The sequence below is a fragment of the Aquarana catesbeiana genome, linkage group LG05 (assembly GCF_042186555.1).
Source record: "Aquarana catesbeiana isolate 2022-GZ linkage group LG05, ASM4218655v1, whole genome shotgun sequence".
NCBI classification, from domain to species: Eukaryota; Metazoa; Chordata; class Amphibia; order Anura; family Ranidae; genus Aquarana; species Aquarana catesbeiana.
Genome location: NC_133328.1, coordinates 586281893 through 587435325, shown reverse-complemented (window position 1 = coordinate 587435325; position 1153433 = coordinate 586281893). Strand labels below are relative to the sequence as shown.

The 1153433-nt window shown below is 42.6% G+C and overlaps 2 protein-coding genes across 7 annotated transcripts; one reads left to right on the top strand and one right to left on the bottom strand.

The window, feature by feature from the left end:
• Window positions 1–274251: 274251 nt before the first annotated feature.
• ABRA (actin binding Rho activating protein) lies at window positions 274252–282855 on the top strand. The gene is made up of 2 exons (XM_073632149.1): window positions 274252–275028; window positions 279425–282855. The coding sequence occupies exons 1-2, from the start codon at window positions 274340–274342 to the stop codon at window positions 279903–279905; spliced, it is 1170 nt and encodes a 389-aa protein (XP_073488250.1). The 5' UTR covers window positions 274252–274339; the 3' UTR covers window positions 279906–282855.
• A 10138-nt stretch (window positions 282856–292993) lies between these two features.
• On the bottom strand, window positions 292994–1123694 carry OXR1 (oxidation resistance 1). 6 transcript variants are annotated; one of them, XM_073632143.1, is made up of 17 exons: window positions 1123516–1123694; window positions 941080–941154; window positions 680152–680342; window positions 446378–446460; window positions 428597–428704; window positions 426231–426344; window positions 422202–422354; window positions 416503–416684; window positions 408820–409592; window positions 381725–381896; window positions 372560–372722; window positions 329815–329895; window positions 321596–321721; window positions 319572–319724; window positions 315826–315921; window positions 308089–308162; window positions 292994–300809 (listed from the first exon to the last, which is right to left on the bottom strand). In XM_073632143.1, the coding sequence occupies exons 2-17, from the start codon at window positions 941094–941096 to the stop codon at window positions 300674–300676; spliced, it is 2622 nt and encodes an 873-aa protein (XP_073488244.1). In that variant the 5' UTR covers window positions 941097–941154; window positions 1123516–1123694; the 3' UTR covers window positions 292994–300673. The 6 variants fall into 6 exon arrangements, with proteins under 6 accessions (XP_073488244.1, XP_073488246.1, XP_073488245.1 ...); XM_073632145.1 differs by lacking the exon at window positions 329815–329895 and having other exon boundaries at window positions 1123516–1123693; XM_073632144.1 differs by lacking the exons at window positions 680152–680342; window positions 941080–941154; window positions 1123516–1123694 and adding an exon at window positions 493142–493394.
• Window positions 1123695–1153433: the final 29739 nt, after the last annotated feature.

Below are 1153433 nucleotides of genomic sequence, written 5' to 3'. Positions count from 1 at the left end.
CCGGAACGAGTGCTCTGCACGCTGTGGCGGGGAGATGATGACTGCAGCAGAGAGGAGCTTCAGGGCATCACGGCCATCTTAGAAGCTACCGCGCATGCGCCTCCTATCCTATCTTTTTCATGTAATTGATTCACACAAGTTAGGTACAGAGATATTATGTGGAGACTCAAACAAAGTTCTTCCCTTCTTGGATAAATCTCCCCCTTCTCCCTCCTCCTGTTCACCTAAGCTTTCATTTCAGCAACTTATCTCTATGCATAACATGTTAGACTCTTGGCGTGAGCTCAATCTAGCTCATAAATGCTTTATATATCACTCCCATCCACACAAATCGTTTTCTAGGATTGATCATATCTGCCTAAGTGTTTGCATGGCCTCTGAAATCCTCTCATCAGTTATTACGCCCTTTACTTGGTCCGATCATAGTGCAGTTGGTACTACCATCTCCTGAGATCCCAGGATTCCTCTTGGTGCATTAATGATTCCATTCTAACTCACCCGTCCCATTGTCTAGATATTAAACATGCCCTCAATGACTAGCTCATTAATAACACTTCTGCAGCTATTTCCCCTCCCACTCTTTGGGAAGCCCATAAACCTGTAATTCGAGGTATGTTTATCTGGCAAGCATCATATCTCAAACGCGACCATAAGCTCCTTCACCAAAAATTAGAAAATGACTTCAATCTCTGTCACAATGCATTCAAAAATTCTCCCTCCCCTTCTACTAAAGCTAAGCTTAATGGAGCCCGCTGAGAATTTGACCTGTTTCTCACTGACTCTGCAGATAAATTAATACGTAAATCACAACACCTTTATTACCTCAAAGCAAACAAACCAGATATCCTATTAGCTTGAACCTTATGCTCACTGCAAAAACCTAGGACATGTGTGCTACTCAAACTAAACCGTGATTCATACACAATTAGCCCTGTCAAAATTCTACACACATTCTGCTCAAATCTTGCTATATTCTTGCTATATTCTTGTTATATTCACCCAACCATAATTTTGACCATGCTGCTGTTGATTCCCTTTTTTCACAAATTACCCTTCCAACACTCTCAAACCCACCATGAACCACTCGAGTGTCCCATCTCTGCAACAGAAGTCATTGCGGCTATTAAGGCTTTAAAACTTAATAAATGTCCCTGCCCAGATGGATTTTCTGCTTCCTACTACAAGAAATTTTCTGACATAATATCTCCTATCCTAACTGAGGCCTTCAATATGTTGTTGAGGGGACACTCTTTTCGTTCAGAATTCTTAATGGACATAATTTTCATCCTTCCATATCTAAATCTGATACAACCTCTTGGACAAATTACCATCCTATTTCGCTTCTTAATATTTACTTTTAGCTAAAATACTTGCGACCCACTTGAATCAAGCAATAGGGGAACTTGTTCATCGAGATCAAGTTGGGTTTATCCCCTCGCGCCAAGCAAGTGATAATATTCGTAGAGCTTCTTTACTCGCCTATGTTGCTAAATCCAGAGCCTGCATGTTTTTTATCACTTGATATAAGAAAAGCATTTGACACTATCTCATGGCCATACTTACAATATATTCTTCAAAAATGGGGGGTTGGACTGCATTTTTTGAAGTGGATTTCATCTTTATATGACAAGCCAAAAGCATTTATCAAATATGCTGGTTTTAAATCAGACCATTTCCCTATTGGAAGAAGCACCCATCAAGGATGTCCTCTCCCCCCCCCCCCCCCCTCCACCCTCCTATTTGCACTCCTTATTGAACCTTTGGCCCATTTAATTAGATCTGATACAAACATAAAAAGGTATTGATTTAGCTGAATGTCATCATAAAGTATGTCTTTTTGCAGATGACATCTTACTCTTCATGTCATCTCCCCATATCAAAGCACCTAATCTCCTCTCCTATCCTAAACAGTTTTACACACATTTTGGGTTTAACAGTTAACTACCAAAAATCGACTGCACTCAAAATTTCCTTGCCTCCTTCAGATCTTCAGCTTGCTAAAATCATGCTGCACACCTTGCACATTTACCAAAATACCATGTAATCAAAGAAATTCCTTTAAGGGTAACAATTGAATCTATTTACTGTGACCCTATTTCAGTATCTAACATTTTATGGTTAAGACCAACTGATCGTACATATGTTCTCAATCCTATCACAAAACATTCTTTATCCATGGAAGTTTATAAAATAACAAACTACTGCTATAAACTAACAAAACAGACCTTCCTTTACTGACTAACTTTACTAGAATACATTAAGCTTGTGTATTATAGGGGTATTTTTATTTAAAAAGTATAATTTCGGTCGGAACACCACTTTAAGGTGCTAACCCGTTGATATTTGGTTTCAGCTAGAATATCAAAACATGCTTCTGATTACCCTGGAGCTTGTTTTCAGGGCTGTTCAGAGTCTGACACTCAACTTCATATTTGGTGGGATTGCCCAAAAATTCTAGAAGGCAGTTTTTGGCTTAGCCACCAAAATCTTTGATACACCTATACAGCCTAATCCTGCTACAGCTCTAATAAACCTGAAACCTGATGGGATCACACAGAATCAATTTTTCCTTCTTTTACAGCTCCTAACAGCCACCAAACAAACCATTGCTAAGGCATGGAAAACAAAATATTTAATTCTAGCTGAAACCATACTCAGAATTAATAAAGCTTTTATTCAAGCTAAAAAGGAAACAATTGAAAGAGATCGAATCGGTCAATTTGAGAAGCTCTGGCTTCCATGGGTTAAGCATTGTTTACCCCCCAGACTTTGATGACACAGTAATTTTACTCTATTTGCATTGAATATATTTTCTATCCATTTGGGATCGCATCACCACTTGTAACCCCCCCCCCCCCATTCCCTTCCCCCACTTTTTTACCCTCTTCTCTCTATCTACTCCTATTTTTTTGTTTTCTACCTTTCTTTTCATATTGTGTGGTACTTATAAACAGATTATCTCTTTTGTTTTTAATATATACCTATTAGATTGATCTCCCTACTGGAAAGCCTGCGACCGCCCTTACTCAGGGGGGTCAGTACAGGCTTAGTAGATTACCAAAGGAATCACAACAGAATACCAGCTGATGGCCCCCGGATCTCCTTCCTCCTTTCCGGATATCTCCTATGTGGCAGCCGGGAACGCTCAAGAGAGTGTGGTGACAGAATGACTCAGAACAGCAAACACGACCTCCTGATGTGCGATCTACACTCCGAACTGCCAACCAGCCACTGATCCAATGCTACACAGGAAGACAAGGTCCATCGTGCCTTGCGGGAAGGCATTCTGTCACCACGCTCTCTTGAGCGTTCCCGGCTGCCACATAGGAGATATCCAGAAAGGAGGAAGGAGATCCGAGGGCCATCAGCTGGTATCCTGTTGTGATTCCTTTGGTAATCTACTAAGCCTGTACTGACCACCCTGAGTAAGGGCGGTCGCAGGCTTTCTGGTAAGCCTCCATCTTTTTTTCACTTGGTGATGGGCAGCACTATTAAGTTGGAATATCGGATTTGGATTTGTTTCACCTTTATACATCATTACTTTTGGATTTGTGGACTATTTTTTGAGTTTTTTTGCACCTGAACTTTTTCACTATTTTTTGTTTGGCACTTTTGGAACATTTATGTGTAATAAGTGTTGGTTTTTCATGACTTTGTATTACTGTTGATATTAATTCACATTTTATTTTATTTATTTTTGTTTGTTTAGTGCTGCATTTTTTATACTTATATATCAATATCACTTCTTACATGTACTTAACTACACATCTATTCACTTTGCAATTAGTCCAGCGCTGCACTGTCCTTTATTTTTTCTTTATCTATGTGCCCTCGTATTGAGATTATAATGCGTAGCTGCAGGACCTCCTTCACGTTTTTTTTTGATTCAGAGAAATTTTGTTTTAGCACCTAGCGCAATTCTTTTTTCTTTTACATTGTCATAAAAAGTGTTTGGGGACCCGGGTCCTGCCCGGGGACATGTATCAATGCAAAAAAAAGTTTTAAAAACTGACGTTTTTTCGGGAGCAGTGATTTTAATAATGCTTAAAGTGAAACAATAAAAGTGTAATATTCCTTTAAATATTGTGCCTGGGGGTGTCTATAGTATGCCTGTAAAGTGGCGCATTTTTCCCGTATTTAGAACAGTCCCTGCACAAAATGACATTTCTAAAGGAAAAAAAGTCATTTAAAACTGCTTGAGGCTGTAATGTAATGTTGTCCCCCACAGCCCATTACCAGGCCCTTTGGGTCTGTTATGGATATTAAGGTGAACCCCGCACCCAAATTTAAAAAAAAAAGGCGTGGGGCCCCTAGGCCCTATATACTCTGAACAGCAGCAGTATACAGGCGGTCCCAGGGTTACAAACAAGACAGGGACTGTAGGTTCGTTCTTAAGTTGAATCTGTTTGTAATTTGGCACAGGTACATTTTGTAAGTGTAGCTCCAGCCAAAAATCTATTTTTAAGCTTTTTGGTTAACATAGAGAAGGGTTATCATCAGACCTGTAACATTTGTTTTGCTGTCTGTGCCCCTGTTCAGAAGATTTCACCTCACTTTCTGTCCCAATGACAATTGGATTTTTAAAATTTTGGGTTATTAAGGGAAACAAGGATTGGTGATAAAGCATCAGTGGGGAGACACCTTGTTCCTATATTAACTCTTACAGGAGAGAATTTCCCTTCCTAGGGGTAGATTTCCTCTCATTTCCTGTTGTCTCTCTCCGTTTCTAAGTAGGAGTCGTTTGTAAGTTGGATGTTTGAAAATAGGGGACCGCCTGTATATACTATACAGCCTGCCCTATACACTCTGTGGAAAATTGGGCCTTAGGTGTTGGTGGTACCAGAACACTGTAAGCCCTCACAGTTACTCTTGGTGGGCGCTGGAACGGGCCCTGCTGTGAAATAATATATCAAGAATTGTAATGACATGCCCCTGTTTAACAGGGCAGAAAAATTGGGGTTTAGGCGGTGGTGGTGGTGGCACAACACTGTAAAGCCTCACAGATACTTTTGTTGAGCGCAGGAACAGGCCCTGCTGTGAAATATTAGATCAAGAATTGTAATTACGTGCCCCTGTTAAACAGGGGCAGAAAAATTGGGCCTTAGGCGGTGGTGGTGATGGTGGTGGTGGCACAACACTGTAAAGCCTCACAGATACTTTTGTTGAGTGCAGAAACACGCCCTACTGTGAAATATTAGATCAAAAATTGTAATTACGCGCCCTGTTAAACAGGGGCAGAAAAATTGGGCCTTAGGCGATGGTGGTGGTGGCACAACACTGTAAAGCCTCACAGACACTTTTGAGCGCAGGAACAGGCCCTGCTGTGAAATATTGGATCAAAAATTGTAATTACGTGCCCCTGTTAAACAGGGGCAGAAAAATTGGGCTATAGGCGGTGGTGGTGATGGTGGTGGTGGCACAACACTGTAAAGCCTCACAGATACTTTTGTTGAGTGCAGAAACACGCCCTATTGTGAAATATTAGATCAAAAATTGTAATTACGCGCCCTGTTAGACAGGGGCAGAAAAATTGGGCCTTAGGCGATGGTGGTGGTGGCACAACACTGTAAAGCCTCACAGACACTTTTGAGCGCAGGAACAGGCCCTGCTGTGAAATATTAGATCAAAGATTGTAATTACACATGCCTGTTAAACAGGGGCAGAAAAATTGGGCCTTAGGCAGTGGTCGTGGTGCCACAACAGGACACCAACAGAAGTGTAATAACAACTATAGGTGCACTGTATGTATTGTGTACACCACCAGGAAAGTAGTAGCAACTGCACTAGGGGTACACGGTACTGTGTACACCAACAGAAGTTTAATAACAACTATGGGTGTACTGTATTAACCACCAGAAAAGTATGAGCAGCTGCACTATGGTATATAATATTGTAGTAGTGACCCCGCGCAATGGATGTAGGTAAAAATTTGGTTTAAGTGGTTTGGAACTGCTGCCCCCCCAGAAGCAATCACCACCAAAGTGGAGAAGCCTGAGATGTAGAGGAATTTATGTTTGGGTGTGGCGCTGTTACTAGACTCACCTCTACAGGGTGACAGAGGAGGTTATGAGTATCTTTACCTCAGATTAAATAAAAATGAAGTGCTTTATAAAGCAAAACCAGAAAAAATGTATTTGTTAGACAATAAAGTGTTTGATGTGGTTATCATACATTGCCTATATTCCATACATTAATGAATAGTAATTAGAACAATTCTATTCCTATGTCCAGCACTTTATGCTTAGACTAGCTAATTAAGGACCCACAATAATGGAAAAAGTCCCATTAATGTGCACATGTGACAGATAGTGCTGGCGAGTTTATCCTCTCAATACATAAAAAGGCAAAAAGAGGCAAAAAATTCATTAATAATATTCAGTGCAGTCTTCTTATTTTTAAACAAAACAAAAATAAACCAAAATAAAAAAATTAAAAATAAACAAAAATATTCAGTGCGGTCTTCTTAATATTATTTTCATTGGTGACAGTGTTGTTTAAATCTCGTGCTCTTATCGTGCAGACACTCACTAACTCCTTTCACCCCTGCAGGGGTATCATGCAGTCACAGTATATGCCACTGTGCGGCAGCTCCTGGCACTCTCAGGATCGTGTTGATGTTAAACATAGGAGAGAAGGGATGCCCATAGCGTAAAAATGTTTTAAAAGTTCTTTATTTAACCAAAGTAATAGAGCGGTACTCACATATTAACAGCTCATATTAAGCAAGAAAGTATCAAATCAAGCCGTCAACAAATCCTGTGTGTTTGGGAGATGATACAAGACGTAGGTTTAGACCACGCCCTGCACGTTTCATCATTGAACGTCTCCGGGAGCGTCCCGGAGACATCCAATGACGAAACGCGTAGGGCATGGCCTAAACCTACATGGGAGAAAGTTGTAGAAAGCCAACCATCACTGCAGCCCTCCACCAGTTGGGGCTTTATGGCAGAGTGGCCCGACGGAAGCCTCTCCTCAGTGCAAGACACATGAAAGCCTGCATGGAGTTTGCTACAAAAAACACCTGAAGGACTCCAAGATGGTGAGAAATAAGATTCTGTGTTCTGATGAGACCAAGATACTTTTTGTCCTTAATTCTAAGCAGTATGTGTGGAGAAAACCAGGCACTGCTCATCACCTGTCCAATACAGTCCCAACAGTGCATGTTGGTGGCAGCATCATGCTGTGGGGGTGTTTTTCAGCTGCAGGGACAGGACAACTGGTTGCAATCAAGAGAAAGATGAATGTGGCCAAGTACAGGGATATCCTGGACGAAAACCTTCTCCAGAGTGCTCAGGACCGCAGACTGGGCCGAAGGTTTATCTGTCACTGATGGTACTGCGCAGACTGACCAGTGTATTGTGGAGTGGGTGGGAGGAGCTCTCCAAGATTGAATGTACCTTGAACAACATTCTCCTCTCCAACACTGTTGTTAAAGACTCCAGCTCCAATCCAACAACATCACTGGCCTTGCGAATCACTTTGTTGAATCTGTTGGTGTCAGCCACCCTTATGCCGCGGACACACAAACAGACTTTCCGGCATACTTGGTCCGGCGAACCAGAGTCCGACGGACAATCCGACCGTGTGTAGGCTCCGGCGGACTTTTCCGGCGGACATGTTTTAAATCTTTCCGTCTGACTGGCGGAAAGTCCGCTCGTCTGTGTGCTGGTCCGACGGAAAGCCCGCTTGTCTGTATTCTGGTCCAACGGACCAGATACGACGCAAGGACAGGGTATTGCATTTCGCGCTCGCGGCAATAGGAAAAACAAATTTTGCTATTGCGGCGAGCGCGGGGCATACGAGGCCCTTAGGTCTGGTATGGATTATAAAGGGAACCCCCTACACCGAAAAAACGGCATGGGGTCCCCCCTAAAATCCATACCAGACCCCGATCCGAGCACGCAGCCCGGTCGGTCAGGAAAGGGGGTGGGGATGAGCGAGTGCCCCTCCCTCCTGAACCGTACCAGGCCGCATGTCCTCAACATGGGGGGGTGCCTTGTGGGAGGGGGGCCCTGCGGGGCCCCCCCACCCCAAAGCACCTTGTCCCCATGTTGATGAGGACAAGGGTCTCTTCCCGACGACCCTGGCCGTTGGTTGTCGGGGTCTGCGGGCGGGGGGCTTATCGGAATCCGGGAGCCCCCAGTCCCTGGGTATGCTGGGACTGTGAGGTTTTAGGGGGCGTGGTCACCGGGTGATGTTGACCACGCCCCCTAAAACATCACAGTCCCAGAATGCCCAGGGACTGTGACATCATAAGGGGGCGGGGTCTTTGCCTATATAAGTCACAACAGAGTGCTCAGAGAGCAGTCCAGCTGGAGAGACCGTCGTGTCAACATCTGGAGAAGAGAACAGGGAAGAAGACAAGAAGCCCAGAAGTCTGGACCTCCTCTGGCAAAAGAGCGGCCTGAAGACAGCGGAGGAGCCGGCCGAAGAACTGGAACTCCGGAAGAGGCCGGAGGGAGCGGAGAAGAACCAACCTGACGAGAAGAGGAACCGGAGGGACCTCCGAAGCCGGAAGAAGACCCCCGAAGCCGGAAGAAGAACCCCGATGCCGGAGCAAGACCCCCCCGGAGCTGTTTAATAAATAATTTTAAAAACTTGTGTAGTGTGTTTTATTATTGACGCTTTTTCCCTAGGTGAATGGGTAGGGGTACCATGTACCCCATACTTATTCACATAGGGTGGGGGGCCGGGATCTGGGGGCCCTCTTATTATAGGGGGCTCCCGGATTCCGATAAGCCCCCCCGCTCGCAGACCCCGACACCCAACGGCCAGGGTTGTCGGGAAGAGGCCCTTGTCCTCATCAACATGGGGACAAGGTGCTTTGGGGTGAGGGGGCCTCGCAGGGCCCCCCCTCCCCTAAGGCACCCCCCATGTTGAGGGCATGCGGCCTGGTACGGTTCAGGAGGGAGGGGCACTCGCTCGTCCCCACCCCCTTTCCTGACCGGCCGGGCTGCGTGCTCGGATCGGGGTCTGGTATGGATTTTAGGGGGGACCCCACGCCGTTTTTTCGGCGTAGGGGGTTCCCTTTATAATCCATACCAGACCTAAGGGCCTGGTATGCCCCGCGACGGGGCTCGCAAGCTGTCATTCTCGCCGATAAAAGCAGCAAGATTGACTTCCTTTTCTAGTCCCGTCGTACCTGAGTCACGTTCAAAATGAACGGACTTGTCCATGTGTGGGCAAGTCTGTTCATTCTGAAAGTCCGCCGTAGCTCCGGCGAAAGTCCGTTGGAAAGACGGGCAGATTTAGCCAACTGGAAAGTCCGGTCGTGTGTGGGCAAGTCCGTCCGTTTTAAAGTCCGGCACACCTGGCGGACAAAGTCCGTCGGAAAGTGTGACGGACCAGGTATGCCAGAAAGGCCGATCGTGTGTACGCGGCATTAGCCTGCTTCCTCAGCCACTGCATACAGGAGAGCGTTGGCCACCACAGACTCATAAAACATTTTAAGCATCACTTGGCAGATGTAAAAAAAATAGACCCTTCCTATAGAGCACCTCAGTGATCTTGCTCCAGTCCAGCTTATTATCTATGTGCACCCCCAGATACGTATAACTGCTACCAATGTACTAATAGTAGCAAATTTATAAAAACTAAGCTTTTGTGTCGCACTAAGGGCTCCAATATTTACTGACAACTGCTTTAAATTGATCATGTAATTGCAAAAAGTGACTCAAGCCATAACTGGTGCTGAAATTTTGTTGACTTTGTTTTTTATTAAAGAGATAAAGAGTGAATTGGGTTATTCAGTGCATCAACATTTCCAAATTATTACGTTTATGGAGATTATATTTTCCTTCTCACCCCAGTCCCTATGAAATGCATTGATATACAGTTCTCAACATTCTCTAGCCTCACCATATAACTCATTTCACCTAAAGTTCATGTGGAAATAATTCCCCTATAGCCCACAAATTTTAGCAGAGATGAGGGAGAAATGCAGCATCTGATAAACATGAACATCCACCGGACTTTCACTCTTTATATCACTGCCAATAGACTTCAGTAAATTTCATACAGCCTGACTTACACTCACTGAAAAGGTCTGGGGGGATCAAGAAATGAACACAAGGGTATAAAAGTAGATGTGTAACACATGTCGTCAACAACTGAGAGATTGTTTAATTAAATGCTTGGCAACTGCTGGAATATAAACCATATTTTCTGATTCTTTATACAAAGTACCCACAATAGAAACTGATTAAAAGGATTCTCTGAAGCCAAGTTTGGAAACAAAACTATTTGGGGACTTTGATCTGTATCATATCTATAATTCCTTTTGCACCGGATTGCTTGTTCAAATAAAGATTAAGTCACTGATTAAGTCATCTAAAAATGTTGTAAGATTTAATGCGAAAGAGGTTTGTGAGAATAACATACCTTTCTTGAAAGTTAAACTCTAAACAAACAACAAAATAAACAGTTGAAATATATATTAGCATGGTTTTACCTGCTGAAAGAATTGTAATTATGTTCAGCTAGGCATTTGAAAGCAATATACTGCACTTTGCATAAAAATGAAACAAAATTGGAATGTATTTACATAAACATGTATACAAATTTTATATAATAAATATTTTTTTAAAACATATATCCACAAAGTATAAAAACAAGCACAGAATGAAAGATGCACCCCAGTACTACATAGGATGCAGTTTCCCTCAATGTATCTGATTGCACTATTTGTATCGAAGTCCCAAATCATGGGCATCAATACTAAAGGAATCAAGCGAAAAAGGATCAAAGGTGGTAACACCCAGAATAATCACAGCACACCAACCCCTTGTACTGAAATCAACCCCATACACAGATGCGGTGGTCAAAATTCAGTGGCCCTATGGGGGTAAATGTAAGTTCACAGTTTGAAACAATTTCACAGTTTGAAACAATGTAAAACAATGTCAAACAATATAAAACTGTATGATACAATATAAAACAAAATGACAGATGAAGCTTATGTAAGCTAGATGCTGCGAATAGTGTTTTATAACACACTTATCTAACTCTGGAAGTGCTGCTTTGCTCCAGCATGGGTGTGCTGTGTGGCTGTTGGAGACAAAATGTGGGGAGGGGGAGAGAAGCGCAAAAACAATAGTGTAGCATGTAAAGTGTAATTTTAATAGAAAATATAAAAAAGCACTCACAAAGATAAAATAGAGCTCAGCATGACAGTCAGGTAGCCTCTGGGACAGAGAACCCACACACAGTCAGGATGCCTTGCCTTGGCCACCGGCAAGGAAGTGGAGATGGAATGGAAACAGGGAACCCCTATCACTGGAGAGCCAAAGCCATGGATGGAACACAGGGCCCAGGATATGAAGCCACCTTATGTAGTAGGAAAATGCTGTAACTGGAACAGGAACGCGTTTCAAAGCAACCTTGCAAGGTGGCTTCATATCCAGTGACAGTGGTTCCCTGCTTCCATTCCATCTCCGCTCCCTTGCCAGTGGCCAAGGCAAGGCACCCTGGTTGTGTGTCTGATCTCTGTTCCAGAGGCTACGTGACTGTCATGCTGAGCTCTATCTTATCTTTGTGAGTGCTATTTTATATTGTAATTACACTTTACATGCTACACTATGGTTGTTGCGCTTCTCTCCCCTTCCCACTTTTTATCGATACTAAAGGGTATAGGGAAACACTATCTTTAAGAAGGTTCAGTCCTCTACATGTTTTGTGGCCACAACCACTTCTTCAGGAAGCAGAGGAAAGCATCAGATTTTTTGAATTGTGTGACAAGGAACAATTATTACATTTCAATTATCATAATCCAAGCAACAATAACATGTAGCATGGCAAGTTTAGCACAGGGTAACATAAGGGGCTTACCCACAACAGAGGAGTGTAGGCCAGCAAAAAAGGGGGCCAACCCAAAGCCAGGATAGACCTAACCTCTGGGGCAGGCGTGGGAGCAGATATATATCGGGCGATGAAACACAATCATAGAGTGGATCTTATTAATATGAACAAAATAAATTCAAAACTAATAGGATCAAGCAAGAGGGCTACTGAATATAGTATTGTTAAAAAAAAAAAAGGACCATGTGAATCAATACCAACTTTTCACAGTCACTTCCAGCGTTAATAGGTCTTCCAAGGTGTGGAGTAACAGATGTCAGATAAATTGGTGGTGTGAAAGGTATATATGGTATTCCAAAACTAGGTGGATGCTGCCTTCCTCAGATGGGGTAATCTGAAAGAAACTACAAGAAAAACAGAAATGGAAGGCGCGCACACCTAGTGCATTACCAGAGATAATTTAATAAGAAGAAATTTTTGTATAAAAGTGAGTGCTCACAAAATGCAACTGACAAAAGGTCATAAACACAGTGCATGGACGTGCACAGAACACGGGGTACAGTTAACACGTTTCGGGGACGCACCCCCTTCTTCAGAGCTAGCCTAGATGTTTAGATGTATAATGTTATGTCCTCAATAAGGCTGCTTTCACACTGGGGCGGTGGGGGCGTCGGCGGTAAAACAGCGCTGCTTTACCGTCGTTTTTGCTGTGGTATTCGGCCGCTAGTGGTGCGGTTTTAACCCCCCCCTGGCGGACGAAAAAGGGTTAAAACGGCTCGCATAGCGCGGCTATAGCTGCGGTATTGCCGCGGTATAGCCGCGCTGTCCCATTGATTTCAATGGGCAGGAGCGGTGAAGGAGCGGTGAATACACCGCTCCTTCACCGCTCCAAAGATGCGGCTTGCAGGAGTTTTTTTCTTCTCCTGCCAGTGCACCGCTTCAGTGTGAAAGCCCTTGGGCTTTCTCACTGAACAAACAGCAGCGGCTGTTTTGGGTCGGTTTGCAGGCGGTATTTTTAGCGCAATAACGCCTGCAAACCGCCCCAGTGTGAAAGGGCTCTAAAAGAGTTTAAAAAAGTGACTTTGACTGGGCCATTCTAACACATGAATACATGAATATGCTTTGATCTCTGCAGCTCCTCCAGAGTTACCAGGGGCCACTTGGCTGCTTCTCTGATTAATGCTCTCCTTGCCCGGCCTATCAGTTTAGGTGGATGCCTTGGTGGGTTCGCAGTTCCATACTCTTCCATTTTTGGATGATGGATTGAACAGTGCTCTATGAGATGTTCAAAGCTTGGGATATTTTTTATAACCTAACCCTGCTTTAAACTTCTCCCCAACTTTATCCCTGATCTGTCTGGTATGTTCCTTGGACTTCATGATGCTGTTTGTTCACTAATGATCTCTAACAAACCTTGGAGGGCTTCACAGAACAGCTGTATTTATACTGAGATTAAATTACACACAGGTGCACTCTATTTACTAATTAGATGCCTTCTGAAGGCAATTGGTTCCACTAGATTTTAGTTAGGGGTATCAGAGTAAAGGCGGCTGAATACAAATGCATGCTACACTTTTCAGATATTTATTTGTAAAAAAATTTGAAAAACATTTATCATTTTCCTTCCACTTCACAATTATGTGCCACTTGGTGTTGGTCTATCACATAAAATCCCAATAAAATACATTTACGTTTTTGTTTGTAACGTGACAAAATGTGGAAAATACTTTTTGAAGGCACTGTATATTGTCAAAAGGACCTGTCAAGTGCGGCTGTGAGTTTACTGCCTAGGAGGGGGAACTCCCTCCTATATATAGCGCTCCTTCCCGGTGCACTCCTGCCCACCAATTAGATCGGCGTGTGATGTCATCGGGCCTGGTTCACCAACTGCACATGCGCAGGAAACCTGCGTGTTCGCAGTGCCATAACTAGAGGCCACTAATGTGAGAGGTGGAAATCCCCCTCATGCGGCCCCACTGAGAACAGAAGTGAGGGACTAAAAGAAGGAAAGGAGCCCCCCCATCCCACCCTACAGGGGAACTGCACACCCACCCAAAGAATCACTGCCACCTGAACAGAGGGAAAGCCTAATAGTCTTAACATACATGCACTGAGAGAACTCACAGAGCCCCGTTGGTCTAATGCACATGTGAGTTTAGGTTTTTGGGCTTTCCCACCTATTGGGTGGGAACTGGAACAGATCTAATCTGCTTCCATTTAGCCCACTACTGGGGCCCTTGCCTGAATGTGCAAGGGCCCCACCGGTGTGGGTTACTGTATTAACCGCTTCCAGGCCAGCTGCAGCAGATTACGGCAGAATGGCACTGTTGCGTGAGCCGTCGTAGCTGTATGTCGGCTCTTTAGGATGTTATAGCAGGCGTGCGCTGGCAGCGTGTCCCAGAGCCACCGCTCGTGCCCAGCGGGCGTGATGACCGACGGGTACCCGCGATCGCTTGTGACAGACCGGGAACCGGGATCTGTGTGTGTAAACACACAAATCCCGGGTCTGTCAGGGGAGAGAAGACAGATCGTGTGTTCCTACTAAGTAGGAACAACAATGTCTCTCCTCCTCTAGTCAGCCACATTCCCCCTTACAGTTAGAACACACATAGGGAACACATTTAACCACTTGTGTTAACCCCTTCCCTGCCAGTGACATTTATACAGTAATCAGTGGCTATTTATAGCTCTGATCGCTGTACAAATGTCAATGGTCCCAAAAAAGTGTCAAAAGTGTCCAATGTGTCCATCGCAATGTTGCAGTCCCGATAAAAATTGCAGATCACTGCTATTAAGCCGCTGTCGCTTACTATTGTTGGCGGTCACATTAATTTAATTAAATGATTTGGCTTCCTCAACTGCTATACATATTACAAAATGCTCCAATCTGGATATCTAAACATTGGTTCAATATTACTGACATTTTCTTTTGTGAATAAGTATGGAAACGTGGTCAGGCTAGAATCAAGCTTGGTACCCTGAAACAACTCCTTGATAAGGAAAGATTGTCACATATTAGCTGCCCAACTACAACATCTTAATGGTCTGACTGAAGATGTTCATAAAGATCTTACACATAATCTCTTATAACACATCCTAGAAACAGAGCCTATGGCTTTTTTGGGGGGAAGAAGATCATCTCTTTAGTTTGAAATCCCTCCATGGTGGTCTGGTGAACACTCCCCCTATTAAACTAAAGAATATTACACACAATTGCTCATAGTCACATGAGTCTCCTTTTCACAGTTTTGAGTCACGTGAAATGGCCCATAGAGCTCTAGCCTCACACACCTCAAGCAGCCATAGTGGACAGAAAACATTTTTTCTCTTTGAATCCCTTCTTCATCTCTGAATATTTTCTGCACTGATAAATAAATACATATACAAATATGGAGTTTAAAACCAGTATTTAAAATAATATATTTTTATACATGTATATTTTATTTACTAGATAATAAAAGTTGCAAAAAGTAACAGTTATTTTTATGAAACTATAAACTGCACAAACTAGTCTAAATATAAAATGTTATTTGTTATGAATACATGGTAATCTACAATACCAAGAGTGGCGACATTTTTTTATAAAATCGCTTTTGGTGCTGTCAGTTTAAAATTTAAATCTGGGCTATTTCTTTTCTTTAAGCTTTCTCAGCAGCTCTGGCAGCAAAATTCACCTCCTTTCTGGTGCCGTCCCATATAGTGATTCCTATTTGCCACAAGATGTCCTCAGTTGAGTTCAACCTGGAAGACTGAGGACATACAATATATTACCAAAAGTATTGGGATGCCTGCCTTTACACGCACATGAACTTTATGGTGTGGGGTTGTTTTTCAGGGGTTGGACTTTGCCCCTTAGTTCCAGTGAAGGGAACTCTTAAGGTGTCCGCATCCCAAGACATTATGGACAATTTCATGCTCCCAACTTTGTGGGAAAAGTTTGTGGTTGGCCCTTACTGTTCCAACATGACTGCCCACCAGTACACAAACCAAGGTCCATAAAGACATGGATGAGCGAGTTTGGGGTGGAGGTACTTGACTGGCCTGCAGAACACCTTTGGGATGAATTAGAATGCAGACTGCAAATCAGGCCTTCTCTCCAACATCAGTGCCTGACCTCACAAATGTGCTTCTAGAAGAATGGTCAAACATTCCAATAGACACACTCCTAAACCTTGTGGATAACCTTCCCTGAAGAGTTGACGCTGGTATAGCTACAAAGGGTGGGCCAACTCAATATTGAACCCTACAGACTAATGCCCCGTACACACGGTCGCATTTTTGACGGAAAATGTGTGATAGGACCTTGTTGTCGGAAATTCCGACCGTGTGTGGGCTCCATCACACATTTTCCATCGGATTTTCCGACACACAATGTTTGAGAGCAGGCTATAAAATTTTCCGACAACAAAATCCGTTGTCGGAATTTCCGATCGTGTGTACACAAATCTGAAGCACAAAGTGCCACGCATGCTCAGAATAAATAAAGAGAGGAAAGCTATTGGCTACTGCCCCGTTTATAGTCCCGACGTACGTGTTTTACGTCACTGCATTCAGAACGATCGGATTTTCCGACAACTTTGTGTGACCGTGTGTATGCAAGACAAGTTTGAGCCAACATCCGTCGGAAAAAATCCTAGGATTTTGTTGTCGGAATATCCGATCAATGTCCGACCGTGTGTACGGGGCATAAGACTGGGCTGCCATTAAAGTTCATGTGTATGTAAAGGCAGGTGTCCCAATACTTTTGGTAACATAGTGCAGTTTGTGTGCACAGCATCACAGTTGGTTGTGAAAGTTTCTCACACCATGCAGCCAAACCTTACCCTGCCTGCTCTCCTCACACCATCAAGAATTCATATTGTGGTGATATATGTAGAAGTGTAGAAATTAAAGGAATGTATATTACTTTCAGATTAAATAAAAGCATACCAAAAACCAAAATGATAATTTAAGCTTTTTCTGAAGCACTTTTTGAGGTCATGAATAGATTATTTTAATATTCCTTCAACCTGGAACGAAGGTCAAAGTCTAAAATCTCATATTTGATTTAAGCTGCACGTAACAGTAAGCCTGCCTTATCTGTGTATCCACCATGCCTTAAAGGAGTTGTAAAGGCAGAAGGTTTTTTATCTTAAGGGGAGAGGGGGGGGGCCAGGTCGGGGCTCTGTGTCTGAATGGATACACTGAGCTCTGACTCGGCTTGCTCTGACTCGGCTTGGGTGACAACCTGTAACAAGCTGCTGGCTGAGGGGCACTCAAAGGAGGGAGGGACTAGGAGCAGAAAAGAGGGACCCGAGAAGAGAAGGATCAGGGCTGCTCTGTGCAAAACCAACTGCACAGAGGAGATAAGTATAACATGTTTGTTATTTTTTTTAAAGCGAGCCTTTACAATCACTTTAAAGTGGTGTTCCGGCCGAATCTATACTTTTTAAATAAAAATACTCCTATAATACACAAGCTTAATGTATTCTAGTAAATTTAGTCTGTAAACTAAAGTCTGTTTTGTTAGTTTATAGCAGTAGTTTGTTATTTTATAAACTTACAGCAGGCCGTGGCCATCTTAAGTCTGGGCATCTGAAGCCAGACTGTAATTTCTTCCTGGATCTCATCCTTGCAGATCTCGCACATGCTCAGTAAAGCACAAGCAGTGTAATAGGTTTCAGGTCAGGTTTCCATAGCAACGGCAGTGTCAGAGGAAGTTGCCGCCCCTTCCCAGAAGGCATTGCAAACAGGAAATGATGCGATGGGCCGCGGCCAGGGAGGAGGAAGTGAAAAATGAATACAGCAGATATACAGTAAGTGCTGAGAAAAAAAATAAAAGAATATTCAATTCGTTTACAGTGCACAGTTTAGTGAGGGATGCTGAAGAGTTGTAAAAGTGGGTGGAACTCCACTTTAAGCAGGAGTGTCGATTAACCTTAGTACTGTTTGGTTATTTCCAGCCCGAGCTTGGTTGATAGATGGTGCTGTTCTTTTGGTTTCCTTAATTTCAGCCTAGATGTTTGCTTCTGCCTACTATCAGGTAGTGTCTCAGGTAAGTAGAGGGGAGGGGCAATAGGGTTGGAGTATGAATATTTGTGTCATTCTCTGGTCGACCACTAGGGAATATGTTACCGGTAATGCATGTTAGGCAAGCATGTAAATATTTGGGCTTAGGCCTGGTGAGAAGTGCTGCCAATAGGCCCACTGATCTGAATGGGGGCAAACATGTGCTTGGTGTCGAGGCCTGGATTTTTGCCAGAAGTGTCCTTAAAAACTATTCTTTCTAGTAGAGGAGGAAGCTGAACCAAGTTGTAGAGCCAACAGGAGAGACTCTGCTGAAGGGGGAAGATGGACAGATGCTAGACCGTTGCAGGGGCCCAGTGACACCCTTAGGAGGATGCACAGGAAAGTTTGCAATTTACAGTGATGCCGGTATTGTCTTGAAGACCCTTTATACACTACCAGCTGGAAGTGAATCTGGAGCCCTGACCCACTCTCTCTGTTAGATTGGAACAATGAAATCTTAAAAAATCCAAGAAAATTACTGCCACCCAGTGATTTTTGCCCCTCTTCACTAGCCATAGATTTTCCCCTGGGGTAAATGGTAGCCCCCCGCCACTGAAGGTCCTTCACATGCCTCTGTGGGTTAGGGGGTATTATATCTGCTTTTTTAAATCCCCTGTAAAATGCTATAAATACCTTCCAGTAGAAGTGTTGAACTTTTCACTTCTTTGAATAAGGTGAGAAACACGCTGCCTTTCCCTTTGAAATTAAAGAAATATTGTCACCTATTCAGCCACTATCCATTTGAGGTACAGTGATACAGTTTGGTTAAAAAATTAGATATGGGCTTTAATAAAAAAAAGGTGTCTCTTTATTTATCTTTAAATAAAGGTGTCTCTTTATTTATGCCAGTAGTGGTAGAGGTGGTAATTTATCTATTTATTAACCTGACAAAGTAACCTTATCAAATTTTAATCTGCAGTAGAACAATGATTATCAGCACAGCTGTATTTGTTTCATGAATTTACATTGTGTCTTCTGTTAAAATGGACCGTGGCGCCAAGTTTCACTCATCACTTTTTTTTGGTTCATTGCATTCAAACACCCCATCAATTTTTTTTCCAAACAATGGAACACAGCAAGAAAATCACACAGACACCTCATCTGGATGTCTCCTTAAAGGGAAATTGCAGCACTAGAACAAGAGACAAAGTAAATGTGTAATTTTTTTTCATAATTAAATCAAATATTTAAATACATACACAGATGCTATCTGGGATAGATTAAAATCAACTGCTAAACAACAAAAAAGAAAAATAAATCTACAAAAAGTGTATTTTTAGACAATAGAAATGATAGGTTTATTCTGTGTTTGGAAAATGCAGCATGTTTATAAAGACCTTGTATAGAAGAGGATGAACTGATACAGAAATTTAGGTTTAATAATTTACTTCTTCAATTATTGTTCTGTATGAAAATGTATTTATGTTATAGTCAAAGGAACTTTTATGGACTCTCCAGTGACCCAGAAACAACCCACCAGCTAAGCTCATTATATTAGATCCTAACATGTACATTAAAGTACTATTTGAGGCCATGTAGTATAAAGCCAAGACTAAGAAAGACATAAAGCCGAACTCCAGGCATCTAGAACTTAAGTGAATGCAGCTTGGTATCAGACTCTTGCATTCTCTGTAAGCAGAGCTCAGAGTGGAAAAGAGGGAAGCAGCACAAGGAGTCAGTCAGCCGTGCTGCAGTACAAAATGCTTACAAGGAACATGCTCAGAGGAGGAGAGGGCTGGACATTAAAAGGAAATCTAGCGGACTAATGAGCCCATCTCTCTGGCACTCTGCCAGGCTGGGAGAAAGGACAAGACCTGTAAGACAGAGCTGTGTAAAGTTCAGGAGTGGTCATACAGACATTTAAATCTCTTAGTGGGTAAAAAAAAGCTAATTTTGATGTATCGAATCTGTTTTTTGGCTGTATGTTTTAACTTTTAGTGAACACTTACTCAAGACCTCCGTGTGCATATATACACATCTACCACTGCATGTCATTAACAACTCTAAACTTATATGTCATTAATCTGAGCATCATTTGTACTCAGATCTATGACATTGCTCTCCATTCAGTTAGAATTCTGACACTATCAGCTGCCTCAAAAAAAGCCTCAAGGGGCTGGCGGGGGAGGTCAGGGAGAGGATGGGCTCAGAAAGTGGGGGGAGTTGTTATATTTTAGCCTAGTGACCTACACGCCATTTTTGGGCCTATTTAGCAAACAATGCAAAGAAGCAATAAAGATGTACAACCCTAGTGGCAGTCTATAGAAACTAGAGATAGACAGATTGATTTCAGAGTAATTGATTTTCTTCTCAGAAATCCCAATTTACAGGTTTTTTGCTGAAGTGAAAACTCCTAATTTCTCTAATAACTGCTTAGGCAAAATTTGCTTGAAAAACAAAAACACCATTCTTTATTCAGAAATTATGTTTTAGTAGTGGAGTGGGAGATTTGTTTAGGGTAGTTTCGTTGAGTGTTTTTTTTTTTTTTTTTTTGTGTTTAATACTTGTAAAACTGCTTTTCCTTCATTTTTTTTTTTTTTTATTTTTCAATTAAAGGTTTACAGAAAACAAGGGTAGTACAATATTCCTTCCAGAAGGTGTACAGAGCAACAGGACTTTGAAGAGCAAATTGGTATTGGTATTGCATGCACATTTAGTAATTGCAACCAGAAAGAACCATATGGTTCTGAGTACAATACGAAAAGAAAGAGCAATCAGTATTGTCTAATATAGGGAAGGGAGGGAGAAGGGGGAAAAGGGAGGTGGCGAAGAAAAGAAAAGTGGGGGAGAAGGGGCAGAGGACCCTAGTTGAAGGATCAGATGGGATGCCAGTTCTTAAGTGTCGACAAACATGAGAGCCTTACCTTCTTCCAGGCAGCCAACAGATCTAGGTTTTCCTAAAGGTAACATATTTATTTTGGGAAGGGAGGATAATCTTTCCACTTTAAGGGGAGGCATGATTAAGCTGCATTAAAGAAGTGGTGGAGAATGGATATTGCATATGTCCTGGTGCTGAGGTGATCAAGGAATTATGCGGCTTAAAGAAGCCTGGATCATCTGATAAGGTAGTGTCTGTAAGTTTCTGGGAGACTTCCCTTACTTAGTCCTGAAATGAGTTTGTTTTGGACAGACCAAGATAAATGAAGGAATGAGCCCTTATTTGAATTAAAATGCCAACAAAATATCAGAGACATAGTTGAATGCAGGCCTGAAAGAGATCATACCACCTAAATAGTATTTTATAGTTTGTTTCCTGGAATATGGTATATACGGAGGATTTTAGAGAGAATTTTTTGTGGAGGAGAAAATGGTACTTGGAGGTCTTGCAACCACTGGGAAAGAAAAGGTGCCTTATAGTGTTCATGCAGTTCGGAGACCAGGTCGTAGTTGACAGCAGGTGTCTGAGTGGACCATTGTCAGAGCATAAACTCTCAAAGTGGGTGAGCGGTTTGAAGAAAGGTTCAAGGGGTGTTAAAGAGGAAAAAAAATGCCTTGGAAGGTTAACCAGGTAGTCAATTTGAAAGGACCTATGGTAGATGAAAGGGTAGCTAAGGGGCTATTGTCTGTTATTGATGAAGCGGAAAGACTGGCAAATATACCTCCTGCAGGGTGTGGAATGGTGCAATTAAATAGCCTAGTTGGAATGCTGGATTGCCCAGGATAGGATAAGGCCCATGTGCAGCTTCTGATAGAGGAACCAATAATCAGATTAGATTGAAGATGAGATGGTGGGATAGAGAAACACCAAGTAAGGTCAGTTAAGGGGGAACTCTTGAAGGCTTATTCTAGAATGACCCACCTTGTGTCCCTATGCCTGATCCAGTGGCGAAGCTAGACATTATTTCACCCGGGGTAAAGACACACCAGAGAGAAATTCTCCATCCATACACTTCCAGCCCCCTGCCCAGAGAAGGAAGCATAATAAATATGTAAATAAGTCATAGGATAGTAATAATAATAAATGTTTTGGTTAAAGAATATTAAAAACACAAGTTTGACTGCCAATGACTCCAATCTTCGCTCTCATGCAGTTACCCCACTGAAATTTTTTTGCAAGGGGCACAGGTATTCAACAAACAAGGACGTTTTGAATTGTTGTCATGAAAACAGTGGTTCACAAGAAATCATTACGCAATATTTAGCCATAGTCTGGAGTGAGGGGGTGGTTCTAAATTCCATAATGGGTCACCAGTTAATGCAAACAAACAGCAAATTTGTTGTTGTGAATTTTGATTCATTAAGGCTGGATGATACATTTTGTCTGTTAGTATTATATTTTTTTACAGAGGGATTTTTTGTTCTTCTATTTTTTAACCACAGAGTTGCTTTAAGCACTTAAAGCAAAAGTAAACCCATCCATAAAACAGTTTCATTTCCGGCACGTGCCATTGGTTGTGCTCTCGAACAAACTGTCAAACCATCCAATGGCTGGTGTCATAACTGACCACATGTGCAGCATCATGGCAGTTTTAGATTAAACAGAGGCAAAGATGGCAGCTTCCTTGGCTGAAAATGATAGGAGGGTTTACTTACACTTTAAGTGATTTCTTCTCCTTTAATCCCCTTGATCCCCAGAGCATTTTTTCATTTCATAGATGTCGCAGTTATGCAATTTTTATCATTTTAGCATTTGTAATCTATCCCAACATATTATGTATATTTTTTTGGACAAATAGGGCTCAACTTTGGTAGCAAATTTGGATACCAATAGATTTTTATTGGGGACAAAAAATAAAAAATAAAAAAAGTGCATTTCCTGTTCTATTTCCCAGCACAGCATTTACATAATTTGGGCACCTCCAGATTTTTAGTACATAATGTAACCAAATTCTGCACGTGCAGCATGTGCAAATTGCAGCACGTGCAGCCACAGTCCCTACTCATGTGCACAGCCTCAGATTCACCCATTGGTTCAGGTGCCCAGGCTCACCTATTGTATAAGCGCATTGATGCAGGCCTGAGGCCACAAAGACTTATCCTCCTGGTCCCAGTCTCTTTTAACCATTGCTGACTGCCCTATAGCAATTTTACTGCTACAGGGCAGCAGCTGTGTGTCGGATTATGCGCCATACTCTGAGTAGGGCACGCGCATGTGTGCCGCTGACGGCTCACTCTCACTGTGCTCACACACAGCGAGAGTCCAGCACCAGGTAGCACAAACTTGATGTCCGCCGGCAGATGCCGATTGTTTAGTACGTCGGCAGAATGCCGATCTACCTATGTATACAATGCAGATCGCTGTTCTGTCAGTAGGGAAGGTGTTGATCCTGTGTTAGACGCTATAACTTTTGCACAAACCAATCAATATAGGCTTATTGGGATTTTTTTTTTACCAAAAATATGTAGCAGAATACAAATTGGGCTAAATTGACGAAGAAATTAGATTTTTTCTTTTTTTTATTGGATATGTTTTATAGCAGAAAGAAAAACGTTTTTTTTTTTTCAAAATGGTCTGCCTTTTTTTTTTTGTTTATAGTCAGTCATCCAGCCCTGCACTTACCCCATCTAGGTTGTGGGAGGGCAGCGCTCCTATGGGCGGCGGACGGCAGCTTCCATCGTGTCTCCCCTTCCTCTGCATCACGGCGGCTTCCGCCGTGCGTCTCCTCCCTCCTTCTCCTAGGCAACCAAAAGGAGGAGGAAGGAAGAGACCCAATCAGGTGACGGGTCTCAAGACCCGCTTCCTGATTGGCCAGGAGGAAGATCAGTGTGACAATAGTGAATATTCATTCGCTATTGTCACACAACTGGGTGGGCTCAGGGCACAGTGCCCACCCTTTTTTAAAGCCTATTAGAACCTCTAGCTCTATTCACATGCTTCTAAAAAAAAAAAAACACCATTGGAATCCATGCTTCTAGTGCTCTGCGTGTAGATTAGGGGGCCGGACGCATAGATGGGGTGTGGCACCCATGCACCCCATGGATGATGCCGCCACTGCACATAGGCCTATTTCTTACTCATGGTCCAGGTTAAAGTCCCTGAAGTCAAGCCGCACACCCAGGGCCCATGTTACTCAGGAGCCTGAGTCGCCTTATGCATGTTACCTGATAGGGGTCTTCTCTCACCACAGGAAGGGCAACTCCGTTCTTTCAAGCACCACCTGCTCCATGGCCAACCAGGTTTGTACAGGTGTGTAACACACACTTGGTTCTTTTTTACACACTGTAGAAAAGGTAAAGCATCCAATTTACTCCTTCCTGGCTGAGACAATAAAGAGGCAAAAGGTGTCTTGCAACTATTGCGATAACTGTCCCACTATTACTCAGGAGGAGTACTGCGGTGTTACTTACTTATGTTACATGGTACTGCTCAGTCCAGGTCTTGGGCCTCCTCTGATCCCAAACCTCCTCCTCCAAGCTCCAGGGGGGGGCTCTTCCATACTCACAGGGACATCTTTCCTCTACTGCTGCTTGTATCCCAAGAGAGCTATCAAGGCTTCACCTCCCAAAATAAAAGTATAGGATAAATTGTAGCGCTAAAACACACATGTATTAATAGGGAATAAAGTTCAAAGTGCATGTAGACGTAATGTCCCAAGAAAAAGGGAGTATATAATCCAAATAGGACAACAGTCCGCAGTGAGATTAAATAATCTGTGTATCGATCCTGTCTGCTTCCCAACCGTCAACTTGTATATCATCAACTTTAGTAAATAGATGGAATACGCTTACCAGAGAGGTTGGATTCTACTGCCGTAAGCATAGAATCAATAGAGCTTGATGCCACCCTGGGCAAAGTAGTGAAGTGTTGGAGGCAAGGGTAGAGCCTCTACCGGCCGGGACATCCCCTCTATGTCCACCGAAGCAGAGTCAAAATGGATTCCAAAAAGCAAAGTGGTTTCTCAGTTCTCCAGGATATGTGGAAAAAGGAAGGAATGCTTCCACATAGTGTAATTCTGGGTGTTTTTATTCATAAAAAGCCACAATACATATAAAAAGTGATCAAAGTAAAAGCAGTGTATAGGGTCTGTAAAAGCCGACCTACGCGTTTCGGTCCAATGACCTTCAACAGGGGCATGTGGGACCCTCATAACACTGCCCAAATTTATAAACTAATGTATATCATCTAAAATGATGAAGACCAATAGGCTGTAAACAAACGAACAAAAATGGATCTCATTGGACCCAGAGAGCATCACCTGTTAGGATATAACACACCCCTTAAGAATGTCCAATCTGTGAACTTGTGGCATAAAGTTTACTTTATCTTTTAGGCCAATGAAAGTGTAAAGTCTCCCTAAGTCCATATGAATGGTTATGGCTGCAGAATGGGCGTCCGCATGTAAAAAGCCCGGGAACACAACCAGAACGTGGGCGTGTGACGTCAGTGTTTGAGACTGTGTAGTCCGTGCAGGAGGGTTGTTATGGGTGAGTTCTCTCCTGTAGTGGACGACTGCAGTGCGGGTACGTCCGCATTATTGCGGACTTTCCTAACATTGCGTCCCCGTTGCCTGACAACTCGCCTTGAGTGACCAAGTGTGAATGATTGAGTCATCACACGTAGGACAACCCAGGGTCACGTGACGGCCGTGCGGACACGCCTCTTGTGTTCGCCGACTCTCCCGAGTCAGCGATGTTGCTATCTGGCAACCTGTCCCAAGTGTCCCTATGCAAATGACGTCAGTCATCTCATGAGGGATTACCAGGGATCATGTGATGACTGCACTGACACGCCCCCCCTTTGCTCGCGGGCTTCCGAGCGGTAGCGTGCAGGGTTGCTAGGCAACCCTCCTGCATGGTCCGCATGTTTCCAGCCATCCAGCGCCACGTGACGGCCGCGTGAACACGCCTTCTGTGTTCGCGGGCTTTTGGTTAACAGTGTGTAGGGTTGCCAGGCAACCCTCCTGCACGGACTACACAGTCTCAAACACTGATGTCACACGCCCACGTTCTGGCTGTGTTCCCGGGCTTTTTACCTGCGGACGCCCATTCTGCAGCCATAACCATTCATATGGACTTAGGGAGACTTTACACTTTCATTGGCCTAAAAGATAAAGTAAACTTTATGCCACAAGTTCACAGATTGGACATTCTTAAGGGGTGTGTTATATCCTAACAGGTGATGCTCTCTGGGTCCAATGAGATCCATTTTTGTTCGTTTGTTTACAGCCTATTGGTCTTGATCATTTTAGATGATATACATTAGTTTATGAATTTGGGCAGTGTTATGAGGGTCCCACATGCCCCTGTTGAAGGTCATTGGACCGAAACGCGTAGGGCGGCTTTTACAGACCCTATACACTGCTTTTACTTTGTGATCACTTTTTATATGTATTGTGGTTTTTTATGAATAAAAACACCCAGAATTACACTATGTGGAAGCATTCCTTCCTTTTTCCACATATCCTGGAGAACTGAGAAACCACTTTGCTTTTTGGAATCCATTTTGGCTCTGCTTCGGTGGACATAGAGGGGACGTCCCGGCCCGGTAGAGGCTCTACCCTTGCCTCCAACACTTCACTACTTTGCCCAGGGTGGCATCAAGCTCCATTGATTCTATGCTTACGGCAGTAGAATCCAACCTCTCTGGTAAGCGTATTCCATCTATTCGCTAAAGTTGATGATATACAAGTTGACGGTTGGGAAGCAGACAGGATCGATACACAGATTATTTAATCTCACTGCGGACTGTTGTCCTATTTGGATTATATATTCCCTTTTTCTTGGGACATTACGTCTACATGCACTTTGAACTTTATTCACTATTAATACATGTGTGTACAATTTATCCTATATTTGTTACCTTTTTGTCTCATGGTTTGTAGCAGCTGTTTTTTTTTTCTTTGGGTAGCGCATTAATCATTTCTTTTTTCACTGGTATCCCAAAATAAAAGGAAAGAGCAGGGTAAATTCCACAATCCCACCTAACGAGGGAGTATTCACTAAATAAAGGGAAATCATAACTTGCTCCTGCCTACAAACGGAATGGTAAAGCTCAAAGTAAACATTCACGTTTTACTTTAAGTTTATTTTAAAAAAATGCTTTTTCTTCATGAGGATTCTCAATCTGATCAGTAGAGACTAACAGCAATCTAATAGTGATCTACTACTAACTGCAATCAGTCAACAATAGATTCATATAGTAGTGATCTACCTCTGCAGAAAGACACTGGACAGAGCAGTAACAGCTCTGGCAAGGTCTCTGTATTCAGAGGAAGTGCGTTGACGTCACACATAATGTCATGTCACTTTCGTGTTTACATAGCTGCCACAAGTGGTGCCATGGGGTACTGTGTTATAGCAAGATCAGAAGCCCAGGAGCTGACCGTTTCATCTCCTGAGTTTAATGATGGATGCTAGCTGTCATTGTCAGCCAGCATTTCTAGCCTACGTCCTGGCTGGAACCCTGGAGAACTGCTGATTCCAACTGCTGTTTTAAAACTGCACTAGGACAAATATCTACTGTCATAATGCCCTTTTAAAGTGGCATGTTAGATTCAAGTGATTAACAAACATTGATTGTGAGACTAAAAAAGAGGGCTGAAATCACTTCTGGTCATGTTATAGTTCATCCTAACACCTATCACTGGACTAAATTGCTAATCGTATGTATTTGAGAAGGGAATTGTGATATAAAAAAGATCATATAATGAATTAAAATGATTGTATGTATTAACTGTATACTGTTACAGGGATTTTTATACTTTTATGATAGAGGCAGCTCAGTTAGTCCCAAAGTAACAAATAAAGCAACAAACTGGTCACAGACATAACAACCGGAGGGGTGGGTGCTGTCACTTTCAACAAACACAGGGAAAATATTTTATAGTCAGTACAAAAAATCCTATTTTCTCTTTCATTCATTAAAGGACACAGCGGAGATCTTGAATCTACCAAGGCATGGGAAAAATAAACAACTCCCCCAAGGCAGAAACAGCACAATGCCACCTGTAAGACATGCAAGCTGCAAACGAGATATAACAAGTATGGTATTCCTGCGCTACCATGCAAAAATGGAAACAATATGAGGGGGAAAAGCAGCATGCACCGAGAAGGGTCCAACCTGGCCCTAAATAATAGCTAAAAGTAGAAAAGGGGGGGATGGTGCTGCGCTAATCCTGGTGTAAACGTATCAAAATGATAAGATAGTACTAATGGAGTGGCGTAGTGCCTAATTTCAAATAATAAATATTTGATCATGCGTTGCTAAAATTCCATGCTGTGCTCATTTGCAAATTACAAATAAGAGCTCCATGTGAGTAAAGTAAATAAACAACTGATTAAAAATACAAACACTTCACCTGTGGTGTAGAGAGCAATAAAGGTATGTATGAAAAGTGAAAACACATATAGAATAAAAGTAAAATAAACCGCACTCAGGTGCAAAACCACCATGGGCATCCTGAGAGATCACAATAAGGTATGTGTGCAAAGTGACAACACATATGAAATAGAAGTCAGAATAAAAAAAAAAAAAATAATAAACCGCACTCAGGTGCAAGGTCACTATGGGTGTCCTAAGAGATCACAATAAAAGTGATAAATAAAGTCAGACAAAGTGCACAATGAAAACTATGCATGAATAAATATAAACGTATGGATATAAGTGGAACAATTCCTTCACCTACAGTGCTAACAACTATAGAGATACATTTAAAGCATAAACGCATACATATATAAAATAATAAAATAAACCGCACTCCGGTGCAGTGTTAATATAAATGTCCTATGGGATCCTAGTAAAGGTGATGTTAAAGTGTCCAGTGTCAGCAATCCATGCTCACTATATGATATAAAATTGTTCAAAATGAAAGGAAAAAAGTGACTTTGTGCAGCAACAAATAATTACAGAGCTTCTTTAAACGTGCTTAATGGAAATCGTGAAGGCAGCAGCTAGATTCTAGCATCGCTTTCCTCAAATGGGTGAAGAATGTGAAGTGAAAACACCAATCCTCTTCATGCAGCAATCCTACAATAGAGGGCAATGGCCCCTTACCTCACTGCGCTGAGGTTACAGCATGAATCAATCAGTATATCTGATGTCTCCTATGGGGATCAGTCCTGGGTCTCAAGCTGTCTTTCAATATGCCTCAGATAATGCAGGGGGTATAGCGACCAAAGGAAAAACAAAGGTGCCACATAGTGTAGTAATTTTTTAAAGGTTATAGGCTTTATTCAAAGATCACATAGGGTACTCACATAATGATTCAACAGGGAATGAGTGGTATCCGAACGAGCGGCGAGCTCGTATATTATTACAGTGGAGGGTGCCGGTCCCTACGCATGGCGTCACGGGTCACGTGGCTTCTTCAGGGGATGCAAACGAGATACGAACATCTGACTGAGTTACATGCAGAAGTTTGTTCCATCAAGATAATGGTAAAAAATGGACAGTTTCCCCGGTGGGGCTTTAGACAGCAATATCTTGAAATCCAGAATAATAAAAAAATGTATAACCAGTAAGTGCTTTTATTGAACCATGAACAATAGTAATGTTACAAATTCAATTGGCATTACAACATAGAGCGCTGGCCAAGTAGTACAATACATATTCCACAATATAAAGTCGATACATCTTTACACAAAATTATATACAGTCATACATTTCCGGGCTGTTGACGGTATAAATCCCCGACGCGTTTCGACCTGTGTACGGTCATCATCAGGGGGATAGTTGGTTCTATAAAATACATTGAATATCTTCAAAATTTAAGAACATGTCATTATAAATCTCATTGTAAGGTTAAAAATGGTAGTATATTTACCGCTGAAAAGTAGAGGGAATAATCCTTTGGCCAGTAAAAGCCGTAAATGGATCCGGGGGGCCCCCATATTCGCCCCTGTCTCCCCAGAGCGCATGAGTCCATGAGTCCAGCCCAAGGGGCTTGCAAGGAGCCACATAGACGCCCTCCAGGGGAAGGAGAAGTCAGCACCTGCGACAAATACCCAATTACACACCACACCACTCAAACAACCCTATAACTATACAACCATTTCTTTTATGGTTTTGCCACCTTCTATATAATTAATTACAATCATGAAACCTTAGGACACCAGATCAATATATATTGATCACTAGGATTGCAGTTAGCCCATACACTTCATACTCTTGCCAATGTGCTGAGAATTATTTTGACTTATTGGGTATTTGTCGCAGGTGCTGACTTCTCCTTCCCCTGGAGGGCGTCTATGTGGCTCCTTGCAAGCCCCTTGGGCTGGACTCATGCGCTCTGGGGAGACAGGGGCGAATATGGGGGCCCCCCGGATCCATTTACGGCTTTTACTGGCCAAAGGATTATTCCCTCTACTTTTCAGCGGTAAATATACTACCATTTCTAACCTTACAATGAGATTTATGATGACATGTTCTTAAATTTTGAAGATATTCAATGTATTTTATTTATAGAACCAACTATCCCCCTGATGATGACCGTACACAGGTCGAAACGCGTCGGGGATTTATACCGTCAACAGCCCGGAAATGTATGACTGTATATAATTTTGTGTAAAGATGTGTTGACTTTATATTGTGGAATATGTATTGTACTACTTGGCCAGCGCTCTATGTTGTAATGCCAATTGAATTTGTAACATTACTATTGTTCATGGTTCAATAAAAGCACTTACTGGTTATACATTTTTTTATTATTCTGGATTTCAAGATATTGCTGTCTAAAGCCCCACCGGGGGAAACTGTCCATTTTTTACCATTATTGTTTTGGGGTGTGCAGCGCATGCGTCTCTCCCACATGTGTTTTTCTCTTTAGTTCCATCAAGATAAAAACCTTGGGGCCCAGAAACCCTTCTAGGTAGCTTAGAGAAAGTCACACTTTCGAATGAAGTAATGGCTGTAGGGCAATTCACACATCACAAACTACCTCTATAAAGGAAGAGAAAAAAAATCCCTCTAAGGCACGGGAGCTGAAAAAGAGAGATGTGGAACAAGGTTCTGTTAGAGGTAGAATGACTAAATCAAGAAGGAGGGGAGGAAGCTCGAGGCCACAGCACCACTTCACCCCTGTGTAGGACCAGAAAGGGCTGAATACAGAAGAAGGCCACCAGCTCAACAAAAATACACCTAGTATACTTAGTAAGGGGGTGTGGCCGGGATCAGCATATGAGTGGTTGCCACTCACAGAGCTCCCGTAAGTTACCCTGACATTTACCCTGTTCCCAGCTCAGATTCACCAATCCACGGTACCCAAATGGCATCGGAACCTCACAGGACCTCACTGCTTCCCCTGGTATGCTCGGATCAGCTATGGTTACCCAGGGAAAAGGAAAAGATGATCCACAGCATCCGGAGATCCAAAATGGTGCCGGCGCAGGCCTCCAACAGCGTGGACAGTGTGGTGCAGAGACTCTGAGGGGATCTGTGAGTAAACCCCCTAAATCCACCAAACACACTGGCGGGGACCCCCCCCAAGGACATAAGATACTATGCCCAGAAGCTGGCTGGCACGCTGGTGATCACAGATCCTGCAGAGGGGGGGAGAACCAGAAGGGGAACTCACAGGTCAGGAGGAAGACATGCTGAGAGATGCAGACACAGAACCCCTGGAGGCACAGGTAGAGGAGCTAACGGAGGACAGTGGGGGAGAGGAGAATGAACAGCCGACTTTGGCAATGATCCTGAAAGCAGCCAATAAATGTATAGCTTCTGTCAATACTTTGCAGGAATGATTTGGAGGGCTTAAAGAGGAAGTATCCCTGATAAGACAGGATCTGCAAAAAATCAGAGAAAGGACCACTGCAGCTGAAAGCAGGATAAGTGACATCGAGGACAAACTTCCCCCACTGATCAGGGACTCACAATCTACTGCCAGGATGGTTACAGCAGTCGATCGATGCGCTGATGACCTCGAAAATAGATCGAGGAGAAACAATGTCCACTTAGTGGGCCTCCCCGAAAAAACGGAAGGCAGGGATCCCATCGAGTTCGTGGAAAGATGGATGCTGGAAATCTTTGGGAAGGATTCCTTCACTACACTGTATGCAGTGGAGAGGGCGCACAGGGTCCCCACGAGACCCCTGGCTTCTGGGCACCCTCCGCGCCCTATTTTGGCGCGCATGCTGCATTACAGAGACAGGGAGATTATACTGCGCCTGGCCAGGGAGAAGCAGAACATAAGGTTCAATGGAGCACGTATCTCTTTCTACCCTGACTTTTCCTCTGATGTCCAAAAACGAAGAGCCTGCTTTACGGATGTAAAAAAGAGGCTGCAGAAGTTGCAGGCTCCCTATGCAATGCTTTATCCTGCCAGACTTCGGATTACTGCGATAAATCAGACACATTTCTTTGAGAATGCGGCTGACACTGCGGGTTGGGTGGATGCTAATGAAAATGCTCTGCATCAGGCCAGGAGACAGGCGGCTGAAGAAGACTGACTTGCACAGAGGATAGTCCTATCCTCATTCGGCTGCATCTGGATAGGGATCGTATACCTGTTTGCATCCCATTGTTTTCTACATTATAGATATCCCTTCTTAATGCCAATCTGGGAACACAAGCTCCCCATGGAGAGCATGTGAGAAGCAAAGTTGGTTTCCCCCCGCGGGAGTTTTATTTTCTATACAGCTTTAAATACAACAAGTTCGGATGAACTTGGTCCTTCTGCTGGCAGTTTTGATGCCAGGGGAGGGCGGGACTGGTTGTCCTATTTACAAGTTAACTGTTCCTAGTTTAAAAACCAGTTGTAACCAGTTTGAAGCAAGGGTCTATGCAACCATATGGGCCTGGCAAGGTAGGCCTGAGACTCGGACACATGCACTGATCCAATGGTATAAACGCACTAAGTTTGGAGTGCCCTTGTACTCATTGTTGTACTCATTGTTTGGAATCACTTTACTGGAGCGGTACGGAGAATACAACGAGACAAATGTGGAATGCTTTGGGCATCCCACATTTTTTGAGCATTTGTGCACCACATTATGGACAATCTACATACTTTTGGGCTGGCGGAGCTGCTGGAATTGGACGCAGAGGATTGGGAGGACATTTGGGACTCCCCTTTCTCCCATTTAGTATCATCCAGGAATTGCCTAATTCAGTTTAAAATACTACATAAATACTAATACACACCTTATAGATTGCATAAGATCTATCCGGTTTGCCCACCATGTTGTTGGCGTTGTCACACTGACTTTTTGCATATGGTTTGGTCCTGCCTGTCCCTACAAACTTACTGGTCAGAGATCCTTAGCTTTATTACCAGTCTGACCACTATCCCCATACCCCAAAAGCTGGATACCTGTATGCTAGGTCTGGTGGATGCACTAGCCCTCTCTAGGGCTGTTTGACTACTGGCTCTATTACTGGAGCTGCTCCTTTTTTATGCCTGGAAACTGATTGTACTTAGGTGCAGAGCCTCTTCTGTTCTGACCCTAAATGTGTGGAAGTCGCTGGTTAACTCAGTAATTCCCCTATACAAAGAAACGTATTCCAGCAGAGGGTGTCCCCGGAAATTTAATAAGGTCTGGAATATTTGGGTGGAGTCCGATACCATGGTTCCAGAGCAGGATAACCCTGCTGGGAACCCTGTTTAAGACCTGAGCCTTTACTAAACTTGTAGCTGTCCATGTATCCTGACCACCTAATGCCTTACACTACCTGTCTAGATACTCCAAATGTATAGATGATTATAACACAGCTTACTGGAATGGGTACCTCTTGGCTGTACAAAGATTGAATGTTTTTTCTTAAGCATACCTACCATGAGGGAGAGCACTTGTTCTCCTTATTCACTTCATCAGCAAGCTTCAGGATGTTTTAGGTTTAGTTCTAGGTTGTTTATTCTTTGTATGTGTTGTATGTCTTACAAGCCAGGGTATGCCAAGAGGCTCTGTTTTGTATTACTTCCCACCTTTCCTTAAAAACAATAAAAATAATTTGCAAATTACGGTTGGGTTCCAGTCAGGGCAATAGCTTATTCATTTTCTTCCATATTATGGCCTCTCCAACATTGCCGCAGAAGCACCATATTAGAAAACATTCAAGTGTGATATTGCAGAAAAAACTCGCTCAAGTAAGACAGGTGGTCGCTGGCTGTATAATGCAGACACATGTAGAGAGACATTAACCAGTACAGTTGCATAATGCAGAGTCATCCAGAGATACTCACTGGAAACAAGTGTACCACACCAAGCACACTTTGACACACAGGGAAAGAGAGGCAAAGAGATCAAGGAATATCAAAAATAAACTTCAGGTCATCCAGGAGGAGAATGGGGAAAGGATGGAGTTATTAATACTCGTTAGATCCCAATAGTATGAAAGATGGGGGTAAATTCACTGGAACAGATCTCTTCTGTGACAGAGCAACAAGTCACTTGGTCATATGCGCCTCCCGTATTGCCCCTTATATCCAGGATAGGGCTGTTGCAACAGAACCCATATGTAGGAAGGATTTGCCTGCACTTGAGGCTGTGTTGGGTAGACTACGAGAACCTAGATTATCTAGCTTGCCACCCAGCTCAGCTGTTGACTGCAGTCCTTAAAAACTGAAGAAAAAAACATAAAGAATTCCCTGCAAGAAGGAAAGGGAACTAAGATTCCCAGCAGGGAGCTTAGGTCCTTAACCTCCCTGGCGGTATGATTATTTCAGATTTTTGATGCTGAAAGCGGTACAATTATTTTGCACGGAAATTTGGCGTTTTATATTGTAGGCCTGTAATTCTTAGGAATAACTCACTTAAGGTGGAATTTCCCCCCCCCTCCTCTTCTTTCTCTAGGGAGACACACACACACACAGAGCTACTTATTCTGCACCCTCCCCTTTGTCTCTATTGGCAAGAGAAGGAGAGACAATTGCAGGAGCAAATCAGAAGGACTTTAACAAGCAGCAGCTACAAATGATTCTGGGATATGTAGTCCCTATCACAAACGGCTCCATAGCCTTGTATGGGGACAGGAACTTCTAAGGTTAGCATGCTCTGGGTGAAAATGAACTGGAGACTGCATCTTACTTATCTGAGGGTATTTCAGTCACCACGTGGCAGGGGAAGAGGCTGGACTCAGGAGAGAGATGTTGCCTCCTGGGTCAGTCCACAGCTCATTTACAAGCTCCACAGCCAGTCGGGGACATCCAACCTGTGAGAGGGGGATCCCAGGTGCGTCACCAGAAGAGTCTGCCTGTTTCTAGAAGGTTTGTTTGGGCCTGATCGCAGGATTGGGTGAGAGGGCATTTCCCATTTGCAGGAAACAAGGACACTGCACACAGACAGAGTTGTTTCACTTTGCCCATCCAGCTTTATGAACACTTTATACAGACATCATTGCTCTTGGTCACCTTGCTGACACCTGTAGTGCCACAGGACACAAGGCTATTCAGATACAGAGACACTGTATACAGACACCATTATCCTTTGACCTTGCTGCGGAAGACCCTACATTCTTTACTTGATAATCCGGGCCAGTTGTATTGTTTGGCTCTGCTATTCAGGAGTTTAAGTGCACCAACAAGAATGACTAGTTGAAGATACAAAGCCTCATCCTTCTTGAAAGGAACTGAAGTTACTGGTGTCATACGGGCATGCACACACATGTCCAGGGCTCTGTATATGTAGTGGGTGTGCAAGACAGTTTATCTGGGAAGCTAAGAAAATAAATATTGATTTGAATACAGTGTTTGTTGTTGGGTCTGTGGTGTCAGGAGACAAAAGGGAGAGGTCTGACTTAAGAGAGGGTCATTCTTCTGCTCTTCTTCTGTCTGGACTCAAAGAGCCAATTTATATAGAGGTAACCAATCTGCTATAGGATTGTCATTGTTAAGTGTTTGCCTCTGCTCTTGGGGTTATTCTCAGGTTGGGAATCCCCTGATAGCAGCCTGAATACAGTATTGAGCTATATTGCTCTGGGTCTTAGTTATTATTGTTTAACCACTTAAGGACCGCCTCACGCCGATGTACGTCAGCAAGGCGGCACGGGCAGGCAAAATCATGTACATGTACGTGATTTGCCTCCCGCGGGTGGACCGGTGCCCGAGGCGGTCCCGTTTTGTTCCCCGGCGATCGGAGTGGAGGGGGAGGCCATCCGTTCGTGGCCCCCCCCTCGCGATCGCCGCCGGCCAATGGGAACATTCCTTTGCTGCTGTATGCTAAACAGCAGCAAAGGAAATGATGTCATCTCCCCTCGGCTCGGTAGTTTCCGTTCCAGCGCCGAGGGGAGAAGACATCAATGTGAGTGCACAACACACACACACACAGTAGAACATGCCAGGCATACAAAACACCCCGATCCCCCCCCCCGATCGCCCCCCGATCCCCCCCCGATCACCCCCCCCGTCACAAACTGACACCAAGCAGGTTTTTGTTTTTTTTTTCTGATTACTGCATGGTGTCAGTTTGTGACAGTTACAGTGTTAGCACAGTTACTGTTACCCCCCTGTAGGTCTAGGGTACCCCCCTAACCCCCCCTAATAAAGTTTTAACCCCTTGATCACCCCCTGTCACCAGTGTCGCTAAGCGATCATTTTTCTGATCGCTGTATTAGTGTCGCTGGTGACGCTAGTTAGTGAGGTAAATATTTAGGTTCGCCGTCAGCGTTTTATAGCGTCAGGGACCCCCATATACTATCTAATAAATGTTTTAACCCCTTGATTGCCCCCTAGTTGACCCTTTCACCACTGATCACCGTATAACCGTTACGGTTGACGCTGGTTAGTTCGTTTATTTTTTATAGTGTCAGGGCACCCGCCGTTTATTACCGAATAAAGGTTTAGCCCCCTAATCGCCCGGCGGTGATATGCGTCGCCCCAGGCAGCGTCAGATTAGCGCCAGTACCGCTAACACCCACGCACGCAGCATGCGCCTCCCTTAGTGGTATAGTATCTGATCGGATCAATATCTGATCCGATCTGATCTATACTAGCGTCCCCAGCAGTTTAGGGTTCCCAAAAACGCAGTGTTAGCGGGATCAGCCCAGATACCCGCTAGCACCTGCGTTTTGCCCCTCCGCCCAGCCCACCCAAGTGCAGTATCGATCGATCACTGTCACTTACAAAACACTAAACACATAACTGCAGCGTTCGCAGAGTCAGGCCTGATCCTTGCGATCGCTAACAGTTTTTTTGGTAGCATTTTGGTGAACTGGCAAGCACCAGCCCCAGGCAGCGTCAGGTTAGCGCCAGTAGCGCTAACACCCACGCACGCACCGTACACCTCCCTTAGTGGTATAGTATCTGAAGGGATCAATATCTGATCCGATCAGATCTATACTAGCGTCCCCAGCAGTTTAGGGTTCCCAAAAACGCAGTGTTAGTGGGATCAGCCCAGATACCTGCTAGCACCTGCGTTTTGCCCCTCCGCTCAGCCCACCCAAGTGCAGTATCGATCGATCACTGTCCCTTACAAAACTCTAAACGCATAACTGCAGCGTTCGCAGAGTCAGGCCTGATCCCTGCGATCGCTAACAGTTTTTTTGGTAGTATTTTGGTGAACTGGCAAGCACCGGCCCCAGGCAGCGTCAGGTTAGCGCCAGTACCGCTAACACCCATGCACGCAGCATACACCTCCCTTAGTGGTACAGTATCTGAACGGATCAATATCTGATCCGATCAGATCTATACTAGCGTCCCCAGCAGTTTAGGGTTCCCAAAAACGCAATGTTAGCGGGATCAGCCCAGATACCTGCTAGCACCTGCATCTTGCCCCTCCGCCCGGCCCAGCCCAGCCCACCCAAGTGCAGTATCGATCGATCACAGTCACTTACAAAACACTTAACGCATAACTGCAGCGTTCGCAGAGTCAGGCCTGATCCCTGCGATCGCTAACAGTTTTTTTGGTAGCTTTTTATTGAACTGGCAAGCACCAGCGGCGTAGTACACCCCGGTCGTAGTCAAACCAGCACTGCAGTAACACTTGGTGACGTGGCGAGTCCCATAAGTGCAGTTCAAGCTGGTGAGGTGGCAAGCACAAGTGCTGCTGCCACCAAAAAAGACAAACACAGGCCCGTCGTGCCCATAATGCCCTTCCTGCTGCATTTGCCAATTCTAATTGGGAACCCACTACTTCTGCAGCGCCCGTACTTCCCCCATTCACATCCCCAACCAAATGCAGTCGGCTGCATGAGAGGCATTTTTATGTCCTCCCGAGTACCCCTACCCAACGAACCCCCCCAAAAAAGATGTTGTGTCTGCAGCAATCGCGTATATAGGCATGACACCCACTATTATTGTCCCTCCTGTCCTGACAATCCTGGTCTTTGCATTGGTGAATGTTTTGAATGCTACCATTCACTAGTTGAGTATTAGCGTAGGGTACAGCATTCCACAGACTAGGCACACTTTCACAGGGTCTCCCAAGATGCCATCGCATTTTGAGAGACCCGAACCTGGAACCGGTTACAGTTACAAAAGTTAGTTACAAAAAAAGTGTCGAAAAAAAAATATATATAAAATAAAAAAAAATAGTTGTTGTTTTATTGTTCTCTCTCTCTATTCTCTCTCTCTATTGTTCTGCTCTTTTTTACTGTATTCTATTCTGCAATGTTTTATTGTTGTTATGTTTTATCATGTTTGCTTTTCAGGTATGCAATTTTTTATACTTTACCGTTTACTGTGCTTTATTGTTAACCATTTTTTTGTCTTCAGGTACGCCATTCACGACTTTGGGTGGTTATACCAGAATGATGCCTGCAGGTTTAGGTATCATCTTGGTATCATTCTTTTCAGCCAGTAGTCGGCTTTCATGTAAAAGCAATCCTAGTGGCTAATTAGCCTCTAGACTGCTTTTACAAGCCGTGGGAATGCCCCCCCCACCGTCTTCCGTGTTTTTCTCTGGCTCTCCTGTCTCAACAGGGAACCTGAGAATGCAGCCGGTGATTCAGCCAGCTGACCATAGAGCTGATCAGAGACCAGAGTGGCTCCAAACATCTCTATGGCCTAAGAAACCGGAAGCTACGAGCATTTTATGACTTAGATTTCGCCGGATGTAAATAGCGCCATTGGGAAATTGGGGAAGCATTTTATCACACCGATCTTGGTGTGGTCAGATGCTTTGAGGGCAGAGGAGAGATCTAGGGTCTAATACCCCAATTTTTTCAAAAAAAGAGTACCTGTCACTACCTATTGCTATCATAGGGGATATTTACATTCCCCGAGATAACAATAAAAATGATTTAAAAAAAAAAAATATGAAAGGAACAGTTTAAAAATAAGATAAAAAAAGCAAAAAAATAATAAAGAAAAAAAAAAAAAAAAAAAAAAAAGCACCCCTGTCGCCCCCTGCTCTCGCGCTAAGGCGAACGCAAGCGGCGGTCTGTCGTCAAACGTAAACAGCAATTGCACCATGCATGTGAGGTATCACCGCGAAGGTCAGATCGAGGGCAGTAATTTTTGCAGTAGACCTCCTCTGTAAATCTAAAGTGGTAACCTGTAAAGGCTTTTAAAGGCTTTTAAAAATGTATTTATTTTGTTGCCACTGCACGTTTGTGCGCAATTTTAAAGCATGTCATGTTTGGTATCCATGTACTCGGCCTAAGATCATCTTTTTTAATTCATCAAACATTTGGGCAATATAGTGTGTTTTAGTGCATTAAAATTTAAAAAAGTGTGTTTTTTCCCCCAAAAATGCATTTGAAAAATCGCTGCGCAAATACTGTGTGAAAAAAAAAATGAAACACCCACCATTTTAATCTGTAGGGCATTTGCTTTAAAAAATATATAATGTTTGGGGGTTCAAAGTAATTTTTTTGCAAAAAAAAATAACTTTTTCATGTAAACAATAAGTGTCAGAAAGGGCTTTGTCTTCAAGTGGTTAGAAGAGTGGGTGATGTGTGACATAAGCTTCTAAATGTTGTGCATAAAATGCCAGGACAGTTCAAAACCCCCCCAAATGACCCCATTTTGGAAAGTAGACACCCCAAGCTATTTGCTGAGAGGCATGTCGAGTCCATGGAATATTTTATATTGCGACACAAGTTGCGGGAAAGAGACAAATTTTTTTTTTTTTTTTGCACAAAGTTGTCACTAAATGATATATTGCTCAAACATGCCATGGAAATATGTGAAATTACACCCCAAAATACATTCTGCTGCTTCTCCTGAGTACGGGGATACCACATGTGTGAGACTTTTTGGGAGCCTAGCCGCGTACGGGACCCCGAAAACCAAGCACCGCCTTCAGGCTTTCTAAGGGCGTGAATTTTTGATTTCACTCTTCACTGCCTATCACAGTTTCGGAGGCCATGGAATGCCCAGGTGGCACAAACCCCCCCCAAATGACCCCATTTTGGTAAGTAGACACCCAAAGCTATTTGCTGAGAGGTATAGTGAGTATTTTGCAGACCTCACTTTTTGTCACAAAGTTTTGAAAATTGAAAAAAGAAAAAAAAAAGGTTTTTTCTTGTCTTTCTTCATTTTCAAAAACAAATGAGAGCTGCAAAATACTCACCATGCCTCTCAGCAAATAGCTTGGGGTGTCTACTTTCCAAAATGGGGTCATTTGGGGGGGTTTTGTGCCACCTGGGCATTCCATGGCCTCCGAAACTGTGATAGGCAGTGAAGAGTGAAATCAAAAATTTTCACCCTTAGAAATCCTGAAGGCGGTGATTGGATTTCGGGGCACCGTACGCGGCTAGGCTCCCAAAAAGTCCCACACATGTGGTATCCCCATACTCAGGAGAAGCAGCTAAATGTATTTTGGGGTGCAATTCCACATATGCCCATGGCCTGTGTGAGCAATATATCATTTAGTGACAACTTTATGCAAAAAAAAAAAAAAAAAAAAGTGTCACTTTCCCGCAACTTGTGTCAAAATATAAAATATTCCATGGACTCAATATGCCTCTCAGCAAATAGCTTGGGGTGTTTACTTTCCAAAATGGGGTCATTTTGGGGGGTTTTGTGCCACCTGGGCATTCCATGGCCTCCGAAACTGTGATAGGCAGTGAAGAGTGAAATCAAAAATTTACACCCTTAGAAATCCTGAAGGCGGTGATTGGTTTTCGGGGCCCCGTACGCGGCTAGGCTCCCAAAAAGTCCCACACATGTGGTATCCCCATACTCAGGAGAAGCAGCTGAATGTATTTTGGGGTGCAATTCCACATAGGCCCATGACCTGTGTGAGCAATATATCATTTAGTGACAACTTTTTGTAAATATTTTTTTTTTTTTGTCATTATTCAATCACTTGGGACAAAAAAATAAATATTCAATGGGTTCAACATGCCTCTCAGCAATTTCCTTGGGGTGTCTACTTTCCAAAATGGGGTCATTTGGGGGGGTTTTGTACTGCCCTGCCATTTTAGCACCTCAAGAAATGACATAGGCAGTCATAAACTAAAAGCTGTGTAAATTACAGAAAATGTACCCTAGTTTGTAGACGCTATAACTTTTGCGCAAGCCAATAAATATACGCTTATTGACATTTTTTTACCAAAGACATGTGGCCGAATAAATTTTTGCCTAAATGTATGACTAAAATTTAGTTTATTGGATTTTTTTTATAACAAAAAGTAGAAAATATCATTTTTTTTCAAAATTTTCGGTCTTTTTCCGTTTATAGCGCAAAAAATAAAAACCACAGAGGTGATCAAATACCATCAAAAGAAAGCTCTATTTGTGGGAAGAAAAGGACGCAAATTTCGTTTGGGTACAGCATTGCATGACCGCGCAATTAGCAGTTAAAGCGACGCAGTGCCAAATTGGAAAAAGACCTCTGGTCCTTAGGCAGCATAATGGTCCGGGACTCAAGTGGTTAACTGATTCACTTGACATATGTGCATTGTTACTGTTCATTACTTTTCCGCAGAAACCTTACAGTAAAGACAATTTCTGTGTTTTATCATAACGTGTGTGTTTCTCATTGGTCCTTGCACTTTTACACTATTACCAGGTATGCCAGAAGGGGCTGAGACTGTTATTGGGGTTGAGAGGCTGAGTACTCAACTAAATATACTTAAGCGGTTTCTGCGGGGGTAGCGCTACATAAGTAAAACTAAAAGAAATAAATGAATGTATGACAGGACCAGTTGTGGTGATCAGTTTTAGCGTGTTTCTTTTTACCCGTCTCAGTTTGTTATGCATGTATGATTGGCAGGCTGGTGCCTTCCTGGAGTGCATAATATAAAACAGCTTTCTGCAAACATTTCCATCATAGAACAAATGTTATCACATAGACATTCCTGTGATTTTTTTTTTATCTGGTAATACAAAGAAGAAATTCATTTTTTGTAACTAAGATGAGGATGAAATCAAAGACCATGTATCCGCTGATATTTTGCATGCATTGCTATAATTGCATGCACTGATATAATTGTTCTAAGCAAATTTGCCTTCTTCCCAGACTTTATTACTTTGTTTAATGATTGTTACTCTCTAATCTACATGTTATAAATTACATGGAGCATCATCAAAAAGGAATTAATGGATGGGAAGAAGAGACAGATGCCTGATGCACACAGAATGTAGATGGTGTGATGTACAATTACAAATATATTAGAAAAAAAAGACATCTGAATATTTATAGAATATACCCTAGTTAAACTATTTGTGGCTAGATGTATTTTGTGCCTTTGTGATTTTGCAGAATAGTATCTAGCAGCTGTGATGTACAGTCTCTATTTGGCCCAAATGTTCAGTGCTTTCCTGCCAGGTATAAATCAATATGTTATTCCAAAAACCTGGATGCGGCATTCAGGTTTGCACTGTTAGGTGCAAATCCGAAAAAAACCCCAAGAAGCTTGTAATTTCTGACTCATTAGTGGGGGACTTATAGGTATTTAGAGAGCATGGCAGCTTGCCCCTTTTTTTCAATAGTATATTGTACTTGGCTACCATGTAGCAATTCATCACCGTCTGCTCACTGACAATGTGGATGTAGTGAGATTATGAGTGCAGATTTTATGATGAAGCAATGCTTTTGTAACACCATTTTTTCAGATGATATTCAGATGATATTGAGATATTCTAGCTGAGAGTTGGTGTGCTCTGCTTCCAGCCCTTTAACTAGAACACTAGTAGCAACAACAACATGCCTATGCTAAGTAGGGATGAGAATGGATTCAGTCTGAACTTTGGTTGGGACTGAACTCAGAAGCTAGCTTTTATCCTTGCCAAGTTTGTGCCCAATCAGCCATGGCCAGGGTGTAGACTAGTGCAGGACCCTTTCTGTATTGTTCCTCCTACTGGTGGAGTGGTGATCTGGGGTGCCCTATTTATAGGGGGTGAAGCGGTCTCCCAAGGAGTGAAGGTACTGGAGACATGTCTTGCTAAGAGAGGGTGAACGTGAGGTTCTCATTTGCTCTACTCTTTGGGAGAGGGGTGGCTGCTAATCTACTCTACAAGATCTGGAAAAGATTTAGGTTAAAATATGTACTAAATTCAGGATGCCACATTGCTTCAGAAATGCCTAAGGAATTGTATGCAAATTTTGAAGAAATATTTATTTACCTGGATTTGGATACAGTAAAAAAGTTTTATTGCAACAAAGAGTGTGATGACCTAAAGAAGCAGTGTGTTAAGTGCAATCAAAACTTGGGGAGTGCATCAGATATTTTCCCAGTTTAACACAATATCATACTAAAATGTGAACTACACCAAATCCCTGATTTTAGACCTCGGTGTTCATAAATCCTCTAAGTGCCTTTTACAACAAACTCTTCCTTATTCCTGGGCTGACAATGGCATACCATACCTGGGCATCATATTAACGCCCATGGTGGGTTCGCTGGCGAATGCTAACTACAATCCATTATTGGCTAAACTTTATAAAGACGTTCAACAATTGTCCCATGTTGATTTATCTTGGCTAGGCAGATTGGCATCATTTAAAATGATGCTACTACCCCAAATATTTTATCTGTTCAGAATAATCCCCATACCCCTTAAGCCCACCCAACTTTTTGCATTATCAGTACTGTTTTAAAAAAATGTTTGAAATGTGAAAAGGTCTAGGGGTCCCTACGGACCAATGGTGAAACACAAGAAAGCTGGAGGTGTGGGGTTGATAGATATTAAGGATTACTGTATGGCAGTACAACTAGATCACCTTAAACACTGGTTCAAACCTTCCCCACAGATTCTATTGTTGGATATTATTGAATCATTGCTAGAACCTGCTCCCACTTTATGCTTACTACTCCCATCAGACATGTGGAAACCACACCCCCTGAAAGGATTATTGCTACCTAGCCAGACATCTCTTGTGGCGTAGAGTGCTCTCCATACTACTCATATTCCCTTATTCACCCAACCTGTGAGACTCCCTATCGTGGTTTTGGAGACTTTACTTCCTGAAATTTTGGTTGGGCAATGGTTGAACTATGGAATTGAGTCCATTCATGACTTAATGAGCACTAAATATCCCAAAAGTGTCTCTGACATAATTTAGGAATTTCAGCTCCCGAGAGCCTTTTTTTTCCACCTCATGCGTGTTGTCCACTTCCTCTCTTCTAAACCCACCCCCCTTGCTTACCACACATCCCAAGGCATGGAAATGTTTTACATCAACTGATCGTCCTGACAAAGGTACTTCTTTATTTTATTACTTGTTTTAAGACAAACTGACCTTTACCAAGGAGATGCAACATGTACCAGCCATGTTAAATTTATAACAGAGTGTTCTGTACTTATAAGTGAACCATCAGAAGGACACTGTACAATTGGGGTTCTGTAACCATCTAGACTAAGATTGGACAAATTTAGGGTAAGTGAAGTTTTTTAGAGCGAATCTCCATTCCATATCGTATTGATGATTAAGAGACGTAATTGTTCAGATATGGAAATTATATTTCAGGATCCCTTATCTCTTTTTAACAAACTAAAATCTGACAGTTGCTATGAGTCAGTTAATTATGTACATTATCATAGTTTTTTTGCATTGCTTTGATGAATAAACTCCACATCTGCCAAAAAACTTGTTCTATATTAAAAAAAATAGAGGTGAGACTATATTTTTCTATTTAACAAACAATTAATAGCAAGAAAAGGGAAGAGGCATATAAAATGGTTTGTTATCCTTAGCAAAAAAATGTGTGTTAACTTTTTTGAATCAAACATTATATCTGATTGGCTACTGTGGTCAACAATCCCAATTTGGTCCTTTTTTCTTTTTTTTTTTTTTTTTTCAGTTTTAATGAGTTAGCCCCATTGTCAGCAAAAGCATTACTGAACTATCAACTAAACCTGTACATGGCACTTCAAATTCTCAGTGTGGTTCTCATGTTTGGCCATGAAAGATGTTTTACCAGTTGATTAAGTTAGTTCAGCTCTTTCATAAACATTTATTTTGTTAATTCATTTGGTTTGTTCAAGTTCATGTGAAGACCTGTATACAATGTATTAAACAGTGCATGGTCCACACAGTTTTCAGAACAATGAGAAACAAGTGAAAATGATGAGGAACAAATTAAAATGTGGTACAACTCAAAAAACAGGTAGCTTAATACAGAGACAAAGTATACAAACAATATTGAAACCATCTGTTTCCCTAGGAAAAAAACACAGATTTCTTTTACCTGCCTCAACTCTGTAAACAACAGCAGGGGCTCCTATTTATGAAGTACATGGAGAACTTAAAGTGGAGGGCCACCCTGGGAAAAAAAATGCCACCAAAAATCCTAAATAAAACATCTATAAAAAAAATTTTTATACTTACCTAAACCCTTGTTGCTAGGCAGTCTTCCTAATCTGACTCTTCCTATTCCGCGGCGTGTTCTTCTCTTCGGTGAGCGGCCCCGTTGTCTTCTGGGAACTGTGTGTGTTCCCAGAACACCACGGGGCCATTCACAGATCGCCGCTCGCGCGTGCGCAGTAGGAAACTGGCAGTGAAGCCGCAGGCTCCACTGCCTGTTTCCCTTACCTAGGATGGCGGTGCCGGGACCCGAGAGCCGAGGGACGGGTCGGCCTCGGACGGCCGACATCGCGGGCACCCAGGACAGGTAAGTTTACTTATTTAAAGTCAGCAGCTACAGTGTTTGTAGCTGCTGACTTTAAAATTTTTTTTTTAGCTGGCCGGAATCCCGCTTTAAGTCAAAATTGAAAAGTAAACCTTGAGATTTGTACTGGAAGCGTAACCTACATCTCAGAAGTTCCGTTTTTTATTTTAAAAAACTGCTATAGCGTACCATTTCATCTACCTCACTTTTGTCTGTTATCTGGAGATTCTGGAACACCCCATGCTGGAATGTTCTGCTGTGTTGACTCTTAGGCCAGCCATAGATGGTGCAAATTTCCTTCCTGCAACAACGGGTTGCAGGAAAGAAATTTGCACGATTCTCCCATCAACACAGACAGTGTTGATAGGAGAATCTCTCCTGCCGAGCAATTTTTTTTTTCTCCTGGCATAGGGGCAGGAGCTGGCGAGGGAAGCCATCCCCACTAGGAACAGTGTTTATCGCTAGTGGCAAAAGCAGTTGCTTGTGATAATCACACAAATCCGGCAGACTGGTTTTACCCAAGTTGATCGATTGGTCACTTGGTACATTCAGCCTGCCCATTAATGGTTTGAATCTTGGCCGGTTCCTGGGGAACCTGCTGAGAGTCGATCCGTGTATGGCTTGCCTAAATCTCAGTCGAGTCTGGACCAGCAGAGTGACGTCAGCTGACAGCAAGCTTTGGCTGAATACTGATAACAGGAGTGTAGAACAAAGTACACTTCTGTGACCTACTGGAGAGGTAGGGCCAAAAGAGCTTTGACCTTACTGCTCCTTCAATGTAGTAAAACACTTTAGTAGCTAAATAATACATTGTATAGAGATCTAATCAAAAGAAGGGACAACTGAAGAAAAGGAAACAGGGACAAAGGGGTTTGAATTCAAATAAGGCATAGAGGTTAATTTATTTAAGGCCAATAAGCTGTTAACTTTGCAAGGGAAGTTGCACTTTGCTAGAGAATTATGCCCAGAGCTTAGTCAATGTGGTGAAATTTCATATTGCAAAGAATACCTAATCACGTGCAAGGAAAATTATAAAAATGCTTTTTTGTTTGCTCACGATTGGATAATGGAAGTCAGCAGTAGCTCAGGTCTTCCTGTTCTGTGACAAAAGTAAATCTTCCTTCGGTATAAAATTTGTGAATCAGTACTGCTTGGACCTTGAAGAAGGGGACATACCCTGTCCTGAAAAATTTGTATGTTAGTGCAAATAAAAAAAGTATCACGGACAGTACTCAATTTTCTCTGTCACAATTGCACTAATACGACTACAATCAAATCAAGTATGATGGAAGATACTGCATATAGCCGCATAAAGAAGCAGTTAACCAACCTGATCACAAAGGAAACACAGGTCAACAGCGACATCTTCTTTCTCTCAAGGTGCAAAAAGAGGAATCTCATACCACAGGGTCTCCGGATTAAAAATCCTTGTGCAAATACACTGAACTCTCCTTATGCAGAAGGACTCTGCAGACGTACCAGCAAAAGGTTAAGGAACAACCTCATTCATAAACTCTATGGTAAAAGGGAAACAATCCGGAAACAAAAGCAGTTGGTGTTTGAAATCTCAACACCATTGGACCTCACAAGCATCAACCAAATTAAGAATGAAATCGAAACCTTACAAAGACAACTGCAAAAACTTGCCATGAACAGGAAGCAAAAAAAACTCCAAAAGCTACACCAAGAGCAGACCTTTTGGATACAACCTAAACAACACAAAACAAACACAACTTCTATAACTCCTGCTATCAGCAACTTGGAAGCCGTTCCAGAATCCCAAGGTATCCCTTGTGTAAATGCTGACTTTACAGAAAATGTGGATATAACAGAGGAATCATAAATTTGTCAAATCATCAACTTTCTACACCAGAAACAACAGTCCTCTTCAAAGGCCTCATATTCTGCCCAACCACCAAATTGGATAATTTACAGGTATGGTCAGATATGGAGGAATTCTTTAGGAGACTAAGGCTCAAAGAATATTTTCACAGTAAGGAAAGGAATCCTAGGACCATAAGAGGTGACAAAAAGAAAAAGAACAGCAACTTCACACCTCCACAAGGACGCAACCCCAAACTGGATACCTATATTGACAGCTTCAGGCTGCGAGTTACATCCCTGATATCCACCCAGCAAAAAAAAATATTATACAACCTTTCACCACTGGAGCGAAGAGCTGTACATGATCTGCGCAATAATCAGGCCATAACCATCAAACCAGCAGATAAAGGGGAGCAGTCGTTGTGATGGATACAGACAAATATATACAAGAGGGCCAGAGGCAGCTGGCAAATACTACTTACTACAAAAAACTGGATTATGATCCGATCCAGGATTTTACTAAGCAATTAAAAGGTCTCATTGCGACAATACCAAGCCCCCTACATTCAGAACTCATCAATGCGATTCCGGATAATCCAGAAATTGGAGACTTCTACATGCTGCCCAAGATTCACAAGCCAGGAAATCCAGGAAGACCCATTATAACAGGTATGAATACACTTACCGAACATATCTCAGGCCTTGTACAAAACATGTTAAAACCTTTAGTAATGAACACTGCGAGTTTCCTGCAAGACACCACTGATCTTCTGAACAAGCTTAACAATATACAATTACCACCAAATACACTTCTAGTCACTATGGATGTAGAATCTCTGTAAAGTAACCTCCCTCACAAGGATGGGTTGGTGACATGTCACAGATTCTTATCATCCTCACCAAACCACAAATACACGGCTGAGGATGTGACACAGCTCATTGAATTCATTCTTACACACAACTACTTCACTTTCAATAATGACATCTATCTCCAGTGTATGGGTACTGCTAAGGGAAGCAAAATGGCACCCCAATATGCAAACTTATTTATGGCTGACCTGGAGGACAAATTCCTGAACAGCATACAACAAAAGCCATACAGATATTATCGCTATATTGATGATATATTCATGATATGGACTGAAGGTGAAGAAAATCTAAACCAATTCTTCTCATTAATCAACACTTTTCACCCATCTATCAAACTAAAAATGGACTATTCGTAAACACATGTTAACTTCCTGGACACTACAGTATACATCAGGGATGACAAGCTTCACACGTCGATATACAGAAAACCTACTGACCGATGCAGCTATCTTCATAGTTCCAGTTTTCACCCCAACACACTAAACGGGCCATAATACACAGCCAGGCCATCAGATACCACCGAATTTGTTCAGACCCAGAAGACAGAGATAAACATCTCAGAACACTGGCAGACTCCTTCCATAAGAAAGGTTACAAAGACAAAACCATCAACAACAGCATAAACACAGCCTTGAAAACCCGAAGAGAAAATCTCCTCCAATACACAGAGAAAAAAACAAATAACCGAGTACCTCTAGTCACCACATACAACCCAGCACTTGAAGGGATCAAAAAGATAATCAAAGATTTACAACCCATTATAACAGAGGATGAAACTCTGAAAGGAATATTCCAACAACCCCCATTATTGGCTTTCAGACAACCACCCAACCTCAGACACAAACTGATCAGCAGGAAACTTCACTCTGATTATGAAGTCACAAATAATGGAAGCAAACCCTGCAATAAAAAATGCTGCAAACTATTCAACCAGATCAATCTATCCAAAAGTGTTACACACACAAATGGGACCTTCAATATCATGGGATCTTACAGCTGTACCTCCAGTAATGTTGTGTACCTCATCCAATGCAAAAGGTGCAGCAAAGGATCTTATGTTGGTGAAACAGGACAGAAGTTGCAAGCGAGGATGAATTTGCACAGACATACCATCAAAGAACATAAAGAAGACAGTTTATGCACACCTGTGGGACATCATTTCTCACAACCGGACCACACTATAGAAGACCTCAATGTTTTAGTTCTTAAAGGGGATTTCAGAACCATCCAGGAAAGGAAAACGTTTGAACTAAGAATGATACTTCTTTTTGACACGAAAAATAACGGCCTGAATTTAGATATTGGTTTCCTTACGCATTATGGTAAAGTTTTACGACCCCTCTGTGACTAGTATCCCCCCTGCATTCTATAGCTCTCCCTCTGTCTTATCTCACTAACTCTGCTGCTATCTTTATTACCATTGATTTGTATGTGTTTGGTTTTCTCTTTTTCTTCTTCTTTAACATGCTGCTTAAAAATTTGTGAATCAGTACTGCTTGGACCTTGAAGAAGGGGACATACCCTGAAAGCTTGTCCTGAAAAATTGTATGTTAGTGCAAATAAAAAAGTATCACGGACAGTACTCAATTTTTTCAGTCTATGGAAAATTTGCTGGTTACTGGGTGGAGGAGAAATTCTACAGAGGCAGTAAAAAGAAAGAGCTCTAGAGCTGGGAGACATCAAAGCTAGCCAATGTTAGTAAAGAGAGTTCCACTCCTGGGGACAGAGGAATTGCTAAGGGGTAAAGCAAAGGAGATTGTAAGAGATAAAAATAATAACCCATCAACACAGAAACATCCAGCCAAAACAAAACCAAACCTAAGTATTCTAAAAACGGTGCTTTTAAGAGTCAACTAATTAAAACTTTCAAAACAGATAAAGTTTGCTTTAACAATCTTTATTCCCATGGCAGTCAATATACATAAAACTATCAAAGACTACTATATCTAGAACTTAGTTTGCTTTCCTATTACCAGAACAAATCTAATTATGTTCAGATTTTTTCTTTTTTGTGTGTGTTTTACTAAAAAATAAAGATAGCTAAGAAGTGCAAGCGCTACATATGTCGAGAGACCTACCAAGAATAATTACAAGACCTCAGGGAGACTAGATTGGAAAAATTTCAAGGTTCCAATAGATTGTAGAAAGAGTTCAGCTGCCATAAATAAAAAAAGGCCCTTTTGCTTTTTTTTTTTTTAAATTGGCCTTAAAAGCCTTCTTCTAGAAAGCAGATGTAGTTAGCCATAGAAAAGAAATCATGCAATCTGAATATTAGGCTTGACAGGACAGCTCCGCCAACTAACCGTGTCTTTTGTAAAGAAAGAGTGACATTTTTATTCATTTTAGCATGTCAAAAGCATATCCACTTCTGAAATATGTATATTTTAATAATCTCTTTCTGTATGGCATGTTATATATGAAACTTCTGTATAAAAGACTTTTTTACCACAATAGTTTGTAAATGGAATTTTTAATAAATGATAGGTATTGTGTGGTTGAGGCAATCAGTTTCACATACCTTACCTATAATCATGTCTGGAAAATATTATGCGATAACTCTCAAACCATATGTCTTCTGAAATTAATTTGGCGAGAAGTGATAGGCTAATAAATAGTAGAATATTTTTTATTTAATATATCCGTCAAGTCCTGCCTTGTCTGCTTTATGTTATAGATAGAAGCTCCAATATTATGATACTGCTTAGGAAGCCATTGATATATCTGGGAAAGTTGTAAATTAAATCAAATGTAATAATATGTCAGGTATAGCAAATTTTGAATATGTACTTTCAGAAAAACAGCTACATTTTCTGTAAATGGTGCCCCATGCCTCTAACAATAAGGCACAGTTGTCAACATTTTATATTACACTTTTCGTAGTGCAGCAGGTCTGAAACAGGAAAAAAAACTCTTTATTTCACTTGGTGTCCCTATGTGACACCACAGGGCATAATTCTATAGCAGTGAACATGACATTCACCAAACATTTACTGCAGGTGAATCTTACAGATGCATGTGTTTTCAATGGCACCGCTGCTGTGTCTCAGCCAACGAGGAAGGAGTATCTGGGATGGCTGAGGCACTTGTGAACATCGCTGGACAGAGAGGGACCCCAGGTAAGTATTAGGGGGGCTGAGGGGGCTACTGCACATAGACAGCTTTTTATCTTAATGCATTGAATGCATTAAGATAAGAAACCTTCTGTCTTTACAACCAGATTAATGAATTATACAGCCTTCCGTTCAGCAGTTGGTGCTCTATCCTCCTTTTCACATTGATCAGTATGATTACTTTTCAGCTGTGCTGTGAACTGGCATTACAACAAGGATTCATCCTTTATCCGATGTTCAAATCTGAGGTTTTTTTTTGTTTGTTTTTTTATCAGACAAAGGGAGCTGTTTAGATAATGTAGAGAGCTGTAAAATTTGTTGTCAGATATTTAACCGCTTTGTCATTTTTGTCATTTTTTTTAAAACAAATATATTATATAGATAGTGAAACAAATAGTATTCTAGTTTGTAAAACTGCTAAAATTAAAATAACAAAAACTAAAATAAAATTGTCACAAAATAATTTGATAATAACTGAAATAGTAATATAAATAATAGTAATGACAATAACAACATTACTGCAATTATTTGCTTGTTTTAACAGTTAAAGTACTCAATGTGAATAATCTGTCTGGAATTAAAAGGGATTCTTCTAAAAATTGTGTTGAGCTCTGATGAAGAAGAGTCTGCCCTGGAAATGTGTAAGTGGTGCTTCATGCATATGTGCACTTCTTCCATACCTGATTGGATCGCGTCTGTTGGAATATTGATGTGCCTTACTATACCTATGTTTGTGAGTTTATTCTATTTCATGTTTCATTTGAAATAAAAAAGTTTTACGGTAATTCACAAGGCGTATGCGCCCTGTTTTTATGTTTTTTGGGGTTTTTTTTAAGAAAAACTGGATAGAACTGGTTAAAATGGATTAAACTCTCTTTGCTACGTGAGAATGTATTGGGTGCCTATTAGTGATTATTTACAACATGCCAGCTTTTTAATTCCACCGGGATTACATTCTGTATTCTTTATGTCAAAGATGGTACTAGCTCCTCAAGTGACAAAACCGCCAAGCTACTTTTTCATGGGATCCTTGAAGAACTAGTCTGAATTTTATCAGGTGGAAAAACTTGACAAAATGTTGTGTTGCAAACAAAAGGAACATTTCCACTCCTCTTTTTATTAAGAAATGTGAAGAACGGATTAATAAAATCTCTAATAAGTCTGCATGAGGATTGTCCATTTTAACTAGATTTTGGAAACCCAAAAACTAACAAACAAGGAAAAAAAATAGCTAGAAAATTGAGTACAAGTTATTGCACGCAGGCAAAAAAATTGAATTTAGAATACTAAGTATAATAATCTTTAATAATTGTGGGACTGAAAAATCCTAGCAAGGTCTAGCCTGCTGTCAAGTAATAAAATCTGAAACTAATAATGTGAATGGCCATGTGGTAAGAAGATCATTCACACTCCTTCAAAGTGTCTGAGTGCTTCCTTTTCAACACTCTGTAACATAAGAATTCTCTATTTTCACTTATGTCAAGTGAGCATTGTAGCTTTCAAATACTTTTCATTTTTGGTCAGTTTGATGTAACCTGCTTGATGTGGCATGTAATTATTTTTGTATGACCTTTTTACTGTACAGAATCACAACTGAACTTTCAATTTAAATGAGCTAAATACATTGTGGGCACATAAAAACAAAAGGTGTGCAAAGTCTCACAGCCTCATACACACGATCGGATTGCTTGCCAACAAAACCATGGAATTTTGTCCGAAGGGCGTTGGCTCAAACTTGACTTGCATACACACGGTCACGCAAATGTTGGCCAACAATTACGAACGTAGTGAAGTACTATGTGTTTTTTCAGCTCTTTAGTGCCACCCTTTGGGCTCCTTCTGTTAATTTCGTGTTAGTAGAAGTGTTGATACGCGCTTTTCTTTTTGCATTTTTCATTTAGCGCTTTTCAGTTTGCGCTTTTCATTTCCCACTTTTCAGTTCATTTCTGAACGGCCGTTCATCAACCAGACATGTTGCAGATTCGGAGGAGATAACGTGATATTTATTATTGGCCTTGGAGCTATTACTTTGACGTTATTTTTTTGGTTGAATATCGATTTGATTTGGTATATTTTCTATATTTTTGGATGCATAGAATGCACTTTTTGGTTAAGTTCTATTGGCAGATAGCATGTCTAATTTTTATTTTTTTTATTTTTTTAATGCACAATAAAAAAATTGTGTAGAATAATACTTGGCTATGTGTTTTACTTCAAATGACAGTTTGGAAGTAGACAGTTACATTTTAAAAAATACAATGTAAAATTGAAAAGGGACACCAACATAGTTAAAAACGACAGGATAATGGTGTTGTGGTAACTTGCACAAATAAAAAAAAAACATAATAATATTATTCTTGATATCACTAGAAAAAAAAGCCTTTGAAAATTAGTTTGCAATAACTCCATCAGTATCACCAGCAAAGCAGCTTCATTATTATCCCATTAAAGAAGAAGAGAATTGTGCGCTGCATTTGGAGATTTCATAATTTGCCACGTCACAAATGTTAATTCTGCATTACAAAATGCTAGTTTACAAGACCGACCACTTCTGCTTCCGAGCATGCGTGTTTGTACTTTGGACTTTTGTCCGACGGACTTGTGTACTCACAATCGGAAAATCCGACAACACACATTTGTTGGCGGAAAATTTGAAAACATGCTAGCCAACATTTGTTGGCAGAAAGTCCGACAACAATTGTCCGATGGAGCATACACACGGTCGGATTTTCCGCCAACAGCCTGTCATCCAACATTTCCCTCGGAAAGTCCGATCGTGTGTACGGGGCTTTACTCTCTGTGTGGAGACAGTTGTCTCTATGCAGAGGTCCAATACACCCGCTACTAAGTCAGAGCTAGAGCTCTCCAATCAACAAGGAACATGAGATTTGTTGGTTGCAGAGCTAGAGATCTACAGGTGATGGGGCCCATGTAGCAAAACAATTAAGAGGCCACCTGTCACTCCAGAGGCTAATCTGTGATATAAAATATCAATTGCTTTTGTGCTGTTTTGCATACATTATTTGCCAACCTACAATCATAAATCACTGAATATGTAGACAATCCTGGCCCCTCTATTAGTCATATGGACTGCTATAGCTGGACTGCTATAGCATACCATTTGCCAGGCCTAAAATATTACTTTGGCAGTGACCAAGACCAAGAAGTTGGCAGTCTGAATTATAGGCATGAGCAAAATTTCCCTTTGCTGAACTTTGCATTACTGGTGAAATTACACTGGCCTTTTGGCTAAGATCAAGTGTAGTATCTGTTCTTATCAGTGTCCAGTAGGGGTAATATGCTGTCATTTTGGCCTTTAGTAGGCTTTACAGTATACCTGCTGGTATAATATGGGCTCTGAAGGCTACTAACGGCTGGAACAGAAACAACTCGCTCACAGGCAGCTGGGACACAGGAGTAATTCCCCCAGGAAAACTGGATGGGCCCAGTTCCTCCTGGTTTGAATGGGTCTACCTTGTCTGTCCATGTGCTGAGATGGGCAGAGAGTCCAGGCTGTCTGTGCCCCCTGAGAGTGGCCACCCCAGGGGTTCTCTTAGTATGCGTGGGACCACACTGTGTGTACAGGCATATGGTCACAGCACTAAATACTTTTTCTGCACTGCGCCTCCATGGGCTAGGCCTTTTGGCTAAGTCCAGTGCAATTTTTCTACTATGCCTCAGGGCCTAGCCAGTGCATATTGCACGGCCATTTATTTAATTTACCTTTCTCCTCATGTTTTGTCACATTTTCACTTTTGTGTGTGTTTTTTCTCACTGGATGGAGGGTGTGGTCCTTTGGCCTATCCTGAAGTGTAGTCTAGGGGAGGATGTGTGGCCATTTGGTTCCTTCCTACCCTGAAATCTTCGGGGGAGAGCCCCCTCAAACTAGTACTTGTTAGGCCGGCTTCGGCTGACCATGAGGAGAGGGGTCCACCAGGCCCTTTGGCCTTTTGGCTTTTGGCTAGGTGGACCATGTTCGAAACCTTGTCCCTGTCAGGAGCCGCCTTGCACCCCACGGGTTCAAACAAGCTGAAGTTAGAAGCTGATTGGCTACCATGTACAGCTGCACCACATTTTCCACTCTCTAGTTTTAGCATTTTTTTGAAGTGACAGGAACTGGTATGATTTCTGAATGACAAAAAATGTCAGACAGTTGTCTGTTCTATTTTTTTTAATGATGCCCGCTTATCACAGGTACCGTCAAATTTCAAGCAAGATTTTTTTAACCACTTGACCTCTAGGGCATTTTACCCCCTTCATGACCAGAGCATGTTTTTGCTTTTTATCACTGTGCAAATTTAACTGGTAATTGTGCAATCATCCAAATGAAATTTGTATAATTGTTTTCACACAAATAGAGCTTTCTTTTAGTGCTATTTGATCACCTCTGGGTTTTTTATTTTTTGTGATATAAACAAAAATAGACCAAAAATGTAGAAAAAAACCCCAATATTTTTTACTTTTTGCTATAAAACATATCCAATAATACATTTAAAAAAATCAAATTTCTTCATAAATGTTATCCAAAATGTATTCTGCTACATGTCTGATTAAAAAAAACAAAAAAAAAAAAACAATAAGTGTATAGTGGTTGGTTTGCATGAAATTTATAGCACCTACAAACTATGGTATATATAATGGAGTTTAATTTTTTTTCATATTACTAATAGGGATGAGCCCGATGTTCAAGTCAAACGTAAGTTCGACTGAACAGCGAACAATATGCAGTGTTCGCAGCAAATTTGAAAGCCGCCAAAACAAGTCTATGGGACACTAACATGAAAAATCAAAAGTGCTCATTTTAAAGGCTTATATGCAAGTTATTGTCATAAAAAGTGTTTTCCCCCTGCCCCAGGGGACATGTATCAATGCAATTTTTTTTTTTTTAAAATGGACGTTTTTTCGGGAGCAGTGATTTTTTTAAGGCTTAAAGTGAAACAATAAAAATGAAATATTCCTTTAAATATCATGCCTGGGGGGTGTCTATAGTATGCCTGTAAAGTGGTGCATTTTTCCCATGTTTAGAACAGTACCACAACAAAATGACATTTCTAAAGGAAAAATTGTCATTTAAAACTCGGCAATATCGAAAAAACTAATTACAAAAAAGAGCATGGGTCCCCCCCCCAGTCCATTACCAGGCACTTTGGGTCTGGTATGAATATTAAGGGAAGCCCCGAACCAAAATTTTTTTTAAAATTGTGTGGGGTCCCCCTAAAATCCATACCAGGACCTTCAGGTCTGATATGGAAATTAAAGGAAACCCTGCGCCAATTTTTTTTAAAAAATGGCGTAGGGGTCCCCCCCAAAATCCATACCAGACCCATCAGGTCTGGTATGGATTTTAAGGGAAACCTGGACCAATTTTTTTTTTAAAATGGCGTAGGGGCCCCCCAAAATCCATACCAGACCCTTATCTGAGCACGCAACCTGGTAGACCGCAGGAAAAGAGGGGGGATGAGAAAGCGCACCCCCTCCTGAACTGTACCCAGGCCACATGCCCTCAACATGTGCAGGATGCTTTGGGGTCTGACCACAAAGCACCTTGTCTCCATGTTGATGGGGACAAGGGTCTCATCCTCACAACCCTTGCCCAGTGGTGGTGGGGTTATGCGGGCGGGGGGCTTATCAGAATCTGGAAGCACCCTTTAACAAGGGGACCCCCAGATCTCGCCTCCCCCCCTATGTGAATTGGTAATGGGGTACATTGTACCACTACCATTTCACAAAAAAGTGTCAAAAATGGTAAAAAAGACAAGAGACAACTTGGGACAAGTCCTTTATTAAAAATTAAAATATCCCGCGATGTAAATTCACGCCGCCCGACGAACTGAAAAAGAAAAAAAAAAGCCGCAACCGTTCCGCCTCCATGGGAGGCTCCGGCCAACTGACGCTTCTTCTCTGTAACAGTTCTTATATAGCTGAGGGCGGGGCCACCCGGTGACGTAAACGGGTGACCCCGTCGTCCCCCTCTGACGCCACGAGGGCTTATAGAATAAAAATGTCCCACGATGTAAATTCACGTTGCCCGACAGACCAAAAAAGAAAAAAAAAATAGCCAGAACCGTTCCACCTCCATGGGAGACTCCCGCCGACTGACGCTTCTTCTCTGTAACAGTTCTTATATAGCTGAGGGCAGGGCCACCTGGTGACATAAACAGGTGACCCCACCCCCTCTGATGCCACAGGGGCTTCCCGTGGTGTCAGAGGAAATTACAATTTTTCCTTTAGAAATGTAATTTTGCTGTGGTACGGTCATGCAATATTGTACCCATAAGAAATTTTTCTCATTTTTTTTAAATAACACAAATAGAGCTTTCTTTTGATGGTATTTAATAAAAAAACTGTTTGTTTGTTTTTTTATTTTTTGCCAAATAAACAATCACAGACTGAACATTTTGAAAAAAAGCATGTTTTCTTACTTTCTGTTACAAAATTTTGCCAATAAATACTTGCTCTTCAAAAATTTAGGCCAAAATGTATCCTGCTACATTTCTTTGGTGAAAATAACCCAAATCAGTGTTCAATATTTAGTCTGTAGGAAAGGTATAGAGTCCACAAACTTTGGAATACATTGTATATATGTGAAAAATTGATCAGTCCTGATGTAGTGACGGCCTATCTCAATTCTTGAAGCCCAAAAATTCCAGGACAGTACAAATATCCCCCAAATGACCCCCCCCCCCCCTTTTTTTTTTTTTTTTGCAATATAGTGTTACCATAGGAGATGCCGTTTCTCTTGGCCTCTGAAGACACCCAGTGGGAGGGCAAAATGCATTAGTGAGAACTTCCACTGACGTCACGATCGGCATTTATCAAACACGCTGTTGAGGAGAACAGGGCTGTGGTTTACAGGGCACTGTCTACGGATACACATAGCTTGGCTCACATCCCAGGTGGGAGTGCACATGCATAGGTGTCTTCTTTGCAAATGGCTAGCTAAAGGAGACAACCACAAACAGGCAGGGCTCCAGCAGTTTTTATGGATTGACCAGAGAAGATTGAAAGGGACAATTGTAAAGATGAAAAACAATCATCTAATGTAAAAACTTTAGGTCATTTTTAAAGTCAATTCAAGATTCATTATTACATGCTCAAAGTGTTACTAAACCCAGGAGCCTGCATTCACTATATCTGGTCTCCCACATAACACAGAACAAGGAAATGCAATAGTTTTAGTAATTATAAACTGCTAAATACATTTTATCATCAGCCATTACAGCAGTCTTGTGATTTCTATAAGTGTCTGTTAAAGCTTGTAGGAGGAGTTTTCATTCTCCCCTGACCGTCCTATCAGGCTAGAGGACCCCTGACCCTCTGCCTGGACAGTGCTGATTGGCCCTGTGCTGATCACATGCACCCTTCCAATAAAAACAAACTCTTTAGCAATTCACACAAATCAGAGCATGTGCAGAGTGTCCCCAAGGCTCTGCTCTATCAGGAGATGGTTTGGGGAAAGTGGAAGAAGGGGGGATGAGAGAAGACAGGATCAAACAGCCTTTTTACATAATGCAAAGGATTAAACCCTTAGGTTCCACAGTTAGTAAAACATGCATGCTTTACTGCATATACAGATTGATTTTACTGCTGTGGGTTTAGTAACACTTTAACTGCAAACAGTGTTAAAGTGATAGTAAAGGCTCGTTTTTTTTTTTTTTTTGTTTTTTTTAATAACAAACATGTCATTCTTACCTCCACTGTGCAGCTCGTTTTGCACAGATTGGCCCCGATCCTCGACTTCTGGGGTCCCCCGGTGGCTCTGCGGCTCCTCCTCACTTCAGATAACCTCCTAGGAGAAGCACTCTCCCAGTAGGTTACCTTCCCGAGTCCAGCAGATATGTCCGGACTCAGCCCCGGCGCCCACGTCATTGGATTTGATTGACAGCAGCGGGAGCCAATGGGTGCTCTGCTATCAATCTATCCAATCAAGAGCCAGGACCCCTTGCAGAGAGGGACAGCGCATCTCTGGGGTGGGAATTACGGGGCTCAGGTAAGTAAAACGGGGGGCTGGGGGGGCGGTGACTGCCAGAAGTTTTTTCACCTTAATGCATAGGATGTCTTAAGGTGAAAAAACATGAGGGTTTACAACCCCTTTAATGCTTGATTTGACTTAGTATTAGTCTCCTGCACTACCCTGTACAGCAAAGCTCAGATCTGAAGAGAGTGAAGCAGCATAAGAAGCCAATCGGTTGTGCTGCAGAGCAAGGAGAATGCTCATAGTAGAAAAAAGCAGAATGACAGAGAGTGAGCTTATCAGTGTGTTGTTTCTCCTTTTACTGCCTAGACACAGTCTGGGGGGGGGGGGGGACAAGACCTGTAACCATTACTGAACTACAGAAGAGAAAAACCTGTTCTCTGACCCTGCTCAGCGGGGCTTTACTGCTTCATCTTTCAGAGGAAAAAGTGGGTACTGTGTGACTGAGTTGTGTTAATCTTAGGACTGGATGGACAGAAGAGCAAATCCTTTGGAAAGTAAAACAGATTTCATATATTTTTTTCACCTCTATGTTAAGCCATTTCCTTATATTTGTCTTTATATAAGAGTATGTAACAGTAAAGGAAACTGCATCTCCTTACACAGCTAACTTGCCTTTAAAGAAAAACTGATTGCATGATTCCATCACTTTTTTAAAAAGTCCCTGCTGTGTTGTATTTTATACGTTTGCATTTTATTAGCACTATTGTTGTAACTGGATTTATGAAGCGTTACAAGTTTGGAGGGTACCGCGTGCTCCCCTTACAGAGTGGGTGTGAAGATATTTGATGCAGGACAAACAGATAAGAACATACTTGTAACTTACAGAACCGATATTTGTTCTCTCTCTGATGTCACATGACTGCTGGCTGCGGAACATATAGGTCTAATAATGTGACTCTTCCAGATGTTTTCTTCACGTATTGGGTGTCCTTTCAAGTTATTTTATGAGAAGTATTTATTAAGTCACACTTACAAGATTGGAGGGCTCTGAAGTATGGATTTTATCAGATACAGATGACCTTTCATGTATTATGGGTGGGCTTTATTACATGACTATATCACCACTGAGAATATGTTAATTCCAAATCTGATTAATACATACATGCATGGAAAACCAGGGTAACCAATGCTTCCATATCTTATGTTATTTGATATCAAAGCAGGAGGAAAAAAATAAGGCTGGATTGCACAGCAATCTGTATGTTTCTTCCTATAGTTTTTATAATGTAGTTTAGAACATTAACCACTTGCCGACCAGCCGCCGCAGTTGTACTGCGGCAGAATGGCACGGCTAGGCGAAACGACGTTATGTTACGTCGCTCCGTCCTGTGGCCACTAGGGGTGCGCCCACTGCTCGCCCCGGAGCCGATGCGAGTGCCCGGCGGTCACGATCACCGCCAGGCGCCCGCGATCGCTGCTGACACATGAAGAACCAGGATCTGTGTGTATAAACACACAGTTTTCGGTTCTCAGAGGGGAGAAGAGACAGATTGTCCGTTCATACAGAGTGAACAGCGATCTGTCATCTCCGCTCCACAGTCCCCAAACCCCTTCAGTTTGAACACACACTAGGGAACACAATTAACTCCTTGATCACCCCCTAGTATTAACCCCTTCCCTGCCAGTGACATTTTTAAAGTAATCAATGCATTTTTATAGCACTGATCGCTGTATAAATGCCAACGGTACCAAAAATGTGTCAAAATTGTCCGATGTGTCCGCCATTATGTCGCAGTCCTGATAAAAATCGCAGATAACCGCCATTACTAGTAAAAAAAAAAAATTAATAATAAAAATGCTATAAATCTATCCCCTTTTTTGTAGACGCTATAACTTTTGCGCAACCCAATCAATATATGCTTATTGCAATTTTTTTTACCAAAAATATGTAGAAGAATACATATCAGGCCTAAACTGAGGAAAAAATGCTTTTTTATATATTTTTGGGGGATATTTATTATATGAAAGATGTTAATATTGATCGCCTACTAAAACATTGCTCTGCGCCCTGGGCTGAAAAACACACATGGCATTAATGTAGTCTAAACAATATAAATGAAATAGCAGCTACTTAAATGGTTAAAATATGATAAAAGGCAATAATGAAAAGTCTTAAATAAATAGTCCCTTTAAATATTGCAGCAGCGCTTCATGTCCAAATCCAAAGGACACACTTTCATATATAGTTCATATATGAGAAAATGCGCAGTAGCGGAGGAGATCTACAATAGCTTCAGCTGTGTTCTGTAAAAGGGGGCCTTCCACCAAACACTTCACCACGTGAGGGGAAACTCCCCAATGGGGATGCACTCACCAGAAAAACAGCAATAAAGAGCCTTAGATCAGTGGTTCTCAACCTGGGGGTCGGGACCCCCTCGGGGGTCGAATGACGATTTGCCAGGGGTCACCGAATCCTGGGCTGTTCCTGAAGCCCGCACTACTCTCCCAGCCTTTTCGCAGCTGCCCAGCAGGGCTGTCCCTGGAGCCTGTGGCCACCGAGCTGGGCTGTTCCTGGAGGCCGCCCACTAAGCCTCTACGCAGCCACCCATTCAGTTCACGGCATGATAGGGGGGCAGAGACTAGAGGCCAGCTGACTGGTGAGGAATGTGAAGTGGGAGAGGCTGAAGGAGACCCTATCTGATGCCAACTTTGGTGTCACTACTACGAGACACCAAAAAGTCCAGCAGCACTGTCACTGATCCCCCCCCAGCACCGCCACTCATCCCAACCCCCCACCAAGGAGTAAGAGAAGGAATAAAAATAGAGAATACATGGAAGGGAGAGGAAAAGAGAGGGGGACAAAGAAAAAGGGAGAGAAAGAATAAGAGAAAGAACAAGAAAGTGGCTAGAGAGAGGGATGGGAAAAAAAACAAGAAATTAGGATAGACAGAGATAAAAGGGAAAGAAAGGAGAACAAAGAGAAAGAGTGGTACATCCTAAAATGTACCATAAGGGGTTTAATACTGTACGAGTGGAAGGGACTCAGGGAACGCTAAATGTCCGTGGGTTAGGGGCGCAAATTACTTGTATTGCCTTGGGTGCTGACACCCCACCTTACGAAAATAATTTTACTGTTAGGGGTCCCCACAACTTGGGACATTTTATCAAGGGGTCACGGCACTAGAAAGGTTGAGAACCACTACCTTAGATAATAATGATGATAGTTCTCCACCACTCCTGAACGTCCACCAGGTGTCAGTTACGCTCTCTATAGCTCCAGTAAAACTTATGGGAGGAATGGAATGTCCACATAGTGTAATACTGCTTAAAACGTTTATTCATCCAAAACATCCCCCCATATGAATATGCATACCAGAAAGCAATACGAATAAAGCAAGATGTAAAGTACACTGTGCCTGTGAGATCTCCCGGTCACTGGAAAGCTGTCAGGAGCGTTTGCTGTGTACAACAACAGCGATATGCTTCCTGGTTCCTCCTCGGCCCGTGGAGCGCACACCTCACTTCCAGTAGATCACGTCACTGACACGTTTCGTCACTTCCTGACTTTGTCTCAGACGAAGTCAGGAAGTGACGAAACGCATGCACTTTACATCTTGCTTTATTCTTATTGCTTTCTGGTATGCATATTCATATGGGGGGATGTTTTGGTTGTTTTGGATGAATAAACGTTTTAAGCAATATTGCACTATGTGGACATTCCTTTCCTCCCATATGTTTTACTGGAGCTACAGAGAGCATGACTGACACCTGGTGGACGTTCAGGAGTGGTGGAGAACTATCATCATTATTATCTAAGGCTCTTTATTGCTGTTTTTCTGGTGAGTGCATCCCTATTGGGGAGTTTCCCCTCACGTGGTGAAGTGTTTGGTGGAAGGCCCCCTTTTACATAACACAGCTAAAGCTATTGTAGATCTCCTCCGCTACTGCGCATTTTCCCATATATGAACTATATATGAAAGCGTGTCCTTTGGATTTGGACATGAAGCGCTGCTGCAATATTTAAAGGGACTATTTATTTTAAACTTTTCATTATTGCCTTCTAGGATATTTATTATAGCAAAAGTTAAAAAATATTGTGTTTTTTTTTCAAAATTGCCGCTCTTTTTTTGTTTATAGCGCAAAAAATAAAAACCGCAGAGGTGATCAAATACCACCAAAAGAAAGCTCTATTTGTGGGAAAAAAAGGACATCAATTTTGTTTGGGTGCAACGTCGCACAACTGCGCAATTGTCAGTTAAAGCGACGCAGTGCCGAATCACAAAAAAGTGCTCTGGTCAGGAAGGGGGTAAAATCTTCCGAGGCTGAAGCAGTTAAAGCGATACTAAAGCTTCATTTTTTTTTAAATTAAAATAACAAACATGTTATACTTACCTGTTCTGTGCAATGGTTTAGCACAGAACAGCCCTCTTCCTCTTTTTCTGGGGTCGCCTGTCAGTGGTCCAGGCTCCTCCTCCTCGGGAAGTGCCCCCCCCATGAAAATCCGCTTTCCATGGGGGCACCCGTGAGTGCTCACTCCTGAGCTGCCCTGCCTGTGTCTATTGACACAGAGTGGGCGGCTCAGCTTCGCCAATGGCTCCCGCTGCTATCAATCTGCCGAGGGAGGAGGGAGACAGTGGAGAGAGCCGCTGCTCTCATGCACAACCCTGGATCAGATCAGGCTCAGGTAAGTTTAGGATGGGGGGATTCTGCAGCACAGAATGTTTTTCACCTTAATGCATAGAATGCATTAAGGTGAAAAATCTTAAGGCTTTAGAGCCACTTTCAAGGTAACCTGGGGTTTGTTGACATAGATACCATTCCTAATTTTCCCTTGCATGCCATTTTAGAGGCAAAGCTGGCTTTAAACCCCAAGTGCTCACATTTCTTTACAAGTCATATGCATTGTTCTTCACCCCACATTATTAAGGCATTCTAGTGAAACACACCAAGGAAACTATTTTACCATTTCAGATATTATTAATATGAAAGAAGCTTTTAACCCAGATCATCTGTTTGTGAGCTACATCTTTTGGAACGGTATGGACCTAAGAGGCAAGTCTGCAGATCAGAACCAGAGCCAAGGATGGAAGTAGGAGCTTGTGCCAGGTCCAAACCCAAATTAGTTGCAAACCTGGACGATAGCTATCATTGCTGGGCCAGCGAGCTGTGGACGGGAGATTCCCCAACTGTACAAACAAGTGGCAACTACCCCAATCTATAACCAGAACCAGAATGGCTGCTGTGGACCGAAGAGCCTGGGCTTGGAAAAGGCTGACATCTAGTGAAATTGCATTACATGCTGCTTTTTGGATCACACATTGTGAGTGTGTATTATCTTTGTTTTTATGAGAACTAAGAAACGCATGTTTCTCTTTCCATATTAGGTCAATGATGTCATGAGCATCCCCGTCCCTTTATATACGTGTATCAGTGGGGTTTGTTGACCCAACAATGTCAGCTAACTTCCAGGTTTTGAACGAACTCTAGATACACTAGATGGAGGTGTGCATGTCCCCCTAGCAGCAGAAGGTTTCTTTAAAGATGTTGAAGAATAGTTGACATGTCATACTTAACCCTTTTCTACCACAGTAAACGGCAAACTCAGGAATGAGACTTCCAAAATAAACTAAAACTTTTGTTACTGATAGAGTTAAAACAAGTACAAGTCTATACCTCCCCTATCCTCCTCCTTCACAGCATTGTGTTCATTTTTACAGGACCCATGCTCTTTAACATTTGTTAATGCAGTATCTAACATGTAGGCTTGCCATCCCAATGACTTCAATACACTACACATCTATTCAGTGTGGATACATATGACCTGGTCTCCAGCCATATTTAAACAGAACAGCATAGGCTTACACACAGTAAACAACCATATATATTTGTATGACCTTGTGCTCTTTTCCTACAGTACTGTAGGCCTCAGTTATTCTGCAGGACAGGAATGTGACCTCTTGTAACAGCTGCTTCCATTCAGATTATCCAGTATCCAGTACTGTTCCTGATATATCCAATGTGGAGGACAAGGGTAAGAGATATATTGAGAAAAGGAAATGATTCCTGCACCAGCACCAGAGAACACTGGGAATTCTTACCAAATGAACAGAATCAGATCAGGTCATTTCATTCATCACATACACTGTGATAGTAATGATAATGAGCAGATATAAAATTCCTCCATTGGTGTAATGGATGAATTCCTATAATGTGCTGTATTACTGAACCCTTCCCCTGGCCAGTGTAGTTATACAACTCAGGTCCTATGTGTAATAATGTTAATTTTATTTACAGTGGCGTGGGTGGTGGAGTTTAAACAGATCCATACCCTCATGTCTTGGTTTCTACCCATGACAAAGTTAAAACACAAGTTGAGGATCTCTTATAATGGTGATACGTGTAACAATATGATTATTTAATCAATTTGTTGAATCATATAAAACCCTTGAGTCAAACACCCTAATTTGATCAATTTAGAGAGCTCTTGATGGGTTTGAGCTCTGTCAAGTCATTTAGTGGAACTTTGTTGATAGCTTCTGTAAACTGAACACATACCTACAAGTGTGTGTGAGAAATAGGGATGAGCCGAACACCCCCTGGTTTGGTTCGCACCAGAACATACCGAACAGGCAAAAAATTCAGAAGAACACACGAACACCGTTAAAGTCTATGGGGCACGAACATAAAAAATCAAAAGGGCTTATTTTAAAGGCTTATATGCAAGTTATTGTCATAAAAAGTGTTTGGGAACCCCAGGTTCTGCCCCAGGGGACATGTATCAATGCAAATTTTTTTTTTTTAAATGGCCGTTTTTTTGGGAGCAGTGATTTTTTTTATGCTTAAAGTAAAACAATAAAAATGAAATATTCTTTAAATATTGTGCCTGGGGGGCTCTATAGTATGCCTGTAAAGTGGCACATTTTTCCCGTGTTTAGAACAGTACCACAGCAAAATGACATTTCTAAAGGAAAAATTGTCATGTAAAACTGATTGCGGCTGTAATGAATTGTTGGATATAGATAAAACTCATTGAAAAAAACGGCATGGGGTCCCCCCCAGTCCATTACCAGGACCTTCAGGTCTGGTATGAATATTAAGGGGAACCCCGAACCAAAATTAAAAAAAAAATGCTTGGGGGTCCCCCTAAAATCCAAATCCTTCAGGTCTGATATGGATTTTAAGGGGAACCCTGCACCAAAATTTAAACAAAATGGCGTAGGTGTCCCCCCCAGAATCTATACCAGACCCTTATCCGAGCACGCAACCTGGCAGGCCGCAGGAAAAGAGGGGGGACAAGAGAACACCCCCCTGCTGAACTGTACCAGGCCACATGCCCTCAACAAGGGGAGGGTGCTTTGGCGTAGCCCCCCAAAGTACCTTATCCCCATGTTGATGGGGGCAAGGGCCTCATTACCACAACCCTTGCCCGGTGGTTGGGGGGTCTGCAGGCGGGGGGCTTATCTGAATCTGGAAGCCCCCTTAACAAGGGAACCCCCAGATCCCGCCCCCCCTATGTGAATTGGTAATGGGGTACATTGTACCCCTACCATTTCACAAAAAAAGTGTCAAAAATGGTAAAAAAACAACAAGAGACAGCTTGGGACAATTCCTTATTAAAAAATAAAAAAATAAAAATGTCCAGCGATGTAAATTCACGCCGCTTGATGGACCAAAAAAAAAAAGTTGCAACCATTCCGCCTCAATGGGAGACTCCCGCTGAATGACGTTTCTTCTGGGTGACAGTTCTTATATAGCTGAGGGTGGGGCCACCCGGTGATGTAAATGGATGACCCCGCCCCCTCTGACGCCACAGGGCTTCCCCATGACTTCCCCTGTGGCCTCATAGGGGCGGGGTCACCTGTTTAGGTCACTGGGTAGCCCCGTCCTCAGCTATATAAGAACTGTCACCCATGGGTGGCGGGAGCCTCCCATGGAGGCAGAACGGTTGCAGCTTTTTTTTTTCGGTCCGTGGGTGGTGTGAATTTACATCGCTGGACATTTTTATTTTTTAATAAAGGACTTGTCCCAAGCTGTCTCTTTTCTTTTATTTCCATTTTTGACACTCTTTTTGTATAATGGTAGGGGTACAATGTACCCCGTTACCATTTCACATGAGGGGGTGGGATCTGGGGGTCCCCTTGTAAAGGGGCTTCCAGATTCTGATAAGCCCCCCACCCGCATACCCCCACAACCACCGGGCAAGGGTTGTGGGGATGAGGCCTTGTCCCCATCAACATGGGGACAAGGTGCTTTGGGGGGCTACTCCAAAGCACCCTCCCCATGTTGAGGGCATGTGGCCTGGTACGGTTCAGGAGGGGGGGCGCTTTCTCACCCCCCCTTTTCCTGTGGCCTGCCAGGTTGCATGCTCAGATAAGGGTCTGGTATGGATTCTGGGGGGGACCCTATGCCATTTTTTTTAAATTTGGCACAGGGTTCCTCTTAATTTCCATACCAAACCTGAAGGGCCTGGTATGGATTTGGGGGGACCCCCAAGCAATTTTTTTTTAAATTTTTGGTTTGGGGTTCCCCTTAATATTCATACCAGACCCAAAGGGCCTGGTAATGGACTGGGGGGGGACCCATGCCCTTTTTTTCAATTAGTTTTATCATCTATATTGCCGTGACCCGACAATTCATTACAGCCGCAATCAGTTTTAAATGACAATTTTTCCAGTTTATCTGAAAAAGAAGTTGCACCAACTCCAACTCGTGGATGTTTGGAGGATGCAACATAATAACGAAAGAGACTATACATTTTACTCCCCCGTGCATGCGACGTACTCGAGAATAGACTTCTTTCTAGTAGAACACCAGTTACTGGAGGCGGTCACTTGTGCAAGTATTGGTTACATGACCTTCTCAGACCATGCACCGGTGAGTCTACAAATGAAAATAGGGGTGCGCCAAACACAGGGTATAAGCTGGAGACTGAACGAGGATCTCCTTCATGACAAAGATTTTGAAAAGAGGATCAAAGAAGAATTAAATCTTTACTTCAAAATAAATGTGCCCAGGGAGATCACAGAGGCCACAGTTTGGGAGGCTCACAAAGCTTAGATCAGGGGCATCTTAATGATGGTGGGATCGGAAAAAAAAAAAGAATGGTAAAAGAGAAGAGTGCCCTGTCAAATGAAATCCATGAGCTGGAACAGCAACATAAGACATCGGGAGATGGGGAGGTGTTGGCAAGACTACATAGGAGAAAAGAAGAGATGAGGGATTTAACTGAGCATGAAACGCGTAAGGCTTATAATCTACTGAAAAAAGATAGATACATAAACGGCAATAAACCGGGTAAATTACTAGCAAGGGCCTTGAAAAAAAAGAAAAATACTAACTATATTGAGAAAATAAAGACTAAGTCAGGGGAAATCAGTTATAAAACGAGCGGTATCGCGAAAGCGTTCCAAGAATTTTACGGAGAGTTATACGCAATTAATATAAACAACTCGCAAGAGGTCAACGGAAAAAAAAGAGAGAAAATTAAGAAGTTTCTAAAGGATGTGTGACTACCTAAAATTGCGGAAAGCGATAAAACCATCTTAGAAGCCCCCATAACAGAACGGGAGCTCAAGAAAGCCCTTCAGGAAACCCCAACCGGTAAAAGTCCAGGGCCCGATGGGCTGACAGTTCTATATTATAAAAAATATCAGGACCTATTGATCCCCAAAATGTGTTCATATATGAACGGGATAGGGGAGAAATGGGAGATGAGGAAGGAAGCACTAGAAGCCAGTATTGCTATCATATTGAAAGAAGGAAAAGGCAGCACGCTATGCTCAAGTTACAGGCCCATATCACTCCTAAACGTTGACACGAAACTATTCGCTAAAATCCTAGCCGATAGGATGAAACGGATAATTAACAAGATTATTCACCCAGACCAGGTGGGATTTGTACCAGGTAGAGAGGGGAGGGATAATGGCATCAAAACGTTATTGGTAGCCCAGAAAATCGAAGATAGTGGAGTCCCAGGTCTACTCCTGTCAATTGACACTGAAAAAGCTTTTGACAGGGTAGACTGGGGCTTCATGTGGGACACTTTAGAGGAGATTGGACTGGGTGATAGAATGCTTAGCTGGATAAAGGTCTTATATACACACCCCACAGCGAGAGTGAAGATGAATGGAACTCTCTCTGAACCATTTAAAATGTACAACGGCACAAGACAGGGGTGCCCACTTTCCCCACTGTTGTTTGGGTTGGCTTTGGAGCCCCTTCTAGCAAAGATAAGGCTAAGCCCGGATATTAGTGGGGTTAAACTAGGTGAAGAAGAGTACAAATTAGCTGGCTTCGCGGATGACATATTATTTTATGTCACCCGCCCGAGGACTACTCTTCGGAACCTGATAGCGACCATAAAAGACTGCGGCAGGTTGTCCAACTTCCGGGTCAATCCGACTAAGTCGGAAACGCTAGATATTAACAAAGGCAAAGTAGGCGCTAATGCATATCAAAAGTTTTTCCCATTCAAATGGGGGGTAAAAGAGCTTAACTACCTAGGAGTTAAAATAACCATATCTAAAGAGTCATTATTCCAGGCTAAACTTATGCCACTCCTTAACGAGAATAGAATCTCACAAAACCAACTTTCATGGGGAGGAAGAATCAATTTATTCAAAATGACAATCCTGCCAAAAATTATTTACAAAATGCAAATGCTCCCAATCCCAATCCCACAGATCTACTTTAATAGACTGCACACCATGTTCCTAAGGTTCATTTGGAGAAGGAAAAAACCCTGAATAAATTTTACACAATTAACTAAAGATAAGAAGAAGGGGGGCACCTGACATTAGAAAATATTATGAGGCGATTGCCTTATCACGTATACTAGATTGGGTAAAAAACAATAAAGAAAAACAATGGGTGAAAATAGAGAATACAATGAGTGAAGTAGAGCTGGGTAGGATAGTATGGATACTCCCACAGTGTAGAAAACTGAGCACGGAAATAAAGGAGATCACAAAACATGCACTCAATATTTGGGATAACTAAAAGGGAGCACTGGGAGTTTAATTCACCGTTAATCCCGCTTAAAGACACAGATTATTTTGCACCGGGGAAAGAAGACTTGCTTGGGAAGTGGATTTTGAAGGATGACGCCCAATTAAAAGACGTCATGAGACAGGGCAAGATGTGTACATTTCAAGAACTAAAAGACATGAAGGATGATTTTGAAGGATGACGCCCAATTAAAAGACGTCATGAGACAGGGCAAGATGTGTACATTTCAAGAACTAAAAGACAAAGATGAATGGTTTATCATAGATTTATGGCGGTATAAGCAATTGAAACATTTTGTTGACTCACTCCTGCAGCCAATCAGGTCAACGGAGAACCTACTCCCCCTGGAGAAAATTTTGAAGGATGACGCCCAATTAAAAGACGTCATGAGACAGGGCAAGATGTGTACATTTCAAGAACTAAAAAACAAAGATGAATGGTTTATCATAGATTTATGGCGGTATAAGCAATTGAAACATTTTGTTGACTCACTCCCGCAGCCAATCAGGTCAACGGAGAACCTACTCCCCCTGGAGAAAATATGTATGGAGAAAAAAGGGAGGGGGGGTCTCTAAGGTGTACAGAGTACTGAACGAACCAGGGGGTGTGGTGATTCCGCCATATATCGAAAGGTGGGAGAAGGAATTGGATACCAAGATTAGTGAAAGGGAGGCGGGGTTGATGCTGAAAAGGATGAACGCCACCTCGGTTTGCTGGAAGCTATCTGAGATGAATTATAAGTGTCTTGCGAGAATGTATATTACCCCCGATAGAGCACATAGAATCCAGTAGGAAACATCGCAATTATGTTGGAAGGGTTGTAAAGAAATAGGGACAATGGCGCATATCTGGTGGCAGTGTCCGTAAATCAAAAAATACTGAGGCGAGATAAGGAGAACCATTTGTGAGATTACTAATATCAATATCCCAGACGACCTCTGGGTGTGCTTACATCATGGGAGCAAAATTCCCATGAAGATAATCTGAAATCGGTACTGCCACATCTCCTTAATGCAGCCAAAAGTCTCATTCCTAGATATTAGCAGGATAAAAGGAGACCTACAATGCGTGAGTGGTTCAACAAAATTAATTACATTTATTGCCTTGAATATTTGAGGTATAGTGAAGGGGTGGAAATGGAAGTCTTTGAGAAGATATGGAGGGACTGGGTAAAATATAAGTTTTCACTAGCGGCTGAGGCATGGGGAATATAGTTTGATGCCTCACAGTAAACACAGAAACTAGACGATTAACATCAGTGAAAATGTGAAGAATGAGGATCGGATTAGATAGGAGCAATGGCAATAGGGGTAGGAGCCTGGAAGGTAATAAGCGATATGAAGATTAGGTTAGGGGGAAAGGGTGGGGGACAATGGGGTTGAGGAGGGGGGGATGGTATAGGAGGGTAGTTGGGGATAGATAATTCTAAGGGGTTGATTTGTATTTTTATATTATCACGAACAACTGGTTAATAAAGACTGATGATAATGCCACAATGATGTGAATACGTAAAGGGACGAGATTGAACTGCAAAGTTGAAACAACAGCCCCGGAAAATACTTTGCTGAAGTGGCAAAAAAAAAAATAAATGACAATGTTTCTTTTAGAAAGGTCATTTTGCTGAGGTACTGGTTCTAAACATGGGAAAAATGCGCCACTTTACAGGCATACTATAGACACCCCCCAGGAACGAAATTAAAGGTAATATTTTATTTTTATTGTTTTACTTTAAGCATTAAAAAAACACTGCTCCCGAAAAAATGGCCGTTTTTTAAAAAAAATGTTGCATTGATACATGTCCCCTGGGGCAGGACCTGGGTCCCCAAACACTTTTTATGACAATAACTTGCATATAAGCCTTTAAAATGAGCACTTTTGATTTTTCATGTTAGTGTCCCACAGACTTTAACGGTGTTCTGGCGGCTTTCGTATTTGCCCCGAACATTTATTGTTCGGTGTTCGCAGAACACCCGAACAACAACCAAAGTTCAGCTCAAACTTATGCTCGGGCCGAACCATTCGCCCCCTTCCCTAGTAAGAAACTAGCAACAAATTACCATTTTATAGATTGTTTAGATTTATGACTGATCATATGTTCGATTTATATTTTCAGTTGATTGCAAAGTGTGGAAAAATCCCCCCTGTTGCATCTTTCAATATTGTAATCGATGATGAATCCCTTCTTTGAGATTGCTTATACCTAGATCAATTATATGTATGGTCTCACCATGAGAAGAACTCTGATGTCCTTTTTATTTTACCTTAGGTAAATTATTTCAAACATCATTGTCATGATGTGGACCCAAAATGTTTGCTTATTTGACAAATGTGACACCATTAAATGAGTGTATAAGTTTTCAATGGAGTGCTGGTGAAGTCTCATCATTTTACTGTAATTTATGCAGCGCCATCATCTACAGCCAATAAAAGCACATATCTATCACCAAAATCAAACACCAAAAGGAGTGAGGTCCTCAGTCTTTGGTTCATTATTTCAAACATCACATACTCTTCAATTTGAGTTGAAAGAAGTTGCTTGCATAAGATGATCATCACTTCCAAGTAAGATTCACATTGGCATATATAAATTCAGTCTATTCCATTTTGTGAAGGGTATATGACACAAGTCAAGCCAACATATTCAAAGCATGTGAAACAACCTGACCATCTCAATATACTGTATGTTGGATGACTGGATGACCATTAGCTCCCTCAAACTCAACGGTTCAAAAACAGAACTTCTTCTCCTACACGCTAACCAAAATTCCAAAACCAAGACTCTGTGGACACCTCCCATCATCTTTGGAAAAAGCATCTCTCCAAGCACCAAAGCCAAAAGCCTTGGTCTTTGACTCAGAAATGACAATGGATGCACAAATAGGATCAGTAGTTAGCGGATCTCACCATCTCCTCCGCCTGCTACGTAGACTCATCCCCTTCATCCCAGAAGAGGACAAAGCAGCAGTAGTTGGAAGAATCATCAATTCCTGACTCGACTACGCAAACTCGCTCTACATAGGATTACCCCAATATCAGCTTGCGCGCCTACAGGTCATCCAAAACGCGGTGGCAAGACTGTTAACAGGAAAAAACCCTGGGAGTCCATTTCCCCATCCCTAAGGAACCTACATTGGCTAACCGTAAAGAATCGGATCACATTCAAGACCCTCTGCCTCACCCACAAATGCATACAAGGAAACGCTCCTCAATAAGTTCAAGAGAAAATAAAACACTACACACCCAATCGCAATCTTGGATCATCTAACCAAAACCTCCTCCTCATTCCCAAATACCGCTACAAAGCAAAGGGAGAACGAAGATTCGCAGTTCAAGAACCTCGGCTATGGAACGCTCTTCCGACCCACATCCGCATGGAAGAAAATCTGGCCTTCAGGAAAAAACTCAAGACCTTCCTCTTCTAGAAGCTGACAACACTAAACGCATTTAGCGCCTTGAGGCGATTCAGTTAGCATTTGCAGCGCTTTACAAATCATTCATTCATTCATTCATTCATTCATTCATTCATATGTTATGCCAAACTACTTTCCTTTTTTTAGCAATTACACCATTACTCTGTAATCTCCTTGGCTTTTCTTCCTACCCTTGTTTCTCTCTTCCTTCTTTCTAATCCCTCTCAATACCCTCAAAAGGCCATTAAGGTCTCTACTGTGATAAAAATCCTGCTAATGCATGCCCAAATCACAACATCAGTGCATAGAGGGTTAAATGCCTTAATACAGGTGCTGGAACCATATACAGGAAGTCCCCAAGTTACGAACACAATAGGGACTATAGGTTTGTTCATAAGTCGAAGTTGTTCGTAAGTCGCAACACTGCATTTGTAAGTGTAAATTCCGGTCGGAACACTGCATTCGTAAGTGTAACGTCCGCCTGTGCATGGATGTGGGATGTTCCGGGAGCTTGTTATGTTATCTGGGGCTCTTCTGGCCATGCAGTACTGCAGTATGGGATGTGTCCGGAGGTATCCAGGACCAGCGTGGAGCACAAGTGGCCAGCATTTGAGGCCGTTCGTAAGTAGGAGACGTTCGTAACTCGGGGATTGCCTGTATTGGGTTTCCTCAAAAAAAGCCCCAGGGATAATCATTTATAATCTGGTGGATTTCACTTGAGAAAGAGCTTTTTATACGTTGTGATTCCCATCTTCACCTGATCCTAAATGTCGGCATGTGAGCTGAAGTTTTTTTTCTTGTATCTATCCATGCCCATGTGCATTGACGTTTGATAATTGCTGTACTTTTAGCCTGGATCTCCCCCCCCTGTTCTAATAAAAATGTATATGGTGTTTGATGTTGAGAGTTTGTCTTTGTCTAGATAGAGACAAAGTCCCATCCTTTGGAATTCCTTACCCCAATCTGTCAGACTATCTCCACCTCTATCCACTTTTAGGCAATCCCTGAAAACTTTTCTCTTCACTGAAGCCTATCCTACCCTCACCTAACAACTGTTCTTTTATTTTCTTCATCAGATCATCCCCCACAGTTATTATCTTTTTTATTACTTGACCCTCCCTCCTAAATTGTAAGCTCTAACGAGCAGGGTTCTCTGATCCCTCCTGTATTGAATTGTATCGTAACTGTACCGTCTGCTCTCATGTTGTAGAGCGCTGCGCAAACTGTTGGCAATATATAAATCTCTATAATAATTATAATAATAGAGGAACTGTGGGGAAATCTTGTGCATGTACTTTGTTGTACTGTTTTGTATTTATATGATGCTATCTTTCATAAATATATTAAAATCTATATGTTAGCTGTCTATTATTTACTTATAGATAAAAATCCTGCCTGTCAGTGTTTTTTTTATTTGTGGAGATTTTAATTCCACTATATTACCGAAAGATAAGCTCATTTAGATTAAGCTAATTATTTTTAGATTTACAAATGCTATGGTTTTCTTCCAAGGCAAAACAGGGTACATATATTCATCACATCCTTATATGTTAGACATAAAAAAACCAGCAAATTTCAAGTTACTTTTTGTATAGGTGTATATATACCATTTAAGTAGAACTAAATCCAAAAACATTTTTTCATTTAGGATAGAGTAAGGGAGGTTATAACCGCTGTCAGCTATTTTTTGCCATCTGTGTCCCATTGGGAATATTTTTTCACCAGGGTCACCAAAACTAGTGTCCCTATTGGAAAATTTCCTGTGGGAAGACTCAAACTTTGGGATTTTCTTTTGCTTTCAGTTTCAATGATAATGATCCCTGGGAGAAACAGAGAGGATGAATCTTAGGGTTCACACAAAGCAATAAATAAATTAAATAAAAAATAAAAAAACTGACAGGTGTTCTAATCCCTCTCCATTCTATCCAAAACTAAATAAGAAAAGTTGTCTGCCATTGCACTTTCAGGTTTGAGTTCCTACTAAAGCACCCCTGTCCTTAAAATGTAATTAAAATGTTTAACGTTTGTCATTGCCGAGGCAAAATAGCTAAGACCAGCAAAAAACGAAACAAATCCCCAAATTCCACCCTGAATAGCTGAAAACAGATTTGATTCTGAATCTGCAGGTGTTCAATATAACAGTCTAAACAATAGCCTATTGTTCTTAGCCCAGCTTTTCCACTGCTATATATGTCTAAAAAAAAATATACTTTGCACATTCTTGGTGTATTATTTTGTGTGTTTTACTTTGCAAGTGTGTCATTTCAGACTTATCTAGAGAATCACTGAAAACAGAACCAATCCAAACCTCACGATTCTCAGCATTCAATAATCTTTTGATTGTATGATAAGCTGCTTCATATTGGAACTCGGACTTCCCTGCTGCTATGATACTCAATCTTTTGCTTACATTCCAAGCACACAAAGATAGGACAGTATTTTTTATCAATATTTAGTAGGAGTTGTAAAGAAAACATCATCTGTTATAAAACAGCAGAAAAATTCTGTTTTTGCTAAAGCCCAAACTATTGAGAGTGGAAAATATTTTTATATGTATTGAACATATATGGTAATAACCTATTGTTATTTTATTTTACATTGTAAGTTCTAATGAGTAGGGCCCTCTGATTTCTCTTGTAATGAATTGATATGTAACTGTACTGTCTACCTCCACTTTATAAAGTGATGAACAAACTGTTGGCGCTATTTAAATCCTGTATAATAATAACAATGTATTCAACACAATCAATATATGCCATAAAGTGAAACTCCAGTTTCACTAAGAAAACAAAAATCTCCTTCAGGCCACCTTGATAGATTGTAAGGATTTAACAAACGTTATTGCATATTCTTATCTGATTTCATTTTATGGAAATTGGCCAACAGCTGAAATTTTAGCAAATGAAGTCTAAGTGGAGTCATTTTAGTTAAACTTCACCACATTACAATCTCTGAAAATATCTCACCATAGAAAAAAAAATTATGTCAGACAGTTAATGACTGCTCCCTTTAAATTATGCCACATCCCTAGAAACAGTACAAATACAGGAGATAATGGGTTGGATTTACTGGCACCAAAAATTTATATTGCAACCATAGAAAATGCAAAACATTTATTATACGTCATAGTTAAAAACAATTACAAAAATGAAAAACATGTGAGCCCCTTGTACATATAAGTCACATATATAGATACATCTATACCCCAAAGGGCCACACTATGATTAAAGTGTGGAAATGCATCCCAACACATTTTATTTTTTGTTGTCTTCTTCAGGGGACAATGCAAGAAAGGGTAGATTAATGTTGATAACAAAAACTGATCCACTTAAGGAGCACCCCAAAGACCAAAGGAACATCCACCGTACCACAAAGAGAGAAAGAGAATTCAAGGGACAAGCTGCCAATATGACCCAGATATGTCAGAAGTATGCATCTCAGAGTAAATGGAGTATATGGAAATCTTGAAGGATAGTATGCAAAAAAAAAAAAAATATTGTAAAGCTGGTCCAAGATCAGAAAACATCTAAAGATCTGGAAATGAGTGAGCTGCACCTCAGGGGGAGTTAAAGAATCCCAATCAAAGAGGGTCCCATTGGGTTAAGCAAAATGTGAACCCCGTTAAAGAGCAAGAGACTATTGAATTTGGGGATTTTGAGTATACCTCTATAATCACTTAACTTATAAGAGAACAGAAATAGAAAAAATGTCCAAAAAGATTCACATTTTACTTCATACAATATAAAAACGTGTTACTACCTACTGTTACAACAATAGGCGTATTAAATCTTTTTGAGAAGGTCAACGCATTTCGTGGGTCATCAACTTCTTCAGGACCAACACGATTTAATACATTGGAAAAGTCTAACCACAGGGTGTTTAAAAGCAAATCTACAAAAAGAAAAAATATTTTTTTACACACATAATACATAAAGAGCAATATTACATATTCATTTGAGCATTGGTATAGGTCAAATTAACATATCCATGCAAAATACATTCCTCATACGTAATATTATGAAAAAGGAGGAAAGGTAATGTACTTACCCTACTAAACAAGATAGAACATGCAGAATGATGGGAAGGGAGAGATCAATGAGCCTAAAATAGCCTACCAGCCCATGGGAGGGTAACCTTCAGATATAAAGATAAGCCAAATGGGCTATAATAGCAAAAACAAAAAATGCAACATAGATATGAGCCTGGGCTGCATTTGTATTGAGGCTGAGCCAGTTATTGATGTATTATAATAATAATAACTATAAAAAGCAGCTTACCCTTTGGCTCAGTTATTAGAATGCAAAGTTGATTCAAGTCAGGGGTAAGTGCCAGGTGCATTAAAATACATAGATTGTCCTTTAACTACTTTACCAGGACTCCATTCCACAAAAACAAGTCCTTTCTCTATTCAAAATATGAACCCTGTCACAGTACAAAACAGATGTACCTCCAGTCAATGTTTTAATCTTTGTACTTGTTTTTAACTATGATGTATAATAAACTTTTTGCATTTCATATGGTTACAATATACATTTTGGTGCTATTAAAATCCCACCCATTATCTCCTGTATTTGTATGTCTCACTATAGATTAAACTTCCAATGCAGTAAACATAAAAACATGTCAAGGATACTATAGTGTACAATTCTCAAGCTCTGTGCAAACCCCTAGGAGAGATGTGCATGTGCAAGGAAATTCTTCAATACTCCATTAAAGCTTTGCAATAAACACACAAATATGTAATAATTCATTGATAACTCTGCAAAATCATGTTTTAACAACTTTAGCGCCAGCTTGTATTATCCCTTCATAAGCAGGCAATTTTTCAATTTTCAGTGCTGTGCTATTTTGAATGAAGTTACTGAATAAATTAAGTTACTGTCAAGCAACACTATACCCAAGCTAATTTTATATAATTTTCTTAGACAGAGAGAGCTTTCTTCTGGTGATACAGTATATAATAACCATGTTTTGTTTTTTTTGTTTACTATAAAAGGCAAAAAAAAGACCCATTTCCCTTACATTGTTATAAAACATAGCCCATAAAAATTCCAGAAGAACTAAAAAAACAAAAAACAAAATGACTGCTTTTGGCAAATACACACCGCAAGGTGATCTAATACTTTGCCATAATTTTTGGGAAATGATTTCATTTTGGAAATTTTTTATTGGTTCCTCTTTCTTCGTCTTCCTCTGTTGCAAGAGAAAAGGGTGAGGCTTACTAATGTAAACATTTTACTGTTCACATTTGTGATTGCTGCAATTGGCCATCACAGCAATCACAAGGTCTGTGAACTAGCCAACCAAGAAGTTGCTTAGTTCACAGCTATTAATGGGCACAATGGGCTGTTTATAAGTGGCACTGCAGAAATAACCATCCACCGCTTTGACACTTAAAGATGTACAGTGGTACATAAGTGGTTAAAGATGGTTGTCAAGGTTGCAAGGAAGAGAAGCATAATTTATACATGTCAAGGTTGTAGCTGGACTTGTTCTGTAATGCAAAGAAGACATTTCATCATCCCAGTGGCTTTTTAGCTTTAAATTACTAAACAGCTTTGTCCCCTTCAACCCGTGGTCATCCATTCTTGTCAACCAGGATGCACCAGAACAGGTTCTTGCAGGATACCAAAAAGTCCGCTCTTTAGTGGTCTGCGAAACTTGGCGAGAAGCCCAATTTAAAATCACTCATCGTGCATATCTTCCGTTTTGCCACAACACAGTAGATCCCTCTCTCTCATCCTGCCCCTGGTGTCCCACCCCCAGACCATCTCTCTTCCACAGACTATGGACCTGCCAAGAGATCTCTACCTTCTGGGACCAGGTATTAAAGTTTGACAAGATCCAACAAATAGCCCTACCCAAGGAGCCCTTGTTATGTCTTTTCAGCTGCGACACTCTGCTGGCCTCATGGTCCACATCCACCTGTGAATCTCTCCCTCAATGGGTCCACATCTGTCTCTTAGCGGGCCGCAGAGTCATCATGCAAGCCTGGATATACCCCACTCCGCCTCAAATTGCTTCAGTGAAACAAGCGCTTCAAACCCTTTTTTCTAATGGGGAAATTAGACACCATCACGCAAAGTCTTTAAAGTGTTTTATTGCCAGATGGCGCAGTTACATGGAGCACTCCTTTTCTCCAGAAGAAATCTCCCTACACATGAAACCCTTCCGCTTTTTGGACTGGTATCTACGTGCAGACCTCGCCAACACACTGGGCAAACTTAGATTTAAAGATACCTCCGACCCTCAGACCCATCCTGACCTTCCCCCTAGGCATTCCAATTGCTCTATTTGATCCATAACTGCGAGTCATACTGTCTTGTCTTTTCAATTCTATAGTTCTATATTGTGAAGGCTATGTTATTTGCCCTTTCACCTTTGTGAACTTCTTATTCTTGTTAATGGTATTTTATAATTTTGTACTAAAATTTCAATAAACATAAAAAATAAATAAAAAAAAGAGTAAACAGCTTATATAGAAATTAAAATTCTCCCTCCCTCTTTGCTATTGGTTGGTGCGGCCACCTATTTGGGTATGGGCCAACAGAAAAGTGTGAGAAATCAGACCAGAACCACGTGTTTTTTAGAATTCCTAGGCAGATCTACTAGAAACTAAGATTGCCGTAGAAACACTTTTGGGAGCTTGCTTTTTAAACTGCATGTTAAGGCAAAATTCCCAACTGGGGATATCCATCCCTCTATTCATCCTGGGGACCACTGTCATCAAGACAAAAAGGGAGGAGAAAACGTTTTTGGGAAAGCATCTAATAAGGCCACTTTCCTAGTGTATCAACAATACGTGACTTACCCTCACCTAGGACTCTCTTTTCCTGTTGCATCCCCTGGAGTGAAAGAAAATATCCCCAGCAGGACAGGTTTGAACCCTTCCTTACTCTATCCAAAGCTTTAAAAAAGTTCTCTATACTATTCAAATCAGCTTGTCGTGACCACTGAAGAGTCAACGGGTTCACTTTATACAGACAGAACTCCACAGCTATGCCTAGCTTAAAAACAGCCTTGGCTGGTAGGCGGTGTTCCCCAGTGAATTCTAGAACTTCGTTTTCAATTTTGCCTGGACTGTGCACTTTCCTAGAAAACCTTGTAGCCTCTGTTATCTGGTTTACTTTCCACATGAACTTCATACCTCTGACTGCAGCTCAGTGCGTGAGCAATATTGCAGTTAATAATATACTGTCACCCTACATAAAATGTAATATTAATCTTCGGGACACTAGATGATGAGTGACAACTCTTTGGAAACATAAAGTAACAGAATCTTTATCATTACATTTATTGAAACAAAGTTCATACTGAAGCGATAACCATTATTTGTCTAGAAGAGGAAACACCAGCTCTGACTTCCCTGAGGGAAAGAACAGTTCGCAGTGCATTTCAATGGAACCTCATGGTAGTACAGCTGCTTGGGAACGGATTAATGAACATATAGTAAAGATTTTGTCATAATAAAAACATTCTACTGAACTTTCTTTATTAAAAAAAAAAAGTTGATCTATCACTAATCTTGAAAAAATATCACCGCTTGCGTGTAATACTTAAAACAAACCAGAGAAGCTGTAGATGGTTTTATTAAAGTAATGATGATTAATTTATTTTTAAAACGCAAGGACCAAGTTAAATGTTTCCAAAGCACAATCCATTCTAGGGAATTGCAAGAGTAGCCAATGTTCTTAATTATTTCTATTCTTATTTGTATGGATGAATACACATCTAAATTAGTTAATATTTCGGTGCAGTGTCTTGGTAATTAATAATCATTAAGTTGTTTATTTAGCAGAAAGCTGGTGATATATGTTAGTTTAAAAACACACTGTGTCATACAGTAGAGATTTAGCAGAATAGTGTTGTGTTGTTTGTGTATAGACTGTAGAAAGACCTTTGGAATTGCCATAGAGGCCCAGCCCTAGGGTGCGTCAAATTCCAGGGTGGAACAAAACTTTTATGTAATCCTATAAAGACCAAACTATAAAGCCAATTTGTTCTGGCAATCAAATGTGCTATGTTTACAGAGTATGGGAATAATTTGTGCGGTTCAAGTAACTATCTTAGATTTCCTTGTTCTGAATATCTAAAGCATATCTACAGTATATATTAGAGAGAGGGTATAGCAAAAATGTAATATAGTATATAAATGAATTCAGAAAATGACTAGACTCGAGTCTGCTCTTCAAACCTAAAACATAGAACCAATCTCAAACCACAAGAACTGTAACAAGATACCCTTGACCATATCATAGATTACATTAAATCTTAGATAAATATTTACTAATAAGTGACCCCATTGTCTGTACATATACGCATGATTGGCCAGAACTAGTCTTTAGACATCAAAAATCTCTGAGAGCTAAACTAGCCCACAATCATTGCAGTGGAATGTTGAGAGATGAGGAACCATTAAATACAGTTCCTGTGCTCAGTGGCAAAAGATAAATGATTTACACACCAGGGGCGCCGCCCCCCTAATCCATAAGCTCGGTTTCTAATTGGGTTGACCACCCCTTACCACCTGACTTTGACTCTTCTCTTCTTAAGCCTTGACATTTTGAGATATGTTGAAGCTGTTGCTTAGGACTGTGGTTCGATTTCAATGTCTGACCTCCTCTTTTTTCTTCCTTTTCTTCTTTATTTTCTTGCCTTTTCTCTGTCCTATTCCCGCTCTGTCTTTTCTCTTCTTTTCCACAATTTCTTGAAGTGTGTTGTTAGGGGTTTTCCCCGCGAGTATTCTATACCATACATCACTCGTTAGCTCTCTTGCATTATATTTCTAACTACTTGTTTGTCTGTTAAGAGTATAATTATCAGCTTGGGCCCCTGCCCTTTCCCTATCCAAGACTAACTGTTCCTTTATAAGACAACATTGTTCTGTTATCCTTCATTTTCTAGTGTCATTTCAATATTTATGGCCTTTGTATATCTTATGACCGCATGCGCATTGAGTGATAGTGTTATTATGTACATTCTGCAAACTTTTCAATAAAAAATATTGAAAAAGAAATGTAGCAGTATACATTTTGGCCCAAATTTATGAAGTAAAACTTAATTTATAATATAAATTAAGAAAAACATGTTTTTTTCCCAAAAATTTTCAGTAGTTTTTCGCTTATATCAGAAAAAAAAACAGTGGTGATTAAATGCCACCAAAGCAAAGCTCTATTTGTGTGAAAAAAATTATAAAGATTTCATATGGGTGCAATGTTGCATGACCATGCAATTATCATTATTCAAAGTGCGACAGAAAATTGGCCTGGGCAGCAAGGGGGTAAATGTACCTGATATTGATTTGTTTAAAAGAATAACTCCACTTTTGTGGAAAAAAAAAAAACATTCCACTGTGAGTGTTATCTTTCGTTGCACTTAAGAAAAGTCTGTTTGTCAAACTTTGACTTTTGGATACTGGTTCTGAATAGAGGTGGCTAAATTAAGTGTTACTAAACCCACAACAGTAAAATCAGTCTGTATATGCAGCATAGCATGTTTGTTATACTCACTGTGGAAGTTAAGGGATTAATCCTCTGCATTGTGTAAAAAGGCTGTTTTATCCAGTATGCATAGATCCTTCCTTTCTTGCATTGTTTATCTTGGGAAGGCCAGCTAACACACAGGCAGTAGCCAACCTGCATATGCTCAGTTGTGCCTTTTATGCTGGAGAGAACATTTACTTGTTCTCAATCAGGGCTAGCCAGGTCACATGATATTGGCATCACACATGTGAGCGTGTATAGAGGCTGCAGTGGAAATCTCCTCCTACCTGAACTCTCAGCACTGGAGATGCAGTTTATCACTGACCGTGGTATACAGATCAGCCAAAAAGGTATGTAGTGGCAATATTTTGTAAAAAGAAGATGATTTACAAGCTGTGGGCACTGTGTGGGGGGGGGGGGGGAGAGATTAACTATTTTCATATTACTGGGTTTAGTAACACTTTAAAGTGTATTGGAAAAATACACTTTAATGAACTAATAAAAACGAAACAGTAACGTTAGCCCAATTTTTTGTATAATGTTGAACCAAGTAATTAGATACCCAACATGTCATGTTTTAAAATTGTGCATGCTTTTGAAATGGAGACAAACTACGGTACTTTTTTACAGGTTACCTCTTTAGAGTTAAAGAGGAAGTCTAGTGCTAGAAAGATTGCTCTCGCTCTAATGATTGTGGTGATACCTCACATGTGTAGTTTGAACACCATTTACATATGTAGCAACTTAAGTATGCATTCGCATCTGTGGGTGAGCATGGAGGGATGGGACGCTTTAAATTATTTATTTATTTTTTCTTATTTATTTTCATTTTAATTTTTACACAGTCCCTTTAATTTTTTTTGATTACTTTTATTCCTATTACTAGGAATTTTAACATCCTTTGTAATAGAAATAAGCATGACAGGTCCTCTTTATTGAGAAATCTGGGGTTAGAAAGATCCCAGATCTCTCATTTACCCTTAAACGCAAAAAAAAAGTAAAACATTGTGACACTTTAACTTTAAAAAAAAAAATTTCTTTAAGCCTGAGAACTGGAAGTAATGTCGGAGGTCGCTCCGGTCCTCCAAGGGCATAGAGCCGAATGGGGGCTATCTTGCCCTTCACTCGACTTCCTGTCTAGCCATCCGCCACATCGGATTGGTTCCGGGCTTACCGATGGCTCCGGCAAACCCAGAAATGACTGGGAAGCGGTGGGAGGGGGCACTTCTCCCAACGCCCATAAAAGTGATCCAGTGGCGAACACTTTTATCTTGTAGAGAATCACCCACAGTAAATAATGATACTGGGGGTTATGGCAACTAGTTGCTGCCATAACACCTGTATTTAACGTCAAAGTAATGACGTATATTTTCTGTGGGCGGTCGGCAAGTGGTTAAGTGAAACCTATCTTTCAAAAACATTCAGCAGCCCTATTCAGAATACAATAGTGGTAATGCCTGATTTATGTATAATAAAACCCTTTTTTGTTTAATTGGGATTATGCAAGAAGTTGGCAGAAAATAAGTCAAATTCATCATTAAACAAAACTGTTCCTATATTTCTTTGAAGACTGAATGCTCGCAAGTACTTGCAAAGAATTTTTGCTGGGAAGCATTTTTCATGTATGTATTCTACATGCTGGAAATTCTGAAGGATAACATCAGTGCCCTATTTGCCCCAAGGGCTCATAGGATACTGTTTAGAGCAGGGCCAACACACAGTTTATCATTTATAGCCATATTTTACCTTTGTTATTGCCTTTGGTAGTTATAGCTGTAGACTGAGAAATAAATTAATCAACAGAATTGAAAAGAGAAAGGGGTTTCTCTGGGGAGCCATATGACTTTCTACAGTAAGCTTTTGATAAGAGGACTGTAGGCGACATAGGTAACTCCACATATAAACCAAACGGGACAGCATTTTACAATAACACATCCTTTGTTTTAACTTTTTTAAATTTAATACACATTCATAAAACATTTTTTGCTATATTAGTGTCAATACACCACTAAATACACTCATGTGGGGAAACTAAAAAAATGATGGAACTCTAAATGTTTGCAATGTATAGATAACAGGGTTGGGGACAAAGGAGTAGAGCTTGGACAACCAGACATAATGACTCAGATATGCCTACAGTTGCATTATTTTTACTAGGGTTTAAGACAAATATGTACATACTAATAAGTAAAGACCCAAAATGCTTAAAGGATAATTCAACTTTCATGGAAAAAAATATATAGTGTGTAAAACAAATATTTCATATACAAATGCTACACAAGCTATATTATAATTTAATTTTATTAAAAATTAAATTTCCTTTTAAAACTACAGCCACTGTAATTTTCTAAAAAGTCAATGCAATCTTCTGGAGGCATTGCCTACACAGTTGGTGTGCAGAATGCTTCCACAAATGTAATTTCCTGCTTGTGTGAAGAACTCTGCACTAAGATACAAGTCAAGATTTAGGCATCGTCTGCAGCAAAAATGTAATTTTTGGTGAGATGCTCCCTAAAGGTTAATTATAACTAAAGGGATACAGACACTGCGGCTTTTCTCATCAGAAGCACTCCAAATGCACCAACTGATTATAATTAGTCACTTCTATTCAGAACCAGTATATAAAAGTCAAAGTTTGACAAACAGCTTTTTCTTAAAAACAACAAAAGATAGGACTAGGTTTGTTAAAATCCTTGCAATGTACATTGAACGCCCACAGGGGGTTGATTTTTTCTTCTCAATAAAAGTGGAGTTATTCTTTTACCACTTCAATACCAGGCACTTTCACCCCTTTTCTTCCAGGCACACTTTGAATGACAATTGCGTGGTCATGCAACATTGCATCCATATGAAATTTTTATCATTTTTTTTCACACAAATAGAGCTTTCTTTTGGTGGCATTTAATCACCACTGTTTTTTTTTTTTTTTTTTTGTGATATAAGTATTTTTCTTAGTTTCTATTATAACATTTTGCAAATAAGTCGTTTTTCTTCATAAATTTGGGCCAAAATGTATACTGCTACATTTCTTGTTCAATATTTTTATTGAAAAGCTTGCAGAATGTACATAATAACAATAGCACTCAATGCACATGTGGTCATAAAAGATATACAAAGACCATAAATATCAAAACAACAATAGAAAATTAAGGATAACAGAACAATGTTGTCTTATAAAGGAACAGTTAGTCTTCAATGGGGAAAGGGCAGGGGCCCAAGCCCATCATTACATTCTTAACAGACAAACATGTAGAAAAATAACGCGAGAGAGGTAAGATGACTAGTGATTAGGGATGAGCCGAACACCCCCCGGTTCGGTTCGCACCAGAACCTGCGAACGGACCGAAAGTTCGCACGAACGTTAGAACCCCATTGACGTCTATGGGACTCGAACGTTCGAAATCAAAAGTGCATGGTATTGTCCTAAAAAAGGGTTTTGGGACCCGGGTCCTACCCCAGGGGACATGTATCAATGCAAAAAAAACTTTTAAAAACGGACGTTTTTTCGGGAGCAGTGATTTTAATGATGCTCAAAGTAAAAAAAAAAAAAAAGTGAAATATTCCTTTAAATATCGTACCTGGGGGGTGTCTATAGTATGCCTGTAAAGTGGCTCGGGTTTCCCGTGTTTAGAACAGTCCCTGCACCAAATGTCATTTTTAAAGGAAGAAATCTCATTTAAAACTGCTTGCGGGTTTAATGTAATGTCGGGTCCTGGCAATATGGATGAAAATCAGTGAGACAAACGGTACCCCCCAGTCCATTACCAGGCCCTTTGGGTCTTGTATGGATATTAAGGGGAACCCCGCACCCAAATTAAAATAAGGAAAGGTGTGGGGCCACCAGGCCCTATATGCTCTGAACAGCAGTATACAGGCGGTGCAAACAAGACAGGGACTGTAGGTTTGTTGTTAAGTAGAAGTAGAATGTTTGTCATTTTGAACGGGTACATTTTTAACGTGTTTAGCTCCAGCCAAAATATCTTTTTTAAACTTTTTGGAAAACATAGGGAAGGGTTATCACCCCTGTGACCTTTTGTTTTGCTGTCTTTCCTCCTCTTTAGAAGATTTCACCTCACTTTTTGTCCCGATGACAAATGTTTTTTGAGAATTTGGCGTTTTTTGTGGAACAAGGATTGGAAAGCATCAGTGGAAAGGAGAAATGTTTTTCCCATATTAACTCTTACAGGAGAGAATTTCCCTTCCTAGGGGTAGATTTCATCTCACTTCCTGTTGTCTCCTTCCGTTTGCAAGTAGGAGTCGTTTGAAAGTTAGATGTTTCAAAGTAGGTGCCTGCCCTATATACTCAGCAGAAATTTGGGCCTTAGGTGTTGTTGTGGCCACAACAACGTAAGCCCTCACAGGGCCCTGCTGTGAAATATTAGATCAAGAATTGTAATTACATGCCCCTGTTGAACAGGGGCAGAAAAACTGGGCCTTTGGTGGTGGTGGTGGTGGTGCTGGTGCCACAACACTGTAAGTCCTCACTCGCTCTTGGTGGGTGCAGAAATGGGCCCTGCTGTGAATTATTAGATCAAGAATTGTAATTACATGCCCCTGTTGAACAGGGGCAGAAAAATTGGGCCTGTGGTGGTGGTGGTGGTGGTGGTGCTGGTGCCACAACACTGCAACCCCTCACAGACACTTTAGTTGGAATGCAGGAACGAGCCCTGCTGCAAAGTATTGCATCAAAAATTGTAATTACACGCCCCTGTTAAACAGGGGCAGAAAAATTGGGCCTTAGGCACTGGTGGTGGCGCCCAGAACCAAAAATGTTCTTACAAGCTATCAGCGTGATGATTGAGGAGGAAGAGGATAATTACTCAGGGATAGTCACTCAGCATCAGCATAGGCAGTCTTTGAAGGGATCTGAGATTTCAAAAAAAATTATTCGGTTACATCAGCATCAGGTGCTTGGTAGCTGGTGGTGATCCAAGACTGATTCATTTTTATGAAGGTCAGTCGATCGACCGAGTCGGTGGACAGACGCACCCTGTGATCGGTTACCACGCCTCCAGCAGCACTGAATGTGCGTTCCGAAAGAACGCTGGATGCAGGACAGGCCAGTAGCTCAATTGCATACTGTGCAAGCTCTGGCCAGTGATCCATCCTCAAGACCCAGTAACCCAGAGGATTTTCGGTGGGAAAGGTGTCCAAGTCTGATCTTGCCCCTAGGTATTCCTGCACCATGTAAAACAGACGCTGGCGATGGTTGCTGGAACCGATCATACCTTGGGGCTGTGGACAAAAAAATTGTCTGAACGCATCGGTCAGACGGCCACCTTCTCCACCGCTCCTTCTTTGACTGGCCGAAGCCTCAGCAACACGTTGTCCAGAAACAGGAGTTTGTAACCTCCCAGTCTCTGGAAACGCGTTGCACAGACCTTTCTGCAAGGCCTCCCGAAGATGTTTCATCCTCTGCTCCCTCTGCGATGGCAAGATAAGGTCCGCAACCTTACCCTTGTAACGTGGATCAAGGAGGGTTGCCAGCCAGTATTGGTCCTTCTCCTTGATACCACGAATACGAGGATCCTTACGCAGGCTTTGCAGGATCAGGGAGGCCATGCAGCGTAGGTTTGCTGAGGCATTCGGTCCGGAGTCCTCTGGGTCACTAAGGACGACATGGTCCGCAGCCACCTCCTCCCAGCCACGTACAAGTCCATGTGTTTCTTGGGACTGATCCCTTAAAGACTGCTGCTGATGCGGAGTGCCAGGCTCCACCTCCATACTGACACAATCTTCCTCCTCCTCCTCCGCCTCCTTCTCGTCCTCTTCCTGTGTGACCGGCAGGCACACAGGAACACTGTCTGGATAAAGGGGGCCTTGAGAGCTAAGGAAGTCCTCCTCTTCCTGCCTCTGTTCTGCCTCAAGTGCCCTGTCCATTATTCCACGCAGAGTGTGCTCCAACAGGTGGACAAGGGGGACAGTGTCACTGATGCATGCACTGTCACTGCTCACCATCCTCGTGGCCTCCTCAAATGGTGACAGGACAGTGCATGCATCCCTGATCATGACCCACTGGCGTGGGGAAAAAAAAACAAGCTCCCCTGACCCTGTCCTGGTGCCATAGTCGCACAGGTACTCATTGATGGCCCTCTGCTGCGTGTGCAGCCGCTGCAGCATGGCCAACGTTGAGTTCCACCTGGTGGGCATTTCACAGATTAGGCGGTTCTTGGGCAGGTTAAACTCCTTTTGGAGGTCCGTCAGCCGAGCACTGGCATTATATGACTGGCGGAAATGCGCACAGACTTTCCTGGCCTGCCACAGGACATCCTGTAAGCCCGGGTACCTGCCCAAGAACCGCTGCACCACCAAGTTAAGGACGTGAGCCAAACAGGGCACATGGGTCATTTGTCCCTGTCGGAGGGCAGAGAGGAGGTTGGTGCCATTGTCGCAAACCACCATTCCTGCCTTAAGTTGGCGTGGCGTCAACCACCTCTGAACCTGCCCCTGCAGAGCTGACAGAACCTCTGCCCCAGTGTGGCTCCTGTCCCCCAAGCACACCAGCTCAAGCACCGCATGGCATCTTTTGGCCTGCGTACTTGCGTAGTCCCTTGAAGGGCTACGGAGCACCGCTGGTTCTGAGGACAAAGCACAGGAAGAGGCCATGGAGGAAGAAGAAGAGGAGGGGGTGGAGGAGAGAGGTGTGTCACAATCATTAGCATTTTAGAGGCGTGGTGGCGGAACAACCTCCAACACTACTGCACCTTGTCCTGCATCCTTCCCAGCTGCCAGCAGAGTCACCCAATGTGCCGTGAAACTTAGGTAACGTCCCTGTCCATGCCTGCTGGACCATGAGTCAGCGGTAATATGCACCTTACCGCTGACCGCCCTTTCCAGCGAGGCATGGACATTGCCTTCCACATGCCGGTAGAGAGCCGGAATCGCCTTCCGTGAGAAAAAGTGGCGTTTGGGTACCTGCCACTGAGGAACCGCACATTCCACAAACTCACGGAAGGGGGCAGAGTCTACCAACTGAAAAGGCAGCAGTTGAAGTGCTAGCAATTTTGCCAAGCTAGCATTCAACAACTGGGCATGTGGATGGCTGGGAGCAAACTTCTTTCGGCGGTGCAGCAGCTGGGGCAGGGAAATTTGCCTGGTACAATCTGACGTCGGTGTACCAAAAGCAGATTGCCCACAAGTACTTGACTGTGACACACCTAATTCTACACCTTCATTCCTCTCAGTGCAGGTCTCAGAGAGGACTGAAGGTATAGTGGGGTTGGAAATCTCAGCTGATAAGGAGCAAGGAGAGGTCCTCTTTGTTCTTTGGTGTGGGACTTTTAGATACGCTTGCCAACGAACTGCATGGCAGGTCAACATATGTCTGGTCAAACATGTGGTACCCAAGCGGGAGATGTTTTGGCCACGCGAGATACGCTTGAGACATATGTTGCAAATAGCAGCGGTGCGATCTGATGCACTCGTCTCAAAAAAGGCCCACACCAAAGAACTTTTTGAATAACGCGCAGAGACTGCAGCGCCCTGCACATGTGGAGCTTTGGGGTGTGATGCAGTCAATGTGCTGCCCTTATGATGTGCCACCTCCTCCTCCTCCTCCTGTCTCCTATCAGGCACACACGTTGAGTCAGTGATGTCATCATCCCCTCCCTCCTCATCACTGGAGCAAACCTGGCAGTATGCTGCAGCAGGGGGAGCATGACTGCCAGATTGCTGTCCTTCTTGGGCACCCCCTCTGTCCGTGCTCATGTTACTGCCTTCATCGAGCTCAGTATCATCATCAGAGCCTTCCAAACGCTGGGCATCCTCCTGGAGCATGTGCCCAACACTGTGGTCAAACAGTTCGAGGGACTCCTCAGGAGGACATGGTGGGGCTAGGGAAGGAGTCACTGATGACATTGAGCCGAGGGAAGAGGCCGCTGCTTTGCCAGACAAAGTACCCTGGGCATGGGTGAGAGAGGATGAGGAGGATGAGGACGGCTTGGTCATCCACTCGACCAAGTCTTCCACATGTTGCGGCTCAACACGGCCAGCTGCCGAAAAAAAAGGCCAAGCGTGTCCCGCGGCCACGTGCTGATGAGGATGCACCGTCTCCACAACCAGCACCAGACACAGAGCCTGCTTGCCCTCTCTTATTGGCTTGTGACTGTCTACCTCTCCTTCTTGGCCTTCCAGACATACTAATGGCCTGTAGCTGCACTAAGCTGGGATATATATATATATATATATATATATATATATATACCGATACTGCAGCTAGCAAAATCAACTGCCTGCCTGTAGTATGAGAACACCACCAACCTTCTACAGGTAGCTTTAGCTGAACACTGTGAGGTGGACGCACCCCACTAACTTGCAGGTTTAGCTGAACACTGTGAACAGGACGCACCCCACTAACTTGCAGGTTTAGCTGAACACTGTGAACAGGACGCACCCCACTAACTTGTAGGTTTAGCTGAACACTGTGAGCAGGATGCACCCCACTAACTTGTAGGTTTAGCTGAACACGGTGAGCAGGACGCACTGCACTAACTGTAAATAGTCTAGCTGCCTGACTGTGGTACTAATAGGATCAAAAAAACCACCAGTAATTTTCTTCAGGTAGCTGTATATACTGTAACAAGACAAGCCTGCCTGTCAGTAAGAAGATAACAGGAACGGATCTAGCTGAACACTGTGAGCAGGACGCACCCCACTAACTTGTAGGTTTAGCTGAACACTGTGAGCAGGACGCACCCCACTAACTTGTAGGTTTAGCTGAACACTGTGAGCAGAACGCACTGCACTAACTGTAAATAGTCTAGCTGCCTGACTGTGGTACTAATAGGATCAAAAGAACACCAGCAATTTTCTTCAGGTAGCTGTATACACTGTAACAAGACAAGCCTGCCTGTCAGTAAGAAGATAACAGGAACGGATCTAGCTGAACACTGTGAGCAGGACGCACTGCACTAACTTGTAGGTTTAGCTGAACACTCTGAGCAGGACGCACCCCACTAACTTGTAGGTTTAGCTGAACACTGTGAGGTGGACGCACCACACTAACTTGTAGGTTTAGCTGAACACTGTGAGCAGGACGCACCGCACTAACTTGTAGGTTTAGCTGAACACTGTGAGCAGGACGCACCCCACTAACTTGTAGGTTTAGCTGAACACTGTGAGCAGGACGCACTGCACTAACTGTAAATAGTCTAGCTGCCTGACTGTGGTACTAATAGGATCAAAAGAACACCAGCAATTTTCTTCAGGTAGCTGTATATACTGTAACAAGACAAGCCTGCCTGTCAGTAAGAAGATAACAGGAACGGATCTAGCTGAACACTGTGAGCAGGACGCACTGCACTAACTTGTAGGTTTAGCTGAACACTCTGAGCAGGACGCACCCCACTAACTTGTAGGTTTAGCTGAACACTGTGAGGTGGACGCACCGCACTAACTTGTAGGTTTAGCTGAACACTGTGAGCAGGACGCACCCCACTAACTTGTAGGTTTAGCTGAACTCTGTGAGCAGGACGCACCCCACTAACTTGTAGTTTTAGCTGAACACTGTGAGCAGGACGCACCCCACTAACTTGTAGTTTTAGCTGAAAACTGTGAGCAGGACGCACTGCACTAACTGTAAATAGTCTAGCTGCCTGACTGTGGTACTAATAGGATCAAAAGAACACCAGCAATTTTCTTCAGGTTGCTGTATATACTGTAACAAGACAAGCCTGCCTGTTAGTAAGAAGATAACAGGAACGGATCTAGCTGAACACTGTGAGCAGGACGCACTGCACTAACTGTAAATAGTCTAGCTGCCTGACTGTGGTACTAATAGGATCAAAAGAACACCAGCAATTTTCTTCAGGTAGCTGTATATACTGTAACAAGACAAGCCTGCCTGTCAGTAAGAAGATAACAGGAACGGATCTAGCTGAACACTGTGAGCAGGACGCACTGCACTAACTGTAAATAGTCTAGCTGCCTGACTGTGGTACTAATAGGATCAAAAGAACACCAGTAATTTTCTTCAGGTAGCTGTAAATACTGTAACAAGACAAGCCTGCCTGTCAGTAGGAAGATAACAAGAACGGATCTAGCTAAACTGAATACAGTGTATATATTTATATATGCAACACCTGGGATGCATATATATACACAATACACTGTAAGTGCAGCTAACTGACTGACTGTTCTGCCTAATCTATCTAACTCAAATCAAATGTCACTGTCTGTCTCTCTCTCTCTCTCAATGAACGCCGGAACACACACTACACAGGGGCGCCGTGCAGGCGGCCTTATATAGTGTGGGGCGTGTACTAAATCCCCTGAGCTATAATTGGCCAAAGCCTCCTTGGCTTTGGCCAATTACGGCTCTCTGTTCAGGCGGCGCTGTGATTGGCCAAGCATGCGGGTCATAGTGCATGCTTGGCCAACCATCAGCCAGCAATGCACTGCGATGCCGCAGTGAATTATGGGCCGTGACGCGCCACACGAATTTGGCGCGAACGGCCCATATCGTTCGCAATTCGGCGAACGGGCGAACAGACGATGTTCGAGTCGAGCATGGGTTCGACTCGAACACGAAGCTCATCCCTACTAGTGATATATGGAATAGATTACTCGCAGGGGAAACCCCCTAACAACACTTCAAGAAATTGTAGAAAAGAAGAGAAAAGACAGAGAGGGAACAGGACAGGGAAAAGGCAAGAAAATAAAGGCTAAGAGGAAGAAAAAAGGAGGTTAGACACTCAAACTGAACCACAGTCCTAAGCAACAGCTTCAACATATCCCAAAGTGTCAAGGCTCAAGAGGAGAGGACTCAAAGTCAGGTGGTAAGGGGTGGTCAACCCATGGCTGCCAAACTTTGCAGTGTTTAGGGATTGTGTCTAGAATAGTAGCTTTTATTTTACTGTGAATCATGGCTTGAGTCATCCTATTTTTGGTCTCAAGTATACAAAGCCTTGTGGTCCTCCAAACCTTCGCTATGGTTTGCTTAGAGGCTGTCATCAGTTACTGTAATAATTTTATCTGAGCTCTAGTAGAATCAATAGTATAATGGTGCAGTAAATAGATTCCTGGATCAGTTTCCAGGTCTTGGTTCAGCAAAGTTGAGGTCATCTGAAAGATCTCAACCCAGAACTGCCGCACGACTGGACACATCCACCAGATATGAACAAGTACAAATGTAATAGAACTTTATAGTTAGTCTCAACTGCTAGCATGTTTTGGGAGGAGGATTAGTCGCTGCCCAGATACAATTTCAATCCTCCTGTTCTAACTCAATCCCAAGCTCCAAGGCCCATTTGAAGGCATAGGATGGTAAATTAGGAGGAGGAGAATTAAGAAGGGAATAGAGTTTAGAGATAAGGCCTGGGGCATGTGGGTCATAGTTACAGATACCCTCATAAAAGGTCAAACTGGAAAGGGAAGAGTGAGTGCCTGTGTATGTGGTGAGAAAGTGAGAGATTTGGAGGTAACGGTAGTGTTCCCGTAAGGGAAGAGGAGTCTGTTCCTGAAGGGCAGTGAAGGATTTCAAATTAGAATCTGTGGCTAAGTCCAACAAGCATGTCACGCCTGTGGAGCACCACAGACGAAAAGAAGCTGGATCAGAATAAGTGGGGTAAAAGGCAGGATGACTGCAAAAAAAAAAATTAGGGGGCAATGGGTGGATATCAGTTTGAAAGGACCTTTCAGCTTGTCCCACAGGGAGAGGAAGTATTGGGTAATTGGATTGATTATACGCCTTCGGTCTAATGGATCCAAAGGATATTAGACACAGACAATGGAAATAGATCTGCAGCTTCCAGGCCAACCCACAAGGGAACTTCAGCTGTAGTATGATAAAAAGTTATTTGGGCAAGCTGGAAATATTTGAGGAAATTAGGAACTCCTAGGCCACCTTGCAGCTTGCCTCGTGTAAGTATAGACCTGGGAACTCTAGGTTTAGTGATGCCCCAGATGTATTTATGTAAACGAGACTGGAGGATTCGAAAAAAAAATATGATGGTATCGAAACAAAATACAAAAAAGATACAAAAAAGATCCAACATTTTAGGTAATAGGGTAATTTTGACAACAGTAATACGCCCACGCCAGGAGACACAGAGTGAGAACTGGGGATATATCAGGTGTAGCGTGTGTAAAAGGTAGAGATAGTTGGATATCGAAGCAATAGGACTTGTTAGTCAACTGGGCTTCGTTCATGTACCAGGTCCAATCAATGGATTTAGGTATTAAGGATGATATGGTAGTAATCACTACACACTGGTCAGACCATGGATACGAGATCCGAGCAGGGTAGGGGAAGATGCGACTGGGAGGAGGAGATGGTCTATCCTCGAAAATGATTTATGGGAGTAAGATTGGGCTTTAGTGGGTTGCATTCCCTCCAAGTGTTAAGCAGGGAAGCCTGCTGTAGCAAATTGCGGAAGGACAGGGAGGGAGAATGCACTTCAGGAACATAGGGAGATTTATCTAGGTGAGATTGTAGCACTTGGTTGGAGTCCCTACAGAGTATCAGCGCCCCCTTACGATGTGCCTGAGCAACCTGAAGTAAATGGGAAAATAAAGTTTTTGGATTATCAATTGGTGCATAGTAAGAGACTAGGGTGGTCTCGGTATCCTGGAGTAGGCCAACTAGAATAAGATAGCAACCTTCCAGGTCATTGATCTCGGAAGGGGGGGTAAAGGGGACAGAATGATGAAAATCCATTAAGACCCCACGATTTTTCATGCATGCAGAGGCTAAAAATACCTGTGGATAACGAGAACTGAAATGGAAAATTGTCATATTTAAGTTATTTATCTCACACGGCATAGGCAAACTTGCAATTACACAAAATACATTCTGCTACTCCTCCAGAGTATGGCGATACCATATGTGTGAGACTTTTTCACATCCTAGCCACATAGAGAGGCGCAACATCCACCTTCAGGCGTTATAGGGATATAAATTACACATATAATTTCCTGATTACCTAGCAAGCTTTTGAAGGCCCTGAAGCACCAGGACAATGGAAATGCCCACAAAATGACCACATTTTGGAAAGCAAACACCCCAACCTATATTCTATGAGGCATAATGAGTATTTTGAACATGTCATTTTTTTTCTACAAGTTTTTGGAAAATGTGGAAATAAAATATTTTTTTATACAAAGTTGCAATTTACATGATATTTCTAACACACAGCATGGACATGCCCAGAATTACAACCCAAAATACCTTTTGCAACTCCTCCTGAATATGGCAATACCACATGCGTGAGACTTGTTCACAGCCTAGCTAAACAAAGGATAAACAAAGATTATCTGTGATTTTCTTTTTAGAGCAGTTGTCCGCAGAGGAGAGCATTGGTCCAGGAAGCAGGCAGAGATGTGGTCAGCAACACCAAAAGGAATAGTCCAGGCAGCAGGCAGGAATATGGTCCATAAACGGGCCAGAGTCAGTACAGGCAGCAGCTAACATCCAGGCAGCAGACAGGAACATGATCCTTTAAAAGTCCTTGGCCAGTACAGGCAGCAAGCAGAGATATGGTCAGCACAGCCATTGTATTTGTCCAGGCAGGAACATGGTCCATAAAAAGTCCTGGGTCACTACAGGCAGCAGGCAGAGATATGGTCAGCACAGTCAAAGTAATGGTCCAGGCAGCAGGCAGGAATATCAAGGTGTAGGGCCTTGTCAGGTAAGACCTTGGCACAGGGGTAGAGGCTTCTTGCCACCCAACCTCTTCAAAGCCTCTGGACTCCAGACCCTGATCTGGGAATAACAAAACCCGGAGGAAACCAAAAACTGTGTTTCTCTATTCTGAAGCCCCCCCCCCATATGTGAGAACCCTGTGTTGCCTTGAATCCCACTACTACAGTAGCAGGGCAAAAGATCAGTCCAGGCGGCAGGCAAAAAACATGGTCAATTAACAGTCCAAGGTCAGTACAGGTGGAAGGCAGAAACGTGGTTTTAATTGTCTGATCACTTTTATTACATTGTTTGAATTCATTTTGCATGTGAATCATCAGATTTGGAGGGATGTTTCGAATTGGCTTAAATTTGTCTTGAACAAAAAGAGGTCAGCTTCTGACCACAAAAGAGAATTACACTCTCATATTCTACAAATGCTAATGCACACAATCAGGTTTTGTTTTTGTTTTTCACACCAAGGTATCACATCTGTTAGATTTCCGTATGGGAATATTGCGTCTTTATGCAAATACTTTTGACATTTATAAAGTAAGTATGCACCTATTTATTTATGATTTGTCTAACCATTCACATTAACCCTGTAACCTTGGATTAAATTAAAGCACCACTATAGAAAAAGTACTGTACTCTGGTACAGGGGCGGATCCAGAGTCTAGTCTCGGGAGGGGCACTGCCAGAAAATATATTTTTTTGGGGTACATCTATCGGGGAAAAGGCTGGTGTTGGCGCTTCAATCATCACGGCACCATGGTTGTTATGGTGTCAGGATGATTGAAGCGCATTATTACTATTATTACATTGTTGTAAAAAATTAAATAGTTTAACTCACCATAATGCAGAATCAGTGGAAGCCCCGAGTGTGTCACTTGCCACGTCCCCTGTCACCAGATGCAGATTGTCACTTGCCACGTCGCCTGCCACATGTTGCGGATTGTCTCTTGCCACATCGCCTGTCACCAGATGAAGATTGTCACTTGCCACTTGCTAAGGTGGTCTCTTGTGTCCCAGAGACAGGCAGCAGAGAGATGTTGTAATCCCCATTAGTATAGAATCCCCCCTCAGTACAGAGCCCCCATTAGTATAGAATCCCCCCTCAGTGCAGAGCCCCCATTAGTATAGAATCCCCCCTCAGTGCAGAGCCCCCATTAGTATAGAATCCCCCCTCAGTGCAGAGCCCCCATTAGTATAGAATCCCCCCTCAGTACAGAGCCCCCCATTAGTATAGAATCCCCCCTCAGTACAGAGCCCCCCATTAGTATAGAATCCCCCTCAGTGCAGAGCCCCCCATTAGTATAGAATCCCCCCTCAGTGCAGAGCCCCCATTAGTATAGAACCCCCCCTCAGTGCAGAACCCCCATTAATATAGAATCCCCCGTCAGTGCAGAACCCCCATTAATATAGAATCCCCCTCAGTGTAGAACCCCCATTAATATAGAATCCCCCCCTGCACATGTCAACCCACATATACATGGACGTGTGCTGTGCTGTGCAGTGCACTCATACTTGTTAGTTAGTAAGTTACTGCTGTCTGCTGTATTATTGTAAGGAGGTGCCACTTCAGGCTGTGTCACGCTGTCACCGGCGTCACGTCGGGACCGGGTAGGTCGGCTCTGAGAGACTCGAGTCCGACCTCCCACGTGACGTCGTGACTCACTCACACACTGCAGTGTGACTGACGTCACTCGTTGCTAACGCCAGGGCTGCCTGGCGTCTAGCAACGAGTGCAGGGAAGAGGCTCCACCCACCTCCTTCCTTCAGTGTCAGACAGTGACCGCCGCTGCCCGTACCACACGCGAGTCTCTCTCTCGGCGCCGCTGATCGGCACATGTGAGAGAGAGACTCGGGCCGGCAGCAGAGCGGCAGCTAGGATACAATAACATTCAGAGTGTGCTATTATTTCGGGGGGGGGGGGGCAATTGCCCTGTTGCCCCCCCCTGGATCCGCCCCTGCTCTGGTAATTGCTTATGTTTAAATTGGTATTAAACCCAAAAGCAAACATTTATTCTATTGCAGTTTACCAATTGTTAGATGTGATGCCTGCATTCATTTTCTTTAATAGGTTTTCTTTCCTTTATTTTCACCTATTTATCTGGCCAATAAACCTGTTTCTTTTCAGCAACACAAGCTGTACTGCAGATTTTGCAGTTAGAGGGATGAGAAAAAACATGGCAGAGGTGCTTACAATGCTAAGCTATTATTTATTTATGTAAAACCTTGAATCTAAAAGGAACTGTTGCTGTATCTGCTTATGAAGTGTTAACTGCAGGTTAGCTTCAATGTGTTAGTGTATCTAAATCTGCTAGTACATCTAACACTCTCATCCCCCCAGACTGACTATGTTGTTGTCCGAAGTTGTGGGCAAGGTTGAGGTTAAGCTACAGGCTAAGTGTTAGTGTCAAATTAGGTGTTCATTTTAAGAGCTATGTTGAGTCAAGTATTAGTCAGCCCTGGGTCACTTAGGGATCAATTTACTAAGAGTTAAATAACGGCCAAAAAAATGCAGTAAAATAGAGATTGTGGTAAATCAGTTTTGAAAAAATTCACTAAGAATTTTGCATTAAATAACAAATGCAGTATTTGTTCGATTGATCGGTAATTGCCCATATTTTTTCATGCAGTAATTTCCTGCATTGAGCTGGTTGCTAAAGAGTGGACGGGGAAGCCAGCCACTGCGTCCTTAACAATGGATGACTCATCAGCTGTCAACGGGTTTCCCCGCCTTACATCTGAATGTAAAATAAAATGCTTAAAAAAAACATTTAAAATTAGGAAAAAAAATAGCTTGGGGTCCCCCCCAATGCATACCAGGCCCATCAGGTCTGGTATAGATTTTAAGGGGAACCCCACGCCAATTTTCTTTTAAACATGCAGGGTCCCCCCACAATCCATACCAGACCCTCATCCAAGCATGTGTAAAAAATATTGCGCTAAGACAAAACAAATAAATAAAAATTAGCAGCAACCATCTAGTGTTATACGACACCAGAATAGTAAAAATTAATATAGTCGCGCTAGTGAAAATAAAGTGGAAACTGTAAACATTAAATATTATTGACATAAATATCTCAATATTAGATACAAGGTTTTGCACCTTTACATCAAAAAGAGCGTGCCAACGTAAATTAGAAAAAAGTCCATAACCAAACAAGCATGGAAGTGAAATAGTGAAATATTAAATGAAAAAAGTCCAAAAGATGAAAACGAATTTCAAAGTGATGAGTGATGCAAATATTCATAAGGTGCCAAGTGCGTTGATGAGACCTCCACCTATGACAAACACTGCCGCTTACCAGAGAGCGATGGTCCCTTGTTACAGGGGACCACGCTAAGCAGATGGCTGTACCCCAGCCCGGGATCTCACAGGCAGGCACCAAATGTCTCAACTTCCAGGGGGATCCTCAGCATCGATCACAGCAAAGTGATGTACTCCCTGGTAACCTTGTTATGATGGTCCTGGTTGATATTTTCTTGTTATAAGATGACAACACTTTGTTCCTTTCTGATGTGAATGTACAATGTATATGTAAAGCGCTGCGTAAATTGATGGCGCTATATAAGTACCTGAAACAAATAAATAAATAAATAAATAAATAGACATCATCCACTGCCCTACTGACACCATCACCACCACATACTCCCCACCCCTTCCCCTGAAGCACGGTGAAAAAAAGAGAGGAATTGGGAGAAAGGAACAAAGTGTTGTCATCTTATAACAAGAAAATATCAAACAAGGACCATCATAACAAGGTTACCAGGGAGTACATCACTTTGCTGTGATCGATGCTGAGGATCCCCCTGGACGTTGAGACATTTGGTGCCTGCCTGTGAGATCCCGGGCTGGGGTACAGCCATCTGCTTAGCGTGGTCCCCTGTAACAAGTGACCATCGCTCTCTGGTAAGCGGCAGTGTTTGTCATAGGTGGAGGTCTCATCAACGCACTTGGCACCTTATGAATATTTGCATCACTCATCACTTTGAAATTCGTTTTCATCTTTTGGACTTTTTTCATTTAATATTTTGCTATTTCACTTCCATGCTTGTTTGGTTATGGACTTTTTTCTAATTTACGTTGGCACGCTCTTTTTGATGTAAAGGTGCACAACCTTGTATCTAATATTGAGATATTTATGTCAATAATATTTAATGTTTACAGTTTCCACTTTATTTTCACTAGCGCGCCTATATTAATTTTTACCTCATCCAAGCATGCAGCCCGGCAGGTCAGGAAAGGGGGGGGACAAGCAAACGCCCCCCTGAACCGTACCAGGCCACATTCCCTCAACATGGGGGGCCCCCAAACCCTGCCGTACCTATGTGAATGAGGATGGGATACATAGTACCCCTATACATTCACCAATAAAAGTGTAAAAGAGAATAAAGACAGCACAGAAGTTTGACAATTTCTTTATTAAAATAAAAAAAATAAAAACTGTCTCCTGATGTAGATCCATCGTCAATAATGACGCCACCGCTGGAACCGAAAAAAAACCTCTGCTCACCACAAATGCTCCCAAAGTCTGGCTGCTCTGCCGTGTGATATTTCTTAACCACTTCAGCCCCGGAAGGATTTACCCCCTTCCTGACCAGAGCACTTTTTACAATTTGGCACAGCGTCGCTTTAACTGCTAATTGCGCGATCATGCAATGCTGTACCCAAACGAAATTTACGTCCTTTTTTTCCCACAAATAGAGCTTTCTTTTGATGGTATTTGATCACCTCTGTGGTTTTTATTTTTTGCACTAAACGGAAAAAGACCGAAAAGTTTGAAAAAAAATGATATTTTCTACTTTTTGTTATAAAAAAAATCCAATAAACTTTTAGTCATACATTTAGGCCAAAATGTATTCAGCCACATGTCTTTGGTAAAATAAAATGTCAATAAGCGTATATTTTTTGGCTTGCGCAAAAGTTATAGCATCTACAAACTAGGGTACATTTTCTGGAATTTACATAGCTTTTAGTTTATGACTGCCTATGTCATTTCCTGAGGTGCTAAAAAGGCAGGGCAGTACAAACCCTCCCAAATCACCCCATTTTGGAAAGTAGATACCCCAAGGAAATTGCTGAGAGGCATGTTGAGCCCATTAAATATTATTTTTTTTGTCCCAAGTGATTGAATAATGATAAAAAAAAAAAAAATTACAAAAAGTTGTCACTAAATGATATATTGCTCACACATGCCATGGTTATATGTGAAATTGCACCCCAAAATACATTTAGCTGCTTCTCCTGAGTATGGGGATACCACATGTGTGGGACTTTTTGGGAGCCTAGCCGCGTACGGGGCCCTGAAAACCAAGCACCGCCTTCAAGATTTCTAAGGGCGTAAATTTTTGATTTCACTCCTCACTACCCATCACAGTTTTGAAGGCCATAAAATGCCAAGATGGCACAAAACCCCCCAAATGACCCCATTTTGGAAAGTAGACACCCCAAGCTATTTGCTGAGAGGCATGTTGAGTCCATGGAATATTTTATATTTTGACACAAGTTGCGGGAAAGTTGTCACTAAATGATATATTGCTCAAACATGCCATGGGAATATTTGAAATTACACCCCAAAATACATTCTGTTGCTTCTCCTGAGTACGGGGATACCACATGTGTGAGGCTTTTTGGGAGCCTAGCCGCATACCAGACCCCGAAAACCAAGCACCGCCTTCAGGCTTTCTAAGTTTTGAATCATCCTGGCATTTTATTACAGAACATTTAGAAGCTTATGTCACACATCACCCACTCTTCTAACCACTTGAAGACAAAGCCCTTCCTAACACTTTTTATTTTCATGAAAAAAATATTTTTTTTTGCAAGAAAATTACTTTGAACCCCCAAACATTATATATATTTTTAAAGCAAATGCCCTACAGATTAAAATTGTGGATGTTTCATTTTTTTTTTTTTTTTCACACAGTATTTGCGCAGCGATTTTTCAAATGCATTTTTTTTGGGAAAAACACACTTTTTTAAATTTTAATGCACTAAAACACACTATATTGCCCAAATGTTTGATGAAATAAAAAAGATGATCTTAGGTCAAGTACATGGATACCAAACACGACATGCTTTAAAATTGCGCACAAACGTGCAGTGGCGACAAACTAAATACATTTTTACAAGCCTTTAAAAGCCTTTGCAGCTTTCCACTTTAGATTTACAGAGGAGGCCTACTCGATCTGACCTTCGCGGTGATATCACACATGCATGGTGCAATTGCTGTTTACAGTTGACACCAGACCGACGCTTGTGTTCGCCTTTGCACGAGAGCAGGGGGGGACAGGGGTGCTTTTTTTTTTTTTTTTTTTTCTTTATTATTTTTTTGCTTTTTTTATCTATTTTTAAACTGTTCCTTTCATTTTTTTAAATCATTTTTATTGTTATCTCAGGGAATGTAAATATCCCCTATGATGGCAATAGGTAGTGGCAGGTACTCTTTGGGGTTTATTAGACCCTAGATCTTTCCTCTGCCCTCAAAGCATCTGACCACACCAAGATCGGTGTGATAAAATGCTTTCCCAATGCCGCTGTTTACATCCGGCGAAATCTAAGTCATAAAATGCTCATAGCTTCCGGTTTCTTAGGCCATAGAGATGTTTGGAGCCATTCTGGTCTCTGATCAGCTCTATGGTCAACTGGCCGAATCATTCTCAGGTTCCCTGTTGGGACAGGAGAGCCAGAGAAAAACATGGAAGACGGTGGGGGGGGGGGGCATTCCCTCCCACTGCTTGTAAAAGCAGTCTAGAGGCTAATTAGCTGCTGAAAAGAATGATACCAAGATGATACCTAAACCTGCAGGCATCATTCTGGTATAACCACTCAAAGTCCGGCAACATACCAGTACGTTGCTGGTCTTTGTTGGGCATATATTGTAAACTTTTTTTTCATGCAGCCTGTGGGCTGATCGAAAAAAAGAAATTGGTGGGTATGCCCACCATTAGAATATCTCCCTTCATCCACCCACTTCTAATGATGGGCATAAATTAACTGTTTATATATGCCGAAGCATGGGGGCATCCGCCCAAACAGGTAGGAGCAAATCGCTCCTCCGCCCCTGCTGCCCCCATGCTTCGGCATATATGCTCTTTTTTTTAACTGTGGTGGTGAAATCACCTCCGACAGCGCTGGAGTCACAGCTTTATGTATCGTGGGAGCAAATGCTGTTGCTGTCAAGATACATAAATCCGCTCTGCAGCTGAATGGCGTACCTGAAAACAAAAAAATGGTTAACAATAAAACACAGTAAACAGTAAAGTATAAAAAAATTGCATACCTATAAAGCAAACATGATAAAACATAATAACAATAAAACATAATAGCAGAATAGAATACAGTAAAAAAAGAGCAGAACAATAGAGAGAGAATAGAGAGAGAACAATAAAACAACAACTATTTTTGTTTTTTTTATTTTATATATTTTTTTGTTTTTTTTTTTTTTTACTTTTTTTTTTTTGTAACTGTAACTTTTGTAACTGTAACCGGTTCCAGGTTCGGGTCTCTCAAAATGCGATGGCATCTTGGGAGATCCTGTGAAAGTGTGCCTAGTCTGTGCAATGCTGTACCCTACGCTAATACTCAACTAGTGTATGGTAATCCTGGTCTTTGCATTCACCAATGCAAAGACCAGGATTGTCAGGACAGAAGTGACAATAATAGCGGGTGTCACGCCTATATCCGCGATTGCTGCAGACACAACATCTTTTTTGGGGGGCTCGTTGGGTAGGGGTACTCGGGAGGACATAAAGAAAATGCCTCTCATGCAGCCGGCTTACTGCATTTGGTTGAGGAAGGTGAGGTGGAGCACCATCTGGAAACAGAAGGGCTCTGACTATCTCCTCCTGGAATTTAAGGAAGGATCCAGTCCGTCCTGAAGCTCTGTATAGCACATAAGAGTTCAGCAAAGCCAATTGAAATAAATAAACGGATACTTTCTTGTACCAGCATCTGGCCTTACGGGCAATTAGGTATGGCGCCAACAACTGGTCGTTGAGGTCCACCCCTCCCATATAGGGGTTTCTCCACAACACCAGTCGCCGTAGTAATTTGGAACGTCGTGTCTGCATGAAGGGAGGTAAGAACAAAAACATTCTTATTATCCCTCCACTTCATAGCGAGCAAGTTATTACACTTGAAGCAGGCTCTCCCCCCAGCCTAAGATGGCAATCTACAAGCCGCTGGGGAAACCCCCAGCGATTAGGTCGCACAGTGCCACATGCTCCAATCTGCTGATCAAACAAGTGACTACAAAGTGGCACACTCGTGTAATAATTGTCCACATATAAGTGGTACCCGTTTCCGAATAAGGGTGACACCAAGTCCCACACAATCTTGCCAGCGCTTCCTATGTAGTCAGGGCAGTTTGTTGGCTCTACGTGGCTATCTTTTCCCTCGTAAACCATAAAACTACATGTATAGCCTGTGGCCCTGTCACAGAGCTTATACATCTTGACCCCATATCGCTCGTATCGTGCCCTGGTCATGGAGGCAGAGAACAAGGGCATATGGTGAATTGGGTCAGTGGACCAATATGACCGCAACTCACTCTTTTTAGTTATGCCCATGTTGAGGGAAAGGCCCAGAAAGAGCTTAAATTCGGAAACCGTAATTGGTCTCCAATCTCTGGCAAGGGAGGACTGGGGAATAGTGGCGATGTGTTGACCAGCGTACAAATTACTTTGGTCCACAATAGATCTATAGAGATCTTCAGTGAAAAACAGCGAATAAAAATCAAGTGACGTAAAATCAACTGTTTCCACCTGAATGCAGGGTTGGCCAGTGAATGGGGCAAGTACGGGTGCTGCAGAAGTGGTGGGTTCCCAATTATGATTGGCGAATGAAGCAGGAAGGGCACTATGGGCACGACGGGCCTGTGTTCATCTTCTTGGTGGCAATGGGACACTTGTGCTTGCCACCTCACCAGCTTGAACTGAACTTATGGGACTCGCCACGTCACCACATGATACTGCAGTGCTGGATTGGCTACGACAAGGGTGTACTAGGCTGCTGGTGCTTGCAAGTTCACCAAAAAGGAATAGCGGCACTAGTACTGCTCTGCTCCATACGAGGGACCTGCGGTTCTTGCACATAAACAACAGAAGAAGAAGTTCGGGGTCTGGTACGCCTGATCTTGTCAGGGACCACAGCTTAGTCGTCAGAGCTATCTGTCATGGAGCCGCTGTCCTCTACAGGATCGTATTCTGAGCCTGAATCTGACAGACGAGTGATTTCCTCTTCACTATCTGTCATGCTTAGAAATGAGTAGGCTTCTTCACTAGTGTACCTTCAATTTGCCATTTTGGGCTCTAAATTTAGTGGTACAGTAATGAGACTCACAGATAAAAAAGCTCCTAACTGTTAGCCACTGTATCAAAACGCTACCAAAAAACTGTTAGCGATCGCAGGGATCAGGCCTGACTCTGCGAACGCTGCAGTTATGTGTGTTTAGTGTTTTGTAAGTGACAGTGATCGATCGATACTGCACTTGGGTGGGCTGGGCTGGGCGGAGGGGCAAAACGCAGGTGCTAGCAGGTATCTGGGCTGATCTGCTAACACTGCGTTTTTGGGAACCCTAAACGGCTGGGGACGCTAGTATAGATCTGATTGGATCAGACTATGATCCATTCAGATACTATACTACTAAGGGAGGTGTATGCTGCGTTCATGGGTGTTAGTGGTACTGGCACTAATCTGACGTTGCCTGGGGCAAAGCAGACCCTATCTGACCCTAAAACGTAACTTATATCACCGCCGGGCGATCAGGGGGTTAAACCTCTATTAGGTAATAAACGGCAGGTGCCCTGAAACTATACAAAACAAACTAACTAACCAGCATCACCTGTAACAGTTATACGGTGATCACTGGTGAAAGGGTTAACTAGGGGGCAATCAGGGGGTTAAAACCTTTATTTAGGTAGTAAATGGGGGTCCCTGACGGCGAACCTAAATACTTACCTCCCTAACTAGCATCACCTGTGACACTAATACAGCGATCAGAAAAACGATCGCTTAGTGACACTGGCGACGGGGGGTGATCAAGGGGTTAAAACTTTATTAGGGGGGGTTGGGGGGGTACTCTAGACCTAAAGGGGCCTAACACTAACTGCCCTACCACTTATAACTGTCACAAAATGACACCAATGCTATAATCAGAAAAAAAAACCTGCTATTGGTGCCACTGTGACAGGGGGTGCAGGGGGGTGATCGGGGGGTGACTGGGGGGTGAAATGTGTGCCTAGAGTGTTCTACTGTTAGTGTAGTGTTGGTGCACTTACTTGCATGTCTTCTCTCCTCGGCGCTGGAACGAAAAGACCGATACGAGGAGAGATGACATCGCTTCCTCTGCCGCTGTTTACATTACAGAGGCAGAGGAAGAATGTAATTCGTTGGGAACGATCGCGAGGAGGTGGCCACGAAGAGTGGCCTCCACCTCAGCATGGATCGCTCCCCTAACGATGCCGACCACCTCGGGCACCGGGGGGGCACGTTGCGCCCCCCCCACCCGCGGGAGGCAAATCAAGTACCAGGTACGTGATCTTGCCTGCCCGTGCCATTCTGCCGCAGTATATCTGCGTTAGGCAGTCGGCAAGTGGTTAAATAAATATAGGCGGGTCACCTGGCTATATCATATGGTGACCCCCTTGTGATGTTACCGACCCAACATGCACCAATCAGTGCATGCTGGTGACAGCTGATGAGTCATCCTTTGGTAAGGACTCGGAGGCCAGCTTCCCAGCCTGCTCCTTAGCAACCAGCTATTTCGGGGGGGGGGGGGGGGACTCCCAGGTTGTTTCTGACAAATACTGCATGTGATACCGCCAGCAAAACCCTGGTGATAAATATTGCATGTTTTTTAACTCTCTGTGCTGTTTGTGAATTGGACTTAAGAGCTTACCGCATGTTTTTTTGACAATATTTGCTGGCACATTTTCATTTTGCGGTAAATACCGCATAATCAGTTTTAACATGAACTGGACTCGATTTACCATATGCGATAATTTATGCAAATTAGTCACATGATCATGTTATTGCATGCTGTAAACGTTAGTGAACTGACCCCTTAGTCACAGTGCCTTCTTAAAGTAGAAGTCCACCCTAAAACTAAAATCCCTGTATCCTTTAGACATCCACGTTCTAACACTAACCTATCCATCCCTGTAAAGAAAAAACATATCTTTTTTGAAATGAATGGGGAGTGACGTCACCCATAGAGTTACTATGGGGCTTCCGTTGTCGGATGTGCACTCGACTTCACAGCGAAGCCGCGGCTGACAGCTCAGCATGGGATTGGGTCAAAAAAGGTATGTATACTGATTTCTTCTTTACTGGTCTAGTGAGGTTAGTGTTAGATCATAGATGTCTATAGATATAGGGATTTTAGTTTTAGAGTGGACTTCTACTTTAAGACCAGTGGCATAATTCAGCTGGGAGCATTTATTTAGCCTAGTTTTAGGCTTTGATTAGACGCCACCATATTCCTTTTACAGGATACAACTGTAACTAACAATGGTGTCATCTGCCTTGCTGTGCTATCGATGGGGCTGTGTAAATATCAGGATTAGGTGACAGAAATACAAGTTCCTTTGGCAGTTAAAACAGCGTTTGTATGTATTTCATCTATTTCATTTGTGTATTCAGCTGCTTGTCTGAAGTATCGCTTCAAAAGTGTAAATTAGCATTTCACCCAGCTAATTAATTATAGGAATAATACAATGAAACAAAATCTATACCCAAAAATATTAAAGTATAGAAATACAGTACCCACAGGTGCAAAAACAAGTTACATTGGATATATAGTTTTACATTTGCAAAGATCACTAATGAGTTCTCAATAGCATAAGATGATACAGGAAACTATTAGTTACATTTTATCCTGAAGGAATGTTTGTTTCCATCTGAAGACAACTTTGTAAGTGACTTTAGAGAATAACGTAATTTATAACTCTTCCTATCCACACTGAATTATCTCTGTTTATGGAATAACATGTTTGCTTTTATTGCCAATAAATTGTGTCCAGTGGGAACCATTGTTTGGATGTTCAAACAATGTTAATTGCTAACTTAACTGTATTCACTGTTGAATTTCAGCATGTTTCAATTATATTTATCTTAAATAACACATATAAAAATAAACTTAAGAATAAACCACAAAGGCAATGTTTTTACATAGATTCATAAAAAAGGTCCAACCATATTTTACTGTAACATTCCTTGCATTTGCCTTTTCCCCATATGGTGTGTCACATGGTAAAGTGGGACTAAACCGTATCTGAGCACCACAAACTGAAAACACTATTTAATACATTTTTTAAAGGGTACGTTTAATACAATTTTAATATTCAAAGCAAACTCACCTATCCACCCATGTCTCTGTGCTTTAGTTTTAAGAAATCACTTTGACCTCCCCCCCACATCACAGTTCTAGCTTCGGCCACTTTGAGTAAGTGCAGATGATTCATGTAGCATTTACTTTAATCTCCTAGCGTCAGCGCCTCCTGGCCCGTTAAGAGGTTTATGATGGCAGGAGGCGAGGCAGGGCTTAAGAGCACAAGATAGGCAGTTCCGTGATCCGAAAATGCCCGATCGCAAGCGGCGATAGGGAGATTTCGATTAGGTACTGTGCGCGCCCTCAGCACAGCTGTATGCCACAGATATGCCACAGAAATTCCCACAGATATACGGCCCCTCTGCTGCATATTTGCATGCAACTGGCGCCAATGGATTAAATAACAGTGATTAATTCATCAACACCAAATGTTTGCCAAAAATAGGATTTTTATAACAGCTTACCTGTAACATCATTTCCTTGGGAGTACATCACGGGACATAGAGCACCACAGTAAGTAAGTCCCCCTCCCTATATAACCCCTCCCACACAGGGAGCACCTCAGTTTTCGTAGCAAAGCAATATACATATGTCCCAAAAGAGAAGGGAGGGACCTCTGTGTCCGGTGATGTACTTCCAAGAAAAGGATTTTATAGGTAAGCGCCTATTTTCTTTATAGTACATCACGGGAACACCACAGTAATTACTGTATGGGATGTCCCAAAGCAATGCCATATAAGGGGAGGGAGACACAAAAAAACAATACAGCCTGCCGTCAGACATGCTCCCTATACTGCTCCCTGCAGAACACTGCGCCAGAAGGCAGTATCTTCTTGCTGACCTACATCCACCTGGTAGAATTTCGTAAATGTATGTATTGATGACCATGTTGCGGCCTTGCAAACCTGAGCCATGGAGGCTTGATGATGAACTGCCCAAGAGGCACTAACTGCCCTGATAGAGTGTGCTCTAGGACAAAAAGGCAGAGTGTTCCCTTTTAAATCATAGGCCTGAATAATGACCTGACGGATCCACCTAGAAATGGTAGATTTTGACGCTGCTTGCCCTCTTCTGGGGACCTTGTGGTAACACAAACAAGGCGTCAGTTTTTTGTATCTGAGCAGTTGCTTCCACATAGAAATTAACCGCTCTTACTACATCAAGGGAGTATAGTACATTTTCTTCTGCAGAACATGGTTCTGGAAAAAACGCAGGTAGAGAAATATCCTGGTTCATATGAAAACTGGATACTACCTTAGGTAAAAAGGATGGGCATGGACATAAGACCACTTCATCCTTATGAACGATCAAGCATGGCTTTCTACAAGAGAAAGCTGCCAACACTTCTTGCGGAGGTTACAGCAACCAAAAATACCAATTTCCTTGCCACAAGGACCAATAGAGCATCACATATTGGCTCAAAAGGAGACTCCTGAAGAACCAACAAGACCAGGTTCAAATCCCATGGGCACAGAGGTGATTTAATCGGTGGATTTATACGCGATACTCCCTGTATAAAGGCCCGAACTAAGGAATGCAAAGCAAGAGGTTTTTTTGAAAAAATCTGACAACGCCGAGACTTGACCCTTGATAGTACTCAAGGCTAGTTTCATCTCTACTCCTGATTGTGTTAAGGCGAGAATTCTACTTATGACATACTTGCGAGGATGCCAACCCTTGTTGTCGTACCAGCAGACATAGGTCTTCCAGACCCTATAGTAAATAGCCCTAGAGGCTGGCTTCCTTGCATTAATCAGGGTAGTTACCACTGAGCCTGAAAGCCCCCGATGTCCTAGAAGGCCTCAACAGCCAAACTGTCAAATTTAGCATTTGTAAGTCAAGATGGAACACTGGCCCTTGCGAAAGCAGATGCAGGCGGGGCGGAAGAGTCCAAGGATCCCCTACTGCCATTCTCAGGATCTCCGCATACCAGGATCTCCAAGGCCAAGCCGGAGCAACTAGGATTACTAGCTTCCGTTCCCCCTTTAACCTGCGTAGAAGATGCGGAAGCAAGTGAACTGGAGGAAACGCATAAATCAGTGAGAATTGATCCCAAGGAGTTACTAAGGCATCCGTCCTGCAAATTAGTGGATCCCTTGTCCTTGACACAAAGCTGTCCAGTTTTCTGTTGAACCTGGACGCTAATAGGTCCACATCCCACTTCTGACATATGGTCAGAAAAATGTTGGGATGCAGAGACCATTCTCCTGGAAGCAATTGCTGGCGACTCAAGAAATCTGCCTGCCAATTTTCCACTCCTGGCTGGGATAAACACTGTAGATAGGCAAGGCACATGCTCTTCTACCCAAGCCAGAATATGGCTTACCTTTTTCTGGGCGGCACGACTTTTGGTGTCGCTGTCAGGAAAGGGTCCATCTGCTGGTAAGATATATCATTTGGCGTGCAGTACTGGGGTCCACCAGCAGGTGTCTCCTGGCAGTTTTGAACTATCAGGGGAATATTTCCCTGCTGGTGTCATTTCGTCTTTTGGCCGCAGTGCTGACGTCCACCAGCGGATGGATCCTAGCAGTATGGAGCAGATAACACTCCCTGCGCTCAGGTGTTACTTGAAGACAATTATTGTCAATCCCATAAATACCCGGCAAGCCCTCACATGCTTGCCTTGGTATCTCTCTCCTTGAGCCCTGACCTTGTTTGCCTGTTTACCGACCTTGTTCCCGAGCTTATCCTGACCCGGTCCCTTCTGTGTTCCTGTACCCTTCAGCCTGATCCATCCCCTCTCTGTCCTGTTGGTTCCCTGTCCCTCATTTAGTGATCTTCCTGTGTATGACCTTGGCTTGGCTAACGTTTATGCTTCTGGTATATCCCTTGTCCTGCTGACCTGCCGTGTATGACCCTGGCCTGGCTGACATCTGTGATTCCGGTACTGCCCCTTGCTGTATATATTGTTGTTGTTGGTGGGTTTGTTGTGTTGGTTGTGTACTGTTTGCATTTTCTGATTCATCACCTATTTTAATAAATATTATTATTCACTTACATGCGTTTTGGGTTATCTCTGTGCAGTCCACACAGTCTGGTCTACTAAGTCCCCTGACAGTATACCAAGGCCATCCCTGACCAGACGTGGCTGCACTGAGAAACCATCCTGGTACGGTGGGCGCGCAAAAGATGGACTTTAATGAAATTGTCTATTATTCTCTGCTGGCGGCAGAGGATAATGAATATTGCCGCGAGACTCTTAAAGATTGGACCAGTGACCAACTGCTGGAAACGATCCGATCAGCCCATTTTCTAGTAGATCAGGGTCATATGTTATTTGAGGATGTTCAGCCTTTGATCCAATTATGTGCAAAGCCAGCCTTGTCATGCTTTCCCGAAGGTAGTGACGATTTCTCCCCTCCTTTCAGTTGTGACCAGGTTGAATCCCTGGTATGGTTGTTAGAGGATGATCCGGCTTTTTTTGATGAACATTATTCCACTTGTTCCCAGCAGGTGTTATCCGATTGCATTTGTTCAGTACAATCTCTGATTAATAAGAAGAAAATGCAGCACTACAAAAATGTGAAAATAGGTATGGTTAAACCTATTAAAGGGGGATAATGTGCTTGGCAGTGAAACATGTGTTCAAAAAAAAAACATATACAAAATGAAGATATACAACCACTATATGAAAAGTACACATACAGCAGAGGAATTATTCAAAACTCAAATATTTAAGGGAAACCTGCATGAGCAGGTGTGAATGATGTGAGTCTTTAAGTGAGAAAAAACAAAGTCAATGATAAACAATGTAGATCCGTGACTGTAAACCAACATCAAGGTACAGGACATCCGTAACTGCAAACCAACTTTTCGCCCACCCTTTGCCGCTATAACAGCATCAACTCTTCTGGGAAGGCTGTCCACAAGGTTTAGGAGTGTGTCTATGGGGAGGGTATATAGCAGTGTACACAGGGTTAATTTGGAATAATCTGGGCTTCAATTACCAATAGAAACTGCCTTCCAGTAGCCACTTCCATCAGAAGGTCTGGACCAAGTTTGCCCTCTGTTTCTTCTCGGATGATATTTTGACGTCCATCGGTTGATCTTCATCGAGCTGCCCCTCCGGATACCCCTTCATTTCACCAGGGAGGTTGAGGAGTGAGATAGAGGTTCCATCGCTCTGGATATCGTTCTTAGCCCAGGTGGGGCTCCATGCCTTATCGACTCCATGTCATATGACAGGGGAGTCCACGCCACCCTTCTTTACTTTTTGATGTTCTTACTTTGACGTCCCACACCTTGATGTTGGTTTGCAGTTACGCATGTCCTGTACCTTGATGTTGGTTTACAGTCACGGATCTACATTGTTTATCATTGATTTTGTTTTTTCTCACTTAAAGACTCACATCATACACACCTGCTCATGCAGGTTTCCTTAAATATTTGAGTATTGAATAATTCCTCTGCTGTATGTGGACTTTTCATATAGTGGTTGTATATCTTCATTTTGTATATGTTTTTTTTTTGAACACATGTTTCACTGCCAAGCACATTATCCCCCTTTAATAGGTTTAACCATACCTATTTTCACATTTTTGTAGCGCTGCATTTTCTTCTTATTTATCACCGATTGTTTGTCACAATGTATGCAGCTGCTGGTCTATATATAGTGTATTTTTTGCACTAGAGCGCAGTGTTTTCTATATTTTATTACAATCTCTGATTAGACAGGCTGTATGTGAACCAACTTTTGTTCAACCTGTGTTGCAAGCATGGTCAGATCTCCTGCATTTAGCTAAGCCACAGCAATCCAGCCCCGCCATTAGTCACCTACCTTCCCAAGAATCTTTCTCCCAGTCGCCCATGGCAACCTCAGCTACAGTCCAGTATACACAGCTTCACACTAAGTACTATTACCCAGTCTCTACTCAATGCACCTATCCTGCTTTCAATCCACCTGCCTCTTCTCTTCCACCTGTAACAATCCCACAAACCCCTCCTCCAGCCACTGTTCCCTGGTTTTCCTTTTGCCCAGTTACATCCCTTCCTTACAGCTCTGCAATTACCTACAAGGCTGCGCTGGCTAAACCAAAGAAGAAACGAAAGTTCTTTCCTACCCACACGATCCTGCCAGTAACCATACTTGCTTCCACACCAACCAACCCACTCCAGTCTGCTTGCGTGCCAGCTAAACCTGATAACCCACCTGATTCTGCCAAACCTCTGCCTGCTATCCAGCCAGTGTCTCCACCTAAAGTCCCTGTGCCTCAATCTGATGTTCCCGTTTTCCAGTCTGATGTGCTTACCTTCCAGCCAGATGTCTCGATGCTTGCCTTCCAGCCGGATGTCTCGGTGCCTGCCTTCCAGCTTGATGTCTCTGCTACCCAGTCTGACGTTCCAGTGCCTGCCTTCCAGCTTGATGTCTCTGCTACCCAGTCTGACGTCCCAGTGCCTGCTACCCAGTCTGACGTCCCAGTGCCTGCTACCCAGTCTGACGTCCCAGTGCCTGCTACCCAGTCTGACGTCCCAGTGCCTGCTACCCAGTCTGACGTCCCAGTGCCTGCTACCCAGTCTGACGTCCCAGTGCCTGCTACCCAGTCTGACGTTCCAGTGCCTACTACCAAGTCTGACGTCCCAATGCCTGCTACCCAGTCTGATGTCCCAGTGCCTGCTGACCGGTCTGATGATCTTGTGTCCATGTTCCAGCCTAAAGTTTTGCTGCCAGTGTTCCAGTCTGATGTGCCCGCTTCCCAGTCTGACGATCTTCTGTCTGCTTCCTTTCCGCTGCCCAGCCTGATGTGCCAGTGTCTTCTACTCAGCCTGTTGTGCCAATGCCTGTACCCCCTGCCCAGTTTGAGGTCCCAGTGCCTGCTGCTCAGCCTGACATCCCAGTGCCCATGTTCCAGTCTGACGCTTCAGTGACTACTGTCCAGTCCGATGTACCTATTGTTCAGCCTGTTATGCCAGCACCTGTTCTGCCCGATGTGCCAGCGCCTGTGTCTGCTGCCCAGTCTGAAGTTCCAGTACCTGCTGCCCGGTCTGATGTCTCGTTGCCTACTTTCCAGCCTGATGTGCCCGCTGTTCAGCCTGATGAGCCTGCTTTCCGGTCTGATGTGCCCATCTTCCAGCCTGATATCCTGGTACCTGCCTTCCAGCCTGATGTCGTGATATTGGTATCTCAGCCTGCTGAACCGGTGCCCGTTACCCAGTCTGTTGAATCAGTGCCCGTTACCCAGTCTGCTGAACCGGTGTCCGTTACCCAGTCTGCTGAACCGAAGTCCGTCACTCTGCTTGTTAAGCCAGTACCGTTATTCGGCTTGCCGAACCAGTGCCAGGTGTCCAGCACACTGAGCCGGGGCCCGTTACCCAGCTTGCTGAGCTGGTGCCTGTGATCCGGCCTGCCCTTACGGTGCTCACTGTTCGGCCTAATGCTCCAGAGCCTGCTGCCCAGCTCGATGCCCCGGAGCTTGCTGCCCAGCTCAATGACCCGGAGCCTGCTGCCCAGCTCGATGACCCGGAGCCTGCTGCCCAGCTCGATGACCCGGAGCCTGCTGCCCAGCTCGATGACCCGGAGCCTGCTGCCCAGCTCGATGACCCGTAGCCTGCTGCCCAGCTCGATGACCTGGAGCCTGCTGCCCAGCTCGACGACCCGGAGCCTGCTGCCCAGCTCGAAGTGCCTGTGCCCGCTGCCCAGCTTGGTGTGTTCCTGTCTGCTGCCCAGCTTGGTGTGTTCCTGTCTGCTGCCCAGCTTGGTTTGTTCATGTCTGGGCCCAGCTTGGTGTGTTCCTGTCTGCTGCCCAGCTTGGTTTGTTCCTGTCTGCTGCCCAGCTTGGTGTGTTCCTGTCTGCTGCCCAGCTTGGTGTGTTCCTGTCTGCTGCCCAGCTTGGTTTGTTCCTGTCTGCTGCCCAGCTTGGTGTGTTCCTGTCTGCTGCCCAGCTTGGTGTGTTCCTGTCTGCTGCCCAGCTTGGTTTGTTCCTGTCCGCTGCCCAGCTCAATGACCCGGATGTGCCAGCTGTCTGCCCGGATGTGCCTGACGACCTGCCTGAAATGCCTTCTTCCACCATTCTGCCTGATGCCATAGACTATGGACAATTAAGACTAGTTGGAGCGTCCGCAGGCCGCTCCTTTGGGGGGGTTACTGTCAGAAAAGGGTCCATCTGCTGGTAAGATATATCGTTTGGCGTGCAGTACTGGGATCCACCAGCAGGTGTCTCCTGGCAGTTTTGAACTATCAGGGGAATATTTCCCTGCTGGTGTCATTTCATCTTTTGGGCGCAGTGCTGACGTCCACCACCAGATGGATCCTGGCAGTATGGAGCAGACAACACTCCCTGCGCTCAGGTGTTACTTGATGACAATTATTGTCAGTCCCATAAATACCCGGCAAGCCCTCACATGCTCGCCTTGGTATCTCTCTCCTTGAGCCCTGACCTTATTTGCCTGTTTACCGATCCTGAGCCTGCATCCGATCTTGTTCCCGAGCTTATCCTGACCCGGTCCCATCTGTGTTCCTGTACCCTTCAGACTGATCCATCCCCTCTCTGTCCTGTTGGTTCCCTGTCCCTCATTTACTGATCTTCCTGTGTATGACCTTGGCTTTGCTAACGTTTATGCATCTGGTATATCCCTTGTCCTGCTGACCTGCCATGTATGACCCTGGCCTGGCTGACATCTGTGATTCCGGTACTGTCCCTTGCTGTATATATTGTTGTGTTGGTGGGTTTGTTGTGTTGGTTGTGCACTGTTTGTATTTTCTGATTTATCACCTATTTTAATAAATATTATTATTCACTTACATGCGTTTTGGGTTATCTCTGTGCAGTCCACACAGTCTGGTCTACTAAGTCCCCTGACAGTCGCCTTGGTGATTGATATAGGTTACGGCCATGGCATTGTCGGACTGAATACAAACAGGAGGGTTCTGTAATCTGCTTGTCCAGGCCCTTAGGGCCAGACGTGCCACCCGAATTTCTAGAATGTTGATGGGCAAGGCCCTTTCGTATTCCAACCACTTCCCCTGGACAGTGTTCCCTTCTAAGACTCCTCCCCAGCCCAAGAGGCTGGCATCGGTCGTCACTATCCTCCAAGTAACCGGTATGAAGGTCTTGGCTAACACACCAATTGAGACTCTGGCGCACGCTTGGAGTCAAGCACATCGGGCATCGTCCTGACCGTGTGAACCAGTTCTCTTATAGCGCATATATTATATTGGAACACAGAGATATGCATCCTTGATAGCTATTGACACTAGGAGTTCTCCTCCCTGAAGAGTGGACACCACTGAGCGAATTGATTCCATGCGAAACGAGTGAATGTTTAGGAACTGGGTCAGACCCTTGAGATCTAAAATGGGTCTGACATCTCCATTCGGTTTTGGCACCGTGAAGAGGTTTGAATAAAACCCCAACCCCTGTTCTGCTAAGGGAGTCTCTATGATCACCCCTTAAGACAGCAACCGGTCTAGTGCCTGGAATAAAGACCTTTTTTTCATTAGGTCCTTGGGAACGCTCGATCTTAGGAAGCGAGACGGTGGAAACTCCCGAAACTCTAGTTTGTATCCCAGAGACACTGCAGAGATGACCCATCTGTCCTGGATTTCCTCCTGCCAGGCTCCTGAAAACTGTCGAAGCCTTCCCCTCACTCGATCGAGCGGGTGCACCTCTTCATAAGGAGGCCTTGGGACTCTGCGTTGCAGATTTCTGCCCCCAGGGCTTCTTCTAGCCCTGCGTTTGGTTTTGAGGCCTTCCTCTTGGAGTTGACTGCGGATGCCGTCGTGACTGCCTCAAGGCTGTTGTCCCCAGTGACAGAGAAGCAGAATGTTTGAAAGAGGGACGCCTACTCTTTCTTTTCACTGGAAGAAGGGTACTTTTTCCACCCGAGATTTTCTGGATGTATTTATCCATGTCATCCCCAAACAATCGTTCCCCATGAAAGGGAAAACCAGTCATCAGCTTCTTACAAGGCAACTCTGCAGACCAATGCTTAAGCCACAGAACCCTCCATATGTGTACTAACAGAAGGGCAAGGCGAGACATCTGATGAATAGAATCTTTAATAGCGACCTAGGCAGTTCTGCTAGGTCCAGGACCTCTTCCCCTTTGCGAATTGTTTCACTTTGTCTTTAAGGGATTGACAGGCACCGATTGCTGCTACTGCAGGCTGTGCAACTGCACCAGCAATGGCAAACAAGGTTTTAAGCAATGACTCCGGTCTCTTATCCGCTGGGTATTTAAACACCTGAACATTGTCTACTAGACAAGTAAGACTTTTATTCAGAGAAGAATCAGCAGCATCTACTGCTGGCACACTCCTTTTCTTAGTGAATTTCTCCTCCATAGGATAGATCTGAGAGAATCTCTTAGGAGGCATAAAATGGATGATACCAGTCAGCATAAATAAGCTGTTCCAGCAATGGGTGCATAGGAAAAGCGAGTGAACCCTGAGGAGGCTTTAGAGAACCAGAAGAGGAAAAGGGAGCTTCAGTCGTCTCTGCTAAAGGTAACTTATAACCAAAACGCACTGTTTCAGTGAGTGATTGAGTCTTCACTGTTCTCAACTTCACAGTGAATCTTTGCAACTGTGAAGTTGAGGAAGACTCCTCTGGGAAAGAGTTCTCCCATGAGGAACCATCCTCCTCTCCCTCTAGTGGGTCCCCCAGGGGCACATCCGAATACTCTATCCACTCCTGATCCGCAGATGACGGGTCCAGGACAGGGGAATGGGATCTGTCGCGCTTCTTCCCACCCTGGGAGGAGGATGCGAACAAACTAGCTATCTTCCCCTCCAAACCAGCCAAGGCTGTAGCCAAATCGTCCTTAATGATATATGCAGAGGCTGGAGTGTTGGAAGTAGCTACAATGCCTGACGAATCCAATGGCTTAGACTGGTCAGCCGCTTCAGGACTTTCAGGGGAGGATGAAACTGTGCAGACATGACTAGGGTACTCAGACCCTGACCACTGCACTTTTGTGCCCCTTCTCCCTGTTTTTGTCCTTTTCTATTAGGAATACATAGTCCTAAGCACAAAGCAGAGGTAATGTTACCATGCATCTATTGCTGAGCTCAGTCTTAGCAATGGTTAATATGCCGCTATCAAATGCCACAGCAAGATGCTGAGAAGATGGGTCTGAATATGCCTGTAGCCAACTCCCAGCGCTTACATGTCCCTGGAATAGTGTCTGTGTCCCTCCGTCAGCCACCACTCTATTCACACAGCTATAGCTTTATGAGAAGCTGCTGGTCCGCGCTGTGAAAAAACGTGCATGCCGTTCCACGTGCACGCTGGCCGTGCAGAGTCCCACCCCCTTGTGACATCCTCTCTATTCATACAATATGAAGGAGGAAATGCTCACGCGTGCGTGTCCGGCGATTCACATAGGGAATCCCGGGGGGAATATACTGGTGGCCTGAATTCCCCCCCTCTACCCTCCTCGAGCGGCAGATGAAAGGAGGATGGGAGAGCAGACTCCTCCACAAGTACTGCTTGACACATTATCCAAGAGGCAAGCATGGGATGTTTAACACTAGGTATGTTATTTACATCCTCTAGTGGTTGAAAACAAAAACAGGCAAGACAAAGAAGTCCATAGGAAACTCCCAGGATCTTTAACTTACCATTCCCGCCGCAGGGTACTTACTCGAATATCACAGTGACCCAATCTTCACCCATCACAATGGGTTGGAGTCATGCCAGACCTTCAAGGACAGGGTCCTCGTTTGTATGTAGTGTCCACTGCCTTGGACCTGTATAGCGCCCTGCCAGAGCAAACCTGTGGTATAGGAATGTGACCAAGGTGCTGGATTCCAGGGCCCAGCTCTCCTAAGAGAAGCATTACAGGCAAAACCTCATTCTTCCGCACTGAGGCTCGGCTACCATCCACTTTAGCCTTTGTTTCTGGCTTACATAGATACATAGAATTACTGTATCCGATTGCGCAGCTCCTTGACCCTGTCAGCACCATCTAAGGAGCATTCTTAGCACAAACTTTAACTGTGACCAAGACCTTAGACAATGGCGAAAAAACTGAGGTGCTCCCTGTATGGAAGGGGTTATATATGGAGAGGGACTTCCTGTCTTTGATTATGCCAGTGTTCATCACCTGAAGGTGGCGTATAACCCATACAGTAATTACTGTGGTGCTCTGTGTCCCGTGATGTAGGATAAAGAAATGTTGGTTTCACTGTGTTATAAATACCCCCATGTATCGTCATCAATTAATCTATAGTCACTGTGCATCTATAGTCACTGTGCTCCAACCCAGTGTCCAGGTCTTGTTGAAGACCAACTGGCTGTGTATGCAGGTGCACACAGCCTTTATAATCATAGGCTGGGGCACGGTTTAGGGCTCCAGTCAGGAGACAGGTGTGCTTTGTTGAAGAGACAGGGGTGTGCCACCCAATAGCCAGGAAGTCCCAGGCCAGGAGACAGTAAGGCATCATATGGGTGCTAAGAGATTCCCCTACCAAGAGGTCAGGGCGTGGGTTCATTCAGCAGGAAGATGCAACCAAAGGGAATTGAGAAAGGTGCAACTGTTGTATGTGAGCACAGGTGTGCTGTTAGTTGGTCTGGACAACCAAGGTAAAAGGCCTGACCAGTAGTGGTGTAAAGAGAAGAAGCCAGGAGACTTTGTATTATTTTGTCTTTTTCCTGTTCTTGCTTTAAATGCTGTATGAAGCTGAAACCCCTGTGCAGGACTCCTCACGTGAGGAACTTTAGTGTCAGGACTTGTGTCAAGACCTGGGCACTTTTCCATTGGCCACCAACCAGTGTCTCCCAGAAGCCAGCTTATCTCAGTAATTAGGCTCCACTTGATACCAGTTGTTGGGAAGGTATGTAATCCCTCCCTCTGTGGTTCAGTGTTTTGCCTGCTATCCATATTCATGCTTGCTGATCCCTTCTCCTGTACCTTGTATCCAGTACCCTCTATCGTGTTACCCCCATCTCTGCTCCACTTGTTTCCACTTGGTGTTGCTTGCATTGATAAAATTTACTTTAATGATACACAGTCTGATTTCAGTTTCCTAAGTGCAGCTACACAGATCTGGTCATCCCTGCTGCTGGATGCCTGCTTTCGGTATCCCTCACATTTACTTTAAACAAAAGTGGGCCAACAAGCCCTGAAACACAGTTCTGAATATCATCAGCTCACTGGAAAATGCTACTACCACAGGGTTAGAGTCCCACATATCACAATCTTCACTACTCAATGCCAATAAGATTTCAGTTTTTTTTCTCAAAGCTTAAACAAGCTGAAGTTAGAAGCTGATTAGCTATCATGCACAGCTGCACCAGATTTTGCACGCTCCAGTTTTAATAAATAAACCCCATTATGTTTTATTGCTCCAAAACACAGAAACTGATCACTTAGTATACTTATCAAATTCATTATGGATTATAGCAACTGAATGGTTAAAACTAACAAAATCAACCCACCAGCCATAGCTACAGTTTATACTATTATAATAAATAAAGCAATGCCTGACCTTGTGGATGGATTTCTGGAAAGTTTAAATATGGCTTTCCTGGGCTAATATTCATTTTCATCACTACCTATTCAAAACCCATTGTCACTTTAAATTGATTTGCAATATGTGTCTTCTAATCCATGTATCATTTTATATAAATATATTCAAGTTTGGAAAACACAATCGTCTAAAGAATTCTCAAACAGAAAGTCCAGGCAACAAGGGAAATCAGTCAGTGAGCCGTTCCAAAAAGATGTATTGTTTTTATTACCAGTCAGGTGCAAACCTTTGATAGAAGTTTTAATATAATTTGTTATCATGGAACATAGAGAAAGACAAGTATAGAGTTCAGATTTTATTAGGTACATTTTTACTGTCTTCCTATTGACCATCTGGTGCGTTGTGATTAAGTTGAATATTGAGAATTCAAGTTAAGGTAAACAAAGTGAAATCTTTTATGTCTGGCATGTTCTTTTAGCATCATCTTACCCACCCCAGTGGCTCATCTGTCAATGATGGAATTGAACATAAGTCTAAGTTGCATGATGAATCTTTGGTCAAAGCATCATTGCTGGTTACAACATTGGGAACAGGTGCCCTTTTTGAAAAGTCTGATTGATATTGAATCAGTGTTTCGGCTTCTTCTTGTTCATCTAGATTTTTTTTATTTACTTGAGCTTCAGATCCCATCAGGATTTTTACTTTGACATGTGTTTCCCATGGGATGCTCTATATCTTTGTACTATATTGAGATTTTTAGTACCTACCTTGAATTGGTAAAGCTGGTTCAGAATCTTTGCTGAAATACAATGTACGCTAATGACTTCCTGTTCACTGGTCCTCAGGACAATACCTATTATCCGCCTTGAATTAGTATGAGCTGAGTTTTTAGGTCCCTTAGCAGCAGAAAAAATGGATGGCCCCACCCAAATACTATCCTTTTTGGGTAACTTAGACACTGTCGCTATAGTTTTCCATTTGCCACAAATTTAAGCTTGCAAAAAACTAAGACTTTGCCAGGTCAAATTGTTAGCTTGGTCAACAAAAGGAGTTAAATCCTCTCAATGTATAAGAATAACAAAGTTTATGTGAGATCATTTCTCAGTTTGGTTGAATTCTCTGGAAGATTACAATGGTCAAACATGTTGGCTGCTCAATGCGGTACTTAAAACTGAGCTTCAGCCCTATACTGATGCTGCAAGATCCTGTGGGATCTCCTCCAATTTTTCATTATATTTACAACCCCATCTTCTTTTTCAATCTTAGATTCCAGTCCTGTCCTGACATGGATGATCAGTGATGCCTTTATTTATTGGGTCAGACACTGCACAGGATGCAGAGATCATGGAAGAAATCTGAGCATTCCTTTCAAGGTAGCCAGAATACACTAGCGAGGTTACTAGGGGCATATGCTGGTGTCAAGTTTTTTCCGAATGCTCCTAGTTACGTATGTAGTACCCTGTAGTTTAGGCAGGGAGCTCCTCACAAATTTACTTGCCAGGAGTACACTGATAAAAATGATTCTGTTGGCTTGTAATTTTAACATAAAAATGTTATAATTTTCAACATAAAAATAAATGTTAATTTATTTACTTTGATATTTTAAGTACCTTACTTAATTTTCATTAGTTCTTAAAACACACCTTTTACATTCACAAAAATAATGTATAATATTGAGAAATCTAGACAAAACTTTTAAGGTATGTGCATTTCCATATTCTAATTGAGTTACATTTACTTAAAAAAATTATCTTTTCATTTGACTGAAATTGCGGGACATGTGTTTGCACAAGTTTTGATGCTGTATATTTTAAGGATTTTGTCATCTTTTGGAACTTTGAAAGCCTGCACAAGGCAGTTCCCATACGTTTGAGGCCCATCAGGAAAAAAGAGTGCCACCAGTGACAAGAATTTTTCCAAGTCACTACAAAGCCATTGAAAGGTAAGAAGGAACATTGAACAAATTATCGTTCATATGCTTTAAATGTTGCTTAACATACCATCCAAAATTGTTATTTTATTTGCAGATCAATATATTTATAATAAATTTACATACGTCTGTGGATACACCTATTGAGACAACTCAATTGTGCGCATGCAAAGTTTGTGCTTACTGCATTCTGCAGAATGCAACCAAGATGCAGGGTGAGGGACCACCAGCTGTTAAGCTTAAAAACAAAACAACTGTTTTGTTTTTTGAGAAATTGGAATTCAAATTTAGATTATGTAACATCAAGTTCCCGCCCACTTAGCACCCAATGTTATTAAAATTTTAAAACAAAGATAGCATTTGTTTGCACTGCATCTGTGCCGATTTGTGCTGCAAAAACAGATGAGATATTGTGCATTATAGTTGATGAAACCTCCCCCACTTTGCACCACATGTTATTACAATTTAAAAACAATTATACAATTTGTTTGTGCTGCGTTTGTGCTGATTTGTACAACAAAAACAAACTTTCTGTTTGTTCAGTTTTTGAAATATTGGACATTCAACGTTAGATTATGTAACCTAAAGCCCCGCCCACTTTGCACTATATTATTACATTTCAAAAACAAATATACCATATTTATGCTGCACTAGCAGGAAAATCAAGCATATTGGTATAGTGTATTTTTTCATAAAGCACTCTCATTTTGTATCAGAAAGAATGATTATGGGACTCATTTAGGCTTTTTAGCCTGAACTACCCTGAAAATCTAAAATATACCTTTGACGTTTTTTAGAAGATCTTTTTAGAGCTAGATGTGGGGAATTTATCTTCAAAAGTTCACACTTTAACCGCTTGCTGACCAGCCATTATACTGCGGCAGGCCGGCTCTCCTGCGCAAACCGCTGTAGGTGTACGTTGGTGTTTGCACAGGAGATAGCGGAGATAGCGTGTCACAGGAGAGTGCCCGTGGGTCCAGCAGACTCAATGTCGATTCTCCGTTTTGCCAGATGACACGTCAGAGATCTTCTGTTCCCAGTGATCGGGAACAGCTATCTTTGTCATATCCCTGGCAGCCCATCCCCCTCTACAGTTAGAACACACTCAGGGAACACACTTAACCCCTTGATTGCCCCCTAGTGTTAACCTCTTCCCTGCCAGTGTCATTTATACATTAACCAGTGCATTTTTATAGCACTGATCAATGTAAAAATGTCACTGGTCCCCAAAAAGTGTAATTTGGGGGTCAGATCTGTCCGCTGCAATGTCGCAGTCCCACTAAAAATTGCATATCCCAGTCATTACCAGTAAAAACAATGAAAAAAAAAAAGTCCCTAAATCTATTTGCACAAATCAATCAATATATGCCTATTGCAATTGTTTTACCAAACATATGTAGAAGAATATATATCAGCCTAAACTGATGAACAAATTAGTTTTTTTATATATTTTTGGGAATATGTATTATAGCAGAAAGTAAAAAAAAAATTCTTCAAAATTGTTGGTCTTTTTCTGTTTATAGCGCAAAAAATAAAAACCAAAAAGGTGATCAAATACCACCAAAAGAAAGCTCTATTTGTGGGAAAAAAGGAAGTCAATTTTGTTTGGGTACAGCGCCACACAACCGCGCAATAGTCAGTTAAAGCGACGCAGTGCAAAAAATGGCCTGGTCATTAACCACTTGAGCCCCGGACCATTATGCTGCCTAAGAACCAGAGGTCTTTTTCCAATTTGGCACTGCGTCGCTTTAACTGCTAATTGCGCGGTCATGCAATGCTATACCCAAACGAAATTTGCGTCCTTTTCTTCCCACAAATAGAGCTTTCTTTTGATGGTATTTGATCACCTCTGCAGTTTTTATTTTTTGCGCTATAAAACGGAAAAAGACCGAAAATTTTGAAAAAAAATTATATTTTCTACTTTTTGTTATAAAAAAAATCCAATAAACTAAATTTTAGTCATACATTTAGGCAAAAATGTATTCAGCCACATGTCTTTGGTAAAAAAAATGTCAATAAGCGTATATTTATTGGTTTGCGCAAAAGTTATAGCGTCTACAAACTAGGGTACATTTTCTGTAATTTACACAGCTTTTAGTTTATGACTGCCTATGTCATTTCTTGAGGTGCTAAAATGGCAGGGCAGTACAAAACCCCCCCAAATGACCCCATTTGGGAAAGTAGACACCCCAAGGAAATTGCTGAGAGGCATGTTGAACCCATTGAATATTTATTTTTTTTGTCCCAAGTGATTAAATAATGACAAAAAAAAAAAATATATATATTTACAAAAAGTTGTCACTAAATGATATATTGCTCACACAGGCCATGGGCCTATGTGGAATTGCACCCCAAAATACATTCAGCTGCTTCTCCTGAGTATGGGGATACCACATGTGTGGGACTTTTTGGGAGCTTAGCCGTGTACGGGGCCCCGAAAACCAAGCACCGCCTTCAGGATTTCTAAGGGTGTAAATTTTTGATTTCACTCTTCACTGCCTATCACAGTTTCGGAGGCCATGGAATGCCCAGGTGGCACAAAACCCCCCCAAATGACCCCATTTTGGAAAGTAGACACCCCAAGCTATTTGCTGAGAGGCATGGTGAGTATTTTGCAGCTCTCATTTGTTTTTGAAAATGAAGAAAGACAAGAAAAAACATTTTTTTTTCTTTTTTCAATTTTCAAAACTTTGTGACAAAAAGTGAGGTCTGCAAAATACTCACTATACCTCTTAGATAGCTTTGGGTGTCTACTTTCCAAAATGGGGTCATTTGGGGGGGTTTTGTGCCACCTGGGCTTTCCATGGCCTCCGAAACCGTGATAGGCAGTGAAGAGTGAAATCAAAAATTCACGCCCTTAGAAAGCCTGAAGGCGGTGCTTGGTTTTCGGGGCCCCGTACGCGGCTAGGCTCCCAAAAAGTCCCACACATGTGGTATCCCTGTACTCAGGAGAAGCAGTAGAATGTATTTTGGGGTGTAATTTCACATATTCCCATGGCAAGTTTGAGCAATATATCATTTAGTGACAACTTTGTGCAAAAAAAAAAAAAAAAAAATATGTGTCTCTTTCCCGCAACTTGTGTCGCAATATAAAATATTCCATGGACTCGACATGCCTCTCAGCAAATAGCTTGGGGTGTCTACTTTCCAAAATGGGGTCATTTGGGGGGGTTTTGAACTGTCCTGGCATTTTATGCACAACATTTAGAAGCTTATGTCACACATCACCCACTCTTCTAACCACTTGAAGACAAAGCCCTTTCTGACACTCATTGTTTACATGAAAAAAATATTTTTTTTTTGCAAAAAAATTACTTTGAACCCCCAAACATTATATATTTTTTTAAAGCAAATGCCCTACAGATTAAAATGGTGGGTGTTTCATTTTTTTTTTTTCACACAGTATTTGCGCAGCGATTTTTCAAATGCATTTTTTTGGGAAAAAACACACTTTTTTAAATTTTAATGCACTAAAACACACTATATTGCCCAAATGTTTGATGAAATAAAAAAGATGATCTTAGGCCGAGTACATGGATACCAAACATGACATGCTTTAAAATTGCGCACAAACGTTCAGTGGCAACAAAATAAATACATTTTTAAAAGCCTTTAAAAGCCTTTACAGGTTACCACTTTAGATTTACAGAGGAGGTCTACTGCAAAAATTACTGCCCTCGATCTGACCTTCGCGGCGATACCTCACATGCATGGTGCAATTGCTGTTTACGTTTGACGACAGACCGCCGCTTGCGCTCACCTTAGCGCGAGAGCAGGGGGCGACAGGGGTGCTTTTTTTTTTTTTTTTTTCTTTATTATTTTTTTGCTTTTTTATCTTATTTTTAAACTGTTCCTTTCATTTTTTTTTTTTTTAATCATTTTTATTGTTATCTCGGGGAATGTAAATATCCCCTATGATAGCAATAGGTAGTGACAGGTACTCTTTTTTGAAAAAATTGGGGTCTATTAGACCCTAGATCTCTCCTCTGCCCTCAAAGCATCTGACAACACCAAGATCGGTGTGATAAAATGCTTCCCCAATTTCCCAATGGCGCTATTTACATCCGGCGAAATCTAAGTCATAAAATGCTCGTAGCTTCCGGTTTCTTAGGCCATAGAGATGTTTGGAGCCACTCTGGTCTCTGATCAGCTCTATGGTCAGCTGGCTGAATCACCAGCTGCATTCTCAGGTTCCCTGTTGAGACAGGAGAGCCAGAGAAAAACACGGAAGACGGTGGGGGGGGGCATTCCCTCCCACGGCTTGTAAAAGCAGTCTAGAGGCTAATTAGCCGGTAGGATTGCTTTTACATGAAAGCCGACCGCTGGCTGAAAAGAATGATACCAAGATGATACCTAAACCTGCAGGCATCATTCTGGTATAACCATTCAAAGCCGTGAATGGCGTACCTGAAGACAAAAAAATGGTTAACAATAAAGCACAGTAAACGGTAAAGTATAAAAAATTGCATACCTGAAAAGCAAACATGATAAAACATAATAACAATAAAACATTGCAGAATAGAATACAGTAAAAAAGAGCAGAACAATAGAGAGAGAGAATAGAGAGAGAGAGAACAATGAAACGACAACTATTTTTTTTTATTTTATATATATATATTTTTTTTTTTACACTTTTTTTGTAACTAACTTTTATAACGGTAACCAGTTCCAGGTTCGGGTCTCTCAAAATGCGATGGCATCTTGGGAGACCCTGTGAAAGTGTGCCTAGTCTGTGCAATGCTGTACCCTACGCTAATACTCAACTAGTGAATGGTAGCGTTCAAAACATTCACCAATGCAAAGACCAGGATTGTCAGGACAGGAGGGACAATAATAGCAGGTGTCACGCCTATATCCGCGCTTGCTGCAGACACAACATCTTTTTTGGGGGGGTTCATTGGGTAGGGGTACTCGGGAGGACATAAAGAAAATGCCTCTCATGCAGCCGACTGCATTTGGTTGGGGATGTGAATGGGGGAAGTACGGGCGCTGCAGAAGCGGTGGGTTCCCAATTAGGATTGGCGAATGCAGCAGGAAGGGCATTATGGGCACGACGGGCCTGTGTTTGTCTTCTTGGTGGCAGCGCGACACTACTTGTGCTTGCCACCTCACCAGCTTGAACTGCACTTATGGGACTCGCCACGTCACCAAGTGTTACTGCAGTGCTGGTTTGACTACGACCGGGGTGTACTAGGTCGCTGGCGCTTGCCAGTTCAATAAAAAGCTACCAAAAAAACTGTTAGCGATCGCAGGGATCAGGCCTAACTCTGCGAACGCTGCAGTTATGCGTTAAGTGTTTTGTAAGTGACAGTGATCGATTGATACTGCACTTGGGTGGGCTGGGCCGGGCGGAGGGGCAAAATGCAGGTGCTAGCAGGTATCTGGGCTGATCCCGCTAACACTGCGTTTTTGGGAACCCTAAACTGCTGGGGACGCCAGTATAGATCTGATCAGATATTGATCCGTTCAGATACTATACCACTAAGGGAGGTGTATGCTGCGTGCGTGGGTGTTAGCGGTACTGGCGCTAATCTGACGCTGCTTGGGGCTGGTGCTTGCCAGTTCACCAAAATACTACCAAAAAAACTGTTAGCGATCGCAGGGATCAGGCCTGACTCTGCGAACGCTGCAGTTATGCATTTAGTGTTTTGTAAGTGTCAGTGATCGATCGATACTGCACTTGGGTGGGCTGGGCTGGGCCGGGAGGAGGGGCAAAATACAGGTGCTAGCAGGTATCTGGGCTGATCCCGCTAAAACTGCGTTTTTGGGAACCCTAAACTGCTGGGGACGCTAGTATAGATCTGATTGGATCAGATATTGATCCGTTCAGATACTATACCACTAAGGGAGCTGTACGGTGCGTGCGTGGGTGTTAGCGCTACTGGCGCTAACCTGACGCTGCCTGGGGCTGGTGCTTGCCAGTTCACCAAAATGCTACCAAAAAAACTGTTAGCGATCGCAGGGATCAGGCCTGACTCTGCGAACGCTACAGTTATGCGTTTAGTGTTTTGTAAGTGACAGTGATCGATCGATACTGCACTTGGGTGGGCTGGGCGGAGGGGCAAAACGCAGGTGCTAGCAGGTATCTGGGCTGATCCCGCTAATACTGCGTTTTTGGGAACCCTAAACTGCTGGGGACGCTAGTATAGATCTGATCGGATCAGATATTGATCCGATCAGATACTATACCACTAAGGGAGGCGCATGCTGCGTGCGTGGGTGTTAGCGGTACTGGCGCTAATCTGACCTGCCTGGGGCGACGCATATCACCGCCGGGCGATCAGGGGGCTAAACCTTTATTCGGTAATAAACGGCGGGTGCCCTGACACTATAAAAAATAAACAAACTAACCAGCGTCACCCGTAACAGTTATACGGTGATCAGTGGTGAAAGGGTTAACTAGGGGGCAATCAAGGGGTTAAAACATTTATTAGGTAGTATATGGGGGTCCCTGTCGCTATAAAACGCTGACGGCGAACCTAAATATTTAGGTCCCTAACTAGCGTCACCAGCGACACTAATACAGCGATCAGAAAAATGATCGCTTAGCGACACTGGTGACAGGGGGTGATCAAGGGGTTAAAACTTTATTAGGGGGGTATCCTAGACCCTAGCCCCTACTCTTGCTACCTTCAGGCAATCCCTGAAAACTCATCTCTTCAGGAAAGCCTATCACGTCTCCAACTAATCTCCTACCACTTCCACCAGCTCATTCCCCACAGTTACAACCTTTTGTACCACCTACCCCACCCTATTAGATTGTAAGCTCTTCTGAGCAGGGCCCTCTTAATCCTATTGTATTGTATTGTATTGTATTATATTATAACTGTATTGTCTCCCTTTTATATTGTAAAGCGCTGCGTAAACTGTTGGCGCTATATAAATCCTGAATAATAATAATAATAATAATAATAATAGACCTACAGGGGGCTAATACTCACTGTCCCAACACTGTAACTGTCACAAACTGACACCAATGCAGTAATCAGAAAAAAAAAAAAAAACTGCTGGTGTCAGTTTGTGACAGGGGGGGGTGGGGTGATTGGGGGGGATCGGGGGGCGATCGGGGGGGGGGGAAATCGGGGTGTTTAGTGTGCCTGGCATGTTCTACTGTGTGTGTGTGTAGTGTTGTGCACTCACATACCTGTCTTCTCTCCTCGGGCCGGAACGGAAATTACCGAGCCGAGGAGAGATGACATCATTTCCTTTGCTGCTGTTTAGCATACAGCAGCAAAGGAATGATTCGATTGGCCGGCGGCGATCGCGAGGGGAGGGCCACGAACGGATGGCCTCCCCCTCACCTCCGATCGCCGTGGGACAAAAGACGACCGCCTCGGGCACCGGGGGGGGGTCCGATCGGACCCCCCACCCGCGGAAGGCAAATCACGTATATGTACGTGATTTTGCCTGTCCGTGCCACCTTGCCGACGTACATCGGCGTGAGGCGGTCGTCAAGTGGTTAAGGGGTCAAATCTTTCTGGGGCTGAAGTGGTTAAAGTGCAAATTACTTTCTTAAAAGGCTTAAAAAAAGTTAATACATTCTGTATTCTATGTTCTTTACAGATATACTGTGTATACATGTGTTTCAGTTATATTTGTTAGCTGAGAAAGAGGCATTTTTTTTGTTTCTTCTTTTTAAATATTTAAATTTACATTTGATGCTGCTTTAATAATGTTAAATTTGTAACACTTTATAAATAATAAATGTTAATTTGTTTTGAGACTATTCCTTTTTTAAAAAACTCTATTATTTTATAATTTTCATATAAAAACCTTCAAACATATATCAAATACATTTGGAAAACATTTTTTACCATCTTAAAAAAGTTGAGTAAGTCACAAGTTAATATCACTTAAAACTAAGTAACTAAGTCTCCAAGTAATAGGGCTGCACAGTGGTCTAGTGGTTAGCACTTTTGTCTAGCAGCAAAAGGGTTGCAGGTTCAAATGCTGACACTACCTTCCTACAATTTGCATGCTCTACCCTGAGCCTGCACAGGTTTCCTCCTGCGCTCCAAAGAAATGCTGGTAGGGAAATTAGCCCTAGTATGTGAGTTAGGGATCCTAGATTGAAAACTCCCTGAGGGCAGGGACTGATGTGAATGTACAATGTATATGTAAAGTGTTCCGTAAATTGACAGGGCTATATAAATACTTAAAATAAATAAGTCAATGTTATATTCCTAACTTAAACTTTTCTAGAAACTGGAAAAATTTAGTTGGCTTTACTTAAACCTATGGTCTATAAACTGAAAAGATTTAGTTGACTTTACTTAAGCCCATGGTCTTTAAACTGGAAAAATTGAGTTGGCTTTACTTAAAAATATTGTTCCAGGCAAGTTAAGATATGTATTCCTAACTTAAAACACTATGGTCTATAAACTGAAAAAAATTGAGTTGGCTTTACTTAAAACTACAAAATTGAAAACATGAAAAGTCTAATGAGTCTAATGAGTTTAGTTGACAGTACTTAAAAAGCTGATGCAAATAGTTGCCTCAATTTTTTTTTGAGTAGACCCAGCACAAAATTTTTTACAGTGTAGTTAATTGATAGAGATCTATTGATTTCACCCTAAGTTTGGCCTTGTTGCACTTTTCTCTTCTATCACTAGGTGGCCGGGTACTTGGTGGTACTAGATATGAGAAGAGCAACCCAGGGTCAAGTTATGGGTATGTGGGGTATCTTAGCCAGTGGGCAGGGGTTTTCTTCAATTACTTGGCCTGCTGGGAAAACCTATTTATTCGGGTGGAGCCAGGTGATCTGTGTTCCATGCCACCTGGATAGCTGTCTGGGTGGATGCGTGTTGTATTGCCCGAGTTGCTAGGCTGGTGATGGGGCCTATCCTGGGCACATCTGGCTGCTAGGCTGTCTGAGGGCCTATCCAAAAGCAAGAGAGCAGTGGAGGGTTGGGATTGCGGCTTACAGTCCAACCAAAAGTGACGGTTCTGCCAGCAGGAGATCCTGTCGTGTTCAGAGGTAGAGGGAAAGCTGTCGCCAGTAAGGGACTATCTGCCTTATTACCAGGGACCACAGCGAGTAACTACAGCAAGTACCAGAGCAACATTCTCACCAGACGGAGACGGTGAAGACTTGGGAAACTTCACTGGGAACCCAGCCAGTGGAGGTGACGCTTGCAGAGCAGCCTTTTGTGTCAAGCTAGGGACTGAGCAGGCCAACGTGGGTGAACTTGAGAGGTATCTAGAGTGCCAAGCTAGGGACCCAGCAGAGAAGTGGGGGTGACACTTGAGGAAGATACCACCGTGAAGATTGAAGGAGCTCAAGGGATTCAGTGACAGTGAAACAGAGGATTTAGTGAGAGACCGGGAGCTCAGTGTATGGAAGAACTATAAGGAGAAGTTGTAGTGAAGGTGAAAGAACTGTTACACTTTGTGTTAGGAACTGTTAAAGACTGTTGCCATAGGAGACAGCATTCCTGCACATGCAGATGTGGCTTTTTCCTGGAGGCCTTTCCCTGCACGGAAGTCTCGGAGTCTGCTAAATGAGTTTGCAGCTATCTAAGGGCTCTAACCCACTTTCCCCCTAAAAATATAAAAAGGACTGTTAAGAGAAAAACAAAAACCTCTTTTACATCCAAGAAGTGTCTGGCGCCCAATGACTTTCACCATCTTTGCATCCACTATGCCTCATAACCCACTACATTCAAAAGGATGTCAACTATCCCTGGCCCTGGAGGGTCTCATTAGACCGATAGAGGACTGGAACCTTACTACACATAAATGTTTTTCTAACACCCTACCTCTAGTTATACACCTTGAATTTAATGACCTTGAAATGTTGTTGACCTCATACATACTATGAAACATGACTTGTTGTTATGCCTTCTTCAATAGGGTCATTATAGTATGGTCTAAAATTATTCCCTGTAGGGTCTGCACTAATGGTATCCCTGACCCTCTTCTGAAACACAGTAGGAGGAATGTAAATTCATGAGTTTTTAAATTTGTTTGTAATTTGGGAGATCAAGTGGTCTGTATCAGAGAATTAGAGTGTGATAATGGCAACTTCTTAAAGCGGAGTTCTGCCGAAAAAAAAATTAAAAGTCAGCAGCTACAAATACTGCAGCTGCTGACTTTTAATATTAGGACACTTACCTGCCCAGGGAGCCCGCAATGTCCTCACCCGAAGCCGATCTGTCCCTCGGCTCCTGGGTGGAGGCGTCGGCATCTTCAGTAAGGGAATCAGAAAGTGAAACCTTGCGGCTTCACAGCCTGGTTCCCTATTGTGCATGTGCGAGTCGCACTGCGCGATATCACTGGTTCCTGCTGTCTTCTGGGACTTATGTGTTTCCCAGAAGACAGCGGGGGGGTGGAGGAGGAGCTGGACATGGCGTTCTATGCCCAGAAGTGGGAACAAATACCTGGATTATACAGGTATCTGCTCCCCCCTGCCCCCTGAAAGGTGCCAAATGTAACACCGGAGGGGGGGGGGGATCCGAAAAGCGGAAGTTCAGTTTTGTGTGGAACTTGAATATCTGAAAGCATTGCAGCGTGTTTTAGCTGTAATCTCATGAGGCTAGAAAGCTTTTGAAAAAAGGGACAGGTGGAGTACCCCTTAAGCTTGAATGGGGTGGGCCAAGTGGGACTATAAGGGACTATATACAAGATTTTAGTAATAAGAATGATATCATTAGCAGTAATCAGCATGGATTCATGAAGAATCGTTCTTGCCAAACCAATCTATTAACCTTCTATGAGGAGGTGAGTTGCCATCTAGATAAAGGAAGGCCCGTAGACGTGGTGTATCTGGATTTTGCAAAAGCATTTGACACAGTTCCCCATAAACGTTTACTGTACAAAATAACGTGCGTTGGCATGGACCATAGGGTGAGTACATGGATTGAAAACTGGCTACAAGGGCGAGTTCAGAGGGTGGTGATAAATGGGGAGTACTCAGAATGGTCAGGGGTGGGTAGTGGGGTCCCCCAGGGTTCTGTGCTGGGACCAATCCTATTTAATTTGTTTATAAACGATCTGGAGGATGGGATAAACAGTTCAATCTCTGTATTTGCAGACAATACTAAGCTAAGCAGGGCAATAACTTCTCCGCAGGATGTGGAAATCTTGCAAAAAGACCTGAACAAATTAATGGGGTGGGCGACTACATGGCAAATGAGGTTCAATGTAGAAAAATGTAAAATAATGCATTTGGGTGGCAAAAATATGAATGCAATCTATACACTGGGGGGAGAACCTCTGGGGGAATCTAGGATGGAAAAGGACCTGGGGGTCCTAGTGGATGATAGGCTCAGCAATGGCATGCAATGCCAAGCTGCTGCTAATAAAGCAAACAGAATATTGGCATGCATTAAAAGGGGGATCAACTGCAGCGATAAAACAATAATTCTCCCGTTCTACAAGACTCTGGTCCGGCCGCACCTGGAGTATGCTGTCCAGTTCTGGGCACCAGTCCTCAGGAGGGACGTACTGGAAATGGAGCGAGTACAAAGAAGGGCAACAAAGCTAATAAAGGGTCTGGAGGATCTTAGTTATGAGGAAAGGTTGCGAGCACTGAACTTATTCTCTCTGGAGAAGAGACGCTTGAGAGGGGATATGATTTCAATTTACAAATACTGTACTGGTGACCCCACAATAGGGATAAAACTTTTTCGCAGAAGAGAGTTTAATAAGACTCGTGGCCACTCATTACAATTAGAAGAAAAGAGGTTTAACCTTAAACTACGTAGAGGGTTCTTTACTGTAAGAGCGGCAAGGATGTGGAATTCCCTTCCACAGGCGGTGGTCTCAGCGGGGAGCATTGATAGCTTCAAGAAACTATTAGATAATCACCTGAATGACCGCAATATACAGGGATATGTAATGTAATACTGACACATAATCACACACATAGGTTGGACTTGATGGACTTGTGTCTTTTTTCAACCTCACCTACTATGTAACTATGTAAGTGGAGATAAAAAAAAATGTACTGTGGGCAGTAGCACAGCCTATTTGGACTCCTAACCTTCCACACAGAAAGAGCCTACCCTCCCTCCCATTTTTTTAAGTTAAATACAGTATTCAGCTGTGCTATTGTCACAGCTTTATAGGCAGGTGTCACCTTGCTAGCTACAGATTTGTTGCTTAACCACCTCAGAGGGTTATATTCAGATGGTGCCTATCCCAGACTACGCTTTGGAAGGTGGGTGCTCACAGCTCAGCCGCCGTTGGCACGTTCCCGCGAGCCAACGTAGCTATACATCAGCTCCTTTAAGTGAGTTAGCAGGTGCGGGGGTGCTGATGCTCATGGCCAACAGTCACGATGACTGCTGGCAACGAGCAAACGCGGGCACGAGAGGCAGAACAGGGATGTGTGTGTAAACACACATTCCTGTTCTGTGAGGAGAGACAGATCGTGAGTTCCTAATAGCTAGGAACCACGATCTGTCATCCCCTCTAGTCAATCCCCTCCCCCTACAGTTAGAACACACAGTCAGGGAACACAGTTAACCCCTTGATCGCCCCCTAGTGTTAACCCCTTTATACAATAATCAGTGCATTTTTATAGCACTGATCGCTGTATAATTGTCAATTGTCCCAAAAATGTGTCAAAAGTGTCCGATGTGTCCGCCATAATGTCGCAGTCACAATAAAAATTGCAGATCACCAGCATTACTAGTAAAAAAAAATAATAATAATAAAAATGCCATAAATCTATTCCCTATTTTGTAGATGCTAGAAATTTTGGGCAAACCAATCAATATACACTAATTGCGATTTTTATTACCATAAACATGTAGAAGAATACATATCGGCCTAAACTGAGAAAAAAATTAGCTTTTTTAAAAAAAACTTGGGGATATTTATTATAGCAAAAAGTACAAAATATTGTGTTTTTTTCAAAATTGTCGCTTTTTTTTTGTTTATAGCACAAAAAATAAAAACCGCAGAGATGATCAAATACCATTAAAAGAAAGCTCTATTTGTGGGAAAAAAAGGACGTCAATTTTGTTTGGGTACAACGTCGCACAACCGCGCAATTGTCAGTTAAATCGACGCAGTGCCTTATCGCAAAAAATGCTCTGGTCATTGAGCAGCCAAATTTTCCGGGGCTGATGTGGTTAAAGTCTATGTCAAATTTTTCCATTGATTTTGTTGAGACTGTTAATGAATAAAGCTATGGTCTTGCCCTTCAAATCAAAGTTTCAGTGTTTTTCTTTTTTTATTAAATAAGAAGGTACAAAGTATAATGCCAGAGCAGTATGTTAAAAATATGTTTCTCAGCTGTCATGTATCAGGTTAATTTTTAGTTATGGCATATGCTTCTGTTAAACATCCTTTGCTGCCACACCTATACAAAAATCTGATGAAAAAAATTGATCATCAAAGCCAACATTCAGCTTCCCTGTGCCCTCTAGTCAATCCTCTCTCCATCCCCTGGGACACCAAATATATTTTTTTAAACATTTTTGGTAAATGTGCTTTTGATGTTTTCTGGCTCATTACGTGATGCAAAGGGCATTTTTGCTTCTATCGGTGATGGGTGGTCCTCAACGCACACAAAAGCCCTGAATGTAAGAGCATCTGTTCTCAGTAAGTGCAGGTTACCTTGATGTCATTGGTTCTGGGGGGTGGCCCCAAGACACCCTGAACTCACTGAAAGTAGGTTAAATAATGTTGGGCTTCATTTAACCTGGGAAAGGAGCAATGCTAAACCTTAAAGTGATGATTCCTTCATAGAGTACTAAAGCGAAAACCACTTTTTTATTCCTAAAAAAAAAAAAAAAAAAAAAAAAGTAGTATTTAAAGAGCAATTTCAGATAAAATTAAAACCAATGAGGGAGCTATTAATGCTATCCAGCAGACACTAAAAAAAATCATCTCACAGGTCATTGGTGATGTCCTTGAAGTTTCCCTCATGCTTCATCTTCCAGGGCAAAATGGCATCTGACTGGTGGCAATGAGAAACTTCCCAAAGCCTACGTGTAGCTTTTGAAATCAATTGCCCTGCATTTTTACTTTACTCAACGTTCAAAGCACATTTTAAATGTAAAATGACAATTGTGTGCTAAAAATAAACAGGTTATAGACCAGTTTGATTAAAAATAAACATGGTAATCATCATAACAAATAGGATTGTATGTTATGACAGGTTTCTAAATTGCAAGCTACATGCCATCACTCAGCAGACCCTCCGGTCTGAGACCATAAGGATTGTACTTATTCAGTATGTTAAATAAAACGTGGAGGAATTGTATGTTTACAATGAAACAACACCCATAAAATTAAATCAAGCGTAATTGCCTCTTTTGTAAATAAATGTGGTTTCTTCTCTAGAAATACTTTTTGATGTGTGCAGTTACTGTGTTTGAATATTTTCTATCCAAATCATCATTAGAACGTTTTGGAAGAAATTCTATAGACTGAAAATATTTATCAAAGTAATTGAAGCTTTTTAGTTTGAAAAACTGCACTCTATCAGATGGGGTGGGGCTTAGTGTGCTATGTGCTGTTCCCAAATTATTTTATTTTGGCCCTACATAAGACATAAGCCCTGTAAGACCACAGTGTACACTATAGCTGGGACTGTAAAGATTTGATGTGGAACTAAACATGAACAGTGATTTTGGTGAAACTGATTTTGCCATAGGTGAAAATTCACCAGAATGGGCACTTTCAGTTTCACTTACTAGGCTGCTTAGGCAAAATGTGCTTAAAAATGTTTTCATATGGAGGGCGTGGCTTGTTCATGGCCAGAAGTGGACGTGTGTAATGTGAGCTTCACAGCCGATTCTAAGACACTGCCAAAAAATACGATTCACATCACTTCCACACACAATTCCAGACACCCAATCTGCCTCACCTCTTTCACATCTTGGAAGATCAGCAGCTCAATCAGATCACCCTGATCATTGACTCTCCTAAGATGCCGACCGGATCCTCTGCTTCTAAGGCATCTTCTTCACCACCAACTGAACAAGTGGACTTTGAGCAATCCCTGATTGGGGAAATTTAACCAATCATATACAGGAAAGGGGTTAGCCTGCCAATGGTAACATTCTTAAGGAAATATCGATTTATTGCCAAATGGGAGGGACATAGAAAACATACTCTCCCACCTGGAGGCACACCATAAGCAAGACATGAAAGAACTTCAGGAGAACCTGAAGTCATTCCATCATCATACCACTGATGTAGAGTAGACAACCCCATCATTGGCAACCACAGTCAAACAGCTCCACTCGCAGTAGGGAAATATTTATTTATTTATTTCAGGTACTTATATAGCACCGTCAATTTATGCAGCGCTTCACATTGTACATTCACATCAGTCCCTGCCCTCAAGGAGTTTACAACCTAAGGTCCCTAACACACATTCACATATACTAGGGCCAATTTAGACAGGATCAGATTTACCTATCAGCATGTCTTTAGAGCGTTGGAGGAAACCAGAGTACCCAGAGGAAACCCACGCAGGCACAGGGAGAACATGCTAACTCCAGGCAGATGGTGTCCTGGTCAGGATTCAAACCAGCAACCCTTTTTGCTGCTAGGTGAAAGTGCTAACCACTACACTACTGTGCTGCCCAAATATCAGAAATCTTCTGCTTTAACTGGATGATCAAGAAGATCCACACCGTAGAAACAACATTCGCCTGAGGAGTATCCCTAAAGTGACCAGAGCCACTGATCCCAGATCCATGGTACTTGAAATATTCAACACACTCCTGGCTACTGAATTCATTGAGCTGGTTTGAGTATACAGGATCCCAGGATTCCTAACATATACCAATCTCTTCTCATATTCTTTGCTTCAAATATGGAATACCATTATGCAAAAATCTATCATCTCAGCCTACATAGGTCCCATGACCCCAATTATGGTTAACCCAGCTTTCACCCCAGGGTCTGAGACATCTAGCAACATATCTCCACTTCACAATGCTTTGCAACCTGACCACTTAGCACCACTTAATACTCTGATGTCAGAATTACACCCTACCCAGGGAATTGGCTCCAATACTTGCAATTAAATGATTTTATTTCACACCTCCTGAAAAAAAGAGATCTTAGGAAGGAGGGCATCCCATTTGAAGCCTTCTGTGTATAAACCCTACTCCATACAATTTCTCAACCCTACACTTTTTTATTCTCTCAGGAATATTCCTGCCCCCAAAACTTTATTTCAGATTGGGAGAGGGACCTGAACTGACATTTCTTAAAAGAGGCTCTGCAGAAATCATTTATGCTAAAATACAAATCAAGTAAAGCAACCAGAATTTAGGAGAGAAATTATAAAATATTAGCTTGCCAGTATAAATGTCATCTACCAATGAAAGGTGGGGAGGAGGTAGCGGTGGCACACATGTCACTTGCTGCACAGCCTGTCTCTGTACCTCAACTTACAGTTGATCCTAATTACCTCTAGTTGCGTTATCTAGGAACTGGAGGTAATTACTTTTGAATTTGGCTCAGTAATTGTGCCACAATTGTAAAAGTGACACAATTAACAACTACCAGAATGTGCCATAGGTGTCGGCAAAGTTACTGAAATGGGTGGCAGGGATTTTTTTTTTTAATCTGGCGGAGGCCATTTTAAAGGGCCATATCATCTGCAGATAGGGTGTTATTGAATTCCCTCTGTTGTGCTCTACTTTAGAAGTCATTGTGGGCCATTCAATTTGAATCACACTGCACAATGGGTAGGTGCATTGCCATGAATTGTATAAAGTGCATTTTAGCATGCATTGCCACAACACACAAGTGTGAATGGGCCATCATACCAAAGGCCCCTTCATTTTATTCTGTGTGCTATGAAATGATCTTGAGTCTTGTCTGCGATTTACCTGTCATAATTTTCTGACTGGTTTCTATATCTGAACTTCTATTAAAGATGTATAGATGGGAGCATCCCACATCTGCTTCCTGAGGATGGAGTGATAGAACACTAAGACCCCTTTCACACCAGAGCTGCGGGTGCATTAGCGGCGCTTTAGTGCTGCTTAAGCGGCGCTTTTTGGCCACTAGCGGGGCATTTTTAACCTCAAAGAAGGGGTTAAAAGCGACTGTGTTGCGGCGCTTACAAAGCATTTTTCAGGCGTATTGGAAGCGCTGCCCATTCATTTCAATGGGCAGGGCGTTTTAGGAGAGCTAAATAAAATTATAAACAAGGAAAACCTGCGCTAAAAAGCCGTTATCAAAAACCTAAAATGCAGCTGCAACAAAAAAGCACCAATATATGTGTATTCAGTCAACATAAGTACAATAAGTGCGCTTGTAATCAAATGATCATAAACAACTAGATTCCCATATTGCTGGTACAAAAATATGCGTGTATATATTGTGCATAATTGATGAATTACACAACACGCACAGTGCTTGAAATTAAGTAAATAAACAAATAATAAAACATGTGTATAAACATGTAAAAATCAAAAATATCCTGAGTGGTGAAAGTGGAAAAAATATTAACTCAAATAGAAAAGTAAAGTTCTTCAAAGAAAGTTCAGTAAAGATGTATCAGTCCCTTTAAAGGAAGGATCGCATATCCACAGGTCCTTAGAGATCACCAGTACAAGTGAAACAGAAGAAAAAATGATGTGAAGGGATATCCAGACAGACAGTGACTCCGGAGGATATTACAGATGGACCCTTACCAGGAATGGTGGACCTCCCCAATAGCAAGGTCTCGTGAGCATGCAGATACAGCCCTCTGCAGGGACAGCTGGATGGTGGCGTCCGGATCAGCCGGTATGTGCAGCGCTGCAATGAGGGATGGTTCCAACATGTCAGCCTGGAAGGGGGCACCCGCTGGGCCCGGAGGGTCGTACCTGCAAAAAGAGGCAAAAGACAAGGGCTCCAATAGTGTAGTAATATTAAAATGTATTTCCGTACACAGGCAGGAAAAACAATTCCGCCGTACAAGGATTTAAAAAGCATATAAAAAAGCCGGCATCAAATAGCGAACACCCGTGCAAACATGGGGTGGGCGACGTGATGGCGTACAGCGCGTAGGTTGAGGAGAGCTAAATACACTGCTCCCAAACCACCCCAAAGATACTACTTGCAGAACTTTTCCTAACCAGAAAAGTCAAACTGAAATGAATGGGAGGCGCTTTACAGGCACTATTTCTAGTGCTAAAACACCTTACGGCGTGAAGCCGTAAGGCGGTGGCAGCACCCGACAATGGGAACAACAGCTGCGGTGCCGACATCGCGGGACTCCAGGACAGGTAAGTGCCCGATTATTAAAAGCCAGCAGCTGCAGTATATGTAGCTGCTGGCTTTTTATTTTTTATTTTTTGGGGCGGAACACCGCCAGAACAACCATCCAGAAAAACTATTATGTTCTTTGAAAGGACTAAAAATAAAACTAGAAATGGATAGAGGTTTCAAAAAAAAGACACACTGTCCACAAGCCTACCTATAAAACATTCTCTGTCCTTCTGAACATACCTTTTCTGGGATCTAGCATTTATAAATGAAATATATGATGATCGGGAAGTAGTACACCGCTGGAAGATCTACTTTGGCAGACGGTGGGCCACAGGAACACCAATCCCTATTAGTGTTGGCTCAGCTTTTGGCACCCCATTCTACACAAGAAAATGACTCAGAACTCCTTGTTCTTCTTTACCATGAAGATAGTTCTTAATGACATTGGCTCCATATTTGAGGTCGTTGTCCTGCTGCAGAATACATTTGGGGCCAATCACAGGCCTTCCTGATGGTATGGCATGATGAATATGTATCTGCCTGTATTTCTCAGCATTGAGGACACCATTTATCCTGAACAAATCTCCAACTCCACTGGCAGAAATGCAGCCCCAAACTTGCAAAGAACCTCCGCCATACTTCACTGTTGCCTGCAGACACTGATTATTGTACTGCTCTCCAGCCCTTCCCAAACAAGCTTCCTCCTGCTACAACCAAATATTTTAAATTTTGCCATTTTTCTCCACCCCACTTCCTATGTTTTTGTGTATAGTTGAGTCGCTTAGCCTTATTTCCATGTCCCATGCATGAAAACATAGGAAGTGGGTGAAGAAAATGGCAGCAGATGTTCTGGACTGATGCGTCAAAATATTTATCTGTAGCAGGAGGTAGTTTGTACTCGAAGGGCTGGAGAGCGCTACTGTAATTTGTGTCCACAGGCAACAGTGAAGCATTGTGAAGGTTACATTTCTGCAAATGGAGTTGGAGATTTGGTCAGGATCATTGGTGTCCTCAATGCTGAGAAATACAGGCAGACACTTATCCATCATGCCATACCATCAGAGAGCCATGTGATTGGTCCCAAATGTACTCGGCAGTAGAACAGCCATCCCAAACATACAGCCAATGTCATTAAGAACTATCTTCAATGTAAAGAAGGACGAGGAGTCCTGGAAGTGATGGTTTGAGGCAGCCTACATCCACAGGAGATCTGTGGTTAGTTCCCCAAGATGTCTAGAACAAGCTACCTGTTGTGTTCCTTAAACTGTGTACACAGAAATTAGGAACTGATGCTGGTTTGAAGGCAAGGGCTGGTAACACCAAATATTGATTTGATTTGGATTTTTTTCTTCCATTCACTTACTCTCCATTTTGTTAATTGAAAAAATAAATAAATATTTTAACACTTCTATATCTGAACTCATTCCTAATTTACAGTATTTTTCACACCTGTCTAAAACTTTTGCACAATACTGTATATGTATTTATATGTATCAATGCATACAATGCTATGAAAATAAATGACAAAATTGATGTCCTTTTTTTCCCACAAATAGAGCTTTCTTTTGGTGGTTTTTGATCGTCTCTGCGGTTTTTAATTTTTGTGCTATAAACAAAAAATGAGTGACAGTTTTGAAAAAAAACGCAATATTTTTTACTTTTTGCTATAATAAATACAACCCAAAAATATATAAAAAAAATATTTTTTTCCTCAGTTTAGCCCGATATGTATTCTTCTACATATTTTTGGTAAAAAAAAAACAAAAAAAAAACGAAATAAGCGTATATCGATTGGTTTGCGCACAATTTATAGTGTCTACAAAACAGGGGATAGTTTTATGGCATTTTTATTTTTAATTTTTTTTTTAATTAGTAATGGTGGCGATCTGCAATTTATATTGGGACTGCAACATTATGGCGGACAGATCGGACACTTTTGACACTATTTTGAGACCATTATCATTTATACAGCAATCAGTGCTATAAAAATGCATTGGATTACTGTGTAAATGACACTGGCAGTGAAGGGGTTAACCACTAGGGGGTGGCAAAGGGGTTAAGTGTGTTCTAGGGAGTGATTCTAACTGTGGGAGGGGAGGGGTTACAAGTGACACTACAGCGATCACTGCTCTCGATGACAGAGAGCAGTGATCTGTGTCCTGTCACTAAGCAAAACGGGGAAATGCTTTGTTTACAAAAGCATCTCCCCGTTCTACCTCTCCGTGACACGATCGCGGGCACCCGGCGGACATCAAGTCCGTGGGACCCACAGTCACGGAGACCAGTGCCATTCTGTAGACGTAAATCGGCATGCGCTGGTCGGCAAGCGGTTAAAGTGTTTCTAAGGTCAGGTGGTTATTTTATCTTAATGCATTCTATGCATTAAGTTAAAAAAAACATTCAGTGTGCAGCAGCCTCCCTCAGCCCCCCCTAATACTTACCTGAGCCCATCTCGATCCAGCGATGTTGCACGGGAGTCTCGGCTGCCCGGAACATTCCCTTCTCAATGGCAGAGAGAGCAGAGGGACACCATTGGCTCCCACTGCTGTCAATCAAGGTCAGTAAGCCAATGAGGAGAGAGGGGGTGGGGCCGAACTGTGGCTCTGTGTTTGACAGGACACACAGAGCAGCGGCTCTGCTGTCTCCATAACAAGCTGCTTGCTATGAGGGATATGGGAAGGAGGGAGAGACCAGAAGAGCTGGCGTGGGACCTAAGAAAAGGAGGATCTGGCTGCTCTGTGCAAAACCCCTACACAGAGCAGGTAAGTATGTTATTTTTAAATTAAAAAAAAACAAAACTTTAATATCACTTACAAATAAAGGGCAATAAAAGTTATATATAAAAAAAAAATGGTGAAAAAGAGCAACTGAGGGCTATTTCTAAAAGAGAATCCCGGTGGATTTATGAATCAGGGTTTGACTATAGAAATATATTTAAATTGTTTTATCTCCAGTTATTAGGAAGGAGATATTTCATACTTCTGAGATTTTATCATTTCAATTTAGCTATATGGGTGTTCATATCGTTTTTATATATGGGTAGTACAATTCATTTTCAATTTGTATTCTCATGTTATCATTTCTATTTTATCATTTACATTTTTTTCCATAACTTAAGTACTAATAAAGTTTTACCATAGTATGAATAGGGTGAGAATATATCACCAGATGGCATTAGACTGTATATGCATTTTTGATGGCGATGGCTATATATTACAGCTCCTCTAGACAGCATTAGACTGGGCAATTCTCTTAGATAGCTCTTTATCGATTAATAACAGATAGTTTTATTTTAGGAATCCAAAAGGTAAACCAAGCACATAGAGTCCTTTGGGAGGCAGTGGTTAATAACTTGACTATAATGTACCAAAAATACACGCACGTGAACTTTAATGGTATCCCAGTCTTAGTCCATACAGTTCAATATTGAGTTGGCCCATCCTTTGTAGCTATAATAGCTTCAATTCTTCTGGGAAGGCTGTCCACAAGGTTTAGGAGTGTGTCTATAGGAATGTTTTGACCTCTCTCTCAGAAGTGCCTATGTTGAACGAGAAGGCCTGGCTTGCAGTCTCTGCTCTAATTCATCCTAAAGGTGTTCTATCAGGTTGAGGTCAGGACTCTGTGCAGGTAAGTCAAGTTCCTCCACCTCAAATGTGCTCATCCGTGTATTATGGACCTTGCTTTGTGCACTGGTGCGCAGTTATGTTGGAACAGGAAGGGGCCATCCCCAAACTGTTCCCACAAAGTTGGGAGCATGAAATTATCCAAAATGTCTTGGTATGCTGACACTTTAAGAGTTCCCTTCACTGGAACTAAAATCCAACCCCTGATAAACAACCCCACACCATAATCCCCACTCCACCAAATGATGTGGAGGGGTGGCCCAATACTTTTGGGAATATAGTGTGTATGAGCAAGTTTGGGATGGAGAAACTTGACTGACCTGCACAGAGTCCTGAACTCAACCCCATAGAACACCTTCAGGGTGACTGCGAGCCAGACCTTCTCATCCAACATCAGTGCCTGACCTCACAAATTAGCTTCTGGAAGAAAGGTCAAACACTTCTAAACCTTGAGGACAGCTTTTCCAGAAAAATTTAAGCTGTTATAGCTGCAAAGGGTGGACCAACTCAATATTGAACCCTACGGACTAAGACTTGGATGCCATTAAAGTTCATGAGTGTGTAAAGGAAGGCGTACCAATACTTTTGGCAATATAGTGTATATTGAATGCGTATCTGTATGGTTAACCAGATATCTCCCAAAGGCAATAGTTACAGCACCACTGAAATCCATGATAAATCTGACATTAGTCTTTATGTTCCCGTTTAGCCGCGGTTAACCAGATACCTCTCATAAGCACCTTTAAAAATTGCCTCTGGGTACCCCCTTTTTGTCTGAATTTGTCCATAAAAACTGCACTGTGTTTAGAATCCGCTAATCTGGTGCAATTTTTCCTAAGCCTATGAAATTGGCCTCTGAGAATATTATTGTGCCAGAATGGGTGGTGCCATCTTTTGTGTGGTATGGTCCTTATATATACTATAATCATATAAGACTATTTTTTCTTTAAATTATTGGGACTACCATTTAATTGGATGTTATAGTGAGCATACTTCTGCCCGCTTCCAATATATCTGGTACTAGTGTGTTTAGCATTTTTGATGCATTATAGGAAGCTATTGACCTCTTCCTCCCAGGGACTCTTTGTGCGTGGTTTGTGTTTTGTATTCTTCAGCTTTAACTCACCTGGTTGTTTTTCCTGCAGGACAAGAGGCGGGCGTGATGTCACAGAGGCGGGCGTGATGTCACACAATTATGTTGGCACACATTAATGCGGTGTTCCACCCGCAAATTTTTTTTTGTTTTAAAAGTCAGCAGCTACAAACACTGTAGCTGCTGACTTTTAATAAGGACACCTACCTGTCCAGGGAGCCAGCGATTTCGGCCCCCTGAGACTGATCCATCCATCGGATCGGGTGCGGGTGCCGCCATTCTAATTAAGGGAAACAGGCAGTGGAGCCTTGCAGCTTCACTGCCCGTTTCCTACTGCACATTCACGAGTCACTTTGTGAATGGTCGGCTGTCTTCTGGGACACACACATGTCCCAGAAGACATAGGGGGCTCGCCGAAGAAGATGATATGACCTCCTGCACCACGGACTGGATGGATCGGAAGTACAGGCTGTACTTCATATAAAAGGTAAGTTAGAAGAAAAAAAAACATTTTTAACTAGACAAAAACGAGGGGTGGAGAGGTGGTCTTTCATTTAAGACCACCTCTCAAAAGTGGGTGGAAGCAGCAACTTTCCCAGGTCAGGGCCGCATTTTGTCTTATCAATAGTTTGATTTTATTTGTTCTTAAAGTGGTTGTATACCCGCTGACATTTTTTTTTTTTTTTTTACCCCTGTAAGGCAAAAGGCATAATGAGCTAGTATGCACTGCATACTAGCTCATTATGAAATACTTACCTTAGAACCAGGGGTGGATCCAGGGGGGGGGGGCAAGGGGGCAATTGCCCCTCCCGAAAACATTAATAACTCCCGTCCCGGGCTGAGTCTCTCTCACATCAGCAGCGGCAAGAGAAAGAGACCCGGTTCTCTTCATGCCGCGCTGGAGCCTGGAGAAGATGGAGGGAGGACTCGGAGGTAGGTGGGGCCGTGCCGCTGGTCTTGCCTCTCTAATGCTGACGTTAGATCACCGTCAGTCACGTCCCAGCCGCTTTTGAGGGGGAGGAGAACGAGGCACCGCATTCAGAGCCTTTTAACTCCTCCGCGCCTAGTGTGAGAGGGTTGGCTCCACCCACCTCCTCCCTCCATGATCTTCTCCAAGTCTCCAACGCAGCGTGAACATGAGGACACTGACAGGATGAAGACGACATGAAGGCTGCAATGGCTGTGTGTCTTGTGAAGTGATGGTGATGCTGCCTTCAATCCTATTTATCTCTCTTGGACATTGAAAGCCCCTCCGCCCACCAGAGCATCAAAGTATAGGAAAAGTGAGTACAAAAAGTAATGGATTGTGTAAAATCACAGAATACATGTATGCCAATTATTTATGAAGAAAAAAAAAAACTGCTCTTTAGTATTGTCATTTGTTCCATTTTAACCACTTCAGCCCTGGAAGGATTTACCCCCTTAATGACCAGGCCATTTTTTGCGAGACGGCACTGCGTTGCTTTAACTGACAATTGCACGGTCGTGCGATGCTTTACCCAAACAAAATTGATGTCCTTTTTTTCCCCACAAAAAGAGCTTTCTTTTGGTGGCATTTAATAACCTCTGTGTTTTTATTTCTTTTTGTTATAAACAAAAGAAAACCCACAATTTTGAAAAAAAAAAAATATTTTGTACTTTTTGCTATAATAAATATCCCAAAGTTTTTTTTAATAAACCAATTTCTTCATCAGTTTAGGCTGATATATATTCTTCCACATATTTTTGGTAAAAAAAAAAAATCGCAATAAACGTATATTGATGTATAGTTGGATAGTTTGCGCAAAAGTTATAGCATCTACAAATTGTTTTTATTTTTTACTAGTAATGGAGGCAATCAGCGATTCTTAGCGGGACTGGGACATTGCGGCGGACATTCGAACACCTGACATTTTTAACACTTTTTAGGGACCAGTGACACTAATACAGTGATCAGTGCTAAAAAATATGCACTGTTATTGTACTAATGACACTGGCAGGGAAGGGGTTAACATCAGGGACGATCAAAGGGTAAAGACCCCTTTCACACTGAGGTGATTTACAGGCGCTATAGCGCTAAAAATAGCGCCTGCAAAGCTCCTGTAAAGAGCCTCTCCTCTCACTCCAATGTGAAAGCCCCAGTGTTTTCACACTAGAGCGGTGCGCTTGCGGGAAGTTAAAAAAAGGCCTGCAAGCCGCATCTTTGAGGCGCTTTAGGGGCGGTGTATACACCGCTCCTAAAGCGCCCATTGAAATCAAACGCCGCTTTGTGGGCGCTTTGAGGGCACTTTGCGGCGCTTTTAAAACTTTTTCGGGCGCTAGCGGGGGTTAAAAGCTGCCCGCTAGTGACCTAAAAGTGCTGCTAAAACTACAGTAAACGCCGCTAAAAATAGCGGCACTTAACTGCCGACGCCCCCAACACCCCAGTATTAAAGTGCCCTTAGTGTATCCCTAGGGGGTTCTTGCTACTGTGTGGGGATGGATTCACTAGATGAACAGAGTGCTCCATGTTCCTGGTTAGAAGAACACAAGATCACTCTGTTCATCTCTGACAGAATGGCAGTCTGCCTCGTTTACATAGGCAGACCACCGTTCTATCTCTGTGGGGAGCGATCGAGGGTGGCCGGCGGACATTGCTGATTTTCTGGCAGTGCCCCTCCCGAGAGTAGACTCTGGATCCGCCCCTGCTTAGAACGAGGCGTCGGTATCTTACCTGGTCCACGCCGAGGAAGCTGTCATGTTGCCTCGGCGTGTCTTCCGGGTATCGCGGCTCCAGCACTGTGAGTGGTTGAAACCGCGATGTCGTCACTCCCGCGCATGCGCGCGGGAGATTTCTTCCCCGGCAAGGTCCGGCAGCTGCCGGGCCTTCAGCCGAGAATCCCCCGTGCACATGCGCCGTTGCAGTCAGCGGCTCATAGCAAGGGGAATATCTCCTAAACCGTACAGGTTTAGGAGATATTTTTTTTACCTACAGGTAAGCCTTATTATAGGCTTACCTGTAGGTAAAAGTTAACAAATAGACTATACAACCGCTTTAATTGCTATCTTCCTCTTTTACAGGGTATATATTAAAAGGGATTGTATAATGTAAAGTTCAAGGGTATAGCTCCTCGGGATCACATGCAAAGCCGCTTATCATAACCACTTTGCCGAACGCCCGCTGTCATTATATGGTGGCTGTTTGAAGAGGAATACCCTTATTATCCCAGCAGCTAGCTGCCATAACCCCGGTATCCTCTTCTTCAGCGGGCGGTTGACTTTCAGATAAAAGTGGTCTCAGTCGGTAGCGGCGGAGACGATTGGGTTCTCTTTTCTCACAGGCTAGATGTCGAGTGAGGGAAAGATGGCCCCCGCTTGGCTCCACACCATTGGATGGCGGAAGCGACGTCAAACGTCATATCCGCCCAATGATCTTAAAGGGGAAATCATTTTTTTTGTAAAAAAAAAAAAAATTACATTTACTTTTTTTTTTTTTTTTTTTTTTATTTGTATTTTAGTGTAAGTATGAGATTCAAGGTCTTTTTGACACCAGATCTTACATTTAAGAGGTCCTGTTATGCTTTTTTTCTATTACAAGGGATGTTTACATTTTTTTAAAAGGACAGTGTAAAAATAAAAAGTAAAATAAATAAGAAAAAAAAAAGTAAAGCGCCCCGCCCTGCAGAGCTCATGCACAGAAGCGAACACATACGTAAGTCGCGCCCTCATATGAAAACGGTGTTCAAACCACACATGTGAGGTATCGCCACGATCGTTAGAGTGAGAGCAATAGTTCTAGCTCTAGACCTCCTCTGTAACTCAAAACTGGTAACCTGTAGACATTTTTAAACGTTGCCTATGGAGGTTTTTAGGGGTTAAAGTTTGTCACCATTCCACAAGCGGGCACAATTTTAAAGCGTGACATGTTGGGTATCAATTTACTCGGCGTAATATTCTTTCACAATAAAAAAAATTGGGCTAAATTTACATTTGTCTTATTTTTTAATTTAAAAAAGTGTATTTTTTCCCAACAAAAAAGCTTGTGAGACCGCTGCGCAAATACGGTGTGACATAAAGTATTGCAACGATCGCCATTTTATTCTCTAGGGTGTCTGATTATATTATATATTATATATATATATATATATATATATATATATATATATATATATATATATATATATATATATAATGTTTGGGGGTTCTAAGAAATTTTCTAGCAAACAACCGATTTTAACTTGTAAACACCAAATCTCAAAATGAGGCTCGGTCCTTAAGTAGTTAAACATAAAGGTGTTTATTTTGCTTTCAAAGCAAACAAAACAGCATTTTCAGCAGCAACACGGAGCTGACTTCATTCCAGAAAACATAACACAAAGGTTCACTTATCTTCAGCACAAATACAAGAAACATAAATTTCATATACAGGATTTACCCCAAGGTTAGCACAGTCCAACTCCTGCTGTTTGGCAGCTTCCAGCACGCATGCAGCCCTCAGCCAGGTCTCTCTCCCAAACTCCTACTCCACCACACCCAGCTCTGGGAGCTTCCTGTCTTTTGTGCTGCTTCCTTGTGGCTGTTTAACCCTGTAGGGACCGGAGTCCTCGTAGTCAGGGGTGGATGTTCTTTACCACCTGAATATCACTCTGAACCTCCAAAATTCTGGGTCCCAAATAAGCCATTAGCTACGCAGAGAGGACTGCGAGTCAGTCCTCTCCTTTTGCCTGACTGTCCCGGAATTCCTCACCCTTTATTATATATAATTCCTCACCGATATACTGCGGCAGGGCGGCCGTTCTGCTCCGGATAACGTACTTAGTAAGTGATCCGTCACGTCCGGGTCTGGGGAATGCATGTGTGCCACCGGCAACCGCTCCCACTATTACTAGACACAGCGGGAGACATGTCGGGTATATGTCTAAAGAGTCCAGTTGGCTAACTCCTTTTTGGTCTGGCTAGTGATCTTTTGACTATCAGCTTGGGTTAATATGTACCAATTATTTCTTATCTATGTTTATTGATGTACCATTGCAATACATTTTAAGCCATTGTGTTTGTATGCGTTATAACATATATATTTTTTTTCTACTATTTTTGTATTCAATAAAATTGGCACCTTTGTGCCCCTTTTTTACCTACTTTGATCCTTTACACTTTATTTCTGCCATCAAAGTCCAAGGGGGCGTCTCCCAATGCACTTGGTGCATGTTTTCTGTATGATGCTATTTAAGATGTTGGCAGCAATTTCACACTAGTTAATTCTCTAAATCTATTTTTGGGACCCAAAGAGGAGGAGAATTGGGGCTGCTCTGTGCAAAACCATTGCACAGAGCAGGTAATATTGTTAATTAAAAAAATATATACCTATAGCATCACAGGGGTCAAAACAGTATGGTGAGTGAGCATTTAAAAGTGTTTGTAGCCCTAAAAAAAATTAAAAAATGGACCCTGTTCCCTTATAGCAGGTTAAACAGCACAGTGCTTGTGCTGTCTAACCTTCCCCTCTAGAAACTGTAAAAAACTGATCCTGCCAGTTTCTGCCCTCCTCCTGTAAACTGACTACGGTTCATCATGGCTGCTGAGCCCTGACACCGTGGACAGTTTACGTGCCTACGTCATCTGCAGCTCTTCTCTGTCCTCTCCCTCTCCCTCCCTGTCAGCTCCATGTGTCTGTGTGAGCTGCCTACACCTCCCCTCCTGCTGCTATTCGCAGTACATTAAATTTTACCAAATGTCACTGCCGGCCCCTCTTATTTATCCAGCAATAATGCACAGTGCAAGTGCTTACTAAAAAGCCTCTAAATACATTTTTCAGATATCTTCAGGCGGTCACGTGACTCCTGGCCGCCCTGCTACTCCAATCCCTGGGTTTGGGCCGAACAGCCCGCATGGCGGTCACATGAACTCCTGGTTGACATCAGAGGGAAAGCTCGGGCCCTCCCTTGTTTTATTTGAATATGTAAATTAACTTGAAGGGTGGCTGTTTCTGCACATTTAATAATTATTTAATATAAGAGGTGCATATTGATGCACTTTATGAAAGGAGTGTTACATATTATTGATTAATTTCATATTAACAGTTTTTGACACTTTTGTCACCATTTTTGTTTGCACATGTAATATGATATGGTTGTACTTTATTCTATATTATATAAATATAAAGTTCATAGCAAAGTAGCAATGCATACAATAACATTTTAGTTTGTGTATTTTTTTTCAGCTTTGTCAAGCCACACTCCAGAGGACCCGCCTTTGGAACCCCAGAAGGATCGTGGAAAGAAGACAAGGAAGAGGCCCTCGTGTGATGACAGCAAGCAGCAGACATCGAGGAAGAAGACCAAAAAACAGGACCCCACTGCAGCCTGGATCCCAGAATTGGGAGCATGGAGGACAAGGCTGACATTCAAAATAGTCAGCCTGTCAGTTATGCTGTTTGCCAGGCTGTAGTTACTGTACTGAGGAATCAGTTAAAAATAAAGCGCATCAGAATGGTTGGCAAATGTGTAACACCTGTGTTAAGACCAACCATTCAGTTGCATATTGATCATCGGTCTGCACATGTTTTTGTCACTGCTTGTGATGGTAAACGAGTGGTGATGGCCGAAAGTGACCTGAACACTGTAATCTAAGGCCTCTAAGCCACATCCAATTTTTAAAAGTAGACCAGCAGGCAGAAGATGATTACAGTTGTTTAATATACTCAACTGCAAATTTGGTTGAGCTTTTGACTCCTGGAGGTAATCCAGAGTGTAAGTATGTGAAAAAGCTCCTAAGGCCCCATTTTATTCACTGTCTAGAGAATAAAAAATGTACACCATTTCCCAAAAAACGCAAGCGTCCATCACCACAACCACCCAAGCCTACAAAAGCATAGCATAATGTTGTTTGGACCATCCGACTTCTAACAATTTATATTGTTTTCTTTGTCTCTTCCATACAGCTTTTCTCATATTCGGTCTGCAAAGAACCATCTTCCGGATAGGAGGGGAGTAGGAGTTCAGAGTAGGGTAGAGAAGAATAGTAGAGGAGGAGAGAGGTAGAAAAGGAGTATCGGAGGAGAGGAGTAGAAGTAGATGAGGGGGAGGAGAGAAGTAGAAGAGGAGTAGGGGAGGAGAGAGGTAGAAGTAGAAGAGGAGTAGGGGAGGAGAGGAGTATAAGTAGAAGAGGAGCAAGCAGTGGCGGCTGGTGCTCCATCGGTCGGGGGGGTTGTTAAAAAAAAAGACATCTACCCCCTCCCCGTCACTCCAGCCCTCCACACCCCCCCGGTCGCCGGCTCTCTAGCCGATCGATTGCCATTTACCCCATCCAGCAGTGGCGGCTGTGGCTTCCCCCTCCGTCTCCTCCATCCAGGTCGCGGCTGCGGCTGCGGCTTCACCCCTCTGTCTCTCTCCTCTATTCAGGTTGCGGCTTCCCCCTCCATCTCTCTCCTCCATCCAGGTCGCGGCTGCGGCTACCCCCCTCCGTCTCCTCCATCAAGGAGGACTAGACGTAGAAGAAGAGTAGGGGAACAGAAGGGTAGAAGTTGGAGAGAAGAAGATGTAGAAGAGGAGTAGGGGAGGAAAGGGGTAGAAGTAGAAAAGTAGTAGAGTAGAAGGAGAAGAGGCGTAGACTTGGAGTGGTAGTAGAGTATAATACAGTAGAGTATTAGGGGAGGAAAGGAGTAGAAGTAGAAGAGGAGCAGGCAGTGGCAGCTGGTGCTTCATTGGTCGGGGGGTGTAACAAAAAACAGAGACATCTACCCCCTCCCCATCACTCCAGCCCTGCACACACACCCCGGTCGCCAGCTCGCTTGCCGATCGATTGCCATTTACCCCATCCAGCAGTGGCGGCTGTGGCTTCCCCCTCCGTCTCCTCCATCCAGGTTGTGGCTGTGGCTACCCCCCTCCATCTCCTCCATCCAAGAGGACTAGATGTAGAAGAAGAGTAGGGGAACAGAAGGGTAGAAGAAGATGTAGAAGAGGAGTAGGGGAGGAAAGGAGTAGAAGTAGAAAAGCAGTAGAGTAGGAGAAGAGGAGTAGACTTGGAATAGAAGAGGAGTACACTTGGAGTGGGAGCAGAGTATAATACAGTAGAGTAGAGCAAACTAGAGTAGGATTAGACTAGATGTCAGAGAGGTTACCTGGTTGGGCGCCGGGGCACGTTGGTGCACGTGTTCCTGTGCGTGCTGGGGCACGTGTTCCTGGGGGCACCGGCGTGTCTGGTCTGGCCGGCCATGGCGTGCAGGGTGGCGTCCGGGTGCGCGCGTACGTGCTAGCGCGCGCCTATGGGCGTTACTGCGGGCGTGCCTGGTAGTGCTGGCGTGCACGCCGGTGTTTGGGGGCGCGCTCGGGCCCGTGCAGGTGCGCAGGCACATGGGCGAATCTGTGCGCGCACGAGCGTGGCATTTGGCGCCAATCGGCCTATTTAGGTCTGCCTCAATTCCTATTCGGTGCTGCCTGATCAACAGCTCTGTGCCTAAGTTCTGTGATCCTCTCTGTGTTCCGTATCTCTGAAGTTTTGACCTGTTACGACCCGGCTTGCCTTTTGGACCTCCCTAACAGCTGCCTGAACCCGATCCCGGCTTGTTTGACCCCGCTTCTGCCTGCTCCCTTTGTACCTCTGCTGCCAGCCCGTTGCCGACCTCTGCCTGTGTGTGACCAGCCTAGTAAGCTCCTGCTCAGCATCAGTTCCAGTGTTCCTGAGTTCTACCTGCTGCTTGAAAGACCACCTTTCTCCAGGATCCATACACCAGGCCCTCATACCACTCCGTACTCGCAGGCTTCCTGTCTGCTCTATCAGGGGCCCCGAGTCGGATACGTAAGGGAGCCTACCCTCTGCCCAAGTGGACTCACCTGTCTGGTAAGTGAGGGACCTGACACTAGAGTAGTAAAATTAAAAATAAATAAAAATCTAAAAAAATGGGGGGGGGGGGGTGAGAAGATGTAGAAGAGGAGTGGAGGAGGAGAAGAGTAGAAGTAGAAGCGGGGCAGGGGAAGAGAAGGGTACTAGTGGCTGAGGAGTAGGGGAGGAGAGTAGTAGATATAGAAGAGAAGAATGGGAGGACAGGAGAAGATGTTGAAGAAGAGTAGGGGAGGAGAAGGGTAGAAGTACAAGAGGGGTAGTGGAAGAGGAGGGGAGGAAATAAGAAGATATAGAAGAGGAGTAGGGGAGTAGAAGAGTAGAAGTAGAAGAGGAGTAGGGGAAGAGAAGGGTACTAGTGGAAGAGGAGTAGGGGGGAGGAGAGTAGTAGATGTAGAAGAGGAGTGGGGAGTATAGGAGTAGAGAAAAAAATGGTAGAGTAGAGTAGGTCTGGCCAGAGAGGGATTACTTTGACGTAGTTGGCCGGCTTAAACATGTATTGCAATGTATGGGAACTAAAAATCTCTGTTTTTATACAAGTTGGTTAGAAAGGGTCTATAGCAGTGTGTAGAGGGTTTATTCAGAATGTTTAATGTTAACATATGGTCACGCCCCTTTAAAACCTGATACATTATATATGTATAAGTATTTGCATTTGAGCACAGTTATATCTTATTTCTATTGCATAGTGCAGGTCAGTGACCAGACCTTAACCTGTAGCTCTCTTACAGCTTGTCTATTTGCCCCATATTGGCACTATATCTACTGAAGTATGCTATCTATAAGCAAGTATTTGCATTTTGCAGAGTAGAGTAGGTATAGAGTAGGTTAGGGTCTGGCCAGAGAGGGACTACTTTGATGCAGTTGGACAGCTTATTGCAATATATGTGAACTGAAAATCCTTGTTTTTTTGCAAAGTTTACTAGAAATGGTATATAACAATATGCTGAGGGTTCATTCAGAATTTTTAGTTTACACACACAGGGGCGCATTTATGTTCAAGTATGTGTGTACACGCGGGGAATTTTTAAATGCTCTGGTGCAACTTTATTTTTATTTTCACTAAAACATTAAACATATCATATAAGGGACAAAAAGTCCCCTATGTGACATATTTTTATGACAGGTTCTCTTTAATGAGACATCAGGGGTCTTTTAGACCCCTGAAGTCTCACATGTCTTTTACAGATCGTGCTCCATTAGCTTCTTCCCTGGACACAAGAGCCAGGTAAAGTAATGTTTTACACGTTGCTTCCGGGTTCACTCTGGCTAGGGGAGATCCCCCCTTCAACCAGCGACACCTACTATGTGGGTCCTGAGCCCGCTGGTGGGGCACGGAGTTCAGGAAGCATGTTGCGGGGTGGGGGGTTAACAGAAAAGGATCAGGCAGTTGTACAGCTGCGACTGTGAGTAAAACCTCACTGCCAGCAGCATAAGGAATACAACAGTGGAAGAGGATCAATCAGTTTACTTCAAAAGCTTTAAAACTCAATGTGAGCTCAATGTGATACTTGCTTATAGCAGTGAAATCCACTGCTATAAGCAACTATAGTATATAAAAATCTTGATCAACTTCCCAGAGTGGTACAGTGTTACTATGGTAACACTTTATTGCTCTGGTCAAGTAAAACAAAAAGAAAAACAATAAAAAAAATATTTTAAAAAATGTAAAAAAAAATGATAAATTTGTTTTTTAAATACTGTAACCAGTCAGTGTCCCCGGTCACTACTACACCAGTTATATGGCGACACTGTGCTGCCTGTGCGTTAAAAAAAATGTGAGAAAAACTAATTTTTTCTTAATTTTTCAAATAAAAGTGACAAAAAAATTACAACTTCAACACACACGCCATCCCTCTTAATATGTACCTCAGACTGTCTAGCAAAGGCCATTTGGGGGATATTTATATGGTCCTGGCATTTTCTGGCCTCAAGAAATTAGATTGCTGTCAGTACATCAGGATTGATCGAATTTTAGATATAGAATTTGTGGACTTTCCTACAGACTAAATAATATATAATATATACGGATTTCGGTTACTTTTGCCAGCAATTTAGCAGAATACAATTTGACCTAAATTAATGAAGAAAGAGTATTTATTTGCAAAAGAGAAAAAAAAAAGAAACACGGAAAAATTTTTTTTTTTTTTTTTTTGGGGGGGGGGTTGCCTTTTTTTTTACTTATTCAGCAAAAAAAAAAGAAAAAGTGGTGATTAAATACCACAAAAATAAATCTCTATTTGTGTGAAAAAAAATAATAGAAATTTTATATGGGTACAGTGTTGCGTGACGGTGCAATTGTCATACTGGTGGCAGTATGTAAAAAAAAAAAAAAAAAAAGAAAAGAAACAATTATAATAATTTTATAATAATATTTTAAATATTTTTCTTTATTCTTACTTTTTTTTACATACAGCAACCAGAGCTAAACAGTGTTAACACTATACTACTCTGGAGAGGTGATCAGAATTTTGTATTTTTTTTTTAAATGTCATAATCAACCATTTTTTCTGAATGAAATGCTGCAGCAGTACCACAATATGATTTATTTAAAGCTAAACTTCAGAAATTCAGCCACGTTTTAAAATTTAGTGAATGTATATATAATCAGCTCAAATATGTATAAATATGTATAAAATAAAGTGAAAAAATATTCAATATTAATAATCAATGGGCAAATTTTTTTGCGGCTTAATGTGATTGCTGCCAACACTAGTTAGAGCATGTCCACCAGTGACTATAGAATACAAAAAAATAACACAATATAAGTGCAGCGCAACCATAAAATAATCGCGATGAATCAAAACATTTATGATGATAATTCTAAACATAAGTCCATGTGCGTCCATGTCATAGAAAATCTGCACAGTAAATTTCTATTCCTCCTATGTGGTAGCTCCATGTGATAGTTCAAATTGTTCCAGTGCATTCAGTGACCACCACTAATAGACGCTCACTTCCCAGCAATGACCCTATTACAGAGTCAAATTCACCTGATAAGATGTCTTTTGGGATGATTTTTGGATACTCCTGCAGAGAGCATCTAAGAGCCACCTAATTCCACTTCCACTAGGTCGATCGTCCGTTATGTATCACCATACAAACAAAATGGAAAACCAGAGTGCTCTCTGCTACAAACCATTTATTAAAACCGAACATAGGATTAAAAACACTCACATGTTACATGAATAACAAGTGTATCATCAGCTCACCACGCTGATATAAAAGTGCAAACGTCCTGGGTAACGGCTCCTCCCACCTCTACGCGTTACGCCCCCTGTAGGGCTTATTCAGCAAGACTTGGTGGTGGTCACTGAATGCACTGGAACAATTTGAACTATCACGTGGAGTTACCACATAGGAGAAATAGAAATTTACTGTGCAGATTTTCTATGACACGGATGCACATGGACTTATGTTTTGAATTATCATCATAAACGTTTTGATTTATCACGATTATTTTATTGTTGCGCTGCACTTATATTGTGTTACTTTTTCAAATTTGCTGGCTTACAATAGGTTGAAGTCCAATGAGGTGCATGCCACCCTGTGTACTTATTGCTTTTATTTACAACTGACAGTTTTACTGAGTGCCAGGAATACAACTATCATTATACTCCAGGCACTCTGATAGCAGCGATGATGCTTTCTCACACAGCTGCCACTCTGCTCATCCCTCCCCTCCGCTGTCCATTCACAGAAGCCTTTGTATTTTCTGAATGGTTTAACATAGTACATAGCACTCTGTGATTGGACAAGCGGAGAAGAGGGGCGGGCAGAGCGGTTTCGGTTGCAGGAGCTGAGACCCGAAGGTCCATCATCGGAGCACCAGAATTATAGCAATAGCTGTACTTGTGGTGCTCAGCATAAATGTAAATTGTGAATTAAAGAGATAAGCCTGTGAGGTGGCATGCATCTCGATGGACTTTAACCGCTTGCTTACAGTGCACTTAAACCCCCCTCCTGCCCAGACCAATTTTCAGCTTTCAGCGCTCTCACACTTTGAATGACAATTGCTCGGTCATGCAACACTGTACCCATATGGAATTTTTATCTTTTTTTTTTCTTTTGGTGGTATTTAATCACTACTGGGTTTTTTTTTTTTTTTTTTTGCAAAAGAAAAAAGACAGAAAATTTTGAAAAAAAAAAAAAAAATTAGTTATAACATTTTAAAAAAAGGTCATTTTTTTCCTTTATTGATGTGCGCTGATGAGGCTTCACTGATGGGCACTGATAGGCTGCACTGATAGCCTACACTTATGGGCACTGATGGGCGCCACTGAGAGGTGGCACCGATGGTCACTGATAAGTGGCACTGATAGGTGGCACTGATAACCGATGGGTGGCACCAATAGGTGGCACTGATAGATAGCACTGATCGGTGGCACTGATGATGAAGCACTGGTGGGCATTGATAGGTGGCACTGTTGGGCAAAGATAGGTGGCACTGTGGGCAATAATAGAAGGCACTGTGGGCACTGGTAGGTGGCACTGGTGGGTACTGATAGGTGGCACTGGCAGGTGGCACTGCTGGGCACAGATGACGCAGCCGTGCCTCTCTGTGTGAGGGACCAATGTCCCTCTGACAAAAGCCAGTGATCAATTATCGATCACCGATCTTCTGTTTACATCACGTGGTCAGCTGTCATTGACTGACAGCTGATCACATGGTAAGGGGCCGGGATCGGCCCCTTACTACGATCTGTGATCAGTCGAGTCTCACAGACTCGGTGATCACAGAGCGTGCCACGCACACCCCACAAGGGGCGTGCAGGCAGCTCCTGCACTCGAGGACATCATATGATGGCCCCCCGACAATTAAGGCCCGCACTGTAGCCGTCATTTGGCTATAGCGCGGGCGGGAGGTGGTTAAACTAGTGATGCACTGAAGTTTCGGCCGCCGAAAATGTTTAGATGAAAATAGGGTTATCAGCAAGATGCCGATAATGATGATAAAGGTGCCACGCGTAATTTTACCACAATATCACTGTACCTATGGTGCGTTTTTCATGTGACTCAAAAATTGCATCAAAAACGCAACACGGGTGCGTTTTTGATGTGTTTCAATGCATTTCAATGCTGTGATTTTTATTAAAAGACCAAAAATGCAGCAAGCAGGGTTTTTAACACAGCATTGAAAGCGCAACAGACCAGTGTTAAGATATACATAGAATTTAAAGGGTTTCATTTTTCTTGATGTTTTCTTGCACTAAAGGTGCCAAAAATGGCCAACAATAAATTCATATTCATTTAAATTCATGATATTAAATAAAAAGTTAAATATAATACAATTATATATAAAAATATATATATTTAAAAAAACGTGAATTTCTGTTTCGACCAAGTATATCCTGAATTTTTGGCTTGGTGTGGGAATTTTCATTTTGGTGCACCACTACTTTAACCACCTCCTGTCGGCTGTATAAGTAAATTATGGCGATGGAGTGGTTCGTTTGATCTGAGATGATGTCATATGACATCGCCCCACTCTCGGCGTGCATCGATCAGTGGTGTGCTGTGTCCCCGAAACACGACCCATCCCAGATTGCGTCCAATCACAGCTGATCACATGTAAACAAGAAAATGCCAGTTATCGGCTTTCCTATCCTCACACTGACAGAGGTGAGGAGAGCCAATCAGTGGCATTTCCACACAGGGGAGACCTGCATAGATAATCAGGGCACTGATAATCGGTGCAGCTCCAACTGTGCCCATCAGTGATGCCAATCAGTGACCATCAGTGATGCTAAGCAGTGCTGTCTTTCAGTGCAACCTATTGGTGCTTATCAGTGCTGCATATTAGTTTCTCCTCATCAGTGCTGCCTTATCAGTGCCCATCAATGCAGTCTCATCAGCGCACATCAGTGAAGGAGAAAAATTACTTTTTTACAAAATTTTATAACAGAATTTATAATTTTTGGTCTTTTTTGGGTTTTTTTAGCAAAAAAATTAAAGACCCAGTGATGATTGAATATGACCAAAGGAAAGCTCTATCTGTCTCAAAAAAAAATATAAAAATTTCATTTGAGTACATCGTTGCACGACCGCACAATTGTCATTGAAAGTGCAACAGCACTAACAGTTGAAAATAGTCCTGGGCAGGAAGGGGGTGAAAGTGCCTGGTATTAAAGTTGTTAAAAACATAGTGACGTTTTTAGAAAGTGACTAAATACCTGGAGTCCAGTTTTGAGTTAAAAAAAAGGCTTTTTTAGGTAGCTTTAGCTGTAAAACCTGCTTTTTGATCAAACTGTAATAGGCTCACTTGAACCGGCAGATAGAATTGGCCAGTAGTTCTCTGAGGCAGTCCTGTGCCTGTTGATAGAAACTGGCCAGTGGCAGGACAATGTGGTATCAAGATGTCTTTAGGAAATATGAGACCGCAGATGTGTTGGGTAAAATTGGCCAGCAGTAGGACGTTTTTAACCAGTCCAGAACAGCCGCCGCAGTTATACTGCGACAGGTTGGCCCGGCTGCACGAAGTGTCGTAGCTATAAGTCGCGTGTGGGCGGCAGGGCACTCACGCACTCCCCCTCGGCGGCCACGACGATCGGATTCGATCCAGAATCGATCAATCCCCAAGCCCAGGCCAATGATATCTGGCCTGGACCTGGCGATCGCGCCTGGTAAATGAGATCCTTCCCCTGCATGTGTAAGTGTATACACAGCAGGGAAAGTGATGTCATCTCTCCTCGTGTAGGTCTTTTCATTCCAGACCGAGGATAGAAGACATCCCAGAGTAAGTGCACCAACACTACACTGACACCAGTCCATGTAGGTACACTTGCCACCCCCAATCACCCCCCCAGTTAACCCCTTCACCCCCTGTCACTGTGTCACACAGTGCAGTGTTCAGATTTTTTTGATGGCTGTATTGGTGTCATTAGTGACAAAAATCAGCATTAGGGTACTTAGTGTAGGCCCAGATAGGTCTAGGGACCCCCCCTAATAAAGGTTTAACACCTTGATCACCCCCTGTTACCAGTGATCACTGTATAAGTGTAGGTTTTAGCGTCAGTCAGGGTCTGCATCGCCCCCGGCAGCATCAGATTAGTGCTAGTAGCGTTAACACCCAGGCACGTACCATACACCTCCCTTAGTAGTATAGTGTCTGAATGGATCGATATCTGATCTAATCAGATCTATACTAGATCTGCTCCCCAGCAGTTTAGGGTTCGCAAAAATGCAGTGTTAGCGGGATCAGCCCAGATACCTGCTAGCACCAGCGTTCAGCCTCTCCGCCCAGCCCAGCCCAGCCCACCCAAGTGCAGTATCAATCGATCTCTCTGTCACTTACAAAAACACAATACACATAACTGCAGCATTTGCAGAGTCGGTCTGATCCCTGCGAGTGCTAACAGTTTTTTCTGCAGCATTTGAAGCAGTCGCTGACAGTCAGGAGCTTTTTTTTCCTGTGAGTCTCACTACTGTAACAGTAAATTTAGAGCCCAAAATGTCAAATCGAAGGTACAGTAGCGAAGAGGCCTACATGTTTCTGAGCATGACAGATAGTGAAGAGGAAGTCACTCATCTGTCAGATTCAGGCTCAGAATACGATCCTGTAGAGGACAGCGGCTCCATGACAGATAGCTCTGATGACGGAGTCGTGGTCCCTGCCAAGGTCAGGCGTACCAGACCCCGTTCTGCTGTCGTTGAGGTGCCAGAACTGCAGGGCTCTCATATGGAGCAGATAGCCAGTACTAGTGCCACTCATCCTCCTGGTGAACTGACAAGCACCAGCGGCCTAGTACATCCTGGTCATACATCCAGCACTGCAGTAACACTTGGTAACGTGGCGAGTCCCATAAGTGCAGTTCAAGCTGGTGAGGTGGCTAGCACGGGTAGTGTCCCGCTACCACCAAGAAGGAGACAAACACAGGCCTGTTGAGCCCATAGTGCCCTTCCTGCTGCATTCGCCAATCCTAATCCCACTATATGTAAAGAAGTGACTCCAGCGATGTCGGAGGTGATTTCACCACCACAGTTAAAAAAAAGAGCATATATGCCAAAGCATGGGGGCAGGGGTGGAGGAGCAATTTGTTCCTAATATTAGGGCGGATTGCCCCCATGCTTCGGCATATATTTTTTTAAGCAAAGATTGCAATGTTTTATTTTTCTATGTTTTATTGTATTTGCTTTGCAGGTATGGTAAGCCTTACTGTTATAATGTAATGTTACTTTCTTTTATTGTTAACAATCATTTGCTTAGCAGGTACGCCATTCAGCTGCAGCACGGGTTTATTTATCTTGAAAGCAACAGCGTTTACTCCCATGATACATAAATCAGCACCACCACAGTTAAAAAAAATGGTGCATGTATGCCCATCATTAGACGTGGGTAGATGAAGGGCTGTATTCTAATGGTGGGCATACCCACGGATCAATCTCTTTTTTTTTCGTTCAGCCCACAGGCTGCATGAAAAAAAGAACATTACAATGTATGCTCAACAAGGACCAGAGACATACTGGTATGTTGCTGGAATTTGAGTCATTATACCAGAATGATGCCTGCAGGTGTAGGTATCATCTTGGTGTCATTCTTTTCAGCCAACAGTCGGCTTTCATATAAAAGCAATCCTAGTGGCTAATTAGCCTCTAGACTGCTTTTAAAAGCAGTGGGAAGGAAAGCCCCCCCCCCCACCGTCTTCCATGGTTTTCTCTGGGTTTCCTGTCCCAACAGGGAACCCGAGAATGCAGCCGGTGGTTCCGCCAGCTGACCATAGAGCTGATCAGTGACCAGAATGGCTCCAATCATCTCTATGGCCTAAGCTACAGGCATTTCATAACTTAGGTTTCACCGGATATAAACAGCACCATTGGGAAATTGGCAAAGCATTTTATCACACCGATCTTGGTGTGATAAAAAAAAAAATGAAAGGAACAGTTTAAAAATAAAATAAAAAAGCAAAATAAATAATATAAAAAAAGCACCCCTGTCCCCCTGTGCTTACGCACAAAGACAAACACAAGCATCAGTTTGGTGTCATATGTAAACAGCAATTGCACCATGCATGTGAGGTATCCCCACGAAGGTCAGATCGAGGGCAGTCATTTTAGCAGTAGACCTCTTATGTAAATCTAAAGTGGTAACCTGTAAAGGCTTTTAAAGGCTTTTAAAAATGTATGTAGTTTGTCACTGCTGCACGTTTGTGTGCAATTTTAAAGCATGTCAAGTTTTGGGAAAATTCTTTTATTTTTTTTACAGAAAGTTGTCACTAAATGATATATTGCTCAAACATGCCATGGGCATATGTGAAATTGCACCCCAAAATACATTCTGTTGCTTCTCCTGAGTACGGGGATACCACGTGTGAGACTTTTTGTGAGCTTAGCTGTGTACAGGACCCTGAAAAACAAGCACCGCCTTCAGGCTTTCTATGGGGGTAAGTTTTTGATTTCACTCTTCACTGCCTATCACAGTTTTGGAGGCCATGAAATGCCCAGGTCAGTGTTGTTGGGGGATTTGAGCCTATTTCATTCCTCCAAAATAAATTTGCACCGTATATGAGCTGCCTTATTGTGTGGTGGTTTAGTTGAAGTGTTCCTGCATTTCATTTTTTTTTTTTTTTAAATGAAGCCTTACAGCAATAAAAAAAAAATTATAAAAAAATAAATAAAAACAATATCACTACAATAAACACAAATAATCGATACTTAGACTGTATTAAAACTATGGGGTCTATTTTCTAATTAGATTTAATTGGAAAAATATGTGAATACTGAGTTTAAGTTCCATATCTTGGGGGAGTTGTTTTCAACATTCGATTCTTAAATGAATGTGATTTCTGAACAAAAACCCACATACACTGTCTGAAGACTGGTTCGATCAAAAAAAGTTTTCTATTTTGTGCCCTTGACTTTTCTCTGTCACTGTGGTCAAAAACAACCACTGATTTGACCCCACTAACAATTAGAAAATCGAACGAACATGTTTAAAACTAACATTTCTGAATTTTCATCACTATGATGGGTTGCCTCACTGGCCAATAGCAAAGCGTGAGAAGTAGTGAGCTTTGGCATAAAGCATAACAATCGGAATTAGTAGACATGTGCACTGACAAAAAATTTGTTCATTTTCGTTTCATTCGTTTATTTTTTTCTTTCGTTTTTCGGTCATTTATTATGATCGCAATTCGTAAATTCGTACATTTGTACATTCGTAAATTCGTACATTCGCACATTCGTACATTTGCACATTCGTAAATTCATAAATTTGTACATTCGTACATTTGGAAATTCGTACATTCGCACATTCGTACATTCATAAATTCATACATTCGTAAATTCATAAATTAGAAAATTTGTATATTCGTAAATTCGGACATTTGTAAATTAGAAAATTTGGAAATTTGTAAATTCGAATTTTGAAAATCCAAAAACCCGAAAATTTGAAAATCTGAAATAGTAACTAACTATTAAATTATAGGTATTGTAATTTCCTTTCAAATTACGAATTATCCGAAATAATGAATGCTGCATCTAAACAAATGGAACGGAACACATTAATAATAAATAATAATAATAAAAAGTTTTTATTATGATTATTTTTATTTATTATTATTAATTCATTATGTTCCATTCATTTGGATGCGGCATTCGTTATTTCGGATAATTCATAACTTCGGATAAATTTGTATGTGTTACATTCACTAACAGCCAAATTTGAAAGGAAATTACAATACCTATAATTTAATAGTTAGTAATAGTTAAGTTATTATTAATTATTATTTCAGATTTCCAAATTTATGAATTCGCTAATTTACGAATGTACGAATGTACGAATTTCCAAATGTACGAATGTACACATTTACGAATGCACAAATTTACGAATGCACGAATTTACGAATGCACAAATTTACGAATGCACGAATTTACGAATGTATGAATTTACAAATTTTCGAATATTCCAATTTACGAATATTCGGAAAAGTTCGTTAAACGGGTTTTCGTTAATTCGGATATTTCCGAATTAACGAATTTGTTGAAATTAATTAAAAAAATAATTTGGAACAAAACGAATTGCACATGTCTAGGAATTAGAGACTTGTGAAGATGTGTCCAGGCACCTCTAGGTGTCTTCACTTCATATTAAACATATTTGCTTTAAAGGTTCAGTCCTCCATAAACAGGGGCCTGGGGTGTCAAAGCTTGTGTTCTTTATGCAGAGTCAGGCCTCTCCATATTACAATTCTAAGATCAAAATATGATCAATATGATTAGTGTCGCAATTATATGCGCTATATTATTTTTTCTTTATTTGCTATTTTTTCCCCACAAAAGTGGAGTTACCCTTTAAGTTTAAAACAAATAGCGTTATAAACGTGCCACCGACAGTGACGGCTAGGTGATACAGAGCAGGCTTCAGCGTGGTGGGTGAGATGCCATATCTGATCCGTGGATTAAGCTATGATGTTGATGTGATAATGCGACTACCATTGTTGTTTGTAAGTGCATTTTAAAGGGGAGTTTATTTAATAAATGTTTACTTGAACGGGATTACGCTATGTGGAGTTTCTTTCTTGTAATAAGATCAGTGATTCCTGGAGCGTTTCCCAGCATGAGTGACACCATCCCCTTGTGAGTGTTGGACAGCACTATAAATAAAAGCGTCTAGATTATAGATTTCTGGTGAGTTTAAACTCTTATGGGAGTGGAACTCACGTGGTGACAGTCTGGTGATTGGGGGATGGAATACAAGGATTTGAGGAGACTTTCTTTGTACGAATGCACTGGGTGTTCTTATGAACTTGTGTGGATAACACATGAATATCAGTCAATTACAGAGATTGATGGATCGCAGCTATAATGCCGCGTACACACGAACGGATTTTCCGTCAGAAAAATCTTAGATGGTTTTTCCGACGGAATTACGCTCAAGCTGGGCTTGCATACACACGGTCACACAAAAATTTGCTGAACTTTTGACCGTCAAGAACACGGTGACGTACAACACTACGACGAGCCGAGAAAATGAAGTTCAATGCTTCCGAGCATGCGTCGAATTGTTTCCGAGCATGCGTAGGAATTTTGCGCGTCGGACTTGCTACAGATGATCGGAATTTCCGATCGAAACTTTTTCCAACCGAAAAATGGAGAACCTTCTCTCAATCTTTTGCTGGCGGGAATTCAGCCAGCAAAAGTCCGATGGAGCATACACACGATTGCATTGACCAAAAGCTCTCATCGGTCTTTTGCTGGCCGAAATTCCGATCGTGCGTACGGGCATTAGTGTTTTTTTGTTTATAACGCTATTTGTTTTATGCATATTGTATTGTTTATAGTGGCAGCTATTTTAATGACAAATAGACATATTGATTCCTATTCATTGCCTACGGCATATTGGTGCTGAGTTGAGTACCATAGATACTTCACACCCTTAAATTTGCCTTCCCAATGACTCTATTGAATTCTCACCAAAATCTTCATAATTTGGCTAAATATTAAGAAAATAGAACCTTTCAATTGCACAATAAATAAGAGTTTAAGTTTTGGGGAGCACTATGCATTAACTTAGTACTAGCTTTGGGGTTAAGGTGAGATGGTTTTAGAAGGTTTTTGTTTTGTATGAGCTCTGCACCTTATATCATGAAATGAGTACAATCTAATGCTAGAATGTGCTATTGGAGGAATCATTCTGTTCTCTTTATTTTAAAAGTGAGATAATATTCAAAGCTGTCTGTCTCTGTTGGGAATATTCCCCTTTACTTCCTGTCCTGGTGGTCATCAAGACTATAAATGAGGGTAAATATTCCCAACAGGGGCACAACCAGTAATGCAATCCTGCCAAAGGTTCTAAACCTTCCCTTTATTTTAAATAAACACAACTTTCTAAAACATTCAAGCGCATATGTTCAATTTTTCATACAACATTTGTAGTTTATCTTCTATGGTCATTTGTGCATCACAACATGCAGATGCTCAACAATCAAGTTTAAAGCCCTGTTTTTAGTGGTATCAATGGTTACGTTAAAAGGAACAAAAATATTAAAAGGCATTTAAACATATATTGCCATTACAACTTTAAAATTGTTTCAGCAAGGCGTCACTATACATCAAAGTATGTATAACCCATGTGTTATGTCTGCAGTGCAACACTGTACATAAGTCACATAGTTCATAAGTGATAACAAACTAAAATTCTCCCACAGGACCTCATTATATTGATGAATGGGGAAGAAAGCAATCACTCAAGCCCAATACTTTCTTACCAGTGGCAGATTATTTACCTGGACTATAAAAAGATGGTATTGTGTTCTATATCAGTGCATAAACATATGCCACATTAAATTGAATGGTAGTCGCGGGGAACACAAACTATTATTATCTATATAGATGAATTACAGACAGTTCAAGAACAGAGTATGTAATTAGAGGGGTGGCATTATAGACCTGTCATAAATACTTTATACAGTAAATAAAGATTATAATAAAGGACTACTGCTTTATAAGTACATTTCATAGAACTATATTGACTCAATTGGATTGATTTACTAATGGAGTACACTTACCTGTAAAGTCTTTTGTAGGAGAGCGAAAAGGACGGCGCCCTCTAAATGCAGCATGTATGCTAAAAGTTTTATTAGAATGGATAAAAAACACCCACAATTGAGTTGATAAAAGCCAGCATATAGAACAGTAAGATGGGTTCATCCACATGTTCCCGGGGGATGTGGATTTCACGGGCTAGTGGAGGGGGTCCTGGGTTCTGGGTCCTGTGACGGGTATGTGTCCCGTCCTCTCACTCAGTTCCGCCCTCCATCCAATCACCTCCTTACCCCTCCCCTCACCTATGGTATAAGTTCCAACACCTAATATGGCCACCAGCATATCCTGATGAAGGAGCACGCATGCTCCGAACGTGAAGCACCACCCGCCTGACCCCGTTCCCGGAAGTGAGGACACAGGATAGCACGGAGCTCCACAGAGGATCCACGGCCTACATTTAAGCTGCCCGGAGGCCCTGAGAACCCGCAGCACCACCGGAGAGCTACTAGGACCTAGGACACAGGACCCAGAACCCAGGACCCCCTCCACTAGCCCGTGAAATCCACATCCCCCAGAAACATGCGGATGAACCCATCTTACTGTTCTATATGCTGGCTTTTATCAACTCAATTGTGAGTGTTTTTTATCCATTATAATAAACTTTTATCATACATGCTGCATTTAGAGGTGGCCGTCCTTTTCTCTCTCTTGTATTGTTCCAGAGCTCCTTCTAGCTTTTACAGACTGGCTGCCTTCTACATACTCAGCATTCCTTTCATCCTTATATGGACTAAAACTAAACTTGCTGTGATACATTAACATTCACCACCAAGTTCCCCCTCCCATGATCCCAATAACCCCCAACCTGAAAAATCTTGCTTGCAGAACACTCAAGCCCAGCTGGAACACTGTTAGGGGGGATCTGACAAGGTACTTAGCCAGATCCAGCCCTTTACAGGCAGGGGCTGCGGGCCCCTTTGGTGTGTAGAAAAGTCCCAGTGTCCAGCTGCCCTCATGTGGCTACTGATCCCAGCACCACCTCTTCAGGCACTGCCAGCCGACCTGGCTGCAGCTGCCCCTTTCACTAGCCCCCCTGGCTAATTTTCCACAGTCCTCCCAGACTGACTCTACAACCATCTTAGACTGCACTCCTAGGTCTTTCAGGCTTCCTCTCAGACTTCCCCGACTGCCTCACTCACCAGCCACCTGGCTGTCTTCTCCCTGGAGATCTCCCAAACATGCTCGCTGGCTCCTGCTGTCCCACCCGCTCCCATGCCACTGGGCAGGACTTCTTGTTGTGTTGTGAGAGGATTCCTCCTGCACCTAAATTCCCAGGCCCAAGGTCACCCCCAGACTAGGGGGTTACCCTCAATGGCCCACCGACAGCCTCCTCAGCACTCCATTTCCAGCTTCCGCCCAAACTCCACTGCCCACTACTGTCATGACCCTGAGTATTTAAGAGGTCCCTTCCACTGCCAGCCCATTTGGCCAGGGATTGGTTGGGGCCCTCGTCAATACTCCAGGCAGCTCCTCCTAACCTTCCTCCCATTCTTCTGAATGTTTCTGTAAAGTTCCAGCAAGTTGGGGAAGTATCAGACATGCTGCCTGATGAGTCATTCCAGCCTCCCTGGAGTGACCCAGATTCAAAACACACAGGCTTGGCTGCCAGCCAAGCCAAACAATTTACCTACCCTATATAAAAAAAAAAACCTATGTACAATACCTAGCACTCTACACTAGAGGGTGCTGCACTTATTCACTTCAATCATGTGTAAAGGAAATTCAATTTTTTTCCAATTCCTCTGTGTGTGAAAGGGTGTTCAATGTGAACAAAAATGTATTTGGCTAAGTGTAAAATGCACTTCCTTAGTAAATCAGTTCCAATGGAAAATCAAAATGATTAAGTTAATGTAGAGTAGAGAGCACACTGCTCAGTTAATAAGCAGCCAGGTTACTGTCTGTAGGGCTGTTGCAGGGACAATTGGCGCTCTGGGACTGGTGTAAAGTGTTCTCAGTAGTCTGCAGAGGGTTGTCAGTATAAAGAATTTTGGAAAATGCAGTGTAGAAAACAAGCAGAACATTAATACAAGGGGTCTTCAAAAAGTTTATGCACTTTTATATTTTTGGAGGAAATGGTGAGTGCGGAAGGAGTAGTAATTGGCTGTGTCTGTACGACGTTAGGAAAAATGCATCGCAAAGGAACGTGACTATGTATGTCATTTGTTTTTGAAATTCTTAATAAAAAGAGTTTTTAAAAAGTGTGGAAACTTTTTGAAGAACCCTCGTATTTGCTGCTAGGGTTGGGTAATTATGGCATAGGGATTGAGATGCTAATAACAAACTAACAATAATGTTCCACTACTTATCCTTAACATAAGGATGTCCCTAACACTAAAGCACCCCTAAAGTGTATCTAAACCCAAGAACAAAAATGTTATATATTGCAATTTAATTAGAATTTTACTTTTAATTTATTTTAGTTTTTGGTTTTGGTTTAGTTTTTTTTCTTCATTTTCATTTATTTTCAACTTTTGGTCCTACCAGTAACACACTTTCTATGTTAGAGTGACAACACTTGTAGGCAGGTGCCTACTGTGTGCAATGTATTTCTGTTGTAATTGCATGTTATGTTCTGTACTGTATTGGTACAGTACAGTATGTTCTGTACTGTATTGGTACAGAACATAACATGGGTTACATAACATAACAGGGGTTAAGAATTTCTAGATAAGTAATTCTTCTCCTCCTGTGTTCATATGACTTCCTTTTTGGGAGGATATAAATACAGGTGGAGAGCAGCCTCACCGTTGCTGTCTGGGATGGGAATGTAAGAGACAGGATCTGCCATGCTCATGAAATCTATTCAGTTGTGCAACACCCTCCAGTGTAACCCGATCTGAGGTTCCAGGACCATGGTGGGGGGTTAAGTTGATAAAAGTTAATGGGGTGCCAAGCCATGAAGAGCCTTATAGGTGAGCAAGAGGATCTTAAAGTCTATGTGACACCTGATGGGTAATCAGTGCAAGGACTCCATGATAGGGGTATGATCACTTGTACCAGACCTAGTCAGGATTCTGGCTGCAGAATTTTGATAGATACAATCTCCCTTCTCACTATCCGTTTCGATACTTGCAGATTGGTCATGCCATCGGCTGTCAGTTTCAGCCCCAACCTTTAGAAATGGCCTGCTCAGATCTGGAACTTAAACTCAGGATTGACCAACTTTCAAAAGCAACCTCAGCTCTCCTTCAACACCTCCTGTTGGTTACAATCCCAGATTTAATGGCCCTAAGGCCCCTTTCACACGAGGCGGACTCCGTTTCCACGGAGCCCGCCTCGGTCCACCGGCTCAGCGGGAGATCAGTCCGTTGATCGGTCCGCCGGCTCAGCGGGAGATCAGTCCGTTGATCGGTCCGCCGGCTCAGCGGGAGATCAGTCCGTTGATCTCCGCTGAGCTGGCGGATGACAGGTCCCTCTCTGCTCACTGAGCGGGGAGGGGCTTGTCAGGCGCCGCTGCCGCCTATGGAGGGATCGGATGAAAGCGGACAGCAAAACTGACAGGCGGACCTGAACGGTCCGATCGTGTGAAAGGGGCCTTAAACAAAAATGCTTTGATTGACATTCCTGACCTAGATGATGGGGACTGGCCTGAAATCAGAAACATGCCTTTCAAACAGCTCGTGTCAGCAGAGATAAACTGATCCAATTTATAATAGTTAATAGAGCGTATTACACCCTGTATCATCTTCAAAAGTTGGACCCAGCACTTTCTTCTGTCTGCTGGCACCGCAGTCACTCTAAGGGGGATTTCATAAATATATTTTGGGCTTGCCCTGCTATATGTTCACACTGGCAAGAGATCCTTGATTATGTCAATGCAGTTGCCCAAACCAATCTGGCTCTCTCCTCTAAGTTCTGTTTATTGGGCCTAGTGGAAGATTTGGCTCCTATTACAACTGAAAGAACACTCGTTGGTCTTCTCCTTTTTTATGTCAGAAAATCTATTACAATGAACTGGGAAAATCAGCCCCCCATCTGCTCAATTCTGGAAACAACTAATTAACTCGATTTTGCCACTGTACCATGATACTTAGGGGTTTATTTACTTAAGCTGGCAAATGCAAAATCAGGCTCACTTCTGCATAGAAACCAATCCGCTTCCAGGTTTTATTGCCAAAGCTTAACTCAACAAGCTGAGGTTAGAAACTGATTTCTTTGCAGAAGTAAGCCTGATTTTTCACTCTCCAACTTTAGTAAATAAACCCTTTATAGTCATAGGAGATGTCCAAAGATATTCAGTAATGTTTGGGCTAAATGGCTTGGAGACACCTTGACACCATTGGTACTACTACTGACTCTCCAATCGCACCATAATGGACCTATATCAGGGATATATTTTTGTGCCCCCTCCACCCATCCCGCTCTATGCAGTACATCTTGAATAGGCAACCTCTCTAGCTTATGCCATGTCTGTTTTCATCCACAGAAGTCACATATTATTTATTGTGTTATATTATGTTTGTACTGTTGCAAGTGTTCTTCCCCTGCTTGGGTTAAGATGCTTGGCCTTTTAAAACAATATAACAGATTTCTAAAAAAAAAAAAAAACTGGCTCTATCATTGATAGGATAGGCCTTGATGGGTGAGTATTATTCTGGTGGAGTGGGCGTTACTAGGCAGATTGCATTTCCTAGTGAATGTTCATATGTGATGCCAAGACTCTATGAATAAAAGAACTGAAATCCAGAGAATACGAGGGGTGAGTCAGGGACAATAAGGTTGGGGCAGAAAGAGCTAGATGATGCAGCTTCTAATGCACACTGTGAGAAGCTTATAGTGTTTAGTGAAATCAGACTAACCAATTTCAGGACAGGAGAAAGGGTACAGGAGAGAGAGTCTGCACAACTGTGCAAGAAGTTCAGCTTTAAGCAACATGTCCTAACATTTTTGGAGAAATGAAAATCGATACACAACATACTTACTTTGAAATGCATTCTTCACTTCACTGAGGCCAAGTAATGAAAGAAACAAACAATCCGTGTTATTGGAACATGAAGAGATGATAATATGACTAATGCCAAATGAGGACTAGTCTTTGAATAAAAAGGTATTACCATTCATATAAGCCCACAGTACATACAGCGAAAACATCATCCAACGGAGCAAATCAGCAATCTACAGTAAACCTCCAATCGTCATGAATTGGACAAATGTTCTGAAACAAGCATACTGATTCAGTCAGTATTACACACCTGCTATTGTTTTTATTATCTGATATATTCTTGGAACAACCAATATGGAAGGGTTTCTCCTGCAGTTTATGGTTTAACTGATTTGATTTTATAGTACAATACCCGTAATCCTTACTTATTCATTACGACAAGCTTCTCCAGTGATGATTAAGTACCACAGCAAGATTAAAGGGTGGAGTTCAAAATCTTTTTACTAACACACGCTACGTGGCCATTAAAATATTATCTCTAATAGCTGTATCAAATTTATTTTCCAAATACGCATTACTGTCACGGTCACAAAAAAGAAAAGATCCATTATACAAAACATGTAATTATCTTTCACAAATTGAATTTTTATTTACCAGATGCCAAATTTTCTTTTGTATCATCAGTAATAGGCATATGTCTGTAATTTAGAACATTGGAAAAAATTAAAGGACCAATTGCAAGCCAAAGTGAGCTTGCCTTGCATTGTGTGCTCATGAAAGTAGCTAAAGAAACCTTGCAGCCTGCAGATATGTATATGGCTTCTCCATTAAAGTGGTTCTAAAGGCTGAAGGTTTTTTAACTTCATGCATTCTAAAAAACCTTCTGTGTGCAGCGGCCACCCACAGCTCCCCCAATCCTTACCTGAGCCCCCTCCGATCCAGCCATGTTCACAGTAGCCTTGGCTGTATGGAGACTCACCCTCCTCATTGGTTGAGACAGCAGTGGGAGCCCAAAACTTAATTTTATTTTTTTACATGTAAGGTTGCTTTAACTGATATCATAGGCAGATCAGACGTTACTCCTGTGATCTTCATATAGATGATGTAAAAATAAAATAACAATAAGGAGCATTTTGATGACTGTCAGTTGCCAGTAACAGCAGAGAGAGGAGAAGAAGTAGGGAAAGAAAGACAGGGCAGTATTTTGTGTGTACATTGCATGCATAATGTTCAAAACTGTTTAAAAGTGATACTTTAAAAAGGGTTAGTTCACCTAACTGCTTCCCACCCACTTACCGTACATTTACTGCAGGCAGGCGGGCAACACAAGCAAGCTGGATTACGTACATGTATATCCTCTAGCCTGTCCTGGGGTAGAGGCGTGCATGTGTGCACCCGCTGCTAGCCCTAGTGCTCCTGATGATCGCAGCAACATCACATATGTGTGTGTGTTAGTTGTTGTTTGTACCCATAGTGCAGCCCAAAAACAATAGTGTGCATTTTGCTGTCCAAAAAAATACTGACCCTGATCTTTGACCCTGACATTGACCTTGACCCTGACCTTGACCTTGACCCAAACACTAACCCTGGCACTGACCTCAATCAAATTTTGATCTAGGTATTTTTTTGTATTTTTTATTATATTTTTTATTATTTATTTATTTATTTATTTATTTATTTATACACACACTTTTTTCTTCTCCTGCAATACGTAAATATAACCCCGGTATCTTTTTTTTTTCAGCTGGCAGCTGGCTTTCTCTTGAAAGAGTTCCAAGCGACTCATAAGCCTCTGGAACATTTTCAGAAGCAGTGGGACAGGACGTTTTTACCGGTGAGCCTGAGAAACAATCTAACTGTGCGGCAAGCTGGTCACAGAGGCGACAAAAGACTAGATCATCTTTGATCACCTCTATGGCCTTGGAGAATCAGAGCAACGTCATGACAATACTTCCGGCCCAGGGTGGAAGTAAACTTTTTTTTTTTTAAAGCAAAAGATTACAATTTTTTTTCTATCATTTGCTTTTAAAGGTAAAGAAGAAATGTGGGGTCTTTTTGACCCCAGATCGCTCCATAAAGAGGACCTGTCATCCTTATTTCTATTACAAGGGATGTTTACATTCCTTGTAATAGGAATAAAAGTGATAAAAAAAATTAAAGGGATAGTGTAAAAATAAAATAAATAAAACAAATAGGAAAAAATAAATAAAAGAGCCCACATCCCTTCGTGCTCGTGTGCAGAAGTGAACGCATATGTAACTTACGTAAGCATATGTAAACTGTGTTTGCATCACAAATGTGATTGTCAGAGCGAAAACAATAATCCTAGCGCTAGACCTCCTTTGTAACTCTAAACAGGTAACATGTAAAGCTTCGCCTTTTAAAGCTTCTACGAGCATGCGCAATTTTAAAGTGTGACGTGTTAGATATCTATTTACTCGGCGTAACATCTTTCACATTTTACAAAGAATTGTGGTACATATTGTGTTTTTTTTGTTTAATTTAATCATTAAAGTGTATTTTTTCCCACAAAATCGTATTTAAAAAACCGCTGCATAATTACCATGTGACATAAATAATTGCAACTATACCCATTTTATTCCCTAGGTTGTCTACTAAAAAATATATATATAATGTTTGGGGGTTATAAGTATTTGTCTAGCAAAAAATACCGATTAAAACGTGTAAACAACAAATGTCGGAAAAGGCCCGGTCTTCAAGTGGCTTTTAACATCAGAAAATAATTCTGGTCTTCTAGAGTTTTACAATTTCAAATGTAAACTAGCTTCTCTATTATACGCGATTCTTGTTAGAAACAGCAACAACAGAGTAATAAAATAGCAGTATGACATTACTATATTCCCTCTCACCCTCAAGTCCCTAATTCTATATTGGATAATCAACACAATTCGCTGTGTCCAAGATCTCACGGACAGAAAAAACACCAAGCAGAAAAATAACCAAATATGAGAGAATATCGTGTGCCAAAATAAATCAGTTGCTGGGTAACAAGACACAGCTGGAATACACACAACCAAACGCTGGCTAAGTATAGAAACGCATCAACAGAAAATAATAAATAATAAAGCAATAAAAGGAAATTCAAAATGTGTTTTGCCCAAAGCTGTAATTACTTGTCATTTTATCCGCTCAATAAATCTGTAGAAAAAAAACAACAAGCACTAATGCCGCGTGATGTGTTTGACACCTCTAACAGTGCGCTACATCAGAAAATGTGTAAACCATACAGTGTGGAAAGATTTTAACCACCTCAATACTGGGCACTTTCCCCCCTTCCTGCCCAAGCCAATTTTCAGCTTTCAGCGCTGTCGCTGTTTAAATGACAATTGCACGGTCATGCTACACTGTACCCAAACAAAATTTTTATCAGTTTCTTCCCACAAATAGAGCTTTCTTTTGGTGGTATTTGATCACCTATGCGTTTTTTTTTTTTCTAAACAAATAAAAAAAAGACTTAAAATTTTGAAAAAAAAAAAAGTTTTTCTTTGTTTCTGTTATAAAATTTTGTAAATAAGTACGTTTTCTCCTTCACTGATGGGCACTGATGAGACTGCACTAGCGAGCACTGATAAGGTGGCACTGATGAGCACAGATGAGGTGGCACCAATGAGGTAGCACTGATGGGCACTGAGAGGTGGCACTAAAATGCAGCACTGATGGTCACTCATAGTCGGCACAGATGGGCACTCATAGGTGGCACAGATGGGCACTCTTAGGCGGCATAGATGGGCACTTAAAGGCAGCACTGATGGGTAATTATGGGTGGCACTGATGGGCACTGATATGCAGCACTGATGGGCAATGATAGGTGGGCACTGATGGTCATGGATGGGCACTGATAGGTGGCAGTGATGGACACTGATGAGTGGCACTGATTGGTATCACCGATTAGGAGGCACTGGCAGGTATTGCTGGTGGGCACTGATTGATCGTGTGTGCACACATTGCCACCTATGGCCACCAGGGATGCCATACCTTTTGGTCATCAGTGGTGGCCATCCCTGGTGATCCTGGTGGCATCCCTGGTGGTCCTGGGTGGGCATCCGAGGGGGGCTGCACTGATAAACAATCAGCGCAGACCCACCTGTCAGAGGAGCAACCAATCGGCTCTCCTCTACTCGTGTCTGTCAGATGCGAGTGAGGAAAAGCCGATAAACGGCTCTTCCTGTTTAAATCGTGATCAGTTGTGATTGGACACGGCTAATCACGTCTCTGACAGGGACTCTTTACCTAGATCGGAGTTGAGGTGCGTCAGACTGACACGACGCAACAACGATCGCCGTGATGCGCATCCCTGGGGGCGCGTAGCGGCTTGTTATCCTGACCACGTCATATGACATCCGGTCAGGATATTGCAACCACTTTGCCGATGTCACTTTGCTATATGGCGGGCGGCAAAGTGGTTAAAGGATTACAAGAATAAAATATCAACTAAGGGATGTGAGACAGGAGTATGATCACAGTATATTGGTTTTCGGCTCAAGGAACCCAGGTTCTACTGCTGTGAAAATGTTGGTGCCAAAAACAGCAGTACAAAATATTAACCTAATCAGACCTTTACCTTGAAAATAAAACCTTGGGGCACACTCGTGCCACTGTGGTGCACTAGCCCCCACAAGTTGACCCCTTCACGCCGACTATACACAAATATGCGGCCCCACTGGGCTGGGCTTTTTTCCGTGGAGCCGCAAATTTGCATATCTCCCTTTGTGCTGAAACACCGGAGTGTCAGGGAAAGCCCCGGGCCCCGTACTAACGATCGGGACCTGGATCTCCTGATTCGCCCATCATTCGCCCCCGTGTTTTTTTTCTCTTTGAATGGAGGAGAGAGCTATTTAGTATCTCTCTCTCCTTGGCAGAGAAAAAAAAGTATGTGTAAAAAAATAAATGAAATAAAAAATACAATAAAAATACCTAGATCAAGGTTTGATCTAGGTCAGTGCCAGTGTCTGGGTCAGGGTCAAAGGTCAGAGTCAGTATTATTTTTTTTTACAGGATTTTTTTTAGTATCCTTGTCAGTGTGTTTTAGGTAGGATAAAAAAAAGGGGGGCATTATTGTTTTGCACCATATTAAGGGTAAAAACAACAACTAACATGCACATATGTGTTATTGTTGCGATTGTGAGAAGCAGGGAATTTAATTTGGGTTGTTCTTTGGTGGAAGGTTATGGCAGTAGCAAGAAATGTACAGCTAAATTTAAAAAATATATATTTTTTACTGTTTTGAGGCAGTTTTCCTTTGATAAAATAAAATAAAAAAAATCAGGAGATATCCATTACCATTTACCACCAAAAGAAATCCCAATTTGTCCTGAAAAAAAATTAAAAAATAAAAGGTAAAATCCACCCGGATACACAAAGTAGTTGTGATGATAAGTACAGTTTTGCTAACACATGTCAAAGTTTCACAATTGTTCTTAAGCACTTAGATTTGTTTTATCCATAGACACAAAGGGGTTAATATACATTGTGTTAGGGCAACCTATTTGTTAGAATGGGCTGCTTAACCTCTTCCCATCCCGCGTATATAGTCAAATGACGGCCACAAGGTGTCTCTCTCATCCTGGGTGGCCGTCATATGACGTCCTCGGCTTCCTGGCCGCTAGGGGGCGCGCGCCCGCCACATCACTTGGGAGACGATGCGCGTGCCTGGCGGCCGTGATGTCCGCCAGGCACCCGCCATTGCCGGTCACAGAGCAGGGACGTGCATCTGTGTGTGTAAACATACAGATGCACGTCCTGTTAGGGGAGAGGAGACCGATTGTGTGTTCCCAGTACAGAGGAACACCGATCGGTCACCTCCCCCAGCCAGACCCCTCCCCCCACAGTTAGAATCACTCCCTAGGTAACACATTTAACCCCTTCATCGCCCCCTAGTGTTAACCCCTTCCCTGCCAGTGACATTTATACAGTAATCAGTGCATTTGTATAGCACTGTTCGCTGTATAAATGTGAATGGTCCCAAAATAGTGTCAAAACTGTCCGATCTGTCCGCCGCAATATCGCAGTCCTAACAAAAATCGCAAATTGCCGCCATTACTAGTAAAAAAAAAATGCCATAAATCTATCCCCTATTTTGTAGGTGCAACTTTTGTGCAAACCAATCAATATACGCTTATTGTGATTTTTTTTTACCAAAAATATGTAGAATAATACATATCCGCCTAAACTGAAGAAGAAATATGTTTTGTTTTGTTTTTTTAAATTAGGATATTTATTATAGCAAAGTAAAAAATATTGTGTTTTTTTCAAAATTGTCAGTCTTTTTTTGTTTATAGCGCAAAAAATAAAAACCGCAGAGGTGATCAAATACCACCAAAAGAAAGCTCTATTTGTTGGAAAAAAATGATCAAAATGTTATATGGGTACAGTGTTGTATGACTGCGCAATTGTCATTCAAAGCGTGACAGCGCTGAAAGCTGAAAATTGGCCTGGGCAGGAACAGGGTGAAAATGGCCTGTATTAAGGTGTATTTACCATTTCTGGCAGCGATTGCAATATTACCCATGGCAGTCAGCAAAGTGCATTGGTGTGAATCATTCTAAATGGCACTGCATCACAAAAAACTCATGTAATGTGCATTGCTGCGTGTTGCATGAACAATCCAGTAGTGTACACGGGCCCATAGGCTCATCCACACACCTAATCTTTTGGATATCTGCACCCTAAAACCTAAGGTAACTTCTAATCTAAGCCTTATTATGACTTTCTTGTCATTAAACCTTAAACCAGAATTTGAACCCTTATACTTAACACTAACCTGACCCTAACAATTAACCCTCAAAGTGTATCTATCAAATTACAGCCATGTCCTGTAATATGAGCTACATTGTTGGTTGGATACTATTAAGGATTCTTGTGGTGATATGGAAGGTATACCCTCCAACTTGACAGTGAGCTTGTGAGAAGACATTGTAAGCCCAATTAATATTTCTAAGGCTGAAGTGACACTGACTTGCGCTAAAATGCCTAGAAAATGGATGTACATTTCAATCCATTTCAGCTATGTTTTAACGCACATTGATGTGTGATTTAACATGCATTGACATGTATTTTAGCATGCATTGAAGCTCACTGCTCTTTTCCAGCATTTCCTCTGACATCATATCCTGTGAGTAGGGAAGGAGTGCGAGTGATGACATATTCATTTTTGGAGAGTTTTTGTGTAGGTTTTTATCCTCTTTTGGTTAAAAGGGATGCCTAGCACAATAGCCCTAATCATTGTGATAGCACTAGCTATACTCAGGAGGCATATGAGGAGATTGGGGCAAACAAGAAGACTTTATAGGGGTACATCCACTGCTGTTACAACGTGAAAGGTAATGTCAGTTTTGGATCTTATACCAGGATTTACAAAGGCACCCACAAAAATTCTTTGACTATACATGGAGGTCCATTGGTAGAAACTTTTTTTTTTTTTTAATGCATTTAATATGTTTGTTGTGGGCTATAGTTTAAGGTTAGGGTTTAACTTGGGTTTAGTGGTAAATTAGGGTTAATTTAGGGTTTAAGGTACGGTCAAGTTAGGGTTATGTCAGTACTAAGAGTCAGCTTTATGGTTAGGGTTAGGGTGAGCATCAGGTTAGGATTAGGCTCATGTTAGTGTTAGGGTCAGGGTCAATGTCAGGTTAGGGTCAGGGTGAGTGTCGTGTTAGGCTTAGGGTCAGGATGAGTGTCAGGTTAGGGTGAGTGTCAGGTCAGGGTCAGAATGAGTGTCAGGTCAGGGACGAGTTAAGTTGAGTGTCAGGTCAGGGTGAGTGTCAGGTTAGAGTTATGGTGAGTTTTAGGTTACAGTTAGGATCAGGGTCATGATGAGTGTCGAGTTATGGCCAGGTTAGGGTTAGGGACAGGTTAGGGTAAGGGTAAGTGTCAGATTAGAGTTAGGGTCAGGTTAGGGTAAGTGTCAGGTCAGAGTTAGGGTGAGGGTCAGGTTAGGGTTAGGGTCATGGTGAATGTCAGGTTAGGGTTAGGGTCAGGTTAAGGTCAGGGTGAGTGTCAGATTAGGGTTAGGGTCAGGTTATTGTTAGGGTCAGTTTAGGGTTAAGCTTTTCTACACAAAAAAGGGCACCTTATAATGAAACATTTTTTTATTAGCCTCTTCTTAACCGGCATACAATTTTATTTTTTTATAAACAATGAAAAAATTTACACAACGGGGCAAATGTGAGTGATAATATTAATAACAATACATACAAAAATAAAATAACAATAAACATTAACAAAATCCTGAATATATACCCCAGCATGTTATCCAAAATTACCGTGTTTGTTGCATGTATTTTCAAAAGGAAAAAATTATCAACTTCATAAAACAAAGCCACTACTGCTGGCTTGGGAATTATCAAGTACCCTTGATGCATTACTGAGCGTGTGGTGGGTGCGGCCATCATTCTGCACTAGTTGGTGTTGGTGCTGCTGTGTTTGGTTGCGAAACTCAAGTTGGCTTTGGGAATGAGCATAAACCATTGGTAATTAGGTTGCTCATAATGGGCCATTTGTGGTGGGGGTGAGTGAGCAGCACTGATGTGGTTATCTTGTACTCGAAAAAGAGCCATACTCAGATTGGTGCACCTATGGATAGGTATCTGTCGTATCAGACATAGCATAAGCCCCGGTTCACACAGGGGCGGCACGACTTGCAGGTCGCCTCACCGAGGCAACCTGCACACGACTTCCACGGCGACTTGCAAAACGACTTCTGTATAGAAGTCTATGCAAGTCGCCTCAAGTCGCCCCCAAAGTAGTACAGGAACCTTTTTCTAAGTCAGAGCGACTTGCGTCGCTCCTATTAGAACGGTTCCGTAGTACAGAACAGGAGGCGACTTGTCAGGCGGCTAGGTCGCCTGACAAGTCACCCCTGTGTGAACCGGCAGTCAGGGTATTTCTCAGTGTCTCGTCTGAACCAGTTGATCTATGTACCAATGTAATCTATCGTCATCATCCTGAGTAGTCTGGTTTGACTGCTTTCTGCCAGGGGTGGTTCCTGGTCTGCTCTGCAGCCTGCTGCTTGTTAAAGCAGACTGCTCAACGGTTGTCAATGTGTCATCTTGTGTAGCTGTTTGATCAAAATTTTCCTGAATGCCTTTAGAAGGACTTCTTGATGATTGAGGCAAAACACTGTGAGGCTTCCTTTTTGTCGTCATCCTCCTCCTCAATAAAATTGGATTCTGTTCTGAAAAGTGAGATATAAATTACTTTTAGTAATTTCTAATTAAATATGATACGTATGGGTTGCAGCTAGTGTTAGCATTAGCTCACAGGTTGAAGCTGTCGTTAGGGTTAGTATTTAGGGTTACATTAGGGTTAGATGTATAGGATCACATTGCAATAGCCTTTAGCATGTATATACTTACCCTATGTTCACAACTATGCGTTTTTTTGTGCATTTTGCAGTTTGCAGAAATGTACTACAGTCCATTTTACATGGTTTCCTATGGTACTAGTTCACAGCCATGTGTTTTGCGGTCGGTGCGTTTTTGGAAATGGTTGGGGACTTTTTCCCCGCGATTTGCGGCTAATAGACTTCAATGGAGCTGCACCAGAAACACAAGTGGTGCACATTTGATGCAATTTTTGATGTGTTTTGCAGTTCCTATTCTACCACTGTATATAGCTGGTTGCTAAGTAGGGGACAGCTGCTGAAAGCTGAATGTAAAAAAAAAAAAAAAAAAAATTAGCAGCAAAAAAATTTGTGAAAAAAACGGCGCGGGGTTCATACCAGGCCCTTCAGGTCTAGTATGGATTTGGAGGGGACCCCCCCCCTACCAAAAAAAAAAAAAAATGTGGGGTCCCCCCAAAATCCATACCAGATCCTTATCTGAGCATGCTGCCTGGCAGGTCAGGAAAGGGAGGGGACGAGCGAGCCCCCCCCCGAACCATACCAGCCACATGCCCTCAACATGGGGGGATGGGTGCTTTGCGCCCCCCACCCCAAAGCACCTTGCCCCCATGTTGATGAGGACAAGGGCCTCTTCTCGACAACTCTAGCTGGTGGTTATCGGGGTCTGCAAGCGGGGATATTATTGGAATCTGGAAGTCCCCCTTTAAGAAGGGGGCCCCCAGATCCCGGCCACCCCCCCCTATGTGAATTGGTATCGGGTACATCATACGCCTACCCATTCACCAAAAAAGCAGTGAAATGTAATAAAAACACAAGAGCTTTTTTTGACAATTCCTTTATTAATAGCTCTGTCTTCTCTAGCCGTCTCTTCCCGTCGTCTTTTCCTTCCCGCCGTCTCCTCCTCGTGCTGTCTCTTCCCGCTGTCTTCTCCTTCACGTCATCTCTTCCCACCGTCTTCTCCTCAAGCTGTCTCTTCCCGCTGCCACCGTCTCTTCCTGCAGTCTTCTCCTCGAGCCGTCTTTTTCCGCCACCGTCTCTTCCCGCTGCTGTCTTCTTCTTCGCCACTGGTTACCTGCAAAAAAAAAAAAGCCGCTCTTGTTCTGTTGATGTCTTCATCTGTTTTGTTGTGGTCTGCTCTCTGCCGGCACTTATATAGCAATGGGGCGTAGCCATCCGATATCACCCAGAGAGCCCGCCCCTTGTGACAATCAGTGCCCATAAGTGCCACCTCATCAGTGGCGCCTTATCAGCACCCATCAGTGAAGGAGAAAAATTACTTATTTACAAATTTACCGACAGAAACTAAGAAAAAAATTTTTTTTGTCAAAATTTTGCCTTTTTTAAAAAAAATAAATAAAAAACCCAGAAGTGATTAAATACCACCAAAGAAACCTCTATTTGTGTGAAGAAAATGATACAAATTTCACATGGTTACAATGTAGCATGACCGCGCAATTGTCATTCAAATTGAAAGCTGAAAAATGGTCTGGGCAGGAAGGGGGTGAAAGTGCCCTGTACTGAGGTGGTTAAATAGCCCATCTGGCGCTAACATGCACTGAGTGTGTGCACGTACGTGCGCACGTGCGCACGTTCACTATCTAAGAATGCCGCACGCATGCGCATTTCTGTGAGCCAAACCTCTTATAGGCATTCTCTGACACAGTGGCTAGAGATTGCAGACCTAATTTGGGAGCGAACCAATTTCTCCACTTTGTAAAGAAACTTGTGCGCTGCTACGTCTGTGATTAAAATAAAGATGAAGATAGAAATAAGAATAAAAAATAAAAAATGTAATTGGCTGTATAGTGTAAAGTGACTTGCAAGGTGTCTTGTGTCTTTTCGGAACTGATGCTCTACCGTTATTCCTATTCGTTGCCTTTTACAACAGCCGGTCCTGAGGAGGTGGAGAGCCAGGAAATCAGTGGAACTGTGTGTTGGATTTACCAGGTTTTTGTTCACAGCCACAACTACATTGAAGCAAGTGGGGACAGGTCTCTTAAAGGGACCCAGCTGAAGAAGTAGCTGCTAAGAGCTGGAGGTGGAATCCTCTTTTGGGCACATTTTTCTGGAAGATTTGGTGTTATGCAATAAACACTTGAACTGTTGGAATAGTGAATGTATGCACACTTAGACACACATCCTTTTGTGTTTGTAGGAGATAAGGCTTTTGGAATAGGGGAACATCTATTGTCAGAGAGGCCTGAGCCCACAAAAACGCATCTTCAATAGCATCTTCAATAGCAGACTCTGTCATGCCCGGAGAATGATGGAATGCTCTTTTGGAGTCCTTGCAAACAAGTAGAGGACTACGTTTGTGGAAGAGAGGGATTCAATGTAGAGGACAACATGCACCATGGCTTCCAAACACAATGAACAGTAACAAGAGGTCCTAGTGTTCTCCAGTTGAGGAACAAAATGGCTTACTTCATGTCTCCTGTTGGTCAAGTACTCTGGCAGAACCAGTTTGCTTAATTGTTTGGATGATACCCAAAAATAATTCTGTTATTATTATTGTATGACATCCTATGAGCTTTGTGTGACCATATTTGTATAAAATGGAATCTATTCCATGAATTATGGTTTGTAATTGTTCTGTCAATTACAGTTTTGTTTGTGTTAAACAATGGATATGAACAATTTAATTAAAAAAAAAAAAAAAAGTTAATATATGTATGTTTCTTGCAGTTGCTACATATGGTGAAAGAAAGACCTGAACCTGGCTCTTAAGCAGGCCATACATGGTCAAATTTCGAACAAATTTTCTTTTCAAAATCAGAAAGTTTTTTTTGTGATCCGATGATGCCACCATTGATTTTCGAAATTCGGCCGACCAAGCCTACAATTTCACCTCATGTTGCTACAGAAAAGAATTCTCGTGGCCGGGAATCTTCTTTTCTCTCCATAAATTTTCTTTTCTTGTTACATTTCTCGCACGATTCTCCCATCATTGATTAGAAAATCATTTGTTTTTCAAAAAATTTCCAACATGTCCGATTCCTCAAATTTGATTGCCGCACAAAACCGGCCATTGTTGCAGCCCACTAATGGTGCGAAATTCGTACGAAAATTCTTTGATACGATTTTCAAAAGAAAATTCTTTCGAAATTCGAACCGTGTATGGCCGGCATTACCTGACCCTGACCCTAACCCTAACCGCTTCAGCCCCAGAAGAATTTACCTCCTTCCTGACCAGAGCACTTTTTGCGATTTGGCACTACATCACTTTAACTGACAATTGCGCAGCCGTGCGACGTTGCACCCAAACAAAATTGACGTCCTTTTTTTCCCACAAATAGAGCTTTCTTTTGGTGGTATTTGATCACCTCTGCAGTTTTTATTTTTTGCTCTATAAACAAAAAAAGAGCGACAATTTTAAAAAAAACGCAATATTTTTTACTTATTGCTATAATAAATATCCCCCCAAAATGTATAAAAAAACCCCAATTTTTTCCTCAGTTTAGGCCAATATGTATTCTTCTACATATTTTTGGTAAAAAAATTGCAATAAGCGTATACTGATTGGTAGAGCGTCTACAAAATATGGGATAGTTTTATGGCATTTTTATTCTGTTCTGTTTAGGTCAAATCTCCAGCTGAAATCTTCTGGAAAACTGACCCTCTCAGGCCTGTCAATCTTCTGGGTCCCCACAGTTCTCAGGGGCTCTTCCTGCCATCCTCAAAGTCACTACAGAACTCAAGATCAGCGTCTCTTTTTTGGCAGGTACACTTTTTCAGTCACACTTTTATATGGCGAAAGTTAATTTAAAATTTGGAAGAATTAAGATGGAAGGCATTGTGACATTGCACACTGGATGTTGCAGACATCTCAAGTCTCCCGCAACTCGCAGGAGTCTCCCACATTTGACAGCGGCTCATGAACACCCGCGAGTGCAGCACAATCTCCCGGCTGAGCCTGCCTGCACTGTCACCCACTGCCACAGGAGGCGTTTGAACATCGGCTGCGAATGAAGCTCCCGAGCTCGGCTCTCATTGGTCCATGGGCGGAGCCTGCATCAGCGAAAGGAGGGAAGAGTGAGGCGGGCCCGTGTGGTGAAATCATTCCCGTGCGTGTGCCGCAATTGGTTGCTAGGCTCGGCTAATTTGCCTAGCAACTGAGCGTATTGAGGCGGGGGTCACGTGATGTTTCTGCGCATGTGCCGCCCACAGGAGCAGCACAGTGTTTTGGTCTTACAAATAAAGCTTTCAAGGGAAAAAAAATAAGCAGCCATGAGGCAGCAGTGAGAGTTCCGGGAAAGGGAGGGGACTGGAGCCATGCTTGAGCTGTATATGAAGCCGGGTAAGAGGATATGGGGAGGGTTGTGTGTATATAGAGAACAATGCCGATGATTGTTATTATTGATGATGAAGGGCCTCATTCAGTAAATATGATAGATGTGTTGTTTGGACTTTACATGAAGGATCCAGTGTGATGGCCAAACAAATCTGCAAAATAAATCTTTATCTGCTATTCTTTCTGAACGCTTGCGGGGCGTGTTTAGTGAATTGAAGGGCAGCTTCTTCTATATTAGATAAAGATTTCTTTTGCAGCTTTGTTTGGCCATTGATAAAAACTCTGCCCCCACCACTGCCCATCATTTAAAAATCCGCCCCCTTCATGTAACTATCCGCCCCTCACCTACATGAACGTGCCTCGGCAATGCGAGACAAAAGCTGATCATAAACTCAGCTGTTCTGCGGCTCCATGCGGCGCATGCGCACAAACATCACGTGATCCTGCCTCAATACGCTCAGTTGCTAGGCAAACTAGCCAAGCCTAGCAACCAATCGTGACGCACACACGGGAATGATTTTACCGCATGGGCCCACCTTCATCCTTTCGCTGACACAGGCACCGCCCATGGACCAATGAGAGCCGAGCTTGGGAGTTTCGTTCGCAGCTGCTGTTCAAACGCCTCCTGTGGCAGTGGGTGACAGTGCAGGCAGGCTCAGTCAGGAGATTGTGCCGCACTTGCGGGTGTCCGTGAACCTGCTGTCAAATGTGGGAGACTCCCGCGAGTTGCAGGAGACTTGAGATGTCTGCACTGGTATAGCTGCATTTAATTGGCACTGATCAGGCTGTACTTAATTGGGGTGGGGGGGTTGGCGCCGGCGCGAAGCGTCACCTCCCTGAAATGAATTTGCCACCTCCCTGAAATGAGCTTTTGCAGGTTGGGATGTCTGATGTTGTGGCCGGTTAAAATCTATATCTCCATTGGCTTTTATTGGCCACTTAATTTTTGGCTGACCAGAGTTCAGTGCAGATACCTGACCTTCATAGAAGCTGTGATACCTTTGGAAATATCTATGAACACTTGGTCTTTTTTTATCTAAAATTGGTTTAATATCTTATTGAGCTCTTCCAACTTATCATTGCAATTGCTTGCAGCCTTGTTTTATTCCCACACCTGCCCCCAAGGTGCATTTAACACATGCTTTTGACCAGCCTATTGTGCCTTCGTTTGTTTGGTGTTGGACTCCCTTGACTTGTCCCCCTCACCTTCTGAAGAAGTGGGTTACTCCCACGAAACATGTTGATTGAGGACACCTACCTATCAATACGATTTAGGATTTGAATATAGTATATGTGGTTATGAGTTGGCATCATATACTCTATGGGAGGCATTTAAGGGAGGTCCTTTATGGATTGGATATATTCATGTTTCTAACAATGTTTTTATGGATGTAGTAACAATAAAAATCTATATAGTAAACCAACCCCTTTGTATCAGCTAGAGATTGCAGACCTAATTTGGGAGCGAACCAATTTCTCCACTTTGTAAAGAAACTTGTGCGCTGCTACGTCTGTGATTAAAATAAAGATGAAGATAGAAATAAGAATAAAAAATAAAAAATGTAATTGGCTGTATAGTGTAAAGTGACTTGCACAGATTAATCATAAAACACCCAAAAAGCGTTTGTTTTTTGTTTTTTTGCTAAGGCGTGATCCCAGTGCACAGAGAAAAATAAATTAACTGCATTCTCCATAATTTCCACTAGATGGTGTAGGTGTGTCTATACTAAGTGTGCATGGCCAAGCAGCCAAGTAATAGAGATAAACCAGCTGCACTGGGGACAGGGTGCTAGCAACAAACTTTTTTTAAGAACTGATAATGAGTATAAAAAAGTGGGAGAGGATCGTGATACATACAATATGTCAGGTGGAGCAGATTTTTGCCAGTCTCAGAGTTGTGAAGCAGTTCAGTGTAGTTCAGAGGGAGTTGAGACTTTGGGGTTGATTTACTAAAGGCAAATAGGCTGTTCAATTTGCCAGGAGATTTTCACTTGAGCTTTGTGAATGTGGAGGAATTTCATTTTGCGCAGAATACCCAATCATGTGCAAAGAAAATAAAAAAACAGTATTTTTGCTTGAACATGATTGGATGATGGAAGTCAGGAGAGCTTCACCTCATTAGGCAATGGACATTTTAGCCAAATGAAAATAATAATATTTTTTAGGTTTTCCGTATGTTTTACTCTAGGATTTAGACCTATTACAAAAGAAAACCACTGATTAAAAAGGCAGCGAAATCTTTCCATCCAAGCCATTCCCTCATCATCAGTTACTAAATCTATCTAATTTTTCAGCTATAACCTGATATTTAGAACTAACATTTATATTTCAGCATTAATGAGCTCATGGAAACCAAACTTAAAGCAGCAAAAATAAAGCCACATGTAAACGCAACGTCTTCAATCCTCAAATTTGGCTTAGAACATGAAACTTGTTGTAGGTCCTACACATCTACTACGTGTTTGTATATGGGACAACGTCTTTATGGTTCTGTCATCCTGAGCCAAGTCCAAGACATTAAAATAACTAATGTTCCAGTATTATCCACAGATCCTTCAACTTCCACTGCAGAAATAGTGTTTATGTTAGCTAAGTAAATAGTATTAATAATGGGATAGTCATATAAAATAATAAGTAATAGAGAACAATTTCACTGTGATACAATAGCGAATGAAATATTAAAAAAAAAGAGAAATTTTAAAAGGAACTCCAGGAAAACAGATAACGCCAGTGTTTGAATACAGGGAACTGTTTTACTTGACAAGATGTGTAATTCTGCTCAGTCAGTCTTGTTATTTCCACATCCCTGTCATACCATAGAGTCAGGCAGGTGGAATGGCTACAGCTTTGCAACTTCTTATACCACCTTCCCACTTCAAGCCTGGACAAGAGCACATAGGTGGTAAAGGAAGCTGTAAACTTGCACCAGAAAATAGTGATACCCTTGCCTGGCGATAAAGTGTAGCAGAGGTATGTGAATAGCAAGGCTAGCTGAGCAGAATTATAAAATAATTTACATGTACTGTAAGTAGTTCAGCCATGTACTCGATTGTTTGTTCTACCATAAGTGGATAAGTGCAAGTAAAGGTATTAATTGGCTTTAGATGAATGTTATTCCATCTCTAGAATGGAAAAAAGGACGTGTATACTCTACATTGTAACCATATGGATCCAATCTGGATCTGCTCCCACTGAGTACAGTTCCAGTCCTAAAGGAAAGTATTGACCAAATCATGTATGGATCTATTTGGTTATAATATCTTAGTCCATATAAGTCCTTGGGGGTGGATTTACTAAAACTGGACAGTGCAAAATCAGCTTCCAAGTCCTATTACCAAAGCTTAAAGTACAACAAAGGGCAAATCTTTTTTCTGTTTTGGATAGAGTGGAGAGGGATTAGAACACTTGTCAGGTTTTATTGCTGTCTGTGTCTCCATTAAGGAGACAAACCCTCTTTATTTGTCCTGTTTACCATTATCATTGAAAGTGAAAGTAAAAGAAATTACCCAAACTGTGGGTTGTCCCCAGAAAAGTAATAGAGGGGAAACCTTCCAATGGGTACACTAGTTCTGGTGACCTGGGGGTCCCCAGGGAATTCCCTTGTTTCACAGGGATTTCCTCCCACTTCCTGTTTGGCTATGGGACAGGAAGTGAAAGCAAATCTCCACAATTATTATTATTTAAGATACTTATATGGTGCTGTCAATTTACACAGCGCTTTACATATACATTGTACATTAGTCCCTACCCTCAAGGAGCTTACAATCTACGGTCCCTAACTCACATTCATATACTAGGGCCAATTTAGACAGAAGCCAATTAACCTACCAGCATGTCTTTGGAGTGTGGGAGGAAACCGGAGTACCCGGAGGAAACCCACGCAGGCACAGGGAGAACATACAAACTCCAGGCAGGTAGTGTCGTGGTTAATATTCGAACCAGCGACCCTTTTTACTGCTAGGCGAGAGTGCTACCCACTACACCACTGTGCCACCCTAATGGGACACAGATGGGGAAAAAAAAAATCTGGGAGGGGTCATAACCTTCCCTTGCTCTATCCGAAATGATTAAAAAAAAAAAAGTTTTGCCTATAGTTCTACTTTTAGTGAACAAGCTGAAGTTAGAAACTGATTGGCTACCATGCACAGCTGCACCAGATTCGGAGTGCTACAGTTTTAGTAAATCTTTCCCCTATCCCATTCTAAGCAATGATGAAGGGGGAGTTTTCTTGCCCCTGAAACACGCTGTCTGTGTTTTGTTTGGTTGAATTATGAATACCTAAGGATTCCTTGGACTCTTTCATCTTTTGCATCTCACCTTATCTGCTGAACTGAACTGACCCATTATGATGCTGAACTGATCTAGAAAATTCTGCTGCTCTATGACACTTCTCATTCCCCACAGACCAGTCTCTCTCTCCACTCACATGTGCCAATATAAGCTCTATTGGTTTACCAGGGTGAATAGATTGGCATGCAGGAAGTAGGCTTTTCTGCTCAGGAACAGGGGCAAGCTCCTTCGACGGGTGCGGTGGCAGCCTTTGGGGCAGATATGCCAGGATTTCAGTGAAGGATATATGAGAGACGGCTAGCCCTTCATTCGACTTTACAAGCTAAGAATGCAGTCGGCAAGTTCTGCAAAGTTTGGGACAAGACATATAAATAATATTTGTCTTTGGCAGCTTTTCTTTGATTGTCCATGTTTCTTTTCATGTGTTCTCTCCCGCCCATTTATTCAGCTAGTTATATCCCATTGTGTGCTGACGTGAGCTAGGGCCAAGAATACGGAAAATTGTTATCAAAAACTTACCCTCATTTTCCTTTGCTGGCCTATCCTCACGTCAGCACAGGACTCCCTCCCTAGTGGACTGTTTGCAGGCTAGATTATCGAAACACTTCAGTGAGGGGGGGCTGTCTTTTATTTAGCTAGGAAGAGGTGGTCCTGTGAGCTCCAGAGGAGGCATTAACCCATTGTGTGCTGATGTGAGGATAGGCCAGGAAAGGAAAATTACAGTAAGTTTTTGATAACAATTTTCCGTATTTCAGCTTTAGTCTCTGAATAAATATACAAACTTTTCATTACCAATTGAAATCTGCTTGCATAGTGGCCTATCAGCATGTTATTTAAACACTTGCCGACCGCTGCACGCCGATATACGTCGGCACAATGGCAGCGGTGGGCAAACGGGCGTACCTGTATGTCCCCTTTAAATGGCGGAGCTAGTGGGAGCGCGCGTCCGCCGCGTACAGCGTGCCCGCGGGATCAGCGGACTCGATGTCCGCTGCTCTCCCGGCGATCATGTCACGGAGCCGCAGAACGGGGAAGTGCCTATGTAAACAAGGCATTTCCCCATTCTGCCTTGTGACATGACAGAGATCACCGCTCCCTGTCATCGGGAGCAGTGATCGCTGTCATGTGAGTTGAAGCCCATCCCCCCCACAGTTAGAATCACTCCCTAGGACACACTTAACCCCTTGATCACCCCCTAGTGGTTAACCCCTTCCCTGCCAGTGTCATTTACACAGTAATCAGTGCATTTTTATAGCACTGATCGCTGTATAAATGACACTGGTCACAAAATAGTGTCAAAAATGTCCGATGTGTCCACCATGTCCCAGTCACATTAAAAATCACAGATCGCTGCCTTTACTAATAAAAAAATTAATAAGAAAAATGGCATAAAACTATCCCCTATTTTGTAGACGCTGTACATTTTGCGCAAACCAATCAATATACGCTTATTGCGATTTTTTTTTTTACCAGAAATATGTAGAAGAATACATATCGGCCTAAACTGAGGAAAAAATTAGTTTTTTTATATACATATGTAGCACCCTCTACCAGAAGGTAGGTGCTAGAATAGGATTTTTTTCTGGGTTTAAGATATCATTGTAGGCAAATTTAGACAGGCCTGTGCTGTAAGTTAAGCCTGTGTATTTTGATTTGAGAGTGGGAGTGTTTAGTGTAGTAGTGGGTGTGACCACCTGTGCTCTAACTCAGAGGCGCCTCCCCTGCTTTCAGGAAGATTGTTCTGGAACAGAGGTTGGACCTGAGATTTGAGTGGCAGGCAGCTCATGTGAGGAGCTCTGACCAATTACCATGCGATATTGGCAGGTGGCAGACCTTCCATATAAGCTGTTGCCACATGCTGCCCGGGAGGTTCTGATGGTGCAGGAGAAAATGAGAATGGATTATTAGCTAGCTGCCGCAGGGCGTCCCCACATGGGGACGCGCCGAGCGCGGAGGAGGGATGGAGGAGCCTTAGGATGTATTCCTGGATAAAGATCTTCACCATGGAGTTGGTGTCAAGCTGCTGGAACACAGGACTTGCACACAGGAGAGGATCGGTGAAGGAGAAGTAACAGTAGAACTGAGAAGAGCAGATTTCTGTGACCAGGGAACACAGAACTTGCCTTTTGGAGAAGGTCAGTGTACAGGGAGCAAGAGGAGAAGTTGCGCGTAGTGCAGAATGCAGAATGCTGTGGCCGGGGAACACAGCGTTTGCAGTTATGGACTTGCTGGGAACAGTAGTCCGCCTATTACTATGTGCCAGGCCATCGGAGAGGGGTACAGAGTAGCTACCAAATTCACTGAGCCACCGGGGAGAGGTAATTGTCTGCCTCTGGCTTATTAATTTGCTGAAGCAACACCATTCAAGTACAGCCAGCAAACTGGGATTATTCAGAGTGGTCCCTTTTTGTAATACTGGAAGTGAAGCAACAACAACAGTTTTGCAGTAGAGGATTTGTACAAGAGAACCAATATTCTGCAGGAGTCAGTGCAGAGGAGTTGAAGCAATAGTCTGCAGAGGAAGTATGCAGAAGAAACCGACTGTGAATGTTAGAGGTGCCTCATTTCAAGGCTAAAGCTGCTAATCAATGTCTTACCAATGTGATGACATTTCAATAAGTGCTATGGGCATGTCAGGAAAGAAGCAAGTACCAGTCTCACCAATATTGCTGCCTTCCTTCGCACATGAGCGGTAGAGCGGCACTCCGGCGCATCCCTGGGCACAATACAGCGAAACGGCTAATGCGCATGCGCAATTTGGCTAAACGGCTAATGTGTGTGCAATTCAGTGGAATGGCGAACGCCCATACGCAATAGCGCGCGCACAACATGAGCCTCCCACTGGCCTATAAAAGCCACTCTGTGCCATGAACAGATTGCTGGTTTGTCTTTCAGCTCCCTGTGTGTTTCCTGCTTGCATCCTGATTCTTGATTACCTGTTGTGACCCGGATTGACTTTGACCTGCTCTGATCTCTTCCTGCATCTGACCCTCGGCTTGCCTCTCGGACTTCTCCACTTGCTTGTTGTGTTTGACCCTCGGCCAGTCTACGGATATTGCTTCCTTTCTCCAGTGATTGACCCTCAGCCTGCTCCTGGACTTTGCTATTGTCTTCAGTGCTCAACCCCTGGCTTACTCACAGACTTTGCTTCCAGTTACCTGTGTTTGACCCTCGGCCTGTTTACGGACTTTGCTATCAATCTTCAGTACTAAGTCATCAGCCTGCTGACAGACCTGCTAACATTCCTTTGCACTAGGCTGTAAGAGACTCTTACTAGTCAACGGTGACCCCCGGCCTGTTGTTGGATCAGCTGTTCATCTTTCTTCTTGAGCTTCAGTATCTTCCAGTCCTGCACAGCTGTCTCCCTGCTGGTGACCTTCACGCAAAACCTGCCCAGCCTGCTGGTGACTCGTGCCTCTTTGTGCCCTTCACCCCCTGTACCATCTCCAGGAGTGGAGTGCGCTTAGTCGCAAGAGGTTACCGCTCTCAGCATCTCGGCCTCGGTGAGTACCCTTATCTGACAGGGAAGCTCATATCTTCCTTTAACCCATCCAAGTTGTATCCCGCAATAAACGCAACAAAACGCAAATGACTGCTCATTGTCTCAAATGATATATGGGGGTCTGGCAGCAGGGTGATTGGTGGATTGTTTGTCAGGAGTGCTCGTCACCATGGCTACATATTTTTTGGGGGATATTTATTATATTTATTATAGCAAAAAGTAAAAAATATTGTTTTTTTTTTTTTTCAAAATTGTTGCTCTTTTTTTGTTTATAGCACAAAAAATAATGACCGCAGAGGTGATAAAATACCACCAAAAGAAAGCTCTATTTGTGGGAAAAAAAGGACGTCAATTTTGTTTGGGTGTAATGTTGCACGACCACGCAATTGTCAGTTAAAGCGACGCAGTGCCGAATCGCAAAAAGTGCTCTGGTCAGGAAGGGGGTAAAATCTCCCAGGGCTGATGCGGTTAAAAGAACATTTTTTTTTTAATGTTGCCCTTTGAGCTGCATGAAAAGTCACTTTTGCCGCTGATGTTAATTTTTACATTTTGTTCTTGCACTGGTACATGCCCCCCTCCTCCCTCCCCCAGCAGTGCCTACCTCCCCATGTCCTTGGTTTGGCAATTCCTTGCCTAAAAGCCTTGAAAATAACCAGAAAAGAATTTAAAGGTTTGGTTTCTATTAACATCAATGTGGTTCAGATTTATTTGTAAACTAGTTTGGGTAATGTCCTGCAAACCAAACCCATGTACGTTTGGCTTATTTCTAAACATGACTCATTGAATAGGCCCTGAGAGTAATGAGTCACCATGTTGCCATTCACACTCTGTAAACGAATGGGTGTTCATTTAAAAACATCAAGTAGTCACTCATTAAAAAACCCAAATAACAATGAAATAGGACAAATAATTTGGGAATTTACTTAAAGGGTAACTCCACTTTCGCAAAAAAAAGACAAATAAAAAAAAATATAGCATATACAATTGCAACACGAGTCATATTGTAATTGAATGTTATTAAAAACGACCTTTCCTTTTCAATCTGCAGCTGCTGTAATTTTCTGTAAAATGCAATGCAATATGGCTACCTGGAGGTGTTCTGTACACAGAATGTGCACAGAACACCCCCCAGATATGTAATTTCCTGCTTGTGTGATTGGCTCACCGATTTTCCCAGAAGTCTGGAAAAGATCACAATTTTAAAGATAATGAAATACAAAAAAAAAAAATTGGATTTACTCACGTTTTAGGAATTACTGTAAACTCTAAACTGCTACAATACACATATTAACCACTTCAGAAGGATTTACCCCCTTCCTGACCAGAGCACTTTTTGCGATTCGGCACTGCGTCACTTTAACTGACAATTACGCGGTCGTGCGACATTGTACCCAAACAAAATTGACATCCTTTTTTCCCCACAAATAGAGATTTCTTTTGGTGGTATTTGATCACCTCTGCGGTTTTTATTTTTTGCGCTATAAACAAAAAAAGAGTGACAATTTTGAAAAAAAAGCAATATTTTTTACTTTTTGCTATAATAAATATCTCCCAAAAATATATATAAAAAAAACTAATTTTTTCCTCAGTTTAGGCTGCTATGTATTCTTCTACATATTTTTGGTAAAAAAAAAAAAAAAAATTGCAATAAGTGTATATTGATTGGTTTGCGCAAAAGTTATAGCGTCTACAAAATAGGGGATAGTTTTATGGCATTTTTATTATTAATTTATTTTTATTAGTAATGGCAGTGATCTGCGATTTGTATCATGACTGCGACATTATGGCAGACACATCGGACACTTTTGACACTATTTTGGGACCATTGTCATTTATACAGCGATCAGTGCTATAAAAATGCACTGATTACTGTGTAAATGACACTGACAAGAAAGGGGTTAAACACTAGGGGGCTATCAAGGGGTTAAGTGTGTCCTAGGAAGTGATTCTAACTGTGGGGGGGATGGGTTACAACTCACATGACAGCGATCACTGCTCCCGATGACATGGAGCAGTAGATCCCTGTCATGTCACTAGGCAGAACAGGGAAATGCCTTGTTTACAAAGGCATCTGCCCATTCTTCAGCTCCGTGACACGATCGCTGGCACCCGTGCCCATAATGCCGCTTCTTAAGGAGGACGTACCTGCACGCCCTTTTGCCCACCCGTGCCATTTTGCCGACGTATATCGGTGTGCGGCGGTCAGGAAGGGGTTAAATACATGCAGAATTATCCTCTGAACCTGTCACAACTCTCTGGGGTACACATAACAAATCTGCTACTTGCTCTCTTTTTCTAACAATCATCTGAAAGATATCAGCCACAATATGATTGGCTATGAGATGGCCCCAGTTTTCATCCTTACATTTTAAGCAAGACACACTGTTTAGCAGCACCAATTTTTCATTCACTTCCAATACATCAACTGAGATTTCAAAGTGCTCTCTGTGTATAATTAAACGATTACAAGGAAATCTTCTATAGAAAACCGAAAGCCAAAGTGGAAAATCAGTCTAATGTTGTTTCTGTGATGAAAATATGTGATTAGACATGCCACTCAGGAGACTGATTGAGTTACAGCATCTGTGAAGTACATAAAGACATTTCACTGGCAAACCATCAGAGTTTTGTTTAATGTTGAAGGACAAAAATCTGTTTTGTTTTGACTATAAATTGTAGTAGAACTATTGAGAAAACTCTTGCCAAGCCACTAGTGTGTATGAGATGTGGTAGTAATGCCTGCCTCAAAACAGAAACATGCATGGTTATTAAAGTAGTTTGGAATTTAAAGACTATCTGCAAAGTGCATTAAATCTTATCAATCAATCAGATTTCATCTTATTTGCTCAGTACAGGAAACGGAAGGCTAACTAGTTACCATTAGTGCCTTTTAAACATTGCCCTGCATTAAAATTAAACTTGTGGCAGTTATAAAAAAAACTGAAATAAATTAATTATTTATATATAATTAAATGTATTATTTTAAAAACTAGTAGTGCAAGTACCTGAATTTGACCTGGTATCATCCCTCTTAGGCCTCATGCACATGAGACTCCGTTAAACTCGCGTTCAAAGGCAGTTGGACACTTTTTTCAACTGCTCCTGAACCCATTCAATGTTATCCTATGTGTCCATGTACACAGTCTTGTTTTTTGGCGTTTTTAGGCAGTTGCGTTTAACCTCGTTTTTCCAGAAGCAAAAAATGGGTTCAGACGCAAAAGTTTTCCACGTTTCAGACGCCAAACGTGGCTAAACGCCGGTACCCGCGTTTAGCCGCGTTTTCATTCATAAGTATTTTTTACGACCTGAATTTGGGGGCACATATCTCGGGGCCACTTGGAGCTAGGAACCCCAAATTTGGTGTGCTAACACAGTTGGACTAGATTTGGGGTACCTAGCACCAAGTGGCCCTGAGATATGGGGCCCCAAATTGTAAAATGTCATTCTCTGCTGCAGAAAAGTGCTTGACATTTTGCAACCCGACTTTGGGGCCCCTAGCACTAAGTGGCCCTGAGATATTGGGCCCCAAAGTCGGGTCACAAAATGTCATTCTCTGCTGCAGAAGTGCTTGACATTTTGCGACCCAACTTTGGGGCCCCGTATCTTGGGGCCACTTAGTGCTAGGAACCCCAGATTGGATATGTTATAGTGCTAGGTCTACTGTGTTAGCACACCAAATTTGGGGTTTCTAGCACCAAGTGGCCCCGAGATATGGGGTCCCCAAAGTTGGGTCGCAAAATGTTATTTTCTGCTCTGCAGACTCTTCTAGACGCAAACGCGGCTAAACGCGGCAAAACGGGTGTTTATAAATGCCGGTTTCAGCTTTTAAAGCTAGGAGCTAGAGCTAGGAACCCCAAATTTGGTGTGCTAACACAGTTGGACTAACAATATGAAATATCCAAAGTTGGGGTCCCTAGCACTAAGTGGCCCTGAGATATTGGGCCCCAAAGTTGGGTCACAAAATGTCATTCTCTGCTGCAGAAGTGCTTGACATTTTGCGACCCAACTTTGGGGCCCCGTATCTCGGAGCCACTTAGTGCTAGGAACCCCAAATTGCATATGTTATGGTGCTAGGTCTACTGTGTTAGCACACCAAATTTGGGGTTTCTAGCACCAAGTGGCCCCGAGATATGGGGCCCCAAAGTTGGGTCGCAAAATGTTATTTTCTGCTCTGCAGACGCTTCTAGATGCAAACGCAGCTAAACGCATCAAAACGGGTGTTTCTAAATGCCGGTTTCAGCTTTTAAAAACATGTGTTCAGCAGAGTTTGCACTGGCGTCTCGTGTGCATGAGGCCTTACAACAGGGTTGGAGTGTGAGAGGAAGAAGCAGTATAAGAGGGCAATCAGTTCATGTGCTGACAAGATGCATTCTGATATGAAAAAAACAACAAAACAGAGTGACAGAGAGATGAGCTCATCACTGTGCTGCTTCCCGTTTTACTGTCAAGTCATAGGCTGGGATGGGTTCAGGAGGACCTGGGTTTATAGAAAGTGGGAACAATGACGCTGCCCATCATTTTGGTTTTGTTATTTTATATTTTAATGGGCTGGAGTTCAACTATAACAATAAAAAAGCCTAAAAAGATCCAAAGAGAAGGTGCTCTCCAACACATAATCCAATCTGCAAATATAAACAAGAGTTGAAAAGGAATATGGGATGGGGTAGCCAGAATTTACCATTACAGTATCAAACCTTGCCTGGTGATACAGGAGATATAGAAAAAACCTTGCCTGCAAGACATACAGGAGACATAAAATAACCTTGCCAGCAAGAGATACAGGAGACAGAAAAACACAAAAAAAGACACTCGAAATTCGAGGGTCTACCCCTCCTTATAATGAGGGTCCAGAAGGTATAATGTTGTGATTTGTGAATACATTTATTTAAAGAATACAAGCCATTACAACCCCATCCCCAAGATTTCAAAAAGGGGAATTGGTCAAAAACAGCAGTTTAGTAATATTCTATCTAGATATGTTTTTGGGGTGAAAAATATGTAACCTATTAAGAAACCTAATAAGGAACCTTCTTGATTGCTTCAAAAAATATGTACTATAAAAACTTATGAAGATACAATCCCCAAATTATTACTTATGAAAGTACACATTGTCAGGGATGAGGCTTTTAATACCTTTAATGATCTCTAGTTAAAGAAACTTGTCATAAGAGAAACAAGGAGCATGCCAATGATGTCCTGAAAGATTCTGATGCCCCGTACACACGGTCGGACTTTGTTCGGACATTCCGACAACAAAATCCTAGGATTTTTTCCGACGGATGTTGGCTCAAACTTGTCTTGCATACACACGGTCACACAAAGTTGTCGGAAAATCCGATTATTCTGAACGCGGTGACTCAAAACACGTACGTCGGGACTATAAACGGGGCAGTGGCCTATAGATTTCATCTCTTTATTTATTCTGAGCATGCGTGGCACTTTGTCCGTCGCATTTGTGTACACACGATCGGAATTTCCGACAACGGATTTTGTTGTCGGAAAATTTTATATCCTGCTCTCAAACTTTGTGTGTCGGAAAATCCGATAGAAAATGTGTGATGGAGCCCACACACGGTCGGAATTTCCGACAACAAGGTCCTATCACACATTTTCCGTCGGAAAATCTGACCGTGTGTACGGGGCATAAGTTGTCTGATTCTTATTCTGAGATTCTGTTTTCAATATGTATACCCATTAACCTGGAACTGGTATGCAGAGCAGGACTTCTTACTTTACTCTGACTTTTCTGATGTGTGTACTTGTTAAATATTTAAGCCTGAGGATCAGTTTGCTTTTTCAGAAAAAAAGTCTACAGTGACAACCGTCCATTGAAACCCAAGTGGAAGCCCCTTGAAGCCTGGAATAATAAGTGTTGCAATATCCCATTTAATGTGGTACAAGTTTCACTATTTGAAAGTAGTATACATAGATTAATTTGGTCCATGTAATACAGTAAATTAAACTGTCTCTAACTCTCCCATTGCTAAAGGTGATTGGTCCCAAAGAAGTACTCATAAGTTATGATGCAGCATGATTTAAGGTCCATAGTGATAGGGGAAACCTAGGCACCTACTCTCCCCAAACTCACACTCCCATCCTTTTATAATGCTTTGTAAGAGACAATAAATAACAGATCAGATGCCTGGAACCCAAGAGGTGAGACTAGGCCTTACCCAACCCATAACAACATTTCTCTTAGAAACTAACATGCATTTCAAACTTATATAATTAGGTGCTGTTTTGTCATAGAAGTTTGGTCGCACAAAAATCCATCTGCAGCTCTTTGGATCTCATATTGAGAGTTGACAGCAACAGATTCCAAATGCAAATAGCACACTTGAAATGAACTCTGGACCTTTTATCTGCTCCTTGTAAATAGGATAAGGAGGGAATAGCACACACCTGGCCATGGAACAGCTGAGCAGCCAACTGTCCCGTTACTTTTGGTCCCTTAAAAAGTGGAAGGCACATTTGCAAACTGTTGTAATTCCTACACCATTCACCTGATTTGGATGTAAATTCCCTCAAATTAAAGCTGTAAGTCTGCAGTTAAAGCACATCTTGTTCGTTTCATTTCAAATCCATTGTGGTGGTGTATAGAGCCAAAAAGATTCGAATTGTGTCGATGTCCCAATATTTATGGACCTGACTGTATATAACAGAAATAAATACAAAAGCATAACCCAAATTAATAAATAATGTATATTCAGAATGAATCACATAATCTCAAAGTCCATGAATAACCAAAATGGTGTGATATAGCCAGAATGGTGTGAATTTTTTTACACCATTCTGGCTATGTTATTCACAGACTTTGAGACTATGTGATTCATTCTGTATATACAATATTTATTAATTTGGGTTATGCTTTTGTATTCATTTTTGTCGATAGGTCTATATATATTTATCATCACATATAGTATAAGCACAGTTAAAGTAGAGTGTTAGGTTATCACTAGCGCCCCCTATATTGCATATTTACTCTTGGGAAAGTGTTTACCCATCATGGCCTATTTTCTGTCCTCCACAAACAGCAAAGAATGTTGTTAAAAATATCACTACTATGAAGTTTTTCATATCCACCAATCGCTAATTAATTCATTAGAGTGTATCTTCATGGTTCTCTTAAGATGCACGCATTTTTAAATCAGCCTATTGCTATGTTTACACAATAAACAAAATAAGCGGATTTTTACATACAATATGTAATCAGTGAAGCACCTTATTATTTTGAAGAGATAAAATCATTGGTAAATTAACACTCCGGAACTAAAAGTGTTATTTTTTTACCCACCATTAAATAGCATCACAAGCCACACAACTATTAGGACATCTAGTGGTGATTTTAGTAATTGGTGTAAAAAAAAAGAAACACACACATCTCCCTAGCGCAATTTTTATTTTAAGTTTAATTTAATATCATTTATATATCAGTCTTTTGTAACATAAAGATGTGACTTACTATGGTGCTCACAAAAACTTTTATTTCTTTCTTGCCCAATGTTTGTATTTAATTTCAAGTCAATCAAATGCAGAAATGAGATGTGACCAATTATCTGTAATAGATTCAAAGAAATGGAGCAGTTCAATACATAACCCACAAATCTCTATTAGGATTGTATTTTCACCATATACACATATCATTTTACAAAAATGTAAAGAAGGATCGCTTTGAATTAACTGAATAGTCACCTAAATATAAAACATACATATTGGATAATTTGGCACTTGCTAAACATCAGGCTTCTAAATGTCATTTAAATGATAGTACCATAGAAATATATAGTATAGAGATTGTAAACTCAAAATATGTAAGGGAAAATCTAATAGTTTACATTTTTATTTTTAGATTGTTAATAAAAAAAGGAAAATAATATTTAAATTGTGGTGTAGTTTGTTCTAGTAGTGAAACATTCCTTCCTGATACCCGGATTAATATCCTACAATGGTATCCTATAAAATATTAGCAGCAGTTTGTATTTTGAGTTTTTGATTGAGAAGGCTGATAAGACCAAAGATTGACAATAACAATTTTCCAGCATGGGGAGGCTGTTTGGCCAATATTAGATCCCTAATTGAAAATGTAAGCGAATAGGCGGATACCTATTTTTAGTGAAATTCTTAGCAAGCTATATAAGTGACATGAAATTTTTATTCAGTGAAAGATTTACAGTGGAGGCCCATCCATAAGGGGCGCAGGGGCGTCACCCTTCTAATCCATGTACTCGGCCTCTAATCTACATGCAGGGTGCCGGACGCATGGATTCCAATGGGGGTTTTTTGAGGCTCTAATTAGCTTCAAAAAAGTGTGGGCTCGGGCGCAGAGCACTGCGCCCTGAGTCCACCCAGTTGTGTGACAATAGCAAATTAATATCGCTGTTGTCTTCCTGATTCTCCTCCCAGTCTATCAGGAAGCGGTTCCTGAGACTCAATTGGCCAGGGAGTCTTATGACCCACTTCTTGTTTGGCTGGAAGGAGAAGCAACGGCCCTGGAGCTTGGAAGAGCCAGGGAGCAGCTCAGCCAGTGGTCCTCTCCAGCCAGGACTCGGCTCCCTCTTCCAGGGATGGCGCTGCCACATCCAGCACTCCCCGGCTCGGACAGTGGAGGGAGGAGGAGGGGAGATCAGAGTGTTATCCCGGGACTTGTCATCTGCCTTCTAAGGTAAGGAGGCCTTTGATCTCTGCATCCCCATCTATCTCCCGTGTGGGGTGATCATTGTTTTCCCGTCTGTCTCCCACGGGAGGGTGTGGCGCTGGTTTGCCGCCTCCAAAGTATTGAGCATCAGCCGCCACTGTATTGGTATAAAGATATAAATGGCTAACGTGTGATTATAGAGTTTATACCACAAGAGACATGTTATGACATGCTGTAAACAGAAATTTTTATTCGAAACACATCAATATCTTCTTACATATTTTTTACACAAAAAAAAAAATACATAGATGGGAACCAGATTTTTCCCTATGCTAACTCAATTATTGAATAGTGGAAATAGTACCTATGACAGTTTGGATGTATTTAAATAAGATATTGTTTTCGTTTACAATATGCTGACTAGGCTGTTTTCAACAGACTAGAGAATAAACATTGTATGTACTATACAATGGTTATTCTATATTTTGTTGAACATTTTAAGAAGTCTCTCCAGCATGAGAGCTTAAAAAGTGAGTGTTACATTTTGTGGAACATACATTAGCTGCATGATAGTCAAATGGTAGCCATCTATGAACTACTACAATTATAAGTGGGTTACTGGACCCCAAGATCTAAATTCATATATTGTCTTGTGTGTAGGAGAGAATGTGAGTTGGAAAATAGTTGTTATGAGATGTAAGTGAAACTTTGTGTGCATAAGAGGTTTAGTTAGAAAAGAGTTAGAGAAAAGAAAGAGGGGCAAGGGGGAAAGGGTATTACTACTAAGGAGGTAAGGAGACTAGGAGATTATATTCCATTAGTTGGAGATCATCAGCTAAATTGGGAGAAATGTTTCACTAGGCTTTTTTATGTAATCTCTCTATGGGGACCAGATCTTCTAGAATTTGGTGTGTGTGTGTTCTGTGTTCGAAGTTTATTTCTCATTGCTCATGGTGCCCTTTATTCTATTTTTAGCTTCTAATAAATTCAGTGTGGGAGATTTCCAAGAGTGGCAGTCATTTATTAATTTAGATAAAACTAATAGACACTCTAGAAATATCAGGTATGGATCAGTTTTGAAAGTATGCAACAGTGTCCATCCTTATATTATAGATAATTACTGAATCAGTTAGGTTATAGGCCTTTATCATATTTGTTGCACCTCAGGACAGGCCCACCAGACATGTAGCATTGTGCCTTCTTGTTGACATTGCCTAAAGCAGCTAAATAAGGAAGAACATATTTGGCCTTATAGCATAGAGTAAGATACCATCTAAGGAGAACTTTATATGAGTTTTCTAAGGCTAGTAATTGGTGGAGCTTTTCCAGGTTTTGGTCCAGTCTATATCATGGATTGTTTCCCCTAGCTCTTCTTCCTATGTTTTCATGTAGTTATGTTCGGTTACATTTTGGAGCTGTGGTTTTATGGTTGAAATCAGCCATGGAGTATGTACAGAATCTGGTTTCCAAGTTCATGAGAATGAGTGGTTTATCAAGTTTTTAAAGTAAAGAAAAGATAAACTGAGGGTTTTGTCTGTATTGAAAAGCAACTGTATGGGGAACTTTGCAGGTCTTTGTATGTATTGAAAGGACACCGTTAAATGTTAGAAAGAAGTAGACATTCAAGAAGCCTTTGCGTATCCACCACCTGATATTGCTAAGTATTTACATCCATGCCAGGAAGAAAGGGCATCTAGTTCTATTAAATAGTAGCAGGTGAGGTGAGAGAAGTCCTCCAAAAGAAGAACTGCCTTAAAGTCTGGACATAATTGTATAGGCCAAGGGTTGCAATCTATAGTATCCATTAGGACCCACAAGGGAATCACCATCATTACATGTAGCCGGGCAAGGGGGGGAGGGCTATGTGTGCTGTATTTTGGGAATTCCCAAGCCCCCCTGTGACTTCATGGCGGTATAGTTTGGCTCTATGAACTTTGGGCCTTGTGGAGCCCCATAAACAATGCATTATTTTATTATGAAGAGAGTAGGGAGTACTGCAATTATTATGACTTCCTATCCAATTATGGTAGTAATACCAATTTATTGCCTTTAGTAGTACAAAGATGCATACAGTATTTGTTGTACTGTTTGTTGGGTGTCTGGCTTTGGTGAAATATTTAGAGCTGTGGAAATGGAGGGGTTTGTGTTTGAGCCTGAATTGCTGTCAGTTTGTTTAGCTCTTGGAATAAGCAGGTGATGGAAATGTGGGGTAAAGTGATATTAAAGATGATATTTTTAGCAAACAGGGCCATTTTGCTGTCTAGACCCACAATTTCTAACCCCTTTATGCCCTTGTGCTGTGATATATATTGAGCCAAAGGCTGCCAGAATATAAAGGAGTGGACATAATTGGCATTCTTGACACTTGCCTCTGTTAATCTGAAAATGGTTGAATTGGAAGCTGAGGTATCGTACCAGTTAAGAAAATTTTCTTTAAACCTCTGCTTTCAGAGATTGTAAAACATATATGGCCATGAGATGATATCAAAGGCTTTTTTCAAATAAATGGATAACTGAGCGTTTCAATTATTCCCTGTTTGCCTGTGGGGGACAAAACCAATTTGATCCCAGTGTAAAATATACCCCCGTTAGAGACATTAGAATACACAAGAATCTTGGTAAATATTTTAAATCTATATTTAGGAGGGAAATGGTTCTGTAATTGGACAAAATTTGGCAATCACTATCTGGCTTTCAGCACCGTCACAATGTGGGCATTCAGAATCTCAATAGGAAGTGTGCCAGACTCTTTTACTTCCTTAAATAAGGTGGCAAAGTGGGCTGTTATGGTGTCAATTAATTTTTTGTAGAAGATTGCTGAGAAGGCATTTGGGCCTTCGCTTTTGCCCATTTTTAATGAGATAATGGCAAACCTAATTTGAAACGGAGTGGTTTCTTTCTCTGATAAAATCATGTTTTGTACAGCTGATATATTATATATTGATAAGTTAAAATTTGTCACTAGGGATGAGCTCTGGGTTTCAACCAAATTTCAGATGTGCAGAGGTTTGGCTTCAACACAAATTTTCAGGATGTTTGGAAGGAATTGCCCAGCTGAACGTCCCACAGTGCAAAAACCATCATCCCTGGTCATGTGAAGGATGTGATGGTTTTTGGCTCAAATCTCAGTCCACAAACTACAAAAAGCTGCATTCCCAGCAGCCCTTCATCAGTGTGTTGGAATTTAGTGAGTGTGAGAGACAGCTGACAGTGCTTTAGAGGAGGTTGCTAGTGTACTGTGCTACTCCCGAGCTATACAGTGCTGCTGTACAGTGATGTTGATACTGTGTATTAATACTAATACATTGCAATGAATTGCAGCTTGTTGTGCTCAGGAGCTTATGTGCTCCAGTATATAGAGGAGCTTTGGCAAGGCACTATGGCTTTCACATAAATTTGCAATTGTGTGCAACAAAACCCTCTGTTTTTAGCATGAATTGTTAGATAGGGCCAATTTTTTTTGTTTGTTTTGCAGGCTACCTGGTAAGTGTCCTGCAAAATTTTATGTTGTCTGTGATGTGAAAGCCCTTCCATATGCACCTTACTTCAAAGGCTAGTTATAGATTGGGGTGGTTGCCACTTATCTGTACAGCATGTCTGCTAGATTTGGCACGGGGGCACACTGGATGCCTTTAGCTGCTATTGTGCTCTTGCTGGATGTCCAAAGTGTCCCTGCACTTTAAGGAGGATTGGAATCCCTCCAGGCAAACCTGCCTTTCATTAATCCACTGCTATATGTTCTCCAACTTGGTGACTCTCAAAAATATAAGGTAAGGACCGCAGTATACAGAGGAGCCTTGGTGAGGCACTGCGGCTTTCAGATTTATTTACAATTGTGTGCAACTAAACCCTCTGTTTTTAACGTGAATGGTTAGACAGGGCCAATTTGGTTTGTTTTTGCAGGATAACTGATAAGTGTGCAGGGAAAGTTTAGGTTATTTGTTATAAAGTGTAATCACACCTGCATTCACTGTGATTTCATAAGATCAAACAGTCCTTTAAGGACTACTTTTTTTTGGCAGGGGGGCATATGTCTGTGACAACTTCTTCTGCTGCCGTTCCTCTGTTTTGTTTTCTTTGGAGGCATTTTGTTGATTTTTCCTTTTCTCTCATTTTACTTTGTGTTCGTGTCCTTTTTTATTTTGCATTTTGAGCTCTGTTATTTGTGTTCCATTTTATTCTAGTCTTTATATATATATATATATATATATATTTTAGCAGCAGCAGCGTGAAGGTACCAGTGATACTGCAAAAGCTGCCCTTTATTTGCAGTGGAGTACCAGTCAAGTGCACCACATTACCCATACAGTACAGCCTCATGCCATAGATGTTAAAAATAGGGAATAACCCCCTCATCAAATTCATGTCTAGGAGGACCAAATAGAGTGGCAGAAGTTTCCGTGCAGCTATTTGGGGTAAGCAGCTGTATACACAGGTAGGTGGATGGGGTGCCGCCTTAAGAAACAGGGCACGACTGCCTTTCTTTTACGATGAGTGTTCAGAGCACACTGAGTAGGTGGTGGAGTGGCTAACCAAGCCTCCTTCTCTGTATCCCAGGCACAGAGTAGCTTGAGGCCATCATGAACTGCAAAAGCGACATATTCTTCCCCCTCATCCAGAACTACATGCCTGGTCCTCTTAGGCATGCTGTCTACAGAGGGTCTACATGTGCTTAGAGTATGACCTTAGGCCTGAAGCTAGCCCTGCATAAATGGAGAGAAGCTAGGACCAAGACAGAGTGCTACAGGAAAGAACTTTGCTGCAAGAGGTGTCCTAGAAAGCTGTGTGAAGCTGGAACCTTGTAGGGAGATTGGCAACTCATTGGGGAAAAGGAATAGAACCATCAATGACTAAGGTACTACTAAATAGAGAGTTAAGTCGGTTAAGGCTTTTAGGCCCATATTCTGCATACCTGGAAGTGAAATGTGAAGTCTGTACAAAGCAACGAGTATCTGGAGCCCTTCCCTTCTCTCCTTGAAATGAATGGTGGTATAAAATCAGAAATCACCAAACAGTGATTGATGCCCCATCACGCGTCAAGGACACATCCCTGAGGTAAATGTAAACTCCTTGCCCTCTGGGGGGTCCCCAAATAGCCTCCAGGTGGTAGGGGACTGCTACAGCAGTAAAACCTAACAGGGGTTCTAGCCCTTTGTGATTCTATTAAAACTTAAAAATAATAAATAAATAAAAAAACTTCTGCTGTGACTACTTTAAACATTGTGAACCCAGTTGCAGTCCATAAAGCCTTCTTAATATTGTTGGCATTTTAGTTAGGATGTTGCTCAGGATAAGCGTCCGACAGAAAATGACTACATAGAAGTGTAGCGGTCTCGCCGACTTCCAAGGGCCTGATGGTGACCCCCAGAGCCCCAGAGCCAGGGAGAACTGACATTTCTCCTCAGGTTGCAGGTTGCTAGGCATAGTGGGTGTGGTGCAAGATGGAAAGACTGGGCACCAGTCACTTTTTGTAAAAATTAACAAAGAGATTTAACAGGAACAGTGGGAGAGAGGGTTAGAGCACAGGACACCCTTAGGCAAATGCAATAGCAATTAGGCAAACTCTACAGACCAAAAATAGAACTAGGCAGACAGCAATAGAGATAAAAGGCCTTTAAACTGAATGCAGCAATCGGTATCTTGTAGCAACTGCTGTCTCCTATAGCAACAACTTCTCTCACATTATCCTACTGTAGATCTTCCAGTTTAACTCACAGTATCCCACTGTAGATACTCAAGCTCAGCTTGCCGTCTCTCACTAGACTTCTTGGACTCTCAGCTACCTGCTGGATCTCTCAAGCTTCACCCACAGCTAACCACTGTACTGATCTTTAAGCTTTACTTACAGCTACGCGCTGTACTCCTTCAAGCTTTACTTACAGCTACCGGCTGTATTCCTGGATGAGTCTCCACTGAAGCTTTCCCACTTACTCCACCGTCCCCAGCTAGTGAAGCGTCTGCTCTGGTACTCCTTCAGAACTTCATCCCTTCCAAACTTGCCTCTGGTAACAGGAGTGGTCGTCCCTTCGTCAACTGCTTCTCCTTTACCTCCAGTAACTAAACAGGCTCTAACACACGCGGTTCCACCCCAGGGCTTAACCTTTGCTGCTCCTCCTTTGCCGAACCCTGAATTACTGAACAGGCCTCACCTAGACCTAGCGGCAAGTAGGACTCCTGAATAGAACCCCGGCTTCAGGCCTAGGGGCTGTTTGACACACGTCCACCCAGGCTACAGCCCCGGGTGGGAAGAACCCCGATCACCTGACTCCTCTCGAATAAATAGCCTATCCCAGCATGAGCATCGGCCAAAGAAACTCCTGCTGATTGGCTTACACAACTTATTTACCCTTTACCTGAATTCATTGTAATCCATCATCCTAGTGCCAAAGGCAACAGTGTCACCTATTGACAGAAGAGAAAGACTACCAATTAAACCCAGACTTAGGACAGAAATCAGTGGATCAAGACTACAAATTAGTCAGGCTAGTTACTACCTAGCACAACTAGATTTATTAGCAGCCCTGTTTAGAACCAGGGTGCTGCAGAAGTAATTAGACCAACATGGCCAAACACCTCAACCAATTTTGCCATCTTCTTCATAAGCCATATGGTCTCAATCAGAAGAGCCTTTCAAAAGCTGTAATTACCATCTAGAACTGGAGGCTGCTGTTGCCTTACTCCAGGAGATGCTATGTTCCAGACAGGAACATCCCTACCTCAGACTAGCACAAATTGGCCTTTACAGCCACCAAGGCAAGATGGCAGCAGCCTACCTCAAAGACTGTTATCTGTTTTCCCTCAAACTCCTTTGAAACAGAGTGAGCAAAGACCATTCAGATCTATGCTGAAATGATCATGCAGCTCTGCAGAAAGTAGCAATGCTGTGCTCTTTCATTAACAGTAACACAGTATGATAGAACTCATCCAACATCACCCTAATAGATATGTTTACTTGCCTTAACCATACTGTGGTGATCTATAAACACTCCATGGGCAGTTCAGTTTAATGAGCTTGAAGTGTCATCAACATTATATTTTCTGGGGTAAACATTACAGTACTTCATTAGAATTACTGGCTGTGTTGAGCAAGTATGAAGAGCTATTTGTTTTCCTCAAGCTCTGAAGATATTTAGCATTCCTGCTGTACAGATGGATCTATATAGCAATAACTGCAAACAGAAGATGACTATCTAGTCAGAAGTAATAGCTGTATCCACTATCACTTGAAAATTCCTCTTATTTAGATGAGTGGCTCAGCCATGGCAGCGTAATTAGGTAGATGTAGTGAGATTTGTGACAAGAAGATAATATTTCCAGCAGAACAGTAGCAGGGATGCTTGTTGAAGTTCCTACTGGATCGTCTGCAGATATATATTAAATGTATGGAGTATTCAGTACCAGACTGGTTGTATCTAATGGACCACCAGTGACAATATCCATGATACCACCCAGACAACCAAGAACAGAATCTAATGAGACTTAGTCACTAAACACACTCATGATCCTTGAAGATCACCTGCCTTCCTAGTTTAATTCAATTTACCAACAATTTACCAACAATCTTAATAAACCAGGTAGGACTGATCCACTATCCTTGATGCTAGGAAAATTAGGACGCATTTGTAATCACCTACATAGATATCCCACAAATGCATGGTCCTCGTACCCTTGATAGACAGACAAGCCAGGGGGAATCTATGGTCTTCCATGCCTCTATTTGTTGCTCGGTCAAGGTCAAATCTATCACATATGAACAGGGAACCTCCTTTCAGTTCCACTTTAGGGGCATAAAGTAAGTAACAATTTCATTTTCTACAGCATACACCTGTATAGTATAGGGCGCCCATGTTGGCTCATGGAAATGCCTTCATTTAGCTGATATGTAGCAAGTTAAACATTTTAAGTCTAAAGAGGCTAGGGAATAATAAAGCTGATAAAACTGAAGTTGTCATACACAAGGACAGTGAGCCCACTGTCCATTCTCATCAGCGATTGACCCTCCATATAGTTCCTGCATCAAGGGACATTACCAAATTTTGCTTTGCTACTCTACCAAAATTACTTTTGACCCAGTGGAAGCCCCCAGTTTTGTCATGGACCCAAACTGACACCATATGCTATGCCAAGTGAGGAACTCTCCTTTTATCTCATGAGGTTAGCTGTGAATGTGAATTACATGGTGAAGGAGCACTTAGTCCTAGTAGTCACAAATAATTATTATGTTGCATAGCATGGGGCTCTTACACTCATCCTCAAAATCTTTTTATATTTGTTTATATGTTAATATTACTACTATTGTTTTAGTCTACCTCTTCTCTGCCCTGTGTGGCACAAAGGTGGAATTGCTAAGGGTATGTGCATACCTATTGCTGTCTAGATAATTTTTAACCTGTCATTTTGTGAAGGAGGATCGATGGGAAATCTAACCTGGAAAAATCTGTACTTGCAAATACGCTCACAACCAGGATCCAGGGATACCATTTGGCTGCTTCACAGAGAGTCCTAGGATCTCACCCAGAGGCCACACCTTTGGAGTTATAACTATATCTCATGTATTGTTTGACATCCATTATTATTGGGATTTAAAAGATGCTTCTTTTACAATCATGTTTATTAAGGTTATAAGCCGTACAAATAAAAAACTGTACAATACAAAATAGAAAAGTACCAGTACATAACATTAGTAATATACACCAGTGGTCGCTAAAGAAGCAAAACAAAAGTAAATCCCCTCCCCAGTTCCAAATAAATATGCTCCAACACGTAAGCAAGCTAATATTATTTTGAATGCTAACAACAGAAAATCTGTGAAAATGTTTCTGCTATGCTAATATCTTTCTGCGCACCCCTGAATTCATCTTATGTTAACATTGTATTAATTTTTAACACAGATTATTTTTTCCTAGGTTTGTCTCAATATAACACTGCAAGGGTAAAATATTAATAATGAAAAGTTTACAAAGACAAATCTATTCTATAGTCTTCCAAACATGTCAGGGACTGAACTTGAGGCCCATATATTCGACCACCAATTAATGTATTATGTAGGGGACTGTGAAATGCATTATAGAAAATGGCAACTAGGTGTCAGCGTTGTAAAAGGAATGGAAAAATGCATGTGCGTATTTGCAATCTACATTTCTAAACTGAAGTACATAGAGTATACCTGAACTGTTTTACTTTCGAAAATATTTGCAATTCTATTCAGCCAGCTGGATGTTAAGGGTCAGTTCACACTACAACGACTTGAGATTCGACTTGTCAGCCCTCAAGTCGCCCCAAGTCTCTTGACATTGGGAATTGCATTATAGTCAATGAGAGCTGTCTTAATGTACACTACTGAAGTCGCTCCGACTTCAGAAAAGGTTCCTGTACTACTTCAAGGTGACTTCTAGGCGACCTATACCCATAGAATTCAATGGAAGTCGCCTCCATGTCGGATCTTCATCTATACTGAAGCGACTTTACAGAAAAAGAAATTAGTTTACCCAGGCAAACCCCTCCCTCCCAGAGAGCTGATTATTCTGTGATTGGCCACAGCCAAAGTCGCCTGTCCTTGAAGTCGCGTTGTAAGTTGCTTAAAGTCACGCTGAAGTCGCTTTGAAGTCGCCTTGCAAAGTCGCACTGAAGTCAAGTTGCCCCTGTGTGAATCGCCACTTAATGGAATACTGAGGGGCCAGAGACCCGTGACTATGAATAGAATTTAGCAAGAAGTAGCAAAATGTGCATTTGTCCAAATTCTGCCAAGGTACAGTGACACCAGATTTCTAGCTGGGGTAGGGATCAGGTCCATGCTAGGCACAAATGTCCCTAGTGGTCAGAGGGAGATGGGGAGCTCTTCCTGCAGTTTCCTGGAGATCCAAAATGAATGGAGGGGTGGATGCAGTCTGGGCTCCAGTTATTATCACTGTTATCGGAGTAGATATAAAAAAAAAAAAGTCCCACATATTTCTTTGGTTTTGGTTTTGATTTGTTAGAATTTTGGGATGATAACCCCAGGAAATTAATTTTTAAATGTTTTCATTGGCCTCCATACATCTGTTTGATACTATAGTTTTTATTGGTAATAGACATTGGCATGACAAAAAAAAATAGTTTTGTTTCGTTTAGATTAATTAATCCAGTTATTTTGTTTCGTTAAATTCAGTTGATTCGTTCAATTCGTATTCGGGATTCATATTCGGAATTCGTATTTAGAATTTGTTCTATGTATTTTTAAAAACATTCTTAAAATTTCTCTTTTTTTTTTCCAATTCGAAACGTTCGAATCGTTAAGTTTCGAATCGGTCAAATCGAAAAATTTTGATTTCTTTTCAATTCGAATGCGGAAGCCGAAATGTTTACATTTAACAAGTGCATTTTGCTTTTGGAACTGACTGACAATTCAATGCCAAAATAATACATTACTTTAACTTCAGCCCTGGAAGGTTTCACCCCCTTCATGACCAGCCCCTTTTTTCAGATACGGAACTGCATTGTTCTAACTGACAATTGATTGTTCATGCGACGCTGTACCCAAACAAAATTTATGTTATTTTTTTTCCCACAAATAGAGCTTTCTTTTGGTGGTATTTGATGACCTCTGTGGTTTTTATTTTTTGCGCTATCAACAAAAAAAAGAGAGACAATTTTGAAAAAAATACACATTTTTTTTACTTTCTGCTATAAAACATATCCAATAAAAAATGTAAAAAAATTGAATTTCTTCATCAGTGTAGGCCAATATGTATTCTTCTACATGTTTTTGGTGAAGAATATTCCAATAAGCGTAAATTGATTGGTTTGCACAAAAGTTATCGCGTCTACAAACTATGGGATATTTTTATGGTATTTTTATTTTTATTTTTACTAGTAATGGCCCGCGATCAGCGATTTTTAGCGGGACTGCGACATTGAGGCGGACAAATCGGACACTAAGTGACACTTTTTGGGGATCAGTGATATTATTACAGTGATCAGTGCTAAAAAAAAAAATGTCAGAAACACTACGTATTGCTGATCCCAGCACTCAAACGGATAAAAGAGTTGATGCACTACAGCAGCTATTATAAAAAGATAAAAACAATTGATTAAGATGCAAAGGTAAAATATGAACAAAATTATCCCAGCATTAACAGCGCTAAAAAAAAATTAAGTGCAATTGAATGAAAAGCACAAACAAACAATAGTTCATATGTGACAGAGTCCCAACATAAGTCGTAGGGTAGATGTGGTGCTCTGTGACCCCTCAGAATCATAGGGAAGCCTCAAAGACTATATACCATCACCGTAAAGAAACCTCGTGCTCAAAGTGATCCCCGTTGGTAATGTACTTACCACAAACGGCTAAAAAAACAGCCTTATTATCTCCAGGAACAACTGAAAGAACTGCTATTCTAGGATCAAGTCCTTCATAAGACAGCAATACAGTAGATTAAACCCGGTCTCTCCTTATGGTGTGGAAAAGGATCCTGCTCTTGTATATCTCACAGTAATTTCTTAAAGTAGCTCACCAAATGTTACATGCAAAGAAAGAGGGAATTCACATAGCATAACACCGCTTTATTTGGGAACATACCCACAACCAGTAAAAAATATGCTTACAAGAAAGTCAGATTAAAAACAGAAATATCAATGTTGAGTCTGCACTGCACAGCATATGTCATTCTCACCGCTTCCTGGTGTTGCTGATTGTGATGAGACCCGGGGTGACACAGACTGGGACTGGCAAACAGGTGAGCTGCGTAGACACGCCCTAACGCATTTCGTAATCACGTCTTCCTCAGAGGGCTAAAAAAAAATGCACTCTCACTGTACTGACACTGGCAGGGAAGGGGTTAACATCAGGGGTGATTAAATGGTTAAAGAGGGAGTAAACCCTGATGGGTATTACTTCCTCTTTTTTCCCCTGCAAAATAAAAGCATAATGGGCTAGTTTGCATTGCATACTAGCCCATTATGTTGCACTCACCTGCATCCATCTTCACCCCTCTTCCTTCTGGGGCCTTGGACTCCGGCTCTGTAACTGGCCAGAGTCACGTGACATCACTCCCGCACGTGCCCTTTCTTTAGTGCGCATGCGCCGATGACATCTATGACAAGCCTATGCAGCCTTGTGTTCTATGCAAGTAAGCAAGCATGTATACTATGCTGCACATGCTCAACCGCATCTGGGCCCATACTGGTTATAGTCAGTATTAGCCAAGTACACAGGCATCCAATGCAGCCTCTATGCTGCATCAACAGCCTAAGGCCTCTTCCACACCTGTGTGACCCGTCCTGCGACTTGCGACTGCAAGGTTGTCTGACAAGTCGCACCCCATGGTTTCCAATGAGTACCCTTCACATCCGTGCGTCTTGTGCGTCACAGTGACCTCATAGCAGCCCCTGCACCACTCCGATCTGACCTTGACGCGACTTGAGGTCCATAGACCTCAAGATTACACAGGCGCTGCTTCACGTCGCTGCAAAATTAAAGTTGCAGCAAAAATGTACGACTTTCAAATCGCACAAGTGTGAAAAGGGAGCCCAAAACTAAGCTACTGCAGACCCAATGCATGCTATTCTGGAGACAACTCCTTCAAGTGCACCGATGCTCATGGTCTTCCAAACATGTGCTTATGTCACATGTATGTATGCAACATCTATGCAAAACATATGTTTATTCAAGCATGCGTTTAGGCAACAAGCTTGCAAGCATGTATACTATGCTGCACTTGGCCCCATACTAGTTTTTACTAGTTTAGCACATATGCATGCCAAACAGCCTTTTCCTGCTTCAGCCTAAAAGTAAGCTCCTGCAGACCAAGTGCACATTATTCTGAAGTATGCACCTGTTCAACTGCACCAGGCCTCATACTATTTGTGTGCCAAATGCACAGTATTCTGGAGACCCAATACTTTACAGTGCACTGCTAGGGGTGTATCGACTTACAGTTGTACAGGCCCCCCAGATTAAGTAGTAAGTATGCAGTATATAATCATGACTTGTCTGGTCACACATTTCTCTCATAGTAAGTACTCACACTTCACTAGTATCCATGATTTGGTGTTATGTCTCAAGAGGCCCTGCTGAAGCTGTTGACGACATGGCTTTCTTAACATGGCCGCCCTTCCACTTCCTGCCTATATAAAAATAGGCCATACTGCGCGAGCCTGTGCCCTCTAGTGGCTGTAGGAGAAACAGCAGCATACACGACTAAGAAGTACACAGCATGATTAAACAGCACACTGTCCCCAGTGGCCACTGGGAGAACAGACAGTCAGATCTCTCTCTCGCTCTCTTTTTTTTTTTTAGAAAGAGAAACTGCAAAAATGCAGACTTACCATTCCTGCTGCAGGACTCTGAACATAACAGGAGTCCAATCTTCACCCATCACGGTGAGCTTTGTCATAGAAGACCTTCAGGGCCTGGGCCCCCCTTAATGTGGGGTCCACTCCCCTGGACCTGTATAGCACCTTGCAGGAAAGCACCTTGGTCAGAACAAACACTGCACAGGGTTCCATTATGCAGGGTCCAGTGCCATAAGGCCGCATTACAGGCAAACCTCTAGGAATCTTCTCTCCTTCCAATGAGGCTCGGGTGCCATCCATTTTGTCTGACAGCTTTTTCGAATGGATCCAAATGAATTCCATGATTCCAAATAGAACCATCCAGACCTCCAGGTATGCTCCAAGAGCACATGTATCACATCAGTGACCATTCCACCTTACAGACACTGGGGAAAAAACTGAGGTCCTTCCTGTGTAGGAGGGGTTATATAGGGGTGGACTTCCTGTGTGACTATCTGCCAGTGTCCACCTACCAGTAGGTGGCGTATAACCCATATAGTCATTATAATGGTTGCTCTGTGTCATGTGTAGGGCAGTCAATTAATTTCATTAGGCTGCCATATGCATGAAAATCATGCCAAAGGATTGGAGCAGTGGCAGAGATATCTAAACTGGGTTGAGCTTCTAATGTTATAAAAATAATAGGTAGATAGAATTTAATTAGTTATAAACTATATTAGAGCATACTAGTAATAATGGCTATAATAATAATTAGAATGTAATGTAATTATTATTATAGCCATTATTACTAGTATGCTCTAGCTTACTATGTGTGTACCAATCATGTACATTTTACGCAATTGTGGCACTGTATTAATCATTCATTATGACCACAGTATATTGTGTGTCTATTAGCCAGGTGCATTTCTCACGTGAATGTGACATTCAATCAAATTAGAGTTTATCATTAGAATTCCATTATTGTTTATTATTTTTCCTGCATAGATATGCCCCATATAAAGTCCCAACCCCGCCTCTTTTTTATGTATATTCATTTATCCGGGATGGGGGTATGCCCTTGGTAGCTGTGCCAGGTCACTTCCACTTCCTAACTGTCGATACTTTCTAACCAGTAATGAAGTGGTTTCTAAATATGTACCACATACCCCTCAGATCACCTATCAATGTGTTTCTTCTATATGCGATAGGTTGACCCGCAGTCATTATTGTCAACAGGTGGAGGATGAGATCCAACTGGAGAAGGGTATTTATCGGTGGAAGGGGTGTCCTGGATGCCCCTGGATGCAAGAATGTGGTATCCTCAGAATTCTAAATAATAAAATCTTTAGACCCAAGAAATATGTGAATTGTGATACTATGGGGGAGGTATACATAATGACGTGTGTCTGTAGGGCATACTATGTTGGAAAGATTATACAACATCTGCTAATGATCATATATAATACACTAGTAATAGTAAACTAGTCACACTCATAAGTAGACACATAGGACTTAAACATAATCTAGACAACTCAGCAATGCATTTATGGCCCTTGAATTGGTCCCTAAAGACCCACGTGGAGGGAATTGGGACAAGTTGGTTCTTCAAAGAGAAATCCACTAGATTCAAACACTGAGTGTAATCACTCTGGGTCTTAACAAAATTCTAACTTATAAACCAATCCTCTGATATGGGCTTTGGATTGGCAGTGTTTGCGTCATGACTGCCTCTATGGTTCCCTACTTAGTACATTAGACAATATGCACAAATATCATTGTTCTTGCTCTTTTTATTTCCATTAGTGGTCTAATGAGAAGTCCCCAATTGGTTTGTTCTATATATTGCATCTTTTTTTTTTTTTTTAATTGTTTTTATTTCAGATTTTTAAGACAAACAATACAATAACACTTGGTTGCAACAGTTCATCGGTACCACGACAGAATACATGAACACCGCTTGGTGTGAATTGCCCATATAAATGACAGCATCGGAGTAATGTACACATTCCCCCTCCAAAAGAGTTATACACATAAATTCAGCAATTTATTGAGCCTGAAATTACCTTAGGCTGAGCCCAAGGAACCAATATAATGTACAACCCTGTAACTAGATTTCTATTATAATTTCATATTCATTTTGCAATGTTCATTTTTTCCATCCATTTACGCCAGACTTTGTCAAATTTCAAAGGGCATCCTCTATTTGCATATGTATCTTTATATAACGGGAGGCTATCGTTAACCAAACGCTTCCACTGTGTAGTTGAGGGGGGATTGGGTTTTTTCCACTGTATTGCAATATTTTTTCTAGCATAGAAGAGTAGTAACCCAGTCATCGTGCGTTTGGCTATTGTTGGAACAATATTTTCTATTAGACCCAGTATGCATATTTCCATCGACAGTGGTAAACTGGTTGATGCAACTTTGTTGGTTAAGTCAAGCACCTCTCTCCAGTATTGCTGTATTTTAGAGCAATACCAGAAGATGTGTGCGAAGTCCCCTGGAGAGATACCACATCTCCAGCATTCCGAGGAATGGTCAGGGTTCATCATATGTAGTCTGTGTGGGGTAAAATAAGCTCTATGCACAATTTTAAATTGCACTACCCTGTCCCTCATGGAGACCAGTGACCAGAAAGGAAAATCCCAAACATCATCCCAATCGTCATTGTCCAACGCAGGGACTATATATTGCATCTTAAACATGCTTTAAATTATACACTGATTAGCTATAACTTTATGATCACCCATCTAATATTGAGTAGGTCCCCCCTTTGCTACCAGCCCAATTTGCCACCAAAACAACCGTGACCAGCCAAGGCAAGGATATCACTAGAACTCTGAAGGTATGCAGTGGTATCTGACACCAAGCCATCAGTAGCAGATCCTTTAAGTCCTATGTTGCGAGGTGAGACCTCCATGAATTGGACTTTTTTTTCCACCACATCCAACAAATGTTCAATGGATTGAGATCTGGGGAAATTGAAAGGCCAAGTGAATGCTTCAAACTCATTCTTGTGTTCCTAAAACCATTCTTGAACCATTTTACAGTGTAGCAGGGCTCATTATCCTACTGAAAGAAGCCACTTCCATCAGGAAATACTATTTCCACGAAGGGGTGTACTTGGTCAACAACAATGTTTAGGTAGGTGGTAGGTGTCAAAGTAACATCCACATGAATGGCAGGAGCAAGGTTTCCCAGCAGAACATTGCCCAAAGCATATCTGCCTTTTCTGGCTTGCCTTATCCCCATACTGAATACTGGTGTGATGCACACACACACCCTGCCATCCACATGATGTAAAAGAAAATGGGATTCATCAGACCAGACCACCTTCTTCCATTGCTCCTTGGTCCAGTTTGGATGCTCACATGCCCATAAGGCACTTTTGACTGTGGACATGGGTCAGCATGGGCACCCTGACCAGTCTGTGGCTATACAACAAACTGTGATCCCCATTTTTTTCTGCTTTCAGTACATCAACTTTAAGAAAACATATTTTCTTACTGCCTAATATATCCCACTGATTTTCATATGCCATTGTAACAAGATAATAAATGTTATTCATTTAACCTGTCAATGGTCATGAAGTTATGGCTGATCGGTATGTAGATTATCTGATACTGCTGCCTGTATCTTCTTTGTAAGATATATGGAAGGATATGATTATCCTCTTTCAATTGGGGCGTTGTATTGTTGAGAGGTCTTAATTTGCATGAATACCTGTCCTTTTTATAATTCTTCCTTTTCCATTGCCAGGTTCTTTTTATGTAACTGTTTTGGTTTTATTTCTACTTTTTATGTATTATCTATATTGTAAAAGTCTTTAGCATGTTATAGTACATTATATTGTTCCTTTAATTTATGTAAGTGTTGCTGCCTGTGTTCTTTGGATGCCTGCCAGGTGCCAGGATTAGAGTCCTTCTTTATTTGTGTCAGGTTGAGCGCCTTGAGTCTGGAAATCAACATTAACACGTCATTTATTTGCAGAAAAAAGCCCACTAAATATTGTTGTGCCTTCATGCCCAGTATTTAATCATTTCCACTAGGTCCCAATATAAACAGGACCCCCAACATTCATTTTAAATATAGAACTCAACATTGCAGTGTCATATATTTTCTGAATAAAGCCAAAGAAAAATGAATGTGCCTCTGTGCCCAGTATTTATACATTTGTACTGGGCACCATTTTGAGCAGCACTCCATCCATTGTTCAATTCATAAATGAACATTTGTTGTGCTTTTATGGTTGCACAAAAAAAAATTTTTTTGGGCCAACATGACCAGTGTTTATTCTTTTATACTAGGCCTCAATTTGAACAGGACTCCCAACATCCATTTTAGCCCGCTTTTACACAGCAGCCTACCCGCGTGTTTAGAGCAGCTTAGCTGCACTTTTCCATAGAGTTATATTGTGTCCTGTAGTTTTGGTGAGCCTTCTGAAAGCACACAATACAACTCTATAAGAAAGTGCAGCTAACCTGCTCCAAAAACACGGGTAGGCTACGCTACACCTGTGGTGCGGGAAAACCGCCAACTTAACACAAAAATGTGGCCCCACTAGACTGGCCTTTTTTCCATTTGGGTATCTCCCTTTATGCTGGGAGCACGCTGCATGGCGCGCTCCCAGCACAGAGACCGGGGTCTTACCATGAGCCCCGGGCCCAGTACTAATGATCGGAACCTGGAACTCCTGATTCCGGGTCACCTGATTGCTGTGGTAGCCTCTGATCACATTGATCAGTCACTGTGATGCTCACCCCCGTGTTTTCTTTCTCTGTGAATGGAGGAGAGAGATACATCGTATCTCTATCTCTCCTTGCAAAGAAGACAAAAAAAAGTGTGTGTAAAAATAATAAATGAAATAATAATAATACAAAATAAAATACAAAAAAATATCTAGATCAAGGTTTGATCTAGGTCAGTGCCAGGGTTAGTGTTTGGGTCAAGGTCAGGGTCAAAGGTCAGGTACAGAATTTTTTTTTTTAAATTAGTATCAGTGTGTTTTAGGTAGGATAAAAAAAAAGCAAAATGCGCACTATTGTTTTTGGGCTGTACTACGGGTACAAACAACAGCTAACATACACATATGTGGTATCGCTGCGATCGTCAGGAGCAGGAAAATTTGACTGGAGTTGTTCTTTGGTGGTAGGTTATGGTAGTACCAATAAATATACAGCAAAATTAAAATAAAATGATTTTTTTTTACTATTTTGGTCCAGTTCTGCTTTGATAATAAAAAAAATTACCACCAAATGTAAGCCCAATTTGTCCTGAAAAAAAAGGTATAATTCACCTGGATGCACAAAGTAGTTGTGATGATATGTACGGTTTTACTAACACAAAGTTGCAAAATTGTGCTTAGGCATTTAGATTTTTTTTACCCTTAGGCATGAAGCGGTTAAAGATATAGTGACATACTGGACACTCAGCAATAGGACAATGGCAGTGAAGGATTCCAGTGCATCCCCTTACCTCTCCTCTCCCCTCAGCTGCTGCAGGGGATGTTTCAGGATGGAGAGTAGGGGAAGAGGCTAGTAGATATGTCTTATACCAGCCCCTTCCTTTTCTAAATAACGCAGTGAACACGCTCATTCACTATGTACATTCATAACTGCAGCATAGTAAACTGCATTTACTATTCTTTAGTTTGTAAATGAACAGGAAGCCGTTCAGCACAGACACTTCCTATTCATTCACTGTCCAGTGCAGCTGAGACTGCAGAGAAAGGCATGTGTGTTTGAGCTTTGGGGTGCACACACTAATGCTGTAGGCTGCACACACCTATGCAAGAGAACCTCTCACTTTGCTCTGATATAGTAAAATGACAAAGTCTGCTAAACAAACAAGCTATATTAAGCCCCGGTTCACACTGGGACGACTTGTCAGGCGACCTAGTCGCCTGACAAGTAGCGTCCCGTTCTGTGCAAGTCGCTCCGACTTAGAAAAAGGTTCCTGTACGACTTTCGGGGCGACTTGCATTGACATCTATACAGAAGTCGTCTTGCAAGTCGCTGCTGAGTCGTGTCCTGGGTCTCCTGAGGCAGTCGCGCTGTAAGTCATGCTGCCTCAGTGTGAACCGACCCTAAGTGTTCAACGGGGAGAAATATCCTGAACATAGGTCAGAGGGTTTTTTATGCAGTTCTTAAAGTCTCTGTATAGCCCATATAGCAAAATGGTTAGAGGAGAGTGATCACTGATCCTACAGTGCCTTGAAAAAGTATTCATACCCATTGAAATTTTCCACATTTTGTCATGCTACAACCAAAAACCTAAATGTATTTTATTGGGATTTTTTGTAATAGACCAACACAAAGTGGCACATAATTGTGAAGTGGAAGGAAAATGATAAACGGTTTTCCAAATGTTTTACAAATAAATATTTGAAAAGTATGGCGTGCACTTGTAATCAGCCCCCTTTACTCTGATACCCCTTTACTAAAATGTAGTGGAACCAATTGCCTTCAGAAGTCACCTAATTAGTAAATAGAGTTCACCTGTGTGTAATTTAATCTCAGTATAAATACAGCTGTTCTGTGAAGCCCTCAGAGATTTGATAGAGAACCTTAGTGAACAAACGGCATCATGAAGGCCAAGCAACACACCAGACAGGTCAGGGATAAAGTTGGGGAAGTTTAAAACAGGGTTAGGTTACAAAAAAAATAAACCAAGCTTTGAGCATCTCACTGAGCACCGTTCAATCCATCATCAGAAAATGGAAAGAGTATGGCACAACTGCAAACCTACCAGGACATGGCCGTCCACCTAAACTGACAGGCCGGGCAAGGAGAGCATTAATCAGAGAAGAGCCAAGAGGCCCATGGTAACTCTGGAGGAGCTGCAGAGATCCACAGCTCAGATGGGAGAATCTGTCCACAAGACAACTATTAGTCGTGCACTCCACAAATCTGGTCTTTATGGAAGAGTGGAAAGAAGAAAGTCATTGTTGAAAGAAAACCATAAGAAGTCCCATTTGCAGTTTGCGAGAAGCCATGTGGGGGACACAGCAGACATGTAGAAGAAGGTGCTCAATTCAAATGAGACCAAAATTGAACTTTTTGGCCTAAAAGCAAAGTGCTATGTGACTGAAAACTAACACTGCACATCACCCTGAACACACCATCCCCACCGTGAAACATGGTGGTGGAAGCATCATGTTGTGGGGATACTTTTCTTCAGCAGGGACAGGGAAGCTGGTCAGAGTTGATGGATGGAGCCAAATACAAGGCAATCTTAGAAGAAAACCTGTTAAAGTCTGCAAAAGACTTGAGACTAGGGAGGAGATTCACCTTTCAGCAGGACAATGACCTTAAACATACAGCCAGAGCTACAATGGAATGGTTTAGATCAAAGCATATTCATGTATTAGAATGGCCCAGTCAAAGTCCAGACCTAAATCCAATTGAGAATCTGTGGCAAGACTTAAAAATTGCTGTTCACAATCAGACAGAGCTTGGGCTATTTTGCAAAGAATGCACAAAAATGTCCCTCTCTAGATGTGCAAAGCTGGTAGAGACATCCCCAAAAAGACTTGCAGCTGTAATTGCAATGAAAGGAGGTTCTACAAAGTATTGACTCAGGGGGGCTGAATACCGATGTACCCCACACTTTTCACATATTTATTTGTAAAAAAATTATAAAACCATTTATCATTTTCCTTCCACTTCACAATTATGTGCCACTTTGTGTTGGTCTATCACATAAAATCCCAATAAAATACATTTACGTTTTTGGTTGTAACATGACAAAATGTGGAAAATTTCAAGGGGTATGAATACTTTTTCAAGGCACTGTATGTGGCATGACATCTGACAGGACCTCTGCCCATATATGGCCGCTGGTCAGCATAAGTATATCACAACGGTAATGCTTGATAGTTGGTTGGAAGCTGCATTTGTTTTCAGTATGTTTACAGAAATAACCCAAATGAAAGTTTACATGACAAAATGTTAGAGCCTTGAAGAACGCCTTTGATCCGATGGTGTCAGCGGATTCTGCTGCCAGAAGGAAATATTCTGGCTGTCATGTAGCTTGTTCTTTCCAAGACGTCACACAGGAGCTACTCAACATTTACAGGGATGAGATGTTCAGCTTCGGCATGAAGGGACTGACACAGATGCTTTGCCAGCCTGGACATACACACAGATAAATGAGATAAAAGCAGCTAGAAGGAAAAAAATAGGAGAAAACTTTAATAGGTTTGGTTTTATTACTGCTGAAATGGCTAAAACATGCTGCATTTATTTTTCCCAGGGTTGTATAACTCTTCACCGTTCCTGGGTAAGGACATGGGGCCTTTTTCAGAAGGACGTTTTTTTCATTTTGAATAAAATAGGGACAGATTAGAACCCCTTTCGGGCTTCTATTGCTATCTGTGTCTTTGCTGGGGAGATTCTTCCTCTCTATTTGCACCGGTGGCCATTGCTACTTAGATTTAAATAGATATCTGTGATATACCTAACTAATATTAAAAGTGAAGTTTTTTTTTTTTTTGGATTCATACCTACGTGGATGCAGCATCTGTCCCCCAGCGCTTCTAACACTGAGAACCAAGCGATCGAACACTGCCGATCGGTTCTCACAGCTCCCCGAGCAGAGAGTTAGACCCCTTTCACACCGAGCCGCCCATAGCGTCGGATTTGCAGTGTCATTTCGGCCTCAAGAGGGGCGCTTTTACCCCCCGCTAGCGGCCGAGAAATGGTTAAAACCGCCCGCAATGCACCGCAATAGCGGTATTTTGCCAGCGGTTTCGCAGCTCTGTCCCATTGATTTCAATGGGGAGAAGTGGTGGAGGAGCGGTACACACACCGACACTTTTCCTGACATCCTGCCAGCACACCGCTCCAGTGTGAAAGCCCTCGGGCTTTCACACTGGAGACAATGGAGCAGCTGTTTGAGGGCGGATTGCAGGCGCTATTTTTAACACTATAGCGCCTGCAAAATGCCCTTGGTGTGAAAGGGGTCTTAGTGACTGTCAGTCTCCGCTCACTGCTCTGCCCCCTCCTCACTCACTGGAGCGCTGGGCTGTGAAGGGGGCGGGAGCAGCCGGCTCAGGCTCTCAATGACTTGCTGCGAGGCTGAGCTGTGTGTCGGTCCAGGGGTCTGTCCGGATCCCAACTCCCTGTTCATGATGACACCGAGCCTGGACCGACTCTGTAATGATAGCAGAGAGCAGATTTCAGCCCTGCTGAAAACGGGTCACAGGAGTGCAAAACAAACTGCACTCCTGTAATGCACAGGAGAAGTACAGCCAAATGAGGTTTGGCTGTACTTCTCCTTTAAAACTGCTCCCTTTGCCCTCCTAATGCCTATTCTGTCTAACCTGTGTAAGAAAGATCTGTATACTTACCTATTTTCAGCCCACTTTGGTCCGGTCACATGATCTCCCCTGTGTCAGCCAGCGCTGGCTGCAGAGGAGACAAGAAAGTGCTCAACAATGGCTGGAATACCTGGGAGCAGTGATGTCCCCCATATGCTTACTATGGCCCGATGGTGCTCCCTCCTCTCCTCTGAAGCTGCCGCTGGCTGAAGCAGGAGAGCTGGAGCATGTGATCGGACCAGAGTGGCCTGAAAATAGGTAGGTTTACACATCTTTCTTACATAGGTTATTTAGTATAAATGTTGTGGAGGGCAGTTTTAAGATTAGTTATGAATATCTTGAAATTCTACTTTAGGTGATGAGAAATCCAACATTTTGAGTTTTACCAGAACTGAGAAGAAGGGGGAATCTTAGTTACAATGGGCGCGCTTGTTTCGGTGACAGAGGATTTATCTCCCTTGGAAGAGATCTCCTTCCTGTTGCATCTGCAAGACGGGAAGTGAAGGGGGGATCTCTCCAGTGGGACAGAGAAGACAATAAAAAAACGATAGGGGTAATAAAATGTACCTACTCTTAGATATACAGTATCTCACAAAAGTGAGTACACCCCTCACATTTTTGTAAATATTTTATTAATTTTTTTTCATGTGACAACACTGAAGAAATGACACTTTGCTACAATGTAAACTAGTGAGTGTACAGCTTTTATAACAGTGTAAATTTTCTGTCCCCTCAAAATAACTCAACACACAGCCAATAATGTCTAAACTGCTGGCAACAAAAGTGAGAACACCCCTAAGTGAAAATGTCCAAATTGGACCCAATTAGCCATTTTCTCTCCCCGATGTCATGTGACTCATTAGTGTTACAAGGTCTCAGGTGTGAATAGGGAGCAGGTGTGTTTAATTTGGTGTTATCGCTCTTACTCGCTCATACTGGTCAGTGGAAGTTCAATATGGCACCTCATGGCAAAAAGAACTCTCTGAGGATCTGAAAAAAAAAAGAAATGTCGCCCTACATAAAGATGGCCTAGGCTATAAGAAGATTGCCAAAACCCTGAAATGGAGCTGCAGCACGGTGGCCAAGACCAGACAGCAGTTAAACAGGACAGGTTCCACTCAGAACAGGCCTTGCCAGGGTCGACCAAAGAAGTAGAGTGCACATGCTCAGCGTCATATCCAGAGGTTGTCTTTGGGAAATAGACGTATGAGTGCTGCCAGCATTGCTGGTTGAATGGGGTTGGGGGTCAGCCTGTCAGTGCTCAGACCATACGCCACACACTGCATCAAATTTATCTGCATGGCTGTCGTCCCAGAAGGAAGCCTCTTCTAAAGATGATGCACAAGAAAGCCCGCAAACTTTTTTCTGAAGACAACCAGACTAAGGACATAGATTACTGGAACCATGTCCTGTGGTCAAATAAAACCAAAGAATTTCCAAGCTCAACTTACCAACCGGCCTGCGACCAACCGAATTAACCTGTCTAACAGTATGCGTTAAAAACAGGGGTTTAGTTGCACACATTTGCAAATACATGCATAAGCTGCAGGCCACGGCAAGGCACCCTGTATCCTGCAGACCCTAACTCTAACTTTGAAGAGTCTCCACAGTGGGAGCACATGTATTCTAATGGATAGATGAAGGGCAGATGACTGGAGGGAGCCCAACCCTCCTTCCCGTCTTTGGGAAATAGACGTATGAGTGCTGCCAGCATTGCTGGTTGAATGGGGTGGGGGGTCAGCCTGTCAGTGATCAGACCATACATCACACACTGCATTAAATTTATCTGCATGGCTGTCATCCCAGAAGGACGCCTCTTCTAAAGATGTTGCAAAAGAAAACCCGCAAACAGTTTGCTGAAGACAAGCAGACTAAGGACATGGATTACTGGAACCATGTCCTGTGGTCTGATGAGACCAAGATAAACTTATTTGGTTCAGATGGTGTCAAGCATGTGTGGCGGCATCCAGATGAGGAGTACAAAGACAAGTTTGTCTTGCCTACAGTCAAGCATGGTGGTGGGAGAGTCATGGGCTGGGACTGCATGAGTGCTGCCGGCACTGGGGAGCTACAGTTCATTGAGGGGACCATAAATGTCAACATGTACTGTGACATACTGAAGCAGAGCATGATCCCTTCCCTTCAGAGAATTGACCGCAGGGCAGTATTCCAACATGCTAACGACCCAAACACACCTCCAAGACGACCACTGCCTTGCTAAAGAAACTGAGGGTAAAGGTGATGGACTGGCCAAGCATGTCTTCAGACCTAAACCCTATTGAGCATCTGTGGAGCATCCTCAAACGGAAGGTGGAGGAGAGCAAGGTCTCTAACATCCACCAGCTCTGTAATGTCATCATGGAGGAGCGGAAGAAGACTCCAGTGGCAACCTGTGAAGCTCTGGTGAACTCCATGCCCCAAGAGGATTAAGGCAGTGCTGGAAAATAATGGTGGCCACACACAATTTGACACTTGGCCCAGTTTGGACATTTTCACTTAGGGGGTAGTCACTTTTGTTGCCAGCGGTTTAGACATTAATGGCTGTGTGTTGAGTTATTTTGAGGGGACAGCAAATTTACACTGTTATACAAGTTGTACACTCACTACTTTACATTGTAGCAAAGTGTCATTTCTTCAGTGTTGTCACATGAAAAGATATAATAAAATATTTACAAAAATGTGAGGGGTGTACTTACTTTTGTGAGGTACTGTACTTTACCACTTGTCAACCAAAGCCATTTTTCATATACACATGTACGTGGCAGTGGGGGCCTTCACTTTTTTATTATTATATGTTACTTTTATTTTTTTTACTTTTTTGCACTGTACTATCAACCAAGCCAGACCATTATCTTTACTTTTAACTTTATTGCTATCACATAGGGCTAACATAGTAGAAATTACAGGCCCTCAGGAGATATTGGGAGTCTATTAGACCCCTAGTAACATCTCTGGATCCCAATGAAGCTGATTAAGCACAGGTCATGCTTGATCATCTTCTCCGCTGCAGCAGCTGTATAATGACATGTGTGAACGTGTAAGTGACCAAATGCTTGTCACTTTCAGGTTCATACACCTCCATTTGCTGATCTCCCTCTTTTCTACCCGCAGACACCTACTTGCTCTTCCTGGGCCCACATGATGGACAGTGAAGCCTGGAATGGTATGGCGGGGGTAGTCCGTGGTGGTACCTATGGGGGACATGAAAGTGATTGGACTGCTGTAAAGCTGAATCACTTCCAACAGAAAGCTGACAGTTGACTTAACAGCACTGTATATAAAAGCCTGTTTTACTAGCTTTAAATGGCGCTGGTAGTCAAGTGATTAAAGCCCAACGCTATCTTGGACAAATATTCTATATTTTTCCAAAAAACACTGATTACTGGCACTTTCCCATCTGCCCAGTGATGCAGTGCCTCTCCTGATCACAGCTGATTCAAGCTCAGCATCATTCAACCTCTCTGGGTATGGTGGCCAGAAAAGGGGTGAAGTTCCCAGGCCCAGAGTTTTTTTTTTTTAAGGTGGAAAAACTACTGACAACTTGCACAGGAAAGATCTTCCCTATGAGGAATGACATGAGCATTCCAGAAAGGACACTACTCCTTCAAATAAAAATCATCCCATGTATGCTTTGATATATCGCCAATAATGGATTATCTCAGACATGGTCTTAGCAGACAGCATATCATATACGCCATTACTAAGCCTGTCTGTGGTCAGCGATAATTCTGGGAATGGAGCAGAAAGCCAGTGTCATGCCTTGCAGTATTATTCATACATATCAATGTTAGAAGCAATGTGCCAAATATTATAAAGTAATTCATTTGGGATGACAGAGTCAGACTTTCAATGTCATTGGGTGATGCAGTTCATAGAGATGAATTTAGACTTTGTTATAGATGCATTATTATCTAAAACTCTTTATAGAAAAAGACAGGGTTATTTAGAGGTGGTTTCAAGTCTAATGGAAATAGAAAAATGTAGTTATTACCAAAAGCCAATAATCAGATTAAAGACACCAGTATTAAAAACCAAGATTAAAAGTTTCCTATTAGACAGAAATCACACCTTTTTATGAGAATTTTCATGTGCTGCCATTGTCATCAATGGGCCCAATAACACACATCCAAGCATTAAAAAGTGGACAACATATAGCAATGTATCACACAGATGTGAACTACACTAAAGAATGGTCAATGTAGCCCTCTTTCAGTGGGGGTTATGAGAAATGGCCCTCCCCAAACAGGATATTGCGCTGAGTGGAAGAGCGGGATTGATAATAAAGTTGGCAGTGCCTCCACCCAGGACAGGGTCTCTGTGAACAAAGGGAATTCCCTTGCTCAGTAATCTAAACAAAGTATTTGAGAACAGAAGAACTACTGCAACCAGCATATAACATTAACCGTAAGTATATAGAAGCACACCAGTACAAAAATAATACAAGGTTTATATAAGATAAAAATAATGCCAGCGCATACATCCAATATACAAACGGGTATTATCAGCCAAGGGGTCCTGATTGAATTGTTCCCATATACTCAGGTATATATATAGGGGCCCCTGTGAGTGATGCCTTGTCCGTCTTTGTGTTAGAGACCTGAAGACAAGATCTGTGGTGATGCTACTGTAGTTCACATCTGTGTGATACATTGCTATATGTTGACCATGACCAATATTCAAAGTACTAAGAGCCCTTTCACACTGGGACGGTTTGCAGGCGTTATTGCGCTAAAAATAGCATCTGCAAACCGACCTAAAACTGCCTCTACTGTTTCTTCAGTGTGAAAGCCTGAGGGCTTTCACACTGAAGCGCTGCGCTGGCAGGAGAGAAAAAAATCTCCTGCAAACCGCATCTTTGGAGCGGTGAAGGAGCGGTGTATTCACCGCTCCTAAACCGCTCCTGCCCATTGAAATCAATGGGGCAGCGCGGCTATACCACGGCAATACTTCAGCTATAGCCGCGCTATGCGAGCGGTTTTAACCCTTTTTCGGCCGCCAGCGGGTGTTAAAACCGCACCGCTAGCGGCCGAATACCGCCGCAAAAACGACGGTAAAGCAGCGCTAAGAATAGCGCTGTTTTACCGCCAACGCCCCCACCGCCCCAGTGTGAAAGCAGCCTAACTAATACATTGTTTTACTTTCTCCATCAGCTCATCCCCCACAGCTATTACCTTTTGTATCAATTGAATTCCCCTCCTAGATTGTAAGCTCTAGCGAGCAGGGCCCTCTGATTCCTCTTGTACCAAATTGTAATGTAACTGTAATGTCTGCCTTCATTTTGTTAAGCGCTGCGCAAACTGTTGGCGCTATATAAATCCTGTAAAATAATAATAATGAGGAGACTCTCGAGCTGTTAACCAACCAGCCTGGAATACAGTCCTAGTTATTTGGCACTGGGCATGTGAAATAGTAATATGACAGAGGTATTCTGTCATGAGGTTTCAGCAATACACTCAAACAGCTTTGGGCAGTTGCAATTAAACTATTGGAACATAGAAATACTTGCATATATGTCTCTTCTGCTCTGGGATTATTAGCAAGGAAGGACTATGTGGATGAGATCTTCTCTCTATCTCTCGACTTCCTCCTTCCAAGATCTTTTCCCAACAATCCCAGAATCTAGAAGTGACATCAGTGGCGGCCAGTCCATTAGGGGCGCCACCCCCTAATCCATTCCTCCGGCCCCTAATCTACATGCAGGGCGCCGGACACATGGATTTCAACAGTTTTTTTTCTTTTAGAAGCAAAAGGCTCTAATAGGCTTCAAAAAAGGGTGGGCTCGGGGTGCAGAGCACTACCCGGTTGTGTGACAATAGCGAATTAATATTCGCTATTTTCTTCTTGCTTCTCCTCCCAACCAATCAAGAAGCGGGTCGACCCAATTGGCTGAGAGGGGAAGCGATCGTAATGGCCACTGAGGGAAGGAGGGCAGAAGCCGCAGAGGACGAAGCCGTCGCCATGGAGGAGGAGGAGACGCAAGAAGGAGCCAAAGCTGTTAGATGGGGTAAGTGTGGGGCTGGTGGGGGGACGGACGAGCAACTGACGCACCGACGGGTGTCTTGTTTACCGCCCCCCCCTCCCCAAATATACAGCACCAGCTGCCACTGAGTGACATACATAATTATACATTACAATGTGATACAAGCAGCTAATTGTAGAGGGCAGCGGATAAGTGTGAAAGGGCCCTAAAAGCCTAACCACAGGCTTATTTACACTTCTGATTTCTGGCTGTAAATAGAAAATATAACTAGGAAAGTTATGGTGAAAAAGCACTACGGGCTCATTTACACATAATTTGGTGACTGTCTTTTTTCCACACTTGATAAACGCCAGTCACCATCAGGGCACATAGAAAACAATTGTTTTCAATGTGCCCTGTTCACACTACAATGCAGCCTGGAGGAGCAGTGCAGTGAGCTATGGTAAAATGCAGACATGTTGCATGTTACTGCAGCGGACAAGTAGGAACCGTATGCCACCGCACATCAGCGCAACACACCTAATTTGCTTTGCAGAGACATGAATAAGGTTTTTTTTTTTGCACTTCAAATAAAGTTTAAAGAAATGCACATTGCACGGCCCCCACAGAGCGTCTCACTGCAAATGAAAACTGACAGCTGCCTACTCACTAAAATTAGGTGTTTAGCATACAGGCAGTTTCAACGGGCACTAAAGGAACCAAAAAAAAGCACTTCAGTTTGCAGCACAAGCCTTTTTAGTATAGAATAAATTACTGTGTCTCATTTAATCACATATTGCAAAAATAAGGGGATTATTCCTCATTTCAGGATAGCATAGCCTCCAACTTCTGTGTGCCCCTTTTGAGACCAAATCAATCTGTACCAAGTGCAACCTCAGTTGTCCCTTTATTTGGTTTTGGGTATACAGTACTGTGCAAAGGTATGAAGAAATGCTGTAAACTAAGAACTCTTTCAAAAATATATATTTGAATTGTTTATTTTTTATCATTTTACAAAATGTAAAGTGAGCGAACAGAAGAAAAGTTCAAATCAAATCAGTATTTGGTGTGACAACCCTTTGGGTTCAAACCAGCATCAATTCTTACATTTGCACAAAGTCAGGGATTTTGAAGATTTAGAGTCAGGTGTATGATTAATCAAATATACCAAGCAGGTACTAATGATCATCAATTTCATATGTAGGTTGAAACACAATCATTAACTGAAACAGAAACAGCCCTGTTGGAGGCTTAAAAGCTTCATGTCACAGGTCATATACCATGGCAAGACTGGGCACAGCAACTAGACACAAGGTAGTTATACTGCCTCAGCAAGGTCTTTCCCAGGCAAAGATTTCAAAGCAGACTGGGGTTTCAAGATGTGCTGTTCAAGCTCTTTTGAAGAAACACAAAGAAACAGGCAACAATGAGGACTTGGAGCGCAGTGGTCTGCCAAGGAAACTTAATGTAGCAGATAAAAGACACATCATGCTTACTTCTCTTCTGCCATCAGCACAGATCTGACAGAAACCAGTGGGACCCAGGTAGGCCCATCTACTGTCTGGAAAAGTCTGACCAGAAGTGGTCTTCATGGAGGAATTGCTGCCAAAAAGTCATACCTCCAACATGGAAGCAAAGGCTAAGCAATTCAACTATGCATGAAAACATAGGAACTGGAATGCAGAAAAATGGCAGCAGATGCTCTGGACAGATGAGAAATATTTGGCTGTAGCAGTTTGTTTGCAAAGGACTGGAGAGAGGTACAATAATGAGTGTCTGCAGACAACAGTGAAACATGGTGGGGGTTCCTTGCAAAAGTGAGGATGCATTTCTGCAAATGGAGTTGGAGATTTGGTCAGGATCAATGGTGTCCTCAATGCTGAGAAATACAGGCAAGATACTTATCCATTATGTCATACCATCAGTGAAGTGTGTGATTGGCCCAAAAATGATTCTGCAGCGGGACAATGACCCCAAACATACAGCCAATGTCATTAAGATCTATCTTTAGGGTAAAGAAGAGCAAGGAGTCCTAGAAAATATGGTTTGGCCCCCACAGCGCCCTCATCTCAACATCATTTAGTCTGTTTGGGGTTACATGAAGAGACAGAAGGATTTGAGGCAGCCTACATCCACAGAAGATCTATGGTTAGTTCTCCAAGATATTTGGAACAACCTACCTGCCGAGTTCCTTCAAAAACTGTGTGCAATTTTACAGAGAATAACTGATGCTGTTTTCAAGGCAAAGGGTGGTCACACCAAATATTGATTTGATTTGGATTTCTCTTCTCTTAATTTACTTTCCATTTTGTTAATTGATAAAAAATAAACTAGTAACACGTCTATTTCTGAGAGCATTCTTAATTTACAACATTTTTTCACACCTACTTAAAACTTTTGCACAGCAGTGCACATTTCTACACAGAATGTACCATTTTACTGCCAAAAGTGTTATGCTGCACCAAACTCTTTATCCAACCTCTAGATTACTGCATTTGTTAATTTGAATAGCCAGGATTCACCTGCATTTTTTCAGCCAATCATGTTCTCCATATTAGATCTCTGTGGTTCATGTAACTGGGGCAGTGGGGTCCTGGCAGGGATAAGTCCTTGGACTACATACTGTGTGCTAAAAGGTGCCCCTCTTTAACATATATACAAGTATTAATACTGCTTTGTCCTCCTTTTATTTCTAGATGTCTATATTGCATGTTCAGTGTAAGCCCAACCTCACCCTTTGCTTACTATTGGAACCCTTCATCCTGGAACCCTTTATCGTGGAACCCTTCATCCTCATCCTGCATAGGAAGCAGAGGTGACATCGGAAACACTGCACTAAGGAATTTAACCAATCCCAACCTGCAAGATGTATGCAGTAAGCTGAGCTTAGTGTATGCTATTAATCCTTCTGATTCCTACAGCTATGTAAAAATGAACAAAAAGCACATTTCTGCTGAAAGTAAAGAGCCTTCTGTCAGCAGAGATGCACTTTTTTGATCTGAGTGGAGCTGCTGGGATCAGGAGGATTAACAGTGTACACTAAGCTCTGCCTGCTGCATACATCTATCAGGCTACATCGTTGAACAGGCATCTCAGTGTTATGTTACTAATCTCACCCCAGACACGGCTGCTGGTGGGGGGGTCAGGAGAAGGGGGGAGGGGGCTCGGCTGGTGGAAAATGCATGGCTGGTGCTGGTTATAATGTACTAATATCCAGAGGAACAAAACTTACTGAGTGGTCATATTTTTTTTCCTATGCAGTAAACAAATGTTATAACATTCCCAAATTCCTGTGTAATCCACTGCAGTCAGATTTCACACAACTCCTGACATGTGAACAGATCATTTGATTATTAACAGAACTGAGTGAGGAACTGATGCTCTACAAAGATTACTGGATGAAAGGCTAAAACAGTGCTCCTTGTATGTATTTCAAGGCTTAGTTTTTATTATTGACTGGAGTGACTCCTTGATCCTGGTATTTATTTGTTGGTGTTTATTTTTTTAGGAGGCATGTAGGGCCCATTTAGGGATGGTTCTGCCCCTGGTCGTTGCTATGGGAGTGCCTTGTCACTCAAGTTGCCCAGATTGGGGAAATATAGTGAGTGGTGGGTGGAGCCAAGGGGGGTTTGGCTGCACAGAAGAGAGGCAAAGTGAAGAGGAACTCTACTTGGAGTGAGAAGAACATTTTAATAAATAACACGCTAATGTTGACATCTAGGTATTTAAATTGGATGTCGAGGGTCCTATTCAAATTGTAGCCTAGTACAAATGACTCAGTTCTGGGCATGTAGCCACAACATTATTTTGTGAGTTTTTTCTGTAAATAAATGACACTTTGATTTTGATTTCTAGATATTTAAACAGATGTAGGGGTCCTGTTCAAATTAGGGCCTAGCACAAATAATTAAATATTGGGCACGTAGTGGAGGAGTATAATTATAAAAAAAAAAGGGACTCTAATGATATTTTTTTAAGTTTTAAAATGGATGATATGGGGTCTAGTACAAAACAATATTTTGTGAGCTGTTTTTACTCTAGATAAATTATACTCGACGTTGATTTATAGATTGTAAAATGGATGGCTGGAGTTCTGCTCAAAATAGGGCCTAGTGCAGATGTATAAATACTAGGCAGAGATGCACAACAATATTTGGGGAGCGGGGGGGGGGGGTTCTTCAATTAAATGACAATCTATTGTTGATTTCTTTTTTTTTTAAATGAATGCTGGGGCTCCTAATTAACTTGGCACCTAGTAGAAATTAGTAAATACTGAGAATAAATGACATTCAAATGGTGAGTAATAGATTAGAAAATGGATAGTTGGAACCCTGCTCAAAATAGGGCTTATTACTAACATCTAAATACTGTGCATGTAGGCACAACAATTTTTGTGTTTTTGTTTTTCTGTGAATAAATGGCACTCTAATGTTGATTTTTCAATGGCTGGGGTCCTGCTCAACATAGGGCCCACTACTAGTGACTATATACTGAACACGTGGGTGCAACAATATTATGTGGACTTTTTTGTGAATAAATTACACTCTTATGCCCCATGCACACGATAGGATTTTCCAACGGAAAATGTTTGATAGGAGCTTGTTGTCGGAAATTCCGACCGTGTAGGCTCCATCGGACATTTTCCAGCGGAATTTCCGTCACACAAAATTTGAGAGCTGGTTCTCAAATTTTACGACAACAAAATCGGAAATTCTGATCATGTGTTCACAATTCCGATGCACAAAGTTCCACGCATGCTTGGAATCAAGCAGAAGAGCAGCACTGACTATTTAACTTAATTTTTCTCGGCTCATCGTACGTGTTGTACTTCATTGCGTTCTTGACGTTCGGAATTTCCGACCAACTTTGACTGTGTGTATGCAAGACAAGTTTGAGCCAACATCCATCAGAAAAAAAACTATGGATTTTGTTGTCGGAAAATCCTATCGTGTGTACAGGGCATAATTATTATTTCTATATTTAAAATAGATTTTGGGTGTCCTATTAAATACTGGACAAGGAGTTTGAAGGCCGCTCGCTCTGGTATTTTTTCCTGACCTTCTGGGGCGTCTCTGTTTATCGATTCTTGATAGTAATTATTAGAATGTATATGTATGAATGTATATATAGCTAAGGACTAGGTGGTGTGAGTGTAAGGAAGGGTGGGAGAGGGTTGGAAGGGATAGAGTGGGTAGGTATATCAGTAATAGTACTATGCACTGTAAGACATTACACGATATTTTAAAATGCTGTATTTCTCAACTTTTATTTTTTCTTCTTTGCTAACTGTGTAATAACAATATAATAAATAAATAAAACATTTAATATAAAAAAAATGCTGCACACTTAGTCAGGACAATATTTGGGGGCTTTAATCTGTGAATATTTTGTTTGCTAGCCTATATTATCCTGCTCTCTAGCACTGTTTCCCACAGATTTACTAATCCAGCGATGCAGAGCCTCTTTTTTCAGGATCAATAACACTCAGTGTGGTGAATTATCCCCTTACATTGGTTATCAGCGGAAAAAGTGCCACCATACATTGGTTGTCAGTAGTATAGAGCCCCCTCAAATTGGTTGTAGGTGGTAAAGTGTCCCCTTACACTGGTAGTCAGAGTGGTGAAGTACCCCCTATCCTGAACATGATTCTTCTGCATTCAGGAGAGGCAATAATAACCTCACCTAAATGTGGCAGCTCCTAAACTCTGCTAAAAGCCTATGTGTACAAAAGCTTATAAACTCAATTTTAGGAGCTACCAGTGTACATGAAGCCTTACATTGGTAGTCAGTGGTGAAGTACCCCCTCACATTGGTGGTCAGCAGTGAATGCCACCTTATGCTTAAAATCTTGTGTAAGAAGGAAGGGTTTGGGTTTCTAGAGCACTGGGCTGACTTTTCATTGGGGTGCAATCTATATACTAAAGATGGTTTGCACCTGAATGAAAGGGGGTCTGCTGTGCTGGGGGAGAGGTTTATGGGAAGGCTGGAGGAGTATTTAAACTAGGATTAAAGGGGGAGGGTGAACTAGAATTCCATCAGGCAGACAGCTCAGGTAGGGGTCAGACATTAATGGAGGTTGGAATGGGGATAGATGAAGGGAGGGTTATGGCAGGTGACAAGAAAGTTCCCATCCATGTTGCTAACAACAATGATAGTGCCATTTGTAATACTAAAAAAGATATGCAAAACACCAGAGCAAAATTTAATAATACATTAAAGTGTTTGTTCACCAATGCCAGAAGTCTGCCAAGCAAAATGGGTGAGCTGGAAGCTCTCGTGCACGAGGAGAGCTATGATGTAATCGGTATTGCTGAAACTTGGCTTCATTCCTCACATGACTGGGCTATTAATATTCCTGGCTATGCACTCTTTCGGACAGACAGGTAAAAAGGAAAGGTGGCGGGGTCTGTCTCTATGTGAGAAGGGATCTCAAAGCGAGTGTGAATGAGGAATGGGCGTAGTTCAAAGTTAATCATTGGAGTTTGTTATAGACCACCCAATGTTAATGAGGAGGTGGAGAGTCAGCTCCTTGCACAGATGGTAAGGGCTGAAAGGGCAGTGACGGTGATAATAATGGGGATTTTAACTACCCGGAAATTGACTGGAGTAATGGCACTGCTGGAACAGTTAAAGGGCAAAAATGTATAAACCTATTACAGGACAATTTTATAGTCCAGTTTATTGAGGCCCCAACTAGGAAAAATGCTCTGTTGGACCTGGTACCCTCAAACCATGCAGAGCTTATTACTAATGTTCATATAAACTTCTGGGTAGCAGTGACCATAACATGATTTAATTTGATGTTGGCTGTAAGCAAAAAGCACATACGGTAAAGATAAAAACACTTCACTTTAAGAGAGCAAATTTTCCAAGGATGAGGGCTGCTTTCCAGGTCTTAAAAAAATAAAAAAAAATAAAAAGATATTGGCGCTCAGAACTAACGAAGCAAAATACAACAAAATAAATTAAAAATCATATATAGTATGGTAATAATGAAATAATCCGGGTGAATCATGTAAAACATATAAAATAATGATAATGGGTGTAAAGGCATTCAAACACAGGAAAAGTCCATAGTTCAGGAAAAGTCCAATAAGGAAAAAATTGTTGAATAAAACCGGATGCGGGGATTTTTTATCCAGCACGATATAGGACTGTTCACAAAGGGCAGCTCTTCTCAGGAGTGAAGTCAGCTCGAAACCATCAGAGAAAAACAAAAGGAGAGGAGCGCCTCTAAGTAAGAAGTTTATTTCAGTTAACAAGATAAAAAGTAGCCACTTACATTTAAAACGGTGCTCTAGGCAGGTGGATGTGTGTCAGAGGAATGAGGTATGGGGGGAGCCGGTTCCCAGGAGTGTCTCAAATCCGTACTGTAATACGATGGGGAGCCGGGACGGAACACAGCCAGTCCTGCAGAGGAAAGGAGCAGCCAACCCGTGGAAACAGCCTGTGATGTCAATAACTGTGAAGAACACAACGCGTTTCAGAGCATGCGCAAGGTCCATGAGCCGCATGCGCGCTCCTTTCTCAAGTGTTTGGTAGGAAATATTGGCATCAATGGACACAGAACAGAAATGGGAATTGTTCAAAAAATTTTCAAAAAGACTGTTTGTGAACTCACTGCAAAGTATATTCCCATGGGCAATAAGTTTAAAAGGCTAAAAATAAAACCTATGTGGCTCACGGTCAAAGTTAAAAAAGCTTTAAACAATAAGAAAAGAGCTTTTAAAAAATATAAAAATGAAGGAACACTATTGTCATTTAAATGTTACAAAGAATATAACAGAATATGTAAATAGGAAATCAAGGACGCAAAAATTTAAAATGAACGACAGATTGCAAAAGATAGTAGGACAAACCCCAAAAAATTCTTCAAATATATTAATAGTAAAAAGGTCAGGTCTGAGCATGTAGGCCCTTTACAAAATAATCTGGAGTGGGTGACTGGAGACAAAGAGAAGGCAAATGTATTAAATATATTTTTCAGTTCTGTGTATACAAAGGAGCATGGGGGAGCTCATGTCCAGAATGGGGGTGGTAGTGACACAGCCCCAAATGATCCACAATGGCTCAAAGGGGATATGGTCCAGAAATATTTAGACAGAATAAAGGTGGATAAAGCACCTGGACCAGATGGTATCCACCCACGGATCCTAAAAGAATAGAGCTCTGTCATTTCAAAGCCATTGTATCTAATTTTTAGGGACTCATTAATGACTGGAATGGTACCACTTCTATGGTTGGGTTTTGTAAGTTTTAGTCTGTATCCCATTAATTCCCACTGAAGGCTCAGCATCCATTCTCTCACCTCTATACATCTCCTCGGATATGGTTGATTTTGTTGCCCCTGTATCCAGGAGATATGGGAGGATCCTACCATTAACCTCCAAAGGGATAATGGGAGATTTGTTGTAATTGTCGGTGAGAAGAAGTGGAACTGTTGGGACACCACCTTCTGGGCCTCCCTATGTTTGGTAATGTTGTTGTTGGTTCCAGGCTAGGGAATATCTGACCTGTGGTGTGGATTGTATGGTAGGAACCCCTTGGGGGCAGTTTGTGCCGGTGGTTGTTCCCGATAAATGGGAGAGCGGGGATGGGGACATTGACACCTCCAATGTCCCTCCTGTCCAATTGAAACAATGGGTACATCTTTGGGGTTCAGAGCGGTTGTTAAAATTACCCCATGCTCCTCGGCCTCTGCCTCTACCTCTCCCCCCATGGCCCCACTGTCTAAATTCACCTGTATCATCCCGGGATCTAGCATCCAGGGGGTTACAGTGTTGTAATCCCTCTTGATAATGCATTGTAGTGACCCCTTTGAGATCAAAACATCATGCTGCGTCCCTTTCCATTAATTTTACAATGAATCCTTTTACCGTTAATCCAGGCCCAGTCTAAAATCAATTGTTTCACTACCAAACCTACATCATTTCTCAAACTAGAAAAGAGAACAAGGTGACCTGGGCATCATACAAGAAGAATATTGCAGAAATGTGATTATGAAATTGAATGGCATCTATGGTATAGTATCCTCTTTTCTCTAGTTACCCTCACAGGACCCAACGCATGAATTACAGCCTGGTGACATGGTGGTGCTTCCTCAGCTGAACTGGACCAAGAAGCAAGACTATCCCTTTGGCCCACCCACTACTGTCATCCCAGTGACCAGAACTGCTGTCCTTACAGAACAGTCTGGAGCGTGGATCGATGCAGAGAGGTTAAAGAAAGTACCACAAAAGACCCAGAAACAAGACACAGATAAAGGAGGTGAAACAGGTGATATAAATCCTCGAAGAGCGAGTGAAACAGGTGATAGAGATTCCTGAAAAAGATGACCTCACTACTTTCTCCACAGACTTCTGGAAAGATCTTGTGCCTGCTCTTTATGCTGGCACTGATAGTGTTTTTGCCCACTTGGATCATTACTAACTGTATCTACCACCCTGAGGACTTGGGTGCCATTGGTATTATATGTGGCCACCCTAGTAATGAGACCATGACCCAAAACAAGAGAGAGAATAATGCACAGAGCCCAGACTCTTTTACTAATAAAATATTGTTGCTTCAGTTTAAGTACTCTTACGCCCAGAAATCAGGATATGAGAAAAGTTGGGTGTGTAGCAAAATTGCGCCCCAGCAGGGCTCGAATCCCCATAATGGCTGTCCCCTTGAATATAACCCCATTTCTGAATGGTACCCCTCCTGTGACTATAACCAATATATTAGCTGTATTTTTGAATGACTCAATTTCCTTCCCAATAGGAGTTATTTCCCAGATTGGTGTTTTAAGCTAGGAAACTCGTCAGATAAAGGTCAAAACAAAATATGCCAGAAGTCACTGTTTAAAGAGGAAGTAAACTCTGGTGGGTTTTACTTCCTCTTTGTTTCCCTGCAAAGGTAAAGCATAATGGGCTACTATGCATCGCATAGTAGCCTTTATGTGTCACTTACCTGACACAGGAGGCTGCGATGTCCCCGATTTCCTCACTGCCAGCGAGCGTCCATTCTTCACCCCTCTTCCTTCCGAGGCTGCGAACTCCGGCTCTGTGACTGGCCAGAGTCGCGTGACGTCACTCCCGCGCATGCGCGTGGGAGCCGCCAGTCACGGCATGACCCCAGCTTGAAACGGCACAGCGTGCCCCTTCAAGAGTGCGCATGCGCCGAATACATCGGCGCATATGCAGAAGACAGCATAGTTCGGGGAAATAGTAAATATCTCCTAAACCGTGTAGGTTTAGGAGATATTTCAAGCACCTACAGGTAAGCCTTAATCTAGGCTTACCTGTAGATGAAAGTGGTCTGTAAGAGTTTACAACCACTTTAATATATCCTTGCATAAAGATTGGTCCTCCATGTTTCACACCAACGACCCAGAAATCAATTCTACTCTAAATTCCCTCTTTACAGCACAGGACAGCCCCATGGGTTTTGTCCTAGGCCAATTAACCCTGGCCACCTTTTCTGAAAATGTCTAGGATACCATAAGTAGATGACCATTTTCTCTGAGTAATAATGTATATATCTGTTGCGCCAAGAAGTGCTATTCTTGGATTCCCGTTAAAGAGCAAGGGTGGTGTTATCTGGCTTTACTAATCCCAGTACTGGGGATCATATGGGATAGAGAAGGTAAACATTAACACCTTTTGAAGGCTAGTACACATATCAGGTATCCCCTTAAACACATAGGATTAAGGGAACTGTTTTTGGAACATGACATGACTTGGGCATGGTTCCCCTCATGGACAAGGTGGGGTATAGAATTAATGAAAAGGCTAAACAACTACTCCAAAATTATAGATGAGGTTATGGAAAAGAACTCAGATATCAAACTGTTAAGTATTGAGCAAAGAGCTATTCGTAAGGAACTAGAACTGCACAATTCAGCAATTGAATCCATAAGTGCTGCCCTGACAAGACTCTGTGAAGTCATGGAGGACTACGAGTACTGTACCTGGATTCATAATACAAGTATTGAAGTACCTGATTATTATGATATAATCAACAAACACAGACAGGAGTGAAGCTCATCAAGGCTGAAGCCAGAGACATCGCCAAAGATGAATGGAATCCCTTTAAAGGATTGGGAAGCTTTGGTGATTTCTTTGGCTCCATTTTTTCATGGTTTAGGAAAGCTGGAATGCTAATTTTATGTCCCTGGACAGGCTGATCACCAACATCCTGTGACAGAATGTTGCTACTTGCTAGTTTAAACTATATGTCTAAAATGTCATACTATATACATGTATATGCTTGATGTCTTTTTCCTCCCCCTTGTGCTACGTGACGTCTTTTGTTCTGAGTTTTTATAAAAACTCAAGCCAAGCTACCATTAATCCTGAGCATACTTTGAATCTATTTTGTATCTTCTTCATTGTGTTCTCCCAGAGCTCTGAATCACCGGTCGTTCATAGAAACCGGGCAGAATTAACCCTTTCAGTTAGTAAGACCTCGTCTGGAATATGCCGTTCAGTTTTGGGCACCAGTTCTCAAAAAGGATATCGGGGAACTGGAGAAAGTGCAGAGAAGGGCAGCCAAACTAATAAGAGGCATGGAGGAGCTCAGCTATGAGTAAAGATTAGAGGAACTGATTGTATTCTCTCTTGAGAAGAGGAAATTAAGGGGGATATCATCAACATTTACAAATACCGTATTTATCGGCGTATAACACGCACTTTTTTCCCCTTAAAATCAGGGGAAAGTCGCAGGTGCGTGTTATACGCCGATCCCGAGCTGCACAACTTCAAAATCGCTGACCGCGATTTGAAAATGGCGCCGCCGGCGCCGAAATACACAGAGCCCGTCTTCGGCTCTTTCCGGCGGCTCTCGTTCACTTTCGGCTCCACTCGTAGTCCCGAGCGGAGCTATCCGAACCTACTCGGCTGCACTGGGGAAGGCTGCACTGGGGAAGGCTGCACTGGGGAAGGCTGCACTGACATGGCTGAACTGACATGGCTGCACTGACAGGGCTGCACTGACAAGGCTGCACTGACATGGCTGCACTGACAAGGCTGCACTGACATGGCTGCACTGACAAGGCTGCACTGACATGGCTGCACTGACAAGGCTGCACTGACAAGGCTGCACTGGGGAAGGCTGCACTGACAAGGCTGCACTGGGGCAAGGCTGCACTGACATGGCTGCACTGAGAAGGCTGCAATGATGGGCATTTAAATGTAAGTTTTTTCCCTTCAACTTCCCTCCTAAAAGTTTTTTTTCCTTAAAATTCCCTCCTAAATTGGGGTGCGTGTTATACGCCGGTGCGTGTTATACGCCGATAAATACGGTATATAAGGGGTCCATATAGTGAACTTGGTGTTGAGTTATTCACTTTACAGCCAACACAGAGGACAAGGGGGCACTCTTTATGCCTAGAGGAAAAGAGATTTCATCTCCAAATACGGAAAGGTTTCTTCACAGTAAGAGCTGTGAAAATGTGGAATAGGCTCCAGAGGTGGTTCTGGTCAGCTCAGTAGATTGCTTTAAGGCCTGGATTCTTTCCTAAATGTACATAATATAACTGGGTACTAACATTTATAGGTAAAATTGATCCAGGGAAAATCCGATTGCCTCTCTGGGATCAGGAAGGAACTTTTTCCCCTGCTGTAGCAAATTGGATCATGCTTTGCTGGGGTTTTTGCGCCTTCCTCTGGATCAACTGTGGGTATAGGATTTTGTATATGTGATTTTATGATATTATTATTTATTTATTTTTATGGTTGAACTAGATGGACTTGTGTCTTTTTTCAACCTGGTTAACTAGGTAACTATGTACCTATGTAACATCAGTAGTCAGCGGTGAAGTGCCTCCACACATTAGTTGTAGGTGTTGACGTGTCCCTTCAGATTGGTGGTCAGTGGTGAAGTGCCCCCTTACATTGGTTGTAGGTTCTATAGCTCCCCTTCACATTAATGGTCAGAGGGAAGAATACATACAGTTACAAATATAATTTGTGTCAGTAGTAGCTTACCTCGGAGGGAGAGCAGAAACTGAAGCATAGTTCCAGCATTGCTGGCTCTGCTGAATTACTTCAGTGCTGAAACCACGCAGGTGGTGCATAGGAGCTACCATTGTAAATAAAGTCTTACATTAGCAGTAAGTAAGTAAAGCCTAACTGTGCCTAACAGAGCATGCATACAACCTCTGCTCTCACTTCATTGGCTACATGCTTGTTCTATAGGCAATAAGAAAAGAAGATGGAAATGTAATCATATATGACCTGAATTATTTAAAAAAAACTGTAAAAATGAGGTTCATCACCTACCATGAGCAGAAGGTTATCACAGCATTTTTAATGATGAACGGTGGATTATGCTGAGTTATACTGAGTTCTTAGCGAGGAAGAGATGGTTCATTTAATGAAAGATGTTTGTTCTCCAGGATTACTCCTGGAATGAGGACTTTCCTTCACACTTATGGTACATATCAGAGCATGATTTATAAATGGAAAATTTCCATTAGTAAATCTTCTAGTGACAGCTTTAGATAAATAGGAGGGCAGCTTAAATGTCAAATGTTCAGCAGTGGAATGTGTCTTCGGCCAAAAGTCAGAAGGCGTTAGGACAGTCAGTGTTTCAATAAAGCTTCATGTTTCAGCATATAAAAATAGTCTGTAGTGCTACCCTTTATGTCTAGAAAATGAAAATGTTATGAATGAGTCGCTCTGTAATAAAACTGAAAACACAAACATTATCAGCCGTAATTAATTGGGGACTGCAAAAGTGTTAACATTTATGAAATTAACAATGAAATTCTTATTTGTTCCCTTTTTTTGCCTTTTAAATATACCATTAAAAGCATTTTCTTAGATTGTTTGAAAATACTTGTTGACCATATTGAAATTCAGATCTGTCCTGTGTCCTGCGCACATCTCTCTGTGTTATCCCGAGGAATATAATTAGCCCTCCTAATTCTTATCTTGGTTTACAGAACAATTAAAGTGATATTAAAGGTAGATTTTTTTTTTTTAAATAAACATGTCATACTTACAGTACCTGCTCTGTGCAGTGTTTGTAAGGAGCAGCCCTGATCCTCCTTTTTTTGGGTCCCTCACTGGAGCTCCTGGCCCCTTCCTCCTGCTGAGTGCTCCCATAGCAAGCAGATTGCTATGGGAGCCCTCAAGCAGGCTCGTTCGCAAGCTGCTGCTCTGCGTGTCCAATCACGCAGGAAGCCTGGCACGGTCCCGTCCCCACTCTCTCCTCATTGGCTCACTGCTTGTGATTGACAGCTCCCGATACTGTCTCAGTGAGGAGAAATAATCCAGGAGAGCCACTGCTATCTTGTGCTCATCGCTGGATCAAGATGGGAGTCAAGTAAATATAAGGGGGGGCTGCTGCACACAGAAGGTTTTTTTTTTTTACTTTTTGAATGAAGGTAAAAAAAAACTTGAGCCTTTGCAACCACTTTAAGCTGGCCATAGATGGACCAAATCTCGGAATCTTTAGCATGGACCGGCTGAGATTTGATCCATCTATGGGCAGGCCGGTTGTACTGAAGTCGATTCAGGCACAGGCACAACCAGCCTGTTAGATTTTTTACATGCAATTACTGACGGCAGCTATAGCCGCCAGTAGTTATCATTGTGTTCTTTTGGCAGGAAAGGCTCCCCACCAGCAGAACACAACTTCGCTACGGGAGGGATTCCCTCATCAATACTGACTGTGGTGGGGCTATCGAGGGATTGTGGTTCCAGGAAAGAAAATCACATCTCCGGCTTGCCTTAGCCTTTTATGTTGTGGAGATTAGTGGACTGGGAGCCATTTAGTAGTTCAGCAGTAGGGATGAGCTTCGTGTTCGAGTCGAACCCATGTTCGACTCGAACATCGGCTGTTCGATCGTTCGCCGAATTGCGAACGATATGGGCCGTTCGCGCCAAATTCGTGTGGCGCGTCACGGCCCATAATTCACTGCGGCATCGCAGTGCATTGCTTGCTGATGATTGGCCAAGCATGCACTATGACCCGCATGCTTGGCCAATCACAGCGCCGCCTTAACAGAGAGCCATAATTGGCCAAAGCCAAGGAGGCTTTGGCCAATTATGGCTCAGGGGATTTAGTACATGCCCCACACTATATAAGGTCGCCTGCACGGCGGCCCTGTGCAGTGTGTTCCGGTGTGCTTAGAGAGAGAGAGAGACAGTGTCATTTCATTTGAGTTAGCTAGATTAGGCAGGACAGTCAGTCAGTTAGCTGCACTTAAAGTGTATTGTGTATATATATGCATCCCAGGTGTTGCATATATATATATATATATACACTGTATTCAGTTTAGCTAGATCCGTTCCTGTTATCTTCTAGACTATTTACATTTAGTGCAGTGCGTCCTGCTCACAGTGTTCAGCTAGATCCGTTCCTGTTATATTCCTACTGACAGGCAGGCTTGTCTTGTTACAGTATTTTGAAGAAAATTACTGGTGTTCTTTTGATCCTATTAGTACCACAGTCAGGCAGCTAGACTATTTACATTTAGTGCAGTGCGTCCTGCTCACAGTGTTCAGCTAGATCCGTTCCTGTTATCTTCTTACTGACAGGCAGGCTTGTCTTGTTACAGTATTTTAAAGAAAATTACTGGTGTTCTTTTGATCCTATTAGTACCACAGTCAGGCAGCTAGACTATTTACAGTTAGTGCAGTGTGTCCTGCCCACAGTGTTCTGCTAAACCTACAAGTAAGTGGGGTGCGTCCTGCTCACAGTGTTCAGCTAAACCTACAAGTTAGTGGGGTGCGTCCACCTCACAGTGTTCAGCTAAACCTACAAGCTAGTGGGGTGCGTCCTGCTCACAGTGTTCAGCTAGATCCGTTTCTGTTATCTTCTTACTGACAGGCAGGCTTGTCTTGTTACAGTAAATACAGCTACCTGAAGAAAATTGCTGGTGTTCTTTTGATCCTATTAGTACCACAGTCAGGCAGCTAGACTATTTACAGTTAGTGCAGTGTGTCCTGCTCACAGTGTTCTGCTAAACCTACAAGTTAGTGGGGTGCGTCCTGCTCACAGTGTTCAGCTAAACCTACAAGTTAGTGGGGTGCGTCCACCTCACAGTGTTCAGCTAAACCTACAAGCTAGTGGGGTGCGTCCTGCTAACAGTGTTCAGCTAGATCTGTTTCTGTTATCTTCTTACTGACAGGCAGGCTTGTCTTGTTACAGTAAATACAGCTACCTGAAGAAAATTGCTGGTGTTCTTTTGATCCTATTAGTACCACAGTCAGGCAGCTAGACTATTTACAGTTAGTGCAGTGCGTCCTGCTCACAGTGTTCTGCTAAACCTACAAGTTAGTGGGGTGCGTCCTGCTCACAGTGTTCAGCTAAACCTACAAGTTAGTGGGGTGCGTCCACCTCACAGTGTTCAGCTAAACCTACAAGCTAGTGGGGTGCGTCCTGCTCACAGTGTTCAGCTAGATCCGTTCCTGTTATCTTCTTACTGACAGGCAGGCTTGTCTTGTTACAGTAAATACAGCTACCTGAAGAAAATTGCTGGTGTTCTTTTGACCCTATTAGTACCACAGTCAGGCAGCTAGACTATTTACAGTTAGTGCAGTGCGTCCTGCTCACAGTGTTCTGCTAAACCTACAAGTTAGTGGGGTGCGTCCTGCTCACAGTGTTCAGCTAAACCTACAAGTTAGTGGGGTGCGTCCACCTCACAGTGTTCAGCTAAACCTACAAGCTAGTGGGGTGCGTCCTGCTCACAGTGTTCAGCTAGATCCGTTCCTGTTATCTTCTTACTGACAGGCAGGCTTGTCTTGTTACAGTATTTTAAAGAAAATTGCTGGTGTTCTTTTGATCCTATTAGTACCACAGTCAGGCAGCTAGACTATTTACAGTTAGTGCAGTGCGTCCTGCTCACAGTGTTCTGCTAAACCTACAAGTTAGTGGGGTGCGTCCTGCTCACAGTGTTCAGCTAAACCTACAAGTTAGTGGGGTGCGTCCACCTCACAGTGTTCAGCTAAACCTACAAGCTAGTGGGGTGCGTCCTGCTCACAGTGTTCAGCTAGATCCGTTCCTGTTATCTTCTTACTGACAGGCAGGCTTGTCTTGTTACAGTATTTTAAAGAAAATTACTGATGTTCTTTTGATCCTATTAGTACCACAGTCAGACAGCTAGACTATTTACAGTTAGTGCAGTGCGTCCTGCTCACAGTGTTCTGCTAAACCTACAAGTTAGTGCGGTGCGTCCTGCTCACAGTGTTCAGCTAAACCTACAAGTTAGTGGGGTGCGTCCACCTCACAGTGTTCAGCTAAACCTACAAGCTAGTGGGGTGCGTCCTGCTCACAGTGTTCAGCTAGATCCGTTTCTGTTATCTTCTTACTGACAGGCAGGCTTGTCTTGTTACAGTAAATACAGCTACCTGAAGAAAATTGCTGGTGTTCTTTTGATCCTATTAGTACCACAGTCAGGCAGCTAGACTATTTACAGTTAGTGTAGTGCGTCCTGCTCACAGTGTTCTGCTAAACCTACAAGTTAGTGGGGTGCGTCCACCTCACAGTGTTCAGCTAAAGCTACCTGTAGAAGGTTGGTGGTGTTCTCATACTACAGGCAGGCAGTTGATTTTGCTAGCTGCAGTATCAGTACATATATATATATATATATATATATATATATATATATATATATATATATCCCAGCTTAGTGCAGCTACAGGCCATTAGTATGTCTGGAAGGCCAAGAAGGAGAGGCAGACAGTCACAAGCCAATAAAAGAGGGCAAGCAGGCTCTGTGTCTAGTGCTGGTCGTGGAGACGGTGCATCCTCATCAGCACGTGGCCATGGGACACGCTTGGCCTTTTTTTCGGCAGCTGGCCATGTTGAGCCGCAACATGCGGAAGACTTGGTCGAGTGGATGACCAAGCCGTCCTCATCCTCCTCATCCTCTCTCACCCATGCCCAGGGTACTTTGTCTGGCAAAGCAGCGGCCTCTTCCCTCGGCTCAATGTCATCAGTGACTCCTTCCCTAGCCCCACCATGTCCTCCTGAGGAGTCCCTCGAACTGTTTGACCACAGTGTTGGGTACATGCTCCAGGAGGATGCCCAGCGTTTTGGAAGGCTCTGATGATGATACTGAGCTCGATGAAGGCAGTAACACGAGCACGGACAGAGGGGGTGCCCAAGAAGGACAGCAATCTGGCAGTCATGCTCCCCCTGCTGCAGCATACTGCCAGGTTTGCTCCAGTGATGAGGAGGGAGGGGATGATGAGGTCACTGACTCAACGTGGGTGCCTGATAGGAGAGAGGAGGAGGAGGAGGAGGAGGAGGCGGCACATCACCAACGAGGCAGAATGCCCTCCAGGGGCCAGCCTAAGGGCAGCACATTGACTGCATCACACCCCAAAGCTCCACATGTGCAGGGCGCTGCAGTCTCTGCGCGTTATTCAAAAAGTTCTTTGGTGTGGGCCTTTTTTGAGACGAGTGCATCAGATCGCACCGCTGCTATTTGCAACATATGTCTCAAGCGTATCTCGCGTGGCCAAAACATCTCCCGCTTGGGTACCACATGCTTGACCAGACATATGTTGACCTGCCATGCAGTTCGTTGGCAAGCGTATCTAAAAGACCCACACCAAAGAACAAAGAGGACCTCTGCTTGCTCCTCATCAGCTGAGATTTCCAACCCCACTAGACCTTCAGTCCTCTCTGAGACCTGCACTGAGAGGAATGAAGGTGTAGAATTAGGTGTGTCACAGCCACGTACTTGTGGGCAATCTGATTTTGGTACACCAACGTCAGATTGTACCAGGCAAATTTCCCTGCCCCAGCTGCTGCACCGCCGAAAGAAGTTTGCTCCCAGCCATCCACATGCCCAACGGTTGAATGCTAGCTTGGCAAAATTGCTAGCACTTCAACTGCTGCCTTTTCAGTTGGTAGACTCTGCCCCCTTCCGTGAGTTTGTGGAATGTGCGGTTCCTCAGTGGCAGGTACCCAAACGCCACTTTTTCTCACGGAAGGCGATTCCGGCTCTCTACCAGCATGTGGAAGGCAATGTCCATGCCTCGCTGGACAGGGCGGTCAGCGGTAAGGTGCATATTACCGCTGACTCATGGTCCAGCAGGCATGGACAGGGACGTTACCTAAGTTTCACGGCGCATTGGGTGACTCTGCTGGCAGCTGGGAAGGATGCAGGACAAGGTGCAGTAGTGTTGGAGGTTGTTCCGCCACCACGCCTCCAAAATGCTAATGATTGTGACACACCTCTCTCCTCCACCCCCTCCTCTTCTTCTTCCTCCATGGCCTCTTCCTCGGAACCAGCGGTGCTCCGTAGTCGTTCAAGGGGCTACGCAAGTACGCAGGCCAAAAGATGCCATGCGGTGCTTGAGCTGGTGTGCTTGGGGGACAGGAGCCACACTGGGGCAGAGGTTCTGTCAGCTCTGCAGGGGCAGGTTCAGAGGTGGTTGAAGCCACGCCAACTTAAGGCAGGAATGGTGGTTTGCGACAATGGCACCAACCTCCTCTCTGCCCTCCGACAGGGACAAATGACCCATGTGCCCTGTTTGGCTCACGTCCTTAACTTGGTGGTGCAGCGGTTCTTGGGCAGGTACCCGGGCTTACAGGATGTCCTGAGGCAGGCCAGGAAAGTCTGTGTGCATTTCCGCCGGTCATATAATGCCAGTGCTCGGCTGACGGACCTCCAAAAGGAGTTTAACCTGCCCAAGAACCGCCTAATCTGTGACATGCCCACCAGGTGGAACTCAACGTTGGCCATGCTGCAGCGGCTGCACACGCAGCAGAGGGCCATCAATGAGTACCTGTGCGACTATGGCACCAGGACAGGGTCAGGGGAGCTTGGTTTTTTTTCCCCACGCCAGTGGGCCATGATCAGGGATGCATGCACTGTCCTGTCACCATTTGAGGAGGCCACGAGGATGGTGAGCAGTGACAGTGCATGCATCAGTGACACTGTCCCCCTTGTCCACCTGTTGGAGCACACGCTGCGTGGAATAATGGACAGGGCACTTGAGGCAGAACAGAGGCAGGAAGAGGAGGACTTCCTTAGCTCTCAAGGCCCCCTTTATCCAGACAGTGTTCCTGCGTGCCCGCCGATCACACAGGAAGAGGACGAGGAGGAAGAGGAGGAGGAGGAGGAGGAGGAAGATTGTGTCAGTATGGAGGTGGAGCCTGGCACTCAGCATCAGCAGCAGTCTTTAAGGGATCAGTCCCAAGAAACACATGGACTTGTACGTGGCTGGGAGGAGGTGACTGCGGACCATGTCGTCCTTAGTGACCCAGAGGACTCCGGACCGAATGCCTCAGCAAACCTACGCTGCATGGCCTCCCTGATCCTGCAAAGCCTGCGTAAGGATCCTCGTATTCGTGGTATCAAGGAGAAGGACCAATACTGGCTGGCAACCCTCCTTGATCCACGTTACAAGGGTAAGGTTGCGGACCTTATCTTGCCATCGCAGAGGGAGCAGAGGATGAAACATCTTCGGGAGGCCTTGCAGAAAGGTCTGTGCAACGCGTTCCCAGAGACTGGGAGGTTACAAACTCCTGTTTCTGGACAACGTGTTGCTGAGGCTTCGGTCAGTCAAAGAAGGAGCGGTGGAGAAGGTGGCCGTCTGACCGATGCGTTCAGACAATTTTTTGGTCCGCAGCCCCAAGGTATGATCGGTTCCAGCAACCATCGCCAGCGTCTGTTTTACATGGTGCAGGAATACCTAGGGGCAAGATCAGACTTGGACACCTTTCCCACCGAAAATCCTCTGGGTTACTGGGTCTTGAGGATGGATCACTGGCCAGAGCTTGCACAGTATGCAATTGAGCTACTGGCCTGTCCTGCATCCAGCGTTCTTTCGGAACGCACATTCAGTGCTGCTGGAGGCGTGGTAACCGATCACAGGGTGCGTCTGTCCACTGACTCGGTCGATCGACTGACCTTCATAAAAATGAATGAGTCTTGGATCACCACCAGCTACCAAGCACCTGATGCTGATGTAACCGAATAATTTTTTTTGAAATCTCAGATCCCTTCAAAGACTGCCTATGCTGATGCTGAGTGACTATCCCTGAGTAATTATCCTCTTCCTCCTCAATCATCACGCTAATAGCTTGTAAGAACATTTTTGGTTCTGGGTGCCACCACCAGTGCCTAAGGCACAATTTTTCAGCCCCTGTTTAACAGGGGCGTGTAATTACGATTTTTTATGTAATACTTTGCAGCAGGGCTCGTTCCTGCATTCCAACTAGAGTGTCTGTGAGGGGTTGCAGTGTTGTGGCACCAGCACCAGTGCCTAAGGCCCAATTTTTCAGCCCTTGTTTAACAGGGGCGTGTAATTACAATTTTTGATGCAATACTTTGCAGCAGGGCTCGTTCCTGCATTCCAACTAGAGTGTCTGTGAGGGGTTGCAGTGTTGTGGCACCAGCACCAGTGCCTAAGGCCTAATTTTTCAGCTCCTGTTCAACAGGGGCATGTAATTACAATTCTTGATCTAATATTTCACAGCAGAGCCCTGTGAGGGCTTACAGTGTTGTGGCCACAGCAACACCTAAGGCCCAAATTTCTGCTGAGTATATAGGGCAGGACCCTACTTTCAAACAACTAACTTACAAACGACTCCTACTTGCAAACGGAAGGAGACAACAGGAAGTGAGAATAAATCTACCCCTAGGAAGGGAAATTCTCTCCTGTAAGAGTTAATATGGGAAAAACATTTCTCCTTTCCACTGATGCTTTCCAATCCATTGGGACAAAAAGTGAGGTGAAATCTTCTGAAGAGGAGGAAAGACAGCAAAACAAATGTCACAGGGGTGATAACCCTTCCCTATGTTTTCCAAAAAGCTTAAAAAAGATTTTTTGGCTGGAGCTAAACACATTAAAAATGTACCCGTTCAAAATTACAAAGAGATTCTACTTAACAACAAACCTACAGCCTGTATACTGCTGTTCAGAGTATATAGGGCCTGGTGGCCCCACACCTTTCCTTATTTTAATTTGGGTGCGGGGTTCCCCTTAATATCCATACATAGGTGTGCGCAGCCTATTGCATTAGGGTGTGCACCTCAAAGCTCCAACACATATGCGTTTGACATATTTACCGGCCTCTTCCCCGCTCTCCATCCTGAAACAATGGGAGGAAGGGGGAGCAAGGGAGCACATAGGAGACCCGGGCAACAGAAGGAAGAGGAACAGGGAAATGGGGGTGGCGGGGGTGGCATATATTAGTTCCAATCCCCTATATTTTCCTCCTGTGGCAGCTGAATGTTGACAAAAGGGAGAGGAGAAGCCTACTTTCAGCTGCTGCAGGAGGAAAATACAGATCGGTTCCACTAAATTCCACCCACGCCACCTCTCCTGTCCAGGTTCTGAGGGTCAGCAAGGAAGGGTTGTGGTTTACCTGTCACCTGGCCACCATTGACAGGTTGTAAACCCCAGAATTAGGGTGTGCCCAGGCACACCTGGCACACCCCTTGCGCACACCTATGTATCCATACAAGACCCAAAGGGCCTGGTAATGGACTGGGGGGTACCCATGCCGTTTGTCTCACTGATTTTCATCCATATTGCCAGGACCCGACATTACATTAAACCCGCAAGCAGTTTTAAATGAGATTTTTTCCTTTAAAAATGACATTTGGTGCAGGGACTGTTCTAAACACGGGAAACACGCGTCACTTTACAGGCATACTATAGACACCCCTCAGGTACGATATTTAAAGGAATATTTCACTTTTTTTTTTTTTACTTTAAGCATCATTCAAATCACTGCTCCCGAAAAAACGGCCGTTTTTAAAAGTTTTTTTTGCATTGATACATGTCCCCTGGGGTAGGACCCGGGTCCCCAAACCCTTTTTAGGACAATACCATGCAAATTAGCCTTTAAAATGAGCACTTTTGATTTCGAACGTTCGAGTCCCATAGACGTCAATGGGGTTCTAACGTTCGTGCGAACTTTCGGTCCGTTCGCAGGTTCTGGTGCGAACCGAACCGGGGGGTGTTCGGCTCATCCCTATTCAGCAGTAGATTAGCAAAATAAACTGGACAGGGCTTATGGCATTCAGTCCACAAAAGAGCTGTGAAGTGAAGTTCCGGCAAATCAACAAGCATTTTTCTATACTTGCAGGGTCTTAATAGTGATAAATCTTGGGGAAATCTGCATGTGTTGCAGTGATGCAACAAATTTTTTAAAAATTTTATTTTGTCTTGACATGAACTTTAGAATGGGTTTAATAATCTGCTAATATGTAATTACAGCCAGGTTTCCTTTTCTTTTGTCCCTATTGCAGTTAGAAGTTTTAGCTGATTGTAGCTCCTAGGCTTAGTGCAGGAATATGTGGCTTTCATTGACAACCAAATACCAACCAAACCAAAAAGTGCTATTCTGACTGATCTTCAGCTGACAAATAGCTACATTGTGAATGTCCTAAGTCCAGTTTAATAGCAATAGGGTTCCAGGTGCATTCATCTCAGGATGGAAGATAGATGGGTGCAAGACACTTTAAAGTTAAACTTGTACGGTACAGGTGTTTAGCATTAGTACATAGAGAATAGGAAGAAGGGTGGAGGGAGTACAGGACACCTGCTAGTTTTCTACACACAGCACAGTCTCTGGTCTTTTGCACATCTTTCTAAACATTCTGGGTGCCTAACAAGGCTATGCTGGTTGGACACTTAAACATATGTAGCACCCTCCTAGATAGGTGTTAAGATTAGGTAAATTTAGTTCTGGCTCACTATATCCAGAGGAGCTGCAGTTTGTTGTTAAGCAAATTTAGTTTTGGCTCACTGTAATCAATGTGGCTGTGTTGATTAATCTAGTCTGTTCAGTGTTGCACCTTCTGCAGGTTTGATTGCTCTCTCTGCTTTCTGGAGAACCGGAGCAAGTCAAATGAAGCATGAATATTTTTTACAGCCCTCGCCAATCCCTGGGAGGGTGGTCCAGATGGCTGCTTGGAGTCTGTATAAATACCTTTTTCCTTGGAAGGAGATCACAGCCTAAGGAGGGGTTGCTTGTCCCCTTAGGCCATCATGCCGTGTGCCTGTGGGGTGCCGAGGCCTCGGGTGGGAGACCTGAGCACCTGTTTTGCCGGAAACTGCAGAAATCTGACTGAGGGGCTGTCATATGATCTGGCATCACAAGGAGTAGCTGTGGTATGGAAGTTGGAAGGAGGCAACCAACATTCTAAGGACATTTGTGAGTACAGACTGGAGAGAGAAATCCTAGAAACTTTGAGCTGTGGCTATTCCCCGTGGGTCAGAGTCAGCTGTGTGTGTAAAGGGGGACATAGTGTCCAGTGCCCTGAGGAGCTTAGTCTATTTAATTCCCTGTGAAAGGACTTTGCAGGAACTGTTCACCAGAGGAAGACTACAGTTCTCAAGTTTGCTACAGGCTCACTCATAGTTCTACAGAAGATAAGTGTCCTCCCATATGTATATAGTTTTTGCAGTATCTTGCTCAATTCTGTAACCCTACAAAGTTACCCAAAAATAAAAACAAACAAAAAAAGAAAGAAAAGTCCTGGACTGTTAAGTAAACCAAAGAGTGACTGTGACTGTGTGCCTGGCTGCGGCGTCACTGTGGGGAAAAGGAACCTTGGGTATCTTTCTAGAGGCTCCTACGGTGGTAGTGCTACACATAGGACCTGGCTCTTTAGCAATTGAGGTTCAAGTGGTATCTCAATTTTTATGTTCCAAGGCAGGACAGTATTAAAGGTTTCTGTGTTTACTTTCCAGTCAGCCAGTCACTCAACACCTCCTCTGCAGAGACTCTAGGCCAGAATAGGACATCATTGCAAACAACATTTTCTGGGTTTCCTCTCAGGAGGGAAGATTCCTACAGCACTACAATCCCTAGGCACAAAGGCCTAGGAAAAATTTCTCATGGAGGCACCCTCACCAGGCAGGAGACCAAGAGGGAAGGCCATGTGCTGGGTAAAGCCTCAGACATTTAGTATCTTCTCACCCAGTTCACTAGGTCCCTCCAAAACCTACTTACTGACGTAGTCATTGCAGCTCCAAAGTGCAGAATGTCACCATTATGAACATAGCAGGGGAGCTGCATGCTTGCTTCTCCCTTGCTACAAGGATACCAGCTAACATGTCTGGTGGTAGGCTGGTTCATTTTAGAAGGGGTAAAACCTATATTTAAAAAAAAAATTAAATTAAAAAAAATATAATTTCTCTCTCCTAGTGCTGATATTGCGTATAAACACAGTTCCAGCACATTATTTAAAAATATTTCCCCAAACATTCCCTCCAAGATACAACTAGAAAAAAAAATAACCTCTACTTTACTTCTAAAATTCAGATCACATTCCACTTGGTAACATTTGCTTTGGCAAGATTTGCCCATCAGCCATGAGTGAATGTTGGCAGAAACTGCTGTGTCAATCATGTTCAGGCCTCATGCACACAGGGTGTTTTTTATATTGGTTCCTATTTCACCTTTACCTTTTCTTTTTTTCATGGAAATAGGCCCCTTTTGCTGATGGGGGTCACCCATACACCTAGATTGCAATCATGGTAATCACTTGTGTCTTTGAGCAGGTTTCCCCATACTGATAACCAGTGGCAGCTAGTGTTTTTTGTTTTGGGGTGGCTGCAAACAACCCCCCCCCCGGGCCTCCGGTGGAGCGACACCAGCACAACTGCCCCTACCCTCACCCCCCCCCCACTAACACCCACAGCACACCCCCTACTCGCTGTCTGCCGGTCAGTCCTCACCCTGGATGCGGGCGGTAAGAGCAGTGGTCGGAGCTGATGCGGCCATCTTCCAGCACGTTCGCCCCTGTCCTTAAGCGTGGCAGGCTCAGGGAAAGCTGCTCCGGTGTCCTCTCCTGGAAGAGCTTCCGCAGTGCGTCTCCTCTCTGCCCCTCCTGGCGCTAGGCGTCCAATAGAATGGCCTGATGTTTTGGCCAATTGGGTGTCATATGCCTCGTTTCCACTAAGCGGATCGGTTCGGTTCGGTACGGTACGCTATTTTGGGTGTTTCCATTATGAAAGCGGCCCATACAACCGAAGCGAACCGTTCCATTCAGGGTCCTGCTTCAGATGTGGGGCCATAGAAAATGGAACGGTTCGGTTAGGGCGGAGCTACGATACATTCCACTGATTGGTGGACGTGTGACGCCACGCTAGGCATTTTTTCTAAACCCACGTATGGCCCCTCTCGGTCCGACTTGCAGTGGAAATGCTCGCCTGAATAGGCCGGACCATTCTAGGCCTTCCAAACCGATCCGACCCGAACCGATCCGCTCGGTGGAAACGAGGCAATACTTGCTTGTTTGGCCGACAGGAGGATCAATGTTGAAACAGCGAATATTCATTCGCTGTTATAACACACCTGGGTGGAATCGGAGCGCATTCTCTGCGACCCGAGCCCGCCCTATTTTGAAGCCTATTAGAGCCTCTGGCTCTAATCAGCTGCTTAAAAAAAAAAAAAAACCCTGGCCGCTGTAATTCATGCGCCTGGTGCCCTGAAAGGAGACAGATGCATGAATAGGGGGTGGCCGCGGCAGCCGTGGATAGATTCATGCTATGCGTGAATCTATCCATTGCATATAGAGAGGTGGCGTGGAGAGAGGGGGCGGCGCCTGGGTGTCCCTAATGGACGGGCCGCCACTGCTGATAACTCTAATGAGCACACTTATATCTATGCTGGGTAAGGCTAGGTTCATTCATGACTGACATCTAATGGGAGTGGGTGGTTACCCTGTCTCACATATGGTATGTAGGTTTAGTTTTGGTTTCATGTCTATAGTACTTTTTCTTTTTTTCCTATCCGAGAGGTTTTTCTGCAATATATCCCTGAAAGGGATTTTACTCCAGTTCTTTTCACCTATTCCTTTTTCTCTTTTTTCTTTTATGGGTAAATGGATGCTTCATATTCCCTTTCTCACCCATAGTACTTTCATGTTTCATACATGTGATTGATGTGGATCCCTGTTACCTCTCTGTCCCACACCAGGCATCCCCAGTGGATGTGCGTAGGGCCCTGGGATGTATCCTCATTTGAGTCCGGGGTGGACGAGCAGTTTGTTGGCAGCCCTATTCTCTCTCAGCCATCTATATTCATTTTTTTGTAGGAAAAAATAGGGAACCATTGATTTTGACATTTCATGCTCTGTAATAAATGGATTAGGGAGTGGTAAATAGAAGTGGTCAGAGAAACGCTGCTAAACGTTAATGCGGCTAGACGCGCATTACAGCCAAAAAAAAGCTTATAAAAGTGCGTTTTTACAGCCACTTTTTCCTGGCGTCGGTATTGGCTTTGCAGCTTGTTTTTTTTTTTTTACATCCTGTGTGCATGAGGCCTAAATATGAAAATAAATATTTGGGTCATATGTTCACTGGGCAAATCTTTGATAAATACACTCCTTTGGGTTTTTTTTTTTCAAAGCATTGTACAGCCACAGCTGTATTTTCTGTTTTTCTGTTATTTTATGATGCACACCCTACAAATTGTTCATAAAGCTAGCAAAATGTAAAAGATGTTCTATGACCATATAATAGCAGAGGGCTGCAGGTTGAGTGTTTTATACTGAGATGTCTAATTTGGCTTCATACCATGCACAGTGATAAATATATATGTATTCATCTCCTTAAGAAAGAGGATGAGCTATTGTCATGTCGTCATTTATATTACCAGCAGTAGGTCTGAGTCACAGAGAGTTGTGGCTGACGGCAGCATGAAGGATATTTTAAGCCACCAGTGTCAGTTTAGTGAGGGGTTCTGCAATGCCGACGTGCCAGAATAAATAGAAGCCTGCTAAAACTTACTAGAAAATTATAGTGATTTCTATTTAAGAAAAAAAGTACTATCTTAGGACCAGAAAACTCTCCTTACATAAAAGAGCAAATAATTATATTAACCACTTCAGCCCCGGAAGAATTTACCCCCTTCCTGACCAGAGCACTTTTTGCGATTCGGCACTGCGCCACTTTAACTGACAATTGCGTGGTTGTGCGACGTTGCACTCAAACAAAATTGACGTCCTTTTTTTCCCACAAATAGAGCTTATTTTTGGTGGTATTTGATCACCTCTGCGTTTTTTATTTTTTGCGCTATAAACAAAAAAAGAGCGACATTTTGAAAAAAAAGCATTTAATTTACTTTTTGCTATAATAAATATCCCCAAAAAATATATAAAAAAATAATTTTTTCCTCAGATTAGGCCAATCTGTATTCTTCTGCATATTTTTGGTAAAGCAAATCGCAATAAGCGTATATTGATTGGTTTGCGCAAAAGTTATAGCATCTACAAAATAGGGGATAGATTTATGGCATTTTTATTATTATTTTTTTTTTATTAGTAATGGCAGCGATCTGCGATTTTTATTGTGACTGCGACATTATGGCGGACACATCAGACACTTTTGACACTATTTTGTGACCACTGTCATTTATACAGCGATCAGAGCTACAAATAGCCACTGATTACTGTATAAATAACACTGGCAGGGAAGGGGTTAAATAGTAGGGGGCGATCAAGGGGTTAAGTGTGTCCTAGGGAGTGATTCTAACTGTGGGGGGGTGGACTACCACTGACATGACAGCGATCACTGCTCCCGATGACAGGGAGCAGTAGATTCCTTCATGTCACTAGGCAGAACAGGGAAATGCCTTGTTTACATAGGCATCTCCCCGTTCTGCCTCTCCTTGCCGCCATCGCGGGCCGCCGGCGAACATTGAGTTTGCGGGACCCGCAATTGGTGGCAATTTCAAAGGGATGTACAGGTATGCCCATTTGCCTGTACGAGGCGTTCTGCTGACATAAATGTGTGTGCGGCAGTCAGCAAGGGTTAAAGAATATTCTAAAAAAAAATGGTTCAAACTCTAGAGGGGTATGTAGAATAGAAGAGCGGAACATATCAAATCAACTGGCTTTACTTATAGACTTATTTTGAAGGATACATTCACCTTTTGTAAAAAATAAATAAAATAAATGCACAAAAAAAAATGTTTTACACTGTAGCCTGTAAGGCATTGCACACATGATTAGCAGATTTTTAAATATTAACAGAGGGTGTGGGGAGAAGATCTTCCACCCACTGTCACAGGGGGGAGGATCAGGGAGTGCTGGCAGGTTCTGTCTTGTAACATGTTACATGTTACACCCTAAATAAAGAAATAACATGTAACATGTTACAAAGATGAACTTAGCCTTTAATATTTAAAAATGTTGAGGGTAATTATACAAATCAGTTGGAAACAATGTATGATTAAACGTTTAGGCTTTTTTTTTTTTTTTAAATAAAATATGGAATTGCAATGCGTGTTAAATTGAATAAAAATATATAAAATTAAAAATAGAAATACAAAAAAAAGAAACTTTAAAACTATCAAAGGTAGGACTTCCCCTCACTTCGGGGAGATTATCTTTCACTTCCAGTTATGTCTCTAAGGGCTCTTTCACATGGGCTTCCGGGGATAGAGGGCAGCTGACCTGCGGCCGATTATACTGCCCCCGGTCCGTCAACCTGAATTCTAACATTATAACCAAACAGGGCTGTACACATGTTGCAAGACATTGCAGGTATGGCAATTTTAACTTGGCCTGCAAATTCACACCTTGAGGGGTCCGCAGTTGCCTATTTTCAAACAAAATTCCCATTGGAATTAAAAAAAAAAATAGACATTCAGGAGGCAGCAGGATCACCTCTTAAACACCTGCCAGCTCAGCTGCTGCTATACCGCCTCTAAAAATTGGTCCACTGTGGATTGCTTTTTAGAGCGCACTAGACACTCCCATCTGTCTGAATAAGCCCTAAAATTGGAAGTGAAGAGAAACACAACCAGCAATAAAAATAAAAAAGAGGTTCCAAAAAATGGCTGGAGTTCCACTTTAAAGCTGAACTCTGGGATAAGCAAATCTTGTCTAAATAGTAAATTCTAATTCTAAATTCATGTAAATTCTTTAATCTTGGAGTGCTTTTTGTATTTCCCCCCAGATCTGTGCAGTAATCCAGTGTGAGACTCTACCTCTGTGCAGGAACTTCCTGTAATAAAGACCAGTCACTTCTGCTCTCTCTCCCTGTGCAGGGTGACCGGTCTTGTCTCCGCCCCCTTCTGTCATTTTCTGCCAGCAGCTTGTAGTTGGTGGAGTCCATCCCACAGCTCTGCTCTCTGCACAGACTATACGCACAGCAGTGATGTTGTCATCTCTACTTTTTCAAGGTAATAAATGGGTTTGCAAAGGCATTTGGAGCACACAAAGTAGATTTAAATCTTTTGTGGTTATTGAGGAATATATTTAAATGAAAGGTTTTGTGCCCAGGGTCCATCACCATAGCTTCCCCTTGGGGGGGGGGGTGGGGGGTGGGACAGAAGATCCCAAAACATAGCAGTTAGAACTTTGCCCTTAGTTAGGGAGAGCCCTCTGGGGATAGAGAGAACGGCATTTTCATCTTTTTAAAAGTCTAACTGAGCACATATGATACTGTAAGCACCTAAGTACCGGCAGTTCTGAAAGATGTTGTTCTATTAAACTTGCCTTAAGCCACCATGTTGGAAATACCTCTTTGTGAAGAAAAAATAAGTTATATTACATAATACAAGTTATATTAAAGTAAAACTATTAAAATGCAATCCACACCTGACTTGATTTTCTGCATTTATAGTGGGCTGGGATGAGAATTAAGAGCGAGCAAAGAGTACAAAAAGTTCTGTGCACCATCATACACTCTGGTCAGGAATGGGGTAGTTGGCCTTCTAACTAGCCACCACCACTGTGGTGCAGGGTGCTTGTAAATAAGACTCTCGAAGTAGATGTTTTCCAGAAAGCATTGAAGCTGTGTAAAAGTAAATCCTGATATCAAGTACTCAGTCTCTGACCTCCCTTAATAATTGCTTGAAAAGGAACATACTGTAGTTCTCCAAAAGGAACCTAAAGACTAAGTTCACCTTTAGGAACATGTTACAAGTTACCCTCGTATTTAAGGCACCCTCCCTGTAACAATGTGTTGGGGTTCCTCTCTGCCGCAGTCACTGTCACATTTAAATTCAGCGCATCATTCATTTAGAGAGACTACGATTGCAGTATTCAGCGCACTCGTAGCCCATTGACACTTCCTCCAGCTTTTTAACTGAGAGCCCGTACAGGCAGATAGCTGGAGGAAGGGTGTGCAGGAGCCTGACATTGTACCCCTGATCCACTGATCACAGGTGCAATGCTTTGCAGGCTCCTTTGGGGAAAAAATAATAAATGCTCATTTTTTTTCCTGTAAAAATATGTGCTGGAAGGGGCAGAAATATGTTGGTGGTATCTCAGCCATTAGGCTCATGCTATATGTTCATCTCAACAAACAACTATATGTTGTCTGTAGACTTTGAAGAGTCATTAATGAATCCCAGTACTAGCCAATAGTGTTGGGCGAACGGTTCGAGCCGAGCAAAAGTTCAGGCCGAACATTGCCTATTCGGCGAACACCCCAAATTTATGAGGCACTTGGTGGGATGTTCGCCCGCCAAGCGCCCCACAATACACTGCGCACTGCACAGTGCATTCTAGGGCCCTAATTGGATAAAGCCTTCCACCTGACTGCTGGTCAGGTGCAAGGCTTTGCCAGTTAGGGCACAGAGCACTGTCAGAGCCCTGATTGGACAAAGTGATGATGACTTTGTCCAATCACGGCTCAATGCTCATAGTCCCACCCTACACTATAAAAGGTTCTGTCCCATTGGAAGCTTTTGCAGTGCGTTGTTGAAGTGGAGATAGAAAGAGCGGGGCTCAGTTTGCTATTAGCGAGTTAGTGTATTATTGTGAGCATAGTGTGTGAGTATATTGTGTGAGTATATCGTGTAAGTATAGTGTGTCAGCATAGTATAGTGTCAGTGTAGTGTGAGTATAGTGTGTGAGTATAGTGTACTGTCAGTGTAGTGTGTTAGTGTAGTGCAGTGTTTAACACAGCATTCCATAACATTTAGTGCTGTATAACCTTTTTTCTTTTTTTGGTTGCTGCGTTTTTTTTTTTGTTTGTTTGTTTTTTGACTTTTTTTTTTTTGTCCCCTGCCTGCCCCCTTTTTTTAAATTGTCAGCTGCAGTTTTTCTGACTGCAGCACTAGTGTTCCCCCTTTTTTTTAATACATTTTACATTTCGGTCAGTGTCAGTCCTCAATTTAAAGTGCACCAAACACCACTTTTCATTCAATAAAGTGCATCCAATTACACATTTCCTAGTTTCTATTACATTTGGGTAACTAGCCCCCCATCATGTCTGGGAGGCGAACAAGGAGAGGCAGACATTCCCCTGCCACTTTGTGGGAGCTATCAGTGTCTGTATCCACAGGCAAAGGTGGATGTGGTCAGTCCTCAGGCAGGGCACATTTGTCTCTGTTTAGTGATGTTGCCCGTGCTATCCAGCCACAGCATGCAAAGGAGGTGGTGGTGTCACGTACCTTACAGCGGAGCCCGAAATGATGAGGGTGGCCTCTTGCACGGTTCCGGTCCAAGCACCCCTGGTGGTGGGTACAGGGAGTGCGAGGGCAACGAAAGGGTGCAGGTGCCTGCAGGCAGGAGGCTGGAACTTGGAGATACAGGAACCTCTGCTAAGGAGATGTGGAAACTGGTCACCAGACTTGTTCAGTGGGAGCCAGATCAGGATCAACTGCAGAGTCAGGAACAGGCAGGAGTCGGCAACAAGCTGGCAGCGGGGTACCGAATCAGAAGGCAAAACCGTAGTCAGGAACAGGCAGAGTTTGGCAACAGACTGGCAGCGGGTTACAGAATCAGAAGGCAGAGCCGTAATCATAATTCCAAGCCGAGGTCATTATTGCATGTAGAGGCAGGTTCAGCAGGCAGGGGAGATACAAGAGAATGGTCAGAAGATAGCTGGGTTTTCAGGAACCAGGTCAATCAGGCAGAGTAACAACAGGAACACAGGGACAAGCTGAAGATGATCCAGCACTGATGCTAGGCAGACTCTCTGCCTAGCATCATATAAGGTGCTGTGTTCCAGGATCATATAGGGTGCTGTGTGCCAGGATTCGCGGCAACGTACATGCGTGCGCGCGAGAATGTGCGCATGCGCGTTAGCGCCTTGGCACTCGCGGGTGCGCGTTAGCGCGTGCGTTTGCATGGAGGTGCCATTGTGCATGCTCACTCTGGATCTCATTTGTCTCTGGCTACAGTTCCGTGCATGCACATTAGCGGAACGAGGGTTGGCAGCTGCTGCACGGAGACAGGTGCTTGCTGTGTGAGTTCTCTGGAGTGGCTTACTAAACCATCCTTATCCTATTCATCCTCTATCACCCAAGCTGACACTAGTGCGCAGTCCACCACAGCTGCCAGAGCTGTTTTTTCTGCCTCCTTGTCCACAGTTACTGCAATAGCCCCAGCACCATGCATGGAGGAGTCAGCTAAATTATTTGAACACAGCGTCAGCCACTTGCTTCTTGATGATTCACTAACATCACTTGGTTCTGATATGGGGGGGGGGAACACTGATAAACAACAAAATTGGCAGTCATGTTCCCCCAGCCGCAGCGTATTGCCAAGTTGGCTCCAGTGATGGCGAGGATGGAGGGGATGATGAGGATTAGGTCACTGACTTTTTCTAAAAAAAAATAATAATAATCTTGGCCTGAGTGTACTATAATTTGGCTTCTTCACATAAGGCTTGCTCACCGTGGTGCAAAAATGTGTTATTTCCATCCAAAGTCTGCCAAAGTGAAACCAGAATTTATCCAAAAAATCTCTAATCTTGTTCCGAGTGCACTAAAGTGTGGCCCCATCATACAGACTGGCTCCCGAAGCCGTTGTTTACATAATAAAGAAAGCTTGCAGGGAAAATCAATTTAAAGTGGTTGTAAAGTCAGGTTTTTTTTTTATCTTAATGCATTCTATGCAGCAGCCGCCCCAGCACCCCCTAATACTTACCTGAGCCCCCTCTCTCTTCAGTGATGTCCACGAGTGTCTCGGTCATCCAAGACTCAGCCTCCTGAGACACAGCAGTGGCGCCATTGGCTCCCACTGCTGTCAAGTCGGCTAGCCAATCAGGAGAGAGAGAGTGCGGGGTCAGACCTTGGCTCTGTGTCTGAATGGACACAGGGAGCTGTGACTCGGCTCAGGTGCCCCCCATAGCAAGCTTCCCAGGAGGGGGCCAGGAGCGCAGAAGAGGCACCCGAAAAGAGGAGGATCTGGGCTGTTCTGTGCAAATCCACTGCAAGAGCAGGTAAATATAAAATGTTTGTTATTTTAATAGAAAAAAAAATGAGACTTTACAATCACTTTAAATGTCATTTTTTTTTCTTTATATATGTCGGTTTTGCTGCAGCAGGTTCTATACACAGTAAAGATGTTCCACTTTACAGGCAGACTAAGGGGTCCCCCCCCCCCGGCACTATATTTAAATTAATTTTTATTGTTTCACTTCAAACATCACTAAAATCATTCCTCCTTTTAAAAATGATCTTTTTTTTATTTTTTATTTGCATTGATATATGTCCCCCAGGGCAGTACCCAGACCCGTACCCTTTTTATGGCCAATAACTTGCATTTAATCCTTTAAAATGGGCACTTTGAATTTTTCAAGTTAGGGTGCCATAGACTTCAATGGGGTTTAGAGTTCGGGTGAGAACTTTTGAGATGTTCGAAAGTTCTGGCACAAACCGACCTGGGGGTGTTCAGCCAATCCCTACTGGCCAGTTGGAGTCCTTGGGAGAGTCCTTTAGGGCAGGGGTCGTCAACCCCCGGGCCGCGGCCCACTGCCAGGCCATGGCCCTTCTGCAGCTGGGCCGTTGGCGGCTGGCCGGCAAGAGACACCTGGGCGGCCGGCATGAGAGCGCTGGGTGGATGGAAGAAGCGAGCGGGCAAGAAGAAATGATATGATCTCTCTCCACCCCCCGCATCACCGCTCTTCCACCATCACAGCCAGTGTTCTGTCTCAGTGTTCTGTTTCGGAGGTGCGGCGGGGAGCAGAGAGATGACATCATCTCTCACTGCCCGCACCGCATCACCGCTCTCCTGCGGTTTCTCGCTGTGATAAAACTGGAATTCCTTGGTCAGCGATGCAGATCCCCCCCCCACACACACAGCTAATCAGGAATGGCTGAGGCGGAGCCACACAGTGACAGCCGAATGAGTCCCGGACCCTCCCTCTGCCAGGTGAGACCGGCTGCAGCATGAGGAGGGAGACACCCTGCTACAGAGGGGCGATCCCACAGAGATGTGATGTCATCAGTGAGCTGTGTGTGGAAGTACAGGCAGGGTGTGCTGGAACTTGTAGTTCACCCCCTCAGCTGTCTGCCTCACATACCACAAGGGGCGCTCCACTCACTCTGCATCTAGTGACAGGCAGCGTGGCAAGTGACAATCCACATCTTGTGGCAGGTGACGTGGCAAGTGACATTCCACATCTGGTGACAGGCAATTTGGCAAGTGACAATCCACATTTTGTGACAGGTGGCGTGGCAAGTGACAATCCACATCTTGTGGCAGGCAGCGTGGCAAGTGACAAGTGACAATCCACATCTTGTGGCAGGCAGCGTGGCAAGTGACTATACACATCTTGTGGCAGGCAGCGTGGCAAGTGACATTCAGCATCTTGTGGCAGGTGACAGTGGCAAGTGACATGCTCAGGGCTCCCACTGATTCTGCATTATGGTGAGTTGAACTATTTCATTTATTACTACAATGTAATTATAGAAATAATGCGCTTCAATCTCCCTGACACCATATCAAGCATGGTGCCGTGATGATTGAAGCGCCAACACCAGGCATTGCCCGCGAAAAATCATTTACCCCACGTGATCGCCCCCCCCCCCCCCCCCCCCCTGTTCCTTGGCACAATTTTCTTCCACGCAGCCGGTCCCCGGTGCCAAAAAGGTTGGGGATCACTGCTTTAGTGTATTAGTCCTTTAGGTTTCGATAGGAAATATTTCATCCTTCTTAAAAAATTTAAAAACTGTCACCATTTTATCACTACTAATGTGCTGGTTGACTATTTAGTTCTATTTCATCACCAAGAGTGTCATCTGCTCTTTATAATCCAGGAGACAGTTTCTGGTTTCATTACGGAGAGCACTATTTGTTCTCCTAAAGGAGAGTGATCTGCAGTATATCAAAACCATTCATTTTACTGAGTACAATCACTTAAATTTAGGCCATTGACTCATTTGCCAAGCAGAAATTTGGAACCCTTATCAACTCCTTAGTTTTCTTTCTGCTTAAAGCTTAGAGCTGATTGGTCATTATAAATAACTGTCTTTTCATGACCTAAATAATGCTCTAAGTTAAGAGCATGCTTGTTCTGTGTCCGTGGCTCTAAAAGTAGATGTACACACCACCCCCAGAATTACTAGAATCCCGTGCATGTTAAAAGGGAGCTAAAAAGCTAAAAAGCACCCCATCTGAAATAGTGAAATAGTTGCATTAAAGATCTATTATGCATTAAAGTTTCTGGTGATATATTGCTGCCGTACCCTGCAATACATTTTTGGTACCTGTAAAGTCCTATCAATGTTCTTTTTAAAACTGTCATGATTATATCTTTGAAGTAAAACTAAAGGCAAAACTTTATTATTTTTTTTTTAATTCTAGATTGAATTAAGACACCTGTCAGGTTTTCACAGTTGTTTGTGCCCTCATAAGAGAGATTCATCCATGCTATTTGTCTTATTTACTGTTATCACCGAAAGTGAAAGAAAATCCCACATTTTGGGTTGTCACCAGAACTGGAATACAAGGAAAATCTTCCAATGGGGACATTAGTTTCTGGGGACCTTGGTGACAACCTGAGATTCCCTGTCACTTCCTGTTTCAATGATAGGACAGGAAGTGAAGGGAAATCTCCCCAATGGGGCACAGATGACAAAAAAAATAATTAGTGAGTTACAACCCTCCCTTACTCTAACGCTGTCCATTGAGAGCACAGTGTGCATGCGCAGGTGACGTCACCAGCTGCTACTATTGCAAATATCTCCTAAACGGTGCACGTTTAAGAGATATTTACTGTACCTACAGGTAAGCCTTATTCTAGGCTTACCTGGAGATACAAGTAAACAACAGGGACTTTACAACCACTTTAAGGCATGTGGTACCTTTACAACTAACCAGTCCATAAGTACAATATGGGAATATCTATGCATTAAAGCAGTAGTAAACCGCCAAAAAAAAATTCTAACAAAATGGTGCCCTGCAGAATAAAAGCATTATGTGCTGATATACATAGCATACTAACACATTATGAAAGACTTAACTTTGAACGAAGCCCTCCAGTGGTGCGCTGTCACCTGGTCTTCCTTCTGGGTTCGTGGGCTTCAGCTCTTTGACTGGTGAGCCACGATGATATCAATCCCACACATGCACACAGGAGTCATGGCTGCAGCACTGCTCTCTCAGTGGATGGCACTGTCCACTATGAGTGCAGTGCGCATGCGCTGGTGACATCACTGGCTGCTACAATAGTAAATATCTCCTAAATGGTGCACGTTTGGGAGATATTTACTGTACCTACAGGTAAGCCTTATTTTAGGCTTACCTGTAGGTACAAGTAAACAACAATAGGCACTTTACAACTACTTTAAAGTGGAAAAATAAATATATTGCAATAAAATGCAAGGTCTACTCAAATTGCCCCCTCCTCCTATACAAATAACCTAGTATTAGTAGGTGTAAAGTATAAATGTATTAAAAAAAATGTATACTTAACCCTTACCTTACCTTACTCACCTAACCAGTTTTTTTTTTTTTGCTCAGCCCACTGGGTTGAACAAAAAAAAAACTAGCAGTGTGTACTTGGGGGGGGGGGGATGATGGGGAATAAGAAGTGGGAGGAGTAGGGGATGAGAGGTTGGCATGGTTTCTCTTAAGTGGGGTACAGAATTACTTTGCCCATATAGTATGTTGCATATAGGCTACGTATTATAGTATACCAGATCATGTTAGCGGGTGGGGGTCAAAATAAGATTGACTTTTAGGTGCCATTTTTCAGTAGGAACCTGTAGGCTTAGACATGAGCTCCAGGTGTGGTTCTGGGATGATCATCACAGTAAGGTTTGTCTAATTAGGTTTGGAGGGAGCAGTTAGGGTGACGAAGATATGGAGTCCAGTGGGGTATAAATTTGGATAGCAGTAGATGAGCTCTAGCGAAGGAGTATTCATAGGAGGCATGCTCCTTGGGAGTTAGTATAAAGGAAGTAGCGTGTGGGGGTATCGAAAGTTTCCAGTTGCGGGCGATAGTTAATTGGGCTGCTATGAAAGGACTTTTCTAATTTTATCTACTTCTATTGCAATGCTATATTATATATGTTTGTATGCACACAATGCAAATTTGGCTGAAGAGACAATTCTATACTTATCCTATACTGTCCATCAAGCAATCTGGCTACTCCCCCTGAGCTCAGGCGTGGCCTCCATGCCTCTGTGTACAATGCCTGTCATTAAAAATGGAGGCTGAGCACTAGTGACTAATCAGGCTTTGAGAAAGTAGCTGTTGGTGGCTTTGAAACGCGTTAGCCATGCCCCTGCCCTGTTCCAGGCACTGACATCAATCTCACTAGGCTACACTTCCAAAGCATTGCAGGAGCATCTCCTCATCCTTCTTAGGATCTCGCCAGTGTCAGGCACATGCCGGTAGCTGTCGGGCAAACATGCGTGCGCGCAGGTGCACGAGGGGCTTTTCCAGGGTAGTTCAGCTGAATTCCCCACTGGGGGGCGCTGGCGCACTCCCACGCGCGCCCGTGCTAGTGCTGTTTGGCGCCAAGGACTCTTTAAAAGGTTGTCAGATGCTTCCATCAGGTGCTGTTCGTCTGCAGCTCTGCACCTGAGTTCCTGTATCCTGCCTGTTGTTGTTATCTGCTATTGACCCGGCTACGTCTGACCATCCTCCTGTCTCCAACCCGACCCGGCCTGCCTGACCTTGCTTATATCTTGTGACCTGTTGCCGAACGCCTGCCTGCCTGACTATTCTGTGATTATCCCTCCTGCCATATACCTGCCTGATCTCCTGCCAAACGGACTGTCTGACTCTGCTTTGCCTGTGTCCTGTGATGCTGCTTCCAGCCTGCTCTTCCAGCTCCAGGTTCTGCTGCTGCCAAATCATCTACCTGTCTGCTTACTGATCCGCTTCAGCCTGCCAGCATCCGCAGCTCAGCCATCTCGGAGGGATGTCTTCCCAGCTCCTGTGTTGGCCACCGCAAGAACCTGCACCAGGCACTCCTACCCACTGTGCTCAAGAGACCACTGTTCCCACTCCAGTGGCTCCTGAACCAGCGCTTAAGAGAGGTCTCCTTCTACCAGTCGTGCTCAACTACCAGGTACCTAACAGCCAGTGTGGCTGGTGGAAGCTGGAGTGTAAGATAAATATTTTTTCTAATGCTTTTCTACAAGTGTTTTTTTCCATTTTAACACAGTGATCTGAGATAGGGGAGGGCATCTAAGGACAAAATACTTAATTTTCCTACATTTAAATAAAAACTTTTGCTTCAATATTTTAATTCCTGATGATCCTTTCGATTTCATTCTGCTTCAATATCATTCAGATAGAGTTTACAACTATAAGCATTAAAGCCAGATACAGCCAAACAACTAGCATTTTCAGTAGATTATTATTGCTATTCCCCTATTTCTGCAGTTTCCTTTAAACAGGATCTATAGAGTGTTAGCTTACTGTCCAGAGCAATTCAATGCTTATTATTCAACTGATTATTCTGGAATTTATTAGCTGCTGTTATTGCAATATTAAGAATTGGAGCATTCAGTCCCCATGGGCATTATCTAGTGTTTAATTATGACAGTCTCTCACCAGCATAAAGGCATATAAATCATTTTTATAATTACTCTGGATATTACTTCTGGAGTTTAATCCAATGCAGAGAAAGTTCAAGATGAGATTTAGCAGAAGTTTGTAAAGTTTTTTTATGATATTACACCAAAATAATCTATGTACTATGTTACAATGGTGACGCTAAACTACTCTGATGAAAGTATGTAAGACAAATAAATTGTAAAAGTGAAAAAAAAATGTTAAAAAAAGAAAAATTTGGATAAAAAAATATTAATATTATTTTTTTATCCACTGGTGAAAAGAATGGGAAAAATTGTGACAAAAAAATACAACTTCAAAAAACTTGCCATGCCTCTTACTAAATGCCTCAGACTGTCTACTTTCCAAAAAGGGGTCATTTGGGGGATGTTTGTACTGTCCTGGCATTTTAGGGGCCTTAATAAATGAGATAGACTGTCAGTACATCAGAACTGATCAATTTTCAAATATACAGTATATACCATAGTTTGTAAATGCCATTGCTTTCACACAAACCAATTAATATACATTATTGGGATTATTTTTTAGCAAAGACATGTAGCAGAATACATTTTGGCCTAAATTTATGAAGAAATTTTATTTTATTGAATATGCTTTATAACAGAAAGTAGAAAATATATTTTTTTCAAAATTTTCGGTCTTTTTTTATGTATATTGCAAAAAATAAAAAACCCAGTGGTGATCAAATACCACCAAAAGAAAGCTCTCTTTGTGTGAAAAAAATGGTAAAAATGTAAGTTGTGTACAGTGTTGCATGACCACCCAAATGTCAGTTAAAGTAGCGCAGTGCTGAATAGCAAAAAAATGCCCCTGTCATGAAGGGGGTAAAAATCTCCTGGAGCTGAGGTGGTTAAATGGTACAGTTTCTCAGTTTGAACATTTGATATGCTTTCTAGTTTTTATTGTGAATAAAATATGGGCTTATGAGGTTTGCAAATCATTGCCTTCTGTTTTTGTGAAGATTTTACACAGCGCCCCAATATTTTTGGAAGTGGGGTTGTAGACTTAAACAATCCTTATAATTAGCATACTTAAAGAGGTTGTAAACCTTTGTGTTTTTTCACCTTAATGCAAACGGGAAGTGACCGGCACCCCAGCCCCCCCCCCCCCGTTTTACTTACCTGAGCCCCGTATTTCCCTCTGCAGAGATGCGCTCTCTCTCTCTGCATGGGGTCTCAGCTCTTGATTGGATAGATTGATAGCCATTGGCTCCCACTGTTGTCAATCAAATCCAGCGCCGAGGGGCTGGGCCGAGTCCGGCATTTGTGTCTATGGACACAAATGCTGGACTTGGGAGGTACAAGGTAACACCCCCCCCCCCCCCCGGGAGAGCGCTTTTCCTAGGGGGTTATCTGATGCGAGGAGGAGCCGCGAGAGCCGCCGAGGGACCCCAGAAGTCGAGGATCGGGGCCACTCTGTGCAAAACGAGCTGCACAGTGGAGGTAAGTATGACGTGTTTGTTATTTAAAAAACATAAAACACAAAGCTTTACAAACATATAAAACAACCCCTCCCAAATGTAATATATTGCATTCCTTAGAATTTCTTTTTTTTGCAGACTTTTTTCCTTTCATTTGCACCTGGTGATTCCACTGATATTACACTTCCTGTCCAAGGGTGACAACACTCACTCACTGTACTGTATCTATGGAGGAGCATTGCTCTAACCTTAGGCTACCCTCCTGATTTGGGCTACAGAACACGTCTCCTTTACATTATCTCTATTATATAGGAATGAAGTGTTCTGTAGCTCACAGAAGAAAGCCAATAACATTCTGTGAGACTTCAATTTGCACGAAGTTATATGGACAATGTAATTCTGGCAGGATCAATAAGTATTTTTCTGTATCAAGCCCGAAAAAAAAAATGCAGCCACTACACTTGTAAGCTGCAATATATTACATTTTTGTTTTTGGGTTTGAATATAGTTCACATAATCTAAGAATATATTTGATTGTTGAGTACTTTTGAACGCTGTTTAATTTTGGAATTATATTTAAATATAAAAAAATAGGGGGGAAAAATGAAACTTTTTTTTCTGTGAAAGTTAATGACTCAACACTTAAGGACAATGCTATAGATTACTGAACAAACCCCTGAGAGCTGTGTATGCTAGGCTTGCTTTGTTTACCATCTGTAATTTCCATCTGCTCTTGTGATGCAATATAAGCCATCATTCTGTAAAAAGTAACAGTGTCACAGTGGGCAGATCTTGGTCACAAATGCCTGGCATATTTTCCAAGAACGTAAAGCAACTGGCCTATTTAAAAACCCGGCACCCTTCATTCAGCTGTTAGAAGTGACTCAGGAGGACAAGTTCGGGATTTTTTTTCCTCCCTGGAGGAACACGCAGTATTGTTGATACAATATGGCTCTAGACGAAACAAAAACAATGAAACCTGCTCATCGAGCCATGAGGAAGATCAGAACTGTAAGTTTAGTGTCCAGCTTAACCAGAGGTTGGCAACAATGGGCGACTGAAAATTCAAAAAAGCAAGCAGAAGAACCCCCAGGTTGGGTGCCTAACACTGAAGGTGAGGTTACGGAGAAACACAAGTCAACGTTGAAAGTAGAATTGAAACCTGCAGTTGTTGTTACACCAAGAAAGGATGTTGAAACGCCCACAAAAAAAAACGAAGAAACACACATCAAAACAAAATCTGTGACAAAAAGTTTTGCGAGCAAAGCTCAGGAGAAAGGAATGGATATTGGTTCATTGGCCGAAAGATATGAAAAAGATTCCAGTACCCAGAAATACGATGAATTTATGCTGGATAAACTACTGCAATGCAATGTGTCTCCAACCCGAAGAAGGAAGTGCTCAAATCTGGTGTCCCAACTCACCAAAAGTTGGAAACAGATTGAACAAGATGATGAAGGAACCGAAACATCTTCCAAAACTTTGCCAAAGCTCGCCGAGTGTCGAAGTGAAAGCCTAGAAACTGAAGACAGTGGCTATGGAGAAAGTGAGGAAGTCAAACCAGAAAAAGAGAAGGTAGAAATCACAGAAGAGAAGAAGGAGGAAGCTGCAAGAATTAAGCGGTCATATAATTCATTGTAAGTTATTGCATAGTGTGATATGCAGCCCCTATCCTGCAGTGTAAAGTGTAACCCCAGCCAAAACATGTTTTAGCTTTAGATAGAGTGGTGAAAGGTTGTGTGTAGTGTTCATTTTGACATTGATTTTGTTTTAGTCATAGTCTTTTGACTAAAATGTAATTTTAGTTTTAGTAGTATTTTGGTCATCCGAATTGTATTAGTTTTAGTCGTATTTTAGATGACTAAAATCTCCAGTACATTTTAGTTGATCAAACTCTAATGAGTTTAGTTAAATTGTAATGCATTATTTAAACATTTTTTCCTGGGGATAGGGAAGTAAATGGGAGTGAGGGAATGTATAGGGCAGAGAACTGGTCTGGGGAGGCTGTTATTTTACACAGTGCTAAGCACTGCTACCTTGCCTGGAGGGGAAACACTCACCACGTGGTTTGCAGGGCCTTGTTTCAGAACTTCCAGGCAGTAGGCAGATAGAGTGAGCCTGCGTCTCTCAGCCAATACAGCTTGTCGGGGGCCGGGGCTTTAACAGACAGGTAAAGCTCTGGGGAAAGCAGAATTTCAAGTGGGTAAACGTCCCTCCCTCACAATTTCGTTCCATTTTCGTTCATTGACGAAAATTGAAATTGATTTTCATCATAGTTTTTGTCAATTGACGTAATTAGAATATTTTCATCTATGAAATTAACACTGATCTACTGTCACGTTTTTATTGCTGTTTGTGTCTCCATCAGAAAGATTTCCCTACACTTCCTTCCCCCAAGGGGTAACCAGAAATCTCCCCAATATAAGGGGGCATCCCACCTTTGGTAGCTGTCACTGAAAAAAGTGACTTAATTGGAAGATATCCCCTCTACTACTGTTCCGGTGACAATCATGAAATTTTAGATTCCCACTCATAACCTCCCCCACGGCAATGGTCCCCAGGACTAATAATAATTAGATCTCTCCAGTAAGGACACATACAAAAAATAAAAACCTGAATGGTCTAAAACTCTTCCCCATTCCACTCAAAACTGGAAAATCATTTATGGTTGGATATTTACATTAATTTAAGTCCAGTAACATGGCTCACTGGGATTGAGTTGCTAAAATCTGGTGCAGCTGTGCGCGGTAGCCAATCAGCTTCTAACTTCAGATTGTTCAATTAAGCTTTGACAATAAAACCTGGAAGCTAATTGGTTTATATGCGGAGCTACATCAGATTTCACTTAGGTTGTATGTTGTAAAAAAATATATATATTTAGAGTATTTTAAAAAGTACTTTAATAGTATATTTTACATGTTGATTTTTATCCTAATTACAAAAATAATATTTGAAAATGATTAATACCTGAGCTTTATTAGGGACTGGACTGACTTGAAGGACTTTGGGTTGGTGCTTTGGTTAGGTGTCATCACTTCCAAATTTCGGACCTAAACAGCAATCCTAACTTTTCTCTGGCTTTCATTTTCTTCAAACTTGGGTCAGTGGATCAGAAGTATTAAAGTGTATGTATAAACAGAACTTTATTATTCATTATGGGTAAAGTATTGAAGGTTATACATCAACTTCAGTTTACTTTTTTTTCTGCCCGTGTCATGTTGGCAGAACATTTTTTCTTTTTTAGTTTTGAGAGGGTTCAGAACACTTTCAGATGTTTATTGCTGTGTGGGCCTTCGTTAGGGGATTCAACCACTCTATTTGTTCTTTCATTATCACCAGCAATGAAAGTAAAAGAAAATCCCAATTTTGGGTTGTTACCAGAACAGAAATATTAGGGAAATATTCTAATGGAGACACTAATTCTGGTGACAACCAGGAATTCTCTCTTTTTGGAGGGATTTCCTCTAATGTCCCGTTTTGGCTATGGGACTGGAAATAAAAGGGAAATTTCCTCAATGGGACACAGATGGCAAAAAAAACAAAAACAAAAAAACTGTCAGGGGTCATAACCCTTCCTTACTCTGTCCGAAATGGAAAAAAAAAAAAAGGTTTGCCTTTAGTCCTACAGGGTTAATATACTTCCTATTATTTTATTTTTTTTACACAAACTTTAATATATCTTCGTACTCAAAAGAAATAATTCCTGAAAACCATTTTTATATTTAGAATAAAATGCCTGCATCACAAAGGTCTAATAACCCATATTAAATGTCTAATCTTTCATTTCTCTTAAAGCAGATAATGGATAAAATATTTAATGGTCCCAACGTATTAAATAATCAATCATTTATGAAGCTGTAATATTCCACTGTGAGGTCTGTGATGCTTCTACACATAGGGCATGGATCAGATGAGGGTTGGGAGATATTTGTATGCAGGGTATATCAGTTCCATTATAAGCTTTGGAGCCAGACTCAACCCAGGCAATATTTCAGCAGGTGATCCATTCTGTCAATAACCAACACGATTTATGAGAAGCTTAGCGAACCTGCACTGTAATATCTGTAATAGGAAGAAGGAGATTTTTAGCAAAATGAGCTTCAGGAAAACTACATACCAATGCCTAAATTAGAGAATGAGATTTAAAGTAAACCTCTTTGGCAATACAAAACCAGCAAATGTTGGTATTAGTATTAGTATTAGTTTACCTGCAATAAAAAACCATGTATACCAAAATGATCCAGAGACGTGTGAAGCAGAATTTATATGCATAACTCTACTTTGGTTGTAAGCGTCAATTTTGGCCCAACCATCCCACCTACCAAAGCTCCCCGATCCCTGATCAGTGAGGATGATCATTAAGTTAAATGACCAATAGGAAGCACTTGTAGCAGAAGGGGGGGGAGTTGAATTCTACAGAAAGTTGACATTTGGATATACAGTAACTTCAGCTGCTGATTATCATGCCATATACAAAGGATAAAAGCTTAGTTCATGTTTTTTTCCCACAAAATTCAGTTTAACCCCTTCCTGTCAAGCTATGAGAATCCCCTTAAGTGGGTCTTTATACCCAGGGGGTGCCCGATCACGAAATTGCTGTGATTGGCTGCCACAATGTTACATGATTGGGAACCGGTCCCACCAGCTCCTGATCATTACTAGAGACCGGGAGCTGTCTATGACAATTTGATCACTGTGCTGGGAGTGTGCAGTGAATGCACTCTCAGCACAGAAACCTTGGCTACCAAGGGACACATATATGGGGCATGTGGGCATTAAACAATCAAAGTATAAAAAAATTCCAATATTGAAGTCCTTGGTGAACTATAGACACCTCTTACCAAAGCAAATTGACCCTCAAATTATATAGTGGTTAAAAAGGAGTTTCTGGGCCCCCAGGAAAAAAATTAAAAGTCAGCAGCTACAAATATTGTAGCTGCTGACTTTTAATATTAGGAAACGTACCTATCCAGGGTTCCCATGATGTCGGCACCCCAGCCAATTTTCGGATCGGTTCTCAGGTACTGCCGCCGCCATTCATGGTAAGGGAGCACAGCAGTGAAACCCTACTGCACAGGTGCGAATAGCACTGCGCTTTCTAATTAGCCGGCAGCAGAGAAGGAGAAGGGGAGGCCGAACTTCCGAGGGACGGCACCTCAGCGTCTTCTGCCGGATGAGGCAACAAGTACCTCTCAAAAACAGGTATCTGTTCCCCCCCTCACCCCTGAAAGGTGCCAAATGTGGCAACGGAGGGGGGAGGAGTCAGTTAAGCAGAGAATCCACTTTTGGGTGAAACTCCCCTGTAACAGGAACAATCCACCAAAGGCTTGTCTGGAATGACCACTTGGGTTCTCAACAGTCACTCCACAAAAGCCCAAAAAAGGTGTCCCGTTTCTATGTATATCACTCATTTGAAAGGCAGGCATAACAGCCTCATGGTGTAGTATTTTGTAAAGTCCCCAAAAATGATTAAAAGCTGTAGTACCCTTACATTATGAATTAACATAAGGCTTGCATTGAGTAACATCCAAATTTATCTCCAACAAGATGGCATAGCTGAGGTGTCTATAATTCACTAACGACTTCAATATTCGGACTTTTTTTTATACTTTGATTGTTTACTTTGGTCATTATCACTATTATAAGAGCTTCACTTTATTTTAGGATGGTATTTTGAATTTGTTTCTCAAACTGTGTGAGATGCTATTTCTGTATTATCCAAGCATGGGTGTGTTTTGAACAATTCGTGTGGGCATTAAAGCCCACCTTCTTTGCCGCAGTGCATATGCATTACGCAGGCAGCAAGAAGTTAAATTTTTCATGTTTGCTACAGGTTTACTTAAATATTGGTTCCTTTACTGACTTCTAGAGTAGTTCAGTAACTTCTTGTATGCTAATAATTGGTCTAGAGCCTTGAATTTTCTCTTTTTGAACATTAGAATATGAATTAGGTATTTTACTGATAAGATACAAATTTAATAGCCAAGGTTGCCCAATGCATCACCTCTGACCCAATATGTTGTTTTATTTCAGGAATAACAAGACAGTATCAGAATTTAACAACATTAACAAAGCCTACAAGCGGTACAGCCAAGTAAACAACGTCAAGGGGAGGTGGGAGAAGTGGTCAGGTGAACACGTGATGAGCCAAAAGCTGAACCCTTTCAGTGATGAATTTGACCATGACTTTGCAAAGTCCCAGAGGCTGCAAAAGGGTGACGAGGGCTATGGACGTCCAAAGGAAGGCACAAAGACAGCTGAAAGAGCTATGAGGGCAGAAGCACACATACATCGGGAAATGAGAGATCTCTGCTTCATCATCTCCACCATGGCCGAACCAGGAAAAGATGGAAAGGTACAAGTCACGTTTGGTGAACTTTTTGACAGATACGTGCGGATCTCCGACAAAGTGGTGGGAATCCTTCTGAGAGCCAGGAAACATGGGATGGTGGATTTCTTGGGAGAAATGTTGTGGCAGGGAAGAGACGATGATGTGATAATAACATTGATGTGACAAAGAAATAGAAGTGACTGATCATTTTTTTAGACATTAATTTTACTTTACTAAATGCTACTCTACTTTCCTTTGACCATACTTTGTCACGAGGCAATTTTTAACGTATTCTTAATTTAAAGGTAAATTTACCAATGTATTATATATAAAACAAAACAATATTTGTCTGCTTTAAAAAGTATTCGTGACAGCATTATGTTCAGACGTATATACTACACCAATTAATAGAGTGATATATTTGTTCCATCATGGTAAGCATACAACTGAAGGGGTATTCTAACTATACGCATTGTACAAAGTGCTGAGATGAGCGCCCATGCAGGATCCAGCGCCCAAAGCATCATCACGCTCCGTCCCTGTGGCGTGGGGTCTGGGTACGGCTCCCAAGATTTTTCCAAAGTTGCATCAATCCAGATGCAGTGCTTCTATTGTTGTATTAGAAGAAGAGTAAAAAGTAGACTGAAGAATCCAAAGATAAAATAAAATTAGTTAAAGTGTTACTAAACCCACAACAGTAAAATCAGTCTGTATATGCAGTAAAACATGCTTGTTATACTCACTGTGGCACCTAAGGGGTTAATCCTCTGCGTTGTGTGAAAAGGTTGTTTGATCCTCCCCTACTTCCATGTTCCCTAAACATTTCCTGATAGTATAGAGCTTGGGGACAAGCTGCACATGCTCAGTTTGGTGTGTATTGCTAGAGAGTTTTTTTTTTTTTTCTTGGGAAAGTGCATGTGATCAGCACAGGGCCAATCAGCACTGAACAGGCGGAGGGTCAGGAGTACTGCACCCTTATAGGACATTCATGGGAAAATAAAAACTCCTCATACAAGCTTTAACCAAGCAATGATAGAAGTCACAAGACTGCTCTAACTGCTGATGCGAAAAGGTATTTAGTATAATAAATCAAAAGTTTAGGCTGCACCACTAACATGAGATATTATCACAAATGACAAATCATAAATGAATGTGTTGCACTATAGTCAAATTATTTAAATAGTGAGTCCAAGTGTTAATTTCATAACACAAACGAAGAGTCTCAAGACAGTGGAACATGTGCTATTAATCATGTTCCAAATTCAGACAGAATCCCTCCACCTTGTGAATTCACCACCACCACATATATAGATGTGCTCTTACCAGGGAGCATAGACCTCCTATTACGGGGGGTTCCTGAGTTTAGTGTATTGCTCGTAGGCTGGAGGAGTGGTGTGGAGGGGTAAACCATTCGTTTATGATGGCCTGAAGCAGGAGTTTTGTCGCTAAGTCAATGGATGGCCCAGAGTGATTCGTAGCAGTTTTTCTTTGCTGGATAAAATAGTGAATGAGACGCATGAGCCTACTTTGACCCCCGTAATAGGAGGTCTATGGTCCCTGATAAGAGCACATCTATATATGTGGTGGCGGTGAATTCACAAGGTGGAGGGATTCTGTCTGAATTTGGAACACAAGTTTTTTTTCACATGTTCCACTGTCTTGCGACTTTTCGTTTATGTTATGAAATTAACACTTGGACTCACTGTTTAAATAATTTGACTACAGCGCAACACATTTATTTATAGTTTATATTTACTAAAATGATTGCATTTCCATGTTCTGTGTACTGTGGGAGACCAGATATAGTGAATGCAGGATTTGGTAACACTTTAAGCTAAGTGATTTCTCCATGAAGGAGCAGAGGTCCCTCACCTTAGGACACTAGTAAAAAAACTCAGGACTCACAGAGTGGGGTAGAATTATAGGGGAAGCGCCCAGGGAGCATGTCCTCCAAACCTTTGCCAGTGTCCAGTGTCCTGAAGATACCAGCCTTTCACTTGACATTAGCCTCCTTCAACACTCAGGGGAACAAAAGTAGCAGCACTACAAGCCAATCAGGTGTGCTGCATGCACATATCTTAATGAGGATCACGCTGGAAGAAGCAGAGAGCAGAATGACAGAGGGATAAGTTGCTGCTGCTCTTTTACTGTCAAGTCAGAGGCAGGCAGGCATCACATCAAATCTTGGTGTGATTGGTGTATTTCCTACAGATCTGTGCAGTAATCCAGTGTGAGATTTTACCTCTGTGCAGGAACTTCTTGTAATAAAGACCAGTCATTGCTGCTCTCTCTCCTTGTGCAGGGTGACTGGTCTTGTCTCCGCCCCCTCTTGTTGTTTTCTACAGGCAGCTTGTAGTAGGTGGACCTGCCAGACCCCTCCCACAGCTCTGCTCTCTTCACAGGCTATGCACAGCGCAGTGATGATATCACTGCTACTTTTTACATGTAAAATCTTGATTCACAAAGATATTTGGTGCACACAAATCAAATGTATCCTTTGTTGCTATTAAGGAACATATTTCAATTCATGTTTTTGTGCCTGGAGTTACATTTCAATTGCAGCAGAGAAAAGTCCGGTCAGCAGCCTGGCTGTACAGTCTGGAGGGCTGTGTAAATTTCAGGACAGGATTGACAGGAATACAAATCCTTTTCCAGGTAAAATAGCTCCTTTGTATATATTTCAAAGGTGGATTTAGCTGTTTGCCTGCAGTTAACCTTTAAAATTTTGGGTTGTCCCCTGAAAAGTAATAGAGGGGCAATTTTCCAATGGGTACACTAGTTCTAGTGACCTGGGGGTCCCCAAGGTATTCCCTTAATTTGCAGGGATTTACTCTCACTTCCTGTATGGCTATGGGAGAGGAAGTGAACAGAAATCTCTGCAATGAGACACAGATGGTGAAGAAAAAAATCTGCCGGGTTATAACCTTCCCTTGCTCTATCCAAAATGAAAAAAAAAAGTTTTGCGTAGAATTCTCCTTTAATCCTGCCCCAGTTTGCCTGCAGTTCAGCTTTAACTCCATCCTAAAGATATTTAGGCACATTTAATACATGGGTTGAATTCTGAAAGAATTGTCTTACGAAAATCGTAACTAAGAATTTTCTTTCCAATTTCGCACCATTAGTGGGCTGTAGCAATGGCCGATTTCCCTGTGGCCATTGAATTTGAGTGATTTGAGTGTTGGAAATTTTTGGAAAAACTAACAAATTTCTATACAATGATGGGAGAATCATGCAAGAAATATAAATGAAAAAGAAATGTGCATGAGCTGTGACCTGGAAAGAAATGAAGAGTCCCAGCTACAAAATTTTTATTTCTGTAGCAAAATTAGGTGAAATTGAAGGCTTGGTTGGTCGAATTTCGAAATCAATAGTGACATCATTGGATCTCAAAATGCACAAAATGTTTAATTTTTTTCGAAAAAGACAATGTAATCGGAATTCGATCCATGTATGTCCTGCATTAGTCCAGCACCTGGTCGTTACTGCTGTCTGGAAACCCATCAGAAAGATCACACCTTATCCCTGGTATAGATATGACAGCCCGAGAGCTTTTCACCAAAGATATTTATGTCACCAGTCTGTGGATTCTCCATAGATACATTGGAAGATTCCTGATGTATCCAACCTTAGATGTGTTATAAAATATATCTTATACATTTATCACTGGGAACAGAATGACTTGTCTATGTTCTGTGATGTGATTTGGGTTTTGACAACCACACTGATGAACTGTCTATCCTAGTGTTTTTCTGTGAACGCAATAGACGTACGCCAGACATTTCTCGAGAAATTGACTGGAATAGATGTGTTGGTAAATTGGTCTTAATATTTGTATTTTTACTGTAGATACAAAGATTATCTAAGGTGACAGGTAGATCTAAAGAACCTGAAACCTTCCATGTACAGCTATGTTGGTGGGTTGGGGTACGATGACAAATATTTTTGTATTATTTATTGACGTGTTTAAACTTTTATTTATTGTTTTCTACCTATATAAACTATTTACAAAAGTACAAGTTGTGTTTTTGTTGCTTGTGCTCGATTTCATTGTGGCGCACTCATGAATATTTGTGAAGGATTTTAAAGTAGAACTAAACCTTCCTATCATTTACAGCCAAGGAAACTGCCATCTTGGCCTCTGTTTGGTCTGCAGTTGTCATGGTGCTGCACATGTGATCCGTTATGACACCAACCATTTCATGGTTTGACAGTTCAGTTGAGAGCACAAACTACTGTGACAGTTATCATTCGGGGCAAGCCTTGGATTTACATGTTTTGGTAAACCGTTAAATTGATGGGTTTAGTTCTGCTTTATAATGCTACCTAAATTGTTTATTTTTTTATTTTTACAAAATTGTCAGTAACCTATAGACCACCATGGATTGCCGTGCCAAAGAAAATACCTGATTACATTCAACTGTAAATGCTAATGGCCTGGCTGTCATGCTGATTCTCCTGGAAAATCTCCCTACAAGTAGTGCCTTAAGCTGGCCATACACATTACAAATTTAATTTATTCAAGAAACAAAAAAAGAAAAAAAACTTGTTTTAATAAAGTTTATTTGATTGAATAATTGTTATCGGGGATCAAATTGACAGTGTCGTGTTTGATTTCAGTGATGAGAAAATTCAAAGGAATAGGATGGAAAATATTTGTAAAACAAATTTCTAACAGTGAATGTGGTTTTGTTCAGCAAAGTTCATTCACCCCTAAATCGATTGTTAAAAAAATGTTTCTTTCGAATGACAACTGTCAAGTCATCTAATGGACAGATAAGAATCTTTGTACAAATATTCATTCAAGCTTCAATTAAGCCAACTTTAATCCTCAATGACACCCCCCCAAAAGAATGTATACACCACCTGTGTTCCTATGAGTATGACACCCCTACTTCATACTGTCCCCTTTTGCAGGTACAGGGGGTCCCCTACTTACAAACATCCGACTTACAAACGACTCCTACTTACAAACGGAGGGAGACAACAGGAAGTGAGAGGAAATCTACCCCTAGGAAGGGAAATTCACTCCTGTAAGAGTTAATATGGGTAAAAGGTGTCTCCACTGATGCTTTATCACCTATCCTTATTTCCCTATTAACCCCAAATTTTCAAAATCCAATTGTCATTGGGACAGAAAGTGAGGTGAAATCTTCTGAACAGGGGCACAGACAGCAAAACAAATGTTACAGGGGTGATAACCCTTCCCTATGCTATCTACAAAGCTTAAAAATAGATTTTTTGGCTGGAGCTACACTTAAAAAATTTACCTGTTCCGACTTACAAACAGATTCAACTTAAGAACAAACCTACAGTCCCTATCTTGTTTGTAACCCGGGGACCCCCTGTATAGCTATGTAATACATTAAGAATAAGTGCCTGTACTGTATAAAATTCAGCAACACACAGGGGGGGTTATTTACTAAAGGCAAATCTACTTTGCACTGCAAGTGCACTTGGAAGTGCAGTCACTGTAGATCTGAGGGGGACATGCAAGGGAAATAAAAAACAGAATTTTAGCTTGTACATGATTGGATGATAAAATCAGCAGAGCTTCCCCTCATTTCAGAGCTTCACCTCAGATCTACAGCGACTGCACTTTCAAGTATACTTGCAGTGCAAAGTGGATTTTCCTTTAGTAAATCAACCCCACTATCTCACTCTGCTCTGCACATGCTCAGTTGCCTACTATTTTTAAGCACAGTGCCGAAACTGTAGAGGCCTAACAGCTAACAGCCTAAAACCTCGTACATACAAACAGATTGTTGGCCAACAGAGCGTCAGACTTTTGTCAGAAGGGCGTGTGCCATGAACTTGTCTTGCATACTAACGGCACACAATTGTTGCCCAACAAACACGAACGTAGTGACGTACTACGTGGAATTTCAGCTCTTGAGCGCCACCCTTTGGGCACCTTCTGCTAATGTCGTGTTTGGTGAGCATTGATTCCGAGCATGCGTGTTTGTACTTTGGACTTTTGTGTGACGGACTTGTGTACACACAATACGAAAATCTGACAACAGACCGTTGTCCGCTGAAAATGTACTAGCCTGCCATCCAACATTTGTCGGCAGAAAGTTGGCCAACAATTGTCTGATGGAGCGTACTAACGGTCGGATTTTAGGCAAACACAGTCTGTCATCACACAATTCCCTGCCGAAAATCCGATCGTGTGTACGAGGCTTAAGATTTACTGCTGCTTGGGGGGGGGGGGGGCTCTAGGCTTCAACAAAATGTCAGCTACCAGCAAGAAGAAACAGGAACAATGCTGGAGGCAATTTACAGTCCAAACTAATTTTGGTACCATAATTATTAATGTGGTATGCTCCTGCAACAGAACATTATCATTATTTTTTTTTATCTACTGGTAGTTGTTATGGGTAATGTTCCTCTTTAAATACAACCACAAAAGCTCTGTCTAAAAAAAATGTATTTGGGTACACTATTGCATAGCCGGCCAATTGTCAAACTAATACAATTAAAAATGGTCTTTAAGGAAGGGGGTGTAACATTCTGGTACTGAGGTGGTTAATAATTTTACTGCCCAGACATCTTGCTGTCTGTATTCTTAACCCTTAATGTGACCCATTTACAAAAATAAAAACCAAAGCAAAGTCACCCCAAGAACATTCACTTCCATCAACCCTTACATTACTACAGGCAGGTCTGGGACAAGTTGGGGGAAGGGGCATGTGTCCTGGGCGCAGTGTTGATATGTGAAGGGGGGGAACGATGGGAGCTTCAGCTGCTCTATTCTCCTGCACCTCACTAGTAGAAGTGACTCCAAAACACGGAAGTATGGTGTACCGTCACCTCAGACACTGCCCTGGGCTCCCCGCTGTCACTTGTAAACACAGAAGCTGGTAGAGGAAGTTCCACTCGCTTCCTCCACCGGCTTCTCTGTCTACAAGTGACAGCGCACCTCACACAGAGCTCTCCCTGGCCGGGACCATGACAGCAAGTCCCAGTCTCTAGGCACTGAGGACTGAGTGAGTAGCTCACAGCAGCCCTTCACTGTGTAACTTTATATTGGGGAGGGGGAAGAGTTCTGTTCGGGGGGGGGGGGACTTAAGGGTAGAGCTCTGTAAGGGAAGGGGGTTTTGCGTGTTACTCACTTCTGTGTCCTCCTTAAACTGACACCACTGGTAATATTTTCTCCTATTGACATTACATAGTTGGTAAGGTTGAAAAAAGACACAAGTCCAACCTGTGTGCTTTTATGCCACTATTACATTGTATATCCCTGTATGTTAACCACTTGCTTACTGGGCACCTAAACCCCCCTCCTGCCCAGACCAATTTTCAGCTTTTATCGCTGTAACACCTTGAACGAATTGCGCGGTCATACAACACTGTAAGTAAATTACATTTTTATATTTTTTTCCCCACAAATAGAGCTTTCTTTTGCTGGTATTTGATCACCTCTGCGGTTTTTTATTTTTTGTTAAAAAAATGTAAAAAGACTGGTTTAAAAAAAAAAAAAATACACAAACCGTTTTATATTTTGTTAATAAATTTTGCAAACAGGTAATTTTTCTCCTTCATTAATGTACGCTGATGAGGCTAAACTGATGGGCACCGATAGGCTGCATTGATGGGCACTAATAGGTGGCATTGGTGGGCACTGAAGGGCATTGATAGGTGGCAGTGATGGGCACTGATAGGTGACACTAATAGGCAGCACTGCTAGGTGGCACTGATTGGCACCACTGGTGGGCATTGATAGGTGGCACTCATGGGCATTGATAGGTGGCACTAATTGCTGCCACTTATGTACTGAGTTATGGCACTGTGAGAGCACTGGCAGGTGGCACTGGAAGGCGGTATTGATGGGCACAGATGAGTCGGCTTTGCCTCTTCCTTTTCGGGACCGATGTCCCTTGCACTGAAGCCGGTGATCGGCTTTTTTTTTTCCCTCACACTGTCAGCATGAGAAAAAAAAACATTACTGATCTTCTGTTTACATCACGTGATCAGCTGTCATTGGCTGACAGCTGATCACATGGTAAGGGGTAGGGATCGGCCCCTTACTCCGATCTGTGATCATCCAAGTCTCATTGACTCGGTAATCACAGCACGCGTGGGGCGTGCAAAGGGGAGGACGTCTATTGACAGCCTCCAGGCAAAGCAGATCCACTCTGTAGCCGTCATTCGGCTATAGTGTGGATCTGAAGAAGTTAAGATCGTTTAGGTGCTTATCTAATAGTTTTTTTTTTAATTATTGTTGCTCCCTGCTGAGACCACCGCTTGTGGAAGAGAATTCCACATTCTTACTGTAAAGAACCCTCTACGCAGTTTCTGGTTAAATCTCTTTTCCTCTCATTTTAGTGAATGGCCGCAAATCTTTTTAAATGCCCTTTCGCTGAAAAGTTTTATCCCTAATGTGGGGTCACCAGTATGGTATATGTACATTGAAATCATATCCCCTCTCAAGAGTCTCTTCTCCAGAGAGAATAAGTTCAGTGCTCGCAACCTTTCCTCATAACTAAGATCCTCCAGTCCCTTTATTAGCTTTGTTGCCCTTCTCAGCACTTTCTCCAGTTCCAGCACATCCTTCCATTCACGCGGCTCCATATTTGCTCTTACCAACACCACTAATGCAGGGACATTTTCTTCCTTCCAGCGTCACTCCTGGTGCAAGAACATTTTTGCCTTCCAGTGACACCACCAACACAGGTACATTTTATTTTTCTTACAGTGAAACCACTGATGAAGGGCCATTTTTCTTCTTAGCAACACCAGAGATACAGAAGATTTTTTTTCCCCTTTCAGGGACACCACAGTTGCAGGGACATTTTTAACTTTACCACTGTTAGCCCCATGTTTGTGCACCAATGTTAAGCTCTTCAGTTTGCTGTAGTGAACCACAAATTATTGGTACTATTTCAGTGCATACCACAAATATCACATACATTTCGGCTGGTTCTGCCGTTTGTCCTGTCCCCTTTTCTACCAAGGGGCTGGGGAGGGCTCAGGTTCCCATATTCACCATGGACACTGGATGACCTTGACCCTGTAGTGACATCATATATGAGGATTAAAGGGACCCTGTCACCCAAATACAAACAAAAAGAAAACAAATACAAACAAAAAGAAAACAGGGCAAAGCCACCCAAAAAAAATTACATCCAGGCAGGCTTAAAGCGGAGTTCCACCCAAAAGTGGAACTTCCGCTTTAAGGACTCCTGACCCCCTGACATTCCACATTTGGCATGTAATTTTTTTTTGGGGGGGGTTGGGGGGAGCAGGTACCTCGTTTTGACAGGTACTCAGCAGAAGTTCTCCTTTCCCCCACCCTCCCTGCAATCTTCTGGGACATGTCATAGGTCCCAGAAGATTGCCCGGCCATTCAGAATGCGCATGCTCAGTGGACTGCGAGAACACAATGGCTCCACGGGAGGAATTCCCCCATCAACACAGTTGCAGGAAAGAAAAACCCTCTGTCTATGGCCAGCTTTACAGGTGTGTTGGATGCTTGCATTCCCTGCTGCTTGCCCCTACATCAATACAGGTCACAGTAGTAATGTAGGCAGGGCCACTAATAAGGCAGTACAGCTGGTCCTGTTGTACTGGGCCCAGGAGCAGGGTCAGGGTTAGGAAGGCTGTACAGGGCCCCATAATTTCTACTGGCAGCCCTGGATGTAGGGGTCAGAAGGAGGAACCACAGCGTGGCAGGGAGGAAGGCATCTGACACATTCCCATGTGAAGATTTTTTTGGGCAGATTTTCTCAGACAACTGAGCAATGATTTTATGAACAAGCATTGCGACAAAGTGTCCTATTTACTGGTGTTTTTTCTTTTTATTTCAGCAAAAATCACTTTCAAAAAGTTCTTTAAACATTTATTGAACATGAACATTGTGGCAGCACTGTTGAAAATGACAGGATCATGTCACAAACCTTCAAGTCACTATGGTGTTGTACAATGGTTTGTGCTCAGTAAGGTAGTGTAAAACAATTGTATAAACTTCAGCCATAACAGCATAACAGAGGCCCTAACCCTTTACCCATTCGCCCCCAAATGGAAAAAAAAATGAATGCAGCCAACATCTAAGAACTGGTAAGCTGCAATGTATTACATGTTTGAGTTTAATACAGTACTGCTTTAACAACCACATGAACAGAAGACCTTGCCAATCTGAGAAACAGACGCCTGATGCTAAAAAGCCCATGAGGCACTAAAAGGGGTGATACATTGTAGTTATTTTTTCTTCAGCCTGCTGGTTGTATGGGAAAAAAACTAACAAAACAAAAACAGATTCCTCTATCCACACAAATGAGATGGAAGGAGGACCCCCCCCCTTCACCAGGACATTATATTCTGACAGCTGCTGATCGAGAAAATTTTTCCAACATGCTCTTTTGACAGAAGTCAATCAAAGGGTCAACTGGGGACTGCTATACATTGTTCAAAATTTTGCTGGTCTTTGCTGAACTGGCTGAAATTCAGTGTGTGGCCAGCTTTTCAGATCTTGTAGAATGTGGAGGAACCCCATCTTTCACCCTAGGGTCACATGTATTCGGTTAATGCTGTTTTCTGGCGCGTTTTAGAACACACAATTGAACAAGTGAATAGCCGGTTGTTAAGGACACGGCAACCACCTGCTCCTTAACAACTGCATCAGCGGGCTTCCCCACTGACAGCTGAATGTAAATAAAAATTGGCATCTATTTAAAAAAAAAAAAAAAAAAAAAAAAGGAAAAAAATCTGCGCGATTTATCGGCTGCCGCATCCTTAATAACTGATGAGTCATTGACTATGCACAGCTGGTTATGGAGAAGAAAAAAAAAAAATGCAAAACGCATGTAAAAACACAACACTTGCGTTTTTGGTGCGGGTCCATTGAAGTCTAAAACGCAATCCGTTGCAGGTCCCTGACCTTTCCAAAAATGCATAGATGTGCAGCCCTCAAAAATTCCACTCGCCTGCTCGCATTTTGCAAGTATATTTTGAGGGCTGGCGAGGGTGAGCTGCCTGGGAGCGAAGGGGGGGACGAGCACCAACCAGTGTATGGGAGTCCTTCTCCCAGCGCTCGTGCAGGGGAAGAGAGAGGAGAGAGCCAGCTGGATGATTCAGAGCGCGAGGGACATCACTAGCGGCTTTCATTTCAATAGCCGGGTGTTCCCGGCACTCGCTGTCACACGCAGCCCCGCCCCCCGGAATTAGATAGACAGATCACCCGTCCAATCCCGGGACGAGTGACGTGTATTAAAGTTCCCTGGTCAGGGGGCGGGGCTGTACAGGATGCTTAGCGGTGGGAACACAGCAATTGAAATCAAAGCTGTTCCAGTGATGTCCCTCGTGCTCTTATTATCCGGCCGGCAATGCTCTTCCTCTCCTCTGCATGATGGGCACAGGTAAGCTGCATGATTTACACGGGTAGGCAGCATGATGGACACGGGTGAGGCTGCATTGATGAGCACGGATAAAGTTGCTTAATGCTGCATAAAACATTTCAGTGTCATTTCATGAGATAATTTATGAGGGCATGTTTAGGGGTGGAATTAGGGACGGGGCAGGGTAGGGCAACTGGTGGCGTGTAACCCTTGAGGCCTGGCTAGTAGCTCAGGACTTGAAGTTTTGAGGACTGGATGTGAACATGTACCATAGGAAACCATATTAAATGGACTGTAGTGTGTTTCTGCAAACTACACTAAAAAAAAATGTATAGGTGCGAACCTAGCCTCAGACTAGGCTTTATTGATAGCTTGTCTGATCCACCTAATATCGGAGCAAGAGGCAAGGATACCTTTGCAGGAACCTTTAGTAGGCACAAGATGTGAATCGGATTACCGAAAAGTGTCAGTTTCTGAAAGGTAAATCACTGTACACACCATACCCCCAGTGAAGAGAAATTTCTTTAGGATGGTTCAGAGCAAGACATAAGGAAGGACAATCCTAAATGAGGTGATAGGTAAAGAAACTTCCATAAAAGAAAGCAAGCTTCTCTCAGTACGAGAGGAAGTTCATCACCTTAGGACACTAGCCAAAAAAAAACAAAAAAAAAACCAGTCTAGCTGGGATTGGAAGGGCTTTTATTTTTTATGGTCAGTGTCCATTAAACTGAAATGTAGCTGCATAAGGCCTCTTGCACATGATACTCCTATTTGAGCATCTATTTTTTTTCAGCCGTTTTTTTCTTTGTTATGTATTTGCACGTATTTTCGTGCATATGCATTTTCGCACGCAAACTTATTCTTGCGTTTAGAATATGTAAATGGACATTTGTTAATGGAATAGAGCACATTTGCGAGCATGAGGCATAAATTACTGACCAAAAATGCAGATTTTTCTATTTATTTTTTTTCTGGAGAAATACACAGTGCTTGTTTATGTGCCTGTGTGCATAGGCATATTACAATGAATGGGCTGTTTTTTAGCTCAGTAAAAAAATAAGCTGTACTGAGCTTTTTCGAGTTGCAGTGTGCAAGAGGCCTAACTCTCTTTAATGATGCAAAGAAGCCTGTACCCTGTACTGTACAATCAGGGAATGCATCTTCTGGATGGTTACAGTTTAGGCAATCTCTGGCTCGGTGTACACTTTGAAAGAGTTTAATGGATTGGGTGCAGTTTTTCCTGGTGTTGTCTTTCATACAGCCTATCACCTGTTTTCCTTTCACGTCATTGGAAGGTGCTCTTAGAGATGTCAGCTCATGAATGCTGCAGCTGCTTTACCAATCTCTGTACTGTATATAGATCCACCTGCTGAAGATTTCCACTCTTCATTTAAAAGGAGCATGTCCTGAACTGACTGACAGCCAGGAACACACTGGCTCATATAAGGATACATAGTATTGAGTATACAATATGTAGGCTCAAGTCAAAATTCTGGGATTTTATACTATGGTGCCATTTATTTTATTTAACCTGTGGTATACTATGGTGTATATTAGCTACAGGGTACATGGAGAACTACTTCTCTAGTGCATTTAAAATAATTCCCTCATTCTCAATTTTCTGTGATTGAATCTTATCCAAGAACTATTGATGAGGGGAAAAGCTTTTGGGGTTGATTTACTAAAACTGGAGAGTGCAAAATCTGGTGCAATTGTGCATGGTAGCCAATCAGATTCTAACTTCAGCTTGTTCAATTAAGCTTTGACAAAAAAAAAAAAGAAGCCGATTGTTCCTAAGCACAGATGCACCATATTTTGCACTCTCCAGTTTTAGCAAATCAACCCCATTGACTGTACTATGAGAGTAGTCAGCAAGGAATGGCAAGGAATCAGTCAAAGCAAACACACACACACACAATAAAAATCCCAGACTTCTGGTAATATTGTACATGTATTTATTTTCTATATATATTTATACATATATTTATAATCATATCACTATGACCTTATAGTACTTAAAATCCATTACAGGATTAGTAATAGTCTTAATCCACAAAGACAATAATAGTGCTGTGGAAGACCAGAGGGGAGAGAGGCCAATATATTTACATTTATTCTACATACCAGATCTAGCAGGAATATAGCGCTATGTACACAGAAAGGTTATGCCCTGTATATCTATTCACATTCAGCATTAGCACGGTACAGATAAGGTGTCTTCCCTTTGTTTCCAAAGCATCAATTTCTTTTTGGATTTTTTTTTTTTTTTTAAATGCTCTCACACAACCTAAAGGTTTTCAGGTGCTCTACTTGTAACCCAGATCTAAGCCTCCATGAAGTACGAATGATGAGGGGTACCTTCATGTGCATACATTTATAATCAACACATATGCATGTGATTATATATATATATATATATAGAGAGAGAGAGAGATATCTATACATATACATACACACACACACATATACATACCACAACACATTTGAATATACACGGACTTAAACGGCAAACAATGTTCAATAGCAAGATTTCCTTCCAAACATATAACATGACCAAGTCCTATTGATTACATTTTCATACTATCACAATAGATATCCCCATTCACAACTATTTGCCAAGATGCGGGTGTGGATGCTTCCATGAAAAGACACCACTATGGAGACACCTTTATGATCATGTAAATATGAATGGATCTAGCATTTCAGAGCAAATTATAAACACAGTAGTGTATATTCAAATAAGCGTGGCAATATTAAAAGTTAATCTATAGTATATATGTGTGTGTGTGTTGATTGTAAATTTACCCTGACACCCTTTATCATTACTACTTGGTGAATGCTTACCTCTGCAGCATGGTGGCACTCTAGGACTAGTATAAGTGTCACCTTCAATTCCCTATTATATAAAACTGTATAAGCTAACCCAGATCTAGGCAAGCAACATCCAGCTCATCAGACCACATCTATAGAAGTGTACTTTGAAAGAAAGACCAGATCAGATTCATGTTTTTAAGCATTAGGGTCTGGTTGCGTAGCCAAGAATTTCCTGCTCTACCGTACCACCAGAGATAGCTAACAAGTGCCTGTGACTTAGCCATACCACTCACATAGTCCGCTACAACAGGTATACAGGAAGCATTGTTAGGTAGCAACATTTCCAGTTTGCCCCCTGTAACAGGAATCAACCAGGGGGCAAATCTACTCAGGCTGACCCAAGAGAGCACCACCTGAGGCAGGACATCTTGCATGGCAACAAAAAGTTCTTTCTTCAAGCTGTTACATGAAGCATATGGTCTTCAAGGCTGATCAGTGTGGGTTGCATTCTATACTTGCTAGACGTGCAACATTTTCAAATTACGCTTTTGAAAATCTAATAGGTACAAGTTAAAGAACATCCAGCAATTAACACAATTAAATAAATAGTAGGATTGGTCACATCTGGATGAACATTTTGCATTGTCATGTTCTCTAGTGGAACTTAAGCCTGACAAGTATTTTTCATCTAGCCATGTTTGCAGGCCTCAAGGTCCTTTACCATTGCTTTAGTTCTTGTCATGGACTTTTAGGCGACATAACTAATGGTTGTCACACTAGCAATTCTGTTGCTGGAGAGAACGTGCCAATGACAAATTTGCTAACCAACCATTCACCACCTTCTAGTGTCACTCCTTGCTGATTGGACCAGTGAAATGTCACGCTATGGCTGTAGTGAGATTCTGTGACTTTTTGGCCAGTGAGGAAGTGACATTCACTAAGAAGGGTATCACCAGCAGCAGAGTCACCAGTGTGACAAGGACCTTACACAGGTTCTGGCAGTGGAGAAAACATGCATTGTTCAGGGACAGTGTACATGAGTTTATAAGCGAAGTTTGAGCCAGTGCAAGATTCATTTGTGCTTTGTCTTTTTTCCTCTATGCATGTAAAGGTGGATGCAAGGAAAATGGTTGGTAAACATATTCCAAATGTCTGTTACCATTTTTGTCTTGAGGGCCACAGCTGGGACCATTAGCCTAGGCAATGCTTAGACCCCATTCACACAGGGGCAACACGACTTGCAGGTCGCCTCAGCGAGGCGACCTGCAAACGACTGCCCGGGCGACTTGCAAGACGACTTCTGTATAGAAGTCTATGCAAGTCGCCCCCAAAGTCGTACAGGAACCTTTTTCTAAGTCGGAGCGACTTGCGTCGCTCCCCTTAGAACGGTTCCATAGCACAGAACGGGAGGCGACTTGTCAGGCGACTAGGTCGCCTGACAAGTCGTCCCTGTGTGAATGGGCTCTTAGAGACCATGCAGTTTTTTTTTTTATCATAGTAACCAACAAAAGCTCTGTTCATGTGTAACCAGATAAGTAGGGCATATATGCCAGACTTATACAGTATATAATTATGCAAATGTATTAAATAATTATAAAGCCATAACCAAGTATCTTAAGAAAAATGAAAAGAGGGGGGCCTCCATCTGCATGTAACTCATGCAAACAAGCATAAAATATTGGTAAGGTAATGCCCTCACATCCACAGAAGAAAGGATCAGCATTTCATGCATAGAATAGTTGTCATCCATAGCAGAGATTGGCAGACAAGCGGCTGGCATGTGCAGAGTTCGGTCAGGAAGCTGCGGGTTAGATGTGAAGAGAGCATCTATAGAAGCCGCCGTACAAGCCGGGCTGCTTGAGCTACAGCGGATCTCTTCACACCTACCCAGCAGCTTCCTGGCCGAACTCTGCACATGCCAGCCGCTTGACTGACGATCTCTGCTATGGATGACAACTCCTCTATGGATGGCAGGCTGATCCTTTCTTCACTGGATGTGAGTGCATTACCTTATCAATATTTCATGCTTGTTTACACTCAGATGGAGGCTCTCTCTTTTTGTTTTGTCCTTTCTTTGCATTAGGTTTTCTCAAGACATTTTTAGGGGAGCTGTCACCTTCCTTTGAGTGACTGTTATATTGACCTCATCTTCTCACCCAGCACTTACCCTGTTGTTTTCTGGGGGGGGGGGGGCACAGCAGCACCATAGTTTATATCTTTTCTGTTGACACCAAATATCTTATCTGCATAATGTAAAGAACATGCACTTTAAGGCTAGTCAGACAGGTTGCTTTTAGTATCTGATTTTAACAGAGCCTTTAATCTGTAACAGATGCTTTAACATTTGTCACTGTGAAATCTGCCGGCATACCATCGGATGGGTCTGCTGACAGATTACACACAGAAAAGACACTACATGCCTCTTAGCAAAATTTTTCTCACACTAGCCAGTCCCACTTGTGCTAAAAATTTCTAGGGCAAGCTCTGTGGCCTTGTTACATGGGCAGGAAATGCACCTCTACATATGATTGGACCTCAAAACTCATATTGCGTCAACTGTCAAGAGATTTTTGATGCTCTAACTTTAGGGAAAGTTTGCACAAATTTCAGATATAGATCTTCATAACAGAAGCATCCATTTCCTGTGCTAAATTAAAATCTGATACCAGCAAACCACAGGTTTTCATGTGAATTAATCTTTGCGTTTGTGAGTGTGGTCAGTAATCTTCTGGTATCATTTCTGACATGTCTCCCCTAGACTGGTGTGACCAAGGCCTCATTTATATTTGCAAATGAAGCAGCTCTTTATTGGGGGGACCTGATCAAACAAAGGTTTTAAAAACATCGGTTTCACAAGTGCCCGAGTATTTTTTGGACATCACAGTGAGGTTTTTTTGCCCGTTCAAAGGGTTAATGCACATTTCAATCTGGAACCAATTCACAAAGGCTAGGGCAGAACGAAAGCAAAAGCTGGCGCAATTTTGCAATTTGAAAAAAAACAAAACAAAAAAAAAAACACTTGTTTGGCTGCCGAGAACAATTTTTTGTTCTTGTAATTCAGCGCCTCTCCTGAAGTATCTCCATTAATAAAGACAATGGTCCTTGAGCCTGGATTCATTAAAGTTATTGTCCATAAGGAAAAATCTCTCTCAGCTATTTTTTGTTGCTTTTACTGCACACGAACCAAATGGCAACAGTACAAAGTTCACTATCTGATGACAATTACAAGATTTGCCCGACTCTGACCTTACTCTTGTTAGCAGTCTCAGAGGACCAGCGTTTGGAAACGCAGATCGAACTCAGACTTACAACTCCCAGAACTCCTTGAAAAATCACGATGAGAAGACTGCAGTAGATGAACAGTTGCTGCCCATATCTGAAGCCTACATAAGCCATTCCCATTTGGCTTGTACTCGGTTCCAAAAAACAAAAAAAACAAAAAAATAAGTTAAAGTGCTATAAGCAAACCCGTCAAATGAACACGTTTCTATAAGAACAACTCTACGTTTTTCAACATTAAATTTACAAGATAATATACAGGTTTATCAAACAGCTGAATCTTCAGCACAGAAAAAATAAACGCACTGTCACACTGAGAACAGCAACTGTACTCGCATAACACCGAATAGAAGCTTGGTAACTGAAAGTGTTCTGCTGAGCCGTTATTGCACAAAGGCTTAGATTTCTCTACAATACAGCTACCGATAGAACCTAGACTTGTTTTATTTTTCTCCTCTGAGGTCACATGACAGATTGCATATTCCACAAAAAATACAAGTTACAATACTGTCTACTTATTGTACACATCAACCATTTTGATTGGGTACTAAAAAGTACAACAAATATGCACCCGATACAAAACTACAATAGACTTTCCTGCGTGTGGTAGTCCCCCGCTGTCTAGAAACATTATGTATGGTATGATTAACTCATCGCGTTCAGATCTCTGAACCAAAATACAAAAATAATGAATTTTAATGCTCCAAGGCCATTAAGCAGCGATATTTTGGTATGGGCAGGCACCAATGGGCGGCTTCACCTGCCTTTCCCTGGTGTAGTTTGTGTCTCATCTCCAATGGAATCACCTTCTCATGACTACTATTCTATATTTTGGGGAAGCACTATGCTATCATTTTGTTTCATAGGCAGATATGGAAATCATTTGGGGTCCTCATCACTAGAGTACTGTGGAGTTAAAAGTAAACATGCGATTTAAATTATCAGCAACTGGTCAAAACGGATTACTCCATTCAGTGCAAAGTAACAGACTCTCTTGATATCCAAATAGCAAGAATGTTTACATATGGCACAAGAAAGGGATTATAGAGACTGTCCACATATACAGGGGGGAGTCTAAAAATATATCCAAAAGTATACAGATCAATTTATTCTGTATCTCAAGTTCATAAAGTTCCATAAATTGCCATTAATATTGCTTCAGTGGGCAGCTCCTCCTCAGACAGTAAACAAATCTCTAGAAACACAAAAGAAAAGACCAGGGGGCGCCAACTAAGTGCAATATTAGTGTGCATTTAATTGGATAAAATGATTAGCCAAATGCAAACTCACAAGTATAAAAATAGAGGAAGCTCATCTACAACCATATGGGTGTAATGTGGTTGGTCCGCCTAAATGTTGCAGCTGACAGCTTTGTCAATGGGGAAGCCGGTTCTGCCGATCCCGGAAGTAGGAAGAACCACCCTGGAGTGCAGGAGCCAGATGCAACGTCATGTCGGCCGGCCAGCCTCTTGCTATGGTAACGTGTTTCTACTATTGGCTCCTTTCTCAAACCAAACCACAGCAACCGGCCAGTCCGCTGCATGACATCGCATCTGGCTACTGCCCTCCAGAGAGGTTCTTCCTACTTCCGGGATCAGCAGAACCAGCTTCCTCTTTGACACGCACACTGTCAGCTGCTACATTAAGGCGAAACAGCCAAGTTACACCCATATGCAGGCAGATAAGCTTTCTCCATTTTTATCCTTGTGAGTTTGCATTTGGCTGTTCATTTTGTTCAATTAAAAATTGACTATTGCACTTAGTTGGCACCCCCTTGTGTCTTTCTCTTGATATCCAACCTCGATCCTACTGCCTAGAGTCTTAGTAAAATGATCTGTGTGAGCTTATTGTCTGAGCTCACATGGGCCAAAGGACTAAGGATATAGGTCTAAGGCCTGATTCACACATATGCATTTCCAGTGCTTTTTACATTTTGCAGATTTGCACTACACAACATGTTCCATAGAAAACCATGTTAGATGGACCGTAGTGCAAATCTGCAAAATGCAAAAAGAACTAAAAATGCATAGGTGTGAATCAGGCCTAAGAAACCCACCATATCAAATGTTTGTGCCTAGAACCTTGCTGTTCGGGTAATGAGCACTGCATCATGGGAGGAAGATTACTTTGTGCCCCATATGTGGGCTCTAGCTTGGAAATTAGGTGACAAGGGAACACAGAATTTGTTAGTACCAACAACAGAGGGTGGTCTACCAGAAGAGATTTTTTACTTTGCCCTAAATGAACAAAGTTAACCTATATTGGGTAATACGAGGCTGCCATTGCTCCACTTATTCTGAAAATGCTAGTTTCCTGGCCATCATGTTAAAATTAATGGATTTGAAACTTTAAGACACACACTCAGAGCAAGTAGGCAGGTCAGGAGATCTTACTTCATGCTTACATTCCTAATCTGCAAACTTGCTCTGAGTCAGCACCACAGGAAGGATTAAAGCCACCAGCATGAAAAAAAAATAAAGGGCAGACAGCTGTCATTTCCAGGAGGGCAGCAATTACAGCCCTCTCCCAGGTTTATCTCCCTATAGCTTTCCTTTGAAAAGGTATATCTACATAAAACAACCAACGAAAGCATATTCTCAACATTACCTGCCGTAAAGCAAGTTCCCTCTGAAACAATCCTACCACCAGATTAATAAGAACCCCCATGCTTCCTGAAACTTACTTGTAAACATCTGGATACTGTTACAAAGCTCCTAAAATACTTTTATTATTGAACAGGTAAGTAGTGTTCTCGGATTCACCTGCAGGCAAGCGAAACATCTGACATTGCAGCTCCTAGCTTATAAAACCAAAAAAAGAGGTAAAAACATTCCTGGGATAATGAGTCAGAGTTTAATACCTGGGGTTGTTTTAATGAAAGACCCTTGAAAAGCCAAGCTAGGGTTTCATGCTCCTTTGCAAGTTTCTCCACTATATATTATGAAATAAACTGGACAATAACACAGTGGGAGGATGACAACTTCAATGGGTTGTTAACGAGGAAAGTTTGGCCATATTGAATATAATTGGCAGGTCTTGTTACTGGAGTCACTGAGATCAAAGAAGGTGGATAATTCAACAAATAAGTGCCCACCTACGACTAAAATATACCTTCTGAGTGGAGGTATCCTGTAAGTCGGTAAACCCTGGCTCCTAAAAAATACCTTTCTGGGGGAAGGTTTAAAACAATACAACAGCTGTTATAACCTCACAGCTGACCACATGAAGATATCTGCAGTCTGCTTGTGATATGTGTCCTTCTACAGCCTTCTAGACTTGAGCCGGTGACAGAGAAAGTGACAGAGTTACGACAGTCATCAAAAACGTACAGTTACAGCTTCACCCAATATTCATGTCAGAAAATAGATATAACTACCGAAAAAAATAAAAAATTACTATGGTTAAATATTAACAAAAATACAAATATATTAAAAGGGTATATATTAGTAAGCCGCAGTACATGGAGTCTCTCCTCCTCTCTTCTGTACAGGGTTGAGGAGATAATTCTGTGCTCTATTTACATATTTACTCGAATGCCCAAATTTCAATGTCTTGGACAATGAAATCTTCTTTCTTAGAAAGTATAGTATTTTCAAAGGTTTTACACGAGTGACTTCTCCCATGGTAGAGATCTCCGTCCAGCCACAGCGCAAACTCTCCTCTGAAAGAACAAGGAGACAAAAGTAAGTGACCCTTAAAATTCAGGTGGTCATAATTAAAAACACAAAATTATAAAGAAATTTCCCGAAGTTTTACCCTTAAAGCAACTATGTCACCAAAAAAGTAAAAAAAAAAAAAAAGTTTTTATCTAGCACCCTGTAAAAGGGAAAGATATTTGTTAGTCCAGCCACCCACATCTCCGATTTTGGCTCTTTTGCAGGGGCTCCAAATGAGGAACCTTCAGCATCCAACACTTCTGCTGGTCTTGGATACCTGCGTCAGCCACTGCAGTTCCAAACACCGGCTGCTACATCTATGCGGTGTTCCTGCAGGCCAGCAGGTGGAACCACAAAACTCAATATGGGGGAGGTCACAGGCACTCAGTGGTTTGCTGGATGCCAAATATTCTTCAACCAAGATCTCTGTGAGAGAATGAAGATCAGAGACATGGGTAGTGGGCCAGGTAAGTATTATAACTCTTTTACAAGGGTTTTTTTTCACAACAGTAATGCTAAAACAGCTCATTTTAAGGCTACATCTTCCCACACAAACAACTGGAGCGATATTCAGATGAAATTCTGACTTACAGAGTCTATTTTAGAACAGACTACATCTGTTCTTTATCCACCCTCACCGCATCTAAAAACGAGCACTTTTTTCTGCTACAAACCTTAAAAAAAAAGTATACTTCAGTCAATACTAACAAAACCTGGAATTGTACCCCTAAAGAAAACAGGAGAGGGCGCCAACATCTATGTGTAGAGGATATATTGAAAAAAAAAAAAAAAGGTGTAAAAAAGGATTAAAATGCACTCGATATGCAGTTGTTCTCCTCATGCATGGGCAAGCCATCTGTGGAGCCTGGGGTTAGCGCAGAGTTTGGCAGGAATGAGGCTGAAAGGTGCAGAGCTATGCCAGGAAGCTGATGGTATATGGTTGAAGCGGTCATCCGGCGTGGAATGCAAGCAGGCTCAGATGTGGCTAGGAAGCTTCCTGGGTAACTCGGCTGCCCACGCAGGGCTCAGCTCCACTTCAGCTGCGGTCGGAAGGGTTCGGCTGTGATGTCACATAGGGGAGCACTGCTATGAGTTTAAGGGCAGACTCTACCCTTTTATCAAATAAAAAGCCTGATGGTCCCGAAACGTGTAGCCACGCCCCCTACGTGATGTGGGACGTCACAACCCTCCCCGACAATAAAACACAGGAAGGGGCACTTTTGTCACAGGTATTTTCAGCTTGGAATAGAACCTTCCCCGACAGCAGCCAAAGTGGAACAGAGCCCGGAGCGGCTGGCTGAGTTACCCCAGAGACTTCCAAGTCACATGTGAGCCTGCTTGCTTTCCACACTGGATAACAGCTTTGGCCATATACCAGCAGCTTCCTGGCACAGCTCTGTCCTTCCAACCGCATTCCTGTCAAGCTCTGCACTACCCTGTGTCTTCACTTAGATTATGCAGCTATTCTCCTTCTGCAGTGAGTGCATTTAACCCTTTTTGCTCCTTTTTTAATAAATCCTCTACACCTAGATGTTGGCGTCCTCACCTGTTTTTTTTTTTTTTAACATGTGCGCAATAGGTTACGCAACACCTTTTTTAGAGGAGCTGCAAAAATCTGCCCCTTTTTCTTTAAAGTGACATTATGGATTGAATTGTCAACATATCACCATATTGGTTTCCCATTTCTCATGGAATTGTACCCTTACCTGCCTGCTTAACAGACAGTTTTGCTAACCTGTTTGTAATCCAGGAGGTCTTCAAATACATCCACTTCAGGATCCTAGCTGTCTCACATAATGAAAACCTCATTTATTTAATGCAGAACTAAATCCACCGGTTTGACTTTATCTCAAAATGGTGACATTTCAGGTATCCCATGTACATTACCTGTCACAGCTACTTGTGCCCTCCACTGAACTGTCAAGCCAATAAATGGCTGGTGTCATAACGGATTACATGTGCAGCACCATAGCAGTTGCAATTCAAACAGGGCCAAGATGGCATCTTCCTTGGCAGTAAAGCATAGGAGGTTTTAGTTCTGCTTTAAGTGTCAGTACTAAGAAGTTTTTCACAGCCACCAGATTTAAACCTGATTTGGAAATTTAAATCTAACTGCTGATAGACTAAACAGAGAAATGCCTCAGGAAGCAGACACTCACTGCATATGTGAGAAGCTCTGTGCAAACTCACTGCAGTAGATTATAGAATAGTTAAAAAAAAAAAAAAATGAAAAATTCATTTCAGGTATGTATTCTATGGCTCTCAACCTCCTCTAAATCTTGACATTCCTTTTTCTTGCTGTGGTGATCTGACTTATTGGAGAGTGGCTACATTTGTTCTCCATAGTCCTACTCTATGTAGGATTGTAGCCTTCCTCTCTCTTGCTCCCTCCCTGGGATGGAATTTGTAGTGTGTATAGAGCAGTGGAAAGGAATGGTTTGGGAGCTCATGGAGAATGTTACAAGGAGGCAGAAAAACACTAACAATTTCATTAAAAATAGTTTAAATGATCATAAAGTAGTGGATGTGTATGAATTATTTTTAGGCTCCATTCACACCTGGGTGTAGCAATTTACTGGTGTTTTTCGGGCGTATTTTCATAAAGTGTTTTTAAAGCGTTTTAGAAGCGTATTACAAGTGTTACACAGCTTAAGGCGTTTTTGTTTAGCCAATAGAAAGCACTAGGGGGAGGAGATGGAGAGGAAATTAGGGGTGGAGAGCTGCTGTTTGAGCAGAAAACGAGTGACAAAACGCTCAAGTCAGGCATTTCTATTAAAGCTTATAGGGCCAAAAACGCTTGTAATTTGCCAAAAAGAAGCGCATGTACTTTTTTTTGAGTGACAGACATTTTGCTTCAGGCGACAAAATGCTCAGAACAGGGACCATTGAAATGAATGGGATTTGGCTTGTTGAGCATTTTAGAGCTACAAACTTCAAGCAGAAAATTGCTCAGTTGTGAACGGGGTCTAAAGGATATAATTTAATGTCACTTTAGGATAAAGGAAGTGGACCTTCTGACTTGGACAACATTAGCAGTTCACCGACTGGTTTCCCCTGTTGGTGGGAATAGTATCTATGCCTTAACCGCTTGCTGACCAGCCGCCGTCATTCGAAGGTGTACAACAGCCGCTTTAAGAGCAATGGCAGGTGCACAACCCGCGGCGTGATGCCGATGCCTGTGGCTGCAATGTCCGCCACCCACCCGCGATCGCTCCACAGAGAGCCATAACGGGGATCTGTCAATGTACACAGACAGATCCCTATCCTGTCAGGTGAGCAGAGAGAGATAGTCTGTTCCTAGTGATCAGGAACAGCGATTTCTCCACTCCCTGTCAGTCCCCTCCCCGCACATTTAGAAACATCTTAGAAACACCTTCCTAGGGAACACTTAACCCCTTGATTGCCCCCTAGTGTTAACCCCTTCCCTGCCAGTGTCATTTATACAGTAATCAGTGGCTATTTTTAGCACTGATCGCTGTATAAATGTCACTGGTCCCAAAAAAGTGTCAAAAGTGTCCGATCTGTCCGCCACAACCCCCGCAAAAAAAAAAAAAAAAAATTGCTGATCACCGCCATTACTAGTAAAACAAATTAAAAAAAAATTAAAATGCCATAAATATATCCCCTATTTTGTAGACGCTAGAACTTTTGTGCAAACCAATCAATATACACTTATTGCGATTTTTTTTTTATTGGCCTAAACTGATGAAGACATTTTTTACATTTTTTGGGGGGATATCATAGCAAAAAAGTAAAAAATATTTTTTTGTTTATAGCGCAAAAAATAAAAACCGCAGAGGTGATCAAATACCACCAAAAGAAAGCTCTATTTGTGGGAAAAAAAGGACATGAATTTTGTTTGGGTATAACGTTGCATGACTGCACAATTGTCGGTTAAAGCGACGCAGTGCCTGACCTGGTCATTAAGGGCTAAATCCTTCTGGGGCTGAAGTGGTTAAACAAGTAGCTAGCGGGCGTTTCACAAACTACAATTAGTGAAGGAACCTTCTAGCAACTTGTTTAAAGTGATATCGCTCCAACTAGGGTCTGTGTTTAACCTTCTCAAACGGGAGCTGAATGGTGCTTGTGGAGGCTTAACACTGCTTGTGGAAAGCTTTGCAGAAGCTTGCTATAAGTGCTGCTTTAATAAAAGCTGAAACTGCACAAGCAAGTCCTAAAAGCCTGTTAGGCGAAGTCTTTGACACTTGGCTGCAGGAACAAGCATGCAAAGACAAGTTTACACTTCCTTTCACATAAATGGTATGCGGAGTCCCTGCTTAACTGCTATAGCGCTATAGTAAGATTATTTGGCTTGTCTGCTTTCAGTTAGAAAGGGCACATCGCCATCTAGAGGCCTCAAACCGATACTACAATTTACTTTTCAGAATGGACCAGATTTTTATTTATTTTTTTACATTCTTGTTCATGCAAGTAGAATGTGGTCATATATACAACTACAAATATTAAACAAGCACTAAAATATCTACATGTATGAGACAAGTACAGTCACTTGTCAGCTAGGTACTAGGGCATCACACAAAATACACACTTTGTTCTTAGTTTATTTTTTAACTCAACTTCATGGCTATCCATGGGAATTATATGCAAACATGAAATTTTAAATGCAAATTTTTTTTAGTACCCATCATTTTACAGCAGGTTGCACAGTTGTTAGCACTTTGGCCTTGCACTGCAAGGATCATGGTTTCAAACCCAACCAGGGACACAATACCTGCATAATGTTTGTATGTTATCCACATGCATTACCACTGGGTACTTCAGTTTATTTCCATATTCCAAAACATGGAGGTAGGTTATTGGGCACCTTATCAGACTAGTTTCAGTCTATGTACGTGTGTGCCGGTATGCGTGTGGCAGGCACAGAGGTTGGTCTGTGCCAAAAAAGTGGATTGCAAATCCAGTGACTACCTTAACAGACCCTAAGTGAGCAATGCCTTGGCACTGATCATATGACTTGGTCCCAGATGGATGCCAATTTGAGCATTTTACAAAATATATAGCCATCTCAAATGCATTTACATTCAGAGAGTAACTAAATAACCAAGGATTACTTCTTGAGTTTAGGTTATTAGTCCATTTAAACTTGTACAGCAGGGGCAGGGAACGCTTGAGAGACGGAGATTTACTTGAACACCACCAATGAAGTCAAAGTTCACCCCCCACAAAAAAAAAAAAAAAAAAAAAAAAAAGCAAGCCCGACCTTTTGTTTAATTTTTTGATAAAATATTTTTACTCAGAACTAAAATAAAATTATTACTACAAGAGTGACGGGTTTAGGAGTGCTCTTTACGCTCAGAATGCAGGGGTCGGGAGTGCTCTTTACGCTCAGAATGCAGGGGTCGGGAGAGCTCTTTACGCTCAGAATGCAGGGGTCGGGAGTGCTCTTTACGCTCAGAATGCAGGGGTCGGGAGTGCTCTTTACGCTCAGAATGCAGGGGTCGGGAGTGCTCTTTACGCTCAGAATGCAGGGGTCGGGAGTGCTCTTTACGCTCAGAATGCAGGGGTCGGGAGTGCTCTTTACGCTCAGAATGCAGGGGTCGGGAGTGCTCTTTACGCTCAGAATGCAGGGGTCGGGAGTGCTCTTTACGCTCAGAATGCAGGGGTCGGGAGTGCTCTTTACGCTCAGAATGCAGGGGTCGGGAGTGCTCTTTACGCTCAGAATGCAGGGGTCGGGAGTGCTCTTTACGCTCAGAATGCAGGGGTCGGGAGTGCTCTTTACGCTCAGAATGCAGGGGTCGGGAGTGCTCTTTACGCTCAGAATGCAGGGGTCGGGAGTGCTCTTTACGCTCAGAATGCAGGGGTCAGGAGTGCTCTTTACGCTCAGAATGCAGGGGTCGGAAGTGCTCTTTACGCTCAGAATGCAGGGGTCGGGAGTGCTCTTTACGCTCAGAATGCAGGGGTCGGGAGTGCTCTTTACGCTCAGAATGCAGGGGTCGGGAGTGCTCTTTACGCTCAGAATGCAGGGGTCGGGAGTGCTCTTTACGCTCAGAATGCAGGGGTCGGGAGTGCTCTTTATGCTCAGAATGCAGGGGTCGGGAGTGCTCTTTACGCTCAGAATGCAGGGGTCAGGAGTGCTCTTTACGCTAAGAATGCAGGGGTCGGGAGTGCTCTTTACGCTAAGAATGCAGGGTCGGGAGTGCTCTTTACGCTCAGAATGCAGGGGTCGGGAGTGCTCTTTACGCTCAGAATGCAGGGGTCGGGAGTGCTCTTTACGCTCAGAATGCAGGGGTCGGGAGTGCGTTTTACGCTCAGAACGCAGGTCTCCGCTGATCACAGAGACAGAGGAGGCTGGAGGGAGAGGGAGAGAGGGGACCTGCAGGCAGTCGACAGGTGGACCGCAACCGATGGGTTGTCGACCCCCGCTGTACGGATTTGACTCTACCCCCCCCCCCCCATCTGTAAAGCTTAAAAATATAATTTAGCGAATATACAACTACATTTTAGATTAAAGGATAAATTCACCTTTGGAACATGTAACATGATCAAGCATCTGCACCCCGCACCTCCGATTCCCACCCCTTCCTGTGACAGTGGGTAAGGGATCTTCTCCCTGCACCCGTTGTTGCGCAGAGCCCCACATCATTCATTCACCGTTTCCTGGTGAGTACTCTGGTAGTTCATTGATTTTTTTTCCGGCTCTCAAGTAACTGTCTGCCCATATGAGGGATGGGAAGACAGCTATGCTAAGAGTCTGCAGGAGCCTGGGATCAGCAGAATGAAGGTACAATGCTCTGCAGGCTGCTTTTAAAAAGCCCCTTTTTTACTTAAAAAAAAAAAATTTATTTTTTTTGTTCAAAATGTGAACTTAGTCTTTAAGAGGTAAGCTCCCCTTCCAACTTGCCTTCATGGGTGATGAGCTGCCAGTGTCCACGCACCAGGTGTTATGATCCGGGGATCTGAAATCCCTACCCTTCTTCCCCCTCTTTCTGTGGGGCTTCTGGGATGGATCAGAGAACCTGATTGGTCAGCGCCAGCATGTGACCGCTTTGACTAATCCAAACGTCTCTGAACCGTTCTGGAAGTCCTACAAAGAATGTGGAGAAATGCAGTTTTTTTTTAAAATCCCCAGACTGCTATATTGCCTTTGTGGGCACTGACAGCTAATCACCCAAAGAAGGTAAGTGCTGCAGGGAATGGGGGGTGAGGCGGGTGTAGAGTATAGGTTTACCTTTTCATTTTTTCTGAAAATATGAATTTACACAAAAATGATAATCCCATAAAGAGGATTGTAGCACATTATTGGTACAGTACAAAGACACTTACCCTCCTCCACCGAATGCTAGTGAGTCCATATCACCTTTGATAAAGAACATATTATCTCCTGTCCATTTAAACACCTAGAGAACAAAAGAAAACATTTATAAGCTGAATGCCTCCCCTCCTATTATACAGTCATATGTTCCAAGAACTACCAATCATGTCATGTGATATATGTTCACTATAATTCCTATGGTCACAAGAAGATTTAGTTCACATAATAATAGCGTACAAAGTTCAAAGAGATAGACTATTTTACATTGCTAATAAAAGGAGACTGAAAAACAGGAAGCGGTCTTGCTCTTATTTTCCATCTACTGGAATGTGAGTAAAGATTACAAGGTTAAATATTCATGATTACTGAAGTATTACTGCACTAGTATATCAGTGTGCTCTTTCTGGCAGGCTACATGTACAATCATCACTGTCAGGCAGAGCTACCTTTACCATGGTCATCCTATACGTCCGAGTCCCCCCCACTGGGTGTCATGGTTCCTCCTACTCTCCACTGAGTCCTGTAATGGAGGTAGTAGTCAGTGGGAGGATCCATGGCGCCCAGTGAAGGACATACCTTTTGACACTTCTAGACCATGCTTGTGGCTCCACCAAAGAGCAAACGTTTAACTCTATATCTGCCAGATAAGTATTCAACTTTTCACAGGATGGCTGTGTTTGCATTTTGTTATCCTAGTGATATGGGCACTGTCAGTGGCGAGACATTCTTTCACCTGGGGCAAAGACTCAGTGACCCCCCCTCCCCACTGCCGCGAGAGAGGTTCTCCATCCACACACCCTCAGCCCCCTGCCCAGAGAGAGAAGTTCAAGTGTAATAAATAAGCCATAGAATGAGAGAAAGCCAGCCCATCATAGGCACCTGGTGACTTCTCTGATGAGTGCAAACCTTCCCATTCAGAAATCAGTGTGAGAAGAAAGGTGAAACAAACAGCAACTTCTTCAAAAAGAAAGTCTTCCCCTTTAAGGCCCATTTACCTTTTCAAGGGCAAAAGTACATCAATATTTGAACCGTGCTGCTACCTTGAAGAAGCGATTACATAGAAGGAATACAGGTCCCAGCAATCCAAGCGTATAGGACTCTTATTTTACATGTAAGAGTCCACAGCTGTAGGTGAGAGTGTGGGAACACAGGAAGGGAGCAGAGCACAGAGTTTTCTGCATGAATAGGAGATGGCACAGCACCACTAAAGATTGCACCATTAATATGTTGGTGTACCATAAAGAATTTGAACTGGGGCACCGATTATGCATGAATTGTATGTTTAGCACACACTGTATTTAGTTGTAATAGACAGAGCTTTGATTTTGTATACTTGTTTATGATTACCGGTGGATTTGCCGTTCTGATGAGAGGACCAGCACCATTCTCTCACGAGGATCTATTTTGTGTGGGGTTTTAAGTCCTCAATGCCACTTCTCAGTTGCCCTTTAAACGGCTTTAATGCCTGGGTGGCAGTGCAGTATCTGCATCATGTGACCTTTGTGGGAGCCAATTGGGAGTCCATGCTTCTGAGTTCTGATCAAAAGCCTTGACCAAGAATTATCAGCAACAGCTTTGTCAGTGTGCTGAGAGCATGCAGTAAACGCGTTCCAAGCAAACAAACCTCATGCCTCCATGAATGTATCTGTACCGTGGCTGGGCATTAAAGCCCACCTTTCCTGGCCCCACATATATGCATTGCATGGTCTGCAAGAGGTTAAAGCATTAATTTGCAGAAAATAAACAGAAGGCATAAAATCCCTAGACTTCTTAAGTTAGGCTGTATAAACATGTCAAGAAGAGATGGGGTTTCCCATTTTGATTAGGCACTGTAAACCTAAATGTGTTCTAATTAAGACCTAATTTATACAGGTTGTAATCACCAGGGCTAATCATGGCTGATTAAGTGTGCTGATGAAGCCATATATTCTCCAAACAGCCCATCATGGAGCCAATGTCTGTGTATTGAGCAGAAATAAATAACCCAGGATAAGTAGCAAACAACAGACTACGTGCAAATGTGTTATGAAATAAGAGGGCTGAAGTAGCAAATGTGGAGGTGTCAAAAACCATCTGTGTTACCGCTAGTTGTCCATAACATTCCAGCTGTCTCTCTCGAAATGAGGGTTAGGAAATCACAACTGGGATCAGACTTTTTCCTGCTGACTACTTCAATCAAAATTCTGATGAACAGCTGGAAAGCCATTGGGCATTACAATCCAATTCTCTCAATTCTTTCCCAGTATGTGGAACAGGATAAAAAGGCAATGAAGCAGCAATCAAATCAACTCAACTGGGAATTTTTGGTTGTGTTAAAGAAACAGATCACAACTAACCCATTGAATGCAGAAAACAGGTACCAACAGATCTCTACATATACTAATAAAATCTTTAGTCACTGCGTCCAAGGGTATGCAAACACTGACGTTAAAGAAGGTCAGTGCAATGGGGGCACCAATGAGAGGTAACTGTGTCCAATTATCTGGGGTATGTTTATGCTCCACCTTTTCCCAAAACAGGACTTGAGTTCAAAGGACTCTTGGGGTTTTTGAAGTAGGTTTAGTCACAAAATGATCTATCTTCGGTTTCATATGTTCATCTTGTTATAGTTCTTTGTTCAATCTTCTCATTAGATGGATTCATTTTAGAATTTTAAAGCCCACTTTGAACTTTTTTTTGTCTACGTTTTTAACATAGAGAAGGGAGTGTTTTCTCTTCTCCCTACTCTAGTATTGTACAGTTTACTTCTTAAAGGCTCAGTCCACCCCATGTGAAATTTCAGTTATGGGTGAAGCCTGGCAGACTAAAGCATCTTATATGCTTCTTATAACATCACTGCAATGAAATCTACCTTGCAAAGTACCAACTGAATCTGAAGCGTTCAGTGTTCCACTCACCTTGACATGGAGAAAATCAAGTAGAGAGCCCTGACCTTAACACAACTGAACACTTTTGGGTTGAATTGGAACACGGGGTTTTTTTTTTTACTAAAGGCAAATACACTTTGCACTACAAGTGCACTTAGGAGTGCAGTCGCTGTAGATCCGAGGGGTACATGCAAGGAAAATTAAAAAAAAAAAAAAAAGCATTTTTGCTTGTACATGATTACATGATAGAAATCAGCAGAGCTTATCCTCATTTCAGATCTTCCCCTCAGATCTACAACGACTGCACTTCCAAGTGCACAGTAGATTTGCATTTAGTTAATCAACCCCTTAGTTTTCTTGCTCAACATCTGACTCCAACATTATAAATGCACTTTTGTTGGAATGGGTACAAGTTCCCACAGATACATTCCAAAATCTTGAGGAAAATCTGCCCAGAACAATGGAGGCTGATATAACAGCACAGGGTGGGAAGGCATTTATCAATGCTCAGTTTTGGAATGTGCAACAAGTGCATAATGTGGTTGTTAGGTGTCTACAAACTTATAGACAACCCTAATTTCAAAAAAGTTGGGGCACTGTGTAAAATCTACATAACAGAATACAATGATTTGCAAATCTCATAAATCCATATTTTATTCACAATAGAAATCATATCAAATGTTTAAACTAAGAAAATATACAATGTTAAGAAAAAAATAAGGTAAATTTAAAATTGATGCCAGCAACACGTCTCAAAAAAGTTGGGACAGCGCAACAAAAAGCTGGCAAAGTAAGTGCTACCAACAAGGAAGAGGTGGGAGAACATTTTTCAATTAATTAGGTTAATTGGCAACAGGTCAGTAACATGATTGAGTATAAAAAGAGCATCTTAGAGAGAGCAATGCTGCATACACACGGTCAGACTTTCCAACGGGAAATGTTCGATGTGAGCTTGTTGTTGGAAAGTCAGACCGTGTGTATGCTCCATCGAACATTTGCTGTTGGAATTTCCACACACCAATGTTTGATAGCAGGTTCTCAAATTTTCCGCCAACTTCACTTGTTGTCGGAAAGTCCGATCATGTGTACACAAGTCCGTCACACAAAAGCTCACGCATGCTCGGAATCAAGCAGAAGGAGCCACACTGGCTATTGAACTTCCTTTTTCTCGGCTTGTCCTACGTCTTGTACGTCACCGCGTTCCCACGTTCGGAATTTCCGACGACATTTGTGTGCCCGTGTGTATGCAAGACAAGTTTGAGCCAACATCCTTTGGAAAAAATCTACCTTTTTTTCCCCGGAAATTCCGATCGTGTGTACGCGGCATTAGAGTGTCTCAGAAGTAAAAATGGGTAGAGGCTCACCAATTTTCATCCAAAAAATTGTTGAATAATTTCAGAATAATGTTCCTTAATATAAAATTCCAAAGGCTTTAAATATATCATTATATGCAGGACATGTCATCATCAGAAGATTATGAGAATCTGGAGAAATTTTTGTGCACAAGGGACAAGGCAGAAACACAATATTGAATGCCCATGATCTTCAGGGCCCTCAGATGGCACTGCATAAAAAACAGGCATGATTGCGTTATCGACATCACTTTATGGGCTCAGGAATACTTCCAAAAATCACTGTCTGTGAACACCGTTCGCCATGCCAACCAAAAATGCAAGGTAAAGCTCTATCATGGAAAAAAGAAGCCCTAGCTGAACATGATGCTCATTTAAATGGTCTGTTGCAAAGTGGGAAACTGTTCTGTGGTCAGACTAATTGAAATTTGACATTCTTTTTGGCAACCATGGGTGCTGCATTCTCCATACTTAAAAGGAGAGGGACCTTACAACTTATTATTAGCACTCTGTTAAAAAGTCTGCATCTCTGATGGCATGGGAGTACATTAGTGTGCATGGAATGGGCATCTTGCCCATCAGGAAAAGCACCATCAATGCTGAAAGATATATCCAGGTTTTAGAGCACCATATCCTCCCATCTAGATGACATGTTTTTCAAAGAAGGCCTTGCATATTTCAGCAAGACCATGTTAACCTGCATACTGCATCTATGACAACAGCATGGCTTTGTAGTAGTCTGGGTGCTTAACTGCCCACCTGTAGTCCAGACCTTTCACCAACTAAACTGCTTAGCGCATCTTGAAACATAAAAACACAGTAAAGACCACCCAGGACTGTTTAGTGGTTTGAATCCTATATCAGGCTAAAATGGGACAACATTCCCCTCTCAAAACTCCAGAAACTGGTCTCCTCAGCCTGTAGATCATGATCAACCAGTAGATTGCGGTTAGGTAACTGGTAGATTGCGGTCTGGGCTTGCTGACCGGCCGTTCTAGAGCATCAGAGTGCAATGCAGAGGGAGTACTTGCAAAGTTGGAGCTGTAGTAGGGAGCATGAGCCACATAAGCTACTGCCTCCTCTGTAGTGCTGGCTCCTGTCCCATGCAGAGTAATACCAACTGCACTCCACCTCTTATCCTGGCTAGTGGTCTCCAAACTGGTGCCAGCAGCAGGAAAGAAGAGATCTTCAGGCCAGTGTGAAGCAATAAACTAGGCATAATAGTATAGGGCTGCTTTCACACCGATATGCTGTGGTTTACCCGCACTGTGGGTGCAGTTCAGAGTACCTGCAGTTTTTTTGCGGGTTTGCTGCGCTTAGCCATAGAATTCTATTATATCCTGCAGGTTTGATGCATTTTCTGAAACTACACCAAAACTCCTGAATGCAGGAGTTTTGGTGCGCTTTCAGAAAGTGTACCACACCTGCAGGATATAATAGAAGTCTATAGCTAAGCGCAGCCAAGTCAGGAAAGTCGCAGATGCACTGCGCTGCACCCGCTGTGCCTGTAAACCGCAGCACATCAGTGTGAAAGCAGCCTTATTAGGGGGCTGAGAACAGTAAAGCTTATTTACATTTGCAGTTTGGGGGGTGGTAAACACCATAGTTAAGATGTGTTTTTATCACCACCACACCCCATTTAGCTGCAGTGGCCAGGGGTGTACACATATCACAGCCTCAGCAGAAGTTAAACACCCTGTCATGGTTGGTGGGTGTAGCACCTGTCAAGCATGACCCATTCAAGTGAATGAGGCCACGCAGCAAGTGCTGTGCAACCTTGTGCTTTAACCCCTTGGACCCTGCAGAAGCATGCATATGAGGGGCACTGGCAGAGTGGCCCCATTTACTTGAATGGGTCCTGATTGGCAAATGGTAGCACCCACCAGAAGCAACAGGGGTTTTAATTCCTGCTGCGGCATGTGTACACCTTTGGCTGCTGCCTCAGCAACTAAAGGGGGTAGGGATTGGGGGTGGTAAAACTGTGACTTAACCGCAAACGTTTTACCACCCCCTAACTTTATGTGTGACCAATCCCTAAGGCTGCCACTGTTGCATTCAACTAAGAGCGCATTCACAAGTGCAGGAGGCACTGCTGATACTCTGAAAAGCAACCCGAGTGTGTTTAACAGGAAGTGAAATGTTGCCTCCTCACCACCTGATTTAAACCTATGATTGCCATGCAATTGCGACACGGTAGTTACGGCACTTATTTGTTTAATTCAGGTGCGAGAAGGTGACACAGGGCAACACTGTGCCCAGTGATCTTTGACTTCTCCCATGTTGTTCAGGTAGATCTCCACCTCTTTAAGGTTGCCCACCCATGTTGTAAAAGAAGACGGGATGCTACAACCATGGTAAACTTAGCCCCATTCAAACTTTTGCTGCCACTAATTTCAAGTTTATCTTATTATTTTTCTTAAAATAGTCAATTTTCTCAGTTTACACATTCAATGTGTTTTCTATTTTCTATTGTGAATAAAATAAAAGTTTATGAGATTTGCAAATCGTTGCATTCTGTTTTTATGTAGGTTTTACATGTTTTGGAATTGGGGTTGTAGTATACCATTCTTTTAAGGGATTTCTGCAAACTGGTTAGAATAGTATTATTGAAAATAAAATTTTGGAATTTTGAAGTCATATCATCCAATTAGAAACAATGCTAGAAGCAATGCGGCTTCACCCTCCCTGGCAGATGACAGGCAAAGATCTATAAAGCATTTCTCCTTTGCTGACTCTACAATCCCACTGGGTAGTAGGCGCAACGGCAAACACACAAACATAGGTCAAAAAAAAAAAAAATTTATTATAGCCCCCATATTGGGTTACTCACCAGAGGTAGATATAATACAGGCTCCTTATCAAGGTAATCGCTGGGGGATCTGTCCGTAAGCTCCTCGTGCGCCGAGTAGACTGGATGTCTCACGCTGTGGGGAAACTGAGCTTTCTGGGACCTGTGACGTCAGCACCCCTCGTACTATCTGCGATATGCTGCGATCCATCTTGGATTCTGGAACAGTGAGAGGGCTTCATAGGACTTCCCCCACCCGCAAGCTCCGTTTCCCCACAGCGTGACACAACCAGTCTACTCAGCGCACGAGGAGCATAGGGACAGACCCCCCCCACAGTGATTACCTTGATAAAGAGCCTGTAATATATCTAACTCTTGTGAGTAACCCAATATAGGGGCTATAATAAATTGTACCTAATACTACACTTAGTGGCGCTTCTTTCCCTTCTTTTCGACTCTACAATCCAAAGAAGAGGCCTGCTATTGCCCAGAAGCCCTTAGTCTCTGCATTTGTTTCCAGAGTTTTCCCTGGAGAAGAGGTACAGCCATTTGTCTTCAGAGGGAAAACAAAAATTGGGATTTCATTAGTAGTGGCTAAACAAACCTTCACTGCTGGGCTCTCCTGTATTCTGATAGAGAGCAATGAGTCTATATTCCAGGCAGCGTGTCCACCTGGGAGACCATAAATAAGAGAACAGGAAAGCAAGCAATAGACAGACCTATTATGAAGAATCCACTCACCTGAAAGTCAGGACAAAATGTAAACAGGAAAGTCTCCCCAGTGCCATAGAAGCAATCACTCACTTTAAATGGCTCTGATGCTAATGCTCCAAAAATCTGTAAAAACAGAAATAATCACATTGCCTTCTACGTTATATATGAATTACCTTGTTTTAAAATACAAAATTATGCAGTGGATGTTGGCATAGGACAGAGATGAGCCCCTTTCTTTCACCAACACCTATAGGATGTCCCAGATAAAATCTATGGTCAGAGGTTTCATTTCCCATTAGTGAAAATGAAAGTAGTTATAAAGCGTTAAGGTTTTTTATACCTTAAAGTATAACTAAAAGCAAAGCTCTTTTTTTAGTTTTGGATAGAGTGGAGATGGATTAGAACGCTTGTCAGTTTCTATTGCTGTCTGAACTCCCATTAAGAAGATTCCCCCTCTCTATTTGTCCTTTTTACCATTACCAAAGTGAAAGTAAAAGAAAATCACAAATTTTGGCTGTCCCCAGAAAAGTAATAGAGGGGAAATCTTCCACTTTGTGGGATGGGTAATGCTCGGGACACCCACTTCCTGGCAGAGAAGGCCCTTCTCAGGCTTCCTTGTGTTTGTGTTCCATCTCGCTGACACTGCCAAACTCGCGTCGGGGGCGTCATGATGTGTGACGTGGCCATGCTCTATGTTATGGGACGTTGTCGCACCATGCGACGTGATGCTGGAGGACTCCAAGGTGAGGGAACGTGTGACGGCTTTGCACTGTCCCTCCCTCTCACTGCAACAGCTGATTTCAAGATTGGATATCGATCCTCTGACAGGTGTATTTAAATCGCTCCCCAGGCCTCTTTTAGATGCTGTGGGAGCGGTCAGCCATAGGAGCACACTTCACTCTCCAGGTCGGTTTATTATATTTTATTTTACCAAGTAAGGCATATGCCTCCCTGCACCAGATATGTTGTTTGAGTTGCAGGGGCAATCACATGCCTCAATTCCTGATTGTTTCTTGGATACTTTTCCATAGCACCCGATTCTGATACATATATAATTTTTTATATTATATATAGCAGTACTGGTCCAGTGTTGGTGGTTGGCCTACATTTCGGTCCCACCATTTTTTGAGTCCTTGCAGTGAAGCAAGCCCCGGTTCCTCCGTTTGGTTAGTCTGCTTGGTGGATTGAAGGGATGTGTGCCTTTATGATCAACAAATATTCCTGACCAGGCCAATCTCCTCAGAGACATGCTCAATATCATATGTTTGCCATGTGAGTAAACTAGTTCATGTTACAGGTCATGTTTTTGCACTGCAATGTGTGTTGTTTAGCCGAATGATTACTGATATGATCAAACTATTATCAATGTTAAATTTACTTGTATACCTTCTTTTGTAGAAATTCTATTGCGATCTGAATTAACATAAAACCTCTGAAGAACTTTCAGTCCGTAACATGTAAGGTATTATATACACGCGATCGCCGCCATTCCTTTCTGCATCAGGATAGTGACTTAACTATACAATTGTAATATTCAGGGTATTAAATATGGCTTTCATGCTTTAAATGTATTGTTCTTATATGTATGCTATTGACATTTTGTAATAAAAATGTATACTTTTTTAATCTGTCTATTAACGACCCTGAGGGGTCCTTCACCGTACCTTTGGCACAAGGTGTTTCTTCTATGGTAAACATTATATATATATATATATATATATATATATATATATATATATATATATATATATATATATATATATATATATATATAGATATAGATATATATAGAGAGAGAGAGAAAGAGAGAGAAAGAGAGAGAGACCCTAGGGAATAAAATGGTGGTTGTTGCAACTTTTTATGTCACACTGCATTTGCGCAGCAATTTTTCAAACGCAATGTTTAAGGAAATTTCCTAAATTAAAAAAAAAAAAAAAACACTAAAGTTAGCCCGATTTTTTTTTTTTTTATTGTGAAAGATGCTGTTCCATGAGTAAATAAATAGATGATACCCAACATGTCATGCTTTAAAATTGTACACACTTGTGGAATGGCACCAAACTTCGGTACTTAAAAATCTCCATAGATTTTTACAGGTTACCTGTTTAGAGTTACAGAGGAGATTATGGAACATAGGGCATGACAGGTCCTCTTTACAGGTCTATAGGTCTCCAGATCTTGCCTCTAGGCTGGAAAGCCTGAAATAAAAAAACAAAAAAACGATCTCGGCTTCACAGCCGAGGAAACGGCAGTGTTTACATCTGCCGAAGCCAGACTTGACGCCATATCCTCACGCTTGGCCTCCAAAGGTCATGGAGGCCCCTGGGGACCATCTGGTCTGCATTATTCTCTATTATAAACAGCCCCCACCGGCCAATTCATTCTCCGGCTCGCCGGTCGCACAGGAGGGGACATACAGTGTTGCATGACCGCGCAATTGTCATTCAAAATGTTACAGCGCTGAAAATTGGCCTGGGCAGGAAGGGGGTGAAAATGCCTTGCATTGAAGTGGTTAAGGTAAAAAAAAACTTCAGCCTTTAGAACCACCTTAATTAATGCACAACAAGTAACTAGTTGCAATAAACAATAAAAAGTGTTTAGGTCCTTCTGTATGTGGGATATCTATGCACATGCATCAGCTCTAACAGACCTGCCAATCCGCATAGTTATTGTTCCTCAGTACAATAATCTATATACAGTATAGGTACAATTAAAGTGACACTAAACAATATCCGTATTCTCCAAATATAATGCATACACGTCAACTACCTAATGGTTCTGTAATCTATTTTTCATTAAATGGATTCTTAAACTGGAGGGCCACCCTGAAAAAAAAAAAAATCACCAAAAATCCTAAAAAAATATAAAAAAAAAAAAAAATTTGAAAAAAAAAATTTTTTTTAAAACTTACCTAAACCCTTGTTGCTAGGCAGTCTTCCTAATCTGCCTCTTCCTTTTCCACGGCGTCTTCTGCTCCTTGGTGAGCAGCCCCGTTGTCTTCTGGGAACTGTGTGTGTTCCCAGAACACCACGGGGCCATTCACAGAGCGCAGCGCCGCTTGTGCGTGCGCAGTAGGAAACTGGCAGTGAAGCCGCAAGGCTCCACTGCCTGTTTCCCTTACCTAGGATGGCGGTGCCGGGACCCAAGAGCCGAGGGACGGGTCGGCCCCAGGCGGCCGACATCGCAGGCACCCAGGACAGGTAAGTACTTATTTAAAGTCAGCAGCTACAGTGTTTGTAGCTGCTGACTTTTAATTTTTTTTTTTTTTGTTTTTTATTTAAGGCCGGAATCCCTATTTAAGGTGTTTTTTCTGTCTGCTTGTAATGTCCTCTGTGAGCTCCTGAACCTTTCCTATTCCCCTTCACTTCTGTTTGTTTGGATCAAGCAGTACACGTTAGTTGTCATTGTATGCCCTGCACTATGCACAGTGCAAATCCCATAGTCCATAGTCTTTAGTCCATCTCCGGAGTGAGCAAGAGAGGATGGCAAAGTTCCTACAGTGAGACAGAAGGCAGCTACCTTCTAACAGGAAGTTGGATCAAGATAACAAAAACGTAATTTTGGGATTTGGAGGAGGCTAGGAGCAATAGAAGGTACTACACTGGCATCACCACTAACAATCTGCAACTCCCACAGTGCAGCTCACAGTATGTGTGACGGACAGTGGCTGCATATGGTTATGCCAATACATGCACCTGAATTGAAAGTTCTGGGATCCTGCTACTGTGATGTGCATAGCCATACTATCGTCAAAAGAGAAAATAGGGAGTTACCTGGGCATCACTGTCTTTAATCACCAGGAGGACAGGAGTGTCTAATCCCAGCATTGTCCTGTACAGAGTCTTCAGACTCATCCCATGCTTTGCTGTACTGTACACAAGTGTCCATGGGTAGCCAATTGTGCGAGGTGGGAGGTGCTTTGTGAGCTGTTGGAACAGTCAAATCCAGGTTACAATGCACATACAAAACAAATTTACAACGCAAGTGGAGAAATGATAACTAGAACATAACTTTTTTTTTTTTTAATTGAAAAAATTGCTCTAAGGTTAGATAAAGGAAATAGTTTCAATCTAAAAATAGTCTCTCTATAATATCTCCCTAAACCATACAGACAAAATAAGGATTTTGCCATAACAGTAAAACCTTTTTCCTGGAGATCATTGGAGAGACACAAAGTTATATTGAAGGATTGGACACTGGCAAACAAAAAATAAAATTAAAAAAAAATCTCAGGAGAACCCCTTCTATTTCTAGCATGTCTCAGTTTGGGCGGAGCCGACATTTGTGACGTCATCACGCACCTCAAAACCCAGAAGTGGCCTGCCTCAATCCTGAGACCAACTGTTTAAAGTACTAAAGGTTTTATTTTTATCTTAATAAATTGTTTGAGTTTTATGGATTTACACTATGTGGTTTCCTGGCTTTCCTTTCATCACAATGGTGGAGTCCATGACTCTGGAGTGACGGAAGCCAATGCAGGAAGAGATCATCCACATATACATATGTACAGGCCTACTTTGACTTCTTATATGGAAGTCAAAGTGTTCTGTAAGCGTGTTTTGGACCTAATGGTGAAGGTGCACTTGAGTGGGGCTCCTCTTTGGTTTACCTTTCCTGCATTGGTTCATGGTGAAGATTTAATTTTGCCCTTAAAGGGGTCTCTTCCAGAATAAAAAAAAACTTTGCGCTTTGAAGAATATTTATTTGAAATTACTTCACCTGGGGGACTGTTAACAGTATTTTGTATGATTTTGTTTATTTACACGTTGGATTATAATATTATTCAGTGATGTATATATACACTAATTAGAGCTGCACTTTGTTACCAATGTCTGTTTGTAGCAAGCAGTACCAAGAGCAAGTTGGGACCTGTGACCATCAGTGGAATGCAAGGAAAGGATTTAATTTTAAATACATGTTATTTTGGCTTTCTGGTTCAGAAGCAATTCCAATGTGTGGAACGGTGGCCCCTGTACCCCTTTGGAGAACCAAGGTTAGATCCCCTAGTATCAACAAGGCCAATAGGGAAGGTACACGAGAGGTTCCTTTGCAAGGAGTAGGCAGGGAATAGCAGGTAGATCTCCTCACCAAATAAGCAAGGAGGAATACAGATCCAATAAAACTGAGGACCAATCCCATCTCCCACCTATCTGTAGAGGAGATTTCCAGCAGTCAGTGTCCTCTGCTGCTTAGCAGCACACAACAGATAATTACTGGTTAAGTCTCATCAGAAAATATGTCCCTGGGCATGTTTAAATGCATCACTTTTGGGTTTTTGATATGTACTTGCACTTTCAGTGCCAGTTAGGTGATCCGAGAAAAGATTTAAAAAAAAGGGGGGGTGCCTTGGTGAGGAAGGCCCCTTGACATCCCACTCTCCTGCAAGAGTTGAGAGATGGGCACCTCTATGGCCAAGGATGAAGGACATGAGGGAGAAGATGCTGTAGACCCTTCTACTAGTTAAAACTGTCTGCAGTGAACAGTTTTTAGCACAAATTCTTGATAAAGCAAGAGCCAGCCAATCATGGAGGCATTTAGCTCATCAGGATAGTGTAGTTCAATGGGCCTGTGGCGCCTGTCCTTTCCACAGGAGGTCACCTGTTCCACAATGGGGATGCCACGAGAAGGCAACAGGTTGGATGGACACTGGAGCCAACACCCTAAGGAACACTTGGTTTGAAAGCAAACACTGGAATGCTCCCAACACAGAACCCAGTGCCTAAAGTTCAATTTCAATTGCAAAAGAACTCTGCAAGATGAAGCAAATCGACGTGCCACTAAAATAAGAATAGCCCACCTTTTCTATTTGGTCAGTTTGTAGAAGCTGGCTAGGGTCACTGAGGTTTGGTCTGAAAGCTTCGGGCTCCAGGTCACTCTTGATGCTTGTCGCTTGCTTGGCGTTCACATCCTCCCTTGTGGTAATCTTTACAAGACAGGTGAACAAAGAAGTTAATAGAAGCAGCAGGACACACAAAGATGAGATGACTGACTGGCTAAAATCAATATATTTCAGAGTAATTGCCATGATTGTGTGATTATCTTTCTGTGTAGTGGATTCTGGTCAAGAAAAGAACATATTATATATTACCCTGCTACTGAGAAAGTCTCAATTATTGGACAATTTTAGAGCAATATTACTAAAAAGCTTTTTTTTTTTTCTTTTCTTTTTTTTTTTTTTTAATACTTCTTTTTTTAATGTCACCAGCTTAAGGGAACAGATTGATGGGCTCTTTCTTACAACTCATAATAACCAAACACGCATTTGAAAATAACCATACTAAACTCTCGGCAGATATGAAAGAGACACAAATTACTACAGCCTAGTATTTATTCCTACCCAATTAATTTATTTTTTTTTTTTCTGCAAGTAGTGTTTGCACATACATCTGATCTGGTCCCTGTACTGTAGAGCTCAGAGAAAGGCAGAAGCAGCACAAAGGAGCCAGTTAGTTGTGCTGCATGGTAAGGGGCATGCCGACAGAAGGAGAGAGCAGAGTGACAGATAGGTGAGCACAGTCTGCTGCTTCTCATTTCACTGTCCAGTCACAGGCTTAAGAAAGGACCAGACCTGTAAGCGTTACTTAAAGCGGAACTTCAGTCATTTTTTCATCTTTCCATCTATTAGATCTTTTGCCCTTGTTGTTTTAACTTTGGATAGTAAAACATTTTTTTTCTGCCATTCAATACTTTATACAGCCCACTTCCTGTTTGTCTGGTAAAAAGCCTAGGCGTATGACATCATGCACAGCTCGCTCACTGTGAGAATTTGCCAGGAAGGGTGGGAGGGTGGAGGGAGTCATGAGAGGGCCAATGAGAGCTGCAGAGCTGGAGGTGTGTGTCTGTGTGAATCCAGGAAGTGAACAGGCAGCAGCTTCAGCTGACCACAGTTATAATGGATGCAGCCAGACTCACTGGAGGGAGATTTCTGCAGCATATTTGGCAAGTATAGAATCACAGTATATATAAAGTAATATGCAAAGTGGTTGGAGGGACGCTTCAGAATGGCAAAGATGTTTTTATTACAAATTATGTGTGCAGACTGCAGTTCCTCTTTAAATGCAGCAGAGATAACTTAAGTGTGAAGTTAAAGATATAATTATTCAGCATTAGTATATGGTTTGAACTTTGAAGATTAGTTTACAGATCTGCGTAGAACTGAATTCTATGTAATATCGGTGGATATATGTGTAGTAGAGGTCAGTCATGTGCAATGTACTCTGAAATACAATACATTGAGAAAGTAGGAGATTTTTCACACTGCATGCAATGAATTTACGGACTCCATGCCTAAAGAATGCCCACTCCTTGCTACAAACTCCTAACAGACCGTGTGACAATAGTACAACTCTCTTGTTGGATCTTTTATTTTAAATACACTCAGCACTGTAAAGCTATGAAAGTGAAAAACTCAATGAAGCACAAAGAAATAGAACATCAATTTAACACAAACAGCTAACAACCTGTATGCAGATCTTCCTTGGAAATAAATTCAATAAAGGAAAACAAACACAATAAAATAGATCTTAAAATTTTAAAAATATATATTTGAATATCCAATGTAAGCTTACATTAACTTTGATGCCACTTTCATGGACAATATGGGAAACCTATATTTTATTTATGCACATACGCTTTCAAAGCTTAAAAGGAACTTATAAGACATGTTTGTGGCTCAAACAAATTTAGGGATTATATGTATGGGCTCTTAAAGCCTTGGCTACTATGCTGTGGCTTTGCTATCCTCACCCCAGATGGCAACTAGGACAATCTGTGTTTACGATCAGATATTCTCACTATGACCTAGTATGTCACAGGGCCCACCTACCTCAATCCCAAGTATGTGCCAGTGGGGAAACGGAGGCTTCAGGTTGCCAAAAGCCAGCCCAGTTATAATCCAACTTTTCCACTGCAAAAGCCATTTTTTTTTAGGTTAAACCCCTAAGCACTAAACGGGTTTAGCCCCAAAAGGTTTTAGGAGCACTGGGAAATCACTCATACTAAGATATAGCATGCTTAATTCACTTCAGTTTTAATGGCTAGCATTATCCAAGGCTGAGAAGCTAGTATGTTTGAGGGCTATTCGTAGATCTCAAATATTTTGATAATTTTCATATTTTATAAACATTTATAGGTATATTTATGTAGAATATGAAATGGGTATTTCATTTCCTTTAAAAGGCCCATTTCACCTTAAAGATATAAATAAATTAAAAAAAAAAATCACTGTGAGGTCAAGGTGTCCCAGTGGTGTAAAACACGTGGTCAATGTCATGCTTGTAGGTCAAGCTCTGCTTCTCCAGAGAAGTTCAGGAACAAAACAAGTTCAGGAACAAAACAAGTTCTGGAACAAAACAAGTTCTGGAACAAAACAAGTTCTGGAACAAAACAAGTTCTGGAACAAAACAAGTTCTGGAACAAAACAAGTTCTGGAACAAAACAAGTTCTGGAACAGAAGCTGGGATGCTTTGAGCGTTGAGCATACTCTCAGCATCATCATATGAACTGGTGCTCTCTAAGGATGAGCTCCGGCGTGTTCGCACACTCCACGTGCAGAGCCCGCCAGGAAGTCGGCACGGCGCTGCGCTAATCACAGGCAGTGAGACATTTCATGATCTCTGCAGCCACACATCGGGAAAATGTCTCCCTGCCGGTGATTAGCGCAGCGCCGTGCCGACTTCCTGGCGGGCTCTACACGTGGAGTGTGTGAACACGCCGGAGCTCATCCTTAGTGCTCTCCTTTGTCAGGAGGAACAATGTTTTTTACATTAGTAGAGCCCCTTGACTGCACAGAATTTTTTTAAAAGGTGAACTTGGCCTTTAAAACAGAGTTCATAAAAGGGGGCAAATGTGTGCAAGAATGCAGCTGGTATAACAACACTTAGTAGATAGATAAAGACACTGCTTTGTAGTAGGAGGAGCGGATCCAGATACTTGCAGCTTTATGATTTTCAGGAAACTGGGAGTTACAAAAGGCACCAACTGATAGTAGCTCTGAGGTTGTAGGTCGCTGATGGGGATACAGATGCTGTTGTTTACTTTTCACATGGCAGGAGGCCATTTTTCCTACAGGTGTGGTCACACTGTAAATTAGTAACCTAGCAGCAGTCCAATTGGTTCTACTTCCCATATATTTTTTTATTGTAGTCTAAGCCATTGGTCGAAGGCATTCCAGTGGAGTATATTCAACAGACTGTACAATCTGTAAAGTAGTAACCTAGCAACAGACCAATTGAACAGGTTCAATTTCTCTATATGTTTAATGTAGTCTGAACTATTGGTCAAAAGCATTCCAGCAGGAGTATATTCAACACGAGAGTGAAATCTGAAAAACAGCAGTTTCCTTGTTCTTGCCATATAACAGACTCTCTCAACCTTATATGCCAACAGAACCCTTGAAATGATTTTCATGTTTGGGGGAATCCGGCTAAAACCAATTCATTGGGTAAATGTGAAAATGCCTCCTCTTTTATTGGCCAGTGGAAAGAATGCCCCCCCCCCCCCTACACTGGTGGTCAGAATTCCACCCTACAAGAGAACTAAAATAATCATTGGTATGCAGCTGGCCCTGCCAAGTGGTGCTGGCCCAGAACTATGCAAGCACCATCAACGTGGAGGTCAATTAGCTACTTCTCAAGGAACTTCTAGCAATCTCTGGAGAAACCCCCCTAGGGTTCCACATAGCCCTGGTTGAGAATGGCTGTCATATAACCTTAAGGCAGACTAGAAATGGAGTTTGAAACAAATATCAGGATACGCTATACGCAGTGAACATTTGCAAACCTGATGAGGTCTATCAGTCAATCATGCAATCTGCTGTCAAGTTGTAGATTTAATCACTGGATAGAGCATAGTTAAACAATTACTGAAAGACAACTCTACAGTGTGAACTGGAGCCACCATTCTATTGTTCTACTGCAGCAACATTTCATCTTGCTCCGAGTCTGGGACACACAAGTATACACCTCTATCTTGCTCCACAGGGTGGCAGCGCACAGAACATTTGTAAATTATACGCCACCCAGTAAGATGAAGGCCCCCTGTTTATAATGGCCGATCTGAGAAAGGTGGATAGAAGAGGAGGCAATTTTTTACATACCCTACTGCACTCATATGATGTGGAGCAACACACTGTCAATATGCATGGATTGATACATTTTGAACGTGTGAAGCATCTATGGGAAGGGTAGACTGGGCACTAAGCTGGGAAAGTTTGCAACTTCCTGACCAGCAAGGACCTTTATTAACCACTTGCTTACTGGGCACTTAAACTGCCCTCCTGTCCAGACCAGTTTTCAGCGCTGATGCACTTTGAATGACAATTGCGCGGTCATACAACACTGTACCCAAATGAAATCTTTATCATTTTTTCCCCACAAATAGAGCTTTCTTTTGGTGGCATTTGATCACCTCTGTGGTTTTTATTTTTTGTTAAAAAAAATGTAAAAAGACAGAATTTTTTTTTTTTTTTTTTTATTTATTTTTTTTAAATAAAATTTTGCAAACAGTTAATTTTTTCCTTCATTTATGTATGCTGATGAGGCGGTACTGATGGGCACCAATAGGTGGCAGTGATGGGCACTGATGGGTGGCAGTGATGGGCACTGATGGGTGGCAATAATGGGCACTGGTTGGTTACACTGATAGGCAGCACTGCTAGGTGGCACTGATTGGCACCACTGGTGGGCATTGATAGGTGGCACTTGTGGGCATTGATAGGTGGCACTCATGGGCATTGATATGTGGCACTGGCAGGTGGCACTGGCAGGGGGTACTGGTGGGCACAGATGAGGCAGAATTGCCTCTTCCTCTTCAGGACCGATGTCCCTTGCACATAAGCCGGTGGTCGGCTTATACCAAGCTTTTGTTTACATCATGTCATCAGCTGTCATTGGCTGACAGCTGATCACGTGGTAAGGGGCTGGGATCGGCCCCTTACTCGGATCTGTGATCATCTGAGTCTCAGTGACTCGGTGATCACAGTGCACGCCAAAGGAGAGGACGTCATATGACGGCCTCCCGTAAATTTAGGTCCGCGCTGTGGCCGTCATTCGGCTATAGCTCGGACACCAAGTGGTTAAGAGACTGAGTTGCACTCATTGGATTGCTCTGTAAATCTGTAAATATAAAATAAAAAAAAGTGTCAGAGGAAAATATCTGACTTGCAAGTATGACCCAGAAACTAATATTCAGCATGAAAATATGGCACTTGGGTGTTGTTGAGGACTATCTACATACAATAGTGATCTCATTAGTACAATACATGCTGCAATTTTATCAACATCTACAGCAAAAAGGTGATTTACATTGTTGCTGCACTCCTCATACAGTGCAGTAGGATTGTCCGTACACATGGCTGGTCATTTCAATTAACACAAATGCAATGACAGCACACCAGAAAAACACACACTTTGTGAACAGAGTCAGCAGAATCAGCTCAACTGTGAAAGCATTTGTGCTGTAAGCACTGAGTACCATGATCCAGCAAAAGACACAGAATGATGAATTGCTGCATAAATGTAGAACAGAATAATGTTGTTTAGAATTTGCTTTCATCAGTTGGCAACTGAAATTCTAAAGAAAATAAACTAAAATGATCAAAATCACCCAAACGTCACACGTGAAAATGAGACGCAAGACAAAATTCTGGGACTTATTAAACAAAAAAAAACAAAAAATTAAACATTAAAAAAAAAAAAAAAAAAAGAGACAAACCAGCACACACAGAGAAAAGTTGTCATCACCGCAAAAGCAAAAAGAGGAGACAGATAAAGAGAGATAAAACAATTTAGCTTTTCTAAAAGAGCCCCCAGCAAGCTGTGCTGAATATTTCAAGGTGTGCGAGATAACGTGTATGTGTTAATGGGCCAGTAAACTTCAATTACCTAAAAGAGCAACCCATAACAGGTATATATGTAAAAGTTTAAGAACGCAAGTTGGCTAGACAGCAAATGGCACATTTTATTGTATCCTAGGTTTGCTTGCCCCTTGGCCACTAACCCTAAAAAAACACAGCTCAGCTGATATGCAGGATCTGTTCACAGATACCTACACAAACACTTCTGAAAAGTTTTGGAAATCTGAAATAAAATAATTTGGTGAGGCATCACTTGCATAGCTGGCTGTCTAATATTCCCACTGGCAGAATATGGTGTTGAGTTTTTTCCCTCTCCAAAGTTGAACTTGAAGCACTATTTGGACAAGGTTGGACAACCGGCAGCATATAGCTACACAGAAAACCTTACAGGGAGTCTAATGAAATACATGGACCATGCCTGTGAAGTGATAGCTCTATGAATGCCATACTAATCCTCTTGAGTTGGGGGGCTCCAACTTCACTGGATGTATACCACTCCAAGGTCATGACTCAATAGGTAGAAAAGGCCAAGGGTCAGCATGGCAGCCAGGAAAACTAACAGGCAGGCCTTTAAATATTTTGTCTACTTTTCCAAAACTAGGAAGGCTGAGGTGCAAATAAGTTGACCTCCTAAACCAGAAATCTCACCCTCCAGGACATTTGAGAAATGTCTGGTGGCCCTGTCTGGAGGCTGGCTGAAACAAGCAAGGTAAGATCTGATACTTTGTTGCCAATGCTTACTGTACCTCAATTTTTACTCCATTGCAGGCCTACTCAAAGTATGTTTTACAGAAAGAATGGCTTTAGGTTTGGAACCTAGGAAGAATTTAGATTTATAGAGTGATATAGTATATTTATATGGAGTTGTATCTTGGGCCTCCACCTGGGGGTGCCGCCTCTGGCATGCTTTGTCCTTTTATCCTTTTTTTTGTTCATGTTTTGTTTTAGTTTCAGTGCTATATTAAATTTTCTTCCGGGTGGATTATGTCCTTAAAGTGTTACTAAACCCACACCAGTAAAATCTGTCTGTATATATAGAATAGCATGCTTGTTATACTCACTGTGAACTTAAGGGGTCAATCCTCTGTATTGTGTAAAAAGGCTCTTTGATCCTGTATGGACAGATCCTCCCCCTCCTGCAGGGTCTGTCTTGGCACTGCCAGATAAGACACAGTGAGGCTAGTACTGCTGCACATGCTCAGTTTGGTCTCTATTGCTGGAGAGAATATTTCCTGTTTGTAGTGAGCTTTTCAGATCACATAATATTGACACCACACATGTGGGTGTGTATACAGATCCTAAATGACAGTCCAGTCCCTCCCTCCACCTCTATGCCCAGTACCTAAAAAAGAACACAGTGGGTGGGATGTCACATATTGATGGATGATCCGCCTCCCATAACAGCATAAGGACACAGGCTGTAGTGGAAATGTCCTCCTACCTGAAAACTCAGCACTCAGGCACACCCTGCAATTTATCACATGACTGTGGTATACATCAGCCAAAAAGGTATATAGTGGCCGGGGGGGGGGGGGGGGGGGGGGGAACCATTTTTATACTACTGGGTTTAGTAACACTTTAAAGTTTACCTTTTCCCTCTTTTTTTTAAGTGTCAAGCAGGCTTCATAAAAGGTTGGTCTGAGTTCCAATTTAGAGTCATTTGCGTTTAGGAAATCTTACTCTATTGAATGTAAGTAAACCGCTTATATCTTATTTTGTTATTACACGTTTAGGGGTAGACTTGCCTGATTTAAACAGAAAATGTATAAAAAAAACTCAAAGAAAAATAAATAAAATAGCTTTTGGTAAAAATACATTGGTAATATGTCATTATAATCATAGTTAGTGATGGTCTTGAACTCAACTGTCAAGAAATCCCAACAGAATTATTGGACAGTAAAATAGTTCCCAAATACAGGTTTTACCTGTGCATGAAGTAATTTGCCTGAAGTTTTGCTTTACATATCTTAGATCCTCTATAGGAACAGAATTTTATATCTAGATCTATATATTTATAAATTTTATCCAAGCCAACTCGTGTTCGATTTAGTGACCCATTAAAGCCTACACCATCCTGCAGCAGCTGTTCTAGGTCTCACTAAAGGGCACTATGACGCAAGAGGCTGCTTTCCTGGAAATGGGGTAACTACTGAAGAGGGCACCTTGAGACGTCTGCAGAGAGTGCGCAGTTCTTCAGTATTTAGGGCATCGATCCTGCGGTGGTACTCAGCCACTGACACTACCTGAATATGGAGACAGGAAGACAATAATTCTACTAATAGCAGAGGAAAGAAACAACAAAAGAAAGTTAGAAAAAAGCAACAGAAGCAAGACACGGAGAAAAAGAAAACCGCAACATAATGTCTGAGGAATGGTTAACATTTATAATACTGTATTAACAATGAATGCCAGAACATTCATGCAAAGAATCCAGTTTCTGGCATTTGTGGACATTTCACAAAATCTGCTGAACTGCTGTTTCTGGGAATGAGAAATTGTGTCACAAGAATCAGACATATAACACAGTCTCCAAAAAGTAGACATATGTTAGAAGAAATCAGTTAACTTAAGACAAACAAAAATTATGTAATGATATTACAAATCTTGCAAACAAAATGACAATGCATTTAGGAATATCTGACCATCAAATTCACAACGCACCAAATAATGGGAGTTCAGATGTTTCCATTGAAGGATACGGTTATTGTTACAAAAGACATTTTAGACAATTGTGCACTTCCAACCTTGTGGTAACAGTTTTGTGAAAAGGACCTTCTCTGTCCCGGGGGGTGCACCCCTGAGCACAGAGCCAGCTCCAGAAAGACAGTGGGGGTTCATTTACTGAAACTGGTGTGCCCAAAATCAGGTGCAGCTCTGCACAAGAACCAATCAGCTTCCAGGTTTTAATGTCAAAGCTTAATTGAACAAGCTGAAGTTAGAAGCGGATTGGCTACCAAGCACAGCTTCATCAGAGTTCTCCAGTAAGAGTAAATCTCCCCCATTGTTTTCATTATTTCTGCATGCTGGTGGGTAAGCAGCCCAAACTAACAGCATCTCTTTTGCCCTTCTTCTGAAAACCAAAAAGATTAGAAAGGAACAGAATCTCCCTGAGGATAATTTCTCTTACATACCAGAAAAAAATATATATTGCTGGTCCTTGACTTTTATAGCATTTGAAAGGTTTAAATCAAATAGTGGACGTGGCCTTCAAAAAAGGGGCTCCTGGTGTGTAACTTTTTTTCCTTATAAGTTCATTTGCTTAAATTGTGCACAATAAGTTAAATACTTCTAATGGAATTTTCCTGCTCAGTACAAAAAAGATGCCATATTTATTTTGTTAAAGGTTTGTTTGCTCATCAATCGGAACACTTCTGAGAAGCCTTGAAAGCTGATCTGCAGCCACGCCAATAAAATTCTTAGATTTATTGTGGCCGGATATGTTGTGAACCCCTGTGAATTCTATGGTTTTGTATCTGAACTGACTTTCAAGTTTCCCTATTGACAGCTCATGCAGGGCAGTAGGGGAATGTTTGTGGCCAATGTGTCTAGAAGTCCGAGCAAGTTAAGCCGGCCATAGACAATTCGATACAAGCCATGTATGGGGTACAACCAGTCTGTCAGATTTTCACGCAATTATTGCCAGCGGCCATTATAGCCACTAGCAATAATAATCACTGTGTTTTCCTGGCCGGGACAGCTCCCCCCACCAACAATCAACTAGGTTGATGGTGGAATTGAGCGACTCTTTCCTGCAATCAAATCACACAATCTATGGCTGACTTTAGAAAAGTTTAGTCACTGTCAAACCCACTTATGCACAGCAACAAAATGTTTTCAGACCGTACAATGGGTGTGACTAAGTAGGCCACGCATGGCCCACTCCGTAACACTCAGTGTCTCCCCAGACCAATCCCTGTATTATCACTCTGTAACCAGACCAGCAGCCACAGTACTAGTATCCAGCCTCAGAGCCAGGCAATTGGAGAGAGTCTATCTAGGTCTTCTCAGACACAAAAATGTGCTTGCTGCTTCGTAGGTTCCTGATAATGCCAGGCAGAAGAACTCTACCATAGTCTCAAAAGATGAACCCTCTATCTCTGCCATCTTTTACTGCATTGGCAATTCTGTAAGAGCATAATGAAGTTCCCTGGGCAATGTCCTGTCAGAGTCCTATTCTTCAGCATCCATCATAATCCATCTATTAGTATAGAAGATATTCACTTTTCAAGCATGATCAGTAATAACAAGCTCAGGCATGACAAGTGAATTCCTCCTTTGGTGAAAGGAAAGTTACCGCAGAGACAGAGGAACAAAGTCACATGAGCCAGAAAAACTCAATGACAGACTGCAGGGAAGGAGCCACATGGGAGAACATAGAGGATCCTCCTAAGACTATGGCATGTTCCTTCACCAAAAGGAAACTGAGCAGCAAGGCAGTAAACAAAATGATTACTATGGTGGTGTGTATGTTAATATATTATATATATATATACTTTGTTATATATACTGTAGTTTGCTTTTTAAGAGGATTGGTCATTTTGTATGCAGTGATAGGTGTGCACTGTAGCCTAGGTACTTAGACCAAGTGGTGAGGATTTCTTTATCCTGTGAATGGGAGAAAGGTTTGAAAACTCCTGGAGAGACAAGATAATGCAAGTCTTTTTTATCTTGCCAAAGACAAAAGACCATTCCTTGCACTAACCACCATCAAACGGATTTCATAATAGGTTACACGTGAGCTAAATCATAGGAACCTGCAAACAGAAGCATGAATGCTGGAGGATGCACGCTAAACTGTGCATACAACGTGTAAAGATTTTTGAAGGTTTTTAGGGAATGAAAATGGCACAATGGAGAATAATTAACATATACAATAACATACATATAAGGATACACAAAACAATAAAAGAAGGTTGGTTGATTTAATACAAGAGTAGCAAAAATCTACTTAAAAAGTTTATCAATGACAAGCTCCAAGGGAAAAAAAAACCTATTCCTGCCTTCTCTACCTTGTGTCCCAGTGGTGTAGAACATGTGTGTTGTCAGTGATACCAGAACTCCCATTATCCATGCTTGTTCCAGGCCAGTGCTTCACTAGGTAATGGGATAAAGACAGTTCATCTTTAAAGTCAAGCCCCACAATGAAAGCTACATATTTCTGTCTTCCTGAACACTATATAGTATAGTTCCAGCCAAAACTAGTTTCTTCTTTTGGATAGAAGGATAGAAGGGAAAGGGTACAACCTCCTGACAGGTATTTGTAACTATCTATGCCCCATTGGGAAAATTTCCCTTTACTTTCTGTCCTGGTGACCACTAACACTTGGACATCAAGGGAGGAAAAAACTCTCCAGCAGAGACACTGGGGTTGATTTACTAAAACTGGAGAGTGCAAAGTCTGGTGCAGCTGTGCATGGTATACAACCAGCAGGGCCACAGCAGGCAAACTAAACGGCACATGCTTCCAGTGCTAAGCCCTGCTCCAGCTGCCTAGCTTGTATAATGTATAGAGGGGAGGGGTCATGGCCATGCTGACCAGCGACTAAAGGCCAACCTGGCAAAGACCACATTGCAGTCTCTCTCTTTCTCTCTGAGTAGGGGATCCCCCATTAGAACATCACTGAGAATACTGGAGGATGTACACAAGGCACCAACATTGTACAGGCCATTCAGTTGGAAGAATGTGTCTGAAGGCTCACCGGTACACACTTGAATTAAAGTCTGACTGCATACTGACCACCTAAAGCAAATGATGACCACATGCTGATCTGTAGGGCAGTATCTGCTAGAGGGTTTATTTTTTCTGCATTGGCACAAAAATTGACCAGGTGTCCTCTTGGTTGCTGTGGGATGTTACTGCTCCCCTCCCCTCCCCTCTGCATCAGCTATAGAGTGTTGGGCAACCCAGCATGTAAAATAGACATGAATGTAAAGGGTAAGTGTGGTGCTTTTGGAGAAAAGAAAAATTAAAATTATGTAGATGTATATATGTATGTATGTATATATCTATATATACACACACATACATACACACACACAGTGGGGGAAATTATTATTTGATCCCTTGCAGATTTTGTAAGTCTGCCCACTTACAAAAAAAAAATGAAGGGTCTATAATTTTATCATAGGTGTTTTTAAATGATAGAGACAGAACAGCAACCAAAAATCCAGAAAAAAAAATCTTAAAACAAATGTTATAAAATGAGTTGCAGTTCAGTGAGTAAAAAAAAAAGTATTTGATCCCATAGCAAAATATGACTTAGTACTTGGTGGAGAAACCCTTGTTGGTAAGCACAGAGGTAAGACGTTTCTTGTAGTTAGTACCAGGTTTGCACACATCTCAGGAGGGATTTTGGTCCACTCTTCTTTACAGAGGTTTCTTTGCTGTCGCTTGGAAACTCAAAGTTTCAGCTCCATGCATACATTTTCGATAGGATTAAGGTCTGGAGACTGGCTAGGCCACTCCATGACCTTAATGTGCTTCTTCTTGAGCTATTCATTTGTTGCCTTGGTGTTATGTTTTGGGTCATTGTCAGGCTGAAAGACCCATCCATATGACCCATCTTCAGTGTTCTGGCTGAGGGAAGAAGGTTCTCATCCAAAATTTTACACTACATGGCCTCAGGGCCGGATTAACATAGAGGCTATTGGAGCTGCAGCAGCAGGACCCTACCATAATATAGGCCCTGGCTGGCCAGATTCACTGCCTCCGTTATTTTCTGTCTCTTGTAAACACAGAAGCTCGGCTTCTGTGCTATAATTCTGCAAGTGACAGCGTGCTGCTCCCTCAGAACCGCCCTGCACAGCACTCAGCACTGACACAGACACAGCTTGCTCAGAGGGCTTGCTGGCTGAGAAACAACCTGGTGCTCAAATGCCGACGCCCCCTGCTGGACAATCTCACTGCCGCTGCTGCTGTCCAGTGAAGGAGAGGCAGAGCCACAAATAGACTGTATGGGAGGCTGAGACTGATTTCTTCTGAGGTGAGGTGAGGAGGGGTCCATTTGTTCAAAGGTGAGGGCAGTGGGAAAGCAGGGCTCAAAGCTGAAGCAGCAGAATGCAGAACTTAGCTGATGAGGGAGGGTTAGGAAGTAGCTGCAGACAGCAGAGATCTGTGAGAGAAGGGTGCAGAGTAAGCTTTGGATGTGGGGGAAGAAATACTCTCTCTGCATGGCAAACCCCTGAACCCTGCAATCTGTGCCTAACACCCTCTCCTGTGTATTATGCTCTCCTGAACCCAGCACTGTGTATTATGCTGTCCTAAACCCTGTGTTATGTATTCCTGGTTTTATTGAACAATGTCTCTTTAAGACCCTCCCACTGTACAATTTGTCCAAACCCACCCTATGACATGGCGTGCTCCCCCTGCAGCAAGGGGGAGGATCCTGCACCTATTCTCTGAGAAGAAAAGCCCTAGGTTCAGCCACCCAAAAAGAACACACACACACGTAAAACAATGGTCCGACAGGGAGATTTCCCCTGGCCTGACCGGTCCTGCATTCTGCATGCGCCACCTTGACCGGGTGGCGGTATTAATAACGGGCACCGCGGGCAGTCCTAATGGAAGCCAGGTATTCAGCTTCTGTAGTGTTGTTAAGTCTGCACAGCTGTGCCCTTCATCCTCACCTCAGGGCGTGCCATGCACACCGCTGCAGGGCTTTTATGGAAGCCTAGGACTTCCATAGCATTGGGCCTGTGCCACTGCACCCTTTCACCTCAGGGCGCACGCCGATGCACAGCCCTCAAGGCCCATCAAAATCCTCAGCACCAGGTCCATATTGCTCTTAATCCAGTCCTGCATGGCCCTATTTATTGGCCCCTCAATGCGGCAAAGTCCGCCTGTACCTTTAGCAGAGAAACAGCCCCGAAGCATAATGTTTCCACCTCCGTGCTTGACTGTAGGGATGGTGTTCTTACAGCCACAGTCAGCATTTTTCTTCCACCAAACACAGCAAGTCCCCCTCCTCAAGAAGGCACATATACAGTCATGCCAATGAACATCTAAATGATTCAGAGGAGGATTGGGAGAAAGTGCTGTGGTCAGATGAGACCAAAATTGAGCTCTTTGGCATTAACGCGACTCGCTGTGTTTAGAGGAAGAAAAATGCTGACTATGCTCCTAAGAGCACCATCCCTACAGTCAAGCACAGAGGTGGAAACATGATGATTTGGGGCTGTTTCTCTGCTAAAGGTACAGGCCGACTTTGCCACATTGAGGGGCCAATGGACGGGGCCATGTATTGTAAAATCTTGGATAAGAACCGTCTTCCATCAGCCAGAACACTGAACATGGTCGTGGATGGGTCTTCCAGCATAACAATGACCCAAAACATACTGCAAGGCAACAAAGGAGTGGCTTAAGAAGAAGCACATTAAGGTCATGGAGTGGCCTAACCAGTCTCCAGACCATAATCCAATAGAAAATTTATGGAGGGAGCTTAAACTTCGAGTTGCCAACAAACCATAAGGATTTAGAGAAGATCTGTAAAGAAGAGTGGACCAAAATGCCTCTGAAAATGTGTGCAAACCTGGTCACTAACTACAAGAAACGTCTTACCTCTGTGCTTGCCAACAAGGGTTTCTCCACCAAGTACTAAGTTATGTTTTTCTTGGAGTTCAAATACTGATTTTACTCACTGAACTGCAACTTAATTTATAGCATTTGTAACGTGTTTGTTTCTGGATTTTTGGTTGATATTCTGTCTCTATAATTTAAAATACACACATGATAAAAAAAAAAAAAAAAAATATAGACCCTTCATTTCTTTGTAAGTGGGCAAACGTACAAAATCTTTTAGTTGTTGTTGTTTTCTTCCACCTAGTATAGTTACACTTAAAGAACCATACTGTCCTGCCATGCCCAGACCTGTGGCACACCAAATGACTTATAGCATTTGCTAAAAGGTAGCAAAATCTTGTTAAACAAAATGTTTTGCCAAATGTGTCTCATGTCAAACAAATACATTTCAATTTTAACAGATAAATTCTAGCGATAAATGTAGCATAAAAACAGGTTTAGTACAATTTTTTTTTTCAAACAAGCTTTGAAAGCTATACACAAATCAAACACGAATATGGTAAAACACACGCCGTATTGCCACACCATTTATCTTGACGTTCATCTCCTTTATCTGATTGCCCTTAATATTAAAAAATCCTTCTAGGTATTGCTACTATTTTTTCTGTGTTCCTTGGTACCAGCCCCGCCTTCTAACCCTACCCACAGGACCATAAGGGAAATGTTTTTTGGCACAGTCATTTGACCCAAACGCAGTATTTCCTAGGAATCCTGTTAGTACCCTGATAAATCTGATCATAGGTTAAGTGCTCAAGCAACAGTAAACTGAGTGGACTTTCTGACTTTCGTATAGTTGCAATATTTTCTGTACAATATTAATGGCTTATGTGCTTAAAATGTGCCACCTACAGGAGTTCTCAAAGTAGAAGAAAAGGCAGTTTTGTGCAGTTCTTTACAAAACAGGAGACAAAACAGTTCAAGGCAAGAGTGGTAAGCAGTGCCCTGCCCGTTAGAGCGTACAATCTAATAAGGAGGGGCAAGTGATGAGTTGATGGATGATGTTCAGTTGTTAGGTGAAGAGATAGGCTCCCCTATACAGAAGAGTTTTCAGGGATCATCTAGGAGGTGGAAAGGAGTAGAAAATATTTGGACAGAGTGAAGTGGGAAGTTCCAGAGACTCTAGAGAAATCCTGAAACTGAGCACGGGAGGAGACAACAAGGAAACTACAGAGAAGGAGGTCTTGGTAGGAGCAAAGATGACACTTTTGTTGATATTTTGAGATGAGGTTGCTGATGTAGCTCTGAGTAAGGTTGTGGATAGCTTTGTAGGTTGAAATTTTCAAATTTATTTATTAAATTAGTATTGAGAATTTCATTTGTTTGGCGATCAGAAGCCAGTGGAGGGATTGGCAGACACTGAATGGTTGGGTAAGGTAGAGGAGTATTATGATCACAGACAAACCTGTTTAATTTCAATAATTAAAGACCTAATATATCAAGATTCTGGCACAAGACAAATTATGACTGGCTCACTAAAACCAGAGAAGTATAGAAACAAAGATCTATTGTGAAATATGTGCACAGTGGTAAGTGGGTAGGACACAGAACATTGCTAAGACACAACAGGAAGGAGGTCTCTGCTCATAGAGCTTCCTACGCCACTGCGGATAAACCATTCAGCTAAAGATTCCTTAGCTTGCTTGTCACAAAATACAACTGAATTCTGCCTAGAAAGATTACAAACTCGGTCCTCCAGGATTACACTAAACATGTTAATAATGAATTTATCATAAAGTAATATACCTGTCTGTGCAAATAGCCGCAGTCTGAAGCTGCCATTCTGTCTCATGTCCCCAACACTGACCTAGACATACCCTGTTTCCCTGAAAATAAGACCTAGCGTGATTGTCGGTGATGGCTGCAATATAAGCCCTACCCCCCAAATAAGCCCTAGTTAAAGTCCTTGTAGGTCTTATTTTCAGGGTAGGGCTTCTTTTCAAGGAAACAGGGTAGGGCTTATTTGGGGGGTAGGGCTTATATTGCAGCCATCACTGACAATCACACTAGGTCTTATTGTCGGGGAAACAGGGTAGTAAAGCCCAACAGGTTCAGCTTCACTACTCCAGAACTAATTTCCGCTTGATGTCTGTTCCAGTGTCCAAGGATGCATTGCTGAGAGCCAAATTTTTTCACATTGAACATTTTTCATCTGGACCGCATTACCCATGTACACACTACTGTTGGATAATCCACTAAGGAGTCCATGACATTGCCCCGAGTTGATAGGGGATCCTCCAAAAAACATATGAGCAATAAATGCTAAAGAAGTAGAGCTACACGATTCTGGATAAAATGAGAATCACGATTTTTTTGCTTAGAATAAAGATCAAGATTCTCTCTCGATTCTTGGCAGCACATCATCTTTCACATTATACAAAAAAAATTGACTAACTTTACCATTTAGTTTCTATTAATTCATTGAAGTCTATTTATTTTCCCCCAAAAATTGCTTTGTGGGTCTCTGCTAAAAATATTATATATATATATATATATATATATATATATATATATATATATATATATATATATATATATATATATATATATATATATACATACATACATACATACACACACACACACATTCATACATATACACACACACAGTATATATATTTGGGGGTTCAAATTAATTTTCTAGAAAAAAAATACTGATTTAAACAAGTGTCAAAAAAGGTTAAGTCTTTAAGTGGTTAAACTGAGCTAGTTTACAGACTAAAGTTGATTCCTTTGATAAAAGAACCAAGAGATACATTGTTTCTCTTTATCGCTGTTGAAAAAAAAATAAAATACACACTCAGCCCAAATGTTTATCTTTTGACAGCTCTGAGCAGAGAACTGCTCTGCACTTGTTTAAAGCAGAGTTCCACCCAAAAATGCAACTTCCGCTGTCCAGATTCCTCCCCTCCTCCGGTGTGACATTTGGCACCTTTCAGGGGGGAGGGGGAGCAGATACCTGTATAATCCAGGTATTTGCTTCCTCTTCTGGCGAAAGATCGCCTCAGTATCCGCGGCGATCTATGCCATTCTATGCATTAAGATAAAAAGCCTTCTGTGTGCAGCAGCCCCCCTCATACTTACCTGAAGTCCCTCTCTGTCAAGCGATGTCCATGAATGTCTCGGCCGTCCGAGATTCTTCTTCCTGATTAGCTGAGACACAGCAACGGCGCCATTGGCTCCCGCTACTGTCAAAGTCAGCTAGCCAATCAGAGAAGAGAGGGGACAGGGCCGGTGTCTTGCCAAGAAAGTTCCACCGGTGAATAAGGACCCCCCTGTACTGCGCAGGCGCAGCGTTTGCGCAGTACAAACGACTAGGAGCCGCCGAAAATAGCCGAAGCTGAAAAACTTCAATCAGCTGTATACAGCGCCTGCGCCCTGGGTCCAGGTTCAAGCCCCACCATCCAAGTGGACCTGGAGGGTGAATAAAAAAGTGCAGAGTGAAGCGAGGCCGTGCCCGAAGCGTGGCGAGCGAAGCGAGCCCGCGAGGGGCCCTCTTACAGGCGCCGTGTACAGCCGATTTCTATTCTATTCGGCTATTTCCGCTGGCTCCTACTGCGCAAGAGCTAAGCCTGTGCAGTAGAGGGGGGTCCTTATCCACCGAGGGGAACTTTCTCGGCAGAACACCGGTTCAGGGCTTCGTGCCTGAATGGACACAGGGAGCTGTGACTCAGCTCGGGTGCCCCCAGAGCAAGCCGCTTGCTGTGGGGGCACTGAACAGGAGGGAGGGGCCAGGAGCAGGGAAGAGGGACCTGAGAAGAGGAGGATCTAGGGCTGCGCTGTGCAAATCCACTGCAACAGAGCAGGTAAATATAACATGTTTATTGTTTTTATGGGGGAAAAAAAACAAGACTTTACAATCACTAAGCGGTGGGGGGTTTGAATCACGATCGCAATGCTTTTAGCGATCTTTTAATCTTGCAGCTCTATAAAGAAGGGAATCAAGGTTCCATTCATTGCACTGCCATGGTGGCCACCGCAGTAAAAAGCAATAGGTCATTTTTCCCATCAATGGAGATACAGACAATACCACAAATCTGTAACCAGATCTAACCCTTACCGACTCCTCTGAAAGGAAGGAAAATATTTGGCTGAAATTACCCTTGTAGAATACATTCAACCACTCAGGAGAAACAAAACTACCTTCCAAGTGGCTCCAGTGGACATTCTGGGATTAGACAATTGGTTCATCTTTACAGGCATTTCCCAAAATGTTCCATTGCACCACACAGTGTCCCCATATATTAAAATGCTGTGCTTCATTCCCCATACAAATGTTCACCTCTTCAGTTGCTGACACTACTGTTCTCCCCACTCCACCCTGCAGATGGCAGGGCACACCTGGATGTGTGGCCACTGGAATCTCTAAACAAACACTACTGGCCTTCCACCACACCTATGCATGCGTAGTCAGCTCGCTCTCGCAGCTCAGCATTTTTGCTAGAATATAGAGTGGACTGTGCATGTGCAGATCGGGAAGGAGGCTAGCAGGGGCGGCCCATCCATTAAGGGCGCACAGGCTCCACCCCCTTATTTGTAGAATGGATAGATATATCTATGGCCACCGCGGCCACCCCCAATTCAGGAGTCTGGCCCCTTTCCGGACGCCTGAATTTAACGTGGCTGTTTTTTTTTTTTTTTAAGCACCTGATTAGAGCCATAGGCTTCAAAAAAGGTGGATTCAGCGCGCAGAGCATTGCGCTCAGAGCCCACTCAGGTGTGTTAGAAAAGCAATTTACTATTTGCTTTTCTAACACTAAACCGCCTCTCCGCCAATCAAGAAGCACGGGTCTAATACCCATCTCCTGACTGGCTAAAGGCACAGGCAATCCTATCGGATGCCTAGCAGAAGGGAAGAGACGCACAGGCACCATGGAGGACACAGGAGCCATCGCCTCCGTCACCTGCTGCCTGACCCGCCACCAAGATGGGGTAAGTGCCAGTCAGACAGCGAGCAGGCGGGCAGTCACAGTAAGCCTGCAGTTGACAGGGCACAGTGGCTGCATTTGATGGGCACAGTGAGGCTGCAATTGATGTTTTTTTCAGTATTTTTCTGAATTTTTCAGTTTGCGCCCCCCTCAAAAATTTTGAGTACCAGCCGCCACTGGAGGCTAGTTGCCTGTGGATTTCCAGGGCCGCACATCCAGTGCTGGGTGCATCCTGCCATCTGCAGGACAGATCGGGGAGGACAATGGTGTCAGAAGCTGAACCACGAGTTGAAGGAAAGAGAATAGCTTGATCCCCCCCAACAACACAGTCATGGGGAATCCTTTTCGCGGCATTATTGAGTTCTGACAGTGGGAGGTTTCTCAGCCGCCAGACTACAAAGATTACTGCTGCTGGCTATAGCTGGCGGCAGTAACTGCACAAAAAGACTAAAAAAAAAAAAAAAAAAAAAAAAAAAAGAGAAAAAAAAAAAAAAAGATAGATCAACTTCAGTGTAACCAGCCTGCCAAAAGATGGATTTGTCCGATTCCTGCCGAACCAGCCAATTTTCGATTAGTCTATGGCCAGCTATAGTGAAGCAGGAGAGGGGGGTTGCAGGATGTGCAATTATGTAACCTGACATGTCGCCTCTGCCCCCTTCCCACACACCATGACAAAGGCCTTCTAAGTATGGCTGGAGGGATTATGCAAAACTTGGTTTACGATAAACTGGATTGTGAGTTTAAAGCCATCATAATGTTTCCTCATCGACTGATTTCACTTTCACTTGCAAAACACAGTTGTTTAAAGTGACTCCCGGAAATCAGAAGTTTACTTCTAACAATCTAGAGATTACTAGCATTTATCTAACTCTGACAATTATACATCGCTTTGTATAATGTAAATGACATTTAGTTGGTTGTGTACCTATTATACATGCATTATAAAATGGGACACTTTAAGAACTTCAGACTGATGAAGGAGTACATTACCGTACATCCGTGATCACACCTTTCCAAGAAGTCTTCGCTCACACACTGAACAATGTGCTAAACTACTGCATCCTGTTCTAAGTGCCAATTTCAATGTGCTTTCCTGTGCCAAAAGGACATGCAAACCTGAACAATGAACTTCTCCAACTTGTTCTCTTTTGATGTATTTAAAATACCATGGAAAGCATTTGTTCGATGTGTTCATGAATTGCATAAATATACCAGATCCCCCCAGAAATCAAATGCTGTCCCATACACTATGGAAAGATATATCAAATTATTTTTTATCAGGAAGTGAGTTGGACTAGACAACACCTCTGTGGAGAGGAGGAAAGGGAGGTGTTCTGTAGTCCTGTCTCAGGATGCTCAGCCTCCACAGATTGTATTGTACAGTGGGTGAGCTTTGTCAAACTAGGACAGGAAGTGTGTAACTGACAAGATCGAAAGGGCTGAAATAGAAGGAAAAAAACAAAACAAAAAACGAGAGCAGACACCACATCTGAGGACTGAGAAGTTGCAATAGATTAAATTTTTGTTCTTGGTTTTAGATACAGAACAAAACGTAAAAAGGCAGTCCTAATGCTTGAGTTAATTTCTAGACGCTTATCCACACTACGTTTCCATGTTACAATCTATTCCAAAAGCAAATATTTGCCTTACATAGAGAGCTCTTATTTTTCATTCATATCCCCCCTCCTCCCCCTCTATGGAGTAGACTACTACAGATTATAACACAGTGTGCTATGTTTTCTCTCATTTAGATTCATGGTAGATGGGGAGCTCCAGGTATAACACCTTTGTAAAGGTCCCCAATAATGAATGCAGAAAAAAAGAAAAATAAACACACACACACACTTTTCATGGTTCATTGCACCCAAAATTTTGTATCCGGTGTTTGAAGGATGAAGAGAGTTTAAACACCTGACTTCTTAAAGCGGACGTTCAGTCGTTTTTTTACCTTTCAATCCATTAGATCTTCCACCCTTTTTGTTTTAACTTTGGATAGTAAAACATTTTTTTCTGCCAGTAAATACCTTATACAGCCCACTTCCTGTTTCTTGTCTGGTCATTATCCTAGGCATATGACATCATGCACAGCTCTCTCCCTCACTCTCGTGAGAGTTTACCAGGAATGGGAGGGAGTCATAAGAGGGTCAATGAGAGCTGAAGAGCTGGAGGTGTGCTATGTAAATCCAGGAAGTGAACAGGCAGCAGCTTCAGCTGCCCACAGTTAAAATGGTTACAGCCAGACTCCGTGGAGGGAGATTTCTGCAGCATATTTGGCAAGTACAGAATCACAGTATATATAAAAGAATATGCAAAGTGGTTGGAGGGAAGCTTCAGGATGGCAAAGATGTTTTTATTACAAATTATGTGAGCAGACTGCAGTTCCTCTTTAAGAACATGGCTTGTTTCAGCATTTTGTAAAAAACGCAAAAAACACCAAATAGTAGTCAGAGAGCGCTTTTCAAATTTTAGGTCAAAAAGCCTACACTGTGATGAATGACACTTTACAGCTGGAGTTTGGAAAGGGGTGTTAAAGAGACCCTGTCCCTGACAACAAGCAGCTTTCTGTACGATTATATGTGCATTTAAAACTAACCATTACCTGCTCTATCAAAAATGGGGGGGGGGGGAGTAAAAAAAAAAAAAAAAAAAAAAGTAAAACAAAGTTTGGACTATGGCTGTCTTGTTCTCTATAGATTTCTTTGGTTGGCTTTTTTGCCAAAAGTGTGTCGAAGTTGTGGACAAGTTCTGCCCAAAATATATAAAACGTGCTGGATAATATTCAGATCTCACTGCAATGGAAACAAAACTCAAATCTCACAGAGACCTGATGAAACAACTGCAGTGTAAATGAAAACCACACTCCGAGATCTGATGAGAGCACTGCAGTATGAAAAAAAACATCTCATAGGGACTTGATGAGACCACTGCAGTACGGAAAAACATCTCTCATAGGGACGTGATGAGACCACTGCAGTATAAATAAAACCAATCGGGCAAGGCAGTATGAAAAAAATACAAAATAAAGTCTCATAGGGACTTGAGACCACTGCGGGGTACACTAAATCCCAAATCTCATAAGGACTTGATGAAACCACTGCAGAATAAACTAAACCCACATCTCAGAGACTTGATGAGACCACTGCACTGCATATCTCATAGGGAGCCCACTATGGTGTGGACAAAACCTCTCACAGGGGCTTGATGAGACTACCACAGTATGAACAAAAACATCTCTCATAGGGACCTGATGAGACCACTACAATATAAAACAAAACCCATATCTCATAGGGGCTTGATGAGACCACCGAGGTATAAACAAAACCCATCTCAGAGACTTGATGAGACCATTGCAGTATGAACAGAACCCGTATCTCATAGGGACTGGAGACCACTGCGGAGTACACTAAAGTCCATATCTCATAAGGACTTGATGAGACCACCGCAGTATGAACAAAGCCCACATCTCATAGATCACAGCAGCATAAACAAAATCCATATCTCATATGGACTTGAGACCGCCACAGCATACACAAAACCTATATCTAATATGGACTTGATAAGACCACCGCAGTATAAACAAAACCCATCTCAGAGACTTGATGAGACAATTGCAGTATGAACCCATATCTAATACAGACTGGAGACCACTGCGGGGTACACTAAAGTCCATATCTCATAAGGACTTGATGAAACCACTGAAGTATAAACTAAACCCACATCTCAGAGACTTGATGAGACCACTGCACTGCATATCTTACTGGGAAGCTGATGAGCCCACTGTGGTGTGGACAAAACCTCTCATGGGTTTTGTTTATACTGCAGTAGTCTCATCAAGGCCCTATATCTCATCAAGGCCCTATATCTCACACAGACTTGACGAGACTGCTGCAGTATAAACAAAACCCATGTCTTATAGGGAATCAGTGAGACTACTGCAGTGTGAACAAAACCCACATCTTGGAATTGGGATCCTAGGACTGCACATCTGCTTTGGTCATTACTGTAGTCCCTATAACCCTGATGGATATGCTTATTCTATACTCCTGAAAATGTAAAGAAATAAATGAACGCCTAAATGGTGAAGGGGAGCAGCCAGCAATCCTGAAAACAGAGGAGGGAAGATTTCACTGTCAGAGTCTCCAATAGATCTAAGAAAGCAGGTAACTCATTCCACTGATCATCATCCATCCATGCTCCGGCCTTTCAAACAATCAAGAGAAGATTTTTGGATTCTGCACACAGAAATTGTCAATCCACTACCAGTGCTGGAATTGCATTTCACAGCTTTCATGTTTTAATATTTACATCCCTTCAACTAAAACATGAACTCTCCACAATTACTATGCAGAAATGACACATTTTATAGGTGAATGGGTTAGAACCAATCACTTACAGTGACTTCAATGAAAAGCATATTCCTATTTATTATATAGCACTGGCAATTTATGCAGAACTTTCCATACTGTACATTCACATTAGTCACCGCCTTCAAGGAGCTTACAATCTACTGGTGGCACTTTCATATTATTATACAATCAAAGTGCAATTCAACCAAAGTGATTAAAATCGAGAATCAATCAAATAGCCATGACTTCCTATTCGACAGATTTCGAGCAGTTTTAGATCAATAGGATTAAACTCAGTCGATCAGCCAGCGTGTAAAATTACTGAATTTGCATGGTGGAAACAGAGATGCAATCAATAACTTACAATCGTATGTTCCAGCTATCGACTGAAATCCACTTCCTTGTGTATTATATTGAATCGAACTAGAGATCAATTGGAATCGACCATTTATCAAAGCATGTATGGTCACCATACGTTCCTAATCTCACATCCGTACATATACACATACTAGGGCCAATTTAGACAACATGATGAGAGTCAGTTACTTTTTTTACTGAGAAAGTATGAACAAATTTGTTATGTTATATAAAAAGTTTTGTTAGGATCCCTATAAAGTCCATAATACAAGCTACTTAGTCTTTAAATAATTTAATTACAAGGGTGTGGTGCCATAAAAATTACAGACCAACATGTCAATTGGTGAGGGCAAGAGGAAGAAGCCTACCTTATTGGCTACAGCCTGGCAGGAGGGGGAAGGACGCCTCCATCCCCGCCGATGGGGGAGTCAATGGTTTTCTCTGGTCTAGCCTATGAGGCTGAACAAGAGAAATGGAACAGTGTATGGCAAGCCTGAAGCTGGCTATGCACTAGTAGAATTTCGAACAAATGTTCGTATGAATATTTGTACGAAAATTCTTTATACATTTGATGACAAATTTATTTGTTTGGGAAAACATTCCCATCCTGCTCCTTTCAAATTTTTAATCACTGTGGTCAAAAACAAAGATTTGACCCCAATAATAATTGGAAAATTGAACAAACATCCTTAAAACAAAAACATTCAAACTAAATTTTACTAATGTAAAACCAGCTTAAGAACTAGTAAGCTACAATGTTATTTAAGGTTAATTGAATTGGGTTTAGATACACCTTAAAAGGCACAATTTTGCTTGGCTGATCTGACGTGCTCTTCTGCTTCTATTCACCTTGTCTTTTCAGACCCCCACCCGCCCTGCTTTTGGCTCCTGGACTTGGTAGACAGCCTCGCCCCATTTTGTAATGCCATGCTTAAGTCAAGATGAACAAAGAGCAACACTTAGAGAAAGACCAAGAAGATTATCCTTAAATCACTATTTGGCAGTAGTTTACATAGCAAAACTGAGAAAGTCAAGAGTTTCTGGCTGCATTCACACCTGGGCAGCGCGATTAGGCTCCATTCACACTTCATGAATTGGATTCACGGGCAGAATCATCACATGCCGATTGTGCTGCAGCAAACCAAGCCTTTCAAAATTGAGCAAGACTTGTCGCCTGAAAAAGAATTAGGCCCCTTTCACACTGAGGCGCTTCTAAACTGCCAGTAAAACATTTGAGCGCTTTTGAAGAGCTTTCCATTCATTTCTGTGGAGAGGGGCGTTTTTTCAGCGCCCTGCCAGCCCAATGCCCCAGTGTGAAAGCATTCATTGATTTTAATGGAAAGAGGTTTTCGTGAGCTTTTCAAGCGCTTTTGTTATCGTGAAGGAAGTCCCGCCTTCAGACGTTAACGCGTACGCTGAGGAAGTCCCGCCTTCGGACGTAACATATACGGGGGTCAGGCATGACGTCACCCGCGGCCGTCTCGTTGGTAACACTACACGCTTATGTGCCTGCACTCAGAACTGAGTGCAGCTTTATGCAAGTACAATTGATCGTTTTTTATTACAATAAAGTGGCAAACAGAGAGCATTAGATCGCTGTGTCTTTTTCCTTACACACGCTGTATCATCTCACTGACTGTGGACGAGTATTGGATTTTTCAACTGAGGATTACCTGCCTGGTGTTCTATTACTGCTATGTGACCTGTTTCAGGTCGAGTCCTGGAGGTGAGAGGTCATTCTTTGTGGTGGAGGGATCACAGACACCTGATTGAAGATTTGCCTTGTATGTCACTTGCACTTTAGTTATTCCAGTAGTTTCCTTACACTCACCAGTTGGGACTGTTTCATTTTATGGACATTCATGAATTCCTATGTGAGTCATCTGCACTTTATTTGTTTTTAGCTGTATCCATATGTACACCAACTGGGATTGTTCTGTTTACAGTTTTATGGACTTTTAAGAATTGCGCAGCACTTTATGTATATGTCTATTTGAGGTTTTTGTTTTGAATTAGCCTTGAGTGTCTGCTAGCAGTTTTACCTTTTTTTTGTGTCCTTTTGGGTCAGCGCTGGATACCTTTTCCTTTTTTAGATTGTTATCGTAAAGGCGCCTGAAAAGCGCCTCAGTGTGAATGGGGTCTTAGGTGCTTTATTTCTGGTGACAAAGGCGTGTAGGGCAGCCCAATTCAGTGAATGGTCTGGCCCTCTGTAACACGCAAAATCATGTGCAAATCGCTCAACATAATCACGAGTGGAAACACTTGTTCCCATTACACAAAGTTACGAAGGTGTGAAAGGAGCCTTAGGCATTTTAATTTAGGAGTTTTGCAAGCATACTACTAGCATTTTAGAAGCACATTACAATCGTTTTCCATGTGTATTCAGGCCCAATTCACACTCTGCGATTTGGAATCGCGAGGCGTATACGTCGAAAGTCCAAATCACCTGACAATTGGGGCAAAACCCACAATGAGCATTTGGGTGCCATTCATTCTAAACAGCAACCCAAACGCAGTGCGATTTTGGTGTGATTGTCACAAGGCCGTATCACGCTGCAATCGCAGCCAAACCTGACCTTAAAAATCTCGTGAAGCTTATCGTCCAAAAAAAACACAACAGAAGTGTTCTTAGGACAGCCCACTGTAGTGAATGGACTGCCCTATGCGTGATATGCGAAAATCGCCCACACAAAATTTCAATCGGGAACACAAGTTTCCACTATGCAAAGTGTGAACGGGGCCTCAAGCTTCAGGTATTTTTATTTTAGCCAGTTGAAAGCACTAGGGGAAGGAGATTAGGGGTGGATAACTGTTTTGCCAGAAAATACGCAACAAAGCTTGTAAACTGCTCATGTCGTGCGTTTTTCCGGCATTCCCATAGAAGTCTAGGGGCCAAACTGCCTAAAGGAAGCACACAACCGTTTTGCTACAGGTGACAAAATGCTCAGATGTGAACAGGTGCCATTGAAACGAAGACCCCTTTCACGTCTCCGCTGACATCGGCCGCTCCATAGGGGAGACTGCAGGGTCTGATCAAGTCCGGCTGAAAAACTGACAGGTGAACCTGATCAGAAAGCCTGTGTGAAAGGGGCCTAATAGGATTTGGTTTGGGTTATTGGAACTCCAAGCAGAAAATCGCTCAGGTGTGGGGGCCTATGTAAAAGATAACAGCCATTTGACCAGGTGGTTCACCTTTGCAAAGGCTAAAACACGGTTTAATCAATGTGCATGCTTCTGTCTGGAGAGGAGCCAGCAGACACAGAGGACATCAATAGGAAGTGAAACTTTGCACTAAACTTAGGCGGCCATGGATGGAACTGTGGTTTCCTTACACAACTTGCAAACTCCTGATAAGACACACACACTCCTTCTCTACAAGCCTATTATTCCCTCCTGCCTATCCATACAATTAATCCTTCACATAAAGTAAAGGCTTTCCTTTCAGCTCCGCTTCAGATACATTTGCAAATGTGTTTATGGGCTTTTTAAGTAACGACTGCTTGGGAATTCTAAGCTATTTATTAAACAGCCAAAGTTCTGAGCGTGGGAATTCTCTCAGGAAAACTCCCATGGTGCCGAGATTTTCAAATACAGCAATGCAACTCTGCGGTCTCAGAGTCGGTGAACTTATCCAGAAGCTGCTTTTCAGGCTGATATATTGTAGTTGTGTACAATACAAGGCACAGCTTGCCGGATTCTAGTTAAAAAACAAAAAAACACTTCTAGCAATACCAATATTGATTAAAGAAACCAGCTAATTACTAATAATAATGTTTACAACAGCAGTGAGATAATCTGTCTACTGAATCTTCAAGTATAACGTCAAACACTGGACACCATTGGTCAACTAATTTGGGGGGGAATCTCAGCATGCACGCCTCTTATTCTGCAACATTTCCCTTAACCCTTTCATGTACAGAAGCCGCTAATCCTAGATGCACAGGGCAGATTTGTTGGAATATATAGTGTGTCCCAAAAGTCTGGATCCATGGGAAAAATGTAAGTAAAAGTTTTCTTTACAGTTAATGCTCAGAGTGACAGGCTTGACCTATTCAACATTTATGTATACGCTGAATACAAGAACGTTAAACATTTGTTAAGAAAGCAGAACTAATGTTGTTACATGCAGAAGATCATTTCCTCCTTTAGGGCTCTTTCACACGGGCTGTCCAATCAGGTCCGTCTATCATTTTTTGAAGCAGACCAGATCAGACACCGCATTGTCCTCTATGGAGTGGCAGATGTCAGCAGACAACGGGCCGCCATCTGATCCTCCAAAAATAGACGGATGGTGGTCCTATTCATATACAGGTGGTCCACTTCCATCTAAATTCCCCATAGAGGGTAGCGGGACCGGGTCCATGTACGCTCTGCATAACGGAGCGGACACAGACCTATCGTCCGTCTGTTTAGTGGGGATCAGCCATTCTCAACCAGGGTTCCCCCAGAGGCTGATAGGGGGTCCATTGAGCTGTGATGGATTGGCCGCCTATTTGATGGTTCCTGCATAGCTCTGGTGCCAGCGTCTCTTGGCAGAGCCAACTACATGCCATTAACGATCATTTTAGGTACTTTGAGGATTTCGGACTAAGGTGGCCACGCTCCCTGATGCATTTGACCCCACCCACCAGGGCTTAATCATAGACCTTTATGACTAAGCCCCGGTGGAGGCGGCAAACCAGTTAAGCCATGCTGGCTGAGGCCATTACCTACACTTGTATACACCAGGCTGGGTGAGTGGTGTCCCACACATGCCCGCACTTCTGGATGAGAAGTGATCACACCTCGCCTGGAGCAGCACTAAAGAGTTTATCAATGCCACTGTAAGGGTTGCATTCTCCTCCCTGAACACCAATGTAGGGGGCATTTTTCCCACTGACCATCTAATTGGTTTTAGCATGGGTTCCATGAGTTCAGAACATTTTAAAGGTTCCTCTGGGGTAAACAGTTTGAGAAAAGCTGCTAAAGACTTCTGATTTCAGAAGAACCCAAAGAAAAAAAGAAAAAAAAAGTTAAGTGGTGTTATATCTGGAGGTCCAGGAGGCCATTAAACTGGACCTCACATTCCAATCCACCTTTTTGATGTTCATTGTGAAGGTTGGTATAACCACTGAGATGAAATTAATCTTCAACAATATCTCCTTCTGTTGCAAGAAGCTCTCAAAGTATTTCACATGCATGTTTGTGTTATCACCATGCAGTCACTGGACCAGCTGCACTTATGAAGTATAAAAATCCTTTAGAACAGGGGTCTCAAACTGGTGGCCCTCCAGCTGTTGCAAAACTACAAGTCCCATGAGGCATTGCAAGGCTGACAGTTACAAGCATGACTTCCACAGGCAAAGGCATGATGGGACTTGTAGTTTCACAACAGCTGGAGGACCGCCAGTTTGAGACACTTGCTTTAGAAGGATAGAAATGGTGATTTTGAATAATGCAATGCTTATAGATCCAGAGATTTTTGGGACATCCTTTATATATATTTACAATCCAAAAAAAAAAAAACACAACCCCCCCCCCAAAAAAAAAAAAATAATTACAGAAAATGCAACACTCCACAACACACAGTACATTCCCATCAGTGCACTATGGTGCTTCATACGGTAGCTTTGTTTTATTAAAGATAAAATAAACTGTAGAAGCTGCGCCCAAAAGAGTCAGGAGGAGGAGGACTAATGACTAGTATTCCTGCCATGATCTCCCTACAGCCGATCTTTCCTCATTACTTAAGTATCATGTCTTGTTCTGCATTTTGATAGTGGCAGGGCTTTGCTTCCTCACTTCAGAACCTCCAGCAAGGTGGACAATGAGCAGCACACTAGTGAAACACCAAACCTTACTCTAGATCTTCTGAGACTAGCATTCGAGAGGCAGCAGTCCCTTTGATGATCTCACACTGGAGATAGACAGCTATGAGGTTGTAGGCATGGGAGTGATAGGCACCCTCACATACCATTTTTCAGAAGGAATTCTAAACAAAAAAAGGTAAATCTTTCAGTGGAATGCTTTTGTGCAATTAATACTTCTAGATGTTTTTTTTTTTATCACATAGCAAATCTTTACTTTTTGAGATATGTCCCACTTCAATGCATATGCCTTGGGGTGCCAGGCACCATATACCTTTGCTTTACGGCAAGAAAAAAAAAAAAGTGAATTTAGCTTTAATGTTCCTCTAGTGACCATTTCTACTGCTCTCTTAATATGGGCTGTTGAAATCCCATGCCTTCCCTTGTCGGTCAGATCTGAGACCATTACCTTCTGCTAAAGACTGGGTCCCCCCCTCCGAAAAGTGGTAGCCTGGGAAACCTGATCTGTATGTGTTTGGATAAACTATATTAAAAGTTACAAAGATAAATCCAGACATGAAGTACAAGGAAAAGTCACGGTCATGTCACCATAAAAGGAACTGTCAGTACAACTCAATGAGCAAACAAACTGCACTGCCTGGCTGAGGACGTCCTATGAGCTCCGCTCTGCCACATGCAGATTGCGTGCTATTCACCTCTGCACACAAAGTTCGTTCTGGTCTTCAGTAACGTGAACAGCAACCAACCAGTTTTCCTGTCTTTTATAGGTTTGCTGCAACTTGGATTTTGTTATATTATATACGTCACGTCAGCATCACAGCTTTTCATTTCACACTTGTATAGCTGGAAGAGACGTTTTGTAGTGGAATAGGTTACAGAAAAGAAAACATTCCACTAATCTTTATACAAAAGCCCCTAATACTGCAGTAACCTATAGCAACCAATTAGGATCAATTCCAAAAAATACTTGTCATCATCGCTAGGAAGAACAAAATACTCCACACTGGATACCACCTAGGGAGTGACACCCTCTTGTCCAGCCAGTGAGGGGGCAATACTGTAAATAGGCGAGTATTTTACTGTCCTGTACAATGAACTAGTGACGAAACGCAAAGGGTGGGACTTGAGATGTCATCACGCTGAATCCTGTGGCCATTTTGCTGAGGATGTGTAATGCGCATTTCTCTGTATCTATGCGAGTGCAATAGCTTTTTATTATTTTATTAAAGTACTTTTAAGATTTGCTACACTATGGAAGTTTGTACTCTCACGAGGTACATATCCATTTGTCCTGGGGGGGAAGTGATCCATGCTTGTGTGGTGGCCCTAGCAAATTCCCTTAAAAGGCACAATTGGCCGCATTAAGATCTGGGGGGTTTTACCGTTTGGGGTGCATTTGTTGAGGTCCAGAGAGGAGTCCTGTTTAGCCACTTCCAGACAGCCCACCGCACATATACTGCGGCAGGGCGGCCCGGCTGCGCGAACCAACGTGCCTGTACATCGCTCCATGCATTAGATACAGCAGGCGTGCGCCCGCCGTGGGAGCTTACCTGCGGGTCTGGCAGACTCAATGTCCGGTGGCGGTAAACAGAGGCAGAATGGGGATCTGCCTTTGTAAACAAGGTGGATCCCCATTCTGACAGGGGAGGAGAGATTAGCTGTTCCTAGTGATCAGGAACAGCGATCCCTCTCCTCCTTCAGTCAGGCCACTCCCCCCACAGTTAGAAACACCTCCCTAGGGAACACTTAACCCTTTAATCACCCCCTGCTGTTAACCCCTTCCCTGCCAGTGTCATTTATACAGTGATCAGTGCATTTTTGTAGCACTGTATTGGTGTCACTAGTCACAAAAAAGTATCACTTAGTGTCAGATTTGTCTGCCACAATGTCAGTCCCAAAAAAAAAAAAAAAAATCGCTGATCCCCGTCATTACTAGTAAAAACAATAAAAAAAAAAAAAAAAAAAAAGTCCCTAAATCTTTCCCTTATTTTGTAGAAGCTATAACTTTTGCGTAAACCAATCAATATGCCATTTTTTTTATTCGTTTTTATATTTTTTTTTTGGATATGTATTATAGCAGAAAGTAAAAAAAATTGTTTAGTTTTTTTTTCAGAATTGTCAGTCTTTTTGTTTCATATCGCAAAAAATAAACTGCAGGAGATGATCAAATATCACCAAAAGAAAGCTCTATTTGTGGGGAAAAAAGGACATCAATTTTATTTGGGTACAACGTCGCACGACCGCGCAACTGTCAGTTAACCACTTCAGCCCCGGAAGATTTGGCTGCTCAATGACCAGGCCATTTTTTGCGATACGGCACTGCGTTGCTTTAACTGACAGTTGTACGGTCGTGCGACGTTGTACCCAAACAAAATTGATGTCCTTTTTTTTTCCCCACAAATAGAGCTTTCTTTTGGGGGGTATTTGATCATCTCTGCGTTTTTTATTTTTTGCGGTATAAACAAAAGAAGAGAGAGACAATTTTGAAAAAACACAATATCTTTTACTTTTTGCTATAATAAATATCCCACGTTTTTGACATTTGACCCATGTACGGCCTGTCTTACTAATTACTTATTTCATATTGGTAATAGCATAATAATAATAATTAATAATAATATTGTGCTAAAAATAATGTAAGCTCTAATGAGCGGGGCCCTCTCATCCCTCCTGTATAGATTTGTATTGTAAGTGTACTGTCTGCAATCATGTTGTAAAGTGCTGTGCAAACTGGTGGCGCTATATAAATCCTGTATAATAATAATAATAATATAATAATCATAAAGATAGTAATACCTATATATTTAAAAAAAGTGTACAATAATAATTAACCATATATAATCATAATAATTAACAAATAATACTAACAATAGCTATATAATAATGAATAATTATACAAATAATGAAATAATAATGATAGTAATAACTAATTAATAATAAAATAATAAATAATGATAGTAATAACTATATAATAAATAATAATTACAGCGCCCCGTTTTTTTAATACAGGTATATTATAGCTTTCCATGCCCCAGACATGTGAGCCCTGATTCAGTAATAGCTGAAATCTGGTTGCTAGGGGTTACTACCACCAATGGACTCATTCATTCAAGCAATGACCTGTAAAGTGCCGTATCCCATGGCAATGAAAGCCAGCGCAGCACGGTTGTGGTTGCCATGGGTTGCGGCGCTCTGCTCTCCCCCTGGGCTGCACACAGAATGGAGCAGAACTTTTAATGACCATCACACAGGCACACAATGTAAACAAAGCCAGCAGAGGCAGGCAGGGGGGGAGGACAGTGTGCACACTCACCAGAGAGTACTTGTGGTTGGACGCCTGGTGTTTCCTGGCTTTCTTACCATACCAGAAGCGAGACATCTCCCTGCCCTCCTCCTCAGTGCCTGGCACCACAGCTGCCCCTACACATCATCATCATCTCTGCCTGCCATCAGCTCCCCTCCACACACTGCTCCCTCTGACACACACACACTATCCTCACCTCTCATCCCTCCCCTCCTAACTGACAGGGCGGCCGGCCAATGAGGAGCAAGCCTGGCTCAGGGAGGGGCGGGGCTGGCAACAGAGTTTGGTTGCAGTGCAGATGACTCAGTAAAACAAGATTGCTATTTAAAGGCACAGTACACAGAGAACTGCTGCAGTGTGCTGGATGGATATAGATCTGGCATTTAGGGGACTGAGGCGAACCAGAAAGGGATTAGTAGCTGGGCAATCATAGTGGTGGGCTGTGCAATGGTTATTATTACTGCAATATTGCTGAAATAGAAGAGTCAGAAGGCTTAAAACAAGTCACCTTGAAGGTTTTTTTAAATTTTTTTCTCAATTTAACATAAAAGTGTAGCTGTCACTTTTGTCACTTAACACAATTTAAAAGACAACCTTTTTGCTCTATGCAACACTCCCATGATTCAGCATTCATTTGTAAAATCAATCTCTGAGGTTTATGGCACCTCGCGCCTCTCTGCTGTATGCAGATATAGATGATCAGCATAAGACCCATAAGATTCAATGCATGTATAGGGCTTATTCACCCCCAAAAAAAAAATTAATTAAAAAAAGGGGTGCAAATGTCACACCCACTAAAGTACTTCCTCCCCAATTTTTTTTGCCCTCATTACTCCACTTATCCTTCAGATGACACAAGGAATGTGATTGGTTATCTGAGTTGCAATGCTATGTGCCTGGCTGTCTGTGGCTTAACATACACTCTGATCAGCCAGAACATTATGACCACCACCGCACCAAATATTGAGTAGGTCCCCAAAACAGCCCTGACCCGTTCATGCATGGACTCCAAAAGTAACACCGCCTCTGCCGACTTGCCTTTTTACCCATACTGCATCCTGGTGCCATCTCTTCCCCAGGTAAACGACACACACCTCCCCACCCCCCACCCCCAATCCACATGATGCAAAAGAAATGCGATTCAGACCAGGCCACCTTCTTTCATTGCTCCGCCGTCCAGTTCTGATATTCACCTGCCCATTGTCAGCTATTTTAGCTGCCAGCATGTGCACCCTGATCAGTCTGCGACTACACTGTGCTCCGACACCCTATCAGAACCAGCATTAAAGTGGAGTTCCACCCAAAAAAAAAATAGTCATTTATGTGCATAAAAAAATGTAAGAAAAAAAAAAACATTTGGAGAAAATGTTTTTTTTTTTTTTTTTTACTCACCTCTAAATGCCTGTTGCTAGGGGGTCCCTCGTATTCTGCCTCCTTCAGCGCCTGGGCTCCTGACGTCACTTCCCTCAGCACAGGAAGGGAGATCATCTCTGCCCCCTCCTTCTTGTCAATCATCTGGGATATGTCACAGGTCCCAGATGATTGCGCGGCCAATCACGGCACGATGCGCCGCTTGCGCATGCACAGTGGGTGCCCGGCTGTAAAGCCACAGGTGGGCGAGACAGGTAAGTGTCCGATTATTAAAAGTCAGCAGCTGCAGCATCTGTAGCTGCTGCCTTTAATTTTTTTTGTTAAGCGGAACACCGCTTTAAAGAGGAAGTAAACCCCAATGGGTTTTACTTCCTCTTTTGCTCCCTGCAAGGCCAGCAAATTAAAAGCATAATGGGCTAGTATGCATCAGATACTAGCCCATTATATGACACTTACCTGCAAACAAAGCCCACGCTGTCCCCTGTGCAGGCCGCGTCCATCTTCGTCCCCTCTTCCTTCCGGGGCCGCAGACTCCGGCTCTCTGACTGGCCGGAGCCGCGTGACGTCACTCCCACGCATGCGCCCGGGAGCCGTCAGTCACGGCACGTGCTGGGGGAAGAAACGGCACGGTGGTCAGTTTCTTCACGGCGCAAGCGCCAATGGCGACATTGGCGCACTACAAGTGAAATATCTCCTAAACGGCGCACGTTTAGGAGATATTTCCACTACCTATAGGTAAGCCTTATTCTAGGCTTACCTATAGGTAAAAGTCACTTAAAAGGGATTACAACCACTTTAAAGTGTTACTAAACCCACAACAGTAAAATCAGTCTGTATATGCAGAATAGCATGCTTGTTATAATCACTGTGGAACTTAAGGGGTTAATCCTCTGCATTGTGTAAAAAGGCTGTTTTCAATCCTGTATGCACAGATCCTTCCCTCCTGCAGGGTCTATCTGGGGAAAGCCAGCCAACACAGGCAGAGTAGCCGACCTGCACATGCTCAGTTGTGTCTTTTATGCTGGAGAGAATTTACTTGTTCTCAGAGATAGCCAGGTCACATGATATTGACATCACACATGTGGGTGTGTATACAGGCTGAAGTGGAAATCTCCTCCTTCCTGAACTCTCAGCACTGGAGAAACTGTGCAGGTTATCATGTGACCGTGGTATACAGATCACCCAAAAAGGTATATAGTGGCAGTATTTTAATGTAAAAAGCAGATTTATAAGCTGTGGGCACTGTGGGCGGGCGGATGAACTATTTTCATATTACTGGGTTTAGTGATACTTTAACTTTTTCAACAATTTGAGCCACAGTAGCTCTTCTTTCGGATCCGACTTACAAGCAAGCCTTCGCTCCCTACATGCATCAATGACCCCTGGCTGCCCATGACCCCGTCACCGGTTCACCAGTATTCCTTCCTTGGACCACTTTTGGTAAATCCTGACAACTCTGTTGTCCAGCCATTACAATTTGGTCCTTGTCAAAGTCGCTCAAATCTTTACTTTGCCTATTTTTCCTGTTTTCAAACACATCAACTTCAGAGACAACATGTTCACTTGCTGCCCTATATATATCCCACCTGCATTCAGATGCCATTGTAATGATATAATCCATGTTATTCACCTTACCGGTCAATGTTCCTAATGTTATGGCTGACCGGTGCACACTAACTGGCCACTTTAGGTAAATTGCTAATCATCCAATCACATGGCAGCAACTCAATCCATCTAGACGTGGTGAAGATGACTGCTGAGCTACTGGGATTTTCACGTACAACCATCTCTCGGGTTTACAGGGAATGGTTACTCGTTACATCCAAGGTATGCAGAATACCATCTCTGAATGCACAACATATCGAACCTTGAAGCAGATGGACTACAGCAGGAGACGACCACACCGGGTGCCACTCGTCAGCTAAGAACAGGAAACTGAGGTTACAATTCGCACAGGTTCACCAAACTTGGACAATAGAAGATTGGAACAACGTTGCCTGGTCTGAGGAGTCTCTATTTCAGCTGTGACATTTAGATGGTAGGGTCAGAATTTGGCATAAACATCATTAAAACATGGATCCATCCTGCCTTGTATCAATGGTTCAGGCTGGTGGTGATGTAATGGTGCGGGGGATATTTTCTTGGCACACTTTGGGCACCTTAGTACTAATTGAGCATCGTTTAAATGCCACGTCCTTCCTGAATATTGTTGCTGACCATGTCCATCCCTTTATGACTACAGTGTACCCATCTTCTGATGACTCCTTCCAGCAAGAAAATGTACCATGTCACAAAGCTCAAATCATCTCACCACGGGTTTCTAGAACATGACAATGAGATCACTGTACTCCAATGGTCTTCACAGTCACCAGATCTCAATCCAATAGAGCACCTTTGGGATGTGATGAAATGGGAAATTCGCATCATGGATATGCAGCTGACAAATCTGCAGCATAGTGATGCCATCATGTCACTATGGACCAAAATCTCTGATGAACGTTTCTAACACTTTGTTGAATCTATGCCACGAAGAATTAAGGCAATTCTGAAGGCAAAAGGGGGTCCAACTGGTACTAGAAAGGTGTACCTAATAAAGTGGCCGGTGAGTGCAACACCACACAGGTGGTCTGGGCTGTGGCATATACAGTATGTGTCCATTGATCCTTGCTAGGAATGCACTCACTGAGCACTTCTGACACAGTGACTGTCTGGTCACTGACAGCTGCTGGCAATGTTTGCGATCAGGAGCCAGGGATGAGCACCTGACCATGTGATATCAAATCACAATGATCACAGGAAGCCTGTTCCCCCTGGTTACGTACAGTTAAGGGTCTTCAGGGTAGTCCACAGCACATGTACGCTCGTGACTCAGAACGAGACTTGGCTCTTTATATATGGTGGTGAGCCCATTTCCCATTGATAACGTTATGTATGACGAAACGCGTCTGTGGGAAGGCACGTAGTGACGTCACCACGCGATTGTACTAGGAGGACGGGCTCCGTTTGTATGTGCCGGTCGGTATCTTTTTTAAAAACGCATACCAAGTTCACCATAGATGTAAGTGCAATACTTTATTTTAATAAATATATTTAGGCAATATCACACTATGGTCAGTCTTCTTTCTTCTGGGGCATCCACCCCAGTTAAAACGGACTCCATAGTGGGAAAAACAATAAAAAGAGCGATTATGGGACTTTAAATGAGGTGTATGTCTCTGCAAGTATGGAATGTCAACTTATTGGTAGTAACCAATCCCCAAAGGGTAGTCCCTGTCATGAACAAAATAATATTTCTTGTGTACAATATAGGCACGATATAAACATATTCAATGCACAATAGTCACATATTTAATGTTTATACATAAAAGGACATGATTGGTACAAACAACAATAATGAAGAATTAATGTACAAAATTGATAATAATAAATATTTATAAACAACATAGTAAGATAATTCATAGTATTCAAGCACGCTGTAAACCTGGCACCCTTGAGTATGGACTCAACGCGTTTCATGGCGTTTAAAGCCAATCATCAGGAGTAGGATGCTAAAAGATAAGTAAAAATGGAAAATAAATAAATAAATTAAATAAATGTGCCTACGTCAGAAATCTATATGTTAGGTTAGGCTCACTAGTTAGAAAGGAGATGTAATGATGGTACTAACCTGAAGCGTATCCAATGGGTGTATACCTATTGCTACTGTGTTAAGATGAACAAAGCCTGGGTATGTTTGTCTCCCCCGGGGTTGAGGCGGGGATACCCAGCCCAGTGCAATCCCACCAACCCAGCGCCCATACAGATATGCAGGCTAGGTGGGGGGTGGAGGGGCCAGCCAGCCGAGGATAGGAGGATAGACCACACATAGGGGGACCGAGGTGGGGAATTAAAGGGCCCAGGATAAGGTATGGTTACTGTATAGTAGGCAAATCCAGGAACGAAGTGTCCATTAGAATCCTACAATACATAAAAAAGGGGCTAAGTAAATGTAGTTACATGTATTGTATATATAAAAAAAAATATAAATATCAAATCCTGGGGAAACCTTCACATACCTAGGTCAAGCAAGATGAAGATGAATATTGTTGTCCCAGATAGATGGTAATAGCCTATGAGTGGCCCCCAGCTCCCTCCCGGCTGATATACCCGCCAAAAGGGGCGGGACCCCGCCAACGTCATGCGTGCACTCCATAGTGGGAGAGAGAGACCGATCTGGATGATCCAGTCTGCTGTTACTGGTGCCGACATCTGCAAGCTAAAGGCCGCGGCTGGGTTATAGCCACCTGCCCTTTATGCTTGCCATCTGGTAAGCAGATTTACATTATGATGGTTGGGCACGTTCTTGTCTGTGTTGGATTACACTGTGATGACATCAAGATTTTAAAGTGATTCAATATGGACTCTTTATATTTTTTTTATATTTTGTATGTTATGATTTGATCGAACGATCAAACTTTTTGCAGCGCAGCTTCCCTATTCTGAGATATACAGTATGTATCCATTGATCCTTGCTAGGAGTGTACTCACAGTGACTGACTGGTCACTGACAGCTGCTGGCAATGTTTGCGATCAGAAGCCAGGGATGAGCACCTGACCATGTGATTGCTCCGATATCAAATCACAACGATCACAGGAAGCCTGTCCCCAGTTACATACAGTTAAGGGTCTTCAGGGTAGTCCACAGCACATGTGCAGGGTCATCATGGAAGCCCAGCTGCAAGAACCCAGATGAGACAGCCAGTACCCGATGACCTAATTAGAGAAGATGATGGCATGGGACTGGGTATGCAGCAGCAGATTACCGCAAAACAATGTGGGATTCCCTGGGTGTGTATGTTTTGTTTTGTTTTTTTGAGCATGACCCCTCAACCTAACCAAAGGTAAGAGGGGATTAAAATAAAAAAGTCCGAATCATCACCCTTTAACAAAAGTACACATTTGGTAAAGTCAGATAGATCTACACACTATGAATGTACTGAAGCCACTGGATCACAATGACAGCCAGGTGACTAGCATTTCCTGAAGGAGAGGTTATTAGAGGCAGCCTCTATTTTATATCCTCGCAGGTTTCCTCCATGGACTGTGTGCATTATATATAAATACTCCCCTGAGACCGTTCATGTTTCTGGGCAACACACGTGTCACTACGGACTTCCGACTCTCAAAACGAAAATAGCTGGAATAGTAGTGGCAGATACAAAAGGGTTAAACAAGCCACCTTGAGGGGTTTTTACATATATTTCAATGTAAAGGGTACCTGTCACTTGACACACTTTAAGAACAGATATCTTGTTGTCTGCAACACTCCCTCCCATGATTCCACATATATTTGTGCAGGCTGGTTGTACTTTAGTTGATCCATCAATCGACTTCAGTACAACCAGCATGTGCGATTTTTTTCCATGGGATCACTGTTGGCAGCCATAGCCCACAGCAGTAATCGTGTTCTGCTGGCAGGGAAGGTTCCCTGTCGGGAGAACACAACAGTGTTGCAAGAGGGATTCTCCCATCAATAATAAATATGCAAATTTCTTTTCTGCAACCCATGGCTGCAGAAAAAAAAAATAGCTTAATGTATGGCCTGCCTTATTCAGAGGTGATGTAAACATTAATAGTGTGATCAGCAGCAGCAGTCAGTGCCTCAAACTAGTGTCCAGTTTGTGCGTATTTGGATGCACCTCTTCTGGCAGTGACTTTCCCCCATCAGTTTTGACACACAAAAAAAAATCATTTACATGCGTCTTAATGCGCCAATTTACAGGCATACTATAGACACGCCTCAGGCACAATATTTAAAGGAATATTTCATTTTTATTGTTTCCCTTTACGCAATTAAAAAAAAACAAAAATCACTGCTCCCGAAAAAACGTCTGTTTTAAAAAAAAAATGTTTGCATTGATCCATGTCCCCTGGGGCAGGACCCAGGTCCCCAAACACTTTTTATGACAATAACTTGCATATAAGCCTTTAAAATAAGCACTTTTGATTATTCATGTTCGTGTCCCATAGACTTTAACGGTGTTCGTGTGTTCTGCCAAATTTTTTGCCTGTCTGGCATGTTCCGGTGCGAACCGAACCGGGTGGTGTTCGGCCCATCCCTAATTACCAGCAGCCCCCTTTCATCAGAGTGTCCCCATTAACAGCAGTCACCTTTCATCATAGTGTCCCTATCACCGGCAGCCCCCTTACATCAGAGTGTCGCCATCACCAGCAGCCCCCTTATATCATAGTGTCCCCATTACCAGCAGCCCCCTTACATCATAGTGTCCCCATTACCAGCAGCCCCCTTTCATCAGAGTGTCCCCATTACCAGCAGCCCCCTTTCATCATAGTATCCCCATTACCAGCAGCCCCCTTTCATCAGAATGTCCCCATCACCAACAGCCCCCTTTTATCAGAGTGTCCCCATCACCAGCAGCCCCCTTTCATCAGAGTGTCCCCATCACCAGCAGCCCCTTACATCAGAGTGTCCCCATCACCAGCAGCCCCTCACATCAGAGTGTCCCCATCACCAGCAGCCCCCTCACATCAGAGTGTCCCCATCACCAGCAGCCCCCTCACCAGCAGCCCCCTCACATCAGAGTGTCCCCATCACCAGCAGCCCCCTCACCAGCAGCCCCCTTACATCAGAGTGTCCCCATCACCAGCAGCCCCCTCACCAGCAGCCCCCTCACATCAGAGTGTCCCCATCACCAGCAGCCCCCTCACATCAGAGTGTCCCCATCACCAGCAGCCCCCTTACATCAGAGTGTCCCCATCACCAGCAGCCCCCTTACATCAGAGTGTCCCCATCACCAGCAGCCCCCTTACATCAGAGTGTCCTCCCTCTCCTCCCCCTCCCACATGTACTCGCAGTTCTGAAGGCATCATCTCGTTTCTCTCTCCAGTCATGTGATAAGTGATAAGGGGGGAGAGGAAGGAAAGTCTGCCGGCTGTCTATCTCCCCCTGCAGGCTGGAGGGAGCAGAAAGCCTAATCCTCTCTCCAGCAAGTGACGGCAGCTGCTCCTCCTGACAGGAGTGAAATCGCGATCACTCACAGAGAGGAGCGGCTCCAGGACTGCGCCTGACTGGCCCACTGAGCCATTGGCCCACCAGGAAACTCCCGGTAGTCCTGATGGCCAGTACATGGCTGGCCGTAGATTGTAAGTTCCTTTGGGACAGAGACTGATTTGAATGTACAATATGTAAAGTGCTGTGCAAATTGTTGATGCTATATGAATACCTGTAAAAAATATTGTTAATTGATGGTGTGTTTTTTTTTTTTTTTTTTTTTTTTTTAGAAAATCTAGAAAAAGTCTGCCTCCACTGTATATACGTGACAAGTACACTTAAACAGAGCTAGCTGCAGCTCTGGAAGCACTGGGGTCTTGTGTCTCTGAAGACGGCCTGTCTTTCCATAAGCGTACATCGCCATTACCCAACCACTTACCATAATCACATTACACGGCTATTGCTGCACTAATCAGAGGAAGACAACGGACCTTCACAAAACAAAGACATCCCTTCTGTGCGAGGAGAACATTTCCAAATGACTTCAATAAACTCGGAGAAGGTCAGTAATCGTATTTACAACATTCTGAGGGACACAAGCTAAATATTATTGAAATTTCCCTACGCTTATAAATCCCATAACCATCACTCACGCCAAATCTAAGCAACGCATTGTAATCATTTTCCGAGGCAAGAAAGAGCTATACAATTGTCCAATATGGCTGCAAGGTGAAAGAGGCGAGGAACATAGCGACACTTACCACCCCAAAGGCACAAGGCTTGATAAGAGTTTCTGCTAAGCAGGAAAACATGACACTGCACCCACGATCTACTGATCGCGGAGGCAATGCTGTACAGGCTCCTAAGAAGAAAAATATATATAATAATAATAACTTGTAAAAAAAATGTGCATTTATTATTATTCATTTTTGTGAACTTATCCTTTAAACTACCTTAAAAGTTAACTTGAGTAGGAAACTTGGCATACATGTTCATTCTCAATTTTTTTCATGTGTTGGAGTAATTGGTCACTGGTACAAGTCTGGTACAGCTGGTACTGCAGACTGGCTGGCTGAGCCACGTTCTTACCCACCTGGCTGACTGGTCTGGGTCCTGGCCTGGCTGACTGCTCTGAGTTCTGATCAAGCTGGCTGGCTGGGTAGAGTTCAGCTGGTTAAGAAAAGTATTAATTGTGGAAAAGACAGTGCAGGGGTCAATAGTATATAGGGCCGTGCACAGGGGGTCACGTATGGCAGTGCACAGGAGTCGGCAAGACGTAGGGCAGTGGAAGGGGGTCATGTGGGGGCAGTGGTAGGGGGTCAGTAAGACGTTGGGCAGTGGACAGGGGTCATGTAGGGCAGTGGAAGGGGGTCAGTAAGACGTTGGGCAGTGGAAGGGGGTCATGTGGGGGCAGTGGAAGGGGGTCATGTGGGGGCAGTGGAAGGGGGTCAGCAAGACGTAGGGCAGTGCACAGGGGTCAGCAAGACGTAGGGCAGTGCACAGGGGTCAGCAAGACGTAGGGCAGTGCACAGGGGTCAGCAAGACGTAGGGCAGTGCACAGGGGTCAGCAAGACGTAGGGCAGTGCACAGGGGTCAGCAAGACGTAGGGCAGTGCACAGGGGTCAGCAAGACATAGGGCAGTGCACAGGGGTCAGCAAGACGTAGGGCAGTGCACAGGGGTCAGCAAGACGTAGGGCAGTGCACAGGGGTCAGCAAGACGTAGGGCAGTGCACAGGGGTCAGCAAGACGTAGGGCAGTGCACAGGGGTAAATAGTTTGTACTGCAAGGGTCAGCAGACAGCAGAGTACAGGGGTCGGTAGTAGGTAGCCATGTTTTCATTCAAATCATAATAATTGTATGTCCCATGGATAGTCTGGGGTATAGAATCTTAAAAAACAACAAAAACAAAAAAACAAAAAAAAAAAAAAAAAAACATTGGCATTTCCTCCTTCTGGAAATACTAATTGGTAGGTTCTGGCTATAACACTTTCTAAGTCAAAGAGCTGAAAAAAGCATGATTTCAGAAGTCAGTACCAGGTAGTCCCTCCTTCCAGGTGACCCTGAAAGTTTTATAGCTGGGTGATTTGCATGGAGATCAGACAGCCTCTGTCATCACTGATATCTTTTAAAACAGTTTCATGGTAAACACTCAGATAAAGTAGCCAGAGGGAGACAGCCATGAGGTGTGGCTGAAAACTATGCTAACAAGCTCACTGCAGGATATGGGGACTGTCAGATGCTATGCTGGGAATTCTCTGAATTGTACTTTGTGAATACAGAAGACAGAATACTGCTGGTTCTCACAAAGTACTTCTGACCTAACAGGAACTCTGAGAGGACCACAATCTAGTCCACATCCTTTCTCTGATCTAACCTGTACGCTGCAATCTACTGTCTGCATCAACTAGGTGCCATTTAAAATGACATTTATATTTGAAATCTTAACCTCACTAATACCCCTCCCAGGTCTCCTTAAGAGCCCCAGAGACTGAACCATAAAGTTCTTCACAGGCATTCTGACAGGATTGGCTAGCATGCAATTATGGTCTAATAATGGTCTTAAAGTATTACAGAAGCAGAATCTATTTTTGTATAAAGTAGTGAAGGGTTACAACCACTGTCTTTTTTTTTTTTAACGCCATTTGTGTCTCAGGCTGGGTTCACACTATTGCTACTATTGCGTTTCCCTGCATACAATTCGGATAGCAGTCGATTGTGACTGGCTCTCTATGGAGCCGGTTCACACATCTCCGCAGCGGCTCCGGTACGAATTCTACAGGAGTCCTGTGCATCTTTTGGACCGTTTCAGGTCCAAATTCAGCCCAATATTTGGGCTGACATTGAACCTGAAATGGTGGATGGAAACACACCGGACCTGCTGCGGTGTGAACCCAGCTTCAGAGAGATTTCTTTTCACTTCCTGTCCTGTAGACTGATCAGGAAGTGAGAGAATATCTTTTCAATATGAGGGATTTCCCCCCTAAGATGGTTAACATGGGAACAAGTGCCCCCATTGGACGATTTCCCCCTCTATCCCAGGTCTGATGGCAGCTCAAAATTTTGGATTAGCCCTCACTTTCTTCCCCAGCGACACCGGTGAAGAGGACAACTGCTGAGTCATTCTAGTGGAACTATACTCATGTTGGCTCCAGTAATGCGGTGTCCTGGAATTCACCACTGGCTGCTGACATTTTTGAGTCGCCAGCTTCCGAGTATCAGTTGCCGGCCACTTTCTTTGGCCAGGATAATGTGACATTACTCACGTGCGGGAGTTCAGTCATTTTGGGCATTGCAGAACTTCTACAGTGAGCTGTGCATGCGCTGCTCACTGCACAGGGGCGGAAAAGTAGGTAGGCAACTTTAATGCAGAAGAGACAAAGCATGTATTGCATTAAATGCAATACGACATTAAAGATAATGCCTGTATGCCCTTTTTTTAGTTTTTAGATAAAAGTACTACTTTAATGGGGACACAGACATCAATAAAAACTTAACAGTGGGTCAAGCCCCTCACCCCTCATGCATTTTTGGGCATGAAGGCATGTTGCATTAGGCAACATAAATGGTTTGCAAAGGACTGCAATGCATGCTGCATTTTCACATAGCACTGCAACACACATTAACAGATTTTATCTCCAGTCATTCCTATGGGGAGACCATCTACCATTGGGGCACATAATAGATAGGGGTCACCAGTGGGATGAACAGTGACTCTTGTGCACATGCATAGCTCCCAACTGTCCCTGATTTCAAGAGACTGTCCCTGATTTGGAGCAATGTCCCTCTGTCCCTCATTTGTCCCTCATTTTGGTCTGATCTATATAGATGTATATAAAATGCACTTTTTATCTATCAAAAAGTGTTTCCAAGCGCTAAACCTTTCATCTGATTTCTAAATTGCTGCATTTGTAAATTCCAAAAGCCAGGATAAAGGACTAGTAGTGGTAAAAAAAGCACTTGTGGGTTTAACCAATCTTGTTTTTTTGTACAATTCTTCTTCAAGGGGGCGTGACAAGGGGTGTGTCCTATGCCTGCATACTTTTGCTGATAGGTGTCCCTCATTCCCATCTCAGAAAGTTGGGAGGTTTGCACATAGCTGGAGATTTCGGTAGTGGTGGTGGTGTGGCTCCCAGCAGGCCACACAGAAGACCTCAGAAGAGCATAGAGAAGTACAAGACTTGAAGTTCCTTGGAAGAGAGTGCTGGAGTGCTGAGTGGACGTTGCTCTCAGCTTTCCTGCTCAACAGCATATCCAGCACCATGGTGCTCCCTTTTTAGTGCAACCACAGCTGAAACTCCATCCCCCTCAGTCTCTCCTCTACATCCCACCTACATAACCAGTTTGCTCTCTTCCTGCTTGGAGCTCTGACGCGCAAAGGAAGGGAAACCACAAATCTGCAGTTAAGTATGAATGCAATACAAAAAATATCCACGCTCAGACCGGCTAGATAATGCGGAAATCTGCGAGCATATTTGTTGGTCACAAACAAGGAATATATAATGTAAAAATGCAGCGCATTCCTCATTAACCCTTTCATGCCTAAGCCTATTTCTGACATTTGTTGCTTACAAGTTAAAATCCATATTTTTTGCTAGAAAATTAGAACCGCCAAACATTATATATATATATTTTTTTAGCAGAGACCCTAGAGAATAAGATGGAGTAGATGGTTGCAATATTTGATGTCAGAAGGTATTTGCGGAGCGGTCTTGCAAATGCAATTTTTTGGAAAAAGGCACTTTCATGAATTAAAAAAAAAAAAAAAAAAAAAAACTAACAGTAAAGTTAGCCCAATTTTTTGTACAATGCGAAAGATGATATTACGCCGAGTAAATAAATACCGAACATGTCATGCTTTGAAATTGCGCACACTCGTGGAATGGCGACAAACTACGGTACCTAAAAATCTCCTTGGCGATGCTTTAAAAAAAAAACTTAACGGTTACCAGATTAGTGTTACAGAGGAGGTCTTGTGCTAGAATTATTGCTCTCACTCTGACAATTGTGGAGATACCTCACATGTGTGATTTGAACACTGTTTACATTTGCGGGCAAGACTTACGTATGTGTTTTCTTTGCTGCGCAAGCATGTGGGGACGGGGGCGCTTTAGAAAAAAAGTTTTCTTATTTTTTTTACATTGTCCCTTTAAAAAAAAAAAGCTATATAACCCCTTCAAGCCAATATATAACCCCTTCAAGCCAAGAACGCAAATTTGCGTACGGTCGGCGCGAAGGGGTTAAACTAAAGTGCACAAAATGTCCTTTATTCTTTATTAGAAAGACCTTAGCAAGGTGAACAGGAACAGAGATCCCAAGTATAAACCGCCACTTACACATCAACGCACACAGCATCTTACCAGAAGCAGTTGACCACCATATTACAAAGGGTCAAACACACATTGGTGATCTCCAAGCGGCTCCAAACACGATTCCCTTCCTCAGCTACCCCATCAGGTACATCTGCTTCCAGATTCCAATAATCATGCAGAGGAGTTTAAACACTCAATCCCCAATCCTCAGAGTATATCTCTCAATAAAGCAGATACAGCCTCTTCATAGCTCAATATGTTAAAGATTTATTATGTATTAAAAAAGCCACTCACATGGTTGTAATATAAAAACAGCATGGATAATCCACATAGAAAAGTTTCCAACCCGAAATTTGGCCGCACTCAGCTTTGTTTCAGTGCCGCAATGATGTCACATGTCAGGCTCTACCCTACGCATTTCGTCATAAGAAAGACATTGTCCGGGGCTGTATCTGCTTTATTAAGATATATACTCTAATGATTGGGGATTGAGTGTTGAAACTCCTCTGCATGATTATTGGAATCTGGAAGGAGATATACCTGATGGGGTAGCTGAGAAAGGGGATCATCAATGTGTTTGACCCTCTGTAATAGGCTGGTCAACTGTTTCTGGTAAGAGGCTGTGTGAGTTGATGGCGGAAGTGGCGGTTTCTACTCGGCATCTCTGTTCTGGTTTACCCTGCTAAGGGCTGAGTGTCTTTCTTTTAAAGGAAAAATTACATTTTGTGCACTTTAGTTTAATAAGGAAAGCGCTGTATTTCTACATTATGAGTTAAGTATGAATCCCTTACCCACAGAATGCAGAGCTTGGTAACTGCCTGCAGCCAGAGCCAAGCAATGTCACATGGAAAAGCCATTACCTTAGAACTAAGCTGGGTACACAGAATTATCTTTTTTGTTCAACCAATGGGCTGAACAAGAAAAAAAAAAAAAACTGCATCCATACAAGCTAGGTGGATGCAGGAATCTCCCCCCCTGCACTATTGTATTCTGATAGCAGGGAATCCTCTACACTAATCAGCACTGCAGCCATTGGCTGCAGACCGCTGACTGAAGGAGGTTTTTTCAGCAGGGCGATCAGCTTCTGTCGAACTGGGAAGGCTACACACGGATCGGAATTTGTCCGGTTCAGCAGGGATGGATTTTCAATCCAGCTGTATCCAGCTTTAAAAAAGTGAAATCTACACAGTATCCTCCTCTGTGCATTGGAGAGGTGGGCTGGCTCTAACCTCAGTTCACATATAAAATCGCTCAAGAACCGCACTGCATTCCTGTGCAATTCAAAGCGGTGCGATTTAAGCACATTCATTTTAAATGGGCTCAAATCGCACTGCATCACACCAAAATTATGTATGCACCAATTTTGGAACTGTAAAGCAACCGGATCGCATGGTCGTTTTGCACCATGCGATCTGGTGCAGGCCAACACACTGCGTTTATTACCTACATTTGAAGTGTCTAAGATTGCACTGACACCCGCTGCAGATCACAAAGGGCAGTGCGAATTGAATGCAGTGCAGGAAACGCACACTGACCGTGGGTTTCCCGAACCTCATTCTGGTGTAAACCTAGGCTTAAGGTTCAATGTGCACCCACAGAGCTCTGATCTCAACATTATGGAGTCTGTCTAGAATTACATGGTGAGGCAGCCTAGAGCCACAGAAGATCTCTGCCTAGTTCTCCAAGGCCATCTGTAGTGTCATTTTGATTTATAGCACTAGGTTACAGGTTCACAATAAAAAAAAAAAAAAAATTTAAAAGCAGGAAAAAAACCTGAACGACATCTTGAAAAACACTGAAACTTGCTAACATAGAAGTCCACTCAGTTTACCTTTAGGCTGCATTCACACCTGAGCGTTTCAACGTTGCGCGTTTTTACCACAATTTTGGTGTGTTTTTTTACAGGTCACCAACGTAAAAGGCAGAAAAACGCTTGTAATCTGCCCCAAAGAAGCTAATGTTCTTTTTTGAGCTTAGGTTGTTTTTTCAGGCATTTTGCTTCAGGTGACAAAACGCCCAGATGTGAACAGGTGCCATTGAAAAGAATTTGCTTCTTGGGAGTTTTTCAGGCATTTTACGAGCGTTTTATGAGCTTGAAAACGCTCAGGTGTGAATGCAGCCTTCACTACACTACTCTACATTTAATACTTTTTTTATTGTGTTAATTTCCATCCAGATGCAGCAAGTTTCTAACACTGCTTCCTGTGGGCCCTGCAGCCTCTGGTCACACTGCTCCGAGAAGCACGCATGGCAATGCTCAGATACAGTTGACTGTGTAAGTAAAGAATGAGATTAATGGCCCATACACACGATCCGAAAATCGGATCGTTAGTACAGAGCTTTCAAGAGCTGATCACGACAATTCATCTGATATTAATCGATCGGACAAGCATGAAAATTTTCCTCGTACTATACCAGACCGTACGATTTTCGTTTAGTCAGTACAGTTGTTGTCCGAAAATACATTACAACACATAACATCACTTCCGATTTTTTTTTTCTGTCGTACGAGAATTTTCATGACTTTAGTAACCTATTCCATTTCTATTTGCGACTATTAAGCGAAAAAAGTCGTATGATCTGTTGTAAGATATTCAGGTCATGTGTATGGGCCATTAGACACAGAAAAGAAGAATACTAGCAGATGGAAAATTCCACAAGATGACCACCAGAATGAAAATCGGAGCCGACCAGCAAGTGGACAGCTTCACCTGACAAAAGCAAGACCTTCATCTGTTCAACTGTACCTGTGAGAGCAGGATGTGAACATTGGTAATATTTGTATGTGCAGGTTCTGATTCGGTCACCCTTACTACCTAGTGAGTAATTGACCCAGAACAGGTTTGCAGGATGACATTCTGCTTTACTGATTTACTGAGTACACTACTATATACTGCTAGACGTTTAGCCCTTGTCCACACTGCTGCAACCTCTCATGCGTCTTGCTGCAACATGCGACACAGTCACATGACAAGTCAAAAAACATTTGAGTGAGTGTCATCTTAAATGCTGCCAATCAAGTTGAAGCAAAAAAAAAAAATAGTTCCTGCACTGCTTTTCTACGTCTTCCTTGCGTGACATAGATTGCAATGTAGAAATCACAAAAGTCACAAGGAAGTTGTTTCTTTGTCTTGGCAACTTTGGCTGTGACTTCAGAGGGTTTTCTAAGTTCAATAATATGTGTCACACTATGTATTGTTATGGTTTGCCAAGGCCAAAGTCGCATGAAAAAGTTGCATCAAGTCGCAATGCAAAATCTCACTGGAAGACGCACAACTTTGGGGTCGCAGCAGTGTAAACCGAGCCCAAGTACCACTGGGCAAAGCAATAAATTCACCTAATAAATCCCCTCCATTCCTCCTTATACTTTACTTTCCCCGTGTTCTCCCGCTGCTCAGTTCACCTGTCTGGTTGGATCTTGCACAAGCTAAGGACCAACCTCCCACCACCGAACCCTCAGGCCACTAAAGTACCAAGGAAGGGGGGAGAGAGTCACATGATCCTCATACCCAGAAGTACTGGATCCCTTACTTGGTTAGGTTGGGGAAACGTGAAAAGTATCAGCAAAGAAGGTTATCAAGCGAACCTGTTACTTTGTCCTAAAAGGGGAAAATACAAATCCACTTTAATGCACAAAGATATATTAAAGCATAACACATCAGCTTACCAATTTTACTAAATCATAATATAAGAAAACATTTAGGACATGAGACACATGTGGCTTATGATTATGATTGGCGGCCATGGCTAGACATTTATACACAAACATTGAGACACTGACAATAGGATTCTAACAGACAAATTTAGAGCACTAACAAAATCCAGAGTACTCGGTTTCAAAGTAATAAATGAAAGCCTAAAGCGATAATATAAAAGGTAATTAGGAATGTATTGAGTATTTATGAACTTTACCACCTACCTCCCACAATCGTGTGGCTGAGTCATTTGTGGATCCTTCAGAGCTCTCAGGCTCTTCATTCCTTTTAACCACAACAAAGCCCGGCTCTCGAACGGATTCCCCGATTTCTTCAGCGTAGATTTCCGGACTCCACTGAATGAAGAACGAGTAAAGGTGATCTGTCCTGTACAAAGCAAATGCCAGTAAGAGGTTATTGTCAAAAGGAAGGAGAAGTAGAGTTATGCTATTGAAGTGAACCTGTCAGATTAGGACACAGAAAAGAATACTAGCAGATGGTAGATTGCACAAGATGACTAACAGAATGAAAATTAGAGCCGACCAGCAAGTGGACAGCTTCACCTGACAAAAGCAAGACCTTCACAGCTACCGTTGAACAGATGAACACAGACATTATTAATATTTTTATGTGCAGGTTCGGAGTCGGTCACCCTTACTACCTAGTGAGTAATTGATCCTGCCTGCCTTACGTTGTTGTCTGTATTTGAAAACTAGCAAACAAAATCACAATATTATGGTACAGAAGACATTTACATATCTGAGCTGTGAATTTAGCCATTTGTCTTCACATCCCAGCTCCCACGGACCTTTGTTACTGCAGGCACTGTGGAACAATTCATCCTCAACCTTCACAGCACAAGCATTTAAAGTGGCTATAAATTGCTATTGCCAAATATTGGAGGCAGTCGGTGGTACCACTTAACTATGTCAAAAGAAAACTTAAACACCACCAAAAAAGTATGGCAAAACGTGGGACCCGTGCATTCAATACTTGTCTGTCCCTTAGCGAGTCCCTGGTTGACCATCCCCTTTTCAATCTTTCCTTTTCTTCCTTTTGTCTCCGCTTTGGATTACCTCTCCACTTTTTAGTGACTCAAATGTTATTGCTTTGCCATTATTAGGATTATACTCTCAGGAATTTGACTATTGGGTGCACCCTATTATTTTCCGATCCCATACGCTCTCCTCACCCTCACTTCCTACTTCCCCCTACCATGAAACTGCTATTTACAATGCATTTCGGAAAGCAAATGCTGCAATACATCTTGATGTTACTTTGGTTCAATGAGGTTCTAATTTGTAAATACTAGCCTTTACATTGAGCACTGTTAATCAATCCTATACCTTGGGGTAATAAAAAAATAATAAAAAAGATAAGTAGCGCTAAATAAGAAAAATCACCGATTAAGTGACATATAGTGCTGATAGATAAATAAACAGTGAGTGAACATTCAAAAATTCATCAACACAAAATACATGTATACATAAAAAACTTGATACTGGGTGATAAAAGCCAAAATAGATAATTAAATGAAGAGAAAAAATGAAAAAATATATAAAAAATAATAAATAATAAAGAGTGCATTGAAGTAATAAGATGAATAAAAAAAAAAAAAAAAAGAAAGAAGAAGAGGTTCCAAGGATTATCCACCTTCACCAACAGGAGAAGAGAGGGGAAGAGGAAGAAGAAATCCCAATCTGAAGAAAAGATCCCACTCTGAGTGGAAACCCTTACAGGTGGATCCTCTCTAGAGCAAGGTCATAAGCGCAGGCAAATTAAACCCTCTGCGTCTTCCTGGGGCATAAGGTATTACGAAAAATGTAGGGCAGTGCTATGCGCTGACGCCACCACGCCACATGTGACCCTAGCACACAGGTGTTTGTATTTTGAGCTTGCCGGCTATTTTTTATCCTGTAGTATTGCGGTTCCTACCGCTTGCTCTCTTTTTAAGTATTAAAGGCTCCTTTTAAAAACGTTATTTCACGAATGGAGTTTTTTTTATTCTGTTGGTCTGTTCCCACTATGCCCTGCTGAGTTGCTCCTGTCCATATCAGGAGGATTTCGGAGACATCGGAGACCGACAAGTCCCTGCAGAGGGTTTAATCTGCCTGCGCTTATGAACTTGTTCTAGTGGGGGTCCACCTGTTCCGGTAAGGGTTCCCACTCACAGAGTGGGATCTTTTCTTCAGATTGGGATTTCTTCTTCCTCTTCCCCTCTCTTCTCCTGTTGGTGAAGGTGGATAATCCTTGGAACCTCTTACCTCAAACCAACGGATTCCTCTTTTTTTTTAATTTATTCATCTTATTACTTCAACTGACGACTCTTTTATTTATTTTTTATATATTTTTTTTCATTTAATTATCTGTTTTGGCTTTTATCACCCAATATCAAGTTTTTTATGTATACATGTATTTTGTGTTGATTAATTTTTGAATGTTCGCTGTTTATTTATCTATCAGCACTATATGTCACTTAATCAGTGATTTTTCATATTTAGCGCAACTTATCTTTTTTATTACTTACTTGCACCATAGAGATATTTGATGGCTTTTGTTGCAGCTAATTCTTATATTGCACTATAGCGCGGTATTAACTTGTTTTCTACCTTATACTTTAGGGTGACTACCAGAGGGATCTCTGGTGTTAAGATTTCAGTATCTGATGATTTATTAGATCATTCTTCCAGGCATCACTGATGCATACTTGTTCTTATTGTTATGGCAACCTGAAGAACTTATGTTACCTTTTAGGTGACATTTCTACTGTTGTACTTTTTTTACTTTCAATAAAAACATTGAAATATGAAGTGGTTCTAAAACCTAAAGGTTTTTTACCTTAATGCATTCAATGCATTAGAGTAAAAACCTTATGTGCCAGAGGATTCCCCCCCCCCAGCCCTTCCTTATACTTACCTGAGCCCGATCCAGCGATGAGCACAAGAGCAGTGGCTCTCTCTCTTCTCTCTGGGCAGATTGGCAGCAGTGGGGAGCCATTGGCTCAATCAAATTCTGTTATGAGGGAGCGGGGGATGGGGCTGAGCGACACCATAAAACGCAGATAGGGTGGCTCGGGAGCAAGCTCACACAAGTGCCACCATAGAAATGATGTAAACACAGAGAAGGGGCTCTACAGGGGTGAGGGGGTGGGGGCGGTGATTGATGAAAGAAAGGAGTAGGGTCACATGAATTGCTGAGATAAGGACCTGAAGTTTTTCTGCTGTAAACTTTGTGGATTGAAATCACATTGTGCCACAGTGCCTGCAGCTACAGAAGGTCAGAAGGGATTGTTGTAAAGACACAAAACAATGGTGTATTTTTAAAGTTCCCTCCCTCCCTACTTAATACCTGTGATCCTGCAGCCAGCACTGGAATTCAATGTGTGGGCTGTGTTAGAAAATAGGCAATATGGTGGCACCACCTCTTCTGTCATGTGACGATTGGCTGCTAGACCCCTGCACTATCAATACCCATGCACTATCTGGTGCAAACTGACAGGGTCTCTTTAAAGCGGAGTTCCACCCAAAAATGGTACTTCCACTTTTTGGAATCCTCCCCCCTCTGGTGTCACATTTGGCACCTTTCAGGGGGGAGGGGAGAGCAGATACCTGTATAATGGTATTTGCTCCCACTTCCGGGCATAGATATCCAGGGTTACCCCTGGATATCTACTCCATATCCGGTGCCTCCTCCGTCCCCTCCGCTGTCTTCTGTCTTCTGGGAGACACACAGGTCCCAGAAGACAGCAGGGACCAGTGGGATCGCGCAATCGGACTCACTCATGCGCAGGAAGGAACCAGGCTGTGAAGCCGCAAGGCTTCACTTCCTGATTTCCTTACCGAAGATGGCGGCGCCTCAACCCAAGAACAGAGGGACAGATCGGCTTCGGGTGCCGACATCGCAGGCACCCTGGACAGGTAAGTGGCCATATTTTAAAAAAGTCAGCAGCTGCAGTATTTGTAGCTGCTGACCCTTAAAAAAAATTCAGCAGGACCTCCGCTTTAAAGCCCATTTACTGTTGTCTAGGAATGTCTGTAGTAGTAGTAATAGTAGTAGAATGCGCACAGCCTAGCCGCAGATTCATTTTAAAGCAGCATTCCGGGCAAACAAATACAAAGTCAGACGTGTTATGCTGTCATGGAGATCTGTTGATCAATTAAATAAAAGGCAAACTACCATCAATGTGACTTTAAACAAGAAGCACGTCCAAATAAAATCACTTTTTAAGATTTCCCTTTTCCCAGGCAGCAAAGCAAGATGAAACAGCAAACACGGCTGAGTTTAGAGGCACCTTAATCCCTTATTAGCCTAAGCGTTTACATCTAAGTTGTCAATGGAGAGTTGAACTGCCGTTCACAGGAGTCCCTGCTTCAAGTCAGAACAAAAAGGTCTCCAGGCAAGGAACAATTGAATTCCAATAGAACAAGAAGATGTACAGTAAATGCTCTATTCCTAGGGGGTGAAAAGAAAAGGCCACAGAGAAATAGAAAAACGCCTAATTAAAATATAACTCCCCCCCCAAACTGCATACCTGCAATAGGCAGATGATGTGTTCTTAAACTGTGAAGATAAAGCCATGCCTTTCTAAGCAATGGGGTTTATTTACTAAAGGCAAATCCACTTTGCATTACAAGTACAATTGGAAGTGCAGTCGCTGTAGATCTGAGGGGAAGATCGAAACGAGGGGAAGCTCTGCTGATTTCCATCATCCAATCATGTGCAAGCAAAAATGTTGTTTTTTATTTTCCTTGCCAAATTCAGACTTCGTAAGGCAGGATGGAATATTGGACCCTGTGAGAATAGATCTGGGCGCAGTGGAAGAACCCAAGGCTTTCCTTCTGCCATTTTTACGATCTCCGCATACCAAGGTCGTCTGGGCCAAGCCGGGGCCACCAGAATTACCGGCTTTCCTTCCCTTTTGACCCTCCGAAGGAATCGCGGGAGAAGCGGAACTGGAGGGAGCGCATAGATCAGAGAGTACTGATCCCATGGAATCGTTAAGGCATCAGACCCTTATGCTAGCGGATCCTTTGTTCTTGACACAAAGCTGTCCAGTTTTTTGTTGAACCTGGAAGCCAACAGGTCTACATCCGGGGTACCCAATCTTCGACATATGACCTGAAATATGCTGGGGTGTAAGACCATTCTCCTGGACACAGCTGCTGGCGGCTTAGGAAATCTGCCTGACAATTTTCTACCCCCAGAATGAAGACCGCAGAGAGGCAAGGAACATGCCTCTCTGCCCAAGAAAAAAAAAAATGTGATTTGCCTCTTTTTGGGCATCCAGACTCCTGGTGCCCCCTTGGTGATTGATATAGGCCACTGCCGTAGCATTGTCAGACTGTATCCGGACAGGACAATCCTTCAACCTGTAAGTCCAGACCCTCAGGGCTAGTCGAATTGCCCGAATCTCCAGAATGTTGATGGGCAAGAACCTTTCAGTTCTGGACCATCTTCCCTGGGTGGAAGCTTCTTCCCGAACTGCTCCCCAGCCTATTAGGCTGGCATCTGTGGTTACGACTTTCCAAGTAACTGGAACAAAGGATTTTCCTTTTAGTAGATTCCTGGTCAGTAACCACCAATTGAGGCTGTGGCGTACCCATGGAGATAGGCACATTGGAAGATCCAAGGCTTGAACTCTTTTGTTCCAGGCAGAGAGGAGGCCCTGTAAAGGCCTTGAGTGAAACTGGGCGTAAGGAACAGCCTCGAAAGAGGCCAACATTTTCCCTAATAGTCTCATACATAGTCGAATGAAGGGATTTTTCCTTGCTATGACTACCCGGACCAAATCCTTTATGGCTTTGGCTTTTGACCCGGGTAAAAATACTCTGCTTTGGACTGTGTCTATGACCATGCCCAAATACTCCAGCCTTTTTAGGGGCTGTAAGGAAGATTTCTCTAGATTGAGGACTCAGCCTAGGTACTCTACTGTGCTGATCACATTGCGTTCTAAGCGTGCTACGGATTGTTCTAGTAGCAAATCGTCCAGATAAGCTGTCACTGTTGTGCCTTAGTTTTGCCAGGGGTGGGGCTAGAATTTTCTTGAACACTTGAGGAGCGGTAGCAAGACTGAAAAGGTAGGGCCACGAATTGGAAGTGTCGCTGATCCACTGCAAACCTTAGAAATCTTTGGTGAGCGGGAAATATTGGCACATGTAAATATGCATCTTTGATGTCTATTGATGCCAGGAATTCTCCCCCCTGAAGGGTGGAATCTACTGAGCGGATTGACTCCATGCGGAAATAACGAAGGTCTAGGAACTGATTCAGGTCTTTTAGATCTAGAATAGGCCTGACATCTCTGTTCGGTTTTGGAACCATAAAGAGGTTTGAGTAGAACCCTGAGCCCTGCTCTTCTGGGGTCACTTCTATGATTACCCCTTGGGATAATAGACGTTCTAAGGCCAGAAACAAGGGCCTCCCCTTTTCTGGATCTTTGGAGACTCTTGACCTTAGGAAACGAGAGGGCGGAAGCTCCTGGGACTCCAACTTGTAGCCCAGAGACACAGTGGAGACTACCCATTTGTCCTGAATCTCTTCCCACCAGACTCCTGCAAACTGCAGCAGCCTTCCCCCCCACTCGGCCGAGCGGGGGGCGCCTTTTCATAGGGAGGCTTTAGGGTTCCGTTTAACAGGTCTTGGACCCCAAGACTTACTTTGGCCTTGGGCTTGGCCCTTTCCCCTAGTATTGGACTGGGGAGGCCGTCGCCACTGCCTGGAGGTCGAGGCTCCAGGGGCCGGGGAAAGAGAACGTCTCAATAAGGGACGTTTATTCTTCTTTTTAACCGGTAACAACGTGGTCTTACCCCCCGTAATCTTCTGGATATATTTGTCCAGATCATCCCCAAACAGGCGCTCCCCATAAGACGGGAACCCAGTCAAATATTTTTGTATGAAGCCTCAGCTGCCCAATGCTTAAGCCAAAAGGGCCCTGCGCATGTGTACCAGCAGGAGAGTAAGGCGGGATGGTTGCTGAACAGAATCCATAATGGCATCAACCGCAAAACACAAAGCTTTAGGAAGGTCTGCATAAACCTCGAACTCCTCAGTGGAGAGGAGGTTAAGCACCTGCTTCATTTGTGCCTTGAGGAACTGGCACATGCCAATTGCTGCGACCGCAGGCTGGACCACAGCACCAGCCATAGAAAAGGAGGCTTTAAATAAAGTTTCTAGCTTCTTATCAGTTGGATCTTTGAACCACTGAGCATTGTCCACAGGACAGGTCAGGCTTTTATTCAAACAAGAAATAGCCGTATCTATTGCTGGCACCCCCCATTTCTTGGTGAACTTTTCCTCCACCGGATAAAGCATAGAAAACCTCTCAGGAGGAGAAAATAGTTTATCTGGGTGACCCCAGTCATCATACAACAATTTCTCCAGCAAGGCATGAATTGGGAAGGTATACACAGCCTGTGGGGATTTCTGGGATCCCAAGGAGGAAACAGAGGTAGGCAGCATCAGGAGAGGGCAATCTGTATGTGGTACGCACCAACTCAGTATAATAGTGCACCTGTACTTTGAGGGCCTGAGAGGCAGAAGAGAGCTTCTCCTCTAACCCCTGAATCGTCCGACTGCTTCTGATCCCCATCCCCGTATAGGGATATTCCATCATTATCAGAATGCTCATTTGATAGGAAACCCAGAGCAGAGGGAGGGGATCTACCCCTTTTTCTGCTACTCTTTAAGGAAGCTGTGATAAAATTAGTATTCCTTCCTTCTAAACCATCCAATGCAGCCTTCATAGTGTCTTCAGTGACATATACAGGGACTGTAACATTGGGAGAGGCTGCAAAGCCTGACAGGGGCACAGACTCATCCTGTGAGGCTGCCTACAGTCTTTCAGGGGGGATGGTATCCTGCAGGCATGTTCAGAACCCCTAGATCTAAGCGGTGATTTCTTAGTGCCTCTTTTACCTCCCCCTGAAGTCCTCTTGCGGGGAGACATTGTCCTAAGCTGCAAAGCAGAGGTACTAGTACAAATGCAATCACTGTTGTGCCTTAGTCTTACAATATTAACATTAGCTCAGTCTGCACAACCTGATGCCGAGTAGATGTCTTAGGTATGCCTGGATCCAAATCCACTGAGATGCTTTACTGCCCACAGCTCTGTGTCCCACCACTTAAAGGAGCTCCAGCGTACTGGGCTTTAAACATAGCCACTTTGCGCCTGCGCACTGGTGCGCTGTGCAAGCTCACAGCGCCGCAATTACGCCCCCTCCTTCCCCACCGAAACCACCGTAAAAGCGGGGCAAGTAGGATCGTCATGGCGGCTGGGGGGGGGGAGAAAGGAGACCACCTGAGGACTGCGCAGGACCCCTGGACTGTGTGGGATCCCCCTTTCAGTTTATGTGGCAGAGCCTGCAGTGGAGGTGGTGAGAGGCTACTCAGACCAGCTTCACTGACATGTATCCTGGATGGCATGTAAGTATACACCAGGTATGTCTCTTACTCCCTCTAGTGGCGGAAACCAGGTAAGACATGCAAACTACTCAAAACAACATAATCCATAATGTGTATACTTTAGGATTGTCTTCACTTACCTTATCCCTGCCGCAGGAACTGCTGAGAACAGACAGATCCAACCTTCACCCATCATGGCGGGTAGTGTTCTGCCAACCTTCAGGGTTCTGGGTTCCTACTCACAGGATCCTCTTCCCTGGACCTGTAGAAGACTCTGCCAGAAACTTTTTGCGCAACTTAAATTTGTGCACCAAAGCGCTGGATCCCAGAGCCCAGTCCTCAAAGAGAGACATTACAGGCAAAACCTTGTTTCTTCTTTCACGAGGCCCGGGTACCATCCATCTTGGGCGTATTTATTGGCCCGTGGCATGGATCCGGGTTTATAGCTCCTAGGCCCCTGCAGAGACCGTCAAACAGAGCTTTCTTCTTAGCACATCTTTAATGTGACCAACCACCTTAGACACTGGTGAAAAAACTGAGGTGCTCTCCATTTGGGAGGGGTTATATAGGGGAGGAACTGGCCTTGTAATTAGGGTTGCCAGTGTCCAATCACCTGATGGTGACTATCTAACCCACTAAGTAATTATCAAAGACTCTGTGTCCCGGGCTGTATTAACAAGAAAAAAAGTTTTGAAAAGAACCACAAAGCTGAATGCCTTGGCCATAAGCCTCTACTAGAAGCTGTGGCTCTTTGGTACAGAGATGAAATGCTATTCCCAGGGCAGTAAAGTTGAACCCAGTTTTCTTTCTTTGAATAGTCTGAGATTCATCATTGTGCTATACTATACCTTACTGTTTAGCTAGGCAAAAAAAAAAGAAAAAAAAAAAAAATCAAGAATAAATAAGTCTTAAGTTTACAATAAAACAAACAACCAGAAAATGCTGATCTACATTTCCATGTACAATTAATATGCCCTGGAGCTGCTTACCTTTCATGCGGAACAGCAAACCAGTACTCTAGTTTGTCTCTTTGTGCGTACTGCTGCATTGATGCGCTGGCTGGAGAAACAAATGTTTTCCTCATTGGCTTCCCAACTCGAATACACAGATATTTATGGGATCTGTGCCTTCTCTTTTCTTTGGCAATAGCGGAGTATACACCTACAGAAGAGACACACAAGGCATGTGGATTATAATGTCTTCTTTCCTGTATAGCCCAGGTAGCTGTGCATTATTAACATCAATTATTTAGGGATTACCAAGATGAGGAAGGGTCAAAATATATCTTTTTTTTTTTTTTTTTTTTAAGAATGCCAGTGCAATTTGAGTGCTTAAACCATCTAATCAATAAATAATATTTACAGTGCCCCATACCATGCTATCCTATCAAACAGTACTTGAGAGTACATCTCTAACAATTCCTAGTTAGCAGCTGTGAAAACTGTCTAAAAAAACCCAAAAAACTTTACATTCAGAAGTCAGAGCTGCCATGCCTGAGTACTGTCTGCCCAGCATAGGCATGAGCACAAGGTGTGCCAGGTGTGCACAGGCACACCCTAATCACCCATAGTTGCCAACTGTCCTGGATGACATGCACATAACTGGGACGAATCTCCTCCCCCTGCCAGCAGTTTCAGGCACTCACAGCTCACAGGAGGATTGCAGGAGCCTGCCTCCTCCTTGCTTTCTTCTAGTACTGCAATTAAGTTAAGTTTCAATGGGTGGAATGGGGATGCATCAGCCTCAGAGATCACGTGGGGCCTGCCTTCTGCTGGTGGCATGTCACCTGTGCGCTGAGCAGAAGAAGTCAGTGGGAGTTTGTGCACGATATATAGATAGATTCTCATAAAATGTGTGTGTGTTTAAGCTTTAATGCAATAGGCTGCGCACACTAAGACCCCATTCACACAGGGGCAACACGACTTGCAGGTCGCCTCAGCGAGGCGACCTGCAAACGACTGCCCGGGCAACTTGCAAAACGACTTCTGTATAGAAGTCTATGCAAGTCACCCCAAGTTGCCCCCGAAGTCGTACAGGAACCTTTTTCTAAGTCGGAGCGACTTGCGTCGCTCCCCTTAGAACGGTTCCATAGCACAGAACGGGAGGCGACTTGTCAGGCGACTAGGTCGCCTGACAAGTCGTCCCTGTGTGAATGGGCTCTTATGCTGCCCAGATATTACATAATGTCTTCTTTTCCCAACTGGATGGAAATTTTGAACTCTGCAATAAAGAGCTTACAACACCCTTCTATACACAGGTACAGCGAGATGGGATAGCAAACGGAATGACAGGGGTCACCTTAATCACTGATTTAACCTCTACAATGTGAACCTAAAACAAATCTAGAGGTGTTGCTTTAACAGAGGGGTGCTCAACCAGTGGCCCGCAACCTCAAACCAGTGAAGCATATGCCATGCCTGAGGTCAGCAACCTGTTGACCGTGATCTGGGCCTGCCGAACCGCTATCCCAGAGCTTCAAAGCACAGTGAGCCAGCGCCGGCAGAGCAGGGGCCGCCATGGAGGGAGCAGGAGCCACATAAGCCAATGGCGGAACATGTAACGTGTTCTCAAAGGTGAACTTATCCTTAGAACGACACAAACACTGGTCATAATAGCTTTTGCAATGGGCATATAAGCACCTATAAAAATATTAACAGCTATTCGGCTGCTTTCACACTGATCCAAGGGTGCAGCGCAGTTTAAAATAGATATTCCTATCTGCCATACACAGGGTGGATTTGATTTAAATCACTAGTTAAAAGGCTTTACAGTTAATTTTTTTCCTCAATGTACACACAGCACCCCATATTGACAGAAAAACACAGAATTGTTGACACTTTTGCAGATTTATTAAAAAAGAAAAACTGAAATATCCCATGGTCCTAAGTATTCAGACCCTTTGCTCAGTATTTAGTAGAAGAACCCTTTTGATCTAATACAGCCATCAGTCTTTTTGGGAAACATGCAACAAGTTTTTCACACCTGGATTTGGGGATCCTCTGCCATCCCTCCTTGCAGATCCTCTCCAGTTCTGTCAGGTTGGATGGTAAACGTTGGTGGACAGCCATTTTTAGGTCTCTCCAGAGATGCTCAATTGGGTTTAAGTCAGGGCTCTGGCTGGGCCATTCAAGAACAGTCACGGAGTTGTTGTGAAGCCACTCAATTATTTTAGCTGTGTGCTTAGGGTCATTGTCTTGTTGGAAGGTAAACCTTCAGCCCAGTCAGAAGTCCTGAGCACTCTGGAGAAGGTTTTCGTCCAGGATATCCCTGTACTTGGCCGCATTGATCTTTCCCTCGATTGCAACCAGTCGTCCTATCCCTGCAGCTGAAAAACACCCCCACAGCATGGTAATGCCACCACCATGCTTCAGTGTTGGGACTGTATTGGACAGGTGATGAGCAGTGCCTGGTTTTCTCCACACATACCGCTTAGAATTAGAGCCAAAAAGTTCTATCTTGGTCTCATCAGACCAGAGAATCTGATTTCTCACCATCTTGGAGTCCTTCAGGTGTTTTTTAGCAAACTATATGCAGGCTTTCATGTGTCTTGCACTGGGGAGAGGCTTCCGTTGGGCCACTCTGCCATAAAGCCCCGACTGGTGGAGGGCTGCAGTGATGGTTGACTTTCTACAACTTTCTCCCATCTACGACTGCATCTCTGGAGCTCAGCCACAGTGATTTTTGGGTTATTCTTTACCTCTCTCACCAAGGCTCTTCTCACCCAACAGCTCAGTTTGGCCGGACGGCCAGCTCTAGGAAGGGTTCTGGTCATCCCAAACGTCTTCCATTTAAGGATTATGGAGGCCACTGTGCTCTTAGGAACCTTGAGTGCAGCAGAATTTTTTTTGTAACCTTGGCCAGATCTGTGCCTTGCCACAATTCTGTCTCTGAGCTCTTCAGGCAGTTCCTTTGACCTCATGATTCTCATTTGCTCTGACATGCACTGTGAGCTGTAAGGTCTTATATAGACAGGTGTGTGGCTTTCCTAATCAAGTCCAATCAGTATAATCAAACACAGCTGAACTCAAATGAAGGTGTAGAACCATCTCAAGGATGATCAGAAGAAATGGACAGCACCTGAGTTAAATATATGAGTGTCACAGCAAAGGGTCTGAATACTTAGGACCATGTGATATTTCAGTTTTTCTTTATTAATAAATCTGCAAAAATGTAAACAATTCTGTGTTTTTCTGTCAATATGGGGTGCTGTGTGTACATTCATGAGGAAAAAAAAATGAACTTAAATGATTTTAGCAAATGGCTGCAATATAACAAAGAGTGAAAAATTTAAGGGGGTCTGAATACTTTCCGTCCCCACTGTAAATCAACTCAATTTAAAATAATAATTTTTAACCGCTTCAGCCCTGGAAGATTTGGCTGCTAAATGACCAGACCATTTTTTGCGATTCGGCACTGTGTTGCTTTAACTGACAATTGCGCAGTCGTGTGATGTTGCACCCAAACAAAATTGACGTCCTTTTTTTTTACCACAAATAGAACTTTCTTTTGGTGGTATTTGATCATCTCTGCGGTTTTTATTTTTTGCGCTATAAACAAAAAAAAAGCGTCAATTTTGAAAAAAATAAATAAACAAACACAACATTTTGTACTTTTTTGCTATAATATCCTCATTTTTTTTTTTAAAAAAATCAAATTTTTTCTCAGTTTAGGCCAATATGTATTCTTCTACATATTTTTGGTAATTAAAAAAAAAAAACACAGTGGGGTGGACAGGGGGACAGTGGGGTGGACAGGGGGACAGTGGGGTGGACAGGAGGACAGAGGGGTGGACAGGAGGACAGAGGGGTGGACAGGAGGACAGAGGGGTGGACAGGAGGACAGAGGGGTGGACAGGGGGAGACAGGGGGACAGTGGGGTGGACAGGGGGACAGTGGGACAGTGGGGTGGACAGGGGGACAGGGGACAGAGGGGTGGACAGGGGGACAGTGGGGTGGACAGGGGGACAGTGGGATGGACAGGGGGACAGTGGGGTGGACAGGGGGACAGAGGGGTGGACAGGGGGACAGAGGTGGGGACAGAGGGGTGGACAGGAGGACAGAGGGGTGGACAGGAGGACAGAGGGGTGGACAGTGGGACAGAGGGGTGGACAGTGGGACAGAGGGGTGGACAGGGGGACAGTGGGACAGTGGGGTGGACAGGGGGACAGTGGGACAGTGAGGGGGACAGTGGGACAGTGGGGTGGACAGGGGGACAGTGGGACAGAGGGGTGGACAGGGGGACAGTGGGGTGGACAGAGGGGGGGACAGGGGGACAGAGGGGTGGACAGGGGGACAGAGGGGGGGACAGGGGGACAGAGGGGGGGACAGGGGGACAGTGGGGTGGACAGAGGGGGGACAGGGGGACAGTGGGGTGGACAGAGGGGGGGACAGGGGGACAGAGGGGTGGACAGAGGGACAGTGGGGTGGACAGAGGGGGGGACAGGGGGACAGAGGGGTGGACAGGGGGACAGAGGGGTGGACAGGGGGACAGAGGGGTGGACAGGGGGACAGTGGGGTGGACAGAGGGGTGGACAGGGGGACAGAGGGGTGGACAGGGGGACAGAGGGGTGGACAGAGGGGTGGACAGGGGGACAGTGGGGTCCTCACTTGTTCGTAGGCTGTTGCTTGAAGCCTCCGCTCTCTCTGTCACTCTTCGCGCCTCCTGTCTCCGTGCGGGACTGTGCTGGGAACTACACTTCCCAGCATGCAGCGCGGCACACGGAGCCCTCCATTGGTGTGGGGGAGGCGGCTTGAGCGGAGCGGATATGCACCCTGCCGAAGCCGAGCCGACCTGGCCCTGGCCCGAGCCTGAATTGTCGGGAATCCGGCCCTGGGTGGATTGGGCCGGATAAATGTCCTCGGCGGGCCGCATGTGGCCCGCGGGCCGTAGTTTGAGGACCCCTGATCAAAATCAAGTCAGGGTAAGTAGCTGGCAGCACCCAACATATTTCTCTTTTTTACCAAACTGTCATTCCGTTCTGTTCTCAAGCCGGAGGATCACAGAGCACATTTGTGAATGAGCCCCAAAAGTTAAGGACCGTGTCAATTGGCTTTTGACTTGGCATCAGTTTGGGATGCTTCTGATATCATTCAGAATTCATTGGCCGGTGCAGTTGACCTCCCACTGACCTGCAGGTTTTGCATTCCTGTAGAAGCAGATAAAAGCACATTGAACAGGCCATTAAAGTGGTTTTAAACCCTTTACAATCACTTTAAACTACAGGTAAGCCTATAATTAGTCTTGCCTGTAGCCGCACTGGATATCTCCTAAACCTGCACGGTTTAGGAGATATCCCTGTATTTGCATGTGCCGACGTCATCGGCAAATGCGCACTTAAGCCAACTGAAGCCACAGCACTACGTGCCGTGGCTTCAGTTGTACTGTGCCGTTCCCGGTGGCTCCTGCGCCGCCATCGCGGCTCTGGCCAATCACAGCGTTGGAGCCGCGATACCTGGAAGTAACTCCCGGGAAAGATTTCGCCGGCCGGAGGGGAAGACAAGGACAGCTGCGGGGGCTTCGTTCTTGGGTAATTCATAATGAGCTAGTATGCTGTGCATGCTAGCTCATTATGCCTTTGTCTTGCAGGGTTTTTTGTTTTTTTTCTCAGGTTTACAACCACTTTAAAGAGTTACTAAACCCAGGACCCTGCATTCACTGTTCTCCCACAGTACACAGAACATAGAAATTCAATAGTTTTAGTAAATATAAACTGGTAAATACCCTTTCTCATCAGGAAGTCCCCAAGTTAAACACAATAGGGACTGTAGGTTTGTTCGTAAGTCGCAACACTGCATTCGTAAGTGTAATGCCTGCCTGTGCATGGATGTGGGATGTTCCGGGCGCTGGTTATCTGGGGCTCTTCTGGCCATGCAGTACATGTAGTACTGCAGTATGGGTTGTGTCCAGAGGTATCCAGGACCAGTGTGGAGCACAAGTGGCCGGCATTTGAGGCCGTTCGTAAGTAGGAGTCGTTCGTAACTCGGGTGTTCGTAACTCGGGGACTGCCTGTATATAGCAGTCTTGTGACCTCAATCAGTGTCTGCTTAACACTTGTAGGAGGCGTTTTCATACTGTTCAAGCTGTCCTATGAGGATGCAGGACCCCTGACCCTCTGTCTGGACAGTGCTGATTGGCCCTGTGCTGATCACATGCACCCTCCCAAGAAAAAAAAAAACAGAACTGCTGGCAAAAAAAAAAAAAGAAGGAGCATAAAAAACGAGCAAATTGTACACGTGTGTAGGCACGTTTGCATTTAGAAGGGTTTTCCCCAAAACACTAGAAAGATGTAGACTTAAAAACACTTGACATGCCTAAACGATGCGTGTAGGTGTTTTTTTCTGCTCGAAAGCTCCTCTCAAAAATGCACTTGAGGTTTTTCTTTCAGCCTGTAACAAATATGGATGTATGATATGGATCTACAATTATACCTGTAAACACCCAAATGTGCATTAAAGCGGGGGTTCATCCACACCGCCAAAAAAAAAAAATATATTAAAAGCCAGCAGCTACAAATACTGCAGCTGCTGACTTTTAATACATGGCCACTTACCTGTCCCAGGTAAGTTTTAAAACGGTGCAATCTGCTCTAGAACAGTACATTTCGTTCTGGAATACGGCCTGAGGCCCAATTGAGGACCTACTAAAATAATCCTCATAGATTGTTTTAGCTATGCTTTGCAGCTGAAAATTAACCCTATGTAAAGTGCAAGAGATAATAAAAAGAAAGCAATCAACTGCAAAACAATTAGGAGATGAAAACTGTGCTTGTGGCGTTATTAGCTGCTCATAACTAGCGAGTCTATACACCCACTAACCCATACGATGGCCAAGACTCCCACTTTCTGTCCTAAATCGGCATAGTGTTCATGATAGTTTGATGCACCCTTTCCATGAGCTGTATTGCCACCATACATTTGAGGATCTGATCCCAAGGAACTCTAGTGGTACACCAGAACAGTGCAATAGCCCAGTGAACCGCGCTAAACAAGGTAATAGATAATTTTTTGTTCTGGAGGGGAGACGTTGGGTAGGTCAGCAAAAAGAAAAAAAAAAAAAAAAAAAAAGGACACATTTGATGTGTCAGGGTAATTTGTATGCCCGCGATCAGGGCAACCTTGGAGGAGACTCCCTGCCAGATCGATATGATTACAACACAGTTTCAAAAAAATATGCAGGTGTGTACCTCTGTCCGGAGCAGCATTTTTTTTATGCCCATGCGCATGCTATGAGGCCAGTACTTCCTTTAAGCACTTCACGCCCGTACTATAGCCGAAAGACGGCTACAGTGTGGACCTCCAGAACCTGGGGCGTGCATCAGATGAGCTCTGTGACTGCTGTGTGCCTCAGACACAGCCAATCACAGATCAGGGTAAAGGGCCAATCACAGTGGCCCTTTACCACGTGATCAGCTGTGTCCAATCATTGGATGTAAACGGACTTCCCGGCTATCGGCACTCCTTTCCTCACACAGAGACAGACTGGGAGAAAAGGAAAACAGATCTAACAGGGCACAGTCAGCACATTGTTTACACTGATAATCAGTGCAGATTATCAGTGCAGCCCATCAGTGCAGCCTATCAGTGCCCGTCAGTGAAGCAAAATTATTTGCAAAATCTTATAACAAAAGAAAGCTAAAAAAAAAGGTCTCAAATGTCTCAAACAAATGAAAAAATGTCATATGGGTACAGTGTTGCGTGACCACGCAATTGTCATTCAAATTATATCGCTGAAAGCTGAAAATTTGCCTGGGTTAAAGTGGTAAAAAATATTTTCTTTTTATGGTTTTGGGATAGAGTAGGGAACAGTTAAACCCCTGACAGTTTATTCGTGGCTGCCTGTGTACCTTAGGGACGATCCCCTTCACCTTCTGTACCAGAGACAACACAAAGAGGGGGGATTCCCATGTTAGACAGTTGTCCCCAAAAAGGTGTCTCTACTGGAAGATTTACCCTTCCCTTTTGTTTTGGGGACTCCTCTAAAATGTTAGATTTCCCCTCACATTCAGTTTTGATGACAATAGTCTTCAGCACAAATAAAGGGGCGAATCCCCCAAGTCAGACAGCTTATTAGATGAGCCAAACCTTCCCCACGCCTTCCAAAAAAAAAAAAAAAAAAAAAAAAAGTTTTATCCATTGATGCGCTTTAAGGAAACTTGTGCTGAAAGAATAATGTAAGGTGTCACTGTGGACCTCCAAATGCTAACTGGCTGGCAGTCTGTAAATGCAACCAGTTACTGACCGGAAACAAATGTGATGTTAGTATGCAAAATCTGTAGGTCAGGGTCTCAAAAAAAAAAAAAAAAAAGGATTTTTTTCGTCATACTTGCCTGTAAAATCCTTTTGTGTCCCATGATGTACTCAAATAAAAGGATTTTACAGGTAGGTATGACGAAAAAAATCCTATTTTCTTTTTCATACATCATGGGACACAGAGTCTAGGTTAATATTCATTACCTACCGGGACGTCCCAGAGCAATAGCCTTGTGGGGAGGGAGACACCCTGCCAAACAATAACCATCAGAACTTATACGGCAGCCCGCAGTACACTGCGGCTGAAAGCCGAATCCTCGACTGCTCGAACATCCACTTGATAAAATTTTGTGAACGTATGCACTGAAGCCAGGTCGCAGCCTTACAAATCTGAGCCACAGATACCTGATGGCGAAAAGCCCAGGAGGTTCCTACACCCCTGGTAGAATGAGCTCTCACCCTAAAGGGAGGAGCTTTACGTTTTAGACTGTAGGCCTGAATGACCAATTGATGGACCCAATTGCCAAGGGAAGGTTTGGAAGCTGCCTGCCCTTTCTTGGGTCCTTTTGGTAAAACAAAAAAGGAGTCTGATCCTCGGATCTCCGCAGATCTAGACAAATAAACCTTGACTGCCCGGACAATGTCCAAAGAATGCAGTCATCTCTCTTCCGCTGAACAAGGCAGAGAGAAAAAAAAAAGAAGGCAAAATACTGTCCTGATTTAAATGAAAGGCCAACACCACTTTTGGCAAAAAGGATGGAACAGGTCGTAACACGACCCTGTTGTGGTTTAGGATCAAGTACGGTTGCCTGCATGAAAGGCCCGCCAACTCCGACACCCTTCTAGCCAAGGTGATAGCCATCAGGAAGGCTAGCTTGCGTGACAGCAAGTCTAATGGAATTTCCTTGATAGGTTCAAACGGTTGTTTCTGTAACACAGACAGCACCAAGTTCAAGTCCCAAGGACACATATGTGACCTAATGGGGGGAAGCAAACAAGTTGCCTCCTGCATAAAAATTTGGATCAGTGAATGGGAGGCTAAAGGCCTTTGGAAGAATACTGGTAGGGCTGAAACTTGACCTCTGATTGTACTTAAAGCCAATTTGATTTCAACAGCTGACTGTAGAAAAGAGAGAATTCTCCCAAATCACGTATTTCCAAGGATGCCATTTTCTGGCTTCACACCAAGCAATATAAGTCTTCCAGACCTTATGATAAATTTTCCTAGCGACAGCTTTTCTAGCATTCACTAGGGTAGACACTGTTTATCCTGAGATGCCACGGTCCTTTACCACCCTGGCTTCAATGCCATCAAATTTAGAGACTGTAAATTGGGGTGGAATATAGGACCTTGAGACAGTAGATCGGGGTGACGTGGAAGCGGCCATGGCCCGTCTATTGTCAGTCTCACAATCTCCGGGAACAAGGGCCTTCTGGGCCAGGCTGGTGCCACCAGAATGACTGGAACCCCCTCTTTCCGAATCCTACGCAACAAATGTGAAAGGAGAGGGATCGGAGGGAAAGCATAAACCAGGGAGTACTGTCTCCATGAAAAGAGCATCTGCTCCGATTGCCAGAGGATCCCTTGTTCGAGACACAAATTGCTGTAGCTTGTTGTTGAATCTGGATGCCAATAGGTCGACCTCTGGTCATCCACAATGCTGGCAAATTTCCTGGAACACCCCTGGGTGTAGGGACCATTCCCCCGGGCAGATCTGCTGGCGGCTGAGATAATCTGCCTTTCAGTTCTCTACTCCCGGGATATGGGCTGCCAATATAAAATCGGCACATGTCCCTCTGCCCAGGCTAGTATGTGGTTCACCTCCTTTAGAGCTGAACGACTCCTGATACCACCTTGTTTATAAAGGCCACTGCAATGGCATTGTCGGACTGAACCCCGAAGCTTCACCCTCCAGGACCGTAGGGCCAGACGTACTGCTCGTAATTCCAGGACATTGATGGGCAGGATCTGTTCTGTCCTTGACCATTTCCCCTGAGCTGTGAGCCCTTCTAGGGTCGCTCCCCAGCCTGAGAGACTGGCATCTGTAGTGAGTACTCTCCAAGTTACCGGGAGAAAGGATTTTCCCTTTTGCAGGTTCTGATCCTGCAACCACCAGTTTAGGATTAAGCGTGCCCGAGGAGATAAGCACACTGGATAATCCAGGGCTTTTCCTCTTCTGATCCAGGCCAACAAGATTTCTTATTGTAAATGCCTGGAATGGAACTGGGCATAGGGCACTGCCTCTGAGGATATAATCCTCCCTAGAAGACTCATACAGAGCCAAATGGAGGGTTGTCTGGTGCCCCTTATCTGAAGTGCCTGAACCTTCAGAGCACAGATTCTTACAGGTGGCAAGAATATTCTTGCTTGAACCGTATCTAGGATCAGACCTAAATACTTCAGACTTTGAGCTGGTTTCAAGGCTGACTTTTCGGTATTTATGATCCAGCTTAAGCTTTTCAAATACCGCACTGTGCATATTATGCTCTTTTCTAGAGCCTGTAATGAGTGATCTCTGAGTAAGAGGGCGTCCAAATACTCGAGCACCAGGATCCCTGGGCCCTTAAAAGACCCAGTACTGGTGCTAGGACCTTTGTGAACACCCGGGGAGCTGTAGCCAGCCCGAAGGGTAGAACCACAAACTGAAAAATGACATTCCTCTACTGCAAAACGTACGAACCTCTGATGAGGCTGAACGATAGGTATGTGTAAATACGCATCTTTTATATCGATAGAGGCTAGAAAGTCTCCCCTCTGGAGTGAGGCTACTACTGAGCGGACAGACTCCATCAGAAAGGACTGCATCAGTAGATACTTGTTCAGGGATCTTAGGTCCAAAATGGCCCTGGTGTCCCCGTTTGGTTTCTGAACCGTAAACAGGTTTGAGTAAAACCCTGTGCCCCTTTCAGATACTGGAATCTCTACAATCACTCCTTGATGTACTAGATGTAGTGCTTGAAGCAATACATTTCTTTTTGTAGGATTCGAGGGAACGCTGGATCTTAAAAACCTCTGAGGGGGAACCCCCTGCAACTCTAGCTTGTAACCACAAGATATAATTGAGGTGACCCAATCGTCCTGAATTATTGTTCTCCAAATGTCCGCAAAGTGCAGCAGCCTTCCCCCCACTCAATGGAGTGGGGGCGTACCCTCAAAAGGAGGGCTTGGTGCTGGGTTTAGAAGAATCTTGGACCCAGGGCTTCTTCTGGCCCTGTGGCTTGCCCCTGGCCCTAGCGTCCTTTTGTAGGCAGAACCGCCTTGATGCAGAGACATTGGAGGAAGCAGTCCCTGAGGTTTTAAACGAGGGACGTCTGCTGCTTTTATTCACAGGAAGTAAAGAACTCTTCCCTCCTGAGACCTGTTGGATATATTTGTCCAAATGATCACCAAATAAACGTTCCCCCTGAAAAGGGAAACCTGCCAATAACTTTTTACAAGGAAACTCGTCTGACCAGTTCTAAAGCCATAAGAGTCTGCGCATATGTGCAGACAAGAGCCAAATGAGAAACCTGCTGTACTGAATCTTTTAAGGCGTCAATAGCAAAACACAGCACTCAAGGATTATCTGTCTTACTTTCAGGTACATCATCCTCCTGGTTAGGACTATCAGGCTGTTTGACCTCATCCTTTACAGACTGGCAGATACCAATTGCTGCAACAGCTGGCTAAATTGCTGAACTGGCCAAAGAAAAGGATGAAAAGAATAAGTACTCCAATTTCTTGTCAACAGGGTCTTTCAAACCCTGTGCATTATCTACCGGACAAGTTAAGTTCTTGTTTAAGGAAGAGACTGCTGCATCTACTGCTGGCATGCTCCATATTTTAATGAACTTTTCATCCATGGGATATAAAAGGGAAAACCTCTTAGGAGGAACAATAATCCTGTCAGGATGTTCCCAATCAGCATACACCACCTGTTCCAACAGGGGCTGTAGAGGGAAAGCATGTGCGGCCTGAAGAGGCCTCAGGGATCCCAAAGAGGACCAGGGGGGCTCAGTCACCTCTGAAAGAAGTAACTTAAAGGCAGAACGAACCATTTTGGTCAGAGTCAGGTTTTAAAAGCCTCTGCGACAGAGGCAGACATCAACTGGATATCTTCTTGTCCAGAGTGCTTGGAATCAGACCCATCTGCCGGGCCCTCCACAGAGTCCTGAGCTTTAAGCTAGTATTAACACACCTCAGAAGGGAGACCCTTTAATAGGGCTTACCAAGCCCCTATGTAACAATCCTGCTAAGCACCTTTAGCCCGCCAAGCAACACTTGGTGACTCACGTGACCCGGGTAAGGAAAAAATGAATTGCTGCAAGTGTCTGTTCAGAGCCTGCTCTGTGTCCCACAGCTGCTTTCTGGAAGCACCGCATGCTTGGCCTATACAGCTTAAATAAGCTGGGTGTGCGCCGGAACGTACTGTGCGTGGTCCCGGAGAATAGGCATGGCTGTATTTGCGTACAACGTGAATCCTCATACGCCCAGATAAAAGGCTACTGCGCATGTGCGGCGAACTGCTAAGCATAGTGGCACTCTTGCGAATGCATGTGCGCCCTGGTGAACCAAGGCGAAATGGAGCACCGCCGTGCATCCTCATACAGGTAAAAAACAGCCAGACACAAGCAAAAGAAAAAAAAAAAAAAAAAGTACACTTTGCAAACACCCACTGCTTCCTGTGTGGGAGGGGTTATAATATAGGGGATCACTTGTTGTCTGAAGACCTTTGGTCTACCAGTGTCCATTCACCTGGAGATAGAGTATAACCCAGTAGGTAATGATTATTAGCTTGACTCTGTGTCCCATGATGTATGAAAAAGAAAAAGGTCGCTCAATTAGCCTGACAGCCAGGTAGGTAGCTTTTGCAAAAGCAGGGGTCAGCAACTGCAATCTACACATTTCTCTCAGTACAGGCTACATTTCAGTTTTAAAAGTTTGCTGTGCTGCTTCCTAGCACTTTTCAAGAAGGGACAGACCTGCAAAAGAAAAATAATAATAATAATAATAATAATAATAATAAAGTAGTTCACCAATTGCTCTGTCACAGCTAGATTGGTTAAAACCACAAAACTACAGGAAATGCAATGAGTCCGCCACAAACAGCAGTTTGATTTGTCTTATTACAGTCATATGGAAATTGTTGACTTTTTCAACATAATTAAACACGCAAACATTAGATCTTGGGTCAAACAGTGCCTACAGATAGAAGTGATGCACTTGAACAAATGGAAAAAAAAATAAAAATAGGACATGTAATGATTTTTATCATCTAAATCAGGGGTCTCCAAACTTTCTAAACAAACGACCAGTTTACGGTTCTTCAGGCTTTAGGGTGTGCAGACTGTGGCCAGAAGAAGTAGAAGATGCCATGCCGTCAACGGGAGTAAGTAATAGAGGTCGGCCGACATGGGTTTTTCTCCGGCCGATGCCAATATTCAGAAATCGCGGCGGCCGATATATGATGCTGATTTTTTTGGAGCAATAGGTTAGGCCGATGTTTTCTTTTTTTTTTCCCTTCATCTCATAAAATCTAACAAACAGTTAAGTAAAAAGTGATACAGAAAATTACATAAATTAAACATTTATTAGACACAACAAGCCTTCAATCAATGCACTTGTATGTTTAATTTAGATTAAAAAAAACTATGTATCTCAAATATTAAATATACAAAAACAGGTAATCAAAACTTTTGGACAAAAAAAAAAAAAAAAAAAAAAAGGGCTAACTTTACTGTTTCGTTTCTTTTTCTATTCATTAAAAAGTGTATTTTTTTCCCAAAAAATTGCATTAAGAAAGGCCACTGCGCAAATACCGTGTGATTTAAAATATTGCAACCGCCATTTTATTCTCTAGGGTCTCTACTAAAAAAATATATATAATGTTTGGGGGTTCGAAGTGATTTTCTAGCAGAAAAATACTGGATTTTTACTTGTAAGCAACACATGTCAGAAAAGATTTAGTCTTTAAATGGTTAAACTGAGATCTTCTACACACCGGAATTCATTCCCTTGATAAGTAGAAACATTGCATCTCTTTGCTTCTTTTATCAGCGATGTTCTCAGACTTGGCAGGCTGCCCAGATAGGAGAGACTCAAGTCGCTCAGACAGGGAGACTTCAGGCGACTTGCATTAACTTCTATTACAGAAGTAATTTGCAAGTCGCGCTGTGCAGGGTCGCGCTGAGTCGCCCCGCAAGTCAGATCACCCCAGTGTGAACCGGCTGGTGCATAAATGAATTGGCCTAATTTGCAACACAAATCGGCTGATGCCGATTAATAAAAAAATGACAAAAATCGGCTGATATATCGGTTGACCTCAAGTAATACCCCATCATTGGTTTTAATGGGGGGGGGGGGGGGGATAGTGTCCCATTGCTGGTACCAGTGGGAGGAATAGAGCCCCATTGTTGATGTCATTGTGAGGAATGGTGCCCCATCATTGGCATCAGTGGGAGAAATAGTGCCCCAGGGGCCAGATAAGAATAAAAGCAAAGGGTCGCAGCCTGCCCTTGGGCCACAGCTTGGAGACCACTGATCTAAATTAACTAAAAAGCAGATTTGTCCTATGGAAAAAGTAAGCATCCCCTACATTTACCACCAAAACGGAAACCGGTGTTCCATATTAAATGCTAATTTTTAAGAACCGCTCTAGAAAGTATGCAATGGGATTTGTCTTGTTTAATCCTCAGATATCAAGGGTTTGGCCTTTACATTGCCATTTATGTGTGTGAAATCATCATGTCAAGATCAATAGAGCTCTCTAAGGCCCTCAGAATGAAAGTTGTGGATGGCTAGGAGTCTGGCAATAGAAAAAGATTAACAAATTGTTTAAAATCAATCATTCCACTGTAAGGAACATAATCTACAAGTGGAATGGAATTCAAAGAACTGCTTATTTCCCCAGGACTAGCAAATTCAACCCACAAATTGACCATTTGATGCTTAAAGTAGTCTCTAAGAAACCCCAGAATTTCATTGCATGGTGTTCTGGCAACAGCTGAGGTCAAAGTGTATGCATCTACAATCAGAAAGATTGCATAAATTCAACCAGCATGAGAAGTGGGTTAAAGTGGATGTAAACCCTTACATATACCCTGTGAATTGAACAGCCTCAGATGATACACAGGGATGAAACAAATCTCCCTACATAAGTTTTACATGTATATCTTCTGTCTTTCTAGACTCCTTAGAGAGTGCACATGGTGCTAGAAGTGTTTCTTCCTGTTTCAGCAGTGGGAGGGGACTCTGGGCATACACTGTGTGTGAGTTGATGGGAGGAAAGGCAAACCCCCCTTCACATAGGCAGAGGAATGAAGAAACTTGCAGAGCTGTGCTGTGAATAGACCAGCTCTCTGCTTATCTGTATCTAAGTTCCCTCCTCAACACCTCAATTTCCTGCTGCTGTTATCTCCTGTGTCAGAGAGCTTGTCAGAAGTTATCATGCTGATAACAGAGGAACGAAGCAGCAGAAAGACATAGGACTTAGGGCTTTGGAAAGAGATAAGTAAACACTATAGATATATGTGCCCAGGTCAGATTTCATGAATGGGGTTTACATCCACTTTAAGAAAAAGTCTTCGCTCTCCAAAAAAACATTAGAGCAAGATTATAGTTTGTCATTGGGCACAGAGGCAAAGACCAGGCCTTCTGGAACAAGGTGCTCTGGACTGATGAATCAAAGATAGAATTGTTTGGCCATAGTTACCAGTGGAAATGTTTGCGGCAAACTGAAGATAATCTCATAGGAACTGTAGAGCAGCTGTCCATGTCCTCTTACTTTCAAGAAAAGAGTTACAAGCTATTATCCTTATGCTACCAGACCCCACAGTGGACCTCCATCAGATATATCCTTCCTTTTCTAATGTGTGTTGGAGATTGATGGAAGATGTGGATTCCCCTAATAAAATTTGGTTGGGCAGCCTTCTAATCTCTCCATTTTGGCAGAAAATGGTCATCTCATAACTCTACAGGGGAGATTTAATAAAACTGGAGTGTGCAAAATCTGGTGCAGCTCTGCATAGAAACAAATCTGCTTCCAGGTTTTATTGTCAAACCTTAAAGCTGACCTTCCGTCATTTTTTTAAACTTTTCATCTATTTAATCTCTGCCCTTGTGATTTTAACTTTGGATAGTAAAACATTTTTTTTCTGCCAGTAAATACCTTACACAGCCCACTTCCTGTTTCTTGTATAGTAAAAAGCCTACGCTTGTGACATCATGCACACTTCTCACTCTCATGAGAGTTTGCCAGGAAGGGGGGGGGGTGAGTCATAAGAGGGCCAATGAGGGCTGCAAAGCTGGAGGTGTGCCTCTGTGTAAATCCAGGAAGTGAACACGCAGCAGCTTCAGCTGCCCACAGTTAAAATGGATGCAGTCTGACTCAGTGGAGGGAGATTTCTGCAGCATATTTGGCAAGTACAGAATCAGAGTATATATAAAATATGCAAAGTGGTTGGAGGGAAGCTTCAGAATGGCAAAGATGTTTTTATTACAAATTGTGTGAGCAGACTGCAGTTCCTCTTTAATTGAACAAGGTGAAGTTATAAGCCGATTGACTACCATGCACAGTTGCACCAGATTGAGTGCTCCAGTTTTAGTCAATCTTCCACTATGTGTATTTGGGATATACAGGCATCCCCAACAGTTGTCTTTGTCGAGGATTCCTGGGTCCATTTTGAAGGTTAAGAAGGGCATCCTGTGGTATTTGCTGATGCCAGCTCATAGCGCCATTATCTCTCGTCACTGGAGAACCACCTCTTCTCCTAGTTTATTACAATGGGCCTTCATTCTCAATGACATAAAGGTAATGGAAACATTGGTGGCTGAAGGTAGTGCCGACCCTGAGAAAGTTTGCACCATGTGGACTTGCTGGCAGGCCTACAGTGATTTGGCTGCCTTCCGAGACGTAATCTCTCAAAAACCTGCTCTGTCTGTTACTTAAGATTTCTGTAGATCTTCGAATGTCCCTGAAAACGTCAATACATTAGTTTCTTTCCCTTCTATCCTCCCCCTCTCCCCAGTGGCAATGGAAACATTGGTGGATGGAGATGGTCCTGACCCTGAAAAAGTTTGCACCATGTGGACTTGTTGGTGGGCCTACAGTGATTTGGCCGCCTTTCGAGCCCTAATCTCTCATAAACCTGCTCTGTTAATTAAAGAGGAGATCCGCCCGCCCGCCCCTTAAAAAATGTAAAAAGTCAGCAGCTACACATACTGTAGCTGCTGACATTTACCATTAGGACACTTACCTGTCCTGGAGACTTTTGGGTGAAACTCCGCTTTAAGATTTCTGTAGATCTTCAAGCGCCCCTGAAAATGTCAAAACGTTTGTTTCTTTCCCTTCTCCTATCCCCCCCCGCTCTTTTCCCACTCCTCAATGTCTGAGACATGCCACTGATTTAGGACTTGGTATGCAACGCACTGTTGGTCTTACCCTTACTCTTCATATGTTGTTCCCTTGGATCTCTATAGTTCTATACGGTCTCTTCCAATGGCATTGTGGGTTTCTAACATACTTCTTTGCTGTTCTAGATTATATCACTTTATTTTTGCACTAACTTATTTAATATTTTGGAATTTTGAATAAAAAGATATTCAACCATAACAACTGTGAAGCATGGTGGTAGCAATGTTATGGTTTGGGGCTGCTTTGCTGCCTCAGGACCTGGGCAGCTCGCAATCAAGTCTGACAAATAGATCTTTCAACACAATACTCATACACACTAGACAATGGACTACAGTGGCTCAAAAGAGAAACAGAGACTTAATTTCACCCACATTGAAATCTGGTAGGATGTAGGAGGGTTTAATATAGGAAATTCTTGTAAGGGGGAAAAAAGGGGAAGTTCTGCATGTTTGCATCCCCCTCCCCTCTCTGCCACCTTTGGCATTTTTAAAGGAGGGGGGGGGGGGGCGGGTACCTGGTTTTGACAGGTACCTGCTTCCACTACCGGCCAGATTGCGGTGGCGATCTGTGCGGAAGTTTGGCCCCCTCCTCCTCCTCCCCCCCCACAGCCTTCTTGGACATATCACAGGTCACAGAAAACTATGGGACCAATCACAAAGCGCACATGCCTGATGAAGGGGTCCTGCGTGGCTCCGAAACGTCGCTTTCATTTATTTTTTTTGATACTATGTGATTAAAATTTTGGACCCAATTTTGGAGATCCTGGTGTGCTGGTGTTACTGCCTTCTCATGATTGCAGTGGGTTCCAGCCATTGGTCATTTCAGCGCCCAATTTAAGATACAGCCGTAAGTGTGCCTTGGGAGTATTGCATTGGACAATTACAAAGCACAACGCGGCTTTCACATGCGCAGTAGGAAACCATCTATGAAGCTGGAAGGTGTCACTGCCGGTCTCCCTTACCTGAAATTGCAGGCACCTGCACCAGAAGCCTATTGAGGAATTGGCTAGGATGAGGACATTGCCGGATCCCTAGACAGGTAAGAGTCATTATAATATTTAGTCAGCAGTTACAGCATTTGTAGCTGCTGACTTATTTTTTGTTTTTTTGGAGAGCCTGGAGCTCCTCTTTAAGTCAATGTCAGTCTGGTGGGCAGTTATAAAATGCCTCGAAGAAGTCGTTTCTGCTAAAGAAGGCAATGCCATCTTCCGATACCAAAATTGTACTTACTTTTTCCATAGTACACCAGTACACTCTGTTGATATTTTTGTTGAATGAATGATTGAAACTGCACATTTTGTGTGTTCTTTATTCAAGTTCTATCACTATTTAAATAAAGATCTTTTTTTTGCGGTTCAAATATGTTGAAAAAGTTAATTTCCATGGGGTGTACTTGCTTTTTCACATGGTTGTATAAAGAAGCTACGTGTTCAAGTTTCATAGGAGAAATGGCCATGGCCAAGGCATCATTGAGGCAACAAATATATGAAAATTTAACTTCAAACTTTTTCACTTCAAAGCAACCAAATCAACTAAAATATGTACTCTGACTACTTTTCCTATAACCACCCCGAAAAAAAGAAAAGAAAAAAAAAAAAAACACGACCCATCAAAACATTATATTAACTTATTCACTTCTTGGTTATTATTCCGCTTTGACTACTGCAACTCTCTCCTCACTGGCCAACCTTTACACAGGCTATTCCCCCTTTAGTATATTATGAATGCTGCTGCTAGACTAATCCGATCCAAGACTGTTGCCCCTCTCTGCCAATCTCTTCACTGGCTTCCCCTCTTAAAAAAAAAAAAAAAAAAAAATACTTACAACGATCAAGGCCATCCACAACATCGCCCCCAGCTACATCACCAACCTCATCTGCAGATATCGCCTACATGGTTCTCTCTGCTCCTCCCAAGACCTCCTGCTCTCTAGCTCCCTTATATCCTCCCATACTCGCCTCCAGGACTTCTCCAGAGCCTTTCCCATCCTCTGGAACTCCCTGCCCCAGTATGTCCGGTCACCCCCTACCCTGTCTACCTTTAGGCGATCCCTAAAAACTCACTTATTCAGGAAAGCCTATCCCACCTCCACCTAAGAACCGTACCTGAGCCACCTCCATCAGATCATTCCCGCAGCTATTACCTTTTGTACCACCTCCCCCTTCCTTTAGATTGTAAGCTTCATAAGCAGGGCCCTGCTGTCCCTTCTGTATTGTATTGTATTTTTAATGCCGCCCCCCCCCCCCCCTCCACCACTGTAAAGCGCCGCGCAAACTGTCGGCACTATATAAATCCATTATACATTAATTAAAAACTTTTCTTCATATCATCATCAGATTCAGTCTGATCAGCTGTGACTTTAAGGATTTAAAGAACCTAGAGGGCTGTGCTGAGTGAATGTACTTTATGTTTGCTGAAGGACGACTACTACCCTATCAGAAGGCATTGTGGCAAATTTCTTGGGACATTTCGTACTGAGATCGTAATCTGTTGAGTGAAATTATGTCATAGACTAATATAATTGCTAAAGCTTTTTTTTTCCCCCTAATGTGGCTAAAATCATAGGATGCTTTCAGTTTTCATCTTTTAGAATGAACGAAAGCAGAGCCGCATGGTGGCTAAATATTTAGAAAACTCTGCCTTAGGGCTTTACACTTGCGTCAGCCCTCTGAAAAGTGATCTGCTGCTGATCACTTTTTAGAGGGCATTGCACTGCCAGCGCCAGAAGTGACGTCGCTTCCGGCCTCTGAGGGTCATAGAGATGGCCGGGGACCATCTGGTCCACAGACAGCTCTATAGTAAATTTCCGCTGAATTAATTAAGGCCCTGGAAGGTGGAGGGAGCGGGGGGGGGGGGGGGGGGGGTGGGGGGAGGAGGGGACAATCAACAGCAATCAAGTGTCTTTACTTTGCAGGGAATCGCTGGCTGAAAAAAAAATAAAAGATATCTGAATGATGCCTGCAGCTTCAAGCATCATTCACATATCTCCACTCAAAGTCCAGGACGTCATATGACATCCTACGGGTGGGGAGTGGTTAAACTAGGCTCACAGGGATACCAAAAACACACACCTTATCAAAAGTGGAATTTGAGAAAACCATTGTAAGTATGGTATGTGTGATGTTATGTACCCTTACTGAAATCACTATCTCCATGTAAGGCCTAAAGAGACACTGTAGTCTTTTCGCTTTTTTTTTTTTTTTTTGCTATACGTGTAAAAAAGATCAGATTGATTTTTATTTTTTTTGGCATATACTTTGTAGTTGAATATATGGGGAAGCCTTGCTCATAAGTAAAGTTATATAAAATTGAAGCACTCTAATTAATTCTCAATCAATGCACGTCTCACTTCATATAAGGTACAAATTAGATGCAGGTAAATAATGTGATCAATAAAAGGTGTATACGGTGCATAAGAGTGATTGAAAAACCGTAAAGTAGTAAATAAATAAATATTAATGCGCTCCCCCAATCAATCAATGCACGGCTCACTCCATATATAAAATAAGTGAAAATAGGTAATGTGATTAATAAAAAGCGCTTGATGTGCATACAAATTCCCTGTAATAAACTTGCTACAATGGTGCTAATAAGAAGCAAACATAAAAATCGTGCCAATATAACAATTAAAAAAAACAAAAATGATCAATGATGCAAAATGTCAGCAATAGATCTTATGGTAAGACGTAATTTTTGTTTTTTTGGAGAGACTGGAGCTCTTATTTAAGTCAATGTCAGTCTGGTGGGCAGTTATAAAATGCCTTGAAGAAGTCGTTTCTGCTAAAGAAGGCAATGCCATCTTCTGATACCAAAGTTGTACTTACTTTTTCCATAGTACACCAGTACACTCTGTTCATATGTTTGTTGAATAAATTATTGAAACTGCACATTTTTTGTGTTCTTTATTTAAGTTCTATCACTATTTAAATAAAGATCTATTTTTTTGCGGTTCAAATATGTTGAAAAAGTTCATTTCCATGGGGTGCAATTACTTTTTCACATGGTTGTATAAAGAAGCTACGTGTTCAAATTTCATAGAAGAAATGTCCATGGCCAAGGCATCATTGAGGCAACAAATATATGAAAATTTAACCTCAAACTTTTTTCACTTCAAAACGACATATGTATTGTGTACCAAATCAACTAAAGTATGTACTTTGCCAGTCTTTTCCTAATACCATCCCAAGAAAAAAAAAAAAAAAAAAAAACACAAAAAAAACCCCCAACAAAATAAATAAATAAAAAATATAAACTATTACAGACCCCTGACATCTCTCCTTTGAGACAGGGAAAAGAGACTAAGGACACAGATCCCCAGTCCCTTTCTCTGCAGCCTCAGCTGCACTAAAGATGAATGGAGAGGAGACAGAGGCTCCTCTTCATTCATAAACTGAAGCAGCAAGTTTACGACGCTCAGTTATGAATCCTGACAGATCTGGGACAGGGGAGGACGGAGGAGCCCAGAGGGGGATCGGAGGAGGACATGGGGGAATCGGAGGAGCAGAGGGAGGAGCGCACGGAAAAGGACATGAGGGGAACTGGAAAAGGATACAGGAGACAGTCAGGGACAATCGGTGCGGCGGTGGGGAGAGTTACAATCACCAATCTCCCTGTGTGGCTTTTAACAAAGCAGCTGAAAGCCGTGGGGGGAGGGGGGAGAAGCAGCTGTCAGATGCTTTATTGAAAGCCACACAGGGATATTGGTGCTTGTAACTGCCTCCACACCGATCACCCTGACTGCCCAGGTATCGGGTCAAGCATCAGAGCGTTTGTACAAGTACTCTTGCAAATGCTCTGTATCGGCACCAGTACCGATACTAGTATTGGTATCGCTGCAACCCTAATCAGTATGGTATTTGTCTGCAGTATATCCCTCCTACTAAATTTGAGGTCAGTATAAAAAGCACTGTTTAATTTTCATGGGAAAAAAAAAAATAAAAAAATTAACAACTGTGTACCTACAAGCAACCATCAGTACCAGAGATTATGTGTAAGCCACCTGCTGTATTGCTAGGTTGCAATAGACAAACATCAGGATATTGACCTGGCTACACTCCTTGGCATGGGTGTTTAGGATTCAAGAAGTAAAAAAAAAAAAAATCAGCTCCCAAATATATATATTTTAATTGTCTATTTAATTATATGCCTGGATTTCAGTTTTAATTGTCTTGCTCCTAAATTGATTAGTACTTGTATAATTGTGGACGAGGACATTAGAGTGGAGGCTTATTTAGAGAACAGGGACAAATAAGAATTCATCTGTGTATTCTGCAAAGTACTATATGAGATAATAGTGCTGAATAAATACTGGAGATAAATAATGTGGGTTGCATTGGAAAACAGTTTCTAGCAACTGAGATACAAAAAAGGCCAACAGCTCTTTCACGAAGATGACAAATAATGTTCTAGAATGAGGAGTTTTCTTGACGGCAATACAAGCATTTGGATGAGGGATTACAACAAGTCCAGTATAAACTAAACGGGTGTTAAATATGACTCAACTAAATAAAACATTGATAAGCCGTTTGCTCCCTTCAGGTAATATGTACTTATGGGACTCCATTATTTCTATCCATTCTTCATCCTTTGTGATGCAAATATGTGAAGATTATATAGTTCTCGTCTGCATGAGGACTACTGCAGAAACAAAATAATTACAAAGGACACAGCCATGTTTAGTCCATTTATACCCCAGGTTCTTATTAGTGGGGTGTTTTGAAACAGGCAACAACTAGGACATGTGCCATGGGAGAAATATAGGGCTGCCAATGCCAACCTCCACTTCTAAATATGCCTGTAGCCAAGGCGTCATGCTGAGACATTTATTTCAATACCTAAAAAGTCATCACCCTTAAAAAAGTATATTGAATAAACAAAATATTTTTCTGGCTCTATTTGCTGTATTCTGTATTGGGTCAGTGACTTGGAAGTGCAGAAGATAGACACAGCCAGGTGACTTGCATTTGAAGGGGGTGAGCAGTACAGGCTACCTTTGTATTTGTCTATTGGTAGGTGTACATTAAGAAGTCACAAAACAATTCTCCTGTGCCCAGGTGCTGGGTCTAGGGGTGTGTGGTGCAGTCAACCCTTTTGTAAGGAATGTCAATGGCCTTGCTGTCCTCCTCAGAACAATGGGTGTCCTTGGAATTGAAATGTATAAAAAGAAGGGAGGATGCACCGCCATTGTGCTTTACCAAAAATAATTTTACTAAAAAAAAGGTAAAACAGCAATGGTTATACTCACATAAAAAAACATGGTAAACATGCATATCAAAGCAACAGCTTTGGCTCTGAGGAAGAGGGTCCTCCCCCAAAACGCGTAAGCCACCCTGCAATACCGTCTGGTCCTCTGGCATCTTTGGTTCCAGTCATAGACCTAAGTGTCACCACTCGCTATTGCTTTGAATTGCTTTATTAAAATATTTTTTGGTAATTCACAAGGTCGGTGAACCCTGCCTTCTTTTTATATGTAACTTAGGAAGTTCCTTAGTTATAGTGGTAAAAGTTATGGGGAAAGAACTGTATTTATAAATCAACTATGTCATCAAAAATGTTTCTAATAAAAGGCCCCTGCTAAAGAAACTATTTATACTTGCCTCTCTGGTGGATGCCAACTCATAACTGGCTGAAAGTAGAACTATGGGCAAAACTTTTTTTATTGTCATTTTGGATAGTGTAAGGGAGGGTTATAACCCCTGTCAGATCCCCCCCCCCCCATCTGTGTCCCATTGCAGAGATTAACCTTCACTTCCTGTCCCATAGCCAAAAGAGGAAGTGAGAGGAAACCCCCACAAATTAAGGGAATTTATTGGGTTACCCCAGGTCACTATATCTAATGTTCCCTCCATTACTGTTTTGGGAACAACCCAAAATTTGTGATTTTCACTAACATTCAATGATAATGGTAAACAGAACAAATAGAAAGAGAGTGAATCTACTTAAAACGGGGGCACAGACAGCAATAAAACTGACAGCTGTTCTAATCTCTATCCACTCTATATAAAAAAATAAAAAGTTTTTGCCTTTAGTTGTAGCTACTGCCTTCAAGAAAATCTTCCTTACCCATTACCAACCCTTCTAGCAGTGTTAGATGTCTGCTTCCCCCGCCATGTGCTGTGGTTCTATCTACTGGCCCCAATGCCACCACAGGACAGAGTAGGCGCCATAAAAAATAATTAAAAAACAAACACAACACATAAAAAAATAAAACACTAAACTTTCCCAGCAACAGATTCGCTTGAAAGTTGCAAACAATAAGATCTGGTAATTTTTGTACAAATTATGTATTCAAATTTTTACGTCAAATTTCGATTTGGTTTTAGTCGTATTTTAGTCATCTGAATTGTTCTAGTTTTAGTCATATTTTAGTCTGCTTAAATCTAACGGGTTTAGTTAAATTGTAATGCATTATTTAAGCATTTCTCTAGGATTTCCAAACTCATTATATAATCTTGAAGAAAAAAAAAAAAAAAAAAAAAAAAAATCGAATAACCTGTTATATAGGGTATTAACTGGTTCCTGCCTGCCCACCGTCAAATGACAGTGGGGCAGTGCGGCTCTTGTTCTGGGACGGCGTCATATGACGGCTGCTCTCATGGGGGCACGCAGTGTGGCGACCATGGCCGCGCCGTGTTACTAGGACACTGCGCCGATCTGTGTAAAGAGCCGCATCCGCGGTTCTTTAACCATATGATCGGCTGTGTCCAATCACAGCTGATCACATGTAAACACGGAGATGCCGGTAATCGTCTCTCCTCGCCTCACACTGACAGAGTGTGTGGCGAGGTCAGTGATCATCAGTGCCCTGATTACAATAAAGGAATATAGTGTCACAATACAGTGCCCACCATTGCCAGCATACAGTGCCCATCAGTGGCAGCAATCAGTGCCCACAAGTGCCAATCATTGCCCATTAGCCATGCCAGTCAGTGCTGGCAATCAGTGCCGCCTATCACTGTTGTCCATCAATGCCCATCACTGCTGTCCATCAATGCCTAGTGTCTCCCATCAGTGCCCATCTGTACCGCCTATCCGTTCCCACCAGTGCCGCTTATCAGTGCCCGCCACTGCCGTCTATCAGTGCCCCCTGACAGTGGCCATCAGTGCCGCCTATCAGTGCCACCTATCAGTGCCCATAAGTGCGGCATATAAGTGCCTCCTCATCAGTGCCCATAAGTGCCACCTCATCAATGCCCACAAGTTTAGCCAGTGCCCATCGGTGCCGCCTCATCAGCACACATCAGTGAAGGAGAAAAATTACTTAGTTACAAAATTTACTGACAAAAATAAAAGTAAAAACTTTTTTTTTTTTTTTTCAAAATGTTTGTTTTTTTTTTTGTAAAAAATAAAAAAAACCCAGCAGTGGTTAAATACCATCAAAAGAAAGCTCTATTTGTATGAATGAAATGCTAAAAAATGTGTTTGGGTACAGTGTTGCATGACTGCGCAATTGTCATTCAAAGTGCGACAGCGCTGAAAGCTGAAAAATGGCCTGGGCAGAAAGGGGGTGTAAGCGCCTGGTAGGTAAGTGGTTAAGGTTGAACATGCACTACAGACACAGATTTAGCCTTTGTGATATATAATCAGTGATAATTTTGACATCAAATCAGCTTTAGTCAGTCTTGACTAAAATGCAAATGAGGGACAGCTGAAGCTCCTGTGCACATTGCTGGATCGAGAAGGGGCTCAGGTGAGTATTAGAGAGGACTGTGGGGAGAGCAGCACAAAAGGCGTTTTTTTTTACCTTCATGAATAGAATGCACGAAGGTAAAAAAAACCTTCAGCCTTTACAACTACTTTAATCCCCTGTTCACAGGGGTGTGACTTGTCATGCGATTTGACAGACCAAAGTCACAATGCCAAGTTGCATCCTATTTCTGGCTATGGAACCATTCATATCTGTGCACCGATTTTGAAAAGGTTCCTGCACCATTTGTGGCGATTTCATGTGCGACTTGCGTTGATATCTGAGCATGAAGTGGCACAAGGCGCACTAGGCCTTTTTCTGGTTTGTCTGTTGGATTGGCCAGACCAGGTCATACACACACTGCCGTTCCACAAATCCTCAATGAAGTGGCACAGATGTCGGCAAGCCACACATGAAGTCGCACTGACCAGTGCATTTGAAAATGTGCCTTGTGACTCAAAAAATGCACCAAAAACACACAGAGGGTGCATTTATTTTAAGTGTTTTCTATAGAAATTAAGAAGACTTTGGTTCTCTTTTTGAAAAGCCATGCAGCACCTCTGAAAACGCACGGCATCCGCAGCACACTGGTGTGAAGAGTTCCATTGGATTTAAAAGAATACATTTTCATGCAGTTTTCTTCTGTTTTTTTTTTACACCCCAAAAACACATAAAAAACAAATGAAAGTGAAAGAGAACTTAGACTGTGAACAGAAATTGAGTCCCATTTCTCCACCTGACAGTAATATAAAGTCTTACCTTCCCCATGAGAATCTGTACTCATCTTTGGCTTATTCTCCTTGTGCGTGGCGTGCTGCATGTCCTCCCGCTGCTGCTTGGCTTGTTGCATAGTGAGATTTTTCCAAAACTTTCTCAGTTCCTCAGCTTCAGTTTCTGAGTCTCCCAGTGAGAGTTGTGCCCGGAGTCCTCCTCCTGTCTCCTCTCCTTGGTTTCCAGGTTCAGATTCCTCTTTATCAACACTCTGATCCCGGGATTTAAGCGCACTGTCTGACCCTCGTTTGTCCTCTTTGCATTTGTTCCCTGCACCTTCCAGTTCCTCCAGCACCGTACTGGCTTGTAATTCAGCAGATGCTTCAGATACTTTATCCAAGTCTTCACCTACCTTAATGGAAGCGTCGCTCTTTTCCAAATCATTGGCATTGCTGGCAATCCCGCTGTCATTGGCTGAAGGCCCGCCGTTGCCTTTTTCATGCAAAGCATCCGGGGAGTCTGAAGTGTCTGTCGTGCAACATTCTCCTGCTGGTTGGTTGATTGTCTTAACGGATTCAGAGGATGCGCCTGAAGATTTGTCCTGTCGCAGCTCATCGGAGGAATGGACCTCTTCTCTAATAGGGGACAGCTCAGATTCCGTGAAGACGTCCTCGGACAAGGACTCCTCGGTGCTGCGGGGGGCCGTGCTGGTACTGTCGTTTCCGGTATCCCACATTTTTGTATCAAATTCGTGATTATTACTTTGGGAAATTTTCTTAAATTGGCAGAAATCTCTCATACTGGTCAGCTGCTCTACATCTCTATGGAAAAAAAAAAAAATATATGTTTATTGTACTTTTAAAAATTGTACGCCTCCCCCCCCCCCCCCTCAACCCAACATCCTTCTAAATCTTACTCTACACTCATAGATCTCCATTGTGGGGTCTGCTGGGAACAGCGCCTCCTCTTTACAAAGTGTCTCCTGGCCAAGTCACAAACGTGTCGCAGAATCCTACCATTAGTCCCATTAGGAGATTCTACTGCACATATTTGACAGTACTATAAATATTAGTACCTCTAATAACTAAAAAAAAAATAAAATAAATGTGTGGCCTGGCCAGGAGATTTTTCATGTAGAAGTAGTGAAATTCCTAGCAGACCCATAGTAATACAATCTACAAGGAGCATGGACGGGCAAGTGGGGGGATTTTAGAGGGTGCTGGGGGAGGAGGAATGTTTAAGGGCCAGTTCACACAACATGCAGTCCAGTGCGTTTTTTTCTGCATCAAAAACGCATGGAAAGTAGGTTATATGGTTTTCAATGGCATAGTTCACACCAGTGCTTGCAGTTCCAGTGAAAAGTAGAACATGCTGCATTTTTTCTGCACTGAACTGTACTGAAACCATATAACCTACTTTCCATGCGTTTTTGATGCAAAAAAAAAAAAAAAAAAAAAAACACACTGGACTGCATGTGGTGTGAACTGGCCCTTAAAGATAACTCTACTAATGGTTACTTTCAATTCCATTTACAAGGACACTTATCTTTTTACCTTTAACCCTTTCACTGCAAGAGCCGTTTTTGCCTTTTTTTTTGCACACACGCTTAAAAAATCATTTCAGGCCTGACGATTACATAAAACCCCCGAAACAGTATATATAATTTTCTGAAAGACACCCTACAAAACAAAATAGTGGTGGCTCCAATTTTTAGGTCACAGAATATTAAACGCAAAGGTCTAGCAAACACAGAATTGCAGTAAATACGCGCAAGTTAATTTTAGGCAGAGTGGATATAAAATTCAATGAAAAAAAAAAAAAAAAAAAAAAAAAAAAAAACCTGAATTTTTGGATTTAAAATCAATTTTTTTTTTTTTCAAATTTTATTTAACTAAAATGCTTTTGGAGTAAAAATCTATCTAAAAGATATTTTTCCATTTAAGATACATTCATAATTTAGTTTATTCAGTATAAAATGGAGCTTGAGGCTGTATATTCTGCAATATTTACATTTTTGGTAAACTCAATGAATCCAAGTTCCGCAAGTGGAGATAACATGCACTCCATTGATGCATTCACACAATTTCACAGTAGCCATGAGATAAAACAAAGTTCAGGAATATTTCTTTATCCCATTGTTCTGCAAATCTATGTACACTACAAACTGTATGATTGAATCGGTTCTGTTATCGCCGTTTTACTAACCTGGCAGCTTATTATTCTAAATAAGAAACCTTCATTTTGTTTGCAAATATTAAAGATTCTAACTACTAGCAAGAATAAGTCCTTACATTTAAAGAGCACCTGTCAGTTAAGATCCACCATGGCAGCGCCCGTTAGCGGGCATCCACTCACCTGCTGCTGCCGCCACGTCCCTCACCTTGTTGTGTCACTGCCGCATCACCAGCTGTCCCATTAAAGTGAATGGGAATGTCGGTGAGTCAACAGCGGATCAGAGGAGGAGCTGGTTGGGGACAGAGATGACAGTTGCTCTTTAAAAATTCTGATTTAAATCGAGTTGATTTAAATTCAGCCTTTTTACTAGTGATTTAAAATAGAGTTGATTTAAATCAAATCCACCGTGATTTTAGGGCACACAAAACACAATAAATTACCCAATGTTTTGGTAAAGTATAAAAAGATGAGGTTGCACCGAGTAAATAGATGTCAAACATGTCAAACCTTAAAATTTGTATGTGCCATGAAATGGTGACAAACTTCAGTACCCTAAATTTTCCATAGGTGAAATTTTAAAAGCCCCCTATAGGTCATCAGTTCAGTGTTACGGAGGAGATCTGGTGCTAGGAATATTTCTCTCACTCCGACGTGCGCAGCCAATATATGTAATATGTGTATCACAACTGACAATTTTTTTATGCGTAGGCCCCCCACCATGTGAATTTGCATTTGTATGTGCGTATATATTGGGGTGGGGGGCACAACATTTTTTTTTGGGGGGGGGGGGGGATTTTATGTGCTTGAGTGTAACTTACATTTTTTACAACGTCCCCTGTGATGATTTTTAGGTGACAGGTTCTCTTTAATAATGTAGATACTGGCCAACACACCAAGGATTAGCGCAAGGTGGCGTCCAAATGGTTTAGTTTATTGCATGATCACAACACAAAGAGGTGCAACGTTTCGGAGTCACGCAGGACCCCTTCGTCAGGCAGGATGTCTCCCCTGAGCTCCACTGAATCTAATGTGATGCAGATCGCATTGCAGTACATTCTTTCCCGGTCATGCCAGTCAGGGACACCGACGGGCGAACCGGGAAGTTACGTCAAACGCGACGCTTTCCCAGTCAGCAAAATGAAGGTGAGGAGAGCGGACACCTGTCCACTCTGTTCCCTTCCCTCTACCCAATGGCACTCACTATGTTGGCCCTGGGCCCGTAGACAGACAAGCGGAGCCCGGGATACATAGCGCCAGGGGGTGGGTGCTGTTACCAGGAGTGTGTGGAAGCAATCAGGTGGCAGTGCAGCCTCCCCAATGCTTCCACCTGACAGGTAGGAGTCTGCTGGGCAGATTTACACACTTGTGTAAAACCCCCCACTGTCAGGTAAGCTGTACGGACCTGGCAGTGAAAGGGTTAAAGGGGTCTGAGTAAAGCAAACCTGTGCTTTGTCCCTGGGGTAAGATCTACAAATGTGTAGATTAAAATGACCCCATCAAATTTAATAATCCAGATGATCGTTCCGGCAACAGAAGAGGAACTCCCTCCTTCTCTCAGTTATAGTGCTGCAGCACCTGTCAGGCTCTTCAGCAGTCAACACTTCCGGGAGTGTCCGATGCTCGTCCCACCCAATCCCTACATCAACCAACCACAACCACAGCCTGTAGTGGGGAGCAAAGGCGTTTGGACACTTCTGGAAGTGTCAAAAGCTGAAGAATCTGAAAAAAGCCTGTAGAGTTGGAATTTAGGTCAGGCAGCGGCTGCAGCATTGGAAACATCCTAAAAAAGGGTGGAACATATGTACCATGTTCCCAAAGGTAGACTTATCCTTTAAAAAGTATGAGCTGGAGTCTAGCTTCAATTTGTTAGTGTATCCAAGCATGCCAGTACATCTAACCTCCCCCCCAACTGACTGACAATGCTGCTGTCCCAATGTGTCTGTGTTGCTCCTTCATCGGGGGGGGGGGGTACTCTAATACAGGAGGTGTGGTACTGGCCAGATCACCAGAGGGTAAAAAAGCCAAAAAAAGAAAACAAATGCAGCCACCACATCTAATGACTGGTAAGCTGCAATAGATTACATCTTTGGTTTTGGGTTCATTACTGTTTCAAATGAAAAACTGATCATTGCAAGCACCTGTCCGTAGTAAATGGTTTGTCTTAACCTTCTGTCATTTCTGCTGGACTGCTTGGCTTGTTAAAGGAGGGCTCACTGGTCAGATCACCAGGTGAAAATGATAAGGGGGAAAAAAAAAAAAAAAAAAAAAAAAAAACAGAAGTGGATGCAACCATCACATCACATCTAAGAACGTCGGCACATACCTGTACGTCCCCCTTTAAGACGTGGCATTGTGGACGCTTGCGTGCCCGCCGCGTACTCCGTGAGCGTGCCCACGGGTCCCGCAGACTCGATGCCTGCCGGGAGGCTGCGATCGTGACACGGAGCGGCAGAATGGGGAGATGTAAACAAGGCATTTCCCTGTTCTGCCTAGCAACATGACAGGGATTTACTGCTCCCCGTCATCGGGAGCAGTGATCTCTGTCATGTTGTAGTGAGCCCATCCCCCCTAGTTAGAATCACTCCCTAGGACACACTTAACCCCTTGATTGCCCCCTAGTGTTTAACCCCTTCCCTGCCAGTGTCATTTACACAGTAATCGGTGCATTTTTATAGCACTGATCACTGTATAAATGTCACTGGTCCCAAAAGTGTTGGCTGTGTCCGCCGCAGTCACGAAAAAAAAAAAAAAAAAAAAATCACAGATCGCCGCCATTAGTCTAAACTGAGAAAGAAAGTTATTTTTATACATTTTTTGGAGGATATTTATTATAGCAAAAAGTAAAATATATTGCTTTTTTTTTCAAAATTGTTGCTCTTTTTTTATTTATAGCGCAAAAAATAAAAACCGCAGAGGTGATCAAATACCACCAAAAGAAAGCTCTATTTGTGGGAAAAAAAGGACGTCAATTTTGTTTGGGTGCAACGTCGCATGACCGCGCAATTGTCAGTTAAAGCGACGCAGTGCCGAATCGCAAAAAGTGGCCTGGTCAGGAAGGGGGTAAATTCTTCCGGGGCTGAAGTGGTTAAAGAGAAGGTAAAGTCTTCCTCTTTAATTGTGCCTGCAGGTAAGCCTGTAATAAAACTTACCTGTAGCTACTGTAAATATCTCCTAAACTTCCACTGTTTAGGAGATATTTACAATATATGCTGCCGGCGACGTCATCGGCGCTTGTGCACTGAAGGAACAGCCCGCTCGAGCCGTTTCTTCAGGGCCCGTGCCGTGGCCGGCGGCTCCCACCCAGGAGTGATGTCATTGCGGCTCCGGCCAATCACAGCACTGTAGTCTGCAAACCCAGGAGTAACTTCAGGAAAGATATCGGCACCGGCACACCGCTGATGTTCATCGTTCTAGGGAAAGTATTTCATAATGAGCAAGTATGCAATGCATACTTACTCATTATGCCTTTGTCTTTTAGGTGTTTTTTTTTTTTTTTTTACAACCTCTTTGATACCACTTTAAAGTGATATTAAAGCCTTGTTTTTTTGGTTTTACCTGCTCTGTGCAGTGGTTTTGCACAGAGCAGCCCCGATCCTCCTCTTCTTGGGCCCCATGCCGGTTCTCCTGGTTCCTCCCTCCTGCCGGGTGCCCCCACAGCAAGCAGCTTGCGTGCTTCCGAACCGTCGCTCTGTGTGTTCATTTACACCCGATTGGCTCACTGGCTGTGACTGATAGCAGGGGGAGCCAATAGCAAGTCCCTGGAGAGGCAAGGCTCTGGTGGACATCGCTGGACCAAGATGGGGCTGAGTTAAATATTAAGGGGGCTGCTGCACGCAGAAGATTTTTTACCTTCATGCATAAATGCATGAAGGTAAAAAACCTTGTGCCTTTACAAGCACTTTAAGTAAAAATCATGTCATGACGTCAAGTAAGATTTATATCTGTCTCTTGAAAATGGTCATAAAATCATCTCTATATACCCATGAGACCAATTGTAGTCAGGGCCGTCTTTTCGCATGGGCACGCTGGGCAGTTGCCCGGGGAGCCCCACCTGCCCAGCAACCCCAACCAAGCATCATTCAGATGCTTGGCTGGGCCAGTGCTGTGCAATGGCATCACCAGCGTGGGGCCCCATGTGCCCCTCCCCCCAAAATTAAGTGCTGTACTGTTTTTGTACGATCTAAACAATGGCCGCTTAATGGGAGTTGTAGCCTGCGGCGGCGGCAGCTGCGTGCTCAAGCTCCCTGCTCCCGGGGGGTGGAGTCAAACTGAGGAGAGCAGCGCAGCTATCCTACTGCATGCTACAACTCCCATCGCCACGGTCGGAATCCAGGATATTTTGCCTGCCCCAGTGCCTTGCTTGGCTGGACACTGTGTAAAAACACCACATGACGTGGCTGGCCTGGGCGCGCCACTGCTGGCTGGTGGTACAGTAACAGTACTGTGGAGTAGATGTGACCCCCGGCCAGGAGCAACATCATCACCCACCCCCCAGGACTGGAGGAAGCCGTGGAGGAGGAGGAAGAGAGGACCTGTCCTGCTGCTGCTGAGCACTGAGTCTGCCGAGCAAGCTGAGGTGAGAGACCCTGACACCCCCACAAAATCAATCATCCCATCGATCTGCCCCCCATACACCTCATTTACCTTGCCCATGGCCTATGAATCCTGCTGGGAGCTGCCCACGGCCTACAGGCCAGCAGGACCCACATGCCATGATCGGCTCCCAGCAGGACCCACAGACCATGGCCAGCAGGACCCATAGGCTATTGTCTGCTCCCAGCAGGACCCACAGGTCAGTGGCTAGCAGGACCCAGAGATCCGCAGCTTGTGGGTCCTGCTGGGATCTGGCCACCGACCTGTGGGTCCTGCTGGCCACTAGCCTAGGGTGACCAGAAGTCTACCAGCACACCAGCACCGCCAGATTACAAATATCTCCCGCTTACACATAATTAGTGCTTTTGTACTGTCCTATTTCAATCTGTAATTTCTTGTTTTTCAAGGTCTTGCTTTTTAATTCCGTGTTATATTGGCTAAACGTTGTGTTAATGTTTAAACACTGATTTTGTTGGAAGTACCAATAAATATAGCGTTATTGATAATTTGCATTTTTATTCTCGTGCGTGATTGTGTAGACAGGGCCCCAGTGCACTGTATTGCCCAGGGGGCCTATAATACTCTTAAGATGGCCCTGATTGTAGTTCCAGGACTCCTGGTATACCTGTATTGTGGTTACGAGCCAAAATATAATAATTAAACTGTCATACAGGCACACGACTGTTTCAAGTTTATTAGGTCTCATCGCTGCAGCATAGGAAACAATGGATTCTATAGAGTAGAGTGTATGGAGCAATGACAAAGAAAAATCACTGCAGTTATGAAAAAAAGGGCTACTCTACAGGAAGTCTAGCAACTAAGGGGTACTTGTTTTGTTAAAACAAAAGGCAACTGTTTTTCTCCCAAATGAAGGTGTATTTATTCAATAGAAAATGTATTTGCACAGTGTAGAATACAAGTTTCTATAATAGTGACAAGAATAGCTTAAGAAAATATTCTTACACAGGAATATCCTTCAATTTGCTATTGACTATTTCTTTGTACATAGCAGCCGATGTCACCTCCTCCATTGGACACATGATGCCGTACTCTTCACAGCCATTCTCCTGCACTAGAGGATCCGTCTTATGAGGATCAAACATGATGTTATTTGGCGTCACCAGAAGCACACCACTGACTGAGCCCTAAAAAACAAAACAAAAAAACACACTTCTAAAACTCAGAGCAAGGTGCATGGTTATAGTATTTTCACAACAAGCTTGTGAACTGACTGAATATTGACCCAGGCATCTTCATTCTGACCAGCAGACCTTAAAGTGTCACCCCAACTTTTCAAATTCTTGATATGTGCCTGCTTTACCATGTACTTGTAGTAGAAAGCCTCTTGTCCTCTTTGTATTGCTTTATGTGAAATCCCTGGTGTTCCTGCCAGTCCCTCTGCTTTCCAATTAAAAACTGACCACACTAGGCATGAGAGCACAGCGTGGTCAGTTTTCTAGCTTTGCTGGGAACTCAGCCTACTCTGCTCAAATGATCATACTTGCCCTGACCCCCCCCCCCCCACACACACACACAGATATTCACTGGGATCAGTGTGCTGTTGCTTTTCCTTCCCCTAGATCTTATGCAGTTGAGAATAGAGGTTATGTGATCACTAATAAACGAAGAAGAGATATAAAAAAAAAAAAAAAAAAAAAAAAAAAAAAAAAAGGTATTTATCCTTTTTGGTTACATGTAACAGTTTTTTTTGCTCGGAAATTACTTTGAACCCCCAAACACTATATTTTTTTAAGCAGAGACCCTATAGAATAAATTGGTGGGTTTTGCAATTTTTTATGTCACATAGTGTTTACGCAGCAGTTCTTCAAACAAATTCTTTGGGAAAATGTATGCATTTTAATGCAAAAAAAAAAAAGAAGGAGACGTAAATTTTACTATCCATAGGCAACACTTTAAAAGCCTTTACAGTTTACCATTTAAAGGGGTTGTAAAGTTATTTATTTTTTTTTTTTTAAATAACAAACATGTCATACTTACCTTCACTGTGCAGCTCGTTCTGCACAGAGTGGCCCCGAACCTGGTCTTCTGGGGTCCCTCGGCGGCTGTTTCAGCTCCTCCCCGCAAGCATTTACCACCTTCATGCGAGCTCCCTCGCACGGTGGTGAGTGCTTGCGGGCGCGCTCCCGTGATACAGTCGGCGGCTATAGCTGCTTGCTGTATCACTCGGCCCCGCCCCCCGGCGCGCCGCGTCATTGGATGTGATTGACAGCAGCGCGAGCCAATGGCTGCGCTGCTTTCAATCCATCCACTGCAGCCAATCAGTGACCAGGCTGAGCTGCAATGAAGATGACGAGCACGAGCAGCGAAGATTCGAGGCGTCAGGTAAGTAAAACGGGGGGGCTGGGGGCGGCGGTACTGTCAAAAGTTTTTTCACCTTAATGCATAGAATGCATTAAGGTGAAAAAATTTTTACCTTTACAACCCCTTTAAGATTTACACGGGAGGTCCAGTGCTAGAATTACTTTCCATGATCTGACAATCACGGCGCTACCTCGCATGTGTAGGACAATCGCTGTTTGCGTGCGGGACCGACGCGCACATTCACCTTTGCGCGTTAGTGCAGGGGGATGGGGGCACTTAACATTTTATTTATTTATTATTATTTTTTTACACTGTTGATTTAAATTTAGTTTTTATTTATTTTTTTATCACATTTATTGCTTTCACAAGAAAATGTAAAAAACATCCTTTGTGACAGGAATAGGGACGTGATAAGTACTCTTTATGGAGAGATCTGGGGATCTACAAGACCCCAAAATTCTTTCAAAAAACACCAAGATCTGTGTTCTTGAACACTTGAGATTTTTTTTTAAAAATTAACCATTGACATCTGGGTAAACTGGAAGTGATGTCATTGCTTCCGGGTAACCACAGCAGAGACCAGATCAAAGCCAATCCCGGCTTTGCTTTTTTGTCCAACTAGCTCGGGTCTCCTATTGGGACGGGAGAGCTTGTGGAAGCAGTGGAAGGTGGAAGGACATCCCCTATGTCAAGAGAGCCGACCGTCGGCTCAAAAAAATAAAAAATAAAAATGGTACTGGGGTACAGGCATTGAAGTTAAATGGCGTATCAGGTATGTGATATGGCGGCAAGTGGTTATGATGGGGTTTCTTTCTTATCTATTCACAAACATTTTGCCTTTTCTATTTTAAACTGAATGGGTTGTTTTACAAGGTGATCGTTTACAATCAATTTAAAGTGCAAGTGTATGTCCAGATTGTTAATGTGAATTTGTTGGCCTGTTCATTACTTTGAAAGGTGGGTCTGAGCTTTCTTCTGGTCAGGTATCAAAGAGTTCCCCATAGGCTATAGATACAACTTTAACAAGTAGAGACAGAAAAAACGGCCATGCCAGCAGGACCCAGCAGTGGTTAAAACCGCAGATTTTAAGGAGCCACGCAGAGGAGCAAATAGAGTGCTCAAACCCTACCTGCATTTGATTTTATTTGTGAGAAACTCAAATTAAACTTTGACATTTTTAAAGAGATCATTTAAAAGGATAAGTTCACCTTTCTGAACATGTTGCACCCTAAATATTAGTGTAAGATGTAACATGTAACATATTCGGCATCAGACCCCTCTCCCCCCAGTCACCCCCCTCCTTGTGTTAGCGAGCTGGGGATCTTCTCCCTGTACTCGCTGCCACAATTTAAAGAGCGTGAATTGATTCATAGATCCCTGTGAATCAATGAACTACAAGCACCAAAAACCTTTGCAGCTGTCGGCTAGTAGTTCTTAATGCACCGCCATGGCACTCTTGAGTGCTCTGGTAGTGCATTGTTTCTTCCTGTCAGTTTAAAGCTGCCTGCCTGCACCGTGGATGTACAGTGTATGGACAGACTGCTTACACTGACAGTCTGCAAGAGACCTGCTGATCGTGGGTGCAATGCTTTCCAGGCTCCTAAAACAAAACAAAAAAAATAGTAAAACGCACACTTTACCTACAACAAAATGTGCAATTATTTATTTTTTTTGTTAAAAGGTGAACTTCTCGTTTAAAAGAGAATTAATGCTTTGGGAATTTTTTTTTTTTCTTTAAAGGATAACTTTTTCACAATTTGCCTTTATATTGTTCCAAACCCTTCAAAGCTTTATACCTTACCTGTCCATGACCCTGGCAAGTCCACAAGGAACCACACAAGAAGCCACTATAAACTTTCCTGGCCAGGCCTGAAGTCTTCTGCGCACGTGAGGGCAAAGTCCCGTTCCTCTCTTTGAAGAGGCCGTCAGGCAACTCAATAATAGACGGCCTCTTCATGGGAATGAACGGAACATGTGCATGCATGCGTAGAAGGCTCCAGGACCAGTTGGGACAGCTTCCAGTCCCCTTGGGGCAAACAGCAAAGATGCGCCAAGGTGGACTGGTGGGTTTAAAACCTTGGAGTGTCATGAGTGATTTAAACAAGTAACTTCCGGGAGAAAACTTAAAGGAGAAGTCCAGTCTGATCTCATTTGGCTGGGCTTCTCCAATGGGTCACAGGAGTGCAATTCGTTTTGCACTCCTGTGACCCATTTTCAGTGGAGAGCGGTCTAAAGTCCGCTCTCTGCTGACGTCACACAAATCAGTCCAGACACGTCATCCCGACTTCGGAAGTCTGGATCCGCCAGGTGCCTGGACTGATGGCAGTCTCAGCCTTTCAGCGAGCCGCTCCCCGGCGCCGTCTCTCCACAACTCCGCGCTCCAGTGAACACGGAGGAAAAGAGCAGGAGAGATGCCGATTGACAGTCAGCAGCTCTCTGCTCGGAGAGGTGAGAGAACTGAGCCATCGGCAGTGTTCGGTGGCTTGGTTCTCAGTGAAGAGACGCCGGGGGACAGATGCAGCATTGGAGCGATGCTGCATCCACCTACCGTAGGTATGAATGGCCAAAAAAACAAAACATACTTCCCTTTTTACCTTAAAGTTAATAGGCTTTGAAATTTAGATCTTCTATTGATTTTTTAACTATATTTGTACAATCTTTGTTTTACAAATTCACATTTCATAGAAGACAAATGATTCTCAGAGGACTATAGGTTAGCTAAAGAAAAAGCACAGCAGCAATGCCTGCCTTTATAGGAGACACTCTTCCTAACCATTCATTTGTAATTTAGATTTCAGCTCCAGTCAAAACAGATTTTACCAAAGGAGCAAAGTAAACAGAGGCAAAAATGTCACCTAAAGCTTCAAGTGTGTGTTTTAGTCCTGACCACTATACAGTATGTTCTCTATAAAACCTGTAGGTAGCATACTTACCAAGAAGTACTGTACATGGACACTGACTGACACACAGAACAGACACAAGTGTTTATATCTCTACTAAGGCCAAGTCCCCATCTATAAATGTTGCAGTTGATACGTTTTGCATTTTTGAACATGCGTTTTGCGTGGTTTTTTTTGGCCAATAGGAAAGTATGACAGTTCTGTTCATGGAGTGCGGCTTTGATGCGACTTTACACTCTCTGGCACTCAAGTAGCATCAAAGTCGTGTCAAAGTAGTGCAGGAACCTTTATGTGCATGTTAGGGTTGGGGATAACGAATGGTCATCGTTGGGGATAGCATTCTAACCCTAACAATTACTGCTAACCATAGCCCTTCAAAGTTGCATGCTAGGGTAAGGGCTATGGTTAGCAGTAATTGTTATGGTTAGAATGCTATCCCTAATGATGACTGCTATCCCCAACCCTAAAATGCAACTTTGGACACAAAGGTTCCTGCACTACTTTGAAGCGTCTTGAGTGGCAGAGTGTCTCAAGTGGCATCAAAGACTCACTCCATGAACAGAACCGTCATACTTTCCTATTAGCCAAAAAAAACAAACAAAAAAAAAAAAACGTAAAACGCATCAAAAACAAAACATTTGCAGTTTTGATGTAGGTCCACTGAAGTCTATTACATGCAAAGGTAATTTTGCTGCGAATGTGGATTAGATCCATAGGAAAACGTTTTCTGCAAAAAACACACTAAAAAGCGCACAGGTGTGAACCAAGGGTCACGCCAGCCACTGTTTTGCAGCATCCACATACAAGGTTGTGATGCTGCCTATGGGTTTTAATGATGCTCTACTTCATTTTTTCTATAGACTGTCACACTATAAGAAAATTAATGCACTGCAATGTACCCCAATGCACAAAAAAAGCATGTAGATTGCATTCTCAGCACAGCACACCTGCATGTCACAGGTGAATTGAGGAGATAGCTTGGAATGCTAATTAAAATGAATGCTACTGCAGTGAGTCGTTACAGCAATGCTCATGTGTGAATGGGCTCTTAAATAGAGCCTAAAGTTGGAGTACACTGTATGCTTCTACTTATACAAACCATAAGGCTCCAAAGGCACTAGTGCGATTTGTCAGGCGACTTTGGACACCAAAGTGGCATGACAAGTCGCAGCCCATTCTTTTCAATGGCACCTGCACACTTAAAGTTGCAGCGACTTTGAAAAGGTGCCTGCACTATTTTTGTGCGGCTTCTGATGTAAAGTGTAAAGTCAAATAAAAGTCGCACTGAAAATCCTGGGACTTTGGAGTCGCGCAAGTGTAGAATGGAGCCTTAATCAGCTGATCAGCAGAATGATATAATCCCTTTCATTGTACAGAGTGAAGTTCAGCCACAGAAAAGTATGACACGTTTATAGAAATACATCAGTCCACCAGACCTACCTTTCCATCAGTTATGTACTTGCAGTTAATCTTCAGAAACTTCTCTGTAAATGCTTCTTCTTCCTCCGATGTGGATGAGACCACCCTGGAAGGACGGATCGATGAGTAGGAAGGGGTGGATACGGATTCCTTGTGGCGAGGGCCTTGTGGGTCCTAAAAACACATAGCCATAGTAAATGTCATAGTATTGCATGCAAGCAAGAATTCAGATTTATTTCACAGAAGTGGAGTCCACACATGCTTAGCAGATTCTGAATAATTAAAACTGATATACAGGCATACCCCACTTTTAAGTACACAATGGGGTTTATTTACTAAAGATGGAAAGTGCAAAATCAGGCTCACTTCTGCATAGAAACCAAATGAGCTTCTAACCTCGGATGGATCTATAGATAGATAAAAACGCTACACAATTAAACATACAATCACACAAAAACACAGAACAGACAATAAAGATCTGTTGTCAGTGAATAAAAAAAAAAAAAAAGAAAAAAAAAAAAGAAAATGAAATAAAGCCAGCAAAAAATAAATAAAAAAATAATAAAAAGGGAAAAAGAAAGTAGTGACATTCAGCATAACTTAAAACGTACATCAAAGTATAATAAAAAAAAAAAATAATAATATTTATTACATCTCTGGAATACATGCACATTTCTCTGTGTGTTATACCTTGTAACACGCAATAAAAAAATAAAAAAACACCTGTTGGTGTGCCAAAAATACTGTATAGAGTGCTACTAACTTCTTTGTTGACAGGACATCAGATCTGAATTCCTAAGCATGTGGTGTCAGCCCTGCCTACTTCATTTCTGATGTTTCACAAACACCACAGACCTCTCTTTAGCTCCATAACCCCTTCAGGTGCACAGGTAGAGAACGCAGGAAGTTATCCACTCACAAGATTTCTGGAAGGACTAAGGCAGACCATACATTATGCAATTTTCTTTCCTTCAACCATGGACTTGAGAGAAAGAAAAGGACTCGATTCCCCCATCAACACAGTTCATGGTTGAATCCCTCCCACAGTGTCATGGTGTTCTGCCGGCGAGGAGCCTTCCCCACAACAGAATACGTTGACACTGTGGGAGGGATTCCCCCAACAACCATGAACTGTGATAATGTCAAAGTGTTCTGCCGGAGAGGAGCCTTGCCCACCGCAGAATACAATGATCACTGCTGGCGGCCAAAGCCACCGGCAGTAAGCGCACACAAAAACCCGACAGGCTGGTTGTACTGAAGTCAAATCGATAGGTTAACTTCAGTACAACCACACTGCTGCCGATATATGGGCCGAAATTCGACCAGTTCCCGCTGAACCATCCGAATTTCAATCCACCTGTGGGCGGCTTAACAGGTATTTTTTGTAGTAGTTGAACAAATACATAACCTTTATGTAGCTGCTGGAGAAGGATACTACAGATTGTGACTTAAATGTCACGTAAATGACAGCTCAGAGTCTGCTGGGGCTGGCGACATCACATCCAAGATCACAGCGACCAGCATCCGCCTCGGGGCTTTTGGATGTCTACACATCCAAAGGGAAGCTTTACAGGTATAGATTATGCACAATCTATGCACATGTAACCTTATTTGAAGATGGTTATTAAATATCAACAGTCTGGTGACAGAGTCTCTAACAATTGCTGGGATACCATATCAGCCACTCAGGGCATTGCTTACAGCGAGTCAGCAGACTCAGACTTGCATTGTGAAAAGTAGCAGTAAAGCTGACCATAGGCTGTTAAGAAAATTGTTCGAAAAAGCGTTCGATGTGCTCGATCGTTTGACTTTCGAAACGTTAGTGGGCTAATTTTGATTATTAAAATGCAAAGTTTTATGGAAAAAAAAACAAACCGTCATGTCAGATTTTTTTTTTTTTTGTTTTTTTTTTTTAGCCTAAACGATCGATTTCTAAACATTAGTAGTGGGATTGATCAAAAACAGTTAAATAAAATCTACAGTGCATGTATGCGTTACAATGCAACCCTGGATCGTGTAATCGATCGATGAAAAATGTACTGTTTAAGTTGCTTTCAATCGATAATGTTGATAATTATTGAAACACCAAAGGCGTTAGTGCATGCAAGTTTGAGAGGTCATTAGAAATCTGACCATTTTTTCCCGAATGATTTTCTGACCGTGTATGGCCAATATAAAGCACAACCATAGTAGCTGATTAACTAAAACTGGAGAGTGCAAAATCTGGCGCAGCTGTACATGGCAGCCAATCAGCTTCTAACTTCAGCTTGTTTAATTAAAGTATACCTAAGACCCCTTTTCACACTGGGGCGCTTTGCAGGCGCTACAGCGCTAAAAATAGCGCCTGCAAAGCGCCCTGAAAGAGCCCCCCTGTGTCTTCAATGTGAAAGCCCCGAGGGCTTACACACTGGAGCGGTGCGCTGGCAGGACGCTAAAAAAAAAGTCCTGCTAGCAGTATCTTTGGAGCGGTGAAGGAGTGGTGTATAAAAGCTGCAGCAGCGCTTTGCGGTGGTTTTAACCCTTTCTCGTCCGCTAGCAGGGGGGTAAAACCGCTGCGAAATTGAAAAATAGCGGCGCTTTACCGCGGACGCACCCACTGCCTCAGTGTGAAAGGGGCCTAAGGGCAACATATTTTTTTTTTTTTTTTTTTTAAGAGTGGAGCAGGATTAGAACACTTGTCCAGGTCCCCAAAGAATTCCTTTAGGCTGCTTTCACACTGAGGGGCTTTACAGGCACTACAGCACTAAAAATAGCGCCTGTAAAGAGCCTCTCCATTGTGAGAGCCCGAGGGCTTTCACACTGGAGTGGTGCGCTTGTAGGATGGTGAAAAAAAAAAAAAAGTCCTGCAAGTGTATACACCGCTCTTAAATCGCCCCTGCCCATTGAAAACAATGGGGCAGCGCTGCCAAACCGCCAGCAAACCACCGCCGCAGTGGCACCTTGGGGGCGGTTTTAACCCTTTTTCGGCCTCTAGCTGGGGTTAAAACCACCCCGGCCGAATAGTGCCGCTAAAAATAGTGCCGCTTTACCGCCAACGCCCGCCCGTCCCAGTCTGAAAGTAGCCTTTTTTGCAGGGATTTTTTCTCACTTCCTGTTTGGCTATGGGACAGGAAGTGAAGGGAAATCTCCACAATGGGACACAGATGGGGGGGGGGGGGGGGGGGGATCTGATAGGGGTTATGATCCTCCCTTACCCTATACAAAATGGAAAAAAAAAAAAAAAGTTTTACCTATAGTTCTAACAAAACCTGGAAGCCGATTAGTTTTCATGCCGAGTTGCATCAGATTTTGCAGTCTCCAGTTTTAGCCCTTGTTCAGATTGGAGCAATCTGACAGGTCAAACTGCATGAAAGTCGCAGCCTATTGCCAGCAATGGCACCATTCCTATCGATGCAGCACTGCACTGATTTGCAAAAGTAGTTCCCGCACTACATTTGGCGATTTTGAGTGCGACCTCAATAGACATTTGTGCATGAAGCTGCACAGATGTCTTTCAAGTCGATCCCAAAGTCGCACTGAAATACGGCTTTGAAATCGTGCAATTTCAGATGAAGTCGCATGATTTTAAAGCAGTGTTCAATGTGAACGAGGGCTCGGTAAATCAACCCCATCGTGTAGCATTGAGCCTGCATGTCTAAAGACCCAAGATGTCTACCCTATTTATAAATACAACTACAAAGTATATGCAAAAACAAAACAAAACAACAAAAAAAAACGCAATATAGGAGTAAAAGAAAAAAAAAAAAAAAATTAAATAAATCAAGCTGATCTTTTTTAACGCCTACATCTAGAAACACAAAAAACAAACAAACACACACACACACACACCATGAGAGGACTACACAATCTATTTAAACCTTATGTAGAGATGATGATTGCAGTAAGGATATATAACATCACATATCCATGCAGGTGCTATAAAAAAACATATAATCTCAAAATCACACAAGCTCGTATATAATCTCTGGTCCTAAAAAAAAAAAAAAAAAAAAAAAAAAAAACACACACACACACACGGAGGAGATGATATATAAAATACACCATACTTACAATGGTTTTCTCAAATTCCACTTCTGATGAGGTTGGAGACAGAGGACTAATGGGACTGAGGGACGGGGAGCTCTCCACACTGGAAATGTAGTCTGGGTCAGGGACGTATAGCAGCTTAAAATAAGAATAAAAAAAAAAATCAATATATGGCATTATTTGCAGAAACGTAAAACATCCCAAAGGGGACACAGGAGGAAGAAACGTACACTAGGGAACGCAGAGCAATTCTGCCTTTGTTTGAAATAATTTATTTGACTATATATAGCCTAATACTGAATATCCCCATCACCCAAGCACCTGGCATTTTTTCAGAGGTGACATTGATGTGGCATTGTGGCTTCATATAGGTTTGCAAATAAATACAACAGAAACCATCTCAGCTAAATATAAAATGTTAGTAGCTATGGGTGTAGCTAGTATTACACAGTTTGAAGAATTAAGTTTAAGTCTTTTTTCAAGGTTAAGTTTATTGAAGCAAATCAGTGCACCGACAAGTCCACCAGGTGCACCCAGACTAACGCATTTCACTCCTAACTGGAGGTTACCCTTGGCTTTTAGAGTGAGTAGCTTTTTCCTCTTTCTTCTGAGGACAGAGTGTGAAATGCATTCCCATGGTGGCTATCAAGACAGCTGCCAGTTGCATGTTATTGGAAAGGAAATTAACCTGGTAACTTAGAAAACTGGTGAAAGTTTACTGAGAATCCCTTAATGTGCATAAACTTTATCTCAATTAGCACTTCCTACATGTACCTTCAAAATGTGTGTGCTTTTATTTCAATCCATCCCTTAAGTTTTTTACATTTCTGAAAATATTGGGAACGGTCAGTTATATTATAGTGCTCCCTACTAGAGGAATCTTCCACATATGGAGGGACACATTACAGTCCTATTGCTCCCACAATCTAGCACTCAATGTCTAACTGGGCTCAAGTGCTGTCCCATAGGGACTCCTGGGAGGGTCCTTATAGCCCTGTGTAAGCTCTAACCTTGTATTGGCCTGGAACTTAAAGTGGTTGTAAACCCACTCAGTAATTATCACATAATCCCATCCTTCATAATACTAAGTGCCCTGTATATGTGTCTTATGAAAAATATGCTTCTATACCTGATTTTATAGTGCCGCTCATGTGACCGGCCGCCTCTCCCTCCTGATCTGACAGCTAGAGTGGGAGGGGCTGATAATCCCCCGTGGACGTCAGTCAGGAGGAGGAGAGGAGAGCCGGCCTGTCACGTGAGCGCCGCTAGGAAATCAGGTATAGAACGGGATATTTTTAATAAGTCAAATATACAGGGCACTTAGTATTATGAAACATAGGGAATTGCATGAATCTTACAAAGTTATTTAAGCAGCAGGTGAGGGGAGGGAGAGATCCCCGACACAGAGCTGACAAGCAGGATGGGGGGGGGGGGGAGTTACAGGAGGGCTTAGGATGACGGAGGCATGTAAACTGACCATGGTGTCAGGGCTCAGCAGCCATGATCAGTTTACAGAGGGGAGGGCATAGCCAGGCAGGATCATCCAGGTATTTCAGGTGTTAGAAGGGGCCAAATTACACAGCACAAGCACTGTGCTGTTATTTGCTTCAAGGATCCATTTTTTTTTTTTTTTTTTTTTTTTTTTAGGGTAACAAATTTTAAAATAACAACTTGATAATTTTTTTTAATAACAGGATACTCACACAAGTGAATGGGAGGCAGGTATGTCCTCCTTACCCTGCCTACTAAAAGCAAATCTGTTACGTTGCCCTGAATGGAGACAGTACGGGTTTGTATTAAAGAGAAATGAAAATGATTTTTGGTCCAGAATATTATTTTTTTTTAAGACTACAAGTTTTTAAAGTTATGCATTATTTTCATAGCCTGCATACCATTCTTTATTTTACAAGTAAAACCTTTAGCTACAGGGTGCCTCTATGACAATGATTGCACAGTGAATGCTTTTTGAAGCCCAACTCAGCATGCATACTCAGTCTACCTAAAAAGCTGTACGAGGTATATCCACATGGTAGAAAGGGAAAGAGGAAGGTGATATCCCCTCTGTCTCATTCATCTGTGTAGAATCTGAGCTCCTGCTATTAACAAGCTATTGACAGCATAGCGGTAAAATTAAGAAGAGGCCTACAGCTCTTGCTGCTAGCCGCCTTGTTAATGTGATATATTCATGTAGAATTCATATTAAATTGATTAAGAAGAATGTAGATTTTTAAAAATGTTATCTTTTAGTTTTTAACAAGGAAAATATATGCAAAAAAACACCATATATAAAAAGAAAAAAAAAAAAGGTATGGTCTTGGAGGTACACATACCACTGGATGAGATCCTGTGCTCTAAATAAAATACAATCAAATAATACACAGAGAGCATACCTGTCCAGGTACGACCGCTCTGGAGAAAAGCTTATTAAGCTGAACCAGCTCATTTGGTGTTGTGTCAAACTTCAGGGAAATGCTGTTCAACGAATCCCTGGATTCCACCTGTAGAATAGAAGAAACATAAAATGAAAAAAAAAAAAAACTAGAAAAAGTTCTGCAATTCAATTTGAAGGAGGAAGACTCATTAAAGTGGCTGTAAACCTCAGACCTGAAATATGAACAAGGCATATCCCTCTATAGTGTGCACTTGTGAAAGGAATATATTCTAAATATATACAGTATACTCGCGCTAGAGGTGAAAACTATCAAACCAAATTGATCAGAAATAAAAATGAGTAAAGTTGCAGCTGCTGTACACAAAGTGCTATACGCTCGACAAATAAAATAAAATGAATAAATTACAGCACTCGCAGTAGTGCAAATAATGAATAAATACAGTAAAACCAATTCATAAGTAGGTGAATGATCATATATTGGTGAAGGATGTGCTCCGATTTATAAAGTGCGATCGTACTCCAAAACTCGAAGTGTGCCTCACTCCCTCCTGTGTCCCTCCCCACTCACCGGACAGAATGGACCCCCAGCTTTTCAGTCTAGGGGGTTGTTCAGGCTTAGAGTGTTGGCCAGGGATGTCAAATTCAATTCTGGATACCGGGAAGATCTCCAATGCTCATGACAATCACGCGTGGATCATAGTGCCCGAAACGACATAAAGGAAGGGTCACATTAGTGACGTACTGCTTGGTAAAGGTATTTATTGCGCAGGTAAAAAAAGGAATTTTACAAAACGTAGGTTAAAACAAGCCTGGGTTTAACCTACATTTTGTAAAATTCCTTTTTTAGCTGCGCAATAAATACCTTTACAAAGCAGTACATCACTAGAGTCCCCTTCCTTTATGTCGTTTCGAGCACTATGATCCACGCGTGATTGTCATGAGCTTCGGAGATCTTCCTGGTATCCTGATGTGAATTTGCCATCCCTGGCCAACACTTTAAGTCTGAACGACCCCTAGAACTGAAAAGCTGGGGTTCCATTCCATCCGGTGAGTGGGGACACAGGAGGGAGTGTGTTTGGGAGCACGATCGCACTTTATAAATCGGAGCACATCATTCACCAATATATGAACATTCACCTAATTATGAATTGGTTTCACTGTATTTATTGATACATTATTTGCACTACTGCGAGCGCTGTAATTTATTCATTTTATAGTGTGTACTTGTCTCACTCCAGAGCACTAAAGCCTTGTACACATGATCAGATTTTCGGACGACCGTACGTCCGTTTTTTTGTTGCATGCGAGTCTCATATAAAAGTAAAGAGGTTACTCACCATACGAAAAAATACAAACGTCAGAAGTGACGTAATATGTTGAATAGTTTTGTATGTATTCTTTCGTTTCTGAGCATGCGTAGTCTTGCTCTTATGATTTTTTTCATACAAAAACCGTACTAATTAAAACGAAAATCGGACGTAGAGTTCACACATCCAACAAAAATTTGATAGTCTGTACATCCAGCTTTTGTCTGCCGAAAAAAACGTAATCGGCTGTCGAAAGCACCGTACTAACGATCCGAAAATCGGCAGATCGTTCGGACAAAATTTTACTTCCCATTTTCGTAGAGTTTGTACGGGCCTTTAGTGTCATTTCTGTCTGCTGCCTCGTTCTTCTGACAAGTTTTCCTGACACCAAGAGAAAAAACGGTGACAGGGGTGGGATTCATCTCAGTGTATCACCTGAGGCCAGTCATATCACTGGGTATATGTGAGGGTTTTAGATCACTTTAATGCAAATAACAGCCCTTTTGCCCCCCTTCTACTAATACTTATCTTTGCTTCACTTGCCTATCACACTGCCAGCTGAAGCCCTTTGGGACAACTAGTCCTTAGTTGGACAACATTAAGGATGGGCTCGGGCATTTTCGCACACTCCACGTGCAGAGCCCGCCAGGAAGTCGGCACGGCGCTGCGCTAATCACAGGCAGTGAGACATTTCCCGATCTCTGCAGCCGCACATCGAGAAAATGTCTCACTGCCTGTGATTAGCGCCGTGCCGACTTCCTGGCGGGCTCTACACGTGGAGTGTGCGAACACGCCCGAGCCCATCCTTAGACAGCATATATCAATGATGCAGTGATCATTACGTTAGAGGCTGATCAGTCCCAAGCACCGTCATGTAGGGGCAAGTTGATAATCCCATGGAAGCTCTGGCATAGACATTAAAACAGGGCTATTACCCAAGGGAAGAGTCACACAAGAAAGCTGCGTTTCTGTAGATGGAAAATGCAGCTCTCCGCAAAAGGCACACGGGACTGCAGAGGCTCTACATGCATCTGGGGCCCCTGGGCAGTTCCCAGTACTGCCTGTGGAGTAAGATGGCCCTTATGAAGGGAATTCTCCCCAATTAGACACAAGTGGCAAAAAATAAAATAAATAATAACAATAAAAACTGAGCACAGTTCTAACCCTGTACTACTCTATCCAAAATGTAATAAGGTTTTGCTTTAGATATTCTTTAAGCCTTTAGGGCAAGTCAACAGGGCATCACAGAGATGGCGTTTATGAACAGGGGAAGAGGATTGCAGAGTTGCCATCATGGGAACCCATCAATTTAACCTAAAATGGCAAAAAGCCAAGTTCATTTTAAAACAACCCGAGACTAATCTAGCTCACACCGTGCCCTGCAAGTCAGGTGATCATCTCACTGCAGCTATTAAAAGCACTGGGCCGTTTCTACCCGTCTCCGGTTCATGAGCAGAGATGAATAGAAAACTGGCAATTGGAAAATGGGCAAAAGACCAAACACTCCCTGGAGATCCACTGATGGCATGATCTGCACTTTATACAGACAATAACACAATTGTGGCTGAAATGCTTTAAATTATAACTCTTTCATCGGAAGTACAGTTATCCTTTTAGCTGCCTCCCCAACATAAAACTAACCTTCTCTACCCCGACCCCAGATGTAGAATTATCTGTGGCCAGCAGAAACCTTAAGACACCTCTAGTTAAAATCTTTTTTTCTCCTGACTGGTCCAATGCAATATAAGGCTAAGTTCACACTGGTATTAAAAGCAGGCATTTGAGGGGCATTAAAAATGTCCCTCAAATGCCTATGCAAATGGTACAATGGACAGCACACCTTATGTCTAGTCAGGAGGTATTTGAAGCCTTTCAACGCCTCCCATTCAATCTACGGTATCACACTGCAACCTCACCGGCATGTGGTTCCAATGCATTAGTACAGTGTGACTCCCCCCCCCAAAATCCAAACCAGACCCTTATCCATGCATGCAGCCCGGAAGGTCAGGAAAGGGAGGGGACGAGTGAGCGCAACTAGTTCTCAATGGAGCATACGTTTGGTGATGTCACTGCACTCAAAGTCCATTGATTAGAAAAAAAGACAATTGAGAATTAGATGGTGTACGTGCCTGCCATCATCCCAGGAAAATATTCAAAAAGAAAAATATGCAATAAGGTGCACAAAGGGGACATCCTTATGGACTTTATAGGGCAGAAAAGGGAGTATGAAGAATAAATATATGTAAAAGGCACAAAAATGCCAAATTTATTGGTATACAAAAATGAAAATTTAAAAGGCAAAGTTGATATAAAATATTTAGAACATGCGATATCACCCAGAGCTAGCGAGCCCAAAGATCCACCCCAATAGAAGTTGGGTACGGTTTGGGGTTGGTAGCTACAGTGTACATCCCAACATGTTTCGAAGAGACCGTAGTCAGTAGGGATGCACCGAAATTTCGGCCGCCGAAACATATCGGCAGAAAATGGCCTTTTCGGCAATTTGCCGGAAGAGAAAAACGTCCGATAATGGAGCTGAAAATGGGGTGGGGCCTGGGCAGAGGGCGGGGCTCCACCCCCGCCCCTGGTGCCGCCTATTACGGGGGATTCCTATAGAGTAGAAGAGAGGAGAGCCGCCGCCTCCTGGTTGATTAGAGCGCCTGGAACATCACAGCTTGTGATGTTCCCCGCAGCGCGCCATCACATACAGCCCCTTCCCCTTGTCCGGGGAACTTTGATAGACAGATCACCCGTCCAATCCTGGGACGGGTGATCTATCAAAGTTCCCGGACAAGGGGGAGGAGCTGTATGTGACGGCGCGCTGCGGGGAACACACAGCTATTGAAATGAAAGTGGTGATGTTCCCAGCGCTCTAATCAACCAGGCGGCAGCTCTCCTCTCTTCCCCTGCACAGGCTGGCTGCAATGGGGGACACTGGCTGGCTGCAATGGGGGACACTGGCTGGCTGCATTGATCTCCTGTACCATGTCCCCACTCTGACCATCTCCTGTACCATGTCCCCAGTCTCTGACCATCTCCTGTACCATGTCCCCAGTCTCTGACCATCTCCTGTACCATGTCCTCAGTCTCTGACCATCTCCTGTATAAAAATATTATTAAAAACAAACAAACAGTCACTTTCGGTATCGGTGCTGTTTCGGTATTGGTTTTCGGGATCAAGGAAGATTTATTTTCGGTATCAGTTTCGGTACCAAAAAACCATTCGGTGCATCCCTAGTAGTCAGATGTAATATTCCTTCTTCGGGGGGATTTACACAGTTGGGTAAAGATATTCTTTTACCTAAAATATAGATACATATACATGTAATAATGTAACAGAAACATCAGAGCATGGCCTGTCATGCCACTATATAAGATAACCAGGTACATAGTACTTACATAATCAGACTCATTGGGGAAAGGTAAAAACAAGCGGGAAAACACATGCTGGCTGCAAGGGTCCACATATGGCAAGAGAGTATCCGTGTGTCCATATGTATGCCGGTCCACAATGGCGCATTCACAAGGGACGCCCAGTCCTCCCAGCAGCAATTAAATTAATGCCGCTGTAGGGAGAGATGATGCCAAAAGGGTATTATAGGTTCAAAAAGCCTCTTGAAGTATAGAGAGGAGTATAAAATATGAAAGAGAGAAAAAAAGATGCAACAGACTTTCAGGGCAAACAGATTAACTAATTAATCAGGTACTTTAGTGCTTACACCCGGACGACCAGGCTGTTTGCCCTGAAAGTCTGTTGCATCTTTTTTTCTCTCTTTCATATTTTATACTCCTCTCTATACTTCAAGAGGCTTTTTGAACCTATAATACCCTTTTGGCATCATCTCTCCCTACAGCGGCATTCATTTAATTGCTGCTGGGAGGATTGGGCGTCCCTTGTGAATGCGCCTTTGTGGACTGGCATATGGACACACGGATACTCTCTTGCCATATGTGGACCCTTGCAGCCAGCATGTGTTTTATCCACTTGTTTTTACCTTTCCCCAAGGAGTCTGATTATGTAAGTACTATGTACCTGGTTATCTTATATAGTGGCATGACAGGCCATCAGACAGGCTCTGATGTTTCTGTTACGTTATTTTACTACATGTATATGCATCTATATTTTAGGTAAAAGAATATCTTTACCCAACTGTGTAAATTCCCCTGAAGAAGGAATATATTACATCCGACTACGGTCTCTCCGAAACATGTTGGGATGTACACTGTAGCTACCAACCCCAAACCGTATCCAATTTCTATTGGGGTGGATCTTTGGGATCGCTAGCTCTGGGTGATATCATATGTTCTAAATATTTTATATCAACTCATTCCATTGCTGTCCTTTGAAGTGAACTGTACTTTGCCTTTTAAATTTTCATTTTTTGTATACCAATAAAGTTGGCATTTTTGTGCCTTTTACATATATTTATTCTTCATACTCCTTTTCTGCCCTATAAAGTCCATAGGGGTGTCCCCTTCATGAATCTTATTGCATATTTTTCTTTTTGAAAAATCCATTGATTACTTCCTCCATCCTCATGATAAAAGGTCTATACCTCTGGAAGAAAAAAAAATATGCATACACGATAAAGTGGAGATTGTGATGTCACTGCCCACCTCTCCATCTCATCCAATCAGAGAATGCTTTTCATTCATTGCAAAAATGTCAAGCATTCTCCGGCTGGACCCTGTGCCGTCTGGGTGGCCTCCTCTGTTTATTGAAGTGATTGTAAAGTCTCGTCTTTTTTTTTTTCAATAAAAATAACAAACATTTTATACTTACCTGTTCTGTGCAGGGGATTTACACAAAGCAGCCCAGATCCTCCTCTTCGGCACTCCCGGCCCCTCCCTCCTGTTGAGTGCCCCCACAGCAAGCAGTTTGCTATAGGGGCACCTGAGCCGCAGCTCCGTGTGTCCATTCAGACATGGAGCTCTCTCTCCTGATTGGCTGAGTGACTTTGATTGACAGCAGCGGGAGCCATTGATGCTACTGCTGTGTCTCAGCCAATCAGGAGGGAGAGTCCCAGACGGCGGAGACACTCGTGGACATCACTGGACAGAGATGGGGCTCCGGTAAGTATTAGTGGGGGCTAAGGGGGGGCTGCTGCACACAGAAGGCTTTTTATCTTAATGCATTGAATGCATTAAGATTAAGAACCTTCTGACTTTACAACTCCAGCAGGGCAGTCACTCTGCAAGGGACCCAGAAGTTAGTGGAGATCACCGTTGTAGTGGTGTCTACTAAAGTGTTTTCCAGCTTCCATGGAGATCAGCCAGGTATGGTATATGCATAGATGGACAATTGTAACTATGTAAAAACCTCCATACCGAGAACTCATCTTTTAGGATAAATTACTTTCAAGTTCATGCATTCAATATGTCAGCACAATACAAAAACGTACCCTGCGTTCGTTTTTGCAATGCATATGTGATGCAGACTTTAATGTGGAAAGTCTGGGCACTGGTGCACTTTAAACGAAATGGGATAACCATTCTGACTTTAGCACTCTTACATGGTTTACGGGACAGCAGTACACTGAAAGATGTGCTTTCTGGAGTCTTATTATACAAAGAGAGAGACGTTCTCAACACAAAACCCAAAAAACATCCATCAGAAAGTTAACCGACATACTGTATTGTATATGTAGTGCAAGGCTTTTTGTTTTACCAACAATACTGGACAAGCTCAATGGGCTCGCCCAAGGAGTAAAACATGAAATAATAGGAAGAACATTTCAGAACTGACTGGTGCAGCAGAAACTGTCTTTGTGTTGTGATATCAAAAGACAGCCGTGACATACAGAAAATCCTCTGATAATCACAGGAGTAAATGTTGTATCCGCTCCTACTCAGCAATGACCTGGAAAAGTCCTGATCTTAGAAGGCCATGAGGAATGGAAGAGGTCACCTTGCTTCATCGTTTACCTGCTTTACTTTAAAGTGTATGTCTAGACAATTTTATTCTTGCTGCTGTTGAAGGTATGTCCCTTACTTCCTGTCTGGTGATAAGTTGTCACCGGGGCAGGAGATGAGGGGAGGGGGAAATCTCTGTAGGAGAGTCCAAATATAGCCAGAAAACCCACCATTCATCGCTTTGGAAAAATAGTGTATGTATAGCCCAAACCCCAAGTTTTATAAATAGAGTAGGGAAGGGTTAAAAAAGTTTGTTTGTTGCCGCCTTTGTCCTGAGATTTCCCTCCACTTTCTTCTTCATAGGAAGTTAGAATTCCCATATTAGACAGTTGTCACCAGAACATTTGCCCCATTGGAAGATTTCCCCTCGCCTCTTGCTCTTATGACAACTCTAAAACAACTTTCTGTTTTTGCAACAATGGTCATCAGGAGGGAGGAATAGAGGGGTCATTCTTCACAGTGGGGGGGAGGCCACACAAGAAAGCAGAGGGTCCAACTCTTCCCTACTCTATCCAACACCAATAGTTTTGCCTTTGCCTACACTTTAAACCACATGCCGACCGCCTGCCATCGATTTACGGCAGCACACTGGCACTCCTGCGCAAATCGCCGTAGCTGTACGACGGGCCCTTTATGGAGTATAGGGGTCACTAAGGAGCCGATGCGCGTGCCCGGCGGCCACGATGTCCGCCAGGCATCCGCGATTGCTCCTGACAGAGCGAGAATGGGGATTTGTGTGTGTAAAGACACAAATCCCTGTTCTTTCAGGGGTGAGGATAGCGACCTGTTGTTCCTAATGCTTAGGAACAACAATCAGTCTCCTCTCCCAGTCAGTCCCACCCCCCCCCCCAGTTAGAATTACTCCCTAGGAAACACATTTAACACCTTGATCGCCCCCTTGTGTTAACCCCTTCCCTACCAGTGACATTTTACAGTAATCAGTGGCTATTTATAGCACCGATCGCTGTATAGATGTCAATGGTCCCAAAAATGTGTCTGATCTATCTGCCGCAATGTCCCAGTCCCGATATAAAAATATAATATATATTTATATTATAATGCCGCAAATCTATTCCCTATTTTGTAGACGCTACAACTTTTGCGCAAACCAATCAATACTATGCTTAATGCGATTTATTTTTTTTACCAAAAATATGTAGAAGAACACATATCGGCCTAAACTGATGAAGAAATATTTTTTTTTTTTTTTTTAATTTGGGATATTTTATTATAGCAAAAAGTAAAAAATGTGTTTTTTTTTCTAAATTGTCGCTTTTCTTTTGTTTATAAACACAAAAAATAAAAACCGCTGAGGTGATCAAAAACCACCAAATGAAAGCTCTATTTGTGGAAAACAAAGGAAATAAATTTAGTTTAGTTACAACTTCGCACGACCGTGAAATTGTCAGTTAAGGTGACGCAGTGCCGTAGCGCAAAATATAGCCTGGTCAGGAAGGGGGTAAATCCTTCCGGGGCTGAAGTGGTTAATGCCATTTCTTTTGGTAGAAAATTTGAGAATTTTGCCACAGGTAGCAATGCAATATTACCAACACACATATTCCTGTAGAGAGGCTGTATTTATAAAATGGGTGTTGAAGCGACCACCGGCTGGAACCGTCTTTTGTCAAAGAAAGTAATGTCACAAGCACACCAGGATCTCCAAAAACTTTAATCAGTGATCACATAATTACAGCTGAAAGCGACATTTCGGAGCCACGCAGGACCCCTTCATCAGGCATTTTGCCACAGGTATCACCACCTAGGGACATCGGGGTTGATTTACTTAAAAAGTGATTGTAAAGTCCCGTTTAAAACAAAAACAAACAAACATATACTTACCTACTCTGTGCAGTGGATTTGCACAGAGCAGTCCGGATCCTCCTCTTCTCAGGTTCCTCTTTGGCTCTCCTGGCCCCTCCCTACTGTCGAGTGCCCCCACAGCAAGCAGCTCGCTATGGGGGCACCGGAGCCGAGTCACAGCTCCGCATGTCCATTTGTACATGGAGCCCTGACCTGGCCATGCCTCCTCACTTCTGATTGGCTAACTGACTTTGATTGACAGCCACGGGAGCTAATGGCGCAGATACTGTGTCTCAGGCAATCAGGAGGAGAGTCCCGGATGGCTAAGACACTCATGGACATCACTGGAGATGCATAAAGATAAAAAAAAAAACCTTCTGTCTTTGCAACTCCAGCATGAGAAGATTTTTACTCATCCAGGGTCCATAAGCAAGATCCATAAAGACATGGATGATCGAGTTTGGGGTGGAAGGAACCTGACTGGCCTGAGTCCTGACCTCAGCCAGATAAAACACCTTTGGGATGAATTAGAGCAGACACTGAGCCAGGCCTTCTCATCCACATCAGTGCCTAACCTCTCAAATGCACTTCTGGAAGAATGGTCAAACGTTCCCATAGACACACTCCCAAACCATGTGGACAGCCTTCCCAGAAGAGTTGAAGCTGTTATAGCTGCAAAGGGTGGGCCAACTCAATATTGAACCCTACGGACTAAGACTGGGGTGCAGTTAAAGTTCATGTGTGTGTAAAGGCAGGCATCCCAATACTTTTCACAATATAGTGTATGTACTGCAATTGCGTACAGTGTGTATTTGCCTAACTAACACTTTAAGGCTATGCTTACAGTTGTGGCTGTAGGGGGTGGTAAACATAAGGTTGAGCTGTGCTGTTTACCATCCCCCAGTCGCTCCTGCTTAAAGTGTAATTAAACCCCCCCTTATCGTTTTCAGCCAAGAAAGCTGCCATCCTTGCCTCTGTTTAATCTACAGCTGCACATGTGATCAGTTTAGACACCAGCCATTGGATGGTTTGACAGTTTGGTTGCGAGCACAACCAATGGGAGTGTTAGATTTCCGGCACGTGCCGGAAATGAAACCGTTTTATGGATGGGTTTACTTCAACTTTAAAGCTGCAAAGGTAGTGCGTTTCAACCACCAATGAATGCACTGCAGCCTCCACGCAACCATGCATAAAATAGGCGACGAGGAGGCAACACAATGCCTCCTCCCTGGCATACCAAACACCCTCTGAAAAGCGATCCACCACAGAGGGAGCTTGTGTAAATGAGGCTGAGGTTTGCAGTTTACCTCAAATGATAAAAGTCACAATTAAAAAGACACATGGGGGGGGGGGGGGGGGACAATCATACTCACTTAGGGGAATGCAGCATCAGTCCAATGCTCCAAGACTGAGAACTGTGCGATCAAACACCACTGATTGCAGTGAACAGAGAGCCAGCTCTCTCCTTTGCCCCTCCAGCGCTCACTGGAGCTCCGGCTGTGGAGGGGTGGGAGCAGCTGACTCAGGCTCTCTGAGTGGTTGAGCCAGCTGCCGGTCAGGCATCTGGGTGAATCCTGACATTAAAGTTGGGATCCCTCCAGAGTCTAAACCGGCTGGGTGACATCAGCCGACAGTGGACTTTAGCCCTCTGTCGGCTGAATACAGGTCACGGGAGAGCAGGGTGGACTGCAGTGCACTCCAGGGACCCACAGAAGTAGAGCCAAAAAAAGTGTCTATATAATAAAAACTTTAAAAATAAAAAGCAAAAAAGTGTGTCAGTTTCGATACAGGAGACACCTGGGAGTGTTTTAATATGCACTGTGAAAGAAACACTGCTGGGTGATCCTGTGAGAATTCCCCGACTTCAACACTGGCTTCACACTTCCAGGTTTGTAATTCTTCTGGATTAAGTTGATTCCATTAAGGGCATTTGAAGTGACATCTGATTAGCCCTCATAGTACTAAAGTTGGCCATACACGGCAATACATGGCAATTTCAACCCCTTTTAATCAACTGGGAATTGAGCATATGATCAAAAGTGCAGCTTATATGTCGCGATCCGCACGGTTGTGCACTCTTGGTGGCCCCAGAATGAGGCAAAGTGTCCTCCTGTCAGCTCTGGCTGCTGCTTTGTACTAGTAGGGAATTTGGAGCCTAATGTGCATCACTTTACTGGGACTGTCAGGTGTCCAGGGCAGCTAAAGCTGGCTAAAAAGGACCCAAAATCTCCACCCCTACTTCTAGAGCTGCAGGAATGCAAGACAGCGCACACCTGCTGAGCCGCAACCCCAATTAGCTCCAACAGTTAAAGTCTAGCTGTCAGAGATGACAGGAAACCAGTCTGCTGGTTGAGAACCACAGCTCTAACCTATACCCGAGGTTAGCAACCTTTTTCACATTACCTTAGCGTTTGACAGCCCCAATTCCTGCACCTTCAGACCTATGATCAGACCCAATTCCTGCACCTTCAGACCTACGATCAGCCCAAATTCCTGCACCTTCAGACCTACGATCAGACCCAATTCCTGCACCTTCAGACCTACGATCAGGCCCAATTCCTGCACCTTCAGACCTACGATCAGACCCAATTCCTGCACCTTCAGACCTACGATCAGACCCAATTCCTGCACCTTCAGACCTACGATCAGACCCAATTCCTGCACCTTCAGACCTACGATCAGACCCAATTCCTGCACCTTCAGACCTACGATGAGACCCAATTCCTGCACCTTCAGACCTACGATCAGACCCAATTCCTGCACCTTCAGACCTACGATCAGACCCAATTCCTGCACCTTCAGACCTACGATGAGACCCAATTCCTGCACCTTCAGACCTACGATGAGACCCAATTCCTGCACCTTCAGACCTATGATGAGACCCAATTCCTGCACCTTCAGACCTATGATGAGACCCAATTCCTGCACCTTCAGACCTATGATGAGACCCAATTCCTGCACCTTCAGACCTATGATGAGACCCAATTCCTGCACCTGCAGACCTATGATGAGACCCAATTCCTGCACCTGCAGACCTATGATCAGACCCAATTCCTACACCTTCAGACCTATGATCAGACCCAATTCCTACACCTTGGATCAGACCCAATTCTTGCACCTTCAGCCCTACAACCAGACCCACTTCCTTCGCCTTCAGACCTACAACCAGACCCACTTCCTGCACCTTCAGACCTAGGATCTGACCCACTTCCTGCACCTTCAGACCTAGGATCAGACCCACTTTCTGCACCTTCAGACCTAGGATCAGCCCCAGCCAATGGCTCCTGCTGCCATCAAGCTACCCTGTGATGAGGGAGAGAGTCACTGCTCTCGTGCACAGGGCTGGATTGAGAGCAGGTTCAGGCTTTAGAATCACTTTAATGCATTGTCTGCATTAAGGCAAATAACCTTCCAATATCAGCTGCCCCTAGCCCTCCTCTTAATACTTACCTGAGCCCAATCTCGATCCAGCACTGTGCCTGAGATCAGTGGCGCTCTCCTCTATCCTCACTGGTAATGGAGGCAGCAATGGGAGCCATTGACACCTGCTGCTGTCAATCAAATCCAGTGAGGAGGGAGCAGGGGGTGGGTTTGAGTCGCACTGTGTATGTGTCAATAGACACATAGAGCTCGGTTTCAGGATCAAGTGTCCCCAAAGCTAGCAGTTTGCCCCAGAGATTTGGGGCCACTCTGCAAAACCATTGCACAGTGCAGGCAAGTATAAGATGTTTATTATTTAACCACTTTCCGACTGTAGGCAGTCATATGACATTCTTGGGTCGTAGTGGTTATACCAGGATGATGCCTGCAGCTACAGGCATTATTATTATTATTAATATACAGGATTTATATAGCGCCAACAGTTTACGCAGTGCTTTACAACATGAGGGCAGACAGTACACTTACAATACAAATCAATACAGGAGGCATCATTCTGGTAATAACATTTTCGGCTTGCTTTTCCCTTTTTAGCAGAAGTGATTTGAGTGGCAGAATAGCCACACAATCACCTCTGCGGGTGGTGGATGGGTGTCCCCCCCCTCCCGTCGCCACCTCTCGAGAGCTCTGCCGTCTGATCATGGAGTCGGGAGCGCTCTGACTGGCAATGGCAGTGACACTACACAGAGAAAGAGGAATCTATATTGTTCCTCCCTCTCTTTGACCCTGGAAACAGGAAGCGACAAGGATGTCGTCACTTTCATTTTTCGCCTCTTCGTTTACCCGGTCATTAGCAGCCGATCAGACCGAGGAGAGATATGGAGGTCTACTAGACCCCAGATCTCTCCATAAAGAGGACCTGAAATAACGTGACTGCCGTGGCCCCCCCCCCATGCTTATGCGCAAATGCGAGTGCATATGCGAGTCCCACGCGCATATGAAAACAGTAATTGCACCACACATGAGGTATTGGTGCGAACGTTAGAGCAAGAGCAATAATTCTAGCACCAGAACTCCTTCCTGTGTAACTCTAAACTAGTAACCTGCAAACATTTTTAAAGCATCACCTATGGAGATTTTCAAGTACCGTAGTTTGACACCATTCCACGGCATACATAATTTTAAAGCGCGACATTTTAGGTATCTATTTACTCGACGCAACATCATCTTTTACATTTTACAAAAACATTGAGTTTTATTTGTGTTTGTGTGTAATAAAATAAAATAAAGTGTATGTTTTTTTAAAAAAAGTTGTGTTTGAAAAACCGCTTTGCTAATACCGTTTGACATGAAAAAATTGCAACGACCTTCATTTTATTCTCTAGGGTCTCTGCTAAAAAAAAAAAAATATGGAGATTTTTACATGTAGGAGAGAAGTGTCAGAATTGGCCCATTTGACAGGTGGTTAAAAAAAAAAAAAAAAAAAAACCACCATGAAGTTTACAAATCACTTATCAACCCCTTTCACACTGAGCCGCCCTGAGCGTCAGCAGTAAAGCGGCGCTTTACCATCATTTTAGTGGCGCTATTCAGCTGCTAGCGGGACGGTTTTAACCCCCGCTAGCGTCCGAAAAGGGGTTAAATCCGCCCAAAAAACACCTCTGTGGCAGCGCTTTGCCGGCGGTATAGCAGGACTGCCCCATTGTTTTCAATGGGCAGGGGTGCTTTAGGAGCGGTGAGTTCACCGCTCCTAATGCGCTCCAAAGAAGCTGCTGGCAGGACTTTTTCTGACGCCGTGCCAGCACACCATTCTAGTGTGAAAGCGCTCGGGCTTTCACACTGGAGTGAATGGAGCCGCTGTTTCAGGGCGCTTTGCAGGCGCTATTTTTAACGCTATAGTGTGAAAGGTACCTTAAATAAATAAAGTACCTTAAATAAATAAAATAAAATAAATAAATAAATTCTACATTAGACGGCGCTATATAAGTACCTTAAATAAATAAAATAAAATAAATAAATAAATTCTACATAGTGTGAAAGGGGTCTAAAATCAAAAGTAGGTAAGCAAACCTGGAAACTGTCTCACCACCAATGAATGTGTTTTTTTTCCCAGGACCTACCAAACCCTGTGCCATCATATTGCCTCATCGGACTATGACACAGAAAGGAAGAAGGTATTGTGTATTGTGAAATAAAAGGCTACAGGGTAGGACACAGTTCCCATTAATATAAGCTAGCATACGTCAGGAATGACTGATAAAATAAGGAACATGGTCAACAATTACTTAACATTAATCAAAGAGCTGATAAACCCTCTATTAGACATAAGTGAGAAATGACAGAGCAAAACCTAATACAGAAAACATAATAATATTAACCACTTCCAAACCAGGCCAATTCTGACATTTCTCTCCTACATGTAAAATTCATCATTTTTTTGCTAGAAAATTACATAGAACCCCCAAACATTATATATGTTTTTTTAGCGAAGACCCTAGAGAATACAATGGCGGTCGTTGCAACTTTTTGTCTCGCACGGTATTTGCGCAGCAATTTTTCGAACACGTTTTTTTTGGGGGAAAAAAAACTGTTTCATGCTTTAAAAAAAAAAAAAAAAAAAAAAAATTAAAAAGTTAGCCCAATTTTTTTGTATAATTTGAAAGATGATGCTACACCGAGTAAATAGATACCCAACATGTCACGCTTCAAAATTGCACACGCACATGGAATGGTGTCAAACTTCGGTACTTAAAAATCCCCATAGGCGACGCTTTAAAATTTTTTACTGGTTACATGTTTTGAGTTACAGACGAGGTCTTGGGCTACAATTATTGCTCTCGCTCTAACGTTTGCGGCAATGGCTCACATGTGTGGTTTGAACACTGTTTTCCTATGTGGGCAGGACTTACGTATGCGTTCGCTTCTGCATGCGAGCACACGGGGACAGGGGCACTTTAATTTTTTAATTGTTTTTTATTTTTAATTTTACACACTTTAAAAAAAAAAATTTGATCACTTTTAATCCTATTACAAGGAATGTAAACATCCCTTGTAATAGGAATTTGACATGACAGGTCCTCTTTACAGTGAGATGTGGGCTCAATAAGACCCTACATCTCACCTCTAGACTGGGAAGCCTGAAATAAAAATAAATAAATAAAACGGCGCCATTCGTTTGAATGCAGAGGCCGGGTGTGACGTTCTAACATTGTGCCCGGCCTCCGAACGATCATAGAGACTCCGGCGACCATCTGGTCCGCTGGAAATCTCTATGGTTACCATCCGGGGCCAGCGGATCTGTTCTCCAACTCACCGATGGAAGCGGTGAGTCAGTAGAAGCACCGGAGGGAGGTGGGGGGCGTCCCCTCTCGACACCCGTAAGATCGATCAAGCAGTGGAACAGCCGCTATGATCATTCTTATGGTGTAGGGAATCGCCGGCTGTAAAAGCCGATATCTGAATGATGCCTGTAGCTGCACCCATCATTCAGATATCACCACTTAAAGTCAAGATCGTCATATGATGTACCTTGGGCGGGAAAATGTTTTAAAGCAGAATTCGAGATATGGAGATTTTTACATAGTTACATTGGACCAGCTTGAACCTTGTAAGTGTATATGTGCCAAACCTGTGTGATCCCTGTGGAAGATGGAAATCATTGTAGCTGCCCCAGTGATCTCCTCTAGCATCAAGGTCCGTGCCAAACAGCGAATCTACAGAATTGTGAACTCCGGCAGTCGCTCATTCTAGATGCATTTCCTCAATGAATGCTCCAGCCGCTGTCTCGGGTCTTCATTGGATAGATTCATAGCAGCAGAAGCCATTGGCTCTAGCTGCTGTCAATCAAATCCTGTGACACGGGAGCCAGGGGGCAGGGCCGAGTCCTGCTGTCTGTGTCAATAGACGCAGCAGAAGGACTCGGGAGCACGCCCGCACTAGTGCCCCCATAGAATGCATCTCCCCATGGGGGAACTCGAGAAGAGGAGGAGCTAGGAGTGCCATGGAGGGACCCCAGAAAAGGAGGATCGGGGCCGCTCTGTGCAAAACCCTTGCACAGAGCAGGTAACTGTGACAGGTTTGTTATTTAAAAAAAAAAAAAAAAAAAAACACCTTCTGTGACCAGGATCCACCTCTCCCTTATGCTTACCCAAGCCCAATCTAGACCCAGCACTGTGCCCAAAAGCAGCAGCTCTTTCCCTCATATGGCAGATTGATAGCAGCGGGAGCTATGTCCTCCTGCTGCTGTCCTCCAAATCCTGTGAAGAGGGGGCAAGGCAAACTGTGCTGTCTGTGTCTATAGACACAGACAGCATGGCTCAGGAGGAATGAGCCTGCACAAGTGTCCTCATAGGACAGTGATGGAGAACCTTGGCACCCCAGATGTTTTGGAAATACATTTCCCATGATATTCACCTACACTGCAGAGTGCATTAGCATCATGGGAAATGTAGTTCCAAAACATCTGGTGTGCCAAGATTGACCATCACTGTCCTAGGATGTGGCTTCCTATGGGGCACTTGCTAAAGAGGAGGAGCCAGGAGCACCAGCAGGGGATCCCAGAAGAGGAGGATAGGGGGCTGTTCTGTGCGAAACCATTACACAGAGCAGGCGAGTATTGCATGGTTTAATATTAAAAAAAACAATAATAAAAGGTTTAGAACTACTTTAAATTAGACCTTTAGAGTATTTGGAGCAAAGTGCAGCAACCCATAAGAACCAATCAACCCTGCTCGTTCAGCGACCTGACCACAGCAAGCTGACTTCTGATTTGCTGCCACCGGCTACGGCACTTTGCACATTATCCTTGCTCTTTGAACTGCCTTAATGCAAAAACCCTTCGAGAGCAATAAAAAAGTACAGGGACAGCTAGCAAGTCTGATAACAGACGTACACACACACATAAAACGACTAAACACAGATCAATTTGATTCCCCGCTCAGACAGACATTGACATAATAAAATATGCGCGATTTGATATTCGGTTGCCCCTAGTAACAGAGGAGCCGACTGCAGCAGAGGGTTTTGAGGGTCATTTCAAGAACATAGCAATCACAAAGGCTCCATTTTCACCGGCTGACGGGGAGAGACACAACTATCATCTCTGAGCTTTACAATCAATAGCAATAAGCAGAGGCAGCGTGCAAGGTTATTCGTCCAGGCAAGGTCAAGGTAGATATCCACACTGTGACCCATAGCCTGCGTTACAGATACACGGCCAGTGATGAGTATATACCTGGGGCACATTATAAACACTGAGATCTGAGCAGAACAGAACGTTCGATATACACAAGTCATAGCCAAGAGATTTCACAATTGTCATTCAGCACGGGAGGAGAAAAGAAGAGGGGGGGGGATGTTTAAAGTAGAAGGAGAAAGCGTACCGTGTACTCCATGGTCCCCTTTGGCTTCTGGAAGGACATCCGTCGCCCATCTTTCTTCTCGAGGGTCTTTTTCTGCCCGGTATCTGAAGGGTAATGAGGATAGGTACGCATTAGATTCATGTTCCTCCTTCAGGATTGTCACAGGCTGTTGGCTAGCACACAGCTGCTGCAAGACATTCTATTTCACCAGTTACAAGGCTTTCAATCTGGAACCGGAGGAGAATCAGTCTAACTGAAACCCAGCTGCCTGCGTTAACGTTTTTTTTTTTTTTTCCCTCCTCTTTAACCAATATAAACTACTGTGACAAGTGTGATACATTAGCCGGGGCTGTGCTTCCTATTATCTGGAATAAAGGATAGCCCCAACGATTAGGAGGCGTTTATGTACCGTCTATAAAACATGCATTTAAAAAACAGGCTTGACAGACACTTTATAATTGATTAAAACAAAAAAGCAAAATTGTCCGCGGTATTACAGGAACCGGCGTGAAAGCAGAATTACAAATCAAGGAAAAGAAAAAAAAACAAAAAAACAAAAACAAAACAAAAAAATAGACAGCTTATTTATATCAGGGCTAAAAACTTTTCTGTAGTTGCTAATGGCTGAGCTATGAGGAGTTGAGTGGACAGCGCAACTTACAGCGCACTTGACGCATATAAGCCCCACCCCCTTTACCACCCCCCCACCCCCCCCCCCAAACAGAGGGCTGCTAATATAAAACATTTGTCATCTCCTAAACCCAACAAAGCAGACCTTTAGGCTTAATGTACACGGGACGTTTTTACAACCTCTCCTGAATGATTTAACTTGACAGATAGTAACCCACGTTTAAAAAGTCTGTTAGATGCTGCGTATGTAATATTATATATATTTATATATTTTTATTTATTTTTTTTTCAAAATAGCCAAAAATGAAAAATGTCTGTAAACGAAACACGGCTAAACGCGAGTTGTCACATTTAGCCGCGTTTGGCGTCTGAAATCATTTTTTTGACTTCAAAGAAAAGCCTGTAAAACACAACTGCCTAAAACGACATTAAATGAACCCGTGTACATGTGCACATAAGAAAACATTGGATGAGTTCAGGGGCAGTTCAAAAATCATCCAACTGCCTCTGAACGTCCGTTTACCAGCAGCAACGTACATGAGGCCTTACTCAAAAATAAAATTTTGCAGCTTTCTAATCAGGGTGGATTTGATTTAAATCAAGTCAATTTACATCACTAGTAAAAAGGCTTGATTTAAATCAACTCAAAATAAATCATCATTTTTAAAGAGCAACTGTCATCTCTGTCCCACAGTGCCTCCTCCTCTGACCCGCTGTTGACTCACCGACAGTCCCATTCACTTTAATGGGACGGCTGGTGATGCGGCAGTGACACAACAAGGTGAGGGACGTGGCGGCAGCAGGTGAGCGGATGCACACCAACAGGCAGCGCCATGATGGATCTGAAATGACAGGTGCTCTTTTAGAGCCCTTTCACACCGAGCCGTCCCGGGCGTCAGCGGTAAAGCGCTGCTATTCTTAGCGCCGCTTTACCATCCTTTTAGAGGCGCTATTCAGCCGCTAGCGGGGGGGTTTTAACCCCCCCGCTAGTGGCCGAAAAGGGGTTAAATCCGCCCGCAAAATGGCACCGGCGCAGCGGTTTGCCGGCGGTATCGCAGCGCTGCCCCATTGATTTCAATGGGGAGCAGTGGTGGAGGAGCGGTGAGTTCACCGCTCCAAAGAAGCTGCTGGCAGGACTTTTTCTGACGCCCTGCCAGCGCACCGCTCCAGTGTGAAAGCCCCCGGGCTTTCACACTGGAGTGCATGGAGTAGCTGTTTTAGGGTGTTTTACAGGCGCTATTATTAAATGATATAGTGCCTCCAAAACGCTCCAGTGTGAAAGGGGGTCTAAATGTAAGGACTCATTCTTGCTGGTAGTTAGAATCTTTAATATTTGCAAACAAAATTAAGGTTTCCTATTTAAAATAATAAGCGGTCAGGTTAGTAAAATAGCAATATCAGAACCGATTTAAATTGTACAGTTTGTAGTGTACATAGATTTGCAAAACAATATGATAAAGGAATATTCCTGAACTTTGTTTTATCTCATTGTTACTTTCAAATTATGAGACTGCATCAATGCAGTGCATGTTATCTCAGCTTGCAGAGCTTGGATTCATTAAAACGTGTTTACCAAAAATGTAAAATATTGCAGAATATACAGCCTCATGCTACATAACTAAGCTCCATTTCATGCTGAATAAACTAAATTATTATTGTATCTTAAATAGAAAACAATCTTTAGATCGATTTTTACTCCAAAAGCATTTTCTTAAAATAAAATTTGATAAAAATCAGATGTAAAATTTTTTTAAAAGTTAATTTTTTTTTTCTTTTAAATCTTTGATTGTTATCCACCCCTTTCTAATCGTTACCCCCTCAATGATGGGAGAATTGTGCCAGAAATATAATTGAAAAGAAATGTGCATGAGCGCAAGAAAATAAAATTCTTGGAAAGAAAAGAAGATTCCCAGCCACAAGAACTCTTTTCTGTAGCAACATGAGGCTTGGTTGGTCGAATTTGGAAATCAATGGTGGCGCCATCGGATCACAAAACTCACAATTTCTGATTTTCGAAGGAAAAAAATTCATTCAGAATTCGACCATGTATGGCCTGCATTAGCTTCGGTTTGATCTGCCATGGTGCTGCACATGTGATCAGTTATGACAACAGCCATTTGTTGGGTTGATAGTTCAGAGCACAACCAATGGGAAAAATACATTCCTGACACGTGCCAGGAATGTAACTATTTTTTGGAACTGTAAAATCGACGGGTTTAGTTCAACTTTTTGTATTTTTTTTTTAACCATTTGTTACAAAAAAAAAAAAAAAAAAGGTGAACGCCGTACACTATCCCCAACTCCTCCCACCAGTCTGTGCTGTACTTACCTTGGAGGATGGCAAGCTCTCAGTAGCAAAGCAGGTTTATCAGTCTGGGGATTTAAAATCCCCGCTCTTCTCCCTCTTCTTTCTGCAGCACTTCTGGGACAGAGAAGGGCGATTATGATTGGTCAGTGAATGCCACAAAGCATTATGCTGATCCCTCCTGGAAGCACTGCACAGAGAAGAGTGCAGGTCTCTGTACACCAACTTACAGTTGATCTTAATTACCTCCATTGTAAAAGTGGCATTATTAAGAACTACCTGAATCTGCTGTACGTGTCGGTAAAGCTAGTGAACCTGGCAGCAGGGATAGTTAGAGAGTGACTAGGTGTCCCAGGAGCCGCACATCAAGTCAAGAGCTGTTATGGTAGTGAATGGCAGTTTCAGCCTGGACCCCCGCCAGGCCGCATCCAACGCATTTCACCCCACCCACTGGCGCTTACTCATGGGGCAGAGATTTTTAATCTGGCACAGGTTATTTTATTGGGCCATACCACCAGAAAAGTGTCATTGGGCTTTATTGAATTCCCCATACTATGTCTATTCTGCTTTAAAGTATTCTTACCTGCTTCACTATATCGGCATCTGCTAAGATACATAAACTCCTGTGTATGCGCAGGAATGACAACATCCTGGCTCAACCAATCAAAATGGCCAAAGATCAAAGAGGTTCAGGACCGGTGAGGGTGCTCGTTGGACCGCACACCATTGTGAACTTGTAAACTGACATGGTACCAGATCTCGCTTAGCCTATGTGGTTCTTTCTGGCATGGCGGGCCCGGCTACAAAAACCAGGAAGAGACAGTCGGCTCCTTATGACAAACAAGAAGATGGCAGTATCGGATTGGATCTGTAAGAGAAATGCGGTGCAAGAAGACAGGACATCTCTGGATCCATTGGGCTTGTAATTATATTTTATTAAAGCATTAAAAAAAGGCCATAAAAAAGGTAAGTGTGGGTGGATGTTAAAGTTCCTCTTTAATGTTTGAAAGGAACCCTGCACTGAGAAATAGGTAAGGCTGCCAATGCGGAGCTCCTTCTGAAAATGGCAGTTGTCTGTCTCAGACCTCGATAAGTTAATAAACCAAAACAAGTATGCAGCCAGTGATGTCAGAACACCTAATCTATCAAATAGTCCCATACCAGTAAAAAATCACAAGCATGGCCGACAGACAACTAGCATTTTCTGGAATGGCAGCTGATAATTTCTCTTAATACAGTTTCCCTTTAAGGCCTCATGTACACTGCTGATGGTAAATGGACGTTTAGGCTGCATTCACACCTGAGCGTTTTCAGCTCATAAAACGCCAGAAAAAACGCCTGAAAAACACCCAACAAGCAAAATCCCATTCATTTCAATGACACCTGTTCACCTCTGAGCGTTTTGTCACCTGAAGCAAAACGCCTGAAAAACGCCCTAAGCTCAAATAAAGAACATGAGCTTCTTTGGGGCAGATTACAGGCGTTTTTCTGCCTACTACATTGGTGACCTGAACAAAATTGCGGCAGAATCGCGGTAAAATATCGGTAAACCGCGCGGGTTGAAACGCTCAGGTGTGAACGCAGCCTTAGGAGCAGCCGGGCGTTTTTTTCAGCTGCCCCTGAACTCTCCTCTATGTTATCTTATCAGTACATGTACACAGGGTTGTTTATAGTTGTTTCTAAGCAGTTGAGTTTAGAAGCATTTTTTGTAAAGCAAAAAAAAAAAATGCGCTGGTAAACGTGTGTAAACGCGGTAACTTGCATTTAGCTGCATTTCATTTACAGGAGTTTTTCATTTTTGACCATTAAATAAATAAAAAAAATTTTTAAAAATAAGCTTCTAAAAAAGCAAACGCGACTAACGCGGCAAAACTGAAGTTTTTAAATATTGGTTACTGTCAAGTTAAATCGTTAAGGAGAGGTTCTAAAACATCCTGTGTACATTAAGCCTTAAGAGCACTGGGAGTTCTCATCCGCACATGGAGCTCAGGGAGGAAAGCTACTGAATCATGAGAGTCGAGGAGGAAGAGTAAAATCCACTATATAATGTCTTTATCACATGGATCATGCCACAGGCTATTATTTTTACACCTCAAAAGAACATGCTTCCCTCAGTGTATACAAAAATCTGCAAAATCTGGGATTCCTTTTGTTTCCTACATGTGAATCTCCCTCCAGCCACTAGGTGGCGATCTGAAGGGGCAAATACAATCTGCAGCACCAATAGGAGACCACCACATACTAGAGATACTAAGGGGGGGTTAAACTTACTGCACTCCTTTCCTTTATTTACCCAGGAGCACAGACACAACATATACTGACAATAATTCTGTTGGGTTGGCCAGAGGAACTCATCTGATTTAGTACAATATATGTATGCAAATTTTACAGAATTGGTGACCAATAAGCTGCCTGCTGGCCACATGTGACCAGCCAGCACTTAGCATACAGCTCTTTGCGCACCAGATCTCCCATCACGTGGGCTGCATGCTGGGTGACAACGGCTACAGCAGGCGTTAGCGCTAGAATCGCCAGTTGTCAGCAGCAGCTGTGGTCCAGTACTAAGCCTAGGAGCTTCTGCTACTGCGAATCCATAGGAGCACAGTGTCATTGTGTTGCCTGCTACTTCAAATTGCACAGGTCACCATGTGTTACAGTGACCAGCGGTAAGACACAAGAATTATTGCACATTAACGCAACACAAGTGTGTTAATCTAATCTATGTCCAGGGGGCGGCTCAATATCAGGGGCCACCTATATTCACCAAATTGACCACCACTGCTATACAGCATGGTCATGCAGATACAGTACCTCACAAAAGTGAGTACACCCCTCACATTTTTGTAAATATTTTATTAGATCTTTTCATGTGACAACACTGAAGAAATGACACTTTGCTACAATGTAAAGTAGTGAGTGTACAGCTTATAACAGTCTAAATTTGCTTTCCCCTCAAAATAACGCAACACACAGACATTAATGTCTAAACCGCTGGCAACAAAAGCGAGTACACCCCTAAGTGAAAATGTCCAAATTGGACTCAATCAGCCATTTTCCCTACCCAGTGTCATGTGACTCGTTAGTGTTACAAGGTCGCAGGTGTGAATGGGGAGCAGGTGTGTTAAATTTGGTGTTATCGCTCTCACTCTCTCATACTGGTCACTGGAAGTTCAACATGGCACCTCATAGCAAAGAACTTCCTGAGGCTCTGAAAAAAAGAATTGTTGCTCTACATAAAGATGGCCTAGGCTATAAGAAGATTGCCAAGACCCTGAAACTGAGCTGCAGCACGGAGGCCAATACCATACAGCGGTTTAACAGGACAGGTTCCACCCAGAACAGGCCTCGCCATGGTCGATCAAAGAAGTTGAGTGCACGTGCTCAGAGTCATATCCATAGGTTGTCTTTGGGAAATAGACGTATGAGTGCTGCCAGCATTGCTGCAGAGGTTGAAGGGGTGGGGGGTCAGCCTGTCAGAGCTCAGACCATACGCCGCATCAAATTGGTCTGCATGGCCGTCATCCCAGAAAAAAGCATCTTCTAAGATGATGCACAAGAAAGCCCACAAACAGTTTGCTGGAGACAAGCAGACTAAGGGTATGGATTACTGGAACCATGTCCTGTGGTCAGAGACCAAAATAAACTTATTTGGTTCAGATGGTGTCAAACGCGTGGCGGCAACCAGGTGAGGAGTACAAAGACAAGTGTGTCTTGCCTACAGTCAAGCATGGTGGTGGGAGTGTCATGGTCTGGGGCTGCATGAGTGCTGCCGACACTGGGGAGCTACAGTTCATTGAGGGAACCATAAATGCCAATATGTACTGTGACATACTATAGCAGAGCATGATCCCCTCCTTTCAGAGACTGGGCCACAGGGCAGTATTCCAACATGATAACGACCCCAAACACACCTCCAAGAGGACCACTGCCCACTTGCTAAAGAAGCTGAGGGTAAACGTGAAGGACTGGCCAAGAATGTCTCCAGACCTAAACCCTATTGAGCATCTGTGGGGCATCCTCAAAACGGAAGGTGGAGGAGCACAAAGTCTCTAACATCCACCAGCTCTGTGATGTCGTCATGGAGGAGTGGAAGAGGACCCCAGTGGAAACCTGTGAAGCACTTTGGGCTCAATTTGGACATTTTCACTTAGGGGTGTACTCACTTGTTACCAGCAGTTTAGACATTAATGGCTGTGTGTTGAGTTATTTTGAGGGGACAGCAAATTTACACTGTTATACAAGCTGTACACTCACTACTTTACATTGTAGCAAAGTGTCATTTTTTCAGTGTTGTCACATGAAAAGATATAATAAAATATTTACAAAAATGTGAGGGGTGTACTGTACATAATTTTTGTCTGAATGTGGAGTTATGCATTAATAATAATAAAAAAAAAAATCATTAGGTATTAAAAAAGGGAATGGCCCTTTACCTAGACCTGCACTCAAATATATAAAAAAAAAATATTATTTGATTTATTTTTTTTTGTTTTGTTTTTTTTTTACAAACCAATTTTGTGTAGCAATGTTGGAGACCTTGTGGGTAAATATTTGTATGTCCATCATGGTGCTATGAAAATGTGTATAAAGTGCACAACAGCACCTGTAAACATGCCATTGGCAAACACCCCATCCCCCACCCACCTCCTCCCCAACCAATCCTGCAATCCCAGCACAGTCCTAGCATATCCTTCCACCAGCTGATGCTGAATTACTGCTAAATGAATTGCTTCATTCTGGGGAGAATGGCTCTATTTATGACTTAAATGGCAAGTGAGGAGCTTAGAACAAGCCATTCCTTGTTTCCCATAAATCCTTCAACTTCTGAAAACTGGTTATTAAAATAGATTTATCTATCATTTTGTCTCATGGGATGAGCGGCAATACCAGATTTCACCAGCGGGTGGCAATGCAGTCAAAATGCAATATTACAGCTACCAGAGCCGTTAAACGTATCTCTTCAGGTCAACCATTGAGTCAGCAAATGATGAAGGATCTTAAAGTAGAATTCCATTACTTCACTTTTCTTTCATTTTGGATGGAAGGTTAAGAGAACCCTAGCTTTCTTTGGGAGATTCTGTTAGCTTCTAAACCTAGTGAGACAAGACTTGAAATCCATTTTAGTAACACTATTTGGTAGCAACAGACCTAAACCTTTAGGGCCCATTAGCCTCTCTAGCGACTAGCAGAAATGCTCTGGCCCATACAAATATAGTGTGCGGTGAGCTGCAGCCAGTAGCCCCATGGTAAAGTTTTAAGCCTGTATGCAATGCTGCTGTTCACATGCAACTGTTCATCCGAGAGGTTATATGCGATTCAGGACCCAGCCATGGACGCAGACAGTTTACATCCAGGGATGGGGTTTCTGGATGCATACAAACTGGTCACAGCTAATCGCCCAGTTGTTATGTTGTGCTATTGTGTCCAGAGGCAGAGTTAGGTTGCATCTGGATGCAGCAGCATATCTGCCCATATCCACCCATTTGAATAAGAGTCTATTCATACTTATGCAACTTGTAAATGTGACTTTGAACATCACATTGTCATATGACAAGTTGCACACCATTCTTTTCAATGGCACCCATTCAAATCACTGCAACTCAAAGTCGCAGCGGCTTTAAAAAGGTGCCTGAACTACTTTTGATGCAACTTTGATCCATAGAATGTAGAGCCAAATCAAAATCGCACCAAAAGTTGCATCAAAGCCGTGCCCCAATGTCGCACTGAAAACATGCAACTTTAAAGACGTGCTAATGTGAATGGAGCCTAAGTCTTTAAGAGTATATATTGGATTCCCCTCCCCCCCTTTAGGTCTCCTGCACACTGCAGCTTGAAAAAACTCAGTACATTTTTTTTTTTTACTGAGCTAAAATACAGCCCATATGCCCAGGCATACAGTAGCGTAAACATGAGCCGTGCATTCTTCGGTAAAAAAAAATTAAAATTTAAAATTCTGCATTTTTGGTCAGTAATTTACGCCTCGTGTGCGCGATTGCGCGCAAACGTCCATTTACATATTGTGCAGAACAAAAATACAAGAATGTTTTTGCACGCACGTGAAAATATATACAAAAAAAAAAGTCTGCAAAAGTGAGATGCTCAAACAGGAGTATTGTGTGCAAGAGGCCTTATTGTGTAGGGATCAAGGTTAAAAATATATGTTTGATGTAACTATTGTTTTTTTTTTTTTTTTTTTTTTTTTTTTTTTTGCATTAAAACACCTGGCATTAGGGATTTTTTGCTTTGTAGTGCTACACAATTACACTTTACAGCTTTATCTCACAAGCTATGTCTATGAGTGAGTAAGGCCCTGGGGAGGCACTGGGAAGGGGGCAGCATTGGTTGTAAAACGGCGCTATTTTTAGCGCCGCTTTACCGCCGGTATTCGGCCATTAGCGGGGCAGTTTTACCCCCCTGCTAGCGGCCGAGAAAGGGTTAAAACCATTGCAAAGCGCTGCTGCAGCTTTGCGGTGGTTCTATACAATGCTCCTTCACCGCTCCAAAGATACTGCTAGCAGGACTTTTTTTACCGTCCTGCCAGTGCACCGCTCCAGTGTGAAAGCCCTCAGGGCTCTCACATTGGTGAGACAGCAGCGGCTCTTTCAGGGCGCTTTCTTTAGCGATGTAGTGCCTGCAAAGCGCCCCAGTGTGAAAGGGGTCTAACTCACTAAATGCAATGCATCACCTGCTGAGTGGGGTTGAGCCAAATACAAAATTCCCTCTAGTGGCTGACCTACAAATATAGATATTTAACAAATAATACAAATATGGAAGAGCAAGCCTATAAAAAAAATTGAACAGTGCATCAAAATTTGAGGTATACATTGCAATAATAACTGAAAATACGTGAACATATTATATATATATATATATATATATATATATATATATATATATATATATATATATATACACACACATACATACACACACCACACCCACACACACACACATAAAATATGTGTATATATATATATTTATTATAATCCCTTGCAGTGTGGTCCCACCATACTGCAAATGTTAAATGCTTGTTAAAAGATAAAGTTAAAAAATAATTATACATATATAATAGCACATTTTTTTGCCTATGATTAACCAATTAAGCTCCGGAAGATTTTTACCCCCTTCATGACCTGGGGCATTTTTTGCTATTCAGCACTGTGCTGCTTTAACTGGCAATTGAGCAGTCATGCAACACTATACCCATTTTAATTTTTTTTTCTCTACCGTCTGCTATAAACCATATCCAACAGAAAAAAAAAAGAAAAAAAAAAAATCTAATTTCTTCATAAATGTAGATCAAAATCTAAAGATATAAACATTTTTTTGCAAACGGAACTGTGCGATTGGCCACAGTCGATCGACTGACTTAAGCCAAAATCATTGGCTGAAATCAGCAGGGCGGGGGGGGGGGGGGGGTACGTCTCCCTGGAGCTGTCACCCGACAGCAATATAACTACTGTGGGCAGATGGTAACCGGTTAAAGTGGTTGTAAACCCTTACAATCCACTTTTTGTTACAGGTAAGCCTATAATAAGGCTTACCTGTAGCTACCCCGGATATCTCCTAAACCTGCACCCACATTGAGAACACAGAACAGAGCACACTTGGCTGTAAGAAATCTTTGTTTTGGAAATAGGCTTCTTCCTGTTTGGCCAAACACACCGACTCCGCTATCAAGGACGAAGGCTACACTGAGTGTGTAGCTAAGCTTGACCTTGACAACATTTGACAGAGCTGGCCATACAGAAAAGGTGATGATTGCCAAATGATCTCAGTGTACCTAGACACGTACAGTACATTTCTATCACCTGGAGGAATTAAGTTTGGAAGAAAACGGCAACTGGCAGAATATATGTCCCCTTACCGCCTCCAGGTATCTATATTCCAGACAAGAAAATAGTGTCTCCATTCAGCCAAAACAGCCCAATCTGGGATGGTCATCAAATCTAAAATCCATGGATACCATCAGGTTCCATGGTCATCATATCTACATTGTGCTTGGCTTCAGCTGCCATACATGTACAAGTCAGCAAAGAAACATCAGTTAGAGCCAATAGGAGGCACTTGATATCAATAGTTTAATATAAGAGGTACCCAAAAATTACGGTGAAGTCTATAAGAACATGAAGAAGGTCCAGTACACTTTCCCAGGTGAAGATAGGCACACATGCAGTACATCCTGACCAGAGCCAAAGAGAGCCCACAAAGGCCCATTTACACCTTTGTGCTTTTCCACGTAATGGATGCATCTCATCCTTACCCACAACGCCCAATGTACAAGGCTTATACTTAAAGGAGAAGTACAGCCTAAGCCTGTTTTGCTGTACTTCTCCTGTGGATCACAGGAGTGCAGATAGTTTTCCACTCCTGTGACCTGTTTTCAGCAGACAGCGGGCTGAAGTCCACTTTCTGCTGACGTCACAGAGGCGATCCAGGCTCAGGAATGAGTGCAACCATCTGGTCGGGATCTGCCCACATGCCTGGATCGGCAACCGTCTCAGCCTCTCGGCAAACCGCTGAGAGTCTGAGCTGGCCGCTTCTGCCTCCTCCACAGCCCAGCGCTCCAGTGAGCGCGCGGGGGGGGGGGGGGGGGGCAGAGCAGAGAGACAGTGACCGACAGTCACCGGCTCTCTGCTCAGGGAGCCCTGAGAACCGATCCGTCAGCAGTGTTTGATCGCTCCCTTCTCAGTCTTCGAGCCGGCGGGGGACAGATGAAGCATTGGACTGATGCTGCATACACCTAGGCAAGTATGATTCGGAGAAAAATTAAATAAAATAATCTCATACATCTCTTTTAATGCTCATACACACTCATACCTTAAGGCCGGACCCGGACTCAGTGACAGTCCTGTCTAGGCCACGGCCGCCACTTATCAATTGTATGTACTCTCCCATGTGCTACAGATCGGGATGCAGAGAAGGAGTCTTTTCAAAGTAACAAGCGGGTAATCAAATGCTTGTTAACATAGTATGTTGGGCAGCTCCCGCCCTCAGTCCGAATCTGCAGCTCCTCCCACCACCGCTTACTGAGAGGATAACCGCCAGGTGAGAGACTCAGGAGAGCACATCCCAGGCTGTCAAGTGCCTCTAAACCAAAGAAAATTCCCAGCTCAAATTACCAACCAGCCTGCAACCAACCCAGATTATCCTGTCTAACAGTATGCGTTAAAAACAGGGGTTTAGTTTGCACACATTTGCAAATACATGGGCAAGCTCCAGAGCCACTTCACGGCACCTCAGTATTATCTGCAGTCCTAACTCTTTGCACTGGACACCTTTGCTGCTATATGCTGGGTGTCCAGTGCGCTCCTGTGCCTTTAAGGAGAGGTGGGCTCCCTCCAGGCTCACCTGTCCTCTGCCTATCCATTGTAATGCATGTGCTTTTACTATGGAGGCTCTCAAAAACGTATAGAGTTAGGATAGCAGTTAATACTGGGGTGCCGTGAAGAGACTCTGCAGCTTCCGCATGCATTTGCAACTGTGTCCAGACTAAACCCCTGTTTTTAACGCATACTGTTAGACAGAATAATTTAGTTGGTTGCAGACTGGTCGGTAAGCTGAGCTGGGAATTTTCTTTCGTTTTGTTTGACATGTGTTACCCTTCCATGTGCTTCTTGCTGTGAAGGCCAGTTATAGTGTAGGCAGTGGCCATCTGTTTGCACTGATAAGTGCCTCTACCCTGCCTAAAAAGGTAGATCCACAGGGGCACTGTGACATTAAAGAGATACTAAAAACACACTGTTTATTTTACATTGTCCCTTCTCTTTCTGCACGTAGATGTGGATGATGCCACTGTAATTATTTTAATTACAAAATCTAAGTACCTTCTTTCCTAATCAATATGCAGCTGAAACATTACCCAGCTCTTTCCCAGCCTGTCTGCAGAGAAACAGTGACAGGAGTTGTTAAAACAAAAAAACACAGCCTCTGGAATAATAGTTTTAAATTGTCATACAAATATATATTAGAAATTAAATCTATTAATTTTTTGGCAATAACATGGTGTGGGAGAAATTCTGCCAGTCACAGGCTGTGTCACGCCACTCCAGCCTGTGTCTTACAATAACAGGAAGAAGAAGCCACCATTAATCTACATGTGATATCCCAATCCCATTGTGTTTAGCTGGTTACTGGGCTGTTATTCACCACATGGGCTACTCAGATATGATAGGAAGGAAAGGCTCTGGGTAGAAATACACTGAAAAACGAGCATGTGCAGAGCTGCCAACACTGCTCTGCAAAATCCCCAACTGCAGTGGGGACATGAAAAGAAGGTGGAGACAGAACAGCAGGATCAACCAGGTTTTTTGCAGAATACAGAAAACAAATCCCATAGTGACTGAGTGAGTATGAACAACATGTAATACACCATTTATTAAGAGTTTATGATGATGTGGGTTTAATGACACTTTAAGGGGCACTGTGATGTAAAGGGCATTGCAACATATAGGGGCACTACAACATAAAGGGGGATGTGATGTGAAAGGAAACTGAAGACACTGTGGAACTGCTTTTAAAGGGGGGGGCGGTGACGTAAAGGGGGGACTATGGACAATTATGTAAAGGGGGAAACTGATGTTAAGGGGGGGCTGAAGATACTCTTGTAAAGAGGGGGCTGTGAAGGGTAGGCTACAAACATCTATGTAAAGGGGGACTGTGATGTGTTATAGTGCAAACATGAGATTCAGACCTTTGCCAAAAAGAGAATTTACTGACTGGACCTCCATAAATAAAATTTTAAAGACCCTTTGTAAATTGTCAAGAGCTGGCTGGTTGTCACAGGGCATACCCATTTTCCATTCCTTAAGCTCAACAGGTTACGATAGGTATTCCATTCAAATATACTGATCTTTGCATAAGTTTTGAATGAGTAAGTTTGATGGCAGATCGCCTTTAATGCTGACTGTTCCACAAACGCTGGCAAACATCGCCGCTGAACAAGTATTCAGACCAGCCAATTATGTATTTAATACACAGCATCCAGAACTTTGTTCCCACAAGGCCCAAAACGCAACTTTCAGGAAATCAAATTAAGGATCTCTTGGAATATCTTTCTGCATGTCTTGCATATTTAATATTAGTTGGCAGAATGCAATTCCGATTCTTCCTGAAGGAGCAGTTTGGGTTTCAAGCAGATCAGACGATAATGAAATACGCTTATTGTCAGGGGACTCGGAGGAACACAAGGAGATTAAAGAGCACAAAAACACTTTTGGGTCAGCAACTTCGAAGAAAGATTAGGCTGTGGATGATAAGTGATTGAGCCTAATGGGTTTACTTTACTATGTGTGATACAACCTAGGAACAGAGATGCGGTGCGACAATCCTTCATTCACCGGGATGATGAATGATGGATGATGATGATAATGATGAATGATGATGATACATGGCAAAGGCTTAAAGTGGACTGCCTGACTTTTTTTTTTGTTTGGTTTTACACAGATCAGAACATTTGTTAAGTTTTTCTAGCGGTTCCCACGGGCAATACTCTGTGGTCACCCAAGGGAGGAAGTAAAACTCCCAAAAAACAGTGAATTCTTGACATGTTCTGTAATCTGTGTTCACTAAATACAGATGAAGAACCCTGGAGTTTAGGCAGGGTTGCTCCTCACAAATTTACTTGCCAGGAGTAGTTATCCTGGTTGATTACTAGAGATTTATTGATTTCTCCCTAAGTTTGGCCTTGTTGCACTTTTCTACCACTAGGTGGCCGGGTACTTGGTGGCACTAGATACAAGAAGGGCAGCGCAAGGTCAGGTTATGGGTGTGTGGGGTATCTCAGCCAATGGGCTGGGGTTTTCTTGAATCCTGTCCTGCTGGGAGAGCCTATATATTCGGTTGAGGTCAGGTGATCTGCATTCTGTGCCACCTGGACAGCTGTCAGGGTGGACGTGTGTTGTACTGCCCGGGCTGCTAGGCCGGAGATAGGGCCTATCCCAGGCACATCTGGCTGCTAGGCTGTCTGAGGGCCTATCCAGAAGCAAGAGAGAGCAGCACAGGGTTGGGACTGCGGCTTGCAGTCTAACCAAAACTGACAGTTCTGTTGGCCGGAGAACCTGTCACGGTCAGAGTTAGAAGGGAAGCTGTCACCAGTAAGGGACCAACCACCTTTACCAGGGACCACAGTGAGTAACAAACAAGTATTGGGGCAGTATTCTCACCCGGGACAGTGAAGAATCAGGAAACTCCTGTGGAAATTAAGCCAGGGACCTAGCCAGCGGAGGTGATGCTTGCAGAGCAGCCTTGTGCGTCAAGCCAGGGACTGAGCAGGCCAGCGGGGGTGAAGCTTGAGAGGTATCTAGAGTGCCAAGCTAGGGACCCAGCAGAGGGGTAGGCGTGACGCTTGAGGAAGATACCACCGAGAAAATAGGAGAAGCTCAACGGTTTCAGCGATCGTGAATCAGTGGGTCTAGTGAGAGACCGGGAGCTCAGTGTGCTGAAGAACAACAAGGAGTGATTGTAGTGAAAGTGAAGGAACTGTTAAAGACTGTTGCCATAGGAGACAGCATTCCTACACAAGCAGATGTGGCATCTTGCTGGAGGCCTTTCCCTGCATGACTGTCCTCCTATTGAAGTCTCGGAGTCTGCCAATTAATATTGAAACTACCCAAGGGTGTCCTTGCCCTAACCCTCTCTTCCCCCAAAAAAAAGGTTTGTTAAGAGAAATAAACTTTCTTTTGCATCCATGAAGTGTCCGGCGCCCAATAACTTGACTATACACCCACCATGCCTCACAACCCATTACATACAGACCGATGTCAGCTATCCCTGGCCCTGGAGGTTCTCAATGGATCAAAGGAGGCCTGGAACCTTGCTACACAAAAGAATAAAAAAAAGTTAGGGCTAGCATTAAACTTTAAAAACAGGAGTAAAAAGGTAACTAGTGTCACATCCTGAGTATTGCCACAACCATGAGATGTGATAAGAATCACAAGTCAACATAAGTTTCAGAAGCAACAGTCAATGAACAGTGACTTCTATTTCATGCAACCTTTGCCTTAAAGGGTCATTAAACCCACATAATTAAAAACTATCAATAAATGGTGTATTACATGCTGTTCATACTCAAAACCTGGCTGATCCTCTTGTTCTCTGTCCCTCCCCCCTGTCCTTGTCCTCACTGCAGCTGGGGATTCTGCAGAGCAGCTGTTGACAGCTAGTGCACATGCTAGGTTTTCAGTAGGTTTCTAAGCTGTTCATTTCCTCCTTGATCACAACTGAGCTGCCCATGTGACTATAGAGCAGTGGTTATTAAACTGTGGCTCTTTGCTTGCCTTTATCTGGCCTCTGGGGCATTATTCCACCAACTGACACCATTGATGGAGCACCATTCCCCCTACTGACTTCATCAATGGGACACTATTCTTCTCATTAAAACTAATGATGAGACACTGAAACTGAGGTATTTTCTATTCCCATAAGCTACCTGAAGGATAGTAAACTGGCCCTTTGCTTAGAAAGTTTGGAGACTCAGACTATAGTCACACATGTGGGTGCATACACAGTGGTGAATGACAGTCCACTCCAGAACAGGACCTCCTCCTCGCCCACTATATAGCTAAACACAATAGAGGCAGGACATTACATCTTGATTGATGGAGGTTTCACCTCCCTCTTTTTTTAAGCGCACACACACGCTGGAGGGGTCCGATTGTCTGATCGGTAGAAATCCACTCAAGATTTGATTCAAATATATATTTGTCTGACTATTTAAAAGTTTATCAATATTAATTATTTTTACTCCATATTCCAAAGGCTTTTTTTTTTTTTTTTTTTTTTTTTTTTATATTAAGCAGCAGAGGACTAGACGCTCCTGGTTCAGAAGTTTCTGCAGTGGCTAATCTCCTTAGTTACAGAGTAGAAGGCAATAAGAACCTGCAATAATGTTGACTTAAAATATATAATCTTTTACAGGTCAATTTATATACAACAATTGTGGGATGCCTGGTGCACTGTTGAACCCATAATGACGTAGGGGCCGATGCAGCAAACCACAGAGTGCAACAGGGGGCGCCAGCATCTCAAACTCCTGGAAGCGTCAAATGCTGAACATTCTTTACCAAAACTCAGATCTTCAAAGAAGAAAGAAGGGGTGTTCAGCAGAACAAGTAAATGTTCACCACTTTCTTTACAGAGGTGGTTTATGTAAAAATTTTTTATTTAATTATAAAAGTTTGATTCTAACAGAAAAGTCTAGTAGATGCTGATGATCACACAGTAAAGCCCCGTACACACGAACAGGAAATCGTACAAAAAAATACCACTTTTGAATCGATCGTACGATAATTGGATCGTTAGTACACAGCTTTCAACAGCCGATCATGACAGTTCATTTGATATTATCTGATCGGACATGCATGAAAAAAAATGTTTTATACAATGCCAGATCGTACGATTTTCGTTTAAGAAGTACAGTTGTCGTTTGAAAATGCAATACAAATACATAATACAACATCACTTCCGTATTTTTATTCTGCCATACGAGAATTTTATTGACTTTATTAAACTTTTCAGGTTCGATCTAAGATTAGCATGCAAAAAAAAAAAAAAAAAAAAAAAAAAAAAAAAAAAAAGGATGATCATTCATCCGATAATCTTTAATCATGTGTACCAGGCATAAGAGTATTATTTCCCCCAATAAGTTCCCTTTAAAAGCAATATAAAAATAAAAAGCCGAGCCTCAACAAGACTCTGACAGATTGGCATTAAAACGATTACAAGATAAGCGGTCACAAAATGAAAAAAAAAAAAAAATGACAGACAAATACTAACAATAAAAGTGAGAGTGAATTTTAGAAAATGTTCCAGTCAGCAGCAATTAGATCCATGTAATCCGCTTACGTAGAAGAAAACTGACACTGGCTGTAAACTCTCACTTAAGGTTTAATAATAATAAAAAAAAATAAAGAAAAAAGGAAAAAAAAAAATCACCATCAGCATATGCGCTGTCATGTGGTTATTTTTGTTACATCTCATTCAAATCACATGGTCACAGGGCCAAGTCAGCCAAACAGAGCCCTAAAAAAGGTGCTTAAAACCTGTACAGGAGCCATTGTGCCAACCACAAGATTGGTAAAGTAATGACATGCATGCTCTGGACTCTGGTCTTGGACTTATAGTGATCATCACCACAATGCAGATCGTCCACCTTGAGATCCTGGCCACCAGATCAAAGACCACATACTACCCAGAGATACTGCACTGCTACTTCTCAAAGACTTGCTGGCTATCATGATGATCCAATGGCTTCAACCATGGCTGACCCTTTGCCCCTGAACAAATACATTGATTGGGAGTAAAGTGGATAAAATACTTGACAATTTTCTATTGCCCTGACCACACTGTGCCTACGGCATTACCAAATACCATAGGCATGGGGGGGGGGCTTATTATATCTTTGCAGTCCATAAACATTTACTCATGTTTTGTACATTAAAAATGCTGGAAGCACAAGTACAAAAAAATACCTATTGATCCTGCCAGAAATCGAGCGAGCTCCTAACTTCCTGTAGTGGGCAGACAATGCTGACTTTGCTGCCCTAGAATACAAACCAGTGTTGTCAGACTTGTCCAATGTAGTGTGTACAGGGGAAAAGTCATATACCCTATTCCTGCTTCGTACAGCGAACCCTGAAGCCCTCTGCTCTGAGCACTTCCAGATTCGCAGCTGCTGCTGTGTTAGTTGTTAATCAAAAGACTTTCTGTGACACCACAAAGGGAGACATTAGACCTCCGATGTCTCCATAAAGAGAACCCGTCACTGCACATTACTATCACATAGAGGACTTATTAGCCTCCCTGTGATAGTAATACATTGACATAAAAATATAAAAGTAAAAAAAAAAAAAATAACACTGAAATGTAGTTTAAAGTGCCTATGCTCATACACATAGTTAAAAATACATGCACCTACAATGAACAAATATTTAGTTGTCATGGCACACAACAAAAATGAGAGGACTAATTAGTTACATATTACATAGTGGGCCATTATTTACGGTAATTCTAATCTGATGAGTTCTCAAAGGCATTTGAGCATTACCTACGGACAATATTAGGTCCTATAGTTGCCTTTAAGGCAGGGGTCCCAAACTGGTGGCCCTCCAGCTGTTGCGAAACTACAAGTCCCATGAGACATTGCAAGGCTGACAGTTACAAGCATGAGTCCCTCAGGCAGAGGCATGATGGGACTTGTAGTTTGGCAACAGCTGGGAGGGCTGCTAGTTAGAGACTTCTGCTTTAAGGCCTTTAAAGGAGGGGTGGGCTCCCTCCAGGAGATCTGCCCTTAACCTATCCATTGTTATTTTTACCTACTATGGAGACTCTGAAAATGTTAGAGTTAGGACCACAGTATATACAGAGGTCCCTTGGCGTGGGCAATGTGGCTTACGCATATATTTGCAAATGTATAAAAACAAAACCCTGTTTTTAACAAACGGTTAGACCGGGCCAATTTGGTTGTTTTGCAGGCTGCCTGGTAAGTATGCTGGGAAATCTTTTGTTTGTTTGTGATGTGCATTGAACTTCCATACACACCTTGCTGCAAAGGCCAGTTATAGGTTGCGATGGTTGCCACTTTTTTGTAGGTCATGTAGTTGGCCACTGTTTGGGGAGTACACAAATTTTTTAAGCTTCTCGATGTTTGGTAGCCATTTACTAAACAATCTTTTTTTTTTTTTTTTTTTTGTAAAATATATAAAAACGAACATCTTTTTATTCTGCAGGTTCTTTGCTTTCGGATATTTAATAAAATTGGCGGTGGAGGGGGGTTCAAAGTAATTTTCAGGTGTGAACTATCGCCCACAGAGATATGCACAGTGGGGACCAGGGGTGAGGGAAGTTAACGTGGTTCTAAAGACTGAAGGTTTTTACCTTTCTGCTTTCTTTGCATTTCAGTGTTCAGCTCCTTCCACAGCCCCCCCTAATACTTACCTGAGCCCGATCCAGCAATGTGCACTAGAGCAGAAGATCTCCAGGGTCTCTTCCTCCTCATTGGCTGAGACAAAGCAACAGGAGCTATCGGCTCCCTCTGCTTTCAAACCCAGCCAGTGGGGAGGTAGCAGGGGCGGGGCCGAGCCATGCTCTGTGTGTCTCAGAAACACAGAGGCAGTTCAGATACGAGCGAGCACACACACACACACACACACACACACACACACACACGTGTGCCCCCAGAGCAAGCAGCTTGCTATGGGGGCACTCAGCAGGGGGAGGGGGCCAGGAGCACTGGCAAGGGATCCAAGAAGAGGAGAATCAGGACTACTTAGTGCAAAACCACTGCACAGAGCAAGTAAAGTATGACGTTTATTTATTTTGAAAAAAAAAAACCCTTTACAAACACTTCGTTTACCTTTTCATTTCTTATGAAGAGATTGGCTGACCCTTTACAAAACAAGGATTCTTAGTTTGCATATATCGCAATACCTGCTCAAGCTGGTACCCCGTGTCAGTGATTCCTATCTGGCCAGTCCCTACTTGTCCCTCAAGATTGCCAAATTTTTAGCTGCTAAATAGTGTAGTCATAAGAGCATACAGTATAGTGCCAATATGAAGCAATTGAAGCATGATACAAATATGTGATGTACAGAGATCATGTGTAAACGTATTAAAGTGTTACTAAACCCATAACAGTAAAATCAGTCTGTAAATGCTGTAAAGCATGCTTGTTATACTCACTGTGGAACCTAAAGGGGTTAATCCTCTGCAATGTGTAAAAAGGGCTGTTTGATCCTGTCTTCTCTGATCTTCCGCCTCTTCTAATATCCCCAAACCATCTCCCAACAGAACAGTGCTAGGGGACAAGCTGTACATGCTCAGTTCAGGGTATATTGCTAGAGTTTTTTTTTTTATTTTTATTTCTTCTTGGGAGGGTGCATGTGATCAGCACAGGGCCAATCAGCACTGTCCAGACAGAGGTTCAGGGGTCATGCAGCCTCTTAAGACAATCAGGGGAGAACGAAAACTCCTCCTACAAGCTTTAAACCAGACACTGATAGAAGTCACAAGACTGCTATATACTGCTAATGAGAAAAAGGTATTTAGCAGTCTATATTTATATATATTTACTAAAATTATTGAATTTCCATGTTCTGTGTACTGAGGGAGAAATATAGTGAATGCAGGCTCCTGGGTTTAGTAACACTTTAAGATTAAAAACTGCTCCAAGGATAATATTACCATACAAATGACAAATATGTACAGGCTGAATGTCCCTATACTTCCCCCATCAGAGGAGACCATACTGTACTAATTCTGTGCATTCTGCCATTATTATTATACATGTAGCACTGGTAGATTTTCAATCTACTGCTTATAGGTGAATCTAGTGGGTTATCTGTTCATACATAGTCAGATTTGCCTCTGTTCCAGCTTGGCTGAGTTGCATGTAGTTTCACACTGTGCCTGTGGGTGTCGTTGTCGCCATGGGTCGGTGTTGGAAAGGCAACACGTTGAAGCGTATCAGTGCTCCTCTGTCCCGGAGATAACTCGGTGGAGGAGGTCCTCAGAGTTGCATTCTGGGAGAGGGTATTTATGGGACAGACGCCATGTTTTAGGGTTTGTTTTTGTTCCACCTGCTGGCCCTCCTGATCGACAGGTATGTGCTAGGAGTACTACCTCGTGGTCCTCCGATCGGGAGGCCCACGTCGCTGCAGCGTGTGGGTGGGCCCAGAAGCCTGTCTGGGACCTACCACAGCGGCAGAGGAATGGTCCTGTGCTGTCTGTCCTATGGGAAGAATCTGGACAACTGAGAAGATCCCAGGGGAGGACCCGTCATGGGAGGATCATGCAGAGTGCTGGTCTGGAGAGGGGCCTGGTGACTCAGTTGGAGGACGTACCCTAAATTAATCTTACCACATAGTACTGCCAGGTTGGCTTAAAGGTTCTAGTGCTGTGTTTGCTATTCATCGTAAACCATTACATCCTGTGGCAGAGGATCGTACGGGTTTTGTTTTAATCAAGCCTGTGGCAGAGACTTTTGTTCGTGCTACGTACTGTCTGCTAGGTTAGTGAGAGAAACCTATCCAGGCGGGCAAAGATTCAACTATAAAGAGAGAGTACATTCATCTACAAGCTCTAAATTCCTAATACTACACCAAGAAAAGGTATTTGAACTTCCCTGCAACTCTCCTTCTACCGCTTTTCTGCTACTTCCTTCAGTTTATGTTTATTAAAGCATTGGAAAAGATACTCAAGTGTCCGGTGCCTACATTGTCTGGTATTAAACTCAACGGGACCCTAGACCCGGTTCTGGTGAAATAGAGGTAAAAAAGGTGACGGTAACAGCCCGCTTTAAACCAGCAGCTCCACCGTGAGTTATTGCTACATATACAATTCATCTGAACCAGTTCTACAAGCCAGTGCGGCACCCGGCAAACTCATCTGTTTATATAAACAAGTAGTGACATTAGTTGCAGGAACGCGGTTGCTTTAAAAGGTGGATTTGTCATGTAACAGAGGAAAGGATTTGACCTTTGAGATAAAACTTGTATATATAGTAGGTGCTCTGCATGACTTTCATGAAAAAAATCAATAAAATAACCGTGTGTGTAACCCGACATCTGGTATAGACACAAGAAAAGTGACACTAAACCACATAACAAGTTTACAGACATTCACAAACCTGTGGTGTATGCTGGAAAACATCCGCAGGAAAATTCTGCAATACAATAAAGTGTACCTGCTAGCTTGCAGCCTTCTTTATCATGTACACTGAGTTGCACATGCACAGCTCAGAATACATTTCAGCATAGTGCCTGTGTGCTGGGGTGACTGAATTCCTGGACATGCATAGGAGTTATGTCATCCAGACCAGCACCTGCAAGATGCCATTGAGAAAGTGCTGGCACCGGAGAGGGACTTCTTGGATGTCCAACCATTTGGGCTAAGCATTGCAGACTTTAGTTTCACTTTAAGCCTTCTGTGTATTTTTACTGTTATTATTGCGGAACTAATGTCCACAATATATAACTCTGCATCAGCAATCTGAGGACCCTTTCCAACACCGATATCTTCTCCTTGGCTTTTTCTGGGTGCCCATTTTCAGCCATCTTGATTGGTCAGTGCAGGGTGACATCACTTCCGCACATCAATAAGAGTATACTCATCCTGGCACACAGGCACTGTGCATGCGCAGCTCAGTGTACATTCTACGTATTACTGCAAGGTTCATTTTCTTGCAGAGGAGACCATGCATGTCTGCCTGCATTTTTTTTTTTTTTAAATTAAAGAATAAACTAAAAGGCAAAACTTTTTTTAGTGTTGGACAGAGTGGGGATGGATTAGGGATCTCCAAACTACGGCCCTCCAGCTGTTGCAGAACTACACGTCCCATGAGGCACTGTAAAACTCTGACATTCAAAGACATGACTAGGAATGATGGGAATTGTAGTTCCTCAACAACTGGAGGGCCCTAGTTTGGAGAGCCCTGGATTAGAACATCTGTCAGTTTTATTGCTGTCTGTGCCTCATTACAGAGACTCATCCTCTCTCTTCATCATGTTTACCATTATCATTGAAAGGGGAAGTAAAAGAAAATCCAAAATTTTGGGTTGTCCCCAGAAAAGTAATAGAGGGGAAATCTTACAATGGGGACACTAGTTCTGGTGGCCTGGGGATTCCCTTAATTTGAAGGGATTTCCTCACTTCCTGTTTGGTTTTGGAACAGGAAGTGAAGGGGAATCTCTCCAATGGGACAAAGTTGGCAAAAAATAAACCTTACAGGGGTTATAACCATCTCCTAAGCCTCGTACACACGGTGCGAAAATCAGAAGGGGATTGTCGTTTGACAGGCTGTTGTCCGAAGTTCTTACCGTTAGTACGCTCCTTTCAACAATTGTTTTCCAATTTTTGGCCAACAAATGTTAGATGACAGGCTAGTACATTTTTGTCAAATGACAGCCCAACGTCAGATTTTCGGATGGTCAGTACACAAACCCGTCACACAAAAGTCAAAAGTACAAAAACACACATGCTCGCAATCAATGCTCACCAAACACGAAATTAGCAGAAGGGGCCCAAAGGGTGGCGCTCAAGAGCTGAAATTCCTCATAGTACGTCACTACGTTCGTGTTTGTGGCATGACAATTTGTATAACATTAGTATGCAAGACAAGATCATGGAACACGCCCTTTTGCTCGGTTGTCCAACAATCGTACTGTGTGTACGAGGTTTTACTCCACAAAAAAAAAAAAAAAAAAAAAAAAAAGGTTTTGCCTATAGTTCTACTTTGATTTTAGTCCCGCTTCAAAAATGTCCTTGCCATTTCAGTTTGCAGCAACTGTCATTTTCTAAGGGCTCGCTCACACCATACATGGATGAAAACTGATGCAAAAATGTGCAGATTTCACTTGCAGAGACATCAGTTTAACATCAATTTACCACTGTTTCCATGCAAAAATCCGCACAGTGTGGTGTGAACAGGGCACGTAGGGAACCTTTATTTTTTTGGGGGGCTTTTTTTTTTTTTTTTTTTTTTTTTTTTGAGCCCTTGCAGAACATGTGCAGAAAATCTGATGTCTTTGCACCATGGTGTGAACGAGGCCTAAAACTGACAAAAAAAAATAAAAATAATGTTGAATGCCACTCCCTCCCATGATATTGCCAACATAAATGTTCCGTTGGCAGTTGGCGTACAACACTGGGAGAAATGTGATTTCCTAATTGTGTCAATGACCTTCTGGGCGGATTACATCAGTTTGATGTCAGTTTAAAGCAGAACTAAAATCTAAAGATACTCACCTCCACCTTTCAGCGATTTGACCATTAGATCCCTCACTGGTTGCTAAACTCTTATTCCAGATGTTAAATCCTCCGTCTCGATTGCCTGGGGGGGGTTAATTACATGCACACGGGATCCATTCACATCGGAACCCAATGCAGTGTACATGCAATAAAAGATTGTGAACAGGTGGTTATGTTTGCAATATTGCAGAATGTCTCTTCTACAATGAAGAACTGCCTGCTGACTTTTTATTATTGTAGGTTTGGTTCCACTTTAAGACTCTTCTGAGATCATTCAGAATTCATTGACAGGAGCATCTAACCTGCCTCAGGCAGGCTTTGCATTTACTTGTAAAGGAATGCAAAATTTGCCTGGCAAATCATAAACCCATCAACACAGGCCGCAATGCCGTCTGGAGAAGTCTGCACTGGAGTACAAGTCAAATTTTTTCTATCCACTACAACAGGTTAAAATTCCCTCTACAGCTGCCCATACACATGGCAACTTTCAGGCAAAGCAGAGTTCCTGTAATTTTTGGGTTTATTAAAACTCAGCAGCTACAAAAAGTGTAGTTGCTGACTTAATAAACACACACTCACCTGCCCCACGGTCCAGCGATGCGGGCGCCCAAAGCCTCGCTTCTCTCCCTTGTCTCTTGGCAGCGCCGGCATTGCAAGTGTGGGCACCCGGCTGTGATAGCTTGCGGCTTCACAGCCGGGCGTGCAGCGCCTTCCCATTGAGACCAACAAAGAGAATACCCCCCTTAGTGGGACTTTAATAGACCACCAACTCTTATGATAAAAAGATATGTTTTATTATAATGGTATGCTATAAAAAGACGTAAGAACGTCTGACATACAAAAATTGCATTCCATACAGGATCAGAACAAGAGGTATACAAATGATATTAGATGTACTCTCCTAGGGGTGGTGTACCCCGATGCCCGACGCGTTTCCAGTATTCTGATACCTTCATCAGGGGTTTGAGAGTTGCAAATATTTTACAAATGTATAGGTTCCAGTGGCATGACTCTGTGTTCAAGCAGCACTTAAGACCCCAATGTTAAATGAAATGTTTCATGGACGCCAGGCCCAGATACTGGAGAAGCTAGATGTGTCTTATGTTTCCAATATCAACATGTGTTGAACAAATCTAATTGGGACCAGCGATCGTTAGAGCCTGTATAATAGAGGCTGCCCAACAGGCGGATGGATATCCAAGATGGTCCCACACTGGCTATCTCCTCTGGGTGTCCAGGTCCGGTATGGGGTGCCTTCCCAAGCATTAGAGCTCTAATACTTGGGAAGGCATCTAATATTATCATTTGTATAACTCTTGTTCTGATTCTGTATGGAATGCAATTTTTGTATTTTTGTATGTCACAGACGCTTTTACGTCTTTTTATACCATTATAATAAAACATATCTTTTTTATTATAAGAGTTGGTGGTCTATTAAAGTCCCACTAAGGGGCGTATTCTTTTTGTTGGTCTCAAAACGAAAGGGTTGGGACCACCGCACTCTACATTTGTAATGATGGAAGCATCTTTTTCTCTTTCTCCAGAGCCTCCCCATTGGTCAGGCAATCTGCTGAGACCTGTGACGTGTCCCAGAAGATTGCAAGGAGGGAGGGGGAGAGGAGAACTTCCGCTCCAGACACCAAGACAGCTTGAGCGGAAGCAGGTACCTGTCAAAAAAATGACATGCCAAGTGTGTGTGTGTGTGTGTGTGTGTGTGTGTGTGTGTGTGTGTGTGTGTGTGTGTGTGTGTGTGTGTGTGTGTGAGTTTTCTTACAGAACTCCCCCTTTTGGGTGGAGCTCTGCTTTAATTACTTTCCATCAACCGGGAACCAAACATACGCAAGTGGTTTCCTGAATCCAAGCAATCTGCCACCCACGTTTAATTGTTCAACTGAATTTGGTTGATTTGACAGGACTAGAAATGGAAGGCCTCGTTCACACAAGCCTACTTAAAGTGGAACTTTACCCATAACTTGATAAAAAAATAATGTTCTTTGGCAAGGCTGCTATTTTGCTGAAGCCTAGAGCCCCTGAGCAGCAGTAAATATTTAGACTGTCAGCAGATCTGCCTCTAGTGACTCTGATTTTCAGCACAATGCCAAAAATGGAGAGCAACTGAGCATGTGCAGATCGAGACAGTGTATTACATCAAGACCGCAATATATTTTCTTTTTCAGCCAGCGATTCCGTTTCTCACAAAAGCAATTTGAGTGAATGATTAGCTGCTGGATCTCTTTTAGAAGCAGCGGGATGGGTCACCCCCTTCCACCACTCGCAGGTGTTTCTCGGTGATCACAGCGCGCGCAGGGAGCGTGCAAAGGGGAGGCCGTCATCAGGTCCACACTGTGGCCGTCATTCGGCTATAGCGCGGACGCCAAGTGGTTAATGTTGCTGTAGGCCTCTTGGCAGCCTCCCTGACTTCACTGTGTTCCATGATATATCTAATGCCTTGGAAACTCTTTTGTACCCTTCTCCTGACCAATACCTTTTACCAATGAGATCCCTCTGATGCTTTGGAAGCACCTCTGCGGACCATGGCTTTTGCTGTAGGATGTGACTAAGAAAACGTTAGGAAAGACCTACTAGAACAGCTGAACTTTATTTGGGGTTAATCTGAGGCACTTTAAATGATGATGACAGCTGTGTACTGACTCCTATTTAATATGAGTTTGAATGTGATTGCTTAATTCTGAACACAGCTACATCCCCAGTTATGAGGGGGTGTGCACACATATACAACCACATTATTTTAGTTTTTTATTTTTACTTCCCCCAGTTTGTTTTTCAATTGAGTTGTACAGTTTATAGGTCACATTAAAAAGGTGGAAAGGTTCTGAAATGATTTATCTTTACATCACAGAAACCTGACCTTTAAAAAAAAAAAAATTATATAGTATATACACGCTCGGTTCTCGGCAGCTACCGCCGCCATCCTAGGTGGGGGGGGGGGGTCAGGAAGTGAAGCGTTGCGGCTTCACTTCCCGGTTCCCTACTGCGCATGCGCGAGTCGCGCTGAGCGTCCCAAATGGTCCCCGCTCTCTCCTGGGAGCTGTGTGTTCCCAGCAGACAGCGCGGTGGGGACGGGAAGAGGCGTAGACTCCCATGGGGGTCTATGCCGGAAGTGGGTGCAAATACCTGTCTTAGACAGGAATCTGCACCCCCCTCCCCCGTGAAAGGTGCCAAATGTGACACCGGAAGGGGGGAGGGTTCCAAAAAGCGGAAGTTCCATTTTTGTGTGGAACTCCGCTTTAAGTGGTTAAACACTATAGGCCTTCATTTTTAATGTTTTACAAAGCTGTACCTGCAAAAGGGCCAGCCTGAGGTGACTGAATTTTCTGACTAAAAGTTCCACTTTAAGTGGCACTGCGGAAGCCCACATTCAATCATTCCATTTACACTGACTAGAATGTGACTTCCTCCTGTCTCCACTTTGTTCCCTCATTATCATGGATTACATACTGACAGAGAAAACAAGCGGGCTCTTTTCATGTACAGAGCCATCTGCTTACTACAGCCGTGCCACCTACTCACTTAGGAGGAACAACTATATTTGTCCTTGAAAATACAGATCTCTGAAAGAACTAACAGAGCACACGAGGAAGGCAAAGGGGAGGAAATATTCAGTAAAAGCACCACAGTACACACAAAGGGGGGGGGGGGGGGGGGGGAGAGATGAATTTCAGTTTTTAGGACCTCACTTCCTCCCCACATGGCATGGACCCCTTTGTGAAATAAAAAAAAAAAAAAAAAGTGTGTCCACCCCACAGTATTGGAAAAATGTACAGGTTCACTTTAAGGGCTTATTCACAAGGGTGCTGAGGCCCATAAGGACACACACACACACACACGTGTGAATTGGCCCGCCAGCATTAAAGTAGTTCTAAAAACAAAAGGTTTGTCATTTTAACCACTCCCTGCCCAAGGTACATCATATGACGTCCTTGACTTTGTGGGGGTATATCTGAATGATGGGTGCAGCTACAGGCATCATATAGATATAGTCTTTTTTAGCCGGCGATTCCCTGCACCATAAGAGCAATCATAGCCGCTGTTCCACCGACTGATCGTTCTTACGGGCGGCGAGAGGACGTCCCCGCCACCCTCCAATGCTTCTACCAACTCACCGCTTCCATCAGCGAGTCAGAGAACGGATCCGCCAGCCCCGGATGTTTACCATAGAGTCTCTATGATCATTCGGAGGCCGGGCGTGATGTTATGACGTCACGCCCGGCCTCTGCATTCAAACAAATGGCGCCGCCTCGACTGGGAAGCCAAGATCATTTTTTTTTTTTACTTCAGGCTTCCCAGCCTAGAAGTGAGATGTGGGGTCATTATTGACCCCATATCTCACTGTAAAGAGGACCAATCGTGCCATATTCCTATTACAAGGGATGTTTACATTCCTTGTAATAGGAATAAAAAAAGTGATCAATTTTTTTTTTTTTAAAGTGTCAAAAGTAAAAAAAGAAAAAAGTAAAATTAAAAAAAAAAAAAAAAAATTAAAAGCGCTCCTGTCCCCGTGTGCTTACACGCAGAAGCAAACGCAAACGTAAGTCCCGCCCACATATGAAAACGGTGTTGAAACCATACATGTGAGGTATCGCCTCAAACGTTAGAGCGAGAGCAATAATTCTAGCCCTATACCTCCTCTGTAACTCAAAACATGTAACCAGTAAAAAAAAAAAAAAAAAAAAAAAAAAAAAAAAAATGTAAAGCTTTGCCTATGGGGATTTTTAACCACTTCAATACAGGGCACTTAGACACCTTCCCGCCCAGGCCAATTTTCAGCTTTCAGTGCTGTCGCAATTTGAATGACAATTGCACGGTCATACAACATTGTACCCAAACAAATTTTTTATCATTTTGTTCTCACAAATAAAGCTTTATTTTGGTGGTATTTGATCACCTCTGCGGTTTTTATTTTTTGCGCAACAAATAAAAAAAGACCGAAAATTTAGAAAAAAAAAAAACAAGGTTTTTCTTTGTTTCTGTTAAAATATTTTGTAAATAAGTATGTTTTCTTCTTCAATGACGGGCACTGATATGGCTACACTGACGGGCACTGATAAGGCGGCACTGATGGGCACCGAGGTGGCACCAATGAGGTGGCAGTGATGAGGTGGCACTGATGACGCGCACTGGTATGCGGCACTGATGGGCACTCATAGGCGGCACTCATAGGCAGCACTGATAAAACTGATTGGTGGCATTGCTGGGCAGAACTGAAACATAATGGTGCCAATCAGTGCCCATTTGTGGGCACTAATTGGCACAGATTGGGCACATGTGGATGTCCATGGCTTACATACCTGGCCATCCACATGTTGCCCCTTCCCTGGTGGTCCTAGTGGTGATCCCTGGTGGTCCAGTGTGGTCATCTGAGGGGGGGCTGCGCTGATAAACAATCAGCGCAGACCCCCGTCAGGAGAGCCGCCAATAAGCTCTCCTCTACTCGCGTCTATCAGACGCGAGTGAGGAAAAGCCGATCAACGGCTCTTCCTATTGACATCATGATCAGCCGTGATTGGACACACCGCTGACACACCGCTCCACCGATCACCGCGATGCGCGCCCCTGTGGGCGCGCGGCGGCATGTTATCCTGCTGGACGTCATGACGCCCAGTCAGGATAACGAAACCACCTCCCGGCATCTGCTATGGGCCGGGCGGGAAGTCGTTAAGTACCGAAGTTTGGCGCCATTCCACGAGCGTGTGCAATTTTGAAGTGTGACATGTTAGGTATCTATTTACTCAGAGTAACTTCATCTTTCACATTACGCTAAAAAATTGGGCTTTTTTTTTGTTTGTTTTTTTAAGCATGAAAAAGGTGTTCGAAAAATTTGCTGTGCAAATACCGTGCGAGATAAAAACGACTGCCATTGTATTCTCTAGGGTCTTTGCTAAAAAAAACAAAAAAAAAAAAACATACATATTGTTTGGGGGTTCTATGTAATTTTCTATCAAAAAAATGATGAAATATACATGTAGGAGAGAAATGTCAGAATTGGCCTGGATGGCAAGTGGTTAGAAGGCATAGTTTACCTTTATCAAAAAAACTGCCTATGCAGGTAAGGTAAGGGGTGTCTAGATAAAAACAAACTGTGCAGCTTTGCCTAAAAAGTTGAAAAATGTTCTTACCATAGGTATAAGCCATTTGCATACCCCACAGATTGCATATCCCTATCCTGCCTTGTTGCTAGGATGTTGCCAAGAGACTCCCAGCTGTTCATCATCATAGGAGTGAGCTTTCAAATGCTGAGCTCATCGGGGGGGCAGAAAGAGCATGTGAGGGGGTTTGGATCACTGAAAGAGCACACTACTCTGATGGTGGAGGTGTGTTATGTCAGCTAGGTCATAGGTGCCCATTTATTAGTGCCACATCCCTAAACAGAGTAACAAAGTTAAAGCGGAGTTCCACACAAAAATGTAACTTCCGCTTTTCGGAACCCTCCCCCCCTCCGGTGTCACATTTGGCACCTTTCAGGGGGGAGGGGGGTGCAGATACCTGTCTAAGACAGGTATTTGCACCCACTTCCGGCATAGACTCCCATGGGAGTCTATGCCTCTTCCCGTCCCGACCGCGCTGTCTGCTGGGAACACACAGCTCCCAGGAGAGAACGGGGACCACTTGGGACGCGCAGCGCGACTCGCGCATGCGCAGTAGGGAACTGGGAAGTGAAGCCGCAACGCTTCACTTCCTGATTCCCTCACCTAGGATGGCGGCGGCAGCTGCCGAGAGCCGAGCGGGTTCAGGTAAGTGGCCATGTATTAAAAGTCAGCAGCTGCAGTATTTGTAGCTGCTGGCTTTTAAATATTTTTTTTTTTTTGCGGTGTGGGTGAACCCCCGCTTTAAGGAGGTGGAGGTGAGCAGTTACAGCTGGATCTGTCTTAGCAATGTGCTGGCAGCAAGGCAGGATGAAGAAATGCAATCTCTGGAGTTTTTCAGTCAGGCTTCACGAAGTATGTAAGTGCCTATACCTACAGAAAGCAAGAGAATTAGTCAACTTTGGTCAAAGCTGGACAGTTTGTTTTTATCTACAAATGTCCCTTATTTTTTGTTGGTAAGGGTGAACTAAGCTTATAATGCCTTCCCTGAATAAGGGTTATAAAACACCCCCCCACGATCTGCCGTAGCCCCCCCCCCCCCCCATCACTAAACACTTACCTGGCTCCATGGCACTGCTCCAGAACCACTCTCCTCACTTCCTGCTTTCACAAGAGAGACCATTGGCTCCTGCTACTGTCAGTCAAACTCCTGTGAATATGAGCAGGGGGCGTGGCTTACCAGTGCTTACTAGGAGTGCCAGCGGGGGGACCCGAGAAGAGGAGGATGGGGGATGAGCTGTGCAAAACCATCAAACAGAGCAGGTAAGTAGGACAGGTTTGTCATTATATATTTTTTTTTTTTTTTTGCTGTTACAAAATTGCACTTCACTCAACTCTGTGCATTACAGCCTGTTGCGACTTACTGTGGTACAGCGACATTTAGTAAAAAAGATATACCTGCGCTCAAATCCCAATAGCTTGTACATGTATTTCAACTATCAGGCGCAATATATGTGAACTAAATATCCCTGTTTTTCATTGCATAGTTTGCTGGGAAGGGTGTAGCAGTGTGCAGAGGGTCCATCTAGAATTTGTAGTGTTAAAATGTGGTCACACCCCTTTAGCACTCGATAGCCTAACCGTACCAGCCAGCGTCATTATACTGCGGCGGGTTGGCTCTCCTGAGCGAATCGCCACAAGAGTACATGGCCAGCAATAGGGGGCACGTGCACCATGATGTCCGCTGGCCACCCACGATTGCTCCACAGAGAGCCAGAACGGGGATCTGTCAATGTAAACAGACAGATCTCCGTTCTGACAGGGGAGGAGAGAGAGATCTACTGTTCCTAGTGATCAGGAACAGCGATCTCTCTCCTCCTCAAGTCAGTCCCCTCCCCCCCCCTCCCAGGGAACACATTTGACCCCTTGATCACTCCCTAGTGTTAACCCCTTCCCTGCCAGTGACATGTATACAGTAATCAGTGCATTTTATAGCACTGATCGCTGTATAAATGTCACTGGTCCCCAAAACAAAAGTGTCCGATCTGTCCGCCGCAATACGTTGCAGTCCTGCTAAAAATCACGGCCATTACTAGAAAAAAATGTATATATATATATATATATATATATGTGTGTGTGTGTGTGTGTGTGTGTGTGTGTGTGTGTGTGTGTGTGTGTGTGTGTGTGTGTGTGTGTGTGTGTGTGTGTGTGTGTGTGTGTGTGTGTGTGTGTGTATATATATATATATATATATTAATTATACACACACACACTAATATAAATATAACATAATATATATATTTATATTATCACACATATATACACACACTATTTTGTAGACACTATAACTGTTGCACAAACCAATCAATATACGCTTATTGCGTTTTTTTGTTTTTTTTTTTTACCAAAATGTATGAATGTATGTAGAAAAATACTTATTGGCCGAAAATGAGAAAGAAATTTGTTTTTTTTTTTTTTTTTTTTTGGATATTTATTATTATAGCAAAAAGTAAAAAATAGGTTTTTTTTTCCACAAATAGAGCTTTCTTTTGGTTTTTTTTTTTCAAAATTGTCGCTTTTTTTGTTCATAGCGCAAAAAAAAAAAAAAAAAAAAAAAAAAAAAAAAAAAAAAAAAAAAAAACCCCAGAGGTGATCAAATACCACCAAAAGAAAGCTCTATTCGTGAAGGACATACATTTTGTTTGTGTACAACGTCACATGACCACACAATTGTCAGTTAAAGCGACGCAGTGCCGTATCGCAAAAAACGGCCTGGTCATTAAGGGGGGAAATCCTTCCGGGGCTAAAGTGGTTAAACACTTTATCACACTGCTCCTTTGAAAAAAAAAAAAACACGGTACATATGTAGACATATGTATTTTTGCTGCATTTTTTTGCAACGTTTTCTGGACTCTGATTGAATCATGCACCTGTGAAACTTGGATATGTGACTCCAAAAACGCACCTTGGGTGCTTTTTTTATGCTCTTTTCATTCATTTTAATGCGTAGGTGCATTTTAGGCGACGTTTTTAAACACGCACCAAAAATGCAGCATGCAGGACTTTAAAAAACGCATCTGTGAGGAGCTCTGTAGGATTTAAAGAGATGCATTTTTCTTCTGATTTTTTTTTACCCTACAAAATGCATCAAAAGCGGATCAGTGTGAAAGGACCCCAATACAGAATTATGGTGTATACACAGTACATTGAAAACAGTTTTCAATATGCCCTTGCTCTGCCTGTGTAGATCCACATAAACAGACATGGTGCCATTTGCTTTACAGACAAAATGTGAATAAGCCCCTTACGTGGAACTAAACTGAGCAAGCACTATTTATTGCAGGAGAGACATGCAACATCTATTCTGCAAGAACACATTTCTCTACCTGCTTGTAGCCTTCTATTGAATGCACAGCTCAGTGTGCATTCCTGGAGCTGTGCTGGAATGGCTGTCACCTGTGTGCATATGCGGGATGACGTCATTCCACCCCTGGCTAATCAAGTGGCCAAAAACCTGGCACCTGAAAGTAGCTGCGAAGAAGAGAAGAGGACAGCGGCTAGCGAGCAATGCAACACTGCATCGCTGGAAGATGGAGGCAAGTATAACCCGGGTTTAGTTCCACTGTACGGATAAGCCCTGGTTAACACATCACACAGCATTCCTGTGCGATTCACATGCGATTCAGAGCCGTGAATGAGCTTAAAATCAAAACAGCATTGCACCAAAATCGTGCATGCATTAATTTTAGAAACAAACAACTGGATTGAATGGTCGTTTTGTACTATGCAATCCGGAGCAGCGACCTGCGTTTGTGGTGTTGCTATCATTACACTCCCTACAGAATGCAAGGGCAGTGCGATTTGAGCTTGGTTTCCTGCATTACATTCTAATTTGAACCTGGGGCTAAGTAAACTTTTAATACAGCTATACTTTAAATGACCCACCCCAGATCTTACACTAACCTGGCCTCATTCCTCGGAGATCTTTGCTGTGCGTCGCGCTGCATAAGTTTGATCTTGGAAACTGAAGTGAAGCTCCGGGCAAATTAACAAGAACTCCTTTCAAGTTGCATGTATGCAGGTGTAGATATAAACTTTCAAAGAATATGCAAAATCCAAGCAAATAGAGTTTGCATGTTCATGGCCAAGATTCAAAGCAAGAGCTAGCCAGTAAGGCAGGGATGTCCAAACTATGGCCCTCCAGCTGTTGCGGAACTACACTTCCCATGAGGCATTGTAAAACTCTGACATTCACAGACATGACTAGGCATGATGGGAGTTGTAGTTCCTTAACAACTGGAGGGCCATAGTTTGGACACCACTGCAGTAAGGGCTCTCACATTCGCGTTAAATTTTAACCACTTACTGACCAGACTTTTTATGGCACTTTTTGTTTACTAGTTTAAATAAGCATTTTTTTGCTAGAAAATTACGTATAACCCCCAAACATTATATTTTTTTTTTAGCAGAGACCCTAGGGAATAAAATGGCAATTGGCACATTTTAAATGCCTTTACAGGTTACCTATTTAGAATTACAGAGGAAGTCCAGTGCTAGAATTATTGCTCTCGCTCGAAAGTTTTGAGACAATACCTCATGTGCACCGTGTACATATGAGTGCGTGATTTTATGTATGTGTTTGCTTCTGCACGTGAGCACGGAGGGATGGGAGCGATTTAATTTGATTTTTTGTATTTATTTTACTGTTTACACTGTCCCTGTAATCTTTTTTATTTTTTTGAATCACTTGTATTCTTATTATAAGGAATATAAGCATCCCTTATAATAGAAATAAGGATGACAGGTCCTCTCAAAAGATCAAACAAAATAAATATATAATTTTTTAAGCAAAAGATAAAAAAATAAACTATAAAATTATATATATATATATATAATAGTTTTTTTTTATCTTTTGCTTAAAAATTTATATATATATATATATATATATATATATATATATATATATATATATATATATATATATATATATATATATATATATATATATATATATATATATATATATATAATTTTTTTTTTTTTTTTTCCAAGCCTGGACCAGAAGTGACGACATAGCGTTTCTCCGGTCCACCGAAAATCAAAGAGTATCTACTCTTCTATTAATATGTTTATGGGGTTTTTTTTTTTTTGTTTTGTTTTTTTTTTATTATTGAGTTTCTTAAGAAGGAACAAAACATGGAAGTAGCAATAATAAAGTGGCATACTAGTATCTACTCTTTGATCGCCTATATTTTCAGTCAAAATCATAGTAAACCACAACACACATACAAAAAAAAAAAAAAAAGAAAAAGAAAAAAATGTATTGTGGTCAGCAATTGGTTAAAGCAGTCTAAAAGCGCATTAAACACACCTATAGCGTTAGTGAGCATTTAGGATGTGTTGCACATGCGTTCTTGTTGCATTAGGCAACACTTCTCAAATACCCTGTGCTGTGTGTGTGTATTTATTTATTTTAAAAGGCTAAAATGGTAAATACCGGTAATCACTTTTGATGCTTTGCAACCACACCATAAATGCCACAGGTGCATTTACAGTGCGTTTAAGGTGCAGTTGAGCTGCATTTCAATAGAAGTGAAAGGAGGCAGTTGCAAAGCGTCAACACCTGCCAAACTCTGCCGGCATCGATATTTTTGCCTTGCAGTAACACCAACGCTGCAGTGTGAACACCTCCATCCGTTCCCTATTGTAACAATTTTGAGTGCCGTTGAAGAGTTAAAAACGCAACCCAACCACCTATTTTCAACGCCTGTGTGAAAGTGCTTTAAGACACAAGTAATAGAGTTCACAAGTAAGAGTAACAAATGTAAAAAAAACAAAAAAAGGCTGAATCTATTCCTATATTTATACATCATGACTTCAATTCATCTTTAGCAGAACCCCCCTATAATACCTTATGCACCATAAATCAAGCTGGGAATAGGAGTCATGGCACTGTTGGATTTGATCACAATGCTGACATCCCAACATGTTTCAGGCTCTAGGTTCTAAAGGAGGAACCCTGTATAAAAAAAAAGGTTAGAACAGCATGGTACCAATTCTCAATTACGGTACTTTATAATTGTAATCAGGAAACACAAACCACAATAGGAAACCCTCACTTCCCATTCCTGCTGCACAAATAACATTTCTCCAAACTATTCTTCCTACTATTGATCAATCCTGGGATAAAATGCTATAATTAAAATCAGATGCAAGTAAACTCAAAGCTTCAGACAATGCTTTGGAATACAAAAGGCTCCAGCAGTGAAGGGGTGCACTGCCTGCGTGCCCATGTGAGTGTGGCAGTGTTATCTGGCACCCACTGCCTGTTAGAAGTACAAGCTTCCGTCTATCTGTGTGCAGCTCTTCTATTGAGAGCTTCCTGAGTACTGGGCTTGTGTTCTGATCTGTACAGATAGGCTTCAGAATGCAGCAAACCGCTCTGTGCAGCACAAAAATTCAGCATGTATGCATTTTCACACAATGGAACCTCATCGCAATGTAACAAATCACAAAGCGCTGTGGTGCATAGCATCGAATGAAGTGTCATTTTGTAACACCTAAAATGGAAAAAAAAAAAAAAAAAGTGTATGCAACCGACACACCAAAATGCATCCCAAAAGCTGCCTGTATTAGATTCTATAACAGGCTTCAGTAAATGGTGGACCGCAGTCTGGATCCAGACCCAGTAAAAGTCTTACCGCAGCCAATAGATGCCCGATTGTCCTCTACCCGCTGCTGGCATCATCCTCAAAGAAGGGCACAAAATTAGAAGAAATCAAATTTCTTCATCAATTTAGGCCAATATGTATTCTGCTACATTTTTGGTAAAAAAAAAAAAAAAAAAAATGCCAATAAGCGTATATTGATTGGTTTGCGCAAAAGTTATAGTGTCTACAAACTATGGGATATTTTTATAGAATTACACAATGTACGGCGCTAGTATCGATTAATATATAAATATATATATACATACATACATACATATATATATTACACACACACACACACACATATCCTGTGAAACAAAAATATATAATCCAAAATAAAGTGCTCCTTGTGTTGCACACAACCCTTAATGATGTATTATCACAAACAATAACAGTAACGTAGTAGTAGTAGTAGTAGTAGCATAAAACAGGTGAATAGTGTCTTCATACAGTGTGCACACCCTCCACTAGATGTACCCTCACCTTAAGGGCTTTATAAATAAGCCTGTAGTTAATAACAACAGCTTGAAAGATCCCCTGTGCTTCCTTTTTCTTATAGTGGCTATTTAACTTAAATACAGATCACAAATCACTTCCTCCTCCTGGTGATAGCACAGATCAAAAGTCACTACTCCTGGCATTTCAAAAAGCCTCCTCATACATATCACATGCGGAAAACAACAGGAGGCATGCAATAGCGTGATATCATTTAAAAAAAGGTTTAATTGCAACTTAGACCCCCCATACATTTACACTCACATTTCCATAATAAAAACACGCTTAAAGTATACCGGTATGCTGAGGGGTGATAACGTCACCTGAAGTCCGGTTTTGCAGCCCCGGTTTACGGCGGTCACCCCATCCTGTGCCTGCTCTGCAAAACACTTCCTGCTACCTTACACGTCAGCCGATCAAGCTCCTCCTACCGGTTTCGTCACAATCTCGTGACTTCCTCTGATATTTTTATAGAATTTGTTTTCTTTTATACTTGTAATGGTGGCGATCAGCGATTTTTGCGGGACTGCAACATCGCGGCGGACAAATCGTATACCTAACTGACACTTTTTGAGGACCAGTGACACCAATACAGTGATCAGTGCTAAACAATATGCACTGTGACTGTACTAATGATACTGGCAGGGAAGGGGTTAACATCAGGGGCGACCAAAGGGTTAAGTGTGCTCCTAAGGAGTGCTTTCTAACTGTGGGGGGGATGCAATGCTGTGACTGGAGGAAAAGAGATGCGTGTCATAGAGTCCGACAAGATGACGACAATGGGTCTGGATAGTACACCTGTGCCTTCCACCTGCACCTAATGCTTGGAGCCTCATGCATCACAGCTAAACACCCAGTGTACATGAGCCTAATAATTGAGAACTTTTCAGGCAGGCCATACATTACGCAATTTTCTTTCCTTCAACCACATGTTGAAGGAAAGAAGATTGCTCGATTTCCCCCATTAACACATTCAGTGTTGATGGGACAATCCCTCCCACTATGCTACTGTATTCTGAGAGCGGGAGGTGTACCCGTGGACAGAATACAATGATTGCGGTTGCCGGCCATAGTATAGCAGCAGCAATCGTTTGAAAAAAAAACAGGCTGGTTGTAGTGAGGTTGATCAATAGATGGACTTCACTTCAACCATCCTGCCCAAAAGGCTCATGTACACGCAGGCTAGGTTGACCAATCGCTGAGAAAAGACGCAAAACGCAGAAAAACAGCGCCGCAATTTTGCAGACATTGGTCAAAGTGTTCCTATCCTGAATGCGATTCTTCCGCATTCAGTAGAGGGAGGTTGCACCTCCTCTAACCGCAGCAGCTCCTAAATGATTCTAAAAGCCTCCGTGTACATGGACACATAGGGGTGGAGTTTAGCAGCTTCCGTGTACATGGACACATAGGGGTGGAGTTTAGGAGCCTACGTGTACATGGACACATAGGAGTGGAGTTTAGCAGCTTCCGTGTACATGGACACATAGGGGTGGAGTTTAGGAGCCTACGTGTACATGGACACATAGGAGTGGAGTTTAGGAGCTTACGTGTACATGGACACATAGTGGTGGAGTTTAGGAGCCTACGTGTACATGGACACATAGGAGTGGAGTTTAGCAGCTTCCGTGTACATGGACACATAGGGGTGGAGTTTAGGAGCTTCCGTGTACATGGACACATAGGAGTGGAGTTTAGGAGCTTCCGTGTACATGGACACATAGGAGTGGAGTTTAGGAGCTTCCGTGTACATGGACACATAGGGGTGGAGTTTAGGAGCCTCCGTGTACATGGACACATAGGGGTGGAGTTTAGGGGCCTCCGTGTACATGGACACATAGGGGTGGAGTTTAGGAGCCTCCGTGTACATGGACACATAGGGGTGGAGTTTAGGAGCCTCCATGTACATGGACACATAGGGGTGGAGTTTAGGAGCCTCCGTGTACATGGACACACAGGGGTGGAGTTTAGGAGCTTACGTGTACATGGACACATAGAGGTGGAGTTTAGGAGCCTCCGTGTACATGGACACATAGGGGTGGAGTTTAGGAGCCTCCATGTACATGGACACATAGGGGTGGAGTTTAGGGGCCTCCGTGTACATGGACACATAGGGGTGGAGTTTAGGGGCCTCCATGTACATGGACACATAGGGGTGGAGTTTAGGGGCCTCCGTGTACATGGACACATAGGGGTGGAGTTTAGGGGCCTCCATGTACATGGACAAATAGGGGTGGAGTTTAGGGGCCTCCGTGTACATGGACACATAGGGGTGGAGTTTAGGAGCTTACGTGTACATGGACACATAGTGGTGGAGTTTAGGAGCCTCCGTGTACATGGACACATAGGGGTGGAGTTTAGGAGCTTACGTGTACATGGACACATAGGGGTGGAGTTTAGGAGCCTCCATGTACATGGACACATAGGGGTGGAGTTTAGGAGCCTCCGTGTACATGGACACATAGGGGTGGAGTTTAGGAGCTTACGTGTACATGGACACATAGAGGTGGAGTTTAGGAGCCTCCGTGTACATGGACACATAGGGGTGGAGTTTAGGAGCCTCCGTGTACATGGACACACAGGGGTGGAGTTTAGGAGCTTACGTGTACATGGACACATAGGGGTGGAGTTTAGGGGCCTCCATGTACATGGACACATAGGGGTGGAGTTTAGGGGCCTCCGTGTACATGGACACATAGGGGTGGAGTTTAGGAGCTTACGTGTACATGGACACATAGGGGTGGAGTTTAGGAGCCTCCGTGTACATGGACACATAGGGGTGGAGTTTAGGAGCCTCCGTGTACATGGACACATAGGGGTGGAGTTTAGGAGCCTCCGTGTACATGGACACAGGCTTTTATGGAGTGGCGTTTAGGAGCTTTGGCAAAAAAAAAAAAAAAAAAAAAAAGAGTCCCGTGTCACGCTTAGGGCAGCCCTATGCAAGTTTGTCACTAAAAAGAAGCTCCTGATCTTTTTTGGGCGACAAGCTTCATGTGATTTTGAAAGGCACATTCCTGTCCTGCGACAATATCGCACCACCTTTGGGGTGCCATTTGTACCGAATGGCACCCAAATACGCATTGCATGTTTTGCAGCCATTGGCACAAAATTTAGAACCATGCCGATTCTGCCCGTATATCCAAATTGCCAAGTGTAAATGGGGTCTAAGGCCTGGTTCCCACTAATTTGGGCCGAGTTTGTATGGGCATGGCAGCCCAGTCAGTTGAATTGGCTGCAGTGCCTGCGTTTCATGCAGGAAAAAGGTTCCTGCGCTATTTTCAAAATGCAAAGGCTAAGAAATTGTATTGTGCTTTTGCCACATGTGATTTCCCGCAGACGCAAGCATGCTGCATTTTTAGATGCATGGGAGTGCCATTAAAAAATAAATGGCAGCCCCGCACGTTGTGGTTGCGGGTGTGGGAACAGGTGCGATTCCTCCACCCTCAACCACTTGTGATAATGTGAACCAAGCCTTAGGGCCAGTTCACACCACAAAAACACAGTCTGGATGCATTTCTGCATGCGCATTTGAGGTGTTCTGGAGCGTTTTTGATATGTTTTCAACGGGTTGCCCCCTTTTATTTTTTTTGGAGGGGTTTTTCCCTGTATTGCATTCCGGTGCATTTTTAAAGCATTTAGATGCACCCCGGTGCGGTCTGGTACATTTATGATGCGTTGTGCCACGTTCCAGTACAGTTCCTTGCAGAAAAAAAATGTGGCATTTTCTACTTTATTATTTGTACTGGAATGCACTGCAATGGTGTGAACTTTGCCATTGAAATCTATGTAACCTAGTGTCTACGCGGTTTTTTTTTTCCTTGGATCAAAAAAACACACTGGACTGCATGTGATGTGAACCAGGCCTTAGGCCCCTGTCACATGGAGTGGACTCCGGCAGCGAATCCGTCCGCTGAACAGGCAGATGACTGGTCCATGTCCGCTGCACTATGCAGAGCGGACACAGACACAGCCCTTTGTCCTCTATGCCAGATCCCCAATCACAGTGGCGGCTCATGCACTGGTGGCGCACGGGCGCCGCCCCCCCCCATCCCTGCTGCCACCTCCCTATCCATGCGCCCGGCCTCTTTCAGGACGCCGGACGCATGGACTCCTATGGCGGGGGGGCAGGAGGGGGTGTATTTTTTTTTTTTAAGCACCAGATTAGAGCCAGAGGCTCTAATAGGCTTCAAAAAAAAGGGTGGGCTCAGGGCGCAGAGAGTGTGCCCCGATCCCACCCAATTGTGTGGCCATAGCGAATGAATACTCGCCATTTTCAAACTGCACTGCCTCCCCGCCAATCAGGAGGTGGTGGATGCGGGGTGTCCCGCGATCCATCCATGGGGGTGGGGGGAGGGGGTGTTAGCGGAGGCAGCGTTTGAGGGGCACAGTGGCTGCAATTGATGATTTATTTTTTTTGTGCCCCCCCCCCCCAACAAAAAAAATTTTGAGCACCAGGCGCCACTGCCCAATCATCTGATTTTAGGGGACAGGATTGGGTGTCGGCAGGTGTCAAGGGACACGTCTGCTGACATCCAGCGCTCCATAGAGAGCAACGGAGGGTCCCATTGGGTCTGCCTGAAAAGCGGACAGGAAGACTCGATCGGCCCATCAGAGTGAAAAGGGGCCTTAGGCAAAAACAGCAGGCAGGATTCCATCATAGAAGAATACACTGATGAACATTACAACAGAATTACAAAAAAACTGAAACAAAGTTTCCATTGAAAGTACACACATCCACTTTCTCTCACTCAGTGTCAGTTCATAGGGAAGCGGTTAGCAGAAGATGAAGACAGAGAATTTGCAAGCCTGGGTTTGTTTGACAGGCCCAGACAAAGGACACGGGAGGGTCATCAGACCGAAGATCTCAGATCCCAGTGTGGAGGAATTCCCAGCCTTTTATTTACAGACACTTCTCCTGTTTGTACAATACACACACACAGACACAAATACACACAGACACACACAGGTCATCATGCTGATAATACATACAGGTGTGATTTTCCCTTTCAGAATGTTCTAAGCAGCAGCTGACATGATTGGGGAATCCCATCCTCACAGCAATGTTTTATAGAATAGGCGATAATAAAGTAAAGGCATTGTGCAATCCACCAGGGTCTGATTCCCCAATCCATGGATCTGATCAGTCCTCCCACCAATGATCTTTGATTGCTGAAACCCCTCAAAAGGCAAAAAAAAAAAAACAAACAAAAAAAAAACAAAAAACACAGCAATCAACCAACTCCTGGTGCTAAACCAAAAATGAAACAACCTTCACCAATGAGGACACTGCTGGGGTTTGGACACTACATTACCAAAAGTATTAGGACACCTGCCTTTACACACACATGAACTTTATTGGCATCCCAGTCTAATGCTGGCCATACACTATACCAAGGATATGCAATTAGCGGACCTCCAGCTGTTGCAGAACTACAACTCCCATGAGGCATAGCAAGACTCTGACATCAACAAGCATGACAGCCAGAGGCAGAGGCATGATGGGACTTGTAGTTTTGCAACAGCTGGAGGTCCGCTAATTGCATATCCCTGCACTATACGGAAAATCGGCCAAAATTTGGTCATTTAGACAGTTCGTTTTTCGGCCAGTTAATAGGCACAAAATCGATAATCGTTGGGAAGTTTTTGAGCCGAAAAAACAAACGACAAGTTTTGATATCTTCTACCAAACGAACGATAAATTGAAGGGTTAATGTGTTTCCCATTCAAGCTGTCTGCACTAGGTATATGTAAAAAACAAACAAAAAATGCATTCATTTTTGTCCACCGAACGATTTATCGGTCATCACATGATGGCACTATCGTTTGCGCTCACGCCCGAATGTTCGTTTTTCGAAAATGGGTTCGGCTGATTTTTGGTATAGTGTATGGCCAGCATTAGTCTGTATGGATCAATATGGAGTTGGCCCACCCTTTACAGCTATAACAGCTTCAACTCTTCTGGGAAGGCTGTCCACAAGGTTTAGGAGTGTGTCTATGGGAATGTTTGACCATTCTTTCAGAAGCGCATATGTGAGGTCAGGCACTGATGTGGACGAGAAGGCCTGGCTCGCAGTCTCTGCTCTAATTCATCCCAAATGTGTTCTGTCGGGTTGAGTTCAGGACTCTGTGCAGGCCAGTCATGTTCCTCCACCCCAAACTCGCCCATCTATGTCTTTATGGACCTTTCTTTGTGCACTGGTCCAAATCATTTGGTGGAGGGGGGATTATGGTGTGAGGTTGTTTTTCCGGGGTTGGGCTTTAGGTGTCAGCATACCAAGACAGTTTTGGACAATTTCATGCTCCTAACTTTGTGGGGACAGTTTGGGGACGGCCCCTTCCTGTTCCAACATGACTGCACACCAGTGCACAAAGCAAGGTCCATATAGACATGGATGAGCGAGTTTGGGGTGGAGGAACACGACTGGCCTGCACAGAGTCCTGACCTCAACCAGATAGAACACATTTGGGATAAATTAGTGTGGAGACTGCAAGCCAGGCCTTCTCATCCAACATCAGTGCCTGATCTCACAAATGTGCTTCTAGAAGAATGGCCAAACATTCCCATAGACACACTCCTAAACCTTGCGGACAGTCTTCTCAGAAGAGTTGAAGCTGTTATAGCTGCAAAGGGTGGGCCAACTCAATATTGAACCCTACGGACTAAGACTGGGGTGCCATTAAAATTTATGTGTGTGTAAAGGCAGGTGTCCCAATACTTTTGGTAATATACTGAATGTACATTAGTAGGCTGGGTATACACAGGGGGGGTCTGATCACTGATTGCACTACCCTGAATAATCTGCTTTTTCTCCAGCATCCCCATCCACTGTAACCCAGCCCCCTACCCACCATCGCCCAACACCCCTGTCTATGGTCACTTAGCTCCCCCCTATCCACCATCACCTGTCTCCCCCCTGCAGGGCTGCTGTTAGTAATCACGGGGCCCCATACGGCCTACCTGACAGGGGGGCCCCCCACCCACCTGGCCAAAGGTGACTGAGGACATAGATTTATAAGTCCCTTTCTCTGTAGCCTCAGCAGCACAGATGAATGAATAGGAAGTGCTCTGAGGCTTCCTTCCCAATCACAAACCGAATCATAGTTTACAATGCTTCAGTGATGAATGGACACAGGAGTGATTGGTACCATAACTGTGTTCATTCAGGAACGGAAGGGACCAGCAAATAACATATTTACTGGCCCCTTCTCCTGCTCTCCATCATGAAACATCCCCTTGTGTGCCTGCAGCAGCTGCCTGTGGGAGAGGAAGAGAAGCCAGCAGCGCTGCAGGAGCAAGGGGCACACAGGGGGCCCAGACAACAGATGGAAGGGGTGCATCTAGGGTTGGTACCTCATCCCTTTCAACCCGAACACATAGGAATTACACAAGTTCTGAGGCTAATTGAATGCTGATAAGGCACCAAGTGAGTTTAATTACCACCTGAATCAGCCACAGAACCTGTGTAATAAATATGTGTTCAGTTTTGAAGGGACGAGGTGCATGTGTCAGCACAAACCCCCCTACAGTGCAGCCGGAAGGAAGGAGAGGAGGAGAAGCCGGCAGTGCTGCAGGGGGAGGCAGAAGAGGAGCAATGTCTGCAATAAGACAGTCTGACCAGCCCTCCTGCCCAGGTCCCCCGTTTGAACTGATGGGGCCCGGGACAGAAGAGCCGGTGTTCTGCCGAGAAAGTTCCGCTCGGCTGATAAGTTCCCCCCTCTACTGTGCAGGCGCAGCGCCTGCGCAGTAGGATCCGGCGGAAATAGCCGAAGCGGAATAGCTGAAAATCAGCTGTACACGGCGCCTGTAAGAGGGCCGCTCGCCACGCTTTGGGCACGGCCTCGCTTCGCTCGGCTCTTTTAGATTCCCCCTCTAGGTCCACTTGGATGGTAGGAAAGGAACCTGGACCCAGAGCGCAGGCGCCGTGTACAGCTGATTGTCGATCTTGAGCTTCGGCTATCTCCGGCGGTTGTTAGTAGTTCGTACTGCGCAGGCGCTGCGCCTGCGCAGTACAGGGGGGGAACCTATCCGCCGAAGGAACTTATTCGGCAAGACACCGGCTGTATTGTCTTATCAGCAGCCCTGCCCACCATCCCCAACAGCTGTCACCCAGCTCTCCTTACCCATCACACAACACCCCTATCCACATGTGCCCATCACCCTCTTCTTTCACTATCAGTGGCTGCCCAGCTTCCCTGTCCATGGTCACCCAACACCCCTCCCTACCCACTGCGACCCCCCCATCCAATGTCACCCCCCCCATCCAATGTTACCCCCCCCATCCAATGTCACCCAGCTCCACCTACCTACCATCACCCCTGTCCCTAACACCCCCTCCAAATCAGTTCCCTTATCCACAATCACCCAGCTACCCCCCCCCCCATCATCATCCAGCTACCCCCCCCCCCCCATCATCATCCAGCTACCCCCCCCCCCATCATCATCCAGCTACCCCCCCCCCCCCCCCCATCATCATCCAGCTACCCCCCCCCCATCATCATCCAGCTACCCCCCCCCCCCCCCCCCCCATCATCCAGCTGCTCCTGCCCACAGTCCCCCAACACCCCCTTACCACCCTCACCCCCATCTGCTGTCACTCAGCTCTGCCATCCATGGTCACCCAACATTCCTGTCCACTGCCACCCAGATCCCTCCTGTCCCCAACAGCTGTCACCCAATACTCATCCATTGCCCATCTACTGCTGCCCATTGTCACCCCATCCAGGCTCCTCTAGTATCAGGGTAATACCCCCCCCCCCCATAGTCCTCTCTTATCAGAGATCAGTGTCACCCCCCATCATACATTGTATCTCATATAGGAAGGGATGATACAGATCTGTCCATGTATGACCCCCCCATCACCTGCAGGCACAGGGCTCAGCTCCCGATCCGGGCTGTCCGGAGGACTCTGCCCCACTCCCTCCTTCAGGTAGTCCTGGAAGTGAACCTCCCGCAGCCCCATCCACAGCCGGTTGGCAGTGCCCCTTAGGACCCGTCCGCTCCTCCCGGTCAGGTAGTCCATACTCCCGGGCCCGTTCTCTCTGCCCGCGGCTCTACACCACCGAGCAAACTTTCTACAAACTTACTGACAACTTCCCACCACCAGCCCCGCCCACTGCGGGCGGCAACCTGTCACCAAAGACCCGCCCCCCCTTTCCTCAACGTGGGATACTGTGCCCCGCTTCTCAAGGCAGGACACCCCCACAAGAGAAAGTGGGAGACCCCGCTCGTGCTTTGATTCTGGGCGGGTGGGAAATACCACTACGGAATCATAGGGGGGGAATTAAAAAGGGGGTGGTAGTTGACGTTAGTTTCTTATGTGAATTTGACAGTTCAGTGAGATAATGTTCGGATATAGATGTAAACACTTCCAATATATAGACACCAGGAGCCCACAGGTCCCTGAAATAAACCCGATGGTGTATACATATGCAGCAGATCACATGTCTGCTTATGTCTGCCTGAATGTGAATTTAAAGAGTAAAGACAAAACTTTTCTTCAGAGTAGCAAAAAGTTTACACCCCTGTAAGATTATTGATTATGCGGTCTGTTTCCTGTTGGGGAAATTTCCCTTCACTTCCTGTCCTGGAGACACAACCAGGAAGTGAGAGAAAATCTGTACAATGTGAGGAAATGTCCCCTCTCCTCCTGTTTAAAGATGATCTCCGACCTCATCCCAGTGATGTCTATCAGATCTGTACTCCCTGCAAATCAATGGCAGGTTCCCCTTCACATGTAACTTCTCATCCAATGCGGTTACATGCGAATACCGACCCGCAGCCAGTGTGCGTCCAGAGTCGGCGTTTCTGGAGGAGAAGAAAAAAAATCAATTCTTCTCTATGGAGTGGATCCATATCTCATATCTCCACTACAAGTCGCCTGAAGCTCAAGAAAGTTCTGGAGCTCTTTTTGTAGCTCCAATCAGTCAGATTGGTGTGTTTTTGAAGCGGTTTCTGTTCCATAGAAATGCATGGAAACGCTCAAATACAATAAAAATAAATAAATAATAAAACAAATAGATAATAAAATAAATAAATAATAAAAATACATAAATAAATTAAAAAAAACTAATGCCCCGTACACACGGTCGGATTTTCTGACGGAAAATGTGTGATAGGACCTTGTTGTCGGAAATTCCGACCATGTGTAGGCTCCATCACACATTTTCCATCGGGATTTCCAACACACAAAGTTTGAGAGCAGGCTATAAAATTTTCCGACAACAAAATCCGTTGTTGGAATTTCCGATCGTGTGTACACAAATCCGACGCACAAAGTGCCACGCATGCTCAGAATAAATAAAGAGATGAAAGCTATTGGCTACTGCCCCGTTTATAGTCCCGACGTACGTTTTTTACGTCACCGCATTTAGAACGATCGGATTTTCCGACAACTTTGTGTGACCGTGTGTATGCAAGACAAGTTTGAGCCAACATCCGTCGGAAAAAATCCTAGGATTTTGTTGTCGGAATTTCCGATCAATGTCCGACCATGTGTACAGGGCATTACCCCCCCCCACCCTTAACCCTAACCCCTAATCCTAATATTAAACCCTAACCTTAACACTAATATTAACCCCTAATCTTAATTCTAATCACTAACCCTAATATTAACCCCTAACCTAAGAAAATAAATAAATTAAAAATAAATGAATACATTAACCCCATAACCCTAATCTTTAAACTGGGCACCTCTCCTGCCACCAATAAAAGTGATCTTGCGGCGAATCGCCGCAGGGACCACTTTTATCTTAAAGAGGACTGCCCCCCATTTCAGAAAATATCAGGGTTATGGCAGCTATCTGCTGCCATAACCCCCGTTATTCTACGTCAAAGTACCGACGTATAATGACGGCGGTTTGCGGTAAGTAGTTTAAAAAACCGCCAAAGCTCAAAAACGATTTAAAAACACTGGACACAAATGCGCATGGACGCGCATAGAAACGCTCGAAAAAACACTTGAAAAAAACTCTCAAAATGTGCCCCTTTACACTACCTGCATGCTTTGCTTAAGGGCCAGTTCACACCACATGCAGTCCAGTGCGTTTTTTTTCCTGCATCAAAAACGCATAGAAAGTAGGTTATATGGTTTTCAATGGCATAGTTCACACCAGTGCTTGCAGTTCCAGTGTATTCCAGTTCCAGGAAAAAAAGTTGAATATGCTACCTTTTTCCTGCACTGGACTGTACTGGAACGCAGTAAAAAGCATCAAAAACTCAAGGGAACGCACTGGAACGCACCTAAATGCACCAAAAACGCACTGGAACGCCCATGTTCTTATTTAAGGTTAAGGAGAAAAAAAGGGGGGGCAAATGCCCTGGACTGCATCAAAAACGCACTGGAACGTATCAAAAAAGCGCATGCAAAAAAGCATCTGGAGCGTGGTCTATGGTGTAAACTGGCCCTTAGTGTGGGGGATGCTGTCTATTTTGCCAGGGGGTGAAGGGGTGATTCGAAGAGAACACTACAAATCCAATCGTCCATAGGCCCTAGATCATCTCAGGGGCGAGAAAGAGAGGGTGGCTACACTCCTACATACAGTGGGACCATGGAGAATGAACGTAGTCACCTTCTAACAGGAAGGTGGATCACAGCAGCAACAAAAAAAGACGATTTGGAGGAGGCTGAGAGCTATAGAAAGCACTTTTCTGATTTAACCTCTTCCAGACTGCCCCACGCATATATACTGTGGCAGGGACCTGTATTTCTAGACTGATTTCTAGTTCTGGGTCTGGGGCGCGCACGCGTGCTGCCAGCGACCCACTCTCACTGTGATTGGACCCGATGTTCGCCGCCCCTCCCCGCGATCGTTCCCGAGAGAGGCAGAACGGCGGTCTGTGAGAGAGGAAGATGGAGATCTTGTGTTTCTCCTAAGCAGGAACACAGATCTCTGTCTTCCCCCAGTCAAAGCACCGCCCCCCCCCCCCCACAGCTAGAAAACACTCCCAGGGAACACAGTTAACCCTTTGATCGCCCCTAATGTTAACCCCTTCCCTGCCAGTGACATTAGTACAGTGACAATGCATTTTTTCTAGCACATATCACTGTATTGGTGTCACTGAACCGCAGAAAGTGTCACTTAGTGTCAGATTTGTCCGCCGCAATGTCGCAGTCCCGCTAAAAAATTGCTGATTGCCGCCATTACTAGTAAAAAAAATGTAAAAATAAAAATTCCATAAATCTATCCCATAGTTTTTAGGCGCTATAACTTTTGCGCGAACCAATCAATGTACGCTTATTGGGATTTTTTTTCCCAAAAATATGTAGCAGAATACATATTGGCCTAAATTGATGAAGGAATTAGATTTTTTACATTTTTTTATTGCATATGTTTTATAGCAGAAAGTAAAAAATGTAGTTTTTCTTTTTTGAAAAGTGTCAGTCCTTTTTTGTTTATAAAATAAAAACTGCAGAAGTGATCAAATACCAGCAACAGAAAGCTGTAGTTGTGGGGGAAAAGGGACATGCATTTTATTTGGGTACAGCGTCGCACGACTGTGCAATTGTCAGTTAAAGTAGTGCAGTGCCATATCGCAAAAAAATGGCCTGGTCATGAAGGGGGGGGGGGGTAAATCTTCCAAGGCTGAAGAGGTTAATAATACAGAGTTGAATAGATTTTTTTTTCTTAAACCAGAGCTTGGTTCCCTACAGGTTGGTCCATCAGGCAGAAAAATAATTAATAATATTTTAGTACACTGGAAAATTCATAGCATAACAACAAAGTGCCATAGAGCAAAGTGTTTGTTAAATACCGTCATGAATAAGAACATTTAACATATAAGTCATAGGATTTTTTATGGCATTCCACAGATAGGACTCAGCCTTCTAAAATGAATCCCAGGGACATTATGGTGCTGAGCTGGCATACAGAAACTCCTCTACAACAACACAGTTATGATGTCCAATGACGCCTACAAACTCTTCAATCCTGTTATACAATAAACTGTTCTTTTTCAGATTTTTTTTTATCTTTCACTTATAAGTTCCATTAACAAACATCCCAACCTGCAAAAACTCATTTCAGGGAGGTGACGCTAGACGCTGGCGCCGACCCCCCCAAATTAAATGCAGCCTTACCAGTGCCAATGAAATGCAGCTATACCAGTGCAAATTAAATGCAGTCTTACCAGTGCGAATGAAATGCAGCATTACCAGTGCCAATTAAAAGCAGCCTTACCAGTGCTAATGAAATGCAGCTATACCAGTGCCAATTGAATGCAGTCTTACCAGTGCCAATTAAATGCAGCCTTACCAGTGCCAATTAAATGCAGTTATGCCAGTGCCAATTAATTGCAGCCTTACAAGTGCCACTTAAATGCAGCTATACCAGTGCCAATTAAATGCAGCCTTACCAGTGCCAATTAAATGCAGCCTTACCAATGCCATTTAAATGCAGTTATACCAGTGCCAATTAATTGCAACCTTACCAGTGCCAATTAAATGCAGCCTTACCAGTGCCAATAAAATGAAGCCTTACCAATGCCTATTAAATGCAGCTATACCAGTGCCAATTAAATGCAGCCTTACCAGTGTCAATTAAATGCAGCCTTACCAGTGTCAATTAAATGCAGCCTTACCAGTGTCAATTAAATGCAGCCTTACCAATGCCATTTAAATGCAGTTATACCAGTGCCAATTAATTGCAGCCTTACCAGTGCCAATTAAATGCAGCTATACCAGTGCCAATTAAATGCAGCCTTACCAGTGCCAATTAAATGCAGCTATACCAGTGCCAATTAAATACAGCCTTACCAGTGTCCATGTGTCTATTGAATACAGCCCGAGCACACAGAGCTCTGAAACGGATTTCAATATCCCAGCAGCAACTGTAACAAATTCCCGCCTCCTATGAGACAGGTCACACCGATTCAATGCATCATTGGATCAGTGTTCCGTCTATCTAGGAGGCGGGACTTTAAGTCCTCCACCTCGAACAGATGGGGACGTCATCACATCCGCCTGTGACTCAGCCACAGACAGAAGACAGAGCAGCCTGAGCAGCTGCCGCGACCATACTCTGTTCAGCCGCTCAGGCTGCTCTGTCTTCTGTCTGTGGCTGAGTCACAGGCCCAGCCAGGAGATTGCCCGGCGCTCGCGGGTGTCCGTGAGCCCACAGCCAAATGCGGTAGACTCAGGGGAGACTTGGAATATCTGCATTAAAAATGTTCAATCTTTTTTAAAGGAATGGTGGAAAATTTGGTATGACTGAACATATTTTTGGTAATTTATTATGAGCATGCCAAAAAAAAAAATCAGATCTGTGTGTGGAGGCACATTTTTTTGTAGCATTAGGATTGTGTGTTTTCAAACATGTACATTTTCTTTGTGCATTGATCTCTTTTTTAAATTTAGATTTTGGAGTGGATAGGGCTTACAGACAAAGATCAAGACTGGGTAACACCTGCTGCCAATGCACATGGTACAGTTTATGAATTTTGATGTGTTGCCATTGCCCTCTAGAGGTCTCCCATTGTACTTAAAGATGTACACTGAGCTGCGCATGGGAGTAGTTTTGCTTCAGATTCAGTGCGAATTTCCATTGCTAGTTGAGTCACCTATTGTTTCTGTCTGTCCGCTAATCTTCTTGGAAATGTGACTAGCATTGTGTCCACTTTACTTTGTTACTGAATCATTGTGGGATATTTATGTGTTTGTTTATGATAGTTGTTCGTTAGATGTACTATTAAATGTCCTGAAGATATTAATTACTGTTTACAGTTTGCATTGTTTAGGATAATGTGATCAAGCTCTTATCTGATTTTGTGTGGTATATATTCTGTATGAGATTACGATAAAGTGAGCTCCAGTTTGCAACCAAGCTAGTGTTGTCTAGTTCTCGGGTGCAATACTCAATTGCTATAATGCAATAGCTATAATGCCCCCGTTTCCTGGATCTAAAGTGGAGGAAGCTAGGTTGGGTGCTAGGCAGTCCGTCACTGTATATATATATATATATATATATATATATATATATATATATATATATATATATATATATATATATATATATATATACTCATCTCAGCCCTCAATTATGAGACTTTACAGGCAATTGCAAGAAAATGAATAAAAATTGAACAGAGTTGCAAAGAACCTTATACAATCCTTATTGGTAAAAAAATTATAAGAGTTCTTTAAAATTATTGTATTTTGTGACAGCTGTTTGTACATAGATTATATAGCTATATAGGTCAGGTACAATGTTTCCTTGACTATTGGTCAACAGTACCAATAGTACCAACAAAATGTAGGGACCTAGTTTCTATAGTAGAAACAAGTCATTAGAAACGTCTTCAACAATATTATTCAGATGTATTTTTATATGTTTACTAAGTATTATGCTATACTATAATGTGCATGTTGATAAACAGCCATGATTAAAAACCATATAGAATCCAATATGTTGTTACTTGTCCATAATAGCCACCTAGGGGTTAGAGGTACAGAGCAGCAGGCCTGTGGAACACTGGGGTAACCTGGACACGTATTAGCGAGCACAAGTGTGTGTGTGTGTGTGTGGGGGGGGGTTCTCAGGATTCGGAGCATATTGTTGCAACCATTTCAGGAGTCACACACGTGCAGGATGCCATCCATGTTGGACCCATATTGTACGAATCTCTAATGTTGGCCTACTGCTGTTTGTATTGTGCACCTTCCCTAGGAATAATTGGGCATTGACGGCTTGCAGAAATCTGGAAATAGATAATACGCTCCAAACCTTCCACCCACTTGTACTTATTAATTCGTGTCTGGATGTCCCCAGTGATCCACAGGTCTGTGGCTCTGTAGCTCTAACCCTTGGGTGACTATTGTGCACAAGTAACAACATATTGGATCTTGTAAATAAATATGAATAATATTGGTGAAGATGTTTATAATGACTTGTTTCTATTATAGAATCAAGGTCCATACTTGATATACACCCCTGAGGAAGAACAAAGAAATTACACTTCGAAACACGTTGGGTGTTTTGTTGGTACCGTTGACCAATAGTCATGGAGACATTGTACCTGACCTATATAGCTATGTAATCTATGTAGAAAACAGCCGTCACAAGATACAAACATTTTAAAGAACTCTTTGATGCTTTTTGTACCAATAAAGATTATATAAGGTTCTTTGCAAATCTGTTCACTTTTTGTTTATTTTCTTGTGGTTGCCCATAAGTCCTATAACTGACGGTTCAGATGTATAAAAAAAAAACAGAAAATAGACAATGATGTATTTTGTAATGATGTATTTATTTTGGTGTTATATCCTTCACTTTGATGTTATAAGTTGCACTGAATAAATACAGCTGGGTAAAACAAAAACTGTGTCTGTCTACATTTCAGGATGCAAAGCAACAACATGTGATTATTTTAAAGGGGGGTGATTCTTTTCTACACCAACAGTATGTGTATATATATATATATATATATATATATATATATGAGTACACCCTAAGTGAAACATTTCCAAACTGGGCCCAAAGTGTCAATATTTTGTGTGGCCACCGTTATTTCCCAGCAACTGCTTTAACCCTCTTGGGCATGGAGTTCACCAGAGCTTCACAGGTTGCCACTGGAGTCCTCTTCCACTCCTCCATGACGACATCACAGAGCTAGTGGATGTTAGAGACCTTGCGCTCCTCCACCTTCCGTTTGAGGATGTCCCACAGATGCTCAATAGGGTTTAGGTCTAGAGACATGCTTGGCCAGTCCATCACCTTTACCCTCAGCTTCTTTAGCAAGGCAGTGGTCACCTTGGAGGTGTGTTTGGGGTCGTTATGTTGGAATACAGCCCTGCAGCTCAGTCTTCCAAGGGAGGGGATCATGCTCTGCTTCAGTATGTCACAGTACATGTTGGCATTCATGGTTCCCTCAATGATCTGTAGCTCCCCAGTGGCGGCAGGACTCATGCAGCCCCAGACCATGACACTCCCACCACCATGCTTGACTGTAGATAAGACACACTTGTCTTTGTACTCCTCACCTGGTTGCCGCCACACACGCAAGACACCACCTGAACCAAATAAGTTTATCTTCATCTCATCAGACCACAGGACATGATTCCAGTAATCCATGTCCTTAGTCTGTTTGCCTTGAGCAAACTGTTTGTGGGCTTTCTTCTGCATCATCTTTAGAAGAGGCTTCCTTCTGGGAAGACAGCCATGCAGACCGATTTGATGCAGTGTGCGGCGTATGGTCTGAGCGCTGACAAGCTGACCCTTCAACCTCTGCAGCAATGCTGGCAGCACTCATACCTCTATTTCCCAAAGACAACCTCTGCATATAACGCTGAGTACGTGCACTTAACTTCTTTGGTTGACCATGGCGAGGCCTGTACTGAGTAGAACCTGTCCTGTTAAACCGTTGTATGGTCTTGGCCACCGTGCTGCAGCTCAGTTTCAGGGTCTGGGCAATCTTCTTATAGCCTAGGCCATCTTTATGTAGTGAAACAATTCTTTATTTCAGATCCTCAGAGAGTTCTTTGCCATGAGGTGCCATGTTGAACTTCCACTGACCAGTATGAGAGAGTGAGAGCGATAACACCAAATTTAACACACCTGCTCCCCATTCACACCTGAGACCTTGTAACACTAACGAGTCACATGACACCGAGAAGGGAAAATGGCTAATTGGGCCCAATTTGGACATTTTCCCTTAGGGGTGTACTAACTTTTGTTGCCAGCGGTTTAGACATTAATTGCTGTGTGTTGAGTTACTTTGAGGGGACAGCAAATTTACACTGTTAGGCTCGGTTCACACTGGGACGACTTGTCAGGCGACCTGGGTCGCCTGACAAGTAGCGTCCCGTTCAGTACAATGGAACCGTTCTAAGGGGAGCGACGCAAGTCGCTCCGACTTAGAAAAAGGTTCCTGTACGACTTTGGGAGTGACTTGGGGCGACTTGCATAGACTTCTATACAGAAGTCGTTTTGCAAGTCGCCCCGGCAGTCGTGTGCAGGTCGCCTCGGTGAGGCGACCTGCAAGTCGTGCCGCCTCTGGTGTGAACCGAGGCTAATACAAGCTGTACACTCACTACTTTACATTGTAGCAAAGTGTCATTTCTTCAGTGTTGTCACATGAAAAGATAGAATAAAATATTTACAAAAATGTGAGGGGTGTAATCACTTTTGTGAGATACTGTATATATATATATATATATATATATATATATATATATATATATATATATATATATATATATATATATATATATATATATATTGTATATGATCCGTATGTTGTATATTTAGCAAATAAAAATGATCTGTATAGTTCTAGGATTATGCAAACTCCACAAACTCTTCCACAAACTCTAGGCAGGTTACCCCTATGACCCCTAAGGCAGCAATCAGACAGCAAGAGGGAGGGTCATTACTCTGAGCCAATCAGGCTCCGCTGAGGTGCACTTGTGCTAAAAGTGAACATGCTTACAGAAGGAAATAGAAGGGGCGTGGTCTTGAGTGTGTAGCCACTCCTTATTTGTCCATTCCTAAGGGTTGGAGGTGTGTTCTTGCGCAAATTGTGCTGATTCTGCTTTAAAAGAAAAGTTTAGGGTTGTTCTTTTTTTTTTTTCTAGAAATCATATTTACCTAGATGGATCCTGCATCTCTCCCCTGCCCGTCCTAAGACTGAGAACTGAGCGATCAAAGACCGCTGATTGCTCAGCTCTCAGAGCTCCATGAGCAGAATGCTGGTGACTGTCAGTGATTCTCTGCTCTGCCCCCCCCACGCGCTCACTGGAGCACCGGGCTGTGGAGGGAGCAGGAGCGGCTGAGAGGCTGAGCCGGGTGGTGGTCCAGACATCTGATCGGATCCCAACCATTTGGTCGCTATCTTTCCCCAGCATGGACCGGCTCTGTGACATCAGACACCAGTGGGCTTTAGCCCGCTGTCTTCTGAAAACGGGTCACAGGAGTGCAGAACAAACTGCACTCCTGTGATCCACAGGAGAAGTAGAGCCAAACAAGCTTTGACTGTACATCTCCTTTAAAAGCTCAGGTCCTGGCTATGGTGTCTGGCTGGTACGGCTGTTTCCCAAAACTGGCTGCTGGCCTCGGGTTTAGCTTTAAGGTCCTTCTTTTTAGCATTGCTTGTAATGTAATAACAATAACATATAAAAATATTATTTTGCTTTAGATAGCAGTAGAAAAATATTTGCCTGGAGATCACACTCAGCTCATACTTACTCATACATCAGTGATCTGTACATGAAATTCATTGAGGATTCCTGAAGCATCACAACATTACCACCAAACAGATGTTCTATGGAAACACTTACAGCTTCTTTCAGCATTACTTACATATCACACATTCCCTCTACATTGTTTACATGTCATGTACCCCCTGATGCATCCATATAACACAATGCAGCACTGTACTGCAAGGATGACAAACAATCACAAGGCAACCGTCTCCAGTCATACAGTACAGCTCAGCTGATTGTCACTTCTGTTGGGCCTTAAGCTGGCCATACACTATACAATCTGATTGTACAATCTCTGTACAATCTCATTTGGCTTTACCAAAACATATATAATATGATCCAACCTAAACAGTCCGTTCTATTATTAACTAATCAGGCAAATCCTTGCACTACATAGTTGTACCCAAACAAAATTGATGTCTTTTTTTCCCCCACAAATAGAGCTTTCTTTTGGTGGTATTTGATCACCTCTGCGGTTTTTTATTTCTTGTGCTATAAACAAAAAAAAGATTGACAATTTTGAAAAAAACCCAATAATTTTTACTTTTTGCTATAATAAATATCCCCAAAAAAATGTAAAAAACAAATTTCTTCCTCAGTTTAGGCCAATATTTATTTTCCTACATAATTTTGGTAAAAAAAAAAAAAATCCCAATTAGTATATATTGATTGGTTTGCGCAAAAGTTATCCATAGGGGATAGATTAATGGCGGTGATCTGCGATTTTTAACGGGACTGCGACATTGCGGCGGACAGATTGGACACTTTTGACACTTTTTTGGGATCAGTGACATTTATGCAGCAATCAGTGCTAAAACTAGCCACTGATTACTGTATAAATGACACTGGCAGGGAAGGGGTTAACAAAAGGAGTGATCAAAGGGTTAAATGTTCCCTAGGGAGCGGTGCTTTTTAACTGTGGGGGGAGGGGACTGACAGGGAGAAGAGAGAGATCGCTGTTCCTAATCATCAGGAACAGACAATCTCACTCTACTCCCCTGACAGAACAGGGATCTGTTTGTTTACACTGGCAGAGTCCCGTTCTGCCTCTCTGTGGCGCGATCAGGGGTGGCCGGTGGACATTGAGTCCATCGGACCCGCTGATTGGTTCCCCCGCTAGCGAATGCGTGCCCACAGATCGCCTCGTACGCACCCGACGTACAATGACGTCGATTTGTGCACAACTGCGGCGGCTGGTCGGGAACTCGTTAAAGTGTGCTGCTGGTGGAGCTGCCAATAAAGTGAACCTATTACTGTGCCCTGCATGGATAAAGCACCGGGTCACTTTAAGCTACAATGTCCATTATAGTTTTAAAGGGAAACTACACCTTCAAGGGGGATTGCCTAGGCCGGGGGTCTCCAAGCTGCAGCCCGGGGGCCAAATACAACCCTTTTCTTGCCTCTATCCTTTCCTTGGGACACTATTCCTTCAACTCACACCAATGATGACGCACAAATGCTCCCACTGACACCAATGATGAGGCACCATTCCTTACACTGATACCATCAATGGGGCACTATTCTTCCTGATAAGACCAGTGATGGGGCACTATTCCTCCCACAGACACTGTTGATGGGGCACTATTCTACCTGCTAAAACCAACAATGAGGCATTATTCCATATTCTATTCACACTGGCCACAGTCGGCCCCCCTCCCCCCCAAAGCCTGAAGTAGACATGTACAATTCGTTTAGTTCAGAATTCGTTTTTTTTAATGAATTTTGACAAATTAGTTAATTCCGAAATTTCCGAATCTTCCAATTTTTCAATTTTTGAAATTTCGAGTTTCGAAATTTCAAATGTCCAAATTTCCGAATTTCGAATTTCCGAATTTTCGAAATTTCGGAAATTCGTGATTTGAAATTCGCAATTTTGGAAATTCACAATTTCGGAAATTCGGAAATTGGAAAAGTCTAAATTTCAGAAATTGGAAATTTCGAAAATTGATAATTCGGAAATTGGAAATGTCGGAAATTTCGGAAATTGGAAACGTTCGGAAATTGCAAATTTCGGAAATTGGAAAATTACAAAATTCTAATTCGGAAACTCGAAATTTCGGAAGTTCGGAAATTCTAAATTTCGGAAATTCAGAAATTTGAAATTTCGGAAATTCGGAAATTCTAAATTAGGAAATTCGAAAATTCGGAAATTCGAAAATAAGAATGAAAATCAGAAAATTCAAAAGAATGAAAATCCAAAAATTTGAAAATCTGAAATAATAACTAATAATAACTATTAAATTATAAGTATTGGAATTTCCTTTCAAATTTGTCTGTTAGTGAATGTAACGCATGCAAATTTTTCCTGAAGTTACAAATTATCTGAAATAATGAATGCCGTATCTAAACAAATGGAACATAACGATCTAATAATAATAAATAACTTTTTATTAAGATTATTTATTATTAATTTGTTCCATTCCATTTGTTTAGATGTGGCATTCGTTATTTTGGATAATTCGTAACTTCAGATAAATTTGTATTCATTACGTTCACAAACAGCCAAATTTGAAAGGGAATTTCAATACCTATAATTTAATAGTTAGTTATTATTAGTTGGTTATTATTTCAAATTTGACTGATTTTCTTTCTTTTTTTCAGATTTACGAATTTTCGGATTTTCAAATTTTTGAATTTCTGAATTCCAAAAATTCGGAAATTCAGAATTAGAAAATTCGGAAATTCTGAAATTTGGAATTCGAAAATTCTGAAATTCGGAATTTGAAAATACGAAAATTTGGAAATTCGAAATACGGAAATTCGAAATTGGAAAATTCAAAAATTATAAAATTCGTAAATCCGAAAATTCGGAAATTTGAAAATTTAGAAATTCGGAAAAGTGAAAATCTGAATTTTCGGATTTCCGAATTTCTGAATTCAGAATTTTCAAATTTCCGAATTTTCAAATTTCCGAATTTTCAAATTTCCGAAAAAAGCAAAAAAATAATGAAACGAAAACAAAAACAAACACATTTTTTGTTAGTGCACATGTCTAGCCTGAAGGACAGTAAACTGGCCCTTTGTTTAAAAAGTTTAGAGACCCCTGGCCTAGGCGATTCCTGCGTTAATCCCCCCTCCCCCCACTAGCAACCTCTCGGGACATGTAACATTTATCAATTCCCCTCCCCTGAATATTATACTTCACCCCAAAGGGAAAATTCTGCTTTATGCCCTTCTCCCTCCCCTCTACTATTTTTGGCACCTCTTTTTGGGGGGTACCTGGTTTTGACAGCTACCTGCTCCCACTTCCAGTCAAATCGTTGTAGCTCATACATATACTGGACGTTCTCCCCACTCGTGACCTTCTGGGATACGTCTCAGGTCCCAGAAGGCTGTGGCACCATTCACGAACTGCAGGTTGACTTGCGTATGTGCACCAGGGGGACCGGCTGTGAAGCTGCAAGGAGTCACAGCTGGCTTCCCACAGTACAGTGGAACCTTGGATTACAAGCCTAATCCGTTCCAGGAGAATGCTTGTAATCCAAAGCAATCGCATATCAAAGCCAGTTTCCCCATAGAAGTCAATGGAAACAAAGATAATTTGTTCCGCATTGACCTCTATTGCATGCAATACCACATGTGGGCAGAGATGGGGGGGGGCGCTGGAGAGCCTCAGAAATACTCGGGGACAGCTCGGCTGAACTCGGAAACCATCGGAAAGGCTCGGAAACACTCGGGAACTGAGTATTTCCAAGTGTTTCTGAGTATTTCTGAATGATTCTGAGTATTTCCGAACGGCTCCGAATGGTTCCGAGTGTCACCGGCGCCCCCACACCTCTGGCCAAATGCTGTACTGCCCACCACATTAGCTTGAATTCTGCTTGTTTCATGAGACAACACTCGCAAACCGAGTCTGGATTAAAAAAAAAAAGTTGCTTGTCTTTCAAAACGCTCGTTAACTGTGTTACTCGTTAACCAAGGTTCCACTGTAAACATGTCAGCACCAGGGACCTGAAGACCAGCAAAGAACTGGCGCCTGTTGAGGATGGCGCTGGATCCATGGAAAGATAGGTGTTCTTTTATTAAAAGTCAGCAACTACAGTATTGGTAGCTGTTGAATTAATTTTTTGCAAACCGACTGAAAATCCTCTTTAACCACTTCCCACCCAGCCTATAGCAAAATGACGGCTGGGCGGTGGTTCAGTTATCCTGACTGAGCGTCATGTGAAATACAGCAGGATAACAGCCGCCGCGCCTGTGGAGGTGCGCATCTCGGCGATCGGTGGTGCGGTGTGTCAGTCTGACACACCGCTACACCGATCTCAGTAAAGAGCCTCCATCTTTACCACGTGATCAGCCGTGTCCAATCACGGCTGATCACGATGTAAACAGGAAGAGCCGTTGATCGGCTTTTCCTCACTTACATCTGACAGACGCGAGTAGAAGAGAGCCGATCGGCGGCTCTCCTGACAGGGACGAGTCTGCGCTGATTGTTTATCAGCCCAGCCCCCCCGCAGATGCCCACACTGGACCAACAGGGAAGCCGCCAGCATGTGGATGGCCAGGTATGTACCCCATGACCATCCACATATAAAAAAAATGCCCAATACATGCCAATCAGTGCCCACAAATGGGCACTGACTGGCAACATTATGGATCAGTATAGACAAGTGATGCCCAGCAATGCCACCCATCAGTGTCATCAGTGCCACCTCTCAGTGCCCATCCATGCCCATCAGTGCCCACCTATCAGTGACCATCAGTGCCCATCTGTGCCACCCATAAGTGCCCATCAGTGCCGCCTATGAGTGCCCATCAGTGCCGCCTATGAGTGCCCATCAGTGCCGCATACCAGTGCTACCTATCAGTGTCCATCAGTGCCACCTCATCAGTGCCACCACATTGGTACCACCTCATCAGTGCCCATCAGTGCCACCTTATCAGTGCTTGTCAGTGCAGCCATATCAGTGCCCGTCAATGAAGAAGAAAACTTACTTATTTACAAAAAAATTTTAAAGAAACAAAGAAAACCTTTTTTTTTTTCTAAATTTTCCGTCTCTTTTTATTTGTTGCGCAAAAAAATAGAAATCGCAGAGATGATCAAATATCACCAAAAGAAAGCTCTATTTGTGGGAACAAAATGATAAAAAATTAGTTTGGGTACAGTGTAGCATGACTGCGCAATCGTCATTCAAAGTGCGACAGCGCTGAAAGCTGAAAATTGTCCTGGGCGGAAAGGTGTATAAGTGCCCGATATTGAAGTGGTTAAGGATGAGCGAGTAAACAAAGAAAAAAAGAATCCCCTCCCCCTCCCACCTGGTGTTATTCTTAGTATACAGGACATCAGGATATGTATGAGAAGAATGGAAGCAGCTTCAGCTTGATGAACCCTCTAGAGAATTCTTGTACAGCTAAGAATGACAAAAAAGAGCCAGCCAGTGCCAGCTTCCATTTTGTACCGTTTTATATCTGCTGATCCCGGAAAACAACAAATCTCCGTAATGCTGACATCTCGGTGACAGATTGGAGGTAATTGGGGACAGGTGGAATCTCTCTATGAAAGTATAATTAGAATGCTGACGTCTAAAGCCTGTGTTATTTTAAGATACAATTCATTATACCATAAGTACCTTTTGTCTTTTCTAAAAATAATGAACAATATACGGAATGTTAGGCAATACAATCCAAACACTTCTCAATAAAACTAACATTTGCATCCTACAGGTGTTTGCAGTGGTGTATTTAGGTTTTGTGCTGCCCTAGGCCTGACTAAACTCGTGCACCCCTTAATTTAAATATGACCCACCCCTTCCCGTCAAGGTCACACCCCTTGCTGTTTAAGACCCACCCCTTGCTGTTTAAGACCCGGGGGGGGGGGCAATGGATTCTCTTAATTTGCATAGATTTCCTCTCACTTCCTGTTTGGCTATGGGGCAGGAAGTGACGGGAAATCTCTGCAATGGGACAGGGATGGTAAAAATAAACTGACAGGGGTTCTAACCCTCCCTTACTCTATCCAAAATGAAAAAAAAAACTGTTGCCTATAGTTCTACTTTAAGCACAAATCTCTGATAATTTTATGGAGAGGACTAAGAAGATATAACCATGCCAATGGTGCAGCAGAACACATATAGCACAGTGAGGAAGGTTTGTGGTCCAGGATGATGGGACAGTCAAAATTAGAATAGAAGTGCCCCCCCCCCCACCCACAGTCGTGGAATGCCGGCCGCTCGCATACCGGAAGCAGTGCGGCCGCTTTATGGGGGCGCTAGACTAATTTGCCTCTCAGCCCAGTCCGCCCCATAAGACTGGTGCTACACTATCTTTGTAGCACAAGGCGGCAGGGACTCTTTCCGTGCTGCCCCCCTGCAAAGTGCTGCCCTAGGCCTGGGCCTTGTCGGCCTAGGCCAGGATACAGCGTTGGGTGTTTGGCAGCGAGAGAGAATGTTGGAGAGAAATGATTAAAATGGCATCAACTACTGTGATTTTGAATAAAAAACAGCAGTGTAACACCTCAATAAAGGCTACACAAGAGGTCGTAAGTGCTGACTGTACCGAAAACTGCTTGTTGGATAGAAGACTGCATAATCATTTTTTATATTTCAATATTTGCATGACAATAATTTATTTATTTTTTTTTTAGTCCTTACCATTTTAGTCCTGACTATGACAAATCACTCCCACTGCTGTGCGAGCCAATTAGAGAGAGACCTGGGAGAGCCTATGATCTTGTGCACACCGCTGGATTGAGATGGGGCTCAGGTAAGTATGGGGGGGGGCGCTGCACCCATAGTTACATAGTAGGTGGGGTTGAAAAAAGACACACGTCCATCAAGTCCAATCTATGTGTGTGATTATGTGTCAGTATTACATTGTATATCCCTGTATGTTGTGGTCGTTCAGGTGCTTCTCTAATAGTTTTATGAAACTATCAATGCTCCCCACTGAGACCACCGCCTGTGGAAGGAAATTCCACAGCCTTGCCGCTCTTACAGTAAAGAACCCTCTACATAGTTTAAGGTTAAACCTCTTTACTTCTCATTTTAATGAGTGGCCACAAGTCTTGTTAAACTCCCTTCCGTGAAAAAGTTTTATCCCTATTGTGGGGTCACCAGTACGGTATTTGTATATTGAAATCATATCCCCTCTCAGGCGTCTCTTCTCCAGAGAGAATAAGTTCAGTGCTCGCAACCTTTCCTCATAACTAAGATCCTCCAGACCCTTTATTAGCTTTGTTGCCCTTCTTTGTACTCGCTCCATTTCCAGTATATCCTTCCTGAGGACTGGTGCCCAGAACTGGACAGCCTACTCCAGGTGCGGCCGGACCAGAGTCTTGTAGAGTGGGAGAATTATTGTTTTATCTCTGGAGTTGATCCCCTTTTAATGCATGCCAATATTCTGTTTGCTTTGTTAGCAGCAGCTTGGCATTGCATGCCATTGCTGAGCCTATCATCTACTAGGACCCCCAGGTCCTTTTCCATCCTAGATTCCCCCAGAGGTTCTCCCCCCAGTGTATAGATTGCATTCATATTTTTGCCACCCAAATGCATTATTTTACATTTTTCTACACTGAACCTCATTTGCCATGTAGTTGCCCACCCCATTAATTTGTTCAGATCTTTTTGCAAGGTTTCCACATCCTGCGGAGAAGTTATTGCCCTGCTTAGCTTAGTATCGTCCAAAAATACAGAGATTGAACTGTTTATCCCATCCTCCAGATCGTTTATGAACAAATTAAATAGGATTGGTCCCAGCACAGAACCCTGGGGGACCCCACTACCCACCCCTGACCATTCTGAGTACTCCCCATTTATCACCACCCTCTGAACTCGCCCTTGTAGCCAGTTTTCAATCCATGTACTCACCCTATGGTCCATGCCAACGGACCCTATTTTGTACAGTATATTTTTATGCAAAAAAAAGTTTATGCAAAAAAAAAATGCATTGAGGTAAAAAACATTCTGCTTTAAGAATCACTTGAAAGGGGTTGTAAAGGCAGAAGTTTTTTTCTTTTTATCTTCAGGCATTCTGTGCCTGAAGATAAAAAAAACCTTCTGTATGTAGCAGCCCCCCTCAGCCCCCTAATACTTACCTGAGCCCCATCTCTGTCCAGCGATGTGCATGAGTGCCTCGGCTGTCCAGGAATCTGCCTCCTGATTGGCTGAGACAGCGGCAAAATTGGCTCCCACTGCTGTCAATTAAAGCCAGTTAGCCAATCAGGAGAGACTGAATGGACACACGGAGCTGTAGCTTGGCTCGGGTGCCCCCATAGCAAGCTGATTGCTGTGGGGGCACACGACAGGAGGGATGGGCCAGGAGCGCTGGCAAGGGACCCGAGAATAAGAGGATACAGGCTGCTCTGTTCAAAACCACTACACAGAGGAGGTAAGTATAAGATGTTTATTATTTTTAACCACTTCAGCCCCGCAAGGATTATTTACCCCCTTCCTGACCAGAGCAATTTTTGCGATTCGGCACTGCGGCGTTTTAACTGACAATTGCACTGTCGTGCGACGTGGCTCCCAAACAAAATTGACGTCCTTTATTCCCCACAAATAGAGCTTTCTTTTGGTGGTATTTGATGGCCTCTGCGGTTTTTATTTTTTGCACTATAAACAAGAAAATAGCGACAATTTTGAAAAAAACGCATTTTTTTTTACTATAATAAATATCCCCCAAAAATATTTTAAAAAACATTTTTTTTTCCTCAGTTTAGGCCGATACGTATTCTTCTACATATTTTTGGTAAAAAAAAAATCGCAATAAGCATTTATTGATTGGTTTGCGCAAAAGTTATAGCGTTTACAAAATAGGGGATAGTTTTATGGCATTTTTATTGTTATTTTTTTTTTTTTACTAGTAATAGCGATCAGCGATTTTTATCATGACTGCAACATTATGGCGGACACATCGGATATTTTTGACACATTTTTGGGACCATTGTCATTTATACAGCAATCAGTGCTATACAAATGCACTGATTCCTGTGTAAATGACACTGGCAGTGAAGGGGTTAACCACTAGGGGGCTAGGGAGGGGTTAAGTATGTCCTGGGGAGTGTTACTAACTGTGGGGGGGCGTGGCTACGTGTGACACGTCACTGATCTCTGCTCCCGATCACAGGGAGCAGAGATCGAGTGACACTGTCACTAGGCAGAACAGGGAGATGCTTGTTTACATCAGCATCTCCCCGTTCGTCCTCTCCGTAAGGCGATCGCGGGTATCTTCGCAGCGATCGAGTTCATGGGACCCGTGACCCGACTCACAGAGCTCCCGGCCGGCAAGCACGCAATGGCACGGCGGCAAATTCAAAGGCACGTACGGGTACGCCCATTTGCCCAGCCGTGCCATTCTCCTGACGTACATCGGCAGGCGCTGGTCAGGAACCGGTTAAAGAAAAAAAATGAGACTTTAGTATCACTTTAAGTTAGGAAGAGGTTAGTGGGGAAGGACAAGGGGAAACAAAAGCAATCTGGAGAGGTCCTACAACCAGTGTTGCCAACCATCAGTATTTTTGCTGGCAGCTAGTAAAAAATGGGCACTTTTCTCCGGCCAGTAAATGCCACTCATTGGAAAAGGTTGCCAGTAAAAAATATGGCTGTGGTGCTCAGCTTGAAACTGCGCATGCGTGCTTCTGGTCTGGAGCCGACCGGGACCATCCAAGTGCCTGCTGCAGTGTGTTTATGAAGCACCAGTGGGGGGCGGGTCTGGCGGAGGCGGTGCCTGAGCGTGTCATGTGATGTCATGGTGCAAGAAGGCCGAGCGGAGCAGCTGGAGCCTTGTGTGCGGGTCTGCAGGACGGGGCAAGGCAAGCCAGGAGCGGGATGGTCAGTGCTGTTTGGACTGAAGGGACCACCTGGTGTGGAGAGAGACTGTCACTATGACTCAGGAGGGGGCGTGTCGTGTCGGTGACCTGTCATCATTATCTGTGCTGCTGTCAGTGTCACTATGAGAGACAATTTCAGGTCTAATTTCTTGTCCTCCTGAGTCCTGTCCCTGAGCTACTTCCTTACTATATCAGAAATAAAATTAGAAATGTTTTTTGCCTTCATATCTCCCTTTAATCGCATTGCTCATTGCATATTGTACTTGTTTGTAGCCTAAATACTGAAATTTGCACCTAAAACTGTAATTTTGAAACTTTTGGAAATGCCAGTAAAAACTTGGCTGTGCCAGGAAATTTTGGATGTTGTGTCAGTAAATTTGAATCTGGTAGGTTGGCAACACTGCCTACAACCTACCTGATCAAATGTTTCCCACAGAGTAATAATAATATAATAATAATAATAATATAATAATAATAATAATAATAATAATAATAATAATAATAATAATAATATAATAATAATAATAATAAAATAATAATAATAATCTAAATAAATAATAAATAAATAATAATAGAATAAGGCCAGTGTCTCCTAATGCCTCCAGGTAACTGTAGAACATGGGAAAAGGAAGAAGTCCAATGAATAGTCCAATGCCAGGCATTTGTAATGGTTTCATCATAATAATATTTGTTCATTCACAGTGTCAACAACCTAAACAATGCACCTTATTAGGTGCTTAACAAATTTAAGAACCTGTCTATTCCATTTCCTCTGTTACAACCCTGATCTTCAAATATCCTGGACTCAAGTATAATAGCTGGTAAGAATTTACTCACCGTAGTGACTGTGCTATCACATATACATACCTCCCAACTTTTTAACATGGGAATGAGGGACACCTATTAGCAAAAGTATGTAAGCATAGGACACACCCCCTGCCACGCCTGCTTAAAGGAGAATCATACAAAACTATGGTTAGTTAAACCCACAAGTGTTTTTTTTTTTACCGCTACTATTCCTTTATATTGGCTTTTGACATTTACAAATGCAACAATTTAGAAATTGGATGAAAAGTTTAGCACTGGGAAAACATTTTTTGAAAGATAAAAAGTGCATTTTATATACAACTATACAGATCAAGCCAAAATGAGGGACGAATGGGGAGGAAAGCGGGACAGAGAGACATTATTCCAAATCAGGGACAGTTGGGAGCTATGCGTATGTTCTATAAGAAAATGAACAAATGAAAATGAACAGTGCTTGTTCTTGCATGTGGCAGCTCCTTAATCATTTTTTTTTATTGATTGGTTTGTGCAAAAGTTATAGAGTCTACAATAAAGGGGAAATAGTTATGGCATTTTTACTATTTATTTATTTTTTACTAGTAATCTGTAATGTTTAGCTTGACTGCGAAATTGCGGCACACAGGTCGTACACTTTTAACACTTTTTTGGGACCACTGACATTTATACAGCGATCAGTGCTATAAAAATGCACTGATTACTGTGTAAATGTCACTGGCAGGGAAGGGGTTAACACTAGGGGGCGATCAAGGGGTTAACTGTGTTCCCTGGGAGGTGCTTTTAACTGTGGGGGAGGGGACTGACTAATCACTAGGAACAGCAGATCTCTCTCTCCTCCCCTGTCAGAACAGGGATCTGTCTGTTTACATTGATATATCCCCGTTCTGGCTCTCTATCCTGTCGGCCACACGCATCAGGTCCCCCGCTGTACAACAGGCGCACATGTGCGCCTGCGCCTCTGGCGGTGTGCGCCTGCTATGGCTCTTAAAGAAGCTGACGTACAGCTATGGTGATTCGCGGGAAGAAGCCGACCTGCCGCACTATAATGATGTCAGCTGGTTGGCAAGTGGTTAATGCAGAAATAAAATATCTGACAACCACAAGCTGAAAACGCTATTTACCGGTAATTCATTTTAAATATTCAGAGCAGACTCCCCCATACATTCATGTCTCCATATTTTTTAAAATTCAGAAATCACTTTAAAAAACACCCCCTAGCAGTTCTAGCTGTGGCCATCTTGAGTAAGGGCAGATGATTCTTAACTTCTTGGAATCCATTTGCCCTTAACTCAGGCAGGCGAACAGGAGGGTGTGCTTAGCCGAGAAAACTCCTCCTCCCCTCTTCCAGGTGAAAGAAAAATAAATGACCATGAAGATTCCTGGGATGTACGGCATCATTTTGGCCTATCCCAGAAGCTAGGAAGCAACTGAAGAAATGTAAAAAAAAGTTTAAAACAAGTAAATATAATACATATTCCTACCTATTTACTAATGCTAGAAGTATAAGGGTTAAAAATAGTTAAAGCGATTCTAAAGTCTATCTTTATTTAAAAAAAAAAACATGTTATAGTTACCTGCTCTGTGCATTGGTATTGCACAGAGTGACCCCCAAACCTCCTCTTCTGGGGTCCCCCACCGGTGATCCTAGCTCCTTCAATCCTGTGTCTGCCACCATAGCAAGCCACTTGCTGTGGGGGCAGAGGTGCGGGCTCGCTTCTGAGCCAGGCTCTGTGTGTCCATAGACATACACAGCACAGTGCGGCCCTGCCCCCTGCTTCCTCCTCTATGGATTTGATTGACAGAAGTAGAAGCCAATGGCTCCTGCTGCTATCAATCTGCCATATGAGACCAAAGAGAAAGAGCAGTCCTGCAGTGACGGGCACAATGCTAGATCAATACAGGACTCCGGTAAGTATTTAGGGGTGGAGGGGAGCAAACATATAGTGAAAAGTTTTTATCTTAATACAGGTAAAAGAACTTTTAGACTTTAGAACAACGTTAATGTTTGATGAATGATTGAGGGAGTAAAGTTCAGTAAAAGTACCCTCTTACCCTGATGTGTGTGGGCATGAGCTGATATACTGTAGGTCTTGCTATAGGTTACATGAAGGTCAACTGAAAAAAAGTTGCTGTTCCTTCCGGCACAAAGTCATAATAACACCCATTCAGTAATGTGCCCCAACATCTTCTAATGCATTGCCCCGTTTAGGTCTTAGGCCTCATGCACACTGAACATTTTTAATGCTGCTGTTAGGAGAGTCTGGCATTTTTTGTTTTTTTCTGCCTCTAAACGCCCCTGTATGCACACATTTGAAAGAGTTAGGCAGGGGCATTTAGAGGCAGAAAATATTCCACCACCAGCACATGGAGGCACAAGGAGCAGCAGCGTTTTGACGCCTGTAAATGCACGTTAACGCTGGGCACGCTTGGCAATTAGGAGTTAAAGAGGAACTGCAGTCTGCTCACATAATTTGTAATAAAAACATCTTTGCCATTCTGAAGCTTCCCTCAAACCACTTTGCCTATTATTTTATATATACTGTGATTCTGTAGTTGCCAAATATACTGCAAAAATCTCCCTCCACTAACTCTGGCTGCAACCATTTTAATTGTGGGCAGCTGAAGCTGCTGCCTGTTCACTTCCTGGATTTTCACAGAGGCACACCTCCAGCTCTGCAGCTCTCATTCATAGTTCCCAACTGTCCCTGATTTCGAGGGACTATGCCTGATTTGGAGCAATGTCCCTCTGTCCCTCATTCCTCCTCATTTGTCCCTCATTTTGGTCTGATCCATATAGTTGTGTATAAAATGCACTTTTTATCTTTCAAAAAGTGTTTTCCAGTGCTAAACATTCCATCCAATTTCTAAATTGCTGCATTTGGAAATTTTAAAAGCCAATATAAAGGAATAGTAGCGGTAAAAAAAGCCCTTGTTTATTTAATTAACTTTTGTTTTTGGTTAATTCTCCTTTAAGTAGGTGTGACAGGGGGCGTGTCCTATGCCTACACACGTTTGTTAGTAGGTGTCTCTCATTCCCATCTCAAAATGTTGAGAGGTATGCTCATTGGCCCTCTTATGACTCATCCCCCCTCCCTTCCTGGCAAACTCTCTTGAGAGAGAGCTGTGCATGATATCATAAGCCTAGGGGCTAATGACCAGACAAGAAACAGGAAGTGGGCTGTAGAAGGTATTTACTGGCAGAAAAAAAATGTTTTACTATCCAAAGTTAAAACAACAAGAGCAGAAGATTTTAATAGATTGAAAGTTGAAAAAATGACTGAAGGTCCACTTTAATAAATTACAATGGCCAGAATTAATTATTATTCTGGCCAATGAAATTCATTAACGCCCAAGCACTTGTCACTCTTTACATGTGTTTACAAGTGTCAAGCCTTTTTTTTCTCGCAAAATGCTGCTGCCAGGAGGAAAGGCATCTAGGAGAGATGAGCAAACGTCAAATGTGCATGAGGCCTTAAAGTGTTACTAAACCCAGGAGCCTGCATTCACTATATCTGGTCTCCCACAGTACACAGAACATGGAAATGCAATTCTTTTAGTAAATATAAACTGCTAAATATCTTTTCTTATCAGCAGTATGGAGCAGTCTTGTGACTTCTATCAGTGTCTGGTTAAAACTTGTAGGAGGAGCTTTCATTATGTTCTGATTATCCTATGAGGGTGCAGGATCCCTGACCCTCTGTCTGGACAGTGCTGATTGGCCCTGTACTGATCACATGCGCCCTCCCAAGAAAAAAAAAAAACTCTCTAGTAATAAACACCAAACTGAGCATGAGTGACTCCAAAGGCTCTGTACTAGCAGGAGCTGGATTGGGGACAGTGGAAGAAGGGGTGGACCAGAGAAGACAGGAAAACAGCCTTTTTACACAATGCAGAGGATTAACCCGTTCAACAGTGAGTATAACAAGCATGCTGTACTGCATATACAGACTGATTTTTACTGTTCTGAGTTTGGTAACACTTTAAGTACAGTTTATACCCCTCATGCATATTACTTCTTGATAGCACGTTTCTCAAATTCTTTAACCGATTATTTTATTCAAAGTTTATCTCGTACACAGATGAGAACTTCTGTATTAGTTCAAATTGCTCAAATATACTGGTCCACCTCTACAAATCACCTACTGATAATGTAAAATGTAAAAGTTCAGTTGCTGTGTATTCCTCAGGTTGTAGTCGGAAGTAGTGTGTGATGTCACCCTTGCCCAGGCGCCATGGGCAGAAGATGGGGGGTCAGGTAAATAGAAACCTTAACTTTTTTCTTTACAGGTACATTTCACACCTAATAGTATGTGATTTGTGAAGGTGCGGGCAGTAAGGGCCCGATCACACTGGAATGGAGTGATCAGGACTGGTGCAAGGATTTTTGACACCCTAGGCGAAACCTCATTTTGCTGCCCCATTGGCTCCACCCCTGACTCCACCCCCTTTGTCCTGCCCATGTGACAGAAGGCGCCACTATACAGGAAGCATCGGCTCTGCTTCCTCTAGCTCTGGCTCCAGTGCTGCACTGCACCTCTAATTACACTACCGATCGGACTGAGTTAGTTACATGCTGCAGCCTGCAGAGCATGCAGACGCGGAGGGAAACCAGCGGCCGGGCACCCCTAGGCAGCAGTGCGCCCTAGGCGGCTTCCTAGTTTGCCTAGTGGTAGCACCGGCCCTGGGAGTGATGCCCTTGCGATCTGCTGGGGGGGTCAGTTCAAGTTAACGAAACCCCAAATGCAGGTTGCAAATGCATTGCGTTTGCCTGCATCTGCCTGCACTGGATCACATGGTACCAAAGCGCATGCACTACTTTTGGTGCGGTGCGATTTCAGCCCGTTCAAAATGAATGTGAAGTGCACAGGAACTGTACAGCATTCTTGTGCGATTCACATACAGTTCTAGTGTGAATGGGCCCGAGCAGACCTCGCATTTTACTACAAGGTCTGCTTTAATTAATGCACACTTTATGTCAGGGCCTTCAGAGACTTAACCAATTACAGAAGAAAGGATCGTCTTTTGATAGTACTTGGTTTTATTTTGCCTTGTAATTGCTTGAAGCCTTATCACAGCAGGCAGCTTGCCATGTTCATTTTATTGGAATTTCTATTATTAATATAATACCTACCAGCTAAAAGATTCTGCTTTGCTACAGCTTTAGTCTTGAATCTAAAAATCTGGAACACGTACAAGTGCATCCGACATGGTGCACAGATCACAGAGCAGGGGTCCCAAACGTCCCACTATCACACCTGAATCTATCTGTCCTCCTCCCTCTAGCGCTGTCTCCTTAACCACTTAAAGACCAGGCCTTTTTTTCACACTCGGTGTTTACAAGTTAAAAACAAGTTTTTTTGCTAGAAAATTACTTAGAACCCCCAAACATTATACATTTTTTTTCTAACACCCTAGAGAATAAAATGGCGGTCCTTGCAGTACTTTTTGTCACACCGTATTTGCGCAGTGGTCTTACAAACGCACTTTTTTTTTGGAAAAAATTCACTTTTTTGATTAAAAAAATAAGACAACAGTAAACTTAGCCCAATTTTTTTTTTATATTGTGAAAGATAATGTTACGCCGAGTAAATTGATACCCAACATGTCACGCTTCAAAATTGCGCCCGCTCGTGGAATGGCGTCAAACTTTTACCCTTAAAAATCTCCATAGGCGACGTTTAATAAAATTCTACAGGTTGCATGTTTTGAGTTACAGAGGAGGTCTGGCGCTAGAATTATTGCTCTCGCTCTACCAATCACGGCGATACCTCACATGTGTGGTTTGACCACCGTTCTCATACACAGGCGCTACTCAGGTATGCGTTCGCTTCTGCGCGAGAGCTCGTCAGGACGGGGCGCTTTAAAAAAAAAATGTTTTTCTTATTTATTTTACTTGATTTTATTTGTTTTTTCACCATGTTTTTTAGAAAAAAAATTGGGTCACTTTTATTCCTATTACAAGGAATGTAAACATCCCTTATAATGGAAAAAAAAATCATGACAGGCCCTCTAAAATATGAGATCTGAGGTCAAAAAGTCCTCAGATCTCATATTTGGACTTAAATGCAATAAAAAAAAAAAAAAAAAATGTTGCCATTTGAATAAATGACAACAGAAAAATGGCCCTTTAAGGAGCTCCGCCTTAAAAAAAAAATATTAAAAGCCAGCAGCTACAAATACTGCAGCTGCTGACTTTTAATAAATGGACACTTACCTGTCCCAGGATCCAGCGATGTCGGCAGCCGAAGCCGATCAATCCCTCGGCTCTCGGCTGCCCCCGCTGCCATCCTCGGTCAGGAAATCGGGAAGTGAAGCGTTGCGGCTTCACTGCCCGGTTCCCTACTGCGCATGGGCGAGTCACGCTGTGCCTCTGCACTGGTCCCCGTTGTGTTCTGGGAACTGTGTGTTTCGCAGAACACAATTGGGGGGGGGGGGGGGGGGGGGGGGCGGGCATCTGCGGATATTCTGTGGCTATCTAAGCACGGAAATGGCTGCAGATACCTGTATTAGATGGGTATCTGCACCCCCCCTCTCCCCTGAAAGGTGCCAATTGTGCACCGGAGGGGGGGAGGAATCCGATGAGCAGAAGTTTCACTTTAGAGTGGAACTCCACTTTAAGACGTATGGGCGGAAGGAACGTTTTGACGTCGCTTCCGCCCTGCTATAGTATGGAGACGGGTGGGGGCCATCTTGTCCTCACTCGTATCCATACCCAGCCGACGGCTCCAGTAAGCGGCGGAGGATGCAGGAGAGCGGCGGGAGTGGGGGTGGCACCTCTCCCGCTGCCGATAACGGTGATCTTGCGCCGAATCCGCCGCAGAGACCACCATTATCGTAAACAGGACCGTCGGCTCAAAAGATGGATACCTCGGTTGTAGCAGCAGCTGCTGCCGTACCGAGCTATGCATCTTTAAACTGCCGACGTATATGTACAGGAGCCGGTCGGCAAGTCTTAAAGTGCAACTGTGCTGAGACTATGGACAATACATTTCTTACATACAGTATTATTAACAAGCATTAGAAAAACTTTAAAGGACAACTTTACCATTAGTTAACTTGTCCGTTAATAAATTCTCCTAGGTCTCTGAGCTTGTGTGTCATGGTCCTATCCATTACTATGTGAATACCTCCCAACATTTTAAGATGGGAATGAGGGATACCTACTAGCAAACATATGTAGGCATAGGACACGCCCCCTAACACACCCCCTTAAAGGAGAATTAACCAAAATAAAAGGTTCATTAAATCCACAAGGGCTTTTTTTGTTACCACTATTCCTTTATATTGGCTTAAGGTTTAGCACTGGGAAACACTTTTTGAAAGATAAAAAGTGCATTTTATATACAACTATATGGATCAGAATAAAATGACAGACAAATGAGGAGGAAAGAGGGACAAAGGGACATTGCTCCAAATAAAGGACAGTCCCTCAAAATCAGGGACAGTTGGGAGCTATGCTATGGGTATCAGTACTAATGGCTGGCTCCAGCAGTCCCTTGGATTACCCCTTACCCATAGGAATGAATAGAGCCAAGGTGTGCATTTGCAGTATGAAAAGAAGCCAGCTGGGACCATGTCAGAGGAAAGCGTGAAACTCTGGGAAGAAAGGCAAGGTGAGGGATCCATTAAAGTATATGTAAAGTCTCGTTTTCTTTCTTTTAAATAACAAACATGTCATACTTACCACCTCTGTGCAGTTGTCTTTGCACAGAGTGGCTCCTCTTCTGGGGTCCCTCTTCGGCACTCCACTCTCCCTGGGGGAACTTGTGCGGGTGCGCTCCCATGTCCTGCTGCTGCATCCATTGACACAGACAGTAGGACTCAGCCCCGCCCCCTGGCTTTCGCATAATTGGATTTGATTGACAACAGCGTGAGCCAATGTCTGCGCTGCTTTCAATCTATCCAATCAGGACCCGATACCCTGGCTGGAGCTGGTGTGCTCGTCCCCGTCGCTGGAAAGACCGGGTTTAGGTAAGTAAAAGGGGGGCTGAGGGGGGCTGCTGCATCACAGGAGGTTTTTTATTTTAATGCATAAAATGTATTAAGGTGAAAAACCTTGAGAGTTTATAAGCCCTTTAAGGCCTCTTGCACACTGCAGTTTGAAAAAGCTCAGTAAAGTTTTTTTTTTTTTTATGAGCTAAAATACAGCCCATTCATTGTAATGTGCCTATGTACACAGGCGCGTAAAAAAGCACTGTGCATTCTTCCGTTAAAAAAAAAGAAAAAGAAAAATCTGCTTTTTTTTGGTCCGTAATTTACACCTCATGCGCGAAAATGCATGCAAATATGCACAAATGCGCATAAATGTGTGCAAATGCTCATTTACATATTGTGCAAAATAAGGAACATGAGAAAATGTTTTTGCATATTTGCACAAAAATTTTGCGAACGCATATACGCGAAAATGTGCGTAAATATGCGCATATACAGTACATACAAAAAAAAAGTCTGAAAAAGTAGCTACTCAAACAGGCAAATCACGTGCAAGAGATCTAAAGAACAATTGAAGTTGACGTGAGTTTATTCTTTTAACCCCTTAACACCAGCACCTCTCGGCCCTTGAAGGGGTTTCTGGAGCTGGGAGACGGGGTTTATGATCATGTGACCACCGTGACAGCAGTCACATGATCGGAAAGCTCTCAATCGCTACTTGCGATTTCCGTTAGGCGCCCATAACTGAGTGTGCAGGGCGCGTGCTCTCGGCACAGGTTTGTTTACATTTTGGTATGTAAATATGCGGTCTCTCTGCATCAAAGCCTACACTAGGAGGTTAAGCAAGCCATCACTTACCTCTGTAGCTGCATATACTGTGAGGTAATTTATCCTTAAAGATCACAACAGAGACTCTGAAGTCAGGTTTCTAACAGCCTAGAGACACCTGCTATTTGTTTACATGAGAAGGATTGTAGGATGACATGTTTCAACTTCTATATAAAATAAGGATCTTCCCAATGGTCTATGTCAGGGGTCTCCAAACTTTCTAAACAAAGGGACAGTTTATTGTCTTTCAGACCTTGGGGGGGGGCGGACTGTGGCCTGCAGGAGTTGAAATTTTTCTGGAATCGGCAAAACTAAACATCACCACATTTGGTATAAGGTGGAAGAATAGTGCCCCACTGTTGGTATCACTGGGAGGAATAGTGCCCCATTGTTGATGTCAATGGAAGAAATGGTGCAAGGCAAGCAAAGGGCCACATCTGGCCCCCGGGCCACAGTTTGGAGACCACTGGTCTATGTCATACACATTCATTCTGGAAATGCTAGCAGAACATATTCTTCAGCATAATGACATAGAAGCCCTGGAACCTCCTATCACTCCTCAAAAAATCTGCGGTACTTTTGTTACTCTATGCCAATCATATCTAATGCTCTGAACATCACCTTTAACTCTAACCCTCTAGCAAACTACTACCCAAGTGCAATCCTGGTTTGGGACTCAAATATTCATTGAGACTCTCCCTGATGCTTCCAATGGGACTTAGATGAGGGCAAAATAACACACATATGGTGGACCCCAAGGTTCAATATTTGTGGATTAGTCTACACTATGATAAAACATAATTCTTATAATTAACCTAAGCAAGTACCTATGGGAAGCTCTTCTTCACTCGATAACATTCCTCACAATAGAAGAGCACTGATAACCCATATCTTTATTGCCACAAAACAAACAATAGATCATGTCTGGAAATCTCCTCTACCAACTTTTCTGAGGTCAAAAGTCGAATACAAGATATGCTTATTAGTGAGAAATTGAGGGCAATAATAATAAATGATAATCATGTTAAATTCCTACTGACATGGCAGCCATGGCTCAACTACTCTCAACCTTCCCAGAAGACACTCATGCTCCAACTATAACCCCTATTACCCAGTCTTTCACCTTCTAGGACACCCTTTGTGATGGCTTCTGGGATCCCCCCCCCAATTAAACTATCCTATTCTCTGAACCCTTTCTCTTCTCTAACATTTATCTTATATTGATGCACTCACTCTCTAAAGCAAGCCCTATCCTCTCTCTAACTCTTGTATCACTATTACTTTTTCCATTCCAATTCCTCTTTTTCCACTCCAATTCATTGACAATTAAGGTATTGATTATTATAAACCATGCACACTGGTTCCTATATTTTTGGATAAACAATGTCCTATAACATCTCCCCTCCTAGTACATTCTTGACTGGTGAAAATCTCATGTTATGTAAACATGATCATCAGTGAGCAGTACAGTAGTGATATCGTCCAATCTAACTGCTGATCATTTCAGTCCAGCAGGCAGAGGCAGCAATGCCTAATATCTCACACTGCAGATATATATGTCTATGAGGGTACAGCACAGGAGTGCCTAGGCACAGTCACATGCCAGGAATTACACTGAATTCAAGACAAAGGGAAACATTTTTAGGGAATTGCTTGGGATAGCAAAGATTTACAGAAGGAGGCAAGCAATTGTGGATTCTCTTTCATGATGCCTATTTATTAAAGTTCATTTAAACATTTGCAACCCCCTCCCCTGAACATTATACTTAAGTATTAGGGGATAAAATTCCCAAATAAATAAGTGTCCTCCCTCCCAAACTGACCACTACACACATTTTCTAAATACATACTCATACTACCCAACATTTTGAGGGACACCTATTAGCAAAAGTATGAGGACATATGACACACCCCCTGCCACACCCTCTTAAAGGAGGAGTCTACAAAAAAGATTAGTCAAACCCACAAGTGCTTTTTTTTACCACTATTATTCCCTTATATTGGCTTTTGAAATTTACAAATTCAGCAATTTGGAAATTGGATGAAAGGTTTAGCACTGGGAAACACTTTTTGAAAGATAACATTTTATACACAACTATATAGATCAGACCAAAAAAAGGGGCACATGAGCAGGAAAGGGGGACAGAGGGACGTTGTTTCAAATCCGGGACAGTCCCTTAAAATCAGGGACAATTGGGAGCTATGCATTCTATATACCTACAGCCTTAAGTGGGGTACACACTATAAGAAAATCAGATTTTCCTCGTTGTTTCACAGCAAATCGGAACCGATGAACGAAAATTCATATGAAAATTCTTTATTGTTTCTGATCATGCGCAGTCTTTCTTTTCTGAATTTTTTTGTGCAAAAATCGTACGAAAACGGTACACATTAAATGAAAATCGTTTGTTCTGTCCCGTACGAGAAAAATGTTGGAGTTTGTCCCTTTGGGAATTTTCGTAAGAAAATTCGGAATTGGCTGTCAAAAGTTGTGTACACACTATACGAAAATCGTACAAAAATTTTTTGGACAAAAATGTTCGCTCAGTTTTCTATACTGTGTACAAGTCTTTAGTGTAGCTTCAACTACCTACACAGCGGATCTATCTCTTTAAATATACTCAATGTTTTCTTTGTGCAAACTCCTTCACTGAACTAAATGTTTTGCCTCTCATAGAGGGAACTGTGTAGATGTGTATGTATCACAAGGTACTCTTAGGAAGAACACATGACTAATGTATTTTTTCTATAGACCCTGTCTGGGATAAATGAATAGTCAAACATCATCTTCCCTTCTAATAAAAAAATAAACTCCTAACCCCAGAAGTATTTTATACAGGAAAAAGACAATTTTTTATAAAATAAACACTCACATAGGTACAGTACATTTGCATCACGTACTACAATTTTCATAAACCCAGAGCTTAGTATGAAAAAAGAAAAATTGCCTGTTTCACTTTTTGTTTAAAGTATATATAAGTCTAAACACTAAAATCTCCCAATCTTTTTTCAATTAAAGTAATTTTACAATATTTTTTTTCATATCTGCAGCTTTCATTAAAATAATTCCTTGTGTTTTTTCCACAGAGGTCCTTGTTTAAGGCACTTTCTGTTATAGGGTGACAAACCTCTGTCCCTTCCAATTGTACTTCTGAGTTGTCACCCTGTCACATTGAGTTATGTCTATAGGTGTTTGGTTCAAGCCACATAATACTGTCATGGTCCACTGTTGCAACAATTAGGAAACTAGGCCTCAGAAATGCCATGCGGCTATCTCTGAAGTGTATGCATGAATGACTGAAAATAGCTTAGACTGGCAATGTGGCGATGCTGCCATTTGTAGGAAGGACTGGTTTATCTGAAAGTATTTAAGGTCTGGTGGGGGGCTCCTCTAGGTTACTCAGTAAGGTGAAATATTGTATTAATACAAAATGTCCCAAATATTATTTAAGCTATAGCCCAGATGTCAATCTCTTCCCAGGCGTGGGCAAAATTACCGTATTTTAGCAAGGTGGTATTGCTGCCCTACACTCCTCCATACAATGGATTCATCTGTTCCTGACGCTTGCTGGCAGTGTTCACAGGCTCCTCGCATCATGACCCATATTTGTGGTACATGCCTGAAAATGTTACTATTTTGGGATACAATTTTACACTTGTTTGATAACCTTGATGGACCAAAAATTCCCAACAAACCCTAGATCACTGTATTGTCAATGCTGCCAGGCTCCTATAAACAAATTAAGAAAAGGTTAGTTAGGCATTCCATCACCGCTGCCCACTCTATTATTGCAAGACACTGGGAACAGGTCGAAGCACCATCGCTGGCTGAATGGGCTTGTGAAATGGATGAAATTGACTATTTGGAACGTATGATTGCATAGGATGAGGATAAAACAGAATCCTACAATCTTATGGGGATAATGTAGTCCCATTTCAGATACTTTTCTGAGTTTGACTCATTCATCTCTCGCCATTTTACGTATTACCTACAAGACCATATCTTACGTTAAGTAGGTTGGCCCGGTGGTCCCATTATTTTTAAAGTACCCTTTCCTGTTCAGTTGATAGTGTATCTGGCACTGTTTATTTGCTATAAACCACCTAAAAGGTTTTGATAATGTACCTTATATGCATGCTCTGCTAATAATGTGTAACATTATCTTCCAATCTGCATTATACTCCATTTGTCCTAATCCAGAGCCAACATTTGAGCATATTTGCCTAACAAGCCTAACTTGATTAAACTAAACTATAGCCCAACTGAACATAACAAACAAGGGGTAGCTACAAAGGATGCAGAAAGGGCAACTATGACCGGGCCCATAAGGTTGGTTAACCCAACCAAGACTGCTGTTTACCAGCTGTGTGCTTACATTAACATTTCTCTGTCTTTTACATCCCCTTTACACCCTAATGCCCCGTACACACGATAGGATTTTCCAACGGAAAATGTTCGATGGGAGCTTGTTGTTAGAAATTCTGACCGTGTGTAGGCTCCATTGGACATTTTCCATCGGAATTAACGTCACACAAAATTTAAGATCTGGATCTCAAATTCTCCGACAACAAAATCCATTCTCGTAAATTCCGATCGTGTGTACACAATTCCGACGCACAAAGTTCCACGCATGCTCGGAATCAAGCAGAAAAGCCACACTGGCTATTGAACTTCATTTTTCTCGGCTCGTCGTACGTGTTGTACGTCCCCGCATTCTTGACATTCAGAATTTCCAACAAGCTTTGTGTGACCGTGGGTATGCAAGACAAGTTTGAGCCAACATCCGTCAGAAAAAAAACATGGATTTTGTTGTCTGAAAATCCTACCGTGTGTACAGGGCATTGTAGAGGAAGCTGACTTTGGTACTTTAGCAGGATGGAGAGGAATAAGGGCAAGACCTGCAACTTATGCTGCAGCTCCTTGGGGTGGGGGGTGAAAGTTAAAAGACCTGCACTTGGTTCATACCCAGGTTTAAATTATACACCTGGGCCTGTGGCTTTTACTTTCACCTATTTAGTTACATAAAATAAATCGGCTGGTGTGCTTTATAATCCGGGTTTGCTCTTTTCACAGAACTTACTAGCAAACGTTGCAGTAATGTTGATATGTCCGTAAAGATTTTCTTTTATCAAGGTCATGGTATAGCTAATATTAGTCAGTCACATTCAAATTACTGTTATGTAATATTATAGATCCAAGCAGCATTAGAGTTAAGAAAGCTGTTTGGATAAGTATAAAAATGTCTTCAACAATTACAGGACAAGCCCAGTAGAATGTGACTAACTTCAACTAGTTGCAGTAATATTCATCTTCAAAGCAACAAGGGGACAGCAATATAATCCTCTGTTGCTGCTTTCTAACTTCCTATAATTACTTACCTGGATAAGGCTTTCAGAGGCTTTAGTTCTGAACTCTGAAGGCATCTAAATGTGGAGGTACTCAAAATTTCACTATACCGCCTAACACACTTAACAATAGGGTACGAATACATGATTACCTCTAAGTGCTTTACAATTCTGCATAAATTCTTGACATGTCAAAATATACATTAACATAATTTTTAAAATTTCCACCTTTTATCGTTAAAAAGCAATCTCTAGGCTCTTTCAAGTGACTTTGCCCAGGCCACAATGATGACATCAGTTTTTGGCAGAAGGGACAATTTTCTCAGTCCTCTCTCCTCATTGATCAGACTGCAACACTGCAATTTCCTGAAGGTTCTGTCTAATAATAGTCAGGTAATATTGTTGGCAATGAAAAGGGAATGCCAACAAGGTAACCTGATAATTAGCATGAATGTTAAAAACATATTGTTCTATTGGACACAATATAGGGTCTGCTTTATCTGCACAGCTACCACCTGATTAATCAATTCATCAGTCAAGAGGCAGCGTAGAAAAAGAGATATAATTGTAGCACCCTCTGGTGTGCTACTAGCAGTAGTGCAGGTACATTATAGCTGGCCCAGGGAGTCATAGAATCTGGGTCACGGTTATTAGAGGTTAGGGCTGGATGACTCGTGCTGGCAGCTCTCTGGCGCCTCCCCCTGGTTCTAGAATGTTGTAGAATATTCTAGAAATTAGTGGGCAGAAGCTAGGGGCGTTGCCCTGCATATTTAGGGGCCCTTAGCCAATCCCCAGGAAGTGGGCCTGGGAGGGAACTAAGGAGCCCTTAAATAGACATGAGCCATGCCAGACGGAGAGTTGGGTGGAAGATGGAGAAGCAGTGCTGATGGAGTCTATCGATAGCCCTTGAGGGACCCCTGTCAGGAAAGGGTTTTACCTCGGGCTGGAGCTCAGGAGACTGGCTTGGAAGAATCCTACCATAGGGGGCAGTTGGAGGGAAGCTTTTCAGAGAAGCAGCAGGAGCAAAGAGAGATAGAGTGAGTAGATCAGCACAGTACAGGAACAGACAAGGGGAGAGACTGCCAGCTGTAGCAGATCTCTCTTGAAGACAGCAGTGTGCAAGTCTTCATCCAACCCTGCGCTGGGAAATCTCCAGTGTGTGTCAGTTGGGTAGACTTGAAAGAAGAAGCAGTCAGGTGGGCTGGTGAGATGGCAGCCAGGTGTGCTGGCATTTCTGAGGGAAGTAGAGCTGAGACTAGTGCCTACAGGAAAGCAGATGGTGTTGCAGGAAGCAGTTCACTCCACATGTGCTACTTTTCCCAAGGGACTGTGTGTTCCTAGCCTGTAGGGCTGTGCGGTGAGGTCAGTGGCTGGTGAGGCACTAGCTAGTATCAGAGCCAAATACACACAGGTTACATACACTGCGAACGTTAGACTGAGAGCAATATTTCTAGCACTAGACCTCCTCTGTAACTTTCAACATGTAACCTGTAAAAAATGATGGAGATTTTTAGGTACTGAGGTTTGGCACCATTCCACAAGTGTGCGCAATTTTATAGCGTAACATGTATCTATTTACCCGGCATAACATCATCTTTCACATTATATTAAAAAAATCGTGCTAACTTTAGTGTTTTATTTTCTATTTTTTTATTAACTTTTCCAAAAAAAACACGTTTGAAAAATTGCTGCACAAATACCGTGTAACATAAAAAGTTGCAATGACCACCATTTTATTCCCTAGGGTGTCTGCTAAAACAATAAATATAATGTTTGGGGGTTCTGAGTAATTTTCTAGCAAAAGAATTATGATTTTTACACGTAGGAGAGAAGTGTCAAAATTGGCCTGGGTGGCAACGGGTTAATTACCATAAGTAAGTAATAAACAATTATTATATATTGTTTTTATTATTATTGTAATTTACTATATTTTCAAAAACTGTACTCAAGCAGGTGGCTTAACGGACGAATTATTGAAGTTTGAAGTTATAACTTCAAACCAGTAATTTCACAGTAAATAGATAAATAATAAATTATTATGTTATAACTAGGGATCAGCTGCTCGAGTGGAACATGAGTTCGACTTAACATCGGCTGTTCAAATGTTCTGGGCTGTTAAAATTCGAGCGGCGCGAACAGCCCATAATGCACTGCGTCATTGCAGTGCTTTGGCCAATCACAGCGCTGTAAGCAAACAGAGCCATAATTGGCCAAAGGCAGGGTGCCTTTGGCCAATTATGGCTCAGGGGGTAAAGTACATGCCCCACACTATATAAGGCTGCCTGCACGTCGGCCCTGTGTAGTGTGTTGCTGGGGTTATAGAGAGATAGATAGAGAGAGAGAGTGTGTGTCATTTCATTTACTTTGAGCAGGCAGTTTATTCAGTTAGCTAGATCTCACTGCAGACTGTTCTTTCTGTACTATTTCTAATCGACTTCAGGCAGGCAGTTGATCCTGTTCAGCTAGATCGCACTGCAGACCGTTCCTGCTCTACTGTTTCTAATATACTTCAGGCAGTTTGTTGATTTAGTTAGCTGCAGTGTATTTCATATATATATATATACAGTTTAGACTGCTATATATATATATATATCCACTGTATCGAGTTTAGCTAGATCTCACTGCAGACTGTTCCTGCTCTACTGTTTCTAATATACTTCAGGCAGTTTGTTGATTTAGTTAGCTGCAGTGTATTTCATATATATATATATATATATATATATATATATATATATATATATATATATATACAGTCAGACTGCTATATATATATATATATATCCACTGTATCGAGTTTAGCTAGAGCTCACTGCAGACCGTTCCTGTTCTACTGTTTCTAATATACTTCAGGCAGTTTGTTGATTTGGTTAGCTGCAGTGTATTTCAAATATATATATAGTCTGTGCAGCAGATCGCACCATTGCCGTTTGCAACATATGTCTGAAGCGTATCAAGCGTGGCCAAAACGTCAGCCACTTGGGCACCACATGCTTGACCAGACATATGTCAAGCTGCTATGCAGTCCGTTGGCAACAGTACTTAAAAGACCCACACCAAAGAACAAGGCGGACCTCTCCTTGCTCCCCATCAGCTGAGATCTTCAACCCCACTATACCTTCAGTCCTCTCAGAGACCTGCACCGAGAGGAATGAAGGTGTAGAATTAGGTGTCCCAAGCACTTCTGGGCAATCTGCTAGCGGTACACCAACATCTGATTGTAGCAGGCAAATTTCCCTACCCCAGTTGCTAAACTGGCGAAAGAGATTCGGTCCCAGCCACCCACATGCTCAGCGGCTGAATGCTAGTTTGGGTAAATTGCTAGCACTCCAACTGCTGCCTTTTCAGCTGGTAGACTCTGCCCCCTTTGGAGAATTTGTGGAATGTGCAGTACCTCAGTGGCAGGTTCCCAAATGTCAATTTTTTTCTCGGAAGGCCATTCCGGCTCTCTACCAACATGTGGAAGGCAATGTCTTGGCCTCGTTGGACAGGGCGGTCAGCAGTAAGGTGCATATTACCGCTGACTCATGGTCTAGCAGCCATGGACAGGGACGTTACCTTTCTTTCACGGCGCACTGGGTAACCCTGCTGGCAGCTGGGAAGGATGCAGGACAGGGTGCAGTATTGTTCCGCCACCACGTCTCCAAAATGCTGGTAGTGGTGATTCTGCCACAGCTCTCTCCTCCACCCCCTCCTCTTCTTCTTCCTCTATGGCCTCTTCCTGTGCAGATTTGTCCTCGGAACCAGCGGTGCTCCGTAAGCATTCTAGGGGCTACGCAAGCACTCAGGCAAACAGATGCCATGCGGTGCTTGAGTTGGTCTGCTTAGGGGACAGGAGCCACACTGGGGCAAAGATTCTGGCAGCTCTGCAGGGACAGGCTCAGAGGTGGTTGATGCCACGCCAGCTTCAGCCAGGAATGGTGGTTTGCGACAATGGCACCAACCTCCTCTCCGCCCTCCGACAGGGACACTTCACCCATGTTTCCTGTTTGGCCCACATCCTTAACTTGGTGGTGCAGCGGTTCTTCTTCAGGTACCCGGGCTTACAGGATGTCCTGAGGCAGGCCAGGAAAGTCTGTGGGCATTTCCACCGGTCATATAATGCCAGTGCTCGGCTGGCTGACCTCCAAAAGGAATGCAACCTGCCCAAAAACCGCCTCATCTGTGACATGCCCACCAGGTGGAACTCAACGTTGGGAATGCTGCAGCAGAGTGCCATCAATGACTACCTGTGCGAGTATGGCACCAGGACAGTTTCAGAAGAGCTTGGCTTTTTTTTGCCATGCCAGTGGCTCATGATCAAGTATGCATGCACTGTCCTGTCACCATTTGAGGAGGCCACGAGGATGGTGAGCAGTGACACTGCATGCATCAGTGATACTGTCCCTCTTGTCTACCTGTTGGAGCACACGCTGCGTGGAATAATGGACAGGGCACTTGAGGCAGAACAGAGGGAGGAAGAAGAGGACTTCCTTTCCCTCTCAAGGCCCCTTTATCCAGACAGTATTCCTGCAGGCCCGCCTATCACACAGGAGGAGGAGGAGGAGGATTGTGTCAGTATGGAGGTGGAGCCTGGCACTCAGCATCAGCAGCAGTCTTCAAGGGATTGTTTTCGGGCCCCAGAAACCCATGGACTTGTACGTGGCTGGGAGAAGGTGGCTGCGGATAATGTCGTCCTTAGTGACCCAGAGGACTCCCGACCGAATGCCTCAGCAAACCTACGCTGCATGGCCTTACTGATCCTGCAAAGCCTGAAAAAGGACCCTCGGATTCGTGGTATCAAGGAGAGGAATCAGTACTGGCTGGCAACCCTTCTTGATCCACGTTACAAGGGTAAGGTGGCGGGACTTATCCAGCCGTTGCAGAGGGAGCAGAGGATGAAAAAATCTTCGGGAGGCCTTGCAGAAAGGTTTGTGCAATGTGTTTCCAGAGCCTGGGAGCTTACAATTTCCTGGTCCTCCTGGACAACGTGTTGCTGAGGCTTCGGTCAGTCACAGAAGGAGCGGTGGAGAAGGTGGCTGTGACCGATGCGTTCAGACAATTTTTTAGTCAGCAGCCCCAAGGTCTGATCGGTTCCAGCAACCATCGCCAGCGTCTGTTGTACATGGTGCAAGAATACCTAGGGGCAAGATCAGACTTGGAGACCTTTCCAACTGAAAATCCACTGGGTTAACTGGGTCTTAAGGATGGATCACTGGCCAGAGCTTGCACAGTATGCAACTGAGCTACTGGCCTGTCCTGCATCAAGCGTTCTTTCGGAACGCACATTCAGTGCCGCTGGGGGCTTTGTAACCGATCACAGAGTGCCCCTGTCCACCGACTCGGTTGATCGGCTCATCTTCATAAAAATGAATCAGTTTAACAGGGGCGTGTAATTACAATTTTTGCTGTAATGTTTAACAGCAGGGCTCGTTCCTGCGCTCAACAAGAGTATTTGTGAGGGGTTGCAGTGTAGTGGCACCACCACCACTGCCCAATTTTTCTGCCCCTGTTTAACAGGGACGTGTAATTACAATTTTTGATCTACTATTTCACAGCAGGGCCTGTTCCTGCGCCCACCATGAGTAACTGTGAGGGGTTGCAGTGTTGTGGCACCACCACCACACCACCACCAAAGGCCCAATTTTTCTGCCCCTGTTTAACAGGGGCATGTAATTACAATTCTTGATATTTTATTTCACAGCAGGGCCCGTTCCTGCACCCACCAAGAGTAGCTGTGAGGGCTTACAGTGTTCTGTTACCACCAACACCTAAGGCCCAATTTTCCACAGAGTGTATAGGGCAGGCCGTATAGTATATACAGGCGGTCCCCTATTTTCAAAAATCTGACTTACAAACGACTCCTACTTACAAACGTAGGGAGACAACAGGAAGTGAGTGGAAATCTACCCCTAGGAAGGGAAATTCTCTTCTGTAAGAGTTAATATGGGAAAAAGGTGTCTCCTCCACTAATTTATTACCAATCCTTGTTTCCCTTAAAAACCCCAAATTTTCAAAATCCAATTGTCATTGGGAAAGAAAGTGAGGTGAAATCTTCTGAACAGGGGCACAGACAGCAAAACAAATGTTACAGGGGTGATAACCCTTCCCTACGTTTTCCAAAAAGCTTTAAAATAGATTTTTTGGCTGGAGCTACACTTACAAAATGTACCTGTTCCAAAGTACAAACAGATTCTACATAAGAACAAACCTACAGTTCCTGTCCTGTTTGCACAGCCTGTATACTGCTGTTCACTGTGTTCAGAGTATATAGGGCCTGGGGGCCCAACGCCTTTTTTTTTTTTTAATTTGGGTGCGGGGTTCCCCTATCCATACAAGACCCAAAGGGCCTGGTAATAAGCTGGGGGGGGGGCAAAATTACATTACAGCTGCAAGCAGTTTTAAATGACTTTTTGCCTTTAGAAATGTCATTTTGTGCAGGGACTGTTCTAAAAATGGGAAATGCGCCACTTTACAGGCATACTATAGACACCCCCCGGTACGATATTTAAACAAATATTTCACTTTTATTTTTTCACTTTAAGCATCATTAAAATCACTGCTCCCGAAAAAACGTCCGTTTGTAAAACTTTTTTCCATTGATACATGTCCCCTGGGGCAGAACCCGGGTCTCCAAACCCTTTTTAGGTCAATAACTTGCATATTATGTGGCTGGGAGGAGGTGGCTGCAGATAATGTCGTCCTTAGTGACCCAGAGGACTCCCGACCGAATGCCTCAGCAAACCTACGCTGCATGGCCTCCTTGATCTTGCAAAGCCTGCGAAAGGATCCTCGGATTCGTGGTATCAAGGAGAGGAATCAATACTCGCTGGCAACCCTTTTTGATCCACGTTACAAGGGTAAGGTGGCGGAACTTATCCAGCCTTCTCAGAGGGAGCAGAGTATGAAACATCTTCGAGAGGCCTTGCAGAAAGGTTTGTGCAATGCGTTTCCAGAGCTTACAATTTCCTGGTTCTCCTGGATAACGTGTTGCTGAGGCTTCGGTCAGTCACAGAAGGAGCGGTGGAGAAGGTCGCTGTGACCGATGCGTACAGACAATTTTTTAGTCCGCAGCCCCAAGGTCTGATCAGTTCTAGCAACCATCACCAGCGTCTGTTGTACATAGTGCAGGAATACCTAGGGGCAAGATCAGGCTTGGAGACCTTTCCAACCAAAAATCCACTGGGTTACTGGGTCTTGAGGATGGATCACTGGCCAGAGCTTGCACAGTATGCAATTGAGCTACTGGCCTGTCCTGCATCCAGCGTTCTTTCGGAACGCACATTCAGTGCCTCTGGAGGCTTTGTAACCGATCACAGAGTGCGCCTGTCCACCGACTCGGTTGATCGGCTCACCTTCATAAAAATGAATCACTTGGATCACCAACTACCAAGCGCCTAAAGTTGATGTAACCGATTAATTTTTTTATGAATGTGAGATCCCTTGAAGACTGCCTATGCTGATGCTGAGTGACTATCCTGTTATGCTGAGTGACTATCCTATTCCTCCTCAATGTTCATGTTGATAGCTTTTAAGAATATTTTGGTTCTGGGCACCACCACCACTGCCTAAGGCCCAATTTTTCTGCCCCCGTTTAACAGGGGTGTGCAATTACAATTTTTGCTGTAATGTTTAACAGCAGGGCTCATATCTGCACTCAACAAGAGTATCTGTGAGGGGTTGCAGTGTTGTGGTACCACCACCACTGCCTAAGGCCCAATTTTTCTGCCCCTGTTTAACAGGAGCGTGTAATTACAATTTTGCTGTAATATTTAACAGCAGGGCTCGTTCCTGCACTCAACAAGAGTATCTGTGAGGGGTTGCAGTGTTGTGGCACCACCACCAATTTTTCTGCCCCTGTTTAACAGGGGATGTAATTACAATTTTTTATCTACTGTTTCACAGCAGGGCCTGTTCCTCCGCCCACCATGAGTAACTGTGAGGGGTTGCAGTAGTGTGGCACCACCACCACACAACCACCAAAGGCCCAATTTTTCTGCCCCTGTTCAACAGGGGCATGTAATTACAATTCTTGATATAATATTTTACAGCAGGGCCCGTTCCTGCACCCACCAAGAGTAACTGTGAGGGCTTACAGTGTTCTGGTACCACCAACACCTAAGGCCCAATTTTCCACAGAGTGTATAGGGCAGGCCGTATAGTATATACAGGTGGTCCCCTATTTTCAAAAATCCGACTTATAAACGACTCCTACTTACAAACGTAGGGAGACAACAGGAAGTGAGAGGAAATCTACCCCTAGGAAGGGAAATTCTCTCCTGTAAGAGTTAATATGGGAAAAAGGTGTCTCCTCTACTGATTTATCACCAATCCTTGTTTCCCTTAAAAAACCCAAATGTTCAAAATCCAATTGTCATTGGGAAAGAAAGTGAGGTGAAATCTTCTGAACAGGGGCACAGACAGCAAAACAAATGTTACAGGGGTGATAACCCTTCCCTATGTTTTCCAAAAAGCTTTAAAATAGATTTTTTGGCTGGAGCTACACTTACAAAATGTACCTGTTCCAAAGTACAAACAGATTCTACATAAGAACAAACCTACAGTTCCTGTCTTGTTTGCACAGCCTGCGTACTGCTGTTCACTGTGTTCAGAGTATATAGGGCCTGGGGGCCCAATGCCTTTTCTTTTTTTAATTTGGGTGCGGGGTTCCCCTTAATATCCATACAAGACCCAAAGGGCCTGGTAATAAGCTGGGGGGGGGCAACATTACATTACAGCTGCAAGCAGTTTTAAATGACTTTTTTGCCTTTAGAAATGTCATTTTGTGCAGGGACTGTTCTAAAAATGGGAAACGCGACACTTTACAGGCATACTATAGACACCCCCCAGGTACGATATTTAAACAAATATTTCACTTTTATTTTTTCACTTTAAGCATCATTAAAATCACTGCTCCCGAAAAAACGTTTGTTTGTAAAACTTTCTTTTCCATTGATACATGTCCCCTGGGGCAGAACCCAGGTCTCCAAACCCTTTTTAGGTCAATAACTTGCATATTAGCCTGTAAAATCCACACTTTTGATTTCTCACGTTTGAGTCCCATAGACTTTAGCGGTGTTCGAATTTTCATGCAAACCTTCGGCCAATCACAGCGCCGGAGCCGCGATACCCGGAAGTAACCCCCCCGGGAGTGATGTCGCCGGCCGGTGCTGTGTACGGGCACCGCAGCGAGGGCTTTGATCTCAGGTGAGTATTACATAATGAGCTATGCATACTAGCTCATTATGCCTTTGTCTTGCAGGTTGTTAGTTTTTTTTTTTTAAGTGGGTTTACAACCACTTTAAACTGGCCTCCCTGTATGTAGCTTCTGACATGTTGTGCAAGGAGCCCCATATCTCCAGAACCATAGGTGGCAGGAGCTGACCAGTGGTGGGGTAGGACTTCAGCAATGACCCTCGAAGCTCGAACATTTTTTTTTTTTTTTTTTGGATTCATGGCAGGTGAGGCTCTGCGTGGTCATGATCGTGAGATGGCATGGGATATACGGCATATACTCTTTATAATCTGACTTTATAATCTGACTACACCACTTTAAAGCACGCCCAATCAGCCACACCTACACCTTGCCATGACACATTATATACCGCAAAACAATCATTCCCCACAAAGTAGAAAAGAATATGACTGGACAGGGAAGTTTTAAAACCAGACTTGATTTTTGCTTTTACAGAGTTTTTTTTATTTTGCGGAGGTTAAACCATTCCGTCTCCTCCATATCCGCATACTGAGATTACAAAGAAAGCAAACAAAGAGTAATCTCAAATATGATTTGATCCATAACTAGATACTGTAAATGGCTTACTAAATATTTACTTAAACCATTTATTTGCACAATTCCAAATGTCAAATTACATTAGCATGATTTCAGGCCAGATTTGTTTCTTAGAGTTCAAAAAGACAAAAGATTTAGAGCCTCTTTCCCACAAGGTGGTAAAACAGGCGTTTGAGCCGCGGTTTTACTGGCCTCCAACCGCCCACCTAAAATTACCATACAGTCGGGGGGGCTGTTCATATGCCACAGCAACGATGGTGCGCCTCTGGGCCACAGCACATTTAACCACTTGCCGACCGGCTTCCGCATATATACTGTGGCAAGGCGGCTCGGCTGCGCAAACCAATGTACCTGTACTTCGGTCCGTGCATGTGGTAGTGTGGGCGCACGCGGTACATAGAGGCAGAACGGGGATCTGTCTATGTAAACAAGGCATATCCCCTTTTTTGATAGGGGACAATACTGAGATCTGCTGTTTCTAGTGATGAGGAACAGCGATCTCTGTGTTGTCCCAGTAGGCCCATCTCCCACACAGTTAGAACACACCCAGGGAACACAGCTAACCCCTTGCTCGCCCCCTAGTGTTAACCCCCTTCCCTGCAAATGTCCCTTATACATTAATCAGTGCATTTTTTAGACTAATAATGTCACTGGTCCCAAAAAAATGTCACTTGGGGTCAGATTTGTCCGCCGCAATGTCGCAGTCCCGCTAAAAATCGCAGATCGCCGCCATTACCAGTAAAAACAATAAAAGAAAATAAAATTCCATAAATCTATTCGCTTTTTTGTAGATGCTATAACTTTTGCGCAAACCAATCAATATATGCTTATTGCAATTTTTTTACCAAAAATATGTAGAAGAATACATATTGGCCTAAACTAATGAATACATTTGTTTTTTTATATATTTTTTTTGGATATGTATTAACAGAAAGTAAAAAATATTGTTTTTTTTTTCAAAAATGTCAGTCTTTTTTTATTTATAGTGCAAAAAATAAAAAACGCAGAGGTGATCAAACACCACCAAAAGAAAGCTCTATTTGTGGTAAAAAAAAAAGGACATCAATAATGTTTGGGTACAACATTTCACGACCGCGCAATAGTCAGTTAAAGCGACGCAGTGCCATATCGCAAAAAATGGCCTGGTCATTAAGGGAGTAAATCCTTCTGGGACTGAAGTGGTTAACTCAATGTCGAGTTGGCAGCCGACACTGCCTGTCAAACTCCCCCATTCAAGTCAATAGGGGCCGCACTCCAACTGTGAGCCAAGTGTGAATGAGTCCCATGAAAAATTGGAAGTTTCTCAGCCTGGCTTCGAGGATGCTCATGGCCTACTGGCAAGCCATTTAAACTAACTACATCAATGGGGTTGATTTACTAAAACTGCAGAGTGCAAAATCTGGTGCAGCTCTGCATAGGAACCAATCTTTTTTTTCATCAAAGTTTAATTGAAGAAGCTGAAGTTAGAAGCTGATTGGCTACCATGTACAGCTGTACCATATATTGCACTTTCCAGTTTTAGTAAATCAACCCCATTATTTCAAAGCTGTACCCTGGGGCCTTTTAACCCCTTCCCGACCACCACACGCCGATATACATCGGCAGAATGGCATGGGTGGGCAAAAGGGTGTACAGGTAAGTCCCCTTTAAGATGCGGCATTGTGGGCGCGCGCGTCACGTGCTCCGTGACCACGGGTCCCGCGGACTCGATGTTTGCTGGGTGCCCGCGATCGTGTCACGGAGCGGAAGAAACAAAACATTTCCCTGTTCTGCCTAGTGATATGACAGAGATCACTGCTCCCTGTCATCGGGAGCAGTGATCGCTGTCATGTCTTAGGTAGCCCATCCACCCCCACAGTTAGAATCACTCCCTAGGACACACTTAACCCCTTGATCGCCCCCTAGTGTTTAACTCTTTCCCTGCCAGTGTCATTTACACAGTAATCAGTGCATTTTTATAGCACTGATCGCTGTATAAATGACAGTGGTCCCAAAACAGTGTCAAAAGTGTCTGATGTGTCCGCGATAATGTCGTAGTCACGATAAAAATCGCAGATCGCCGCCATTATTAATTAAAAAAAAATTAACAATAAAAATGCCATAAATCTATCCCCTATTTTGTAGATGCTATAACTTTTGCGCAAACCAATCAATATACGCTTATTGCGATTTTTTTTACCAAAAATATGTAGAATACATATCGGCCTAAACTGAGGAAAACATTTTTATATATATATATATATATATATATATATATATATATATATATATATATATATATATATATATATGTTTGGGGGATATTTATTACAACAAAGAGTAAACATATTGCGTTTTTTTCAAAATTGTTGCTCTTTTTTTGTGTATAAAAAATAAAAACCGCAGAGGTGATCAAATACCACCAAAAGAAATCTGTATTTGTGGGGAAAAAAAGGATATCAATTTTGTTTGGGTGCAACGTCACACGACCGCGCAATTGTCAGTTAAAGAGACGCAGTGCCGTATCGCAAAAAGTGCTCTGGTCCGGAAGGGGTTAAATCCTTCCGGGGCTGAAGTGGTTAAGGTGCATAGTGTATTTTATTGAAAAATTGAACTTAGCCTTTAAGCCTTTTAAAGTGTGCTAGGTATAACTACCAGCAAGTTTTATTTACCGTATATTATTCTGTCATCAACCTGATAAAAGTTGGGTTGTGGCTGATAGTGGGGGATCCGGCACTGACTATGGGAAAGACTTGGCAAGAAGGGTCAGCTGACCCACAACTACCCTTGCATTGTCTCCTGTCATAGACAGTGTACAAGGGAATGTTGGGCAGAGTTTAGGAAGCTTAAAGTCCAGACACAGATCTGCGATTTTTAGGGTCTATGTGTATGTGTGGGGTGGCACTCAACTTAGGATTCAGGGATAGCAGATCGTTTCATCTTTAGAGCTTTCAGAGTCTTTTTCAAATGTTAGGTGGACTAGGGGTGCTGCAATATTATTTAAAAGACTTTCAGTTTTTAGAAATCCACATTTTAATAATAAAAAAAAAAACTATGTTTGAACAGCCGATGCGTTTCAGGGTTTTTTAGGGCTCTTCCTTCTTTAGGGCTTCAGCTGGCAGAAAACCAGTTTAATCTTCAGGTCTGGGCTTTGGATATTGGATACTTTTGTTGTCCTTTTTCTTGTTGTTATTCTTGTGCCATGATCCGTGAATGCACGTCACACCCTTAACCACCTGACCTCCAGAAAGTTTACCCCTCTTCATGACCAGGCCATTTTTTGCGATATGGCACTGCGTTATTTTAACTGACAATTGCGCGGTCGTGCGACACTGTACCCAAATACAATTTATGTCCTTTTTTCCCACAAATAGAGCTTTATTTTTTATTTTTTGCACTATAAACAAAAAAATAAAAAAAAAATATATATATATTTTACTTTCTGCTATAAAACATATCCCATAAAAAAATTTAAAAAATCAAATTCCTTCATAAATATAGGCCAATATGTATTCTGCTACATGTTTTTGATTAAAAAAAAAATACCAATATTGTATATAATGATTGCTGCATGCGAACGTTACAATGTTTACAAACTATGAGATATATTTATGGAATTTTTTCTGTATACTAGTAATGGCGGCGATCGGCAACTTATAGAGGGACTGCGATATTGCGGCAAACCATCAGACACTAACTGACACTTTTGACACTTTGAATCAGTGACACTAATTCAGTAATCAGTGCTAAAAATATGCACTGTCACTGTACTAATGACACTGGCTGGGAAGGGGTTAAACATCTAGGGCGATCAAAGGGTTAACAGTGTGCCTATCCTGTGTTTTTGTGTACACATTGTGCTGCTTTCACTAAGGAAGAGATTGATTCTAGTCCCTGCTTTGCATAGACACAGGATCGCCCCCCCCAACCCCCCACCCCGTCAAAACTGAGATAAGCCTTGTTTAAATATTCCTGATATGTGCCTCTGCTACCCTGTTTCCCCGAAAATAAGACCTAGCGTGATTGTCAGTCTTGGCTGCAATATAAGCCCTACCCCCCAAATAAGCCCTACCCTGTTTCCCTGAAAAGAAGCCCTACCCTGAAAATAAGACCTACAAGGACTTTAACTAGGGCTTATTTGGGGGGTAGGGCTTATATTGCAGCCATCACCGACAATCACGCTAGGTCTTATTTTCGGGGAAACAGGGTACCATGTACTTGTATGAAAATGTATCCTGTTCTCTTTGTATTGTTTAATTTGTATGAAATCCCTGGTGATCCTGCCAGCCCCTCTGCTTTCCTATTAAAAACTGACCACACTAGGTATGAGAGCACAACATGGTTAGCTCTTGCTTAACTCCAATGAGCAGACTTTTGATGACCTCCCCCGGTACTGTGTACTGCTGCTTTTCCTCCCCCAGCTCTCTAAGATCCTTGTGCTGCTGAGAACAGAGGGTATGTGATCCCTTTACACAAGGTTACACAAATGTGTTGCATATTATAAACAGAATGGGCTGTTTTACAAGGCGAGGGTTTAAATATACTTTAAACCTCCATCACACATTGGCAGTTTACACATTCTTTTTTTTAAATAAAATTGGAATTCTATTTATTATTACTATGCTGCTCCTCACCCACTATTTCTGTATTTCTGAAGCTTATTTGAATGGGCAAAGCCAGGCTTGGTAGAAAGCCTTGATAGGTAACCTTAGACCCAAAATGGTGAATTCACATTTTCATAGACATTCTGCAATGAAACATGAACAACATACTAACCAAGTAGTCATTTTAGCAGTTTGATAAGGCTGCTTTTACACTGAAAGCCACTCGTTTTAGCGGCAATTTACCGCTGTTTTGGGCCACTAGCAGGGTGCTTTTAACCCCAGAAAAGGGCTTAAAAACGCCCGTGTGTCCCTGAGATGGTGGGTGATTTTGATTTTTGAACTTTCTAAAGTTATACTCAAGGGTTTAGGGTCTTTACTTTTACTGATGGGGTGGAGGGTGGGGGGGGGTTGGAACTGTAATAAATGCCTTTATCTCCTCTGGCTGATGAGGGCGTCATTACCCAAGTGGATCATATATCTGCCTCCTCCGGGGGCTCAAACAATGTGCATATCAATATATTAACATTTTTTTTTTTATTTATTTTGGACAAAGGTTGACTGTGTTTGGGGGGGGTTGGGATTTTTGGGAATCGGAAACAACTCAATGTGACCTGGTTGTTTGTGTTGTCGCGTTGTGCGGCTTAATGCTTAATGCTGGTATTATAAAACTCAATAAAAAGTCATTTACAAGAAAAAAAACGCCCGCGTGGCAGCGCTTCCACAGTAGGGTTGCCACCTGTCCGGGATTCACCTGGACAGTTCGGGTTTGGAATCATGTGTCCGGGTTTCAGACTGCCTGAAACCTGGACACGTTGTTCATACAGGACTATGGCTTCCCAGCAGGGTTGCTGGCTACAGTTGTCTGCTCCTCTTCCTCCCACCTCCTCTGTCTGCGCACACTCCAATCCCCGGCGCTGTGCCTCAGAAAAGGAAAATGGGGGCTGGAGATTTGAAGTCTAGCAGTCTCAGATACATCTGGAGTGAGCTCACCATCCATCCATCCATCCCTGTCTATGACTGAAGTCTCCCCCCTTCTCTACTAAGGTACACCAAGTAAATCAGGGTTCTCAGAGCACCCCTTACATCAGAGTTCCCCTTTACACCAGAGGCCACGGTGTTCCCCCTTACATCAGAGTCCTCTTGGTACATCAGAGTTCTCAGTTTTCCCCCTTAAATCTGGGTTCCCAGAGCATCCCTTATGTTAGAGTCCCCAGAGTTCTCCCTTACATCAGAGTCTGCAGAGTCCCCCCTTACAGTGCAAGCGAACTCTGCGAGTTCAGATGTAAAAGGGGAACTCTGTGGATTCCTTTGTAAAAGGGGAACTCTGCGGATTCAGATGTAAAAGGGGAACTCTGCAGATTCAGATGGAAAGGGGAACTCTGCAGATTCAGATGTAAAAGGGGAACTCTGCAGATTCAGATGTAAAAGGGGAACTCTGCGGATTCAGATGTAAAAGGGGAGCTCTGCGGATTCAGATGTAAAAGGGGAGCTCTGCGGATTCAGATGTAAAAGGTGAACTCTGTGGATTCAGATGGAAAGGGGAACTCTGCAGATTCAGATGGAAAGGAGAACTCTGCAGATTCAGATGGAAAGGAGAACTCTGCAGATTCAGATGGAAAGGGGAACTCTGCAGATTCAGATGTAAAAGGGGAACTCTGCGGATTCAGATGTAAAAGGGGAGCTCTGCGGATTCAGATGTAAAAGGGGAACTCTGCAGATTCAGATGGAAAGGGGAACTCTGCAGATTCAGATGGAAAGGAGAACTCTGCAGATTCAGATGGAAAGGGGAACTCTGCAGATTCAGATGTAAAAGGGGAACTCTGCGGATTCAGATGTAAAAGGGGAGCTCTGCGGATTCAGATGTAAAAGGGGAGCTCTGCGGATTCAGATGTAAAAGGTGAACTCTGTGGATTCAGATGTAAAGGGGAACTCTGCAGATTCAGATGTAAAGGTGAACTCTGCAGATTCAGATGTAAAGGGGAACTCTGCAGATTCAGATGTAAAGGGGAACTCTGTGGATTCAGATGTAAAAGGGGAACTCTGCAGATTCAGATGTAAAAGGGGAACTCTGCAGATTCATATGTAAAAGGGGAACTCTGCGGACTCAGATGTAAAAGGGGAACTCTGAGGATTCAGATGTAAAAGGGGAACTCTGCGGATTCAGATGTAAAGGGGGCCTCTTGTGCTAAACTTCATATTATTATAAATGTTATTTATTTGCAAAATATATGTATAGTTTTTACCGTAAAAAAAATTGCTGTGCGCTGCTAAAGTGTTTGGGTTTGACTTGAAGAAAAGGTGGCAACCCTATTCCGCAGTGCTTTTGAGGCATTCATTGCAACCTCCCCAAAGATACTACTTGCAGGACTTTTCCGAATGTCCCGCAAGTGCACCGCCCGTGTGTAAAAGCACCCATTATAATGAATGGGAAGCAGTTTTCAGGCGCTTTACAGGTGCAATTTCTAGCGCTAAAATGCCTGAAAAATGCCTCTGTGTGAAAGAGGTCTAATACTGTCATTTTTTTTTTTGTTCTTGTGAGTAGAGTCATCTTTAAATCCCTACATATGTGTGTAATCATTATTTCTATTCTGCATTGTCTATAATTTTCCAATCTGAAAGCAATCCAGATTTTATAATTGTCAGCACCGGGACTGAACAATCGTTCATTTATGAGATTCTTCTCAGCTAACAAGAAAAAAAACCCCCATAAGACGTTAGCCGAGTGACGCAGATGGTGTAATTTGTGGACACGGATTCTGCTCCAGAGTCTGCAGCTGGAAGCCGTGATAACCCAGCACCTCTTAAGAATTTTATCAAATCTCTGCAACACACAAAAATAGGTTTTACTATTCCAGTGCCCTCCGGCTGAATGAAACACTGTGCAGTTCAGAGCACTCAAGCAGCATGTGTTTATCCGTGCATGTGTCGTGCACACAACATAGAGCCGGAGGATTGTGCTGTTTATTTTGCAGTTCATATATCCCGTGGTTATTCTAGTGAAATTAGGGCATGTCCTACTGTTGTAAATAATATGGTGCTAACAATAAAAACTTTTCTAGTTACTCAAGTGACAAATTGTAGCGGGGGGGCTCTCTCTACTTTTACAGTGCCCACTTACACACGAGAAAAGACTTCTTGATTAGACATTATCAGGGCTGTATATGTGATTTCAAGCTGAAAATAGGCTGAGGGTTAAAGAAAAATCTAGGTTCTTAAAAAAAAAAAAAAAAAAAATTAAAGAAATCAGACCATTCAGGGCACAGACAGAATCACTTTAACCACTTAAGGACCAGAAGGATTTGCCCCCTTAATGACCAGACCATTTTTTGTGATTCGGCACTGCGTCACTTTAACTGACAATTGCGCAGTCGTGCGACGCTGTACCCAAACAAAATTGATGTCCTTTTTTTCCCCACAAATAGAGCTTTCTTTTGGTGGTATTTGATCACCTCTGCGGTTTTTATTTTTTGCGCTATAAACAAAGAAAGACTCTAAATTTTGAAAAAAAAAAAACAATATTTTTTACTTTCTGCTATAATACATATCCAAAAAAAATTAAAATGTATTCATCAGTTTAGGCCAAGATGTATTCTTATACATATTTTTGGTAAAAAAAAAACAAAATAAGCGTATAGTGATTGGTTTGCGCAAAAGTTATAGCGTCTACAAAATAGGGGATAGATTTATGCCACTTTTATTATTATTATTTTTTACTAGTAATGGCGGCGATCAGTGATTCTTAGCGGGACTGCGACATTGTGGCGGACAGATCGAACACCTAACTGTCATTTTTGACACTTTTTTGGGAACCAGTGACATTAATACAGCGATCAGTGCTAAAAATATGCACTGTCACTGTACTAATGGCATTGGCAGGGAAGGGGTGATCAAGGGGTTAAATGTGTTCCCTGTTTGTGATTACTAACTGTATGGGGGACTGTGTGAATGGGGAAACACACAGATCCGTCTTCCTGCTTAGCAGGAAGACAGATCTCAGTGTCATCCCCTGACAGAACAGAGATCTGCCTTGTTTACTTCGGCAGATCCCCGTTCTGTCTCTGCGGGGAACGATCGCAGGTGGCCGGCGGACATTGAATCCGTCCGACCCGCTGATTGGCTCCCCGCTGGCCAATCAGTACGGCGATTTGCACAGCTGAGCAACCTTGCCACAGTACATCTGCAGCGGGTGGGTGAAAAGTAGTTAAAAAAAAAAAATAAAGAAATTCAGTCAACTAGACCATTCAGGGCACAGACAGGAACACTTTAAGGGGAGAAGTATAGCCAAAGCTCGTTTGGCTGGGCTTCCCCTATGGATCCAAGGAGTGCAGTGCGTTTTGCAGCAGAGAATGGGCTGAAGTCCGCTCTCTGCTGACATCACAGTCAAGTCAGTCCAGGCACCGCATCATCCCAAAACAATAAAGTCTGGACCGACACCCGGCTCAGCCTCTCAGTGAGCTGCTGAGATACTGAGCCGGCCGCCCCCTCCACAGCGCAGTCCAGTGAGCGTGGAGGAGCAGAGCAAGAGAGATGCTGACTGACAGTCAGCTGTCCAAACTGAGCGATCGGCGGTGTTCGATTGCTCTGTTCTCAGTGCCTAAGCACTGGGGGACAGATGCAGCATCGGATCAATGCTGCATCCACCTAGTATTACTATAAAAAAAAGGCCAAAGCCATACTTCTCTTTTATTAAAACTAAACCAAAAAATAAGTGTCACCAAATAGTAAAAAAGAATAATTTCTCAGTGACCGCTGCACTCACAAAATGACCACATAAACATTACACATATTAATAAAAATGAAAAATGTGTTGCACTATCAATATATAAAGTGCATACATGCAATCAAGTAGTAAACTCATATACAGTGGAACCTTGGATAACGAGTAACGCAGTTAACGAGCGTTTTGAAAGACAAGCATCTTTTTAAAAAAAATTCTGACTCGGTTTGCGAGTGTTGTCTCGCAACACGAGCAGAATTCAAGCTAATGTGGTGTGCAGTACCGCATTTGGCCAGAGGTGCGGGAGCACCAGTGACACTCGCAACGGTTCGTAGCCCTTCGAGAATACTCTGAACCACTCGGAAATACTCGGAAACACACTCGGAAATACTCCGTTCCCGAGTGTTTCCGAGACTTTCCGAGGCTTTCCGAGTTCAGCCGAGCTGTCCCTGAGTATTTCCGAGGCTCTCCAGCACCCCCCCACCTCTGACCACATGCGGTGTTGCATGCAATAGAAGTCAATGTAGAATGAATTATCTTTGTTTCCATTGACTTCTATGGGGAAACTCGCTTTGATATGCAAGTGTTTTTGATTACAAGCATTCTCCTGGAATGGATTATGCTTGTAATCCAAGGTTCCACTGTATATTAAAAACTGTAAATAAGAATGTGTTAAAAAAAACATTCATAAATAATCCAGTAAAGTCCATCACAAAAAAGAAGAGAAGTGCTCTTGTACAAAAAGTTAATTTATACTTGTGTATCAACAAAAATCCATATTTCAGTGTGGATTAGCAAAATCTTCACACCCAACTCTTCACACCCAACTCTCAAGCTGCTTACCAGCTATTCTGACTCCAAGATGGGGGTCTGGCTGCACTTTATCCCAGTATCCCCGTGGGATGGATGGATGGATGGATATCAGGAGCTAAGATTCCAGGATGGCTTACCATAAGACCAGAATGTTCAATAGTGGGCTCAGCAAAAGGGAGAGACAAAGGAGGAACTCATAGTGTAGTAATTAAAAATCCAGGCTTTTTAATGAAGGTAACTACTACAAGAAGGCAGGAGTATTTATCTGGTGAGGCCAACATCCTGGACTGAAATAGTAGCTCCACAAGGACGAGTTCTGTAGGCCATAGAAAGCCAAAGACCGAATCTGATTGGTCTTTGGGTAAGAATCAGACCATTAATGAATATACCTTGAGGGAAAAAACAATCTCTTTTGCGTGACCCAGTTGATCCTTTCCTCTCCTTATTTAGACAAGCAAATGCCTCTCCTCTTCGCCCATCTGCCTTCACACCTTAGGGAGATATAGGCCTCGTCTATGTCCAGCCTAAAGCCCCAGACACGTGATCAGAATATTATACAAAAAATACCCCTTTCGAATCGCTCACATGATAATCTGATCGTTAGTACACAGCTTTCGTCCGAAATTTTCCAAAGAGACAAACACAAAATAATTTCTCGAACAATACCAGATCGTACAATTTTTTTTTAATCAGTACAGTTTTCATTCAAAAATACAACACAAATATAATATATCACTTTCGAATTTTTATTCTGTCGTATGAGAATTTTCATACTTTAGTAACCTTTTTGTTTTCGATATGGAGTCTAGCATGTAAAAAAAAAAACGGACATTTATTCGTCCGATAATCGCATCGTATTTACTAGGCTTTAGTATTTATAACTCTGAACTTTATCATAAAGCTTCAGTCCTTATAATGGTCCTAAACTGATTTCATAATAGCAAGAGTTGGGTTTCTTTATCCCTGCTGTATGTATGAGCCAGTGGTGGCTGGTTGTATATTGTTTGGAGGGGGTGGCAAACAATGCACCTGCATCCCCCCGCACCCCCCCCGTCAGTCGGTCACCAGCCCCACACTTACCCCATCTAGGTCGTGGGCAGCACTTCCTCCGGGCGGCGGTGTCCCCTGTGTCTCCTCCTCCTCGCCATCACACCTTGTTTCTCCTCCCTCCTCCTCATAGGCGGCCAATAGGATCGCTTCTCCTCTCGGCCAATCAGGTGACGGGCCGGGAGGAGAATCAGGAAGACAATAGCGAATATTAATTCGCTATTGTCTTATGACTGGGTGGGCTCAGGGCGCAGTGCTCTGTGCCCCAGGCCCACACTTTTTTTAAGCCAATTAGAGCTCTAATCATGTGCTTCTAAAAAAAACAAAAAAAAAAAAACATTGGAATCCATGCATCCGGCGGCCTGCATGTAGATGCACCGGGCGCATGGTTTGGGGGGGCGTTGCCCCTGCTCCCCGTATGGACGGGCCGCCAATGGTACGAGCACATTTTCTTGTTATCCCCCAACAGCAGTCCAAATTACAACGACATTATTTAACGCTACCTATACTTTACTATAAATATCATTTGTTTTCTAATCCAGACCACGCCATCTGTCCCTATTTTTAACAACCCTAGCTTTTCCTTCTTTGCTTGTTGGCCTTGTTTTTGGCTTCCCTGTCCAGGAACTCCAGGCCCCAAGCTAGGCACTCAAATTCTTCAAACTGACCAGGCAATTTTTCAGTACTTAATTTCCTAATGCACATTGGAGATCTAGAAAAGATGGGGAGTAGCTTTATCTCATTGTGTAACAGAGGAAATAGGGAGTCCGCGCTAATGGGTGTAATTAGAAGCCTAGGTGGGAAGTATATTCCTAAATTGATAGACTGCTGCCCTCAAATACGCTGACTCCACAGGGGGTGGAATGAGCGGAAAAAGTGAAAAAAGAAAAGTGTGTGAGTGTGGCGCTGTCCCAAAGTTGCAGAAGAAATGTCTGCATATATACAGTTTTATCAAAAGTGTCACGTGTGTATTCCTTTAAGTGAAATATGTATGGCAGTTATTACCACTCCTGTGGGTTAAAGTGACTGGTGATTTAAACATGAGAAGCATAATGAGTGCAATAAATCGCATCCAAGGTGTCTAGTGCTATATTCCCTCAAAAGGAAAAAACAGTATTAACCACTGCTAAGAGCATGAAGCGGTCTGTGTCTAAACACTAGAAAACACAAAGTTGCAATAAATACATCACACGTGACATGCAAAAAATTCTAAAGTGTCTAGTGCTAAATAAATAAATATTAAAATGTTGTTCTACAAACGTTGCAAATAACAAAGTGACAAGTGCCCTATGAAGAGGTCACTCTGAAAAGTGCTAAACACACGTGCCATGCAAATGGTTCTATGATAGTAAACAGTTCATATGGGTAAGTCCCTGGTGCACTATAAGTGAAAAAAGGCGTCCTTTGTGGGATTCCTCAAAGCATACAACAGGTGTTAATCCAGTGCTGGTGTCTCGCGTTGTGATTGTGCAGAGACTCACCAGCTGTATATCCCCTGCAGGGGTAACGAGTAGTCACAGTATGTGCCACTGTGCAGCAGTGCTTGGCAAGACCAGGACCAGGATGATATCAGCTGTATATCCCCTGCAGGGGTACCGAGTAGTCACAGTATGTGCCACTGTGCAGCAGTGCTTGGCAAGACCAGGACCAGGATGATATCATAAGGACATAAGAAGAAAGGATTCCATAGTGTGAAACCGTTTAAAACCACTATTTATTAGGTCAGATAAAAAGGGTACTCACATTGTAATGGAAAAAATGAGCGGTGTACAATGCTTACAAAGATGTTCCTAAGCGTCAGCTTTGCAGGGAGATGTCAGCAAGGCATTCAGTCAAAGGCCACGCCCTACGTACGTTTCGTCACTCGGACTTCTACGGGAGCGTGGTCCCTGCATCGTCTCCCCTCTCTTTATATGCTGTGCGGTCCTTAGTGCACCTGTGTTCCAGCGGCCATATTTGGTATGTGTTTGTGTTCCAGCGGCCATGTTTTTGTGTGTCGGCGGCCATTTTCCCTGGGACAATGCAGACCGAAGCCCGCAGCCCCATACCAGCGGCCATGTTTTTGTGTGTCGGCGGCCATTTTCCCTGGGACAATGCAGACCGAAGCCCGCAGCCCCAATGAAGTGATTAAATCCCCGTGGAACAGCCTGATACAGCGCTGGTTTCCTGGTGACACCTTACTAATATATGGGTCCATTGCATGTGTGTCACAGTAGTAACTATTACGTTATTTATGCACAATTCTCCCGCACAGAATATAGGTGTGTAGTAAATGGTTTGCCCTTACTTAGGAAACCTAGACATTGGCGGCCCGTATGGACGGGCCGCCAATGGTACGAGCACATTTTCTTGTTATCCCCCAACAGCAGTCCAAATTACAACGACATTATTTAACGCTACCTATACTTTACTATAAATATCATTTGTTTTCTAATCCAGACCACGCCATCTGTCCCTATTTTTAACAACCCTAGCTTTTCCTTCTTTGCTTGTTGGCCTTGTTTTTGGCTTCCCTGTCCAGGAACTCCAGGCCCCAAGCTAGGCACTCAAATTCTTCAAACTGACCAGGCAATTTTTCAGTACTTAATTTCCTAATGCACATTGGAGATCTAGAAAAGATGGGGAGTAGCTTTATCTCATTGTTTTCTAGATTGATGTTGGATGTGGCATCCAATTGTCATTTAGTGCAGAAGATTGATTGAAATGCATGCCAAATCCAAAATGGTATATTCTTGCTGGCAATATGATTGGTGCTCATGCTCTGTAGTTCAAAAGTTTTAAATAAATGGTTCTAAAGCCTACAGGTCTATAACCTCTCCAAACTTAACTCCATCTCCAGGGGTAGGGCTCCATAGCATCAGTAAAACCGTATATTATAAAATGTTCTCTTTTAGCTTTGTGGCTAACATGTGTGCCTTTGGAAGCCTGAAGTTGCTTTGACTCTTTGGGGCTGATTTACTAAAACTGCAGAGTGCAAAATCTGGTGCAGCTGTTCATGGTAGCCAATCAGAATCTACCTTCAGCTTGTTCAAATAAGCTTTGCCAAAAAAACCTGGAAGCTGATTAGTTTGTATGCAGAGATGCACCGGATTTTGCACTTTCCAATTTTTGTAAATCAACCCATTGTATTTCCCCATTGTAAGAAGCTGATTGGTTTCTATGCAGAGCTGCACAAGATGTTGAACTCTCCAGTTTTAGTAAATCAATCCCTTTTAGTCATCCAGGACTTGCTGGCAATTTAATTGGTGCTTATGCCCTAGTACTTCAAGAATTTCGAGAAAAGCCTTTCCAGGTGTATGACCTCACCAGATTTAACACTATCTCTGGGGTGTTGCTCCTTCTGTGATTCTGGGATCAACAGCACTAATAAAACACTAAATTATGAGATTTTTTCTCTTTCAACTGCAAGACTTACATTTCTTAGGACCTGAAAACCCAAAGGTTCTTTGACTCTTTTAGAATGGTCTCTCACTCTGGATTCTGTCATGAATTTTAAGCAGTTTATTATGTCTGACAATGGAAAATATGACCTATTTAGGTGAATATGATTCTGCTGGATTAACTTCAGAGAATCACATACATCAAAGAAATTCTGTAATTCCTCTTTCCTTGGCATTGCATCTTCCTGTTTCAATATGAAACATGAAGTCATCAATGATGTTTAGAATCAAGCTTGCATTTTTATCCTTTCTACACAATAGATGTCATTGCCAGCTTTGAATGTGGCTACTTCTCTGCTCCATTTTATTATTCATTATTTCTCTTCTCCCTTGTATTCATCTTTATTTCTCTTTTCTTCAAGTTGTTCTCTATTTCATGTCTCTTTCTTTTCTCTTATGCACTCCTTTTATTTTAATGGTTGATCCCATTTGTTGTAAATCATGTAATAAGTGTTATGCACAGTTAAGCCAGCCAAAGACAGTTCGAATCTCGGCCGGTTCAGCAGGAACCGGGCAAGATTTGAACCATATATGGGCAGGCTGAATGTACCCAAGTTGATCGATTAATCAACTTGGGTACAACCAGTCTGTCGGATTTAACATGCGATTATTGCTAGCTTCTGTTATAACCCCTAGCAATAATCACTGGGTTCTCCCGACTTCCCCTGCCAACCCCACCCCTCCCATTGGGAGAACACAATGGCCCCACGGGAGGGATTCCCCTGTCAACACTGTCGTGGTTGCAGGAAAGAAATTTGCTCCATCTATCTCCGGCTTTAGTCCCTCACATACCTGCATAGGGCTGTCTCCGGAGCCTGGAGACACTTAAAAGATGGCTATATACAAGGACTTACTGAGTCAGCATGACCAGTTTTTTAAACAGGATTGTAGCTGAATGATGCCAACAAAGCAGTTACTCAGAACAGGCCTCTGCCTTCCCCATTAAGTAAATAAACAACTGGGGTAGAGGTTTTAATGAAGTTTAGCTCAGGCAGCCAGTGGTGTGTGGTGGGTTATTGTAATTCTCCTGGAAGTACCCTTGTACTCTGAGATCAGTGGGAGCCATGCTGAATCTAGCCTTCACCCTGCCCTTCATTGCATCATCATTACATTCCTGAGTTACAGAATGAAAAAAAAAGGCTTCTGTATGTAGCGCCCTGGGGTTTAGTCGGGGTGCTCCTCACCAAATTCCTTGTCAGGAGTAGCTACTGTAGTTAATTACTAGGGATCCATTGACTTCTCCCTAAGTTTGGCCTGGTTTTACTTTCCTCTTCTACCACCAGGTGGCCGGGCACTTGGAGGTATTAGATTGAGAAGGACAACTCAAGGTCAGGTTATGGGTATATCGGGTATCTCAGCCAATGGGGAGGGATTTTGTTGAATCCCTTGGCCTTCTGGGAGAGCCTATATATTTGGGTGAGGTTCAGGTGATCCAGGTCCTTGTGTCATCTGCCCCGGGCTGCTAGGTCGGAGCTTGGGCCTACCCCGGGGGCATCAGGCTGCCAGGCTGTTTGAGGGCCTATCCAGAACTAAGAGGGCAGCGCAGGGTTGAGACTGCGGCTTGCAGTCCAACTAAAAGTGCCGGTTCTGCTGGCCGGAGAACCTGTCATAGTCGGAGGTAGAAGGGAAGCTTTCGCCACTAAGGGGCCAATCGCCTTTACCAGGCACCACAGTGAGTAACTGAAACAAGTACCGGAGCAGTATTCTCACCGAACGGGCACGGTGGAGAATCGAGAAACTTCAGGCAGTGATCAAGTCAGGGACCCAACCAGTGGAGGTGACGCTTGCAGAGCAGCCTTGTGTGCCAAGCTAAGGACCAAGCCGGTCAGCAGGAGTAAAGCTTGAAGGTATCCGAAGTGCTGAGCTAGGGACCCAGCAGGGAAGCTCATGGGATTCAGAGTCAGTGAATCAGAGGGTCCAGTGAGAGATCAGGAGCTCAAGGGGCTGAAGAACTACAAGGAGAAATTGTAGTACAGCTGAGAGAACTGTTACTTTGAGTTAGGAACTGTTTAAGTATTGTTGCCATAGGAGACAGAAATCCTGCACGTGCAGAAGTGGCACCTTGCTGGGGCCTTTCCCTGTACGGCTGTCCTCCTGTTGAAGTCTCGGAGTCTGCCATTTGAATGTGCAACTACTTAAGGGTGTCCTGGTCCTAACCCTCTTTCCCTTGCAAAATATAAAAAGGACTGTCAAAGAAATAAAACCTTTTTTACATCCAAGAAGTGTCTGGCGCCCAATGACTTTTACCACCTTTGCACCCGCTATGTCTCACAACCCACCACATATTGAAGGACGTCAGCTATTTTTGGCCTTGAAGGTTCCCATTAGACTGTAAGAGGTCAGAGATTCTGCTAAATGTAGGTACATGTTTCATATTTAGACCAGCTCAGTTAAGAAATGCTGACAAATAGGAATTGCCATTGCTACATTCTTTCTGACATTTGGGGGAATAGGGGACCCATAAACAGCTAGTGTTTTTCACAAGAGTGTTTTTTTCTACACGTAAACTGGGGTTGTATTATATGGCTCTATTAGATGAAAAATCTATGATCCGTCCTGAATTCCTTCCAAAAAATGGCAGTGCACTTTTGTGAGGTCCTAGGTGACCAATAACTTATAGATGTATGTTTGACTGATAGTCTCACGAGATTTGGAGTGAGATTTAGTGATGTCACTATTATGATGTTCACTGTTCTCTCTACTGGAGAGGAAGCTGTACCTGAGGACCTGCAGTGTGATTGTATGCCCTCTTTTGTTTCATTCATTCTGTAGAAATGTGTTTTTTTTCCTTTTCTTCTTCTTCATGACTATTTCCCACCAGACATTATTTAACCAATTATCAGTGCTTTTCTCCTCAGGTACAGCTTCCTCTCCAGTAGAGAGAACAGTGAACGTCACAATAGTAAGATCATCAGTGGTTTTCAAAAGTAAAACTTTGCTTCTACCAAGCTAGCCACTTCCACACCAAGACACATCAGGAGCAGGGAGTCTAGAGGCATTACTTATGACTTGTCCGTTTCCCTCTACCTGTTGTTGGCATAGTTTCCACTGTACAGGTCCTTTTTAATAAAAAGCTACTGACAATTATTATTCCTTTATTCAATTTACTGAAATAATGGTAGTTTTAAAACCAATGAATAATTTATCAACTTTTCAGTAATGCCGCGTACACACGACCGGACTTTCCGGCAGTAAAGGTCAGACGGAATCATTCCGTCGGACATTCTGATCGTGTGTGGGCTTCATCGGACTTTTTCTTTCTAAAATTCTGACGGACCTATAAATAGAAGATGTTTCAAATCTTTCCGACGGACTCAATTCCTATCGGGAAAACCGTTCATCTGTATGCTAGTCTGACGAATCAAAAACGACGCAAGGACAGCTATTGGCTACTGGCTGTTGAACTTCCTTTGTCTAGTCCCATCGTACGTCATTGCATTCTAAACGAACGGACTTTGGTGTAATCGTGTGTAGGCACGTCCGTTTCAGCAGAACTCCATCGGAACTCTGTCGGAAAGACCATCAGAGTCTACTCTGATGGAAAGTCCGGTCGTGTGTACGCGGCATAACTCATTTGCTACCTATCTGCCAGTTGTTGCTATTATCTCCATTTATAAACTTCAACTTCAGCTTATATATAACGGGATTTGACAATTTTTGTTCACTGCACTGATCTGATGAATTATTTTCTTTCCAAAAGATTAGTTTATTTTGCCTAAATTCCACCCTATTCACCTCCCCATTAGCCTATTGGGGCAACAATTACACTTAGTGACTAACACATAGGTGTGTGGGGCAGGAGGGGAAAGACAGGTCAACAATGCAGGTTTTGGTTGCAGTTTGAATACAGCATCTTGAAAAATAATGTTTTCTTTTGGAAATATACTAAGGATGTTTGTACCTGCAAAGACCTGCTTTAGAGGCTATCCAGTTTACAAGTTTTGCTAAGAGCACAGGTGGTCTTTACCATTAGACAGCATTTACTGACTGCATTTTTAAAAATTAATTACATTTTCATAACTGAATTTTGGATTTTACATTTTAGCAACCCAGTTGGAATATTCCCCCAGCAACAGAGACAATGCTTATCTTGCTAAATCTGTTTATAAGTGGTAGAATAAAACATAACACTCTATTCCACCAGCAGACACATTTTAATCAATATTATATTGATGGCTAAAGTGAGAACTGAAGTGAGCAACTGAAACATCTTTGTACCCCTGTCGAGCTTGCTGCCGAATTACAGTACTCGGAAATTAGTTGATGTAGTAATAATCACTAAAATATTCAGTTCTGGAGAGCCTATTATTAACTATACTGAATGATTTGTACTGCTTAGCAATGCTGAAGACATATGTAAAATGAATGCTGCTTCCAATGCAAATGTTCATTTATTAAAAGTAAAATGACTAAATACTCTTAATATGTGTCATCTTTCTCCTTTGGACAAAAAGCACATTGCAGTTAAGCTCTCCTCCCAAACAATTTGGGTGGAATTGGATATAAGGCAGTCCAAATTGGCCCTAGTATGAGTATATATGTACACTATATTGTCAAAAGTATTAGGACACCTGCCCTTACACGCACATGAACTTTAAAGGGGTTGTAAACCTTCATGGATTTTCACCTTAATGCATTCTATGCATTAAGGTGAAAAACCTTCTCTCATGCTGCAGATTATGGTGTGGGGTTGTTTTTAAGGGGTTGGACTTGGCCCCTTCGTTCCAGTGAAGGAAATTCTTAAGATGTCAGCATACCAAGTCATTTTGGACAATTTCATGCTCCCCACTTTTTGGGAATCCTGACCTCAACCCGATAGAACACCTTTGGAAGGAATTAAGGCAGAGACTGAGAGCCAGGCCTTTTCACCCAACATCAGTGCTTGACCTCACAAATGCACTTCTGGAAGAATGGTCAAACTTTCCCATAGACACACTCCCAAACCTTGTGGACAGCCTTTCCAGAAGAGTTGAAGCTGTTATATCTGCAAAGGGCGGGTCAACTCAATATTGAACCCTACGGAATAAGACTGAGAGGCCATTAAAGTTCATGTACGTGTAAGGGCCCTTTCACACTGGGGCGGCGTCGGTGGTAAAACGCCGCTATTGTAAGCAGTGCTTTACCATAGGTATTCGGCCGCTAGCGGGGGCGGTTTTAACCCCCGCTAGCGGCCGAGAAAGGGTTAAAAACCACCGCAAAGCGCCTCTGCAGAGGCGCCTTGCCGGCAGTATAGCCGCGCTGTCCCATTGATTTCAATGGGCAGGAGCAGTAAAGGAGCGGTATACACTCCGCTCCTTCACCGCTCCGAAGATGCTGCTAGCAGGACTTTTTTTCCCGTCCTGCTAGTGCACCGCTCCAGTGTGAAAGCCCTCGGGGCTTTCACACTGGGGAGACGCCCCAGTGTGAAAGGGCCCTAAAGGCAGGTGTCCCAATACTTTTGACAATATAGTGTATGTGACAGTAAGATAGGGACCTTAGATTGTAAGCTCCTTGAGAGCAGAGACTGATATGCATGTACACATTAAAGGGCTGGGTAAATTGACAGACTACTAAATACCTGTAATAAATAAATATGATAGGGACATATACATGTAAATGCCTCAGTCCCCTTTTCAATTCCTTAAACATCAACAGTAGCACACCCTATGAAGAGATTTACGTTCTCTGTCACACACTAGCCTTATCTGGCTACCTCTGAACTCATCATCTAGCAATCTTCTCCAGGCCCTCAGCCCAGCAGCTACTAAGGCACAGACTGCAGTTTTCTGTCTCTCTGGCCAGGCTTCCTAAACATTTATCACCTCCCCAGCCACTTTCTGGATGCCTCCTTCCAGGGATTGGCTGGGGCATAATAAATATTTGCACTGATCATTTGAATTGTGCTGCTCTATACTCTGGAAACCTCTTTCAGAGGCAGGTGGGCAGAATCAAACTGTCAGCTAAGGAAACCCTAAACAGACCTACACAATCAATTACTGCTCCACTCACTACAGGGAAGCCAAGAACTAAGTTTAACCTAACAGCCTAACTAGAGGAAGACACAACAACAGTGTCTCTGATTGTTAGGAAAATGAGATGACCTAGTGAACTTCTAAAGTGTGGCTATGGAGGATGGCACTCATGTGGCTTCAGATATGTGTGGCCAGGTTACCACACCTTGAATAACTATTACACTCAAGAAGGTGTAGTCTTGAGATGACTGATGGAATAAGCCAGTAGTAACAAATTTCCCTTTGAGGCAAACACTTTGTAAAGGAGTGTGGCTAGGCCCAGCCATTAGACTGATGGTTTGGGTACCCTTGGATTGGATTAGAAATCCATTTGCTACCTTTCTATCCTACCAGTGACTCCCATGTGCTAGCGGGCAGTATTTGACAGGGTGATTATAACTAATTCTATGAAATGACTGCTGTTTGGTTCCTGGAATGTTTCCTCCAGAGCTCGTTCCTGTTTTCGATTTACTTATTCTGTTTTCTATGAATGTCCATGGTAGTGTTATTCTTTTTATTAAACTTAGCACTAGAATCAAATTTACTAAAGGCAAATAGATTGTGTACTATGCTAGTGTATATTGTCTTCCGTGTTACCCCAGGGCTGAATCCATGGCTAAAATGGGGGGGCCGGGAAAGCACATTGGGTGCCAATCACCTCTGTCTTTTTTAAAGTTTTATTGCAGAATGGTTAAGGAGGTGAGAGTTAGGGGTTACAAATACCATAGCAGATCACTTATAGACTCTCCAGATCCAGAAGAGCGATTTCGCAACTAATGGTGGGAATTGCTCCATTGTAACATGCAAAAAGGATGAATCAGAGGTATCCACATAGTGTAAAATCATATGATATATTTATTAAAAGCAAAGAAACAGTGGTAGCTCACAATCAGTGGCATTGCTAGGGGGAGGGCGGGGGGTGCGGCCTGATGGGGGGTTTAGACTGATGGAGGGGGGTCTGCACTGATGGAGGGGGGTCTGCACTAAGGGGGGTCCGCACTGATGGAGGGGGGTGGACTGCACTGAGGGGGTCTGCACTGATGGAGGGGGGTTTGCCCTGATGAAGGGGGGGTCTGCACTGAGGGGGGTCTGCACTGATGGAGGGAGGTCTGCACTGATGGAGGAGGGGGGTGTGCACTGATGGGGGGTCTGCACTGATGGAGGGGGGTCTGCACTGATGGAGGGGGGTGGTCTGCATTGAAGGGGTCTGCACTGATGGAGGGGGGTTTGCACTGATTAAGGGGGGTCTGCACTGATGGGGGTCTGCAATAAAGGAGGAGGGTCTGCACTGATGGAGGAGGGGGGTTCTGCACTGAAGGAGGGGGTTTTGCACTGATAGAGAGGGGTCTGCACTGATGGAGGAGGGGGGCCTGCACTCATGGAGGGGGGTCTGCACTGAGGGGGGTCTGCACTGATGGAGGGGGGTCTGCACTGAGGGGGGTCTGCAATGAGGGAGGGGGTCTGCATTTATGGAGGGGGTTTGCACTGATGGAGGCGGGGGTCTGCACTGATGGGGTGTCTGCACTGATAGAGGGGGTCTGCACTGATGGAGGGGGGTCTGCAATGAGGGAGGGAGTCTGCATTTATGGAGGGGATCTGCACTGATGGAGGAGGGGGGTCTGCACTGATGGGGTGTCTGTACTGATGGAGGGGGGTCTGCACTGAGGGGGGGATCTATACTGATAGATGGGGGGGTCCGCACTCAGGGGGGGTTTGTACTGAGGGGGTCTATACTGATGGAGGGGGGTAATACTGATGAAGGGGGTCTGTGCTTAGTGGGGGGGTCTGTACTGAGGGAGGGGGATCTATACTGCTGGAGGGGGTCTGTACTTAGTGGGGGGGTCTATACTGAGGGAGGGGGGTCTGTACGGAAGGGGGACTATAGTTGATGGAGGGGGGTAACACCAATTTTTTCCGCACCAGGTGACATCATCTGTAGTGACGCCACTGCTCACAATGGTAATAGTAAAATCGATAATGTATATAAAAATACCGGTCCCGGGAGCCGATCCAACCACTCTAATCAGAGAGGAGGAAAAGGAGTACATGATTTTCATACTAAGAGGTATTTATGCACACAGTGCTTTTGACTCTTCCTAGTAAGAGTCCATTATTTTTGGTAGGAAGGCATTTTTTACTATTCGGTGGAGGTGCATCTGGGTGTTTCACCTGTTTGCTTGTTACCTACATCCATTATTGATGCACATATCGGGAGTCTATATTCAGTGGAGTTTTCATGTTTGGAACTTTTTACGGGATGTCTTAAATGGACTACTCATCACATGGGACTCACTTTCTTTGACACATTAGAGTTGCTTTTCAGTTTTTATCACATTGTATTATAAATTGATTGTCAGCACGGCAAATCAAATCATGCATACCTTAAATTTTACACTGATAAATTCAGCTCATTATTTAAAGCCCAGATGAATAGGGTAAGGTAAACCCAAAAGATGTTTTTGATAAGATTACAACAATCAATTAAAGTATCTTTATACAAGCACCATTCATCTATTATTTCCTGTATAAGGCTTTACATCCCCAGGCTTGGGTAAAGCACTTAGTTTTGATGGCATCAAATTTGGATTCCACTGTGCATAAAGACCTTTTTGAGTCATTAAAATGAGCAGCAAATGTCTTGTGAGAAATTATGATTTTTGGTTTGCACCAAGATTTTTTTACATTTCCAGCCATTGACAGCTCACCTTCTGAAGATCAATTTATGGCCCTATACCTGCTGTGTATGCAGCCTGCACTCTCCCCATGTATCCAAAGTATAGATCAGCACCACAACGAAAATCCATAATAGTAGCTTTACTTAACAGAGGCAGCATTTTGTTATCCCTTAATTACACTCTGATTAAAGAACAATTTTAAAATGCGTCAGAGTTGTTGCTGATCCAGTGTTTCTGCAGAGCAGCTGCACATTCCATATATAACCACAGAACAGCAGCACACAACTGGGCTATGTGTCATCCTGTATGTCCAAATTCTAAATAGCCTTTCTTTCAAAACCTTCTATGCCGTTTGCAAAGGAAATGATTTGTACAAGTTCCTTACTTATTGTGAAAGAAGTCTTTCCTATTTTTGCTTTGGACATCTCAACAGTATCTTATTGCAGAAATAGCCACATTTTCATCGCCAGTCTCTTGGTTAAATGTCAGTTTAGCAATAAAGTACATATATGAAGAAACATTTTTTGGGGGGATACAGCACCAAACACATTAGGTATATATGTAATAGTGTATCCTATTTCTGGTACAAATCTTCCCAGCAGCGCCTCCTTCATAACTGCCAGATATTGCCCTGAGCGTCTGTCTTCCGGTGCTGTGAGAGTTATGAGCAGCTTCTGTAACTGAGAAAAGTTGCACAGTTCACCCATCACTTTCGGTCCTCTCCGCCACTCATATTGCTCATTACAACTCTTGCTCAATGCATCACAATCTGTAAATGGACAGTGGAGATCGTATCATTTAACTGCTCCTTCTCCATTCACAGAAAGCAATGCATTGTGGGGGAATAGTAATTAAAACAATGTCATGAAGGCCCTCCTGCAGGCACTTAATGTTTTATGCCCCGTACACACGGTCGGACGTTGTTCAGACATTCCGACAACAAAATCCTAGGATTTTTTCAGACGGATGTTGGCTCAAACTTGTCTTGCATACACACGGTCACAAAAAGTTGTCGGAAAATCTGATCGTTCTAAACGCAGTGACGTAAAACACGTACGTCAGGACTATAAACGGGGCAGTGGCCAATAGCTTTCATCTCTTTATTTATTCTGAGCATGCGTGGCACTTTGTCCGTCGGATTTGTGTACACATGATCGGAATTTCCGACAACGGATTTTGTCGTCGGAAAATTTTATAGCCTGCTCTCAAACTTTGTGTGTAGGAAAATCCGATGGAAAATGTGTGATGGAGCCTACACACGGTCGGAATTTCCGACAACAAGGTCCTATCACACATTTTCCATCGGAAAATCCGACCGTGTGTACGGGGCATTAGAGTGACAATGTTCTGTTCTTCTCTTCCAATAGTATTTCTGTGTTGTCAGCCTGCCACTTGTTCTACCAATGGAGACTACAAGTAACCATGCTGATGCACATTGCATAGGCAAGCTTCACTATTGACACCATTAGGAAACAGCAGCTGCTGGAGTGCATGCATGTAGACAGGAAGTGGCAGGGAGGGACATGCAGTTTAATGTGCTGAGCAGACAACTCTTGTCCCTATTTTCTCTCAAGGAAATAAAGCTGACCATACATGAATTGAAATTCAGCCTGTTTAGCAGGGACCAGCCTAATTTCAAACCATATATCAGCAGGCTGATTGTATCCAAGTCAATCCATCGGTCGACTTGGGTGCAACCAACCATAGAGTCACACATTGGGGCCCTCAGCCATTGCAGGTTGGGCAAGAGCAGTTTTGAAGCTCTTATTTTAAAGTAACTCTAGTCTTGGAAAACTGCTATATCCTTTGTGTTTTACCCACTGCTGACACACAACCTGTCATTAGCCAATAGACCCGATGTTACCTATAGAAACTTTTCTTTTTTTTCAAGACAAAACCTTAGCAGCTGTATTAGGCAGTTACTTCTTTGATTCCATTTTTATTTAATCGGCCCCAGTGGCCAAACCTCCTCCGCTAACATCTCCAACCTTCACAAACTGGAATTAATCTGTGAGATTCTGAAAATCTGTACATCAGATAAAAGGTATGCCTTCAGCTCCAAAAAAAGACTCAAGCCATTACAGTCCTGTAAATATATTTTGGGAAAATCCTACATAATGAATAATAGCTGGAAAAACACTGTATAGTTCCTTTTTCCTACTATTTTTTTTTTTTTTTTTAAGAATCTCAGTTTACTGGAAAATCCAGACGAGAACATTTGTGGTTTATCACAGTGCTAGTTGATGCTTTTTTATATTCTTGTGGGATGCAGGCATTAATGATTAAAGGATATAGGTGGTTTTATTTGAATGCTCATGCTGCTATCATGTTGATATTGAAGTGGAATATATTTTTCAAGGACAGTCAAAGTTAAAATAAATACAATGGCACATTCTGAGGTTCTTTTCTAACTTAATGTAAATGTGCATCACCCTCTAGTAATATAAATGAGGTCTGCAGTTCAGACCTTATAAAGTGCTGCATCATAGCTTTATTCTGACAGCTGACAGCTCTCCCTCTATCCTGAGCACAGCATCCAAAGTTTATAAATGGCAACTTTATTAAAGTTGGATTTTTCACAGGCATAGGCATGTTCTAAACCTACCATAAGTCAGTGTTTAGGCATAGTAAAGGTTGCTCAAAAACCTAGCGCACAGCACAGCACTCAATGACCAAGCACTGTGTTGGTGGAGACCGGTAATGTGCTTACCTGAATAAAAAAGGGCTTTATCTTTACCTGGGGTTCTCCCTCCCACCATTATTTCTTACTTCATACTCTTTCTTCTTTCAGCCTTTCTCTCTCTTTTTATTTTCTCTTACTCTCTTACTCTTCTCTCAACTCTCCTCTCTTCTGGTAGCCAACTAACAATGGAGGCTAATGTCATCCATTTGAGCAATAGCCTATAGGCATCATTGCTGAACACCCCCCCCCCCCCCCCTTTTTTATTTTACATACAAGACTGCATTATCCTTGATTTGACAAATTAAACCTATCCTTTTTTTCCCTTTATTAGTGAAATTTAAAGCTTCAAGTTTTGGGAGCACTAGCTCCGCTATTGCTGCATTACGCAAAATCCCTTTCTCACTATAACCTGTCATATCCTGACGCCCTCTATATGATTATGCATGGCCTACACACTCCAAATTTGTGTGATTTTATTCGAACAACATTAAGGCACCCCAGTGTATGATTTGCACTTCATTCTTGCTCTCTTGGATCCTCTTATTGAGGCCATGTATAGCTACAATTGTACTACTTACTTGTCACTAGTCCTTTTATGGACCTATGTTTGTATCATTTATACTGCTCAATAGAATCTTTGAACAAGAAAAAGGGCTTTATAGCAAAATATTGATGCTGAAAAAAGTGTGTATCCATTCCTAGCTGCTGGTGGTCTTTAGGAGAGTCTTTACTTGCATAAGGTTCCTTATGTGCAAGTGGTCCAGTGGTAGATGATAGGACAGATACAGTACCCCACTGGGTCCAACAGGCAGATAACCTAAAGGTAAAAATTGCAACAAACAGATCCAAAGTGCTCAACCATAGAATGGGCTTACAGATATATGTTGTAGTAACATGCATCCTATTGACCCAGTCCTGTGCTGCATGCAATCCTTTGGAGGAATGGAGATATCCAAAACAGAAACACAAGGGCTATATTCTGTGCACTGGAAAAGTCAGGGCATCCACGAGAAACCAATAGATAAATTGGAGGATGATGAATAAAAAAATAAAACTTGCTTCCATATAAACCATGAAGTAACATTTATTGTGTGGCCATAGATAAAGCACACAGTCTAGATAAAAACAGTCATGTTAACGACGCAATCTAATTTAAAAGGTAAAATGGAGGCCCCAGCACTTGTGATGGAAACAGGCTCAAGGACCACATACCAGCCGGAAGGCTCACTTGGTCCTAGATAACCTGTTTTAAATAACCTTAAGGCAGAAGACAAGACTGAACATGAACAGGATAGAGCGGCCATTTACAACCAGGATTCCTTCAGAGGTTGTTATGGGTTCCTTGAGCTGTGATTGACTGACCTCCCATTTGATGGTGCCTGCATTGTTTCAGAGCCAGCACCACTTGGCAAAGCCATCAGCAAGACACCAATAAACTTTTTAGCTGTCTGTAAGGGTAGCATTCTAAACACAACTGCAAGGGTTGCATTTTTCCTACTAGCCAGTAGCCACCAATGTATGGGATATTTTTTCCAACTGAACCCTAATGAATTTGTTTAAGCTGTGGTTCCTTGGGGCCTAAAAATTATTTTAAGGGTTTCTTTTGAAAAAAAAAAAAAAGTTTTTGGGAAAAGTTTGAGTAAGTACTTCCCTGTGTGACAGGCACTTATTATTGAACAATAATTTCATGGTTAGAGTGAAAAGGAACACAAGAACACTTGTCTGACAGCTGGGATTTGATTAATCTAATTGACCATTGTTTTGTTTCCCTGGTACTAGGCCACATTCCCCTCATTTCCTGGAGCAGCACATTCACCGTATCAGACTTCTTTTACTTCTCTCTCCTTGTGTGCTCAGATGACTTGTTAGCTACAGCTGCTGGGGATACTCTAGAGTACAGAGAATGGATGAGCGCTGGCATTCTCTGTAGGCAGAAGGATGTGTCTCATTTCTGTAATTACTGCTGACTAACTTGTAACCGGCAAGTGCAGTGAAGGAGAAGTGAGACTTGAATTCAACTTAAGCAGGCAGATCGGTACCCAGCAAATTAATGTGCACTTCTGAATGGCAAAGCTGGTGATAGGAAGCATGTTTTAAAGCATAGGGATGAACATGAATACAGTAAAAGATGACTTATTTTAAGGACCTTTTCAAACCCTGACTGGCTCCTGCCAGCTCCTGGGTCCCACAGTGGTTGCATATACAGCCATGGCTCTAGATTGGTCTTTGGGAAAATGTATTCTTCCCATACATAGAAGATAATGACTTATAAGGGACTCTGGCACTACTCTAAAATGGGGTTATTTTAGAGTTATGGTAAGATGTTGTTCTGTACTGCTGTAGCTTACATTCATACTGCTTGAAGATATATATACCTTAACAATACTTGATAGCTAAAAAAAAAAATAAAAAAAATCAGCCAAGCCATACTGTGAATTTTGTGTAGTGCATCCATTTACAATATGTCATACCCCTTTGCATACCATATTTCCCCGGACAATGGAAATTTTAGTAAAATCATTACAGAAAAAACTGGATATATTGGACAGCTCCATCTAAGGGCTTGAAAATAATTTCTGACATTCTGATATTGCACTGCCGTCTCTGCATTCTGGGCACAGGCTCCTTCTGCATGCCCAAGTGTCATGGAAATGAAACAGATATATTATACCAGGCTGACCCCTTGCAGATGCTAGATGTTTGGTCACATCTAATGAAAGATCTAAAATTGTATTCAAGTTTAAAGGACACTTAGATTCCACAAGAAAGCTCTTGCTCCCTCACTGGATTATTTTAACATTGATGGTTATCCAAAAGAAATCTCCATATTTGCCCCATACTTGCCATAGGGCAAATCCCCTATTTACCAGACCAAATAACACTTCTTACTGAGTAGTAGCACTTAATCAGGGTAGGATATGAACATTATTGGAGAAACTGCCCACACAGAGTGTGGCTGGAGTGGACACCATAAGTTTTACCAATCCCTTTCCCCCACATTCCTGCTAGAAGCAATCCAAACTGGCAGAGAGCTGTATAGATTTTGTGTATAGGCTATGTGTACTGTTCACATTGCTTATCCTAATATTTTGTAATGATTGTTAGCTTGTTATAAAAGATTGCCATAAAGGGTTCTTTTTCTAGCGATTTTTGATAAGGAAATTTAGCAACGGGGCAACTGGATTTGAATAAAAATAATGGACATGCCTATTAATAAGGGGAAAATGGTAACTTTATTTTCTGTGAAGCTGTTTGTTCCACCCCTGTCTTCCCTATGTATCTTTTATAGCAAAATGTTAATAGGGCAACATTTCCTCCATAACAAAGATGAGAAAGAATGAAGTCATTAGACCATTTAGAATGTTTATCTCCAGAAAAAGCTGGCTGTGTGGCAGGAAACAATAAAGGTATGAAGCTGCATGGATCTGGGACACCATGCCCCGAGAGCTGAACTGTTCAAACAAAGAGCATTTAACAATTGCTAGAAATGGAACCAAAAACAAACAAATGCCTTAAAAGCAAACAGCGTCATGCTCACGTGAAAATTCCACCGAGGAAGCCAAACTTTTTAAAATGGTAATCCTTGATCCATTTAAAGTTTAATATGATCAGCTTTACAGCAAATCAAATTAAAAAAATAACCCCCTTGCCACACAGCAGGCACTTACCAGTGGCTTAACTTACCGGGAGCAGTACCTCTGTCCACTGCCTAGATCCACATTGTTCCAGGTATAGACTACAGCTTACCACAACCCTTGGTACCCCACAATGTGGTGATGGGTGCCTTAGTAGCCAATTGGCAGGTTCAATCACTATCACATGGGGAGGAGGGGAGTGCCTTGAAATATGCACATTTCGACTTTGAAAAACGTTGGCATTTAGAGAGGATCTTTGTGGCGCTACAGTGCAAATCTCTAATGGAAAATTATTGTGGTGCAGTGAGCAGTGGAATTATATATTTGGTTTGATTAGAACAGGTATACTTTAATATTTCTGTATGTACTTTTATAACTGTTTATGTACATGGAGGGGAGGTAGTTTTATTTGCCTATTACATGTACAGCCATGCTTGCTTAGAAGAACCACGCAGTAACTTGGCTTTACTGGTCCTCTTTCAGTACAAATACATTAGTCTCCCCAGACTGAATGAAAATAATGCAATCGCTCTGTAGCTTATCCTGTAATATCAACAGCTGTTCAGAATGGTTGCTGCACACACTACATAAACACAGACAGGGACTATAATCTCTATGCGATTTATCCTGTAATCTCAGCAGCTGTTCAGCAGGGATGCTGCACACACTCCCTAAAATATACAGTAGATAGCTGCCAAAACTACAATTATGAAAAATTTGAATACAATATGTAAAAATAGTAGTTGCATTAAAAATTACTTACCGGGTAATTGTAACTATGATTTATATCATGTATTAACTGAAAAAATACCATAAATCTCCCTTTCCCGATGGGCTTATGCATATTTTCTGCACGAACGCATTTTCTTGCTGGCAGAACTGGCAGAAGTGCCTGTGTAAAATATGCACCTAAACTACTATAGGTTTAAATGCATACAACCTTTAGACATGTATGGTTCTTCATTCAATAAAATGAATAGCTACACATTTACATGTGTACGCATTTAGGTTGCAAGCTTAGCAGCCAGTGGGATGGAATACATACTGGTCCTGTTTTTCTTACTCCCTGTTTGAAAGATGTCCTCTGGAAGAAAAATATAAGCAGAGGAACAAGAACTAGTCTCCAATATTACATGTAATCTCCCTGCAACTAATTTTTTCTCCAGGTCTGACTGATTAATAGGCAGCAGGAGAGATCCACAGATGTAGAAGAGGTAAAGCCTTGACCTGCAGGTCCTTACATATAGCTTTATCTCAGCAGGCTCTTAAGAAGAGTGGGCAGTACAATGGCGACATTCTCAATTGCCAAGGAAAACACTTCAAATCTGGTGAGAACTGCAGTCATAGGAGGCAGGAGTAGATGGGATAGGCCTTAAATCAGCCATCCTCAAACAGGGTTCCCCCAGAGGTTGATAGTAGTTTCTTGAGCTGTGGCTGGTAGAGCTCCCATTTAATGGTGCCTGCATAGTTCTGGGGCCAGCACCACTTGGCAGAGCCAGCAGTGGGACCCCAATTATCTTTTTAACTGTCTGTAGGGTTAGAATTCTGACCACCACTGTCATTCTTACCACTGGCCACCAATGTAAGGGACATTTTTCCCACTACCCTTGAATAGGTTTTACCAAAAAAACTAAAATATATTTCTCTGTGGTAAAAGGCTTGAAAAAGTTTGTCAGCCTTGTAAGCCGAGAAACTGGAAGAGGGAGTAAAGTGTTACCAAGGGGGTATGACGGGTATTGCCTGGGAAATTGTAATGCTAGTAGAAAATATAAGATATATTTATCATTGGGTGACATAATAATCTCCTGCTTGGGGATGTGATTTGCCATTGCTTGGAGATATAATAGGCTCTCGACAACCAAAAGAGAGCTTGCAGGTTGTCGAGAGGACAGGTATGCTATACAAGATTAAAATCTCCATTTCAATTTTTTTAGTGCTTTCATTTTTCTTTGTGTTTATAAGGTCTTGTCAATTGTTCCAAAGCTTGTTTGACTTTTACAATGTAAATCCATTAAGATACTAATGTATCATTGCCAAATAAAACCAGTATATCCAGTTTGATTGAAGTGTGTGTAAAATATGAAATAAAGTTACAAACTAGTACTTTGAAAAAAAAATCCAATGTCTGAAGAGAGTGTATAAAACACACCAGTGGCAAAGGGAGAGAGTTGTTAAGACTCTATAGGAGCCTGCATATGGGAAAGGGGTCCTGCACTGTAACCCTCCTCCTCTACACCATTGATTTCAAAGAGTGCCACTGCCCCTTCCCCTGCCTATACTCATTTTGCGTATGATGTAGCTATTTTTCTTCATTTAAAATGCAGTGATCCAGTAGCTCCTCAGACAATCAATCAAGCAACAGGTGACTATGATTCTTAAAGTGGATGTAAACCCGAATATTTTTTTTTTTTATATCATACTGTAGAGTATAAGATTTCCTATCATTTGAGCCCAGTCTTGCCACACAGAGTTAATCCCTCTCTGAGCAATCCTCTTTTATTGTTCAGTGAGATAATTCTTGACAAACTGAGAAAAACTTTGTCAAATCCTCCCCCTTGCTGTGAGTGACAGGTGATTTACATATCTCATGCATTAGCCTAAGGCACATGCATTATTTTTTAATTCCCTCCCCCACTCCTTTCTTCAGCAGCTCTGCAAGGATTGGCTGTTCCACACCTCACCATGATTTGGCATGCTGAAGTCATGTGGTTACTTTCCTGTCTTTTCACTGGATGTTCACTGGAGATCATAGCAGAAGTTCAGTGTTAGAAATACACAGGGGAGTGTAGAGGTGGGCGGGGAGTCTACTGACATCACGACTCCACCCACCGAGCTCCAGAGAACAGACACACCCACAGAATATGCAGTTTTTATGAACCTCATAACAGACAGAGGGGAGACATTTGACAGGTAAAGATACATGCAGGAGGCATGTATATCCTTATAGATAACCCCTATGGCAGTAGTTTAGAAAGGATGACATTGGGTTTACATCCACTTTATGGGCATGTTCACACCATGTGCAGTGACCTTCATTTTTCTGCATCCGATCAACGCAGGTCCCTGCAAGGCTAATTACAAAACAATGGTTTTCTAAGTACCTGGTTCACACACCATATTGTTGCGTACATGTACATTGTGTAGCGCCCTGCTCCTGATGGGCAGGTGTTATCTATGTAAATTTAAGTTGTCTGAAGCTCAGACCAATTATGGTAAATTCGCTGGTTTCTGTACCAGTTCAGCTGGGTTGTGTCAGTTTCCACTTGGCCGTGGCTGTCGCTGTAGCCACCGGTAAGTGTTGGAAATGCAACAGGCTGGATGCATTGGGTACCCCTTTTACTCAGATATAACCCGGTGGGAGTGGTTCACTTGCCGTGCATTCTGGGTAAGGGTATTTAAGGTACAGGTGCCAATTTGTCTGGGTTCGTTGTTCCCGACATGAAGGCACCTCCTGGCCCAAGGTGTGTCGTGACAGCCCTGCTGTCTCGGGACCGACTGGCCCGAGGCCTTGTTACTACAGAAGTAGGCCCAGGAGTTCTGGGGCCTGCTGATCCAGAGGGTGGTCCTGTGCTGTCTTGCCTGCGGGGAGAAGCCGATCGATTGAAGGAAACCAGGGGAGGACTTTCCTGGAGGTGACCAAGCAAAGTATGCTGGTATCTCAGGAGAAGCCTGGAAACTCAATTGAAGGATGCAACCCGGGTCACCTACCTCACAGTACCACCGGATCGGCTGAAAGAAACTGGTACTGTGCAGTTATGCTTTAATCTTGCAAAAGTTGTTTACACCATTCCTGTGGCAGAGGATTGTGTAACGATCATAACGTGATTTATCAAGTCTGTGGAAGAAACTATATCCAAGCATTGCACCGGCTGCTAGGTCAGTGAGAGAGGCCTATCCGGTGATTGCTATATCCACTTGAGGAAACCGTTTGTTCTCTGGATAGAAGAAATAAGCTGAACCGCAAATACCAGGTACTTGAATCTCCCTTAACCCTCTATCCCTCTATCTGACTTTGTTAAATAAAAGAATTGGAACTACAGGAACTGAGTGTTTGGTTTAGACATCATTGAACATTCTTCTAATGGGACCCCTGTGACGGATACGGTGGAACGATGAGGTAACGGTAAGCCCAATTAAGACCAGCAGCTCCTTCGGGGGTCAGTGCTACAATTGCATTGCAGTAAGCTACGTTTATACTAGTCTGCACAGTGAAATGCTAGTGTCAGTGTTGACTGTGGTAGGGAGATGTGTAGTGTGCTTTTTAGCGCATCACATTTCTTATTTTTTTTACTTTATTTGAAGTGCCACATAGTGCCACATTCATGTAATTGCACAGCAGTACAGTGCATTGCTCTGCTGTGTGGTGACATGTGGTGAAGAAAATTGCAATTGTGTCACTAGCGATGACCTAGTAGTGATTAAAATGCAGTCTGCCTGCATTTTAATGTAATACATATGAACTCATGTAAATGTAGCGCAAGTGAAAGTAAAGCTAGAAAGAAAAATTGTTAGTATTTTGACCCTTCCATGAACCTGCCACTTCACAATGGATGACATAAAAACGGATGACATGAAAATGCATGTTAAATGTACATCAAAAACACATTCATTTTTTGATTTATTACAGTGAGATTTTATGTGTAGTAGGACCTGTGCCACCAGTTCAGAGCAAGCAAACTAGAAGCTAATATTAAACTGTCACTAAACCCACAGCAGTAAAATCAGTGTGTATATGCAGTAAAGCATGCTTTTTATACTCATTGTGGAACCTAAGGGGTTAATCCTCTGCATTTTGTAAAAAGGCTGTTTGATCCTGCCTCTTCTAATCCTCCCCTTCTTCCAGAGTCCCCAAACCATCTCCGTATAGTACAGAGGCCAGGGGAAAAGCTGTACATGCTCAGTTTGGTGTGTATTGCTAGAGAGTTTTTTTTTTCTTTGGAGGGTGCAGGGACCAGGGCCAATCAGCACTGTCCAGACAGAGGATCAGGGGTCCTGCATCCTCATAGGACAATCAGGGGAGAATGAAAACTCCTCCTACAAGCTTTAACCAGACATGATAGAAGTCACAAGACTGTTATATACTGCTGATCAGAAAAGGTATTTAGCAGTTTATATGTACTAAAATAATTTCATTTCCATGTTGTGTGTACTGTGGGAGACCAGATATAGTGAATGCAGGGTCCGGGGTTTAGTAACAATTTAACACCTTCTTGGGATACTGAAGCATTGGGACCTACCTGAAGTCAGTGGAAGTTAGCTGTCACTCTTGGAGCTCACCATTTTTAGAAGGTGGAAAAAACAAAAGTGGCTTTGCCACTTGGAGATGGGGCAGAGGTAGATGGGATATTTTTTTTTATAAAGGTGCAAAATGGTCTATTAGCTGCTTTTATTCCTCTGGATTCATCCGCTGTGCTCTTCAGATTATATACTGTATTAAAGTAATATTAGTCTTTTTTTTTTTAAATAACAAATGTTATACTTACCTGCTCTGTGTAATGGTTTTGCACAGAGCAGCCTGGATCCTCCTCTTCTTGGGTCCCCGCCAGCGCTACTGGCCCCTCCTTCCTGCCAAGTGCCCCCACAGCAAACAGCTTGCAATGGGGGCACCTGAGCAAACTACCTCCTGAGCCGCTGCTCTGCATGTCCATCCACATACACAGAGCTGTGGCTTGGCCCCACCCCTCTCTCTCTTTATTTGCTCACTGGCTGTGCTGGCTGTGATTGACAGCAGCGGGAGCCAATGGCTGTCTTAGCCAATGAGGAGGGACAGCTCCCAGGGAGTTGAGGCTCTCATGCACATCGCTGGAGGAAGATCATGCTCAGGTGAGTATTAGGGGGGCTGCTACACAGAGAAGGTTTTTTACCTTCATGCAAACAATGCATGAAGGTAAAAACCTTCAGTCTTTACACATTTTTTAAAGAGGTTGTAAAGGCTCAAGGTTTTTTTTACCTTCATGCATTCTATGCATGAAAGTAAAATACTTTTCTGTGCAGCAGCCCCCCAGCCCCCCAATACTTACCTGAGCCCCATCGTGATCCAATGATGTGGTAGTTGGCTCCTGCTGCTCTCAATCACAGCCATTGATCCAATCAGGAGAGAGAGGGGGCAGGGCTGAGCTACGGCTCTGTGTGTGAATGGGCATGAAGAGCAGTGGCTCGGGAGCGAGCCTGCTCGTGTGCCCCATAGCAGGCTGGTTGCTCTGGGAGCATTTGGCAGGAGGGAGGGGCCAGGAGAATTTGGGTTGCTCTGTGCAAAACCATTGTACAGAACAGATAAGTATGGCATCTTTTTTATTTAAAAAAAAAATGCCTGTAATATCACCAAAAAAGTCTAAAAATGAATAGGCCATTAAAATAACAAAAGCAGTCTTTGCCAAAATATTCATATTTCCCCTGCAGAACTTTTTATTGTTGATAGATGTCCTTAGCCTGGTGTATCACATCATTCGACTCCAATGAGACCAGGTTGTCCTGGACCCCTCAGCCTGTGACTGGCAGCTTACATGATATGTCAATGATTGAGGTTAGATCTACTTTACGTGTACCAGAAAAAAATCACGATTAAATGAAATGTGCGATATAGAGTCTTATGGAAGGTTGAGTGAATGCATCAAAATACTGTAGTTGTAGTAAATAAATCTCAATGCTTTGTGCTTCCATCCTCTGCTTTTCTCCCATCTCTCACACTCCAGAGAGGTGATATGGGGATGGGGGGATATGTGCAGCACAGCCATATAAACAACGGTGGTAGCCAAAAAATCCAAAGATAATGTGAAGGGTTCAGTAACCTGCAACAACCAGTCAGCACATTGCTCATTATTGCCTTATTAAATGTCTGCTTGTTCTACCTTAATTGGTTTATTTATTGCTCTTCTCTTTTTTTCCCCCTTAATAATACATGTTTTCCTCTTTGGCGCTTGGTAAACGTCAGCCTATTTTCCTTTATTTAAAATTACCTTCTGGAAAATAAGACATTTTTCTTGTAATTTATTACTGCTGTTTCATTGCTTTTCCAATGTCACCCACAGAAGCTTGTCTACAGAGACAGCTACATTTGAGGAGTATTGATTTGCAATCACTGCATATGGTATCGTACACAAGGCAAAGGGTATATATCTTGTAATGTTCATGTTCTGTTTAGTTTTTACTAACCCTGCTGAAAAGATATGAAACCCTTTGGATAAAGTAAGATAAATAGTAGGATATTTGATGATAGTTTTAGGCTAAATTCAAACCTAAGCATACACAAAATAGAAACAAATAATATGGACCCTTGATGCCAACCATAAATATGGACTGACCTTAAAGCAGAACTCAACTGCATCTGAGCACCACAAATTAAAAATACTAATTAATTATTTTTTTTGCTATTCTAAAAAAAACTCACTCAGCCACCTGCACTATATTGTCAAAAGTATTGGGACACCTACCTTTACACGCACATGAACTTAATGGCATCCCAGTCTTAGTCCGTAGGGTTCACTATTGAGTTGGCCCACCCTTTGCAGCTATAACAGCTTCAACTCTTCTGGGAAAGCTGTCCACAAGGTTTAGGAGTGTGCCTATGGGAATGTTTGACCATTCTTCCAGAAGTGCATTTGTGAGGTCAGGCACTGGTGTTGGACAAGAAGGCCTGTCGCAGTCTCCGCTCTAATTCATCCCAAAGGTGTTCTATGAGGTCAGGACTGCAGGCCAGTCAAGTTCCTCCACCCCAAACTCACTCATCCATGTCTTTATGGACTTTGCTTTATGCACTGGTGCGCAGTCATGTTGGAACAAGAAAGGGCCATCCCCAAACTGTTCCCACAAAGTTGGGAGCATGAAATTGTTTTGGTATGCTGATGCCTTAGGAGTGCCCTTCACTGGAACTAAGGGGCCAAGCCCAACCTATGAAAAACAACCCCACACCACAATCCCCCCTCCACCAAATGATTTAGACCAGTGCACAAAGTAAGGTCCATAAAGACATGGATGAGCGAGTTTGGGGTGGAGGAACTTGACTGGCCTGCACAGAGTCCTGACCTCAACCTGATGGAACACATTTGGGATGAATTAGAGTGGAGACTGCTTTCCAGGCCTTCTTGTTCAACATCAGTGCCTGACCTCACAAATGCACTTCTGGAAGAATGGTTAAACATTACCATAGACACACTCCTAAACCTTGTGGACAGCATTCCCAGAAGAGTTATTATTATTATTTTTTTTTCAGGTACTTATATACATATATATATATTATACACAGCATATAATCACAGCAATCTCTACCCTCAAGGAGCTTACAATCTAAGGTCCCTAACTCATATTCATACATACACATACTAGGGCCAATTTAGACAGGATTCAATTAACCTACCAGCATGTCTATAGAGTGTGGGAGGAAACCGGAGTACATGGAGGAAACCCACACAGGAACAGGGAGAGCATGCAAACTCCAGGCAGGTAGTGTCATGGTTGGGATTTGAACCAGCGAACCTTTATGCTGCTAAGTGAAAGTGCTACCCACTATACCACTGTGCCGTCCTTGTTGAAGCTGTTATGGTGAGTCAACTCAATATTGAACCCTATGGAGTAAGACTGGGATGCCATTAAAGTTCATGCGCGTATAAAGGCAGGCATCCCAATAATTTTGGTAATATAGTGTATGTCTCTACTTTTTATTTTGTGGATAAATCACTTTGAACCCGCCCCCACTATAATTTCTAGCAATGGCCATGTTGAGTAAAGTAAATGATTCATGTAGCATTTACTTCCTGCAATCCATCTGCTCTTAGCTCAGACCTGCAGACAGGGGGTGTGATTAGCTGAGAAAGTCCCTACTCCAGATGAAAGAAAAAAATGTCTCCTGGGATGTAGGACAACATTTTGGCCTAGGCCAGGAACCAGGAAGCAACTGACGAAGGCATGAAAAAAATGTTTAAAACAAGTATTACACCTTCCTGTTTAGAAATGTTAGCAGCATAAAGGATTAAACCAAGTTAATGCTGATTAAGAGTTTAGTTTTGCTTTCAAACCCGACTACAGGCTCTTTGTCCTCTCCCCATCCTTGTGGCCCTCACTGCGATGTTACTTTTTATCTATGCTTATATTTTCCAAAGTCTTTACGATGGTCATATGTCTCCTCTCCAGGCTGGGTGGCCCACAATATTTCAGATAATTATGTTAATTTTTAAAATTATGTTAATTTTAGGGTTTATATACAATTTACTATAAAGCTGAATTCCAGGAACTCTCCTTATTGCATAGTTACATTGTAAACACGCATGTCTCATATCTAAATGCTGTGTGACTGCCACACTGCACACAGGGGAGTCTCTTGCTTGGCATCACCTCTATTCAATAAAGGGGGAGACGGAGATCGTGTCATAACCACCCCTCCTCTCTACCTTTTCAATCTGAGAACACCTTGCATTCATTGAAAAAAATTCAAGTTGTTCTGTGAATAGGTGCAGTGCCAAGCTAGCCACGCCCTGTGGTCCGTATCCATTGGAACAGTCACTTGGCACAGGAGATTGCGGCATTCACTGTAGTAGCACTGACTACAACAGTGATTTCCAGATCCCACAATGATCCCTCAGATATGAAATATGCATACATACTTTGGTCCAAACTGGATCAATTTAGCTATGCAATTAAGATCACGTCACCCTGTGAGGAAGTCGTATATGATGAAATGCGTCGGACGTGGCTACGATATGACGTGAGAACGTCGGGAGGATGAATGGTGAGTCTACAGCTGTAATCATAACCAGCATGGAGGTGATAAGATTGATGCAAGACTGCTCCTGGACTGCCCTTTATATTTTAAATGCTTGTTACAAGAGGTTTTATATGTGAGTGGAATCTATTATAAATAAAACGATTTGTTGTCGGAAGCAATACACTATTGGAGCCCTTCTCTTTTTTCCTGCATATATGTGGTGAGATGAGATCTAGTAATGTAAGGAAAGTGCAAAGTCCTTTTTGAAAGTGGAGATTGAACAACTGTTTAAAGCGTTATTCAGCCGGTAAAAATTCTAAAAGGTTGTGCTTGGCCACAAATGTATTGGGAAAAACTTCTGCACTAAAAACGTCATTAACCACTTAAGCCACAAACCATTTGGCTGGCCAAAGACCAGAGCACTTTTTGCGATTCGGCACTGCATCCCTTTAACTGACAATTGCGTGGTCGTGCGACATGGCTCCCAAACAAAATTGACGTCCTTTTTTTCCCCACAAATAGAGCTTTCTTTTGGTGATATTTGATCACCTCTGCGGTTTTTATTTTTTGCGCTATAAACAAAGATAGAGCGACAATTCTGAAAAAAAACGCATTATTTTTTGCTATAATAAATATCCCCAAAAAAATATAAAAAAACATTTTTTTTCCCCTCAGTTTAGGCCAATACGTATTCTTCTTCATATTTTTGGTACAAAAAAATCGCAATAAGCGTTTATTGATTGGTTTGCGCAAAAGTTATAGAGTCTACAAAATAGGGGTTAGTTTTATGTCATTTTTATTAATATTTTTTTTTTACTAGTAATGGCGGCGATCAGCGATTTTTAACATTACTGCGACATTATGGCGGACAAATCGGACAATTTTGACACATTTTTGGGACCATTGTCATTTTTACAGCGATCAGTGCTATAAAATTGCACTGATTACTGTAAAAATGACACTGGTAGTGAAGGGGTTAACCACTAGCTGGCTATTAAGGGGTTAAGTGTGCCCTAGGGAGTGATTCTAACTGTTATGGGGCGTGGCTACGAGTGACACGTCACTGATCACCGCTCCCGATCACAGGGAGCTATGATCAGTGACAGTGTCAAAAGGCAGAACGGGGAGATGCTGATGTAAGCAAGCAGCTTCGTGAGACGATCGCGGGTATCCCCGCGGACATCGAGTCCGCGGGACCTGCAATCCTACTCACAGAGCTCGCCGGTGGCGCGCACGCGACCACATGGTGGCAAATTCAAAGGGACGTACAGATACACCCATTTGCGCAGCCGTGCCATTCTGACGATGTATATGTACATGCGGCGGTCGGCAAGTGGTTAAATACTAGAAATTAACAAATAGTAGAACCATGTAATAGTGCATTGTTTCTGTTGGTTCACCTTAAGTGATTTCAACCAATTGTTAAAATTGGCTTTATCAAACACCCAACATCATAATAAATATCAAGCTATTGCATTGCCCATATTAATTAAAAAAAAGATTTTGTGAAACCTGTAATTTATAACTAAAGTGCTAAGTGCAATAACCAAAAGTGCATATATATATACAGTATCTCACAAAAGTGAGTACATCCCTTACATTTTTGTAAATATTTTATTATATCTTTTCATGTGACAACACTGAAGAAATGACACTTTGCTACAATGTAAAGTAGTGAGTGTACAGCTTGTATAACAGTGTACATTTGCTGTCCCCTCAAAACAACTCAACACACAGCCATTAATGTCTAAACCGCTGGCAACAAATGTGAGTACACCCCTAAGTGAAAATGTCCAAATTGGGCCCAAAGTGTCGATATTTTGTGTGGCCACCATTATTTTCCAGCACTGCCTTAAACCCTCTTGGGCATGGAGTTCACCAGAGTTTCACAGGTTGCCACCGGAGTCTTCTTCCACTTCTCCATGACGACATCACGGAGCTGGTGGATGTTAAAGACCTTGCCCTCCTCCACCTTCCATTTGAGAATGTCCCACAGATGCTCAATAGGGTTTAGGTCTGGAAACATTGATACAGCATGTAAAAGCATGAGACGATGTTAGCGGAAGGTCTACCCAACGCGTTTCGACTGCACAGTCGTCATCTGGGGTGTGGACCCCCCTGGAAAAATCACTTTTCCGGGGGGGGGGGGGCAACACCACAGATGACGACTGTGCAGTCGAAACGCGTTGGGTGGACCTTTCACTAACATCGCCTCATGCTTTTACATGCTGTATCAATTTCTTCCAAAAGTGAGTGTTGAATTTATATTTTTAATAAACCACCTTCTTTTTAAACGGTATCACGCTATGTCAGCCCCCTTTTTCTATTACATGATACCCTTCCTGTGACAATAAGTTTTCATACTCCCCGAGAATCCTGGAGCCTTCAGCTAACATCTCATGACCATCTAAGGCTGATTGACTGACGGAGTTCCAGGATCTGCTGTCCCCCATTGGGTGGTTTGAACCCAACAAGCCTTGTTGGCTTGGGTGGTATATGCCCCACCAAGTCAATATCATCTGGTAAGCCTCCTCCCTCTTTCACGGTGGTGGTGTTTGTTTCCATTTTTTCACTCCAAGGTTCCCAGGAATGCCAGGAACTTCTCACATGTGTATTGGATCACAAACCTAATTGGACTGTATTTCATCATTTCGTTCAATTTGGACATTTGTATGTAGTGCAGTCACTATATTAGCACATTGCTTAATATCCATTCACATCTATTATGTTAGAGTTTGTATCATTTTGTTACATATATGTTTGAATCACATACAATTTTTCCCTTTTTTTGCAATCATAGCGCTGCACTTATTTATTTTCTACCTACCTAGCTCTTTGTCTACAGCCATGCCGGCTGCTGGATTGCGGGGTCACAGAGCAGTATACACTTTTTATTATTCACTAGGTCTGGAAACATGGCCAGTCCATCACCTTTACCCTCAGCTTCTTTAGCAAGGCAGTGGTCGTCTTGGAGGTGTGTTTAGGGTTTTTATCATGTTGGAATTCTGCCCTGCGGCCCAGTCTCTGAAGGGAGGGGATCATGCTCTGCTTCAGTATTTCACAGTACATGTTGGCATTCATGGTTCCCCCAATGAAATGTAGCTCCCCAGTGCCAGCAGCACTCATGCAGCCCCAGAACATGACACTCCCACCACCATGCTTGACTGTAGGCAAGACACACTTGTCTTTGTACTCCTCACCTGGTTGCTGCCACACACACTTGACACCATCTGAACCAAATAAGTTTATCCTGGTCTCATCAGACCACAGGACATGGTTCCAGTAATGCATGTCCTTAGTCTGCTTGTCTTTAGCAAACTGTTTGCGGGCTTTCTTGTGCATCATCTTTAGAAGAGGCTTCCTTCTGGGATGACAATTTGATGCAGCGTGCGGCGTATGGTCTGAGCACTGACAGGCTGACCCCCCACCCCTTCAACTTCTGTAGCAATGCTGGCAGCACTCATATGTCTATTTCCCAAAGACAACCTCTGGATATGACGCTGAGCACGTGCACTCAACTTCTTTGGTCGAGGCCTGTCCTGAGTGGAACCTGTCCTGTTAAAGCGCTGTATGGTCTCGGCCACCTTGCTGCAGCTCAGTTTTAGGGTTTTGGCAATCTTCTTATAGCCTGGGCATCTTTATGTAGAGCAACAATTCTTTTTTTCAGATCCTTAAGAGAGTTCTTTGCTACGAGGTGCCATGTTGAACTTCCAGTGACCAGTATGAGAGAGTGAGAGTGATAACACCAAATTTAACACATCTGTTCCCCATTCACACCTGAGACCTTGTAACACTAATGAGTCACATGACACATACAAAAATGTGAGGGGTGTACTCACTTTTGTGAGATACTGTATATACAGTATATATATAATGTGCCATAAATCCAGTTCATATATAATTCAAAATGTGCTGCAACGATGATATGATTAAAAATGTTCTCCAACAGGTCATATGGTCTCCTTGCATAAAGCTGATAATGTGGTTCCAACTTCTCCACATGCAAGAGGAAAAATAGTGTCCAGGAGCAAGTAAAGTGACGTCAACACACATGGACCATTCTGCAGACGGCTGTGCATCTATGATTTGTGTGCCTTATACAAGCAATCGCTTTGTAAGTGTATTTCAGTATTTATTAAACTATAGTTAAAAACGTTAATGCTCTATGAGTCCTCTCCATTGTTTTTACCATGACACACTCTGAGTGACGTGAGTCTGGACCTATCATAAACCTTTGAGGTTGGTCGGCAATCAACTCATAGCTTTGATCTTGTTTATGCGATAATGGTCCCCTATATGGGATCTACGTGTCTGGTAAGTGACCAGTCTTCAATTTTAGAGCATGGTGGTGATGCTCAAGCACTTTTGGTTTATTTGTTTTGCACAAGGACACTTCTTTTCTTCTTGCATGTGGAGAAGTTGGAACCACATACCAAGGAGATCATATGAACTTTGGAGCACATTTTTAATCATATGAACTTTGGAGCACATTTAATGAACTGGATTTATGGCACAATATATATATATATATATATATATATATATATATATATATATATATATATATATATATATATATATATATATATGCACTTTTGAATTTTGCACTTAGCATTTTAGTTATGAGTTACAAGTTTCACAGAATCTCTTTTTGAATTAATATGGGCAATGCAATAGCTTGATATTTATTATGATGTTGGGTGTTTGATATAGCCAATTTTAAGAATTGGTTGAAATCACTTAAGGTGAACCAATAGAAACAGCACACTATTACATGGTTCTAATGATTAAAACGCTATTGCCTACTCATGGGAATGGGGGGCAATTTTGCTTCGTGAGTGTTATTCCAAAGGAATAAGGGCTCACTTTATCACTTTGGTGGCAGCTTCAAGGTGTATTCATTTTTTACAAGATTTCACACTGGTGTGTGATTATTACTTGGACTTTCACTGAGAGGACTCATTTATTTGCTGAACTTATTAACTTATTTTTGCATGGACTTTATTTTCTATTTTTTATTATTATTATTATTGTTTATGTATATATATATATATATATATATATATATATATATATATATATATATATATATATATATATATATATATATGTTTTTGTAAGATTTGTATGCGCTACTGTGAATTATTTATTAGTGTCACACTGATGATATTTTCAATTTTTTATGAATTAAGATCATACCTGGAATTCAGCTTTAAGCATAAATTCATCTAGCAGGTGGCAAGAGATTGCATGGCACACTCCCATTCTACATCTTTCAGCTGATGCAGTTGGACATTTTATAGGAAAATGAAGGACATAAGAAGTCTTCAGGGTGTCTGTAGGGTCTGTGTATTGATTCATTTCTGTAAATCACACCTAGGAATGCGAATGCGCCCGTGAGCTGACAGAAGATGTTAGTATTTTTCATGAATTAGGAAAATAGTAAGTAATTGTAGTTTGCCGTTTGCCATGCTGCGACCTTATGTGATGATAATAAGTTTAGTGAAGTTGACTTTTTAAAACTCAAGCATGTCATAACATCTTGCGGGTATTTGGACTGTTTGCATACACGGCGTATAATCTTGTTTTTGTTTTGCTTGGCACCGTGAGCTTCTTGCATTTCTGTCTTGCCTTCACTAATTACTTTTCAAGCATATTGAGTAAATTAGTATAATCACAGCAATATACCGGTGGAATCAAACAGAAGTGGGGGAAAAAAACATCCGGTAAATAGAATTTGCATGTAACATTGCTGGTTAAAACATACTTGGTTTTACAAAACAGATACAGATTTATCAACTGTCATTATCAACTGTCATTATCAACTGTCATTATTTGATTATTTCAAATCTGGTGTCTTCATTGTATTTCATAAATGCCAATTTTCAGAGCTGCCAACCTATTAAAAGTAGTATCAAGGGACACTACCATTATTATCTTATCAGTTTGTTGTCTGTCTCTGTCCGGTCATTAGCAGGTTAATTAGGCTAAATGGTTTGTAGGGCTTTAAGTGTTTTATAAAAGACTATTTTACATTACTGTCCAAACAGTAATTTAGTTGGATGGGTTTGATATAAATCTTTTCATTAGTATACGATTCTGATCTGCATAGTGGAGTGAGAAGTGATCATGGAGGATGACAAAAGCTCATTCTGGATCTTAATCTTAGACTGGATAAAAGAAAGTGCAAAGCTTCTATACAAATTTTTGTATCATCTACATGTAGCCAGGTGCTTGGCTAAAAATGGAGGGTGAGAGAAACACTGGCTGCAGCTGCTCTCTGTAGTGCTGAACTGCATACTAGCTATATCAGCAAAAGGAGGAAGCTGCTGAGCAGGAAGAATTCAATAGAATGAGTGGAAACTGTGGAAATTGCAGTGCAGAGGAGAGAAACTCCACTGTAATCAAAAACTTTTCAACTGCATTTCCCAGAAAGAGATTGCCAGGAGGAGGGGAAAGAGTTGTATTTTCTCAGGCTGTATAGCTTCCTCTTGCCATGAGGGAGACCAGTGAGTGCACCATCACTGCTGTATATCGGTAGCCTGAGCAGGATCTGGACCACAGAGTTCGGGTTGTTGACAGAGTCACCTGGGTGCAGAGCAGAGAGTGGACTGATCGCTGTGTGTGACCAGTTGGTGAGCTGCAATATCACCGGGACTGGTGAGCTGCTATTGTGGGGATTTGTGATCTGCTGCTAGAAAGACTGAGCCCTTTAGGAACTGACCATACAGCCATCTAGTAGCCTTATTGCTGCCTGCAGGCTTTACTGGGACTATTCTCACATGCAGCAATGGTACAACTGGGCCCCGCTGCCAGCCGGCTAAAGAGTTAGAACTAAAGACTGTTCCTTTACAGCTACACAGAGACCGTCACCTACTGCTCATGCTAAGAGGTACCTTTCAGGGGACATTGCACTATATCCTAGCCCTTCTCCTAGAGTGCACCCTAGACTAGCCATAGTATTATTATTCACATTGCAGTTAATGCTTATATACACTGTTTATTGTTGACTTTACTGATTCATGAGTTAAGCCCAGTCTAGTGGTACAGAACTCTATTTTAAATTATACTGTCTAGCAGAATGTGTCTGAACCTACCTTCTTTGTTTTCATTTATGCTCAAACCTCTAACCTGTACCAATACATTGAGTTAAAGGATAAATTGAGAAGTTCCCCGTACTAGCTGTGACTTTTTGAAATCAGTGGGGCCCCAAGCGGGGCTCCGCCCACACGGCAGGGTCATTCACTGACACAACTCTGTGTGTGACTGCACTACAAGCCCCAACATTCTTTGTGGCTGTTGCCTTGTAGTTCTCAAAGAACTACCACAGCTCTGTGGATCACCGTGGTAGTACATTGATTCTTCCTGTCCGTGTATCTGCTTACCTGTATGGGATGTACAGGCACACAGATATACTGACAGATGTTCAGGAGGCCCGATCGCTGGTGCAATGCTATACCTGCAAAATGTATTTTTTGCTAAAAAGTGAACTTGTCCTTTACCTGGTGCTTATTCACAGTCGAGTTAAAGGTGCCAATATTCATGTTCTTATAAATGTTTGCAGTGACTTTCATTCAACCGCAGAACAGCAAACTCAAATTACCAAGTGACTCCTGCAGGGGTAGCGCTACATACATACGTCTTGGAATATCTTTCCAGTCTCAGGAATAATGAATATTTATACAGATTATGGTTCATAGGATAATGGTCAGTAAGAACAAATGCTTATATTTCTGGTCAGTGAGAAGAATCCTCTCCTTACAGATAGGCAAAAAAGAAAATTGCTCAAGGAGCCCCTAGCAACCTTTGGAGGAACCCTGGTTGAGAAAGACTGGTCTGTATAATACGATAAAAAGATAATGTACCTCAAGTAAGCTATAAAGGTCCTGGGGTTTACTGTACATTTTAGTGACTATACAAATATAAGTGGCTGCTCATCCAATCAATTTATAAAGGCTACCCAGGCCCCTTTTTAGGCATCATCCGTTCCGTCATGATTTGCTAAGAAAAAACGGATTCTGTTTACATCAGTTTTTCATCCACTTCTGTTTTTTAAATGGAACAAAAATGGCATTTAAAAAAATGGACCTGAACATAAGCAGACAAAAAATGTAAATGAACGATGCTTGTTTACATCCATTTTCCCATAGGAATGCATTGCTGTCTGTTTTCATCTGGGGGTCCTAGTAGATGATAGGCTCAGCAATGGCATGCAATGCCAAGCTGCTGCTAACAAAGCAAACAGAATATTGGCATGCATTACAAAGGGGATCAACTCCAGAGATAAAACGATAATTCTCCCGCTCTACAAGACTCTGGTCCAGCCGCACCTAGAGTATGCTGTCCAGTTCTGGACACCAGTCCTCAGGAAGGATGCACTGGAAATGGAGCAAGTACAAAGAAGGGCAACAAAGCTAATAAAGGGTCTGGAGGATATTAGTTATGAGGAAAGGTTGCAAGCACTGAACTTATTCTCTCTGGAGAAGAGACACTTGAAAGGAGATATGATTTCAATTTATAAATACCGTACTGGTGACCCCACAATAGGGATAACACATTTTCACGGAAGGGAGTTTAACAAGACACGTGGCCACTCACAATTAAAATTAGAAGAAAAGAGGTTTAACCTTAAACGTAGAGGTGTCTTTACTGTAAGAGCGGCAAGGATGTGGAATTCCCTTCCACAGGCGGTGGTCTCAGCGGGGAGCATCGATAGTTTAAAAAAACTATTAGATAAACACCTGAACGACCACAACATACAAGGATATACAATGTAATACTGACATATAATCACAATAATAGGCTGGACTGGATGGACTTGTGTCTTTTTTCAACCTCACCTACTATGGTAACTATGTAACTGTAATACGTCATTTGTGATAGTGTGTACATATTTGAGTTGTTATGTTACCTCAACACCAGACCCCGGCGGGGGGTGTTAAGGTGATAAAAAAATAAAGTATAAGGGGGGAGTAGGTAAAAGTGGAGAAGAAAACTTAGGGATTGAAAAGGATAGCAGATTCCAGCTTTAAAATGGGGAAATATGGTAGCTCAAAGGTAAAATATAAACAAGAAAACATAATAGATTCGCTTTTGGCTCTATTTGATCCTGTGCTTATAGGATAGAGAGAGTGTTGCTGTGAGTGGATCCAGTACATAGGATATAATGTTCAGTTATGGTAGTGTAATACTTCTAGGATTGGATAGCCAGAGAGACCAGTGTATGAGAGATTTGTAACTTTGCAAATGAGCTTTGGCAAATAGAAATTCCATGTGGCGATGGATCTTTAATGGTAGAAATGAGGGAGGAGAAAGATGGTGGCTGTGGGTCCTTTCATGCACGTGCTAGGGTTATACGTGCTGCTATCAGGATATGTTATCTAGTTACATGGTTACATAGTTACATATGTGTTATAGTGGGAAGGATTGCCACAGGCCAGAGGGAAAGATCTAGACCAAAGAGATCCATTTGAGGGTCAACTTTTGTGGAGTGTGGGTGATGTCAGCAATTAAGGTGGAAACGTCCTTCCAGAAGAAGGCTATGATGGGAGAAACCCACCAAATATGAAAAAATGTCACCAGTAGTATCACAATTCCTCCAACAGTTCGGATGGAAAAATACCGACAAGTTTATCAGGCATATAGTATCATTTATGAATGATTTTCTTGAGGGTTTCCCAATGGGATACATTTTTGGGGAAGGTAGCAGGGAGCTTGAGGGTGCGGTATCATGTACAGTGTTTTACGCTAAAATAACTCCTGAAGAAGCCATGTATTTGGTGAAACATGTTGAAAATGTAATATCAATGTAGCATTAATGAGAAGGTGACATCAATGTAGCATGGATAATGTTTATTCAAACCACTACCGGAGAATGAGACCATCACATGGTCATTGGTTGTATTATAATTTAAAAAAAAGTTTGTATACATAAATGAATTGTTATTTTTAAAGAATATTTGAATATTGTAATGGTGTAAACCCTTCTCCCACCCACATTAGACATTGCATATTTGTATTTTTTTTTAATTTATTGACTATAATTAGCATAAAATATGGAAATATATGCAAAACAATTGCTTTAATAGATCATTATTCATTTATTTACAGATTACAATGTATAGCACCCTTCCATTATTTATTTACTCCTAATAGTCATAAAGAAGTCACAATAGTTAGGTTTCCTAACTGTATGTTTCAGGGCCTGTTTTGAAAAGTTTTTGTTCACTTTATGCAAGTTTTGCATTCCTATACTAGTCTATGGTAATGCAAAACCTGCTTGCAGCAGGTCAGAAGGAGGTCAACTACAAGTCAAATGCAACTGTCAATGAATTCTGAATGACCTCAGAAGCCTCTCAAAGTGATGCCACTGAGAAACCCAAAGCTTGTCAACCCAGACCCCTAAAAAAGGATAAACAGCTTTTAAAGTGATGACAAATCCAGCTCTAGATATTGCCAAACTTTCAGCTACTCCTGGGGCAGACATGTACTATACGATGCTGCACATTGCAACTCTACCCTGGAACAAGCAATGTTTTGGAGAGGAACACAATTCTAGAAGCAGACACGATTCAGAATTTGCAGACAATCTGGCATTAGGTATGCAGGGAGATGATGTTTCGCTTTACCAGTAAACCTGATTAGCTTAAGAGTGTATAGTGAGCCCCCCAAAGGGGAACAGGACACCCTGCCTTTTCAACAGAAATCCACAGCTTATGGGATAAAAAATCTTACCCTGTAACAAAAGCCACCTAACAAGGAGGTAATATACATCCATATGTAGTGAGATTGGTTGGAGTGTGTGCTTCCAGATGGTAATCTGCCCCATAGAGAATTAGAAAGTGGCCCTTTGGATAACTTTTTATTTATTTTACTGTGACCCCGGGCAAAGAGAATATTCGACTGGAGAAGTGAATAATGTGAACCGCTCCACCGTAATACTGTAATGCCTGGCATCCTTTAAATGTCAGCACTCCTCTTTGATATAAGAGAATATGATTTTATTTCCTAGCACATAGAGATTACTGCACAGCCAGCGCTTCATCAATCACACAAAGCCTCCCCAGGATTTGCTCAATAATGGATATACATTGTAATCATTCTAGCACTTCACTGAGCAGTACAATTAATTCCTCACCTTGAATTCTCTTCTCTTTCAGCTTTATTGTTCCTTTTTAAAAACAATTAAAAGCACACATTTTATTGAGAAGTGAATAGTACGTTGCATGTGTAGCGGTACCCCTGTGGGGCCGCTAAGTGTAGTAGTTCCACGTGTCACCCTGCCCAGCCCGGCATTCACTTCCAGTCACTCTCCAGACAATAAACAGTCCATCAGCTTTGTTTTTGTTATTTTACTGAGGGATTAAACTTGGATGGGGTAAAGGGATTATTGGATGCCCAGTATCAATAGTATTAATCGATGAGATGATTGATGTGAACATCTATTCACATTCTCTAAAGCTCCAGACTCCTCCAGCACAACGCTTATTTGCAGACTGTCATTTTCTCTCCTGTGCAATACTTGGTTCCTGGCACAACTAGCACACGGTTAGGCCCAACTCTAAATTAGGCCCAACTTTAAGGATTTGTCATTTGCTGACAGGGACCGCTGGCCCCTTTGGTGAAACAATTGATAGCAATAGAAAAAGTCTTCTTAGTGCTAGTTGTATGTAGTGTGGACTACTGATCCCAGTCAGTCCTGTACAGGCCCTGCCAGCCCTCCCGGCTGCAAAAGCCCGACTTCAACGCCAGTAACATCACAGTCTCTCCCGCTGGCTCTATATCCATCTCAGACTCCCAGTCCGCTGCAGCATGCCTCTCCTAGCTCTCTCGACTGTGCCTGTCACTCACCGACACCTGGTGGATCCCTCCTGAAGACGTTCCCGGCAGTCTTCCCCGCTGTCCTCTCCTGCTCCTGTTCAGGAAACCCCATGGGTTGTGCAGGGTTCCCTCACAGCTCCGAGCCCCAGCCCAAGGTCACCCCCAGACTGGGGGGCTCTCTCAAAGGCCCCAACAACCTAACACTCCATCTCTCAGTTCTTTCACCTAAACAACTCCTCCCTAGCTGGGCTGATCCAGGGTATTTAAGGAGGCCTGCTCCCTGCCAATCCCAGTTGGGGATTGGTCAGGGCTCCTTACCACACCCCAGACAGCTCCACACTCTTCCCCTCCTCTGCTTCCAGAATCTTCTTAGAGCCAACGGGAGGTAACCAAGAAGTGATACTGCCTGTGAGTCACCAGCCTACTCTAAACCACTCCCAGCCCCAAAGATCAAAACAAACAGGCCTAGCCTTCAGCACTGGTCAAAAATCTAATTCTAGCACCTACGTAAGGTAGAGGGTGCTACACATGTAAAGGTTCTAGAGAAACTAGGTGTTCCCTTTGTTTTTTAAATTCAAGAAAATTCAGCATATTGTGTAAGGTTTTCCTTCTTTATTCTTTTTATAAATTTTATGTCACTAAAGCTGCTGGAAGGAGTTTAAGTTGTGAGAAGGTTTGGTGTCACAGTGAAGTTCTGAGATTGTGACTAATTAATAAACTGGTCAAATCTTCTCCCACAATCTAACCTCCTAGCACTATCATGGTAACAAGCGATCATTTTGAGGGCAGATTGGATTAAAGGTTACACATGACACAGTAAGAAACAATTTAATGTAAAATAGAAAAAAGAGCCATTAAGCAATGTATATGTATGGATTATTTTTGAAAAATAAGGATGTATTTAAGTTTCCCTTTAATTCCCTGTTGTGCTTCTAGGACAAGAAATGAAATGAAATCTCTTATGCCGTGTACACACGGGCAGAATTTTTGACATCAAAGGTCCGACGGTCTTTCCGACGGACTTTCAACGGACTTCCGACGGACTTTCAATCGAACGGACTTGCCTACACATGATCACACCAAAAGTCCGATGGATTCGTACGTGATGCTGTACACCGGACTAAAATAAGGAAGTTGATAGCCAGTAGCCAATAGTTGCCCTAGCGTCGGTTTTCATCCGTCGGACTAGCATACAGACGAGCGGATTTTTCGACCGAACTCGAGTCCGTCGGAAAGATTTGAAACATGTTCCAAATCTAAAGTACGTCTGATTTTCGACCGAAAAAGTCCGCTGCAGGTCCGATGAAGCCCACACACGGTCGGATTCGTCCCGTCGGACCAGTCCAGTCAAAGTCCGCCCGTGTGTGTGCACGGCATTAGGCAGGATACAGGTAGCAAAAGATAAAAGGATGGGGTTTTTAAAGGTGATTTTTTTTTTTAAATAACAAACATTATACTTACCTGCTCTGTATAATGGTTCAACATTATACTTACCTGCTCTGTATAATGGTCCTGCACAGAGCAGCCAGGTTTTCCTAGCCCCTTCTCCATGCTGAATACCCCCAGGGCAAGCCGCTTGTTACAGGCTCACTGCTCACTCCCGAGCAGCCTCTGTGTGTTCATAAGACACACAGAGCATGGCTCAGCCCTGCGCCCCCCCAATCCCTCCTCACTGGTTGTGACTTACAGCAGCTGGAGCCAATGGCACACAGAGCATAGCTCAGCTCTGCCCCCCCCCAATCCTTCCTCACTGGTTGTGATTGACAGCAGCTGGAGCCAATGGCACACAGAGCATGGCTCAGCCCTGCCCACCCCAATCCCTCCTCACTGGTTGTGATTGACAGCAGCTGGAACCAATGGCACACAGAGCACGGCTCAGCCCTGCCCTCCTGTTCCCTCCTCACTGGCTGTGATTGACAGCAGCAGGAGCCATCGGAAGTGAAAAGGGAAAATGTAGATATGATATTATCCAGATATCCATAAAGGTTTAACAACTACTACCTCAAACTTGATCTCTGGATAAATCGCCCATCTTTATAAAATGTTACATGATTAAGATGATTGTAAATTACAGATTAATATCACAAATAATATTATCCACACCAGGGTCTGCGCCTATGCATACGACGATGAAGATAACATATTTAGATTTAACCGGGGATAAAAAAATATTAATTTCCCAGATAGGGTTGAGTTGAATAAATCCATTTTTTCCCCCAGAAGACCTAAAATAGGAATTCCTAGTCTTAGAGCACCATGTGGTGGACAGGTACAGTCAATGCTTAAACAAACATTCAGTTCATTTTCAGACATACCTTCCAATCAGATTTGGGTAAATATTCTGAAATACACCCTCTAGGCTAGTCCTCAGATAAGGAAATTTGGGGTATAAAAGGGGAACGTTCATCATCATCAGGAGCACTCACACAATTAAAAATCACACTCCATCGATCATCATCACCCTTTCATCACCATTGTGAGTCTTCCAACAAAACACTCTCTCAAACATCACGCTATTATGATCTAAGACTCTGATAGTCGATTTCCTTGAAAGCCTTCTGCATATTCTCTACAGGTCATCACATAAGTGGCCTTGTGAATCCCCAGGTGTGGTTTCAAACCCAGTATGAATAGATTTATTGGTAAAGTATAATTTAGTAATTGCTTTGCAAAATTTGACTCACACTTCTAAATCTAATTGAATGCAAATTACATTATATCTTGTGTTAGATTTTGGCATTAGATCCTGTTCAAAGGTATATTTGTCACCCCAGGGATCAAGTAATTAAGTCAATCTGTATAACTGTTAGTATAAAGTGGGAGGGTCTGATTGGGTGGACTGTGTTGTCTGCCAGTATAATCCAATTGGTTGTATTCTGTGACAGTGGTGATGGTACCTTCTGAATGAAAAATAGGTTATCTAGGTAATAGATTAAAAAAGGAAAAAGAAAAAAGTTCCCCCAAGGTGGGTTTTTTTTGCAGCAGTACAAATATTGAGTCAAAATATGTATAAAATTGAAAAAGTTTGTTTTACAAAAAATCACATATCATGAAAGTTAATAAATGAGCTCCAGTAGGAAGTATTTTGACCTTTTAAAATCGACATACACTATACAGACATATTTCCATAGTAACATTGAACAATAATGTCAACAATATGAAAAATAAAGCTGACGCGTTTCAACCCATATACTAGGGGTCTTGTTCAGAGGGTCAGTCTGGTAGAGATATGTGATATAAGTACACATGTAACAGAGCACTTACATACGATAACAGTAATATGCAATGTATACACCTGATATAATTACTCAACAGTGTACGTCCAGCAGGGGAAAAGAAGACTTCCTACATATAGGTCCCTTTAAAAGTTGCTCACTCTCTCACCCCCAAGGGGTCTCAGAGCACCTCCACCAACACCGCAAACAGAAAAAGGGGCAGTAGTCCAACAAAGTGGCTTAGGAGAAGTCACACAAAAAAGTCACCCCCCCATCGGGCCAAGTGATCAGTCGAAGGGAAAAGCCACACCTGCAGCGGAAATCCAAAAAGAATGGACTAAACAATATATCCCTATATATAAGAAAGGATTATTTGAAAAAATATAGTTGTCCAAATAGATGGTCAATTGACCAGCTACAAGGTACCAGTCTAGCTGCATTCCATATATGCAGCTAGCGGCCTCTGGGTGCTTGGCAACTGTATTTTTACTAAACAGTAATAAATAAATATAAAAAGATGAATTAAGAGAAAAATGGATAAGTACGTTAAGTGGTTAGATGAAGTAGTGGATAAGAGGGTCAGAGTAATACATGTCAGCTCGATTAAAATAAAGGGATTGTGAAAGAGTGAAAAGGATGCAGTGAAATATTAGATATCTAAATAAATAATTGTGCATACATAGTATTATAAAGTTGACCCAAAGGGTGAGGAGGGATGCATACAGTGTGTGCAGGACCACACATAATAAGAAACTAGTGGGGCACAGGGGTGCAAAAAACCAAACAGTGTATGACTACAAGGAAAGAAAGGAAAATCACCACAGGAACCAGATATAGAAAAAACAGGATAAACCCAAATGTACCTTGACAAGTGTTGAAGCAGATATGAAGCTGCGCCAGATCGCCCTATATGATCAGACTATAATTTGTGACCTAGCCCGGGATTGGCCGCAAGTTGTGTCAGGCTCAGTGGATCAGTGTCCAAACAGAGTCGACAAGTCTGAAATACATATATATGGAAAGGGGTACTGTAGGTAACTGAACATAGGTACATAATGTATTTGTTATAAAGTATAAGTATAAAGGCAAAGATGGCACAAGAACATACTTCTCAAGTGTATACTTACAGTGCATAGATTTCTGACCCACCAAACAGAGAGGCTACAGATCCAAAAACATTCACATGTATATATACTTACTAGGGGCGTATCCTAATCAAGATGGATCCACTACAGGTGCGCATCCCCCCCACCCCAAAAGGGGCCGACCAGATAGACCGTCATAGGCGGCATGGCCGCCATTCAGGCAGCCTTGTGTGGCTTCCCCGGCGTTCAGGACGGGCGTGCAGCCCCGAAATGACGTCATTCCCGTCGAAACCACGTGACGTACCTACATCACGTCGCACGCGTGGGGCCCCGCGCATGCGCAGTGACGCGAACATCCGAGAATGGTCCGGAACGCCGCCGGCAAGGAAAAGAAATCCCCAATGCGGTAGCTGGTACCAGCCCGGGTGCCTGATGGGGAAAAAAGGGGGAGGAGCCGCTGGATGGTAACTGGTTGCTCCCCCCCTTGCCGGGAAGGCACATCTGCGGGAAAAAACCCTGATCCGGATGCAGTGGCAGCGAGTGTGCCAGACCCCCAAGGGGAGAGCGAGAGAGCCAAAAGAGGAAACATCACAACCATTTACATTTGTTTACAAAGAAAGGAATGTATAAGAACAAATGGTACAGGACATGCATGGGTATATTCTTCCAAACTCATTTTAATTGACATGGTGGTACTAACCAGACATCATATATAATATACATATACATGAGACATCATTACAAGTAAGGAACAATAATCACATCCATTGATAACTCTGCAAGAAAACAGCAATAGTTTTAAAGTGAATAAAATAAAATAGGACAAGATAAAAACAAAATCAGATCTTCCAAAAGGGGGGGGGGAATAAAATATGACAGCCAGATAGGTGGTCAAAAGGACTTTTTATTTCGGAGAAAACTTCCAAGAATGTTTATTGGGTTTTCCCTGAAGCAAAGCCTTTTAAAAATGGGGCAAATGAGATGGCCTCATTTAATCCTGGAAAAGAGGTGGCATCTAACTTGAATATCCACCTTTGTTCGTGTTGCAATCACCGCCTCGATCTGGTATGTGAATCCGATAGAGTGCGGTGAAGGATACTTTGGGCATCCTGTAGTTGTGCACTGTCACCACATGTCACCCAAGTGGCACATAGTGGTTACCGATTTGCATATGATAGATATGTTTTGATATACGACGATAAAAAGTTTTGTCTTCCCGACATAGTATGCCCCGCATTCGCATGACATGAGGTACACCACTCCTCTGGTCTGGCAGTTGGTAAAGTGCGCGGGCTTAAACAGTATTCCATTCGGGAGGCGGAATGTTTTTTCCCGTCTTATGTATTGGCAGAAAGAGCAGTGCCCACAGGGGAACGATCCAAAGATTGAACAGTGTTTCAATCTTTTCTGTTCGTCCTTGAACTCGCTTTGGACCAGTTTGTCCTTTAACAAGGTGGCCCGTCTAAAGGTAATAGAAGGGCTAGTTGAAATAAAGCCACTAACCTTGGGATCGTCCCTAAGTATGGGCCAATGTCTTTGAATGATGTTCCTAATCGCGTAGTGCTGTTTGGAGAATCGAAGGATGATCCTGGTAGGATCCGTACCATGATCATCCACCGTCCTCTTTTTGAATAACAGATCGCATCGGGATTGTGCGGCTGCTCTGTTGTAGGCCTTACATAGACAGGAACGGCTATAACCACGTGCCAACAATCTAGTCTGAAGGTTGTATGCTTCCTGTTTGAAAAGAGTGTCGTCAGAACAATTCCTGCGTAAACGCAGGCATTGTCCATACGGGATGGATTTTTTTAGTACTGTAGGGTGAAAGCTGTCCGCATGGAGTACTGTGTTTCCTGTGGTGCTTTTTCGAAACAAGGTACTAGAGATTTTACCTTCGAGGCTACATCTCAGCTGGACATCCAAAAATGTCCAGGTGATAGGTTATCTATTTCATCCTAAAGAGGAACTGCAGTCTGCTCACATAATTTGTAATAAAAACATCTTTGCCATTCTGAAGCTTCCCTCTAACCACTTTGCATATTATTTTATATATACTGTGATTCTGTACTTGCCAAATATGCTGCAGAAATCTCCCTCCACTGAGTTTGGCTGTAATCCATTTTAACGGCGAGCAGCTGAAGCTGCTGCCTGTTTACTTCCTGGATTTACACACACACAGAGGTACACCTCCAGCTCTGCAGCTCTCATTGGCCCTCTTGTAACTAATCCCCCCTCCTTTCCTGGCAAACTCTCACAAGAGTGAGAGAGAGAGCTGTGCATGATGTCATAGGGCTAGGCTATTTACCAGACAAGAAACAAAAAGTGGGCTGTAGACGGTATTTACTGGCAGAATAAAAATGTTTTACTATCCAAAGTTAAAACAATAAGAGCAGATGATTTAATAGATGCAAAGATAAAAAATTACTGAAGTTCTGCTTAAAGTGGGGTTCCACCCAAAAAAACAAAAATACCTGAAAAATTATAAAAAAAGAAAACAAAAAAAATTTGGATTTTTTTTTTTTTTTACTTACCTCTAAATGCCTGTTGCTAGGTGGTCCCTCGTAGTCTGCCTCTTCCAGTGCCTGGGCTGGTGACATCACTTCCCCCTCGGCACAGGAAGGGCTCGGCTCTGCTCCCTCCCTCCTGTCAATCATCTGGGACCCATTACAGGTCCCAGGTGATTGAGCGGCCAATCACGGCGCGCGGCGCCGCTCGCGCATGCACAGTGGGTGCCAGGCTATGAAGCCACAGCCCGGCGCCCACAGTTGAAATGCCGGTGCCGACGAGCGGAGGGGGGGGGACGAGTGGGGCTTCTATCCCCCGCATCGCTGGACCCAGGGACAGGTTAGTGTCCAATTAAAAGTCAGCAGCTGCAGTATTTGTAGCTGCTGACTTTTAATTTTTTTTTTTTTTAATGGACCCCCTGGGTGGAACTCCTCTTTAAGTTCCCAGGCCTAAATTTTTAGTTGTACTAATTATTGTTGTAGGTATATATATAATATTAAAGTGGAAGTAAACCCGGACGATTTTTCTTATTTTTAAAATTTTCACATACAATAGCATTACAAGGGATAATAGATTGAAATCGGCCGCATCATGCATGACGTTATTTTCGATTACAGGACGATTTATACGGAAACTACAGCAGTGAGTACACTTTCACAGGCAGCGATCAGTGTTATCTACATTATGAAGAGCTAAAGTTGTCTCAGAGGGTTAACAACCACTTTAATTCAACTGTCTATGCCATGTGATAAATCAGACATATATATGTGATTGTTATGCCGTGTACACACGAGTGGAATGCTCGACAGAAAAAGTCAGACGGAAGCTTTTCATCTTCTATTCCGATCGTGTGTAGGCCTCATCGGACTTTTTTTTCCCGAAAATTCTGACGGGCCTAGAAATAGAACATGTTCTAAATATTTCCGACGAAACCCATTCCTATCGTGAAAACCGCTCGTCTGTATGCTGTTCCGACGGACCAAATACGACGCATGCTCTGAAGCTAGTACGAGACGGAAGCTATTGGCTACTGGCTATTGAACTTCCTTTTTCTAGTCCCGTCGTACGTGTTGTAAGTCACCATGTTCTGGACGGTCGGAATTTGAGCGGACTTTGGTTTGACCGTGTGTAGGCAAGACCGCTTGAATGGAATTCTGTCAAAGTTCCTGTCGGAGAAACCTTCGGAGTTTATTCCGACGGCAAAACCGGTCGTGTGTACAGGGCATTAGTGACTTGACAGTGAATAAATTGTTATTAATTTTTTTGTTATGGAGTCAATGCTTTCATTGATAATTTTATTGTGCTAAAAATCTCTAGACAGAGTTAAACGCATTCAGGGAATTAATTATATTTATTTTGTTTTATTTTAAGAGGATTAGCACACTGGGAGGCTGGAGGCACCGTCATATATTGATTAATTAAATAATTGATATTGCTGACTTAATTAATCGTGTAAACTTCCATGGCATTACATACACTTTAGGCCCCTTGCACATGGGAGCGTGCATTCCGATATTTTAGTTAGCCTGGGAGGCTCAGGTGCAGCTTCCATTTCTGTAGTCAGTCAGTCAGGCTGCAGCTTTGCAGGGCTGAATGCTGTACTGAGTGGTATTCACCTTTAAGGTCCTATGTATTCAGGGATAAGTACCCAGAATGCAGGTCTGCCTGGAATGCAGAATGCAAGGTACCATATTTATAAAAAATTAAACAATGAGGTAAAGTTAACTTGTCACAACTTAAAGTGGAGTTCCACTCACTTTTACAACTCTTCAGCATCCCTCACTAAACTGTGCACTGTAAACGAATTGGATATTTTTAATTTTTTTTTTCTCAGCACCTACTGTATATCTGCTGTATTCATATTTCACTTCCTCCTCCCTGGCCACGGCCCATCGCATCATTTCCTGTTTGCAATGCCTTCTGGGAGGGGGCGGAAACTTCCTCTGACACTGCCGTTGCTATGGAAACCTTACCTAAAACCTATTAAACTGCTTGTGCTGCACTGAGCATGTGCGAGATCTGCAAGGATGAGATCCAGGAAGAAATACAGTCTGGCTTCAGATGCCCACACTTAAGATGGCCACGGCCTGCTGTAAGTTTATAAAATAACAAACTACTGCTATAAACTAACAAAACAGATCTTAGTTTACAGACTAACTTTACTAGAATACATTAAGCTTGTGTATTATAGGGGTATTTTTATTTAAAAAGTATAATTTCGTCCGGAACAACACTTTAATATGAACTTCAGTAACTCATGGCTGTATGATGTTTCAATAAGTGTGAAAAGGTACAATTGAACAAAGCTGTAAATAATGACAAAGAACAATGCTCTGACCTGCCATTACACTCATTGTTACAATGTAAGTAAGATTGTTAAATTGACAAAGACTGGCAGTTAGTTACTAAAGTCAACTCTTCACTTAGAATATGTTACTGGTACAATTGTCTTGGCAGACTTTCCAAAGCACAGTCATCATTTTACACTTAAAGCCGAAACTCCAGGCAGATATTATAGAACACCAATGAATGCAGCTATGAATGTATTAAAAAATAAATAAATCGCATTTATTTTGAAATCAACATTTATGAAATTTGCCTTAATTACAGCCTCCTGTAATATCAGCACTGAGACTGGGAAAAGGTGTCCTGTATTCATGAGCTAACAGTCACTAAACATGCATGCAGGAGCAGAGAGCAGAAGGATGACCTTATCTGCCCTTGGCTGCCCACTTACTGTCCAATCACAGGCAAGGGGCAGGTGGTTGACCTAGCTGTGCCCCTAACTGCAGCAGAGAATTGTCAGGTCACAACACTGGCTGTTCTGTGCAGATCTCAGGACTGGATATATAGACAATGGTAGCTTGAATTCCCTGGTAGAGCCCCCAAGTTATAGGTCAAAAACCTGTAACCCCCAAATTGGCCCTTTAATGGTGTCAAATTAGAACATATTATATTTATACAACCATACAACATTTTTAAACATTTTTATTGAGTCTGTGAGTAGATTAAAATATGAGGAATCTCACAAATGTGTAATAAAATATCAATACAAATTAAGAAAACAATATATAGAAACCCCAAATATGATGTACAACATATTTTACAGACCTCGCTAGAAATCTCATTGTACATTAGAGTATACAAGACATTGCTGGTTTCTCATTTCTGTATAGCTTGTATAGAGTTTTTCTAACGCATTTCAAAGGAACTCATTCTGCTTCCTCAGAAACTTGAGGTTCATGGGGTAATAATCTGCAACATCAAACGGGTCAAAACGTAATAATGTGCAAAATTTCTTTCTTTCTACCTAGACTGTTCTTAAAGAGGAACTACAGTCTGCTCACACAATTTGTAATAAAAACATCTTTGCTATTCTGAAGCTTCCCTCCAACCACTTTGCATATTCTGCAGCCATTTTAACTGTGGGCAGCTGAAGCTGCTGCCTGTTCACTTCCTGGATGTACACAGACACACACCTACACATATATACAGACAGACACACACACACCACTGCTTGCCTGCACTTTTCTCCTCTCTCGATTAATACACATGGATCTCTGCAGTCTCCTGTTATCTCCGCCCTCATCCAGCCCCCTCCAGCTCTACAGCTCTCCTTGGCTCTCCTATGACTCATCCCTCCTCCACTCTCCTGCCCCCTCCCTCCCTTGCTGGCAAACTCTTGCAAGAGTGAGAGAGAGAGAGCTGTGTCTGATGTCATAAGCCTAGGCTTTTTACCAGACAAGAAACAGGACGTGGGCTGTATAAGGTATTTACTGGCAGAAAAAATGTTTTACTATCCAAAGTTAAAACAACAAGGGCAGAAGATTTAATAAATTGGAAAGAATGAAAAAATTACTGAAGGCCCACTTTAAAGTAAACTGAAGAGAAGGAAATTATTTTTGGGGACCAATAAATAATAACATAATAATATATCTATGACGTTTTCTCCCTAGGGGCTCATTAGGTTTATCACCTGCATAGCAATGGCCGCGAGGACCAGGGTGTGTGCATTCCTTCTGTGATCCTTTGTGATCTCTCTGACAAGAAGGGTTCGAATGAGCTGAGTACTGTACCAGTGGTCTACAAGTTGTGGCTTGGAGGCAAGATGTGGCCATTTTCTTGCTGTTATCTGGCTATTGGGGCACTATTTCCTCCAACTGACACCAATGATTGAGTATCATTCCACTCACTGATACTAACAATGGGACACTATTCCTACCACTAAAACCAGAAATGGGGCATTGTTTACTGACCCTGGGACATTTTCTACTCCCACTGCCCACCGTCTGACCCCTATTTTAGATCACAGATCCAGTAAGCAATCCAGTAAGATGTTATGGTCCACAGTCTCAAATGCACCCATAAGGTCAAGGAGGATACGGATGAAGCATTCTCCCTTGTCTCTAGATATTAATAGGTCATTAAATTAGGTGGACCAGTGCTGTTTCTGTAACTTTCTTAAACCAGATGGCAATTTGTCAAATATTTTATTATTTGAAAGCTAGACTTCCAGCCTGTTGGCAACTGAATAGAGTATTTTATTATTTGAAAGCTAGATTTCCAGCCTGTTGGCAACTGAATAGAGTTGAATAGAGAGATTACATGCAATACTGTTTAATTAAAGCAGAACATCACTCAAGAAGTGAAGCATCACTCATCCTCTCCCTGCCCCAGTCCATAACTGAATTGCAGGCTTTTTGGTACCCTTTTTGTCATTGCCCACTCCAACTCAATTCTCATCTAGGCATGGATGGCTTTGCTTGTCATGGTCCCCTCCATTTCCACAGCCTCTTGGGATATTGTCACATGTCCCAAGAGTCTAAAGAACCAGTCTCCATGTGCAGCATGATCTTACACATGTGCAGTGGGGAGCAGGCTGTAATTCATCAGAAAGTCGCAGCTGGTTTCCAAAACCATGATGGGTCGCTAGTGACCTGCAATGCTGAGAAGAATGTGATGCAGGAAGACAGCGCTGGAATCCATAGACTGATAAGTACCTGATTTTTAAAAGGCAGCAGCTATAGTATTTGTAGCTGATGACTTTTCATTTTTTAAAGACTTGGTAAAGTTCCTCTGTGATGGTTATAAAAGCTTACTATGGCTCCTGACAGTAGTATCGCCAGGAACACTCCTCTACCCCTTTATTATCACTTTCTTGAATCAAATGCAATGTCAAGCAAATTTTTTTAACAAATGCAAATATATGTACATTTTATTCTAGTAATCATTAGTATTCATTTTGATTTTGCTTTAAACTTCTCCACTAGGCATGTGCAATTCGTTTCGTTCCTAAATTCGTTTTTTAACGAATTTCGTCAAATTCGTTAATTCGGGAATATCCGAATTAACGAAAACCCGTTTAACGAATTTTTTCTGAATATTCGTAAATTTGATAAAATTGGACATTCGTAAATTCGGGCATTCGTACATTCGTACATTCGTACATTAGTAAATTATTGAATTCGTAAATTTGTAAATTTGAAAATTCGGAAATCTGAAATAATAGTTAACTAATAATAACTTAACTATTAGTAATTACTAGTAACTTTTAAATTATAGGTATTGTAATTTCCTTTCAAATTTGGCTGTTAGTGAATGTAACACATACAAATTTATCCAAAGTTATGAATGATCCGAAAAAACGGAATGGAACGTAATAAATTAATAATAATAAATAACAATAATAATAATAACAACGTTTTATTATTATTATTATTATTATTATTTATTATTAATTTGTTCCGTTCCATTTGTTTAGATGCAGCATTCGTTTTGGATAATTCGTAACTTCGGATAAATTTGTATTTGTTACGTTCACTGACAGTCAAATTTGAAAGGAAATTACAATACCTATAATTTAATAGTTAGTTTCAGATTTTTGAATTTTCGGTTTTTGGATTTTCAAACTTCGAATTTACAAATTTCCGAATTTTCTAATTTACAAATGTACGATTTTACGAATTTACGAATGTACGAATTTACAAATGTACAAATGTAAAAATGTACGAATTTACAAATGAACGCATTTACGAATTTACGAATGAACGAATTTACGAATCGAGATCATAACGAATGACCCGAAAAACGAAAAAAATAATAAACTAATGAAACGGAAACGAAAATGAACGAATTTTTTGGCTGTGCACATGTCTATTCTCCACAACTTTATCGCTGACCTGTCTGGTGTGTTCCTTTGCCTTCATGATGCTGTCTGTTCACCAAGGTTCTCTAACAAACCTCTGAGGGCTTCACAGAACAGCTGTATTTATACTGGGATTAAATTACACACAGGTGGACTCTATTTACTAATTAGGTGACTTCTGAAGGAAATTGGGTCCACTAGATTTTAGTTAGGGGTATCGGAGTAAAGGGGGCTGAATACAAATGCACACTTTTCACATATTTATTTGCAAAAAATAAAAAATAAACATTTATCATTTTTCTTCCACTTTACAATTATGTGCCACTTTGTGTTGGTCTATCGCATAAAATCCCAATCAAATACATTTACGTTTTTGGTTGTAACATGACAAAATGTGGAACATTTCAAGAGGTATGAATACTTTTTAAAGGCACTGTATATGGGTGCTGATCCACCACTGACATCACTGCAGGGGGGGCTCTACTTAAAAAGGGTCTAGCACCTGAAGACCTTACTTAAGCTGGCCATACAATTTTGTTGTACAATTTTCCTTTAGGTTTACCAAAACCTTATAATATGAGGTCAAACCAAAACACTTTAAATTTGTATGCAATCAGGCAGGCCCTAGCACTACAAAGTTGAAGAAAATTGAATAAGAAAATTGTATAATGTATGACCAGCCTTACTGTAACCAGACCTTATACTGTTATAGAGCCACCTAATGGCAAAGTAGCTAACTGCACCTGCCTACACACTTGTCACTCCTGGGAGCAGAAAAACACTCCGTCTTCACAGTGTATGGCTTTCTCAGCTAATGTAAATGAGCCCTAAAAGATTTATAAAAATATCATGTTTTTTTTTTTTTTTTTAACTTGTCATCTGCCACGTGGCTCATAAACTACTGTTAATAACTATTTGGAATTGTGGTAGAGAAAACACAATTTAATTTCAAGATTCGAAAATAAACCACGTTTAATTTTGTTCCCCTAGTGTTTTTCGAAGAATGGCAACTCATTACTCCTAATTCAAACCGGCAAACACCATTACACATAAACAAATTAAAATTCAGTTTTGCACAGAAGACAACTACACACACACATCCGAATAAAGGGCAATTCATCATGTAGTGACAAAAAGGCAATACAATGAAACACGCTCTCCCCGTGCACTTAAAATTGATGAATTTATTTGTGCTTCTCCCAGAACAACGCAGTTTATTGCCGGGGAAGGAAAGGCATTAGGTTAGTGCAGTGTAAGCTTACCCATGTGTTTTCTGTAATAGCAAGCAATAAAAGTTGAAGCCAGCCACAGTACATTTGTTTTTTCTATAAATAGATCACCTTCAGTCACCTTCATTGCTGTCTACCTACCACAGGTCACTGAGCAGTGCAGGTTAGGTAGCTGCAGCTGTAAAGCCAATTATTTTACTTAAAGTGTCACTAAAGGCAATTTATTTTATTTTTTTTAGTTTTGGATAGAGTGGGCAGGGATTCAAATTCTTGTTAGCTTTTATCGCTGTCTGTGCCCCCCCGCTAGAACACCGGTCAGCGCTATCAGCCATTGGTGACTGGGAGCTGGCCGGCAAGTCACGACACTTCGACACTTCTGTCTGCCATACACATGGGCCAAATGTCGGCCAGTTTCTATTGTAAACACACTTTGATAACACACTTTAAAGTGTTACTAAACCCAAGACCCCGCATTCACTATATCTGGTCCCCCACAGTACACAGAACATGGAAATGCAACCATTTTAGTTAATATAAACAGCTAAATACCTTTTCTCATCAGTAGTATATAGCAGTCGTGTGACTTATATCAGTTCCTGGTGAAGCTTGTAGGACAGTGGTTCTCAACTCCTGTCCTCAGGGCCCACCAACAGGCCAGATTTTATGTATTACCTTGGGGAGATGCAGACTAGAATACTGCAATCACTGAGCAGCAAATTATATCACCTGTGATGTATTTCAGTTATCTTGCAAACCTGGCCTGTTATTGGGTCCTGAGGACAGGAGTTGAGAACCACTGTTGTAGGAGGAGTTTTTATACTGCATTGAGCTGTCCTATGAGGCTGCAAGGCTCCTGACCCTCTGTTTGGACATGTCTGGACAGTGCCGATTGGCCCTGTGTGATCACATGTACTCTCCAAAGAAAAAAATAAAACATATCTAGTAATACACACCAAACTGAGCATGTGCACCCTGACTCCAAAGGCTCCCGGAGATGAAGGGTTTTGGGAGCCTGGTCCCCAGCCAGGACTTATCAAGGAGAAGAAGAGCAAATGGACTATCTCGGTACAATGGAAACTTCTTTTGTCATGTATTAATAAACTTTTTCAAAATTTTATATGATTGTTTATATATATCAATTATACCCCTCTTTACATTGTACTGAGATAGTCCATTTGCTCTTCTTCTCCTTGGTAAGTCCTGGCTGGGGACCTGGCTCCCAAAACCCTGTATCTCATTAAGTCTTGGATGATGGTACAACCCCTGTTTTAACACTTATACCCATTGATATCGTTTTCAGAGGCCACCCATATTTTTCCAAAGGCTCTGTCTTATCCGGACTGTGCTAACATATATTGTGCAAACATTGTGACTATCAAAAATCCTATCCAGAGGAATGATACTATGCCAGTGCTGGAGTCAGAGCACATAGACAGGAAATGGCTGAAATGGGCTAGAGGAAACACTGTGATGAGAAAGATGTAGAAAAGGGTATTTTAGGCAAAGAAAGCTTGTCAAGCATTTGTCTTTGATGACAAGTGCTTCAAGCCAACTAAAAACATCCAAAAAATATCACATAAATCTGTGCTAGGTCACCGATCAAACAACTAAAAACATCACTTAAGCCCCTTTCACACAAGCGCCTGTGTAGCGGATTCCACTTGTTCAGCGGGGGGTTCGCTCTGCTGATCCCCGCTAAGCAGGCAGATGACAGGTCTGTGTCTGCTCCGCTGTGCAGAGCAGAGACAAACATAGTGCCGCTCTCTTCTATGGGGAAATCGGATACAAATGGACCGCCTGTCCGTTTCCATCAGATCTGCCCCGATCGGATGGACGGATGGAAAATAGGACCACCATCCATCTGTTTTTTGAGGGCAGGATCGGATTGAAGGGCAGCGGACAGATGTCTGCTGACACCCACCGCACAATAGGGGATACTGGAGGGTCCGATCAGGTCTGTCTGAAAAACTGACAGGCGGACCTGATCAGACAGCTCGTGTGAAAGGAGCCTAAGGGTTTAGATACATTTTAAAAAGAACCTGTCAGAACAGAAATATGAAAGCTGCCAGTGCTGACTTGTGTTTGGAGGTACAAGTTCTGGGACTGTCATCTTTATACATTCCTTCACTACATGGTGAATCCGTCACCCAGAATAGGCTATGTGTATTAGGTATGCTGGCTGAAAGTCAGTGAAGATCAACATCTCATAATCAAGTCTGCCCAGGTCAGCAAACCCAAAGTTAGAGGCGATTGCTATATCTATAGGGAAATCTATAGGGATGGGGTTAATCTTTTTAAGGGCTAACATGAAAACTACTGTCAAAAAAGGTATTGGATGCCAGGGATTGCCTTGTGCCATGGGGGACATGTACCAATGAAAACTTTGATTTAGATATCACACAGTGGGGAAAGGGTCTTTTCATGGCACTTTGAGAGCATTGGAAATACATCTTTTAGTTAAATAACATACGTTGGGTTGCATTAAAGCTGTACATGGTGTTAGGCAACAGTGTCAGTGACAGTGACAGTCTTAGTGACAGTGTACACTTGCAGCACATATTTGGCTTTGGAATTGATTTTCTTTAATTTAAGGCTCCATTCACATCTAAGCGGTTTTGGGCGATTTTCTGCTCTAAGCCTCAGCTCTAAAAACGCCCAACAAGTAAAATCCCATTCATTTCAATGGCCCCTGTTCACATCTGAGCGTTCTGTCTCCTTAAGCAAAACGCCCGTCGCTCAAAAAAGTACACAAGCTTCTTTTTTGGCAGATTACAGGCGTTTTATTGATTTTCATTGGTCACTTGTCAACTCAAAACACCTGTACAAAAATGCTGCAAAAGCACTGCAAAAATGCCAGAAAAAATGCCTATAAAAATAGCAACTCATAGATGTGAACGGAGCCTTACAATCTGCTTGGCTTACACACAGCAGCACCCCAATCTGCTTTGTCTTACTTCATCAAATAGTGACTGGCAGATAGAAATTGGTCAGTAGCTTGCTGTGGCTGTTCTTGTTCTCATTGATGGGAAACTGTCCTGCCAATGGTGAATTTCTATCAAGACCTCAGTAAGAGACCACAGATAGTTCAGCAGCATACGATTGGCCAGCAGCAGCACAATTGGCTCAAATATACTAGAGAAAAGTACCGGCAATTTAACTAAAGAATTATGAGACTACAGAAGACAGAACAGTGCAAACTGGCCAGCGCCACAACAAAATGTAATAACAATGCTAGGCCCAAATTTACTAGAGACAAAGAGCACAAATTCACCAGCAGCAGGACAGCTTTATTTAGGGATAATAGTCCTAATTGGTTATGCCTAAATTTTATATAAAATATGAAGTGATCCTAAGCAAGCCAGCTTTCTGGGAATTTGCTGGCCCACATAGCTGGGTATCTGTACAGGTCTTTATGCTAAATTGGCTGCATTTTAGAACGTAAGCGTTTTATTTAGCAATAAAGTAAACTTCTACTCCCAATGGAAGATTTTCCCTTACCTCTTGTTTTGAGGACAAACATTTTGGAGTTCCCTTTACTTTCTATCTAGACAATGGTCACTGGAAGGGTGAATCTCCTCGATGGGGACACAGAGCAAAAAAGAAAAAAAGAAAAAAAAAAAGACTCCTCCACTCTATCGAAAAAAAATAAAGCTGTCTGTTTTATGCTAAAAAAAATTACTAAGGCAGACAATACATGGGTCGAATTTAGAAATAATTTTATTTTGAAAATCTAATCTAAGAATTTTCATTTGAATTTCCCACCATTAGTGGGCTGCAGCAACAGCCTTTTTTTTTTTTTGCGGCCATCAAATTTGTGTAATCGGGCATGTTGGAATTTTTTTGAAAAACAAACGATTTTCTAATCAATGATGTGAGAATCGTGCGAGAAATATAATTAAAAAAAGAAATGCGCATGTGCAAGAAAAGAAAATTCCCGGAAAGAAAATAAGATTCCTAGTCACGAAAATTATTTTCTGTAGCAACAGGAGGTGAAATTGAAGGCTTGGTTAGTCGAATTTCGAAATCAATGGTGACACCATCTGTTTTACAAAACGCACAAAATTTCAGATTTTCAAAAGAAAATTCTTTCAAAATATGACCATGTATGGCCGGCCTAACTCTACTTTTTAGTAAACAGTCCCATATTGTGTACCGGGTAAACGTTCAAGAAGTCATCTTGATCAACATCTGTTCTTGCTATCAGTGGACAGATATGACTTGACAAAATCTTCTGTAGGTATTGTTTGGTCCTCTTAGAACAATGTACAGGTTACTTCTCACGTGTCTCACTGAAGCCTGCCATCAATCACAGCTAGGGATTATGACAGGCCCGAGGCCCATTTGATTTGCTGTTTTATGTATTCTGAGCACATACCTCTATCCTAGTCTCCAGCTGTCGTTTTTCTGTCAATAATTAATAACAAGCATGAATAGAGTAAAAATACATTGCAGGCTGTACATCACTGCTACCAAGTTATTTGCCTGCTCCATACAGTATTTTCTATTTCTGTTTATTTACTGCATTTTATAATGCTCCAGATTTGTTAGTAATAAAGAATAAGTTACAATAAAATGGGAATGAAGGATAAAAACCTGTGGGATTTTATGTAAAAAAAACCCAGCATGATTATGCCTTTATAAATAGTTTTGGCAAATAGGTTAATGTAAAGAAAGAAAGGTGCACTGTTTCCTACTTTTGTTTTGGCAGGAAGCTGCCAAGACAAAATCATGGGAGCCAACAGTACTTATTTGGCTTGGTAAGCCATTTTTCAAAACAGTGTGATACAATTTTCAGCCATTTTTGCTTTCATTGGTAAGAGGCCCTTCATTCAAACTTCAAAATGACTTCTGGTTGCGGCGCCGCATGGAGTAGCCGCTCCTCTCTTCAACTCCTGCTGTACCACTGCAAATTTAGCTTATAACACCACAAACCTTGAATCAGCCCACTGATCCCCCCCAAGGCTTCCTCTGCACTGATGGACCGATACTTAGATAAGAGCGGCTCCCACTCCCAGGCTCCATTACACCTGCTCGATCCCAGGGTCCCGGACCCGTTCTCCAACATGGTGGAGGCACCAGGACGGGAGGTCAGCGACAGTCCCACTCACATCTCCCTGCCAGCTGACCAACAAACAGAGAGAATTACACAGGCAGATGCAGCACTCTTTGTCCCCACTATCACATCCACAGTAGAAAAGGCAGTACAGGCAGGCTGGAACACATCAAGAAAGAATTGTCAGATCATGCCTCACGTATTACTGAAGCACAGATGAGGCTGTCCTCTGTGGAAGATGAGCTATATCAGACACAGGCCACTGAATAAGCCCCGAATTAAACTAACTAGCTCTTCCTTCAAAAACTGGAGGACTTAGAAAATAGATCAAGATGCAATAATTTTGTGGGGGTGCCAGAATATCTAAACCCTTCCTCCATCATGGAATTCTGCGCCTCATGGATACCCAAATCACTGAGCCTCAATTCCACATGCATTGTTGAACAGGCTCACCACCTTGGATCACACTCTGCTGACCACTAATCACTAATGACCAGAAATCATCGACAAATTTCTAAATAATATGTTTATGTATCATATATTTGAATTAAGATACTGTGTCTTTGTGAACATTTATTTTTTGTACTGTTTTTCTTTATTACCTTATTTGTAAAAGTATGAAGCACCCTCTAGATAGTTAGTAAGGTTGAATAAAGACATCAATCCATCCAGTTTAACCTGAGTGAGTGTGGGTGCGTGTCTACAATTATCCCTATTTATTTAAGGTACCCATATAGCGCCGTCAATATATGCAGTGCTCCACACATACATCGCACAGTCACATCGGTCCCTACCCTCAAGGAGCCCACAATCCAAGGTCCCCAACTCACATTCATATACTAGGAGCAATTTTGGACAGAAGTCAATTAACCTACAAGCATGTCTTTGGAGTGTGGGAGGAAACCGGAGTACCTGGAGGAAACCCACACAGGCACAGGGAGAACATGCAAACTCCAGGCAGGTAGTGTCATGGTTGGGATTCGAACCAGCGACCCTTTTTATTGCTAGGTGAGAGTGCTACCCACTACACCATTGTGCTGCCCTGCTCTAGTATGTACTACTAGTAGTGTAGTGCAGGTAAAAGCATAGCATGGCTCTAAGATTAAACCTGAGTCACTGAATCTGTGTCAGGGTTATTAGAGGCCAGGGCTGGATGACTCATCCTAGCAGCTCTCTGGTGCCTTCCCATGTTTCTGTGACATTGGAGAATGTTCTAGGACTAGTGGGTGGAAGCTAGAAGGGGCTGTCTGAATAGTTATGGGACCTCAGCCCATCCCCAGCAGTGGGCTGGCAGGGGCCTGAGAAATTCCCATGAATAGATATGGGCCATGCCAGTAGAGGGGTTGGGTGGAAGCTGGAGATGGAGTGTTGAGGAGAAGCTGTCGTGGCCCTTGAAGGACCCCTGCAGGGGAGGGGTTTTACCTCGGGCTGGAGCTTAGGAGAGTTGGCCCTGAAGGATTCCACCACAGGAAGAAACTGGAGGGATTCATGCTGGAAGAGGCAGGAGGAAAGAGCAGGAAAGAGCAAGCAGAGACAGTAAGTAATATCAGCAAAGTGCAGAGACAACACAAGGGGAGAGACTGTCAGCTGTAGCAGTGCTCTCTGAAGACAGCGGTGTGATTAAGTCTTAATCCTTGCTCTGGGAGTCTCCATGGAAGTGTGCTAGTCAGGAAGGACTGGAGAAGTGTGTGCCAGTCAGGTGGGCTGGTATCTTCTGCAGCAGTAGAACTGGGCTCAGGGTCTACAGGAAGGCAGAAGGAGATGCTGTTCACTCCATATTGTACTAATTTATCCACAAAGGGACAGGATCTTCCCAGCTTGTAATGGGAAGTTGCTGTAGTAACACTAAAGACTGTTAGTTCCCCTGGAGTGATCAGCAAGAGCTGTACATGTGAAGCAAGTTTGTGCAGGAGGGAGGAAGAAGAGAACTTAGTGTAAATAGAGAGGCAGTTGTCCTCTTTGTTCATAGTTCTGGACATTGTTGGAGTTCAGCATCCCATAATTCCCTACCCCATTCAAGTTATCAACCCCTAACAAAACATTAAAAACAGGCCAAGGACTGTTTTCTGTTTTGGAATGCATGAAGGAAATGCTGTGTGCCTGGCGGTGTAGCAGTGGGGAATCCTAACTCAGCAGCTCCTACTTGGGGTGTGCTACAAGTATGTATAACTTTACTGAATCATTGCCCATTCTGTATAAATCCCATAGGTGTGGTATGGTATATCTCCTGAGGAAGCCTTAAAAAGGTGAAACATGTTGAGATTTACTACACCATGACAATCTACAGTAAACATGTGTTCTGAATATTTAATTTAAGAGTTTGTTTATGAAAAATGCTTTCTATTGATTTTATTAAGAAAAAGTTTTTTAATGTTTGATATGGAACAATAAAAAACGATTTTTTTTTATTTATTGTCGTAACAATTTATCGGCACCACGAAAATCCCAACTCCTTTAAAGTAACTTTTTCTTGTCTATGGTATCTTTATTGGGAAGCATGTGCCTTGAGTTCTCCTCTAGTTCTTATTCTTATGGTAAAACAGAGAGAAGGGTGATGGATATGTGGCAAAGCTGGCCGTACTCTATTAGATTTTTCTTCTGTTCAGCCTAAGGGCCAAACAAAAAAAAAGATCAAACAGCTTCCTTCATCTACACTACACAGCACACATGGACCAATCCCCTGCTGTTGCTATTGTATTCTGCCAGCCAGTAATAGCAAGGTGGACTGACAAGACCACCCATTAAGCAAATGTTGGCCTGTTCCTGAATTTTTTACAGTTTATGGCCAGCTTTAGGCAGTTTCTTGCATATCAGCAGATCTCATTTTTTTCAGAGGTTGAAGCTAAATTTTATTAACTTTACACACTATGAAATGTTTAGTATTAAGACAAAAAATATATCTCTTGTGTTTGGATGCAGTTCCCTCTCTCTGCTGCTGCCCTAGGGAGGACCTGGTAATATAGCCCAGTAAACAGCTTTAAATGAATCAAATTCAGCACGATCTAACACATTTTCCATTATCATCTCTTAAATAAAATAATTGAAGAAAAAAAATACTTTCTCCATCGCTACATAAAAAACCCCATAAAAGCAATATAGAACTGGTTATCCAGACACCCTGTGCCCAGAGCAGCTGTCCGTTATGCGTAGACTTGGCTGTGCGTCCGTGACAGAATTCTAATGTTCTATTATTTATTTTATTACTTCTCGAAACCCGCTTAGGTGTGTTTGTGTGATTCGGTCTATTTGTGGAGCACAAAAGAAAAATGAATTTGTGTACCAGTCCTCCCCAACCATGTTCGGTGGTCAGTAGGGAACTAATAAAAAAAGATAATTTTCTTTAGCAATTGCAGATGTATAGAACACCTGGATGGAGAATTGAATACAAATTATTACACAATACAAGTTGTACTACACTACACTTTAGAAAGTTGCACAAGACACTATAAATAATATGATGGATTGGAGTAATCATGTTAAAGGGAGAGTCTACTCAAAACTTGTATATGAAATTATGGTCGATTATAGTTGATGCTGGCGTGATAAATCCCTTAAAGTAATTCCATCACCTTAATAAAGTTGCTGTCAGGGATAAGATGTCCGGAATCTACAACCCCTGGCAAAAAGTATGGACTCACCACTCTGAAAATGTTCATTCAATCGTTTGTGTAAAAAAAAAAAAACTAATCACAGACATGCCTCAAAACTACTTTCACTTAACATTTCCACCTTCTGGCTTAAAGAAACAGATAAAAAATAAAAAAAGAAAGAAAACTGTAGTCAGTTGCAACTGCTTTTGCAGATCAGGCAGAGGAAAATATTATGGACAAGGAAAACTTATGCACAAGTTTATGTTGAGGTTTTGGACACTTTTCTTATTCCATCAATTGAAAGGATGTTTGGTGATGATGACATTGTTTTTCAGGATGTAATCGTATGCAGATGTTTGTTTTAGAACTGCAAAGCACATGGTGATTCCATAATATTTTCCTCAGAATTGAGTGATTCCATATTTTTTTCCTCTGCTTGATCTACAAAAACAGTTGCAACTGACTACAGTTTTCTTTCTTTTTTTTTCTTTTTTTAACGGTTTATTAAAGCCAGAAGGTTGGAATGTTGAATGAAAATAGTTTTGAGGCATGTCTGTGAAGTTTTTTTTTTCACAATTAAACAATTGAATGAACATTTTCCAAGAGTGGTGATTCCATACTTCTTGCCAGGGGTTTTAGAAGTTTCTGTACAGTTCTGTAGCAGCCTCCAGTTCCCTCCCTATTAACCAAAACAACAAGCAGGTAGTATGGAACCTTGCTTGTCCTTTTGTGTCTTATGCACATTCTCAAAAAATTTAATGCACAAACACCTCCTCCAAGCTCATCCCCTAGAACTCTGGGGGCATTGAGCAGTATTTGCTTATTTAGTATTGGCTCAACAAGTTAGTTAGAGACTGGCTTGTTGGGAATTGAATTAGCAGTGAATAGCTTCACATTAGTTCCCTGATATAAATCAAAGGGGTTTGAAAATGTAGGACATTGTACGTCTATGTGGATTGATGGGGGCTCCTAGCATCCTTGCTTATTTTAAAACTAAGTGGTCATTGGTTGTAATCCTAACCTCGGCACTACCTGCATGGAGTTTGCATGTTCTCCCTGTGCCTGCGTGGGTTTCCTCTGGGTACTTCGGTTTGCTTACAAGATCCAAGACATGGTGGTAGTCTAACTGGCTCCTATCTAAATGGCCCTAGTGTGTGTATGTATGAATGTAAATTAGGGATCCTAGATTGTAAGTTCCTTGAGGGCAAGGACTGATATGAATGTACTGTACAATATATATATATGTAAAGCGCTGCTTAAATTGATGGCACTATATAAGCACCTGTAATAAATAAACTTCAGGATCGAAGAAATATTTTCTATCACTGAGGGACAAAAAGAATTGGTGGTCCAGCCGCCCCCCCCCCCCCCCCCCAGCCCTACTTTCAAACACCACGTGGGGGTGACGCTGGATGTAGTGGTATTTGAAGCCCTTGGCCCTGGAATGGTTATTTTACTGCATTGTTTTGTAAGTAATAAAGACTAAATGACTTTGTATGACTCCCGATGAAGTTGATTGAAGTTCAGTGAGTTGTGTTGCGATTTGAGGCTCAAGGAAGGCCGGCCCTACCATGGGGCTCTAAGGGACCATTGGTTCTGGGCAGCAGGTTCTGAGGGGCGGCACATTGACGCCCAGGAAGACAGTGGTCCCGCCCAATCGGGCTCCGCTCCACATGCCTGCCCCTCTTCTCTCCTTATTCCACTGTGTGGATGGCCCGATGCTGCTGCTATTACATGTAATGGCAGAACACAGCTGGCCGCCCGCCCATCCTCTCTGCGGCTCCCCCCTTTGCTGCTGACAAGAGAAAGTCAGCTGACAGGGTGACGGCCAACAGCGTGAAGGGGGAGGAGCTTTCTGCTGAGCAGAGACCCCATAATGAAAGAGGGTTTGCTATAGGCGTGGCTGACACTGAGAGAAAGTAAGTTCCAGCGCCACTGATCCCAGCTCTACTACCCCTGCCTGTGTCTAACCCCCCTACCACCCCTGCCTGTGTCTAACCCCCCAGGCTGTGTCTAACCCCCCACCACCCTTGCCTGTGTCTAAACCCCCTACCACCCCTGCCTGTGTCTAACCCCCCCGCCTGCGTCTAACCCCCCCTCACCACCACTGCCGCCGCCTCTGTCTGAACCCCACCATCACTGTTGCATGTAAATCTGACTTCCGATAAATGTAATTTTGGTTTTAATTGTCATGATATAAAATAATTAATGTGGGGGCCTTTTGGTGGGCGTAATTTTTATTTATTTTTTGGGGGGGCATCACTTAATTCCTGGGCCCAGGCAGCACAATGTCTTGGGCCGGCCCTGGGCTCAAGGCTATCTCATACTGTGTTTCACACCATGTATTCCTCTACATTTGGTAGTGATGACAATATATACCATACAGGATAGGGGTTGAGCTTGGAGGAGGTGTTCATGTATTCAATTTTTTTGTATTTGTATGTGGTATTTTTATAATACATTTTTTGTAAAATAAAACTAAAACTTAAGATAATATTTGTACTTTACACATAGTACCATTTGAAAATGCCATCCTTTAGAGTTTGTGCCTTTCTTTTGATTGTTTGTATTGGGGATGTTGGTATGAGAATAGGTATGGTTTGGATTTACATCACATGACCAATATCAGAGCTGTTTAACTTATATTCCTTATCTATCCTATCTGACCTAATATTCATAAATCATCCCCTCCCACACATACCCGATGGCAGTTCTGGGCTGTCTCCTCCCCAGCTCCAGTCTGGATGCTGTAGTGTTGTGCTGGCAGGGATCAGAAGCGCTGGCGCATTAATGATTTGAAAGAAACAGGTAACTGAAAAGATATTGGCATATTAGTTTAGAATGGAGATGCAGGGGTGGAATTACTAAAGGCAAATTGGCTATTTATTTTGCAAGGGAACTTGTCCTTAGCTCATTGAATGTGGTGAAAACCCACTTGCAAGGAATACTCAATCTCTTGCAAGGAAAAAAAAAAGGATTTTTGTTTGCACATGATTAGATGATGGACATCAGCAGAGTCTCGCTTCATTCACTAAGCTAAAGGAAAAATTCCAGTGCAAAGTGAAAAGCCTATAAAAATAAATATAGCGCTCACAAACACAATAAGTGAAAATTGTTGATCAAAAAAGAAAATCCAAAATACAATAGGTGAAAATATAGTCCAAATAAAATGACAAAGGAAATATAAGGTGCTTCAGAAAAATTCAGGTGTGCAACACCCCCTCATGTATCCCCACTCACCAGATCAGAACGACCCCTAGCTTTTCAGTCTGGTGGGTCGTTCTGATCTGGTGATCCAGGTCCTTGATGACGCCCTGTGGAAGGGCGAAACGTCAACACTAATTGCGGTATCACTGACGTCACTTCCAGTCCACTTCCGGTCCTGTGGAACGCATGCCTGGAACGGCATTTTTACACCCACAGCTCCATTTTGAGGCTTGTTTTTTCTTACTTGTTGTAAGTACCCACTCCCTTCTTTAATAAAACCTTTTTAATGGTACTTCACTATCAGTTTCCTTCTGTTTTTACTTCTGGGTACCTGCTGTGTTCTGGCTGAGAAACTCTTTAAAGGACTTCCGGACCTGAAGGCATATTACCTTATCCGCCATCCCAGGATTCTTTACCAAGCTTTAAATGACCCACCAGACTGAAAAGCTGGGGGTCCTTCTGATCTGGTGAGTGGGGATACATGAGGGGGTGTTGCACACCTGAATTTTTCTGAAGCACCTTATTTTCCTTCACTTTGGATTGGAGCACCCTTAGTCATTTTATTTGAACTATATTTTCACCTATTGTATTTTGGATTTTCTTTTTTGGTCAACAATGTTCACCTATTGTGTTTGCGAGCCCTATATTTATTTCTATATGTTTTTCAAGTGATTAGCACTTTGTGTATAGCAGCTGCAATTTTTTGTTGTTTGATACACCATTAGCGCGAGCATATATTTTGTATATATATTTTCAAACAAAGTGAAAAGCCTATCTGCATTTAGTAAACCAACCTAATAGCGTGTAAAATAGGCTAGTAACTGGGTTTGGGTCCTCTTTATGATCTTTAGTGTTAGATCTCCTTACCTTTTGCATTTCATTTAACTTTGTTAGTGTGTATGTGTGTATGTATTCTACGTAGAAATATGTTTTCCACTGTAAACAAGGACATGGAAAACCATTTTGCCATGTCGGTCACTGCTCTCATCTATACAATAGTGAGTATAGAAAAAAAGCTATCCCAAGCTGCAAAAGGACTCAGAGCAGCTCGGTAAGCTCTACAATGTTTTCATTGGGAAACCCACTGAAAGAAGGTGGGAAATGGGAGTTTGGAGCAAGCAGACCCCTACTTTTTAGTAAAAGCCAGCAATTTAGGGATTGAGGGCGTGGGGGTTACATTCATCTCAAGGAAAAATCATTTCCAGGGGCATTTTCGGGTGAAGACTACCTAAACACAACCTTGTAGGATAAATTTGCCAAAACTTGGGTAACTGGAGAAGCATAACAATTATCAATACTGTGTATACCTGTAGTCATGAAAATGCTGTGTAGTTAAGAATTATAGAACCCCACAAAAAAAGCTGAACTTCTAGAGCGATGTTTCCTAATGAGGACTCTCATTAACTCAGATTTGTAAAGATGTAAAGATCTGGCACATAGGCTTTTGGGGTAAAGTAGTGTACAGAACAAAGGAATTTGGTAAATGATAACACTTAGTTCATGTGTTAGGTACGGGGTTGAGGTTACAGTGGAGTTTTGAGGGGAAGGTTACAGTCCATTAAGCCTGAAAGGGAGCTACTGTTGTGGCGCTCTCTTTAGCTAACTCATATGGCTCTGGAAATCCTTTGTCATGGATTAATTGTATATTTTGTGACAGGGGACATGCTTGGTGGTAGCTCTATGGCAGGAAAGCATCATACAGCACAACCTCTCTGAGGGAGTTTATATTGTAGCCAAACAAACTTATAGTTTGGTAGGAGAAACTTCCACATTCTCTTGAACAGAAAACAGCAGGTCTGTTTATTCTCCGAGTTTTTTAAAAGCCCTTCCTGTGAGCCTTCCCACCCAGGTATCTCGGCAGATGGACTTGTAGACCAGGACAGACGGGCTGCGCACCCACAGAATCTCATCCACAGCCTGAAATCAGGCCCAACAGAGGAATTTTATGATCATCCATTTAAAGGAAGACAGACCTATTTTCCTCATCAGGCTTTCCTGGAGCCTACAACCACCCTAATCTGCATTGCGGGTTACAAATGTCTCTCGTCCACCACCCTATTTGCCATTTAGCCCAAACACTGTCACAATTTATAAAACAAATATTGAATATATATTTATATCTAAAATAAAATTAAAAAAAACATTTACATGTGTAAGCTGAAGGAGGCGGAAAAGAAGATTAAAATACAATTATGACAATTACATTTTCTTTTTAAAGTAAACCTGATCCTGCAGTGAAGCATCTAAAAATGAAAACGGTGCCTAAGCAGTGCCCTAAAAGATTAACCCCTTGTCTTGAATTTCTCCTGAAAAACTCCTGTTTCTAAAGCCTAATAGCTGTATATACGAGGTCATTTAAAGTCGTTGCAAAGGTAAAAGTTTTTCTACCTTACTGCATTCTCTGCATCTAGGTAAATATCTTTTAATGCTAGCTCCCCCCTGCCCTCCCCTTTAATACTTAAATGAGCCAGATCTTGATCCAGCATTGTGCCCATCTGCAGTAGCACTGTGCTACTCTCCCTTCTTCCTTTTCTCATAGGAGGCTCAGCGGCAGCAGCGGGGGGGGGGGGGGGGTCTGAGACACACTGGGGTTGATTTACTAAAACTGAAGTGTGCAAAATTATTTAGTGCAGCTGAGCATGGTAGCCAATCAGCTTCTAACGTAAGCTTGTTCAAATAAGCTTTGACCAAAAAAAAAAAAAAAAAAAAACGAAAGCTGGTTTCTATGCAGAGCTGCACCAGATTTAGCTTTCTTCATTTTTAGTAAATCAAACCCACTGCATCTGTGTATGTCAATAGATGCACATAGTAAAGCTCAGGAGCAAGCCGGCACAAGTGTCCCCATAGTGAGCAGCTTGCTATGGGGGCACTCAGAGAAGAGGAGGAGCCAAGACTGACCTCAGAAGAGGAGGATTGGGGCTGCTCTGGGCAAAACCCCTGCACAGAGCAGGTAGGTATGACATATGTGGTAATTTATAAAAAAAAAAAAAAAAATCCTTTACAATCACTTTAAGGCACTATGCTTGACTGTTTGTCTCAGGAGCTTTTTGCATGAGATTTGTTGATTTCACTATTGTACTACTCACAGTTCTGCTTGCTGGAGAGGAAACTGTGGCTGCGGTCCAGCATTGGAAGGATCTCCCTGCTTCTGCTACATAAATTCTGTGGATCTGTGCATTCTCCACTTCTCCTACTGCTTTTTCGACATGTTCCCCTACCAATCATCAAGGGGCAGCCTTGACATGAAGAACAAAGCCTTGCTCCTGTACCAAGATGGCTACCTCCACAGCGCATTGGAACAAGTACAGTAAGTCGGTAATGGAGCTTACAGGCAACACTAGGAACTAGTCCTGTGTCTTCTGCCTGTAAGAGTTCAGGCAGTGGAGGATTAGGCTTAAGGGGCTAATTTATTGTTAGGCAATGCAATAACTTATTATAATATAATAGAGAATATATATTTTCCTTATATAATATTTGCACTTGTTCTTGGCCCTGGTTGCTTTGCGCTGTAAAACCCCAGCTTTGGGAATTAGCTTACCATTATGAACATGTGTATTGACACTTGAACAGTGGACCGGGTGGGCTGCTAAGTATTGGATGAATATGATTTTCTTAGGCTGTCCGCAGTGTGACTTTTTTTTATTAGATCAGCGATTATTCCAGCTGGAATAATATTCAGTGCTTAGCATAACGTACATACATAAAACATGTGAAAGTGATTCATTATCTTGTATTTACTAATATTCTTAGCACAACACACAGTAGCACCACTTTAGGGTAATGAAAGAAATAAATGTAACCGCGCATTTCCATATTTCATAGCTGAATGACTTGTGGGATGGTTGTCAGATGGTGGAATATGTTTAGTAAAGATTGCTTCAAGCAATGAATTTCATTTCCATTTAAATTTCTATCCCCTTTTAATGAATATCTTTTTTTTTGCAGAACAACTTATTCTCCCTTCTATTTCTGGAGCAAATGTTTTGTTTTTTCCTGCTGACTCTGCAGAAACCATAGGAAAAGGCTGTGAATCTGTATGTTATTCAGGGGAAAAAAGTATTGCCGGCAGCAATAATCCATTCTTGCTCACATATTTGTTATGACAGGAAAAAAAAAGCTGTGTTTTTACAAACATCACTGTGCAGAAAAGGTATGAGATTCAGTAAAATAGCCTGTAGATGTTTGGAGATCTAAAGAATAAATGTACTGGTAATACCAATTTTCTCCTGATATATAAAACAAATCAAGCTGTTTTGCAAATATAAACTTTACTTTTTTTTTTTCTAAACGCCTCTCCTTGTTAGCCTGTGTATGTGTCCATACACACATAGACATTGACAGGTAGGGGTGTTTAGAGGCAGAAAAAACAAAAACATCACTTGCATGTTCAGAAAGGGCAGGCAAAACATACAAACGTGCATAAACATGCTTTCTAATTACCAGAATAACCACTTGAATATCAAAAGTCTTTTCTGGCACTTTTTGTTTACACATTTAAATCAATATTTTTTGCAAGAAAATTACTTATAACCCCCAAACAAAATATATATTTTTATAGCAGAGACCCTAGAGAATAAAATGGCGATCATTGCAATTTTTTATGTCACACGGTATTTGCAAATTTGTTTTTTCAAGCACAATTTTTTGGGGGAAAGTTCACTCTAATAAATTAAAAAATATATACCCCAGTTTTTAAATATAGTATGAAAGATGATGTTACACCGAGTAAATAGACACCTAATATGTCACGCTTTAAAATTGTGCACGCTCGTGGAATGGAAACAAACTACGTCACTTAAAAAATCTCCATAGATGCACATTTAAAATTTTTACAGGTTACGTGTGTAGCAATAACTCACGGTGGAGCTGCTGGTTTAAAGCGGGCTGTTACCGTCACCTTCGTTACCTCTATTTCACCAGAACCGGGTCTAGGGTCCCGTTGAGTTTAATACCAGACAATGTAGGCACCAGACACTTGAGTATCTTTTCCAATGCTTTAATAAACGTAAATTGAAGGAAGTAGCAGGAAAGAGGTAGAAGGAGAGTTGCAGGGAAGTTCAAATACCTTTTCTTAATGTAGTATTAGGAATTGAAAGCTTGTAGATGAATGTACTCTCTCTTTATAGTTGAATATTTGCCCGCCTGGATAGGTTTCTCTCACTAACCTAGCAGCCAGTACGCAGCACGAACAAAAGTCTCTGCCACAGACTTGATTGGAACAAAACCCGTACGATCCTCTGCCACAGGATGTAATGGTTTACGATGAACAGCAAACACAGCACTAGAACCTTTAAGCCGACCCGGCAGTACTATGCGGTAGGATTACTTTAGGATGCGTCCTCCAACTGAGTCACCAGGCCCCTCTCCAGACCAGCACTCTGCATGATTCTTCCATGACGGGTCCTCCCCTGGGATCTTCTCAGTTGTCCAGCTTCTTCCCGTAGGACAGACAGCACAGGACCATTCCTCTGCCGCTGTGGTAGGCCCCAGACAGGCTTCTGGGCCCACCCACATGCTGCAGCGACGTGGGCCTCCCGGTCGGAGGACCACAAGGTAGTACTCCTAGCACATACCTGTCGGCCAGGAGGGCCAGCAGGTGGAACAAAAACGAACCCTAAAACATGGTGTCTGTCCCATAAATACCCTCCCCCAGAATGCAACTCGGAGGACAACCTCCACCGAGTTATCTCCGGGACAGAGGAGCACTCATACGCTTCAACGTGTTGCCTTTCCAACACCGACCCATGGGGACAACGACACCCACAGGCACAGTATGAAACTACATGCAACTCAGCCAAGCTGGAACAGAGGCAAATCTGACTATGTATAAACAGATAACCCACTAAATTTACCCATAATCAGTAGATTGAAAATCTACCAGTGCTACACAAGTTTAGAGTAACAGAGAAGATCTAGCACTAGAATTATTGTTCTCACTCTAATGTTCGTGGCGATACCTCACATCCGTTGTGTAAACACTGCTTACATATACTTGTACAATTTACGTATGTATTTGCTTCTGTATGCGAGCATGGAGGGATGGGGGCACTTTAATTTTTTTTTTCTTATTTATTTTATTCCTATTACAAAGAATGTAAACATCCCTCGTAATAGAAATAAGGATGACAGATCCTCCTTATGGAGAGATCTGGAGGCAAAAAGACTCCAAATCTCTCCTTTACTTTTAAAAGCAAAAGATTAAAAAAACAAAAATTTTGATCTTTTGCTTTAAAATAAAAAAAATGTTTACTTCTACCCTAGACTGGAAATGATGTCATGATGTAGCTCGGGTCCTCCAAGGTCATAGAGGCAATCAGAGATAATCTAGTCTCTCGTTGCCTCTGTGAGCAGCCGGCCGCACCGTCGGATCGTTTCTCGGGCACGCCAGTAAAAACGGTAAGTGGCTGAGCCGCTCAGATTGCTTTCATGAAAAAGCTAGCTGCCGGCTGAAAAACAAAAAAAGATATCGGAGGGGTTATGGCTGATAACTTCACCCATAACCCTGGTAAACCACTTGCAAACCGCAATGCAAATATATGTATTGTGGTCAGCAAGTGGATAAATTAATATTGAATAGAATGCACTAACGCCAATGTGCAAATGTGCATAAATGCTTGTGAAAAACGCTGCATTTACTGTGTTTCTTTAAGTTGCTTTCCACCTGTAGGGATAAAATGAGTCCAAAGGAGCACAGTTTGCATGAAAGCTTACCTTTCCGTTTCTCCTGCTGTAACCTGAGATGTATTTTTAAGGATAGTGAATGGTTCTGTAAATGTAATTTCTTGACTAATGGCTATAAATTCCATCTGCTGACACCTTCAATCACAGGACAATGGCCACTGAAGGTAAAGGATCTAAACTCAAAAACAGTAATATATTGCATTTTACCAGTCCTTAAATATATTGGTTGCATTTGTTTTAATTTTTGTTTAGTAACATTTTCAGCAGCAAAACTCTATCCTTATTTCCTTTGAACTGAAGCACAAACAATGTTATCTTCCCTCTGTAAACTGTAATCCAAAAAATGGAGATGACAGCCTGGGTGACAACTATGGCTCCCTCCATGAATAGAGTGGTGGAGTGATCATAGCAACATATTAAGTCTTTGGTTTTGGGTTTAGATGCACGTTAAAATTGAATTCTCTGTCTATACAAATATATAGTTGACATAGATATCACCATATACAGCGACTTTATTATACAGTACACAGCATTATTTATCTTATATTTTTTTTATTTCGGTATTTTTTAACAATGTATTTATGAAATAGGGAAAACAAACAAAATATGTTCTATTCAAGAAACTCAGTGGTTCAATCCAACGACCTCAATGTCAATACTGTGTCCTGCAGTGATGTAGGGGATGGAGATGGAACCATGGTGCGTGGTGGGGAAGCACCTGTTTAAATTTGTCCACGAAATCCATAGATTTAACTGTACTGGTTATCATTATAAACCCTTTAACTCCCAATTGCACTTTTTTTTTAATACACTCCTCCCCTCAGGGAGGAGTCTGATAAGACAACTCACCCACTCCATATCGCAGCTCTGCTTCCTTCTCTGCCGCTGACCACCTCTTTCCCACGCAACCCACTTTCTGTGAGCCCAGGGCATTGCCGACACACACCTTTGGGGTGAGTTATCAACTTTTTTTGGACTCTCTAGGGGAGATTTACTAAAACTGGTGCACTCAACATTCAATGCAGCTGTGCCAAACAACCAACCAGCTTCTAACTTCAGCTTGTTCAATTAAGCTTTGACAATACAACCTGGAAATTGATTGGTTACTATGCAGAGCTGCACCAGATTCTGTGTGCACCAGTTTTAATAAATCCTCCCTTATGTACAATGGTTCAACACTGATGTAATAACATGCATTCCATTTTCTGTTTCATTGAAGAACACTCTACATGCTCCATAGAAGAGGCAGATCCCTGGTCGGCATGTGACCAGCCAGTAGACACTTGGGGTATGTAAAAAAAAATGCAGACTTATTCGTCCTGTGAAACTGCATGTTCATTTGTTCTGTGTGAATTGGGACAATTCTCTCCAGGTGGAATGTTATTCAGTCATAAGAATAGACTGAATCAAGAAAGTACTGCATTATACATATCAGATGGAGCATAGCATCATAGAAAACACTCATTTCCTATGATAGTCAGCACTATCTAGTGGCCATAATGCTGTATTTTCCTGAACTAATCCGTTTTTAGTGAATAAGATTCAAGGAGAGAAAATAGCCCAATAACATTTGATTTTGCCCCAGTCAAACAGAATATATACATACAAGTAGTGTCACAGGATGAATAGCTGTGTGAATTTGTGGATAAATACCCCTCCAATGAAGTACTCCATGTATACTGAAAATGTTTTAAAGGATGGAGTGAGGGCTTCAGGAAGGGAAGTCCTTTGGGGTGGGGGGAATTTTTCATAGTTGGGCTCTAACACCTCATTAAAACCCATACTAAAATAACATGACTTGAAGAGAATTCTTCTGATTAAAAATTTTTTTGGATTCAGATCAGGTGAATCAAAGGTGAATCACATTTGGTAATCCTAACATCCGTATAATTTACAGCAAGGCAATGTTATCCTATACAGGTGCATCTCATAAAATTAGAATATCATCAAGAAGTTAATTTATTTCAGTAATTCAATTCAAAAAGTTAAACTCATATTTTATATAGATGCGTTACACACAGAGTGATATATTTCATGCATTTCTTTCTTGCAATTTTGATGATTAAGGCTTACAGCTAGTGCAAACTCAAAATTCAGTATCTCCGAAAATTAGAATATTACATAAGAGCAAAAAAAAAAAAAAAAAATAGAAATGTTGACTTACTGAAAAGTATGTCCATGTACAGTATAGTATGCACTCAATACTTGGTCGGGGCTCCTTTTGCATGAATTACTGCATCAATGCAGCGTGGCATGAAGGTGATCAGCCTGTGGTACTGCTGAGGAGTTATGGAAGCCCAGGTTGCTCTGATAGCAGCCTTCACCTCATCTGCATTGTTGAGTCTGGTGTGTCTCATCTTCCTCCTGACAATACCCCACAGATTCTCTATGGGGTTTAGGTCAAGCGAGTTTGCTGGCCAATCAAGCACAGTGATACCATGATCATTAAACCAGGTATTGGTACTTTTGGCAGTGTGGGCAGGTGCCAAGTCCGGCTGGAAAATGAAATCAGCATCTCCATAAAGCTGGTCAGCAGAGGAAAGCATGAAGTGCTCTAGAATTTCCTGGTAGAGGGCTGCGCTGACTTTGGACTTAAAGGGGTTGTAAAGGCAGAAAGTTTTTTATCTTAAAATACTTACCTGAGCCCCATCTCTCTCCAGAAATGTCCAAGAGTGTCTTAGCCGTCCGGGACTCTGATTCTGATTGGCTGAGCCACAGTAGAGGCGCCATTGGCTCCCATGGCTGTTAATCAAAGTCAGTTAGCCAATCAGGGGAGAGAGGGGGTGGGGCCGGGTCGGGGCTCCGTGTCTGAATGAACACAAGGAGCTGTGACTTGGCTCGGGTGCCCCCATAGTAAGCTGCTTGCTGTGGGGGCACTCAACAGGAGGGAGGGGCCAGGAGCCCCGAAGAGGGACATGAGAAGAGGAGGATCAGGGCTGCTCTGTGCAAAACCACTGCACAAAGGAGGTAAGTGTAACATGTTTATTATTTAAAAAAAACAAAAAAACACAGTGGACCAACACCATTAGATGACATGGCTCCCCAAATCATAAATCACGAATCATGAATGAATCTATATAATATGAGTTTCACTTTTTGAATTTAATTACTGAAATAAATAAACTTTTTGATTATATTCTAATTTTATGAGATGCACCTGTATATGCTTTATGTATATTTATATACACCATAAGTCCCTTCTTATGTAGGAAGTGGGAATAAATTCTCTATTGTCAGTGATCACTTCTATTACATCGCCATCACCATAAAACGTGATAAAATATAAGCAGACCCATTTGACGTTACAAGGAGTTCAGCTTCCCATTGATATTTAAATCTCGTCTGCTCATTCAATAGCTGTATAGCAGGCGTGCTGTAATTTTCCATTCATAGATGTATCTGTGAAATCATTGCTCTTGACTTCCATTCATGATGACTTTGTATGCGGTGCTACTAGCTGTATGCACAGACGTGAGCTTTTCTTCAAAGGCTCAGCCTGAGCTCCAGCTTCTGAAGTCGTGGTAAGTGAGCTATTCCTGAGCTTTTATTACCTGGTATTGTCATAGCTAAGCTCTGTACAATCAGCATTTATGTGATCTGGAGATATCAAATCTTAGCCTGGATACAAATGGTGATGGCGACCTCATTGCTGGGTTACAGGATCTATAAAAGAGTCCTTTCAGAAATGGATAAGTCTTTATGGACTGAATCTGTCTATTCATAAATAGAAATACAGTTGCTAGAACGGATATAATCTGGGATTGGCCCTTATTTTTGTTTTACCTATAAATTAATTTAAAATGGAACTAGACTGTATTTTCAGGAAGTGCATATACTTTATGTAAAGAATATTTACATTAGGGTTGCCACCTTTTCTTCAAGCCAAACCCAAACACTTTAGTGGCCTGGGACACCTTTGGGTGCCCCAAGCAGAGTAGTAATGCGGTGGGCATAGCGTGCCGTAGCGAACAGTGGGTGTAGCCAAATTGCTCTTGCTGACATCATCGCTCCGCCCCCCCTTACCAGTCTTTAGAGGTGGTGGTTGCATTTGTTCATTTTTAGGCTTTTTTTCCCTTTTATTTTCACCTGGTGATCCTGCCTGTAACACACTTCATGTCTTAGGGTGGCTCTACTCTGGATGGAGGAGCAAAAGAGATACCCTTTGACTGCAGCATTGTCAGCATGTGCGTAGGGTTAGATGGACTTGGCTAATTAAAGCTGAACTCCAGCTATCACTTTTTAAGGCTGGGTTTACACTTAAAACTGTTCTTTGTTTCAGGTGCTAATCAGGCGCAAATTTTTGCATGAATTTGGACCTGAAACAGAGCCAAAGATGCACAGGACCCCTGTGCAATTCGCTCCGTGGCCGCCACGGAGATGTGTGAACCGCCTCCATTGAGAGCTGGTCACAATCTCCTGTCTGGAAATCTGCATCCAATTCGCATAGGTGTGAACTCAGCCTAAAGCAGATCTTCACTACATCTGAGCACCACAAACCAAAAACACTATTTAATTCAATTTTAATATTCAAAGCAGACTCACACATCTATCCATGTCTCTATGATTTCTTTTTTTGAGAAATCACTTTGAAGAATAACCCCCTAGCATTTCTGCGCGTGGCCATCTTGAGTAAAAACAGATGATTCATTCTGTGCAGCACCGATTATCTTCTTCTGGGGTCCCCCGCCAAGTGCCCCCATAGCAAGACGCTTGATATGGAGGCACTTATGCGTGCTCACTCCCAAGTCCTGTCTCCCTCTCCCTCCTCACTGTCTGTGATTGACAGCAGCAGGATCCAATGGTCCCTGCTGCTGTATATGAGCCAAAGAGGAGGGAGAGAGCCGAGAGCCAAGAGAGCCTCGCCTCAAGATCAGGCTCAGGTATGTATTGGGGGGGCTGGGGGGGGGGAGCTGCATGCAGATTGTTTTTTTTTTTACTTTACTTCATTGAATGCAGTATGGTAAAAAACCTTCTGACTTTAGAACTACTTTAATGTATACTGAGCTATGCATGTGCATATATAATGTGAATGAGTGTTGATGATTGCTTTTATTCATAGTTTGTAATAGTATAAGATTATGAGATAGCCATACATGCTTAATACATGACCGTGTCAGCAGTAAATATAAATTGTGCGCTTGCTCCCTCTGGTGGCCAATTTACAATATTGAATATTTAATACAACAACAAAAATAGGGAAAATCTAAAAAAAAATCACAATACTTTACAAAATTAAAACATATGGAAACTAGAGTCTAAAATCTATTTTTTTTGCATGTTTAACAACATGACTATATTCAATAAATAGGAGAAGTACAGCCAAAGCTTGTTTAGCTGTACTTCTCCTGTGGATCACAGGAGTGCAGTTTGTTCAGCACTCCTGTGACCTGTTTTCAGCAGACGCCCGCTGTCGGATGACATCACAGAGCCAGTCCAGGCTCATGGCAAGATCGCAACAATGGAGTCCAGATCTGCCCACATGCCTGGACCGGCACCTGGCTTAGCCACTCAGCAAGCCGCTGTGAGCCTGATCCAGCTGTTCCCACCCCCTCCACAGCCCAGCACTTCAGTGCTTGAGAAGGGGCAGAGCAGAGAGTTAGTGACTGAAAGTCACCGGTTCTCCGCTCAGGGAGCTGTGTGAACTGAGCGATCAGTGGTGTTCGATCACTTGGTTCTCAGTGTAGAGGCACTGGGGGACAGATCTAGGCAAGTTTGAATCTTAAAAAAACAAAACAAAAAAAACCCATACATCTCTAAGAGAAAAAAAATGTGACTTCTGCAAAGTTTCCTACCTAGTGGTCCTGATGTGTACAGCACTTCCTGTTGTAAACTGACAGCACTAAGCCACCATTGCCTCACAATTAACAGCAGGGTTGTCAGTGTGCTCTGTGTACTCCTTCAATCACCTGTTGGGATTTCTCTTACTGGAGGGATCTCCAGGTCCGAAACTTTGCAGAGAATTCACAAAAAAACGTATACAGCAAGACATACTGAAAAGCAGATTTAGTGTTTTTTAAATACACTCTAATGCTCCCTGATGTCTTTTATATCTGTATAAAAACAATAAATGAAAACGATTACAGTTCCTCTTTAACAACCGAAATGTTTGTTTTAGGAGATATGAGCTTCCAAATGACATTGAGACAGTGACATACATATATTGTATTAGTAAAAAGACTTACGCCGTGTCTGAAATAAAAGCCGGGATTATGGTTAGCATTGCCTGACAGTTCTATTCCCGGTAAATATATGACATTCATTAGACAGGATTGAGTGACTAGCCGGCATGCTGTCATGTTTAGTTCCTGGAACAGAAAATCTTCATGTTCCTTCAAGGATGCTGAGACATTTTAATGACAAAATAAACCTTGAAGAAACCAGAATGTCTCAGCTGTCCAAACTAAAGAAGATGATAAAAAATACAGTACCAATTATTCTCATGGTAAGTACAAAAGACAAATAGGAACAGCAGATGCTGATGTTACAGGCTACATTGTACAAGAACAAATTCTAAGGATATTTGAACTTGGCAAAGAGCAAAGGGCAACAACTCATCTTTTACTGTGCCGTTAGCAAACTGGAAACTGGTTCAGGGTATCCTGGTCCTGGTGAAGGAACTTTGTCAGGTCACCATGAACCCCCTCCTTTAGGGTAACCCTCCCTCCACTACAATAAGCCAACTTTCTTAGGTAGTCAAACAATGGGCTGATCTGTGCTGTGATACCCTCACCTACAGGAAAAGCATTCCTATTTTTACATTTCTCCCACTGGAAGTTTTGTTAGCCATGGCCCTTGGATTGACTAACAAATACACCTCTTCGTTCACCATAGAGCATTGGTCTCCAAACTGCAGCCTGGGGGCCAGATGAAGCCCTTTGCTTGCCTTTATCTGGCCCTTGGGGCACTATTCCTCCCAATGACATTAACAATGGGGCATATATCCTGCCACTGACACCAACAATGGGGTACTATTTCTCCCACTGACACCAATAATGGGACACTTTTCCTCCCACTGACACCAATGATGGGACACTATTCCTCCTACTGACACCAATGATGGGAAACTATTCCTTCCACTGACACCAATGATGGGACACTATTCCTGTCACTGACACCAATGATGGGACACTATTCCTCCTACTGACATCAATGATGGGACACTATTGCTCCCACTGACACCAATGATGGGACACTATTCCTCCCACTGACACCAGCAATGGGACACTATTCCTTCCACTGACACCAATGATGGGACACTATTCCTCCCACTCACACCAATGATGGGACACTATTCCTCCCACTGACACCAATGATGGGACACTATTCCTCCTACTGACACCAACGATGGGACACTATTGATCCCACTGACACCAATTATGGGACACTATTCCTCCCACTGACACCAGCAATGGGACACTATTCCTCCCACTGACACCAATGATAGAAAACTATTCCTCCTACTGACACCAACGATGGGACACTATTCCTTCCACTGACACCAATGATGGGACATTATTCATCCCACTGACACCAATGATGGGACACTATTCCTCCTACTGACACCAACGATGGGTCTTCATTTTTCGTCTGCTCCAGGCCACCCCTGTTGAATGCAGTTGGAGGAAATGGCCTTTAGAACATTCAAGCAGAAGAGTTAAAGTGGAGTTCCACCCACTTTTACAACTCTTCAGCATCCCTCACTAAACTGTGCACTGTAAATGAATTGGATATTTTTTAATTTTTTTTCGCAGCACCTACTGTATATCTGCTGTATTCATTTTTCACTTCCTCCTCCCCGGCCGTGGCCTATCGCATCATTTCCTGTTTGCAATGCCTTCTGGGAAGGGGCGGCAACTTCCTCTGACACTGCCGTTGCTATGGAAACCTGACCTGAAACCTATTACACTGCTTGTGCTGCACTGAGCATGTGCGAGATCTGCAAGGATGAGATCCAGGAAGAAATACAGTCTGGCTTCAGATGCCCACACTTAAGATGACCACGGCCTGCTGTAAGTTTATAAAATAACAAACTACTGCTATAAACTAACAAAACAGACCTTAGTTTACAGACTAACTTTACTAGAATACATTAAGCTTGTGTATTATAGGGGTATTTTTATTTAAAAAGTATAATTTTGGCCGGAACACCACTTTAAAGAACATTCAACAAATTGAGAAAATAGCCTAACACTAAGGGAGAAGAGCATTCTACCAGAAGAGGTTATTATCCTCCGACGTGTAACCACTTGTATGGAGACGGATTTTCCATGAGGGTCTAGGACTATCCAGGTTCCCATCACGGAGGATTTTCAAGGTTTCATCCCTGTTGGCTGACAACCCAAGCATATTTGACTCATAGAACGTATGTTCTTTTGAGTTTAAATTATCTGGTAAGCCTGCATTTATCTCGGTGGCGGCTTTATCACATTGGTGTTCTTAGTTCTTATTCACTACATTGGCTACTCATGTGGGGATCGAGACTACTCAATCTCTAATATGGACTGCAATCACTTATTGCACACTGTGGATTTCTGAGATGTTTATGGACTTCAATAATTCACTCTGCACTTATTTTTATTTTTAATTTTAGTCACATATATGTTTTATATTATATATGTCATTTTTATAATTTATATATAGGTTTATTGTGGTTCATTTAGGACTCAAATTTTGACTCATTTGATTGATTTGTCCATGCTTCTGGCAGGGCTGTGTCAATTAAGCGCTACACTTATGCACTTTTTATGATTTAACAAATATTTCAGTTTTGTTGTGTTAGCTTCTATTATTGATTCAGGCAGCGTGGAGCACTTAACTACACTACATTTTGATGGGACACTATTGATCCCACTGACACCAATGACGGGACACTATTCCTCCCATTGACAGCATCAATGGGACACTATTCCTCTCACTGACATCAAGAATGGGGACTATTCCTCCCACAAACACCAATAATGGGGTACCATTTCTCCCACTGACACTAATTATGGGGCACTATTCCGCCCATTGACACCAACAATTGAGCACTATTCCTCCAAAATCATAACCAAAATGTGCTGTTCCTTGTCAGCTCACACTGCCTGCTTTGCCAATGGCCTGTGCTTAGTCTCTTCTATAATCTAGTCTCTGTAGTCCAAGCTTTGCATCCAGGTACTGCACATAATGATCTTAATAAGCGCAAATACACAGTCTATAAACAATTCACAGTATGTACCTGGAGTATAGAGAAGGAAATTATGAAGAACGCTGGGGAAGGAAGGTGGGCTGGAGAGATATTGACTCAAAAAGGAACATTTTCTCAATGCAAGGGCACACAGAAAACAATTGCTTTTTATGTGACTGTCCACACATGCTGTGTTGAGGTGTGTTGCAATAAGTTATAGTGCGTGGCCTAGTGTGAACGAGCCTTAAAGTGATACTAAAGTCTTATTGTTTTTGTAAGTATAACAAACTTGTTATACTTACCTGCTCTGTGTAGTGGTTTTGCACAAAGTAGCGCTGATCCTCCTCTTCTCTGGTCCCTCGCCAGTGCTCCTGGCTCCTCCCTCCTGCTTAGTGTCCCCGCAGCAAGCAGCTTGGTATGGGGCAACTGAGCCTAGCCTCTGCTCTGTTTCTCCATTCAGACTCGGAGCCTCGGTTCGGCCCCGGCCACCTTTTATTCCTCATTGGCTCACTGACTTTGACAGCACCGGGAGCCAATGGCGCCATGCTGCCTTCTCAGCCAAAGAGGAGGGAGAGTCGCGGGCAGATGAGACTCTCCTGCAACATTGCTGGATAGAGATAGGCTCAGGTCAGTATTAGGGGGCTGAGCGGGTGCTGCGTAACACAGAAGGTTTTTTATCTTAATGCATAGAATGCATTAAGATAAAACGCCTTCTGTGTGCAGAAGCCCCCCTCAGCCCCCCTAACACTTACCTGAGGTCCCTCTCTGTCCAGCAATGTCCACAAGTGTCTCAGCCGTCCAAGATTCTCCCTCCTAATTGGCTGAGACACATCAGTGGCACCACTGGTTGCTGCTGCTGTCAATCAAAGTCAGCTAGCCAATCAGGGGAGAGAGCGGGCGGGCCGGTTTGGACCCCGTGTCTGAATGGACACAGGGAGCTGTGACTTGGCTCAGGTGCCTGCATAGCAAGCTGCTTCCTGTGCGGGCACTGAACGGGAGGGTGTTCAAAATCACTGCACACAGCAGGTAAGTATAACATGTTTGTTATTTTTATAGGAAAAAAAAAACGTGACTTTACAATCACTTTAAGGACTCTTCAAAAGAGCGGTGTCTGTTCCAATCAGCAGGGAATCCAAGAACAGATCCCCTAGTGCAGAGATGGCAACCCCAGATGTTTTGGAACTACATTTCCCATGATGCTCATGCACTCTGCAGTGTAGTTGAGCATCATGGGAAATGTAGTTCCAAAACATCTGGGGCGCCAAAGTTCGCCATCATTGCTCTAGTGAATTGGAGCAGAAGAGAAAGAATGCCACTTTGGCACCATCCATGTCCTTTGAGGTTTTACCTACCTCTGAAACCATATCCATGTTAGGTCTATTGGTAGATAGATGTAAATGGACGTGCATTGATTTACATCTTTTTATCTCTGATCTATCACTTGTAGGTCTGAAAAAAATAAAAAGATGTAAACATTTTCATTTTTTTTAAATTTATTTGGACCTAGACAGACTTGGAAGTAATCTGATGTAAACGTGTGCACGCATACCTCCCAACATTTTGAGATGGGAATGAGGGACACCTACTAACAAATGTATGAAGGCATAGGACACGCCCCCCTGCCACACCCCCTTAAAGGAGAATTAACAAAAAAAGGTTAATTAAATCCACAAGGACTTTTTTTTACCACTACTATTTCTTTATATTGGCTTTTAAAATGTACAAATGCAGCAATTTAGAAATTGGATGAAAGGTTTAGCACTGAAAAACACTTTTAGAAAGAAAAAAAGTGCATTTTATATACAACTATATGGATCAGAGGGACAAATGAGGGGGAAGAGGGACAGAGAGACATTTCTCCAAATCAGGGACAGTTGGGAGCTATGGAGATATGATGCATGTCCGTTTCCTTGTGCCTGCCCATAGACTAACATTCAGCTTCTGTTTAAATCCACCTAATAAAACTGGCAGGTGGATCTAATCGGAACGCTCATATGATAGGACCCCAAGACTACTTGCTGGAACTCACCAGATACACCTATAGACAATTACCAATTGCTAAAAAAGCAACCCAGATAGCAAGGATAACTTGCCACACATTTGTGGCAGTGTTGAATTGTAAGTTTTGTTAACTTGCTGCACATGTTCACTGGCAAGTTGTACACTTGCAGAACACTTGAAGCACAAGTTCTAGTTGACACTTTTCCAATTTGTAGCAAATTGCATGGCAAGTCTCTAGCAAGAGCAAAGTTGCAGTGGTGGGTCTACAGCAAAAGCTCTGCAAGTCCACAGCATGAAAATTCAGCCACAGTGCCCCCTGTGGTGGGATAACTATTACACAGCATAACTGAACCACAACTTGTAGCAGACTTGCAGAATGTTTGCAAAGAAAGTTAATCTAAAGTCATGCAATGCGGACTTGCTGCAATTCTGCTACAAATGTGTGAAGCCTGGCAAGTCTAGCAATAGTTTAGCAATTCATTTTCAAACTTGCAGCACAATTGCTTGCTATCTGGGAAGTGCTCAGCTCCAGTAAGATGCCTAAACAAACAGGTTCCTATATCCCATCTGTATAGCAGACATTCAAATAATATATTTTGAACAGGATTTATTGTGGAGAAGAGAATCAAACAAGCTGTAATTGGATTTAAAACCGTAAAACCATAAATTAAAAAATATGTAAAATGTTCAATACTTTGTTAATAAGGGGACTTAATTATGTGAAAGAAGCGCAGGAAGACATAAAACGCAATGTTTATGAACAGCTGGAAGGAACATATGAAATTTTACATTTTACCCTAATGTTAGGATGATAGGATCGCTATGATCAGCAAAGAAACACAATGACCTAAAGCAAATATAAGAACCCATAATTAATACAAAATGAAAAGCAATAATGGAAGATGATTTATTGATTAATTCATAGTGTAAATGTGTAAAATAAACAGTGCATATTATAAACATAAAAGTATAAGTAGAGTGCTTAATTGTGCAAACTGAATTATTTTTTTTAACCCACCCCATCCCCCAATAAATTAAAATGTATATCAAGGCAAAATTAAAAAAGAAAAAAAAAACACATATGCAGTACATGACTTTTACCTATGTTGAATCCCTTTAAAAACTCTGCAAGTACAGAAATCCTATTGATCTGCCAGAAATATTCACCTCTTAATTTCCTGTTGTGCATTGAAAACACATTGGGGTTGACTTACTAAAGGCAAATAGACTGTTTACTTTGCAAGTGCACTTGCACTCTGCAAGGGAATTTCCTCCAGAGCTTAAAAAATGAGGTGAAGCTTCGCTTTGCAAAGAATACCCAATCACATGCAAGAAAAAAAAAACTGCATTTTTGTTTGCACAACATTCGAAATGGAAGTCAGCAGAGCTTCCCTTCATTTACTAAGCTCTGGAGCTAATTCCCTTGCAGAGTGCAACTGCTTGTAAAGTGAACAGTCTATTTGCCTTTAGTAAATCACCCCAATGTATTTTTGTCGACTGAATGGTGCCAGCCCTGCCCATTGCCTTTTGCGAAACTACTCCCGTTAACAACATTGGGACTTATTGACTTGTAGTCCCAGATAAGAACACAGAGGGCTAAATAGTCTCTTTGAGACAACAAAGGTAAACAGCATGGGACAACCCTGATTTTCTGACAAGGTCAAAGCTTTTTTTTGCCTTATAAAACAGATATAAAATGCTTTAATTTTATTTTTGGCATATTTATTATTGGTGCTACAGTCACTGACATCAGTCAGGGGGCGATTATGTTTGCTGCCACTGTTGCCAATGAAAGGGGGTTTATTATTGCTGCCACTGACCCCATGAAGGGGGGGGGGGGGATTTTCACCAAGAATGACACTATTGAAAGGGGTTTGTCTTTGCAGGATGAAATCCGCTTTCCAAACACCCTCGTGTAGTGATATCCGTGTAGCACTTCCATACAGACTTGTGTGAGATGGGGATACAGCAGCATCAGTGTTGGGGCCCTTCACACTGTCCCAGACAGCTGCCGCACACTAAACGGCAGTGGTTTAGTGTGTGGCAGCTGTCCATTCTGGCTGCAGTGAGGTGGCAGTAGGGGGCGCTGTGATGTACATTTCAGTGCATCACACAGTTCCCCTTTTTTTTCGTCTCAACTTTATTATTTGGAGTACATAAAGTGACACTTCATTCATGTCACTGTACAGCAGTATGGTCCTTTGCAGTGCTATGCAGTGACATCCGATCCCTTCTTATGCACTGCGATAAAGTGCAGCATGTCTGCATTTTATTGCAGTTCACGGCACAGCACCTCCGGGGTACGTTGCAATGCAAATAGTACACATAGAAAACAGTTGTTTTCCCTGTGACCTGCGTTCATTTAGCGTGGTAAAGCACAGGTCACCGCACTATATGTGAACAGAGACCAAAAACAAAAAAGCAAAATCGTACTGTACAGGCCTGACTAAAATTAAAATATCCAATTTTTATTATACATGAATAAAAAGCAAAGGATTACATAAAAGTATTATTGTATAGTGCAGGATTGATTGACTGTACATGAAATATTAGTACTGCTGTTGTTTCATACAACCAATAAAGAAAATCCTCATGTGTCAACGCATTTCACCAAAGTTATACTTCATCAGGACGCATGAGTATAGTTCAGTAATCCTCTCAGCACTGCGTATGAAGTATATAGCCTCCGGGGCGGGAATTGGGGCAAACAGGGGGGGGCAAAGTCAAGACCTCAGCAGAGCACCTCAAGATAATAGATCTGATATGTAAATTTGTTAAGGTCACCAATTGTCCAAACATTTCAAATATCAATACAGCTCATCATCTGTATCAATCCAAGTCCTAGATTGAAACGAGAAACAGGAGCTTCCTGTGGTTCCGATCACAAAAAGTTTCAGCTGAATATAGGGTTTCCAAACCAAGGGGATTACATCCACCGCCTTTCTTTCAAATTACGAAGGGAAAAAGAGAGCCTGCAATGCTAGTCCTTCCAACAGAAAGTCATAACAGTGTCCTGATGCCCGTGTGTCCCGGTGCAGGAAGCCAATATATACTATATGTGAACAAGGGTGAGTGGAAGGGCCCCTCAGGATGGAGCTTGCTGGAAGGCAATTATCCCTCTTATAGGCTTGTCTTTCCTGGTTTTATTGCCATACGTATTACATTTAATTGGAGTTTGTAAAAAGAAAAAAAAGGTTAATTTAGACACAGCCCTCCTCAAATACAAATGTAACTGTTGGACCCCTTAAAGTTGGACCCCACTGATCTACACCACTGATTTATTGATTACAAGGAAGCCTGTGATAGTGTAAAGAGGAATGTATTCTATAAAACATTACAGCAACAAGCTGATAAGACTACTGAAGATGACACACATACAAGAAGTAAAGGAAAAGTGCGAAGACAAAAATCAAGAGTGGTTATAGTTGATGATGGACTGGGGCAAGAAATGTCCTGCCACGCATGAACGGGGTTCTGAAAAAAGTTATATGAAAGCTTAGAATTAAAGAAGGCTGTCTACATTATACTAGGATTCTAAAATGTCTGTTGTATACAGTTGTTACATTGCTTGTTAGTAGACCACAAGGCTTCTTAATCCCCTTGCGCCTAAGGGTAAAACAAATCTTAATGCCTAAGCAAAATTTTGCAATTTTGACATGTGTATGTAAAACCAACTACTTTGTGCATCCAGGTGGATTATATCTTGTTTTTTTCTGGACAAATTTGGTTTTCATTTGGTAGTAATGGTTATGGATATCTCCTGATTTTTTTTTTCTAGTTATCAAAGGAAAACTGGGCAATTTAGCTGTATATTTCTTGTTACTACCATAACCTACCACCAAAGAACAACCCAAAAAAATTTTTCCTGCTCCTGACGATCGCAACAATACCACATAAGTGTATTTCAGTTGTTTTTTGCACCCGTAGTACAGCCCAGAAACAATAGTGCGCATTTTGCTTTTTTTTTTTCTAAAACACACTGACGCTAATTAAAAAAAAAAAGATCCTGCCCAAAATATACTGACCCTGAACTTTGACCCTTACTTTACCCCAACACTAACCCTGACACTAACCTAGATTAAACCTTGATCTAGGTATTTTTCTTTATTTTTTATTATTATTATTATTTTTTTTTTACAAACCCTTTTTTTAATCTCTGCAAGGAAAGAGAAAAATACATTGTACCTTTCCTCTCAATTCACAGAGAGAGAAAAACACAGGGGCAGGCTTCACAGTGACTGATCACTGTGGTAGCCAATCAGAGGCTACTGCAGCAACCAGGTGACTCAAAATCGGGAGATCTGGGTCCCGATCATTAGTACGGTGTCTGGGACTCCCGGTGAGACTCTGGTCTCTGTGCTGGGAGCGCACAGTGCGGTGCGCTTCCAGCACAAAGTGAGAAACACATATATGCAGCCCCATGGAAAAAAAGCCCACTTCCGTGAGGCCGCATGTGTATGTGATATGTGGGTGGGAAGGGCTTAACAAAAGCTTTTTTGAATCAGAAGTGGAAGAAGTAAAGTGACACAAAACTCTGGTTTAAAAAGAGAAAACTTCTATTCAAGTAGTGTATGTATTCTTATCTATAAAAGGTCCCTTCTGTTGTCCTCAGCCTCCTCCAAATTCCTTTATTTTTGCTGCTGTGATCTGACTTTCTGTTAGAGTGTGGACATGCTCATTCTCCATGGTCCCACTGTATGTAGGAAAGTAGCATCCCCCTCTTCCTGGCTTCCAAAATGAAATAATGACTATGGGATTTGTAGTGTGCACAGAGCAGTTCACATGAACTCAACCAACATGCAATGCTCATTCCAAACAAAGTGAGGAGGAATGGGAAAGGTTTGGGAACTCACGGAGGATATTACAAGGAGACAGATAAACAGAGAAAGAAATGATTTAATTAAAAATTGATCACAGGGCCATTAAGTAGTGTGTGCATGGATTATTTTTGGAAAATAAGGATAACGTTTAGTGTGACTTTAGGGATGAGACTTGTAACCAAATGTTCACATTGATCAGGACGGAAAGGACTGATTGAGGACAGAAAATTATAAATATGTGAGAAGTTCCAGCAGAAGATTGGTGAGCAGAGAAAATTATGCTTTAAGTCTTCTCTGGATTTTGTAAGTCTGAATTGGGGCTGGAAACTTGAAGACTTCAAAGAGCATTGGGAGGGATGGAGTCTTCAGTCTTGTGTCCGGGCTTTCCAGAAGTCCTGCAGGTTGTGTGTGTGTCCAGGTGCACACACTCATTATTAGGCAGATCTGAGCATAGCTCAGGAGATTTGGTGTTGGAGCAGTTGCTGCAGCCTGGAGGGAGGTGTGCTACTGTTTAAAAACCCAGGCAATATCCTTGAGATGGCACTCCATGTGGGAGAGGTTCCAGGTCAGTGGACTCAGAGATTTGGGCAAGCTGAGAGAGTTGGGGAGACCATAGCTGAGACAACTGGAAGAGAGTGTCCTGGGGACCCGAGGGGGCCGTGAGTCTTGGAGGAGTGTGAAAGCCTGGAGTGTCAGGAGAGCCCCCTCCAAGAGGCCAGGAGTGGGCCTGTGCAGCAAGGTACTGTGACCAAGGCTGAGTGAGCCTTGAGAGCCAGGTAGCTTGGCTTTTTTATTTGTGTTGTAATTTTTGGGCAAAGAACCTCTGTGTGGGCAACTTATGAACTTTCATTTTTGTTACTTTCAATAAAAGTGGGCTACTACACCCTTAAACTGAAGTTTCTGTTGGCTGTGAACTCACTGAAAAACACATCTACCACTGAGCTAGACATCCCCCAATATCACAATATATATACAAAAAAAACACATAGGTCATTAATACAACATGTCCCCACCATGCTGGTGGCAAGGGAAGAATATCTCCCATAGGCAGTAGTCAGGGTTAAACCTTGCCAAACTCTACTTGAATGAAAAGAAAACTTTTTAGATGACGTTGCTGTTTAAAAAATAAGCCATATGTTTCTGTATTCATAGGCTGCTGCTGTTTTTTGTTTTGATTGCTCAAACACTTCCTATTCTTTGTCCTGTTTCTTAGGTCTAATCAACAAGATGGAAGTAATTTTGCTTTGATAAGTTCCTTCAGCAGAATAAGGATGAACAAGACAAGACCATAGCAGCAAATCATTAATCCTTTTTAGTGACACTGGCTGTTTTGTGGTCTTACTTCAATGTCTTCTGCACACTTTACAGTGTTATCTCAAGTCCTGATAATATTCTTATGCACTATCTGCCAAAAAAACACCCTTTTGGTCCATTTTTTTGTTTTAAGGCTTCCTACATTCATTTTCAAACCTTGGTGTTTGATTGTGTGCATATAATCTTAGATCCTGGTAAATCAAATTGTTTGACATGAAAGCTATTTTATCACCATTTTACATTAATCAGAATCTTTATGTGCTGAACATTTCATGTTAAATATTAATAATTAGATTTGGAATTCCACACAATTTTTTTATTTTACCTCTAGGATGAATTAGTCAAGGTCTAGTGCCCATTTATTGCTGCAGCCCCCCCCCCCTTGTAACAGTCAGAACCCCTCAATGAGTTATACCCCTCGTGTATCTGTCTGGATTACAATCTCCATATATACGTAACGGCCATAAGTGTGTAGACCTCCCTCCAAACAGTTGAGTTCTAATGTTTCCAGTATAGGATAGGATTAATACTACACAATTGGGTGCTTCCAACCTTCTGGTAACAGTTTGTGGAAGGCTCTTTTTTGTGCCAGCATGGCCATAGCCCTATATGCAAAGCAAGCTCCAAAACACAAAGCACATGGTTTGGCCAGTTTGGTGTTGAGGAAGTTGAGTGACCTGCACAAAGCCTTGACCATATTGAGATAAACTGAATTGCCAAATGGGAACCCGGTATTGTCATCCAACATCAGTAACTGACCTTAATAGACCGTTATGGTTGAATAAGCACAAATTCCAGCCGATGCACTCCAAATGTTTGTGAAAAGCCTTCACAGAAGAGTGTGGGTCGTTATAGCCGCACAGGGGATGAGGCAGGGCAAGTCCAAATGAATGCCCATGGATTTGAAAGGGTATGTTGTTCACAAACCTTTGGTCATCTAATTTTTTTTCTACTGACAGTCTACTTGGGGAACCAGTGACACTATTTTGAACTTTTGGGGGTCACAAACAACAATATAGAGTACCAGATCTTTATAAAAAAAAAATCTATCACCCTTTAGTTCACTTATGCATTTCCTCATAAGTAATCAAATCAAGTTTGAATCCTTTCAGTGTAATTGACTGCAATTTGTCTTTTTGCATGACTTTCCATATATACTCTAATGAAAGCTGAAACTAAGCTTACTGTGAGAGTTTTCCATTGCCGATTGGAAGGATAGTTAAAGTAACATTCAACAACCCTCCATTTTTTTCCTTCTTACCTATATTGCTGGGTTATCTTCAAAACACATACTCACCTTCACGGAGAATTCAGTGTTGTCCTGCTGAGATCCATTGTTTGGGGGACATTATGAGTAAGCTTTGGATTGAGTGAAACGCATCAGTAATTGTGTACACTAGATGGAGCAGTCTGTACATTGGAGGACTTAATAAGCCTGAACAAGGCTTTTACACAGTAGCCTAGGCAAGAATTGCATCTTTAATTATAACGCAAGAAAAAGCTTTTGCTTTTGTGTGTATGAGGGAAGGGGGGGGGGGGGGATTCAATGGAACAAATTCCCTTTTAGAAGTTAAAGTGTTACTTAACCCAGGAGCCTGCATTCACTCTATCTGGTCTCCCACAGTACACAGAACATGGAAATGCAATTATTTTAATAAATATAAACTGCTAAATACCTTTTCTCATCAACAGTATATAGCAGTCTTGTGACTCCTACCACTGGTTAAAGCTTTTAGGAGGAGTTTTCATTCTCCTCTGGCTGTCCTATGAGGCTGCATGACCCCTGACCCTCTGTCTGGGCAGTGCTGTTAGCTGATTGGCCGATCAAATGCACCCCCCCCAAAAAAAAAAAAAAAAACACTCTCTACCAATACACACCAAACTGAGCATGTGCAGAGTGCCCCTAGGTGTATGTGCTATCAGCAGATGGATTGGGGACTGTGGATGAAGGGGAGGATCAGAGAAGACAGGGTCAAACAGACTTTTTACACAATGCAGGGGATCAACCCCTTAGGTTCCACAGTGAGTATAACGAGCATGCTTTACTGCATATACAGACTGATTGTACGGTTTTGGGTTTAGTAAGACGCTTTGGGCTTAAAGCAGAGAGAGCGCTCAGGGTCAGTGTTACCAGCCATTTTATGTTTGCTGGTAGTCCAAAGAGCAGTTAGGAGGTGGGGCAGTGGCATGAAGTCTGGGGATTGGCAATCTAAAATAGATATTTTTTTTTTTATCCCATCCCATTTAGGCTTTTATCCCATACAGACTGTGAGACACTGGCTGGCAGGATTGTGGATGGTGTGTATGTGTCATTCAGATTTCTGGCTTCCTTCAACACAGAAATTATTGGTTTATTTTCTGATCAATCTCTTCAGATAGAAATTATGGACTTACAGTCAACAAATCATTTGGATATTCCACACACAGGAAGTGGATTTTGATCAATAGTTAAGATACAATCTTCATTTAGGATCATAAATTACTAATTGCATCTCTGTTTCCAACATGTGATCTCATAATCTGATCCATCAATGCACAATCGTATTCATGGAACAAAGTATCGCAGTGCTGCTGATTGATGCAAAACAATCAATAAAATTCTGCCCTGGCTGTTCAACTCAGTTTGAACAAATTCAATTCCTCATTTAAATCAACTGTAACGGAGTTATGGCTATATGATTGTTTGCAGATTTCATCATTCCAGTTAAAGGAGTCACTTTGAATATGATTATGTATACTGTGACAGTGCTGTACTGGGTTAGTAGGATTAGTAGGTTCCCACTGAGTACGGGAATGAAATTGTGCGAGTTCAGCTGATTTCATTCCCACATGTCAGTCCCAATTTTGGGGATGATTTCAGAGACATCTGTGTGAGTTTCTGCACAGATGTCAATGGAAATCACAGACCAAAATCGCCAAAAGTAGTACAGAACTACTTTTGGAAATTAGTGCGGCCCTGTGGCCTCACACCGATTAGGACGGTGCCATTGCCGGCAAATGCCGCCGATTTGGCATGCGATTTGACATGTCAAATCGCATGCCAAGTCGTACCAATGTAAACCAGGACTTAAGGGGCTATGAAATATTGGTTATGCGTGGAGAAAACTGGGTTTTCAGTGTTCTCCAGGTTTTGTCATTCCCTATCAGGAATTGGAGCACCTGCTGGTGTCACTGTAGTTCCTAGACCCGTGGATTGTAGTTTCAGTGTCTCCCAGCAGCCAGCAGCAGTTTCTAGCAATCATTCATCGCCTGATGCTGGCTCTTGAGAGGGTATTTAGCCCCTCCTCTGCTACTCCACCTAGCCTGAGTGTTCTGCCTGTACACCCCTTGCTCCTTGTGCGTACCTCCCAACTTTTTGAGATGGGAATGAGGGACACCTATTAGCAAAAGTATGTAGGAATAGGACACACCCCTGTCACTTCCCCTTTAAGGAGAATTCTTCAAAAAATAAATATTAGTTAAACTCACAAGTGCTTTTTTACCATACTATTCATTTATACTGTCTTTTGAAATCTACAAATGCAGCAATTTAGAAATTGGATAAAAGGTTTAGCACTGGTAAACACTTTTTGAAAGATAAAAAGTGCATTATATATACAATAATATAGATTAGGCCAAAATCAGGGACAAATGAGGAGGAAAGAGGGACAGAGGGACTTTGTTCCAAATTAGGGACAATCCTTCGAAATCAGTAACAGTTGGGAGCTATGCTTGTGACCTGTTATGCTGTTCATGTTCCTTCTCCTGCCTGCTTGAACCTGCGCCTGTGTACCCTCTCCCTGTCCTGACTTGATTCCTGCTCCTTCTTCCTGATTCTGCATACATGACCCTGACTCTGTTACTGACAACACCTCTCCAGTCTTTCCCTGACTGCTAAATAAATTGTATTATATATAGTTGCTTATTAGGTTTTCTGTTACTAGTTAGGTACTTAGGTGTCATTTAGGTATACTTCACTTGTATCTTCATGTTTGTTGTGTACTTTGTTTGCTGGTGTTTGGATGGGTTTTGTTTCACTGTTAATAAACTTAAAACCTAAATCATATATAGTCTGGTTTCAGTTTTCTAAGTGCAGCTATGCAGATCAGGCCATCCCTTCTGCTGGATGCCTGCATTTGTTATCTCCGACATTCCCGGACTGGGCTCTGGAGTTCGGAGGTTTCAAAGAGTATTGGGAATGACCAAGGTCAGGCTCTGTGTCCAGGTCTTACCAGAGACCAGGAGGCTGAGTGTGCAGGTTCATACAGCCTTTATAACCAAGGGGCTGTTAGAACGAAGGTTCCTTGCCCAGGCCAGGAAGATGGCCAGTGCAGCAGGGAGCTGTGAGAGTGCAGAGGTTGCAAAGGAGCACAGTGGTGCTGTGAGGTGTTCTGAGGAACCAGTCAAAAGAGCCTAGGCTTGAGGCCTGAGTAGTGGCTCTGCATGAGAGAGCTAGAAGGCTTACAGTCATTTTCATTGTGTTTGAAGTGATGGTGGAAACCCCTGTGAGGGCAACCATTTTTAAACTTTTGCTATCTTCTGTAAATAAAAGTGGACCAACAAACCCTGAACAGTATTTCCTGGCTGGAGTGAACTCATTGGGAAGCGCTACACTCCCAGACCCCCCCCCCCCCCCAAGAATATCACAATACCAACCAACGACACAAAAATGATTTAGCTTTATATGTAGATTTAATGCCAGTAACTCATCCACACCTCTGTACTAATTTCTGTCTCCTCTGGAAATTGCTCTCCATTCCTGTCATTTTCATTCCAACACTCGTATATTGGTTTTGAAGCCCATAGCAGCAGACAACTTCAATCTACTGCTTCAATCAATAGCAATGACAGAATCAGCAGAATCGCTCATTCGTAAATGTTTTATTCCATAAACAGAAGGCGATGTGCAAATTTGTTTAATCCAATGCAGATGTATGTAGATCTGTCGGACCAGAGGTAAATCCAGGTAATCATTATTTATAGAATGCATCTTCCTCAGAATAGACACATCTATATGTATATATTCCGGCAAACAAAATATACTGCAAATCACCAATTAGCCTCACCCGATTTACTGATTTGTTTTCATGAAAAATAACTTGCGCCCTCTAATGGCTGCGACTGGTAGCTGAACACAGAGCAAGATATCTTCCCTGAGCCTGTTCAGCACAAATGGTCTGAGCTCTGTTATGCATACCTTAAAACTTCAGAACCTAAGAAAAGTGGATAGCTTGGCAAGATGACAAAAGGAAAAAGTGGAGGTGGCTACATTGCAGTTAATTAATTGTATGTGCGGCTTAAAATGTCCTACTCGCAATATACAAAATACGCATACACTGAAATCCTTGCTATTTTTTGTTATTTAGCACTGCGCTGCTTAAACTGTTAATTAAGCAGCCATGCAATGCTGCACCCAAACAAAATTATTAAAATTTCACACAATTAGAGCCTTCTTTTGGTGGTATTTAATCACTGCTTATTTTTTGCAATATAAATGAAAAACCACAGAAAATTTCGTAAAAACCCCCAAAACAATATTTTTTTACTTTCTGCTACAAAACATATCCAATGAAAACATTAAAAAAAATTGAATTTCTTCCTAAATTTTGGGCAAAATGTATTTTGCTATGCTACTTTGATAAAAAGTAAAAAATTCCAATAAGTGTTAATAAATGGTTTGCCTGACAATTGTAGCACCTACAAACTATGGTATATATAATGGAATTTTTTTTTATAATACTAATGGCGGTGATCAGCGACTTATAATGGGACTGCAATAGTGCGGCGGCCAATCTAAAACTAACTGATGTCACTGACATCACCAGGGACACTAACACTAATACAATGATCAGTGCTTATAATATACACTGCCACTGTACTAATGACACTGGCTGGGAAGAGGTCAACATCTAGGGCAACCAAGGGGTTAAATGTGTGCCTAACAATGTGTAATGTGTGTTGCTTTTTACTACAGATCTCTTTGTTTCTTATCCCTGCTTTGCAGAGATAAGAAACAGAGAGATCGCTCCCTCTGTACAGAGTCAATTGTCAACACAGGGCTCTGGGCTGTGATTGAACACAGTCGATTAGCAGGTCCCGGCCAAGAATCATTGGCCGACTTGCTGACAGACTCTCACTGTGTACAACCTTGGCGGAAGCAGAAAGCGACTTACGGGTATGTCACTTTGCCTATGTGGGCTGTCTGTCCACAGTACATTGCAGGCGAGAGCTCTGCAAGTGGTTAAAGGGTAACTACATACAAAAACAAAAATGTAATATATTGCAGCTAACAGTCCTTAGATATGGGGACTACATTATATTTCTTTTTTTCAGGCTAAGAACACTTTCAGCAAATACAGAAAATACCTGTTGGTCCTGTCAGAAAAGCCATGTCATTGTCACTTCCTGTGAGCTGCACAGAAGAATTTCTTTATTCCTAGCTATCTTCTGTAATCTATCCATTACCCTGCACCCCATGTAATGGGCATGAGGAGATATAGTCATGTTTGTAGTCCATATCAGGATAGCGGTCTAAGATCAACAATGGCTCCCTCATTGATACAGTGGAAGAGTAACGTAGCCACCAAGGAGCCGGAAAAAGTGTTATTTGCAGGATTATCGGGTGGAAATATAGGAAAAGAAGCTTGAAAAAAAAATGAATGCAGCCACCACACCAAAGAGTGTAACATTTTTAGTTTTGGGTTTAGATAAGCTTTAATTAAGTGAGACTCTTACCAGCCACACATAAACAGGATGAAAGATCATTTCTAAAAAAGCTAGCTTCTAGCTTCTGCACACAGGATATAGAGAGAGGGGTCAGGCAGGCACTCAACTTTTATCAACACCAGAGCACTGCTGGTCAGTGACACTCAACCAACCCCCTCAGCTTTGGTGGTCAGTGGCACTCAACCCCACTCCTTCCCTTAGTGAACCTACCTGAGAGATTCTGTGTCCCATGTTGTCACCTCTACCTATGCAGTGAAATTACTACTAGCCTTGAACTATGCAGATATTATTAGGCAGCAGTTCACCTTACCTGATGGTGCCCTCACAGATCTGCTGTCAGGTACAGGAACAAGAGTTCCAGCACCCATCAGTGGGACATGTTCTGGACCAGAGGGACACCAGCATTTTGATAAATTGCTCAGTTGGGCATAGCGTTGCCAGTGCCACCTGTCCAGGATTCACCTGGACAGTCCGGGTTTTGAATCATGTGTCCAGGTTTCAGTCTGCTTGAAACCCAGACACATTATTCAGATAGGAATGTGGCTTGGAACGGGGCCTGACAGGAGGGTGATGGGGCACTATGCGTGCTGCATTACTATCTCTTTGGAGCGCCCAAAGGTCTCCTGGGTCTGTTACAAACCTATAGTGTATACTAAAAAAAAATGTTTGCTATGCGCCGCTAAAGTGTTCGGGTTTGGCTTGAAGAAAAAGTGGCACCCTGGGTGCGTTCAGGGCTGTGCACCCACGCTTGCATGGATGTCAAATTCAGGAGCTGCGGTAGTGTCTGTGCAAGCCGCTGCATATCAGTGACAATGTCATGTTTAATTATATTTGTGCAGCTTGGCAACTCTGAGAAGAAGTCTTTATTGCACTGCAGAAACTCTTTGACCTCCTGCTGTTGGGACACAGACATAGACTCAGGTATCTGAACCTCACTTATGTCTTCCTCTTTCTTTAATGGCAAATCACCCAGGACTAGGAGAGCTTCCCTGTCTTTGCATGCTTTAATTAAATTTACATGATAGATCTGCTCTTTCTTCCACCTGTCTGGTTGGTATGCCTTATAGTTTACCTCCCCAACCTTTTCCAGTATTTCATAGGGTTCTTGCCACTTAGCTAGGAACTTACTTTCCACCGTGGGGACTAAAACAAGTAAGCAATCTCCTGGATGGAAAGTTCGAACCTTTGCCAACCTATTGTAGACTTGACTCTGTGCTTCCAGGGCTTGCTGCAGGGACATTACTGAGGCAATTCTATCCTGCATGGCTGAGCTTTGCTCTATGACACTCCAGTAGGGAGTAGTTTCAGTCTCCCAGGTTTCCTTAGCAATATCGAGCAACCCCTGGGGATGCCTCCTATACAAAAGTTCAAAGGGTGAGAACCCCGTGGAAGACTGGGGAACCTCTCTAACTGCAAATAACAGATATGGCAGTAGACAATCCCAGTCTCTCCCATTTTTAGCGACCACTTTTTTTTTAGCATACTCTTGAAGGTTTTGTTAAAATTAAAATAAGAATTAACTCACAGGGTAAGGGTTAAAATGGCTAGTCACAAGGGGAGGTTCGCTCTGTAGTCCTGATTTAGATAGCCGGCGGTGTGGGGTGCTGCTGCTGTCTTGCTAGCTGCAGGGGTTTCCAAGGCTACGAGTCAAGCTGGCAGTCGTTTCCCCGCTGGCTGTGACGTCACTGTATGTGGGGCACAGGGCCAGCAGGGGCGCGTTCGGAGCATACGTGCTCTTTCTTAAGGCTGTAATGGTCAGGAAGTGGTTCTGTTATCCTGACAGGGCGTCATATGACGTCCAGCAGGATAACATGGCGGCGCACCCGCGGGGGCACGCAGCGCGGCGGTCCCGAGTGCGGCGTGTCACTCTGACATGCTGCATCTCCGATCGTGGTAAGAAGCCTCTGACAGAAGGTTCAAATCCCAAGCATGGTATCAGGTGCTTAGGCTTTAAACAGCATAGTATGCTGAAAATAGGCGAAAGCCTAATTGCCACTGCCACATCAGCATAGTTGTGTGCATACAATGGTATGTTTTTTAGCAAAAATATTATTGTGTGAAAATACTCAAACACTAGTGAACAAGCAGGGTGCTAGCATGGTTAAGATTTGAACTCTTGACCTAAGTGTTTTTTGCTCATGAGTGCAGACCACTAGGTCAATGTGCTGAGTACAAGTAGATTTCCATAATAGTTTAGTATGATTCAAAAAATGAACATAGATAACTAGAACTCTATAGTCTCCTAAAAAAGAAATGTAACATGAAAAAAAACAAACATATAACAGATATGTAACTATAAATGATAAATACATGTTACCTCATGGAATAGCAGACATTGCTCTGTAATAATCATTCAGAACAGCATTCGTTATCAAAGAAGAAAACAAACTATGTACAATAATTGTAATATAAATAAATAGCCACACACGAGGTAGAGCACACCCCATATTTATTGGCATACATATACACACATGATCATAGCTAAATACTGCAGTGCAGTTCCATAAGGAAACTCGTTGGCAATTGCCATTTATGAAACCGTGACTATGCCGATTTGGAATTTACTAATGCTCACTTACTCACTTTTCCATTCACATGTTCACCTAGTTGAGGTCTTAATTGGATTAATTGGGAGTAACTTAATGTAGAGTGACTACTTTTTCTCCTTGGAAAATGGAAAAAATACTGCGCAACCAATATACAGAAAACCCCCCAAAAAAGCAGCAGTTTAACTGTGAGATGCACACCAAAAATATCAAATATAAAGAAAAAACTGCGCTAAACCCTGGATTAAATGTGAATGTACATAAGTACCGTATTTATCGGCGTATAACACGCACCTTTTTCCCCTTAAAATCAGGGGAAAATCACGGGTGCGTGTTATACGCCGATCCCCTGCGATCCTGAGCTTTAAAATCGCTGACCGCGATTTGAAAATGGCGCCGCCGGCGCCTAAATATTCTCGGCCACTTTCGGCTTCACTTGAGCGCCGGCTCTGTGTATTTCGGCGCCGGCGGCGCCATTTTCAAATCGCAGCCGGCGATTTTGAAGCTCAGGATCGCAGGGGATCACAGGATCGCAGGGGAGCGGCGCCATTTTCAAACTGCGAGCTGCAAGGCTGCACTGGGGCAAGGCTGCACTGGGATAAGGCTGCAATGGACACTCCTTATTGCGCTAATAATAGTGCCTGTAAACTGACCCGAAAGTGCCGCTGCTTTGTCTCCAGTGTGAAAGCCCCAAGGGCTTTCACACCGGAGCGGTGCGCTAGCAGGACGGTAAAAAAAGTCCTGCTAGCAGCATCTTCGGAGCGGAGTGTATACCGCTCCTTCACCGCTCCTGCCCATTGAAATCAATGGGACAGCGCGCCTATACCGCCGGGAAAGGCGCCTCTGCAGAGGCGCTTTGCGGTGGTTTTTAACCCTTTCTCGGCCGCTAGCGGGGGGTAAAACCGCCCTGCTAGCGGCCGCATACCGACGGTAAAGCGCTGCTTGCAATAGCGGCGCTTTACCGCCGACGCTGCCCCCGCCCCAGTATGAGAGGGCCCTTACCATGACCAGTGGCAGTACATTTACCCCTCCCCCCGCCATGCTGCATATTACAGAAATCACAGACACTGACAGTAACAGACTGAGTTTATTATTAATCATGCAGCCTGCATCCCATATAACATCTGATTAGTTTATTTAGTGCTTACTTGTTACTTGAATCACACTGATTACTGTCAACTTTGTCCCTGTCTGTGTTGCTGTCTGGACTTGCTGCAAGGAATTTTCTGGTTCCTCCTTGGCAGCGCAGGCTCCTCTTGATTGCAGTCTCGCAGGCAGCTGAGCTTGGGCCGCCTCCGCCCTCCGGCCGTGAGTGACGTCACGGCGCCGGGACAAGGAGGCTGTAATCTTAGGGGGAGTGGCAGCGTCACAATGATGGTGCTTGTGTGCCAGGTGCAGGAGTGGAGCTGGCCTTATTGTAACACAATACAGACACGGAGAGAGAAGTGTAGTGAGTCAGTGACACACTGTCTGACAACCGGCCCACTGAGCCAATCGGCTAGCAAGTGAGCAACCAGTGCAGTCACTCAGCAGATTGCAGCGCTGAGGATCGGCCCTTGGTGGGGCCCTTCATGCAAATGGGGCCCCCGGGCAACTGCCCAGCATGCCCAATCGAAAAAAACGGCCCTGGGTTCAATATTGGGTTGGCCCAACCTTTGCAGCTATAACAGCTTCTGCTTGTAAATTTATATATACACACTCTCTATCTATCTATCTATCTATCTATCTATCTATCTATCTATCTATCTATCTATCTATCTATCTAAATATCTTCTATCTTCAAGTATGGAATTTTACTTTTTTTCCAAGGAATTGCAATGTTTATTTGTCCATTCATTTTATTTCTAGACTTTATACCATTATATTTATACATAACATTACCTTTCTTTTAATAAAAACTAGTAAAAAACGAGTTATTACCATTTTCAGCTGAAACCTTGCTCTTTTTTTAAATTAAACCATAGACAGGTTTTCCTACCATTGTTTTTGATCAGAAAGTTTAATAATCTAATCAACTGACTCATACTCAATGTCATTTTGGGTCCCTTTGCACAGTGGAATTATTTATAGAATGTTCAGTCTTTTATGTTCCTAGTGAAAATCATTGCTTATATAAACACTGTCAAAGTAAAGCATCTTTGTAAGGGAAAATAATTCTCTTTGGATGATTTATATATATATATATATATATATATATATATATATATATATATATATATATATATATATATATATATATACTCATTAGGTTTGTTAAAACTGTCCATTTTACTAATTTCCTCACACTATAGAAAGTGATGGGTTCTGACTGCTATAATCACAGTATAATCAGTCCCAATGTTGCAACAAAAGAAAAACAACTGAGGGTAATTAGTTATCTGGGGATATTTTGTATGCATATTAGTATACAGAATCCCTCCGTTGCCCTGGTTGAAATAAAGTGAAATTATAATATTGCTTTTAGTTTATAAAATAAATCCCACCTTTTGCTAGACCCCTTCCCAACCGCAATCTGTTAAAATCCCCCCGCTACTTTGTCTGTGCTGGGGTTGCATTAGTGATACTAAACACACAATGGTTAATTTAGATGATCCCTTCTCTTTTCTCTATGTGGATAATGGCGCTGGAATTATTTTAATAATAATAATAAAAAAAATCTAAGTACCTTTTTTCCTAATTGATATACAGCTGTCACATGACCCAGCTTTTACCCAGCCTGTCTGTAAGGAAACAGTGGCAGCAGGAGCTTCTAGTTTGGTCACATGTTCAAAAAAATAAATAAACAGTCTTTGGAATACAGAATAAAAATAAATACATATCAATAAACTGTTTTAAATTGTTCTTACAAAGATATATTTGAAATGAAATATTTATTATTTTTTGGCAATAACATGGTGTGGTGTCGTGGTGTCATAGATTAAGAGGGAGGTGAAGCCTCCATCAATCAAGATATAATATTCCACCCCATTGTGCTTAGCTGGTTAGTGGACATGGAGGGGAAGGAGGGAGTGGACTGTCATTTACCACTGTATATATATATATATATATATATATATATATATATATACATACCTCTCCTAGTCCACATCTTCTCCTCCCACTTCAAATACCCCCTACCAGCACAAATGTCCCCCAAATCCTCCCGCACAAATCTTCTTCCCCCATCCCGCCTCCCAACACAAACCCCCCAAAATCATCTTAACACCTAGCCCACCAATTCCCCCTCCTAGAACAATACTTACCACTTGCTCCCCCCCAAATGCCCCCTTCCAACACAAATCCCACCCCCCATCTCCTTGTGGGGTGCAGTAGCTGCCAACACTGCTTGGCAAAATCCCTAATTGTAGTGGGGATATGAACAGGAGGGGGAGACAGAGAGCAGCAGGATCAGCCAGGTTTTTATGCAGAACACAGAAAACGATTCTCATAGTGACTGAGTGAGTATGAACAGCATGTATATACCATTTATGTATAGCTTTTAATGATGTGGGTTTAGTGACACTTTAACAGCTTGCCAACCAGCCGCCGCAGTTGTACTGCAGCAACATGGCTCAGCTGCGCGAATTGCCATCATATTACGTTGGTTCGTATTTTGTCCACTAGGGGGCACCCTGTTTGCCCACGGAGCCAATGCGAGTGCCCGGCGGTCGCGGTCACCGCCGGGCTCCCGCGATCGCTCTGGGCACACGGAGAACCGGGATCTGTGTGTGTAAACACACAGTTTCCGGTTCTCTGAGGGGAGAAGTGACAGATCGTCTGTTCATACAGAGTATGAACAGCGATCTATCTCTTCCCCTGCACTGTCCACTCCCCCCCTTCAGTTAGAACACACACTAGGGAACACATTAACCCCTAATCGCCCCCTAGTGTTAACCCCTTCACTGCCAGTGATATTTTTACAGTAATCAATGCATTTTCAGAGCACTGATCGCTATATAAATGCCAATGGTCCCAAAAATGTGTCAAAACTGTCCGACGTGTCCGCCATAATGTCGCAGTCCCGATAAAAATCGCAGATCGCCGCTATTACTAGTAAAAAAATTAATAATAAAAATCCCAAAGAACTACCCCCTATTTTGCAGACGCTATAAATTTTGCACAAACCAATCAATATACGCTTATTGCGATTTTTTTTACCAAAAATATGTAGAAGAATACATATCGGCCTAAACTGAGGAAAAAAATAGTTTTTTTATATATTTTTAGAGGATATTTATTATAGCAAAAAGTAAAAAATATTACTTTTTTTTCAAAATTGTCGCTCTTTTTTTGTTTATAGCGCAAAAAATAAAAACCGCAGAGGTGATCAAATACCACCAAAAGAAAACTTTATTTGTGGGAAAAAAAGGACGTCAATTTTGTATGAGTGTAACATTGCACGACCACCCAATTGTCAGTTAAAGCGGCGCAGTGCCGAATTGCAAAAAGTGGTCTGGTCGGGAAGGGGGTAAAATCTTCCGGGGCTGAAGTGGTTAATAAAGGTTCCTCCTTTGGGAGCTAACAGCCAACACTTTTTGCGGCTGCTGGCTCTCAATCCCAGCTGTCACTGACCGCTCAGGTCCCCACTGACGTTCACGTGATCACATACTGGCTGAGGCTTCATTGAGAACATAAGCTATCAGCCAGTAGGTGAACACTGCCACCTTCAGGCTTGTGACCAGGTCTGTATTGGTGAAACATGTCAGAGGGACAGTTTCCAGGCTGAGCTGTGTTTCTTGAAGGACTGAATAGAATCTAAATAAAAGTCAAGTGAGGTCATCAGTGTTCCGTTCCTCCTTCCCTGTCAGTACTACTGCCTTCAGGCAGAGTGAGATTTGGAGTGCCATCTACTGAATAGTGTGACTGTCAGATAAGAAACTAACAAAAACATTACTACAAAAAAATGTATTTAAAAAAAGAGAATTTTTTTTTTTTTACCCTAAAAAAAAAAAAAAAAAAAACAGAGCAGTATATTATTATTTATTTTATTATTTATTAGTACTCTCTCTATATATAATTATGTACTGCGGCAGATCAGCTCTATCGTGCGAAATCAAGTACCTGTATGTCATTTCATGCAATAGGCACTAGGGGGCCCCCACGCGCTGATTGGATGGGGGGGGGGAGCCAATCAGCAGGCGCGGGGGACCCGATATCTGCCGGCCACCCGCGATCGATCCCGAGAGAGGCAGAACAGCAGTCAGCCTATATAAACAAGGCAGATCACCATTCTGACAGGGGAGAAGATAGAGATCTTGTGTTTCTGCTAAGCAGGAACACGGATCTCTGTCTTTCCCCAGTCAGAACAACCCCCACACAGTTAGCAAGCACCCCCTAGGGACACACTTAAAACTTTGATCGCCCCTGATGTTAACCCCTTCCCTGCCAGTGTCATTAGCACAGTAACAGTGCATATTTGTAGCACTGAACTCGCTGATCACCGCCATTACTAGTAGAAAACTAAATAAATAAATAAAAATGTCATAACAGGACGACGCTCTGCTCTATTTAGCGGATGCGTCGTCCTCTTTGCAGACTGCACTCGATCTCATTAACAGATTTGGTGGGTACTCGGGGATTCGTAATAATTGGGACAAGTCGGTTCTTTTCCCGCTCCATCCCTCGACCCCTAGGACACCACACCCACAGCTTAAGTGGGTAGATGACTTCAAGTACCTGGGAATAAAAATTAGCGGTAAAGTCCAAGACTACATGGACAACAATTTGCGTCCACTCATGACACAGCTTACGGATAAGTGTGCTGCCTGGCGTTCCCTTCCATTGACCCCTGTTGGCAGAGTCAATTTGCTAAAAATTATTTACCTTCCCAAATATCTCTACTTTTTCCGTAACACACCCATACACATCCCTAGGACTTTTTTCCGAAGGCTGGAGAGTCTGCTGATACACTTTGTCTGGGAGGCCACCCAGGGTGGCCAAGCAGATCTTATAGCTCCCACTTTCGGGGGGGGGGGGGGGATTGGCGCTACCGAATTTTCAAATCTACTACTGGGCAGCCGTGCTGGTCATGATTCGGTGGTGGTTCTCCCAGCCCACGCAGAATCTGGTGGTCACTCTGGAGGCAGCCATTCTGGGTTCCTTTGCTGCCCTGAGCAATCTCCCGTTTCGTGGTCTCAGGGCCAGTTTGTCCATGACAACTCCGATGCGAACCACTGTAAGGGTCTGGCAGGAGGCTAGGAAAATATATGGGAAGCCCAATTACATTTCGCCTCACATGCTTGTATGGGGTAACCCTATGCTCCCCCACTTTTACACTATACCAGACCCCTCTCTCTGGGCAAAAAAGGGAATCCTTACATTAAAACATATAGTTAAGGATGGCAGGCTTATGACTTTCTAAGCCCTGAGGCAATCCTTCGCTATCCCGTCCTCCTTCCAATTCAGATACTGGCAGCTGAAGCACGCCTTTGAGGCTCAGTTCCCTGCCCCCCTCACTCTGGAAGCAGACTCCATTGAACGGCTATTGACTTCCAGTGTGATGGGCAAGCCTCTCTCAACACTATACTTATACCTTACAGTGGAGTACAATGCCAAACTAACTAAAACCTGGGAAAAGTGGAGGGTTAACATTCCCTCTTTGGATGAGGAGGAATGGAAGGAGTGTCTAATCTCCTACATTCCCTCCATGATCGCTGCAAAAGACAGGTTCATACAATTTAAGTTCCTACACAGAGCGTATTTCACCCCACAGAGATTGGCGCGCATTTACCATCAAAGAGATCCCAGCTGTCAGAGATGCAGGCAGGAGGTGGGCACTTTTTGGCACATGGTCTGGTCTTGTCCCAAACTCCGACCCTTCTGGTCAGCAGTGGCCTCCACACTGAGTAATGTCATAGGCTCAAACTTGCCCATTGGATCCCCAAATACTATTGCCCAGTCATCTGGAGGATGTTGAGGGAGATAGGTATAGTAAATTGTGTCTAACCTTCACATTGTACTACGCTAGGTGGGAAATTCTACTGCGATGGAAACTGGTAGAGCCTCCTACCCTAGCCTCGTGGATAAGGTCGGTGAATAAGGTACTCCCCCTGTATAGATTGATGTATGGAAGTAGGCAATACCCGGGGAAGTTTGATAAAATCTGGTCATCCTGGGTGGATGCCTCCGGAGATCCTGAACCCCCTACCCCATAGGTAGGACGTGAAACATAGTGGAGGACATCCTATATCTCACGTCTATTCTTCTTATGCCCGTTTCCCTTCATCCCCTTCCCCCCCCTCCCTTTCTCCCCCCCCCCCTCCTCCCTCCCTTCCCCCCCTCTTTTTCTTCCCCCACCACCCCTACCAGGATTGATTGAATATTGGGTTATTTACCTTATATTATCTAAGAGTTTATAATGTTATGATGCCATGAGGAGTATTGTTGAGTGAAATTTCTGACATTTGCACAACTGGAATATCTGATGAGTAGTGGATATCGCTTAAGGGGAAATCTTATTGTCATTATTCTCACCGTAATGATTGTACTAATTTCTTGTATTGTAATGCTGATTTGTTTAATAAAAATTTTCTGTTAAAAAAAAAAATGTCATAACAATATCCCATAGTTTTTAGACGCAATAACTTTTGCGCAATCCAATCAATATACGCTTATTGGGATTTTTTTACCAAAAATATGTAGCAGAATACATATTGGCCTAAATTAATGAAAAAATTTGATTTTTTCAATTTTTTTTTTATTGGATGTGTTCTATAGCAGAAAGTAAAAAATGTTGTTTTGTTTCAAATTTGTCGATATTTTTTTGTTTATAGTGCAAAACATAACAACTGCAGAGTCGATCAAATACCACCAAAACAAAGCTCTATTTGCAGGAAAAAAAGGATGTCAATTTTATTTGGGTATAGTGTCGCATGACCACACATTTGTCAGTTAAAGTTACGCAGTGCCGTATCACAAAAAAATGGCCTGGTCATTAAGGGGGTAAAACCTTCCGGGGCTGAAGTGGTTAATGGCATCCCAGTCTTAGTCCGTAGGGTTCAATATTGAGTTGGCCCACCCTTTGCAGCCATAACAGCTTTAACTCTGGGAAGGCTGCCCACAAGTGGAGTGTGTCTATGGGAATGTTTGACCATTCTTCCAGAAGCGCATTTGTGAGGTCAGTCACTGATGTGGACGAGAAGGCCTGGCTCACAGTCTCTGCTCTAATTCATCCCAAAGGTGTTCTATTGGGTTGAGGTCAGGACTCTGAGCAGGCCAGTCAAGTTCCTCCACCCCAAACTCGCTCATCCATGTCTTTATGGACCTTGCTTTGTGCACTGGTTCACAGTCATATTGGAACAGGAAGGGGCCATCCCCAAACTGTCCCCACAAAGTTGGGAGCATGAAATTGTCCAAAATGTCTTGGTATGCTGACACCTTAAGAGTTCCCTTCACTGGAACTAAGGGGCCAAGAACAACCCCTGAAAAACAACCCCACACCATAATCCCCACTTCACCAAATAATTTGGACCAGTGCACAAAGCAAGTTCCATAAAGACATGGAATCGGCATTGAAAAACGACATAACCCAGAATTCTCTGAGATGCACGCACAAGCGCAGTAATGTCACGGCTTCCGGCTCCGCCCAATGCGTTTAGTCACAAATGACGCCATCAGGGGCACGAGTTGACATAAGGCATTTGTGGTGGAGGACACGTGGTTTTATCACAGCATCTGTAGTCCCATTGGGGATCAGCATCTTTGATTCACGGAAGGATTATGCTATTGGTGTAATGGACTTTCACATCACTTGTTTTATGTTTGCTTGAATGATCACTTATATATTAATCTATGTACACATTATTGAAGTGCTGCACTTATTTATCACAGGTACTTACACTAGTACAAACTAAACAAAACAAATGTAACTACACAATAATGAATACAGAGCTGCATTAGTGAGTGTCTTTTATTTCTGCCTGGAGTTCAATGTTAACTGTTCAGGAGCCTTTCTCTTTATTATTACAGATCGCCGTTGTTTATTTACATTGACTTTTTTATTATCATGTCTTGTTCTGGAAGACTTCTAGATATATCCGCCCCCACTTACAGTAGGTTAAAAATAGAATAACATAAATTCAGTTAACAGAACTAGAGGGATTTTTTCGTATTTGCTAATACAATTTCTTAATTCATTTATCTCTACCATGATTACCCGGCATAGCGGGAAATTATCTGCTATTGCTCTTGGCAGGAAACAAGAAACCGAACAAGGTCATGAGAAACTGCAAATTAAGGGCAACAACTTCCATACAGCATGAAAGGTCTACTGTAAAGATGAATGCAGTCGGCTGTGATTTGCAGGGCACAAAAAAAATATCAATTTTGTTAGGTGTTTAGGGTTCATTGCTAATTAGCTGATATTGTGAATCCATGTATTCATAAGAGGAATGGATCATAATACTTAACCCCACACCTATCTAACAGGAAGTTCCTTCCGGGGTTGTAAATCAATGATTCAAAAGCCAAGGAAGGCATATTTTTCCTAATTTATAAATAAGTAGAATTCCATCGAAATATTATATATAAAAAAATGTAGCACAACTCTTATCACATACATAGTTAGTCAGGTTGAGAAAAGACACAAGTCCAACCAAAAAAAATAAAAAATAAATTACCATCCCATATACAAACCTACAAACACAGTTGATCCAGAGGAAGGCGAAAAACCCCAGCATAGCATGATCCAATTTGCTCCAGCAGGGGAAAAAAACTCCTTCCTGACCGCCCGAGAGGCAATCGGATTTTCCCTGAATCAACTTTACCTATAAATGTCAGTACCCAGTTATATTATGTACATTAAGGAAAGTATCCAGGCACTTTTTAAAGCAATCGACTGAACTGGCCAGAACCACCTCTGGAGAGTGTCTATTCCACATTTTCACAGCTCTTACTCTGAAGAAACCTTTCCGTATTTGGAGCTGAAATCTTTTTTTCTCTAGACGTAAAGAGTGCCCCCTTGTCCTCTGTGATGACCTTAAAGTGAATAACTCAACACCAAGTTCACTATATGGTAGACATGTGTGCCGTCAATAAATTGGTTTCGTTTCATTCGGTTCCATTTCGTATTAGTCGTTTATTCGTATTTCGTAATTTGTGTCCGAAATTCAATTTGGATTTGTACGAAATACGAATTTTTGTTAGGTTCGTTAACTTTTTCGAAACAATTACGAATGTTCGTTATGATGAATTTATCATTATGAGGGGCTCCCACCATCCCTGTGCTGTGCTGACTTCCTGGGTTTTTAACTTCATCATAACAAATAATCGCAATTAACGAACATTCTTATTTTGTCCGTTTCTGAATCTCCCATCGACTACCAGTACCAGTCTACCACTCCCATATTAAAAAAGGTCATTTTCCCAACCCTCACTCAGCAGCAGAAGAAAACCTCTGATTGGTCAACAAAACACCAGTCACGTTTCCGTTGTAATGGAATTTGGATCCGAAATTTGTAAATGAAATTTCGTATTTCGTACAAAATTCAGAAGCATAGCAAATTGTATTTTGGACCCTCCCCGAATGTAAGAATTTACGGAAATTTGTACGAATTTTTGATGCATACGAAACTAATCGCACATGTCTACTATATGGACCACTTATTAAACAATGTGTGTGTTACCCAGTGTGATGATCCTTTTGTGACTTGTAACAAGTATTAGTATTATTAAAGCGGAACTGCAGTCTGCTTACATAATTTGTAATAAAAACATCATTGCCATTCTGAAACTTCCCTCCATCCACGTTGCATATTATTTTATATATACTGTGATTCTGTACTTGCCAAATATGCTGCAGAAATCTCCCTCCACTGAGTCTGGCTGCATCCATTTTAACTGTGGGCAGCTGAACTTGCTGCCTGTTCACTTCCTGGATTTACACAGACACACAGAGGCACACCTCCAGCTCTGATTGGCCCTCTTATGACTCATCCCCCCCTTCCCTGCCTGGCAAACTCTCACATCTGTGCATGATGTCATACGCCTAGGCTAATGACCAGACAAGAAACAGGAAGTGGGCTGTATAAGATATTTACTGGCAGAAAAAAAGTATGCTTTTGCTATCCAAAGTTAAAACAACAAGGGGAGAAGATTTAATAGATGGGAAGTTGAAAAAAATGACTGAAGTTCCGCTTTAAATTGGTCTTGTTGGTAGCACAGAGAAGAATTTGGGTTTACTTTGGACTTCCAGGGAAAAAAAAGAAAATCCCCAGTGCTTTTTATTGTTACATACAAACAACAATGATTACACACCCCCCTACATACAGTTAAAAAATACCTCATTTACATATCCAAGTTTAAATTCATCAGCTTGAGCCAAAAAATATATACAGGCAATCTGCAATGGGACAGATATTTTTTTTTGACGCACAGCTCATTTCTGTTTGTCTCTTTTGTTTGTGAACCTAAACCGACTTTAGGGTCTCCACTCCAACATCTATGCCCCCCATTCTGTGTGTTCCACTGAGGGTGCAGGTCAGGCTAGGAGTCCATCTGGTCTCCGTGTGGTCTGGATGGAGCTAGGCTGAGGCTGCGATCACTTATTACACGCTGGGCTTGTATGGTGTGCGGTTGCTGAGATTTTTCTCTGTTTGTTCTGCTTTCTTTTGGGGGTTTCTTTTTATATTGGAAATAGACACTCACCGGCCACTTTATTAGGTACACCTTGCTAGTACCAGTTGGACCCCCTTTTGCCTTCAGAATTTCCTTAATTCTTCATGGCATAGATTCAACAAAGTGTTGGAAAGATTCCTCAGAGATTTTGGTCCATAGAGACATGATAACATCACATAGTTGCTGCAGATTTGTCGGCTGCACTTCCCATTTCATCACATCCCAAAGGTGCTCTATTGGATTGAGATCTGGTGACTGTAGAGGACATTGGAGTTCAGTGATCTCATTGTCATGTTCAAGAAACCCGTGGTGAGATGATTTGGTCTTTGTGACATGGTGCATTATCCTGCTGGAAGGAGCCATCAGAAGATGAGTACACTGTAGTCATAAAGGGATGGACATGGTCAGCAACAATACTCAGGTATTAAACGATGCTCAATTTGTACTAAGGGGAACAAAGTGTGCCAAAAATAATAATAATAATAAAAAAATATCCCCCCACCATTACACCACCACCAGCCTGAACTGTTGATACAAGGCAGGATGGATCCATGCTTTCATGTTGTTTATGCCAAAAATCTGACCCCACTATCTGAATGTCGCAGCTGAAATCGAGACTCATCAGACCAGGCAACATTTTTCCAATCTTCTATTGTAGGCTCGGTTTCCCTTCTGCTGCTGTAGCCCATCTCCTTCAAGGTTCAATGTGTAAACCCTAGAGATGGCTGTGCATGAAATTCCAAGTAGATCAGCAGTTTTTGAAATACTTAGACCAGCCCGTCTGGCACCAACAACCATGCCACGTTCAAAGTCACTTAAATACCCTCTCTTCCCCATTCAGATGCTCAGTTTGAACTTCAGCAGGTCGTCTTCACCACGTCTAGATGCCCAAATGCATTGAGTTGCTGCCATGTGATTGACTGATTAGCAATTTGTGTTACTAAGCAATTGAACAGGTGTACCTAATAAAGTGGCCGGTGAGTGGATATTAGCTTGTGTTTGATCCAAACTTTGGTTCAGGCTGAACTGGGAAGGAAGCTATCACTCCCACTCACTGCCACCCAAATCAATCCCGTCATTTCACAGGTGTAAGCAATTTTGACATGTTTGCTATCTATTTACTTGATACAACCTTATAGTTTATATTTTACCAACAAACTGGATAATATATTGCATTTGTGTGTTCTCAAATTAGTTTTAGTGTATTTTTTACTGAAAATTGGTGTGTGATAAATGTTGCATTAATATTGTGTGATATAAAAATTTGGAACTACCACTATTTTATTCTCCAGGGTCTCTACTTTCAGAAAATATATAACATTTTGGGGTTTTACATAATCTTTCAGGCCTAACATGATTTTTTTTCAAACAAAAAACATAAAAAATGGATCTGGTGGTGAAGGGGTTAATGGTCATCATCACTGCTTTGTGCCGTGGTGTATATTCTACTACATTTACAATGGCAACATAACAAAAACAAAAGGGTCACAACACAGTAGTCATCATTCAGCAGCCACATCAGAGTGTCCTAATCTGTCAGAAGAGTTATGCAGGAAAGCTGAGGACCGCTGCAAGGTCTCGTCACATGACCTCTGCTGTCTGGGGGTGTTTCTTAATACCTTAGCTTCTGACAAAACCATGGTCATCTGCAACATTTGTGCTCAGTACTTAAAACTATGCATGCTTGTAGAAAATGTTAACAACCTGGGCACCACAAGCATGAGTAACCAAATGAGGATCCATCATTGAGCTCAGTGGAGGCCCCACTTGGTCCAGAGGACAGAGTAGGCTTCCTTGCTGTAGCTGCATCTTCCTCCTCTACTTCCTTCATTGTTCAAGCCACATAAGACATTTCTACTGTTTCTACTCAGAGGGAGGTTCACAACACAGTAGACAACATTCAGCAGCCACATCAGGGTGTCCTTATCTGTCAGAAGAGTTATGCAGGAAAGCTGAGGACCGCTTCAAGGTCTGGTCACATGACCTCTGCAGTCTGGGGGTGTTTCTTAATACCTTAGCTTCTGACATAACCATTGTCATCTGCAACATTTGTGCTCAGCACTTAAAACGATGCATGCTTGTAGAAAATATTAACAATCTAGGCACCACAAGCATGAGTAAATGAGGATCCACCATTGAGCTCAGTGGAGGCCCCACTTGGTCCAGAGGACAGAGTAGGCTTTAGCTATGCTGTAGCTACATCTTCCTCCTTTACTTCCTTCATTGTTCAAGCCACATAAGACATTTCCACTGTTTCTACTCGGAGGGAGGTTCCTTTATCTAGGGGGTTTAGCTGGACCTTTGCCTTCTCTACCTCCAAATCCAACAGCAATGAGGGGCATAGTGACAAAGCTAGGAGCTGGAAGCAGAGCTGTCACCCTCCCCATCAATGGATAACACAGTAACATCTCCTGTACTGGTGTTCACCAGCTAGCCTTCTAGCCCACAGGTTTAGGAGCAAAAGAAGCTAACCACTCCCCCTAACAATTCCTACACCCAACACCTCAATGCTAGTCCTACATAGCTTCTAGCTTTGCAACTTCTGTCCTACATATTAATGGACACAGCCCCCTTTGATGACTTTGTGGTGTATGCTGTCCTCCAGTACCAAATTCCCAGTTGCTATTATTTTTCCCAAAAAGCACACTATTAGTAGCAAGGTTCACCTGGCCACTGATACTTTGTCCAGTAAGGATGGGCAGGGGTGGTACATATCTCTTACGGCACACTGGGTAAATCTAGTGGCAACTGGTCAGCAAACCGGAAGGGGTACACATATTGAGTTTGAGATGAGTTGTGGGAGATTTGGCCACCTTGGCCCCCTTTACCCCCCCTTGTGAACAAGCACGGTACACTCGTTTGAAACGCGTCAACTGTAATTCCTGTACATTTGTCTGGCATGTGACAATAAAGACTTCCTGCAAAGCATCCATTCGATTCCAGTGTGCGACCATTCCTTTTTCCTTTACACATGTTGTGGACAGTGGTGAGCCAGGGTTAGCACCTGGGGCTGGTTTGTGCCTAGAATTGCCTGAAGCGGTGTGTTTTCTCTTGTTTTGCCCCGCCCTCCCCCCTTTCTCCTACTTCAACTTTGCCTCCTTTTCCTTGCTCTCTCTTTTTCCAGGGTGACCCTATCTACAATGACACCTTCTGGACCTCCAAAAAACTACAAGATTGTACAGTGCTGTGAAATTAAAATGAACTTGTCTGCCTTTGCAACCACTACCACAGAGGCAGAGCTGCCAGATGCTCTGCAGGCCCAGGTCATGTCAAGGTCATGTGTGACAAGTTAAACCTTCTGACCTCCCTTTGCCAGGCACAGACTGGCCCAAATGATGAACCTTCTAGGTAAGGCCAGGAAACTCTACCCAGATGCCACTCTCCTGGCAGAAGTGTAGCATCTATGCAACCTACCTCCAAACTACCTTATTTATGATGCTACACATTGGAATTCAATGTTATACATGCTTGCAGTAGCTGTCCCAGAAACAGAGAGCTGTTTTCGAAGTACCGTACGTTGATTTTCTATGTCGACCACAGACACAAAAGAATGAGAAGAAAGTACTGAAACAGAAGATGAGGAGGAAGGGGAGTAGTATTACGAAAGGGGTGATCCATACATTGTAAACCTCAGCCATTGTCCATGCGTTGGGGGGGAGCAGTCATAAGACTCTGCTGTGCTGCCTGAACCACAGCAATCTGGGTCCATCATAGGTCACTATGAGTAAGTACTTTTAATATACTTGTGTAGTGCATTTTCTAATGGCAGCAGGGATGCATCTACTACCTAGATCAGCTCCATGACCCAAGCCACAGGGGCAAACTCTAGCCCTAGGTAGCACTCACAGGCACCACGCACAAAGATGGTCAACAAGTACTGTATGTCAACTCCAGTTTGGTCAACTACAACCTCATATGTAAAGATGCAACTTTACCAGAATTTTTCCCCAATGACTTGAGTGGGGTTTGGTTTAGATACCTTTCAAATCTCCAACATTTTGACCTGTCTGGCTAATCTGGGAATCGAACAAAGGCATATTTGAGCAACAAAACACTTGAGTATGGATGAGCAGGGAGATTTTGGTAAAATTAATTTAGCTGTCTCTGAAATTTCACTAATGCAATTTCATTCAATGAGAACCTTAGGCAAAATTTGCTTGGAAAAATATCTACTCTTTTTTGCTTTATCTTGATTTAGAAATCATATTTTTGGGCAAGTGTATTTAGCGTAGTTTTATTTTATTTATCATGCTTTTCTATTTTGTTTGTTTTCCCTTTTTTATTGTTTGTATTTTATTATTATTTTTTTCCCACTGTTTGTTTTATTCTATCTGTGAAAAAAAAAAAAAAAATATATATATATATATATATATATATATATATATATATATAAAATAAGGCTGATAAGGTGCCAGTTTCTGGAAAAAGAGTTTGTCCATGATAGTTAAAAAGAGCTTCCTTAACTTAATTTTTTTCCCGAATGATCAATGGTATCGGCTATTGTATTCTGATGGTAGGGAAGGCTCCCCGCTGTCAGAATACAATACCACAGTGGATGCGTGGATAGGGGAATTAAAGCAATTTTTTTTCATTCAACCCACAGGGATGAAAAAAAAAAAGATCAATGTATGGGCTGCCTTAGACCGATAGTAAACAAATAACAACCAAGTAAGAAATAAACAGCACAAACACAAAGAACACTAAGGCAGGCCATACAGGCTGCAAATTTCTTTGCACCACGGGTTGCAGGAAAGAAATTTGCATGATTCCCCCATCAACACAGACACTGCTGGCTGGGGAATACCTCCCGCTAAGCAATTTTCTGGCGGGGGAAGCCGTTCCCACTAGGAGAAGACAGTGACTATCGCTAGCAACTATAGCAGCTGCTAGCGATAATTGCAAGAGAATCCCACAGGCTGGTTGTACCCAAGTTGACAGATCCATCAACATGATACATTCAGCCTTCCCATTAACGGTTTCAATCTTGGCCGGTTCAGCAGAAACCATGTATGGCCATTCTTAGTTAAACTAACTAAACTATCCCAAATACCCCAAAAAACCCTGACCATTTAAAAAAGAAAAAAACACCAAGACCAAGAAAAGGATGGTCGTTTATTTTTTCAAGTGAGATTTGCCCAAATAACTCAATTAACAAAATATTGAGAGTTTCCACTTCAGTGGAATTTGATAGACAGTAAAATCTTTATTTTGCAGCAAAATAATTTTGTCAAAATGATGCTACTTATCTCTAGCGTATGAAGTAAAAATTAAGTACACCTAAAAAACAAAACAAAAATATAGGCATAAAAAATAAGGACTCTCTGCCACTTTGCACTGGGAGGCATGGCAGAGGCCTTTTACTGTATTTTACACAAGAATGTCTTGCTTACAGTCAGCAATATGAAGTGAATGTGGCTATATGGGCAGCACCTTGGCTAAGTGGTTAGCACTTCCACCTAGCACCACTAGGGTTGTTGGTTCAAATACCAATCATGGCACTACCTGCCTAGGGTTTGCCTGTGCCTCCCACACTCCAAAGACATGATGGTAGGTTAATTGGCTCCTGTCAAAATTGGCTCAAGTATGTATGAATGCGAGTTTTGGACCTTAGATTGTAAGCTGCTTGAGGGCAGGGACTGATGTAAATGTACAATATATATATATATAGATATCTATATATATATATAGATATCTATATATATATATAGATATCTATATATATATATAAAGAGCTATGTAAATTGATGGCGCTATATGGGTAGCCTTTTATAATTGAATAAAATATATGCCTTCCCTGCCAGCTATGCTGCTCTAGACCTATAATCTGTTTGCCATACATAAATTCAGCACTGGGTATGTAACCTGGGAAACGTTGCTGCATGCAGTATTATATTTCCTTAACCACTTCAGCCCCGGAAGGATTTGCCCCCTTCCTGACCAGGCCATTTTTTGTGATACGGCACTGCGTCGCTTTAACTAACAACTGCGCGGCCGTGCAACGTTGTACCCAAACAAAATGTATGTCCTTTTTCCCCACAAATAGGGCTTTCTTTTGGTGGTATTTGATCACCTCTGCGTTTTTTATTTTTTGCGCTATAAACAAAAAAAGACCGACAATTTTGAAAAAAACACAATATTTTCTAGTTTTTGTTATAATAAATATTCCAATTTTCTTTTTAAAAAAACAATTTTTTTCCCCAGTTTAGGCCGATATGTATTCTTCTACATATTTTTGGTAAAAAAAAAAAATCGCAATAAGTGTATATTGATTGGTTTGCACAAAAGTTACAGCGTCTACAAAATAGGGGATAGATTTATGGCATTTTTCTTCTTATTTTTTTTTACTAGTAATGGCGGTGTTCTGCGATTTTTATCAGGACTGCGACATTGCGGTGGACAGATCGGACACTTTTGACACTATTTTAGGACCATTGACATTTATACAGCGATAAGAGCTAAAAATAGCCATTGATTACTGTGTAAATGTCACTGGCAGGGAAAGGGTTAACACTAGGGGTCGATCAAGGGGTTAACTGTATTCCTTAGGTGTGTTCTAACTGTAGGGGGGATGGGACTGGCTAGGGGAGGAGAGAGATTAATGTTCATACATAGTATGAACACACGATCTCTGTCCTCTCCCCTGATAGAACACAGATCACACACAGATCCTGGTTCCCACTCTGTCATGAACGATCGCGGTTGCCCGGCAGTCATCGCGCCCACCAAGCACACACATCGGCTCCAGGGACACGCGGTGTCACGCGCAAGCCTGCTGTGACATCTTAAGGGAGCATGTACAGCTATGGTGATTTGCACAGCCGTGCCAACCTGACACAGTATAACGGCAGTGGCTGGTCGGCTAGTGGTTAAAGTGTTCAAACACTTCCTATGATAAATATAATGTTATAAAGTGGGGTGGAGGTGGGGCAGAAATGACAAAAATTCTTAGCCTTCTAAGCAGTGGTAGCCAATTACAGCTATTTTTATCCTTCTCGTTAAGAATGAAAGTAAAGATCCTGACGGTGTAAATACATAGATCAATGGAATTATGTAGCCCCAAACAAAAAGCATTGCCGTCATGACTTTCCTATGATGTTCTTCCATAGCAAAGTAAGATACATTCCTCCAGAGCAACAAGTATTTGTTCTGTACGCCAAACGTGTGAATAGCACAACAATTGCAGCCCAAACCAGGGAATTAGGGAATAAAATACATAAAATTGGTTGTTAAACTTGAAGTATATAGTATTTTACGATACACTTGGGAAGTATTAAATGCGTAGGAGTTCTGGCTGTAAGTCACATCTTACTTTACATTCTATGTGGCTTTATGTCACCTCTGATACATTTTATGGGCTGCAAAAACACATTGGATGTGTAAGCCGCTGAGAGGCACTCTGGGAATGACAAGGTATTTCAGCAGATGGCCATGTTTGGAGGAGGTGACCATGAACTGAATGCTGAGGTCAAAGATGGTTTGGAATGTAGCCTATGCACTCAGAATGTTTCCTTACAATACAGGCAGTCTGACTTCTACACAGTCGTTTCTTTAAAAGCTTAATACAAATAATCAGTTTGTTTACAACTGATCATTTTACACACATCTGAGATCAGTGGTCCCCAAACTGCGGCCCGCAGGATGAATTTGGCTCTTTGCTTGCCTTTAACTGACCTGCAAACGAGGCCAAAAAAATTACACATTTGCTGCATCCTTGAGTACCGCCAACAGGCTTCTGGCCTCAATTCTCATTGGTGTGAGCTACACTTCTTGGGGGAGCATTAAAGAAATCAGTTTCACTGTAGCATGACATATCACGCAGTTCTCCTTTGCTGAGCCAGGAACAAGTTTCGGAATGAGTCACCAGTAGAAATAAGAGATGAGTCCAACTTGCTTTAAAGACTTAACTTCCCACAAAGGTAGTACATTTACGTTTTTGTCAACTCTGGAGGCATCTGTCAGCATTTCCCATAACAGGCAGACCCTTATCCCATTCCTAGTCCTAATCCCAACTGAGAGAACCAGTACCCTATGGCATTCCCCAGCCAGGGAACACCATATAATCAGTAGACTTCATGGCTTGAATAAAGGCTTTACCACATGCTATGGGGGACAGACCTGAATTCTGCTTCTTCTACATACCAACTCTCCACCCGAACTGCCAATTCTAAAGCAAGCTCATTATATATATTAGGGAAGGGTGACACATAGTGGCAAAACACAGGAACGCTTCCTAACACCTCCTTATAGGACCTTGGTGCACTATTCCTCCCACTGACCTCAAAGATGGGGCACATTTCCGCCCCACGTATGCCATTTGATTTGGCACTTTTTCTCCTACTGTTAGTGACAATGAGGCACAATTCCTCCCACTTACACAATGATGGGCACAATGCCTCCCACTGCCACCAACAGTGGACAAAACTCAATCCACTAGCACCAATGATGGGGTACTATCCCTTCCAGTGACATCAAGGATGAGCACAAATCCTTTCACAGACACTGTCAGGGCTGGGCTCTCAGCCCTCCCTTTTCTGTGCTCAGGTTGCTCAGCTGTTGGTTGTCAGTACTTATCGTTCCATAGTGGCTGACTTGTTGATCATCTCCTGCTCGTCAGTCAAGCCCACAGCCAGCCCCTTCTGGCTATTTAAACTGCCTGGTTCATTTCTTCAATGCCTTTGCCTTGGTCAACATATCTAGAGACTCTCTGCTGTGTTCCTGTTAAAGACTTACCTGGCTGACATCCCTTCTGGTTCCTGATCCTGTCTGCTGCCTCTGACTATGTTGATCTCTGGCTTCCTGATTTCCTGACTTGTTCTGGCTACCCGATTTGGCTACCGAACCCCAGCTACATGTTTTGACTACATTTACAAGTTGTACCACTTTTACCATTTTTTAAAAAGGTGTGATTTTTACTGCAATTTCTGTCTCCATCCGTTTCATGGTTCCTGACAGACACAAAGGATGGGGCATTATTCCTCCTACTGATCACAGGCTCTAGTTAATTTTTTACTCCCACTGACTACTAATCCTCGGGCATCTTTTACTCCCGTTCACCACTGATGCTGTCAACATGCTGCATGAGGTGCACTTCGCTGACAGGATCAACAGGCATCTGCAGGACTTTGCAGGGGCCAAGTTTAAATGCACATAAAATTAAGTGCTGCAGAACATATTTTTAAAGAGAGGCCACAGTTTTGCTTCAAGAGTTAGCAAGTTGGATTAATAGTTAGGTGGAAGCTATAAAATTACATTTTTGGATTAGTTTATATGTATGTCCAACCCAAACTTTATTTTCTAATTTTCTAGTCAAAGCCTTGCTGTTGCCCCTTTAAGGAGCTGCTTTCACATGGCTCAGGCTTCAGGGAGGAGGCCACCCATATTGCAGGTGTCTTTCTTTCCCATCATGATGGGACAATGTGGCTGCAAGAGGAGAGAGAGTGAATAGCACTGTCATTAGCTGATATTACAGCCAGACACCTGCTCACCTTTGAAAAGGCTGGAAGGACAGGTACAATGGCTGATGGGATATGTTGTGCCCCAGAGGAGAGGTGGCCGCTTTGAGCCAGAGAGGGTACATAGGCTGGTGCTGCACATAGGCTGCTGGTGCTGCACCACAAAGAGGGCTGCAGAAGACACCCACAGATTGCTGTTGCTATAGAACTGCAGCTGCTCCTGGGCAAGTTCAATGTATGCAGAGCTGCTGAGAGAATGCTGCTATTGCTGTGTCTGTCTTTGTGGGACTTGGCTGCTGAGAGCCCATGCTGAAGAGTTGTATTGGAGGGACTTAGAGAGCAACCAGAAAGCCAGGAGAGACTGTGGCTGATCTTGTTCCAGTGAGAGACTGCAGCTGATACTGTTCAATTGAGAGACTGCAGCTGATACTGTTCGAGTGAGATTGTGGCTGATCCTATTCCAGTGAGAGACTGCGGCTGCTACTGTTCCAGTGAGAGACTGCGGCTGTTACTGTTCCAGTGAGGGTCAGCAACTGTTCTAGGCCCTGGAGGAGAGGACCGCCTGGAGTTGATGTGGGTGTCTGCTCAAGAGGGTGACCTTTCACTTGTCTTCATGAGACTGTCAGAGACCTAGAGGCTACCTACAGTGGTGAAAGGCTTCTTGCCCAATGTCTTTCTCTGTTGCCTGTTCAGTGAGATAGTGCTGCCCCTTTCTGGGATTACTTTTTCCTTTTTTCCTTTAAAATGCTCCTTTCTTGTTTGGAGTTACGAGTATCTTCAATATAACATACTCCACCGAATGCCAGTAGAACTGGGGTTTGGACTATTGACCAGTAGGGTAGCAAGGAACTTTAGCATCCTTTAGTTTACCCATTTAATTAAATGACCACCTTATAATCTTGGGTTACTACTGTGTGCAGTGTCCAGGCTTTGACTTATGATTGTCCTAAATACCGGTAAATGGTATTATTCAATGTGGTATTATACTGTTGTTCTTGCTTTATTCAGATTTCCTCTGTAGGGCTTTACATTTTAATAAAGCCCAACAAAACATACAAATGTAAGTTTGTCTTGGGTCGGGTCTGGGTAGGTCATCACTGGAGCAGGAAAGAGGAATCCAATGAACACAGCAGCTGCTTTGGGGGTTAGGGCTACACAGTTGGGGAAAGGATTAGAACCCCTGTCACATTTTAATGCTACCTGGGGCTATGTTGGTGAGATTTCCTATCACCTACTGTGACATTAATTTCTCAAGACGGAAAATGAGGAAAAAGTTCCAAAAAGGACACATACACAAATAAAAATGCTTGCATTTATGGGTGTTTGTCCATATCATTAGGGCAATCCTGTGAGAGGGTAGAATATACTGCACATCTAAGCCCTGCTGACTTAGTGCAGGGGTCCCCAAACTTTCTAAACAAAGGGTCAGTTTACTGTGCTTCAGAGTTTAGGGGGCAGAACTTTGGCCAGTGGGAGTAGAAAATGCCTCAGGTTTGGTGGTCAGTGGGAGTTCAAAAAGTTTTTAATTATGCCCCATCATTGTTGTCAGTGAAAGAAATAGTACTCCGTCGTTGCAGTCAGTAGAAGGAAAAGTGCCCCATCATTGGTGTCAGTGGAAGGAATCATGCACTCATCGTCAATATTAGTGGTAGGAATAGTGTTCCAACATTGGGTGTGACTGGGAGGACTTATGCCCCACTGTTGGTGTCATTGGAAGGAATGATATCTTATTGTTGTTGTCAGTGGGAGGAATAGTGCCCCAAGGGCTGTATAAATGCAAGCAAAAGGCCAGCCAGTGGGCCGCAGTTTGAAGATAACTGCTCTAGTGTATTCTCCACACGAGTATCCATTGAAAGCTCATTTTGGGTAGATAGTAAAAAAAGACTGAGAGAGATCAAACTCTACTCCATCCAAAACAGAGCGAGAGATGTTAGCTAGTCTTTTTAAGTGTCACTTAGACAAACAATCGATGTAACATTTAATTTTAGATACTGCATGAGTCATTCTGTGTCCCCTCAGCCTATTAAACTTTGGTAAAAAATTTGCCCTATTAATATTTGACTTTGCAATTTGCAGTAGAATTCCTTAACATTTGCCATGTAACCTTTCTAAATGATAACACCTGTTGATTAAGTGCTTTGCCATATGCTTTGAGCAAAGAATTGAAGCGCTGACATCTAAAATAAATTCACACTTTCTGATTAGTCTGTTCAACAACCAGAAGCTTATTCCCTTCACAGTACGTGTGCTCAGGCATTCTTCATACACCGCCAAGCTCCCCGAACACCCACTTAATGGGCCAAGTCATTAAAGAGTCACACAGACTTTCCATAAAGAATATTTATCTACCTAACATTGAAGGCTTCACTTTCTTCTTTTACAAGAAGTATTTTAAAGTTGAAACTTATATTAGTTTAAAGCATATCTGTACCTATAAACAAAAAAATTTAATATATTGCAGCTTAATAAAATAACTCTTGGAAGAGGTGACTTCATCCATTTTCTTTTTTTTTTTTTCAGGCGTTTTCCTTTATTTTTTTCCTGGTAATTTTGCAAATATTACACTCCCTGTCCCTGGGTGGCTACACTTATTCCTTCACTGTATCTATGGAGGGAGCCATGACTCTTACTCAATCTGGAATTCAAATATGTCTTCCTCTGTTTAGTACATCATGTTTTTAGATCTTTTGACAGGAAGTGACAAGGACATTTGAAACACAAGTTCTAGTTGACACTTTTTCAATTTGTAGCAAATTTGCATGGCAAGTCTCTAGCAAGAGCAAAGTTGCAGTGGTGAGTCTACAGCAAGAGCTCTGCAAGTCTACATCATGAAAATTCAGCCACAGTGACCCCTGTGGTGGGATGACTATAGCATAAAATAACTGAACCAGAACTTACAGCAGACTTGCAGAATGTTTTCAAAGAAAGTTGATCTGGAGTCAAGCAATGCAGACTTGCTGCAATTTTGCAACAAACTTGCGAAGCCTGGCAAGTCTAGCAATAGCTTAGCAAGTCATTTTCAAACTTGCAGTACAATTGCTTACTATCTGGGTTCAAGATGCAGAAAAAGGTTATTGTATGTTATAACAAATGTTAGCCTTTTATCTAAAGTGTGACAATAACGTGTTGGCTATGCTAAATAAATCTGTAAACTTCTATTTGACTTCTGATCATGTTACTGCTGTGGGAGCTAATTACAGTGGTCACATGATGGAGAAGCTGTGCCACCTCCCGGTAGCCCTATAAGTGGGCTTGAATGCCCTTGAGGCAGCGTGAAAGGGTTAAGAAAGGCTCCATTTTAAATATATGTTGCATGTGCTTATTGAAGTTAATTTGTGGAGATGAAATTGACAATTCCAGCAGTCATGACAAAATTCCACTGTCCTGGCTGTGGAGAGGGACTTCAGGGGCCAAAGAATGGTGTTCAGAGCAACAAGGGTGATCCTGCCAAATGTCACCAGGCAGTGCAGATGGTTCTAACTCTTGTAGAGTCAACAACTAAAGTTAGATATTAGATATTTGCATGGTGAATGTTTCTTGTGACATAAATTAAGTCATGCAAATTGGTTTGTACATCTCCAATTCTGTGTAAAAAAAATACTATTTTTATTTAACAGTCGTCATTCTCAATCACGATTTAGAATTACTCTGAGTAGAGAAGATTTTTTTTACAAGAAGATAAATATATTATAACCTATATAACTGATATTTGCTGGTTATTTTAGTACAATATGGAGTTCTCCTTACTTAGATTAATTTAAAGTACCAAGTACCAGTATATTTAAATAAAATAAAATAAAATACTAATAATTAAAAAAAATAAAAAAATGATATATATATTTATTCCCCCCCCTCCCAAAGAGTTTGGAGTGAAAAAAATACCCTATTTTGTCTTGTGATCTGTTTCCCACGGGGGGGGATTTCTTTTAACATCCTGTTTTGTAGACAACCGGAAATGAAAAGATATATCCCTCTGATTCTTTCTGTATGGCATTGTATTGTAACTATATTGTCTGCCCTCATATTGTAAAGCGCAAACTGTTGGCACTATATAAATCCTGTATCATAATAACATACTAACAACAATAATAATAATATAACCCCAAAGCTAGGGAAATCCCCACTTAGTGGACACGAGCACACAAGTCCTTAATAGAAGATTTCCACTCTTATCAAAGTTCCATTTTGGAATTTCTCACACTGGTGAGAGTGGTCACCAAGACAAACAGAGAGGGAAAATCTCCCCAGTGGGGACACAGACCTCAATAAAGCGTTTCTTATTCCGCCCTATTTCATTCAAAAATATAGTATAACATTTTTGTCACTTTGACCAGTTCCAGGCCAGCCGCCGCAGTTTCACTGCGGCAGGTTGGCCCGGCTGCATGAAATCACGTAACTATACGTTCTGCGTGCGGCTGGTGCTGCCGGCCGCGACATTCGGATTCGATCCAGAACTGATCAATCTCCAGGGTCAGGCCAATGAAATCTGGCCTGGACCTGGTGATCGGTCCTGGCGAATGAGATCCTTCCCCTGTCATGTAACTGTAAACACTGACAGGGGAAGTGATGTCATCTCTCCTCGTGTCGGTCTTTTCCATTCCAGACCGAGAGGAGAGAGCATCTAAAAGTGAGTTGCACAACACTACACTGACACCAGGTCACGTAGGCACATAATTCACCCCCCGATCACCCCCCAGTTAACCCCTTCACCACCTGTCACGGTGTCACCCAGTACAGCAATCAGATTTTTTTTTTTTATCACTGTACTGGTGTCATTAGTGACAAAAATCAGTGTTAGGGTAACTAGTCTTAGGCCCAGATAGGTCTAGTGACCCCCCCAAAGCCCCCAATAAAGGTTTAACCCCTTGATCACCCCCTGTCACCTGTGATCACAGTATGAGTGTCACAGGTGAAGCAGTTTAGCTAGTTTATTTTTCATAGCATCAGGGCACCCGCCGTATTTTACCCAATAAAGGTTTAACCAACTGATCACCCGGCAGGTGATCAGCTGGTGAAAATATTTTTTCATGTAAACAAAAAGTGTCAGAAAGGGCTTTGTCTTCAAGTGGTTAGAAGAGTGGGTGATGTGTGGCATAAGCTTCTAAATGTTGTGCATAAAATGCCAGGACAGTTCAAGACCCCCCAAATTACCCCATTTTGGAAAGTAGACACCCCAAGCTATTTGCTGATAGGCATGTTGAGTCCATGGAATATTTTATATTTTGTCACAAGTGTCGTGAAAATTACAGTTTTTTTGTTTTTTTTTGCACAAAGTTATCACTAAATGATATATTGTTCAAACATGGCATGGTTATATGTGGAATTACACCCCAAAGTGCATTCTGCTGCTTCTCCTGAGTACGGGGATACCTCATATGTGAGACTTTTTGGGAACCTAGCCGCGTACAGGACCCTGAAAACCAATCACCGTCTTCAGGATTTCTAAGGGTGTAAATTTTTGATTTCACTCCTCACTACCTATCACAGTTTTGAAGGCCATAAAATGCCAAGATGGCACAAACCCCCCCCAAATGACCCAATTTTGGAAAGTAGGCACCCCAAGCTATTTGATGAGAGGCATGTTGAGTCCATGGAATATTTAATATTTTGCCACAAGTTGCGGGAAAATGAATTTTTTTTTTGCACAAAGTTGTCACTAAATGATCTATTGCTCAAACATGCCATGGGCATATGTGAAATTAAAATCCAAAATACATTCTGCTGCTTCTCCTGAGTATGGGGATACCACATGTGTGGGACTTTTTTGTAGCCTAGCCGTGTAGGGGGCCCCGAAAACCAATCACCGCCTTCAGGCTTTCTAAGGGCGTAAAATGGTGATTTCACTACCTCACTGCCTATCACAGTTTAGGAGGCCATGAAATGTCAAGATAGCACAACCCCCCCCCCCAAATGCACAGTTAGCACTATGCAGAATTCAGAATGCAGACATCATGGTAGAAGGTCACACATTGAAGCTCCTGGAGGAGTGGGTAGCAGGTAATTGTATATATACGTAAATATATATATGAAGATGCCCAGTGGGAGGGGCAAAACACGTCCAGCAGGGATGAGTTAGTGACGTCATATCCGGTAATTGGAATGCATGCTGCCGCGGCGATTGCGGTCCATTCATATGTTTGAATTTTCCACTTTCTTGTAAGTGCAATTGCATTTAAAATTTTTAATAAAGTAAAAAGTATTATCCTATGAAAACCTTTCTTTTTATTGGATAACACACTACAACTATGCTGAGAGCCCTACAAACAAAGGAGAAGGAAGGAGTCACAGTCATCCATTTTGCCAGAGGATACAAACCATGCTTGCTTGAATCATACTGTTGGTGAGTGGGGATTTTAGGAGGGGAGCACGGAGTGGCATCTTGGATTATCACAGGACAAGATCATCAATACTGGCACTTTGTTTGCGCTGATGAACTATTTAATGCACTGGCACTTTATATTTAGATGTGTATAATCGAGCACATGCAATTTATTATATAAAAGCAGTGCTAAATTTATTTTTGTTTATATATACACACTGTATACACACTATATTACCAAAATTATTGGGACACCTGCCTTTACACCACATGAACTTTAATGACATCCCAGTCTTAGTCTGTGGGGTTCAATATTGAGTTGGCCCTCCCTTTGCAGCTATAACAGCTTCAACTCTTCTGGGAAGGATGTCCAGAAGGTTTAGGAGTGTGTCTATGGGAATGTTTGACCATTCTTCCAGAAGTGCATTTGAGAGGTCAGGTACTGATGTGGACAAGAAGGCCTGGCTCGCAGTCTCCGCTCTAATTCACCCCAAAGGTGTTCTATTGGGTTGAGGTCAGTTCCTCCAGCCCATACTCACTCATCCATGTCTTTATGGACCTTGCTTTGTGCACTGATCCAAATCATTTGGTGAAGGGGGGGATTATGGTGTGGGGCTGTTTCTCAGGGGTTGGGCTTGGCCCCTTAGTTCCAATGAATGGAACTCTTAAGCCGTCAGCATACCAAGACATTTTGGATAATTTCATGCTCCCGATGAGTATGTGAGGGTTAACGGCGCAAAAATGACTTTTAAAATTAAACAAAACGATATTACTTTGGTTGCTGCAGTCAAAAAAAAATCACCAATATGAGTGATAAAATAAATACTAAAAGTGCTGTTGGCTGCGCCACCCTACTATTTTACATGAGTTCACCACTAATTTGCTCAAATCTAATATCTAAACAAAATTCTATGAGACATTTACATGTGCAAACTTAAAGTGCAATGTGCCAAATGCCAAAATACCATATAATTCATATGATCAAAAATTAAATAACTAATTAAATATATAATTAAATATATATATATAAATAAATATAAGACTATAATGACCAAACCGTTGCTGTGTGCAAATATACTAAAAACGTGCTCTGTGGACTGTCCTTTATGGATAAGTGATTCTTGTGCGTTTCAAATTAATCATCCATTTTTCCTTGTGACTCTTCCACCATATAAAGTGACTATTCCACCATCTGTGCCAGCCACTCACCAGATACTGGTAAATATGCGCCTTGGGTTCATTAGAAGGGATAACCACTCCACCTGTACTGTTCTCCTTGCTGACCCCAATTTCTATAGGCAAACCATATCCATCCTCATAGAAAATAAATAGCGATCATTGCTTCCTGATGATGCAATTGACGTTGCAAAACGCGTAGAGGCTGCTGGGAAATTTATCACGTCGTTACGAAACTTCCGGCCAGGTGAGAGCGAGGCGCGGAACTCAGATTGGGAAAAAATGAGGCTTGCAGCGCACGCCGGCCTGGATATCACACACGAGATTTCTTCACCCATTAACAACTGCTGGAACAGCTTGGTGACGGCTCATGGGCACCCCAAAAATGTGAGTGCACAGTCTTTTACATAACTTGTATTGAATAAATATATATTGCATACTGCGCAATGATCGCTATTTATTTTCTATGAGGATAGATATGGTTTGCCTATAGAAATTGGGGTCAGCAAGGAGAACAGTACAGGTGGAGTGGTTATCCCTTCTAATGAACCCAAGGCGCATATTTACCAGTATCTGGTGAGTGGCTGGCACAGATGGTGGAATAGTCACTTTATATGGTGGAAGAGTCACAAGGAAAAATGGATGATTAATTTGAAACGCACAAGAATCACTTATCCATAAAGGACAGTCCACAGAGTACGTTTTTAGTATATTTGCACACAGCAACAGTTTGGTCATTGTAGTTTTATATATATTTATATATATATTTAATTATATATTTAATTAGTTATTTAATTTTTGATCATATGAATTATATGGTATTTTGGCATTTGGCACATTGCACTTTAAGTTTGCACATGTAAATGTCTCATAGAATTTTGTTTAGATATTAGATTTGAGCAAATTAGTGGTGAACTCATGTAAAATAGTAGGGTGGCGCAGCCAACAGCACTTTTAGTAATTTCATGCTCCCAACTTTGTGGGAACAGTTTGGGGATGGCCCCTTAATGTTCTAACATGACTGTGCACCCGTGCACAAAGCAAGGTCCATAAAGACATGGATGAGCGAGTTTGGGGTGGAGGAACTTGACTGGCCTGCACAGAGTCCTGACCTCAACCTGATAAAACACCTTTGGGATGAATTAGAGTGGAGACTGCGAGCCAGGCCTTCTCATCCAACATCAGTGCCTGACCTCACAAATGTGCTTCTGGAAGAATGGTCAAACATTCCCATTGACACACTCCTAAACCTTCTGGACAGCTTTCCCAGAAGAGTTAAAGCTGTTATAGCTGCAAAAGGTGGGCCAACTCAATATTGAATCCTATGGACTAAGACTGGGTTGTCATTAAAGTTCATGTGCGTATAAAGGTAGGCGTCCCAATACTTTTGACAATATAGTATATTCCTGTATCAACAAAATTCAGCAGTATGCAATTCATCCACATAGGCAAGATGTTCAGATATAGACAAAGCAAACTATCCCAGGTGCCCAACAATAAATATAAAGGTGAACAAAAAAAAGGGAGAGTACTATTAGAACACAAACTAGTAGTATAGAGATATAATGATAAAACTATCAAAAGATAACCAATGTATTAAGATACGGTTTAAATACGGTATATCAGAGGTAGTCCCGATGCTTAATCAACAATCAGCTGAACCTAACACTAATGAAGCCTTCAGGCATCATTTACACTTGCAGTTGGGGTGTGGTAAAACATGCAATTGAAGCGTGTTTTTACTGCCCTCCAACTGAACGCCCTTATGCTGCAAAGGCAGAAGAGAGGGTGTACATAAGCATTGTAGTGTGGCAACAATTATGGCTTTAAGCGTAGCAATTTTTTTATGTAGCACCCTTGTCCTAAACAGGGCTGCTAGTAAATTTAGTTGTACTAGGTGGTAGATAGCCTGGCTAATTTGTAGTCTATTGATCAAATGGGTTTCTCCTAAGCCTGGTTTACTGTGATTTTTCCCTTTTGTCATTAGGTGGCACTGTTGCCTTTGGCATCAGTGTTATGAATTACAGTGGATTCTGGTTATGAGTGCATATACTTCTCTCAGCCAATAAGCTGGAGTTTCTTTGGGCCGCGGAGGATGCAGGGAGAAGGTATTTATTCATAGAAGGTCAGGTAATTGGGGTTCTTTCCACCCGGGCAGCGGCCTGGGTGGGTGTGTGTGGAGCAGCAATAGAGGAGTAGGCCTGAGGCCTAACCACCTGTAAAGGTCTCAGCCCGAGGGTAGCCTGATCATTGCCGGGAGGCATGGGAGAAGAAGTTGCCAGAGGGTCAACCACTCTTGTTGCCGGAGGCAAGTGTAAAGGGATAGCATTTTGAAGGCATACCAGAGGAGACTCTTCATCAGCCGGGGACTGTGAAGTGGCTGGAAAAGCTTCAGGAGAGAACACGTCCAAGAAGTACAGCGAGTAGCTGCGGGTAAAGCTTGAGGAATACAGCGGGTAGCTGTGAGTGGAGCTTATTGCTGTAGGAGACAGCAGTTTCTACAAAATACAGATTGCTGCATGCAGCTTAAAGGGCCCTTTTCTGTATTGCTGTCTGCGTAGTTTTATTTTTGTCTAAGAAGTCTGCCTATTTTCTATTGCATTTGCCGAAGGGTGTCCTGTGCCCCACCCCTCTCTCCCACAGTTCCTGTTAAAAGAAATAAAATCTCTGTTCATTTTTAAAAGTGGCTTTCCCCCTTCCACTACATCCACCATGCCTAGCAACCTGCACCCTGAGGAGGAATGTCCTCCCTGACTCTGGCGGTCACCACCAGCCCTCTGGAGGTCGGGGAGAGTGCTACATTAAAATTTTTAAATCAATAATTAATAATATTAATTTATTAATAAATGTTTAAAAAAATTGCTATACTATAAGCCATATTACTCTGCCCTCTTTTTCTGTGTCTTTTTAATAGCTGCCTGTATCTATTATCTAACTACAACAAACAACTATTAGCTATGCTAAACACTACCTCCTCAGGTTTACCACATGTAAACGCCAAGCAGACCCCAACAAGGCAATTCTGTTTTTATAAGGAACCATACATGCAAGAAACATCTCTACATAAGAAGATATTGTTGGTTTACGTTTTCATTGTCTTGGTATTTCGATGCTTTAGCCAACAGCTTAATTACGTCACCAGTAGAGGTCACCATTTAGGCAAAGTCAGAAACATTCAATTTGTTTAATGTATAATGACACCAAAAGCTTGGAACCAGAAATTTCCATCTACAGTGAAGTAATAAAGACCTGGAACAGTGCTTCACGTATCTTAAAATGTGGCTGACGTTCCAAACAAGTTCACTACTTTAAATATGTGTAAGGAACTCACCGATAGTGTAGCCCCTTTTCAGCTCTCCCCTCCTAGGGTGACGTTTCTGAGTGTTCGCAGTGTTGTTCTGCTCTTCTTCACTGATGGTTCTGGAAGTAGATAGCGATTTACTCGCTTGCGATGGCAGTGCATCCGTCAAAGGATTATATGAGGGTGAACTAATGTCCACAGACTGTGACTTCTTCTTCAGCCTAAAGAACAAACACAGAAAGATAATCTAAGCGTCCTTGTTTTATTAAGTTACCTAGAAAGTAAAGACACATGGCAATTTTACATTATCTGCAGGTATTCTAATACAGATGAATGATTATGCGCTCATTTAGTACAGGTATTTATATAGCAAAGACAATTTACCAAGAACCTTACATATATTATATTACCAAAAGTATTGGAAAGCCTGCCTTTTCACGCAGATAAACTTTAATGGCATGGCCCCAAACTCACTTATTCATGTCTTTATGGACCTTCCTTTGTGCACTGGTCATGTTGGACCAGGAAGGGGTCATCCCCAAACTGTTCCCACAAATTTGGGAGCATGAGATTGTCCAAAATGTCTTGGTATGCTGACGCCTTAAGAGTTCCCTTCACTGGAACTAAGGGGCCAAGCCCAAACCCTTAAAAAACAACCCCACACCATAATCCCCCCTCCACCAAAGGATTTGGACCAGTGCACAAAGTAATGTCAATAAAGACATGGATGTGCGAGTTTGGGGTGGAGGAACTTGATTGGGCTGCACAGAGTCTTGACTTCAAACCGATAGAACATCTTTGGAAAGAACTAGAGCTGAGACTGCCAGCCAGGCATTCTCGTCCAAATGCGCTTCGCTACTGGCTAGTATTCCAGCGTTCCTGTTTTTTTTCACTCAGCTAAAGTGACCCCTGAGGTGATGGAGAGTGGCAGGAAAGGGCAAAACAAGGAGGCAGGTGCCTGACGTCCTCCTTATCAACCGATTACATCATCAGTTGTTAGGATGCAGGCGACTGGCCCTCACTCAGTGTCCAAGGTTGTAATCTATACAATAAAAAATTGTGGTTTGTGTAACAAAAAGGCAGGTTTGATCCACCTGCTGTCTTGTTTTTTGCAATTTTTAGGCATTTTGCCAAGGCACCCCTGAGGAATCCAGAAAGCACCTCAGGGTCCCCGGACATCCTGGTTGAAAAAGACTGCCTTAAAGTTCATGTGCGTGTAAAGGCAGGCATATACTTTTGGTAATATATTGTATAAGCTGATCACTGTGCTACTTCTCCTTTTACGGTACAATCATAGGCTAAAGCTGATTAAGGACCACCTGGGCTCAGAGATATGATGGATATCAGGCTGAGGACACCTAGCAGCAGAAAAAAGCACTGCAGAAAAAATCTCTGCACTAGAGGTAAATATTGCAGCAAAAGCTGGTTTTGTAATCTTTCCTTTTTAATGGGTTATTCGTTTTTTCTTGTTATTTTTGGCTGGAGTTCCATTTTAATCTGTTCCTTGACACTTAGGGGTGTATTTCTATAAAAATTGCACAGCAATTTGTCCTCTGAAAGGTCATGCACATTTGTTCTGTACAAATAATGGCAAAAGTGAATGTTACTAAGCTATTTTTCTCTTCAGGTCAGGTGTTCTTCATTCATAAAAAAAGCATGAATCAGGAAAATACCATAATATGGCCACTAGATGGAGCTGATGATCATAGGAAATAAATACTTATTTACTATCACTGCTATCTCCATCTAGTGGCCAGAATGTGGTATTTTCCTGATTCACACTATTTTTAAACCATAAACCTCATTTAAGTGACCCTTTATACCTCACCACTGAAAAAATAACAGTATCCATATTCCTCACCTTCTCTAAATGTCAGTTACCTTGCTAAATGGCACAAGCACTGTTAAAACTGAAATGTAAACACTCTAGCATGACTGTGGGGACTCCATGAGACCTCACATTTCTATATTTCTATTATATTCCCCTTGTGCATCCTTCTGAGATCCTTCATCTCAATCTCCTAGTTAATTCTGTTTTCAAGTGTACATACCAGAAGAGGCGGGAGATGTGCAGCCTCTTTTTTCCAAGCAGCTGAGAGGCAGCATCTGGCTCCTGACAAAATGTACAATATTAATTTGGCTGGATGTCTCTGGAAATTTGATTAATTTGATTACATTCTGTCAATATGGCATGATAATTGATGATGACTGAACTGTGCAGAATGGACCGGTTTAGCAGGGGAAACTGTTATTAAGATACTTAAGATAAACACTTAGCTTTAGGATAGGCTGGAGGCTTCCAGTTATTCCAGATTGCACGTGTTTTGAAATGCAGATTGCTTTTATATGCTGGTGTTCCCCAAGGAAACATAAGGAAAAGTTAACTTTAAGATTGGAAATTGATTTTCCTGTAGACCTTATGTAAGTTTATATGCTTGTATAGAATGTACAGAATACACCATTCAATTCAAAGTGAATGCTTCCACTGTATAGTAGGCACCAAAGGATACTTGATCCTACCTCCACCTTATCCCCCTGCCACTAGGATCTGTCGCTGGAGCTTCTGATATTCCTATGCAAATGTTGATTTACTCAGAAAGTCAGCACAAGGCTGAACAAGCTCCTTCATTAAAGTGTCAGTGCTTAGGTTTAGTTTTGGCCAACCAGGTGCCTAGCTTTCCACTATATACTAGGCACCATAGGGTACTTGAGCCTACCTCTACCTTATCCCCCTACTACAAGGAACTGCCATTGGAGTTTCAAAAACCCCTATGTAGGTGTTGACTTACTCAGAAAATCAGCACTTCCACAAGGTCGAACAAGCTCCTTCATTCAAGTGTCAGTGCTTGGGTCTAGTTTTGGCCACCCAGGCGCCTAGCTTTCCACGATATAGTAGGAAACGTAGGATACCTGATCCTACCTCTACCTTATCCCATGCTACAAGGATCTGTTGGAGCTTCTTAAACTCATATATAGGTACAGTTAGGTCCACATATATTTGGACACAGGCATAATTTTTTTTCAGGTATTTACCAAAACATATTCAAGCTATAGTTATACAGTGGGGACAGAAAGTATTCAGACCCCCTTAAATTTTTCACTCTTTGTTATATTGCAGCCATTTGTTAAAATCATTTAAGTTCATTTTTTTCCTCATTAATGTACACACAGCACCCCATATTGATAGAAAAACACAGAATTGTTGACATTTTTGTATAAATATCACATGGTCCTAAGTATTCAGACCCTTTGCTCAGTATTTAGTAGAAGCGCCCTTTTGATCTAATACAGCCATGAGTGTTTTTGGGAAAGATGGAACAAGTTTTTCACACCTTTTTTAAGGGATCAAAAGTAATTGGACAATTGAATCAAAAGCTGTTTCATGGCCAGGTGTGGATTACTCCTTTGTTTTTTCTTCATCAATTAACCAGTTGCCGACCGCCGCACGACGATGTACGTCGACAGAGCGGCACGGGCAGGAAAAAGGGCTTACATGTACGTCCTTGCCTGCCCGCGGGTGGGGGGTCCGATCGGACCCCCCCCCCGGTGCCTGCGGCGGTCGGCAAATCTCCCCCGGCGATCGGTGGTGAGGGGGAGGCTATCCATTCGTGGCCCCCCCCTCGCGATCGCTCCCAGCCAATGGGATCATTTCCCTGCCTCTGTATTGTACACAGAGGCAGAGAAAATGATGTCATCTCTCCTCGGCTCGGTATTTTCCGTTCCGGGCCGAGGAGAGAAGACTGTAATGTGAGTGCACCAACACACACACACACAGTAGAACATGCCAGGCACACAAAACACCCCGATCCCCCCCCCGATCCCCCCCCAATCACCCCCCCCATCACAAACTGACACCAAGTCAGTTTGTGACAGTTACAGTGTCAGGGCAGTGAGTGTTAGGCCCCCTTTAGGTCTAGGATACCCCCCTAACCCCCCCTAATAAAGTTTTAACCCCTTGATCACCCCCCGTCACCAGTGTCGCTAAGCGATCATTTTTCTGATCGCAGTATTAGCGTCGCTGGTGACGCTAGTTAGGGACGTAAATATTTAGGTTCGCCGTCAGCGTTTTATAGCGACAGGGACCCCCATATACTACCTAATAAATGTTTTAACCCCTTGATTGCCCCCTAGTTAACCCTTTCACCACTGATCACCGTATAACCGTTACGGGTGACGCTGGTTAGTTCGTTTATTTTTTATAGTGTCAGGGCACCCGCCGTTTATTACCGAAAAAAGGTTTAGCCCCCTGATCGCCCGGCGGTGATATGCGTCGCCCCAGGCAGCGTCAGATTAGTGCCAGTACCGCTAACACCCACGCACGCAGCATACGCCTCCCTTAGTGGTATAGTATCTGAACGGATCAATATCTGATCCGATCAGATCTATACTAGCGTCCCCAGCAGTTTAGGGTTCCCAAAAACGCAGTGTTAGCGGGATCAGCCCAGATACCTGCTAGCACCTGCGTTTTGCCCCTCCGCCCGGCCCAGCCCAGCCCACCCAAGTGCAGTATCGATCGATCACTGTCACTTACAAAACACTAAACACATAACTGCAGCGTTCGCAGAGTCAGGCCTGATCCCTGCGATCGCTAACAGTTTTTTTGGTAGCGTTTTGGTGAACTGGCAAGCACCAGCCCCAGGCAGCGTCAGGTTAGTGCCAGTAGCGCTAACACCCACGCACGCACCGTACACCTCCCTTAGTGGTATAGTATCTGAACTGATCAATATCTGATCTGATCCGATCAGATCTATACTGGCGTCCCCAGCAGTTTAGGGTTCCCAAAAACGCAGTGTTAGTGGGATCAGCCCAGATACCTGCTAGCACCTGCGTTTTGCCCCTCCACCCGGCCCAGCCCAGTCCACCCAAGTGCAGTATCGATCGATCACTGTCACTTACAAAACACTAAACGCATAACTGCAGCGTTCGCAGAGTCAGGCCTGATCCCTGCGATCGTTAACAGTTTTTTTGGTAGCGTTTTAGTGAACTGGCAAGCGCCAGCGGCCTAGTACACCCCGGTCGTAGTCAAACCAGCACTGCAGTAACACTTGGTGACGTGGCGAGTCCCATAAGTGCAGTTCAAGCTGGTGAGGTGGCAAGCACAAATAGTGTCCCGCTGCCACCAAAAAGGAAGACAAACACAGGCCCGTCGTGCCCATAATGCCCTTCCTGCTGCATTCGCCAATCCTAATTGGGAACCCACCACTTCTGCAGCGCCCGTACTTCCCCCATTCACATCCCCAACCAAATGCAGTCGGCTGCATGAGAGGCATTTTTATGTCCTCCCAAGTACCCCTACCCAACGAACCCCCCCAAAAAAGATGTTGTGTCTGCAGCAAGCGCAGATATAGGCGTGACACCCGCTATTATTGTCCCTCCTGTCAATCCTGGTCTTTGCATTGGTGAATGTTTTGAACGCTACCATTCACTAGTTGAGTATTAGCGTAGGGTACAGCATTGCACAGACTAGGCACACTTTCACAGGGTCTCCCAAGATGCCATCGCATTTTGAGAGACCCGAACCTGGAACCGGTTACAGTTATAAAAGTTACAGTTACAAAAAAAGTGTAAAAAAAAAAAAAAAACACAAACAAAAATATAAAATAAAAAATAATAGTTGTCGTTTTATTGTTCTCTCTCTATTCTCTCTCTCTATTGTTCTGCTCTTTTTACTGTATTCTATTCTGCAATGTTTTATTGTTATTATGTTTTATCATGTTTGCTTTTCAGGTAAGCAATTTTTTATACTTTACCGTTTACTGTGCTTTATTGTTAACCATTTTTTTGTCTTCAGGTACACCATTCATGACTTTCAGTGGTTATACCAGAATGATGCTTGCAGGTTTAGGTATCATCTTAGTATCATTCTTTTCAGCCAGCGGTCGGCTTTCACGTAAAAGCAATCCTAGCGGCTAATTAGCCTCTAGACTGCTTTTACAAGCAGTGGGAGAGAATGCCCCCCCCCCACCGTCTTCTGTGTTTTTCTCTGGCTCTCCTGTCTCAACAGGGAACCTGAGAATGCAGCCGGTGATTCAGCCAGCTGACCATAGAGCTGATCAGAGACCAGAGTGGCTCCAAACATCTCTATGGCCTAAGAAACCGGAAGCTACGAGCATTTTATGACTTAGATTTTGCCGGATGTAAATAGCGCCATTGGGAAATTGGGGAAGCATTTTATCACACCGATCTTGGTGTGGTCAGATGCTTTGAGGGCAGAGGAGAAATCTAGGGTCTAATAGACCCCAATTTTTTCAAAAAAGAGTACCTGTCACTACCTATTGCTATCATAGGGGATATTTACATTCCCTGAGATAACAATAAAAATGATTAAAAAAAAAAAAATGAAAGGAACAGTTTTAAAATAAGATAAAAAAGCAAAAAAATAATAAAGAAAAAAAAAAAAAAAAAGCACCCCTGTCCCCCCTGCTCTCGCGCTAAGGTGAACGCAAGCGTCGGTCTGGCGTCAAATGTAAACAGCAATTGCACCATGCATGTGAGGTATCACCGCGACGGTCAGATCGAGGGCAGTAATTTTAGCAGTAGACCTCCTCTGTAAATCTAAAGTGGTAACCTGTAAAGGCTTTTAAAGGCTTTTAAAAATGTATTTATTTTGTTGCCACTGCACGTTTGTGCGCAATTGTAAAGCATGTCATGTTTGGTATCCATGTACTCGGCCTAAGATCATCTTTTTTATTTCATCAAACATTTGGGCAATATAGTGTGTTTTAGTGCATTAAAATGTAAAAAAGTGTGTTTTTCCCCCAAAAAATGCGTTTGAAAAATCGCTGCGCAAATACTGTGTGAAAAAAAAAAATGAAACACCCACCATTTTAATCTGTAGGGCATTTGCTTTAAAAAATATATAATGTTTGGGGGTTCAAAGTAATTTTCTTGCAAAAAAAAATAATTTTTTCATGTAATCAAAAAGTGTCAGAAAGGGCTTTGTCTTCAAGTGGTTAGAAGAGTGGGTGATGTGTGACATAAGCTTCTAAATGTTGTGCATAAAATGCCAGGACAGTTCAAACCCCCCCCAAATGACCCCATTTTGGAAAGTAGACACCCCAAGCTATTTGCTGAGAGGCATGTCGAGTCCATGGAATATTTTATATTGTGACACAAGTTGCGGGAAAGAGACACATTTTTTTTTTTTATGCACAAAGTTGTCACTAAATGATATATTGCTCAAACATGCCATGGGAATATGTGAAATTACACCCCAAAATACATTCTGTTGCTTCTCCTGAGTACGGAGATACCACATGTGTGAGACTTTTTGGGAGCCTAGCCGCGTACGGGACCCCGAAAACCAAGCACCGCCTTCAGGCTTTCTAAGGGCGTAAATTTTTGATTTCACTCTTCACTGCCTATCACAGTCTCGGAGGCCATGGAATGCCCAGGTGGCACAAACCCCCCCCCAAATGACCCCATTTTGGAAAGTAGACACCCAAAGCTATTTGCTGAGCGGTATAGTGAGTATTTTGCAGACCTCACTTTTTGTCACAAAGTTTTGAAAATTAAAAAAAGAAAAAAAAAATTTTTTTTTTGTCTTTCTTCATTTTCAAAAACAAATGAGAGCTGCAAAATACTCACCATGCCTCTCAGCAAATAGCTTGGGGTGTCTACTTTCCAAAATGGGGTCATTTGGGGGGGTTTGTGCCACCTGGGCATTCCATGACCTCCGAAACTGTGATAGGCAGTGAAGAGTGAAATCAAAAATGTACACCTTAGAAATCCTGAAGGCGGTGATTGGTTTTCGGGGCCCCATACGCGGCTAGGCTCCTAAAAAGTCCCACACATGTGGTATCCCCGTACTCAAGAGAAGCAGCAGAATGTATTTTGGGGTGCAATTCCACATATGCCCATGACCTGTGTGAGCAATATATCATTTAGTGACAACTTTGTGCAAAAAAAAAAATAAAAATAAATAAATTGTCACTTTCCCGCAACTTGTGTCAAAATATAAAATATTCCATGGACTCAACATGCCTCTCAGCAAATAGCTTGGGGTGTCTACTTTCCAAAATGGGGTCATTTGGGGGGGGGGTTTGTGCCATCTGGGCATTTTATGGCCTTCAAAACTGTGATAGGTAGTGAGGAGTAAAATCAAAAATGTACGCCCTTAGAAATCCTGAAGGCAGTGATTGGTTTTCGGGGCCCCGTATGCGGCTAGGCTCCCAAAAAGTCCCACACATGTGGTATCCCCATACTCAGGAGAAGCAGCTAAATGTATTTTGGGGTGCAATTCCACATAGGCCCATGGCCTGTGTGAGCAATATATCATTTAGTGACAACTTTTTGTAATTTTTTTTTTTTTTTTGTCATTATTCAATCACTTGGGACAAAAAAAATGAATATTCAATGGGCTCAACATGCCTCTCAGCAATTTCCTTGGGTGTCTACTTTCCAAAATGGGGTCATTTGTGGGGGTTTTGTACTGCCCTGCCATTTTAGCACCTCAAGAAACGACATAGGCAGTCATAAATAAAGGCTGTGTAAATTCCAGAAAATGTACCCTAGTTTGTAGGCGCTATAACTTTTGCGCAAACCAATAAATATACACTTATTGACATTTTTTTTACCAAAGACATGTTGGCAAATACATTTTGGCCTAAATGTATGACTAAAATTGAGTTTATTGGATTTTTTTTAGAACAAAAAGTAGAAAATATCATTTTTTTTTCAAAATTTTCAGTCTTTTTCCGTGTATAGCGCAAAAAATAAAAACGGCAGAGGTGATCAAATACCATCAAAAGAAAGCTCTATTTGTGGGAAGAAAAGGGCGCAAATTTAGTTTGGGTACAGCATTGCATGACCGCGCAATTAGCAGTTAAAGCGACGCAGTGCCAAATTGGAAAAAGTGCTCTGGTCAGGAAGGGGGTAAATCCTTCCGGGGCTGAAGTGGTTAAGCAGGTAAAAGGAGTTGATTCTAAGTGGGGTATTTGCATTTGGAATTTATTGCTGTGAACCTACACCATGCGTTTAAAGGAGATGTCCATGCAAGTGAAACAAGCCAGCTATTTTTAGTGCCGCTTTACAGTCATTTTAGCAGCACTATTCGCCCGCTAGCGGGGCGGTTTTAACCCCCGTTAGCAGCCGAAAAAGTGTTAAAACTCTGCAGCGGCGCTTTGCCGGTGAGTTTGCGGCGCTGCCCCATTGTTTTCAATGGGAAGGGGCGGTTTAGGAGGGGTGAATACACCGCTCCTATAACGCTGCAAAGATGCGGCTTGCAGGACTTTTTTGACCATCCTGCAAGCGCACCGTTCCAGTGTGAAAGCCCGCACACAGGAGAGGCGCTATACAGGCGCTATTTTTAGCGATGTAGCGCCTGTAAAGCGCCTCAGTGTGAAAGTAGCCTAAGTGTTACTTTGATTGGCTCTGACTATCTGGGTATGAGTCAATGTACTTTATTGGTATTGAATGTTTGTAACTGAGGATGACATCTCAATAAACTTGTTTCTTGATTAAAAAAAAAAAAATCAGGCAAACATTGTTTTTCTGTATTCTCCTTGTTAAGCCTTATTCTTTCCAGAGAAATACCTTCCGGATTTATCACCAGTTTCCCTGCAGAAATATCACTTACAGTTCTTTTTTCTACATTCTCTAAAGCATCTCTCTCCAGACTTTATACGTGACTGGTAATACCTACCAGAGCATTTGCTGGGCTGTGGAATAATAAGACAACATTATTCAAAATGGCAGCAGTCAGACAAGATTTATGTGGGTTCTAAAAGCATGAGATTTATGCGGTGGTGAGACTTTTATGGGAATAAATGTGATTAGAGGCCCGCTTTGTCTGTGATAAAGGAATGTGGGAGGCTGGAGCTTGTTCACCTTTCATTTTTCAAGTAAAAAAAAATACTCATTGATGTCTATGTGAAAGGAGTATTGCCGTCAGATTTATGTCCCTCGTAAATCAAAGGTTTGTTTTAAACAAGAGTAGAACATCTAAATCAACCAAAATTAATGTAAATGTGTACTTGTGTTTTACATAGTGAAGTATTTATGGAAAAAGTTGAAGTGGACCTATCATATATATTTTTTCCCATTGTAAGCGTATGCTTGTAAGTAATGTGTAAGTGTAAGGCATCGTTTTCACGGGAGTACTATAGCGTATGCCTGTGTGAGGGCTCTGTTTGCCCACACGGGGATGCACAGGTGTTACGTAAATCCTTGTGCAGGCAGTTCTATTCATTTCAATTGGGAGGCAGCGGCTGCATGGACACATCTGCCGCTCTGAATTTGATAGCCGTGTGGGTCTGGGTGCACGGCCCCGAACTTACACTGTCTGGGTATGAGGCCACGTGTCCATGTGGCTGCTGCAACCCAATTGATATGAATGGGGCTGACTGCACTTAGATTCATGGAAGGCCTGTGCATCCCTGTGTGAGCAAACATGGCCTTCTCATAGAAATATATACTATGCTAATGTGAACAAGGCCTAATACTTCCAGACATTTATTACCTCTTGAAGAGATCACAATACTCTCCCTGACAATGCTTTTAACAATGCCTTGACAATGCCCCACCCTTTCACTCCCTCCTCACAGGATTTGATTGACAACAGCAGGAGCCAATGTGTCCTATGAGAAGAGGAAGAGAGGAGAGCACCGCTGCGGATGGGCATGGCACTGGATCGGGTAAGTGTTTAGAGAGGTGAGGGTGGCCATACAAATAAGAGAATATTTTTTACCTTAAGGTAGAACTATGGACTAAACTTTGTTTATATTTTTGGACAGAGTAAGGGAGGGTTATAACCTGTCAGATTTTTTTTTTACCATCTGTGTCCCATTGCAGAGATTTCCTTTCACTTTTTGTCCCATAGACAAGCAGAAAGTGATTGGGAAAACCCTACAAATTAAGGGAATTCCTTGGGGAACCCCAGGTCACCAGAACTAGTGTCCTCATTGGAAGATTTCCCCTTGATTATTTTTCTGGGGACAACCCAAAATTTAGCATTTTCTTTTATTTATACCTTCAATGATAATGGTAAACAGGACCAATAGAGAGGCTTAATCTCCCTAATCGGGGGCACAGACAGCAATAAGTACTGACAGGTGTTCTAGACCCTCTCCTCTCTATTGAAAAAACCGCCTAACGCACATATACGGCGGCAGAATGGCACGGGCAGGCAGAATCACGTACCCGTACGTGATCTGCCTCCCGCGGGCGGGGGGTCCGATCGGCCAAGCCCCCCCCCCGGTGCCAGCGGCGGTCGGCATTTGACTGGGAGCGTCGGGAGGCGAGGGGGAGACCATCCGATCGTGGCCCCCCCCTCGCGATCGCTCCCAGCCAATCGGAATCCTCCCCTGCCTGTGTGTAGTTTCACACAGTCAGAGGATGTGATGTCATCTCTCCTCGGCTTGGCAGTTTCCGTCCCAGCGCCGAGGAGAGAAGACATGTGAGTGCACAACACACACACACAGTAGAACATGCCAGGCATACTTTACACCCCTGATCCCCCCCCGATCGCCCCCCGATCCCCCCCCAATCACCCCCCCCTGTCACAAACTGACAGCAAGCAGTATTTTTTTTTTTTTTTTTCTGATTACTGCATGGTGTCAGTTTGTGACAATTACAGTGTTAGGGCAGTGAGTATTACCCCCCTTTAGGTCTAGGATACCCCCCTAACCCCCCCTAATAAAGTTTTAACCCCTTGATCACCCCCTGTCACCAGTGTCACTAAGCGATCATTTTTCTGATCGCTGTATTAGTGTCGCTGGTGACGCTAGTTAGGGAGGTAAATATTTAGGTTCGCCGTCAGCGTTTTATAGCGACAGGGACCCCCATATACTATCTAATAAATGTTTTAACCCCTTGATTGCCCCCTAGTTAACCCTTTCACCACTGATCACCGTATAACCGTTACGGGTGACGCTGGTTAGTTCGTTTATTTTTTATAGTGTCAGGGCACCCGCCGTTTATTACCGAATAAAGGTTTAGCCCCCTGATCGCCCGGCGGTGATATGCGTCGCCCCAGGCAGCGTCAGATTAGCGCCAGTACCGCTAACACCCACGCATGCAGCATACGCCTCCCTTAGTGGTATAGTATCTGTACGGATCAATATCTGATCCGATCAGATCTATACTAGCGTCCCCAGCAGTTTAGGGTTCCCAAAAACGCAGTGTTAGCGGGATCAGCCCAGATACCCGCTAGCACCTGCGTTTTTCCCCTCTGCCCGGCCCAGCCCACCCAAGTGCAGTATCGATCGATCACTGTCACTTACAAAACACTAAACGCATAACTGCAGCGTTCACAGAGTCAGGCCTGATCCCTGCGATCGTTAACAGTTTTCTTGGTAGCGTTTTGGTGAACTGGCAAGCACCAGCCCCAGGCAGCGTCAGGTTAGCGCCAGTACCGCTAACACCCACGCACGCACCGTACACCTCCCTTAGTGGTATAGTATCTGAACGGATCAATATCTGATCCGATCAGATCTATACTAGCGTCCCCAGCAGTTTAGGGTTCCCAAACACGCAGTGTTAGCGGGATCAGCCCAGATACCTGCTAGCACCTGCGTTTTGCCCCTCCGCCCGGCCCAGCCCACCCAAGTGCAGTATCGATCGATCACTGTCACTTACAAAACACTAAACGCATAACTGCAGCGTTCGCAGAGTCAGGCCTGATCCCTGCGATCGCTAACAGTTTTTTTGGTAGCGTTTTGGTGAACTGGCAGCCCCAGGCAGCGTCAGGTTAGCGCCAGTACCGCTAACACCCACGCACGCACCGTACACCTCCCTTAGTGGTATAGTATCTGATCGGATCAATATCTGATCTGATCAGATCTATACTAGCGTCCCCAGCAGTTTAGGGTTCCCACAAACGCAGTGTTAGCGGGATCAGCCCAGATACCTGCTAGCACCTGCGTTTTGCCCCTCCGCCCGGCCCAGCCCAGCCCACCCAAGTGCAGTATCGATCGATCACTGACACTTACAAAACACTAAACGCATAACTGCAGCGTTCGCAGAGTCAGGCCTGATCCCTGCGATCGCTAACAGTTTTTTTTGTAGCGTGTTGGTGAACTGGCAAGCACCAGCGGCCTAGTACACCCCGGTCGTAGTCAAACCAGCACTGCAGAAACACTTGGTGACGTGGCGAGTCCCATAAGTGCAGTTCAAGCTGGTGAGGTGGCAAGCACAAGTAGTGTCCCGCTGCCACCAAAAAGACAAACACAGGCCCGTCGTGCCCATAGTGCCCTTCCTGCTGCATTCGCCAATCCTAATTGGGAACCCACCGCTTCTGCAGCGCCCGTACTTCCCCCATTCACATCCCCAACCAAATGCAGTCGGCTGCATGAGAGGCATTTTCTTTATGTCCTCCCGAGTACCCCTACCCAGCGAACCCCCCCAAAAAAGATGTTGTGTCTGCAGCAAGCGCGGATATAGGCGTGACACCCGCTATTATTGTCCCTCCTGTCCTGACAATCCTGGTCTTTGCATTGGTGAATGTTTTGAACGCTACCATTCACTAGTTAAGTATTAGTGTAGGGTACAGCATTGCACAGACTAGGCACACTTTCACAGGGTCTCCCAAGATGCCATCGCATTTTGAGAGACCCGAACCTGGAACCGGTTACAGTTATAAAAGTTAGTTACAAAAAAAGTGTAAAAAAAAAAAAAAAAACACATACAAAAATATAAAATAAAAAAAAAAATAGTTGTCGTTTTATTGTTCTCTCTCTCTCTATTCTCTCTCTTTTGTTCTGCTCTTTTTTACTGTATTCTATTCTGCAATGTTTTATTGTTGTTATGTTTTATCATGTTTGCTTTTCAGATATGCAATTTTTTATACCTTACTGTTTACTGTGCTTTATTGTTAACCATTTTTTTGTCTTCAGGTACGCCATTCACGACTTTGAGTGGTTATACCAGAATGATGCCTGCAGGTTTAGGTATCATCTTGGTATCATTCTTTTCAGCCAGCGGTCGGCTTTCATGTAAAAGCAATCCTAGCAGCTAATTAGCCTCTAGACTGCTTTTACAAGCAGTGGGAGAGAATGCCCCCACCGTCTTCTGTGTTTTTCTCTGGCTCTCCTGTCTCAACAGGGAACCTGAGAATGCAGCCGGTGATTCAGCCAGCTGACCATAGAGCTGATCAGAGACCAGAGTGGCTCCAAACATCTCTATGGCCTAAGAAACCGGAAGCTACGAGCATTTTATGACTTAGATTTCGCCGGATGTAAACAGCGCCATTGGGAAATTGGGAAAGCATTTTATCACACCGATCTTGGTGTGGTCAGATGCTTTGAGGGCAGAGGAGAAATCTAGGTTCTAATAGACCCCAATTTTTGCAAAAAAGAGTACCTGTCACTACCTATTGCTATGATAGGGGATATTTACATTCCCTGAGATAACAATAAAAATGATTTAAAAAAAAAAAAAATGAAAGGAACAGTTTAAAAATAAGATAAAAAAATAATAATAATAAAGAAAAAAAAAAAAAGCACCCCTGTCCCCCCTGCTCTCGCGCTAAGGCGAACGCAAGTGTCGGTCTGGCGTCAAATGTAAACAGCAATTGCACCATGCATGTGAGGTATCACCGCGAACGTCAGATCGAGGGCAGTAATTTTAGCAGTAGACCTCCTCTGTAAATCTAAAGTGGTAACCTGTAAAGGCTTTTAAAGGCTTTTAAAAATGTATTTAGTTTGTCGCCACTGCACGTTTGTGCGCAATTTTAAAGCATGTCATGTTTGGTATCCATGTACTCGGCCTAAGATCATCTTTTTTATTTCATCAAACATTTGGGCAATATAGTGTGTTTTAGTGCATTAAAATTTAAAAAAGTGTGTTTTTTCCCCAAAAAATGCGTTTGAAAAATTGCTGCGCAAATACTGTGTGAAAAAAAAAATGAAACACCCACCATTTTAATCTGTAGGGCATTTGTTTTAAAAAAATATATAATGTTTGGGGGTTCAAAGTAATTTTCTTGCAAAAAAAAATTATTTTTTTATGTAATCAAAAAGTGTCAGAAAGGGCTTTGTCTTCAAGTGGTTAGAAGAGTGGGTGATGTGTGACATAAAATCAGGAAAAAAGCTGCTGCGCCAACCAAACAAAATCAAGCCGCCAACACTAACAATTAGACTAATTGTATTAGATGATGATGATAGAAAAGTGTAGCGCTAATTAGTGCATAAAAAAGGTGTGTTGTGTATAACACCTATGTGCATATCAAACGTTGGGATCTGTTAAACCCAACATGTGAATTTACTAGTGATAGCCTCTATAAAAATAGAGTAATATAAATAGTGAAGTCAATGTGTAATGCGAGCGTTAGGTTCTATTAAACCAAACGTGTGAACCTATTATTAATGACCTATATATAAAAAAATTGAATAGAAAAATATAACTTGATATCAACGTATAATAAAACAACCTATAAATCGTGTGCACACAATCAAATATAGTCATCAACCATCAAATCCAAAGCCCAAAATATGTATATTGCAACATGACATGAGGTGGGAATAAATGGCGAGTCCCTAGGATATTCAACAGTTCATTCAATTATATACAGGAATCCTGGGTAGATGCAAATATCACAGTAACATCTATTCCTATCTTCAAATAGGCTTTTCCAACTCTTGACCAGGCAAAGGAGATGATATAAAATGCCCTTACCGGACGCGGTGGACTCACAGGCCGTTGGCGGTGAGTCGTATGAGCTTGCACCGTTTAAGTACGGTAGGGTGACTGTTGTCCTTGGTCTCTGGCAAGAGAGTCTTGGAAGGGTTCCCAATCCAAAGCGAAGTCCCGGATTCCTCCTCCAATAAACATTCGTATCTCATGCAATCAGGAAAAGTGGATAAGGAGAAAAAAGGCTCCACATAGTGTAAATTCCGGATTACCGGGAAATTTAATTATATCAAAAAAGAAATTTCCAGTAAGAGTTTTACTGCGCTAAATGTACCTTTGTTATTTTTAGGAACTTTTTTACCTAAAACTCTTACTGGAAATTTCTTTTTTGATATAATTGCACCGTTTAAGTACGGTAGGGTGACTGTTGTCCTTGGTCTCTGGCAAGAGAGTCTTGGAAGGGTTCCCAATCCAAAGCGAAGTCCCGGATTCCTCCTTCAATAAACATTCGTATCTCATGCAATCAGGAAAAGTGGATAAGGAGAAAAAAGGCTCCACATAGTGTAAATTCCGGATTACCGGGAAATTTAATTATATCAAAAAAGAAATTTCCAGTAAGAGTTTTACTGCGCTAAATGTACCTTTGTTATTTTTAGGAACTTTTTTACCTAAAACTCTTACTGGATTCCTCCTCCAATAAACATTCGTATCTCATGCAATCAGGAAAAGTGGATAAGGAGAAAAAAGGCTCCACATAGTGTAAATTCCGGATTACCGGGAAATGTAATTATATCAAAAAAGAAATTTCCAGTAAGAGTTTTACTGCGCTAAATTTACCTTTGTTATTTTTAGGAACTTTTTTACCTAAAACTCTTACTGGAAATTTCTTTTTTGATATAATTATATATTATTAATTAATTTAATTATATCAAAAAAGAAATTTCCAGTAAGAGTTTTACTGCGCTAAATGTACCTTTGTTATTTTTAGGAACTTTTTTACCTAAAACTCTTACTGGAAATTTCTTTTTTGATATAATTAAATTTCCCGGTAATCCGGAATTTACACTATGTGGAGCCTTTTTTCTCCTTATCCACTTTTCCTGATTGCATGAGATACGAATGTTTATTGGAGGAGGAATCCGGGACTTCGCTTTGGATTGGGAACCCTTCCAAGACTCTCTTGCCAGAGACCAAGGACAACAGTCACCCTACCGTACTTAAACGGTGCAAGCTCATACGACTCACCGCCAACGGCCTGTGAGTCCACCGCGTCCGGTAAGGGCATTTTATATCATCTCCTTTGCCTGGTCAAGAGTTGGAAAAGCCTATTTGAAGATAGGAATAGATGTTACTGTGATATTTGCATCTACCCAGGATTCCTGTATATAATTGAATGAACTGTTGAATATCCTAGGGACTCGCCATTTATTCCCACCTCATGTCATGTTGCAATATACATATTTTGGGCTTTGGATTTGATGGTTGATGACTATATTTGATTGTGTGCACACGATTTATAGGTTGTTTTATTATACGTTGATATCAAGTTATATTTTTCTATTCAATTTTTTTATATATAGGTCATTAATAATAGGTTCACACGTTTGGTTTAATAGAACCTAACGCTCGCATTACACATTGACGTCACTATTTATATTACTCTATTTTTATAGAGGCTATCACTAGTAAATTCACATGTTGGGTTTAACAGATCCCAACGTTTGATGTGTGACATAAGCTTCTAGATTTTGTGCATAAAATGCCAGGACAGTTCAAAACCCCCCCAAATGACCCCATTTTGGAAAGTAGACACCCCAAGCTATTTGCTGAGAGGCATGGCGAGTCCATGGAATATTTTATATTGTGACACAAGTTGCGGGATAGAGACAATTTTTTATTTTTTTTATTTTTTTTTGCGCAAAGTTGTCACTAAATGATATATTGCTCAAACATGCCATGGGAATATGTGAAATTACACCCCAAAATACATTCTGTTGCTTCTCCTGAGTACGGGGATACCACATGTGTGAGACTTTTTGGGAGCCTAGCCGCGTACGGGACCCCGAAAACCAAGCACCGCCTTCAGGCTTTCTAAGGCCGTAAATTTTTGATTTCACTCTTCACTGCCTATCACAGTTTCGGAGGCCATGGAATGCCCAGGTGGCAAACCCCCCCCCCAAATGACCCCATTTTGGAAAGTAGACACCCCAAGCTATTTGATGAGAGGTATAGTGAGTATTTTGCAGACCTCACTTTTTGTCACAAAGTTTTGAAAATTGAAAAAAGAAAAAAAAAATTTTTTTTTCTCGTCTTTCTTTATTTTCAAAAACAAATGAGAGCTGCAAAATACTCACCATGCCTCTCAGCAAATAGCTTGGGATGTCTACTTTCCAAAATGGGGTCATTTGGGGGGGGGTCTGTGCCACCTGGGCATTCCATGGCCTCCGAAATTGTGATAGGTAGTGAGGAGTAAAATCAAAAATGTACGCCCTTAGAAATCCTGAAGGCTGTGATTGGTTTTCGGGGCCCCGTATGCGGCTAGGCTCCCAAAAAGTCCCACACATGTGGTATCCCCGTACTCAGGAGAAGCAGCTAAATGTATTTTGGGGTGCAGTTCCACATATGCCCATGGCCTGTGTGAGCAATATATCATTTAGTGACAACTTTGTGCAAAAAAAAAAAAAATTTGTCACTTTCCCGCAACTTGTGTCAAAATATAAAACATTCCATGGACTCAACATGCCTCAAAGCAAATAGCTTGGGGTGTCTACTTTCCAAAATGGGGTCATTTGGGGGGGTTTTATGCCATCTGGGCATTTTATGGCCTTCAAAACTGTGATAGGTAGTGAGGAGTAAAATCAAAAATGTACGCCCTTAGAAATCCTGAAGGCAGTGATTGGTTTTCGGGGCCCCGTACGCGGCTAGGCTCCCAAAAAGTCCCACACATGTGGTATCCCCATACTCAGGAGAAGCAGCTAAATGTATTTTGGGGTGCAATTCCACATATGCCCATGGCCTGTGTGAGCAATATATCATTTAGTGACAACTTTTTGTAATTTTTTTTTTTTTGTCATTATTCAATCACTTGGGACAAAAAAAATGAATATTCAATGGGCTCAACATGCCTCTCAGCATTGTGGGGGTTTTGTACTGCCCTGCCATTTTAGCACCTCAAGAAACGACATAGGCAGTCATAAATTAAAGGCTGTGTAAATTCCAGAAAATGTACCCTAGTTTGTAGGCGCTATAACTTTTGCGCAAACCAATAAATATACACTTATTGACATTTTTTTCTACCAAAGACATGTGGCCGAATACATTTTGGCCTAAATGTATGACTAAAATTGAGTTTATTGGATTTTTTTTAGAACAAAAAGTAGAAAATATCATTTTTTTTCAAAATTTTCGGTCTTTTTCCGTGTATAGCGCAAAAAATAAAAACGGCAGAGGTGATCAAATACCATCAAAAGAAAGCTCTATTTGTGGGAAGAAAAGGACGCAAATTTCGTTTGGGTACAGCATTGCATGACCGCGCAATTAGCAGTTAAAGCGACGCAGTGCCGAATTGTAAAAAGTGCTCTGGTCAGGAAGGGGGTAAAACCTTCCGGGGCTGAAGTGGTTAATGCAAGTAAAAAAGTGTCTTGGCTTTATAACCACTGTAAATGGACCCAGGTTAGGTCTGTAAAGGAAATTTGTAAAATCCTGTATAAAACTGTATATTTTTTTAATGGTTTGCACTCACTGTGCACATGGCACAAATAATGTTTTGATTACTTGTTGCATTTTTTCGAGTCCTTAAAATTTAGCCTTCCTATGTTACGCCCCTTGTTACCATAAAAGTACAATTAGTAATATTAATGTGATACCCACATAATCATGTGTACAAAAAAATTCAATTGTGTCTAATAAACAGAACAGTTATGTGGAAAGATACTGAGTGTATCTTTTGTGTCTATTCCCTACTGCAGTAGTTATTAATTTGGAACCACTTATCAATAAGAGGATAGTAGTTGCCTATCTATGAAATTTCCAGAACAAGTCCATGAGCAGGCAGATGTAAAAGGGTGTAAGCTCATTTACATCCTTTTCCCTCTGATTTATCTTTAAAAAAAAAAGGAAAGAAAAGACGCAAACCCTTTCTCATTTTTTTTCTCTAGGTCTAAATGGATGTAATTGGATGCAAAACTGTGTACATCCGCCTACTCATAAACTGACAATTTAAGCTTCTGTTCAGGTTCACTTGAAAAACTGCTAGGTGGGTCTGAGTGGAACGGACATGTGAAAGGGGCCATAGGGAGAGGAGACAGAAAAATATTTCCTCCTGCGCACAGCAGACTGATGACTTTGCCTAGGCTCAATGACGGTATATTGATAATGCAGCTTTTTGGAGAAATTCTACAATTGTTTTAAATTCATCAACTATGTTTTTTATGGTTTCTATTGTTTTAACATGTAAAAAAGTGTGCATGCCCGTTCAAATCATATCAAATATACATTTATCATAAGTGAAAGAAATTAGAGTCCAAGCAAAGTCCAACTCCACATAATCTCCAGGTGATTATAGATTATCTCCAGTGCACTGCCTCCTTTCCCAGAAGATGCCTATTATGGGAAAACGTGCCGGGTAGAGCTGGATCTGTGACATCATCGTGTACTGGTGCACGCGAGTCCCACGGCCATGCTTTGTGAATTTGTACACCACTTGTTACTTCTCATACATTGCAAGTGCAATAGCCATGTAATAAGAGTTTTTTTAGCGATACTGCACTATGAAGCTTTTCCTTTTTTCTGGTTTTTGAATGTTCTTTGGTCTGAATTGTTTGGTGGTTGGAGTTGGAGGGCTGCTTGAGGGATTCCTGTGTGGGGATATGTATGTTGCAATATACTGATATTTATTTTCATTGTGAAATCATGTCTATCTGATAAGAGGCTTGGATGTGGGGAAGCACTTTGGCGCATTGAAACACTTTTGATTTTATTCATCTTTGTACACTGCAAGACACATAAATACAATCATGGGGGGGGGGGGGGGGGGGGGCACACCTTGTGGCTACAACAACCATAAACAATTGGTGAAAAATGTTGGTTACATCTTCTTTGGTCTCGACTTGACCTTTGATTGAATAAGTACAATGGTGCTCTGGTTTATATTTGGTCTGGCCTGCATTTTATTTGAACTATCTATATATTTCATGATACCCTTTATATTATTAGGCACCGGTCCCTTGAACTTTTGATGTCTGGGCACCTGGACCTCCCCCCCCCCCCCCCCCCCCCGCTGCTGTTAAAATGATGCATAATCTTCTGCTGATATTTTGTAAGCTACAATTGTAAACTAACAACCTAAAACTATATGCAATAAATTATGGCTATGTATGTTATTGAATATTTGTGTCTCTTATATATGAATATTTTTTTATAGAACCTACTATAACCTCTGTCCACCAGAACCCCCTGAAGAAGACTCTATGAGTTGAAACGTGTAGGGGGGGTCACCACTGGGCTTTGCAGCTCTTGTGGCAGAATTATAGTAACACGTGTTATATTTTTTCTTTACATTGGACCTACTGTGTTTCATTTATCTTGATGTTTTTAATTATGTTTCAATAAAACTTTTGTAATTTTTTACATAATTGTTTATGGTTATTGGTGCCTTAAAGCACCCCCCCCCCCATGGTTGTATTTATGTGTAATTTATTACTAGGGATTGACACCTCTACCTGTGAGACTTTGCATGGACTTCACTTATGATAAATGTATATTTGATATGATTATTGAGTTATATTTATATCACATAATTATACTTTAATTTAGATATTCATTTAGATGAGCCAATGATTTAATGGGGCATGCTCACTTTTTGGCTTTGTCCGGTATTCAGGATTTGTTTGGTGCAGCAGCTTTTTGGTGTAGTTAAACTAAGCAAAGGGATTATTATTTTTTATTTTTTTAACATCTCAGGAATTTACTGGAAGTTCTACATTAAGGTAGAATCTGCCTTGGAAATTCCTGTAATGACTAGTGAAGTGCTCTAACAAGCGTGTAGATAGCAGTAAAGTAAAACATGTTTTAGGTTTTGGATAGGGTAGGGAAGGATTAGAACCTTTGTCAAGGTTTTATTTTGCTGTCTGTGTACCTGCTGGGTAGATTCTCCCTACTATATTTGTTATGATGACTATAAACACCAAGACTGAAAGTCATGGGAAGTCCAAAAAGGGATGTGGGTAAACCTTTCAATGGGGATGCCTGTTCTGGTGACAACTGTCTGAGAGGGAAATTCCTTTAGTTTTGCAGCAATTTCCTCTGACCTTCCATTGTATCTCCAGGACAGGAAGTGAAGAAAATCTCTCCAACGGGACAGTAAAAAATAAACTTACAAGGGTTGTAACCCTTCGCCACTCTACCACAACACTTTTTGTCACCCTCTGCATTGTGTAAAAAGGCTGTTTGATGGTGTATGTACAGATCCTCCCCTTCTTCCACTGACTCCTAATAGTTTCCGGATAACACAGAGTCTTTGGAGTCAGGCTGCACATGCTCAGTTTGATGTGTATTTGCTAGAGAGGTTTTTTGTTCTTGGGAGATTGGATGTGATCAGCACTGTCCAGACAGAGGGTCAGTGGTCTTGCGGTCTCATGGGACAGTTAGAAAACTCCTCCTAGAAACTTTAACCAGTGCTTGGCTGAACAATAATAGAAGTCACAAGACTGCTCTAACTGCTGATGAGAAAAGGTATTTAGCAGTTTATATTTACTAAAATAATTGCATTTCCATGTTCTGTGTGCTGTGGGAGATCAGATATAGTGAATGCAGGGTACTGGGTTTAGTAACACTTTAAGAAAATTTTAAATTGTGCTTCAGGATGGAACCCATTCACACATAACATATCATGTCTACTTAAAGGAGAAGTATGGGATATAAAAAACAAACAAACATACATACTTACCAATGTGGCTGCAGCATCAGTCAAATGCTGCAGCTGTTCCCCGCCAGTTCTAAGACCAAGAACTAAGCGATCACATGACCACCGATCCTTCAGTTGTCAGTCTGCGTAGAGCAGAGAGCGGTGACTGTCAGTTACAGGCTCTCTGCTCTGCCTCTCCAGCGCTCACTGATGCACTGGTCAGTGGAGGGGGCGGGTGTGGCTGACTCAGGTTCTTAGTGGCATGCTGGGAGGCTGAGTCAGCTGCCAACCAGGCATGTGGGTGGATCCAGAAAATATGGTCAGGATCCTTCCAGATCCTGGCGCGATTCTGTGACGGGCTTTAGCTCAAGGTAGGCTGATTATGGGTCACAGGAGAGCAGAAATAAGTGGTCATACTTCTCTTAGGAATTCCATAGACAGAGGTTCCTTTTGAAGAAAATATGTTCATCCATATTTATTTTGCCACCTTCCTGAGGTTAGACTGTTATTTAATTTTGTCTGGTGTCTATGACTAAGACTGTTTACTTGCGCAATGTATTTTTCTGTCAGGCTGATACTTAATGACTTGCAAAGTTTAAACTCGTCTAGACAGAAAATGTGTGGGATGTTTACTGTGTTGGTTCAATGAAGATTTATTATTACAAATATAATTTTCCATTCAGTTTAGAGTTAAAGTATTACAAGAAGAAATTAACCCGGAGACCTGCGTTCTCAAATTTGGCACAAAGCTTTTCTTAAAGTAAACCTTCTGGGAAAAAAAATGTTATAAAATGAAAGTACTTAAAGTAAAATTATTATAAGATAAATATGGAGGCAGCCATTGCTGACCTGCCCCTGAGAGTGCTAGGTGCCTGGTTTTGTCTAGAGTCAATTACCCCTAATAGGCATGCAGCTAGTGAAGTAAAGTAAGAACTGTGTTCAGGGTCAGCAAATGTGTGGAGTTCTGACTGCACACAAACTGGCTAGCAGGTAAGCGTGCTAGGAAACTTTTGTTTTGTTCATGCTGTGCAAAGCCTTTCCATTTACACCTTAGTTTAAAAGCTAGTTATAAATTGGTGTGGTTGCCATTTTTATTTATTTTCAAAAGAAAGATACAATTTATAGCATATGGTGTTACAGGACAATACATAGGTAAAAAAAGGTGTTAGTAAATGCTGTGTGTTGAAACTATAGTCTCCGGGGGGGGGCAGGAGGCGGAGCCTAGTGGAGCAGACATGCATTGTTAGAGCTCCACACCGCTGAGGAGAGAAGAGAAGGACAAAGCGGAGCCTGCAGGCTCAAAAGGTATCCATTTGAACCTTTTTGCCCCAGGGAACAAACTGTGAAAGTTTGGGCAGGAAATATGGTACTGGGAGGAAACCGTGGCAGAAATAAAAATCACCTCACAAAGAGCTCACAGGCACTCACTGCAGCTGAAGCAGCTCCAGTCACCTCACAATATACAGCATCAGGGCGCTCTCACAGACAGAAAATGTCACAGCAAGACTCTCCATTTGAGTCAGATACAGAACAAATCCTCTCACAAACTACTCCACAAGACTCCTCAGCATCCCCAATAATATTATTACAATTTGAAAAGATGCTTCATAAGGCTTTAAAACAAACCTCAGACCAAATAACAAAAAGCCTAACCAAAGAAATAAGAGAGCTGGGAAACCGCACTGCAGCCTTAGAAATAAAAATGGATGAAATTGAAATTACAACCCAAGAAAATATAACAGAATTGGAACAATTAAAAAAAGAGAATTTAATACTTCAAACTAAGCTCGAAGATTACGAAAATAGAGCCAGACGTTCAAACTTGCGCATAAGGGGAATACCTGAAACCTGCAATCTACTATTACTGCTCTATTACAAGAACTAAAGCCAGATATCCCTATTGAACGTTTAGAACTGGACAGAGTACACAGAGCCCTCACAGCCAAAAAGAAAGATGGACCCCCACGTGATATAATCACAAAATTTCATTATTACAGAACGAAAGAACAAATACTAATTGCTGCAAGAGAAAAAAAGGAACTTAATTTTTAAGGACACAATTATCAAATTTTTGCTGACCTATCCCAACTTACTATTACTAAAAGACGATCCATGAAACCCCAACTAATGGAACTGCAACGCCACAACATTATGTATCAATGGGGCTTCCCCTTTTCAGTCAGATTTAACTACCAAGGTACAATTTACAGAAGCAGATCAGCAGATGAACTACAACAAACTCTTTTAAAATTAAATCTGACAGAACCCACAAGCAGCAACACTCCCACACGCAGAAGAATGGCATCATCTTCACCTTCAGGCAGCACCCAGAAAATTTCAGAACAAAATGGGAATCATCATTCTCACAAAAGAGGCCGTTATGCCACATCATCCATGGACCAAGAAGATTCAATGGACTGACATCCTAATTCCTGATATCTCTTCATTTATTATACTAAGAGATGGTTCTCTATAAAAAACCTATATTTATAACTGAATGTAACTGCATTCTGATAGTCACACACTGTGTGGGATCATGTTACATTCCAGTTATATTTCTTATTACTTCTGATTCATGTAGCCTTAGAATATATAAGTGAAATAAGGAAATTCTTGTTCAGTTATATATTATCAGGTAATAACAATAGATTTATTACTTTTTAGGACAAATATGTTCAATAACCCAGAAGTAATGGAAGCTTTTTCTTTCTTTTCTTAAAACAAATATATTATTACCTAACTAGTTCCTAGAATTATGTTTTTGTTTATTCTAATCTGAAGCAATACAACCTCAATTTTATGAGTTAACATATCTAAACAGTTACATATGAATAAAATATGTAATTGTTTACTCTAAAAGGGTTAAAATCCCAAAATAATTCAAACTATCTTCATCAATACCAAAGTTATTAACAGTACCTTTCTAACTGAATTATTTAGCCTAGGGCAAGACTAACCATATACAACTACCCTGGAATAAATAATTTCAACAAAAACTATATTCTGCACTCCAATTAATGAAACATCATTTTGATGTCTTTTGACATAGCACTTCTCTCCTGTAAGCGGAAGATCCGTGTACCCCCATTAGCCTTCCTCATTCTCCCAACCATATTATGTGGGAGTGTGACGAAGGCACTTATTCCCCTGAGAGAGATATTTATTCTCTTTCACGGGTAAATTGTGATTACTTGCAAAAAATAATTTATACAATGTATCATCTAATCTCATATGTTTTTTGTTTACTCTTTACTCCAGAATTCACTGGTTTCTTTTCTATCTATTCATCTCTTCAGTCCACACAGGTTGATCTGCGCAGTCAGCTCTGCATAACAAAAAGTAAGTCAAAACTATTTTATCTATTGCCATGGCACCACTGAATATACTTTCCCTGAATGTTCAGGGAATAAATGTCCCTCAAAAAAGGACCAAAGCCTTCCGTACTTTCCATAACAAGAAGGCTCACATAGTATGCCTCCAAGAAACACACTTCACCAAAGATTCTACTCCAAAATATATTTTTATCAACAAATTTACACGGCTTCTGCCTGTACCAAGCAAAGGGGAACTCTAATTGCATTTCACCGATCCACACCATTCACCTTATCATCAGAAATTAAAGACCCAGAAGGTAGATACCTGATACTCATGGGTTATATAATGGATACTGCAATCACGGTGATTTCCTACTACGCTCCTAACAAACAACCTACACCATTCCTCTCACATATATTACAAGTGATTAATACACACAAAATAGGAACAGTGATAATGTGTGGGGATTCGAACCAGGTCCTCCTCCCATTTCTAGATAAATCACCTTTTACACCATCCAAAATAACCTCTAGATTACCTTTTTCTCAACTTCTTTCCAAATACAATCTGGTAGATTCGTGGAGAGAAAGTAACCCAATGAAAAAGAAATTCACTTATTTCTCGCACCCTCATCAAACCTTCACCAGAATAGATCATATTTTTCTAACAATAGGAATGATACCAGAAATTATTGCATCAGATATAATTCCGATTCCGTGGTCTGACCATAATGCAGTATACACTACTATAGCCTCAGCCATACCAAAAGCGCATGATCCAACGTGGTACTTACCGGACATAATGCTCAAACACCCACTACATCAGATGGCCATTGAACAAGCTTTAAAGGAATACATATCAATTAATAATACAACAGACATCTCCCCAATAACACTGTGGGAAGCTCATAAGCCTGTCTTGCGTGGTACAATACAAAGACAAATGGCACTATTTAAACGGGAACGCAAAAATCTAGCAAAAAAACTAGAACTAGATTTTAATGCAGCCTACATATCATTTCAAGATAATCCATCTCAGAGTACAAAATCTCATCTGGAAAAATCTAGATTGGAATACGATCTATTTCTCACTGAGTCAGTTGATAAATCCCTCAAACGCTCCAAACACAATTTCTACATGAATACAAACAAACCAGGTACATATTTGGCTCGGGCATTAAATTCAACTAACAAATCTTTCAAACCAATACGTTTGAAATTATCAAAAAATGTTTACACTTGTAATCCAGTTAAAATAGTCCATAAATTTCACTCACATCTCGCAACTTTATACAAGACAAACAATGAATTTAATCCTACAGAGGCTGAGTCCTTCTTCTCAAAAATAACCTTACCTGAGTTATCTCAGAATCAAAAAAGCAGTTTGGATGAGCCTATAACTATAGATGAAGTTGCTAACGCCATAAAAGACCTAAAACTTAACAAAAGACCAGGCCCAGACGGCTACTCGGCTTTATACTATAAAACATTCTCAGAAATACTCTCTCCCATTCTCACTGAAACTTTTAACAAACTTCTAGATGGACATTCTTTTCGGCAAGAAACACTAATGGCAATTGTTTGTATGATCCCAAAACCCTTTTCTGATGATACTTCCTGTGTGAATTATCGGTCTATCTCTCTGTTAAACCTCGATATTAAATTATTAGCAAAAATAATAGCAAAACACCTCAATAGCATTATAGAAAAATTAATACATAGAGATCAAGTAGGCTTCATGCCAAAAAGACAGGCAGGCGATAATATACGCAGGGCAGTGTTATTGGCACATATTGCTAAAAAACGGAAAATCCCTTTATGTTTTCTATCTCTCGATATTAAGAGGGCATTTGACACAGTATCCTGGCAATATATGCAATATTCATTACAAAAATGGGGTTTTGGACCCCACTTTTTAACATGGATCAAAGCATTATATAATAAACCCAAAGCCTATATAAAATATGCTGGATACAAATCTGAAGCCTTTAATATCGAAAGAGGTACCCGACAGGGTTGCCCATTATCTCCCTTATTATTTGCCCTTATACTTGAACCCATGGCCCAATACATCAGAACAAACCAAACTATAACTGGCATTGAAGTAGGAGGTATTACACACAAATTATGTATATTTGCAGACGATATATTACTTTTCCTATCATCACCACAGGTCTCTGGTCCTAACTTAATACCAGCTCTTGATGGATTTGCAGCCCTATCCGGCCTTATGATTAATCCTAAGAAATGCCTAGTGCTTAATATTTCACTCACAAACATGGAATTGATCCCGGCTAGGGATGCACTCCCATTCACATGGGCAGAAAAATCAATCCCATATCTTGGAATTCATTTAACAGCATCTCATTCTGACTTATTCTCAACCAATTATCCTCCTGTATTAAGACAGATCACAAATCTAATAAAACAATGGTCGCAACTTCCTTTATCCTGGATAGGGAAGATTAATGCAATCAAAATGACTATTCTACCCAAATTGCTTTATCTATTCAGAGTCCTCCCTATTCCAATTCCTTCCTATTTTTTGAGAATAGTACAAAAAAGAGCAACTTCGTTTATATGGGGCTCTTCTAAACCACGTATACCTATACACACACTACATCTTCCCAAAAATAAAGGAGGCCTGGGATACCCTAATTTTACTAACTACTACAGAGCAGCTCATTTGGCCAGTCTGTCCAAATACCATGCAAAACAGGAAATCCCATTATGGGTATTTATAGAGGCTTCAGAAAATGACCCTCTATTAATATCAAATTTATTATGGCTTGATCCTAAAGACCGCTTTAAAATTCATAATCCCATAACTAAACACTTCTTATCTCTCTGGGATAAACTAAAAACCAAATATCAGTTACAATCTCCACACAATCCTCTCCTTTCTTTTATCAGAAATCCAGCCTTTTATCCGGCATGGATCTACCCAAATTCTTTTAAAGCTTGGACAACATCAGGCATTCAGACACTAAATGACCTCATAGCATCTAAATCATTCCTTTCATTCCCATCACTTAAAGAAAAATATGATCTACCAAACTCTGAGATATTTAGATATCTCCAAATCAAAAATTTCTATACACCATTCCTAAAGGGGGATACACCATTATCCCAATTATCCATTTTTGAATCAATCTGTACAAAAGATCCATTTGCTAAAGGTACAATTTCATCACTTTATAGTCAATTATATGGAGTAGCAAATCTTAATAGACCCTCTTACGTTCGGAGGTGGGAGGAGGACCTGGGATGAACTTTAGAAGACACGGACTGGTCTAACATATGGCTCACATCTAAGTCATCTTCACCCAACATCTTAGCACTGGAGACAAATTATAAAGTCCTAACTCGCTGGTACCTTGTACCCGCTAGAGTGGCAAAATATTCACCTAATATCTCAGCTCTTTGTTTTCGAGGTTGCCCAGAAATAGGCACATATTTACACATATGGTGGACGTGCCCAGTAATCCAAACCTTCTGGAAGGAAGTCTTCGTGATTGCATCTAAAATATTTAAAAAAATAATACAACCAGATCCATATTTAACTTTACTTAATCTAAAACCGGAATGGTTAACACTCTCTCAATTCAAACTTATGATCCAACTAATAACGGCTGCAAAACAAACAGTGGCTAAGGCATGGAAATCTCCTACATTGGTACTAGCAGAAACAATTCACAGAATGAATAATACAATGTCCCATGCTAAGATGGTAGCCATCGATCAAAATCAAATTCCAAAATTTGAAAAACTTTGGCATCCTTGGATAAAACAACAGTTCCTGTCAAACTTCAATGACTCTGTCCTGTTGCCATGGTAACAGATTAAATGACTTACAGAGACACCCATTCTAAGGCTTCAAAGAGAACTAAAAAGAATAATAAACTGACGAGCGGGACAACCTTGTGGACCATACCTCTACCTTTCAACCCTTTTTCTTCTTTCTCTTTCCTTTTCTCCACCTTACGAATAAAGCTCATTATCAGAATTTATTTGACCTATATACACTCTACTTGTAAACAATATGTATAGTAGGTATAAATCATTTAAATACCTACAAAAGTAACTAAGGAAATGATATATATCTTTAATTTAGGTTTACGTGAACCTAATGTTTAATATTTGAAATTTCATGATATTTACCTATATAAACCCTACTGTAAAACAATGAGCTTACTTTATAGATCCTTGTAAACTTACTTTATGTATCTTTATAACATTGTATACTCAATAAACTTCTTTTGACAAGGAAACTATAGTCTCCAATTAAAGTCACCCACAACCCAAATAGCAAGCACCAACTTTTTCAGGGTATGCATGCTTCCATATGGAAATTGGTCCCCTTATTCGTTGACTAAGCAGGGGAGGATCAAAATAAACAATCTAAGAAAGAGTGTGTACCTTAGCTGAAGTGAACTAGTAAGGATCCTAAAGGAACCCCTTACCAGCACACTGATTGAAGGAATCACTTACCAGATGGATGTGGGAATCATGAAGAACATCCATGCCCTTTTCTAGTCAGAAGGTATAAAAGATGTTAATACATATGTAGCACCCTCTAGTGTGTGCTAGACGTTAGTGTAGTGTGCGTTAGAAGTTAGAGCTAAACCTGAGCTTTGGAATCAGGGTCAGGGTTTACTAAAGTTTAGTGGTGGCTGACTCACCCTGGCAGTCCTCTAGTGCCTCCCCCTAGTCTATAAGGTTGGAGAATCTTCTAGGGTTAGTGGCTGGAGGTTAGGTTGGGTTAGTATGGACTGATGGTGAGTATGGGGTACCATGCACCCCTACTTATTCACCAAAAAAGTGTCAAAAAGTAATAAAAAGACAGAGACGGTTTTTGACCAATCCTTTATTTAAAAATAAAAAATTACCTTCAGGGGTGTATGGTACTCCATACTCATTCACATGGGGGGGGGCAGGATCTGGGGGCCTCCTTGATAAAGGGGCTTTCAGATTACGATAAGCCCCCTGCCAGCAGACACCCACAACCATGGCCCAGGGTTATGGGGATGAGGCCCTTGTCCCCATCAATATGGGCACAAGGTGCTTTGGAGCCTGCCAGGGTTTGTGCTCAGATAAGGGTCTGGTATGGATTTTGGGGGGCCCACACCATTTTTTTTCTAAACTTTTGGCATGGGGTTCCCATTAAAATCCATACCAGACCCGAAGGGCCTGGTATAGACTGGGGGGTGGACCCCACACCATTTTTATTTCACTTTTGTATTGCCATCAGCAGAAAAGCCCAGTGACAGCTGATAACTCATCAGTTATTAAGGACATCGCGGCCCGCTTCTTGGCCCCACTACTTAACAACCAGCTATTCACTGTGCCCTGATTGAGCAAAGCTTTGCCCAATCAGGGCTTAGAATGCACTGTGCAGCTGAAAATTTGGGTGTTTGCTGATCGGGCGAACAGGCAGTGCTTGGGCTGAACTTTTGCTTGGGCCAAACTTTTGCTCGGCCTGAACTGTTCACCCAACTCTACTGTGCTGGGGGATCCAAGTTCATCAGCAGTCCTTACTGGGGTGTGCTACATATATATACATTGTGGCTTTGAAGTGGTTTACTGGAGTTATGGTTGAAGCTATCATACATAACCCCGGTAGTTTTTTTCAGCCAGCTATTTACTTTCCCATAAATGCAATCCGAGCAGCGAATTAGCTGCTGGATCACTTTTAGAAGCAGCGGGAGGGGTCAACCCCCCTCCTGCGCTTACCGGTGTTTCTCTGGCTTTCCGTTCTTACCGACAAGCCTGGAAAACGATCTAATGGATCGTGCGGGTGGTCATAGGGGTGAGAGGAGACCAGATCATCTCTCCTCACCTTTAAGATCTAGGAGAACTGGAGCGATGTCATGACCTCACTTTCGGTCTAAGGCGAAAGTAAACAATTTTTTTCTTTTTAAAGCATAACATGATTTTTTTTTTTTTTATCTTTTGCTTTCAAAGGTAGAGGAGAGATTTGGGGCCTTTAGACCCCAGATCTCACCCTAAAAAAGGACCTGTCACGCCCTTTTTTTTAAGGGATGCTTACATTCCTTGTAATAGGAATAAATGTGATAAAAAAATAATGGACAGTGTAAAAATAAATTAAAAAAACTAAATAAGAACATTTTTTTTTAAAGCACCTCCATTCCTCCATGCTCACACGCATTACTGAACTCATATGTAAGTTGTGCACGCATATGTAGATCACGCACGCATATGTACGGTGTTTGCACCAGAAATGTAAGGAATTGCTGCACACATTATAGCGAGAGCAATAATCCTAGAACTAGACCTCCTCTGTAACTCTAAACAGGTAACCTGTAAAAATGTTTAAATCGTTGCCTATTGAGCTTTTTAAGTATCGCAATTTGTCGCCATTCCACAAACGTGCAATTTTAAAGCATGACATGTTAGTTATCTATTTACTCAACATAACGTCATCTTTTATACTTAACAAAATATTGGGTTATATATTGTATTTCTTTGCATAAAAGTTCATTAAAGTGTATTTTTCCCCCAAAAAAACCAGTGTGCAAATACTGTGTGACAAAAAAAATTGCAATGATCGCCATTTTATTCTCTAGGGTCCCTGCTAAAAAAAAAAAAAAAAATAATGTTTGAGGGTTCTAAGTAATTTTCCAGTAAAAATACTGATTTTTACTTAGGCTTGGTCCTTAAGTGGCTACTTTTAAACACAGATTTCTGAAACGGAAGCCACATACTGTAGGTTGGACTAACACTTTCCTTTTAGTTATTAGCCCATACATTGCCCCTTGATACCCCAACAGTAGTAAAGTCTTGTACCCTTTTAGCCATCAATTAATGCAGAGGCCCATTAGGTGCCTTCTTCTAAAGCCTAAAAAAGGATCCAATGAATTCCAATGCGTCTTTATTAACTTAAAGTGTTACTTAAACCACAACAATAAAATCAGTCTGTATATGCAATAAAGCATCCTTGTTATACTCACTATGGAACCTAAAGGGTTAATCCTCTGCATTGTGTAAAAAGGCAGTTTGATCCTGTCTTCTCTGATCCTCCCCTTCTTCCACAGTCCCCAATCCCTGCCTCCAATCAACTGATAGTACAGAGCCTTGGGGGCACTCTGCACATGCTCAATTGGTGTGTATTGCTAGAGTTTTTTTTCTAGGGAGGGTGCATGTGATCAGCAAAGGGCCAAACAGAACACCAGGGGTCCTGCAGCCTCCTAGGACAATCAAGGGAGAATGAAAATTCCTCCTACAAGCTTTAACCAGACACTGATAGAAGTCACAAGACTGCTATATATTGCTGATAAGAAAAGGTGTTTATCAGTTTATATTTACTAAAATAATTGCATTGCCATGTTCTGTGCACTGTGGGAGACCAGATATAGTGAATGCAGGGTCCTGGGTTTAGTAGCACTTTAAAGCATATTTTCACCCTTCCCCTCCACTAAACACCCTTGCACTCCTTCCCTCTGCCGCTCTGACAGTTGGACATTTTTTTCTTGCCAATATCTTTATTTGAGGGGGGGACATCTCCCAGCACTTCCAAAACTCTAGATGAGAATGAGGTCCCCCTTGCCCATGGCCTCCTGGGATACCCATGTCACAGAGGGAGCAGCCTGCTGATGACTTAGCTAAAGAAAATGACGGCACTGTACGGAGCTTACAATGGACAGCAGCAGAATATTGCTGGATCTGCTGTACCTGTCGGCATGTATTCTGAGGATAGCCCACTTAAATAGGTAAGAGGGGTAAATTGCACTGCGGGCATGGAGTTCCACTTTAGGTTTTCCAATAAAGTGTATCAGTTAAATGTCAAACTTTCTGCCCATTCAATTTTAAAATACTGATGATCAGGAGAAGATCGCAGGGACAGAATGACAAGGGGGGTGTGGATGTAGTGGGGAAAGCTTTGGGAGGAATATGTGCCATAATTCGCAAATATGCTATGCATGCTTTATGGCAATGGTCCAGAGCAGAGTTTATCAACCTTTTTTCAGTTAGGGCACCCTTGCAACATTTTGAGGCACCTCAGTTTAGGATGCAAAGCACGCAAATGTTACTTACTGATGGGAAACCTGAGCTTGGGATAATGCTCACAAGCACCTTGATAAAATGAACTTCACAACAGAAGCCCCTCCTTAACATCAGGGGTTCCCCATTACATCAGAATTCTCCTCATCACATCAATGCCCCCCGCCCCCCTTTACAACTGAGTCTCAGTCTCACTGTTGCATCAGAGGCACCCTTTCACATCAAAGGTCCTCAATCATGTCAGAGGTCCCTAATCACATAAGAGTCCCCTCTTGTCAGAGGCTCCCCTATATATCAGAACCCCTCATACATGAAAGCCCTCAATCACATCAGAGCCACACCTTTACATACATGACCTCTTCCATCACATCAGTCTCCCAATCACCTCAGAGCCCCTCCCCATCATTTGATACCCCCATCACAGAGCTCCCCAATCACGCAAATTGCACCATCACAGAGCCCAACCCCCCCAGTCACACAGCCTCCCACCATCAAAGAGACCACCTAGTCACACATCACAGCCCTACCTTTTGGCTCCAGCAGCACAGCAGAAGGTGTAAGAGATCTGGAGAAAGAGGACTTTTATCTTCTCCTGAGTGCTGGCGGCCACCCTGCATGATGCCCAGAGGCATGCCTAGGGCCTCCAGCACCCCTTGGCGAGAATCTGTATTGGTGCACCCCCCCCCCCGGCAACCCCCCCCCCCCCCCTTCATTAAAGAGTTAGAATTTCAGCTGTTTGTTTTTTTTTTACATCAATTTCCTTTAATTTTAATTTAATTTTGAATGCAGCACCCACCATATTCATTGCCATGAATGCAGTACCCACTCCATTGCCATGAATGCAGCACCCAGCGTATTGCCATGAATGCAGCACCCACTGTATTTCCATGAATGCAGCACCCACTGTATTGCCATGAATGCAGCACCCACCGTATTGCCATGAATGCAGCACCCACTCCATTGCCATGAATGCAGCACCCACCGTATTGCCATGAATGCAGCACCCACTCCATTGCCATGAATGCAGCACCCACTCCATTGCCATGAATGCAGCACCCACCGTATTGCCATGAATGCAGCACCCACTCCATTGACATGAATGCAGCACCCACTCGATTGCCATGAATGCAGCACCCACTCCATTGCCATGAATGCAGCACCCACCGTATTGCCATGAATGCAGCACCCACCGTATTGCCATGAATGCAGCACCCACCGTATTGCCATGAACGCAGCACCCATCGTATTGCCATGAATGCAGCACCCCCCGTATTGCCATGAATGCAGCACCCACTCCATTGCCATGAATGCAGCACCCACCGTATTGCCATGAATGCAGCACCCACTGTATTTTCATTAATGCAGCACCCACCGTATTGCCATGAATGCAGCACCCACTCTATTGCCATAATGCAGCACCCACTGTATTGCCATGAATGCAGCACCCACAGACCCACTCCATCTCTCAGGGCGTTCGACATGCCAAATACCTAGCAGGATTAATCATTTAACCCCTTACATGCTCTCCCTAACTCCTGCTGACCTGTGGCTGCTCCCATCTGAGATGTCTCGCTCGCAGGCTCACACACACTCACCTCTTTTTTTGTTCTCCATCGATCACTCACTGTATGTTGCCACACTGCCGACAGGGAATGATTCCAGATGAAGTCCCACTGCACTTCCAGATCCAGCGCGGTCAGGAGGAAGGATGGAGGAGAAGACGGTGGCGGCTTACAGAAGCTCAGGCGGTACTCCAGGAGCAGCCTTCGCGCATGCGCCACCCAAGTTCAAGGACTGGCCAGCACATGTTCACATTTGCCCAATCACAGGGCGCCAGCTGCCGCAACACGGCGGCTGGATCGCAGGGGACACACAGTGACACAAACTGGTGTGGGATTTCGCCCCCCCCAATGTTGCTCCCGGTGCCACGGCCTGCTAATTTGCGGCCTGCGCCCCTGGGCGAGCTGGTGGCCATCATCACCATAGTAGCGAATGATGCCATGCATCCTGGTCCTAGAGCATCACTTTGTGGTCATGGTTTTGGCGGCCAGAAACTCATGACACTGATTCAAGGCAAACTGGGTCCCATGCTCACAGCAGCCCTGTTAAGAAACACTGGACCAGAAGACGACAGTTAGGCGTATTTCTGCTTAAACTAATTACAGACAACATCCGTTTTGCACTGTCCCTTCCTGTTCCATTACAGTGCATCTACTGTAGAACTCATAGGCTGGTGTTAGCAAGATCTGTAGAAATGCCAAGCTCAGCCAGCCATGTCCACCCAGGAGGTTCCCCAACAAAAAAATAAACCCTGCCCACGCTACTCAAAATGAAAAATGTTTTGGATGGGGTGTTTTTTTTCAAGACTACTGCGTTGCACTTTAACAGATTTATTATTACTCGTTATAGATAACAAAAATATGTTTCCCTCTGTTCTATGAGCAGAGGTACCATTTGGATGCACATTTTTCATCTTCTAAAATGCCAGATGGTTCAGATAACACAGTTAATGTGTTCTAATCTAGAATACCTTTCTGGTGTGACCTTTCACGTGGTGCTGCAGTGAAATGTCAGTTTGCTATATTCCAATCCTCGCAACATAACACATATCCTTACAGTGCTCACCTACTTCCAATGTACCCAAAGTCACAGAGATGTAGCATATAAATCATTCACAATGATATAGCTATCTATAGACCCTGTTTGGTAACCATCAGCTGAAGGCCGCCTCAGAAGTATATTTATTATATGCACTCGTCACAGAATGATGAATTCCTCAATGCTCACTGCCTACACAACAAATACCCTGTTAAATTATTAAATTCTACAGTCCTAAAAGTCATATTGTAAACAGGAAACATGTCTCTGTATGTACATTTATTGTCCATATCTAAAATTTCACAAGGGTTCTCTGTTCCATAGTTGATTTATCTTGCTTCTAGCTATTTTGTCTCTGAAAGAGGTTCAGATAATTTTTGGTCAAATCAGACCAGGAATGACAGTATTCCATCCCTAAAACAAAAGCAACCAAGAAGCAGAACCAAAAATATTGGAACATATAGGTGTGTGAGAAAGTTGATGTGGTGTATAATTGAAATGTTTTACATCTTGAGGACAGAGGGAAATCTGGGACTTTTAATGACTAATGCAACCAGGACAACTCACTTTAGCACAAATCTAATGAATCATATAGGTCAGGGTTTTAGAACCCTACAAACGTTGCTAAGGGTTCCTGTAAGGAGCATTCTTCCCACTAACCATATTAATGTATCACGAGTTGTAGATATAGTAATTTTTAGCAGGGGTTCCCTGAGACCAGAAAGTTATTTCAAGGGTTCCTCTGTGTTGAAAAGGTTGAGAAAGTCTGATATAGGCATTTGCCCCTTATATGCCCCCCTCACTATACACTTTTAGGGCTTCTTGGTTTAGTAGGACATGTCATATCATATTAATCCAAGAAGTCCAGTTTAATCACTTCCAGCCCAGCCTATTGTCAAATGACGGCTCAGCAGGACACTCGACGTTTCGGGTGGACATCATATGACGTCCTCCGGGAACGGGCCACACTGCTGCATGATCAGTCACCAGCTGTGTCCTGATCAGTTTTCCGGCCGCTGCTGGCACCACGTGATTGCTGTGACCAATCACAGCAGATCACATGACAATTGTAAACAATGGATGGCTTCCTTTAATGCCATTCATTGTGTACAATTGTGTTGCTAGCTGTAATTGGACACAGTGATCACATGGTACAGACAGGGCAAATCACAGCCCATCTGTACCATGTGATTAGCTGGGGCCAATCACAGCTAATCACAACAACACACACTGAATTAAGTTTTATTCAGGAAAAATGGTTGCCCAAACCAGTGAAATTCACTGGTATAAGCAATCCTGATTACTTCCTCAGAATAGTACAGTGTTACTATAGTGACACTGCAGTGCTCTGGTCACAGTGTGTTAAAAAAAATTGTAAAGAAAGAAAAAAGTAATAAAAAAAATAGAAAAAAAATATTATTTTTTTTATTTTATTTTTTACACACTGTCACCAGTCACTCTCCCTGATCACTGCCACACCAGTTATATGATGACGCTGTACTGCACTGGTGACAGCATGGAAAAAACAAAAACAAATTGTGAAAAAAAAAATATTTTTTTTTAAATTTCTTAATTTTTCCAAAAATTGTGACAATACATTACCGTCACCCGCTGCCACATCGAGACAGGGTAAATGCCGGGCAGACAGCAGGCAGGCGGGGGGGGGGGGGGGGCACAGTGGCAGCATTCGATGGGCACAGTGGGAGCATTTGATGGCACAGTGGGAGCATTTGATGGGCACAGTGGGAGCATTTGATGGGGCACAGTGGGAGCATTTGATGGCACAGTGGCAGCATTTGATGGACACAGTGGTGGCAATTGATGGGCACAGTGGCTGTGTTTGATGGCACAGTGGCTGCGTTTGATGGGCACAGTGGCTGCGTTTGATGGGCACAGTGGCAGCAATTGATGGGCACAGTGGCTGCGTTTGATGGTACAGTGACTGCGTTTGATGGCACAGTGGCTGCGTTTGATGGTATAGTGGCTGCGTTTGATGGGCACAGTGAGGCTGCAATTGATTTTTTTTTATTAGAATTTTTCAGTTTGTTTGTGCCCCCCAAAAATTTTGAGCGCCAGCCGCCATTGATACCTTGGACTGTCTACTTTTCAAAAAGGGGTAATGTGGGGGATATTTATACTATCCTGGCATTTAAGGGCCTCAAGAAATGAGATAGGCCGTCAGTACATCAGGATTGATTAATTTTCATATATACTGTATATACCATAGTCTGTGGACTCTATAATTACAGACTACATAATAAACACTGATTTGGGTTATTTTCACCAAAGAAATGTAGTAGAATACAGTTTGGTCTAAATTTATGAAGAAAGATTATTTATTTGCAAAAATGTATAACAAAAACAAAGAAAAACACATTCCTATTCAAAATGTTCAGTTTTTTTTGTTTATTTAGCAAAAAATAAAAAATCCAGTGGTGATTAAACCACCAAAAGAAAGCTCTATTTGTGTGAAAAAAATTATAAAAATTTCATATGGGTACAGTGTTGCATGACCGCACAATTGTCTTTCGAAATGTGACAGCGCTGAAAACTGAAAATTGGCCTGAGCAGGAAGGGGGTAAAAATGCCCTGTATGGAAGTGGTTATTTCTTACTTGCCAGCTGCTCTGGATTCCCTTCAATGGCCAAAAGGTAATTTTTAGGAAGAATCCACCAATCAGCAGCTCTGGCTGAACATAGAGCCTCCCCCTTGTTGGGGACCATGTGAGCTGCCACCATTACATTGGTTTGGTACCAACTGTTGATGAGAGTCTGGAGCAGTTAAGAGATGAGTATTTAACAGAGGAGGTATGTAATAACACGGATTATTATTATACAGGATTTATATAGCTCCAACAGTTTACGTAGCGCTTTACAACTTGAGGGTAGACAGTACAAATACAATACAATTTGATACAGTAGGAATCAGAGGGCCCTGCTCCTTAGAGCTTACAATCTAAGAGGGAAGGTCAAGTGATACAAGAGGTAATAACTGTGGGTGATGTGCTGATTGAGAAGATAAATGTGTAGTTGTTAGGTGGGGGCCAGATAGGCTTCTCTGAAGAGATGAGTTTTCAGGGATCGTCTGAAAGTGGATAAAGTAGGAGAAAATCGGACGGATTGGGATAGAGCATTCCAGAGGATGGGGGAGGCTCTGGAGAAGTCCTGAAGGCGAGCATGGGATGAGGTGACAAGGGAGTTTGAGAGCAGGAGGTCTTGGGAGGAGTGAAGAGAACGATTAGGTTGGTATTTTGTGACTAGGTTAGAGATGTAGCTGGGGGCCAGGTTGTGGATGGCTTTGTAAGTTATAGTTAGTATCTTGAATTTAATTCAGTGACTGAGTGGCAGCCAGTGGAGGGATTGGCAGAGGGGTGTAGCAGATGCTGAGCAGTTTGTGAGGTGGATGAGCCTGGCAGCAGCGTTCATGATGGACTGAAGTGGGGATAGCCTATTTAGAGGTAAACCAATGAGGAGGGAGTTGCAGTAGTCGAGGCAGGAGATGACCAGGGAGTGGATTAGAAGCTTTGTGGTGACATTGGTTAGGAAGGGGCGTATCTTGGAGATGTTGCGAAGATTGAGGCGGCAAGTTTTGGATAGTGATAGAATGTGGGGTCGAAAGGGGAGTTCAGAGTCCAGGATTACACCTAGGACCTTGGCGTGGGGAGATGGGTTGATAGTTGAGCCGTTGATATTGACAGAGAAATCAGGGGAAGTGGCACCTGAGGGAGGAAATATCATGAGCTTGGTTTCGGATAGGTTAAGTTTGAGGACGTGATGTGACATCCAGGCTGATATGTCTGCTAGTAAGTTGGTAATGCATGAGGAGACAGATGGAGAGAGCTGGGGGGTGGAGAGATAGATTTGGGTGTCATCAGCGTAGAGATAATATTTAAAGCCGTGGGAGGCAATCAACTGACCCAAGGAGGTGGTGTAGATTGAGAAAAGGAGAGGTCCAAGAACAGAACCTTGAGGGACCCCAACGGAGAAAGGAAGAGGAGAGGAGGAAGTAGAGTTGTAAGTGACACTGAAGGAGCGGTGGGATAGGTAGGATGAACCAGCGAAGAGTACAGTCACGGAGACCAACGGAATGGAGTTTTTTGAGGAGAAGGGGGTGGTCCACTGTGTCAAAGGCAGCAGAGAGATCCAGGAGAAGTAGTACAGAATAGTGTCCACTGGTTTTAGCCATTAGTAGGTCATTTGAGAGTTTAAGGAGAACAGTTTCCGTGGAGTGTTGAGGGCGAAAACCGAACTGAAGGGGATCAAGAAGTTTATTCATGGTCAGATGGTCGCTTAGGCGGTTGTAGACCAGTCTTTCAAGAAGTTTGGAGGAGAAGGAGAGTAAGGAGATGGGACGTAAGTTGTTAAGATTGGTGGGGTCCAGTGAGGGCTTTTTAAGTATGGGGGTGACTAGCGCATGTTTTAGAGAGTTTGGGAAGATGCCACAAGAGAGGGAGAGGTTGAAAATGTGAGTTAGAGAGTGTAGAATCGAGTCAGAGAGTGAACGTAGCATTTACGAGGGAACAGGATCCAGGGGGCAGGTGGTTAGATGAGTGTTAGATAAAAGTTTAGCAACCTCAGTAATAGTAGCAGGGTTGAATGAGGGAAGTAATGATTGTATCTGTGGACATGGGGTGTTGCATGGGGGAGGTTTTTGCGCATTGGCGATATCCTCATGAATTGTATCAATCTTAGTTTTGAAGTGATTGGCAATCTCCTGGGCAGTGAGTGAGTTGGTGGGTGGAGGCAGTGGAGGACAGAGTAGAGTGTTGAAGGTAGAGAAGAGTTGACGTGGACTGGATGAGAAGGTGTTAATGAGCGTGATAAAGTAGGTCTGTTTGGCAGTGTGAAGGCAGGAATAGTATTTTAGGAGGGCAGATTTATATTGTGTGAAGTCTTCCTGGGTCTTAGTCTTATGCCACAGGCGCTCAAGAGCGCCACTACGTTTTCTGAGACTTCTGGTGTCATCTGTTTTCCAGGGTTGTAGCAGTCGGGGCCTAATTCTGCGTGTAGTGAGGGGGGCAAGCTTGTCTAGGGAGGAAGACAGTGAGCTGTTGTAGATGAAAGTAGCTAGGTTGGGGCAGGACAGAGGTGAGATTTTGTCATAGAGGTGATCAGTAGCAAAGTAGAGAAGAGAAGGGTTGAGGTGGCGAAGGTTTTTACATGTAACTGTTAGGCGGTTGGAGGGAGAAGAGGTGGAAGACAGGGAGATAGCAAAACTAATAAGGTGGTGATCAGAGAGTGGGAGTGGATTGTTGGAAAGGTTGCAAGGAGTGCACAGATAGGAGAAGACAAGGTCAAGGGTGTTGCCGTTGTAGTGGGTAGGAGCCTGTATCCATTGCTTCAGGTCAATCGATGAGGTTAGACTGAGAAGTTTAAAAGTAATAGTAGTGTTAGTGTTAACAGGGATGTTGAAGTCCCCAAGAATAATTGTGGGGATTTCAGAAGAGAGAAAGTAGGGTAGCCAGGCAGAGAAGTCATCAAGGAAGGCTGATACTGGTCCAGGGGGCCGGTAGATGACAGCAATTCTTAGAGAAATGGGAGAGAATTCTATTACAGTAAGGTGGTTGTTCACAAAACTGTATGCCATAAAAACAAAGGTGTAGGTGACTATTAACACACATTGGCAAAGAAAGGTTGCTTGGTTCTACATAGCTGATATGTGGCATGTGCATAGGAAAGCAAAAGCCTTCTTCCTAATCATTAGGGGGAAAACTCTACTTTTGTTTACAAAAATAATATAGCATATAAATGACTACACAAGTCAATATGTAATTTAATGTAATTCAAAATCATCTTTCTATTTGAATTAGAAATGGCTGTAGTTTTCTAAAATGGTCAACAAATTCAATGCAGTATGGCAACCTGGAGACATTCTGCGCACCTACCCTCACCTGCTTGTGTGATTGGCTGACTGATTTTCTCAGACGTCTGCACAAGATACAAGTGACTATTTAGGCATCCCCTGCAAAAGAGATTTTAATTCTGGTTAGATGCTCCCTAAGGCTTGTCTAGTAAAGGGATGCAGACACTGCAGCTTTCCTCATAGGAACTCTGAAGTTACCTAAAGTGGTATCCAGCTAGTAAGTTTATCTTTCAACTTACTTTAACAGAACAAGCTGTCCAGACAAATTAGGAGTTAGGGTCCTTTCACACGGGTGCCTCCGTTGAACAGATTCCACTTGCTCAGCGAGGGATCACTTCACTGATCCCCGCTGAGCAGGCGAATGACAGGTCCTGTCCATTACGCTGTGCAGAGCAGACACGGACACAGTCCCGCTCTCCTCTATGGGGAAATCGGGTGAAAACGGACCGCCTGTCCGTTTTTCATCTGATCCGATCCACCAGACGTATGGAAAATAGGACCACCATCCACCTGGGTATTATATTATAATTATTTTATTATTATGATATTGTGGTTAAGCCGAATTTGTGTCAGCAAAAGTTATTAGCTATTTCTTGTTATCTAGTCAAGCAGCCTATTGTATAAGCAAAATAATCAACTAGTTCTTGTTAAACTAAATTCAGCAGTTTTAATCATGATAAGAAAATACTGAGTTTGTAAAAAACTTTTAGAAACATATGCATTAAAACACAGCTCCTCCATTCTTTCTTTTGCATATAAGCCACAGTGCTATTCAGTAAAGGTTAGAGATCTTATTAACACACTCCAGCTTGTTTCGCTGTGTCTTATTTGGTCTTTCACAAATTCGGGGGTCACTGAAGCTCTTCCTGCATTACCTGAAGTACACCTGGGTGGCGTATTGCCTCTATCAGCGTGTTTGTACTTTGGTCTTTTGTGTGATGGACTTGTGTACAGACGATAGGAAAATCAGACAACAGACTGCTGTCCGCCGAAAATTTACTAGCCTGCCATCCAACATTTGTTGGCGGAGAGTTGGACAACAATTGTCTTATGGAGCATACACAGGGTCGGATTTTAGGCAAACAGCCTGTCATCACACAATTCCCGGATGAAAATCTGATCGTGTGTATGAGGCTTTACACTTTAACTTCATGGATATTGTTAGTGTGTGATGGAAAATCTCAAACCAATAAAATCCCAATGTTGTGTATTCAGTTATCATGTAGTTTTTACTTTGACTCCTTTTATTTATCACCTTTTATTTATTTTTTTTTATAACAAACATGTTATACTTATCTACTCTGTGTAATGGTTTTGCACAGAACAGCCCCGATCCTCCTCTTCTGGGGTCCCCAGCTAGCGCTCCTGGCTCCCCCCCCCCCCCCCCGCTGAGTGCCCACCATAGCAAGTCATTTGCTATGGGAACACTCATGCAGGCTTGCTCCCAAGCCGACTCTGTGTGATCATAGACACACGGGGATTGATTTACTAAAACTGGAGAGTGCATCAGCTTTCAGTTTTTTTGTCAAGGCTTAATTGAACAAGCTGAAGTTAGAAGCTGATTGGCCACCATGCTCAGCTGCTCCGGATTTTGCACTCTCCAGTTTTAGTAAGGCTTGCCATACATTTTAAAATGTTCTGACAGGCCCAAATTGCACGACAAGTTGCACAGGATTGTCAACAATAGAACTGTTCAAATAGTTGCAACGCAGACGTTGCAGTGCCGCACCAATTTGAAAAGTGGTTCCTATGCTATTTTTTTGTGATTTCAGTTGCGACTTGCATAGACATCTGTGCATGAAGTCCTACAGATGTCAGCCAAGTGGCACCTGAAGTTGCATTTACCTGCGACTTTTAAATCGAGTGAAGTCGCACAAGTTCAAAGCTGGTTTTGGTGATTGACAGCAGCGAGAGCCCATGACCCCTATAGCCAATGAGGAGCGAGAGAACCAGGAGAGTCGCTGCTCTTGTGCACATCGCTGAATGGAGAGTGAGCTCAGGTATGTATTTAGGGAGAGCTGGGGGGAGGGCTGCACTCAGAGAATGCATTAACCCCTAGGCGCCGACAGTGCGCAAATATGCAGCCTCTCGGAGGGTGGGCCCTGGGGCAGAACAGCTGCATATTTGCACATTATTTAGCCAATACAGCCGTGCTGAGAGTGAGTGCCCCTCCTGGCACAGATACCGGCGGCTAACGGAAAGCCCATGATCGCCATGGCAGCCAATCATGGCGGTCACATGATGATAAACCCGCCCCGCCTCCAGGCATCTAAAGCCTCTTAAAGGGCCAGGAGGCACCGGCACAACGGGGTTAAGGTAAAAAATCTTCAACTCTTCAGAACTGCTTTAATGTAATCTAAAATTCTTTTTCCACCTTAAAGCGGAGTTCCACCCAAAAATGGAACTTCCGCTTTAAGGGAGATGTCATTTTTTGGGGGGGAGTGGATACCCTATTTGTAGAGGGTCCCAGCTCCCACTTCCTCCTGGCGCACCTCTGCCCCCTCCCTCTCTGCAATCATCCCGGACACGTTACAGGCCCCAGGTGATTGCCCAGCCAGTCACGGGCACGGCTCGCGCATGCTCAGTGGGTGCCTGGCTGTGAAGCCACAGCCAGACACCCACAGTTACAATGCCGGTGCCGCAGAGAGGAGGGAAAGAAGAGCAGGGCTTCGTTCCCCCGCATCGCTGGACCCTGGGACAGGTAAGTGTCCAATTATTAAAAGTCAGCAGCTGCAGTATTTGTAGTTGCTGACTTTTAATTTTTTTTTTTTAAGCAGAACTCCGCTTTAATTAGCATTTAAATCAGGCCAAGGGTGTCTTTCTGCCTTTACTCCCATCCATTGATTCATTGTTTTATGGAGAAATCTTCTGGTTGTGGGATTCTGCCACGTCTGACCAAAATTTTATGCCTGATGCCGGTAGCTGTAGTGAGATGTTTTAGGCTTAGTGGTGACTTGTAGAAAAATGATGTGAATTGAGGTATATCTGTTTGTTTCAGATAGTCAGGGCTGAGTTGTATATCACTGGAATGATCAGACAGGCCGACATCTATTGTCAATTATTACTAATCTTCCTCCTCCCGTGGTTCTGGCGACTGCAGCACAGAGGAAAATTACAGAACTGATCTCTTCATGAAGAAAAAGCCCGAGGGAGAGGAATGAAATTCTGTGTGCTGAATTCCTAATACTTCCACTCTGATCAATCTTCCTACAATTAATACATTTTTTTCTTCTGAAACATTCGAAACAGAAACATAAGATTTCTTGCAGCAATGAAAGACGATTCACATTTTGTTTGAGGTTGTTTACTTTACATTTTGCATTATTTATTTATATGTTTTTTTTTTTTACTTTGTATATCTGCCGTTGCCTGTGCTCTTTTTTTTACCAGGCAAGGCTACAAATGCAGCACAAGGAACTGTTGAATGTGAAACAATGTCAACTTAAAGAGACCCTGTCACCAACTTAGAAAATTACAGGTAAAAGCACAAAAAAATCAAGTATTTTAAATGCTTACTTGCAGTGTTTTTCCTCTCCATAAAATATTTTCTTTATTTATTTTGGAAATGTACCTTTGAATTTGCTAGAAAATTAGACTTCTACTTGATGAGTCAATTATCTGGTACATCTAAATTTCAAAATAAACACTGCGCTACTCAACAGATTAGGAAAAGCTGTCAAACAGCTGCTGAAAAATTGGTCTTTGGGTGTTAATTGTTCCCATGAAACCTATACCAAAAACAGATGAAATGATTGAACACCCTTAAAGCTAGGCAGCCTTGAAGTTCTGCAGAGATTCCACAACCCAAAAAGAGTTAATCAGTGACATCGGCATTGGTGGCTTCATAGCTGGTAATCCAGGACTGATTCATTTTCATAAAAGTCAAACGGTCCACGGAGTCTGTGGACAGACGCGTTCTATGATCAGTAACAAAACCTCCTGCAGCACTGAATGCCCGTTCTAAAAGCATGCTGGATGTAGGGCAGCCCAACAACTCAATAGCATACTGGGCAAGTTCTGGCCAGTGATCTATTCTCATGACCCAGTAAATCAGTGGATCATCAGCTGGAAAGCTCTCCATCTCTGTTTTGGCCCCGAGGTAATCGTCCACCATGTGATGCAAACGCTGCCGATGGGATGTGGAAGCTGACAGCCCTGGGCAGTGAGGACTAAAAAAATTCCAAAATGCCTCACTTAGGCGGACGCCTTCCCCAACGCTCCTCTCTTGACCAACAGAAGACTCAAAATTACATTTTCCATGACACTGTAACCTACTGAAGTCAGGAAAAACATTAAAAAAATCCTCTTTAACGTGTCCTCAAGAGATTTTATCTTCTGCACTCTCTGTGGGGATGGGATGAGTTCTGAGACCTTCCCCTTATAATGGTGGTCAAGGAGGGTTGCCAACCAATAATCATCCTTCTCCTTTATGCCACATATTCTTGGATCCTTTCGCAGGCTTTGAATCATGAGGTTGCCCATATGATTCAAATTTGCCGAGGCTTGAGAAGCAGGCTCCTCAGTGTCACTAATGATGACAGCATCTGGAACTTCCTCCTCCCAGCCACGTACTACTCCCAAGGGTCCGGGGGTTGGAAAACCATCTCTACAGATTTCTGCATGTCTTCCTCTTCTTCGAAAGCCTATAAAAGTGCCAGAATCCTCCTCCTCATCCTCCTCCCCTCTCTCCTGTGTGTTCTGTGACATAGGAATGATGGTGTCCGGATAAAGTGGGCTTTGAGAGGAAAGGAAGTCCTCCTCTTCCTCCTGCTGCTCTGCCTCCAATGCCCTGTCCATAATGTCACGCAGAGTCTGCTCCAGCAGGAACACAACAGGGATTGTGTCACTGATGCATGCACTGTCACGGCTCACCATCCTTGTGGCCTCCTCAAATGGTGACAATACAATGCATGCATCCTTAATGATCAGCCATTGGCGTGGGGAAAAAAAGCTGAGGCGGCCCGAGCTTGTCGTCGTGCCATATTCGCACAGGTACTCGTTGACGGCCCTCTGCTGCATGTACAGCCTGTATATAGCCTGTATGCACTTTAATGTAAAGAGGTGTTTGGTGCACTTTAATTTGGGTACTCACACTACACAGACACACTCCATGGATACACTATAATATACTGCAATATAATGCGCCAAACGTACAGTGAAGCACAGAACTATATGGCGTTAAACTGGCAGTAACGCACACAAAAGTAAATTGTGTTAAACTGGCAATAACGCACAAAACTAATGGCGTTAAACTACCAGTAACGCACAAAACTAGATGGCGTTAAACTGGCACTAACGCACACAGAACTATATGTTAAGCTGGCAGTAACTCACACAGAACTATATGGCGTTAAACTGGCAGTTACGCACACAGAACAGAAGTAAATGGTGTTAAACTGGCAGTAACGCACAAAACTATATAGCGTTAAACTGGCAGTAACGTACACAGAACTATATGGCGTTAAACTGGCAGTAACGCACACAGAACTATATGGCGTTAAACTGGCAGTAACGCACACAAAACTATATGGCGTTAAACTGGCAGTAACGCACACAAAACTATATGGCGTTAAACTGGCAGTAACGCGACCAGAACTATATGGCGTTAAACTGGCAGTAATGCACACAAAACTATATGGCGTTAAACTGGCAGTAACGCACATAGAAATAAATGGCATTAAACTGGCAGTAACGCAATCAAATAGATGGTGTTTAACCGTCACTACACTGACGCTATCTGAACTGTCCCTACTCTAGCTATACACTAATGTAAAGATTACAGACACAGTCTCATTACACTACACTGAAACTATCTGAGCTGTCCCTACTCTACACTAATGTATGTATGAATGACAGTGTCCAATCATGACTCTGACAGTGCTCTGTGCCCTGATTGGCTGAGGCTTTCATTGATTCAGCCAATCAGGGCTTGCAATGCACTGTTCAGCGATGCAATGCATTGTGGTCGGCTGCTCGTCAAATGTCCGAACAGCGAAAGTTCGGCCCAAACCTATGCTCGGGCCGAACCGTTCGCCCATCCCTAGTGCTAGGTGCAAACGACAATAACTGAATATACATACAATTCATAAATTAAAATCACTAAAAATATAAATGTGAAACGGCATTGGGAATTAGTAATAACCCGTGAGGGAAAAAGCAAAAAACAGTCCAAATAGTCCAAACAAGTGAAATGAAATCACAAGTAAGGCCTCATGCACACGAGATGCTGTTAAATGCGCGTTCAGAGGCAGTTGGACACTTTTTTCAACTTCCCCTGAACCCATTCAATGTTATCCTATGTGTCCATGTATACAGTCTCGTTTTTTGGAGTTTTTAGGCAGTTGTGTTTAACCTTGTTTTTTCAGAAGCCAAAAAATGGGTTCAGACGCAAAAGTTTTCCACGTTTCAGACACCAAATGCGGCTAAATGCCGGTACCGCCACAGATAAAAAAATTGGATACTCTTACAGGACTAATTGGACCAAATGCCAGCGGCACAGAGTCAAACAGGCATGGAACGGGGAACATGGCACGGAGTCAAACAGGCATGGAACTGGGAACAAGGTCACTCTCAGGAAACAACATATGAGGTCAGCTTCCGTTCGACCTTATCCTTTGACCCAATCATGGACTCCACCATTCATAAAAGAAAAAGGCCACCACATAGTGTAAAACCATCAACTATGGGTTTATTGAAAAAGGTAGAACACTTACATCAATGATGATATAAACAGGCGAGATATGATATGTGATCACAGGTATATCCAAGAAGCGCAGTAATGTGGAGCTAGTTCAGTCTACCCAATTATCTGGTACATCTCCTCCTTTCGTGTCATAGCTCTCCCCTTTTTTGGGATTGTCTAATAACTGTCTGTACTGGTCAAGCCCCTCTGCCCCTCCCCTCCTCATATAAGCCTTTATGTAGCTGCTGGGGAACAAGCAAAGAGGAATACTATAGAGCAGCCTTTCTCAACATTTTCATCACAGAGGGACCTTTGAAATTACTTTCTAGTCTCAGGGAACCCCTGCTAAAAATTAATATATATACACTCATGATATACAGTATTAGTAAGATGGTCAGTGGGAAGAATGCTCCTTACACTTGTGGTCATTAAGAACAATTCCCCTCTTACAGAAGGCTAAAAAGATCAATGGTGTCAGTGGGAACTTATCTGAGAGGCAGAAATTACTCATTGCTCAAGGAACCCTTACCAACCTCTGGAGGAACTCTAGGATTCCATGGTTGAGAAACCCTGCTATAGAGTGTCACTTGAGTTGACATCACATTGGAGGAGTCCAGCATCTCAAGGGTCATCTGGCGTCAGGATCGCTAAAAAGTTCTCCACAAATCAGGAAGTATTACACTAAGCATGATAAAGCATCACAACTAAGGTAATCCATTCAGGGGGATTAGAACACTGAGATTGCCCATCTCCTTCCTAAAATGCTGTCTGTGTCTTACTTCAATGCTATGGGGGTTATTTACTAAAGGAAAACCCACTTTGCACTGCAAGTGCACTTGAAAGTAAAGTCGCTGTAGATCCGAGGGGGACATGCAAGGAAAATAAAAAACAGCATTTTAGCTTGCACGTGATTGGATGATAAAATCAGCAGAGCTTCCACTCATTTCAGATCTACCCCTCAGATTTAGAGCGACTGCTCTTCCATGTGAGCTGTACTGTATGGCATCTTTAAAAAAAAAAACAAAAGTTATTTTGTGTAGTAATGTGCTTTAAAGGACAGCAAGGATGGATGTATTCATGAAGACGAGGTTTTGGTAACAGGTGCACAAAACTTCTACCAGGAGTCTGGTAGGCTGAGCCAGCCCCGCGTGTTTTGGTTACTCCAACAATGACATCTTCCAACCATAAATTATGACTCTGTTCCTGCCCATTGGGGTGTTCCCACACACCATTGTGTGTTCCAGGTCTTCCTGTTACATTCTTCATAATATTATGGATTAAATCCAGAAGGGAGAGTGGAATCCTTTATAATGACCCTAGTAGGGGAAATTGTCAGATGCCACCCCATCCCTTTAAACCCAAACACATATTAATCACACAGGTTCTGAGGCCAATTTAATGCAGATAAGGCACTATGTGAGTTCAACCCCTTAGCTCTGGAAGATTTACCCCCTTCATGACCAGGCCATTTTTTGCGATCCGACACTGTGTTACTTTAACTGACAATTGCGCAGTCGTGCGACACTGTACCCAAATAAAATGTATGTCCTTTTTTTCCCACAAATACAGCTTTCTTTTGGTGGTATTTGATCACCTCTAAGGTTTTTAGTTTTTGCGCTATAAACAAAAAAAGACCGACAATTTTGAAAAAAAAAAAAAAAATAAAAATTTACTTTCTGCTATAAAACATATCCAATAAAACAAACATTTTTTTTTTTTTTACTAGTAATGGTGGAAATCAGCGATTTTTATCGGGACTGTGGACAAATCGCACACCAATTGACACTTTTTGGGGACCAGTGACACCAATACAGTGATCAGTGCTAAAACAAATGCACTGTCGCTGTACTAATGACACTGGCAGGGAAGGGGTTAACATCAGTGGTGATCAACGGTTAAATGTGCTCCTAGGGAGTGTTTTTTAACTGTGGGGTGGGGGGGGTGGTTTGAGTGAGAGAAGACAGAGATCAGTGTTTCTGCTTAGCAGAAACACTAGATCTCTGTCTCCCCTGCTAGGAGAACGGTGATCTTTATTGTTTACATAGGCAGACAACCATTCTGCCTCTTTCATCGACCCACTGATCGGCTCCTGCTGTGTCTAATCACAGCGGGAGCGGGTCGCTGGTGGCGTGCATGTGCGCCCCAGACCCGGAAGTTCCAGTTTACGTACCTAGTACGTGATCTTGCGCAGAGCGGCCGCCCTGCTGCAGTAACTCTGCATGGAGCCGTCGGGAATTTGTTAATTACCACCTTAATCAGCCACAGAACCTGTGTAATTAATATGTGTTCAGGTTTAAAGGGTGAGGTGACAACCCTAGCTGTGGATGGACTAACACTTTAACTGCAGGTCACTGTGCCATTAACACATGGGGAGGAGGTCTGAGATAATAGAGAGAACCCAGCTGGTGGCAGCCCGATTGGACTGGAGTACTGGGGCTTGTCAGCTCATTTAGCCAACCTGCATCCTCTAAGACTCAGCTCACCATCACTGCTCATTCCTAAAGAAATTCTGGGTACACAGCATTCTCCTGGAGGACAGTGTCACAGTGCCTAACTTTATTTACCTTTGCATCAGGTCTGCTGACTGCTTTCACCTAGTCCTTGACTAAAACAATTGAGTACTGTCCGTGATACTTTTTTTATTTGCACTAACACAATTTTCAGGTCAAGCTTTTGGGGTATGTCCCGTTCTTCAAGGTCCTAGCAGTACTGATTCATAAATGTTTTAGCAGAATATTAAAAAAATTAAGGGAGCCGAACTTCCACTCAAACAGCTGCAGCAATCTGACCAGAAGTGGGAGCGGGTACCTGCCAAAACCAGGTACCCGCTCTTCCCCAAAAAGTGGCAAATGTGGCAGTGGAGGGTAGGCAAACAAACTGAAATTCCCCTTTTGGGTCAAGCTCTGCCTTAAAGCGGGAGTCCCGCGAAATTTTTTTTTTTTAGATGTCAGTAGCTGCAAATACTGCAGCTGCTGACTTTTAAAATAAGGTCACTCACCTGTTCCGGGGTCCAGCGATGTCGGCACCCGAGACCGAACCATCCCTCGGTCCTCGGGTGCTGCCGCCGCCATTCTCAGTGAGGGAATCAGGAAGTGAAGCGTTGCGGCTTCACTTCCCGATTCCCTACTGCGCATGCGAGAGTCGCGCTGCGCTTTCTCAACGGTCCCCGCTATCTCCTGGGACCTGTGTCTTTCCCAGGAGACAGCGGGGGGAGTGCGGGAGGGGACGTAACTCCCATGGGAGTCTATTCCCGGAAGTTGGTGCAGATACCTGTCTTAGACAGGTATCTGCACCCCCCTCCCCCCGAAAGGTGCCAATTGTGACACCAGAGGGGGGGAGGAATCCAATGAGCGAAAGTTCCACTTTTGGGTGGAACTCCGCTTTAAGTCTGATTGGTGGCCAAGGGCAAGACAGATAGTTCTTATTTATTACAGGTAGCACCATCTAGCACCATCAATGTACGCAGTGCTTTACATATATATATGTTGTACATTCACATCAGTCCCTGCCCTCAAGAAGCTTACCATCTAAGATACCTTGCTCACATTCATACACACACATACTAGGGCCAAATTAAACAGGAGCCCATTAACCTACAGCATGTCTTTGGAATGTGAGAGAAAACCGCAGTACCAGGAGGAAACCCACGCAGGCACAGGGAGAACACGCAAACTCCGCACAGGTAGTGCCATGGTTGGGATTCAAACCAATGACCGCAGTACTGCTAGGCGGAAGGGCTAACCACTTAGTCACCTAAACACTTTCAATTTGTAACCAAGCAAGCAGGCCCTTGCACTACAGTTGAAGGTAAATCTAGAGGAAGTTGAATAAGAACATTGTATAATGTATGGGCAGCTTTAAACATCTGAGCTCTCCCGTATGCCAGTACTTGGGCCTGAGCAGCCAGTTGGCAGGCCTGAACATTGTCACATGGAGGTGACAGGAAAGTCATCCACCTGGGTACGCATTGACACCATCTGAGCTGACCCAGGATGGACTCTTGTAGAGGAGAGGCCAGGAGCGAGCATGGATTAATGGGTATTACTAGTTGGGTAATGTGGGCTATCAGTAGGCACTGCTACTTTTCCTTGAATGTGTCTTAATGTGTCTCTTTAAGACCTAAGGTCCAATAAGGTCCCATTTATTAATTTCAAAAAAGCATAAAAAATGTCCATATCAGACAATCTCTTTCACATTTTGCAGTGAAAAATGTAATCTTGATCTTGGTTGGTTTAAATAGATACAACAGACAGAGATCTCTCTTTTCTTCATTGCTGTATCCCAACTCCAGTGTGTATCTGAGATGCTGGTTCAGCAATCCTGGAAAAATGAGAATACTTTCATGAAACACAGAGCAGTTAACACGGTAAAGGCTCGACCATATTAACGTCATTCCATGTGTCTAAACTGCGAGGGAAATGGAGGGCAAATCGAGCATGAAATAAGCTTCTAACTGATCTCACAGCTAAGCAGATAGACTTTGGGTAGAGGAAAGGACAGTGTGCTGAGAGGGACTACCGGCTGTATCAGATGGAAAGACAACAACACTGATCCTCCAACTGCAAAGGATATGTTGGACTTTTAGGATTATATTGACCCTAAAGCCTCGTACACACGATCGGACATTCCGACAACAAAATCCATGTTTTTTTTCCCAAAAAAAAAAAACGTTGGCTCAAACTTGTCTTGCATACACATGGTCACACAAAGTTGGTCAGAAATTCCGAACATCAAGAACGCGGTGACATACAACGCGTAAGACGAGCCGAGAAAAAGGAAGTTCAATAGCCAGTGCTGTTCTTCTGCTTGATTCCGAGCATGCGTGGCACTTTGTGCATCGGAATTGTGTACACACGATCGGAATTTACGTGAACAGATTTTGTTGTCGTAAAATTTGAGAAATTTGGAAACTGTCCGATGGAGCCTACACACGGTCGGAATTTCCGACAAAAGGCTCCCATCGAACATTTTACATTGGAAAATCCAACCGTGTGTACGGGGCATAAGAGGTGCATGGGACAGGGCCTAATACCGTGATAAAAGGAAAGGGTTTACTGAGGCCTATGTAAAAGAACTGCAAAAAGAAAAATTACTACAGGTGATTAAAAACTTTTTTTTTCTTCCTGTATATAGAAGTCAGCTTAAAGTTTGTGGCTTGTTTAGTTGTTTTATTCATATTTAATAAGCTGTAGTAAAAGTAGCAGGCTTCTTCTAAAACTACAGTAATATAAATTTATGTTTGGCATTAAACCCAGATTTACTGTCTCAGCTACTGGCATAGAATTTTAAGTCATAACACATGTTTAAATGATGCAGATTGTGGCTATTTCTATCTCTGCCTGTACTATTCCTGTTCCTAATCCTCCCATCACCCTTGGTGCAGGAACAGAAGCTATGCATCTAAAATAAGGTGTGATTTTTATATATAAATATGCCTTTATAATTTCTCTATGCATTCTGTTTGACTGTTATAAATATACCATTTCAAAACTTTAACAGCTTTTCCCTGTGGCAATGTGAGTCTGACTTATAACAAACTGGATGAATGAGCTTCATATCATTTACAGACATCCTTTGGTTTTTAAGAATAAAAATGTTGTTTGCGGGCAGGCGCTCTTTAGTAGCACGTTACACCATAAATACGGGTGCAACATCTTACTAAAGGTGAACTTATCCTTTAATCAGTTGTGTCATTCATCCACAGATGAATGAATGAAATACAAATACCGTCTTCCACTGCGGCAGATGGCTTGTAGTTCTCAATGAACCACGAGGGCACTGGTGAACACTCTTGTAGTGCATTGATTCTTTTGCTCTTCAGTAACTGCCTGCCCGTATAGTAGGTATGGGCAGACAGCTGTATTGAGAGTCTGCAGTAGTAGACGAGGACAGAAGGAGAGAGATCCGATAACCGGCTTTTGTTAAAGGGACATAGACACTGATAATTAGGGCACTGATTATCAGTGTCCTGATTATCAGTGCAGTCCCAACTGTGCTTACCAGTACTGTCAATCAGTGCCCACCAGTGCTGCTAATCAGTGCTCATCAGTGTTGCCAAACTGTGCCAATCAGTGCCGCCTCATCAGTGTCACCTATCAGTGCTGCCTATCAGTGCTCATCAGTGCCCATCAGTGCTGCCTATCAGTTCCACCTATCAGTGCCACCTATCAGAGCCCATAAGTGCCACTTATCAGTGCCCATCAGTGCCACCTATCAGTGCCCATTAGTGTCGCCCACCAGTGCCACCTCAGCAGTGTCCACCAGTGCCACCAATCAGTACAGCCTATCAGTGCCTATCAGTGCCCATCAGTGCAGCCTATCAGTGCAGCCTATCAGTGCCCATCAGTGCAGCTTCATCAGCACAAATCAGTGAAGGAGAAAAATTACCTATGAAAATGAACTATGACAATGTATTTATTTATTCTTTTTAATTGTTTGGTTTTGTTTAGCAAAACATTAAAAAAAAACGGTGGCGATTAAATACCACTAAAAGAAAGCTCTATTTGTGTGAAAAAAAATGATAAAAATTTAATACAGTGTTGCATGACCGTGCAATTGTCATTCAAATTGTGACAGCGCTGAAAGCTGAAAATTGGCCTGGGCAAGTAGGCAAGTGGTTAAGGGCAAAACAACAGGTTTAGTCTACCATAGCTCCCCAGCAATTACTTACCTTTCCTTTCCTCTAAGCTTGAAAGGAAATATTCATTACTTCCAGGTATGGAGGAGCATGTAACTCACTTCATGTAACGGACAATCAGTGCTGTCACCCACTTTATATCCCTGTGTAAGCCACAACTTCATTCCCAGCAGCTGAAAAAAAGCTACGGTAAGCAAAAGAAAGGTAAAAAGATGACGCTGGGGAGGGATAAGTTAAAATGAGCCCATTGCTTTGCATTGAGTGGAAGGTAGTGGAGAAGCTCATGGGGGTGGGTGGGGGTTCTTTGTGATGACAGGTCTGTGTAAATGCTGCAATCAGCAAGGTGACATGACACCACTTCATCTCTGATGCATTACAAATGTGGTGATATTGGTGTGGTATTGCTGTTAATAATTAGAAACAGATTTATATTTGGTATTCCATCCATTAAATGTAGATCAAACATCTGGAGATCAAACATTTACAGTACAGTGCCTTCAAAGGAGGCATGAATGAAGTGTAACAAAATGTAGGAAAAAATCAGGGCTGATTGCTATTTTCAATCAGTTTAAACTGGAACATTTATTAATGTTCTGCTTCATCTAGCCTTTCTGTCTGATCATTTCATCGGCTCACTGTGCTTTGTAAAAGTTAGCCTAATAATGTCTTCATACAAACCATTATGCTTACCAGATTTGCTTTTCCTTCCTGATTAAAGTCATTTATTACCTTATATACTATCTAGTCCAAGGGGGTACAGGGTCTGCCTACCCAAAACTCATGTATCTGTTCTTAGTGGAGGCTGAAGAGTTAAAGCCTAGCGATCATCAAATGGAGATCTCCCATTTACCCACCCCCTGTGCTCCCTTATTCAGCTGTTGCAGAAGCCTTAAAGAATATGTAAACCCAATATTTCATATTCCTTATATGTACCTGCTGTACCATGTACGTGTATGAAATAGTCTCCTGTTCTCTTTGTATTGCTACCTTTGGGTGAAACCCAGTGGCGGCTGGTGCTCCATCAGTCGGGGGGGGGGGTGGCAGATGGACCTGACCATGGACCCTCCCCCCCGGTCACCGGCGGCTTGAGAGGTCCCCGTCAACACTGCAGGTACCCTGTGCAGGTCACGGCTCAGTAGACACACACAGGGAAGATGTGCGAAGCGGAACATAGACAAAGGAGCAGAGCAAGCCCCTCACTGTACATTGTGCACCTCCGAGGATTGCAAAATTGAAAGGGAAACTGTCAGTGTGTCCAAGGAAGGGGTGGATCCTTTTCCTTTTTCTGTAATGGCTGAGGAGCAGGAGGAGCTGGAATTCCACCCCCAGCTTGAGGATAATAAGACCCCTTTCACACTGGGGCACTTTTCAGGCATTTTAGCGCTAACAATAGCACCTGTAAAGTGCCGGAAAAGCGCCTCTCAAGCCACCCCAGTGTGAAAGCCCGAATGCTTTCACACTGGGGCGGTACGCTTGCAGGATGGCAAAAAAAGTCCTGCAAGCAGCATCTTTGGGGCGGTGCGGAAGTGGTGTATATACTGCTCCAAAAATGCCCTGCCCATTGAAATGAATAGGCAGCGCTGCCAAAGCACCTGCAAAGCGCTTCGGCAGCGGCGCAAAAAAAGCGGCTTTATAACAGCGGCAAAGCCCGCATCACCCCAGTGTGAAAGGGTTTAATAGTGAGAGTGGGCAGAATGTGGTGCCTGACTTAGAAGTCAGGAAAGATAATTTTTGTATGGAACAACTAAGAGACACCACACTCAATAGAGCCGGAGAACACATTAAGATGATGGATGGGGAACCAGTTGAACCTAATGTAGGGGTATCTTTTCCCTACATGGCTCTTAAAAATAACTTGCTGCATCAGGTGGTAAAGCAAGGGGAGGAGGAGATAGAGAAGCTAGTGTTTCCCAAACCCTATTGCCGGATGATATTAGATTTTGCCCATGGTCATGTAATGGGTGGACATCTGGGTATAGAGCAAACCAAGGAAAGAATAACCTGATCCTGGTCTGAGTTACATGCAGATGTCAAAGAATATCGTGTCATGCCTAGAGTGTCAGTATTCTGCGCCATCGCCCCACTTTCGCAGTCCGCTGGTACCGTTACCAATAATTTAAGCGCCTTTTGAAAGAAATGGCATGGATCTGGTAGGACCAGTAGTAAAGTCTGCCCGGGGCCATCAGCACATACTGGTAATACTAGACTATGCCACATGATATCTGAAAGCCATTCCTGAGTTTCAAAGTATTTTATTGAAGGTTATAAAGTCTTTACAGCAAACATTTTACATTTATCAATGCATATAAATTATAACATTTTTTTCAAATTATAAAATATTTTCCAAAACAAAAGTCCCAGCTAGTATTGATAATCACTTCCATACTTGACTGGTTATAAGAGGGGTATCGACCCAACATATATCCTCAAATGAGTCTTAATTACCCTATCGCTAATACTCCGCTAAAGTATATTCTATATTCAGCACAAGAACCCATTTGTACCAGCTTTGTGGAGCAAGAGCTAAATAAGAATTTTATTGGAAGTGTGTTGTATTGATCACTCAATGTCTATGGATCTGCTCATTAAGCTTACAGAGCAGATTCGTAAACTTTTGGAGTACATTTCCTGGGTTGGGTGGTTAATTGGTATGTGAAGTGGATAAACTATGTGTTTGTGTTGGTGTTTAGATGGTTATTGTAGAAAAGGAGAAGGGGAGGGGGGATAGGAGGTGGGGAGGTGGGTGATGGAAAGTTGGAGGAAAGGGTGGGGAGGGGGGAGGGGGGGTTTAGGAAGGGAGGTCTCTGACTTCCCTCGGTGAATGGTATCTAGCCTTGGTATTTTGACTGAAAGATTATTGGTGAGGAATTTTAGGTTATATGTAGGTTAAGGCCTTCGGTGTACCTTAACCTTTATGTGTGAGAATTTAGTATGCTGGAAGCCATTCCCTTGCGTAATACCTCAGCTGAGACTATTGCCAAGGAGCTTGTCCAGGTATTTAGTCATGCGGGTATTCCAAAAGAAATATTATGGGTCAAGGCACACCATTTATGTCCAGAATCACTAAAGAATTGTGTAAGTTGTTCAAAATCTCCCATTACCGTACCTCTGTCTACCACCCCAAAACATGTTAAAAAGGTGGTGGACAAAGATGGGAGAAATTGGGATTTTTTGCTGTCATACCTCATGTTTGCCATAAGAGAAATACCTCAGGCCTCTACAGGGTATTCCCCTTTTGAACTACTGCATGGTAGACATCCCAGGGATTGCTAGATGTCGCAAAAGAAACATGGGAGGGAGAGACCACATCTTATAGAAGCGTCATCAAGCATATCTCACTGATGCAAGATAGAATCGCGGCTGTCATTCCGCTTGTACAGGAACATATGGAGCAAGCCCAGGAAGCCCAGAGAAGGGGTGTCAAGACCCAAACCTTCAACCCTGGTGATAGAGTGTTGGTTCTAGTCCCCACGGTTAAGAGTAAATTCCTAGCAAAGTGGCAAGGTCCCTTTTGAAATCATGGAACGAGTAGGGGAAGTAAACTACAAAGTTTACCAGCCAGGAAAAAGGAAACCAGAGCAAATATATCACGTTAATCTCTTGAAACTTTGGAAGGACAGAGAGACTTTACTGGCAGTCCCAACACCCGGAAAGGACATGTCCCCTGGGACACCTGAGGTACCCATAACTGAAACCTTATCAGTAGCCCAACAGAAGGACATTCATAGGCAGAGCCGGATTTGCTCCTGCGGTGACTTCGCGGCCGCCCCCCCTTTCGGGCTGCCCATTAAAGTCTATTGGGGGCACCGGTGCCCATAGAAAAGATTGCCGTGAGCCGACCACGCAACTGCGCATGCGCTGTTCTGATGCCGGCCGGGCTCGGGAAAGCTCATACGCGCTCGGCTGGGTTGCGCATGCACCGGTGCGCATGCATGTGATTGCGCCGCCCGGCGCCATTTTTGGAAAAATCGAGAGTAGGTCTTCAACCTGTGGGCCGCGGCGGAGACAAGTAATGTCAGCAGTGCGGCAGTGGGGGAGAGAGATGACATCTCTCATTGCCCGCACCGCTGTTCCGTCCTCCTCCATCTGGTGGCAGGTAGCATGGCAACTGACATCCCCATCTGGTGGCAGGCAGCATGGCAAGTGACATGCCCATCTGGTGGCAAGCAGCGTGGCAAGTGACAAGCGATGGTGGCAAGTGACACGCTCAGGGCTCCCAATGATTCTGCATTATGGTGAGTTGAACTATTTCACTTTATATTACAATGTAATGATAGAAATAATGTGTTTCAATCATCCTGACACCATACCAACCATGGTGCCGGGGATGATTGAAGCACTAACACCAGCCATTGCCCTGAAAAATTGCCCGGGAAAAAAACCTTACCCCTCGCGCACTTACCCTTAAGTATTTTTAGTCTGTACAACTAAAGCCAGATATTTTCAGTGTTCTGATGTGTGGAGATATGTTTTTAATTCACCTATTGTAGCAGTCATCGATAAAGGACGAGAATGGTGGTGTGTGTGTGTGTGTGTGTGTGTGGGGGCGGCATTGAAGGACCTGGCCTTTGGGCGGCAAAAGGAGTAAATCCGGGCCTGTTCATAGGTGTGACCCACGGGGTGTGCCGGGTGTGTCCAGGCATACCCTAATCATCCCTGTGCTCTGTCTGTGTTTCACACCTTTTGTTTTGTGCTTTTGTGCGTATATATGTATATATATATATATATATATATATATATATATATATATATATATATATATACGCACAAAAGCTAAAGCAAAAAGGTGCATATATATATATCAGCACTGACTGTATATGCCAAGGGGTGGCGGGATTTGCTGGAGTGCTTATTGATGTTGGCTGATGGGGTCTCTATTGTCACTGGGTGATCTATTGATGCTGGGGAAGTCTATTACTGCTGGTGGGATTTATTGTTTTTGGGGGGTCAATTGCTGATGGGAGAATACTACTGTTGATACTGGATGCTGGGAGATCTATTGCTGGGGGGTATTTTCTTGTGGGGGTGATCTATTGTTGCTGGGGAGATCTATTGTTAATGGGAGGGATCTATTGTTGCTGGGGGGTGTCTATTGTTGCTAGGAGGGATCTATTGTTGCTGGTGAATCTATAGTTGCCGCGGGGGATCTATTGTTGCTGGGGAGATGTCTTGTTTTTGGGGGATCCATTGTTGCTGAGGGAATCTATTGTTGCCGGGGGATCTAACAATTTTTTTTTTTAAAGCAGTAAATACAATTTGGGATATTAAAACATGACACTCATCAAAAAAAAAATCCTACTTACCGTGCAGTTTTTAAAATTGCTTATTTGATTTAGAGATTTATTTAAAAGCTTTGTTTATGTTAAAAGATTATTTAATTAATAAGTTTAAAAATTATGTTTATTTACATTGATAAATATTTTTTTCATTAAAAATGTTTTAATGTTTGTTAACATTTATTTATAAGAGAGTGTGTGTGTGTGTATGTATGTATATATACTGTACATATATATACATACACACACAGACGTACGTGTGTTTGAGCTTTGTTTTGGAGGTGCACACCCTAATGCAATAGGCTGCGCACACCTATGAGGAGTTTGTGCGTAAAAATAGAGACTTTTTCTGGACTGTCCACCGTTACAAAGCATGACATAATTACGGAACCAGGCGTCCACGTAAATGTAAAGCCCTACAGAATACCCAAAGCGAGGCAAGAAGCAGTTGCAAATGAACTAAAGAACATGTTAGAGTTGAACGTGATAGAGGAGTCCCACAGTGACTGGTCAAGTCCCATAGTGTTGGTCCCAAAACCAGATGGAACTATAAGGTTTTGCAATGATTTCAGGAAATTGAACAGCGTGTCCAAATTCTATGCGTACCCAATGTGTCGACAAGCTTGTTGACAGATTGGGATGTGCCCGGTACATAATTACTTTAGATCTGACTAAAGATTATTGGCAGATACCCCTAACAGAATCTGCAAAAGAGAAAACAGCGTTTTCTACCCCCCGAGGGGTCTGTCCAGTATAAACGGATCCCCTTTGGTTTGCTTGGTGCTCCTGCCTCATTCCAGAGAATGATGGATAAGACATTAAGACCACATGGCCAACACGCAGCTGCCTATTTGGACAATGTAGTCATCCACAGCCCAGATTGGGAATCTCATTTGCCCTGGGTGCAAGCAGTAGTATATTCCCTACTGAAAAAGCAGGACTCACTGTCAACCCCAGAAAGTGTGCCATAGGCTTAGAGGCCAAATACCTTGGCTACGTTGTTGGTCGATGGCTGATCAAGCCTCAGAACGATAAAATTTAGGCGGTTCAAAACCGATAAATAAAAAGCTATTTCGTGCATTTCTTGAAATCACAGGATACTACAGGCGTTTTATACCCAATTTTGCCACCATTGCAGCCCCACTGACAGATCTGACGAAGGGTAAAGGGTCGGTCATGATTAAGTGGAATCCTGAGGCAGAGAAGGCATTTCATATGTTGAAGCAAGCTCTTTGTGTACAACATGTGCTCGTGACCCCAGAGTTCACAAAGGAGTTTGTGGTACAGACAGACGCCTCTGATGTGCAACTGGGTGCGGTACTGTCCCAAATCAGAGACAGTGAGGCGCACCCTACCTAAACAGAAAGCTGAACAGACATGAGAAAAACAGCGCCATTGTTGAGAAGGAATGTTTGGCTATCAAATGGGCCTTAGATGCACTGAAGTATTACCTGTTGGGGAGACCATTCAAACTTCTCACTGTTCATGCCCCTCTCAAATGGATGTGTGATAACAAGGAGAAAAACAGTCAGGTGACAAGGTGGTTCCTTGCCCTTCATGTTTTTAAGTTTACAGTGGAGCATAAAGCTGGGAAACTTCAGAATAATGCAGATACCCTTTCCTGTATTCATTGTCTGGTTGGGACAGTTGCTCAGCCGCAGGGGCTTGAGCTGGGGGGGTATGTAACATTATGAAAGGCGAGGTGATTGATGGACGTTATGTTTCACCTCGCATGCGTTCATTTGCCGAGAACTAAGGTGGAATCCGGTCCCAGTTTCGCCAGCCACCTTGGCAGCATTGGTTCCGGACCAGATTTGTAACACTCATGCTGCGCACACACGAGCAGAATGTCCGACAGAAAAAGTCAGACGGAAGCTTTTCATCGTATATTCCGATCGTGTGTATGCCTCATCTGACTTTTTTTTTGAAAATTCTGATGGACCTAGAAATGGAACATGTTCTAAATATTTCCGACAGAACCAATTCATATAATGAAAACCGCTCGTCTGTATGCTGTTCCGACGGACCAGAAATGATGCATTCTCTGAAGCAAGTACGAGACGGAAGCTATTGGCTACTGGCTATTGAACTTCCTTTTTCTAGTCCCGTTGTACGTGTTGTACGTCACCGTGTTCTTGACGATCGGACTTTGGTGTGATCGTGTGTACGCAAGACAGTTTCAGCAGGATTCAGTCGGAACTCCGTCGGAAAAACATTCAGAGTTTATTCAGACGGGAAAACCGGTCGTGTGTACGTGGCATTACAAGTCACATGACACCGGCTAATTGGACCCAATTTGGACATTTTCACTTAGGGGTGTACTCTCTTTTGTTGCCAGCAGTTTAGACATTAATGGCTGTGTGTTGAGTTATTTTGAGGGGACAGCAAATTTACACTGTTATACAAGCTGTACACTCACTACTTTACATTGTAGCAAAGTGTAATTCCTTTAGTGTTGTCACATTAAAAGATATAATAAAATTTTCACAAAAATGTGAGGGGTGTACTCACTTTTGTTAGATACTGTATATATATATCTTGTTACATAGTGCTGATCCCCCTTACATCAGGGTCCCCAGAGAGCCTCCCTACTTGTATTAGGATCCCCAGAGAGTCCCCCCTTACATCAGGGTCCCCAGAGAGCCCCTCCTTACATCAGGGTCAGCAGAGAGCTCCCCCCTACATCAGGGTCCCCAGAGAGCCTGCCTTTGCATCAGGGTCTCCAGAGAGCCGCTTCCTTACATCAGGGTCCCCAGATAGCCTGTTTCTTACATCAGGGTCCTCAGAGGGCCCCTCCTTACATCGGGGTCCCCAGAGAGCCTTCCTTAAATCAGGGACCCCAGAGAGCCTTCCTTACATCAGGGTCCCCAGAGAGCCCCCCCTTACATCAGGGTCCCCAGAGAGCCCCCCTTACATCAGGGTCCCCAGAGAGCCCCCCTTACATCAGGGTCCCCAGAGAGCCTCCGCTTACATCAGGGTCCCCAGAGAGCCCCCCCTTACATCAGGGTCCCCAGAGGGCCCCTCCTTACATCAGGGTCCCCAGAGAGCCTTCATTACTTTAGACTCCCCAGAGAGCCCCCCTTACATCAGGTTTCCCAGACAGTTACCCCCCCTTCCAGAGGTTCCCCTGTACCTGGCTGGTCTCCGCTGTGGACCTTGGACCCCCAGCACATCTCTGTACCCCCCCCCCCCACAAGTCTGTCCCCGGTTTTGTCCCCAGATTCAGGGGCGGAATAACGTAGACAGGGCATCCCATGCTGGCTGAGAAACAGCCTGGTGGCTTGGATGCGGACACCCCCTGCAGAACGATCTCACTGCCACTCCTGCTGCTGTTTAGTGGAGGAGAGGCAGAGCCAAAAATTGACTGTATGGAGGACTGAGACCGGGAAGTGAGCAGATGGGGGGGTCTGTTTGTACACAGGTGAGAGCAGTGGGGGAGAAGGGGTCCGAGCTGATGCAGCTGCATGGAGAGATGGAGAGTTTAGCTGTTGTGGGGGAAGGGTTAAGAGGTGGCTGCCGAGATAATCTGTGAGATCAGGGTGCAGAGGTGAGCTATGAATGGGGGGGCAGAAGTGTCCTATGTGCATAGCAAACACTCTGTGTATTATGCAGTCCTGTGCCCAGCACTCTGTGTATTATACAATAGACAATCTTCTTATAGCCTAGGCCATCTTTATGTAGAGCAAAAATTATTTTTTTCAGATCCTCAGAGAGTTCTTTGCCATGAGGTGTTGAACTTCCAGTGACCAGTATGAGAGAGTGAGAGCGATAACACCAAATTTAACACACCTGCTCCCCATTCACACCTGAGACCTTGTAACACTAATGAGTCACATGGCACTGGGGAGGGAAAATGGCTAATTGGGCCAAATTTGGACATTTCCACTTTTGGGTGTACTCACTTTTGTTGCTAGCTGTTTAGACATTAATAGTGGGGTGTGTTGAGTTATTTTGAGGGAACAGAAAATTGACACTGTTATACAAGCTGTACACTCACTACTTTACATTGTAGCAAAGGGGGTTATTTACTAAAGGAAAATCCACTTGGCACTGAAAGTGCACTTGGAAGTAAAGTCGCTGTAGATTCGAGGAGGACATGCAAGGAAGATAAAAAAACAGCATTTTAGCTTGCACATGATTGGATGATAAAATCAGCAGAGCTTCCACTCATTGCAGATCTACCCCTTAGATTTAGAGCGACTGCACTTCCAAGTGCACTTGCAGTGCCAAGTGGATTTTCCTTTCGTAAATAACCCCCAAAGTGTCATTTCTGCAGTGTTGTCACATGAAAAGATATAACAAAATATTTACAAAAATGTGGGGGTGTACTCATTTTTGTGAGATATTGTACTTTTACTAATAGGTGCCCCTCATTCCCATCTCAGAAAGTTGGGCGGTATGCAGTTGATCCAGAGGAAGGCAAAAGAAAAAACAGCAAAGCATGATCCAATTTGCTCCAGCACGGAAAAAATTCCTTCCTGATCCCCCAAGAGCCAAACGGACATTCCCTGGATCAACTTTACCTATAAATGTTACTATCCAGTTATATTATGTGCTAATGTGTTTTATCACACTAGCACTCTAATGCCGCGTACACACGGTCGGAATTTCTGACAACAAATGTTTGATGTGAGCTTGTCGGAAAATCCGACCGTGTGTATGCTCCATCGGACATTTGCTGTCGGAATTTCCGACAACAAATGTTTGTGAGCTGGTTCTCAAATTTTCCGACAACAAAACCTGTTGGAAATTCCGAAAGTGTGTACACAATTCCGACGCACAAAATTCCACGCATGTTCGGAATCAAGCAGAAGAGCTGCACTGACTATTGAACTTCATTTTTCTCGGCTCGTCGTAAGTGTTGTACGTCACCGCGTTCTTGACGTTCGGAATTTCCGACAACATTTGTGTGACCGTGTGTATGCAGCTTGAGGCAACATCCAATGGAAAAAAATCCACGGTTTTGTTGTCGGAATGTCCGATCATCTGTACGCGGCATAACAGTTAAAACAATGAAATAATTTGGCCTTTACAAAAACTGCCCCCATACCATTACAGTTTTCCTTTAAGACAGCAACTATTGAATCTCCATTGGAAACTATTGGTAGCAAGTAGGTTTCTGGGGAGAAATGGCTAAAAAGACTATATATACATACATTTTTATTTTTTTTTAATCATATCATCTATAAAAAGTATACTGTATATTCCATAGAGGTGTTGCAACATATATATTTTAAATGATACTTCTAAAATACAAGGCACCATTGTGATCTGAACGGTGTTACAAACCCTCAAAGATCGAGGGCAATCAAACTTGGCATTAAACATTCTGACTGGCAGTGGTGTGCAGTGGGCTCTGCCCTCACCAGCACTCAGCATTTGCCTGTAAGACATACAGCTATGAGTCATGGTGACTGGTCCATGATACATTTCAGACAGCTGTGTCAAACAGCTGAGAAAAGACAATTACAGCTAAATAAATGTTTTCTTTGCTGCAGCTTTTCATGGCAGAGGATCGGAGCTATTACACGCTATTTTCTATGACATCGCAACACTACTGTCAATTAAAGAGAAACTGTCATCCAAATATCTTTTACTCCAGTGATATGTGTATTACTGACATTTAATTGTCTTTTCAAAGGAAGTACTGAAAATGTATGTGTTGGCAGTCAGGTTTATTTGGTTTTGAACTGGGCAGAAAGTAGTCACATATTTTAAACATTTTTGTTTTTCTTTTTGATAATGTGGTCACATGGCTTTGTTGATAAACAAAGACATGTGAATGACATAACTGACATGTTCATTTTATGTCATAAAATGAACATGAAAATGAAGAGCATTTTGCCCAAGAAGAGCTTCCTCAGGATTCACTTCATTTTTCAATCTTTTTGATATCATAGCTGATAAACAATGCAATCAATAAATTATTTCATAATCAAAATATAGCTACTGAATATTGTGTATAATACAGATGTCATCATTCTTAAAGAAGCATCTAAAAGGTGTATAACCTTTCTAACCTTATAAATGTTTATTTAATAATGATATCTGTATTTTATAGACATGATATACAAGAGCTGTATTTTGATTATGAAATAATTTATTGATTATATTGTTTATCAGCTACGATATCATAAAGATTGAAAACTAAGTGGATCCTGAAGAGGCTCTACTTGGGCAAAACACGTTGATCCACCTGCTCTTCGTTTTCATGTTCATTTTATGACATAGATTCTTACATTGTATCTGTAGCTGGTAATGAATATTTTTACATGATGACATATCTTTTAATCTAAAAAGTAAAAATAGGTTTTTATGTGTAGTTTTTCTTATTTTTTCATGTGTTTGTATTTTGGCACTTTAAAATCTCTATATCCCTCGGGTTCCTCTTTGTAGGAACATGCAGGCATTCTTCTTTTGATGTGTTTACAGTTGGGGATTGTGCCAATGCATACAAGATGACAAGACCTCCCACCTAACATTTGCCTTGAGACGTATAATATGTCTGAAATAAAAGCAGGCCAAAGTTTACAAGACAGATTACTAAGATTTGTTGTAGCCTGGGAGGTTTTATTTAACAAGTAAGAAGTTTCACTTAAAAAGGCCCGACCACCAAAAACTGATATTTCAATTTTGGAAAATGCTGGAGAGTTAAACCATCTTTAGGTTTCTTACCATTACTACCACCTTCAGATTTCTTGCTACCCTCTTCTCGCAAACTTGCATTGGGATCTGTACTCTTAAGCTTTTGTAACTAGTAGCCCTGCCTACTTCACACTACTGCACACAGGAGCAGTGCATAGCTATAAAAATGTAACACCCACACAACAGCCCATTCCCTGTACATCGCTGAGAAACGAACTGGGTGGGTTGAGTATGTTGCCATGGAAATGCACCAGAAAAAGAAAATTACAGTAAGTAGGATACAAATTTCTGTTTTTCTGGTGCCTCCATGGCAGCATACATATGATAGATCAATAACTAGCTATCAAGGTGGGAAGCTTCAGCAAATGATATCATTAGAAAGTGGGTAAGCTACTGGCTTCCTGTCAAAGACTGGTGTAGTGTGGACTACTAAGCCCATCAGTAGTGCTGAAAGAATGCGCCATAATAGAACCAGATTGGCTCCCCTGCTTGCCATGTTGGTTGACATCTCTGCATGAGGTGCCCACGATGTTCAGATGTTGCTGGAGGAACGTACAGAAATGACTTTCGGTGGTTGCAGCCCGACCATATAACTTTAGGAATCGCAAGGTAATTGTGCGCTTGTCAGGGCTGGGCTCAGCCCTTCCTTCTCTGAGCTGGCCGCTCAGCTGTCGGCTAATTGCCAGCTCCTATCTCTCCACAGTGACTCACCTGTTGATGATATCCTGCTCGTCAGTCCTGCCTACTTAAGCCATCCAGCCCAGGTAATCTCTGCCTTCGCCTTGGTCAACATCACAGAGACTCTTGCATTCCTGTTAAAGACTTGCTTGGCTGACATTCCTTCTGGCTTCAGATACTACTTGCTGTTCCCTTGCTTCCTGACTTTCTGGCCTGTCTGACAATCAGTTCCGGTTACCGAACTTTGGCTATGTTTGACTATGTTTGTTCTATTTACTTTTATTATTAAACAAGTGTGATTTAACTGTACTTCTGTCTCAGTCTGATTCATGGTTTCTGACAGTAGGCGAAGGCCATGAATTCAGAAAATGCAGTCAATCCACTTGTTGGTAATATTTTTTCCAGATTGGATGAGCAGGATCACCGCAGGGATCAGTTTGCCATGGCGTTACAAATGCTCCTGAGTCACACAGCTCACCTCACTGTGGCTGCTCCGGTACAACCTGTGTTGAAGGCCATCCCTGCTGCTGCTCCAGTCTCTGTGCAGGCACCCGCCTCGAGTATTACCTCTATAAGAGTTATGTCTGGTTCCACTCCGCTTCCCCAGCGATTTGGGGGTGATCCAGTCCAATGCAGAGGGTTTCTCAACCAGGTTGAGATATACTTTGAGATGCTGCCCCAGGCATTTCCCACGGACAGAAGCAAAGTAGGTTTCGTGATATCTTTGCTTTCTGAGAGAGCCTTGGTCTGGGCAAACCCTCTATGGGAGACGCAAAAAAACCTGTTGCCTTGAGTTACCCTGAGTTTGTGGCTTCTTTTTAAAAGGGTATTTGACGTTCCCGCATGCTCCACTTCTGCTGCCATGTGCCTCATGTTCATCAAACAGAGTATAAGAACTGTTGTCAATTACGCCATTGAATTCCGTGCTCTGGCAGCAGAGGTTGCTTGGAACAATGAGGCCCTCGTGGCTGCTTTTTCTCATGGTCTCTCGGATACCATCAAGGATGAGATAGCAGCCCGAGATATACCCAATGAGCTGGAGAAATTGATCACATTTGCCATCCTCATTGACTCCAGACTCAGAGAAAGACTCCCTTTTAAGGAGCGCATGCAGAAGCCTCCTGTACATTTGTCTCCTAGCTTTGCAGTCCCACCCTTGCCTCCCTCACCTCCCATGCTTCCTGGTACTGAATCGGTCAGTGAAAATGAACCCATGCACTTAGGCTTCACGCGTCTCTCTGCGGATGAGAAAACCCTTAGGAGTAGGGAGGGATTGTGTCTTTATTGTGGTCAGGCAGGTCACTTTTTGAAGTCTTGTCCTACCTGTCCAGGGAACGCTCGAACCTTGAGGTCCTGTCACAGACAGACCTTAAGTGGCATTGTTTCATCCCCAGTTATCAAGAAGGATAAGCTCCTGGTTTTGGTTACCCTCTCTTGGTCGTCCGAGATACAGGCTCTAATCGACTCTGGGGCTGCGGGCCTGTTCATTGATGCTGTATTTGTATCGAAGCACTCGATTCCGCTGCAGCTGCGTGACACTCCACTTGCCATTGAGGCTCTTGATGGGAGACCTCAACAGCCTTCCCATGGGACTCATGAGACTGTTCCGTTGTCCATGGCCGTAGGGTCTCTTCACCATGAGATAATCCAATTCCAAGTTATTTCCTCACCTAAGTTTCCGCTAGTTATTGGTTATCCTTGGTTACAGAGACACGCCCCTCCTTTGATCTGTGCTGAGGTTCTTTCTTGGTCACCACAACGCAGTAAGACATGCTTCCAGAAGGTAGCCAAGATCCTGTGCATCTCTTTGCTCTCCTCCCTGCCGGAGGAATTTTAGCGATGTCTTTGACAAAGGTCAAGCCAATAGTTTGCCTCCACACCGGTCGTATGATTGCGCAATTGACCTTCAACCTGGTGCCATACCCACTTGTAGCCGGATTTACACTTTGTCGGTCTTGGAGGATAAGGTCATGGAGGAGTATGTTGCAGACGCACTTTCTCGAGGTTTCATCCGCAGATCCTTGTCTCCTGCTGGTGCTGATTTCTTCTTTGTGAAGAAGTGGTGAACTGAGACCTTGTATTGATTATAGGGCCTCAATCGTTTCGCGATTAAGAATGCTTATCCGGTTCCGTTGATTAAAGAGTTATTTGACCACCTCAAGGGAGCAACGGTTTTCACAAAGCTTGATTTGAGAGGGGCATACAATCTCATGAGGATTAAGGAGGGTGATGAGTGAAAAACTGCGTTTAATACCAGAACAGGCCATTATGAGTACCTAGTAATGCCTTTTGGCCTTTGTAATGCCCAGGCAGTTTTCCGACAACTTATTAACGATGTCCTCCGAGATTTGTTGCAGTTATGTGTGGTGATTTATCTCAATGATATCCTCATATTTTCCAAGTCCCTGGAGAGCCACCACACAGATGTTTGTCATGTGCTTCAGAAACTAAGAGAGCACAATCTCTATTGTAAATTGGAGAAGTGCCAATTCCATCGTGAACAGGTTAAATTCCTGGGTTATGTCATTTCCACTGCTGGTTTTTGATGGACCCAGAGAAACTTTTAGCAGTCCTGCAGTGGCCCCGACCCGTGGGTTTACATCCTCTGCAGCATTTTCTTGACTTTGCCAACTATTATCGGAAGTTTATTTGTAACGTCTCGTCTCTGGTCAAGCCCCTGACTGATATGACCAGAAAGGACGGTAACTCACAGAGTTGGTCTCTGGAGTCCATTAAGGCCTTTGAGAGTCTCAAGGCTGCCTTCATTTCTGCTCCTGTGTTGGCACATCCTGATCCTACGTTACCTTTTATCCTTGAGGTTGATGGTTCTGAGACTGGAGTTGGCGCCCTTCTATTTCGACGTCCTACCTCTGAGAGCATTATGCATCCTTGTGGCTACTTTTCCAAGGAACTGTCACCTGCGGAGTGCAATTACGAAATTGGTGACAGAGAGCTGTTAGCGATCATTTTAGCCCTGAAAGAATGGAGACATCTCCTCGAAGGTACCACTGTGCCGGTTCTCATTCTTACTGACCATAAGAATCTCACATTCTTGACTGAGGCTAAACGTCTCTCTCCCAAAAGGGCACAATGGGCTCCTTTCTTGTCTAGTTTCAATTACATTGTCTCATTCTTATCTGGTACTGAGAATGTAAGGGCTGACGCTTTGTCACAACAATTTTCCTCCACTTCCAAGATGGAGTCGGTTGTGGTTTTTCCTGATCGTGTTCTGGCTACAGTTCGCACCAGTCTCACTTCTCATTTGGATGATAAAAAAATTCTTGCTGCTCAGGTCCATGCTCCTCATAAGAAACCTTATGACCGCTGCTTTGTCCCAGAGAGTCTCTGTACTGGCGTGCTCCAGACTTACCAGTCTCCATTCTACCATTGAACTGGATGCAGATCAAAGAACTGAATAAGGATGACCTGTTTAGCGAGACAGATAGAAACTAACCAAAACAAAATGGAGAACTGGGTTCTAATAACCTTGTCTTATGTTAAACCTGTGAAAGGTTCCATGCCAGACAAGGTCACCAGCCCTGAACAGTCACCTTCCCAAGTGAAGGCTATGAGTTAACTACTTAAGATCCCACAAAGTAATATAGGCAGAAATATTAAGAGCCAAATGCTAATCTACGCCTAGCTGCAGGAGAGGACTTGTCCAGGGAAGAAACTTTTGGGGAAAAAGTCCTAAAGGCTAAAGACACCAAGATAAGCAATCACCACATGTCCAGCAAAATATTTAGCATGAAGAAGTAGAACCCCCACATAGCATCAAGGGATTCCTAAACTCAATGATGCCCGATCTCAGAATTTGAGCTTCAATTATCAAGCTGTCAAAGGTAGCTTGAAGCTGGATGGCAAAACACATTCATTGGGAACAGATGATCCTGATCCAGTAAATCCCTCGGAATTACTGTCTGGCGCCCCTTTTAGGTTGGCGTACCACATCAGTCTGGAACACCGGAATGCTTTCCATTCTGAACATGCGAGACAAACAAGAGAAGGAAGTACTGCATCCTACCAGAGCACCACTGCACCTTACAGGGGTTATAACCCTTCCTTACTCTATCCAAAATAGAAAAAATGTTTTCCTTTAGTTCTACTTTAAGAATTAGATGAGTAGTAGCACAGGAAAAGATTGATGTAACTGAATATCAGAAGCTACACGGGGAGGTACAATCACTGGCAGATGAAAGAGGGGAGAAAGGAGGGGATGTGCTATCAGAACGGAGATTGGTAACAGGATGAGTGTCAGTTTTTTTTTGCAAGAATGTTTTTTAGACGATCTAAATCATAGCAATGTCAGCTTTTAATAAGTACTAATTGTTACAAATGAGTCATCTTAAATGCTTTCTTTCTAACAAGCTTTGTCTTATATTAGTATATATTATATTATTATATTATATATTAGTGTTGTGGGAAAAAAAATCATAAAAGAATTGGTAACACATTAGAAGTGTGAAATATTTTGGTGATTTTATAATACAGTGGGAGGGGGTCCACACTTCTCTTGTTCTATAGGCTAGGTGTAATTCTCAGTATCTGTACGTATAGCTTATCCCATCTGTCCCTGTCCCCCAGGCAGTGCTGGGCCCCATTCACACTTTGCGTAGCGGGAACTCGTGTTTCTGCTCATGATTTGGTATGGGCGATTTTCACGCGTGTCCAGTTAAGTCATACATAGTTAGAATGGTCCGAGCTGGATCCATGTAACTATGGGGTTGATTTACTAAAGGCAAATATACTGTACACTGCAAGTGCAGTTGCTCCAGAGCTTAGTAAATGAGGTAAAGCTTCACTTTGCAATGAATACTTAATCACATGCAAGGAAAATAAAAAACAGCAGTTTTGCTTGAACATGTTAGAAATCAGCAGAGCTTCCCCTCGGATCTAGAGCAAATGCACTTGAAGTGCACAGTATATTTGCCTTTTAGTAAATCAACCTCTGTGTAAATAATGCTGATACCTAGAATGATTCTCTAACCGAGACAAGATATTTGTCTAAAGGATTTATACAACTTCTTACCTTTATGCAACAAATGAATTACTTAATATAGTGCTCAGAGGTTAGAAGCTCTGTTAAACAGCAAGGGAAGAGAATCTTTTAAAAAAACATAAAAATGTATTAAACATTTTCTGCGAAATACAAATAGAAGGCACTTGTAAAAGTTCTGTTCAGGAAGTACAAAAGTACATAGAAACATAGGCATAATAATATTAAGCAGTACTAAACTGATCAAAAGCCACATATTACCCATCCCAAAGTATAATTCAAAGGTTCTTCTGACCTGTGTTACACTTTACTAAGTGATAACAAATTCGGATTAAAGTGTATTGCTAGCTAGTGTTTGTGTTAGATAAAGAGATTCTAAGAACATTTTGGGGTTGTTTGTGTCCCATTGGAGTGATTTCCACTCCATTTCTGCCCTGGAGACACAACATTAAATGAAATATCCCTAAAGCGAGAAACAATCTTCTCTTAGTTGTCCCCAAAACAAGACTCACCATTGGAAGATTTTCTCCCTCTTTTCTGTAATGGTGGCAAGTGGCAACTATAACATTTTGGATTTTCCATAATTTTCTGTTCCAGTGAGCATGGACACCAGAACAAATGAAGAGGGTGAATCTCCCCAGACAGAAAGCAATAAAAACTTACAAGGTAGAAACATGGTAGAGTGACGGCAGAAAAAAAAACCAAGAGGTCCATCAAGTCTGGATAAAAAATCTTCTGCCTTTACAACCACTTTAAGGTTTAAATTATGTCTCCCCTTTCCCATTTTTCCTCTAGACTGTACATATTAGGTTCCTCCTGATCCCAACACTCCTCCACTCTATCTAAAACTAAAAGAAAATATTTGGGCTAGATATATAAAGTATATTTAAAGCCCATTTTTTACGTTTAAGAAAGAGTAGCCAATGGGGTTGCTTTACTAAAGGCAAATAGACTGTGCACTTCACATGTTGCACTGTACAAAGTGCAATTACTCTAGAGCTTAGTAAATGAAGGGAAGCTCTGCTGACTTCCATGATCCAATCATTTGCAGGGAAAAATTCAGTTTTTTTATTTGACTTGCATGTGATTGGGTATATTTTGCAAAGTGAACTTTTGCCTTATTTACTAATGTAGCGGTGCTCCCGTAGGAGCCGCTGAGTGTTGTGGTCCACCTGTCACCCTGTCCAGCCCGGCATTCACTTCTCAGTCACCTTAAGACCCCTTTCACACTGAGGCAGTTTTCAGGCGTTTTAGCGCTATAGCGCCTGTAAAGCGCCTGAAAACTGCCTCCCTTGCCACCCAAATGTAAAAGCCTGAGTGCTTTCACACTGGAGTGGTGTGCTTGCAGAACGTTAGAAAAAGTCCTGCAAGCAGTATCTTTGTGGCGGTTTGGGAGCGCTGTATACAGTGCTCCCAAAACACCCCTGCCTATTGAAATGAATGGGCAGCGCTTCCTAAGCGCATGAAAAGCGCTTTGTAAGCGCCGCAACACAGGTGGTTTGAAATGCCTGGTGGATTGTATATCAATCAATTGGTGGATTGTATATTATTATTATTATTATACAGGATTTATATAGCGCCGACAGTTTACGCAGCGCTTTACAACAACATTAGGGCAGACTGTACAAGTACAATACAATTCAATACAGGAGGAATCAGAGGGCCCTGCTCGTTAGAGCTTACAATCTAGGAGGGAGGGTCAAGTTATACAAAAGGGTAATAGCTGTGGGGGATGAGCTAATGGAGAAAATAATGCAGTTGTTAGATGGAGGCAGGATAGGCTTCTCTGAAGAGGAAAGTCTTCAGGGATCGCCTAAAAGTAGATAAATTTGGAGACAGTCTGACAGATTGGGGTAGGGAATTCCAGAGGATGGGTGAGGCTCGGGAGAAGTCCTGGAGGCGGATATGGGAGGAGGTGATGAGGGAGCTAGAGAGCAGGAGATCTTGGGAGGAACGGAGATGGCGTTTAGGTTGGTATTTTGAGACTAGGTTAGTGATGTAGCTGGGGGCACAGTTGTGGATGGCTTTGTAACTTATTGTTAGTATTTTGAATTTAATTCGTTGGGCGAGTGGTAGCCAATGGAGGGATTGGCAGAGAGGGGTAGCAGACACTGATCGGTTTGTAAGGTGGATGAGTCTGGCAGCAGCATTCATGATGGACTGAAGGGGGGATAGTCTATTTAAAGGTAAGCCAATGAGGAGTGAGTTGCAGTAGTCAAGGCGAGAGATAACCAGGGAGTGAATCAGGAGCTTTGTAGTTTCACTGGTTAGAAAGGGACGTAGTTTAGAGATGTTGCGGAGGTTGAGGCGGCAAGCTTTGGAAAGTGATTGGATGTGGGGCTGAAAGGAGAGTTCAGAATCTAGGATAACACCTAGCACCCTGACATGTGGGGACGGGTGGATGGTTTTGCCATTGCTCTTCACAGAGAAGTCAGGGGAAGAGGCACGTGGGGGAGGAAATATTATAAGCTCGGTTTTGGACAAGTTGAGTTTGAGGAAGTGGTGTGACATCCATACAGATATGTCGGTTAGTAAGTTAGTGATGCGTGAGGAGACTGATGGAGTGAGTTGAGGGGTGGAGAGATAGATTTGTGTGTCATCAGCATAGAAATGATATTGAAAGCCATGAGAGGCTATCAGCTGACCCAGGGAAGAGGTGTAGATTGAAAATAAAAGAGGTCCAAGAACAGAACCTTGGGGGACCCCGACAGAGAAGGGAAGAGGAGTGGAGGAAGTAGAATTGTAAGTGACACTGAAGGTGCGTTGGGATAGGTAGGATGAGAGCCACTGAAGAGCACAGTCACGGAGACCGATGGAGTGAAGTTTTTTGAGGAGGAGGGGGTGGTCAACCGTGTCAAAGGCAGCTGAAAGGTCCAGAAGTAGGAGTACAGAATAGTGTCCGTTGGTTTTTGCAGTTAGTAGGTCATTTGTGAGTTTTAAAAGAGCAGTTTCTGTGGAGTGTTGAGGGCGAAATCCAGATTGAAGGGGATCAAGAAGGTTGTTTTTAATGAGGTGGTCACTCAGTTGGTTGTAAACCAGGCGTTCAAGGAGTTTAGAGGAAAAGGGGAGCAAGGAGATAGGGCGTAGGTTGTTAAGATTGGTAGGGTCCAAGGATGTTTTTTTGAGTATGGGAGTGACCAGTGCATGTTTTAGAGCATCGGGGAAGACGCCAGAGGTGAGGGAGAGATTGAAGATGTGGGTTAGAGAGTGTAGGATGGGGTCAGAGGGTGACCGTAGCATTTGAGAGGGAACAGGGTCCAGGGGACAGGTAGTTAGGTGGGCGATAGAAAGGAGTTTAGCAACTTCGTCTGGAGTAGTAGATTTGAATAGAGGTAGTGTCAGTTGTATCTGTTGACATGGGGTCTTAGCTGGGGGAGATACCTGTAGAGTGGAGATTTCATCACGGATTGTATCAATCTTGTTTTTGAAGTGATTAGCGATTTCCTGGGCAGTGAGTAAATCAGTGGGGGGAGGCGGTGGAGGACAAAGTAGAGAGTTGAAGGTAGAGAAGAGTTTACGGGGATTGGATGAGAAGGTATTAATAAGAGTTGTAAAATAGGTTTGCTTGGCAGTGTGGAGGAAAGAATAGTATTTTTGGAGGGCAGATTTGTATTGGTTGAAGTCTTTGAGAGACTTGGTCTTGTGCCACAGACGCTCAAGAGCGCGACTACGTTTTTTGAGAATTTTAGTGTCATCTGTTTGCCAGGGTTGTAGGGGTCGAGGCCTGATTCTGCGTGTAGTGAGGGGAGCGAGCTTGTCCAGGGTGGAGGACAGAGATTTATTGTAGATGGACATGGCTTGGTTGGGGCAGGACAGGGGGGAGATTTTGTCATAGAGGTGGTCGGTAGCAGAGTAGAGGAGAGAGGAGTTGAAGTTGCGAAAGTTTCTACGGGTGATGGTTAGGCGATTGGAGGGAAAGGTGGTGGAAGACAGGGGCAGAGAGAAACTAATAAGGTGGTGGTCGGAGAGAGGAAAAGGATTGTTTGAGAAGTTGCATGGAGTGCATAGGTAAGAGAATACAAGGTCATGGGTGTTGCCATCAGAGTGAGTAGAAGCCTGTACCCATTGCTTCAGGTCAAATGAAGAGGTTAGACTAAGAAGTTTAGAAGTAGCAGGAATGTTTGTATTAGCAGGGATGTTGAAATCACCGAGAAGGATTGTGGGAATTTCCGAAGAGAGAAAGTAGGGTAGCCAGGCAGAAAACTCATCAAGGAAAGTCGATAATGGTCCAGGGGGCCGGTAGATCAATCAATTGGAGGATTGTATATCAATCAATTGGGATAACTATATACACTTCTCTATACATGTTACTTCTTCAGCCTCCTCCAGTATCCTTGCTTGCAGACTATTTTTCTTCCTTCCTCCTGCACAACTCTTATGCCACGTACACACAATCGGAATTTCCGACAAAAAATGTTCAATGGGAGCTTGTTGTCGGAAATTCTGACAGTGTGTAGTCTCCATCGGACATTTTTTGTTGGAATTTCTGACAACAAAAATTTGAGAGCTGGTTCTCAAATTTTCTGACAACAAAATCCGTTGTCGGAAATTCCGATCATGTGTACACAATTCCAACGCACAAAATTCCACGCATGCTCGGAATCAAGCAGAAGAGCCGCACTGACTATTGAACTTCATTTTTCTCGGCTCGTCGTACGTGTTGTACGTCACCGTGTTCTTGGCGTTCTGAATTTCTGACAACATTTGTGCGACCGTGTTTATGCAAGACAAGTTTGAGCCAACATCCGTCGGAAATAAATCCCAGGATTTCGTTGTCGGAATGTCTGATCGTGTGTACGCGGCATTAATCCTCAGGACCAGCTAGCACATGTAAGGTTAAGCCTGACACTGGCTCAGCCAGGCCTCAGCAAATTGCCCTTTGCAGGCAGGGACTGCGGACCCCTATAGTGTAGCAGAAATATAAGTCTTTAGTGCTAGCTGTCCTACTGATGGACTACTGCTCCCAGTCAGCCATCTTCAGGCCTGCCAGTCCTCATGGTTGCAGCTGCCCGACTCCACTGCCTGTGACATTGCAGTCCGCATTACTGGATCTGCAATGTCTCTGTCCCATCTCTGACTGTTTCCTCTCAGGCATGCCTCCCCAGTCCTCCTGACTGCACATTTCACTCACCAGCCCATCTGGCTGCAACCTGTGGTTCCCTCCTGAAGACTTTCCCATCAGTACTAGCTCTTGCTGTAATCTCTTGCTCCTCCTGTGCCTCCTGTCCAGAACTCTTCACGCTTTCTTGAAGGGGTCCGTCCTGCACCTGAGCCCCCAGGCCTAAGGTCACCCCCCCCAGACTGGGGAGCTCCCTCAAAGGCCCCCGACAGCCTAACACTCCATGTCCAGTTCTTCCACCTGACAACTCCTACCTAGCTGGGCTGACTCTGGGTATTTAAGGAGCCCTGCTCCCTGCCAATCCAGGTTGGGGATTGGTCAGGGCTTCTTAAAACACCCCAGGAAGATCCACCTCTCCTCTCCTCCTCTCTTTCTAGAATCCTCTAGAAGAAAGAGGGAGGTCTTAGTGAGGCTGGCTGTGAGTCACCAGCTGTTAAACTCTGAGCCACTCCCAGCCCATACACACCAAAACAAACAGGCCTGCCTAAATTTACCTACACTACAGAACAAAAATCCTACTTTATCACCTACCTAAGTAGAGGGTGCTACACTAAGTTCTGGAGTAACCATCCAAGGAAGGAATATGCTGGAGCCAAGTGGTCACTAGAGCAGCACTTCAAGGAGTAGAAGCAGAAAAGTAAGAAACAATTTTGGTCCATAAAGGTATTAATGTAAGGTCACAGACCAGAGACATACTCATAGCTACTGTCGTAAGTTGTACTTGTAACCCCAAGGGGGTGCGAATTATTCTGCTTTACATTCCCTCATTTAAAGCTGATTATTTGTATGCTTTTTCTTGAAAATTCAATAAAATATTTTGAAAGAAAAGTAAGAAACAAAGAAGGTGCTTCCTAGTGCAGCACACCAGTAGTTTATGTAGCAAGGTCTTTTACCTCTTTTGGTCTCATGAGAACCTCCAAGGCCAAAGATAGCTGACATCCTTCAATAGGTGGTGGGTTATGTGGCATAGTGGGTGCAAAGATGGTGAAAGTCATTGGGCGCCAGACACTTCTTGGATGTAAAAGAGGTTTTATTTCTTTTGACAGTCCTTTTTATATATTTTGGGGGGGAAAGAGGGTTAGGGCCAGGACTCCCTTATATAGTTGCAAACTCAAATGGCAGACTCCAAGACTTCAATTGGAGAACGGCCGTACAGGAAAAGGCCCCAGCAACAGTTCCTAACTCAACGTATCAGTTCTTTCAGCTCCACTACAACTGCTCCTTGTAGTTCTTCAATAATGAGCTCCTGGTCTCTCACTAGACCCACTGATTCACTGACTATGAATCCCTTGAGCTCCTCCAAGGTTGGCGGTGGTATCCCCTCCAGCGTCACCCCGGCCTCTCTGCTGGGTTCCTAGCTTGGTACTTCAGATACTCCTCAAGCTTCACCCCAGTGAATCCGGCTCAGTCCCTGGCTTGACACACAAGGCTGCTCTGCAAGCATCTCCTCTGCTGGTTGGGTCCATGACTTGATCACCGCCTGAAGTTTCCTGATTCTCCACCATGCCCTTCGGTGAAAATATGGTTTTGGTACTTGCTTCAGTTACTCACTGTGGTCCCTAGTAAAGGCGATTGAACCCTTTGTGGCAACAGCTTCCCTTCTACCTCTGACGACTGACGGGTTCTCTGGCCGAGAGAACCATCACTTTTGGTTGGACTGCAGGCCGCAGTCCCAACCATGCGCTGCCCTCTTATGCCGCGTACACGCGGTTGAACTTTCCTACGGGAAATGTTGGATGCGAGCTTGTTGGCAGAAAGTCCCAACCTTGTGTATATGCTCCATTGAACATTTGTTGGCGGACTTTCCGGCAACAAATGTTTGCTAGCAAGTTCTCAAATTTTCTGCCAACAAAACTTTGTTGTCGGACTTCCCGATCGTGTGTACACAAGTCTGTCGCACAAAAGTTCACGCGTGCTCAGAATCAAGTACGAGCCGGAAGCGCGTGGTCTTGTAAAGTTACCGTTCATAATGGAGATATCACAGGACTATTGAACTTCCTTTTTATCAGCTCATCGTACGTCTTGTACGTCACCACATTCCCACGTTCGTAATTGTTGGCCAACATTTGTGTGACCGTGTGTATGCAAGACAAGTTGGAGCCAACAACCTTCAAAAAAAATTCTACGGTTTTGTTGTTGGAAAGTCCGATCGTGTGTACGGGGCATTACTTCTGGATAGGCTCTCACACAGCCAGGCAGCCAGATGCCCCTGGGATAGGCCCAATCACCGGCCTAGCAGCCCGGGGCAGAAGACACAAGTCCACCCAGACGGCAGTCTGGTTGGCACAGAACACAGATCACCTGACCTCACCCGAATATATAGGCTCTCCCTGCAGGCCAAGGGATTAAAGAAAACCCCTGCCCATTGGCTGGGACACCCACATACCCATAACCTGACCTTGGGTTGCTCTTCTCATATCTAGTACCAGCAAGTGCCCAGCCACCTAGTGGCAGAAGAGAAAAGTACAACAAAGCCAAACTTAGGGAGAAATCAATGGATCTCTAACAATTTAACTATGGTAGCTACCCCTGACAAGGAATTTGGTGAGGAGCTCCCTGACTAAACCCCAGGGCACTACATTTATTATGACACAAGATTAAAAAAGCTTAGACAATCGGTGTAAAGCAGGCTCATAGCAATCAATATTCCGGTAGGACCAGGACTCCTGTCACTGTGCGCTCCGTGTCTGCTAGGCTGATCAGTAGCTGTGGGAGGGGTGGAACACATGGTCAAGATGGTCACCGCATTTCCGGGACCAGCATGGAATGCATACACCGGAAATGATGTCAAAAAGGGGGCGTGGTGTGTTTCGGAGCATGCTCAGAAGCTTCTTCTTCAAACCATTCTGTTCCTGTTCTGGTGACATCTTTGGATTTTCCCTCACTAATAGACCTAACAGCAATGGTAACCAGGACAAACATAGGGCGAATCTCTCTACTGGAGTCACAGACTACAGACTAGTAAAAAATACCTAACCGGGGTTCCAACCCTACACCACTCTATACAAAACTTAAGTTTGTTTTGGAATTAGATGCAGGTAAATTTATCATATATTATATATATATATTATACCATGAAATCTGACAAGCCACATCATACTGTAGTAACTAGGGCACAGTGAAAAAGAAAAGTCACATTCAAAGCATAGAACGATCAGCCACCATTATATATGACTCATCTTGTGCTAAATGCAGCAAAATGCCTTTGATTCTTGCGCAGAAAAGTGGCACGACCTGGAGTTTCAGCTGTGCCTTAATAAAAGGGCAACCATCCTGCTTAGAAATGAACTGTCAGCTCTAAGCATAGCCAAAAGTTGGCTTATGTGCTTCCAAAAGCTACACAATGAGAAGGGTTTGTTTTGTGACAAAAGCGTAGTAGATGACTTCTTGCTATTAGGCATGGGGAATTCTTGTGTCCTTTGATGTTTTGTTGCTGCGAGCTCTGCTGAAATGTAATGTTGTCCTCCTGGCAATATCACAGTATGGCTGTCTTTTGTTAGCTTACGCTTCAATTTTGCCATGTGATGAGCTGGAGAAATTGTATATAGCACCCTGGTTACAGAAGAGAACGGCAGGCGTCCTCAACACCTCTTTAATGACTGCTTTTACCACTCCTATAGAGTGTTTTAACATATTTGTACTCTATGGGGCGATCAGATATAGGAAGAGAGAGAAGGGCTAACAGTAGGGTAACTGGACAGGCTCTGTTAATCCACCTATATGGGATTTTATGCATAGCATATATAGTATTCCAGCATGATAAATGCTGCTATATAAATTGAGAAGAGTGTCTTTTTAAAAAAAAAACAGAATTAAAGTGATCATAAACCTTCATCTTGTAAAACAGCCCATTCAGTTAAAAAAAAAAAAAAAAAAGAGAGTAAAAACATTTGTGTATACATATAAAAAAAATTATAGATACTTTTCCCCCTTCTTTAAAAGTGATCATATTCCCTCTGTTCTCAGCTGCATAAGAGCTGGCAGAGGAGAAACAACAGAACACTGATCTTTCCCCAGTGAATGGCTGTGCGGGGGGGGGGGGGTGTATATATCTTTATACGCGATCCAATACCCTCTGTTCTCAGCTGCATAAGGAGCTCAGAGAGCTGGGGGAGGAGAAACAGCAGCACTCTAATCAACCCAGTGAATGGTTGTGCGGGGGGAAGGTGGGGCGGTTAGTGTTTCAGAACAAGTATGATCAGTGGAGAAGAGTAGGCGCAGTTTCCAGGCACTGGAAAACTGACCACAGTGTGTTCTCCTGCTTAGGAAAGAAGAGGAAAGAAGAGGGACTAGCAGGAACACCAGGGATTTCAACTAGCAGGGTCCTATGCTGGCTCATGTCCACAGCCAAAATCACCTACAGTGGGCATATGAGCATCAGAACTGGACCCCAAAGAAATGGAAGAAGGTGTCTTTAAAGTGTTGACTAGACCTCCAATTTCTCCAGATCTCAATCCGATCGAGTGTCTGTGGGACATGCTAGAAAAACAAGTCCAATCCATGGAGTCCCCACCTTGCACGTTACAGGACTTAAAGGATCTGCTGCTGGCGGCTTGGTGCCAGATATCACAGCATACCTTCAGAGGTCTAATTTAGTCTATGCCTTGATGGGTCAGGGCTGTTTTGGCGGAAAAAGGGGGACCTACTCCACATTAGGTGGGTAGTCATGTTATGGTGGGTGATTATAATGTTAGGCTGATCGGTGAATTCTAATTTCAGTGTATACAGAGCAAGCCTTTTGTCCAAAGCTAGCCAATCAACACCTCTGTGCCATCAAATCCCATAGTTGTGCAGAATACTCAATGCTATTTTGCACATGGTTACACACATATCACATTTATTTGGAAATATAAATACATTGTGACTGTATCCTTTATGGGAAACAACATTAGCTGTGCAGGCAGAATGGTAAAACGTTTCAAGCCTTCAGAAAAGGGATCTTCATTGTGAAAGTTAAAGAGATAAAAACAAGCAACCGAAAACAAATCCTCTAATATTTGTCTGCCTTGACAAGCACCTATTTGTATTTTGGAGATCAGTGTGTTTGAGACAGCTGTAATGCTCCATCTTGAAAGACACACATCTATCCTCCCTGCAGCTAGCAATAGACATCAATGCTTATGAAGAGAGCAGATTTAAGGCTGGAACATGTTTCAGAACCTGCTGAGGAAGTTTTATATCTCTAGGCCTTCGTATTCTCCGCTTCTGTAGTTGTCTCTACTGCCTTGTTTGGCCGTCACTACCAGTGACCTCTTCTTACATGCAATGACATCAAAGTTACATTTTCATGTTAGCCTGTACAGTTCTAACAAATGATTGCCCCGGGTACTCTACGGTTAAAGTGACATTTCTTCCAAATTATTATTTTTTTTTTTTTTTGTTTTTATTTTTAAACTAGAATTCAGTTTGTTATTAACCCTTGCGCTACAAGAGCTGCTTTTTTGCACATATAACAATATAATTTTAGTACATGAAGACTAGTTAAAACTCCCAAACATTATATATTTTCTAATAGCAGAGACCCTGAAGAATAAAATTGTGTTTGTTGCAATTTTTATGTCACTTGATATTTATAAAATGGTTTATCAAGCAAAAAAAATGTAAGTAAAAATAAATTTAAGAACATTTTAGGGCAGAAAAACACAATATATTACCCTTTTAAAAAAAATATAACAGATAAGATTGCATTGAGTAAATAGATACCCAACATGTCAAGTTGAAATTTGTGTATGCCTACAGAACGATGACAAACTTAGCTACCATATATTTTCCATTGGCAACGCGGGTCATCAATTTAGAGTTACCATGAATAATGGCCTTAGAATTATTGCTCTCATTATGGCGTGTGCGGCGATCTGTAACTTGTATCGAAAGCAACGCTTTAGCATGTTGACTTCCCGGATGGGTGAGTATACATTCATGTGTGCATGCAAGTGGAAGCGGGGAGGGCTTCAAATTTTTGAGGGGGGGTGGGGTGGATTTTTAAGTGTTCGGGTGTAACTTTATTTTTTTACTTTCACTAAAAGTTTATTTATATCAAATAGGGAACAAAAAGTCCAGTAGCTTTTTCCCTGGAAGCAAGGGCCAGGGAAAGTGTCACTAAAAGCTGGAAATTATGTTTACATGTTGCTTTCAGGTTCATTCTAGTTAGGGGAAGTCAGCACACAGATGTTCGCTGATATACCTCCACTCCACCTGGCGGCGCCCACAGGTGGGACAGCAGAGCTCAGGAAGCATGATGGGGGAATCGTGACGGGGCACACTTCGGGGGCATGGAAAGTGATTACATACAGATGTGGAATTACTTTCATTAGAAAGCCGACAGCAGCTACCGGGACTGTATGTAAAACCCCTTGATACCTTTGGGCTGTGGCGGTAAAAGGGTTAAGGGTGGTCACAACATTGGGCAATGAAACAGATTAATAGTCACTTTAACAGTACAGTGTTGGATCAAATTGGTGCAACAGAGTCCAGTACTGAATGGTAAACACTGATCATTATGTAGTTACCGGTTGGCCTTTATATCTGGTGGTTTATGAAGGAAGGAGGGAGTCCTCCTTCAATGAATTGCAGGGTATAGTTCAGGTTAAAAGTGGGTTTTCAGTTGGAGGGTCATTGGTTAGTAGTCTGGTTTGATACCACTGACAGCCAGTTCACATCAAAACACAGGGCAGGAAAGGTGCATTCCATGCGCACTTCCCGCACTATAGGTGCATGTGCTGCCTTTGCGATCTGCATGAAGGTGCCAATGAGTTGTTAATGGCACCCCCAAATCTATCTTGTAAACACAGCACATTTATGGGCATCAAATTGCATGGCACCACAGTACCATGCGGGCTGGTGCAGTGTGTCCTGAGGTTATTCTTGCACTACTTTTTCTGTGTTCCAGTGCATTTTGCAGCCCATACTATCTCGACGTAACAAGTCCCACACTGTTCTAGTCATGCTATCCTGATGCTTCGGTATGTCAATCTCCATAAACGTACACAGTATTGGTTGGGACACTTAGAATCCAAATTTATCACAGAGATTCCTGGAGAGCAGTTTTCAGAATAGATGCCGCCTAGTAAATAAGGTTCCCTTATTGGTACATGGAAATCCATCATGTGTGTAGTGTCCTTCAAAAGGAAATATGCATTCCTCATTATAGATTTAATTCTCATATTGAGTGCCACTTCAGCACAATCAAAAATGCCAATCATAAATAATTCCAGTAAGCATTTCATATCAATGTTATTGAGGAGTCAAAGCCATATGTAGAATACAAATGAAAAAGCAACCAAGGTCATATTTGTATCCGTTTGACTTGTGGAGCCTATGTGTACATAACTAGGGTCCACTGATTAGTTATTAATACAAGTGGCCATTAGTACATTATGCAAGCAGGTCTATGTACAGCAAAGTGAAGTCACATCTTCGCAAAGCCAAGTCCACCCAATGAGTAAGATGCTAAGACATCTAAGAGGCTAAGATGCTAAGAGGCTAAGTCAGACAGCCTGGCGCAACAGCTAATGGGCTCTCTTATTTCTTTGTCCCCCAGCTCCCAATTCACAGCTTCAAAGTCTCCACAGCAGGCACCACCTGTTGAATTTGGCATCCCATATTAGCAGTGTCAGGCTGAAGAAAGAAGTGAGGATAGACCTTCAGGCAGCAAGCCTGACTACATATTACAATGCAACCCAGGCTTGGAAATGTATTTCCTAAACAGTGACAAAGCCAGGGACACTCAAAAAGAGGACTATCCCCAGAAACCAGGACAACCAGTCACCTTAACCAACAAAGGGCCAAAAAGTGTGCTGGAACTGCAACAACTGGGAACACAGCCAAAAAAAATTGGCAATGAGGAAGCCTGGAATTTCATTTATACATGATGTGTGGGTGGTTGTACACAACTCTTAACTTTCTAAGATGGGAAAGAGAGACAAAGTATGTAAGCAAGGGACACACCCCTGCCATACCCCCAGTAACAGAGGCCATACAAATTAATAGTTAAAAACTTAAAGATGCTTTTTTCACAGCCACTTTTCGTTTTATGTGGTAATGCATTTGGTAGTTAAATAATACATTTTTATAGGGGTTGAATACATCAGAGCAAAAAGGGGGACAATCGATGGAAGGAGGAGGGACATTTGGATTTGGTTCCAAAAGAGGGACAGTCCAAATCAGATACAGTTGGTAGCTAATAGCCTATGTTAGCAATAAGCTGTTGCTCAAGGGAAGTCCACCACTGTTAACCCCCCACATGTTTGGATGCCAACCCAATTCATATGCATGAAAAAAACTCAAAAAAATCAGATGGCTGCACTCAGATAAAACATCCGGTTTTATTGAGACAATAAAATCACCTGAATACAGCCCCTAGACACTGTAGAAGCCAGGAAAAGAGGGCAACGCGTTTCACGCGTTCTCAGTGCTTATTCATGACTGTCAGCCCATATTAGTTTAAAAGAAATCCATCTCCAGATGGCATCATTAACCACTCGCAGACCCACCACAGTACATATACTGCGGAAGGGTAGCAAAGAAGAAACAAAGTGATCTTTAGTAAAAACCAGCACTCATTACACTCATTACACATTGCTAAGCACACACCTCTTGATTACTCTGAGATGTTAACCCCTTCCCAGCCAGTGTCATTAGTACAGTGACAGTTTACGGTATTAGCATTGATCACTGTATTAGTGTCACTGGTGATGTCAGTGTCAGTTAGCCAGTTCCCACAAAGTGTCAGTAATGCCGCGTACACACGAGCGGACTTTTCGACGGACTGAACTCCGAAGGACTTTTCGACAGAGTTCCGACGGAGTTCCGTCGAAATGGACTTGCCTACACACGATCACACCAAAGTCCGACTGATTCGAATGTGATGATGTACGACCGGACTAGAATAAGGAAGTTCATAGCCAGTAGCCAATAGCTGCCCTAGTGTCGTTTTTGGTCCGTCGGACTAGCATATAGACAAATGGATTTTTCGATAGGACTCGAGTCCGTCGGAAAGATCTGAAACATGTTCTGTTTCTAAAGTCCGTCAGATTTTTCGTCAGAAAAGGTCTGATGAAGCCCACACACGATCGAATTGTCCGACGGATTCGTTCCGTCGGATCTTTGCTGCCGAAAAGTCCGGTCGTGTGTACACAGCATTAGTGTCAGATTGCCTGCCGCACTATCACAATCCCACTATAAGTCGCTGATAGCTGCCATTACTAGTATGAAAACAATAAATCAATAAAAATTTCAGGATCCTGTATATACCATCGTTTGTAGACTCTATAATGTTCAAGCAAACCAATTATTATACACTTATTGGGATTTTTTTTTTTTTATCACAGACATGTAGCAAAATACATTTTGGCCTACATTTATACATTTAATTGCAGGGGGTAAACATTTGCAACTTGGCTCTTTCTCAAAGTGGCGATTTCTACAAGTGAAATGCACTTCTGACTCTGCACTTATCACTCATCATCTGACTGTCTGATCTGAAAATATCATCTTTGTCCTCCCACAGGTATGCTCCTACTGCTACAACTCCAGCCAGAATTGCATTAGTGAAATCTGTCTCCTATGTCTCTTAACTCTGGTATGCTACTACTGCTACAACTCCAGCCAAAAACTGAAACACTGCTATAATTTTTCTTATGTGTCTCTAATAATGCTGGTATGTTATTTTTACTTAACTGTCTGTAGACCTGTCCACATTACAATGCTTTATTATCTCCCTTGTCTTACCCAAAATTATGGCTCTCTTAACTTTAGTGCCCTCTTGCTAGTCTGTTTGTGACTTAAGAATTTTGCCCTATTAACCAGCCAATCTTTATAACCTCTTGATTGCTAATTGAAATCCGCCCACACCCTACCCCTATCAGTATATATTTAAGCTTCTCTTGGGGGAAGCATTTGCAGGGGGTAAACATTTGCAACTTGGCTCTTTCTCAAAGTGGCGATTTCTACAAGTGAAATGCACTTCTGACTCTGCACTTCAGCGAAGGCACAAAGCGAAAGGACACAAGATAAACACTTTGAAAAACAGCACACAGACATCAGGTGAACTTGTTTACTCCTTTAGCTCTTTTTCCTTGGAACATGCTTTCTCTACCACTGCTTTTGACAATTCTGTCCTCCATCCTAAAACTATCTCTCCTTCACCCCTCTTCTCCCCCCCACAGCATATATATATCACCCTCACTCTTGTCCTGTCCTTATTACTGCACCCACCAACTCCTGCTAATTCTAGATCCACATACACTAAAAATTTCCAAGACCCTGGGGCATGTCACTTCATATAAATCCCACTCCCATATTACCTCCCTCACCCTCTTGCTTCTCCTAACCTCTGGAGATATATCCCCAAACCCTGGGCCTCCATCATTTAACTGAACCCCATGCACCCATCACCCTGCACCCTCTGGCAGCAGCCGCCACAATCAACACAATTTAACTCCCATTTCTATTCTTCCCAAATCCAGACTCCCTTTCTCTTGTGCCCTTTGGAACTCACGCTCTGTCTGCAACAAGCTCACCTCTCTCCATGACCTCTTTATTGCCAACTCATTTAACCTACTCGCCATTACCGAAACCTGGCTCCACGAATCCGACACTGCATCTTCTGCTGCCCTATCCCATGGTGGTCTTCTCTGGACTCACTCCCCCAGATCCAGCGGACGTAAGGGAGGAGGTGTCGGAATCCTTCTAGCCCCACATAGCACCTTTCAGGTACTTCAGCCACCTCCCTCTCTGTCACTCTCCTCTTTCGAAGCACACTGTATTCGCCTTTTCACTCCAATTTCCCTAAGGATAGCTGTGATCTACAGGCCCCCTGGACCTGTATCAACCTTTATTGAAGACTTCTCTGCCTGGCTACCCTACTTTCTTTCTTCTGAAATCCCCACTATCATTCTCGGGGACTTCAATATCCCTATTAATACTAACACTCCTTCCACTTCCAAACTTCTCAGCCTAACATCCTCCTTTGACCTGAAGCCGTGGATATATGCTCCAACTCACTCAGAAGGCAATATCCTTGACCTCGTGTTCTCTCACCTTTGCACTCCATGCAACCTCTCTAACTATCCATCCCCTCTCTCTGATCACCACCTTATTAGTTTCACTCTCTCCCTCTCTTTTACCTCCTCTCCCTCCAACCACCTTAAAGTTACCCGCAGAAACCTACGTCATCTCAACCCTTCTCTTCTCTACTCTGCTATCAACAACCTCTACGACAAAATCTCACCCCTATCCTGCACCAACCTAGCCACTTCTGTGTACAACGCTTCACTTCTAGCCTCACTGATCTCACTTGCCTCCCTCACTACACACAGAATCAAGCCCAGACCCCTTCAACCTTGGCAAACAGATGATACTAGAAGTCTGAAAAAACGTAGTCGTGCTCTGGAGCGCCTGTGGCGTAAGACTAAGTCCCAGAGAGATTTCTACCAATATAAATCTGCCGTCCAAAAATACAACTCCAGCCTCCTCTCTGCCAAGCAGACCTATTTTACCACTCTCATTAGCAACTTATCATCCTGTCCCGTCAACTCTTCTCCACCTTCAACTCTCTACTTCGTCCTCCACCGCCTCCACCCGCCAACTCACTCACTGCACAGGAGATCGCCAATCACTTCAAACAGAAGATTGATACTATTCGCGCTGAGATCTCTACTGTGCCGACACCCTCCACGTTTTACACTTCATGCCCACAGGCACAATCATTATTTCCCTCTTTCAAACCCACCACTACAGACGAAGTTGCTAAACTACTTGCTAATGTCCACCTTACCACCTGCCCTCTGAATCCTGTTCCCTCACAAATGCTACGTTCACCCTCTGGCCCTATACTACACTCTCTAACCCACATCTTCAATCTCTCCCTCTCTTCTGGCATCTTCCCTAACTCTCTAAAACATGCACTTGTCAGACCCATACTTAAAAAGCCCTCACTGGACCCATCCAATCTTAACAACCTACGCCCCATCTCCTTGCTCCCCTTCTTATCCAAACTCCTCGAACGTCTGGTCTACAACCGACTAAGCGTCCACCTCGCTGATAATGGCCTTCTCGATCCCCTTCAGTCTGGATTTCGTCCTCAACACTCCACAGAAACTGCTCTCCTAAAACTAACAAACGATCTACTAACAGCCAAAACCAATCGACACTATTCTGTACTCCTACTCCTGGATCTCTCTGCTGCCTTTGGTACGGTTGACCACCCCCTCCTCCTCAAAAAACGACACGCCTTTGGTCTCTGCGACTGTACACTTCGCCGGTTCTCTTCCTACTTATCCAACCGCACCGCAGCGTTTCTTATAACTCTACTTCCTCCTCTCCTCTTCCTTTCTCTGTTGGGGTCCCTCAGGGTTCTGTTCTTGGACCTCTACTATTTTCAATCTACACTGCCTCCCTGGGTCAACTGATAGCCTCCCGTGGCTTCTAATACCATCTCTACGCTGATGACACCCAAATCTATTTCTCTACCCCTCAGCTCACTCCCTCTGTCTCCTCGGGTATCAGTAATTTACTCTCAGATATATCAGTCTGGATGTCTCACCACTTCCTTAAACTCAATCTAACCAAAACCGAACTTCTAATTTTTCCTCCCCCCTATGCCTCTTCCCCTGATCTCTCTTTCAAAATTGATGGCACAACTATAAGCCCATCCCCACATGCCAAGGTTCTAGGTGTAGTCCTAGACTCTGAACTCTCCTTCAAGCAACACATCCAATCACTGTCCAAATCCTGCCGCCTCAACCTCCGCAACATCTCCAAAATACGCCCCTTTCTAACCAATGACACAACAAAGCTCTTAATTCACTCGCTGGTCATCTCTCGCCTTGACTACTGCAACTCCCTTCTCATTGGCTTACCTCTACATAGTCTATCACCTCTTCAATCCATTATGAATGCCGCTGCCAGACTCATCCACCTTACCAATCACTCTGTGTCTGCCACTCCTCTCTGTCAATCCCTCCACTGGCTTCCGCTCGGCCAAAGAATGAAATTCAAAATTCTAACAACTACGTGCAAAGCCATCCACAATTTCGCCCCCAGCTACATCACTAGCTTGGTCTCTAAATACCAACCTACTCGCTCTCTTCATTCCTCTCAAGACCTCCTGCTCTCTAGCTCCCTTGTCACCTCCTCCCATGCTCACCTACAGGCCTTTTCCAAAGCCTCTCCTATGGAACTCCTTACCCCAATCTGTCCTCTTATCTCCTACTTTATTAGCTTTCAGAAGAGCCCTGAAAACCCTTCTCTTCAGAGAAGCCTATCCTACCCACACCTAAAAACTGTACTTTCATTTTTTTTTTTTTTTCCATCAGCTCATCCCCCACAGTTATTACCTATTTGTCTCCACTTGACCCTCCCTAGATTGTAAGCTCTAACGAGCAGGGCCCTTTGATCCCTCCTGTATTGATTTGTATTGTAAGTGTACTGTCTGCCCCATGTTGTAAAGCGCTGCGCAAACTGTTGGCGCTATATAAATCCTGTATAATAATAATAAAGAATTTAGATTTTAAAACATTTTTATTGTATATGTTGTAAAGCAGAAAGTAAACAATATTGTTTTTTTTTCAAACTTTTAGGTCTTCTTTGTTTATATAATAAAAAACCCGGAGGTGGTCAAATACCACCAAAAGAAAGCTCTATTTGTGTTAAAAAAATTATATTATAAATTATTTATTATTATACTATAATTATTAATTATTCATTTAATTTGAGTACTGAGTTGCATGACCACGCAATTGCCAGTTAAAGTAGCGCAGTCCTGAATAGCAAAAAATGGCCTGGTCATTAAGGGGATATAATCATTTGGAGTTGGTTGTTAAGTATGTCAGCAAATCAGGGGTTCTGACTTCACTGAATGCATAATTGTTCTATTTCAGTGACCCAGAAACCACTGAGACAGTATGACAGCCAGCAACTACCATCTTCAAAGGAAGGTCTACAATAGGAATGCACATATTTCTTCGGCACGGTCTCAATTTAATAAAATAGAGGGGAGATGATTTTCTTTGTGAATAGGCTGAAAGTTTTACAGGTCAAATCCAGTTGAAACCACTTCTTCAGTTCTGGATAGACTCCGATCTGTAGAATAACCTATAGGTTCCAAGGCCTCCAAAAATGTCTTTACAAATAAATCACTTTTCGTGGAAATGAATTTCACAATAGTTTGCCTATTGTTAATTATGGAGAATCAATCAAGGTAGCGCACACTTGCTTGACTTTGTTGTTGGTGCCAAAATTGGTAAATAAGGTCTGCTGACCGATACTGACCATTATATAATAGCTAATATAAGAGAGCAAGAGAGAACATGCAATTTCAAACAAAAAAAACTCCCAATGTTTTTTCTCATTATGTTGCCTTTAAAGGGTTAAAGGGTCTGCCCACTTAAAACGCATGCCTCAGTTACGCCGCACAAAATCAACCACTGATATCCTATATTGTTTTGGGACTCGAGTGGCAATTGTCTCCCTGCTAGATTTCCAGGTTCAGTTCACCCTGTCTCTTCTGCTAGTTCTATTGCTAATATAAAATTTGATGAAAAATCAAGAAAAAATGAAACCTACTGTACGTCTGAAGGCTGCGGGGAGGTAGGTAGAGCAAAGCGCTCTGGCGCTGACATCTCACCCCTGTGGCCCTGAGGCATATAAGCAACAAATTTGTAATTTAACTTGCCAAGCATTAACCCAAAACCAGACACTTTAATATTCATACCTGGCCCAGAGGAACAAAAAAATTTATTTTTATGAGGATTTCCAGTAATAAAATCTGAAGCTATGACAAAAATATCAGGATATACGAGTCCTAGCTGCGTCACGATTTGCTAGGGGAAAAATACATCTCTTGTATTGCTGGTAGAAATGCAATCATTCTACAAGAGAAAATAAACACCTTTGCCATGGAGTGTGTAAAGGAAGCCTGCAATCATCTAAATGAAAGGAAAGGCTTCGCTGGAAAATTCTGTGTGGTGATATGTTATGTATTGATGCTGCAGGGTAAAAATAACACTTGTACAGCAAGGCATTGGGGGACCAATGCATTACAGGCTCAGCCAGGAGAAAGCAGCAATATATCCAGGCAATGACATTTTCCTGCTTTACTCTGTTCTATATATAGAGCTGGAAACATGATTTAGCTTGAATGTTCTATTTTCCTTAGCTCATTGCAACTTACTGAAGTGAAACACCTAGAGTGGCCACTATTCATGATATATTTAAAGAGGCACCCATCCCTCTCTTGAACACAGAACAGAAGTTTGGTTTCTGGCATTGAAAGTCCAGCACTTGTTTTCTTAGCACCGAGAGCCCGGCTCAGAATTTTTTTTGAGCAAGGCTTTCATGGCCAAAAACAAATTAAAGTGTGCGCCCATATGTCCCTAACCTTAAAGCTGAGCAGTAGCCACATGCTAATAGAATGTTTCTGAAGTTATTGCATGTAATAACAACATACAATGGTAATTAGCAGCTGCTAGCTTATGATATTCTCATATTAAAAGAAGCATAGACTCAATAAAACACAAAAAGCATAGACTTGAATGCAAGACATACAGTAATCTTCAGATTGAAAAAGATGAATAAGAAAGGGTTTCCGCGCTCACGGACCTAGGTGTGCAGCCTCCCCTTAAACAACCCTTCTAGAGTGTGGCTATTAGTATAAGGAATTATTAGAATAGGGGTAAGTGGCGCTACCTCTAATGGGGTATCTGTTGTGGTAAAATATGTGCAACTGAGAGCGAACGCTCAACACGAAAATATTTGTGCATAAATGTGAAAAGAAATGGGGGTCTAATCTGTAAAAACCCCTCTACAATTAAGCAGTGAATCAATTATTATTCCCTACCTCGAAAGTAAGGGCTCATATACCAAAAAACATGTGTTTAATACCCTCCAACCATCCCAAAGATTTGTGGTGATGGGAGGTGTATCAGTACTCCATATATTATGGGTGATTGGTGAAGAAAATAATAATGACAATATAAAACTCTAAAGGTTGTGAAAATCTAAAATGCACATGTGGAAAAATAAATTATATATATATATATCCAGCACAAAAAAATCCAGTTCCAGCAAAAAAATATATATAAAATTCCAAAAAAAAAAGTTGTGTATATATAGTGTTCCAACAATGTTCCAGCAGTGTCCTTTATAATTGGTGACTTTCGTGCAGACAACCAGCTACTATCCAGTGACTTGCGGTGCTCCCCCTCAAAGATCCCCACTCACCAGCTCCCTGCACCCCTGCAGGGATAGTAGGCATGTAGTATTAAAACTTGGTGTGGTGTCCTAGATTCCAATGGGGTTGTTCCTGGGTACTCCCGCTCCAGACTCGAAATCCATCCTTAGTATGGTCATCCACATATGAAAGGAAACAGGGCTCCCGTAGTGTATTACGTTTTTTAAATTACTTTATTAAAAAGTTATATGCCCAACAACTCGGGCTAATAAAAATAAAATAAATTTAAAATCAAAACAAAGCAAAACAGTCACATTGCGTATAGTGGTAGCGCAGAGAGAGCTCGTGGATCGCAACACCATCAGCTGAGCGGCGTGTGCCTCAGCTGCGTTCCACACTCTCTCCCACTTCCGCGTGTGACGTAATCGCGTAGCTCTGACTTACGCGTTTCGTCATCGACGTTATCAAAGGCGTCACGAGTATTTTTATTAGCCCGAGTTGTTGGGCATATAACTTTTTAATAAAGTAATTTAAAAAACGGGGGGGGGACTTTATATGGGGCCATGGCCTGGTAAGGCCATGTGCCTCCATCCCTGTCAATGTAAGAAAAGCAGAACAAGAGGATTGGGACTTTGCACCAAGCACGTGGTTGCAAAAGAATGACTTGATAAATATTAGAAATGTTTATTAATTCATAAAAAAAACCCTTTTCCCCTTCTAGTAATCACTACAGAGGGGTTAACTCTCCAAGACATGGACGAGGAGTGTTGTTGCTAACCAAGTATAAGTTCAAGACACAAAGCAAACAGTTGTTAGGTGTGGTACCTGATAAGGTGACAGGTCCTCCAGTAGCGAGGGGGTTGTTGTCTGTCTCCCTTCCTAGTGGTCATATCCAATAGCAACCAGATCCAAACCAGTGCTATGGAGATCTATGGCATGGTCACGAAGTATGGAAAGAAAGGAGTTAATATGTGCACGCATGAGGTCTGCGATAGGTGCATGGTGCGACCCTATTCTGTTACTGGGAGTGAGGTAACAAAGGTATGCTGGACTGGTGGAGTGGGCGCAGGCTCAGCACATCCCTCCTTATGCAACCTACATCAAGTTACAGTGTGTGGTGACATGGGACAAGACACTCCTCAGAGGAAATCTGCATGTTTTTTTACACACAGACTGACTGTATTAACCACTTGACGACCGCCTCACGCCGATGTACGTCGGCAAGGTGGCACGGACAGGCAAAATCACGTACATATACGTGATTTGCCTTCCGCGGGTGGGGGGTCCGATCGGTCCCCCCCCGGTGCCCGAGGCGGTCGCCATTTGTTCCCGGGCGATGAGAGGTCAGGGGGAGGCCATCCATTGTTGGCCACCCCCTCCCGATCGCTCCCGGCGAATGAAAATGCTTCCTTTCCCTCTGTAATGTAAACAGAGGGAAAGGAAGTGATGTCATCCCTCCTCGAGTCGGTCTTTTTGATCCGGCGCCGAGGAGAGAAGACATCAAGTAAGTCTGCACAACACTACACTAACAGTAGAACACGCCAGGCACACTTGTCACCCCCCATCACCCCCTGATCACCCCCCGATCACCCCCCTGTACCCCCTGTCACTCTGACACCAATAGCATTTTTTTTTTTTTGCATTGGTGTCAGTTTGTGTCAGTTACAAGTGTTAGGGCAGTTAGGTTAGCCCCCTTTAGGTCTGGGGTACCCCCCCTTAGGTCCAGGGTACCCCCCTAACCCCCCCTAATAAAGGTTAACCCTTTGATTACCCCCCGTCACCAGTGTCGCTAAGCGATCGTTTTTCTGATCGCTGTATTAGTGACACAGGTGACGCTAGTTAGGGAGGTAAGTATATAGGTTCGCTGTCAGTGTTTTATAGCGACAGGGACCCCCATATACTACCTGCTAAAGGTTTTAACCCCCTGATTGCCCCCTAGTTAACCCTTTCACTAGCGATCACCGTTTAGGTGTTACGGGTGACGCTGGTTAGCTAGTTTGTTTTTTGTAGTTTATTATAGTTTATTACAGTTTATTATAGTTTTAGGGCACCCGCCGTTTATTACCTTATAAAGGTTTAACCCCCTAATTGCCCGGCGGTGATATAAATTACATTTTTAGGGTCAGCTAAGGTCTGCGTCGCCCCAGGCAGCGTCAGGTTAGCGCCAGTACCACTAACACCCACGCACGCAGCATACACTTCCCTTAGTGCTATAGTATCTGAGCGGATCGATATCTGATCCGATCAGATCTATACTCCCCAGCAGTTTAGGGTTCCCTGAAACGCAGTGTTAGCGGGATCAGCCCAGATACCTGCTAGCACCTGCGTTTTGCCCCTCGGCCCAGCCCTGCCCAGCCCACCCAAGTGCAGTATCGATCGATAACTGACACTTACAAAACACTAAACACACATAACTGCAGCGTTCGCAGAGTCAGGCCTGATCCCTGCGATCGCTAACAGTTTTTTGGTAGCGTTTTGAATCAGTCGCTGACAGTCAGGAGCTTTTTTGCCTGTGAGTCTCACTAGTGTACCCCTAAATTTAGAGCCCAAAATGGCAAATCGAAGGTACACTAGTGAAGAGGCCTACACGTTTCTGAGTATGACAGATAGTGAAGAGGAAGTCACTCATCTGTCAAGTTCAGGCTCAGAATACGAACCTGTAGAGGACAGCGGCTCCATGACAGATGGCTCTGACGACAGAGTTGTGGTCCCTGCTAGAGTCAGGCGTACCAAACCCCAATCTTCTTCTTCTGTCCTTGAAGTGCAAGAACCGCAGGGCTCTCGTATGGAGCAGAGAAGTACTAGCGCTGCTATTCCTTCTGGTGAACTGGCAAGCACCAGCGGCCTAGTACACCCTGGTCGTACATCCAGCACTGCAGTAACACTTGGTGACGTGGCGAGTCCCATAAGTGCAGTTCAAGCTGGTGAGGTGGCAAGCACTAGTAGTGTCCCGCTGCCACCAAGAAGACAAAGACAGGCCCGTCGTGCCCATAGTGCCCTTCCTGCTGCATTGGCCAATCCAAATTGGGAACCCACCACTTCTGCAGCACCCGTACTTCCCCCTTTCACTGGCCAACCCGGAATTCAGGTGGAAACAGTTGACTTTACGCCACTGGATTTTTATTCACTGTTTTTCACCGAAGATCTCTATAGATCTATTGTGGACCAAAGCAATTTATACGCTGGTCAACACATCGCCGCTAATCCCCAGTCCTCCCTTGCCAGAGATTGGAGACCAATTACGGTCTCCGAATTTAAGACCTTTCCGGGCCTTTCCCTCCTCATGGGGTTGAATAAAAAGAGTAAGTTGCGGTCATATTGGTCCACTGACCCAATTTACCATTCGCCCTTGTTCTCTGCTTCCATAGCCAGGGCACGATACGAGCAGATTTTGCGGTTCATGCACTTCAACGACAATGAACTCTGTCGTCCTCGTGGAGACCCTGCATACGATCGGCTCTACAAAATTCGGCCCCTCGTAAACCACTTCAACCAACGTTTTGCAGACTTGTTTACCCCCCATCAAGTTGTCTGCGTTGATGAGTCCCTGATTAAATTTTCTGGCCGCTTGTCATTCAAACAGTACCTTCCCAGCAAGCGTGCCAGATACGGGGTCAAGATGTATAAGCTCTGTGACAGGGCCACAGGCTATACATGTAGTTTTATGGTTTACGAGGGCAAAGATAGTCACGTAGAGCCGACAAACTGCCCTGACTACATAGGAAGCGCTGGCAAGATAGTGTGGGACTTGGTGTCACCCTTATTCGGAAAGGGGTACCACTTGTACGTGGACAATTATTATACGAGCGTGCCACTTTTTAGTCACTTGTTTGATCAGCAGATTGGAGCATGTGGCACCGTGCGACCTAATAGCCGGGGCTTTCCCCAGCGGCTTGTAGATTCCCGTCTTAGGCTGGGGGAGAGAGCCTGCTTGAAGTAAAATAATTTGCTCGCTATGAAGTGGAGGGATAAGAAGAATGTTTTCGTTCTCACCTCCCTTCATGCAGACACGAGGACCCAAATTCCTACGGCGACTGGTGTTGTGGAGAAACCCCTCTGTGTCCACGAATACAACCTCAATATGGGAGGGGTGGACCTCAACGACCAGTTGTTGGCACCGTACCTAGTTGCCCGTAAGGCCAGACGCTGGTACAAAAAAGTGTCTGTTTATTTATTTCAATTGGCTTTGCTGAACGCTCATGTGCTATACAGAGCTTCAGGACGGACTGGATCCTTCTTTAAATTCCAGGAAGAGATCGTCAGAGCCCTTCTGTTTCCAGACGGTGCTCTACCTCACCTTCCCCAACCAAATGCAGTAAGCCGGCTGCATGAGAGGCATTTTCTTTATGCCATCCCGAGTACCCCTACCCAACGAGCCCCCCAAAAAAGATGTCGTGTCTGTAGCAAGCGCGGATTTAGGCGTGACACCCGGTCTTATTGTCCCTCCTGTCCTGGCAATCCTGGTCTTTGCATGGGTGAATGCTTTGAACGCTACCATACACTAGTTGAGTATTAGCGTAGGGTTCAGCACTGCACAGACTAGGCACACTAACACAGGGTCTCCCAAGATGCCATTGCATTTTGAGAGACCCAAACCTGGAACCAGTTACAAAAAGTTACTAAAAAAAAGTGTAAAAAAAAAAAAAAAAAAATAAAAAATAAAAACACAAAAAAAAATATAAAATAAAAAAACCAAAAATAGTTGTTGTTTTATTGTCATCTCTCTCTCTATTCTCTCTCTATTGTTCTGCTCTTTTTTACTCTATTCTATTCTGCAATGTTTTATTGTTATTATGTTTTACCATGTTTGCTTTTCAGATTTTTTATACTTTACTGTTTACTGTGTTTTGTTGGTAACCATTTTATTGTTTTCAGGTACGCCATTCAGTTGCAGCGCAGATTTATTTATCTTGACAGCAACAGCGTTTGCTCCCACGATATATAAAGCCGTGACTCCAGCGCTGTCGGAGGTGATTTCACCACCACAGTTACATACTTCAGCATATATGCCGAAGCGTGGGGGCAGCAGTGGGTGGAGGAGCAATTTGCTCCTGCCTTTTGCGGGAGGATGCCCCCATGCTTCGGCATATATATATTTTAGGCACAGGTTGCGTTAAATGTTTTATTGTTTACTATGTTTTTTTTTTGTATTTGCTTTGCAGGTATGGTAAGTCTTAAAGTTATACTGTAATGTTACTTTGTTTTATTGTTAACCATCATTTGCTTAGCAGGTACGCCATTCAGTTGCAGCGCGGATTTATTTATCTTGACAGCAACAGCGTTTGCTCCCACGATATATAAAGCCGTGACTCCAGCGCTGTCGGAGGTGATTTCACCACCACAGTTACATACTTCAGCATATATGCCGAAGCGTGGGGGCAGCAGTGGGTGGAGGAGCAATTTGCTCCTGCCTTTTGCGGGAGAATGCCCCCATGCTTCGGCATATATATATTTTAGGCACAGGTTGCGTTAAATGTTTTATTTTTTACTATGTTTTTTTTTTTGTATTGCTTAGCAGGTACGCCATTCAGTTGCAGCGCGGATTTATTTATCTTGACAGCAACAGCGTTTGCTCCCACGATATATAAAGCCGTGACTCCAGCGTTGTCGGAGGTGATTTTACCACCACAGTTACATACTTCAGCATATATGCCAAAGCGTGGGGGCAGCAGTGGGTGGAGGAGCAATTTGCTCCTGCCTTTTGCGGGAGGATGCCCCCATGCTTCGGCATATATATATTTTAGGCACAGGTTGCGTTAAATGTTTTATTTTTTACTGTTTTTTTTTTGTATTGCTTAGCAGGTACGCCATTCAGTTGCAGCGCGGATTTATTTATCTTGACAGCAACAGCGTTTGCTCCCACGATATATAAAGCCGTGACTCCAGCACTGTCGGAGGTGATTTCACCACCACAGTTACATACTTCAGCATATATGCCGAAGCGTGGGGGCAGCAGTGGGTGGAGGAGCAATTTGCTCCTGCCCTTTGCGGGAGGATGCCCCCATGCTTCCGCATATATAAATGGTGCATGTATGCCCATCATTAGAAGTGGGTGGATGAAGGGAGGTATTCTAATGGTGGGCATACCCACCGATCAATATCTTTTTTTCGTTCAGCCCACAGGCTGCATGAAAAAAAAGTTTACAATATATGCCCAACAAGGACCAGCAACGTACTGGTATGTTGCTGGACTTTGAGTGGTTATACCAGAATGATGCCTGCAGGTTTAGGTATCATCTTGGTATCATTCTTTTCAGCCAGTGGTCGGCTTTCATGTAAAAGCAATCCTACCGGCTAATTAGCCTCTAGACTGCTTTTGCAAGCAGTGGGAGGGAATGCCCCCCCCCCCACCGTCTTCCATGTTTTTCTCTGGCTCTCCTGTCCCAACAGGGAACCTGAAAATGCAGCCGGTGATTCAGCCAGCTGACCATAGAGCTGATCAGAGACCAGAATGGCTCCAAACATCTCTATGGCCTAAGAAACCGGAAGCTACGAGCATTTCATGACTTAGATTTCGCCGAATGTAAACAGCGCCATTGGGAAATTGGGAAAGCATTTTATCACACCGATCTTGGTGTGGTTAGATGCTTTGAGGGCAGTGGAGAGATCTAGGGTCTAATAGAGCCCAATTTTTTAAAAAAAGAGTACCTGTCACTACCTATTGCTATCATAGGGGATATTTACATTCCCTGAGATAACAATAAAATTAATAAAAAAGAAATAAAAATGAAAGGAATAGTTTACAAATAAGATAAAAAAGCAAAAAAATTATAAAGAAAAAAAAAAAAAAAAAAAAGCACCCCTGTCCCCCCCTGCTCTCGCGCAAAGGCGAACGCAAGCGTCGGTCTGGCGTCAAATGTAAACAGCAATTGCACCATGCATGTGAGGTATCACCGCGAAGGACAGAACGAGGGCAGTAATTTTAGCAGTAGACCTCCTCTGTAAATCTAAAGTGGTAACCTGTAAAGGCTTTTAAAGGCTTTTAAAAATGTATTTATTTTGTCGCCGCTGCACGTTTGTGCGCAATTTTAAAGCATGTCATGTTTGGTATCCATGTACTCGGCCTAAGATCATCTTTTTTATTTCATCAAACATTTGGGCAATACAGTGTGTTTTAGTGCATTAAAATTTAAAAAAGTGTGTTTTTTCCCCAAAAAATGCGTTTGAAAAATCGCTGCGCAAATACTGTGTGAAAAGAAAATATGAAACACCCACCATTTCAATCTGTAGGGCATTTGCTTTAAAAAAATATATAATGTTTGGGGGTTCAAAGTAATTTTCTTGCAAAAAAAAAATAATTTTTTCATGTAATCAAAAAGTGTCAGAAAGGGCTTTGTCTTCAAGTGGTTAGAAGAGTGGGTGATGTGTGACATAAGCTTCTAAATGTTGTGCATAAAATGCCAGGACAGTTCAAACCCCCCCCCAAATGACCCCATTTTGGAAAGTAGACACCCCAAGCTATTTGCTGAGAGGCATGTCGAGTCCATGGAATATTTTATATTGTGACACAAGTTGCGGGAAAGAGACAAATTTTTTTTTTTTTTTTTTGCACAAAGTTGTCACTAAATGATATATTGCTCAAACATGCCATGGGAATATGTGAAATTACACCCCAAAATACATTCTGTTGCTTCTCCTGAGTACGGGGATACCACATGTGTGGGACTTTTTGGGAGCCTAGCCGCGCACGGGACCCCGAAAACCAAGCACCGCCTTCAGGCTTTCTAAGGGCGTAAATTTTTGATTTCACTCTTCACTGCCTAGCACAGTTTCGGAGGCCATGGAATGCCCAGATGGCACAACCCCCCCCCCCCAAATGACCCCATTTTGGAAAATAGACACCCCAAGCTATTTGCTGAGAGGTATAGTGAGTATTTTGCAGACCTCACTTTTTGTCACAAACTTTTGAAAATTGAAAAAAGAAAAAAAAAAAAATTTTTTCTTGTCTTTCTTCATTTTCAAAAACAAATGAGAGCTGCAAAATACTCACCATGCCTCTCAGCAAATAGCTTGGGGTGTCTACTTTCCAAAATGGGGTCATTTGGGGGGGTTTTGTGCCATCTTGGCATTTTATGGCCTTCAAAACTGTGATAGGTAGTGAAGAGTGAAATCACAACTTAACGCCCTTAGAAATCCTGAAGCCGGTGCTTGGTTTTCGGGGCCCCGTATGCGGCTAGGCTCCCAAAAAGTCCCACACATGTGGTATCCCCGTACTCAGGAGAAGCAGCAGAAAATATTTTGGGGTGTAATTCCACATATGCCCATGGCATGTTTGAGCAATATATCATTTAGTGACAACTTTGTGCAAAAAAAAAAAAAAAAAATTGTCACATTCCCGCAACTTGTGTCAAAATATAAAATATTCCATGGACTCAACATGCCTCTTAGCAAATAGCTTGGGGTGTCTACTTTCCAAAATGGGGTCATTTGGGGGGGTTTTGTGCCATCTAGGCATTTTATGGCCTTCAAAACTGTGATAGGTAGTGAGAAGTGAAATCACAACTTAACGCCCTTAGAAATCCTGAAGCCGGTGCTTGGTTTTCGGGGCCCCGTATGAGGCTAGGCTCACAAAAAGTCCCACACATGTGGTATCCCCGTACTCAGGAGAAGCAGCAGAATATATTTAGTGGTGTAATTCCACATATGCCCATGGCATGTTTGAGCAATATATCATTTAGTGACAACTTTGTGCAAAAAAAAAAAAAATCTTTTTCCATTTATAGCGCAAAAAATAAAAACCGCAGAGGTGATCAAATACCATCAAAAGAAAGCTCTATTTGTGGGAAGAAAAGGACGCAAATTTCGTTTGGGTACAGCATTGCATGACCGCGCAATTAGCAGTTAAAGCGACGCAGTGCCAAATTGGAAAAAGACCTCTGGTCCTTAGGCAGCATAATGGTCCGGGGCTCAAGTGGTTAAAGGGGCCGTAAAGTCAGAAGGTTTTTTTATACTAATGCATTCTATGCAATAAAATAAAAAGCCTTCTGTGTGCAGCAGCCCCTCTCAGCCCCCCTAACACTCTCTAACAGGTCCCTCTCTGTCCAGCGATGTCCACGAGTGTCTCAGGCATCCAAGATTCTCCTTCCTGATTGGCTGAGACACAGCAGTGGTGCCTTTGGCTCCCGCTGCTGTCAATCAAAGTCAGCTAACCAATCAGGAGAGAGAGGGGATGGAGCCGGGTCGGGGGCTCTGAGTCTGAATGTGACTCAGCTCGGGTGCCCCCATAGCAAGCTGCTTTCTGTGGGGCAACTGAACAGGAGAGAGGGGCCAGGAGCACAGAAGAGAGACCCGAGAAGAGGAGGATCCAGGCTGCTCTGTGCAAATTCACTGCAGAGAGGAGGTAAGTATAACATGTTTGTTATTTTAATAGGGAAAAAAAATGAGACTTTACAATCACTTTAAATTACTGTTTCTCTTTTTTTTTTTTTTTTTCATTTAAGAACAGTGAGATCCATAGATCATTACCGGTTGGGTAACCATATATTTGTACTGGGGCACTTCTGCTTTGTGTGACTGTGGGCTCATCCTCCTACAGCCATTATGTGCAGTTTTGTGCTCCTTTATTTTTTATGTTGGGAGGTGTTTGGGCCCGCTGCTTCCCCTCATTAGGTACTTTGCAATGCTGAAGCAAGAGAGAGGCCAGAGGCTTGGTGCCCTGCTTTCTAGGCTATATTGCCAGGGCAACCATTTTGCATAAGGGCAATTTTCCCTATCTTTGGTATAATCCATTCAATTGGGCATACAGTATTATGATTGTTCTTTAGGTGGGACACTTATGCCAGAATATAGAGGGAATGAGCAGAATGGACAGAAGGTGGGTGAGGATTGAGTTATGAAAAGGATAGGCAAAGTGGAGAGAAGGATGTCGAGACAAAGTAGGCTGAAAGTGCTTTAGACAGAGTGGGGTGGAAGGTGATTAGGAAAGAGTAGTGAAGAAGACAGAAAAGGTGGACAGAAAGTTGCTTGGACAGAGTGGATCATAAGGTGGTAGGGACAGAATAGGGCAAGAAGTTGTAGGGGATAAGAAGTGAAGATGGTGGACAGAATGGTGCCTGAGTATGTAGAGCCAACATAGCCTGCTGGGCTCTACATACCGCGCTTTTTTTAAAGACTTTCGTGATCACGCTATGTACGCATCTGATGAGATGTTCTGTACGTTTTTTATCTGTTTTATTTGAATCATTTTTTTTATCCTGGATTTTTCTGCACTTTGTGGAGGCCTTTTTTGTTTTGTTTTTTCCCATGATTTATGCTGCTGTTTGGATGACAACAAACACCTTCCTGCTGGGGCCCTCAATGTGACAACTCATCACCGACCCCCCTGGATGTTGATGTTGGCATACGTCATCCTTTCCACAGAAGTTTTGGTTTGAGAGTTCGGTTTGGAGGATCGTTTCATGCTTGATTGACCCACCGCCGCTGACATGTGTGTCCACGATTTGGGGTAAGAGTACCCATCCCCCCTCCCTGGTGTTGGATGCATATCCCAGATTGTTGTGTGTGAAAATCACTCCTTACATTGCAGTTTTGTCATCTTTTCTCATAAGAATGATCACGTCTCAATATTATCTTTAAGAGACTGAATATCGTATATTGAATGTCTTTATGAACTTATGAATGTTCACTATAGGCATACTGTAATGCTGATCAGCCTTGGTCAGAAAACTCTTCATGTGTAACCACTTTATGGACTATATGTGCTCCTTTGGTTCATGAGACTGTGCTGTGTCCTTATGAGTTCACCCATCGTTCTCACTTTTGCACTGAGCACTTCTATGGTATTTCATTGATTATATATTTATACAACCTATTCACCATTTCACCCTTGAATATCTACCTCAGAGGGATCTCTGGGGTGGTTATATTCTCTTAGCTCTGCATTTTTTTATTTTTATTACGTACACAATCTGTCATATTGTTGATGCTGGCTGCTGTTTTCCTTGTTATTAGTAGCGCAACTTTTTTCCCTATATATTTCGAACAAATTTTTTGCCTGTTCAAATGTTCTGCTGCGAACCGAACCGGGGGGTGTTTGGCTCATCCCTACTAATTAGTTGCAAAATGTTCTTCCCGCTCTCTTTTTAGTGCCACTTATTTTCCCAGCTTTTTGTTGCCCTGTCCCAACTTTTTTGAGACCTTTTGCTGTCATCAATTTAAAAATGACCTTACTTTTTTTTTCTTAAAATGGTAAATTTTCTCAGTTTAAATATTTGATATTAAAAATAAACAAATGCAGCACTATGTAATATATCACTCACTCAGCTGAAGAAATATATATATATAATTGCCGTGGGCAATGCAGAAGTGAATGTTGGAGCAACTTAAATTCTCAAACAAAGAATATAAATGGTGAAAAAATATATAAATGAAATACTTGTTGTCAAGCAAGTGCATAGTGAAAGAAATATAAAAAAAAAATAAGTAAACATCAAAATATCACATTTTTTTAATTTCAGCAAGTCCACAGTGAAATATATATATATATATATATATATATATATATATATATATATATATATAATGTCCCATAAAGTAACTCTGATCCAAATAATATTACCTGTGACTTCACGCACGTGCTCAGCCCCCCCCCCCCCCCCGCCCCCCGTGTGACTGTTCTCACCTCCAATTGTGTGATCGCGCCGCAAATAAGTTTGGTCCACAACAGCAGCTGAACCACCTCTGGGCTCTAAGTAGCAGGATTTACAGGCTCCCCCAGATGTAATCCAAAGGTTTTATACACAGATTATAGGAATGTGAATATGCTTAGCGGCTGTGGATTGGTTCTCTTACGTTTAAAACATTCTTTGGACACTCTTCATTGGTAGCTCGCAAGTCATCTATCTATATAAAAATGTTATATATTATCTATTGTGAATAACATATCGGTTTATGGGATCTGTAAATCATTGCATTCTGTTTTTATGTAAATTTTACACAGCGTACCAACTTTTTTGAAATTGGGATTGTAATATGCTTTTTGGTATTCCTAAAGTTTGATATGCAGCCTAAGTTATTACTTACCGTATATACTCGAGTATAAGTCGTTCCGAGTATAAGTCAAGGCCCTAATTTACCACAAAAAAATGGGAAAAACTTATTGACCCGAGTATAAGACACGGGTGAGAAATGCACAGCTACTGTAAGTGGAAAAGAGGGTCAACAATGCCCATTTGCAGCCTCACTTTGCCCATTAGCATGCCTCACTGTGCCCATTTGCAGCCATAGGTCCCCCGAACTTCAAACTCGGTAGTTAAGGGTTCCTAATTGCCCCCTAGCTGCAGCCAAAATTTGGGGTCTCTGAACCCAAAGGGTCCCAAAATGACATTGCTGCAGATGGACACAGTTGACCGAATTTGGGGCCCCGTATCTTGGGGCCACTTAGTGCTAAGAACCCCAAATTTGGTGTGCAAACCCAGTGGAACTAGCCCCATTAAATATCCAAAGCTGGGATTTCTAGCACCAAGTGGCCCCGAGATACTGGTCCCCAAAAATCGGTTCAGAAAATGTCAAGCACTTTTCTGTAGCAGAGAATGACATTTTCCGAACCGGCTTTGGGGCCCCGTATCTCAGGGCCACTTGGTGCTAGGAAGTCCATCTTTGGATATGTTATGGTACCAATTCCACTGGGTTTGCACACCAAATTTGGGGTTCCTAGCACCAAGTGGCCCCGAAATACGGGGCCCCAAATTCGGTTCGGAAAATGAAATTTTTTGCTGCAGAAAAGTGCTTGACTCGAGTATAAGTCGAGGGGGGCACTTTCAGCACAAAAAAATGTGCTGAAAAACTCGACTTATACTCGAGTATATACGATACATGAATTTTAACCTGCAGTTTTCTCTGTTGCTATGTGTACTGGTGCTGAAAATTGAATATGCATTATACACTGTGACTTTTAACAGCATTTTTTATGTGTACTACATTGTGGTAGTTTATGTTGTTTATGTGCATTATACATTTTGATTTACAAGCAAATATTTTTTTTTTAATCATCAGCGTTAAGTACTGCATGTATAGAATTAAATTTATAGGCAATATATATATTTACAGGTTGCAATATTTCTAGGAAGAAGTGAGTAAAAGAATACGCTTGGGAACTGTCAGGATTTAGCATGCGAGGCTGAAGCGGAACATTTTTCAAGACCACTGATTTTAAATATAACAGCATAAACCTAGCTATTAATGTCTATCCCCCAACCACCCTTATAATAGCATAAAGCATATAGTATACTGTATAGACTTCACATTGCATAGCTACCTGCTTGTTTCTGTGTTGTGTTTCACCCCTCGGGGAAACTCTCTGGTTTAAGTATTGGCATACTGTATTAATTTCATGTAAATATAAAAAACTTCTTAATTAATCACATGGTTATAATAAAAAACAGGAATTGGGACTCCTACATGTTGCATACTGTCGTCAGTTCTTTCTCAAAGATCTTTCTGGTTCTGAGAATAAGCACATCCTGTGCATGGCCACAGAGAATACCGTAGCAACGTATGACTGTGCATTGTGCTTCTGCCTAAAAGAGAAGTATGGGATTTTTTTTTTTTTTTAAGAATCATACTTACCTAAGTGCATGCAGCATTGAACCGATGCTGCATCCACCTAGGAAAGTATGATTCTTAAAAAAAATCCCCCGCTAGCTCTAAGACTGAGAACCGAGCGATCAAACACCACAGATCGCTGGGCTGTGGAGGGGGCGGGAGTGTCTGGCTCAGGCTCTCTGCCACTCGCTGAGAGGCTGAGCCAGGTGCCGCTCCAGGGTTGTGGGCAGATCCTGACTTCATTGTCGCAATCTTTTCCCAGCCTGGATCGGCTTCTTGACGTCAGCTGACAGCGGGCTTCAGACTGAAGAACGAACTGCACTCCTGTGATTCACAGGAGATGTACAGTCAAACAAGCTTTGGCTGTACTTCTCCTTTAACAAGCAACGCATGAGGTGAGAAACTTGGCACTGGACTGGGTAGTTTGTTGGTTGTCATGCAATGCATAGACTGCATCTGAAGCCATTGCAACCTATGCATTCTACGGACATGCTGAAAATTTAAGTAACATACATCTAAAACCAAAACTTTTGTTTCTTGGATTTTTAATTTTGGATAGATTAGGGACCACCTTGGAACCCGAAACCTGGGGTGCTCTAAAATGCTAATCTTCACCTAGGCTCCTCTCACACAGGTGGTCAGATCTGCTTGCCAGTTTTTCAGTTGGACCTGATTGGAAACTATAGACAGGGGGATGTAAAAGGATGTTTATATCCAGCTGCCCATAAATCTAATATGTCTCCAGAAAACTCAGCTTTTTAAATAGAGCTAAACAATGAACAGACACGGATGTCACACAAGTGACTTTTCCCCATAGAACCCAAGGTTCTCTTTTGTTTGTTAGTTGCTAGGACATGTGTTCGCGTTTGCACTGTTATGATTTTCTTGTATATTGTACATTATTGAGAAGTCTTATTGTTAGTTGTTAACATATTTGTTATGGTAATGTAAACTGGTGTGAACCAAAAGATGTGAATGTGAGCCGCTTAGGCTATGCAGGAACACTAATCCTGTGGTCACCGCTGTGAGTGCTGGCCATTGGTAATGTAAACTGGTGCTTATGTTTAAGTACCAGGTTTTGGAGGGGTATGTAAGGGGGGGGGGTTTCCCTTTAGGATTCATGCACTCTCTGCATATGTGGTGCTCAATAGGCCAGCCCTCTCATTCTATTAGTTGGGAGAAGGAGTTCAGGCTCTGGGTGCAGTACATGAAGTCATACGTAAAGTATAGGGTGGGAGTTTGCCCCACTCTGGGGAAAGGGACACACTAGGCCTTGGGCCTGAAGAGGAACATCTGGCACTATCTGATGCTAATAAGTGAGCACCACAGCAACCCTTCCATGTAGCTTTGTGGGACATTTATACAGTTGTTAGCCAGGAAGTGAATCCTATGCATTTTGCACTTTGGACTTTAGTCATGTACCAGGTGGCCTGGGCCCCATGTATCAGGGGCATCAGGTGCTCAGTTTGATCACAGAGTCCTAAGCTGCAACCACATTAATTTGTAAGGCATTGTGCATGAGTGAGCACCCGGCACCCGGGGAGTTGCAATGATTATGGAACGGAGAGTTTATGGTCTATGACCTGCTATCGTACACAGAGAGAGGGAGAAAACATTTTTTATAGACAGTAGTAGGCACCTGGAATGCAATGGATCTTCCATTTCATTTTAGGGGGTACCAGGTTTTTAATGTAAGGCCCCGGCTGCACAGCATGGCCATGACTACCAGCTAGGGGGTGCTTACAGTTGCAGGCAGTCAGACACCCAGCAATTATTGAAGGAGGTCAGAAATGACAAGTTCTGTTTTTTAACAGTACAGTTTTTTTTTAATGACCACACTCGATGCATGTGACAGTTTTGATCACTTGCGTTCCTGTCATCAAATATGCTACAAGCAATGCTAGTGAGTTTGTCTCTTTTCCCAGCCATTTGTCCTGTGTTTTTCCTTTGTGATAACATTCTGTAGCTATTTCAATAGAAATAAAGTGTCAGGAAGGGGACTCTCAGCCTGTTATGTCTGTGCAGATCTTTGACTCTGATTTGACCACGTACACCAATTTCAATTTCCTGTCTGAGATTCGCTGATACTTTATTTCCCCTGAATGTTTCCGGCAGGAGCTCAGATGTCAGATCTTGTCGCTTCTCACAATGCAGAGCTGAATCTTAGATACAGCCATTGTTACAATCGGTGCCCTGGATGATTTAGCCTGAGAATGGTGCTATAACCACTAGATCGCTTATAGTGTATGTACATGTGGTACAGGACAAGGGCCTTAATGCTGACATAGCCCCCTTAACCATTCTTACCTACAGGGGTTGGACAAAATTATGAAAACAAGTTTGGTAAAAGAACAAAATTGTTACCTAATATAGTGTTAGACCACCTTTCCAGGCATCCAAGACGGTCTGAACTCTCCTGGGAATTGACAAATATAAGTCTTGGATGGTGGATAATGGAATCTGATACTACTCTTCATCTAAAAATCCAGGTCACAATCCTGCGCATTGTCCTTTTGTCTCTTTCGGTCAGTTGACCATGTCTACTGAGCTTATGCTTATCAGACAATGTTTTCCCAAAAACTGTACATGCCATCATAACCTTTGATACTGTACCTCGTGACACTGCAAATAAATTGGGAACTTCAGTGACAGAGGCACCAGCTAAGCGGGCACCAACAATTTGCCCTCTTTGAAGCTCAGTAAGCTTTGACATGACTCCGGATTACTAGCAGCTCATGCAGTGAATGACGAAAGTGAAGCTTCCCACCTGTTAGCTAGCTAGCGGAAGCAAAGGAATGTTACATCACTTCCACTTTCAGTGCAAAATATGTGGTCACTTTCACACCTGCAAATCATGTAGGGTTTCCATATTTTTGTCCAGACCATGTATGTGTTTCAGCTGTTTAGCTGATTGGCTGAAGATGTCCTTTAACATCTTCAGTCAATCAGCTAAACAGTTGAAACACATAGGTAAGAGTGGTTATAGGGCCTGTGTCAACAGGCTTCAGCTTCGTGTTGATGGAAAAATGTAGCTTGCTTTCAGGTGCCTTCTGCTTGCATTTGAAATCAGTTTTAGACGCTTCTGAGATAATTTCATCTGCAGTTGACCTCCTTCTGACTTGCGTATGAACTCTTTCTAAGATGCATCAATCATCAGCCAACTTCAAGCTGCTTTTGCATTTCCATTGACTTATACAATGAATAAATATGGAGCTGCGCTTACCTTATTTGACCTAATGTATCCAAAAATAAGACTTTGGCTAGGCAAAAATAATATTACAAAATATAAAATGAAAGTTAATATAAATCAATAAACCCATCATGTATCCATACAACTTATACTGTGAAAATACTCTATTCCCCAAAACAAATCTGCCATAGAGTGATCATCAAGCACTCCAAACAGTCCACTCAGATATTGTCCATTTGTGTTTCAGTGGATTGCTTGGAGTATTTCATGATAACTCTATGGTGGATTTGTGTTGGGAAACAGAGCATTTTCATAGTATAAGTTGTGTGGAAAAGTTATCAGTTTAATAATTTATATTACAGTGTTATTAAAGTCAGAATTTTTTTATATTAAAATAACAAACATGTGTATACTCACCTGCTGAGTGTCCCCGATCTTCCTCTTCTTTTTCCGTCCCCATAGCAAGCCCCATAGCAAGCCGTTTGCTATTGGGACACGCTGTGCATGCTCGCTCCCGACTTGTGTGTCTATGGAGCTACGATTCATAGACTTACACAGTGGGATTTAGGCTCACCCCCTTCTTCCTCTTCACTGCATTTTATTGACAGCAGCAAGAGCCAATGGCAAGGGGAAAATAGATGCAGCCCTGCACAGTGCTAATCTCTTCTCCTCTCTCTTCCTCTTCACACAGGGGAAAGGGGGCACAGGGAAACTGAAAATGTTTTTTACCCTAATGTAAACAATACATTAAGGAAAAAACTTTTTTAGGTTTAGTAACACTTTAACTGAAAGGTTACATTGTGTATTATTATTTTTCCATAGACAAAATTAGATTTTTTTGATACAGTTAAATAAAGTGGTTGTAAACCTGAGACATAAGGTATGATATTCTTCTATAGTATGTACTTGTCTCATTTAAGAGCACTATGGGGTTGATTTACTAAAAGGAAAAAGACTGTGCACTTTGCAAAGTGCAGTTGCTCCAGAGCTAAGGGGTTGTAAACCCTCATATTTTTTCACCTTAATGTATGCATTAAGGTGAAAAAACACGAGGGTTATTTTTTTTTAAAACAAAGCTTTACAATCACTTTAGTAAATGAGCAAAAGCTCTGCTGACTTTCACCATCCAATCATGTGCAAGCAAAAATACATTTTTTTAAAATTTTCCTTCCACGTGATTGGGTATTCTTTGCAAAGTGAAGCCTTACCTCATTTACTAAGCTCTGGAGTGACTGCACTTGCAGAGTGAAACTGCACTTTGCAAAGTGCAGACTAATTGCCTTTAGTAAACCAACCCCTAAATGTCATTTCTGTCTGCTGCCCTGTTCCTCTGCTATCAGCATGAATCATTTCTCATAAGTTTTCCTGACACCAAAAGAAAAATGGTGACAGGGGAGGGAGCTCCAGCTGATTGACAGCCTCAGCTCTGTTCCTGTGTGCTGTGTGAAGGGGGTGTGTCTCTTCCCCCCAATCAGCTCTCAGTGCTCTCCTCACTGAGCTCTGCAGAGTGTAATTTCAGCTTCTTGCCCCCTTTTTTCTGACACATCTGACAAGTTTTATAAATTTTGGACTTTGAGTGGCTGTAGAGAAGAAAAGACCTGGTACAAACAGGTACAACGTATGTAAGAGGATTTGTTTCATCTCTGTATATCACCTGAGGCAGTCACTTCACTGGATATATTTAAGGGTTTACAACCACTTGACCGCTTGCCGACCAGCCTCCATCATTATACTGCGGCAAGTCTGCACGATCCCGCAAACTGTCGTAGCTGTATGTCGGCCCCTTTAAGTGGGATAGCAGGAGCGCGCCGCCGCACTGCGGGGTTGTCGATGCAATCATGGGCATGAGAGGCAGAACAGGGACATGTGTATGTAAACACACAAATCCCTGTTCTGTGAGGAGAGGCAGATCGTTAAGTTCCTACTAGCTAGGAACCACGATCTATAATTTCCTCCAGTCACTCCCATCCCCCTACAGTTAGAACACACACTATGGAACACAGTTAACCCCTTGATTGCCCCCTAGTGTTAACCCTTTCCCTGCCAGTGACATTTACACTGTAATCAGTGCATTTTTATAGCACTGATCGCTGTATAATTGTCAATGGTCCAAAAAATGTGTCAAAAGTGTCCAATCTGTCCATCATAATATCGCAGTCCTGATAAAAATCGCTTATCGCCACCATTACTATTTTGTAGATGCTATAACTTTTGCGCAAACCAATCAATATACACTTCTTGCAATTTTTATTACCAAAAATATGTAGAAGAATACATATTGGCCTAAACTGAGGGAAAATTTTTCTTTTTTTAAAAAAATTTGGGGATAATTGGCTGCTCAATGACCAAGCCATTTTTTGCGATACGGCACTGCATCTCTTTAACTGACAATTACGCAGTAGTGTGATGCTGTACCCAAACAAAGTTGATGGCCTTTTTTTCCTACAAATAGAGCTTTCTTTTGCTGGTATTTGATCATCTCTGCCGTTTTTATTTTTTGCGCTATAAACAAAAAAAGAGCGACAATTTTGAAAAAAACACAATATTTTGTACTTTTTGGTACACACGGTCTGATTTTGTTGCGATCGGATTGTGTTGTCGGAAATTCCGATCGTGTGTGGGCTCCATTGGACTTTTTCCGTCGGAATTTCCGACACACAAAGTGTGAGAGCAGGATATAAAATTTTCCGGCAACAAAATCTGATTGTTTAAATTCCGATCGTGTGTACACAAATCCGACGCACAAAGTGCCACGCATGTTCAGAATAAATTAAGAGGCGAAAGCTATTGGCTACTGCCCTGTTTAAGTCCCGACGTACCTGTTTTACGTCACCGCGTTCGGGACGATCGGATTTTCTGACAACTTTGTACGACCGTGTGTATGCAAGACAAGTTTGGCACAAAATCCGTCTGAAAAAATCAGACGGATTTTGTGGTCGGAATGTCCGATCAATGTCCGATCGTGTGTACAGGGCATAAGACTAAAACTAAATTGAAATTTGCAGCCAAAATTAACACTGTTGGCCAGTCCATCACCTTTACCCTCAGCTTCTTTAGCAAGGCAGTGGTCGTCTTGGAGGTGTGTTTGGGGTCGTTATCATGTTGGAATACTGCCCTGCGGCCCAGTCTCGGAAGGGAGGGGATCATGCTCTGCTTCAGTATGTCACAGTACATGTTGGCATTCATGGTTCCCCCAATGATCTGTAGCTCCCCAGTGCCGGCAGCACTCGTGCAGCCCCAGACCATCACACTCCCACCACCATGCTTGACTGTAGGTAAGACACACTTGTCTTTGTACTCCTCACCTGGTTGCCACCACACCCGCTTGACACCATCTGAACCAAATAAGTTTATCTTGGTCTCATCAGACCACAGGACATGGCTCCACCCCAGAGGGGTGTACTCCCTTTTGTAAGATACTGTATATAACTGCATATTTTGTTATTCAATCCTATGAGCAGAATTAAGTAGCAACTGGGTCTCCAAAATACTACAAATACAGACGTATAATATGCTGTATGCCCATATGCCACCCAAAAGTGGAAGCTCTACTTATCTGCCTCCCCCCTTCCAGTGCCACATTTGGCACCTTTCAGGGCAAGGGAGGAGCGGGTACTTCCCTCCCCCCGAAAGGTGTAGAGTAGGGTGAATGCTACCAGAGCTTGAGGGATGTTTAAAAGAATTGGGATACTGCTAGGAGGAGGAGATAAAGCACCCTAAATAATTGTAGGCTAAAGAAATTGCAGTCTTGAAATATACTGTAGGACCAAACAACCACATTGGATGAAGAACACTGTCACATCCAGACATATCATAGACCTGAATGTTATTGACAAAATATATTATTTCAGTATCATGAACTTACAATAAAAATAATCTGATAGGTAAATAAAGCATGTTCACATTTACCAACACTATGCCTTTGCCTTGACCATGTCCAATTAAAAAAAAAAAAAAAAAAAAAAGCTTAGTCCTATACAAAGTCTATGTAATGTCACTGTCTAAAAATAACTTGGATTTCTAAAAATACTTTCACTGGCACTGATATCACTTCACAGAAAATGACATTTCTTTGGCATGAAGTCATAGGACCTGAAAGTGAGATCTTGTAACAGTATCATCGGTAATGGTTCTCAGCAGATATGTATTTACAGTGCTGTAGATTGATCTAATGAGTATGTATTTCAGAATTTCATCCATCCTGAAGAAAGGCAGTAACAGTAGAATTAGTTACAAGACAAATAGTCATGAATAAAATAAAGAAGCTCAATGATTAAATCTTTTAATTACAGCTGCTCTGATCATTAGCTATTTTTCAAACGACTAGTTTGCTTTTGTGTTCCTGCCCTAGATTGATATTTAGTCTAAAAAGTCAAGTCATTTTTTAAAGGCGATGAATCCAGTTAATCCAGAGATAATTTATCAAATGTTTCTATGGATTTTCAAATTCATGTGTAAAGATATACTTACATTCTTGCAGATTCAAAAAAGAGGAACAATCAGTTATTAACTCCTTTTGCAGGACAGTTTTGCCATTTGTATGATCTCTCACACCTGCCACGTTTTATAAATGTGTTCAGTGTCATTGTCTAGATGTACCAACTTGTGCCTTGTTGTTTCATGTATTTTGTCAGATTCCTTCATGATTTTAAGGCTACTTTCACACTGGGGCGTTAGGGGCGTCGGCGGTTTACCATCGTTTTAGCAGCGCAGGACAAAAAAGGGTTAAAACCGCCACTGCAGCGTTGCTTTGCCGGCGGTTTGGCAGCGCTGCCCATTGATTTCAATGGGCGGGGGCGCTTTAGGAGCAGTGTGTACACCGCTGCAAAGATGCTGCTTCTTTTACCGTTCTGCAAGCGCACTGCTCCAGTGTGAAAGCACTCGGGCTTTCACACAAGCGTGAGATGAGAGGCTCTTTACAGGCGCTATACAGGCGCTATTTTTATCGCTATAGCGCCTGTAAAGCTCCTCAGTGTGAAAGCAGCCTAAAGGAAGCCTTTACTGATATATGAAGGCTTCCATTGATGACCTCTCAATATGAAAACACTAACTACCTAAAAAATGAAGTCTTCAAAAGACTCACCTTGTCTCTTAGGCTAGGTTCACGCCTATGCAGTTTGCAGATTACAGTCCATTTAACATTAGTTCCTATGAATCTTGTTCAGATCTATGCAGTTTTCACTGGTGCGTTTTTGAAAAGTTGCAGGGACTTCTTTTACGTGCAGCACGGAATGTTTTTGGCTCCATAGACTTTAATGAAATCGCATGCACATACATATACATGTGCATATGTTTTTGGTGCATTTTCCTGCATGACAACGGTTGCCTCCTTCTAGCAATATTAAAACACCCCACAAATGCAAAATGCATGAAAAACGCAAAATAAAAAACCCCATGTATGAAAAATGCACCTAAAAACGGGTCTTAAAAATGCATCAACCACACATGCATGGATGTAAACTTTCCTTAGAAAATACTGTGGGGTGTTTGCTTTCTAAAATGACAGTCATTTTGTGGTTGTCTTCACTGTTCTGGTGTTCCAGGACCTCCAAAAATGAGATAGGTAGCCATGGAATTAAATGTGTAATTTATGCCCCTAGAACGTCCTTTGGATTTTGGGCTTCTCTATGTGGCTAGGCTGTGAAAAACCCTCATGTGTTGTTACAATGGCTTCAATACTTATTGAGTCAGCAATGTGGACTAAACATGCACTTAAAGTGTATGTAATCCTAAAAAAAAAATGTAAAAAATAGTAGCTTACCCTTCAATCACCCCAGTGCTCTATGGCTGCAAACACATGGGCCACCAGGAGTGGATAGTTTGTTGCGTTTAGAGGGGACTAAATGCCACTTCTAGATGCAGCTGAGTTCTGTGCAAGGCTATATACCAACTGACTGATTAGCTGTGACCCGTTTAGGCCCAAGTCTACGTGCAGCACTTAAGTGTAAAAATGGTTAAAGTCAATGGAAATGCTATAAAGCAGGGAGAAATAACCTCCAACTGAGAAAAAGGAAAAAAAAATAACGGTTTCTGCCAGCTTGGTTGGGGCCCATATGGTGGTGCACTAGTTATGATGCTAAGTGACTTCCTGATACCCCCAGTTTAAGGAGGTGGTGGTTTAATAAAGAGTTCTGATAGGAGGAACTTTAACAAAGTTTAACGGTAACAAAAGGATCAGTAACAAGTGCAAAAAGGAGTTGGGTGGATCTGAGTTAGTAGGGTAATCCAGGACATGTAACATGATACTTCTCAGTGGTGTACAGCATAAGTATGGAAGTGTCTGAGGAGCCTAATGGCAAACTATGTAATTGGAGTCTCGCTTGTGGGTTTGTGGTGCAGAGTGTTTGTTGGGTTGGAAACCCTGTCACTGGTCCTGAGCTACAGTAGTGAGTCCCGATGGCAGAGGGGTCCCTCGTGGAGCGGTGGCTTGAGGTTTAGCAAACCAGCTCTGTATGGCTGTAGGTGATGATGTTGACCGCCTACTCCACTCTGTGAGACTGCAGATGCAGATGTTGAGTAGACTGCACTGTTGACTGAGTATCCTGGGTCTCAGCGCTCTCCATGGACGTTTGCTTTCTTCCCTGGTCTGGTGCCAAAATGCCCGATCCTCCCTGAGCAGCCTGCTGTATTCTCTTCCACTCTTCACTCGGACCGCATAGCTCCCTGAGGACTGTAGTCTCCTCAGATGCAATGCCACTTGTCCTCAATGAAACTACGTATATCTCCCACAATCTCTATCTCAACAACTCCTCCTTCTTCTAGTCCAAGACCGGCCAATCTGGAGTGGGCATTAAAAGTCAATGGAGCATAGCTTATGAACATGCTGGGACTTGTTATCAAACATTGAAAAGCTTGTCTTTATTTTGTCTTCACCCTGTAAGGGAGCTTGATGCCAGCCCCACTGGCTACACATGTAGCAGCTTACTGCACAGTACTGTATCCATGGTCCCATTCAGCTGTTGGTCAGGAGATTCCTTAACCCGAAAACTGAATGTAAACAGGAAAACAAGTGATGTAATTACCTAAATAATAGCAAAAACTCTTCTATGTGGTCTTTTATTAAACTCTAAAGTATCTTCCAAACTATAGTAAAGACTTTGATCATTTTTTCAATATATGCAGCACATTAGCTTTTATTCACCTTTATTTTTCTAAATGTTTCTTGACCATATCAGTTCTGAGGCATTGTGGATCATTTGGGGCTGTGTCAATATTATCCCCATTGTGGAGTTGAGCGTCTCCATTTTCCTTTATATACAATTTGTTGTAATCTTACTAGCTACTGCTTGTATTTCCACTTCCTATGCCAGGGTGACAAAGTATCCCAAGTGGCTCCCTAAGGTGGAGCAGCATTGTCACCCAAACAATGTGGTTACTACAAGCTGACACTCTGATGTTCAGCTTGCCAGCTCTTAGAGACGAGTGCCTATGAGATTGACCTTCTGTTTTAGCACCACCACAGAAGAGGAAAAAAAGTAAGTTTAACATTTGCTTATTGCGATTGCTTAAATACTGGTCTTAACATGCACATCATTCCTAAACAAGGTTTAGATATACTTTAATGAAAATTGTACAATTTATTGCCCCTCTTTTTATAGAGGCCTTCTATTTTTTTAAAGCAGTGTCAGTCCCCTTTGCTAAGATGCGATTTCATACTCACACAATCTTTATCATTGTGCCTAACTAGACTAAAGGGATTTACATGATTACTGAGTTCATGCAAAGTGCAGAGCTGTACGAACAGCATAAATACGTGTATGAGAATTGTGCTGTGATTAGATTTGATGAACTATAGTTTAATCTTCTTATGGGCAGTGTATATCAGATGAATTTATATACATATTTGAGTTAGCAGTTATCTAAGAAATCTGTATATATACAAATTTTTCAAGAAAATCGGTCTACTTAATGAATGACATTTCATCAATTTCTAATGACCATAGCGCAGTGCAAGGCAGTGGATTGTGTTGTTTAATGCTGTGCTCTATAAAAAAACTGTATTGTATTGTACTGTACTGTATGCCATACATTTTATTTTAGCATACACTAAGTCAATGGGATAGTGTAAACTGGCCTGATAGGAGACAAGGCATCTTTGCACTTGGCAAGGCTACTCAACCCAGTCCCAATGCACCTGGTGTGAACGGGTCCATATTTATCAACAAAACACCTTTAAATTGGAAGAACTTTAGCCTCCTGGCTACTTGGTCTTTGAAGATTCGGCTTCAGCACAAACTTAAAATTTTCCATCAATGTCAGTCTGGTAAGAGTGCCTGTCTATACTGCCAGATAGGCCAGTTCATGCACTCCTTGTGTGTCCATTCAAACACACAGTGTTCCAGCAGCCATTTTTGTCCTAGAATGAGCTCAGGCGTGTTCGCAAGCCGAACGTGCAGAGCCTGCTAGGAAGTCAGCACTGCACAGCACTAATCACAAGCAGTGAAATTTCCCGATCTCTGCAGCCACACATCGGGATAAGGTCTAACTGCTTGTGATTAGTGCTGTGCAGTGCCGATCTCCTGGTGGGCTCTACACGTGCGGCTTGCGAACAAGCCAGAGCTCACCCTTACTGGCTGGCTAGCCTGATTCCTTTTGTGGGGCAACACCCAACTGACAGTTAGGCTCACAACTGTTCAAAGACCCCTTGGAAAGCTGAATCATGCTCTGTCTGTGTCACTGTGTGCATATTTACACAGTGACATCAGATAAAATTCTGGTATGGAATTTGGGGGTCCTCATGCCATTTTTTTGTTTTCTTGGTGTTGGGTTCCCTTTAGAATTCATACCAGACTGAAGGGCCTTGTTTTTATTTTAAACAGAACAGAGCTGGGATGACTCACTGGTTGTTAGGACACTGGCGGGTGCCAGCTCCCCGGCAACCAACATCTCTGAGCTGAAACTGTCACATTTAGCAGTGATAGGAATGGCACTGCTAAAAGTTTCACTTTGTGCTTCAACTGGAGGTTGTGTTTTTTTTTTTGTAGCACCATCTTAGAAAGGTGCTAGGTTAGGTAATTTTAGATTAAGCTCACTGTATTCAGTGGGGCTGCATTTAATTGTCAGGCAAATTTAGTTCTGGCTCAATGTAATCAGTGTAGCTGTGTTTGATTGTTCTGGTCTGTTCTGTGTTTCAGTGGCTGTAGGAATGACTGCTTCCCCCTGGTTGTCCAGAAATGTTGTGGAAGTTAGTGGGTGGAAAGATTCTAATCAGCAACTGAATATTTGTGCAGCCCTAGCCAATCTCGGGGAGAGGTACGCAGATGGTGGCTGGGAGTCTGTATAAATACTTTGAGATTGGGAGCAGAAGTGTCTTTTTACCTTAGGCAAAGATCACAGCCTAGAGGGGCTGTTATCCCCCTAGGAAATTCTGCCATGTGCCTGCGGGTTATCGAGGCCTCAGTGGAGATAGCTGGAGTCCTACGTTGGAGTATCTTACCATTACTCGCTACCTAACCATGTTATCATTAAAGCATCAAAAAGCATACCCCTAGACTGGGTAATGAGTCTGAGGAGAGATTGGAATTGTGTGCCCGACTGTGAGGAAATTACTGAGAAAAGGATCCTGGCATCTCCTCAGAGGCTCCTTCAGGGGTAGCGCTACATTATCATCAATGCTTAGTGATCCCTCGGGTACTTCTGTACCTTCTCTATTCCCTTAAAGAAGAGGAGTGTCTCAAAACACATCAGAATATAAAAATACTTTACCCAAGCCGTTGCTATGATCACTTATCATTTTAACACTTGTCTATGGCATTTTTAATCGATGTGTTATAAACATGTGACAATAAAAATTGTGTTTCTATGAATTAATAGTCTGGATGCCTGTAAAATCACAATGCACATATATCTTTTCTTCATACATTGCTTTTTTTGTTTTGTTTTGCCACTTTGTTTACATTATGCTGTCAGCCGGAAAAATGTCTAAGCTTCAAAAGCATTATTGTTACAAAGTTTTTCAGACATGACCGAAAACTTCTTCTTACAACTAATGATTGATTACTTTTCTATGAGGTCTGACACCATGATGCAGCAATGTATTATCCCTATTATCTTTAATAGGGAAAGCTTTCTGTTGAGCCTATGAGACATGTTAACAGGCTTTATGCATAAGGCATACCAGCATCCATCTATAATGGAAACATTCATTTTGGGTTAACTGACGCTTTAAAAGACCGCCTGGGGGGGCGTGGCCGTGGCATGCATGAGTTAGGATGTGCTCTCCCTGAGCTCCGTGTGACCCGCTCAACATTCCACCCATACAGCAGCTTTCCAGGGGGGAAATTGACATAAAAACATGCCTCTGAAGCGCAAGCCGTCCCCCCTGCCACAGCGGACCTCCCGGAGACTGTCTGGATCGCTGGACAATTACTCTTATGAGACCCGCCGGGGAACAACGGGTACTTCCAAGATGGTGCCTGGTGAGCACGCTGCCCGTGCAGCCTCCCCATCAGCTCTCCATACCTGCCACTGCTGTCGCTTCCTTCCCCCTCCTCTCCCTCCTGCTCTGATAGCCAGGACAGACCGTCAGATGTGGGTGACACCTTAGGAGATAAAGATCTCCGTTCAAACATCTTATCCCTCCCCACTAAGGCTGATCTGGAGCTGTTTGCTCACAGGGTAGAGAAGGCCCTGCGCCAGGACATTGAAGCCCTGCAGGCTGACACAGCTCATATAGGGGGCAGAGTAGAGGCATTGGAAACACAGTGGGAAGAAACTACTCCTGCTATACAAGCACTCACTTAGAGATGTAAAATGCAAGATCACGGGATTAATTCCCTGCTGGATCAAACAGATGACTTTGAAAATAGGAGTTGCAGGGTTAACATACGCATCAGAGGTCTGCCAGAAGCAACGGGCCCGCGGGACATAGTCCCCACCCTGCAGGGTGTCTTTAAGCAAATATTGGGCTGCCAACCACCGGATTATATAGAAATTGACCAGGCCCACAGGCCTCTCCGGCCACCATCTGAGGATTCTGACAAGCCCAGAGACTATATCCGTAAATTGCATAAATATTCATTAAAGGAACTCATCATGTTTCAGGTCAGGGGAATCTGTCATGTGGATTTCGATGTTGCTAAGTTAACCTTGCCAGATCTCTCCAGACGCACGCTTATGCAACGCCGTGCCCTCAAACCACTACTGGAAGTTCTGCAGAACGCACAGCTGCCTTTCAGATGGGGTTTCCCGTTCCACCTTTCAGCTACCAAAGATGGCCAGCAGTTCACCTTGTGGAATAAAGATGACCTACTCCAGTTTCTGGATTCCCTTGGATTGCCTCCTGTGGACATCCCCGACTGGAGAACATGACCGGAGATACCTCTCTCACCTCGCCCTCAGCCTCGGCGCCCAGCTCACCACAGATGACGCAACAGCCCCAAGGGAGGCCCCTCCGGTCAAGCCCCACTTCCTTCATCCCCCCGGAGGACAACCTGACTAGCTGAACAGATCGTTGCAGGCCTCCTTGCCACACTGAGGTTCCCTCATTCCCTCCGGCTGCTGAACTATTATCTGCTCTAAGTTGAGGTGCAGGCCTGCACCACCTGTTAGTAGCGGGTCCCCCTTTGGACTCCCTCTCCATGCCATACCACCAACCCCCTAAAGGGTAAACTCCTCGGAGTTATGCTCCCTTTTTGGGACCTAACGCTGCTTGGTGGCCTCCACTGTCTCCTTGTCTTGAGGACTGAGTGGTGGCTCCTGGCTATCTGTGTTACTGCAACTTGGTGCGCCCTTTGGGCTTTGTGTTTTTTATGTTGTTCATTTTGTCTTTTTTGTTTTATTTATGTAGTAACTGTGGTTTGTTTTCTAGGCTCTTATTCCTGCTTGGTGTGTCATCAGTGCTCCCTGGCTCCTGGTCTGGCGTGCTGTGGGTCTCTCTCTCCTCCTGATGGGGGCCCAGTTGTTCCCCTATGCTGCCTTTCACCATGGCCTCCTTGAAAGTCATGTCGTACAACATACGTGGTCTGGGTTCCCCTTCGAAATGCAGTAAGTTGTGGCTTGAAACGAAATGTCTGGGGGCACACATACTCTTTATACAGGAAACACACTTTTGCACTGACTCGGTCCCCCGTCTCCCTACTCACCTGTATAAATCATGGTACTTGAGCAACTCCCAGCGACCCAAATCTGGGGTGGTTGCTATAGCTATTCACAAACAATGCCCTTCTGTTCCGCTAGACCATCTGGCGGACCCTAATGGTAGGTTTGTGTTTCTTAAAGGCACTATTTTTTACCGTAAGTTCATGTTTGCAGCTGTGTACGCCCCGAACAGTAAACAGCTTACTTTTCTGGACTCTGTCCTAGAATCTCTATCCACCTTCAGGAAAGGCTAGCTAATATGGGGGGGGGTGATTTTAATGTTAGCCCCGATACACAATTGGATACATCCTCAGGGCATTCTGCTCCTTTGTTTTCTTTCCTGAAGCACTTTAGAGAGTCCCTGCAGGCGCACCATTTGGTCGACTGTTGGAGGCTACTCCATTCCATTGGTAGAGACTATAGCTATTTCCCAGCCACCCATGATGTCTATACTCGTATAGACCTTTTGGTGATGGACCAGTTTTCACCTGACTCCCTATCTGGTGCATCCATTGGCTTAATAACTATATCGGATTATGCTCTGGTTTCCCCTGTCTTCGGGTTCGCGCGGACATGAAACTGGCGCCTGAATGAGGTTATACTGGATGACGCAGTGGCTCAGAAACAGGTTTCGGACACCCTCTCCTTATACTTTGCTGAAAATAAGACGGGTGAAATGGGAATGGGTTCTATATGGGAAGGACAAAAAAACAGTGGTTCAGGGGGAACTGATCTCCCAGGGTTCTAGATTGAAAAAAGCAAGGGAGGGGGAACTGCAAACCTTGTTGTCAAAAATTCGCTGGGCCGAACTCACCCATAAATGCTGCGTTAACCCAGAGATGGCGCTGGAACTACAATCTGTTAGGCAGGAACTGGCTACTTTGCTCGACGTTAGGATTCGGGCGCGACTATGCCACGTTTCCCACAAATTCTACGAATTTGGCAACAAATGTGGGAGACTACTTGCACGAGCACTCAAACGTCAACGCGACTTCGAACATGTACATAAGCTCACCACTGCGGCGTGCTCATCCGTGGTTCATTCTTCAAAAATAGCTAACGCCTTTAGCAATTACTATGCCCAGCTATACCACCTCCCTACCACACTACCTGGTTCCACGGAACCTCAGAGGGTGGAACGTATTCTGCAATATTTAAAGGAGGCCCAGTCCCCACAGCTACCTTGATTAGTGACCAGCTGGATACCCCCATCTCCTTGTCAGAAATTGAGGCGGTTATTAACCACCTCAATACAAGACACTTACACCCCCTTCCTGCCCAGACCAATTTTCAGCTTTCAGCGCTCTCACACTTTGAAAGACAATTACTCAGTCATGCAACACTGTACCCATATGAAATTTGGGTCCTTTTTTTCATACAAATAGAGCTTTCTTTTGGTGGTATTTAATTACTAGTGGGTTTTTTTATTTTTTTGTGCTATAAATAAAAAAGTCTGTACATTTTGTGAAAAAAAATGCTTTTTTCTTTTTTCTGTCATAAAATTTAGCAAAGTACTAATTTTTCTTCATAAATTTTGTCCAAAATTTATACTGCTATATATCTTTGGTAAAATTAACCCAAATCAGTGTATATTATTCGGTCTTTGTGAAAGTTATAGAGTCTACAAACTATGGTGCTAATCACTAAAAATTGATCACATCTGATCATACCTGATGTACTAAATCTCATTTCTTGAGACACTAACAAGTCAGGAAAGTACAAATAGCCCCCAAATGACCCCTTTTTAGAAAGTAGACATTCCAAGGTATTAAGTAAGTAGCATGGTGAGTTTTTTTAAGTTGTAATTTTTTCCCACAATTCTTTGCAAAATGAAGATTTTTTTTTACAAAATTGTCATATTAACAGGTTATTTCTCTCATAGAGCATATGCATACAACAAATTACACCCCAAAATACATTCTGCTACACTCGTGAGTATGGCAATACCACATGTGTGAGACTTTTACACAGCCTGGCCACATACAAAGGCCCAGCATTGAAGTAGCACCTTCAGGCATTCTACAATAAATGACACATCTCATTTCTCAACCACCTATTACACTTTTGAAGGTCCTTGAGCACTAGGACAATGGAATTGCCCACAAAATGAGCCCATTTTGGAAAGCAAACACCCCAACGTATAATGTATAAGGCATAATGAGTCTTTTGAACAGTTCATTTTTTTCCAGAAGTTTTTGGAAAATGTGCAAAAAAAAAAAAAATGAAAACGCATTTTCTTTTTTTACACAAAGTTGTCAATTTATAAGATATTTTTAACACATAGCATGTATATAGCAAAAATTACACCCCAAAACACATTCTACTACTCATCCTGAGTATGGCGATACCACATGTGTGAGACTTTTACATAGCCTGGCCACATACAGAGGCCCAACATTGAAGTAGTACCTTCAGGCATTCTAGGAGCATAAATTACACATCTCATTTCATTCCTACCTATCACACTTTTGAAGGTCCTTGAGCACCAGTACAATGGAATTACCCACAAAATGACCCCATTTTGGAAAGCAAACACCCCAACGTATATTTTATGAGGCATGGGCTGCAGATAGGTACTCGGGTACTCTGATGGGCTGCAGATAGGTACTCGGGTACTCTGATGGGCTGGAGACAAGTACTCGGGTAACTTTATGAGCTGCAGATAGGTACTCGGGTACTCTGATGGGCTGGTGACAGGTACTCGGGTACTCTGATGGGCTGGTGACAGGTACTCAGGTACTCTGATGGGCTGGTGACAGGTACTCAGGTACTCTGATGGGCTGGTGACAGGTACTCGGGTACTCTGATGGGCTGGTGACAGGTACTCGGGTACTCTGATGGGCTGGTGACAGGTACTCGGGTACTCTGATGGGCTGGTGACAGGTACTCGGGTACTCTGATGGGCTGGTGACAGGTACTCGGGTACTCTGATGGGCTGGTGACAGGTACTCGGGTAATCTGATGGGCTGGTGACAGGTACTCAGTACTCTGATGGGCTGGTGACAGATACTCGGGTACTCTGTTGGGATGGTGACATGTACTCGGGTACTCTGATGGGCTCGTGACAGGTACTCGGGTACTCTGATAGGCTGGTGACAGGTACTCGGGTACTCTGTTGAGATGGTGACATGTACTCGGGTACTCTGATGGGCTGGTGACAGGTACTTGGGTAGTCTGATGGCCTGGTGACAGGTACTCGGGTACTCTGATGGGTTACAGATAGGTACTCGGGTACTCTGATGGGCTGGAGACAGGTACTTGGTTACTCTGATGGGCTGGTGACAGGTACTTGGGTACTCGGACTGTGACAGGTACTCAGGTACTCAGATGAACTGTGACAGATACTCAGATGGACTGTGACAGGTACTCAGGTACTCAGGACAGTGACAGGTACTCAGGTACTCAGATGGACTGTGACAGGTACTCAGATGGACTGTGACAGGTACTCAGGTACTCGGGTACTCATATGGACTGTGACAGGTACTTTGATGGGTGGTGACAGGTCCTCTTTATTGGGGGGGGGGGGCAATCAGTGTGATTGGTGTAAACTGTAAGCGGTAACGAGATGTTACCGCAATCTCCTTCTCACACATGATCGGTGCGGGAGGAGAAGAACCCGGTAACATCTCGTTACCGCTCTGTGTTTACATTTAGTGATCGGCTGTAATATTGGTTAGATATACAAGCCCAGATTAAGGCCATTCTGGACCTTAAACTCCCTGATTGCCAGTTGGAATCCTTGCTACATGTTCCTACCATTCCTCTCAGCCAGTATCGCAAGTCTGTACTGCCTCATTTAATCAACGCGGCCAGAAGGTTAATTCCGATATACTGGAAGAGACCACAAATCCCTACACATAATGAATAGATAACCTTAGTGAATAACATCATGGCTACGGAGGAATGGATGGCAAAATGTAAAGACCACTATGATAAGTTTTATACTATATCGGCTACTTGGATGCACTATACATGTAAAGTCATACCGGGCTCTCAGGGGTCCCCACATGCGGCAGCCCCTCCTGTTGATGGGGCTTGAATTGTAGGAGCTGCCGATCCCTAAACGAAACAAACCAGCATGGAATGACGCCTTAATATGTTTAGTTTAATTTGTTCTGTTTGGTATTTTTCAATTTTACTTTGTTCTTTTATTTTTGGTTACTTCCAGTTTCTTATCCATGTTTGGGGGTCTGAGTCATCATTAGCGTCATGTCAAGGAGGAATGACAGGGGCGATTCATTGATGTTAATGTTCATATGACATAGTTAAAGCATGATGTTCCTTTGCCCCCTCTCTCACCCCTCCCCTTTTTTCTCTAACCAGTTACATTGAGTAATGTGTAGGACACCAACAAGGATTCTTTCTGTATGTTTTTACTCTTCTTTGTGTGTTTTGTTTTGTGTCTATTGTATGTTGTATAATGCAAACATTTTCAAATAAAGATTACATAAAAGACCGCCTGGATGTTAGAGATTTCTAGTCTTATCCTTCCTGATGAAGATATTTCATCATAATGCCAGCCAAAGTTCAATGCACATGTCTTTCTTTTGTAAACCAGTTGGTGATTGGCTAGAAAGGTCAATCTAGACTAGTTACATGTTTACTCATTCTGAAAAGTCTTTAGGAAACCCATTGTCAATGTAGAATTTGTGGTACAAGATGGATGTTTGTGTTCCTGAAGGACAGGAAAAGCCTTTAGGCATCAGCTGAAAGGTCACTGCCATTCCTTGCAGTCACACAGATTTTCCAAATTGCTACACAGAATTCATCAAAGTGTATGATTGGATTTCACAGTCTTGATAAGGCTACTTTGTAGTCTCTGTGTCATATGTTATTGTTGCTTATTGAATGGTTCTCAGATATGGAATATGAGGTTTACATTTGCAAGAACAAATTCTAATACTGTACTAACTGTAAAGCTGAATTTGAGACAAAGTGCTCAAAACTTGTATAAATGTACAGTATATAATGTTTTTTTGTTTTATCAGCAGAAGGACGTCTCATTCTGTTCAGCTAATTTTTGATCTAGGCACTCTTGCCAAACAGAACAGATGGGCAATGGACCTCTTTGCAAGGTACACTGTAGTTTTGGTAAAAAACAAGAATCATCAGACATCCCCAAGGGTGAAACCTCCCTGTCTTCACCCTTGGGGGTGTCTGATGATTCTTTGGTATCTGGCAGAGGCAGCTCTATAATCTATGAGCACTGATCCTTGCAACTTGCTGCACGACTTTGGGCTTCCATATTTTACCCCAGCCTGCAACCTTTTTATGGTCGAAGGGTCTTAATATCTGCAAAGAGTGGCACTTGTGATCCTGTCCAAGATGTCCCTGGATCTGCTTCCTGGTAGTGGGTGGGCGTTTCCCTAGTGCAATGTGTTTTTATCATCAATGTTCAGTGATCCTTCGGGTTCTTCTGTACCTTCTCTGTTCCCTTCAAGAAGAGAGTGTCTCGAAAAGCATCAGAATATGAGAATACTGTACCAAACTGTGGCTATGATCACTTATCATTTTAACATTTGTCTGTGTAATTTTTAATTGTTGTGTTATAAACACGTGAAAATAAAAATTGTATTATTATGAATTTATAGTCTAGATGCCTGTAAAATCCCAGTCCGTATATGTATATCTTTTCTTCAAACATTGATTTGAAAGGATGATAGCATTCGCAGGGGTGGGAATACACTCAACTTTTGTTGTACAAAAAAAGAAAAAAAGAAGAAATGTTGTGCTGTCTCCCCCAAATTTCATACCAGATCCTTTGAGTCTTTGAGTTAGATTTTAAGGGTTAACAAAAAAAGTGTAGGATCCCCCAAATTCTATACCAGACCCTGATCTGAGCATTCAGCCTATCTGGCCAGGAAAGTGTGGGGACAAGCATGCGCTCTCCCCCTTCTGAACCACATTAGTCTACATGCCTTAACTTGGGGGAGAGTGCCTGCCAGATGGGACCTCCCCAGCAAAACACCTTGTCCCCTTATTGATGAGAACAAGGGCTGAGGTTGTGGGCATCTACAGACAGGGGTTCTTATTATAATCTGGAAGCCTTACCTTAAAAATATGGGGACCCCCAGATACCAGCTTCCCACAATTTTTGACAAGACCTTTATATTAATTTAAAAAAAAAAGTCAACAACATCCTTCAGCAATGCACTCAGATCAGGGTCTGGTGTGAATTTCAGGAGTGGGGGGGGGGGGGGCACCGGCGTGCTTTTTTTGTTTTTCTTCTGCATGAGCATGGGGTTCCCATTTAAAATCTATACTAGACTTGGAGGATCTGGTATGAATATTGGGGGGATTCAAATATCGTTTTTTTTTTGCCTGGGGTCCCCCTTGACATCCATACCAGTCCCTCATGAAGGCTATGTATTATATGTTTTTTTTTTTTTTTTTTTAGAGGATCCTCGCACTCTTTTTTTCTGTTGTATCCCCTATTAACATCGCTACTAGGCCCACATCTATGATTAGGGTCTTGTGTAGATGAAGGGAATCCCAGGTGGTTTGTTTACACTTGTTCCCCCCCAGGACGATGTTGGGGGGGGCAAAATGCACCTTCGCCTAAGAAGACAAAAATATTTGCACTGGCCCTGCCTTTATGATTCACTGCTTCCTTCCAGACGGAATAAAAAAAAAAATTTGGTACATGTCCCCCAGGCGGGTGCCCACCCCCATGTCATTTGTTTTGATCATCCGTTGCTTATCAGCCTGAAAACTGCCCATTGCTGTTTTTTAACATTCCCTTCCCATGTACTTCAGTGAGGTTCGGATTTAGTACCCGAACTTTAGTAATGTTTTGTCTACTGGCCCTGATCAGTCACATCACAAGAAATGGGTGCAAACTTTTTAGGAGAAGGTGTAAATAATTGTAAGTTGTAATATAATCAAGCCATTTTCAATTCTGCAATTTTTTTTACGGCTTTGCAGAACACAAAGACAGCAGTGACTTGACAAAGACAGCCTTGACATTTCTTTCAGGAAAGCTTTTTTTGTAGGTCTTATGTACTTGGCCTTGTTTCTCTGCTTTTTGATGGGCGTTTTAAAAGCACGTCACGCGCAGGTCAGCAAATTGTCATTGACTTTGATGAAGCAGTAAACTTGTATGACAGTATGACAGTTCACAGACTGCATTTATTTGGTGGCAGCAAGTCCTATAGAAGTGCATTTGAATTGCAGGCAAAGCAGCTCAAGCAGACTTTTCTTGTCACACTAGCGCATTATGACTAAAACCTGGTTCACACCTATGCATTTTTTAGTGCATTTTCAGTTTTGCAGAAACACACTACAGTCCATTTAACATGGCTTCCTATGGGTCACGTTCACATCTGTGCATTTTATGGAAAGGGTCAGGGACCAGCAGGTTGTGTTTTTGGTTCCATAGACTTCAATAGATCAAAAACGTGTATTGAAAAATGTAAAATGCACCTGGAATATGCATCAACTGCAACCTGCATAGGTGTGACTCTTAGGCTCCATTCACACTAGCGCATTTTTTGATGCATTTTGCATTTTGCAGAAATGCACGGGAATTTTTTAACATGGGTTCCTATGGAACATGTTCACATCAATGCTTTTTTGTTTCTCAGCATTTTTGGAAAGGGTCGGGGACTTTTTTTCATGCAAAAAGCAGCGTTTTGCATGTAATGGATTTCAATGGACAAGCATCAAAAACGCAAGTGCAGCGTTTTTGCAGCGTTTTTGATGCGTTTTTGCCGTTTTTTTTTTTTTTTTTTTTTTTATTTTTTTAAAATTTTTTTTTTAGACTGTAAAAAAAAACTGTAAAAAAAAAAAAAAAAAAAAAAACGCAAAACGCAAATCGCGGCAAAAACGCGGCAAAAACGCTGCAAAAACACTGCTCAAAAACGTGGCAAGCATGAAAAAAAAACCTCCAAAAACGCTCAAAAGCAACATGCATAGGTGTGAATCGAGCCTTAAACTGGCCCGGCCCGATTTTTTTTTTTTTTTGGGATGCGACTTACTACCACCTAAAAGACTGCCCACACCAGAGCAGAATAGGAAGGACCCCGAGATGTCAGATGACGGACTAGAACAGTGGTTCTCAGGCTTATTGATACCAGGGCTCAGTAGAGTCTTTCAAAACCTTCAATGCCCAATCAGTAAAAAAGAAGTTTATACACACACACACACAAACTAAGGGAATGCAAAATACGAATTTAAATGATGGAAGGCTCTGGATTGGCCTGGGTGCCACTGTAAAGGGGGGGGGGGGGCATTTGAAAGGGGTTAGGGGACTCAGCAGCAAACTTGGTGGCCCTATAGAGGATGGAGTCTCTCCAGGAGGCTAGAGGCTTTACTGGGGCACTGTGGGAGACTGGTGGGCACTGCGAGGGCTAGGAAGCACTGTGGGAGGTTGGGAGGCACTGTGGTACACTGTTGAAAGTTGGGGACATTATGGGTGGCTGGAGGCCCTGCAGAAGACTGGGGACACTGTGGGAGGAACTGTGGTGTGGAGTGTTGCAGTGCACTGAGGTGTGGGGGCTGAGGACTCTCAGGGAACCCAGGGGCACTGAGGAGGGTTGAGGGGCACTGTGGGCACTAGGGGAGCCGAGAGGCACTGTATTAGGTTAGAAGATCTGCAGCTGGCTGGATGCCCAAGAGGAGGGAGGTTGACAACTACCGGACTAGAAGACTTCTGGATTTAAAGTAAGGTAATAGCAGAGGAAAGTAAGAACATTTTTTAAAAATAGAAATTGGAAGGGGTTGCAGGCAGAATGGAAGGGGGATAAATAGGTAGAGATTTGCTTATGCACCTGGCTACTTAACATTCTATTTAAATAGGTGGCAGATTAGCCCTTTTAAAGCAATTGTCCTTTTCAATTCCTTTAGTCCTCCAGAAGACAAATCACTGGGGACATGGCATTTTCAGCACCTCATCTGCTACATGTTCCGTGCTGAAAAAGTTTTCTTCCTTTCAATGCTGCTAACCGTTTGAAAAATCAATCATGTAATCTCTGGAACACCACAGATGTCTCTGTGTCATTTCAAATCCATCTCTAATACATCAAGCAACTTCCCCTTTCACATGGTACATTTTGTTATTGCTCTCATTACTTACAACATTCAGATTTAACGGGGATTCTACATATTCCACATTGTGTCAAATTAATTCTTTTAATCCCAGCAAGAAAGATTTTGCAGCTGTAACACAGTTGTTCTGTGCGCTTAGAATTGTATGTAGGCATTGTGAAGTGTAGGAGTGATAAATTATGTCACTACAATAAGTGATACCAACTCTGGAAGGCTGGAGACTACAAATGAACACGTGCTTTTGTATGCAGTGCAGAAAGCTATTTGTATGATTTAAAGCCCAACTCCAAGTTAAGAAATGCAAAATAGAGTAAAATACCCTGCAAAAATAAAAAGGGTGCTGCAATACTTACCTTCTGCAGTCCAGCACCAGTTCTCTTCTAGGTAATTCAGTCCATTAGCTGTGATTCTAGGCTTCAGGGCCCAACCCCTAGGAAGCTATAATCTAGGTGCCCTGTACTCAAAGTAGAATGCTGCAGGGAGTGGTGCCACATCATTACATAAGGCCTTTCTCTATAGCATTCAGAACCCACCAAAGGCAAATAAGACCATGATGTTAGGTGACCAAAGAAGTAAGGAAAAAGGTATGAATTTCAAATAAAATAAAATGTCAAACAACAGTTTATGACATGTTCCATGTGGGGATAAATAGTAAATGCAATGTATGGATATAAAGCCTTTAAAAAAGTGTCCAAGAGGAAACGAATGACCATTCACCCCTTGTGCACCTTCACAGTAATTGAGTAAGATGTGCGCTTACCAGAACTCTAGACTCCACATTATGGGCATCTAGATAAGCATGGAATCACAAATCATGGCAAATCCATCCATTTGAAAGAAGTGGAGATAATGTCATGGCGGACCTAGCTGGTTCCTAATCGCTCTCATGTCCCATAAAGAAAAGAAGAGTATCCACATAGTGTAAAACAGTATGATGGTTTATTAAAAATAAGCGTTGTTAAAAACTTACACAAATACAGTAAAAATCAAGCAATGAATGTAAAGATTCTCGGGTAAGGATCCACTGGTACAGAGATCAAACATGCCTGGTGTTGACAAACATAGACTCCACCCTACATGTTTTGTCAGATGTGACAAAATCAGGGGCATGGAGTCTACGTTGGGACCCATGTGTACATATATATATATATATATATATATATATATATATATATATATATATATATATATATATACATATATATTGTCCATAGTGGAAAGAGTACAGATGTTCCTAATGTGTGAATCAAAGTATGCCTCAATATGGCTGCTGTTGTATTCAAACAGATGGCCAAGCCTTGCTTTAAAAATAAGGGCCGGCCATGCATTAGGAAAAACCAAGCCTCAATCTCAATATAAAGATTGCCGCTAGTAGTACTTTAGGGGGACTTGCTGTGATCTATGGTGTCAGTGCCTGCTCCCTAAGAAAACCTAATTAAGGCACCCTGACTCACATGAGAATGCTGCAGGGAGTGTATGAATGTAAAATAATACAAATTTCCCAGCGTCTGATATCACAGGAATATGATGCAAGGAGTGGTGCCACATCATTACGTAGTGCTTTTCTCTTTATCATTCAGGACACGCCCACCACCGGAGGAATAACAGGACCATGACATCAGGTGACCAAAATAAAAATAGGTATGAATGCAATGAATAAGCACTAGCATATGTGTGAAACGCGTTAACAGTTCCTGCCACTCTGTCTTTGTGTTGTCCTCAATTAACATAAAGAATAAAGATTTGACATCTCTACAGCGTGGGGTGCCACCAAATTTCTTCACATTACTACATTGTGGTGGCGAGCTGGGTAGAGCACCCAAAGTGGGGATTGCATTGTCAGTGACAACTTTCGTGTTTGATTACATCATTAATTGATATCACAGGAAGATGATGCAAGGAGTGGCGCCACATCATCACGTAGTGCTTTTCTCTTCATCATTTGGAACTCACCCACCACGGGAGGAAGAACAAGACCATGACATTAGGTGACCAAAATAAAAAAGGTATGAATGCAAAGATTCTTTAACAAAAGAATGGAGTTGAACTTTACAAATTCCATTAAGAACTGCCTGCATTTAAAATGAAACGCCTTTAAATTTCATTGCATATTCTTACTACTGTCCATTCCGTATACCTTTTCCAGCCCTTTTATTAAGTTGACTTCGAACTAGGAGGATCTGCCTTTACTTTAACCACCTACCGCCACGGACATTCACAAAGTGACTATTTGCAAAGCCATTGCAGGAAGGTGGCTAGCAGCAGGGGAGGCGGTAAACACTTAGAGTTTACGCTGCAGCATTTATTTAATCCTATAGGATATTGCCACAGGTTTATTTTAAGCCTTTTAACCTTCTTTAACTTGATATTTGTATTACTGAGCATGTCATATCAGGTAATGACAAAAGAGAGCTTATTGTGTGTTACTGGTCTTATCTCTGTTAATCAGTTCAGAAGAATTTATAAGTGCCTGGTTAAAGTAGATGTAAACCCTAACTTTGACACTCAGTCTAGGTATAGTGGAAGGAAAGGACAACTGTACTCAATTTTTAGAAGTCCTAATACAATTTCTTAAAGATTTTCGTGAATCTGTGCATCCAGATGACAACCTGCGGTCCCACAGCAGGTACTCAGGCATACATTTTCATTCACCTTATGTTTCAGAGACACAATACAAAGTGAAAGGAGATCTCTCTAAAATTAGAATAATTGCCCCCATGAGGGGTATTCACACTGGGTGATATGTACAGTGCCTAAGCAAGTTTGACCCCCTAAGCCCAGTTTGCTTGAGTAGTGAACACTCAGTACCATGCTCTGGTGTGCTTGAAAGAGGTGGTTAATGGATAATGTGGCACTGTACACTTGATCGTTAAACCTTACCCAACCATGGAACTCCCATGGATCACAGATCAAGAAAGCAGGCCTAACTGTGGTCTGGATGGCAGAGGTGAGGATGTAAGCACGCTTAGATCTGGCACAATGTGAGTGTAAACCAAGTGTGGAGGGGGGGTCAATCGTACTTAGGCATAGTACAAGGCAATCATGTCTAAGGCAGTGGTCTCGAAACTGCGGCCCGGGGGCCAGATGTGGCCCTCTGCTTGCCTATATCTGGCCCTTGCGGCACACTATTTCACCAACTGACACCAACGATGGAGCACTATTCCTTCCATAAAAACCAATATTGGGGCACAGATGCTGGGGTGTTTTCTACTCCCACTGGCCCCCATTTGGCCGCCCTAAAAGGTTGAAGGTCAGTAAACTGGCCATTTGCCTAGAAAGTTTGGAGACCCCTGGTCTAAGGCATTGATGCTGGAAAGGGGTCCCCACTGGAGGATTTCCACACACGCTGTTCTGGTGACAACTGTAAAATTTTGAATTGTCCATCACTTTGGACAATGGCCACCAGGACAAATAGAAAGGGTGAATCTACCTGTATGGAAAATAAATGACCTGAAATATGTTTTCATTTATTCATTGCTATGTATGTCCCATTGTCAGTAACATGCAATGAAGGGCCACACAATGCAAAGGTGCCCTGATTCCACATACATTATATTGTCAAATGTATTGGGACACCTGCCTTTACATGCACATGAAGTTTAATGTCATCCCAGTCTTAGTTTGTAGGGTTCAATATTGATTTGGCCTACCCTTTGCAGCTATAACAGTTTAAACTCTTCTGGGAAGGCCGTCCACAAGGTTTGGGAGTGTGTCTATGGGAATGTTTGACCATTCTTCCAGAAGCGTTTTTATGATGTCAGGCACTGATGCGGACGAGAAGGCCTGGCTCGCAGTCTCTCCTCTAATTCCTCCCAAAGGTGTTCTATTGGCTTGAGGTCAGGACTCTGTGCAGGTCAGTCAAGTTCCTCCTCCCCAAGCTCGCTCATCCATGTCTTTATGGACCTTGCTTTGTGCACTGGTCCAAATCATTAGGTGGAGGGGGGATTATTGTGTGGGGTTGTTTTTCAGGGGTTTGCCTTGGCCCCTTAGTTCCACTGAAGGGAACTCTTAAAGGCTTCAGCATACCAAGACATTTTGGACAATTTCATGCTCCCAACATTGTGGGAACAGTTTGGGGATGGCCTCTTCCTTTTCCAACACCAGTGCACAAAGCAAGGTCCATAAAGACATGGATGAGCGAGTTTTGGGTGGAGGAACTTGACTGGCCTGCACAGGTCAGGACTGGTCAGGACTCAGGACTTTGGGATGAATTAGAGCCTGTGAGAGACTGTGAGCCAGGCCTTTTTGTCCACATCGGTGCCTGACCTCACAAATGCGCTTCTGGAAGATTGGTCAAAAATTCCCATAGACACATTACTAAACCTTGTGGACAACCTTCCCAGAAGAGTTGAAGCTGTTACAATTGCAAAGGGTGGGCCAACTCAATATTGAACCCTACGGACTAAGACTGGGATGACATTAAAGTTCATATGCGTGTAAAGGCAGGTGTCCCAATACTTTTGACAATTTACAGTAAGGGAAGAAAGTATTTGATATCCTGCTGATTTTGTACATTTGCCCACTGACAAAGAAATGATCAGTCTATAATTTTAATAGTAGGTTTAGATTAACAGCGAGACAAAATAACAACAAAAATATCCAGAAAAACGCATTTATTTATAAATTGATCCAGATTTTAATGAGTGAAATAAGTATTTGATCCCCTATCAATCAGCAAGATTTCTGGCTTCCAGGTGTCTTTTATACAGGTAACGAGCTGAGATTAGGATCACTCTCTTAAAGGCAGTGCTCCTAATCCCAGCTTGTCACCTGTCCACAGAAGCAATCAATCAGATTTCATTCTCTTCACCATGGCCAAGACCAAAGTGTTGTCCAAGGATGTCAGGGATAAGATTGTAGACCTACATAAGGCTGGAATGGGCTACAAGAGCATCGCCAAGCAGTTTGTTGAGAGGGTGATAACAGTTGGTGCGATTATTCGCAACTGGAAGAAACACAAAATAACTGTCAGTCTCCCTCGGTCTGGGGCTCCATGCAAGATCTCACCTCGTGGAGTTTCAATGATCATCAGAACGATGAGGAATCAGCCCAGAACTAAACGGGAGAATTTTGTCAATGATCTCAAGGCAGCTGGGACCATAGTCACCAAGAAAATAATTTTTAACACACTACGCCATGAAAGACTGAAATCCTGCAGCGCCCGCAAGGTCCCCCTGCTCAAGAAAGCACATGTACAGGCCTGTCTGAAGTTTGCTAATGAACATCTGAATGATTCAGAGGAGAACTGGGTGAAAGTGTTGTGGGCAGATAAGACCAAAATAGAGCTCTTTGGCATCAACTCACCTCGCCGTGTTTGGGGGAGGAGGAATGCTTCCCGTTAACCCCAAGAACACCATCCCCACTGTCAAACATAGAGGTGGAAACATTATGCTTTGGGGGTGTTTTTCTGCTAAGGGGACAGGACAACTTCACTGTATCAAAGGGACGATGGACAGGGCCATGTATCGTCAAATCTTAGATAAGAACCTTCTTTCCTCAGCCAGGGCATTGAAAATGGGTCGTGGATGGGTATTTCAGCATGGCAATGACCCAAGGCCAAGGCAACAAATGAGTGGCTCAAGAAGAAGCACATTAAGGTCCTGGAGTGGTTTAGCCAGTTTCAAGACCTTGATCCCATAGAAAATATGTGAAGGGAGCTGAAGGTTCGAGTTACCAAACGTCAGCCTCGAAACCTTAATGACTTGAAGAGGATCTGCAAAGAAGAGTGGGACAAAATCCCTCCTGAGATGTGTACAAACCTGGTGGCCAACTACAAGAAACGTGGTCTGACCTCTGTGATTGCCAACAAGGCTTTTGGCACCAAGTACTAAGTCATGTTTTGCGAAGGGGTCAAATACTTATTTCATTCATTAAAATGCAAATCAATTTATAACTTTTTTTAAATGTGTTTTTTAGATATTTTTGTTGTTATTCTGTCTCTCACTATTAAAATAAACCTACCATTAAAATTATAGACCAATCATTTCTTTGTCAGTGGGCAAATGTACAAAACTAGCAGGGGATCAAATACTTTTTCCCTCACTGTAGTGTATGTGGAATCAGGGCACCTTTGCATCGTGTGGCCCTGCATTGCATGTTTTTTTGGATTAACTGTTAAGAGGTTAAAACCCAAATCATATTTGTATTACTGTTTGTACCCTTGGTAGGCAGATTAGTTCTCTCTGTTTGTCCTGGTGAGTGGGAAATCTAATGGGGATACCTTTTTTGGTGACAACTGTTTAAATGGGTGATTCTCTCAATTTTGAGAGATTTCTTCCCACCTTCTGTTGTGTCCACAGGGCCAAAAGTGAAGGAAAATCTCCCCAATGGGACAAAGAAAAACTTTTCATGAAAAACCCAGCCTGTTTGCCACTCATATATGTAAACTATACTATTTGAGTATGTTCACCTGCCCAAACTCCCAGCACTGCTGTAATGTAAAGACAGCACTGAAGATCCCAGGAAAAGTCAATGATTAATTATGGTCACTTGCCCTAGCCAATGCCATGCCATAGTAATGCCCTGTACACACGGTCGGACTTTGTTCGGACATTCCGACAACAAAATCCTAGGATTTTTTCTGACGGATGTTGGCTCAAACTTGTCTTGCATACACACGGTCACACAAAGTTGACGGAAAATCCGATCGTTCTGAACGTGGTGACGTAAAACACGTACGTCGGGACTATAAACGGGATCAGTAGCCAATAGCTTTCATCTCTTTATTTATTCTCAGCATGCGTGGCACTTTGTCCGTCGGATTTGTGTACACACGATCGGAATTTCCGACAACGGATTTTGTTGTCGGAAAATTTTATCTCCTGCTCTCCAACTTTGTGTGTCGGAAAATCCGATGGAAAATGTCCGATGGAGCCCACACACGGTCGGAATTTCCGACAACACGCTCCGATCGGACATTTTCCATCGGAAAATCCGACCGTGTGTACGGGGCATAATACAACAGGTAAACTTCAGTGGTTATCAGGTTATCTTGATTAATGAGGATTTATATCACTGAAAGTGTTTGACAATGTATTTACTGTTTGTGGGAATGAGTAATAAGGGCTAATGTACCAGATTCCTGTATAAATTCCCCCAGTAACTCCCACATCCATTTGGGGAATCGGGTGTGGGGAAGGCATCATTTTGCCTCAAAGTTGGGACAAGGTGCCCTGTGGGGTGGGGGCTTTGCTGCCTCCCTTTATATATATGGCATTCCCCCAATGTTGAAAGACATTTGGCCTGGTCTGGTACAAGAAGATAGGCCATATGCTCACTGCCCTCCCTTTCCTGACTACCCAGACCAGGTAGAATTTAAGGCGGTATCCCATGACATTTTATTTAGTTATCTTTTTTTTTTTGATAATTTAAATTAGTTTAAACCCCCAACATTAAATAGTTTCCAGAAAGCAGACACACTAGAGAATAAAATGGTGGTAGTTCCAATTTTGTATGTCACATAATATTTGCACAGTGGTTTATCAAGAGCAAATGTTCAGTAAAATATACACTAAAGAATATTTTAGGGGCGCATACATGAAATATATTATGCATTTTTTTGGTAAACTTATTCAGTTGTGCTGAGTAAATAGACGCCCAACATGCCAAGCTTTAAAATTGTGAGTGCTTGCAAGATGACATCGTACTTCAGCACACTATATTTTCCATAGGTGACATTTAAAAGCCACTACAGGTAATCACTGAGTAGTTAACCATGAATATTGGTCCTGCAATTATTGCTCACACTGTGGCACGTTCAGCAATGTGTAACGTGTAGTGCACGCTACATTTTCATATATAGTCGCTCCCAGCGGGTGTGTTTACATGTGTGCTTACATGTTGGCAGACAGGGGCGGACTGATAACTCATGGGGCCCCCGGGCAATAGGAGATTATGGGGCCCCCAGGCAATCAGAAATGATGGGGCCACACAGTATACACACACACAGTATACAATCACACAGTATACACATACATGTACACACAGTATACACAGACAGATGTAAAAAAAAAACACAGATTTATACATACTGTCCCTGGTTTTACTGAGGCTGGCAACCTTGATGGGGCCCCCTAGTGGCCCAGGGCCCTCGGGCAGTGCCCGAGTGGCTCAATGGTCAGTCCGCCCCTGTTGGCAGAGAAGACTCAACATTTTTTGTGGGGCGTTGCTGAGGGCTTGTGTGAAACTTTGTTATTTGACAATTTCTACTAAAACTTTATTTATATCACAAAGAGGACAAAGTCCCCTATGGAATATAAAATCTTTGTGAGAGGGTCATTTACACCCCTGATGTTTCATCTGCCCTCTATTAAAGCAGATCACGCACCATTAACATCTTTCCTGTCTGAAGCGGCCAGGAAAAGGGATACCAGAAACCAGAAGTGATGATATATACGTTGCTTCTGAGCAGCTAAGAAGAAGATCAGCAAATGGATGTTCGCTGGTCCCCTCCACCCAGTGGCTCCTACCATGTGGGTCCCAGGCCCACAGGGTAGCATGGTTAAGGAGGGGTGTTTCTGGGGGGCACATAAAGTGATTGGACAGCTGTACAATATAAGCCGATGGTAGTAAAAGGGTTAGGTTGCATGAATATACCCATTCTTCACTGAACTGTTTTTTTTTTGCATTGGTGCAGGTCATGCTTGTTCCCCTAGTATTTTTTATTTTTTTTTGTGTAAACTGTCTGTGGTGCATAAGTTGTGCAGTATATACACCCAGCTAATGTCCGGCAATTGTATGATGCAGAGAATGGAACTGGGTCCCGGAGATGTTATAACACACGTGCAGTCGTTACATCATCAGTGACTGCTCAATAGCCAAATGGGAAGGATGCCTAATCTACAAGTAATAGTAGAGAAGATGTTAGCTGCGGGCCATTTTTGACGTCTTTCTGGTATGTAAGGCCTTATGCACACGAGACGTCGGTGCAAACTCTGCAGAACACAGGTTTTTAAAAGCTGAAACCGGCATTTAGAAACGCCCGTTTTGCCATGTTTGCATGCCGCGTTTAGCCGCGTTTGCGTCTAGAAGCGTCTGCAGAGCAGAGAATGACATTTTGCGACTCAAATTTGGGGCCCTGTATCTTGGGGCCACTTGGCGCTAGGAACCCCAAATTTGGTGTGCTAACACAGTGGAACTAGCACTACAACATATCCAAATTCAAGCACTTCTGCAGCAGAGAATGACATTTTGTGGCCCGACTTTGGGGCTCCATATCTTGGGGCTACTTGGTGCTAGGAACCCCAAATTTGGATATTTTATATCGTTAGTCCAACTGGGTTAGCACACCAGAGTTGGGGTTCCTAGCACCAAGTGGCCCCGAGATATGGGGCCCCAAAGTCTGGTTGTAAAAAACACTTATAAACACAAACGCGGCTAAACGCGGTACCCAAGGTTAACGAGGTTAAACGCAACTGCCTAAAAACGCCAAAAAACGAGACTGTGTACATGGACACATAGGATAACATTGAATGGGTTCAGGGGCAGTTGAAAAAAGTGTTCAACTGCCTCTGAACACGAGTTTAACAGCGTCTCGTGTGCATGAGGCCTAAGTGTGCTAAAATGTGCAAATATGGAATGCAAATATTTACATTACGGCAAGAGCCCACCTCACACCGATGGAGCAAAGTAACTAAATTAAAAATGCCTTCAAAACAATTTATTATTCGCCCTTCACCGTGAAGCTGAAATCTTTCCATTTTTGCACTAGTAGCTTAGATGAAAAATCTCGGGAGCTCTGGTATTGACTACACTAATTTCTCGGGCATGTGAAGTCAGCACCGAGGAAGCCACATTAGTTGGTAGTTCTAGCCTTGGAGAATATCAAGGAACTGTCACATCACAGAGTTCATCACTAAGCCAAGTTGTCATACGCCACCTTAGGTCTACATTATAATTTGAGGAGACTGAAGCAGCAGCGCAGCGAGGTCTGTAGAATGCACTAGGCATCAGCATCTTTTAAAGTAATGCTTGAGCAACTTCCTCAGCTACAGGGTTCTTCTATACTGGCCTATAGTATACTGTGCCACACCACTTACTGAGCTATAATTGAGGATTGCTAAGGAGAATGGCCAAAATGCTGTGCTGGCCTCTTCATGTGAATCCCCATCATGCATTATTCCACATCCTGTTTATTTCTCATCTTTAAAATAAGTTCCACTTGGAAGACAAAGCCATTTAAATTAGCATAATGAATATTTATGTGCTAACTATGCATAATATGAATCGGATATGAACGCTAAAAAGCTGCATTATTGGCTTTCGTCTGACCGTGGCTTGGCCTAACAGTTTTTATTTTATGGGCAGATTGCTATTATTGCTTTTTCATGTCCGTGGAATGAGGTTTAAAACAGCTGCTTATATTAATTTGAAATATAAGATACAGTGCAGTAAAAATGATAAATTCATAGGGCATTCATAGCTTTTTTTTCTATTTATTTAGTCCATTCTATCTATCTATCTATCTATCTATCTATCTATCTATCTATCTATCTATCTATCTATCTATCTATCTATCTATCTATCTATCTATCTATCTATCTACTGTATCTATCTATCCATAGTAAAGATGATAAATTCATGGATCAATCATTTTTTTCTGTCTGTCTATATATATATATATATATATATATATATATATATATATATATATATATATATATATATATATATATATATGTACCGGTGTATATACACACACACAATACCTTGGTATCTCTCATATCTATCTATCTATCTATCTATCTATCTATCTATCTATCTATCTATCTATCTATCTATCTATCTATCTATCTATCTAAAAGATAAAGATAAAACAATCAGTACTAAAATTCCTTTTATGGTTAAAAAGTATACAAGCAAATCTTCATAAAGACATGTCACTGTTAATTAGATACAGCTGTCATCTATGCAATCAAGAGATCTTTTGACTAATATTTGATAGAAATATAAAACTTTAGTGAAAATATATTTAGGATATTGCCAGAACAGTTATTGCCCATATAGTCCTTTAACCGCTTGCCGACCACCGCATGTACATATAGGTTGGCAGAATGGCATGGCTGCGCAAATGGGCGTACCTGTACGTCCCTTTGAATTTGCCGCCATGTGGCCGCGTGCGCGACCCTGCCGCGACTTGCGATTGTCTCACGGAGAGGAAGAGCGGGGAGATGCTAATGTAAACAAGCATCTCCCCGTTCTGCCTAGTGACACTGTTACTGATCATAGCTCCCTGTGATCGGGAGCCGTGATCAGTGATGTGTCACTCGTAGCCACGCCCCCTAACAGCTAGAATCACACCCTAGGACACACTTAACCCCTTTCTAACCACCTAGTGGTTAACCCCTTCACTGCCAGTGTAATTTTTACAGTAATCAGTGCAATTTTATAACACTGATCGCTGAAAAAATGACAATGGTCCCAAAAATGTGTCAAAATTGTCCGATGTGTCTGCCATAATGTCGCAGTCACAATAAAAATCGCAGATCGAAAACTAACCCCTATTTTGTAGACGCTATAACTTTTGCACAAACCAATCAATAAACGCTTATTGCGATTTTTATTACCAAAAATATGTAGAAGAATACGTATCGGCCTAAACTGAGGGAAAAAAAAAACGCTTTTTTATATATTTTTTTGGGATATTTCTTATAGCAAAAAGTAAAAAATAATGCGTTTTTTTCAAAATTGTCGCTCTATTTTTGTTTATAGCGCAAAAACTAAAAACCGCAGAGGGGATCAAATATCACCAAAAGAAAGCTCTATTTGTGGGAAAAAAGGACGTCAATTTTGTTTGGGAGCCACATCGCACGACCGCGCAATTGTCAGTTAAAGCAACGCAGTGCCGAATCGCAAAAAGTGCTTTGGTCTTTGGCCAGCCAAATGGTCTGGGGCTTAAGTGGTTAAGCATCTCTGGCTTGATCCCTATGGCTAGCCTAAAAGAATTATAAAGAAATTTCTCCTGACAGTTTTCCACACATTCACTAAGCAATCAATAAGAAATGATTATCATTAGTACTGTGCCATTGATCCATAGTATAATGAACTGTAAGTGAAGTTGGACATTTTGTGAATTCCCAATTATAAATGTAATTAACAATCGTGGCCAAAGCTGTGTCAGCAAAGGCAGAGCCTCACATGTAAACAGGTACTTAATCTTGCTCAGTGGGCAAATTTCTCGTTACTCATGAGATTCTGACGCTTCAGGAAATGTTCACTTTGCTCGGTGTCACACTTTAGTCTGACAAGGCAATGTGAATGGCAGTGGGATATGGGTTTAAAAGAGGCTTCCAACAAGCTATATCAATTTTAACACTGCTGACGCTGTACAGAATACAGTACATCCATGCTAAAGTCTGAAAGTTTACTCACTTCGCCTTTAAAGTGGACCCAAAATTAAAATGTCAAGATTTGACAACTTGAACGTAAACATATAGAAATGTTTACTGTGCCTAGGGTGTGCCCTGAAAAAATCTACCTTGTATCTTGGATGCCTAAAAAATAGCAGTGTACTTCCTTGTCTTTGTAGCGCATAGGGCTGCAAGTAACTGGGATCCCCCACCATGCACAGCCAGCAGGGGAGGCCCGTGCATTAAGGGTGCATGGGCGCCGCCCCCTCTATCCTCAGCGCCCCCAATATGGTTAATTGATAGATTCATGCATTGCATGAATCTATCCTAGGCCGCCGCTGCCACCCCCTCTTCAGGCGTCCAACCCCTTTTCGGAGGCTGGGCGCCTGAACTGCAGTGGCAGGGGTGTTTTTTGAAGCACCTGATTAGAGCCATAGGCTCTAATAGGATTCAAAATAGGGTGAACTTGGAGCACAAAGCATTGCGCTCGGAGTCCACCCAGATGTGTTAGAAAAGCAAATGAATATTTGCTTTTCTAACACTGAATCGCCTCTCCGTCAATTAGGAAGCCTGGGTCTGTCACCCGTTTCCCGATTGGCTGAAAGGTTAGGCGATAATATTGGATGCCTAGGAGGAGGGGAGAAGACGCACGGCGGAAGCCGTCGTGAATCTCAGAAGGGAAGAGGACACAGAAGACGCTGCAAGATGCCTGCCGCAGCCTGCTCCCCTGCCTGATAATCCCCGATGTGCCCCCGCCGATCAGGTAAGTGCTGATGGACCAGCAAGCAGCACGCGTGGGGGTGTGTGGTTGTTTGCCGCCCCCCCCAAACAAAAGACCACCAGCCACCAATGACAGCCAGGCATGCCACATTTTTACAAGCACTCCAGAAACAGAGAACATTCTGTGACTTTGTTTTTGTTGTTTTATTGAGGGATAATAACTTGATAGGGATGGGAGGTTATGGGAGGCCCACTTGACTTCAGAACAACTTCAGAGATGACTCTTCCTATTTACAATCCTATATACAGTCTCTATATACACTTCTCTTCTTCCTTCAGCACTCACTTGCTTGCAGAACCCAGCTGAGACACTTGAGAAGATCTGACAAAACTCTTAGTCAAACTCAAAGCAATAGCCCTTTGTAGGCAGGAACCTGAGTCTCCTAAGTTGTGTAGCAAAACATTTAGTGTCCAGCCTTCATCACACCTGTGTCTACTGATCCCACCACCACCTCTTCAACCCACCTGGCTGCAGCTGCCCGTTTCACTAGCCATCCTGGCTAACTTCTCCACAGTCCTCTCCAGACTGCTTACTCACCAGACTGCCTGGCTGACTCCCAGGAGATCTCCCAGATGTGCTGACCTGCTCCTACTGTCCTCTCTCCTTGCTCCTGTGTATCCAGGAAGGGCTTCCTCCGTGTTTTGGGGGATCCTTCCAGCACCCAAGCCCCAGACCCAAAGTCACCCCCCCCCAGACTAGGGAGTGCCCTGCAAGGGCCTCCGACAGTTTCCTCAGCACTCTACATCTCCATCTTCCACCCTACTGCCCATGCTGGCATGACTCATGCCTATTTATGAGGTGAGCTGCCCCCTGTCAGCCTTTTTTTCTGGGGATTGGCCAGGGCCCTCATAAATATTCCAAAGAGCCCCTCCTAGCTTATGCCCACTACATCTATAACCTTCTCCAAGGTTCTAAAAAACAGGGGGAGGCACCAGAAGAGCTGTCTGAATGAGTCATCCAGCCTACCTACTGAACCCTGACCCAGATTTCTCAGCCCAAGCCTGGCCCTCAGCCAAGATAAAATTTTCCTAGACTAAAACAACTACTTTTAGCACCAGGGCTTTTCTTCAGCTGGAACTTGGTGGAACTCAGTTCCACCACCTCTGGCCCAGGCCCTCTGCTCCCTGCCAGTGTTGCCAACCTACCAGATTGAAATTTACTGACACAACACCCAAGAAGTACTGGCACAGCCAAGTTTTTACAGACATTTCTAAAAGTTACAAAATTACCACTGTAAGTACAAATTTCGTTACACCTCACCGACACGACACATCCCCTCCTGAGTCACAGTGACAGTCTCTATCCACACCAGGTGGTCACTTTAGTCCACTTCAGTCCAAACAGCTCCTTACTCCCATCCCGCAGACCCTCAAACGAGTTTCCAGCTGCTCCACTCGGCTCCCTTGGACCATGACATCACACAACACGCACAGCCACCCGAACCCAGCTCTGAGCCGAGCATCACAGCCATATTTTTTACTGGCAACCTTCTACTGTCACTGCTATTTACTGGCAGAAGAAAAGTGCCCGTTTTTACTGACTGCCAGTAAAAATATTGACAGTTGGCAACACTGCTCCCTGCTCACCACTATCACTTGTAAACACAGAAATCTGGCTTCTGTGTTTACAATGACAGCTTGTCTCCCAACAGCTCCCACAGATCTGATCTCCTTAGTGACTCCCACTGAGTTCAGGATGGGAACAAGTGTGGATGTCGATACCCCACTGGATGGTTTTTCTGCAAGTGAGAGAGGAAGAGCCAACTACAGTGTACGGGTAGTACTAGAACTGGCTCGGTTTATTAGATTGATACCGCAACAAAAGTTAGGCATGTAGAAGATGGCAGGGCTTTTAAGGATGATGGGGGAATAGGATAGGGGCAGTGGAGGGGGGGTTGTATGCAGAGGTCAGAGCTGAAGAGGGGTGAAAGTGAGATGTGGATGCAGAGGTAAGCAGCTGTGGAAGAAGGCTGAACTCTGCCCTCTGTATGTAGCACACCCCTGAACTCTGCACCCTGTGTGTAACACCCCATCCTCCCCACACCCCGAACTCCGTACATAATGCCCTCCTGGTATTTAATACCCTAGTAAGACCCTCTCACTGTCAGTGAAATTTGACTACACACACTATTTGGTGTAGTATGGGGGGGTATGTGTATGGGGGGATCGGGGGTTTAGGGGGTCTAGCACACACTAGCGGTTGCTACATATGGGAATATGCCTAGACACTGCTGTACCTACATGTTCATAGCTGTATATTTGCAGCATGAGATCTGTGGCACTGCTACCCTAGATCTCATTAGAATTGGAGTGAAATTTAGTGCTGTCACTACTATGTTGCACACTATTCTCATTGCTGGAGGCTATGACATGAGGAAGCAAAGCCATATCTCTGCCAAGATGGCTGCCTCCACACAAAGGCAAAGTGCATAACATGGCATGATACATCAGTAACGGAGAAATATCAGCTTCAGGGAAAGCACAGGCAATACTAGTGACTTATTCTTTGTCTTCTGACTGCCTTGTTTGGGGCACAGAGGTCCTGTTGTCTCTAAAACTGATATCTGGCTACACAATTCAGGCAGGTATGTGTTAAATAATAAATCATTATTTGTAGCTTTAATAGCAAGTAGTGTAAATACTTAAATTCGACTTGCATCTTTCCTGTATAGAAGAGATCAATATGGGAGAGAGAGATCCAGCAGAATGAACACATATTGTGCAATCGGTTGGGCTGCAGTGTTCATGTGCTAACAAAGAGCATGCTGCCATGAGAAGAGAGCAGACAGAAGGGATGAGCTGAATAAAATTATATAGAAAGTATCCACGCTCCCAATTGTAAATCTTAAACCATACAAACAGTTTCACATAAGAAATAACAGCAGCTAGAATAAAAATTGTTGATTGCAATAAAAAATGGTATATAGTTCATATGCAGTGCTAAGGTTTGGGTGGATGAAACCCAGGATGGAAGATGAATAGTGAAGAAAAGCAGAAACCTCACACCAGCTTCAGTGTGTGAAGCCGCACACTACACCAACGTGCTTATATCAAATCCCCTTACCAGAGAGTTGATCATAGAAAGCCTCAATTAGATCCCATACATCTCCAATGATCAGCAAGAGCTCCAGCCGCTGAATCAGGCAACGTGGTGATTTCTCCTTAATTTCGATGCTCCAAAAATGGGTCTCCAGCAGGATATCCATATACCATGGGCATAGGGTTGCCACCTCATCCCTTTAAACCCGAACACATATGAAATACACAGGTTCTGAGGCTAATTTAATGCAGATAAGGCACTGAGTGAGTTTAATTACCACCTTAATCAGCCACAGAACCTGTGTAATTAATATGTGTTCAGTTTTAAAGGGATGACGTGGCAACTCTACATGGGCAGCATAGGCTCGATTGTAGTCATAGTGTCATCAGCATAATAAAATGAAAGGGCTCATGGTGAAGTAACGGCGGTTGAAGATTTATAAAAATCCAATTGCAAAATACAGGTAAAAACAAGTCAAAAACAAGCAAAGTGAGATACAAAATAGCCGCGGCTTGTAGTGTGCTTGTGTCACCAACAGACCACCTTATGCATTTCAGCCAATGGGTCGTCGTCAGAGGTGTGGTCAATTGACACAGACATGCAATAAATATACACAGAGCCAGAACTTTCATTACCGGATATCTAGCGCCCAGAAATTGCGTGGGCCAAATAGCAAAACACCGGATATGCAAAAAAAGGGAAGTCAATGCATTCCAAGGGCCCGATGTAAACAATACATATACAGTATCTCACAAAAGTGAGTACCCCCCTCACATTTTTAAAAAATATTTTATTCTATCTTTTCATGTGACAACACTGAAGAAATGACACTTTGCTACAATGTAAAGTAGTGAGTGTACAGCTTGTATAACAGTGTAAATTTGCTGTCCCCTCAAAATAACTCAACACACAGCCATTAATGTCTAAACCGTTGGCAACAAAAGTGAGTACACCTCTAAGTGAAAATGTCCAAATTTGGCCCAAAGTGTCAATATTTTATGTGGCCACCATTATTTTACACCATTGCCTTAACCCTCTTGGGCATGGAGTTCATCAGAGCTTCACAGGTTGCCACTGGAGTCCTCTTCCACTCCTCCATGATGACATCACTGAGCTGGTGCATTCAAGAAGTGTCTGGCGCCCATGAATCTACCTTGCATTACACCCACCATGCCTTGTAACCCACTCTAGACAGAAGTATGTCAACTGCCCCTAACTCTGGAGGTTCTCATTAGACCAAAGAGGACCCGGGACCTTGCTACACTTACAAAAAGTCTCAATCAACATAAAATGATAATCAGTAAACACCTAAGAGAAATAATAACCCCAAAAAACTCCTGAAACAAAAGTTACATTTTTTTTTTAAAGGAAAGACTTGAATAATAAAAAAACATATACATGGATAGGACAGCAGCTAAAAGTGACCACTGCCATCATACCAACCAAAAACTAACATTAAAGACACAAAGGGGGTTATTTACAAAAGGCAAATCCACTTTGCACTGCAAGTGTACTTGGAAGTGCAATCGCTCTAAATCTAAGGGGTAGATCTGAAATGAGTGGAAGCTCTGCTGATTTTATTATCCAATCATTTGCAAGCTAAAATGCTGTTTTTTATTTTCCTTGCATGTCCCCCTTGGATCTACAGCTACTTTACTTCCAAGTGCGCTTTGCATTTGTAATTTGCACTTATAGTGCAAAGTGAATTTGCCTTTAGTAAATAAACACCAAAGTCTCCAATAATAAGAACAAAAAATGCAGCAAAGATAGCGATTGGCCAAACAGCTAGCAAACAGAATTAAAGCACTTTTTTTTTATTGATCCAGATCTTTCCTTATTCAGTTTGTTTGTTTTGCCTTCACACGCTTTTAAACACTGATGTAATTTGTAGGTTTTAACCGTGCATATTGCTGGTTGCCTAACTATCAGCTTTACATTTTATATATTTTCTAACCTAGAAAATAATGGCACTCTTAGTATATTTTCAAAGCATGTCTTCATTTCCTCCTTTAAGTATTTAAATGGATTTTAAAGGCTCTAAAAAAACACCCCCAATTTACCATTGTGTACTGTAAAAGTCAAACTAAGCCAAAGGCATTTCTGGTCCAAAGCACTAATTCATGAGCAAATAAAATATTGCAAATGGTATTGTTCATTTACAGTGGGTGATCAGTCGCAAGAAAACAAAAACAACCCAGCTTCTATAGAGCTTAAAGCTGAACTCTAGGCAGATATAAAAGACACACAATAATGCAGTTCAGTATTCATTAAAGTGGAACTACACCACATCTGATCACCACAAGCCAAAAACTCTATTTAGTTCAATTTTTAATATTCAAAGCAAACTCCCCCATCCATCTATGTCTCTGTGGTTTATTTTGTTGAGAAATCACTTTAAAAAACATCCCCCTAGCACTCCTGGCTGTGGCCATCTTGAGTGCAGATTGAGTGCAGATTTATTTAGCATTTATTTCCTGGAATCCTTCTGCCCTTATCTCAAGCATGCAGACAGGAGGATGTTCTTAGCGGAGAAACCCCCTCCTCCCCTCCTAAAGACTCCTGAGATGTATGACATAATTTGCCTAAGCCTGAAAACCGGGAAGTAACTGAAAAAATGTACAAAACAGTTAAAAACAAGTAAATATGATATACTTTCCTACCTATTTACTAATGCTAGCAGCATAAGGATTAAAAAATTCAAAGTTGATTGAGAGAGTGAAGTTCCACTGTAATCCATCATGAACTGTATTTTCCATTTAACTCAAGCAGTGTAAGCTCCTCAAAGTTACCTGGAATCAGCTTCTTGCAATGCCTGTTCAGCAGACCTCAGAATGTGAAAGGAAGAAGCAGCACAAGGAGCCAATCAGTTTGTGTGCTACCAAGAAGCATGATGGTATGGTAAGAGGAATCAGAGAGATGAGTTTATCACTGTGCTGTTTCTATCTTATTGTCTGTTCACAGAGACAGTGGGCTGGTCCATGACTCCCAGAGAAAGTGGGTTGAATGATGCAAAGGGAGCCGCTGTCAGAATACAATGTCCCACCAGGGGGGATTCCTCTATCCACCTTGTATGGATGGAGGAATCTGTTAGTTTTTTTTTTGTTCAGCCCTCTGGCTTAATAAAAAAAAAACTAGCAGTGTATGGCCAGAATTATTCTGCAGAGCATGAAAGGGCAAACTTTTTAGCATCTTCATGGAACCTCTTGGAACCTCTCCCGTTGAAGTCTGGGACCCTAGCAGCCACCTACTCTGCCTTTCTTATAATACACGACTGAACACATCACTAGTACTACATAGCAAGCACTTTTATTTGTCTGCACATCTCTTCATCTGTCCTCTTCAGTGCTTCAGGATCCCTGAATATTGGGGGTGCTCTAGCATGCAGATGGCTACACAATTATTACAAACTTTGTATAAAGCAATGTCTTGGGGAAGCATACAGGGCTTTCTACTTAGAAAGCCCAACACTAACGTCATGATTTCAGAAAGACAGTATTAAATGCTTAAAATGCTTATCCAATCCTACCTCCTAAGCTTTGCTATTGGCCTGCAATATCTATCAGGGCTGGGCTCAGCCCTTCCTTCTCAGAGCAGGCCGCTCAGCTGTCAGTTAATTGCCAGCTCTAATCTTTCCACAGTGACTCACCTGGTGACGATATCCTGCCCATCAGGCCTGCTGGCTACTTAAGCTTTTCAGTCCATGTCCTCTCTGCCTTCGCCTGGTCAGCATATCAGAGACTCTCTCCTGTGTACCTGTGAAAGACCTGCTTGGCTGACGTCCCTTCTGTTTCCTGATACTGCTTGCTCTTCCACTCTGTTGATTCTCCGGTTTCCTGATTTCCTGGCTTGTCCTGAAGTACGCTGATCTCTGGCTCCCTGACGTCCTGGCTTGTCTGACTATCCATTCCAGTTACCGAACTCTGGCTGTTTTGACTACGCTTGCTCTGTTTACCTTTTACTATTATTATTAAACTAGTGTGATTTTTACTGCACTTCTGTCTTGGTCTGATTCATGTTTTCTGACAGTAGGCGAAGGCCATGAATTCAGAAGCTGCAGTCAATCCACTTGTTGGTAATATTTTTTCCAGATTGGATGAGCAGGATCAGTTTCCCATGGCATTAGAGACGCTCCTAAATTGCTCACCTGGAATCTCCCACTGTGGCTTCTCCGGTACAACCTGTATTGCAGGCCGTCCCTGCTACTGCTCCAGTCTCCGTGCAAGCACCTGCCTCGAGTATTATCTCTATAAGAGTTATGTCTGGTTCCGCTCCTCTTTCCCAGCGATTTGGGATGATCCAGTCCAATGCAGAGGGTTTCTCAACCAGGTTGAGATATACTTTGAAATGCTGCCCCAGGCGTTTCCCACAGTCAGAAGCAAAGTAGGTTTTGTGATATCTATATGCCTTGGCCTGGGCAAACCCTCTATAGGACATGCAAAAACCCGTTGTCCTGAGTTACCCAGAGTTTGTGGCTTCCTTTAAAAGGGTATTTGACATTCCCACACGCTCCGCTTCTGCTGCCAAGTGCCTCATGTCCATCAAACATGAGTATGAGAACTGTTGTCGATTACGCCATTGAATTCCGTACTCTGGCAGCAGAGGTTGCTTGGAACAATGAGGCTCTCGTGGCTGCTTTTTCTCATGGTCTCTCGGATACCATCAAAGATGAGATAGCAGCCCAGGATATACCCACTGAGCTGGAGAAGTTGATCACATTTGCCATCCTCATAGACTCCAGACTCAGAGAAAGACTCTCTTTTAACCACTTGCCAACCGCCGCACGACGATGTACGTCCAAACTTTGGCGGCGGATACCGTTGTTATGGCAGCAGCTAGCTGCCATAACCCCGGTATCCCCGTTTTCGTGCGGCAAACGGCTTTCTGATAAAAGTGGTCCCTGCGGTGGATTCGGCGGGAGAGGGCCCCCTCGCCACGATCCGGTGCCCTCCGCCGCTTACCGGAGCCGTCGGTAGCGGCGGAGGCGACTGTGTCCTGTCAGTGCTGTGTCTGGAGATGAGTGAGGCTAAGATGGCGCCCACTCGTCTCCATGACACTGCTGGGCGGAAGCGTCGTCAAAACATCACTTCCATCAACGCCTCTTAAAGGCATATTTTTTCAATGTAATTTTTTTAAATGACTTTTTTTTTTATTGCATTTTAGTGTAAATATGAGATCTGAGGTCTTTTTGACCCCAGATCTCATATTTAAGAGGTCCTGTCATACTTTTTTCTATTACAAGGGATGTTTACATTCCTTGTTATAGGAATAAAAGTGACAAATTTTTATTTTTTAATTAAAACCCCCCCCGTCCCGACGAGCTCGCGCACAGAAGCGAACGCATATGTGAATAGCGCCCGCATATGAAAACGGTGGTCAAACCACACATGTGAGGTATCGCCGTGACTGGTAGAGCGAGAGCAATAATTCTAGCCCTAGACCTCCTCTGTAATGCAAAACATGCAACCTGTAAAATTTTTTAAACGTCGCCTATGGAGATTTTTGAGGGTAAACGTTTGACGCCATTCCAGGAGCGGGCGCAATTTTGAAGCGTGACATGTTGGGTATCAATTTACTTGGCGTAACATTATATTTCACAATATAAAAAAAATTGGGCTAACTTTACTGTTCTCTTATTTTTTATTCAAAAAAGTGAATTTTTTCCAAAAAAAGTGCGCTTATAAGACCACTGCGCAAATACGGTGCAAAAAAAAAGTATTGCAATGACCACCATTTTATTCTCTAGGGTGTTAGAAAAAAAAACATATATAATGTTTGGGGGTTCTAAGTAATTTTCTAGCAAAAAAACCTGTTTTAAACATGTAAACACCTAAAATCCAAAACGAGGCTGGTCCTTATGTGGTTAAGGAGCGCTTGCGGAAGCCTCCTGTACATTTGTCTTCGAGCCTTGCAGTCCCACCCGTTCCTCCCTCACCTCCCATGCCTCCTTGTACCGAGTCGGTCGTTGACAGTGAACCCATGCACTTGGGCTTCAAACGTTTCTCTGTGGCTGAGAGAACCTTTAGGAGGAGGGAGAGATTGTGCCTTTGTGGCCAGGCTGGTCACTTTTTGAAGTCTTGTCCTATTCAACCTGGGAACACCCGAACCTTGAGGTCCTGTAGCGAACAGACCTTAGGTGGTGTTGTTTAGTCCCCTTTATCCTTGAGGTTGATGCTTTTGAGACTGGAGTTGGTGCCCTTCTGTCTCAATGTCCTAAGTCTGAGAGCGATATGCATCTGTGTGGCTACTTTTCCAAGAAATTGTCACCCGCGGAATGCAATTACGAGATTGGGGACAGGGAGTTGTTGGCGATCATTTTAACCCTTAAGGAATGGAGGCATCTCCTTAAAGGTACCACTGTGCCAGTTCTCATTCTTACTGACCATAAGAATCTCACATTCTTGTCTGAGGCTAAACGCCTCTCTCCCAGAAGGGCACGATGGGCTCTTTTCTTGTCAAGCTTCAATTACATAGTCTCATTCTTATCTGGTACTAAGAATGTAAGGGCTGATGCTTTGTCGCAACAATTTTTCTCCACTTCCAAGTTGGAATCGGTTCCTGTTCCGGTAATTCCTCCTGATCGTATTTTGACTAAGGTTCGCACCAGTCTCACTTCTCTTTTGGGTGTCAAGATTCTTGCCACTCAGATCCATGCTCCTCCGGAGAAGCCTTGTGACCACTGCTTTGTCCCCCAGGGTCTTCGTACTGCTGTGCTCCAAACTTACCATTCTCAAGGCTGCTAGACTCCCAGGGAAGAATCAACTCTTTTGGGCCATTTCTCAACAATTCTGGTGGCCTGGTCTATGTGCTGATGAAGCCGCATTCGTAGCTGCTTGTTCCGTGTGTGCTCAGAGTAAGACACCACGACATCTTCCAGTGGGCCTCCTACAACCCATACCTAATGGAGAGAGGCCTTGGACCCACCTGTCCATGGATTTCATTGTGGAGCTACCCAACTCTCAGGGCAACACAGTTATCCTTATGGTGGTTGATCAGTTCTCAAAAATGTCTCATTGCTTTCCACTTAAGAAGTTGCCCACATCGAAGAAACTGGCTTCCATTTTTGCTCGGGAGATCTTTCGCTTACATGGACTACCCAAGGTGATCATCTCGGACAGGGGTAGTCAGTTTGTGTCCCGATTCTGGCTAGCCTTTTGTGTACAGTTGGGAATTCAGCTTGCTTTCTCCTCTGCGTATCACCCGCTGTCTAATGGGGCCGCACAACGAGCCAACCAGTCCTTGGAGCAGTTTCTACATTGCTATATTTCTGACCATCATAACAACTGGTCAGACCTCTTACCTTGGGCGGAGTTTGCTCACAATAGTGCCATGAATTCTGCTTCCTGATTTATGGCGAACTATGGTTTCCAACCATCCCTGTTGCCTGACTCATTTGCTCCTCAGAGCATTCCAGCGTTAAAGGAGCATCTCCGTGGTCTTCGTTCCACTAGGATACAAGTCCAGGAGTCCTTGCAACATGCCAATGATAGGTACAGACTCCATGCTGACCGCAGACATCTGCCTGCGCCTTCCTACCATGTTGGAGACAGGGTCTGGCTGTCATCTCGCAACCTCCGACTCCGTGTTCCCTCACTGATGTTGGCACCTCGGTTTATTGGGCCTTTCCATATTCTCCGCAGGATTAACCCAGTGGTTTACGCTTTAGACTTTCCTTCGAATATGCGTATCTCAAATGTATTTCATACCTCCTTATTAAAACCTTTGGTCTGCATCCGCTTCACCACCTCGGTGCCACGTCCTCACCTAGTGCAGATTGAGAACCATGAGGAGTATGAAGTACAGTCCATTGTTGACTCCCGTAGGTTTCATGGGCGCATACAGTACCTGGTTCATTGGAAAGGGTACTGTCTGGAGGAACGTTCTTGGGTCTCATCCTCGGACGTACATACCTCTGTCCTCCTCCGTGCTTTCCATAGATGTTTTCCCCTCAAACCTGGTGGTCCTCCGAGAGGGAGGGGTCATTGAGGAGGGGGAACTGTCAGGGATGGGCTCAGCCATTCCTTCTCAGAGCAGGCCGCTCAGCTGTCAGTTAATTTCCAGCTCTAATCTTTCCACAGTGACTCACCTGGTGATAACATCCTGTTCGTCATTCCTGCTAGCTACTTAAGCTGTTCAGTCCAGATCCTCTCTTCCTTCACTTGGTCAACATTTCAGAGACTCTCTCCTGTGTACCTGTGAAAGACTTGCTTGGCTGACGTCCCTTCTGGTTCCTGATCCTGCTTGCTGTTCAACTAGGCTGATTCTCCGGTTTCCTTATTTTCTGGCTTGTCCTGAAGTATGCTGATCCCTGGCTCCCTGACGTCCTGGCTTGTCTGATTATCTGTTCCAGTTACCGAACTCTAGCTATGTTTTGATTACGTTTGCTCTGTTTACCTTTTACGATTATTATTAAACTAGTGCGATTTTTACTGCACTTCTGTCTCGGTCTGATTCATGGTTTCTGACACTATCACAGTGATGGGTTCATAGTTAAAGCATATCTAAACCCAAAAACAAAAATGTATAATATATAGTACCTTACCAGTCCTAACGTGCGGTGTCTCCATTACTTTTCTTTTTTTTCTCAGGCTTTTTTCACTTTTTTTCTCCTGGTAATCCTGCAAATAACACATTCCTTATACCTAAGTGTCTACATTTACTCCTTAACTGTATCTGTGGTGGGAGCCATGGTTGCCACCCAGGCTTAACTTAAAAAAATGTCTTACTTTGTTCACCATGATTACATAGGAGCTTAGTATTTTACAGAAGAAAGATAACTTGGTTTGTGCTTTCTTTTATAGGAGGTTACAAGGGCACTACTAAGATCAACAGGTACATTCAGTATGTTTATGCCTTAGCCCCCCCAAAAAAAACTCCAACAAAAATGACTACAGCCACCATAGGTGTGCGCAGCCTATTGAATTAGGGTGTGCACCTCAAAGCTCCAACACATATGCGTGTGTGACATATTTACCAACCTCTTCCTTGCTCTCCATCCTGAAACAATGGGGGGAGAGGGGGAGCAAGGGAGCACACAGGGAGATCCAGGCAGCAGAAAGAAGAGGATCAGGGACCGGAGGGGTGGCGGGGGTGGCATATATTGGTACCGATACCCTATATTTTCTTCTTGTGGCAGCTGAATATTGGTCAGAGCAGGAGAAGCCTACTTTCAGCTGCTGCAGGAGAAAAACACAGATTGATTCCTCTAAATTCTGCCCCCACCGCCTCTCCTGTCCAGGTTCTGGGGGTGGACAAGGACGGATTGCGGTTTACCTGTCACCTGCTCGCAGTCGATGGGTAGATTGCAATTGATGGGTTACCAACCCCAGGATTAGGGTGTGGACTATTAGGTGCAATATATTACATTTAGTTGTGCTTTAAAAATAGGAGGTGGTCAAGATAAATTCTCAACCACAATGGGTTGAGTTGGTCAAAATATTCATACCCCTGAATTTAGGGTGTCTTAACAATGATTCCCCTAAAATGAATTTGGTATGGTGTTCTTTTCAAGAGCTGCCTCAGGCAGTACATTTAGAAGGATGCTCCTTTCTCCTCTATCAGCAATAAGGTGCCTGACTACATTGTAAAGGCAGACATTCATTTAATTTGTTTGGTGACAGCTGGGAAAGCAGATGTATCTTTGTCTTACTCTGCAATATGTAAGTAACAGAGTTGAAATGGTGTGAGGAAACTTATCCTTGTATGGAACAGCATGTGTTTTCTGTCCCAAGATTTATGCCACGAACCTTAACAGGCTATTATTTATGTTTATATTAATACGAGAGCAGCGGCAATGGCCTCGGCTTAGAACAGCACACCTACTTCTGTTCTGCTATAAAAAGTATTATAACAGGAGCAGAGAGCCATATGACCAGTGATCTGCAGCAAATGCTTGTGACAAAACAAGACATTGAACGATATAGTGTGCACTGCATCATTACACAGCCTGACTCTACCAACATCATCTTTGGAGAGAGCCTTTTATATACAGCAATGCTAGACTGACATTTTGGGCTCAAAAAGGGACACACAGAAGATCTTTACCCTCCAAAAATTAAAGCATGTGCAGTATCTGATATGGACATATATACTAAGAAAACAAAGAATATACATAGCCAAAATATCTTTTTTATTTTTGACAAGTATTTGAAATTGTAAGAACCTCTGTCAGTTTTTTCTGTTACTTGCAAACAAAATGCCAGCTAACCTGGTTTCAATTCAAAAGTTTACTGGAGTCCCATGCAGACCAACACAGCATTTTGGGATATGATGGTCCCTCTTTATCAAAAGGAAAAATGGAGCTATTGTAGCCACTAAACACCACATTGCACTGGTGGTCAGTGGCTGGCTGTAACAATATCTCCCACAATATTGGTGGCCAGGGGTTAGCTGTAATAATAACCCTCCAGCTTTGATGGTCAGTGGCTGGCTGTAACAATACCCCCCCCCCCAGTGTTGGTGGTCAGGGGTTGACTGTAATAATGACCCCCCAGCTTTGGTGGTCAGTGGCTGGATGTAACAATAACCCCCCTTCCAGAATTGGTAGTCAGTGGTTGATTGTAATGACTCTCCAACCATTAGTGGTCATTCACTGGCTGTAACAATAACCCTACCCCAAAAATTGGTGGTCAGTAGTTGGCTGTAACAATAACCCACAATCATTAGTGGTCAGTGGCTGGCTGTAACAATGTCCTCCCCTGTTTTGGTGGTCAGTGATTGGCTGTAACAATAATCTCTCCAGCATAGGTTTTCAGTGACTGACCGTAACAATAATCCCCCATCACTGGTGGTCAGTGGCTGGCTGTAACAATAACCCTGCCCCCAGAAGAGGTGGTCAGTAGCTGGCTATTATAATAACCCACCAACCACTAGCGGTCAGTGGCTGGCTGTAACATTAACCCCCTGCATTGGTGGTCAGTGGCAGGTTGGGATGATAACCCCCCCCAGCATTGGTGTTCAGTGTCTGACTGTAAAAAAAACTCCCTCCAGCATTGATGGTCAGTGGCAAGCTGTAATAACAACCACCACCCCCCCAGCATTGGTGGTCTGTGGCTGGCTGCAATGATAATGATAACCCCTCCAGAATTGCTGTTTAAGCCTAATACACACTATTCGTTTTTTCGTTCGACCCAGCAGGCTGAACAAAAAAAAAAAAAACAGAAGACCTCGGGAGGGGCCCTTGTATTAACTATTTAATATTTGTACAGCGATTTCCCCCGCTGAGCTATTGTGTTGTCAGGGAGTCGGCGACCCCCCACACCGGTCAGCACTCTCAGCCATTGACTGAGAGCGCTGAACGGATACCAATCTGCAGACCTTTTTCGGTGATGCCCCTTCGACAGAAGTCGGTCAGCTCCTGCCGGACCAGCTGCCATACGCACGGGTCGAATGTTAGCCGGTTTCTATTAAATCGCTTGATGCCGCCCAGTGTTCGTCCCATGTGCACGGCCCGTTAGTGTTTACATGCTTTTCAAGCTTCCACAGCCACCAATGGCTATTTAGTGTTTACATGCTTCTCTTTTCAAGTTTAACTAGAACTATAGTTTAACTATGAGGTGGAGATCAATCTGCTGAATAGTTTCAGCTTTTTTTCAGTACCGCTGCCACTCTGCAAATCACTATTAGATGCACCTGGGCACCCTCCAATTGGTTGCACCCTGTGCATGCCACCAGTGTCCCCTTAGGGAAGGTTTCTTCCAATTTGTCCTAGAAGCAGTTGTCACCAAGAAAGAAAGTAAGGGGAAAACACTTTAGTAGTTTAGGAGGGGTATAACGTTTGTCAGGTGTCCATGTTTATTAGATATATCCTACTCCCCACAGCTGGTTACCAGGACAGAAAGTGAGGACAAACTTCCTAACAGTTATGAAACTGTCCATTGCTAAGGTTTAAACTCTTTCTCACTTGAAAAAGTTTGGGTGACATTCCATCTTAGAACAGACCTGTTCCGAAATAAAAACAACCCATACTGGTTACTAGGCATCCAGTGTCTTAAAGCATAACTCCACTGCAGGACCAGTGACCATATCCCATCTTATAGGAGTTCCTGTCCACCCTCCTACAGTGCTCAAGAGCAAAAGAACACACCACTCAATGTCATGTGACCATGGAATAAGGTGAGTATTGCTCTGTGTTAGATCATTCTTTAGAAAATAGGCAAAATATTTTTGATCAGCTTGGGGGGATTTTGCAGGTATGGGATAGCTTCTAATTTTAATTATGTTATCATTGAGTTGGGCTTTGTAGTGATTGTAAAGTCTTGTTTAAAAAAAAAAAATAACAAACATGTTATACTAACCTGCTCTGTGTAGTGGATTTGCACAGAGCAGCCCGGATCCTCCTCTTCTCTGGTCCCTCTTTGCTGCTACTGGCGCCTCCCTCCTATTGGGTGCCCCCTCAGCCAGCAGCTTTCTATGGGGACACCCGAGTCGAGTCAGAGCTCCATTCAGACACAGAGCCCCGACCTGGCCCCTTCCCCTCTCTTCTCTGATTGGCTGACTGACTTTGATTGACAGCCGCGGGAGCCAATGGCACCACTGCTGTGTCTCAGCCAATTAGGAGGAGTGTCCCGGATGGCTTAGACACTCGTGGACATCACTGGAGAGAGATGGGGCTCAGGTAAGTAATTAGGGGGTGCTGAGGAGGCTGCTACACACAAAGGATTTTTTATCTTAATGCATAGTATGCATTAAGATAAAAAAAAACCTTCTGCCGTTACAACCCCTTTAACTTACCTGTTCCTTCTTAATCGGTTTAAAATCCCAGTACTTGAGGAACATGTGACACTCCTCTTGCCAGGCACAGTGGTTGGTTTTTGCATGGCCAATCCCCAGACCCAAATGCTGTCATAGTGGAGTTCAGAGCATGCCTAACATTGTGCAAGAATCCACTGTCAAAATAAGTCATTATTTGTACAGAATCTTTGTGGGGATGGCTCCAGGAAACTGGGCAATGGACAGCAATCCTACTATTAAGTGAAGGTACCAGATTGTACCAGAGGGTACCAGACTGTGTGGGGGCTCCTGCTTTTTTTTTATTTGGACACAGGTTTGCTTTCATCTATATATTTTCATAGATCCCATCATGTTATACTTTTATATATTCGGCTATGTTTTTAAGAACATGCAGTTATCCTGCAGCTGACAATTATTAAGCTGCCTAGATGTATATTCTTTTCATAGAAAATTTTTCAATGCTGAAGCCACAAAAATAATCTTCCAGCTTCTCCTGCCATATGTCAAGCTGCCATATGTCACACCATTAATGATAAAAAAAAAACAATATCCAGCAGGGTGTTTGCTGACTGTCCAGTGAATAATGAAAGTGCAATGATAAAACAATCAGAGAATGTAATAAAGATGCATGTCTGCCGGAGCTCCCTTGTGACAGACCGTCTGCTGTCAGACATGAAGCAAGACCAACGCACAATATCGAGCCGCTATTATGACAATGTATCCTCAATTGTTAGTAATAATAGCACAGCTACAACCCAGGTGTTAGCCTGCATTGAATTAGATATGTTTTGTTTTTTGCAGAATCTGATCACTTATGAATCACAGCATGACCTTATGTCATGTCTAATGCTGGTCATTCAATTTATAATCATTATTCAATAGAAAATAATTATATTAATTTATTCATTCCTTGAGATGCTTCCATGTACAAGCCTAGTTTTATTTTTATTTTATTGGATTGGTTTAAAAAGAAATTCAATAAAATGTGATTGATCATCCATGAACTTTCAAAGAAAAATCACTTAATAAGATTATAGTTTTATTTATTTATTTATTTTTTTAAATATTATACAGGGTTTATATAGCACCAACAGTTTGTGCAGCGCTTTACAAAATGAAGGCAAACATTACAGATACAATACAATTTGGTACAAAAGGGAATCAGAGGGCCCTGCTCGTTAAAACCTACAATCTAAGTGGAGTTTTCTTCTGTTTTTGTTTTTTGCTTAGTCTCACTACAGACTTAAGGGAATCCAATCCAATCCCAGAGGACGGCATTTTTGGGGAAAAGCATTGGGCGGAGTTTGCGCGTGATGTCATCACGGCTGGGAAGATGGGTGACAACGTGGCTGGCTTGTTTTATATCCTGCTCATTTTCAGCCTTCTCATGTATGTAATTGTAAATAAATTGGCTTAACTGGTTTACACTATGAGGCTTCTCCCTGTTTGCATTATGTACATGCATATGATGAGTGACTCAATCCCAGAGATGTTCTCGAGTCTAACAATCAGAGCGCCACAGCAGAAGTACCTTGCCATTGAAGATTCCACTGGGAATTGATTGCAGGCTCATTCTGATCTCTGTAATTGAGATCCATTGCATCTGGTAAGAGGCTGCCCTTTTTTAACTTGAGGAGCACGTTTGAGGCACTGAAGCACGTTGTATAGTGGAAATTGGTCCATAAACACAGAGCACCTTTCTTTTGGCACATTTATATTGGACTATCTATATTAACTATGAATATGGACTTCACATTGTATATTATATTGTGCTTATATATTCCTGTACATATTTAAAACTGTATGTTTTTAAATTGTTTTGGCACTTGCACTTTATCTTACATTTTCTTTTTGGGGAGCATTCGTCAATTAACCTTTAGTGCACATTTTTAAATATATTTAACATTTAAAATAACGGTGCACCATTGTTTTACACACAGATTAAAGGGAGCTTAGTGAATAAATAATATATCAAAGCTTCCTATTCTAGGTGCTGTCACACACCTTCATAAGTCATTAAACATCTTCTGTGTGACTGCCCAGGAAATTCCCAAATGCACACAGGTCTCGAGCTTCCCCATGGACATCCCTGGTTTTGACATGGAAATTTGAAAATTTTCTTCAATAGGAATTTGGAGTTTTCACAATCATTACTCCTGTCTAAGCTCAGTGCTGATAACTATAATCAATAATATGTCATAACATAGGTGCTGTTAGGAATGCATGGAAAAAACCTAGAAAACTACATTTAGAAAACCAGAGGATTTGGTATTTGACATTTTTACTCTCCTCCAGCAAAAAGTGGAGGGTGAGGCTGTTATCCATGAAGCCTTTAGAGCCTGAGAATGGGTTGACACTTTTGCTCTGGCAGGGAGAGAATACAAGTAAGTAACATACACCTATCTTTGAGAGGTAAGGCTAAATTCACGCGGCCGCCAAGGGGCAGCCAGAAAAGTCCACCGGTGAGGATCAGTAGATTCTTGTTGACTGTCCTAAATGCTGCCTGTATACACTGTGTGCAACCAGCAGCAGCTGTCAGATTTGTACCCTGTACAAATCAAAGGCGAGTACCGCTGCTGTTTGTATGTAACTGCTCACCTGAGGTGTAACATGTGAGTAAAATGACCGACCAATCCTGGATGCATATCATGTGTGTGCAGGGTTGGCGTTTGTGTGGACTTGACAGGAGGGAGGGGCCAGGAGTGCCAGTGGGGGGACCTGAGAACAGGAGGATTGGGGCTGCTCTGTGCAAAACCGTTGCACAGAGCAGGCAAGTATAACATGTTTTTTTTGTTTCTTTTTGCCTTTAATACCAGTTTAAGCTTAGATGAGATTATAATGATTGGGTTGACATTTAGAGATTTAGATTCTTACTGATGTTCACGAATGATCAATTATGTTAAAGACTTTAACAGATAAACAAACAATGTACAAAACCCTTAACTTTCACTTAAAGTTAAGGGTTTTGTACAGTGTTTGTTTATCTGACTAGTAGAAGTTTATGCAGGCTTCTTTTGATGCATGCTCCATGGGGGATATATTATATTTGAATGTTTGGTGTCATGCCAGGTTCATTTTCAATACTTCCTTCACATACACACTGCACACTGGCCTACAAATGTCCCTATAGTCAGCATGCAGTAAATTCTTCGCTTGCGAGCTACCGATTCCTGCTCAGCATGCACAGACATGCATTTAATTAAAAATCTTCATTAAGGTGCTATTAACTAAACTTGCAAAGCTTTTCAAAGATAATCCCTAGCATGAAAACTGAGCTGTCTTAAAAGTGTTTTCATGTCTGTGGAACAGTAAACATTCACCCAGAGACATGGTATCCCAATTCCTAGAAATACACACCGCCAATTGTGACACAATAGCTGGAGAAACGTTGAATCCTTAATTAGATTTCAATATATTTAAAACAGATGAAGCTTATGTGCATGACAGATACTTCTATATATGTCAAGATATTTACATATTATAATGTACTGGAGCAAAAACGAAGAAACGGGAGCTAATCTGAGATATGTAACAATTAAATTAGATGTAAATCTAATCATTAAAATGTCATATACAAGTCAATGCAATAGAACTAGAGATTGATGAGCGTCCACCATTTTGTTTCAGATTGTCATATAAATACTGGTGTGAAATTGGAGGAGAGCAAAGGGAGGCTTGATGGTATTATGAATAATCAATTGTAATCTTCTATATTAACATAAGGGGTCCATGGACTTGGTTAGTGTGGAGCTGGAGGAGAGAAGTAGAGATACCCTGGATAATAAAAACAAGTGTTTGTAGCGCTACCCTCAAAGGGGCTACTTTAGATTAGCAGGTTTTTTTCCCAAAGCAGTGCAGAGGCAGCCCAGCACATGGCTAAAGTTCGCTCACTCCGACTCATTGAACTGTCTAGGGGTTGTCTTTTAAGGTTTATTTGCTTGTGGAAAATTATAACATGAGGGGATTCAGGGTGATGTGGCATACTTCAAAACATTTAGGTATTGTTAGCAGATGACACTTCTCTCTAAGCACAAGTACAAGAAGACCCTAAGCTCCAGAAACCTCTTCTAGAGGCTGGCAAAAACAATCAAACTCCCAGCCCGTGAAGCCCTGAATAGACCAAACCAAACAGGAGGTGCATTATAGTGCCAATAAAAGGGAAGTGTCAAGGCTGGGCTTCTAACAGGTCTCTTCTCGGTGCTCAAGGCTGCTTAGCTGTCAGGTAACTACCAGCCACTCATCATCTCCGCACTGACTCACCTGGTTACCAGTCCAGCCTACAGCCAACCCCTTTTTGCTATTTAAACTCCCTTCATGCCTTTGCCTGGTCAACATATCCAGTGTGTCTCTGCTGTGTTCCTGTGTATGACTTTGCTTGGCTGACATTTATTTTTGTTCCTGATCCTGATCTATGGCTTCTGACAATGCTGGATTACTGGTGCATGTTTTACACTTTATATGTATGGGTTATTGAAGTATTTGCAAATATTGAAATAAAAGCATTATAGCATGGCACTACAACCTTTTAGTGATAACATTATACACATTTTAACAGGTTAATGTAATTCCAAAAGTTTTTTCAATATTTTTATGTTTGTAGCATTCATTAAAAAAAATCCTGGTGATCCCTATTTTGGGGTGACAACCCAGCTGTGCTCCTGTGTTGTCACCCTATCATCTAAGCCCCCTTTGGAGAATACAAGTGGCAGTGCCAACATAAATTGCACAGACATGGTCCACTGTCAGGAAGCCAGTCCAGAGCAATGATGTGCAGCAAACGCTAGAAGTGACAAGAAGTGGCTTAAAGAGGCTGGAGGAGATCAACAGCACTCAAAAGCAAAGAAGTATAAATAAAATATTTTATTAAAAAGAAGCAAGACAAAACAATACAGTTTTTTACCATTTTTTTTTTAGCAAACTACATTTTGTCCAGTTAGGATTTATATCTACTTTAAATTATATGAATGCAGCAAGCAAATCTATTGTTTGGTTAAACTTTATGCTTGCAGGGCAGGCATACAAGAGAATGGCTCCCTCCATTTTTTTCCTGACCCAAACATTTCTGGGCCACACCACATACTCAACAGTTGCATTCAGTGGCAGCTGGTGCTTAAAATTTTTTGGGGGGGCGCAAACAAACTGAAAAAATTTTGAAAAAAAAAACATCAATTGCAGCCACTGTGCCATTAAACGCAGCTACTGTACCGTCAAACGCAGCCACTGTGCCATCAAACGCAGCCACTGTGCCCATCAAATGCAGCCACTGTGCCCATCAAACGCAGCCACTGTGCCATCAAACGCAGCCACTGTGCCATCAAACGCAGCCACTGTGCCCATCAAACGCAGCCACTGTACCGTCAAACGCAGCCACTGTGCCATCAAATGCAGCCAGTGTGCCCATCAAACGCTGCCATTGTGCCATCAAATGCAGCCACTGTGTCATCAAATGCAGCTACTGTGCCAAACGCTGCCAGTGTGCCCATCAAATGCTGCCAGTGTGCCCATCATATGCTGCCAGTGTGCCCAACTGCCCATCATATTCTGCCAGTGTGCCTACCAAACGCTGCCAGTGTGCCCAACTGCTCATCAAATACTGCCAGTGTGCCCAATTGCCCATTATATGCTGCCAGTGTGCCCATCAAATGCTGCCAGTGCCCAACTGCCCATCAAATGCTGCCAGTGTGCCCAACTGCCTGTCATATGCTGTCAGTGTGCCCAACTACACATAAAATGCTGCCAGTGTGCCCAACTGGCTATCATATGCTGCCAGTGTGCCCATCAAATGCTGCCAGTGTGCCCAACTGCTCATCATATGCTGCCAGTGTGCCCATCAAACTCTGCCAGTGTGCCCATCAAACGCTGGCAGTGTGCCCATCAAACGCTGCCAGTGTGCCCATTAAATGCTGCCAGTGTGCCCCCTGCCCACTCGCCGTCTGCCCGGCACTTACCCTGTGTCTGTGGGGCAGCGGGTGACGGCGACGAGCTGGGTCCTTCATGCATCTCCTGCCTCCTGATAGGCGTCCAATAGCGTCGCCTGTTGTTTCAACCAATCAGGTGACAGGTAACAGACCTGATAACCTGATTGGCGGAGAGGCGGTTCAGTGTTAGGAAAGGGAATAGTCATTCGCTTTCCTAACAAGACTGAGTGGACTGCAAGCGCCCCTGGCGCTCGCAGTTCACCTATTTTGCAACCTTACTTACCAGCTCTGCTCGGGCCATGCTTTCCATGTAGCTTCTGACGTCACTTCCGGTTTCCCTCTAGCACAGGGAAACCGGAAGTAACGTCTTAACTCAAAGAACAAAGCACCCGCCCATAGTGAATGCGCCACAAAGCAGGTAAAAATCCTGCAAATGAAGTGCCTCGTCTGCAGTCTCGTGATTGCATTGACGTGGCGCTTCCCATAGTGCACTGTGTCCAGCGCTTGAACACAGTGCACTTAAAGGAAACTTTTTTTTTTTTTTTACTGCTGGGGCGCCCACACACTAAAAGGAATCTTGTGCTAAAGATTATCTATTGGCTACCATTGTTGTCCTCCCTTTCTGTGGACAGTGATTTCCTAGATGTCATGCAGATCCACATGCATCAGTATTTGCTTGTAGGCAGGTAGAGTTTAACGCTGCCCCAGCCAGGAAGGTTAGTGTTTATTGTGTTCCCTGGTTGTTTTCTTGGTGGCTTTTCCAGGGTCTGACTCACTGGCATAGCTCCCAACTGTCCCTGATTTCAAGGGACTGTCCCTGATTTGGAGTAATGTCCCTCTGTCCCTCATTCCATCTCATTTGTCCCTCATTTTGGTCTGATCTATATAGTTGTATATAAAAATGCACTTTTTACCTATCAAAAAGTGTTTTCCAGTGCTAAACCTTTTATCTGATTACTAAATTGCGTGGCGGCACAGTGGTGTAGTGGGTAGCACTTTCACCTAGCAATAAGAAGGGTTGATGGTTCGAATCCCAACCACGACACTATCTGCCTGGAGTTTGCATGTTCTCCCTGTGCCTGTGTGGGTTTCCTCCGGGTACTCCGGTTTCCTCCCACACTCCAAAGACATGCTGGTAGGTTAATTGGATCATGTCTAAATTGTCCCTAGTATGTATGAATGTGAGTTAGGGCCCTTAGAGTGTAAGCTCCTTGAGGGTAGGGACTGATGTGAATGTACAATGTATATGTAAAGCACTGCATAAATTGACGGCGCTATATAAGTACCCAAAATAAATAAATAAATTGCTGCATTTGTAAATTCCAAAAGCCAATATAAAGGAACAGTAGTGGTATAAAAAGCACTTGGGGGTTTAACCAATCTTGTTTTTTGAACAATTCTCCTTTAAGGGGGCGTGGCAAGGGGTGTGTCCTATGCCTGCATACTTTTGCTGAAAGACGTCCCTCATTCCTATCTCAAAAAGTTGGGAGGTATGCACTGGTTCTGCGTATTATAAAAGGGACAGTGGTCCGTACCCAATGGGCTTGAGGATGCCCACACACACAAGCTGTTGGTACTATTGTCAGACTCCATCCTGTTGGCCTGTTGAATATGCCAAGGCTGACAACTATACAATGGCAACCAAGGCTCATCTGTCCTCAGGACCCTGCTACTGCCTGAAGGAACTGTTGGGACTTTCAGTCCGCCCTGATGATGCCAATCCTGAATACAATCGTCATGATCTCTGCCAAAAATTGACTCTTTCCTATGCAGGTATGCCAGGGTGGCCACAAGCCTGAAATAGGGACTAGGAATGTTGGGAAAAGACTACACTTTACGTTGAACTGTCGTGTTAACTTATTTTTCAGTAAAGCTTTTGACACTGCCTTTGCCTGGTCTGAAGTTACTAAAGGCATGTAATGCAAGTAACCGGCACATATCGGCTGCAGTTCAGGTTACTAAGCACATTGAGGTATGAAGATAACAGTGCAAAAGTTAATACAGTAGATCAGATCAGCACTGCAGAGGTTCCCAACCAGGTACGGAAGAGGAAGAGTTAAGTGAAGTGCACGCATGGAGTCAGCACTAGGTGCACAGCAGGGCTCAATAACGTTACAGGAAGTGAGATATCGGTGATACGCTGGACAGAAAGAGAGGGCAAGGGCTCTGTGGGGTATATTTACTACAGCTGGAGAGTGCAAAAACAGGCTCACTTCTGCATAGAAACCAATCAGCTTCCAGGTTTTATTGCCAAAGCTTAATTGAACAAGCTGAGGTTAGAAGCTGATTGGCTACCATGCATAGTTGCACCAGATTCTGAGTGCACCAGTTTTACTGTTTTTCCCCGAAAGTAAGACCTACCCCAATTTTCCAGGAGGGCTGCAATATAAGCCCTACCCTGAAAATAAGCCCTAGTTTAGGGTGGTTTTGGGCTACTGGAGTCCTTTCTATTGCTGCTGGAGTCCTCCTCTTCTCCCAGCTGTCAGCGGGGGATTTCGGCCCGCCCCTCTGCAAGACTCAGAGTGGGTAGGAGAGCTCAGACGGGTCACGGAAGCGCTGAGCCTCTCTGAACTGATCCTCGCTGCTCTCCTCTTCTGCCAGCTGTCATCGGGGGATCTCGGGCCCCCCTCCCTCTGCAGTGCTTGTGCAAGAGAAGACTGGTTAAGCGGGTCACGGAAGTGCTGAGCGGCGCTGTGGGAAGGTATGTGACATTGCAGAGACACATACCTTTTACATTATATTCTTCTGTGGTGGCGGAGATTCTGGCAGTTTGCAAGCACTTTTAGGCTATTCACACTGGGGATTAAATTGCAAGCCCTACCCTGAAAATAAGCCCTTCCATGTTTTTGGTTGCAAAAATTAATATAAGACCAAAGTTTATTTTTGGGGAAACAAGGTAGTAAATCTACCCCTGTGTGTCCATACTAATTGCACAAGTGACCGTAGTGATGTACATTAGCATTGAGAGAGTTTATGACAGTTCAGTTGTCTGTTCAATAAAGGTACCCCATGAGTAAGGCAGTGACCCTAACCAAAGTGCCTAGTGTAGCTCAGAAGAACCCACCCCGGGGTAGGCCTTTCATGTGACACTTGCTTGGCACCCAAAACGGAGGGAAGCATGGAGGACGTCACTACCACCCCACGACCCCTGCCCTATATGCTGATTTCTTAGTACCTAGATCAGATGTTCTGACCAAGGGAGTCACTCCAGCCATAACAGCCAATGCAGCTGAAATAGGGCCCAGGTGCAAAGGGACCTTGCACATTAAAGGCTAAAAAAAATTGCTCACTTGCTATATTAATCGGTTTACAGTTTGAAATCACTTTCTGACTCTGTGGTTTAGAAGCACAGACTACTTATGTAATATTGATTCTTTATTGATCTACCCTGCCAGAGCTAGCTTAGTTCTGACTGACCACAAATCTCTTCTATAGAACGAAGCACAGACTTTGAAAAGCAGTGTCAGGGAGTAGCCCTGTGTCTTTGGAGTTACCCATTCAGAGTGCTTGGCTACAGCTTGTCAGTCACAATGGCAAAAAGTTCATATTTAAAAAAAAATAAAATAAACAAAAAAGAACTCCAGACCACCTTCCCTAGCCTCCTGATCTAATATATTCACAACTCCTCACACCCAGTGCTTTCTAACCTCTCCATAATGTTGGCAGTCTCCTTTTCCAGTGACTGGCTGTGTCAGTGCAGGACAAATTATATGCTGCACACCTCTGAACACCAATGTTTAAAAGTGTGCATAAATGTGTGTTTGGCTATGGACAGAAAGTGAAGGGAAATCTACCCAATGGGATAAAGATGGCAAAAATAAACCTTACATGGGTTATAACCCTCCCTTAATCTACCTATGAAGAAAAAAGTTTTACCTATAGTTCTACTTTAACCCCCCTGGCGGTTTTCCTGAGTGTGGCTCGGGGTTAAAATTCAGTACCATTAGCGGTAACCCCAAGCCACACTCGGGATCGCATTGCAGGATCCTGGTGCGGCGTTACTTACCTTGTCCCCGGGATCCTGCGATGTCCCCCGCAGATTACAGTACTGTATGAAATGATTTCACATCCCTTTTGTCCCCAGTGCTTTGTCCAATGCCCTGCATGCAGTTCTATATTATATATACTGTTCTTTCTGGCTGGAAACTGGAGATTGTCCATAGCAACCAAAAAGTGTCCCTTTACGTCAAAAATGGTTTTAGACCAGCTAGAAAACTGCGATAGTAAATTAGAACACTTGCAGAATTGAGCGATAGTGAATCGTGGGAAAATTTATTTTATTATTATTTTATTTTTATTTTTTTAATTATTTATTTTCATTTATTATATTATAATTTATGTTTTTGTGTTTCAAACTTTATCATACCCGGGATATCTACTAGACTCTTGTTTGGACAGATTTAAGTGTGTTATTGTTAAGAATTACAGACCTACAATATAAAACGCCAAATTTCCATGCAAAATAATTGTACCGCTTTCAGCACCTAAAATCCGAAAGAATCATACCGCCAGGGAGGTTAACCGCTTCAGCCCCGGAAGATTTTACCCCCTTCCTGACCAGAGCACTTTTTACAAATTGGCACTGTGTCGCTTTAACTGACAATTGCGTGGTCATGCAATGCTGTACCCAAACGAAATTTGCGTCCTTTTTTCCCCACAAATAGAGCTTTCTTTTGGTGGTATTTAATCACCTCTTCGGTTTTTATTTTTTGCGCTATAAACAAAATACAATAATTTTGAAAAAAAAACAATATTTTTTACTTTATGCTATAATAAATATTCTCAAAAATGTTTTTAAAAAACAAATTTCTTCATCAGTTTAGGCCAATATATATTCTTCTACATGTTTTTGGTAAAAAAATGGCAATAAGCGTATTTGCGCAAAAGTTATAGCGTCTACAAACTATGGAAAAGATTTATAGCATTTTTATGGCATTTTTTATTATTATTATTTTGTTTTTACTAGTAATGGTGGAGATCTGTGATTTTTAGTGGTACTGTGACATTGCGGCAGACGGATCAGACACTTTTGACACATTTTTGGGACCATTCACATTTATACAGCGATCGTGCTATAAAAATGCACTGATTACTGTGTAAATGTCACTGGTGGGAAAGGGGTTAACACTAGGGGGTGATCAAGGTGTTAACTGTGTTCCCTAGTTAGTGTTTCTAACTGTATGGGGATAGGACTGACTGGGGGAGGAGACATATCGCTGATCCTACTTAGTAGGAACAAACGATATGCCTCCTCTCCCCTGACAGAACAGGGATTTGTGTGTTTACACACACAAATCCCCGTGCTGGCTCGTGTGCCCGTGATCGCGGGTGGCTGGCAGCAATCTCTGTCTAGACAGCTATGTCTGTTAAAGTAATTAGAAAATGAACAGACTTACTGACTGAATCACTAGGTGAAAATAAAGAAAAGAAGCTTAAAAAGGGAAACTAATGCAGACACCACATCTAAGCATTGGTAAGCTGCAATTTACTACATTTTTGTTTTGGGGCTTGATACCCCTTGGATGTGAAGGTTGCTGACCCCTAGCATAGATATAGCACCCTCTAGCTAGTGTGCTAGGTGTAAATATGAGCGGCACAGTGGTATAGAAGGGTCACTGGTTCGAATCCCGACCAAGACACTACCTGCCTGGAGTTTGCATGTTCTCCCTGTGTCTGTGTGGGTTTCCTCCGGGTACTCCGGTTTCCTCCCACACTCCAAAGACATGCTGGTAGGTTAATTGGATCCTGTCTAAATTGTCCCTAGTATGTATGAATGTGAGTTAGGGACCTTAGATTGTAAGCTCCTTGAGGGTAGGGACTGATGTGAATGTATAATGTATATGTAAAGCGCTGCGTGAATTGACAGCTCTATAAAAGTACCTGAAATAATTAAAAATAAAAAAATAAATAGGTTTAGCTGTTAAGTGTGGGCAAATTGACTTGGCTGAGAGCCAGACCTGGGTTGTGAATCTGGGTCAGGATTTAGTGACTCAGGGGCTGGGTGACTCATCTGGCAGCTCTCTCTGACACTTTCCCCTGGTCTGAAGGTTGGTAGAAACTTCCCGAGCCAGAGGGTGGGAGTTGGGAGGGGCTGCCATGCATATTTATGAGGTCCTCAACCAATCCTCACCAAAAAGGGTTTGGAAGGTTCCAGGCCACTTTATAAATAGACATGGGCCACGCCAGTCGGGGCTAGGGTTGCCACCTCATCTCTTTAAATCTGAACACATATGAAATACACAGGTTCTGAGGCTAATTTAATGCAGATAAGGCACTGAGTTTAATTACTACCTTAATCACCCACAGAATCTAATTAATATGTGTTTGGTTTTAAAGGGATGAGGTGGTAACTCTAGTCGGGTGGAAGATGGAGTGCTGAGGAGGCTGTCGGTGGCCCTTGAGGGTGCCCCCTAGTCTGGAGGGGGTGACCTCAGGCCTGGGGCTCTGGTACTGGAAGATTCCTTCTACAACACGCAGAGGAAACCCTTTCTGGAGGCACAGAAGCAAGAGAGAGGACAGCAGGAGCAGGTCAGCACAATAGCCTGGAAGAATAGTGAAAAGAGCAACTGCAGCCAGGTGGGTTGGCAGTGCCAGAAGAGCTGGTGCTGGTATTAGTGATCACAGAGAGGAAGTGCTGGGAAAGTGTGAGCTAAGTTACCCCATCTGTTCCTCAAGTAAAGGGGCTGCGAGTCCCTGCCTGTAATGGGCCTGTGCTACAATACCACTACAGGGTAACATAGCTGGGTTCTGAAAGCAAGTATGTTCTGGAATAAGAAGAGGAGATGTATATAGAGACTGTATATAGGAGGAGTTGTCCCTGAAGTTTGTTTGAAGTCACTTGGGCATCCCATAATCTCTTATCCCTATCCGAGTTATATCCCTCAATAAAACAAAACAAAAAACAAAGTCACGGACTGTTCTCTGACTCTGGAGTGACTGTGGAAATTCGGTGTGCCTGACTGTGCAGGGTGGGGGATTCCATTCTACCTGCAGCTCTTTGGGGGGGTGCACTACATAGACATTATCATCTGTTTTAATGACGACCCAGGGGCATAACCTCCTATCTAAATAAAATCCCGACACTGGCTGAAGAAGAACATAATGGAAATGTTCCACCATTGCACATCCCTTACAAATACCTATCTCTAGACTTCTCCCTTCACTCACTTGTTTTGATCTGCACTGTCTGGAAAGTTGGCAGCGAAGGCAAATATAGAAAATAACAGCTACAGCAATTTGGCAGGCAGCGAGAGTGTGTTTTGATCTTGGGAGAACATTTACAGTAATGTGATTTAAATGCATGGCAATGTGGCAAAAAAGACATCCTCAAAGACCACGGACATTTTACACCCAAGGCAAAAAGCAGATTTTTAAGCCTAAGGTACAAAGAAAACTATGAACTCATATTTCAGGGTGAACAGAATGTCTGTGAGCACAAAGATAAATCTGTATTTCTGCCTCAACACACGCTACATAAAGAAGCAACATATTTTGTCAATTATTTTGGTTTCGTTTTCATTAGAGACATTTCTAATGGCTTTTTATTTTTGTCTGTGACCCCTTTGGGACATTTAATTCACTGCCTGTCTCTGCATGGTCCATGCATGAAATTGTGGGGTGGGGTGTGGTTGCCAACAGGACAGGAAGGCAAAGACAACAATAACAACATTGGTAAGCCTTCTAACCCTTCCTCATTCTGATTAAATCGTGTTTTTGTCTTTGTGTCCCCGTTGGAGATTTTCCTTCACTTCCTGTCCTTACAAGAAGTGAAAGAAACTGTCCCAATAGGTAGAGAAAATGGTGGGTAGAGGGATCAATTCACAATCTCGCACTTCATATGCTCACGTGTATATATCAAGAGGAATAAAATGAGAGTATGGGTTTTTTATGTAGCTACCCTGTCCTAAACAGGGGATGACAATCAAATTTAGTTCTGCTGGGTTATAGGCTATAAATCAGCTAGCTTGTCTATTTGTTCATTTAGGTTTTCCCCTAAATTCTTTTAAGCTGTGGTTTCTCCCTTCTGCCAGTAGGTATATCTGGCAACTCTAGTATTAGTATGAAAAACTACAGTAAAGCTGATCTATAACTATTCATACTTCCCCTAGCCAAACTATAGAAGTGTAGCGCTACCCTCGTGAACACTATTTGCAATTGGTAACCTTTTGGTAATAAAGAGAAATGCAAATCTTACAAAATGACCCAAATTGTGCCAGACCCTGTTTCTGTCACAGTAACCAACGTGAACAGGTCAGCAGATAGGTAGGGAGCTAAAACTTATTTGCTATGTCAGGTTCATTCCCTTCTATTTCCTCAACTCACAGGCCATTAACATTAGTACAACATGACAAAAATTATGCAAACTATTGTGGTTAAGTTGGCTGGCTCCTTTAAATAGAGTTCTAGAGAAAGTGAGAGCAGACCCTTTGTGCTTAAACAACTTTTGTCACTTGAGCGAATAAAGAGAGGATAAAAGGGGTTAAAGTGTTACTCCTTGGAATCCAGCAATTCTTCAGCTAGCCTTGAAGTATTTAGAACAGGGTAATCCTTGATGATAGGGTATAGCAAATTTGACTGATCTGTGGTGTATCTTTATTTTACTTTAAACTTTTCCTATATGGCTGGAATATTATTGTATCCAATGAGATTGCTGATGATAAAGATGCGAACAGGATATAGATGTCTGCATACAGTGTTCATTGTATGTGAGCTAACTTCCAGTGGCACCACAGGTACTGGAAAGCTGGGTTGAATAGGGGGATGTCTATATGCCGTGTCTTAACAGAATCTAAATGGGCAACTGCCCGCTCACCACACTGGTTACAGAAGCTGCTGGCAGCGATGCAGGTGATGATTAAGACTCTTTCAGGAACTCCCTCTGAATCCTGGCGTCTGACCCTGTCACACCACGCCTGGACCTACCCGGATCTGAAGTGCAGGCGTCACTGGAGGATCTGGAACAGTCTCTGGTCCGCTGCATGTGAGAAGCGATGCTGTCCGCAGAGATCCCTCTGGATGCAGCTGTACAATTCCCCACTGTGCAGGCCATAACTCGGCAGCAGCTTTCACTGACACAGAGCTACTGCTGGCGTCCCAAGAGAGCGATGTAGGCCTAAACCAGCCCTTTTATATCCTCTCCCAGCATTCTGTTCTCCTCTCCTGTTGCAATTTGGTAGTAGTAGTTCAAACCAGTCCTGCTGAAGTTGAAGCCCCAGTATTCTGAACTACACATCCCATGATGCTTTGCTCTGCTCTAAGTTTTATCTCATAGGAAATGGCACATGGAGTTCAAGCCAACAATAGAGGGAGACATCTCCACATTAATAACACTGTACACTGTCCCTGAATTGCAGTCATAATAGCCAGCTCCTGGCTACAGGAGTTTTAAGGCCACTGGTGCATGCTGGCGGAGAGTATACTGTAACGATCTGGTGAGGGTCAAGTGATCTCCGTCTTTCCCCCAGGCTCTGGCATGGAGTGGGTGTGTGAGCAGCAGCTGAGTGATTAGACCTGAAGCCTAAGGCCCGTACATGTGCTCAGGGCAGAAGAAGTCTGCCTGTCCAGTGTGCCCTGGTGCTGGAGGCTCTTTGGTCTGGAAACCTGATTGAGGACAGGAGAAGAACAGCTGATGTCTGAAATGACGTACCAGAGGTCACTCTGCCACATGAGGTCCTGGATGAGAAACTTGTGGAGAGCCTGGGAAAGCATCAAGACAGAATCATTGAGACTTCTGGGAAAGATTTTGTTGCTAATAGAATACTATTAAGAAGGTATAGATTGCTGGAATCAGCTTAAAAGTTCTTTTCTGTACTGGTGTCTCTTCTTTTTTGTGCTATTGAGCCTGCAGGTCAGTAACAGCTAACTACTATACCTCTCTCCCTGGAGTTTTAAGTGACAGTCAATAAACTCTTTTTTGTTTGAATCTTTAAGTGACTTGCACTCATTAACATCCCACTATTGCCTAAGTAATCTACACTCTGAGGGGAAATGTCAGCCCAACCTGTGTCTGGGGGTACTATCATGCTTCCAGAGGTTAGAGGGGTGCTACATTTATATACATTCTTTATTTAGACAACAGTACGAAATATATACAAAATTAACTAAAATATATTAACTGAAACAATTTTGGTTTATTGTCTTTTTTTAAATTTGTATAAAAGAAGAACTTCTGTTTAGCAGAACTAGGGTCATCAGTTTGAATCCCAACCACAATACTACTTGTACAGATCTTGCATGTTCTACCTGTGCCTGCGTGGGTTTCCTTCCACACTTCAAAGACATGCTGGTAGGTTAAGTGGCTCTGGTCTAAATTGGCCCTAGTGAGTTAGGGAACTTAGACTGTAAGCTCCTTGAGGGCAAGGACTAATGTAAATGTACAAAATATATGTAAAGTGCTTCATAAATGGATGGTGCTACTGTATATAATACCTAAAATAAATAATTATCCAATAGATTTTACATACCTATGTAAATTACATTTTATGCACATGGTGATATTCACCCAACACATTTCTTGGACCAAAGTACATTTTCTTTCAAGGATGCATGTGCTGTTTAGATGGCACAATATATGTCTTATGTAAAGTCATACCGATATATATGTGGAAAATTATGAATCTAGTTAAATATGTAAAAGTTTTTGATCTCCTGTTCCAATTGTGCAGTGATTGAGCTGGAAAGATATCCATTGGGCATTGTTAGCCAGTAAGGGGAGTGCTATCCTCTGCAATACTTCCTCCAGAGAGAGAGAGAGAGGACTCTCCCAATAGGCACACAGTTAGCAATAAATACTTGACAAGGACTGAAACCCTTTTTATCCAAAACAAAATAAAAAAACTTTTGGCTGGATGTGGTCTTTAATAAAGAAATGTCTGCTACCCACTATGTGGCTTTAAAATGGCCTTGAAGCACAAACTAATTTGAGAAAAACCTTAAGGGAATGCATCATTTTCTTAGCATATTTTATTTAGAAATGTGCTATGTTTAGTACTAAAAACCACAGTCTTAGTTAGCTTTTTCAATCAGGTAAATATGAAATTTTAAATGTGTAGCCAGCACATAAAGAGCTGCAAGCTACAGCATTTGCTTTTTTCTAAACTGTTTCTACAGCTGTGTTGTTCAATAGATGTTGACAGCAAGACAGAACTGAGAACACTGAGTAACTCAGAGTAAGGACCTTTTATTTGGCTTAGTCAATTATACACAGGTTGCCAATAAGGATGGGCAGAACACCCCCCTATTTGGTTCGCAGCAACACTCTTCGGGACTGGTACAGATTTGGAGGAGAACCCCATGGCAAAAAAAAAAAACAGCGTTGGGTCCCTCTCAAAATCCATACCAGACCTTTATCCGAGCATGCGGGCTGGCAGGGCGGGAAAAAGAGGGAGGGGGGTGGGGGACGAGCAAGCAGCCCCCGTCCTGAACCATACCAGGCCACATGCCCTCAACATAGGGGGCTGGGGGACGCTATTTTTAATTTTTTAATAAAGGATTTGTCAAAAACTGTCTCTTGTGTTTATTACTTTTTTGCCACGTTTTTGATGAATGGGTAGGGGTACTCATTCACATGGTGGGTGGCCAAGATCTGGGGGCCCCCCTTGTTAAAGGGGGCTTCCAGATTCCGATAAGCACCCACCCGCAGACCATTCGCCCATCCCTAGTCACAAACAAGCATATTGGGCTTCTTCATAGAGAGCCTAGCATGCAATACAAACCGAGCGTCATGGATGCACCCTGTATCACTTATTTTTTGTAACAAAAAATATTTTGCACAAATAATTTAAACATATAAAAAAGCCTTTAAAATAATAATATGAATATTAAAACAATTCACTTAAAATTATTATTGGAGAAACATTTGGTGGTGTCCCTAATTGTTAGAAAGCATGAGGAAAATTTACATTTCTGCTCCTGTATGCAACCATTATTTCTCTCCAGCTTGTCATATTTCAGTGGGTATGAACCAGAAAAAATGTTTAGCACCCATGATGTATCGCAAGTTTTGAAAGCGGTTTAATCTGCTTATATTTTTGCCTTCCCTGGTTCCTCCATTCGCCCCTCATCAACATGCTAATGAATAGATTAAATAAAACCTTTCCATTTTCAACAGGATTTAGTGGAAGAAGTGTCTGAATACACAATTTCTGAAGGTGAAGGGTCCTGGCTGCATATGAACTGAAAAGAGAGATTATTGGTGTTAATTGGTTACATTTAGTTCCTTCCTGAATAACAAGCAGCCAAAGCCAATTTTATTAAAAATTAGCAGCATTGTGTTAAACTGTGTCAAAGGTTTTTGTATGAGATATGAAATATATCCTTGTACTTGCAGCTTTTAATAATGTCTTTATGGGCGTAGAATGCAAGGTACACTTTGAACGTCTGGGCCCTGCTGTGTAAAAACCGCTGACTATAGTATGTCCAAAAGTTACCAGTAAAGATTTTTTTTTTTTTTACCCCATCTTTTCACATTCACATAATGACATGCTTGATGTCATTATCCTTTAAAGGAATACTCATGGGGAACACTGAATACTTCTAATGTTGCAAGAAAACACTGCAGTCCATTGCATGATCTACTTCTTTTGAGATTTGTGCTGAAATCTGGATTCTCTAGGATCTTGGCAGGAGGAGCCCTAGCCTAAGGCAATCGTAAAATACTTTTTTCTTTAAGGGTACCTTTTGTACATACTATAGTCTGCAATGCTACAATAGTAATAGACTCCACTGTTCTTAAACTATTTTGAAAGATGGTATGCAACATTGCACTTTATAAGTTAGCTATGCTAAATATAGCTTAATTGATACTGTATATCCTGTAAGAACATAGATATTTTAGATGTTTCTTTAAACCTTTTGCCCTTTTAGCAGACACGCTTGACCAAATAATAAATATCTATCAAATGCAAAATATGTTGCTAAAACCATAGTTAATTATATGTGTCAACAGAAATGTGATTGATATATATATATATATATATATATATATATATATATATATATATATATATATATATATATATATATATATATATATATATATATATATATATGTGATATATACATACTCTGTGATATATTCATCATACAAACCCAAACATATGATTGCACACACTGGGGTTGATTTTGTTGGTTATTTGATAAGATGGGGCACTGAGATCTTAAGGAATCTGGAATTAAACTTTATTTGCATAGGAGAGCAGCATACATGTGTGAGAACAACATTACAGGAGAGAGCAGAAAGAAAAAACGTTCTTCATGTGCGGAATATAAAAGCATATATAAACACACAGATGCTAGCATATCACTACAGCGCCATCTATAATTTGGAGTGCACAGTACATACTCTTGCACATCCAACAAATTTACTAAAACAGAGCAATGCTTACAGAGCCCAATGAAGTGACATTCACTTCAAATACTGAATCATGTACTGGGGATATTTTTTTTCAATTTTTATTCCCCTTGCATATTATAATAATTATAACCATAATCATTATTTAATTATAATTAAATGAAAAGTGAACTTCCACCTCCTTTGAGTAAATCAATGCAGTGCCTTCTTTCTTACCACTTTTGTATACATGGAGCACAATTTAATTTCAGGGATGTCTTAAAGTGGAGTTCCACCCAAAAATGGAACTTCCACTTTTTGGATTCCTCCCTCCATCCAGTGTCACATTTGGCACCTTTCAGGGGGGAGGAGGGAGCAGATAACTGACTAATACAGGTATTTGCTCCCACTTCCTGGCATAGATCACCGCAGCGCTTGCGGTGACCTATGCCACTTCCGGCGCCTACCCCGTCCTCCCCCGCTGTATTCTGTGAGACACAGAACACAGCAGGGACCTGAGAGGATGCGCAGCGCGACTCGCGCATGCGCAGTAGGGAACCAGGAAGTGAAGCCGCAGGGCTTCACTTCCTTATTCCCTTACCGAGGATGGTGGTGCTTCGATGAAGCTTTAGTGATGCTTCGGTGAGGATTCAATGATGCTTCGGTGAAGCTTCGGTGATGCTGTTTTGAACCTTTGTTGAAGCTTGGTAGAAGCACTGTGTGTGTGTGTGTGTGGATATCCCTTACCTGCAATTTCTCCAAAACAAAGTGAAGCTAAAGCTGAATTAAAGCCTCCCAAAAGCTTTAGGTGCTTCAAGCGAGCTTTGCCATAGACTTCTATGGGGACTTTGAAGACACTTTGAAGCACCACTAAAGCTGCAATGGGTAGAATTTTTGAAGTGAAGCTGAAGCAAAGCAAAGCAAACACAAGGTGTAAAGAGGACTGTAAGCTAACCATTTTATTTAGTGACAGGGGCTTTGACTGTCGTTCAGAGAGCTTTAACTAGACATGTGCACACTAAAATATTTCGTTTCGGAATTTCGTTTTCGTCCGAAAAATAAATGTATTTAGTTACTCCCGAAATTCGTTTTTATTTATCTAGTTTTTCGTTAAAAATTGCATTCGTACGAAAATCCAAATTAAGGTCGAATCTGTCATTGAAGGCTTATGGTGTCTGTCGAATGTTCAAAGAAGATTCGACGGAGCAGCTAAACTGTACGACGCCGTATAGTTTACCTGCTCTGTCGAATCTTCTTAGAACGTTCAACAGACACCATAAGCCAAAGTATGTGTGTACTTAGTTCTAGCTATTTTACTGCTCCTCCTCTTTGGTTACAATCAGCCAATAACATTCATCATCATCATTATTTTTATTTATCTTTTCTCCCCTACGTCGAATCTTTTCTCTCTATGTCGAATCTTTTCTCTCTATGTAGAATAATCTTGGACTAACAGAGTTAAGGTTAGGCACATTCGACCACAGGTTTGATGGACACAGATTGTTATTGTCATCATCATGTTGAATCTCCTATCTATATCGAACTGTTGTAGCAACGAAAACGAAAATAAAGCATTTGTTTATGTCGGATCTTTCATTTTTCGGATCCTGCACTTTCGTTATCGTTTTAACAAACGATAACGAAAATACCTGAAATTCGGACGAAAATGCATTCGGACGAAAACGAATGCACATGTCTAGCTTTAACAAAGCACGTCCAAAGCCATGTTTTGAAGGAAGTGTAAGCTAGCCCTAAAGCCGCATACACACGGGCGGACTTTTCGATCGGACTGGTCCGACGGACTTTCCGACGGACTTTCAACTGACTTTTGACGGACTTCCGATGGACTTTTTAACGAACGGACTTGCCTACACACGATCACACCAAAGTCCAACGGATTCGTACTTGATGACGTACACCGGACTAAATTAAGGAAGTTGATAGCCAGTAGCCAATAGCTGCCCTAGCGTCGGTTTTTGTCCGTCGGACTAGCATACAGACGAGCGGATTTCTGGGTACGGCGGAGTTACGACGTAAAGATTTGAAGCATGTTCCAAATCTAAAGTCCGTCAGATTTTCGTCTGGAAAAATCCGCTGAAGGTGCGATGAAGCCCACACACGATTGGATTGTCCGCCAGACTCGGTCCGTCGGACCAGTCCAGTCGAAAAGTCCGACCGTGTGTACGCTACATAAGTGCTGCTTGCAGATAATTTGGGGTATTACTCAGTGCAACCCTATCTTTTTTTATTTTACCAAAAAAAAAAAAAAATACATTGGGTATTGTGTTTTTTTGCACTAAAATTTGATAAACAGCTGTGCAAATATCATGCAACATAAAAATGACAGCTACCATCTACTCAGGTCCCTTCCGGCCTCAGACCGGCGATACTAGCCCCCACCCTCCCCCATTTGTTGGCACTCTGGGACAGACTACAGAAGCATTCCACATTGACCTCTAACTTCCGACCACTTGCTCACTTGTTCCACAATCCAGACTTCCCCCTGGCCAAGACATCCTAGCTTTCAAATGGTGGCTCAATAAGGGCTTATTCAGGATAGGACACTTTTTTAATTCAATGGGGCCCCTCTCAGTCAGATACTATGTCAGTAAACTAGAAATGCCAAACTCAGAGAAGCATAGACTATCCCAAATTTCCCACTTTCTACAATTCATATGGACCAACAAACCTGAACCCCCTACACTGACCGAATATGAGACATGGTGCTCCAACATCAAGGATCAGAGTGGGGTATATCCATCATCTATTCCTCACTTGCCAAGGCCACGAATAAACCTCTCTACGCCAGACTCTGCGAAAAGGATCTGGTGGAAGAGTGGAACCTAGATATATGGTACCACTGATTTTACCCTTCCTTCAAGGGCATACTGAACATTTCCTTGATGGAAGCCAATGTTAAAATTCTCACATTCTGGTACCGAGTCCCCTCTATCCTTGCTAAAATATATCCGGATTGTTCCACGTTTGGTGGTCTTGCCCACGAATAAGGAGCTTTTGGAATAGATTCTTCCACATGTTACGCAGGGTCACAGAGGTCTCGGTCCCATAGATCCCTGAAATAGCACCCCTCAACCACAAGGTAGAGAAAATATCCAAATATACCCAAGCACTGATCTTCTACATGCTCCTAGGGGCCAAAATCACCATAGCCGGATATTGGAAGAGGCCTTCGGTTCCACTTTCGGCAGTAAAACGCGAGGTCTCCTGGATCATGGCCCAGGAGAAGATAGTAAGCATTCTCCAAGACAAAAGCCACACGTTTGAACTGATCTGGGAACCCTGGGCTACATTCACTCGTACAACGGTGCACCCAGGGCGACAGTACAACTCCTATGTCATAACTCTAGGTGTCCCCCCCTTCTTGTTCCTGTCTTCACTCACTCCTCTCCTTTTTCTTTCCTCCTGGAGACAAGCCATCTCCTTCTGGCTTGACTCTATTTCGGTTGACCCTCACTGGTGATCTTCAAATTGCTCCTGTAACTATGGTTTTCCATGTCTTGGTGCAGGGCATTAGAGATCAGACCATAGATGTCTAGGTGTCTTGGGTATTCTGTCACCCTGGTCGCCTAGAAGGTCCGGCTTCAATGACCCCACCTGACTCATGACTGAAGATGATGGGGGTTTTGGTGAACAACACCGATGTCCCACTATCTTCTCTCTTCTAATAGATTGTACACTCAGAAATCAGGCTAGCGCCTTCACTGTGTAAGACTTTCCTCTAGCTGTTTGGTTAGCAAGAGATCTCATTGGTCTGCATTAAGGAGACGTGAGGAAGGCTTCTAGTTAGTAGTCCCCCTGGTTTGCATAACCCAGTCCTCACAATAGCTGGGATCGGTCTCACCGGTCTGTTCTGCTTGTTCCCTATCTTAACCGGTGCGGATGACCGGGGCCATTCCGTCCACAGTGAGTTGGGGTGGCAGGATTGGCTCCCGGCTTCCTCCGCATCCAGGTGTGTTTCTCCCTAACTATACGGCCTGTATACCGGTGTTACCCTCAGTTCATGAACGGAAAGACTGAGGGCGCTAGGGTATCCACTCTGTTGTTATTTCAGACTGTATGTTGCACACTAAAGAAAAAACCAGAGAGAAGATTCTCTAAAGAGGGTCAACGAAGAACACTGTAGAAAATACAAACCAGCTTTATTATTACCAAAAAGATAAACACCAAATAAAAATTTTTTTTTTTTTTTTTAGACAGTGAAAAAAGAGCAATGTAGACAGACGGCTACCACAGCCAATTAAAAATGGGACAACGTTGTCACAGGGGGTTATAAAAATGTATGTTGCACACTAGCTTAGGTTGCAGTCTTACAAATGCTACTATTCCTAATATGAGAGTTGTTTGTTACATATACGTTAGTGTCCCTTACTTATATCTGATCACCTTTTTTGATGATGTGCTTAACATGTAATCTTGTTTTCTGAAAATTCAATAAAAATATTTACAAAAATGTGAAAAAAAAATCACAGCTACCGCCATTTTATTCTGCAGAGCCTTTGCTGTCATAAAATATTTTCATGTGTGCAAAAAATTATAAAATTAGTTCGGACACAAAGTTGTTAAATGTGATTAGGTCTGTACAAACGAATACAGCTGAAGCTTGAAATAAACGGTATGTTTAAATGTGGGGGAGACGTACTATAACTGGAGCACTTGGAATCTGGTTTATCTGTGCATGGTAGCCAATCAGCTTCTAACATCAGTGTTCCTTTAACATGTGACTGATTATATATGGACCTGGGCATTAGTTAGTACCACCACTGATAATATATGAAGATTCTAGAAAGCCTGTGCACTTGCAAAGCCATCTGGCTGGTTGGCAAACATACTAATGCTGATAATTATTCTTCCTTTTTGCTTGTCATGTGCTCAGACTGTTGAGTAGGTGCCCTCTTTACTTTGCTTCATGATTCATCTTTAAAACGTGTATTTACATCTCATTTGCACATTTTTATACTAAGTGAGTGATTTTTTTTTTTATCTCTGCCATTCATTAAAATACAGGCAGACAAACAACGCGCAGAGTCTGGGATATGATCATTATTATGGCAATCTAATGCTCCAAGCTGACAATTCAAGAAAACATATTTTTGGAGATGACCAATCTTTGATGGCTTCCTGCGGTCTGATTAGCAGGTTCAGATTCAATAATTTTTTTCTTTTTATGAATAATATTGAATCCATAACTAATACATTTATGCATGGAGGTACAGAAGAGGTACAGCTAGAGCTTTTTATTTCTTTCATAAGGGTCATTAATGCTTAGATGCCCAAACAACATTTCCCAATGGCAGCCTGACTAATTTGGATACCTACATAATTTTGATATACTGTATATTATCAGGCTTCTAAGGTTTTTATTAGGTACACTGGGGTTGATTTAATAAAACAAAATCACTCAAAATCTGGTGCAGCTGTGCAAGGTAGCGAATCAGCTTCTAACTTCAGCTTGTTCAATTAAGCTTTCACAACCTGGAAGCTGGTTGGTTTCTATGCAGAGCTTCACCAAATTTTCAACTCTCCAGCTTTAGTAAATCAACCTCATAGTTTTAATAAAAATCTTGTTGTTTATTATTGGCTAAATGTGTAGAACATGTTTTTTCCTATTTTTTATTATTTCTTTAAATACTGTAATGTCAGTTATAAGTATTAAACATTCTGGTTCCTGATAATGACTAGGAATCAGAGGGACAACTGAGCTCAAGAAACATCAGCTTCAAAAACAGTCAGCTGGTGGCTCTCAAATGGGGGGACATATATAAATGTATCTCCAGCAGGGGGGCATTGTGCTGCAGACTGTTTATGTATAGATTGTTGGTGGAGAGGGGTCAGCCTCCTATCCCAGCAGCATATACTTGCCTTCCTTCAATCCCAGATCACTCTTTTTAGTGCCAGGAGGCAAAAGAAATACCTAGTACTCCCAGCTATGGAGCATGTAACCCACTCCATATGACAGCGCTAGACCTATCGCGCAAAGTAAAGAAATGTCATCAGCACACCAAGGATTCCTCAAAAAGGTCCAAAGCTTTTTTTTCGTGGTCACATGATAAACATACAGCAAAGTTTCTGAGCCACGCAGGTCCTCTTTATCAGGCAAGTGACGGTCACTTAACTGACGAAGGGGCCCTGTGTGGCTCTGAAACATTGCTGTATGTTTATCATGTGACCACGAAAATAAAGCTTTGGACCTTTTCAAGGAATCCTTGGCATGCTGATGACATTTCTTCACTTTGATTGTCCACGGTTTCCAGCCTATGGTCATTACAGTATCCAGCATTACTGAACAGCCATTTTCTTGATGTGTGCGTGGGGAATATTGCGTTTAGACGCAATCAGAGGAGTGCATAGCACTTTGTATGCTACAACTCTAAGGGCTTGTAGCTTTCCTATTACACCTGATGGTTTAATGAACCAGCAAGGGAGAAAAAAAAAAAAGGCAAGTATATGCACCTATGGAGGTCTGCAATAAAGCAAATCTGTTACTTTGCCCTGCACAAGCAAAGCCAAGTTTCATTTTAAGGAGGGATTCCCAATGCTTTGTTTTTTTTTCATTCAACATCAGCCCGAATAATGTCAGGTAGAAGGTTCATTGACAACCAAACCTGTGAAGCATTCTCTGATTGGTACAATGGGGGGAGAGGCAGGGCTGTGTAGTAACACTATCCACCTTGTCTAATCAGAGAACGCTTTGCATTCATTGAGATAGTGCAAAGTGTTCTCTTAACAGTGCCCATGTTAAGCAAATGACCTAATCTGTTTAGGAAGACTTAAAAGCAGAAATCACTGTAATAGCGGTCTATGGTTTGATAAAGGGCAGTCCTGTTGCCCGAAACATATGACCACGCCCCCTCCACTTCCGATCACCATCACACAGCCAAGAGAGGTGCTGATTGGAGCCACAGCCATCTTGCTACACCCAGAAGCTGCTGCTACCTATGTTCCAGCCTGAAGCTTGAAAATTTTAACTCCACTAACAACTTTGTTTCAGCTAGCCACTTGCCTGCCAAGCTCTACAGCAGAGGTCTCAAACTGGTGGCCCTCCAGCTGTTGCAAAACTACAAGTCTCATCATGCCCTGTGGGAGTCTTGCTTGTGACTGTCAGCTTTGCAATGCCTCATGGGACTTGCAATGCCTCATGGGACTCCTCATGGAGGGCCGCTAGTTTGAGACCCCTGCTCTACAGCCTCACCATGATCCTATGGAGGTCTATATCAGTTTATGACAAACCTTGATCCACTTTTAACTAGTGTGTACATTTTTATTGTCTTTTTTAATAAATTGCTATACCTAGATGGATGCGCCCTTTTTGTTTTTGTTTTATACTGTAAAAGCGGTGCCTACTACCTTGATTTCCAGCTTCCAGGGGGATACCACAGGTATGGCACATACATATTAACATTGGTTCATTGTAAAACAAAGAAGAGAGGGCGCACCAACCTTGCACATTACCCAAGTAGTATCTTTGATACAGCTACTCCTCGTTTAAGGACTTATCTGCTTAACGACCACTCAGACTTACGACCAGCTCTCCCAACGCAAATGACGTGCTATACATCATTGTATTGTACAGTACAGTACAGAATTTTTGTTTGTGTTCTGTGCTTATGCAAATTAAAACAATGTTATTGAGCTGGAGCTGTGTGTTTAGACCCTTTTTTTCACAATACAGTACACTACAGTAGTTAAGAATGCTTAAAATATTGATTACTTGTGATTCCTCATTGAACAACCAATTCGTTTAACAACCTGGTCATTGGAACAGAACCTGGACGTTAAGTGAGGTGTACCTGTAATGTATAAAAAGAAGTATACTCACAAACACATTAATGATAAAAGCATATCAAAATCCATAGTAGACACAAAGCAACCAGGTCACCAAGACCATCTTTGGCAAGTCAGGGGACCTTCCAGAGGTTGACGTGTTCCGAGGGGAGACCCCCTCTTTGTCAGAGCCAGCTTCCTTGGCTCTGAGGAAGAGGGGATCTCTTCTCGAAACGCATCAACCTCTGGAAGGTCCTCCAGTATACTTCTTTTTATACATTATCTCTTCTTTATTTTACAGTGTTTCCATTGGGTTTATATCCTGACTCTCAGTGGACAGCAAAACCTGTGCTTTCTTTTGAACTACCCAGCACCTGTGATACATCAATTACCATTACACCACCCTTGAGCGCAGGAGAATACTATTGTACTGTTCCGTTTAGATGTGACTTTGTAATGATGAATTATGCCCTTTACATTTCCGTCTGAATAAACTCTGAAGGTTTTTCCGACGGAGTTCCAATGGAATTCCGCTCAAGCTGTCTTGCATACACACGGTCACACCAAATTCTGACCGTCAAGAACGCGGCGACGTACAACACGTACGATGGGAGTAGAAAATGGAAGTTCAATAGCCAGTGCGCCACCCTTTGGGCTCCTTCTGCTAATCTCGTGTTTATCTCATGTTAGTAGAAGTTTGGTGAGAGGCGATTCGCGCTTTTCAACTTTCGTGCTTTTCAGTCCATTACTGCTCTTCAGTTTGTGCTTGTGGGGTTTGTATCTGTTCTTCAGTGCGTGTAGTCAGTTCATATCTATTTTTCAGTGCGTTCTTGTCTGCATTAAAAGATCGAAGAATTTGCAGCGTGAGGAATGTGCTATCTCCATTACGAACGCTAGTTTTACCAGACCGAGCGCTTCCGTCTCGTACTTGCTTCAGAGCATGCGTCGTTTTTAGTGCGTCGGAACAGCATACAGACGAGCGTTTTTTCCGATAGTGATTTTTTCTGTCGGAAAAATATACAACATGTTCTCTATCTAAGTCCGTCTGAATTTTCAACGGAAAAAGTCCGATAGGACATACACATGGTCGGAATATGCGATGAAAAGCTCACATTGAACCCCTTCTGTCGGAAATGTCGACCGTGTGTACGCGGCATTAGACATCATTTTGGCAGTACAGAGACCTTGGGGTGGATTTACTAAAGGCAAATAAGCTGTGCACTTTGCAAGTGAAGTTGCACTTTGCAAGAGAGTTTTCCCAAGAGATTAGCAAATGTGGCAAAGTTTCACTTTGCTAGGAATACCCAATCACGTGCAAGGAAATTCCAAAATAGCATTTTTGCTTGCACATAATTGGACATCAGCAGTGTTTCCTATCATTCACTAAGTTCTGGGAAAAATTCCCTTGCAATGTGCAACTTCCCTTGCAGTGAACAGTGTATTTGCCTTTAATAAACAAACCCCTTTCAGTTCATCAGATCCCTCTTAAGCTATTTTTATTTATCTGTACAGAAGACTTTTGGGCTAGCTCGCCAATTAAAACACGAACATAACGTTATAGGAACAGAGCAATTAGGAGAACAGTAACTTTATCTCATCTCAGCAAATGATGCATATAGAGGAAAACATGAAAAGAGAGCTACCTTTGAAAACCGAACGTAAAGCGTTCTTTTAATAAGACAGATATGTTTTTTTTAATGACCCAAGCTGCCAACTTCACAGTAACACCAGCAGAGCAAATTCACAGTTCCTATAAATAATATTCATTTTGTATGTATGCTTTATTATTATTGTGCATAATAGAACGTTATTAAAAGTATGAATGCTGATGGAAATGAGGATCCTGCTAAGTTTAAGCTCATAGCAACAGCGGGGAAGCCCAGGTGCACTTTTATAGGTTATGGTTCTTTTGCAGAAACTATCACCTACTTTCAGTACATATTCATTTTGAATACTTATGTAAAGTTTATGTTAAAGTAAGTTTGGGCTGTGACTTTCACATTTTACTTTCTTGTAGTGTCAGATTTTTATGAATAAGTCCCATGTATTGATATTGATGCTACTTCTAATATCTACTGCGATTCACTGAATTGTCATGGAGATGGAGGGAGTTAAAAGGGAAGCATTCTGCACAAATGTTTTTCTATCGCATGGGAATGCTTTTAAATGACAGCATGATTCATCATTTATCAATGGATGCAGAAGTAAGAAAGGAAAATACAAATGCAACTGGAAGTCACTATTCAATATACTGCTTAAAGCTGAATAGGCAGATTTAAAAGACACACATTAATGGAGTATATAAACATGGAAACATGAAAGGCTTCACACACATCAAGACCAAGAAAACAAAAAAATCAAAAAAATGAAACACGACTCCATAAAGCTTCAGATGTCCTCCACAATCTACAATAAATCAACAAAAGAGGAACAGCACTAAGTGCAGTAAAAACTTTTATAATGAAATTCGCACGCTCCCAGGTGTGACATCACGTCCAATGTTAATTTAGCTGCTAAAAATATTTTTGGGATAATTTTTGTCAGCGGTATATTTCCAGTGTTTGGTGGACGGGTCAGGGGATGGGATATTCAGTCTGTCCTCAGCACCCCTTCACACCATAACCCCCCTTTAAAGCACAGTCTCCCATTTATATCAGTGTCCTCAGTTCCCCTTCGCATCACAGCCCCCCTTTACATTACAGTGCCCCTTTACAGTGCGGTCCCCTTTACATCACAGTGCCCTATACATTAATGGAATAGGGACTGCTCTGTAAAGGGGGCACTGTAATGTAAAGGGGGGCTGGCTGTAATGTAAAGGGGGGGCTGTGATTTGAAGGGGACTGCACTGTAAAAGGGGCACTTTGATATAAAAGCACTCCACTACTACATAAAAGGGACTGTAAAGGGGCACTGTAATGATTCCAGTGCATTGCTCCTTTATATTACAGTTCCCCCTTTACAGTGCAGTCCCCTTTATATTACAGTGCCCCTAGCAATTAAAGCCTCCTCCATCACAGTGCCCCTGCAGTTTGCCCCCCTTTCCTCTATCCCCAATAAAATCTCTGCCTCCCCTGTTTATGACTCCTACCTTTGGCAGGACAGAAGCTGTGCTCAGTTCGTGTGTCCAATCCTGGCTCCTCCACCCACCCAACAATGTCATCCTATCAGCAGGGCAGGAGGTGGGTGGATCTCTCCATTTTGATCTGCATCTCCTCCCGCCCCCTGCCCTGCGGATCACATCGTCACCCGGGTGGGCGGGAGAGGACACATGGGCATGGTTGCACAGCAGGTGGTGAGTGGCGACCACAGTCTGTAAAAGTCCTGTGCAGACCATGGTCGCAGACCTGCACTGGTCCACAGCTTGGAGGTTGGGGACCCCTGCTCCAGGAGTATATAATGAGTTTGAAAATTCTAGGGAAATGCTTAAATAATGCATTACAATTTAACTAAACACATTCGATTTTAGTCACCTAACATGTACTGGAGTTTTTAATCGGCTAAAGTACGACTAAAACTAAAACAACTCAGATTACTAAAATACGACTAAAACTAAAATGGCATTTTAGTCAAAAGACTATGACTAAAACTAAATCGAAATTTGACATAAAAATTAACACTGGTTAGGTCAAGCCCATGCGCTCTACGGTGGTTCCAGCACTTTCGGTTTCGGTTTTTGACGTTCTTTTCAGCAGTTGACAGCAGCAACTGCGCCGTGCTTCCCTGGAAGAACATTGCAAGGCTCATTACATTATACAGCATTTGGGTGGATAATATGCCTTATTTACCACACATCAAGCTAGTTCCCAATTGTGATTTGTTAGTAAAAGTTTTTAGATACTGCGTTTAGTTGAGCCCTCACACAATTCACCACAAATAATATAAATTTAAGGACAAATAGATGGCCGCTATGTCCTATATACCTAACAGTCTTGAGGCATGTGTCTAATCTAGTATACAATAACCACACAGCACATCAACCAAAGCTCAAAAAGTCTGTGCTGAAATTATAACTTATGGTGTTATTAGAATCAAATCAATTGTATAGAACAGCCACTCATTGGTTTATATCCAAGTCATACAAAACAAGACAGCTTTATTACAGATAGGAATCTATTACTCCAGCTGAAACATAATCAAATTAAAGTCTCTAAATATGTATTTAGAACTCTGCAGAATCCGATAAATTTGTTTTGTTTGTCTTGACCCAATCGAACAGGGTCAGCCAGGGTGAGAATAAATAGATAATGAGCGACATGCCAGCAAAACAACTCTGCATGGTCAGCGCAGTAAGTGTTGCAAGACCAAGTAATTGTCAAAGTAACACAGCACTGAAAACTGAAAAAACAGGATAGGTGAGTTTAATATGCCGGTCCTCAAATGCTCGAAGTGTACTTCAAACAAAAATGTTTTTTTCCTAGTTTTGGATAAAATGGGAAGAGTTAGAACTCTTGTCTGGTTTTCCTGCTTTGAGGGGCTCCATTAAAGAGCTTTACTTTTACTTTCTGTCCAGCTGACAAAGGCTTTGTCAGGAATTCAGGGTGAATTTACAACAGCAACACATACAGAAGAAAAACGTAGGGATCTGCACTTCTTAACAGTCTGTATTTGTAAATAGTAGGCATGTGCAATTCGTTTCATTCCGAATTCGTTTTTTAACGTATTTCGACAAATTCGTTAATTCGGGAATATCCGAATTAATGAAAACCCATTTAACGATTTTTTTTCCGAATATTCGTAAATTCGATAAAATTGGACATTCGTAAATTCGGACATTCGTTAATTCGTACATTAGTAAATTAGTGAATTCGTAAATTTGTAAATTCGAAAATTCGGAAATCTGAAATACTAGTTAACTAATAATAACTTAAGTATTACTAGTAACTTTTAAATTACAGGGGGTCCCCTACTTACAAACACCCGACTTACAAACGACTCCTACTTACAAACGGAGGGAGACAACAGGAAGTGAGAGGAAATCTACCCCTAGGGAGGGAAACTCACTCCTGTAAGAGTTAATATGGGAAAAAGGTGTCTCCACTGATGCTTTATCACCTATCCTTATTTCCCTAATAACCCCAAATTTTCAAAATCCAATTGTCATTGGGACAGAAAGTGAGGTGAAATCTTATGAACAGGGGCACAGACAGCAAAACAAATGTTACAGGGGTGATAACCCTTCCCTATGCTATCTACAAAACTTAAAAATAGATTTTTTGGCTGGAGCTACACTTAAAAAATTTACCTGTTCCGACTTACAAACAGATTCAACTTAAGAACAAACCTAAAGTCCCTATCTTGTTTGTAACCCGGGGACCCCCTGTATAGGTATTGTAATTTCCTTTCAAATTTGGCTGTTAGTGAACGTAACACATACAAAATTTATCCGAAGTTATGAATGCTCAGAAAAAACAAATGCCGTATCCAAACGAATGGAACGTAATGAATTAATAATAATAAATAACAATAATAATAATAACAACGTTTTATTATTATTATTTATTATTAATTTGTTCCGTTTCATTTGTTTAGATGCAGCATTCGTTTTGGATAATTCGTAACTTCGGATAAATTCGTATTTGTTACGTTCACTGACAGTCAAATTTGAAAGGAAATTACAATACCTATAATTTAATAGTTAGTTACTATTTCAGATTTTTGCATTTTCGGGTTTTTGGATTTTCAAACTTCGAATTTACGAATTTTTGAACTTTCTAATTTACAAATGTACGATTTTACGAATTTATGAATGTACGAATTTACGAAAGGAACAAATGTAAAAATGTACAAATGTACGAATGAACAAATGTACGAATGAATGAATGTTCGAATTTACGAATTTACGAATGTACGAATGAACGCATTTACGAATTTACGAATCGCGATCATAACGAATGACCTGAAAAACGAAAAAAAAAATAAACTAATGAAACGAAAACAAAAATGAACAAATTTTTTGGCTGTGCACATGTCTAGTAAATAGCTGTGCTGTTTAATGTTACAACGTTGATGTGTATAGCACTTTCTGTCTCTGGGTTGCTGGGTTAAAAACCCCAGAAGAGGGTGGTGGAGAGAAGGAGAGAGAGAGAGTCTGAGACCACATGTTATGTCCATGGAGGAGCTGTTGTTAATCCAGACCAGAATAAGGGATTATTAGGCAAGTGTTCCTATGTGAATATTAGGCAAGAGTTGATGTGTATAGCATGACCTGTCTCTGGGTTGGTAGCCTCAGAACTAGAAGACAGAGAGAGGGAGAGAGAGAGTCTGAGACCACATGTTATGTCCATGCAAGAGCTGTTGTTGATCCAGACCAGGAGAGGGGATTTTTAGGCAAGTGTTCCTATGTTATTAGTTTACTATTGTTGTCCATAGTTTCTGTAAATAAATAAATAAATAAATATATATATACATATATATATATATATATATATATATATATATATATATATATATATATATAGATATACACACACACATACACACACACTCACCAGCCACTTTATTAGGTACAAACCGAGCATCAGAATGGGGAAGAAAGGGGATTTAAGTGACTGTGACTTTGAATGTGGCATGATTATTGGTGCCAGACGGGCTGGTCTAAGTTTTTCAAAAACTGCCGATCTACTGGGATTTTCACGCACAATCATCTCTAGGGTTTACAGAGAATGGTCCGAAAAAGAGAAAATATCCAGTGAGGATCAGTTGTGTTGATGGAAATACCTTGTTGATGTCAGAGGAGAATGGGCAGACTGGTTCAACATGATAGAAAGGCAACAGTAACTCAAATAACCACTTGTTACAGCCAAGGTATGCAGAATACCATCTCTGAATGCACAACACCGAATCTTGAAGCAGATGGGCTACAGCAGCAGACGACCACACCGGGTGCCACTCCTGTCAGCTAAGAACAGGAAACTGAGGCTTCAATTCGCACAGGCTCACCAAAATTGGACAATATAGGATTGGAAAAACGTTGCCTGGTCTGATGAGTCTGCGACATTCAGATGGTGGGGTCAGAATTTGGTGTAAACTACATGAAAGCATGGATCCATCCTGCCTTGTATGGTTCAGACTGGTGGTGTAATGGCGTAAGGGATATTTTATTGGCAAACTTTGGGCACCTTAGTACCAATTGAGCATTGTTTAAACGCCACGGCCTTCCTGAGTATTGTTGCTGACCATGTCCATCCCTTTATGACTACAGTGTACTCATCTTCTGATGGCTCCTTCCAGCAGGATAATGCACCATGTCATGAAGTTTAAATCATCTCAAACTGGTTTCTTGAACATAACAATGAGGTCACTGTACTCTAATGTCCTCCACAGTCACCACATCTCAATCCAATAGAGCACCTTTGGTATGTGGTGGAACACAAGATTTGCATCATAGATGTGCAGCCGACAAATCTGCAGCAACTGTGTGATGCCATCATGTCACTATGGACCAAAATCTCTGAGAAATGTTTCCAACACCTTGTTGGATTTATGCCGGTACTAGCAAAGTGTACTTAAAGTGGAGTTCCACCCACTTTTACAACTCTTCAGCATCCCTCACTAAACTGTGCACTGTAATCAAATTGGATATTTTATATTTTTTTTCTCAGCACCTACTGTATATCTGCTGTATTCATTTTCCACTTCCTCCTCCCTGGCCGTGGCCCATCGCATCATTTCCTGTTTGCAATGCCTTCTGGGAAGGGGCGGAAACTTCCTCTGAAACTGCCGTTGCTATAGAAACCTGACCTGAAACCTATTACACCGCTTGTGCTGCACTGAGCATGTGCGAGATTTGCAAGGATGAGATCCAGGAAGAAATACAGTCTGGCTTCAGATGCCCACACTTAAGATGGCCACGGCCTGCTGTAAGTTTATAAAATAACAAACTACTGCTATAAACTAACAAAACAGACCTTAGTTTACAGACTAACTTTACTAGAATACATTAAGCTTGTGTATTATTTAGGTATTTTTATTTTAAAAAGTATAATTTCGGCTGGAACACCACTTTAATAAAGTGGCTGGTGAACAGGGGCGGACTGACCATTTGGGCACTCGGGCACTGCCCGAGGGCCCCATGCCACTAAGGGGCCCCATCAGGGTTGCCAGCCTCAATAAAACCAGGGACAGTATGTAAAAATCTGTGTTTTTTTTTAAAATCCCAAGATTATAGCTGCCCTGCCTCTCCAGTACCTTTTCAGTGTGTGTATGTGTATTCTGTGTGTGTATACTGTGTATGTGTCTGTGTGTGTATACTGTATGTGTGTATACTGCGTGGCCCCATAATCTATTGCCTGGGGGCCCCATAATCTCCTATTGCCTGGGGGCCCCATAATCTTCTATTGCCTGGGGGCCCCATGAGCTGTCAGTCCGCCCCTGCTGGTGAGCGTATATAAACAATGTTAAAATCCTTCTTAGTCTAACTCAGAGGGACTTTAAAAATGGTTTACAGATAAAGTGGACTTTCCAACTTTGGCTTCTTGGAAAGCATTAAATGTTCACTAACAGATTTTATTGGTTGCTTGGATTTGCATTTTAACTCATAATGCATTTTTACTGTCATAATAACTAGTAGGAGACTGAGGCATGGGCACAAGGTACCTACCTGCCTTTGTGCTATTACAACAGAACAAGTAACAATTATATACATGCTCTCATAATAAAGCATTTCTATTGAAGAACATTTACGTAGATTTTTATCAGTGCACTGTCTCTTTTATAAGAGTACAGCATATGCATTCCTCAGGAGGAGAGGTACTAATGTCTTGTGAATCAGGCGGGAGCCCTGAGGGTGCAAGCAATGGAAAATCTATACGTTTCAGCTGCTGCTCCATCAGCCAGCTAATGCCGGTGCTTTCACCTTGGAAATAGAGGCAGATGTGAATCAGCAGTGTAGCCCCTCTTCACTGGGAATCCAGGGGAGCAGAGTGGTGCTTATATAGCAGATGGCTTACCGGTGTAAGCTGTGCTGCTAGGAATCTATCAAATAAAACCAAGGCTTACAGAAATGACCTATTTATTCCATGCTGTCTGCAGAGTCACTTCATGGAAAGCAGGTGTTTTGTCATTTCATATAAAGACAGATACGGTCAATCAGAACGTCGTACACTGTCCGTGGTGCTGAAAGTACAGCAAATAAATGGCCTGTAAGCCTAAATAAGTCTTATCTTGGTATAAATGAGCTACTGATCCCACTTCCAAATATATATGTATGCAAATGTTCACATATTTGTGCAAAAACCTGAGATTGGATTTTAAAGAATTTACATAGCAGAATGGTTGCTTTACTATACTAGCATGTCTATTTGTAAAGAAATCTTAATCCTTAAAATTTTACCATGTAGACCTAAATGTATGCTACCGCATAATGCCTACTTAGCTCCCGCTCTCCTGGATTTTGTTACCCAAATACAATCTTATTTTGAGGCTGCAGTAAGAAATAGAATAAATCCAACCTGCTGTTTATTTATATGGATGGATTAGATCACTTCTGTGCATGGCTAAGGATGGACAGGCATTATCTAACATCCCATGATGAACATTCTACAGAGCCCTACATAAAGAGGAAGTCCCACTTTGATTGCCTGTAGTACCTTGTCCCATCTTCCTAGATGCCATCCAATGCCCTGTACACACGGTTGGATTTTCCGACGGAAAAAGTGCTATTGGATTGTGTTGTCGGAAGTTCCGATCAAGTGTGGGCTCCATCGGACTTTTTCCATTGGAATTTCCGACACACAAAGTTTGAGAGCTTGCTATAAAATTTTCCGACAACAAAATCCGATCTTTTAAATTCCGATCGTGTGTACACAAATCCGACGCACAAATTACCACGCATGCTCAGAATTAATTAAGAGACGAAAGCTATTGGCTACTGCCCCGTTTATAGTCCCGACGTACGTGTTTTACGTCACCGCGTTCAGAATGATCGGATTTTCCGACAACTTTGTGTGACTGTGTGTATGCAAGACAAGTTTGAACCAACATCCGTTGGAAAAAATCCATGGATTTTGTTGTCGGAATGTCCGATTATGTCCGATCGTGTGTACAGGGCATAAGGCTATCTGTGAGGTAAGACATTTTTAATAGTCAAAGCAAACTCAACCATTCATCCATGTCTCCATGCTTTATTTTGCCGAGAAATCACTTTGAAAACTGTTGATTAAGGGAATGAAGTTCTGCTTTAACCGCTTGCTGACCAGCCGCCGTCATTATACTGCGGCAGGTCAGCACCATCCCGCAAGCCATCGTAGCTATACGTCGGGTCCTTTAAGCGGGATAGCAGGCACGCGCGCGCCCCCGAAAGGCAGGCGCATGCGCCTGCTGCACTGCGGGAGTGCCGATGCTCGTGGCCAACAGTCGCGATGACCGCCGGCCACGACTGGTCGCGGACACGAGAGGCAGAACAGGGACGTGTGTGTGTAAACGTACAAATCCCTGTTCTGTTCTGTGAGGAGAGACAGATCGTGAGTTCCTAATAGCTAGTAATCCCGATCTGTCATCTCCTATAGTCAGTCCCCTCCCCCTACAGTTAGAAACACACACAGGGAACACAGTTAACCCCTTGATCGCCCCCTAGTGTTAACCCCTTCTCTGCCAGTGACATTTTTACAGGAATCAGTGCATTTTAATAGCACTGATCACTGTATAAATGCCAATGGTTCCAAAAATGTGTCAAAAGTGTTCGGTGTGTCCACCATAATGTTGTAGTCCCAATAAAAATCGCAGATCGCCGCCATTACTAGTAAAAAAATAATAATAATAAAAATGCTATAAATCTATCCCCTATAATGTAGACGCTATAACTTTTGCGCAAACCAGTCAATATACGCTTATTGCGATTTTTTTTTACCAAAAATATGTAGAAGAATACATATCGGCCTAAACTGAGAAAAAAATAGCTTTTTAAAAAAAAAAAATGGGGATATTTATTATAGAAAAAAGTATAAAATATTGTGTTTTTTTTTCAAAATTGTCGCTATTCTTTTGTTTATAGCGCAAAAAATAAAAACCACAGAGGTGATCAAATACCACCAAAAGAAAGCTCTATTTGTGAGAAAAAAAAGGACGTCAATTTTGTTTGGGTGCAGCGTCGCACGACCGCACAATTGTCAGTTAAAGCGACTCAGTGCCGAATTGCAAAAAATGGCCTGGTCATTCAGCAGCCAAATGTTCCGGGGCTGAAGTGGTTAAAGTGATTGTAAACTTGTAATTTTTATTGTTTTTGTAATAATAAACACGTCATACTTGCCTGCTCTCTGCAATGGAATTAGCCCCTTCTGCCTAGCATGCTGGGAATCTTAAGAAAAAAGACAAGCACTCCCTGTATACATGTCAGCAGCCTATACTGGTTAACTAATTAAAACGTTCTTTAACCACTTCGGCCCCGGAAGGATTTGCTCCCTTAATGACCAGGCCATTTTTTGCGATACCGCACTGCGTCACTTTAACTGACAATTGTGGGGTTGTGCGACGTTGTACGCAAACAAAATTTACTTACTTTTTTACCCACAGCTTTCTTTTGGTGGTATTTGATCACCTCTGTGGTTTTAACTTTTTGCGCTATAAACAAAATAAAACCAACAATTACAAAAAAATAACAAATTTTACTTTTTGCTATAATATATATCCAAAAAATATATATATAAACAAATGTGTTCATCAGCTTAGGCCAATATATATTGTTCTACATATTTTTGGTAAAAAAAAAAATCACAATAGGTGTATATTGACTGGTTTGCGCAAAAGTTATCTCGTCTACAAACTATGGGATAGATTTAGGGACTTTTATTTTTTTTAATTGTTTCTACTGGTAATGGTGGCTATCTGCGATTTTTAGTGGGACTGCGACATTGCGGCAGACAAATCTGACCCCAAATGACACTTTTTGGGGACTAGTGACATTATTACATTGATCAGTTCTATAAAAATGCACTGATCAATGTAAAAATGACACTGACAGGGATTGAGTTAACACTAGGGGGCGATCAAACGGTTAAGTGTGTTCCCTCAGCGTGTTCTAACTGTAGGGGGATGGGCTTACTGGAACATGACAGAGATCACTGTTCCCCATCACTGAAAACAGTAGATCTCTGCCATGTCATCTGGCAGAACGGGGGAATCGCCTTGTTTACATAGGCAGTTTCCTGCTCTGCCTCTCCTCACCACGATTGCGGGTCGCCGGTGGACATGGAGTCCACGGGACCAGCGACCACACTTCCGCTGTGCACGGCGGGTGCGCACCCACTATCTTCCTTGCACGGACCGACGTACGCAGGAGAGCCGACCTGTCTCAGGATATTTGCGTGCGCAGGTGGGCAAGTGGTTAAAATATTCATATGCAAAGGAATTTTAATTATATATATATATATATATATATATATATATATATATACAGTTTATATGAACTACTGTATATATCGAACCATATATACAGTATATACAGTATCTCACAAAAGTGAGTACACCCCTCACATTTTTGTAAATTTTGTTTTATATCTTTTCATGTGACAACACTGAAGAAATGACACTTTGCTACAATATAAAGTAGTGAGTGTACAGCTTGTATAACAGTGTAAATTTGCTGTCCCCTCAAAATAACTCAACACAGCCATTAATGTCTAAACCGCTGGCAACAAAAGTGAGTACACCTCTAAGTGAAAATGTCCAAATTGGGCCCAATTAGCCATTTTCCCTCCCCGGTGTCATGTGACTCGTTAGTGTTACAAGGTCTCAGGTGTGAATGGGGAGCAGGTGTGTTAAATTTGGTGTTATCACTCTCACTCTCTCATACTGATCATTGGAAGTTTAACATGGCACCTCATGGCAAAGAACTCTCTGAGGATCTATAAAAAAAAAGTTGCTCTACATAAAGATGGCCTAGGCTATAAGAAGATTGCCAAGACCCGGAAACTGAGCTGCAGCACAGTGGCCAAGACCATACAGCGGTTTAACAGGAGAGGTTCCACCCAGAACAGGCCTCGCCATCGTTGATCAAATAAGTTGAGTGCATATGCTAAGCGTCATATCCAGAGGTTGTCTTTGGGAAATAGACGTATGAGTGCTGCCAGCATTGCTGCAGAGGTTGAAGGGGTGGGGGGTCAGCTTGTCAGTGCTCAGATCATACGCCGCACGTTGCATCAAATTGGTCTGCATGGCTGTCGTCCCAGAAGGAAGCCTCTTCTGAAGATGATGCACAAGAAAGCCCGCAAACAGCTTGCTGAAGACAAGAAAACTGAGGACGTGAATCACTGGAACCATGTCCTGTGGTCTGATGAGACCAAGATAAACTTATTTGGTTCAAATGGTGGCAACCAGGTGAGGAGTACAAATACAAGTGTGTCTTGCCTACAATCAAGCATGGTGGTGGGAGTGTCTTGGTCTGGGGCTGCATGAGTGCTGCCAGCACTGGGGAGCTACAGTTCATTCAGGGAACCATGAAGGCCAACATGTACTGTGACATACTGAAGCACAGCATGATTACCCTCTCTTCGGAGACTGGGCCGCAGGGCAGTATTCCAACATGATAACAACCTCAAACACACCTCCAAGACGACCACTGCCTTGCTAAAGAAGCTTAGGGTATAGGTGATGGACTGGCCAAGCATGTCTTCAGACCTAAACCCTATTGAGCATCTGTGGGGCATCCTCAAATGAAAGGTGGAGGAGCGCAAGGTCTCTAATGCCCTGTACACACGACACGGTTTTCCCATCAGAATAAACTCTGAAGGTTTTTCCGACGGAGTTCCGACGGAGTTCTGCTCAAGCTGTCTTGCATACACATGGTCACACCAAATTCCGACCGTCCAGAACGCGGTGGCGTACAACATGTAGGACGGGACTAGAAAACGGAAGTTCAATAGCCAGTAGCCAATAGCTTCCGTCTCGTACTTGCTTCAGAGCATGCGTCGTTTTAGGTAGGTCAGAACACCATACAGACGAGTGGTTTTCCCGATAGGAATTGGTTCCGTCTGAAAAATTTAGAACATGTTCTCTTTCTAGGTCCATCAGAATTTTCGACGTAAAAAGTCAGATGGTGCATACACGCGATCGGAATATACGATAAAAAGCTCCCGTCAGACTTTTTATGTCGGACATTCCGCTCGTGTGTACACGGCATAACATCCACCAGCTCTGTGATGCCGTCATGGAGGAGTGGAAGAGGACTCCAGTGGCAACCTGTTAAGCTCTGGTGAACTCCATGCCCAAGAGGGTTAAGGCAGTGCTGGAAAATAATGGTGGCCACACAAAATATTGACACTTTGGGTCCAATTTGGACATTTTCACTTAGGGAGGTGAACTCACTTTTGTTGCCAGCGATTTAGACATTAATGGCTGTGTTGAGTTATTTTGAGTAGACATCAAATTTACACTGTTATACAAGCTGTACACTCACTACTTTACATTGTAGCAAAGTGTCATTTCTCCAGTGATGTCACATGAAAAGATACTAAAATATTTACAAAAATGTGAAGGGTGTACTCACTTTTGTGAGATACTATATATATATATATATATATATATATATATATATATATATATATATATATATATATATATGTGTGTGTGTGTGTTGTGTATCTGTGTGTGTGTGTGTGTATATATATATATATATATATATGTAGATTATGGGAATCCCCAACACATGCAATCACTGTGTATTTACGACAGCGATCCACAGATTGGTGGAAGAGAGTATCCTCTAGCAGATCTGCTCCATTGATCTTACATTAGTGCCAAATTCACTTTTAATCCCCTCGTTTAATGCAGGACTATCATAGCTCTGAACATTTCAATTGGTTTAAGTGAAACACTTAACACTAATATGAAGTGACTGACTTTTCTTCTTTTCTCCTTACTATGGACTGAGACACCTCCGCAGACGTCTAGACACAAATTAATATAAACCACAACTCACAATATACACTGACAACACCACTGAAGCCTATAGCATTGGGCAAATAAGGTTACATAGGATGTGTAGTAAGTCAGTAATGCATTAAAGGAGAACACTGTCCAGCCACAACCTAACCTACTGTAGTAGAAAACAATTGGATATGTTTAAATATTTTTTTTATATTAAAGGTTTACAAATTAGTTATGGAAGGACAGCAGGACAGATCAAAATAGTACAGCTGTTACAAAGTGTGTAAAAACACATCACAGACCGATCATAGACAGGAGAAGGTACATCCTGGCTAAACAAAGCCGATAGGAGGAACATAAACCAAAATCAAAGCTGTCATAAAAGTAAACAATCACTTGATTTGTGACAGTCAATGGTATGTGTACATTTTAATTGAAAGCACAATATAATGGAAAACAGACATGCAAAGAAAACTCATGGAACAGGAAGTCAAGTGGATTTTTTTGTTGGGGACACGTATGGCTACAGGCATGAACCACAGATGGGACTTGGATCTTTTCCTCAAATAACATCATCCACTATACTTGGTTTTGCATTTGCCTTCCAGTTCCTAGTGAGTTTTTTCTGTGCCTGCTATCATCTCTTCCTCTTGCTACTTCCAGTCTAATTCTTATATTTGATTTAATTTTCTAAGAGTAGTTTTGCCATCTACCCATGCCCTTACATTACTGTGTCATTATTACTAGATATTGTACATATGATTAGTAATTTTTCTTTTCTATTTTTTCTTTTAAGAGACTAAGCTTTGATACTTTGTGCAGATAATTATTATTTTTTTTATCATTCTCTTCCACACCTTTTTCTTATTTTTGCTAAATCTTTAAATAATTTTTGGCCCTGATCCATGCTCTGCTTTTTTGGCACAAGTGCAATCACCACCAAAATGATTTGTGGTATCAATTAACCACTTCAGCCCCGGAAGGTTTTATCCCCTTCCTGACCAGAGCACTTTTTACAATTTGGCACTGCGTCGTTTTAACTGGTAATTGCGCGGTCATGCAATGTTGTACCCAAACAATATTTGCATCCTTCTTTTCCCACAAATAGAGCTTTCTCTTGGTGGTATTTGATCATGTCTGTGGTTTTTATTTTTTGCGCTATAAACAAAAAAAGAGCGACAAAACAATATTTTTCACTTTTTGCTATAATAAATATCACAAAAAATGTTTTTAAAAAACAAATTTCTTCATCAGTTTAGGCCAATATATATTCATCTATATATTTTTGGTTAAAAATTGAAATAAGAGTATATTGATTGGTTTGCGCAAAAGTTATAGTGTCTACAAACTATGGGAAAGATTTATGGCATTTGTATGCCATTCTTTTTTATTTTACTAGTAATGGCGGTGATCTGCGATTTTTAGCAGTACTGCGACATTGCGACGGACAGATCTTGACACATTTTTGGGACCATTGATATTTATACAGCGATCAGTGCTATAAAAATGCCCTGATTACTGTGTAAATGTCACTGGTGGGAAAGGGGTTAACACTAGGGGGTGATCAAGGGGTTAACTGTGTGTTCCCTCAGTGTATTCTAACTGTATTGGGGATAGGACTGAGTAGGAGAGGAGACATATCGCTGTTCCTACTTACCAGGAACAAACGACATGTCTCCTCTCCTCTGACAGCACAGGGATTTGTGTGTTTACACACACAAATCCCTGTGCTGGCGCTTGTGCTGGCTAGCGGCGATCACGAACGTCGGCCACATGCTTTGGGTCCACCGCCGTGCAGCAGGCATGCGCTCCTCCGGCGGCACACGCGCGCCCTCTGGAAAATATTAAAGGAAATACCGTACGTGAACGGGGTTTTGGGCAAGGGTGCCATTCTGCCCCCATAAATAGATGTGTACTGGTTGGGAACTGGTTAAAGTGGAAGTAAACCCCCCTATCGTTTTAAGCCAAGGAAGCTGCTATCTTGGCCTCTGTTTGATCTACAACTGCCATGATGCTGCACATGTGATTAGTTATGACGCCAGCCATTGGATGGTTTGACAGTTTGGTTGAGAGCACAACCAATGGGAGTGTTACATTCCCAGCATGTGCCGGAAATGTAACTGTTTTTTGAAACTGTTAAATGGATGGGTTTACTTCCGCTTTAAATATGTTAATTGTCCAAAGGTGGACCATAGGTATATATATCTTGCCATAACTGTTCTAAATTAGCTATGACTAAGGCTTCTGCAGAAACACGTCAGCGCTATTGTTTTACTGTCAGTCTGATGTACCAACAAACTACACTTCAAGGAGTTCAGTGTTGCCGGCTATTTCTACTGTTTATAATGGAAAACAATGTCTGGATGTAGAAGTGATATAAATATTTGTAATTATATGCAATTTAACCTTTTTATGACCAAAATTTGTTTACTACAATTTTCATCCATAGTTCCTCACATTTAGAGAATGTTAGATAAGGTTCCATTTTAGAACCAGCAATACAAACCTGTGCGCGCTCCTAGTTCTGAAAACCCTGGTCTTACAGGTCCCATATTAAAAGTCAGGAACCAATCAGGGTAGTTCCTAGTCTACTAAACACAAAGACATCCAACCATGGTGGTCACATAAGGTATATTTACAAACAAACCTGCGAATTGTAGCTGTCAATGAGCATTACAGTATGTAAAATGATTGAATAAATGTAAAACGTTCTAACATTTTAGTAAAGAATTTTGAAATAAAAGTTTAAAATAACTAAGAATTAACATTTTTGTCTATTTGTCAGCCTATAAAAAAAAATAAAAATAAAGGCAGGGATTATTATTAAAACTGTGTAATAACTGAAAGCTCTATTGACCTTAAATAACAATGTAAACATGATGTAGGAAGGCAAATTAGTCCCGTTAACCAATGCATACTGCTTAATGTTGGTCTAGGTCTCTGGGCTTCACTGTCCCCTGGGCATAATAGGGTTAACAAGGCTTAACAAATCCCAGAAGCATATTTATAATCAGTATAGGTTGACATACTGCTATTGCCTTATGGACTATAAATTAGATAACAGCTATGTTATGAAATGTCATAAAAAAGGGGTGAATCTTTGTGGAAAGGGCATGGAAAAAGGAATAGTTTGGTAACATTTATGAAACAGTCCTTGATATTTAATTATTATTGATTGACCATGCTATCTGGATCAGTGATAATAATGCAGGCAACTTGTACTAAACTACCTGGTGTGATGGCAATTTATTTTCCTATCAAATTTTAGGCTTATACTGCACTACAACAAGAAATAGAATTCACAGAGTCAAGAGTTTAAACTGACTACAGACAAACTATCTACAGTAAAACAAAATTAGCAAATGCTTAGCTGACAACTCAGCTCAGTGGTGTATTAAAATTCTGATGAGCGTTTCAAATTTAGAAGGTGTAGAAGCTGGGCAACAATCAAATACCTTGTTCACACAGGCAGTCAGGGGGCAGCAGAGCAGGCAGTTAAACCATGGTTTTACCACCCCCATCTCAATCTCCCCGACTGTGCAGCTAAAGATAATATGCCGCCGCTTTGGGTCAAAAATGATGCCCCATGTTATGTTTGGTGGGCAGTACCACTGCCAAACGCAAAACATTAAAGTGTGGCACAGTATTTATACAGAAAATTCCTGTTCAGCTGTCCAAAAGAAAAAGCCTTCAGGAGGCAACAGTATCGCAAATGCTGTTCTACCACCCTCTGAAAAGCTGTTCACTGTGGAGCGCTTTACAGAGGGATGGTACACAGTGGCAAGGTGTGAATGAGCCCTAAGCACCATCAGACTGAAAGTGATCATAACTGGGGCAGGTTAACTTCATAATTAACCCTTTGCACTCACAAACAGTAGCCAGCACCACATGGTTAACCGCTTAGCGACCGCCCCACGCAGACATACTGCGGCAGGGTGGCCGCTCTGTGCCAGATCACATACTTGATGTGACACCTGCAGGTCTGGGACACACATGCGCTCCACCGGCGACCTGCTCCCGCTGTGATTGGCGGGAGCCTATCAGCGGGTCCGATGTCCGCCGTGACTCACCGATCATTCCGGAGATCGACAGAACAGCGGTCTGCCTGTGTAGGCAGACTGTGTAGGCAGACAGGCAGATTGCCAATCTTTGAGAGGGGAAGACAAAGATCTTGTGTTTCTGCTAAGCAGTAACACCTATCTCTGTCTTTCCCACAGTACTTCCATGCCCCACACAGTTGGAAAACACTCCCAGGGAACACATTTAACCCTTTGATGGCTCCTGATGTTAACCCCTACCTTGCCAGTGTCTTTAGTACAGTGCATTTTTTTTTTAGCACTGATCACTGATAGAGCATTCAGAGATTCAACTTCACGATTTCTAAAATATCCTTTTAATAAAAAGAAACAAAAACTATGCAAGAAAATATTAACACCGTGAAACACACAATGAGCAACAGTAAAATAAAACGGATTCAAAATAAATAACACTTATGCCCCGTACACACGGTCGGACTTTGTTCGGACATTCCGACAACAAAATCCTAGGATTTTTTCCGACGGATGTTGGCTCAAACTTGTCTTGCATACACACGGTCACACAAAGTTGTCGGAAAATCCGATCGTTTTAAACGCGGTGACGTAAAACACGTACGTCGGGACTATAAATGGGGCAGTGGCCAATAGCTTTCATCTCTTTATTTATTTTGAGCATGCGTGGCACTTTGTCCGTCGGATTTGTGTACACACGATCGGAATTTCCGACAACGGATTTTGTTGTCGGAAAATTTTATCTCCTGCTCTCCAACTTTGTGTGTCGGAAAATCCGATGGAAAATGTCCGATGGAGCCTACACACGGTCGGAATTTCTGACAACACGCTCCGATCGGACACTTTCCATCAGAAAATCCGACCGTGTGTACGGGGCATTAGGCCCCTTTCACACGATCGGCCCGCTCGGATCCGCATGTCTGCTTTTCAGGCAGACCTGAGTGGGCCACCCATTGACTTCTATGGGCAGGCGGATATCAGTGGAGATGTGTCCGCTGACACCCACCTGCCTTCCAATCCGCTCAAAACAGACAGATGGTGATACGTTCGCCATCTGTCCAACAGATCGGATGAAAACAGACAGGTTGTCTGTTTTTATGCGATATCGCCATAGAGAACAGCGGGGCTCTGACAGGTCCATCCCTGCACAGTAAGCAGAGACAGACCTGTCATCCGCCTGTTTAGCGGGGATCAGCATCGTGGGAAGCATGTCGCCCCAAAAGTAGCTCCTGAACTTCTTTTGGTCAACATGTTTCCCGCAATGTGGGTTGCCGCAATTGCAGTACGATTTATCATGCGACAATCACGACAGACCCACACTGTGATTTTAGGTGTCATTCAAATGAACGGTATCTCAAATGCGAGTCCTGCGATTTGTCATTGACACATCGGCGTTTCAAATCGTGGGCAGAATTGTGGCAAATCTGTGAATGGAGCTGAGTCAGTTTTCCTTAATAGTTCTGACAGCAAATAAGAGCTCTCGAGCTGGTTACTGAAGAGGACATTTGTAGACATAACACAACCAGTCAAATGGAGTGAGGGGTGTTCTGAAGTGTTTTATGATATTCAGCAGACACATCTATAATGCAATCTATAACCAAATATTATCACAGGGAATAAAATTATAATTTGTTAGTGACCAAATACGATATAAATACGATATAAAAATAATTTTAATTGTGTGTGGGTGTGCTATTTCCTATTACTCTATTAAGAGTCTTAAATTGAATTTGTGTGGCATACAGTATAGTGCACTCAGTGTAGTATATATAATACAGTGCAGGGTATATAGTGCAGTGTACAATATATAATATAGTGTATTGAGTTGGGTAAGGGGAGCCCTATGACAGAATTAGGAAAAAAACGCCATTTAAAAAAAAAAATTGCAGTGGAGTTCACCTTAATATCCATACCAGACTGAAAGGGCCTGGTATGGACTGGGGGGGGGGGACCCACACTGTTTTTTTTAATGATTTTTATGTATATTGTTGGGATATGGCAATACATTATAGCCATGAGCAATTTTAAATAACATTTTTTCCTTTAGAATAATAATTTTGCTGCTGTACTTTTCTAAACATGGGAAAAATGTGCTACTTTACAGGCAGACTAAGGACACCCCTCAGGCATGATATTTAACCACTTGCTTAGTGGGCACTTAAACCCACCTCCTATCCAGACCAATTTTCAGCTTTCAGTGCTGATGCACTTTGAATGACAATTGCGCGGTCATACAACACTGTACCCAAATTAAATTTTTATCATTTTTTTCCCACAAATAGAGCTTTCTTTTGGAGGTATTTGATCACCTTTGCAGTTTTTATTTTTTGTTAAAAAAATGAAAAAAGTCAGAATTAAAAAAAAAAAAAAAATTTTAATATTTTGTTATAAAATGTTTAAAAAAGGTAATTTTTCTCCTTCATTGATGTAAGCTGATGAGACGGCACTGATGGGCACCAATAGGTGGCAGTGATGGGCACTGATGGGTGGCAGTGATGGGCACTGATGGGTGGCAATAATGGGCACTGATCTGTTACACTGATAGGCAGCACTGCTAGGTGGCACTGATTGACACCACTGGTGGGCATTGATAGGTGGCACTTGTGGGCATTGATAGGTGGCACTTGTAGGCATTGATAGGTGGCACTCATGAGCATTGATAGGTGGCACTGGTGGGCACTGTGAGCACTGTCAGGTGGCAATGGCAGGTGGCACTGGCAGGGGGTATTGGTGGCACATATGAGGCATTATTGCCTCTTCCTCTTCGGGACCGATGTCCCTTGCTGATGAGCTGGTGATCGGTTCTTTTTTTTCTCCTCGCACTGTCAGCGTGAGGATAAAAAAAAACGATCACAGAGCTTTTGTTTTGATCATGTGATCAGCTGTCATTGGCTGACAGTTGATCAGATGATAAGGGGCCGTGACCGGCCCCTTACTTGGATCGGTGATCACCCGAGTCTCAGTGATTTGGTGATCACAGCGCGCTCCACAGGGCGTGTGCACAGGGGAGGCTGTCATATGACGGCCTCCCGGGAATTCAGGTCCGCGCTGTAGCCGTCCTTCGGCTATAGCGCGGATGTCAACTGGGTAAAGGAATATTTCATTTTTGTTTCACTTTAGGCATTCTTAAAATCACTGCTCCTGAAAAAATGGCCGTTTTAAAAACTTTTTTTGCATTGATACATGTCACTTGGGGCAGGACCCAGGTCCTCACACACTTTTTATGGCAATAACTTGCATATAAGCCTTTAAAATGACGATTTTTCATGTTCGTGTCCCATAGACTTTAACGGTGTTTGCACAAATTTTTTGTCTGTTCGCAAGTTCTGGTGCAAATTGAACCAGGGGTGGGGGAGAGGGGTTCAGCTCATCCCTACTGTAAGGTAAAGTTATAATGTGCTAATATGCACCGCATACTGAATAATATAAAATGTAAACTCATGCTGAATGGTGAAAAAACAATGAAAAAAAACTAAAGCAGCTGCCACACACAAAGTGCTACTCACTAGAAATGTAAAATTATGGAAATGTGGCGCGTGCAAATGTTATTAAACATGTGTGACCAAGTGTAGATGAGTGCAGATGTAAATATACAAAGTAAAAAACATGTAAATAAAGTCCAAATAAATGTGCTGAATGTTCTGATCCGCAATGGGAAAAAAACTTTTGAAGTGCAATAGACCACAGACACTCCAGGACTTTTCAGGTGCAGAAACACCACCCCCACATGTGTCCTCACTCACCAAACGGTGATGACCCCCAACTTTGCAGTCTGGGGGTCACTTCAGGCTTATGTGATGTATCCAGAGAAGCTCTAAAACGAAGCCCTCCAGTGACAAGCTTTCATCACTGACACGGCGAACTCTTCCGGGTTCACATACTCCGGCTGTCTGATTGGCCGTGCCGCGATGACATCACTCCCACTGCTATTACCATTCCTACATAGTGCATGTGCCGGCCCATTCACAAGAAATGATCTCCTAAACGTTACACGAAGATATTTACTGTACCTATAGGTAAGACTTATTATAGGCTTACCTATTGGTAGATACAGTATCAGCCAAGGCAGTTTACTTCCACTTTAAAGTTTACAAAATTGTACTACAAAAAGCCCAGCAAGCGTAAAACAAAACTTGGCATACACAGCTATCGAGTGCAATACAAGGCTCACAAAAATGTGTCAGAAGTCAGACCGAGTGCAAGTACAAAATCCTCATACACATGAAAAACAGGATATAAAGAGATTGGCACATCATGGTGTGGCAGTTACTGACAATCATAGGATGCCAAAAAATTCGACATATCTAGTATCACTTGAGGACTGCTAACAACCATAAATCATACACTAGAAGGCAAGAGGTCTGCTTGACTAATGGTGTAGGCAGTGAAACCATATGGGAACCATTACAATAGGCATAAATACAATGAAAAGATAAGGAGGGAAACGAAAAGAAAGAAGATAAATAGAAAAAAAAAAGAAAAAACCGTTGGGGGTGTAGCTATCCATTCTTTGGGGCTCAGAGATTGTCTCTGTAGCCTAAGTTTAGGACAGAAAGGAGTTGCAGTCAGATGAATGTAAACTCTTGGAGGGAATGATAAGGGACTATATACAAGATTTTAGTAATAAGAATGATATCATTAGCAGTAATCAGCATGGATTCATGAAGAATCGTTCTTGCCAAACCAATCTACTAACCTTCTATGAGGAGGTGAGTTACCATCTAGATAAAGAAAGGCCTGTAGACGTGGTGTATCTGGATTTTGCAAAAGCATTTGACACAGTTCCCCATAAACGTTTACTGTACAAAATAAGGTCCGTTGGCATGGACCATAGGGTGAGTACATGGATTGAAAACTGGCTACAAGGGCGAGTTCAGAGGGTGGTGATAAATGGGGAGTACTCAGAATGGTCAGGGGTGGGTAGTTGGGTCCCCCAGGGTTCTGTGCTGGGACCAATCCTATTTAATTTGTTCATAAACGACCTGGAGGATGGGATAAACAGATCAATCTCTGTATTTGCAGACGATACTAAGCTAAGAAGGGCAATAACTTCTCCGCAGGATGTGGAAACCTTGCAAAAAGATCTGAACAAATTAATGGGGTGGGCAACTACATGGCAAATGAGGTTCAATGTAGAAAAATGTAAAATAATGCATTTGGGTGGCAAAAATATGAATGCAATCTATACACTGGGGGGAGAACATCTGGGGGAATCTAGGATGGAAAAGGACCTGGGGGTCCTAGTAGATGATAGGCTCAGCAATGGCATGCAATGCCAAGCTTCTGCTAACAAAGCAAACAGAATATTGGCATGCATTAAAAAGGGGGATCAACTCCAGAGATAAAATGATAATTCTCCCGCTCTACAAGACTCTGGTCCGGCCTCACCTAGAGTACACTGTCCAGTTCTGGGCACCAGTCCTCAGAAAGGATGTACTGGAAATGGAGCGAGTACAAAGAAGGGCAACAAAGCTAATAAAGGGTCTGGAGGATCTTAGTTATGAGGAAAGGTTGCGAGCACTGAACTTATTCTCTCTGGAGAAGAGACGCTTGAGAGGGGATATGATTTCAATATACAAATACCGTACTGGTGACCCTACAATATAAATAAAACTTTTTCGCAGAAGAGAGTTTAACAAGACTCGTGACTACTCATTAAAATTAGAAGAAAAGCGGTTTAACGTTAAACTACGTAGAGGGTTCTTTACTGTAAGAGCGGCAAGGATGTGGAATTCCCTTCCACAGGCGGTGGTCTCAGCGGGGAGCATCGATAGCTTCAAGAAACTATTAGATAAGCACCTGAAGGACCGCAACATACAGGGATATATAATGTAATACTGACACATAATCACACATAGGTTGGACTTGATGGACTTGTGTCTTTTTTCGACCTCACCTACTATGTAACTATGTAACTATGTATGAATAGCGGAGGTGGGACCATACAGTCCACATGAGCTTATATGACTCCATCTTATTTTTTCCCAGGCAATCATATGTTCCATGTGGTCAATTTTGTCCACTTTGCATGCCCATTCAGCCAAGGAAGGGGGTTCAGGGTTCCGCCAGTGTCTAGCAATTACAGACCACACAGCTGCCAGAAAGTGTCTTATCAAGCTTTTTTTGATTTGTTTGTAAGTACTGGGGAGCATAGAGAGGACAATAATTTAAAGCATATTTGGAAATTTGTCTCCTACAACTTTTCATACAGCTTCATTATTTCATCCCAAAAGAGAGCAATCTTGGAACACATTCCCCATGTGGGTCATAGTGCACATTACCTACAGGCATCTACAATATTATATTGGCATAGTTTGGCTATGTCATGACATTATATTTAGGGGTGGTGGTCCATATCACAATACAACTGTGAAGCTGGATCCCACAGCACTTGGGCCATAGTTTCATTATTATTCTTATTATGATATGATCCTTTCAAAAAACTCAGTTCTCAATCAGTGAAATCTATTTCTCAGCTACTGCTTAGACTGATCAAAAAAAAAAAAAAAAAAAGAGCTAATAAGAAAGGATAAATAATTTTGAATGTGAAGCATGACACTTGCAGGTTAAGGGGCACACTAATTAGGAGTAGGGGATGTGGCCAGACACAAATTACCATTCATTAGAAGAAGAACACTTGACTCAAGTGTAGAAACAGAGAACAAGTGTCATAGGCTATTCTGCTTAACTCCTCTATTGACTTCATACTGAAGAGAGTCTGTAGACGTCTGGGATTCTGAAATTGATCTAGGAATTGTCTGATCATTATGAACACTGTGAACTGTTAAAGTTACCTCTGGAAAGAACTATATTCCACATTTACTTTCTCAAGTTAACAACTGTATTGCAGCTTGCTAAATCTGAAGAGACAGAAATAATTCAGCACAAAATACCGTTTTTTTATTTCATTCACTGAAATAATTAAATTTCTCTTCTCTCTTGCTCCATTTTGGTTTGTTCAGCATTGGAAGCATTTTGTTGAATCTATTTGTACATAAAAAAGTTGGTCCTGTCAGAAATCTAGTATGCTGATAACTTTCTGTACACTCTGCCTCTGCTGAGTGATGTAATTTAACATTGTTCACATATCTCTCTGTAGACTACATAACACCTCCTCCATGTTTCTGGAGTGAAAAATGGGGTGTTCTGTAGTCCTAACACTTCCTATTTTAGGATGACAACTCTGCTCTTCTATACATACAGTACAGTGAGAGAGAACCTTAAAAAAGCCAGCACATCTAACTACTGGTAAGCTACATTACATTTATGTTTTTGGTTTAAATACACTTTAAGTACGTGATTTACTTTCCCTAACTTATTTTATTCAGCGCTATGTTGCTAAAGAATGTGTGCATTTAAAGGGGTTATAAATATTTAAATTGCAAAGCCTCCCTTTCATTTTAACTACTCAACAGTGGCGGCCTGTCCATGGGGGGCGCACAGGCACCGCCCCCCCCAAAGCTGGTCACAAGAAAAAAAAAGGTCCTTTAAGTGCTCTGTGTTAGGCGCCGGACACAGTGCACTATGGGTAGCGTGTCGTCTATGAAATCATGTGATTGCAAGCGACACGCTTCATTTGCCAGGTTTTGTGAGTGCTTGTGGCGCAATGCTGTAGGCCACAACACTCCCACCCTACAGTCATTGTCCTAGTTGTGGGGATTACTATTGGCACCGCTGTAAGACATGGGCAGTGCTTTCCCGGAGGCGCATCGTCATTCCCAGTTTCTCCTGGCCCCGTGTCCGCACTATGGAGGAGAGTGCAAACACAGGAGGATTCGCAGTCTAATCCACAGCCCGATCCACAGCCCAGTAAGTGTCGGACCTCCCGCGGAGGGATCTTGTCATCAGTGCTGCAAGCCTTGTGGGGAGTCTGTGGTGTCAGAGCTGCCAGTCCCACCGGCGGGGGTTACTGTCAGAGCCGCTTTCTATAGGGAGGGGCGCCTGGTTAACCAAACGGGTCAGTGACTTGACTTTTTTATCAATAAGTGCTCAAGGGCTCTTGTGGACACAATTCCCAGGCCACCCACCTGTGGCAACCATACTTTGATTGGTGTTTTATTGGTAGTAATAGAGCATTGCATGATTGCACCTACTCCAGAGAGAGTTTTATTAATAAGAGCACTTATTAATAAAAAACGTTAAGTCTACCACTGTCCCGTTTGGTAACCAGGTGACCTCCCCTCACTGACAGCACCCCCCCTTGTGCCATTGTGTATTCCCATTTGCTCATGCAGGCGCATGCCCCTGATTACTCAATGGGTGCGATCTCCCTGTACTGTGAGGGTTCATGCACCCATTGTTTTTTGTTTTTTTTGCAGTGATGTTATAGCTTTGCAGGATTGTCTGCATGTCTAGCCCAGAGATGCAAGTGTCAAAAGGTACTCTTTACCCCACATTGCATGCTGACCTATATACACCTATCTGTAAAGCTGATCTATATACCCTATCTGTAATGCGCCCTTTATGTCCTGATCTGTGATGCTGAGCTGTATACTCTGTCATGTGATGCTAAACTGTATACTCCTGACACTATGGGTGGAAGCAAGTGAAATACAGGGGATGGTGTGGGTGGATTCTATAAGGGGTGTGGCTTAAGAGAAGTGGGGTGGGTCAAAAAGGAAGGGTGAGGTCTGGCACCCCCATCCCAAAACTTCACCAGCTGCCACTGCTACTTGACATCAGTCCTCACTTCCTATAGCTCAATCAAAAGCAAAAGTGCAACCCAGTACAGGCTATTTAAAAGTTTTGCCCTGGAATACTGTATGTGACCAGCAGGTGGTACTACAGTTTCTTGTCTCTCTAGAATAGCTCTTCTCAACCTTTCTAACACAGAGGAACCCTTGAAATTACTTTCAGATTCCAAGGAACCCTTGTTCTCAGAAAGAACAACAAAATTATAAATGCCATAATAGTGACAATAATTATGATAATAATGGTCAAAAAAGAAGAAAGACAGACATTAAAGGCCTGTGGGAAGGGTCCCTTATCTTACATAGTTACATAGTTAGTCAGGTTGAAAAAAGACACAAGACAATCCAGTTCTACCATAAAAATAAATAAATAAAATAAAAAATATACTGAATAAAATAAAAAATATATCAAATAAAATACAAAATATATCTTGGTAGTCATTGAGAGAAGGGCCATGTGACAAAACCATCCAGCACCCAGCTTGGGTGCTTCCGTCAAGATATAGCTTTCTCCACTCTGGACATAGGAACCAGATAGCTTGTACATGCAAACTGGAACCTTTTATAGAAAACTCACACAGAATTTACATACCACACAATCAGGTGAGGGGTTGATCACATTATCATATACAATATAAACTGTAAACTGGTATGTAATTAGCATGGCTAAGGGGCAGCCAACAGAACCCACATCTAGTAACTAATAGCTGACAGTTATTTAATTAACCTGTAAGCTAATCAACATAATCATATAATATCCCACAATAGTTTGCTAACAAGGTGACGTGGACACAATACTAGCAGGCAGACAGAAACAATAGGTGACCCAATTAACAAAGGGAGGGACACAAACTTGTTTATTCTGTCCACTAGACAAGTCATCAGAAGACAAACAATGTCCCAGCAGTCTGATACAATGGAATTCATTTATCTTCATAGATCTCTTGAGGATTATGGTTGATAAATATTTCTGCCCCAAGTGAAGGATCCTCTCCAACCCAGTCTGCAAGAGGGCCACCATATTTCCTCTGACCATTACCCTGTACAAGATGAATATTACACCTTTCCATCCACTTCAGAAGGGAAGTTTTTTTTTTTTTAACAGTATCGTTTTTATTTATCTCCGTCGGAGAAAAGTTTCAGTATAAACGTAAAAAGAAAGTACATTTACAAATATATATATATATATATATAAAAATAAAAAAGAGAGGATTACACAAAAAAAAGGGGAAGGAAAGTGGCAATCTAGAAAAGACAATAGCAAATATTACATTGAAAAGCAAGACAGTTCAGTTCACAGCTTGATTTTTCAGCACAATTGTATATTGGTAACAATATCTTCTTCTCATAGAGAAAGGCACATTTTAGTGATAATTTTTATAGGTACTCCTAATATTTCTTGACCATGTCAGCTATATAAGAGCTCAGCGTGTTTCTCCGGGGCAGCTTTCGCAGCAGTATTTATTCATCTAGAAGCCCATGCACCCCAAATTTTTTCACATTTTTTGGGACATTTCCGGCTCATATATGTGAGCTTGTAGAGTGGAAGGATCTTATCAATAAGTGTTTTCCACTGTCCCACCGTTGGGGGGTCTGCCTGTTTCCATTTGATTAGAATGGCTTTCCTCGCATAGAATAGGGCGTAAAAAATGAATAGCCTCTTATGAGTGTTTGTGGTAAGGGTATCACAAATCCCCAGGAGAAGGGCACGGGGATCCAGTGTAACTGTCAGGTTCCCAACCAAGTTGATGTATTGTACCACCTCCCTCCAGAACTGTTGGAGAACGGGGCACGACCACACCACATGTAAAAAAGTACCCACATCAGCGTTGCATTTAGGGCACCTAACAGAGTAAGAGGGATATATTTTAGCAAGCCTTTGAGGTGTGTAGTATGTCTGATGTAGGAATTTTAGCTGGATGTACCTATCCCTGGCAGATATCATCAGAGGGATATATTGTTGAATACCTTCCTTCCAGTCGTCATCCGTCAGGGAGGGCACATCCGACTTCCATTTATTGAATAGCCTGGGCCCCTGACTATCAGCTCCCAGGGACACCCGGAGGTACAAAGAGGAAAGGATATGGTCTACATTTTTAGAAATAAGGAAGCGCTCTACCTATGCGATTGTAGTTGAATTTCTGAAGGGAATTGAGCCTGAATTGCATGCCTCAACTGCAGATAACGGAAAAACATTTTGGTGGGGAGTTGAAAGGTGTTTCGCATTTCGTCAAATGAAAGGAGTTTGCCCTCTGGCATGATATGCTGTAAGATCTTAATTTCATAATTAGCCCAGACTACTGGGTCTGGAAGCATTAACAGATGTGGTAATTTAGGGTTGCCCCAGAGTGGTGTATAGGGTGTATAAGTTTGTGGTGGATTAAGCTTAGCTGTCACCTGTGCCCATATCTTGGCGGTTGTGCGCATGGGGATAGTCATCGTATCTTGTGCTTTTGAACCCCTGAATGCCAGATTATTCATTGCTGAGTATGACCCCAATATGGCTGCTTCTAAATTAACCGCCGGATTATGTCGTGACTGAATGAACCACCAGCGTACTGTCACCAGCACTGCCGCCCAGTAATACTGTTTAAAGCACGGTAGTGCCAACCCGCCTGCAGACAGGGGAAGTTGGAGGCTGGTCTTAGCCACCCTGGGGATCTGACCTGCCCAAATGAAAGTATTAATCACCGTGTCTAATTGCCTGAAAAATGATTCAGGGATAGGTACTGGAGTGTTTCTGAACACATATAAAAATTTGGGGAGGAATATCATTTTGAGGAGGTTCGTCCTACCCACCGGTGTCAGGGGAAGGGACTTCCATGTTAAACATCGTCGTATTAGTTGTTGTAAAATGGGGTATACATTATCTGTCAAATAACAAGAGAGATCTTTTTGTATTTCAATGCCCAGATACCGAAATTTAGTGACCGTTTGTAGGGGTATATGGGGGGGAGGGAGTAGGGGTGGCTGGGAGATTGGGAAAAGTATAGATTTGTTCCAATTAATGCGTATTCCAGAGAAGGAGCCAAATAGATCTATGATCCTCAAGGTCTCTTCGAGGGAATATGAAGCATCCGGGAGATAAAGAAGAGCGTCACCCGCATAAAGGGAGATCTGTTCCCTTAGAGGGCCCACCTCCATCCCCCCTGCAGTCGCGGAAGACCTAATAAGGATATCGAGAGGTTCGATAGCCAGGGCGAACAAACCCGGGGATAGTGGAAATCCCTGTCTAGTGTCCCTGTGTAATCTGAAGGGGGACGAGAGGGACCAATTGGTTCTGACTCTGGCAGTAGGGTTAGCATACATCTGTTTGAGCCATGAAATAAATTTAGGCCCAATATTAAATTTTTCTAAGACATGCCAGAGATATTCCCATTCGACCGAGTCGAACGCCTTTTCGGCGTCTAAGGAAGCCACCACTCCGGGGGAACCCCTGGCAACCGCGTGGGATATATTTGTATACAACCGTCAAATTGATGTCTGTTCCTTTACTTGGCATGAAACATGTCTGGTCCCCATGGACCAGGGAAAGGATAACCGATTTGAGCCGATTTGCTAGAATTTTTGTGATAATCTTGGCGTCAACGTTTAATAGCGAAATAGGTCGGTATGATTCACATAGTTCGGGGTCCTTACGGGGTTTAGGGATTACAACAATCACTGCCTCTGACATTGATGGGGGGAGGCATTGGCCTTCCAGCATAGATAGTAAATGTTCATGAAACTGGGGGGCCAAAGACTCGCTGTTAGTTTTATAAAATTCGGCCAGTAGACCGTCTGGGCCTGGAGATTTTGCAGATTGCAATGATGAGATTGCTGTCTGCACTTCTTTAAGAGTGATGGGTGCATCTAGTTTAGTTTTATTTTCCTCCGATAGGACCGGGAAGTCTATTTGGCTTAGGAAATGTTGCAGGGTATCTAAAGTGTAGTCATTTTTTGACGTATATAGGAGTTCATAAAATTGTGCAAACCTGGCATTGATCATGGCAGGATCCGCCAGAAGATTCCCCATATCATCCTTAATGTTGGCAATATGTACTATGGTGGAGTGCTCCTTAGCCAGCCATGCCAGCAGTCTCCCTGATCTCTCCCCTTGTTCAAATATCCTCTGCGACTGTGAGAGCAGAAGCTTGCGAGTCGCAGTTGCTCGCAACAACGCTATCTCGCGGTGAAGAGCTTGGAGTGTGGTATAAGTCCCCCCATCTTTAGTGATCACATAACTGGATTCTAGACTCTGAGCTCGGCCCTCAGCCACCTCCAAAGCAAGCTTGTTAAGTTTCCTAACTTTATTAATAACCATGCGGTACTGACCCCGTGTGTATGCCTTAAAGGCATCCCACACCATTGAAGGGGGAGCCGTTGCTCTGTTTTGTATGCAATATGTATTCATTTCTCCCGCAACCTCAGGGGCGACATGCTCATCTGTTATCCAAAAACCCGAGACTTGCCATAAGCCAGTGCCCGTCGGCGAGTCCGTGTTAAGTTGCAGAAGGAGGGGGGCGTGATCAGAAATGCCACGTGGTAGAGTCTTAACCTCCCGGACACGGGAGAGAATGGGACCACTGGTATAAAACAGATCAATTCTTGAAAAAGAGGCGTATGTGGCAGAATGACATGTATATTGCCTGTCCCTGGGATGATGCCATCTCCACACATCACTAAGGCCATATCCCTCTGCCCATTGCATCAGCGGGGAGTCAGAGGCTCTATCATCCCCAAGCCCATCCATACTGGGGTCCGGGGGGCATATTAAAGTCTCCAGCCATAAGAATGGCTGCTGCCGGGTATTGAGCCAGTATAGGGGTCAGTTTGTGTAAAATCGTCATAGAGGCTGGGGGTGGAATATATAATCCCACCACTACCATCTCAATCCTGTCGCAGATAGCATGCATGACAACATACTTCCCCTCGGGATCTAGATGGAGGTCTAGTAGTGTAAATGGTAGTGACTTATGGACCAGGACACTGACTCCCCTGGAGTATGTGGAATACGTAGAGTGGTAATAAGAACCCACCCAGGGCTTTTTTAGAGTCTATGTCCTGCTCCCCGTTAAGTGTGTCTCCTGCAAAACGCAGATATGGGGGTTGTATTTTTTAATGTAAGTAAAAACCAAGGAGCGTTTTATCTTAGAGTTTGGGGCCCGTACATTCTAGGACATAACATTAAGAGGATTCATTCTGCTGCCCTGGTACATGTGCCACAGGATTGATACAGCATATGCTCCATACAGAGCTCACACAATATCAAAGTACATTTAGGGATATATACATTCGTGGTTATGCAATAAACTGAGTAGCCTGCCCTCTCTAGTGGTAGCTGATTAACACTGCCTGTCTTACTTTGAGTAAACTACTGATTGTACCATCTGAAGCTAGCAAAAACCATGGAAATTAAAAGTAAAAGAAAAACTACAAAATTTAAATCTAAACTGGGGTAGAGACCCCAACTCCAAATTTTGTGTGTCAATTGAGAAATCAGGAAAAATCATGAGTTTCGCTCCCTTATGGCGAAGCACCTCAATCTTTCTCGCCTCCCGTAAAACCAGATCCCAATCCCGAAAGTTCAGGAGTTTCAAAATAAATGTGCGTGGAGGAGCTCCCGGGGGCCCCCTGGTAGCAGGCATTCTATGTGCCCTCTCCATCACAAAGACATCAGAGAACCTGGCATCTGGGAGAAGGGTACGCAGCAAGTGTTCAGTAAATGCCGTGGGGTCTTTACCTTCTGCGCCCTCTGGTAGCCCCACTATCTGGAGGTTGTTCCTGCGATTTCTGTTCTCTGCATCCTCTGCACGAGCTTCCAGGACTTTCATTTTTGTTTGCAGCGTGCGGAGTGAGACTCCCTGGTCTTGCAGTGTGTCTTCCACCTCCCCCACTCTCCTTTCAGCATCAGTGAGCCTGGAGCGGAAACAATCCATGTCTCTGCGTATGAGGCTTATATCCAGCTGTATGCTCTCTATTTTCCCTGTCAGGGTAGTTTGGCAGGTGGTAATAGCCTGCATGAGGGCTTCAAAGTTGTTCTGCTCCAGCAGAGCCTTGTCTGTGTCCTCTGCCTGAGATGACATGCTGGCCGCTGTGGCGGGAGATAGGCGCGTTGTGGAGGCCTGTTTCCTCGGGGTATTTCGGGGCTTGCGAGTCACCTGGGTGTATCTGCCTCCGGGCATACCGGTCCTGATTTGCTCTGGTACCGCTTGTGTCCAATTTTGGGTCGGAAACTGCAGGGATTCTGATGGTATGCTGGTCAATGCTCAGAGCTCCCTCAGAGCACGTCTGGTCCGGTGGCCATCTTGGACACCCCCCCCCAGAAGGGAAGCTTTATTGTCCTTATTCAGAGAATTAATCCAAGTCTTGCTCTCGAGGGTCCATTAGGTGGTGGTCCATAATTAGAGAATGATATGCTCTCTCCATGGGCCATAATCAGTAGGTAGGAGACAAGCTCCTAGTCCCCTCCAAAAGCCCCTGTCCTGGGTGGGTCTGTCACAGGCCACTTAACACTGGTGCTAGGTGGGATGAACTCCCCTTGCAGAGAGCTCAAAAAGATCATTGAAGTCAGTGGTTACTTATCTGAGAGGTAGCAATTTTTCATTGTTTAAAGTATTTAAAGCAAACCCTGGAGAAGTCTTAGGGTTCCAAGGAACACTGGTTGATAAAGGCTGGTCTAGAGAGAGATGTTGTATATTACATGTTCCTGAAGGGATATTAAACACAAAACCAAAAATGTAACCTTTTACAATTTACCAATCATTAGATGTGGTGACTGCATTCGTTTTCTTTTCTTAGGCTTTTTACCTCTGTCTTCACTCAGTGATCTGGCCAGTAACACATCTCCTGCATTACAGTGTCCACACTCTGGATGAGGGAACATTGTCAGTCTTGGGAGAGGGGAGTGTTAGATGTACTAGAAGATTTAAATACACTAAAAAATTGAAGCAAAGTTACAGCTGTTTTTTTTCCTTTTGGCTTTATGTAATTACAAAAATAAATAAAATATGATCATTGTAAGCGCCCCAACAGTGGTAAATGGTCTGTAACTGATACATTCTGCAGGAGAGCTTCTTCTTTTAAAAAACAACACTAGATCACCAAATGAAAATAGAAGAAAGCCTAAAAAATAAAAGGAATGCAGCCATCACATCTAAGAAATGGTAAGCTGCAATATAATAAATGTTTGCTTAAACACTTAAATTGTCCCTGTTTAATAACAATCTGTAGAGAAGGGCCTTCTTACTGTATATTGGTGGTCAATGGGAGAAATGCCCCTTTACACTCATGCTAGGATTCCACGGAACACTGGTTGAGAAAGCATGGCTTAGGAAGAAAAAGATGTTTAACACATATCCATGAAGTGTCTCCTTTCATTAGCGGTTGGGCAAGAAGGGCCCCTTTAAACTGATGGTGTATGGCAGGGTTTCTCAACAAGGGTTCCGTGGAACCCTTGGGTTCCTCTAGAGGTTGCTAGGGGTTCCCTGAGCAATGGACAATTTCTGCCTCTCAGGTAAGTTCTCAAGGACACCATTGATCTCTTTAGTTATCTGTAAGGGGGTAATTCTTCCCGATAACCACAACTGTAAGAAGCATTCTTCTCATTGACCATCACACTAATGTATGATGAGTTGTAGTTTTCCCATTTTTAGCAGGGGTTCCCTAAGAAGGGAGAATTATTTCCAGGGTTCCTCTGTGTTGTAAAGGTTGAGAAAAGCTGGTCTATGAGATAATAGTATTCCATCATTGGTATCAATGGAAGAAATAGTGCTCCATTGTTGGTGTCAGTGGGAGGAATAGTGCCCCAAGGGCCTGGTAAAGGTTAGCCAAGGGTCACAGCTGGCACTCGGGCTGCAGTTTGGAGACCCCTGCTCTAGAAAATGGCAGGTCTTGAATAGGGCTGGAAGTGGTCAGTCACTATCACAAATCACTAAATGTTCTGTTGTATTAAAGTCTTTTTATTGTATATTAAGGAAGACAATGAAGACAATAAAACTGGAAGGTACAGAGCTGTGAGACTCCCTATATATGACACATTTAATCTTTTATTATACAAACTAAATTTTAAGTTAATGATATTGCATAATAAAATATGGTTCAGATCTAAAATTGCAGAAATAGCATTTTACTTGGAGTACCATTAGGTCTGGGCCCTGAACAGCAGTTCAGATAATACCTGCTTTAATTCACTCTTCTACCAAATTTCTATATCCATTTTTCATGCTTACCTATTATGTCTACAGTTAAAAAAGGTTTACATTTTTAGTGCCCTTTTGCTTAGGAAGAAAAAGTACAGTGTATCTCTTCTAAGGAATGAACTTGTCAAAATCACAGAGAGCTAGTGGGCGACCATCTATCAGACCAAAATATGACACCTAGATATATATCTATGGAGCATAAAGCAATTTGTACAGGTACATTCCTCCCCAAATAACATTCTGGGAGCACAGCACCGAGGTCACTGGAATGACAGCTCTTTCTGTTGAATCAGGCTACATACAGAAAGTGTACTAACACGACAGTGATTTCGATTTCCTTAAAATTTTCTTTTATCAGGAACATGCTTTAATAAGAGATCATATTGCATAAAGTGGATAGGTGAAACTTAAAGGCATCATACATTACATTCTTGTCTCAGCCCTGATACCATTGATGAAAGGGATTTTTTTAATAAAGAATGACCCAATTCATGAGTGCTCAATAAAATACTACCCTGAAGTTGAGTGGAACTAACAGGAGGATCAACATGACTGCAGAAGAGGCAGATATGCACATGGTTATAGTGGTTTATTTATGAATTTAGAAAAGCCCTTACCTGATTAGAGGGATGGGGGATCAGGAAGTGGTCCTTGGTGTGAGGAGAGGAGGGAGGATCTTATTGAAGGATCTATCCGAGCATAGCCAGCATTGGACAGGTTTCTTCTGCCCACTCTCCCCTGAACGCCTTCTTTTGGCTTCCTTATGCCCTTTTAATTTTTCTAAATTTCCTCATTTCTGACTGTGATGAGTGTTTTTTTTTCCTGATGTGTTTTTATATCATTTTGTTGTTTTGATCATTAAAGTGATATTAAACTCTTGTATTTTTTTTTTTGTTTGTTTAAAAATAACACAAATGTTATACTTACCTGCTCTGTGCAGTGGTTTTGCACAGAACAGCCCAGATCCTCCTTTTGGGTCCCTCACCAGTTCTCCAGGCTCCTCCCTCCTGTCGAGTGCTCCCACAGCAAGCAGCTTGCTATGGGGGCACCCGAGCTGAGCCGCTCCTCTGTGTGTCCATTCAGACACAGAGTCATGGTACCGCCCTGCCCCCCCTCTCTCCTCATTGCCTCACTGACTTTGATTGACAGCAGCAGGAGCCAATGGCGCCCGCTGCCGTGTCTCAGCCAATCAGGAGAGAGAGTCTCGGACAGTCGAGTCTCTCGTGCATCATCGCTGGATCGAGATGGGGCTCAGGTAAGTATTATGGGGGCTGAGGGGGACTCCTGCACGCAGAAGATTTTTTTATCTTAATGCAAAAAATTAAGATAAAAATTAGGATAATGCATTAAGATAAAAAAAAAACCTTCTGCCTTTAGAACCACTTTAAGTACATTTTTCATAGCAGCAGGCAAGAGTTTCTGGGTCTTTGAAGGTGGAGCAGGTTTAACATTTCTTGAGAATTATGGGTTGGGTACATGTCTAGTATGGATGTCTATGCTCAACAAGAGGTTACAGTGGTAACTTTAAGCTGGTGATTAGGCTGTATCTGGGAGTACATTGGTGGTTAGTTGTCACTGAATGTAGTTGTAGCAGGAGGTCTTTCACTGGGTGGCTACAGCTATGTTGTTGTGATTGTACATGTGCCTTCAAAGACCTGGTAGGGTCAATCATGGAGATATTTTTTTGTTCCGTTATGTATTTGGCCTTAGTATTCCACAGTCCCTCAGTCAAGAGCCGTCCTCTGCTTTGTACCACACCAGAATGATGGCTATTCAACTGTCTACTCATAATCTTGTGGCCTTTGAGGCTGTGTTATACTTATTTCTCACTGACTTAAAAGGTTTAACACAAGGTTTTTTTAACCCATATGTGCCTAGTGTACTTGACTTTAGAGCTTTATCTGCTTGAGCCTCAATGGACATTAAAATACATTTGTTCACCCCAATGTTTGCTGCTAGATGTGGATGCCTCTGGTCTTGGGTTATAATATAGCTGGCACTTTTACCACATCCAGGTATGCCTATGTCTACATGGCTTATGGGTAGACAGACAGATTGCAGACCCAGAGTTCCCCCTGTTTGCTCCTCCATTCTCTTAGAATGTAAGCTGCTATGACCTTTTATCTTTTACCTTGTCTCCTCAAATACTTAATTGAAGGAGACATTAATAGAGCCCCTTCTTTCACTCAAACCTATCCAAATCTGCTCAACAAACAAATAAACATATTGACAAACCATAGATTTAATTAGCCATAGGAACCATTTTATATAGGTAACAATGCTTCTGGGAGTACCCAGCCATCCAGCATTATTGGAATGAGATTTCGAATAGTGCTCGACTGGTCACGACCATCACTATCGTTTCCATTATTGAAGTATGCTTTTTGAGCCTGAAAGACTCCCAAGCTTCCACCAAAGCCATCCATACTCTGCTCACTTCACTGTTTTTTTTTTTTTTTTTTTTAATACAATGAAACTTTATTCTTTTTTGGCCTGAAAAAGGGCTCTGAGCCTGCACCAACACTTTCTGCATGTAAGGCTTTAATAAATAAAGCCCTTCCGTTTTACAAGACCACATATGCTAACAGAGGTGTGCCCTCGAACTTTGACCAAGTATAGGAAGGATGGGTGAACTTGGTGTTCCTGACTAATCACTGGTACATGTAGTCCTGCAATTTGTATGTCCTATCCTCAAGCTATTTAAGGCTGGACTTCTTTTAGACTGCTACGTGTGTTTCTGTTTTCCTGCGGTTTCTATTATATTGCTCTGCCAAAGCATATATTAATCTATTAATTATAGAATATATTAATGTATAGAATAGACCTTGCCAACCAATGGTCAGGCAACCTGTATAGCTGAATTTGTATGTACAGGATATGTATCCGATGGTATCCTGCCTATGGTTAGGACTTGGAATATGGTGTCATAGCTACTGGTGCTGTGTTTTAAATGTGGATTGTTTTTTCCACCTGTTTTATCTACTGTTTTGTATGACTTGTACGCTGTTATTTTTATGAGAAAAGCAAATAAAGATAAAATTTGAAAAAATATATATATTTAATAATGCAAATTTAAATAACAAAAATTCACATTTTGCATTTGAAAGGAAGGGGATTTTTGGTCCCATCATGCTCAAAGTGAACCATATCCAAAGTCTGTAAGATGCACCTCACTAACTGGAGAACCTCTTGTCTAAACATTACTAATCCCCTGGGAAGCAATCACCAAGGAGACACTGCAGCCAGTAACCATCAGAGAGTCTCATACCATGAAATACATCCCCTATACTAAAAAAACAAACAAAAAAATGATTTCTGCAAGTTACACAGCCCACCTACCTGCTTGGCAACAATAACAAATGACCTCTTAGATAACTTTTCCTTGTCAAAAGAAAGAAGTTTATTGAGTATACAATATTATAAAGATACATAAAGTAAGTTTACAAGGATCTATAAAGTAAGCTCATTGTTTTACAGTAGGGTTTATATAGGTAAATATCATGAAATTTCAAATATTAAACATTGGGTTCACGTAAACCTAAATTAAAGATATATATCATTTCCTTAGTTACTTTTGTAGGTATTTAAATGATTTATACCTACTATACATATTGTTTACAGGTAGAGTGTATATAGGTCAAATAAATTCTGATAATGAGCTTTAATCGTAAGGTGGAGAAAAGGAAAGAGAAAGAAGAAAAAGGGTAGAAAGGCAGAGGTATGGTCCACAAGGTTGTCCCGCTCGTCAGTTTATTATTCTTTTTAGTTCTCTTTGAAGCCTTAGAATGGGTGTCTCTGTAAGTCATTTAATCTGTTACCATGGCAACAGGACAGAGTCATTGAAATTTAACAGGAACTGTTGTTTTATCCAAGGATGCCAAAGTTTTTCAAATTTTGGAATTTGATTTTGATCGATGGCTACCATCTTAGCATGGGACATTGTATTATTCATTCTGTGAATTGTTTCTGCTAGTACCAATGTAGGAGATTTCCATGCCTTGGCCACTGTTTGTTTTGCAGCCGTTATTAGTTGGATCATAAGTTTGAATTGAGAGAGTGTTAACCATTCCGGTTTTAGATTAAGTAAAGTTATTTTTTTAAATATTTTAGATGCAATCACGAAGACTTCCTTCCAGAAGGTTTGGATTACTGGGCACGTCCACCATATGTGTAAATGTGTGCCTATTTCTGGGCATCCTCGAAAACAAAGAGCTGAGGTATTAGGTGAATATTTTGCCACTCTAGCGGGTACAAGGTACCAGCGAGTTAGGACTTTATAATTTGTCTCCAGTGCTAAGATGTTGGGTGAAGATGACTTAAATGTGAGCCATATGTTAGACCAGTCCGTGTCTTCTAAAGTTCGTCCCAGGTCCTCCTCCCACCTCTGAACGTAAGAGGGTCTATTAAGATTTACTACTCCATAAAATTGATTATAAAGTGATGAAATTGTACCTTTAGCAAATGGATCTTTTATACAGATTGATTCAAAAATGGATAATTGGGATAATGGTGTATCCTCCTTTAGGAATGGTGTATAGAAATTTTTAATTTGGAGATATCTAAATATCTCAGAGTTTGGTAGATCATATTTTTCTCTAAGCGATGGGAATGAAAGGAATGATTTAGATGCTATGAAGTCATTTAGTGTCTGAATGCCTGATGTTGTCCAAGCTTTAAAAGAATTTGGGTAGATCCATGCCGGATAAAAGGCCGGATTTCTGATAAAAGAAAGGAGAGGATTGTGTGGAGATTGTAACTGATATTTGGTTTTTAGTTTATCCCAGAGAGATAAGAAGTGTTTAGTTATGGGATTATGAATTTTAAAGCGGTCTTTAGGATCAAGCCATAACAAGTTTGATATTAATAGAGGGTCATTTTCTGAAGCCTCTATAAATACCCATAATGGGATTTCCTGTTTTGCATGGTATTTGGACAGACTGGCCAAATGTGCTGCTCTGTAGTAGTTAGTAAAATTAGGGTATCCCAGGCCTCCTTTATTTTTGGGAAGATGTAGTGTGTGTATAGGTATACGTGGTTTAGAAGAGCCCCATATAAACGAAGTTGCTCTTTTTTGTACTATTCTCAAAAAATAGGAAGGAATTGGAATAGGGAGGACTCTGAATAGATAAAGCAATTTGGGTAGAATAGTCATTTTGATTGCATTAATCTTCCCTATCCAGGATAAAGGAAGTTGCGACCATTGTTTTATTAGATTTGTGATCTGTCTTAATACAGGAGGATAATTGGTTGAGAATAAGTCAGAATGAGATGCTGTTAAATGAATTCCAAGATATGGGATTGATTTTTCTGCCCATGTAAATTGGAGTGCAGCCCTAGCCGGGATCAATTCCATGTTTGTGAGCGAAATATTAAGCACTAGGCATTTCGTAGGATTAATCATAAGGCCGGATAGGGCTGCAAATCCATCAAGAGCTGGTATTAAGTTAGGACCAGAGACCTGTGGTGATGATAGAAAAAGTAATATATCGTCTGCAAATATACATAATTTGTGTGTAATACCTCCTACTTCAATGCCAGTTATAGTTTGGTTTGTTCTGATGTATTGGGCCATGGGTTCGAGTATAAGGGCAAATAATAAGGGAGATAATGGGCAACCCTGTCGGGTACCTCTTTCGATATTAAAGGCATCAGATTTGTATCCAGCATGTTTTATATAGGCTTTGGGTTTATTATATAATGCTTTGATCCATGTTAAAAAGTGGGGTCCAAAACCCCATTTTTGTAATGAATATTGCATATATTGCCAGGATACTGTATCAAATGCCCTCTTAATATCGAGAGATAGAAAACATAAAGGGATTTTCCGTTTTTTAGCAATATGTGCCAATAACACTGCCCTGCGTATATTATCGCCTGCCTGTCTATTTGGCATGAAGCCTACTTGATCTCTATGTATTAATTTTCCTATAATGCTATTGAGGCGTTTTGCTATTATTTTTGCTAATAATTTAATATCAAGGTTTAACAGAGAGATAGGCCGATAATTCTCACAGGAAGTATCATCAGAAAGGGGTTTTGGGATCATACAAACAATTGCCATTAATGTTTCTTGCCGAAAAGAATGTCCTTCTAGAAGTTTGTTAAAAGTTTCAGTGAGAATGGGAGTGAGTATTTCTGAGAATGTTTTATAGTATAAAGCCGAGTAGCCGTCTGGGCCTGGTCTTTTGTTAAGTTTTAGGTCTTTTATGGCATTAGCAACTTCATCTATAGTTATAGGCTCATCCAAACTGCTTTTTTGATTCTGAGACAACTCAGGTAAGGTTATTTTTGAGAAGAAGGATTCAGCCTCTGTAGGATTAAATTCATTGTTTTTCTTGTATAAAGTTGCGAGGTGTGAGTGAAATTTATGGACTATTTTAACTGGATTACAAGTATAAACATTTTTTGATAATTTCAAACGTATTGGTTTGAAAGATTTGTTAGTTGAATTTAATGCCCGTGCCAAATATGTGCCTGGTTTGTTTGTATTCATGTAGAAATTGTGTTTGGAGCGTTTGAGGGATTTATCAACTGACTCAGTGAGAAATAGATCGTATTCCAATCTAGATTTTTCCAGATGAGATTTTGTACTCTGAGATGGATTATCTTGGAATGATATGTAGGCTGCATTAAAATTGAGTTCTAGTTTTTTTGCTAGATTTTTGCGTTCCCGTTTAAATAGTGCCATTTGTCTTTGTATTGTACCACGCAAGACAGGCTTATGAGCTTCCCACAGTGTTATTGGGGAAATGTCTGTTGTATTATTAATTGTTATGTATTCCTTTAAAGCTTGTTCAATGGCCATCTGATGTAGTGGGTGTTTGAGCATTATGTCCGGTAAGTACCACGTTGGGTCATGCGCTTTTGGTATGGCTGAGGCTATAGTAGTGTATACTGCATTATGGTCAGACCACGGAATCGGAATTATATCTGATGCAATAATTTCTGGTATCATTCCTATTGTTAGAAAAATATGATCTATTCTGGTGAAGGTTTGATGAGGGTGCGAGAAATAAGTGAATTTCTTTTTCATTGGGTTACTTTCTCTCCACGAATCTACCAGATTGTATTTGGAAAGAAGTTGAGGAAAAGGTAATCTAGAGGTTATTTTAGATGGTGTAAAAGGTGATTTATCTAGAAATGGGATTAGGACCTGGTTCGAATCCCCGCACATTATCACTGTTCCTATTTTGTGTGTATTAATCACTTGTAATATATGTGAGAGGAATGGTGTAGGTTGTTTGTTAGGAGCGTAGTAGGAAATCACCGTGATTGCTGTATCCATTATATAACCCATGAGTATCAGGTATCTACCTTCTGGGTCTTTAATTTCTGATGATAAGGTGAATGGTGTGGATCGGTGAAATGCAATTAGAGTTCCCCTTTGCTCGGTACAGGCAGAAACCGTGTAAATTTGTTGATAAAAAGGAGAAATATATTTTGGAGTAGAATCTTTGGTGAAGTGTGTTTCGTGGAGGCATATTATGTGAGCCTTCTTGTTATGGAAAGTACGGAAGGCTTTGGTCCTTTTTTGAGGGACATTTATTCCCTGAACATTCAGGGAAAGTATATTCAGTGGTGCCATGGTAACAGATCAAATAGTTTTGACTTACTTTTTGTTATGCAGAGCTGACTGCGCAGATCAACCTGTGTGGACTGAAGAGATGAACAGATAGGAAAGAAACCATTGAATTCTGGAGTAAAGAGTAAACAAAAAACATATGAGATTAGATGATACATTGTATAAATTATTTTTTGCAAGTAATCACAATTTACCCGTGAAAGAGAATAAATATCTCTCTCAGGGGAATAAGTGCCTTCGTCACACTCCCACATAATATGGTTGGGAGAATGAGGAGTGCTAATGGGGGTACACGGATCTTCCGCTTACAGGAGAGAAGTGCTATGTCAAAAGACATCAAAATGATGATTCATTAATTGGAGTGCAGAATATAGTTTTTGTTGAAGTTATTTATTCCAGGGTGGTTGTATATGGTTAGTTTTGCCCTAGGCTAAATAATTCAGTTAGAAAGGTACTGTTAATAACTTTGGTATTGATGAAGATGGTTTGAATTATTTGGGGATGTTAACCCTTTTAGAGTAAACAATTACATATTTTATTCATATGTAACTGTTTAGATATGTTAACTCATAAAATTGAGGTTGTATTGCTTCAGATTAGAATAAACAAAAACATAGTTCTAGGAACTAGTTAGGTAATAATATATTTGTTTTAAGAAAAGAAAGAAAAAGCTTCCATTACTTCTGGATTATTGAACATATTTGTCCTAAAAAGTAATAAATCTATTGTTATTACCTGAAAATATATAACTGAACAAGAATTTCCTTATTTCACTTATATATTCTAAGGCTATATGAATCAGAAGTAATAAGAAATATAACTGGAATGTAACATGATCCCACACAGTGTGTGACTATCAGAATGCAGTTACATTCAGTTATAAATACAGGTTTTTTATAGAGAACCATCTCTTAGTATAATAAATGAAGAGATATCAGGAATTAGGATGTCAGTCCATTGAATCTTCTTGGTCCATGGATGATGTGGCATAACGGCCTCTTTTGTGAGAATGATGATTCCCATTTTGTTCTGATATTTTCTGGGTGCTGCCTGAAGGTGAAGATGATGCCATTCTTCTGCGTGTGGGAGAGTTGCTGCTTGTGGGTTCTGTCAGATTTAATTTTAAAAGGGTTTGTTGTAGTTCATCTGCTGATCTGCTTCTGTAAATTGTACCTTGGTAGTTAAATCTGACTGAAAAGGGGAAACCCCATTGATATATAATGTTGTGGCGTTGCAGTTCCATTAGTTGGGGTTTCATGGATCGTCTTTAAGTAATAGTAAGTTGGGATAGGTCAGCAAAAATTTGATAATTGTGTCCTTGAAAATTAAGTTCCTTTTTTTCTCTTGTAGCAATTAGTATTTGTTCTTTTGTTCTGTAATAATGAAATTTTGTGATTATATCACGTGGGGGTCCATCTTTCTTTTTGGCTGTGAGGGCTCTGTGTACTCTGTCCAGTTCTAAACGTTCAATAGGGATATCTGGCTTTAGTTCTTGTAATAGAGCAGTAATAGTAGATTGCAGGTCTGTCACAGTTTCAGGTATTCCCCTTATGCGCAAGTTTGAACATCTGGCTCTATTTTCGTAATCTTCGAGCTTAGTTTGAAGTATTAAATTCTCTTCTTTTAATTGTTCCAATTCTGTTATATTTTCTTGGGTTGTAATTTCAATTTCATCCATTTTTATTTCTAAGGCTGCGGTGCGGTTTCCCAGCTCTCTTATTTCTTTGGTTAGACTTTTTGTTATTTGGTCTGAGGTTTGTTTTAAAGCCTTATGAAGCATCTTTTCAAATTGTAATAATATTACTGGGGATACTGAGGAGGCTTGTGGAGAAGTTTGTGAGAGGATTTGTTCTGTATCTGACTCAAATGGAGAGTCTTGCTGTGACATTTTCTGTCTGTGAGAGCGCCCTGATGCTGTATATTGTGAGGTGACTGGAGCTGCTTTAGTTGCAGTGAGTGCCTGTGAGCTCTTTGTGAGGTGATTTTTATTTCTGCCACGGTTTCCTCCCAGTACCATATTTCCTGCCCAAACTTTCACAGTTTGTTCCCAGGGGCAAAAAGGTTCAAATGGATACCTTTTGAGCCTGCAGGCTCCGCTTTGTCCTTCTCTTCTCTCCTCAGCGGTGTGGAGCTCTAACAATGCATGTCTGCCCTGCTAGACTCCGCGCATGCGCCTCCTCTTAGATAACTTTTAAGCTCCACAGATTTTTCTGGTATGGACATCCCTAGTCCCACCCTTTAAAGCAGCCCCCACAGCTCTTCTCTGCCTAAGCTCACCTTCACACATGGTAAGACTCTTACCACTACACTGCTTAACCCTTTTGTGGGCTCATTTCTTGTTCTACTCATGTATTCCCCCTGTTAAGCTCTGCTTACTCCATTACTACCTTACTGTCTCTATAATATCTCCCTTGTTGACACTTTTCCCTTCCAAATGTTTCACACCTTATATGTTTGCCTCAAGACTGCTTTTTGGAATTACAGAAGAAGAGTACAGTTCCCTACAGTTATCTACTATCATGTACACGGTGACATCTATATTTGCTCACTAGATCTGCAAGTTCTGCTTTCTCGTTTGAAGTGCTGCATAATGGTTGTGCTTTACTGTTCCTTTTTGCAATGCAAATCTATAGGTCAGCTGACTCATTGAAAACAATGTACTCCCTGTGTGGCTGATATGATATCTTAACAGTTGTCAAGCAGTTAGGCAGCGTATACCTAAGATTATGGCCTGGATAGGTATCACAGCAATATTTGCTTAATAAAATGCATATGATTTATTTAATATGGGCTGCAGTATTGATGCTTAGATGATGAATTAAACCTTATTGTGATATATAGAGCTTTGTCAAGGACTATCCCTCTGGAGGGTTTCCTAGAGATCACGCTGTAACTGGAGTTATTGGGATCCCCTTTTTTTTTGTTTTGGATAGAGTGGAGAGGGATTAGAACACCTGTCATTTTCTATTGCTGTCTGTTCCCCCGTTAAGGAGATTCACCCTCTCTATTTGGCCTGCTCACCATTATCTTTGCAAGTGAAAGTAAAGGGCAATCCCAAATTTTGTATTATTCCCAGAAAAGTAATAGAGGAGAAATTTTCCAGTGGGGACACTAGTTCTGGTGATCTGTGGGGCCCCAAGGGATTCTCTTAAGCATTTGCCGACCACGCTATAGGCGAATGACTGCTACAGTGCGGGTGACTAGTTCTGGGATACCATCGTTTGTACCTATCAGTGACATCTATCAGTGCCCATCGGTGCTGCCTATCAGTGCCCATCAGTAACGTCTATCAGTGCCACTTATCAGTGCCCATCAGTGCTGCCTATTAGTGCCCATCGGTGCCATTTTTCAGTGCCACCTATCAGTGCCCATCAGTACCACCTATCAGTGCCCATCAGTGCCGCCTCATCAGTGCCCACCAGTGCCACCTCATCAGTGCTCAACAGTGCAGCCTATCAGTGCCCATCAATGCCCATCAGTGCCATCTCATCAATGCCCACCAGTGCAGCCTATCAGTGCCTATTAGCCACTATTAGTGCGCTTTGTTTTGTTCCAAATAAATATTCGGGCAAATTTTTCATTATTTAGAAATTCTGATATATCCGAATACCCAATCTACAGTAAAGTACTACTACTACTATTAAGTTTACCAAATGCTCCGAATAACGAAACAAAATGCGTCTAAATTTCCAAAATTCAAATTGAATCTTACATTGAGTTCCAGTTGAATTCGAACTGTAAACATGTTTCTGAAATCAAATACTGTGTGTGTTATTAGAGTACCATTTCGAAAATAATGCTGTTTTAGTTAGACCAAAGGTAATTTAAAAAGTCATTGTAATCATTTGATGAAGATTTTTCTTTTGTTTGTTCACTTTACCACATTCGAATAATAAAAAAAAAATCTAAAGTTTTTGATTCGGCCAATTTAAAATCTATCGATTCGAACGTTTCGAATCGGAAAAAAAAATCGGTAAATTCGAAGAAAATTCGAAAAAAGACAAAACTATCTCCGACTAAGAATCCTGAATACAAATTGAACAAATCAACCGAATTTAACGAAACAAAATAACTAGATTAACAAAACAAATTTTTTCATCATGCACATGTCTAGTGCCTATCAGTGCCACCTCATCATCGCACATCAGTTCAGGAGAAAAATTACCCGTTTGCAAATTTTATAACAAACTATGAAAACTTTTTTTTTTTTTCAAAATTTTCGGTATTTATTTGTTTATTTAGCAAAAAAAAAAAAACCCAGTGATGATTAAATACTACCAAAAGAAAGCTCTATTTGTGTGAAAAAATTGATTCAACTTTAGTTTGGGTACAGCGTTCCATGACCGCGCAATTGTCATTAAGAGTGTGGCAGCGCTGAAAGCTGAAAATTGGCCTGAGCAGGAAGGGGGTAAAAGTGACCAGTGGGCAAGTGGTTTAATCGCCATTGATTTCCTCTCACTTACTGTTTTGGCTATGGGACAGGAAGTGAAGGGAAATTTCCACAATGGGTCACAGATGGCAAAAAACACTGACAGGGGTTATAACCCTCCCTTACTCTATCCAAAATGAAAAAAAAAGTGTTTTACCTTCAGTTCTAATCTAATATCTATTCTATTGAGTTGCAATGACTAGAACGTTGATAAACAATCTGTAAAGGCAATAGCTTAATGGTGAAAGGCATAACATTAGGAGTGGTGATTCCAGTGGCGGCCCGTGCATTGTGAGCGCACGTGCGCCGCCCCCCTAACACCAACGCCGCCCTCCCTATCCATAAATTCCTATGGTGGGGATGGGGGGGTTGTTTTTTGAAGCACATGATTAGAGCCAGAGGCTCTAATATGCTTCAAAAAAAGGGTGGGCTCGGGGCACAGAGCACTACGTTCCGATCCCACCCAGTTGTGTGAGGATAGCGAATACATTTTTGCTATTTTCACACTAAATCTTCTCCCTGCCAATCAGGAAGCAGGTGCAAAAATCTGTTTCACGACTGACCAAAATGTCAGGCAATCCTATTGGACGCCTGACATGGAGCTAGGGAGGAAGCCGATGGAGCCAGAGAGGAAGCCCGCCACCCTGGAGCTGCTGCCCGGACCCTGTGCCTGCTAGCCTGAAGCTGCTGCCCAGACCCCAAACCTGCTAACATGGAGCCGCTGCCCGGACCCCGCAACCGCTAGCCTGGGGCCGCTGCCCGGTCCCTGCAACCGCTAGCCTGGAGCTGCTGCCCGGACCCTGCAACCGCTAGCCTGGAGCTGCTGCCCGGACCCTGCAACCGCTAGCCTGGAGCCGCTGCCCGGACCCTGCAACCGCTATCCTGGAGCCGCTGCCCAGACCCTGCAACCGCTATCCTGGAGCCGCTGCCCAGACCCTGCAACCGCTAGCCTGGAGCCGCTGCCCAGACCCCACAACTGCTAGCCTGGAGCTGCTGCCCGGACCCTGCAACCGCTAGCCTGGAGCCGCTGCCCGGACCCTGCAACCGCTAGCCTGGAGCCTCTGCCCGGACCCTGCAACCGCTAGCCTGGAGCCGCTGCCCGGACCCTGAAACCGCTATCCTGGAGCCGCTGCCCAGACCCCGCAACCGCTAGCCTGGAGCCGCTGCCCAGACCCCGCAACCGCTAGCCTGGAGCCGCTGCCCAGACCCCGCAACCGCTATCCTGGAGCCGCTGCCCAGACCCCGCAACCACTATCCTGGAGCCGCTGCCCAGACCCCGCAACCACTAGCCTGGAGCCGCTGCCCGGACCCCACAACCGCTAGCCTGGAGCCGCTACCCGGACCCCACAACTGCTAGCCTGGGGCCGCTGCCTGGACCCAACACCCGCTAGCCTGCAGCCGCTGCCCGGATCCCGCACCCGCTAGCCTGGAACCGCTGCCCGCACCCCGCCGCACTGGATGATGCACCCCATCTATCTGGATCTATCCAGGTAAGTGCTGGACCAACCAGCAGGTGCACGCGCGAGGTTGGGGGTTATTAATGCCGCGCTGCCAGGTGGGGGGAGGGTGGTTGTTTGCCGCCCCCCCCCGAACAAAAAACCCACCAGCCGCCACTGGGTGATCCAAATTTAAAGACTGAATATTAAGAATCTTTTTTATTCTAATTTTATGATATGAACCATTTAAAAGTAGTATAATAATAACAATCATTGCTTTTATTGAAAAATAATATTTTGTGTGGCACCTGCAAAGTCTGACCTCTGTTTCAGACTATTATTAGGCGGAGAAATCGTATCACATGAGAAATGGGCGGCACAGTGGTGCAGTGGTAGCACTCTCGCCTAGCAGTAAGAAGGGTCACTGGTTCAAATCCCAACCACGACACTACCTGCTTGGAGTTTGCATGTTCTCCCTGTGCCTGCATGGGTTTCCTCCAGGTACTCCGGTTTCCTCCCACACTCCAAAGACATGCTGGTAGGTTAATTGGATCCTGTCTAAATTGTCCCCAGTATGTATGAATGTGAGTTAGGGACCTTAGATTGTAAGCCCCTTGAGGGTAGGGACTGATGTGAATGTACAATGTATATGTAAAGCGCTGTGTAAATTGACGGCGCTATATAAGTACCTGAAATAAATAAAATAAAATAAATAAATCAACCTTTGGAGGCCAAGCTACAGGTGTATTAATTATATGGCAAAATATGTTCTATAAGCTGTGCATGCGCATAGTTGAGATACTATATTTTGGATATATAATCAGGGGCAGTACATCATATACTTACAGATTCCTTTTAACAACGTGCAATGCAAACATTTGCAGTCTGACACTGGTCCCACAAAAACCTGTGCAAGCATAGGTGGACAAACACTAATAGGAAAACAAAAGAACACATTTATGTACCATGGTGCTCACAGAGAGCAATATAATAGGGTTGATTTACTAAAGGCAAATAGACTTGTGCACTTTGCAAAGTGCAGTTGCTTCATAGTTTAGTAAATGGGGGAAGCTTTGCTGACTTTCATCATCCAATTATGTGCAAGGAAAAATGCAGTTTTTTTTTTACATTTCCTTGCACATAATCAAAATTCATAATCATAATTACTCTTTGCAAAGTGAAGCTTTACCTCATTTACTAAGCTCTGGAGCAACTGCACTTTGCACAGTGCACAGTCTATTTGCCTTTAGTAAATCAATCCCAAAGACTAACTGTGCTATTAACTTTCTCCTGCAGGTGGTGCAGCAGTAAAAAAATATGAATTTCTGGTTCTTGGAAATAGAGGAACACTTTTAGGCTCCATGCACACTTGTTTTTTTTTCGCTCGTTTTTGTGAGTTTGGGCTTTTCTTTTTAACAGCTCATAAGCTCCCCTCTATGTTATCCTATGTGTCCATGCACACATGGATGTTTTTGGACGTTTATCAGCAGTGGAGTTTATGAGCTGTTTTCTGAACGTCCTAAAATCGTGTTCAGGAGTCGTTTTCCTGACCACAAAAAACGCCAAACGCTCATAAACACTGATAAATGTCGATAAACGCTCAAAAACGTGGCTCACCAGCATTTGACGTTTTTGATCCAGTGAAAAAAAAAATGCTAAAAAACACTAATACGAAAAAAACGCTAATAAACGCTATTGCAAAAACGTTAAAAAACGTTGAAAGACTCACTGCAAAGCTACTGGCATTTTTATAATGTTATTTTAACGTCCAGTGTGCATGGAGCCTTATGGTCCGTACACACGATCCGAAAATTGGATGAAAAATACCGCTTTCGGCGTGATCGTACGATAATCGGATCGTTAGTACAGTGCTTTCAAGAGCCGATCATGACAATTCATCCGATAGTAATCGATCGAACAAGCACGAAAATTTTACGCGTACGATACCAGATCGTACGATTCTCATTTAGTCAGTACAGTTGTCGTCCGAAAATACAATACAAATACATTACATGATGTCATGACATCACTTCCGATTTTTTTTTTTTCTGTCGTACGAGAATTTTCGTGACATTAGTAACCTATTCCATTTCTACTTGCGACTATTAGGCGAAAAAAGTCATACGATCTGTCGTACGATATTCGGATTGTGTGTATGGGCCATTAGGCTTCATGTACACGGGAGGTTTTTACAACCTCTCCTGAACGATTTAACTTGACAGATAGTAACCCATGTCTAAAATGTTCATCTTGCCGCGTTTACATGCCGCATTTAGCGGCATTTTGCCGCGTTTAAAAAAAAAAAAAAGCCTGTAAACGAAATGCGGCTAAACACGAGTTACCGCGTTTAGAAGTGCTTCTAAACTCAGCTTCTGAACCCATATTTTTGCGTTCCAAAAAAAGCCTCTAAGCTCAACTGCCTAGAAACGACTATAAGAAACCCTGTGTACATGTATTGATAAGATAACATAGAGGAGAGTTTAGGAGCAGTTGAAAAAAACATCCCTTTACCAGCAGCAGTGTACATGAGGCCTTAGGGATTACCCAATACTTTTGACCATACAGTGGGGGATTTTAATATTTATATTTTTATTTATCATCTATATGGCTAGTATGGTAATAGCAGTTCTTCAATGATTTTTGTAATAACTCCCTGATTATAGGTTGTTGAAATAGTTAGAACATAAGAATAAGGCTTAATGTACACGGGACATTTTTACAACCTCTTCTGAACGATTTAACATGACAGATAGTAACCCACGTTTAAAATGTCAGTTTTGCCGCGTTTACATTTAGCCACGTTTGCGTTTAGAAGCGTTTGAAAAAAATACATGAAAAATGCCTGTAAACGAAACGCAGCTAAAGGCGAGTTACCGCGTTTAGCCGCGTTTGGCGTCTGAAATGTCGGAAACTTCAGCGTCTGAACTCATTTTTTTACCTTCAAAGAAAAGCCTATAAACGCAACTGCCTAAAAACGACATTAAACGACCCTGTGTACATGTACACATAAGATAACATTGGATGAGTCCAGGGGCAGTTGAAGAAAGCATCCAACTGCCTCCGAACGTCCGTTTACCAGCAGCAGTGTACATGAGGCCTAAGCCAATAGAGTCCCATAATTCAAGTCTAATAACATTAACCACTTGCCGACCGGGCCATAGCCGAAAGACGGCTACAGTGTGGTCGGCTTATTCTGGGAGGGCGTCCATGGATGTCCTCCCAGAATCTTGCTCCCTGGTAGCGGCCGTTTACCACGTGATCACTCCGTTCCTCCCTCCCCTCTCTGTACCGATCTGTACAGTGCAAGGGGAGAGGGGGAGAGAGGGAGAGATTGTTTGCAGCAGCGCTGTTGGCTGGATCTGTAGTGCCCACAGCGCTGCTCAGTGCCCATACTCTGCAATACTCTGTGAATACTCTGCAATACTCTGTGAATACTCTGCAATACTCTGTGAATACTCTGCAATACTCTGCGAATACTCTGCAATACTCTGCCAATACTCTGCCAATACTCTGCAATACTCTTTAATACTCTGCCAATACTCTGTCATATTCTGCCAATACTCTGCAATATTCTGCCAATACTCTGCAATACTCTACCAATACTCTGCCATATTCTGCCAATAATCTGCAATATTCTGCCAATACTCTGCAATACTCTGCAATACATTTTAACAGAAACAAAGTTTTGGGTTTTTTTTTTACCGAATTTTCAGTCTTTTTTGATTTATAGTGCAAAAAAATAAAAAAAAACAGCGGTGATTAAATACCACCAAAAGAAAGCTCTATTTGTGTGATAAAAAGGACAAACATTTCATATGGGTACAGTGTTGCATGACTGAGTAATTGTCATTCAAAATGTGAGAGCACCGAAAGCTGGTCTGGTTAGGAAGGGGGTTTAAGTGCCCAGTGGTCAAGTGGTTAAGCTAGCAATCAGAAATTGAACTGACCTCAGTAAACTGAAATTTGATTGGTTACTAGGAGTTGGAATAGTTTAAAAGTAGAAATTGTTCTTTGCACTGCCATATTTAATAAGACACTCTGTATTCCTTTAACTGAAAAGCTTGTTTAATATTTAGGAGAAAGAAAAGAAAAAAATGCTGCAAAGCATTACAGGAATTAATGTACATGGGATTTTAGCATGGTCCCCAGAATAATATGTTTTGAACCACCTGCTCAGCAGCAAAGAGTCCCTGGAAACTAATTTAGAGTCTTACTTACCGAATCTTCTCCATGTACCCACTGCTAATACTAATATATTTTCCCTTCCTTACTATGCTATTACAGGATCTAGAAAAGAAGCAAGCATTTAAACTGACAGGCACAATATCCAAGTTATTTATTTTAAACAACCCAGAGTGCTCTGCAGCTTCCCCACAAGTGTACTTAGTGGAAGCCGGGTAGGAATACAACTGAACTATGGATGCAGTAGAAAGAAATTAAATGGAAGTCGGCACAGAATGTCTACATAGACCTTATACTATTTACCAAGCTCTCATGTTAAGTCATCAGAAAATGGAAACAGTGATGCTGCATTCACAATCTGTGTCTTAATAAGTTCTTTAACCTTCACTCATCAATTCTTATATTTAAAAAAGTATAAAAATTAATCTGTAATAAGGCTCTGGACAGTCAAGAGTTTACAAATCCTTATGCCGCGTACACACGACCGGTTTTGCCGTCGGAATAAACTCTGAAGGTTTCTCCGGCGGAACTCCAACGTAATTCCGCTCAAGTGGTCTTACCTACACACGGTCACACCAAAGTCCGACTGTCCAGAACGCGGTGATGTACAACACGTAGGATGGGACTATAAAAAGGAAGTGCAATAGGCAGTAGCCAATAGCTTCCGTCTCGTACTTGCTTCAGAGCATGCGTCGTTTTTGGTCCGTCGGACCAGCATACATACGAGCGGTTTTCCCAATCCATTGGAAATATTTAGAACATGTTCCATTTCTAGGTCCGTCAGAATTTTCGAAAAAAAAAAAAAAGTCAGATGAGGCCTACACACGATCAAAATAGACGATGAAAAGCTTCCGTCGGGCTTTTTCTGTCTGACATTCCGCTCGTGTGTACGTGGCTTTAACAGTGGATAAGCTTTACAGCAATCCCCCTCTGACCTCTGTAGCTGTAGTCATTGTAGAGTAATCCTTCCTCAAAGCTGACAATAGAAGCACTGAAGTAGATCTGGTAGGGTCCCAGCACTCTGCTCTCTCCCCTTCCCCTGTACTTGAGCTGCACTATATTATCAAAAGTATTGGGACAACTGCCTTTACACGCACATGAACTTTAATGGCATCCCAGTCTTAGTCCGTAGGGTTCAATATTGAGTTGGCCCACCCTTTGCAGCTATATTAGCAGCTATAACAGCTTCAACTCTTCTGGGAAGGCTGTCCATGAGGTTTAGGAGTGTGTTTATGAGAAGGTTTGACCATTCTTCCAGAAGTGCATTTGTGAGGTCAGGCACTGACGTTGGACAAGACGGCCTTGGCTCGCAGTCTCCGGTCAAATTCATTCCAAAGGACTCTGTGCAGGCCAGTCAAGTTCCTTCACCCTAAATTTACTCATCCATGTCTTTATGGACTTTGCTTTATATGTTAAAGAAGCGAAGAAGAAAGAAGAGAAAAAAAAAATAAAAATTTTCTTGTAGAAGGCCGACCTATCCAGAAAAGGAGAACTAAGAAAGAAAACAAAAGCAGGTATTCCCCGTTCTTATTGTCAATGTAGATTGTAGACATGTGCATGACAAAAAAAAAATTGTTTTGTTTCGTTTCGTTTAGATTTGTTAATCTAGTTCTTTCTTTTCATTAAATTTGTTTGATTCGTTCAATTTGTATTAGTTCTATGTATTCTCCGGATTTACCGAATTTTTGTTGGTTTGAAATGTTCCAATCGATACATTTCGAATCAGTCGAATCGAAAATTGTTTTCTTTTTTCGATTTGAATGCGGCAGCCAAAATCTGATTGTTATTTATACACATTTTTGTTGTTGGTTTTAATAATACGTTTATTCAAAATATGCAAAGTGCTCTAATTAATAAAAATAGTATCTTTCTTTCATTTTACTATGTACAATACTGTGCAGAAGTTTTAGCCAGCTGAGAAAAAATGTCAAGTACAAATGCTCTTAAATATTTCTATTTTACTGGTTTATTTTCATCAATTTTACACTTGCAAAGGGAACAAACAAAAACAAAATCTTCATCAAATGATTACAATGACTCTTTAAATCACCTTTGGCTTAACAAAAACATTTCAAATGGACTTCAATGTAAAATTTGAGAAGAATTTCAATTCAAATTTAGGAAATTCAGGCAAATTTTGCTTCGTTATTCTGAAGATTCGGTAACATTTGTTTGTACTGTAATTCAGGGATTCAGATACTCTATATCCGAATCTCCAAATAATGAAAAAATGTGTCTGAATATTTATTCGGAGCGAAACTAACTGCACATGTCTAGTAGATTAGAGCATGGGGCATCTATCCAATTTTTCCATATTTTATCAAACTTCCAAGATGCATTACGTTAAGCAAAAGTGTATTTCTCAATACGTGTTTGTCCATTTCTAGGACCCAGTCCCCTATGGTAGGAGGGTTGAGTGAAACCCATCGGGAGGCTATTAATTTGCGGGCCAAGAACAGCATTCTTACAATGGCCACGGTCTCTTCATATTCCTAATTGTTGGAGTTTATTTATTCAAGGAGACATAGGACAGGATCTGGAATCAATGTAGTATCATATATAGATTTAATCACATCTATCACATCCATCTATCGCATCCTGCCAATATCAATGTAGTTTTGGTCATCTCCTGAACAAATGTATAATATGCTTGTAGACTGCCCTCTGAATATTGATCCGTGGTAGTGGCAAGGGCTGACACAAGTGAACAAGCCCTTAGCCAAACTGTGAAGCCCTCCATGGCCATGTCAGTGACAAGGAAAATGTCCCTGCTCAGATAATGGGCATCGATAAATGCCCTGCGTAGTTGGAACCCAGAGCAAAAACATTAAACATCATGAGTTATTCTTTAAAGTAAGTTCCAACCAAAGCTTTCTTTTTCCTTTTGGATAGAGTTGGTAAAAGATAGGACAAGTCAGACTCCTGTCATGTCACAGAATCTGGGTGCAAGGGTAGACCTCTCAAAGGAGAAGGAAGAGGTAGGTGTAGACCAGGAACAAACAAAAATTCTCAGCGCTGCCATGGATTGTCCTGTGTCAAAATTACCAAAATATAAATGTATTATATGTACATGTGGGTGTACACATATTCACAAATGTATCTCTCAGGTGCTCAGTCTGAATAAAATAACAACTCAAAAATCAATCCAAGATAACTGTGGTCTTAAATGGAAGCAAGGCAGCTTGCACAGGTGTCTAGGAACCCACACTGAAACAGAAGAGGGGAGGGGGAGAGGTGCCAAGTGACCAATGGTGTAGCAACGGTTAATAAGTTACAAACATGTAAGATCAGTAAATGGTTCAACTCACAGGATGACAGTAATGACAGTCTAAGCCTGGATGGGTTGTGGTGAAGGAGGCGTGACTAGCCTCTGAAACGCGTTGCAATTGGTCTGTGCTCCTCGAGCTTTGACAGGTGCTGACCAGCCCACGACTGCTCATGTTCACAGCGTCCTCTCTCCTGGTTCACAGTGCTATCTACTGTGGCAAGGACTACTCCACTATCCCGTGTGGGATCTTCACCACAGCCCATCCGGGCTTAGACTGTCATTACTGTCATCCTGTGAGTTGAACCTGTTACTGATCTTACATGTTTTTAACGTATTAAACTGAGTTACACCATTGGTCCCCTGGCACCTCTCTCCCCTACCCTCTTCTGAGGAAGAGTTAGGACCTCAGTATGGTTTTAATTGCCATTTTTGTTCCATTGGAGGAATTCCTCTTCCATCACATTGTGTCCAGATATAAGTTGCCTTCAGGACAGAAAGCAAGGTGAAATCTCCCAGCATCCAAAATGGGAAAACATGTTTTGGGTGGAGTAACCCTTCAAAAACATCATATTGCCCTGACAACTGAAATGCCAATGGGAGTTGCAGGATCTTCTTCAATCCTTTTGCACAGATACACTTTAAAGAACACCTGTCATGAACCACTGCTGCCAATCACAAGCATGCAGCAAGCAAAGCCAGATCTCCTGATCAGCATACATATTACAGGTCAGGGACTCAGAAAGCACCAAACCAAAGGATTAGAATAATAGCCAGGCACCTAACACTTTCATAAGCGATTATGTTGGTAGTCCCCTGTGACATACCAGCGGGCACCCAGCTTGGGTGCCTCCGTCAAGATATAGCTTCCTCCAGTCTGGAACCAGGAACCAGGTACTGTAGCTGAATATTGCACCCAAGAACTAGACGACACTAGCTTAGGTGCAAACCGAAACTGACTTTATTGTAAATTCACACAGAATATAAATACCACACAAAATCAGGTAAGAGCTTGATCACATTATGCAAACTGTAAACAGTAAGATTATTAACATAGCTAAGGAACAGCCAACATAAACATTAATCTAATTAAACAGTAAGCTAATTAGCAACTAGTCACCTAGACAAGCCTAGGTGATTTAGTGCCCACCCAGACCATTCGGCACCAGTTCCCCAGTAAGAAGACCTAGGGCTGTCAAAAACTCTAAAAGGATTAGCAGACAGACAGAAACAATAGGTAACTCAATTACTAATGGGAATTCACACATAGGAGACACATAATAGGGAAATGATGCCATGAGAGAAAGACACCTTAGTAAACAGATTATAGCAGGAGACACCAGCACCAGGTTGTTTTTAGGGATGAGCTGAAGACCCCCCGGTTCGGTTTGCACCAGAACATGCGAACAGACAAAAAAATTGTTCGAACACGCGAACACCATTAACACTAAGCCACCGCCCACCGTCATATGACGGCGGGACAAGGCTTCTCTTGTTCTGGGCGGACGTCATATGACGTGATCGCCCTCCCGAACCACTAGGGGGCGTGCACGTGTGCCCGCTGTGTCGCTCGGGACCCGGTGCGCGTGCCCGGCGGCCGCGATGTCCGCCGGGCACCCGCGATTGCCGGGTAACAGAACAGGACCGTGGATCTGTGCATGTAAACACAGATCCACGTCCTGTCAGAGAGGAGAGGAGACCGATGGCGTGTCCCTTGTACATAGGGACACCGATCGGTCACCTCCCCCAGTCAGTCCCCTCCCCCCACAGTTAGAATCACCTCCCTAGGTCATACATTAACCCCTCGATCGCCCCCTAGTGGTTAACCCCTTCCCTGCCAGTCACATTTACACAGTAATCAATGCAATTTTATAGCATGGATCGCTGTATAAATGTGAATGGTCCCAAAAATGTGTCAAAAGTGTCCGATATGTCCGCCGCAATATCGCAGTCACAATAAAAAAAATGTCATTAGGGTGCAGTGTAACATGACCGCGCAATTGTCATTCAAAGTGCGACAGCGCTGAAAACTGAAAAATGGGGCAGGAAGGGGGTGAAAGTGCCCTGTATTGAGGTGGTTAAAGTCTATGGGACACGAACATGAAAAATCTAAAGTGTTCATATGCAAGTTATTGCCATAAAAAGTGTATGGGGGCCTGGGTCCTGCCCCAGGGGACATGTATCAATGCAAAAAAAAAGTTTTTAAAATGGCCGTTTTTTTCAAGGAACAGTGATTTTAATAATGCTTAAAGATAAACAAAAAAAATGAAATATTCCTTTAAATATCGTGCCGGGGGGGGGGGGGGGGTTGCTGAACCACAGGCTCATCCCTAGTTGTTTTGAGCTGATTATACATCTGCTCTGAGTCTCGCAGTCTAGGAGGTGGTAAAACAATCATTGCTGGTTTGGGCACAAAGGGTCCAAATCTGTATGCAGGTCCTAGCTTCCCAGAGTCTGTGTGTTTCGGGGAGACATGGACCTAAGTCCAAAGCAAGACCACTCCAAAGATTCTCCAGGCACACATCTACCAAGGATGAGCCCCCTAAAAATCCAGGGCCCATAGTCAGTAGGCAAGAGGCTACCCTGCAGTCCCTTCCAAATGCCCCTCTCCTGATTGGCTCTATCACATCCCTCATATTTCTTTCTCAACAGATTCCCTCTAAAGACTGTAAATCTTGCAGCACAAGCTGTAGAAGAACATCTAAAGTAAACAAAATAAACACTGTTTATAGAATGCACTAATAAGACACCCGCTATTCCGAGTGAATATTCAGTGCCAGAGGCTCTTGGAAACACACGCGGCCTGACTGCTCCTGCGTTCTGGCACAGCATAAATTAAAGATTCAGACTAATTAAAGCAGAAATTGATGGAGACAAAGAGTTTAAAAGATTAAAACTAATTGATTTGTGATTAATCTTGGATTATCTTTTCTTTTTCATTTCCTTTTGTTTTAATGTGCAAGATATATTTTTTGGAGTATAAACTAGGATGCCAATTATAGCAAAACAAATTTAGTTTGTTATTATGATTTTGCACTTTCTACGTGTTGTAGTAGAGTTTAGGGCCCCTTTCACACTACCACGACTTAAAAGTCGTGCGATTTTGTCGTGTTTTTACTGCGATTTTGCAACCGCGATTTTGCCGCGATTTTAGGGAATGCCTGTGTAAACTTGAGGTCCATGCACCACAATTCTCATCAAAGTCGAACCAAAGTAGTACAGGGACTACTTTGAAGTCGCACAGATATGAATGGTACTTATTGGATATCATGGGGTACAACTTTGCAGTCCCAAGTCGCAGGACAAGTCGCACAAATGTGAAAGGGGCCTAAAGTCGAATTTTGGGCAAAACCTAACTACCAGACATAAGCTGCCCAAAAATAGGTAAGTATACAGATCTTGTCTCCGTTTTATTTCTTTAACCACTTAAGGACCAGAATATTTGCCCCTTTAATGATCAGGCCATTTTTTGCGATACAGCACTGCGTCGCTTTAACTGACAGTTGCACGGACGTACGACTCTGTACCCAAACAAAATTGATGTCCTTTTTTCCCACAAATAGAGCTTTCTTTTGGTGGTATTTGATCACCTCTGCGGTTTTTATTTTTTGCGCTATAAACAAAAAAATAGCGACAAAACAATATTTTTTACTTTTTGCTATAATAAATATCCCCAAAATGTTTTTAAAAAAAGCTAATTTCTTCCTCGGTTTATGCCAATATGTATTCTTCTACATATTTTTGGTAAACAAAAAAAAAAAAAAAAAAAGAAATCGCAATAAATGTGTATTGATTGGTTTGTTCAAAAGTTATAGCGTCTACAAAATAGGGAATAGATTTATGGCAATTTTATTTATTTATTTATTTTTCTTTACTAGTAATGGCAGTGATAAGCGATTTTTTTGGGGACTATGACATTGCAGCGGACATATCGGACACTTTTGACACTTTTTTGGGACCATTGACATTTATACAGCGATCAGTGCTAAAAATAGCCACTGATTACTGTATAAATGTCACTGGCAGGAAAGGGGTTAACACTAGGGTGAGATCAAGGGGTTAAATGTGTGTCCTAGGGTGTGTTTCTAAATGTGGTGGGGATGGGACTGCCTGGGGGAGGAGATCGATAGTTGTTCCTAAGTGATAGGAACAACAGATCAGTCTCCTCACCTCTGACAGAATGGAGATCTGTCTGTTTACCAATGGCGCTGCTGCTGTCACTCAGCCAATCAGGAGGGATCATCATGGATGGCAGAGGCACTCGTGCAACATCGTTGGATCGAGATGGGGTTCAGGTAAGTATTAGGGGGGCTGAGGGGGGTCGCAGCACACAGAAGGTCTTTATCTTAATGCATAGTATAGTACAACCACTAACCACTTTCCGCCCAGCCTATAGCAAAATGACGGCTGGGCAGTGGTTCAGTTATCCTGACTGGGCGTCATAGTACGTCCTTCAGGATAAAAGCCGCCTCGCGCCCTTGGGGGTGCGCATTGCGGCGATCGGTGGAGCGGTGTGTCAGTCCGGTGGAGGCTCTTTACCACGTGATCAGCCATGTCCAAACACGGCTGATCACGATGTAAATAGGAAGAGCTGGTGATCGGCTTTTCCTCACTTGCGTCTGACAGACACCGATCGGCGGCTCTCCTGACAGGGGGGTCCACGCTGATTGTTTATCAGCGCAGCCCCCCTCAGATGACCACACTGGACCACCAGGGACTCCAGTGGGACCACCAGGGAAGGGGGCAACATGTGGATGGCCACGAATGTACCCCATGGCCATCCACATGTTCAAATGAATGCCCAATCTGTGCCACAAATGGGCACTGATTGGCACCACTATGTACTAACACATCAGTGATACCCAGCAATGCCACCCATCGTATCATCAGTGCCACCCATCAGTGACATCAGTGCAACCTATCAGTGCCACCTATCAGTGCCCATCCATGCCCATCAGTGCCCACCTATCAGTGCCACCCATAAGTACCCATCAGTGCCGCCTACAAGTGCCCATCAGTGCCGCCTACAAGTGCCCATCAGTGCTGCCTATGTGTGCCCATCAGTGCTACATACCAGTGCCACCTATCAGTGCCTATCAGTGCCACCTATCAGTGCCCATCAGTGCCGCCTATCAGTTCCCGTCATTAGTGCCTGTAATGGAAATTTGTAAGTTCTGTATATAATTGTATTGTATTTTGTATGTATTGCACACTGCCCTCACTGTGCACACGGCACTAATAATGTTTTCAGTAAATGTTTACATTCTTTCGAGTCCTGATTAGAATTGGCCTGCCTGTGTAACGCCCCTTGTTACCATAAACGTACAATTGTAATATTAATGTGATACCTACGTAATCATGTGCATAAAAACCTTCAATTGCGTCATAATAAAGCAGAACAGTAATTTGGAAAGATGCTGAGCGTATCTTTTGTGTCTGTTCCCTACTGCAGTAGTTATTATTAATTTGGAACCACTAATCAATATGAGGATAGGAGTTGCCTATCATCAATTTAACCGAGTCAGCATGGCGAGCTTTGCCTTAGGAGGGGATTCCAGGTGACCCTGAGTATCCGAAACGAGGAGCTTGAGACGATCCGGGAATTTCTGATAATCAGCCGGCTGAGGTAAGCCTTTTGCTTACATTTGAGTTATCAGACTTCCTTGATCGGTAAGGCATTTTCGGGACAAAGGGTACCTATTTTACTCCCCTTAATCGAACTGTATTGATTGGTGGTTATATGTTATGTTGTCCCTGTCTATTGTCCATCGGAGTGTTATAGATAAGAAAGGGAAGAATAGTGCTGTTCACAGGTATATGTAGTACATCTGCTAGATAAAGTAGTTTAGAGGCAAGAGGGTATAGGCACACGTAGAGAAGAGAGAGAAGACTGGCCAGTCATTATGGGCATTAAATTAAGTAAGGGAATGAAGGGTAAGAGACCCTCAAAAATGCCCAGCGCAAGAGGAGCGCTATATATGAACCGAAGGTGTGGTTCCGCCTATACTGAGCCCCTAGATTAATGGTTAAAGTTGACAGTGATCCACATTGGGTAACTGGGTTACCAAGGTCCACAGGGACTAAGAATCATGCAGAGTAAACAGCTAGAGAAACAGCTATCAATGTGAGCAGGATGGATGAAGGGTGACATTAGAACTAGAGAGAAAGGGACATTTTCATGTTAAGTTGTGGGATGAATTTGGGATCAGGCACTACCACTAGTAAAAGTCAGAAACAGAGAAATGAGAGGTAAAACAGAATACTTTATATGTTGTCAGAGAGGGAAGATGGGATGAGCACTGTGGCTCCCCATCTGATCATAGAATCATAGAAGCTAGATATAAAAGTTATTTAAACAAAATAAGGAAAGCAGAATTTAGGCAGGGAAATATTAAAGAGTTAAAAGAAAGTGAGAGAATGATATGCATGTGTTGTGTACAAATGGGAAAAATGTAAGCGATTTTAGAGAGATATTGGTGTATGTGTGTGCGAATGCTGGGACCTTTAGTTCTATTGCTTGTGTGTGTCATGTACACAGATGTGACCCCCTCCTTTGTGCTCTCATGAAAGAAATGTGACTGGGATGAGAGGTTAGTGATAAGCTGGAAGGACACCATGCCAATTTCTGTTTTTTAAACAAAACATTTATAACAAAATGTGCCGGGTTAACGAATCTAATGGTAAACAATGTGATCACAATTACTTTGAATCTGTTTTCCAAACATGGTAAAATGAAGGTTACATTTAACCGTGTATTGCACACATTGAATATCCTTTGATAGTGGAAACAGTGCATTTAAAAAAGGGAAATTAAGTAAAATTAAGTAATAATGAGTATTAATTTCTAATATGAGTTTAACAATTATATAGATATATTGAAACTGGTTTAGACAACCTTTGGTTGGAAATGAAATCCAGGTTATTGGGGAAATTTGTAAAAATGGGATTAGTTTAGATTAAGATAACAATTTTGTAATTTTACATTTATACAATAAGCCCTTATTGAGAGAAAAAAAGATTAAGATGAGGTTGTTATTTTGAATAAAGCTGCCATAATATTTAACAAAGCCAAGATGGATGGGATACATAAGAAGTTCTTCTACAAAAATGATATTGTAAGGTTCTTGATGAAAACTTGATGTGCGGTCCATGATGTAAGAGTAATAATAAATAAAATTTAAATATAACAGACCCATCACATCAAGTCCACACACCCTGTTAGGATAGATGCCGCCTGCAGCCAGTTGTTTTATAGTTTTTGATGCTTTCTGGTCCATCATACAGATTGGTCCTTTTGTTTTTATTTATTTTTATTTTTGAAATCCAAAGCAGAATGTGTGGATTGTGAAATGATGTGCCCCTTTTCCTTGTAAGTACTGTGGTATAAGCAGAAGAATAGTTTTGGATTTATGGACATCTCTGCATGACCGCAGGGTATTGTTATCATTTATTATAATATTGCCAGGAAAAAGTTGTCTTTTGAAACATGAAACTGGAGTTCTTACACAAATAGTGTGATAGAAAACAAGACATTGTAATATATTTATGCAAGCTGGACCCAGTAATGAAGGGTTCACCCCGATATATCAGAGCTGTAGCTTTTATGCAAAGGTGCTATTAGACAAAGTTAGATATTGTTTTGGACAAACATTTAATTTTTAATGGTCCGACATTCTGTGCAGCAAATTTACAGCTAACTAAATGTTTGTATAATGAAAGGTTTAAAATATGAGTTTGTTTATGTACAAATCTAACAATGAAAAATGCGTACATTTATTCAAAAGAAAGGAAAAGACGCATGTGTTAAATTGATGACATAGGAATCAGCTGCTGTGAGTCCAGTGCAGGACACACTCCCTGAAGACCCAGATATTTAATTTTTTGTAGATTTGAGTATGCAGTTTATCACCCAGAAGGATACTCTGTATTCAAAGTCATTGGATCCTTTTTGCCCAGCTCAAGAAGCAGAGCTCCATGTTTTAGCAAAGCCTGTGAGCTATAAAAAGAGTGTATATTTATATAGATAGTCGAGATATAGAGAGCTTTTGGTTCCATTTGAAGGGCCAGAAGTTAGTTTTTACTTCGGCAGGTAAACCAACCAAGCATGCCAAGTTAATTTGATCGGCTGTTTTCAGCCTTCCAGGTTCTTGCTGAGGTAGCCATATTAACTTTAAAACTCACACATGGAAGCAGACCAGGTGACTAAGGATGCTGCATTTACAGCCCCGGACACTTGATGGGTCTGTGCAACTCACAGATTCCACCCTAGTTCTGGCCCAGTATAGCTGGGATTAATAATTCAACTTTAAGGACCCCAGAACGAGAAGAACAAGTGGTCCACAGGGGGCGACTTCTTATGAAACAGGACTTTGGAAAAGGTGATCATTTATGTCTGCCAGCCACTCTTTTCCCTCTAGCTTGACACATGGACCGTGTCATCAGTCACAAGCAGTTATGGCTGCCTTAGTAAATGAGCATGGGATAGAGCCAGGGTTCTCCACAGTTGTTTTACTAACATACCACTTCTTGTTTTACCTGTTACCAAAGGTGTTACCAAAAGCTGAACATCCCTTCCAGAGATTACAAAAAAGATATATCCAGATGTCCAAGTTAGGATCTTACAAGTATGCATTTTGTCTGTATGGACATGTTTCTTGGATGTCCAGTGGCAAATGCTACTGCAAAGGCCACAGTAAAAAGTGTTATCAGAAGTAGTTTGTAAGTACAGAGGGCAGAAAGTACAGAGAGTAACAGAGGAAATAATTTTTATAGGAGAGTCCTTACTAGAAGTTTTGAGGTTTTATTTTTACACCCCTTACTGTCTACAATGTAGCGGACAAAGTAAAGTAAGAAACTAGAAAACTTTTGCCTGAATGTTTTCTTAAATTTTATCAGGCCTCTAAGGGGGATATTGGACTCTCTCCCTATGGGATTTGGTTTGGGAGTGTGTTACTCACTTGCTTATATTTTGTCTCAGCAGCTGAAGTCCTCCATTCAGATCTCACAGAGAATGTTGCTGATCTTTTAAGGTTTTTTACAAACTCATTTATGAGTTTTCTCCCCAATTCCAGATCCTAAAAGTTTGGAAGGATCTAAAACTAAAGCCAAGTGACTTGTGGATTGTTAAGAGACATTTATATATAAAGAAATGTTTGGAGACTCAATACAGCATCTATTTCATGTACAGTTTTTGCAAAACTTGAAGGAAAAGTCACCTGGATCCACACCATACACTGCAAAAATGACTAAATTAAAGAAATCTCTGTGTTTGATTTGTTTCCCTCTTGTGATCACAGTCTAGGGTACTTTTTGATTCAATTACTTTAATTGTAAGGGATATATATATATATTTGAAAAATAGTTTAGCCATGTTGAAGTCATATTTGTCTTTTGTATGTCTTCCATTATATGTAGAATTGTCTGTGTTTACATATGCTGATAAGTCAGCATACCAACAATTCAGCTAGAAGGCCATTCTGGCCACAGGAGTGTACAGCCAGTACTCTGTAAATATGTCTTATCAATCATTTGTTTTTCACAATGAAAAGTCATTTTGTAATGAAAAAGTTGCTCGGCTATTATTTTCTCCACAATGGAGTTTTTTGCCTCTTTGGCCAGGACTACCTCCACCTAAGCGTGTGGAGGTTCCAGGTTAAAGGTGATAGCAGGTATGGTTAGTGATCAAAATATTGATCAAAAGAGGGGAGACTGTAATGGAAATTTGTAAGTTCTGTATATAATTGTATTGTATTTTGTATGTATTGCACACTGCCCTCACTGTGCACATGGCACTAATAATGTTTTCAGTACATGTTTACATTCTTTTGAGTCCTGATTAGAATTAGCCTGCCTATGTAACGCCCCTTGTTACCATAAACGTACAATTGTAATATTAATGTGATACCTACGTAATCATGTGCATAAAAACCTTCAATTGCGTCATAATAAAGCAGAACAGTAATTTGGAAAGATGCTGAGCGTATCTTTTGTGTCTGTTCCCTACTGCAGTAGTTATTATTAATTTGGAACCACTAATCAATATGAGGATAGGGGTTGCCTATCATCAATTTAACCGAGTCATGCCCGTCAGTGCCACCTCATTGGTGCCACCTCATTGGTGCCCATCAGTGCCGCCTTATTAGTGCCCGTTAGAGCAGCCATGTCAGTGCCCATCATTGAAGGAGAAAACTTATTTACAAAAAATTTTAACAGAAGCAAAGAAAAACTTTTTTTTTTTTAAATTTTTGGTATTTTTTTATTTGTTGCGCAAAAAATAAAAATCCCAGAGGTGGTCAAATACCACCAAAATAAAGCTCTATTTGTGGGAACAAAATGATAAAAAATTTGTTTGGGTACAGTGTAGCATGATCGTGCAATTGTCATTCAAATTGCGACAGCGCTGAAAGGTGAAAATTGGCTTGGGCGGGAAGGTGTCTAAGTGCCTGGTATTGGAGTGGATTTTGCCTTGAATTCCACTTCAAGACTTAAATATAAATAAATAAAAAATAAAAAAAAGAAGTGCCATCAGGTTGGTAAAATAAAAATACCTCCAATCTGGAGCTGTTTCCACAATACCACTTTAATACATTTGATCTGGTTTTAACGCTCCAGCATCTATCAAGAATATAACGGTAAGTTTTAAGTAGACTAACTTCCTAATGTTTACTTACAAAGAAATTCAAGTGGAACTCAACTCTATCTGAGCACCACAAACTGAAACTGCTATTTCATTAATTTTTAACATCCAAAGCAAACTCACCCATCCATCCATGTCTCCATGCTTTCTTTTGTTGAGAAATCACTTTGAAAACCCCCCCCCCTAGCATTTCTAGCTGCAGCCATCTTTGCAAACAGTACCCAATCACATGCAAGGAAAATTTAAAAAAAAACAATATGTTTTCTTGGATATGATTGAATAGTGCAAGTCAGCAGAGCTTTACCACATTCACTAAGCTAAGGGAAATTTCCCATGCAAAGTAAAAATCCCCTTGAAAAGTGAACAGCTTGTATAAGTATTGAAGCCATGGGGTTAAAATGACAGCCAGGTAACTGGCAAAAGCAGAATAAGAAAACAGTAATGGCAGCCTTCATCTTCTCTCACCACAGGTCTCCTTTAAGTAACAATCTCCACTGCTGAGTCCTGCTCTAGTTTAGAACAGACACTGTGACACAGTAATTGCTTTTACAGCAGGGTGATGCGGATGCGTGAACTGCATGAACATCCAATTTATTCAGCAATTTTTTTTTTACCAAATATTATTACTGTCTGGATAAATCTTAATACAACCAGAAATGACTGGAGCTCTGTGCTGCTGGGACCTGTAACAAGTTTTCTATAGCTATAATTATGTACTTTGCTTGTTTTCCCAAATTTAAAATAAATATTCATAATGTGATATGTAGTAGTAGTGGACTCATTGCAGTTTAATTGTCTATAGTCCTAATAAATAAAGGGATACAGTTACTTAAAGTGATCCATTTAATTGTTTGCAAAAGTAAGCAGTGAACACGTAATAGTAATGCTGCACAAATATTAGCAGGATACAATAAAAAAACTTTACAACTACATATAAAGATTCAATTTAAAGACAGTTTCCTTATGTTTAGATCAGTGGATGAAGTGGATGGGGCCGGCCAGAGGACTTATAAAAGATCCAGACATTGTCCTTTTAGGAGAATACCTGGATCTCCATGGAGCAGAGGTAAAGGGAGAAGATATTTTATTTGCTTATTTAACCACTTAAGGACCGAGCCTCTTTTTGACACTTGTCGTTTACTAGTTAAAAATCAGTTTTTACTTAGAACCCCCAAACATTATATATATTTTTTTTCTAACACCCTAGAGAATAAAATGGCGGTCGTTTCAATACTTTCTGTCACACTGTATTTGTGCAGCAGTCTTACAAGTGCACTTTTTTTGGATAAAAAAAGTACACTTTTTTTAATTAAAAAATAAGATAACAGATAACAGATACTTTTTGGTTATGGATGACCAATGGCATATTTCTGTTGCATTTTGTCTTTATATGGTCCTTAATTGTATTCTGTTTTATGCAGTGACACATCTATCCCTTTCTCTCACCAAACAACCCCTGAGGAAGCCCTAGTGGGCGAAACATGTCGGGATACCATTACTGAGTGACCCCCTTTTTTTCATCTAATTTGATGTGTACTGATGTCTATGTGACTTAATTATGTAGCCAATACAACTTTTAAACTTGTTCTATGTCTAACTGTGACAATTTTATTTATTTTTTTGTAAGAGTAACTCTATTTGCCTGGCACCCATAAAATCCCACCAAATTATCCTCCTGTCTATATATATTATTCAGGGATGGTGGTGCCCTCCTGTTGACACTGTCACCTATCCATTTCAACCAGCAAAATAACAGTGAAGTTAGACCATTTTTTTTTATATTGTGAAAGATAATGTTATGCCGAGTAAATTGATACCCAACATGTCACACTTCAAATTTGCGCCCGCTCGTGGAATGACGACAAACTTTTACCCTTAAAAATCTCCATGTTTTAAAATTTCTACAGGTTACACGTCTTGAATTACAGAGGAGGTCTGGGGCTAGAACTATTGCTCTCACTCAAACAATCATGGCGATACCTCACATGTGTGGTTTGAACACTGTTTTCATATGCGGGCGCTACTCACGTATGCGTTCGCTTCTGCGTGCGAGCTCGTCGGGACAGAGTGCTTTAAAAAAAAAACATTTTTATTCTTTCTTATTTATTTAACATTGTTATTTTGACACTGTCTGTTTAAGAAAAAAAAATGTTGCTTCACTTTTATTCCTATTACAAGGATTGTAAACAACCCTTGTAATAGAAAAAAAGCATGACAGGACCTCTTAAATATGAGATCTGGGGTCAAAAAGACCTCATATCTCATATTTACATTAAAATGCAATAAAAAAAGAAAAAAATGTCACATGCTATGGGAAGCCAGGCATCCATGGGAAAGGAAGCAATCGTCTCCGCTGCTACCGGCGGGTCTGGTAAGCGACGGAGACGTCCGGTAAGCTGCGGGAGGGGGTAGGGCACCTCTCCCACCGTCGATAAAAGTGATCTTGTGCGGAGACCACTATTCTCTCAAAGAGAAACACACGGCATTCTCAAAAATACTGGGGTTATGGCAGCTAGCTGCTGCCATAACCCCAGTATTTAGCATCAAATTACCAACGTACCGGTACGTTGTTTTGCGTGAAGTGGTTACATTTGATTGTAGAGCTTTTCTTTGACCTGCCTATGTGTGTGCAGCATTATTACAGCACAATAATATTATTATAATATTATGACAACAGACACTTATTTTAAATCCAAATTGAAATCTCATACTTGTATTCTTTCTATAGTGTGATACAGCCGTATGTTATAAAATAGAAATGCCATATAGTGTATGTATTTTATTTTTGTAGTATTAGGTAGAGTAGAGAACAGTGAAAATCCCTGCCATGTTATTGTTTGCTGTCTATGTACCACTTGAGAAATTTCTCTTCATGTTCTTTTTCCAGAAAGGAGGGCTCCTGATAACGCCAAACTGACAAAACGCGTTGGTAGGGGCTTCCTTACTTCACCTACATCACATCCGGTTGCTAGTTTCCAGTCCGTAGAAAGCAGGTGCATTCCGTACATAGTGTTATGATCCTTTAGCGTGTGATTGCCAAGCAAACACATTATCTGTGTAAGTGTTTTTACATGGTAGGAACATCTTGGTTTGTTTCATATACCTCTACAAGGGAATCCCTATACCTGGGAGAAGGAACATCAGCACCTAAGTATTGCTAAAGAGGTTATAAAGAGAGCCTGGAGGAATAAAAACTAGTATAAAAAGAGTAAGAGGTCATGGATAGCCAGTGAGTGCAGTATGTAGAAGGAAGCAGGGAATCAGCACGTGGAATAATATGCTATTGCAGTTCTTGGCACCTGAATGATTTATAAAACATTGCACACTTTAGGATATTTTTCTCTATAGCACTTGAGAAACAAATTGCACAATTTATTAATATATATTCAATTTTATTTAATTGCACATAGCACTTTATATTGTTTTGCACAGATGTAGCATTTTGCACAATTATTGATTGCATTGTAATTCAAATTATTACTGCTTGATGAATAGCAGCTCACCCATACCATTTACTTTATAGCATTTTTTAGTACCATCGGGAACATATTTTGGTGATATTCGCGGGGGCAGGGCAGCTATTGCAACCATTTACAAAATAGTCCACAGCGCAGGGTATATATATAACTATAGATATATAGATATATAGATCTATATATCTATAGATATACATATATTGATTGCTTTTTCCAGAGAAGCAACAGGAGGTTAGAGGACTAACCCCAAAGTGGAGAACCCTCCTCTTAGTTGTCTTTGGAACAGATGTCCCCATTGGAAGATTCCCCCTTACCTCTTGTTCTAGGGACAACTCTACAAATTAGGATTCCCCCTCCCTTTCCTTTTTCCAAGTAAACTTTTCAGTATAGCGATACAGGAGCTGCCATCGCTGAGTCCTTTTCGAAAATGTTACTTGGCTGATCTAGCTTCTGATTACAAACATGTATAAAGCAAGGTAGGTAGGTAAGATAGGAGCAAAGCCTAAGTGCAGCCCCCCCCCCCCCCCCCAGAAAAATCAGCAATGGGACATAACTTACAGTCAAAAGTATGTGTCCCTTGTGTTGATGTCTCTTCCTTTAGTTGTGTTGGAATACAATGTCCATTTGTATTTTATGCAACAACTACATCAATATCAGTATCTAGTAGAGGTATATTCTTCAACCAGTAGATGGCAGTGTTTATAAGTTTGTAGCTGTATCTATGGTATGCTCTATGTCTTTTCTCTGAATAAAGTTCCTGTTTCCGGTCTGCAGTTAAGCAGCAGCAAAGGCCATGTGGACTGTGCACTGTTTGTTCTGTAGGGCTATATACAGAATTTCTAAAAGGTTATGGGCCCAGGCATAGCCCAGACACCCACCCAGGCATAACCTAGAGAAAAGCTGAGAACCCAGTCATAGCCAGCTACAACAAACAAGTGAAAAATACAGCAACAGAAAGAAGACTGCAACAGAATGAAAAGAAAATGGCAAGTAACACAGCTTCGACAAAGCTTTAATTTTCAAATCTACACAAACATGTTTCCTATGTGCAGTTAAGTAGCAGCAAAGCCCATGTGGACTGTGCACTGTTTGTTCTGTAGGGCTATATACAAAATTTCTAACAAGTTGAAATCCTGCTCTGTCCATGCCCCCCCCCAAGAACCGCTCCTGTAATCTTCTTGTGCAGTGGGGTTAGTAGAAATAAGGGGCTGTCACAAGCACTCATCAAGAGAGCCCAACCATGCTCACCCAGCTACTTCATTCATAGAAGCCATACTGCAACTTATTTAAATAAAACAGGATCTAAGAATGGAGGACAGGTAGATGATCGAAAAGGTCCTCCCCTTCCATTCATAGCTCCTTCTATTAACCCCTGCCACACTGGTCGATTACAATGGTAGGAGTGGGTGGGGGCATTTTAACTTAAAGAACATGCATAGGCACAGGGGACACATCCTACTGACTGTAAGTTATGTCCCTTGTGCTGATTTTTATGGGGTTTTTTTTGCTTGTGTTTAGGCTTTAAGAAATCTTATATACTTCTTCACCTGAGTTCCAAGCTCTAAAACTCCTGTATTCCCTGCCCTATTCTCGCCATGTAATATTAGAGCAAATACAAATTCAGTAAGAAGGAGGATGAGAGACTGATGTGGCTGCTTCAGACAGCAGTGCAGATTTAGGAAGTCAAACATGGAGATCCTCAAGAGTCTCAAAAGGCTGGCATCTACCCAAAACAGAGATAGTAATTTTGGACAGCATAACAATTTAAACAGAAAATAATAATAATAATAATAAGCGATGGTAGTAGACACAGAGTTTCTTAGCAGTAAACAGCAGGTTGTGGAAACCTATGATCTGCCATACTTCTTCCCAAAAGCCCCTGTGCTTAAAAAACAAGCTGAAGAGTAAAACCATAAACTGACCTTCTAGTGCTGAACATTTTGATCAATGTGCTCTCTCACATTCAAGGCTTCTCTTCTTTGGCCTGTCTGAGGAACCTGAAAAAAATACAAGACATTCAGCTTTCGAATAAAGAGCGCAGATGAAGCTATTACTGTGCTGCTGGATAATATCTATAGAAAAGAGAATCTTATACACAACAATGACAGCTTGACATTCAAAGGTTTTCCTTTATATATGAAGATGATTTATGAAGAACACAAACTTTCCATGCAGCATAATTGTGTTAACATAGTAGGTTTCATGTATCAAAGTGTTTTCTCAGAGGAACCTGTACTTTCTGCAAGGAACCAATCTGAGTAAACTTTTTATTCACAGTCATATTTAGTACAGGAGGGGATTTGATCTGCTGACTGCAGAGTGACTCATGCAATCTAATCATCACTTCATAGCTCTGTACTCCTTTTGGTCTGGAGCAGTTTTATCATCTTGGAAATGCATCGATTTCATGCATAATAATTAAATGATTTTTAAAACTTTCTTTTTAAATGCTTCCATACCCAGAATAATAAAGCTGCTGTGTAACATGGACTTAAAATTGCCAAACTGCATAACACATAAATAATTCAAGTAACTAGCTTTCATTTTGGATGGAATAGAGGGGGATTATAACCCCTGTATGGTTTATTTTTGCCCTCTTTGTTCCAATGGGGATATTTCCTTTCACATCCTGTCCCGTAGCCAAAACAGGAAGTAAGAGGAAATCCCTACAAATTAACGGAATCTATTGGGGACCCCCAGGTCACCAGAACTAGTGTCCCCATTGGAAGATTTCTCTTATGTTTCTGGGGACAACCCAAAATGTGGGATTTTCTTTTACTTTCAATAAGAATGGTAAACAGAGCTAATAGAGAGGGTGAATCTCCCCAACACTGACAGCAATAAAAACTGGCAGGTGTTTCAATCACTTTCCCCTCTATCCAAAATAGAAAAAAGTTTTGCCTTTAGTTATACTTTAAATACGTAGCCATAATGTACCCATAACGCTTAGAAAGTATCAGTACTCAACAGCTTCTTTTTTTATAAAATATATTTTAAATGAGAATTCATATAACAATGTCAGGGGCAGCAACATTTGGCCAAAGAAGGAATTGAAAATAGCAATATACTGTTTGCAAACATGGTTTATAAGTCAACTAGTAGGACAGGGTCTAGAAAGGGTCTACAAAGGGGTCACAGTAAGTACCAGGATGGACAACAGTCGGTTAAAAATTGATAGGTGGGGTTCAGAGGGGAAAGGCCTTCATTACCAGGTTTTAATGCAGTTAAGTGGAGTATAAAGAATCAAATGGGTCATTAAGTAGCTACTTAGATACCATTAGGTATCTTGGAAGCACTTCATTATAGACTGTTGGGTGCCACTGCCAACCGGTAGGATTTGGATAAGGGATTCACAAACATCAAAAAATGTTTTGACATGTGATTCTTTGCTTAAGGAGGCTTCCACCCAGTCCATGCAAAAAAACATAGTTAGTTTAGTTTTAGAGTGGGGAAATAATTATTTGATCCCCTGCAGATTTTGTAAGTTTGCTCACCTATCATAGGTGTATTTTAAATGATAGAGACAGAATATCGACCAAAAAAAAAAGAAAAGAAAAAAAAACAAGATACAAATTTTATAAATTGAGTTGCAGTTCAGTTAGTAAAATAAGCATTTGATCCCCAAGCAAAACATGACTTAGTAGTTGGTGGTGAAACGCTTGTTGGCAAGCACAGAGGTAAGATGTTTCTTGTAGTTGGTTACCAGGTTTGCACACATCTCAGGGGAGATTTTGGTCCACTCTTCTTTACAGATCTTCTCAAAATCCTTAAAGTTTCTTGGCTGTCGCTTGGCAGCTCGAAGTTTTATCTCCCTCCTTAAATTTTCTATAGAGTTAAGGTGTGGAGACCACTCCATGACCTTAATGTGCTTCTTCTTGAGCCACTCCTTTTTTGCCTTTGTTGTATGTTTTGGGTCATTGTCATGCTGTAAGACCCATCCACGACTCATCTTCAGTATTCTGGCTGAGGGAAGAAGGTTCTCATCCAAGATTTTACAATACATGGCCCCATCCATTTGCCTCTCAATGCGGAAAGGTCTGTCTCTACCTTTAACATAATGATTCCATCACTTTGACTTTATGGATGGTGTTCTTAGGGTCATAGTCAGCATTTTTCTTCCTCCAAACACAGTGAGTTGAGTTAATACCAAAGAGCTCAATTTTGGTCTTATCTAACCACAGCACTTTCTCCCAATCATTCTCTGAATCATTTAGATGTTCATTGGCAAACTTCAGACAGGCCTGTACATGTGTCTTCTTGAGGAGAAGGACCTTGTGGGCGCTGCAGGATTTCAATCCATGGCGGCGAGTTTTGTTACCAATGGTTTGTTTGGTGACTGTTTACCTACTGCCTTAAGATCATTCACAAGCTCCTCTTGTGTAGTTCTGTGCAGATTCCGCACTTTTCTCATGATCATCCTTACCCCATGAGGTGAAATCTTGCATGGAGCTCCAGAACAAGGGCGATAGATGGTTAATTTGTATTTCTTCCATTTGTGAATAATCACTCCAACGGTTGTCTCGTTCTCAACAAGCTTCTTGCTGATGGTCTTGTAACCCATTTCAGCCTTGTGCAGGTCTACAATCATGACCCTTGACATCCTTTGACAGCTCTTTAGTCTTGTCCATGATGTTGTGGTTTCAATGGAAGAAAGACATTCTGTGGACAGGTGTCTTTTATACACATAATGAGTTGTCGTTAGGAGCACCTTTTTAAATTGACAGGACTAATCTGTGTACCACATGAGCAGATACCTTGGGAGCCAGAATTATTGTTGGTTGGTAGGGGATCAAATACTTATTTTAATCACTGAACTGCAACTCAATTTATAACATTTATATCATGTGTTTTTCTGGATTTTTGGTTGATATTCTGTCTCTATCATTTAAAATACACCTATGATAAAAATGATTGACCCTTCTTTTCTTTGTAAATGGGCCAACACACAAAACCTGCAGGGGATCAAATGATTATTTTCCCCACTGTAAACAAAAAAATAGTGGGGGGTTCCAGATAATCCACCTATGAAGAATGGTTTCCCATGCTACAAGGGATATAGTAGTGAATTGTTTTCAGCCTCTTGAGGTTCTAGTACCTGGGAGTACTCAACAGGCTTAACTTAGAGGACATCCACCAATAATGGACCGAAGAGGGTATCCATGCTGATAGATGACCAATGATAGACAGAAGAGTGTGATAGATGAGCTCACGTTCAAAATGTTTTTATTTTTTTACAATTGGGAGATGATTTACTAAAGGCAAATAGGCACATTGCAAAGGAATTATCCATAGAGTTTGGTGAATGTGATGAAAGGTCACGTTGCAAAGAATACCCAATCACATTCAAGAAAAATAACATGAAAAAAAAATGTTATTTTTGCTTACACAGTTTTGTTTGATGGAAGTCAGCAGAGTGAAATTCACTAAGCTCTGGAGAAAATTATCTTGCAAAGTAAACTATTTTCCTTTAGTAAATCAACCCCTTGATCACCATAGAAATCCTAGATGTCAAGCTGCCATGATAAAAATGACTCCCACACCATGCCAAGTATAAAGGGGTAGCACAACTTCTCCCCACAACTTTATGTTCCAGAGCGCTTGCCCAAACATTCCCATTAATCCTTGCCCTGCAGTTCTTATTACTATCTGATTTCTCCTGCCCAATCAAGTAAGGGCTTCCCCAAATACTTTCAAAGTCACCGCTTTTTAAAGAGGAAGTAAACCCTGATGGGTTTTACTTCCTCCTTTTTCCCCTGCAAAGTAAAAGCATATTGGGCTAGTATGCATCGCATATTAGCCCATTATGTGTGGCTTGCCTGCAAATGAAGCCCGTCTTGTCCCCGCTGGTGGCCGCATCCATCTTCGCCCCTCTTCCTTCTGGAGCTGCGAACTCCGGCTCTGTGACTGGCCAGAGTCGCGTGACGTCACTCCCACACTTGCGCGTGGGAGCTGTTAGTCATGGCACTTGCTAGTGAAGTAACGGCACGGAGGGCCGTTTCTTGACAGCGCATTCGCCGATTACATCATCAGCGCACTACAAGGTAAATATCTCCTAAGCGGCTCACCTTTAGGAGATATTTACAGTACCTATAGGCAAGCCTTATTATAGGCTTACCTATAGGTAAAAGTGATAATGAGAGGTATAGAACCACTTTAAATCTTAACTCAGGGATTGTAAGAAAAAATACTCTTTTAAGCAAGGATCCCCCACAGTGCAAGGAGTAAATGCTTGGTTAAATGTCTAGAGGGCCAAGCAACAGGTAATATTACCTAACCTGACTGCCTGCTCCTGCAGGCTCCGGTGCTGTCATCTTCCCCGCAAACCTCTAGGCATTCCTTGACATCATCATGTATTAACCCTGCATTATATGTGGAGGAGGTGAGCATATGACCACAGCTGTGAGCAGTTTAGAGAGGAGGCTGCAGGGATCTAGTCTCACAGACAGAGGGAGCCTATTAGAGCCAGGTATAAGGCAACTGTTACTCTACCACCTAGATTTAATAAAACTGATTAGTTTTTCTTGATCAATCACAGGGCTGAGGTGGATGGAGGAATCCTCCCCGCTGTGCTATTTTATTCTGACAGCAGGCCTCCAACACTGGTCAGCACTGCAGCTGATTGGCTGTAGCTTCTGATCGAATGAAACATTTCCAACATTCCTGTCTGACAAAAGTCAATCATTAGATTGATTTCTGTTGAGCTGGAACAGCCATAGATGGATGGAAATTCAGCAGGCCAGCTTAAAGTGTCACAAAACCCACATCATAAAAAACTAACAATAAATGGTATGAGATTCATTTTCTGTATTCTGCAAAAAAAAAGGTTGATCCTGCTGCTCTCTCTCTCCCCTTTCTGTTCATGTCTCCAATTCAGCTAGAAATTTTGCAGCTGTGGTGGCAAATCTGCACATGCTCAGTTTTCAGTGAGTTTCTATGCTGAGCATTTCCTCCCTGTCAAATCTTTGCAGCTAATGTGACTATAGAGTCACACATGTGGGCGTATTCACTTGTAAGGCACTTTGAAGTCGCTGAATGTTCATTCCAAAGTGCAGGGCATTTTGGGAGCGCTAAATACAGCGCTCCCAACCTGCCCCAAAGATGCTTCTTGCAGGACTTTTCAGAACATCCCGCAAGCGCACCGCCCCAGTGTGAAAAGACACACTGGAATGAATAGGAGGCGGTTTTCAGGGGCTTTGCAGAGGCCATTTCTAGCGCTAAAGCCCCTGAAAACCGCCCCAGTGTGAAAGGGGTCTTAGTATTCAAAGTGAACAGGCATGTGCTTTTCCCATAGTTGGATAACTGAGGTGATTATTCACGTAATTTATTGTTGGACGCTTCTCAACTCTTTAGTAAATCAACCTTATAACTTCTAAAAGGTACATGGTAAGATTCAGTATATATAAGCAAAGCTGACTGGAGGCTACAGAAAGGTACAGTTCTGAGTTTCAGTGTAAATGCAAGCACATAATAACTCTTACATCATATACTAGCAATTATAAGCATAATTATTGATGTAAACAGTGAAGCAAAAGTCAGTACTATAGACTAACATGGATGGCCATCAATTAATTCTCAAGGACCTTCAAAATCTCACCCTATGATCTATTTCACAAGTTATTGGCTGCAGATTATTGACATCTCTTTATCTTCCAGACTACCAATGGATATTTGCCAATGATAGCACAAATCTGAGGAAGAGATGGACCAATAGGCATACTGCCCTACAGCTCTGCTGCATAACTTTGACACAGTTGTTCTTACTGCAATCCAAATAAGAGCACACATGCAATGTTGCCATAGCTCACTGCTGATGAGATTTATTCAGATTATCACCCTGGATAAAATACTATTGAAGTTTTAATCAACATTTAGTCTTTATAAGTTGTTTTCTATTGCAAGCCTTGATAAAGGGGTTGTTTGTGGGCCCTAAAACATGTTGGCTATTCCTTTGATTGTTCATTTGGCCTTTACTGGAGTACAATTATATTTAGACCATTGACCAGTGGTTTGGCACTTCAATTGCTTATCGCACTACAACCCAAGAAAACAGTGAAGATCCTTTGGGGTGTAGAAGCTGCCTACCTGGAAACTAGATCTCCTGAACCAACATCATCACAATACTATTCCATAGAACTGATAGAATAACCTTGTAGATCCAGTGCTATATTTCCACTTTCTAAAATAGGTTACCCTATTGCAATTTCTTTTGTAAGTAAAAATCTACTGGCCCATTCCCTCTCTCATCCATATTAGGTGAGCGCCCAAGGGCCCATTCAATTATATTTAAATCAGCAAGTAGAGTCATGGGGAATTGCTTGTACCATTTGAAACACAGAATAAATTAGATGTAAATAGAGCTTTGTAGTGTTATGTCTGGTGTTATCTGTGAGTCTGCATGAGGTGTCATGGAAGAACAAAAATAATGACTCATGAAATAAAATGTTAATAGCTAAATTATCATTTCATGCAGAAATAGAACTGATGTTATTGTCATTTTAGAAAACTACTTACTACCCTTTCTGTTAAAATAAATCAAATTCTTTTTTTAGTTCCCATGACTTTAACAGTCAGGAACACATAGCGGCGGATTTACTAAAACCGGAGAGTGCAAGATCTGGTGCAGCTCTGCATGGTAGCCAATCCGCTTCTAACTTCAGCTTGTTCAATTAGGCTTTGACAACAAAACAAAAGAAGAACTAGAAACCAATCAGCTTCTATTTTTTTTTTTTTTTTTGCTTTTGTTTTTTTGTGAAAGCCTAATTGAACAAGCTGAAGTTAGAAACGAATTGGCTACCATGGACAGCTGTACTAGATTTTGCACTCTCCAGTTTTAGAAAATCAACCCCAAAGAAAATTTTACATTTTGAGCATCCCAACAGAACTTTACATTGCTTCAGACACCTAGATGCATATTAAATAAATAGAGCAAATCAGTAGGGATGAGCCCAACACCCCCCCAGTTCGGTTTGCACCAGAACGTGCAAGCAGGCAAAATATTTGTGCGAACATGCAAACACGTTAAAGTCTATGGAACACAAATATGAAAATTCAAAAGTGCTCATTGTAAAGGCTTATATGCAAGTTATTGCCATAAAAAGTGTATAGGGACCCGGGTCCTGGCCCAGGGGACATGTATCAATGCAAAAAAAGATTTAAAAACGGCAGTTTTTTCAGGAGCAGTAATTTTAATAATGCTTAAAGTGAAATAATAAAAATGAAATATTCCTTTAAATATCGTGCCTGAGGGGTCTCCTTAGTCTGCCTTTAAAGTAGCGTATCTTTCCCGTGTTCATAACAGTACCACAGCAAAATTACATTTCTAAAGGAAAAAATTTAATTTAAAACTGCTCGCGGCTGTAATGTATTGTCGGATCCTGGCAATATAGATAAACATTTTTGAAAAACCCTGCACCAAAATGAAAAAAAAATTGCGTGGGCGTCCCCCCAAAATTCATACCAGGCCCTTCAGGTCTGGTATGGATATTAAGGGGAACCCTGCATCAAAATAAAAAAATGTCATGGGCCTCCCCCCAAAATCCTGACAAGGTGTTTTGGTGGGGACCCCAAAATACCCTCCCCATGTTGAGGGCATGTGGCCTGGTACGGTTCAGGAGGGGGGGTGCTCTTTCGTCCCCCTCTCCTTTTCCTGCGGCCTGCCAGGTTGCGTGCTCGGATAAGGGTCTGGTATAGATTTTGGGGGGCCCCACAGGATTTTTAAAAAAAAATTGGCTCGGGGTTCCCCTTAATATCCATATCAGACCTGAAGGGCCTGGTATGGACTTTGGGGGGACCCCACACAATATCTTTTTTTAAATTTGGCACAGGGTTCCCCTTAATATCCATACCAGACCCAAAGGGCCTGGTAATGGACTGGGGGAGGGGGAACTCATGCAGTTTTTTTCAATGATTTTTATCTATATTGCTGGGATCCGACAATACATTACAGCCGCGAGCAGTTTTAAATGACATTTTTTCCTTTACAAATGTAATTTTGCTGCTTTCATTCATTTCACTATGTACGGCCGCTATGTAAGCAGCTTTACATAGTGTGGGGCGTGGACTCAGCTCCCTGAGCCATGATTGGCCAAAGGCTGCCTGCCTTTGGCCAATCATGGCTCTCACAGCGGAGCGCGCTGTGATTGGCCAAAGCATGCAGGTCAGGTGCATGCTTTGGCCAATCAGCAGCCGCCAATGCACTGCGATCTCGCAGTGCATTGACGCTCTCGCGTTCATTATGGAGCATTCCGCGGGCGCTCAAATTTCCCGCGAATGCCCCATAATGTTTTAAATTTGATGAACACCCGATGTTCGAGTCTAACTTACGTTTGGCTCATCCCTACAAATCAGTAACCCATATCACCTGTACAACTAACTCCTAGTCTGTCTGCCTTTAGGTGATCCCTGAAAACTAATCTCTTTTCCTGTACTCTACTCTACTATACTGTACAACTGAATTTAACTTTATTGAGCAACATACTCCCCCTACCCACAGTTCCTACTTTTTGTGTCACTTGACCTTCCCTTTAGACTATAAGCTCCATGAGCAGGATCCTCACTTTACATTAAAGCCTAACTCCTGGCAAAACTGTTTTGTAGTTACAGCTTATCTACTAATTATTTCTTATCCTCTTACCTTATCAAGCTAAGAGCTGAGCGTGGTAAATTACTACAGTAATGCAATGGGTATAGATGTATCAATAAAAATTATGGTTAAATACTTTCAATTCCATCCCCAACTCTAATAAAAAAACCCAAAGGGGGGCCATTGGTTAAAAGAAATAAATTGGTTGATTTACTAAGGCTCCATACACACTAGCATTTTTTTAAGCTCCTAGAAGCTGTTATTAGCATTTTCTTTTCTGCTCCTAGAAGCTAAATAGTGTTATCCTATGTGTCCATGCACACTACTATAGGCTATTGGCATCTTTTTGAGCTTCAGAAAAAAATAGTGTTGTAGTGTTTCTCTGAACTTTTTTCCCCAGCAGAAAAAAAAAAAAGGTAAACGCTTCTGAACGCTACTAAAACGCTCCTAACAGCTTTTTCCGAGCATTTTTTTTCTTTGTGTACTGTAAAAATGCTAATAAATCGCAAATGCTCCTAAATGCTCCTGAAAGCTTCTAAAAGCTGCTAAAAAGCTACTACAAGCTGGCACAAAAACGTTATTATCCGCATTTTTCATCCAGCATTTTTTCAAGCTTTTTTGAGCTTATAAAAAACGCTAGTGTACATGGAGCCTAAAGGCAAATAGGCTGTTTACTTTGCAAAGTAAGTTGCACTCTGCAAGGGAATTTGCCACAGAGCTTAGTAAATGAGGTGAATGTCCGCTTACTTCCTTCGTTCAGTTATGTGCAAGCAAAAATGCTGTTTCTTCAATCTTCATCACATTCACTATGCTTCGGGGAAAATTTCCAATGAACAGCCCATTTGCCTTTAATAAATCAACCCCAAAGAGCAGTTTTTTCTTTTTTATACTCGTTGACCACACATTCTTTCCCTATAATTAATACTTGATTTGATTGTAGCCGTATTAGTGCAATTGTGACAGAGAAAATTGAGTACTGTCCGTGATACTTTTTTTATTTTCACTAACATACAATTTTTCAGGACAAGCTTTCGGGGTATGTCCCCTTCTTCAAGGTCCAAGCAGTACTGATTCACAAATTTTTAAGCAGAATGTTAAAGAAGAAGAAAAAAAAAAAAAGAGAAAACCAAACACATACAAATCAATGGTAATAAAGATAGCAGCAGAGTTAGTGAGATAAGACAGAGGGAGAGCTAGGGGGGAATGCAGGGGGGGATGCTAGTCACAGAGCGGTCGTAAAACTTTAGCATAATGCGTAAGGAAACCAATATCTAAATTCAGGCCATTATTCTTCGTGTCAAAAAGAAGTATCATTCTTAGTTCAAACGTTTTCCTTTCCTGGATAGTTCTGAAATTCCCTTTAAGAACTAAGACATTGAGATCTTCTATAGTGTGGTCCGATTGTGAGAAATGATGTCCCACAGGTGTGCATAAACTGTCTTCTTTATGTTCTTTGATGGTATGTCTGTGCAAATTCATCCTCGCTTGCAACTTCTGTCCTGTTTCACCAACATAAGATCCTTTGCTGCACCTTTTGCATTGGATGAGGTACACAACATTACTTGAGGTACAGCTGTAAGATCCCATGATACTGAAGGTCCCATTTGTGTGTGTAACACTTTTGGATAGATTTATCAGGTTGCATACTTTGCAGCGTTTTTTATTGCAGGGTTTGCTACCATTATTTTCACTCTGATTATGAAGTCACAAATAATGGAAGCAAACCCTGCAATAAAAAACACTGCAAACTATGCAACCAGATAAATCTATCCAAAAGTGTTACACATACAAATGGGACCTTCAATATCATGGGATCTTACAGCTGTACCTCAAGTAATGTTGTGTACCTCATCCAATGCAAAAGGTGCAGATAAGGATCTTATGTTGGTGAAACAGGACAGAAGTTGCAAGCGAGGATGAATTTGCACAGACATACCATCAAAGAACATAAAGAAGACAGTTTATGCACACCTGTGGGACATCATTTCTCACAATCGGACCACACTATAGAAGACCTCAATGTCTTAGTTCTTAAAGGGAATTTCAGAACTATCCAGGAAAGGAAAACGTTTGAACTAAGAATGATACTTCTTTTTGACACGAAGAATAATGGCCTGAATTTAGATATTGCTTTCCTTACACATTATGCTAAAGTTTTACGACTGCTCTGTGACTAGCATCCCCCCCTGCATTCCCCCCTAGCTCTCCCTCTGTCTTATCTCACTAACTCTGCTGCTATCTTTATTACCATTGATTTGTATGTGTTTAGTTTTCTCTTTTTTTTTTTCTTCTTCTTTAACATTCTGCTTAAAAATTTGTGAATCAGTACTGCTTGGACCTCGAAGAAGGGGACATACCCCGAAAGCTTGTCCTAAAAAATTGTATGTTAGTGCAAATAAAAAAAGTATCACGGACAGTACTCAATTTTCTCCTATAATTAATAACACAGACATCTCTTAATCCCTACACTACCCTAAGACCCCTTTCACACTGAGGCAGTTTTCCGGTGTTTTAGTGCTTGAAATAGCCGCGTAGCCTCCCTGGCGGTTTTCCCGAGTGTGGCTCGGGGTTAAAATTCAGGACCATTAGCGGTAACCCCGAGCCACACTCGGGATTACATCGCAGGATCCTGGTGTGGCTTTACTTACCTTGTCCCCGGGATCCTGCGATGTCCCCCGCTATGTCTGCGGGCTCCATCCTCCTCCGAAGCCTCTCCTTGCCAGGCTCCGTTCCCTGCGAGCGGCGCGACGCACGGGGGCGGAGCCTGGCGGCAAATTCAAAAAAGTGTAAAATCATAACACATACAGTACTGTAATCTTACAGATTACAGTACTGTATGAAATTATTTCACATCCCTTTTGTCCCCAGTGCTTTGTCCTATGCCCTGCATGCAGTTTTATGTTATATATACTGTTCTTTCTGCCTGGAAACTGGAGATTGTCCATAGCAACCAAAAAGTGTCCCTTTACATCAAAAGAGGCTTTAGACCAGCTAGAAAACAGTGATAGTAAATTAGAACACTTGCAGAATTGAGCGATAGTGAATCGTGGGGAAATTTATTTTATTATTCATTTTTTTTTTTTTTTAATTATTTATTTTTATTTATTATATTATAATTTATGTTTTTGTGTTTCAAACTTTATCATACCCGGGATATCTACTAGACTCTTGTTTGGACAGATTTAAGTGTGTTATTGTTAAGAATTACAGACCTACAATATAAAACGCCAAATTTCCATGCAAAATAATTGTACCGCTTTCAGCACCTAAAATCCGAAATAATCATACCGCCAGGGAGGTTAAAAGCACCTGAAAACTGCCTCACATTCTGGACAATAAGTTTTCACACTAAGGCGGTGCGCTTACGAGACGTTATAAAAAGTCCTGCAAGCAGCATCTTTGAGGCGGCTTAGGAGTATTTAGCGCTCCCAAAACGCCTCTGCCCATTGCACTGAATGGGCATCTCTTCCAAAGCGCCTTAAAAGTTCTTTGAAAGTGCTGCAAAACTGGACTTTTTACCTTGTTTTTTAGGTAAAAAGTGCCCCGCTAGGGGCCGAAAAGAGCAGCATAAGTGCTGCTAAAACAGCGCTTTAGCTCTAACAGCCGGGCGTTCCAGTGTAAAAGGGGCCTAAACCTAATTAGGACAAGAAAAACAAAAAAAGGTTCTGTGCAAAGCAACTGATGCAGACAGAAGGATGAGGTTTTGGACACCAAAGCTTGTGTAACTGCAGGCCCTGGTTTTGGAACCCCAACTTTGGGAGCATGTAACTCACTCCATGTTACAGTGCTAAGCCAATCAGGTCTGTCACATGGAAAATCCACAGCCTCATTTACGTTATAACTCCAGCTGGAAACGCCAGTAACTCCAGGGATGAAACTAAAGGAAATATAATACTGGGAGTATGCTATAGGCCTCCTAACATGATGGATGAGGGGGAGACGGACCTCCTATCACAATTTGGATTAGCATTAAGGATGGGAAGTGTCATCATAATGGGGGATTTTAATTATCCAGACATAGACTGGGCGGAAGGAACTACACATTCGTCTAAGGCTCGCCAGTTCCTAAATGTCTTGCAGGACAATTTCATGGGTCAGATGGTAGATGCACCAACTAGAAACAAAGCGTTACTAGACCTACTGATTACCAACAATACAGACCTGATCACGGATGTGGAAATAAGGGGCAATTTTGGAAACAGCGATCACAGGTCAATTAGCTTCACTATAGATCACACAAATAGGAAACATAAGGGGAATACAAAGACACTGAATTTCAAAGGAGCCAACTTCCCTAAACTACAAACCTTGCTAAAAGATATAACTTGGGATAAACTCTTAGGAACAAAGAACACGGAGGACAGATGGGTTTGCTTTAAGAGCATATTAAATAAGGGCATGACCCAGTGCATCCCATTGGGAAATACATTTAAAAGAGCGAACAAAAATCCTGGATGGCTTAACTCCAATGTAAAAATGCATATAAAGGCAAAGGAGAAGGCCTTCAAACAATACAATGTTGAGGAATCATCATCAGCATTCAGACTTTACAAAGAATGCATCAAGAAATGTAAGGGTGCAATTAGGGTGGCTAAGATAGAACATGAAAGACACATAGTGGAGGAGAGAAAAAAAAAGGAACTATATACAAGATTTTAGTAAAGAAAACGCTATCATTAGCAGTAATCAGCATGGATTCATGAAGAATCGTTCTTGCCAAACCAATCTATTAACCTTCTATGAGGAGGTGAGCTGCCATCTAGATAAAGGAAGGCCTGAAGATGTGGTGTATCTGGATTTTGCAAAAGCATTTGCCACAGTTCCTCATAAATGTTTACTGTACAAAGTAAGGTCCGTTGGCATGGACTATAGGGTGAGTACATGGATTGAAAACTGGCTACAAGCGTGAGTTCAGAGGGTAGTGATAAATGGGGAGTACTCAGAATTGTCAGGGGTGGGTAGTTGGGTCCCCCAGGGTTCTGTGCTGGGACCAATCCTATTTAATTCAGTAATAAGCGACCTGGAGGATGGGATAAACAGTTCAATCTCTGTATTTTACTAAGCTAAGCAGGGCAATAACTTCTCCACAGGATGTGGAAACCTTGCAAGAAGATCTGAACAAATTAATGGGATGGGAAACTACATGGCAAATGAGGTTTAATGTGGAAAAATGTAAAATAATGCATTTGGGTGGCAAAAATATGAATGCAATCTATACACTGGGGGAGAACCTCTGGGCGAATCTAGGATCGAAAAGGACCTGGGGGTCCTAGTAGATGATAGGCTCAGCAATGGCATGCAATGCCAAGCTGCTGCTAATAAAACAAACAGAATATTGTCATTAACTCAAGAGATAAAGCGGTAATTCTCCCACTCTACAAGACTCTGGTCCGGCCTCACCTGGAGTATGCTGTCCAGTTCTGGGCACCAATCCTCCGGAAGGATGTATTGGGAATGGAGCGAGTACAGAGAAGGGCAACAAAGCTAATAAAGAGACTGGAGGATCTTAGTTATGAGGAAAGGTTGTGAGCACTGAACTTATTCTCTCTGGAGAAGAGACGCTTGAGAGGGGATATGATTTAAATTTACAAATACCATACTGGTGATCCCACAATAGGGATAAAACGTTTTCGCGGAAGGGAGTTTAATAAGACACGTGGCCACTCATTAAAATTAGAAGAAATGAGATTTAACCCTAAACTGCGTAGAGGGTTCTTTAGTGTAAGAGCGGAAAGTTGTGGAATTCCCTTCTACAAGCGGTGGTCTCAGCGGGGAGCATCAATAGTTTAAAAAAACTATTAGATAAGCACCTGAACAACCACAACATACAGGGATATACAATGTAATACTGACATATAATCACACACATAGGTTGGACTTGAGTCTTTTTTCAACCTCACCTACTGTGAAACTCCTAGCTTACACTGGGCTTTCCTTTACTCAGATGCTCCTGAAGGAAAAGTAAGTTGACCTGTTGCTTTGGCCATGCTTTAACTATTTTAGCCCCAGAAGGATTTACCCCCTTAAAAGGAGAAGTCCAGCCTAAGCTCGTTTCTCCTATGGGTCACAGGAGTGCAATCGTTTTGCACTCCTGTGACCCAATTTCAGCAGAGTTGACTGAAGTCCGCTCTCTGCTGACGTCACAGAAATCAGTCCAGGCACAGTGTCATCGCAACAATAAAGTCTGGGGCAGGGAACGAGCCGATGAGAGCCTGAGACGGCCGCTCCCTGCCCCTCCACAGCTCAGCGCTCCAGTGAGCATGGAGGAGCAGAGTGGAGAGCTGCTGATTGACAGTCAGCAGCTCTCTGCTTGGGGAGCTGTGAGAACCGAGCCATTGGCGATGTTCGATCACTCGGTTCTCAATGCAGAGGCGCCGAGGGATAGATGCTGCATCGCTGCAGCATGACCAGGCCATTTTTAGCGATATGGCACTGCATCGCTTTAACTGACAATTGCGCTGGCATGCTATATTGTACCCAAACAAAACTGATTTTTCCCACAAATAGAGCTTTCTTTTGGTGGTATTTGATCACCTCTGCGGTTTTTATTTATTTATTTTTATGGACCTTGCTTTGTACACTGGTGCACAGTCATGTTGGAACAGGAAGGGGCCATCACCAAACTGTTCCCAAAAAGTTGGGAGCATGAAATTTTCCAAAATGTCTTGGTATGCTTCCCTTCACTGGAACTAAGGGGCCAAGCCCAACCCCTAAAAAACAACCCCACACCATAATCCCCCTTTAGCAAATGATTTGGTCCAGTGCACAAAGCAAGGTCCATAAAGACATGGATGATTTGGGGTGAAGGAACTTGGCTAGCCTGCACAGAGTCCTGACCTCAATCTGATAAAACACCTTTGGGATGAATTAGAGCAGAGACGGCGAGCCAGGCCTTCTCGTCCACATCAGTGCTTGACCACACATATGCGCTTCTAGAAGAAAGTCCCAAACAGTCCCATAGACACACTCCTAAACCTTGTGGACAGCCTTCCCAGAAGAGTTGAAACTGTGATAGCTGCAAAGGGTGGGCCAACTCAATAAAGAACCCCACGGACTAAGACTGGGATTCCATTAAAGTTCATATGCGTGTAAAGGCAGACGTCCCAATACTTTTTATAATATAGTGTACATTCTTGTATGTTTCATTTTTACCAGAGTTTAGTGTCACATTGAGGGCCGATGTTCTATCGATTTGTGCCCTCCGTCAAAAAGTGCCCGCATATGCGCAGAACGGAAGGGCACCCCAGCTGATTTGCCAATCAGCTGGAGTGACATCACCATAGCGCATGCGCACATCGCAGGAGGGGTTTTTTTTGCGGGAGATACCATTTCAGGGGCACAATTGAAAGCTATGCAAATAGCGGAGGGACAATGTAGTTGTCACATTGTGCCTCGCTGTAAACCCACGGCGCAACAGCGAGGCACAATATGACAAATACGGTGTCCCTCCGCTGTTTGCATAGCATTAAATTTTGCTTGTGAATCCCGTCGAAAAAAGGTTCCTATGATGTGCGCATGCGCTATGGTGACGTCACTCCAGCTGATCGGGAATCAGCTGGGGTGGTGTTCGGTTCTGCGCAGGCACTTTTCAATGGCAGGTACATATTGTCAGAACACTGGAAAGCTCCTGCATTCTTTTTAAATGGCTGCTTAACATTTTGTACACACACAAAAAAAAAATGCCCATGAGTACTTAGTCTCGAAACAGTTGCAGCATGGCCTGTGGTCTTTATTTAAAGTATTACTAAAGTATTACTAAAGTATTACTGAAGTCAAAGCAGCCCTGATGTTCCTCTTCTCAGGTCCCCTGCTTATGATCTTGGCCCCTCCTCTTTTTCCTGTGTCCCCATAGCAAGCCATTTGCTATGGGGGGCACACGGTGTCTGCTCACTCCTGAGCTGTGTGTCTATGAAGCTGCGCTTAGCCCCGCCTCCCACTTCCTCCTCATGACATTTGATTGACAGCAGCAGGAGCTATTGCCTGAGTCCCTGTGTAAAGAGGAAGAGAGGAGAGAAGAGATGCAGCCGTGCATAGCACTAGATCTCTTCTCCTCTCTTTTCCTCCCTTCACACAGGGAAGAGAAGAGGGGCAAGGAAAAATAAAATGTTTTTTACCTTAATGCAAACAAAGCTTTAGTAGTATTTTAGCTTTAGTATCACTTTAGTAAAAGGCAGCAGGTCCTCGACAAACGACCAGCATCTCAAAGTAATTCCAGAAAGTGTAGGATTATGTAAAATGGGGTTCACACTGAATTTTTCCTTTAATCCATAAAAATGGATGTAAATCGTTGCTAGGGGGGACAGTATAAAAAGCAACGCCTAAAGCAAACAAAAATTAACGACAATTCCGAAACCTGCTAGCAAAGGTTGTTTTCTCTCTGGAGGGAATTTGATTTAAACCTTGAGACATGCCAGCAATACATAACTATAGAGAAGAAGTCATTTATTAAGCTGAAATTCTCCAACATCCAAAACACAAACACCAAGAAGAGCGAGGAATTGTTATATAAGCTGCTTTGCTGGGATAATGAGAGAAAGAAGACTTAAGAGTTCAATTCTGTCTAAGATGGATCTGATTAAATCTCTATCATCCACTACATATTATTTCTAAGCAATGCAGAACACTTTTATAATCTAAAAGGCGAGTTACATTCACTTGGTAATCGTGGAGAAAATTAGCAATCCAAGCATCTCCGGAGTCTGTCAACCTTTCGCTGCTCGAGGCACACTCAGAAAATCATTTCAGCTCGTAGGCAGACTGCAATTAAACTGAGATTTTCAGACATAATCATCAAAATTTGAAAAAAAAAAAAAAAGGGGCAATTCTATTTTAACTGCTTTTAAAAAATACATTTTCACACTTATTTAAACATTAAAAAAATGATTTTAAAACAGAATTCCAGGAAAAAATAAAATAATAGAAAAAAAAATAGACTTGAAAAATGAGAAAAAACAGGAGCTTTCCCCCACAGTAATTCCTCTCTGCCACTACATGGCAACAACAGATTTACACTATAAAGACCACCTGCATCTATAAGCTGATAAAAATGATAGGTAGGGAAGCTAACCACTAGGTAGGCTAGTTTGTAAAAGGGATGGCAACTCCTGCTTAAAATATACAATACATTTTTATAAACTGTTTTTCCCATACGTACAGTGCCTTGAAAAAGTATTCACACCCCTTGAAATTTTCCGCTTTTTGTCATGTTACAACCAAAAACGTAAATGTATTTTATTGGTATTTTATGTGATAGATCAACAAAGTGGAAAATAATTGTGAAGTGGAAGGAAAATGATAAATGATTTTCAATTTTTATCTACAAATACATATCCTAAAAGTGTGGCGTGCATTTGTATTCAGCCATCCGAATCAATGCTTTGTAGAACCACCTTTCACTGCATGTACAGCTGCAAGTCTTTTTGGGTATGTCTCTACCAGCAAAATAGCCCAAGCTCTGCCTGATTGGATGGAGAGCGTCTTTGAAAAGCAAGTTTCAAGTCTTGCCACAGATTGTCAATTGGATTTAGGTCTGGACTTTGACTGGGCCATTCTAACACATGAATATGCTTTGATCTAAACCTTTCCATTGTAGCTCTGGCTGTATGTTTAGGGTCTTTGCCCTGCTGGAAGGTGATCATGAAGGCCAAGAAACACACCAGACAGGTCAGGGATAAAGTTGTGGAAAAGTTTAAAGCAGGGTTAGGTTATAAAAAAATATCATAAGCTTTGAACATCTCACAGAGCACTGTTCAATCCATCATCTGAAAATGGAAAGAGTATGGCACAACTGCAAACCTACCAAGACATGGCCGTCCACCTAAACTGACAGGCCGGGCAAGGAGAGCATTAATCAGAGAAGCAGCCAAGAGGCCCATGGTAACTCTGGAGGAGCTGCAGAGATCCACAGCTGGGGTGGGAGAATTTGTCCACAGGACAACTATTAGTCGTGCACTTCACAAATCTGGCCTTTATGGAAGAGTGGTATGAAGAAAGCCATTGCTGAAGGAAAGCCATAAGAATTCCGGGTTGCAGTTTATGAGAAGCCATGTGGGGGACACAGCTAACACATGGAAGAAGGTGCTCTGGTCAGATTAGACCAAAAGTGAACTTTTTGTCCTAAAAGCAAAACGCTATGTGTGGCAGAAAACTAACACTGCACATCACCCTGAACACACCATCCCCACTGTGAAACATGGAGGTGGCAGCATCATGTTGTGGGGATGCTGGTCAGAGTTGATGGAAAGATGGATGGAGCCAATTACAGGGCAATCTTAGAATTTGCAAAAGAATCTGCAAAAAAATTGAGACTGGGGCAGAGGTTCACCTTCCAGCAGGACAACAACCCTCAGACTCCTTTCACACCGAGGGCGTTTTGCAGGCGCTATAGCGTTAAAAATAGCGCTTGCAATCCGCCCTCAAACAGCTGCAGCATTGTCTCCAGTGTGAAAGCCCGAGGGCTTTCACACCGGAGCGCTGCGCTGGCAGGATGGGAAAAAAAGTCCTGCCAGCAGCTTCTTTCGAGCGGTGAAGGAGCGGTGTGTTTACCGCTCCTCCACCATTGCTCCCTATTGAAATCAATGGGGCAGCGCTGGGATACTACCGGCAAAACGCCGCTATTGCGGCGCATTGCGGGCGGTTTTATCCCTTTCTCAGCCGCTAGCGGGGGGTAAAAGCGCCCCGCTAGTGGCCGAAATGCGCCGCTAATCCGACGGTAAAACACCGCTAAAAATAGCTGCGTTTTACCGCCAACGCTATGGGCGGCCCGGTGTGAAAGGGCTCTAAACATACAGCCAGAGCTACAATGGAATGGTTTATATCAAAGCATATTCATGTGTTAGAAAGTCCAGACCTAAATCCAACTGAGAATCTGTGGTAAGACTTGAAAATTACTGTTAATAGACACTTTCCATCCAATCTGACAGAGCTTGAGTTATTTTGCAAAGATGATTGGGCAATAATATCACTCTCTAGCTGTGCAAAGCTGGTAGAGACATCCCCAAAAAGATTTGCAGCTGTAATTGCAGCAAAAGGTGGTTCTACAGAGTATTGACTCAGGGGGGCTGAATACAATAGCGCACACCACACTTTTCACATATTTATTTGTAAAAAACTATTTATAATTTTCCTTCCACTTCACAATTATGTACCACTTTGTGTTGGTCTATCACATAAAATCCCAATAAAATAAGTTTACGTTTTTGGTTGTAACATGACAAAATGTGGAAAATGTCAAGAGGTATGAACTTTTTTCAAGGCACTGTATATGAGGTTTGGTCATCATTTATTTAGTGACTTATAAGGAGCCAATTAAAGTGTTACTAAACCCACAACAGTAAAATCAGTCTTTATATGCAGTAAAGCATGTTTGTTATACCGTCAAACCTAGGGGGTTAATCCTCTGCATTGTGTAAATAGGCTGTTTTATCCTCTTTTCTCTGATCCTCCCCTTCATCCACTGTCCCCAATCCATCTGCTGATCTTCCTGGGAGAGTGCACGTGATCAGCACAGGGCCAATCAGCACTGTCCAGACAGAGGGTCAGGGGTCCTGCAGCCTCATAGGATAGTCAGGGGAGAATGAAAATTCCTCCTACAAGCTTTAACCAGACATTGATAGAAGTCACAAGACTGCTATATACTGCTGCTGAGAAGGGTATTTAGCAGTTTATATTTACTAAAATAATTGCATTTCTATAGTATGTGGAAGACTAGATATATTGAATGCAGGGCCCTGGGTTTAATAACACTTTAAATAAAAATAAAAAATAAAAAACACACACACAAGATGATGATTTTTATATCAGCTACAAAATGATTTCTTATTGGTTGCTTTGGGATATTTGTACACCCTAATTAGTCTTTGTATAAGTCTAATGGGATCGTTCTGAGATGCTGATTGATGGCAGAATGGCAGAGACCCTGTCACCAGATCAAAAACTCTAATTTCAATGCTTTATGATATAAAGCTGGGAATTGACTTACTTTTTGGTTACTAAAGAAAAATATTATGTGAAACAAGTTATCAGTGCCTGAAAAATAAGACTTCAACATTTCTAGGTGTATGTATGTATGTGCAGTCAGAGCTTTGGACACAACAGCCTAACAGCAATAAATACTCAGGTAACCATGTGAAAAGAAATCTGTATCCGCTTCTGCTGGATGAAAATTGCAAATTTGAAATAATAATACATATTTAAAAACATTTTTGAAAATGTTCTTTTATTTGTTCTGAGCTTATTACAGAGAATTTGGAGAATATGTATAAAAATATATGCATTCCCTTTAACCACTTCAGACCCGGAAGGTTTTACCCTCTTAGTGACCAGGCCATTTTTTGTGATACGGCACTGCGTTACTTTAACTGACAATTGCGCGGTCGTGCGACGCTGTACCCAAATAAAACTGATGTCCTTTTTTTCCCACAAATAGAGCTTTCTTTTTAGTGGTATTTGATCACCACTGCGGTTTTTATTATAAAGAATAAAAACAAAAAAAGGCTGACAATTCTGAAAAAAAACTATATTTTTTCTTTTCTGCTATAAAGCATATCCAATAAAAAAATGTAAAAAATCAAATGTCTTCATTAATTTAGGCCAATATGTATTCTGCTACATATTTTTGGTAAAAAAAATCCCAATAAGGGTATATTGATTGGTTTGCGCAAAAGTTATGTGGCCGGTCGGCAAGTGGTTAGAGGGAAAGTATACTGGTTTGGGGTCAATCTCATTTTTTTCTAGGTTCATTTGCTTTTAAATGGTAACACACACATATATAATATATATATATCTATATATATAGATATATATCTATATATATAGTAAAGGAGACATGATTGGCTGGCATTGGCAGTGGTAAATTATGAAGGAACAGAGAACAAGGCTGCCAACACAGTTTTCATTGCAGGATAGATTTGTACAGCAAGTCCAGAGCATAAAACAAAAATCTGTTTGTCCAAGCCGCTAACTAAACTCCTTTTTAGTATCTGTCATCACTTAGTGCTGGTTCACACCGGAATCACACAGGAATGCGCTCCATGTTTCTGTGTGATTCTGTGTCATGCTATTTTCAGCCCATTCATTTGAATTGTCTGAAATCGCACTGGATCACACCAAAAGTAGTGCATGCACTACTTTTAAAAAGGAACTGCAACCGGATTGCATGGTACTGCTGTACCATGCGATCGGGTTACGGTAAGCGCACTGTGCTTTGGAGTGTCATTAGGAATCTAGTGACACCCACAACACATAGCACACCCAGCGGTGTGGGAAACACAAATGGAACCCTGGTTTTCCACAATGCGATCTGGTGTGAACGGACACTATGCTTTTTCATCCAGCAGCAGGCTTTCACAGCAGAGAGAGTATGAGAGAGTGAGAGAGACCACAGAGCATTAGTCAGCTTGCATTTAAACAAGGCTTATGAACAGTTGAGACCAGTCGCGGCTGGTGTTTTTTTTTTCTTTTTTTTTTTCAAACAACTACCAAGGTCCCCCCCCCCCCCCCCGGTCGGCACGGCAGCCCAGTCAGCCAGCCCCGCACTTACCCCAGTTAAAATGCGAGTAGGCAGCGCTCCTACGGGTGGCCGAGTTCTCCTCCTCTGCATCACGGCTGCTTCTACATTGCATCTCCTTCCTCCTCCTAGGCATCTAATAGGATCACCTGTCCTTTCAGCCAGTCGGGTGACGAGTCTCAGGACCTGCTTCCTGATTAACTCTGCATTGGAATGTGTCTGGTGCCATGCATGTAGATTAGGGGGCTGGATGCATGGATGGTGCACCCCAAATGGATGTGCCGCCACTGGTTGAGACTAATAATGAGGTTAGGTCTGGCTATCAGGCAACATGTGGACCTAGGATTGAAAGCTATATCCCACCAAAGTCTCCAGGCTCTATGACCCAGAACATAACTTATTAGAATTCTGAGAAAATCAAACATTTGTTTTCTCTGCATCAGTAATAAATCATGGAGCTACACCATGTGTAGGTGAGAAAACAAGGTGACACATACACAACATCCACAATTCTTCCAGCCTGTGGGAAGGAGCACACCTTGCCAAAATACAGAGGACACGTGGCGGTTTATCAGCATTCCTTTGCTGGGTTCCTTGCCAATGTTTTACATAGAATTTAAAGTCTTTCAGAACCAGAAACCATCTTCTTTTTTCTGCATTATTTGCTTTATTCCAAGCTAAGGATTGGGTTATGTACCTAGACCAGGATGTTTCTACAATTTTCACAGCTTCCATCCTGCCCTTAGACAATACCATCTACCCTTTAAATGGTAGATGATGTTACTGCTGGCTTTTTGAAAAAAAAAATGCTGGGGCATTTTCTTGATGCCCATTAGAGCTAACGAAATGGCTTAGACAAGTTATAAAACATATTCAGCATTACAGAACAAGTACAGTCCATCTACTACTAGATATGTCTGCCCACAAGGTAATACCTCAAGCCCTCTAGTTCCCAATTTATGGCCAGATACTCCGTTATTGAATAGTTCCCCTGTGCAGGAATTAGTTGTTGGCTGAGGTATGCTATTAGATGTTCTTCCCCATTAATTTCTTGGCACATGAGGCGCATGTGCGGTGGCTCCATGGACGGTCGCAAGATCTGGGAGCTCCGCTCTGCTCCAGCCTGCTCTCTCCGCCACAGCTGTCAGCCGAAGGAGATTCACTCTGCCTCCCCCCCCACCGATCGCAGAGGTCCCAAGGACCCCTCCACATGACAGGGGGCACAGCATGACGGGATTTATCCCGGCAACTCATCCCCGGTCCTCCGGCCGTGGCCTCCTCAAAAATGTCGGCCACCACATGCACACGAGGCCAGGATCAAGATCCAGAGGAATCCATCACTGATCAAACAGACCCGTATGCCTGCACAGCGGGAACACATCATCCAGCAGTGAGTAACCAGCTAAACCCACTATTGTCCCCCACATCCACTGAATCGCTGCTAGACAGGACCTTAGATGGTCTCCCCCTCACACCAATGGATGATCTGACTAATACCCCAGACCATCCAGGGGCTCATAACAGGTTCATCCCTACTACCCCCACTGATTTATCATCATTAATGGGACATTCTCTAAAATGTTTTCCAGAGGACTGGCCCAAACTGCCTCACAGATCACATCAATTATCCAAGCAGATTTGCATCACCTAGGGACCAGAATAGAATCGATTGAAGCTAAAACTGACCAAACCATTGCCATAGCCAACCAGAATACTGATAGGATTCAGGAATTACATGAACAATTGGACATGAACAATTGGACATAGCATTCTCAAAACTGGATGATCTCGAAAATAGGTCCCGCAGATATAATTTCAGACTCAGAGGCCTCCCTGAATCTTTCAAGGAAACCGATAAAATCATCCTCATGTTTATTAATACCTGATCCCAGACATACCAGACCACCACCTGGAAATGGATCGTGCCCACAGGGCCCTCCAACACCTCCACGCCAGGATGGCCTACCCAGAGACATTGTGGTAAAACCGCAATTTTACAGGGTTAAAGAAGAGGTCATGTGAAGGGCCTGGGAAACAGAAAACCTTACTATACAAGGACACCCCATTCAAATATTTGCAGACCTCTCACCCTATACAATACAAAAAAGAAGATCCTTAAAATCTCTGCTACAGATCCTGTCACAAAAAATTATCACTTATAGATGGTCTTTTCCTTTCTGCCTAAATTGCCCACCTGAACAAATCCTACAGCTTCTCAACATTCCCTGATGGAGAACACCTGCTGCTGCAACTAGGCCTCATCTCCCATGCCCCTGCACCCGCACTGGTCCCCAGGACCCCTATCTCCCCAAAAAGGCCTCCCCCCACGAGCCCCATCAAATCCCTGTGGCAAAAGCAGCTAGCAAAGAGATCTAAAGATGGTCGACCCCCTTAAAGTGACTCCTGCAAACTTCCCTTTTTTCTCCTTCTAGGACTTCACCTGCCAAACTCTGGACAGCTGGGTCCTCAAGTAACTCTCATACACCTTGAACAGACTTGATCTGTCTTATTTCCCCTACCACACTAATGGCAACCAAGCAATGTCACTGCTACAACAGCCAGGTTTGATGGTCATTTTCCCCGACCACCTACCTGATTTACCAGGCCCCTGAGTGATACTACCCACAACCATCACATTTTGATGTGAGCTGGTAATATTCTCCTTCACAGGATCTAGGAACCTTCAAGGACAGCCTATCGATCTTTTGATCAACCTTCTGGTTACTCCACAGCGGATTTCTCTCTCCCCCCCTGAGAAATCAGGGGCAGGAGGCAAAAATCCCCAACCATGAATGTGTGGACACTCCACACTCCTATGTCTACGTTAATACTTCCTTGCTCACTATCCCCCTTTTGAGTTGTGTTTCCCCCCCCCCTTTTTTTTTTTTTTTTTTTTTTTTTTTTTTTAGTTATTAACTGCATATAAGTTCAGAGTCTCCACCTATATTTTTTAAAGCGTCCTTTTTTTATTGGTGGTATGGCTGGAGCGGCCGCACTTAGCCTCCAACTGTCTCAGAGTGGCGTTTTTTTCTCCACTCGGAGACTGTAATACAACCCCCATGTTTGGGGTTATTTCTTGGGAAAAAACTTGCAACGAGAGGGTTGCAGCACCCTCTTCCTGCAAGGGGATTAGGGTTTTGCTTTTGCTGCACTAATATTGTTTGTTCTACTGTTCTGTAGAATGTTTTTAACATGCCTTGTCTTCTTTCTACAGGACATATAATCCCTCCTTCCTGCATAGCAACTACCCCCAATTCTATCTTTCCAATGCAGGGAACAAAACTAAAGGCATAGTCATATGCTTTTCTAAAAACCTGAAACTTTCCCCAACAGACATTATAAGAAATCAAGCAGGCAAATGCTTATTAGTAAAAGGCACTATAGAGGGCACACAGTACTTGCTCGTTTCTTATTATCCCCCAAATAAAGGCCAGGCGACATTCTTCGCCTTCATGATGTCCACACTTGGCCCACAGTTGGAGGGGAAAATAATTATGGAAGGTGACACAAACCTTGCATTTGACTTTTCTCTCGATAAGTCGGGGAAGGGCCCCTCTCAGTTGAGAAAGCCCACGAAACAAAGCACTAAAATAGCCTCCACATTGTGCTCACTGGGCCTTGTGGACATCTGGAGGGAACTTAACCTCAGGTCCAAAGATTGCACCCACTATTCTGTGCCACACCAAATTTACAGCAGAATAGATCACATTTTTATTCAATCCCACAACCTTCCCTCAGCCTCAAAAGCATCAGGGACACCACCATATCGGACCTCTATGGTTATTTTATGCCTACAACAAACACATAACCCTTGTATGAAATTCATATGGCGCCTCAATGAGGGGTTTTTAAGCGACCCAGTCCAATGCACTGTCCTCGCACGAGACATTCAAGAGTACTTTCTACTGAATGCAAGCGACTCTATCTCCCCAGAAACCCTGTGGGCTGCCCACAAAGTAGTGATTAGGGGGAAGTTTATTCAAACCACCTCACGACTTAAAAAGGAACGCAGGGCAACTATCATCAAACTCACCAAAGAATTCCATTCGTTAAGCAAAGCCCATAAACACAACCCCACTAGAGCATCCCTGGCCCGAATGACCTTAAACCTTGCCCTAACCACTGAAGCTGAGAAATATCTCAGATGGTCGGGAGCACGGTTCTATTCTCAGAAGGACAAGATCTGAGCCAAACTGGCAGCTAAATTAACCCCTAAACCCCGGTCCCTAGCCTTTCCCAAAATGGGAGAACTGGCACAAAATCCACGACGCATCATGGAAATGTTCCATGACGTCTACACCACTTTTTACAAAAACAAGCAATCAGTTCTGCAGAACACTCTGACCTCCTGGACGAGCCGATATCTGAATCAGAAGTCTTGGAGGTGATAAAACATCTTAAACAAAACTCAGACCCAGGTCCAGATGGCTTTTCTGTTGGTTATTATAAAAAAATTTGCCAACACCCTAGCCCCATATATGGTCAAATTCTTTAATTCGCTCAAGTCTGGTTCTCTCCTAGATAAACCCCTAAATTTAGCGTATATATCAGTTATTCCTAAACATGGCAAGCATTTGAGCGTGGTGTCTAATTATCGACCGATTTCTCTAATAAATTATAACGATCTCAAAATCCTAACAAAAGTTTTGTCCAATAGACTCTCATCCTGTATCGCTCTCTATATCCATAAAGACCAGGCAGGCTTTATCCGGGGAGACAGGGACCTGAACAGATAAGAAGGGTAATTGACATCATCTCCCTCCTCAACTCCCAATGGAATTTTTTTTTTTAAAAATGGCATGGGGGTCCCCCTAAATTCCATACCAGGCCCTTCAGGTCTGGTATGGATATTAAGGGGAACCCTGTGCAAAAATGTAAAAAAAAATGGCGTGTGGGTACCCCTCAAAATCCATACCAGACCCTTCAGGTCTGGTATGGATTTTAAGGGGAACTCTGTGGCAAAATTTTAAAAGAAAAAGGCATGGGGTCCCCCCAAAAATTCATACCAGACCCTTATCCGAGCACGCAACCTGGCAGGCCGCAGGAAAAGAGGGGGGTACGAGAGAGCGACCCCCCCCCTCCTGAACCGTACCAGGCCACATGCCCTCAACATTGGGAGGGTGCTTTGAGGTAGCCCCCCAAAGCACCTTGTCCCCATGTTGATGGGGAGAAAGGCCTCATCCCCACAACCCTTGGCTGGTGGTTGTGGGGGTCTGCAGGCAGGGGGCTTATCGGAATCTGGAAGCCCCCTTTAACAAGGGGACCCCCAAGTCCCACCCCCCTGTGTGAATTGATAATGGGGTACAAATGTACCCTTACCATTTCACAAAAAAAGTGTCAAAAAGTTTAAAAAACACAAGAGACAGTTTTTGACAAGTCCTTTATTGATTTCTTCTTCTTTCGGCTTCTTCCATCTTCTTTCTTCTGGAGTTTTTCGGTGTTCTTCTTCCTCCATCTTCTTCTTCATCTTCTTCTTCTCCATCTTCTTCTTCTTCTTCTCATCCCGCATCTTCCTCCAGGCTTCTTCTCCGCTCCGTCCGCACGATCCGCATCAGTGGGAGTCTTCAGCTGTGTAACGCTTGGCTTCTTCTGACACTTCTTATATAATGGAGGGTGGGGCCACCCGGTAACCCCTCCTCTGACGCAGGGGCGTAACTACCACCATAGCGACCCATGCGGGTGCTATGGGGCCCACAGCCGAGTGGGGCCCAGTGAGGATAAGAGCATGGCCGGCACAGTCTCCCAGCCAGGGGAAGAGAGAGGAAAGGAAGAGGCGAGCTGTCCGTATCAGCAGAGAGCTGAATTGCCCGATGTAAGAGCTTTCATTAGAACTTCCAGTGTTCCCAGTGCTCACGTCACATAGCTCCACCTTTTGGCCTGGTGCCTTTGATAGACAGAACGCCGATCCAATGCGGGACATGTGACGTCATCAAAGGCGTCGGGCCAAGAGGTGGGGCTATGTGACGATGAGCCCCGGGAAGAAAGGAAATTCAAATGAAAGCTACAAGGTGCTTTGGGGGGCTACCTCAAAGCACCCTCCCAATGTTGAGGGCATGTGGCCTGGTATGGTTCAGTCTGGTCTGGTATGGATTTTTGATTCAAACAAACTATTTGCATACTGGCTGTGTGCCGGAAGGATCAATGTCCAGTGGTAAACCCATAGTAGTGGGCTCCTATTCAGGACCCTTCAGGTGTACAGGTCCGATGAGGGGTGCCTTCCCTTGTCAGTGGTAGCAGGTCCCCCTCATCGTTTGAACGCTCTATCCCTTAGTCGGCTCACCTATTTTTACTTGTTGATATCAGCAACTCAATATACGTATTAGGTTTACATAGCCTTGGTCTGGCACGTACAAAAACACGTTGTTTAACCCCAGCGGCCATGGGTGCTAGTTGAGCACAGAGTCATTCCTTTTGAATTCATATATGTACAAAATATCTACAACTCTCAAACCCCTGATGAAGGTACTAGAATACCGGAAACGCGTTGGGTATCAGGGCACGCCACCCCTGTGAGAGTACATCTATTTTTTGTCATCTTACATATATTATCTGTTTTGATTGTTGTATCTATCATGGAATGAGTTTTTATCTTGTTTGTTATAGACGCTTGCATGTCTTTTTTTAAAATATATCAATAAAATTTGTTTTTTTACCTCATGAGTTGGTGGCCTGCAAAAAATCACAAACATAGGGGGATTTCTTCACTTAAGGTTTATTCTGATAGGGATGAGACCACCATACGCGACAGCTGCCATGACGAAGTAAATACTGGACCAAAAAAAGCTGCTCAGTTTGCTCTTTTGTTTTTTCTACATTTAAACACTCAAGTATAACATATATCAGAAATGATTTTCCAAAGAATTACGGGTTAGCAAAACAGGCAACACAGCAGATGAAAATTGCTTCATAGCTCTTTTTGTATTCTTAAAACCTTGGATTGTAAACAATGGGTTTCTTTCAGCATAAGTGAAAATGATATAAAGCTTCACTTGTGAAAGGGGCACCAGAGCTCCACCTGATTGCTGCATAGAAGACTACATTATATTAATACACAATTCATAGTTGCTAAACAAAATAAAAACAAATAGATGTTGACAAAATGGTATTTTCTAGTGGTGACCATGATGCAGAAATACATATATACTCCTATACAATTCTCTTAACCAGTGCTAGGACCTAAAGTGGAAAGGACCAAAGCTGTCAAACTTCTTTTGGCTCAGGAAAAGGTTCAGGGACATTGCATGTGGTTTCTGTGACATAACTGATAACAGCCTACACAGGTCTGTTTGGTGGAAAGCACAGATCTGAGTCTTATGCCCTGTACACACGGTCGGATTTTCCAACGGAAAATGTTCGATGGGAGCCTTTTGTCGGAAATTCCGACCGTGTGTAGGCTCCATCGGACAGTTTCCATCGGAATTTCCGTCCACAAAATTTGAGATCTGGTTCTCAAATTTTCCGACAACAAAATCTGTTCGCGTAAATTCAGATCGTGTGTACACAATTCCGACGCACAAAGTGCCACGCATGCTCAGAATAAATTACGAGACGGAATCGCTCGGTCTGGTAAAACTACTGTTTGTAATAGAGATAGCACATTCGTCACGCTGCAATTTTTAAAATAGTTTAATGCAGCGCATTCTCTTCTTCTTTAGAATGCTAGAAAAATGAAGTTGTTTTGCTGCTAATATTCACACAGAGTTCTCACGAATTGATTTCTTTATTATTTCTTGTGATCTCATGAATAATATTAATTTTGTTTTTCGTCACATCTCCATAATAATGTTTTTTTTTTCTTTTTTTTATCAAGATCTGCATTTTTTTTTCTTGTATTTTTTTTACCTCAAGGAGATTGGTTGGTGTTCCTTGTTAATTTGACCTTGTATTTTTGAAATGCAACTGCCTACTCACAAACAAACTGCCCTTTTTGAACTAAAACTCATAGCCAAGATATTTGTGAAAAAGAAATAGCCATTTATTCTGGGTCATAACAAAATAAAGAGGAAGGCAACGCTGGAGAAACTGCTGAAATTTGCGAAGCCTTTGTACCCCAGGGCACACATCAATTATTTTACAGTCAAAATTTGTGGCCTGAGGAGTCCATATAATAGTGAGCACAATCCAGTCCAGGACTACAAGAGATCAGGAACAGCAGCAGATGACATATCTGTCCCCAGGCTGTGGTCATACAACAGCCTGCGTCTTTTGCCAGACCAGACTGAACCATGCCATCACTCTCTTTTCTTCCTTGTCTTCCTTAGACGCTTTCTTCTAGGTTGTGGCTCTGGTGTTGGAGTTGTGGCAGGCAGTGGAGGAGGAGGAGGACCTGAAGGAGGAGGACCATGTTTGAACTCACAAACGTGGCTTTGGCTTGTGAGTTCGCCCCCCAATCCCTTATTCAGGGCTTGTAACATAACTTCCTCAGTGCAGTTTCATGTGCACTTTTAAGTGTTGGAATGCAAAGTGGATTTGCCTTTATAAATAACTCCCACAGTGCTTTTAATTTGCCACAATCACGCCATTTTCATGACTCCACAAAATTCATTCATGGTGCTGAAAATGATGAATATTTTTGTCAGTAATGCATTACATACATTAACAACAAAAACAAGGTGTGTGTGTGTAGCAGACCCACAACATAATAATAGTTCGCTGAAGAAGAGGTTGTCACCTCACGTATCAAATAAATTACATTTGCACTATTGAAGAAATTGTCCAAAAAGAAAAGCCCATTGGAGAACCTAGGAGACAGCTAAAATAAACCCAGGCAGAAAATCAAAGGAAATCTTCCTACAGTTTAAGTTCAAAAATTGTTGATAAAATGTTTCTTAAACCGTTTCTGGCATATCAATGGCCCCCCTACCTGCAAAGTACTCAACATACTTCTGTCTTACTTCGCAGGAGCTTTGGGGGGGGCAAGCCAGGACGGCCAGCTTCAAGGGTCGTCAGGGTTTCTTCTTGAAGTCCGGCCTCAGGCACAAATGAGGCCACATAGTTCATTGAATTTCTCCTTAAATAGTTGTGTAGAATGCAGCATGCAAGGATTATATGGTTAAGTTTATACATATCAGATCAAAAGAAAGAACTATATAGAAGGAACCTGGCCCTCATCGTCTTAACAGTGATTTTCCCACGGGTACTCCTTATTTTGTGCAAAAATTGGCCTCCCTTTAAATGTGCCTATATAGGGGTTTATTTGCATAATGCTTCTAGTAATTTGCAGTTCACTATAATCCTTTTTATCCTTTTCAGAATTTTAGTGAGGCTCTCATGAGTAATACATAAAGCTGCGCCAACTCTACAATTAGCATCTTCAATCTTTGCCATTAGATTCCTATTTTGACTTTGACATTTACAGAAAAAGATCATTAGAAAGACAGGAACTTCCACACAGGTCCAATCAATACTACAATATACATTGCACCAGGGCATGGGTTCTTAAGCTATTTATGGCCAGGACCCAGTCACATCTTTGCGTTAGTCCTAAATCCTATTATTATTAGGAACATTAATTAATTATAGGAATATAACAATATTTTCAGTTGTGCGTATGTTCATGTGCTTGCTTACTATATCATGGTTCCAGCAAATACTAGCTGCCACTTGATACACCTATGTGTATATGAGACGGTGTCCTTAACATCCTTTCCTACTGCTATAAGAATGTGCAAAAAGATAAAAAGCCTAAGGACACACATGACTTTTAATTAGGCGCTGCTTTGTGATCAGTCTTTTGATTTTCAACAGAACAGAAAAAGCTATGTGTCGATGTGCAGCATATGTTGTAAGCAAATATGGCTGCCCCAATTTGCATTTTTACAGTATATGTAAGCTCATTCACTAAACCATCTTACAAGGTTTAACATGTTCAAAACTAATTTTATTAGTATTATTTTATTGGGTTTCATTAAAAAATGTATATGGTTATCCTGCCATAGAGGTCCTTGTTCAGGCACTTCCAGTTATAGGGTGACAAGGTACTGTCCTTGTCTTCTGAGGGCTTCAGATGAAGATTACAAGTGAATACTACAACACAGAGTATTTTCAATCTGACAACTGTTGTCACCTTTAGGAAACCCGTTGTAAGAAATGCCATGGCTTGCGTGCATATATTAGACGGGAAGTGACTGCAAAGGGCTGCAGATGCTGAATGGAAAAAGTGATGAAAACAAGAAAGTAAATTACAAAATAACAACTGTTTATGGTAAATATTACTTTAGCAAACTAATTATAAAGAAGTGCTATAGAAGTAAAGATATTTGTGGTACCTTCGTCCCATCAGAATATAGATAGAGAAGAAGAGGCTATGTTTGGACTTTGATGGTATCGTATATCAACTGGTATTAAGCAGTCAAGTGTAAAATTATTAAGGGATTTTTATTACAAAAAATATATATATAGAGAACATATTCACAGAATAAAAAGCAGACCATGATAATCAAAAAAGATTTCAAGTTGCATCTTATCAGGACAACTTAAATATAGATACCATCTGTACGTGGGTACTCAGGCACCCTCTTGACACACTCCTTTAACAAAGCATGGAAGAAAACTAGGGGGGCTATACTATACAATACTCCCCTTAAACGTCAACATCAAACTATGGGTTTTGTCACTAGGTTTTCTACCCATGAACGACATCTACGAACACTTATTGCCAAAAACTGGCATTTCCTCACAGAGGATTACACTATCTTGAAATATGTTAGACCTAGCCCGGAACTCATTTTCAGACGAGCAACCACATTGAGGGAACAACTTACCTCTAGTCACTACATACCACACAGGGACAAAAGCTCTTTACCACAAGGGACATACCAATGTGGTAACTGTTCATGTTGTCCATGGGTCAGAGAGGGCAAGAGCATAAGACTATCGAATGGCCGATGGCATACATCCAAAACCTTTGCTGACTGTTCAACCAAAGGAATAATTTACATCATGATTTGTAGATGCAGTGTATTTTACATCGGGAAAACAAAACGTGAATTGAGACAAAGAATTGGAGACCATACGTATTACTCAGATGGTGGGAAAATTGTGACGCCTGTTACTAGACATATCGGGCTACCATAAGTACCACACTGAAATTATCTCTTTCTTTGTTCTCCAAGACTTCCCAATGAACCCCAGGGGGGGAAACTGGGACAAAACTATACTCCAACGTGAGACGCTCGGGATAGAGCATCTCAATGCAATGATTCCACCTAGCCTCAATGAGGTCAATTCATACAAACCTTTTTTGTAAATTAAGCCAGATCTGTGTTTGTCAGAATATTTCTCTCTCCATATCTTAAGTTTTGCTTTTACTCCCCCTTTTTTCTTTTCTTTTGCTGCTTTTCTTCTCTCTCCTTTTATTTCTCTTTTACTCTTTTCCGTGTTGTGTGTTTTGGTGAACTGGAGATGGTCTGGCGATTCTCCTTATAACAGACAGTTTTAGATCTACATTAATATGTTTATTAAAAACCTTTTAAATTATAATTTTTAAATGTGAAATTTTTTCTGCTATTTTTGTAAAGGGCCATGTTTCTTTTTTCCTATGGGGAGTCCCTCACACGTGAGGTGAGTGTTCTAACAACTTTTCTCCACCAGATGGCCCCAAATATCCCTATGTCTTTCTGTGTCATGGGCATGCCCTTTTCCAACATGGCGCCCCCCTTTGACTCAGTGTACAGGGGTGTGCTGTATGACCGGGCAGGCTTGGCCCTATGTGACCTCCCAGTGGGTATGTGGTCCTGCAGGAACCGAGCGGCCCTTTGGCTTACTCGAGCCAAGTTGCTGTACGGCGCATGCGCACCGTGGGCCAGGGCCCAGTGATGTCAGATGCCCTCCGCGCTGTGGGCGTTGCCGGGTGGGAGCTCGTTCTGGTACACACACACATAAAGAGAGACAGTGATAGCAGTATCACCTGGGTGTCTTTCTGGGGGATGCACTCTGAGGCAGGCACTTTGGTAAGTCCTTTTCAATACACAATAATGGCCCATATTATGCTATGGATTGATGATCAATATTGATCATACATATGCTTTGTCTTTAGGACACATTACCTATCCATGAATATTACTTCATCTGAGTGTTTTTTTGTCCACGTACTTGCTTGGTCCTGATTTGTATACTCTATACAAGTGCAAATCACAATCAATTGTAAAGGTAAGGAAGCCACACATCTAGACCAGTAGAGGTGAATATAGGCGATGCACAATTTGTGTATGCATAGAGATATGCATGCACTTTTGTGAATGCAGGCACCAATAACTTTACTATATTGTATTACTCCGTCTATAGGTGCGGGGTCTAAGATGTTTCTGACTGATGCGGTGTTGTAGATGCAACAAGCCAGTTTCATATCTTGATGTCCTTTAAAAATCATAGGTACATTGCAACTTGGTTTATAGATACATGTGTGTGTGTGTGTGTGTGTGTGTGTGTGTGTGTGTGTGTGTGTGGCTGCGCCCATACACACATACATATTTGCAGTTTGCCTACATCTTATACTACATTCACAGCTAATATGTGTGCCCTTACCCTATAGATACAACCCCTCTTACAAGGACTAACCACACCATTTATTTGAGCCTGCATAGTCGCATACATTCTATATAAGAGATGCAGGTTCACCTGAAACTATTGTACACTTGTTATTCTTGAGGGATGGCCCTCAAGTATACCTAATAATGTCCTTTTCTTTTTCAACTAGACTAACATTGGGTGTACTTTGTGCCTTTGAAACAGGCTCCCATGCCCTCCGGGGTGGGTCACCTTTTTTCTGAGCCCCGGCTACCTGACACCCTTTGGTAAGACATATGGATGATCGGCGGGTTTTGCAACAGATGTTCTATATATACATGTAATGTTATGAGTGTGTATATCCACAAAATGTACTTTGTGAGTAATTTGTATACTTTTCTATTTCCATAGCTATATGACAATCAATTCTTTACACTGTCTACATATAGAAATCTCCTGAAGAAGCGGCTAATGTAAACCCGTGAAACATGTAGAGCAACCAATATACAGATGGTATCTATGTTTAAGTTGTCCTGATAAAATGCAACTTTTGAAGTCTTTTTTGATTGTCATGGTCTGCTTTTTATTCTGTGAATATGTTCTCTATATATATTTTTTGTAATAAAAATACCTTAATAATTTTACTCTTGACTGCTTAATACCAGTTGATATACGGTACCATCAAAGTCCGAACATAGCCTCTTCTTTTCTATCCATACAAACTAAATGTGTTTACATCTACTTTAAATACCAAATAAAAAATCTAAACAAGATGGTGGTCATCAATACTTGGTCTTCTGGTCCACCTCCTGCATATAAGTTTCCATCCCAAACTTTTAGATTTACATACAGTGCCTTGCAAAAGTATTCACCCCCTTGGCTTTTTACCTATTTTGTTACATTACAGCCTTTAGTTCAATGTTTTTTTTTTTTTAATCTGAATTATATGTGATGGATCAGAACACAATAGTCTAAGTTGGTGAAGTAAAATTAGAAAAACATATACATAAAAATATTTTTCAGAAATAAAAAACTGATAATTGGCATGTGCGTATGTATTCACCCCCTTTGTTATGAAGCCCATAAAAAGCTCTGGTGCAACCAATTACCTTCAGAAGTCACATAATTAGTGAAATGATATCCACCTGTGTGCAATCTAAGTGTCACATGATCTGTCATTAGATATACACATCTTTTTGAAAGGCCCCAGAGGCTAGAACACCTAAACAAGAAGCACCACTAACCAAACGCCATGAAGACCAAGGAACTCTCCAAACAAGTAAAGGACAATGTTGTTGAAAAGTTCAAGTCAGGGTTAGGTTAAAAAAAATATCCAAATCTTTGATGATCCCTTGGAGCACCATCATATCTATCATAACCAAATGGAAAGAACATGGCACAACAGCAAACCTGCCAAGAGACGACCGCACACCAAAACTCAGGGACCGGGTAAGCAGGTCATTAATCAGAGAGGCAGCACAGAGACCTAAGGTAACCCTGGAGGAGCTGCAGAGTTCCACAGCAGAGACTGGAGGACGACAATAAGCTATATACTCCATAGAGTTGGGCTTTATGGCAGAGTAGCCAGAAGAAAGCCATTACTTTCAGCAAAAAACAAAATGGCACGTTTTGAGTTTGCAAAAAGGCATGTGGGAGACTCCCAAAATATATGGAGGAAGGTGCTCTAGTCTGAGCCTAAAATGTAACTTTTTGGTCATCAAAGATAACACTATATCTGGTGCAAAACCAACACATCACATCACCCAAAGAACACCATCCCCACAGTGAAACATGGTGGTGGTAGCATCATGCTGTGGGGATGTTTTTCAGCAGTCAGGACTGGGAAACTGGTCAGAGTTGAGGGAAAAATGGATGGTGCTAAATACAGGGATATTCTTGAGCAAAACCTGCACCACTATGTGTGTGATTTGAGGCTAGGTCGGAGGTTCACCTTCCAGCAGGACAATGATCCCAAACACACTGCTAAAGCAACACTTGAGTGGTTTAAGGGGAAACATGTAAATGTGTTGGAATGGCCTAGTCAAAGTCCAGACCTCAATCCAATAGAAAATCTGTAGTCAGACTTAAAGATTGCTGTTCACAAGCGCAAACCATCCGACTTGAAGGGGCTGGAGCAGTTTTGCTAGGAGGGATGGGCAAAAATCCCAGTGGTAAGATGTGGCAAGCTCATACAGACTTATCCAAAGCGACTTGAAGCTGTGATAGCCGCAAAAGGTGGCTCTACAAAGTATTGACTTTAGGGGGATGAATAGTTATGCACATTGACTTTTTCTGTTATTTTGCCCTATTTGTTGTTTGCTTTACAATAAAAAAAAAAAAAATCTTCAACGTTGTGGGCATGTTCTGTAAATTAAATGATGCAAATCCTCAAACAATCCATGTTAATTCCAGGTTGTGAGGCAACAAAACACGAAAAATACCAAGGGGGATGAATACTTTTGCAAGACACTTTATGAAGCCTTTAAACACTGGAGGAGCTGTAAATCCCTAAAACTCATTGGCTGTGTTTTCCTACTGCTCACACAGATACGAGCAGGCTTTCATCTTAAACTGTGTTTCAGTGGGGATCAAGCAGTCATGCAGAACAGAGAACCCATAATCACTATTGCTCCTTTGGGGTAAGTGCTACATTTCTATAATATATAATATTGAATAACTATATAAACTATAAATATCAGGTAATTATACACCCTGGGCCCTGCAAAAAAATAAAGCAGAAATGTTAGACTTGTGAATAAACATGGCCACACATGTATGCTGTATCCTATAAGAAAAATGTATGCATTCCCATTTTTACTTAGGGAACTAGCAGTTGGTAGAAGGTTATTGTTGGTTATTGTCGGTACAAATGCTAATATGAAGTGAGCTCTTGTAGCAATGCACCTGATTAATGCAGCAAGACAATGCATCCCAATGCTTCTTCCAACACTCCCTCAATCAAGGAATGGTTTAGTAGAATTTAAAAAAATGTTGAAATGGAAGAATTGATTCACATTGCAAGTGAAATCTTTCAAAGGCAACTCACTATAGTCTATTCTATTGCAATTAAGTAGGGCAAAATTATTGAACCACCCAGGCCAGGATGCTTAACCCAAATATTGCCCTCTAGTCAACAGCCATATAATCTAGGACAGGACTTGATACTAGATTTACTTTGTTAAGGTTTATGCATTGTCAATTGGATTTCAACTATACTTTTACCTTGTTTTACCTATTGTCACTGTACAATTTTTGTTCGAACTACTTGTACACTGCTTTATTTTATATCATTAAAAAAAAAAACTGTGGAAAAAAAGAAGTGAGCTCTTGTACATCTCCTATGATGGACAGCAGTCAATAAGGAAACAATGACTGGAAGCTGATTGAACATGAATGAGTATTGAGCAAAATCCATGTGGATAAGTACGGAAATAGACATAAGCCAATTACAAGGTAAATGTTTTATAGCACCAAAAACTCCAGGAGGTAAATATTGAGTTCTTCATTGTGAAAGAAACATTGCACTCTATAGTGCTTTCAGCATCTGTGTCTGCTACACATTACTATAATGTTTCAATGATCTGTCTATTACATTTCTCTAGTCTAGGTACTTAATATTGATTTAGAAAAATAATGGCAAAATGAAGGGATGTGCTACATATTACCCTTAGAAAAACAGGCTATGAGATCTGCCTGTAGAGTTTCTATTGAGCAGTAGATTCCTATGACTTCCCATTAGATTACCATTTGAACCCAAGGACAGTTTATCTCTTGAAAGCCCTTGCTGAAGGCTTACAAAGTCCCCACAATATCTTGTGATTGCCTGAGTCTTTGTTGGCTGTATGTGGTGCCTACAAGCTAAGCCAGTAAGGATAAAAAGAGTGCTGTTTATTTTCTTATGAAAAGTATTATTGAGAGTTGGCATATAACTGTTTCAAGGTAGAAAAATGCACCTAATTTCTTGTTTGCTGGGAGAACACAGTGATTTTTGCTGGAGGCTATAACCACTGGCAGCAGCTGCATCCTAAAAATCTGACATGCTACTTGTCAACTTGGTCAGCTTGGGATCAACTGGATCAACTTGGGTACCATCAGCCTGCCCATACTAGGTTAAAATCGCAGCTGATCCCTGCTAAACTGGTCACAATTTGGACTGTCTATGGCTGACTTAAGGATAAAAATTGTTCAACAAAAAGGCTTATCAGCAAACCCCTAAAAATGAGAAAATTGCAGCTGAGTAGGAACACCTTTGGCAGTCAAATCGAACAAAAAACGGAAAATTGTATACTCACCTTTCCGTAATTTTCCTTTCCTGACGCCTTTCCATGGCAGCACACGCTGGGTTGTGACTCCGCCCCCACAACCTGACAGGATTGGTTAGCTATAAGTTTGAAGGGGAGACACCCCGCTGCATTCTCTGTAAATATATCACCATAAAACGGGGTGGGAATCTGTGTGCTGCCATGGAAAGGCGTCAGGAAAGGAAAATTACGGAAAGGTGAGTATACAATTTTCCGTTTTCCTGACGCCTCCATGGCAGCACACGCTGGGAAATAACTCGCCAGTCGGGTGGGTGCAAGAAAATAATATTTATTCCTTATAATGCGGAAGAATTGGCTCTAACAACGGATCTACCGAAGTCTGCCATAGCCAAATGAGCAGAATCTACTCTATAGTGAGAAATAAACGTATGTCTGGAGGACCAAGTTGCTGCTTTGCAAATAGTCTCCGGTGAAACCCTGCAATACGCTGCCCAGGAGGTAGCCACTGCCCTGGTCGAGTGAGCCCTGATGCCTTCAGGAATTGCCATATGCCGCATGGAGTATGCCTTCTTGATGGACTTGACTAACCAGGAGGCGATAGTACGTGAGGTAGCCGCTTGACCTCGTCTGTTTCCATGTGGGATGACCATGAGGGTATCCGTCTTTCTAAAAGAATTCGTAGCTGTCAGGTAACTAATGATGGTAGTTTTAACATCCAGGGGATGAGGTTCACCCTGATCATTAGTGAAGGATGGTAAGACAATATCTTGGTTGTAATGGAAGGAAGTTGCTACCTTCGGGATGAAGTGGTCTGAAGGTCTTAGTACTACCTTATCAGGAAAGAATACCAAGTAAGGTTCTGATGCCATCAGTGCTTGGATCTCAGACACCCTCCTTGCTGAAGTGATTGCAATGAGAAAGGATAGTTTTAGAGTCAGATCCCATAGAGATATTGATTCAGATGGAGTAAAAGGAGGATTGGTGAAGGCTTCAAGAACTATTGAGAGATCCCATGATGGAAAAACTGGTTTCTTAGGAGGTTTGATTTTCAGGCAGGCTTTCAGAAATTGGATAACCAGCGGATGTAATGCCCATCTGGTGCCTGTTTTGGCCGACAAAGCAGATACTTGTACCTTAAGGGTACTTGAACTTAGACCTTTGTTGATTCCTGATTGGAGGAATTCTAGGATTTGAGAAGGTTCTGGAGCAATAGGATCCCATCCCTTCTGCTGCGCCATTCTAAAGAATTGGTTCCAAATTCTTGTATAGGTGGTGTTGGTGGTGCTCTTCCTGGCTTGCATCAAAGTCGATATTACTTCCTGTGAGCAGCCTTGTTCCCTTAACCTAACCCTTTCAACTTCCATGCTGTCAGATGTAGTTTCTCTGGAGCTGGATGTAGGAATTGGCCTTGAAATAGCAGATCCGGAGTTACCGGAAGGAGGATTGGAGGTTGAAGGCTGAGCTGCAATAGTGTCGTGAACCATGGTCTTCTCGGCCAAAGAGGAATTATCGCGATTACCGTGGCTGAAGATCTCCGAAGCCTGGACAGGAATCTTGCAATTAGCGGAGTTGGCGGGAATATGTACCCCAACTTGAAGTTCCAGGGGTGAATTAGACAATCTATCCCCTCGGCTGAAGGGAAAGATGCTCTGGACAGGAACCTCCGACACTTCGTATTCGCCGGAGTAGCTGCTAAGTCGATCTCTGGTACTCCCCATGTCTCCGTAAGAAGAGAAAAGGCCTGGAGACTCAGGGACCATTCGTTGTTGGAAAGAGTTTCTCGACTCAGGTAATCGGCTAACATGTTCTGTGCCGCAGGAACATATATTGCTTTTAGATCTGCTAGGTGTGCCTGTGCCCATTCCAGGATAGGGCGGACTTCCTCCATCAATGTGAGACTCTTTGTACCCCCTTGCCTCTGGATGTAGGACACTGCCACCTTGTTGTCCATCCGAATAAGCACGTTCTTCCCTCTGAGGACTGGTGCAAATGCCATGAGGGCCTGGAAGGCTGCTCTGAGTTCCAGTATATTCGATACTAAATCCTGGCCCCGGAACTGCCATCGGCCCTGCGCTGCTTGATCTTGACAGTGAGCTCCCCAGCCGCTCTGACAGGCGTCCGAGGTGACTATTATCGGATCTGGGGGAACTATCAGTTTGTATTTCCTGAGGTTGGTCAAGTGTGTCCACCACCACACTGATTGCTTCATTGGTCTGGAGATGGTAATGGTTTGACGCATCGATACTCCATCCCACTGCCTCAGAAAGGAGTTTTGGAGGATTCTCATGTGCCATTGTGACCATTGCACCATGGGCAGGGTTGCCGCCATAGACCCTAGCACACTTAAGCAGATTCTGGCTGGAAGATGCCTCGCTGATAGTAATCTCCACATCTTCTGTACTAGAGGCTGAATCTTCTCCTGAGGAAGTTGTACCATGTTCAATTTGGTGTTCAGATCTGCTCCCAAGAATACCATGTTTTGAGTGGGTTGTAAGCTGCTCTTTTTCCAGTTGACTAGCCAGCCGAAGTCTTGGAGAGTCGTGAGTAAGATCTTCTGATGGCATAGCAAGGTTTCTTGATCCTCTGCCAAAAGCAGGATGTCGTCCAAATAATGGTGGACTCGCAGACCCTTCTCCCTGAGGAATGCAACCAAGGGTAGAAGGACCTTGGTAAATGTCCTGGGAGCCGACGAGATGCCGAAAGGAAGGCACTGAAATTGGAAGTGGCTTTTGTTGATGGCAAATCGGAGGAATTTTTGAAAGGCGGGATGAATTGGAATATGTAGATAAGCGTCTGATAAATCTACTGAGAGCATCCAGTCGCCCAGGTTCACTGCCAGAAGTATAGACTGCAGACTCTCCATTTTGAAGGCCTCTGTTTTTATGTTCCTGTTGAGATTTTTTAAATCCAATACAGGACGTAAGTCTCCGGTCTTCTTCTTTACCAAAAATAGTGGGGAATAGAACCCCCTCCCCTTTTGATCTGACGGAACTTCCAGTATTGCCCCTTTCTCCTTCAATTCCACTATATATTTTAATAGTAACTTCCTTTTGACTAGTGAAGATGGCAGTCTTGTTGATTGGAAGTGATTCTTTGGAATTTTGCCCATAAACTTCCACTTGTGTCCAAATTTGATCGTGGAAAGAGTCCACTGATCCTCTATATGGCTTGACCAAATCTGTGCGAAGTCCTTGAGCCTGGCGCCCACCTGTACTGAGTGGGCAGGCGAACCTTCAAAAAGACTTCTGCTGCTCCCCTACCGGGGTAGGCTTGGACTTCTGCATCCTTAGGAAGGAAGGTCTTGTGTTCTTCCAGTCCCTTCTAAATTCCCTACCAGGACGGTAGGATCTAGCTTCCCTATATTTCTCAGGAAGGTTGCGCCTGAAGAAGGAACCCTTTTGGGCCTTGGGTCTTCTATCTGAGGGAATTAATCCCGACTTCCCTCCTGTTACCTTCGAAATAGCGGTGTCCAATTTAGACCCGAACAGGTTTGAGCCATCATATGGAATTCTGCACCAGTTTGTTTTGGATGCAGTATCGGCCATCCATGGTTTCAGCCACAAGGCCCTTCTTGCTGTGACTGAGGCTAGCATTGATCTCGCCGAGGATCTTATAATATCCACTGAGGCTTCTGCCACGAAGTCACCTGCCAACTTGATCTCCTGAAGAGAAGATATTATTTTATCTATTTCAGTACCGTCTTGCAGATCCTTCTCCACCTTGGTTGCCCAACCTGATATGGCTTTTGCCACTGCTGCTGTGGTAATTGCTGGTCTGCATGCGCCCCCAGCAGTGGAGTATGCTTTCTTCAATTCTAGATCCAATTTCCGATCCAGAACATCCCGAAAGGAAACTGCGTCCTCAATAGGCAGAGTGACATGCCGTGCAAGACGCATCAAGGAGGAGTCGACTACTGGAGCGTTCATCAATGTTTTGACTTTTGACTCCTTCAGAGGATACATTTTTGTCAGTCTGTTGGTGAGACTGGACCGCTTATCAGATCTTTCCCATTCATCTTTAATTAGATCCTCCAGTTCACCTATAAAAGGGAAATTTTCTGGTTCTTTTCTTAAATTTGGGAAATATTTCCGGACTTTCTGCGGTTCCTCTTTATCTTCTTCCCAGCCTATTGCTTCTTTGACTGACTTTGCGAAAGGCTGTACCAGGGAAAAATCAAAACCTGCTGACATGTCCTGGTCCTCATCTCCTGAGGAGGGTTCTGATGCCTGGGGTTGGCGGTCATCCGCCACCGATGTGCTAGGCGTAGGCCTATCGATTAGTGGTGCTGTTGTCTCCCTTATGGATTCCCGCACAGATTCTCTTATGAGCTCCGTAGCCATTGCTGCGTCTAGCTCTTTGTCCTTTGCTGCCTCATTGAAGCAGGCTCTGCAGACTAGTTTATCTGGCAAGGCTGGTGCGCCGCATACCCAGCAAGCGTTTGCTGCAGGACGGGTGTGGCGGCTTTGGCGGTGCGATGAAGGTGACCGTCTGCGGTGTGACCGACTGTGACGGGAGCGGCTGCGTCTTGAGCGGCTGTGACGTGAGCGGCTATGTCTTCGGTGGCGAGAAGAGGATCTTGAGCGGCTTCTGCGGGACTTTTTGCTTGACCCATGGCTTGATCTCCTCTCACGCCTGGAACTTGCGGCTCTTGACCTGGTGGGGCTGCCAAAAACGCAGCGTTAGTGGTTGGCTCTCTTTTTTCTCCCCTTTCTTCAATACTTACCGATGACGAATAGCCTCTTACCTCGTTTGCTGATGGTGGTCTGCGCGGGCAGTGGTCTCCATAGTGATAGTAGACAGTGTAGACTGAAGGAAATAAGAGAAAAGAGAGAAAAAAAAAAGTTTTTTTTTTTTTTTAAAACTTACTCTTTCTTTTTTTTTTTTTTTTTTAATTTTTTTTTTTTTTTTCTTTTTGGAAGGCTAAATCGAATAAATTGACTTACCTGGTCTTGCTGAGTCGTTTTCTTGGCAAAGCAGTTGAACGCCGGTGAACATTCAGGTATTTGAATACTGCTCAGCAAAAAACACAGAAAATGCCTGTGTTTTTAAATCTGCCGCCGCCGTCGCGGCAAAATGACGCTCCCGCGCATGCGCAGAGCGTCCCGAGCGCCTCGGCGCCATCTTGGAGAAGGGCATTACCTTCCCAAGGCAGAACTAGGCCCTGAGGCCAATTGCAGAGTGGAGGAGGCGGCCTCGGCGGCCATGACGGTTCCTACAGCGGTGGACAACAAGTGCCAGCAGACCTCTAGCAGAGAAACACCATAAGTAAACTACAGGCAAAGGTACAGGCAAAAAGGAAAAGGAGACCACTGCAAAAATATGAAGCTTCTTTAAAGCTTACTGTGCCAGATGTCCAGACGCCCCCTGAGACCACCAGACCGGGGGTTCCCTCCATAGAAGCTCCTTTAGAGACTGTACAGGAGGGACTTCCAAACAGGAGAGGCTTGAACCTGCTGGGGCGAGTGCGGTAAGAGGCTTTTTTTCTTTATCTTGACAACAGGAGCAAGCTGCATATCCCAATCTGTCAGGTGAGGATAAAAAAGAGAATGCAGCGGGGTGTCTCCCCTTCAAACTTATAGCTAACCAATCCTGTCAGGTTGTGGGGGCGGAGTCACAACCCAGCGTGTGCTGCCATGGAGGCGTCAGGAAACTGATATTTTTAAATTAACATAACTTGGTTGCCACCAAGTTGAATTTTGGATGTTTGCCACTATACTTGTGCACAACGGGAAATTTCATTTAGTTTCTGTTCGTTGTCATTCGTAAAATACATAATTTCGTTCTGTTATATTCATTATATTACGTTAATTCGTTTTCGGATAATTCGTTATTATTTGTAGAGTGTCGATATTTGTTATACTGAATCTCGAATAATGTCGAATTCATTTGTTATATCCGCTATAATTTCTTTCGTATTAGTTGAAATTCGATATTTATGTATGTGTATATATATTCGTGATAATGATTCGTAGCTTGGAAAGTCGTTTGTTTATTGAATCTAATAACACACACAATGACAATATCTCTTCTCCTCTGCTCAAATACAATACAACACTCTTCTTACTAAGTTCTCAGGAATACACTTTGCCAGTAATCCAACCTCCGGCACAAAATTAATCAGCTGATTGGACTGTAAGATTTACTTTAAGTTGACCTTTTGTTTCATTAGATCTTTAACGAATGACCGAATTGTGTCTAATTCATTCGTTATATTCGCTATAATTTCTTTCGTATTAGTTGAAATTCATTATCTTTTTATTCGGACATTCGGATGCATCTGAATGTCCGAAAGATGCAAAATTCAGCCGAATTCCGATTTGTTACGAAATGGATTGCACATGTCTATTTGCCACCAAGTTGAGTTAATATAACTCTAGGGGACCCCAGTGTTGAAATACCTGTACCTGGGGTTATTGGTGAGCATACTTTCATGATGAACATCCTGCCATCAATAACAGTAAAGGATGTAGGAGTAGTGAAAAGCAGGGGAAACTTTTTCTATTATACTGGAAAATCCTCAGTTACAAGCCTCTTTATATATCACATGCAAGTGATTGAATGACAGAGGTCAACAGAGCATGTGATTGAATGACAGAGGTCAACAGAGCTTCCCCTCATTTACTAAGCTCTAGAGCAACTTCACTTGCAGAGGGCACAGTCTTTTTGCCTTTAGTAAATCAACCCCAGTTTAAGGGTTATTGTTAGGATGATCTTTAGGGTTGGGTTAGCATTAGGATTGGCCTGATGGCCAGTGCTAATGGCAAGGTTAGTGTTTTTTGGCACAAGAACAGGTCCAGGATAGCTGAAAGAAGCGCCTTAACCCTAACTGCACACAACTGCCAAAACCAACTTCATTTCACCTTCCCCATTGATTCTAATACTTTTCATCACATGGCAAAAATATCACTGAAATGGCCTAATTTCAGTAGACATTCTGGCAAAGGGTAAACCCATTATGTTGCTCATTCTTAGTCATAAAATTATGGATTTAACAAATCACAGGGGAAAGCTTGTTGCTGAGCACCACAGGGCCGGGATTAGTCAATCTACCTCCTAAATATCAAGTGCAATAGTGTTTTTTAAAACACTGTAATATAGTATTCATTTTTCAGGTAATCAGCGGCTCCTCAGGAAGCAAGGGCACAATGTGACCGTGACTCAGCCGTATACATTATTACATTTAAATGTAGAAAAGAGAAATACTGAATTGTATTAGTGTATCTCTCTGTGCTTATGATTATACATTAAAATGAAAATGCACATATTTAATTCAAATGTAATTATGTAAATATGAGCCTCAGAGGCACAATTTATTGCGTGCAGATATGTAGATGAGATTTAAAGTTAGCTAGAGCCCCAAGGCCTATTTAGATTTTTGCCTTAGAAATTTGCACTTCTCATTGGGCATGGGATATTAAATCCATATAAAACAATCTTTTGTGAATATTACACATACAACACATATAAGTAAATTCAGGACATATATTTTAATAAATGTAATAGTAGTTTTCTTTTATGCAGTGTTCTTTTATGCCCAGTGTACATAATTCCCAGAAGCGTTGAAGCTGTTATACCTGCATAGTCAGACAGATTGTTAGGTAGGGAGTTCCAGAGGATTTGGGAGGCTCTGGAGAAGTTCTGGAGGTGAGCCTGGGATGAGGTGACAAGGGAGCTAGGGAGCAGGAGGTCTTGGGAGCACGATTGGTTGGTATTTTGAGACTAGGTTAGTAATGTAGCTGGGAGCAGAGTTGTGGATGGCTTTGTAAGTTATTGTTTGTATCTTGAATTTAACCACTTCCCGCCGGGAGGACGTACATGGACGTCCTCCCGTTTCAGTGGTTATACTGGGATGATGCCTGCACCTACGAGCATCATCCCGGTATTGATCTTTTCAGCCGGTGATTCTCTTCAAGGCAGAAGTGATCTGAGTGGCTTCTGCCACCTCTTCCGGGCTCACCGGTCCCATCGCGGAGGCCGGGAGCGATGCGGCCGGCAGCGATGGTTGCAATGTACAGAGCGAGGGGAAATGACATCATTCCCCTCTCTCTGTAATCCTGGAAACTGAAAACGAAGAGCAATTAGTCACTTCCGGCTCCGCCCCTTTGTTTACCTGGCTAGCAACGGCCAGGTAAGTAGCTGATCAGACCGATCTGTGTCTGATGGGCTACATGGGAGGCCAGAGAAGAGATTTGCGGTCTAACAGACCTCAAATCTCTTCATAAGGAGGACCTGTCACAGCCCATGCCCAGCCCATGTTGTTCATTCCTTGTGTTAGCAATAAAGTTAGTACAAAAAAAAGTGTAAAAAAAATATTTTTTTGTAAAAAATAGATAAATAAATAATAATAAAAAATGTGAAGCGCCCCTGTCCCACCATGCTTACATGCAAACGTTACTCCCGCACACATATGTAAACAGCGATCGAACCACACTTGTGAGGTATTGTCGCGAATGTCAGAGTGAGAGTAATAATTCTAGCACCAGACCTCCTGTGCAACCCTAAACTGGTAACATGTAAATGAGTTTAAAGCGTCGCCTCTAGAGAATATTAAGCATCGTAGTTTGCCGCCTCTCCACGCAATTTTAAAGCATGATATGTTAGATATCTATTTACTTGGTGTAACATCATCTTTCACATTATGCAAAAAATTTTGCTAACTTTAGTGTTTTTTTTTTTAAATCCATGAACGTGTTTTTTTTCCAAAACCGTTTTTTGAAAAACCGCTGCGCGTGTACTGCGTGACATAAAAAAATGCAACACTCACCATTTTATCCCCTAGTGTCTCTGCGGACAATTCGACCGTGTGTGGGCTTCATCGGACCTGCAGCGGACTTTTTTGGTCGAAAATCTGACGGACTTTAGATTTGGAACATGTTTCAAATCTTTACGTAGGAACTCCGCCGGACCCATTTTGAAAAATCTGCTTGTCTGTATGCTAGTCCGACGGACGAAAACCAACGCTAGGGCAGCTACTGGCTATCAACTTCCTTATTTTAGTCCGGTCGTATGTCATCACGTACGAATCCGTCGGACTTTGGTGTGATCGTGTGTAGGCAAGTCCGTTCATTCGGAAAGTCCGTCGAAAGTCCGTCAGATAGTCCGCTGGACCAGTCCGGTCGAATAGTCTGCTCGTGTGTACGCGGCATTAGTTTCGATTCACATCTATGCATGTTGCTTTTGAGCGTTTCTGCAGTGCTTTTTGCGGTGCTTGCCGCGTTTTTGGACACGTGTTTTTACCACGATTTTGCCATGATTTGCGGTTCACAGGTTTTTTTCCTGAGGCCACGCCCCCTTGTGATGTCACGGACCCATCATGCCCGGGTGGTGACATCACAAGGGGGCGTGGCCTCAGGATGACGTAATCCGTTCGCCATGTCCTTATCATTATTAAAGAAATGCAGGACATCGGCGCCGACAGATCAGCGGGATGCAGCATCGGAGGAGGGTCATTGGCTGGAGCGGCGGCAGAGGAAGAAGAACACCAGACAAATAAGACAGAAGGAGAAGAAGAAGCAGGGGGAGAAGGAGAAGACCAGAGGATGAAGATGCGGGAGAAGATGGAGGAAGACTGGAGGAAGAAGCGGAGAAGAAGAAGAAGATTTTTAATAAAAGATTTGTCAACTGTCTACTGTATTTTTTAACACTACACTACTTTTTTTTTTAGTGAATGGGTAGGGGTACAATGTACCCTATACTCATTCACATGGGGGGGCGGGATCTGGGGGCCCCCCTTGTTAAAGGGGGCTTCCAGATTTCGATAAGCCCCCCGCCCGCAAACCCCGAAACCACCGGGCATGGGTTGTCGGGAAGAGGCCCTTGTCCCTATCAACATGGAGGCAAGGTGCTTTGGGGTTGGGGGCGGAGAGCCTTAGCAGAGTCCCCCCCCTTTCCTGACCTGCAGGGCTGCATGCTCGGATAAGGGTCTGGTATTGATTTTGGGGGGACCCCTACGCCATTTTTTTTTTTATGTTGGTGTGTGGGGGTCCCCTCCGAATCCATACTAGACCCAAGGGCCTGGTATGAACCTGGGGGGGGACCCCACTCTGTTTTTTTCACAAATTTTTTTTTATCCAGCATTTTTTTTACATTGAGTGGGAAGCCAGCTGACAGCTGATGACTCATCGTTTGTTAAGGACGCGGCAGCCGGCTTCCCGGCCCCCTCCTGAGCAACCAGCTATATACAGTGTAAAAAGAAAGAAATAAAAAAGCCGCAAATCGCAGTAAAATCATGGCAAAATCGTGGTAAAAACGCATGCAAAACGCTGCATTTTGCGGGAAAAAAGTCCCCGTCCCTTTCCAAAAACGCAGAGGCACAAAAATGCATTGATGTGAACATGTTCCATAGGAACCCATGTTAAAAAAATCTCCCTGCATTTCTGCAAAATGCAAAATGCATCAAACAAAGGATTAGTGTGAATCGAGCCTCAGATGGGGAGAACCAGTTCTAATGAAGAAATCTGGAGTTGATGAAAGACAGCGACGTTATTTAGTCAACCAGGTACCACCCATACATGAAATGCCAGCTTTGGGTGGACTAAACCTTTAAAAGCACATTGTAAACTATAATCTCAATTCTCCAAACAGAAAGCTAAAGCCTAATTTTAAATGATATGGTTTGACATACATATCTTTATATCATGTATGCACTTTGCAAGATACAGTAGATACAAAATACTGTATCAGAAAAAGCTTTCTGCGACTTGATTGTCAGCCTCACTCAGCAATTTAAACTCACATGACTGAAGGTCATTTTTGGCAGTCTGTACTTTGCAAGGTTCATTTGCACTAAAAATCAACACTAATTGCACATTGCTAAAATGCAAATGCATGCAAATTAAGCGTGCTTTTAAAAAAGTATATTTTTTTCTGGAAAGGAGCGGACTAAATGCATGTGCTCAGCGAGTCTGCAAGGTAGATAATCATTCCAATTAATTTTATGTACGTTGCATTACCGTGTTTGCGTCTATTTCAATCTATTTCAGACCATGGTGCTGACTTTGTGAGCATTCTCTCTCTCACTGCATTGGAAGCGAAGAATAGCGGCTTCCATTAAAACATGCAATTATTTGCTTAAAGGAAACCTAAATTAACAGAAACCTGAGGGTTGCCATGGCTGACCTCATTTTAAAAATTCTACTTGGCTGCAATAGTCTGTGAATCACTGAAAAAGGATGCAGATTTTGAGTCAGAGTGAAGTCAGAACTTCTTATTAGTATACTTGTTCCAGGTCTATGCGTCACAAAGTGTCATCTCTTCTGATATCAACAAAAGAGATTCAAATAAAATTACAGACACAGAGTACTTTTTTTAATCAAATAAATAATAACATTAAAAAAATCAAAAGTGCCCCTGTTCCAACGCACAAATGTGAACAAGCACGTAGGTCTCGCACACATATGTAAACGGCTATCGCACTACACATGTGTGGTATGGCTGCGAATATCAGAGCGAGAGAAATAATTCTAGCACCAGAACTCTTCTGTAACTCTAAACTAGTAATCTGTAAAGGCTTTTAAAGTGTCATCTATAGAGATTTTTAGATACTGTAGTTTGGCGCAGTTCCACGAGCAGACGCAATTTCAAAATGTGACATGTTTGATATCCATTTACTCAGCATAATATCATCTTTTATATTTTACCAAACAATTGGGTATTATATTGTGTTTTTGTGCAATAAAATCATTAAAGTGTATTTTTCCTAAAGAGAAATTAGAGTTTGAAAACCGCTGCACAAATATTGTGTAACATAAAAATATGCAACACCCACCATTTTATTCCCTAGGGCCTCTGCTTTTAAAAAAATACAATGTTTGGGGTTCTAAGTAATTTTCTAGCAAAAAAATAAATAAATGGGTTTTTACATATGTGAGAAGTGTCAGAATTGGGTCAGGGCTCAAGTGGTTAAAAATGCTTTTTGACTGGATGACCCAGATGGTTGAAAAATCTTGATCACCTAGAACAAGTTTAATAAAATTCAAAAATCCTTATTTGCACCCAAATGTTCCATATCAGTAAGTAAGGGACTGTTCATGATACAATTATGTAATGTAAAACGCATGTTTTGCTATGCATTACTATAATGCACAATAATACATGCAACTAAGTGTAGTACATTACATTTTGAATGCCATTCCAATATATCTAGCCTGTGCACAACAAGGCAAATATGTTTTAGATGTTCTGGTGGTCCGTTCAATGTTCCGGTGTGTACCATCTGTGCATAGTGGTGCTCTGCAATGACAAAAATGCTGCAGATGTATTAAGACCACAATGCATGTGCAATAAAACACTACAACAAAGAGGAACAATGTGAATGGGCCCCCTAGAGTGCTGAATACAGAGGATCCGCCTAACTCTGCCTGGGGTACTACCATCACTGGGGCAAGAAGTAAGGGGTACATTCTCACAAGTAAGGGGTATATTCTCACAGAGGGACAAAAACAGCAATTAGAACCTGACAATAGAAGTAATATTGCTCCCACACTATTTAAAAAAGGTTTAAGTTAATTTTATCAGAATGGAAAAAAGTTTGTTTGTTGCCTTTCACATATAGTTAAATTGTGAGGTTGAAAAAAGACACAAGTTTATCTAATTCAACCAACAGAAAAAAATAAACAGAAAACCACCATATACAGAATCTTATACCAACAGTTAAAGTGGTTGTACACCCTGTACAACAACTTTTACCTACAGGGGAGCCTATATTAAGGCTTACCTGTAGGTGCTGGAAATATCTCCTAAACCTCCACGGTTTAGGAGATATTTACAAAAAAGTGGAGTGCCGATGACTACGGCGCATGCGCACTTTAGAAAGGGCACATTGTGCCGTTTGTAATAGGGGTCATGCCGTGACTGGCGGCTCCAGCATGCATGCACGGGAGTGACGTCACGCGACTTCGGCCAGTCGCCGAGCCGGAGTTTGCGGCCCCCGGAAGGAAGAGGGGCGAAGATGGACGCTCCCTGCTAGTGGGGACATCGGGGACATTGCAGACTTCAGTTTCAGATAAGTGACACATAATAGGCTACTATGCGATGCATAGTAGCCCATTATGCTTTACCTTTGCAGGGAAATAAAGAGGAAGTAAAACCCACCAGGGTTTACTCTCTCTTTAGAACAGAGGAAGCAAAAAAAAAACCCTATAAAAGGATCGCTTCAGAGAATTTGCTTCAGAGAAGAAAAAATACATTGTTCCCTTTTCCCTGGGTCAACTACTTGTTTTATCTTTAAATGTTAGTATCCTGTTATATTGAATATAGTGCATTTAGGAATGCATACAGATCTTTTTTAAAACAATCGACTAAGCTGGCCAGAACTAGTTCTTGAGGGAGTCTATTCCACACTTTCACAGCTCTAAAGTCTCATACACATACCAACTTTTCCGTGGATTTCTGTCCAAAGGGCGTTGGCCGTGAACTTGGTATGCATACACACGGCAGGACTTTTTCAGCCAACTTTCACCAAATCACGTGGTTTTTCAGCTCTTTACCGCCACCCTTTGGTCAACTTCTGTATTGTTGTCTGATCCTTTGCGTGTTTGTACTTTGGACTAAAGTCCAATGGACTTGTGTACACACAATAGGATTTTGCAACATAGGACTTTTGTTGACGGAAAGTTTGTCTGTTTGCACGGCCAACATTTGTCTGATAGAAATCCAAAAAAGTTTGTCCGATGGAGCATACGCACGGTCGGATTTTTCCTTAAAACAGGTAATTTACATGTTTGTTGTCAAAAAGTCTGATCGTGTGTATGGGCCTTTACTGTGAAGAAGCCTTTCCGTATGTGAAAGTTAAATTTCTTGCCCTCTGTAATGACCTGAAAGTGAATAACTACACCAAGTTTCCATGATCTTTAGAAGCATAATGCCCCGTACACACGATCGGACTTTCCGACAACAAAACTTTGGATTTTTTTTGGAAGGTTGTTGGCTCCAACTTGTCTCGCATACACACGGTCACTCAAATGTTGGCCAACAATTATGAACGTGGTGACGTACAAGACTTATGAAGAGCCGAGAAAAAGGAAGTTCAATAGCCAGTGCGGCTCCTTCTGCTTGATTCCGAGCATGCGTGAACTTTTGTGAGTCGGACTTATGTATACACAATCGGAAACTCCGACAACAAAGTTTTGTTAGCGGAAAATTTGAGAACCTGCTAGCCAACATTTGTTGGCGGAAAGTCCGCCAACAAATGTTCGATGGAGCATACACATGGTCGGACATTCAACCAACAAGCTCACGTCCAACAGTTGTTGTCTGAAAATCCGATCATGTGTACGGGGAATTAGGCTCTATGGCCTCCAACTGGAAGTGAACCTTGAAATCTTCAAGTTTCCCGGCACAGGTTTCTTGTAAAATGTACTGAATGTGAAACCTGTGCAGTGCGGTTCTAGGTTGCCTCTACCGTGAATTTAAACTGAATCCTGCAGGTTTGAGATTTGCAGTAAAATATTTGTATGGATCAGTAAACAGTGGCTGGTTATCAACTAAAATGTTAGAAATGTGACAGCTGACAATGCTCAAATCTCACTGATATTTTGCCATCAACAGTAATTTCATATATCCCCCAGTCATATCCTTGAACTAAAAGCACAGAGCTGCCTGCACTGTCACAAGACGTTTATTATTAATCTAGAGGAAAATCAGATCACATTTCTGCGACCCTTCAGCACATGAATGCCTCATAAAAATGGAATTTTTTCTCATGGTATCATCTTATATGTGGGTTACAAAAGATTCTTTTATGAATGTACTTGAAACACTTTATGATCAAAGACAAACCATCACTGACAGTAATAAAAATCTATTCATTTGACAATAATACAGCAGAATGGAGAGAGACCATTCCTGCTCCCTGCCCTCCTGTAAGACTGCCTCCTGTAAACAATAGCATTTGGATTGGCTGACCCCCCTCTTACAGTGTGAATATTATCATACAGGGCACTAGGGGGGCTTATTTCAGGACATTTCTTCTGGAATCTCCATGCAGACTTCTGTGAGCCTTTTGAACTAATAACGTAATGATAATTTTTATTGTTATTATTATTATTTTATTTTATTATTATTTGCAAAGGAAACTCATTTGTCTATTTTGAACCCGGGTAGGATTCAGATGCTACAACAAACAATTACTCCATATTTGCTTATATTTAGAGCAGAGTCAAGCAGATGTATATATAGATATATCTATACCTAAATAGATAGAGATAGATAGAACTATCTCTCTCTCTCTCTCTCTCTCTCTCTCTCTCTCTATTCTCTCTCTCTCTCTCTCTCTCTCTCTATTCTCTCTCTCTCTCTCTCTCTCTCTCTCTCTCTCTCTCTCTCTCTCTCTCTCTCTCTCTCTCTCTCTATACTACTACCAAAATAAAATAAGAAATGTATATACAGCGGGTAAAATAGGTAAAATTTTCTAGGTATATATACACTTTATTGTCAAAAGTATGGGGACGCTTGCCTTTACACGCACATGAACTTTAATAGCATCCCAGTCTTATAGGGCGTACACACGGTCGGACTTTGTTCGGACATTCCGACAACAAAATCCTAGGATTTTTTCCGACGGATGTTGGCTCAAACTTGTTTTGTCTACACACGGTCGCACAAAGTTGTCGGAAAATCCGATCATTCTAAACGCGGTGACGTAAAACACGTACGTCGGGACTATAAACGGGGCAGTGGCCAATAGCTTTCATCACTTTATTTATTCTGAGCATGCGTGGCACTTTGTCCGTCGGATTTGTGTACACACGATCGGAATTTCCGACAACGGATTTTGTTGTTGGAAAATTTTATCTCCTGCTCTCCAACTTTGTGTGTCGGAAAATCCGATGGAAAATGTCCGATGGAGCCCACACACGGTCGGAATTTCCGACAACATGCTCCGATCGGACATTTTCCATCGGAAAATCCGACCGTGTGTACGGGGCATTAGTCCGTAGGATTCAATATTGAGTTGGCTCACCCTTTGCAGCTATAACATCTTCAACTCTTCTGGGAAGGCTGTCCACAAGGTTTAAGAGTGTGTCTATGGGAATGTTTGACCATTCTTCCAGAAGTGCATTTGTGAAATCAGGCACTGATGTTGGACGAGAAGGTTTGGTTCACAGTCTCCAGTCTCTAATTCATCCCAAAGGTGTTTTATGGGGCTGAGGTCAGGACTCTGTGCAGGCCAGTCAAGTTCCCCCACCTCAAACTTACTCTTCCAAGTCTTTATGGGCCTTGTTTGTGCACTGGTCTGGTGTGCAGTCATGTTGGAACTGGAAGGGGCCATCCCCAAACTGTTCCCACAAAGTTAGGAGCATGAAATTGTCCATTTGTCTTGGTATGCTGACGCCTTAAGAGTTCACCTCACTGGATCTAAGGGGACAATCCCAACCACCTATAAAGCAGTGTCCTCATATTCTTAATAAATACAGGGTGCTGATTGGTGCTCAGTACCCTAGTGATCACAGATTCTCAGACAGTGGGAATGATCCAGTAGTCTAATGGGCAACTTCATCAATTCACTTAAAGCGGAGTTTCACCCGTTTAAAAGTCAACAGCTACAAAAAGTGTAGCAGCTGACTTTTATTAATCAGACACCCAACGGTCCAGAAATGCGGGTGCATGAAGCCTCGCTCCTCTCCCCCTCCTCTTCGAGGCGCCGGCATTCTAACTGTGGGCACCCGGCTGTGGCTTCACAAAAACACGCAAAACCTCTTGTGTCACTCATTTACAAGTCTCCAAAAAAAAGCTCATGTACCTTTTTGAGCTTCAAGCATCAATCTTCTAGTTATTGAGTTTAGAGATCTGAACAACATTTATTGAAAATAATGGGATTCTTATTGCTGAGCATTGCCATGTTTAGGCACAAAAACATGTGCGATACATACTAGCTCATTATGCCTTTGTCTTGCAGGTTGTTTTTTTTGTTTTTTTGCAAAGTTTACAACCACTTTAAAAGGGCACACATGGCCCATAGATCATATTCCTTGTATTAGAATATCAAAGCTTTTTTAATACAATCTTTTTGTCCTCTGTTCCCTGTAGGTGCTGTGGATCGCCTTCAACCTCTTGTAGCCATTACCTTCTACATATACACTCGGTTGTTCTTCACCATCTTCCTGAAAGTGACAACGATGGACCGTGCTTGCAGATTGTGTAATAACATGGTTGCTTGTCTTCACCAGTGTTGGATGTGACAAGTGACAACATTAGCACAACTGGGAGACAGGGACAGAGAGTTGTCATGTCACCAGTGGCAGCTGGTGCTCCATTTATTGGGGGGTGGCAAACAAATTACTCATCACCCCCCGTTCGGTCAGTTCATCAGTCAGACCCCCTCCCCCGTTCTGTCAGTCAGTCCGTCAGTCAAAATACCCCCACCCCACCTCTGTCGATCGGCAAACCACAACCCATCCACCTTTTGCTCGCCCGTCTGCCCACCAGCCCTACACTTACCCCATCTAGGTCGCGGGCAGCTTCGGCGGCTTCCCCCTGCGTCTCCTCCTCGGCGGCTTTCCCCTGTGTCTCCTCCTCGGCGGCCAATACGGTCGTTTCTCTTCTCAGCCAATCGAGTCTTAAGACCCGCTTCCTGATTGGCCGGGAGAAGAAGCATGAAGACAATAGTGAATGTTAATTCCCTATTGTTACACCTTTCACTCGCCCGTCTGCCCACCAGCCCCGCACTTACCCCATCTAGGTCGCGGGCAGCTTCCCCCTGCTTCTCCTCCTCAGCAGCTTTCCCCTGCGTCTCCTCCTTGGCGGCCAATACGGTAGTTTCTACTCTCAGCCGATCAGGTCTTCAGACCCGCTTCCTGATTGGCCGGGAGAAGAAGCAGGAAGACAATAGTGAATGTTAATTCGCTATTGTCACTCAACTGGGTGGGCTCAGGGCGCAGTGCTCTGCCCCACCAGCCCACCCTTTTTTTTTAAGCCAATTAGAGCCTCAGGCTATAATCATGTGCTTCAAAAAAAAAAAAAAACCCTTAAAATCCATGCGTCTGGTGCCCTGCATGTAGATTAGGGGCCTGGGCGCATGGATTAGGGGAACGGCGCCTCTGCATGTCACCATGGATAAAATGCCTCAAAGTAATACTCAACATCGTTGATTGCATTCTCTTTGCATGGAAATGACCATGCTCTGTGTTTTTGCAGTGTTTATTGGGAACAATAATGTAATTATTTGGCTGGTCTTCTCTCTCCGTCTATTTCTATTAAACAACTAGGAACAGTGCCCATTACCTAACTCCAATCGATGTGCACCCTATTAACAGTCATTTCCTATAGGAACAACTTGGCTTTTCTGCTTGTGTTATTTTTGTGCTTCTTTTGTCAGAGTGACATGTGCTGATGTTGCTGTGCTGAAGTCTGCGGTAGATAAGTGTACCCAGGAGATTCCACGTCCTTGATTTTGTATTGATTTCTGTCCAGAATGACATGGAAATTAACTGCCCACAGTCAAACATACATTTTCAAGCCCTGTTTTCATGGCCGAGTATATAACATATGGACGGTGTGAGGAAAATTTATTGTCAGCCAATCAGTTTATCAACCCAAATTACAGGAGGACGCTCGTGGTTTTCCAGGAAAACGATAGAATGGAAATCATTCTGGTGCCAAACGTCAAAGCTGAATTCCAGGTATTAATATTTGTGCATAGATATATTGGTCTAGCTTGAACCCATACAACATTGGGGATACAGTGTTGGTCAGCACTACAGAAGAAAAAGATTTGGTGGTACTTATTTAGACGACTGCAAAATGAAAACACTGTGACCAGGCAGTGGGAAAAGTGAATAGAATTCTAGTATGCATCACTAGAGGGATCACCAGCAGGAGGAAGGAGGTTCTGATTCCTCTATATACAGTGTGGACGGAAAGTATTCAGACCCCCTTAAATTTTTCACTCTTTGTTATATTGCAGCCATTTGCTAAAATCATTTAAGTTCATTTTTTTCCTCATTAATGTACACACAGCACCCCATATTGACAGAAAAACACAGAATTGTTGACATTTTTGCAGATTTATTAAAAAAGAAAAACTGAAATATCACATGGTCCTAAGTATTCAGACCCTTTGCTGTGACACTCATATATTTAACTCAGGTGCTGTCCATTTCTTCTGATCATCCTTGAGATGGTTCTACACCTTCATTTGAGTCTAGCTGTGTTTGATTACACCGATTGGACTTGACCTGTCTATATAAGACCTTACAGCTCACAGTGCATGTCAGAGCAAATGAGAATCATGAGGTCAAAGGAACTGCCTGAAGAGCTCAGAGACAGAATTGTGGCAAGGCACAGATCTGGCCAAGGTTACAAAAAAATTTCTGCTGCATTTAAGGTTCCTAAGAGCACAGTGGCCTCCATAATCCTTAAATGGAAGATGTTTGGGACGACCAGAATCCTTCCTAGAGCTGGCTGTCCGGCCAAACTGAGCTATCGGGGGAGAAGAGCCTTGGTGAGAGAGGTAAAGAAGAACCCAAAGATCACTGTGGCTGAGCTCCAGAGATGCAGTCTGGAGATGGGAAAAAGTTGTAGAAGATCAACCATCACTGCAGCCCTCCACCAGTCGGGGGCTTTATGGCAGAGTGGCCCGACGGAAGCCTCTCCTCAGTGCAAGACACATGAAAACCCGCATGGTGGTGGCAGCATCATGCTGTGGGGGTGTTTTTCAGCTGCAGGGACAGGACGACTGGTTGCAATCGAGAGAAAGATGAATGCAGGCCAAGTACAGGAATATCCTGGACGAAAACCTTCTCCAGAGTGCTCAGGACCTCAGACTGGGCTGAAGGTTTACCTTCTAACAAGACAATGACCTTAAGCACACAGCTAAAATAATGGAGTGGCTTCACAACAACTCCGTGACTGTTCATGAATGGCCCAGCCAGAGCCCTGACTTAAACCCAATTGAGCATCTCTGGAGAGACCTAAAAATGGCTGTCCACCAACATTTACTATCCAACCTGACAGAACTGGAGAGGATCTGCAAGGAGGAATGGCAGAGGATCCCCAAATCCAGATGTGAAAAACTTGTTGAATCTTTCCCAAAAAGACTCATGGCTGTATTAGATCAAAAGGGTGCTTCTACTAATTACTGAGCAAAGGGTCTGAATACTTAGGACCATGTGATATTTCAGTTTTTCTTTTTTAATAAATCTGCAAAAATGTCAACAATTCTGTGTTTTTCTGTCAATATGGGGTGCTGTGTGTACATTAATGAGGAAAAAAATGAATGATTTTAGCAAATGGCTGCAATATAACAAAGAGTGAAAAATTTAAGGGGGTCTGAATACTTTCCGTCCTCACTGTAGATCTTTAGTGAGACCTCATTTAGAGTACTGTGTCCAGTTCTGGAGACCTTACTTACACAAAAATATTTAAAAGATAGAAGGAGTTCAGAAACTGATAACAAAAACTGTCAAAGGTTTGGGGGATAAAACATATTGAGAGCAACTTGAGGAACTTAAAGTGATTGTAGGGGTTTGTTTTTTATTTTTTTAAAATAACAAACATATCATACATACCTCCACTATGCAGCTCGTTTTGCACAGAGTGGCCCCGGACATCCTCTTCTGGGTTCCCCCAGTGGCTCTAGCGGCTCCTCCTCACATCAGATAACCCCCTCGAAGAAGCGCTCTCCCAAGGGGGTCACCTTGCGGGCGCGCTCCCGAGTCCAGCATTCGGTGCCCATAGCCGCGGAATGTATGACTTGGCCCCACCCCCCGGAGCCCGCGTCACTGGATCTGATTGACAGCAGTGGGAGCTAATGGCTGCGCTGCGATCAATCTATCCAATCAAGAGCCGAGAACCCTGGGCAGAGAGACGTCCCCGTTGGTCAAGTTCTAGGGCTGAGGTAAGTAAAACAGGGGGGCCGGTCACTGCCAGGTGTTTTCACCTTAATGCATAGGATGCAATAAGGTGAAAAAACACGAAGGTTTACAATCCCTTTAATATGTACAGTCTGGAGGAAAGAAGGGAAAGGGGGGACATGACTGAAACCTTTATATACAGTACATCAAAGGGATAAATACGGTTCAGAAAGGCAGTTTTTTCAATATGAAACCAAAACCAAGAACACGGGGACAAGACCTCAAACTAATTGGAGGATAGTTCAAATCTTAGAAAGTATTATTTTACTGAAAGGGTAGTTGATGCTTGCAATAAACTTCCAGCAGAGGTAGTGAGACAGTCAACAGTAAATGGCTTCAAACATGCTTGGGATAAACATAGATCTATAGTCAGACAACAAAGTTAACAAAAAACAAACACTCGATAGACTACTCAGTCTTTTTCTGCCATCACTTTTCTATGTTTCTATATTCCATACCTGATAGAGCCCAGTGGAAGTAGAGAACAGCTGTAGTAGTCGCTGCTACTACAGTGATCCTCACTGTCCTCTGGGTTCCGTGGCAAGTGGCTGCCCTGCTGCATTGTACCCACAGGACATCGCCACATTCAGAGAGTGCTTTGTATTTTTCTCAGTCATCCTCTGATTGGATGAGGTGGAAATCCTGATGTCATCAACCCGTCTCTCCAACTTGTCCAATCAGAGATTGTTTTGCAGTCATTGAGAAAAATGCAAGGCATAAATGGCACCCAGGCAGAGGGGATGACCCCCTGTAGTCACTATGCAGCAGGGAAAACTCTTGGCACACGACTCTGAAAGACAGAAAGGATCATTGTAGTGGTGTCCAGGTATGGAACATGTATATTTACATTGTTTTAAGCTAGGCCAATGTAACTATGCAAAAATATTCATGCCTGGAATTCAGGTTAAAGGAGAAGTATAGCCCAAACTCGTTTGGCTGTACTTCTCCTATGGATCACAGGAGTGCTGTTCGTTTTGCACTCCTGTGAGCTGTTTTCAGTAGAGAGTGGGCTGAGGTCCGCTCTCTGCTGATGTCACAGAAGTTGGTCCAGGCTCCATGTCATCATGACCACGGAGTCAGGATCTACCAGATGCCTGGTCCGGCACCTGGCTCAGCCTCTCAGCAAGCCACTGAGAGCCTGAGCCGGCCCCCACCGCCCCCTCCACAGCTCATCACTCCAGTGAGAGAGGAGGGGGCAGAGCAGAGAGCTGTGACTGATAGTCTGCAGCTCTCTGCTCATAGAGCTGTGAAAAACAATTGCTCGGTTCTCAGTGTTAGAGGTGCCTAGGTAAGTATGATTCTTTAAAAAAAAAAAAAAAAAACATACTTCTCTTCAGCTCCGAAAGGTTTTACCCCCTTCATGACCAGGCCATTTTTTGCGATATGGCACTGCGTTCATTTAACAGACAATTGCGCGGTCGTGCAACACTGCACCCAAATAAGATTGATGTCCTTTTTGTCCCACAAATAGAGGTATTTGATCACCTCTGTGGTTTTTATTTTTTGCGCTATAAACAAAAGAAGACTGACAATTTTGAAAAAAAAAAAAAAACAATATTTTTTACTCTGTTATAATACATGTCCAAAAAAAAAAATGTAAAAAATCAAATTTCTTCATCAGTTTAGGCCAATATGTATTCAGCTACAAATTTTTGGTAAACACAATCCCAGTAAGTGTATATTGTTTGGTTTGTGCAAAAGTTATAGCGTCTACAAACGATAGGATATTTTTATGGAATTTTTATTTATTTATTTTTTTTACTAGTAATGGTGGCAATCAGCGATTTTCAGATGGTGCTTTCTAGCTGTGTGGGGGATGGTTTGACTGTGCAAAGAAAGAGATCCATGTTCCTGCTTAGCAGAAACACAAGATCTCTCTCTTTCCTTCTGACAGACTGGCGAGCTGCCTTGTTTACATAGGCAGACTGCCGTTCTGCCTCTTCCAAGAACGATTGCGGGTGGCTGGCAGACATTGGGTTTATTGGCTTCTCCTCTGGCCAATCAGAGCACGATCACGCCTCCGGCGGTGCATGTGTGCCCCCCCCCCCCCCCCCCCGAGCTACTGCACGGAACAACTTACAGGTACTCAAATGTGCAGAAGGCGGTCCCAAACCGGTTAACCATTTAAGGTCCGCTGTATATAAACAAGCCAAATTGCCGTTCTGACAAGAAGGAAGGGATGTAATTTGTATCCCTGCAAAGGATGGAATACATTCCATCTCTTCCCTTAGTAAAAGCAACAACAGTATAGTAAAACACTGGATAGGCACACAGTCAACCCTTTGATCTCCCTTGTGTTAACCCCTTTTCAGCAAGTGATAGTGCATATTTTTAGCACTGTATTAGTGTCACTGGTCCCCAAAAAGTGTCAGTTAGTGTCAGAATGTCCACCGCAATATTGCAGTCCAGCTATAAGTTGCTGATCACCGCCATTACCAGTAAAAAATAAATAAATAAAAAAAGACTATCCCATAGTTTTTAGACGATATAGCTTTTGAGTAAACCAATCAATATATGCTTCTCTCCCAAATCCTGACAATGCATTAATGTGCATGTGGAGTCCAAGCAGTTGACAAGGACTCTTGACTCCAACATCAGGGAAGCTTGTGAAAGGCAAATACCAATGGTTGTCTCTAAATAGTATAAGTATATGTTTAACCGGTTCAATACAGGGCAATTTCACCCCCTTCCTTCCCAGGCCAATTTTTAGTTTTCAGCGCTGTCGCACTTTAAACGTCAATTGCGCGGTCGTGCGACATTGTACCCAAAAAAAATTGACGTCCTTTTTTCACCACAAATAGAGCTTTTTTTTGGTGGTATTTGATCGCCTCTGCGGTTTTTATTTTTTGCGCTATAAACAAAAGAAGAGCGACAATTTTGAAAAAAACACAATATTTTTTACTTTTTGCTATAATAAATATCCCAATTTTTTTTTTTAAAAACACATTTTTTCCTCAGTTTTGGCTGATACGTATTCTTCTACATATTTTTGGTAAAAAAAATCGCAATAAGCGTATATTGATTGGTTTGCGCAAAAGTTATAGCGTCTACAAAATACGGGATAGATTTATGGCATTTTAAAAAAAAAATTTTTTTCATTTTTTTTAGCGGCGATCGCGATTTTTTTTGGTGACTGCGACATTATGGCGGACACATCGGATACTTTTGACACATTTTTGGGACCAATCACATTTATACAGCGATCAATGCTGTAAAATTGCATTGATTACTGTGTAAATGTGACAGGCAGTGAAGGGGTTAACCGCTAGGGGGCGGGGAGGGGTTAAGTATGTTTCCTAGGGAATGATTCTAACTGAAGGGGGAGGGGACGCACTAGGGGAGGAGACCGATCTGTGTTCCTCCGTTCTGGGAACACAGATCGCTCTCCTCAGAGCTGACAGGCTGTGGATCTGTGTGTTTACACACACAGATCCACATGCCGGCCCAGTTAACGGGCAATCGCGGGTGCCCGGCGGACATCGCGGCCGCCGGGCACACGCACCGGGTCCCAAGGAACGCGGCGGGCGCGCGCGCGCGCCCCCTAGATGGCCGGGAATCCCAGGACGTCATATGACGTCCACCCAGGATGGGAAATCCCATCTGTGGACGTCATATGACTATGGGCGGGTACTGAAGTGGTTAAAACGTAGCTTTCCAGCACACTTTTTCAAAAGCCTTTAGCATAATCTTTAGTTCACCTGCAATGCCCCATACACATGATCACCCCCAGATGATGACTTTTTAGTTGAAACATGTCGGGTGGACCCCTCACGACTGCCGCTATACGATTTATATGCTGTTTCTTATCTTCTGAAAATGTGAGTTTGTTTTTATTTAATATTAATAAATCCAAGTTTAAACGTTATCACGCTATGTGAGTGTTTTTTACTCCTCACATACAATACGAATTGTTCGCTTGGCTTATGGTGGTGTATCCATTGATGAGGAAGCCGCGCTGTTATTTCCCCCTTGCCGTGTGGTGATGACATCTGACCAGATAAAATATCCAGACCTGTTGGTCATCAAGCTTTTTTGACCTGTATGGCATATGCCATTTCAGGCCACTAATTCTGGTAAGCCTCCACAATTTCTGGTGATGGTCCTGGCACTGGTTTTAATCTTCCGTGCACTTTTGGTCTCTCCACGGTCGACTTACCTGCCAGATTGGGTCTAACAATCCCTCTGCACGTTTGGGAGATATCTGTCCATCATCGCCTATGCACTGTTACCACAGACTTTTTGGTTTTTTTACAAATATTTCAAATATTATATGAACTCTATATATAATTTTCGATGTTTTTTCACTTACCATTCGAAGTGTTGAATGTATATAAGTGTTACTGCTTTGTTCAATAGTCACTGTCATATTTGCTTACTTGGCACACTATGGTTCACACTGAGGAGTTTTTCTGAAGTTATTCATTTTTATATAATTTCTATATTATTTTGATATATTTATTCATCACATATATTTACGGAGCTTATAGCGCCACACTTTTGAATTTTCTGTTGCTATTATGACCCTGAGTCTACGGGTGTGTTGGCTGCTGTTTTAGTTCCCTTTCTGTTTTCAGTGCAGCGCTGTACTTACCCTTTTCTATATAGTTTTTGCCGTTCTGACAAGAAGAAAGGGATGTAATTTGTATCCCTGCAAAGGATGGAATACATTCCATCTCTTCCCTTAGTAAAAGCAACAACAGTATAGTAAAACACTGGATAGGCACACAGTCAACCCTTTGATCTCCCTGGTGTTAACCCCTTTCCAGCAAGTGATAGTGCATATTTTTAGCACTGTATTAGTGTCACTGGTCCCCAAAAAGTGTCAGTTAGTGTCAGAATGTCCACCGCAATATTGCAGTCCAGCTATAAGTTGCTGATCACCGCCATTACCAGTAAAAAATAAATAAATAAAAAAGGACTATCCCATAGTTTTTAGACGCTATAGCTTTTGAGCAAACCAATCAATATATGCTTCTCTCCCAAATCCTGACAATGCATTAATGTGCATATGGAGTCCAAGCAGTTGACAAGGACTCTTGACTCCAACATCAGGGAAGCTTGTGAAAGGCAAATACCAATGGTTGTCTCTAAATAGTATAAGTATATGTTTAAAATGTAGCTTTCCAGCACACTTTTTCAAAAGCCTTTAGCATAATCTTTAGTTCACCTGCAATGCCCCATACACATGATCGGACATTCCGACAGCAAAATCCATAGATTTTTTCCGATGGATGTTGGCTCAAACTTGTCTTGCATACACACGGCCGCACAAAGTTGACGGAAAATCCGATCGTTCTGAACGTGGTGACGTAAAACACGTACGTCGGGACTATAAACGGGGCAGAAGCCAATAACTTTTGTCTTTTAATTTATTCTGAGTATGCGTGGCACTTAATGCGTCGGATTTGTGTACACACAATCGGAATTTAACCGATCGGATTTTGTTGTCGGAAAATTTTATAGTCTGCTCTCAAACTTTGTGTGTCGGAAATTCCGACAGAAAAAGTCCGATGGAGCCCACACACGATCCGAATTCCCGACAACACAATCCGATCGCACTTTTTCCGTCGGAAAATCCGACCGTGTGTACAGGGCAGAAGTGTTGGATGACTGCACCTCCCACCATGTGCTGTGGTTTCATCTGCTGGCCGCTCCATTACTAAAGGACACAGTGATGGGGCCAGTAGAAGGAATCGCAGTGAACAGTTAAGGGCAAGGCTCCTGACACACCCCAAAGTGTCAGACAGTGAAAACTCTATGAAAAATCATAACTCTTGGAGAGAGCAAGGTAAAGACTGGCTGCCCACTGGAGTGGTAAGCAGTTTTTTTTTTCAACAGAGTCACTTTAACCATTTGCCGCCCGCTGTATTGCAATATGACGTCGGCAAAGTGGTTGCGATATCCTGACCGGAAATCATATGACACACCGCAACTCCGATCTAGGTAAAGAGTCCCTGACAAAGACTCTTTACCACGTGATCAGCCATGTCCAATCACAGCTGATCCCGATGTAAACAGGAAGAGCCGTTGATCGGCTTTTCCTTACTCGGGTCTGACAAATGCGAGTAGAGGAGAGACGATCAGCTGCTCTCCTGACACGGGGGTCTGTGCTGATTGTTTATCAGCGCAGCTCCCCCTCGGATGCCTGCCCAGGACCACCAGGATGCCGCCAGGACCACCGAGGATTGCCACCACACTGGACCACCAGGTATGCCACCCTAGACCACCAGGGAAATGCCAATCAGTGCCCAGGCAGCTGCCAATTAGTGCCAATGAAAAATGCCTGCCAGTTCCAGTGCCACCAGTGGATGCCTATCAGTGAAATCTATTAATACCCATCAACACCCATCAGTGCTGCCTTTCAGTGCCGCCTATCGGTGCCCAGCAGTGCCCAGCAGTGCCATCTATCAGTGTCACCCATAAGTACCCATCAGTGCAGCCTTTCATTGCCCATCAGTGTCGCCTATCAGTGCCCATCAGTGCCCACCAGTGCCGCCTATGAGTGCCCATCAGTGCTGCCTATCAATGCCCATCAGTGCCACCTATCAGTGCTGCCTATCAGTGCCCATCAGTGCTGCCTATCAGTGCCCATCAGTGCCACCTCATTGGTGCCGCCTTATCAGTGCCCATCAGTGCAGCTTATCAGTGCCCATCAGTGAAGGAGAAAACTTACTTATTTACAAAATTTTTTAACAAAAACAAAGAAAAACTTTTTTTTTTCAAAATTTTCGGGCTTTTTTTATACGTTTAGCAAAAAATAAAAACCGCAGAGGTGACCAAATACCACCAAAAAAAGCTCTATTTGTGGGAACATAAATTATAAAAATTGAGTTTGGGTACAGTGTAGCATGACCGCGCAATTGTCATTTAACCAGTTGTCGACCGCCTCACGCAGATATACTGCGGCAGAATGGCACGGGCAGGCAAAATCACGTACCTGGTACATGATCTAACGCTCGCGAGTGGGGGGGTCCGATCGGAACCCCCCGGTGCCTGAGGCGGTCGGCTCCTGTCCGGGAGCGATGAGAGGTGAGGGGGAGGCCATCCATTCGTGGCCCTCCCCTCGCGATTGCTCCCAGCCAATGAGATTCTTCCTCTGCTGTTGTATAGTAAACAGCAGCAGAGGAAGTGATGTCATCTCTCCTCGGATTTTCCGTTCCGGCGCCGAGGAGAGAAGACATCTGAGTGAGTTGCTCACCATGCCTCTCAGCAAATAGCTTGAGGTGTCTACTTTCCAAAATGGGGTCATTTGGGATGGGGGGTTTGTGCCACCTGGGCATTCCATGGCCTCCGAAACTGTGATAGGTAGTGAAGAGTGAATTCAAAAATTTACGCCCTTAGAAAGCCTGAAGGCAGTGATTGGTTTTCGGGGTCCCGTAAACGGCTAGGCTGCCAAAAAGTCCCACACATGTGGTATCCCCATACTCAGGAGAAGCAGCTAAATGTATTTTGGGGTGCAATTCTACATATGCCCATGGCCTGTGTGAGCAATATATCATTTAGTGACAACTTTGTGCAAAAAAAAAAAATTGTCACTTTCCCGCAACTTTTGTCAAAATATAAAAATACTATTTACCAAATACTAAAAAATACTAAATTTACGCCCTTAGAAATCCTGAAGGCGGTGCTTGGTTTTCGGGGCCCCGTACGCGGCTAGGCTCCCAAAAAGTCTCACACATGTGGTATCCCCATACTCAGGAGAAGCAGCTAAATGTATTTTGGGGTGCAATTCCACATATGCCCATGGCCTGTGTGAGCAATATATCATTTAGTGACAACTTTTTGTAAATTTTTTTTTTTTTTTATTCAATCACTTGGGACAAAAAAAATTAATATTCAATGGGCTCAACATGCCTCTCAGCAATTTCCTTGGGGTGTCTACTTTCCAAAATGGGGTCATTTGGGGGGGTTTTGTACTGCCCTGCCATTTTAGCACCTCAAGAAATGAGATAGGCAGTCATAAACTAAAAGCTGTATAAATTCCAGAAAATGAACCCTAGTTTGTAGACGCTATAACTTTTGCGCAAACCAATAAATATACGCTTATTGACTTTTTTTTTTACCAAAGACATGTGGCCGAATACATTTTGGCCGAAATGTATGACTAAAATTTAGTTTATTGGATTTTTTTTATAACAAAAAGTAGAAAATATCATTTTTTTTCAAAATGTTTGGTCTTTTTCCGTTTATAGCACAAAAAATAAAAACGGCAGAGGTGATCAAATACCATCAAAAGAAAGCTCTCTTTGTGGGAAGAAAAGGACGCAAATTTCGTTTGGGTACAGCATTGCATGACCGCGCAATTAGCAGTTAAAGCGACACAGTGCCAAATTGTAAAAAGTGTTCTGGTCAGGAAGGGGGTAAATCCTTCCGGGGCTGAAGTGGTTAAAAAGTGACAGCACTAAAAGCTGTAAGTTGGCCTTGGCAGGAAGGTACGAAAGTGCCTGGTATTGAAGGGGTTAAGGAACCGTGTTGTCTAGCCTTTGTTCATCAGATGGCTTTTGCTTCCATATAGGTCTGAGAATATGAGAATGTGAAAGCTGCTCGAAGTAGGACAAATTCAAGTCAGAGGTTAGTCAACTGCAGGTCAATTGCACTTGTCAATGAATTCTGAATAATCGAAGAAGCGTCTCAAACTGATGCCATCAACACAAGCTTAATGCCTGTTGACACAGACCGCTAGTAGACTGTGTCCTTTTGATCAGATTCAACATAAACAACTCATGTCTGATTGAAGCAAACACGGATTGTAAAAGTCTCACTATAACAAATCATCGAAATCTTCAACAGATTGTTATAATGAAATATAGTAATGCACTGCCATTGTGATTAGCTTTGTGTTACCAAAAGGTAACATTAGTCTACTAGCATGTTAAACACTCGATTTACATAAATAAAATATTAAACCAAACTTATGTGCCAGGTGCAGTAGGAAAGTAACATCATTGAATACAGAATTGCAGAGGCTGCCGTGAGCACAGCTGTGCCATCACAAGAACTAAGATTCCGGCATAATCATTGGCTCTAGAAATTCATTATGAAGTATAAATCATTGAGTTTAGCAGCAGCACACATCACCATCAGGAATTTATTTAGGCTACATGTTATGGATGTGTCACAGAAATACACAATAAAGAACTCAGTACACAATAAAGAACTGAACTTTTGCCAAGTTCTATAATAAGGTAAAACGGACATAGAACAGAAACTATTTTGAAAGATTACAAGTACACTTCCCCTTATGCCGCATACACATGACCGGACTTTCCGGCGAAATAAACTCGGTTGACGTTTTTTTCGACTGAGTTTCGACGGTGTTCCGCTGAAATGGACTTGCCTACACACGACCACACCAAAGTCCAATCGTTTAGAACGTGATGACGTACAACGGGACTAGAAAAAGGAAGTTCAATAGCCAGTAGCCAATAGCTGCCCTTGCGGCGTTTTTGGTCCATCGGAATAGCATACAGACGAGCGGTTTTCCCGATAGGAATTGATTCCGCCGGAAAGATTTAAAACATGTTCTATTTCTAGGCCCGTCAGAATTTTCGAAAGAAAAAGTCTGATGAAGCCCACACATGATCGGAATGTCCAATGGAATGATTCCGTCTGACCTTTTCTGCCGGAAAGTCCGGTCGTGTGTACGCGGCATGAGTTGTGCATTCATCCTTAAGTCAGCAAATATCACTTTTGCTGTAATGCAAAGAGTTTGCACAAAGATCTTTGCTCTACCGCCAGTCACTTTCAGTCCAAGACTCGCTAGAGGTGGTGCATGGCAGAGCATTCCTTCACTGGACACTCACGCTATCCTGTGGAGAAAGATCTCATGGACATGCTGCCAGTACGCATTTGAATTGTTTACTGTTACTATAATTTTTTTGTTTTATTTTTTCACTTTGTATTTTTCTTTCTTTTTTTTTTGCACAAGAACTAGGATAGTTCAAAGGTATTGTAACAGGCCTACAATAGGTTTGGTAAAGCTCAACCCCAGCCAAACCTTTTTAATAAAAATGGGGAATAGTTAGACCTTCTGTCAGGTTTTTATTGTCATCTTTATCCCTTTTCTTGACATTTCTCCTCACTTCCAGTCAGGATAGGATGCGATTGTGCGATTGTAAATGTCTCCAGAAGGAATGCAAACAAATGCAAAAACTGATTTTTAGTAGGAAAGGTTAGAACTTCTGACAAGGATCTCCATCCCATCCTGATGACAGCTGCTGACCTTCTCGCTCACCTTTTCTTTCTACTGTTTCTTGTTCAGGTATCACAGAGACATGAAATAAGGGACAATACTTCCAATGGGGTCACAGACAGAAACAAAAGACGAATGGTACTGTAGAAATCTTTCCTTCTATATCTAGAACTAAAAATATTTTTAGCTGGAGTTTGGCTATACTGTAATCCTCAAAAATGTTCCCATGGTCCTAAGAAGTCCCAATATACCAGGCCACGAACTGTACTTAAAAACTGAATTTTAAGCATATGAAACAAACAGTTAATGCAGTCAAGTGTTTCAAAAAATGAAATGCATAATAACAATACAACTAGTACAATACAACTTCCTGTAATGCCCTGAACAGCAGGACTCTGACTAGAAAAGGGAGGGGAAATCCCATCAAAGAGATGACTTCTTAGGGTGGACGTCTGGGGCCTTTTGGTTTATAAAGTGATCTTCCAGATTCAGCTTTAAAGCTGAACTCCGGGCAAATTTCTTTCACATGCAGTGGGGCTGTGCCCACACTGCATGGGTTAACTGCTTTTTTTTTGGCTAGGGGATTTTTGAGTGGAGATATACTTATGTAGCATCCCCTAGCTAGTGTGCTAGAGTGCTAGATTTTTGTTGTTAGTGTAGGTAAAATGTTCAGGCATGGCTGGCAGCCAAGGCTGTTTTTTTGGTTTTATCGGAGTCTTGTCAGAGACTCAAGGAGGGCAGGCTGACTCACAGACAGCACCTCTGATACCTCCCTCTAGTCCTAGAAACTTGGAGAAGATTCTAGAAGAATGGGAGTGGAGGTGAGGAGGAGCTGCCTGGAGTATTTATGAGGGCCCTGACCAATCCCCAACAGATGGGTTAGGAGAGGGGCAGGCCCCCTCAAATACTCAAGGTCAGCCCAGCTGGGGTAGTGGAGTTTAGGTGGAAGATGGAGATGGAGTGTTAGGAAACCCTTGAGGTTAGCCGCCTGGTCTGGGGGGGGGGAGGGGGGTGACCTTGGGTCTGGGAGCTCAGGTGTGGAAGGGACTCTCTTCACGACACATGAAGTGTACTGATCAGTGGCACGGAAGCAGGTGTAAGGGGCAGCAGGAGGAGAACCCTGCCAGGTAAATCTCCAGGAAGGAAGACAGCCTGGTGGGCTGGTGAGTGTTACAGTTGGGGATGACTGAGAGGCAGCCTAAGAGGACTGGGTGAGAGCAGTCTAAGATGGATACAGAGTCAGTCTGAGAGGACTGCGGAAGTTTAGCCAAGAGGGCTGGAGAAAGGGGCAGCTTCAGCTAGGTGGGCTGGGATCAGTAGCCACAGAGGTAGCTGGGCACTAAGACTTCTTCTTGGGACATTGGATGTGGGGAAGAGGTCCTCACTCTCAACACCTGGCAAAACCTCACCCCCTTGCAAGTTATCCCTTTAAAGCGAAGCTCCACCTTAACCACTTGACGACCGCCTCACGCCGATGTACGTCGGCAAAGTGGCACGGACAGGCAAAATCACGTACAGGGTACGTGATTTGCCTTCCGCGGGTGGGGGGTCCAATCGGACCCCCCCCCGGTGCCCGAGGCGGTCGTCTTTTGTCCAGCGGCGATCGGTGATGAGGGGGAGACCATCCGTTCGTGCCCCCCCCCTCGCGATCGCCGCCGGCCAATGAAAACACTCCTTTGCTGCTGTATGCTAAACAGCAGCAAAGGAAGTGATGTCATCTCCCCTCGGGTCGGTATTTTCCGTTCCGGCCCGAGGAGAGAAGACATCTATGTGAGTGCACCAACACACACACACACAGTAGAACATGCCAGGCATACAAAACACCCCGATCCCCCCCCCGATCGCCCCCCGATCCCCCCCCAATCACCCCCCCCCCCCCTGTCACAAACTGACACCAGCAGTTTTTTTTTGTTTTTTTTTTTTTTTTTTTTCTGATTACTGCATAGTGTCAGTTTGTGACAGTTACAGTGTTGGGACAGTGAGTATTACCCCCCTTTAGGTCTAGGGTACCCCCCTAACCCCCCCTAATAAAGTTTTAACCCCTTGATCACCCCCTGTCACCAGTGTCACTAAGCGATCATTTTTCTGATCGCTGTATTAGTGTCGCTGGTGACGCTAGTTAGTGAGGTAAATATTTAGGTTCGCCGTCAGCGTTTTATAGCGTCAGGGACCCCCATATACTACCTAATAAATGTTTTAACCCCTTGATTGCCCCCTAGTTAACCCTTTCACCACTGATCACCGTATAACCGTTACGGATGACGCTGGTTAGTTCGTTTATTTTTTATAGTGTCAGGGCACCCGCCGTTTATTACCAAATAAAGGTTTAGCCCCCTGATCGCCCGGCGGTGATATGCGTCGCCCCAGGCAGCGTCAGATTAGCGCCAGTACCGCTAACACCCACGCATGCAGCATACGCCTCCCTTAGTGGTATAGTATCTGATCGGATCAATATCTGATCCGATCAGATCTATACTAGCGTCCCCAGCAGTTTAGGGTTCCCAAAAACGCAGTGTTAGCGGGATCAGCCCAGATACCTGCTAGCACCTGCGTTTTGTGCCTCCGCCCAGCCCACCCAAGTGCAGTATCGATCGATCACTGTCACTTACAAAACACTAAACGCATAACTGCAGCGTTCGCAGAGTCAGGCCTGATCCCTGCGATCGCTAACAGTTTTTTTGGTAGCATTTTGGTGAACTGGCAAGCACCAGCCCCAGGCGTCAGGTTAGCGCCAGTACCGCTAACACCCACGCACGCAGCATACGCCTCCCTTAGTGGTATAGTATCTGAACGGATCAATATCTGATCCGATCAGATCTATACTAGCGTCCCCAGCAGTTTAGGGTTCCCAAAAACGCAGTGTTAGCGGGATCAGCCCAGATACCTGCTAGCACCTGCGTTTTGCCCCTCCGCCCGGCCCAGCCCAGCCCACCCAAGTGCAGTATCGATCGATCACTGACACTTACAAAACACTAAACGCATAACTGCAGCGTTCGCAGAGTCAGGCCTGATCCCTGCGATCGCTAACAGTTTTTTTTGTAGCGTTTTGGTGAACTGGCAAGCACCAGCCCCAGGCAGCGTCAGATTAGCGCCAGTACCGCTAACACCCACGCACGCACCGTACACCTCCCTTAGTGGTATAGTATCTGATCGCATCAATATCTGATCCGATCAGATCTATACTAGCGTCACCAGCAGTTTAGGGTTCCCAAAAACGCAGTGTTAGCGGGATCAGCCCAGATACCTGCTAGCACCTGCGTTTTGCCCCTCCGCCCGGCCCGGCCCAGCCCACCCAAGTGCAGTATCGATCGATCACTGACACTTACAAAACACTAAACGCATAACTGCAGCGTTCGCAGAGTCAGGCCTGATCCCTGCGATCGCTAACGTTTTTTGGTAGCGTTTTGGTGAACTGGCAAGCGCCAGCGGCCTAGTACACCCCGGTCGTAGTCAAACCAGCACTGCAGTAACACTTGGTGACGTGGCGAGTCCCATAAGTGCAGTTCAAGCTGGTGAGGTGGCAAGCACAAGTAGTGTCCCGCTGCCACCAAGAAGACAAACACAGGCCCGTCGTGCCCATAATGCCCTTCCTGCTGCATTCGCCAATCCTAATTGGGAACCCACCACTTCTGCAGCGCCCGTACTTCCCCCATTCACATCCCCAACCAAATGCAGTCGGCTGCATGAGAGGCATTTTCTTTATGTCCTCCCGAGTACCCCTACCCAACGAACCCCCCAAAAAAGATGTTGTGTCTGCAGCAAGCGCTGATATAGGCGTGACACCCGCTATTATTGTCCCTCCTGTCCTGACAATCCTGGTCTTTGCATTGGTGAATGTTTTGAACGCTACCATTCACTAGTTGAGTATTAGCGTAGGGTACAGCATTGCACAGACTAGGCACACTTTCACAGGGTCTCCCAAGATGCCATCGCATTTTGAGAGACCCGAACCTGGAACCGGTTACCGTTATAAAAGTTAGTTACAAAAAAAGTGTAAAAAAAAAAAAAAATATGAAATAAAAAAAAATAGTTGTTGTTTTATTGTTCTCTCTCTCTCTATTCTCTCTCTCTATTGTTCTGCTCTTTTTTACTGTATTCTATTCTGCAATGTTTTATTGTTATTGTTATTGTTATTATGTTTTATCATGTTTGTTTTTCAGGTGTGTAATTATTTACACTTTACTGTGCTTTATTGTTAACCATTGTTAACCATTTTTTTGTCTTCAGGTACGCCATTCACGACTTTGAGTGGTTATACCAGAATGATGCCTGCAGGTTTAGGTATCATCTTGGTATCATTCTTTTCAGCCAGCGGTCGGCTTTCATGTAAAAGCAATCCTAGCGGCTAATTAGCCTCTAGACTGCTTTTACAAGCCGTGGGAGGGAATGCCCCCCCCCCCCCACCGTCTTCCGTGTTTTTCTCTGGCTCTCCTGTCTCAACAGGGAACCTGAGAATGCAGCCGGTGATTCAGCCAGCTGACCATAGAGCTGATCAGAGACCAGAGTGGCTCCAAACATCTCTATGGCCTAAGAAACCGGAAGCTACGAGTATTTCATGACTTAGATTTCGCCGGATGTAAATAGCGCCATTGGGAAATTGGGGAAGCATTTTATCACACCGATCTTGGTGTGGTCAGATGCTTTGAGGGCAGAGGAGAGATCTAGGGTCTAATAGACCACAATTTTTTCAAAAAAGAGTACCTGTCACTACCTATTGCTATCATAGGGGATATTTACATTCCCCGAGATAACAATAAAAATGATTAAAAAAAAAAATATGAAAGGAACAGTTTAAAAGTAAGATTAAAAAAGCAAAAAAATAATAAAGAAAAAAAAAAAAAAAAAAAAAAACACCCCTGTCGCCCCCTGCTCTCGCGCTAAGGCGAACGCAAGCGGCGGTCTGTCGTCAAACATAAACAGCAATTGCACCATGCATGTGAGGTATCACCGCGAAGGCCAGATCGAGTGCAGTAATTTTTCCAGTAGACCTCCTCTGTAAATCTAAAGTGGTAACCTGTAAAGGCTTTTGAAGGCTTTTAAACATGTATTTATTTTGTTGCCACTGCACGTTTGTGCGCAATTTTAAAGCATGTCATGTTTGGTATCCATGTACTCGGCCTAAGATCATCTTTTTTATTTCATCAAACATTTGGGCAATATAGCGTGTTTTAGTGCATTAAAATTAAAAAAAGTGTGTTTTTTCCCCAAAAAATGCGTTTGAAAAATCGCTGCGCAATTACTGTGTGAAAAAAAAAAATGAAACACCCACCATTTTAATCTGTAGGGCATTTGCTTTAAAAAAATATATAATGTTTGGGGGTTCAAAGTAATTTTTTTGCAAAAAAAAAAAACTTTTTCATGTAAACAATAAGTGTCAGAAAGGGCTTTGTCTTCAAGTGGTTAGAAGAGTGGGTGATGTGTGACATAAGCTTCTAAATGTTGTGCATAAAATGCCAGGACAGTTCAAAACCCCCCCAAATGACCCCATTTTGGAAAGTAGACACCCCAAGCTATTTGCTGAGAGGCATGTCGAGTCCATGGAATATTTTATATTGTGACACAAGTTGCGGGAAAGAGACAAATTTTTTTTTTTTTTTTTTTTTTTTGCACAAAGTTGTCACTAAATGATATATTGCTCAAACATGCCATGGAAATATGTGAAATTACACCCCAAAATACATTCTGCTGCTTCTCCTGAGTACGGGGATACCACATGTGTGAGACTTTTTGGGAGCCTAGCCGCGTACGGGACCCCGAAAACCAAGCACCGCCTTCAGGCTTTCTAAGGGCGTGAATTTTTGATTTCACTCTTCACTGCCTATCACAGTTTCGGAGGCCATGGAATGCCCAGGTGGCACAAAACCCCCCCAAATGACCCCATTTTGGAAAGTAGACACCCCAAGCTATTTGCTGAGAGGTATAGTGAGTATTTTGCAGACCTCACTTTTTGTCACAAAGTTTTGAAAATTGAAAAAAGAAAAAAAAAAAATGTTTTTTCTTGTCTTTCTTCATTTTCAAAAACAAATGAGAGCTGCAAAATACTCACCATGCCTTTCAGCAAATAGCTTGGGGTGTCTACTTTCCAAAATGGGGTCATTTGGGGGGGTTTTGTGCCACCTGGGCATTCCATGGCCTCCGAAACTGTGATAGGCAGTAAAGAGTGAAATCAAAAATTTTCACCCTTAGAAATCCTGAAGGCAGTGATTGGTTTTCGGGGTCCAGTACGCGGCTAGGCTCCCAAAAAGTCCCACACATGTGGTATCCCCATACTCAGGAGAAGCAGCTAAATGTATTTTGGGGTGCAATTCCACATATGCCCATGGCCTGTGTGAGCAATATATCATTTAGTGACAACTTTATGAAAAAAAAAAAAAAAAAAAAAAAAAAAGTGTCACTTTCCCGCAACTTGTGTCAAAATATAAAATATTCCATGGACTCAATATGCCTCTCAGCAAATAGCTTGGGGTGTCTACTTTCCAAAATGGGGTCATTTTGGGGGGTTTTGTGCCACCTGGGCATTCCATGGCCTCCGAAACTGTGATAGGCAGTGAAGAGTGAAAGCAAAAATTTACACCCTTAGAAATCCTGAAGGCGGTGATTGGTTTTCGGGGCCCCGTACGCGGCTAGGCTCCCAAAAAGTCCCACACATGTGGTATCCCCATACTCAGGAGAAGCAGCTAAATGTATTTTGGGGTGCAATTCCACATAGGCCCATGGCCTGTGTGAGCAATATATCATTTAGTGACGACTTTTTGTAAATATTTTTTTTTTTTTTTTTTTTGTCATTTTTCAATCACTTGGGACAAAAAAAATAAATATTCAATGGGTTCAACATGCCTCTCAGCAATTTCCTTGGGGTGTCTACTTTCCAAAATGGGGTCATTTGGGGGGGGTTTGTACTGCCCTGCCATTTTAGCACCTCAAGAAATGACATAGGCAGTCATAAACTAAAAGCTGTGTAAATTCCAGAAAATGTACCCTAGTTTGTAGACGCTATAACTTTTGCGCAAACCAATAAATATACGCTTATTGACATTTTTTTTACCAAAGACATGTGGCCGAATACATTTTGGCCTAAATGCATGACTAAAATTTAGTTTATTGGATTTTTTTTATAACAAAAAGTAGAAAATATCATTTTTTTTCAAAATTTTCGGTCTTTTTCCGTTTATAGCGCAAAAAATAAAAACCGCAGAGGTGATCAAATACCATCAAAAGAAAGCTCTATTTGTGGGAAGAAAAGGACGCAAATTTCGTTTGGGTACAGCATTGCATGACCGCGCAATTAGCAGTTAAAGCGACGCAGTGCCAAATTGGAAAAAGACCTCTGGTCCTTAGGCAGCATAATGGTCCGGGGCTCAAGTGGTTAAGAAAAATTATTAAAAGCCAGCAGCTACAAATACTGCAGCTGCTGACTTTTAATAAATGGACACTTACCTGTCCCAAGGTCCAGCGATGCCGGCAGCCGAAGCCTATTGATCGCTCGTCTCTCGGCTGCCCCCGCCGCCATCCTCGGTCAGGGAATCAGGAAGTGAAGCTTTGCGGCATCACTGCCCGGTTCCCTATTGTGCATGTAATGTAATGCATACAAATATGCATTACATGCACTGTTTACAACCAGCAAAATGCCTTAATGAATTTTTCAATTGGAATAAAATTGGGTACATATATGGTTAAAAAATAAGTTTAAAAACTGATTACATATACGCTTATAGAAATTCCTGAAATGTCGACTAACCTTAAAATAAGAAAAAATAATAATTTGTAATTACTGGCTTATGCAGCTTGGAAAAAAACCCCAAAACATTTAGTTTGTTAGGAAGGGACACATGGAAAGGACAACTTCCCCTGGGGAAGGTAGATGACAATAAACAAATGATGAATTAAAAAAACAAAAAGGCAAAAAACACAAATACAAAAGAACACTTAATGAAATAAAATAAACTAACCTCAATACACACACATACATATACGCTAACAAAAAAAAAGGCCAAGATTTTTTTTAAGCAAATTTTGTTTAGATAGCTTAAGGATTTTGACTTTTGCACAATTGTGGCAAAAACTACCGTATTTTGCTGAAATCACTTCACTCATTCGTAGTAAAATGTGCTCTAGTAGTCAGTGAATGACTGGGCAGCTATAGAATTCTCTCTAGTTGTCAGTGTCAGCAGTCTTACTCCAAAAAACTACTAGAGCCATACTCCCTCCAGCGAGAACAAATTAATCTAAAATGGAAAGCCCAATTCAGTCAGCTATACTCTTTTATTAACGTCTCTTATTTATTTTATAATGTACGTGGTGAATGCTGCACATCTGCTCTACATTTACATAAGTATTAATAAAAAAAAAACAAAGTTGCAAAATAAAAAATATTAAAGGGATATATTTTTAATAAGGACAAATAACAACTTGAGTACCAACATCAAACAGTGGCAGGTCTCACGTTACTCCAGCCTCTGCCTCAGAAGAAATGAAGAGTAATTTAATCGGCTTTAGGTAATGCAATACCTACAGCACAATGAGCTCAATAGATAACTGTGACCTGATAAAGGTATACAATATCCACAACAAGCATAGAGGTAGTGCTATTATCAGCCTTATTCCTTGTTTAAAAGATCTTGTGAGAGGTTTTTATTTTCTACACTCACACCCAGACACCAAGGGGCTTATTTATAAGAACTGTGGAAAACCAAAGCTGTTGGGTTGGCCATAGCATCCACTGTCTTTTATCAAATGTAGGCCAGAAAATAAGAGGCTACCTCCTGCTTGGTTGCTAGGGGCAACGCTTGTGTACTTTCTTTCCTTCAGTATGTAAACTACTGCAGGTGTTATGTAAAATTAGTGTATGAAGGTTGCCTTTGAGATCATTGGATGGTAAATCTATAAAGGTCACTAAACAACCAGCAGTACCGATTCATGCTGCCCAGTGCGCTACCAACAGATATAAAGCAATAAATAAAAGGGTGTGACCTGAAACAACCAATAATGGCAAGCTTCCATCCCTACTGTATTGAAACAAGAAGAAGGAAAGGGATAGTGGGACTTTATATGAAGCTTGTCATTAGGAATGATGATGCATACATAAAAAATAAAATTATTATAATTTATTGGCACAATCACATTGGGCATTCCATATCTTAAAAAACATGTTAAATCAATGAACAATGATGCAATACAATCAAGATACTCACATATTGAATATAACTGATACAATAGACATTACAATTGATCAAATAACATGATTAGTATAGTGAATGCACAAAATTGATAATACAGATCATCAAACAGACATAGTTGATAAAATTAATTCATAAGTTAAACATACATCAGATGGCGATTATAAACAATTGATTATGATACATGATAATAAGCCAGACTTTTTGTTTCCCTTTGTGGGTACACCAAGGTGGTTCACTTAGGTCCAACTATTTTTATGTAGTTTTTGTTTCCTATATCCAACCCCCCCCCCCTTTTTGCACATTGTTTTGTAGAATGACTAGTGCACTTTATTTCACAGGGACTGTATTGTGGCGACCTGGCGTGACTCTGGCTGTTTCCCTTGGTCTGTTTTTGTGGGGGGTCTCCCACCTCAACCCTGGTTTGGACACCTGTCTGAGGCCACCGTTGAGATCTGGGCTTGGCTTGGGGCTTGTAAGTGACAAGTTGTTTTGAGATTTTTTTACCCCAGAGGGCATCATACACTAATGGTTATTTATCTATCTTTTAGTTTAACTTCGCATTATACTCCTGATGAGTGGTTGTAATGCCATGAAATGCGTCGAGTCTCTCAATCCAAGGGTGCCAAAAAGCCTGGCTTAATATAATGTATCATAATCAATTGTTTATAATTGCCAACTGATGTATGTTTAACGTATTCATTAATTTTATCAACTATGTCTGTTTGATGATCTGTATTATCAATTTTGTGCGTTCACTATACTAATCATGTTCCTTGATCAATTGTAATGCCTATTGTATCAGTTATATTCAATATGTGAGTATCTTGATTGTATTGTATCATTGTTCATTGATTTAACATGTTTTATAAGATATGCAATGCCCAATGTGATTGTGCCAATAAATTATAATAATTAGATTTTTTTATGTATGCATCATCATTCCTAATGACAAGCTTCATATAAAGTCCCACTATCTTGTTCCTTTGTTTTGTTTAGATATAAAGCAATGATTAGGAGACTAATGGCAGATCCTTAGATTGCGTCATCAATACAAACATCCTTAGACCCCATTTACACTAGCAATGCTCTCTGAAGAGTTATCTACACTTGGATTGCTCTTCAGAGATTATTTGACAGGCAGTAAGGAGGTGTTGTTTCGCCTGCCTACTGCCTGCCTTAACCCCTGGAACCTCGAACTAGTGCGCTGCAAAAGCATGCATTCAGTAGAATGGGTTGTATCCAACAGATGGTACTGCCCACTGAAGGTCTTATTTACACGTGTTTGGGGGCTAAGGGCAATTTCTGTGGCTGAGCGCCCTCTTATACTGCAAAAGAAGCGGAGGGTGAGGTTATATGCCAAAAAGCATTGCAGCGTGTCAAAAATGATCCCCCCTGTTGCATTCTGTGGGCAGTACAGCCTTCTGAATGCTACCTATTAAACTGAATGGGGACACCCTGCAACCGCCCCACAACTGCATGTGCTGAATGTGATTGTGATGCGCTAGTGTGGGGCTCAAGGCAATAAAGCAGGTGGTTGGAGGCAATACAATGCAAAACAATGCTTCCTCAAGCCTGCTAAATGCTTTCTGAAATTCAAATTGCTCTTCTGCTCCAACTCTGTGGGAAGAATTTGTTGATGGCCCCTTAATATTCCAACATGACTGCGCACCAGTGCACAAAGCAAGGTCCATAAAGACATGAATGAGTGAGTTTGGGGTGGAGGAACTTGACTGGCCTGCGCAGAGTCCTGACCTCAACCCGACAGAACACCCTTTGGATGAATTAGAGCAGAGACTGTGAGCCAGGCCTTCTCAGCCAACATTAATGCCTGACATCACAAATGCGCTTCTGGAAGAATGGTCAAACGTTCCTATAGACACAATGCTAAACTTTGTGGGCAGCCTTTCCAGAAGAGTTGAAGCTGTTATAGCTGCAAAACCTGGGCATACTCAATATTGAACCCTACGGACTAAGACTGGGATGCCATTAAAGTTCATGTGCGTTTAAATGCAGGCGTCCCAATACTTTTGGTTATATATATATATATATATATATATAGATATATATATATATATATCTATATATATATATATATATATATATATATATATACATATACACACACACACACTTATATAAATAAATGTAAACAATCAATTTCAAATGTATAAAAACATGGATGGTGTCAGTAGAGCAGTGGACATGTCAGTATGGCAGAGGCCGGTGCCAATACAGCAGTGGACAGTGTCATTTATTTTTATTACTATTTTTTTAATATATTTTATAATATAATTTTTTATTATTTTTTACAAATTTTTTTTTTGGGGGGGGGGCTTTGGTGATATATCAAATATCAATATCAGTCCCTTTCTCTGCAGCTTCAGCTGCAATGGACAGTGAATGAACGGGAAGTGCTCTGTGTTGAGCGGCTTCCTGTTCATTCAGAAACTGAAGCATAGTAAATACAATTTACTATGCTTCAGTTATGACTAAACACTGTGAGGGAGATTTACTAAAACTAGAGCATTCAAAAATCTGGTGCAGCTCTGCATAGAAACCAGTCAGCTTCCAGGTTTTATTGTCAAAGCTTAATTGAAGAAGCTGAAGTTAGACGCTGATTGGCTACCATGCACAGCTGCACCAGAATCTGAGGGCTCCAGTTTTAGTAAATCTCATCCAGTGAGCCATCGGTATGTCACTGTGATGATCACTCGCTGTGTTCATTCAGAAACTAAAAGGGTTGGGAAATTACATATTTCTGGCCCCTTCTCCTGCTTTCCACCCTGAAATATCTCCCTGTGTGTCTGCAGCAGAGGAGGTGCCAGAAAAAGAACAGAAGCAGGAGGAGCGGTTCAAGAACCACAGATATACAGAATAAATAAAGCAAAGGCAAGAAGATCCTTGTACTTCAGGTCATCGGGTACAGATTTTTATCCAGCAAGGAGAACAAGGAGCAGCTCAATTAAAGCATTAGCAAATCTCACTTTAAATCTCGCATTACTAACACCCAGATTCAGCAGCACCTTGGATCTCACACTTCAGGTGTACAGCTGCAGGCACAGTACTAGGAAGTTAACTACTGTTTTTCAGGATTATAGCAAATCTTCATTTTTTGAGTGCAGTCTACTTTAAACCTCTAAACTGATACGATAAGTTTAACCTAACATAGAAGTAGTCTTGAAATCCATTAAAAGTACCCTCAGGGGTGTATGTACCACTGGTCGACAGTCTTTGGGTTACACAATAGACTTTCACTTTAAGCAACAGGAATTAAAAGTTGATTATTATATTTAAGTAAAACATAACAAGTACAATTAGTTCCTCTTTTTTTTTTTTTTTTATCGAAAATTGTAGGAACTAACATCTTTTGACAGCACATTTACACTAAACATAAAAACGTGTTAAAAGAGCAATTAAAATAGCTCAATTTTCTATTAAAACCATAACTATCAAAAGGTAACCCACAGCGTAATTCAGAACCCATGAGTGTAAAATAATAGTTGAAATGTCTTTGCTAGATTTTACAAAATCACGTTCTCATGGAACAACTTGTTATATATTTTTTTTTTTATTAATTCTTTTTTCCTTTTTCATTTTCTTGCAAATGACGCCACTTGTAAGACGCACAAGATGTGGAAAGCTGGTGCCGGCGTGCTCACTTGTATAAATAATTGCACAACTGAGAATAGCATGTCTCCAACAGAGGCTGTATTTGGAAAGGCTTGAAGCAACATCTGTCCAAGTTTATAAAAATCATAATTTGGACAATCTCGCTGAAATATCAAAAAAGAGACAAAGGATGGCAATGCTGCTGTCAAACTGGGATATAGAAATAGAAATATAAAATAAGTTATAGCCTATAGCGTCCAACCAGATGCTACGTTTCTTTCCGTAGTGCAGGTTTCAAACAGTGAAAAGGAGTATGGCCATATGAGCGAGATATGAGCCAGAGGGATACCTTAAGCTTAAAGCATGTAGGTAAAGGACATTTATCCCAGTCACCACCTCATTGGCACAGACTATAAAGAACTCGCACATAAAAAATGATTGGTTAAACTCACACTTTCTTCTTTCACCACTACTTTTATTCAGTCATATGAAAAAGTAAGTACCCCCGGGGAAAGTGTAGCTACATAGTTGGTAAAGTTGAATAACGACACCAGTCCATCCAGTTCAATCTGTTTGGGTGTGGGTGCGTGTATGTATTACAGAATGTCTCTACCACTTCCCATATTCCTGTATATTATGTTTGCTAAGATGCCTGTAGGCAGGTGCAGGTTATTTTCTCCATGGTAGGTGGATCTCAACTGCAGCAGCATTGCAGTTGGATGGGAAGTCAAGGGGAACTTGGTTCCTCTATGGTTTCCTGGGTCACTGAGGAAGCTATCCCATCAGATGCTGCCACCACACGTGACTCTGGCAGCCAACTTGGGTCTGGCAGAGCCTACTTAAGGCCCTGGCTCCCAGGTTTGGCGTGCATTTCTTGTGTGGGTAGTGAAGGGACAGGTCACCCCGTCTGGCAGGGACAGTGATTAGTGGCAAGGAGAAGTTCTAGATAAGTACAGAAAAGATAGGGACACGACATCCTTGCTGGAAACGTCCCCATTTGGTAAGGCCAGGCCACATTCCGCCCCTCAAGACAGACGCTGTCGACACATCTAAGACCCGCTCCGCTACAATCTGCTGATATGTTCTGTGAGTGTGTCCAGTCGTTTGCCTTCCTGCCAGGTTTGTTGTTAATTATTATTGGTTTGTGTTCTCTTCAATGGACTGTTTACTGTCGCCTGCACCACGCTGCACCTCCGCACATGTCCATCTGAAGGCTTTTTGAAATTACCCACACTTCCCGCTGACACCACCAACTGTAGAAGGGAGTTCTACATTCTTATTGCTCTAACCATAAATAATCCTCAATGCAGCCAACGGTAAACCACTTCTCCTCCAACTTTAATGAGGCCATGTGTCTTCTTAAGTGACCTGAGACTGAATAGTTGTCTCCCTACACTAGCTTTCTAACATAACTGAATAAGGAAACATAACTGACTTTGAAAATAAAAAATACAATCATTTAGATCTTTGATGGGGGGCTTAGTGTGTTCTAACATAGTTGTAAGTTGTAATTGCTCATGTTTTAAGCCTCATTTAGAGTACATGACTGTGTAGGCCAGGGGTCTCAAATTGGTGGCCCTCCAGCTGTTGCAAAATTACAAGTCCCTTAAAGCATTGCAAGGCTGACAGTTCCAAGCATGGCTCCCACAGGCGTAGGCATGATGGGACTTGTAGTTTTGCAACAGCTGGAGGGCCCCCAGTTTGAGACCCCTGGTGTAGGCCAAGAATGAGCCTATTTTGCAGTGGGTAGCACTGGTGAATGTGTTCACACGTAATTGCACATCATACGATTACATGCAATTAGGGACAGATTAGCAGCTCTGGACACAAACAGTCTCTGTCCCTAAGTGCATGTAACTGCTCAATATGTGACTATGTGTTGACAACCATGGCCGACTGTCAGTTCTTCATTGATTTTTATGGTCTTGCAGGCCATGGCTGATCAAAACCACCTGTGCTGGCTGCTGTTCAAATATGCTAATTCTTGGAGTTGTACGGCCCTACATGGCCATTCAAATGAGGCCTTATTAAGGTTTGTACATTAGAACAGATAGAAGGACAACTGAGGAGGAAAGAGGGGCAGAGGGTTTTGGTTTCAAAAGGAGGACCCTATGAAGGGAACAAGGATGTGGCTGAGCCGCTCTGCATTTGTCTGTGAACATACGATGTGCTGCGGGGGGAACTGGAAAGAAGAAGCAGCAGACAGTGGTGGGGACTATCATAAAAGAGGTAAGGGACAACATCTTTTTTTATTTTAATTAAAAAAAATTGCCTTTATAGGGGCTCTAAGGTCTTAAAGAGCTCCAGTTGCCCCCCCCCCCAAAAAAAAAAAAATTAAAAGTCAGCAGCTACAAATACTGTAGCTGCTAACTTTTAATATAAGGAAACTTACCTGTCCAGGGATCCAGCGATGTCGGCACCCGAGCCAATTGAAGAATCACTGCGCTGTGCTTTGTGAATGGAACCTGTGTGTGTCCCAGAAGGCAGTCAAAAGCTGGTACCTGCTTCCCTCCCCCCCCCCTCGAAAAAAGTTTTTGGGTGAAGCTCCGCTTTAAAGTTTTTACCTTAATGCATTCTCTGGCATTAAGGAAAAAAACCTTCCGTGCAGATAAAGCCTGCCTAGTTTACCCCCCCTCATACTTACCTGAGCCCGATGTTGATCCAGCTCTGTGCCTAAGAGCAGCGGCTCTTTCCGCTCTCTCTCTCTCCTCACACGGCAGGTAGATAGCAGTGGGAGCCATTGGTTCGCACTGCTGTCAATCAAATTCTCTGATGAGGGTGTGGGGGCGGGGCCAAGCCCCCCTGTCTGTGTCTAAAGACAGAGTGGCTCGGGATGGAGCCGACACAAGTGGAAGCGGCTTCCTATGGGGGCACTCACAGAAGAGGAGGAGCCAGGAGCACCGGTGGGAGATCCCAGAAGAGGAGGATCAGGGCTGCTCTGTGCAAAACCATTGCACAGAGCAGGTAAGTATAACATGTTTATTATTAAAAAAACACAAACCCAAACAAAATTTTTATCATTTTCTTCCCACAAATAGAGCTTTCTTTTGGTGGTATTTGATCACCTCTGCGGTTCCTATTTTTTGCGCTATAAACAAAAAAAACACAATTTTGAAAAAAAAACTGATGGGCGCTGACAGGCAGCACTGATGGGTGGAACTGATAGTCGGCACTGATGGCACTGATAGGTGGCACTGATGGGCACTGATAGGCGGCACAGATGGGCACAGATAGGTGGCACTGGATAGGCAGCACTGATGAGGAGCTACTGAAAGGCATGACTGAGTGGCATCTGAAGGATACTGACAGGCATTACTGATGGGGCACTGATTGGCACTTTTATGGGCACTGATTGGCACTGTTGTGGGCACTGTTTACCACTTTTATAGGCACTGGCAGGCGTTTATTATGGGGCACAGGCTGGCAGGTGATGGGCACTTATTGGCAGCTCGATGGGCACATCCGATGGGGGCTGCACTGATAATCAATGTGCTAATCATCAGCACAGACCCCCCCCCCTAACAATCAAAAGCTGGGAGAGAGATTGTCTCTCCCTGTCAGCGTGAACCGAGGAAAGTCGTTTACGGACACTTCCTGGTTCACGCGATGATCAGCTGTGATTGGTCACAGCTGATCACATGGTAAGAAGCCTCCGTCAGAGGCTCTATACCACAATTGGAGTCAGACTGACACACCGCAACTCCGAACGCCGTGCTGCCTGCCCCTGTGGGCGTGCGTCAGCTTTTTGTTCTGATCAGGTCATATGACGTCCGATCAGGATAACTAAACCACTTTGCCGCCGTCATATTGCTATATGGTGGGCAGCAAGTGGTTAAAATACTGTCACTATATACCTTTTTGGATGATCTGTATACCACAGTCACCTGATAAACTGCAGAGTTTCTCCAGTGCTGAGAGTTCAGGAAGGAGGAGATTTCCACTGCAGCCTCTACACACGCCCACATGTGTGATGACAATATCATGTGACCTGGCTATCTCTGAGAAAAAGAAACTGTTCTCTCCAGCATAAAAGACACAACTGAGCATGTGCAGGTCAGCTGTGTTAGCTTGCCTTCCCCAGATAGTGCAGGAGGGAAGGATCTGTGCATACAGGATTTTTACAGCCTTTTTACACAATGCAGAGGATTAACCCCTTAAGTTCCACTTCCACAGTGAGTATAACAAGCATGCTATGCTGCATATACAGACTGATTTTACTGTGGGTTTAGTAACACTTTAAAGTGTGTCTGTTACTTTGCCCATTTACAGTCAGTTGACAGGTTCTCTTGATAACCCTCATTCTCCCACCACAGCTTCTTCTGCTGCTCTATTTGTTGCTGGAGTCCCGAGTTACCAATGTCCTGTGCAAACTCCATATTTGTCTTTATTATAGTATATTGTAATATATACGGGGCTAATGAATCTGACAATGTGCTGGCCTGACAATTGGCCACTCAAGTGTCAAGCGCTGCTCTTTGGGATAAAGGGGAGAAGGCCACATGCTCCCCTATTCTGGGAATTCTGGAAAGATCACAGACAGGTAATTAGCTCTCTAGGGTCTCACCATAAATGACATTATCTGCATGGAGTTTGTAAGTTCTTGCAGCATTTGCATGATGCTCATTGGCTTCCACCTAAATTAGGCTGTAGGCTCCTTCGGGAGTGGGGAGTGATGTGCATGGCTCAATGTTCTCTGTAAAGCTCTGAGGAGATAAAGTCAGTGTTATGTAAAAGGAAAATAAATGATTCATCGCTTTTTTTTAAATGAGTCTATAAGAGTTATTATGTTTCTTTTTATATTTTTTTGAATGTATTTGTGCCACATAAAGACTAACAGAGATAAATGTGTGGGAAAGGTGGGAGGGAAATACACCGTATTAGATCATTTATACACTTGTGTTATTTATCAAACCAGCTGACTGTGGATATATTTGTCACAATGAAGCAAAACACATTAATAGAAATCACTAGATAAGGTAAAGAGGTGCTGTCACTTTGTCCATTTAGGCAACTCACCCCCACCCCCCACCCCCCACTGCTCTTTGCTGTGTTGGATCCAGTGCAAAATAGCTGGTGCTCCTGGGTATGGGGGAGTAAATTACCCCCCCCCCCCCATAATGCAGTGCTTGCGAGTGCTGTCACATGATCGAAGGGGGCAATGTCACCACCCCCTCTAGACTCCTACACTGGCCCACACTGGGTATTTTGGAGGCAGCTGTCACAAAAAAAAGGAGCATTGGATTGGTGAGTATCAATGGGTTTGACTTTACATGGAAACTGTGAAATGCTTAAAGCGGTTGTATACCCGCAGGAAAAAAAAAAACTGTAAGGCAAAGGCATAATGAGCTAGTGTGCACAGCATACTAGCTCATTATGAAATACTTACCTTAGAACGAGGCATCAGTATCTAATCCCGGCCCACACCGAGGGAGCTGACATTTAGCCCTCGTCGTGTCTTCCAGGTTCACTCCCGCATATGGGAGTCTGCCGGACCTTCAGCCGGGCATTCACAGCGCATGCGCCACTGACGTCAGCGGCTGCATGCAAAGTGAATATCTCCTAAACCGTACAGGATTAAGAGATATTCATTTTACCTACAGGTAAGCCTTATTATAGGCTTACCTGTAGGTAAAAATTAATAAACAGGGTATACAACCACTTTAATCTAGGTGGTTTGTGATTGAATATACACCGAGAAAAATTATAAACGCAACACTTTTGTGTTTGCCCCTATTTATCATGAGCTAAACTTAAAGATCTACAACTTTAAAAAAAAAAAAAATGGCCTGTTTCTCTTAAATATTGTTCACAAATCTGTCTAAATCTGTGTTAATGAGCATGTCTCCTTTGCCATCCACCACACAGGTATGGCATATCAAGATGCTGATTAGACAGCATGATAATTGCACAGGTGTGCCTTAGGCTGGCCACAATAAAAGGCCACTCTAAAATGTGCAGTTTTATCACATAGCACAATGCCACAGAAGTTTTGAGGGAGCGTGCAATTGGCATGCTGACTGCAGGAATGTCCACCAGAGTTGTTGTACTTGAATTGAATGTTCATTTCTCTACCATAAGCCGTCTCCAAGACATTTCAGAGAATTTGGCAGTACATCTAACCGGCCTCACAACCACAGACCTCGTGTAACCACACCAGCCCAGGACCTCCACATCCTGCATCTTCACCACCAAGATCGTCTGAGACCAGCCACCCGGACAGCTGCTGCAACAATCGGTTTGCTTAACCAAAATATTTCTGCACAAACTGTCAGAAACCGTCTCAGGGAATCTCATCTACATGCTCCTCGTCCTCATCGGGGTCTCAATCTGACTGCAGTCCGTCATCGTAACCAACTTGAGTGGGCAAATGCTCACATTCGATGGCGTCTGGCACTTTGGAGAGGTGTTCTCTTTACGGATGAATCCCAGTTTTCACTGTACAGGGCAGATGGCAGACAGCGTGTATGGCGTTGTGTAGGTGAGCGGTTTGCTGATGTGAACGTTGTGGATCGAGTGGCCGATGATGGTGGTGGGGTTATGGTATCGGCAGGCGTATGCTATGGACAATGAACACAGTTGCATTTTATTGATGGCATTTCTAATGTACAGAGATACTATGACGAGATCCTGAGGCCCATTGTTGTGCCATTTATCCACGACCATCACCTCATGTTGTAGCATGATGATGAATGGCCCCATGTTGCAAGGGTCTGTACACAATTCCTGGAAGCTGAAAACATGCCAGTTCTTGCATAGCCAGCATACTCACCGGACAGGTCACCCATTGAGCATGTTTAGGATGCTCTGGATTGGCGTATACGACAGCGTGTTCCAGTGCCTGACAATATCCAGTAACTTCGCACAGCCATTGAAGAGGAATGGACCAGCATTCCACAGGCCACAATCAACAACCTGACCAACTCTATGCGAATGAGATTTGCTGCACTGCGTGAGGAAAATGGTGGTCACACCAGATACTGACTGGTTTTCGGACCCCCCCCCCCCAATACACTAAAACTGCACATTTTAGAGTGGCCTTTTATTGTGGCCTGTGCAATAATCATACTGTCTCAACAGCATCTTGATATGCCACATCTGTGAGGTGGATGGATTATCTCGGCAAAGGAAAAGTGCTCAATAACACAGATTTAGACAGATTTGTGAACAATATTTGAGAGAAATAGGCCTTTTGTGTACAGCTCATGATAAATAGGGGCAAACACAAAAGTGTTGTGTTTATAATTTTGCTCAGTGTAAGTATGTAATGGGCTTTAAATTGCCCAAAGGGGTAATGGAAGCTGTGAAATGAACGTAAAAGTTAATTGATAAAAACGGCATGGGATTTCCCCACAGGGGAACCCCGAACCCAAATTTTTTTTGTAAGTGTGCGGGGGTCCCCCTAAATTCCATACCAGGAATTACGTAACCGGGTGACCCCACCCCCTCTGACAACACAGGGAAAGCCACAGGGAAGTCGCCGTGAAGTCTCTGTGTGTCAGAGGAGGGCGGGGTCACCGGGTGGCCCCGTCCTCCGTTATATAAGAAGTGTCAGAAGAACTGAAGCGTCACACGGTGGAAGACTCCCACTGAGGTGGATCGCGCAGACGGAGCGGAGAAGAAGCCGGAGGAAGATGCGGGACGAGAAGAGCGGAGGAAGAAGAAGATGGAGAAGAAGAAGATGGAGGAAGAAGAAGAACACCGAAGGAAGACCAGAAGAAAGAAGATGGAAGAAGAAGAAATTAATAAAGGACTTGTCAAAAACCGTCTTGTGTTTTTTAACCTTTTTGACACTTTTTTTGTTAATAGGTAGGGTACATTTGTATCCCATTACCAATTCACACGGGGGGGGGGGGCAGGATCTGGGGGTCCCCTTGTTAAAGGGGGCTTCCAAATTCCGATAAGCCCCCCGCCCCCAGACCCCCACAACCACCGGGCAAGGGTTGTGGGGATGAGGCCCTTCTCCCCATCAACATGGGGACAAGGTGCTTTGGGGGGCTACCCCAAAGCACCCTCCCAATGTTGAGGACATGTGGCCTGGTACGGTTCAGGAGGGGGGGCGCTCTCTCGTCCCCTCCCTCTTTTCCTGCAGCCTGCTAGGTTGTGTGCTCAGATAAGGGTCTGGTATGGATTTTGAGGGGGACCCCGACGCCATTTTTTTTTTATTTTGGCGCGGGGTTCCCCTTAATATCCATACCAGACCTGAAGGGCCTGGTATGGATTTTAGGGGGACCCCCACGCATTTTTTTTTAACTTTCGTTTGGGGTTCCCCTGTGGGGAAATTCCATGCCATTTTTATCAATGAACTTTTATGTGTATTGCCGGACCGACAATTCATTATAGCTGGCGCTAGCAATACTAGTTTTACATGACTTTTTTTCCTTTAGAAATGTCATTTTGCTGTCAGACTGTTGTAAATACGGGAAACATGCGCCCCTTTACAGGCATACTATAGACGCCCCCCAGGTACAAAATTTAAAGGAATATTACACTTTTATTGTTTCACTTTAAGCATTATTAAAATGCTCCCGAAAAAATTGAAAAAATTGACGTTTTTAAAACTTTTTTTTGCATTGATACATGTCCCCTGGGGCAGGACCCAGGTCCCCAAACACTTTTTATGACAATACCATGCATATAAGCCTTTAAAATTAGCACTTTTGATTTCTCCCATAGACTTTTAAAGGGTGTTCAGCAGCTTTCGAATTTGCCAAATTGTTCGCTGTTCGGCGAACAGGTGAACAGCCGATGTTCAAGTCGAACTCATGTTCGACCCGAACATAAAGCCCATCCCTTTTCCTTAGGACTGGTACCCAGAACTGGACAGCATACTCCAGGTGCGGCCAGACCAGAGTCTTGTAGATTGGGAGAATTAGCGCTTTATCCCCGGAGTTAGTCCCTTTTTTAATGCATGTCAATATTATGTTTGCTTTGTTAGCTGCAGCTTGCTGCTGAGCCTATCATCTACTAGGACCCCCAGATCCTTTTCCATCCTAGATTCCTCCAGAAGTTCTCCCCCCAGTGTATAGATTGCATTCATATTTTTGTCACCCAAATGCATTATTTTACATTTTTCTACATTAAACCTCATTTACCATGTAGTTACCCACCCCATTCATTTGTTCAGATCTTCTTGCAAGGTTTCCACACCCTGCAGAAAAGTTATTGCCCTGCTTAGCTTAGTATCATCTGCAAATACAAAAATTGAACTGTTTACCTCATCCTCCAGTTTGTTTATGAACAAATTAAATAGGATTGGTCCCAGCACAGAACCCTGTGGAACCCCACTACCCACCGTTGACCATCCCAAGTATTCCCCATTTATTACCACCCACTGAACTTGTCCTTGTAGCCAGTTTTCAATCCATGTACTCACCCTATTGTCCATGCCAACGGACCTTATTTTGTACAGTAAACGTTTATGGGGAACTGTGTCAAGTGCTTTTGCAAAATCCAGATACAACACTCCTACAGGCCTTCCTTTAGCTAGATGGCAACTCACCTCTTCATAGAAGGTTAATAGACTGGTTCGGCAAAAACGATTCTTCATGAATCAATGCTGATTACTGCTAATGATACCATTTTCATTACTAAAATCTTGTATATAGTCCCTTATCATCCCCTTCAAGAGCTTGAATACTATTGATGTTAGGCTGACTGGTCTGTAATTCCCAGGGATGTATTTTGGGCCCTTTTTAAATATTGGTGCTACATTGGCTTTTCTCCAATCCGCTGGTACCATTCCAGTCAGTAGACTGTCAGTAAAAATTAGAAACAATGGTCTGGCAATTATTTGACTGATTTCCATAAGTCAAGTAATTGACTTGACATGGTCCTATTGGATTGACTTCACTGTACTCCTGAATATTGACCTTTGCTGATAAGTCTGTGACAGACGCACCACCCTTCCCAAGCCTCTACATCCAACACCTTTCCTTCCCCAGCACCCCCTCCCTCCTCCTTGTGTTTTATCACACAGTTTTGTAGCCCTCAGACCTCATCATTATCTACTGATCACTAATATTAGAGAGCACCCTGACCAACAAAGTAAGGGGCATTGAGCCCTGACTATTAGTGTAAGAGGCCACACTGAGCACTGACTACCAATGTAAGAGGACACACTGAGTGTTGTCCACCAGTGTAAGGGGGCAAACTGAGCGCTGACCACCTATGTAAGGTTGCATGCTGAGAGCTGATCACCAATCTAGGGGGCACACTGAACAATGACAACAAATATATGGGAACACACTGACCACTGACCTCCAATATAAGTGGGCATACTTACCACCAATGTAAGGGGACACACTGACTTCTAATATAAGGGAGCAAAGCAATGTAAGACAACACACTAAGCTACCGACCACCAGTGTAAGGGTGCATGTCAATGTAAGCGAACACACTGGGGTTGGTTTACTAAAGGCAAATAAACCGTGCCCTTTAAAAGTGTGGTTGCACTCTGCAAGTGCAGTTGCTCTAGAGCTTAGTAAATGAGATGAAGCTTTACTTTGCAAATAATATCTAGTCAAGTGTAAGGAAAAAAAATAATAAGTTTTGCTTGTACATGATTGGGTGATGAAAGTCCACAAAGCTTCCCCTCATTTACTAAGCTCTGGATCAACTGCACTTGTAAAGGTCAAAGTCTATTTTCCTTAATAAATTAAATCCACTGAGTGCTGGCCACAAATGTAAAGGGGCACACTTAGTAGAAGTGTAAGTGGACACACTGAGCACTGGTATAAAGGGGCAACAATGAAGGGTGCACACTGACCACCAACACAACGGGGGCACTTACTCCTGACCACTGCACAGTAAAAGCTGTGCTACACAATTACATAGTCATGACCCTTTCATTCTGAACCCTTACCTGCTAAACTGTATGTGTCAGGGGCGTAACTAGAACCTTCAGGGCCCCGGTGCAAGAAACCATGATGGGCCCCCCGACCCCCCCCCTTTCCATCAAACCCTTGGGCTTTCAATTTTGTGAAGGTGTCCATGGATATTCTACTAGAACTGCCTCCCGAATGCCCCCTGGTACGTGCATCCATTGCAATCCCGGCGGCCCTTTACCATGTGATTAGTTGATCACATGTAAACAGACTTGCTGGGTACCGGCAGCCCTTTCCTCCCACACTGTGTCTGTGTAAGGAAAGGAGAAGCCTTAACTGCCAAGAATGTCAGTAAATTGTTTACACTGATAATCAGTGCTGCCTATCAGTGCCACCTATCAGTGCTCATCAATGCCACCTATTAGTGTCGATCAATGCTACCTATCAGTGCCGCCGATCAGTGCTGCATTTCAGTGCCACCTATCATTGCTCATCAATGCTGCCTATCAGTGCCCATCAGTGCTGCCTATTAGTGCTCATCAATGCTGCCTATCAGTGCCCATCAATTCCACATATCAGTGCCCATCAATGCTGCCTACCAATTCCCAGTGCCGCCTATCTGTGCCCATCAGTGCCGCCTATCAGTGTCCACCAGTGCCACCTATCAATGCTGCTTATCAGTGCTCAATGCCCATCAGTGCCGCCTATCAGTGCTCATCAATGATGCCTATCAGTGTCACCTATCAGAGCATATCAATGCCGCCTACCAGTGCCCATCAGTGCCACCTATCAGTGCTCATCAATGCTGACTATCAGCGCCTATCAGTACCACTAATCAGTGCTCAATACTTACAAGTGCAACCTATCAGTGCCCATCAATGCTGCATATCAGTGCCCACTATCAGTGCTCATCAAAGCTGCCTATCAGTGTTCATCAATGCCCATCAGTGCGGCACCGCATATCCATGCCACAGACCATTGCTCATCAATGTCACCTATCAGTGCTGCCTATCAGTGCCACCTACAAGTGCCTATCAGTGCCACCTATCAGTGCTCATCAATGCCCATCAATGCCATGCCACCTATCCATGCCACAGTAATTACTCATCAATGCCACCTATCAATGCTGTGTATCAGTGCCACCTACCAGTGACTATCAATGCCTCCTATTAACACTGCCTATCAGTGCAGCCGATCAGTGCTCATCAATGCTCCCTGCCTCCTCATTATGGCTCTGAGCGGAGAGCGTCTCTCATACAGCTTAGAGCTGACAGTTCTCCCTGCTCCCCCCTCTGTCCTCCCTTCCTGCTCATTAATGCCCATCAGTGCCATCTATCATTGCTCATCAATGCCACCTATCAGTGCCATTCAGGTCCACCTATCAGTGCTCATAAATGTTGCCTATCAGTGCTCATTAATGCCCATCAGTGCCATGCTGCCTATCCATGCCACAGATCATTACTTCAATGCCTTCTATCAGCAGTGCCTATCAGTGCAGCCGATCAGTGCTTATCAATGTTGCCTGCCTCCTCAGCACGGCTCTGAGCGGTGAGCATCTCTCATACAGCTCAGAGCCGACAGTTCTCCCTGCTCCTCCCACTGTCCTCCCCTCTCGCATGGGATGGCACAGCCGATCTGCCCCCCCCTCTCCTGTATGTGTACCGTGGGAAGTGTGAGCTTGTTAGCTTCACACTTAACTTCCCCCATAGCAAACACTGGAGAGGGGAGGGGGGAGAAGCGCAGATTTCCTGTGCCATCCCGAGCGAGAGAGAAGGGAGGGAGGGAGAACGGAGGGGGGAGCAGGGAGAACTGTCAGCTCTGAGCTGTATGAGAGATACCCTCTCCGCTCAGAGCCGTGGGACTAGCAACCCCGCTGGGGCCCCCAACAGTGGCGGAATGCCAGGGCCTGGTCGCAAGTGCGACTGCTGTGACCCTGGTAGTTCCACCACTGGTATGTGCTATGTTGTGCCTAGTATAGTTCTGACAGCTGCACTGTATACTCCACATCAGGGGCCGGCAACCTACGACCCGCGGGCGCACCCGTTAAAGCAGACTGGAGCAGGGAGCGGGAAGCTGAATGAGAACACGGGAGAGACACACAGCAGTGCTGATAAGACAGCGGGAGCTTCCGGAGTTAACTTTTCAGGTGATTGGTTGCTAGGTGGTCCTAGTAACCAATCATCAGCTTGTTAATATGAAAAATGAACTCTGGAAGCTCCCATTGTCTTATCAGTGTTGCTGTGTGTCTCTCCCATGTTCTCATTAAGCTTCCTGCTCCCAGCTCTGCTCTGCTCTGCTCTGTCTCCCTCTCTGCATGAGGTAAGGTAGGAACGGGCAAAGCTGCGGGGGGGGGGGGACTGTGTAATATGCAGGGGGTGAGTGTAGGGGGGCTATGTAAAATGCAGGGGGCTGTGTAATATGCAGAGGGTGTTGTGTAATATGCAGGGGGGCTGTGTGATGTGTAGGGGGGACTGTGTAATATGCAGGGGGGCTGTGTAATGTAAAGGGGCCCAGAGGTGCCAAGCTGTCTAATGTAAAGGGGTGCAGAGGTACAGGGCTGTGTAATGTAAAGGGATCCAGAGGTGCAGGGGGCTGTGTAATGTAAAGGGAACCAGAGGTACGGGGCTGTGTCATGTAAAGGGGTCCAGAGGTGCAGGCGGCTGTGTAATATAAAGGGGTCAAGAGGTGCAAGCAGCTTTGTAATGTAAAGGGAACCAGAGGTGCGGGTCTGTGTAATGTAAAGGGGTCCAGAGGTGCAGGGAGCTGTGTAATGTAAAGGGAACCAGAGGTGTGCAGGCTGTGTAATGTAAAGGGGGATTATTATTATCTTAATTTATTAGCAGGTGAATGCGGCCCTCCATGCATGCACATACATTGAATCCGGCCCATAAGTGGAAAAAGGTTGCTGACCCCTGCTCTACATAGTCCCAACCCCTGCACTTTATACATTATGTTGTATGTTATTTAGTCTTGATCAGCACACTTTTCATACCACACATCAGGGGCGTAACTACCACCATAGCGACCCATGCGGGCGCTATGGGGCCCAAAGCCGAGTGGGGCCCAGTGAGGATAAGAGCACCGCCGGCACAGTCTCCCAGCCAGAGGAAGAGAGAGGAAAGGAAGAGGCGAGCTGTCCGTATCAGCAGAGAGCTGAATTGCCCGATGTAAGAGCTTTCATTAGAACTTCTAGTGTTCCCGGGGCTCACGTCACATAGCTCCACCTTTTGACCCGGTGCCTTTGATAGACAGAACGCCGATCCAATGCGGGACATGTGACATCATCAAAGGCGTCGGGCCAAGAGGTGGGGCTATGTGACGATGAGCCCCCGGGAAGACAGGAAATTCAAATGAAAGCTATTACAGCGGGAAATCCCGCTCTCTGCACATCCGGGTGGCTTGCCTCTTCCTCAGCATAAGTGGGGCTGTATGGGGCACAGGCAGACCAGGCTGTATTGGGCACAGGTCACGCTGTATTGGGCACAGGTCACGCTGTATTGGGCACAGGTCACGCTGTATGTGGCACAGGTCACGCTGCATTGACACTAGGGCAGCTGTGGGGGGGGGGCTGTTTGCAGGGGGGCCCCATACAACATTTTGCTATGGGGCCCTGCTATTTCTAGTTACGCCCCTGCCACACATACAGTAGTTGTGACCCTTGTTCTCTATTTACTAGTTTGTACATTATATATTCCTGTTTCCTGGCCCCTGCACTCTATATATCATGTTGTACATTAGATATTCCTGATCACTCACTCCATATGCTATGTTGTATTTTACATAGCCCCGACTCCTATACTTTATATGCTAGCACTGATCATTACACTCTGTACACCATCTTTAATGTCATACTGTAAATTCCTGACCGTTGCACTTTATTAGCCATGTTGTACGTTACTTAGATCCCTTTCACACTGGGGTGGCGTGTCCCTTAGTGGTAAAGCACCGCTAGTTTTGCCGGCGCTTTACCTTTGTTTTAGCGGCACTTTTCGGCCGCTAGCGGGGCTCTTTTAACCCCCGCTAGCGGCCGAAGAAAGGGTTAAAACAGCCCGTGTTGTGGCGCTTCAGAAGCACTTTACAAGCACTTCTGAAGAGCTGCCCATGCATTCCATGGGCAGGGGCGGTGTAGGAGCGCTGTATACAGTGCTCATACACCACCCCCTGCTTGCAGGACTTTTTTTCCCGTCCGGCAAGCGCACCGCCTCAGTGTGAAAGCACTCGGGCTTTGACACTGGAGAGGCATGAGAGGCAATTTTCAGGCTATTTACGGGCGCTATTTTTAGCGCTAAAATGCCTGAAAAATGCCTCAGTGTGAAAGGGGTCTTAGGCCTAAACATTGCACATTTTACACTATGTAGTACATTACATAGTTCTAACTGCTGCACTGTATACTCTGTATACTGTATATTGAGAATCATATAGGCCTGACCACTGCACTGTATATGGTGTGCATTGCCTACTGGTATATGTGTGGAGTGTATAGAGCAAGGAGGCTGAGACTTAAGCCACTCTCACTGCCATGAAGAGACCACTGGTTTCTATAGAACTAGTTATAAAAATATATAAATAATAATGATAAAAAACAGGCATTTTTAATTAGGGAGGTTTGGTTCAGCAAGAGGATAGAAAATACCTTAGCAGTAGCGTTATAGGTGGGGTTGCTTTCCTCAGAAGCTTGCTAACCAGATGTTCTCATACGTACACAAGGGTTGTGCTAGCTTTTTTACTATGCAGCTAGGCCTAAAAAAGGGGAGCTGGCAGTTTCAATTGGTTTTCAAGGTCCTAAATAGGGTTGCCACCCATCCAGGATTCACCCGGACAGTTTGGGTTTGGAATCATGTGTCCAGGTTTCAGACGAAACCCGGACACATTATTTAGACTGGACTATGGCTTCCCAGCAGGGTTGCTGCATGCAGTTGTCTAAGCTGAGAGTGTCTGTTACACTTTTTCACACTGCCCAAAGCCAGCACTAACAATCCCCCCCCCAAACACATACACAGGGAGAGAGCCCATGCCCTGCATGCAGTTTTATATTACATATACTGTTCTTTCTGCCTGGAAACTTGAGATTGTCCATAGCAACCAAAAAGTGTCCCTTTACGTCAAAAGTGGCTTTAGACCAGCTAGAAAACAGCGATAGTAAATTAGAACACTTGCAGAATTGATCAATAGTGAATCGTGGGGAAATTTATTTTATTATTATTATATATATTTTTTTTTATTAATTATATTTATTTATTATATTATAATTTATGATTTTGTGTTTCAAACTTCATCATACCCGGGATATCTACTAGACTCTTGGTGGACAGATATAAGTGAGTTATTGCTAAGAATTACAGACCTACAATATAAAACGCCAAATTTCTATGCAAAATAATTGTACCGCTTTGAGACGCAAAAATCTGAAATTATCATACCGCCAGGGAGGTTAAACCAAGAACATGTTTTACATGCAAGCTTATGGATCATTTCCTTTAAATATGGCCTGATCACCTACCTTCACTGCAGCAGCACAGCTTGGCCAAGAACTATATATATATATATATACGGTATATATATATATATATATATATATATATATATATATATATATATATATATATATATATTATATATATATATATATATACACATTATATACTATTTATATATGCTGGAGTTCAGACTTAATGAGAAACCCTGCCATTGCAGATTATGAGCATATTATCAATAAGCAAGTAAGCAACGTTTGACAAACTTTCTGGAACAGCAGAGTAAGGTAGACACATTTATCACACATTCTAAAATAAATTAAAACCCAGGGCCGTAAGATTGAACGGCTGTTTGTCAGAGGTCCAGACACAGAAGGGATTTTGTGAACAACAGGGATTTGATGGAGCTGCTTTGCACATTAGAACAATTGATAGAATGGATTGAGCAGAAGTGACCAGCTGGCTGGAGCACCGCACACTGTGACTGTACAGAGTAAACAACTTGACTAATATGGAGAGAAATCCAAATGCATAAGAACATTCAAAGTATTCTACTTTATTATGTAATAATACATATCCACTCTAAAATTCTCCTGATGTTTCTTGTAGATTAAATCTGCATATCAGCACATCATGCTGTTTTCCCAAGCAGTCTGGTATCTATAACCTAGCTTAACCACTTCAGCCCTGGAAGGATTTACCCACTTCCTGACCATTTTTCGCGATACGGCACTGCATCGCTTTAACTGACAATTGCGCGGTCATGCAATGTTGTACACATACAAAATGTATGTCCTTTTTTCCCCACAAATAAAGCTTTCTTTTGGTGGTATTTGATCACCTCTGCGGTTTTAATTTTTTGCGCTATAAATAAAATAGGATCGTCAATTTTGAAAAAAAAAACAATATTTTTTACTTTTTGCTATAATAACTATCCCCAAAAATTTTTTTAAAAAATTCTTCATTAGTTTAGGCCAATATGAATTCTACATACTTTTGGTAAAAAAAAAATCGCAAAAGGCATATATTGATTGGTTTGCGAAAAACTTATAGCATCTACAAAATAGGAGATATATTTATTACATTTTTATTATACATTTTTTTTTACTAGTAATGGTGGTGATCAGCAATTTTTAGCGGAACTGCGACATTGCGGTGGACAGATCGGACACTTTTGACACTTTTTTGGGACCATTGACATTTATACAGCGATCAATGCTATAGAAATGCACTGATTACTGTGTAAATGTCACTGACGGGGAAGGGGTTAACACTAGGGGGCGATCAAAGGTTTAAATGTGTTCCCTGGGAGGTGTCTCTAATTGTGGGGGCATGGGACTGACTGGCGGAAGAGAGGTGATCGCTGTTCCTGATCACTAGGAACAGCAGATCTCTCTCTCCTCCCCTGTCAGAATGGGGACCTGTCTGTAAACATTGACAGATCCTCGTTTTGGCTCTCTGTGGAGCGATCGTGGGTGGCCGGCGGACATCGCAGCCGCCAGCCACGCGTATCAGCTCCAGTGTTGCACCGCAGACATGCGTGCGCCTCCCACAGCTCTTAAAGCAGCCGACGTACACCTACGGCGGTTTGCACAGCCGTGCCAACCTGCCCCCGTATAACGACGGCGGCTGGTTGGCAACAGGTTAACCTTAGTTTAGGGAGCTGTGGCACTTCATACATAAAATTTAAAGTTAACCATGTCAAATGCAGGGCAAAGAAACACGTGCGCTTTATTGTTGGCCTCTGCAGCTGCTTATACTTACTTTCACTCCCTTGCTGCTCCTAGGGTTGCCACCTGTCCAGGATTCACCCAGACAGTCCGGGTTTTGAATCATGTGTTTTAGACTGCCTGAAGCCCGGACACATTATTCAGACTGGACTGAAGTAACCGAGTACCAGAACAACCAAGTGCATGGGGATTCTGATGTAAGTGAGGGCTTTGAGCATAAAGCCCCTAACATCAGAGTTCCCCTTTACTCCAGAGTCCACAGCATTCCCCCTTAAAAAAAATAAATAATTCCTGTGCGCCGCTAAATTGTTCAGGTTTGGCTTGAAGAAAAGGTGGCAACCATAGCTGCTTCATACCCTGCCTGGTACAAGGAGAGGAAGCCCATTTAAGCTCCGAGTCAATCCTACTTGAAATCTTCACAAGACTTCTTGTCTTACCTGCTCCTGGCAGTAAATGGAGGGAGGGGGCAAGGGAAAGGTAAAGCAGAACTAATCTCTCTCAATCAATATTAACTTTTCAATCATTATGCTGCTCTCCTTAGTAAATAAATAGGAAGATATATTATATTTACTTGTTTTTACATTCCTTCAGTTGCTTCCTGGTTTCTGGCCTAGACCAAAATGACGTCATACACTCCAGGAGTCTTCATCTGCATATTTTTACCTTCATCTGGAGGAGGGAAGGAGGGGCTTTCTCAGCTAAGCACACCCTCCTGCCTACAGGCCTGAGCTAGGGGCAGATGGAATCCATGAAATAAATACTACATTAATCATCTGCCCTTAGTCAAGATGGCCACAGCCAGAAATAGTTACATAGTTACATAGTTACATAGTAGGTGAGGTTGAAAAAAGACACAAGTCCATCAAGTCCAACCTATGTGTGTGATTATGTGTCAGTATTGCATTGTATATCCCTGTATGTTGTGGTCATTCAGGTGCTTATCTAATAGTTTCTTGAAGCTATCAATGCTCCCCGCTGAGACCACCGCCTGTGGAAGGGAATTCCACATCCTTGCCGCTCTTACAGTAAAGAACCCTCTACGTAGTTTAAGATTAAACCTCTTTTCTTCTAATTTTAATGAGTGGCCACGAGTCTTGGTAAACTCTCTTCTGCGAAAAAGTTTTATCCCTATTGAGGGGTCACCAGTCCGGTATTTGTAAATTGAAATCATATCCCCTCTCAAGCGTCTCTTCTCCAGAGAGAATAAGTTCAGTGCTCGCAACCTTTCCTCATAACTAAGATCCTCCAGACCCTTTATTAGCTTTGTTGCCCTTCTTTGAACTCGCTCCATTTCCAGTACATCCTTCCTGAGGACTGGTGCCCAGAACTGGACCGCATACTCTAGGTGCGGCCGGACCAGAGTCTTGTAGAGCGGGAGAATTATCGTTTTATCTCTGGAGTTGATCCCCCTTTTAATGCATGCCAATATTCTGTTTGCTTTGTTAGCAGCAGCTTGGCATTGCCTGCCATTGCTGAGCCTATCATCCACTAGGACCCCCAGGTCCTTTTCCATCCTAGAATCCCCCAGAGGTTCTCCCCCCAGCGTATAGAATGCATTCATATTTTTGCCACCCAAATGCATTATTTTACATTTTTCTACATTGAACCTCATTTGCCATGTAGTCGCCCACCCCATTAATTTGTTCAGGTCTTTTTGCAAGGTTTCCACGTCCTGCGGAGAAGAAATGCGTGGGGTTTGTTTTTCAAAGTGATTTCTCAACAAAATAAAGCATGGAGACATGGATGGATGGGCAATATTGCTTTGAATATTAAAAATAATTTCAGTATTATTTCCAGTTTGTGGTACTCAGATACAGTTTAGGTCTGCTTTAAAAGAGAAGTATGTTTTGTTTTTTGTAGTCTTTTGCAGTCCAATGCTGCATCTGTCCACCGCTGCCTCTGCACTGGGAACCAAGCGATCGAACACCGCCGATGGTTCGGTTATCACAGATCCTCGAGCGGAGAGCTGCTGACTGTCAATCAGCAGCTCTCCGCTCTGCCCCACCCCCCTAAGAGAGAATGGGGAAGTTTATCAGATTCATTTCTACCCTGAAACCAGCCAGCTGGGTAGCATCAGGGGCTTCACCATATGAACATATGCTACTGTCTTCCAATGCAGTTTGATATGTGATCATGTGCTTAGGCATTTAGTCATGTGATCCCAGCTAAAGGGAAGAAGAATAAAGCTGGCCATAGACGGTTCAAATCTCGACCGGTTCAGCAGGGACCAGCTGAGATTTGAACCATATATGAGCAGGCTGATTGTATCTGAGTTAATCGATTGATCGAGCTCGTCGGATTTTACATGTGATTATTGCCTGCTGCTATTATAGCGGCTAGCGGTAATCACTGTGTTCTCCTGGTGAGGACAGTTTCCCCTGCAACTTGTGGTTGCAGGAAAAAAAATAGTTCCATCTATGGCCAGGTTAAGAGGTCAGGTAGAGAAGATGATTGGTGGCTCTACCTGAATATTATTCCCGAAGACCCTTCAGACACAATCACAAGGCCAACAACTAGCTTATAAAGCTTTAAAAGATCACTAAAGATAACAAGGGGGAAAGGTGGTCAGCATGGGGCTTGTGGACCTGATTTATGCACTAGCAGCAGCGAATTGCCTGTGTTTTTTTTTTTTTTTTCTCACATTGCATTGCACATATATATTCTGCTGCACCTTTATATTGCAATATTTATTAAGGCTGAGCTATAAAACATGCAGACAGTAGAAAGAGAGAGGGAATAGCTAACTGGAAAGATGTCTAACTTAATCAAACAAAAGCAGATGAAGAACATCCTTTGCAGTCCTTCAAAGAACAAAACAGCATACTCATGACATCCAATCAGAACAACTTTCTTCTATTTGCTTAATGTCTACTCTCCTCTACGTTCTCATTAAACAATAAAGAAAGCAAATCACTTCCTTTAATGCATGGACATTTTCAAAAACAAATATTTTGGGGTTTATTTTTTGTTTTTCCTCTTTCATTACTTTTTAGCATGTCTGGCCCCTTATTAATTGGTCAGACTTGTTTTATTGTATTTCTTAATGACAGAAGCTGCCCTAAACACGTTTAAATGAAGCCATGCTCAATGAAACGTCCTACCTACCCAAAGAGGGCTTGTGTCAAGGTGCTTTTCCTTTCCTGACATGTCTCTTCCTATATAGGTCAAGGTAATAGCAGCTTCAAGCAGATTGATGTGGCTTAGGAGGAAGTCAACAGCAGTTCAGATGGACCTGTCAATAAAGTCTGAACAATATCCACTGTGATATGTGTTGGTTATTAGCTCAAGTGTAGTGCTCGTGAGTCCACTTCAGCCTGGAAGTACAGTTTCAGGGCCTCTGGCCCACCTTTATGGAAAAGGAACACAAGCTGTTTTTATTGCAGGGGTTTCCACCATAGACATGAAAATAAATGATAACCAGCCTCTTGGCACTCTCTTGCAGTGCTGCTGCTCAGGCCTCAGGCCTAAGTCTTTGGTTTGGTCCTACAGACCAACTCCCAGCACTGTTGTGCTCTTCCACAACCTCTGCACCTTACATTGTGCTCTTACTGCACTCTCAGCTTCTTGCTAACCTAGCCCACTGGCTTAGAACCTCTGTAATTATCCTCACAGACTAAGCTGGGCCTTTGTTAAAAAGGCACAGCATTGGCTGCCACCTTGCAGCCTCATGGACTATTGGAGAGGGGTGGAGCCTCAAACTATTTACAGGTCCTAGATCCCTGGTGCCCAACCTGTGGTCTGAGGGCCGCATGTGGGCCTTTGGCTGCATGGGACCCTTTGGTATATGGTGTAAGTCTCTCGAACCTAAAGCATTTTATCTCCCTCCAAAAATGTAGCATGTCCACACTCTCTGACCAATATTTGCTCTATAAGGTCTGCAATTTCTGACAGTCCTCACAAGCATTACATATATTAAACATTATGTGCAGCCCTTTGATGATGTCAGGGCTGAAATTGAGGCCCCCTTTAGCTCATAAGTTGACAACCACTGTCCTAGATTATAAGGCCATAAACACCTGCTCACACATCCTGCTGATCTCTGGCAGGATTTGGACACTGAATTGGAGGCTTCTTCCCTCTCAAAGCTCTTAAATGTCTCCAGACTACAGACCCTAATCCGGGTCCACAGAACCCACAGCGAGATGAAAAACTTTCTCCACTCAGAACTGACATTCTGGAGCCCTTAAGGAAAACAAGTGTATATTTGCTGCAACCTTCCCACATAAAAGCTCCGCTCGGTGCTCAGACCTTGAGGCTTCTGACACCTCCAACATAGCAGAATAAGGAAAGGGATGGTCGGCACTCAGCATGACATCCAAAATAGTATTCCTTTATTAAATACATGTAGAGAGCTGTAAAATATCCTACGCGTTTCGGATGTTAGTCCTTAGTCATGATGACAAAAAGCAAAATAAGTAACATAGTATATCCAAAAGTCACATGATTAACCAACACAGGTGAATTAAAAATGCAAAAGGGAAACCTGGCAATGGAACACATCACAAAAAGAAGACATATGAAAAAAACAGGCATATAAAAAGTGACCCCCTAACTCTGTAACTGTGAGAGCCCTGTGTCACTTTTGCCTATACTTTCACAGTGGCAGGGCCTGGAGCTGTCACACCAACTTAAACCATTGTCAAAATGCAAGCAGAATGAGCCTGAAAGGATCAAATTTAGCAAAAAAAAAATCACCTAAATTGAAATTGTTTGTGATCATGGGTGAGGTTTTCCAAATTAGGCATGGTTTGTCATGCCAAGGATGGAGCCTAATTTTACCTGGGAATTCACCCAGGCAGTTCTGTATATTAATATCTGCAATAATGTTTTTTTTTTTTTTGCATTGAAACACTAATGGAAATATGCTACCAGCTTTGCCCAACCAGTGACAAAGGCAGATGCTCACTTCATCAGTGTCTTTCAGATTGTGTTCTGTGTTCATCAATCTCTGTCAGTTTGTGTTCATCATTGTCTTTCATTCTTTGGGTTTTATGCACAAAAAGGAGTGACACATTTTTGTAATAAAACCATAATAAACATTCAGTGCCCTTTACCAATGCACTTGGCCTACAAACTTTTGCATTTATATAATCATGACATTTCCCTTGGAATCATTATAACCATTATAATTTACTGCTTATGGCCCGTTCTGTGCATGCTAAAGGGCTCAGTCAAAAAAGTATATATATGTGTATATATATATATATATATATATATATATACATATATATATATATATATATATACACACATATATATATATATATATAAATAGATTATATATTTTAGTGCTGGGTCATTGTCATCACTTGGATGTTACCATGCTGTTCTTACCCCTATGGGATCTCATTGCTTGGGTTACAGCAGGAGATGTCATGTTTATTTGCTGGATTCTTTGTTACATAACATAATTGGAGAATCCAACAGGGAGAAGAATTCGATTTTCTTGCAATAGCCATGGCAGCAAGCAAAGCTGAAAATTTACCAGAAACCTCGCTGCCTTGGAATTCAAGCCCCCAGCATTTAATTCAAACTAAAGTATGCCACTCTGACTCTTCAGTTGCCCTTGACAATGGTTTGCTTTTTCTTTAAGTCACAATGCGGTTGAATATTAAAATTAAACTCAGGAGATATTGCTTTCATAAATATTACCACCAGTATTCATCCCAGCAATCAACCTATCAAGTTAGATAAAACTCTATGGTTGTTCTGTATTTTTTCTTTTTTTTCAGTGGTGGTAAATTTGGTCCTGTTAAAATACAGGCAAATACGGTGGGGAAAAAATGATTTGATCCCCTGCAAATTTTGTAAGTTTGCCCACTTACAAAGAAGTGAAGGGTCTATAATTGTTATCACAGCTGGATTTTAAATGATAGAGACAGAATATCAACCAAAAATCCAGAAAAAAACACATAAAACAAATGCTAGAAATTAGGTTTCAGTTCAGTGAGTAAAATAAGTATTTGATCCCCAAGCAAAACATGACTTAGTGCTTGGTGGAGAACCCCTTGTTAACAAAACGTTTCTTGTTGTTAGTGACCAGGTTTGCACACATCTCAAGAAGGATTTTGGTCCACTCTTTTTACAGATCTTCCCTAAATCCTTAAGGTTTCTTGGCTGTCTCTTGGCAACTTGAAGTTCAGCTCCCTTCATACAGTTTTCTATAGGATTAAGGTCTGGAGACTGACTAGGCCACTCCATGACCTTAATGTGTTTCTTCTTGAACCACTCCTTTGTTGCCTTGGTGGGATGTTTTGGGTCATTGACATGCTGAAAAACCCATCCACGACCCATCTTCAGTGTTCTGGCCGAGGGAAGAACGTTCTCATCCAAGATTTTACAATACATGGCCCTGCCCATTGGCCCCTCAATTCGGCAAAGTCGGCCTGTACCTTTAGCAAAGAAACAGTTCCAAAGCATAATTTTTCCACCTCAGTGTTTGACTGTAGGAATGGTGTTCCTAGGGTCACAGTCAGCATTTTTCTTCCTCCAAACAATGCGACAGAAGTATCTATAGAATATATATAAATGAAATAAATCACAGTCTAACTAGAAAAAAAGGGGGGTATAAGGAAAGGGGGATAAAAAGGTATATCATTGTCCACCCATACTTACAAACAACAATAGTGAATGTGGCATGTGGTGGTAGGCACAGGGTGAACTTGGGACAGCCACGGGAGCTGGGACCTGGGAGCTGAGACGGCAAAATACCTATGACGCAACATCGAACAGTGTTGAAAGATGGGTGACACTGAGAATGTAATCCCCATATATCAAACGGGGATAGTATATGAATCATCAACGGAGACTGGGAAGTAGTAAATATGTGTATAAGTATTCCAATAATAATAAGTATATATTTGTAAATAATGATGAACCCGATGTGACTCCTGGAAAGGTAATGAAGGGTGAAAAATGAAAAAGTGTTGGTGATGAACCACTGACTGAAGAGTAGATAAAAGAATATACATGTGTGCTAGTACAAAGTGATAGAGTGTACTCCAAAATAAAAGATGAGAACAAGTGTGAGTAAATGGAATAGAACAAGCCACCAAAGTAGAATCTTCAAACCAAAAAGAGCTTACCATAATGATGCATCGATGCAACGATCAGCAGAACTAGCTGGTGTGCAAAAACACACAGAAGGAACCAGCCAGGTAGATGGCCAGCTCCGACTGCGAGGTATATATACCACCAATGTCATGCTGGCGGATGCTAGAGGGGAGGCGTCAACACCTGAGCGGTATAAACACTCGGCAGTTGGCGCCAATACTCCCTTGTGAAAGACGCCGATGGAAAACACAAGGCGTCGGCGCAATGACGTCAATACTCAGCCAGAACACTGAAGATGGGTCGTGGATGGGTCTTTCAGCATGACAATGGCCCAAAACATACCACCAAGGCAACAGAGGAGTGGCACAGGAAGCACTTTAAGGTCATATAGTGGCCTAGCCAGTCTCCAGACCTTAACCCTATTGAAAATGTATGGAGGGAGCTGAAACTTCGAGTTGCCAGGAGACAGCCAAGAAACCTTAAGGATTTAGAGAAGATATGTAAAGAAGAGTGGACCAAAATTCCTCCTGAGATGTGTGGAAACCTGGTAACCAACTTAAAAAAAAAAGGTCTTACCTCTGTGCTTGCCAACAAGGGTTTCTCCACCAAGTAAGTACTAAGTCATGTTTTGCTTAGGGATCTGTCTCTATCATTTAAAATACACCTATGATAAACATTATAGACCCTTCATTTCTTTGTAAGTGGGCAAACTTACAAAATCTGCAGGGGATCAAATAATTATTTTCTGCACTGTATTCACTGACTATGGGCACCAACCTTTGTAGGGTAGGATTGCACAGCACAGAATTACTGAGTTCCACCCAAAACCGTTTTAAAAAATGTACCGATTCCAATTTAGGAAGGCTAAACTTTTTTATTTTATTTCGTTTTCAACAGAGAAGGGTGGGGTAATAGGCACTTTAGGGTTTGCATTGCTACTTATATCCCTCATAGCAGGGCGTCCCAGAGAGAGCCAGGAAAAGTCCTGTTTGTGGTTTATACGTCTCCCAGGCTCCTCTCATACGCGTTCAGGGATCTCTGATCCACGATCCAGTTCAGATCTTGGTCCTCTCCCCCAGGCCAATTTAAACTCACCTGTGACAGACAGCCTTCGCTCTCTGCCTGGGAAACACAGACAACACTGGTCTGTGAGAGCAAAAGGGTGGTAAAAAGCTGTTAAGCTGTATCTGTGTATAGATATATATATATATATATATATATATATATATATATATATATATATATATATATATACATCCAAAAGTATTGGGACACCTGCCTTTACACGCACGTGAACTTTAATGGCATCCCAGTCTTAGTCCGTAGGGTTCAATATTGAGTTGGCCCTCCCTTTGCAGCTGTAACAACTTCAGCTCTTCTGGGAATGCTGTCCACAAGGTTTGGGAGTGTGTCTATGGGAATGTTTGACCATTATTCCAGAAGCACAATTGTGAGGTCAGACACTGATGTGGACAAGAAGGCCTGGCTCACAGTCTCTGCTCTAATTCATCCCAAAGGTATTCTATAGGGTTGAGGTCAGGACTCTGTGCAGGTCAGTCAAGTTCCTCCACCCCAAACTCACTCATCCATCTCTATTATGCCAAAAGTATTGGGCCACCCCTCCAAATCATTTGGTAGAGGGGGGATTATGATGTAAGGTTGTCTTTCAGGGGTTGGGGTTGGTCCCTTAGTTCCAGTGAAGGGAGCTCTTAAGGTGTCAGCATACCAAGACATTTTGGACAATTTCATGCTCCCAACTTTGTGGGAACAGTTTGGGGATGGCCCCTTCCTGTTCCAACATGACTGCGCACCAGTGCACAAAGCAAGGTTCATAAAGACATGCATGAGTGAGTTTGGGGTGACGGAATTTTACTGGCCTGCACAGAGTCCTGACCTCAACCCGACAGAACACTTTTAGGATGAATTAGAGTGGAGGCTGCGAGCCAGGCCTTCTCATCCAACATCAGTGCCTGACCTCACAAATGCGCTTCTGGAAGAATGGTCAAACATTCCCATAGACACACTCCTAAACCTTGTGGACAGCCTTCCCAGAAGAGTTGAGGCTGTTATAGCTGCAAAGGGTGGGCCAACTCAATATTGAACCCTACAGACTGAGACCCCATACACACTATTTGATTTTCTGCAGATTTTTGTCTTCAGATTTACCAAAACCATGTAGTGCAAGGGCCTGCCTGATTGGATACAAACTATGCCCCGTACACACGGTCGGACATTGATCGGACATTCCTACAACAAAATCCATGGATTTTTTCCGACGGATGTTGGCTCAAACGTGACTTGCATACACACGGTCACACAAAGTTGTCGGAAAATCTGATCGTTCTAAACGCGGTGACGTAAAACACGTACGTCGGGACTATAAACGGGCCAGTTGCCAATAGCTTTCGTTTCTTAATTTATTCCGAGCATGCGTGGCACTTTGTGTGTCGGATTTGTGTACACTCGATCGGAATTTCCGACAACGGATTTTGTTGTCGGAAAATTTTATAGCATGCTCTCAAACTTTGTGTGTCGGAAATTCCTATGGAAAATGTGTGATGGAGCCCACACACGATCGGAATTTCCGACAACAAGGTCCTATCACACATTTTCCATCGGAAAATCCTATCGTGTGTACAGGGCACTAAGGTTTGACCTCATATTATATGGTTTTGGTAAATCTGAAGACAAAAATCTGCAGAAAATCTAATAGTGTGTATGGGGCTTTAGACCGGGATGCCATTAAAAATCATGTGCGTGTAAAGGTAGGTGTGCGAATACTTTTGGCAATATCGTGTATATATACATTGTTGATATTTTAGCCTGTATGATGGGGTACAGTATAGACCCCTGAGACGCAATGGGGAAGATTTACTAAAACAGAAGACTGCAAAATCTGGTGCATAGAAACCAATCAGCTTCCATTTTTTTAAATCAAAACTTAATTGAACAAGCTGAAGTTAGAAGCTGATTGGCTACCATGCACAGTTGCACCAGATGGTTGCACTCTCCAGGTTTAGTAAATCGACTAAATTGACTCTAGTACCGGGCACCCTTTTTCACTTAAATTTCCAACAATATAAAACTGATATTGCTTATAACTTTTACTCCACGCTATTCAACTAAGGAAAAGGTTCTAACAGGAGTTAAATTTCAGAGGTACAATAAATAGACAACTAACATTTCCAGGACCTTACTGCCAGCTTACTCGTTGGATTTACATACTGCCTGGAGTTTCTAATTAAAATAAAATCAAACTTTACTTTTTAGCTTAATTTTTAAGACACAAATATAATCCTTTTGGTTGCTCTCATTATTTCAAATAACAGCGGCAAGCTTGCATGACGGATCCCTTCACTCCTGCTTATTCATTCCACGGTATTATTTTCTCTCTAGATAAAAAGCTACATCTTCCATTCATTTCATTATGATTTATGTATGCCAAGTCTCATTCTGGTGACAGATTATAGCCTACTTCAAAGAAGCCATCAGCTAATGTACTGTCTCCTACTGCCACAAGGCATGTGTGTCCCACCGCTGCCACCAGTGTCACACAGCATCCTTCTTGTCAGCATCAGCAATCTCCTGTCCAGCATGAATGTATGCAGTTGTACCGACTTTCACTTTCAATCAAAATAAATGTCTCATTCAAGCTGTGCTTGCAACCAAATCCATTTATTTTCTTCATAACAATTGCTGCCCGGAAACGAAAGAGCTTCCTCCAAAACACATTTCAGGAAATCATAGAAAAACATTTCCTCCAAAGCCATGGCTACTCAGCTCTGGTTTTCAAGTACCTCCATGGTTCAGGCCATGGTCTGAGAATCTCTAGAGTCTAGAATTATGCTTAGGTGAATAATTAAGCTAGAAACATAGGCTTGTAACACCCCTCCCTCCCAGTCTAAGAAGAATTACAGACAGTATAGCTCCACTTTCACGTACATAAAGTCTGCACACCCTTGAACCCTGTGGGTCCTTTACCATTAAAGCAGAACTAAAGTCTTCATACGTACCTGTCCACTGGACATGTGCCGGTGCCAGCATCTTCTTCTGAGTGCTGGTCTTTGGGTCTCTTTATTGGCCAGTGGGGGATGATGTCACTCCTGCGCATGTACAGGAGGGCGTCACCCCGGCACTCAGAGACCGGCCCAGTACTGAAAGCTGAGCTGCGCATGTACAACTCAGTTCACAGTGCTGGAGGACACAAGTAGGGACATTTTATTGCAGAAGAGACAGTGCATGTCTCTTCTGCAATAAAAGCCTGCTGTAGAATATGTGAATATTCTCTTGATATTCTGTAAACTTATATTGATGATAAAAGTCCCAAAATAGAAAGTCCTTCTAGTTCTTGTGTACAAACTCAAAAATGGATTTAATAATAAAATAGCATAATATTACAAGAACAATATTAAAATACAGAATTTAAAAATAATATCAATAATGTAGTTATATTCTTGAGATACATATGTCTAATCATATATGTGTGTCTGTGTGTAAAGCTAATCGCAGCTTCCTCGTGTACCGTATATACTCGAGTATAAGTCGAGGCCCTAATTCACCACAAAAAAATGGGAAAAACGCATTGACCCGAGTATAAGACGAGGGTGAGAAATGCAGCAGCTACTGTAAGTGGAAAAAGATGGTCAACAATGCCCATCTGCAGCTGTATACCTCCCTGTGTCCTGTGCATATGTGCATATGTGTCCTGTGTATATATGTTCATGTGTATATGTACCTGTGTCATGTGTCCTGTGCATATGTGTCATGTGTCCTGTGTATATATATGCATGTGTATATGTACCTGTGTCCTGTGTATGTGTCATGTGTATATGTACCTGTGTGCATGTGTCTGTGTGCATGTGTGTGCATCCTACCTGTGTCCTGTGCATCCTCCGTGCGCCGCTCTGCACCGATCACCGTGTAGTATTCGGCGGCCATTCACTGTTCAAAAGCCGCACCTCCTCCTCGTCCAAAAAACTCAATTTCCCAGCAGTCAGCGGTCAGCCTATCACGGACATTCTCTCATCCTCATACCACGGACGAGGATGAGAGAATGTCCGTGACAGGCTGTACACTGACTGCCTATCACAGACGAGGAGGCGTGGCTTTTGAACAGTGAGAGCCGCTGCCGAGTGCTATGTAGCACACAATGGCCGCCGTCTGCCTGCATAACACGCTGATCATGTAGGCAGACGGCGGTGACTCGTGTATAAGTCGAAGGGGGCACTTTCAGCCCCAAAAAAGAACTGAAAAATTCGACTTATACACGAGTATATACGGTAAGTAAGTCTGACCTGCAAGCCTTTTTTACTCCTAAATTCAGACCCCCACCTTCTTCTAAAATGGACTGGTTTAAAACTTCTATATATTGAACGAACCTTCAGCCTAACTCCCCTCCTCCTCACTGAAGAGACGGCCACTGAAATACAATACAGCCTCTATACACAGCTATGCTGGCATTCCATAAGAATTAGGGAGGGTTGGGGATGGCCTTGTATGCAATCATATACCTTATACAATATAACTTTATATATCATCTAAATCAAATAATGTTACATAAATCAATATACAGTTGTGCTCATAAGTTCACCTACCCTGGCAGAATTTATGATTTCTTCAGAGAATATGAATATGAATGATAACACAAAAATATTTTTTTTCTCACTCATGGTTAGAGTTTGGCTGAAGCCATTTATTATCAATCAACTGTTTTTACTCTTTTTACATCATAATGACATCAGAAACTACCCAAATGATACTGATCAAAAGTTTACATACCCTGGTGATTTTGGCCTGATAACATGCACATAAGTTGACACAAAGGGGTTTGAATGGCTATTAAAGGTAACCATCCTCACCTGTGATCTGTTTGCTTGTAATTAGTGTGTGTATAAAAGGTCAATGCATTTCTGGACTCCTGACAGACCCTTGCATCTTTCAGCCAGTGCTGCACTGACGTTTCTGGATTCTGAGTCATGGGGAAAGCAAAAGAATTGTCAAAGGATCTGCGGTAGTTAAACTGTATAAAACAGGAAAGGGATAAAAAAGGATATCCAAGGAATTGAGAATGCCAATCAGCAGTGTTCAAACGCTAATCAAGAAGTGGAAAATGAGGGGTTCTGTTGAAATCAAACCACGGTCAGGTAGACCAACAAAGTTTCAGCCACAACTGCCAGGAAAATTGTTCGGGATGCAAAGAAAAACCCACAAATAACTTCAGATGAAATACAGAACTCTCTGAAAACATGTAGGGTGGCTGTTTCAAGATGCACAATAAGGAGGCACTTGAAGAAAGATGGGCTGCATGGTCGTGTCGCCAGAAGAAAGTCATTACTACACAAGTGCCACAAAATATCCCACTTACAATAGGCCAAACAGCACAGAGACAAGCCTCAAACCTTCTGGCACAAAGTAATTTGGAGTGATGAGACCAAAACTGAGCTTTTTGGCCACAACCATAAACTCTACATTTGGAGAGGAGTCAACAAGGCCTATGATGAAAGGTACACCATTCCTACTGTGAGACACGGAGGTGGATCGCTGATGTTTTGGGGATGTGTGAGCTACAAAGGCACAGGAAATTTAGTCAAAATTGATGGCAAGATGAAATAAATACTGGAGGAACATTTGCATTCATCAGCCAGGAAGCTGCGATTGGGACATACTTGGACATTCCAACATGACAATGATCCAAAACACAAGGCCAAGTCGACCTGTCATTGGCTACAGCAGAATAAAGTGAAGGTTCTGGAGTGGCCATCTCAGTCTCCTGACCTCAATATCATTGAGCCACTCTGGGGAGATCTCAAATGTGCATTTCATGCAAAACAGCCCAAGAATTTACAGGAACTGGAGGCTTTTTGCCAAGAGGAATGGGCAACTTTACCATCTGAGAAGATAAAGAGCCTCATCCACAAATACCACAAAAGACTTCCAGCTGTCATTGATGTTAAAGGGGGCAATACACGGTATTAAGAACTGGGGTATTTAAACTTTTGATCAGGGTCATTTGGGTAGTTTCTGCTGTCATTATGATTTAAAATGAGTAAACATAGTTGTGATTGATAATAAATGGCTTCAGCCAAACACTAACCATGAGTGAAAGAAAAGTTTTTGTTTTATCATTCATATTCTCTGAAAAATGGCCAAGAAATCATAAATTCTACCAGGGTAGGGTATGTAAACTTATGAGCACAACTGTATCTATATATTCAATGAAAAGCCCCTTTTCTTATTAATGTCCTAACCAAGAAATATTACAGTATAAATAACGTATATTCTTAACTCATACATATTCAAACCTTTATGTATCTTTAAAAAAAATGTGTAACCTTATCCTATACCATTTGAGATGGGGGGAATGAAAGCTAATTACTACCATATGCAAGCTTCTCCAAAGAGATGCACTGCCCAATTCTTACAAAGACTTTAAAAAGTATGTGTATTTGACTTTTTCCACTTTAGAAGAAGTTAACATATACAACTCAATGATACTATTAAGATTCAACACCTTCATACTTCATATGTTAATAAGCATATATTAAATATTAGAATAAGGAAAGCTTCTAACACCTCTCTGCTAACAGTTTTTTTTACAGCAAGACGTTGGTTCTACTTTAAGCTGCAAGTCACTATGAGAGATTTATACCCGCTTTCATAACTAAGGAATGGCAGGGGATTTGCACTTGAACTCTCTGGTTATTTAAAGTGTATTTCCCCTTTTGCATTCAAATTTGAGAAACATCCACTATATTTTTGATATCTGTTGCCAATAATGCAGCATACCTAATAATATTAAAAAAAAATATTTTAAATCTTCCTAGTTGTTTCTTTGGAGCAGGTTTATATATAGGACTCTACTGGCAGTTTGCAAGCTATTCTGAACAATTTCAAAGTGCAATTAGAGCCCTTTCACACTGGGGCGGTGGGGGCGGTAGCAGTAAAGTGTTGCTAGTTTTAGTGGCGCTTTACCGCTGTTATAGCGGCGCTTTGGCGCCACTTTTCGGGCAGGAGCAGGGTGCTTTTAGCCCCCTAGAAGGGGTTAAAAATGGTTAAAAGCTCCCCTGTAGCCCCGCTGCCGAAGCGCTTTGCAGGCTCTTCGGCAGTGCTGCCCATGCATTCTAATGGGCAGGGGCGCTGGAGGAGCGGTGTATACACTGCTCGCAAACTGCCCCAAAGATGGTGCTTGCAGGACTTTTTCTAACATCCTGCAAGCACATCGCCCGAGTGTGAAAGCTTATAACAAAAGTTGTAGATCGGCAGTTAACTGCAAGGTTGTGCCACATCCTAAACTAAATATATAAAGAAAGAAAATTCCCCTAGTGGTGGATTTTAAAGGCACATATAAGAAGGCGTAAAAGGAATATGTATAGTATAAACAATAATTTATTGATTGAAAAAATAGTAAAAACACAAGACAGTAATATAACAATAATTGTAAGGAATGCGAATCAGGTACATAGATACAGTGTTAAACCGATATTCTTGCACCCAACGCATTTCGGAGTTACTTAGCCTCCTTCCTCAGGGGTGGGTATAAGTTTACAGAGAAGTCTATATTAGAAAAAAAAATGTATTGACAAGAATATAGTGGTAAGCATATAGGTGTACATAGACGGGAGAAGAAGCGACGAAACAGCGGCGACAAGACAGCGGCAGCACACCGGGCCCCCGCTGGCATGAGAGCTGGAAGAAGATAGCGGAGGGGCCCGGGAGAAGAGGCCGAACAGCGGGAGAAGTCGGAAGGAGACCCCCCGAAGTCGGAAGAAGACCCCGGAGCTGCCTAATAAATTACTCTTAAAATCTGTGTACTGTGTTTTTTTTTATTGACACTTTTTTCCCTAGGTGAATGGGTAGGGGTACCATGTACCCCATACTCATTCACATAGGGTGGGGGGCCGGGATCTGGGGGCCCCCTTATTAAAGGGGACTCCCGGATTCCGATAAGCCTCCTGTCCGCAGACCCCGACAACCAACGGCCAGGGTTGTCGGGAAGAGGCCCTTGTCCTCATCAACATGGGGACAAGGTGCTTTGGGGTGGGGGGGCCGCAGGGTGCCCCCCTCCCCCAAGGCACCCACCCCCCCATGTTTAGGGCATGCGGCCTGGTACGGCTCAGGAGGGGGGGCCGCTCGCTCATCCCCACCCCCTTTCCTGGCCGGCTGGGCTGCGTGCTTGGATAAGGGTCTGGTATGGATTTTGGGGGGGACCCCCACGCCGATTTTTCGGCGTAGGGGGTTCCCCTTACAATCCATACCAGACCTAAGGGCCTGGTATGCCCAGGTTTTTTATTTAAAATTTGGCGCAGCGTTCCCCCTCAGGATTCATAAAAGACAGCTGTCAGCACTGCCTGTTGCTCATCGGGAAAGGAAAAAAAGTTTTCCTTTCCTGATCAGCGAGCCAGCGCGACATGCACAGTACCCTGTCGCTCGAGAACCAGCGCGATGGTATCGCGCTGGAAACACAATCTCGCGGTCAGGTACTGTAAATAATAATTGAATTGTATACATAAAATATAATTTATATCTCTTCTATGTATAGAAAAAATGAAGTTTTATATAAGATCTTTATATACTTGTGAAAGTACTGTATTTATCGGTGTATAACATGCGCCGGCGTATAACACGCACCAAGTTTAGGAGGGAATTTTAAGGAAAAAAACTTTTAGGAGGGAAGTTTAAGGAAAAAAAACTTACATTTAAATGGCCATCAATGCAGCCTTGCCCAGTGTCCATCTGCAGCCTTGCCCAGTGTCTTTGCAGCCTTGTGTCTTTGCAGCATTGTGCCTTTGCAGGCCAGTGTCTTTGCAGCCCTGTGTCTCTTTGCAGCCATGTGTCTTTGCAGCCCTGTGTCTCTTTGCAGCCCTGTGTCTCTTTGCAGCCCTGTGTCTCTTTGCACCCTCATTGCAGGAATTTAAAATTGGCGCTGATTGGGAGCGGAGCGAGCGCCGCTGACATAAACAAAGCCGAGTTTACTCGGCTAGCTTTGGCTCCTCTCGCAGTCCTGCCCAGTCCCGCCCCTATGATGGACATAACACAGGTCCAATGGCGGGGCTGGGCGTGACTTTGAGCGGAGCCGAGAGGAGCCGAGACTAGACGAGTACACTCGGCTTTGTGTATGTCGGCGGTGCTCGCTCCACTCCACTCGCAATCAGTGGAGATCGGCGGGGATCGGCGTTCATTACTAAAACAGCGTGTGTCTCCCGCTGTGTAATGCATTCTGTTCAGCCGTCTATTGAAACAAAGCCCGTCCCGCCTCCTCCTTGTCTGTCCGTGATAGAGGAACACTGATACTGATAAACTGTATCAGTGTTCCGCCTATCACAGACGAGGAGGAGGCAAAGCGAGGCGGTCTTTGTTTCAATGGACGGCCGAACAGAATGCATTACACAGCGGGAGACACACGCTGTTTTAGTAATAAAAGGTACCGCTTTTCATCTCATTTCTAGGTTTGCCAGGATGAAATAATGAAGAATGTATTTTTCTCTATACAGAATGACACTATTTTAAGACTTGGTTTTGCACAGAGAGAATGGAGCTGGGCATATCTGTTGCAAGACAGCACCATAGTAAAGTTGCCTCTTTGGGAAATGTTATTGATATGCAACACTGGTAATAAAAAAGGAGAATGGTAAAAAAAAAAAAGGTACGGCTGCAAATGAGCACAGTGTGACTGCAACTGGGCACAGTGAGACTGCAATTGGGCACAGTGTGACTGCAACTGGGCACAGTGAGACTGCAACTGGGCACAGGGTGACTACAACTGGGCACAATGAGGCCGCAAATGGGCACCGTGAGGCTGCAGATAGGCACAGTGAGGCTGCAGTTGGGCATTGTTTACCGATAGCTGCTGCATTTTCCCACCCTCGGCTTATACTCAAGTCAATATGTTTTCCCAGTTTTTTGTGATAAAATTAGGTGCCTCGGCTTATATTCGGTCGACTTATACTCGAGTATATACGGTATGTAGTATTTGATTTAAAAGTCAAAAGAAGACTTATATTGTTTGGCTAGATTTAGTTAAAAGGTTTTACACATGGGTCCTCTTAGCCCACACCTTGGGAATGTTCGAGACTGAGTAACCCCCACCTTTTTAGTGAGGTGGGAGGGAAACTGTTCATTAAAAACCCACGTTTTCCTGTGGAACTATAATGCCCCGTACACACGGTCGGACTTTGTTTGGACATTCCAACAACAAAATCCATGGATTTTTTCCTACGGATGTTGGCTCAAACTTGTCTTGCATACACACGGTCACACAAAGTTGTCGGAAAATCTGATCGTTCTAAACGCGGTGACGTAAAACATGTACGTCGGGACTATAAACGGGGCAGTGGCCAATAGCTTTCATCTCTTTATTTATTCTGAGCATGCGTGGCACTTTGTGCGTCGGATTTGTGTACACATGATCGGAATTTCCGACACCGGATTTTGTTGTCGGAAAATTTTATATCCTGCTCTCAAACTTTGTGTGTCGGAAAATCCGATGGAAAATGTGTGATGGAGCCCACACATGGTCGGAATTTCTGACAACAAGGTCCTATCACACATTTTTGGTCGGAAAATCCGACCGTGTATACGGGGCATAAGACAAAAACAAACTTTTAAGCCAGCCTTTTTGGGAAAAGGTGGGGGCTGATTTGAGTAGTAAAAACTAAGTAACGAGGGCAGACAGACAAATTCTGCAACAGACATTCATTCCAGTAGACACGAGAGACTTGGAGACATTCTCATACACACACACAAAGATACATTTATACAATCTTTATTTCAAGAATAAGAAACTTATTGATGCTATTTTTATATTCTACATTTTGACATTGTTTTTGTAATATTTTGCTATTTTCATTATTAAATATATTTTTGAGTTTTTACACGAGAACTGAACGGATTTTCTTGGAACTTTCCTCATCAATATGAATTATTGAATTATCGTTATTAATACAGTAATAACTCAATTTATGTCACCAATCCTGAGTTCTATGGGCTAGTGTCTGATGGTCCGACTTTGAGAGGCTCAATCCTTGTGTTCCACCACCATGGGCCCGGGAAAAGTTGACCAGCGAGACCGGAAGTGAAGCAGTCCGGCTAAAAGCACCGCCCTATGTCCTTCACGGCTCCGCTAATCACAAAGAATAATTGCATAGTGGGAGTGTTGGGGCGCACGGCTCTGTGCCCTGAGGAAACGCTAAAGGAAGCCAATCAGGCTACCCAGCTGCAATCACATGATTGCAGAAACGTCATGATTCCCATAGACACCTGTGTGTACCACATCACTCTGAGACCAAGCAATTTCATTGAGAAACTCTTCTCTTTAGTTCTGCCACTATTTTGGTAGTTTTGATATTTATATTTTGATGTTTTTTGGCAGCAATACATGTATTAAAACTAAAACCCAGGTATGATCTTAATTATATATTTATATAGGTCCATCTTGGACCAATTAAAGTATGCATATTTCATAACACAGACAGACTGCTGTGGAAGCTGACAATCTTTATAGTATCTGGCATGATTACAGTGATAGTCACAATCTTCCGGGTCCTGTGTTGAGCAACTGCCCCATGCATACATTTACAGAACATCTTGTATTTTTCTAACCAACCTTCCTTTCTACCTCCTCCAATCAGAGATCACCTTGTATTCATTGAAAAAAAAAACAAGGCATTCTGTGAATGCTGCCATTATGCTACAGCACCCATGTGAATGAGCCCCATGACCTCACTCACATACGCAGCTTTATTTAACTCAATACGGCTTTATCTTTCAGATTTAACAGTGATTTTGTAAGTTATGTTGTGTTTGTGTCCACTAACAACAATTTTATTGTAATTTTTATTTCTTTTTGGAAAAGGAAATTATGACAAAATAGTCAGAAAATGCACAGGAAAAAAAGCAGCTAAATTCAATATGAGTTTAAAAAAACGCCCATAAAAATGCAGGTAAACGCAGGTGCTTCCATATGAGTTTTTCTTGCATTTTGTATTCTCACAAGTGTGAACAGCCGTTAAGCATGTTTTGTATTCCATTAGACTTGTAAAGGAATACACCTCAAACAAACAAAATCCCATGGACACAGACCCTTCATCTAGTGGTCAGAACATCTTTTCAGGTCATTGATGAACCTCAATTCACACAGTTTTAGCACAAAGATAAGACTCTCTATTTTTAGACTGCCATTTTCAAATCTAAAATGCAAATAACGGTTATTTTTTTAGAAAATAATAATCCTTTTCTGTAACCCTCTTATCCCTAATTGTACTGCAACTGTAACCGTCTCCTTTTCATTTTGTAAGGCTCTGCGCAAACTGTTGCCATAAAAAAAAAAAAAAAAAACTGGTGAAATTAAAAAAACAATAGAAAATGCTTTGCTTTAACCTCCCTGGCGGTTTTCCCGAGTGTGGCTCGGGGTTAAATTTCAGTACCATTAGCGGTAACCCCGAGCCACACTCGGGATGGCATTGCAGGATCCTGGTGTAGTGTACTTACTTTGTCCCCAGGATCTTGTGATGTTCCCCCACTGTGTCTGTGGGCTCTGTCCTCCGCCCGAAGCTCTGTGTGCTGGGCTCGTTCCCTGCGAGCGTCGCGACGCATGGGGTGCGGAGTCTGGCGGCAAATTAAAAAAATAGAAAATTCATAACACATACAGTACAGTGTAATCTTACAGATCACATTACTGTATGAAATTATTTCACATCCCTTTTGTCCCCAGTGCTTTGTCCAGTGCCCTGCATGCAGTTTTATATTATATATACTGTTCTTTCTGCCTGGAAACTGGAGATTATCCATAGCAACCAAAAAGCGTCCCTTTACGTCAAAAGTGGTTTTAGACCAGCTAGAAAACAGCGATAGTAAATTAGAACACTTGCAGAATTGAGTGATAGTGAAATTAATTTTATTATTATTATATTATTATTTTTTATAATTATTTATAGTTATTTATTATATTATAATTTATGATTTTGTGTTTCAAACTTTATCATACCCGGGATGTCTACTAGACTCTCGTTTGGACAGATTTAAGTGTGTTATTACTAAGAATTACAGGCCTACAATATGAAACGCCAAATTTCTATGCAAAACAATTGTACCGCTTTGAGACGCAAAAATCTGACATAATTATACCACCAGGAGGATAATAACGTTAGTTGTGTGAACTGAGCCTATTCAAATTTGAAAAATCTCTGGTAAACTAGAAAAAAAAAATGTTTATGAAAATTTTTACAGTTTCATTAAGTTGGTTGGAAAAAAAACAAAAAACTGTCAGTTGGAAAGTCCTCTGTGATGTCAACACCTGCAGGATTATAAACAAGTCAGCCAGTGCAGTGCTCAGAAGATGCCTAGTAGGAGCGACACTGAAAGCATTGCTGAGGTGTTTCTCCTGCGATTTTCAGATTGTTATTGTCTTTAGTGAAAGTATTCACATATATATAAATTAACATCTAATTAGGCATCTAATAGATACCTATTATTACCAAGATGTCAAGAGAAAATAGAAGCTATTCACGACGCAACAACCGTGAAAGGCCATCAGAAAGGGAGAGATACCCATTTCCATATGGTAAGTCATGTGATCCATTTCAATATTATCATTTTCACTTATCACTGTATTAGGTATTCTGCAGGAGAGTCCCTACACTGGAGCTCCTCCCTTCACACTTCTATGACAGCAGTTACAGAGGGGTGTTTATTAGGGGGGGTTATTCTCTGTTTTGGATATTAAATACATTGGGGGGCATTTATCAAATAAATTAGAAACACAATTAGTCACAAATCAGGCTACATCTCTTTCAGCAAAGTCTCTGCGACTGGTTTACTGACTTGTGACTATATTCCTGGGCAGCCAAGTGCAACAGTTTGCAAAGTTCACAGATAGATTTATTACTGAAGATAAGACAGATTTTCACTAAAAACAGACACAGAATTAAGAAGTGATCAGGGTCAGGATTACTGCAGTCGCAAGTGCAGCCAAAGAAGTTTAGGACTCAGGCTGTAACCTTGTAATAAATCTCTTTCATGATTCATCTCACTGCTCCTGTTTAGCACTGCTTTACCTTGCAACAGGATTGAAAAAAAAGAAGTTTAAAGAATATTATTTGGAATTTGTCTTTTAATTGTTATTATCTTGTTTATTGTTATTGCAGGGCAATATTCTCCAATACCTCAAAAGAGAAGATCAAGATCTCCACTGCGGGACAGAGAGACTGAAAATCAGTTTCACCGGAGATGTCACAATCACATCACCCAGAGATACAGAACTCAGTCATCGAACATGACTGAAGATCAGCTGTGCCAGAGACATCAGGACCCTGACATTCCAATGGAATTCATGCCTCCTAAGGTCGATTGGAAGCAGCCAGATCCGGGGAGCATCCAGAGCCCCCATCTTCATGAACAGCAGAGTGAGGAGCATCCTACTTGCAGAATCTGCCAACAGCAATTGGAAGAGGGAGCAGAAATCCACAGACTATCCTGTTCCCATCAGTTTCATGCCCTTTGCATCTTCAGATGGGCACAAGAGAGGGATTCCACCTGTCCCAGGAAAGGTTCCCTTGGTATATGACGGTAAATGTCTTACATCTGTTTTTTTTTCTCCCACATTTTAAAGGTGATTGTTTTTATTAGCTGGATAAAATTATATACCGTATATACTCAAGTACAGGTCGATCCGAGTATAAGTCGAGGCCCTAATTTACCACAAAAAAATTGAAAAAACTTATTGACCCGAGTATAAGACGAGGGTGAGAAATGCAGCCGCTACTGTAAGTGGAAAAAGAGGGTCAACAATGCCCATCTGCAGCTGTATACCTCCCTGTGTCCTGTGCATGTGTCCTGTGTCCTGTGTATATGTGCATGTGTCATGTGTCCTCTGTATATGTGCATGTGTCATGTGTCCTGTGTATATGTGCATGTGTCCTGTGTATATGTGCATGTGTCATGTGTATATGTGCCTGTGTCCTGTGTATGTGTCCTGTGTATGTGTGCATGTGTCTGTGTGCATCCTACCTGTGTCCTGTGCATGCCTCCGTGTGCCACTCTGCACCGATCAGCGTGTGCTATTACTATTCGGCGGCCATTCACTGTTCAAAAGCCGCGCCTCCTCCTCTTCCATGGTAGGCAAAAAACTCCATTTCCCAGCAGTCTGCGGTCAGCCTATTACTGACATTCTCTCATCCTCATACCACAGATGAGGATGAGAGAATGTCCGTCATAGGCTGTACACTGACTGCTGGGAAATGGAGTTTTCTGCCTATCACAGACGAGGAGGAGGCGCGGCTTTTGAACAGTGAATGGCCGCCGAATAGTAACAGCACACGCTGGCCGCCGTCTGCCTGCATGACACGCTGATCATGTAGGCAGACGGCGGCGACTCGAGTATAAGTCGAGGAGGGCACTTTCAGCCCAAAAAAAAGGGTTGAAAAGCTTGACTTATACTCGAGTATATACGGTAAACTTATTTAGTTGATTCAGAATTTTACCTTTGGGAAACTCTTAACAAATGTAATTTCTCTCTTTTCAGATACAGCGTACAATTGTCATAGAGGATTATGGAACCCTGAAGTTAATGGTCCCTGGCTCACTCTGGGCCAACTGGGCCTCATTTTCCATCGGCTTTGACAACAGAGAGCCAACTATACAAGGACTGCCAGGTAAAATGTTAATACAATTTTTGTTGGGTTAGTGGTTAACTGTGTGAAGGAAGCTTGGGTTGGTTACAAAATGAAGAATAGCTTTGTAATCATTAAGCAGGAACCAGCCGACATTTGGTCAGTGTGTACAGCAGTCTGTCCTACAGATCATTAGACTGGCTTTTGTCGAAGGGACATTCTGGAAAACCAGCATCCAATAGCCCTCACAGCCAATCAGCTGATCGGTGTATTCTGCCAGTGGGGGAGGTGGAGTCCCAATGTCAGAATACAATAGCACAGCGTGGGAGGTCACCGCACCAATGTCGCTTGTGTTGGTACGGCAATCTGTCAGGTTTTTCTTTTTATATAACCTGCTGGGTTGAATGAAAAAAAAAAATTGTAGTACCCGGCATAAGAATCATGTCTGCTGCTTTATTCAAATTGTTTACTTAGCTGCCAGACAACATGCAGCTGTTAAAGTGCCAGTCCACACAAAAGTGATATCTAAGTGAAGAGGAGTGAGTAGAATTCTTGCTACTGGTTCCCCAAGAAGCAATAAAATGCCACATACATGGGGATCAATGCATCCTCTATATAGATATACAAATGAGTATATCATCTGTTGATGAACATATTTAGTATGAAAATTAGGTTAGAATTGCAGATAATTGTCCTGTGTTTGAAATAGTCTAGATGTGTTTGTAACTAGAATGAATTGCAAACTTGATTCAGTGTAATGTAAGGAGAGGACACTCAGCAGCTGTTTACACATCTGGACTCAGGAGCACTAGTGTGGGACACAAGAACAAACTTTTTAAGGTGTCCCACACAGGTACTCCAGTGGATACTTGGGGTGTCTACATGTGTGAAACTTGTCCAAAAAAGGAAAGTATTCCAGCTTGGTTAAGGGAATTAATCATGTATTCAACTTGGAACTCTGCCCAAACAGACAATTGTACCCCACTTCCAAGCAATGTTTCACATTCATATTTCTGGTCACAAATATCTGTGGGCCAAGTATACCTTTTGTTTCATTCTCATAGGGGAAAAAAGAATCGGGATGTCTGAGGACACCAGGAACACCACACCTCAGGAATAAGGGTAGCAGAGGACACCACAACCTCAGCATGTGGAGGAAGGAAAGGTGGAAGAAGTGGTTGAAATTGTCACCACAACGGGTCAGTGTCAGACACCACAGATTCAGGTAATAGAGGTATGCCTGCATATTTATAATACATGGTGTGTATTTTTATTTTAAGTGATGTGCAGGTTGTGAAAGAACAATCTCCTCATTTCACCAGTGACAGTGCACAACGGCTTATCCAGGACATAATGTGGTGTAGTCGGGATTTAGACATTATCAAGGAAAAAACCAAGGAGATTGAACAAAGAAAGAAGAACATGATTGATGTATTAGGGAGAATCTAAATCCAACAAAGATTACACCTTTTTTTTTTAAGAACAATTGATTAAGTTTTAATACAGTTTAAAAGCCAACTTTGGAAGATGCACACAGTGTGTCAACATGTGCTATCTGCCATCAGGGGATTTCAATGTACGCTTTTTGTGGGTGCAACCCCTTCCTCCCAACTCTAGTAGGTGAGAGGAAGTGGTTGCACCCCCAAAACACGTACATTGATCCCCTATGATGGGAGATAGCACATGTTGACATTTGGTATGGGATCAGGAGGGAAATCCCCATTTTGACTCACAATTTGTGTGCATCTTCTAAATTTGGCTTTTACAGGGGTGACATCACCCCATCTGATGAAGGAAATATCAACACATTTTTGACACTGTAATGTCTGATATTGCCTTCATTTTTTCAATGTTGAACTTTGTACGTTCCAGAGTTGTGTATGTTATGTTTGGAAACATGCCTGTTCATGTACTTTTGAAAACATTTCAAGGTAAAACTTTGAAAAAACAAGATTTTTTTTAGCACAAAATGTTTTATAACGCACATGTGAATGTGCACGGAGTAAAAGGCTTTCTACTAAACAATGTGTGGCTTCTTCTTTCAATGCTCAATAACACTTTTTGTATTAAGTTGGTGTTTACAGTGACAATGGGTGTTATTTAAATAATGTTAAAACCACTTGGCACTACAAGTGCACTAGGAGAACCTAGGAGACAGATAAAAGAAACACAAGCATTAAATTAAAATCAAGATTTTATCATATCAATTTTTTTTGTAAAATATTTAAAAATTAACTGGCATAGCAATGGCCCCCCTACCCGTAAAATATTCCACATATTTTTGCCGCACTTCACGGGCGTTTTGGGGGGGCAAGCCAGGACGGCCAGCTTCCAGGGCCGTCATTGGATTCTCATGAAGTCCGGCTTCAGGCCCAACTGTGGCAACATAACCAGGTGCATTTCGCTTTAAAAAGTTGTGCATTATGCAGCAGGATAAAACGATGTGGTTAATTTTGTACTCTGCCATGTTAATTGCCATAAAAAATAGGCAGAACCGGCTGGCTATTATCCCAAAGGTATTCCCAAGGACTCTTCTGGCTCGGGCCAGCCGGTAATTAAAAACCCTCTTCTCCGGGGTGAGGGTCCTCTGGGGGAACGGCCTCATCATGTGATCACCCAGACCAAATGCTTCATCTGCAATAAAAACAAATGGGAGTCCTCCGACATTCTCTTCCGCAGGTGGCAATCCCAAGCCACCACTCTGGAGACGTCTGTAGAACTCGGTCTGGGCAAAGACTCCACCATCCGACATCTGGCCATTCTTCCCCACGTCCACATAGAGGAACTCATATGTCGCCGACACCACCGCCATTAACACGATACTATGAAACTCCTTATAGTTAAAATAGTATGACCCCGATTGGGGTGGTGGGACGATGTGGACGTGCTTCCCATCGATTGCCCCTCTGCAGTTGGGAAAGTCCCAAGGATGAGCAAAGTGGGGGGCCACAGTCTGCCATTCCTGTGGCATTGAAGGAAACTGTGGAGTCAAACAAGAAAAAAAAATTAGTAATTTTGCACATAAACATTGCAAGCAGATTAGACACAAACATTCTTGGCATTATTTTAAGGAGTATTTAAAGATAAAAGTATAAGATCCACTTATCAGATTCCTCCCCCCCACTCTGATGGCCCATTGTAAAAATTTTAGGGGGGTTCTAAATGAGTTTGGGAGCCAAAAAAAAGCCTCTGGCACTCTGCCTGAATTTAAGGACAATAATAACATTTGTACACATTTTAGGGGATGTTTAGGGTAAAGCACTACTATGGAGCTGACAAAATACATTAAGTGACTAGGCTATAGGTGTGTATGGGCCCAGGATTGCATGCTGGGGAGGTTAGTGAAGGCAAATATGCATGTAGGCCAAAAAAAGAGCATTAAAAGATTACAGCATGCATGAGGACAAAGGGGAGATTCACAGCATATTACAATCATGGTAATTAGAGAATGAGGAAAGAAATACAATACATTAGCAAACATTAAATACATATAATGTGATATTAAAGGATAAAACTTACCCTAATATAGTCCTTCTGCAGGACCTGAATGATGGCAGAACAGGTGTCTGGGATAATGATCCCCAGAGCCTGGGGGGAGATGCCTGTCGAGAACTTGATGTCCTGCAGACTTCTCCCTGTCGCCAAGTACCGCAAGGTGGTGATGATCCTCTGCTCAGGAGTGATGGCTTGCCGCATGCAGGTGTCCTGCTTCGTAAAGGGGTGAGCAAAGCCAACAGACAGTGAAAAACGGGGTCCGTCATCCGGAGAAAATTCCTGAAATCATCAGGGTTATTCTCCTGGATCTCAGCAAAGGCATATGAGAGAATTGGACATGTTGGAGTAACCAATTCTTGGTCCATGAACTCCTTCCCACCCTGTTCATGGACTGGGCTAGGGTCAAAGCAAGAACCCCAACACCAAGCCCCCGCACAGCACAAACTCTACGACGAGTACGTAAACAAAACATGGCTTCAAAACGGTCAGTTGGTCAGAACGAACTAACAGAATGTACTGAAGAACAGCAAGGCCTGTGAAGAGCAAGCTGAAAATCAGTAACGAGCAGACAAGAACGCACTGAAAAACAGATACGAACTGACTACACGCACTGAAAAACAGATACAAACCCACAAGCATAAACTGAACAGCAGTAAAACGATCTGAAAAAGCACAAGTCTGAAAAGCATGAATCGTCTCTCTATCTCTACTATATCTACTAAACGAGATAAACACTAGATTAGCAGAAGGAGCCCAAAGGGAGCGCAGTGGCTATTGAACTTCCTTTTTCTAGTCCCGTTGTACATGTTGTACGTCACCGCATTCTTGAATTTGGTGTGACCGAATTTGGTGCGTTCGTTCGGAATTTGGTGTGACCGTGTGTATGCAAGACAAGCTTGAGCGGAATCCCGTCAGAAAAACCATCATAGCTTTTTCCGACCAAAATTCTGATCGTGTGTATAAAACATTCAGTACAATATGATAGCATTCAGTGGGCTAAAAACGTCAAACACAAATGAATGAGCGGCATAAAAGTCCATGCAAAAGTCCTTAAATAAGTGTATGGTGCCGTGTCCCATCAGAAATTTTAAGAATTCTTATCCTGAATACTGTCACCGATCCACCACGTGAACACCCCTTTGGTGATGCACTCACCGCAATAAAGAGTTAACTAAGCCTGGTATCTCCACAGGGATATAAGGTCAAGCTGTAAGCTCTCTAAGTTCCAAAAGCAAAACTTTGCATGTCTGTGTAGGGCGGTGGAGCTCACTGTAGCTACTTCTGGTGTACAATGTGGCTGTCGGCTGCTCCATAAACTTCACATCTTATTTACACACAGCACAAGGACTGCCGGAGTGTGAGAGGACACAAGAAGGGAGGGGCGAGAAGAAGCGGAGCTGATCCTGCCTCTACCATTCATTTGGAAGGGGGGGGCTGTGCTGGGATCCAGTTGATGTTGAAAATACTGTATATCCTTGCTATTCAGGGTAAAGTGACAGGACCTCTTGAGGGCCTCAGAGCCAATTGGTGCAGAATTTTTAGAATTTTAAGATGGTAAAATTATTTGGCCATTATTCTTATACAGGATATTTGGTAGAGTTATTCTTTATAGTAAATATTTAACAATGTTTGATCAGCAGGTCCCAGACAAGGCAGTGTGAAACAGTAAAAGATAATATAATTAATAAAGCCACTAAGGGATTTACCTTATGAGAAAACAATATCCAAGCACAATTTGTGCACCCCTAGAGAGAAGCACTTCATTTTATCTTCATACAAATAAATCTACAGAGAACTTTTCATCAAGCAGGCTACAGGGGATACAATGTCATCATTAGAGAAAATGAGTTTTTATCTTTAACAACGATAAAGGTTCAGTAATAGCAGTGCACAGATTAAACACTATATCTAAAGAGGTAATCTTTAAGAGTAGTTTGTAATCGTTTTATAAAAATGACCTAAAATAATATAAAATAATAGTGAGAAGAAAAGAATGGCTGCACACCAAAAGATTGTTCCAACGTGTTTATTCCAAAATAGCAAATGGCAGCCAACAAGACAGAGTACCCGAACCCAGAGTCCTGGGTTCGGGTACTCTGTCTTGTTGGCTGTCATTTGCTATTTTGGAATAAACACGTTGGAACGATCTTTTGGTGTGCAGCCGTTCTTTTCTTCCCATTGATCTTCAGTGGCAAGCCGTGGCTGGAACCCAGCACATCTGGACTACAGTGATTGCTCACCTGGAGAGGCGTTTTCATTCCTTGAACTAAAATAATAGTGCCTATGGCACATTCTGCAAACTATACCTGTCTGAAAGACTAGATTGGACATTGCATTTCATTACTCTCTCAGCATTAAAGTGGTTGTAAACCTCAGACATCCATTATGAACACCAAGGGGGTTATTTACAAAAGGCAAATCCACTTTGCACTACAAGTGCAAACTACAAGTACACTTGGAAGTGCAGTCGCTGTAGAGCTGAGGGGTAGATCTGAAATGAGGGGAAGCTCTGCTGATTTTATTATCCAACCATGCGCAAAATAAAATAGTGTTTTTTACTTTCCTTGCATGCCCCCCTCGGATCTACAGCGACTGCACATCCAAGTGCACTTTCAGTGCAATTTCAAGTGCACTTTGCACTTGTAGTTTGCACTTGTAGTGGATTTGCCTTTCATAAATAACCCCCCAAGTGTCATTTCTCTGCTGTCTAGTCCCTCTGTTATCTGCATGGGTCACTTCTGACAAGTTTTCCTGACACCAAGAAAAAAAAGGTGACAGGGGAGGGACCTCCAGCTGATTGACAGCCTCAGCTCTGTTCCTGTGTAGTCAGAATACTTAAATATACAGTTGAGAGATATAGTGCACATGGCACCTGTCTTTCTGATCTGACAATCTTGTGTTCCAGTTATCCCTACCAGACACCAAAATTAGGCAACATTATTTTTAGCTCTGAGGAAGGGGGGTGGGCCCCTGAAACACGTCAGCCTTTACAACTTTTTGATGTGATATGGCACATGTGTCTGCACCATTCAACCTTGTGTGGTTTTACGGCTCACTGAGAGTTACAACTTTGTGAGAACCCGTTTTTTACTAATTTTTACCATCCAATAAATGTTTTTGGTAATGCACTAGGTGTGCGCGCCTTCCATTTTGTTTTGTCTTCTTTATTTTTCTCCACTGCAGTCTAAATATGGTTCCCAACCTGACTCCAGCCCACTGCCTGGACAATATAGGAACATTGTTACACAGATTAGACCACCAAGCTCACTGTGCTACCCCTCCTCTATGGAAAACAAAAAGAGTTCTGAAGTGCTAAAACTGGCAGTCATTAGAAACTTTTGTCATGTCATAACAATTATGCAAGGAATAGCTGGACACCAGTGCAGCTGTAAACTTCTGGAAGAAAGTAGACAACAAAAATAAACAAAAATGCAGAGCTCAATGGGACCAGTAGTAAAGAACTATTGCTGATGGCATAATCAACAAAATTCATTTATTGGATGCATGCTGAGATTTGAAATTAAAAACAACTGTCAATGAAAAAATTAGATGATAAAATTATTAGACTTTATAAGCACAACTCATTATCATGGTTGAAGTAATCTGAAAATTAGTATATACATTACACCATGACTTCCAGATGACAAGGGGTTAATGTCAGCAAGTGTGCTCCAAGCTCCGATCCTAATTGTCAGGTTCAATGTTCAGGGAGAAAAATAGAGGTGGAGAGACACCGCTCTCTAAGGTGCAATTAGTGGCTGTATTCCGGATATCAGACGCGCTGTGATCCAGGAGGTGTATTGTAGATCGCACCTCTGAACAACCTAGGTCAAGCTGGCTGATCAGGCTGGCTGGAACCTGGCGTGCTGGAGGGCGCTCTGGATGGCACGCACTGAATCCGGGAGCCGGGAGACAGGGTCAGGGCCGGAAACGAGGAGTATCAGGAAGCTAGGCGGATCGCAAGCTCAAAGTAGCCGTGGCGACTGTGACTTACATGTTTCACGCTCCTGCGCTTTATCAAAGTCAAGGGAGCCAGCGGCAGCAGGCAGATATATAAGCATATAGGTGTGGAGGGGGAAGGGCTATTAGCTCTTGTGACGTTAACCCCTCGTGTACACTATAACAGTGACTACATGCATGCATATTACACAGAACAGCAATTTAGATGCAACAAAAGTAGTAATCTGAAATATTCAAATATTTGTGACGTATTAAAATGAATGTAATACAAAACAAATTCAACTGTAGCAAATCGCTATAATCACTATAAAGACCTTCCAGTGGTAAACCACATTTATAACAACTTTATAAAAACTTTGTAAAACGCTGGTAAAATCTATACTGTATATAGAGAGAAAGGTTGCCATATCTCAAAATTATTAAAAGGACAGGAAATAAAATACATATATATATATATATATATATATATATATATATATATATATATATATAATATGTGGCTTCTTAGGCAGCTTCTTAGGCAGCTATATGTTAAGTCCTATAGGGAGACCCCACGAAAAAAACTAATTTAAAAACATACTGTATCTAAATGCTTATAATAGCTGTTTTTGAAAATGTTGATTTTTTAAAATAAATACATACATTATTTTACATTTGCCATTCAACAAGGGGTATCTGTTATTTGCAGAGGCTGCATTGCTTCAATAGACATACTGTTATAATGCTTTCCCAGTCCAATCTTTTTCAGCAGGGTCAACTAATAATCTTATTTATAAGTTTCCTTAGCTTAAAGTGGAACTTTAAGTAGAAATTGAATTCCTGCTAGATCACTTCAGGTTGGCCCCTTTTGCAGGTATAGCTATGTAATACATTAAAAATAAGCACCTATACTGTTTAAAATCCAGTAATACACTGTCTCACCCTGCTTGGCACATACTCAGTTGCTCTCCATTTTTGGCATTGTGCTGAAATTCAGAGCTACTAGAGGCCGATCTGCTGACAACCTAAACATTTACTGCTACTCAGGGTCTCTGGGCTTCAGCAAAATGGAAGTCTCTCCAGCACGAAGAAACAGGAGCGAATGTATGATCCTTGCTAAAGAACATTATTTTTTATCAAGTTGTTATGGGTAAAGTTCCGCTTTAAGTACAAGGAGTATCATAACCTTTATTATTAGAGTAAACAGGTATTCACTTTAGGATTCCAAAGCTGAACACCCTGCAATGGGGGGATCTCTTGGCATAAATTGAATAGTGCATTTCAGGTGGGGATGGGGAGAGCCTCTCTCAAGGTCTCATCTTTCAGATTCTTTCTTAAATTACCACCTTAAATTAAAATGGTCACCATTCTTAGGTTTTCTTTATATGCAGTACATAAACTTTAAAACAAGCCTTTACTGCCCTGTGTAGCTGCAGCCCCTGTGGAACGTTTTATCTTCAAATATCTAAAGAATAGCAGTGAAGTTGTTCCAGCTCAGGGCTCTGTTTTCCTCAGCTCAGGGCTCTGTTATCTGATCGACACAACCTGTGACAGATCGAGCCACATTGCAACCCCGTAGCCACGTGCGAGGCTGAATCCGGGAGAACGTCATATGACGTCCACCCAGATTGACGAAAGTCCCTCCCAGCCGTCATTTTGCAATAGGCCTGGCGGGAACTGGTTAAAGGCTATCTTTGGACAAATGTAACCCCCCACCCCTACACTCATCTATCCAGCAGTGGAGTTGATTTACTGAAGGCAAATAGAATGTTCAAACACACGTGCAAGCATGTATGGAACATGTATACTCCTTGGACAAAATAAAGAGACATTTTATTCATCCTCACCTGGTTGTCAACTTTACCTAAATAGAATGTTCACTTTGCAAGGGAAGTTTCCCCAGAGCTTAGTGAATGAGGTGAAGCTCTACTGACTTCCATCATCCAAGCATGCTTTTTTTTATGTTTCTTGCTTGGAATAGGGTATTCTTTGCAAAAAGAAATATAAACACATCCGCTAAGCTCTGGGGAAAATTCCTTTGCAAAGTGCAACTTCACTTGCAAACTGAACAACCTATTTGCCTTTAGTAAATCAACTTTATTGAATCTGCTCTCTCCATGCCTTGGAATTCATGGGATGACCAGGCACCCTGTGAGAAGGAGGACAAGGCATAAAAAGGTACTGTCTGGCAGCATATATGGCCCACTATATTTAAAGGGGATTACACAGTTTAAAAATTTTAGCAAGAACAAAGGTTTTCTTTAGCAAAAATGTGCTTGTTTATCACCTACTTTATTTCTGTTGTTCTGCCATCTGGTAGATTTCTGCTAGTTATTAGAAAATATATTCCCAGCCATGCACATTTCAGCTGCAAATTCGCATTACCAGAAAATATGTGCTACACATTGGTGATAATGGCAGCTTTCTAGCTCTATGGGCTGGAGCTTGAAATATATCTAGCCACACAATGTATAATAAGGGGACATTTACGTGTTTATTGAGTTTAAGGAAATGTGCACAATGTATCATCCCTCGGTTATCCAGTTATCCCTGATATAAGTATCTGCAAAATCATTTGCTAAATTTGCAATATTTTTTCCATGCTAGAAATAGGATTAACATAGATTTACACAATGTTTGTTAGATTGAAGATAGGCTTCAGACAAGCACATTTTTGTGCTGTAGATGGAAATATCCAGGCAGGAACAAAGGAGTCAGTAAGGTCCCAATGATAATTGTATGCATATCACAGTTATGTAATTGGATATCGATTGATTATGTTATTGTGTGACAAATTACCGGTGAAGGTACAGTATCTGTAATCTCATCACTTGTGTTGATTGTAGACCTCATTGATGGTACACTTAGATGACTGTTCTAGAAACTCACCCTGGAATACAGCTGCAATGTTTTAAAACCTTGCCCTTGCTCCTGCACTGTTAAAACAAATAGTAACTCAATTGTATAGAAGCACCGTATGCAGCACAACATTGTAGATAATTTTAGTCACTCCTAAAATCATGCATAGTTAGGTAACCCATGATCAATTGCAAAATAAGCAACTAATTAGCTTCCTTTGGTGAAAGGTATACAGTGATCCTGCAACTGTGCCTGAATGAAAAAAAAAACAAAAAAAAAAAAAATATATATATATATATATATATATATATATATATATATATATATATTACAGTGGTTGTTAACCCACTTCTACTGTCCCTGTGTCTGTGTAATATAAAAAATCTGCCGATCTGCACTGATATAAGCTCTGCTTCGGGCGCCCAACTGATTCCTCTCCTCTCTTCTCTCTCGGTCTCATAGCTGCAGTGGGCGGGACTGAGCCATCCCGCTGACATCAGCTGGGGAGGAGGGGGAGAGAGGAGAGAGAGAGACTGCCGACAATCAGCTGAGCACCCAAAGCAGAGATTATACTTAAATGCCTTGTTACTATATGGCGTTAAACTGGCAGTAACGCACACAGAACTATATGGCGTTAAACTGGCAGTAATGCACACAAAACTATATGGCATTAAACTGGCAGTAACGCACACAGAAGTAAATGGCGTTAAACTGGCAGTAATGCAATCAATTAGACAGTGTTCAACCGCCACTAGACTGACACTATGTGAACTGTCCTTACTCTAGCTATACACTAATGTAAAGAATACTGACACGGTCTCACTACACTACACTGAAACTATCTGAGCTGTCCCTACTCTACACTAATGTATGTATGAATGACACGGTTTCACTAAACTACAGTGAAACTATCTGAGCTGTCCCTACTCTAGCTGCACACTATGCAAAGCTGAATGATGATCCTCCTCGCTACAATCACACTATCCCTAGACTGACACAAAACTAATATTCTACACTGACAATTGAAGCAAAATAGCACAGTATAGCACACTAACTAATAGCACTGAACAGAGCCCTGTTCTATCTCTCTCCACGCTGAAATCACAATGGCTGCCATTGAAAGAATACTTTTATACTGTGGGGCGGGAATGAGCCATGATTTGATAAAGTTATGATGGCAGTGTCCAATCATGACTCTGACAATACTCTGTGCCCTGATTGGCTGAAGCTTTCACTACTTCAGCCAATCAGGGCTTGCAATGTACTGTTTAGTACTGCAATGCATTGTGGTCGGTTCAGGGGGGGGGCGAACAACTTCCAAACAAATTGGTCGTTCGACCATTTGTTCGGAGATTTGCCGTACAACTGAACAACAAAAGTTCGGCCTCAACTTATGCTCGGGCTGAACCGTTCGCCCATCCCTACTTATTAGGCCAGAGATTTCACACAGGACAGTTTCCATTGTTGCTGCTTCTCCTCAAACTGCCCTCCGTGTTTGACACTGTAGACCACATCTTCTACAGCAAACTCTGAACTGCATTGGCATTCAAGGTACTGACCCCTTTTGGTGTTCTTTGTACTTGTTAGACTTCTTCAGTGATTCATGCCCCCCTCCCCCCATCCATCTGTTGATGTTCCCAAGTTTGCTGAAAAAGGTTAGACCTTTTCCTCTATGCCCCATATTGGCAATAGCACCTTTTGTGGGTAGCACTTTTTTAAAGAGACCTTTTAACCAACTTAAAATGTTGTGGGTAAAAGAACAGATAAATCAATTTCCCAGCTCAGCCCCCTCTCTCCTCTTCTGTGATTATCCAATTACTATCTGTAATGTCCAAGCCCCTCTACCTCTGCCCACACCACACTACATAAGCTTTTATTTTGCAGCATAAAATGGGAGGACTACTATAGAGCAGAGGTAGGCAACCTCAACACTCCAGCTGTAGTCATGAATAAGGACAATTTGGCTGAAACACATTGACATTTGTGGCTTTCATTTGTTACCCGCCAATAAACACAAGATTGCAGAGTATACACCGAAGTGCCAACTTTTCTATGCTTATACAGATCATGTGGAGGAGGAGTCAGCTGTCTCTGCCAGATCACCAGTGATAAATTCGCATTATAATACTGGGAGGTAGTAGCACCTACTTTCATGTATTTTTACTGTCCAAAAGCATAAAATGGGCGGAGAAAAGAGGACTACTATGGAGCAGAGGTAGGCAACCTCAGCACTCCAGCTGTTGTGAAACTACAAATCCCATCATACCACTGCCTCGGGGAATCATTCCCGTGTCTGTCAGAGCCTTGCAATGCCTTATGGGACTAATAATTCCTAAATAGCTGTAGTACCAAGGTTGTCTACTCCTGCATATAGAGTTTCACTTTAGTCTACTGGGGCTGCTATTACATCCAAGATGGAGGCACCCAGCAAAAGTCTTAGGCTTTTTGGATTGCTGTACAAGGGAGGTTTTACATGTATATAACACAAAAGCATAACATCCACTAAATGCACATATAATCTTATGGGATGATTGTTGTGAAAATGAATGATCTAGATAAGTCTTTCTCTACCTTTTCAACACAGAGGAACCCTTGAAATGACTTCCTGGTTTCAGGGAACCTCTGCTAAAAATTACTATATCTACAACCTATGATACATTAGTGTGATGGTTAGTTGGAAGAATGCTCCTTACATTAGTTGTCATTGGGAAGAATTACCCTATTACAGATAGCCAAAAAGATTATTGGTGTCAGTGTGAACTTATCTGAGAGCCAGGAATTCCTCTTTGCTCAAGGAACCCCTAGCAGCCTCTGGAGGAACTCTAGTTTTCCACCGAACCCTGGTTGAGGGACCCTGGTCTAGATACTGATCTTGTAGGAGGCTCGCTTCTTGTCTCAGAGTGCTCAAGTCAAGTTGCAGGCTTTTCATCTCTGGTGAGCTACTACTGAACTGTCCGCCTTTCCAAAGGGATGCTGTGGTATTAAAATGTTTCTTAAGAAAACATTGGTATAAATCAAGAAAAAATGGCAGGCAGACCCTTTCACTCAGCATTTACTTTTAGACAGTCAAGTACTTATGGAAGCCAGAGATGATCTGCAACAAAGTCTGCTTAACATCTTACAATGTACACAGCAGAAAAAGATCTTATTCTTTACATAGCTGGATTTTTAAAATAAATTGGTTGCAGACAGCGCTGTGCTTCTTCTGTTTTATGAACCAGTACATTTCAGCCTTATCTCAGTTATATCTCTGATTCTACATACAGTGCTAGTTTTCTACTTGTAAAGTTTTCTGCAAGGTTATATGACGCCTTTGAGTTACCATGACCGACAGTCTCAGTATGCCTACAGCACACACTAATCTACAGCGTGAGTGCAAAGGTTAGGGATTCTTTGTAAAGTTCTTCCTATGTTGCCTCCAGCACTGCATTGTTCTCCCCATTGCTGATCATTAGTAAATAGCAAGGGAGGCACCTACCTTGTGTAGAGGCAGTTCAAAGGCAACTCTTATGGTGAAATACAAGTTGCGTATAGAAGAAAATACTATTTCAAGTCGCTGTATTTTTAGATGGATTAGCAAGACTGAAAGGGTCATTGCACACATATTTCAGTTTTTGGTTGATGCCTGATAGTTAAACCTGCTAACTGTTTGTGACGTCTACTGTAGATTCCGGTGGTGAGATTTCTTGCATTTCCTTTGTTTCCAGGTCTCCACATTACCTTTTACACACACACACCTTTAAATTTAGACCTTGATGGCTACAGGAGACCTCCTACACATCTTCTGGAAAAGTGGTGTTAGGGTGCTATTCGGAACAAATATGAACAAAGTGCTGAAAAGGAGACAGAAGAATAAAAATATGCATTTGCTGAGGAAAAGACCTGGGATAGTTGCCAAAACTTTAAATGGTCACTCTCGTTTGTCGCATGTTCACGCACATCTGCTGCCAGAACTGGCACCAAACACCCTATATAAGATCGATGGCTGCACTTAGACTTTGCTGGATTATCTTCAGCTACCAGTACTCCTTGCACATGTGTTTCCTGAATTCTTTTGATTACCTGTTACGGCCCATTTTGCCTCTGGACTTCTCCGCTGCCTGATACTTGTTTTGACCCTCGCTTGCTCTAAGGAATTTGCTTTGCCTGCTCAAGCGTGTATGACTCTGGCTTGCTCTTGACTACCCTTCTGCCTGCTCCACTGGATCCCTGTGTATGACCTCGGCTCTGTTCCTGACCATGCTTCTGTCAACTCCCTGGCTTGCCTTCCTGTGTATAACTTTGGCTCCCATCCTGACTACGCTTCTTCAGTCTGGTCTCACCAATCTAGTACTGCTTCATCCTCGGGTGCCACCTTGTCTGTGGTCGCTGCCTTGGTTCTGCTACATCACAAGGTGCTACAGAGGTCCTGCCAACTCTCCTGGCAGACCAGCTGACAGCTATCCAGTTCCACAGTGCAAGCAGCTTCCAGCAGCTCTACCTAAACAGCACTTGTGCTTCTTTGAGCCTAGCACTCCCTGTTCTCACCTTCAGGGATGCCTGGAATTTAACCTCAAGGGAAGCTCTCTCATCAAATCATCCTCAGACTAGGTATGTGACAAGTGGTGTACTGCAGACCTTACAAATGTTACAATTCACATGGACCGCGGCTTCTTTCTGCTGCACCACCACAATATACCAAAGACAACTTTATAATGCTTGATTCTACCACATTTGATCAGCGCAGGCAGAAGCCATAGTCCACCTGTAAAATCAACACCAACCAAACCATACTATGTAGCTTGCCAAGTTGAATGACATTCGGAAAATGGAGGTTTAATCTCCTTGGACAACAGTATTCATAATAAATTCTTGTGGATGAGGTTCTACTGGAATGAGTTAACCCCACCCTGAATATAAAGCTGAATACAGATTTTACACAGCCCAAATAAACATTTACAGCATGTAAATAAGACGCGGAATCACTCGGCGGCTTAGGATGGAGGGGAGTGGATCTTATATTATATTTTTTTTGACTTTTTAAATGCATAATCTGTCCCCACCCTCTCACCTCATTCAACACATAGTTTTTTCCTGAACCCCCCAGGCCTTTATACCTCTTAATACCCTGTGCCTTCCCCTAGACCAGTGGTTCTCAACTCCTGTCCTCAGGACCCACTAACAGGCCAGATTTTAAGTATTACCTAAGGGCAGGGCCATCTTAAGAGCATTATAGGCCCTCGGGCAATACAGTGCACTGGGGCCCTGTCTACACAATCACGCACGAGAATAAAAATGCAAATTATCAATAAGGCTAATGGTGTGTGAAAGAGAGGGGCTGCAATGGTGAACCTCTGGACCCCTTTACATTACACAGCCCCCCCACACTTCTGGATTCCTGGAAACCTGCGTTCCGTGTGTGTTTCTCACACTACATTCAAAATGCACTCCAGTTGTGATCTGCAGTTGGTGTCAATGTTAACTTAATGACACCATAAATGCAGATCCCAAATGTAATGCGTTTACCTGCATTGGATCGTACGGTACAGTAGTACCATGCAATCCAGTTCCTGTGCGTCGTATAACTCTTGGTGTGGTCCAGCACAATTTCAGCCCATTCGAATGAATGGGCTGAAATTGTACTGCACCTGGAAAGCATGTGAATCGCACGGGAACGCAGTGTGATTCATCGTGTGAGTCTTGGAGCCAAGTGATGGAAAAAGTTCCGTCACTTGGCTCCACTGACTTACCTGGCAGGGGTGCAATAGTGTTGTCACCTGGGGCGATTGTTCTGCATGTCTAGCGGGGTGCCCTGAGTAGCTGCTCTGTGTAGCAGCCAGCATCTCTTTGAATCAGGGGTGGGGGAAAGGGTACTGCATGTGCTAGGGGGCACTTTGGGAGGAGGAAGGACATGTGCTGGGGGGGTGGGGGGAGATTTTCCTAAAACTAGCACCTGCAGCACCCTCTCCCCCCACACAAATCACTGCAAGTATTCATTTACCCAGCGTGCCCATGCGAAAAGACAGCCTTGCCCTAGGGAGATGCAGACTAGAATACTGCAATCACTGATATCACCTGTGATGTATTTCAGTTATTTTGCAAACCTGGCCTGTTAGTGGGTCCTGAGGACAGGAGTTAAGAACAACTGCCCTAGACTTCATTGAAAGCATCTTATTGTCAACTGACCATCAAAGAATTTATGTGGACATTTACAGTAGATTTCTTTCATAATCCTTATATAATGTATTCGTTATATTGTCAATGATTGTTTTGTAACTAGATTCATTTGGGAAAAATCATACATATTGTATGTATATTAAGGTCTTTTAACCACTTGCCTACTGGGCACTTGTACCCCCTATCTGCCCAGGCCAATCTCATCTTTCAGCACTGTCACGCTTCGAATGACAACTGCGTGGTCATGCAACACTGTACCCATATGACATTTTTATTGTTTTTTTTTTTTCACACAAATAGAGCTTTCGTTTGGTGGTATTTAATCACCATTTTTATTTTGAAATTTTGAAGAAAAAAAAACTTTTTATAGTTTGTTATAACATTTTGCAAACAGGTAATTTTTCTCCTTCACTGATGTGCGCTGATGAGGCTGCACTGATGGACACTAATAGGTGGCACTGATGGCCACTGATAGGTGGCACTGATGGGCACTGATAGGCAGCACTGACAGGTGGCACTGATGAGCACTGATAGGTAACACTAATGAGGAGGCATTGATTGGCACTGATGAGCACTAATTGGCAGCACTGATGAGTACTGATTGGCAGCATTGATGATCGCTGATTCTTCAGCATTGATGAGCACTGATTGGCAGCACTGGTGGGTATTGTTGGGACTTCCCTGATAATCAGCACACTGAGAATCAGAGCCCTGATTATCAGCATCGATGTCCCTTTAACACAAGCTGGCTCTATTTTTCTCACCTCGCGCTGACAGCGTGAGGAAAAAAAAAGCCGATAACTGGCTTGTGTTTACTTCTGTGATCAGCTGTCATTGGACACAGCTGATCATGTGGTAAAGGGCCGCTGTGATTGGCCCTTTACCCCGATCTGTGATCAGCTGAGTCCGAAGGACTCAGTGATCACAGAGCGCACCACCGCACACTGCAGGGGGCTTGCGGGCAGCGTGAGTATGGGAGGACATCCACGTACACCCTCCGGGCAAAGTTTGCCTGTGCTGTAGCCGTCTTTCGGCTATAGTGCAGGCACAAAAGAGTTAAACCAAATTAGTTAACTGATGGCAAGAGCAAATGCTCTGAAGAATGTTTTTTCAGAAGGTTTGCATGAATGTTTGAATAAAATTCTACTGGTGTTTGGCCAGCTTAAATCTCAGGACTAGCGGAACGAAATGCAAATCCTTTAAAACAACTCCCACATATGTATTTCATGTATGCTTTTAGATGTTTGCCTTGGGTTCAAAAAACACTGCCTTCACAGAATCTGGTTATATTTACAAGTTGTAAGCTACTGCATATGAATCTCCTAGTGTAATAAATCTAAGGACATTCGATTTAAGGAATCGAAGGAATGCAGGAGGACATAGTTGAAGATTCTAGGAGATTCTAACACTAATCTATCTAAGAAGAAACCGCTATACATACCTTTTCTAAAGCCAATCTGACCCGATCCCACGCTGAGCTGTCAGCCGCTTCGCTGTGGAGGTGTGTGCAGAGGATACATGCGACAATGGAAGCCCTATAGTAAGTCTATGGGTGACGTCACTTCCCATTTATTTGTCGGCTGTGTCCTCTGCAGAGCTCCCACCACTGGAGACCGGATTGGATTGGCTTGGCTTGAAAAAACATATGTACACTGATGTCTTCTTTACAGGAATAAATAGGTTAGTGTTAGATCGTAGATGTCTGTAGATGTCTGTAGATGTAAATAATAATTGTACATGTTTTAGTTAATTCATTTTAATGTACGGTATAAATAGCCAAAACTTTTTTTTAAGATTATGAATATAGTAGGAAAGGGTTAAAACCTATCAGTTTTTTTTTTTTTTTTTTGCCATTTGTACTCCTTTGGGGAGATTTTCCTTCACTTCTTGTCCTCAAGATGCAACAGGAAGTGAAATTAAATCTCTAAAAAGAGATATGAATTTCTCTGTAATAAAGGTGTCACCCTATTGGAAGATTTACCCCTGCCTCCTGTTTTGAATACAGCTGATAAAAATGTTAGCCTGCCATCACTTTCTGTCCCAGTGTCAACGGTCAACAGAATACATACTGTAGAGAGTGTAAATCAACCAACCAGGATCACAGACAGCAATAAAAACCTAACATGTTCTAATCCTTTCACACTCTAAAACCAGAAAAGGGAAGTTTTGACTAGACATACGCTAAAGGAAACCTGTACTTGAGATATGCACAGTCTGTCATGATTTCAATTCCAGAAGGAGTAGATGTGAGGTGCTGGTGTCAGGGGTGTCAGTCGGGCTTGATGGTTTAACCTCAGCAGTTCTACCACAATATAGGGACTATCCCAAGGGGTGATAACCTCTCAAATTGAGAAATCCAAATGAGATTAACAAAAGGAGTGTCAGACAGTTGCCTTAGGAATCTATGATCATCTGTTGTAGATAATGTGACAGTAGGAAAATAAAAGTTGCAAACAAGTTTCGAGGGCCAACACTCTCCCTTCATCAGTGCTTAAGTAAACATTACAATGCTTTCTATAGGACTCTAGCTAAATATTTCTACAGAGTGTTCCATATCATGAAAGGAACATTGATGACCATAGTAAACATGTGTTAGGGAGGATCAGGCAGCTTAGATCACCTCTACTTCATGTCATTTTCAAAGAATGGGAGTTGTCAGCACAAAACACGTTATGACCTTTTATCTTCCTAGTAACACAGTGTTATATGCAATTTATAATTATGAATTTTTAAGACAACCATCTGGTGCTCCTTTTGTTGTTTTGTGCCTGTCATGCTGATCCAATGGCTTTAATGTTTTCAAAATTGCTGAACCAGAACAAGTATATACTGTAGGTCAGTTCTGACTTCACCTGCTGGATGACTGTTCCAGGTCAGTGACTCAGATCATATAAAAGCCAGGCAGAAAGAATTTTTTCGAAAGAAGGCTAGCCATGGAAGTCAACCTATCAGTCTCAGGTTAGGTTTCCTATAAGGAATGTTCTCAAGTTCACTGTGGGATGTGAATAATTTTATATTATTTATATCAGGGATCCTCAAACTACGGCCCTCCAGCTGTTGTGGAACTACACATCCCATGAGGCATTGTAAAACTCTGACATTCACAGACATGACTAGGCATGATGGGAATTGTAGTTCCTGAACAACTGGAGGGCCATAGTTTGAAGACCCCTGATTTATATGTTATATAAACAAGAAATTGTTCAATTAATATATACATTTTTGTGTTTGCTTCAGCAAGTTAGTTGTAATTGATTTATCTTTAAGCCTTGACCTCTTCACTCAACAATGTCTATATTCCATGCTAGCTCCGATTAAGAGCCAATGGCATCCAAAACACAGAAGCATTTCCTCAACTAGTTTTAATGTAGACATCAGACATTGCAATACAGCTGCTGCTTTTATCTGTACCAGTCTCTGATATCCAATACTTATGGGTTGGATGTACATCGAAAGGTTCGTCTCATAAGGCCGAAAAATTCTGATGTAGATCATTACATTTTCTGACAAATGCACACTCAAATACAAAATGCAGGCACATATAAATAGCTATTCTGTTTGCTTTAGCCATTACTTCATTTTGTATTTTATTTTCCTTAGGATCCTCCTTTAAAATACCAAAGTGAATATGATCCACATTCACTGACCTAATGAGTCAACTTTCTATTTGTCTTTTCTAAAATCTGTAGGTGTTTGTGTTGCAGAAAATAAAATGTGTTTCTATTCGCCTTGCATGACACATAAGTTGAACACATAAGTTGAAAACTTTAAAAAAAACCTCTTCTAGATATGTATTAACCCACAGTTATTAGAGTACACATGAAGCCAGAATATTAATATTCAAGTAGTTAACTATTATTAACAAGCAATAAATAAGCTTTATAACAAACCCCAACTGACTTGTGTAGCTACAGGCACTGAGGAGTATCCTCAAAATTCACAGCAAAAGCACTATCCTTCAAGTCTTTCCATTCCAAAATTAGAGCTTGAAAGGCTGTAAGGCTGTTGAGTCTGTGCTATGGGAGGAAGCAGGGTGAGCTGAGCTGCTGAATCACTGCTGGGGTAGGGGAGCAGGGTGAACTAAATCAGGGGTCCCCAACCCCCTGGGCTGCAGACTGGTACGGTCCATAACGTGTTGTTAAGCAGGCCACTGTCGTACAGCAGGAGGTGAGTCATGTCACGGACTGTGGGCCATTTAGCAGCCTGTGTCTATTCTCCCAGGTCTCCCACCCAGCTGCCGATGTCATCCTATTAGCAAGGCAGGGGGCAGGAGCAGCTGCAGATTGGAACAGAGAGCGGGAGACTTTTCATAATAACAACAGGTAATCACCCCCTTGTTTATATAAGTTTGGCAGCTCCCGCTCTCTGTCCCGATCTGCAGCTGTTCCCACCCCCTGCCTTGCTAATAGGATGACATCGACGGCTGGGCGAGAGACCTAGGAGAAGAGACACAGGCTGCTAATTGCCTCTGCTCTGCCGAAGCTAAGACACTGCAGGGGAGGCAAAGATTGGAAGGGGCATTGTGCTTTTAAAGAGGAAAGGGGGAGCATGACTGCAGGGAGAAGTGTGATGGGGGTCATGACTACAGGGAGGACTGTGATGGGGGGCCATGACTGCAGGGAGCACTGTGATGGGGGGCCATGACTGCAGGGAGGACTGTGATGGGGGGCCATGACTGCAGGGAGGACTGTGATGGGGGGCCATGACTGCAGGGAGGACTGTGATGGGGAGCCATGACTGCAGGGAGGACTGTGATGGGGGGCCATGACTGCAGGGAGGACTGTGATGGGGGGCCATGACTGCAGGGAGGACTGTGATGGGGGGCCATGACTGCAGGGAGGACTGTGATGGGGGGCCAAGACTGCAGGGAGAACTGTGATGGGGAGCCATGACTGCAGGGAGGACTGTGATGGGGGGCCATGACTGCAGGGAGGACTGTGATGGGGGCCATGACTGCGGGGAGGACTGTGATGGGGAGCCATGAGTGCAAGGAGGACTGTGAAGGGGGGAGGGGAGGGGATGGCATGACTGCAAGGAGGACAGTGATGGGGGACCATGATCGCAAAAAGGACTGTGATGGGGGGCAATGACTGCAAGGGGCACTGTGATATAAAGGGGACTGCACTATAACCATTACAGTGCAGTTCCCTTTATATCACAGTGCCACATTACAGTGCAGTGCAGGGGGGTTGTGAGACTCCGTGAACCACCTTTCCCTTCTAATCGGCGCCCCCTCATTTACCCTGAAAAAATTGGCTACACCAAAAGCAGTGCCTGGTGCCAAAATGGTTGGGGACTACTGAACTAAACTACCCCCACAATGCCTGCAGCTGAAGAGGTCGGTGAGACCATGTTCTATGGCTTATTAGGAATATACAAATACTTGATTGTCCATGTTTGACCACAGGTCTACCTTAACCTAAAGAAATCAGTCAGGCACAAGCATTTAAAGTCAGCAGCAGGGTTGTGATGAAGTAGTCTTTGCAGAGTCAATGGTTAGCAGGAATAAATTCATACTCCCATATGCCCCCCTCCCTTTCTCTGACAAACCCCTCTTACCTCTTACCAGTCAACAGGCTAATATTAGCATCACGCTAACAAGATCAGACATCATAGCAACATAAGGCGTGTTAGCTGTGACAGGCATGTGTACTGTAACACTATTCTCCCCCCTCAAAAAAAAAAATTAACACACTGTCTGTGCAGCAATGAGGAGCTAGAAGGAGGACCCTGGCAGGCAGGGTGGTAGCCTGGATCAGCAACATTTCTGACTGACTTTGTGATGATGCCCCAGGCAGCCCTATCACAATAGTTCATTAGAAAACCCCCTAATGAATTCCACAAAACAAACAGCACATATACTGTACCTTTTTAGCGTTACATAGTTACATAGTAGGTGAGGTCGAAAAATGACACAAGTCCATCAAGTCCAACCTATGTGTGTGATTATATGTCAGTATTACATTGTATATCCCTGTATGTTGCGGACGTTCAGGTGCTTATCTAATAGTTTCTTGAAACTATTGATGCTCCCCGCTGAGACCACCGCTTGTGGAAGGATATTCCACATCCTTGCCGCTCTTACAGTAAAGAACCCTCTACGTAGTTTAAGGTTAAACCTCTTTTTTTCTAATTTTAATGAGTGGCCACGAGCCTTGTTAAACTCCCTTCCACCAAAAAGTTTTATCCCTATTGTGGGGTCACCAGTACGGTATTTGTATATTGAAATCATATCCCCTCTCAAGTGTCTCTTCTCCAGAGAGAATAAGTTCAGTGCTCGCAACCTTTCCTCATAACTAAGATCATCCAGACCCTTTATTGGCTTTGTTTCTCTTCTTTGTACTCGCTCCATTTCCAGTACATCCTTCCTGAGAAATGGTGCCCAGAACTGGACAGCATACCCTAGGTGCGGCTGGACCAGAGTCTTGTAGAGCGGGAGAATTATCGTTTTATCTCTGGAATTATAAAAGAAAAAAAGCCCTAAGGCTAACGCTGCGCTAGATTATAATTAGTAACTAAAGTGAATATATGAAAACAAAAAATAAAGCAGCCAGCACCTAAAGTTCAATACAAAAAACTTGAAACAAATAGCAGAGTGAGTGCAGCGCTAGATATGGTGTGAAATTGATTGTTATATCAATACGTGATAAAGAAACGAATGATCAACATATTAATAAACAATAAATTTATTGAAAAAAATTATTATGTAAAAAACAAAATAAAAAAAAAATTTTCCAAAAAAAAAGAAAAATATTTAAAAAAGGAAAGAGAAAACTAAGGTACAAAGGCCACCTCACATCAAGAAGACATGTGGCTGAATACATTTCTATACATACTATCCTTCCGCGACGGTGGTGAGACGAACAACATAGGAAATAGGGAGAAGCTAATAGAGATGCCGCGGCTCTCATATGACACAACCGCTTGTTACCATACTTCGTTCCTGTAAGTGCAAACTCTTCTTTTATTAAATTATTTGAATTGATATACTGCACTATGGGAGTTTTTGTTTTCTATCTTTGAGCAACAATAGAACATCAACAGCAGTTCTGGATGCCATATTGGTTTTGGGGAGACCGTTAATTCCCTGTGCTGGGTGAGACTGTTATCAGCAGTCACGACATTTTGGTAAGCAGGCTATCTTACACTTGTGTGTTGACCTGAATACACGTTTGATTTTTGGGAAGATTGGTGTCACAACTTTTTTTTTTTTCCTGCAATTCATCTTTTCCCCTCTGGAGGTTAACTTTGCACAGACTTTTTCCCTTGAATGGGATGTTGCTGTAATTTACGCTTTTCTTTTTTAAATATTTTTTCTTTTTTATGGAAATTTTTTTGTTTTTTTTTGTTTTTTACATAATAATTTTTTTCAATGAATTTATTGTTTATTAATATATTGATCATTCAATTCTTTATCACGTATTGATATAACAATCAATTTCACACCATATCTAGCGCTGCACTCACTCTGCTATTTATTTCTGGAATGAATCCCCTTTTTAATGCATACCAATATTCTGTTTGCTTTGTTAGCAGCAGCTTGGCATTGCATGCCATTGCTGAGCCTATCATCTACTAGAACCCCCAGGTCCTTTTCCATCCGAGATTCCCCCAGAGGTTCTCCCCCCCCAGTGTATAGATTACCTTCATATTTTTGCCACCCAAATGCATTATTTTACATTTTTCTACATTGAACCTCATTTGCCATGTAGTTGCCCACCCCATTAATTTGTTCAGATCTTCTTGCAAGGTTTCCACATCCTGCGGAGAAGTTATTGCCCTGCTTAGCTTAGTATCGTCCGCAAATACAGAGGTTGAACTGTGTACCCCATCCTCCAGTCCTCCAGGTCGTTTATGAACAAATTAAATAGGATTGGTCCCAGCACAGAACCCTGGGAGACCCCACTACCCACCCCTGACCATTCCGAATACTCCCCATTTATCACCAACCTCTGAACTCGCCCTTGTAGTCTGTTTTCAATCCATGTACTCACCCTATGGTCCATGCCAACGGACATTATTTTGTACAGTAAACGTTTATGGGGAACTGTGTCAAATGTGTTCCGTCAGTAATTAGCCTTTGACCCAGCAGCAGGCTCCCACATAACAGAGAGATTGAGAAAGAGAGAGAGAAAGCCATCGAGACTCAGTCAGCTCACATCTAGAAAAGTCATTGCATGACTGTCTAATTAGTGAGGTCTGGTAAACAGGTACAATTTAGACCTAGGACTGCAGGCTTAATGCCACCCAAAGCACTACAAAGCCCCCAGGACGCAGAAAATAACTTATAAAGATCTGACAAAAACAAAAAAAGTATTATTTTACAGAAAGAGCCGTTGATGCTTAAAGGATAACTCCACTTTCGTGAAAAATAAATATAGCACATATAATTGCTACGCTATTCATATTGTAATTGAATGTTATTAAAACTTACTTTTCCTTTTCAATCTGCAGCCACTGTAATTTTCTGAGAATGCATTGCAATATGGCTACCTGAAGTTGTTCTGTACACAGAGTGTGTGCTGACCACTCCCCAGAAACATAATTTCCTGCTTGTGTGATTGGCTCACCAATTTTCCCAGAAATCTGCCTAGGATACAAGTCAGATTTCAGGCATCCCCTGCAACAAAAATGTCATTTTTGGACAGATACTTTCAATAGAAATACATCTAAAGGGATGCAGGCCCAGCAGATTTCTTCATTGGTGCCCAGAAGCTGCACACCTGACAGCTAAACCACTCCCATTACCCACTCAGTACAGAGGCACAGAAAAACACATTTGGATTTCTTCAGAATAACAAAAGGTAGGAATCTGCAACAAAGGTCCTTGCAAAGTACATAAATTACCCAGGGGAATTTTTTTTTCTCAACAAAAGTGGAGTTACGCTTTAAAATAGACTTCCAGCAGAGGTAGTGAGTCAGTCAACAGGAAGTGGATTCAAACCAGCTTAAAGTGATTATAAAGGATTTTTTTGTTGGTGTTGTTAAATATCAAAGAAGTCTATACTTAACTGCCCTGGAAATGCACAGAGCAGCCCCAAACCTCCTCCTGGGCCCTCCTTTCTGTCCAGTACCTCCATGGGAAGCTGTTTACTTTGGGGCACTTGTGTATACTGCTCCCGAGCCCCGCTGCCATGTCCACTGACACAGACAGCAAGACTCGGCCCTGCTCCCTCATCATTGGCTTTGATTGACAGTAGCAGGAGCCAATGGCTCCCGGTGCCCCAGACAGGCCAGTGAGACCCGAAAGTGAGGGGAGATAAGAGCTGGAGGCGAGCACAGCGCTGGATTAAATGAGGGGTCAGGTAATTACAGTAAAAGGGGAAGTGAGGGGCCAATATTGATGCCTAAACATTTTTTACCTTAATGCAAGGAATGCATAAAGGTAGAAAAGATTTAGGCTATAGAACCACTTTAAGCTAAACATTGATTTATACTAAACAAAAACAATAAAAAAAAATAAACAAACAAATACATAAATTCCTGGACCATTTGGTATTTTTTCTGCTGTCACTCTTCTTTGTTTCTAAAATGTCTGCATAGATTGTTCATTTAAAAAGTAAGGGGAATGCATAAAACAACACTTTAGGATTTAACAATATTAGGGAATGAAAACTTTGACTTTGTATAAATATCATAGTTCTTTGATTTTGTATCACATAATTCAGTAGCTTCCATTTTGGAGATAAGGGGGTTAAACCTTTGTTCAGGGAAACTAAGTTTAATTATCTCTATTTAAATACTAAAGGAGTTTCCATGCCCCTCTAAAGTTTAGTTGAAGTAGATATCACAAGGGGATGATGATCTGATCTCCTGGTTCTATCCAACTGCCATTGCCATTACAATGAGGCCTTCCTTTCAAATCCCAGATTCTCCATTTACATCCATTTAGCTGCATCATTAAATTCACTTTCAACTTTCCAAAGAAAAAAACAATATATTGTTTCTGCAATATAAGAAACAATTACATATCCAACACAAATGGAGCCTGCTTGCTAAAATACCCTCATGTAAAAGCTTTACTGGAACTCAGAGTCCATACGAATCCCACTGGATCTCCTACTAATCGAGTGTTGTCTCCATTTCTTGTAGATACAGTATGTATTGCAGTACAGCCTCCAGCAAATTCTTCAGCATTTTACATTTCCAAGAGCATTAACAGTCTCTGCCCCCCACCCCCCTTTGCTCTGTGGTTCCTCCTGCCCCAACCCCTACATCACTACAGGACACACTAATGACGTAGGGTTTGGCAGCAGGAACCACTAAGCGCTGCAGGGGATGCAGAAAATCAACACTCCGGGGTGTGTCAATTTCTGCAGAGGGGGCAATTTCACCCTTTCATTCCAGTGTCTGGCGGCATGGGGAGTAGGAGAGGTACTTATCTTCTTCACAGGTAACTTTAAAGAGCCAGTCCCATAAAAATTATACTTCATTTTTGGTAGATGCTTGAGGGCTAAACTACCTGACAGTTTCTTATATCTTTTGGGGACTGTATTGTGAGATCTCTGTGCTCAGTGCCTGCACACAATTATGAATGGGCCCTACTCTCCGTGCTGGATTATTTGACTTATTTTATGGAACACTCAAATATACAGGAACAACCAAAGTTCCCAGGTGGGTGGGAAAACAGTTGAGAATGATGGCAGGGAGACCTCTTTGTTGAAGTATACATATAAGAAACCAAGGTCTGAATCAGTCCTCCATGCTGAGGCTCTAACTAAAATATGAATTTTGATGGACTGACTTTTTAAACAGTAATTCTATGTATACAATTCTAAATGAGGTACCTAAAAGAGGGATAAGAAAAAGAGACACATATACCTGGATCAAAAAGCGAGACTAACCCTTTATAATAGGGACCACAGGGAGCTATGAATCAGTAAAATGATCTGCACAAAATAATACAGTGTACTTGTTTCATTATCTACAGTTTTGGAACAGAACATCCTTCAATTTATTTTTTTCCCTTTCATAATAAACTTCATAATGGCCTTCAAATAAAGTAATACACTAGTATGAAAAATTACTGTATAATGGGAATTTTCTGGTGATAGCCTCAGTGAATGCATTGATCAGCTCCCTCCCCCAAAGACTACTGTAACCTTCATTTAGTTGATCTTCCTTTTAACCTCATTGTCCTTTCTGCAATCAATCTTGTATGTTGCTGTCACAATAATTTACCTTGCCAATTAATCTTCATCATCTGCTGCTGCCTCTTTACCCCTAGACAAACATCATCTACACATTGAATAACTGAAAGGATCATGTGATAAGTACCAGTCTCTGACACCTACAGGGCTCATTAAACAGAACCGTAGAATGGGCATGCCTGTGCATTAACATAGGTCAGCCAGTCGGGGCCTGATCTTTATGTAGTGCACACAGGAAAAACATAGCACATCAAGAACAAGGGTCATAGTCTAGACATGGGGTTTTTTCATGTAATGGGGGAGATTTACTAAAACTGGAACACACAGAATCTGGTGAAACTGTGCATAGTAACCAATCAGCTTCTAGGTTTTATTGTCAAAGCTTAATTGAACAGGCTGAAGTTAGAAGTTGATTGGATGATTGGCACAGTTGCACCAGATGTTTTGTGCTTCAGTTTTAGTAAACCCCCCTATAGTGTTTTACAGCATTATACATTTCTTTGGATTACAGTCAGCAGACTCCCACACTAAATCTTTTGTAATTATAAAAATTGTTTCTTGAATCCAAATGAAAAACCTTCTAAAGCTTAAGGAGAATAGGTCACTTTTCCTGTGCATGGCAAAATGGTAAGTTCTCTTTAATAACCTTCACTTACCCACTGATACCAACCTTCACCCCGCTCTCTGGAAGCCCTGTTTTCAACCCCCCCCCCCCCCTCCAGCTCCCTCATCACCGGCCATGATCGACAGTAGCAGGAGCCAATGTCTCCCACTGCTGTATCTGAGCCAACGAGGAGGGAGAAAACCGAGAGAGCCTTGGCTCTAATGCACATCGCTGAATCGATATCAGGCACAGGTATGTATTTAGGGTGGCTGCAAGTGGAACTGCATGCAGAAGGTATTTTTTCTTACTGCATAGAATGCAGTAAGGTAGAAAAAAAGTCTGCCTTTACAACCACTTTACGTTATAGGCTTTAACAGCCTTCCTAGGGAGCAGTTGATATATATAGTGTATATATATATATATATATATATATATATATATATATATATATACACACACACACACACTATATATATGGCCTACATGGTGAGTTGTTGTTAATTAGGGAGTAGGGAAAGGTTAACACTGGGTCTGCCAGTGCTTTTTGGTTCTGCCCTCCAGCATTGCGATAGAGAAGATGGTCCAACAAGGGAGATGTAACCCGAAGCAACCCTCAATAAACACCACCCTAAAAAAAGCCCACCAGCCACGGACTTTGCCACTTTTGGACTTCTACCTGCAAAAGTATGCCTGGGCAAATTCCTCCCTAGTGGCCAGTTTCCCCCAAAAGTATTCGGGACTAAACCCTTGGTACGGAGACCCCATGTATCTTGCTGCAATGGTACGGGAGAGAGAAGGAGTTTATATTGTGCACGCATGAGGTCCACAGTAGTGCACGGTGGGACCCCATTCTGTCACTGGGAATGAGGTGGCCGAGAAATGCTAGACTGGTAGAGAAGGCATAGGCTCAGCAGTGTTCCTCCTAAATGCAACATTCATGAAGCAAGGTGTGTAGTGTCATGGGACAGAACGTTTTACAGAGGAACTCTGTATGTTACAAAGATACACACGGTGTACAGCTCATCCCTAAACCGGGGTATCACCTTAATGTTGACTTTCACATGACCAGGGCCCGCCTGGTTCCAGACATTGGTGAGCACATACACCCAAAAGAGGTACACCGAGTGCAGGGCGAGGAATATACAGTATATATTATTAAATGGATTTTAAAATAGGAACAGCATAAATACCACACACATTTAAACCCCTGCACATCTGCACAGACTGGAAGAGAAAGAGGCAGAACTTTACTATCAGGACTTTACTGCGTTCCAAAGTGTTGTCAGAGGAGGGAACAACGTGATATCAGTCTGCTGCTTTCCCTATTATGGTCTATTTACAGGTGGGGGCGCGGCGGTGAACAAGCTGAATTACTTAATGAAAGAATAAAAAAAAAAGTGAGTGAGGCCCCCAAACTGGCTATGATGTCTGGCAGGGGTACCTAGATAACAAGACATGCTGAACACTATAACAAATGCTTTGGCAAGTAAAACATATAAAGTACATAGTGAAGTACATATGTATTTTAGCTGTGTATAGTGCTTTTTGATTGGTTCAACTTTAAGCCTTTTCAGTCCAGTGGAAGCTCTTTTCCCATTTATATCTTAGTTATTGTACATAATGCTCATTATAATACCCATTGCTGACAAAAGTAATCACATTCAAGCAGTCATTTCTATTTCAAGACACACTTTGAACATCAGGAAAACTGCTGGCTGGGTACAACGAACAATACCTATGCTCTTTCTTTGCACTGCTTTTAATGTTTTCTGATAAGATCACCAGTTGTGATCAGCATTCAACATGCGTCATTTAGATACCTATCGGAACAGGCAGAAAATATAGTCAGATAATTACTGCACGCAGTTCCCCTGTTCAGTCACTGTCAGACTACAATAGTGATCTTCATGGCTCGCCATCATTAGGCCAGTCCTACTTTCACAAATAACATGCTTGTAATTTGCAGTTGTTTGCAGACCTACATAAAGTATTTTTATTGCATTGGTGCTAATGGTATTTATTTATTACACATAATAAGAACCCTCCAATACCTTACTCTATGTATGTAAAAGCAAACACATTGGGGTTGATTTACTAAAGGCAAATAGATTGTGCATTTTGCAAATTGCAGTTGCATTCTGCAAGAGCAGTTGCTCCAGAGCTTAGTAAATGAGGGGGAAGCTCTGATGACTTCCATCATTCAGTCATGTACAAGCAAAAATGCATTTTTTTTTATTTTCCTAAACTTTGTGGACAGCCTTCCCAGAAGAGCTGAAGCTGTTATAGCTGCAAAGGGTGGGCCAACTCAATATTGAACCCTGCGGACCAAGACTGGGATGCCATTAATGTTCATGTGCGTGTAAAGGCAGGCATCCCAATACTTTAGGTAATATATTGTATGTATATATATATATATATATATATATATATATATATATATATATATATAAATATATATATATATATACAGTATATTGAAGTTGTCCATTATAATGACAATTAAGCTTTGTAAATTTCAACTCAATGTTTTTTTTTTGTTTTTTTTTGTACAGGAAGCTAAAGCTGCTGATCTGTCGTGTATACAACATCTGCGTTCCCTGCCATAATCCCCTGTTACGACAAGGATTGAGCTAATGCAACTGTTTTGCCCATTCAGGTCTGATTATCTGCTGATCCACGATCAGCCAGCCTTCCCCATGGGAAATTACCAGTACTATTATGCAGCATTAAGAAACCTATTATGTTCATGTTTTCTTTTCATAAATACGCAAGCAAATTCCAGTTAGGGACAGATACCTATTGGTTCAATCATACAGGATTCGGGATTTTACTCTTCACATGAACCAACAGGACACATATCAGCATTACCAAATCATATTATTAAAATAAAATAGCCTTTTCCTTGCAATAAATTGCAATGTCCCATCCTGTGACTGGTAGGCTAAGTAGCATAGGGCGCATGCTGTCAGGCTACCAATGTGTTGATGTCACCTCATTATAACCAGCAGATAGTATAGGTAGGTGCTTTCTGGTGAAATAAAACTGGAGCATGCTCAGTAGATGTGGCAACAGCTGTCTACACAATTTCAGGCTGCAGAGGGGACACAGACAAGGAGGGAGGGGCAGTGAACAACAGGATCAACCAGTTTTTTTGCATAATACAGAAAACACATCCCATAGTGACTGAGTACTATGAACAGTGTGTAATACAGCATTTAACTGACAGTTTTTAATGATGTGGGTTTAATGACACTTTAATGTCTTAATCCCCAACAGAACACACTCACCTTTCCTTCCCCATGTGCTGCTCTTTTCAGCTGCTGAGAGTGAGGAAGGGAAACTCTATGTAAGTTCTGAGCTTCATTTCTTGGGGCTTAAAAAGTTCTCAGGCTCTCTACACTAATGTGACAGCACTGGGCCAATCACTATGCACCAGAGTGAGGGAAGTCACATGCTCCTCCATACCTGAGAGTACTGGGGCTTTCTTCACTACCAATGACTGAATGATAAAGGCAAGCATAGGGCCGCATCTGGCCCACGAGCTGCAGCTTAGAGACAACTGTTTTACAGGAAAAGGATATACAAGTTCATTTGACTTTATCTTTAGATCCATTGCTGAATGTAACATCAACGTATGCAAGCCCCTTGTAGTATCCATCAGGAGTGCATAGGACAGGGTGATAATGCAAGAGCACAGCTGGAAGAGAGTTGTCACACCATAATACTGTAGAATGTGTCAAAAAGGATCCATAATGGCAGGATCACCAGGTGTTTACAATAATTCTTAAAATTACATTAGCATATTAAAGCTCATATAAAATTTTAGCAAATGGATTTAGATCTATTTTAATATACTCCAACAGGCTAATTGATGATACATATTATGTTCTTTGAATTGTTTCTTTGAGAGCTGAAGGTATTTGTATTGTAGAAAAAAATGCACTAACGTCAGTAGATGCCACCTTACTCCGTGTTGTGTTTGTGCTCCAAGAACAGAATGACTCACCATGTAAAATGAAAAGAAAATGTTTTAATTAGCCACGTCTTAAATAACGTGAGGATTGCAGAAAATAGGGTTTGACATCCATCTTTAAGATAACAAACACTGATCAATAGATAGCTAACAGTCTTTGTTTTCTATTAGAAGAGCAGAATTGTCATTTACAAAGCCTAGATATGTCAATCACAACAATTTTCCGCATGAATTCTCAACCGTTTTCCAGAAAAGATCGTCTGGGTGATAAATTGGAGTACAGTTTGTTAGCTCTGTGTATATTTGGGGAAAAAAAGATTTCAACTGGGAATTCCTTGAAGGATCAATCCATCTAAAAATGATAATTCAATATTTGGGAGTTGCTGGTCAGTTGAATTATTGTTATCTTATTTTATTTCAATAGAAGCATGTTTTTGAGATCTGTGGACCTGAATTCCCAGGTACCCCCCCCCCTATTTACCCCAAAACTCATGACATCACCTGACATTTGAAAGCCATTTAGTGTGCCACTTGTGAGTCCAGACTGACATGAAGACGCATCCCCAAAGTGTGTCTTCATTAACAGCCATGGTCTCAGAAAAGGGTTAAATTACCCTGGTCATCATTCAACCCAGAAAGGAGTGTTGAAGAATGGCAGAGGAGGACATGGAGGGCCATATTGGAGCATGAAGAGGACTAATGCCCCGTACACATGGTTGGACTTTGTTCGGACATTCTGACAATGAAATCCTAGGATTTTTTCCGACGGATGTTGGCTCAAACTTGTCTTGCATACACACGGTCACACAAAGTTGTTGGAAAATCCGATCGTTCTAAACGTGGTGACGTAAAACACGTACGTCGGGACTATAAACGGGGCAGTGGCCAATAGCTTTCATCTCTTTATTTATTCTGAGCATGCGTGGCACTTTGTCCGTCGGATTTGTGTACACACGATCGGAATTTCCGACAACGGATTTTGTTGTCAGAAAATTTTATATCCTGCTCTCAAACTTTGTGTGTCGGAAAATCCGATGGAAAATGTGTGATGGAGCCCACACACGGTCGGAATTTCCGACAACAAGGTCCTATCACACATTTTCCATCGGAAAATCCGACCGTGTGTACAGGGCATTACACTAATTCTAAAAAAATATTTTTTTTAACAACAAGGAGAGGTTTGAATAAAAACAAGCTGGAGTTCTGCTTAAAAAAAAACTATGTCCAGTTACAGCCACACGCTTTGGCCCGAACCCTGTTGAAATACTGTGTTGGCTGGTGTTGAAGCTTACACAGGATTGGTGATGTCACTCCATCCCCCATATGATAGTGTTCTTGCTTGAGTATTGGCCACTCAGGCTAAAGCACTGCATCAAGAGAGGAAGTCACATGCTCTTCCTTTACTCCAAAGGTAAGTATTAGTCACTTTACTATAAATGGCCAAAATGACAAGAGTCTCTAAAACAGCATTTCTCAAGCCCTTTACCCTACAAAAACCTTTCAAATATTTTTCAGGTATCAAGGTAACCCTAAATATACCAATTCACTGGTGGCCAGTGGGAAAAAAAGCCAATTACTTTGGTCGTCATTGGGAAGAATGCCCCCCTTACAGTGGTGGTCAGTGGGAGGAATGCCCCCTTAAATTGATGGTCAGTGGGAAGAATGCCCCCTTATATTGATGGTCAGTAGGAACAATGCCCCCCTTACAGTGATAGTCAGAATTTCACACTTACAGATAGCTAAAAAGATCATTGGTGTCATGGTGCTGGCTCTGCCAAGTGGTATTGGCCCTGGAACTATGCAAGCACCATCAAATGGGAGGTAAATTGGCTACAGTTTGAGGAGCTCTAACAACCCCTGGAGGAACCCTAGGGTTCCACGGTTGATGATGGAAACTTTAAAAGATTTGCACATTTTTCAAACTGAACATTCCTAAAACCTGACCAATTCATTGCATGTGATGAAGAAATGCATAAGCAGAAATTACCACCAGTGACTAATGCCAAAATGATCAGTAGATCTAGAAAGATAGACACTAAAATGTTATGCCATCTCTACTTTTCCTGAAAAGTTCAAACTTGGCAGCCCCTGTTCAATTTTTTAAAGTAGAATTATAGGCATTTTTTTTCCATTTTGGATAGAGTAAGGGAGGATTATAACCCCTGTAAGGTTTTTTTGCCGTCTTTGTCCCATTGGGGAGATTTACCTTCACTTCTTGTCCCTTAGCCAAACAGGAAGTGAGAGGAAATCCCTGAAAATTAAGGGAATCTCTTGGGGACTCCCAGGTCATAAGAAATAGCATCTCTATTGGTTGGAAAATTTCCCATCTATTACTTTCCTGGGGACAACCCAAAGTATGGGATTTTCTTTAATGGGGTTGTAAACCCTCTGGGTTTTTCACCTTGATGCATTAAGGTGAAAAACCTTTTGTGCTGCAGCACCCCCCCCCCTTTTCTTACCTGAGACGATCGTTCCAGCGACCAGGACAAGCACAGCAGCTCCAGCCGTTGTCTCGAGTTCTCATTGGAAAGATTGATAGCAGCAGGAGCCATTGGCTCTTGCTGCTGTCAATCAAATCCAGTGACTTGGGAGCCGGGGAGGGGCAGAGTCCTACTGTCTGTGTCAATGGACGCAGCAGCACTCTGGAACTGTAGGGGGGATGGGCTCACTGGGACATGAGAGAGTTCACTGTTCCCGATCACTGGGAACAGAAGATCCCTGACATGTCATTAGGCAGAACAAGAAATCGCCTTGTTTACATATGCATTTCCCCGTTTTGCCTCTGTACACAGCGATCGCCGGTAGACACCAAGTCTGCGGGACCCGCCGGTGCCATGCTTGCGCCCGCTATCCTCCTTGCACGGACCGATGTGCAGGTACGTTGGTTCACACAGGAAAGCCAACCTGCCGCAGTAAATGTACATGAGCTGGTCGGCATGTGGTTAAACAACAAAACAAAAAAACTAACCTTTACAATCACTTTAACTTTCACTTTTGATAATAATGGTAAACAGAACAAATAGGGTGAATCTCCCTAACATAGGCACAGACAGCAATAAAAACCTAATATGTGTCCTAATCCCTCTCCACTCTATCCAAAACTAAAAAAAAACGTGTGTCTTTAGTTTTATTTTAAGCCTCTCTATTGCTCCTCTAATATAATGGGAATATTCAATGACCAATAAAGATGCCTAGAAGGTGAAAGGGTTGAGACCAAGCTTGACATTGCGGGTTCAGTTTATATTGCCTATGTGTGTGATAGGCTTAAGTGTTTTAGTGAATTTAAAATGTTTGATAAATCCAAGATTGGTAAATCCTAATGGAATACAGCATCTGGGGTCTATTAAAAAAGAAAACAAAATTCTGAAATATAAGTCATATTCTTATATTTATTTGGTAGATGAAGGCAAAATAATTATCCACTTGACCCCATGGTATTCACAGTTATCAGCTTAATAAATGGCATTCCCACACCTAATCCAGTGAAAATTGAAGATTTACATATATATTAGAATTTTGTACACAGACCAATCTCACTCAGATCTGCTGAGGCAGCAAATTGCCTCGGTATTATTTATTTCTCACTTGTGATGCTCCCAATAATAAGGGACAGCTAAAAGTAATCTAAGGCTGATATATTAAAATAGATTACTTTAACTTGTTGTCTTATGAAAATATAACTGTGCAAATAATGGAGAATATCTGGACAAACTTGTCACCATAGTGTAGGGCAGTGATGGCGAACCTTGGCACCCCTTGCAGTGTAGGTGGGCATCATGGGAAATGTAGTTTCAAAACACCTAAGGTGGCAAGGTTCGCCATCACTGGTGTAGGGTATCTATCTATCTATCTATCTATCTATCTATCTATCTATCTATCTACAGTATATCTATAGATCCACCTACTTATTCTACAAACATATAATACTCATTATTTATAACATTATTGTATATATTCAACTAAAACACGTTCTGAAATTTTGTGAAATTTACATGTGACACATTTTCATTTATTTCCTGAGGGTATTTTATATAAAAAAAATGAAGATTCTCCTTCTGCTAGCTAAATATGTGAAGGAGAAGTCATGAAGAGCCATATTACTGCCAATCAGACTCTCCAGACTGATAAACCAACACCTAGAAAAAAGAACAGTCATGCACAATCACTGTGCATCACTACTAAGCAGGAAGTACAGCATGTTATTTTTTGGTTTTGAGATATATTGATAAATTAAAAGCCTTGCTGGGTAATTTTGTAATTTTGTCCCAGAGATGCAACAGGATGTAACCGCAAATGGCCAACATATTGGCCTGAATCCACAGTCACAAGACACAAGGGTCCTGATTCCTCTTTGAACAGTCATGTCCCTTCCCAGTGAGGTTGATGCTTCGTATTGGTGGGTGCTCACTGGGTCCTGAAGATCCCAGAGGTGATGTCACAACAATGGGTAAAATCAAGAGCAGTTGGCTGTGGGCAGGGCTGTCTTTAATATTGATTGGACCCTGGGCAAATATTTTATTGGGCCCCCCTTCATGCAATTTCGCTGTCCACCTGTTCTGAGACATACAATAAATAGCAGCGAGACTCAAAATCAGTTTAATAAATCAGATCAGGTAGCATTTGCGATTGGTTGCCAGAGGTTACAGTGTTACTGCCCACTGATTGGCTGCTAGAGCTTACAGCACACATTATGGCTCACTGATTATTTGATAGTGGTTATAGGACATGACTTCTGCTTGTTTATTGGTTAATAGAGATTATTGTTCATCAATACTACTCACTGATTGGTTGCTAGAGGTTACTGGACATTCTTTCAACTCACTGATTTGTTGCCAGAGGTTACTGCACATTATTACTGCTCACTGATTGGTTGCTAGAGGTTACTGCATATCCTTTCCGTTCAACAATTGGTTGCAAGAGGTTAGTGCACATCATTACTGCTCACTGATTGGTTGCTAAAGGTTATAGCACATCATCTTCTCACTGCCTGCACACCATGGACTAGGGAGGTGAGGGGATTCAGCAATAGACAGAAAACTCCCAGGAATCCTAGGACTCCTGGGATCAGTAGCAATGTAGGGGGGGGAGTGATCAGTGGCAATTCTGAGTTGATGATATCAGTGGCAGTGGTGGGGTGATGGGATTAGTTAGGAGGCAGTATACTGTGGCATGTTATGAATTGTGTAGAGCAAAGCTGTAAATCTTTGGCAAGTATATAGCGGGGAATTCTACACTGACCACCAATGTAATGGGGAATTTACAATTCCACCAATGTGAGGGGGGATTTACACTGGTCACCAATGTGAGGGGAAATTTGCACTGACCACCATGTATCAGGGGATTTTACACCACCCACCAATATAAAGAGGGATTTTTATACTGACACCAATGTAATAAGAGCATTTACACCAACCACACAGTGTAAGGGGGAATATTACAATGACCTCCATGCAAGGGGGAATTTACACTGACAACCATTGTCGAGGAGATTTGTACTGACCACCAATGTAAAGTTGACACTTCTACACCTACCACCAATGTTAGGGGGATTTACACTGACCACCAATGTAAGGGCAATTCTGCACTTACCACCAATGTAAAGGGACATGTACACTGATCACCAATGTAATGGGGTATTTTACATCAACAGCCAATACATGGGATTTACACTCACTACCAATTTAAAGCAGGCTTCTACATGGACAACCAGTGTAAGGGAGGATTCAACCACAAATGCAAGTTTGGATTTTTTACTGATTACTAATATAAAGAGGAGTTTCTACACTAGCCACCAATGTAATGGGGGTTTACTCTGACCACTAATGTAATGGGGATTTACACTGACCACTAATGTAATGGGGATTCAAACTGACCACTATTGTAATGGGGATTTACACTAATCATTAATGTAATGGGGATTAACACTGACCACTAATGTATGGGGATTTCCAATGACCACTAATGTAATAGGAGCATTCACAGTAACACCAATGTAAGAAGGGATTACACTAACCACCAATGTAAGGGGGGCCTTCACACTGACCACTATTGTAATAGGAGCATTCACAGTAACCACCAATGTAAGAAGGGATTTACACTAACCACCAATGAAAGGGGGACTTTCACACTGGCCACTAGTGTGAATTAAAGGATTGTATACAAAGCCACAATGTAATGAGAAGATTTACACTGACCACCAATGTAACTGAGACATTTAGCCTGCGTTCACATTTGTGTGTGTTGGGAATGCATGCAAAATCTCTTTCCTGACACCACAGAAATGTGCTGCCCTTTAGCAGATACACAGCAGTGCCATTAATTGTTAATGACACCCTCACTCTGAGATGTGCGTATTCACATGCACCAAAATTCATGGTGATGTGGCACCATGTTATTTTAAAAAAGGGTCCCACCTCAAATTTACTTACCTTTGCAGAACAGGCTGATGTTAGGCTTAATGAACACAGTTGTAGGCAGGACTTTTAGGCATGCTCCTTTACCTCTCTAGTGGGCAGCATTCAGCAAGTGATGGTGGATATGACCTCAGGGGGACATGATATACATATGAATGCTGCCTCTAATTACATATCAATGCTGCTGGTCTGCCGCTATTAACATATTCATGCCGCCACTATTTTCATATCAATGCAGGTTATTTACATGTAAACACATGGTGGTTGATTTACTAAAAGCAAATCCACTTTGCCTTGCAGTCGCTGTAGATCTGAGGGGAAGATCTGAAATGAGGGGAAGGTCTGTTGATTTTATCATCCAATCATGTACAAGCAAAAATGCTGTATTTTATTTTCCTTGCATGTCCCCCTCAGATCTACAGCGACTGCACTTCCAAGTGCACTTACAGTGCACTTGTAGTGCAAAGTAGATTTGCCTTTAGTAAATCAACCCCATGGTCTGCAGGTGAGTCATCTGTACATGGCAATAGGGCACAGCTGGGCAGCATTAGTAACAGAACTTCACACTGAGATATCGGGACATAGCACAGGACTAAAACTTCATGAGACAAGGGAATTTAAACTGGGATAGTTGGCAAGTATGAGGCAGCTGCTTTGGGCCCCACAACAATGATGGGGCCCAGGGCAGCTGCCCGTTTTGCCCTTCCTTAAAGACGGCCCTGGCTGTGGGCCCAGACTGCAGTGATTATTCAATGGTCTCTGCTTACAGAACAGGCACTGGAGGGTTATGTCACAGTGGATTGAGACAAGTAAAAAAGGTTGTTAAAGAGCTTTTACTAAAGCCCAGCTGAACATTCAGTTTAAAACCTATTCCAGATGCATCAAAACAAAATATCTTCACAGGCTTGTGTTTTCTGTAAAAAATAGCCATGACCTGAGTAGAAAAGCCTGTCCCCTGACAGCTGCTGTAGAGTGAAACCCGTGCACCCTGTGGGGAAGCAGTATTCTCCCTGCAGAGGTCTGACACACCTCCATACATTCCAATAAGAGTGCCAAACAAACACCCAAGATTCCAAGGTAATTTAATGATAAAACAAATTCAAGGCAGAATAAAGCCAACACGTTTCAGGGGCCAAATACACCCCCCCCCCCCCCCCAAAGTTCTTTGCTGCATTCACTAGCACTGGCATAACCTGCCCTCCTTAAATTTTACAAGCATTAAATCAGAGTGCAGACTTATTTTGTATCTGCTCACCTAAGTCCATTTAAGCAAACCTCCCAACTTTTTGAGATGGGAGCGAGGCACACCTATTAGCAAAAGTATGTAGGCATAGGACACACCCCCTGTCACTCTCCCTTAAAGGAGAATTTTACAAAAAAAAAGAGTTAAACCCACAAGTTTTTTTTGTTTTGTTTTTTAAACTGTTATTCCTTTATACTGGTTTTAGAAATTTACAAATGCAGCAACTTAGAAATTGGATGAAAGGTTTAGCACTGGGAAACACTATACAGATCAGACTAAAATGAGGGACAAATAAGAAGGAAAGAGGGACAGAGGGACTTTGTTCCAAATCAGGGACAGTCCCTTCGAAATCAGGGACAGTTGGGAGCTATGCATTTAAGCACAGTCAGAAGTCTTAAGCCCTGATAAAGAGAGAGAGTTTTTTGGCTCCCAAAATGCATTGGATTTATTCTGCTAGGAATCAATTTCATCACTAAATTACCTCAGGCTCTTGGACATTTGCTTGGTGCTCTCTTTAAATTGTATGTATGTGGATTCTCAACTCTGGTTCCTTTTCCTTTTTTGTAGAAGGTCTCTGTTTTGTGGAGTGCAGCCGAACAGGAGCAAGTGTGCTCAGTGACAATTTTAGTGACCCTAGAAAATACGCTTCCAACGCCTTGTCTGTTGTTGTGTTTACACCTCCTGTTGGGTCAAGAGCTCTCCAATCTGGAAGCATGAGCTTTGCTGATTGCAGATTTATAGGTCTGACTCAGGAGGAAGCATGTCAGACCTCTTCAGAAAGACCACTGTTTACTCTCAGAGAGCAATGGTCTTACTCTGTAGCTGCTGGCTTTTCTACTGAAGCAGTAGCATCTTTAGTAAGAAGTGAACTGTAAGGTACTGAACACCTATTGTTTTAAAAAATTAAGGCACGCTAAAAGGTTCAGATTTTAGTTTTTTTAAATAACGCACATGTCATACTTATCTGCTCTGTGCATTGTTATTGCACAGTACAGCCAAGATCCTCCTCTTCTTGGGTCCTCTGCCAGCACTCCTGTCTCCTCCCCCTGCTGAGTGCCCCCAGAGCAAGCTGCATTCTCACTCTAAAGCCGCCTGGGGGGGGTTAGTAGTAGTGATGGGCACAGAGCGCTCCAGTGATACACCTATGCCAACTACTCTGAGTTGCATACCCCCAGGGGTTCTTTGAGCTACACTAGACGATGAACCGGGTCACTAACCCTTGCAGTAACACTCCACCCAAGGGGCTTGTTCACCATTGCCTGGGATCGGTCACAGGTGTGCAGTACCTAAAATAGGGAGTTTCTCCATAAGTTATTTTGTTTCATGTCCTACACACTTGCACTGATATATATAAATATATATATATATATCTATATATATATATATATATATATACATATATATATATATATAGATATATATATATCTATATATATATATCTATATATATATATATATATATATATATATATCTATATATATATATATATATATATATATATACATAGATATATATGTATATATATATATATATATATATATGTATATATATATCTATGTATATATATATATATATATATATATATATATATATATATATATATATATATATATATATATATATATATATATATATGCTTTCAGAGGGACAGGCTTAGCCTCTGCCCATTTCACCAGTTAGGGTACCTCTGTTACCTCCCTCCTCACATACACCCCTTGAATAACTCCAGTCCAAGCAAAAAAATAGCTGCGCTATATAAATTGAATATTAGATGTAAAAAAAACAATTCAATCACATCTAAATAAAATAAACATTATACACCCACTGTGACGTGACCACCAGTGACAAATGTAGAAAATTACATAATGAAAGACATGGATAAATAAATTAAATCAGTCCACTCAAAAGGATTAAAGGAAGAAGGTTCACTAGCAGAACAGTCCTCCAAGTGCTGGTTTAACAAACATCCAGACGATGTAAATTGTGCAACTGCAACACCCAGAAGAACGTGGTGACAAAAGGGTTCCACCACCAATGAAAATACTGCCGCTTACCAGCTCCTAAGATCTCTTTTTAAAGGAGATCATGCATGCCTGTGGCTTTCTACCCCAGCCTCTGGTCTTTGAATCTGAATGGCTCCTTATGGTTCTCCCCACAGGGAATCTTCTATGAAGCAGATAGGCACTCATCCCCCATAAAAGGATATATAAAAAAGGCTTCCATAGCGTAATACGTTTAACAGAGTTTATTATATAAAAAGTAATGCACTTACAGTTAGATTGTAGATCAAAAGTGTTGTTAAAAATATAAGCCGGCCGGCTCAAGTATGCTGCCTTCCGGGACCAGCGTGGTATGTGATGACGTCAGCACGCAGCTCCGCCCTACGCCGTTTCGTCACAACTGACGTCTTCCAGGGGCACTCCAGTCCAGGCTCTGAGCAGTTGGATCAACTTTTACTGCAAACTTAGCAGTAAAAGTCTGCTAAGTCTGTCTTTCTCCTAAGTAAATCTAAGTATGGCTGCCCCAGGTTACTTGCACAAGTAAAGCCTCTTTGGGAAAAGTCCATACTTGAAATGCTCAGAGAAGTCCATGTTGTTGGTGTGTTCTGACAGATCGGTGTTCCAGAGCGGGCCACAGGTCCCAGCAAGTCTCTGCATGTTTCTTTAGTTGTGTGTGTCCTCTTGATATGTACCCCCTAGAATACAGACCTCTTCCCTTTTATATAACAGAGGACAGAGGCTGGATCTCAGAGAAAGCCTGTGAATACATAGGGAAAGACAGCAAGGTGCTAACTAAACATACAGTAGGCCACCTGCCTACATGCCTCTGTGTGTCTATAAGCCTCGCCCCATTCCCTCCCACTGCCTCAGCCAATGAGGAGGTAGAGACCCCGGAGAGCCTCTGCTCTCATGTACATCGCAGGATCAAGTTCAGGCTCAGGCAAGTATTAGGGGGGCTGAAAAGAGAACTGTACACTGAAGTTTTTTTTACTTTCATGCATTCGTGTAGATTGTATGAAAGTAAAAAAAACCTTCAGCCTTTAGAACCACTTTAAGTCTAGCTAGCTGCATTCCACCTCCTGGACTTATCTCTATAATTTATCATTTGACAGGTTTATCGCTCTGCCAAAGAGACACTCTGAGAGAAGAGAAGCACACAGAGCAGCTATGCCCATCCTTCCCCTACCCTCTGCTGCCTATTCACAGAAGCCTTTGCATTTTGTGAATGTGTTCACATAATACTTAGGCTTCTGTGATTGGGCATGAAGATGGGGAGGGGCAGGCATAGCGGCTGCAGCAACTCTACTGTTAAAGATGCAGAGATCAGAAGGATCAACGTCTGGCCCCCGAAAATACAGCAATAACGTCTTCTGGGACTACTATAAACCTGTCAGAGATAAATAATAGAGATATGTCAAGAAGATGTCATGCACCTCCTTGGACTAACTGCTTTCGCTTTTTCAAAAAAAAACTGACACATTGACTGAAAATCTGTCATGGACGAAACACACACACACATACATATATGTATATATGTATGTATGTATTTCTCAACCTCTGTTCTCAAGTACCCTCAACAGGCCATGTTTGTAGGTTTTTCTTTATCTTGTGCACAGGTGCTTTAATTCAGAGTCAATGGCTTGGTATTTTGGACAGCTATTTTACCTAAGAGAAATTCCCAAAACATGGCCTGTTGGGGGTACTTGAGGACTGAGGTTGAGAACCACTGGTGTAAATGGTCTACACCTATAGCAAGGCTATTATTCATCCTTGGTCAAAGCTGCACAGTTTGTTTTTAACTACAGAAAAATAAGAAACAAATGTGTAAAGGTCCAATAAAATGTACAGTATATGTAAAAATAATAAAGCCATCCACAACACCACCCCCAGCTATATTACCAACCTCATCTGCAGATATCGCCCAAATTGTCCTCCCCGCTCTTCCCAAGACATCTTGCGCTCTAGCTCTAGCACTTCCTCCCACACTTGCCTCCATGACTTTTCCAGGAACCTCTCCTATCCTCTGGAACTCTATCCCGCAATATGTCTGGTCAGCTCTTACCCTGCCTGCCTTTAGGCGATCCTTGAAAACTCATTTATTCAGAGAATCCACCATCACCTAAAAAGTCGTACTTGAGTCACCTTCATAAGATCATCCCCTGCAGCTATTACTTTTTGTACCACCCAGCCCCCCCCCCCACTCCCTTTAGATTGTGAGCTCCATGAGCAGGGCCCTCCTATTCCTTCTGTATTGAACTGTATTGTAATTGTACAGTTTCCCCTTATATTGTAAAGTGCTACCTAAACTGTTGGCACAATATAAATCCTGTATAATAATAATGTTATGCATAGGTCTGTGCTCTAATTTTTTTTTTTTTTTAATATAATGGCTGACAACCACAATTAAAACATCTGCCAATAAACATTTTAGGTTCATATTGCAACATTAACAAACTTCACTGATTATCAAAATCTGAAATGAGATAATATTTACTGACAGTCTGACTACAAGAGAATCTCCATTGCTTATTATCTAGAAATGAATGTGTAAACCCGTGGAAAATCATTATCAAAGCAGCCCTGAAATCTCCTATACTGACAGATATGGTCATTGTGATTATCAGACGTATCTTCCTGCTTTAGTAACACAGACAGAAGCAAAACTAATAAATATCATTTAGGGTGATCTAATATGTGCAACTCGTGATACATTACATAGGAGGAAAGGCGTCAATTAAACTGTAAAGGTCAAGCAACTCATAAACATTGATTTCTTAGCAGAATTTAACCAGAGGGAAATTTTGACAAGACATTAACAAGTGATACTTAGATGTATGGATCCTCAGTATTAGCACACAGGTACAAGGAAACGCCATGTTTACTGTCATGCACCAAAATACTGTAAATACAAATATTAATAAAGAGGAATTTGCAATTTTTATCACACCAAAACACTAGCTGCAGGACTGTAACTGTGATGGAGCTCAATAGCAAAAGCTCTAAAGCAGTAATTAACCCATATCCCACCATTGTCACTATCAGGGAACTGATCCAGGGCAATGATATGCAGCCAACAATGGAGTAAGTGCGTGATGACAAGACGTGACTGAAAGAGGCTGAAGGAGATCAGCAGCACTGAGATGAAAACAAATGTAAAAATAATAAAATGCCAATTGTGTATTGTACACAGTGCTTTAGCAAACTAAATGTCACACTGTAAGGTGATATATATATATATATATATATATATATATATATATATATATATACTGCGGCAGGGTGGCCGCTCTCCGCTGGATAACGTACCTAGTATGCGATCCGTGCACCGGGATAGGGGGTGCACTTGAACGTGCGCCCCCCCCATCTATCCTGTGCTGCGATTCGCTGCAGCACGAGCCAATCAGCGGGTGCCGGCCACTGACTGGTCACTTGCACATAGAAACATAGAAAAGTGACGTCAGAAAAAAACAAAGCAGTCCATTTAATCTGCCTTTTTTTGTTTGTTTGTTTTCTTTTCATTAACTTTATCGTCTGAGTATAGATCTATGTTTGTCCCAAGCATGTTTGATTTACTGAAGAGAGCCCTGTGCTTGTAAACAAACACAGGGCTCTCTTCTGACAGCAGCTGTCTTTTTTTATCTACCTGCAAAACAGCAGTGCTGCTACTCCCGGATATGCTGGCAGTGGAGGGGGGGGTCTGTCTCTAAACGTCCCTGCCTCGAAACACCTACTGATGAAAAAAAAAAAAAAACAGAGAAAGCACCACCCAAGCGCATTGTCCTCAAAACATATATTTATTTATTAATAAAATCCGCAAGTATGATATTCCTCAAACCAACAGGTGTATAGAAGCTTGTCATGCTACAACCACAGCATCGAGTCCATGTTACATCTTAAAACATAACAGGATATCATGAGTCAAACAGGCTAACACATTTCGGGGGGGTTCCCCTCTTCCTTAGAGCTCTGTTTTGGTTTATGGTTTCAGTGTATTGTGACTTCCCCAGTCATAAGAGGGCAGCAAGGCACAGCATGTCCATTTAAGCCAAGATAGGAAATTAGACAACTGCCATGCCCACTTTCAAGTGCAGGACTAGGTTTTACATGTGTCTGTTGTTTTGGTACTCCAAACACCTTTGTGTCCATGGACACATAGGATAACACGGAGGGGTGTTTAGCGGCAGAAAAAAACACCAGACAACCCTAAAAGCAGTGTTTTTAACACTAATGCCGCATACACACAATCGGACTTTCCTCCAACAAAACCGTGGATTTTTTTCCGAAGGATGTTGGCTCAAACTTGACTTGCATACACACGAGCCGAGAAAAAGGTAGTTCAATAGCCAGTGCGGCTCCTTCTGCTTGATCCGCAACAACAAAGTGAAGTTGGCGGAAAATTTGAGAACCTGCTCTCAAACATTTGTGGCTGGAAATTCCGACAGCAAATGTTCTATGGAGCATACACACGGTCAGACTTTCCGACAACAGGCTCACATCGAACATTTCCCGTCAGAAAGTCCGACCGTGTGTACGAGGCATTAGTGTCATAGACGTGCGCGGGGGGATGTGCCAGATGTGCCTGGGCACACCCTAATCACCCTATGTGCTGTGGCATATACTCCAGTGTGAGGAAGTGTGCGGTACTACACACTCCACGTAATCCATCCTATTTCATCAGCAGCACTCTCCCTATCTTTGCCAGCCAGGGCTTTTCTGCCTATGAGTTGGGGGGGGGGGTTACACTGTACTGTGCCGATCCTGTGAGATACTGAGTCACAAGACCCACAGTGCCTGGCACAGTGTGCTATATGAACAGGACAGAGGAGGCTGAATCTGCTCCGCCTCCCACCCCATCCTTGCTGTGTCTGCCCCCACCCCTCCACCCACCAACTTGGCACACATTGCTGTGAAAGGGCTTGCTATGGAGACGGCACATTTAAATATAGAGCACACAGCAGCTCTGGCTGCCTGAGCCTAGGGGGGACCAGCCTGCAGCCATAGCTTTACCTCAGCCTGCGGCCACTATTCTTTACCTCAGTGCACTGAGTATGTGTGTGTATAAATATATACAGTGGAACCTCAGATTACGGGCATAATCCGTTCCAGAAGTATGCTCGTAATCCAACTTACTTGCATATCAAAGCGAGTTTTCCCATTGAAGTCAATGGAAACGAAAATAATTAGTTCCGCATTGACTTCAATGAGATGCAATACCACATGCAGCCAGAGGCGGGGGGGGCGCCGAAGAGCCTTGGAAACCGGCGAAAAACCCCAGGACACTTCGATTGACCTCGGTAAACCTCGGAAAGACTTCCTACCTGAGTTTTTCCAAGGTCAGCCGAAGTGTCCTCGGGGCTTTCTGTGCATTTCCGAACGGCTGCGATGGGCGACTTTTGGCTCTGCTCGGCTCGGGCGCCCCCCCCCCCACCTCAGGCCAAAAGCGGTACTGCACACCGCTTTCTGCTGAATAGTGCTCGTTTTGCGAGACAACACTCACAAACCGAGTTACGATTTTTAAAAATACAGTGCTTGTATTGCGAAACGCTCGTTAACCGCATTATTCGCAATCCGAGGTTCCACTGTAGTTGAATATGTTTTTATTAAGAGTTTGCAAAGCAATACAAATATTTAAAGGCATAAGCACCTCCCACCCTCACCCCCTCTCTCTCTCCCCCTCTACCTCTCTCTCTCTTGCCTCCCCTCCCTCTCTCACTGTCGCCCCCCTCTCTCTCTCACCCCCTTCTCTCTCTCTCACACCCTCTCTTTCTCACCCCCTCTCCCTCTCACTCCCCCCTCTGCTTCACCTCAGTGTGTGTGTGTAAATATATAGTTGAATATGTGTTTATTAAGGATTTTTAAAGCAATACAAATATTTAAAGGCATAAACACAAAATTTGGGGGTATGCTATATATATATATATATATATATATATATATATATATATATATATATATATATATAGTATACCCCTGTCAAATTTTGTGTTTATGCCTATATATATATATATATATATATATATATATATATACACACACACAACCACATGGGTTTGAGCTTTGGGGTACACACCCTAATGCAATAGGCCTTAAGCACATGTCCCTTTTTTGGGGGGGCGGGGGGTGTATGAGCATTAGGGTGCCCACGTGTCCCGGACTGCCCGGGATTATCCCGTAATTCACATCTTTGTCCCTGGTCCCGGGCACCTTCATTCTGGGACAATACAGTGTCCCGGAATGAAACTGACAATCTGGGAACAGGGGCGGACCGAGCCGCTAAAGCGCTGGCTCTGGCTCCGCTTCCACCTCCTCCTTATCACTGGTTGCTATAGCCGCCTGGCATCAGGCAACCAGTGACGTCACTGCTCAGTGTTGAAAGCGGAGGAGGATTTCACTTCCTCCTCCGCGCTAGTGCTGCTGGTTCTTTCCCCTCTGCACTTGGTTCCAGTGACTGGCTTGCAGCTTGTGTGGGGTGTTTCTGTTCCCACACACTGCCTGCGATTACAGTGAGTACGGCATCTCTCCCTTCCTCCCCCCTCCTTCCCACCTCACACTAACACACGGACTGAAGTCCCCTCCCCCTTTTCCTCGGCTCGGATGTCACAGACAGGAGAAGGAGGGGGAGGAGAATGGACACAGGACTCAACAGGACGGGACATGCTGATCTGAGGTTTGTACAGAATATTAATGCTTGGCACTTGCAGGAGAAGGAGACACAGAGACAGGGGGCAAGTTGTCAAAAAAGAATACTTGCAGTGATTTTGGGGGATAAGAGCATGCTGTATGTGCTAGGGGGCACTTTAGGAGGGGAGATATATTGTGCTGGGGGGGTCAGATTTTTTATTTAACCCCCTTCCAGCACAATTTCTCTCCCCTCCCAAAGTGTGCCCCCTAGCACATACAGCATGCTCTTATCCCCCAAAATACAAAAGTATTCTTCTTTGACAACTTGCCCCCTTCCCCATCTTCAAAGACAAACTAGCTGCTATTGAGGGGACAATTGTACCGTCTGGAATCCTGCGAACTTTGCTAGAGATTCAGGGCAATTCTGGAGGAGGATGTAAGGGGGCACTAAGGGGGCACCCCGGAGGACGTAAGGGGGCTCTGACTAAGTTAGTACCGCCAGAGTGCCCCATTACATCCCCCCTTACAACCTCCAGAGTGCCCCATTACATCCCCCCTTACAACCTCCAGAGTGCCCCATTACATCCCCCTTACAACCTCCAGGGTGCCACATTACATCCCCCTTACAACCTCCAGGGTGCCACATTACATCCCCCTTACAACCTCCAGGGTACCCCATTACATCCCCCTTACAACCTCCAGGGTGCCACATTACATCCCCCCTTACAACCTCCAGGGTGCCCCATTACATCCCCCCTTACAACCTCCGGGGTGCCCCCTTAGTGCCTCCAGAGTGCCCCCTTACATCCTTCGGAGTGCCCCACCACCAAAGTGGTATAGCAGTGGCTGACAGACTATCAGGAGGTGATATTGCACTCCTCTTCCTCCTCTCTCCACTAACTACCCCCCACCATAGACTCCACACTCCTCACCTGTACATATTACCCACCATTATACATTCTGCACTCCTCTCATGTACATATTACCCACCGCCATACATTCCGCACTCCTCTCCTGTACATATTACCCACCGCCATACATTCCGCACTCCTCTCCTGTACATATTACCCACCGCCATACATTCCGCACTCCTCTCCTGTACATATTACCCACCGCCATACATTCCGCACTCCTCTCCTGTACATATTACCCACCGCCATACATTCCGCACTCCTCTCCTGTACATATTACCCACCGCCATACATTCCGCACCCCTCTCCTGTACATATTACCCACCGCCATACTTTCCGCACTCCTCTCCTGTACATATTACCCACCGCCATACACTCTGCATTCCCTATTTAACATTACCACATTCTGCACTATACAAGTCATCTCAGACTCTCTTTAAGAACACCCCCTTTAAGCCAATATTTAGTGCAATTTAAGACATGTCCACAATTCATTACGACACGCTTTGCGCACCATATTGTTGTTGTTCTTGATGCCTAGGGCCCACTTTTGATCTTGCACACGGGCCCGCTGATTTCGTATGCCCCTGCCCCAAAAATCGGCAAAAAATTTTGTCAAAAATCATCTTTTTTTTGGGGGGGGGGGGGGGGTGTCCCTGAATGGCAGTTTGGAAATGTGGTCACCCTAATGAGCATATGGTGCCATGATGCATTACTCAATAGTGCTTGAAAGTCAAGAGGATTTTCTACTTTTCTGAAGAAATGTAAAATTGTGTCACTGTTGGACGTCTTCCTAGGACTCTCATTAAATGGCTGTTTCACATTTCTCTAACCTTAGGAAATGACAGATTGAAAAACCAACCAGGTAAAGTGTGGTGACAAGTGCTTTTACCTTGTTGCTCTAAAACAGCTGGTCAGCTGCAATCCAAAGGTTGCGACTCATACCATTCAGTAGCCATATAAATAGACTTTACTCACTATATCTGCCTCATTAAATCTAGAGTATCCCCTAAGTGATGTTGGCCCAGTGTTCCTCTAGTGGAGACCTTCATAAATGATATTGAAGTCAGCTTTACTGTGAGAAAATTGCTGAGTTAAGGGTAACATATGTTTTCAATCAATCTAAGCAGACAGATATGACCAATGTAAGTGTACAGAACAGAATTTGCCACCTGCAAGTAAAACCTGTATTAGCAACCTGACATTAAAATAATATATTAAGGTTATGTTGCATCTGTAAGGATACATTTAATCCAGCTAGTGAATGTCCACAAGAACAAGAAGAGGGTCCTGCTAGTAAGAAAGTCATTTTGGTAGGAGTGACAGCTATGTTATTGCCTTAAGGATTGTCTAGCAAGGATCAAAGTTTAATGCCTCTGTAATCCCCTTTACAGCAGCAAATCACCTAAACACAAGGTCCAAAGAAAACAATGCTCATACTGAAAGAGCTTGGTAAGCCCAAACTCTATTTATCAGTATTCAGCATCATCAGATTATACGGAAGTTCATTTTTTTAACCTATTAAGGTGATTTTAAAGGATTTTCTTTTAAATAACAAGAACATCTCTATACTTACCTGCTCTCTGCAATGGAATTGCACAGAGTGGCCCTGAACCTCCTCTTCTCAGATCCCCTGCCGGTGCTCCTGGCTTCTCCTCTCTGTCCAGTGCTTCCCATGGGGGCACTTGTGGGTGCTCGCTCCCAAGCCCGGCTGCTGCGTCCATTGACACAGACAGCGGGACTCAGCCCTGCCCCCTGCTCTTGGCTCTGGCTTTGATTGACAGAACCAGGAGCCAATGGCTCCGAATGCCCCAGCAAAGTCAACGAGACACAGAAGTGAGAGGAGAAAAGACCTGCAGATGTGCACAACGCTGGATCGAATGAGAGCTCAGGTAAGTATAAGGGGTGGTGAGGGGTCAAAACCGACGCCTAAACATTTTTTACGTTAGGGTTATTGTAAAGCATTTTTAAAAAAATAACAAACATGTCTATACTTACTTGCACTGTGCAATACAACTGCACAGAGCGGCCCCGATCCTCCTCTTCTTTGGGTCCCCCACTGGAACTCCTGGCTCCTCCTCCCTTGCTGGTGCCCCAATAGAAAGCTGATTCCCATGGGGGCACTCCCGAGCCTCGCTCGCTGCTGCATCCATTGACACAGACAGCGGGGCTCGGCCCTGGTCCCTGCTCCCATGCCACTGGAGTTGATTTGATAGGAGCAGGAGCCAATGACTCCCGCTACTATCGATCTGCCCAGGGAGAAGAGACAAAGCAAGGAGAGCTGCAGCATTGGGTTCAGGTAAGTATAAGGTGGTTGAGTCTGTGACACAGAAGATTTTTTTACCTTAATGCATAGAATGCATCAAAGTAAAATACCTTGAGACTTTAGAACCACTTTAATGCAAGGAATGCATTAAAGTGGTTGTAAACCCCATTCATGAAATCTGACCTGGGCACATATATCTGTAGCACTAACTCTCGGTGGAGCTGCTGGTTTAAAGAGGGCTGTTACCTTCACTCTTGACACCTCTGTTTCACCGGCACTGGGTCTAGGGTCCTGTTGAGTTTACCTCTGGACGATGTAGACACTAACGCTTGAGTAGATTTTTCAATGCTTTAATGAACTAATAATAAAGGAAGTAGCAGGAAAGAGGCAGAAGGAAAGTTGCAGGGAAGCTCAAATACCTTTCCTTAGTATTCTTTAGAACATTCAATGGAATTGAACACTTGCGGTTGAATGGTTGAATGCGCTCCCCCTTGTGGGACCCAATCTTTGCCCGCCTGGATAGGCCTCTCTCACTTGCCTAGCAGCCAGTACGCAGCACGAACAAAAGTCTCTGCCACAGACTTGCTTGGAATAAAACCCGTACGATCCTCTGCCACAGGATGTATTGGTTTGCAATGAATGTCAGACACAGTACTTGAACCTTTAAGCCAACCCGGCAGTACTATGCAGTATGATTACTTCGGGATACGTCCTCCAACTGAGTCAGCCAACTCTAACAAGTAACCCACAAGAACCTATCAGCGGTAGATTAAAAAATCTACCAGCGCTACATACTCCCCCCACTACAATAGACGTTGTCCTCAACATCTGTCACAAAAATAATAACTCCCAAGCCTGAGAGCAGGTATTTGAGCTTAAAACTTGGATTTAGGCAAAGAAGAAGGAAAGACAGTAGAAAGACATTATAAGATTAACATTTGTAAAACAATATGTTCACATCCGCAAACAAACATACATCCTATGACTGTACATAACCCCACTATCTATCTAGCTGAAAATCCTAACAGCTTGATAGGAGATTAAATGGTTCCTGAAAAGGAAAACATATTAAACACACATGCAACCTATACAGTTTCAGGAGCAAGTCTCATCTGAAAAAAATGAAACTCTCTTCCCATTATCTACATCAGAATAATCTTTAGGAGTCCATCTCTATATATACATTTTTTTCTTAAATGAAAGAAATCCGGCTAGCAAAAAGAAGTCCTTGGATTTGAAACACTGAGATGAGTATTCAGATCTTGACCACGAAGATCTCTATACACTGACACTAACTAACTAACTATCCCAAAGTTCTTTTGTCCATAATTACCAATAAAACCGGGGATCTGGCAATGTCAGTGTTTTCCCAGAACTCAGGGCTGTCCATTCAGGGAAAGTCATAGCAGAGGCGACATCCTCGCTTTGGGCACATAACAGTTCTTGTGACATAGTCTCAAATAGGTCATCATCACCGGAGAGATCCGACATGGATTCTATCTCTGAATCTCCCAGCTCTTCTGCTGGCAGATATTTGTTTACAGTCCCGGATACATTCCCCATTAATTGTTCACCCGTTCCTGTCTTGGACTTTGTTGGATCCGGTTCGGGTAGTCTCTGGGGTAGGCCTCGGCCACGGCCGCGGGAAGCCTTCACATATCCCACCTTCCTCTGGACAGGTACAACAGGGATAGGAGTAGTGGACGCGGATATCAAAGCAATGTCTGCTGATGAATCGGTAACAGCAGTGTCTCTCTCCGGAACATTCTCGGCAACAACAGGCAAAGTCACAGCCTGCTGTTCTCTCTCAGCAGGAGTAGCAGCTTCTACTGTGGCGACACCTGTAGCCCAGTCCATACGATAAGCACGGGGCGACATGGTAGGTTGCTCCACCACAAACATTCTCCACATTGCGGGCAGCGACCAAATGGACGGAGATGTACGGCCAGTCCTTCACATTTGTGGCAAATCATGCCCAGCCCTTCGATATCTCCGACGGTATAGAGAACAAACCTCCCCTGCGGCTTCAGACGAATACCGGTATCTGTAAGCAGGGTTCTGGTCAGCACAGTACTCGACACGGTGCTTGTAGGGAACATTCTCGGTCCCATAATTGGCTGCATCGCTGGAAAAGACATGGCCACACTCTGATCTTCTCAGCACGATCACGAGGCCTCTCTTCTTCTCTGGCGCCAAACACATACATGCGTCCCACGTGGTATCAAGTAGGGTAGGCTCCTCCCACTTGTTCTTCTGATCACGTAGCTCCCGGGCTTTTACTGGCGCCCGCCGCTTACGCACTCAGAAATAAAGTCCTGCAACTTTTATCCTCTTCTTCTCCTGAGAAAATGACAAAGTCCAGCTCTCACCGTAAACTCCCGATGAAACACTTCTCCAGGTTGCAAGAACTGATGGCTAACAAATCCTGGATGATACCCCCACATGTAGCAATAACTCTCGGTGGAGCTGCTGGTTTAAAGCGGGCTGTTACCTTCACTCTTGATACCTCTGTTTCACCGGCACCGGGTCTAGGATCCCGTTGAGTTTACCTCTGGACGATGTAGACACTAACGCTTGAGTAGATTTTTCAATGCTTTAATGAACAAATAATAAAGGATTTAGCAGAAAAGAGGCAGAAGGAAAGTTGCAGGGAAGCTCAAATACCTTTCCTTAGTATTCTTTAGAACATTCTCTGGAATTGAACACTTGCGGTTGAATGGTTGAATGCGCTCCCCTTGTGGGACCCAATCTTTGCCCGCCTGGATAGGCCTCTCTCACTTGCCTAGCAACCAGTACGCAGTGCGAACAAAAGTCTCTGCCACAGACTTGTTCGGAATAAAACCCGTACGATCCTCTGCCACAGGATGTATTGGTTTGCAATGAATGTCAGACACAGTACTTGAACCTTTAAGCCAACCCGGCAGTACTATGCAGTAAGATTACTTCGGGATACATCCTCCAACCGAGTCACCAGGCCCCTCTCCAGACCAGCACTCTGCATGATCCTTCCATGACGGGTCCTCCCCTGGGATCTCCTCGGTTGTCCAGCTTCTTCACTCAGGATAGACAGCTCAGGACCGTTCCTCTGCTGCTGTGGTAGGCCCCAGACAGGCCTCTGGGTCCACCCACACGCCGCAGCGATGTGGGCCCCCGGAACGGAGGACCACGAGGTGGTACTCTTAACGCATACCTGTCGGCCAGGAGGGCCAGCAGGTGGCTGAAAAAAGAACCCCTAAACATGGCGTCTGTCCCATAAATACCCTCTCCCAGAATGCAACTCGTTGGACCACCTCCACCGAGTTGTCTCCAGGACAGAGGAGCACTCATACGCTTCAACACGTTGCTTTTCCAACACCAGCCGATGGTGACAATGACACGCACCGGCACAGTGTGGAACTACATGCAACTCAGCCAAGCTGGAACAGAGGCAAATCTAACTTCCTCTAACAAGTAACCCACAAGATTAACCTATCAGCGGTAGATTAAAAAATCTACCAGCACTACATATCTGTAGTGTTTACTTCTCTCTCCAAAGCCCTAAGTCCCGTGTCTTTCTGCTGCTCTGTTCCTCTGTTATCAGCATGATAATTTCTGATAAGCTCTTCAACACAGGAGATAAAAGCAGTTGGAAGTTTGTGTCGGGGAGGTAACTTAGAGATAGATAAGCAGAGAGCTTGTCTATTCAGACAACAGCTCTGCCAGTTTCTTTGTTCTCCACCCACTGTTGAAACAGGAAGAACAATTTCTGCACTTTCTAAAGAATGTAGAAAGCTGAAGACAGCAGACCTACATGTAAAACTTATGTAGGGAGATTTGTTTCTTCCCTGTTTGCCTCCTGGGGGTTGTTCACTTCACTGGGTATATGTGAGGATTTACATCCACTTTAAGGTAAAAGAATGTTTAGGCTTCGGAACCACTTTAGGTCAGGAGGTTGAAAGGCCCTGATGACACATCATACATTTTCAATAACTTTCCTTTGCTACTTTTTTAATATTATACATTAACTTAGTTACATCTTCAAAAATAACTCAAGTCAAGTAAGTCTTCTGAGATTTCACTTATGTACCATATGCTGTTTTTTGGAAACCCTTTCTAAAAGTTTCTTATTTTTAAGATAATACACAGTTAATAATAACAAGGAGACAGAACTTTTTCACATTCTCAGTAGTAGCTATACTCTGAATATGGCCACAACCCAACATGGGTCTCCAAGAGACTTTTGAGTTGACCACTTTGTTATACAATCACAATGAGGATGACACAAAGTAAAATATTGCTAATAGAAACCAATCAGGCACTAGCTATTACTTTCATCTTCACTGCGAAAATGAACAGAAAATATGAAAAATTGCAATAAAATGCATACTCTTACATAAACACACACAGGCAAACCTATAGATCTATATGCAGATCAGAACAACAATTTATAACCAACGTAGTCCAGAAATCTCTCTACCATTACATCTTTCAGGCTTAGTATAATTGAGCTGTTCTAAAGAGAACTGCATGCTGACATAGCTAAGGTCTCCCCTGACACCTACAGTATACTCACCAACCCTGATATCCACATATAATAAAAAATGTTATACTAACTACCTTATTAGGAACTAGTAAACCAATATTAAGCGATGAAAAAAAAAAAAAAAGGTTACATTTTTTTTCTAGGCTAAACTTTTAAAATATCATTAAAACAGAATTACTGTCAAACTTTAAACCTTATTTTGCTACATTAAACAGCAACATGTAACATTCTAACTGAGAAGGCAAGTCTACAATCAGATGCAATAATAGCGTTACAGTCCAGAAGTAAACATTAATAACTAAATAATACTAATACTTAAGTAATAATTAAATTAAAAATATTATAACAACAAGTCTGTAATCGGATTTGGTAGCAGCACAACAGTCCAGAAGTAAAAATTAATGACTAAATATTGCTAAATAAATAATTAAGTAATAATTGAATTCAAAATATTATAACTTAGAAAACAAGTCTACAGGTGCAGTAGAAGCAATACAGACCATAAGAAAAAAAGGAATTACTAAAAAAAAAATACTAATACTTAAATAATAATTAAATAACAAATATTATAACTAAAAAAACAAGTCTACAATCAGATGCAGTAGTAGCGCAACAGTCCAGAAGTAAAAGTGAATTACTAAATAATGTTAATTCAATAATTAAGTAATAATTACATTTAAAATATTATAACTTAGAAAACAAGCCTACAGGCGCAGTAGTAGCATGACAGCCTGGAAGTAAAAATAAGTCATTATTACATTCAAACTATTATAACTAAGAAAACAAGTCTACCACTGCAGTCGTAGTCATTACAGTTCAGAAGTAAAAATGAATTACTAAATAATACTAATTAAATAATTGTTGTAAGTAATAATTAAATTCAATATAGTCTATAGTTGGTCTAGTTGATTGATTGCTAGGGGGTAATGAACTCCATAGCTGATTAAAAAAATAAGCTTAATTGTCTCTTTTGTTTTTGAAAAAGTAAAGAAGACTTGGCAACTTCCAAGGCATGGCACATATTAGCAAACGTGTGGGTATTTTTGTTATTTTTTTTTACAAAAAAAAAGAAAGAAAAGAATAAAATTACTGGAGCATGTGCTGGTCTTTTCCCGCCAAGCCCAGAACATCCTGTGTTTATTGCTGTCCAAGCCATGGTACAATGTGCATTTTTCTGCCAGCTTCTTTTTTTTTTTTTCTATGTACCAGCATCTCAGGAAGACTGTAGCCAAGGCTCTGCCACATCACGGGCACACGAACAATGGGGAACAGTGTAACCATCTCAACACATATACATATTTCAGTAGCCTGATCTGAATAAGAATTACCTGCACAGAGCAAAAGTGACTCTTATCCATTAGAATATCAAAGGAGGCAACTGATCCCTTTTCCCAGAGCCCTGTACAATATGCTGCCTCATCTGCCCTTATTGTGGTGTCTATGAAGCTACTCTCCTGCCTAGGTTTGCTTCACTCCAAGTAAGACTCTGCAAACTAAGTGACAGCCATCAGACGCTTGTTTTGCAAGGCATGCACAAGACATCAACACACAGGCAATAAAAAAGAACTTGTGATGGTAATAGAAGATCACCTTAGTAAATCACCTGCAAAGAACCCACAAGTCTGTTCAAGCCTTCATAGACGTTGAATGATAAGAGCGGAGCCTCCCATTCTAGGCTTCAGCACCAGCACGGCTCTGGACAGCTCCTCTCCCATAACATTGCCCTGACGTTGCAGTTGCCGTAGCTGGCTCCTGTCCCATGAACAGAACCTAGTCTCCTAGCTGCTGCATGATCACACAAAGGAACACAAATATAAAGGGGGGAACTCACTGGTAGGCAGGAGGGAAGGCTGTGCACAGTCCCAGCCTGTTCACTTCAGCAATGCACATTGACTGCCTGCTCAAGGACTTTCGCATTGGATGGATTTTATCAGCAAGTGCATATCCTGAGCTGAGCACATCTAGACATGCTCAGTTTTCTGACCTTCTCAGCCTGGGAACTACCAAGACCATTGCAGCAAGGAGGGGTAATCTGGATTCTACCATGAAGTGCTGCTAAAAATAGCACCTGCAAAAGGAACAGCTGGGGCTTAAAGAAACAGTAACCTGTCTGCTTCTCTGAGTAGCCCGCTGTGTGACCTGATTCATTTGCCGGGATCGCGTTAACTCCTTCGCTGCTGAGTGCATGAGGCTCACTTCACAAAGCTAACACACCAGGATAAGGATTCTTAGAAAAAAAAAAAAAAATATGACAGTTATTTTTTTTTTAGCTGAGTCAAAAAACAAAACAAAACCTTATTCTTGTATTAAAGTGGATCTAAAGGCAGAAGGTTTTGTTTATCTTAAAGTGATATTAAAGAGGAAGTAAACTTCCATCGCTAAATTTGACCTATAATAAGGCTTACCTATAGGTAGTGTAAATATCTCCTAAACGGGCACTGTTTAGGTTTTTTTTTACTGTATGTGTGCCCAATGACATTACTGGCGCATGCGCTCAAAAGGAACGGCCACCCGCGTATGTGCGGGAGATACATAATCGCGGCTTCGGCCAGTCACAGAGCCCGTAAACAAGACGGGTGAAGATGGAAGCAGCCTCCAGCCATGCGATGTCATTACTGGAAGCCGTTGTTTCTTTAATATCTAATATAATGTTTTATTTTCAGGTAAGTTTCACATATGTCACATATGTGACGCATACTAGCACATTATGACATTACCATGCAGGTGAGAATATAACACGTATAACACGTATTTATGTCAGCGTGAGGAGAGAAAAAACGATTACGAGCTTTTGTTTACATCATGTGATCAGCTGTCATTGGCTGACAGCTGATCACATGGTAAGGGGCTGGGACCGGCCCCTTACTCGGATCGGTGATCAACCGAGTCTCAGTGACTCGGTGAACACGGCGCGTGCAGGGAGCGTGCACAGGGGAGGCCGTCATATGACGGGCTCCCGAAATTCAAGTCCGCGCTGTGGCCGTCATTCGGCTAAAGCGCGGATGTCAAGTGGTTAAGATCCCTATTTTTGTTTTAAAGTGTTGGTTCACCTTTACAGAAAAAAATGCAGAGGTGAACCAACACTGTACAAGCCCCCCTCCCTCTTCATTTTCCACTGTACCTATCTCAGAGGATGTGGAGCTATCAGTACCTATACAGCTGATCCAGCGATCCAGGGATTTGAGGTCCCCGCTCTTCTCCAGTGCATCCAGGATGGACCAGAATGATTCACTGAACAGGCACTGACCAATCAGAATTGCTCTGGTCCATCCCAGGACTGCTGCACAGAGAAGAGGAAGACAAGAAGGGATTTCAAATCCTCAGACTGCTGGACAGGCTGCATGGGCACTGACTTCTCATCATTCCTGGAGGTAAGTACAGCGGGGACCAAGGAGGGGGTGGGGGCGGAGTACAGTGTGAGTTCACCTCTTCATTTTTTCTGTAAAGGTGAACTATCACTTTTAGGGCTTGTTTAAACCACAATCTCTGCGTTCTCTCTGTGTTTCTGAATGTGCGTTTGAGGGTGTTTGCAGTGCGTTTCAGAACATTTTTTCACTTATTTTATTTGTTATACTAAGTTGCATTTACATGTGTTTATGTGCATTTGTAGTGCATTGGAATACATTCATTTTTTTCTTGCATATGCATTCGTACTGCGTTTATTCTGTGTTTAAAAATGCACCTGACCTGAAAAAAAAGCTCCTTATTCTTCTGTTAAAATGTCATGAATTGAGCTTATTACTGTAGTCCAATGAGATCTTAAAAACAGTGACTTATTGGTTAGCACTTCCGCCTTACAGCACTGGGTTTCTGGATGTGAATCCTGTTTAGGACTCTAACGGCATGGAGTTTGCATCTTCTCCCTGTGCCTGCATGGGTTTCCTCCAGGTACTCCGTTTCCTCTCACACCCCAAAGACATGTTGGTAGGTTGATTAAGTCCTGTATAAAATGACCCAAGTATGTGTATGTATGAATTTGAGTTAGGAACCTTAGATTGTAAGCTCCTTAGGGCAGGGACTGAGGTGAATGTACAAAATGTAAAGTGCTGTGTAAATTGTGGGTGCTACAACAATACCTGAAATAAATAAAAATAAAACACCAGTCTCCTGTCTGAAAATAAAGATCCTTGTTCTTGTGTTAAAGCCTATGTAGTGCTGGTAGATTTTTAATCTACTGCTGATAGGTAAATTTAGTGGGTTATCTGTTCATACATAGTCAGATTTGCCTCTGTTCCAGCTCGGCTGTGTTGCATGTAGTTTCACACTGTGCCTGTGGGTGTCGTTGTCACCATGGGTCGGTGTTGGAAAGGCAATGTGTTGAAGCGTATGAGTGCTCCTCTGTCCCGGAGATAACTCGGTGGAGGTGGTCCTCCGAGTTGCATTCTGGGAGAGGGTATTTATGGGACAGACGCCATGTTTCAGGGTTTTTTTCCGGCCACCTGCTGGCCCTCCTGGCCGACAGGTATGCGCTAAGAGTACTACCTCGTGGTCCTCCGATTGGGAGGCTCATGGCGCTGCAGCATGTGGGTGGGCCCAGGGGCTTGTCTGGGGCCTACTACAGAGGAATGGTCCTGGGCTGTCTATCCTGTGTGAAGAAGCTGGACAACTGAGAAGATCCCAGGGGAGGACCCGTCATGGAAGGATCATGCAGAGTGCTGGTCTGGAGAGGGGCCTGGTGACTCAGTTGGAGGACGCATCCTAAAGTAATCCTACCGCATAGCACTGCTGGGTTGGCTTAAAGGTCCTGGTGCTGTGTTCGTTGTTCATCGAGAACCAATACATCCTGTGGCAGAGGATTGTACGGGTTTTGTTTCAATCAAGTCTGTGGCAGAGACTTTTGTTCGTGCTACGTACTGGCTGCTAGGTTAGTGAGAGAAACCTATCCAGGCGGGCAAAGATTCAACTCTACAGAGAGAGTATATTCATCTACAAGTTTTAAATCCTTAATGCTACACAAAGAACATTAAGAAAAGGTATTTGAGCTTCCCTGCAACTTTCCTTCTACCTCTTTCCTGCCACTTCCTTCAATTTACGTTTATTAAAGCATTGGAAAAGATACTCAAGTGTCCGGTGCCTATATGGTAAACTCAACGGGACCCTAGACCCGGTTCTGGTGAAATAGAGGTAACGAAGGTGACGGTAACAGCCCGCTTAAACCAGCAGCTCCACCGAGAGTTATTGCTACACCCATATCTGCGGTAAGTAAAAATCTTCATCCACTGTTGGGCTGCCCCTGCACTGTATAGGTTAAATGTTCATGTAGGTCTAGGGGGCCAGGAAAAGCAATTTTAGCTACTTGATCCTCCCAGCAGCTGGCACTCTCTTGCACCCAGGCAATGGACTATGCCTTGCTGTCCTCATGCCCAGTGCAGGGCTATGGACCCTGCATTGTACTGGACAGCGCCAGTGGACGTGCGACCTGGAACGTAGGGGGGCGATGAAGCTGTGGGACTGGTCTAGCACCATGGAGGGAGCCTGTGGGAGAAGAGGATTGTGTAAGTAAAATGGCTTTTCCCAGTCCCATAGACTTTAGCAAGCATTTAACCCCTGCACGGCAAGGAAAACCCCACAGCAAGGGTGTATTTTTACTTTTCCTGGAGTTCAGCTTTAAAGCTTTGCACATTAAACCTTTTGTGTCAAGCAGCAGGCAGGGATGTCATTAGAAGATGTAATCAGGTGGATAGGATGGTTGGTTGGGTTTAGGAAGTTCAGCTGGGTGCACTGGATTCTGATGCCTCAGCTTTTGCTGTGAATTGCTTTTTTTTTTCCATTTACAACTGTTTGGAAGAATGCCCTGAGTTGTGTGCTGCACCCAGAGCACTGTGCCAGAAGCAGGCTTTGTTACTGTTTACGCTTGCTTGTATTCCTCCTTTAGTTTTAGGATTGGTCATTTTGCAAGCGTGGAGGAACTAAAAGTACCAGCATGCCCTACCAGCCAGAAATCCTCAAGGCAGCTGTAATATTAGAATTAGGCAATTTAATACTTATAAAAAATGTTCCCTTTTTTAGTTTTGAATATGTAGTGGCATCCCGACCTCCAAAGGCCTAATGGTGACCTCCAGAGTTAGGGAGAGCAGACATACTTCTTCACAGTATGGGTTACTAGGCATGGTGGGTGTAATGCAAGTTGAAAACATGGGTGCCAGTCACTTTTTGGATGCGCACAAACGAGATTTATTGTCTCTTAACAAGAACTAAGGGATAGAGGGTTTAGGATCAGGACACCCTTAAGCAGATGCAATAGCAATTGGCAGACTCAGAGACAAAAATAGGCAGACAGCTATACAGGTAGAGGGCCTTTAAGCTGGATGCAGCAACTCTATTTGTAGAACTGCTGTCTCCTATGGCAACTGAACTTTGAACAGTCAATAGAGATCCATACACGTAACTCACAATAACCTGTTACAGATCTTCTCTCACATCTCACAGTAACTTACTGTAGATCTTCACTCACTGATCTCCCGATCTCTCACTAGACTTCAAGATCCCAGTCATCACTGGATCCCCTGAGTTCTTCCACAGCTAACCCGCTGTATTCCCCTCAAGTGTCACCCCTTGTTAACCTGCTGGGTCCCTGGCTTGGCATTCTGCTGAAGCTTTCCCACTTGTTCACCGTTCCCGGCTAGTGAATAAGGCTGCTCTGGTACTTCTTCAGACTTCTATAACTGGCCTCTGATAACCGGAGTGGTTGACCCTTAATGGCAACTGTGTCTCCTTTATCACTGACCTTGATCCTCACTTGCCTCTGGTAACAGGAGTGGTCATCCCATGTGGCAACTGCTTCTCTGCCACCGCTGGCAACGATGCGGTTCCCCATCCAGTGGAACCTCTGCAACTTGGTTGGGCTTCCAGCCGAAAGCCCCAACCCTGCGCTTCTTCTCTCAAAGCTGGATAGGCCTCAGACAGCCTAGCAGCCAGGTGCTTCCAGGATGGGCCTCAGGCTTCTGGCCTAGCAACCCGGAGCCTTGTGACACACGTCCACCCAGACAGCCGTCCAGGTGGCACAGAACAGCGATAACCTGACTCCTTCCGAATAAATAGGCTCTCCCAGCAGGCCAAGGGACTAAAGAAACCCCTGCCAATTTGCTGAGACAACCCATCCACTCCTAGTCTGAAGTCACTATGCCCTGGTCATTCTAATGCCACAAGCAATAATGACCCTGCGAGCAATGACCCTTGGTTACTTTCTGCTATAAAACATATCCAACAAAAAAAACAAAAAAAAAATCAAATTTCTTCATAAATTAAGGCCAATATGTATTTTGCTTCATATTTTTGGTGAAAAAAATCCCAATAAGCATATATTGATTGGTTTGCGCTAAAGTTATAGCGTCTACAAACTATGGAACATTTTTATCTATTTATTTATTTGACTAGTAATGGCAGCAATCAGCGACTTATTGAGGGACTGCGATATTGCGGCAGACAAATCGGACACTAACTGACACTTTTGACACTTTTTGGGGACCAGTGACACTAATATAGTGATCAGTGTTAAAAAATATGCACTGTCACTGTACTAATGACACTGGCTGGGAAGAGGTTAACAGCAGAGGCAATCAAAGGGTTAAATGTGTTCCTAGCAAATGCTTGTGTACTATGTGGGAGTTGCTTCTACTAAGGGAAGGCATTGATCCATGTTCCAGGAACACAGGATCAATGCCTTCCCTTCTGACAGAATGGCAACCTGCTTTGTTTACATTGGCAGATCGCCAGTCTCCCTCTGTACTAAACAATCAGCAGGTGCCGGCGGACATCGAGCCGACGGTACCCGTCCCTGGGCTCCTGCTGTGTGTGATTACAGCGGGAGACCAGTGGCAGGAGATGGATGGGGCAGATTCACTGTGAATGTGCCATGAGAATGATGCCTTACCTTGTGGAGGCAGGGGGAAGGAAGAGCCGGGGTCAGAAGGAAGAGCCGGGGTCGTTCTGACCAATTCTCCGGCGAGCACACAGAGAGACATTCTCCTCCTGGCCGCGCAGGAACAGGAAGTGTGTCCTGAGACACGATTGGCTGGGGCAGGGAGTCCTAAGACTCCCTGGCCAATACTGGCTTCCTGATTGGTGGGGAGGAGAATGGGGAAGACAATAGCGAATGTTCATTCACTATTGTCACACAAGTGGTTGTGCTCTGCGCCCCGAACCCACCCTTTTTTGAAGCCTATTAGAGCCTAAGGATGTAGTCACATGCTTGAAAAAAAAAAAAAAAAAAAACCATTAGAATCAATGCATCCAGTGTCCTGCTTGTAGATTAGGGGGCTGGAAGCATGGATGGGCGGGCCCCTTATGCAGCGGCCGCCATTGGCTATTAACCAAATTTGGTTTTTGGCTGGCTGACAGTCAGCCCAGACTGATTTGTATAGTTTCTTACTCGGTCTTGCCATAAGCTCAGTGGGGTTGTGATTTCTCAGTGCTACCAGTAGGTGTCACTGGTACCAAGGGCAATAGTGTGATATTTCATAACAAATCTCATTGAATATGAATATTTATATTTTTGTAGTGCACAGACCAGATTGGTCTAGCAGTTTAACACCGGTTCCATTCCCTTATAGGCACACGGCAGCCAGGCTCACAGCATTTCCACACACACACTTGAGTCAATAACTAGGCTGTGCAAGTTTTTTTTTCTTATTATTTCTGGGTAAAACTTGGATAGGGTGAGGGTGAGTCTAGGGATACTCCTTTAACAGTAAACTTGAAAAATAAGGACACTGCTCTGCACAAAGACTTCAGGGTGAAGTGTGTAAACGAACAGCACAAAACAGGAATTCATCAACAGGAATATAGTTCTGAGTGTACAGACAGCAACTGCTGATTTCCCATACAAGCTAAAGAAAGTATTTAGTACTTCAAGGTGATTAAAGGATAGCCCTACTATGTGAATGCATTCGCTCTTTTAATATACATATCCATGGATACCTTTTTATTTATAATCTGATATGTGCCCTATTTTTCCCTTGCTTTGAGAATTGACATCACAGAGCTAGGCCAGTATAAACATTGCTCTGTTTCCATTCAGCAAGTCTGAATCTGCACTGTAACTGCAGACATAAAGTTTAAAGAAGGAAGACACCTGTTCCACATGTTTGATTCAGTGTCTTCACTGCTGGAGACCATACATTATAATTTTTGTGCATTTAATCAGTGGAAGTCTTAAACTGCTACAGGCAGGTAGTCTCTGCAAAAATTTAAATATTCTTCGCTAAGGTCTTTTGCATGTAATTTCAGGCAGCCAATTGTAGAAAATATAATGTTTTCAGTCCTAGACCAAAGTCAAGAGAGGCCAGGAGTACAACCCCAAAGCCATAACGGAGGGCCGGCATGACAAGGGTTAATGGGGCGTTAGGTACCTGAGGTTAGGGAAGCAGTGGAGTGTAGTGGGTGATTGAGGTGGGCGGAGCCCTGGAGGGGGAAGTGACATAGGACGAGGAAGGGGGGCGGCATCAGTCTGCAGGCGAAGAGAGAGGAACAGCTTCCCACCCTCCCGCCCTACATCCTACATGTTGTGGTCATTTTTCTGTTGGTTTGGGGGACTGGTGCATCCCTGAGAAACAGTGGTGCACCTGGCGGGGTGCAAGGGCCTTTTAGGTCATATCAGCACTTAAAAGGTATGGTGTAGGGACCCGTCTAAGGTACGGCTCCCAGTTGGTACGGGTACCTGTTAATTGTCTCTGAGTCAGTGGTTCGCGACTGGAGGCCTTAGAAGTGACTAGCAGGTACGATTCTGGTTTATGCCTATTGGGACCTTGGGCTCCGTTATCGTTAATAAACTGTATGTTATGTTTAAAAGGTTATTGATATGTTAATTATTGGTTATTTATATATTTGGTTAATAAAACGGCTGCTACAGCTAATTTACCCCAGTTATCTGTGGTGTGGTCATTAGAGGAAAGGGGGTGGTTTTATTGGCATACCAGGTAACAAGCTATGGTTAATACCACAGTCATGTGCTTTCCATACTGCTTACAAACGTATGCAGACATTGACTGGTCTAGCAGTTTGTGGTCTCCAGTGATTACATATTGCTCCTTTTGTAGTTCAAGACGGTGAAGATATGGAATCAAATAAGTACAGTATGTAAAGTGGATGTCTTCTTTATTGTTCATACAGTGCAGGCACAGACAGGCTCAATGTAAACAGTACACCCATTGTTCTTACAGTGCAGACCCAGACAGGCTGAATGTAAACACAGCAATCTTTACTGATCCTATGATATTAACTCCCAAAACACAGTTAAAAAATACAAGTTTTATTTGCAAAATTTGCATCCCCAGATATTTTAAAAGAGCTAATGTGTTCTGCAAGTATAGTCATCTTTTAGAGAAATGGTGCTATGGGTCAAACTGTCAATAGAGTTCTTTAATAAACAGCCATTACCATGTAGCACAATTGCACTGGCATGCCTTGTTTTATTTAATGTAGATTCATTTTTGCAGAGAACATTTTTTTTCTGATTTAATGTCATTACCATAATATAATCCGAGAGCAGAAATGCTAATCAGGCACACAGTAAATTAACTACACATTTGTTTTTAGACTTTTATTTGACACAGTGAGCTGGCTAGTCAAATCGTAGCATTATCTGGCTAAGTAAGCAGCTTTTGATAAACGCATTAGTAAAGTACACAAATAACACAGTTGTAAAACATTATGCATATATTGTATATAGCTGGAACAATGTAACATATGCTATAGTATGGTAGCTGCTAAAATGTTGTCGGTTTGGTAGAGGTTTATAAATAGTCTTCCAGGTATAGCAGTGCTCAGTGTTTCTGGGGGAGAACTTGCAACCTGAAGAGAACACATGATAATGATATTCTCAGGCATGGCCTGTTGTTGTCACTATTAGGGATGAGCCGAACACCCCCCGGTTTGCGGCAGAACATGCGAACAGACTAAAAATTTGTGCGAACACGCGAACCTCGTTAAAGTCTATGGGAGCGCGAAAAATCAAAAGTGCTAATTTTAAAGGCTAATATGCAAGTTATTGTCATAAAAAGTGTTTGGGGACCCGGGTCCTGCCCCAGGGGACATGTATCAATGCTGTAATGTAATGTTGCCCCCCCCCCCCCCGTCCATTACCAGGCCCTTTGGGTCTTGTATGGATATTAAGGTGAACCCCGCACCCAAATTAAAAAAAAAAAGGTGTGGGCCCCCCAGGCCCTATATACTCTGAACAGCAGTATACAGGTGTTCCCCGGGTTACAAACAAGATAGGGGCTGTAGGTTTGTTCTTAAGTTAAATCTGTTTGTGATTTGGAACAGGTACATTTTGCCAAAAAATCTATTTTTAAACTTTTTGGATAACATAGGGAAGGGTTATCACCCCTGTGACATTTGTTTTGCTGTCTGTGCCCCTGTTAAGTAGATTTCACCTCACTTTCTGTCCCAATGACAATTGGATTCTGAAAATTTTGGGTTATTAGGGAAACAAGGATTGATGATAAAGCATCAGTGGGTAGATGCTTCCCATATTAACTCTTACAGGAGAGAATTTCCCTTCCTAGGTGTAGATTTCCTCTCACTTCCTGTTGTCTCTCTCCGTTTCTAAGTAGGAGTCGTTTGTAAGTTGGATGTTTGAAATAGGGGACTGTCTGTATATACTATACAGCCTGCCCTATACACTCTGCAGAAAATTGGGCCTTAGGTGTTGGTGGTACCAGAACACTGTAAGCCCTCACAGTTACTCTTGGTGGGTGCTGGAACAAGCCCTGCTGTGAAATATTATATCATGAATAGTAATTACATGCCCCTGTTAAACAGGGGTAGAAAAATTGGGCCTTAGGAGGTGGTGGTAGGGTTGCCACATCATCCCTTTAATCCAGGACACATGAATTCCACAGGTTCTGAGGCTGATATAATGCAGATAAGGCACCAAGTGAGTTTAATTACCACTTTAATCAGCCACAGAACCTGTGTAATTAATGTGTGTCCTGGATTAAAGGGATGATGTGGCAACCCTAGGTGGTGGTGGTGGTGGCACAACACTATAAAGCCTCACAGATACTTTTGTTGAGCGCAGGAACAGGCCCTGCTGTGAAATATTAGATCAAAAATTGTAATTACGCGCCCCTGTTAAACAGGGGCAGAAAAATTGGGCCTTAGGCGGTGGTGGTGGTGGTGGTGGTGGCACAACACTGTAAAGCCTCACAGATATTTTTGTTGAGCGCAGGGACAGGCCCTGCTGTGAAATATTAGATCAAAAATTGTAATTACGCACCCCTGTTAAACAGGGGCAGAAAAATTGTGCCTTAGGCAGTGGTAGTGGTGCCACAACACTGCAACCCCTCACAGATTAGGCATGTGCAATCCTGTTCATTACGATTTAGTTTTTTAACAAATTTCAACAAATTTGTTAATTCGTAAATATCCGTATTAATGAAAACCCGTTTAACAAATTTTTCCGAATATTCGTAAATTCGAAAAATTTGTACATTCGTAAATTCATACATTCGTAAATTTGTATATTCGGAATTTACGAATGTACATTCGTACATTCGTACATTTGTAAATTCGTACATTCGTACATTAGTAAATTAGTGAATTCGTAAATTTGTAAATTCGGAAATTCGGAAATCTGAAATAATAATTAACTAATAATAACTTAACTATTACTAGTAACTATTAAATTATAGGTATTGTAATTTCCTTACAAATTTGGCTGTTAGTGAACGTAACACATACAAATTTTTCCGAAGTTATGAATGATCCGAAATAACGAATGCCGTACCCAAACGAATGTAATGTAATGAATTTAATAGTTAGTTACTATTTCAGATTTTCAAATTTTCGAGTGTTTGGATTTTCAAATTTACAAATTTCCGAATTTTCTAATTTACAAATGTACAATTTTACGAATTTACGAATGTACGAATTTACGAATGTACGAATTTACGAATGTACGAATGTAAGAATGTACGAATGTAAGAATGTACGAATTCACGAATGTACCAATGAATAAATGTACGAATTTACGAATGTACAAATTAACGAATTTATGAATTTACGAATGTACGAATTTAGGAATTGCGATCATAACGAATGACCTGAAAAACAAAAAAAAAAATAAACTAATGAAACGAAAAAATTTTTTTGGCTGTGCACATGTCTATCACAGATACTCTTGCTGAGCGCAGGAATGAGCCCTGCTGTTAAAAATTTGATCAAAAATTGTAATTACGCGCCGCTGTTAAACAGGGGCAGAAAAATTGGGCCTTAGGCAGTGGTGGTGGTGCCACAACACTGCAAACCCTCAGAGATACTCTTGTTGAGCGCAGGAAAAAGCCCTGCTGTTAAATATTTGATCAAAAAATGTAATTACACGCCCCTGTTAAACATGGGCAGAAAATTGGGCCTTAGGCAGTGGTGGTGGTGGTGCCATAACACTGCAACCCCTCACAGATACTCTTGTTGAATGCAGAAACGATGCCCTGCTGTTAAATATTTGATCAAAAATTGTAAATATGCGCCCCTGTTAAACAGGGGCAGAAAAATTGGGCCTTAGGTAGTGGTGGTGGTGCCCTGAACTGAAAATATTCTTAGAAGCTATCATCATGAAAATTGAGGAGGAATAGGATAGTCACTTAGCATAATAGGATAGTCACTCAGCATTAGGGATGAGCTTCGAGTTCGAGTCGAACCCATGTTCGACTCGAACATCGCATGTTCGACCTTTCGTCAAATTGCGAACGATATGGGCCATTCACGCCAAATTTGAGTGGCGCATCACGGCCCATAATACACTGCGGCATCGCAGTGCATTGCTGACTGATCTTTGGCCAAGCATGCACTATGACCCGCATGCTTGGCCAATCACAGCGCCGTCTGTACAGAGAGCCATAATTGGCCAAAGCCAGGGTGGTTTTGGCCAATTATGGCTCAGGGGGTTTAGTACATGCCCCACACTATATAAGGCCGCCTGCACGTCGGCCCTGTGTAGTGTGTTCCGGCGTTGAGATTGAGATAGAGAGAGAGACAGTGCCATTTGATTTAAGTTAGATAGTGTATTGTGTATATATATGCATCCTAGGTGTTGTCTATATATCTGACCCTATTAGTACCACAGGCAAGCAACTACAGTATTTACAGTTAGTGTAGTGCGTCCTCTGCACAATGTGTACCTAAAGCTATCTGAAGAAAATTGGTGGTGTTCTTCTGATCCTATTAGTACCGCAGGCAGCTGCAGTATTTACAGTTAGTATAGTGCGTCCTCTGCACAGTGTGCACCTAAAGCAACCTGAAAAAAATTGGTGGTGTTCTTCTGATCCTATTAGTACTGCAGACAGCTGCAGTATTTATAGTTAGTGTAGTGCATCCTCTGCAAAGTGTGCACCTAAAGCTACCTGAAGAAAATTGGTGGTGTTCTTCTGATCCTATTAGTACTGCAGGCAGCTGCAGTATTTACAGTTAGTGTAGTACGTCCTCTGCACAGTGTGCACCTAAAGCTACCTGAAGAAAATTGGTGGTGTTCTTCTGATCCTATTAGTACTGCAGGCAGCTGCAGTATTTACAGTTAGTGTAGTGCATCCTCTGCACAGTGTGCACTTAAAGCTACCTGAAGACAATTGCTGTTCTTCTGATCCTATTAGTACTACAGGCAGGCAGCTGCAGTATTCATAGTTAGTGTAGTGCGTCCTCTGCACAGTGTGCACCTAAAGCTACCTGAAGACAATTGCTGTTGTTCTGATCCTATCAATACCACAGGCAGGCAGCTGCAGTTTTTACAGTTAGTGTAGTGCGTCCTCTGCACAGTGTGCACCTAAAGCTACCTGAAGACAATTGCTGTTGTTCTGATCCTATTAATAACACAGGCAGGCAGCTGCTGTATTTACAGTTAGTGTACTGTGTCCTCTGCACAGTGTGCACCTAAAGCTACCTGAAGAAAATTGGTGGTGTTCTTCTGACCCTATTAGTACCACAGGTAGGCAGCTGCAGTATTTACAGTTAGTGTACTGTGTCCTCTGCACAGTGTGCACCTAAAGCTACCTGAAGACTAGAGATGAGCTTTGAGTTCGAGTCAAACTCATGTTCGACTCAAACATCGGCTGTTCTCCAGTTCGCCGAATAGCGAACAATTTGGGGTGTTCGCTGCAAATTCGAAAGCTGCGGAACACCGTTTAAAAGTCTATGGGAGAAATCAAAAGTGCTAATTTTAAAGGCTTATATGCATGGTATTGTCATAAAAAGTGTTTGAGGACCTGGTTCCTGCCCCAGGGGACATGGATCAATGCAAAAAAAAGTTTTCGGGAGCAGTGATTTTAATAATGCTTAAAGGGCCGCATGTTTCCCATGTTTAGAACAGTCTGACAGCAAAATGACATTTCAAAGGAAAAACAGTCATTTAAAACTACTCGCGGCTATTAATGAATTGTCGGTCCGACAATACACATAGAAGTTCATTGATAAAAACGGCATGGGATTTCCCCGCAGGGGAACCCCGAACCAAAATTTAAAAAAAAATGGCGTGGAGGTCCCCCTAAATTCTATACCAGGCCCTTCAGGTCTGGTATGGATTTTAAGGGGAACCCCGCACTAAAATAAAAAAAAAAAATGGCGTGGGGTCCCCCAAAAATTCATACCAGACCCTTATCCGAGCACGCAACCTGGCAGGCCGCAGGAAAAGAAGGGGGATGAGAGAGCGCCCCCCCTCCTGAACCGTACCAGGCCACATGCCCTCAACAATGAGAGGGTGCTTTGGGGTAGCGGCCCCCCAAAGCACCTTGTCCCCATGTTGATGAGGACAAGGGCCTCATCCCCACAACCCTTGGCCGGTGGTTGTGGGGGTCTGCGGGTGGGGGGCTTATCGGAAACTGGAAGCCCCCTTTAACAAAGGGACCCCCAGATCCTGCCCCCCATGTGAAATGGTAATGGGGTACAAAAGTACCATTTCACAAAAAAGTGTCAAAAATGTTAAAAATGACAAGATACAGTTTTTGACAATTCCTTTATTTAAAGTCTTCTTCTTTCCATCTTCTTCAGGTCTTCTTTCTTCTATCTTCCTTTGGTTTCTTCCTCCAACTTCTTCTTCCTCTGGTTCTTCCTCCGATCCTCTGCTTCTTGCTCCGGTGTTCTCGTCCGGCATCTTCCTCCACGGCATCTTCTTCCCCGCTTCGTTCTCGGGCCACTCCGCATCCATGGGAGGCTCCCACTGTGTGACACTTCTCGTCTTCTGACACTTCTTAAATAAAGGAGGGCGGGGCCATCTGGTGACCCCGCCCCCCTCTGACGCATGGGGACATGACGGGGACTTCCCAATGGCTTTCCCCGTGACGTCAGAGGGGGCGAGGTCACCCGTTATGTAACCAGGTGACCCCGCCCCCTCTGACGTCACGGGGAAACCCATAGGGAAGTCCCCGTCAAGTCCCCATGCCTAAGAGGGGCAATGGAATGAAGGAAATCCTGGATAGCCGTCTTTATTGAAATAAAAATCCACAATGCAGTCAAATGCAGGAAAGTACAGGGTGAAAAATAGTCTAACGCGTTTCACATCCGATGATGTGAAACGCGTTAGCCTATTTTTCACCCTGTACTTTCCTGCATTTGACTGCATTGTGGATTTTTATTTCAATAAAGATGTATTCATCCCAGAGTGCGGCTATCCAGGATTTCCTTCATTCCATTGCTACTCATGCAAAGCCAGCACCTGGAACAAGTTTTCCTTGGGGCGGTGTCATCTTGGAGCAAGGAGTGTTTGTGAGCTGCAATTCTTTTTACCATGCGTAAGAGGGGGACGGGGTCACCGGCAGCAATGCCTTAGATATACAGGTTTGAGTCTGAAAGACGTAGGGTTTTTATGCATAGAAAGTGCACAGCTATTTTTCCACAGGAATTCAAGGCAAAGGTTAGATTTTCAGGGAAATGCTTGAGCACAATTACTATGTTGCCTATATTTAACAAAACTTAAGCAGGCCATATGTTATGCAAGAAAATTGCTCACTTCCCTCATTTACACAGTCAGCGTTGATGGGGGAAAACTTTCCGCTGAGCTATTGTATTCTGACAGCAGGAGGTTTGCCAGCCATCAAAATACAATGATCACAAAAAAAAAAAACTCGGCAGGCTGGTTGCACTGAAGTTGATTAATAGATTGACTTCAGTACAATCAGCCTGTGCATGGATGGATCAAAATTAGTCTGTGGCCGGCTTTACTCTCTGAGTTCAGGTTTACTTTAAAAAGAGATACATTTTGACACTAGAACTACAGAGAGGCAACTGGAAATTTTATTTCTACATGATAATGAAATTATGTACATTCAGAAGAATCATATTTTTTCATGTATTGATTGCAATTTCGTACCAATGACCTTTCCTTTTATCCTAATGCACACTTTGCTACCATGAAGTACAGCTTTTAGATAATTTCATGACTGCTTCCATTACTCAAACCTTCCATTCCTGCATAAATATTAATGTACTCAAATGATTCATAAGAAATGTTGCAAACAAATACAGTATTCGTCACACTAAGGTGACACAAGGTACACAACAACACTACTTTTATGGTAGATGATATTACGTTGCATAGGTTGTCAGAATGACAAATTTGTGTCAGTTAGTTCACTTAAAATCTAAAAAAAAGTCAATTTTCTTTGTATAGTTGTGCAAAAAATGTTGGCAAAACTTGTGTTTTCAGAGTAAACACAGTAGTGATGTAGAATATTGACTGAGGAGTAAAATACCCACAATACTGCAATACTAAAATATCTCATTAGTTTTCATGATATTGATACATTTTATGAATTTGCCAAGGTATTGGGTAGGAATGGACAGCTCCAACCTATATCATTGGTGGTTTCTCAAAGTGTATTTATCTTTGTCTGGCAATTGCCTTGTCTGGTCTTTACTGTTATCCCCTGCAGCTACATCATTGCAGTCTTCGGGACTTCGCCATTAGTGACAGCTGACAGATAGGCATTGGAACACAATGAAGCTCCAAATCATGAAGTGGAGTCCGAGTCCAGCATATGAGACTGGGTCAGGTAAAAGCAAAGCATAGTCAAGGAGCCCGTCAAAATGTATGTTGCAAACAGATGACACAAAGTATTGAAGCAAGAAGGTAACCAAGTGCAACAGACAAATACTATATATCACATGTCACATAATTACCACCTAAAACGTTGACAAGCACTAACAGGCATGTTTGCTTGGGTACTGTGCCAGTGCCCTAAGCCAGATTTAAACCTGAACTCTATGGAAAAAAAGGATTGACCCTTGCAGTGGACCTACCCTCATATTGCAAGTGTAACACTGGGGATTGTTAGTGAAGGTGCAGAACTCTATTTACCCACAAGATGGCAGCATTTAGCACTTTGCCCTGCCATATCCCTAATACAATTGCTCAGAGCATTCTGGGAGATGTAGTCTTGAAGGAGGACTTTCCATACAGTAAAACTGAAGTCACAACTACAAGGCCCACAAACACCAGCTAAGGGGGGAGATCTTATAAAAGAAAAAGCCCAGAAAGGAGTCGGGGGGCAGTTGGAGAGAGACGCGCTGAACAGAAAGGTGGACGGGAGAACTATGTCATGCTGTGCTGACCTTGATCAGGCTGGACTGACCTGCATTCAACAGGGCCAAGCGAAGACCGAAGGATGAACTAAGAAGCAGAGTGCCAAGCTGCCCAGAACCGCCACAAGCTGAACCTGTCTAGATGGCTTTCAAAGAAAACAAAGTACTTACCTTCTCCCAATTCCCTGTTCACAGTGCATTCTCATCTACATCGCCCTGCTGATCTTAAAGGGGCACACCCACTAGCTAAGGATAATCTGTCATCTACATGCCCCTGATCTTTTTCATCTTAAGAAACACAACAGCTTATGCACGCCAAAATTAAAGAACCCCACCTAAACCGTCAGGTGCTAACATTCAGAACTGTTCAGATTGTGTGGCCTACCTGGAGGCAGATTTGGGTTGAGAGAAGTGTGTCAAACTCTCAAGCCTAAATCTAGTTCCTTTGTTTTAAGAGTCCTCAGATAAACTAGTCTGTCTCATATTTTGGTAACCATTTTCACTGGAGGCATAATCTCTCAAATGGAGGGCTACTGTTTATGCTTAGTACTGCAGTACATACCAAATCCACCCCTAGGGATACCTTCGTTATTGTATTATATCAGTTATTACACTGATTTTGTATGTGTTAATGTTGAACTATTGTTCTACTGCAGGGGTGCTCGACCTTTTGAAGAGCAAGGGCCTCTTAAGTGTGATTTGATAACCGGTCACGGGCCACTATGAAATGAAATGATTAGGAATTTGCATGTATTTTATTTTGAACAGCATAATGAACACTTTCCTCCTGCAGCTGCTGAATGCCAGTGGGAGGGAGAGGAGGTCACAGGAGGAAAATGGAGAGGATCAGTTCCTATATATGCCACCCATACAGCCTCTCCTGTCCAAGTGTAAAACAGAATGTGACAGAGAGGCCGCACGGGCCCCCTGGAGCATGGGGTGGGGTCACCATTGCGACCCTTGTACGGGAAGCGGAAAGGGGGACCATCATTCCAGGTCTCTTGGGGGACACATTACACAGGACACTTGTACAGGAAGTGGAAGGGGGAACCATAGTTCCTGGTCTCTGGGGGGGAACCTTTTCTTAGTTACACCCCCTTTTACCTTAGAGTGATGGGCTTCCTCCATTTTGTTCAGGACCAGTGACAACCCAACCAGGAAGGAGATTGCGGAACCACAGAGGGGGACACCGATCGATTCCTACCAGTGGATTTACTTTTACTTGCCCATTACCCCTGCAGGGGTTGGGTCTTCCGGTGAGTGGGGACACAAGCGGGGGTTTCAGGAGAAAAGTTTATACAACGATCACAATAATTTACATGGGATCTTTTTGGAATGCCAAGACACTTTCCACAGATTTTTTCTTCTCTTTTTTTATGTAGAACTTTCATTTTGCTTGGACACCTACACCATTTGGACTTGATTTTTGAAAATTTTGGTGCACTATCACATTAGTTATTTATTACACCATTGATGATACTTGTGCATTTTTTGGGCATCTTTGTGCGTTTCTTTTGCAATTTTGCTAACGCACACCAATATCACGCACATTTATATATTGGTTATGTTTTACTTTTATGAGTTTATGTATTTCTTTTATTATCATTTACAACGCATTTGCTCTTTTGGTTTTCATACTATGTGATGTTTTACATTTGTGGTATACACATGACACGCTTCGTTTAACATTCATACATCTGTTCACAGTATTTTTCACATATTGCCACCACACATTCCTTATGGTATCATTTTAATAATATACACTTTTGAACAGCGCCACATTCCCCACTAGAGTTTTTTATTAATTTTTGGATTTCACCTCGGTGTTTTTCCATTTTCTGGGGGGGGGCTGCAGTTCTCTTTTAAATATTGTCCTAAGCGCGGAATATTTTAGTTTGTATTGCGACCCTTGAACTTACACCAGTAGTTAGGGGGGTTTGGTAAAAACACATCTCAACTATGGGGTTTTACTGCGCCCAAACTGCAAATCTAAACTAGCCATGACTTAACTGAGCCCCCTATTAGGCTGCTTTCACACTAATGTGCTGCAGTTTACCCGCACCGTAGGTGCAGCACAGTGCACCTGCGGCTGTCCTGCAAATTAGCTGTGCTTTGCCATAGATTTCTATTATATTTTACAGATGTGGTACACTTTCAGAAAGTGCACCTAAACTCCTGCATTCAGAAGTTTTGGTGTTCTTTTAGAAAGTGCACCAAACCCGCACCAAACCCACAGAATAAAATAGAAGTGCGCTTCCCTGGTTTGAGGTCGAGAGCCACATCGAAAGGCTCCGAAGGCCACAGCTTGAGCACCCCTGATCTACTGTGTTACTTTTCTACTTAGGTTTGCCAATACAGATCGTTTATCTTACAACAACCTGTGTGTGCCATCCCTGTGTGACTACTGGGAGTTCCCAGCTAAAGTATTCTGGTGGTGTAAGTGAGAGGGAGGCTCTAGCTAGGGCCAGAGAATGAGCAGAGGTCCCACGACCGGGGTAGCAGTTAAATGCTCATTTAAGAGAAATAGAAGAACATAAAATACCTTATCCTGGCTTGCATTTAGTGATGCCTTACTTTTATGTTCTCATAGTCAAAGTGGAGGATATTGCTAGCTATTAATGCAGTAACCTTTGGCAGCCAACTTGAATCCATTTTGTACTGGTTTGTCTTTAACAGAGTGAATTCAAATTAGTTGTTATGGGTTACTCTTAAGAATTAGCACTTAGAAAAAGAAAAATGTTTATGCTGCTTATTAAACTGTATTGTAATTGTACTGTCTGTCCTTATGTTGTAAAGCGCTGCATAAACTGTTGGCGCTATATAAATACTGTATAATAATAATAATGAGAGGAATATGGCGGCTGTCATTGTTGACCTTCTTCTAATTATATAAGTTGCCTGACTGTCTTGTCAATACTCTCCAAGTCCCTGACTTTGGAAACGGGTATTAACAAACCCTGATCAATGACTGGTAATCCAATAAAAATTCTAAAGTTATAAACACATTGAAAAAAATGCATCAACACGCATCATAAAGCATGTCAGCGCACAAAGAAAATGCATACTCATGTATAACAATGCACTTACCAAACACTAAAAAAAAAAAAAAAAAAACCTCACCTCTGCACACATTCATAGATCTCAGTGGGCCCAAAGCCATTTAGACACTAAACCTGCAACTATGGGGCACAAAAACCTGTCCATCTCCACTCAAGATTATAATATAGTTTCCAATCCACTTATTTTAATATTTAGTCTCCTCTACATAACCCAGCTCCCCAGCTGATGTAATTTATTCATAAAACGAGGACAGGCATTAAATAACATCAGTTCAAGTCTTCTACAAATATTAAGACCTCAGTTGCATTTGCTATTTAATTTAGAAAATCCCTCTGTATAACAGGTCAGATTCAAATGGAGTTTTACAACAAGTTCATTGAAACTTAAAGGTTCATAAGGAATAACAGTCATATCGCCTTGTACCACAGCGTTAATTTAATATTCTGCCATTTTAACAGCATTAGCTAATGTAGAAAATGTTTTCTGATGCTGAGCACGTTCCTTAGGTTTCATTTTCTTTTACGCTCGGCAGGATTACTCATTCATACAGTCAAATAAAAAGGCTGTAAAAACCCCATCTAAGTATTGCTAAATATTGTCCATAAAATGTCCATTGTTGACTACTAAAATATTTATTTTACTTCCTGTTTGTTGACTTGTAAATGTTAATGTGACTTGACTGGCTCTATCTTTGTGTATTTGTATCGGGTCATAGTTATTAAAGTGTCTGAAGAAAACGCTGATTCATCCTTTTTTCCATGCCAGCCAATCAGACTCTTATTGCCCACACCTGCCGATCAGACTTTCATTGCCCTTGCCTTCCAATCAGACTATCACAACCCATGCCTGCCAATCAGATTCTCATTGCCCATACCTGCCAGTTTGGCTTTCCTTGCCCATGCCGGATAATCAAACCACATTACTCATGCCTGCCTATCAGACTCTTGTTACCCATCAAAGACAATGGTTCCGCGCTCAGGAAACAGGGAAGTAGAAAGAACTGCAGCCCCCCTAACCAAGAATATCACCTAAGTGAGATTCCAATCAGCAAAAGTTCTATAATGAGGGAATTGGCGCTGTTCTATTGTATATACACTGAATAATTAATTGTGTAGATAAAAATTATATAAATTGTAATACATGAATACCACAAATCTATATGAAAAAATATATTGTAGTGAAATAAGTGGTCAAATATGAGTGAAATACTCCTACACCAATACACTCTAGGATAAAGTGCAAAGTGCTAAAACAAACATAATCAAATATATCAGTAAAAGTAGACGTATGCAGACATTCCAAAATAGTGTTAAAAATATGTGCAAGTTATCAAAACATTCTAAACCACTCCGATGTGCAAGACCAATAGATAGGCAGAGTGTTTTTATATTAAATATATCAAGAAAAATAAAAATAAAAATATGCAGACATTCCAAAATGGTGATGGAAAATTGTGCAAAATATAACATTATAAACCACTCCAACATCAAAATCAATAAAATAAGCAGAGTGATGGGAAAATATAAGTGAAAGAGACTATGTAAAAATGGAAAAAAGTGAAATAATGTCCCAAAAATTCAAAAAACTATAATATGTCCTTTCAATCGGTGGCAAGATACTTGTTGTGGTAAGTGCTCCCCGTCCTCCACAGCACCCCCACTCGTGCCCTCACTCACCAGAGTGCCCAACCCCTGCAGGGGTAAAAGGCGTGTAGACCAAATCCAGCAATGATGTCCTTTGGTGACAATCCTCAGTCCAGTGGCCGTCCTCCCCTTCTCTGGTATCGCGGTTCCCCCAGCATTAAACATCCATTTGTGGCAGAAAAAAAAATGCTCTCATAGCGTGAATCCGAAAAATAATATAGTTTATTATTAAAAAAGTTTTTTAAAAAAGGAGCTGACAGCGCTCCGCTAACAAGTACAGAGCCTATGGCAGCGTGTTGCGGCGTGCGTTCCACCGTCCGCCTATGCAAACCTGGAAGAATCGTAACACAAGAGGTAGACGTATGCGTATCACGTGGCCACGCCTTACCCGCTTCGTCATCAAGACGTCATCCGCGCGGATGACATCTTGATGAAACGCGTAAGACACTCTGGTGAGTGAGGGCACGAGTGGGGGTGCTGTGGAGGACGGGGAGCACTTACCACAGCAAGTATCTTGCCACCGATTGAAAGGACATATTATAGTTTTTTGCATTTTTGGGACATTATTTCACTTTTTTCCATTTTTAAATAGTCTCTTTCACTTATATTTTCCCATCACTCTGCTTATTTTATTGATTTTGATGTTGGAGTGGTTTAAAATGTTATGATATTTCGCACAATTTTCCATCACCATTTTGGAATGTCTGCATATTTTTATTTTTATTGATATATTTAATACAAAAACACTCTGCCTATCTATCGGTCTTGCACATCGGAGTGGTTTAGAATGTTTTGATAATTTGCACATATTTTTTATCACTATTTTGGAATGTCTACATACGTCTACTTTTACTGATATATTTGATTATGTTTGTTTTAGCACTTTGCACTTTATCCTAGAGTGTATTGGTGTAGGAGTATTTCACTCATATTTGACCACTTATTTCACTACAATATATTTTTTCATATAGATTTGTGGTATTCATGTATTACAATTTATATAATTTTTATCTACACGATTAATTATTCAGTGTATATACAATAGAACAGCGCCTATTCCCTCATTATAGAACTTTTTCTTGTTACCTATGCCTGTTAATCATAATCCTATTGCCCATGCCTGCCGGTCAGCTTTCATTGCTCATGCCTGCCAGTCAGACTCTCCCTTGCATTCTTCTGTGTTGCACTGTTAAAGTAGACACACATGGGCAGATTTAGCTACAGTACCCACTTACCATAACTGCCTCCATGATTAATTGCTAGAAATGAGAGATTAATCACTTCACATAGGTGTAGCGCTACCCCCGCAAGAGCTGCTGGTGAATATGGATATCTCCCACCCTGCACAGCCAAGTACATAAATTTTCCACACATGTTGGAGTCAGGAATAAGTCCTTGCAGCTTTGTGTTTGTATTTTTATTAGGGGAGTTGAACTTGGATAGGGGATAGGGTTATTATGGGATGTCCACTTGATCAACACAGAAAGAATTCTCCATGGACACAACTATATACACACAGTATATACACTTTTCCTCTTCTACCTCCAGCACAATCTTGTCCCTGCCTGCAAAGGGCATCTGCTACAGATCTAACAGGATCTAGGTTGGATCATCCTATCAGTGCTAGCTGGTCATGGGAGATGTAGTTCTACAAGGAACTACATCTCCCATGACCAGCTAGCACTGAAAGGATGATCCAACCTAGATCCAGTTAGATCTGTAGCAGATGCAATTTGCAGGCAGGGACTGTGGCCCCCTTTAGTAGTGTAGCAGAAAAGAAGTCTAGGTGCTTAGCTGTCCTGTTTCTGTGGCTACTGAACCCAGCACCACCTCCTTGGGCACTGCCAGCCTGCCTGGCTGCAGAGTGCTCTCCTGGCTAAAACTCCACAGTCCTCCCAGACTGATTCTGCATCCATCCCAGACTTCTTGCACCCAGTCCCTTCAGGCATGTTTCTCAGTCCTTCCTGACTGTAACACTCACCATCCCTCCTGGCTGTCTTCCTCCCTGCAGATTCGCCCGGCAGTGTTCTCCTGCTGTCCTCAACCTTGCTTCTGTGTCTCCTGGTCGGGATCCTTCCGTGTGTCATGAGAATGGTCCCTTCCGCACCCGAGCAAAGGCCCAAGGTCACCCCCCCAAACTAGGGGCTCCCTCAAGGGCCACCGACAGCCTAATGCCCCGTACACACGATCGGACTTTCCGACAACAAAACCATGGAATTTTGTTTGAAGGTTGTTGGCTCCAACTTGTCTTGCATACATACGGTCACACAAATGTTGGCCAACAATTACGAATGTAGTGATGTACAAGACGTACGGCGAGCCGATAAAAAGGAAGTTCAATAGTCATGTGCCACCCTTTGGGCTCCTTCTGCTAATGTTGTGTTTGTTTGGTGAGCACTGATTCCGAGCATGCGTGGACTTTTGTGTGGCGGACTTGTGTACACACGGTTGGACTTTCCGCCAACAAGCTCACATCCAGCATTTGTTTTGGAAAATCCAATCGTGTGTACGGGGCATTACTCTCTATCTCCATCTTCCACCCAAACTCCACTGCCCTAGCTGGACTGACCCTGAGTATATGAGGGGGTCTGTCCCCTGCCAACCTTTCTGTTAGGGATTGGTCAGGGCCCTTAGAATACTCCAGGCAGCTCCTACTCCCCTCCACTCCCATCCATCTGGAATCTTCTGCTAGTTTCCAGAAGTGGGGGAGGTATCAGAGATGCTGACTGTGAATCATACCAGCCTCCCTGAGTCACTCCCCTGACCCAGAAAACACACAGGCCAGCCAAGCCTGAACAATTTACCTAAACTGTACAAAAACTAACTTTAGCACTCTAGCAACGCTAGGGGGTGCTACATAGGGAACAATGTAGAGTAGCATGTAGCAGGGATTAATCGCTAATAACACAATCTTCCAAATGTGCTTGATTGATCGCTATTACATGCAGCTAGATGTGCAGCAATCACTATTGACATGATTGTTATCACATATGAGAGTTATCAATATTGATATGAGAGTGATTGAGAGAAAGAATTCTGGGTGAAAAGATAAATAGAATGGTCTGGGGAGGGGTTCGCGTTCTTGGGACACAAGATCTACAGCTGCAGGAGCGAGAGGCTAGGCATGTGAGCGGGTGCCATGGCCTGGACGGCATGGAGGGCTTTTCCATTGATGAGCCTTATCCCTGGAGGGGGATCCTCAGCTACTGGCCTCTCGCAGAGGTCACTGAATCCCTGAGTCATCAGGTGGCCAGTTGGGCATCTTTCATCTGGCTGCAGGTCCTATAAGAGTCTGTTCTGGACATCCTTTCTCCACAAGCCTTGGTATCTTCAGGATTGATGAGCGGGCAGAAGCCCACCCTCAACATTATATTCAGAGATATTGCATGCAGACACCTTTACCCTCCCCCTTCCTACATCAAAGGCCTTTCATTGAGAGACACCTTGTTTGTTCTATTCACCTTTGCTGGCTGCCATTGGACAGCAACATCTTGGGCCCCTTTATAGCTAACTAAAGATCTCTGACACCTTTACTTCAAGGACTCCTCCACCCAAAGGAATCAACTCACAGCACTTGTTTATCTTTAAGGGGAACTCTTACTCCGGTTTCACATAGTGTTTGTTATTTATTTTCGCCCATGGCATCAGGGATAAGAGGGAGCTGACTGACAAAAAGTATTTTCTTCCCCCTCTTGTACCTGGTGTCATAGGTTCTCTTAGGGCCTGTTGGTCTTTACCACCTGGTTTACTGTTATTGGCATTTAATTGTATATCTCCGAAATTCTGTTTAATGTTAAAGTTGGCAAATTGAAGAATACTTACATAAGGGGTCGGCAACCTATGGTCCAGGGACCACACCTGGCCGCCGCTAAATGTCCAGGCCCATCAGTGCACATGATGAATTCACGTGCACCTGGCCCGCAGACATTTTAACCCCTTCACGCCGACTATACGCAAATATGCGGCCTCGGATTGAAGGGGTTGTACCGGGTTAATGCCTGCAGCTGCAGGCATCACTCTTGTACAGTTTTTTAGAGCAGGTGGTTGGCTGTCTTGGGATAACAACTGATGCAGCTAAGAAGCCACTTGGCCACTCATTAAAATTAGAAGAAAAGAGGTTTAACCTTAAACTACGTAGAGGGTTCTTTACTGTAAGAGCGGCAAGGATGTGGAATTCCCTTCCACAGGCGGTGGTCTCAGCGGGGAGCATTGATAGCTTCAAGAAACTATTAGATAAGCACCTCAATGACCGCAACAGACAGGGATATATAATGCAATACTGACACATAATCACACACATAGGTTGGACTTGATGGACTTGTGTCTTTTTTCAACCTCACCTACTATGTAACTATGTAACTATATGGCTGCTATCCCAAGCATCGGGAGGGGACTCCTCCCCTCCCATCGCCTTCCGTGGCTAGCCCGGGTTTTCCCGTCCCACCGGGAGGCCTGAGGGACCAGCCGACAAAGAGACCAGAGACCAGAACGAAACTGAAACCAGCTTTTATCGGGTCTTGGATTCAGTGGCGACCCATCCATAGGGGGCGCACGGGCGCTGCCCCCTGCAGCTATTCACAAAAGAAATAAAAAAGGTCCCTTTAAAAAAACAAAACAAAACAAAAAGGTCCTTTAAGGGCACTGTGTATGGGCACTGGACACAGTGCGCTATGGGCAGTGTGACGTCTATGCAATCACGTGATTGCAGGTGAGACGCTTCATTTGGCTGCTTTTGGGAGTCCTTGTGGCGCAAAGCAATGCGCCGCAACACTCCCATATTGCAGCCATTCTCCTGTTGTGTTATTTTCTATTGGCACAGCCGTAGGACATGGGCTGTGCTTTCCTCTGAGCCGCGGTGTCACTTCTGGTTTCTCTGTGCCAGTGGGAAACCGGAAGTGGCTGGAATGCACGGCCCGAGTGGCACATTCTTTCAAACTCTCTCGGACGGATTGGTAGATTCAGAGAGTGAAACAAAAAGTAAAATAAATGAAAGATAAAAATATTTTGCCTTTTACTGTTTATAATTTTATATTTGTTTAAAAGGGTTTACCAGGTTGAGGCTGAGCTATATACCCTGATCTGTAAGGCTGAGCTATATACCCTGATCTGTGAGGCTGAGCTATATACCCTGATCTGTAATGTTGAGCCATATACCCTGATCTGTAATGCTGAGCTGTGTACCCTGATCTGTAATGCTGAGCTATATACCCTGATCTGTGAGGCTGAGCTACATACTCTGTCCTGTGATGCTGAGCTGTACACTCTGTCCTGTGATGCTGGGGCTGTATACTCCTGTTCTGTGATTCTGGGGCTGTATACTCTGTCCTGTGATGCTGAGCTGTATGCAGGGGATGGAGTGGGTGGATTCTATAAGGGGTGGGGCTTATGATAAGTGGGAGGGGTCAAAAAGGAAGGGCTGGGTCTGGCGCCCCCATACTAACACTTTACCAGCTACCATTGCTCAGATCTAGTAACCCCGGAAGTGATGTCATGATATCACTTCCGGTTTACAGAAAACTTAAAGGTTTTAAAAGTTTTAAAGTTTTAAATTTTAAAAAATGACAGTATTCAAAAGGGACAGTGTAAAAATAAAATAAATAAGATTTTTTTAAAGCACCCCATCCCTCCGAGCTTACACAGCTGGGGGAGGGGGGGCTGTGTAATATGTGGGGGGGGGGCTGTGTGATGAGGAGGGGGCTGTGTAATATGCAGGGGCATGTGTAATATTCAAGACAAATTTTTTGCCTGTTCGCAAGTTCTGGTGCGAACCGAACCGGGGGGGGTGTTCGGCTCATCCTTAATCTAGACAGTGAAATTTTTGCCCATTCTTCTTTGCAAAATAGCTCAAGCTCTGTCAAATTGGATGGAGAGCATCTGTGAACAGCAATTTTTAAGTCTTGCCACAGATTCTCAATTGGATTTAGGTCTGGACTTTGACTGGACCATTCTAATGCCCCGTACACACGGTCGGACTTTGTTCGGACATTCCGACAACAAAATCCTAGGATTTTTTCCGACGGATGTTGGCTCAAACTTGTCTTGCATACACACGGTCACACAAAGTTGTCGGAAAATCCGATCGTTTTAAACGCGGTGACGTAAAACATGTACGTCGAGACTATAAACGGGGCAGTGGCCAATAGCTTTCATCTCTTTATTTATTCTGAGCATGCGTGGCACTTTGTCCGTCGGATTTGTGTACACACGATCGGAATTTCCAACAACGGATTTTGTTGTCGGAAAATTTTATCTCCTGCTCTCCAAATTTGTGTGTCGGAAAATCCGATGGAAAATGTCCGATGGAGCCTACACACGGTCGGAATTTCCGACAACACGCTCCGATCGGACATTTTCCATCAGAAAATCCGACCGTGTGTACGGGCATAACACATAATTATGCTTTGATCTAAACTATTCCATTGTAGTTCTGACTGTATGTTTAGGCTCGTTGTCCTGCTGGAAGGTGAACCTCGGCCCCAGTTTCAAGTCTTTTGCAGACTCTAACAGGTTTTCTTCTAAGATTGCCCTGTATTTGGCTCCATCCATCTCCATCAACTCTGACCAGCTTCCTTGTCCCTGCTGAACAAAAGAATCCTCACAACATATTGCTGCCACCACCATATTTCACAACGGGGATGGTGTGTTCAGGGTGATGTGCAGTGTTAGTTTTCCGTCACACAAACCGTTTTGCTTTTAGGCCAAAAAGTTACATTTTGGTCTCATCTGACTAGGGCACCTTCTTCCACATGTTTGCTGTTTCCCACACATGGCTTCTAACAAACTGCAAATGGGGACTTCTTTTGTTTTTTTTTTTAACAATGGCTTTCTTATTGCCACTCTTCCATAAGGGCCAGATTTGTGGAGAGCACGACTAAAAGTTGTCCTGTGGACAGATTCTTCCACTTGAGGTGTGGTTTTCTACAGATTCTCCAGAGTTACCATGGGCCTCTTGGCTGCTTCTCTGAATAATGCTCTCCTTGCCTGGCCTGTCAGTTTAGGTGGACGACCAAGTCATGACTAGGGCACCTTCTACCACATGTTTACTGTGTCCTCCACATGGCTTCTAGCAAACTGCAAATGGGACTTCTGTCAGTTTAGGTGGACGGCCATGTCATGGTAGGTTTGCAGTTGTGCCATACTCTTTCCATTTTCGGATGATGGAGTGAACAGTGCTCCGTGAGATGTTCAAAGCTTTGGATATTTTTTTATAACCTAAACCCTGCTTTAAGCTTCTCCACAACTTTATCCCTGACCTGACTGGTGTGTTCCTTGGCCTTCCTGATGCTGTTTGTTCACTAAGGTTGTCTAACAAACCTCTGAGAGCTTCGCAGAGCAGCTGTATGTATATTAAGATTGAATTACACACAGTTGGATTCTATGTCCTAATTAGGTGACTTCTGAAGGCAATTGGTTCCACTACATTTTAGTTAGGGGTATCAGAGTAAAGGGGGCTGAATAAAAATGCACGCCACACTTTTCAAATGTTTATTTGTAAAAAAATTTTGAAAACCATTTATCATTTTCCTTCCACTTCACAATTATATGCCACTTTGTGTTTTGTTCAATTTTCATTTGGTGATCTGACCAGCAAGTCTGTTGTTTTTCAGAAGCACAAACTCTCCAGCAGAATGTATGTTTACATGGATAGGACATACCATAACACAAGGGGTGACTAAAATTATCAGATTTTATTTATTCATGTAAAACCTTTATCACAAAAGGAAAACAAACAGTTATTGTAACTAATTATAAAGTGTGAGCTGGAGTTTGACTTCAATTTGTTAGTGTAATTAAATCTGCTAATACATTTAACACTCCCCTCCCCCCAGACTGACAATGCTGCTGTCTGCTGTGCCCCCTGTTCGCCTTCATCCAGAGTGGGGCCACTCTAATACAGGAGGTGTGTTACTGGCCAGATCATCCGGTGAAAGTAGAGGGCAAAAAGCCAAAGAAAAGAGACCTAATGCGACCACCACATCCAATAACTGGTAAAATGAAATAGTATACATTTTTGGTTTGGGGTTTAATGCTGCTTTAAAGTTTGCATTTTATTCAAACATCCAAACAGCGAATGTTCAGCCCGAACTTGCGTTCAAACAGAACATTCGGCTCCTTCCCACCTAAAATGTAAAAACCGGACTGCTTTCTAAAGTGTGTATTAGCATCTTCCACTAATTATGTGGCGGCCCTGATTAATCCCTCCAATAATACTAAATAAGAAATGTGCTTATTTCTGAGCTTTCGGCAGCCCATTGGGCAAAGCACTGGAAGATGGAGATAATTCCATTTCACGCTGGTCCTGTTCAAAGCCGTACATCATGCAGAGTTTATGAAAGGATTCACTACAGGCACAGGTGCCCAAGCAAGAGACACACTTCACATGAAAGGGATAGAAACTTCTATTGCACTTACAAGTAACATTTCAGTCTGCCTTGCTATATATCATTGTTATAAAAGAATAATCCTCAGATAGGTATGACTGATAAGAAAGATAGAATTATGCAATCGTGCACGCACAAAGTTTCCAATAATTGTGTGT

Bases quoted from the DNA above. Each gene is read 5' to 3' on its own strand.
- OXR1 (XM_073632143.1), bottom strand. The intron at 416,685-422,201 runs GTAGGTCTGGTG...TTTGTTTTTTAG, and splicing joins AGTACATAACTGATGGAAAG to GGCTCAGTCAGTGGTGTGCT. The intron at 381,897-408,819 runs GTAAGACTTTAT...TCTCTTCTGTAG, and splicing joins TACAGATTCTCATGGGGAAG to GTGTATACTCCGCTATTGCC.
- ABRA (XM_073632149.1), top strand. From the start codon at position 274,340: ATGGCTCTAGACGAAACAAAAACAATGAAACCTGCTCATCGAGCCATG. The intron at 275,029-279,424 runs GTAAGTTATTGC...GTTTTATTTCAG, and splicing joins AAGCGGTCATATAATTCATT to GAATAACAAGACAGTATCAG.